Source organism: Salmo salar, chromosome 11, assembly GCF_965601325.2.
Source record: "Salmo salar chromosome 11, fSalSal1, whole genome shotgun sequence".
Classification (NCBI taxonomy): Eukaryota; Metazoa; Chordata; class Actinopteri; order Salmoniformes; family Salmonidae; genus Salmo; species Salmo salar.
Genome location: NC_138301.1, coordinates 6258691 through 7382024, shown reverse-complemented (window position 1 = coordinate 7382024; position 1123334 = coordinate 6258691). Strand labels below are relative to the sequence as shown.

The window sequence follows — 1123334 nt, the reverse complement described above, 5'->3', positions numbered from 1 at the left end:
CACTCAGCAGGGTTGGGGAGCAACGCCACGTGCACGCTGCTCGCATCATCACGTTGCTGTGCGGTACATTTTATGCAATTGCCACAATCCATGCTCTGCATCTTCACAGTTGAGATCACACAAAGAGAAAACACGCCTTCGGGGAGATGGTGGAAGGGGGCTTGTTGAGTTAGTAGGGAGAAGTGTGGAGATGGTCAACGTCAAAAGTAGAGGGGAGAGATGGAAATGGCGGCGAGAGGCGCTGATGAAATGGAGGAAATTGAGAAAAAGTTGGTGAAGCAACAGCTGTCCTCAAATGCGAACAATATGGGTGTCAGTTCTGATGGTATGTAGCGGGAGGATGAGGGTCAAGGACCGAAATGGTCGGTAGTGGAAAGACATAGGAAGAAGAGAGATCACGATACAGAAAGCAATAAAGTGTCTAGTTAAGAAAGCATAAAGAGGGCCAAGGTAGGAAGCAAGAGTAATAATGTTTTGGAGTGGAAAGTGGTGATGGTGTTTGATGAGACCACAGGGCCTCATTTACACCCTATCCAACTAACTAATGCCATAGAGAAAGAGGTAGGTGAAGTCAAATTAGTTCAGTCCATTGCAAATGGTAGGTTGTTCATATTTTGAGGTAGCCAGGCTCAGCATGAAAATATTTTGAAAATGGAAAAGCTTAATGGGAAGAAGATTAAAAGCCATTTCCCTGGTGCTTATGCTAGATTGAGGGGAGTCATCACTGGGGTCCCTATATCTATGTCCATAGATGATATTAAAGAAAATGTGAAGGAAGGAAGAGGGATTGATGCCAAAAGGTTGATCAGTAGGAAAGAGGGTCGAAGAAGTGAAAGCCTATCAGTGCTATTGAGATTTCAGAATGTTTTACCTGGAAAAGTACAGATAGGATTCCTTAGTTTCAATGTCAGAGAATTTGTCCCATCCCCATTGCAGTGTTTTAAATGCCAAAGAATGGGACATGTAGCTGTTCAATGGAAAGGAAGGAAAATATGTGCCAAGTGTAGAGGGGAAGATGATTACGGTGAATGTGGGAGCAATTTGAAGGTTAACTGTTGTAAATGTGTGTGTGTGTGTGTGTGTGGGGGGGGGGGGGGGGGGGGGGGGTGCTAATCCTTAACTAAGTGGACCTAATGCCAGGTATGGTGTTTCTGATGGTCCGGGCATGGTTTCGAGGCCCGTTCAGAAATCTTGTGCTCATGAATGTGCGCTGTCAAAGGACACATTGATAATGAATAAAAAGTTGACTTCATAGCTCTTATTGGTAAGGTTATCAATACGACTCGGGTTGTGGAAAGCAGAAATGCCAGGTTGAAGGTTATTGTGGAGACGGTAAAAGAGATGTTGGGGGTAACATTTAAGTCATTTAGCAGACGCTCTTATCCAGAGCGACTTACAAATTGGTGCATTCACCTTAAGATATCCAGTGGAACAACCACTTTACAATAGTGCATCTAAATCTTTTAAGGGGGGGGGGGTTAGAGGGATTACTTTATCCTATCCTAGGTATTCCTTAAAGAGGTGGGGTTTCAGGTGTCTCCGGAAGGTGGTGATTGACTCCGCTGTCCTGGCGTCGTGAGGGAGCTTGTTCCACCATTGGGGTGCCAGAGCAGTGAACAGTTTTGACTGGGCTGAGCGGGAACTGTGCTTCCTCAGAGGTAGGGAGGCGAGCAGGCCAGAGGTGGATGAACGCAGTGCCCTTGTTTGGGTGTAGGGCCTGATCAGAGCCTGAAGGTACGGAGGTGCCGTTCCCCTCACAGCTCCATAGGCGAGCACCATGGTCTTGTAGCGGATGCGAGCTTCGACTGGAAGCCAGTGGAGAGAGCGGAGGAGCGGGGTGACGTGAGAGAACTTGGGAAGGTTGAACACCAGATGGGCTGCGGCGTTCTGGATGAGTTGTAGGGGTTTAATGGCACAAGCAGGGAGCCCAGCCAACAACGACTTGCAGTAATCCAGACGGGAGATGACAAGTGCCTGGATTAGGACCTGCGCGCTTCCTGTGTGAGGCAGGGTCGTACTCTGCGAATGTTGTAGAGCATGAACCTACAGGATGTTACTGTTGAAATGGTTGTTGACATGCTTAACAATCCTAAGGGTGCAGTGTTTCAGAATGATATAGATCAAGTTTAATGGGGTAGGGGAGTTGTGGAGGGGTTTGGGGGGGAGGGGAGGGTGTGGTAGAAGTTAGTAGGGATTTATTTGTTTTTTATTTTATTTTCATGGTAGTACAGAATTGGGCAGATCATAATTGATTGTACATTCCAGCACAGTAAGTGGCGGCATGCACTTAAACGATTGTTTGCGGACCTCCATGATATCATAGAAGAAGAAGAAGAAGAAGATGCCGGCGGCGGAAGGGGGAGTGCTGGTTGATGGCCGTTGAGTGAAGTCGGTGAGAATGAATGAAAGACAGTTACAGCGGGAAATGGAGCAAAAATAGCAAAAGTTGTAAATCACTTTATTGTAGGAGTGCGATTCATCAACAACAATGTATTTCTGGGAGATCAATTTGAGGTCATGAAGATGGTTAAGGAGGCATTAGGAAAGGTAGAGCCAGTCAGAGTGACCAGGAATATTTTTTTAAATTTCCTGCTTCTCGAGAGAGGAGAAGGAGAAGGCATTGTGGCTCTCTAAATGATCAGGATCTGAAGTGTAGTTTTGATTTTTGTGTGAAGCTGGGATACATAAGCGTTTGTGAATAAACCTTTGCAGTGTCGAATTGCAAAAGGTATGGTCATGTATCAAGTCTATACCAATGGAAGAAATATGTTTGTAAAAAGGTGATGATCTACAGTGTTGCAATTGTGGTGGAAATCACATTGCTGAATTCCTGGAGTTCCCTGCTATGGTGGAGGAGTTTGAAGTAGCATGAATCCGAGCTGTACAGCAGGTATCTTACACAGGGGCGCAGGAAATTGTTGAAGGAGCGAGTGGAGCTGAGGAAACTATGGCAGTGGATGCCTGGCAGCCAGTTGAGATTCAGAATGTCATTCATCAGTTGAAGGATACAGATACATTGATAGTGGATTTTATGATGTTTATTGTTCAAGTGATTAATTGAACTGCCCGAACGAGCAAGAAGTCCAAGAAGCTGTACATAATTGTATCTGCAGCTGCAAGGTGTTTGGGTATTCAGGAATTAACAGCTGAAACATAGCAGGGAATATTGACTGAAGATGATCCCCTCCCAGGCCCCTGAGCCTGTGTAGGGGTGTGATTTGGATTGGACTATGACTGAAGGTGTGGGATGTTTTTTATTTATTTATCTATTTTTGTTTATTTGTATGATGATGTATTGGCCACAACTGTATATAGCAACAAAAGAGTTCCCCCAAAATTTTAATCCATTTTGGGGATAACCCTTTTTTATTGTTATTTATGTAACCTTTATGAAGAATGTTTCAATAAAGAGTATTTTCAAACTCAAAGGTTCTGACACTAAGCCGTACGCAAGTCTTTCACAGGACACTGTCACTAGCCAGTGACTAGTCATATATATCATGTAATAGCATAATACAAACCACACCCCAAAGTATTTGCATTCTAATGCTAATGAAGCGCCAGCCCTACATTTTTATTATCACTAGAAGAGGAAAGAACCCTTTTATGAACTGCAAAGAACCATTTGAACTATTGAAGGGCGAAGAGGGTGAGATGGCTGCATGTGACAAATGCAACGAATGGTTCCATCTACAGTGCCTAAAGTTGAAGCGTCTCCCAGCAAAGAAAACGTGGTATTGCAGAAAATGCAAGAAAATTAAATAGTCAAATCGATCTAGAAGTGCAATGCCTCAGGAAAGTGCAACCCTGAAAACATGACTGAAAGTATCCCCTCAGAAAGTATCCCCTTGACTTATTCCACATTTTTGCATTACAGCCTGAATTCAAAATGGGATAATAGATACTTTTTTTCTCAACCATCTACACACAAAGCAACATATTGACAAAGTGAAAACATGTTTTTTAGACATTTTTGCAAATGTATTGAAAATTAAATAGACAAATACTCATTTACATAAGTATTCACACCCTGAGTCGATAGTTTGTATAATCACCTTTGGCAGGGATTACAACTGTGAGTCTTTCTGGGTAAGTCTCAAAGAGCTTTCCACACTTGCATTGTGCAACATTGGCCCAATATTATTTTCAAAATTCTTCAAACTCTGTCAAAACCATTTTCTGTCACTCCCTGATCTGATCTTTGTGTCTCCACCCCCAACCAGGTGTCTCCCATCTCCCCTCATTATCTCGGCAGCAGGTAGCCTAGTGGTTAGAGCGTTGGGCCAGTAACTGAAAGGTTACTAGATTGAATCCCCAAGCTGACAAGGTAAAAATCTGTCGTTCTTCCCCTGAACAAGGCAGTTAACCCACTGTTCCTAGGCCGTCATTGTAAATACGAATTTGTTCTTAACTGACTTGCCTAGCAAAATAAAAAATCCCCTGTGTATTTCTACCTGCGTTTAGGTATGTATGCTGCCAATTCGTCTTCTCCCTTCCAGTGTGTTCACTGTACTCTAGTGTTTGTTTTTCCTAGTCTTCCCAGTTCTGACCTTTCTGCCTGTCCTGACCCTGATTGCCGTCCTGTACCTGGCTGATTCTGATTTGGATTACGACTCTTTGCCTGCTTTGACGTACCTTTTGCCTGCCACTTGTACTATAATACACTCTGACACTGGTACTATTTGCCTCCTGTGTCTGCATCTGGATCTTAGCCTGAGCCTTGATATACTATTTAGCGCTATCCATATACAGTTCCTTCGGAAAGTATTCAGACCCCTTGACTTTTTCCACATTTTGTTACGTCACAGCCTTATTCTAAAATTGACTAAATTATTATTTGTCCTCAGCCATCCACACACTACCCCATAATGACAAAGCGAAAAACAAATACCTTATTTACATAAGTATTCAGACAGTTTGCTATGACAGTCAAAATTGAGCTCAGGTGCATCCTGTTTCCATTGATCATACTTGAGTTTCTACAACTTGATTGGAGTCCACCTGTGGTAAATTCAATTGATTGGACATAATTTGGAAAGGCACACACCTGGTTATATAATATCTCAGTTGACAGTGCATGTCAGAGCAAGAACTAAGCCATTAGGTCAAATAAATTGTCTGTAGAGCTTCGAGACAGGATTGTGTCGAGGCACAGATCTGGCAAACGGTACCAAATCATGTCTGCAGTATTGAAGGTCCCCAAGAACACTGTGGCCTCCATTTTTTTCACCTTTATTTACCTTGGCAAATTAAGATGAAATTCTTATTTTACAAGGCCTACTCCGGCCAAACCTTCCCCTAACCCGGACAACGCTGGGCCAATTGTGAGTCGCCCTATGATAAAATATATTTTGATTTGTTTAACACTTTTTTGGTTACTATATGATTCCATATGTATTCCATAGTTATGATGTCTTCACTATTATTCTACAATGTAGAAAATAGTACAAATAAAGAAAAACTCTTGTGTCCAAACTTTTGACTTTTACTATAAATTGAATATTTTCTTGTATTTTACATTTTAAGAGGTCTGGGGGGGCTGATGTCAATGTTTTAGGATTTTTCTGGGCCAGACGAGTAAAACGGTACCTTGCAGTTCGATCTACTGTACACATGGAACTCCCTCTATAGCTCTTGACATCACAAGCTAAGCCAATGAAAATTTTAGCTAGGTCACCCATGGTACAAGTCAGTATTCCACGTCCATCCATGTCTGAGGACTTCGGGAGATGACTTGGAAACCGGCCACTAGGGCAACAGAGAGCGCCGTTACCTTCAAGTAGGTTTTTGTTGTGCTAGGGTGTTGTGGACAGGGATGGTGGATAGACAAAGGCATCTGCCTTTGGTGATAATGGTTGAATCCAGTGATAAAGTTGTTTTTGAGATTTTTGTTTTAAGCCTCTCCAAAACCTTAACCCTTACCTTAACCATTCATAATTAATGCCTAACCTTAAGATTTCGGAGTTAGAGACTAAACTTAACCAAACAACTTCAACTTTTGACATTTGATAAATATGGATGAATGTCTAATTTTGGTGTGAGCCTGAGAGCTTGTTGGAAAATTTAGCAGCGGCTCTTATAACTCTAGATCATGTAGTAGCGTTTACATCCACGGGATGGCAGTATAATACACATCACTGAAAGCACAGCAGCAAGCTGAAACCAGCCATATGTCAAACATACTGTATGTCAGACTTCTAGTTTTTGATTCAATCAATTAAAAATCAAAACTGTTTAAACAGCCTAGTGCACAATTTCAGGGACTAGGATTTTTGTCAGCTCAAGAGGTTAAGTCCCTGCATCCTTAAGAGGTTTGTGAGGTTTGTTAGAGTTACAAGTCCCAATGACTGCATGGATTCTTCATGTTTCAATGCCTGTCATCTTCTATCAAATAATCATTCCACAAAGCTACTTGAAAATATAATGCTTGGATGGGAGAAATGTGTATTCAGCCCAATTACATAGAATAAAGTACCTTACTCCATAGATCAGAGGTTCCCAAACTTTTCTGACTCAGGCCTCCCTTCCAGCATTGGGGAACATCCCACGTGCCATGTCTATTTCTATGGGCACAAGCACCGTTCATGACACAAACTGTTCACACCCTACTTGTTGGCGGAGATACATTTTTTTATAGCTTATTTCCTGCAATTCTACACATTCTGTCAGGGGTTGCAGAGAAAATGTTGCAGTTTAAAAGCTCATTTTCTTGCAATTCTATACATTTTGCCATGTCTAATGTTTATTCATGTGATATTTGAGTAAATCAAACATTACAACAAAATCTATGGGCAAAAAAACCAAGCTAAAAATGTTAGATGACATGGGCTAGATGAGTTGATCTGGACATTTCTGACAAGACATAAATAGCTCTCTAAGGTATACAATGACTGGCATGAAAAGATGAAAACTGATGATGATCTTGTGCAATCTGCAATGACAAACTTCAAGAGTAAGTTGAAAGCAGGACTGAGTTCCCCCAAAAATTATAATACTTACATCATGATTTTCTTTTATGAATCACACACACCGTAGGGTCACTGAGACTTGCCACGCCCCTGTAGCCTTAACCTCTCTTGGGTAAGGGGCAGTATTTTCACAGCCGGATGAAAAACGTACACAAATTAAATGGCCTACTACTCGGGCCCAGGAACAGGAATATGCATATTATTATTATATTTGGATAGAAAACACTCTGAAGTTTCTAAACCTGTTTGAATGATGTCTGTGAGTATAATAGAACTCATATGGCAGGCAAAAACCTGAGAAACATCCTACCAGGAAGTGGGAAATCTGATGCTGGTTCTGATGCTATTCAAGTCTTTGCCGATCTAACACACAGTGACTTAGGGTTCATTTTGCACTTCCTAAGGCTTCCACTAGATGTCAACAGTCTTTAGAACCTTGTTTCAGGCTTTTGCAGTGAACAGAGAGCGAACAAGAAGGCCGGGGAGTTGGTGACTCAGGGAAGGACATTCGTTTTTTGGCGCATTGACATGAGGAGGTAGCTGTGTTCCAAAACGTTTTTCAAGACATTGGGATTGTCCGGTTGGAATATTATTGAAGTGTTATGTTAACCTGTTATGGATAGGGGGCAGTATTTTCACGGCCGGATAAAAAACATACCCGATTTAATCTGATTATTACTCCTGCCCAGAAACTAGAATATGCATATAATTATTAGCTTTGGATGGAAAACACTCCAAAGTTTCTAAAACTGTTTGAGTGGTCTCTGTGAGTATAACAGAACTCATTTGGCAGGCCAAAACCTGAGAAGATTCTGTACAGGAAGTACCCTGTCTGACCATTTCTTGGCCTTCTTGATTATCTCTATCCAAAACAGGGGATCTCTGATGTTACGTGACACTTCCTACGGCTCCCATGGGCTCTCTAAAGCCGCCAGAAAGTGGAATTGGGTGTCTGCTGTCTCTGGGCAAAGAACAGCAGCAAAATTTGTTAGTGGCTTTGCAGGCCCTGGCTGAAAAACATTAGCGCGTTTGGATAGTGGCCGGTCAGAGTACTACGAGACTGAGGCTCGTGCACGAGTCGACTCCTTGTTTACTTTCTCTCTCTTTGAACGAAAACAACCACTCCCGGTCGGAATATTATCGCTTTTTTACGAGAAAAATGGCCTAAAAATTGATTTTAAACAGCGGTTGACATGCTTCGAAGTACGGTAATGGAATATTTAGAATTTTTTTGTCACGAAACGCGTCGGGCGCGTAACCCTTCGTCACCCTTGGATAGTGTCTTGAATGCACGAACAAAACGCCGCTATTTGGATATAACTATGGATTATTTTAAACCAAACCAACATTTGTTATTGAAGTAGCAGTCCTGGGAGTGCATTCTGACGAAGAACACCAAAGGTAATCAAACTTTTCTAATAGTAAATCGGAGTTTGGTGAGGGTCAAACTTGGTGGGTGTCAAAATAGCTAGCCGTGATGGCTGGGCTATCTACTCAGAATATTGCAAAATGTGCTTTCACCGAAAAGCTATTTTCAAATTGGACACCTCGATTGAGCAAAGGAGTTCTGTATCTATAATTCTTAAAATAATTGTTATGTTTTTTTGTGAACGTTTATCGTGAGTAATTTAGTAAATTCACCGGAAGTGTTCGGTGGGAATGCTAGTTCTGAACGTCACATGCTAATGTAAAAAGCTGGTTTTTGATATAAATATGAACTTGATTGAACAAAACATGCATGTATTGTATAACATAATGTCCTAGGTGTGTCATCTGATGAAGATCATCAAAGGTTAGTGCTGCATTTAGCTGTGGTTTTGTTTTTTGTGACATTATATGCTAGCTTGAAAAATGGGTGTCTGATTATTTCTGGCTGGGTACTCTGCTGACATAATCTAATGTTTTGCTTTCGCTGTAAAGCCTTTTTGAAATCAGACAGTGTGGTTAGATAAAGGAGAGTCTTGTCTTTAAAATGGTGTAAAATAGTCATATGTTTGAAAAATTGAAGTTTTGGGTTTTTTGAGGAATTTGTAATTCGCGCCACGCCTATCATTGGATATTGGAGCAGGTGTTCCGCTAGCGGAACGTCTAGATGTAAGAGGTTAAAAAGGCCCAAAAGATTGATGCTATACAACGTTTGACATGTTTCAACGAACGTAAATAGAACTTTTTAAAAACTTTTCATCGTGACATTTTGGCCGCGCTTCCTACATTTGGAGTAGTTTACTGAACGTGCAAACAACAAGGAGATATTTGGACATAAATTATGGACTTTATCGAACAAAACAACATTTATTGTGGACCTGGGATTTCTGGAAGTGCCTTCTGATGAAGATCATCAAAGGTAAGTGAATATTTCTAATGCTATTTATGATTTTAGATGACTCCATAATGGTGGGTATCTGTATTGCTTGATGTCTTTTTCTGAGCGCAGTACTCAGATTATTGCAAAGTGTGCTTTCCCCGTGAAGCTTTTTTTGAAATCTGTCACAGTGGTTGCATAATGGAGATGTTCATCTATAATTCTTTGAATAACAGTTTAATATTTTATCAACGTTTATGATGAGTATTTTTGTAAAATGCTGTGCTGATTCATCGGCAGTATTGGAGGCGAAATATTTTCTGAACATCACACGGCAATGTAAAATGATGTTTTTGGATATAAATATGGAATTGATCGAACAAAAAATGCATGTATTGTGTAACATGATGTCCTAGGAGTGTCATCTGATGAAGATCGTCAAAGGTTAGTGCATAATTTTAGTTGGTTTTCTGGTTTTTGTGACGCCTGTCCTTTCTAGGAAAATGGCTGTGTGGTTTTTCTTGTGTTGGAACTGTCCTAACATAATCTAACTTCATGCTTTCGCCGTAAAGCCTTTTGAAGTCGGACAATGTGGTTACATTAAGGAGACGTGTATCTTTAAAATGGTGTAAAATAGTCGTATGTTTGAGAACTTTGAATTATGACATTTTGTGGTTTTGAATTTGGCGCTCTGATTTTTCACTGGCTGTCCCCAAGAGAGGTTAATGAGGAATTTCACCCTGGCTCTGCCACAGCATACAGTCATAACTTTATTAACAACATAATGTTTTTATCATAAACATCACAATTATCCAAACCACAAGCTAGAACTAGCACATTTTAATTTCATTGATAGAATCTGTGAAGTTTCACTCCCTATGTCTTCATCTGCTCATAGTGTACCACAAGGTAGAGGGGGCATGCCCACAAACTTGAATAATGATTCTTCCAGTGGTGCGATACCATCTGTTTTTTTCCTTCACAACAAAACAGAAGATTCTTAATTAGGTTACCTCTAACATTAGATAGCTTGCTAGCCTAGCTGGATTAGCTTGTTAAGTTAGCTAGCTAATGTTACAGTCCTGAAAGCCATCAGCTAAATCATATATTTTGGTATATACATACATTGTCAAACAATTTCTCTTATGCCATGCTAGGCACTGCTAGACTGGTAGCTACCTTCAGCAGAGTAAACCTGTTTGTTTGTTTGTTTGTTCTATCTTTGACTGATGTTAGCTAACGTATGCTAGCTAATGTTACTCTTCTTTGGAATCAGAATTTGGTAGCCATCTATTCCACCCTTGTCTGGAAAACACTCCGTTACAAAAAATTTAAATGTCTATATTGCTACGTCACTCTCTGTTTGTGTGTTGGGAGCAATGATTAAAGTATGTAAATCGTATATGGTTGGTTTTCAGCAATCTTGCTGCCAATTTAGTGACGCTCATTAGCTAACAGTAAGCTGACAATATTGACATTTCCATGTTAGGTAAGCTTAGCTAGCCAGTCTAACATAGATCAATACAAAATTGTGTATTGTTCTGTATTTTTGTTCCATTGTAGGAGGTACTGAATCTGATAACATGTGCTTCCAACCCATAGCTCTGCACAAGGTGAAGGTACGTTGGCCAAAATATTTACAAGCTGATGGCTAACATAGCTCAATTTACAGTAAGCATGGTATAAATATGAATTGCGTAGTGTTTGTATGCTTTGTGTTATGGGGTTACAGGTGGTTAGAGGTAGCCTGAAGACCACAGAGTACCTTCTAGAAAACAGTAGACAGAGGTTTAATCCTAGACACATGAAAGGTGGGATGTATACGGAGGGTGCGGGGCAACAAAAGACAAACAGCAGAGGGGCTAAGAATCTTAGAGATGGAAAAAGGGCAGATAAAATGGGGGGAAAGTTTACGGGACTTCAGCCGGAGGGGCAGATCTCGAGTGGACAACCAAACCCTCTGCCCGAGACGATAGTGGGGAGCAGGGGTCCAGTGGCAGTCCGCCTATCGCCGAAACCTGGAGGTGGTCTTGAGAAGAGTGGACTGGGCTCTCTTCCAGGTACGGCAACAGCGGCTGATGAACACCTGGGCCGAGGGTATGCTGACCTCTTGCTCAAGGAAGAATGGGGGCTGATATCCCATGGAACACTTGAAAGGCAAGAGACCAGATGCCGAGCAGGGAAGGGTATTGCAGGCTTCTATTCCAACCACACGAGTTGCTGGCTCCAGGTGGTGGGGTTGGTGGGGTTGGTGGAGACGAGGCAATGAAGAGCCATCTCCAGGTCCTGATTGGCTTGCTCTGACTGGCCGTTAGCCTGGGGGTGAAAACTGGAGGACAGGCTGGCCGATGGCCCAATGAGGGTGCAGAAGGCCTTCCAGAACCAGGATGAGAACTGAGGACTGTGATCGGCGACCATGTCCACCGTAAGTCCATGGATTCAGATGTCGCGCTGCACCATGAGCTGGGCCGTCTCCTTGGCTGAGGGTAACTTGGGAAAGCGAATGAAATGGGCGGCTTTGGAAAACCTATTCACCACTGTAAGGATAGTGGTGTTGCCATCTGATGGAGGGAGGCCAGTGACGAAGTCCAGGGATATATGAGACCAGGGCGGTGAGAAACAGGGAGTGGTTGAAGGAGATCAACCAGAGCTTACCGCAAAGTCTTATCTGAGCATAAACTGTGCAGGCGGCGACGAACGCGGAGACGTCAGGCACCATGGTGCGCCACCAAAAATGTTGTGGTACAAAGGTCAGGGTCCAAAGGGATCCAGGATGGCAGGCAAGTCTGGAGGAATGAACCCATTCCAGGACCGGGGAACGGGCAGAGTCCGGGACAAACATCTGGTTAGCCGGGCCCCCCTCCTGGGGTCCGACTGGGTACGCTGCGACTCATGGACCTGGTTCTCTTTACCCCAGATGAGTGCAGCCACTAAACAAGAGGTAGGGAGGATGGTCTCGAGGTCCGAAGGTGTAGCAGCGGGGCCTCCATTCCTCCAACGCGATCATGAACATGATTAGTTCTTGATTGCCCACGTCGTAGTTCCTCTCAGCGTGGTTAAGACAATGGGAAAGGAAAGAGCAGGGATGCAGCTTTTGGTCCTGGGAAGAACGCTGGGACAGGATGGCCACCACTCCGACGTCCGAGGCGTCTACCTCCACCACGAACTGACAGGACGGGTCCAGATGGACTAAGATGGGAGCTGTAGTGAACCGATGCTTGAGGTTCGAGAATACCCAGTCAGCTACTGGAGACCACGTGAACGGAACCTTGGGAGAGGTGAGTGCTGAGAGGGGGGAAGCCAGGGTGCTATAACCCCGGATAAAGCGGCGATAGAAATTAGACCCCAGGAAACATTGCCGCTTCACTCTGCATGTGGGTTGAGGCAATCCACCTCCACTCTCACCTTGTCAGAGTCAGCAATGACATACCCTAGAAAGGAGATGGTGGAGCAATGGAATTCACATTTTTCTGCTTTAACAAAAAGCTGGTTCTCCAGGAGACGCTGAATGACCTGTCGGACGTAGAGGATGTGTTCTTGAGCTGACCCGGATAAAAACAAGGATGACGTGAAGGTAGACAAACACAAACCAGTTCAACATATCACAGAGCACATCGTTGACCAGAGCCTGGAACACTGCGGGAGCATTGGTCAGTCCGAATGTTCAAAGCTGTCTTCCATTCATCTCCTTCCCGTATCCGAACCAGAAAGTAGGCGTTCCAAAGGTCCAACTTTGAGAAGGTGTTCGCCCCCTGGAGAGCCTCAAAAGCAGAGGAGATGAGTGGTAGAGGGTAACAGTTTTTAAACGGGATGTCATTAAGGCCCCAGTAGTCGATACACAGGTGCAGGGTTTTTTCTTTCTCCGCAAAAAAAGAACCCTGTACCGGCGGGAGAGGCAGATGGATGAATACTCCCTGCAGTAAGAGAGTCCTCAATGTGCCTCTCCATGGTCTTGATCTCCGGACCCAACAGGGAATAAAGCCTGGAGAAGGTTGAAAGCGCAGTCGTAGGGTTGATGCGGAGGGAGAGATGAAGCGCGGGTCTTATTGAAAACCTCCCGGGGGTCCTGGTACTCCACAGGAATGGCAGAGAGATCCGAGGCTTCTCCCAAGCCCGCAGGAAGACGTTCTGACTTCAGACAATGCACGTGGCAGAACGGGCTCCAACCCATTATAGAATCAGTAGCCCAGTCGATCAGAGGATTGTGTCCCTGGAGCCATGAAATCCCCAAAACCGCGGGTGCATGAGGGGATTCAATGAGCAGGACTCATAGACTCACTGTGATTTCCTGACACACTCAGGTTAATGGGGAGGGTTGTGTGGGGATCCCAGCTCCGAACCCAGGATAGCGTCCATAAAGCTCTCGTCGGCCCCAGAGTCAATGAGCACCCGGAGAGATTTGGGCTGATCATCCCACAACAGGATAGCATGAACAGGGGTACAAGAAATGGAAGATGGGAAACGTACTAGTACCTACTTGATGAGCCTGGTCTTTTAATGGCAGGTAGATATGTAATGTCCTGTTCCACAATAGACAGTTCTTGGTACTCAGTCTGTGTAAGCGTTCAGCATGAGACAATCTGGCCCTGCCCCGTTGCATGTGCTCCGGAGGAAGCGAGTCGACAGCCCTGTGTGTTTCCCGAAAGAACTCAGGTGACATCGGCTCTTCCCGGGAACTTCTGAGATTCCTCAGAGGCAAGGTGGGCGCCGTGGATGAGCGAGTGTGACCGGAATTAGCAACAGACAAACAGAAAACGCAGGCATTAGTACACAGGAGATAAATGGGGAAAACGGGAAACACCTGGTGGGGGGTGGAGACAAGCACAAGACAGGTGATACTGGTAACAACACATCCGCCACGCTGATCCTCAACACAGGGGCCCCTCAGGGGTGCGTGCTCAGTCCTCTCTTGTACTCCCTGTTCACTCATGACTGCTTGGCCAGGCATGACTCCAACACCATCATTAAGTTTGCCGATGACACAACAGTGGTAGGCCTGATCACCAACAACGACAAGACAGCCTGTAGGGAGGAGGTCAGAGAACTGGTCGTGTGGTGCAAGGACAACAACCTCACCCTCAACGTGATCAAGACAAAGGAGATGATTGTGGACTACATGAAAAAGAGGACCGAGTAGGCCCCCATTCTCATCTATGGGGCTGTAGTGGAGCAGGTTGAGAGTTTCAAGAGCCTTGGTATCCACATCACCAATGAACTATCATGGTCCAAACACACCAACACAGTCGTGAAGAGGGCACGACAAAACCTATTCCCCCTCAGGAGACTGAAAAGATTTGGCATGGGTCCCCAGATCCTCAAAAAGTTCTACAGCTGCACCATCAAGAGCATCCTGACCGGTTGCATCACTGCCTGGTATGGTAACTGCTCAACATCTGACCATAAGGTGCGATAGAGGGTAATGTGTACGGCTCAGTACATCACTGGGGTCAAGCTTCCTATCATCCAGGACCTATATACTAGGCGGTGTTTGAGGAAAGCCCAAAAACTTATCATAGACTCCAGTCACCCAAGTCATAGACTGTTTTCTCTGCTACTGCACGGAAAACGGTACCAGAGCGCCAGTCTAAGACCAAAAGGCTCCTTAACAGCTTCTACCCCCAAGCCATAATACTGCTGAACAATTAATCAAATGGCTACCGGATTATTTACACTTCTGCTACTATTGGGGATTTTCCAGTACATGTGTTATGCATTTCAGAGTAGTAAGCAGAATCAATATATGGTTAACCATTAGACATGTGTAAGCAGAATGTAAGCAGAATCCATGTGAATGTGCAAAGCTGGATCAATATAGGCCTAACCATTCTGGGTCATGCCTGGTCTTGTGAAGGCCATTTGACATACACAATACTCAATCATTTATAGGCACCATAAGACATGTACGTGCATTAGGAGCATAGGTTTGTATTACTAAAGCACCATTAGACATGCACCTGCATTAGGAGTGTACATGTAAATGTCTCTTTATTTGTGTGTCATTGCTATGGTTACGCCACCAATAGAATCTATGCCCTAATGTCTGTGCCAATAAGAAAATGGAAACTAAGCTAAAATGAGTGCAAGGCAAAAAGATAATGGTGGCCAAAACCAAATGGGTTGAATCATTAACATAAGGAGGAGAAACTATGTATGTGATGTAAGGATGAAAACTGTATAAAAGGTGTGTGCCGATGCTGGAAAGGCAGTTGATCCATGGACCAGCTCAGCTTGTTACTTTGTAATAAAGTCTATTTGAATTCACAAGTTCCGGTATCTGAGAAATATTATTGAGCAAATATTTCTACGACACTACTCGCTGTTTATTATCTATGCATAGTCAGTTCACCCCTAACCACCTACACCCCTGCCGGTACCCACTGTATATAGCAGTGGGTACCGGCATTTATATAACCCACTGTATATCATTATTGTTATTTTGTGTTAAATTTTTATAATTTTTTACTTTAGTTTATTTGGTAAATATTTTCTTACCTCTTTCTTGAACTGCACTGTTGGTTAGGCTTGTAAGTAAGCATTTCACAGTAAGGTCTTCACATGTTGTATTCTGCGCATGTGACAAATAAAGTTTGATTTGATTTGACAGGAACTGGCTGGCATGTTTACGGACATATTCATTCCCTCCCTATCCCAGTCTGCAGTCCCCACTTGCTTCAAGATGTCCACCATTGTTCCTGTACCCAAGAAAGCAAAGGTAACTGAACTAAATGACTATCGCCTGTAGCACTCACTTCTGTCATCATGAAGTGCTTTGAGAGGCTAGTTAAGCATATCACCTTTACTTTACCTAGACCTAATTCAATTTTCATACCTCCCCAATAGATCCACAGACGATGCAATCAACATCGCATTGCCCTATCCCATCTGGATAAGAGGAATACCTATGTAAGAATGCTGTTCATTGACTACAGTTCAGCCTTCAACACCATAGTACCCTCAACATTAAGCTTGGGGCCCTGGGTCTGAACTCCGTCCCGTGTAACTGGGTCCTGGACCTCCTGACAGGCTGCCCCCAGGTGGTGAAGGTAGGAAACAACACCTCCACTTCGCTGATCCTCAACACAGGTGCCTCACAAGTGTGCGTGCTCAGCCCCCTCCTGTACTCCCTGTTCACCCATGACTGCGTGACCACGCATGCCTCCAACTCAATCATCAAGTTTGCAGACGACACAACAGTTGTAGGCCTGATTACCAACAATGACGAGACAGACTACAGGGAGGAGGTGATGGCCCTGGCAAAGTGGTGCCAGGGAAATAACCTCTCCCTCAATGTCTGCAAAACAAAGGAGCTGATCGTGGACTTCAGGAAACAGCAGAGAGAGCACACCCCTATCCACATCAACGGGACCGCAGTGGGAGGCTGGAGGATGAAGACATTTGGTTTGACCCCTAAGACCCTCACAAACTTTTACAGATGCACAATTGAGAGCATCCTATCGGGCTGTATCACCGCCTGGTACGGCACGCAACCTAAAGGCTCTCCAGAGGGTGGTGCGGTCCGCCCAACGCATCACCAGGGGCACATTAACTGCACTTCAGGACACCTACTGTACAGCACTCGATGTCACAAGAAGGCCAAAAAGATCATGAAGGACATCAACCACCCAAGCCATGGACTGTTCACCACCCCAGAAGGCGAGGTCAGTACAGGTGCATCAAAGCGGGGACCAAGAGCCTGAAAAACTGCTTCTATCTCAAGGCCATCAGACTGTTAAATAGCCATCACTGGCCGGCTACCACCCGGTTACTCAACCCTGCACCTTAGAGGCTGCTGCACAATATACATAGACATGGAATCACTGGTCACTTTAATAATGTTTGCATACTGCTTTACTAATTTCATATGTATATACTGTATTCCATTCTACTGTATTTTAGTCAATGCCACTGACATTGCGCCTTGTAATATTTATGAACTCCATTCTTTTACTTTAGATTTGTGTGTATCGTTGTGAATTGTTAGATATTACTGCACTGTTGGAGCTAGGAACATAAGCATTTCGCTACTCCCGCAATAATATCTGCTAAATATGTGTATGTGACCAATAACATTTGATTTTGATTTGACATGATTACTGCGTACAATAGCTGCAGGATCAACAGAGGCATTCAGGGCAGTTAGAGGGACATAAATTAGGTTACTTACATTGGGTCTTCCTTCCAACGCCCCTGGGATAATGTACATTTGCGGAATCATTATGACAACTCAGCGACACAATGGTAGCGATTAACTGAGCTGGGCTTGGGTCATTGATAATTCATTGTCTCAGTGCTGCCTGTAATGCTGTGAAAGAGTCCAGAAACCCATCCTCTGTTTCCAGAAGGTATCAAAATTGTCAATAGATGTTATACCCACAGAGCTGCAATAGTCTCATACCCAGTTATGGAGGGCTAAAGGTTGCTGAAACGTTCAATGCCACGATTTAAGGAGGGCACCTGGCCAGATATTATGGGGCATTTGTTGGTGTCAAGCAGAGACCCAATCAGTTCTTTCAAATCCATCTTCAGCTGTTCTGAGCTGCCCTTCATAATGTCATTGAATCCCACATGAACTATGATAGACTCAATTTCCTGATGCTGGTTTAAAATATTTGGGAGCAGCTTGTTGATGTCCTGTACTCGTGCTCCTGGATTGCAGAACATTTTTGCTGCACATTTCTCACCATTGAATTACCCAATAGAACAACTGGAGAAGGGGATGGAGAAATCCCCCCATTCCTACCTCTCACACAATTTGTTGAACCTTTCACAACCCCACGAGAAGCAGGATAGCGTACGCCTGCTGCTCCCAGCGATAGGTTCAAACCTCCCACAGCAGGCATTGCCCCGTCAGATCCAGAGAGAGGGAAAGAAGCCAAACTTCTTTCCCTGGAGTCAGCATAGTTGGAGTCAGCACAGCCATCGCAGACACAGGCAATCCCAGCGATGAAGGCACAGGTAGATCAGGTACGAGTGCAGCGAAGCTATTCCTTATGTCAATCTGCTTCGACCCCCCTCGCAGTCACTCTCGTTCACTTAGCAGCATGCCGCTGCCTTTGATTTCCACTTGTGATATGGGAACAGCACTGACTGGAACAATCTTATTGTTCTCTGTCTGCTCCGCTACTAGATGGAGGAGGAGAAGCAGATGGAGATGACTTCCTTGGCAGGCAAGTTCCAGGTAGAACAGGACATTCGGAGAGGGACAGATGACAAGGCAGGGAAATATCCATCAGGCTCGAGCAGCGTCCAGCCACAGGTGTTGAGAACAAGTTCCAATTTGCACTTTTCTGATGAGTTCTTGCAGAATTGAGATTTACTTGCTAAGCATTGCCACCTCATTCCTGTAAACCTCTGCTAGCAAACAATTGCCGCATTGGAGCTCCATTACAACCCAGATAGCCAGCTAACTATCTGGCTAGTTGGTAGCAGGTATTGACACAAACACTTATAAATAATAAATAAATAAAACAACTTCGGAAACAACAGCCTGAAGCAACAGGTCGAGGCGCAGGAGGTATCAGAGTTCGTGACAGGAAATTATATATGACATAGGGCTTAGGTCAAAAGTAGTGTAGTGTATAGGGTGAAATTGAAATGCATCCAAGGTCAAAATCATAACCAATGTCAACACTGGTCAATGATGTTACATAGCTTACTAGTAATATTAGTTACTGTTGCTGATGTTACACGTTTGCTAACAAGTTACATACAGTGCCAGTCAAAAGTTTGGACAGTCATTCCAGGGTTTTTCTTTATTTTTACTATTTTCTACATTGTAGAATAATAGTGAATATTAACACATATGGAATCATGCAGTAACCAAAAAAAGTGTTAAATCAAAATATATTTTATATTTGAGATTCTTCAAAGTAGGCACCCATTGTCTTGATGACAGCTTTGCACACTCTTGACATTCTCTCAACCAGATTCATGAGGTGGAATGCATTTCAATTAACAGGTATGCCTTGTTAAAGATTAATTTGTGTAATTTATTTCCTTAATGCGTCTGAGCCAATCAATTGTGTTGTGACAAGGTAGGGGTGGTACTGTATATACAGAAGATAGCCCTATTTGGTAAAATATCAAGTCCATATTATGGCAAGAACAGCTCAAATAAGCAAAGAGAAACGTCAGTCCATTACTTTAAGACTTTGGAAGTTTCTTCAAGTGCAGTAACAAAAACTATCAAGCGCTATGATGAAACTGGCTCTCATAAGGACCGCCACAGGAAAGGAAGACCCAATGTTACCTCTGCTGCAAAGGATAAGTTCATTAGAGTTAACTGCACCTCAGATTGCAGCCCGAATAAATGCTTCACAGAGTTCAAGTAACAGACACATCTCAACATCAACTGTTCAGAGGAGATTGCATGAATCAGGCCTTCATGGTTGAATTGCTGCAAAGAAACCACTAAAGGACACTAATAAGAAGATACTGGCTTGGACCAAGAAACACAACCAATGGACATTAGACCGGTGTTCTTTGGTCTGATGAGTCCAAATTTGAGATTTTTGGTTCCAACTGCCATGTCTTTGCGAGACGCAGAGTAGGTGAACGGATTATCTACACATGTGTGGTTCCCACTGTGAAGCATGGAGGAGTAGGTGTGATGGTGTAGGGGTGCTTTGCTGGTGACACTGTGATTTATTTAGAATTCAAGGCACACTTAACCAGCGTGGCTACCACAGCATTCTGCAGCGATTTGCCATCCCATCTGGTTTGCGCTTAGTGGGACTATCATTTGTTTTTGAACAGGACAATGACCCAAAACACACCTCCAGGCTATGTAAGTGTCACGGCTGTCGTAGAAATGAGAGGACCAAGGTGCAGCGTGTGTGTTGTTCCACATTTTTATTTACACTGTGAAACTATGCAATACATAAATAAACTGAAAGACAAAAACAACAAACCGTGACACAGAGGTGAAACATACACAACTCAAAATTAATCACCCACAAAACCCAGGTGGAAAAACCCCTACTTAAGTATGATCTCCAATTAGAGGACCAGCTGCCAGCTGGACCAGGACCAGCTGCCTCTAATTGGACATCATCCCAAACAAAACCCCAACATAGAAATACAAAACTAGAACCTAAACATAGAAATAGAAAACATAGAGAGAGAAAAACCCTGTCACGCCCTGACCTACTCTACCATAGAAAATAACATATTTCTATGGTCAGGATGTGACAGTAAGGGCTTTTTGACCAAGGAGATTGATGGAGTGATAACCTGGCCTTCACAATCACCCGACCTCAACCGAATTGAGAGTTGGACCGCAGATTGAAGGAAAAGCAGCCAGCAAGTGCTCAGCATATGTGGGAACTGCTTCAAGACTGTTGGAAAAGCATTCATCATGAGCTGGTATAATGCCAAGAGAAAGCTGTGTTATTTCAGAGTTTTGATGTCTTCACTATAATTCTACAATGTAGAAAATTGTCAAAATAAAGAAAAACCCTTGAATGAGTAGGTGTGTCCAAACTTTTGACTGGTACTGTATGTGAGGTGTGGTACATAACAAGTTAGCAGGCACCAGGCTAACTAGTTAGCCAACTCCAGTCATGTGCTAACGTTTGCTGGTAAACCTAGGTTCAGGTAGCTGGATGTAGCTTGCTGTATAGCTAGTAGTTTACCATATCTATGACTAAAAAGAGAAGTGTTTTAACAATCAGATATAGCTACCGGTCGTTGTTTAGCTAGCTATCTAAGTTAGCAAACAGAAAAAGTAATTTGATTTCCCCCCACTGTAACAAAGTGGTATGTTAGCCATTAATACACAATATTGGTTGATAAAGTAAAGTAGGTGGCTTTCAGGAAAAATAACTTACTTAGCTAGGCACCATATTTGTCATCTGCCCTCTTGGTGCTGACATCAACTGTAGCTGAACTTTTATTGTTAGCTAAAACCAACTCTTTGTTTTGAATCCGCTTTGCTATATTCCGGGTTGAAACGTGTGGTTGAATGTCATTATGTAGCGAATAAATGCTCCATCGTTGAATTTGTGTTGATGAGAGGAATCACTTGAAGCCATTGCGTTTAGTCAGTTCTTTCCATTTTGCCCAAAGGATTGTTGTTAGAGTCCGCCTCCTTTTCAAAAAAGCCTGCCCAGCACGAAGCACCGCCCAACAGAAGTTGTAGTCTTTCAGAAACTGGAAAAAATGTGTCTGCTTGTATATTTAGCAATGAATCCGCTGATAGGAACATTGCTGAAAGATGTCCAATGGCTCTATCGAACAAGGACAACCATCTTCTCCCACAAAAACATATAGCCTTTGCGAAATGCCTCAAAGCAGAACTACATGTCTTTTTAGACCCCCCCCCCCCCCCCCCCCCCCCCCCCCACCACCACCTCAACACAACATTCGGTAGGACACTGGTCTCTTTGCCCCCTGACCAGTAGGTTATACAATAATCATTAACATTATCACCTTGATGCATCCCCATAGATTAATTCATTCCAATCTCCATAACATTACATTTTTTTACGTGAAACTATATTTTGTTTCAACTCGGGTATGGAGTATCTATGGCAATCCATACCAGATGAGCTTAATATTAGAAATATATAGCTGCCATGTGAATGAACTCACCAGGTGAGATCTTACTCGCTCCGGTAAGCCTATCTATCCCATCCACAGGACTTGAATGTCCCCCATCATGAATGTCCTCCACGTGCCCCCTCAGATTTGTCCAGTATAAAAAAGAACAGATTGGGAACCTATCTCCCAACCTCATAACTAGCTACAAAGAAGCCATTTCAGGCTATCAATCAAGTTAGAGTAGCTAGCTTGTCTAACTACAGTATGTTTACATCCATCCATGACTGAATGGTTTCTTGAACTCCTTTAGAAGTTTCAAGGAAGTTGTAACAATTTACTTAACCTTTTATTTGACAAATGAGCTCTGTTATTACAAATACAATTACAAAATTCAAAAAAGGAATACAAAACACAATCAAGAAAAACAAACACATTCTTCAGTAAATACTTTAGGTCCTCAATCAGCAGTCTGAATTTCCCTAGAGACGGGGTAGGGAACTCTGGTCCTAGAGTGCCGCAGACATTTTTTATTTAACCAACCTGGAAGAATGAACTGATCAATTAGCTCAGATGGTCAAGTGTGGTGCCTAGTTGAAACAAAATCCTGCGGTACCTGCAACACTCCAGGAACAGGGTTACCTACCCTTGCCCTAGAGGCACCAAAATATCATATTTTTGAGAATTGTTGAGATTATTCCACAAGTAGGGTACAAAAAGCTGATTTACTCTGTACAGACCAAAGGAAGGTTCTTTGCACTAGAGGATGGGGACACCGTGGCATTGTCAACCGTGATGGAGAGGTCTTCGAGTGGACAGGCCTTCCCAGGAGGGAATAATGAATTACAACCACTTTATGGTTGACAGGTGTGCAGTGACGTGTATTCGTGGCGGCCAAGGGGAGCCAGGCTTCCCCAAAAAATAAACCAAGACATTTTATTTTCTCTGTTTTATAATTTTCCTTCAATTCGCAAGAGCTGAATATATCTCACCACAGAAGGCATCTGAGCAAGCGAAACAGTGCCCCTAAGTCTCAGTATGTGTAACCCATGTATCTGCTGCTGTCTGGCCTAAAAGTTACAACATACACAGCCAGTAGCTTTGAAATCAATAGCAAAGGAAGCCATTGAGCATTTGGACTCTTTTGATAAAAAAAGTATAAAATAATAGCCAATCACCATTGAGCTCACCTGATTGAGCTCAACTGTGAATGGTCCTGGTGCACCATAAAAAAAAGTCTCAATGGAAGCCAATTTGGATTTGGCTTCACACCAATCACATCATATCAAAAGCAAAATGTAATTGACAGAAAAAACTTGATTTGTTGCAACTTGTTATGTTGCCCTCTGGTGGCTAGCTACCTAAAATTGTTCCTTTCCTAAATTAGCTACGGATGGAGTTAGGAATTTGGACTTGTGGTTTTACTTAATTCTTTGTACTGGCCAATGATTATAACGGCTATTCTGATCCAACCATAAATTCACACATTGTGCCTCTGGCCTGAGAGAATGGAAGTTCAATATTTCGCTAGATGTAGTAGGCTAATGTTAACTAACTGGCACATCGTTGCCCATGAAAGGAAGTTAGACTAGCAAGCAAGCATTTTAGCCAGGTAGCCTAGGACAACAAAACAAAAAAATGTGTACTGTATACCAGAGTCCTAGACCGTTTCGGCAACATGAAAGAGAGGAGAATGGCATTGGTGTTCCTTTACAAGTACGGGGAGTTTTTTCTACTTGCGCGTGCACGCACACACACACATACACACACACACACACACAAATCAGTATTATGGACAGCCACATCATATTTAGCTTACGTTGATTGGACTAAATAGTTTTTGGTATCTTTAAGTTTTCACTGTATTAGACTAAGCATAGGTGATTTGATAATGTTGAAATGTTGAAGTTGAAATGGTTCTGGAATAGAAGAGGCGGCTCCTGTTTCTTTGCTACTTGCAGCAACTCCGTGGTTTTAAATCAATGCTTAGTAGTCCGAAAATGTTGGAAACATCAACTTGCTTGACCATGCTGTAGGTCATGTTACTGTTAGTTACATGCAATATGCTTTGTGGACTTCACCGGACAGAGGTTGCTCTCCGGTTTTGTGATTTAAAAAAATGTGTGGATGAATTTATTCTGCAACTGTGTAACTGTTGCCTTCTTATTGTCTCGGCCTTAGAACTATGTATCACGGTGGCATTTGAACTAACAGGTCATAGAGCAAACAACACAATTATCATAACACATAGGTTGTAATATGGATTTTTCTCCCTGGCTTGCTTGGCTTCCCCAGTGATTTTACCCACGCACCGCTGTTCAGTTAGTCCTAAATCTAGACAAAATACAGACACGTGATTTTATAATTCTCTATGTTGTAGAGCAGTGGAAACCAAACTTTTTATAGTCCCATACCCCTTCAAACATTCAGTCTCCGGCTGCGTACCCCCTCTAGCATGATTACTTCCGGGGCCGACAGAGATGGCTGCTTCGCTTCGCGTTCTTAGGAAACTATGCAGTATTTTTTTTTTATGTATTATTTCTTGCATTGTTACCCTAGGAAATCTTAAGTTTCATTACATACAGCCGGGAGGAACTATTGGATATAAGAGCAACGTCAACTCACCAACATTACGACCAGGAATACAACTTTCCCGAAGCGGATCCTCTGTTTGGTCCACCACCCAGGACAATGGATCGGATCCCCGCCGGCGACCCAAAACAACAGCACCGCAGAAGGGGCAGACGGAGCAGTCTTCTGGTCAGGCTTCATAGACAGGCACATCGCGCACCGCTCCCGAGTATAATACTCGCCAATGTCCAGTCTCTAGACAACAAGGTAGACGAAATCCGAGCAAGGGTTGCCTTCCAGAGAGACATGAGAGATTGTAATGTTCTTTGTTTCATGGAAACATGGCTCACTCGGGACACGTTATCAGAGTCGGTACAGCCACCTGGTTTCTTCACACATCGCGCCAACAGAAACAAACATCTCTTTGAAAAGAAGAAGGATGGGGGTGTATGCCTTATGATTAACGAGACGTGGTGTGATCATAACAACATACAGGAACTCAAGTCCTTTTGTTCACCGGACCTAGAATTCCTTACAATCATATGCCGACCACATTATCTACCAAGAGAATGCTCTTCGATTATAATCACAGTCTGGTATATCCCCCCCAAGCAGACACATCGACAGCCCTGAAAGAACTTCATTGGACTCTATGTAAACTGGAAACCACATATCCTGAGGCTGTATTTATTGTAGCTGGGGATTTTAACAAGGCTAATCTGAAAACAAGGCTCTCTAAATTTTATCATCATATCGAATGCGCGACCCGTGCTGGCAAAACCCTGGATCATTGTTATTCTAACTTCCGCCATGCATACAAAGCCCTCCCCCACCCTCCTTTAGGAAAATCTGACCACGACTCCATTTTGTTGCTCCCAGCCTATAGACAGAAAGTAAAACAGGAAACGCCCGTGCTCAGGTCTGTTCAATGCTGGTCTGACCAATTGGATTCCACGCTTCAAGATTGCTTCGATCACGTGGACTGGGATATGTTGAGGGCTCTTCGATACTGCATGGTACTGTCTTTCCAAGCTAGTCGGAAGACTTCCAGTTTGGTGTGGCGCCATTTCCGTTCCAATTTTCTGGAAGCTTGCTTCAGAGCTCGTGTATTTTCTGTATACCAGGGAGCTAGTTTCTTATGACAAATGTTTTTAGGGGTGCAACTGCATCTAGGGTATTGCGCAAGGTTAAATTCAGTTCCTCGGTTAGGTGGTTAAACTCTCTAGGGTAGGGGGCAGTATTTTCACATCCGGATAAAAAATGTATCCGATTTAATCTGGTTATTACTCCTGCCCAGAAACTAGAATATGCATATAATTGTTTGATTTGGATAGAAACCCCCCTAAAGTTTCTAAAACTGTTTGAATGGTGTCTGTGAGTATAACAGAACTCATATGGCAGGCCAAAACCTGAGAAGATTCTATACATGAAGTGCCCTCTCTGACCATTTCTTGGCCTTCTATAGCCTCTTTATCGAAAACAGAGGATCTCTGCTGTAACGTGACATTTTCTAAGGCTCCCATGGGCTCTCAGAAGGCGCCAGAACGGGGAATGATGACTCTGCAGTCCCTGGCTGAAAAACAATAGCGCATTTGGAAAGTGGTCGATCTGAGAACAATGTAACGGGGGTGCGCGTGTGCACGTGAAGAGTCCATTTTCTTCTTTGAGTCTTTGAACGAAAACAAGTCTCCCGGTCGGAATATTATCGCTATTTTATGAGAAAAATCGCATAAAAATGTATTTTAAACAGCGTTTGACATGCTTCGAAGTATGTTAATAGAATATTTAGAATTTTTTTGTCACGACATGCGTCCGCGCGTCACCGTTCGGATAGGGACCTGAACGCACGGACAAAACAGAGGATATTTGAACATAACTATGGATTATTTTGAACCAAAACAACATTTGTGGATGAAGTAGAAGTCCTGGGAGTGCATTCTGACGAAGAACAGCAAAGGTAATCCAATTTTTCTTATAGTAATTCTGAGTTTAGTGAACGCCAAACTTGGTCGGTGTCAAATTGGTGGGTGTCAAAATTTTTCAAGCTAGCATATAATGTCACATAAACCCAAACCACAGCTAAATGCAGCACTAACCTTTGATGATCTTCATCAGATGACAACCCTAGGACATTATGTTATACAATACATGCATGTTTTGTTCAATCAAGTTCATATTTATATCAAAAAACAGCTTTTTACATTAGCATGTGACGTTCAGAACTAGCATACCCCCCGCAAACCTCCGGTGAATTTACTAAATTACTCACGATAAACGTTCACCAAAAACATAACAATTATTTTAAGAATTATAGATACAGAACTCCTCTATACACTCGATATGTCCGATTTTAAAATAGCTTTTCGGTGAAAGCACATTTTGCAATATTCTCAGTAGATAGCCCAGCCATCACGGCTAGCCATTTAGACACCGACCAAGTTTAGCCCTGAGCAAAGTCAGATTTACTATTACAAAAGTTTGATTACCTTTGTTGTCTTCGTCAGAATGCACTCCCAGGACTTCTACTTCAATAACAAATGTTGGTTTGGTCCCAAATAATCCATCGTTATATCCGAATAGCGGCGTTTTGTTCGTGCGATCAAAACACTATCCGAAATGGTAAATCAGGGTCGCGAGCATGGCGCAATTCGTGACAAAAAAAATCTAAATATTCCATTACCGTACTTCGAAGCATGTCAACCGCTGTTTAAAATCCATTTTTATGCCATTTTTCTCGTAAAAAAAGCGATAATATTCCGACCGGGAATCTCCTTTTAGGTAAACAGAGGAAAGAAAACAAAGCTTTCGGTCGACGCGGGCACGAGCCTGAGTCTCACAGTACTGTAACCAGCCACTACCCAAACGCGCTACTTTGTTTCAGCCAGAGCCTGCAAAGCCACAATTCAGCTTTTTGCCGCCTTCTGAGAGCCTATGGCAGCCGTAGGAAGTGTCACGTTATAGCAGAGATCCTTTGTAATGGATAGAGATGGCAAAGAAGTTCAAGAAATGGTCAGACAGGGTACTTCCTGTACAGAATCTTCTCAGGTTTTGACCTGCCATTTGAGTTCTGTTATACTCACAGACACCATTCAAACAGTTTTAGAAACTTTGGAGTGTTTTCTATCCAAAGCCAATAATTATATGCATATTCTAGTTACTGGGCAGGAGTAGTAACCAGATTAAATCGGGTACGTTTTTTATCCAGCCGTGTCAATACTGCCCCCTAGCCCTAACAGGCTAAAGAGCAGGAACCTAGACTTCAAAGAAATTGGAAATACAGACATTGCAATCCTACAAGAAACATGGTATAAAGGAGACTGACCCACTGGTGGCCCTCTATGTTACAGAGAGCTGGTAGTCCCATCCACCAAACTACCAGGTGTGAAACAAGGAAGAGACTCAGGGGGTTAATTTGGTATAGAGCAGACCAAACCCATTATTAACATTTGTCAAAACGGGAACATTTTACATCTGGCAAAAAAATTATGAAACTCTCTCAACATTGAAAAATGTCCTAACGTGTGCTACCTATATCCCCCCAATAGAATCCCCATACTTTAACGATGACAGCTTCTCCATCCTAGAGGGGGATATCAACCATTTCCAGGCTCACTAGTCTGTGGCGATCTAAATGCCAGAATTGGACAAGAACCCGACACCCTCCGCACACAGGGGGACAAACACCTACCTGGAGGTGATATTTATATCAAATATTTATATCAAAAATCAGCTTTTTACATTAGCATGTGACTAGCATGTGACTAGCATTCCCACCGAACACTGCCGGTGAATTTACTAAATTACTCACGATAAACGTTCACAAAAAACATAACAATTATTTTAAGAATTATAGATACAGAACTCCTCTATGCATTCGATATGTCCGGTGAAAGCACATTTTGCAATATCCTCAGTAGATAGCCCGGCATCACAGGGCTAGCTATTTAGACACCCAGCAAGTTTAGCCTTCACCAAACTCCGATTTACTATTAGAAAAGTTTGATTACCTTTGGTGTTCTTTGTCAGAATGCACTCCCAGGACTTCTACTTCAATAACAAATGTTGGTTTGGTCCCAAATAATCCATTGTTATATCCAAACAGCGGCGTTTTGTTCGTGCGTTCAAGACACTATCCGAAAGGGTAAATAAGGGTGGTGAGCATGGCGCATTTCGTGACAAAAAAAAATCTAAATATTCCATTACCGTACTTCGAAGCATGTCAACCGCTGTTTAAAATCAATTTTTATGCCATTTTTCTCGTAAAAAAGCGATACTATTCCGACCGGGAAAGCCTGTATACGTACAAAGAGAGAGAAAATAAATACATCTCGTGCCCTCGTGCACGAGCGTGAGTCTCAGAGTACTCTGACCAGCCACTATCCAAACGCGATAATGTATTTCAGCCAGAGGCTCCCTCGATATCATTCAGCTTTTTCCCGGGTTCTGAGAGCCTATAGGAGCCGTAGGAAATGTCACGTTACGGCAAAGATCCTCAGTCTTCAATAAAAAGAGCCAAGATGAACAACAACTTGTCAGAGAGGGCGCTTCCTGTTTGGAATCTTCTCAGGTTTTTGCCTGCCATATGAGTTCTGTTATACTCACAGACACCATTCAAACAGTTTTAGAAACTTTAGGGTGTTTTCTATCCAAAGCCAATAATTATATGCATATTCTAGTTACTGGGCAGGAGTAGTAACCAGATTAAATCGGGTACGTTTTTTATCCGGCCGTGTCAATACTGCCCCCTAGCCCTAACAGGTTAACGAGAGTCTTGTCTTTAAAATGGTGTAAAATAGTCATATGTTTGAAAAATTGAAGTTATAGCATTTTTAAGGTTTTTGAATATCGCGCCACTCGATTCCACTGGCTGTTGACTAGGTGGGACGATTTCGTCCCACATAACCGAGATATGTTAACTGATTTTTGTCCTCTGACGTCCTTGGGTAGGCAGAGGGAGTCTGGAAGGGCATCATGGAATCTTTGGGTTGTCTGAGAATTTATAGCATGACTTTTAATGCTTCTTGGTTTGGGTCTGAGCAGATTATTTGTTGCGATTGCGAACGTAATAAAATGGTGGTCCGATAGTCCAGGATTATGAGGAAAAACATTAAGATCCACAACATTTATTCCATGGGACAAGACTAGGTCCAGAGTATGACTGTGGCAGTGAGTAGGTCCAGAGACATGTTGAACAAAACCCACTGAGTCGATGATGGCTCCGAAAGCCTTTTGGAGTGGGTCTGTGGACTTTTCCATGTGAATATTAAAGTCACCAAAAATTAGAATATTATCTGCGATGACTACAAAGTCCGATAGGAATTCAGAGAACTCCGTGAGGAACGCTGTATATGGCCCAGGAGGTCTGTAAACAGTAGCTGTCACGTCCTGACCAGTATAAGGGTTATTTGTTATTGTAGTTTGGTCAGGACGTGGCAGAGGGTATTTGTTTTATGTGGTTCGGGGTGGTGTTTTTTTTGTAGAAGGGTATTTGATTTAGATATTCCGGGGGTTTTGGGGCACTGTTCCTTGTTAATGTATTTCTATGTTTAGTCTAGTTAGTTGTCTTTCTATTTTTAGGTTAATGGGGGGTTGGACTCTCAATTGGAGGCAGGTGCTTTCTCGTTGCCTCTGATTGAGAGTCCTATATATGGGTATGTGTTTGGTTTAGTGTTTGTGGGAGATTGTCTCTTGTTTTGCGTGTGTGAGCCTTACAAGACTGTTTGGTTGTTTGTGCGTTTTCCGTGTTTATTATTTTGGTGTTCACTTTATTTTATAAATAAATATCAAGATGAGCATCCACATCCCTGCTGCGTTTTGGTCCTCCTTTCCCCGATGACAACCGTGACAGTAGCTATAAAAAGTCATTGAGTAGGCTGCATAGATTTCATGACTAGAAGCTCAAAAGACGAAAACGTCGTTGTTGTTTTTTTGGGGAAAATTTAAATTTGCTGTCATAAATGTTAGCAACACCTCCGCCTTTGCGGGATGCGCGGGGGATATGGTCACTAGTGTAACCAGGGGGTGAGGCCTCATTTAACACAGTAAATTCATCAGGCTGAATTACATCTAGACGTTCCGCTAGCGGAACACCTGCTCCAATATCCAATGATGGGCGTGGCGCGAAATACAAATTCCTCTAAAATCCGAAAACTTCAATTTTTCGAACATATGACTATTTCACAGCATTTTAAAAACAAGACTCTCGTTAATCTAACCACACTGTCCGATTTCAAAAAGGCTTTACAGCGAAAGCAAAACATATATCAAAAAACAGCTTTTTACATTAGCATGTGACGTTCAGAACTAGCATACCCCCCGCAAACCTCCGGTGAATTTACTAAATTACTCACAATAAACGTTCACAAAAAGCATAACAATTATTTTAAGAATTATAGATACAGAACTCCTCTATGCACTCGATATGTCCGATTTTAAAATAGCTTTTTGGTGAAAGCACATTTTGCAATATTCTAAGTACATAGCCCAGCCATCACGGGCTAGCTATTTAGACACCCGGCAAGTTTAGCCTTCACCAAAATCAGATTTACTATTACAAAAGTTTGATTACCTTTTGTTGTCTTCGTCAGAATGCACTCCCAGGACTGCTACTTCAATAACAAATGTTGGTTTGGTCCAAAATAATCCATCGTTATATCCGAATAGCGGCGTTTTGTTCGTGCGTTCCAGAAACTATCCGAAATGGTAAATCAGGGTCGCGTGCATTTCGTAACAAAAAAATTCTAAATATTCCATTACCGTACTTCGAAGCATGTCAACCGCTGTTTAAAATCAATTTTTATGCAATTTATCTCGTAAAAAAGCGATAATATTCCGACTGGGAATCTCCTTTTCGGTCAACAGAGGAAAAAACACAAAGACGGGGGCGGCCAGTGCACGCGCCTAAGCCCACAGTCCCTTGATCGGCCACTTGAGAAAGGCGATAATGTGTTTCAGCCTGGGGCTGGAATGACGACGTTCAGGTTTTTCCCGGGCTCTGAGAGCCTATGGAAGACGTGGTAAGTGTCACGTTGGAGCAGAGATCCTTTGTAATGGATAGAGATGGCAAAGAAGTTCAAGAAATGGTCAGACCGGGTACTTCCTGTACAGAATCTTCTCACGTTTTGGTCTGCCAAATGAGTTCTGTTATACTCACAGACAACATTCAAACAGTTTTAGAAACTTTGGAGTGTTTTCTATCCAAAGCTAATAATTATATGCATATTCTAGTTTCTGGGCAGGACTAATAATCAAATTAAATCGGGTACGTTTTTTATCCAGCCGTGAAAATACTGCCCCCTAGCCATAACAGGTTAAGCCATGTTTCAGTCAGGCCAATCACATCAAGATTATGATCAGTGATTAGTTCATTGACAATAACTGCCTTTGAAGTGAGGGATCTAACATTAAGTAGTCCTATTTTGAGATGTGAGGTATCACAATCTCTTTCAATAATGGCAGGGATGGAGGAGGTCTTTATACTAGTGAGATTGCTAAAGCGAACACCGCCATCTTTAATTTTGCCCAACCTAGGTCGAGGCACAGACACGGTCTCAATGGGGATAGCTGAGCTGACTATACTGACTGTGCTAGTGGCAGACTCCACTAAGGTCAACAAAACAAAGGAGATGATCGTGGACTTCAGCAAACAGCAGAGGGAGCACCCCCCTATCCACATCGACAGGACAGTAGTGGAGAAGGTGGAAAGTTTGAAGTTCCTCGGCGTACACATCACGGACAAACTGAAATGGTCCACCCACACAGACAGCGCCTCTTCAACCTCAGGAGGCTGAAGAAATTCAGCTTGTCACCAAAAACACTCACAAACTTTTACAGATGCACAATCGAGAGCATCCTTTCGGGCTGTATCACCGCCTGGTACGGCAACTGCTCCGCCCACAACCGTAAGGCTCTCCAGAGGGTAGTGAGGTCTGCACAACGCATCACCGGGGGCAAACTACCTGCCCTCCAGGACACCTACACCACCCGATGTCACAGGAAGGCCAAAAAGATCATCAAGGACAACAACCACCCAAGCCACTGCCTGTTCACCCCGCTATCATCCAGAAGGCGAGGTCAGTACAGGTGCATCAAAGCTGGGGACCGAGAGACTGAAAAACAGCTTCTATCTCAAGGCCATCAGACTTTTAAACAGCCATCACTAACATTGAGTAGCTGCTGCCAACATACTGACTCATCTCTAGCCACTTTAATAATAAAAAATTGGATGTAATAAATGTATCACTAGCCACCTTAAACAATGCCACCTTATATAATGTTTACATACCCTACGTTACTCATCTCATATGTATATACTGTACTCTATACCATCTACTGCATCTTACCTACGCCGTTTGGCCATCGCTCATCCATATATTTTTATGCATATATTCTCATTCATTCCTTTACACTTGTGTGTATAAGATAGTTCCTGTGAAATTGGTAAATTACTTTTTAGATATTAATGCATGGTCGGAACTAGAAACACAATTATTTCGCTACACTCGCATTAACATCTGCTAACCATGTGTATGTGACAAATAACATTTGATTTGATTTGATTTAGCACCAGGGTCAGCGCACTCTCAAATGTAGTTTTTCTTGCCATCATTGTAAGCCTGCCACACACACACTGTACGATACATTTATAAACATAAGAAAGAGTGTGAGTTTGTCACAACCCGGCTTGTGGAAAGTGATAAAGATCTCTTATAGGACCAGGGCATAAATAATAATAATGAATCATTTTGCTCTTTATTTAACCATCTTACATATATAACCTTATTTGTTCATCGAAAATTGTGAATAACTCACCACAAGTTAACGAGAAGGGTGTGCTTGAAAGGATGCACATAACTCTGCAATTGTGGGCTGTATTGGAGAGTCTTAGTCCTAATGGAGACAGAGAAGAGCTCCAACTTCTTAATCATAGCCTCAATTTTGTCCTACATACGGATCGATGGTGGAATTCCCGCAAGAGAGTAGCAGTTAATGTGATTGGATGTTCATTATTTGACTAGGCTACCTGTATTTGACATTGTGTTGTTATTTTGCTGAACACTAGATGGTTGAATTTGATTTTTGGCAGTGAAACGAGGCTACTCAGTTGAGAAAAAAAGAACTCCCCCAAATGTATAGCCCTGTTGGAAAATCGAAATGGAGGGTTTGAAAATGTGTACTGTTTGAACATTTTAAAAGAATAATTTAAAAATGATTCACTTTTTTTTTTTTTACTAAATTACAGGAATTATTTCTTATTTTGGTAATTACCAGTTACTCTGTAGAAAATATGACCATTTTTACTAAGTTTCTAGTGGATAGACCATATGGTTCAAGAGGAAATGGCTTAAATAATGCAAAATAATTGAATCAACAATGACATCACTGGTACTTAACTGCAACTCTTCCAGCTATTGACTTTTTTCCCAACTGCCAACAGTTTGGTCCCAAACCATTTACAACAAATACATATTGACATACTAAACCAAATTGTTGGCACTCATGACTACTCGTTTCTTTTAAACGTTCAGCCAATTTACAAGCAAATACTTCATTAATTTATTGTTACAAATCAGTTTGCAAGGTTGCTAGCCAACTTTCCAGCTAATGTTAGCCCTATTAGCCTGCTAACGTTAGACCTTTTAGCCTGCTAATGTTATGTTAGCACTGCATGAGTAAACCAGTTGCTACCAACACGTAGCTTACAGCTACATTAAAGTAAACAAAAGTTTTGGAAATGCATAACGCCATCTAACCAAATAATGTTACTGGGATATGCTGTTATCTTAGCCAGCAAACCAGCCAGCTAAAGTTAGTTATTTTAGCTTGCTAGCGAGCCTAGCCAACTAACTAGCCTATTTGCCAACCACCACGGTTGACACAGCAAAGTAGTAAGCCAGAGAACAACACCAACTTGTCTAGCACAGGCAGGAACCCACAGAGCACAACAACAACAAAAAGCCAGCAGATATAAAGTAGAGAGAGTGGAGACTTATCGATTGACGGCTGAGTTAGCTACCAAAGAAGAGCCAAGGAGAGGCCTTCAGAGGGAAAGGCCGTTTCACCAACTGAGGGAGAGTCAGCTAATCCAATAACGATATAGTGAGGTAAATCCACATTGAATCAACCGGTTTATCTACATCACTGCTGACACTCACGATGTACCGGTAGGTCGGTAGGAGACAGAAGTTGCAGGCTTCACATTCACGCTCGGCATATCACCTGGTTTCATTCGGAGTCTCATTCTGAATAATGCCCTCCACTGGTTCTACTAAGCCATCGAAGTCCTCTGGGGTGAAATGCGGACGGCATACAGTAGACGTCCGTGTGGTTCCCTTAATCCAATCTGCTTGCTTCAACCATACAAACCGGTCCCACTTCAAAATTAGCTTCTCGTTTCTGGGCCACAAATGAGTCAGAACCTCGTCCTTGTGGGTATTACTGAACTATGTGGGTATTACTGCACTAGCTATGGGATGACGGAAAACTACTACAACACTCACTTGCTCACTTGAGGACCACAACCAAACACACAGGAGAAGAGGAGATGCAGTTTTTCGCATGATCGGATTCAAGTCCGGGCTCTGGCTGGGCCACTCAAGGACATTCAGAGACTTGTCCCGAAGCCACTCCTGCGTTGTCTTGGCTGTGTGCTTAGGGTTGTTGTCCTGTTGGAAGGTCAATCTTCATGCCAGTCTGAGGTCCAGAGCACTCTGGAGCAGGTTTTCATCAAGGATCTCTGTGTACTTTGCTCCGTTTATCTTTCCCTCGATCCTGACTAGTCTTCCAGTCCCTGCCGCTGAAAAACATCCTAACAGCATGATGCTGCCATCACCATGCTTCACTGTAGGGGGTGGCACCAGGTTTCCTCCAGATGTGATGCTTAGCATTCAGGTCAAAGAGCTCAATCTTGGTTTCATCAGACCATAGAATCTTGTTTATCATGGTCTGAGAGTCCTTTAGGTGCCTTTTGGCAAACTCCAAGCGAGCTGTCATGTGCCTTTTACTGAGGAGTGGCTTCCATCTGGCCACTCTACCATAAAGGCCTGATTGGTGGAGTGCTGCAGAGATGGTTGTCCTTCTGGAAGGTTCTCCCATCTCCACAGAGGAACTCTGGAGCTCTGTCAGAGTGACCATCGGGTTCTTGGTCACCTGCTTGACCAAGATCTGTGCCTTGACACAATCCTGTCCTGGAGCTCTACAGACAATTCCTTCGACCTCATGGCTTGGTTTTTGCTCTGCCATGCACTGTCAACTGTGGGACCTTATATAGACAGGTCTTTCCAAATCATGTCCAATCAATTGAATTTACCACAGGTGGACACCAATCAAGTTGTAGAAACATCTCAAGGATGATCAATGGAAACAGGATGAACCTGAGCTCAATTTCCAGTCTCATAGCAAAGGGTCTGAATACTTATATTAATAATGTATTTCTGTTTTTTATTTTTAATACATTGGCAGAAATGTCAAAATAACTGTTGTCGCTTTGTCATTATTGGGTATTGTGTGTAGATTGATGAGGAAAAAAAGTAATTAGTAGCTAACATATTAGCTCACCAATGCCAACAGTTGGTCTAGAATGTAATTACATGCTAGCATGGCTAGTAACTAATGTTAGCCAGCTAGAGCTAGCTAGGTACTGTACCACCGGTTCTCCATATCATGCTGACAATAGTGCATTGTGGGTAGTTACGAAGATATCCAAAAATAAATATTTCAAAACCCAAAAACGTAACAAATTTTGGGAGTTGTAGGTAACCACACCGTGACTAAAACTAAGTCTTTCACCATACTACTTTGTTACTTTGGTGAGATAAGTTGTAACATGCTAATGTACTACCAAGTATTGCAAATAGATTTTGGGATAAACCCTAAAACATTGTATTAAGGTATTAAAAGTAATTGAGAATAGCAATAAACAATAGTTATTTTTGGAAATGAAGTGGCAAAGATAGTGAAAGTTCAGTGAAGTCAAAGATTTGCGAACCGGTGGGAAATTGAAAGAGGGGGATTTGCACACCAAAGTATTGGTGGTAAAGAAAGTTCATAATTGTAATTTTACATACAGTTTTGGGAATAACCTTTCTACAGTATCTGGATTGTAAACATGTACAGACTGAGAACCATTAAATCAATGATGCATAACTATTCAATGTACAACAGTAGTCTTCTGCAACAAGCAATACGCAGTAAATATGTTTACCTCCATTCATTACTGAATGGTTTCATTAACTCTTTTAGATGTTTCAAGGAAGTTGTAACAATTTATTTAACATTTTATTTTTTACAGGGAGTAATATTAAGTGAGACCAAGGTGTCACGCCTGGTCTGTTTCACCTGTCTTTGTGATTGTCTCCACCCACCTCCAGGTGTCTCCTGTTTTCCCCATTAGTCCCCAGTGTATTTATCCCTGTGTTTCCGGTCCCTCTGTGCCAGATCATCTTGTTTTGCCAAGTCAACCAGCGTTTCTCCTAGCTCCTATTTTTCCCAGTCTCTGTTTTTTCCTAGCTCTCCTGGTTTTGACCCTTGCCTGTCCTGATGCCATATCCGCCAGCCTGACCACTCCGCCTGTTCTGACCTCGAGCCTGTCTATCCCCTTGTACTGTTCGGACTCGGACCTGTTCACTGAACCCCTGGCTGTCCTGACCTCGAGCCTGCTTACTGTTTGACCTGGTTTATGAACTCTCGCCTGTCCTCGACCCGCCTTTTGCCTACCCCTTTCCTGTGTCTGCATTTGGGTCTCACCTTGTGCCCTTATACAAGGTATCATTTCCAAATGAGCCCTGTAATTTCAAAGACATACACATAAAATACAATGACAAAATGCAAAAAAGGAATACAAAACGCAAACGTATAAAACAAACACATTCTTCGGTAAAGACTGTCGGTCTTTACTGAGATTACTCCTCAAGTAAGGTGCAAAAATCTGATTTACCTAACTTTGTACAGACCAAAGGAATTTCTCTAGCTACCCATCACCAAGACCAGGTATGGTAAAACTCATTCATCTAAAGGTTATTAATGATGTTTGGTACAGCAGGAGTTTTTGTAAAATAGATTTATAAATGAAAAGAGAACAATAAAAAGAACAATAAAAATTGACCTATGGGACATCAAAGACGGTCAGCCTACTTTCTGATAGCGAATGCAGGGATGTGTACTGAATCTATACCTGAAATAAAACAAAGTGCTCTATGGTAAACTGCATCTAATGGCTTTAATGAAGTGTCAGCTGCATTCATATACTGTAGATGATGTTGCCATAGCCTAGGACTGGTAAGAACATAACTTTTAATGATCTGCTTTCTACTAGTAAGTGAGAGGCCTGACCCATTTATTTAGAAGAATACCCTTTTTATACTCAGCTTCTTGACAAATTCATCAATATGCTTTTTAATGAAAATTTTACTGCAGTGGGCTAAATCAGGGTCACACAGAGTGATTCTTGGTAGTCTTAAACAAATCTGCTTTGGAACAAAGGTATACACCTCACACACATGGTTATGGGCTTAAAAAGGCACCTGTACCATGTCAGATATGGAGATTAAATGTATTCAATTTTAAGTTTGCATCCCAATATTACACTTTATAAACAAAACAGAAGACTGAAATAACAAAACTGTTTGACAAAGAATCACAAGATTTTCCAGCTGCTTCCATCGTTTGAGTCGGTATTATGTAACGGAGACGCTGTGAGTCGAGAAGCAGGTGAAATGTTTAATAAACCAACAACCCTGAAACGAGACAACATAACAGTGGCGATAATGCATGAACACAGGAACAATACTGACTGAGGAAGGAACCCAAGGGAGTGACAGATAAAGGGGAGGGAATCAGGAAGGTAATGGAGTTCAGTTGAGTATCATAATGATCTGTAGGTGTGCGTAATGATGGATCCCAGAACCGGTGGTTAGTATCCCTCGACGTCGAACGCCGGAGGGGAGGAGCGGGAGTAGATGTGACACTCTCCATGGCCTTCATGGTTTCATACGTTTTCTTTTCGATGATAGATCAACCTTCTTCTGCTAAGCCCAAGTTTTGTTTTGAGGACAGAAGGGACCATCTTTGTATATGTTCACGATGATGGAAAAAAACTGTTGCACTTGTTTAATCAAATCAAGCACCTTAAGCAAATCTTGCCACTTGAAGCTAAAGACAGGCACAAAATAGTTGACCTCTGTGCAAGCTTTTTAAAATACATACGAACTAACAGATTTGGTGGCATTTGTGCAGTTGAATTCAGAACAATCTAAAATTGTCACTTTTGGAGTCTAGACTATACGCTACTGAAGGGATTCTTATGGCTTCAAATCATCTCACCCACAGACTTCCTCTTCCGATGTGTACCCAGACAGGGATGTTCCATTCAGGGCCTGTTCGATCTGACGTTTGCTTAAGATAAGACTTGCTCTTCCTCTCGTGAAACGCAGGAGAAAAACTCCCGGTTATCGGCTGAAAAGGGGTGTTGAGGCAGCTGTGTGTAAAGATTTTCACTGTTTAATCATCCAGTTCGAAAATGTAACCCATATGGCCTTCACTCATATCAATCCCACCTTTAAAACAATCAGGTGCATCACAAAAAATGGCATCAATGGTTTTGTCATTGTGGCCCAGACATGAAGGACACATTACACCTAGAATGTTTTCTATAGTTTGTGGTTTCTCTCTGAAGTTTCTTGTCGCTCGTAGTGTTCACAGGAGTCTAAGTCTAAGTCTAACACTTACTTATAATCAGCAGACCTACCCAGAAATTACTTTTTCATTCTACAAGGGGTCACAAGCTCACTACACAGCAGTTCCTTAAGTTCACTACAAAAATTACCCAACTGTTTCAAATGTTCAAACACATTTCCTTAAGTTTAGCAAGGTCACTACACGACACATCAATCACCAGCCCATTACCTTTTATTTCAAACGAGCTTTACTTCAAAGAAACAGCTGCAGTATCAAGTTACATAAGCACACACTAAACAACATGAGAACATCCGGACAGGATGTCCTTAAAAGGTCAAACACAGGACACAGGAAAATCAATCACTTTTTGACAGCAACCGTCTACTATACTCTCTCTGTAATCCTAGCTAAGCACACCATAGGAGTTCCCATAGTATATAGACACTTCGGTATACACAAAATGTGATGTGAACAGGGGAGTTAAGCAATGGCACTATGTTAAGGAATGTACATATTTTCATATGATTTTTTCATAGACCATCTATCATATTCTTAATGTTCTTAGTCAACTAACTTAACTGAAATATATTATTTTATCAATCTTCTATTACTAAATTCTATATATATATGTTTTTATGTATATGTTTTTTTTTTAGCAGTCTCGGGCTAGGCAATAGGCTCCTCTAGTATAGTCACAGAGAAAGTAACCTTTAAGGCAAAGAACACCAAATTCACCTCAGACTGTTACAGTAATAAGCTGTTGGGTCATCTCATCACCAAATGCCATTCTCTGTGCTCTTACATACAGTAGGGACCGTCTTGTTCCCTGTGCATATTCAAAAGTTAACTTCTGTATATGGAGGAGCTACACTTTTCTGTGCTGTAAAAAACAATTCACATTATGTACTTTTACTGTCCATGTCCTCTATTCAACATTCCTATTCTTGTGTTCCTATTGCCCAGTCGTAAATCAACCACTAGCCCCTAAACCCAAGACACTCATCTTGATGCCCACTTGAAGAGCTGATCGAACTGAATACCCCTGTAGGCAACATGGTAGAAATTTCACCCCCATCTATTCTGCCTCACTGATCTGTGGGAGCATCAAGTGTCCAGGGTTAGGTGCTAGCTGTTCGTTTTGGACTGGACCACAGTCTGTTCCAGCCTTGCTTCATAATGTGACAGTATGGTGTTAGAGCGCTGTGTCCTCGGACCCAAACAGCTTGGTAGCGATGGCCTTGCAGTCAGTGAGGGGGGCTTTCCCGTCGAAGTCTGCAGGCAGGATGTCAGCATCAAAATCATTCAGGTAGCCATCCAACTCATCACCGTGAACAAAGACCTGCCAAGAGGAGGAGCCACAGACCAAAATTAGAGGAGAGGAAAAGGTAGGTGCACAATACATTCATAATTAACAATTTCAGAGACATGGTTGAATACCAACATTTCAGACACTGAGTAAAAAATCCAGGGTTACATATTATCTAGAATTGATAGGTGCACTTGAGGTGGGGCAGCCTATATCCTCAGTTAATTACTTTCTATGAAGATTTCACCTGAGATTGTCCCTTTAGATATTGAAGGATTATTTATTAAAATAACTACATGAGAAAAAGTAATTGATGATTGTTAACATTTAGTAGACTCCATAAACAATATTATCACCACTGTTAATTCAATGTATTGGTCAAATAAATGTATAATCTTAGGTGACTTTAATAAGAATTGCCTCGATAAATCCTTTGCTAAGGGACAGATTGAAATTTAGGTTGGATGGGGAGCATCGCTGCACAGCTATTTTCAGGGCTCTCGAGAGATGTTCGATCGGGTTCAATTCTAGGCTCTGGCTGGGCCACTCAAGAACATTCAGAGACTTGTCCCAAAGCCAATCCTGCGTTGTCTTGGCTGTGTGCTTAGGGTCATTGTCCTGTTGGAAGGTGAACCTTGGCCCCAGTCTGAGGTCCTGAGCAATCTGGAGCAGGTTTTCATCAAGGGTCTCTTTGGCCATAATGACCATTGTTATGTTTGGAGGAAAAAGGGGGAGGCTTGCAAGCCGAAGAACACCACCCCAACCGTGAAGCACGGAGGTGGCAGTAACATGTTGTGGGGGTGCTTTGCTGCAGGAGGGACTGATGCACTTCACAAAATAGATGGCATCATGAGTAGGAAAATTATGTGGATATATTGAAGCAACATCTCAAGACATCAGTCAGGAAGTTAAAGCTTGGTCGCAAATGGGTCTTCCAAATGGACAATGACCCCAAGCATACTTCCAAAGTTGTGGCAAAATGGCTTAAGGACAACAAAGTCAAGGTATTGGAGTGGCCATCACAAAGCCCTGACCTCAGAAATTACAGCCCAAATAAATGTTACACAGAGTTCAAGTAACAGACATGTCAACATCAACTGTTCAGAGGACACTGTGTGAAACAGGGATTCATGGTTGAATTGCTGCAAAGAAACCACTAATAAAGGACACTAATGAGAAGAAGATACTTGCTTGGGCCAAGGAACACGAGCAATGGACATTAGACCGGTGGAAATTTGTCCTTTGGTCTGGAGTCCAAATTGGATCTTTTTGGTTCCAACCGCCGTGTCTTTGTGAGACGCGGTGTGGGTGAACGGGTAATCTCCGCATGTGTATTTCCCACCGTAAAGCATGGAGGAGGAGGTGTTATGGTGTCGGGGTGCTTTGCTGGTGACACTGTCTGTGATTTATTTAGAATTCAAGGCACACTTAACCAGCATGGCTACCACAGCACTCTGCAGCGATACGCCATCGCATCTGGTTTGGGCTTAGAGGGACTATAATTTGTTTTTCAACATGACAATGACCCAACACACCTCCAGGCTGTGTAAGGGCTATTTTACCAAGACGGAGAGTGATGGAATGCTGCATTAGATGACCTGGCCTTCACAATCCCCCAACCTCAACCAAATGTAGATGTTTTGGGATGAGTCGGACTGCAGAGTGAAGGAAAAGCAGCCAACAAGTGCTCAGCATATGTGGGAACTCCTTCAAGACTGTTGGAAAACACCAAGACTGTGCAAAGCTGTCATCAAGGCAAAGGGTGGCTTTTTGAAGAATCTCAAATATACAATATATTTAGATTGTTTAACACTTTCTTGGTGTTAAACAAATCTAAATATTTCATAGTAGTTTCATAGTTTTGATATCTTCACTATTATTCTACAATGTAGAAAATAGTAAAAATAAAGAAAAACCCTTGAATGAGTAGGTGTTCTAAAACTTTTGACCGGTAGTGTAAGTGTGTGTGTATACATACATACACACACACATACATACATATATATACTGCTCAAAAAAATAAAGGGAACACTTAAACAACACAATGTAACTCCAAATCAATCACACTTCTGTGAAATCAAACTGTAAACTTAGGAAGCAACACTGATTGACAATAAATTTCACATGCTGTTGTGCAAATGGAATAGACAACAGGTGGAAATTATAGGCAATAAGCAAGACACCCCCAATAAAGGAGTGGTTCTGCAGGTGGAGAACACAGACCACTTCTCAGTTCCTATGCTTCCTGGCTGATGTTTTGGTCACTTTTGAATGCTGGCGGTGCTTTCACTCTAGTGGTAGCATGAGACGGAGTCTACAACCCACACAAGTGGCTCAGGTAGTGCAGCTCATCCAGGATGGCACATCAATGCGAGCTGTGGCAAGAAGGTTTGCTGTGTTTGTCAGCGTAGTGTCCAGAGCATGGAGGCGCTACCAGGAGACAGGCCAGTACATCAGGAGACGTGGAGGAGGCCGTAGGAGGGCAACAACCCAGCAGCAGGACCGCTACCTCCGCCTTTGTGCAAGGAGGAGCAGGAGGAGCACTGCCAGAGCCCTGCAAAATGACCTCCAGCAGGCCACAAATGTGCATGTGTCTGCTCAAACGGTCAGAAACAGACTCCATGAGGGTGGTATGAGGGCCCGACGTCCACAGGTGGGGGTTGTGCTTACAGCCCAACACCGTGCTGGACATTTTGCATTTGCCAGAGAACACCAAGATTGGCAAATTCGCCACTGGCGCCCTGTGCTCTTCACAGATGAAAGCAGGTTCACACTGAGCACGTGACAGACGTGACAGAGTCTGGAGACGCCGTGGAGAATGTTCTGCTGCCTGCAACATCCTCCAGCATGACCAGTTTGGCGGTGGGTCAGTCATGGTGTGGGGTGGCATTTCTTTGGGGGACCACACAGCCCTCCATGTGCTTGCCAGAGGTAGCCTGACTGCCATTAGGTACCGAGATGAGATCCTCAGACCCCATGTGAGACCATATGCTGGTGCGGTGGGCCCTGGGTTCCTCCTAATGCAAGACAATGCAAGACCTCATGTGGCTGGAGTGTGTCAGCAGTTCCTGCAAGAGGAAGGCATTGATGCTATGGACTGGCCCGCCCGTTCCCCAGACCTGAATCCAATTGAGCACATCTGGGACATCATGTCTCGCTCCATCCACCAACGCCACGTTGCACCACAGACTGTCCAGGAGTTGGCGGACGCTTTAGTCCAGGTCTGGGAGGAGATCCCTCAGGAGACCATTCGCCACCTCATCAGGAGCCTGCCCAGGCATTGTAGGGAGGTCATACAGGCATGTGGAGGCCACACACACTACTGAGCCTCATTTTGACTTGTTTTAAGGACATTACATCAAAGTTGGATCAGCCTGTAGTGTGGTTTTCCACTTTAATTTTGAGTGTGACTCCAAATCCAGACCTCCATAGGTTGATAAATTGGATTTCCATTGATTATTTTTGTGTGATTTTGTTGTCAGCACATTCAACTATGCAAAGAAAAAAGTATTTAAGATTATTTATTTCATTCAGATCTAGGATGTGTTGTTTAAGTGTTCCCTTTATTTTTTTGAGCAGTGTATAAACATCTTCATGCATTATGTTTTCAATGCTCATAGAAGTGCGGTAAATGTGTACAGTTTCCTGTTTCAAAAATATTTTGTTATAAACAAGCAGTTCAGTAACTCTGCCCCTCAGTTGCTGCCAGCAGCAGCACGCATAGGCCGTGCCAACATTGCCTCAATGACAAGGCAAGATTTCATAGCATAAATTTTAACAGCACAAAGAAAATGGACCGTTCTGCGGCGTTCAAATATGCATCCATTCAGCCAGACCTTCTGGGTCTGCTCTAGTCTCCCAATGAGTTTCTTGTGCCAGACTACTTCCGCACGTGAGACTAGATCTGCTCTATTAGGTACAGACAGCGCTAAAGCAAAAAGTTAATTGTAAATAAATGATCATAACAGTCATGGGAGCATGTGCACCCAATAAACCACACAACTATATTCAAACAAGAGTCGAAGGACAGAGGAATACACTAGCTAGAACCTTCTCGTCGCGGATCTGGTAAGACAAAAAAGCATGGACAATTTTATTGTTTCCCCCCATGTTGTTCATCAGGTTCAATTGTAGGTGAAAGGGCGACGTGTGGACTAAAACAGCATAAAACCTTGTGTATCACAAATAATGATGAAATTAAATTAGCCAGCTACAGTAATTTTGAGAAACATTGTGAAGTAGTTTGGTCGATTCTTTGGTCTAAGTAGTTATCTACCTTTGATAAGCAGCTATAGCTAGGTGGTAGCTTGCTAGCTAGGTAGCTCCCATGCCAATTTCAAGTCTTCCTAAACTGATATCTGACTAACTTGGAAATATTAAGTTATTTCAGAATTAAAGTTAATAACTGGCTAGAGCATCATCCTTTGTGACATGTTAGCTAGCTATCCCAACTTAGATAATGTGTTTTCACTTTTGCATGCTTGTTGCGTTCTCCCTGGTGAACTCGTGGGTTAGTGACATCAGCTGGCTGCTCATTCTAAATAATATAATTTAATCTGTTCAAAACAGTGGAAGCATGTGCAGCAGTGATCATTCAGTTTTTGACATGCATAAGTGAAATAGGTGTATTTATGCTGTTGTTCAAACGCACAAATAACTTTATATATATTCTCAAAGAAACTACCGGTAGTTCGAAAACTTGGCATCATTTTTGCCATGCTGCTTTGTTGACAACTCCAACCACCTCGTGCATCTGGTATTCAGCCAATTAGCGGCCACCACTGATTGGTACCAATTTCTTTTTAAATGTATCAACTTAGGTTTTCCTTGCTATATACAGGGGAATTTAAGTATACAAGACTCACACTACTTCTTTTGACAACAGCAGCAAGTGCAAATTCCAAGGGTACATCATAAGATTGGAGTAAGATCTTTAGTATTTTTTTTATTTATTTGGACACCTGCATCCTGCAAAATAAATAAATATCTGGTATCTGTATGGAACTACAGAAAAACTATTACGCCAAATACATTGATTATGTTCCCTAATGCTGACATCTTGTTGTAGCTAAGCTACAGTGCACAAACCTTGCCAAACAAGAAAATGGATGAGGCTGAAAGAGAAACAGCTAGCCTAGCGGCAGGTAGCCTAGCGGCAGGTAGCCTAGCGGCAGGTAGCCTAGCGGCAGGTAGCCTAGCGGCAGGTAGCCTAGCGGTTAAGAGCGTTGAGCCAGTAACCAAAAGGCTTCTGGTTCGAATCCCCGATGCCAACTAGGTAAAAAATCGTTTGATGTGCCCTTTAGCAAAGCATAACCCTACTTGCTCCTGTAAGTCGCTCTGGATAAGAGTGTTTGCCAAAAATGTAAAAAACAGACTGGCACATGGGCTGCTGCCCTTCTCCCTCCTTTTAACCTACCCCATACCTCTGCCATTCTCCTTTTCCTCCATCTCACCCTCTGCCACCATCCCCTTGCACCTCTATTCATACCCTCCACCTCCCCCACCTCTTCCTCCTCCTTCTTACCCTCTCCAGCAGCTTGCTCTTCATGAATGGTTTGACCACGTTGTAAGTGGTGGTGAAGTACCAGGGCTGGTGGGTCACATGGATTGCCTTGAAACGTGCCGGGAACGAGTCCTGCAGTGCACACAACAGAGACCAACACAGGCTGGGTCAGACTCATGTAGGCAATAAGCACATTTAGCACATCTAGAGAGACATTCCAATAAGGATCCTCAACCACATAATACAAATAGTATCGGCGATCATACTGAGTGGTCTTCATTTTCTGTTAGTGGGAAGTGGGACAGCTAGACTGATCACATACTGCACATTGATCTTTCTGTTTTGTTTGGACTGTCTGGTCTTATCAGATCTGAGTAGTTCCTAGATGGTAATGTTAGAATGGACGAATACTAGTGATAGCCACTGGTCTGATTAGGGCCTTGCCTTGTTCAGTAGGCATTCATTATTATAATTGTTTTAATGTACTGAAACAGATAGGCACTACTTGAACGGTAACACTTTACTTGACACCCAGTGTTATAACATGTCATAATAGCTAACGTAACTTGTCATAACCTGTCATATGGTGATAACACTGTCATGACCCATATATTTACACGTGTTGTGACATATATTGCATTATTTTATGTATGGTTGTGACACCTACATAAGAATGTCAAAACTCACATTTATTCAAATAGGTTTTTCACTACCAAGAAGTTTCCTTTTGTTGAAACGTTTGTTTCTTAAAATCTTTGTTGTTGTAATGAATTCTTTACAGTCATGTTTTTTTCATCATATTTTTAATAACAAGTAGAAAATACACTTTATGACAGCAACAGAGCATTGGGGTAGGTTCATGTCTGACGTCAATGTGTGCGCAATTACAATGATAATTTAATATGGTCATCAACAAAAAAACATACTGTTGACACATAGGCTATGGTGTAATGGAAGGTTTTGCCTTGCGTTGTAGGTTTTGTGGGTTTTGACACTGTTATGCAAGTGTCATAACGAGCCATAAAATAACTACCGTGGTAGATTTTGTGGATTTTTACACTCTTATGTAGGTGTCATGTGTCACAAAAGGTCTAAATATATGTGTAATGACAGTGTTATTACCATATTATAAAAGGTCATGAGAAGTTATGTCTGCTGTTATGACATATTATGACATGGTTATCGCCTTGTCATAACGTGTTATGACGTTGGGTGTCAAGTAAAATGTTACCACTTGAACTGTCCCATTGAGAATGCCCATTTTCGTTTTTTGTTGAGAAATGTCTTTCTACATTGTGCCTTACTGAACTGCATCCAGAACTAACAATCTGTAGGTATATAACTATTTTCTGTGTGAGGCTGCCTCTAAGTCTGATATTGTCTATTGATTTGTGTGTGTTGCTGCTCTGACCTGCAGCATATCCACCATCTTCTTGAGCTCAGTGGGTTTGATGCCAGAGGCGTGCTGCATGGTGAAACCCTTAAAGTTCTCTATCAGTACAAAACCATTGATCTGGGTTTCCTCATTCTCCAACAACTTCTCCAGGATCACACAGTATGCTCGCAGGGTCTATTACAGAGGGCGAGAGAGAGTGGAGGAAAAGGGAGAAAGGAGAGAGAAATTCATAAGGATTGATTGTCTCATGAGTCTCTAATATGGTGCCGACAGACATGGAAGCTCTGCGTCTAGCTCCTAAGCAACTTTGCAGTATTTCCTTTTTTTGTGTTTTATTTCTTACATTATTAGCCCAGAAAGTTTTTTGTGTTATTACATACAGGCAGAAAGAACTTTTGGATATCAGAGCAGCAGTAACTCAATAGCATTACAATCAGGAATAAGACTTTCCTGAATTGGATTATTTGGTAGTACCCCCCAGGGCAATTCTACTTATCCCAAAGGCTACTCCAAGACACCGCCGGTGGAGAAGTGGCATTCAGAGTGGACTTCTAGTCCGACTCAGGAGGCGTGCACACCATCCACCGCTTCCGAGTATATTACTTGCTAATGTTCAGTCTCTGGACAATAAAGTAGACGAGCTCAGGGCGAGGATCTCCTTTCAGAGAGACAGGGACTGTAACAAACTGATTCACGGAATCATGGCTCTCTCAGTACATCGCGCAGACAGGAATAAAGAACTCTCCTGCAAGAAGAAGGGCGGTGGTGTATGTTTCATGATTAACCACTCATGGTGTGATTGTGATAACGTACAGAAACTCAAGTCCTTTTGTTCACTGACCTAGAATACCTCAATCAAATGCAGACCGTATTACCTCCCAAGAGAATTCTCTTCGAGTTATAGTGACAACCATGTATATTCCCCCTTAAGCCGATACCATGACGGCCCTCAAGGAAATACACTGGACTTTCTGCAAACTGGAAATCACATATCCTGAGGCCGCATTTATTGTAGCTGGGGATTTTAACCTCTTACATCTAGATGTTCCGATAGCGGAACACCTCACCAATATCCAATGATAGGGAGTGGCGCGAATTACAAACTCCTCAAAAATCCCAAAACTTCAATTTTTCAAACATATGACTATTTTACACCATTTTAAAGACAAGACTCTCCTTTATCTAACCACATTGTCCGATTTCAAAAAGGCTTTACAACGAAAGCAAAACATTAGATTATGTCAGCAGAGTACCCAGCCAGAAATAATCAGACACCCATTTTTCAAGCTAGCATATAATGTCACAAAAACCAAAACCACAGCTAAATGCAGCACTAACCTTTGATGATCTTCACCAGATGACACTCCTAGGACATTATGTTATACAATACATGCATGTTTTGTTCCATCAAGTTCATATTTATATCAAAAACCAAAAATGAAAGTTTCTGGCATTTTGCAGCCGTAATTTGTATACTCTACCTCATCAAAGGTGACCTCCTCCAGGTCCCAGTTCTCGATGTTGAAGAGGAGCACTACGCGGCCGTACTTGTCCCTGCTGGGCAGGACCACAGGGTAGCCCGCCTCAACGGTGCTGCGGACCGCCTCGGGGGTTAGGTTCTCAAACAGCTCAGGGTAGTCCCTCCTAAAGCGCACATAACCTGTGCAGAAACAGCCACAGATATGAAATCAATAAGGTTCCTCTTGAAGAGCACATATTAACATTGCCCTAACAACACCAATGTAGCCTGTTCCCAGATCTGTTTGGGCTCTTGCCTACTCCATTGGTGTCAGTTTGAAGCCAACATTGCCATGACAATGAGTGACAGAGGAATTTAGGCAACACAAAGTTGACTTACATTGTATACAAACAGACTGGCACTCAGGCTACGACCAATGAGGTCAGTCCTAAAGAGTTCATACATTAACCTTAGTGAATACATTAACCTGACTGAAAACCACAACAAAATGGGGTTAATGATTTAACTACTCCTAACACCCGCAAATTCAGCTGAATGAAGTCCCTTTTGAAGAACACATGAGGTCAGTACAGTTCATAAGGCTGACACCCCTACGCCCCAAGCAGCACCGAAGCACCGCCGCAAAGCTTTATATTTTCTCTTTCATTCGACCGCTTGCACACAAACATGGTTGGCTGTTTAAACCTGTCTGAAAAGAGCCTATACTACACTGTGTATGAAAACATTAAGAACACCTGGTTTTTCCATGTCTTTGACTGACCAGGTGAATGCTATCATCCCTTATTGATGTCACTTGTTAAATCCACTTCGATCAGTGTAGATGAACGGGAGGAGACAGGTTAAAGAAGGATTTTTAAGCCTTGAGACAATTAAGACATGGATTGTGTATGTGTGCCATTCAGAGGGTGGATGGGCAAGACAAAATATTTAAGTGCTTTTTAACAGTAGTAGGGGCCAGGTGCACTGGTTTGTGTCAACTGCAACTGCAATGCTGCTGGGTTTTTCATGCTCAACAGTTTCCCGCATGTCAAGAATGGTCCATCATCCAAAGGACATCCAGACAACTTGAGGCTGTTCTGAGGGCAAAAGGGGGTGCTACTCAACATTAGGTAGGTGTTCCTAATGTTGGGTTTACTCAGTGTATTTCTTTGTCAAAAATCATAATCTGAGCTGCATGCGCTCCTTCTGTTGCCTTCCTTGTAGACAGAATAAAACAGGGTTGGGCGGATTACTTGATAAATCTGTAAGCCTACTAATATATTTATTCATAAATAAAAACGTGCACATTTTCAATAGCCTAGAACAAACTAAGAAACCAAAACAAAAGTGTTTAACTTTGTAATAATTCATTTTTTTTTCAATTTGATCTAGAATCTAAATTGTCAATAATACAACTAGGCCTACAATATTTTTGGGAAAAGTAGACTCAAACAGCATATGTTGAATAGGAATTGCCTTTAGCAAGACACTGTGGTTTGTTCTGGCCGATACCCTCGAACTTGTCAGCAACACACCGAATCTCTCCAGACTCCATCGAGGAAAGATTCATTATAATCAATCTGAACACTTGACACCTGATTGGCCATCAGCGGGACAATTAGTCAATATCCCTAAATTGATGTTGGTCATCTGCTATTGTCTGCTTGATTTTTAAAGCAGCTTCTTGTAAGATTTAACAAAGAAAGCAAGGATGTTTCGAAATGGCATTAGTTTTTCTTTCATTTAATTGAGTCTTATGATGGAAGCCTGGAGTTTTTTATTCTAGGCATGAAGATATTTCAACATCATGTCTAGATGATAAAAGGCTACACTGATATCTTGTGCTTGGCTGTCAAATGTATAGGTGTCCACATAATATTTAAATTGAGGAAGTGTTAATCATTATTTTTGATTGACGGTAGACGTACCTCCTAATGAAAAGGCAGCCCATCCTGCTGACGTGAGTTGCTGAACAGCGCACTTGCACTTGAGATGCATTCATGATGAGAAAGTGAACTTGCCTTTTCCAAAAAGTTTGATATAGTCCATTCATGTAAAATATGTGCGGAGTAGTTGGTTTTAAGCATCAATTTATCAAATCAGTTCTTGTTTTCTTGCTCTTACTGCAAACAGCACCTGTCAAACTATAATGTCTCGGAAAACCCAGATGTCGTTGTGCACAAAACATATAGGCTGTTATCATAGGACCTTGGAGTTTGCCAACAAACTGAAGTTTATTCTGTCTGGAATTGTTACTCTCTGCCATGTAAAAATTGCGATCGAAATAGGCTAATAAGAAAGCTGATAATGTTTCATGTGACATGATGGTGAGAGCTAAATAATAGGTTCCCATGCAGTCCCTTTAATCATAGGCTATTGGTACTTTGTGCCTCTAAAATCACAATGTTTGCATTTGTATACAAATAGTATTTTTTACCAATGTCGGCCTTTTACCAGATCCAAATACTTTCGCGTGAACTGTATAATCACAGAGTTTCTAAACCCAGAGGCACAACATCGCTCGACTTATAGAAACGCTTGCAAAACAGACCAGGCCGGGGTTTGGGGTTTGAGAAGTCAGTGAAAAAAGTCAAACATTATTTCTTAGTTGTTAATTTTCTCGAAATCGAATGGCACAACCTAGATTCGAGCCAACGTCTTAAGTAGCTGAACATGTTATTACTCCAACCTTGTGAAAAGTGACAAACTGACACGTTTTCATTTTCATAAAAAACTACTTTATATCGAAGGAGTGCCCTTTGATTTGACGGTAAGCCTCGGCTGCCACCTCGACAATATATCATTAAAAAGGTTCAAAATGTAACCTCTCCCATCACAAAAAAAAATCCTGTTTGAACCTTTACACAGGGGTTCCTCGAAGACTGTTTTCAGAGGGCTTCCTCAATAACCTTTTTAACGCTGATGCATTTGACTCAACTAAAAGCAGAGTACGCCTCACCACTAGTATTTAGGACAGTTTGCAATTGTAAGCATTTGTCAATGTGCTTTCACATGGTGAGCAAAGACAATAACACCAGTGTTTCTTCACTTCTCTCCTGCCCTAGCCCCTTCATACTGCAGAACCAATTAACCTCACGGTGTGTTTGCCTCGCCAATCCCTTTATACTGAACCACCAATTAACCCCAGAAAACAAGTGCATTCCTCTTTCACATTGAACCCACAAGGAAAGAATGTGTGTGTTACATAATCATAGTATAATGCAACAAAAGTTACAACTATTTTCCTTCCTTAACCCATTCCACTGTAAGAGACATGTTTATTTGCATGTCTCTCCGTAGCATGTTTATAGCCAGGTGTGTGTGTGTGTGCACGTCTGTGTGTGCGTGGGTGTGTGAAAGAGAGGAAGAGGGATGAAAGCACAGCCTGTCTCTGTTCCCAGCAGAACACTGGATGCGTATAGGCTTAACAGACTTTCTGCCCTATTTGTGTATAAAAGAGCTCCTTTGTCCGGGGGACTTTGAAAGCAACTAAGTCTACAGTTAATTAACAGCCATCTCTCTGTCCTAGTGATGAGCAGGATTCAGAGACTCAAAACAGTGCAAAAAATATATATTTGGCACTAAATTACTCAATCTTTTGCACAACGTTTATGGCAAAGAAAACATGGGAGACCAGAGGTACAGTATGCGGTGTGGGACAAACAGGATGAAGATGATGACAACACTTCATATGATGTCTTCCCAATATTCTTCTCTACAATTCTTTGATTAATTGATTGATAATTTACCACACCTTGATTAAATGGATGGATGGGTTGGTAAGTGAGTGGATGGATGGTGGGAGGGAGAGATTCACAGATAGATGTGGGTGGGTGGATGGATGGCATTTTTTCCTTTGAAGCCCCCACACCAGACAACTTTTGTGCTTGAGGCCTCCATTATTTGCAAATAATAATCAAGTCAGACAGGCCCACTGGGCTGAAAATGGACCAGCCCAACTGGCCAATTCACTCCTGATGGATGGATTTAACTAGTCTGATCTTTCCGGCCATTGACAAAAGGAGCATCATGCCAAAAACATGCATCCCTTAGAAATATAGGAGCTATCCAGAACCTAAAAAGGTTCTCCCATAGGAGAACCCTTTGAAGAACCATTTTTGGTTCCAGGAAGGACTCTTTTCACAGAGGGTTCTACATGGAACGAAAAAGGGTTTTCCTATGGGGACTGCCGAATAACCCTTTTGGAACCCTTTTTTCTAAGAGTGTACACAGAGTATGCAACCTCTCTACCTCTTACGCAGTTTTTCCAGAAATCCTGATTGGAAGATTCCAGAATCAGGAAGAAATTAGCAGAATATCGTCCAGGATTAATGGAAAACTTGATAATTTTGTGAAAGTTACTGATATTTTTGCAACTCTACTCTTACTATAACCTCTCCCACTCACCCTTCAGGAGCTCGTGGGCTCTGGTCACGTCAAACTTGCGGGCTCTGATGAAGCGCAGCAGCAGGGAGTCGGGTTTGTCCCCGAAGCGCTCCTGCACCATCTTAGCCAGGTCATCCCCATCTCCCGCCTTTTCTTTCATCATGGCCCTAAGCTCCTTCAGAGATGACACTCGCCTTTCCTCCGTCTCATTGAGTTCATCCTTCGCCTGGAAGAGACACGAGTGAATCTCATTTGGAAGGAATAGGCGCGACTCTTGCTGTAACTCAGGGTGTTTCACATATAGCCCTCTTTAAAAGAACCGATCTCAGTCCTCTTTAAAGTGAACTCTGGGGTAAAAAAAGCTAAAGAACTCAGTTCTCCTTGTTTTCACACTGCCCTCTCCTTTGAATGAGGACTCTTTTGAAAGCTCACTTCACCCATTTTGTGGTCTGAGTCCTCTTTGCATTCTCGTTGCTATGTTTAGAAAGGAACCAATGTCACGTTCTGACCAGTAAAGGGGTTATTTGTTATTGTAGTTTGGTCAGGACGTGGCAGGGGGGTATTTGTTTTATGTGGTTCGGGGTGTGTGTTTATGTAGAGGGGTGTTTGGTTAGTGTTTTCCGGGGTTTTTGGGCTATGTTCTATGTTAGTATATTTCTTTGTTCTAGTCTAGTCTTTTTAGTTCTATGTTTAGTTTATGGATTTGGCCTTCAATTGGAGGCAGCTGTGTGTTTTGTGTGTTTTGTTTGGGTTTGGTGGGAAGTTGTGATTGCATAGCTGTGTTTAGCCTGTAATCCTGATCGCTCGTATGGTTTCTTGTTTTGTTTTCCTTAAGTGTTCAAAATAAATATATAATGAGCACTCAACCCGCTGTGCTTTGGTCCACATACTACGACGACCGTTACAACCAAGATCTTTTTCCAACATTCACTCAATGCTCTCTGGGTTTTTACGAAGTGCAGGACAAGCGATTCCGTGTTACCGGACAGCTATATATACACCTACTTTCATTTTGGAAGCTAATAGATTGCATTTAGTTAAAAGATTAAACATAATAATTATAATCAAAAGGTAATATTAACAAGTAAATATTATTGGTAACAGAATAAACAGCAGAAGAATAGCTGCAGATTTAATAATGATGTAATTGAAAATTGTACACCCAATGTAGGCTCCTACTCCTTTAAGAGCTAGCACTGATTTTGTACCCTATGTTGTGATTTTACCAAATGCGTTGTCTTGTCACACTATTGAAAGCCCACAATCGAATAAACAGCTTATGAAGCTCTTAGCTTATAGATCACATATTGCAAACAAATAATCTGAACATCGTGTCAGTAATTTCTGTGCATCCTTGACAATCGCTAATCAATACTCAAAAACAGCACTTTTTTTGTGAACCTGCTCATCATCATCTTCTCTCTTTTGTGGCACCAATGTGATGGGTTATGGCAGGAGAAACAGTGTTGCTGTAGCCTAGTGTGTGGTGCGGGAATAATGACAAGCGAACCTGGGGAGCTTTGTGTTCACATTGCCCGAAAAAAGGGAACCGGACCGCGAAATTCAAGCAAACCGAACTCAGACCACCTCTTCGATTGACTTCGGGGGCTCTTTTGAGGGATCTAAGTTACTTTGGAGAATTCACACTGCACAAAAAATTAAGAGAACCGCACTGAGTTCACAAAAATTGTCTGAAATGATCTGAAAGTGTGAAAACACCCTAAAAAAAGATGACAGTGTCCTTACTGACAGAGGGAGAAGACTTTTAGCTGTAATTGTTTCGGCATTCAACAATGCTATATTGCTGCCTTAGCGAGACATAACCTGTCACCAACCACAATCACGGGTAATGATAATGTTAACATTGATTACATACCATCAGTGGCCAGTTTATTAGGTACACCACACCGTTCATGAAAATGGTTCACTCCTACAGACTGAGTCATGTGGCCATGGCTTGCTATATAAAGCAGGCAGATTGAACGTTAGAATTGGCAAAACGAGTGATCTAAGCGACTTTGAGCGTGGTATATTTGTCGGTGCCAGGTACGCTGGTTCCAGTATCTCAGAAATGGCCAGCCTCCTGGGCTTTTCACACATGACAGTGTCTAGGGTTCACCAAGAATGGTGCGACAAACAAAAAATATCCAGTCAGCCGCAGTCCTGTGGGCGAAAACAGCTCATTGATGAGAGAGGTCGAAGGAGAATGGCAAGAATCGTGCTAGCTAAGAGGCAGGCCACAAACAGGCAAAGAAAGGTGTAGTATAACAGTGGTGTGTACAATGGCATCTCGGAACGCACAACTCATCGGTCCTTGTCACAGATGGGCTATTGCAACATGCGACCAGACCGGCTTCCACTCCTTTCAGCTAAAAACAAGAAGAAGCGGCTTTAGTGGGCATGAGATCACCAACACTGGACAATTGGTTCCTGTAGCGTCATGGCAGAGTCAGGATTTGGCATCTGCAGCATGAGTTCATGGCCCCATCCTGCCTGGTGTCAATGGTACAGGGTGGTGCCGGTGGTGTAATGGTGTGGGGAATGTTTTCCTGGAACATCTCCTTGCCCGAAGAATTCAGACTGTTCTGGGGGCAAAGGGGTGTCCGACCCAGTACTAGATGGGTGCACCTTATAAAAACTGGCAATACATAATTTTTTATAATACATATTTTATTGGGATTTAAAATGTCATAAACAATGATTTTTAAGGTGTTATAGTTAGTACCTTCTGTATTGTGTGTACAGGCAGTTTGGGACAGGGTCCAAACACAGGCCCGTGGTCCTTCACAGTCAGATGCTCCATTTTGGACCTCATGGCCTGCTCCTCCTCCGACACCATACGGAACGTTCCGGTCTAGACAGATGGACACAATCAGGGTTTCACTGATAGAAGAACCTGTTTAAATTCCTTCATTCCTTTCCTCTGTCCTTATTACCTCCCTTCCTTGTGTAATCATTGATCCAACATGATTTAAAAATCGGTGAAAGTAACATTATTGAATCTTTGCTGTTGTCTTTTTGGTGGCCATATTCGAATACTTAAAAAATGCATTAGTCGTTTACTTAATTCATGGAAAGGTAATTGGAATGGGAAACCTCACCCTGTAAGAGAGTGTTTGGGTTCAGTTTTTTTCAATTTATGTCAAACAGGGTGAATCTCAATGTCTACAGACAAACTGCAGGTGCAGACAAAAACATTTGAGAAATTCACACCAGCAGATACAAACAAACATTCAGGCAAAGACACAAACACACACACACAAATCCCCCTGCACTACATCCCAGGGACAGACCACAAATGATCCAGACCAGTGAGTGAATGGATTGTTTCATCTGCCTCATATGATTACAGGGAGGGTATGACAGTTTAGGGAAGACCCAGAAGCAGACAGTGTCGAAGTAACAGGGGGCGGGCAAAACGACAGGTCAAGGGCAGAGAGAGGTCAGGAGACAAAGGGCTGTGAGACATGGGTTTGACTTTCGACACATGAAAAGTGGGATGTATACGGAGGGTACGGGGCAACAGAAGATGAACAGCAGAGGGGCTAAGGACCTTGGAGATGGGCAAAGGGCCATCAAACACGGGGGGAAAGTTTGCAGGACTCCACCCGAAGTGGCAGATCCCGGGTGGACAGCCATACCTTCTGGCCGAGACGATACTGGGGAGCCGGGGTCCGGTGGCGGTCCGCTTGTCGTCGATACCTGGAGGAGGTCTTGAGAAGGGTCGACCGGGCTCTCTTCCAGGTATGACGACAGCAGTGGACAAACATCTGGACCGAAGTTATGCCGAGCTCTTCCTCCGGGAAGAGGGAACACTTAACCTGTTAGGGCTAGGGGGCAGTATTGACACGGCCGGATAAAAAACGTACCCAATTTAATCTGGTTACTACTCCTGCCCAGTAACTAGAATATGCATATAATTATTGGCTTTGGATAGAAAACACCCCAAAGTTTCTAAAACTGTTTGAATGGTGTCTGTGAGTATAACAGAACTCATATGGCAGGCCAAAACCTGAGAAGATTCCATGCAGGAAGTGGCCTGTCTGACAAGTTGTGTTTCATCTTGGCTCTTTTTATTGAAGACTGAGGATCTTTGCTATAACGTGACACTTCCTACGGCTCCCATAGGCTCTCAGAGCCCGGGAAAAAGCTGAACAATATCGAGGCAGCCTCTGGCTGAAACACTTTATCGCGTTTGGCAAGTGGCCGATCAGAGTACTATGGGCTTAGGCGCATGCCCGAGTCGACCCCATGCTTTATTTTCTTTTGTCTGTTTACCTAAACGCAGATTCCCGGTCGGAATATTATCGCTTTTTTATGAGAAAAATTGATTTTAAACAGCGGTTGACATGCTTCGAAGTACGGTAATGGAATATTTAGAATTTTTTTGTCACGAATTGCGCCATGCTCGTCACCCTTATTTACCCTTTCGGATAGTGTCTTGAACGCACGAACAAAACGCCGCTATTTGGATATAAGGATGGATTATTTTGGACCAAACCAACATTTGTTATTGAAGTAGAAGTCCTGGGAGTGCATTCTGACGAAGACAGCAAAGGTAATAACATTTTTGTTATAGTAAATCTGACTTTGGTGAGTGCTAAACTTGCTGGGTGTCTAAATAGCTAGCCCTGTGATGCCGGGCTATCTACTGAGAATATTGCCAAATGTGCTTTCACCGAAAAGCTATTTTAAAATCGGACATATCGAGTGCATAGAGGAGTTCTGTATCTATAATTCTTAAAATAATTGTTATGCTTTTTGTGAACGTTTATCGTGAGTAATTTAGTAAATTCACCGGCAGTGTTCGGTGGGAATGCTAGTCACATGCTAGTCACATGCTAATGTAAAAAGCTGGTTTTTGATATAAATATGAACTTGATTGAACAAAACATGCATGTATTGTATAACATAATGTCCTAGGGTTGTCATCTGATGAAGATCATCAAAGGTTAGTGCTACATTTAGCTGTGGTTTGGGTTTATGTGACATTATATGCTAGCTTGAAAAATGGGTGTCTGATTATTTCTGGCTGGGTACTCTGCTGACATAATCTAATGTTTTGCTTTCGTTGTAAAGCCTTTTTGAAATCGGACAGTGTGGTTAGATTAACGAGAGTCTTGTCTTTAAAATGGTGTAAAATAGCCATATGTTTGAAAAATTGAAGTTTTTGTATTTTTGAGTAATTTGAATAATGCGCCACGGGATTACACTGGCTGTTGAGTAGGTGGGACGCAAGCGGACAGGCAGTGGTTGAAGAAGACTAGCCGGAGCTAGCCGAGGAGTCTTGTTCTGCGCACAGACCGGACAGGCTGCGACGAACGTGGAGACGTCCGGGACCATGGTAGGCCACTAAAAGCGTTGTCACACAAAGGCCAGGGTCCGATGGGACCCCAGGTGGCAGGCAAGCCTGGAGGAGTGGGCCCACTCCAGGACCCGAGGAGCAGACAGCATCAGGCACAAACATCCGGTTATCTGGGGCCCCCCGGGGTTTGACTGGGAACGCTGCGCCTCATGGATCTGCTTCCCTATTCCCGAGTGCCGTCATCAGACATGAGGTGGGAAGGATGGTCTCGGGGTCCGAGGGTGTAGCCGCGGGGCTATAGCGGTGTGACAATGCATCCGGCTTGATGTTCTTGGATCCTGGTTGGTAGGAGAGGGAGAAGTTGAACCGGGTGAAGAGCAGGTCCCACCTAGCTTGCCTGTAATTGAGACGCTTGGCGGTGTGGAGATATTCCAGGTTCTTGTGGTCGGTCCACACACAGAACAGATGTTCCGCCCCCTCCAACCAGTGCCTCCACTCCTCCAACGCCATCCTCACAGTGAGAAGCTCACGATTCCCCACATCATAGTTCCTCTCCGTGGCAATGAGGCGATGGGAGAAGAAAGGCACAGGGATGTAACTTGAGATCCAGGGCAGAACGCTGGGACAGGACAGCCCCCACTTTGACATCTGAAGCATTGGCCTCCACCACGAACTGAAGGGACGGGTCAGGACGAACCAAGATGGGAGCTGTGTGAAACGGTGTTTGAGATCCCTGAACGACCGATCAGCAGCTGGGGAGCACATTAATAACAGAACTTTGGGATAGGTGAGTGCAGACAGGGCGCTGTAACCCCGGATAAAGCGGCGAAAAAAGTTGGCGAATCCCAGGAAATGTTGCAGCTGCACCCTGGACGTAGGCTGAGGCCAATCCACCACCGCTCTCACCTTCCCGGGATTCATCTGTTCACTCCCTGCAGTGATGACGTAACCCAGGAAAGGGATGGTGGAACAATGGAATTTGCACTTATCCGCTTTTACAAAAACCTGGTTTTCCAGGAGGTATTGGAGATCCTGTCGGATGTGTTCTTTGGCAAAGCGGGAGAAGACGAGGATGTCATCGAGGTAGACGAAGAGGAACCGGTTCAACATGATGCAGAGAGCATCGTTAACCAGAGCCTGGAACACAGCTGGGACGTTGGTAAGGCCAAATGGCATGGCCAGATACTCATAGTGACCGTTGGCTGTGTTGAAGGCAATCTTCCACTCGTCTCCTTCCCGTATCCGCACCAGGTGGTTTGGCTTTCCGTAGGTCCAGCTTGGAGAACACGGTGGCCCCATGGAGCGGCAAAAAGGCCGAGGAGATGAGTGGTAGCGGATAGCGGTTCTTCACGGTGATGTCGTTGAGGCCCTGTTAGTCGATGCACAGGAGGAGGTTTTTGTCCTTCTCCACAAAGAACCCTGAGCCGGCGGGGGAGGCAGAAGGACAGATACACCCTTCAGCTAGGGAATCGTCAATGTTGGTCTCCATAGCCTTGGTCTCTGGACCCGACAGAGAGTACAGTCGTCCCTGGGGTGGAGTGGTGCCTGGGAGAAGGTCAATCCCGCAGTCATAGGGTCGTTGCGGCGGAAGCAAACTGGCCCAGGCCTTACTGAACACCTCCCGGAGGTCCTGGTACTCCGGAATGGCGGAGATGTCCAGGGCAACTTCCGAGCCCACAGGAAGACATCCCGGGGCAGGCTGCGCTGACTTCAGACAATGGGCATGGCAGAACGGGCTCCAGCCCATGATGGCACCAGCAGTCCAGTCTATAATTGGATTGTGTCGCTGGAGCCAAGAGAATCCCAATACCACGGGAACCTAAGGAGACTTAATCAGCATTAATTGGATTGCCTCGCTGTGGTTCCCTGACACTCGTAAGTTGATGGGAGTGGTATTGTGAGTGACCCAGCCCATAGAACGCCTGTGCAGCGCTCTAACATCTATGGGAATGGAGAGGGACTAAGTGGGGATGCCCAGCTTGGACACAAGGGTAGCGTCCATAAAGCTCTCATTGGCCCCAGAGTCGATGAGTACCCAGAGAGATTTCGTCTGGTTTCCTCACAGCAGGATGGCATGGAAAGGGGTCCGAGTAAGGGCAGAGGAAAAGTTCTCCATAAGGCCCACCAGAGTACTCGTCGCTTCTTGATGAGCCTGATTTTTTAATGGGCAGGTAGCTACGAAATGTCCCACAGTTCCACAATATAGACAGCTCTGGGTGTGGAGTCGGCGTAATCTGTGGAGAGCACAGATTCCCTATCACTCCTACGTTCTCAAAGCCGCCCGTCGATCCGGATGGTCAAGGCTATGAGGGAGTCAAGGTCTATGGGCAGCTCCCGGGCTGCAAGCTCTTTGACCACCTCCGATAATCCGTGAAGGAACATGTTGAACAAGGCTTCTGGGTTCCAGGCACTCTCAGCCGCCAATGTACGAAAAACGCAGCGTAGGGAGTCTTGACGTAGCTGGGGCAGCTTACGAGCAGCCTCTCTGTCCCGGAGAATCAAACACCTTACGAACTTCTGCCACAAACCACTCTAGACTGAGGCAGACGACTGTTGCTCCCACACCGCCGTGGCCCAGGCGAGTGCCCTCCCGGACATCAGCGTTATGATGTACGCTATCCTCAAGCGATCTGAGGGGAACGAAGAAGGCTGCAACTCAAAAATGAGGGAGCACTGGGAGAGAAAAGCTTGGCAGGTTCCGGAATCTCCAGCGTAGCGCTCCGGAGGAGGTAAGCAGGGTTCCCGGGACACTGGGGTAGGCTGGGAGATTATGGGTGTGACCCGCTGCCCAGTGGGGAATGTGCGGAATTGCTCCAGCAAAGTCTCAAACGCCTGTTCATGGCATTCTGCCAGGGTATGGAGTTCCTCCATAAGACATTGCGGTAACTCCTCATGTTGTCTAATGGTGACAGCATTGTGGAGCTAGTCTGAGTCTGCTGGGTCGGTCATGGCCAGTTCGTACTATCACGTTTTAGGGAAGACCCAGATGTAGACAGTGTCGAAGTAACAAACGTTTATTACTAGAACAGGGGGCAGGTAAAACGACCAGTCAGTAATCCAGATCAGAGTCCAAAAGGTACAGAACGGCATGCAGTCTCAGGGTCAGGGCAGGCAGAGGTCAATCCAGTGTGGTGAGACAAGGTACAGGACGACAGGCAGGCTCAGGGTCAGGGCAGGCAGAATGGTCTAAAACCAGGAATACAGGAACTAGAAACAGACAAGAGCAAGGGGGAAACCTCTGGTAGACTTGACGAACAAAACTAACTGGCAACAGACAAACAGAGAACACATGTATAAATACATAGGGGATAATGAGGGGAGATGGGAGACACCTTGTGGGGGTGGAGACAAGCACAAAGACAGGTGAAACAGATCAGAGTGTGACAGAGGGCTGTTAAAGCCACCTCTTAGATTAGGAGGAGCCCATCCCAGATCCTGCATATTTTACAACAACAACAGAGTTAACGAATGACGTACAGTGACATTCATATGTCCCCCGAAAGGGGGAGGATGTACAAACACGTCTGGTGCCCAAATTGATGACGTATGTCGCGCAGCTGAGAGTCGAGTGTAGAGGAACGGATTCAGTTCAGTCAATCGTCCTGATGAGCCCTTCCCAGCTAGCTAGTTTATGCTTGTGGCTTGAAACTTCAGAGAGAATTTGAAACTTGTCTGCAGAAGTTGGGACTTGGGAAAGTGTTCAGAATCATTCAATTTTTATCAGATACATTTGTTGTTGTTTTTTTTACAAAAATGTAGACGTTAATGCCGTAGTTGTACATTTTCGGTAAAAATCAATACTATAAATGTGCTTTAGCTGTTATCCTGGCCTGATATTGACTCAAGGTGAATGACACTGCGTCCCGTGTTGTGTGGCCGGCTTGCAGCACAAACTATCCCCAATTAGCTTTTTCTTTTTTACCTTTATTTAACTAGGCAATTCAGTAAAGAACAAATTCTTATAGACAATGACCGCCTACCCCAGCCAAACTCTAACGACACTGGGCCAATTGTGCGCCACCCCATGGGACTCCCAATCACGGGCGATTGTGATACAGCCTAGAATCGAACTAGGGTCTGTAGCACTGAAATGCACTGCCTTAGAGCGCTACGCCACACGGGAGCCCAAGACTGTATCATGGTAACATCCAGATGGTTACTACCAATATTACAAGTTATTTCTCAAAATTGTCCACTTTCTCTACCACTGTTGACATGTGGCACATGTGCCCGGTGGGAAGCAACTGCTGTCCAGTGGGAAACAACCCTCGTTGGCAACCCAAGCACCTCGATACAACCACCGTTGCACTGGTAAAGCCAGAAGTAGACTGCCACTCTAGCTATAAAAGCCTTTAGAATAGTTCACTAGTTGGCTAAAGTTAAAACAGTCTGGCATCCAGGCTAGTAACCTTTTGAATAGTTACTAAATTAACTTACAGCAGCCATTGTCACAGGGTCTTGCAGCAGCTTCACTGACACTGAAGAGAAAAGAGTTGGAACAGAGAATACATTGGCTTACTCTCCAGAACAATTAAATTACTGTGCTCACAGAAAACCCATGTAATCATTTTTTTGTTCATTACAACACTTAAAACAGTACTTTAAGAGCAGCTGTACTTTAGGAGTCTAAGAGTAGGTGTGCTGATTTTGGATCAGTTGATAGCCTTTTAGATCACAATTAATTAGATTACATGTACTGGGGAGGGGGAGGGGGAGGGGAGGGGGGTAATCGTAGATCAGCACTCCTACTCTGAGACGCTTGATACATACGGCCCCTTCACATGAAAACAACAGTAAAGTTAAGTGATGAAAGAAAGATCATGGGGTAAGATAATCCTATTTCATGCATCTTCTCTTAACTACAGGGCTACAATGAGGGGGCACTGGGAACCCCACCCTTATACACTCTGAATCAAAGAAAATGTTTTCCAATCAGTTTTGTAATCTGCCATGTATTTTTACATACAAAATACATGTAATACAAATTGCATTTTTGACATTTTTTCACATTGCATTACAAACGTGGTGGTCAAAGCTCTCTGAAAAAAACAGAAAATGATGCATCACTGAAGCACCTGACCATAAGAAAGGATTTAGAAAAGTAAAGCAGACTTCCTCTATCATCCACATAACAAAGACATAACACAGCACTTTGTCATATAGCCAATCCCTGATAGTTATTCTGATCAACCAACGTGTTTCTGCTTCAGTACATCTTCGTTTAATCCAGATATAAAACTACATGTGGAATTTTAAGAAGAGAGCACATCACTGTGTGCATTACAGCTAGACTTGCATTTGTCTTTTCTTAAAACTCAAATATTGTGCACACTTTTTTATTTTAACATACAGTATGCAGTCAAGTTTGGACACAACTACTCATTCAAGGGTTTTTCTTAATTTTTACAATTTTCTACATTGTAGAATAATAGTGAAGACATCAAAACTAGGAAATAACACATATGGAATCATGTAGTAACCAAAAAAGTTAAATCCAAATATATTTTATATTTGAGATTCTTCAAAGTAGCCTTGATGACAGCTTTTAGCATCATTCCAGTATCCCTACAAACAGAATCAGACCTAAACGCCTGTCTTTTGAAACATTGAAACGAGCTCTTCACAACTGTTTAGATTGTATCATCATCATAACCACGAAGTCAACACATGTTTCATCAGAACACTCTTAGAAAAAAGGGTTCCAAAAGGGTTCTGTGGCTATCCCTATAGGATAACCCTTTTTGGTTCCAAGTAGAACCTTTTTTGGTTGCAGGTAGAACTCTTTCAGGTTCCATGTAGAACCCTCTGTGGAAAGGGCTCCACATGGAACCCAAACGGGTTCTACCTAGAACCAAAAGGGGTTATTCAAAGGGTTCTCCAATGGGGATAGCCGAATAACCCTGTTTGGTTTTTCTAAGAGTGAACAAATAAAAAGAGACCATCTAAAGTTCTGTACAGACACAGCCAGGAAGTAAACCAAAGCAACCTCTATGAATGTGTTTTAGCAAGCGATTTGTACACTCCTAGAAAAAAAGGTTATATCCTGAACTTTAAAGGGTTCTTCGGTTGACCCCATAGGATACATATTTTCTGTTCCAGGTAGAACCCTTCTATGTAGAACACTTTCCACAGAGGGTTCTACATGGAACCCAAAAGGATTCTCCTGTGGGGGCAACTGAAGAACCCTTCTTTTCTGACTGTACTGTATAACCTATGCATGTACAAGCAGCACACTTAATAAAGTGTATTGTCTCTTTTCTCCTGAACAGTGACAGTACAAGCCTTACCTTAGTGATGGGTGTCCGGTTGCTGCACAGGCAGGGATGGAGTGAGTAAGAAAATGAGTGACAGAGACCGGGTGGTAGAGGATAAGGCATGCCGGAGTGAGAGAGGAGTGATTGGATTAAGCTGTCACACTACATTACTGTGACATAATGAGAGCGAGAGAGCGAGAGAGAGCGAGAGACTCCTGAGTTCTTCTGCAAAAAAAGTAGAATTAGAGTTGGATAAATGTAGATCAACTATAATTTTTTCACAAGGACTTAAACAGTATACTAACCTCAACATTAAAACCTTCAATCCAAATCAAAATTCCATACCTAAAACCTTGGTTTTGGACAAAATTACCTGAATGGACTATTACTACCAACGACTATCAAGAAAAAACTTTTAACAAACCAAAACCTGCAGAAGAAACATGCAGAACCTAGAAATACCATCCAACACAAAATTGAGTGAGTAATATTCAGTCTGAAGCTACTTCTGAAGCCCCCAAAAGTAAAAGAATAATCCTTTTGTTGTAATTTTGTAATATAAAGCTAAGTAAATGTATATTACGCTAAGGTACCAAGCTGCTAGGACAGAACAGACCTGGAGGCACCTTCAATTAGCACTGAAGTGTGAAGTCAGATGTGTGAAAACTCTTGAGCCAAAACAAATGCAGAGGCCTTTGAAGCCCCAATGGCTTATCCCTGTCCAGAGGTCATTACAATACAGTACCCCATGGATATTAAAAATAACACTGCAAGGAATAAGTAAAGAAAATAAAACAAGTTCCTCAAGGACAATCCAGAGACAATATTTGCTGACTGCTGCAAGGAGAACGTAAGCAACTTAATTTTCCACACAGACCGTCCCCTGGCATGCCACAGTGCTATAAGAGCACACTACCCCTATGTCAAGAGAGAGGGTATTGGCCCAGGGTGGAAACTTAGAATACTCGGCATTGAGGAAATTGAAACAACCTCTGTCAACGTGTACAAGTCTGGGACAATAATAGTGCAGGGCATCCTCATGCAGTTCCAGCAGGACCTTTACAGGATCAAAGAGAGAGCACAGCAGGAAAAGGTCTCTGTGATGACTCCCCCATCATGAGTGAGTCTGATCACACCTCTTCAAACTGTCCTGCAGACGAGGATAGTCACCCCCCAGCACTGAACACACCCAGGTCCCACAACTGCACTGCTACTCCATCATTGAGAGGGATAAATTCACAGAACTGGAGAGAGACATGGTGGAGCTCAGAGAGCTAGTCCACAAAACCCAGACAGAAAAAGCCCACAAAACAAACCAACACAACCCCCCCAACAAAATCCGGAGGGCAGAAGGTAGAGATGAACAGCTATCTGAGAGAGCTGGCTGCTCTACGGACTGAAGTGAAGTGAAAGATCCCAAAGAGGCACACATGGCACTGAAGGACGAGGTCAGAAAGCTGAGGTTTGCCAGAGAGCAGGACACTATCCCAGACAAGCCAGCAGAACAGCCCACTCCAGACCCAGACCACAACACCACATAAAACACAGGACCCACCATCTCCACCCTGCCACCATACAGTGGGTGAATGCAAGCATTTTGTGAGACTGTGCCTCAAAACCTAATGTATACCTGGCCCACCAATCCACCCTGGACTTGAACAGCCTTTATGACCAGGTCCACCTCTACAAGGCAGCAATCCCAACTTTTGCCAGGACCCTGAAGGACGTCACCCTCAACTGTAGCCCCAGCACCTCACACAGGAGCAACAGAGCAATGGACCCCCCCCCCCCCCAGACCAGTGAGACACCCTTCCAGACCTGCAAGACCCCCCCCCCCCCCCCCCCCCCCCCCAAGGACCTGCACCAAGAGAACCCGCGCCAAGAGGACCTACACCCAGACCACAGCATCACCAGCCACACCCCAACCAGCTAAGACCACCACAAGCAAACCCTAGCCACACCCTATATAGGCCCCCCCATATCAAACCTATGCCCCTTCTGCCCAGCACCTGCGGCAAGGACGTCAACATGACAGCAGGACATATGCCTGTGCTGTGAGCAGAGCACGACCTCAGACCCTGAAATATACAAGGTCTGAGGTCATCTGCCTTTGGCCTAAAGAGCAGGAACCTAGACTTCAAAGAAATTGGAAATACAGACATTGCAATCCTACAAGAAACATGGTATAAAGGAGACTGACCCACTGGTGGCCCTCTATGTTACAGAGAGCTGGTAGTCCCATCCACCAAACTACCAGATGTGAAACAAGGAAGAGACTCAGGGGGTTAATTTGGTATAGAGCAGACCAAACCCATTATTAACATTTGTCAAAACGGGAACATTTTACATCTGGCAAAAAAATTATGAAACTCTCTCAACATTGAAAAATGTCCTAATGTGTGCTACCTATACCCCCCCAATATAATCCCCATACTTTAACGATGACAGCTTCTCCATCCTAGAGGGGGATATCAACCATTTCCAGGCTCACTAGTCTGTGGCGATCTAAATGCCAGAACTGGACAAGAACCCGACACCCTCCGCACACAGGGGGAGAAACACCTACCTGGAGGTGACAGCATTCCCTCCCCCATATGCCCTCCTAGACACAACATAACCAACAAAAACGGGTCATAACTACTGCAGCTCTGTTGGACGCTGGGTATGTACATAATCAATAGTAGGCGTCGAGGGGACTCCTACAGTAGGTACACCTATAGCTCATCTCTTGGCAGTCGTACTGTAGACTACTATATCACAGACCTCAACCCAGAGTCTCTTAGAGCATTCACAGTCAGTCCATTGACACCCTTATGAGATCTCAGCAAAATCACATTACTTGAACAGAGCTATGCTCAATCATGAGGCATCAAAGCCAAAGGAACTGAATAATATTAAGAAATGCAAATAGTGTGGAAATCTAATTAGGCAACAACAAATTCAATCCCTTCTAGACAATTTCCTAGACAAAATGTTTCACTGTAATAGTGAAGGTGTAAACTTGGCAGTAGAAAACCTAAACGGTATATTTGACCTTTCAGCTTCCCTATCAAATCTAAAAATTGCAAGCAGACAACCTAAGAAAATGAACAATGAGAAATTGTTTGATGAATAATGCAAAAACCTAAGAAAAATATTGAGAAACCTATCCAACCAAAAACATAGAGACCCAGAAAACCTGAGCCTTCCTTCACTATGGTGAATCACTAAAACAATACAGAAATCTCAAAGTAATTGAAGAATCCATAGAATCTAAAACCACTTCTGGGAAAATTGGAAAACTAAACACCACAAAGAGTTCTATCCAAAACAGATGTATGGATAACCCACTTCTCCAATCTTTTTGGCTCTATAACAAAGAACAAACAGCAAAAACATATACATGATCAAATACAAATCTTAGAATCAACTATTAAAGACTACCAGAACCCACTGGATTCTCCAATTACATTGAATGAACTACAGGACAAAATACAAACCCTCCAAGGCAAAACAAGCCCTGTGGGATTAATGCTATCCTAAATGAAATAAAATATACAGACCACAAATTCCAATTGGCTATACTTAAACTCTTTAACATCATCCTCAGCTCTGGAATCTTCCCCAATATTTGGAACCAAGGACTGATCACCCCAATCCACAAAAGTGGAGACAAATTTGACCCCAATAACTACCGGGGGATATGCGTCAACAGCAGCCTTGGGAAAATCCTCTGCATTACCATTAACAGCAGACTCGTACATTTCCTCAGTGAAAACAATGTACTGAGCAAATGTCAAATTGGCTTTTTACCAAATTACCGTACGACAGACCACGTATTCACCCTGCACACCCTAATTGACAAACAAACCAAAACAAAGGCAAAGTCTTCTCATGCTTTGTTGATTTAAAAAAAGCTTTAGACTCAAATTTGGCTTGGGGGCCTGCTATACAAATTGATGGAAAGTGGTGTTGGGGGAAAAAAACATACAACATTATAAAATCCATTTACACGACCAGCAAGTGTGAGGTTAAAATTTGCAAAAAAACACACATTTCTTTCCACAGGGCCAGGGGTGAGACAGGGATGCAGCTTAAGCCCCACCCTCTTCAACATATATATCAACGAATTTCCGAGGGCACTAGAACAGTCTGCAGCACCCGGCCTCACCCTACTAGAATCTGAAGTCAAATGTCTACTGATGATCTGGTGCTTCTGTCCCCAACCAAGGAGGGCCTACAGCAGAACCTAGATCTACTGCACAGATTGTCACCTAGATCTACTGCACTGGGCCCTGACAGTAAATATCAGTAAGACAAAAATAATGGTATTCCAAAAAAGGTCTAGTCGCCAAGACCACGAATACAAATTCCATCTAGACACCGTTGCCCTAGAGCACACACAAAAACTAGACACACCTTGGCCTAAACATCAGCTCCACAGGTAACTTTCACAAAGCTGTAAACGATCTGAGAGACAAGGCAAGAAGGGCCATCAAAAGGAACATAAAATTTGACATAATTAGGATCTGGCTAAAAATACTTGAATCAGTTATAGAACCCATTGCCCTTTATGGTTGTGAGGTCTGTGGTCCGCTCACCAACCAAGAATTCACAAAATGGGACAAGCAAAAATATCCTAAGTGTAAAACGTAAAACACCAAATAATTCATCAGAGCAGAATTAGGCCGATACACACTAATTGTCAAAATCCAGAAAAGAGCCGTTAAATTCAACCACCTAACAGGGAAGCGATTCCCAAACCTTCAATAACAAAGTCATCACATACAGAGAAATGAACCTGGAGAAGAACCCCCCAAGCAAGCTGGTCCTGGGTCTCAGTTCACAAACACAAACAGACCCCATAGAGCCCCAGGACAGCAACACAATTAGACCCAGTCAAATCATGAGAAAACTAAAATATAATTACTTAACACATTGGAAGGAATTTACAAAAAAACAGAGCAAACTAGAATGCTATTTGGCCCTAAACAGAGAGTACACAGTGGCAGAATACCTGACCACTGTGACTGACCCAAAATGAAGGAAATCTTTGACTCTGTAGGTCCATGCTCTACAACATTCGCAGAGTACGACCCTGCCTCACACAGGAAGCGGCGCAGGTCCTAATCCAGGCACTTGTCATCTCCCGTCTGGATTACTGCAACTCGCTGTTGGCTGGGCTCCCTGCCTGTGCCATTAAACCCCTACAACTCATCCAGAACGCCGCAGCCCGTCTGGTGTTCAACCTTCCCAAGTTCTCTCACGTCACCCCGCTCCTCCGCTCTCTCCACTGGCTTCCAGTTGAAGCTCGCATCCGCTACAAGACCATGGTGATTGCCTACGGAGCTGTGAAGGGAACGGCACCTCCATACCTTCAGGCTCTGATCAGGCCCTACACCCAAACAAGGGCACTGCGTTCATCCACCACTGGCCTGCTGGCCCCCCTACCTCTGAGGAAGCACTGTTCCCGCTCAGCCCAGTCAAAACTGTTCGCTGCTCTGGCACCCCAATGGTGGAACAAGCTCCCTCACGACGCCAGGACAGCGGAGTCAATCACCACCTTCCGGAGACACCTGAAACCCCACCTCTTTAAGGAATACCTAGGATAGGATAAAGTAATCCTTCTAACCCCCCCCCCTTAAAAGATTTAGATGCACTATTGTAAAGTGGTTGTTCCACTGGATATCATAAGGTGAATGCACCATTTTGTAAGTCGCTCTGGATAAGAGCGTCTGCTAAATGACTTAAATGTAAATGTAAATGTAAATGTACAGACTCAGTGAGCATAGCCTTGCTATTGAGAAAGGCTGCCGAAGGCAGACCTGGCTCTCAAGAGAAGACAGGCTATGTGCACACTGCCCACAAAATGTAGAAACTGAGCTGCACTTCCTAACAAATGTATAACCATAGAGACAGATATTTCCCTCAGATTATACAGACCCACAAAGAATTTGAAAACAAATCAAATTTTGATTAACTCCCATATCTATTGGGTGAAATACCACAGTGTGCAATCACAGCAGCAAGATTTGTGACTGGTTGCCACAAGAAAAAGGGCAACCAGTGAAGATCAAACACCATTGTAAATATAAGCTATTTGTTTATTTATTTTCCCTTTTGTACTTTAACTATTTGCACATCATTACAACACTGTATATAGACATTATGACATTTGAAACATCTTTATTTTGGGAACTTGAGTGTAATGTTTATTTCACTTCTGTTTATTATCTATTTCAGTTGCTTTGGCAATGTAAACATATGTTTCCCATGCCAATAAAGTCCCTGAGAAAGAGGGAAAGAGAGAGATGAGAGGAAGGGGAGAGAGAGAGAGAGAAAGGGGAGAGAGAAAGGAAAACCTGTACAACAGATGACATCCAGGGTAATGAACCATTGTATGCATAGGCTACGTAGCCTAGATAACCTTATTAAATATATATATATATATAAAAAAATTATATATATATATATATAAAAATTGTAAACTATTTTTATTAATGAATATTTAAATACTGTATATTTGTTTTATCCCCTAACCTGTTATAACACCCACAATGATAAAAATGGATTGATAGATCAATCCACTGTTAAACACATCCTAAAGAAACATTTGAAACACAGCACCCTTAAGGATAAAATCAGCTATAATATTCAGGGGTTGTGCTCTTCAACCTTGTGTGAGAATCACAAACCCACATTTTGTAGATTCTTTATATATTTCAAATGTTACATTTTAGTCATTTAGCAGACACTCTTATCCAGAGCGACTTACACTAGTGAATGCATACATTTCATTTCATGCATTTTTTTTTTTGTACTGGCGCCCCGTGGGAATCAAACCCACAACCCTGGCGTTGCACACACCATCCTGGCGTTGCAAACACCATGCTCTACCAACTGAGCCACAGGGAAGACGTTATACTTCTAGAGACATGGAGTAGAGGAGAATTACAAACATCCTATCCAAAAAAATACAGGGAGTTTAATGTACCTTTAGTGAAATATCCACATGTAAAATGGGCCAGAGATTCAGGAGGGATTATAATCTGGTATAAAAGCAGATACAATTTGAAATATCACAGCAGAGAGAAAAGGAAAAAACATATATTTGACTGAAGATTTTTTTTTTAACTTAAACTGAACATTTACATGTGTGCACTGTATTGTTAAAGTCATAGGTTTACAGACACCTTAGCCAAATACATTTAAACTCAGTTTTTCACAATTCCTGACATTTAATCAGAGTAAAAATTCCTTCTTTTAGGTCAGTTAGTATCACCACTTTATTTTAAGAATGTGAAATGTCAAAATAATAGTAGAGAGAATGATTTATTTCAGCTTTTATTTCTTTCATCACATTCCCAGTGGGTCAGAAGTTTACATACACTCAATTAGTATTTGGTAGCATTGCCTTTAAATTGTTTAACCTGGGTCAAACGTTTCGGGTAGCCTTCCACAAGCTACCCACAACAAGTTGGGTGAATTTTGGCCCATTCCTCCTGACAGAGCTGGTGTAACTGAATCAGGTTTGTAGGCCTCCTTGCTTTCACACGCTTTTTCAGTTCTGCCCACAAATTTTCTATAGGATTGAGGTCAGGGCTTTGTGATGGCCACTCCAATACATTGACTTTGTTGTCCTTAAGCCATTTTGACACAACTTTGGAAGTATGCTTGAGGTCATTGTCCATTTGGAAGACCCATTTGCGACAAAGCTTTAACTTCCTGACTGATGTCTTGAGGTGTTGCTTCAATATATCCACATAATTTTTGTTCCTCATGATGCCATCTATTTTGTGAAGTGCACCAGTTTGATTTGCACTTTTCGCACCAAAGTATGTTCATCTCTAGGATACAGAATGCGTCTCCTTCCTGAGAGGTATGACGGCTGTGGGACCCAAGGTGTTTATACAATTGTTTTTTCTGAGATCTTGGCTGATTTATTTTTCATTTTCCCATGATGTCAAGCAAAGAGGAACTGAGTTTGAAGGTAGGCTTTGAAATACATCCACAGGTACACCTCCAGTTGACTCAAATTATGTCAATTAGCCTATCAGAAGCTTCTAAAGCCATGACATAATTTTCTGGAATTTTCCAAGCTGTTTAAAGGCACAGTCGACATAGTCTATGTAAACTTCTAACCTACTGGAATTGTGATACAGTGAATTATAAGTGAAATAATCTGTCTGTAAACAATTGTTGGAAAGATTACTTGTGTCATGCACAAAGTAGATGTCCTAACCGACTTGCCAAAACTATAGTTTGTTAACAAGAAATTTGTGGACTGGTTGAAAAACGAGTTTTAATGACTACAACCTAAGTGTATGTAAACTTCCGACTTCAACTGTCTGACTCTCCATATTTGAATTATCAAATATTGTTTTAGACTATTCTGACATAATTCATTTTTCAGTCAGTAGGCAAAGTTATGTTAATGGAGGATCTAAATGCTTGAACTGGTAAAGAAGCAGACTACATAGATTTAGAGGGAAACACCCATATATATCATATTACATCTGTATATGAATCACAACTGATTACGGAGACAGAGCTACGACAGTATTGTCAACAAAAATGGGAAACAAGTTCTCCAGCTCTGTAAAAGCCTGGGTCCGTACATTGTTAATGGCAAGACTCTGGTTGACTCTGGGTAGGTTTACTTATTGCTTTGCACTAGTAAACAGTGTTGTTAACTATGCCATAACAGATATGGAGCAAGAAAGAAAAATCTATGCCTTTATGGTCAAGCCACAGCACCCCTTGTCAGACCACTGCCAAATTAGAATTTCAGAAAATCTGATAAAGAACCCCTAAATTTAAAACCTAAACTCTACCCCCTGCTGACCACATACAAGCGGACAAAAAATTGCCGTCTAGAAACCTCTTAAGAATCAGAGCCTTTTTTCCCCCTTCAGTTTCCACCTAAAATGACATACCCAAATGTAACTGCCTGTAGCTCAGGACCTGAAGTAAGGATATGCATATTCTTGATACTATCTGAAAGGAAACACTATCTGAAAGGAAATGTGAAATTAATGTAGGAGAATATAACACAATAGATCTGGTAAAAGATAATACAAACAAAAAAACGTGTTTTCAAATATTTGTTTTTGCATCATCTTTGAAACGCAAGACAGTGATGTAGGATTCTAGGTGTAATTTTGATGTTGCCCACAAGATGGCAGCAGTGTATGCAAAGTTTCAGACTGATCGATTGAAGAATTACATCACTACACAATATTTTGTATCAAGTCTGAAAGTGAACACCAGGATGGAACACGGGAGCCTCACTGCGGTGGCAATCTGCCTGCTCTTTCTGACGGTGGATGGCGCACTGGAGTCTCATGTGGGCATCGTTCCATGCCTCTTCTGCACGCCTGAACCACTCATCCACTGCAGGAGCTTCGGTCTGGCTCAGAGTACATGGAGCCAAGGCTGGCTGATAACATCTATGCCCCAGAGCACGGGGGCTACAACTCGGGATTATAGGTGCACTCAAGACAGGTACCTCTCCCGAATTGTAGAGACAGGACAGGGCATCGTCTTTGATGTTTTCTTAACCTAAGCAATATATCAGCGTGATATCGAATCTGGTGAAGAAAAGGGCCCATCTGGCTTGTCACGGGTTCAGTCGCCTCGCTGTCCACATGTACTCCAGTACCGATGGTTGGTGAGGATGAAAAATGGGTCCTGGGCGCCCTCCAGCCAGTGTCTCCACTCCTCTAATGCCAACTTCACCGTCAGAAGCTCCTGATCGCCAACATCATAGTTCCTCTCCATGGAGGATAGCGTAGGATCTGGATGTTTAAGCCACGGGGCTGATGTGAAACGACTCTTCAGTAGGCAGAAGGCTTCAACAGCTGCAGAATTCCATCAACTTCTGGGGACCACCCTTGAGGAGAGAATTGAGAGGAGGCGATCGAGCTAAAGGTCTTAATGAATCGGCGGAAACATGTTGGAAAATCCCCAAAATCATTGTAAACCCTTTATGGTGGTTTGGACCGACCATGACAGCATCCACCTTCCGCTCATCCATAATGACTCCTTGCGGGCCAATCTGGTAACCCAAAAAGGAGACCTCCTCCTGATGGAAGTGGCACTTCTCCGCCTTGATGTACAGGTGGTTGTTCAAGGACTAGGACTACTCGGACGTGAGCAATGTGCTCCTCCAAGGTAGCCGAGTAGACCAAGATGTCAATATACACAATCACCTGGACTCCAAACATGTCCCGGAACACCTCGATGATGAATGCCTGGAACACTGATGGAGCATTGGCTAATCCAAAAGGCATCATCAAGTACTCCTAGTGAGCAGACATCGTGCTGAAGGCCGTCTTCCATTCATCCCGCTCCCGGATGCAGATCAAATTGTAGGCACTCTGCAGGTCCAACTTGGTGAAACACCGAGCCCCGCAGAGTTGTTCAATCGCAGCCGGCACCAACGAGAGAGGGTAGCAGTACTTCATGGTCATGGAATTCAGATTTATGTAATCGATGCACAGGCGCAATCCTCCGTCCTTCTTGGCCACGAAGAAGAAGCCTGCCGATGCAGGGGAGGTGCACATGCGAATGAAACCCTGCTGGAGAGCTTCCTGGATGTACTCCTCCATAGCCTTGGTTTCGGCCACCAACAGAGGGTAGATGCGGCCTTGCGGAGGCGCAGAGCCTGCAAGCAGGTCGATAGCACGGGCCCAGGGGAAATGAGGGATACATGTGGCACGGGTCTAGGAAAAAACCTCCCTAAGATCGTGGTATATGTTGGGTTGAAGGGCAACCACAGGACTCTCAACTGACGCGGAACCACAGGGAAAGGGTAAGCAGGTCTTCCGGCATTGAGGTACCCAGTCGGTGATTTTCATCCTCGGCCATGAGATGGTAGGGTTATTACGTTGAAACCGTGGGAGGCATCGGATGATCTTGTGTACAGGTGCACTGATGAGGAAGGGTATTATGGATTCCATGGTGAGGGTAAGTGGTGCTGTGTGTGATTGTCCCAGATCCCAGTGGTTGACTATCCAGTGCTTGAACCGGACAAGGTGAGGAAAGAGGGTATGAGGTGATGTTAAGGGAGGAGGCAAGGGCCTGATCAATAAAATTCCCCACGGCACCGGAGTCCACAAGGGCTATAGAAACAAAACATTAAGGACAGCCAGCCAGTGAAATCGTTTCTAGGAAAGGTTTGGGGAAAGTGCCTAACCAAGGAGACGGGTGATCACGTGGCTGTCCCTCTACTCCCGTGGATCCCCGGTTAGAACGTACCGGACACAGTTGAAGCTGGTTCCCCTCCTGTCCACAAAAGGACAGAGACCCAGCTTTCTACGACGGCGTCACTCAGCCGCGGAGAGACGTGTGGCCCCCACCTCCATGGGTTCAGGCTCTGAATGATCAACGGAGGCAGGAGAGAGGCGATGGGTTTACCGACGCTCCCAAAGAAGGTTATCCAGACAGATGGCCATCGCGATGAGGGTGTCCAAGGTAGCCAACTCCGTCTGGACCTCCTCCTGCAATCCTCTTTTGAATACGGTGCGGAGCGCCGGATCATTCCATCCGCTGGATGCTGCCACTAACCGAAAGGTGAGCGCATACTCCGCCATGGTCTGGCCATCCTGTTGTAGTTGGAGTTCACCCCTCTCTCTGCCCTCTGGTGGATGGTGGAAGACCACCCTGAACAGAGCCATGAACCCCTCATAGGAACCCAGCTCTTCCTCTCGTCTCTCCCAGATGGCCCGTGGCCCACTCCAACGCCCATCCAGCAACCTTGGACCTCTCGGTGGTGGCGGCTCCCATCTGATGAGCGAAATAGAGGGAGCACTGGTGTAGGAAGCCACAGCATTTCAATGGAGTCACATCATATTTGTCCGGGAGGGACAATCGGGTATCACTGACCAGGACGGACTGCTGGATGGGCTGGGGTACTGGCTCGCTGGGTCCTCCGCTGTTTGGAGATGACTCCCCTTGAGTAATGTCTACTCATTGAAGAACGCAGAGGACCTCATCCATAGCCGTCCCCAAATGAGCCAGCTGGTTATGATGTTGACGAAGTAGGTGTCCCTGTTCGCTGGCCATCTGGGAGATTTCTTGGTTAACTGCTGCTACCATTTGTAGAGGTAGTATTCTGTAACATAGACACAGGGAGTCAGGAAACAGGTGCAGTTAGTGAGTTTAATAATAAGTAACATGGCATGATACAAAACAGGTGAAGCATCTGACATGAGACATAAACAATACTACCTGATGACTGATAACAAAAGAGTGCTATATAAAGGGTAATTAATCAAGGGAGTAATGAAGTCCAGGTGTGACTGATGATGAGACACAGGTGTGCGTAATGATGGTTGCCAGATGTGCATAAAGATGGGTTGCCAGGACCGGTGGTTAGTAGACCGGTGGCGTCGAGCGCTGGAGCAAGAGTGAGAGTGGATGTGACAGTGAGACTTATCTTTTCCCATTGAATGCGATGCATTGACATAAGCATCAACCTTGTGACACTCTTCTTTTATCATTAAATGCAATGTATTAACATAAGTGTCAATTGGTTGACACTCACCTTTTCCCATTGACTGCGATGTATTGACATACGCATCAAGTGGTTGACGCTGATCTCTTCCCATCAGCACTGCAAAGCCTGCATGGAGCATGGCCAATTGACATCTGTGACAGGAGGATGTTTTCCTAAGATATCATGTTGGATAGGGAGGAAGTGGGCGCTATAGGTGGTTCTGCATGTCTTTTTCCCTTAACAGGCAGCCAGTCTTGGAAGGGGGACTTGAAGAGGGAGACTGTAAAGTCCAGGCACAGCTGCTCTCTTCACTCTTGGAGTGTTTGCAGTGCTAGTGTTCTGTATCTAAGGAGGTGCAGTATGACAATAGAGATAATAGAGCTTCAGAGTCAGAAGCACGAGGCCTAAACTCTCCAAACACCATTGTGACCCTGTTGGTCACACTTTACACACCCATTGCAGACTATCCCAAGGAGAGTGACCCATGCACACGAGTAATGTTATGGCTGGACTACATACCTTTGTGCAAACCTCCCTCTGCCTTGGCAGTGCTGTCATATAGGAGGCTAACCAGGGTTGACTAACAATATGAGGGCAGACCACTATCAATTTTCTCCCGAGGTGTGCACTTGTTCACGTCCCTTCATGGATTTGAAAGAAAATGACTAATGAGTTCTGAATGAGTGCACACTTCAGGAGGATGGAGAGGTTATTGGGATGAAACCACAGTGACTGAATCACAAAACCCTTACTTCCCTGTGCACATTTCCAACAACACATTCCCTGCTTGAAAACTGTTTTTGTTTTTGAAACATATTATGGATTAGGTATCCATAATAGCTTAACTTCAAACTACTCCAACCATATCGACCAAGTCACAGCTGATGGCAGTGACTTGTGAGTAGGGCTGTGCGATTATGGACAAAATATCATATCACAGTATTCTAAGAAAATTGGATGGTATGATGCTATTTGGCAGTATTTTTCTGTTTTTGAAGAATACAAATATTTCTGAATTTGCTTTATGAGTAGTGTGTGACCCTAGGGTGGCAACACATACATTCTAAGTGATTTCTTCTTTATTTGTTTTGTTTTGCCAAAACCTTTTTCTCCCCAATTTCGTGATATCATCGATGCAACGCCACAACGGGCTTGGGAGAGGTGAAGGTCAAGTCATGCGTCCTCTGAAACATGACCCGCCAAACCGCGCCCGCTTAACCCGGAAGCCAGCCGCACCAATTTGTGGGAGGAAACACCGTTCAACTGACGACCGAATTCAGCCTGCAGGCTCCTGGCCCGCCACAAGGAGTCCCCCCAGGCCAAACCCTCCCCTAACCCGGACGATGCCGGGCTAATTGTGCGCAGCCTGATGGGACTCCTGGTCACGGCCGGTTATGACACAGCCTGGGTCTGTAGTGGCGCCTCAAGCACTGCGATGCGGTGGCCCCCATTCAAAGTGATTTCAATAGGTCTATCTCCATTCTGATTGTTTTATTCTGTTCAATTCAACCAAAAATAATTTTCAGTATTTTTATCAATTTCTGAATTTCCTGCACTCATTTAAAATAATTTACACACTTCTACGTAGGGCTTCACGATAGGGGAAAACAATCTAGGCCTTATTTTTTACCAAATGTTGCAATTGTGATTTGACTTGCAATTTAGAGAAAAACACTTGGGTGAACTGTTGGAATCATGGAAAGAGAATTATTATTCTAATTTTACAGTTAGAATATAATAGTGGGAACTTTGAATACAGTGTTGTTTGACATCACAACAAATGAAAATTCTAGGGAGGAGTTATTGTGACAGGGTAAGAACCAAAGTGTTTCCTAGGGGACCCTACAATCTTTGCCTACATTGAATGTTTTCTCTTAACTACTTCATGTAGCTAACATATTCTTTCTTCACATATTCCTCTCTGATTTAGAAGATACTGTTGCTCAAACAACATGCTGATTTAGGTCTACACCATCGCTGGTATTATGAGGCTGTATAGCTAATTAAGCTTGCTCTGACTAATTTATTAGCTAGCTAGCAATTAGCATTAGCGATTAGTGGCTAACAAGATTTAGGCCTAACTTGCTAAGAAAATACAAACAAGCTGTTTGCATATGTAAGAAACACAAACAAATAGTTTATTAATTATAGCACACTAGTGGATTTATATTAAGAAGCAAAGTGAAAACAGCATAGTTTTCATCAACATTGTTGGATATGCTGCATTGACCATGCAGACTGAACACAAGTGTCTCATGGTCAAGCAACAACAAATGCGCTCCTTGAATGAATGACAGGGGGTGGGGCTAGGTCTGTGTGTGGAAAGCGGCATTGAGAGAGAGAGAGCAGAGCGAGAGATTACTCAAGTAGCGAAATAAACAATAAAAATGGACGTTACACACGGCACATCGCAATTAACAAACCAAACATTCAAATACCGTTATAGAAGGTAAAGTAAAACCACAAACCTGTCCGTGCATCAATACCGGTATAGCAGTAAAATACAGTATACCGCTTTGCCCTGCCTGTGAGTAATGCAAATAGTCCTCTCTCCGAGATCCATTTAGTAACAAGGCAGGTTTGGGTTTTAATTATCTGCATCTTGCACTACAACCACCAAGGCTGCACATATAATCAGCATTGAGAACATACAGTACAAACTCAAATCAAAGTTAATGGTGCACGAAGGAACAGCATGTACGTGGGTTTGTGTGTGAGAGATTTCTCTTTGCCCTCCTCTCTTCCGTGGAGAGAGCCACAGCTGAACAAGAGGTGAAGGGTTAATGAGCTGTGGGTGAATGGCGTTAGTTAGCGCCCATCCCACACCAGATTCCATGCTGCTCTGCTGAGCTGAGACAACGCTGTGGTCCGGGCCCCTCGGAAACCTCTTCCAGGCCTGGCAGGTCCGGTGTACTCATCACCATTGTCTCTGTCAGCTCTCCTCATTAGTGGATCCTCATGAATCATCACCGTTTTTGGCCCTCAAACAAAATGTAGGGCCAACAATGTGCCTGTCTATGATATCGGGAACAGCTATGGCTGGGAATGTTTTCACCTCTGGTATAGTTTAGAGAAAAGCACTATGAAGGAGACAATATGTCAGACTACGCATTAAGAAACCATATAAAGAATCAGCCACCACTTTGTAACAGAGAAAAGAAAGGAGCAGGTTCAGGCCAGGGGTTAAATTGAAAGGATGTTCAAGGTACTCGTGTTTGAAAGAGACTGGAATGTTTTAGCCCTTATCATTATAGTATCTAAATTCAGAGAAATAATACAAATGCCAACATATTTCATCACAGGGCCTTGTATATACTTGTATATACTCTCAGGAGCTGTACAGCCTAAGACCTACAGTACCAGTCAAAAGTTTGGACACACCTACTCATTCAAGAGTTTTTCTTTATTTTTACTATTTTCTACATTGTAGAATAGTGAAGACATCTAAACTATGAAATAACACATATGGAAACATGTAGTAACCAAAAAAGTGTTAAACAAATCAAAAATATTTGAGATTTAAGATTTTTCAAAGTAGCCACCCTTTGCCTTGATAACATCTTTGCACTCTTGGCATTCTCTCAACCAGCTTCACCTGGAATGCTTTTCCAACAGTCTTGTAGGAGTTCCCACATATGCTGAGCCCTTATTGGCTGCTTTTCCTTCACTCTGCAGTCCAACTCATCCCAAACCATCTCAACTGGGTTGAGGTCGTGTGATTGTGGAGGCCATGTCATCTGATGCAGCACTCCATCACTCTCCTTCTGGGTCAAATAGCCCTTACACAGCCTGGAGGTGTGTTTTGGGTCATTGTCTAACAAATGATAGTCCCACTAAGCACAAACCAGATGGGATGGCAAATCGCTGCAGAATGCTATGGTAGCCATGCTGGTTAAGTGTGCCTTGAATTCTAAATAAATCACAGACAGTGTCACCAACAAAGCACCCCTACACCACCTCCATGTTTCACGGTGGGAACCACACATGCAGAGATCACCCGTTCATCTACTCCTCGTCTCACAGACATGGTGGTTGGAACCAAAAATCTCATATTTAGACTCATCAGACCAAAGGACAGATTTCCACCGGTCTAATGTCCATTGCTTGTGTTTCTTGGCCCAAGCAAGTCTCTTCTTCTTATTGGTGTCCTTTAGTATTGGCTTCTTTGCAGAAATTTGACCAAGAAGGCTGCAGCAGAGGTAACTCTGGGTCTTCCTTTCCTATGTCGGTTCTCATTAGAGCCAGTTTCATCATAGCACTTGATGGTTTTTGTGACTGCACTTGAAGAAACTTTCAAAGTTTAGAAAATAATGAATATAAAGAAAAACCCCAGAATGAGTAGGTGTCCAAACTTTTGACTGGTACTGTATATTGTTTGTTCACACAATGGGTCGGTTTCTCAGACACAGATTTGTATTTATTAGGGATCCCCATTAGCAGCTGCGGAGGCAGCAGCTACTCTTCCAATAGATGTATTGTTATGTTTTTTAAATCTGATTCTACTGCTTGCATCAGTTACCTGATGTGGAATAGAGATCCATGTAGTCATGGCTCTATATAGTATTGTGAAGAGACCTCTGGTGGCATGTCTTGTGGGGTATGCATGGGTGTCCGAGCTGTGTGCCACTAGTTTAAACAGACAGCTCGGTGCATTCAACTTGTCAACACTTCTTCCAAAAACAAGTAGTGATGAATTCAATCTCTCCTACATTTTGAGCCATGAGAGATTGACATGCTTTTCATTAATGTTAGCTCTCCGTGTACATTTAAGGGCCAGCCATGCTGCCCTGTTCTGAGCCAATTGTAATTTTCCTAAGTCCCTCTTTGTGATACCTTACCACACGTCCAGATGCGACAAAATTAGGGTCTGTAGGACCTGTCTCGTTGATTGTGCTGTTAAGGCAGAACAGCGCTTTATTATGGACAGACTTCTCCCCATCTTAGCTACTGTTGTATCAACATGTTTTGACCATAACAGTTTACAATATAGGGTTACTCCAAGCAGTTTAGTCACCCCAATTTCCACATCATTCATTACAAGATTTAGTTGAGGTTTAGGGTTTAGTGAATACAACGCTTTCAGTTAAAACAGCCCATAAACATATTCCAAAAACATTGATGATGGCCTGTCAATGACGTGTGAGATGTACAGGGGGGGAAAGGGTTGAGGTCAAGTTCAGACATGAAATAAGAATTACATTCATCAGAAGAAAAACAACTCAGAGCCATACAGAATTTGGAAACTTAACTTTGTTTTAAGGAGCAGGGAACTGTCACGGACGCCATGTTGGCACCAAAAGTTCAAAGACAGTTAAGAAGAAAGCAAATGACAATGTTATGGTCATGGCATGTCTGGAGATGAGTAGGCTTGGCAGGCACTCTGCTTCTGCAGTACAAGTCAAAAGCCAACAGCTGGAGATGCTGTGTGGACATTATATCTGTAACCAATACTCCCACCTAGTGGCACAAATGGCTCAATAATAAGGCATAGCCTTTTAATCAACTCATTAAAATTATGGCTAATGCTCCACTAGAAATTACACTATACAGAATAAATCCAATCAGTAAACATTGTAGTTACAGGCACAGACAGGCAGGTCTAATGTAAGTACAGTTACACTAGGCTACCTGCCATTTTGGGTGGCAGGTAGCCTAGTGGTTAGAGCGTTGGGCCAGTAACCAAAAGGTTGCTAGATCGATTCCCCGTGCTGACAAGGTAAAAATCTGTTGTTCTTCCCCTGAACAAGGCAGTTCTGTTCTGAGGCTGTCATTGTAAATAAAAATTTGTTCTTAACTGCCTAGTTAAATATATATATAGTACTTAACTTATACCTGGTTGTGATGTCAAATTACACATTTAAAATTGTATATGCAATCTGTAAACCTCATTACCCAAGATGACCATTTTATCACGCTGTTATTCACATTATTTTATTACTATTATCAAAACGTTTGTTTGAAATTGTTCATCCCACAAACTGCTTCAATTGTAATGTGACAATGTGTACTTACACTGCACAGGAGGCTGCTGAGGGGAGAACGGCTCATAATAATGGCTGGAATGGAGAAAATGGAATGGCATCAAACACATAAAAACCACATGTTTGATACAATTCCACTAATTTCGCTCCAGCCATTACCACAAGCCCGTTCTCCCCAATTAAGGTGCCACCAGCCTCCTGTGCTACACTATACAGGTTTGGGGACATTTAGGCTGCATTTACAGACGAATTCAGATCTTTTGCCTATAATTGGGCAAAATATTAGAATTGGGCTGCCTGTGTAAACGCAGCCTTAGACCATCCAGTTATTTCACGACACAAGTCACAGGCTGACGATCACTGAATCTCAATTCTGCCAGCCTGCCCACCTACTAAAAATAAAACCCCATGTTTCTCTTAGTAATCATTATGAGAGTGCATGTTCCAAAAGCATACAAAATAGACACACTAAACAAAATCATAGTCAACTTGTTTAATCATTATTTTACTGCAACAGTGTCAGAGAAGATTGGAGGAGTAAGAGGAAGCTGAGGGTCACTTGTGATAGTGTTGTTATAAACTTGAAGCCTTGTTAACACAACAGAAACATGACTCATGGCTGGGGTATGGAAACTATCAACACAATGAGGAACAGAGTCAGGAAAACACATGCTTTAGTTGAACTTAACCTCATAATCTCTCTTTAAATATTATGGTCTCTAAAAAGTAATCAGACTATTGCTCTGTATCAAACTCGTGATGTGGCAGTGACAATACACTCTCTCGATTGCATCATGTCGATTACGAAAGGAATGATGCCTCCACGCAAAAAGTGATGAGGTAAAAACTACATATACCAAGATGGTGTTTTAACACAAGTGTCTCTCCATCCAAATATCTCACATGTAAAATAATAGATTGTTGACATTTATCATTGATATACTTAGGTACATTTAACACATCTGTTGATTTCTCAGACAATATTGTGAGATTCCATGCAATGTCTTAAAAAAAGAAATACTGTAAAATGTTGGTCACAACCTGCCCAGGGACTGCGGTTGAAAATTAGCCTGTTGGCTAAAACCGGCACTTTTACTGAAACGTTGATTAATGTGCACTGTCCCTGTAAAAATAAAATAAACTCAAACAATGTTTTCTCTTTGCATATTATTCAACAAGGTGAAACATCTGTCGATGTGCCCTTGCGCAAGGCACTTAATCCTAATTTGCTCCAGGGGCACCATACTACTATGGCTGACCATGTAAAACACATTTCATTGCAGCTATCCGCTGTTTGATAATATAAACAGCTTTACTCATTTGTAAGGCATAATATAGTTCAAGGTGAAAACAATTTGTTCCTCAAGAGCGATAAAACATTTAATACTTCAACTTAACTGTGGAGGCTGCAAAATAGTGCTCACATCCAAAAGTGTAATCATGACACAATTGACATTTTAACCTGTATACATAAAGAGATATTGATGCAACAGATTAATTTGACTATTAAGAGATGTTAGTCTGAGTACGCATCTTTTTAGCTAACATTCCAATCCTTGCCACACCTGTCATTTGCCAAAGAGACCAGGCAATCATGTCAGTTTGAACAGCTCTTTTTTTCAGTGATCCTCAGTTATGTGAAAAAGACTACAAACAGCAATTGTTGAAGAATATAATAAGAACCACTGGTATGTATGCCACAGAATAAAAACAATCAATATTGCCACATTGTGTACTTATTATTTTCCCAGTGCTAAAACAATCAAATTAAGAAGTAGAACCTAACTAAATATAATCTATTTGAAATCATTAAAAGTCCTTAAATGTAAGACTGTCTTACCATCCTTGGCTGTGAACTTAAAATCTATGCTAAAAGCAGTATAAAAAAAAAACCAATGAGTATCACAACCTTAAAAACCAAAAAACTGAGTAAGAACAGCTGTGACCCTCAAATAAAAAAAAGTGGCACACGGGCGCAGCCAGTCACAGGCACAGTAATCTCCCCTGCACACACCCTGCAGTAAAACCGTACCGTTTTTTAATGTTGGCCGTATCCCTGAGACACCTCCCCTCATGGCGACCCTAGTACACAACATCAAGTAACATGACTCCTATCAGCCACACCTATATTTCTGCTAGGTCAGTTGCCCCAGTGGGTGACATGCTCTCAACCCAGGAAGGTGAGGCCCGCCATGACGCTGAAGCCTAGCAGAATGAAGAACACCTTGAGCAGCTGGTTCTCTGGGGAGTTCAGCTCGTGAGGCAGGATCTCCATGAAGGTGATGTAAATAAAGGTCCCGGCCGCCATCCCCTCCAGGATGGCCTGGATCAGAACGCCTGCCGCCAGCTGGGCCTCGATAACCCCGATGCCCACTGCAATGCCCAGTGGAGACATCATGGCGAAGACGCCCACGTAGGCCGCAACCCACATGGGCGGGACTTCGCTTTGCACCAGCTTCACCGATAGGCTGAACACGATGATGCTCTTGTGGACCACAATGGCAATGCAGATCTCTAATACCTGGATAGGATGGAGAGAAAACTAGATTAAATTAGGTAAAATTCCTCTCCTACTTCCTTTTCCTCATTGCAGTAAGATGAAGAAAGCTGTATAAATATCAACACAAGCTGTATAAATTACACGTCATTTATAATTCTTTGAAGTCGATAAAAACAGGTTAGCTTAAATAAATCACTTCAAGCCAGATAAGTCTTTGATCAACCAAAGAAAGTAGTTTAAAAAAGGACAAATTCCAAAGTTAATAAAATAGTCAGATGTTCAGACTTCAAAAGTAGTCTAATATCAAATTAAGTTCACACCCAGCAAATGGGCCAAAACAAGGAGGGACATACCTGAATTTGTCCAATAAGAAACACTTGTTTTTTTCCTTTGGCTATGTTTAGTTTCTGCAACATATTTTTGCTACGGTGTCTAATGAATACGACCTTGCTATATAGTCCACAATCCTAAATAAATGGAAAATAAAATAATTTCCAGATTTCCTATGCTCTTTTCCATTTGAGGTTGAGGCTATAGCTGGTCTACACAACCGATTACATAGTCAGTCATGACGAGTCAACATCCTGTTTAAGATCTGAAAATGTGACAACTTCTGATTTGAATGTAATTTCCCTTTATCAGTTACTTTCCTGTCTTTCCTTCTCTTCTTTCTACCACACGTGAATCAATGTGTCAGCAACTTGCATGCATTTATAGTGTATTGATTTATAAACTCAGAAAAAAAAAAAGAAACGTCCCTTTTTCAGGACCGTCTTCCAAAGATAATTCGTAAAAATCCAAATAACTTCACAGATCTTCATTGTAAAGGGTTAAACACCATTTCCCATGCTTGTTCAATGACCCATAAACAATTAATGAACATGCACCTGTGGAACGGTCGTTAAGACACCGACAGCTTACAGACAGTAGGCAATTAAGGCCAGTTATGAAAACTTAGGACACTAAAGAGGCCTTTCTACTGACTCTGAAAAACACCAAAAGAAAGATGCCCAGGGTCCCTGCTCATCTGTGTGAATGTTCTTTAGGCATGCTGCAAGGAGGCATGAGGACTGCAGATGTGGCCAGGGCAATAAATTGCAATGTCCGTACTGTGAGACGCCTAAGACAGCGCTACAGGGAGACAGGATGGACAGCTGATCATCCTCGCAGTGGCAGACCACGTGTAACAAAACCTGCACAGGATCGGTACAGCCGAACATCACACCTGCAGGACAGCTACAGGATGGCAACAACAACTGCCCGAGTTGCACCAGGAACGCACAATCCCTCCATCAGTGCTCAGACTGTCCGCAATAGGCTGAGAGAGGCTGGACTGAGGGCATGTAGGCCTGTTGTAAGGCAGGTCCTCACAGGCATCAACGTTATCTATGGGCACAAACCCACCATCGCTGGACCAGACAGGACTGGCAAAAAGTGCTCTTCACTGACGAGTTACGGTTTTGTCTCACCAGGGGTGATGATCAGATTTGCGTTTTTCGTCAAAGGAATGAGTGTTACACCGAGGCCTGTACTCTGGAGCGGGACCGATTTGGAGGTGGAGGGTCCGTCATGGTCTGGGGCAGTGTGTCACAGCCTTATCAGACTGAGCTTGTTGTCATTGCAGGCAATCTCAACGCTGTGCATTACAGGGAAGACATCATCCTCCCTCATGTGGTACCCTTCCTGCAGGCTCATCCTGACATGACCCTCCAGGATGACAATGCCACCAGCCATACTACTCGTTCTGTGCGTGATTTCCTGCAAGACAGGAATGTCAGTGTTCTGCCATGGTCAGCGAAGAGCCTGGATCTCAATCCATTGAGCACATCTGGGACCTGTTGGATCGGTGAGGGCCATTCCCCCCAGAAATGTCCAGGAACTTGCAGGTGCCTTGGTGGAAGAGTGGGGTAACACCTCACAGCAAGAACTGGCAAATCTGGTGCAGTCCATTAGGAAGAGATGCACAGCAGTACTTAATGCAGCTGGTGGCCACACCAGACACTGACTTACTTTTGACCCCCCCCCCCCCCTTTGTTCAGGGACACATTCAATTTGTTAGTCACATGTCTGTGGAACTTGTTCAGTTTGTCTCAGTTGTTGAATCCTGTTATGTTCATACAAATATTTACACGGTAAGTTTACTGAAAAAAAACCGCAGTTGACAGTGAGGACGTTTTTTTGCTGAGTTTAGTAAAATATCTCAGGATCTTGTCATTAGAATCAGCTGACTTGGTGCATGGTGTGTGAGTGACTTTATACTAAGGATGCGAGAGAAAGTGCATGGAAATCATGCATGGGTCTCACTTCCCTCTGCTTCTAAACCTCCTGACACTATGGGTGATTGGAAAGAATTTTCCTAGGGCTTCCTCCTAAGCACAGCAAACTTTCACTATGCTTTTGTGATGGAAAGAGACTTCCCTGAAAACCAACAAAGGACAATACAGTGAAAAGGAGAACTATGAAGATAAAGTCCAAGAGCACATCACATGAAAAGCACAAGTTAGAAACACGTACTTAAATTCCCCCCCCCCCCAGATAGAAATAACAATTCTCAATGTACAACTTGATAAGAGCTTTGATAAATTCTAGGTAAATAAGTAACTTTTTGGGGAATTGTAAAATATATAATTATTAGATTTAAAAAAATAATCACTGGAGACAAATGTGAAGCCAATCATATGGCAGCAACCTGCATAATGAGATCTTCAGTTTCTTGGCAATTTCTCACATGGAATGGCTTCATTTCTCAGAACAAGAAGAGACTGATGAGTTTCAGAAAGTTCTTTGTTTCTGGCCATTTTGAGCCTGTAATCGAACCCCCAAACACTGATGCTCCAGATACTCAACTAGTCTAAAGGCCAGGTTTATTGCTTCTTTAAATCAGAAGTTTTCAGCTGTGCTAACATAATTGCAAAAGGGTTTTCTAATGACCAATTAGCCTTTTAAAATTCTAAACTTGGATTAGCTAACACAAACATGCCATTGAACACAGGAGTGATGGTTGCTGATAATGGGCCTCTGCAGATATTCAATTTTAAAAAACAGCAGTTTCCAGCTACAATAGTCATTTACAACATTAATGTCTACACTATTTCTGATCAATTTGATATTTTAAAATTGACAAAAAAAAGAATTTCAAACTGACCCCAAACTTTTGAACGGTAGTGTATATGTTTAGTCCCTATTTCGTTGTCTTTAGCGGATTTAATTTAGAAAAAGACGATGTTTTTCACTCACGAACCTGCAGCCACTAGCTAGCTTGTCAGTTGACATTCGAAGTATGCGCCGTTCTGCCGCGGAGCAGTGCCACAGAGTTCTATTGATGAGTGATCACTTGATATTCCATTCACTCCAAAACATGCTAAATTCTCAGAGTAAATTGGGGTTTCAAAATTGTAGACATGGGGTTTGGACTATTGTTTTTGACACTATTCTTGATTTTTTTGGACATATTTGAATAAACCTAATGATTTAATCACTTTATGGGTTAACATCCTAAAGCCTATATCTGAATAACTTGTAAATATGAAGTTATTTCAGAATGAAAGTTACCTGGCTAGCGTATCATGTTTTGTGACATTAGTCATCTCTAGTTTTTATTATTATTTACCTTTATTTCAACAGGGAAGTCATATTGAGACTAGTCTCTTTTACAAATGAGCCCGGCACAATACAAAAACAGGCAAGTATAGATCAACATAAATATAGACAATATACACATTAAGATACAGAACAGTCAATTAAAATAAACATTAATTACAAAAAAATCCTGTGTCAGCTGTCTGAATTGCGCTACGGACTTCAAAGCATGATATAGGTGTATTTATGCAGTTAAACAAATGTATCTGTGCATTTGAACATCTTCAAAAGAAACTACCGGTAGTTAGATAATGTATTGTCCCTTATTACATGCTTGTGTTCTCTATGGTGCACTCGTTCGTTCGTGAGCAGGCTGCTCGTTCTAAATAGTCAAATCTAATCTGTTGGAAACAGTGGCAGCATGTGCAGCAGTGGTCATTCGTTTTTGACATGAAAAAGTGAAATGGGTGCATTTATTCAAATGCACAGATCGCTTTATATAAACTGTTTTTTTTACACAGTTACATTACAGCCTTATTCTAAAATAGATTTTAATTTTTTCCCCCTCAAGCTACACACAATACCTCATAATGGCAAAGCAAAAACAGAACTTGAAAATGTTGCTAATATATTTACATAAGTATTCAAACCTTTTACTCAGTACTTTGTTGAAGCACCTTAGGCAGCGATTACAGCAGCGAGTCTTCTTGGGTATGATGCTGCATGATTGGCACTCCTTTATTTGGAGAGTTTCTCCCATTCTTCTCTGCAGATCCTCTCAAGCGCTGTCAGGTTGGATGGGGAGTGATGCTGTAGATATTTTCAGGTCTCTCCAGAGATGTTTCATCAGGTTCAAGTCCAGGCTCTGGCTGGACATTCAGAGACTTGTCTTCCCGGAGCCACGCCTGCATTGTCTTGGCAGTGTGCTTAGGGTCGCTGTCCTGTTGGAAGGTGAACCTTCGCCCCAGTCTGAGGTCCTGAGCAGGTTTTCCTCAAGAAACTCTACTCCGTTCAGCTTTACCTCAATCCTGACTAGTCTCCCAGTCCCTGCCACTGAATAACATCCCCACAGCATGACGCTGCCACCACCATGCTTCACCGTAGGGATGGTGCCAGGTTTCCTCCAGACCTGATGCTTGGCATTCAGGCCAAAGAGTTCAATCTTGATTTCATGAGACCAGAGAATCTTGTTTCTCATGGTCTGAGAGTCTTTAGGCACCTTTTGGCAAACCAAGCGGGCTGTCATGTGCCTTTTATTGAAGAGTGGCTTCCATCTGGCCACTACCATAAAGGCCTGAATGGTGGAATGCTGCAGAAATGGTTGTCCTTCTGGAAGGCTCTCCCAACTCCACAGAGGAACTCTAGAGCTCTGTCATAGTGACCATCGGGCTGTTTGTCACCTCCCTGACCAAGGCCCTGCTACCCGACTGCTCAGTTTGGCCGGGTGGCCAGCTCTAGGAAGAGTCTTGGTGGTTCCAAACATCTTCCATTTAAGAATGATTGAGGCCACTGTGTTCTTGGGGACCTTCAATGCTACAGAATTTTTTTGCTACCCTTCCCCAGATCTGTGCCTTGACACAATCCTGTCTCAGACAATTCCTTCGACCTCATGGCTTGGTTTTTGCTCTGACATGAACTGTCAACTGTGGGACCTTATATAGACAGGCGTGTGCCTCTCCATATCAAAATGTGTTTGGACCCCAGAAAGAGCAGCTGCTTTTGCTGTTTTTATACCTCATCTTATGCTTTTGTTCACATTATGCCATGAGGCTGAGAGAATTTCCTGCAATTCTAGGGCAGAGCCCCACCTGTTTCGAGCACCACACTTAATTTTTTACCTATCAAAATACATATTTTTGGGGTGGGCTTGCCTGTTTTGCTTGTTATTTTGGCATTAATCTATCACATATCAGTTTGCAAACAATGTTAAAAAAAAGGGGGAAAAAAGGCATTGAGTTAATAAAGCCACATAAACACGGTCTATTTTTGGCTTTCTTGAGTAAAGCAGCTCCAAAACACAGGTGTTTCAGCCTAGCTAAAGTGCTTTCTGTGGTGGTGGAGTAAGCCAGCAGAAAATAGAGTGATGCACCTGATTGGCTCAGTTGTCATGACTGGCTCAGTTTTCTGTCAGTCATGGGACAGTACGTCATCCCCAATTCTAAGATTAGAGCTAAAAAAATGTTATCCCCTTGGGTTCTGCCATAGAGTTATATTAGAAGTGCCCATCCAAGAAGGCTCAAGGTCATTGGCCACAGATATGTCATTCTATCTACAGTAGCTTTGATTGACTGATCATGTCAACATCTTACTTTAGCTAGCAGTCATCAGTTGTCATGAAGTCGACAATCTACTGGAAAATCCTTGTCATATGAAGAGAAATTATAGATAAAACGTATCGGTGCCCATCGGCCATTGTACATAAAGATTACACAACAAGTTGGAAATCGCAAATTCAACAATGAGTCGTTTGGAAGCAATCAGTGGCTAACTGCAAGCGTTGTAAAGAAACCACTAACGTTAGCCTGCTATTCAATGGAGTGGCTGTCCCCCCCCCCGAGTTTCCACCATAAATCCAGAGAATACCTGACTTTGATGACAAAGTTTGATGACATTTGCCCACAAAGGACCGCTACACCTACTTCACAAGGTGAGTCCAAAAATGTATTGTATGCTGCTGCTTAAATGATGTAATATGCAAGGTTGAAACATATACAGTAGTTAAGAAAGTCATATTAAGTATGTTGTGTAGTAAGCTGCTAGTAGCCAAATAATTGTCTTTTTTCACCAACGCAGTATTGTAAACACATAACGTTAGTGGTGGCGCTTGGCTTGCATGTGCAAATTCAGCACACACAACATTCTATAATAGAATTATGTTATTTGACAAATTAAAAGCTTAACGTGTCAAATAGTGTTATATGACGTGCATCTTTTTTGACACGCAAAGACCTAAACAGCGTTCAATGTGCCTCACCCTAATAATTATCTATTGTCACCTCTTAAATTTCACCTACTGTTCTAACTTGGTGGTGCACAAATAGCCTATAACCTGTTGTAGAGAAATGTAATCGTCGAATATTGTAAAAGCTTTTGTCGTCTGTTTATATGCCCAATTTATTTATCCTATGGTTCTGACCGGTACAGGGAGTACACTGTAAGAACGGCCCATGTTCTGAATTCTGTCGCTGTACATTTCAAAAGTGCTGAACAAATAGTTATATTGACAACGTCCGTCGTCACTTACTCATTAGTGTCTTAATCGAAATGGATTGCCCCTCACCCGCTTGTCGCCCCCTTATGCCATAATTTGTACATCTCAATTGTCAGCAGAAACCACATTTGTTTAAGCAAGTCTGCCATATCAACTGTTTTTTTTTTAAAGGCAGTAAATGAGGCTGAATGAACTGTTTCACTGACAGACAAGGCTCCACTGAAAGCCAGGTTTAGCAGTGGTAAGGTGTTGGGACAGCTTTATGTAGGCCCTAACAGTTTGTGGGCACCGTTTGTCACCGTGATAGTGCAATTAATGTATTATTTAGTGTTGTGTAGTGGCTTTGCTGGCATGCATTTTACTTTTTTTGTTGCCCCACCAAGATTTACATGGTAAAATCACCACTGGAATGGTCCCACCTGATCTTGCCTCCTCCAACTGCCTTCAATCTTTGAAGACATGTATTCTCATTGTTAGAGCGCCCACTTGAGCATCTGGTCAATATAATAGATCATCTGTGGCTATAAGGACATGCCTGGTGCCCAAAATTGATGACACATGTCGCGCAGCGAGAGTTGAGTGGGGACAAACGAATTTGGTTCAGTCAGCCGTCATAATGAGCCCTACCCAGCTAGCTAGTTTATGCTTGTGGCTAGAAATGACAGCAAGAATTTGGAACATGTCTGCCGAAGTTGGGACTGTTCAGAATCAGTCTTTTTATTGGACTACAAAAGCAATAAATGTGCTTTAGCGGTCACCCTAGCCTGATATTAGCTACTAAACTTAAGTGATATCCAGATTTTCTTAACATCATACCATCCTTCTCACATCCTATGATTTACGGTATTACTGGCATAGCCCACAAGGGGCGCTAAATGCAAGAAAAGCCCATTTAGCCTCTACTACCAGAACGCTAACAAAATTTGCACAAACTAGTAGCAAAATCTCAAACTAATCTTACGAAAAGCAAAGACAGGCAAACCCAGCTCAAAGTTATACAAGCATAGCTAGTAGCTACCAAATGTCATTTTCAGTGAGTGTGGACATTTACAAGCGAACGAGAGAAACTGTGCAAATGAATAAAAAGTTTTGATGCAGGCTTTACTGAAGGAATAGCAGCATGTGTACACAGAGCAGAGGGGTGAAGAACGGAGAAGGGAAAAAAAGCGCTAGTAGGAAGCACAGGGAATAACTTATCCAGAGCTCTTTGACATGTCTTTGACAAAAATATAAAAACACAACATGTTTCATGAGGTGAAATAAAAGATCCCAGAAAAAACATATTTCTCTCAAATGTGTTTACATCCCTGTTAGTGAGCATTTCTCCTTTGTCAAGATAATCCATCAATTTGCCAGGTGTGGTATATCAAGAAGCTGATTAAACAGCATGATCATTACACAGGTGCACCTTGTGCTGGGGACAACAAAGGCCACTCTAAAATGTGCAGTTTTGTCACAACACAATGCCACTGATGTCTCAAGTTGAGGGAGCGTGCAATTGGCATGCTGACTGCGGGAATGTCCACCAGAGCAGAATTTGTCAATACATCCAACCGGCCTCACAACCGCAGACCACTTGTATGGCGTTGTGTGGGCGAGCGGTTTGCTGATGTCAACGTTGTGAACAGACTGCTCCAGGGTGGCGGTGGGGTTATGGTATGGACAGGCATAAGCTATGGACAATATACAGAATTGCATTTTATCCATGGCAATTTGAAAGCACAGAGATGCATACCGTGACGAGATTGTGCGGCCCATTGTCATGCCATTCATAAGCCCGCCATCACTTCATGTTTCAGCATGATAATCCACGGCCCCATGTTGCAAGATCTGTACACAATTCTTGGAAGCTGAAAATGTCCCAGTTCTTACATGGCCTGAATACTCACCAGACATGTCACCCATTGAGCATATTTTGGATGCTCTAGATCGACATGTACGACAGCATATTCCAGTTTCCACCACTACCCAGAAACTTTGCACAGCCATTGAAGAGGGACAACATTCCACAATCAACTGCTGGATCAACTCTATTCGAAGGAGATGTCGCGCTGCATGAGGCAAATGGTGATCACACCAGATACTGACTGGTTTTCTGATCCATGCTCCTACCTTGTGACTAACAGAGATATATACATACATACATACATATACCCAGTCATGTGAAATCCATAGATTAGGGCCTTATGAATGCATTTCAATTGACTGATTTCCTGTAAAACAGTACAATCTTTTAAATTGTTGCGTTTATATTTCTGTTCAGTATAAATAATACAAATTGTATTTTCATTTGAAGAAAAAAGTAGTTGAATATTATTGGAATGCATTTGAAAATACACTTGAAAAGAAGTGGCATGCAGTTGCAATGTATGGGTGCATTTGTTTTAGCTGACCCAGTGCCACAGGTGGGCAGAGATTTCACTTTTATGACCAACAAAATGGTCTAATATGTTCCCCGGGCAAGCTAAAACTAATGGACCTATTGCGCAATTTAAGTACAGATTGCTCTCCAGCACCTACCTTTGAGTCTGTGGTCTGCAGCCCGATGGCCAGGCCCTCAAACACAGAATGGAGGGAGAGTGATAAAAAGAGCATGAACGAGCGAAAGGAGGAGTGGGCCTGGAGGTCCATGTGGACGTGGTGGGCACTACCCTCCAGGTCGGTGGACGCGGCTTTACCCTGCCCATGGCTGTGCCCTTTGGCTCGCATCAGAGGTGCTCTCTCCTGGTCTGACCCTCGCATGGCATCTTGTCTGCAGTTCAGAACAATCCTCTCCACAATGAGCACAGTGAAGAAGCCTGCAGCCATGATGAACTCCGGGAGGGGGAAGCTGGTCTGTTTGAGAGAGGTGAAAACAACCAAAAGTAGGAGTTCTGTTTAAATAAACACCAAGGATAAGGGATATACACACACACACACACCCGTTCAAAAGTTTGGGGTCACTTAGAAACAACCTTGTTTTTTAAAGAAAAGCACATTCTGTCCATTAAAATAACACCAAATTGATCATAAATACAGCGTAGACATTGTTAATGTTGTAAATGACTATTGTTGCTGGAAACGGCAGATTTTTTTATGGAATATCTACATAGGCCCATTATTAGCAACCATCACTCCTGTGTTCCAATGGCACGTTTTGTTAGCTAATTAATTTTAAAAAGGCCAACTGATTATTAAAGACCCTTTTCCAATTATGTTAGCACAGCTGAAAACTGTTGTTCTGATTAAAGAAGCAATAAAACTGGCCTTCTTTAGACTAGTTGAGTATCTGGAGCATCAGCGGGTTCGATTACAGGCTCAAAATGGCCAGAAACAAAGAACTTTTTTCTGAAACTCATCAGGCTCTTCTTGTTCTGAGAATTGAAGTTATTCCATGCAAGAAATTACCAAGAAACACTGTGTCCTACTCCCTTCAGAGAACAGCGCAAACTGGTTCTAACCAGAATAAAAGAGTGGGAGGCCCCAGTGCATAACTGAGCAAGAGGACAAGTACATTAGAGTGTCTAGTTTGAAAAACTGACGCCTCAAGTCCTCAACTGGCAGCTTCATTAAATAGTACCTGCAAAACACCAGTCTCAACGTCAACAGTGAAGAGGCAACTCCAGGATGCTGGCATTCTAAGTGATCCCAAATTTCTAAGTGACCCCAAACTTTTGAACAGTAGTGTATATCATAAGTAAGTAGTCCTTAACACATCACCAGGTATTGAACCTGTGGATTAATGGTAATAATTTCTGTACTAAGTAGCACATTTCCCCATGTGGGAACACTGTTTTACAGATGCAATAAAACAAAAGTATGACAGTTATATTTATTATAACTCTTAATACATTGGTTTGTGCCATGGATAGTCATATAGCTTTTGTCATTTTACAAAGGGGATGGGAGTGTGTTCAGGTAATGATTCTTTGTGATGTTGCTGACAGACAGAATACACTTACGTCCACCCTCCGTGCGGCCAGCTCAGCATTCATGTCTGACAGATAGTCTGGGATGATGTCCAATAGACAGGCAGCCAGGAAGACGCCTCCGGCAAAACAGCTGATGAAACTCAAGACCACCCGATGGGTTTCTACATGATACAAAACGCTACTGTTTAATGCTCAACATAACCCCAGGGTCTGTCTTTCCCTGACCATGTGACCTGACCAGGAACAACTTTGGGCCCATATCAAATGAACTGTTAATGAACCCAGAGCTCTTCCTATTCAGGTCACATGGTGGGGTTAGAATAATAAATACAAAAAACCTGACCCTAGCAATATACAGTGCCTTCAGAAAGTATTCACACCCCTTGACTTCTTCCCCCAAAAAATGTTAGCCTGAATTTAAAATAGATTGACATTTTTACAACTTTATCAATTAAAAGTTGAAATGTCTTGAGTCAATAAGTATTCAAACTCAATTTTTCAGATGAACTACATGTTCACTCAAACAGTTCTCCAATCGAATGTGTTCCCGCATATAAATAGGCATTTGGATTGATATGGATTTGACGTTTAAAATAAAAAAAACACATGAGCTGGTTAAGCTAAGCTAAGATTTAAAAAGTTGGCATTTTCTACAGTAGGAAGCATTTTATTCAGTCAATCTTTTTATCTGTTCTTGATTATGGTGACATTCTATCAAAGAGCAGCTGCTACTACTCTTAAACCTTTGGATGCCATCTACCATAGTGCCCTCTGTTTTGTTACAGGTTACAGTTGATCACTGCATCCTTTATCAAACGGTTGGCTGGACTTAGCTAGAGACCTGTAAATCTCTACATTACTCCTTTTTGTTGACAATGCCCTACTTCAGCAGCAAAGGTAGATAAGACGGAAGTAGACACTGGAGTTGCCTAACCCGTTCAAAGGATTGGTTAATGGCTACCTGACTGAAGTTGTCTGTTTAACTTAAGTTGTGAATCAAGGAAACTATGGATTTCTTTCAGTTAATGTGACATAAGCTGTGATATGAATAATGTGTGATTATCTGATGACTGAATCATTTCATCTGACTTATGGGTCTAAATCAGCTGTTAACCAGTCAGAAAATAAACACCTTATGGAGATACCACTAACTGATCAAAAAAAAAAAAAAAAAAAAAAATTGAAGTGATCAAGAAGTGCAATCAAACACTCTGGGAGCACTGAAATGAAACAGCCATGATAGCTCCTAATGTCACCCTCTGCTTAGGAAAAAAAAAGAGAAGCAACAGAGATAATCATCTTGCAGAGACCTGAAGGAAGTATTGAGCACCATTGTACAAACACAGAAGTGAAAACAACTCATCAGCAAATCAGCCATTGCAAAACAAAAACTGTCTTAATATGTGGCTGAAGGGATAGTAATGGCCCATACAATTTAGGCACACATTAAACAAACAGTCTCTAATCACAGTAAATGTTATGGTCCTTCATTGTTTTAGTAATGCCCTGAGTCATAGTGTATAATATATATATATATATAGGCATTCGGACATACAGAGACTGCTGGGCCTAAAGAGAAAGTTAAAAGCAGGGGTATATTCACTAATAACCAAACTGAGGCAAATAGGCTGAAACTGGGAGGGACCAAACTGAACTTTTTTTTAAATGGTTGCTCAATGTTTATAAGAGGTTTGATTTCTGTCTACAAATGACATGTATTATTACTAGTTTCCGTTGCAAAAAGTTACGGTTTGCACTAATACATTGACCTCTGACCCTAAGCAGGGCTGAGTTCAGTCTTTTTTTAAACTTTCTGGAACGTTCAATTGAACGGAAATGTTGCTGTACTGAACGACCAGTTGAAAAATGGGGAGGGTTTGGTTTGTGAACGCTGTCAGCATGGCCCACATGGCCACTGCCCTTTAAATGCATCTCTCATTGCGTCAAGCCACACCTACCAAACAGACCTCAAAGTTTGTTCAAGAACGTTTTGGGGAAACGTGTCATTCAGTAAACTTTTCTGCAACGTATCAAACATTCAAGTGAACTGAATGCACCTCAGTTGAAAAACAGGGAGGGGATGTGTTATGGCTTGGGGAATCCTGTCAGCTTGGCCACTTCCCTTTAAATACGCCCTTCATTGCTTCAAGCCACACCCACCAAATGGGAGCAAACGTGCTTCAGTCTGTTCAAGAAGGTTTTGGGGAAACGTGTCATTCAGTACAAACCCTTCCGCAACGTAGCAAACTGAACGCACCTCAGCTTTTGTTTCGCTTCCACTGAAGGTCTGTGGGTTGAGTGTTCACTGGAATGTGCCATCTTAATTAAGGGGCTTTATCCCTGTCAGGCGACTCTAGTCCAGTGGTATTCAAAGCTAGCGGCCCTGGAGAACTGCAGTGGGGTCACCAGTAACTGTATTTTTAGGAGTACAGATTATTGTATGGGACAATGTACAAATGTTAAGAAAGACCAGAAAATAAAATTGTAAATGTATTTATTGGTTTCTTTTGATTTTTAAGGTTATTTGTTGATGTAAATCTAAATTTACCGATTTTTTGGGTGGGGTAAGGTTGGGAGAAATTCTAGTAAAAAATAATAATAAATGGGGTCCCCAGAAATTCTGGCAGAAAATAATGGGTTCCCCACTGAAAAAGTTTGAATACCACTGTTCTCGTCTGTCTCCTTGGAGGAGACTCAATGATTTCTCATCATAAGAAATCAATTAAGTAAATTTGCTAATCTAGGCCTAAATCAATTATGCAAATGGAATAATTAAGCAATAAATCCCAAGGGGGTGTGGTTTATGGCCAACATACCAGAGGACTGTTCTTAGGGACTACGCAACGCGTAGCCCTTAGCCGTGGTATATTGGCCATATATCACAAACCCCAGAGGTGCCTTATTGCTATTATAAACTGGTTACCAACGTAATTAGAGCAGGGAAAATAAATGGTTTTGTCATACCCATAACATACGGTCTGATATACCATGGCTGTCAGCCAATCAGCATTCAGAGCGCAAACCACCCAGTTTATAATACATCGCACACTTCTCAAGTAAAATAAGATCATTTTGAGATAACACCATTGTTACCTACAGGGGTTGGAACTTGTTCAGGAAAAAGAAGCAAAAACTGTAAAAGAACCAAAAAAATTGAGGAACAGAACCAGTACTGATAATTAAAGTGATCAATACTGTTCTGGAACAGAACTGTTATTTTAAAAGTCTGGGAACTGGTTACAATGTTATGTCAAATAAATGTTTGTCACATTCGACAAATAAAAAATGTGCTTACTTATGAGCCCTTAAAAAAAACAAATATTACATTGTTGTTTATTAAGAATAAGTAATGTTGTTTCCTAAATAGACTAACTCGGTACTGGTAACCCTTGTATATAGCCTCATTGTGTTACTATTTTTATTTTCATCCATTTTTTAAATAAAAATTATAACTCTGCAGTGGGTTAAGGGCTCGTAAAAAAAAGAACTCTTCAAGACAGTGTGGTGAAGGCACAACAGCGCCTCTTCAACGTCAGGGGGCTGAAGAAATGTGTCTAGGCCCCTAAGACCCTCAAACCTTTACAGATGCACAATTGACAGCATCCTGTCGGGCTGTATCACCGCCTGGTGATGTATCACCGCCTTTCGGTTACTGGCCCAACGCTCTAGGCTATCTGCCGATCAACCAAACCTAAACTATTCAGTTTCACCAAAATAACGTTCGCAGCAGAGGCATATCCAATATATCTAGGAACAATACTTTCCTTTGCTATAGAATAAGCGTTTAAAACACGTTTTTCAATTCCCGCCTGTAAAAGTGGGAGATTGCCTGGTATTTTACTCACGTGACCGAGAATGGACTACATGGCAGCCCACACAGGCGGAAAATGGGACACCCTGGGTAAAAACGTGTTTTATACGCTTATTTGATAGCGTAGTACACATCTAACACGAATCGTAAGTATTTATTCTTATAGATGGTAGATATGCATCTTGTTGACGGGAAGCGTTGAAACCGAATAGTCTAGGTTTGGTTGATGAAGGAAGGGACGCAACGAGCCATCTGGCTTGTTGTGGGAAACAGCAATTGCATACGGGGTTACAGCATGAGACTAGCTAGTTAGTAATTATATCATTTGTAGGTTACCTACTGAAACTTACCTGTCCCACTGGTTTCTCTGAACCACTTCATCCGAGCAGGAATAAATCCGAAAAATAGCGTCAGGAGCAACAAACCCACGAGGGCACCTATTTTCACCTGTAACAAGTAGTCCATCTCGATTTGTTACTACCGGACAGAATCAAAACTGGCTGTTTTGGGATAAGCCTAGCAAATAGCGATTTAAATAAACGAACCGTGAAGGCAATGAGATGAATACGCCATACGAACAGGTTTGCGTTACTGAAAAACCTACGCTATTCGAAAACTCATATCCCTGCTACACTGGCAATTTCAGAAGCTAATTATGCGCCTGCTAGATACATGTTTACACTGTCATGCAAGTTGTTGGAGGACTTTGCGCTAGTAGTCTTCTGAGCAGTGTTGCAAACACATTTTCAGGATAAGTGGTTAGAGGCAGGTTGATTTGTTGCTAAAAGTTGCTAAATGACGTTGTGATGGCATTGCGTGATAACGTAAAACTGCGTCATTACGTGGAATACACAATAACGCTACTCGAGTTGACTGGCCATCTCGGCAAAAAAATATGATTTTGTTCAGGTACAGACTCCCACTGTTTTCTGTACAATTTTGATTGAGACATGTTGATTGATGTTGTAAGCTCTGTTCAAGATCAAACATTCGTGACCAACTATATTCATTGGGTGTGTCTAGTCGAACCCGTACTACTGCTGCTGCAGTCAGCCAACAATGATTTGCAATTTACTGAAATTGCTGCTGGCCTGTTGCTGACATCACTCACAATGCACTTTTGCAGCCAGGCACGTGTGTTGTGACTGAGTGTGACAGAGAAAGTCGTTTGTCATTTAGATGGCAAATGCATGCATTTTAGCGTTTGAGTCACTTTTTCAAAAGTTACTAAAAGTTCCAAATACATTTATAAAAGTAGCTAAAATTGTTGCTAGGTGCTTTTTGAAAAAAAAAGTTGCCAGGGTAGTCTGAAAAGTTGCTAAATCTAGCAATAAAATCACTGCTTCTGACCGCAGCACAAATGACGATCACGTTATATGGTAATGAGGGAACTTTAAATAAAAACCCGCATTTCGAAACATTGTAATATAGATAACTCGTTAAAAAAACGGTTTTTTTTTTTTTATCTGCCATCGTGTGCCAGCATAATATCATGCTGCTAGGAGAACGGTAATGATATTCGTATCCTCTTCCTGGTAGCCACGCCCACTATGATAATTTTAAGAATACAGTACGATTTTCTTACACAGCGCAGCTGATTGCGGAGTCCATAGAAAGTTACGAATCCTTCCTAGGCAAAGGATGAAGCCTGACTTGATTCTTGTGACCAAATGGGGAAATGTAATCAATGATAATGTCTCACACCATACAAGGCCTACTAGGAATGTGGTGCCTTTCTTAGTGTGTTCCACAATGTTTTATATATTTTCCATGGTAGGCCTAGTTCTTGATGTTACACAACTTAATGGAAGCTCAGATTCATGACTATTCACATGTACAGACCCAGCAGTGCACCTACTAGCGTTCCCAGTTCAAAGGCACTCAAATCAAAGCTTGATGATTATTTGAATCAGCTGTGTAGTGCTAGGGCATAAACGCCCCTCTTATCGAATTGTTCTGTTAAAATAAAGACACCTGAAGTTGCCTAACCCGTTCACGTGATTGGTTACTCGAGGTTCCTATGGCAGGGATGGGAGACTCCTAGCCTCTGCAGGAGTTGTCACACTTTTTCTCAATCCCAATGAAACAATTACATTCTAAACTGAGGTCATTATTAGTTGATTATTAGAGTCAGGTGCGTTAGTTGGGGCAAAAGTGTGACACCTGTGAGGCCTTGAGTTTCCCAAGCTTACATGCTGACCAGACCGGACACGTTGCCAGTGTCGCAAAATACATTTAGAACCATGTTATTCAATTATTGCACCCACACTGCTCGCGTTCGCCAACGAGCGTCTGCGATGCCAAGGGCTAAAATAGAACTCCTTTCTATTTCTGACTCAGATCGTGCTGCAAGTCCTGCCTCACCCATCACCTCATTGATTTATAGAAGCAGGTACCCACGTGCCATCTCCTCATTGGTTTATAGAAGCAGGTACCCATCTCCTCATTGGTTATACCCACGTGGGTGATTGAAAGACGAACTGTTTTGCCAGTTGTCGTGGTAATACTATGAAAGTTTAGATGTGATCACAATATAAGTTCAAAGATGAAAAAGCCTGGAAGGAGGAGAGTTGACTAGAAACGATTCGGTTGGCCGTTTTATGTGTGGATTAATTGTCGGAATAGAGGACCTTGTGCATTTCAGGTAAAATAACAACTCAATGTTTATATCCCAGGACAAATTAGCTAGCAACAGCAAGCTAGCTAAATAGGACAAATTAGCTAGCAAGTGCAAGCTAACTAGCTAAATTGCCATACATGTTTAATGCTTTTCGACCTGTCCCCAAATTAATGTAATTGGTTCAGAGTTTGTTTTGATATTTTAACCTGTGTGTTGTGATCGTGTTTGGTGTATGGGGACAAAATAAATTTATGCACGCGCGCAGCCGATTTGGGTTCCGTGTTAGGGTCTCCATCGAACTAGGTAAATCTGCTTTTAATTTTTCCAGATTGCTGGAACACAATTCAAAATAAGTTTCTTCTAGATGTTCTGGTGCTTTTCAGGCAATTAAGTATTGATTGGGGACTTATTTTTTTTTGATTCCCATGACTATGTTTTTGTATTTTAATGTGTATTTGTTGTATTATTATAAGGGGCCTAGGTCTCAATGTCTTCCCTGTTAAAATAAAGATGAAATAAAAATGTCAAGGGTTAACCTGTCACCTCCCCTTCATCTACACTGATTTAATTGGATTTAATCAGTGACATCAATAAGAGATCATAGCTTTTGCCTGAATTCACATGTTTAGTCTGTCATGGAAAGAAGTGTTCATAATGTTTTGTACAGAGTGTGTAGCTGGCTCATTTGGATGTGTATTCTACCTGTGATCCAAAATCAAATGTTACATGCTAGGACAAGGAGACTTCATGATATTACTTTGTCTTTACACATCTATTCACTACTGGCCACTACCCATCAAGTACTGAGCAAATGTCCAAATTAACAAAATTCCCTGCATTTGCATTGCGAATGTTGCTTTGATGGATACCAGACACGTGACATGCAACGTTCAAGTGTCATACAAAGTGGGTAATGTTGAACCCCCAACTCCTGTCTGTCACTCACCCATTTAAATATCTTAAACATATACAGTTGAAGGTGTGGTCTGTACCTTGTGAATATTCCCTTTTGATAGCACAAATATTCCCATTTGTTCTCTCTGCTATAAAATATAGTTGTTTTTCAGAATTACTGCCACTGACATGTTAATGTCTGAGCCTACAGCCCACTAACATTTGATCAGTCAGGGTCCTGCACACACCGACAGTACACTCTTCTCCCCGCCCCCACTTACTTATACACATACAATTCAAAGAAGATCTAAGTCTGTATTCACAAAGTGTCTTAGGGTAGCATTGCTGATCTAGGATCACTGATCAGATCAGCAATCAGGTCCCTATGTAGTCAGCAGATGCAGCTGCTGTTTCAGCACTGAGGACTGGACACGTGATCAACTTCCCATTATAGGAAAAGTCACATGTTATCGTGGAGATGACACAATTTGTCTTTTAATATTGAATTGATGACATTTTATTATAGGGAATATCATTCTGATTCAAACTCCTCACACCTGTTTCTTGGGCCACAGTGCCGAAAATGATTCCAAAAATGTATTTTGTCCATGCCCTTGCCTATACACACACTTAGGTTATTGTTAATGACAACCAAAGAAATGTGTGCTTCGGCTATAAACAAAGATTCTTGGCATTCTTAAGAAAAAGGCCTATTCAAGTAAGTTAGTAGCTTTGAAAGTCCTCAGGGTGGCAGTAGCGAGCAGGAGTTATTCTTGGAGTCCATTTGAGACCCTTGACTTTTTCCACATTTTGTCGTGTTACAGCCTTTATTTTAAAATGTATTCAATCTACACACTACCCCATAATGACAAAGCAAAAACTGCGTTTTAGATTTTTTTTTGCAAATCTATAGCATTTATAACACTTTAGAGAAGCTTTTTATTACATGTGACTTGTCATATAAAAGACTACATAGAGGGATCCAATCAATGATCCTAGATTAGCAATGCTACCCTGTGAATACAGACTTAAGATCTTCCTTGAATTGTATTTGTGTAAGTAAGTGGGGGAGGAGAGTGTCCTACAGGTGTGTAGCCTGGCTGGTCATTTGGTAGTGGGCTGTAGCCTCAGGCCTTTGCATCTTATCTGACCCCTCCCCTCCCCTCTCTTCTTTATTTTATAGCAGAGACAACAAATGGGAATATTTGTGCAATCAAAAGGGAATATTCACAAGGTACAGACCACACCTTCAACTATATGTTTAAGATATATAACCTGTCTGGGCTAGGGGGCAGTATTTTCACGGCCGGATGAGAAAACGTACCCAATTTAAACAGGTTACTACTCTGGCCCAAGAATATGCATATTATTAGTAGATTTGGATAGAAAACACTCTGAAGTTTCTAAAACTGTTTGAATGGTGTCTGTGAGTATAACAGAACTCATATGGCAGGCAAAAATCTGAGAAAAAGTCAACCAGGAAGTGGAGGATCTGAGAATTGTAGTTCTTCTTTCTAGTCCCTTTCGAAACTACAGTATCCGTGGGGTTACGTGCACTTCCTAAGGCTTCCATTGGCTGTCTAAAGCCTTCAGAAAGTGGTTTGAGCATTCTCCTGTCACTGGGCAGATAATAGGAGCTCAGTTTCTGAGTGGACTGCCTGGCAACAAAGGGATTGGATATGCGTGGTCACGCTGTTCCTTCTTTTTCTCCTTGAATGAATACGCTATTGTCCGGTTGGAATATTATCGCAATTTTACGTAAAAAATACCATAAAGATTGATTTTAAACAGCGTTTGACATGCTTCTAAGTACGGTAATGGAACATTTGGACTTTTCGTCTCTGGTTCCGCGCTCGCGTGTTATGCCTTTGGATAAGTGATATGTACGCATGAACAAAACGGAGGTATTTGGACATAAATATGGATTATTTGGAACAAAAACAACATTTATTGTGGAAGTAGCAGTCCTGGGAGTGCTTTCTGACGAAGATCAGCAAATATTTCTAATACTAATTCTGAGTTTAGGTTGCCCCAAACTTGGCGGGTGTCTGTAAAACTCACCGTGATGGCTGAGCTATGTACTCAGAATATTGAAAAATGTGCTTTCTCTGTAAAGTTATTTTAAAATCTGACACAGCGGTTGCATCCAGGGGTAGTCTATCTATAATTCTTAAAATAATTGTTATATATTTTGTCAACGTTTATGATGAGTATTTTTGTAAATTGGTGTGCACATTCACCGGACATTTTGGTGGGAATACATTTTCTGAAAATCACGCACCAATGTAAAATGCTGTTTTTGGATATAAATATGAACTTTATCGAACAAAACATACATGTATTGTATAACATAATGTCCTAGGAGTGTCATCTGATGAAGATCGTCAAAGGCTAGTGCTTCATTTAGCTGTGTTTTGGGTTTTATTGACACATGTCCTTGCTTGGAAAATGTCTGTGTGATTATTTTTGTCTATGTACTCTCCTAACATAATCTAATGGTTTGCTTTTGCTGTAAAGCCTTTTTTTAAATCGGACAATGTGGTTACATCAAGGAGAAGTGTATCTTTAAAATGGTGTAAAATAGTTGTATGTTTGAGAAAGTTGAATTATGACATTTTGTTGTTTTTGAATTTGCCGCCCTGATATTTCACTGGCGTCCCACGTAGCCCATAGAAGGTAATGGATTTGAGTGACAGACAGGAGTTGGGGGCTCAACATTACCCACTTTGTATGTGTAACAGGTTTGGTTATGTTTCCACTTGCCTCTAAAGAAAGGTGTATTCAATGTTCAGGCATTCTTATTGATTGGTTCAACTCTGATGACAATAAGGCATGTTGTGATTGGCCCCGCATGTAGATAGGGGAAGATCGCGAACGTCAGGTCTCCCCAGTATGAAAATGTGATGCAAGGGGTAGGTCACTTTCTGAATACTGTTTTCTATTTTCTATTTTACAATGTGTACAAGTTTGCTGTACATTACTTATTTATACATGTGTGGGTATATGGTACCTGTTAGGGATTGAGGGGCTTTCTGGGATGTGCTTTGGCATATGATTGCTGTAAATAAGTGTGTTAGCTAGCATACACCGATGTAATGGTCACATAAGCCCACTGCTAACGCAGTTGTTTTCATGCTACAGATTTTACCATTGACAGCCATCAATATCGTTAAGCCCTGCACAGCTAACGTGCTGTTTCCTATTTAACAACTGGTATTTACACATGTTATATTTTGTATTGTATTTTGTTAACCCAGTATGAAAATGTGATGCTGGGGATTTTACCATCGACAGCCATCAACATCGTTAAGCCCTACACAACTAACGTGCTGTTTCCTATTTAACAACAGAAATAAATAATGCTCAACTGGGACCACTGGCAGAGGGTGATTTATTTGGACAAAACACAACGCAAGGAGAGTACGATTTACATCTGTTACATATGACACTTGAAATTTGCATGTCACGTGACTGGATCAAAACCAGTCATATCTAACATCCATAAAGCAACATTCAGGGAATTTCATTAATTTGGACATTTGCTCAGTACTTGAAGGGTGAATAGAAAAACTCTCACAAGAGACCTCTTGAAAGTGATAGCACATTACTGCCATCGAGTGGATGAAAAATGGTACAACAGGTTATTCTGTAAATACAGTCGTGGCCAAAAGTTTTGAGAATGACACAAATATTAATTTTCACAAAGTCTGCTGCCTCAGTTTGTATGATGGCAATTTGCATATACTCCAGAATGTTATGAAGAGTGATCGGATGAATTGCAATCAATTGCTAAGTCCCTCTTTGCCATGCAAATGAACTGAATCCCCCAACAACATTTCCACTGCATTTCAGCCCTGTCACAAAAGGACCAGCTGACATCATGTCAGTGATTCTCTCGTTATCACAGGTGTTAGTGCTGAAGAGGACAAGGCTGGATTTGAGTTCGAATAACAGTCCGGAAGCTTCAAAAGGAGGGTGGTGCTTGGAATAGTTGTTCTTCCTCTGTCAATCATGGTTACCTGCAAGGAAACACGTGCCGTCATCATTGCTTTGCACAAAAAGGGCTTCACAGGTAAGGATATTGCTGCCAGTAAGATTGCACCCAAATCAACCATTTATCGGATCATCAAGAACTTCAAGGAGAGCGGTTCAATTGTTGTGAAGAAGTCTTCAGGGTGCCCAAGACCCAGCAAGCGCCAGGACCGTCTCCTAAAGTTGATTCAGCTGTGGGATCGGGGCACCACCAGTACAGAGCTTGCTCAGAAATGGCAGCAGGCAGGTGTGAGTGCATCTGCACGCACAGTGAGGCAAAGACTTTTGGAGGATGGCCTGGTGTCAAGAAGGGCAGCAAAGAAGTCACTTCTCTCCAGGAAAAACGTCAGGGGCAGACTGATATTCTGCAAAAGGTACAGGGATTGGACTGCTGAGGACTGGGGTAAAGTCATTTTCTCTGATGAATCCCCTTTCCAATTGTTTGGAGCATCCGGGAAAAAAGCTTGTTCGGAGAAGACAAGGTGAGCGCTACCATTAGTCCTGTGTCATGCCAACAGTAAAGCATCCTGAGACCATTCATGTGTGGGGTTTCTTCTCAGCCAAGGGAGTGGACTCACTCACAATTTTGCCTAAGAACACAGCCATGAATAAAGAATGGTACAAACACATCCTCCGAGAGCAACTTCTCCCAACCATCCAGGAACAGTTTGGTGACGAACAATGCCTTTTCCAGCATGAGGGAGCACCTTGCCATAAGGCAAAAGTGATAACTAAGTGGCTCGGGGAACAAAACAGCGATATTTTGGGTCCATGGCCAGGAAACTCGCCAGACCTTAATCCCATTGAGAACTTGTGGTCAATCCTCAAGAGGCAGGTGGACAAACATAAACCCACAAATTCTGACAAACTCCAAGCATTGATTATGCAAGAATGGGCTTCCATCAGTCAGGATGTGGCCGAGAAGTAAATTGACAGCATGCCAGGGCGGATTGCAGAGGTCTTGAATAAGAAGGGTCAACACTGCAAATATTGACTCTTTGCATCAACTTCATGTAATTGTCAATAAAAGCCTTTGACACTTATGAAATGCTTGTAATTATACTTCAGTATTTCATAGTAACATCTGACAAAAATATCTAAAGACACTGAAGCAGCAAACTGTGAAAATTAATATTTGTGTCATTCTCAGAACTTTTGGCCACGACTGTACACTACAATTCAGCCATATGAGACTTGACGCAGGATTAATAATGGTAACTTAAACCCATGTCAGATTTAAGAATATTGGATACCTTATTGTACATAAAATACCAGCACATGCATCATAATACGGCCAGTGTCAAAGTTTTTACACTTCATCAAAAGTGATTTACCTTACATTTTTAAACAGGCCTACAAACAGGAAATGCTAGCTGAAGTGGTGGTGACTGCATTTGGCCAATAGTGAATAGATTTGTAAAGACAAAGTAATATCAATCTCATTTTGTCTTCGCTATGTAACTTATAAAATATTTTATCACAGGTAAAATGTAGCAATTACATTCACTTATTACTTACCAAGAGAAGGGAGCTACATAGTACTCATAGTAGTAGCCATGTAGTTATCGAACAGTACATTTAATATCCCCAAAAAAGGTTGCATTTGTAGCCTACAGTTAAACATCTGTTAACTTTGTTTATTCCACTTGCTTTGGCAATTAAAAATTAACAGTTAACACTCTCCCTTGACAATCCTTATAGTTCATTCACATATGGTATGGCCCATGTTGACTCCAATGCTTCCCACAGTTGTCAAGTTGGCTGGATGTCCTTTGGGTGGTGGACCATTCTTGATCCACACAGGAAACTGTTTAGTGTGAACCCAAACAGCATTGCAGTTCTTGACACAGCCCGGTGCACCTGGCACATACTACCATACCCTGTTCAAAGGCACTTAAATATTTTGTCTTGCCCATTCACTCTCTGAATGGCACACATACACCCAGGGCTGCATGCTACATGCTAATGCTTAAGACCACATAGAGAACACAGTCAGCGCCAGGCTAGCGGGCCTGGACAGGAGTAGGCTGGACAATAGAATGAGTCAAAATTCACCCAAAGCTAAAAAACTGCCAAAGAATGTTGGCTGTGCTGGAACACTAGAGTGAGGCCATAGCAAATTCATTGAAATTAAACTTCGCTGAGCCTCTTCTGACTGGAGTGATGCTTAGAATTCCATTTCCCTTAAATGGCACAGAAATGTCTACCTTTTTATTTTACCACTACAATCTGTTTTTAGGACAAAAAATGAAAAATAACAACTCGTGTAGAAAGTAAACATCCACACTTCGATGGTGTCAAGTGTGCTTATGTCTGCGTAAGGAGGAAGTAGAAAAAAAAGGCAACAACTATTTCTGGTCTAGCAATCGATGACAGCAGAGTACGCTGCCCAACCTTATGTTATTAGAAAGAGGAGATTATCCAGATTTTAAAATGGTGTCGACTTGAACAAATCTAAATATACACTTTGTGAGCAGTTTGACGAAATAGACCAGCATACCTCTCCATAGGAAAACATTGGGGGGAGCTCAGAGTTCCAAGCAATGTTCCCTCTATGTTGCGTGTGCAGTAGCCCGAGACTGCTGTGCAGCAGTCAGTGCAGAAATATCAGCCCATAGAGAGAAGCATGAGATTGAACTTCACTCAACTTTCTAGAGCAGCAGTCACAAACCGGTCAATCGCGATCGACTGGTCGATCTCCAAGGCATTCCTAGTCGACGGTAAAAGCCTTGTGTTCATATTTGTATTTGTCTCGTGCTGTTTTTACATTTTCTGGGTCAAGGTTTCAAGACAGGCTTTATTACTTCCACTTTTAGTGAGTTTGGTACACATCCGGTGGATAGGGAGCCATGTATTATGTTCACATAGGAGGCCCTAGCACAGGAAGTAGCTCTTTCAGTAGTTTAGCTGGAATAGGGTCCAGTATTCAGCTTGAGGGTTTAGAAGGCATGACTATTTTCATGAATGTGTCAAGAGATACAGGATTAAAAAACTTCAGTGCGTCCTATGATCCTAGGTCCTGGCAGTTCTGTGCAGACTCGGGACAACTGAGCTTTGGAGAAATACGCAGATTCAAAGTGGAGTCCGTAATTTGCTTTCTAATGATCATGATATTTTCATTGAAGAAGTTCATGAATTTATCACTGCAGAAGTGAAAGCTATCCTCTCTTGTTGAATGCTGTTTTTTAGTTAGCTTTGCGACAGTATCAAAAATACATTTTGGATTGTTCATATTCTCATCAATTAGGTTGGAAAACTAGGCTGATCGAGCAGCATTGATGGCTCTTCGACATTGCACGGTAGTGTCTTTCCAAGCTAGCTGGAAGACTTCCAGTTTGGTGGAGCACTATTTCTGTTCCAATTTCCTGGAAACTTGCTTCAGGGCTCGGGTATTTTCTGTGTACCAGGGAGAACATTTCTTGTGACAAATGTTTTTAGGGGTGTGACTGCATTTAGGGTATTACGCATGGTTCAATTAAGATCCTCAGTTAGGTGGTTAACCGATTTTTGTACTCCGACGTCCTTGGGTAGGTGCAGGGAGTCTGGAAGGGCATCTAGGAATCTTTGGGTTGTCCGAGAATTTATAGCACGGCTTTTGATGATCCTTGGTTGGCGTCTGAGCAGATTATTGCAAACGTAATAAAATGGTGGTCCGATATTCCAGGATTATGAGGAAAAACATTTAGATTCACATTATTTGTTCCACGGACAAAATTAGATCCAGGGTATGACTGTGGCAATGAGTAGGTCCGGAGGCATGTTGGACAAAACCCACTGAGTCGATGATGGCTCTGATAGCCTTTTGGAGTGTGTCTGTGGACTTTTCCATGTGAATATTAGTCACCAAAAATGTGAATATTATCTGCCATGACTACAAGGTCCGATTGGAATTCAGGGAACTCAGTGAGGAACGCTGTATATGGCCCAGGAGGCCTGTAAATAGTAGCTATAAAAAGTGATTGAGTAGGCTGCATAGATTATGACTAAAAGCTCAAAAGACGAAAGCGCGGTAATTTTTGTTGTTGTAAATTGCAATTTGCTGTCATAAATGTTAGCAACACCTCCGCCTTTGCTGGTTGCACGGGGATATGGTCAGTAGTGTAACCAGGAGGAGAGGCCTCATTTAAAACAGTAAATTCATCAGGCTTGAGCCATATTTCAGTCAGGCCAATCACATGAAGATTATGATCAGTGATTAGTTAATTGGCTATTAATGCCTTGGAAGTGAGGGATCTAACATTAAGTAGCCCTATTTTGAGATGTGAGATATCACAATCTCTTTCAATAATGACAGGAATGGAGTACGTCTTTATTCCAGTGAGATTGCTAAGGCGAACATCGCCATGTTTTGTTCAACCTAGATCAAGGCACAGACACGGTCACAATGGGGTTAGCTGAGGTGACTACACTGACTGCTAGTGGCAGACTCAACTAAGCTTTCAGGCTGGCTATCTCATTGTGGAGTTAGAGCCCTGTCTATGTTCATAGATAGGATGAGAGCACCCCTCCAGCTAGGATGGAGTCCGTCACTCCTCAGCAGGCCAGGCTCGGTCCTGTTTGTGGGTGAGTGCCAGAAAGAGGACCAATTATCTACAAATTCAATTTTTTGGGAGGGGCAGAAAACAGTTTTCAACCAGCGATTGAGTTGTGAGACTCTGCTGTAGAGCTCATCACTCCCCCTAACTGGGGGAGGGGACCAGAGTCAAATCTTATTGGTCACATACACATATTTAGCAGATTATTTTCTGGGTGTAGCAAAATGCTTGTGTTCCTAGCTCTAACAGTGCAGTAATATATAACAATACACACAATCTAAAGTAAAAGAATGGAGTTAAGAAACATATAAATATTAGGACGAGCAATGTCGGAGTGGCACTGACTAAAATACAGTAGAATAGAATATGGTATATAAATATGAAATGAGTGAAGCAGTATGTAAACATGTATTAAAGTAAACAGTGATCCCATGTCTATGTATATAGGGCAGCAGCCTCTAAAGTGCAGGGTTGAGTAACCGGGTGGTAGACTGTTAGTGATGGCTATTTAACCTGTTTAGGATAGGGGGCAGTATTTTCACGGCCGGATAAAAAACGTACCCGATTTAATCTGGTTATTACTCCTGCCCAGAAACTAGAATATGCATATAATTAGTAGATGTGGATAGAAAACTAAAGTTTCTAAAACTGTTTGAATGGTGTCTGTGAGTATAACAGAACTCATATGGCAGGCCAAAACCTGAGAAGATTCCATACAGGAAGTGCCCTCTCTGACCATTTCTTGGCCTTCTATAGCCTCTTTATGGAAAATAGAGGATCTCTGCTGTAACGTGACATTTTCTAAGGCTCCCATAGGCTCTCAGAAGGCGCCAGAACGGGGAATGATGACTCTGCAGTCCCTGGGCGAAAAACAGTAGGGGTTTTGGAAAGTGGTTGATCTGAGAACAATGACACGGAAGCGCGCGTGCATGTGAAGACTCCATTTTCTATTTTCAGTCTTTGAACAAAAACAAGGTCTCCCGGTCGGAATATTATCGCTATTTTACGAGAAAAATCGCATAAAAATTGATTTTAAACAGCGTTTGACATGTTTCGAAGTACGGTAATGGAATATTTAGAAATTTCTTGTCACAATACGCGCTGGCGCGTCACCCTTCGGATAGTGTCTTGAACGCAAGAACAAAACGCCGCTATTTGGATATAACTATGGATAATAATGAACCAAAACAACATTGGATGTTGAAGTAGAAGTCCTGGGAGTGCATTCTGACGAAGAACAGCAAAGGTAATCCAATTTTTCTTATAGTAAATCTGAGTTTGGTGAGTGCCAAACTTGGTGGGTGTCAAATTAGCTAGCCATGATGGCCGGGCTATCTACTCAGAATATTGCAAAATGTGCTTTCACCGAAAAGCTATTTTAAAATCGGACACCGCGATTGCATAAAGGAGTTCTGTATCTATAATTCTTAAAATAATTTGTTTTTTGTGAACGTTTATCGTGAGTAATTTAGTAAATTCACCGGAAGTTTGCGGTGGGTATGCTAGTTCTGAACGTCACATGCTAATGTAAAAAGCTGGTTTTTGATATAAATATGAACATGATTGAACAAAACATGCATGTATTGTATAACATAATGTCATCTGATGAAGATCATCAAAGGTTAGTGCTGCATTTAGCTGTGGTTTTGGTTTTTGTGACATTATATGCTAGCTTGAAAAATGGGTGTCTGATTATTTCTGGCTGGGTACTCTCCTGACATAATCTAATGTTTTGCTTTCGTTTTAAAACCTTTTTGAAATCGGACAATGTGGTTAGATAAAGGAGAGTCTTGTCTTTAAAATGGTGTAAAATAGTCATATGTTTGAAAAATTGAAGTTTTGGGATTTTTGAGGAGTTTGTAATTCGCGCCACGCTCTATCATTGGATATTGGCGAGGCGTTCCGCTAGCGGAACATCTAGATGTAAGAGGTTTTAACAGTCCGATGACCTTGAGATAGAAGCTGTTTTTCATTCTCTCGGTCAGAGCTTTGATGCACCTGTACTGACCTTGCCTTTTGGATGTTAGCGGGGTGAACAGGCAGTGGCTCAGGTGGTTGATGTTCTTGATGATCTTTTTGGCCTCCCTGTGACATTCGGTGCTGTATGTGTCCTGGGGGGCAGGCAGTGTGCCCCCACTGATGCGTTGGGCAGACCGCAACACCCTCTGGAGAGCCCTGCGATTGCGGGCAGTGCAGTTGCTGTACCAGGCGGTGATACAGCCCGACAGGATGCTCTCAATTTTGCATCTGTAAAAGTTTGTCAGGGTCTTAGGGGCCTAGTTAAATTTCTTCAGCCTTCTGAGGTTGAAGAGGCGATGTTGCGCCTTCTTCACCACACTGTCTGTGTGAGTGGCCCATTTCAGATTGTCGTGATGTGTACGCCGAGGAACTTGAAGCTTTTCACCTTCCCCACTGCGGTCCCGTTGATGTGGATAGGGGTGTGCTCTCTCTGCTGTTTCCTGAAGTCCACGATCAGCTCCTTTTGTTTTGTTGATGTTGAGGGAGAGGTTATTTTCCTGGTTTTCTAAATCGGGTGAACAATGGACTTGACTTTCTGTAAGTTATCACAATCACACCATGAGTAGTTAATCATGAAACATACACGCCCGCCTTTCTTCTTCCCGGAGAGTTCTTTATTCCTGTCTGCGCAATGTACTGAGAACCCAGCTGGCTGTATGGTAGGGGACAGTATATCCCAAGAGAGCCATGAGCTCATCTACCTTATTGGCCAAAGAGACTGAACATTTTTAAAGTAATATACTCGGAAGCGGTGGATGGTGTTCACGTCTCCTGAGTCGGACTAGAAGTCCACTCCGAATACCTCTTCTACGCTTGGTGGCGGAGTTGTTTAGGAGCTAGAAGCAGAGTTGCAATGTCTGTCAGTGCCATCTTGCACACACTCGATGCCGACACATCTTTCTAGCTGATTTACACGCTGAAGCTATATTGCACTTGGTGACCTCTGACTGTTTCATCCTAACATCGTTGGTACCGACGTGGATGACAATATCCCTATACTCTCTACACTTGCCAGGTTTAGACTGCACCATCTTCAGGTTAGCCTTTACGTCGGTAGTCCTGCCCGCTGGTAAACAGTGTATGATCATTTTGAAGTCTAATATTGCGGGTAATGGAGTCGCCAATGACTAATGTTTTCAGTTTGTCAGAGCTAATGGTGGGAGGCTTCGGTGGCTCAGACCCTGCAACGGGTTGGAGGAGAGACCTGAGAAGGCTCGGCCTCTGACTCCGACTCGTTGCTTAATGGGGAGAACCATGTCGAAAGTTTCTGTTGGCTGAATGAGCGACACCGGTTGAGCATGCCAACAGCATTTCTTTCCAGAAGCCTTGAGAACATTTTCCGGCTCTGGGGACTGTGCAGGGGGGAATTATGCTACGATCTGTACTTACTGGTGGCACAGACGCTGTTTCATCCTTACCTACACTTAAATTGCCCTTGCCTAGCGATTGCATCTGAAGCTGTGCTTGCAACACGGCTATCCTCACCATAAGGCGATAGTTCTCATGTATATTATGAGTACAGCGACTGCAATTAGATGGCATTGTGTTAATGTTACGACTTAGCTTTTTCAGCTGGTTGAGGTCCTGTAGAACCATGTCTAGATAAAGCGTCCGGGGTGAAACATTTTAATGAAAAAAGTTGAGCAAGGAAAAGACAAAGATGTTGGTAAATGGATTAAAAGTAACCCTAACCTTTTGATGTGCAACTAACAGCACAACAGCACGCATGAGTGGTCGTGAGTAGATGCTCTTGTTTTGAGATCAAAGCGAGAGCTGCATGTAGCCACGTGTGCACATTTTGTTCATATCCTTTGTTAGTTAGTGACTTATTAGCCCAGTTATAGATCATTTGTAGTCAGCAATAGGGGACGGATTGCTGTCTACAAGAGCACAAAACATACAGTTGAAGTCGGAAGTTTACATACACTTCCAGGTTGGAGTCATTAAAACTAGTTTTTCAACCACTTCACACATTTCTTGTTAACAAACTATAGTTTTGGCAAGTCGGTTAGGACATCTACTTTGTGCATGACACAGGTCATTTTTCCATCAATTGTTTACAGACAGATTATTTCACTTATAATTCACTGTATCACAATTCCAGTTGACTGTGCCTTTAAACAGCTTGGAAAATTCCCAAAAATTATGTCATGGCTTTAGAAGCTTCTGATAGGCTAATTTACATAATTTGAGTCAATTGGAGGTGTACCTGTGGATGTATTTCAAGGCCTACCTTCAAACTCAGTACCTCTTTGCTTGACATCATGAGAAAATCAAAAGAAATCAGGTCAAGACCTCAGAAAACAAATTGTAGACCTCCACAAGTCTGGTTCGTCCTTGGGAGCAATTTCCAAACGCCTAAAGGTACCACGTTCATCTGTACAAACAATAGTGCGCAAGTATAAACACCATGGGACCACGCAGCCATCATACCACTCAGGAAGGAGACTGTCTCCTAGAGATGAACTTACTTTGGTGTGAAAAGTGCAAATCAATCCCAGATCAACAGCAAAGGACCTTGTGAAGATGCTGGAGGAAACAGTTACAAAAGTATCTATCCACAGTAAAACGAGTCCTATATCGACATAACCTGAAAGGCTGCTCAGCAAGGAAGAAGCCACTGCTCCAAAACTGCCATAAAAAAGCCAGACTACGGTTTGCAACTGCACATAGGGACAAAGATCGTACCTTTTGGAAAAATGTCCTCTGGTCTGATGAAACAAAAATGGAACTGTTTGGCCATAATGACAATTGTTATGTTTGGAGGAAAAAGGGGTACGCTTGAAAGCTGAAGAACACCCTCCCAACCGTGAAGCACGGGGGTGGCAGCATCATGTTGTGGGGGTGCCTTGCTGCAGGAGGGACTGGTGCACTTCACAAAATAGATGGCATCGTGAGGGAGGAAAATTAGGTGGATATATTGAAGAAACATATCAAGACATAAGTCAAGTCAAAAAGTGAAAGCTTGGTCGCAATTGGGTCTTCCAAATGGACGCTAACCCCAAGCCTATCTCCAAAATTGTGGCAAAATGGCTTAAGGACAACAAAATCAAGGTATTGGAGTGGCCATCGCAAAGCCCTGACCTCAAGCCTATAGAAAGTTTGTGGGGGAAAACTGAAAAAGCGTGTGCAAGCAAGGAGGCCTACAAACCTGAGTCAGCTACACCAGCTCTGTCGGGAGGAATGGGCCAAAATTCACCCAACTTATTGTGGGAAGCTTGTGGAAGGTTACCAGAAATGTTTGACCCAAGTTAAACAATTTAAAGGCAATACTATTATTATCTATTATTTCATTGTATTCACAGGAATGTCCCTGTATTGATGTGTAATATTGTTATATTACACATCTGGGGTGGCAGGTAGCCTAGTGTTTAGCGCGTTGGGTCGGTAACCTAAAGGTTGTTAGATCGAAACCCCGAGCTGACAAGGTAAAAATCTGTTGTTCTGCCCCTGAACAAGGCAGTTAACTCATTGTTCCCTGGTAGGCTCTCATTTTAAATACGAATTTGTTCTTAACTGACTTGCCTAGTTAAATAAAGGTTAAATGCAAAAAAAAATATTATTGTTGCAATAAAAAAAAAATCTATGACCACCTTTTCAATTCCCTTAAAGATTGAGTTGGTAACCTCTAGTGGCCATTGTCTGTAAGTACACGTTGGAACTAGACTCGGAAGCAGCGTGTACACGGTTGAAACCAAGGAGACAGCATGACGGAATACACAGGTACACGTGAGATATGTAAATAGTGCGTGAAAAACTATGATAATATAAATACTGAATCGTGTACTACAGAGAACGGTCATCATATTGTAATTTGGATATTTTGCACTTGAAATAATTGTTAATTCGTGTGTACATTTGAAGTCTTGCAATGTTGCTTGTGGCTAGTTAGCTAACGCATTTCTTATACCGGTATGCTGACTAACTAACTTTAGCTAGCCAGTTTGCTAGCTGAGCTTCTATTGAGCATACGCCATGCAGCTTTTTGGATTACCACGTTATTCAGATAACTCAAAGTAAACGAAACCTGCACTGAAAAAAAGTGCTTGAACTTGTTAGGCACACATAACGGCAATGCCCGTTCGCTACATCTATCTAGTTAGCCAGTTCATGCAATGTTTTAACACTGACACCAAAGATTGGTGTACCTATCCCCCGTTGACACTGTGTCAGATCACGACGGTGGAGCAGGGGACGCTGTGCCCGATCTCTCAGACAGTGATAATGAGGAGCAGTGGATGGAGGAGGCCAATGACAACTTTCAAGTTACTTGCTTATTCTGTGACAAGTCTGTATCATTGCTGTTCTAAGCAACTCACTGATACATTTAATCTGGTTTGAAATAGTTAACTCTCTCTGAAAGTGTTGCTGGTTAAAATAAGTCTTGTCCCTCATGTTTTCTCAGGTTGTCATTCTGTACCAGAAACACTACAACACTGCCTAGTAGAGCATCAAGTTCAGCTTGCTGAAGTGGTTAAGAAACAGTAAGTTTGTAAACTTCTTAATCTTAACAGTACTCAGATCATCCGATACGGTTTCAAATTACACCAACACTGGCTTTGTATCTACAAACTAATCATTGTAGTGTCTTAATTAAATAAGTGATGCGCCCCCCCCCCCCAAATGATTTCAAATGTATGCCAAACATCCTACCCCCAAAGGACCTTTCCAGGGATATAATTTCAGGAAGATCCAAAACTTCAGAATTATCTTTGGGCCTATATCTTGTGTGGAAAGCCCCATTGCTGATATTATTGCAAGCATACAGTGTGCAGGAGCCTTCTCCAACACACATGTAAACAAAAACATAATTATAGATTTGCAATTGTGTTCTTTATAGCTATGATTTGATTAATCATGAATTTTAGGTTCTCGAACCTCCGAAATGAATCAGTTACTTCTTAGCATTAAAACATCGCCTTTCTATGTCGTGCCAAGTACATCCTTGGTTTTCCAAGTTCATGGACAATTTTGACTGTTTATGTTTGCAGAAGTACAGTTGGCAGAGCCTGTCTACGATATGAGTGTTCAATTCCCTGGGAGAGTGATGAGTACTTGAGGCCAGCTTTACAGGATGACCCCTTACTGCAGATAGGTACTGGAATTCACAGGTTCATTGTTCAACTCAAAGGCCTCAATTTAATCAATTGCAGATAAAGGGTAACTGCATTACAGGTATATTTAGAATGTTTTCACCAGATGTGGCGTTTTGCAACAATATCCAATGTTGTTTTAAAGAAGAACTTGAACCTGTTTAAAACCAACAAAGCCTGCAAGCTGTTCCTATAAACATAGTGAATCTGCAGTGCTGTTTTCTTTTATCTAGCGTTATTTGACTGGGCATTTGCATGGGATGACGTCACTGACATGGTTCAGACAAAGGAGGTTTAAAGCATTGCATGTTTGGCAGAGATGCAATTGTACACAGTACTGTTAGAGTAGGCAGTCATTATCTTCCTGTGTTTTGAAATTCAAGTGAGTCCCCCCTCTCTTTTTCTCTTTCCCTTTTGTTAGATCTGGAAGAACTGTGTGGGGATGGGGATGTTGCATGGCCCCTCTACTGGGGGCCAGTGTGAAGCCAGCTACTCCTCTGCTGCTCTCCTGCAGAGGGCCCAGGCTGCAGAGGAGAGGGCCCAGCGCACAGAGGAGGCCTTGGCCAGAGCTATGGATGACCTACACAAACTCAAGTCAGTGCTGCCCACACTACTATTAACATTACTGTTAATTACTGCGACTACTACTGTTATTAGCATCACCACTACTACCATTTCTGATATTATTAAAAAATACACATACTACATTAACCCTTTATACTCGAGGGAATTGGCCAATATGCATAGGGTCAAATTGAAATGTTTCTAACAGAAGAAATATGAGAAGCATATGCACCACCGTGGTAGCAATTGAAAGGGGAAGTAGTGAAAGGTGCTCAACCAATGTGAGTTGAGGTGCAACCCAAAAATGTGATCATCATTGAAAAGGGTAAGGCACAACACTCGCTCACCATTGAAAACGCATTATTTTATTTAAGATTTTAATAGTTGCTTAAATAAAATATTTACCTCTGACGTAAAGTATAGTATGTTACTCCAGTGTCCTCAATTGCGCAATCAGAACACATTTTCTCAGAACACTTTTTGAGCAAATCATTATTTTAGCTGCCACAAAAATACAAAGGTTTGAGTGAAGTAACCACCTAGAATTTGCAGCTGGCACTGATGTGACCAATACATTTTTTACTTGCACAGTCAAGTCAAAATGGTCGCATATTGCAACCAAATGGTCACACTCTTGATCCCGGCATTTGATGGCACTGGTGTTTCTCATTCTCACACTTGCACCTCCCACCTGCAGCCAGCAGGGGGACTCAGTGAACTCAGTATTGGAGAGGCCTTTCCTTTGACTAGGAGGAAAAGGAGAAGGGAGGGAAAATTCCAATACTGCATAGAGTGGGGGGTGGAGAGGAGGGGGGTTATAGATGCTCTCTTTCCATTTACTGCTATGTCCTGTCGGAAGGTTGTGCAGTTGGTGCTGTAAGTGTGTGACTGTGCTGCTGTAAATCTGTTCCAATACGTTCCGGATAGAAGTTGCCCGTACGCATTGATCTAGGATCAGCCAATCTGAACCTTAAACCATGCGGGGGAATGCAAAACTGACCTTAGATCAGGGTCTAGGGGCAACCTCGTCCTACTCTGTTGTAAAATACTATGGTATTTGTGTCAGGTTGCTGGCCCAGGGTCCTCGTCCTCCCGGAGCTCAGCCACAGCACCCAAGGCCCCGGTGCCCCGACCCACATCTGCAATCAAATGATTGCAGATGTGGGTCGGGGCAATTGATTGCAGATGTGGGTCGGGGCACCGGGGCCTTGGGTGCTGTGGCTGAGCTCCGCGAGGACGAGGCCTACTTCAGCTCATATGGCCACTACAGCATCCACAAAGAGATGCTTAAGGTTCGCTGCCACAATGGCATGCCTGCACATATGCATACACTCATGCCCTCTGTTAAACCGCTGTTTCGTCATAACTCAGTAGCCACTGCAGAGAGAGGAGGGATGCAGGTTTAGCAGTGCGGTTTATCTGAAAGGCTCGATGTAGCATTAAATTAAAATGATCGTCTCTGCAAACTACGATGTTGATAACATTACATTTTTCTCAAAGTGACAAATCAGCAATAAGGAGTGAGCTCTCATGCGAAACATCAGCATTACTATAACATGGTGGAGCTTTGAGATGTGGTGATTTATATTTCACACTTCTTAAGCATAATAAGTTGTGTGTGTGTGTGTGTGTGGGTAGGAATGCTAGGTGGTCAACCCTCTCTCTCTCACTTACCGCAGTGCTTCGACATGATTCTTTCCCTCTCTCTGATTGGTGCTTAGCACTATATATGTCAGACTAAACTCCATCAAAAACCCTTCCTCGGAGGAAAGAGGAACCACGTGACAGGTTTGCGGTAGAAGATCGTCAACTCTTTTACGGGCTGCCATAAAGTGGATCACACTGTGTGTGTGTGTGTGTGTGTGTGTGAGCGTGCATGCGTGCGTAAGACAGGGTGAGAGAAATGTAGTCTCACCATTTAACCCTCCCACTTCCTTCCCTGCCCCATCATCAACGTTGAATCTGCATCTCTGGTCAAGTTATTGAAGATAAATCTGGAAGAATCAGTTCTCTATTACTAGAAGCTCTGGTTTTCAATCATCCTTGCTCCAAGGATCCTTCGCACCTCATGTCAGCCTAGTTTAATGAATATGAGGTCAGCTGTCATGTCAGATCAGTCTTTGGAACAGATACAATTAATTTATTTCAACACCATGGGGAGAGGGTGGTTTCCTTGACGCTCTTAAACCTAGTCCTGGACTAAAAGCAAGCTCAATGAAGAATCTCTGTTTCCGGGAAACCGCTCCTATGGGATTTAACTGTAATTTGGCAAAAGATTTAATCACTTTGTTCGGCTTCTGTCACCTCATCAAAAGCATGCGAAGGCATCATCCGAAGTGAGTGAGAATAAGTTGTGAGTTTTAGATAAATGTGTGTTTCATGGGTATGGAAAGGGCCTCCTTCTGAAAAGTGTAAGGATTTGATTGGCAGGTTAATTAGCCAGTCTGACCAACTAGATTCCATGTGGAATGGTTGAATGAGTCTACTCTTCTTTAGATTTCTACGCTTAGCAAGCATTGTACTCGTTTTCCGTGGAGTCAAATCCCCAGTCACCTCTGATTCAACGAGATGACACCACATACAAACATGGCACTCCAGAATCCTGTGGTCATCTCCCCTCTAGTTTTCACGGAAACTCTCCATCACATAGACATACAACCGTACGCCCGGCTGTGACACACACCTTGGTCTCGGGTGATTGGATAATTTGTTTCAGTGTGTTATGTTGTTTCTGAAGACATGCTCTATGATTATGTTTTCTATGCCTGTGGTAATGGATGACCTGAATGTCCTTTGTTCCTTCCTTTCAAGATAAAGTACGCACAGGAAGCTACAGGGACTTCATGTACCTGGAAGTGTTGAAGGACAAGGTGAGCAAAGAACTCGGCAGTGCGGGTTTTAAAATATAAATTCACAATTGCTATAGCAGTGACGGCGCTTGATTTAAAACACTGCCACTTCATTACGCGCTGTAGCGCCTCTCAGCCGTGGACTGTGGAGTGCTGATAACGGGCCCACACCAACCCCCTTATTGCCCCTCTTCCTCCCCCAACCCTGCACTGTCATTGGAAGCAGGCAGCGTCCATCTCCAAGGCCATCCTTTATGTGCTGCCACCGGGTAGGCTCGGAGGGAGGGGGGAGAGGAGGGGAAACGGTTTAAGAGGATGGTGAAGGGTGGTGGAGCAATTTTCCAGTCAAAGGGGTTAGGGATGGGAGAGAATGGGTAGGAAACGGGACGGTTGCAGGAAGAAGAAAAGCAGGGTTTGGACTGGGTATTGTTATCCCTGTCATCGGGGTGGCGGTGGATGAGGGTTATGTCGACCTGCTGCAACCCCTGTCATCGTGATAAACACTCTGGCTCCTCTCCTGCACCTCGCCCTCAGTATGGTCATTCAGCGAACCAGAAAGAAGTATCTCTTAAAAATATATTTTCAGATTTCATTGAACAGATGGTGAAAGAGAACGACAGTGGGAAAAGATAGAGAGATTGTGTCAAAGGACTGTAGGCTGGATTTGAACCCATGTCACTAGACCAGCCAGACCAGAGGATAGGAGTATATCAGAGGGAGAAATATTTGTGAGGGAAGTTGAAAATGGATTGTATTACGAGGGCTATGGGTTTGCTGTTTTGTGTGTAGCTCAATCCTTTTCTCGTAGCCTCTTCTCAGATTTCACCAGGTAGGCCAAAACTCCATCCCACCAAAACAGGCAGAAATATCAGGCGGTCTTTTCAAAAGGCTTACACTAAAAGGGCATTATCATAATTTTCACAGTATTATTCCAACCTTCTTGTGTGGAAGTATATATAAAAATGGCATTTTTGATTGCACTGGCCACCCCAGGCCACTCTTGAACGTCTCTTAACTTTTATAGAAAGTATATCGAAATTATAATGGACCTACAGGATACGATTTTCAAATACCTGCCCTTTTTTTTCTTTTGATGAACAAATCGGACCCAAAAAAATCTGTGCGGCCCTATGTGGCCCTCGGGACTAAATTATTGGCCACCCCTGGTCTACACCCGTTAGATACATTTCTATCTACCCTTCTGAACACGCTAATCAGCCAATCCTTTTCTAGTTACAGTTGAAGTCGGAAGTTTACATACACCTTAGCCAAATACATTTAAACTTTCACAATTCCCAGAATTTAATCTGTGGAAGAATTCCCTGTCTTAAGTCAGTTAGGATCACCACTTTAGAATGTGTAATGTCAGAATAATAGTAGAGAGTGATTGATTATTTCAGCTTTTATTTCTTTCATCAAATTCCCAGTGGGTCAGGAGTTTACATACGCTCAATTAGTATTTGGTAGCATTGTTTAACTTGGGTCAAACGTTTCGGGTAGCCTTCCACAAGCTTCCCGCAATAAGTTGGGTTAATTTTGACCCATTCCTCCTGACAGAGCTGGTGTAACTGAGTCAGGTTTGTAGGCCTCCTTGGGTAGAAAACACTCTAAAGTTTCTAAAACTGTTAAAATTATGTCTGAGTATAACAGAACTTATTTATGTTAAAAAATACCTAAAGTTGTATTAGGAAAGTTGTTTAAAATGTTTGGATCAAGATTGTAGTCAGGTTGCGCGAGTTGGAACCAGTGTTTTTCTCATTCAAACGCGCCAAATAAATGGACATTTTGGAGATATAACGACGGAATTTATCGAACAAAAGGACCATTTATGATGTTTATGGGACATATTGGAGTGCCAACAGAAGAAGATCTTCAAATTATATCGTTATTTCTGAGTTTTGTGTCGCGCTTGGTGGGTTGAATTATGATTGTCATGTGTTTGTTTGATGGGGTTTTGTCCTCAGATAATAGCATGGTTTGCTTTCGCCGTAAAGCCTTTTTGAAATCTGACACGGTGGCTAGATTAACAAGAAGTTCCGCTTTAATTTGGTGTATTGCACTTGTGAATGTATGAAAGTTAAATATTTCTCAAAATTCTTTTGGAATTTCGCGCTCTGCCATTTCACCGGATGTTGTCAAAACGTTCCGCTAGCGGAACCCCTAGCCGTTTAAGCCATTTTGCCACAACTTTGGAAGTATGCTTGGGGTCATTGTCCATTTGGAAGACCCATTTGCGACCAAGCTTTCACTTCCTGACTGATGTCTTGAGATGTTGTTTCAATATATCCACCTCATGATGCTATATATTTTGTGAAGTGCACCAGTCCCTCCTGCAGCAAAGCAGTCTCAGAACATGATGCTGCCACCCCGTGCTTCAAGGTTGGGATGGTGTTCTTCAGCTCGCAAGCATCCGCCCTTTTTCCTCCAAACATAACGATGGTCATTATGGCCAAACAGTTCTATTTTTGTTTTATCATACCAGAGGACATTTCTCCAAAAAGTACTATCTTTGTCCCCATGTTTAGTTGCAAACTGTAGTCTGGCTTTTTTATGGCGATTTTGGAGCAGTGGCTTCTTCCTTGCTGAGCGGCCTTTCAGGTTATGTCGGCATAGGACTCGTTTTACTGTGGTTATAGATACTTTTGATCCTGTTTCCTCCAGCATCTTCACAAGGTCCTTTGCTGTTGTTCTGGGATTGATTTGCACTTTTTGCACCAAAGTACGTTCATCTCTAGCAGACAGAACACGTCTCCTTCCTGAGTGGTATGAGGGCTACGTGGTCCCATGGTGTTTATACTTGCGTACTATTGTTTGTACAGATGAACGTGGTACCTTCAGGCATTTTGTAAATTGCTCCCAAGGATGAACCAGACTTGTGGAGGTCTACAATTTTTTTTTTTCTGAGGTCTTGGCTGATTTCTTTTGATTTTCCCATGATGTCAAGCAAAGAGGCACTGAGTTTGAAGGTAGGCCTTGAGATACATCCACAGGTACACCTCCAATTGACTCAAATGATGTCAATTAGCCTATCAGAAGCTTCTAAAACCATGACATAATTTTGGGGAATTTTCCAAGCTGTTTAAAGGCACAGTCAACTTAGTGTATGTAAACTTCTGACCCACTGGAATTGTGATACAGTGAATTATAAGTGAAATGATCTGTCTGTAAACAATTGTTGGAAAAATGACTTGTGTAATGCACCAAGTAGATGTCCTAACCGACTTGCCAAAACTATAGTTTGTTAACAAGACGTTTTAATGACTCCAATCTAAGTGTATGTAAACTTCCGACTTCAACTGTATAAGGAAGGGAATGTTTCCTTTTGTGGATTAAAGGTGCACTTCTACCTCCTATTCTGCAGGTGGTGCTAGATGTGAGCTGTGGGACTGGCATCCTGTCTATGTTCGCCGCCAGAGCGGGAGCCAAGATGGTCATTGGGACGGACCAATCAGAAATCATCTACCACGCCATGGACATTGTCAGGTGAGCTGTCATTGTTATCCCAGGGAATCCTGGGAAATGTACTGTGTTTTTGGTTGTACTGTACCGCCCCATTTCAAATGCCCCTCTATTTCATGCTAACTGGACATGAATGTTATCCAGACCTGCCACCTTGCACGCATTTTGCATTCCAACTATGCAATTCTCTGTCCATGTACGCGATCCGAGTTAAAAGTACGCAGAAATGAATAGGGCCACTGATTAAATCTAACATCCCGATTCTCGAGCTGCAACACACAGACGTACGGAGTTTGTGTCAACGGACATGGAGATTAATACATAATGGTCGCATTTGTGAGAGTGTGATATACATTTAATTCTGCGTCCCATTAGTTGTATTTTCCACGTAACATTACGAGGATCACGCAACCTGATAGACTGCAACTGAAATTATGATCCACGTCACAAAAAGTATAATCAAAAATAAATATAAACATCTTGGCATTAAATGGAGTCGGGGGTTAGAAGACTGCGCGATGGACAATGAATGAGTGTCCGATATTAGCTATAGAGGCAATGCTTCTAAAATACCTTTGCATTAGATTTGAGATTTTTATCAATTTCAAACCTTGTATAGACTTGATTTGGTAAAATTCTATAATTGCAATCAAACTCACAAACTCGCGTGTATGCGTGCATGCAGGGGGAAGAAAACCCCAATTCGGCGCGTGCTACGCGTGCGAGTTGAATCTCCTATTTGCCGCGCGCGTCTGGTACTCTTAAAAGTTGGGCAGGGATGGCAGGTCTGATTATGTGATATACAAACACACACCCCATTGACGAACAAGTGTCTATGAGCTCAGGTAAGGCTTTATAGGGACGGTGAGTCAGTGTCCATACTTCTACTGCATATAACTTTAACCCCCGTATCACAGGGACCAGAAGCCAGTCAACGGCCGTGACTGAATACCTGTACGTATGTCCTAAATAATAGGCATTATGGGTATGCGAAAATACAGTTTTATAGTACACTATTAAAAATAAAGGTTCAGGTTGGAACCAAATAAGGTTCATAAGAGTGGGTAACCATTCTAGGTTCTTTGAATAACCTTAAATGGGATGGTTCTTTGAAGAACCACACACACTCAACACCTTATTTTATGCAAATAAGGTGTTGAGCCTTATTTGCATATTTCCCAAGATGCCTTTCGACTTAATTTTAGTTACCAGTACCATCCTTGACTGTTTGCTAGTGACAGAGACATGGTTGTTGCATTCATTCATTTTAAGCACTGTGGCCTTCACCAAGTAAAATCCTATGTGATATGTTATTGTTAAAATGTAATTATTGAACATAATACACAACATAGTTCATAACGCCTTGTTTTGAGGGTCTAGTTGTAACCTAAACTCATGGTTTACAGACCACATCAAGCCTGCAAGACACATAATGCTGGCTTGCAAAATCGTGGAATTCCTATTGAAATCCAGCCAATGTGCAGATATCCAACATTTAGAATTTTTATTCACCCACGACCTGCATTCAGAATGACTCCCAGGGTTGGGATGACTCAGATATGATACTACCTAAATCATCTAAATTGGAAGAACTATTTCAGTAACTGGTGCAGTAAGTCCAAGTAACATATTGGATTTGTTTAGAAAAATGTGTTATTTATATTTGAGTAGCAGAAGATTGATTAATTAATCAAAACATGGATATTGAAACAAACAATAAAATAAAATCTACCTGCAATAGAGCATGCTGGGAAATATGATAATGATGGCCATGGTTTTGGTTCAACTCTGGTTAGTAATACCATCACTGGGGTTCTTTTACACCACTTAGTGTTAATGTAACTCTTTACAGTGTTAATTTAACTCCTGAATCAACACTAGAAATGTTACACTGAAAAATGACCACTAAACGCTGGCCAATTTGCTGTGTGCTATGAAAGTGACACATTTGCAGGCTTCCAAACATTTCAAGAACCTTTTAGCATTCTGAAGAACCGTAGATGCCACGTCAAGAACCCCCCTTCTTAACTCAAAGGTTCTTTATCGGGAAAGAGTTCTCCAAGGGAGCTGAGGAACAACCATTTAAGAGTGTAGGCCTTCCTTAGCACTGCGGCCTCAGGCACTGCATTGCAGTGCTTGAGGCGTCACTACAGACCCGGATTCGATCCCAGGCTTTGTCACAACCGGCCGTGACCATGAGACCCATGAGGCGGCGCACAATTGGCCCAGCGTCGTCCGGGTTAGGGGAGGTTTTGGACGGCCGGGATTTCCTTGTACCATCACGCTCTAGCCAGCTGGACAGTGTGTCCTCCGACACATTGGTGAAATGTAGAACATTTTGTATGTTTTATTTGCCAGGATGTCATACTCATTTCAGATTTTCATCTAGTACGAATTAACTCCATGATATTGAGGAATAGAATCATAATTTTAGACCCACGTGTTTGACAATAGCTGAAAAAAATTATTACGCATTAGATAATGGCTTCTCGGTATGCGTGTGCCTAGTATGTTGTTATTCATTGCTTACTGCATGCATTGCTACTAAACAGTATGTTCGAATAAATAGTATGTATATGTCAAATATGCACGACGAGCTGCTAATAAAGGCATGCTTATCGATACACTTGCTGCTCATTCATTGCTGCAGTGCTAGTGCTGAATAAAAACTTTGACATGAATTCACTCATAAAAACAACAGCTCTATTCTTTGACAGTCTCTCTCTGGTCATGGTTTTAAAAGTTATGAAATCTCACGTAGGCTAGTATCAGCTTTTCCTGTGTGGGGTATTGAAAGCTGCTGGCACAGGGATTTAAGCTGTCCAATTGGCCATAGCAATCAATCAAATGTATTTATAAAGCCCTTTTTACATCAGCCGATGTCACAAAGTGCTATGCAGAAACCCAGCCTAAAACCCCAAACAGCAAGCAATGCAGATGTAGAAGCACGGTGGCTAGGAAAAACTCCCTAGAAAGGCAGGGACCTAGGAAGAAACCTAGAGAGGAACCAGGCTCTGAGGAGTGGCCAGTCCTTTTCTGGCTGTACCGGGTGGAGATTATAACAGTACATTGCCAAGATGTTCAAACGTTCATATATGACCAGCAGGGTCAAATAATAATCAGTGGTTGTAGAGGGTGCAACAGGTCAGCACCTCAGGAGTAAATGTCAATTGACTTTTCATAGCTGAGAATTTAGAGTTAGAGACAGCAGGTGCTGTAGAGAGAGAGCGAGTCGAAAAACAGCAGGTCTGGGACAAGGGAGCACGTCCGGTGAACAGGTCAGGGTTCCATAGCCGCAGGAAGAACAGGTGGACTGGGCACAGCAAAGAGTCATCAAGCCAGGTAGTCCTGAGGCAAGGGCTCAGGTCCTCTGGAAGGGGAGAGCGAGAGAGAGAATTAGAGGGAGCATACTTAACTTCTTTGGGATAGGGGGCAGTATTTTCACGGCCGGATAAAAAACGTACCCGATTTAACCTGGTTACTACTCCTGCCCAGAAACTAGAATATGCATACAATTAGATTTGGATAGAAAACACCCTAAAGGTTCTAAAACTGTTTGAATGGTGTCTGTGAGTATAACAGAACTCATATGGCAGGCCAAAACCTGAGAAGATTCCATACAGGAAGTGCCCTGTCTGACAATTTGTTGTCCTTCTGTTGCATCTCTATCGAAAATACAGCATCTGTGCTGTAACGTGACATTTTCTAAGGCTTCCATTGGCTCTCAGAAGCCGCCAGAAAGTGGAATTGGGTGTCTGCTGTCTCTGGGCGAAGAACAGCAGCAGAATTTGTGAGTGGTCAGCCTGGGGACAGTGACACTGGAGATGCGCGGTCACGAGAATTCTCAATTTTTTTCTTTCAGCCTTTGAATGAATACAACGTTGCCCGGTTGGAATATTATCGCTATTTTACGAGAAAAATAGTATACAAATTTATTTTAAACAGCGTTTGACATGCTTCTAAGTACGGTAATGGAATATTTTGAATTTTTTTGTCACGAAATGCGCTCGCGTGTCACCCTTCGGCTAGTGACCTGAACGCACAAACAAACGGAGCTATTTCAATGTAACTATGGATTATTTCGAACCAAAACAACATTTGTTGTTGAAGTAGAAGTCCTGGGAGTGCATTCTGACGAAGAACAGCAAAGGTAATCCAATTTTTCTTATAGTAATTCTGAGTTTAGGTTGTCCCAAACTTGGTGGGTGTCAAAATAGCTAGCCGTGATGGCCGAGCTATGTACTCAGAATATTGCAAAATGTGCTTTCGCCGAAAAGCTATTTTAAAATCTGACACCGCGATTGTATAAAGGAGTTCTGTATCTATAATTCTTAAAATAATTATGTATTTTGTGAACGTTTATCGTGGGTAAATTAGTAAATTCACCGGAGGTTTTTGGTGGGTATGCTAGTTCTGAACGTCACATGCTAATGTAAAAAGATGGTTTTTGATATAAATATGAACTTGATTGAACAAAACATGCATGTATTGTATAACATAATGTCCTAGGAGTGTCATCTAATGAAGATCATCAAAGGTTAGTGCTGCATTTAGCTGTGGTTTTGGTTTTTGTGACATATATGCTTGCTTTGAAAATGGCTGTGTGATTATTTTTTGGGCTGGGTACTCTCCTGACATAATGTAATGTTTTGCTTTCGCTGTAAAGCCTTTTTGAAATCGGACAATGTGGTTAGATTAACGAGAGTCTTATCTTTAAAATGGTGTAAAATAGTTGATTGTTTGAGAAAATTGAATTGTGGTATTTTAGTTGGTTTTGTATTTCGCGCTGTGCAATGCCATTGGCTGTTGGCTAGGGCTTCCGCTAGCGGAACGTCTGTCCTCAACAGGTTAAATTCACACAGGACACCGGATAAGACAGGTGAAATAATCCAGATATAACAGACTGACCCTAGCCCCCCGACACATAAACTATTGCAGCATAAATACTGGAGGCTGAGACAGGAGGGGTCAGGAGACACTGTGGCCCTGTCTGACGATACCCCTGGACAGGGCCAACCAGGCAGGATATAACCCCACCCACTTTGCCAAAGCACAGCACCTACACCACTAGAGGGATATCTTCAAACCACCGACTTACTACCCCGAGTATAGCCCACGAAGATCTCCCCCACGGCATGAACCCAAGGGGGGGCGCCAAACCGGACAGGAAAATCACGGAAGTGACTCAACCCACTCAAGTGACGCACCCCACCTAGGGACGGCATGGAAGAGCACCAGTAAGCCAGTGACTCTGCCCCTGTAATAGAGTTAGAGGCAGAGAATCCCAGTGGAGAGAGGGGAACCAGCCAGGCAGAGACAGCAACAACATCTAGGAGCAATCTTTGGGTTGTCCGAGAATTTATAGCACGATGATCCATGGTTGGGGTCTAAGCAGATTATTTGTTGCGATTGCAAACATAATAAACAGGTGGTCCGATAGTCCAGGATTATGAGGAATAACATTAAGATCAACAATATTTATTCCACGGGGGAAAAAACTAGGTCCAGAGTATGACTGTGGCAGTGAGTAGGTCCGGAGACATGTTGGACGAAACCCACTGAGTCGATGATGGCTCCGATAGCCTTTTGGAGTGGGTCTGTGGACTTTTCCATGTGAATATTAAAGTAACCAAAAATGTGAATATTGTCTCTGCCATGACTACAAGGTCTGATGGGAACTCAGTGAGGAACGCTGTATATGGTCCAGGAGGCCTGTAAACAGTAGCTATAAAAAGTGATTGAGTAGTCTGCATAGAGTTCATGACTAGAAGCTCAAAAGACGAAAACGCAGTCTTTTTTTTGTAAATTGAAATTTGCTATCGTAAATTTTAGTAACACCTCTGCCTTTGTGGGATATGGTCACTAGTGTAACCAGGAGGAGAGGGCTCATTTAACACAGTAAATTCATCAGGCTTAAGCTATGTTTCAGTCAGGCCAATCACATCATGATCAGTGATTAGTTCATTTACTATAACTGCCTTGGAAGTGAAGGATCTAACATTAAGTAACCCTATTTTATTTTGGGATATCACAATCTCTTTCAATAATGACAGGAATGGAGGAGTTCTTAGGTTTAGTTTTACCCAAAGTAGATCGAGGCACAGACAGTCTCAATGGGGATAGCCGAGCTGACTGCAATGACTGTGCTAGTGGCAGACTCCACTAAGCTGGCAGACTGGCTATCTCATTGTGGAGCTAGAGGAGTTAGAGCCCTGTCTGTGTTTATAGATAGGATGAGGGCACCCCTCCAGCTAGGATGGAGTCCATCACTCCTCAGCAGGCCAGGCTTGGTCCTGTTTGTGGGTGAGTCCCAGAAAAAGGGGCAATTATCTCCAAACTATATAAATGATTACCGTCCCCTAGCACTCACATCTGTAGCCATGAAGTGCTTTGAAAGGCTGGTCATGGCTCACATCTTAAGCATCCTCCTGGATACCCTAGACCCACTCCAATTCGCATACCTCCAAAACAGATCCACAGATGACACAATCTCAATTGCACTCCACACTGTCCTTTCCGACCTGGACAAAAGGAACACCTATGTGAGAATGCTGTTCATTTACTACAGCTCAGTGTTCAACACCATAGTGCCCACGAAGCTCATCACTAAGTTAAGGACCCTGGGACTAAGCACCTCCAACTGCAACAGTATCCTGAACTTCCTGTTTGGCCACGCAGTCCTTTGGCCACGACTGCGTGGCAAGCACGACTCCAACAACATCATGAAGTTTGCTGACGACACAACAGTGGTAGGCCTGATCACCGACAACGATGAGACAGCCTATAGGGAGGAGGTCAGAGAACTGTAGGTGTGGTGCCAGGACAAAAACCTCTCCCTCAATGTGAGCAAGACAAAGGAGCTGATCATGGACTACTGGAAAAGGCGGGCCAAACATGCCCCCATTAACATCGATGGGGCTGTAGTGGAGCATGTCGAGAGTTTCAAGTTCCTTGGTGTCCACATCATCAACGAACTATCATGGTCCAAACACACCAAGACAGTCGTGTAGAGGGCACGTCAAAACCTTTTTCCCCTCAGTAGACTGAAAAGATTTGGCATGGGTCCCCAGATCCTCAAAGTTCTACAGCTTCACCATCGAGAGCATCCTGATCGGTTGCATCACCGCCTGGTATGGCAACTCCTCGGCATCTGACCCATAAGGCGCTACAGAGGGTAGTGCGTATGTCCCAGTACATCATTGGGGCCAAGCTTCCTGCCTTCAAGGACCTATATAATAGGCGGTGTCAGAGGAAAGCCCATACAGTTGTCAGAGACTCCAGTCACCCAAGTCATAAACTGTTTTCTCCGCTACCGCACGGCAAGCGGTACTAGAGTGCCAAGTCTAGGACCAAAAGGCTCCTTAACAGCTTCTGCCCCCAAGCCATAAGACTGCTGAACAATTAATCAAATGGCCACTGGACTATTTACATTGACACCCCCCCCCCCCCCCCCCCCCCCCATTTGTTTTGTACACTGCTGCTACTCGCTGTTTATTATCTAAGCATAGTCACTTCACACCTACCTACATGTACAAATTACCTCATCTAACATGTACCCTCACACACTGACTCGGTTCCGGTACCACCTCTATATAGCCTCGTTATTGTGTTACTTTTTATTTTTAGATTATTTTTTACTTTAGTTTATTTGGTAAATATTTTCTTAACTCTTCTTGAACTGCACTGTTGTAAGTAAGCATTTCACGGTATGGTCTACACTTGTTGTATTTTGCGCATGTGACAAGGTTTGCTTTGATTAGTAAATACAGCTCCTGCAGCGCATTTAAATGCTCGCTATTTCCCCTGAACGTGGAAGTTTCCATGGGAAGAGACATAGGAACTAAATCCGTGTCGCAGAGATGGTGATTTCAGGCAAAGAAGTAAAAAAAAAATTAAAAAACGAAACATTAAGTGATTTCATTTTCCGGACCTATACAGGCTGTCGGTAAATACACCCGATACTAAATTCAACGAAATAGGTTGTAGCCTGTTAAACTTAACTTTCTGCAACAAAAAATTCACTGTCAAACAAATTGGTGCACGGGATACATTATCATCAACCCCAGACTGTCTTGTCTGATTACACACACCTGGTTCCCATTTCCCCTATTAGTATGTTGTGTGTGTGCCCTCTGTTCCCTCTGTCTTTGTCGGTTATTGTTCTCATGTCCGCTGGTCGTGTGAGTACCTATGCGTTGGTGCAGCTGTTATGCTGAGTGCTTTATATATTGTGTATTACGGGTATCGTCCTGTGTCATTCAACAAAGTTTACCCTCGCTCTTTTGTTTGGGTACAGCCCGGTGATATTGTATACATGTTTGTTTTGGGTTTATTAAAAACCCCTATCCTGCACCTGTGTCCAAAGCTTTTATACCATCGTGACAGAATAACCAACCCGCAAAGTGGAGACAGGAGAAAAGGCCGAGCTGGCGACCATTGTAGGGACAGTACAGCACCACAAGGACTGTCTCTTTAGACTCGGTATCGCCATGGACAGTGTGCTGTCAACCATCCTGCACTTGGAGGGGAGTGTGCAGTCCCTCTAGTCTCCAGTATTGATCCCGGTACCAGCTCCCACACCACGACCTACCTCCGTTCCATCGGAGCCGGTCCGTGGAATACCCCTGTCCCTCACGGAGCGCTTCAGCGGCGCACCAGCAAGATGCAAGGGGGTCGCTACGCTGGGGCTGTTTCCGGGAGAGACAGGGTTTCCACCCTCATGGTCGAGTCCTACGAGCGCTTCACCCTCTTCCGCTCGGTGTTTGATCATCCTGTGGAGGGCCGAGAGGAGGGTGAGCGTCTACTCCGACTACGCCAGGGATCTAGGACTGCCTCGGAGTTCTCCCTGGAGTTCCGGACCATCGCGGCCTCCACCGGATGGAACGAGTTGGCTCTGGTCACTGTTTTCCGCAGCAGGCTGCGGGAGGAGGTACAGCTGGATTTGGCCTGCCGTGATGACAACCTGTCATTTGACCAGCTCATCAGCATGGCGATCCGGTTGGACAACCTCCTGCGGTCCAGAAGAAGACCTGCGCAGAATTCGGAGCCCATGGCTACCCCTGCTCCGTGGCCAGAGCCGATGGAGGTGGGCTCAGCACGTTTGCCAGAGGCAGAGCATAGGAGGAGGAGGAATCTGGGCCTCTGCTTCTATTGTGGAGAAAGGGGTCATTTCTCCCCGACCTGCTCTCCAGCATTCCATGTCCTTTTTTGGGCTATCTCATCTCCACGGAGGGAGTGGAGATGGAGGAGCAAAGCGTCAGCGCAGTCAGGTTATGGCCCATCCCCAACTTCGTGAAAGCAGTCCAGCGATTCCTGGGGTTCGCCAACTATTTCCGGAGGTTCATCCGGGGCTTCAGCACGGTGGTCGCGCCTCTTACCTCCCTGCTGCGAGGAAGTCCCCAGCTACTTCGAGTGGATGGCAGAAGTGGAGAGGGCGTTCAAGACACTGAAGGCACGTTTCACCACTGCTCCCGTGTTGGCACATCCTGACCCCTCACTCCCCTTCATCGTCGAGGTGGATGCCTCCGAAGTAGGAGTCTGGGCAGTGCTGTCCCAGTATACCGGAACCCCTCCAAAACTGCGGCCCTGCGCTTTCTACTCAAAGCAGCTAAGCCCCGCCCAGAGGAACTACGACGTAGGGGACCAGGAACTCTTGGTGGTCAAGAAGGTGAGGAGGCACTGGCTGGAGGGGTCACGGTTAGTCTCACCTCTGGGTATCGGCCTCAAGAAAATGGGCAGGTGGAGAGGGTCAACCAGTAGGTGGGAAGATTCTTGCGTGTGTTACTGTCAGGATCGGCCGGGGGAGTGGGCGGATTTTCTACCTTGGGCAGAGTATGCGCAGAATTCCTTCCGCCACTCTTTCACTAACCTCACTCCTTTCCAATGTGTGTTGGGGTATCAGCCGGCCCTGGCACCTTGGCATCCGAGCCAGACCAAGGCTCCTGCGGTGGACGAGTGGTTTCGGCGCACTGAGGAGATCTGGATCACTGCGCAGACTCGGTTTCCAGCACGCTGTGCGTCGGCACAAGGAACAGGCAGACTGCCACCGCAGTGAGGCGCCTGTTTTCTCCCCAGGCGACTGGGTCTGGCTCTCCACCCAGAACCTGCCCCTCCACCTGCCCTGCCGGAAGCTGAGCCTGTGGTTTGTGGGGCCGATTAAAGTCCTGAGGAGGGTTAATGAGGTAACGTACCGTTTACAACTCCCTGTTGATTACCGCATTAGCCCAACCTTTCATAATACAAAAAAAATATGGGTCAAAGTTATTGGCACCTCTGTTATCCACTTGCAAGGATAATGACACCGCCTTTTTCTCAAATGTTTTAAGAGATTGGAGAACACGTTGGGAGGGATCTTAGAATATTCCTCCATACAGAATATTTCCAGATCTCTTGATATCCTTCATCTGCTCTTATGGACTGCCCTCTTCAATTCAAACCACAGGTTTTCAATTGGGTTTAAGTCTGGAGACTTAATTTTGTGGTCAATTAACCATTTCTTTGTGGATTTTGATTACTGCTTGGGGTCAGTGTTTCTGCTGCATTCATTAACTGGTGCTGCCATGCCCCAAAAATATGGAACATGACATTGTTTTGTTTTTTTGAGGCGCACTTTGAAGATGCTACAACAGCCCATATTTACTTTTTCCTCTGCAAACAACAAAACGAGTAATGAATAGAAAAATCAGACATCCCATAGTATAATACTTTATGTATTTACCTAGTCGGCTTGTTGTGTGTTCTATGCGAGATAAATATTAATGCATTAAATAAACATTGACAAGCAGTCAATGCACACCAATTCTTACAATCGTGGGCAAAACAGCAGTTTTAATGTCCGTTGTTATAAAGAGGGGGATCCCAGCTTTCCATTCCTGCTTGATTTATTTCTCAACTCTTAAATAAGTGTGAACTACATTATTTTAATCCCAGAGTTTTTAGCAGCGGCATGGTTAAGCATGTTACCGCTCCGCAATTTGCTATGAATGCATAGGGCTAAATGCAATACGGGGTAAAATGCCATTTTACCTCACTTTTTTGTAATTAGAATGAGACATTACATTTTTAGTTGAGTAAGGGTAGTGGCAACCAGGGAAAGTGTTGGGGGGGGGGGGGGAAATGGTGACATAAAGTGGTTTCTGTGAGAAGTACAGGGAGGGGGCGTGTTACCCTGGGTGGCTGGTTACCCTAACAGGTCGGGCTACATTCTATTCTCTGTGTTTATGCAAGATTTTTGGGACATACAATTCATCAGTAGGATACTAACTAGTTAAAAGATTGGCAAGAACATGCTTCAGACTATTTATAGCTACTATCTTTTATTTTTATTTTACCTTTATTTAACTATGCAAGTCGGTTAAGAACAAATTCTTATTTTCAATGACAGCCTAGGAACAGTGGGTTAACTGCCTTGTTCAGGGGCAGAACGACAGATTTTTACCTTGACAGCTCGGGGATTTGATCTTGCAACCTTTCGGTTACAAGTCCAACGCTCTAACCACTTGGCGACCTGCTGCCCCATAGCCAAACTCCTGCAAACATTAAAGCAACAACTTTCCATTGCTTTTCTCCATAAACAAAACTAAAAGAGGGGCACCTTCAGGCCATGAGGGGAGACACCATGGTCACATCCCTTCCTCTGGTTGGGAGTGGGAGGACGGGATGTGCTCTGCAGGAGAAGGACTACTGCAGCAGCCTCTCTGCCACCAGTTTGCTTGGCTCAGAGCAGATTCCTCTCAATCATTCTATGCTGCATCAGTTGTGCTACAGGTGATAATTATTCTTGCTAATATCATACCTGATAATATGGGCTATATTCATGGTCCAATATGTTAAAATAATGTTAACAAATTATTTTACCAATATGTTATTGGCCTCATTTCTGGATGTAGAAATTATCATTTTGGAGTAGAATGTCCTTTTTAATAAGTCACCAGAACTGAGCTTCCCTGTCCATCGTCATAAAAATTATCCGGGGTGCACCACGGACCCACAAAACAGGACTACCATAATGCTTTCTTTCACAGCAAATTTGGTTCTGATGTTGTACTCACACGGTTACTGTGATTTATTAGGAAACACATTTGAGTCTTTGCTTCAGCAAACACATTTGAAATATATTTTCAGTTGGAAAGTATATTGGAAGTATATTCCCTCCCTAGTAGTATGTCGACTAGCACATTTCTCTCTCCAGTAGCGTGTGGACTAGCACACTCCCTTCCCCAGTGTAGTATGGACTCTCTCAGTAGAGGTCTCTGTGACCTCTAGCCACCTTTTTATTTGTTTCAGGTGGTTGAGTTCAATAAAGCAGATGTCAGTCGGCCTGGCCCTAACTCACATAATTTAGTACACCACGACTGACTCCAGTCTCCCCTGCCTCTCGGCTCTTCCACAGCTGCTCCCTAAACTACTGCTAGTGCAACCTCTTTCTTAACAGCATTTCCCTTACTCAGACAAAGCATTAGTAAAAGTTGCTTAATTAGCAGGAGGGATGGGGGCAACTTCTTATTGTGTAAGGAGCTCAAGTTCAAATCGTCTGTTAGTCAAAACCCATAGAACGCTGTGAAGCACAGAGCCAGAGTCTGACTTCATTTATAGCATGTTACTCTATAGCCACTGCATTCCAATTTAGGCATTTATCAGTGCCCAAATCTGCCGTTTTCAACCTGTATACAGGTACGAGTGTAAGGGGCTACTACTCTCTCACCTGCTGTGTGTTTTATAACACCTACACCCGTTTTATACCAGCTCTCCACTAGCACCACCAATGAATGGACAGTGCTTCCAAGCCAAACTCATTTACCACCCTTAGACCAACAAGCACTCAACTCAATCTGCATAGCTTTGAGTTAGGGGCCATTATTGTCTGTTATTATTACCATTATGCACGGGAGTGTCGTATAAGCAAAACAATGGGATTGCAGGAGAGGGGACCTTTTCATTTTACAGCCCACTGATTCGCTGTCGGGGTGTGTGTGTTGGCATGCAGGCAGTGTCACACTAGGCCTCCCAGCGCGGCAGGACAAAGAAGTGAGAACATGACATACTCCAGATGCACACCTATACTGACACATGCGCGCGCTCATACACACACCTCAAAACCCCTTCCTCTTCTCCCCAGTCCCACTCTTTTCCTCAGAACCGCTCATCTGGTGTGTGTGTGTGTGTGTAATCACAGTGCCTGTGTGTAGTATCTGTCACTACTCCACCGTGAAAGTTAATGTACAGGGATGCAAACTTGGGGGGGGGGGGGGTCACTACTGGTTGTAGGTGAACGAGTGATGCGCGTTTGGAGCAATACTGGCTGTATCCAAGGCTGAGCCAATCGTTCACATAACAGAATGCAGCACGCGACTGAAGAGAGAAAAGACAACCAATTTGCTAGTTACATCATCAGCGCTCGCACGATAACAAATAAGTAGGTGAGAAGCCTCACCATGGAGACGGGGGTGAGAAGATGAAGTGTACTTCATGAGCTATAACCAAAAAACAACAGGAATTTGGAAAGTTTGAGGTGAGGGAAAAGTGTGGTGGAACAAGTATTATTAGCATTAAGTATCTTGCTAGCTGGATTCTCCGTTAGCTAGCCAGAGAAATGTTGAGCAACATTAGAAAACTTAATTGATCAAATAATTGAGTTTATAGTGTGAAAATTAGCTGGCCAATAGTCAGACAGCTAACATTAGCTAGCTAACGTTACAACATCAGATGTGCTAATGTTAGTAACCTAACCAATTCGCTATAGTATTAACTGCTTTACGACTCCTTGCCTTTCCTCAAGTTACAATGTGTTAGTTGCTTATTGGACCCTGGCAATCTGTGTGTTAACTAGCTAGCAAACTATCTGAACTGATATTTTCCCTCTAAAGTATGTGGTTAATTTTCAGAATGAGAGAATTAGGTGAAAATGAGGCGTTGCTTGTTAAACAAGTGGATTCAGGGATCAAGTGTAGCTGGAGCTGGGCCTGGCTTAAGCTGGATGCCACCATAGAGGTGAAAGGAACACCACACACTTTCCCTCTCTCACTTTTTCAGTCAGTGGATAAAAAGGGGTATGCCAGGTGTACTGTCTGCCTGAAAGAGATAAATTACGCCAACAAAGTGTATCATGCTCTGCTGGCACATTGTAGAACAGATGTCCACAGGCAGAAAGTGTACAATGTAATAATGTGTAGCCCAAAGAGATTGCTTTTGTTGTGTTGAACTTGACAGTAACACGTGTGAGTGAGGGGGGGTTATTACATTTTTTTTACTCGGTGAACGTTATTTTTGCACACATGTAGCCTTGTGCACTTGATCGATAACTACTGTAGTGGCCACTATAATAGAGCAAAAATAGAATGCCTGTTTCATTCTATTTCTACATTAAGATGTTTTTTTCCCCAAGTGCAATATTTAGATGTGTGTGGTCGTAAGCGTTCTATTATAAAGGCTGTCGTGGCTAACTGCAATATTAGTGTATTGTTTTGTTCTTAAGACTTGAGTGTCATTTGCAGTAAAGTCTAAACAACAAATAACATTGGGTTGCTTTCTTTACATTTTTAAGCTTTGAGTTAGGTTCACACTTTATTTTACACACTGAGACTGATCATGTAGATCACATTCTTTGTTGTTTAATTAGTTAAAACCTGCATTTCCCCCTAGCAGGGATTTTTTTGCATGTTTTAGTGCAAAGAAAAGTGTCACCTTTTTGGGTCCTCACCACCTTTTTGTCTGTGTCACCTTTTTGGGCCCTCCCTGAATATAAGGATATGTAATTGGCCAGGCCAATGTACACGGTCCCCAACCTAGCTGTTCAGGGGGGGTCAAAAAAGGGGAGGTCACAATTCTGTTTGTACACTTGTTTACATGGATATGCTGTTAATAAAAAACCTACATGAAACAAACCATTACACTTCGTTATTATCATAGCTTATTATTATTATTCAGGTTATTACTAATACATATTCATCAACAAATTAAGAAATGCCAGTCTGGAGAGGATCTGTTGCGTTTTTGTATTGACAACATTAATGGACACAATATTAGGCTCCCGAGTGGTGCAGCGGTCTAAGGCACTGCATCTCAGTGCCAGAGGCATCACTATAGACTCTGGTTCGATTCCAGGCTGTATCACAACCGGCCGTGATTGGGAGTCCCGTAGGGAGGCGCACAATTGGCCCAGCGTCGTTAGGGTTTGGCCGGGATAGGCCGTCATTGTAAGTAAGAATTTGTTCTTAACTGACTTGCCTAGTTAAATAAAGGTTAAATAAATACAGGGGGATACCTAGTCAGTTGAATGCCTTCAACTGAAATGTGTCCTCTGCATTTAACCCAACCCCTCTGAATCTGAGAGGTGCGGGGGGCTGCCTTAATCGACAATCATGTTTTCGGCACCCGGCGAACCTTTCTGTTACTGGCTCAATGCTTTAACCACTAGGCTACCTGCCTCCCCAAAAATGGAGTGAAAATAAAGATATATGCTTACCTTGTCTGTTGGCTTTTCTGCACATATTTTTTTAAATGCAGATCCCATTTTTATGCACAAAACCATTCAAATTAAGTCCAGTGGGTTTTCTCCCACTTTTCCCGAAATATTTGTATAACGTCACAAACCATGCTGCTGAGGTCATTCGATAGCATTGGCATTGACACATTTTCTTCAAAGAGAGGACGTCTTAATGAAATAATGTAGCCTAAGCTACTGAAAAGAGGCAGTTTACACAAGATTAAATCATGACGGGAGCATATGATTCTGAATAAAGAGATGGAGTCCAGATGGGCTACTTTAGGAACATTTTTGTATGGACATGTAGGCATATAGAGAGAATCAGCAAACTCACACACGCACACTGCTGTAAAAGCACCCTTTAATCAAAGCCACCAGCATACAGTATGTCAGACAGACAAGCAAATATTTATTCTTTAAAAGTTTTTAAAAACCAAGGCCTACCTTTCAGCTTTACTGAAAGTAATAAGATAATGAATTGACAATGAAAGTATGGAGTATTATATTTTGAATGGATATAAAAAAAAAAAAAAAACATTTAAATGACTGATTTACTGTGTGAGGTGAATAAAAAATGACTGAGAACTTTCCTACATTTGACATTTGCGAGAAGCAGGCCAGGTGCTTCCATGTGTGCTCAGGAAAAATTAACAGGACAGAGAAGGCAAATCAAATCAAATTGTATTGGTCACCTACACATATACAGTGCATTCGGAAAGAATTCAGACCCCTTCCCCTTTTCCACATTTTGTTATGTTACAGCCTTATTCTGAAATGGATTAAATATTTTTTTTCCCCTCATCAATCTACACACAATACCCCATAATGACAAAGTGAAAACAGGCTTTTAGAAATGTTTGCTAATTTATAAAATCTGAAATACCGAATTTACATACGTTTTCATACCCTTTGCTATGAGACTCGAAATTGAGCTCAGGTGCATCCTGTTTCCATTGATCATCCTCGGTGTTTGTACAACTTGTCCACCTGTGGTAAATTCCATTGATTTGACATGATATGGAAAGGCACACACCTGTCTTGTTAAGTTCCCACAGTTGACAGTGCATGTCAGAACAAAAACCAAGCCATGAGTTTGAAGGAATTGTCTGTAAAGCTCCGAGACAGGATTGTGTCGAGGCACAGATCTGGGGAAGGGTACCAAACAAATTTCTGCAGCATTGAAGGTCCCCAAGAACACAGTGCCCTCCATCATTCTTAAATGGAAGAAGTTTGGAACCACCAAGACTCTTCCTAGAGCTGGCCACCCAGCCAAACTGACTAATCAGGGGAGAAGTGCCTTGGTCAGGGAGGTGACCAAGAACCTGATGGTCAATCTGACAGAACTCTAGAGTTCCTCTGTGGAGATGGGAGAACCTTCCAGAAGGACAACTGTCTCTGCAGCACTCCACCAATCAGGCCTTTATGTTAGAGTGGCCAGACGCAAGCCTGCTTGGAGTTTGCCAAAGGGCACCTAAAAGACTTTCAGACCATGAGAAACAAGATTCTTTGGTCAGATGAAACCAAGATTGAACTCTTTGGCCTGAATGCCAAGCATCACATCTGAAAACCTGGCACCATATCTATGCATCATGCATCTATGCATCCCCACAGCATCATGCTGTGGGATGTTTTTCAGCAGCAGGGACTGGGAGACTAGTCAGGATCGAGGGAAAGATGAACAGAGCAGAACAGAGAGACCCTTGATGAAAACCTGTTCCAGAGCGCTCAGGACCTCAGACTGGGGCGAAGGTTCACCTTCCAACAGGACAGCAACCCTAAGCACACAGCCAAGACAACGGAGGAGTGGCTTCGGGACAGGTTTCAATGTCCTTGAGTGGCCCAGCTAGAGCCTGGACTAGAATCTGATCTAACATTTCTTGAGACCTGAAAATAGCTGTGCAGCAACGCTCCCCATCTATCCTGACAGAGCTTGAGAGGATCTGTAGAGAAGTATGGGAGGAACTCACCAAATACAGGTGCGCCAAGCTTGTAGCATCATACCCAAGAAGAATTGAGGCTGTAATCGCTGCCAAAGGTGCTTCAACAAAATACTGAGTAAAGGGTCTGAATACTTATGTAAATTTGATGTTTAAAAATGTCTAAAAAAAACTGCCTTTGCTTTGCCGCTATGGAGTATTGTTTGTCAGCGTTGATTAGTCTATAAAATAAGAAAATATTCTGTATCAAATTATACCATGCCAGGTTGGAGAGGATTGGCGCTTGTCCATTTGACACATTAGCGCATTATATGCTTCAGAGCCAGAAAAACCTTGTCGGCTGCTGTTGAATAATTCATGAATAGTCAGGCATATCCAGCCTTTTTATTTATTTACTAGCAAGCAATCAAAACGAGCCACACATCAAATCCACACATCAAACAATATTTTTACTGAACTGCCATAGCCTATAGCACTCTACACCCCCGCGCATCTAGCAATTAGCTGCTCGAGAAAGTTGTAAAGAGATGTAGAAAGTTTAATAGAGTTAGCAAAGCAATTGCTTATAATCATTAGTAAACATTCCTGCTATTAGGTCAAGTTTAACTACATGAAAATAAAGAAAAAAATATATATATACAAAAATGAATATAGGCCTATTTAAACTGTTTTGATGGTTATTTTATTTTCATGACGGTCTCCGTCCATAACCGTCAGTTACATGGTTATTCAATTACCGTCACAGCCCTATGACCGCTATGCTATTTTGGGTCCAATTCAGCTTTTTTTGGGGGGGGGGGACAAAACTTACAAATATATAAATAATGAAAAATTTAAAAGTTACATTTTTCTACACTGAATTCTCATAAATTGCCATCCAAAAGAGCAACTATGCAATAACTATGCTTCCAATGTTGATTTCATACATTGTGACAATAATGACACCATGATTATGGTTCAGATAAGCAATAGATTCCCCTTTTCCATCCTATTTATTGAATATCGGTTATTGGCCGATCCGATATAGCTTTAAATGTCCAATATATCGTTCGGGCTCTAATTAAAATGGTTGCTGTACACCAGACAGGAATCTCGCTCTCACTCGCTCATATGTTTAAATTAGAAAACAGGATGAGTTAAGGATGAGTCATTGCCTTTGAAAAATGGGAGATACCTGATGGATTAAAAGGCATTTTAATATACAGATAATCTGACTGAATTGTCTGATTAGTCGAGTGTTACATTGAGAGCTATACTGTTGTTTAATTCTTCAACCAGCTGCACTGAAAGCCATGCTCACAGATAGGAATACTTTAGGGACAGCACCCTGATGGAGATTTGAAGACCGAACCATATTGGTTTTTAAAGGAATGTTCCACTCAAAATACTATCGAACTGTGCCATTGGCTGGTGTAGTTGTAGTGCTGCCGCCCCCAGACCACATTTGTCCCTGGATTCCATCCCCCATTCCTCAACTCACATTCTCTGCTTTATCCCTCTCATCGATCTCCCCATCTACATTACTATCCTAAATTTGTCAATAAAACGTTAAAATACCTTAACTATACACTCAGTGGCCTGTCTGTAGGACCGAACCATTTTTGTGAACAGGGTGGTGTACCTAATAAACTAACCATTGAGTGTACATAACATAGATTTTTGTTGGGCTGTAGGACATTGGGGAATCCACTACGCTTTATTTATGAGAACGTGTTCACCTAGTATTTGAGGTAAAAAAATCCAGGTCGCACAGCAAAACATTTAGGTGCCTATGTGAGTTAAATAAACTCACTGTAGAGCCCTGTACCCCCGGGGGAGTTGTGGCATAATCCTGCAGATGGATTTAACCCACAAGGGGTGCAGGATTAACACCACAAGCAACCAGAAGAATGTGTCTCGCTCTCTCTCTCTCTCGCTTTTGGTCATTATATCTCTTTCTACCTCTCAAGGACCCTTTACACCCCACTCCCCTCCCCCAGTGTCCTGACATTGTCCTCTAAATTACCCCAATAATGAGATTACAGTGTTTCCCACTCCTGAAGGGAGGGAGAAAAGGAAGGGAGGTAGAGAGGGGGGATAGAGAGAACGTTAGAGTGATTCTGGGAGAATGTGATAGCGAGCGAGAGAGGGAGCGGGAGATAAGGATCAGCGCTGCAGAAATGCACTCGTGGGCCATGAGTAATTATTCTGTCCCCAGTAACATTAGCTGTCATGATAATGGAATATGCAGAGATTGATACCCTGGGTTGCCGGTCAGAAAAGGAAGGATCATTTAAACAGGGTGCACTCTCGTAGTCACCACATCAGTACGGACTCGCATGTATTGTGTATACACACACCTCATCTGTACACACACGTGCTCTGGACGCATGCACACACGCACACACACACACACACACACACACAGAGGTCAGGTTGGGTGTTTGTTAACACACAAACCTCTGTATGAAAAGGCCATAGGGGAGGAACAAATATGTCCTACTTACCCAAAATGTCTTGGCTTTTGACCAATGTTAGAGTAGTAGGTTGGGTATATGTCTGAACAAATTCACTGTTTGTTGTGCCTTAACTACAGGGACTTTTTTTAATACTTGTGAGAGATAATAGACCACTTAACAAGAATAGCTCATCCTTTAAAGTCTTAACCTTAGAATATTACACAAAAGCCGTGTGTTGTAAGGAGACCATAGTACAGCTATTGATTTGTTACCATGATTACAACTATTCTATTCTAGAGTTGAATGCAAGTGTAAAAGTACCACTGATGTTGAGTAGAACTCTGCCTGATCCATGGTTTTGGCCTATTTGCTGAAAGCATCACTCAACACTTTATTTAACATTTAATTTGTTATTTTTGGATTACATTTTCTTATCTTAATGTACTTTTTCATTTATCTCTCTGGCTGTAATTTTGGACTATCGCATAGTGTCTTGTTTCATTATTGCAATAAAAATGTTTTGAACAGGAAAGATAACATGTTTTCTTTTAATGTCTCATTTCCTCTCAGGTCGAACCAGCTGCAGGACAGGGTCACTCTGATAAAGGGCAGGATAGAGGAGGTCAAACTGCCCGTTGAGAAGGTGGACATCATCTCAGAATGGATGGTCAGCTCACTGTTCGCACTCATTATTTTAGTTGTTTATTTTAGGTTCAGTTATCACTTTTTTAAAACCACAGGTTGTGGTTTTAAAAAATGTGATGGACGTTCCAAAGATACTGTATCTTTTTCTAAATATTTCCTGAATCGGCTTGAATTTAAATGGACATTTCCCAAACCCTGAAAAATTGGAACAATATCTCAACATACATTATAGAAACCTCCCCATCAGCAGTAGCAGCTGTGACTATTTTAAACATGGCATGTATAGAATTAGCCCCGGCCATGTCCCCTCCTGAATACTTAACCAGGGAAGCAGAGTTACTTGGAGTCGCTCTGAGCACTGATGCCCATTCATCAGCCAGATCCTCGCCGGCGATACGGACGTAGGGGTTGAAAGTTGAACACCGCTGAAGTCATCCTTAATTCATGAGCAGGCCATATCTGTCCTCACTCACGTCCCACCCCAGCCTTCCCCGAACCCCCGGGGTCACAGGGGGGGTCACAGAACAGAGCACTGCGGTTCGCACGGGCACGGACGCTCACGCCGTTACCAGGGGAAATAGAAATTCACAGCGTGACGCGAATCTCTAATGACACTGGCTCGCAGAACGCTAATAAGTCTGAGAATCCTCCTGTCACTCCTCATCACCGCAGTGACTGTGGACATTTCTCAGAGTGCAGGGCCCCAAAACACTACCCTAGGATCTGCCTGTGTAAAGTGGAGAAATGACAGCCCTCGCCGATTCATAAATTAATTGAGTCTGCGACCTTGTTGGCGGTAAGTAGAAGTAAGTCTGAGTCCCGACAGCAAGAGACTGATGTAGCCCCATGTCTTACAGCGGTTTAGTAGCAACAAGGTCTCTCTTCAAGTTGTCATCAATGGATTTGAATCAGAATACCAGTCCTTTTATAGATGTGATCTGATGCAATATTTACCAACAGAGTGATATAAATCACTTATTTTAATACCTCAGGAAGTTGTTCTTGCCATCATGACTTTGATTTGTCTGTAGGCTATCAATATTACTAACTTATCAATTTGCCATATTAGCCAACCACCAGTGTGTAGCACTGTACATCTGAACAAATGCCTGGGTGTGGGGCTTGACTTTGTGTAGTGGCTTTACTCATACACTAGAGTGATTTTGGCAGAACCTAGGACTATGCTGATCCCCATGCCAAGGTGTCAGGCTGTGAACGTTGTAATATATCACTAAACTGGCCCCCTATGCCCCCCAGCACTGTCCAGCACACAGAGGATACACACACACACACACACACACACACACCCAAAGAGCACAGGGGTAGACAGAGGAGAGCAGTGCCAGCCAGGTACCCTGAGCCTCCTAATGCTTCCAACAAGGGACAGGGAATATGGGTCATACCTCTGCCAACCAGCCAAAGGGATGGTAGGGATACACAGGAGGGACATCACTCAAATTAGACACTTATGGAGAACATGACTGCTTCTTTTTACTCTTGAAGTAATAGGAGAATATTAAAGGCACATAACGGAGTTTTAATTCAGTTTGACTTGGAGTACTTTTTAGAAATATTTGACTCGCCATGGAGAAATGTTTTATCTCTGAGATAATCACAACATTTGGACAACAATGGCAAAGAAAGCCTCCTTTATGTTAACCTGTTGGGGCTAGGGGGCAGTATTTACACGGCCGGATAAAAAACGTACCCGATTTAATCTGGTTACTACTCCCGCCCAGAAATGAGGATATGCATAATATTAGTAGATTTGGATAGAAAACACTCTAAAGTTTCTAAAACTGTTTGAATGGTGTCTGTGAGTATAACAGAACTCATATGGCAGGCCAAAACCTGAGAAGATTCCATACAGGAAGTGCCCTGTCTGACAATTTATTGTCCTTCTGTAGCCTCTCTATCGAAAATACAGCATCTGTGCTGTAACGTGACTTTTTCTAAGGCTTCCATTGGCTCTCAGAAGGCGCCAGAAAGTGTAATGAGATGTCTGCAGTCTCTGGGCAAAGAACAGCAGCAGAGTTTGTTACTGGCCTGCCTGGGGACAGTGACACTGGAGATGCGCATTCATGTGAATTCTCCATTTTGTTCTTTCAGTCTTTGAATGAATACAATGTCGCCCGGTTGGAATATTATTGCTATTTTACGAGAAAAATTGCATAAAAATTGATTTTTAAACAACGTTGACATGCTTCGAAGTACTGTAATGGAATATTTAGAATTTTTTTGTCACGAAATGCGCTCGCGCGTCACCCTTCGGATTGTGACCTGAACGCACAAACAAAACGGAGCTATTTCAATATAACTATGGATTATTTCGAACCAAAACAACATTGGGTGTTGAAGTAGAAGTCCTGGGAGTGCATTCTGACGAAGAACAGCAAAGGTAATCCAATTTTTTTTATAGTAAATCTGAGTTTGGTGAGTGCCAAACTTGGTGGGTGTCAAAATAGCTAGCCGTGATGGCTGGGCTATCTACTCAGAATATTGCAAAATGTGCATTCGCCGAAAAGCTATTTTAAAATTTGACACCGCGATTGCATAAAGGAGTTCTGTATCTATAATTCTTAAAATAATGTATGTATTTTGGGAACGTTAATCGTGAGTAATTAAATAAATTCACCGGAAGTTTGCGGTGGGAATGCTAATTCTGAACATCACATGCTAATGTAAAAAGCTGTTTTTTGATATAAATATGAACTTGATTGAACAAAACATGCATGTATTGTACAACATAATGTCCTAGGAGTGTCATCTGATGAAGATCATCAAAGGTTAGTGCTGCATTTAGCTGTGTTTTTGGTTTTTGTGACATATATGCTTGCTTGAAAAATGGCTGTGTGGTTATTTCTGGCTATGTACTCTCCTAACATAATCTAATGTTTTGCTTTCGCTGTAAAGCCTTTTTGAAATCGGACAATGTAGTTAGATTAACGAGAGTCTTATCTTTCAAATGGTGTAAAATAGTCATATGTTTGAGAACTTTGAATTATGACATTTTGCGGTTTTAAATTTGGCGCTCTGATGTGTCACTGGCTGTTGAATAGTGCGGGACGATTTCGTCCCACCTACCCTAGAGAGGTTTTAAGAGAACAATTTATCATATGCTACTACTCGTAGTGTTTGATTGAAAATATTGGCCCTAGATGAAGCCTACTCAGTAATACACACACTACGAGTTAACTGGGTGATGTAAAGTGATCCATCCAGTTAGGTCTCTCTACCCCGAGGGAGAAGCGACAAGTTCCCTCAGAAAATGTCTGAACTTCTGTCAGTCTCCCACTTTCAGACTAGACAATAGGGGGGTCACTCGGGCTGGTGATTAATGGGGGTGGGGTGGAGGTGGAGGGGGGGGGGGTTGTCATTTTGTGAAACAAGTCACCTGTCTACCGAGCCAGGGTTTTGTTTGAGAGATGGCCTTTAGCTGTGCCACTCTTGTTTCATAACTCAAAGCATTGATCTGTTCCTCTCTCTGTTCTACTCTTTTTTTCTGTCTCACAAAGCTTGTGTCCCAAATGGCACACTATTTTATATATATATAGTGCACTAATTTTGACCAGTGGCCACATGGCTTTGATCAGAAGTAGTGCACTATGTAGGGAATAAGGTTCAATTTGGGATGAAGCCAGAGTTAAGAGACTTCTGACTGGGGGGAGGAGGGTCTGAATTACTGAGAAGCTAAATAAAGATTGTCACCTGGAGATCAATGAGGTATGATGGGTCTAGGTGACTGTTTTCATGAGTGAAGTTGGCTTTTAGAATCAGTTTTGTAGCCTTGAACCCTCAGGCTTTAGGTGTAGTGAAATGGTACTGGAGAGAAACTTTCGGGGCTGAAGTATTAATATGGAAATCCACATCGAGGTCTCTTCAATGTGAGAGCAAAGCCTAATTCCATTGGTTGGCCTAGGTCACTGGGAAGTGATTAGCAAATAGCGGTGAATAGAAAATGAAGCAGGGTGAGCTTGATTTGGAAAGAAGGCTTTCCGAAAATAACATTTTCTCCGGAAGGCGGTAGGTACAGTTGAAGTCGGAAGTTTACATACACTTAGGTTGGAGTCATTAAAACTCGTTTTTCAACAACTCCACAAATTTCTTGTTAACAAACTATAGCTTTGGCAACTCGGGATAGGACATCTACTTTGTGCATGACACAAACAATTGTTTACAGACAGATTATTTCACTTATAGTTCACTGTATCACAATTTCAGTGGGACAGAAGTTTACATACACTAAGATGACTGTGCCTTTGAACAGCTTGGAAAATTCCAGAAAATGATGTCATGGCTTTAGAAGCTTCTGATAGGCTAATTTACATAATTTGAGTCAATTGGAGGTGTACTTGTGGATGTATTTCAAGGTCTACCTTCAAACTCAGTGCCTCTTTGCTTGACATCATGGGAAAATGAAAAGAAATCAGCCAAGACCTCAGAAAATAAATTGTAGACCTCCACAAGTCTGGTTCATCCTTGGGAGCAATTTACAAACGCCTGAAGGTACCACATTCACCTGTACAAACGATAGTATGCAAGTATAAACACCATGGGACCATGCAGCCATACCGCTCAGGAAGGAGACGTGTTCTGTCTCCAAGAGATGAATGTACTTTGGTGTGAAAAGTGCAAATCAATCCCAGAACAACAGCAAAGGACCTTGTGAAGATGCTGGAGGAAACAGGTACAAAAGTATCTATATCCACAGTAAAATGAGTCCTAGATCGACATAACCTGAAAGGCCGCTCAGCAAGGAAGAAGCCACTGCTCCAAAACCACCAATGAAAGCGAGACTTCGGTTTGCAACTGCACTTGGACAAAGATCGTACTTTTTGGAGACGTCCTCTGGTCTGATGAAACAAAAATAGAACTGTTTGGCCATAATGACCATCGTTATGTTTGGAGGAGAAAGGGGGTGGGCTTGCAAGCCGAAGAACACCATCCCATCCGTGAATCACAGGTGTGGCAGCATCATGTTGTGGGGGTGCTTTGCTGCAGGAAGGACTGGTGCACTTCACAAAATAGATGGCATCATGACGCAGTTACTCCAGCTCTGTTAGGAGGAATGGGCCAAAATTCACCCAACTTATTGTGGGAAGCTTGTGGAAGGCTCCCCAAAACGTTTGACCCAAGTTAAACAATTTAAAGGCAATGCTACCAAATACTAATTGAGTGTATGTAAACTTCTGACCCACTGGGAATGTGATGAAAGAAATAAAAGCTGAAATAAATCACTCTCTCCTATTATTCTGACATTTCACATTCTTAAAATAAAGTGGTGATCCTAACTGTTTTTACTAGGATTAAATGTCAGGAATTGTGAAAAACTGAGTATAAATGTATTTGGCTAAGGTGTATGTAAACTTCTGACTTAAACTGTAATTGAATTGAGGAAAAGTCACTTTTTATAACTTATGAAGCAAAAAGAAGACGTGAAGGACTTTGGCTTAACGGTTGTAGTCTGTAGATTTGACAGTATTTAATTTTTTTTATCATATTTTACAAGGATTTGTCTTGACGTGTGCAAAGTTTGCCTAGACGTCCACTTTGGAATGCACCAGAGTTTATTTGGGGAGAGTTCAACAATTGTGTGCGAGCGAACACACAAACACACTGACTGTGTGCGTTTAGATCTGTGGAGACAAATTAATGGCAGCCTCTCCTCTCTAGCCTTGTTATCAGTAATAGGAGTCTCACCTGCCCAAGTAGAGGACAGCAGTAATCAGTCATCCTGTCGCCCAGTCGGACTGACCGTCAGTCACTCACACATGCATAGGCACATACACACATGGTGACACATTCACACACACACAGTTGAAAACACAAACATATGCACATTCACACACACAAACTGAACATTATTTTGTATTTCTTTAATCTATTTCACGTTCATTTAACCAGGTAGGCCAGTTGAGAACAAGTTCTCATTTACAACTGCGACCTAGCCAAGATAAAGCAAAGTAATGCGACAAAAACAACAACACAGAGTTGCACATAAACAAACGTACATTCAATAACACAATAGAAAATTCTATGTACAGTGTGTACAAATGTAGAAGATTAGGGAGGTAAGGCAATAAATAGGCCATAGAGGCATAATAATTACAATTTAGCATTAACACTGGAGTGGTAGATGTGCAGATGATGATGTCCAAGTAGAGATACTGGGGTGCAAAAGAGCAAGAAGATAAATAGCAATATGGGGATGAGGTAGTTGGGTGTGGTAGTTGAATTGACCTTAACCAACTTTAGGTTATCAAATCAAGCTTTATTTATACAGCACATTTCAGCCATGGAATGCAACGCAATGTGCTTCACAGGAAAGGCAAATAAAACACTATGAAAATAAAAGCTGAAATATTTACAACACAGCAAACAAGACAAAAAACAAAAGAGTGACAAAAACTGAACAACTAAAAAGCACCCTAAGGAAAAGCAAAGCTAAAAATAAGTTAAGATATTTTAAATATGTCCATAAAATACTTTCTCTACCTCCAAGGCAATGCGTTATAAAAAATAGCTCGACACTTACTGTTGGTGTGATACCATAGCAGGACTAGAAAAGTACTTTTCTCCTCTCTTACTCTCTTAACTCTGGTCCCAAAGGAGGGGAAAGGACCACCATCTCCAACAGGATTGCCACAGGCCCTGGATCTTTGCCTTTAATGGCCAAAACTGGTAACTGATAAATTAGTGAAAAAGTACCTTTTAGAGAATAGTCTCTGTGCCCATGCACTAAACAGGATCAGAATAATAATTAGTCTTTAGGAAATATATATACAACGAGCAAAGTGATCATGCTGTTTTTATGTGGCTGCTATGAAAGTGAACTGTTTGTGTGTGTTCAGGGGTGTGTTCATTCTGCCGATTCTGTTGAAAAATGTTTCTTAAATGGACGCAAACAGAACAAAACGGGGATAACATAACTGAATTTGTCTAATAGAAACTCTCATTTGCAACTGTTGGACTAAAGAATACACCCTAGATCAGCTAAATGCAGGCAAGAGTGTGCAAGGCAGTATTGAATGTGTCACTGTCTGTCACGTTGATTATTCAATTCTCTCGACCTGTGCAACTACGTTGTAAACTTTCATTCATAGGCTAGATTGTAGGAACCTCATGATGAGTAAAGGGAAAATTAGAGTATTATGTCGTAGCCTAAACCTATCGATGTTGCATTGAGCTGGGTGAATGGAATATGAATGATAGTCATCCTATATGCTGGAATAGAAATAAGGCCATGCTCATAAAACAAATAATCACCCCCTCCTCATCTTAAACGGCACCAACCGCCACTGGTCTGAATACACTCATGACTCAATTCTATGCACACAAATTATGATCTGCGTATCTGAATTGCTTTATGAAAGCCTAACACTGTAATATCGTATTTTATAATTTAGCTATACATGTTGGCAATAGTAACTACAGTTGAAGTCAGAAGTTTACATGCACCTTAGCCAAATACATTTAAACTCAGTTTCTCACAATTCCTGACATTTAATCAGAGTAAAAATTCCCTGTCTTAGCTCAGTTAGGATCACCACTTTATTTTAAGAATGTGAAATGTCTGAATAATAGTAGAGAGAGTGATTTATTTAAGCTTTTAGCTTGTATTGCTTTCATCACATTACCAGTGGGTCAAACATTTCTGGTAGCCTTCCACAAGCTTCCCACAATAAGTTGGGTGAATTTTGGCCCATTCCTCCTGACAGAGCTGGTGTAACTGAGTCAGGTTTGTAGGCCTCCTTGCTCGCACAGGCTTTTTCAGTTCTGCCCACAAATTTGCTACAGGATTGCGGTCAGAGCATTGTGATGGACACTCCAATACCTTGACTTTGTTGTCCTTAAGCCAATTTGCCACAACTTTGGAAGTATGCTTGGGGTCATTGTCCATTTGGAAGACTCGTTTGCGACCAAGCTTTAACTTCCTGACTGATGTCTTGAGTTGTTGCTTCAATATATCCACATAATTTTCCCTCCTCATGATGCCATCTATTTTGTGAAGTGCACCAGTCCCTCCTGCAGCAAAGTACCTCCACCACATGATGCTGCCACCCCCGTGCTTCACGGTTGGGATGGTGTTCTTCGACTTGCAAGCCTTCCCCTTTTTCCTCCAAACATAACAATGGTCATTATGGCCATAATGTTCTATTTTTGTTTCATCAGACCAGAGGACATTTCTCCAAAAAGTACGATCTTTGTCCCCATGTGCAGTTGCAAACTGTAGTCTGGCTTTTTTATGGCGATTTTGGAGCAGTAGCTTCTTCCTTGCTGAGCGGACTTTCAGGTTATGTCGATATAGGACTCATTTTACTGTGGATATAGATACTTTTGTACCTGTTTCCTCCAGCATCTTCACAAGGTCCTTTGCTGTTGTTCTGGGATTGATTTGCAGTTTTTGCACCAAAGTACGTTCATCTCTAGGAGACAGAATGCGTCTCCTTCCTGAGCGGTATGGCGGCTGCGTGGTCCCATGGTGTTTATACTTGTGTACTATTGTTTGTACAGATGAACGTGGTACCTTCAGGCGTTTGTAAATTGCTCCCAAGGATGAACCAGACTTGTGGAGGTCTCCAATTTTCTTTTCATTTTTTTTTTTCATCCACAGATACACCTCCAATTGACTCAAATTATGTCAATTAGCCTATCAGAAGCTTCTAAAGCCATGACATTTTCTGGAATTTTCCAAGCTGTTTAAAGGCACAGTCAACTTAGTGTATGTAAACTTCTGACCCACTGGAATTGTGATACAGGGAATTATAAGTGAAATAGTCTGTAAACAATTGTTGGAAAAATGACTTGTGTCATGCACAAAGTAGGTGTTCTAACCGACTTGCCAAAACTATAGTTGGTTAACAAGAAATTTGGGGAGTGGTTGAAAAACCTAAGTGTATGTAAACTTCCGACTTCAACTGTACAAGCTTTCAAATTATGCCCACCTGACTGTAATTCTGTAAAGGCGGTGATGCAAGGCTGAGTTCTAAACAACTACAGTTGTGCTTTCTGTAGTTCCTCAACTGCACAACTAGGAGAGCTAAAAAAACAGCACCTCATAGTTGAAGACTCATCTTTGAGTCATAAAAGTGAATTGAAATTACTTAGGAACTGTGCACACTTTGGAGAGGTGTTTGGCTACTTGGAAACACCAGTTAGACCTCTCACTCAAACCCTTGTCATTTTCTTTGTCTCAAATTGCACCTACCCAAAGTTTTTCACAAATATTCTTGTCGTGTTACTGAATGTATCTAGAGTATTTTCAGATTTTGTTTTCAACAAATGCTGAGAAAAGTACAGTAAATGTAAAGTGCACATAAAATAAAAAGTGTAATGTTTGGATTCAGTCTTGTCAGGTGAATTGTTGTCCTCGTCTTTAGTCTAATAATTTTTCCATAATCTCCAAACTGTTCCCTTTTAATTGCTACCATGGTTATGCATATGGTTTCCATATTTCTCCTGTAAGAAACATTCAAATTTAGCCCTATCCATATAGTCCAATTCCCACGAGTGTAAGGGGTTAAAAGCATTAGCTAATCGCAATTAATCACAATGAATTTGCTCAAATATGGCCCAAAAGAAAGATGTTTTCATTTATAATGCAGTGCATTGAGTTAGAGGCTTTGATTGTAAGGGATGGGAACACAACATTTTGTTTTGATAGCATTTTCGCCATAAACAACACAAGAGTAACTAACTGTAAAATACAGCTAACTAGTTATGCTCCCAGTGTTCAAGAAGACCTACTCCCTCTGTCAATGTTATTGAAGTTTAACACTTGCTCACAGCACACACGCAATCTCTCTTTCTCACACAAACACACACAGCTTTAAGTACTGTTAAAGCTTCAGGCATTCTAAATGAGTGTGACTAGGAAAAAATAATACTGGCTCTAAATAACACAAAAGATTTTGGCTCCCCTTAATTTTTGCTTTATCATATTTGGTTAACATTACACAACATGTTTTATGGCAGAATGTGATTGTCTCTTGTGGAATTACTTAACTTGGTGGAACTTGATGCGCACCAGATTCATTCATATAGAAATTAACTGACAAAATGTTGTTTGTTCAAAAGAATGTTATTTTTGGGGGGCAGCGCTCATTAGAATAATACCCAGCATGCTTTGCAACCACACATTTGTATGTTTACATTTTGGTAATTTAACTAAGGTAGATGAACAACCACATGTAAAACGTTTACGTAACAGTTACTGAGAATGTTGTGGTAGTTAAACTGGTCTGTTGGTTAGTTCACTGTACCTTTTAAGCCCTGCTGGTTTAGGAGCTGGCAGAGAAACTCAAGGATGAGTAAGAAGCAGATGGGAGCACAATGCTCCCTATTTAAATCTTCACTATACCATTATTAATTGTAAATAAAACTTTGAAATGTAAAGAAGTGCTTTTTTTTAATTTAGTAGTTAGGACTAATGCAACTTAAAGAGCACAATTGATTCATTTGGGAGGTACTTGTTCTAATTTAGTTTAAATATATATTTTTTTAATTTAACCTTCATTTTGACATGGAATACATATTGAGACCTAAGTCTCTTTTCCAAATGCACCCTGTATAATAAAATATAAAACACATTAAACACTAAATATATACTGAATCAAAAAATAAATACACAATTTTTTTTTTTACTGAGTTACAGTTCATATAAGGAAATCCGTCAATTAAAATAAATTCATTAGGCCCAAATTTATGGATTTCACATAACTGGGTAGGGGCACAGCCATGGGTGGGCACACCCACTTGGGAGCCAGGCCCACCCACTGGGGAGCCAGGCCCAACCAATCAGAATCTTTTTTTCCACAGAAAAGGGCGTTATATACAGTGCATTCGGAAAGTATTCAGACCCCTTGACTTTTTCCACATTTTGTTACTTTATAGCCTTATTCTAAAATTGCTTGAATTTTTTTCCCCTCAAATCTACACACAAAACCCCATAATGACAAAGCAAAAACAGGTTTTTATAAATGTACGCATTTATAACAAAAAATAAAAAAATAAACACCCTTTGCTATGAGACTTGAAATTGAGCTCAGGTGCATCCTGTTTCCATTGATAATCCTTGAGATGTTTCTACAACTTGATTGGAGTCCACCTGTGCTAAATGCAATTGATTGGACATGATTTGGAAAGGCACATCTGGCTATATAAGTTCCCACAGTTGACAGTGCATGTCAGAGCAAAAACCAGGCCATGAGATCGAAGGAATTGTCTGTAGAGCTCTGAGACAGGATTGTGTCAAGGCACAGATCTGGGGAAGGGTACAAAAAAATGTCTGCAGCATTGAAGGTCCCCAAGAACACAGTGGCCTCCATCATTCTTAACTGGAAAAAGTTTGGAACCACCCAGACTCTTCCTAGAGCTGGCCACCTGAAGGACAGACCATGAAAAACAAGATGCTCTGTTCTGATGAAACCAAGATTGAACTCTTTGGCCTGAATGCCAAGCGTTATGTCTGGAGTTAACCTGGCACCATCCTTACCGTGAAGCATGGTGGTGGCAGCGTCATGCCTTGGGGATGTTTTTCAGCGGCAGGGACTGGGAGACTAGTCAGGATCGAGGGAAAGATGATCCGAGTAAAGTACAGAGAGATCCTTGATGAAAACCTTCTCCAGAGCGCTCAGGACCTCAAACTGGGCGAAGGTTCACCTTCCATCAGGACAACAACCCTAAGCACATAGCCACGACAATGCAGGAGTGACTTCGGGACAAGTCTCAATGTCCTTGAGTGGCCCAGCCAGAGCCCGGACTTGAACCCGATCGAACATCTCTGGACAGACCTGAAAATAGCTGTGCAGCGATGCTCCCCATCCAACCTGACAGAGTTTTAAAGGATCTGTAGAGAAGAATGGGAGAAACTCCCCAAATACAGGTGTGCCAAGCTGATAGCATCATACCCAGGAAGATTCGAGGCTGTAATCGCTGCCAAAGGTGCTTCAACAAAGTACTGAGTAAAGGCTCTGTAAGGGCAGTTGTACAACTGAATGCATTCAACTGAAATGTGTCTATCCTATTTTAACCCAACCCCTCTGAATCCAAGTAATTATGTAAATGTGATATTTAAGCTCCCTGAGCTCTTGCTTCTGGGCCGGGTCGAGGTCCTCATTGCTCGGGACCACCACTGGTTCTGTTGGTGTCCTGGGTCCCGACCATAACACGGCCAAGGCTGTCCGCTCGTGCCACTTCTTCAACAGGTTCACGTGGTAAATCTGTTGAGGTTTCCGTCTCCCCGGTTGTCGTACGCGGTAATTGACAGGTCCCAGCTTCTCGACCACCTCGTATGGTCCGTGCCATATTGCCAGGAACTTACTTTCGGCCGTGGGGATCAATACCAACACCCTGTCTCCCACCTGGAATTCTCGGGGCTGGGCTCCCCGATTGTAGACCTGGGCTTGGGCGCGTTGGGCCTTCTACATGTTCCCTCACGACTGGCCATATGGCTGTCATCTGCTCCCGCATCGTCTCCACGCGCTCTACCACGCTGCGTAAGGGGGTCGGTTGGGCTTCCCACACCTTGGCGAGGTCCAGTAGGGCACGTGGCCTCCTCCCATAGAGGAGTTCGAAAAGGGAAAACCCAGTGGAGGATTGGGGTACTTCTCGGATTGAGAACATTAGGTGGGGTAGTAGCTGGTCCCAGTTCTTCCCGTCCTGCTTGATGAACTTCCGCAGCATCTGTTTGAGCGTTTTGTTAAAGCGTTCGACGAGCCCATCCGTCTGCGGGTGAAAAACGGAGGTCCGGATCTGCTTGATCTGCCGGAGGGCACACAACTCTTTCATGAGGTGGGACATAAACTCTGTACCTTGGTCTGTCAGGATCTCGTTCGGGATGCCTACCCGGTTAAAGAGGTGGACCAGCTCCCGGGCGATTCCCTTGGATACTGCCGCCCGTAGGGGAATGGCCTCGGGATACCGGGTGGCATAGTCTACTATTACCAAGATGTACCTGTGTCCTCGTGCAGTCTTTACCAGGGGTCCAACTATGTCCATGGCGATTCATTCAAGGGGCACCCCGATGATCGGCAGGGGGACCAAAGGGTTTCGGAAGTGTGCTTTCGGGGCAGTGAGTTGACACTCCGGGCAGCTGCGACAGTAGTCTTCCACGGCCCTCCTCATCCCTGGCCAGTGGAACCGGGCGGCGATCCGTTCCCGGGTCTTCTCCATTCCCAGGTGCGCCCCCAACAGGTGGTTGTGGGCCAGCTGAAAAACGGTTCCTACGTACTGTCGGGGCAGCAACAATACCTCTTGAAGTTCCCCCTGTTGGCGCGACACCTGATACAAAAGGTTATTCTTAATTTGAAAATGGGGGTATCGCCAGTCACTCATCCCCGGAAGTAGCTGTCCATCCACCGCTATCACTTGGGCGGCGGCAGCTTTCAAATTCGGATCCTCCCACTGGGCCGTCCCGAATTGTCCCCTCAGTTGGCCCCCAGTGGGCGTCTCGACTGGCCCCTCGAAATCGAGGGGGAGGCTGGACTCCTCCTCCAGGGGTTCCCCAGGAGGTTCGGGTTCCAGCGCCCCCTCTGACTCCGGAGTCGTAGACACCAGCTGGTTAACAGGTTGCTTCCGGGCTGCACAGGCTATAGATTGTCCCCACTCTCTTCTTCAGCCGGCTCGTACCTTCTTCCTCAACTCATGCCCCCATAGGGCCGCGAACAGCGGACAATCTCGTCCTACTAGGAGAGGTACCGGCAACTCTCTTCAAATTATATCGTTTTATAGATACACCTCTCCTGAATCGAACCACGTTGTCCGATTTCAAAAAGGCTTTACAGCAAAAGCAAAATATTAGATTATGTTAGAGGAGTATATCGTAAAAGTAGCCACATAGCCATTTTCCGACCAACCACATGCATCACAAATAACCAAAAAACAGCTAAATGCAGCACTAACCTTTTACAAACTTCATCAGATGACACTCCTAGGACATCATGTTACACAATACATGCATTCTTTTGTTCGATAAAGTTCATATTTATATATAAAAACAGCATTTTACATCGGCGCGTAACGTTGACTAACTATTTTCCCTCAAATGCATCCGGTGAAACAGTGCTACAATTTACTAAATTACTATTCGAAAACATTTTTAAAATGTAATATTGTCATTCTAAGATTTATAGATGAATATCTCTTGAAAGCACCTGTAATGCCAGATTTAAAAATAACTTTACTGGGTAATCACACTTTGCGATAAAAGGGGATGCGATACTCAGAAAATAGGCTAGCAATAGCAATAGGCTAGCCATCTTGGAACAATCGCATATCACATCTAGTCTTGTATACTATTGTCAATAATCCCTTACCTTTGATTATCTTCATCCTTAGGCACTTCCAGGAATCCCAGGTCCACAACAAATGTATTTTCGTTCGAAAAAGTTAATCCTTTACGTCCCAATAGCTTGTTCTTGTTAGCGCTTTCTGAAGGCTTCACCAAAAGTTCTGACGTGCGCGGGGCTCCTCTTTGAAAAAAATGCTTTTTTTTCTTATTTAGGTTCGTTCAAACGTTGGATAACATAAATCTGTAGGGCCTTTTTCAACGAGAGCTCCAATAAGATTTGAGGGGGACGATTGCATTGTGTTTCAAAACGTTTCGAAAGGGGAGGGTAACCGGGGGCGCCGGCGTCATAATGGTGATGGCCCTCTCCGTGTGACCACGTTCCACTGCGTCTCATTCATTCAGTTTTAACAGTAGAAGGCTCAAATCACTTTGTAAAGACTGGGGACATCTAGTGGAAGCAATAGGAAGTGCTCAATGAACCATAGCTCACGGTGTGATTAATAGGCAACGTGATGAAGTTGAGTTCGCAATTCAGAATTCCACTTCCTGTTTCGATCTGTCTCGGGGTTTTGACTGCCATATCAAATCAAATCAAATTTATTTTTATATAGCCCTTCGTACATCAGCTGATATTCTCAAAGTGCTGTACAGAAACCCAGCCTAAAACCCCAAACAGCAAGCAAAGCATGTGAAAGAAGCACGGTGGCTAGGAAAAACTCCCTAGGAAAAACTCCCTAGAAAGGCCAAAAACCTAGGAAGAAACCTAGAGAGGAACCAGGCTATGAGGGGTGGCCAGTCCTCTTCTGGCTGTGCAGGGTGGATATTAAAACAGAACATGGTCAAAATGTTAAAATGTTAAAATGTTCATAAATGACCAGCATGGTCAAATAATAATAATCATAGTAGTTGTCGAGGGTGCAACAAGCACGTCCGGTGAACAGGTCAGGGTTCCATAGCCGCAGGCAGAACAGTTGAAACTGGAGCAGCAGCACGGCCAGGTGGACTGGGGACAGCAAGGAGTCATCATACCAGGTAGTCCTGAGGCATGGTCCTAGGGCTCAGGTCCTCCGAGAGAAAGACAGAAAGAGAGAAAGAGAGAATTAGAGAGAGCATATTTAAATACACACAGGACACCGGATAAGACAAGAGAAATACTCCAGATGTAACAGACTGACCCTAGCCCCCCGACACATAAACTACTGCAGCATAAATACTGGAGGCTGAGACAGGAGGGATCAGAAGATATGAGTTCTGTTATACTCACAGACACCATTCAAACAGTTTTAGAAACTTTAGGGTGTTTTCTATCCACAAGTATTAATTATATGCATATCCTAGTTTCTGAGTTTGAGTAGTAGGCCGTTTAAAATGGGCACACATTTTTTTCAAAATGCGCTGTGGCGCCCCCTATCCTAGGCGACCGTCAAGAGGTTAAAGAGGTGGAAAGGCGAAAGCAATATGGCCTCAGAGGGCAAAGTGGAACAATCCCCATATTACTTTCATCAATCCAGTCCTTTCAGATCTGTGCATACCAAATGTGTAGGAGTTCAGGAAAGGGGCTAGGGCCAGAACCTCTTTGAGAGAAGGAAAGGAGGAAGATGAGGAGAGGTGTAGTAGAGAGGCGCAGAGAAAGGGAGAGAGCGAGCGAGATGTCTTTGGTCTGCTGCATAATAATTCAAAGAGATTATTATTCAAATGAAGACAACCTTTCAGCAGAAAGAGGGGAGAAGATAAGAAAGGGAGGGAGACAAACAAGAAGCCAGCTCTAATTTACAAGTCACTCCGACTGCAATTGCCACCATCTCATGGCCCATGCATGAACTTAAAAGATGATGGTGATTCTCTCGTAATTCAAAGTAGTGTTAGGGTCTACATTCGTCCCCCCTGCCCAACAGTAACCCAGTCTTTTCCACTCCAGAACCTAAGTCGCTATCTACTGACTGGCTGACTGTTTTAGTCCTGGTCTGTCCTTTTCTCAGGACCAGGTCGTTGTTAAAACGCTCTTGCAACGTACCCCGACCACGTAATTTAGAGCCCAATTTCAAGGGACACTGCCTCACCTGAAGGAGAGGGAGGGGGAGGGAGAGAGACGGCGAGGAAGAGAAACGTTTGGAAGGAAAGTTACGCCTCCCTTTTTCTCCCATGATGCGTTGGGACTATCCCTTCAAGTCTGACAGTCTCACAATCCGACCCCTCTACGCCCTTCTCATACACACACACACACACACACACACACTGCTTATTAGCAAAACACAGAAACACAGGAGCCATCTCCACGTCGCTGCACTGGGGGTGTGTGAGGGGAATACTACTGATACCAGCACATCTCTTGTCTGAACTACACTGAACAAAATAAATGAAACATGCAACAATTTAAAACATTTTACTGAGTTACAGTTCTAATAAGGAAATCAGTCAATTGAAAGAAAATAATTAGACCCTAATCTATGTTGGTGACAGATCCTTAAAAAAAAAGTAGGAGCGTGGATTAGAAAACCAGTCAGTATCTGGTGTGATCACCATTTACCCCATGCAGCGCAACACATCTCCGTCGCATAGAGTTGATCAGGCTGTTGATTGTGGCCTGTGGAATGTTGTCCCACTCCTCCTCAATGGCTGTGCAAAGTTGCTGAATATTGGCAGGAATTGGAACACGATGTCGTACACTTCAATCCAGACCATCCCAAACATGCTCACTGGGTGACATGTCTGCTGACTATGCAGGCCATGGAAGAACTGGGACATTTTCAGCTTCCAGCAATTGTGTACAGATCCTTGCGACATGGGGCCGTGAATTATCATGCTGAAACCTGAGGTTATGGCGGCAGATGAATGGCACGACAATTGGCCTCAAGATAACGCTGTCTGCCCGGTACAGTTGAAACTGGGATTAATCCGTGAAGAGCACACTTCTACAGTGTGCCAGTGGCCATCGAAGGTGAGCATTTGCCCACTAAAGTTGGTAACGACGCCGAACTGCAGTCAGGTCAAGATCCTGGTAAGGACGACGAGCACGCAGATGAGCTTCCCTGAAACGGTTTCTGACAGTTTGTGCAGAAATTCTTTGCTTGTGCAAACCCACAGTTTCATCAGTTTACTGGGTGTCTGAGCTTAGACGAATGTGGAGTCTGGCGTGGTTACACGTGGTCTGCGGTTGTGAGGCCGGTTGGACGTACTGCCAAATTCTCTAAAAACAACGTTTGGGGAGGCTTATGGTAGAGAAATGAACATTCAATTCTCTGGTAACAGCTCTGTTGGACATTCCTGCAATCAGCATGCCAATTGCACGCTCCCTCAAAACTTGAGACACCTGTGGCATAGTGGTGTGTGACAAAACTGCACATTCTAGTGGCATTTTATTGTCCCCAGCACAAGGTGCACATGTGTAATGATCAACTTCTTGATATGCCCCACCTGTCAGGTGGATGGATTATCTTGGCAAAGGAGAAATGCTCAATAACAGGGATGAAAACGCATTTGGGTGAAGTTTTGCCCATTCCTCCTGACAGAGCTGGAGTAACTGAGTCAGGTTTGTATGCCTCCTTGCTCGCACACGCTTTTTCAGTTCTGCCCACACATTTTCTATAGGATTGAGGTCAGGGCTCTGTGATGGCCACTCCAATACCTTGACTTTGTTGTCCTTAAGCCATTTTGCCACAACTTTGGAAGTATGCTTGGGGTCCTTGTCCATTTGGAAGACCCATTTGCGACCAAGCTTTAGCTTCCTGACTGATCTCTTGAGATGTTGCTTCAATATATCCACATCATTTTCCTCCCTCATGATGCCATCTATTTTGTGAAGTGCACCAGTCCCTCCTGCAGCAAAGCACCCCCACAACATGATGCTGCCACCCCATGCTTCAACGGTTGGGATGGTGTTCTTCGGCTTGCAAGCCTCTCCCTTTTTCCAGTTCTATTATTGTTTCATCAGACCAGAGGACATTTCTCCAAGAAGTACGATCTTTGTCCCCATGTGCAGTTGCAAACCGTAGTCTGGCTTTTTTATGGCGGTTTTGGAGCAGTGGCTTCTTCCTTCCTGAGCGGTCTTTCAGGTTATGTTGATATAAGACTCGTTTTTACTGTGGATATAGATACTTTTGTACCTGTTTTCTGCGGCATCTTCACAAGGTCCTTTGCACTTTTCGCACCAAAGTACGTTTCTCTCTAGGAGACAGAACGTGTCTCCTTCCTGAGCGGTATGACGGCTGCGTGGTCCCATGGTGTTTATCCTTGCATACTATTGTTTGTACAAATGAACGTGGTACCTTCAGGTGTTTGGAAATTGCTCCCAAGGATGAACCAGACTTTTGGCGGTCTACAATTTTTGTCTGAGGTCTTGGCTGATTTTTTATTTATTTTCCCATGATGTCAAGCAAAGGGGCACTGAGTTTGAAGGTAGGCCTTGAAATACATCCACAGGTACACCTCCAAATGACTCAAATTATGTCAATTAGCCTATTAGAAGCTTCTAAAGCCATGACATCATTTTCTGGAATTTTCCAAGCTGTTTAAAGGCACAGTCAACTTAGTGTATGTAAACTTCTGACCCACTAGAATTGTGATAAAGTGAATTATAAGTGAAATAATCTGTAAACAATTATTGGAAAAATTACTTGTCATGCACAAAGTAGATGTCCTAACCGACTTGCCAAAACTAGTTTGTTAACAAGACATTTTTGGAGTGGTTGAAAAACGAGTTTTAATGATTCCAACCTAAGTGTATGTAAACTTCCGATCTCAACTGTACGTAAGAATACTGCTCCCTGTTCACCCATGACTGCGTGGCCACGAACGCTTCCAACTCGATCATCAAGTTTGTAGACACAACAGTAGTAGGCCTGATTACCAACAATGACAAGACAGCCTACAGGGAGGAGGTGAGGGCCCTGGCGGAGAGTTGCCAGGATAATAACCTCTCCCTTAATGTCAACAAAAGGAAGGAGCTGATGGTGGACTTCAGGAAACAGCAGAGGGAACAAGCCCCTATCCACATCGATGGGACTGCAGTGGAGAAGGTGAAAAGCTTCAAGTTCCTCGGCAAACACATTACTGACAATCTGAAATGGTCTGTCCACACAGACAGGTGCTGTTGCGCCTTCTTCACCACACTATCGCCCCATTATGACAGAAGAGTGCTACGGGGCAATAGTAATTTAGTTCAGTTACCTTTGCCTTCTTGGGTACAGGAACAATGGTGGCCATCTTGAAGCATGTGGGGACAGCAGACTGGGATAGACCCCAATAACTTTATAGTCTCATTCTCATTATGAGGGTTTTGAAAAATGAGGTGTTTAAATCCCATTTGACAACCTGCCTTTTTAGCTTGGCCTTTTATCAATGATGTGTTTTATGTTCTTTGATTCTGTGTTTGTTTTTAAAAATGTATTGTTTTAAGTGTGTTGCTATTTTAAATGCACTTCAAATAAAGTTTGTGTTGAAGTTTGATTCGATATTGGATCTTTAATTGATGAAATGACGAGTCGTATGAATATAGACTCCATTAACTTTATAGTCTATCATTCTTATTAAGATGTTTTAAAAATGTATGAACTACTGGTTATAGGCTTACTAAATACATTTTTGAGCTCAGTTTTTATCATGACCGGTGAGCCAACTCTAGCAATACCATTACCTGTCCTTCCTAGTATCATCCAACTAGGCAGGCAGCAGAATAGAAGCCATCTGGCGCTGTCAAGACTTTAGTTTATCAAACGTTTTTTTTAACTACCTTTGTATATTTTTGTCTGCATACTGCAATTCATCTTTTAGCTTTTAGCTGCGAATGTGTACAAGACAGCCTAACTAATAATACAACCTTCATTGAATTAATTGTACTACTTTCTAAGAAATGAATGTGAAGACTTGAATGTGATACAGTACAATCAAATCTTTATCGATCCATTATACAGAGACAACGGAAATGTGTTACTACTTGCTGTCACAGTACCCATCCCCACCTCACAATTACTCACATTACAGTCTGGGAGCAGCACAGGGTCAACTTAGGGGCACACCGGTACAGCAACCCTCCGATGCATGTCTCCCTGACCATTTTATTGTACTGATCTGTCCTCTCTCTCTCTTCTAGGGTTACTTTCTGCTGTTTGAGTCAATGCTGGATTCGGTTCTCTACGCCAGAGATCTCTACCTGGCCAAGGGGTGCTCAGGTGAGACACACACACACATACATACACTTTACCTTACTGATTTTATTGACCCTATACCCTCATACAATTAATAATACACTCCTATGCAAATGGCTTATAGTCTAAATGCCTGAATAAATATCATACCCCCCACCACAAAAAAACTAAAACAACATAAAAAATACTTGATCAGGTTTTTTACCGTCTCTCTTTTGCCCTACCTATTGTGGTTGATGATATTGTGGGTGGGGCTTAAAATGGTATTAGATATTGCATGACTGTCATGTGACCACAACACCTGAGCAGAGCTATCAGGCAGCTTGTTTTTCTGGTATGGACACACATGGATGCAAACACACAGGAATGGACACGCACACACACTTCAGTACTGGTCCACCGAATGCCCCATGTAGGAAGTGTAGTAGAAGGCAGTAGCCATCCAATGCCAGTTCAGTGTGGTTTTATATGTACATTTACAACATTTTATTGTGCGTGCCTGTCTCCAGAGCCTTATCTCCGGCCGCGCATGCCGCTTTGCATTTTACTGTGTATCGATTTAAATTCGAAAAGGGGTGAAAGCAACTGGAGTTTTAAATTACAGGAGAAATCACTTGTGGGAGACTTGACTGCCTTATTTTTAACTGAAGCGGAAAGCCACTGCAGTTGATGCATTGCAAAGGTCTTTTCACTTATATATGGTTTTCCTTGATGTGCGTATGGGTAAGCACACTAGAGCAGGGACGATAAATGGAAAATTAAACACCAACATTGTCTTCATCTTACCGAAGCAACTTTCCTTACGTCACATCATTTTTTTCCCCCTCTCGATGTGCGTACTGATTGAGCAATGCTGGAAGTAATCTCTCGTGGACAGAAACACATAACAACTGGTATTGTAGCTTAGCGTCTGTCAACAGACTGGGATGCGACGACTACCGAAGAACTTTGTTCCGGTGCGCAGATTTTTCGTCACATGACCATTTGGACAAATCACGCTTAAAAAGGTTAAAAAGAAATCATATCATTCTAGATCCTATTTTAACAGGTTGCACATCAAAATGTAAATCATGCATTCTCCGGACGTTAGATGAAATAGCAAACTTTTTTTAACCATCCCATCTCCGTTGTCTTACTTCTTAAAGGCACTGGGAAAAGTTGGTCAAGAACCCTGCCACTAATGTAAATTAACTGTGCATTAAAAGTGAATCAAATCGTTGTATTTATCGTTATCGAGCAAAATGGGTCAATTTATTGAGATACAACTTTTTGTCCATATCGCCCAGCTCTAGTGTGTTGACAGATGGTACACTGTACAGTATTTTCACTGCTTTTCTGCCTTTCTGACCGGGTGTTTTTGTACCTTTTAGTGTGTGTGTGTGTGTGTGTGTGTGTGTGTGTGTGTAGCCCATGCCGGCATGTGCACACACTGGTGTGTGAGAGAGCATATGGATATTCAGGGTCAGCTCCTGTCTGTCACTGGCCAAGCTTAATGATTTGTGACAAACAGGGCCTGACACAGGAGTAGTTCCGAGATGCAGTCTTTTGCTGCAGAAAGATCACACACCTGGAGAGGGAAGGGGGGCGTAGAAAGAGAAAAAGGTGGGGAGAAGAGGGTGCAGACTAGAGGGAGAGAAGGAAAGAGCGATTAAGAGTGAGAAAGAGCGATTAAGGTGAGAAAATGAGAGGGCAGAGAGCGGGATGGATAGAGAAAACGAGATGAAGAGGAAAAATGGGGCAGAGCCAGATGAGGGGAGCAGAGGGCATTGAGAGAAAGAATGAAGGATAAAGAGTATAGGTAAGATACTGAATTCCCACCTCTGATTTCTCTTGGTTGGAATCCATTATTTGTCAAGCATTCTCTCATAACTCTTTTTGGGGTTTCTTATTTCACTGATGTGCGTGTGTGTGCATTCATGTGTGTTATTTCTCCATCTCCTGGGTTGCAGTAGTACGTGTGTTTTACATTAGTGTGTTTCAGAAGTTCCCTCATTCCACCAAGCACATTAACCTCCTCTTCATCCCTAAATGTGTCCCCATTCACCAGGGTAGTCCAGTGTCAAGGGATAAGGGATCTTTTTTTGTCCGTCCACCCCCTCCTCCTCCCTTCATGGCCGACCAGGAGGGGGGGATGACAAACGGGCTGTGAGCAGCGAGTCGAGAAGGACACAGATGTCAAAGCCATGAATCTGGGGATACCTGTGTACACCCCCCCCTCCCCGACTCGTTCTCTCTTTCTCTCTCTCTCTTCATCTACAGTACAGCACCCCTCCTCCTGCCTCTCAATTTTTTTTCCCTATTCATCTCTACTTCTCTCACGCCCTCCTTTCTCTCCCACCCTTCTTTCTCTTTTTCTCTCCCCCTTTCTTTGACAGGCCTGTTTCATTCCTGCCCAGTCAGCATCCCCCTCCTCTCACCTGGCCCTCATAATTACTCACTTGCTCCAGTAGTCAGGGAAAAATGAAGTGACAAATCTGTCATCATGGGTGGTGGTGTGTGTGGCTCTTCAGCCACGGTGACACCTGCCAATCAGAGGAGCCCGTGAGACGACCATCACATAGCTGTCACCATCCATTGAGTCTTCCTGTTACTGACACAACACGACTGACGTTATTATCACAACAGACCTAGCCTACTAGTAAGTCTAGCTAATGTATAGACATATGGGATGAGTAATGCAAGATATGTGAACATCATTATTATAGTGGCATTAATAAAGTGACTAGTGATCCGTTAGTGGCCAATGATTTCAAGTCTGTATGTAGGCAGCAGCCTCTGTGTTAGTGATGTCTGTTTAACAGTCTGATGGCCTTGAGATAGAAGCTGTTTTTCAGTCTCTCGGTCCCCAGCTTTGATGCACCTGTACTGATCTCGCCTTCTGGATGGTAGCGGGGTGAACAGGCCGTGGCTCGGGTGGTTGTTGTCCTTGATTATCTTTTTGGCCTTCCTGTGACATCGGGTGGTGTGGGTGTCCTGGAGGGCAGGTAGTTTGCCCCCGGTGATGCTTTGTGCAGACCGTACCGCCCTCTGGAGAGCCCTGCGGTTGTGGGCGGTGCAGTTGCCGTACCAGGCAGTGATAGAGCCCGACAGGATGCTCTCAATTGTGCAGCTGTAAAAGTTTGTGAGAGTTTTAGGTGACTAGCCAAATTATCTCAGCCTCCTGAGGTTGAAGAGGTGCTGCTGCTGTTGCGCCTTCTTCACCACGCTGTCTGTATGGGTGGACCATTTCAGTTTGTCCATGATGTGTACGTCGAGGAACTTAAAACTTTCCACCTTCTCCACTGCTGTCCCGTCGATGTGGATAGGGGGGGTGCTCCCTCTGCTGTTTCCTGATGTCCATGATCATCTCCTTTGTTTTGTAGACGTTGAGTGAAAGGTTGTTTTCCTGACACCACACTCCGAGTGCCCTCACCTCCTCCCTATAGGCTGTCTCGTCATTGTTGGTGATCAAGCCTACTACTGTTGTGTCATCTGCAAACTTGATGATTGAGTTGGTGACGTTCATGGCCACACAGTCATGGGTGGCCAGGGAGTACAGGAGGGGGCTGGGCATGCACCCTTGTTGGTCCCCAGTGTTGAGGATCAGCGAAGTTGAGATGTTGTTTCCTTGCATCACCACCTGGGGGCGGCCCGTCAGGAAGTCCAGGACCCAATTGCACAGGGCGGGATTGAGACCCAGGGCCTCAAGCTTAATGATGAGCTTGGAGGGTACTATGGTGTTAAATGCTGAGCTGTAGCCAATGAACAGCATTCTTACATAGTTATTCCTCTTATCCAGATGGGGTAGGGCAGTGTGCAGTGTGATGGCGATTGCATCGTCTGTGGACCTATTGGGGCGGTATGCAAATTGCAGTGGGTCTAGGGTGATAGTTAAGGTGGAGGTGATATGATCTTTGACTCGTCTCAAGCACTTCAAGATGACAGAAATGAGTTATGGGGCGATAGTAATTTAGTTCTGTGGGAAGGGGAGTATGTTCATTCGCTAAAATGCTCTATTCTGCAATGCAGGTTAGGTTGAATTGAGCTCTCAGGTTCTCGAACTTGCTATGGTGATTGCCACAGGGTCTCCTCAGAAAGCTTGGAAATCTCTCTGGCTTGCATCCAAAATGGCATCCTATTCCCTACATAGGGAATAGAGTGCCATTTGGGACGCAACCTCAAAAATACAAGCCTGTTGAGATGGTAGTCAGAGAAAGAGCAGTCTGTACAATGCTTCTCAGGCTTCTCCTGTCACTGTATGATTCTCTTCTGTGGCCTTGTCGCTTGATATATGAATAAATTAGAGCAATATCTTATGTAAGGTGCGTGCTGGCGGAGTGGCAGGGTTAGGGGGATACATGAGGTTCAGGATTATAGTTTATTATTAACCTCTTAAGTTCCGATGAGGATTGTCAAAAAATGTAGTTTCAAATGAGCACCACAACAACGAATTTGACCATTGCCAAGTGTTTCCCTTAGCAGGTAATTGTCAGCTTTCAGGCAGATAAAAAAAAAACACTAATAAACACATTGCTGGACACATCTCTCAATGTTTGACTATTGCCAGTGTTTCTTGGTCTTGCACTCTCGCTAGCGAACCGTATCAACTAGGTCCTGCCCGCGACTGTTCACGCACTAGCTAAGTCTGCAGTAGTGCTATGAAAGAAAAAGTTAAGAAAAATTCAAGTAGAACAAAACAAATGGAAATAAGAAGAACATGAGAAAGTAAGTAAGGTGTATACATACAGTGAGGGGAAAAAGTATTTGATCCCCTGCTGATTTTGTACGTTTGCACACTGACAAAGAAATTATCAGTCTATAATTTTAATGGTAGGTTTATTTGAACATTGAGAGACAGAATAACAAAAGAGCTCAGGATATATCATAAACAGAGTAGCAGCAGCATATATGATTGTACTATATGTGAGTGTGTACCTGTGTAGAGTCAGAATGAATGTGTGTGTGTGTTTATGTATGTGCGCAAATTAAGTGATTGTGTTGGAGTGTCAGTGTGAGTATGTAAAATGTTCATAGATTGAGTCTGCATAGAGTGAAATTTTATAAAATAGAAGAGTCAAAATGCAGATAGTCCATGTAGACATTTTGTTAGCTATTTAGCAGTCTTATGGCTTGGGGATAGAAGCTGTTCAGGAGCCTGTTGGTGTCAGACTTGATGCTCCGGTACCGCCTGATATAGAGGTCCTGGATGTCAGGTAGCTCGGCCCCAGTGATGTACTGGGCTTTCCCACCACACTCTGTAGCGCCATGCGATCAAGGGCGGTGTCTTTGCCATACCAAACAGTGATGCAGCCAGTCAAGATTCTCTCAGTGGAACTTTTTGAGTATTTGTTAGGCTCATGCCAAATCTTTTCAACCTCCTGAGGTGGAAGAGGCACTGTCCCGCCGCCCTCACGACTGTTTGCATGTGTGTGGACCATGGAGCAGCTCTTGACCTGCTCCACTGCAGATGTGGATGGGGTGTGCTCCTCCCCCCCCCACCCCTGTTGCCTGTAGTACACGATGAGCTCCTTGGTTTTACTGATGTTGAGGGAGAGCTTGTTGTCCTGGCACCACAATGCCAGGTCACTGATTTCCTCCCTGTAGGCTTTCTCATCGTCACCGGTGATCAGGCATTCCTCTTTTGTGTCATCAGCAAACTTGATTGTGTTGGATTCGTGCGTGGTCACGCAGTGGGTCAACAGGGAGTACAGGGGGGGACTAAGCACACACCCCTGTGGAGTCAGTGTTGAGGGTCAGCATGGCATAGGTAATGTTGCCTACCCTCACCACCTGGGGTCAGCCCATCAGGATGTCCAGGATCCAGCTGCAGAGGGAGGTGTTCAGTCCCAAGCTTGATAATGAGCTTGGAGTGGACTATTGTGTTGAACGCTGAGTTGTAGTCAATGAACAGCATTCTCACATAGGTATTCCTCTTATCTAAGTGGGTGAGGGCAGTGTGGAGTGCAATTGAGATTACATCTATGGATCTGTTGGGGCATTATGCAAATTGGAGTGGGTCTAGGGCAGTGGTCACCAAACTTTGTCAAAATCACTTTGAGTCAAAATGAAAGCAGTGATCTACCGCTGAGATTTTTTAATCATGACTTAAACGTAAGCCTATGCAACATTAACCATTATAAAACAGTTCTGTAGCAATGAGGTTTGTGCAGTAGTTATAGGCCAAATACATTATCACTGCATATTGGCTATGCTTGAGTTGCCCTGCCAATTTTGTCCTTCTCAGACCATTTTGAAATTATATTTAGAAAATAATTGGTATATGATCACACTGGTAATATATACTTTGTTATTACTTATGAGGCACAGCTGAATGAGCATAATATATATGTATTTTTTAGTTTTTACTGGATTGATGGCCTGCATCTGATGGTCAGAGGGGAGGGAGGGAGTAGCGGTTAGGCTATGTTCCTGTTCTTTGGAACAGGAATGATGGTGGTCAGCTTGAGATGTGGTGATAACAGATTGGGACAAAGAGAGTTTGAAAATGACCGTGAACATGCTTTCCAGCAGTTCTGCGCATGCTCTGAGAACGCGCCCTCGAATACCGTTCGGCCCAGCGGCCTAACAAGTGTTGACCTGATTTAAAAACCTTTGCCTCTGAGAACGAGATCACCCAGTCCCCTGGGTCAGCGAGGGCCTTTGTGCACGGCTCTGTGGTGTTTTTGTCGTAGCGTGCATAAAATGCATTGAGTTCGTCTGGTAGAGAGGCATCGTTGGGCAGATCACGGCTGGGACTAGTTAAGAACAAGTTCTCGTTTACAACTGCGACCTGGCCAAGATAAAGCAAAGTAGTGCAACACAAACAACAACACAGAGTTACACATGGAATAAACAAACATACAGTCAATAACAAAATAGAAAAACAAGTATGTACAGTGTGTGCAAATGAGGTAAGATAAGGGAGATAAGGCAATAAATAGGCCATAGAGGCGAATAATTACAATTTAGCAATTTAAACACTGGAGTGATAGATGTGCAGAAGATGAATGTGCAAGTAGAGATACTGGGGTGCAAAGGAGAAAAAAAAAGAAAAAAAACATTATGGGGATGAAATATACCTGCTGGAGCGCTTGCTACGGGTGGGTGCTGCTATGGTGACCAGTGAGCTGAGATAAGGCGGGGCTTTACCTAGCAAAGACTTATCGATGACTTGGAACCAGTGGGTTTGGCAAGGGCCAGCCAACAAGAGCATACAGGTCGCAGTGGTGGGTAGTATATGGGGCTTTGGTGACAAAACGGATGGCACTGTGATAGACTGCATCCAATTTGCTGAGTAGAGTGTTGGAGGCTATTTTGTAAATGACATCGCCGAAGTCAAGGATCGGCAGAATAGTCCGTTTTACGAGGGTATGTTTGGCAGTATGAGTGGAAGATGCTTTGTTGCAAAATAGGAAGCCGGTTCTAGATTACATTTTGGATTGGAGTTGCTTGATGTGATTCTGGAAGGAGAGTTTACAGTCTAACCAGACATCTAGGTATTTGTAGTTGTTCACATATTCTAAGTCAGAACTGCCCAGAGTAGTGATGCTGGACGGGCGGTCAGGTGCGGGCAGTGATCGGTTGAAGAGCATGCATTTAATTTTACTCGCATTTAAGAGCAGTTGGAGGCCACGGAAGGAGAGTTGTATGGCATTGAAGCTCGTCTGGAGGTTAGTTAACACAGTGTCCAAAGAAGGGCCGGAAGTATACAGAATGGTGTCGTCTGTGTAGAGGTGGATCAGAGAATCACCAGCCGCAAGAGCAACATCATTGATGTATACAGCGAAAAGAGTCGGCCTGAGAATTGAACCCTGTGGCACCCCCATAAGTTTGTTTACATCCCTGTTAGTGAGCATTTCTCCAATTACAAGATAATCCATCCACGTGACTGGTGTTGCATATGAAGAAGCTGTTGACCCTTAGCTTACAGTTTCCACTCCCCTGCGGAAATCTAATTAACATAATACAAAAATCCCCATGAAAATCCACCTGTTTAAGCGAGAGATATCCGTTTTTTTTGCATGGGCCGCTTCTCAATCCACCGCCCCTTCCGCATCTGCGGTGAAGGTGGAAAAGCTAAAGCTGCGTTTGTCAGACCATGAGACATCCCAAAAAATCTGTCTTCTCACAAAAACATCTGTATCGTCTGAAAGGTTTGTCCTTCAAAGTATTATGACCACTCTATTGAAAGATGAGACTCTAACAATGGCGTTATCTGTTTTGCTCTAGGACGCCAGTTAAAAATGGATGGTAATATAAATGGAGGTAGTTTAGTAGTTAGTAAAATAAGGTAATAAATACATGTAAAAAAAAAAAAAAAGACATGTTTTTATCATAGTTACCTGATCTTTCTTATGTCTCTTACTTCTGCTTATAAACAGAAAGCAGCCGTATAGAGTCATGATCTGATTTGCAGAAAGGGGGACGAGGGAGGGCTTTGTTACTTGCTTGTGGGTAGAGTAACAGTGATCTAGGACTTTATCGCCCCTAGTTGCGAAGGAAACGTGTTGATGAAAGTTGGGCATTGTCTTAATGTCACGGATTTAAAAACACCAGCAACAAGGTGGTGCTTGTTTATAGCCCGTACAGTTCGTTAAGTGCCAACTTCTTGTTTTTGTTGTCCTAGGGTGGAATATATACAGCAGTCACAATAACAGATTGTGTTGTTTTATGTTGTATTACAGGAACTTGATGGATTTTGTTCATGAGATGCAGCTTAAAACATAGTAAAGCAAATGTGGAAAAACATTTTGACATCTTTTCAGGTGTTTCCTAACACCTTTTGGTCTAATTATTATTATTTAGGAATGTGTCAATTAAAACAAATTCAGAATTACGGTAGTATGCCATTTTTTTTAGTTGCATAAATTAGTACAACCAAATTAATAAATAACAAAATGTATACTCTTAATGGTACTGTGAGTTCGGTTCAAAAAGTTTCACTTCAACTGTAGTTCGTCTGTTTTCATTTAAATTCTACATGTTCACAAGATCTCATCTCTTGAAGCATTCTTGCCACCCAACCCAACTACGCACGACTGTTTTCTTGTCATCTTTCCTTTCTTTTTAAAATAACGTGCATGTATCCATTTGCAGCACCAAAGCATTGAACAAAAACACTCTATAGTTGTCAGGAGTTCACTGTTTTCCTCGGCACTCACTGTGTACACGTGGTATATGGTTTCTCGTCCATGTATTTCACAATGAGTTCTACAGTGAACAGCAGTTGGGGATACACCATACGTGCTTACTAGACACACCAAACACATAAGACCAACACATACTATAAAAACACATTGAGTAAATGCACACACTCTGCTGGAGGTGTCTGCTAAAGCACAGGATCATAGCCACCCTCATCTCCCTCAGCAAATCTGTGAGAGAAAAAAAGGATATATGGATATAAACAATATATGGACCAGAGGTCTTGTCAAGGTCTTTTATACCTGTCCTGGATCTAAAATCCAAAACATAATTCAATTGTTCATAATAATGAAATAACACAGTCTATGTACTATTTTAATAAAAACGAGACACTCTGCTGTCCGTAGCTTCCCGCTAGTCAGTGTGTGTGTGCGTGTGTCATGTACAGTACAGTCTACTCTTTGAGATTGTATTTGTGACAGTAGGTTATTCTGTGACAACTTTGAAGTGGTTTTATGTCTTTCTTCATTTTTAGCACTTTAGCATATGGCTGTAATGTCCCTCCACGGGGGAGAACAGCCATGGCCCCAAGCGCTTCAGCCTCGGCCAAATCACCAAGCCGATTAACCACTGAGATAAACACATTTTAGATGTTTAACGTTTACAAAACACATTAAGACTCATGTTTAATGTTTATTTCAAATTCATGGATTAATGTTTATAGAATACATTCAGATGGGGTTTAATGTCTTCGTTTTTTTCTGAGCCTGGTTTGGCTCAGATTCTACAACAAGCGTGTTTTGTATTGTTGTCCCAGTCATAAACATGAGTCACAAACAAGGTCAGTATTGACAGAAAGTGTAAAAAGTAGGACAGAGCGGCCATAAGGGTCTGGTATTTGATGGATATCCTCGTTACTGGTGCTTTATGAAATGGATGCCGAGTGCAACACCCACAACAACTAGGACACCAGAGTCTCTTATAATGGGGTTTCAATCTGAGAGTGAAATTCATGTCAAATGTGTTTCATACTGTTAGGGTAATGTTTGCAATAACTTCCTTGCCTCCTTTCCTCATTTATAACTGGTATGAAAAATTGGTGAACATATGGTAAGCTAAATATGGTAACAAGTAATCAAATCACAATTCTTTTTTTTTGGATGGATAGCAGCGGCACACTCCAACACTCAGACATAATTTACAAACTAAGCTTTTGTGTTTAGTGAGTCCGGCAGATGAGGCAATAGGGATGACCAGGGATGTTCTCTTGATAAGTGTGTGAATTGGACTATTTTCCTGTCAAAATTTAACGAGTACTTTTGGATGTCAGGAAAAATGTATGAGGTAAAAAGTACATTCTTTTATTTAGGAATGTAGTGAAGTAAAAGATGGCAAAAATATATATGTATTAAAGTAAAGTACAGATAACCCCAAAAACTACTTAAGTAGTACTTTAAAGTATTTTTACTTAAGTACTTTACACCACTGATTTCATACAGCTGTGTCTGGGCGTGAGCCCCAGATCCTGACTCTTCAGGATTTCCCACACGACTCCAGACTAGCAATTCATATTAGTATGATTAAAGGTCCCGATAGTGCACGCAACCGCAGCGTAGATAGCAAGTCAGAAATTCAGATTCAGCAGTGGAATCAAGGGGAAAAGGCATACCCAAACAGCCTACTATTTAGGATGCAAGTACAGGTATCCGGACTTGGCCATATATCTCCACTCCCTGCCCTATAGGGATGGCCAGAGTTAGAATATCAGGATATCCGAACAGATGTTAGAATTTCAACACCTGTGAGTATCTCTCTTTTTTTGTATTTTCTTTAGGACTATTTTAACAATTAAAAAGCTTTGTCTAAGTTAAATTGGCAATGTTACATTGTTACACACAAGGATATACCATGACATTTGAAATGATTAATTTAATAAAACAACACACTTTTTAGAATGTATTGTGTTATGTACAGCGCACTGAGTTACTGCTGCTTCAGACGTCACGTGGCTTTTTCACTGTTGCGCACTGTTAAGTAGCCTACAGTTCTGAGGACGCACAAAGGGATTGTTTTATTTTCAAGCTAATTTTCTATCTCATGGGCTATGGTTTATGGGTTGTGTTTTACATGAAAAGGCATTTTAATATCATTGCGCATTTTCCCCACTTCAAATAGCGATTAGCCTAGTACAGGTACGAACCAACAGAGGGTCCACAACATAAGAAACGGATCAATGCAAAACACTCAGTTCTAGACTTTTCTTTCACTGTTACTGTTAGCCTAGGCTACTGTTAGTCAACAACTACCGATATAACACCCGGAAAACAAATGCACGCTGTTTGCTGTTGTGGCATTTTGCGTCATTTTGATTGGTGATGAGAGTAGAGGATGTATTTTTGAATTTTTTGAATTTTGACTATCCGGAAAAAATCAAGATATTCGAATAGTAAAATAATTTCAAATGCCCATCCCTACTCCCCTATCACTCTTCTCCTCTATGTTCAGTCTATCCATACATCTCACGCTCTTACTGTATTTTTAGTCTACCCAGATCATTGCACCATCAGCTTGGCTGCAGTGGGCGACACGGAGAAGCACCAGGGCCACATTGCATTCTGGGATGACGTATACGGGTTCAAGATGGCGTGCATGAAGAAGGCCGTGGTGCCAGAGGCTGCGGTGCAGGTTCTCAAACCAGACACACTCATCTCTAAGCCGGCAGTCATACAGGTACACACACACACACACAAGAGGTATATAGAATGGAAAAAGGTTACAGAAATTGAGTGGGTGTAGAGGGTGAATACAGAGAGAGGGAGAGAGGTCTCTGGAGGCACGTTGTTTGTGTGTGTGTGTGTGTGTGTGTGTGGCAGAGCTGTAGTGCTGGGTGATTGATAAGTCTAATCCTTGTTTAAGTTCCTCTTTAGGAAACTTCATTACTCTCTCCCCCTGCAAATGGAGAGGCACTCACTGGGCTAATGGAGAAAACACACACTGCAGAGACTACACATATACATACACACACACACACACTGCAGGGAGAGTACAACACACTCACTAATACACACACATTACAAGCACAATCATCCTCGCAGATCCTGAACCTACATACACACACATTGCGTTTCCTAACAGACATTCTATATCACACACAAATGACAGCATGGATACCTTTTTAAAACCTTTTTTTTGTCATATTCTCTGTCATTTCCGTGGACGCTCCTTCCTCTACCCATCCTCCTTTTTGTTAAGTAGCATGTTCTTTCCCACGTCTCTCCCATAATGAACGAGCGGAGCGGGTGAAATAATGGAATTTGAATCTTCTAATCGATAGTTTCTCCCCTCCAGTGAAAAATGGACAGCTCTCCCTCGGCCCAAATTGCATGGATTCTCATCCATTGCCTCCCTCTGATACGATCCAATAACATTCCATTAAGGATGGTCGGAACGGCGTAAAATTAAAAGCCTGTCTCAGGGAATTGTGAATCCCTGTTCAAACAGTTATGGCTTTTTTTCTCATAATGTTAAGGAATGTGCTTTAGAAAGTCAAATTGAAAAGGGGTGTAAAACTGTCCCTAGTTGTTGTACTTGTGTAATGTACCAACTTTTTTAAAGCAGGAAAGTCCTTTGTTTGGGTTCAAACCTCTTGTTTTGGCAAGTATTGTGTTTTTGGTGAATTAACCTCAAGAACAGGGGGAAAGCAATCACCTTGAGGTACAAGTGCTTAATTGTCTTGTATTGCTGATACTTCACTGTTCTTCTGTTTCTTGCTTGATAAGACCAAAAGCATGTTCTAATTTCCTGGTTTGTTTGATTACAGAATGTGAACGTGTGTGTGTATTGATCTTTTGTTTGTGGACTGCTCTTCCCAGGGGATTGATTGTAACACAGTGTCTCTCCGAGCTGGAGTTTGCATCAGACTTCAGCCTAAAGATTACAGACAGAGCAGACTGCACGGTGAGTCACGCACACACACACAGACAAACACACACGCACAGACAGACACAGACACGCACGCACGCACAGACACGCACGCACAGACAGACAGACAGACACGCACGCACGCACGCACAGACAGACACGCACCGTCGCACAGACAGACACGCACCGTCGCACAGACAGACACGCACCGTCGCACAGACAGACACGCACCGTCGCACAGACAGACACGCACGCACGCACAGACACGCACGCACAGACACGCACGCACACACAGACACGCACGCACGCACACACAGACACGCACGCACGCACAGACAGACACGCACAGACAGAGAGACGCACACACAGGCACGCACGCACACACAGGCACGCACGCACGCACACACAGGCACGCACAGACAGACACGCACAGACACGCACGCACAGACAGACAGACACGCACGCACAGACAGACAGACACGCACGCACAGACAGACACGCACAGACAGACAGGCACGCACGCACGCACAGACACGCACGCACAGACACGCACGCACAGACAGACACGCACGCACAGACAGACAGACACGCACAGACACGTACGCACAGACAGACAGACACGCACAGACAGACACGCACGCACACACAGGCACGCACGCACAGACAAGCACGCACAGACAGACAGACAGACACGCACGCACAGACAGACACGCACAGACAGACAGACAGACACGCACAGACAGACGCGCACGCACAGACAGACGCGCACGCACAGACAGGCGCGCACGCACAGACAGGCGCGCACGCACAGACAGGCGCGCACGCACAGACAGGCGCGCACGCACAGACAGGCACGCACGCACAGACAGACAGGCACGCACAGACACGCACAGACAGACAGACAGACAGACACGCACAGACAGACAGACAGGCACACACGCACAGACGGGCACGCACAGACAGGCACGCACGCACAGGCACGCACGCACAGAAAGGCACGCACAGACAGACAGGCACGCACAGACAGACAGACAGACAGGCACGCACGCACAGACGGGCACGCACAGGCACGCACGCACAGAAAGGCACGCACAGACAGACAGGCACGCACAGACAGACAGGCACGCACAGACAGACGGGCACGCACAGACAGACAGGCACGCACAGACAGACAGGCACGCACAGACAGACAGGCACGCACAGACAGACAGACAGGCACGCACAGACAGACAGGCACGCACAGACAGACAGACACGCACGCACAGACAGACAGACACGCACAGACAGGCACGCACGCACGCACAGACAGGCACGCACGCACGCACAGACAGGCACGCACAGACAGGCACGCACGCACGCACAGACAGGCACGCACGCACGCACAGACAGGCACGCACGCACAGACAGACAGGCACGCACGCACGCACAGACAGGCACGCACGCACGCACAGACAGGCACGCACGCACGCACAGACAGGCACGCACGCACGCACAGACAGGCACGCACGCACGCACAGACAGGCACGCACGCACAGGCACGCACGCACAGACAGGCACGCACGCACGCACGCACAGACAGGCACGCACGCACGCACAGGCACGCACGCACAGACAGGCACGCACGCACGCACGCACGCACAGACAGGCACGCACGCACGCACAGACAGGCACGCACGCACAGACAGGCACGCACGCACGCACAGGCACGCACGCACGCACAGACAGGCACGCACGCACGCACAGACAGGCACGCACGCACGCACAGACAGGCACGCACGCACGCACAGACAGGCACGCACGCACGCACAGACAGGCACGCACGCACGCACAGACAGACAGACACGCACGCACAGACAGACAGACACGCACAGACAGACACGCACGCACAGACAGACACGCACGCACGCACAGACAGACACGCACAGACAGACACGCACGCACAGACAGACAGACACGCACGCACAGACACGCACGCACGCACGCACAGACACGCACGCACGCACAGGCACGCACGCACGCACACACACGCACGCACACACAGACACGCACACACACAGACACGCACAGACAGACACGCACAGACAGAGAGACGCACACACAGGCACGCACGCACACAGAGGCACGCACGCACACACAGGCACGCACGCACACACAGGCACGCACGCACAGACAGACACGCACGCACCGACAGACACGCACAGACAGACACGCACGCACAGGCACGCACAGACAGACACGCACGCACAGGCACGCACAGACAGACAGACAGACACGCACGCACAGACACGCACGCACAGACAGACACGCACGCACAGACACGCACGCACAGACAGACAGACACGCACAGACACGTACGCACAGACAGACAGACACGCACAGACACGTACGCACGCACAGACACGTACGCACGCACAGACACGTACGCACGCACAGACAGACACGCACGCACAGACAGACACGCACGCACGCACAGACACGCACGCACGCACAGACAGACACGCACGCACAGACAGACACGCACGCACAGACAGACACGCACGCACAGACAGACACGCACGCACAGACAGACACGCACGCACAGACAGACACGCACGCACAGACAGACACGCACGCACAGACAGACACGCACGCACAGACAGACAGACACGCACGCACGCACAGACAGACAGACAGACAGACAGACACGCACGCACAGACAGACAGACACGCACGCACGCACAGACAGACAGACACGCACGCACGCACGCACAGACAGACACGCACGCACAGACACGCACGCACAGACAGACAGACAGACAGACAGACACGCACGCACAGACAGACAGACAGACAGACACGCACGCACAGACAGACAGACACGCACGCACGCACAGACAGACAGACAGACAGACACAGACAGACAGACACGCACAGACAGACAGACACGCACAGACAGACAGACACGCACAGACAGACAGACAGACAGACAGACAGACACGCACAGACAGACAGACAGACAGACAGACAGACAGACAGACAGACAGACAGACAGACAGACAGACAGACAGACAGACAGACAGACAGACAGACAGACAGACAGACAGACAGACAGACAGACAGACAGACAGACAGAGACACAGGCAGGCAGGCAGGCAGGCAGGCAGGTCAAACTCAATCTTCTGATTTAATCAAGGCTGTCAGGTGTGAGGATTGATCACAGGTGTGGTGATAAATGGGGCCAGCTAATTGGCTAGGAAGGGTCAGGTGGGTGGTACACTAGTGTGATTGATAGAAAATCCTCCTGATCCCCAGGTGTGGCTGATTACATGCATGGTTGTGTCGCGTGTGAAAGGAGTTTGTCACACCAGGGAGATCGTGTTACTTATGTGGTGTGTTCTTTCTGTACCTTAAATATAAACATTTCATCTTTGTTAAATATGAGAATTTTGGTGCCTTCTCCAATTTCTAATGAGGTCAAAACTACAGATTGGGTGGTGGACATTTGGGTCATGTTCAATATGGCACAACTTGGCATTTTGCAGCAGAAATTGAGCGCTCTTATGGGACAAGTTCAGGTAGTATGGGACAAGTTCATTTCAAAATATTCTGCGCCATTTCATTCCTACTGGGAACTGCTGTCTCTTATCCCAAGTACAAACCACTGTCGTTGTGCACTAAAACCCAAAATTGCTCTACATTGAGGTGTGCTGCAATGTGGCTGACCGTGAGCCTCTCAACAAGCTTTGTGTATGGGGTTGTGGGAGGGGGGCAGAAGAAAAATGTATGTTCTAAGCAAATGGAGAATCAAAATTAAGAAACTAACAGCTCTAACACACCTGATAAAACTGGTCTTTTGGTGATAACAATGATTTTTTTTTTTTCTTTTTTTTAAAAAAACATTTACCTTAGTTCAGCAAAAGCCCACACTTCCAGTCGCTTTCAGGACCGTAATCAGAGACCCCTTGTTTAAATCTTCTCCGTAACAAATTTTAGGCACTAGGCAGGGAGTGGATGATAGTTCACTCTGTACAGTGAACTGTCATCCACCTATCATCTAGTCTATTCTGTGCTGTGCTGTGCTGGCAGGCACTCACACTGCGGCTCGTCACCATGTCTCCCCCTTTGGGAAGCTCTCAGACTGATCGGCATAGAGCTCTGGTCAAAGGCGGTGCACTATGAAGGGAATAGGGTGCCATTTAGCGAATTACACACAGAACGTATAGAGCAGAAATAGCCCTGGTGGACTCCGGCCCATTGTATTCTGAGAGCATTGTGCAGTGTGGCACCAGTGTCTCTCTCCACTATTTTAAAAGTTAATCAATAGCTGGTTATTATCTGCCTCTGCTCTCAGTCGGCCCTGTGGATCTAATGGAATTTGTAAACATCCTCTGATTCTTTCTTGTCTTCTCTCTGCCCCATAATGTAAAATATCCATTTTTTTTTTATTATTTGTTCCATTTCTTGGTGTGTGGATTGCCTGGTGCAATGAAAAATGTGAAATGAAAAATGTGAAATCTCACTTTGTAGTGCTTTTATGTTAATGTTCTTGTAAAAAAAAATGTCAGACAGATTTTTCCTTTAAATCTTCAAAGAAATCTGTGCGACTGAAAATTGTACAAATAACAGAATCTCTGATGACAGGTTAAGGGGGGCTCTTGGGTCTCTGTGTTTGACCAGTATTTCACAGGGGTATTGTCGATATTGGCAGACTGGGATTTGGATGAAATTTCCCATAGATACTGGTCAGTTTTGTGTTTTCCCCCTTATGGGCTAAAGTTAGGATTTTCGAGGTGCTTAAATCCTAGATATTTTCCTATTGGTAACTTCTACCCTGCGTGTGGACCGCATGTGTGAGGGAGAGAATGGACCGTGTGTGTGCGCGTGTACTTGCGAGAGCATTCGTCTGCTGTGATGGAGCGCCTGCTTTTGTTCTCCTGTCGACAGTCCATTCATCAGCGATGCCTGCCTAACCTTGCATTAAATGAACAGCACAACCCCTGCGTCTGCGCCGCGCACACAGAAGACAAATCCCTCCCTCTGTCCCCCACTTTTTTTTTTTTTTACTCTTATCGCTCCTCCTTTCCCTGTATATGTAGGCCCAGAAAACCTTTGTCAAAAAGCATGGTCGTGCTTTAAAGGTTTTGCATTGTTTTGTAGTCAGAAGGATATTATCTCAAGGGGTTGTCTTGTTTTAATTTTTGTATTTTTAAACTTTCATTTAATTCAGACTTGTGATTCAATATCTATGCGGTAGCTTATAGTCCAAATAACCAATTTTCCCCTTGGTGAGATAAAATAGTCTTTATTGAACTTTTTAAGACTAGTTACTTTAGACTAGTTTTAAGACTTGTATTACTCCCAAAGCCATTCTTTGCTGGTAATATCCACATGAGTATTGCCCTGGTTGCTGTGAAAAAAAGAATGTGATGCATTATATTCCAAAGTCTTTTGAAGAACATATCAAGACTGTTTCAAGGACAGCTTTTTTCCATCTACGTAACATTGCAAAAATCAGAAACTTTCTGTCCAAAAATTACGCAGAAAAATGAATCCATGCTTTTGTTACTTCTAGGCTGGACTACTGCAATGCACTACTTTCCGGTTACCCGGATAAAGCACTAAACAAACTTCAGTTAGTGCTAAATACGGCTGCTAGAATCCTGACTAGAACCAAAAAAAAAATAAAAAATGTTTTGATCATATTACTCCAGTGCTAGCCTCCCTACACTGGCTTCCTTTTAAGGCAAGGGCTGATTTCAAGGTTTTACTGCTAACCTACAAAGCATTACATGGGCTTGCTCCTACCCATCTTTCCGTTTTGGTCCTGCCATACATACCTACACGAACGCTACGGTCACAAGACGCAGGCCTCCTAATTGTCCCTAGAATTTCTAAGCAAACGGCTGGAGGTAGGGCTTTCTCCTATAGAGCTCAATTTTTATGGAATGGTCTGCCTACCCATGTGAGAGACGCAGACTCAGTCTCAACCTTTAAGTCTTTACTGAAGACTTATCTCTTCAGTAGGTCCTATGATTAAGTATAGTCTGGCCCAGGAGTGTGAAGGTGAACGGAAAGGCTGGAGCAACGAACCGCCCTTGCTGTCTCTGCCTTGCCGGTTCCCCTCTTTCCACTGGGATTCTCTGCCTCTAACCCTATTACAGGGGCTGAGTCACTGGCTTACAGGTGTTCTTCCATGCCGTCCATGGGAGGGGTGCGTCACTTGAGTGGGTTGAGTCACTGACGTGGTCTTCCTGTCTGGGTTGGCGCCCCCCCCTTGGGTTGTGCCATGGCGGAGATCTTTGTGGGCTATACTCGGCCTTGTCTTAGGACGGTAAGTTGGTGGTTGTAGACATCCCTCTAGTGGTGTGGGGGCTGTGCTTTGGCAAAGTGGGTGGGGTTATATCCTGCCTGTTTGGCCCTGTCCGGGGGTATCATCGGATGGGGCCACAGTGTCTTCTGATCCCTCCTGTCTCAGCCTCCAGTATTTATGCTGCAGTAGTTTATGTGTCGGGGGGCTAGGGTCAGTCTGTTACATCTGGAGTATTTCTCTTGTCTTATCCGGTGTCCTGTGTGAATTTAAATATGCTCTCTCTAATTCTCTCTTTCTTTCTTTCTCTCGGAGGACCTGAGCCCTAGGACCATGCCTCAGGACTACCTGGCATGATGACTCCTTGCTGTCCCCAGTCCACCTGGCCATGCTGCTGCTCCAGTTTCAACTGTTCTGCCTGCGGCTATGGAACCCTGACCTGATCACCGGACGTGCTTGTTGCACCCTCGACAACTACTATGATTATTATTATTTGACCATGCTGGTCATTTATGAACATTTTAACATCTTGACCATGTTCTGTTATAATATCCACCCGGCACAGCCAGAAGAGGACTGGCCACCCCTCATAGCCTGGTTCCTCTCTAGGTTTCTTCCTAGGTTTTTGGCCTTTCTAGGGAGTTTTTCCTAGGGAGTTTTTCCTAGCCACCGTGCTTCTTTCACATGCATTGCTTGCTGTTTGGGGTTTTAGGCTGGGTTTCTGTACAGCACTTTGAGATTTCAGCTGATGTACGAAGGGCTATATAAATAAATTTGATTTGATTTGAGTTAACACAAGAAGCCCCAAAACTATCCCTAACTTCAAAAGCCTGAAAGATCTGGTTTAGAAAGAGAAGGGTTTCCTATATATATTTTATTCATTCTAACACCAGTGTCTCTCACTGCTGAAGAGGTTGATGGAAACTCACTTTTGTTTGATTTGTCTTTCACCTGCTCTCCATCAAATTTAAATTGAATGGAAAAAGTGGCCTTCCAGTTAGACAGAAGGCTCTCTCTGAAATTTCAGGGACATTTTGAAGTACATTAAGAGCAAAATTATTAAACTCCCATCCCTGGTTATTTGTCAGCATCATTCGTTGTCCCCCAGGTGCCTGTCACACCAAACACCTTACCCCCTAGGTGCAGCCCCCATAACATAACCCCCTGTGTGTTACTGAGTTTACAGTCGCCCCTGTTGTGTGCATTACCAGAGTTTTTTTAATTGGGCAGGAATGCAGGGCCTCAGAGTTCTACTTAAAATCACGTGTGATGTTTTCCCCACCTTACTAATTATGAATTCCTGCTTGTATGATTTCACATGGAGTATCTACTATTTAGTTTTACACACCACTCTCACACAATTAGACTACACGATATATACAATATAATCAACCAAAAAACACATGTACTGAATTACATTTTTTCTAAGTTTAGAGAGCTCTATATCTCTAAACTTGGACTCTACAAGGTGTTGAAAGCATTCCATAGGGATGCTGGCCCATGTTGACTCCACTGCTTCCCACAGTTGTCAAGTTGGCTGAATGTCCTTTGGGTGGGACCATTCTTGATACGCATGGGAAACTGTTGAGCGTGAAAAATTCAGCAGCGTTGCAGTTCTTGACACACTCAAATCGGTACGCCTGGCACCTACTACCATACCCCGTTCAAAGAGACTTAAATATTTTGTCTTGCCCAATCACCCTCTGAATGGCACATACACAATCCATGTCTCAGTTGTCTCGGCATACATACACAATCCATGTCTCAGCTTAAAAATCATTTTTTAAACTGATTCCTCCCCTCATGGCTCTCGACCTTCGCCTCTCCCGAGTCTGTGCAGGAGTTGTAGCGATGAGACAAGAAAGTAACTACTAACAATTGGATACGACGAAATTGGGGAGAAAAAAAATGGGGTAAAAAATTAAAATTGATTTAATTATCATTTTTTTGTCAACGATCTATGCAAAATACTCTGTCAAAGTGGAAGAAAAATTCTCAACACTACATGTCAGCTACTACAGCGAGTGAAATCAGTGCAACACTTAACAAAGCGCTGCAGTTTGTTTGGCAAGGAATAAGAGTCCTAAATATTTCAAAAAGTATTGTATTTGGGAGAAATTATTCACTAAACCCTAAACCTCAACTAAACTTGTAATAAATAATGTGGAAATTGACCAGTTGAGGTGACTAAACTGCTTAGAATAACCCTGGATTGTAAACTGACATGGTCCTTAATAAAGTGCTGCTCTGCCTTTTTTTAATAACACTATCAACAAGGCAGGTCCTAAAGGCCCTAGTTTTGTCGCACCTTGACTACTGTGCAGTCGTGTGGTCAGGTGGCAGAAAGACGGACCTTGGAAAATTACAATTGGCTCAGAACATGGCAGCACAGCTGGCCATTAAATGTACACGGAGAGCTAACAACAATATGCATGAAAATCTCACATGGCTCAAAGTGGAGGAGAGATTGACTTCATCACTCCTTGTTTTTGTAAGAAGTGTTGACATGCTAAATGCACTGAAGTGTTTGTTTTTAAACTACTAGCACACAGTTCGGACACCCATGCATACCCCACAAGAAATGCCACCAAAGGTCTCTTCACAATCCCAAAGTCAAGAACAGACTATGGGAGGCGCACAGTACTACATGGAACTCTATTCCACATCAGGCAACTGATGCAAGCAGTAGAATCAGATTGAAAAAAAAAACTGATATGAATATACCTTATGGAACAGCGGGGACTATGAAGTATTTGTATTTATTATGGATCCCCATTAGCTGCTGCCAAAGCAGCAGCTACTCTTCCTGGGGTCCAGCAAAATTAAGGCTGTTTATACAATTACATTTTTTTTTACAATACATTCACAGATTTCACAACACACTGTGTGCCCTCAGGTCCATACTCCACCACTACCATATATCTACATTACTAAGTATATTACTTAGTATGTTATCGTGTGTGTGTGTATGCATGTGTCTGTGCCAATGTTTGTGTTGCTTCACAGTCCCCGCTGTTCCATACAGTGTTTTTTTTTTTCTTGTCTGTGTTTTAAATCTAATTTTACTGCTTGCGTCAGTTACTTGATGTGTAATAGAGTTCCATGTAGTCATGGCTCTATGTAGTACTGTGTCCCTCACATAGTCTGTTCTGGGGGACTGTGGCATGTCTTGTGGGGTATGCATGGGTGTCCAAGCTGTGTGCCAGTAGTTTAGACAGACAGCTCAGTGCATTCAATATGTCAATACCTCTCATAAATAAAAGTAGTGATGAAGTCAATCTCTCCTCCACTTTCAGCCAGGAGAGATTGACATGCATGTTATTAATATTAGCTCTCTGTGTACATCCAAGGGCCAGCCGTGCTGCCCTGTTCTGAGCCAATTTCAATTTTCCTAAGTCCTCTTTTTGTGGCACCTGACCACACGACTGAACAGTAGTCAAGGTGCGACAAAACTAGGGCCTGTAGGACCTGCCTTGTTGATGATATGTTAAGGCAGAGCATCGCTTTATTATAGACAGACTTCTCATCTTAGCTACTACTGCATCAATATGTTTTGACCATGACAGTTTACAATCTAGGGTTACTCCAAGCAGTTTAGTCATCTCAGCTTGCTCAATTTCCACATGATTTATTACAATATTTAGTTGAGGTTTAGGGCTTAGTGAGTGTTTTGTTCCATATGCAATGCTTTTAGTTTTAGAAATATTTAGGACTAACTTACTCCTTGCCACCCACTCTGAAACTAACTGCAGCTCTTTGTTGAGTGTTGCAGTCATTTCAGTTACTGTAGTAGCTGACATGTATAGTGCTGAGTCATCCACCTACATAGACACTCTGGCTTTACTCAAAGTCAGTGGCCTGTCGTTAGTAAAACAAAAATTAAAAGCACGGGACCTAAACAGCTACCCTGGGGAATTCCTGATTCTAACTGGATTATATTTGAGAGGCTTCATTAAAGAACACCCTCTGTGTTCTGTTAGACAAGTAATTCTTTATCCACATTATAGCAGGGGGTGTAAAGCCATAACACATACGTTTTTCCAGCAGCAGACTATGATCGATAATATCAAAAGCTGCACGGAAGTCTAACAAGACAGCCCCCACAATCATTCTGTATTCAATTTTTCTCAGCCAGTCATCAGTCATTTGTGTAAGTGCTGTGCTTGTTGAGTGTCCTTCCCTATAAGCATGCTGAAATTCTGTTGTCAATATGTTTACTGTGAAATAGCATTGTATCTGGTCAAACACCATTTTTTCAAGAAGTTTTCTAAGGGTTAGTAACAGGCTGATTGGTCGGCTATTTGAACCAGTAGGGGGCTTTACTATTCTTGGGTAGTAGAATGACTAGCTTCCCTCCAGGCCTGAGGGCACACGTAGGCTTAAATTGAAAATGTGACAAATAGGAGTGGCAATATCGTCTGCTATTTGCATTATCGTCTGCTGTTACACCTCCTCGCTGGGAGCCCAAATCTCTCTCAGTGAATTCAAAAGGGTTCCATGAATAAAGGCAAATAACCTGGATAGGTCTATTTAAAATGTAGGAATCAATTAGGTCAGGCACATGATAAGACATGCACTCTACACACACGTACACATGGATTTTGTATTGTAGGTATGTGATAGTAGAGTAGTGGCCTGAGAGAACACACTTAATGTGCTGTGAAAAGTGTTATGAAATGTAATATTTTAAATTGTATGTAACTGCCTTAATGTTGCTGGACCCCAGAAAGAATAGCTGCTGCCTTGGCTGCAGCTAATGGGGATCCTTAATAAATACAAATATACATTGTCTATACAGTACATAGTAAAATATGGTCTGCGTATAATAAGTGATCAGTATATTTGAGTGAAATTAGTGTTTCGTTCAATTTACTAATTGCCTGGGCCAGGGGTACCATGCATAATAAAAATAGCAAAGGAGGACCGTGTGGACCAATTCTGAAAAGTCTCGAGACTGGGCGACAACATTTTGGACAAGTGTTTAATATCTGTTTAAATCAAAGATGGGGGTGATGGTGAGAACACTGGGTGGCATCCTTTTTATTTATTTTTTATAAAAGTTGAATTTTAGATGTATTCACTTCTCTCCCCAATGAACATTTGAAAGGCTGTGTAAATAATTTTGAGCATTAGTGGACCTAATTGATTCCTATATTTTAAATAGACCTATCCAGGTTATTTCCCTTTATTCATGCTATCCAATGCCCTTTTGAATTCACTGAGAGAGATTTGGGCTCCCAGCGAGGATGTCATCTTTTGAGAGAAGAGGAGTTCTTATTTATTTTAGAATGGACTTTGTTTGGCTTGGTGTGGATTTACAATCAGAGGTATACAGTTATTTTTAAGAAGCGGGAGAATCTTTGATTAATATGGGTTCTGACAGTAATTCCCCTGTTTCAGACTCAATATTTGCTGTATCAGCTAATTGATCATTACTGCGTAGCTTGTTGGCCAGTAAACGCCTGGGACCATGGAAGTAATGGTTGCGTCTAACACGATGGATGGTCTATTCTGCCCTCTGTCTTATCAATATATTATGTTCTGTCTTGACTTTGGGAAGAGTAATAGCTACCTGGTCTGAACATTGTGTTTGTTGAGAATGGTCTAACACGGTTAACAACATTAACAATTCTGATATCTTTTTAAAAATGATTTATTCAACCCAGATGCAAATACCAGTTGCATTTTTTTATAAAACCTTTGGTGGCATCCCATAGAATCCGGGGGTCGTCAATTGAATTTTTATTGGTTATTAATTTAGTTCAATTTCAATTTAATACAATGTAGGATTTTGTATTAATGAAACGTTGAAATGTTATCTTGTGGCTCTTTTAGGAGATTCTGAAATTTGAAGTTGGTAGTAGTAAGTGGCGTGGTCAGACAAGCTCATGTCGAATTTCTAATTTCTTGATTAATGTAAATAGAGGTGTAGATCATAGTATGAAATCGCCTGTTTGAGTAGAAATTGTACTCTTTTGGTTTATGATTATATGCTCGCCAGGCATCAATGAGGTTGTAATCAGAGAGTAAATGCTGGAGAGTCTTGGTTGTGTGTGGATTGTAGTTGGTCTTATTAGGTTTGTCCCACATGTCTGTGTCAATAACCAGATGGAAATCAGTTAATTCTAACAACATGTTGTTCAGAGAATCAAAAAACGTCAGGTCATATTAATTTGGAGCATCCACATTAATAAAAGCAATTTTCTTTCCATTTTGGATACATTTAACCTGTTGGGGCTAGGGGGCAGTATTTTCACGGCCGGATAAAACACGTACCTGATTTAAACGGGTTACTACTCTTAACCAGAAACGAGAATATGCATATAATTAGTAGATTTCGATAGAAAACACTCTAAAGTTTCTAAAACTGTTTGAATGGTGTCTGTGAGTATAACAGAACTCATATGGCAGGCCAAAACCTGAGAAGATTCCATGCAGGAAGTGCCCTGTCTGACAATTTGTTGTCCTTCTAGGGCATCTCTATCAAAAATACAGCATCTCTGCTGTAACGTGACATTTTCTAAGGCTTCCATTGGCTCTCAGAAGGCGCCAGAAAGTGTAATGAGAGCTCTGCAGTCTCTGGGCGAAAAACAGCAGGAGTGTTTGTGAGTGGTCAGGCAGGGAACACTGACACTGGAGCACGCATGCACGAGAGGACTCCATGTTTTTCTTTTTCTCTTTGAACGAATACAACGTCGCCCGGTTGGAATATTATCACTATTTTACGAGAAAAATCGCATAAAAATTGATTTTAAACAGCGTTTGACATGCTTCGAAGTACGGTAATGGAATATTTTGACATTTTTTGTCACGAAATGCGCCCGCGCGTCACCCTTCGGATACTGACCTCAACGCACGAACAAAACGGAGCTATTTCAATAAAGCTATGGATTATTTCGAACCAAGTAGAAGTCCTGGGAGTGCATTCTGACGAAGAACAGCAAAGGTAATCCAATTTTTTTTATAGTAAATCTGAGTTTGGTGACGGCCAAACTTGGTGGGTGTCAAATTAGCTAGCCGTGATGGCCGGGCTATCTACTCAGAATATTGCAAAATGTGCTTTCGCCGAAAAGCTATTTTAAAATCTGACACCGCGATTGCATAAAGGAGTTCTGCATCTATAATTCTTAAAATAATTGTTATGTATTTTGTGAACGTTAATCGTGAGTAATTAAATAAATTCACCGGAAGTTTGCGGTGGGTATGCTAGTTCTGAACATCACATGCTAATGTAAAAAGCTGGTTTTTGATATAAATATGAACTTGATTGAACAAAACATGCATGTATTGTATAACATAATGTCCTAGGAGTGTCATCTGATGAAGATCATCAAAGGTTAGTGCTGCATTTAGCTGTGGTTTTGGTTTTTGTGACATATATGCATGATTTGAAAATGGCTGTGTGATTATTTTTGGCAGGGTACTCTCCTGACATAATCTAATGTTTTGCTTTCGCTGTAATGCCTTTTTGAAATCGGACAGTGTCTTGAGAGTCTTGAGTCAAGACGAGAGTCTTGTCTTTAAAATGGTGTACTTTTCTTAACTGCATTGTTGCTTGTAAGTAAGCATTTCACTGTAAGGTCTACACCTGTTGTATTCAACGCATGTGACAAATAAAATTTGATTTGATATGTTCTCAACTGAGTCTCGTGGAGAAACGCAAAATTTGCAAACCCTTAAAATATGAGCCCTTTTGACGTTCCATAAAATTATTGTATAATTTGATGGACAGCAGGTAGGTTAGCGGTTAAAAGCGTTGAGCCAGTAACCGAAAGATTGATGGTTTGAATCCATGACCCGACTAAGTGAAAAATATGTTGATGTGCCCTTGAGCAAGCCACTTACCCTAATTGCTACTGTAAGTCGCTCTGGATAAGAGCGTCTGCTAATTTACTAAAATGTAAACATGTAAATGTATTTGTTTGGCCACCCTGAACACACACGTTATACACCCCTGTCATTTGAGCACAGAATTCAAGTTTTTCTCAGAATAATAAAGTACGGCGTTAGATAGTTGAAAAAAGTGTGGGGAAAAACTGAAAGGACGACAGAATAATAACATAGCCTAATGTGTATCTTGTTAAAATGGACCAGTAGAATTGACATTTTCATTTTGGTTATGCACACATCCCTTTGTATATAGACTCGCTTCTGTTATTTTATTTTTGCTCCTTAATTATTATTGTTTTTTTCTATTTCAATTATTGTTTTTTTTACTGAAGTTTTTTTTTGTAAATACTTAACACTTATTTTCCTTAACGGCATTATTGGTTAACTTACATCTAGACGTTCCGCTAGCGGAACACCTGCTCCAATATCCAATGATGGGCGTGGCGCGAAATACAAAGTCCTCGAAAATCCGAAAACTTCAATTTTTCAAACATATGACTATTTTACACCATTTTAAAGATAAGACTCTCCTTTATCTAACCACACTGTCCGATTTCAAAAAGGCTTTACAGCGAAAGCAAAACATTAGATTATGTCAGCAGAGTACCCATCCAGAAATAATCAGACACCCATTTTTTAAGCTAGCATATAATGTCACAAAAAACAAAACCACAGCTAAATGCAGCACTAACCTTTGATGATCTTCATCAGATGACACTCCTAGGACATTATGTTATACAATACATGCATGTTTTGTTCAATCAAGTTCATAATTATATCAAAAACCAGCTTTTTACATTAGCATGTGACGTTCAGAACTAGCATACCCACCGCAAACTTCCGGTGAATTTACTAAATTACTCACGATAAACGTTCACAAAAAACATAATTATTTTAAGAATTATAGATACAGAACTCCTTTATGCAATCGAGGTGTCCGATTTTAAAATAGCTTTTCGGTGAAAGCACATTTTGCAATATTCTGAGTAGATAGCTCGCCATCACGGGCTAGCTATTTTGACACCCACCAAGTTTGGCCCTCACCAAACTCAGATTTACTATTAGAAAAATTTTATTACCTTTGCTGTTCTTCATCAGAATGCACTCCCAGGACTTCTACTTCAATAACAAATGTTGGTTTGGTTCCAAATAATCCATAGTTATATCCAAATAGCGGCGTTTTGTTCGTGCGTTCAAGACACTATCCGAAGAGTTAAAAAGGGTGACGCGCCCGGCACATTTCGTGACAAAAAAATTCAAAATATTCCATTACCGTACTTCGAAGCATGTCAAACGCTGTTTAAAATCAATTTTTATGCAATTTTTCTCGTAAAAAAGCGATAATATTCCGACCGGGAAACCCTGTTTTCGTTCAAAGACGAAAAAATAAAAACATGGTGTCGGCTCGTGCACGCGCCCCCAGTCTCATTGTTCTCAGATCGACCACTATCCAAATGCGCTACTGTTTTTCAGCCATGGCCTGCAAAGTCACCATTCAACGTTTTGCCGCCTTCTGAGAGCCTATGGGAGCGTTAGAAAATGTCACGTTACAGCAGAGATCCCCTGTTTTGGATAGAGATGATCAAGAAATGGTCAGAGAGGGCGCTTCCTGTTTGGAATCTTCTCAGGTTTTGGCCTGCCAAATGAGTTCTGTTATACTCACAGACACCATCCCAAACAGTTTTAGAAACTTTTGAGTGTTTACTATCCAAAGCTAATAATTATATGCATATTCTAGTTTCTGGGCAGGAGTAATAATCAGATTAAATCGGGTACGTTTTTTATCCGGCCGTGAAAATACTGCCCCCTATCCATAAAAAGTTAAAGGCTTGTAAGTAAGCATTTCACTTTTTTATTCTACCTTTATTTAACTAGGCAAGTCAGTTAAGAATACATTCTTATTTACTGTGACGGCCTAGGTTAACTGCCTTGTTCAGGGGCAGAACAACAGATTTTTACCTTGTCAGCTCTGGGATTCGATCTACCTTTCGGTTACTGGCCCAACGCTCTAACAACTAGGCTACCTGCCGCCCCTGTAAGGTCTACACCTGTTGTATTTGTATATAACATTTGATTTGATTTTGACATTGTTGATCCAAGAATAAATCTAGTAGAGCAAACCCATGGAAACTACTCATTCTCCTCTATACTCACTTCAGAATGTGAGTGAGTGTGTGAGAGCAACTGGAATCACACATTTCTTGCTCTCTACCCCATGTAATTTCTATTGTGGACCCCACACCCTAAGCCTCACAACCTCTCGCTCGCTATGTGGTTAAACTAGTGTGTGTGTGTGTGTGTGTGTGTGTGTGTGTGTGTGTGTGTGTGTGTGTGTGTGTGTGTGTGTGTGTGTGTGTGTGTGTGTGTGTGTGTGTGTGTGTGTGTGTGTGTGTGTGTGTGTGTGTGTGTGTGTGTGTGTGTGTGTGTGTGTGTGTGTGTGTGGGCAGGCACTGCGGCGGAACAGTGGGAGAAGGGAGCAGGCCTGAGAGTAGAGTTGGGAGGTAGGTGCGCTGTGGCCTGCACAACACAGCAAGCAGTGCACTGACTGGGGCCTGGATAGAGGGGTGGAGGGGAGAGAGGAGGAGGAGGGGCACATTAACACTAACCTTCCCTTGAGTTAGCTGTGGAGGAAGACTCCACGCCTGGATAAACCCCATCAAAAGCATATTAGCCCTCCCTCCCTTCCCCCCTTCCACTCCCCCTGTCCCCCTTGCATTCACACTCCCCCCTCCACCCCTGCTGTATAATAGTATCTGGTCGAGCCACGTGGTGTGCTGACACGCAGTCGGGTGAAAGGGGAGTGATGATGAATTGCTCCCTGTTGGTGTTATCCGTGATGATAATTATACATTTTCTCCCTCTCTTCCCTGGGAACGGGGTCCGGAGTGCGGCGGCATTCCAGAGTGGGCCGCCGAAAAGCCTGCTGTCATCACTTATCCCCGACAGATCCGGGGCCGAAGGCTAAACGCTGATGAAAATAAAAGCGCTCATTTGATTTGTCCCGTTTTCGCAGTTTGTGTTTTTCCCCCCATAAGTCCTCCCTCTCACTCATTCAACGTCCCCCTTTCTCACTCCCTCCTGGCCTCTCTCCTACCTTCTTTTCTCTCCCTCCCTCTCTCCCTAACCTATGCAGAGGTGGGTAGGCTGTAGTGTTCTTGTGTAGCAGCCTTGTGGGTGTCTTATTTTTGGCTACCCACCATGGTTAACTAAGCCTGTACTCTGCTTCAGTCTTTGGTGTTTCACATTACAGTAGTGAAGCTTGGAGCTGATTTAAGCTGGAATTAAGCCTATTTTCCCAGTTTGGAAGCGTTTCCTTTTCTATTTTACTGTATGTACTGACATACTATAAAAAGTCAGAAATACAGTATCTGTAGGGGTTTTTAATAGAATTTAAACAGTACCATTTGTTTTTTGTAATCATATTCTGAGTAATTGTTTTTCAGTCTCTTCCAGAGCTGAAGATAGTTGATTCCTTCTAGTGTTTTTTTTTTTTTTTAAATGATCAGGTGTTTTTCTTTTTTATATGGATCATAAAGGCTATTTTAGTTGTCAAGATGAATGTTTCTCTTTTATGGAGCTACAGATCTTCACTGCAACCATCCTGCCTAGTCTAAATCACTGCTCAGTTTCAACAGTCCTCTTATCCAGTTGAATGAAGGGCAACCTATGGTCTGGAATAAGGCAGTCTTGTTAACAAAATTAGGTTTAGTTGAGGTTTAGTTGAGCAATTCATCATTAGTAGTTTTAGACAGTATATTTATCAGGTTTAAGGTTTAGTTGTCTGTATTAAGAGGTTGCTGATCTGTTTTATTCAGGCAGAGTGTATTTGTCAGGATTATTAAAGTTAAGTATTCTAGAGACTTTTTGGGTACTTGTAAGAGCAGTGCTGCCAATGCAACCTGTGATCTCACACTTTATAACGTTGAATCCTCAACTCACCAGACATTTCCAAACCGAACAAAACCTGAGGTATTTGTTTTAATGGATCGATTGTTTTAATGCACTTTCTCTCATGTCGAAAAAGTTGAAAACAATGCATAGGTGACAATCAATCCCGCTTATGAGGCTTTATCGGCGACGAGAGGCGAGGGTTATCTCTGCCTCGAAAACCAGTGAGAGGTGAATCCACTCTGCCTGACGAGCAATTAGGCCTAATTTCCCAATTACCTTGCGACTGAGCGTTCCTGTGGCGTTCATTAAAAGCCATAATTGCATTGCATTGGGTTGACATGCTCCTTTTTCCCACTTTGGGCTGTTTTCTCCCAGTCTGGCTCAGTGCTAGAGCTAGTGCTAGGTTCCCGCCCCGCCTGTCTGAATCGATAAAGGCTGTTTGTGGAACGCGGTGTTGAGGAGTGTGTGGAACATGGAGTCGATGATGGCCCGGTGATTATGAAGTATGGAACCCCATTTGTTTGTGTGTGTGTCTAACCTCCTTTTCTCTGGGCACACATTCACTCTTGCTATGAAATAGCTGAGCGGGTAGTGTTGAAACATACCTTTTAATACTGATGTGTGGTGTAAATAGTAAAGATAAGTTCTTGCTCATTTCAAGGATTGTTGTACCTGAGGGATATTTTAGCTTCATGGCCCACCAAGTTCAACCACCACCCTCTCAGAAGTAAGCTATCATGACTCCACCACTATTTCACATTCACCGTCTTTCTATTTCACTCTGCTTCCCTTCTCGGCCATGCTCTTTTCCTGTCTATTTCTCCCTCCCCTTTCTCGCTCTTTCTCTCCCCTTGCATTGATTCTGGTCCTCTTTGTCTGCGAGAGCTGGCATCCAAGTTGTCAGCTGCGTCAGGATTAAAAGCTATTAGTTCTGCATCATTGCCACTACAAGTGCGCTCTAGAGATTGATAGTGACTCTCTTCCTTCAGTTGGGGGAGAAACGAGGAAAACTGGCCCGGGGGGGGGGGGGGTCATTTTTACCTCGCACATCTGCAGAAAACAGTCACCTCCAGGCTGACGTGTGTGTGTATGTGTGAGAGAGATTTCAATTTGTTTAGTTATGTGAATTGTTTTTCACTCAAGTGTTTGTTTATAGCTTAAGGCTCAAAGGCTCAGTCATGTATTTACTTAGAACTGAAATGAACGCCCACCATTAATTCATAGAAATAGTATAATTATGAAATGATCTATTCACAAATGGCTGTGCAATATGTATCTATACTGTACACACATACCCTTTTAAGAATACCCACGGCATTACATGTACAGTGCATTCGGAAAGTATTCAGACCCCTTGACTTTTTCCACATTTTGTTACGTTATAGCCTTATTCTAAAAAGGATTAAACCGTTTTCTCCTCATCAATCTAAAAACAATACCCCATAATGATTAAGCAAAAACCAGTTTTTAGAAATGTTAATGTATAATTTCTTTATAATGAAATATCACATTTACATAAGTATTCAGACCCTTGACTTAGCACTTTGTTGAAGCACCTTTGGCAGTGATTACAGCCTCGAGTCTTCTTGGGTATGACGCTACACGCTTGGCACACCTGTATTTGGGGAGTTTCTTCCATTCTTCTCTGCAGATCATTCAGAGACTTGTCCCGAAGCCACTCCTGCATTGTCTTGACTGTGTGCTTAGGGTGGTTGTCCTGTTGGAAGGTGACCCTTCCCCCCAGTCTAAGGTCCTGAGCGCCCTGGAGCAGGCTTTAATCAAGGATCTTTCTCTAATTTGCTCCATTCATCTTTCCCTCGATCCCGACTAGTCTCCCAGTCCTTGCCGCTGAAAAACACCCCCACAGCATGATACTGCCACCACCATGCTTCACCGTAGGGATGGTGCCAGGTTTCCTCCAGACGTGACGCCTGGAATTCAGGCCAAAGAGTTCAATATTGGTGTCATCAGTCCAGAGAATATTGTTTCTTATGTAGACAGTGTGCTTTTCCAAATCATGTCCAATCAATTGAATTGACAACAGGTGAACTCCATTGAAGTTGTAGAAACATCTCAACGATGATCAATGGAAACAGGATGCACCTGAGCTCAATTTCGAGTCTCATAGCAAAGGGTCTGAATACTTTTGTAAATAAGGTATTTCTGTTTTATATTTTTTTTATCATTTGCAAAAATTGATAACCTGTTTTTGCTTTGTCAGTCTGGGGTATTGTGTGTAGATTGAGGAAATTGTTCTATTTAATCCATTTTAGAATAAGGCTGTAACTTAACAAATCTTAGAAAAAGTCCAGGGGTCTGAATACTTTCCGAATGCACTGTATAAAAACACACACAGACCTACCCTTTTAAGAGTAATGCGAACAATAAGACATGCACACACACACACACACACATGAAATGACTCTCACTTTACAATACATGGGCTAAGTCCTAGTCTATTCTGTTTGAAATTAGATCTAGTAGCCACCACATCAAAAAGCCGACATTGCTTATTTTGTGTAACACACCGGATTTAGCCGGTCAGCAAAATATGCCCAGTATTGTCAGGGACGGCCAAAAAGTAATTTATTTGTCTTGTGAGGCGAGGTGTACCACATGGGACCGTGTGTTGACTCAGCCAAAATAAAGGCTCCATGTTTTTAGGTGGGAGGTTGCGGAAAGGGGACACCTGGTTCTATTGAGTACTGCCACTCACCAGTGAGCTACGACTGCCCACACAGTAGGAGTGGGGTGATGCCAAAGTTTTAGCACCCACTCTAGAAATAATGTATTTTGGTTTAACCTTGGTGTCTATAGGCTAGGACATGTAGATATACGGTGTTTTTACAACTCACTACCCATGCTTGTCTAGTGTGTGTGACGTTACTGAGGAAGGAATGTTAACACTGGTCATGAAAACTAAATGCATGCTCTTCAACCGATCGCTACCCGCCCGCCCATCCAGCATCAATACTCTGGACGGTTCTGACTTAGAATATGTGGACAACTACAAATACCTAGGTGTCTGGCTAGACTGTAAACTCTCCTTCCAGACTCACATAAAACATCTCCAATCCAAAATTAAATCTAGAATTGGCTTCCTATTTCGCAACAAAGCATCCTTCACTCATGCTGCCAAACATACCCTCGTAAAACTGACCGTCTTACCGATTCTCGACTTTGGCGATGTCATTTACAAAATAGCCTCCAACACCCTACTCAACAAATTGGATGCAGTCTATCACAGTGCCATCCGTTTTGTCACCAAAGCCCCATATACTACCCACCACTGCGACCTGTACGCTCTCGTTGGCTGGCCCTTGCTTCATACTCGTCGCCAAACCCCCCACTGGCTCCAGGTCATCTACAAGACCCTGCTAAGTAAAGTCCCACCTTATCTCTGCTCGCTGGTCACCATAGCTGCACCCACCCGTAGCACGCGTTCCAGCAGGTATATCTCACTTGTCACCCCCAAAGCCAATTCCTCCTTTGGCTGCCTCTCCTTCCAGTTCTCTGCTGCCAATGACTGGAACGAACTACAAAAATCTCTGAAACTGGAAACACTTAGTGGGGCAAAAAAGTATTTAGTCAGCCACCAATTGTGCAAGTTCTCCCACTTAAAAAGATGAGAGAGGCCTGTAATTTTCATCATAGGTACACGTCAACTATGACAGACAAAATGAGAAAGAAAAATCCAGAAAATCACATTGTAGGATTTTTTATGAATTTATTTGCAAATTATGGTGGAAAATAAGTATTTATTCAATTGTTAGCATTGAATAAACAGAAGACTGCATTTCTTGTAAGTTTCAACATTGAATCAGTGCAATTTACTGCAAGTCATAACACAAAGGACAACTTATTAAGATCAGCACTGTGACAAAACAATTTTATAACGTCCTTAAAATAATTTCTAGTTGAGCCAGTTACATGTGACTGTAAGAACAAATGAAAACCAACTGATGAGAACAATTAGAACTTGTCTGTTATATCTTGTTTTATGAGTCTGTATGAGAGTCTTTTCAGCATTTCACCGTCAGGCTCTGACCCGAGGCCACATTTCCCTGTATTCACAGACCAAGCTTTTCGCGCACCGTCGTACACCGTGTCACTGTGTAACCTTTGTGGGGGGAGGAATTAAGCTCAGGACCTTGTCCACTGTATACTATCTCTTGTCCTCTATTTGAGGCCAAAAAATAGGTTTTGTCCTATGCTGTGCATTACTCTGACTTCCAGAGAAAAGTAAAGTGTTTTTTTCAATAAATGTAAAGAAATGCAGTGGATTAACAATCAAGAGTCAATAACCGAAACTCCATTTCGACTTTGACAATTTAGACTTATTTTGGACATTAATGTATCCCCATAGCTAGCATATGGCTAGCTAGCTCTTACTTTTGATAGTTGTACATCCACAAAAATGTATATTGTAGTCCCAAAACCATACATTGGGATGAACTAACTAGTTAACTAATTTTCTTCAAAATGTTGGCAGACAGACCAATCTCTATATGGCCATGATGTAGGTGTGTCTTAAGGCCCATTCATTCTACAGTCTTTTAATGTTTCAGTAATAACATCCAAAGTGGGTTACAAAACTTTTCAGAGAAACAAAACACTAAACAAAAACGACTAACTAGGTCAACATGATCAACTGAAATAGTGTTAAAAAAGTACGAAAACATAATTGTTTTATTTAAATAAAAAAGAATACATCAATAAGATGGGTATAGTGTATTATGAAAGTATTCAGACCCCTTGACTTTTTCCACTTTTTTGTTACTTTACATTCTTATTCTAAAATGTATTAAACCATTTCAATCTACACACAATACCCCATAATGACAAAGCGAAAACAGGTTTTTAGAAATGTTTACAAATGTATTAAAACAAATACCTTATTTTACATGAGGATTCAGACCCTTTGCTATAAGACTCAGGTGCATCCTGTTGAGCTTAGCTGCTCAATTGATTGGACATGATTTGGAAAGGCACACACCTGTCTATATAAGGTCCCACAGTTGACAGTGCATGTCAGAGAAAAAACTAAGCCATGACGTTGAAGATATTGTCTGTAGAGCTCTGGGACAGGATTGTGTCGAGGCATAGATCTGGGGGATGGTATCAAAACATTTCTGCAGCATTGAAGCTCCCCAAGAACACCGTGGCGTCTATCATTCTAAAATGGAAGAAGTTTGGAACCACCAAGACTCTTCCTAAAGCTGGCCGCCCTGCCAAACTGAGCAATCGGGGGAGTAGGGCCTTGGTCAGGGAGGTGACCAAGAACCCGACTGTCACTCAGACAGAGCTCCAGAGTTCCTCTGTGGAGATGGAAGAACCTTCCAGAAGGACAACCATCTCTGCAGAACTCCACCAATCAGGTCTTTATGGTAGAGTGGCCAGATGGAAGCCACTCCTCACTAAAAGGCACATGAGAGCCCACTTGTAGTTTGCCAAAAGGCACCTAAACGACTCTCGGACCACAAGAAACAATATTCTCTGGTCTAATGAAACCAAGATTGAACTATTTGGCCTGAATGCCAAGCGTCCCATCTGGAGGAAACCTGGCACCATATCTACGGTGAAGCATGGGGGTGGCCGCATCATGCTGTGGGGATGTTTTTCACCAGCAGGGACTGGGAGACTAGTCAGAGTTGAGGAAAAGATGAGCCAAGCAAAGTACCGAGCGTTCAGGACCTCAGACTGGGGTGAAGGTTCACATTCCAATAGGACAACGACCGTAAGCACACAGCTAAGACAATGCAGAAGTGGCTTCGGGACAAGTCTCTGAATGTCCTTGAGTGGCCCAGCCTGAGGCAGGACTTGAACCCGATCGAACATCTGAGAGACCTGAAAATAGCTGTGCAGCGATGCTCTCCATCCAACCTGACAGAGAAGAATGGGAGAAACGCCCCAAATAAAGGTGTGCCAAGCTTGTAGCATCATACCCAAGAAGACTCAAGGCTGTAATCGCTGCCAAAGGTGCTTCAACAAAGTACTGAGTAAAAGGTCTGAATACTTATGTAAATGTGATATTTCAGATGTATTTATTTTTTGTTAGCAAAAATGTATGAAAACCTGTTTTTGCTTTGTCATTATGGGCTATTGTGTGTAGATTGATGAGGAGAAAAAAAAACGGTTTAAATCCATTTTAGAATAAGGCTGTAACGTAACAAATTGTGGAAAAAGTCAAGGGGTCTAAATACTTTCCGAATGCACTGTATAAACAATGATTTTTTACTATGTTTGTTATTGCCTTGGAATGAATGTCATGATTTAAATAAATGTCCTAAGCTGGTGACTTATGTTTCCAAACAATTTCCGCCATTTCTGTAGAATGACCCATATAGTGCACTACTTTTGACCAGAGCCCATAGGTCAAAAGTAGTGCACTATGTAGGGAATAGGGTGCATTTGGAACTGGGGCCTCCCCAGGGGTTGTTGTAATGTCACATTCTAACAACCCTCTCATATTTCATTTCCAGGCCATCGTGGGCTACTTTGACATTTTCTTCGACAGATTCTGCGGCAACAAGGTAAGCAGCATGTGGCGGCCCTTCCGTTTAACGGCAACCCCATTTTATATTCACGCTTTGGCATTCCCCACGTCCTTGGGAGGCAATCGACGCCGGTGCGTTTCCTGATTGCTGATGTAAGCACCCACCGGAGCCAGCCACTCGGAACAGCCAATGCCAAGCTCCTCGAGCAACATGCCGAGGTCTTTTAATTACACGTCCTATTTGACTTGCCATTTGAGCATAACTGCTGAGATGTAATGCTACACCACTTGTAAAGGGAACTAAGGTTATGTGTGTGAATGAAATACCTCGTCTTTAGAAGACTATGAGTAGGATAGAAGTACAGAATTACAGTGGCAAGAAAAAGTATGTGAACCCTTTGGAAATACCTGGATTTCCGCATAAATTGGGCATAAAATTTGATCTGAACTTCATCTAAGTCACAACAATAGACAAACACAGTCTACTTAAACTAATATCACACAAACAATTATACATTTTCATGTCTTTATTGAACACACTGTGTAAACATTCACAGTGCAGGGTTGAAAAAGTATGTGAACCCTTGGATTTAATAACTGGTTGACCCTCTTTAGCAGCAATAACCTCAACCAAATGTTTTCTGTAGTTGCGCATCAGACCTGCACAACGGTCAGGAGGAATTTTGGACCATTGTTCTTTACAAAACTGTTTCAATTCAGCAATATTCTTAGGATGTTTGGTGTGAACTGCTCTCTTGAGGTCATGCCACAGCATCTCAATCGGGTTGAGGTCAGGACTATGACTGGGCCACTCCAGAAGGCATATTTTCTTATGTTGAAGCCATTCTGTTGTTGATTTACTTCTGCGTTTTGGGTCACTGTCCTGTTGCATCACCCAACTTCTGTTGAGCTTCAATTGGTGGACAGATAGCCTAACATTCTCCTGCAAAATGTCTTGATAAACTTGGGAATACACTTTTCCGTCGATGATAGCAAGCTGTCCAGGCCCTGAAGCAGCAAAGCAGCCCCAAACCATGATTCTCATGGTGTTCTTCGGCTTGCAAGCCTCCCTCTTTTTCTCCAAACATAATGATGGCCATTATGGCCAAACAGTTCTATTTTTGTTTCATCAGACCAGAGGACATTTCTCCAAAAAGTACGATCTTTGTCCCCATGTGCAGTTGCAAACCATAGTCTGGCTTTTTTATGGTGGTTTTGGATCAGTGGCTTCTTTCTCACTGAGCGGCCTTTCAGGTTATGTCGATATAGGACTCGTTTTACTGTGGATATAGATACTTTTGTAACTGTTTCCTCCAGCATCTTCACAAGGTCCTTTGCTGTTGTTCTGGGATTGATTTGCACTTTTCGCACCAAAGTATGTTCATTTCTAGGAGACAGAATGCATCTCCTTCCTGAGTGGTATGACGGCTGCGTGGTCCCATGGTGTTTATACTTGCGTACTATTGTTTGTACAGATGAACGTGGTACCTTCAGGCGTTTGGAAATTACTCCCACGGATGAACCAGACTTTTGGAGGTCTACAATTTATTTTCTAGGTCTTGGCTGATTTCTTTTGATTTTCCCATGATGTCAAGTAAAGAGGCACTGAGTTTGAAGGTAGGCCTTGAAATATGTCCACAGGTACACCTCCAATTGACTCAAATGATGTCAATTATCCTATCAGAAGCTTCTAAAGCCATGACATAATTTTCTGGAATTTTCCAAGCTGTTTAAAGGCACAGTCAACTTAGTAAACTTCTGACCCACTGGAATTGTGATACAGTGAAATAATGTCTGTAAATAGTTGTTGGAAAAATGACTTGTGTCATGCACAAAGTAGATGTCCTAACCGACTTGCCAAAACTATAGTTTGTTAACAAGAAATTTGTGGAGTGGTTGATTTTTGTGGAGTCACAATGGAATGAGTTGTTATTCCTCACTGTTGTAACTTCATGTACATCATGTTGATTGCTGTTGCCCAAGACCAAATAACGTTTTCTGCTTTTGAATCACAGGTGATGTTCTCCACGGGGCCACAGGTCACCAAGATGCATTGTATTCCTGCTAGAAAATCCCATTCATGTACAAGCATGTCAGTTTCCCGACAGCACTGGTTTCCTGAATGTGTGTGATTGTGCGTGCTGGTGGGGACGTGTGTGCGTGCGTGCACATGGACCTGCTTGTTTGTGCGTGTATGGACATGTCTGTCTGTGTCTATTGTGGTTGCACTGCATGCACACCCAGCTGTCACCTGTGATTATTTTTTTTTGACACCAGATCTTCCTCGAACATCCTACTGAGAGCCAGGTAATCTGCCTGTGGTGTTGATGTAGGCTGTGCAACACTAGTTATCTGTCACCTATAAAGAGAGGTGACAGATAACAGTCAGTCATCAAAAACACCATGTTGAACTTTATCTGATAGCTTACCTCAAGCACTCGCGTACTGATACAAATAACTTTTATAACTGAACAGAACATATGAAGTAAAAACATTTAACTAAGCCAAATAAAATATTATTTAATGAAGTGATGGTGTTACTGATGTGATATGTATGAAGCTGTGTGTAAGTAGTGAATGTAAGTGTATGATGTGAATTATGGTGTGTGTGCACACGTACAGTACATTACGTTGTGAACAATGGTGTGAGTGTGTACAGTGTTGTGAACGATGGTTGTGTGTACAGTACATCGAGAACATGTGCTTTTGTGTATATACAGTACTATACTTCGTGAAAGATGGTCTGTGTGTTGTATGTGATGGCCTGTGTGCGTTATCATAATGGGAATCAGGGATGTGTCCAGTGATGTTGGGATGGATAAGACCGTAGCTCTGTGCTGTCCAGTCTTCCCCCACTACCATCAAATAGGAGGCCAGTGTAATGAATGGCCTGTATGGGGACTGGACATCCACTGTCCCTGAGTAAAGCACCACTCAGCCCTGGCCAGAGCCATAGACACGATGACTGTCATCCCACTGACACCCCCGTTACATTAACGCAACGTTCACAATGTGTCCGTCAGTTAAGTGCCAGTCCTGCTTTAGAATGTGTTTTCCCGTAACTATTCTGGGTGATTAAAATGCCTTTTGAATAAGTTGAGACACTGCAGTGTTGAAATGTGTAATGATGGTGCGGAGCAGCAGTGTGTCCGTTAGCAAAGAGTAGACTGCTTTTGGCCGACAACCCTCTCCCCCATAAAAGCAGGCACTTTTTAAAACATTGCCACAAATGGTAAAACATCCGTACGTGGTAAGACATTGCAGGGTGTTGAAATGTGTTATGGCACTGTAGTGTGTTTAAATGTGTTGAGATATTAGCATTAAAATGTGTTGTGTCTCAACACATTTTAACATAGGCTAATTCCCACGATTGTAAATGGTTAAGACACCTCAGTTTTAGAATGGGTTAAGACACTGCAGTGTTGAAATGGGTTAAGACCCTGCAGAGTGTGTAGAAAGGTCGACAAGCATCTGCTGACAGTCTGTCCCAACTCATAACAGCAGCCGTTGCCATATGCACACTGTTGGTGAGTGGGTGGGTGAGTGAATGAGGAAGAGATTTGTAGTGACTGTTGTATTTTTTTCTTAATTTATTCTTATTGAAGAGTAAATCCGTTTGGTACAATCTACAGTGCTCTGGTAGTGCTTATGTATCCATCAATGCTCTGGATACACACATATGTCCTGCTGGCCTCATGCATGCACATTTCATTCAATAAAACAAGCAGACACACACAACTGCCTTCCAGCCCTAAGGTAAATGAGGTTTTAGCTCAATGCTCTCTGTATTTGGCGTTAGCGGACTTAGCAGAGTGATATAGACCCCCGAGTTAGGCTGTGATCACTCACTACTACTGGAATGGGCCCTACACACACACAGCTCACTATTATCGCGACACTCACTACTGCTGAAATGAGCTACACACACTCACACACCTACCTCTGTTATTACTCACCACTGGTGGATTGGGACCTGCCCTGCATGCTAAACACTCTCAACATAGAGCAACTCAGCTAGAAATATGTTATATGTGGGGAATTACAGTGTTATGGATGTGACATTACAAACAACAAAATCACAAGCTAAATGTCTCACAGAATGGACAGACAAAACATACATGAAATGTTTGAGGTGTGTCTATAGTATCCCATGAGGGAGCGTATATACCCCAAAAAGCGGAATTAGGGGGACATTTGGCACACAGACAGAGAGTGGAAGTGGCAGGAAATACGGGGGACCAGTACGGGGAAAAAATGTATGAAATGTATGCATTCACTACTGTAAGTCGCTCTGGATAAGAGCGTCTGCTAAATGACTAAAATGTAAATGTAAAATGTTAGTCCTGCCTTCTCTCAGCTCAGTGCATAGATAAAGGAATAAAAATGGTATGGTTAGACAAAGTGCCATTTGACTGCAAGCCAGCTCCACATCAATGGTGGTGGGATTATCTCTCCCACTCGCTCTCTCGCGCTCTCCATTCATCTCTCACTCGCTCGCGCTCTCCATACAGTATTCCATTGCAAGATATAGTTTTTCATAGTGCACGGTTCTGACTGTCTCTGGTGGCCGACCTGCCTATACTGTGCCCCTCCCAGCTCGCCCTCCTTTGCTAGCGCGCTATGAAAGATTCAAGTGTTTGTGTTCTTGGAAGTACGGCAACTAATCAGTCTCCTCCGTTAAAAGCATACTTAACCTTCCTAGTGGAATCTAATCTTGACGTGCAAGAAGTCAAGGGATCAATTATTTTGGAGTCTACTCTTCACCGCTACGGCATCATCGTTAACAGTGGGGAAGAAAGGCAGAGAAAGGCAAGCGACAATATGAACGAAGTACTTTCAGAAGTTAAATGAGGTGGAATTGAGGTACTGTAATGGTAGTACAGGTGCAGTGCTTAACCATTTGAAAGGGACGCACTATGACACCCAAACCATTGCTCGCAGTGGCGCAGCTACATTTTGAGTTCACATGGAATTGTATGATTTTTGCTTATTGTTTTAACAGAAAACTGATCAAAAAAATTGCAGTTTAAACGTTAGTATTTTTTCCCCCATTTGTCACATCCCTAACACACACCCGGTGGAATCAATGTCTATCCCAAAAAAATCAGGAATCAACACCCAATAGTCAATACAGAAGACAATTAGAGAGTCTCTAACGACTGGAAAGGGTAACGGTACTGACCTCGTAGAGAGAGAGATGGCCTTCATCCCAAGTGGCACCCTATTCCCCTATACAAAACATTCGGAAAGTATTCAGACCCCTTGACTTTTTCCAGATTTTGTTACTTTACAGCCTTATTCTAAAACGGATTAAATCGTTTTTCCCCTCAATCTACACACAATACCCCATAATGACAAAGAAAAAACAGGTTTTTAGAATTTTTGGCCAAAAACTGAAATATCACATTTACATAAGTATTCAGACCCTTTACTCAGTACTTTGTTGAAGCACCTTTGGCAGCGATTACTGCCTAGGTTTTCATCAAGGATCTCTCTGTACTTTGCTCCGTTCATCTTTCCCTCGATCCTGACTAAGTTCCCAGTTCCTGCCAGTGAAAAACATCCCCACAGCATGATGCTGCCACCACAATGCTTCACCGTCGGGATGGTGCCAGGTTTCCTCCATACGTGACGCTTGGCATTCAAGCAAAAATAGTTCAATCTTGGTTTCATCAGACCAAAGAATCTTGTTTCTCATGGTCAGAGTCCTTTATGTGCCTTTTGGCAAACTCCAAGCGGGCTGTCATGTGCCTTTTACTGAGGAGTGGCTTCCATCTGGCCACTCTACCATAAAGGCCTGATTGGTGTAGTGCTGCAGAGATGGTTGTCTTTCTGGACGGTTCTCCCATCTCCACAGAGGACCTCTGGTGCTCTGTCAGAGTGAGGCCACTGTGTTCTTGGGGACCTTCAATGCTGCAGAAATGTTTTGTTACCCTTCCCGGATCTATACCTCGACACAATCCTGTCCCGGAGCTCTCGGACAATTCCTTTGACCTCATGGCTAGGTTTTTGCATCTCAAGGATGATCAATGGAAACAGGATGCACCGGAGCTCAATTTCGAGTCTCATAGGAGTCTCACTTACAGTACAGTGGGGGGAAAAAGTATTTGATCCCCTGCTGATTTTGTACGTTTGCCCACTTACAAAGAAATGATCAGTCTATAATTGTAATGGTAGGTTTATATGAACAGTGAGAGACAGAATAACAACAAAAAAATCCAGAAAAACACATGTCAAAAATGTTATAAATTGATTTGCATTTTAATGAGGGAAATAAGTATTTCACCCCTCTGCAAAACATGACTTAGTACTTGGTGGCAAAACCCTTGTTGGCAATCACAGAGGTCAGACGTTTCTTGTAGTTGGCCACCAGGTTTGCACACATCTCAGGAGGGATTTTGTCCCACTCCTCTTTGCAGATCTTCTCCAAGTCATTAAGGTTTCGAGGCTGACGTTTGGCAACTCGAACCTTCAGCTCCCTCCACAGATTTTCTATGGGATTAAGGTCTGGAGACTTGCTAGGCCACTCCAGGACCTTAATGTGCTTCTTCTGAGCCACTCCTTTGTTGCCTTGGCCGTGTGTTTTGGGTCTTTGTCATGCTGGAATACCCATCCACGACCCATTTTCAATGCCCTGGCTGAGGGAAGGAGGTTCTCACCCAAGATTTGACAGTACATGGCCGCGTCAAATGATGCGGTGAAGTTGTCCTGTCCCCTTAGCAGAAAAACATCCCCAAAGCATAATGTTTCCACCTCCATGTTTGACGGTGGAGATGGTGTTCTTGGGGTCATAGTCAGCATTCCTCCTCCTCCAAACACGGCGAGTTGAGTTGATGCCAAAGAGCTGCATTTTGGTCTTACCTGACCACAACACTTTCACCAGTTGTCCTCTGAATCATTCAGATGTTCATTGATAAACTTCAGACGGGCATGTATATGTATTCTTGAGCAGGGGGATCTTGCGGGCGCTGCAGGATTTCAGTCCTTCACGGCGTAGTGTGTTACCAATTGTTTTCTTGGTGACTATGGTCCCAGCTGCCTTGAGATCATTGACAAGATCCTCCCGTGTAGTTCTGGGCTGATTCCTCACCGTTCTCATGATCATTGCAACTCTACGAGGTGAGATCTTGCATGGAGCCCCAGGCCGAGGGATATTGACAGTTCTTTTGTGTTTCTTCTATTTGCGAATAATCGCACCAAATGTTGTCACCTTCTCACCAAGCTGCTTGGTGATGGTCTTGTAGCCCATTCCAGCCTTGTGTAGGTCTACAATCTTGTCCCTGACATCCTTGGCGAGCTCTTTGGTCTTGGCCATGGTGGAGAGTTTGGAATCTGATTGATTGATTGCTTCTGTGGACAGGTGTCTTTTATACAGGTAACCAGCTGCGGTTAGGAGCACTTCCTTTAACAGTGTGCTCCTAATCTCAGCTCGTTACCTGTATAAAAGACACCTGGGAGCCAGAAATCTTTCTGATTGAGAGGGGGTCAAATACTTATTTCCCTCATTAAAATTCAAATCAATTTGTAACATTATTGACATCGATATTTTTGTTGTTATTCTGTCTCTCACTGTTCAAATAAACCTAACATTAAAATTATAGACTGAGCATTTCTTTGTCAGTGGGCAAACATACAAAATCAGCAGGGGATCAAATACTTTTTTCCCCCACTGAATGTAAATAAAGTATTTACAATTGTCTCATTCATCCCCCTCCTCTCCCCTGTAACTATTCCCCAGGTCGTTGCTGTAAATGAGAGCGTGTTCTCAGTCAACTTACCTGGTAAAATAACGGATAAATAAAACAAATTATATTTTTGTTTTTTATAAATTTGCAAAATATTCTAAAAACGTGTATTCGCGTAGTCATTATGGGGTATTGTGTGTAGATTGATGAGAAAAATAATAGTATTTAATCAATTTTAGAATAAGGCTGTAACGTAACAAAATGTTGAAGTCAAAGGGTCAGAATACTTTCAGAATGCACTGTGTAGGGGGCACTATTATAGGGAGTTAGGGTGCCATTTTGGATGGATCCAGGATGAAATAATACGTTTTGTTTTAAGAGGGGAAAAGAGAGTAAAGAGGTGAGAATTAAAGTGACAAGAGAGTTAAGAGGATAGAGGGAAAGAGGCCTCGTAGAAAGAGAAGCAGGTGGAGGAGTTTAAGTGTAAGAGAACCAGATTAAGACGAGTTAAGAAGTGAGGATGGAGTGCGTGTAAGAGAGACTTTGGGAGGTGAGAAGGAATTAAGAAATAAAAAAGATAGAGGGGGTGGTTATTGATGTAGTGGTGAAACTCGTTCGCTCCACCCCAGCACCTTGGCAGTCCCAGTGCTCCTCTCGGAATGTTAAAGCCGAAATTGAGTTTTAAACAACATTAACTAGCTGCCTGACACCTCGATAGCCTGCTTTATAACTAATACACACACACACTTATGCATCTCAGCATCTCAGCACACCAGCCATTCCCCTTTGGTCCTGTGCAGTGAGGGCAAACGTCTCAAAGTCACCCTGAAGACACACTCCCACATTTCCTTCCTTCACACAGACACTTCTGTCCCTATTTCTTTTACAGAATGCTGTCAAAGAGACACACCTGATTTAAAACAAGGGATGAGAAACACAACCTGACCTGCAGCAACGCCAATGTCTCTCCACTCCGTGCGTCCGGTGATTTATCTGGCGAGACAGAAGCGTATGAGATGTGTTTGTATGAGTGCAGTAATTAACCACGGGAGGTTGAGAGTCAACACACACACACAAAGAGATGTTGGTGTTTAGCGAGAGAAAAACAGCCCACAGTGGGCCGGAACAAAACGTCTCTGAGAACTACTCGGAGCTGGCAGGTTAATAAATTAAACGCAGCATCGTTTATCATGCTCATTTGATTTGTATGACTAGGAAATGAATGAGGTGGGATTTTCATAGGTTTATGGATTTTTTCCCCCATTTTTTTCTTCAGTTGCCTACTTTTTCTTTGTTCAAGAAACGAGGGCATACTTTGTGTGAGGATGTCCCATGATCCTATAGATGAAACGGTGGCCTGGTTATCTGTGTCTCGGACCAATCAGAAGACCTGAAACTTGGGTTGGAGTTTGCTGCGGATTTCCATAGGCCAGCGATTCACTTTCTTCCGTCCCTTTAACTCTAGTGTCCTCTCTGTGCCCTGTGTTCTGCCATGACTCTTCTGTCGTCTTCTTGTGCCTCTTACTGATGAAATTCTCTCTCTCTATTTCACTTTCTCTCCAACTCTCACTTTCTTTCTCCCCCTGTGTTTTAGTGCTGAAGGTCCTTGAGGAGCTGAGCTGCATCAGGCAGACAGCAGGGTGTAATTCCCCAGGCCTGCTTTATGTACTGCTCAGACAGGTGCTCAGGATATACGACCCCGTGACACTGCTTGACTACACCTCCTCTACCTATCCCCCTCTTCTTAGACAGAAAGAAAGGACGTTTGAAAAATAGAGTTCTGTAGAAAGGGGAGAGAGGGAGACTAGATTGAAATGCTGCTACCGTGCACATCACTGCAGTGCTGGGTGGAATAGATGGAAGTTGTTCTGCTTTGGGAGAACATGGAAAGGGAGGGTGTGTGTGTGTGTGTGTGTGTGTGTGTGTGTGTGTGTGTGTGTGTGTGTGTGTGTGTGTGTGTGTGTGTGGGGGGGCATGCGTGCTTGATTTTATTTATGGGAGAAAACAAACTATAAAAAAATATACAGCTTAAAAGTGCACATGATGACGCATGAAAACATTGAAAAAAAACTTTTTCAGTGTGGTCCTGTTTTGTGTGCGTGCAACATTTGCTACTTCTATGTCTGCAAAGCTTCCTGTAGATAACGTCAGTGCCACATCTGCATTTTGGTCCAAAAAGCATTGGTCTTGGTCGGGCCATAATTTTCACTCACACAAACATTTGGTGCTAAGGAATGCATTTTTATTCATATGATGCACACATGAATTCATTATAGAAAATGGTGAGAAAATAATAAGATTCAAAATTTAAGATTTGAAAATAAAAAGGGACATTTTATGATCATACTAGTTGGTATGATTCATGAGATTTATATGTCAATGTATTTATTAAACTTTTAACGGAGTCACTATTGAGACCACGGTCTCTTTTTGCAAGGGAGCCCTGATACACAATTTATGAAATACAATATAATACAAATATTCAAGTAAAACCATCACATTCCTCAGCAAGGAGGTCCCCAATCAATATTTTGAAATGCCTGAGAGGCACCAGAAAATCCAGTTGACTGTCAAAAATAGTGCATTTGTGTCAAAAATAGTGAAGACAGTTAAGTGCATTTCTTTGTATGTCTGAGTTATCCACTTTTACCTCTGCATTCTCCTGTTGGCATTGTCTATTTACCCAATAAGGCTTTCATCAAGCTAGCTGACATCCGCTACATGAGCCTGGTACTTTAGCCTGTGTACGAGTTTGTTTGTGCCATCATGATAGACAAACAGATCTGGGACCAAGCTACCGGTTCTTATCCCCAGTGGGACCAAGGATAGACAGACCTGGAGAGGGGGATTGGGGGGTCATTACTATGGCAGTGTAGTATAGGTCTGTGGCAGAGGTGTCAAGTTAAGTGTACCTTGTCTTGTTCCTACCTTTGCCATGTGAGGTCAGTTTGACCTGATGGGCTGGAGAGGCCGTGGCCACCCTCTGTTTGGAGAAATATGAGAGGGAGAAGGGCGAGAGATGGACAGACAATAAGAAGATTTGAAGTTTTGAAGATAATACTTTGAGCACACACTTTACACACTAGGTCTGATTGTAGGTATCCAAACAACTCCAAACAGTAATTAAAATAGAAACATTTTAACCAGTAGTATGGCAACCATCAAGGAGGGAAGGTGAATATCATAGCTTTAGAGCCTCCTTACCTTTACACTTTACTGGTTGGTCATCCTTCCATCTCTCTCTTGATGGAAGTCTTTTCCTCACCCACTATCTTTCTTCTGGCTTGTTTTGGCATTCATTATAATTAATCACTGTCAATCCACCATTCTTTAAAAGTTTGGAAGACCTCTTTTTTTTCATCCCGTCTTTTGCGTTTCTTCAATTCTTACTCTTAGAAAAAAAGGTGCTATCTAGAACCTAAAATGTTTATTCTTCTTTTGTCCCCATAGGAGAACCCTTTAAAGAACCCTTTGGTTCCAGGTATAACCCTTCTGGTTCCAGGTAGAACCTTTTTGTGTTCCATGTAGAACCCTTTCCGTAGTGAGTTCAACATGGAACCCAAAAGGGTGCTCCTATGGGGACAGCTGAAGAACCCTTTTGGAACCCTTTTTTCTAAGAGTGTAGCTTCAATTCACCAAAATGTCATGAACCTTTATTTTTTCTCTTACCTTGGAAGATGGGCCCTGTTCAAAGTAGTGCACATTATTGGGAATAGGGTGCCATTTGGGATGCTGTCCCGGTATGGAGAGCGCCAGTGAGTGTAATGGACTAAGATAGCGCATTTCTGTGGCTGTGTGTGGTTAACGTTAGTGGCATGTTGATGTTTGACGTCTCTGTGAAAGGACCAGCTCCATTCCTCCTCTGATTTCAACACATGATTAATTCTCCCTCAGTCCCTGGCTACTTCACTAGATTGCTAGAGGCACTAGACTAGGGCCTTCTCCAGCACTGAGGGAAGTCTGCGGAGAAAATACTATGGTGTATAATGTCTCACTAATCGAATGAACAGTGCCACAACGTTGATGTTTGTGACTTGTCAATACTTTCAAGAAAGTGGGTGTGTTTGTGAAGTGTTTTAGTGTTAATAATCTGTTTAGTCTCTTATATGTCATCATGTGTTTCTCAATCCAGTCCTCGGGGATGATAGGCCGTTTCACATAGCCTATTGATTTATTCTACTAGCTCACCTGGGTTGTGTTCATTAGGCACCATAAGGAAGAAAACGAACTGAAACACGGATGGACTACCTGAACTTGCCCAGTAAGAAGTGTTCATTCCCCTTTCTGTTACAAAATCGGAGTAGATAGCCAGAGCGAATTCATGTTCATTGAGAACGCACAAAGACTATACCACTTAGCTAAGAAGGACGTGAATAATCAAGTCAATAAATGTTAGGTAGTGAGTTAGATAGCAAATAGTTAATATACTGGCAAGTTCGATGTATTAGTAGCTAATTTATGAGGTAGCTAGCTAACATACCGGTACCTACTGCTGTAATGATATTGTAGCGACCCGCACAGACAGCTGTGTGTTATGTGTTAAGCTATTAGTTGGTTGTGTTGTACTTACCAGTATCCAGTGTTTGCGGGGTCTGACATGCCAATCAACCTGCTATCTGCCAATCATGGGAATGCCTGGAATGTTCTGATGCCGGGCATCCTGGTGGTTGGCGGCGTGGAGGGGGGTTGGGCAGGGGGATGGAGCATTGGAAGTTAAGACCAGGTTTAGCCATTGTTCTCTCTCTTACGTCTGGCCTTGACAAGAGAAGGTCACGGTTGGTTTGTGGGGTATCCTTCATTTATTTGGCGTGGGCTACGGCCAAACAGTAGCCTGTGTGAAGTTGGGTTAATAAACCGTCAATTCGTAAACTCAAACCTCTGTCTGGACAATTGTTCCTTTATGATCTAGTCAGGTCATTACAATATGCTATGCGGTTCGTAAGGATAGCGTAGCCAACATAACGTGTAGCGTAACTTATTTAAAAAGTTATTACATCGCTCTACATGTTCTTAATGTGTCATTAGTTAGAGCAATGAATTTGTATGCGTTCTTGTCGGACTTCAGCTGCATATTTTCCACCATTTTCTTCAAATCTGAAAAGTTATGAAGCCACCCCCATTCCTGAAGAAATGTATTATGGGCCCTAAAAGTACGGAAATAGTGTCCACTGCTTGTATACTTTGTTTTTTGGCGAATGTAGTACGACATCCGGGAATTTTTGGAATACTAACTCTATCCATACTAGGACCAAAAAGCATACTATATACTCAATTTACGTCACAAACAGTACGGTTAGTGTGGTTAGTATAAGTATTCAAACATAGCTTAGAATTTTTCTCCCAGTTTTCCTCCAAGTTTGTTTTCTTTTATTCAATTATTTGATCCCAAACTAGTTTTATTTACCCTGCAGGGGTTGCGTTTAATCAGGGGACTATCGCAGGTCAAGCAATTACTCTTTTGGCCTTTTTTAAACCCCAAATGGCAATTTGTTCTCTATATCCCTCAAACTCAACTCTGGACCTCGAAGCAAGTTCCACTGCATTTTGATCCTCTCTAATCAGGGACTGATTTAGACAGTGGGCGCAATTAATTATTAGTTCGAACAGAAAATCAGCAGGCTCCGGACCTCGTAGGGTAAGTGTTGAATACTCCTTGCCCTATATGGTGCACTATTTTTGACGAAAACCCTATGGGCCCTGGTCAAAAGTGGTGCACTAAAAAGGGAATAGGGTGCCATTTGGGACACAGACTTACTGTAGTCTACCCCTGCATAGCCCCCTTCCCATTCTGGCTCCCCTCAAGCTCTGAGCAATACCCGAGGGGTTGTGAGGCTGGGTTCCATTTCAGCCCCTTTTCCCAGCCCTTCGTCATTCATCTGGGGGAAAAAATGTGTCATGTCTGCACATTTTTTGCAGGTTGACGTTTGTCATGAATCTTGCCTTGGCGCCAGAACTAAACGATTTCCGCTAGATAGGCCAGCTGCAAAGTCAAAATGGTATATTTTGTACAAATTCATCCCAAACCATCTCAATTGGGTTGAGGTCGGTTGATTGTGGAGACCAGGTCATCTGATGCAGCACTCCATCATTGTCCTTCTTGGTCAAATAGCCCTTACACAGCCTGGAGGTGTGTTTTGGGTCATTGTCTGTTGAAAAACAAATGATAGTCCCACTAAGCTCAAAACAGATGGGATGGCGTATCGCTGCAGAATTCTGTGGTAGCCATGCTCGTTAAGTGTGCCTTGAATTCTAAATAAATCACTGGCAGTGTCACCAGCAAAGCACCATCACACCACCTCCGCCATGCTTCACAGTGGCAACCACACATGCAGAGATCATCCGTTCACCTACTCTGCGTCTCACAAAGACAAGACAGTTGGAACTAAAAATCTCAAATTTGGACTCATCAGACGAAAGGACAGATTTCCACCGGTCTAATGTCCATTGCTCGTGTTTCTTGGCCCAAGCAAGTCTCTTCTTCTTGATGATGCAAGATAGAGGGGAGCAGATGGCGGACTGAACGTAGCTATTTAGAGCACCTCAAGATAAAAACGTAATATTCAATATCGGTAAGTTAGACTAAATATTAGCACTACACAATCTGGTGGGTGATAACCTTCAATCTGGATAACAAAACAAATCTTAAGACTAGAGAAATGTATCGACAAATATTACGAAAACAAGCAACACCCAAACATGACGAAGAGTAAGACAGGGGAACCTATTTCAAAACGAAAACGTGACTCTTCTGCTGACAGACGATTTAATATTTTCACCACCGGGAATGGTAAAGGTCGAAACCGATCTGGTAAAATCAATGACAAACTGGGTATACTTGAACTAGTCAGTAAGGATATAAAAGAGTTGAAGGCAAGCCTCGAGATGAGTGATGAAAAAGCAGTGACATTGGAGAAAGACCCAAACTAAAAGGGAGAGTCAATAAGATTGAAACCGAAGTTATTGAACTTGAAAAGGAGAACACCGCTCTGAGAGAAGCCTGACAGCTATCCAAGAGAAAGAAGAAGTTCCTGAATCTGTAGTTAGAGTTCCGCTACAGATTCCATGCGAAGCGATCGACAAAATCCAACTAGAACGTGTACACCACTTCGGACAGAGAGGGCAGAGGTATGAACGCCCAATCGTTGCCAAATTTGCTTTCTTTAAAGATAAAATAATGGTTAAAAGCCTGGGTAAAAAAGACTTGCTGGCACGAAAATTGGCATGAATGACCAGTTCCTGAAGGAAATTGCAGAACGGCTATATCCAATTTTCAAGGAAAATAGTTTAAAAGGGAAACGAGTAGCTCTCGTCGTCGATAAACTATATATTGATAACCAGTTGATCAGAGACACAAAGACTATTCATTCCATGGCTATTTTAAAAATTACAAAGTTCTCATAGAGGCGGCAAATAACGAAACACACAATTCTAGCCTGATTATGGATTGTAATAATACAACAATAAATATAGCTTTCTATATGTCTTCAAATATGACTGTGTCAGCGTGTGTAAAAGAGGCGAAGTCAGGTGCAGGAGAGTAGCATGATGTAAACAGGCGCACTTTATTAAAGTTCCAAAACGAGAGCACAACATCAATCAAATGCGCTCAAAAACACGGAACATAACAAAAGTAAAGCGCGTAAAAAGACACCACAGCAACATGAAACAATTACACACAAACATGATGGGAAACAGAGGGTTAAATATAAGTAGCATAATTGGGGAAATGAAAACCAGGTGTGTATGGAAACAAGACAAGACAAATGGATATATGAAAAATGGAGCGACGATGGCTAGAAAGCCGGTGACGTCTATCGCCGAACGCCGCCCGAACAAGGAGAGGAGCCGACTTCGGCGGAAGTCGTGACAAATTGGAACACAAAAGCACTAATTCAACATGGTGAAGATAAGAACTCAGTAAACAGAAGGCACAGTATGTGTGGATGGTGTGGTGTGTGTTTTTGTTATGTTTGTGAAAGTGTGGCGTTGAGTGAGAAAGGAAATGGTTGCATATCCCAGAACCAATGTATTGCTGTGAGCAAGAGTTGTGAGAGCGCTTTCAATGTTGTTCAGATGAGGGATATACTTTTTATAATGAATTATCCATCCTATGTATTTATTGTCCTATCATGGTGGAACAGCGTTTTTAAAATAAATTACACATTTAATTGATTTATTGTCCTATCATGGGCAACTAAATGTTTTAAATTAATTATACGTCTAATCTATTTATTTATGATCCTATATTGATGTAACGGTCCACAACCCTATACCCTAGACACCCACCTGAATGACCCAGATACTAAGGAGAAGTCCCTAACTGTTTTATGGGCCTGCTGTAAGCGGTATGTATGCAGCCAAAATGCAGTCAGAGACCTAGAGCAGCACTGCCCCCTCAAGATTCTGAGCCTGCCTGGCAGGATTGGTTCTGCAAAGCCAAAGCCCCCTGAAGGGAGAGCATACTATACAAGGAAATTCTCAAAGCTGCTAATGAGAACCTTGACGACCTTCTACCTAGCCGGTGGGGATTCCGGTGGGATGCCCCCACCCAGGCAGTGGCAGTGTTGGCAACACTAGCTGCAGTAACCCATGGGGAGGGGGGTCACACTCTGACATTCAGAGAGGGGGTATATTATTGTGGCCCTGGTGGAACAAAATCAAAAGTCTGACTGCATGGAGATGCTTGGGAATATGGTCAATACGGGGGACCATGTTGTGGGTGTTTCAGGGGAAGGGGGTATATCTGACCTCCATCATCTAGGACGTGACAATGGCTATTTTTTTTGCACAGTTTTGCAGGCCTTCTCATACAGCTGCAACAGTATATGCATTTGTAAATCAAGACCTTGAGTTGGGCTCTGGGATGGTGCAACCATTGAGAATGTGAGCCTATGGTTGTGTGGAGAAAAGGGTTTGAGTGTGTATGTGTGTATCCCACAACTGTTGTGGGGAGTAAAAGATGTTAGGGACAATATAGGATGATTCACAATAATTGTTTGCAAATATAATAGTTGCGTGCAATACTGTAATTTTGGTAATAGTGGGGACCAATTGGAGGTTTACTTAGTAGCACTGCAAACATCATGGTACAGCTATATACATTTACATTTAAGTCATTTAGCAGACGCTCTTATCCAGAGCGACTTACAAAATGGTGCATTCACCTTATGATATCCAGTGGAACAACCACTTTACAATAGTGCATCTAAATCTTTTAAGGGGGGGGGGGGGGGGGGTTAGAAGGATTACTTTATCCTATCCTAGGTATTCCTTAAAGAGGTGGGGTTTCAGGTGTCTCCGGAAGGTGGTGATTGACTCCGCTGTCCTGGCGTCGTGAGGGAGCTTGTTCCACCATTGGGGTGCCAGAGCAGCGAACAGTTTTGACTGGGCTGAGCGGGAACTGTGCTTCCTCAGAGGTAGGGGGGCCAGCAGGCCAGTGGTGGATGAACGCAGTGCCCTTGTTTGGGTGTAGGGCCTGATCAGAGCCTGAAGGTATGGAGGTGCCGTTCCCTTCACAGCTCCGTAGGCAATCACCATGGTCTTGTAGCAGATGCGAGCTTCAACTGGAAGCCAGTGGAGAGAGCGGAGGAGCGGGGTGACGTGAGAGAACTTGGGAAGGTTGAACACCAGACGGGCTGCCGCGTTCTGGATGAGTTGTAGGGGTTTAATGGCACAGGCAGGGAGCCCAGCCAACAGCGAGTTGCAGTAATCCAGACGGGAGATGACAAGTGCCTGGATTAGGACCTGCGCCGCTTCCTGTGTGAGGCAGGGTCGTACTCTGCGAATGTTGTAGAGCATGAACCTACAGGATCGGGTCACCGCCTTGATGTTAGTGGAGAACGACAGGGTGTTGTCCAGGATCACGCCAAGGTTCTTAGCACTCTGGGAGGAGGACACAAGGGAGTTGTCAACCGTGATGGCGAGATCATGGAACGGGCAGTCCTTCCCCGGGAGGAAGAGCAGCTCCGTCTTGCCGAGATTCAGCTTGAGCTGGTGATCCGTCATCCACACTGATATGTCTGACAGACATGCAGAGATGCGATTCGCCGCCTGGTTATCAGAAGGGGGAAAGGAGAAGATTAATTGTGTGTCGTCTGCATAGCAATGATAGGAGAGACCATGTGAGGATATGACAGAGCCAAGTGACTTGGTGTATAGCGAGAATAGGAGAGGGCCTAGAACAGAGCCCTGGGGGACACCAGTGGTGAGAGCGCATGGTGCGGAGACAGATTCTCGCCACGCCACCTGGTAGGAGCGACCTGTCAGGTAGGACGCAATCCAAGCGTGGGCCGCGCCGGAGATGCCCAACTCGGAGAGGGTGGAGAGGAGGATCTGATGGTTCACAGTATCAAAGGCAGCAGATAGGTCTAGAAGGATGAGAGCAGAGGAGAGAGAGTTAGCTTTAGCAGTGCGGAGAGCCTCCGTGACACAGAGAAGAGCAGTCTCAGTTGAATGCCCAGTCTTGAAACCTGACTGATTAGGATCAAGAAGGTCATTCTGAGAGAGATAGCAGGAGAGCTGGCCAAGGACGGCACGTTCAAGAGTTTTGGAGAGAAAAGAAAGAAGGGATACTGGTCTGTAGTTGTTGACATCGGAGGGATCGAGTGTAGGTTTTTTCAGAAGGGGTGCAACTCTCGCTCTCTTGAAGACGGAAGGGACGTAGCCAGCGGTCAAGGATGAGTTGATGAGCGAGGTGAGGAAGGGGAGAAGGTCTCCGGAAATGGTCTGGAGAAGAGAGGAGGGGATAGGGTCAAGTGGGCAGGTTGTTGGGCGGCCGGCCGTCACAAGACGCGAGATTTCATCTGGAGAGAGAGGGGAGAAAGAGGTCAAAGCACAGGGTAGGGCAGTGTGAGCAGGACCAGCGGTGTCGTTTGACTTAGCAAACGAGGATCGGATATCGTCAACCTTCTTTTCAAAATGGTTGACGAAGTCATCCGCAGAGAGGGAGGAGGGGGGGGAGGGGGAGGAGGATTCAGGAGGGAGGAGAAGGTAGCAAAGAGCTTCCTAGGGTTAGAGGCAGATGCTTGGAATTTAGAGTGGTAGAAAGTGGCTTTAGCAGCAGAGACAGAAGAGGAGAATGTAGAGAGGAGTGAGTGAAAGGATGCCAGGTCCGCAGGGAGGCGAGTTTTCCTCCATTTCCGCTCGGCTGCCCGGAGCCTTGTTCTGTGAGCTCGTAGTGAGTCGTCGAGCCACGGAGCAGGAGGGGAGGACCGAGCCGGCCTGGAGGATAGGGGACAGAGAAAATCAAAGGATGCAGAAAGGGAGGAGAGGAGGGTTGAGGAGGCAGAATCAGGAGATAGGTTGGAGAAGGTTTGAGCAGAGGGAAGAGATGATAGGATGGAAGAGGAGAGAGTAGCGGGAGAGAGAGAGCGAAGGTTGGGACGGCGCAATACCATCCGAGTAGGGGCAGAGTGAGAAGTGTTGGATGAGAGCAAGAGGGAAAAGGATACAAGGTAGTGGTCGGAGATTTGGAGGGGAGTTGCAATGAGATTAGTGGAAGAACAGCATCTAGTAAAGATGAGATCAAGCGTATTGCCTGCCTTGTGAGTAGGGGGGGAAGGTGAGAGGGTGAGGTCAAAAGAGGAGAGGAGTGGAAAGAAGGAGGCAGAGAGGAATGAGTCAAAGGTAGACGTGGGGAGGTTAAAGTCACCCAGAACTGTGAGAGGTGAGCCATCCTCAGGAAAGGAACTTATCAGGGCGTCAAGCTCATTGATGAACTCTCCAAGGGAACCTGGAGGGCGATAAATGATAAGGATGTTAAGCTTGAAAGGGCTGGTAACTGTGACAGCATGGAATTCAAATGAGGAGATAGACAGATGGGTCAGGGGAGAAAGAGAGAATGTCCACTTGGGAGAGATGAGGATTCCAGTGCCACCACCCCGCTGGCTCGATGCTCTAGGGGTATGCGAGAACACGTGGGCAGACGAAGAGAGAGCAGTAGGAGTAGCAGTGTTATCTGTGGTAATCCATGTTTCCGTCAGCGCCAGGAAGTCTAGGGACTGGAGGGTAGCATAGATATATATATATATATATATATATATATATATATATATATATATAGATATATATATAGACACTCAATCATCATGTTACTTTTTAATGGTACGTTTACAAACATATATTTTGATCAATAGAATTTAAAGTTGTCTCATTAAAGTAAGTGGTGAAATAAGTATAGCCAGTTATAATTATAATGGCCTAGCAGATAATAAGAAAAGACGATCAGTATTTACCTGGCTAAAAGAGAAGGAATATAATATCTATTGTTTACAGGAAACTCATTCAACAATTTTAGATGAAGATTTGTGGAAAAAGGACTGGGGGTGCGAAATATATTTCTCCCATGGGAAAATAAATTCAAAAGGGGTGATGGGATTAATTAACAGTAATTTTGATCCAAATGTGCAAATTGTCCAAACACATCATCAAGGTAGATGGATTATTTTAAATATGTTATTGGACAGTGAACAGATATGGCTTATAAACTTATACGGTCCAAATAATGATCATCCAAGCTGCTTTGAAAATATATATAAGAATGTACAAGCAACACTAGGCTCTATTATTATGGTGGGAGATTTTAATACGGTCTTAAATACGTCTATGGACCGGAAAGGAAATCACACTACAAACTATCACCCTCAGGCACTTAAGGAAATTATGAATGTCATCGATATATTGGAATTAGTGGATATATGGAGGCTTAAATACCCTGACCTAGTGAGATATACAGCGGAGACTTGATCAAGCTATTCGTCTAGATTACTTTCTTATGTCATTCTCTCTTGGCACCAAAAGTTTACAAAGTGTTGATAGGGGACAGAATGCGGTTGGATCATCACATAATTGGCATATATATTACTCTTACAGAATTTCCATGTGGGTGAGGATATTGGAAATGTAATCAAAGCCTACTAGGGGATAAATTGTTTATAACTAGGACAGAATAATGTATAACTGACTTTTTCAGACAGCAGATAGGTACAGCAGATCACCTTATTGTATGGGATACTTTAAAATGTGCCTTTAGAGGCCATCCAATTCAGTACTCATCTATAAAACAGTACAGTTAGACAGCAATAAAAACTGTATCATAGAGGCACAGAATAAGTTATAGGAAAAAGAAATGGAGGAACTTAATCAAGAAAGATCCAGTGTAATATATTATCAAAATAAATCGAACTGGATGGAATATGGGGAAAAATGCACCAAATTCTTTTTAAATCTTCAATATATAAATGCTACCAATTTTTTTTTATTGAAACTTGTAACAAATGATGGAGTCACGCATGATTCACCGAATGATATTTTGTAAGGGGAAGTAAAGTAATTTAAGAATATGTTTTCATTTCAGTCTCCTCCATTTCCACTAACCGAAGCTAATTGTATGGATTTTTTCCCTAAAAATAATGTAAAATTAACATCTGTACAGGAAGACTCACGTGAAGGCCAAATTACAGAGGAGGAACTTCTTGGTGCAATTAAAGCCTTTAAGGCTGGGAAAACTCCAGGGCTGGATGGCATACCAGTGGAAGTATACCAAACATTTTTGATATACTCAGAGGACCATTATTAGCATGTTTTAGCCACTCCTATATAAATGGTAGATTATCAGACATGCAACAAGAAGGTCTGATATCATTATTACTGAAACAGGACCCAAGTGGTGTATATAAAGATCCAGTCTATTTAAAAAATTGGAGGCCTTTTATACTTCAGTGTTGTGATGCAAAAATCCTAGCTATTGTCAGATATTATTCATTCTAATCAGACAGGTTTTCTACATGGACGATACATTGGAGATAATATAAGACAAGTACTGTAAACAATAGAATACCATGAAATATCGGGGACACCAGGCCTGGTTTTCATAGCTGATTTTGAAAAGGCTTTTGATAAAGTACGACTGGAATTTATATATAAATGCCTAGAATATTTCAATTTTGGGAATCTCTTATAAAATGGGTTAAAGTTATGTATAGTAATCCTAGGTGTAAAATAGTAAATAATAGCTACATCTGGCTTCCCTGTGGCTCAGTTGGTAGAGCATGGTGTTTGCAACGCCAGCATGGTGTGTGCAACGCCAGGGTTGTGGGTTCGATTCCCACGGGGGGCCAGTACAAAAAAAAATGCATGAAATTAAAATGTATGAAATGTATGTATTCACTACTGTAAGTCGCTCTGGATAAGAGCGTCTGCTAAATGACTAAAATGTAAATGTAAATCTCAGAAAGTTTTAAACTGTCTATACGAGTAAAACAAGGTTGTCCACTATCGGCATATCTATTTATAATTGCCATCGAAATGTTAGCTCTTAAAATCAGATCCAACAAGAATATTAAGGGATTTGAAATCTGTAGCTTAAAAACAAAGGTGTCATTGTACGCTGATGATTCATGTTTTCTTTTAAAACCACAATTAGAATCCCTCCACGGCCTCATAGAGGATCTAGATACTTTTGCTAAACTCTCTGGATTAAAACCAAATTATGATATTGGATCACTAAAGAATGCAAATTTTACATTACCGCGTAGTTTACCAATAAAATGGTCTGACGGGGATGTGGACATACTCGGTATAAAAATCCCAAAAGAAAGAAATTCTCACTCCAATAAATCTTTTGAGAAAGTTAGCAAAAATAGATAAAATCTTGCTACCATGGAAAGGAAAATACCTGTCTATTTGTGGAAAAATCACCCTGATTTAACTCTAGTCATATCACAGTTTACCCATTTGCTTATGGTTTTGCCTACACCTAGTGACCTGCTTTTTAAATTATATGAACAAAAAATATTCAATTTTATTTGGAATGGCAAGACAGACAAAATTAAAAGGGCCTATTTCTAAAACGAATATGAATTCGGAGGGCAGAAATTATGAAATATTAAAGCATTAGATCTCACACTAAAGGCATCAGTCATACAAAAGGTATACTTAAATCCAAACGTGTTCTCTAGTAAATTGGTAGGAATGTCTCACCCCATGTTCAAGAATGGCCTTTTTCCCTTTATTCAGATTACAACTGCTCACTTTCGGTTGTTTGAAAAGGAAATAATCTCCAAAATATCGTAATTTTTTTAAACAAGCCTTGTTTTTTTAAACAAGTTTAATCCACCTGAAAAGACAGAACAAATAATACAACAAATATTGTGGTTCAACTCAAATATACTAATTGATAAAAATAAAAAATAAAAATAATGAAATGTTTATAAAAACATAGAATTTTTGTGAATGATATCATAAATAGGACTGGTGGAGTTGTCACACATGCAGCTAACACAGACATATGGATATGTCTGCTCTACCCAAAATTACAACCAACTAATTGCAGCATTACCACAAAAATGGAAGAGGCAAGTAGAGGAGAAAGAAGTAAGGAACTTGTCTGCATTAAAGAACATAAATGGTTAAAGAAAATTGTGATAAATAAAAACATATAGCAATTTCATTTAAGGACCAAAAAATTGACAGCTTGTGAAGAGATTTCTGATGTACCCATTCTATGGCACATGGTTTATGAATTGACACGCAAAACAATGCCGGATTCAAAACACATTTTTCAAATTGAATTACTATACAAAATTCTTGCAACCAATAGAATGTTATATATATGGGGGATACAATCTTCCCAGCTCTGCAGATTTTGCTGTGAGGAGGCAGATTCATTAGATCATTTATTTTGGTACTGTCCATATATATCTCGTTTTTGGTCACAGGCCAAGTAATGGCTGAAGAATTGCAACATTTGCCTAGAACTAACGCTGCAGATAGCAATACTGGGTGATTTGAAAAGCCATAGTCAATCAATCAATAATATAATTATTATTTTAGCATAACTGTTTATCTTTAATTTACACTCTGTAGAAGCTATGAGAATAGAAATGTTCAGTACTTTTGTGAAGCATCACAGCACAGTTGAAAAATATATGGCAAATAGAAATGCAAAATGGATGGTGTTAAGAGATAGATGGGAGGGGTTGAATGGAACTGAAGGGTGGGACTAATAACAAGATAACCAATGTAAAACATATGGGGTCTGTAACATGTATATAGGTTCAGACATTTTGTGAAATAGCACAGTTACAAATAGAAATAAAACTGGATGGACATCAGAAATAGAGGAAGGACTAAAAACAAACAAAATATAACTATTGTAAAATAGATTGTGTATGTAAAATGTGTATAATATGTATAAACTAAAGGTAGAAGGCTAAGTGTTATTGTTTATTAGTTTACTCCAATTGGGGGAAGGGTGGTAGGGTTTGTGGGGAATAATAAAGGTCTATTCTGAAAAAAGTATATATATGTATATACAGTTGAAGTCAGAAGTTTACATACACTTAGGTTGGAGTCAAGAAAACTCGTTTTTCAACCCCTCCACAAATTTCTTGTTAACAAACTATAGTTTTGGCAAGTCGGTTAGGACATTACTTTGTTCATGACACAAGTAATTTTCCAACAATTGTTTACAGACAGATTATTTAACTTATAATTCCCTGTATCCGAATTCCAGTGGGTCAGAAGTTTACATACACTAAGTTGACTGTGCCTTTAAACAGCTTGGAATATTCCAGAAAATTATGTAATGGCTTTAGAAGCTTCTGATAGGCTAATTTATATCACTTGAGTCAATTGGAGGTGTACCTGTGGATTTATTTTAAGGCCTACCTTCAAACTCAGTGCCTCTTTGCTTGACATCATGGGAAAATCAAAATATTGTGAAGACGCTGGAGGAAACAGGTACAAAAGTATCGATGTTCACAGTAAAACAAGTCCTATATCGACATAAGCTGAAAGTCCGCTCAGCAAGGAAGAAGCCACTGCTCCAAAACTGCCATAAACAAACCAGACTACGGTTTGCAACTGCACATGGGGACAAAGATTTGTACTTTTTGGAGAAATGTCCCCTGGTCTGATGAAACAAAAATAGAACTGTTTGGCCATAATGACCATCGTTATGTTTGGAGGAAAAAGGGCGGAGGCTTGCAAGCCGAAGAACACCATCCCAACCGTGAAGCACGGGGGTGGCAGCATCATGTAGTGGGGGTGCTTTGCTGCAGGAGGGACTGGTGCACTTCACAAAATAGATGGCATCATGAGGTAGGAAAATTATGTGGATATATTGAAGCAACATCTCAAGACATCAGTCAGGAAGTTAAAGCTTGGTCGCAAATGGGTTTTCCAAATGGACAATGACCCAAATCATTCTTCCAAAGTTGTGGAAAAATGGCTTAAGGACAACAAAGTCAAGGTATTGGAGTGGCCATCACAAAGACCTGACCTCAATCCTATAGAAAATCTGTGGGCAGAACTTAAAAAGCTTGTGCGAGCAAGGAGGCCTACAACCCTGACTCAGTTAAACCAGCTCTGTCAGGAGGAATGGGCCAAAATTCATCCAACTTATTGTGGGAAGCTTTTGGATAGCTACCCAAAACATTTGACCCAAGTTAAACAATTTAAGGCAGTGCTACCAAATACTTCAGTGTATGTAAACTTCTGACCCACTGGGAATGTGATGAAAGAAATAAAAGCTGAAATAAATCATTCTCTCTACTATTAGTCTGACATTTCACATTCTTAAATTAAAGTCGTGATCCTAACTGACCTAAGACAGGTAATTTTTACTCTGAATAATTGTCAAGAATTGTGAAAAACTGAGTTTAAATGTATTTGGCTAAGGTCTATGTAAACTTCTCACTTCAACTGTATATATGCATGCATGCACACACTACCGTTCAAAAGTTTGAGGTCACTTAGACATGTCTTTGTTTTTTAAAGAAATTTTATTTTTTGGTCATTTAAGATAACATCAAATTTATCAGAAATTCAGTGTACTGTAGACATTAATATTGTAAATGACTATTGTAGCTGGAAATGGCAGATTTTTTATGGAATATCTACATAGGAGTACAGAGGCCCATTATCAGCAACCGTCACTCCTGTGATCCAATGGCACGTTGTGTTAGCTAATCCAACTCAACAGTGAAGAGGTGACTCCGGGGTGCTGGCCTTCTAGGCAGAGTTGCAAATAATAAGCCATATCACTGTCCAGTGTCTGTGTTCTTTTGCCCATCTTAATCTTTTCTTTTTATTGGCCAGTCTGAGATATGGATTTTTCTTTGCAACTCTTCCTGGAAGGCCAGCATCCCGGGGTTTCCTCTTCACTGTTGATGTTGAGACTGATGTTTTGTGGGTACTCTTTAATGAAGCTGCCAGTTGAGGACTTGTGAGGTGTCTGTTTCTCAAACTAGACACTCTAATGTACTTGTCCTCTTGTTCAGTTGTGCACCGGGACCTCCTACTCCTCTTTCTATTCTGGTTAGAGCCAGTTTGCTCTGTTCTGTGAAGGGAGTAGTACACAGCGTTGTATGAGATCTTCAGTTTCTTGGCAGTTTCTTGCATGGAATATCCTTCATTTCTCAGAACAAGAATAGACTGACGAGTTTCTGAAGAAAGTTCTTTATTTCTGGCTATTTTGAGCCTGTAATCTAAACCACAAATGCTGATGCTCCAGATACTCAACCAGTCTAATGAAGGCCAGTTTTATTGCTTCTTTAATCAGAACAGTTTTCAGCTGTGCTACCATAATTGCAAAGGGAGTTCTAATGATCAATTAGCCTTTTAAAATTATAAACTTGTAGATGGTCCATAAAACAGTCAGCTGTTTCCAGCTACAATAGTAATTTACAACATTAACAATGTCTACACTGTATTTCTGATCAATTTGATGTTATTTTAATGGACAAGAAATTTGCTTTTCTTTCAAAACAAGGACATTTCTAAGTGACCCCAAACCTTTGAACGGTAGTGTACATGCATACACACACACACACACACACACACACACACACACACACACACACACACACACACACACACACACACACACACACACACACACACACACACACACACAGAAAGTATTCAGACCCCTTCCCTTTTTACACCTTTTGTTACGTTACAGCCTTATTCTAAAATGGATTAAAAAGAACAATTCTCAATCTACACACAATACCCCATAATGACAAAGCGAAAACAGGTTTTTAGAAATGTTTAGAAATGTATTAAGAAAAATCAGTAATACCTTATTAACATAAGTATTCAAACCCTTTGCTATGTGACTTCGAAATTGAGCTCAGGGTAATCCTGTTTCCATTGATCATCCTTGATGTTTCTACAACTTGATTGGAGTCCGTCTGTGGTAAATTCAATTGATTGGACATGATTATGAAAGGCACACACCTGTCTATATAAGGTCCCACAGTTGACAGTGCATGTCAGAGCAAAAACCAAGCCATGAGGTTGAAGGAATTGTTCGTAGAGGATTGTGTTGCCACAGGTCTGTGGGAGGGTACCAAAACATTTCTGCAGCATTGAAGGTCCCCAAGAACACAGTGGCCTCCATCATTCTTAAGTGGAGGAGTTTGGAACCACCAAGACACTTCCTAGAGCTGTCCGCCCGGCCAAACTACCATCCCTACGGTGATGCATGGTGGTGGCAGTATTATGCTGTGAGGATGTTTTTCAGCGGCAGGGACTGGGAGACTAGTCAGGATCGGGGGAAAGATGAACGGAGCAAAGTACAGAGAGATCCTTGATGAAAACCTGCTCCAGAGAGCTCAGGACCTCAGACTGGGGCGAAGGTTCACCTTCCAACAGGACAACAACCCTAAGCACACAGCCAAGACAATGCAGGAGTGGTTTCAGGACAAGTCACAATGTCCTTGACTGGCCCAGCCAGAGCCCGGATTTGAAACTGATCGAACATCTCTGGAGAGACCTGAAAATAGCTGTGCAGCGACACTCCCCATCCAACCTGACAGAGCTTGAAAGGATTTGCAGAGAAGAATGGGAGAAACTCCCCAAATACAGGTGTGCCAAGCTTGTAGCGTCATACCCAGGAAGACTTGAGGCTGTAATCGCTGCCAAAGGTGCTTCAACAAAGTACTGAGTAAAGGGTCTGAATAATTATGTAAATGTTATATTTCAGGGGGGGTTTTGCACAATAATCTAAACCTGTTTTTGGTTTGTCATTTTGGGGTATTGTGCGTAGGTTGATGAGGAAATGAAACTATTTAATCAATTTTAGAATAAGGCTGTAACGTAACAAAATGTGGAAAAGGTCAAGGGGTCCTTATGCACTGTACAGTAAGCTCCAAAAGTGTAGGGACAGTGACACATTTATTGTGTTGACTCTGTACTCCCGCTCTTTGGATTTGAAATGATACAATGATTATGTGAAAACTTTAATTTGAAGGTATTTTCATCCATATTGGGTGAACTGTTTATTACAGCACTTTTTGTACATACATTTTACTCGGATCAATTCATGTATTTATTTATTATGTATTTATTGAATTATTGGCCTGATGTTGATGTGGCACTCTGGGACTGTAACTGAATAGCCCTACTCTCTATTGCCTAGGAGAGGTTATTCTCTAGATTAGAGATGTGCGTCTCCAAGACATTGATTTTGGGTCAGTGTGGCATTAATGGTCGAGGTTACGATTGGGGGAGGGGAAGCTGATCCTAGATCTGTTCCTATGGGAGACTTCACCCTGGAGTGCTCCAAAGCAGGTGAACAGAAGTCAAAGGTTGGTGCTCAGCCTCTCACTTTTATTTGTTTTCCTCTTTAGGGGAGGAGCTTCAGGGACGGATCAACGTAGGCAAAAACAAAAAGAACCCCCGCTCGCTGTTCATTACATTTGACCTCCATGACAGGAAGCAGACCTACAGCCTGCTGTGAGTTCACTGATCACATGACGACGATGACATATCAATAGTGTGGCTGAACTGAAATATTTCCCAGACTTTGCCAAAACAAATAGTAGTATTATGGTTGTTATTATGAAATGTTTAACGCTTATGGAATCAGAAACAACTTATCTTCATATGGAGCATTAAATGTAGATAATATAAGTGTGTGGGATTAATCTAAAAAAAAAATCAAAAAACAGGTAGACTGACTGAGTGCTGAGACAGGGAGAGTATGAAGTAGGCTTGAACAACAAGCTGTGTAGTTCACTGCATTTAATGCCATACCTATTAATAAACACATTCCCTCCTACAAAAATCTGAATTGATTTCTTGGAAAGTGCCATTTCTTAAAAATGTTTATACTTCGCTGTGGAAACTTAAATGTGGAAACTTTTTAAATCAGTTATGCACAGGGTCAACATTTTCCTGTGACATTCCCACTTTGTCCTTGTTCCCCCCCCCCCCCCCCCCCTGTTTGTACATTATTCTTGCAATTTTGCCGTACTTTTCATAACGTTGCCATCTGTTTTCCTATTGTAGACCAGCCAACCTGGAAATGTTTTATGTATTTTTTGCTTGTTAAAGGCTGTCATCTATGCTAGATCAAACAATGATGGGGTGATACAAAGTTAGGCTGGATAACATGTTAATTTTCGATTTATAAGGCAATTTTCAATGGGTTACACGTAAAATCTGGTGAAAATGGGCATAATTCTGTTCTTGTCTGTATGCCTAAAACTGTACATGTCAACATGTTTACACAAGGCACAGCCGTAAAAGAGATCCAGGTCTCAGTCTGTTTTCCCTGTTAAAATAAAGATTTAAAAAAAATAATAATAATGGAAATAGTAATAGATTTAGGTTAAATATCCTGAAATTCTCAACAAAAACTGAGTGGCTTATCAAACAAACACATGGACTATGGAATGGATGCATTAATAGTTACTTTTCATAAATGTCTATGCTTTAAGAAAATTCTGATGTTTTCAGCTACAGTTGTGGTCTGTAGCATCACCAAGTACCCTTTTCAGATGATGTAGCCCGGGGTGCTCCAACCCTGTTCTTGGGGAACTACCCTCCTGTAGGGTTTCATTCCAACCGCAGTTGTAACGAACCTGATTAATCTTATAAACCAGCTAATTAGAATTTGGTGCGCTAGATTAGGGTTGGAATGAAAACCTACATGATGGTAGCTCTCCAGGAATAGGGTTGCAGAGCCCTGATGTAGACCCCTTCGGAAAACTGCAGGAGACCCCAATCAACCAGAAGAACGTTACCTCGTAAGAATCTGACTTTCTGGGCCAGAGATATTGAAACTGTAATGTCAATTTTAAAGGATAAAATATTCAAGCAGTCAAATAGGATAGTTACAAATACTGACAATTCACTGAACATACTATATTAATATAAACAGACTATTTACATGCATACATACAGTGCATTTGGAAAATATTCAGACACGTTGACTTTTTCCTCATTTTGTTACATTACAGCCTTATTCTAAAATGAATGAAATTGTTTTTTCTCTCATCAATCTACACACAATACCCCATCATGACAAAGCAAAAACAGGTTTTCATTTTTTTTTTTGCAAATGTATTAAAAATGAAAAACTATCACACAAGTATTCAGACCCTTTACTCAGCACTTTGTTGAAGCACCTTTGGCAGCGATTACAGCCTCGAGTCTTCTTGGGTATGACGCTAAACGCTTGGCACACCTGTATTTGGGGAATTTCTCCTATTCTTCTCTGCAGATCCTCTCAGGTTGTCAGGTTGGATGGGGAGCATCGCTGCACAGCTATTTTCAGGTCTCTCCAGAGTTCAGGTTCAAGTCCCGGCTCTTGTTGGGCCAGTCAAGGACATTGAGACTTGTCCCAAAGATACTCCTGCGTTGTCTTAGCTGTGTGCTTAGAGTTGTTGTCCTGTTGGAAGGTGAACCTTCGCCCCACCCCCCGTCTGAGGTCCTGAGCGTTCTGGAGCAGGTTTACATCAAGAATCTCTCTTTACTTTGCTCCGTTCATCTTTCCGTTGATCCTGACTAGTCTCACTGTCCCTGCCGCTGAAAAGCATCCTCACAGCATAATGCTGCATCCACCATGCTTCGCCTTAGGGATGGTGCCAGGTTTTCTCCTGACGTGACGCTTGGCATTCAGGCCAAAGAGTTCAATCTTGGTTTCATCAGAACAGAGAATCTTTTTTCTCATGGCCTGAGAGTTCTTTAGGTGCCTGTTGGCAAACTCCAAGTGGGCTGTCATGTACCTTTTACTCAGGAGTGGTATTTTTACCCATCCCTATCACATACAGGTGATTAAACTAATTGCATTCTAAACTGAAGATCATGAGTTAGTTGACTATTGGAGTCAGGTGTTGGGGCAAAAGTGTGACACCAACTAGGTCCCCGAGGACTGGAGTTGCCCATCCCTGGTTAATATTGATATGTTCAGTAAATTTGGTCACAATCTGTGACTATCCTGTTTGGCTGCATGCATGTACATTTCAACCCTTAAAAATGACATTACAGTTTCAGTATCTCTGGCCCAGAAAGTCGGATTCTTACGGGATAAAGTTCTCCTGGTTCAGTGGGGTCTCCTGCAGTTTTCTCACAGGGTTTATGTCAGGGGTCTCCAACCCTGTTCCTACAGAGTTACTCTCTTGTAGGTTTTCACTCTAACCCCAACTGTAACTAAGCTGGTTCAGTTTATAAACCAGCTAATTATTAGAATCAGGTGTGCTAGATTAGGACCTACAGGACGGTGTCTCTCCAGGAACAGAGTTGGAGAGCCCTGGTCTAGGTCATCTGAAAAGGGTACTTGGTGGTGCTATATACGAAAACTGTAGCTGAAAAAATCTGAATGTTCATCCTTTCTGTGTACTTGCATGTCTTAAAGCATAATAACTGTATGAAAAGTAACTTAACGTATCCATTCCATAGTTTACGTTTGTTTGATAATCGACTCAAATCTATTACAATTTCCATTATGCCCATTTTCACCAGATTTGAAAACGGCATTAAACTAAATTTAACATATCCGGCCGAACTTTGTCACCGATCACTATTTGATCTAGCATAGATGACAGCCTTTAACAAGCAAAAGAAAAAACAAGCACTTTTTCCCAGATTGACTGGTCTACTACTAGCATCATAAAGTGTGCATCCCAAATGGCACCCTTTCCCCTATATAGTGTACTACTTTAGACCAGGGCCCATAGAGCTCTGTAGGGAATAGGGTGCCATTTGGGACACATCCATAGTAAGTTTTATTTTGTCGTAAAAAAAATCTAACAAACCTCCCGCTCTGCATACTCCATTGAGCAGCTCTGCTGACAACAGAATGCTTATCCACTTCTTCCCCTCAGAACATGAATCATAAGTTCTGAAAAAGAAAGGATTGCTGGTTTGTGATCAGGTGGCGACTGTCGCCTCGGATTTGGTTTTGCTTAATAAAGCTATTTTTCCACTTCTGTGTGTCCCGCGTCTTTCAATACGTGTGATATGAATAAATTGTCTTATTGGGGTTCACAGAAAAGCTGTGAAGACCTATTGTTATTGTCAGAATTTATTTGTTTCTTTTTTTTGACATAGTCAAATAACTCAAGCATAGATTGGTAACTTTTTTCTAATTTGAAAGCTTAGGGATTGGTCAAAAGATGTCAGAGTTATTGACAAATCAATACTCAGATTTTACATGTACATTTTAAACCACTGTAAATCCACTCCAGTGGCCTATCAACTATCATGGACATCCTTAAGATGAACCACAATGAATTTGGTATTGATATCTCAAAAAACAAAAACTTTTAACTCATTCTTTGCATATGTAACGCTAAGGCTAAAAAACAGCTGCAATCATCTTCTCATGAACCATACGTCAGATTCACTCCAGATGTATTTAAACTCATTACTAAAGTCTTTAATGGTTCTAATAAAAAATAGTTGCTGCATTTAAATATGGCAGCACTGTACCTGTAGATGCACGTTAGCACATATGCTAATCTTCTCAAAACGTCCACAGATTGTGCAGTGCCTTCAGAAAGTATTCATACCCCTCGACTTAGTCCACATTTTGTTGTTACAACCTGAATTCAAAATTGACAAAATAGATTTTCTCTACACACAATACCCCATAATGACAAAGTGAAAACATGTTTTTAGAAATGTTTGAAAATGTATTGAAAATGAAATACAGAAATATCTAATTTACATAAGTATTCACACCCCTGACTCAATATTTTGTAGAAGCACCTTTGGCGGCAATTACAGCAGTGACTCTTTGTGGGTAATTCTAAGAGCTTTGCACACCTGTATTGTACAATATGTGCCCATTATTATTATTTAAAATTCTTCAAGTTGCCAGACTTCAAGTCTTGCCATAGATTGTTAAGATGATTAAAGTCAAAACTGTAACTAGGAACATTCAATGTCATCTTGGTAAGCAACATTCAAGGAACATTCAATGTCATCTTGGTAAGCAACTCCAATGTAGATTTGGCCTTGTGTTTTGGGTTATTGTCCTGCTGAAAGGTGCATTTGTCTCCCAGTGTCACGCCCTGACCTTAGAGAGCCTTTTTATTCTCTATTTTGGTTAGGTCAGGGTGTGACTAGGGTGGGTACTCTAGTTTTTTGTATTTCTATGTTGGCCTGGTATGGTTCCCAATCAGAGGCAGCTGTCTATCGTTGTCTCTGATTGGGGATCATATTTAGGCAGCCTTTTCCCAACTGTTGTTTGTGGGATCTTGTTTTTTGTATTGTTGCCGGTGAGCCCTACAAGGCTGTACGTTCCGTTGGTTTCTCTTTCTTGTTTTGTTGCTGTTTATCATTAATAAATATGATTAACCTACCCCATGCTGCATCTTGGTCTGACCATCATTACAACGACGTTCGTTACACCCAGTGTCTGTTGGAAAGCAGACAACCAGTTTTTCCTTTAGTATTTTGCCTGTGCTTATAGATGTATGCTGTTTCTTTTTATCCTAAAATATCCCTAGTCCTAGATGATGACAAGCATACTGATAACATGATGCAGCCACCACCATGCTTGAAAATATGATGTGATGTGTTGGATTTGCCCCAAACATGACGCTTTGTATTCAGGACAAAAAGTTAATTTCTTTCATACATTTTTTTTGCAGTGTTACTTAAGTGCCTTGTTGCAAACAAGATGCTTGTTTATTTTGATTCTGTCATTTAAGTTAGTATTGTGGAGTAACTACAGTGTTGTTGAGCCGTCCTCAGTTTTCTCATATCACAACAATTAAACTCTATAACTGTTTTAAAATCATCATTGGCGTCATGGTGAAATCCCTGAGCTGTTTCCTTCCTTTCTGGCAACTGAGTAAGGAAGGACACCTGTATCTGTGTAGTGACTGGGTGTATTGATACACCATCCAAAGTCTAATAACTTCATGTTCAAAGGGATATTTTTCAGCGTTAGCTTTTTAATTATTTTTACACATCTAACAATTGGTGCCCCTCTTTGCGAGGCATTGAAAAACCTCCCTGGTCTTTGTGGTTGAATCTGTGCTTGAAATTCACTACTTGATTGAGGGACCTTACAGATAATTGTACGTGTAGGCTACAGAGATGGGATAGTCATAAACAATTATGTAACCACTATTATTGAAAATGGAACGAGACCATGCAACTTATTAGGCAATTTATTAAGCACAAACGGGTTGAATACTTATTGACTCAAGACATTTCAGGTTTACATTTTTAATAATTTCAAAAATGTTCTAGAAACAAAATTCCACTTTGACATTATGGGGTATTGTGTGGAGATCAGTGACACAACAGCTCAACTTCATCAATTGTAAATGCAAGCTGTAACACAACAAATTGTGGAAAAAGTAAAGGTGTGAATACTTTCTGAAGGCGCTGTATGTTGCATTATAGAATTATATCTCTGCTCAGGGATTTCTGCATACCAGGTCACCAACAAAACTTTAACAATGGTGCAAATACATGCCAACGGCACTTGATTTCTATGACATGTCTTGCTTACAGATTATCTGAAATATCACTACATCAAACAATGTTTTCTGCCTGAGGAAAATATAAGGCAAGAAAGAGTGCCTGGCCTGGCCTTCAGAGGACAGAAATGAGCCCGTTCTCCTATAGCTCCTCCCACCAGCCACCGCTGATCTCATCATCTCCAAATCCAACCTCCACTGTTTTGGCAATAGGGCGTTCTCCAGGGCATCACCCAGACTATGCAACTCCATGCCTTCATCTGTCTGTGGTGGTTTGTAACCAATGGTTATGTAATTGGTTTAAATCAGAATTTGGATTATAGCATACTTTGCTGTCACACCTCCTGTGCAAATGTATGTGTCTTCTTGTGTGCTGTAGGGTGAATTTTGGATTAGCACTAATCTTTCCATGTGTGAGGAGTTGCATTAAAGTGATGCCATACCCACTTCAAGATCTTAAACTTTCCAAATATAATATCTATGGAATATATGGATAATATCAACTCATTAAAAAAAAGTGTTTGCTCCAAAGTATGGGCTTGTTGTTTTGTTTTGGATTTATTGTTTTCATTTTTATTATTGTTGTTTCATGTTTAATAGATCTAATTAAAATGTCAACATTGGTATATACTTTTGACAAATCTTAAATTACACAAGGATGTTTTGTGTCATTAGATTATATTTATTATTAGGCTATTATTTATTATTATTGCTAAATGTCGTTAATAATAAAAGGTTTAAAAACGTAAGGTTTTTAAACCATTTTTATTTTCAATAAGGTTCCTCGAGGAACCCTACATTTCAAAAAGGTTCCCTCACAGTGGGAACTCAAAGTACGTCTCCTGCCGTCTCCATTCCGTGTCTTGGGGAAGGTGTGAGAAGTACAAGGAAAGAGGGGCAAAAATCAATTACAATTATTCCCTGTTGACAAAGTAATTAAACCTTGGAGCAGCCAGCTAATTTTGCAGTGCGAGGCCCTTATCTGTTATGGCCCAGATTTACGAGGTGCGCTCGCCACACGGGCGCAGCTTTGCGTGCAGGTGATTATCGCACATTTAATAAGGCACGCGGACTACAGTGGCGCGCTCGTTTAAAGACACTGCGAGGTCGGTGGACCGTTTCTGCCGGGTTGGGTGTTATTCGGATTATTTCTTTATCTTTCTCAAGGGTTTGGGTTGGTTGCATAACAGTTGTCTGAATAACAACACAATAGGATGCTCATCGGATATTTTGCGCACGAGAATGAACCAATTTTGAATGAGGGCTACATTTCGTTAACAAAGAAGAAAAAGATGAACAATGCCGTGCGCAATGCAGTATTTTAGGGCAGGCTATTTGTGGTGCTGGGAAAGTTCCAAAGCCTCCAGTGTAGCGCGATACCTCAATGACCACGTGTTTAAAAAAAAAAGCGTCCTTCTTGCGTAAGAGATTAACAAATGAGTAGCTTCAGTCGTTTCATGAAGACCTCGCCCACTTTTTTTTTCGACACTTGATCAGTGCTTGTCTCGGTGACGCACACAGAAACGTATAACCCTATACCGCATGTGTGCTTAAATTCCTTGAAGCATAGTAAAGCCTATATATAGCCTGGAGGCTTTAAAAAAAAAAATACTTTGCAGCAGTCTGCAGTTTTTGTCATCACACACTTCAGAAATATTTGTACAAGGATAATGGTGTAAATAATTGTTATGGTGGATGTTTAGAATCTTTGATAAATATACAGTATAGCCCAAACTGTATAGCCTGTAAAAAAAAACATTTACTAACACAGGCTTTATGGAAACAAAAAAATCATATTTTAATATTGATAATCATATGTCGTAGCCTATATAATTATGTGTTCCTAATATTAAAATATAGGCTAAAGAAGTAAAATTTGATACTAGATGTTAAGCTACATGTTCAGTGTTTTCAACATATTACTTTCATATGAAATGTCCAATAGCATAAACGCAAAGTAGGCATATTTACAACACAATAAACCCCATAATTTAGCAAAAATAGAAACCATTTAACGAAATAGTTTCCCCGTCAGTGTCGTCGTATCTCCCACGAATGGTACATTTTCGCTCACGAATTGCAGTGCTGCATGCATTCTCCTTCCCCAAAATGTATGTAGTCCTACATGCAAATCCTCCCTAGCGCGTGTGTACGTACACATGCCCTCGAGAAAAGTGTATTATTAATCAGCTGGTGAATGAGTCAGTCCAAACACGCACACACTGAGCGGCATGTGCGTGGACAACATGGGCACGATCCTGCGCGTCTTCGCCCGGTGTCGCTTTAAAAATCAGAATCCAAGGCCAATGATTTATCAAACTCTTATTATCAAGAAAATGTCAAGCGAAGGGCACCTTGCTCCACACTGACGCAAACCCAATCTTTCCCACTGAGGTATAGAAAGCTTTACACTAAGCACGGCCAAATCCACTCCTACTTCTTCCAGTTCTCTTTACAGCTGTTTTTCAACGTCAGCACGTCTTAAGCGTCTTCACAAATGGTGAGTAGGCTAAATACTTTGTTTATTTTTTTAAATTCTAGATTACATTTGTCATTCAAGTTATCTTATTTATCTACATGGTTGAAGCAGCCTAAGTTCGTTTTGTGGAAATATTTTCATTTATTCAAACTGCATGCTGGATAATGGGTTATATTTTGTAGCCGCGTTGTGCGTTGTCCATGGTGCAAAAACTTTTCACAACTTGCATTCACTTTGCAATCTCTGAGCAGAAGATCCATTAAATTCAATCGAAAACACTTGTATTTCGTTCGATATTTTCCATTCAAGGACTTCAAGTAGGGCTATTTGTCTTGAATGTATTTGTTTTCAATTTAAGAGAAACGAAATCAGAGCGTGTCCCTTTTATAGCCTATATGCAAGGTGCTAGATAAAACACGCAGAAACGTTATCTCTTTTTCCCTTTTTTAACTTCAATTTAAATGTAGCATGTTTGTGAAAAGAAATCCCGCGCTCTCTTACATTGCTTTGTTTCCTCTTGGTTAGGCTATATATGCGGAGATAGTAATTTGTATTTCTGCACGCCCGGGTCCTCTCAGAGCTGTAGCCCGGTGCCAGTGATCACACATGCCTGCCAGGGAGAGGGGAGCTGTCAAGAGCCCGGCAGCTTGTCTATTGCCCATAAAAATCAGTAGCTGTGTGGAGCTGAATGACATGGGGGGAAATGGGGCGTAAAATTAAAGATTCTTGCGAACAGGAGAAGCAAACCCCCGCAGACCGTGATCTGAAGCCCAGAGCAGCGGAGCCAAAACATGCGACAAAGGGCTTTTAAAATACTGCAGAAACAACCACCACTGCTGCATTCGTTTTTATTGTAGGTGATTAGCCTATAGGTTTGATCTGAACATTATAGTGCTAAAATAATCTCATTCTCAATTCATAGCCTACTAACACCGACCTGGTAAATGCATCTTAAAGTGTTTCTGTTTGTAAAGCCTTTGTATATATTTGTTTTATCCCTTGTCTTGTGTGCTGAGCCTCATCTGTAAATTACATGTTGCAGGATTTCTCCGACCAGAGAGAGATGACCAAACAGCCGGCCAATGCTCCTACCGGTTTTAAACCGTTGCACCAGCCGGAGGGAGCGGTGGGAGTTTCAGCAAACAAACCGTATAATGCCCTTAACCAAACGTCCGCCGCTTACCCGGCCCCTCAGCCAGCACCATCCAACGAGAGCAAAACTTTCTGTCCCACGGAAAATAAACCGGGAGAAGTCAGTAAAGTCTATGGAACATTTAAAAATGCCGCTCTGCCGGTGCCTGGATCCGTGGCTGCGAACTCGGCCTTCCGTGAGGATTCCACCAGCTCAGTTGGTGGTTCTGCTGCCCGGGTTGTCCCTGTCCAGTGCGGGGACCCGCTTAGGGCTACCGGGGATCAAAACAATGCATCGGGCAACTGGACCACCATGAGTCAGACCACCATCATTCTGGGCGCAGATGGCAACACGTCTGTTCAGCCCGGCGCCGTGACGGGGGTAAGTGGGCTCAAACGAATTGTTTCGATACGGGAGGATAGCCCAACCAGGGTCAGGAGAGCTTAGAGGGGGGTTTCTACTACAAGACGAACCGCGGTTTGGAGTGAATGGTGATCTAGCTGACATGCAACCTGTATTGCCTATTAAGATAGAGAATTGGCTGTGGTGTTATCGGGTCTTTCATGGATAAGGAAGCCGAGGTGGGGGTGACATGCTGCGGCTGAGAAGTTGTAATTACGGTCCCATGGGACTCCTTCTGAGATAGTCCAGCTCTGGAGACTGACGCTGAGGGGTGATTTGAGAGAATATGATCTATATAGCCTATTCAAGTGAGTTTCCATTTGCGATGGCCAGATGCAGTAACCATAGGTTGCAATTGTCTATAAATCGGGTAGAATTCACCAATATAATAGTTTAGAATAATTCCCAGTTATTGTAGGAAATTATCAAAATACAGAACGAAAACGGTAGGCTATCGATTTCGATGTTCTGACCCTCTGCCTTTGGCTAGAATAGACTATCTATTTGATAAAATTCTGTCAACAAAAGTTGGTCTAAAACGTCATCCTGAATGTGCTGAATGAAAGAATCTTCCCACTGCAGTAAGATAAAGGAATATGCCTACTGTAAAATGGTTGTTTGTGTATCAGCATACGGTAATGGTATATCCCCGCACTGCGCTGCTCCGTGTGTCAGGTATAGATAGAAAGAGGGATAGAAACCCCGCATCATGCTCTCTCGGGATTGGTCTCAGTAACACATGACAGCGCTTGGCAATGGGTTACATAAGGCTGCGCATTCTGCCCATTGTTCCAATCCCCGAGAGGGCATTCCTCGCCTCTCCCCTCCTCTCACTCTAGTCTCCCGCCCGCGCGCCTTTCTGACAGTACTCCATTGATAAGCTTGGTCCCGGTCTCCCTCTACCCCTCTTGGCACGGAATCAGAAATGAGGAAATTTGAATTATCTGTATTTATGAATATTCATATGAATTTGTCCTGTCATGTTTCGAAATGCTCGCATCAATCAAATAGTGGTATTCCCGCGATTGTTGTGTGCGTTGAGGCGGAGTGCATTTGTATTTTCTGACTGTTGCAAATAGCCTATACTTGTGTCCAATTTAATAGATCGAATAACGAAACGGATCGTTCGCCCAGAAAAGGAAGGGGTTTGGGATCTGAGACGTTTTAATGATAGGCTCTACTAAATTGAAGTCCAATATGGTTACTTAATGTACATGAAATCACTAAAATCCACTGTTTTTCCCAGGAGGACGAGAGTGGAGATGAGAATAAGGCCAGGGGAAACTGGACTAATAAATTGGATTTCATCCTGTCCATGGTTGGTTATGCCGTGGGACTGGGAAACGTGTGGAGGTTTCCATACCTTGCCTTCCAAAATGGTGGAGGTAAGGAGAGTGCTGAGTTGAGAATGTACCTGCACTGCAAATGTCACTAAAGTTGTAAATGCACAAGCACCTAAATGCGGAAAATAAATAAAACGTATCCCAAAACTGATCAGTGTTATTTGACTTAGATATTCCATTGCTCCACAATGATAGATTTAGATGTTTGACATCACGCATAATTGATATGAACGAAATTGACGATTTAATTCAATTCGAGGAACACAATGGGAGTAAGTCGACTTAATTGTGTTCATATCCTGGATGATTTGTATTGTTGTTTTGCCATTGTTTAAACAACATTATGCTTAATGTATTTTAACATTGTCAAACGAAAATACATTACTTTAATTAATTCACTTGCTAGGCTATATCATTGGAGTTGAAATTAGTGTCGAAAAACATATTATTGACTTTCCTTTTTGTTTGCTTTTTGTTCTCAAAATGAATAGGCGACTTTTTATTATGACAAGTTTTCTAAACAGTTCTAGAAAGCGTCTAGCTAACATTATTTTTCAGCTTCTAGGAGACTCTTTTTCGTGGATTTTAGTTCATTTATTTAGGCTTTATGATTGATAATCAGATCTGTAAATAAAATATTATTTATATTATTATAATAATAATAATTATTATTATTACTAGGCCTATCTTCATTTCAATTTAGTTTGGTCTACACTCATGATGGTGTGAATTAATTACCTTATAGAACTAATTAGGCTACATGCAAATAAGTATAACACATCATTTTTTTTAATGAGCTTGGCCTTTTTTTCTATTACAGCATGTTGGATGACTGTCATTCATATTGGACATTGGACATACATGATACTCACATTTTCCCTATACCCATCATGAGGTTGCTACAACCTAGCCTATGAATGAAAGTTTACAATGTAGGTGTTATACTTATTTGCTTCCCTTGCATGTAGCCTAATTAGATATGGCACATTTATTTCATTATTATCCTCTATACATAATCTCTTTATTTCATGAGAAAGGCAGTCGTATTAAGTCTGTTATAGCCTTCTTTTTAAATCATGTGAGCCAAGTTTGAGTAATCTCTTTTCAGTTCTACCTGTGCGCTACTTTGAAATGCTTCCCCGTTTCCCTGTGTATATAGGTGCTTTTTTGATCCCCTACCTGATAATGTTGTGCCTCGCCGGGATCCCTATCTTTTTATTGGAGGTTTCCCTGGGTCAGTTTGCCAGCCAGGGCCCCGTGTCCGTGTGGAAAGCCATCCCGGCTCTGCAAGGTAAACTGCGCATATACAGGCTGCGATCCAAACTCATAAAGTCACGTATTTAAAACATGTAACATACGCTAATTTCAGAAAAAATGATAACTACTTATTATGATATAATAACTTTTGATCAAGCTCCTCTGCCTGCTTAAGAGTAATTTATATATTTCGTCTCATTTATTTATTTTAGGTTGCGGGATTGCCATGTTGATAATATCTGTCTTGATAGCCATATACTATAACATTATTATGTGCTGGACACTGTACTACCTGTTCGCTTCGTTGAAGGGCTCACTGCCATGGGCTAACTGTAAGAACGAGTGGAACACGTTGGACTGTAAGGACAAAGACATGCTTCTCTTAGGTAAGACTACAATGCGTCAGAACGCACACACACTATCATGCATGCGCACACACACATACACATAGGCACCCCATCGCCATTGCGCAATGCGCAACGCACCCCTCAGCTGTCTCTTTCTGTAACCTGACATATAGTGTAGAGTGGCCAGTTATTTTAAGCATTGTTTTCTAGTTTCATATACATCCAAAAGTGCTACATTTGCTTACTAGGTTTATTATATTGATTTGTATATTTCTTCTGTGGGTCTCAAGTTCTTTTTTCAACTGTGTGTAGGTTACAAGTGTGTGATATTTTTTTATCCTGATTATATCTGTATTCTACTCTAAACATGTCATGAGCACAAAGCAGTTATACAAAATGTGTATTTTCAATATTAAGGTGAAGGCTAAGTAGACCAAATTAGTTTTGCACTGGTGCAATTATGAGTAACTGTTTTTATGTTACATTGGGCTACAATTAATTTAAAAAAAAGAAGATAAATTGATAAAAGAAAGGCTCCCAGTATGACCGGATAATTTTTTCCCAGTTGCATTGGGGGAAAAAAATCGAAATTTGATTAAGAAAATGCCTGTTTTGTCTATTGCATTTTAGTGAATTCAGCACAAAAGTTGCTTGCTTGACACATTTACTGTAGTGGAGTTGCTGCAGTGCCGCAGTGTGCGCCAGACTGCCCTCTCTTGGTCAATTACAGTAACTGTACTCTCCCTGGTCTCTCTGTATCCGTGAATAGCATTGATCAGTGGCGGTCAGTGCCGTTTCAGATTTCTTTTTTTATGAGCTTGGCCTTATTTCTATTACAGCATATTGGATGACTGTCATTCATATTCCATTCATCCAGTTAAATGTAACAGCGATAGGTTAAGGCTACTACATGATACTCAAATTGTCCCTATACTCATCATGAGGTTGCTACAACCTAGCCTATGAATGAAAGTTTACAATGTAGGTGCACACAGTTCGAGAGAATAATTTGATGTGACACATGGACAGACAGTGACATTCAATACCGCCTTGCACACTCTTGCCTGCATCTAGCTGAAAGTGGGTGTGATCATTAATCCAACAGTTGCAAACAAGAGTTTCTTTTGGACAAATTCAGTTATGTTTATCCCCGTTTTGTTCCGCTTGCTTCTGTTTAAGAAATGCTTTTCAACAGAATCGGCTGAATTAATACACCCCTTGTAGTGGCGATTCCCTATGAACTGCCTCTGGCACAGGAGAGAGCGGTCCATAACGTGTCCTTAAAAATCAGCTTTCCAAACGTTACTCTTTTGTGGTGACGTTCCCATTTATTGCGTATATAAATAGCTCCAAAACCCATATTCCTATACAAAAGGTGCAGAGAGATGCATTCTATAAGCCATATATGTTATACGGTAAGAACTGTATGTGCTCTCCTCTTACCTGTGCTAAACCTTCCTGGTCACCTGTGCTACCTATATGCACACACGACCAATGACCCATGACCCCAACATATAGTGCTCTCTAGTATACAAAACAAGTAAAAATAACCCTTGTCAGACAACATATACAGTGAAGGAAAAAAAGTATTTGATCCCCTGCTGATTTTGTACGTTTGCCCACTGACAAAGAAATGATCAGTCTATAATTTTAATGGTAGGTTTATTTGAACAGTGAGAGACAGAATAACAACAAAAAAATCCTGAAAAACGCATGTCAAAAATGTTATAAATTGATTTGCATTTTAATGAGGGAAATAAGTATTTGACCCCCTCTCAATCAGAAAGATTTCTGGCTCCCAGGTGTCTTTTATACGAGCTGAGATTAGGAGCAAACTCTTAAAGGGAGTGCTCCTAATCTCAGCTTGTTACCTGTATAAAAGACACATGTCCACAGAAGCAATCAATCAATCAGATTCCAAACTCTCCACCATGGCCACCATGGCCAAGACCAAAGAGCTCTCCAAGGATGTCAGGGACAAGATTGTAGACCTACACAAGGCTGGAATGGGATACAAGACCATCGCCAAGCAGCTTGGTGAGAAGGTGACAACAGTTGGTGCGATTATTCGCAAATGGAAGAAACACAAAAGAACTTGTCAATCTCCCTCGGCCTGGGGCTCCATGCAAGATCTCACCTCGTGGAGTTGCTATGATCATGAGATCGGTGAGGAATCAGCCCAGAACTACACGGGAGGATCTTGTCAATGATCTCAAGGCAGCTGGGACCATAGTCACCAAGAAAACAATTGGTAACACACTACGCCGTGAAGGACGGAAATCCTGCAGCGCCCGCAAGGTACCCTGCTCAAGAAAGCACATATACATGCCCGTCTGAAGTTTGCCAATGAACATCTGAATGATTCAGAGGACAACTGGGTGAAAGTGTTGTGGTCAGATGAGACCAAATTGGAGCTCTTTGGCATCAACTCAACTCGCCGTGTTTGGAGGAGGAGGAATGCTGCCTGTGACCCCAAGAACACCATCCCCACCGTCAAACATGGAGGTGGAAACATTATGCTATGGGGGTGTTTTTCTGCTAAGGGGCCAGGACAACTTCACGTCATCAAAGGGACAATGGACGGGGCCATGTACCATCAAATCTTGAGTGAAAACCTCCATCCCTCAGCCAGGGCATTGAAAATGGGTCGTGGATGGGTATTCCAGCATGACAATGACCCAAAACACATGGCCAAGGCAACAAAGGAGTGGCTCAAGAAGAAGCACATTAAAGTCCTGGAGTGGCCTAGCCAGTCTCCAGACCTTAATCCCAGAGAAAATCTGTGGAGGGAGCTGAAGGTTCGAGCTGCCAAACGTCAGCCTCGAAACCTTAATGACTTGGAGAAGATCTGCAAAGAGGAGTGGGACAAAATCCCTCCTGAGATGTGTGCAAACCTGGTGGCCAACTTCAAGAAACGTCTGACCTCTGTGATTGCCAACAAGGGTTTTGCCACCAAGTACTGTCATGTTTTGCAGAGGGGTGAAATACTTATTTCCCTCATTAAAATGCAAATCAGTTTATACCATTTTTGACATGCGTTTTTCTGGATTTTTTTGTTGTTATTTTGTCTCTCACTGTTCAAATAAACCTACCATTAAAATTATAGACTGATCATTTCTTTGTCAGTGGGCAAACGTACAAAATCAGCAGGGGATCAAATACTTTTTTCCCTCACTGTACACAACTCATAAACAGGCCAAAATCACTCCTACACCCCTGATCATGGGTAAATACAGTTCTCAGTTTCATAGCAGCCACATTGTATTCCTTCTCGCATCTACGTTATGCTCTCTCCTCCTTTCACCTCTTCCCTTCGCTTGTGGACTTCAATGCACAAGACATCAGCTGTATAACCAGGCAAAAAAACCTTTCCAAGCCAAACCGCTACACACAGCCTACATCGTTGTCACCATATTAGCTAAATTAACATCATAGTCAGCATAGGTAATAGAACTAAATCTAAATCTAAATCTCTATTTCTCTCTTGCTTCTCCTTCATGTAGGAAGAAATTAATTTGTTGAAAACTGTTCAACTATTTTCTTTCTCTCTCTGAGTCAACTACTCATCACATTTTATGCACTGCAGTGCTAGCTAGCTGTAGCTTATGCTTTCAGTACTAGATTCATTCTCCCATCCTTTGATTGGGTTGACAACATGTCAGTTCATGCTACAAGAGCTCTGATAGGTTGGAGGATGTCCTCCGGAAGTTGTCATAATTACTGTGTAAGTCTATGGAAGGGGGTGAGAACCATGAGTCTCCTAGGTTTTGTATTGTAGTCAATGTACTCATAGGAGGATGGAAGCTAGCTGTCCTCCAGCTACACCATGCTACCCCACAGAGTGCTATTGAGGCTACTGTAGACCTTCTTTGCAAAATATTGTGTTTTAATCAATTATTTGGTGACATGTGATTTATATTTAGTATAGTTTTATCTAAAAAGGATACATTTTTAAATGTTTACTTTTTTAAATGAAATTCACTGAGGAGGATGGTCCTCCCTTTCCTCCTCTGAGGAGCATGCACTGGCATTGATGCTGTGTCAACCCGTAGGTTTCATTGGTAATACAACAAACTTATGATGATTATACATAGGGAAATTAGATCTACTCTGTCAAACATGATTAACGTTTCTACATTTATTCTAAGTGTAGGCTACATTTGGGAAAACGCTTATTTCCTAATAAGCACAACTTGTATTTACAGTTCTGTTACAAGAAAAATAACCATTACATATATAAAACATGCTGGGCAAGTATCTATTATACATTCTACACTACCACCTGAGAAAGTTGTGAGAGTTTATACAGTTTTTAAACCAGATTATAAAGATGTCTGTCAGTTTGTCACTGTTGAGATATTTATTTTCTCTGATTCGATACAGTGTATGTAAACCTGTCTGTCTGTTCTGGTTGTGACAGACACGTGTATCCTCCACGATAAAAACATCACCTCTGTAAAGAACAGCTCGTTCTGTCTGTCAGCTCAAGCCATTGGAAACCTGACCAAACTGGTTAACATGACCTATCCAGATAACAAAACTTACGTCAGCCCCAGCGAGGAGTACTTCAAGTAAGTCAAATCAAAGTTTATTTGTCATATGCACAGGATACAGTGTAGTGTACACAGTATAATGAAATGCATACTTGCAAGTTCTCCTTGCAAACAATACAACATCTAAAAAAGTATTCAATAAAAATATAGTAATTAAAAAAAAATTTCAATAAAAACTTTTATCATATTTACATAGAGGTTCTATGTTTGAAGTAGGCCTGCCTACTGATGATACTTGTGATTTCTCATACTATATCCTTTCTTACATAATTAGGCCACAGTTATTGGGCTGTATAGACACTATTATTTCCCGCTATTGATTGATATGTAGAAATAATAAATGTCAGATTTGAAAAAGCTGTTTTAGTGATTGGGAAACAACCTCCTCTCTCTCTCTCTCTCTCTCTCTCTCTCTCTCTCTCTCTCTCTCTCTCTCTCGCTCTCTCTCTAGGTACAATGTCTTGCACATCTCCAAAGGGATAGAGTACCCTGGAGACATCCGCTGGCCCCTCGCAGGCTGCTTGTTGCTGGCCTGGTTGATAGTCTACCTCTCCCTGGCCAAAGGAATCAAGTCATCAGGGAAAGTAAGATAAATATCTCACTCTCTGCTCATGTGGTACCTCCTTTAACCTCCTTTGGATTTGAATAATTTCCCCCTGTGAAATCCCAGAATTATAAAAGAAAGTGTTTAGTTCTGTGAATTAATATGTAATGTTGCCCTCTAGTGGGTTTGTTTTTAAACTAAAAGTGTTGAATCAGTGCATTATCACACAACCTGCGAACTCTCCCTTCGTTTTGTTCTTCCTCTCCCATCTCCTAGGTGGTGTATTTCACAGCTACGTTCCCCTATGTGGTTCTGGTCATTCTGTTGTTCAGAGGAGTGACCCTCCCAGGGGCTGGTGACGGCATCCTCTACTTCATCACACCCAAGTGGGAGAAACTCAATGATGCTAAGGTATACATACACACACGTAAGTGCGCACAGGCACACAAATAGACTCACACACACATGCGTTCACACACATTTCTCTGCCCATCCCTCTGTGTCTAACAGTGAGTGTGAATTTGTGTGTGTCACTCTAGGTGTGGAAGGATGCTGCCACCCAGATCTTCTTCTCTCTGTCAGCAGCCTGGGGAGGCCTCATCACACTGTCTTCTTACAACAAGTTCCACAACAACTGCTACAGGTAAGCACTTCTCACTGTGCTGCTTAACAGCTTCGCTTCCTTCCATATACAACCGCCACTGGGAGTGATCTCGAATCCTCTGTCTCGCAATCACACGTGACCGCCCTCTTGAGAACATCTTAGCCAGCTGCGCCACCGTCAAGCTAGCAACTCAATGGTGCGGGTAGAGACATTTCAAACTGAGGAGTGAGGTTACCAATCAACACGACGCAGACACAAACTGCTGTCGTCACAGCAACCTGCTTTATGTAACATACTGTGTTATGTAGCTTTGAAGGTAAACACGTGACTCTATGACGACATACGGTTGTTTTAGCAAGGGTCGTCAAAATGTATAAAAAGGTCAAAAATACAATTCTTATAAATGTAACAGCTGTATAATGGAGCAAGATATTCAACACTTTTTGGATTTTGAAAATCTATCAAATGTTGACTGCACATAAACCATTATATAATTACATCAGAATGATAATATACATATATAATGTATAAATATATACAATTTTGCAGATGCTGTTATCCAAAGTGACTTACAGTCATGCGTGCATACATTTCACGTATGGGTGGTTCCAGGAATCAAACCCACTATCCTGGCATTCCAAGCGCCTTGCTCTACCAACTAAACTACAGGGCACTTTGAATGAGAGACATGAAATCAATAATATCCAGGAATTTTGGTGGGAATTCAGGAATTCAGGTAATTTCAAATATTTAAAAAAGGTATTTTTTGAAACAACACATGCCACATTTCTTTTACCATACAGGCCAATTGCAATCAACAGGCAGAATTTAACACGACGCTGTGTGTTGGAATTAGATTTCTTAAAACATTACTAACGGGAGATTACATGCACCAGTGTGTTAAAACACACACACACACACACACACACACACACACACACACACACACACACACACACACACACACACACACACACACACACACACTTTAAACCCCCTATGCTCCTTTGGGATCCCTCTTTCAAAGCCACTGAGATCTCTTCTAGCCATGGTAGCCAAAAGTAATGGGCAACTGGACATTTTTATGCATAACCCTAAGCATCATGGGATGTTAAATGCTTAATTAACTCAGGAACCACACCTGTGTGGAACCACCTGGTTTCAATATACTTTGTATTCAGTGCTTTACATTTTTTTTTATAATCACTGATAACACTGGTGCTCCCAACTTAAAAAAGTTAGGAGAACAACATCAAATCCCACAGCACCTGACGATATAAACTCGGGAAAAAAAGAAACGTCCCTTTTTCAGGACCATGTCTTTCAAAAAATAATTCGTAAAAATTCAAATAACTTCACAGATCTTCATTGTGAAGGGTTTAAACACTGTTTTCCATGCTTGTTCAATGAACCATAAACAATGAATGAACATGCACCTGTGGAACGGTCGTTAAGACACTAACAGCTTACAGACGGTAGGAAATTAAGGTCACAGTTATGAAAACTTAGGACACTAAAGAGGCCTTTCTACTGACTCTGAAAAACACCAAAAGAAAGATGCCCAGGGTCCCTGCTCATCTGCGTGAATGTGCCTTAGGCATGCTGCAAGGAGGCATGGGGACTGCAGATGTGGCCAGGGCAATAAATTGCAATGTCCGTACTGTGAGACGCCTAAGACAGCGCTACAGGGAGACAGAATGGACAGCTGATCGTCCTCGCAGTGGCAGACCACGTGTAACAACACCTGCACAGGATCGGTACATCCGAACATCACACCTGTGGGACAGGTACAGGATGGCAACAACAACTGCCCGAGTTACACCATGAACGCACAATCTCTCCATCAGTGCTCAGACTGTCCGCAATAGCCTGAGAGAGGCTGAACTGAGGGCTTGTAGGCCTGTTGTAAGGTAGGTCCTCACCAGACATCACCGGCAACAATGTTGCCTATGGGCACAAACCCACCGTCGCTGGACCAGACAGGACTGGCAAAAAAGTGCTCTTCACTGACGAGTCACGGTTTTGTCTCACCAGGGGTGATGGTCGGATTCGCGTTTATCGTAGAAGGAATGAGCGTTACACCGAGGCCTGTACTCTGGAGCGGGATCGCTTTGGAGGTGGAGGGTCCGTCATGGTTTGGGGTGGTGTGTCACAGCATCATCAGACTGAGCTTGTTGTCATTGCAGGCAATCTCAATGCTGTGCGTTACAGGGAAGACATCCTCCTCCCTCATGTGGTACCCTTCCTGCAGGCTCATCCTGACATGATCCTCCAGCATGACAATGCCACCAGCCATACTGCTTGTTCTGTGTGTGATTTCCTGCAAAACAGGAATATCAGTGTTCTACCATGGCCAACGAAGAGCCTGGAACTCAATCCCATTCAACACGTCTGGGACCTGTTGGATCGGAGGGTGAGGGCCAGGGCCATTCCCCCTAGAAATGTCAGTTTCCAGCTACAATAGTCATTTACAACATTAACAATGTCTACACTGTATTTCTGGTCAATTTGATGTTATTTTAATGGACAAAAAAATGCTTTTCTCTCAAAAACAAGGACATTTCTAAGTGACCCCAAACTTTTGAATGGTAGTACCATTCAAAAGTTTAACCCAAGTTTAACCCAAGTTAAACAATTTAAAGGCAATGCTACCAAATACTAATTGAGTGTATGTAAACTTCTGACCCACTGGGAATGTGATGAAAGAAATAAAAGCTGAAATAAATAATTCTCTCCACTATTATTCTGACATTTCACATTCTTAAAATAAAGACGTGATCCTAACTGACTTTAGACAGGGAGTTTTTACTAGGATTAAATGTCAGGAATTGTGAAAAACTGAGTTTAAATGTATTTGGCTAAGGTGAATGTAAACTTCTGACTTCAACTGTGTAAATATATGTATAGTCGGAAGTTTACATTCACCTTAATGTAAACTTACATTAAGTGAACACGAACCCTCCAAGATTCCCCCCCACAGTTCCCCAATAGCTGTCCCTCAACCATCTGAGACCCCTCCCACAGCCCCCTCCCCAACAAGAAACATATATTTTAAAAATGAATTCCATTCCTCACCCCCAAGAACCCCCCAATGCACCAACATCCAAGAGAACGAACTAAAGAGAAAAAAGGAAGACAGAAGAAAACAGCAAACAACAATGCAAAAAAACTAAAAACAAACAAAGGACATCTAAAATCATAACAGCAATGCCAGCTGTATATGTTTGTGTGCATCTCTGGCACTATTACATGTATGTGTGTGTTCTTGTATGCATTTATTTGCATGAGAGTGTGTGTGTATATGCATGTGTACAAACACCTGCACGGCATCAGCCTCAGGCAAACCGGCGTTGGTTGTAAAAACACTGCCCCTCAAGTGTCATTCAAACGTACTTTTTATTATGTTTTATTTGTACCTTTTTAAAAACTTTTATCTTTAACCATCATTCTATCTCCCGCACAGAAACTCCACTCCCACTTGTCTCCAATTCCACATCCCAAACCTCCGCTTCCCTCAGCCCATCCCATCTATCTCTGTTGGCCTCCCTCGTTGGGTTTCTACACAACACATATCTTTCAACTATGCTCTGATGTTTAACGTACAATTTCTATCTAATCGAATAGAATCCACAGATTGCGAGTTGAAGATAAATACTTTTACTAAGAGTATTAGTATATTAGTAATTGACTGACCCGGTCTCTCCAGATCTCCTAACAGTACTATTTCTAGGGTCAATTTTAGATCAATGCTATGCATTTTCAGCCATTCCTGAACCTGTGACCAGAAACAGGCTGCCTTAGGGCAATACCAAAATAAATGGTTTATTGATTCTGTATCCTGACAACAAAATCTGCAGAGCTTTGATGATTTTATGCCCCAAATATTCAACATTTTGTTGGTGGCAAGAATTCTATATAATAATTTTAGCTGAAAAGCACGAAGTCTTGAATCTTGTACATACATCGGTACATCAAATATCTCTTCCAACTATTTTGCAATCTGTATGGCACAGTTGTCAACATCCTGGTCCTCAAATGAAATTGGTATACTTTCCTATTTATGCTATTTTTATTCCTCTGCCAGTTTTGATCCTTTATATTGGGCAGACAGACCGGTTCCCTACCTCCTCCCGCTGCCACCTGCCTCCTCCATTTTTGGGGTAATGCTATAATCAATTGGTTGTACTCTTGGATTGAGCAGACCTTCCCGTACAATTCTGATAACTCCATGAAGGACATAACTCTACCATTCCAATTTACAATATCATTTAAGAACAAAATATTGTATTTCCCATAAATACAGGTATTTTATCAACCAGCACATTTGACTTCAGCCATAATATTTGTTGTAATATTTGTTCTATCTTTTCAGGGGGATGAAATTGAAATTGTAGCCAGCTCTGCAATGCTTGTATGAAAATGAGAGATACTTTGAAAAAAAGTATCATTTTCAATTAATTGAAAATGAGACATGGCAATCTTCACAAAGGCAAAAAGGTAATTTTTAAACAATAGATGAGATTTTCTTAGTAATCTACTTGAGAACCATTTAGTTTAATTTGGCCTTTGGTAATTTCAAAAAATATATATTATTTGGAAAGAATTCCTTACCGTAATCTTCATTCAGTAGGAGAGGAAGAGACGGAAAAACATTTGCCTAAAATAATTAGCTTCCTCTTTTAAAATATAATTTGGAGAATCATAGATGACTCCGTCTTCAGTAACGAGTTTCTGCAAATTATTTTTGTTAGCATTCCTGTATTGGAGATTCAGGAAGAATTTTGTGCATTTTTCAGTTTGCTTTATTTTTGTAATAAAGTACATTAGATCGTTCTTGAATAAGTTCCTCAAGTTCTTTTTGTTTTTCCTCTAACTTATTTTGTATCTCTGTAGTATCATTTTTATTGCTATCTACCAGTACTATTAGTTCATGGATTTCCCTTGTTAGTCTTGTTTCTTTAGCCAGAGACTGCTTTTTAAAATTATTGATGAATATTGAATTGAATGACCTCTGAAAGTACATTTAAAGGTATCCCAAACAATAAGGGGATTTGCTGAACCTATATTATACTGGAAAAATTAAGTTATAAATTATTTTGTCTTAGTTAAAAATAAGTTGGCCTCCAGTAAACTTTGATTAAATTTCCAATATCCCTGTCCACGTGAAAAATCTATAAGAGTTATGTGAATGCCAATTAGATGATGATCCGATCGCATTCTGTCTCCTATTAAAACTGTTTTAAGCTTTGATGCAAGAGAGGAGAGAAGAAGATACAAGAAAGTAGTTAAGACAAATAGCTTGATTAAGTCTCCTCCATGTATATGTCACTAAGTCGGGGTTTTTTAGTCTCCAAATATCCACTATTTGTAATGTGTCCATAATATTTGTGATTTCCTTAAGGGCACGGTGATGATAGTTTGTAGAGTGATTACCTTTACTGTCCATTGAGGTACTTAAGGTGTCCATTGAGGTGTTATAGTCTCCTACCATAATGATTTGATCATTTGTTGCCTGTAAGTTCAATAAATTGGTATAAATGTTTTCAAAGAAGTATGGATCATCCTGATTTGGACCATATAGATTAATGAGCCAAATCTCTTTTTCGTCCACTTTCATATTCAACAAGATCCACCTTCCTTGCGAATCATTCCTGACTATTTGCACATTCAGATCTACATTTTTGTTAATTAATGTCATCACACCTTTTGAGTTCCTTTGTCCATGACAGAACATTATTTCACCACCCCATTCCTTTTCCACACATCTTCATCTAAGGATGTAGAGTGAGTTTCCTGTAAACAGTATATGTTATATTCCTTTTCTTTTAGCTATGACTGATCTTCTTTTTTTATAATCTGCTGAACCGTTACAATTATAACTGGCTATACTTATTTCACCCCTTACCATAACTAGATACTATTCTCAGGCTAAATTGACCATAATTAGTGCTTGTAAAGTTACTGCCATCAAAGGTATTATGACGGTCAAAATGAGAGATTTCAAATGTCTGATATTTTGAATTCAAGACATAGGTTCTAGCAATATTTGTTTTATTCCTTTGCCTGTGAGCCAATGCCACAGATGTTAGAAAATTGAGACAAGATATTATGTGTGTAGTAAATCTGAGTAGGTTGATATGTATGACATTGGATGTGATTTAGTGAGAGTGTGTACAATGTCTGTATAAGAGTAAGACTATAATGCGTGATGTCCAAATAAATAATAACTCCGCCAATTTGCATGGTTGAGTGTCTGTGTGTAACATGTAGTGCGTATAGCCTTAATATTCATGATGATAATTGTAATCCATATCGTATCACCGTCATCGTTGCATCATAATTATCTTTAACATCATTGAAAAACACATCCCGGCATTTCCATAGCAATTGACGTTTCACATGATCATGAAAGAGACCTTGCATTACTCTAGAGACGGCTTCACTACAGTACAAATGTATTCCATACAATATGTTATTATTCCCCAATGCCCCTATTCTGATATCTTCCCCTTGCTTGTTGTAAACATATATAAACTTGTAGACAAATACATAAAAAAGATAGACAAACAATAAACATATTAAATTATATGTACTTGGACTTTTACCAAATATGGCTATCTTCTGTATACCAACCCTACCTTGTCATAACACAACTGATTGGCTCAAACACATTAAGAAGGAAATAAATTCCACAAATTCACTTTTAACAAGGCACACCTGTTAATTGAAATGCATTCCAGGTGACTACCTCACAAAACTGTTTGAGAGAATGCAAAGAGTGTGCAAAGCTGTCATCAAGGCAAAGGATGGCTACTTTGAAGAATATCAAATATAACATGTATTTGTTTAACGCTTTTTTGGTTACTACATGTTTCCATATGTGCTATTTCATAGTGTTGATGTCTTCACTAATATCCTACAATGTAGAAAATAGTAAAAATAAAGAAAAACCCTTGAATGAGTAGGTGTGTCAAAACTTTTGACTGGTACTATACAGTGGGAAGAACAAGTATTTGATACACTGCTGATTTAGCAGGTTTTCCTACTTACAAAGCATGTAGAGGTCTGTCATTTTTATCATAGGTACACTTCAACTGTGAGAGATGGAATCTAAAACAAAAATCCAGAAAATCACATTGTATGATTTTTAAGTAATAAATTGGCATTTTATTGCATGACATAAGTATTTGATCACCTACCAACCAGTAAGAATTCAGGCTCTCACAGACCTGTTAGTTTTTCTTTAAAACCTCTATGGGCTAGGCGGGACGAATTCGTCCCACCTACGTAACAGCCACTTGAAGCCTGTGGCGCGATTTTCAAAACCTTAAAAATCCTATTACTTCAATTTCTCAAACATATGACTATTTTACAGCTATTTAAAGACAAGACTCTCGTTAATCTAACCACACTGTCCGATTTCAAAAAGGCTTTACAACGAAAGCAAAACATTAGATTATGTCAGCAGAGTACCAAGCCAGAAATAATCAGACACCCATTTTTCAAGCTAGCATATAATGTCACATAAACCCAGAAGACAGCTAAATGCAGTACTAACCTTTGATGATCTTCATCAGATGACAACCCTAGGACATTATGTTATACAATACATGCATGTTTTGTTCAATCAAGTTCATATTTATATCAAAAACCAGCTTTTTACATTAGCATGTGACGTTCAGAACTAGCATAGGGGGGCGGGGGGCAAACTTCCGGAGGAATTCGCTAACATTTTACTAAATTACTCACGATAAACGTTCACAAAAAGCATAACAATTATTTTAAGAATTATAGATACAGACCTCCTCTATGCACGCGATATGTCCGATTTTAAAATAGCTTTTTGGTGAAAGCACATTTTGCAATATTCTAAGTACATAGCCCAGGCATCACGGGCTAGCTATTTAGACACCCGGCAAGTTTAGCACTCACCATAATCATATTTACTATTATAAAAGTTTGATTACCTTTTGTTGTCTTCGTCAGAATGCACTCCCAGGACTGCTACTTCAATAACAAATGTTGGTTTGGTCCAAAATAATCCATCGTTATATCCGAATAGCGGCGTTTTGTTCGTGCGTCCCAGACACTATCTGAAATGGTAAATCAGGGTCGTGCGCATGGCGCAATTCGTGACAAAAAAAATATTCCATTACCGTACTTCGAGGCATGTCAACCGCTGTTTAAAATCCATTTTTATGCCATTTTTCTCGTAAAAAAACGATAATATTCCGACCGGGAATGTCCATTTAGCTAAACTGAGGAAAGTAAACAAAGCTTTCGGTCGACGCGGGCACGAGCCTGAGTCTCACAGTACTGTAACCAGCCACTACCCAAACGCGCTACTTTGTTTCAGCCAGAGCCTGCAAAGCCACGATTAAGCTTTTTGCCGCCTTCTGAGACCCTATGGCAGCCGTAGGAAGTGTCACGGGACAGCTAAGATCCTCACTCTTCAATAAACAGAGACAAGAAGAACGACACCTTGTCAGACAGGCCACTTCCTGCCTGAAACCTTGTCAGGTTTTTGCCTGCCAAATGAGTTCTGTTATACTCACAGACACCATTCAAACAGTTTTAGAAACTTTAGGGTCTTTTCTATCCATATGTAATAAGTATATGCATATTCTAGTTACTGGGTAGGAGTAGTAACCAGATTAAATCGGGTACGTTTTTTATCCAGCCGTGTCAATACTGCCCCCTATCCTAAACAGGTTAAGAAGCCCTCCTGTTCTCCACTCATTACCTGTATTAACTGCACCTGTTTAAACTCGTCACCTGTCCACACACTCAATCAAACAGACTCCAACCTCTCCACAATGGCCAAGACCAGAGAGCTGTGTAAGGACATCAGGGATGAAATTGTAGACCTGCACAAGGCTGGGATGGGCTACAGGACAATAGGCAAGAAGCTTGGTGAGAAGGCAACAACTGTTGGCACAATTATTAGAAAATGGAAGAAGTTCAAGATGACGGTCAATCACCCTCGGTCTGGGGCTCCATGCAAGATCTCACCTCGTGGGGCATAAGTGATCATGGGGAAGGTGAGGGATCAGCCCAGAACTACACGGCAGGACCTTGTCAATGACCTGAAGAGAGCTGGGACCACAGTCTCAAAGAAAACCATTAGTAACACACTACGCCGTCATGGATTAAAATCCTGCAGCGCACGCAAGGTCCCCCTGCCCAAGCCAGCGCATGTCCAGGCCCGTCTGAAGTTTGCCAATGACCATCTGGATGATCCAGAGGAGGAATGGGAGAAGGTCATGTGGTCTGATGAGACAAAAATAAAGCTTTTTGGTCTAAACTCCACTCGCCGTGTTTGGAGGAAGAAGAAGGATGAGTACAACCCCAAGAACACCATCCCAACCGTGAAGCATGGAGGTGGAAACATCATTCTTTGGGGATGCTTTTCTGCAAAGGGGACAGGACGACTGCACCGTATTGAGGGGAGGATGGATGGGGCCATGTATCGCGAGATCTTGGCCAACAACCTCCTTCCCTCAGTAAGAGCATTGAAGATGGGTCGTGGCTGGGTCTTCCAGCATGACAACGACCTGAAACACACAGCCATGGCAACTAAGGAGTGGCTCCGTAAGAAGCATCTCAAGGTCCTGGAGTTAGCCTAGCCAGTCTCCAGACCTGAACCCAATAGAAAATCTTTGGAGGGAGCTGAAAGTCCGTATTGCCCAGCGACAGCCCTGAAACCTGATGGATCTGGAGAAGGTCTGTATGGAGGAGTGGGCTAAAATCCCTGCTGCAGTGTGTGCAAACCTGGACAAGAACTACAGGAAACGTATGATATCTGTAATTGCAAACAAAAGTTTCTGTACCAAATATTAAGTTCTGCTTTTCTGATGTATCAAATACTTATGTCATGCAATAAAAATGCAAATTATTTACTTAAAAATCATACAATGTGATTTTCTGGATTTTTGATTCCGTCTCTCACAGTTGAAGTGTACCTATGATAAAAATTACAGACCTCTACATGCTTTGTAAGTAGGAAAACCTGCAAAATCGGCAGTGTATCAAATACTTGTTCTCCCCACTGTATATACAGTACCAGTCAAAAGTTTCGACACACCTATACATTCAAGGGTTTTTCTTTATTTTTTTACTATTTACTAGACATACATTTTCTTAATAGGGAGTTGGATCACCATGAGCCAGAACAACTTCAGTGCACCTTGGCATAGATTCTACAAGTGTCTGGAACTCCATCGGAGGGATTTTTCATGAGACATTTCCATAATTTGGGATTTTGTTGATGGTGCTGGAAAACGCTGTCTTAGGCACCGCTCCAGAATCTCCCACAAGTGTTCAATTTGTTTCAGATAATGGTGACTGAGACCGCCATGGCATGTTTTCATGTTCATCAAGCCATTCAGTGACCACTCGTGCCCTATGGATGGAGCAATTTGTCATTCTATGGGGGCATAGCTGTGGTAGTCAAAATAATGGCCTGCCAAGCATTTTTATACATGACCCTAAGCATGATGGGATGTTATTTGCGTAATTAACTCAGGAACCATGTGTGGAAGCACCTGCTTTCAATATACTTTGTATCCTTAATTTACTCAAGTGTTTTCATTATTTTGGCAGTTACCTGTGTCTTATCCTGCTGGAAAGGTTGGTAGACTTTAGAAAAGCAAGGAATAACTAAACGTACTGAATAAGACTCATTCCTTTCAATCTTTTCCCCAGATTTTAGCAGAGAAGCATATGACATTTATAAAAAAAAATAACCACCTGTCAGGAGGATACAGACAGCTCAAGAGGTATGCTTAGATATGCAGAAAAATATACATATTTTTGACATAGAATTAAGCATACTGATTATGGCTCTAGATTGCAGGAAAAAGCTGTTTCATGTGTTTGAAAATACAAAATTCTCTATGCCCCCTTAGATTTTTGGGGTGCAAGATATCCCTGATTGTACACCTCAAGAGTCTGGAGGTGTTTCTGTACTGCTTGCGCAATAGCAGAGTTTGCTAAATAAAAGACCCCCTGAGTGATACAAATCATCATGATTTTATTACTCCTACTTTGTGCAGTTATTTAATATTTCATTTGGAAGGTTTTATGGGAACGACTGTTTCAGCATCGCTAACTGGCTACACAAAGTGGTAGACACAGGCATTTCCATGCCGTTATGTCTTCAGAACTTTTCAAGAAATGCAAATCTCTGATGCATTCTTTAATATTCTTTACATGTAGGCTTTGGATTGAACGAATCTGCACACGCTTTTTTCTCTAGGGCACTCGGAAACAACTGCACAGTGAAGCCTATCATTACAATAATTATTATCAGATAAATTATTATCTAATAAATTGTCAGGTCGCACAGCAAAATATGTAGGAGCATATGCACTTTAGAGCCCTGTTTGCATCTTTTATTTACGTAAGTGTTTCCTTTATTTTGGCAGTTACCTGTAAATGATCACAATAGTAAACGTGAAAATACTTTAAAAAATGATTGTGAAGTAGATAACTTGTCCATAATCTGTTCAAAGAATAGATTTTATTATTACTGATGATAGTACTTCAAGGGAAAAAATAACTTGAGAAATGTTGGCAGCAACCAGGACTCAAATTGAACATCACCAAAAAGACATTGAAAGTACATATTTTAAGGATGTTGAAAATACATATTTTACGGACGTTGAACGACGTCTTTCAGGTCTAAGTGAAAGTTGAAAATACATTTTACAGACATTGAAAATACCTCTTTCTTTGGTCATTGTTCCTATGGACAAATTTTAACTGTACATAATTTCACTTACACTTCCTTCAAAAGTTTGTGGTCACTTAGAAATGTCCTTGTTTTTGAAAGAAAAGCACATTTTTTGTCCATTAAAATAACATCAAATTTATCAGAGATACAGTGTAGACATTGTTAATGTTGTAAATGACTATTGTAGCTGGAAATGGCAGATCTTTTATGGAATATCTACATAGGTGTACAGAGGCCCATTATCAGCAACCATCACTCCTGTGTTCCAATGGCACATTGTGTTAGCTAATCCAAGTTTATCGTTTTAAAAGGCTAATTGATCATTAGAAAACCCTTTTGCAATTATATTAGCACAGCTGAAAACTGTTGTGCTGATTAAAGAAGCAATAAACCTGGCCTTTAGACTAGTTGAGTATCTGGAGCATCAGCATTTGTGGTTTCGAATACAGGCTCAAAATGGCCAGAAACAAATAACTTTCTTCTAGAGATGCACGATATATCAGTGAACATATCGGAATCAGACGATATTAGTTAAAAATGCCAACATTGGTATCGGCCCGATGTCTAGTTTAACGCCGATGTGAAAAACCGATGTCAAAGCTGACGTGCATACCTATATAACGCACAGTAGGTACATGACGTAATGACCCCATGTAAAATGTTGCGCTACACCTGCAACACAGCATTCCTAACCTAGCCCACAATGTCTGCTGTGTGGATCGAGCAGTCATTTGAAAGAGTAAGACAATTTCAGCGTGACAACTTAAAGGCGAAATCCATTAACGCCAAGATAATGGAATTCATTGCCCTTGACAATCAACCGTTCTCTGTCTTGGGTGATGTTGGCATTCGCGACTGGTCGAGCACTAGTACACACTAACGTTAAAAAGTGCGCTATTGATCAGATGTTGCCCTACTGGAATTACACAGTAATAGCGTCACTGTTATTAGCTTCACGACATACTATGGAACGCCGTTTGGGTCTTTGTGTGTCCAAAAAGATACACGTCAAATAACACTATTTGACAATAACACAATTTGAAGCGTTAATTAAGCTTTTAATTTGACACGTCAAATAACACAGTTCTATTATAGAATGTTGTGTCTTCTGAATTTGCCAAGCGCCACCGCTACTGTCAGTAGCACTGTCAAAGCTGTACAAAAAAGTCTGCAAACAAGCAAACACTGGCCACAAACGATGTGTTTACAATACCGTGTTGGTAATAAAGCATTATTTGTTCGACCGCAACTTCTGGGGTAGCTAGCTAGCTAGCTTTAGCTTGGTACCTAACTAGCACCAATACAACCAGCCTGAAAACAATGACGAGTAGAAATTGCAGTCATTTTCACTATTCTTAGCAATGATTTAGGAACCCTTGTGAGTAAGTATTAGCTAGGTAGCCACTTGTTGTTCGCCTATTGAAATTGAACTTCAGTTCATGAAAACAAATAGCTAGCCAGCTACTTAACCATGTTGCCTGAAGCTAACGTTATAAGCAGCCAGCGAGCTTCATCTGGCTAGTGAGGCTCGACCTGACCAGGTTATGTGTTGTGAAGCTAGCCACAATAATGATTAGGCACAATAGTGGAACTTGAGGTTTGCCTTCAAAATAAAAAAGTACCTCTGAAAGTGATGCAGAAGGTTACAATTGGTGGAATCATGCCACATTTAGACTAGATAATGTTAAACAAGGTTGGAATGTGAAGCAATGAAATGGGGTATCAGTCTACTCGGTGACACCCACAGAACACAACTGTGAAGAGTTTACGCAAATATTAGCATTGTAGCTCTTATCGTGGGACTGTAACTGTGTGGAATCACCTCCCTAATCAGCCTATTGTGTGTATTGACATTCACATTGCACTGTACAGCTTTACCTAAGGATTGGGGATCAATGAAATGGGGTAACAGTCTATTCAATACCCAATATATATTTTTTCCCAACGTCCTCCTCAGACTCAAGAACATCCACGCAGTATTGTTTATCCTCGGGAATAGTGTTCAATACACATAGGTTGACAATAAATGTGGCTCAATTCACAGTTGTTTTGGAGTCCCGCAATAAGAGCTACAATGCTAAAATTCTCTGAGTGTCACTGAGTAGACTGATACCCTATGTCATTGATCTACAATCCATAGGTAAGACTGTACAGTGAAATAAGTATGCCCCCAATGCAATTCTAAAGTATAATACATCCAGTGTGATTTCAACAGATTTTTGTCAAATTAACAAATTATTGTCTTTTGTTGATTTTATATAACAACCTTCCAACCTCGTTTATCATGATCTATTCAATTATGGCATAATTCTATTATTTGTGTGCATTAGCATTACTGTCAATTACATACTTTTATTTTGAAGGCTAACCACAAAGTCCACTATTGTGGCTAATCCTTATTGTGGCTAGCTTCACATAGATGGGTCCGACCACCATTAAGGGGGCAGTATTGAGAATTTTGAAAACAATATGTGCCCATTTTTAACTGCCTCTTACACCAACTCAGAAGCTAGGATATGCATATTATTAACAGATTTGGATAGAAAACACTCTGAATTTTCTAAAACTGTTTGAATGGTGTCTGTAAGTATAACAAAACTCATATGGCAGGCAAAAACCTGAGAAAAATACAACCAGGAAATGAGAATTTTGTGGCTGTACTATTTTCGAGTCATTGCTAATAGATCACACAGTGACAAAGGATTCATTTCGCACTTCCTACGGCTTCCACTAGATGTCAACGATCTTTATAAAGTTGTTTGAAGCGTCTATGATGAACAGAGACCGGATGACAAGGAAGAGAAGTTGACGTCCCTGGGATGTCGTCACTTCATTATTGCACGCACCTGCGCATTCATGTGAGTTCATGTGAGGCGAGACATTTTTCAAAAACCTTTTTCAAGACACAGGAGAGGTCGGGTTGAAACATTACTGATGTTTCACGTTAAAAATGGCCCTAAAGATTGATGCTAAACAACGTTTGAATGAACGTAAATAGATTTTTTTTCAAACTTTTCGTCGGGACTTCCCCCCCCCCGCCCTACTTTTGAGTAGCCTACCGAAGCGCTAACAACATGGAACAACTTGGAGTTATTTGGACATAAATTATGAACTTTGTCGAAAGAAACCACATTTGTTGTGGACCTGGGATTCCTGGAAGTGCCAATGGATGAAGACAATCAAAGGTAAGGGATTATTGACAATAGTATTATTGATATTGGATGGTTACAAGATGGTGCTAACCTGTATATCCTAGCCTATTGTTCTTAGCACAGCACCCTGTTTATTGCAAAGTGTGATTTCCCAGTAAAGTTATTTTGAAATCTGACAATGCAGTAGCATTTACGAAATCTTAAACTATAATTCTTTGAATGACAATATTATAATTTACCAATGTTTTCGAATAGTAATTTTGTAAATTGTAACGATGATTCACCGGAAGCATTTGAGGGGAAAAAAATTCTGAATTTCACCGCTACTGTAAAATGCTGTTTTTGGATATAAATATGAACTTGATGGAACAAAAAATGCATGTATTGTATAACATAATGTCCTAGGAGTGTCATCTGAGGAAGATTGTCAAAGGTTAGTGCATAATTTTAGCTGGTTATCTGCTTTTGGTGACGCCTGTCTTTGAATTGACAAAACATTACACACAGCTATTTTCAATGTACTCTCCTAACATAACCTAACTTTATGTTTTCGCCGTAAAGCCTCTTTGAAATCGGACAATGTGGTTGGATTTAGGAGATGTTTATCTTTCAAATGGTGAAAAATAGTTGATTGTTTGAGAAATTGAAATTATTAGATTCTTGCAGTTTTGAATTTCCCGCCATGGTCTCTTGACAATAAATCCCAATACCGGGATCAGGTCCCCAAATGTGTTAAATTATTATTCAGGTCCTGATTGGTCAACAAGCTTATTTGATACTTCAAATAGTGTTATTTGACACTATTTGACGTGCATTTCTAACACTATTTGACGTGTATCTTTTTTGAGATGCAAAGACCCAAACAGCGTTCCATAGAAATCCTAGTTGAGAATAAAATGACTGAAAAATGAACAACGAAACTGCACAGCAAGTAAGTGAAAGAAATAGGTTTTGATTATGTTTTACTGGTAATGGGGACATAGGTAAATGCCAACAAAATAATTTTTTGGTCAGTGTGTTGTCAAATCAAATCAAATTTTATTAGTCACATGCACCGAATACAACAGGTGTAGACTTACAGTGAAATGCTTACTTACGAGCCCCTAACCGACAGTGCAGTTTAAAAAAATACGGATAAGAATAAGAGATAAAAGTAACAAGTAATTAAAGAGCAGCAGTAAAAATCAACAATATATACATGGGGGTGCTGGTACAGAGTCAATGTGTGGAGGCACTGGTTATTGAGGTAGTATGTACATGAAGGTAGAGTTAATTAAAGTGACTATGCATAGATGACTACAGAGAGTGGCAGTGGTGTGGAGGGAGGGGGCGGGGCAATGCGAATAGTCTGGGTATCCATTTGACTAGATGATCAGGAGTCTTATGACTTGGGGGTAGAAGCTGTTAAGAAGCCTCCTGGAGCTAGATTTGGCACTCAGGTACCACTTGCCGTGTGGTACCAGGGAGAACAGTCTATGACTAGGGTGGCTAGAGTCTTTGACAATTTTTAGGGCCTTCCTCTGACACCGCCTGGTATAGAGGTCCTGGATGGCAGGAAGCTTGGCCCCAGTGATGTACTGGGCCGTTCGCACTACACTCTGTAGTGCCTTACGTTTAGAGGCAGAGCAGTTGCCATACCAGGCGGGGATGCAACCAGTCAGGATGCTCTCGATGGTGCAGCTGTAGAACTTTTTGAGGAGCCATGCCAGATCTTTTCAGTCTCCTGAGGGGGAGTAGGTTTTGTCATGCCCTCTTCACGACTATCTTGGTGTGCTTGTACCATGTTAGTTTGTTGGTGATGTGGACACCAAGGAACTTGAAACTCTCAACCTGCTCCACTGCAGCCCCGTCGATGAGAATGGGGGCGTGCTCAGTCCTCTTTCTCCTGTAGTCCACAATCATCTCCTTTGTCTTGATCACGTTGAGGGAGAGGTTGTTATCTTTGTACCACACGGCCAGGTCTCTGACCTCCCTATAGGCTGTCACATTGTTGTCGGTCATCAGGCCTACCACTGTTGTGTCATCTGCAAATTTAATGATGGTGTTGGAGTCATGCCTGGCCGTGCAGTCATGAGTGAACAGGGAGTACAGGAGGGGGCTGAGCACGCACCCTTGAGGGGCCCCAGTGTTGAGAATCAGCGTGGTGGATGTGTTGTTACCTACCCTTACCACCTAGGGGCGGCCCATCAGGAAGTCCAGGATCCAGTTGCAGAGGGAGGTGTTTAGTCCTAGGGTCCTTAGCTTATTGATGAGCTTTGAGGGCACTATGGTGTTGAACGCTGAGCTGATGTCAATTAATAGAATGCTACGGGTCGGTAGTCATTTAGGCAGGTTACGTGTTCTTGGGCACAGGCACTATGGTGGTCTGCTTAAAACATGTTGGTATTACATACACAGGGAGAGGTTGAAAATGTCAATGAAGACACTTGCTAGTTGGTCAGCGCATGCTCGCAGTACACGTCCTGGTAATCCGTCTGGCCCTGCGGCCTTGTGAATGTTGACCTGTCTAAAGGTCTTACTCACATCGGCTGCGGAGAGCAGGATCACACAGTCTTCCTGTACAGCTGGTGCTCGCATGCCTGTTTTAGTGTTATTTGCCTCGAAGCGAGCATAGAAGTAGTTTAGCTGATCCGGTAGGCTCGTGTCACTGGGCAGCTCTCGGCTGTGCTTCCCTTTGGTGTGTGTGTGTGTGTGTGTGTGTGTGTGTGTGTGTGTGTGTGTGTGTGTGTGTGTGTGTGTGTGTAACCTTCATTTAACTAGGTAAGTCAGTTAAGAACAAATTCTTATTTACAATGACGGCCAAACCCGGATGACGCTGGGCCAATTGCACTGAGATGCAGTGCCTTAGACCGCTGCGTCCATGTGTGTGTGTTAACTATTTAACTGTACTAGAATGCTTAAAAGGCCGCAAAAAAGTTAAATATTGGTTATTGGTATCGGGTTTTTCTTTTTGGCAAGGAAAATATCGGATATCGGTATCGGCCAAAAATGTCATATTGGTGCATCACATTTTCTTCTGAAACTCGTCAGTCTATTCTTGTTCTGAGAAATAAAGGCTATTCCATGCGAGAAATTGCCAAGAAACTGAAGATCTCGTACAACGCTCTGTGTACTACTCCCTCACATAACAGCTCTAACAGTCTCTAACCAGAATAGAAAGGAGGTCCCGGTGCACAACTGAGCAAGAGGACAAGTACATTAGAGTATCTAGTTTGAGTTAAATGTTCATGAAATAATTTCCTGATTAATTGATCTAATTTATTACATTAATTTGGTCATCCTATACAAATTAATCTTACAGGGGCACCAATAAGGGGTTTGATATAGAGATACCCCTTGAATTAACTCTATCAGTAGGTATCATTAAGCGTTACACAATTAATCCAAAATTAACAATAGTCTTAATTAACAGTCAGTTTACTATGTTCTCATTCTGAATGGTTGTCGAGCCTGGGAACTTCAAGAACCCAAATCGTTTGCAAATGAACTCAATGCCACAAATAATTAATTAAATGTTTTATTTACTAGACTAAGAAAGTTGGAAATTGAAGTAGTTAACAGATACAATATAGAGGCAGGGTATAATGGGATACAGCACAGTTATTGAGGTGAGAATCTTCTCAGGTCAGTGTAAATTAACTTCCGTTCTCAACTCAGCAAATACAACAGTACATACATTTACAAGACTTTTGAGAACGAGATGGTCTTATCAATTCAGAGGGAAAGGCTGAGAGGCTCCACCAACACATGCTTTCACAACCGTGAAATTATAGAGTTTCATCAACCAGGAATCACCAGGGGGCTAGGCTACCAGTTTGCATCCGAATGTGGACAATGCATAACACAAAAAGTAAGTATGCATACTATATACAGGGTCAGTTCCAATACCATATTTACAATGTGCAGGGATACTGTAGTGATGGAGGTAGATATCTATAGGGGTAAGGTGACTAGGCAACAGGATATAAGATAAACAGAGTAGCAGCGGGCACATTTCTTGAAAATAAATGACTAAATAATCACAAAATAGCAAAGTTGGGTCGGAGCTTGCAAAATGGCGGCCATCCGGTACGGCACCATCTACAATGCCACTTTCTTAGAATCCTTAGAATCAACAGGGCGGTCCCCATGACACTGTCCGGCCATCAGAGCCTGCCTTCTGTGAGTATTTCTATAAAAGTACAGGACTTACAAATACCAGGATATCAAGTTCCGCAAAGTGAGGCCACGCCCGTCGGACGAATGATTCCATCTCCGTGGGAACCAAAACACAGATTGAGGAAGCCTTATCCTACTCAGATAGAAGAATCACCTGAGAGGCCTCTGTGGCACACACTGTTGCTCATTCAGGACCGACGGACTGAGTTTGCAATATATCCCGTAGGATCAGAGAAAGAACTAAATCAACTAAAATAGACTTTACTTTCCTGGACTGAGAACAAAGCGAGTAAGACGTGGATATCACTCCTTCAGCTGTGCGCTATTTCCGGCCTGCTGGCCTCAGCTCCACTGGCGATAGAGAGAGAGAGACTGAGACCACCATCCTCCAACCACTGAGGGAATCCCACTGAGAGGCAACATGGACACACAAGTCATTCTCCTGCTGTCTAACAACTACTCAATAACTTCCATCTGTGTTACACACACAAAGCCACTTTCATAGAATAGGAACAATGTAACAGGAAAATGACTTGTGTGTCGATATTGCCTGTCAGGGATTCCTAGGAGTGGTGGTTGGAGTCAGGCGCAGAGAGCAGAGGGTAAGTATAACGTCTTTACTTCTCCAGCACAAAACGGTCACGCCAAAAACAGAGGGCGCGTCACAAAGTAGACCAGCCCAAAAACACAGGGCAAAACAGTCTGGAGAGAAATAAGGCGCCAGCCAGCACATCCAACAACAAACAGAGAAATAATCCCGCACAAACCTGGGCGGGCCTAACAGGCTTAAATAAACACAAATCAAGAAACAAAACAGGGAACAGGTGCAACCAATAAGACCGAACAAACAGAAAGGGAAAAAGGGATCAGCGGCGGCTAGTAGACCGGCGACGACGACCACCGAGCGCCGCCCGAACAGGCAGGGGAGCCACCTTCGGTGGGATTCGTGACATTGCCTCTCAGTGGGATTCCATCAGGATGGGATGACTTGTTGTAGGCCTGATAACCAACAATGACAAGTCAGCCTATAGGGAGGAGGTAAGTGAACCGGCATTGTGGTGCCAGGACAACAACCTCTCCCTCAACATCAGCGAAACAAAGGAGTTGATTGTTAACTTCAGGAAGCAGAGGGACATGCCCCAATCCACATCAACGGGACTGCAGTAGAGAGAGTCAGCAGTTTTAAGTTCCTCAGCGTCCACATCACCAAGGACTTGACATGGGCCAACACCCCACTCTTGTCAAGAGGGCGCAACAGAGACTCTACTTCCTAAGGCGGCTGAAGAAATTTGACATGCCACCCAGAGTCCTCTCCAAATACTACCGCTGCACCATCAAGTGTGTCCTGACCTGTTGCATCGCAGCCTGGTACGGGAATTGCTCCGTCCACGACCATTTCCTAAGTCAATTAAGGTTTACTGATATCCATTGAGGCAACTGGAGGCTGTATGTGGGAAGAACAGTCAACTGACTGGCCAAGACCAGTATGACCATAATTTCTTTAACCTCTATGGGCTAGGTACTCAACAGCCAGTGTAATCCCGTGGCGCGTTATTCAAATTCCTCAAAAATGCAAAAACTTCAATTTTTCAAACATATGACTATTTTACACCATTTTAAAGATAAGACTCTCGTTAATCTAACCACACTGTCCGATTTCAAAAAGGCTTTACAACGAAAGCAAAACATTAGATTATGTCAGCACAGTACCCAGCCAGAAATAATCAGACACCCATTTTTCAAGCTAGCATATAATGTCACATAAACCCAAACCACAGCTAAATGTAGCACTAACCTTTGATGATCTTCATCAGATGACAACCCTAGGACATTATGTTATACAATACATGCATGTTTTGTTCAATCAAGATCATATTTATATCAAAAACCAGCTTTTTACATTAGCATGTGACTAGCATGTGACTAGCATTCCCACCGAACACTGCCGGTGAATTTACTAAATTACTCACGATAAACGTTCACAAAAAGCATAACAATTATTTTAAGAATTATAGATACAGAACTCCTCTATGCACTCGATATGTCCGATTTTAAAATAGCTTTTCGGTGAAAGCACATTTTGCAATATTCTCAGTAGATAGCCCGGCATCACAGGGCTAGCTATTTAGACACCCAGCAAGTTTAGCACTCATCAAAGTCAGATTTACTATAAGAAAAATGTTATTACCTTTGCTGTCTTTGTCAGAATGCACTCCCAGGACTTCTACTTCAATAACAAATGTTGGTTTGGTTCAAAATAATCCATAGTTATATCCAAACAGCGGCGTTTTGTTTGTGCGTTCAAGACACTATCCGAAAGGGTAAATAAGGGTGACGAGCATGGCGCAATTCGTGACCAAAAAATTCTAAATATTCCATTACCGTACTTCGAAGCATGTCAACCGCTGTTTAAAATCTATTTTTATGCCATTTTTCTCATAAAAAAGCGATAAAATTCCGACCGGGAATCTGCGTTTAGGTAAACAGACGAAAGAAAATAAAGCATTCGGTCGACTCGGGCACGCGCCTAAGCCCATAGTACTCTGATCGGCCACTTGCCAAAAGCGATAATGTGTTTCAGCCAGAGCCTGCCTCGATATCGTTCAGCTTTTTCCCGGGCTCTGAGAGCCTATGGGAGCCGTAGGAAGTGTCACGTTATTGCAAAGATCCTCAGTCTTCAATAAAAAGAGCCAAGATGAAACACAATTTGTCAGACAGGCCACTTCCTGCATGGAATCTTCTCAGGTTTTGGCCTGCCATATGAGTTCTGTTATACTCACAGACACCATTCAAACAGTTTTAGAAACTTTAGGGTGTTTTCTATCCAAAGCCAATAATTATATGCATATTCTAGTTACTGGGCAGGAGTAGTAACCAGATTAAATCGGGTACGTTTTTTATCCGGCCGTGTCAATACTGCCCCTTAGCCCTAACAGGTTAAAATCGGAGACCAGCTGAGATAAAATGCTGATTAGAAGCATCACAAAACTTTCTCAGTAATGATGAGTCTAAAACTACTTGCTTAGGCAGGGAAGTAGAGGAATTACCCTGCATTAGTAAATTAACAGTTTTCCAGAATTTAGAGGGATCATAGTGCTAAGGAAGTAGTTTGATCTGGCCTGTTTAACAGAGGCAGTGCACCTATTTCTCAATTGCCTAAGTAGCTGCCAATCAGCTAACGAGCCAGTTTGTCTAGCCTTGGCCCAGGCTTGATTTCTTATCAAGAGGCCTGAGAGTACAGGAGAGTACCATGGGTTAGTTTGCTTTTTGACTGAGTCGCTTGAAAGGGGCATGTTTATCAGCCAGAGAGCTAAAAATGGATGACAAAAATGTAAGTGCCACAACAGGATCTGGTATGCAACTAGTAGAAAAAATCTCTGAATAATATACTGTAGATCATGAACAAACAACTAGGGTGAGATTTGTTTTAAATTTCTCTCCACAATTATATGATGGTCAGACTTTTTCAATTTGGTATATCTAATGCAGTGGTTCCCAAACTTTTTATAGTCCCGTACCCCTTCAAACATTCAAACTCCAGCTGCATACCCCCTCTAGCACCAGGGTCAGTGCACACTCAAATATTGTTTTTTGCAATCATTGTAAGCCTGTCACACACACACTATATGATACATTTATTGAACATAAGAATGAGTGTGAGTTGTCGTCACAACTCTGCTCGTGGGGAGTGACAAAGAACTCTTATAGGACCAGGCCACAAATAATAATATAATAATAATCAATAATTTTGCTCTTTATTTAACCATCTTACATATAAAACCTTATTTGTTCAATAGCTCTCCACAGGTTAATGAGAAGGGTGTGCTTGAAAGGATGCACATAACTCTGCAATGTTGGGTTGTATTGGAGAGAGTCTCAGTCTTAAATAATTTTCAGAGAATCCACTCTTTTCCGAGAATCTACTCTTACGTAGGTAAGTGGTTGCAAAGGGCAACAGTGTCTTAACAGCTCGATTTGCCAAGGCAGGATACCCTGAGCGCAACCCAATCCAGAAATCTGGCAGTGGCTTCTGATTAAATACATTTTTCACAAAACCACTTGTTGCAATTTCGGCGAGGCTCTCTTGTTCCAATATCGGTCAGTGGACTGGAGGCAGGGCATGAAAGGGATAATGAATTCACTTCTTTGTTTCACCCATTTCGGGAAAGTACCTGCGTAATTGCGTACCCAACTCACTCAGGTGCTTTGCTATATCACATTTGACATTGTCCGTAAGCTTGAGTTCATTTGCACACAAAAACAGTGTACAATGATAGAAAGACCTGTGTGTTGTCCTTGTTAATGCAGACAGAGAAGAGCTCCAACTTCTTAATCATAGCCTCAATTTTGTCCCGCATATTGAATATAGTTGCAGAGAGTCTCTGTAATCCTAGATTCAGATCATTCAGGCAAGAAAAAAACATAGCCCAGATAGGCCAGTCATGTGAGAAACTCGTCATCATGCAAGCGGTCAGACAAGTGAAAATTATGGTCAGTAAAGAACTTTAAGCTCGTCTCTCAATTAAAAAAAAACGTGTCAATACTTTGCCCCTTGATAATCAGTGCACTTCTGTATGTTGTAAAAGCGTTACATGGTCACTCCCCATATCATTGCATAGTGCAGATAATACACGAGAGTTCAGGGGCCTTGCTTTAACAAAGTTAACCATTTTTACTGTAGTGTCCAAAATGTCTTTCAAGCTGTCAGGCATTCCCTTGGCAGCAAGAGCCTCTCGGTAGATGCTGCAGTGTACCCAAGTGGCATCGGAGCAACTGCTTGCACGCGCGTTACCACTCCACTATGTCTCCCTGTCTTGGCTTTTGCGCCATCTGTACAGATACCAACATGAGCAGCAGCTACTTTGGCTACATACGGACCGTTAGTGGAATTCCCGCGAGAGAGTAACGGTTTATGGGATTGGATGTTAATTATTTGACTAGTCTACCTGTATTTGACATTGTGTTGTTATTTAGCTGAACACTAGATGGTTTCATTTTATTTTTGGCAGTGAAACAAGCATACTCAGGTGAGAAAAAACCCTCACCCAAATGTATAGCCCCGTTGGAAAATATAAATGGACTGTTTGAAAACGTGAAGAAGAAGAAGAAAAAAAAAGGTGAATCATATATTTTTATTTGGCGTAACCCCGACGGCATTGGGAATACCTGCTCTAATGCAAGCAATAGGGCAGTGGTCGCTGATACCATTTGCAAAAACGCCACTAGCCAAATACTTATGGGGACGGTTAGTCAGGATAAGGTTTGCTCGGTTTTTTATATTAATCCAAGTGGGTTTCATTATCAGCTGAGTCAAGTTGAACTCATGACAGATATTCTTAAACTGATCTGAGGCATGTGTAAGCCAATCAAGATTTAGATCTCCTAACACAACCAGTTCAGATACCAGAAAGGATAATCAAAAATAGATCATCAAAAATAATACCAACAGCCTCTGCCGGGGCAATAGACCGCAGCAATAAAAATATGCATATTTTGGCTTATGGCCACTTTATAACCAACAGCTCTCACATTTTGAGGACAGAGATGCTTAAAGCATGATGCCATAAAAGATCTTACATAAATAGCCACCTCTGCCCCCTTTTTCAGTCTATCACATCTGAACATGTTGTGGTCCGCAATGGCAACATCCTTATCCATTATCGAATCATTCAGCCAGGTCTCTGAGATAACCAGAACATGCACCCGGACATCCAGAAAGTCCAGTTTAGACATCAGGCTTCGAACAGTCCAAGCTCTTTACGAGATTTTGAAAACAGCTGGAGTATCCATGGTGACACAATAGTCAATAGAACTGGATGATCTAGCCACAAAAGGCTACCAAGGTAACCTGCCTAAATGACTGTAGCACTCACATCTACAGTCATGTAATGCTTTGAAAACCTGGTCTTGGCTCACATCAGCACCATCATCCCAGACACCTTGGACCCACTCCAATTTGCATACCACATCAACAGATCCACAGATGACGGAATCTGTATTGCACTCCAATATTTTTCTAAATTCTTCAAGCTCTGTCAAAAAAGACAACCATTTTCAGGTCTTGCCATAGCTTTTCATGTAGATTTCAGTGAAAACTGTAACTGGGCCACTCAGGAACATTCACTGTCTTCTTGGTAAGCAAGTGTAGATTATTGCAAACAAGGTGTAGATTATTCCAGTGTAGATTATTGCAAACAAGGATGCATGAAAGGTGAATTCATCTCCTAGTGTCTGGTGGAAAGCAGACTGAATCTGGTTTCCCCTAGGATTTTGCCTGTGCTAAGCTCCATTCCATTTCTTTTTTAACCTGAAAAACTCCCCAGTCCTTAACAATTACAAGCATACCCATAACATGATGCAGCCACCACTATGTTTGAAAATATGGAGAGTGGTACTCAGTAATGTGTTGTATTGGATTGGATTTGCCCCAAACATAACACTTTGTATTCAGGACAAAAAAGTCAATTGTTTTACAATTTTTTTTTGCAGTATTACTTTAGTGCCTTGTTGCAAATAAGATGCATGTTTTGGAATGGTTTAATTCTGTACAGGCTTCTTCCTTTTCACTTTGTCAATAGTAACTACAATTTTTAAAATATTTGTATTTATTTAACTAGGCAAGTCAGTTATGAACAAATTCTTATTTACAATGATGGCCTACACCGGCCAAACCCGGACGACGCTGAGCCAATTGTGCGCTACCCTATGGGACTCCATATCATGGCCGGTTGTGATATTACCTGGATTCGAACCAGGGTGTCTGTAGTGACACCTCTAGCACTGAGATGCAGTGCCTTAGACCGCTGCGTCACTCGGGAGTCCGAGCCCAATGTTGCTGATCCATCCTCAGTTTTCTCCTATCACAGCCATTAAACTCTGTAACTGTTTTAAAGTCACCAAAACCTGATCGGGTTTCTTCCTCTCCAGCAACTGAGTTAGGAAGGACATCTGAATCTTTGTAGTGACTGGGTGTATTGATAGTGTAATTAAGAACTTCACCATGCTCAAAGGGATGTTCATATCTGCACTTTTTTTTTTTAACAATCTACCAATAGGTGCCTTTCTTTGCGATGCATTGGAAAACCTCCCTGGTCTTTGTGGTTGAATCTGTGTTTGAAATTCACTGCTTGACTGAGGGACCTAACAGATAATTGTATGTGTGGTGGGGTAAAGAGATGTGTTAACCACTTTTATTGCATAAAGAGTGGAACATAATTCCACTTTGACATTATGGGGTATTTTGTGTAGGCCAGTGCCAACAAAATCTCTATTTAATCTATTTTAAATTCAGACTGCAACACAACAAAATGTGGAATAAGTCAAGGGGTGTGAATACTTACTGAAGGCGTTGTACATGTTGTTTTTACTCGTTATTGTTATTCCTTATTCACTCTGTATTTATGTCTTTATCTTTAATTCTGCATGGTTGGAAAAGGACCCTGTTAGTCTACACCTGTTTTTTACGAAGCATGTGACAAATGCAATTTTATTTGAGCATCATCAAGGATCCCACACACCCCAGCCATGAACTGTTGACTCCCTTACTGTCGGGGAGATGGTATCGGAGCATGAGGTCTGATACCAACAAGCTCAGAGACCCTTTCTATTTACAAGCCTGTTGAACAAGACTCTTGAACACTTGAACTGGACCGACCACCTGCACCTTAGCACACATCCACACAGATAAACACAAACACACACACACACACACACACGCACACGCACACGCACACATTCTAACCTTAATCCTAGTATACCATGTCTATCCCTTACATATGACACTTTACTTGAAACTAGTTTCAGCGGTCAGAACAGACGTTTGCACGATTGTAAAATCAGCGATTGTACAAGCAAGTGTTGAAATGTACATTGATTTTCTTTTGAAATAAATCTACCCAGCAACAATTCTGTGACAAGTGAATTTACACCTCACAAAAACAGTTGAAATAATGGCAGGAAAAGGGGGAATCCTGAGGTGGGCGGGGCATGCACTTTGCTACGTGTTTGTTTATTTCCAACATACGATTGTCATCATGAAAATCTGTCTGCTTCATGTTTTGTTTTTGCCATGATAATTTAAGTGTTGTGATACTGAGTACCGTGATAATACCACCACATAGAAACAAGAAGTAAAACTGCTACAAGCAGAGACTGGCACAGTATACTCTCTCCCTTGGTATGAGGCCATAGTATTCTCACTAGAGGGAACTGTTGAACCTCTCCACAAATGGTGTGCATTTGGATAAGACTGCACAGAAGATAGTTCATTTATTTGTTCATTAATTTATTCAATATCACACATGACGATGGTCGATAGATATGTAAAAGAAGACATTATTTTAACAAAACCAGGTATCAACTCCTGTAAAACACTTGGAACATCCTTAGGTTCTGTTTTTCAAATGTTTTGACATTTTTACACATAATAACAATTACCAACACCTAGTCACTCACTTGTGTGTGATAACACTCCAAAAACATTCCAAGTTCTCCAATACTGTATGTGTTACAGCCCTGTAACATTTACATCCCTTTCTCGTCCCTCTCCTCTTGTTTAGGGACACCATCATAGTGTGCATAGTTAACAGTGCCACCAGTATATTCGCTGGGTTCGTCATCTTCTCCGTCATTGGATTCATGGCCCATGAACTGAAGGTGCCCATTGAGAAGGTGGCAGATGAAGGTAAATTACACATTTAAATAGGTAAAATCCTTGAAAAATCCCAATACAGATAAAGTATTTGAAATCATTTGGCACCAGAGGAGATGGCTGCCGTTTTATGGTCTCATAACCAATTATGTTATTGTGTGTGTTTTTTTTCGTGTTATTTGTAACTTATTTTGTACATAATGTTTCTGCCACCGTCTCTTATGACCAAAAAGAGCTTCTAGATATCTGGACAGCGATTACTCACCTCGTACTGGATGAAGATTTTTTTCTTTAACGGGTTGGACGCAAAGGATTTACTTCAGATACCTGACAAGGCCCAAATCCCATGATTTGCATGAGAAAGAGACAGAGATATCGGGGCCGTAGGTCGGGGTGCCTTGTAAGGATCCGACAGCGAGTGGGTAATCTGCCTCTACCATCAGTCCTATTAGCCAATGTACAATTATTGGATGAGAAAAATAGACGAGCTATGATCATGAATATCCAACCAACGGGACATTAAAACTGTAATATCTTATGTTTCACCGAGTCGTGGATGAACGACGACATAGACAACATACAGCTGGTCGGCAAGATAGAACAGCCGCCTCCGCTAAGACAAGGGGTAGCAGTCTGTGTATGTTTGTAAACAACAGCTGGTGCACAAAATCTAATATTAAGGAAGTCTCAAGGTTTTTCTCGCCTGAGGTAGAGTATCTCATGATAAGCTGTAGAACACACTATTTACCAAGAGAGTTTTCATCTATATTTTTCGTAGCTGTCTATTTACCACCACAAACCGATGCTGGTACTAAGACCGCACTCAATGAGCTGCCACATCCACCACTCTCTCCTAGCTCCAGCCCCAGATGACGCAGATGGTAAGCTACAGGACTGTTTTGCTAGCACAGACTGGAATATGTTCCGGGATTCTTCCGATGGCATTGAGGAGTACACCACATCAGTCACTGGCTTTGTCAATAAGCGCATCGATGACGTCTTCCCCACAGTGACCGTACGTACATACCCCAACCAGAAGCCATGTATTACAGGCAACATCCGCACTGAGCTAAAGAGTAGAGCTGCCACTTTCAAAGAGCGGGACTCTAACCCGGACGCTTATAAGAAATCCCACTCTGCCCTCTGACAAACCATCAAACAGGCAAAGCATCAATACAGCATTAGGATTGAATCGTACTACACCGGCGGGGCTTGATAACTATTACAGACTACAAAGGGAAGACCAGGCGTGAGCTGCCCGGTGACACGAGCCAGACAAGCTAAATTACTTCTATGCTTGCTTTGAGGCAAGCAACGCTGAAGCATGCATGAGAGCATCAGCTGTTCAGGACGACTGTGTGAACACGCTCTACGTAGCCAATGTGAGTAAGACCTTTAAAAATGTCAACATTCACAAGGCCGCAGGGCCAGACGGATTACCAGGACGTGTACTCCGAGCATGCGCTGACCAACTGGTAAGTGTCTTCACTGACATTTTCAACCTGTCCCTAACTGAGTCTGTAATAACGACATGTTTCAAGCAGACCACTATAGTCCTGTGCCCAATAACACTAAGGTAACCTGCCTAAATGACTACTGACCCATAGCACTGACGTCTGTAGCCATGGAGTGCTTTGAAAGGCTGGTCTTGGCTCACATCAACACCATTATTCCAGAAACCCTAGACCCACTCCAATTTGCTTACCGCCTCAACAGATTCACAGATGATGCAATCTCTATTGCACTCCACACAGCCCTTTCCCACCTGGACAAAAGGAACACCTACCTGAGAATGCTATTCATTAACTACAGCTCATCATTCAACACCATAGTGCCCTCAAAGCTCATCCCTAACCTAAGAACCCTGGGGCCAAACACCTCCCTCTGCAACTGGATGCTGGACTTCCTGACGGGCCGCCCTCAGGTGGTAAGGGTAGGTAACAACACATCTGCCATGCTGATCCTCAACACAAGGGCCCCTCAGGGGTGCATGCTCAGTCCCCTCCTGTACTCCCTGATCACTCATGACTGCATGTCCAGGCACAACTCCAACACCATTATTAAGTTTGCCGACGACACAACAGTGATAGCCCTGATCACCGACAACGATGAGACAGCCTATAGGGAGGAGGTCAGATACATGGCCATGTGGTGACAGGATAGCAACCTCTCCCTCAATGTGATCAAGACAAAGGAGATGATTGTGGACTACAGGAAACGGGGCTGTAGTGGAGCAGGTTGAGAGCTTCAAGTTCTTTGGTGTCCACATCACCAACAAATTATCATGGTCCAAACACACCAAGATAGTCGTGAAGAGGGCAAAGCGTATTACCCCTTGGGAGACTGAAAAAATTTGGCATGGGTCCTCAGATCCTCAAAAGTTCTACAGCTGCACCATCGAGAGCATCCTGACTGGTTGCATCACTGCCTGGTATTGCAACTGCTCGGCCTCCTGCCGCAAGACGCTACAGAGGGTAGTGCGTATGGCCCAGTACATCACTGGGGCCAAGCATCCTGCCATCCAGGACCTCTATACCAGGCGGAGTCAGAGGAAGGGCCTAAAAATGGTCAAAGACTCCAACCACCCTAGTGGCAAGCGATACCGGAGCACCTTGTCTAGGTCCAAAAGGCTTCTTAACAGCTTCTACCCCAAGCCATAAGACTCCTGAACAGGTAATCAAATGGCTACCCAGACTATTTGCATTGTCCCCCTCTTTTATGCTGCTGCTACTCTCTGTTAATTATCTATGTGTAGTCACTTTAACTCTACCTTCATGTACGTATTACCTTAATTACCTCGACAAACCTGTGCTCCCGCACATTGACTCTCTACCGGTACCCCCTGTATATATCCTTGCTACTGTTATTTTACTGCTGCTCTTTAATTAATTGTTAATTATTTTTTATCTATCTATTTTTTACCTAACACTTATTTTTCTTAAAACTGCATTGTTGGTTAAGGGCCTGTAAGTAAGCATTTCACTGTAAGGTCTAAACCTGTTGTATTTGGCGAATGTTACAAATACAATTAGAACCCTTGTCTGGTAGGATCAGATAGTGTATGACCATAGACAGATAGACAGATAGAAAGATATCTACAGAGATAGAGATTGGCTTGGCCAATTAATAGTACTCTTCGATACGCACACAACCCAAGTCAGAGCAGATAGTTGCTTTTGTTCAGTATTCATTGTCATTTTTGCCTCTGATTATCAATCTGATTTAACACTCTCAGGTCCAGGCATAGCATTTGTGGTGTACCCTGAGGCTCTGACCAGACTTCCACTCTCTCCGTTCTGGGCCATCATATTCTTCCTCATGCTGCTGACCCTCGGCTTGGATACCATGGTAACCAACCCTCACTGTGTGTGTGTTTTTGTGTGTGTAGGGCCCTTTCAAATCTGTTGTATTTTGTTGCCTAATTCTGTTAATTTTTTTCCCCCAAAATTTAGTTTTCTCTGTTTTGTTTTTGAAGGTTTCAGTTTTTTCCTCATTTTTTCCTATATTTTTTCATAGAAAAACAACAACATTTGCATTTTTTGATCCAAAAGAATGCTTAAACCACATCAGGCGACCACTTTTGAGGTCTGGAATAAATCTAAGAAATTTTCATTTTTGGGTGTAGATACAAGTGTGCAAAGCAAGAGGCTTGTTTGGTTAGCAGTGTTTCTGTAGCACACGTGATTGCAGAGTTTGCTAAACAAATCGCCACTGGATTGATACAAATAATCATGATATCATTCTGCCAGGTAGGCATAGGCTCCTTTGTAGTTAACATTTAATTGAGAAGGTTTTTGGGAAAGCCTTTCCATCTACCCAGAAGACGATTATCATTATTAACATCATCGCTAACGGCTACACAAAGTGTTAGATAAACGCGCACACACAGACAGGGGCATTCCAGCGTTGCCTCTTCAGAAAGTTGAAGGAAAATACGAATCACTGATGCATTTTGTTCATGGCTTATGATAATCTTGGGCAAATTAATTTATTTTCAAATAAGTTCAATACATTTAGTTGATTTCCTCCTAAGTTGAAGATTTTTCTATTTATTGTTGAATTCCGTTTTAATGTCTGGATTCCATGATTCCGTCTGCGTTCTCCGCATCGCGGACTTTATAGCACCTTGTGTGTGTAGTTGTGTTTGTCAGTCTTCTCCCAAGTTTGATTTCCACATGGGCCACAAAGGTCCACAAAGCAACATCCAGGCCGCTGTGGCACCAACATGGTCAATTGAAACCAATAGAAGACAAACTTTTTTGGGTGGAGGGGCAACAGAGCTAGGTGGGGGACTGCCCCACCTCTACAATGGTAGGGGAAACATGGTACTGTAGGTGTGCGTGTGTGTGGCAAAAAAAATGGATTCCATGTTTCGCTGAGACCTTTTCTTTATAGCATTAAAGTCTCTCAAGACCTTTTAAGACAATGGAAAACACTGGAGGTAAAAATCTAAGTCAAACAAATCCAGTCAATCTGTGATGTTTACACCATAAACAACCTTCGGTCGGGGTGTATTAAAAGTTATCTATTAAGACGACAGTAAACAGTAAATGAGGATGTTGGTTTGCCTTCGCAGCTGTGGGTCTGTTGAAGCAGGGAGGAGGCTTTGTTGTATTGTTTGTGTGTGTGTGCGTGTTAGCGCTTGGCGGTAAGAGGCTGGGGATACTGTATTGATGAAATTTTTTGGGGGGGAGCACGGGTGGATGTAGAGAAGCAGTAAAGTGGCAGATAGCTCAGTCCCATTGGGCTCCATTCTCTCTCTTTCTTTGCTCGATCTGTGTGTTCATCCTTCTTTCCTCTGCACTTGTCCTCTGGCCCCTCGGCCGCTCTTGTCATTTTCTTCTGCTCCCCTCCTCTCTCGTCTGTGTCTCTTTTATGCAGGTGTTCATTCTCTATCTCTGCTATCTTTTTCCTCTCTCTGCTCCCTTTGTCCATAGTTATCTGTTGTGTGATTGGAATGAATCTCTCTCCCTCACTGTCATTGACTTTTACTGTTGTCTCGCCTCTCTTCCTTGACTTTCCTCTCTTATCGGCCCTCTCATTTCTCTTTCCCCTATCGCTCCTCTGCCCTCATCCTTTTTTCTTCCCTCCATCTCGCGTCCCTCCCCTGCTGTCTCCATACTGTCTCCCCCGTTTGCCTGGTCTCTTCTCTCTTCCATATCTCCCCTCCTTTCTCTTATGTCCCAGTTTGCCACCATTGAGACCATAGTGACGTCGGTGTCAGATGAGTTCCCCCAGTATCTGAGAAAGAACAAGCCTCTGTTCACGCTCATCTGCTGTGCCTGTTTCTTCTTCCTGGGATTCCCTATGGTCACAGAGGTACAGAGCACCACGCACACAAACACACACACATACATTCTACCACACACACAGGGGGGCACACGCATCCATACATGCACCTATAGTGCCTTGTGAAAGTCTACACACCCCTTGCACAGTTTTCACATTTGCTGCCTTAAAATTGCATTTAAAAAAGGGATAATATTGGATTTTTTCCCCCTACTTAACTACACAACCTGGTCGACATGTTTAAAGTGAAAGAAACATACAGTATGATTTGTTTCTTAATTATTCTTTTATTTTAACAAAGATTTCTTGATGGCTTATGTCTTCACACCACAGAGTTAATACTTGGTGGAGGCACCTTTGGCAACAAAGTTTGTTATATTGCTGTCCATCAATGATTCCTAACCGAATGTATTGACTTTGAGCAATTCTTAGAAAAATAATGGATACACAGTGCGTTCGGAAAGTATTCAAAAACGTTACAGCCTTATTCTAATATTGATTAAATCGTTTTTTTCCCCTCATCAATCTACACACAATATGACAAGACAAACATTTTTTTTTACAGAAGTATTCAAACCTTTTACTCAGTATTTTGTTGAAGCACCTTTGGCAGCAATTACAGCCTCGAGTCTTCTTGGGTATGACGCTACAAGCTTGGCACACTTGATCCTCTCAAGCTCTGTCAGGTTGGATGGGGAGCGTTGCTGCACAGCTATTTTCAGGTCTCTCCAGATATGTTCGATCGGGTTCAAGTCCGGGCTCTGGCTGAGCCACTCAAAGACATTCAGAGACTTGTCCCGAAGCCAGTCCTGCTTTGCTTTGGCTGTGTGCTAAGGGTCATTGTCCTGTTAGAAGGTGAAACTTCGGCCCAGTCTAAGATCCTGAGCGCTCTGGAGCAGGTTTTATCAATGATCTCTCTGTACTTTGCTCCGTTCATTTTTGCCTCAATCCTGACTAGTCTCCCAGTCCCTGCCGCTGAAAAACATCCCCACAGCATGATGCTGCCACCACCATGCTTCACCGTAGGGATGGTGCCAGGTTTCCTCCAGACATGACGCTTGGCATTCAGGCCAAATGGTTTCATCAGACTAGAGAATCTTGTTTCTCATGGTCTGAGAGTCCTTTAAGTGCCTTTTGGCAAACAACAAGCAGGCTGTCATCAGTGGCAAGGAAGGGCGATTTCTTTTTCATGAGCATGGCCTTATTTCTATTGCAGGATGTTGGATGACTGTCATTCATATTCCATTCACCCAGTTAAATGTAACAGTGATAGGTTTAGGCTACTACATGATACTCAAATTGTCCCTATGTAATGTTCTTAGCTAGCTCAGAGGAGGATGGAAGCTAGCTGTCCTCCAGCTGTCCCTATGAATGCAAATTTACAACGTAGTTGCATACAGGTCGAGAGAAGAATTTGATGTGACACATGGACAGACAGTGACATTCAATACCGCCTTGCACACTCTTGCCTGCATCTAGCTGAAAGTGGGTGTGATCATTAATCCAACAGTTGCAAACAAGAGTTTCTTTTGGACAGATTCAGGTATGTTTATCCCCGTTTTGTTCCGTTTGCTTCTGTTTAAGAAACATTTTTCAACAGAATCGGCTGAATTAATACACCCTTGATCATGGGTAAATACAGTTCACAGTTTCATAGCAGCCACATTGTATTCCTTCTCGCTTCTACGTTATGCTCTCTCCTCCTTTCACCTCTTCCCTTCGCTTGTGGACTTCAATGCACAACACATCAGCTGTATGTGACCAGGCGAAAAAAGCTTTCCAAGCCAAACTGCTACACACAGCCTACATTGTTGTCACCATATTAGCTAATGTAACATCATAGTCAGCATACCTAATATAACTAATGCGTTAGTAAACCCGCTACAATCAAGCAGTAACATTTCAGTAAGCAGTTACACCGGCGGGCCCCCGGTGGCAATAAATTAGTAAAGCTAAAAGCTTACCTTGACTTGGAAGAGTTCCAGTGTTGTGTTGGATAGTCATAGCCAGCTAGCTAACATAGCATCCCTCTGTTTGAGCAGGGTGTTTCAGTAGGCTAAAATAGCTAACGTTAGCTGCATTTGTTAGCTAAAAAATATCTAAATCTCTCTCTCTCTCTATTTCTCCCCTGCTTCTCCTTCATTTAGGAAGAAATTAATTTGCTGAGAATTGTTCAACTATTTTCTTTCTCTCTCTGAGTCAACTACTCATCACATTTTATGCACTGCAGTGCTTGCTAGCTGTAGCTTATGCTTTCAGTACTAGATTCATTCTCCCATCCTTTGATTGGATGGACAACATGTCAATTCAGTTCATGCTACAAGAGCTCTGATAGGTTGGAGGACATCCTCCGGAAGTTGGCATAATTACTGTGTAAGTCTATGGAAGTGGGTGAGAACCATGAGCCTCCTAGGTTTTGTATTGAAGTCAATGTACTCAGAGGAGGATGGAAGCTAGCTGTCCTGCAGCTACACCATGGTGCTACCTTACAGAGTGCTGTTGAGGCTACTGTAGGCCTTCTTTGCAAAATAGTGTGTTTTAATCAATTATTTGGTGACGTGATTATATTTAGTATAGTTTTATCTAATAAGGATAACTTTTTAAACATTACTTTTTTAAAATGAAATTCACTGAGGAGGATGGTCCTCCCCTTCCTTCTCTGAGGAGCCTCCACTGGCTGTCATGTGCATTTTACTGAGGAGTGGCTTCCGTCTGGCAACTCTACCATAAAGGCCTAATTGGTGGAGTGCTAAAGAGATGGTTGTCTTTCTGGAAGGTTCTCCCATCTCCACAGAGAAACTCTGGATCTCTGTCAGAGTGACCATTGGGTTCTTGGTCACCTCCCTGACTAAGGCCTTTCTTCCCCGATTGCTCAGTTTAGCCTGGCGGCCAGCTCTAGGAAGAGTCTTGGTAGTTCCAAACTTCTTTCATTTAAGAATGATGGAGGCCACTGTGTCCTCGGGGACCTTCAATGCTGCAGACATTTTTTGCTACCCTTCCCCAGATCTGTGCCTCAACACAATCCTGTCTCGGAGCTCTACAGACAATTACTTCGACCTCATGCTTGGTTTTTGCTCTGACATGCACTGTCAACTGTGGTACCTTACATAGACAGGTGTGTGCCATTCCAAATCATGTCCAATCAATTGCATTTACCACAGGTGGACTCCAATCAAGTTGTAGAAACATCTCGATGATGATCAATGGAAGCAGGATGCACCTGAGCTCAACGTGTTTTTGCCTTTTCATTGTGGGATATTGTGTGTAGATTGATGATAATTTAAAAAAAATCCATTTTAGAATAAGGCTGTAACGTAACAAAATATGGAAAAAGTCAAGGGGTCTGAATACTTTCCGAATGCACTGTATGTTGCCCTAAGAGTTGGTTCAATCTTATTCAAAATTATTCACTGTTGTTATTGCTGCCAAAGCCGCTTCCACTAAGGGGGTGTGAAGATATACACAATCAAGATATGTTAAAAAAAAACATTATTAATTGAGTATATGTTTTATCATTTGAGGAATTCTAGAAAATATGGAGCAGATTGCGTAGCTAGATAAGTTGGATAAAAATTCAAATGTAATTTTAGGGCAGCAGAAGGTGAAAACTGCAAGGGGTGTGTAAACTTTGACTAGGCACTGTATGTGCGGCCACACACACATTGTATTTTACCTTTATTTAACTAGGCAAGTCAGTTAAGAACAAATTCTTATTTTCAATGACGGCCTACAAACAGTGGGTTAACTGCCTTGTTCAGGGGCAGAACAACAGATTTTTACCTTGTCAGCTCGGGGACTCGACCTTGCAACCTTTTGGTTACAAATCCAACGCTCTAACCGCTAGGCTACCTGTCGCCCCATAACTGATCATGCGTCCCAAATAGCACCCTATTCCCTATATAATGCAGTACTTTTGACCTGGTTAAAAGTAGTGCACTATTTAAGGAATAGGGTGCTATTACAGATGCACCTGAGAGACCCATCCCCCCCCCCCCCCCCCCCCATACACTAGCTCTGCATCACTGGCTTACGTTTTGTGTGTGTGTGTGTGTACGATTTGTGTGTGTGTACGATTTGTGCGTGTGTGTTTAACAGAATGGGATGTACATGCTCCAGTTGGTGGACACGTATGCTGCCTCTTACTCTCTGGTCATCATTGCGATCTGTGAGCTAATCGGAATATCCTACTTCTATGGTGAGTAGTGGAATAATTATAAGAAAATTACTTTTGACCTTTCGTTTACCTGACCATAATAAACTTGCTCTCTGGTAGCTCCGGTAGAAGTTGCTCTTCGGTGCAGATCTACGATCAGCTTACCCTCCCTAAATCCTAACTGTGGTCCTGTGTGGCTCAGTCGGTATAGCATGGCACTTGCAACGCCAAGTGATGTGGGTTTGATTCCTGCAGGGGCCACCCATACGAAAAATGGATGCACTCATGACTAAGTCGCTTTAGATAAAAGTGTCTGCTAAATGGCATATATTATTATTATTATTTTTATAAACATTGGGAAAAATATTGCAAAACTTCAGATCGTTTTCTGCAAATTCATTCGACTCTTACCTCACTTTGTCAACATCAGAATCAGAAAAGCCTCAAAGCCATTCATCAATATTGATTGCCATTTTGTCTTGGCTAAACAACATAAACACAGAAAGCACATGTACAAGAATGAAACAGGACTTCTAGTGTGTGGTGCTTAGGTTGTTAAACCATGGTGGCTGTTTACAATTCAAATGAGGGAGGTGTTAATAAACAATGGAAGTTGTAATGTATTTATCTGCAAATAAACATGTCTCCATTCTCACAGATCTGATTCCCTGTTTTTTAGTTATATGGTCTATGAAAAAACAGGATTCATGAGTAGGTCTCGAGCTGTTTTTTTAATGGTGAAAATGTACAGTGTTTTTACCCACTATCCATCTCACATATAAAAAGAGAGAGAAAAAATAAAGGTTTTGTCTCAGTGTAAATGAGAGGCTCCAGACCCGGTGCCTAGGTTGCCCTTAAGCACAGATCTAGGTTCAGCTTAAGCCTTAAATCCTTGTCCTATCTGTTATGAGTAAAAACACCAAGCAGACCTTAGATCAGTGTCTAGGGGCAACTTTATCCCTCTTTGACAGGGGGCTCGAGCACTTCTCATTCTGACCACTAGATGTCTTTGTTATACCATTCTAGTAGACCAATGATCAGGTCTGAAGCAGACCTGTACATACTGTTCTCCAATTCGTCACAGCATCAGCAGAGGTGGTTCCAGTGAAATGATTGTGTGGCTTGTGACTCATCTCTCGCCAAGTTTGTCGGTCAATACACTGACAACAATTGTGACAATTGTCAAGCCACATTGTTTTGGAGGATAATAAATGTCCCAGGTTCTCCCTGGGAAGGGATTTGCCTTGTAGGGGGCCTGTGTGGAGCTCCATTGTCTGGAGCTCTGGATGAAACTGGTTCACTCTCTGGGCACGTCCCAAATGGCACCCTATTCCCTATATAGTGCACTACTTTTGACCAGAGGCTTATACAGATAGGGAATAGGGTGCCATTTTGGATGGAGGTTCTGTGTGTCAGATTGACTCTACTTCCCTCAACCCCCCAATTGAGCAGTCGATTTGACTGACTCTCCCTCTTTTCCCTCCTCCTCCTTCTCCTCCTCTTTCTGTCTTTATTCCCCTTTTCCTAGGCCTGCAGAGGTTCTGCGAGGACATTGAAATGATGATTGGCTTCCAACCAAACCGCTTCTGGAGAATCTGCTGGGCCTTTGTGACTCCAACCATTCTGACTGTATGTGTTTGTGTCCGATCTATACGGAATAGGGTTTAGATATTCACAGGTGCGCTAGCACGCTCACTCACTCACTCACTCACTCACTCACTCACTCACTCACTCACTCACTCACTCACTCACTCACTCACTCACTCACTCACTCACTCACTCACTCACTCACTCACTCACTCACTCACTCACTCACTCACTCACTCACTCACTCACTCGTACAGACACACAGATGCGTGCATACACAACACACCTACTAAAGTGTTTCCCTTTTCACTGCAGCCTTTTCAAATTTAGGGGGCAACATCAATTTGCAGCAGCGAGAGTTTTCCAAGAAAGAGAATGAAGCGAAAATAATTTTCCCCAACTGAAACGGAAATTGTTTTCCTCACTATTCACCGTTATAACAAAGGTTGTTTGTGCTACTCGAAATGCTCCACTCCTATAGCCTACATAATGTTGTCCTAACTGTGACATAACAGATGCAGTGAAGGTTGGTGACTTGAAAAGTTGAGGAGGATGGGAAACCCATGGTGTAGGCACGTACTTCACAGAGACGACAAAGCGTGTTTCAAAAATCGTCAAAGACTAATTATTTTAACCTCAAATGTTTAATAAAGACATTTATAGTAAAATATTATGGGGAATGGGAATGAGAGGGCTACTTGAACAGTGTTTGGAAGGGATCACAGCAGTGATTGAATCAGGGTATGAGGCATGAGTTGAGGTGTTCAGAGGCTTCAGTGTAGGACAGGCTCATCATGGATGCATGTTGGAGAAGAGCTCAACTCATCCACTGAGGGCAGGATAGGGTTTGACTGGGAAGACAAAAAAACAATAACACAACACATTTAGACAAAAGAGCTAAGAATGAGTTAGTCCAAGCAGGGAGTAAAATCATTCTACTATGGTATTTATCCAAACATGAGGGCTACTTACACAGTGTTGGGAAGGGATCACAGCAGTTATAAAATAAGGATATGAGGCCAAAAGAAATCCCTGGTGCCCGGAGTTTTTACTTATTTGGTAACCTAACCAGGTAAAACTCCTGACCCTATAGGGTATGAGAGTGATGAATCACTGCCATACCCTATATATGGGCTATGATGGGTACAGTTTTTCTAATCAGGTCACATGGTTTTAAAAAAACTCCTGAAAAAACTCCTGGCCCTGGATTAAAACCCTGTCAAACAGCAGGAACCTTGTCCTTGTTCATATGAATTATATTTAGACTAGACTAACAGGGCCACACAGAGACAACAACTGATGGACAATAGAACTCACAGGGCTGAGCTTGCATTATGCTTGTTTGCATCGTGTAGGGCCTATGCAACTGTAGGCCAAATTAAAAATGTACTCACAGCCTGTCATCACTATTGTGTTAATTGATTAATTCCAGTTAATACTGTTGTATTGAAAAGGTCTAGGCAACCTAGCCAGCCCAACTTGGAATATAAACCAAAATTGATCACATTCAGATTTTCTCTTGACACCAAAATATTGACTATAACATAGTATACATAACTTTACCAATTTGTTTGCCCTGAACAGATAGACAAGGTGCACAGGCTGTATGCACTTTCTTTTTAAAAATTAGCCTACTGAAAAATCATCTTGTTTTTTCCTAGGCTGCTGCAACATTTATATAAAGACATTTTGCTTGTGTCTGTCGGGAGTTATGTATTATCACGGTTGCTAATTAAATACCGGAGGAAAGTGGAAAGCACAATTGCGAGTGAGTTGTAATCTCACTTTTCATGGATGATGCGATGGAAGTTTATTCAGACAGAAGAAACTTCCATATGCTCAGCAAATAAAGCAACGTAACGTGCAATTATCTCTGCAAGCTCCTTGTAGTTGCCCTTTTTAGTGGAACTTTCACTCTCATCGTGCCCCTAAGTTAAAGCCAAGTCTTGCATGCCCAAAAATGCAGTAGTGTTGATAAGCTACTTGAGAACATCCCTGTTTCTTATTACCTTCTCGTTGTGTTGTGCAGTTTGTATATGCAGACCTTTGTCCATTACATTACGTTGCAGCTTTTTCCAAGAAGCTTGAATCTGATGTGTCAATAAAAAATCCACTATATTGTTGTTAGCGTTAGTCATCCTGGTGGAGAAAACTGCACTCTGGTAGCTAGCTATTTTCTATTGAAATTAGCAATGCAAATTTAAATACACTAGAGTTGTGGCCATAAGTTTTGAGAATGACACAAATATTAATTTTCACAAAGTCTGCTGCCTCAGTTTGTATGATGGCAATTTGATTATACTCCAGAATGTTATGAAGAGTGATCAGATTAATTGCAATTAATTGCAAAGTCCCTCTTTGCCATGCAAATGAACTGAATCCCCAAAAACATTTCCACTGCATTTCAGCCCTGCCACAAAAGGACCAGCTGAAATCATGTCAGTGATTCTCTCGTTAACACAGGTGTGAGTGTTGACGAGGACAAGGCTGGAGATCACTCTGTCATGCTGATTGAGTTCGAATAACAGACTGGAAGCTTCAAAAGGAGGGTGATGCTTGGAATAGTTGTTCTTTCTCTGTCAATCATGGTTACCTGCAAGGAAACATGTGCCGTCATCATTGCTTTGCACAAAAAGGGCTTCACAGGCAAGGATATTGCTGCCAGTAAGATTGCACCTAAATCAACCATTTATCGGATCATCAAGAACTTCAAGGAGAGCGGTTGAATTGTTGTGAAGAAGGCTTCAGGGCACCCAAGAAAGTCCAGCAAGCGCCAGGACCGTCTCCTAAAGTTGATTCAGCTGCGGGATCGGGGCACCACCAGTACAGAGCTTGCTCAGGAATGGCAGGAGGCAGGTGTGAGTGCATCTGCACGCACAGTGAGGCGAAGACTTTTGGAGGATGGCCTAGTGTCAAGAAGGGCAGCAAAGAAGCCACTTTTCTCCAAGAAAAACATCAGGGACAGACTGATATTCTGCAAAAGGTACAGGGATTGGACTGCTGAGGACTGGGGTAAAGTCATTTTCTCTGATGAATCCCCTTTCCAATTGTTTGGGGCATCCGGAAAAAGCTTGTCCGGAGAAGGCAAGGTGAGCGCTACCGTCAGTCCTGTGTCATGCCAACAGTAAAGCATCTCAAGACCATTCATGTGTGGGGTTGCTTCTCAGCCAAGGGAGTGGGCTCACTCATAATTTTGCCGAAGAACACAGCCATGAATAAAGAATGGTACCAACACATCCTCAGAGAGCAACTTCTCCCAACCATCCAGGAACAGTTTGGTGACGAACAATGCCTTTTCCAGCATGATGGAGCACCTTGCCATAAGGCAAAAGTGATAACTAAGTGGCTCGGGGAACAAAACATCGATATTTTGGGTCCATGGCCAGGAAACTCCCCAGACCTTAATCCCATTGAGAACTTGTGGTCAATCCTCAAGAGGCAGGTGGACAAACATAAACCCACAAATTCTGACAAACTCTAAGCATTGATTATGCAAGAATGGGCTGCCATCAGTCAGAATGTGGCCCAGAAGTTAATTGACAGCATGCCAGGGCGGATTGCAGAGGTCTTGAAAAAGAAGGGTCAACACTGCAAATATTGACTCTTTGCATCAACTTTATGTAATTGTCAATAATAGCCTTTGACACTTATGAAATGCTTGTAATTATACTTCAGTATTCCATAGTAACATCTGAAAAAAATATCTAAAGACACTGAAGCAGCAAACTCAGCAAAACGCACATGACAGCATGCTTGGGGTTTCCCGAAAGGCACCTAAAGGACTCTTGGACCATGAGAAACAAGATTCTCTGGTTTGATGAAACCAAGTTTGAAATATTTGGCCTGAATGCCAAGCATCACGTCTGGAGAAAACGTGGCACCAAAACCTGGCACCACGGTGAAGCATGGTGGTGGCAGCATCATGCTGTGGAGATTTTTTTCAGCAGCAGGGACTAAGACACTCATCAGGATCGAGTGAAAGATGAACAGAGCAAAGTACAAATCAAATCAAATCAAATTTATTTATATAGCCCTTCGTACATCAGCTGATATCTCAAAGTGCTGTACAGAAACCCAGCCTAAAACCCCAAACAGCAAGCAAAGCATGTGAAAGAAGCACGGTGGCTAGGAAAAACTCCCTAGGAAAAACTCCCTAGAAAGGCCAAAAACCTAGGAAGAAACCTAGAGAGGAACCAGGCTATGAGGGGTGGCCAGTCCTCTTCTGGCTGTGCAGGGTGGATATTATAACAGAACATGGTCAAGATGTTAAAATGTTCATAAATGACCAGCATGGTCAAATAATAATAATCATGGTAGTTGTCGAGGGTGCAACAAGCACGTCCGGTGAACAGGTCAGGGTTCCATAGCCGCAGGCAGAACAGTTGAAACTGGAGCAGCAGCACGGCCAGGTGGACTGGGGACAGCAAGGAGTCATCATACCAGGTAGTCCTGAAGCATGGTCCTAGGGCTCAGGTCCTCCGAGAGAAAGACAGAAAGAGAGAAAGAGAGAATTAGAGAGAGCATATTTAAATTCACACAGGACACCGGATAAGACAAGAGAAATACTCCAGATGTAACACACTGACCCTAGCCCCCCGACACATAAACTACTGCAGCATAAATACTGGAGGCTGAGACAGGAGGGTTCAGAAGACACTGTGGCCCCATCCGATGATACCCCCGGACAGGGCCAAACAGGCAGGATATAACCCCACCCACTTTGCCAAAGCACAGCCCCCACACCACTAGAGGGATGTCTCCAACCACCAACTTACCGTCCTAAGACAAGGCCGAGTATAGCCCACAACGATCTCCGCCATGGCACAACCCAAGGGGGGGCGCCAACCCAGACAGGAAGACCACGTCAGTGACTCAACCCACTCAAGTGACGCACCCCTCCCATGGACGGCATGGAAGAACACCAGTAAGCCAGTGACTCAGCCCCTGTAAAAGGGTTAGAGGCAGAGAATCCCAGTGGAAAGAGGGGAACCGGCAAGGCAGAGACAGCAAGGGCGGTTCGTTGCTCCAGCCTTTCCGTTCACCTTCACACTCCTGGGCCAGACTATACTTAATCATAGGACCTACTGAAGAGATAAGTCTTCAGTAAAGACTTAAAGGGTGAGACTGAGTCTGCGTCTCTCACATTGGTAGGCAGACCATTCCATAAAAATGGAGCTCTATAGGAGAAAGCCCTACCTCCAGCCGTTTGCTTAGAAATTCTAGGGACAATTAGGAGGCCTGCATCTTGTGACCGTAGCGTACGTGTAGGTATGTACGGCAGGACCAAATCGGAAAGATAGGTAGGAGCAAGCCCATGTAATGCTTTGTAGGTTAGCAGTAAAACCTTGAAATCAGCCCTTGCCTTAACAGGAAGCCAGTGTAGGGAGGCTAGCACTGGAGTAATATGATAAAATTTTGGGGTTCTAGTCAGGATTCTAGCAGCCGTATTTAGCACTAACTGAAGTTTGTTTAGTGCTTTATCCGGGTAGCCGGAAAGTAGAGCATTGCAGTAGTCCAGCCTAGAAGTAACAAAAGCATGGATTAATTTTTCTGCGTCATTTTTGGACAGAAAGTTTCTGATTTTTGCAATGTTACGTAGATGGAAAAAAGCTGTCCTTGAAACAGTCTTGATATGTTCTTCAAAAGAGAGATCAGGGTCCAGAGTAACTGTCACGTCCTGACCAGTATAAGGTTAATTGGTATTGTAGTTTGGTCAGGACGTGGCAGAGGGTATTCGTTTTGTGGTTCGGGGTGGTGTGTTTTGTTGAAGGGGCATTTGGTTTAAGTATTCCGGGGTTTTTGGGCACTGTTTGGTTTTCAGGTATTCTATGATTTTGTCTAGTATGTCTGTTTCTATGTTTGGTTAATTGGGGTTGGGACTCTCAGTTGAAGGCAGGTGTTGTCTATCTGCCTTTGATTGAGAGTCCCATATATGAGGGTGTGTTTGTGTTTGTTATTTGTGGGTGATTGTTCTGTGTTGAGCCTATGCTTTGCCAGACTGTTGGTTGTTCGTGCATTCTCGTGGTTTGTTATTTTGGCATTCATTTTGAAAATAAATAAACATCAAGATGAGGCTGCACATACCTGCTGCGTTTTGGTCCTCCATTTCCAACGACAAGCGTGACAGTAACGCCGAGGTCCTTCACAGTTTTATTTGAGACGACTGTACAACCATCCAGATTAATTGTCAGATTCAACAGAAGATCTCTTTGTTTCTTGGGACCTAGAACAAGCATCTCTGTTTTGTCCGAGTTTAAAAGTAGAAAGTTTGCAGCCATCCACTTCTTTATGTCTGAAACACAGGCTTCTAGCGAGGGCAATTTTGGGGCTTCACCATGTTTCATTGAAATGTACAGCTGTGTGTCGTCCGCATAGTATTGAAATTTAACATTATGTTTCGAATGACATCCCCAAGAGGTAAAATATATAGTGAAACAAATAGTGGTCCTAAAACGGAACCTTGAGGAACACCGAAATTTACAATTGATTTGTCAGAGGACAAACCATTCATAGAGACAAACTGATATCTTTCCGACAGATAAGATCTAAACCAGGCCAGAACTTGTCCATGTAGACCAATTTGGGTTTCCAATCTCTCCAAAAGAATGTGGTGATCGATGGTATCCAAAGCGGCACTAAGATCTAAGATCCGGGGAAGGACTGCCCGTTCCATGATCTCGCCATCACGGTTGACAACTCCCTTGTGTCCTCCTCCCAGAGTGCTAAGAACCTTGGCGTGATCCTGGACAACACCCTGTCGTTCTCCACTAACATCAAGGCGGTGACCCGATCCTGTAGGTTCATGCTCTACAACATTCGCAGAGTACGACCCTGCCTCACACAGGAAGCGGCGCAGGTCCTAATCCAGGCACTTGTCATCTCCCGTCTGGATTACTGCAACTCGCTGTTGGCTGGGCTCCCTGCCTGTGCCATTAAACCCCTACAACTCATCCAGAACGCCGCAGCCCGTCTGGTGTTCAACCTTCCCAAGTTCTCTCACGTCACCCCGCTCCTCCGCTCTCTCCACTGGCTTCCAGTTGAAGCTCGCATCCGCTACAAGACCATGGTGATTTCCTACGGAGCTGTGAAGGGAACGGCACCTCCATACCTTCAGGCTCTGATCAGGCCCTACACCCAAACAAGGGCACTGCGTTCATCCACCTCTGGCCTGCTGGCCCCCCTACCTCTGAGGAAGCACAGTTCCCGCTCAGCCCAGTCAAAACTGTTCGCTGCTCTGACACCCCAATGGTGGAACAAGCTCCCTCACGACGCCAGGACAGCGGAGTCAATCACCACCTTCCGGAGACACCTGAAACCCCACCTCTTTAACCTAGGATAGGATAAAGTAATCCTTCTAACCCCCCCCCCCCCCTTAAAAGATTTAGATGCACTATTGTAAAGTGGTTGTTCCACTGGATATCATAAGGTGAATGCACCAATTTGTAAGTCGCTCTGGATAAGAGCGTCTGCTAAATGACTTAAATGTAAATGTAAAATCTAGGAGCACGAGGACAGATGCAGAGCCTCGGTCTGACATCATTAAAAGGTAATTTACCACCTTCACAAGTGCAGTCTCAGTGCTATGATGGGGTCTAAAACCAGACTGAAGCGTTTCGTATACATTGTTTGTCTTCAGGAAGGCAGTGAGTTGCTGTGCAACAGCTTTTTCTAAAATTTTTGAGAGGAATGGAAGATTAGATATAGGCCGATAATTTTTTATAATTTCTGGATCAAGATTCGGCTTTTTCAAGAAAGGCTTTATTACTGCCACTTTTAGTGAGCTTAGTACACATCCGGTGGATAGAGAGCCGTTTATTATGTTCAACATAGGAGGGCCAAGCACAGGAAGCAGCTCTTTCAGTAGTTTAGTTGGAATAGGGTCCAGTATGCAGCTTGAGGGTTTGGAGGCCATGATTATTTTCATCATTGTGTCAAGAGATATAGTACTAAAACACTTTAGTATCTCCCTTGATCCTAGGTCCTGGCAGAGTTGTGTAGACTCAGGACAATGGAGCTTTGGAGGAATACCCAGATTTAAAGAGGAGTCTGTAATTTGCTTTCTAATGATCATGATCTTTTCCTCAAAGAAGTTCATAAATGTATTACTGCTGAAGTGAAAGCCATCCTCCATTTGCGAAGGCTGCTTTTTAGTTAGCTTTGCAACAGTATCAAAAAGAAATTTCGGATTGTTCTTATTTTCCTCAATTAAATTGGAAAAATAGGATGATCGAGCAGCAGTGAGGGCTCTTCGATACTGCACGGTACTGTCTTTCCAAGCTAGTCGGAAGACTTCCAGTTTGGTGTGGCGCCATTTCCGTTCCAATTTTCTGGAAGCTTGCTTCAGAGCTCGTGTATTTTCTGTATACCAGGGAGCTAGTTTCTTATGACAGATGTTTTTAGTTTTTAGGGGTGCAACTGCATCTAGGGTATTGCGCAAGGTTAAATTGAGTTCCTCGGTTAGGTGGTTAACTGATTTTTGTCCTCTGACGTCCTTGGGTAGGCAGAGGCAGTCTGGAAGGGCATCAAGGAATCTTTGGGTTGTCTGAGAATTTATAGCACGACTTTGAATGCTCCTTGGTTGGGGTCTGAGCAGATTATTTGTTGCGATTGCAAACGTAATAAAATGGTGGTCCGATAGTCCAGGATTATGAGGAAAAACATTAAGATCCACAACATTTATTCCATGGGACAAAACTAGGTCCAGAGTATGACTGTGGCAGTGAGTAGGTCCAGAGACATGTTGGACAAAACCCACTTAGTCGATGATGATCACTCCGAAAGCCTTTTGGAGTGGGTCTGTGGACTTTTCCATGTGAATGTTAAAGTCACCAAAAATTAGAATATTATCTGCTATGACTACAAGATCCGATAGGAATTCAGGGAACTCAGTGAGGAACACTGCATATGGCCCAGGAGGCCTGTAAACAGTAGCTATAAAAAGTGAGTGAGTAGGCTGCATAGATTTCATGACTAGAAGCTCAAAAGACGAAAACGTCATTGTTTTGTTTTTTGTAAATTGAAATTTGCTATCGTAAATGTTAGCAACACCTCCGCCTTTGCCGGATGCACGGGGGGTATGGTCACTAGTGTAACCAGGGGGTGAGGCCTCATTTAACACAGTAAATTCATCAGGCTTAAGCCATGTTTCAGTCAGGCCAATCACATCAAGATTATGATCAGTAATTAGTTCATTGACTATAACTGCCTTGGAAGTGAGGGATCTAACATTAAGTAACCCAATTTTGAGATGTGAGGTATCACAATCTCTTTCAATAATGGCAGGAATGGAGGAGGTCTTTATGCTAGTGAGATTGCTAAAGCGAACACCGCCATTTTTAATTTTGCCCAACCTAGATCGAGGCACAGACACGGTCTCAATGGGGAAAGCTGAGCTGACTACTCTGACTGTGCTAGTGGCAGACTCCACGAAGCTGGCAGGCTGGCTAACAGCCTGCTGCCTGGCCTGCACCCTATTTCATTGTGGAGCTAGAGGAGTTAGAGCCATGTCTATGTTCGTAGATAAGATGAGAGCACCCCTCCAGCTAGGATGGAGTCCGTCACTCCTCAACAGGCCAGGCTTGGTCCTGTTTGTGGGTGAGTCCCAGAAAGAGGGCCAATTATCTACAAATTCTATCTTTTGGGAGGGGCAGAAAAGTTTTCAACCAGCGATTGAGTTGTGAGACTCTGCTGTAGAGCTCATCACTCCCCCTAACTGGGAGGGGGCCAGAGACAATTATTTGATGCCGACATCTTTCTAGCTGATTTACACGCTGAAGCTATGTTGCGCTTGGTGACCTCTGACTGTTTCATCCTAACATCGTTGGTGCCGACGTGGATAACAATATCTCTATACTCTCTACACTCGCCAGTTTTAGCCTTAGCCAGCACCGTCTTTAGATTAGCCTTAACGTCGGTAGCCCTGCCCCCTGGTAAACAGTGTATGATCGCTGGATGATTGGTTTTAAGTCTAATACTGCGGGTAATGGAGTCACCAATGACTAGGGTTTTCAATTTGTCAGAGCTAATGGTGGGAGCCGTCGGCGTCTCAGACCCCACAACGGGAGGAGTAGAGACCAGAGAAGTCTCGGCCTCCGACTCCGACTCGCTTAACCTCTTACATCTAGACGTTCCGCTAGCGGAACACCTGCTCCAATATCCAATGATAGGCGTGGCGCGAATTACAAATTCCTCAAAAATACAAAAACTTCAATTTTTCAAACATATGACTATTTCACAGCATTTTAAAGACAAGACTCTCCTTTATCTAACCACACTGTCCGATTTCAAAAAGGCTTTACAGCGAAAGCAAAACATTAGATTATGTCAGCAGAGTACCAAGCCAGAAATAATCAGACACCCATTTTTCGAGCTAGCATATAATGTCACAAAAACCCAGAAGACAGCTAAATGCAGCACTAACCTTTGATGATCTTCATCAGATGACACACCTAGGACATTATGTTATACAATACATGCATGTTTTGTTCAATCAAGTTCATATTTATATCAAAAAACAGCTTTTTACATTAACATGTGACGTTCAGAACTAGCATACCCACCGCAAACTTCCGGGGAATTTGCTAACAATTTACTAAATTACTCACGATAAACGTTCACAAAAAGCATAACAATTATTTTAAGAATTATAGATACAGAACTCCTCTATGCACTCAATATGTCCGATTTTAAAATAGCTTTTTGGTGAAATCACATTTTGCAATATTCTAAGTACATAGCCCAGCCATCACGGGCTAGCTATTTAGACACCCGGCAAGTTTAGCACTCACCAATATCAGATTTACTATTATAAAAGTTTGATTACCTTTTGTTGTCTTCGTCAGAATGCACTCCCAGGACTGCTACTTCAATAACAAATGTTGGTTTGGTCCAAAATAATCCATCGTTATATCCGAATAGCGGCATTTTGTTCGTGCGTCCCAGACACTATCCGAAATGGTAAATCAGGGTCGCGCGCATGGCGCAATTCGTGACAAAAAAAATCTAAATATTCCATTACCGTACTTCGAAGCATGTCAACCGCTGTTTAAAATCCATTTTTATGCCATTTTTCTCGTAAAAAAGCGATAATATTCCGACCGGGAATGTCCATTTAGCTAAACAGAGGAAAGAAAACAAAGCTTTCGGTCGACGCGGGCACGAGCCTGAGTCTCACAGTACTGTAACCAGCCACTACCCAAACGCGCTACTTTGTTTCAGCCAGAGCCTGCAAAGCCACGATTCAGCGTTTTGCCGCCTTCTGAGAGCCTATGGCAGCCGTAGGAAGTGTCACGGGACAGCTAAGATCCTCACTCTTCAATAAACAGAGACAAGAAGAACGACACCTTGTCAGACAGGCCACTTCCTGCATGAAATCTTGTCAGGTTTTTGCCTGCCATATGAGTTCTGTTATACTCACAGACACCATTCAAACAGTTTTAGAAACTTGAGGGTGTTTTCTATCCAAAGCCAATAATTCTATGCATATTCTAGTTACTGGGCAGGAGTAGTAACCAGATTAAATCGGGTACGTTTTTTATCCAGCCGTGAAAATACTGCCCCCTAGCCATAACAGGTTAATGGGGAGAACCGGTTGAAAGTTTCTGTCGGCTGAATAAGCGACACCGGTTGAGCATTCCTACAGCGTTTCCCGCCAGAAGCCATGAGAAAGTTGTCCGGCTGCGGGGACCGTGCGAGGGGGTTTATACTAACGTTACTATCTGTACTTACTGGTGGCACAGTCGCTGTTTCATCCTTTCCTACACTGAAATTGCCCTTGCCTAACGATTGCGTCTGAAGCTGGGCTTGCAGCACAGCTATCCTTGCCGTAAGGCGATCGTTCTCCTGTATATTATAAGTACAACGACTGCAATTAGAAGGCATCATGTTAATGTTACTTAGCTTCGGCTGTTTGAAGTCCTGACGAACCATGTCCAGATAAAACCTCCGGGGTGAAAAAGTTGAAAGAAAAAAGTTGAGTGAGGGAAAAAGTAAAAATATACGGTAATGAAAAAGTAAAAACCGTCAGGTAGCAAAGTAAGATCGGCAACAAAACGCACAGCAGCGTAAACAAGTCTGCAAGTTGTGACCGGAAACAGGAAACCTAGTCAAACCCAGTACAGAGAGATCCTTGATGAAAACCTGCTCCAGAGTGCTCAGGACCTCAGACTGGGGCGAAGGTTTACCTTCCAACAGGACAACGACCCTTAGCACACAGCCAAGACAATGCAGGAGTGGCTGAATGTCTGAATGTCCTTGAGTTGCCCAGCCAGAGTCCAGACTTGAACCCAATCGATCATCTCTGGAGAGACCTGAAAAAAGCTGTACACTGATGCTCCCCATTCAACCTGACAGAGCTTGAGAGAATCTGTCAAGAATAATGGAAGAAACTCCCCAAATTCAGGTGTGCCAAGCTTGTAGCATCATACCCAAGAAGACTCAAGGCTGTAATCGCTGCCAAAGGTGCTTCAACAAAGTACTGCGTAAAGTGTCTGAATACTGGCTTAAATGTATTAATTCAGTTTTTTTCTCATAAATATGCAAACATTTCTAAAAACGTGTTTTTGCTTTGTCATTACGGGGTATTTTGTGTAGATTGATGAGGGAAAAACAAACAATTTAATCAATTTTAGAATAAGGCTGTAACGTAACAAAATGTGGAAAAAGTCAAGGGTTCTGAACACTTTCCGAATGCACTGTATGTCCATGGTACAGTATATGTAGTCACCTGAGCTGAGCCTTAAGGGAGACTAGTGGGCATCTACCACCCCACTATCAGACCAATTTTGATATGAAATCACCATCTCCCGCTTGTCATTTTACCAGATTAAAAGAGTTTGAGCTAGTAATGTATCAATATTTATCTTAAAAAAGTAGCTATGACATAGCCAATGAATAAATAGCACAATTTTAGATTTCAAAATTGAATGATTTAGACCATTTTGACATTTTTACAGAGTCCTTCTCCTCCCACTTCGACCATGTAGTGATTCCTGTCCTCGTTATGAAATGATCAACTTGACCCTGTATATCTAAACACTGGTTGTTTAAAGCACAACTACTACAACTATTTCTGATAGTGAAACTGAAAAATCGAAATAAAATAAAATGTAAGCCCTGATCTGCAGGTAGGCTATAGCCAGATGAGTTAGGCTACTTTTATTCTGGTAAAACACAATTTTCAACAGCGCATATGTTAACAATCACTTATCAATTTACATTGGTTGTCACTCGACTAATAAAGCCTTATATTGCACAAGCCATTTTCACAAGCATTTGAATGCTGAAGGTGCCGCGCAGATGTGCAAGATCAGGAATAGGCCGCATAGAGATTGTTCGGCATGCAAAATGACTTGTAGATTAATTGCTGTCTACATGCTTAGTTCAACACTGAAGGAGAGGACAGTTGTCACAAAAGATGAGAGGTATTTTCGGAAAGGTATAAAGAAAATTATATGAGCAACAAAAAAAATGGTGAACTGACGATTCATATGTTTGAATCGATTTTCTGACCGATGCATGCTACATTTGGATCGGTTTGGGTTCCTGCGGACCAATGCACTCATATCTTAAACATTTGAACTGGGGCCGATGCATATTGGTGAATCGCTCAACCAGGTCACCCCTGATACAAGTAAGTATTCGACGTCCATCCATGGCTGAGGACGTCGGGAGATAACGTGAAAACCGGCCACTAGGGGCAACAGTGAGAGCTGCTACCTTTTGCTAGGGCGTTGTGGATGGATGGCGGATGAGCAGAAGCCTCTGCCTCTGTTTCCGAAGGTTGCAAGTTCGAATTCAGTGATAGGAAGTTGTTTTTGCGATTTTTGTTTTAAGCCTATCCCACAGAGTTAATGCCTAACCTTAAGATTTTGGAGTTAATGCCTCAACTTAACCTTAAACACTTTGAACTTTGACGTTTGTAACAACTTCAAAATTGTAAGTTTGATAAACATGGATGAACGTTTAATTCTGACGTGAGACTGTGAGAGGTAGTTGGAATTGCTACATCCCTAATAATATCAGAAAAATGCTCAACTATTACAATCTCAATCTCAATCTATCCACCGATGTCATCAACTCACCAATCTTCTAAATCACACATGCGTAGTACTAAGTTCATTCTCTGATCCTTTGATTGGATGGACAACAAGTTAGTTCATACTGCAAAAGCTTTGATTGGTTAGAGGACGTCCTCTGGAAGTCGTCATAATTACCATGTAGGTCTATGGATGGGGCTGAGGAGCCTCCTAGGTTTTGTATTGAAGTCAATGTAACCAGAGGAGGGATGATGGCCCATGTTGACTCCAAGGCTTCGCACAGTTGTGTCAAGTTTGCTGGATGTCCTTTGGGTGCTGGACCATTCTTGATACACACAGGAAACTGTTGAGTGTGAAAAACCCAGCAGCGTTGCCGTTGTTGACACAAACCGTCTGGCACCTACTAGCTATACCCTGTTCAAAGGCAGTTAAATATTTTGTCTTGCCCATTCTCCATCTGAATCGCACAGATACACAATCGATGTCTCAATTGTCTCAAGGCTTAAAATTCCTTCTTTAACCTGTCCCCTCCCCTTCATCTACACTGATTTGAAGTGGATTTAACAAGTGACATCAATAAGGGATCATAGCTAACCCTCCTCTCTTCTCCTTTTTCTCCTCTCTCTCCCTGCAGGGTATCCTGGGGCTGAGTCTGTACCAGTGGAAGGTGATGACCTATGAGGACTACACCTACCCCCCCTGGTCCATGGTGATGGGATGGCTGATGGTGGTGTGTTCTGTCATCTGGATCCCAATCATGTTTGTCATCAAAATGTACTTGGCCCCAGGCAGCTTCATGGAGGTATGTATGGGACACAATACCACACACATGCACACATGTACTGTAAGCTTGCTTGTATGTCCCATAAATACACTTCAGATCTATGCGGATCGGCTCCTTTTTCTTTATTTTCCTGGATAGTCACCCATTTAAATGTCCTGGGGTAAGAAATGTTTTTTGGACTGTAAAAACGTATGTGTTTTTTGCAGATGTAAGCAACTTTTACATTTTGTCTGTAGCATACAGAAGTTAGTTTTTTGGTATTTAATACACGTCCCAGTTTGATATTGCCTGTTCTGTTGACAACTCTGAGGTTCGTATCTGGGTTCTACTGTAGTATAATAATATTTCTTTGCACATCTCATACAGGTTACATAAACAAACAGTCCACACAATCCCTCTACAATCGTGACTATGAACTCACTATGACCTTCCTGTCTCCCTATGGGCCCTTGTCAAAAGTAGTGCACTAAATAGGGAATAGGGTGGCATTTGGCATGCACACAGAAGTGTTTGATGTCAGAGATCCATTTTCTAACATGCAGTAAAGTGAAATATCAGCCCTGGTCCTCTGATAACTGGTGGCGGATCGGCACAGGAAACACAGACACTTAGCAGTCCCATGCTGTGCTTGTTGAAGTTCCCTACATCACACAATCAAAGTGTTTCAGCTGTGTGTGCGTGCATGTGTACGCAACTGTACTCACATACAGTAAGTTTGAGCAAAATCTCCTTAATCAGTGCCTTAACAGATTTACAGTATCTGGCAAAAGATTATAAAGCACATATACTGTATGTTCAATCAATATTTTCTATAAAGGTTTGATGCGTTTTTTAAGTGAATTTCAAAGTTAGACATTTCAGTGTTCCGAACATCTGCCATTCCCAATATTTTCATATCTCTCAGGAGGATCCTACTGTAATTTATTCTACCCAACTCTACCCTTGACCTCCCCACTCCCCTCCACAGCGTCTGAAGCTGGTGTGCTCCCCTCAGCCCGACTGGGGTCCCTTCCTGGCAAAGCACAGAGGGGAGCGCTACAAGAACATGATGGATCCCCATGGATCCAACTCCCTGGGCCTCAAACTGCCCCCCAAAGATTTCCAGCTGGGCACCTACCAGTAGCAGCCTCCACTACTACCACCACCACCACTTCAGCAGGGGCACCGGGGGGGAGAGAGAGAGCAGCAGCCTACTACTGCCCTCTCCTCCACCTATTCCTTGTCGTTTTCCTGTTCTCCACTTCACTTCATCTCTCCTTTCCTTCCTCTTTCCATTCAATGTGGGTGCGAGAAAAGCAAGCCAACACATCCTCCACTTTTTCCCCCCAGTTCTACTGTCCACCTCTCCTGCTCCCTGCTTCTTTTTCCTCCACTCTATAGCAAAGTGGGGTTGCGCTCCTCTCCAACATTGCTTTCTCTGGCAGGCACCCATACTATACCCTTCCCTTTCTCTCCCTAACCCCTGACCTGAGAATGGTCTGTCCTCTGCCTCCTGCCCATGCACAGCCATTACTCCAGAACCCTTTCTTTCTGAGGGGATCTTTATTCCAATAGAAAAATGTGTACTGTGTCACAATGTTGCAATGGCAATATTCGACTGCACATGACAAAAAAATATAATCAAATTGTATGTGTCACATGCTTCATAGACAACAGGTGTAGACAAACAGTGAAATGCTTACTTACGGGTCCTTTTCCAACAATGCAGAATTAAAGATAAAGATAAAAAAAATGTAATAGAAATAGTGACAAGGAATAAATACACAGGGATTAACGTGTAAAAGTATTATGGCTATGTATAGGGAGTTCCAGTACCGAGTCGATGGGTACGAGGTAATTGAGGTAGCTTTGTATATATAGGTAGGGGTAAAGTGACTGTGGCGTTAGTATGCATGTGTGTGTGCATATGTAGTGTGTGTGTGTCTGTGTGTGTTGGGGTGCCAGTGTAAGTATGTGTGTGTGTGTGGGTAGAGTCCAGTGTGTGTGCATAGTCAGTGCAAGAGTCAGTGCAAGAGAGTTAGTGCAAAAAAGGGTCAATGCAAGCCATTTAATTGAGATATTTAGCAGTCTTGTTCATCAGTCTTATGGCTTGGGGGTAGAAGCTGTCCAGGGCTTGTTGATTCCAGACTTGATTGATTCCAGACGGTAACAGTGCACTGTTACTGCTTTCCGTGTGGAAGCAGAGAGAACAGTCTATGGCTTGTGTAGAGTCTTTGACAATTTTTTTATCCTTCCACTGACTCCGCCTGGTGTAATGGTCCTGGATGGCAGAGAGCTCGGCCCCAGTGATGTACTGGGCAATACTCACCACCCTCTGTAGCGCCTTGCGGTCGGGCGCCTTGCAGTGGCCGTACGAAGCAGTGATGCAGCCAGTCGAGGTGCAGCTGTTGAACTTTTTGAGGATCTGAGGGCCCATACCAAATCTTTTCATCCCCCTGATGGGGAAGAGGCGTTGTCATACCCTCTTCACAACTGTGTGGGTGTGTGTGGACCGTGTTAATTCCTTAGTGATGTGTACACAGAGGAACTTGAAGCTCTCGACATCTCCACTACATCTGGACTACTCCCTATGGAGGTGTTTGTGCGTGTGTGTGCATGCATGTGTGTGTGATTGTTTTATTCTTCTATCTTTGTGTATAGTGATAATGGAAACTCCTCCACAAACAAAAAGGCACAAAAAATAACATTGACAGACTGAGAAACATTGGTATTCATCAGACTCTGACCTATGGCACATTATGATATATATTATTTTTTAGCTTTTCTAAAATAGGCATTACAAGTAAATTTAACTGCCTAGAAATTATGTAGTATGTACTGACATTATGGTTCATTTTCATAGATGATATTTGTTACTGTTTCTTTATTTTTAAATTGGGTCAAAATCTGTAGAATTGCAGCAAACTTACTTTAAAACTGCAACATTTTCTCTACGCCCAATTGCAAAATGTGTAGAATTGCAGGAAATTAACTATAAAACAAATGAAAGTTATCCCCATCATCAACATGGGGGCCACTAAAATGTTTTGCCTGTCAGGTGGGGGTCCCCCAACAAAAATTCAGCTTAGGGACCCCCTAAAGACTAGGGACGGTTCTGTTGCAGGTGAGAAAAAAAAAACAGTACCAACAATGTGTTTGTTTGACAGTCACTCACTTGAAGGCAAGGATGACTTAACAAGCAAGTCAGGTTTTTTTTAAATTATTTATGTCTCAGAGTGCATCCTTGTGTGCATCACGACTATGTACACTCCTGTATACACATTATCCATTATCTTCCAATGACAGAGAGAGAGAAAGAGAACATTTTTGCACGCTGTGATAGATTGTAACGTTTGCGCTGGGCCAACAACTAACAATTCATGTAGGGGCGACAGATAGCCTAGCGGTTAAGAGTGTTGGGCCAGTAACCGAAAGGTCGCTGCTTCGAATCCCCGGGCTAGGTAAAAAAATCTGTTGATGTGCCCTTAAGCAAGGCACTTAACCCCGAATTGCTCCTATAAGTCGCTCTGGATAAAAGCGTCTGCTAAGTGGCTAAAATGTCAAATGTAAATGTAAGCGCTGCTTGGAATAGCTCTGTCCTTGTGTAGCCAATTTGATGCTTTCGTTGAGGGAATATTTAGCTTTCTGTTTTCAACAGGATTGAACAGGAAATGAAACGTTAGAAAGCTAGCTTGTGCTGTTTGTGTTCCTGTGCTTCCGTGTCCATGTATGCTCTCTCCCTTCTGCTTCTTCCTCTCCTCCCTTCTCCCCCTCTCGCCCTTGCATGTCTCCTTTAGCGTGCTTTTATGTTCCTCAAAGCACTGACAAACCAGGGTTATAGTTTACCCCGGGATTTTCCTTCACAAAGAACAATACAAAATAATAAACTTTACATTGCTATACCTGTGGGTCAACTTTGGGCAGTAGGTAACCAAAGAAGGAGAACAACTTTTTTTTATCAGAACATAGGGTTCTGAAAAAATACAACAACAAAAAATACAAAAAACTTGCTATTTGCGTTTAGGAGATTGAGATACTGCCATTCATATCCCACCTAGTGATCCTTAATGTTTGCGAATATGTTACAAAACATCTTCAGGTAACCATTGACCTTATAGGTGTCCTCTAATAGTAAAATATTGTATGTAACTCAAGACGTATTGTCTGTCTCATATGGTACCGGTATATCCCTATTGTTATGTATGTTGTGTCTTTTTGGCACTTTATTGTGGACCTATGAATGCATAGGTTAAATGTCTAATTACTTGGGTAATGTCATTTATTTCTGTGTGCTATGTGAGGTACTGCTGCCTATGGATATAGATATGTGCCTCCAACAACCCATGCCATCCAATAGATATATAATATAAATATATGTTTTGAATTCTGTGACAGATAGAAAAAGATATTTAGCATATACAAATATATGTGAAATTAATTCTTTATTTTGAAAATCATCAATCATTGAGGCCCTACCTCACATTTTGTATTTATGTATAGAAATGCAGTTGGAGTACAGTATCTTTGCCAATAATAATAATATATCGCTATTATATCATGAAATGTATAACCTATAAATCTATAAATGTCATTGTTTTGAACTTGAAGTCTTGTGTGGATTTTTTTGGGAGACATGACATTCACCAGTATCCAAAAATCGTTATGTTTAATTGCTCAAATTCACTTTTATAACTGCCAACATCTGTTGTTTAAAATCCACAGACAAGAACAGCCATGAATTTTAATTTGTATTTCAAGTGAAACTATCAATGAAGCTGGCATGCAGATTTCAGTAATGGAACTCGAGCTACCTGCGTTCACCTGCTGTATGTACTGCTGGCCACATGGTGGCGCTATAAACAGTGGACAAGTTTGTATCTCTTTCTCTGTCCTTCTTCCTCTCCACAGCTATCTCTCCAACTTTTACACTTAAAAATTCTAAATATCTAATTTGAGCGTGACTGTGCCAAGGCATGGCATGTATATCTAAAGAAATATAAATACATGATCAAAGGTGAGAATATTAGGGGCTCTCTTCAATCCGCATCACTGAAGTTAAGCTTTACAACGTGCTTTATAATTGAAGGGCAATGTTTCCGCTTTAGTGGAGACTGCATTCACGGTAAACCCTGCATATCAGCTCAATCGGAAATTACCTTCACATTTCTATTGCAGAATCTGTAACGCTTCAGCTTCAGTCAGCAGCAAAGAAGTGACTTGTTTTGAAAAGCAGGGAAGCAGAAATGCTGCAGATGTCTATTGAGCTATTTTTATCCTCAATGCCACTGTCAAGGAATCAGCAAAGCTTAAGGAGTTGTTTGTATTCAAAAGCAAGGAAAACATCTGTGGTGATGTTACTGATTTTAATACTACATTCTCCAAATTGCAGAGAATATGGATCACTGAAATCATCATGTCTTCTTAATGGGGCAATCTGGGATTCAACAACAGCAAAGCAGCACCCCGCCACTTTTTTTGGCTGAGAGATCGGGCTGGAGAAATATAACCTCTCAAATTTATAGATTGAGTAATGGATGTAAAGCTGCACAGTTTCAAACAATGGCGTAAAACAAGCTTGTATTTTGGGTTCTGTTGGGGTAAAACAGTTGGGCCTAGATTAGGGGCTCTATTCAATCTGTAAAGCTGAAGTGTTACAGATTTCGTAATAGAAAATGTGAACGTAATTTCAGGTTGAAATATGCAGCATTTACTGTGAATGCAGTCTCCACTAAAGCGGATTGAATAGACCTCTCAATCAGGTCAAATGTTAACCGGCGATGGCTGACATCTGCATAGCTGATGTTTTGGTTGTGTCTGAGGTGTAACTGTGTTGAAGCTGTCAAATCGGTGAGCAGCTGCTCTTGATCATTGTCATGAAGGCACACCCGTCCCACTTACGTTAGAAGTTCAGAACGAGAAAGTGTAGGCTATATAGAAATAATTACCCTCAAATTGAAATCATTAAACAAAATAATAAGAACTTCTATCAGCCTAATCGAGGTGTAGATTACATCTCACATTCTAGTGTTCGATTTTGTAAACAATCCCAGATTGCAATCCCAGATTGCCCCTTTAATATGTGGATTAGTCATTTATGAACACGTGCACAGGTAATAACCTTTTTTCTACCTATACCACAGGTCTCTTAGGTAGTGTTATCTAAATACTCCATTAAGTTTAGTACTGTCTCATGGCAAACCAAGTGTATGGGCTGCAAGAGTAATTCAGGATATCTTACAAGTGGAATCATAATTATCCCACCTTCTAGAGTCAATGACAGGCAGTCATTGAGATGGCAGCTTTGAAATGTACAGGGTGTGACAATGGGGTACGTTGTGGCTGTACTAAACTCATGCAACATTTATCAATTATATTCTTCAAGAATCAATGGTAAGAGGCCTATTATTATTTGAAAAGGATCACCTGTTAATATTGCATATTGTACTATAACTACTTCAGCATGTATCCTTACTTCCTTGTAGCAATCACCAGTCTCACAAGCCTGGATGGATGAAAGCCCAATATCCACCCATTTGCTTTCACCAAACTCATAATGTCGGATCTCATCAAGGGGACGGTCAAGAAGGATTGACTCTTTGATGTTTCTGAACAGGACTTGTATCCTCTATGCTTTCAGTGTCATTCTAGCTTCAACATTCTGACCACAGCAGCCTACCCTGCTCTCTTGCCCTGACTGTCTGCCTGTTTGTTTTACCATCAGTTAAGTTCTCTGGGACGTCAGTGAGTGAAGACACGTGGGCCATACTGGGCACGTTGCTGCCAGTAGGCCTACACTTTTGACAAGGAAATCCTTCATTCTTAATCTTATGAGTTTAGAAGGTAAACAGACCTTGAAGAACATCCAACTTCGCACACAAAACTTATATAGCCGGCCCAATAGCGATATTGATGAATTTAGCATATTGTGAATTCTCTCCCTACATTTTACTTCCTGATAGGAATACATTTAAATGCATTTTATATTGAATATCATATTTCTTATCAGGCCCAATTGGAATATGAGGTGGTTTATATTGAAGTTCATCATTCTGTTCATTTGCATTAAAGGGCCAATCATCAGTTGGACTAAATTAATGATATGTACCCATTGATTCATGAGCTTAGTTCACCTGTCTTACCCCATCAGATCCCGACATATAAGCCTGTTTTACTCCCATGTTTGTAAACAATAAACAAACACTGTATACCCTTAGGGCCCAATTCAATCCTATCCGCATTAGCCGACATCCGCATAGCTGATGTTTTGATGGTGTCGGAGGTGGAACTGCGTTAGAGCTGTCAAATCCACAAGCGGCTCCTGGCATTGTACCTAAAGCAGAGAGAGTGAAGGAAAAGCAGCCAAAAGCATTCCAGGTGAAGCTGGTTGAGAGAATGCCAAGAGTGTGCAAAAATGTCATCAAGGCAAAGGGTGGCTATTTTGAAAAAGCTCAAATATAAACTATATTTGGATTTGTTTAACACTTTTTTGTTTACTACATGAGTCCATATGTGTTATTTCATAGTTCTGATGTCTTCACTATTATTCTACAATGTAGAAAATAGTGAAAATAAAGAAAAACCCTTGAATGAGTAGGTGTGTCCAAACTTTTGACTGGTACTGTACTGTAATGATTTTTCAATTTGAGAGTAATCATTTCTACATAATTAGAAAGTGCTTGATGGATAACTCACATAAGAGGACAAAACAGAAAAACATTCTGATAAAACTGCAGTTATTCACAATAAACTGATAGCTCTTAATAAAGATTGTAAAATACTTGTTCATTCTGAACTTCTCATTCTGAACACAATATATTTTGATATTGTGAATGCATATTGTGAATGTGCCTCGCACATAGGCAACGATGCATCTGTTTTGGTAAACAGCTGAGGGATGGCTGGAGAAATGTAACCATTATCAACTTCAACGTTGGAGCTATAGATAAAAGGACTGACCCAATGCGAGAACATTGCCTTTAAAGGTGCATAGCTGAAAAGGGGCGATCCGATTGAATCCCGGTCTTAATCCGAGAAATTACTTTTAAATGGAGGCGCATTGTTGACCAAGAGTTTGGTATATACACTCCCCACCCCTCCATATGTGTTTGGACAGTGAGGCATTTTTGTTTTACAATTTGGCTATATACTCCAGCATTTTAGATTTGAGATTAAGGGCTCTGTTTTGCCAAACAAACATTAATTAGAAATTGCTTCATGTAAACATTTCCATACTGACATTTTCTACCCCGTGCAAGTTTCGGCAATTTACCATTCCAGCTCGTTGCGTTGAGGTGGGAGGAATGGCAATATTTAAGGTGTGTCCTTAAAAACAAGCACAAAAGGGAACATTTCATGCAGAGCTAATGGGAAATTTGAAGACCCACCAAAAGGAGGTCTTAGCAGTAACAGATTTGGTAATTGCATGGATTTTGAGAGCGAAAGCTCAGCCTATCTAGCTGTGACGCAAAGTGCCCATGGAACGAGAGATGTTCCTTTTGTGCCAGTGGATCTCGTATTTTAAAACATAAAAGAACGATTGCTTTCCCCCTACTTTGTTTAATTTGATTAAAAAAACAAGCATAGCCTACCCTCCCCTCAATCAAGGCTGGTTTAGCAGCTTTGCATAGGTGCATCTTTTTATCCTGGCCATGCATTAGCCAATCAATAAAGGGGTTGTAAATGGTCTAAATGGTGCCTTGAAATATTTTGGATAGATACTTTTTCATGATTCACCTGCATAAATCATTTAGCTTATTCAGTTAGGATATCCATCCCCATTTTCAAGAGCGCCCCTCGTCCTAAGACATTCAGTCCTCCTATAATGCCCTATCAACGATGGCTCATTGTGTCTTCTTCGGGTTTAATGGCGAATTACACGCAAAATATGTATTGTCGCCACCAAATGAACAGGGGTGCATAGCATCCCAAACGTTGATCCAGAGCATCCCAAACATGCGCAATGGGTGACATGTCTAGTGAGTATGCAGGCCATGGAAGAACTGGGACATTTTCAGCTTTCGGGAATTGTGTACTGATCCTTGCGACATGGGGCCATGCATTATCATGCTGAAACACGAGGTGATGGCGGCGGATGAATGGCACGACAACGGAACTCAGGATCTCATCACGATACCCCAGTGCATTCAAATTGCCATCGATAAAATGCAATTGAGTTTGTTGTCTGTAGGTTATGCCTGCCCATACCATAACCCCACCGCCACCATGGGGCACTCCGTTGACAATGTTGACATCAGAAAGTTGCCCGTTACAGTTGAAACCGAGATTCATCTGTGAAGAGCACACTTCTCCAGCATGCGGCCATCAAAGGTGAGCATTTTCTCACTGAAGTAGGTTACGACGCCAAACAATGGTGCCGGAGGGGATGGCTGACGTTTTACGTGCTCCTAACCAACTGTGCTATTTTGTTTGTTTTTTCACGTTGTTTGTAACTTCTTTTTTTACTTATTTTGTAAATAATGTTGCTGCTACCGTATTGTTGCTCCTTAATTATTTGATATTTTGATATTTTTATTTAGTTGTTGTTACAAGCCCTTAAACAACAATGTAAGTAACATTTCACAGTAAGGTCTACACCTGTTGTATTCGGTGCATGGAGTTTGCCAAAAGGCACCTGAAGATTCTCAGACCATGAGAAACAAGATTCTCTGGTCTGATGAAACCAAGATTGAACTCTTTGGCCTGAGTACGACCCTGCCTCACACAGGAAGCGGCGCAGGTCCTAATCCAGGCACTTGTCATCGCCCGTCTGGATTACTGCTACTCGCTGTTGGCTGGGCTCCCTGCCTGTGCCATTAAACCCCTACAACTCATCCAGAACGCCGCAGCCCGTCTGGTGTTCAACCTTCCCAAGTTCTCTCACGTCACCCCGCTCCTCCGCTCTCTCCACTGGCTTTCTGTTGAAGCTCGCATCCGCTACAAGAACATGGTTCTTGCCTACGGATCTGTGAGGGGAACGGCACCTCCGTACCTTCAGGCTCTGATCAGGCCCTACACCCAAACAAGGGCACTGCGCTCATCCACCTCTGGCCTGCTCGCCTCCCTACCTCTGAGGAAGCACAGTTCCCGCTCAGCCCAGTCAAAACTGTTCGCTGCTCTGGCACCCCAATGGTGGAACAAGCTCCCTCACGACGCCAGGACAGCGGAGTCAATCACCACCTTCCGGAGACACCTGAAACCCCACCTCTTTAAGGAATACCTAGGATAGGATAAAGTAATCCTTCTAATCCCCCCCCCCCCCTTAAAAGATTTAGATGCACTATTGTAAAGTGGTTGTTCCACTGGATATCATAAGGTGAATCCACCAATTTGTAAGTCGCTCTGGATAAGAGCGTCTGCTAAATGACTTAAATGTAAATGTAAATTTGAGGTCAAGACCCTGGTGAGGACGACGAGCACACAGATTACCGGGTCTCCTGATGGCAGCCGGCACGGGTATCAAACCTAGCAACGCATTTTGAACTGCTATTGTTTCAAATTCTATTGCTTCTAACTTCAATATGCTCTTTAAATAAATAAGACCTACACCACTTTTGGAATCCTCTACATGTAATTATTGGCGGAGAGTCACGTCATATTTTTCAATATACTGTAGGCCTACCCTATGCGACAATGGGCTATTATAATACTGTATATGGTGTCCAGGTCAGGATAACCAAAGCATTTCTTTTTTAAAGACTATCAGAAAGAATATTGGTACTTATTTATTTTGATCCAAAGCCATGAATGAGTGAGTCACTCAGCTTTATGTAGGTGCCGGGCTATATGACTGTGCCATCAACTTGATAATATATAACAATATTTCAGAGGTTATTTTGTTTTCAAAAAAACTAAAGTGAGCGATTGTAATCTGAATAAAGGCCAAAATAATATTTGTAAAGGCCAAAACATTTATTTCTGTTTTTAGAGGGAGAGAAACGCTGGGCCAACTGTGCGCCGCCCTATGCAACCAAACACAGCCAACTTAACTAAGAAATACATTTGATGAAAGAAGTCTCCCCCTACCCTCCTTTTAGGAAAGTCTATTGTCCATCTACCTACTAATAGCCATAATGGCGCTGTACAACGTGACTATGTGTGTTTGAAAGAGTATTTTCCAGTAAGCAACAATTTGTTTACCTTCATTAGATAACTTTGTTCCAGTATTTCTGTAACTCAGTGAAATTTATTCCCAAAATAATTTGTTAAGGATCCATAACTAAATAAACATCGGCATTTTGAAAGAGTATTTTTATCATTATTTTATTAACGAAAGCATAAAGATGCTGATGAAGAAATACAGTACTATACTGTATATGCTTTAACATTTGGATAATAAAGCATTTAAGCATTTTGAAGATATAAGCCACCTGCATTTGTTTATTAGGCTATAGCAGAATAGCAGAACAGCAGAACGGTCTGGGCGGCCCTTGCTGTGCCTGGTGAGCAGTTGGTCAAGTTCTGTTGTCAGAAGAGGAATGGAAATGTCAGGGTGAACCTGATGAACCCGCCAGGTATGTTGACTCTGCCTGTCAGAGGTGAAGTTCCAGAGCTCACAGGTGTGCCTGGCATGGATTGTGACTCAATCTCATTCCTTGCCCTCTTCAATGCGTCATTCTTCGCCTGACTCTCCACCAATGCCGCCTGGCTCTGGACCAATGCATCAGCTGTCGCCCGTATCTCTGCCCTCTCCCTGAACGTGATCTAGACAAAGGAGATTATTGTGGACTACAAGAAAAGGAGGACCGAGCATGCCCCCATTCTCATCGGTGGGGTTGTAGTAGCTGTGGTGGTGCAGGTTGAGAGCTTCAGGGTTCCTCGGCATCCACATCACCAACAAACTAACGTAGTCCAAGCACACCAAGAGAGTAATGAAGAGGGCACGACAAAACCCATTCCACCTCAGGAGACTGAAAAGATTTGTCATGGGTCCTCAGGTCCTCAATAGGTTCTACAGCTGCACCATCGAGAGTATTCTGACAGGTTGCCTGGTATGGCAACTGCTCGGCTTCCGACCGCAAGACACTACAGAGGGTAGTGCGTACGGCCCAGTCCATCACCGGGGCCAAGCTTCCTGCCATCCAGGACCTCTATATCAGGCGGTGTCAGAGAAAGGCCCCCACCCTAGTCATAGATTGTTCTCTCTGCTACCGCACGGCAAGTGGTACCGGAGCTCCAAGTCTAGGTCCAAGAGGCTTCTAAAATGCTTCTACCCCCAAGCCATAAGACTCCTGAGCATCTAATCAAATGGCTACCCAGGCTATTTGCATTGCCCCCCTCCCTCTTCTACGCTGCTGCTACTCTGTTATCTATGCATAGTCACTATAATAACTCTACCTAAATGTACATCAATTACCTCGACTAACCGGTGCCCCTGCACATTGACTCATTGACTCCCTGTATATAGCCCCGCTATTGTTATTTTACTGCTGCTCTTGAATTATTTGTTACTTTTATTTCTTACTTTTTTAGGTATTTTCTTAAAACTGCATTGTTGGTTAACCTGTTGGGTCTAGGGGGCAGCATTTGCACGTCTGGATAAATTTTTTTTACCCGATTTAATCTGGTTACTAATCCTACCCAGTAACTAGAATATGCATATACTTATTATATATGGATAGAAAACACTCTAAAGTTTCCAAAACTGTTTGAATGGTGTCTGTGAGTATAACAGAACTCATTTGGCAGGCAAAACCCTGAGACATTTTCTGACAGGAAGTGGATACCTGATGTGTTGTATTGACTTTAAACCTATCCCATTGAAAAACACAGGGGTTTAGGAATATTTTGGCACTTCCTATTGCTTCCACTAGATGTCACCAGCCTTTACAAAGTGTTTTGAGTCTTCTGGAGGGAGATCTGACCGAACAAGAGCCATGGAACGATGATGGCCCATTAGACACCTTGCGCGCGAGTTGATGTTGGGTACCCTCGTTCCAATACGTTATAAAAGAGTATGCATTCGTCCACCTTGAATATTATTCATGTTCTGGTTAAAAAAGGCCCTAATGATTTATGCTATACAACGTTTGACATGTTTGAACGAACTGAAATATTTTTTTCCCCTCGTTCATGACGAGAAGTCCGGCTGGCTTACATCATGTGCTAACGAGACGGAGATTTTTGGACATAAATTATGAGCTTTTTTGAACAAAACTACATTCGTTATGGACCTGTGATACCTGGAAGTGACATCTGATGAAGAGAATCAAAGGTAATGGATTATTTACATAGTATTTTCGATTTTAGATCTCCCCAACATGACGTCTAGTCTGTATCGCAACGCGTATTTTTCTGGGCGCAGTGCTCAGATTATTGCAAAGTGTGATTTCCCAGTAAGGTTATTTTTAAATCTGGCAAGTTGATTGAGTTCAAGAGATGTAAATCTATAATTCTTTAAATGACAATATAATATTTTACCAATGTTTTCTAATTTTAATTATTTAATTTGTGACGCTGACTTGACTGCCGGTTATTGGAGGGAAACGATTTCCTCAACATCAATGCCATAGTAAAACGCTGTTTTTGGATATAAATATGAACTTGATAGAACTAAAAATGCATGCATTGTCTAACATAATGTCCTAGGAGTGTCATCTGATGGAGATTGTAAAAGGTTAGTGCATCATTCTAGCTGGTTTTATGGTTTTGGTGACCCTGTCTTTGACTTGACAAAACATTACACACAACTCTTGTAAATGTACTGTCCTAACATACTCTAAATTTATGCTTTCGCCGTAAAACCTTTTTGAAATCGTAAAACGTGGTTAGATTAAGGAGATGTTTATCTTTCAAATGGTGTAACATAGTTGTATTTTTGAAAAATTTGAATTTTGACATTTATTTGGATTCAAATTTGCCGCTCTTGAAATGCACCTGCTGTTGATGGAGTGCACCACGGGTGGCACGCTAGCGTCCCACCTAGCCCCAAGAGGTTAAAGGCTTCTAAGTAAGCATTTCACTGTAAGGCCTACACCTGTTGTATTCGGTGCATGTGACAAATAACATTTGATTTGAAATTTGATAAGATTTGCATTGAAAAATGTTGTGGTTGAGAGGGATGAGGCAAAAGGAAGGCAAGTAATTCTGGCTGCACAACCGATTGGCAAACGTACAGTACTGCAAATTGAGAGATCATGTGACTAAACTGAATAAAAAGAAGATACTACACTGTGAAACAAATATAAATGACATAAAGAATTACATTAAAAAGCTTTGGAGCACCTTCAATTACATTTTTGGAAAAAAGGCATCATTCATTGAATCAGATTGCTCATTCATTATGTCATGACGTTGCCCTCTGGGTTTTCTATGCACCATCTCCCGACCTCTATACTTCTGACACAAGGCTGTGTGAAGGCGGTCATAAATTCCAAAGGGAATGTCCTGCCAAACAGGCCACTGTCTATTTACTGAGTGTTTTCATGGAGAGAACAAAGGATTCTTCCACCTCACAGAATTGGAGAACCGAATGACATTTATGTTCTGGAGAAGGTATAAAAGATCGGTGAAGAATCCAGCTACGAACTGGTCCGCTTGGTACAATTTTGTGAGGCTCATTAGAGACAATATGACCATATTACCATAATAAGGTTTATATACTAGCCTCAGCGATGAGACTTACATCTAATGGTTGTATGAAATGATTTAATAAGATTAAAGCTATTTGAAATATTATGAGATGCAAATGTTGAGATGCAAATGATGTTAATGTGAGAGAATTGTATTTCTGTTCAAAACCTTAACTAAATCATCGGCACGCCCCCAGGGACACAGACAGGACAAGGCGTCATGTGACAGCCTGTTATATGTTCAGTATAAAACCCCCACCTAGAATTTCTTTCTTCAGACCAGCTTACCTCAGAAGAGAGAGCCAAGGTTTAAACATGCATTCCTCTACTGAACTTTGACCATACCACGTGGTTAACCTCTCTGGGCTAGGCGGGACGAATTCGTCCCACCTACGCAACAGCCAGTTGAATCCCGTGGCGCGATTTTCAAATACATTAGAAATGCTATTACTTCAATTTCTCAAACATATGACTATTTTACAGCCATTTAAAGACAAGACTCTCGTTAATCTAACCACACTGTCCGATTTCAAAAAGGCTTTACAACGAAAGCAGAACATTAGATTATGTCAGCAGAGTACCAAGCCAGAAATAATCAGACACCCATTTTTCAAGCCAGCATATAATGTCACCAAAACCCAGAAGACAGCTAAATGCAGCACTCACCTTTGATGATCTTCATCAGATGACAACCCTAGGACATTATGTTATACAATACATGCATGTTTTGTTCAATCAAGTTCAAACTTCCGGGGAATTCGCTAACATTTTACTAAATTACTCACGATAAACGTTCACAAAAAGCATAACAATTATTTTAAGAATTATAGATACAGACCTCCTCTATGCACTCGATATGTCCGATTTTAAAATAGCTTTTTGGTGAAAGCACATTTTGCAATATTCTAAGTACATAGCCCAGGCATCACGGGCTCGCTATTTAGACACCCGGCAAGTTTAGCACTCACCATAATCATATTTACTATTATAAAAGTTTGATTACCTTTTGTTGTCTTCGTCAGAATGCACACCCAGGACTGCTACTTCAATAACAAATGTTGGTTTGGTCCAAAATAATCCATCGTTATATCCGAATAGCGGCGTTTTGTTCGTGCGTTCCAGACACTATCCGAAATAGTAAAGAAGTGTCGCGCGCATGGCGCAATTCGTGACAATAAAATTCTAAATATTCCATTACCGTACTTCGAAGCATGTCAACCGCTGTTTAAAATCAATTTTTACGACATTTTTCTCGTAGAAAAGCGATAATATTCCGACAGGGAATCTCCTTTTCGGCAAACAGAGGAAAAAATTCCAAAGGCGGGGGCGGTCGGGGTCACGCGCATAAGCCCAGTGTCCCTTGATCGGCCACTTGAGAAAGGCGATAATGTGTTTCAGCCTGGGGCTGGAATGACGACATTCTGTTTTTTCCCGGGCTCTGAGCGCCTATGGACGACGTGGGAAGTGTCACGTTAGAGCAGAGATCCTTAGTAAATGATAGAGATGGAAAAGAAGTTCAAGAAATGGTCAGACAGGCCACTTCCTGTAAAGGAATCTCTCAGGTTTTGACCTGCCATTTGAGTTCTGTTATACTCACAGACACCATTCAAACAGTTTTAGAAAATGTAGGGTGTTTTCTATCCATATGTAATAAGTATATGCATATTCTAGTTACTGGGTAGGAGTGGTAACCAGATTAAATCGGGTATGTTTTTTATCCAGCCGTGTCAATACTGCCCCCTAGCCCTAACAGGTTAACAAGCCGCCATGCCGGTTTAGTCCACTAGGGCACATTACTCTACCATTTCTTTGTGACGATAACTACTGTTTGTATGCTTTCTGTGAATTACTTAGTTTAGTAAATAAATGATTTTAAGACAATTGATGTATGGATGACTTAGTGAAGACTGGGTTTGTGCAGATAACAACAATTTACGACATTTGGAATGAGACTGGACGAGGTAAAGAATACACCATTTAAACCAGAAGATAATCGGTCAGATACTATAATATAATAATATAGGAAAGTTATATTAGGAAAATTATAACTTTGTAATCTGAATATTTTCCTTGGTGCCCCGATCTCCTAGTTAATTACAGTTAACCGATTAATCAGTTTAATCGCGTAATAATAATTACAGGGAGTTATTTGATAAACATGTCTTCAGTTTAATGGTGCCCAAAGACACGACAATTACAAAACCGGCTGATATTGCCAACTACTTTAATGATTTAGATTAGCAACAAGCCCTGACACTACACATCCAAGTATATCTGACCAAATTATGAAAGACAACAATTGCAATTTTAAATTCCGTAAAGTGAGTGTGGAAGAGGTGAAAAAATAGTTGTCTATCAACAATGACAAGCCACCTGGGTCTGACAACTTGGATGGAAAATTACTGAGGATAATAACAGACAATATTACTATCATTTTCCATATCTTCAATTTAAGCCAATATGTTTTGAACCGAGAAAGTTTCCAATCCAGGGTTACTCCATGCAGTTTAGTCACCTCAAAAATGCTTTTAGGTTTTGAAATATTTAAGACTAACTTATTCCTTGCTACCTATTCTGAAACTACCTGCAGCTCTTTGTTAAGTGTTGCAGTCATTTCAGTTGCTGTAGTTGCTAACGTGTGTGGTGTTGAGTCATCCGCATACAGAGACACACTGGCTTACTGTTCAGTCAAGTGGTCAGGTGCCACAAATTGCATTTTTCTCAGAACAGGACAGCACAGCTGGCCCTTGGATGTACACAGAAAGCAAGCAGTAATAATATGCATGTCAATCTCCCCTGGCTCAAAGAGATTGAATTCATCACTAGTTGCATTTGTGAGAGGTAATGACATGTTGAAAGCACCAAGCTGTCTGTTTTAACGACTAGCACACAGCTCTGACACCCATACATACCCCACAAGACATCCCACTAGAGGTCTCTTCACAGTCCCCAAGTCCAGAACAGACTATGGGAGGCGCACAGTACTACATAGAGCCATGACAACATGGAACTCTATTCCACATCAGGTAACTGATGCAAGCACTAGAATCAGATTAAAAAATCAGATAAAAATACACCTCATGGAACAGCAGGGACTGTGAAGCAACACAAACATAGTGTGTTTTGAATTCTGTAATGAATGTATTGTAATGTTTTTAAAATTGCATAACTGCCTTCATTTTGCCGGACCCCAGGAAGAGTAGCGGCGTATGAGCCTGTAATGAATGTATTGTACTTTTAAAAAAAAATTTATCACTGCCTTCTCATCATTGGGGAAGCATAATAAATACAAATATGTGCTTGGGTCTTTAAAACACAAAATAAGTAATTCTCAAGTGAGGGACATCAAGGAGATTAACCTCCAACGTTCATAAGCTTGTTCAGTACATGAGGGCATATTTTGTCATGACCACCACAATTGTTTTATACACAGGACAGGAGTTTACAAGTTTTTGTTCGAGCCCTATACTAACACCTCATTTCAATTAATTGTGGTCTAAATTGAAGACTTGTCCACAGTGCAATCCCCTGGGACAGAAAATATTGTCTGTATTTTAGAATGAGCTTCATAAGTTACAATGTCCAGACACATCTGCATGATAAAAAATAGAATGGGTGAATCTATTTACAGTTGTCACGTCCTGACCAGTAGAGGGTGTAGTTGGGTCAGGACGTGGCAGAAGAGAAGTGTGTAGGTTGGTTTGTTTCGTTTATTTTGGCCGTGTGGCTTCCAATCAGGCACAGCTGTAGAGGGTTATTGCTGATTGGGAGTCACACATAAGTAGCCTACTTTTCCTTTGGGGTTTGTGGGTAATTGTTCTTGTTACTGTGTTAAACGTGACAGGACTGTTTTGGTTGTCTGTTTATTGTTTTGTATTGTATAGTGTCCGTTTGATTATTAAATATACGATGAACACTAACTCCGCTGCATTTTGGTCCACTCTCTCTAAAGACAGCCGTTACAGTATTACCCACCAACAACGGACCAAGCAGCGGAGGAAGGAGAAGCAACAGGAGAACAGCTTGATGGACTCTTGGACATGGGAACAGATACTGGACGGAGAGGGACCATGGACTCAGGCTGGGGAGTATCGCCTCCCACAGTGGGAGATTGAAGCGGCGAGAGCGGAGAGGCGATATTATGATGAGAGAGAGTGCAACAAGCACGAGAGGCAGCCCCAATAATTTTTTGGGGGGGGCACACGGGACAGTCGGCGGAGCCGAGGTCGGAACCAGAGCCAGTCGGGTTGACATTGGAGGTGAGCGGGGGTACGAGGCAGAGACTGTGAAGGAGTTAACCTGTTAGGGCTAGGGGGCAGTATTGACATAGCCGGATAAAAAACGTACCCGATTTAATCTGGTTACTACTCCTGCCCAGTAACTAGAATATGCATATAATTATTGGCTTTGGATAGAAAACACCCTAAAGTTTCTAAAACTGTTTGAATGGTGTCTGTGAGTATAACAGAACTCAAATGGCAGGCCAAAACCTGAGAAGATTCCATGCAGGAAGTGGCCTGTCTGAGAAGTTGTGTTTCATCTTGGCTCTTTTTATTGAAGACTGAGGATCTTTGCTCTAACTTGACACTTCCTACGGCTCCCATAGGCTCTCAGAGCCCGGGAAAAAGCTGAACGATATCGAGGCAGCCTCTGGCTGAAACACATTATCGCTTTTGGCAAGTGGCCGATCAGAGTACTATGGGCTTAGGCGCGTGCCCGAGTCGACCAAATGCTTTATTTTCTTTCGTCTGTTTACCTAAACGCAGATTCCCGGTCGGAATATTATCGCTTTTTTATGAGAAAAATGGCATAAAAATTGATTTTAAACAGCGGTTGACATGCTTCGAAGTACGGTAATGGAATATTTAGAATTTTTTTGTCACGAATTGCTTCATGCTCGTCACCCTTATTTACCCTTTCGGATAGTGTCTTGAACGCACGAACAAAACGCCGCTGTTTGGATATAACTATGGATTATTTTGAACCAAACCAACATTTGTTATTGAAGTAGAAGTCCTGGGAGTGCATTCTGACGAAGACAGCAAAGGTAATAACATTTTTCTTATAGTAAATCTGACTTTGGTGAGTGCTAAATTTGCTGGGTGTCTAAATAGCTAGCCCTGTGATGCCGGGCTATCTACTGAGAATATTGCAAAATGTGCTTTCACCAAAAAGCTATTTTAAAATCGGACATATCGAGTGCATAGAGGAGTTCTGTATCTATAATTCTTAAAATAATTGTTCTGCTTTTTGTGAACGTTTATCGTGAGTAATTTAGTAAATTCACCGGCAGTGTTCGGTGGGAATGCTAGTCACATGCTAGTCACATGCTAATGTAAAAAGCTGGTTTTTGATATAAATATGAACTTGATTGAACAAAACATGCATGTATTGTATAACATAATGTCCTAGGGTTGTCATCTGATGAAGATCATCAAAGGTTAGTGCTGCATTTAGCTGTGGTTTGGGTTTATGTGACATTATATGCTAGCTTGAAAAATGGCTGTCTGATTATTTCTGGCTGGGTACTCTGCTGACATAATCTAATGTTTTGCTTTCGTTGTAAAGCCTTTTTGAAATCGGACAGTGTGGTTAGATTAACGAGAGTCTTGTCTTTAAAATGGTGTAAAATAGTCATATGTTTGAAAAATTGAAGTTTTTGCATTTTTGAGGTATTTGAATAACGTGCCACGGGATTACACTGGCTGTTACGTAGGTGGGACGATTTGGTGCCACCTACCCTAGAGAGGTTAATGGGGAAATTAAAGGAGAGCGAGATGAGAGAGCTGCTAGTTTGGTGCATAAGGCACGGCATTCGCCCTACGGAGCGTGTCGTGGAAATTATGTCACCTGAGGCAGCTCTCCATACTCGTCCAGAGGTGCTTGCTGGTTGTTTGGTGAAGACTCTGCCTGCGCCCAGAAACAGGCCTCCTGCATGTCTTCCCAGCCCTGCACGTCCTGTGCCTACGCCCAGAACCAGGCCTCCTGCATGTCTTCCCATCCTGGTCACGCCCGTGCCTCCTCCACGGACCAGTCCTCCAGTGGGTCTCCCTATCCTGGTCAAGCCCGTGCCTCCTCCACGGACCAGTCCTCCAGTGGGTCTCCCCATCCTGGTCAAGCCCGTGCCTCCTCCTCGGACCAGTCCTCCAGTGGGTCTCCCGATCCTGGTTCGTCCTGTGCCTCCTCCAAGGACCAGTCCTCCGGTGGATCCCTCCACCCTGGTCTCTCCTGTGCCGCCTCCTCAGACCAGGCCTCCAGCGGGTCTCCCCAGCCTGGTGAGTCCAGGGCCTGCACCCAGAGCCAGGCCTCCTTCATGTCTCCCCAGCCTGGTGAATCCTGAGCCGGATCTGCCAGAGTGGCCCGCCGTGCCGGATCTGCCGGAGTGGCCCGCCGTGCCGGATCTGCCGGAGTGGCCCGCCGTGCCGGAGCTGCCGGAGTGGCCCGCCTGTGTCCTCCGGCGTCCTCCGGCGCAGCCAGAGTGGCCCGCCTGTCCTCCGGCGCAGCCAGAGTGGCCCGCCAGCCGAGGGCGCAACCAGAGTCGCCCACCAGCCGGGCGCAACCAGGGTCGCCCACCAGTCCTCCGGCGCGGCCAGGGGTGCAACCTAAGTGGGCGACGCCAAGGGTGCAGCGGAGGCCACGTCCCGCACCTGATCCACCTCCAGGTTAGGTGGATTGGGGAGGGGGGGTGTAGCACAGTGCCGTCGTTGACGGCAGCCACCCTCCCTTCCCTCACTTATTGTTTAGGGGGGGATCATTTTTTGGGGGGGGATTTTTTGTTGTTTCGGTGTAGGTGCATTCGGTGTATGCACCTTTGAGGGGGGGTACTGTCACGTCCTGACCAGTAGAGGATGTAGTTGGGTCAGGACGTGGCAGAAGAGAAGTGTGTAGGTTGGTTTGTTTCGTTTATTTTGGCCGTGTGGCTTCCAATCAGGCACAGCTGTAGAGGATTATTGCTGATTGGGAGTCACACATAAGTAGCCTACTTTCCCTTTGGGGTTTGTTTGTAAATGTTCTTGTTACTGTGTTAAACGTGACAGGGCTGTTTTGGTTGTCTGTTTATTGTTTTGTATTGTATAGTGTCCGTTTGATTATTAAATATACGATGAACACTAACTCCGCTGCATTTTGGTCCACTCTCTCTAAAGACAGCCGTTACAACAGTGCATTCAGAAAGTATTCAGACCACTTGACGTTTGCCACAGTGTTACGTTACAGACTTATTCTAAAATGTATTAAAAAAACTGAAATATCACATTTACATAAGTTTTCAGACGCTTTACTTATTACTTTGTTGAAGCACCTTTGGCAGTAAGTTTCTCCCATTATTCTCGACAGATTCTCTCAAGCTCTATCAGGTTGAATGGGGAGCATCACTGCACGGCTATTTTCAGGTCTCTCCAGAGATGATCGATTGGGTTCAAGTCTGGGCTCTGGCTGGGCCACTCAAGGACCTACAGAGCCTTGTCCTGAAGCCACTCCTGTGTTGTCTTGTGCTTAGGGCTATTGTCCTGTTGGAAGGTGAACCTTGGCCCCAATCTGAGGTCCTGAGCAATCTGGAGCTGGTTTTCATCAAGGATCTCTCCGTACTTTGCTCCATTCATCTTTCCCTTGATTCTGACACGTCTCCCAGTCCCTGCCGCTGAAAAACATGCTGCCACCACCATGCTTCACCATACTGATGGTGCCAGGAATCCTCCAGACATGACGCTTGGCATTCAGGCATGACACTTGGCATTGTTTCTCATGGTCTGAGAGTCTTAAGGTGCCTTTTGACATTTCCAAGTGGGTTGTCATGTGCCTGATACTGAGGAGTGGATTCCATCTGGCCACCCTACCATAAAGGCCTGAATGGTGGAGTACTGCAGAGATGGTTGTCCTTCTGGAAGCTTCTCCCATCTCCACAGACAAGTTCTAGAGCCCTGTCAGAGTGACCATCGGGTTCTTGGTCACGTCCCTGACAAAGGCCCTTCTCCCCTGATTGCTCAGTTTGGCCAGGTGGCCAGCTCTAGGAAGAGTCTTGGTGGTTCCAAACTTCTTTCATTTAAGAATGATGGACGTCACTGTGTTCTTTTGTGACCTTCAATGCTGCAGACATTTTTTGGTACACTTCCCCAGATCTGTGCCTCAACACAATCCTGTCTTGGGGGCACTACGGACAATTCCTTCGACCTCATGGCTTGGTTTATGCTCTGACATGCACTGTCAACTTTGGGAACTTATATAGACAGGTGTGTGCCTTTCCAAATCATGTCCAATCAATTGAATTTACCACCGGTGGACTCCAAATCAAGTTGTCGAAACATTTCAAGGATGATCAATGGAAACATGATGCACCTGAGCTCAATTTTGAGTCTCATAGCAAAGGCTCTGAATAATTATGTAAATAAGGAATCTGTTTTTTATTTATAATCAATTTTAACAAAATTCTAAAAACCTGTTTTCGATTTGTCATTATGGGGTTTTTGTGGGTAGATTGCTGAGGAAAACATTTTTTAAATACATTTTAGAATAAGGGTTTAATGTTACAAAATGCAGAAAAAGTCAAGCGGTCTGAATACTTTCCAAAGGCACTGTACATGATATATGCTTCACTTTGCTGCCAAATGCCTGGTTTTAAATTTGTCTCCAATGATTATAAGGTAAAATAGATCTAAAGCAAGTGTATTTATACTTACAATTCCCTTATCCAAACGGATTACTAGCTCTTATCAAGCTGTAAATTATAGTGCATGGAGAATGGTGTTATTTCTATTGAAGTATATGTTTTTTCCACTTGGAACCGATAGGTTTGCTAGGCCTTATTCATGGTTTCCTTATGCGTGAAGGCAATGGAATTAAGTCAAGGTCAGAATATGGCGTATCTGTAGACACACCTCCACCACACCTTAATTTATTTGATCTCCACCCTGAACGAATAGCAGATGAATAGGATACTTCATGGTCATTCTTCATGGTCATTCTATTTCAGGTCAGAATTCACAGAGAGGAAAGTGCATAAAAGGGGAATTGCGGTCCAATTATGCTTGCTCTGGTCGGAATCGGCCCCTAAGGGAATGACTGCTGTAAAACCAATTCTGAGACTGTACACCGTGATTGTGAAACAAACATGCTTTTCTTCACACACCTGTTTGCATTATGAAATCACACCGGGCACTATCTTCTCTGGCCCATCCTCACTGGCAAAATCGATTGTCAGAAGGGGTCAAACCCCTGTGCCAGAAAAGCCTCTCCTCATCAGCTTGAAGAAGAGGAGAGGGGCTTTAAATAAATGCTTAGCCATTCTGTTTCCCCAGCAGCGGCTCGATAGAGAGGGCATCACTGGCCCTGTCACTGGCTCAGACTCACCGTTTAATTACACTCACATCGATTGGCCAGGATGTCAATAAGGCATTTAAGCAGCATAATCTGCCTTGTATTAACATGAGGGACAACCATGAACAATATGCACAAGGTTTATGCATTTATTTATTCGCATTCTGTTTTTGGATAAGATGCTGCATGCATCACCCCTGGCATTTCTACTCTGCTGCCTGGCTACTCAAGAGATATCAATAGAGAGAGAAAGGGGATTGATCAATAAGGGCAGGGCGTTGGGAAAAAACAACAGCAAATGTAATACTCTAATCAAATCAAATGTTATTGGTCACATACACATGGTTAGCAGATGTTGCGAGTGGAGCGAAATGCTTGTGTTTCTAGTTCCGACAGTGCAGCAATATCAACAAGTAATCTAACAATTCCACAACATCTACCTAATACACACAAATCTAAGTAAAGGCAAGACGGGGCTGCAGTGGAGCAGGTTGAGAGCTTCAAGTTCCTTGGTGTCCACATCACCAACAAACTAACCTGGTCCAAGCACACCAAGACAGTCGTGAAGAGGGCATGACAAAACCTATTCCCCCTCAGCAGACTGAAAAGATTTGGCATGGGTCCTCAGATCCTCAAAAGATTCTACAGCTGCACCATCAAGAGCATCCTGACAGGTTGCATCACTGCCTGGTATGGCAACTGCTCAGCCTCTAACCGTAAGGCACTACAGAGGGTAGTGCGAACGGCCCAGTACATCACTGGGGCCAAGCTTCCTGCCATCCAGGACCTCTATACCAGGCGGTGTCAGAGGCAGGCCCTAAAAATTGTCAAAGACTCCAGCCACCTAGTCATAGACTGTTCTCTCTGCTACCGCACGGCAAGCGGTACCGGAGCTCCAAGTCTAGGTCCAAGAGGCTTCTAAACAGCTTCTACCCCCAAGTCATAAGACTCCTGAACACCTAATCAAATGGCTACCCAGACAATTTGCATTGCCCCCCCTCCCTCTGTTTTACACCGCTGCTACTCTCTGTTGCTATCATCTATGCATAGTCACTTTAATAACTCTACCTACATGTACATTTTACCTCAACTAACCGGTGCCCCCGCACATTGACTCTGTACCAGTACCCCCTGTATATACAGTTGAAGTTGGAAGTTTACATACACCTAGTTTGGAGTCATTAAAACACATTTTCAACCACTCCACAAATTCCTTGTTAACAAACTATAGTTTTGGCAAGTCGGTTAGGACATCTATTTTGTGCATGCGCAAGTAATTTTTCCAACAATTGTTTACAGACAGATTATTTTACTTATAATTCACTGTATCACAATTCCAGTGAGTCAAACGTTTACATACACTAAGTAGACTGTGCCTTTAACCTGTTATGGCTAGGGGGCAGTATTTTCACAGCCGGATAAAAAACGTACCCGATTTAATCTGATTATTACTCCTGCCCAGAAACTAGAATATGCATATAATTATTAGCTTTGGATAGAAAACACTCCAAAGAGGATCTCTGCTGTTATGTGACACTTCCTACGGCTCCCATGGGCTCTCAGAAGGCGGCAAAAAGCTGAATTGTGGCTTTGCAGGCTCTGGCTGAAAAAAAGTAGCGCGTTTGGATAGTGGCTGGTCACAGTACTGTGAGACTCAGGCGCGTGCCCGAGTCGACCCCATGCTTTGTTTTCTTTCGTCTTTTTACCTAAACGCAGATTCCCGGTCGGAATATTATCGCTTTTGTATGAGAAAAATGGCATAAAAATTGATTTTAAACAGCGGTTGACATGCTTCGAAGTACGATAATGGAATATTTAGAAATCTTTTGTCACGAAATGCGCCATGCTCGTGACCCTTATTTACACTTCGGATAGTGTCTTGAACGCACGAACAAAACGCCGCTGTTTGGATATAACTATGGATTATTTTGAACCAAACCAACATTTGTTATTGAAGTAGCAGACCTGGGAGTGCATTCTGACGAAGAACAGCAAAGGTAATCAAACTTAGTAGTATACTCCTAAATTTCATCAGCTGTCCAGGTGGCTGGTCTCAGATGATCCCGGAGAAGAAGAAGCCAGATGTGGAGCTACTGGGCTGGTGTGGTTACACGTGGACTGCGGTTGTGAGGCCGGTTGGATGAACTGCCAAATTCTCTAAAATGACGTTTGGTCAGGGCTAAACTTGGTGGGTGTCTAAATAGCAAGCCGTGATATCTACTCAGAATATTGCAAAATGTGCTTTCACCGAAAAGCTATTTTAAAATCGGACACCTCGATTGCACAAAGGAGTTCTGTATCTATAATTCTTAAAATAATTGTTATGTTTTTTGTGAACGTTTATCGTGAGTAATTTAATAAATTCACCCGAGGTTTGCGGGGGGTATGCTAGTTCTGAACGTCACATGCTAATGTAAAAAGCTGGTTTTTGATATAAATATGAACTTGATTGAACAAAACATGCATGTATTGTATAACATAATGTCCTAGGTGTGTCATCTGATGAAGATCATCAAAGGTTAGTGCTGCATTTAGCTGTCTTCTGGGTTTTTGTGACATTATATGCTAGCTTGAAAAATGGGTGTCTGATTATTTCTGGCTGGGTAATCTGCTGACATAATCTAATGTTTTGCTTTCGCTGTAAAGCCTTTTTGAAATCAGACAGTGCGGTTAGATAAAGGAGAGTCTTGTCTTTAAAATGCTGTGAAATAGTCATATGTTTGAAAAATTGAAGTTTTTGTATTTTTGAGGAATTTGTAATTCGCGCCACGCCTATCATTGGATATTGGAGCAGGTGTTCCGCAAGCGGAACGTCTAGATGTAAGAGGTTTTAAACAGCTTGGAAATTCCAGAAAATTATGTCATGACTTTAGAAGCTTCTGACAGGCTAATTGTGTCACGTCCTGACCAGCAGAGGGAGTAATTGTATTAGTTTTGGTCAGGACGTGGCAGAGGGTTTGTGTTTTGTATGTATTTCTAGTTCTGTCTAGTTTAGTTTTTCTATGTTTAGGATTGGGTATTGGACTCTCAATTGGAGGCAGGTGTTTCTAGTTGCCTCTGATTGAGAGTCCTATATATAGGTGTGTGTTTGGTTTGGTATTTTGTGGGTAGTTGTCTTTAGCACTGCTGTTATGTGTATAGCCTGTTAAACTGTCGGTATGTCGTTCTTCGTTTTGTTGTTTTGGTGTTCACTTTATTTAAAATAAATATTCAAGATGTGCATCCACATTCCTGCTGCGTTTTGGTCCTCTCTACCCGAAGACAGCCGTTACAAATTGACAGTAAAACGAGTCCTATAGCGACATAACCTGAAAGGCCACTCAGCAAGGAAGAAGACACTGCTCCAAAACAGCCATAAAAAAGCGAGACTACAGTTTGCAACTGCACATGGGGCCAAAGATCGTTCTTTTTGGAGAAATGTCCTCTGGTCTGATGAAACAAAAATCTTTTGTCCATAATGACCATCGTTATGTTTGGAAGAATAAGGGGGAGGCTTGTGTAGCATGGTTCGTTCTGCATTGTATAATGTAATAAGGACACTGCCACAACTGAAGGTCTGCTTTTTTGATTTTTATTTGCCCTGCACACGAAGAGACAATGCACAATATGTTAGCCCTTGGCGCAGTCACAGCTCGCAGGCACCTCGCTAGCTGAAGGTCAGGCAAGAGAGAACCAAAAAGAAATAACAGGTGCTGTGTGCACACATTCACTGCACAACAGCACACAATACAAGTAAAATGATATACAACATAATTCGGACAAAATAAAAGACATACCTGCGCACGAATATACAACGCACAATACGTTAGCACTTGGCGCAGTCACAGCTCTCAGGCACCTGTGCGAGCACATGGAAACTCCCTCAAACACTGTCCCAAGTACCCACAAGTTACAATAGGTACCCTAGTTAGCGAGCTCGGTAAAACTTGTTAACATAAATATTTATATTGTCCACATTGTAACAAAACTTATGGTTTTATATTGAAAAACTGCAGAGCCAAGGACAACATACCTCACTAGCTGACGGTCAGGCAAGAGAGAACAATAGGGGGGTACAGAAATAAAGATAACCCACAATTGACCAAACCAAAATCTACAAAAGTTTTACAATCAAGTGTATTTACAATATAGATGTGAAAAAGTGTTTCTACACAAAAAAGTAACATTAGCTATGCAGCTGTAATTACATTAAAAAAAAAATCACTATTATTATTATTATCAAATTATTAACATCCCCTCTTGACCTGGCCTATTTGAACTGGTCATTGTGTGCAACTTGGTGAATAATTAACAACATCACACTGCTACACTTGCAAGCCGAAGAACACCATCCTAACCGTGAAGCACGGGGGTGGCAGCATCATGTTGTGGGGGTGCTTTGCTGCAGGAGGGGCTGGTGCACTTCACAAAATAGATAGCATCATGAGGTAGGAAAATTATGTGGATATATTGAAGCAACATCTCAAGACATCAGTCAGGAAGATAAAGCTTGGTCGCAAATGGGTCTTCCAAATGGACAATGACCCCAAGCATACTTCCAAAGTTGTGGCAAAATGGCTTAAGGACAACAAAGTCAAGGTATTGGAGTGGCCATCACAAAACCCCTGACCTCAATCCTATAGAACATTTGTGGGAAAAAGCATGTGCGAGCAAGGAGGCCTACATACCTGACTCAATTACACCAGCTCTGTCAGGAGGAATGGGCCACAATTCACCCAACTTATTGTGGGAAGCTTGTGGAATGGTACCTGAAACGTTTGACACAAGTTAAACAATTTAAAGGCAGTGCTACCAAATACTAATTGAGTGTATGTAAACTTCTGACCCACTGGGAATGTGATGAAAGAAATAAAAGCTGAAATTAATCTTTCTCTCTACTATTATTCTTTTCACATTTTTAAAATAAAGTGCCGATCCTAACTGACCTAAGACAAGGAATTTTTACTAGGATTGAATGTCAGGAATTGTGAAAAACTGAGTTTAAATGTATTTGGCTAAGGTGTATGTAAACTTCCGACTTCAACTGTAGTCTCGCTATTGTTATTTTACTGCTGCTCTTTAATTACTTGTTACTTTTATTTCTTATTCTTTTCCGTATTTTTTAAACTGCATTGTTGGTTAGGGGCTCGTTAGTAAGCATTTTACTGTAAGGTCTACACCTGTCGTATTCGACGCATGTGACTAATAAAATTTGATTTTGATTTGATTCTAAGGGGATGGAATAAGAATATGTACATATAAATCTATGGATAAGTGATGACCGAGCGGCAATCATCTCACTCTTGCCTTTCATTTTTTCACTCTCTGTTTCCCTTGTCTTTGGTGTATTTTTGCCACCACTTCATCCATACCAGTCCTCAGTTTTCATTCCAAACATTCCAATCCCCAGGCCCTTCCCAGACCCAGAAATAGGCCCAAAATCAGAACTGCAAAGAGGTCCACCCCTACTGTCACACTGGGTCCAGCCCATGAACGGCAAGCATATCTGGGTGCCTCTAGGAGCGCGTTGAGAGGGACCTGCCTTGGGCCTGAGAGCTGAAAGGTCCTTCCCCACCAGGGAGCCCCAGACTACGTCAATGACAGCAGGTTAATTGACTGAACCTCTCTGTTGTGGGAGCCTACTTTGGGCTCTATTGTCTGTTCAATCCGTATCGTGGAAGTTCAGCTTTACAGCGTGATAGAAATATAAAGGCATTGTTCCCATGTTGACCTCTGCTGTATTCACTGTAAACGCTGCATATGTCAGCTCAATCAGAAATTACTTTACAATTCCTATAGCGCTTCAGCAAAACAGATCGAATAGAGCCCTTACAGTAAACTTCAGTCAAAATAATAAAACAAGTTTTATAAAGATAAAAGGCACATACCTGTAGGTCCCATGTTTCATGAACTGAAATAAAAGTCCCAGAAATTTTCAAAACTCACAAAAAAGCAGATTTCTCTCACATTAGTGCACAAATTCTTTCCATCCCTGATAGTGTGCATTTCTACTTTGCCAAGATAATTCATTCACCTGACAGGTGTGGCATATCAAAAAGTTGACAGCATGATCCTGTGCACCTTGTGCTGGGGACAATAAAAGGCCACTCTAAAATGTGCAGTTTTGTCACACAACACAATGCCACAGATGTCTCAAGTTTTGAGGAAGCGTGCAATGGGCATGCTGACTGCAGGAACGTCCACCAGAGCTGTTGGCAGAGGATTGAATGTAATTTCTCTACCAGAAGCCGTCTCAAACGTCATTTTAGAGAATTTGGCAGTTCGTCCAACCGGCCTCACAACCGCACTCCACGTGTAACCACACCAGCCCAGTAGCTCCACATCTGGCTTCTTCTTCTCCGGGATCATCTGAGACCAGCCACCTGGACAGCTGTTGAAATTTAGGAGTATATCTGTCGGTAATAAAGCCCTTTTGTAGGGAAAAACCCATTCTGAATGTCCCTCCCAGGACCATAGGCCCACCCACTTGGGAGCCAGGCCCACCAATGGTTGTGCCCCTGCCCAGTCATGTGAAATCCATAGATTAGGGCCAAATATATTTCTTTCAATTGACTGATTTCCTTATATGAACTGTAACTCAGTAAAATTGCTGAAATTGTTGCATGTGTGTGTGCTTGCTTGTGTTGATTCGCAAACTTAGGTGCTGGATTTTAGGCCAGTAGCAACCAGCACAGGGTGTCCGTTCAGAACACGAGGAAGCAGTAGTTACAGTTCAAGGATTTGATGAAGATCCACAAACACTCATACAACACCACTCTTGTTGATACTAATTGTGGTTCTGTAAAGAAAAGAGGCTATGGCACAGTATGGGAAAATATATGCCTATTTGCATGTCAACAACTAAACAGGCTATGTGGACCCAAACACATGCTAGATGCACAAAGAACAATAGAGCAATTCAGAAATATCTACACATTATAAAACATGATAAGCATGAGCGATCTACAACCGAAAATACCCTAGCACCACAGACAAACACTAACAAATGCTAATCGCTAATAAGCATGCTAAATAGTAATGCATTCTGGATGACAATGCTAATTCTAATACTAACGCTAGCGGGAGTACGCAAGCTAGCTAGCTAGCAAGTTTAACACAAAGGGTACATATTTACAGACACTATTTAGCTCCAAACAACAAGACATCAAGATTTTGGCACTTACATTTAGCTGCACGTACAATAACATCAGAAAGAAAAGCAATTTCCTCTAAGGAGGTAAAATTAGCAGGAGAGAAAAACAGGTTGATCATCAGAATGGAAACTACAGACTGCCTGAGGCCCTGCCTGGTCGGGTATTACCCTAAGTCCTGGGAAAGAAGGCTTCTGATTGGCTAATACAATTGATGATTGGCGTTACCTTATTCCTATAGGAAAACTGAAAGAAAGTTGGTGTCTTGGAAAGGAGATGAGCTGGCCGTTTTTACAGCCGCCCCCAAATGTGTTGTACATATTTGCTTCAACAGACAAGCCAGCTAAGGGTCAGTTGCTTCTTGAGGAAGGGCAGGCACCTGGATAAGTCGAGCAACAAACCTGACGTAGGTTCTGTCCTTGACTTGGATTTCTGCTGTCCTCACTTTCCTGTCTGCTCCAGGGATAATTGACTTGACAGTTCCAACTTGCCAGAGTGCCCTAGGAGACTGATCATCCATGATAATCACAACGGTCCCCACTACAAGGTCTTCCTTATCCTTGTGCCACTTATGGCGGCCTAGAAGTGCAGGTAAGTAGTTCCATGTGAAGCAGTGCAAGAAATGTTCGGCTAGATCCTGGCTGTCTCTCCATCTTTTGCGACTGAGAAGTTCAGACTCTGGGTAGACCACCTGTGGAAGTGACGAGTCTGGCCACCTCATGAGAAGAGAGTTAGGAGTGATTGGATCCAGATGTGCAATGTCTGACGGCACATATCCCATGGGCTTGGAGTTCAAGAACCCTTCTTTTTCGATTAGGACAGTCCTCAGCACCTCTTCGGAGATGGTCTGCGCACCAAGGGTGGTTTGCAGGGCAGTCTTGACGGATCTGATCTCCCTCTCCCAGCATCCTCCAAAGTGTGGTGCACCTGGTGGGTTGAAGACAAAGCGAATCTTCTGACTGGCTAACTGTTCCTGGAGCTGTTCCTCGATCGGACAGGATTTCAAAGGGCTTTCCTCTTCAAGCGACAAAGCGTCTCAACGCTATTAGGAATGAATTGGAATCCATATTCATCAGCAGATCCATATGTACAGGCCGGGTGGTCATGCACTTAAAGATGATGTCCCATCTCTTTTCATTTCTTTGGCCAATCTTGATGATATACGGTCCAAAGCAATCCATGCCTGTAGAATAAAATGTGGGCTTGTGGAGCCGCAGTCGGGCTGGAGGCAGGTCAGCCATCCTAGGCACATCTGGCTGGCCTCTCCACTTCCTGCATTCGGTGCAGCCAAGCTGAAAACGGCAAATGGCTGCCCTATTCTAAGAATCCAGAACCTTTGACGTAGCTCAGCAAACACCCTCTCTGGGCCCGGGTGCCTCAGCTGCTCATCATATTCCCTGATCAGCAACCTGGTGAGCGGATGACCTTGGTCCAGAACCACAGGGTAAAGAACGTCAGGGCCCAGCTGATCACACCTCCGAAGGTGACCTCCAACACGAATCAGTCTGGTGTCATTGTCATACTCCGGGGCCAGCGTCACCAGACGGCTGCTCGGAGGGATTGGCTTGCCTGCCTCTAGTAGCAAGAGGTCTTCTGGGAATCTCTCAGACTGAGCATGTCTGAGTACTTTGAGTTCTGCTTGCTTGAAATCATTGGCTGAAGGGTTGTTGGCACTACTGGTCGCGCTGTGTAGCAACTGCACTGTGGCTTCCACCAGCTCATGGAAAGTGTTGAGCTGGGCAACATCAGGGAGAGACGACTTGGTGTCCGCTGACAGGAGTCCACAGAAGGTAGGCTTCCGCAGCTCCTCTGCTGCGTCAAGAGGTACTTGGTCTGGTATTCTCGGCCAGGATGACTGGGCCTGCCACAGGAATGGAGGACCTTGACTCCAACGGTTATGTTCTGAAAGCTGAGACGGCGTCTTGCCGCGTGTGATATTGTCAGCTGGATTTCTCTCTGTGTCCATGTAACACCAGGCCCGGGGGTCCGTGAGTTCCTGTATTTCTGTTACTCAAGTGCCTACAAATACTTTGTACCTGCAGGAGTCTGACTGGAGCCAGGTTAAGACTGTTGTAGAATCCGACCAGTACGTGACCTCATGGATTTCCAGGGTTCTTTTCTGATGACCACGGCCAGCTGGGCACAGGTGAGTGCAGTGCAGAGATCGAGTCTTGGCATCGACTGTTGTCGTTTTGGGGCGATTCTTGATCTTGCTGCAAAGGATTTCACTTGGATCCGTCCATTGGTGTCTTCAGTATAGAGGTACGCGACGGCACCATACATACGTCCTGAGGCATCACTGAAGACGTGAACACTTCTTGTGCAGGTTGGGAGATCTACAGTGGGGGAAAAAAGTATTTGATCCCCTGCTGATTTTGTACATTTGCCCACTTACAAAGAAATGATCAGTCTATAATTTTAATGTAAGGTTTATTTGAACAGTGAGAGACAGAATAACAACAAAAAATCCAGAAAAACGCATGTCAAAAATGTTATAAAATGATTTGCATTTTAATGAGGGAAATAACTATTTGACCCCTCTGCAAAACATGACTAAGTACTTGGTGGCAAAAACCCTTGTTGGCAATCACAGAGGTCAGACGTTTCTTGTAGATGGCCACCAGGTTTGCACACATCTCAGGAGGGATTTTGTCCCACTCCTCTTTGCAGATCTTCTCCAAGTCATTAAGGTTTCGAGGCTGACGTTTGGCAACTCGAACCTTCAGCTCCCTCCACAGATTTTCTATGGGATGAAGGTCTGGAGACTGGCTAGGCCACTCCAGGACCTTAATGTGGTTCTTCTTGAGCCACTCCTTTGTTGCCTTGGCCGTGTGTTTTGGGTCATTGTCATGCTGGAATACCCTTCCACGACCCATTTTCAATGCCCTGGCTGAGGGAGGGATGGTCTCACCCAAGATTTGACGGTACATGGCCCCACCCATCGTCCCTTTGATGTGGTGAAGTTGTCCTGTCCCCTTAGCAGAAAAACACCCCCAAAGCATAATGTTTCCACCTCCATGTTTGACGGTGGAGATGGTGTTCTTGGGTTCATAGGCAGCATCCCTCCTCCTCCAAACACGGCGAGTTGAGTTGATGCCAAAGAGCTCCATTTTGGTCTCATCTGACCACAACACTTTCACCCAGTTGTCCTCTGAATCATTCAGATGTTCATTGGCAAACTTCAGACGGGCATGTATATGTATTCTTGAGCAGGGGGACCTTGCGGGCGCTGCAGGATTTCAGTCCTTCACGGCGTAGTGTGTTACCAATTGTTTTGTTGGTGACTATGCTCCCAGCTGCCTTGAGATCATTGACAAGATCCTCCCGTGTAGTTCTGGGCTGATTCCTCACCGTTCTCATGATCATTGCAACCCCACGAGGTGAGATCTTGCATGGAGCCCCAGTCCGAGGGATATTGACAGTTCTTTTGTGTTTCTTCCATTTGCGAATAATCGCACCAAATGTTGTCACCTTCTCACCAAGCTGCTTGGCGATGGTCTTGTAGCCCATTCCAGCCTTGTGTAGGTCTACAATCTTGTCCCTGACATCCTTGGAGAGCTCTTTGGTCTTGGCCATGGTGGAGAGTTTGGAATCTGATTGATTGATTGCTTCTGTGGACAGGTGTCTTTTTTTACAGGTAACAAGCTGCGGTTAGGAGCACTCCCTTTAAGAGTGTGCTCCTATTCTCAGCTCATTACCTGTATAAAAGACACTTGGGAGCCAGAAATCTTTCTGATTGAGAGGGGGTCAAATACTTATTTCCCTCATTAAAATGCAAATCAATTTATAACATTCTTGACGTGCATTTTTCTGGATATTTTTGTTGTTATTCTGTCTCTCACTGTTCAAATAAACCTACCATTAAAGTTATAGACTGATCCTTTCTTCATCAGTGGGCAAACGTACAAAATCAGCAGGGGATCAAATACTTTTTTCCCCCACTGTATGTCGGGGCTGACGTAACACCTTGGGAGTGTGACCTGAGACAGCTGTGGAAGTTACTCCAAGCAGTTTAGTCATCTCAACTTGCTCAATTTCCACATGATTTATTACAAGATTTAATTGCGGTTTAGGGTTTAGTGAGTGTTTGTTTTCAAATACAATGCTTTAAGTTTTAGAAATATTTAGGACTAACTTATTCCTCACCATCCATTCTGAAACTAGCTGCAGCTCTATGTTGAGTGTTGCAGTTATTTCAGTTGCTGTAGTAGCTGACGCGTATAGTGTTAAGTTATCCACATACATAGACACTCTGGCTTTACTCAAAGTCAGTGGCATGTCGTCAGTAAACATTTTTAAAAGCACGGGGCCTATACAGCTACCCTTGGAAATTCCTGATTCTAACTGGATTATATTTGAGAGGCTTACATTAAAGAACACCCTCTGTGTTCTGTTAGACAAGTAACTCTTTATCCACATTATAGCAGGTGGTGTAAAGCCATAACACATACGTTTTTCCAGCAGCAGACTATGATCGATAATGTCAAAAGCAGCAACGACGTCTAACAAGACAACCCCCACAATCATTTTATCATCAATTTCTCTCAGCCAATCATCAGTCATTTGTGTAAGTGCTGTGCTTGTTGAGTGTCCTTCCCTATAAGCATGCTGAAATTCTGTTGTCAATTTGTTTACTGTGAAATATGACTGTCTTGTCAAACACCATTTTTTCCACAAGTTTACTAAGGGTTGGTAACAGGCTGATTGGTCGGCTATTTGAGCCAGTAAAGGGAGCTTTACTATTTTTGTGTAGCGGAATGACTTTGGCTTCTCTCCAGGCCTGAGGGCACACGCTCTCTAGTAGGCTTAAATTGAAGATGTGACAAATAGGAGTGGCAATATCATCTGCTATTACCCTCAGTAATTTTCCATCCAGATTGTCAGACCCCGGTGGCTTGTCATTGTTGATAGACAACAATAATTTTTTCACCTCTTCCACATTGACTTTACGGAATTCAAAAGTACAATTCTTGTCTTTCATAATTTGGTCTGATATGCTTGGATGTGTAGTGTCAGCATTTGTTGGGATGCTTAAGTTTGCTTATCTTGCCAATGAAAAAGTAATTCAAGTAGTTTGCAATCTTAGTGGGCTTTGTGATGAATGAGCCATCTGATTCAATGAATGAAGGAGCCGAGCTTGAACTTGTAACCCAGCTGCAATGAACTTCTAACACGGCTGCATGGGATGTCAGATATTCGGGTGTGGTTTATTGCATCCACTGACAGTGAAACACAAGTGACTACTTGTGGATTTAACAGCTCTAATGCAGTTCCATCTCCGACACCGACAAAACAAGAGCTATGCGGATGTCAGCTAGCGTGTATCTAATAGAATTTAGCCCTTCACTCTGAAACAATATTATATTTTCTACACGACCTACTCCACACTTGCAAAGCGAAAATACTATCTTCGCATCTATATTAGGTTTTGATTGGCCAATGTATGTTAAAGTTTGTTTTTCCCCTCCTCTTTTCTCTGGCAATACTCCATATTCCTGAACAACATTTGGGACCCCAGCTGAGAACTCCATTCTGTAAATGTTCACTAGAAGGCGCCGCAATCTGTTAGCTAGTTTTCTTGTAAAAAGGGTGTTTAATTTATTAGCATCATCCAACTGCCACTTTTTGAAATTTCCTCCAAGAAATTCCACAAAGTTGTCAACAGTGACACTCAAATCACAGAGAACAATTAATTATGACCAGTTCCTTCCGTTTGAATATTCGAGAAAGGAACAGATCATAGTCTTTTTAAAATATATTTAAAAAAAAGATGTATTTATTATTTGAATATTTATTTATTGCAGAAAAAAACTGTATACATACAATAAGTATACAAACAGACAATGATAACATATGCTAGGGGGTACAACAAATTACAGATTATACAAAGAACTTAAAAGATGCACACATATTGATTGTTTTAACAGCTTTCTTTATTAGAATGTAGAATGGTCTTAATGTACTTCTCGAATTCCTTATAGAAAACACGGAAGTGTGTTTTTTTCTTAGTGAATTTACAATTAGGAATATGACATTTTGCCATAAGCACAATTAGATATGAGGTAAAATTGTTTTCTTTATCCTTATTACAGTTAAGGAAACCGAGCAGCACATTCTCCCATAAAAAACAAAAGTCCTCAAGAATATTAACAATTATTAAACTATGAATATCTTTCCGTAATTTCTTTACAGGTAGACAATGCCAAAATAATTTACATGCAAAACTGTTTCTGGATGCTCAACACAAAAAGTACAGTTAATGTTAATGTATTTTTGAGTTTCTTCAGGTAATGATTCGCAGGGTAATACTTATTGATCATTCTGAAAGAGACCTCTTGACCTTGTTAACAAGCAGGTATTTTTGTGTGGTAATAACCAGACTTCTTTCCAACAGATATTATTGACAAATGTATTCCAGTAAATTGTGACATAAGGAATGGATACAATATCCCTTTGAAATAAAGCACGTATAGGTCTGTTGTTCTGAGGGAGCAAGGAGAAACACTTTTTTCCAATTGGAGAGTCAACTGGATTAAGTGAGGATAGGTCAAGAAGGTGAGGTCTGGTTACATCTATAAACAACATGAGAGTTCCAGATGGAATAGCGTCAAAGACTATTGCGAACTCTCTAGGTATAACAGGAATATTATAACAAGATAAGAATTGGCAATCTATCTGTCCTAGGTACCGAGTTCTGATGCCAAACTGAAACTTAGCCACTTTCTCATATCTTAGCAACAGTAGCTCACTCGCTACACAAGTTTTTATCTAGCTAGCTAACGTTATATCCCGACAACATTGATGCTCAATATGTTTTTGATCTCAGCCATATCTAAGCCAGGTAGCCTTTATTGCAATTGTATCCGATTCGTTAGTTGATGTTGTAACGTTAGCTAGAATTCGGGTTTGCAGCATCTCATTAGTGGGAACCAAGACTGTTCCTCAGGGCAGGCCTGTCTTTTTAATTTAATTTATTTAAGTAGGCAAGTCAGTTAAGAACAAATTTGTATTTACAATGACAGCCTACCCCGGCCAAACCAGAGCATTTGGGACTCCCAATCATGGCTGGTTGTGATACAGCCTGGAATCAAACCAGGGTCTGTAGTGACACATCTAGCACTGAGATGCAGTGCCTTACACCGCTGTGCCACCCAGGAGCTAGATATGTTTGAGATGTGTCGGAAGCAATTGTACCATTTTAGCTAACCCTAAAACTTTTCATAACCTTAACCTAATTCTCTTAACCAGCCACCTTAATCATCCTAAACTGCTAAATTAAATTCTCCTAACCTGTGGTACGAAAAGTCACTTCTGCTAGTCAAAACCGGCAAACCTGCACTGAAAACAGTCTCACAGTCACTAATGCGATTCAGCCCTGGGTTCACGTCTCATATGAGCAGACCAGCTATAGCACAACTTGGCTAGCTGGCTAGCTAACTACTTTTACCTTGACAACAGATTAACTATCTAACACGCAGGAGCTCAGATTGGCTACAAACGTTAATTTTGTTGCATCAAATCTACCTCTCCACCGTAGCTATCTACGTTTGCTAGTTAGCTATGTTAGCTAATCAAAACCAATACTCAAATTACCTACAATAGCGTAATGCCATGACAGTTCCATCAAACAGAAGTAACGTTAGAACGTTATAGCTATGTCTATCCTTATGTTGATCATCAGTATTAGCATCTCTTTGCCCATATCTCCAATATTATTTTGACTCTCACCCCTAATAATATGTGTCCAGGCAATGTTGTTCTGCACTAAGACGGCTGTTGACTGATGTTGCAACATGTTAGCCTGACAATTGTGTAATTCATACACAACTTAACTATTGAAAGGCAAGCAGCAGATGATGAGACGAGTTACAGAAAGTATTACAATAACAAAACATAAAAAACATAACATTTCACTCAAGTCAACCTTACCAACATGATTGTAATACAGTCATCAGTACTATTCATATTAACCTACTGGACCTCCTTAGCACAAACAAGAACATAAAACAAAAACTATTCACGTTTAAATGATGTAATGGTGAATAAATCATACATTGTTAAATGTGGTAGCTGCAAACTGTCTGTGTTTACATCCCTCTCAGTCCAATCAAAAATCAACAAATACGGCTATAGTAGAGGGAGAGCGGTTACAAGAGAAAAGGGTGGGGGTTCAGATCTCTTGGAGAGGTACCCTCCTGTAGCTTATCAACCAGCTAGTTATTAGAATCCAGTGCACTAGCTTAGGCTTGGAGAAAACCTACAAGACGGTTACTCTCCAGGAAAGCCCTTTATCAGATCATGCTGGATCTTGTGGTGAGTCTGTTGATTCCTTCTCGATCTAGTCATCCTCATTGTGGTACTCCAGCCTTCTGGGGCCTGATTGCTGTCACACTTATCCCCCAGCACCAGCTACCACAGCTGATTAACCTGTTGGGGCTACAGGTTAGCAATGAACCCTGAGACGGGATTGCTAGCAAGGCTGGAAATTCAAAACATCAAAAATCTAATAATTTCAATTTCTCAAACAATCAACTATTTTACACAATTTAAAAGATAAACATCTCCTTAAACTAATTGCATTCCGATGACCGGAATGCAATTATGATAAGACTGTTATGATAAGACCATGATCACCTGAAAAACATAAATAGTGGCACAATTACTTTGTTTGCAAACTGTCGCAACACTGACACTTCTTAAAAACGAAGCAATGCTCTCATATCTAAACTACATGCTTGTGGTCAGCAAAGCAATCAAACGGGTACACGTAACAAAAATGGATTGAAGAATAGTTAATGCATTCAAAAAGTTGGATCATGTCTCAGTGAGAGATGAGATGGGGAATGTGGCTAGTCTAGATAGAACAGGATTTCTTAATCCTGGTCCTGGGGACCCAAAGGGGTGAACATTTTTGTTTTTGCCCTACACAGCCGATCCAAATTACCAACTTGACAAGTGATGATGATTTGAATCAGGTGTGTAGTGCTAATGCAAAAACAATATATCTTCCTCCACTGGCCCTGGCTCCCGAGTGGCGCATTGGTCTAAGGCACTGCATCTCAGTGCTAGGGGCATCACTACAGACCATGGTTAGATTCCAGGCTGTATCACAACCGGCCATGATTGGGTGTCCCATAAGGTGGCGCACAATTGGCCCAGCGTCGTCCGGGTTAAGGTTTGGCTGGGTTAGGCAGTCATTGTAAATTAGAATTTGTTCTTATTAACTGACTTGCCTAGTTAAATAAAGGTTAAATGAAAAATAAAAAAAGTCGTCCTTGACAATGTACCAACGGTTTGAGCCACCCAAAAGGTACCAATTGGATGGCTCCATTTGGAGACATTTCAAGCTAGCTGTGGAGTAAGTTTATGGCATGTTCTTAAAGAAGTTATGTTTAACAAAATCAAAACACTTTTTTGGTGATTTCACATGTTTTTGAAAAACGCACCCCGAACAGCAAATCACTTCCTCATCCTCGTTGTGTAGTATGGCCCCCCTGAAAAAACAGGAACAAATGTTCCAAAAACACCCAAATAATTCCTTTTAGAAACAGCAAAGCGCTCAGGTCTTTATGAAATTGTGTGATTCCAAACTTTATTCGCAACGTTATATGGTCGCATGTTGTGTTTGTTCATTAGCCCAGAGCTATGGGAAAATACAAGTGTGAATCCTTATCCCAGGGCAAAGCTTAGCCCATGGTTAACAAATGCTTGTGTGAACACAGACTAAGCCTGGGGCTAAGAACAATGCAGTGTGAAAAGGTCTATAGAGTGCAAACTAAGGGAAAAATTGCAACTTGTTGTTGTTAGGGATATGTTGAGAATGACATGATGTATTTATGAGAAGGTAATAATTAATACCATTTTAATGTCACTTCTACTCCCGCTCCTCCCCTCTTGCGTTCAACTTCGCAGGGAACTAACCACCGGTCCTGGGATCAATTAGTATGCGCACCTGCACGTCATCATGAGGCACACCTGGACTCCATTACCTCACTTATTACCTCCCCTATATCTGGCACTCTCCTGCGGAGTGCATACAATTTCATCCGCATCCGGGAGGGGGATGAATGGAAGACAGCATTTAGCACGATTTCTGGCCACTACGAATACAGCCCGCAGAGAGTGAGGATGGATGACAAGAAGGTAGATGCAGTCAGATCATGGCCAGCCCCAAGCACCATAAAAGGGGTTACAATGGTTTTTGGAGTTTGCCAACTTCTACTGCCGTTTCATCAGGAACTTCAGCTCTTTTGCCACCCCTCACACCTCTCGGGTGGTTGGTGTGGAGCCCAGCAGCCAACGAGGCCTTCCATCTACTCAAGGGACTTTTCACCTGTGCCCCATTGCTCAAACACCCAGATGCCACAATATCCTTTGTGGTGGTGGTGAATGCTTCAGAGGTGGGCATGGGGACAGATCTGTCTCAACGACAGGGTAATCCACAAAAATTGTACCATTTGCATATTACTCTAAGAAACTGTCCCCTGCAGAGACAAATTACGATGTCGGTGATCGAGAGCTCCTGGTGGTGAAGTTGGCATTAGAGCAGTGGAGACACTGGCTGAGGGCGCCAAGGAACCATTCGTCATCCTCAGCCGACCATTGGAACCCAGAGTACATACAGATAGCGAGGTTGAATCTGCGCCAAGCAAGGTGGACCCTTTTCTTGACAAGGTTCGACTTCACGCTGACCTATCGTCCAGGTTAAAAAAACACCAAGGCCGATGCCCTGTCCCGCCTCTACGATTCCTGAGAGGGTCCTGTCCAGAATGCAACTATAATCCCATCCTCCCGCGTCATAACTCCTGTGGTCTGAGACATAGATGTAGGCATTTGCCAGGCTCTGGAGAGGGAGCCCGCACACACTAACTGTCCTCACGAGCGCATCTACGTTTCGACAGAGATAAGGGTTCGGCTGCTGACCTGGACACACATAGCTCTTGTCGCTGGACATTCAGGTATTTCTCGCACTACCCAATCCATCTCTGAGAGGTACTGGTGGCCCACCTTGGCGCAGGACATCACTCGCTATGTCAACTCCTATTCCGTTTGTGCTCAAACCAAATCCCCTCCCTGAACACCCCAGCAGGGAAACTCCTTCCCCTTCCCTTGCCTCAGCGTCCTTGGTCCCATCTATCCATTGACTTTGTTAATGATCTTCCATCTGCCGGTTTCACCACCATTTTGGTGGACGTGGATACGTTTTCAAAATCCTGTCGTTTAACCTGTTGGGTCTAGGGGGCAGCATTTGCACGTCTGGATAAAAAAAATGTACCCGATTTAATCTGGTTACTAATCCTACCCAGTAACTAGAATATGCATATACTTATTATATATGGATAGAAAACACTCTAAAGTTTCCAAAACTGTTTGAATGGTGTCTGTGAGTATAACAGAACTCATTTGGCAGGCAAAACCCTGAGACATTTTCTGACAGGAAGTGGATACCTGATGTGTTGTATTGACTTTAAACCTATCCCATTGAAAAACACAGGGGTTTAGGAATATTTTGGCACTTCCTATTGCTTCCACTAGATGTCACCAGCCTTTACAAAGTGTTTTGAGTCTTCTGGAGGGAGATCTGACCGAACAAGAGCCATGGAACGATGATGGCCCATTAGACACCTTGCGCGCGAGTTCATCTTGGGTACCCTCGTTCCAATACGTTATAAAAGAGTATGCATTCGTCCACCTTGAATATTATTCATGTTCTGGTTAAAAAAGGCCCTAATGATTTATGCTATACAACGTTTGACATGTTTGAACGAACGGAAATATATTTTTTCCCCTCGTTCATGACGAGAAGTCCGGCTGGCTTACATCATGTGCTAACGAGACGGAGATTTTTGGACATAAATGATGAGCTTTTTTGAACAAAACTACATTCGTTATGGACCTGTGATACCTGGAAGTGACATCTGATGAAGAGAATCAAAGGTAATGGATTATTTACATAGTATTTTCGATTTTAGATCTCCCCAACATGACGTCTAGTCTGTATCGCAACGCGTATTTTTCTGGGCGCAGTGCTCAGATTATTGCAAAGTGTGATTTCCCAGTAAGGTTATTTTTAAATCTGGCAAGTTGATTGCGTTCAAGAGATGTAAATCTATAATTCTTTAAATGACAATATAATATTTTACCAATGTTTTCTAATTTTAATTATTTAATTTCTGACGCTGACTTGACTGCCGGTTATTGGAGGGAAACGATTTCCTCAACATCAATGCCATAGTAAAACGCTGTTTTTGGATATAAATATGAACTTGATAGAACTAAAAATGCATGCATTGTCTAACATAATGTCCTAGGAGTGTCATCTGATGGAGATTGTAAAAGGTTAGTGCATCATTTTAGCTGGTTTTATGGTTTTGGTGACCCTGTCTTTGACTTGACAAAACATTACACACAACTCTTGTAAATGTACTGTCCTAACATACTCTAAATTTATGCTTTCGCCGTAAAACCTTTTTGAAATCGTAAAACGTGGTTAGATTAAGGAGATGTTTATCTTTCAAATGGTGTAACATAGTTGTATGTTTGAAAAATTTGAATTTTGACATTTATTTGGATTCAAATTTGCCGCTCTTGAAATGCACCTGCTGTTGATGGAGTGCACCACGGGTGGCACGCTAGCGTCCCACCTAGCCCCAAGAGGTTAACTTGTTATGGATAGGGGGCAGTATTTTCACGGCCGGATAAAAAACGTACCATATTTAATCTGATTACTCCTGCCCAGAAACTAGAATATGCATATAATTATTAGCTTTGGATAGAAAACACTCAAGTTTCTAAAACTGTTTGAATGGTGTCTGTTAGTACAACAGAACTCATTTGGCAGGCCAAAACCTGAGAAGATTCCAAACAGGAAGCGCCCTCTCTGACTATTTCTTGGCCTTCTTGATCATCTCTATCCAAAACAGGGGATCTCTGCTGTAACGTGACATTTTCTAACGCTCCCATAGGCTCTCAGAAGGTGCCAGAACGTTGAATGATGACTTTGCAGGCCATGGCTGAAAAACAGTAGCGTATTTGGTAAGTGGTCGATCTGAGAACAATGAGACTGGCGCGTGCGTGCACGAGACGACTCCATGTTTTTATATTCAGTCTTTGAACGAAAACAACAACTCCCGGTCGGAATATTATCGCTTTTTCACGAGAAAAATCGCATAAAATTGATTTTAAACAGCGTTTGACATGCTTCGAAGTACAGTAATGGAATATTTTGTATTTTTTTGTCACGAAACGCGCCGGGCGCGTCACCCTTCTTTACCCTTCGGATAGTGTCTTGAACGCACAACAAAACGCCGCTATTTGGATATAACTATGGATTATTTTGAACCAAACCAACATTTGTTATTGAAGTAGAAGTCCTGGGAGTGCATTCTGACGAAGAACAGCAAAGGTAATCCAATTTTTCTTACAGTAAATCTGAGTTTGGTGAGGGCCAAACTTGGTGGGTGTCAAATTAGCTAGCCATGATGGCCGGGCTATGTACTCAGAATATTGCAAAATGTGCTTTTACCGGAATGCTATTTTAAAATCTGACACCACGATTGCATAAAGGAGTTCTGTATCTATAATTCTTAAAATAATTGTTATGTTTTTTGTGAACTTTTGAGTAATTTAGTAAATTCACCGGAGGTTTGCGGTGGGTATGCTAGTTCTGAACATCACATGCTAATGTAAAAAGCTGTTTTTTTTATATAAATATGAACTTGATTGAACAAAATATGCATGTATTGTATAACATAATGTCCTAGGAGTGTCATCTGATGAAGATCATCAAAGGTTAGCGCTGCATTTAGCTGTGGTTTTGGTTTTTGTGACATATGCTTGCTTTGAAAATTGGTCTACATGGACAAGTTCTGGCCTGGTTTAGATCTTATCTGTCGGAATTTCTGTGTGAATGGTTTGTCCTCTGACAAATCAATTGTAAATTTCGGTGTTCCTCAAGGTTCCGTTTTAGGACCACTATTGTTTTCACTATATATTTTACCTCTTGGGGATGTTATTCGAAAACATAATGTTAAATTTCACTGCTATGCGGACGACACACAGCTGTACATTTCAATATAACATGGTGAAGCCCCAAAATTGCCCTCGCTAGAAGCCTGTGTTTCAGACATAAAGAAGTGGATGGCTGCAAACTTTCTACTTTTAAACTCGGACAAAACAGATGCTTGTTCTAGGTCCCAAGAAACAAAGATCTTCTGTTGAATCTGACAATTAATCTGGATGGTTGTACAGTTGTCTCAAATAAAACTGTGAAGGACCTCGGCGTTACTCTGGACCCTGATCTCTCTTTTGAAGAACATATCAAGACTGTTTCAAGGACAGCTTTTTTCCATCTACGTAACATTGCAAAAATCAGAAATTTTCTGTCCAAAAATGACGCAGAAAAATTAATCCATGCTTTTGTTACTTCTAGGCTGGACTACTGCAATGCTCTACTTTCCGGCTACCCGGATAAAGCACTAAATAAACTTCAGTTAGTGCTAAATACGGCTGCTAGAATCCTGACTAGAACCAAAAAATGTTATCATATTACTCCAGTGCTAGCCTCTCTACACTGGCTTCCTTTTAAGGCAAGGGCTGATTTCAAGGTTTTACTGCTAACCTACAAAGCATTACATGGGCTTGCTCCTACCTATCTTTCCGATTTGGTCCTGCCGTACATACCTACACGTACGCTACGGTCACAAGACGCAGGCCTCCTAATTGTCCCTAGAATTTCTAAGCAAACGGCTGGAGGTAGGGCTTTCTCCTATAGAGCTCAATTTTTATGGAATGGTCTGCCTACCAATGTGAGAGACGCAGACTCAGTCTCAACCTTTAAGTCTTTACTGAAGACTTATCTCTTCAGTAGGTCCTATGATTAAGTATAGTCTGGCCCAGGAGTGTGAAGGTGAACGGAAAGGCTGGAGCAACGAACCGCCCTTGCTGTCTCTGCCTTGCCGGTTCCCCTCTTTCCACTGGGATTCTCTGCCTCTAACCCTTTTACAGGGGCTGAGTCACTGGCCTACTGGTGTTCTTCCATGCCGTCCATAGGAGGGGTGCGTCACTTGAGTGGGTTGAGTCACTGACGTGGTCTTCCTGTCTGGGTTGGCGCCCCCCCTTGGGTTGTGCCATGGCGGAGATCGTTGTGGGCTATACTCGGCCTTGTCTTAGGACGGTAAGTTGGTGGTTGGAGACATCCCTCTAGTGGTGTGGGGGCTGTGCTTTGGCAAAGTGGGTGGGGTTATATCCTGCCTGTTTGGCCCTGTCCGGGGGTATCATCTGATGGGGCCACAGTGTCTTCTGATCCCTCCTGTCTCAGCCTCCAGTATTTATGCTGCAGTAGTTTATGTGTCGGGGGGCTAGGGTCAGTCTGTTACATCTGGAGTATTTATCTTGTCTTATCCGGTGTCCTGTGTGTATTTAAACATGCTCTCTCTAATTCTCTCTTTCCCTCTTTCTGTCTTTCTCTCGGAGGACCTGAGCCCTAGGACCATGCCTCAGGACTACCTGGTATGATGACTCCTTGCTGTCCCCAGTCCACCTGGCCGTGCTGCTGCTCCAGTTTCAACTGTTCTGCCTGCGGCTATGGAACCCTGACCTGTTCACCGGACGTGCTTGTTGCACCCTCGACAACTACTATGATTATTATTATTTCACCATGCTGGTCATTTATGAACATTTTAACATTTTAACATCTTGACCATGTTCTGTTATAATATCCACCCTGCACAGCCAGAAGAGGACTGGCCACCCCTCATAGCCTGGTTCCTCTCTAGGTTTCTTCCTAGGTTTTTGGCCTTTCTAGGGAGTTTTTCCTAGGGAGTTTTTCCTAGCCACCGTGCTTCTTTCACATGCTTTGCTTGCTGTTTGGGGTTTTAGGCTGGGTTTCTGTACAGCACTTTGAGAATATCAGCTGATGTACGAAGGGCTATATAAAAATTGATTTGATTTGAAAATGGCTGTGTGATTATTTTTGGGAGGGTACTCTCCTGACATAATCTAATGTTTTGCTTTCGTTGTAAAGCCTTTTTGAAATCAGACAATGTGGTTAGATAAAGGAGAGTCTTGTCTTTAAAATGGTGTAAAATAGTCATATGTTTGAGAAATTGAAGTTTTTGCATTTTTTAGATATTTGTATTTCGCGCTGTGCGATACCATTGGATATTGGTGAGGCGTTCCGCTAGCGGAACGTCTGTCCCTAACATGTGAGTCTGGAAGGAGAGTTTACAGTCTAACCAGACACCTAGGTATTTGTACTTGTCCACATATTCTAAGTCAGAACCGTCCAGAGTAGTGATGCTAGTCGGGCGGCAAGCGGTTGAAGAGTATGCATTTAATTTTATTAGCATTTAAAAGCAGTTGGAGGCCACAAAAGGAGTGTTGTATGGCAGTGAATGCAAAGATGACTGGAAAGTACTTACCAGAAGTTGAGAGATTTACCAGACGGCTGAAGATCTGACACCTTAAACATAACGTTTCAAATAATTAGTTAATCTGATGCTTCGCTCTTCAATACAGTTTTAAGTTGTCTCTCACTCTCATTCAAACAGACTTGGCTTCTCTTATACAATTCTAAATAGCCAACATACTAAAACTATTTGTAAATGTAACAGAGGCGCTGAGAGTCGAGAAGCAGGTGAAACATTTAATAAAACATGGAACGAGACAACATGACAGTAGCGTCTACGCATAAACACAGGAACAATACTGACTGGGGAAAGAACCTAAGGGAGTGGCAGATATAGGGGAGGTAATGGAGTCAGGTTTTGGCCTGCCATATGAGTTCTGTTATACTCACAGACACCATTCAAACAGTTTTAGAAACTTTAGAGTTTTCTATCCAAATCTACTAATTATATGCATATTCTAGTTTCTGGGCAGGAGTAGTAACCAGATTAAATCGGGTACGTTTTTTATCCGGCCGTGAAAATACTGGTTCGATTAAGGAGATGTTTATCTTTTAAATGGTGTAAAATAGTTGATCGTTTGAGAAATTGAAATTATTAGATTTTTGCTGTTTTGAATTTCCCGCCGTGCTAGCAATCCCATCAGTGGGATTCTATCCCCAAGAGGTCCCCAAGAGGTTTTAACAACAGGTATTTACACATGTTATATTTTGTATTGTATTTTGTTAACCCAGTATGAAAATGTGATGCTGGGGATTTTACCATCGACAGCCATCAACATCGTTAAGCCCTACACAACTAACGTGCTGTTTCCTATTTAACAACATAAATAAATAATGCTCAACTGGGACCACCGGCTGGGGTGATTTATTTGGACAAAACACAACGCAAGGAGAGTACGATTTACATCTGTTACATATGACACTTGAAATGTGCATGTCACGTGACTGGATCGAAACCAGTCATATCTAACATCCATAAAGCAACATTCAGGGAATTTCATTAATTTGGACATTTGCTCAGTACTTGAAGGGTGAATAGAAAAACTCCCACAAGAGACCTCTTGAAAGTGATAGCACATTACTGCCATCGAGTGGCTAGCGTCCCACATAGCCCATAAGTTAACAAGTGTCAATAAGCAATCATAGCTTTCACCTGGTCAGTCTATTTTATGTAAAGAGCAAGTGTTCCTAATGTTTTTTTGCACTCATAGAAGGGTTTTTGAACCTTTAACCCTGCCACATTGACTGTTAAACTCATGGGTACACTAGCAATAGCTGCCAGCCTTGACGTGAATGGGAACTGCCGTCTATGAATTATGTCTATGGTTGGTTGCGGCTGTCAGTTTGCCTTTGGCAAATTTCTAAATACAATTGCACAAAAAATGTACAGTTTGGAAAGGAAATGCTGTAATGTGTAAATATAGAGCCATGGCTACATAGAACTCTATTCAACATCAGGTAACTGATGCAAGCAGTAAAATCAGAAGAGACACACACAAAGGGACAGACACGCAGACATGTACACATGATAAGACACGCACTCCGTTCAAAAGTTTGGGGTCGCTTAGAAATGTCCTTGTTTTTGAAAGAAAAACACTTTTTTGGTCCATTAAAATAACATCCAATGATCAGAAATACAGTGTAGACATTGTTAACCTCTATGGGACCGGGGGGACGAATTCGTCCCACCTACGTAACAGCCAGTGTAATCCTGTGGTGCGATTTTCAAAATGTTTGAAATGCTATTACTTCAATTTCTCAAACATATGACTATTTTACAGCTATTTAAAGACAAGACTCTCGTTAATCTAACCACACTGTCCGATTTCAAAAAGGCTTTACAACGAAAGCAAAACATTAGATTATGTCAGCAGAGTACCCAGCCAGAAATAATCAGACACCCATTTTTCAAGCTAGCATATAATGTCACAAAAACCCAGAAGACAGCTAAATGCAGCACTAACCTTTGATCTTCATCAGATGACACGCCTAGGACATTATGTTATACAATACATGCATGTCTGTTCAATCAAGTTCATATTTATATCAAAAACCAGCTTTTTACATTAGCATGTGACGTTCAGAAAAAGCATACCCCCCGCAAACTTCCGGGGAATTTACTAACAATTTACTAAATTACTCACGATAAACTTTCACAAAAAGCATAACAATTATTTTAAGAATTATAGATACATCACTCCTCTATGCACTCGATATGTCCGATTTTAAAATAGCTTTTCGGATGAAGCACATTTTGCAATATTCTGAGTAGATAGCCCGGCATCACGGGCTAGCTATTTAGACACCCACCCAGTTTAGCCTTCACCAAAATCACATTTCCTATAAGAAAAATGGTCTTACCTTTCCTGTTCTTCATCAGAATGCACTCCCAGGACTTCTACTTCAATAACAAATGTAGGTTTGGTCCCAAATAATCCATAGTTATGTTCCATCAGCGACGTTTTGTTCGTGCGTTCTAGACACTATCAGAATGGTAAATCACGGTCGTGCGCATGGCGCATATCGTGACAAAAAAATTCTAAATATTCCATTACCGTACTTCGAAGCATGTCAACCGCTGTTTAAAATCAATTTTTATGCCATTATTCTCGTAAAAAAGCGATAATATTCCGACCGGGAATCTGCAATTAGCTAAACAGCCGAAGGAAAATACTCCACGGGGTCGAATCGGGCACGCGCCTAATTCCATTGTCCTCTGATGGGCCACTTGGAAAAGGCGATAATGTGTTTCAGCCTGAGGCTGCCTCGTCATCGTTCAGGTTTTTCCCGGGCTCTGAGAGCCTATTGGAGCCGTAGGAATTGTCACGTTACAGCTAAGATCCTGACTCTTCAATAAACAGAAGCAAGAACAACAACACCTTGTCAGACAGGCCACTTCCTGCATGAAACCTTCTCAGGTTTTTGCCTGCCATAGGAGTTCTGTTATACTCACAGACACCATTCAAACAGTTTTAGAAACTTTAGGGTGTTTTCTATCCAAAGCCAATAATTATATGCATATTCTAGTTACTGGGTAGGATTAGTAACCAGATTAAATCGGGTACGTTTTTTATCAGGCCGTGTAAATACTGCCCCCTAGCCCCAACAAGTTAATGTTGTAAATTACTATTGTAGCTGGAAACAGATTTTTTATGGAATATCTACATAGACGTACAGTGGCCCATTATCAGCAACCATCACTCCTGTGTTCCAATGGCACGCTGTGTTAGCTAATCCAAGTTTATCATTTTAAAAGGCTAAATGATCATTAGAAACGCATTTTGCAATAATTTTAGCATAGCTGTTCTGATTAAAGAAGCAATAAAACTGGCGTTCTTTAGACTAGTTGAGTATCTGGGGAATCAGCATTTGTGGGTTCAATTACAGGCTCAAAATGGCCAGAAACAAAGACCTTTCTTTCTGAAACTCGTCAGTCTATTCTTGTTCTGAGAAATGAAGGCTATTCCATGTGAGAAATTGGCAAGAAACTGAAGATCTCGTACAACGCTGTGTACTACTCCCTTCACAAACCAGCGCAAATTGTCTCTAACCAGAATAGAAAGAGTGGGAGGCCCCGGTGCACAACTGAGCAAGAAGACAAGTACATTAGTGTCTAGTTTGAGAAACCGGCAGCATCATTAAACAGTACCCGCAAAACACCAGTCTCAATGTCAACAGTGAAGAGGCGACTCTAGGATGCTGTCCTTCTAGGCAGAGTTCCTCTGTCCAGTGTCTGTTCTTTTGACCATCTTAATCTTTTATTTTTATTGGCCAGTCTGAGATATTGCTTTTTCTTTGCAACTGTCTGGAAGGCCAGCATCCCAGAATTGCCTCTTCACTGTTGATGTTGAGACTCGTGTTAGCCAGGGGCACACTACAACACTCTGACATTAATTTACAAACAAAGCGTTTGTGTTTAGTAAGTCCGCCAGATCAGAGGCATTAGGGATGACCAGGGATGTTCTCTTGATAAGTGCTTGAATTGGACCATTTCCCTGTCAATGTAACAAGTGCTTTTTGTTGTCAGAGAAATTGTATGGAATAAAAAGTACATTTATTTTCTTTAGGAATGTAGTAAAGTAGAACTTGTCAAAAATATAAATAGTAACGTACAGATAACCCCAAGTAGTACTTTAAATGATTTTTACTTCAGTACTACACCACTGGGTTTTTGAAATTTCTGATGACTTACATGTTCACCCATGAATGGTTTTCCAATTGAACATGTTCCCACATAAATACTTGTTTTTGGATTGATATGGATTTTACATTTAAAAAAACCTGTAGATGAGCTGGATGATAAGCTAAGAAATAAAGTTGGCTTTTTCGAGAGAAACATGTCATGCCTTTCTCTAATCAGTAGGAGGCAGATTATTCAGTCAACCATTATCTGTTCTTGATTATGGTGATACAGTATTTATCAAAGTGCAGCTGCTACTACTCTTAAACCTTTGGATGCCCTTTGCTTTGATCAAATCAAATTTGTCACATGCGCCGAATACAAGTGTAGACGTTATTATGAAATGCTTACTTACAAGCCCTTAACCAACAATGCAGTTCAAGAAAAAGAGTTAAGAAAATGTTTGCTAAATAAACAAAATTATAGTGTAACGTTACACGATAACGAGGCTATATACAGTGGGTACCGGGTTAGTCAAGTTAATTTGTACATACGTAGGTAGGGGTAAAGTGACAATGCATAGATAATAAACATTGAGTAAAAACAAAGGGGGGTGGGGGGGGTGTCAATGTAAATAGCCCGGCTGACCATTTGATTAATTATTCAGCAGTTTTATGGCTTGGGGGTAGAAGCTGTTAAAGAGCCGTGCGGTAGCGGAGAGGACAGACTATGACTTTTTTCGGCCTTCCTCTGACACTGCCTACTATATAGGTCCTGGATGGCGGGAAGCTTGGCCCCAGTGATGTACTGGGCCGTACGCACTACCCTCTGTAGCGCCTTACGGTCGGATGCCGAACAGTTGCCATACCAGGCGGTGATGCAACCAGTCAGGATGCTCTCGATGGTGCAGCTGTAGAACTTTTGAAGGATCTGGGCACCCATGCCAAATCTGAGGGGGAAAAGGTGTTGTCGTGCCCTCTTCACAACTGTCTTGGTGTGTGTTGGTGATGTGGACACCAAGGAACTTAACTCTCAACCCGCTCCGCTTCAGTCCCGTTGATGTGAATGGCGGCATGTTCGGCCCTCCTTTCCTCTAGTCCACGATCAGCTCCTTTGTCTTACAGGTGATGGTTTTGATACTCATCCCTGTATCATGTATAAAAAGGTTGGCTGGACTTCGCTAAAGACCCATAGATCTCTACATTACTCCCTTTTTGTTAACAAGGCTCTACTTCATAAACTTCCGTCTCATCTAACTTTGCTGTTGAAGTATACACACCTGAGTTGCCTGTTGCCTGTTCACAGGATTGGTTAACGCTTGAGGTTCCTAGGGTCTCCACTGAGCTAGGTAAATATCCTTTTTAGTTTTAATGCACCATATTGCTGGAACAACATTTTAAATACATTTCATCTTGATGTTCTGGTGCCATTCAGGCAACTTAAAATATTGATTGAGGATTTATTTGAGGATCAATGTAACTGCTTTTCTGGGTGATTTGTGATGTTCTTGTGCTTACCATGACTGTTTTTGTATTCTAATGTATGTATATACAGTACCTGTCAAAACTTTTAGAACACCTACTCATTTTCTATTTTTACAATTTTCTACAATGTAGAATAATAGTGAAGACATCAAAACTATGAAATAACACATATGGAATCAGCTAATAACCAAAAAAGTGTTAAACAAATCAAATTATATTTGTGATTCTTCAAAGTAGCCACCCTTTGCCTTGATGACAGCTTTGCACGCACACTCTTGGCATTCTCTCAACCAGCATCATGAGGTAATCACCTGGTATGCATTTCAATTAACAGGTGTGCCTTGTTAAAAGTACATTTGTGGAATTGCTTTCCTTCTTAATGCATTTGAGCCAATCAGTTGTGTTTCGACAAGGTAGGGGGTGGTACACAGAAGATAGCGCTGCTTGGTAAAAGACCAAGTCCATATTATGGTAAGAACAGCTCAAATAAGCAAAGAGAAACAACAGTCCATCATTACTTTAAGACATGAAGGTCAGTCAATCCAGAAAATGTCAAGATCTTTAAACGTTTCTTCAAGTGCAGTCGAAAAACCATCAAGCACTATGATGAAACGAGCTTTCATGAGGATCGCCACAGGACAGGAAGACCCAGAGTTACCTCTGCTGCAGAGGATAAGTTCATTAGAGTTAATTGCAGCCCAAATAAATTCTTCACAGAGTTCAAGTAACAGACACATCTCAACATCAACTGTTCAGAAGAGACTGTGTGAATCAGGCCTTCATGGTTGAATTACTGCAAAGAAACCACTACAAAAGGACACCAATAAGAAGAGACTTGCTTGGGCCAAGAAACATGAGCAATGGACATTAGACCGGTGGAAATCTGTCCTTTGGTATGATGAGTCCAAATGTGAGATTTTTGGTTACAACCGCCATGTCTTTGTGAGACGCAGAGTAGGTGAACCGATGATCTCCGCATGTGTGATTCCCACTGTGAAGCACGGAGGAGGAGGTGTGATGGTGTGGAGTTGCTTGTTGGTGACACTGTCGGTGATTTATTTCGAATTCATGGCACACTTAAACTGCATGGCTACCACAGCATTCTGCAGCAATACGCAATCCCATCTGATTTGTATAAATACACACACACACACACACACACACACACACACACACACACACACACACACACACACACACACACACACACACACACACACACACACACACACACACACACACACACACATACACAGTGCATTCAGAAAGTATGGTGCACTTCACAAAATAAATGGCATCATGAGGGAGGAAATTTATGCGGAGATATTGAAGCAACATATGACTGGTTTCACATTTGTCTCCAGCATCATAAAGAATAATAGATCTAAAACAATTGTATTTACAATCAAAATGGATTACTAATTTACCTAGCTCTTTTTCAATAGCTCTTTTCAATTTGTAAATTACAGTGCATGGAGAAAAGTGTTATTTCTATCCAAAAAATAAAGTAGATGTTGTTCCACTTGAAACCAACAGGTTGCTCAAACTTATTCATTGTGCGTAAAGGTGGTGGAATTATGAGGGGAATTAAGTCAAGGTTAGAATACAGAATATCTTTATACACATCTGCCACACTTACATTTCTCTGATCTCCACCCCAAACTAATAGCTGGCTGAAACATCTGTTACCTCATGCCAGCCTAGTGGTTAGAGCGTTGGGCTAGTAACCGAAAGGTTGCAAGTATGAATCCCTGAGCTGACAAGGTACAAATCTGTCGTTCTGCTCCTGAACAAGGCAGTTAACCCACTGTTCCTAGGCCGTAATTGAAAATAAGAATTTGTTCTTAACTGATTTAACTGCCTAGTTAAATAAAGGTAAAAAAAAATATTTAAAAAATGCCTAAGTTCAAGGTCAGAACACGTGTAGAAATAAAAGGGAATTAACTTCCATTTATGTGCCCATAACTTGGGTCTGAATCGGGCCCATATGGAGTAGGTAATTTATGCTTAGGCCGACATGCACAGCATTTACCATGAATTGTCAGCTGTCTTGTGGCTACTCATAGAGATAGAAAGAGGACTAATCTTTGTATCTGTGCTGTTATAGCATATTTGAAAGCATGGAGAGTGCCAGTGAGGCTATCTCCATCCTTAAGTAGTCCATTTTATTATTTTGATTTAGAAGAAGTGTTTACTGCCACCTGAGGTGCTGGAGTCCTGAACCAAATATGTGTGTCAATTCATTTTTTGTGGCCACTAGACGGCTGTGAAGGAAAATCCACTCAATGTTTTTCAAGTCAGCACTCAAGTTTTCAAGATATTGGACTTTCCAGATGCAAAATGTCACCGGACACATCATGCGTTTTGCATCATGATGCGTTTTCAACTTTTCTGGTTTCAGCCTATGAAAACAACCTTACTTTGTTACCTGCCAACTTTACGTTTTTTACTATTTAATTATCGTTTTATATTTTTATTTTTTCCCTCGCTCTACTTTTTTCATTCAACTTTTTCACCCCGGGCGCTTTATCTTGGAGGTGGTTCATCAGGACCTCCACCATCCAAAGCTAAGTAGTAACATTAACTAGTGATGGGCATTAAGACTCTTTTCAGTGAGCCGGCTCGTTCGGCTCAGCTCACCAAAAAGAGCTGGCTCCTTTGGCTCCCAAACGGCTCTTTAAAAAATATATGTTTTGTATTTTTCCAAGTCAAACAGTTTGCAATAATTTGACTATTGGTGTTAAAACAATACTAATTAAATTATTAAATGAAATCATACTCTACCTTAACCACAATGTATTTAAACATGCATTGGTTTGTTATGAAGAAAAATGCTATTAAGCATTTGCATTTAAAGTATAACTTTTTAATAGATATAAACAAAATGCACATAAATCTAACCATTCAAAACGAATACAATCTGAACAGCATAATAGAATATTGCATCATATCAAAGAAAAATATATAACAATTTGCAAAACTGCAGCATCCCACAAATTGAAATAAATGTAAAAAAGAAGGATGCTATTACACATGTGCATTTGAAGTATAACTTTTTTATGTATATAAACAAAGTGTATATAAATCTAACAATTCAAAATAAATACAATCTGAACAACATAATAATAGAATATTGCACCATATCAAAGAAAAATAAATAACAATGTGCAAACTGCAGCATCCACTTAAAACAAACTGGTCCCTCTTTTCTCTCTCTTCTTTATTGCCATGTTATAACCAGCAGCACACAGCAATGCTGGCCATATTTTGCTTTTATGAGAGATTTGCATTCAGAAATGCAAGCTGCCTCACTTTCGAGGGGCTGATGCGGTTTCTTCTCTCAGTAATTATTTGTCCAATTTTCGAGAAGTCCCTCACAGAGGGAAAAGATGTGGTCACTTGCCACGCCCTGACCTGAGAGAGACGTTTTTCTCTGTTTGGTTAGGTCAGGGTGTGACATGGGGTGGGCATTCTATGTGTTATATTTCTATGTTTTTTTTTTCCTTTGATTGGCCTAGTATGGTTGTCTCTGATTGGAAATCATACTTAGGCAGCCCTTTTTCCCACTTTCAGTTGTGGGATCTTGTCTTTGTGTTGCATGTGTTTGCACGCCTAACCTTTCGTTCATTGTATTGTTTATTGTTTTTGCTGGTTCTCATTTAAAATAAAGTATGATGAACCCAACTCACGCTGCGCCTTGGTCTACCTTTAACGACGAACGTGACAGAAGATCCCACCACCAAAGGACCAAGCAGCGTGGTATGGACCAGTGGACTATTGAGGATATAAGGAGGAGTATATCCAGGGCTTTGGAGGATTTAGGAGCAGGAGAAAAGTGCCTCCCATGGGAACAGGTGGAGGCAGCGAGAGCATGGCAACGAGGGAAACACGAGAGGCAGCCCCCAAAAAATGTTGGGGGGGGGGGGGGGGGGCACACGGGGAGATTGGCAGAGTCAGGTTGGAGACCTGAGCCAACTCCTCGTGCTTACCGTGGGGAGCGAGTGACTGAGCAAGCACCATGTTATGCGGTGATGCACACTGTGTCGCCAGTGAGCATTCACAGTTTTGTCTACTGATACTACATTCTCATCTACTGCATCTACTGCTTAATATACAATACTGGATTAAATAATGATGTAGTAATAACTGCTTACTGTACCTCTCTCCACTGATCTCCACAGTGACCTGCTCAAAGGGTTCCAGGACTCTGCACACCTCCTCTGCACACCTCCCATTCCTCTTGGGTCAGAGCATCAACAGGTGCATTGACAATGGCCAGGGTAGAGATGATGGCATCCTTTAACTCAAGAAACTGCTTCAACATATAAAATGTTGAATTCCACCTTGTAGTGCAGTCTTGTTTAGTCCTCAGCTCAGGCATCCCCATCTGGCGTTGTGTAGACTTTAGTTTTTCAGCACTTACTGTGCTCCTGTGGAAGTATTCCACAGCTACTTTCACTTTGTCCACAGTGGGCTTCATGACCTTCAGAGCGTCTCTTACAATCAGGTTGATTGTGTGGGTAAGACATAGATGATGGGTCCATTTTAAGATTTTCATTGCTTTGGTTATGTTAGCTGCATTGTCGCTAACACAACAGACCTCTTTTCCATCTACTTGTCATTCTCTGGCCACTCTCAACAGTTTCTCTGCCAAGTTCTCTGAGGTGTGTCTGTCGCTGAACTCAAAACAGTCCAGAAGACAGCTAGACATCGAAAAATCTTTAATGAAGTGACATGTAACCGACATGTTACCCTTGATGTCAAGCAGTCAGTGGTAAGGCAAACTGCAGTAGCTTTTTGGACTCTTTCCCACACTGAAGCCTGTGTGCTCTTGTACAGTTGTGGAATAAGTGAATTTGAAAAGGTTTTCCTGCTTAGAATTGTATACATTGGATTTAGATTATTGCTATAATTTCTAAAACCTCTGTCCTCCACGATCGAATATGGCTGGAAATTGGTGGCAATCATTTTAGCCAATGCAATATAAATGTGGCCTTGTTTTGCTACAGACATAGACTTTGGCATAAACTGGTCCATAGAAGACTGCGTTGCTATGGGTTGCAGAGTAGGTCTACTTGACTGAGTGGATACATCTCCACGTGTGGAGGTGCTGCTCCACCACTATCACTAGCAGGCCCGCTAGTTTCTCAAAGCTCCGCTACAGCTAGCTTCACAGTTGGGTGCCCAGTTCGCATATGCCAGTGTAGGTTGTGCGTAGAACCCTCTTTACATGAGATGTTGTTTTGGCAAATGATTCACTGTACTCTAACATTGTCTGTATTATTAAAATGCATCCAAATGCTACTGTGCTTCCGACTCATTTTCCAGCTGCTGTTTTCCCAGCTGTCCTTCCGCTCTCTCCTCGGCTGCTAAGTGTGTGACTGTGAGTGAGTTGGCTCGGCCCTCCCTCATGCATCTTTGGTTCATTGGTTGACACTGCATGTCTGATTGACAGGAACAACAGGTGAGGCTGTTAGTCTGAGCAGACAGTTAGATCGAATGTATGTGCGTGTAAGGGGTGCGTAACTGGTGGCAAGGAAGTCAAACGCAGGAGAGCAGAACTTGGTGAATAGCCAGAGCAGTTTAATATATAAAACTAACGGCATACAAAACAACAAACACATGGGTACAAAAACCCGTAGCGCACAAGTAACACATAGCACAAGTACTTACAAAATAAACAATTCCCGACAAGGACATGGGGGAAACAGAGGGAAAATATACAACATGTAATTAGGGAATTGAAACCAGGTGTGTGTGAAAACAAGACAAAACAAATGGAACATGATAAATGGATCGGCGATGGCTAGAAGACCGGTGACATCGACCGCCGAACACCGCCCGAACAAGGAGAGGAACCGACTTCGGCAGAAGTCGTGACAGTGCGCTTGAGCATTTAGGCCTATATTATTATTATTATTATTATTATTATTATTATTATATATTATTTTTTAGTTATTTGAATTCATTAATTCTATTCATTTAAATATTTTGATTATTCATATCTTATTTTATTTTTTTTGCTCCCAACGTTCACCTACAAGAGCCGGCTCTTAAAGCCGACTCGTTCGCGAACGACCGATCACTAACATTAACATTATGCCTTCTATTTGCAGTCGCTGAACTCATAATATACAGGAGAATGATCGCCTTATACTGAGGATAGCTGTGCTGCAAGCCCAGCTTCAGACGCAATCGTTAGGCAAGGGTAATTTAAGTGTTGGAAAGGATGAAACTGCGCCTGTGCCACCAATAAATACAGATAGTAGTTTAAATCCCCTCACACAGTCCCCGCAGCCAGACAATTTTCTCATGGTTTCTGGAGGGAAATGCTGTAGGAATGCTCAACCGGTGTCTCTCACTCAGCCGACAGAAACTTTCAAACGGTTCTCCCCATTAAGCAACGGGTCGGAGTCAGAGGCCGAGCCTTCTCTGGTCTCTCCTCCTCCCTTTACAGGGTCTGAGACGCCGAATCCTCCCACCATTAGCTCTGACAAAGTGAAAACTCTAGTCATTGGCGACTCCATTACCTGCAGTATTAGACTTAAAATGAATCATCCAGCGATCATACACTGATTACCAGGGTGCAGGGCTAACAAAGTTAAGGCTAATCTGAAGATGGTGCTGTGCTGGCTAAGGCTAAAACTGGCAATTATAGGGATATTGTTATCCTCGTCGGCACCAAAGATGTTAGGATGAAACAGTCAGGTCACCTAGCGCAACATAGCTTCAGCGTGTAAATCAGCTAGAAAGATGTGTCGGCATCGAGTAATTGTCTCTGGCCCCCTCCCAGTTAGGGGGAGTGATGAGTGATGAGTGATGAGTCTCACAACTCAATCGCTGGTTGAAAACTGTTTTCTGCCCCTCCCAAAAGATAGAATTTGTAGATAATTGGCCCTCTTTCTGGGACACCCACAAACAGGACCAAGCCTGGCCTGCTGAGGAGTGACGGACTCCATCCTAGCTGGAAGGGTGCTCTCATCTTAACTGCGAATATAGACAGGGCTCTAACTCCCCTAGCTCCTCAATGAGATAGGGTGCAGGCCAGGCAGCAGGCTGTTAGCCAGCCTGCCAGTTTAGTGGAGTCTGCCACTAGCACAGTCAGTGTAGTCAGCTCAGCTATCCCCATTGAGACCTAGTCTGTGCCTCAATCTAGGTTGGGCAAAACTAAACATGGCGGTGTTCGCCTTAGCAATCTCACTGGAATAAAGACCTCCTCCATTCCTGTCATTATTGAAAGAGATTGTGATATCTCACATCTTAAAATAGGGCTACTTAATAGTAGATCCCTCACTTCCAAGGCAGTTGTAGTCAATGAACTAATCACTGATCATAATCTTGATGTGATTGGACTGACTGAAACATGGCTTAAGCCTGATGAATTTACTGTGTTAAATGAGGCCTCCCCTCCTGGTTACACTAGTGACCATATCCCCCTCGCATCCCGCAAAGGCGGAGGTGTTGCTAATATTCACGATAGCAAATTTCAATTTACAAAACAAAAACGACTGTGTTTTCATCTTTTGAGCTTCTAGTCATGAAATCTATGCAGCCTCCTGGACCATATACAGCGTTCCTCACTGAGTTCCCTGAATTCCTATTGGACCTTGTAGTCATGGCAGATAATATTCACATTTTTGGTGACTTTAATATTCACATGGAAAAGTCCACAGACCCACTCCAAAAGGCTTTCGGAGTCATCATCGACTCAATGGTTTTGTCCAACATGTCTCAGGACCTATTCACTGCCAGTCATACTCTGGACCTAGTTTTGTCCCGTGGAATAAATGTTGTGGATCTTAATGTTTTTCCTCATAATCCTGGACTATCGCAACAAATAATCTGCTCAGACCCCAACCAAGGATCATCAAAAGAAGTGCTATAAATTCTCGGACAACGCAAAGAGTCCTAGATGCCCTTCCAGACTCCCTCCACCTACCCAAGGACATCAGAGAACAAAAATCAGTTAACCACCTAACTGAGGAACACAATTTAACCTTTCGTAATACCCTAGATGCAGTCGCACACCTAAAAACAAAAAACATTTGTCACAAGAAACTAGCTCCCTGATATACAGAAAATACCCAAGGTCTGACGCAACCTTCCAGAAAATTGGAACTGAAATGGTGCTACACCAAACTGGAAGTCTTCCGACTAGCTTGGAAAGACAGTACCGTGCAGTATCGAATAGCCCTCACTGGATGGCTTTCACTTCAGCAGTGATAAATTCATTAACAACTTTGACGAAAAGATCATGATCATTAGAAAGCAAATTACGGACTCCTCTTTAAATCTGCGTATTCCTCCAAAGCTCAGTTGTCCTGAGTCTGCACAACACTGCCAGGACCTAGGATCAAGGGAGACAGTCAAGTTTTTTAGTACAATATCTCTTGACACATTGATGAAAATAGTCATGGCCTCTAAACCTTCAAGCTGCATACTGGACCCTATTCCAATTAAACTACTGAAAGAGCTGCTTCCTGTGCTTTGCCCTCCTATGTTGAACATAATAAAAGGCTCTCTATCCATCGGATGTGTACTAAACTCACTAAAAGTGGCAGTAATAAAGCCTCTCTTGAAAAAGCCAAACCTTGACTCAGAAAATATAAAAAACTATCGGCCTATATTGAATCTCCCATTCCCCTCAAACAAATTGAAAAAATTGTTGCGCAGCAACTCACTGCTTTCCTGAAGACAAACAATGCATACCAAATGCTTCAGTCTGGTTTTAGACCCCATCATAGCACTGAGACTGCACTTGTGAAGGTGGTATATTACCTTTTTAATGGTGTCAGACCGAGGCTCTGCATCTGTCCTCGTGCTCCTCGACCTTTATGCTGCTTTCGATACCATCGATCATCACATTCTTTTGGAGAGATTGGAAACCCAAATTGGTCTACACGGACAAGCTCTGGCCTGGTTTAGATCTTATCTGTCGGAAAGATATCAGTTTGTCTCTGTAGATGGTTTGTCCTCTGACAAATCAACTGTAAATGTCAGTGTTCCTCAAGGCTCCGTTTTGGGACCACTATTGTTTTCACTATATATTCTACCTCTTGGTGATGTCATTTGGAAACATAATGTTAACTTTCACTGCTATGTGGATGACACACAGCTGTACATTTCTATGAAACGTGGTGAAGCCCAAAATTGCTCTCCCTGGAAGCCTGTGTGTCAGACATAAGGAAGTGGATGGCGGCAAATGTTGTACTTTTAAACTTGGACAAAACAGAGGTTCTAGGTTGCAAGAAACAAAGAGAATCTCTTGAATCTGACAATTAATCTTGATGATGGTACAGTTGTCTCAAATAAAACTGTGAAGGACCTCGGCGTTACTCTGGACCCTGATCTCTCTTTTGACAAACATATCAAGACTGTTTCAAGGACAGCTTTTTTCCATCTATGTAACATTGCAAAAATCTGAAACCTTCTGTCCAAAAATGATGCAAAGAAATTCATCCATGCTTTTGTCCCTTCTAGGTTAGAATACTGCAATGCTCTACTTTCCGACTACCCGGATAAAGCACTAAATAAACTTCAGTTAGTGCTAAACACGGCTGCTAGAATCTTGACTAGAACCAAAAAATTTGATCATATTACTCCAGTGCTAGCCTCTCTACACTGGCTCTACACTGGCTAGGGCTGATTTCAAGGTTTTACTGCTAACCTACAAAGAATTACATAGGCTTGCTCCTACCTATCTTTCCGATTTGGTCCTGCCATACATACCTACTACACGTACGCTACGGTCACAAGACACAGGCCTCCTTACTGTCACTATAATTTCTAAGCAAACAGCTGGAGGCAGGGCTTTCTCCTATGGAGCTACATTTTTATGGAATGGTCTGTCGATCCATGTGAGAGACGCAGACTTGGTCTTGGTTCCTCTCTAGGTTTCTTCCTAGGTTCTGGCCTTTCTGGGGAGTTTTTCCTAGACACCGTGCTTCTACACCTGCATTGCTTGCTGTTTGGGGTTTTAGGCTGGGTTTCTGTACAGCACTTTGTGACATCTGCTGATGTAAGAAGGGCTTTATAAATACATTTGATTGATTGATTGATGTGGCATTGGTTTCAAATACTTAAAACCTCAAATCACTATAAATTGTAAAAATTCATATACAACATTGATTTATTGGGAAAACTAAAATATTGACCTATGTACATTGTGTAATTTATTGACGGTCCCTTATTAGCCCCATAGAGAGATCGAACATCGAACCATCATTGCCACGGTCACACTCTGGCTGTTGCTTATTCAACAAAGTTGGCTAGCTTGCTAGCTACTTCCAGACACATGAGAGAATTCAAAATTGTATATTTTTAAAAAGTGAGACATTAAAAGAATAACACGAGGTTGGCTTTTAATATAATTTCTCTAGTAGGAATTTAATCAAGAACAACATTGTTTACAAGTTTACACTTAATTTTTCTTTATTCGATCTCTTGGGTTTAAATAAGTTCACTTGGAGTAATTCAGTCCATGGAAACATCGTGCGGACATGAATGTTCCGTTTGCATGGTGGTTTAGCGTTGTGACTTTTTTATCACTGCAGAGCCTCCTGCAGTTGGATGAAGTTGCACCTTGAAGCTGATCTATGTTCAGTTTTGTGTTTTCCACTTTTAATGATTAAGAGCAGCTTCTCCCAGGAGCAAGTTTCTCTCCTGTTGAGGTGATGGGACATGTGACAACTGTTAAAACGGTTAATGCAATAATACATAAAGAAACAATAGAAATGTATAGCTTTCTCACACCGTTGACTAAAAATGCTCAGGTCTTAAGAAGGTGTGGAAGGGAGAATTATTATTTACATAGTCTTACTCTTTTTACAGAATCCTCACCTTACACAATATTTACAGCAAAATGGAACACACCCAAACGAAACAGTAGTAGTCATGAAAACATGGCTAATGAAGATTATAATGATGATAAAAAATACGAATCTCATCATAATTTCAGTATGTAACAACATTTACACACCGAAATAGTTTTACAGTAGTCATTCAATAACTAACCAATCAAAAGGACAATCTTACAATCTTGGGGGCCTTACTTGAACATAAGCAACCATTTAAATTTAAACAGTTTCTCCGGCTTAAAATGCATATCAACAAATTAAAATCGTAGATTTACTTGCACGTGACATAACGCTAAAATGTAGCTTGTCCCATTAGATGACATGGCACATGTTAGCCCTATGTTAACCTCACCAGTTGGCAGTGATTATACCCTGGAACTAATTTTTCATCTGCCTATCAAAGATCTTAAACGTTATATCCACCAACTCAACGGCATTTCTTAAAATAGGTCAACCCTGCCACTAGAGGGATATTTTAAACCTACAAACTTTTACTCCGTAACAAAATGTAATGTGCCAATATTGCATTGATGCATCCTTGACTAGGCTACTAGCTACTACTAACATTTAGATGACTTTGTCAAATAAAATCTAGCTATTTAAAAATGACTGAAGACAGAAGCAGATCATTTGGTTCCATTTCAACATATTTATAATTGAAACCAAAGTACTGTAACATATATAAATTAAAGCAAATAGCTTAGTACACACAAACTTTTCATATGTTCAAATCAAAAGGCTAATGCACAGAACAAGTCAGGTGCTTCACAAATTCAGAACCGCTGGACAGCAACATAATAAACTAAAGCACTGATCATTGGGAATGCGATAAGAATGACTGCTAAGGCTTGATCCATTAATTTAAATAGGTAGCCTAGCCTACAAAACAAAAACCAATCAAAAGGCCTGATTAACATGAAATCAATAACCCAGCTACATCTTGAGTCCCCGATGCCGACACATACAGAAATCAAAAGATGATTTAGTATTTCGTTTAGAAGCTCTGACAAAGGCCAAGAGGTCGAGAAACACTTTTCAGTGAGAAAACAGAACCACTTTTTTTTCAAAGCTGTATCCTACGATGCAATACTCGTGATAATTTAAAGGAGAACAAAAACTACTTAGCCTACATTTGAACACCACCTCAGAAGCTTTGGGCATCTTCCCAATTAAGTCGCCTAGTATTGGTACTTGAAGGGAACTAGGGACTATCACTCGAAGCCCACCTCTTCCAATGCATTATGGAAAAGTGTGCATCGAATTTTACTACAGTAGATAAAGAGCCACAATGAGTATAACCTCCTGGAATTTAGAACAATTTTTGAAATCTCTCATATTAAACATTCTATTTTCACATACTGAGAATGTGTTGTTTCCTGCTATTTGTTCATTTCGGTAGCGCATCCCCATATCTAATTGATCAGCTCTTGTCAAAGCTGGAATAAGACATCTGTGCATTTAAAGTAATCTAGATAGTTTTAAATGACGCTTACTATTAAATGTAATTTTTCCGTAAACACTCAAACGGCCTACTAAACTCAGCAAAAAAATAAACGTCCTCCTAGCCACCTTGCTTCTACACCTGCATTGCTTGCTGTTTGGGGGTTTAGGCTGGGTTTCTGTACAGCACTTTGAGATATCAGCTGATGTAAGAAGGGCTATATAAATAAATTTGATTTGATTTGATCTCACTGTCAACTGCATTTATTTTCAGCAAACTTAACATGTGTAAATATTTGTATGAACGTAAGATTCAACAACTGAGACATAAACTGAACAAGTTCCACAGACATGTGACTAACAGAAATTGAATAATGTGTCTCTGAACAAAGGGGGGGTCAAAAGTAACAGTCAGTATCTGGTGTGGCCACCAGCCTCATTAAGTACTGCAGTGCGTCTCCTCCTCATGGACTGCACCAGATTTGCCAGTTCTTTCTGTGAGATGTTACCCCACTCTTCCACCAAGGCACCCTGCAAGTTCCCAGACATTTCTGGGGGGAATGGCCCTAACCCTCACCCTCCGATCCAACAGGTCCCAGACGTGCACAATGGAATTGAGATCTTCAATGGCCATGGCAGAACACTGACATTCCTGTCTTGCAGGAAATCATGCACAGAACGAGCAGTATGGCTGGTGGCATTGTCATGCTGGAGGGTCATGTCAGGATGAGCCTGCAGGAAGGGTACCACATGAGGGAAGAAGGATGTCTTCCCTGTAACGCACAGCGTTGAGATTGCCTGCAATCACAACAAGCTCAGTGCGATGATACTGTGACACACCGCTTCAGACCATGACGGACCCTCCACCTCCAAATCGACAGACCCTCCACCTCCCGCTCCAGAGTACAGGCCTCGGTATAATGCTCATTACTTCGACGATACACGAATCCGACCATCAACCCTGGTGAGACAAAACCGCGACTCGTCAGTGAAGAGCACTTTTTGTCAGTCCTGTCTGGTCCAGCGATGGTGGGTTTGTGCCCATAGGCGACATTGTTACCAGTGATGTCTGGTGAGGACCTGCCTAACAACAACAGGCCTACAAGCTCTCAGTCCAGCCTCTCTCAGCCTATTGCGGACAGTCTGAACACTGATGGAGGGATTGTACGTTCCTGGTGTAACTCGGGCAGTTGTTGTTGCCATCCTGTACCAGTCCTGCAGGTGTGATGTTCGGATGTACCGATCCTGTGCAGGTGTTGTTACACGTGGTCTGCCACTGCGAGGATGATCACCTGTCCACCCTGTCTCCCTGTAGTGCTGTCTTAGGCGTGTCACAGTACGGACATTGCAATTTATTGCCCTGGCCACATCTGCAGTCCTCATGCCTCCTTGCAGCATGACTAAGGCACGTTCACACAGATGAGCAGGGACCCTGGGCATCTTTCTTTTGGTGTTTTTCAGAGTCAGTAGAAAGGCCTCTTTAGTGTCCTACGTTTTCATAACTGTGACTTTAATTGCCTACCGTCTGTAAGCTGTTAGTGTCTTAATGACCGTTCCACAGGTGCATGTTCATTAGTTGTTTATGGTTCATTAAACATGCATGGGAAACAGTGAAGATCTGTGATGTTATTTGGATTTTTACTAATTATCTTTGGAAGACAGGGTCCTGAAAAAGGGACATTTCTTTTTTTGCTGAGTTTATTTAGGATGCAAGTATGGGTATTCGGACACGGCCAGTGTGTTTGTGTGCAAGGCTGAAAGAGGTAGCTCTTTATTAAAGTAGTTCTTAATCTTATTTTTCAAGCTGTTGGCTACGGCCCTTTTCAACATTCATGTGTTGGGGGGGAAAACTCATGTGAGACTCGAACCCTTGTCACAATCTGCAACAATTACGTAGACTAGGCACTTTACACAGAGACTAATTTGACCAGTCACTCAAATACACATTGCTTTAATGATGCTGTTGAACTGAGGTATGTTAAGGACTCTTCTATGAAGTGTTGGAACAGGTCCAACTATGTCAATGATTTTAATTGGCTGATGCAGAACTTGTTTCAAGATATAATCACTGCCACCTGGTGAGGTTAGCATAAGGCTAACGTGTGCCATTTTATGATGGGACCAGCTACAATTTAGCGATCAGTCACGTGCTAGTAAAACAATTGACATTTTTAGCCTGAGAAACTTTTAAAATTGAAATGGTTGCTTATGTTCGTAAGTATTGCCCCTTGGTTTTGAGTGGCAATTTGTTATTATTATTTACTTATTTTACAAATGTTCACTTTCCAAGTTTCCACATTTCTTTGTGTATTCCTTTCGCAGATGACATTTTAATTTGTACCAGAGGCCAGGACTGGTCTGATTGGGATTATGAGGTGGTTTATAATATTCACAAAGCTTTATATCACAAACAAGACACCCAGTGCAAATTAAGACCAACAACAAAATAAAAAAAACATAGAAATCGTGGTTGATACAAAGGGTACCATTTTGCAAACGTCAAACAACGATCAAGTTAGCGTCAAAGTGTGACTGTGACATTGTCATCAAATGTATTTTAAAACCCTTGTTCTGCAACGATTGTGGTGATAGTTCGTTCATCATGTAGATGCAATGGCGCACACAGTATCTGTGAGGCGGGCACCATTTTGACAATAGCACTGTTTTTTTACTCTGCTAAAATGTCACCCATAAATGTGCATCTCGTTATAGCGCAAATACAAGCGTAAGTCCACATCCATGACAAATATAGCTTCATGTGTACTCCTTGTAGAACCTAAAAGACATCAGGGAGATCAGTGCCCATATGTAATGCTATAGATTGGATCTCAAGGATAAGACAACACATCCATTGCACCGCTATACAGCAGGGCTGACCTCAGATCAGATGGGACAAACACATTGTGTGCTCAATCAGGATCAGTATTTCACAATAACACATGATGATGACAATAATGATATTGGATAGCAACTTTTATGGCTCTTTTCAACGAGCTCAAAAAGGTTTCTATTATGGAGATGGTAAATGGGAGAGAAAGGGACCGAGAATGGGCAGATGTATGAAAAATGTGGTTGTGAAGAAGAGAGGAAGAGTGACAGTGTTGGAGGGTAGGTAAGAAAGAGAAAGACGGGGGGGGGGGGGGGGGGGGGGGGGGTGAGAGGAAAGAGTGAGACACTGTTACAGAAGGTGAATAGTAGGGATGGGGGAAAAATCTATACGGTAGAGCAAGGCTATCCAACCTCATTCCTGGAGAGCAACCCTCCTGTAGGTTTTCGCTCCAACGCTAGTTGTAACTAACCTTATTCAGTTTATCAACCAGCAAATTATTAGAATTAGGTGTGCTAGATTAGGTTTGGAGTGAAAACCTACAGGATGGCAGCTCTCCAGGAACAGGGTTGGAGAGCCCTGCAGTACAGTATTGCAGTATTAATTTTGACGATATTATATAGTTTCTATGTATTGATTCTCTTGCTAAGTAGTTAACGTTAGCTAGCAATAGTCGGCTGTACCTGCCACAAAGCTCTGGTATATCTAATTTCTTTTTAAATGGTTATCCAAAATGTTTTCAGCACTTTAGTTTCCATGACTGATCAAAACTTGTTTTCTCATGGCTCTTTCTTGCCCCTCTGCAAAAGACAACGTCAGCAATAAGCCTATGTTTGCAATAAAATCACAGTACCAAATTGCAATACATACAGAATCATGATACATCGTGATACATATAGAATCACAATTCTGATACATATGGAATCACAATACATATCGAATTGGCACTTAAGCATCGTGATAATATCGTATCGTGAGGTCCGAGGCAATTCACAGCCCTAGTGAATATATAGAAAGAGAGAGGGAGGGGGGATGAGAAGAGGGAGAGAGCTGCTGACTAGCACCTCTCTCTCGCCTGATCGGCATAACTCACCATCAAATACCGACTGCATTACCTCTCAAGAGAATTTTCTTCGATCATTGTCATGACCATCTATACTCCCCCCAAGCCAACACCGCGACAGCTCTCAATGAACTTCACTGGAATTTTTGCCAAATGGAAACATATCCTGAGGCCGCATTTATTGTAGCTGGGGACTTTAATAAAGAAAATCTGAAGAAAGCGCTACCGAAGTTCTTGCAACACATCTTCTGTGCTACTTGCTCATCGAGCACGCTTGGAAATTGTTACTCCCTAATCTGAGATGGCTACAAGGCCCTCCCCCACCCTCCCTTTGGCAAATGAGATCACGCCTCAATTTTGCTCCTCCCCTCCTATAGGCAGAAACTTAAACTGTAACGACTGTTCAACATTGGTCTGACCAATCAGAATATATGCTTCAGTATTGTTTTGATCATGCAGACTGGGAAATGTTCCTGGTTGCCTCCGAGAATAGTAAAATTGTGACTGAGTTCATCAGGAAGTACATAGAGGATGTTGTTCCCACTATTAGAACTTATCCAAACCAAAAACGTGGATAGATGGCAGCATTCATGCAAAACCATCGCATTTAAGGTGACTGGGAACATGGACATGTACAAACAGACCAGCTATGCCCTCCGTAAGATTATCAAAGAGGCAAAACGTCAGTACAGGGACAAAGTGGAGTCGCTATTCAACGGCTCAGACATGAGACAAATGTGAGAGGGATTCCAGACAATTATGGATTACAAAGGGAATGCCAATACACGTCACAGACACAGACGCCTCGCCCCCGGACAAGCTAAACACCTTCTTTGCACGCTTCGTGGAAAACACGAGGACCGTGAGTTCTCGTTCTTTGTGGCCGACATGAGTAAGACATTTAAGCATGTTAACCCTCGCAAGGCTACTGGCCCAGATGGCATCCCTAGCCACGTCCTCAGCCGCGTGTGCAGACCAGCTGGCTAGACTGTTTGCGGACATATTCAATCCCAGTCTGTTGTCCCCACTTGCTTCACCAACAATAATAAGACAGTCTACAGGGAGAAGGTGAGGGCCCTGGCGTTGTGGTGCCAGGAAAATAACCTCTCCCTCAACGTCAACAAAATGAAATTAAAGAGCTGATCGTGGACTTCAGGAGACAGCAGAGAGTATGCCCCCATCCACATCGATGGTTCTGTAGTAGAGAGGGTGAAAAGCTTCAAGTTCCTCATTGAGCACATCACTGACAACCTGAAATGGTCCATTCACAGACAATGTGGTGAAGAACCTCAGGAGACTGAAGAAATTAGGCTTGGCCCCTAAGATCCTCACAAACATCTACAGATGCACCATTGAGAACATGTCGGGCTGTATTACCACCTGGTATGGAAGTTGCACCGTCCGCAATCGCAGGTCTCTCCAGAGGGTGGTTCGTTCAGCCCAACGCATCACTGGGGGTACACTGCCTGCCCTCCAGGACATCTACAGCACCCGGTGTCACAGGAAGGCCAATTTAATCATCAAGGACTTCAGGCACCCAAGCCACGCCCTGTTCACCCCGCTACCATCTAGAAGGTAGGGACAGTATAGGTGCAACAAAGCTGCGACTGAGAGACTTAAAAACAGCTTCTATCTCCAGGCCATCAGACTGTTAAATAGTCACCACAAGCCGCCCAGTACCCTGCCCTGAACCTTAGTCACTGTTACGAGCCAGCTACCACCTGGTACTCTACCCTGCAACTTAGATATTGCTGTCCTATGTACATAGTCATTGAACACTGGTCAATTGAACAATGTTTACATACCATTTTGTCCACCAGTACCAGTCAAATGTTTGGACACACCTACTAAAAGGGTTTATCTGTATTTTTGTTTTTCCACATTGTAGAATAATAGTGAAGACATCAAAACTATGAAATAACACATGGAACCAATAAAGTGTGAAACATATCAAAGAGATTTGAGATTCTTCAAAGTAGACACCCTTTGCCCTGATGACAGCTTTGCACACTCTTAGCATTCTCTCAACCAGCTTCATGAGGAATGCTTTTTCAACAGCCTTGAAGGAGTTCTCACATATGCTGAGCACTTGTTGGCTGCTTTTCCATCACTCTGCAGTCCAACTCATCCCAAACCATCTCAATTGGGTTGAGGTCGGGTGATTGTGGAAGCCAGGTCATCTGATGCAGCACTCCATCACTCTCCTTTTTGGTCAAATAGCCCTTACACAGTCTGGAGGTGTGTTGGGTCATTGTCCTGTTGAAAAACAAATGATAGTCCCACTAAGCGCAAAAAAGATGGGATGGCGTATCGCTGTAGAATGCTCTGGTAGCTGTGCTGGTTAAGTGTGCCTTGAATTCTAAATTAATCACAGACTGCGTCACTAGCAAAGCACCCCCACACCATCACACCTCCTCCTCCGTGCTTCACGGGGGGAACCAAACGTGCGGAGATCATCTGTTCACCTACTCTGCGTCTCACAAAGACACGGCGGTTGGAACCACAAATCTCAAATTTGGACTCATCATACCAAAGGACAGATTTCCACAGGTCTAATGTCCATTGCTCGTGTTTCTTGGCCCAAGCAAGTCTCTTCTTCTTATTGGTGTCCTTTTGTAGTGGTTTCTTTGTGTCAATTCGACCATGAAGGCCTGATTTACGCAGTCTCCTCTGAACAGTTGATGTTGAGATGTGTCTGTTACTTATTTGGGCTGCAATTTCTGAGGCTGGTAACTCTAATGCATTTTTCCTCTGCAGCAGAGGTAACTCTGGATCTTCCTTTCTTGTGGCGGTCCTCATAAGAGCCAGATTCGTCATATCGCATATAGCTTCAAAGTTCTTGAAATTTTGCAGATTGACTGACCTCCATTTCTTAAAGTAATGATGGACTGTCATTTCTCTTTGCTTATTTGAGCTGTTTTTGCCATAATATGTACTTGGTCTTTTACCAAATAGGGCTATCTTCTGTATACCCCCCTACCTTGTCACAACACAACTGATTGGCTCAAACAAGGCACATCTGTTAATTGAAATGCATTCCAGATAATTACCTCATGAAGCTGGTTGAGAGAATGGGAAGAGTGTGCAAAGCTGTCATCAAGGCAAATGTTGGCTACTTTGAAGAATCTGAAGTATAAAATATATTTTTTGGTTTAACACTTTTTTGGTTACTATATGATTCCATGTGTTATTTCATAGTTTTGATATTCTCACTATTATTCTACAATGTAGAAAATAGTAAAAATAAAGAAAAAACTTTGAATGAGTAGGTGTGTCCAAACTTTTGACTGGTACTGTACATTTATATACTGCATTAGAGACAAGGCTCATCCTATATAACTACTTCTGTACACATCTTTTCTATTAATATACTGTCCACACTGTCTATACACAAGGTCCTCAATGATTTCACCATTGCCCTTGATTCTAAGCAATGTTGTCCTGCTATTTTTATTGACTTTACCAAAGCTTTTGATATGGTAGACCAGGTATTCCCAAACAGTGTTACGCACAATGCCGTCGGGGGTACAGCAAATAAAAATGTGATTCACATTTTATATTTTTTTAAATATTTTTGGGGGGTTTTGACTTTTTGTCTTCACATTTTCAAACAGTCCATTTATATTTTCCAACGGGGCTATACATTTGAGCTAGTTTTTTTTTCTCGCCTGAGTAGCCTCATTTCACTGCCAAAACCATTAAACCATCTAGTGTTCAGCGAAATAACAACACAATGTCAAATACAGGTAGCCTAGTCAAATAATTAACATGCAATCACATTAACCATTACTCACTCGCGGGAATTCCACTAATGGTCCATATGTAGCCAAACGTAGCTGCTGCTCATGTTGGTATCTGTACTGATGGCGCAAAAGCCATGACAGGGAGACATAGTGGAGTGGTAAGGCGCATGCAAGCAGTTGCTCCCGACGCCACTTGGGTACACTGCAGCATCCACCAAGAGGCTCTTGCTGCCAAGGGAATGCCTGACAGCTTGAAAGACGTTTTGGACAATACAGTGAAAATGGTTAACTTTGTTAAAGCAAGGCCCCTGAAATCTCGTGTATTTTCTGCACTATGCAATGATATGGGCAGCGTCCATGTAACGCTTTTACAACATACATAACTGCACTGGTTATCAAGGGGCAAAGTATTGAAACGTTTTTTTTTTTTAATTGAGACGAGCTTAAAGTTTTATTTACTGACCATCATTTTCATTTGTCTGACCGCTTGCATGATGACGAGTTTCTCACACAACTGGCCTATCTGGGTGATGTTTTTTCTCACCTGAATGATCTAAATCTAGGATTACAGGAACTCTCCTCAACAATATTCGATGTGAGGGACAAAATTGAGGCTGTGATTAAGAAGTTGGAGCTCTTTTCTGTCTGCATTAACAAGGACAACACACAGGTCTTTCCATCATTGTATGATATTTTTGTGTGCAAATGAACTCGAGCTTACGGCCAATGTCAAATGTGATATAGCGAAGCACCTGAGTGAGTTGGGTGCGCAATTACTTTCCCCAAATCGATTTTTTATTTAACCTTTATTTAACTAGGCAAGTCAGTTAAGAACAAATTCTTATTTACAATGATGGCCTACTAAAAGGCAAAAGCATGCGTGGACGGGAACTGGGACTAAAAATGACAATTAAATAAAAATATAGGACAAAACACACATCACGACAAGAGAGACACCACAACACTACATAAAGAGAGACCTAAGACAACAACATAGCATGGCAACAACACATGACAATACAGCATGGGAGCAACACAACATGACAACAACATGGTAGCAGCACAAAACCTGGTACAAACATTATTGGGCACAGACAACAGCACAAAGGGCAAGAAGGTAGAGACAACAATACAACACACAAAGCAACCACAACTGTCAGTAAGAGTGTCCATGATTGAGTCTTTGAATGAAGACATGGAGATAAAACTGTCCAGTTTGAGTGTTTGTTGCAGCTCGTTCAACTTGCTAGCTGCAGCGAACTGAAAAGAGGAGCGACCCAGGGATGTGTGTGCTTTGGGGACCTTTAACAGAATTTGACTGGCAGAAATGGTGTTGTATGTGGAGGATGAGGGCTTCAGTAGGTATCTTAGATAGGAGCGGAGTGAGGTTTAAGAGGGTTTTATAAATATGCATCAACCAGTGGGTCTTGCGACAGGTATACAGAGATGACCAGTTTACAGAGGAGTATAGAGTGCAGTGATGTGTCCTATAAGGAGCATTGGTGGAAAATATGATGGCCGAATGGTAAAGAACATCTAGCCACTCGAGAGCACCCTTACCGGCCAATCTATAAATGACATTTTCCGTAATCTAGCATGGGTTGGATAGTCATCTGAATCAGGGTTAGTTTGGCAGTTATGGTGAAAGAGGAGCATTTACAATAGAGCAAACTAAGTCTAGATTTAACCTTAGCCTGCAGCTTTGATATGTGTTGAGAGAAGGACAGTGCACTGTCTAGCCAGACTCTCAAGTACTTGTATGAGGTGACTACTAAGAAAGTTTTGTTGTAGAGCGTTTAATACAACATCCGTGGAAGGGCCAGCTGAGTACAAGACTGTATTATCTGCATATAAATGGATGAGGGAGCTTCCTACTGCCTGAGCTATGTTGTTGATGTAAATTGAGAAGAGCGTGGGGCCTAGGATCGAGCGTTGGGGTACTACTTTGGTGACAGGCAGTGGCTGAGAAAGCAGATGTTCGGACTTTATACACTGCACTCTTTGAGAGAGATAGTTAGCAAAACCAGGTCAAAGTCCCTCAGAGACACCAATACTCCTTAGCCGGCCCACAAGAATGGAATGGTCTACCACAGTTGGCAGTGGCTTCTGATTAAATTACATTTTCACAGAACCGTTTGTTGCAATTTCGATGAGGCTCTCTTGTTCAGATATCGGTAAGTGGACTGGAGGCAGGGCATGAAAGGGATAACGAATCCAGTTGTTTGTGTCATCTGGGGGGCAGGTAGCCAAGTGGTTACAGCGTTGGGCCAGTAACCGAAAGCTGACAAGGTAAAAAATCTGTCGTTCTGCCCCTGAAAAAGGCAGTTAACCCACTGTTCCCCAGTAGGCTGTCATTGTAAATTAGAATTTGTTCTTAACTGACTTGCCTAGTTAAATAAAGGTTAAATAACATTAAAAAAAAGATTTATTTTCCAGACTCTGACATTGCATGTTCTGATATTTCTTAATTTCTTTATTTTAATATTGGGGAATTTGTCTGTGTTATCATGTATTGTGAGGTATTACTGCACTGTTGGAGCTAGAAACATAAGCAATTCACTGCACCTGCGATAACATCTGCAAAATATGTGTATGCGACCAATAACATTTTATTTGAGAGAATCTCTGGGGGAAAAATTGCACTGGTAGCCTCTAGATGCAGTTGTAATAAACAGAGAAGTTTATGCTTTCTTCCTACAAATGCTATGACCCCATGAAACATACGATTCTCATGTGTCTTCTGTTTCCCTCCGCAATGCCCATGTCACACAGGACTCATCAGAACAGATTGGACAGGACCAGGCAGTAAATCAGACTGGGGGAAAAAGAACATTAACAATGTTTTCTACACAGAAGATCATACAAAATTATGAACTTCTCAACACATATCTGATGCATTTCAGTCACTTCAAACCATACTTCCTTCACATTGAAATACCTTCAAAAGTACTGTCAGACTGATTTCTAATAGACTGTCATAGCGACAATTAAAAAACACTGTCCCTTGATTACATAACTTTCTTACATTGCGGGGTTGCAATTAATTTTTAATCAAAATGGGGTTGTGGGCCAAAAAAGTTTGGGAACCCCTGGTATACCCACACGCACGCACACAAACATACAGTACACACTGAGAAGGGTGCAAGTAGGGGGTGAGTGAGGAAACGGTTATATGTGGGTTGGTCTCCTGTAGTTGTGTAGCAGACAGACACTCCATCTCTCAATTTGTCAGCGATACAGTGTTGCTTGAAGAACCAGTATGGACACACAGCTCTAGCCACTGCCCTAACCCAGGCAGAGTGTGTGCGTGCGTATGTGCGTGTATGTGAGCATGTGTGGTAAAAGGTCCAAAGGTAGGGTCTTCAAACAGTGTGGCCAGTCTAGGATCTGAAGAAAGGAGCTATTGGAGAGGAGAAGAGTACGGCTACCGAAAGAGGAGTGTTTAGTTGTTCTGAAGACAATCCAGCTCCACCGAGCAGCACACACTTCCATTCTGACCACGGCAGCGATAAAAAAGGGGGAATATGAAGAAAAAAAAGAGAAACAGGTAGTTAGTTCCATTCTTTTTCTGCATGTTTGCGTATGCTACCATGTGTGAGTGATGCAAGGTGAGGTCAGGGCCGGGATTCAACAAACGTTAAAAGGGCACTTACACTATAGAACTGACATGTGCAGCAGTTACCATGTGCATTATCGGCTGTATAGTATGCTGCCCTATAATGCGCCTTGCATTGAATCCCGGCCTAGGTTAGGGTTGCGTGCTTTGTTCTTGCAGGTGACACAGCTGTGTGTGTTAGTGTTCCTGTAAATACTGCACTTGCAGGAGGTGCAGGAAAAGCTTGCCATTCACTGTGTGTGTGTGTATGTACGTATGTATGTGTTTTTGCGTGCTCCTGTGTATGTATGTGTGTCTGTGTCAGGTAAGAGATGAGTTGTTGTTGTTGTCACCTTGCATTTGCAGGTGGTGCAGGGTGACCCTGGCATGGGCCACTTGGCACTGCTGAGGCGGGTGATCCCAGCGGGGTCCTGGCAGGTCTGCATGATGTCGTAGGCAATATTGTCTGCCAGACAGGGGTCAGTGACGCAGCTCGGGCAACATTCGCCCTCCGCCAAGGCAGAGTACTTGCACGCCAACACTGGACACGCCAGGGGCCAGCAGTCCACCTCTCCCTCCTAGACAGACAGACAGACAGACAGACAGACAGACAGACAGACAGACAGACAGACAGACAGACAGACAGACAGACAGACAGACAGACAGACAGACAGACAGACAGACAGACAGACAGACAGACAGACAGACAGACAGACAGACAGACAGACAGACAGACAGACAGACAGACAGACAGAGATTGGAGGAGAATGGAAGAAAAACAAGGGACAATTGTTTGGAACAGTCCTTATAACCGCTGGACCCTGAGATGACTACTATGGGGTATTGTAAGACCATATTGGAAGGATAAAGCTAGGAGTACAGAGACAAGTGTCTAAGCAGCTCTCTGATGTGAATCACCTGATGGCTGACATAGTGGGATCAGTACTATGGCTTTGTGTGTGTCTGTATACAGTGTCTGTATACAGCCCTTAGCCATGGTATATTGGCCATATAGCACAAACTTCTGAGCTGCCTTATTGCTATTATAAACTGCTTACCAATGTAATTAGAGCAGAAAAAAGTTAATGTTGTCATACCCGTGGTATATGATCTGATATACCACGGGTGTCAGCCAATCAGCATTCAGGGCTCGAATCACCCAGTTTATAATATCAGTTTAATATCACAGGTTCACACTGTAGGTTTGGCCATAGGCTACAGTAGTGATACCTGTGTCTAAGTACTTAGAATGTCTTTCTTCCTTTCTGATGACACTTGAAGGCTGGCTGGGCAAATTAGAGTGGTTGTTGGTGCCATGCTGATTCTGGGATCTGTTTTTCCACGGCAGCATTGCTTAGCTAATTGCACAGCTGCCAGAGCCCGCTAATTATCAGGTCCACCAGAGTAAGGTAATGCACATGCACACACACAAAGACGTCACACACACACACACACACACACACACACACACACACACACACACACACACACACACACACACACACACACACACACACACACACACACACACACCACACACACACACACACACACACACACACAAAGCCTAGGCCACCAAAAATATAATTGTATTTCATATCAAGATGGTAACATCTGCTTTTTCTTCGGTTATCAGGCTTCTTCACAGCCTATCTCATTAGCATCTGCTTTAGCATGCAATCAAGATCAGAGGAGACAGGGTGTATTAGCTGATACATAAAACGACGCAAGATTTAAGACTTTGTGCTTTTCAGCTAAAATGATTGTACAGAATTCTTGCCACCACCTAAATGTTGAATATTTGGGGCATACCGTAATTTCCAGACTATTAAGCGCACCTGAATATAAGCCGCACCCACTGAATTTAAAAAATATATATTATTTTGAACATAAATAAGCCGCACATGTCTATAAGCCGCAGGTGCCTACCAGTACATTGAAACAAATGAACTTTACACAGGCTTTAACGAAACACGGCTTGTAACAAAAATAAATAGGCTTTAACGAAACACGGCTTGTAACAAAAATAAATAGGCTTTAACGAAACACGGCTTGTAACAAAAAATAAAAAATTAGCAGTAAGCTTTAGTTGTCTTTTGGAACTGAGTCAATTCCTCACACTGCTGTTTCCAACGTCTTATCATCGGCTCATTAAGACCAAGCTCCCGTGCAGCAGCTCTATTTCCTTTTCCAACAGCCAGATCAATCGACTTCAACTTGAAAGCTGCATCATATGCATTTCTCCGTGTCTTTGCCATGATGAGGGTGACAAAATGACTACCGTAATCAGAATGATGGGAAGTTTGAGAGCGCTCGATTTAATCTAAACAGTAAACAAAAAAGTTTTTTGACCTTAACCCGTTTGGCAATTTCATTGGTCTAATGAAAGCTTCATGCCGCCAAAAAACTGAGCACGTCACAGAATGTGTTTTTTTGGAAGAAAAAAAATTGAAAGCGGGAAAAATACATATATTAGCCACGTCACTGTTTAAGCCGCGAGGTTCAAAGCGTGGGAAAAAAGTTGCGGCTTATAGTCCGGAATTTACGATACAATCATCGCAGCTCTGCAGATTTTGGTGTGAGGATACAGAATCAATTGACCATTTGTTTTGGTATTGCCCTCCGGTAGCTTGGTTCTGGTCTCAGGTTCAGGAATGGCTGAAAAAGCATAACATTAATCTAAAATTTGCCCCTAGAAATAGCATTGTTGGGAGATCTGGAGAGACCTGGTCAGTCAATTACTAACATACTAATACTCTTAGTAAAAGTACTTATCTTCAACTCACAATCTGTGGATTCTATTCAAATCGAATCAAATCTTATGCGCCGAATACAACAGACCTTACAGTGAAATGCTTACTTACGAGCTTACTTATTTGATTAGATAGATAAATTGTATGTTAAATATCACAGCATAGTTGAAAGACATATGGTGTGTAGAAATCCGAAGGGGGTGGCTAGCAGAGATAGGTGGGATGGGCTGAGGGAAGCTGAGGGTTTGGATGTGGAATTGGAGACAAGTGGGAGTGGAGTTGATGGGCTGGAATAGAATGACGGTCAAAGATAAAATTGAAAAAAAAATGAAGTCAAAATAAAACAAAACCAAAAGTAAGTTTGAATGACTGAGGGACAGCGTTGTTACAGCTAATGCCTGTTTGCCTGAGGCTGATGCAGCGCAGGTGTTTGTACACATGCATATACACACAGTCTCATTCAAACGCACACATGTGCACATAAACGGGGACACACACACACACACACATGTAAATAGTGTCACTCAAATATATTCAGTTGGCCTTGCTGTTATGATTTTTGTTGTCCCCGATGTCTTTTGTTTTTTGCATTGTTGTTTTCTGTTTTCCTTTGTTTTTCTCTTTTGTTTATTTTGTTGGTTGCATTGTGGGACGGGGCATTGGGGGACGGGGCTTTGGGGACGGGGTTGGGGGTCTTGGGGGTGGAAAATTGAATTATTTTTGTTTGGGGGGATGGGGGCCTATGGGGGGGGTCTCGGATGGTTGAGGGGCAGCTCTCAGGGAACTTGGGGGTGGGGGGGGGGGGGGGGGGGGGGGGGGGGGGTGGAGGGCTGGTGGCCTGGCGTTTGGGAGCTTGGGAGATTGGGCCGGTGGATGATAGTTCGCTGGTTTTTGACCTTGTGGAAGATCTGTCTCCGTATCCTTGAGCAGGGCATTGACCCTGGTTGCTTCTGTTGGCCGCTCTGGATGGGAGTCTGTTAGATGACTTAATGTAATGTAAATGTGGAGCTTCTTCACTGCAAGTAGATTGTATGTTTTAATATGAAAAAAAAGATTAGAGGAGACATACACATCCTCTTCATCCAAGTTGCACAAGTGTAAAACGTGCGTGTGTGAACAAGAGTGTTTGTGTACAACAAAGTATACAAGAAGCATACCAATGTGTGCGTGTGTGTGCATGTCTGTGTGTCTGTATGTGAATTCAAGCATGTGTATATGGATGCAAATGCCTGTGTGTGTGTGTGTGTGTTGATACCAGGCAGCGGCACTGCTGGCAGCCGTAGATCCAGGAGTCTCTGCTGTTGTACAGTGTGTGTCCACTCTGGTGCAGACATTGGCTGGACTTTCTGGAGTCACACTCAGGACAGCAGAACAGGTCTGCCTCAGGGTCCACACAGTCACACTCTCTCCTCCTGCAGAAGGTGCGCCCGTCCTGGAGACAAAGTAAAGGCATAGGAATACAAAGGAATGTCAAGGCCATGGCCTGGGTCGGCAGTCTATGCCGATGACTTTGGATCACGTACTATGTACGCTGTGAGAATGGGTTTAAATCTGACCCCAAATTTTAAAAAAATCAAAATAGTTCTATAAGCAAATAATCCTAATTCCCAGCAGGTCTGGAACTTTGAGGCCTTTCTTCCAAATGTCTAATGAACTACTATAATCAGGCCAGTTACATCCATCCACCCACAAAGTTTGTAAGACTGCAGTTATGTTGTACAAATCGTAATCTTGGCTGGTTTTGCTTGTAAATACTTTTACAGTTGTATTACTGACATTTTAATATTTTTTCTAGTGATTGCTTAAATGCACATACAGACACACAGACATGCACACACATTGGTATGCCTCCTACCCTACCTAACTGCCTACAGTCTAATTTAAATAGTTACACTCACTCCTCCTACAGAAGGTATAACCATTATAGAGGAAAATACACTTCATTGAGCAAGGCCATTTCCAACAATACTGACTACAATTTGTCATTGACGTTTTAAGAGGAGTGTTTTTCGGAGGTTAGTGTTTTGTATTGGATATCTGATCAAGGCCATGGATGCAAATCTTTCTACAGAGATTCCAGGCTCTTTATCAGTGAATGTTTTATGATCCATTTTACTGGCCATACTGAGCCCTTGCCAGCTTGGTAATGAGCTCAACAACCCCATACAATTTAAAAAGGCAAGTCAGTTAATAAGAACAAATTCTTATTTACAATGACAGCCTACCACAGCCAAACCCCAACAACACTGGGCCAATTGTGCACCACCCTATGTGACTCCCAATCACTGCCAGATGTGCTACAGCCAGGATTTGAACCAGGGACTGTACTGACGCCTCTTGCACTGAGTTGCAGTGCATTAGACCGCTGCGCCACTCAGGAGCCCTCCTGAAAAGGCTGTTGCAAAATGTATAAATGTACTTGCATAATGAGTAGCCAATATTTTATCGGCACGTATTGTCTCGCTACAGTAGCTAATAACTCTCATGGTGCTAATATCCAAGAGCTTTATTAGCATTAGCCTTTTAATGTTACTGCTACGGATATGAGTAGCTCTGGCAAATTTTACTTGGGTGGCTGACTAATGCCATGCAATATCATTCCCATTGTGTGCATTGTAACAATGTTTTGGAATAGCCTTGAAATTAGGCATTTTACAGCAAATGCTGCATTGTTTTATTTACCAAATAAATGCCAAGTTTGTAATATTAAAACTGCATAGCTTTCAATAATGCAAACAACCTCCAATTCAATACAGAATAATACATTTTGGGGCAACCACCCTAAAAATCAGCCTTTCTAGGAGTTGAAATTGTCCTAGTCTTTATCTGAGAAACCGCTTAAACCTGTTAGGGCTAGGGGCCAGCATTGACACGGCTGGATAAAAAACATACCCGATTTAATCTGGTTACCACTCCTACTCAGTAACTAGAATATGCATATACTTATTACATATGGATAGAAAACACCCTAAATTTTCTAAAACTGTTTGAATGGTGTCTGTGAGTATAACAGAACTCAAATGGCAGGTCAAAACCTGAGAGATTCCTTTACAGGAAGTGGCCTGTCTGACCATTTCTGGAACTTCTTTGCCATCTCTATCATTTACTAAGGATCTCTGCTCTAACGTGACACTTCCCACGTCGTCCATAGGCTCTCAGAGCCCGGGAAAAAAGAGAATGTCGTCATTCCAGCCCCAGGCTGAAACACATTATCGCCTTTCTCAAGTGGCCCATCAAGAGACACTAGCTTATGCGCGTGACCCCGACCGCCCCCGCCTTTGGGATTTTTTCCTCTGTTTGCCGAAAAGGAGATTCCCTGTCGGAATATTATCGCTTTTCTACGAGAAAAATGACGTAAAAATTGATTTTAAACAGCGGTTGACATGCTTCGACGTACGGCAATGGAACACTTTGAATTTTATTGTCAGGAATTGCGCCAAGCGCGCGACACTTCTTTACTATTTCGGATAGTGTCTGGAACGCACGAACAAAACGCCGCTATTCGGATATAACGATGGATTATTTTGGACCAAACCAACATTTGTTATTGAAGTAGACGTCCTGGGTGTGCATTCTGACGAAGACAACAAAAGGTAATGACATTTTTATAATAGTAAATATGATTATGGTGAGTGCTAAACTTGCCGGGTGTCTAAATAGCGAGCCCGTGATGCCTGGGCTATGTACTTAGAATATTGCAAAATGTGCTTTCACCAAAAAGCTATTTTAAAATCGGACATATCGAGTGCATAGAGGAGGTCTGTATCTATAATTCTTAAAATAATTGTTATGCTTTTTGTGAACGTTTATCGTGAGTAATTTAGTAAAATGTTAGCGAATTCCCCGTAAGTTTGCGGGGGGTATGCTAGTTCTGAACGTCACATGCTAATGTAAAAAGCTGGTTTTTGATATAAATATGAACTTGATTGAACAAAACATGCATGTATTGTATAACATAATGTCCTAGGGTTGTCATCTGATGAAGATCATCAAAGGTGAGTGCTGCATTTAGCTGTCTTCTGGGTTTTGGTGACATTATATGCTGGCTTGAAAAATGGGTGTCTGATTATTTCTGGCTTGGTACTCTGCTGACATAATCTAATGTTTTGCTTTCGTTGTAAAGCCTTTTTGAAATCGGACAGTGTGGTTAGATTAACGAGAGTCGTATCTTTAAATGGCTGTAAAATAGTCATATGTTTGAGAAATTGAAGTAATAGGATTTTGAAGATTTTGAAAATCGCGCCACAGGCTGGCAGTGGCTGTTACGTAGGTGGGACGAATTCGTCCCGCCGGTCCCATAGAGGTTAAGGTTGACTGGAATACCTCTGTGTGTAGCCCTAAGGTTATATTGCATAATCTTTAAATTTAATGTAGTTTTATTCAGCTTGACATTATTCTCACTGCCTTAGACAATTCCAATCAATATCTGAGATTTTTACCGGCCGGGTTTCCAATGCAAGGTTTACATGCTCATGCCGATAGCGATTGACAGCTAAGCTGCAAAAATGTTCACCTTTTTCCCAATGAGATTGATAACAATGTACAATTGTAAACAATGGAAGGTACAAATATATACTTTGATTAGCCAGTGGTAGGCCTATACTTAATACTAAAGCCTGGCAAGCGTCATGAAAAGTGTATAATTAGCATTAGCTTGCACTATTCTGATAAAATCTCAATAGTTCATGTTTACTTGATTAGTTACCCAGTGAGCAAAATTATCTTGGAAAGACTATCTAAAATACATATTTTCCAGATGTTGAAAACAGGTTAATTTTTGTTTCTTAATGTTTCTTAATGTTTTTTTTCTCCCAAATTGTTATTCTGATTTAAATAAAATAGGGCTAACTGAAGATTGCTTTGTACAATATTTATTATTACTCCCAACTGTCATATGCACTTAAGTTAGCTTTTTCAAAAGCTTTAGAACTGGTAGTAATCATGTTCAAAGGTTTTGGACCAACAGAAAAAATGACAGTAACAGTTACAGAAGTGTGTGATATGTGGTTGTTTATCTACCTTAGTTGAATGCTAATATGACTGTAAGTTGCTCTGGATAAGAGCGTCTGCATAAAGGCCAAACTGTAAATGTAGAAGTCAACACTTGCAAAGCACACTGGTTATTATTCTAATGAGTTGGTAAAGCTCTTAGTTCTGGTACCGATCCTCATTCTTTCTTCTCTTAACACGTATAATTTACCCAGAATTGGTCAGAATTCACCCAGAATTGAGCATCTGACCAATTAAACAAGACTTAAGTTCTGGTTTAACCAAGATTACGTATCAGCTATATAGAAATCTGGTGCCTGATAGCACACGAAACCATTGGTTGATTTAAAAAAAAAACATTTTTATTTATTTTTTGTCATTTAGCAGACGCACTTATCCAGAGCGACTTACAGTAGTTGATGAATGCAACCTCTGAGCAGGGGGACACGACCCACATGTGGTTGGTCCAGACCAAGTCTGAACTAATCATAGACGTCTATGTTTCACAAGTTTGTACAGCACAGTAGAGTACAGAACAATAGAGTTTAGTTCAGTACAGTAAAGTAGAGTATAGTACAACAGAGTACATTATACTGTACTGTACTCTACTTTTCTTTACTGTACTGTACTGCATTGTGCTGTACTCTCCTGTGCTCAACTGTATTGTACTGCACTGTACTGTGTTGTACTGTGCTGCCCAAACTTGTGAAACATTAACGTCTATGATTGGTTCAGATTTGGTCCGGATCAGATCTGAACCAATTATAGACGTCTGTGTTTGGGCCAAATCAATCAGTCTGTGGGCGTTGAAATCAAAGCCGGTCCGGACCAAATCTAAACCAAACATAGACGCCTATGATTGGTTCAGATTTGGTCCGGTCCGGACGTCTGTGGACATTTTAAATCAAGGCCAGGGCGCACAGACCAAATTTCACACAAAAAATAACATTCATGGATGTCCGTGTCGGACTGTGGTCACTGGGTAGTTAGCATATCAGTAGCATATCAGTTGCATGTCACAGGCTGTAGTGAGATCTTTGTGTTGGAGACCATTTTCAGATCAGGTGTTGGAGCCTTATAGAGAAAGCCAGGCTGTGAGACCCACTACACAAATCAGGTATTGAAGTCGTGCAGAGAGCTGGGCTTTGGCTACTAGACCTACTGCAGATTCACAGAACCTGATGAAAGCTGAGGCTAAACAAAGACAGCAGCCGAGGTACATAGACCTCAATCACAGTCCTCCCTTCCTCCCTCTCTTTTCCTCTCTTTGTTGCCTGTACTTTTGTCTCGAGTTATATAATATAAATTATTATTATTATGTCAAACTGTGCACTCCTCCTCTCTCTCCGTTCTACTGTGTCTCTCTTCGCATCTTTCAGTGTTACGCCATCTTTTACTCCCTCTGTATTTCTCGGTGTCATATAACTTCTCCCCCCTCCTTCTATCTCATGCTCAGTTGTAGCTCTATCTCACTGTCACTCCTACTCCTTGCTCTCTCCATAGCAGTAGCAGAAGGATGAATCCTTCAGTCACAATACTGCAGGTGTTTTTGATCTGAGCTGTGACATCCTCATCCACAATCAGATAGTACATCTCAGGCCGGATTCAATCCAAGGCTTGTTATGGAACTGCGCACTGGACAGCAGTTGGTCCCGTGTGGCTCAGTTGGTAGAGCATGGTGTTTGCAACGCCAGAGTTGTGGGTTTGATTCCCATGGGGGACAAGTATGAAATGTATGCAATCACTACTGTAAGTCGCTCTGGATAAGAGCTTCTGCAAAATGTACATTTACATTTAAGTCATTTAGCAGACGCTCTTATCCAGAGCGACTTACAAATTGGTGCATTCACCTTATGATATCCAGTGGAACAACCACTTTACAATAGTGCATCTAAATCTTTTAAGGGGGGGGGGGTTAGAAGGATTACTTTATCCTATCCTAGGTATTCCTTAAAGAGGTGGGGTTTCAGGTGTCTCCGGAAGGTGGTGATTGACTCCGCTGTCCTGGCGTCGTGAGGGAGCTTGTTCCAACATTGGGGTGCCAGAGCAGCGAACAGTTTTGACTGGGCTGAGCGGGAACTGTGCTTCCTCAGAGGTAGGGGGGCCAGCAGGCCAGAGGTGGATGAACGCAGTGCCCTTGTTTGGGTGTAGGGCCTGATCAGAGCCTGAAGGTATGGAGGTGCCGTTCCCTTCACAGCTCCGTAGGCAATCACCATGGTATTGTAGCGGATGCGAGCTTCAACTGGAAGCCAGTGGAGAGAGCGGAGGAGCGGGGTGACGTGAGAGAACTTGGGAAGGTTGAACACCAGACGGGCTGCGGCGTTCTGGATGAGTTGTAGGGGTTTAATGGCACAGGCAGGGAGCCCAGCCAACAGCGAGTTGCAGTAATCCAGACGGGAGATGACAAGTGCCTGGATTAGGACCTGCGCCGCTTCCTGTGTGAGGCAGGGTCGTACTCTGCGAATGTTGTAGAGCATGAACCTACAGGATCGGGTCACCGCCTTGATGTTAGTGGAGAACGACAGGGTGTTGTCCAGGATCACGCCAAGGTTCTTAGCACTCTGTAAAAAGGAATTTACACTTGAGCCGATGCAGTGTTTACCATGTGATCTCTGCAAACTCTGGAAATTGTCGGCTGTCCAGTGTGCTGCTATACAATGCACCTTGGAATGAATCCTGGCCTCAGGGCAGGTGACATAGACTTACATGATGACTACCACTAGCCCACACACAGCTACCTAGCTAGTGATCCCACATCGGCTACTCAAAGTTGAACATTTATGCCAATCATTTGGCTTTGGGTTGGTCTCTTTCCATTGAAAACAACTTATTCAAAGTAGTATCAAAGGGTGAACAGTCAAACAGAGAGCAGCACATTAGAGGTCTTCATGGGTCCAAAAAGTTGTACCCGTTCCAAAATGGACCTGGGGCTTTCCCACCTGAACCCGATATGCATCAATACATTCTTAAAATATAGGCAACTAGACCCGTTCCGTATAGACTTGGTCGAAACCGATCCGAGTGAAGGAAACAGCAGAAAAGTACTTTTTTAAGCCACTTTATTAAACAGAGATGATAAACATGAGAGCACGGAGAGAGAGGTGCCTCTAGCAGGTGGGGGAGGGGCCATACTGTGAGCGACACAGGGAGAGAGAGATGAGAGACAACCAACCAACCAACAAGCCAACTTGCGCTATAGTAGACTAATAGCTGCCATATCTAGGTTATTTATCATCCAATCTTATTACGTAGTACCTATCTTCACTGCATTACACTGGGAGAAGATAGTTAACCTGTTTAGGATAGGGGGCAGTATTTTCACTGCCGGATAAAAAACGTACCCGATTTAATCCGGTTATTACTCCTGCCCAGAAACTAGAATATGCATATAATTGCTTGATTTGGATAGAGAACACCCTAAAGTTTCTAAAACTGTTTGAATGGTGTCTGTGAGTATAACAGAACTCATATGGCAGGCCAAAACCTGAGAAGATTCTAAACAGGAAGTGCCCTCTCTGACCATTTCTTGGCCTTCTATAGCCTCTTTATCAAAAACAGTAGTGCATTTGGATAGTGGTCGATCTGAGAACAATGAAACGGGCGCACGCGTGCACGTGAAGAGTCCATTTTACATTTTCAGTCTTTGAACGAAAACGTCATCTCCCGGTCGGAATATTAATGCTATTTTACGCATAAACATTTATTTTAAACAGCGTTTGACATGCTTCGAAGTACAGTAATGGAATATTTTGAAATTTTTTGTCACGATATGCGCCGGCGCGTCACCCTTCGGATAGAGTCTTGAACGCAAGAACAAAACGCCGCTATTTGGATATAACTATGGATTATTTGGAACAAAAACAACATTGGTGTGGAAGTAAAAGTCCTGGGAGTGCATTCTGACAAAGAACAGCAATGTTAATCCAATTTTTCTTATAGTAAATCTGAGTTTGGTGAGGGCCAAACTTGGTGGGTGTCAAAATAGCTAGCCTGTGATGGCCGGGCTATCTACTCAGAATATTGCAAAATGTGCTTTCACCGAAAAGCTATTTTAAAATCGGACACCGCGATTGCATAAAGGAGTTCTGTATCTATAATTCTTAAAATAATTGTTATGTTTTTTGTGAACATTTATCGTGAGTAATTTAGTAAATTCACCGGAAGTGTTCGGTGGGTATGCTAATTCTGAACGTCACATGCTAATGTAAAAAGCTGTTTTTTGATATAAATATGAACTTGATTGAACAAAACATGCATGTATTGTATAACCTAATGTCCTAGGAGTGTCATCTGATGAAGATCATCAAAGGTTAGTGCTGCATTTAGCTGTGGTTTTGGTTTTTGTGACATTATATGCTAGCTTGAAAAATGGGTGTGTGATTATTTCTGGCTGGGTACTCTCCTGACATAATCTAATGTTTTTCTTTCGTTGTAAAGCCTTTTTGAAATCGGACAATGTGGTTAGATAAAGGAGAGTCTTGTCTTTAAAATGGTGTAAAATAGTCATATGTTTGAAAAATGGAAGTTTTGGGATTTTTGAGGAATTTGTCATTCGTGCCATGCCCTATCATTGGTTATTGGAGCGGTGGGCAGGAGTAATAACCAGATTAAATCGGGTACGTTTTTTATCCGGCCGTGAAAATACTGCCCCCTATCCATAACAAGTTAACTTATGGTAAACATAAATAATTGACTTCCATGTGCACAAACATACATAGCCTTGTCCTGCATCACATCCTATTCTCTTCCTAACAGCAGAAATATGACAAACATATATAAGAATGATATTATACAAGACTTATCTGGCCATTGTTTTCCAAAAGTAGAATGGGAGCTGATGACTTTGAATGGGAGCTAATGATTGTTCTGCCCATTGATGTGGTCGAATCACTAAACCTCGAATCCGAATCGAGTCCCAAGCCCCCTGTCCTCGAGTCCAAGTCAAGTCACACATCCCTATGGCTGAAGTCCAAGTCCCAGTGCTCGAGTCCTGGTCCAAGTGCTCATGTCTGAGTCACTGGCTCCACATTAACTCAGAATAAAGTTATTTACCCAGTCAGTGGCAAGAGAAATTGAGTCAATTAATTGTTTGCTATGCCTTTTCCTTTTTTATGTGCATATTAGCATATGTTAGCATATTACTAGGGTCACATTCAGTTGAAAAACGTTCTTGAACATTGCAGATAGAAATTCCATGAATAGAGACAACGTTATTCCTTATTCAACATGTCAGAGGCATGTTTGTTCTACATAGCATATTTCTATCTGAACGTTCCAAGCTGTGCCTCCCGCTGAACGTGCTCCACGTTGTTAGCTATAGCCAGCTAATGAGGTAACATGACTGAACAGTGTAGCCTAAACAAATGATTAATGGTCCGGTCTGCAAGTAGCCAAGTTTTAGAACAGCCCACGATGTGTTTTATGAAAGCACAATACAATAAAATAAACTTAGAGCATATAATACAGGTCATAACTTTTGAACGGTAGCCAAAGGGCTAGAATCCAGCCATTTTCTGTGAGGAAAAAAAGAGGGCTACGGTGGCTACATAGTCTGTATATGAAATGCAGTGTGAAAAGTGGGAGGGTTGAGCGTGACTACAAATTCAAAGGCAGACTACTTTTCTATAGCCTACTCTAAGGAGAGAAAAACATAGCTAGACTGTTGTTTTATTATTAAACTCAATTCTGATATTGTTTTTTATTTCGTAATGCAGCTTGTGTTTCTTAACCAGGCAAAGGTAGGCAAACTAGAAAGCTGGTGGTGACTGGTTAGCTAAGGTGAAGCAAGGACCGCCTGAGCGATGTGTATAATCAGAGGCGGAGCCAAGCCTGTCAGCCCACACTCCTTGTATCAATCCAATTTATTCATAAAGCCCTTTTTACATCAGCAGATGTCACAAAGTGTTATTTAAACAGAAACACTCCCGGTTGATGTACAGTGGTTGCTCCACTATTACTTACTAAAAGTGTTGTTACAGTAAGGTTTTCATTATTTTATTTTATTAGGATTATTTTGCTATTGCTGTAGTACTGTAGCCCACTCCTGACGAGTTATGTTGTACAGTGCCTGAGTGGTGCAACGGTCTAAGACACTGCATAGAAGTGCCAGCTGTGTTGCTACAGATGCTAGTTCAATACCCGTGCCGGCCTCGACTGGGAGACCCATGAGATGACAGTAAGTTTTTTATTTCCCTCCATCTAAAACCAGAAATAAATCATTCTTAATAACAAACCAGCTTTATTTACAAATTAGTAACAATGTCTCACCCCATGTTCAAGAATGGCCTTTATCTCGCTCATTTTACATTATCTGAAAACAAAATCATCTACAAAATAGTTATTTTTTAAACAAAGCGGTTATTATTAATTTAGAATTATATAAAAACCCCTTGGATATTCTCACAGATATATTATTAACCCTGTTATTAGCAGGACAATATATATTGGTCTTATTGGTCATGCTCCCGAGTGGTGCACAATGGGATTGCCTTGCAGTTCTCCAGCTGTATCCACTGAAAGCACGCGAGGTTCAAGGCACGAGGGCAGGAGACACAGGATGGGCCACATACTATAAATATACATGTACATAGGCCTAAACATAGGGTCCACCATATCTCTTGATGACTTCTTCCTCAAAGAAATCTCAAGCCATGATACCTGAAAAAGGAGGCAACAGTGAATTATTGTGGAACACATACTGTAGCAGTCCGTGCGGTGTAAGGCTACAATATTTTAAGTACCTTTTGATTTGTAAATAGCCAAACTTACCATCAAAAATCAAATATGGGCCTGGTCCCTGGTGACAAATTGACCCCCACACATGAAGTTTGAGCGAATGCTTGGGACTTGGCTTGCTTGACCTTCCATTTTTTTCTGTGGCAATTTTGACAAATTGCTCAAGGGCCACGGTTGATTGGTCTGTGAAGTTGACATCAATGAATGTCTCGCGAGCTTTGATCCATGCTTGGGCCTGCAGGACGCAAAGTTCTTTGTTTGTCAGACGAATTATCGGCTCGAAAACTACAGAACAGCACAAAACAAGCGAACACATGGCTAATGTTCTATTCTGTTAGAGACAGTTTGCGTTGTTCTGTGAAGGTAGTAGTACAGAGCGTTGTACGAGATCTTCAGTTTCTGGGCAATTTCTTGCATGGAATATCCTTCATTTCTCAGAACAAAAATTGACTGACGAGTTTCAGAAGAAAGATCTTTGTTTCTGGCCATTTTGAGCCTGTAATCGAACCCACATATGCTGATGCTCCAGATACTCAACTAGTCTAAAGAAGGCCAGTTTTATTGCTTCTTTATACAAACAACAGTTTTCAGCTGAGCTAACATAATTGCAAAAGAGTTTGCTAATGATCACTTAGCCTTTTAAAATGATAAACTTGGATTAGCTAACACAGTGTGCCATTGGAACAGAGGAGTGATGGTTGCTGATAATGGGCCTCTGTACGCCTATGTACAGTTGAAGTCAGAAGTTTACATACACTTAGGTTGGAGTCATTAAAACTCGTTTTTCAACCACTCCACAAATTTCTTGTTTAGCAAACTATAGTTTTGGCATCACTTTTGTGCATGACAAAAGTAATTTTTCCAACAATTATTTACAGACAGATTATTTCACTTATATTTCACTGTATCACAATTCCAGTGGGTCAGAAGTTCACGTACACTAAGTTGACTGTGCCTTTAAACAGCTTGGAAAATTCCATAAAATGATATCATGCCTTTAGAAGCTTCTGATAGGCTAATTGACATAATTTGAGTCAATTGGAGGTGTACTTGTGGATGTATTTCAAGGCCTACCTTCAAACTCTGTGCCTCTTTGCTTGACATCATGGGAAAGTCAAAAGAAATCAGCCAAGACCCCAGAAAATTTATTATAGACCTCCACAAGTCTGGTTCATCGTTGGGAACAATTTCCCAATGCCTGAAGGTATCACGTTCATCTGTACAAACAATAGTACGCAAGTATAAACACCATGGGACCACGCAGCATCATACCGTTCAGGAAAGAGACGCGTTCTGTCTCCTAGAGATGAACGTACTTTGGTGCGAAAAGTGCAAATCAATCCCAGAACAACAGCAAAGGACCTTGTGAAGATGCTGGAGGAAACAGGTACAAAAGTATCTATATCCACAGTAAAACGAGTCCTATATCGACATGACCTGAAAGGCCGCTCAGCAAGGAAGAAGCCACTGCTCCAAAACCGCCATAAAAAAGCCAGACTACGGTTTGCAACTGCACATGGGGACAAAGATCTGGTCTGATGAAACAAAAATAGAACTGTTTGGCCATAATGACCATTGTCATGTTTGGAGGAAAAAGGGGGAGGCTTGCAAGCCAAAGAACACCATCCCAACCATGAAGCATGGGGGTGGCAGCATCATGTTGTGGGGTTGCTTTGCTGCAGGAGGGACTGGTGCACTTCACAAAATAGATGGCATCATGAGGGAGGGAAATTATGTGGATATATTGAAGCAACATCTCAAGACATCAGTCAGGAAGTTAAACCTTGGTCGCAAATGGGTCTTCCAAATGGACAATGACCCCAAGCATACTTCCAAAGTTGTGGCAAAATAGCTTAAGGACAACAAAGTCAAGGTATTGGAGTGGCCATCACAAAGCCCTGATCTCAATCCCATAGAAAATGTGTGGGCAGAACTGAAAAAGCGTGTGCGAGCAAGGAGGCCTACAAACCTGACTCAGTTACACCAGCTCTGTCAGGATGAATGGGCCAAAATTCACCCAACTAATTGTGGGAAGCTTGTGGAAGGCTACCCGAAAAGTTTGACCCAAGTTAAACAATTTAAAGGCAATGCTACCAAATACTAATTGACTGTATGTAAAGTTCTGACCCACTGGGAATGTGATGAAAGAAATTAAAGCTGAAATAAATAACTCTCTCTACTATTATTCTGACATTTCACATTCTTAAAATAAACTGGTGATCCTAACTGACCTAAGACAGGGAATTTTTACTAGGATTAAATGTCAGGAATTGTGAAAAACGAAGTTTAAATGTATTTGGCTAAGGTGTATGTAAACTTCTGACTTCAACTGTAGACATTCCATAAAAAAATCAGCCGTTTCCTCATACAACAGTCATTTACAACATTAACTGTATTTCTGATCAATTTTATGTTATTTTAATTGACAAAAAATTAGCTTTTATTTAAAAAAACAAGGACGTTTCTTAGTGACCCCAAACTTTTGAACGGTAGTTTATAAATATATATATAAAACATGTCTTTCCATAAGTCCACGCAAGTTTCTTCAACTGTCTTCTGACAGATTAGAGCGATGTTGTGCTGTGATGCCAGCAGATTACAGATGGCCTTTGCCGATCGTTCACCATCTTCATTCATCAGTGAGTGGATGGCTTGAATAGTCTCGCTGGAAATGGAATACAATGTAAAAATGTGCAGCATACAGTAAAGACCAGCAGTCATTTGATTTAATCATTATTTTTAGCATTATTAGGCATACTTTACAGTATTGTCTCCTACTGTACCTGTTCGTAGGCCACTGTAATCGATGGGGGCTCAGGGCGATACCATTCTGCTCATCTAATGAAGGTGCACATTGCTCAGATTCAAACTTTGAAGACCGAGATCGAGTCATTGAAGGCAGACCAGCAGAAAGAGAAACATTATCTGAGGGCAGAGATATTGGCGACAGCTGATGCATTGGTCCAGAGCCAGGCAGCATTGGCGGGGAGTCAGGCAGAGAATGACGTGTTGAAGAGGGCGAGGAACGAGATGAAGTCACAATCCAAGCCAGGCACACCTGTGAGCTCTGGAACTCCACCTCTGACAGGCAGAGTCAACATACCTGGCGGGTTCATCAGGTCGTCGGTTCACCCTGACATTTACATTCCTCTTCTGACAACAAAACTTGACCAACTACTCACCAGGCACAACAAGGGCTGTCTGGACCGTTATGCTATTCTGCTTTAGCCTAATAAACAAATGCAGGTGGCTTATATCTTCAAAATGCTTTAAATACTATATTATCCAAACTTAAAAGCATATACTGTACAGTACTGTATTTCATCGTCAGCATCTTTATGCTTTCATTAATAAAATATTGATAAAAATACTCTTTCAAAATGCCGATGTTTATTTAGTTATGGATCCATAACGAATTACTATGGGAATAAATATCACTGATTTACATAAATATTGGAACAAAGTTGTCTAATGAAGGTAAACAAATTGTTGCTTACTGGAAAATACTCTTGCAACCACAGATGGTCATGTTGTACAGCGCCATTATGGCTATTAGCAGGTAGCTGGACAATAGACTTGCCTAGAAGGAGGGTAGGGGGAGAATTCTAGCGTCAAATGTATTTCTTAGTTAGGTTGGCCGTGGTTGGTTGCAATTTCAGTTTAATCCACCAGAAAATACAAAACAAATAATACATCAAACAGTATTATTATTATGTATCACATCCGACCGTAGGGTTGGAGTCCCATAGGGCGGCGCACAATTGCCCCAGGGTCTCTCCCTCTAAAAACAGAAATAAAATGCTTTGGCCTTTACAAATATTAATTAGGCCTTTATTCAGATTACAATCACTCACTTCAGTTTTTTGGAAAACGAAATAACCCTCAAAATATCGTTATATATTATCAAGTTGATGGCACAGTCATATAGCCCAGCACCTACATAAAGCTGTGACACACTCATTCATGGCTTTGGATCAAAATAAATAAGTACCAACATTCTTTCTGATAATCTAAATAAATGTTTTGGTTATCCTGACCTGGACACCATGTACAGTATTATAATAGCCCATTATGGGCTATTAGCAGGACAATATACAGTGGGCTCCAAAATTACTGGCACCCCTGACTGGCAATGCACAAACAATACTTAAAAAAAATAAACAATATCATAATAGAGAAACTTAAAATACCAACATTTGAGAAATACTGAACTTTATTAATGTTTCAATGGAACCAACCAAAATCATACAATTATTTAATACAAAATACATTTGACCAAAATCAAGGTTTCATAATTATTGGCACTCCTCATTTAGTTCTTAGTGCAACCAACTCTGGCAAGTATAACAGCATGGAGTCTTTTCCTGTGATGTTTAACAAGGTTAACCTGTCTGGGCTAGGGGGCAGTATTTTCACTTTTGGATGAAAAGCGTGCCCAGAGTAAACGGCCTAATACTCGGGCTCAGAGTCAAATATTTGCAAATTATTAGTATATTTGGATAGAAAACACTCTAACGTTTCCAAAAACCTGAGAAAAATACAAACAGGAAATGAAAATCTGGTACCTGTAGTTTTTTTCAAGTCCTTGCCTTTCTGACACACAGTTCATTTTGCAATTCCTAAGGCTTCCACTAGATGTCAACAGTCTTTAGAAAGTTGTTTGAGGCTTTTGCGGTAAACACAGACCGAACGAGAAGAAAATCACATCAGTTCATTGCGCGCGTTAAGTGAGAAGGGACCTGTGTTCCAAAACGTTTTTCAAGACATAGCAATGGTCCAGTTGGAATATTACTGTTATAAAGGCCCTAAAGATTGATGCTATACAACGTTTGACATGTTTGAACGAACGTAAATATAACTTTTTTTTTTACTTTTCGTCGTGAGATTTTCCTCGCGCGTCCTACATTTTGAGTAGCTTACTGAACGCGCAAACAACATGGAGTTATTTGGACATAAATTATGAACTTTATCGAACAAAACAACATTTATTGTGGAACAGGGATTCCTGGAAGTGTCTTCTGATGAAGATTATTAAAGGTAAGTGAATATTTCTAATGCTATTTATGCATTTAGATGACTCTAAAATGGCGGGTATCTGTAATTGCCTGATGTTTTTTTCTGAGAGCAGTACTCAGATTATTGCAAAGTGTGCTTTCCCAGTAAAGTTATTTTGAAATCTGTCAATGCGGTTGCATTAAGGAGATGTTAATCTATAATTCTTTGAATAACAGTTTAATATTTTATCAACGTTTATAATGAGTATTTTTGTAAATGTAAAATGGATTTTTTAGATATAAATATGAACTTGATAGAACAAAAAATGCATGTATTGTCTAACATAATGTCCTAGGAGTGTCTCTGATGAAGATTGTCAAAGGTTAGTGTATAATTTTAGCTGGTTTTCTGCTTTTGGTGACGCTTGTCCTTGCATTGAAAATGGCTGTGTGTACTTTTTTGTCTATGTACTGTCCTAACATAATCTAACTTTATGCTTTCGCCGTAAAGCCTTTTTGAAATCGGACAACGTGGTTGGATTAACCTCTATGGGCAAGGTGGGACGCTATTTTACACCATTTTAAAGATAAACTTCTCGTTAAGGAGATGTTTATCTATAAAATGGTGTAAAATAGTTGTATGTTTGAGAAATTTGAATTATGACATTTTGTTGTTTTCGAATTTGGCGCTCTGATTTTTCACTGGCTGTTGAATAGTGTGCACGGTGGGTGGGACGCTAGCCTCAAAAGGTTAAATAAATAAGACCTACACCACTGAGTCTCAATAGCACATTACTCAACACTATTGAGACTCATGTCGCCTACGGTAGCCCTACAGTATATCGAAAAATATGACGTGACTCTACCGCCAATAATTACATATAGAGGATTGAAGGATTCTAAATTAAAACCAAAAGCCGCCTCATCGGTCTCCCGGTGGCGGCCGGCAAGGGTATCAAACTGCACGGGGAGCCTACTCCCGACTGTCACGTTGTACAGCGTCATATTTTCCATTCCATCCTATTGGAAACCCAGAGGGTTTTTCATTTTTCTTGGAATAGAAACACCATAATATTAATCTAATTAATTAAGCTAAATTTCTTAAAATCAGTTCCATATAGTATGTTCTTACAAAAAGGTTTTAAATTCTCTAGTACAGCCACTATTGAAGGCTATCAAATGCTTCTCAAAGATGCCCTCTGGTGTTCAAACTAGCAATAACTAGCATTAATTGTACCAGTGGTTGGCACTTAAATAATGTGCCATAGAATTCTGCGGCACCACGCAAGCTGTGCTGCAGTACACTGCAACTTTTAAAGGACAAACCACTTTGGGCTGTGTTTGCTGGGTGTGAGGTGCCCTTTCCACTGATCAACATAACTGCGCTGTGCATCTGTGCTGCTAATATTAATTGTGCTTATCACTGAAAGCTCCAAATGTCTCCAAAAATGATTGTCCAGTCCATTTAGTAGTCAGATTTTAGTTGCATGGTACATTTTGTCTCATTTTAGTCAACTGAAATTAATGTATTATTTGTTGTTGTTTAGTTATAGTTTTTTCTGGGTCTATTTAGTCAGTTATAGTCTCGTCAATTGCCACTGAAAAATAGGTGTTTGCCGAATATTTTTGTCACTATTTTTGTTGACGAAATTAACACTGTAAATGAGGCTGCAGTGCATGCACTTTCTAATCCTACAGTTACAAATAACAACAACTCCATTCAGAATATTTAGGAGCAGCCTATCTGTTGGCTGTTGGTCGTTGTAGCCTATCCTTCTCCTTTACCTTTTCATTCCGTCATTTTAATTCCATCTTCAATTGATTAGATATTTCCTAACTATTGCCACACACAGAGGCTCTATGACTATAGCCTATTGCCTGATTTACGACTGGCCAACAATGACAACAAGCCACATGTGCCACTCTTGTGAAAAGCAAGAGCATCAGCATAAATAGTAAAATACCTCACTCTCTACTGCAGTAGTCCCGTTCAGATCTGTATGGGTCCTTCCAGACAAGTCAGTTACAATTACGCATACCCGAGACTCATGACAACCATATCAGATCCAACCCAGACCCGTGACATTATTTAGAATTATGGATCCGGACTCGCTCGTGAACTCCTCTACAGTACACACCTCCCAACTGTACTGGGACCTGATAAACCCAGAGGGTGTCAAACTAATTTAGCTAACAATAGACCTCGATCCATCACTTTTGGAATTGTTTATGCTTCCTGACTGTCTAGCTGTCGTTTTTAGCTGACTGTTAGCAAGTTGGACAGAGTGAAGACACTATAAATGTAGGTCTATCTTCATTTCTTCTCAGTTCCGATTTTGTTTTAGTCATTTTAATGTTGATTAAGATTGTCGTCGTCCCCCACCCAAAAAAACAACAGCAAAGAGTTTGATTGTATGTGTGTGTGTGACAGAGTAGAAGTGTGTGTCGTTCTCTGTGTTCTTTCCCTGTCTTGACTTTATGAGGTAAGTGTGTGTGATGTTACAGTGGGAACCCAGATGTGAGTTTGTATGGAGATGGTTGTTTCATCTATGTGACTGTGGATGTCTTTCTGTATTTTCTTGCTTTGATTCTGTTTACTAGGTAGTAACCACTAACAAAGTAGGTGTGAGGTGGAGATGGGTGTATGTAAGAAAAGCTATATATTGTATGTGTGTGTACACATGCATGCATGTGTTTGTGTAAACACAGCGATGTGTTAATGTGAGTGCATTCTTGGATGAGCGTTGGCTCACATGTAGATGTGTGTGTTAGTCTTACACTGCAGGAGCAGAGGGAACAGTGTGTGTGTGTGGGTGTGTGAGATCGAGTGTGTGTGTGTTAGCCCTATAGCTTGCAGAAGCAGAGGGAGCAGAATGTGTTTTGGGAAAGGGGAAAGGGGGATACCTAGATCAGTTGTACAACTGAATGCCCTCAACTGAAATGTGTCTTCCGCATTCAACCCAATCCCTCTGAATCAGAGAGGTGTGGGGAGCTGCCTTAATGTGTGTGTGTGTGTGTGTGTGTGTGTGTGTGTGTGTGTGTGTGTGTGTGTGTGTGTGTGTGTGTGTGTGTGTGTGTGTGTGTGTGTGTGTGTGTGTGTGTTAGCCCTACCTTGCAGGAGCAGAGGGAGCAGCGGTCCAGGCTGAGGTTCCACTCCTGTCCGTTGTGTTTGAGGCCCTCCTCGTGAAGACAGTCTCCACTGCAGGCCGGTCCAGATGTGCACATACAGTCAAAACCACCCGGAAGGTTCACACACACACTGTTGTTCCAGCAGGTGTGTGTCTGTGTTGCGCACTCATCAACGTCTGAAACAGAGAATAGCTGTTTAACCTATCAAAAACAAGAATGTGTGACTTTTTTCGCTACACCATTTTCCCCTATACTTTATCTCCTACCTGTTCTTCCAGTGTTTAGTTTAGCTGTTGCAAATGCAACACAGGAGTGTGCCCAGAGATGGAGCATATCAACATGAATAAAACCCTGCAACAATGTTACAATATACGGAATGCACCTGAAATCTTTTTTTACCACCTTAACTATTAATTGCATTTTACCCAGTGACACCAGCGGCAGAGGGAAGAGAGAAAAAGGGTACGCTCTTACCGGAATTTATTGTAAGTGGGACACATTATTTGCATAAACTAAATTAGAGAGACACATACTGTAAAACATTTCATGGTGTTTCAACTAATTATTATTAAATAACTGGTTCCACGGCCTTTTTTTTGTTTACTACATTTTTCTGTCAAAGTGTCAAACGTGAATTTAAATGTTTTTATTGGTCCAAACTTAGCTCTAATTTAAAATGGCATGTTTGCTCAATTTATCTCATATGTTTATTCAACTAGAAATTATTATTATTTCTTAACGAAAAAAGCCTGTTGAACTAGTTACTAAATAAATGCTTAATTAGACAAAAAATCAAAAGATAGCAGACAAATGACAACACAAATTAAATACTTTTTTCCTCAACCTGTATTTTGCAACATGTCATTACCAAAGTAATTCTCAGCCAACACTATAAGAAAAATACTCTCAGGATGAAAAAAGTCAAGTGCTTAAAACCTCTTAGGGCTAGGGGGCAGTATTTTCACGGCCGGATGAAAAACTTACCCAATTTAAACAGGTTACTACTCTGTCCCAGAAACGAGAATATGCATATTATTAGTAGATTTGGATAGAAAACACTCTGAAGTTTCTAAAACTGTTTGAATGGTGTCTGTGAGTATAACAGAACTCATATGGCAGGCAAAAACTGGAGGAAAAGTCAAGCAGGAAGTGGGAAGTCTGGTGCTTGTAGTCCTTTCAAGTGATTGCCTTGACTGTATACAGTGACTTAGGGTTCATTTTGCACTTCCTAAAGCTTCCACTAGATGTCAGCAGTCTTTAGAACGGTGTTTGAAGATTCTATGGTGAATTTGAAGGGAATACCAGCTGTGGTAAACTGGTGTCCCATTATAAGGCAGGGGCTCAAGTCACGTGCAATGACTTGGGAGCGAGCTGAGTTCATATTCACTCCTAAATAGAACGGATAGGTCCGGTTGGAATTTTATTCAAGGTATATGATAAAAACAACCTAAAGATTGATTCTATACATCGTTTGACATGTTTCTACAAACTGTAGTATAACTTTTTTGACTTTTCGTCTGGACTAAGTAAGCACGCTCGTAGTGGATTTGGATAGTGAACCTAACGCGCGAACAAAATTGATTATTTGGAAATAAATATGAACTTTATCGAACATTTATTGTGGAGCTGGGATTCCTGGGAGTGCCTTCTGATGAAGATAATCAAAGGTAAGTGAATATTTATAATGTAATTTCTTAGTTTTATTGACTCCAAGAAGGCTAATTTCTGTTTGCTAGTTGTTAGTGTCATCTGGGCTGTACTCAGATTATTGCAAATTGTGCTTTCGCCATGAACCTTTTTTGAAATCTGACAAAGCGATTACATTTAGGAGAAGTGTATCTATCATTCTGTGCATAATACTTCTATATTGATCAATGTTTACGATGAGAATTTACGTACTATGTGTGCTCATTGTGCTCATTCACCGGAGGGTTTGGAGGGAAAACATATCTCAACATTACGCGCCAATGTAAAATGCTGTTTTTGGATCTAAATATGAACTTTATCGAGCAAAACATACATGTATTATGTAACATAATGTCCTAGGAGTGTCATCTGATGAAGATCGTTAAAGGTTAGTGCTTCATTTAGCTGTGTTTTGTTTTTTTGTGATGCATCTAGTTGCTTAATCTAACCACACTGTCCGATTTCAAAAAGGCTTTACAACGAAAGCAAAACATTAGATTATGTCAGCAGAGTACCCAGCCAGAAATAATCAGACACCCATTTTTCAAGCTAGCATATAATGTCACAAAAACACAGAAGACAGCTAAATGCAGCACTAACCTTTTATGATCTTCATCAGATGACACACCTAGGACATTGTTATACAAAACATGCATTTTTTGTTCAATCAAGTTCATATTTATATCAAAAACCAGCTTTTTACATTAGCATGTGACGTTCAGAAAAAGCATACCCCCGCAAACTTCCGGGGAATTTACTAACAATTTACTAAATTACTCACGATAAACGTTCACAAAAAGCATAACAATTATTTTAAGAATTATAGATACATTACTCCTCTATGCACTCGATATGTACGATTTTAAAATAGCTTTTCGGATGAAGCACATTTTTGCAATATTCTGAGTAGATAGCCCGGCATCACAGGGCTAGCTATTTAGACACCCGGCAAGTTTAGCCTTCACCAAAATCACATTTACTATAAGAAAAATGGTCTTACCTTTCCTGTTCTTCGTCAGAATGCACTCCCAGGACTTCTACTTCAATAACAAATGTTGGTTTGGTCCCAAATAATCCATCGTTATATCCGAATAGCGTCGTTTTGTTTGTGCGTTCTAGACACTATCCGAAATGGTAAATAACGGTCGCACGCATGGCGCATTTCGTGACAAAAAAATTCTAAATATTCCATTACCGTACTTCGAAGCATGTCAACCGCTGTTTAAAATCAATTTTTATGCCATTATTCTCGTAAAAAAGCGATAATATTCCGACCGGGAATCTGCAATTAGCTAAACAGCCGAAGGAAAATACTGCACGGGGTCGAATCGGGCACGCGCCTAATTCCATTGTCCTCTGATGGGCCACTTAGAAAAGGCAATAATATGTTTCAGCCTGAGGCTGCCTCGTCATCGTTCAGGTTTTTCCAGGGCTCTGAGAGCCTATTGGAGCCCTAGGAAATGTCACGTTACAGCTAAGATCCTGACTCTTCAATACACAGAAGCAAGAACAACAACACCTTGTCAGACAGGCCACTTCCTGAATGAAACCTTCTCAGGTTTTTGCCTGCCATAGGAGTTCTGTTATACTCACAGACACCATTCAAACAGTTTTAGAAACTTTAGGGTGTTTTCTATCCAAAGCCAATAATTATATGCATATTCTAGTTACTGGGCAGGAGTCGTAACCAGATTAAATCGGGTACGTTTTTTATCCGGATGTGAAAATACTGCCCCCTAGCCCAAAGAAATTAAAATGGTGTAAAATAGTCATATGTTTGAGAAATTGAAGTAATAGCATTTCTAAGGTATTTGAAAATCCCGCCACGGGATTACACTGGCTGTTGCGTAGGTGGGACGATTTAGCCCAGAGAGGTTAACCAGAAGTTTATCTTTAAAATGGTGTAAAATAGTTGATTGTTTGAGAAAATGTTATGAGATTTTAGCTGTTTAAAATTTGGCACTCTGATTTTCCACTGGCTGTTGTCAAAATCAATCCCGTTAACGGGATGAGAACGGGAAGGGGTCCCATAGAGGTTAAATCTAGACGTTCCGCTAGCGGAACACCTGCTCCAATATCCAATGATAGGCGTGGTGCGAAATACAAACTCCTCGAATGTTAAAAGCTGGTTTTTGATATAAATATGAACTTGATTGAACAAAACATGCATGTATTGTATAACATAATGTCCTAGGGTTGTCATCTGATGAAGATCATCAAAGGTTAGTGCTACATTTAGCTGTGGTTTGGGTTTATGTGACATTATATGCTAGCTTGAAAAATGGGTGTCTGATTATTTCTGGCTGGGTACTCTGCTGACATAATCTAATGTTTTGCTTTCGTTGTAAAGCCTTTCTGAAATCGGACAGTGTGGTTAGATTAACGAGAGTCTTGTCTTTAAAATGGTGTAAAATAGTCATATGTTTGAAAAATTGAAGTTTTTGCATTTTTGAGGAATTTGAATAACGCGCCAAGCGTCCCACCAAGTGTCCCACCTAGCCCATAGAGGTTAAGAGGTGGGGTTTCAGGTGTCTACGGAAGGTGGTGATTGACTCCGCTGTCCTGGCGTCGTAAGGGAGCTTATTCCACCATTGGGGTGCCAGAGCAGCGAACAGTTTTGACTGGGCCTAGCGGGAACTGTGCTTCCGCAAAGGTAGGGGAGCCAGCAGGCCAGAGGTGGATGAACGCAGTGCCCTTGTTTGGGTGTAGGGCCTGATCAGAGCATGAAGGTACGGAGGTGCCGTTCCCCTCACAGCTCCGTAGGCAAGCACCATGGTCTTGTAGCAGATGCGAGCTTCAACTGGAAGCCAGTGGAGTTTGCGGAGGAGCGGGGTGACGTGAGAGAACTTGGGAAGGTTGAACACCAGACGGGCTGCGGCGTTCTGGATGAGTTGTAGGGGTTTAATGGCACAGGCAGGGAGCCCCGCCAACAGGGAGTTGCAGTAATCCAGACGGGAGATGACAAGTGCCTGGATTAGGACCTGCGCCGCTTCCTGTGTAAGGCAGGGTCGTACTCTGCGAATGTTGTATAGCATGAACCTACAGGATCGAGTCACCGCCTTGATGTTAGCGGCAAATGACAGGGTGTTGTCCAGGGTCACGCCGAGGCTCTTAGCACTCTGGGAGGAGGACACAATGGAGTTGTCCATCGTGATTGCGAGATCATGGAAAGCGCAGTCCTTCCCCGGGAGGAAGAGCAGCTCCGTCTTGCCGAGGTTCAGCTTGAGGTGGTGATCCGTCATCCACACTGATATGTCTGCCAGACATGCAGAGATGCGATTTGCCACCTGGTTATCAGAAGGGGGAAAGGAGAAGATTAATTGTGTGTCGTCTTCGTAGCAATGATAGGAGAGACCATGTGAGGATATGACAGAGCCAAGTGACTTGGTGTATAGCGAGAATAGGAGAGGGCCTTGAACTGAGGCCTGGGGGAAACCAGTGGTGAGAGCACGTGGTGTGGAGGATTCTCGCCATGCCGCCTGGTAGGAGCGACCTGTCAGGTAGGACGCAATCCAAGAGTGAGCCGCGCCGGAGATACCCAACTCGGAGATGGTGGAGAGGAGGATCTGATGGTTCACAGTATCAAAGGCAGCAGATAGGTCTAGAAGGATGAGAGCAGAGGAGAGAGAGTTAGCTTTAGCAGTGCGGAGAGCCTCCGTGACACAGAGAAGAGCAGTCTCAGTTGAATGACCAGCAATGAAACCTGACTGATTTGGATCAAGAAGGTCATTCTGAGAGAGATAGCAGGAGAGCTGGCCAAGGACGGCATGTTCAAGAGTTTTGGAGAGAAAAGAAAGAAGGGATACTGGTCTGTAGTTGTTGACATCGGAGGGATCGAGTGTAGGTTTTTTGAGAAGGGGTGCAACTCTCGCTCTTTTGAAGACGGAAGGGACATAGCCAGCGGTCAAGGATGAGTTGATGAGCGAGGTGAGTTAAGGGAGAAAGTCTCCGGAAATGGTCTGGAGAAGAGAGGAGGGGATAGGGTCATCTTCAAATAATATTTTTGCAGGAATCTCCTTGCGAATGATTTTGCCGAAGATTGTATTTCCGCCGGCCTGGGCAACCTGAGCTTTTGCTATCTCATCCGACATGTTGCTAGACTTTGGTCTTTGTTGTTAGGCGGCCGGCCGTCACAAGACGCAAGATTTAATCTGGAGAGAGAGGGGAGAAAGAGGTCAAAGCATAGGGTAGGGCAATGTGAGCAGGACCAGCGGTGTCGTTTGACTTAACAAACGAGGATCGGATGTCGTCGACCTTCTTTTCAAAATGGTTGACGAAGTCAGCCGCAGAGAGGGAGGAGGGGGGGGAGGGGGAGGGGGAGGAGGATTCAGGAGGGAGGAGAAGGTGGCAAAGAGCTTCCTAGGGTTAGAGGCAGATGCTTGGAAGTTAGAGTGGTAGAAAGTGGCTTTAGCAGCAGAAACAGAGGAGGAAAATGTAGAGAGGAGGGAGTGAAAAGATGGCAGGTCCGCAGGGAGGCAAATTTTCATCCATTTCCGCTCGGCTGCCCGGAGCCCTGTTCTGTGAGCTCGCAATGAGTCGTAAAGCCACGGAGCAGGAGGGGAGGACCGAGCCGGCCGGGAGGATAGGGGACATAGAGAGTCAAAGGATGCAGAAAGGGAGGAGAGGAGGGTTGAGGAGGCAGAATCAGGAGATTGGTTGGAGAAAGATTGAGCAGAGGGAAGAGATGATAGAATGGAAGAGGAGAGAGTAGCAGGAGAGAGAGGGTTGCGATGGAGCAATATCATCTGAGTAGGGGCAGAGTGAGTAGTGTTGGAGGAGAGCGAGAGGGAAAAGGATACAAGGTAGTGATCGGAGACTTGGAGGGGAGTTGCAGTGAGATTAGTAGAAGAACATTGTCTAGTGAAGATGAGGTCAAGCGTATTGCCTGCCTTGTGAGTAGCTGGGGACAGTGAGAGGGTGATGAGTTGGGATTATGGTTAATTGTTTGGCTTGCTAGCTAAAGTTACGTGTATGATCTTATTATTCGTATCTCAGAGCCATTTACTTGGCTAGCTATAGACTAATGTTAGCTAGCTAACATTGAACCTGGTTGGTTAGCTACCTGCAGATTCATGCAGGGTAGTAACGTCATGAGTTGGGATTATGGATCATTGTTTACCTAGCTAGCTAGCTAGCTACATGTCTTAATAAAATACTCCACTATGCAAGTAACCATTTCGGGTGCGTTCATAAATTAGCTTTACGAATGCTCAACACCTGTTGAATATGGCCATTGTCGGCAAAAAAAGCATAATTAAATTGTTGCCAGCAACACAGTTACAGTCACCAATGCTCTAGATAACACGAAAACAGCCTAACCAACTCTGCTAGGGCGAGTAAAATGGTCAGAGTTGGTTGTTCTCTCATTATGTGTCTGGACGTAGCTAGCAAGCTAGCCAATGTTAGCTTGGGTGCTTGACTCCGTTGTGAGGTCAAAACGTTTGAATCAAACCTACTCATCGGCCAGAGCGAATTTACAATGTGCACTCTGAATGCGGTGTGCGCTCTGAATGCGAAACGCTCTGAATTTACAACTTACAATCTGACAGCACAGTTACAGTCACCAACACTGGATAACTTAACAGCCTAACCTGCTCTGCTAGGGCGAGTAATGTTCAGTGAGCTGTACTCTCTCACTTAGATGTCTAGAAGTAGCTAGCAAGTTAGCTTGGGTGCTTGATTACTGTTGTTAGTACAGAACGCTCTGATCAACCCTTAAAGTGATGGGTGTGGTACATTGTGTATTTGATCTTTTTGTACCTCAGGTAAAAATACTGTAGCCTAACCGACACATACACACACAAGACAATATTGTTCATAATTAGGGGGCATCAGCCAGTACTGCATTTGTTTATTGGTCAATTTCAACTGTACTTCATTTGTGTAGTCCATACAGAAAGGTCATGGACGTCAGTGCAATAGATAGAGAGAGCGAATAGAGAAAGAAGGGGGAGGAGAGAGAGAGAGAAAAAGAGACACACAGACACGCATACACACACTCACATACACAGTGGAGAAAATTTTCTCCGTATTATCATAATCTTCATGCACAATCTGTTTATTAAAACCACCCCTCCCTGAAGCATATGGTTAGTAAATGTCTATTCAGATCCAGCTTGGCCAGGCTCCCAGTGTATAATTAAACCACACGCACGCCCACATACAAATGTACTGTAGGCCTGCGTCCTAAATAGCACCCTATTCCCTATATAATACACTACTTTTGAGAATAGAGTGCCATTTAGGACGCATCCTGACCTAGGAGGAAATGTTATACACTCACTCTGGGAGAAGAGAGGTGATAAGAGAAGTGGTGTACAGTAAGCAGATCCATACATACAGAATTTGGCAGACCCAGATGAGGACTTTATTATGTGGTATGTTGTGGTTTAGCTGGTAGAGCATGGCACTTGCAACATCAGGATTGTAAATTCAAGTCCCGTTGTGGTTGCCACCTATATATGCACACACTGTAAGTCACATTGGATAAAAGGCATATAACATTATTTATTTATTCACATATATTTGTTTGAACTTTTAATTATTCAGGGAAACCAAATTGAGACCAGTGTCTCATTTACAATGGTGCCCTGAGGACAAAAATGTAATCAATACAGCAACAACAAAAAGGTAAACAAAAACTACAAGACAGTTCTAAATACATTACAACAAGTTATAATAATCAAAAAACTCATTTAACAACAGAGTTGTAAACTGCCCTATCGGTACGTGGGAACCCAGATGTAATTTGTTTTGTAAGGTATTCCATAACTGTGGTGCATTAAAACCAAAGGGGATTTACCAAACTTTGTGGAGACAAGCGGTCCTCAAGAGTTAACCAACCCTGCGAACGGGTTTGGTATCTCATATTTTGATATTTCAACAGGGAAGTGAGGTATGTTGGAAGCTTGTGGAGCAGAGCTTTGTAAACAAGAAGGGAGTAATGAAGTGATCTACGGGACTTTAGCGAGGTCCAGCCGACCTTCCGATACAGGATGCAGTGATGAGTATTAAAACTGTCACCTGTAATAAAGTGAAGACGCTATGGTAGATGACATCCAAAGGTTAAAGAGTAGAGGCTGCTGCATTCTGGTAAATTGCGTCACCTTAGTCAAGAACTGGCAGGAAAGTTGACTATACAATCTGCATCCTGCTGTTCATGGAGAGGCAAGATCTATTTCTAAAAAAGAAACCCACTTTAAATCTTAGCTTTTAAGTAGCTCATCAGTATGTTTTTTATATGTTAGATCTTTATCAATTTGAACACCCAGATATTATCAGCTTGAACCTGCTCAATGAGAGAACCATCCATTGAGTGAATATGTAGCCCATCAGACATTTTTCTATGAATTAAAGAACATCTCGTTTTTAGTTTTACCAGCATTATGTACAAGTTTTAAATCAACAAGGGCTTTTTTTGTAATGTAACAAAATCAGATTGCAGTTCTATCATAGCTTGATCGACAGTCGGTGCAATGATATACATAACTGTATCGTATGCATACACATGAATATTACAGGATTTAACCCATCAGAGTCTAAACCCTGTCTAAGCCGAGGGTGGGGGAGTTCTAATAAGCTATAGTTGTCACGTGTGCTCCCTCTTCTGCCTCTAGGCCACCAGGCTGCTCGTTAGGGCACACACCTGTCACCAGTGTCAGGCACATAATGACATTTAAAAAAAATGTTTTACCTTTATTTAATTAGGCAAGTCAGTTAAGAACAAATTCTTATTTTCAATGATGGCCTAGGAACAGTGGGTTACTGCCTTGTTCAGGGGCAGAATGACAGATTTTTACCTTGTCAGCTCGGGGATTCGATCTTGCAACCTTTCACCTGCTGCCATTCACCTGGACTCCATCACCTCCTTGATAACCTGCCCTATTTATGTCACTCCCTTTGGTTTCTTCCCCAGTCATCATTGTTTCTGTTCATGTTCCATGTCGGTGCGCTGTTTGTGTTACGTGTTTGTTTCATTTATTTATTAAATGTATTCACTCCCTGAACTTGCTTCCCGACTCTCAGCGTACATTGATACAGAATGACGACTCACCAAAGGGAAGCACCAGGGGGTGTTTTTATTGTTAGTTTTTGTGTTGGGGGTGATGTCGGGTCCGGGTGTTGGAGCCGGAGCTACCTGGGAGGCCTCAGCTGGTTCGTCAGGTTTCTGCGCCTCAGCAGAGGCGACCAGTCCACTCCCGATCCCCGTGATCATTCCTGTGTTTGGTGTCCTGCGTCTGGAGCCGAACGCGTTGGGGAGGTGGTACAGTCACGTATTCTCTCTCTCTGGTGCTCTAAGTCGTCATGCACTCGCACCTAAGCCGGATCAACAGGTCTACGCGCCTTAGCAGAGGTGACTGGTCCGCTCCTGATCCCCGGGATCGTCATCTTGGTCGGCGTCCTGCGGCTGGAGCCACGCGTCGGGGAGGGGGTACTGTCACGTATGCTCCCTCTCTGGCCTCTAGGTCAACAGGCTGCTCGTTAGGGTGCACACCTGTCACCAGCGTTAGGTGCATAATGACATTCACCAGGACTCCATCACCTCCTTGATTACCTGCCCTATATATGACACTCCCTATGGTTTCTTCCCCATTCATTAATGTTTCTGTTCATGTTCCATGTTGGTGTGCTGTTTGTGTTACGTGTTTGATTCATTTATTTATTAAATGTATTCACTCCCTGAACTTGCTTCCCGACTCTCAGCGTACATCGTTACAATTGTTTTAAAAAGGTCATACCAAGGATAATTTTGCTATTTGATTTAGAATTTTAAGACTCATTGAAGTATCCAAAAAATATATAAAAAATGTATTTGCAGAATTTCTTGGGGGGGCCTTACTGCTATTAGCTCATACAAACGCACTGAATAACAGATTCACTTCATGGAACAACAGATAGTCCCCAAAAATATATCTGAGAGATTCAAGAAAGATCAGTTAACATGTTATATTATGTATTTAACCCCTTATTTTTGGCACTAGATAGTCTAAGCCCCCCCACAGGTTTAGACTATCTAGTGGAATTGTTCTAAGGTCATACCAAGGATCATTTAGCGATTTGATTTTGATCAGGAAACATGTTTATATATCTTTTTTATGTTCGAGCATGCTACCTCCACATGGGCAATGGGTACAGTACATTCTCAGAGAGTATAATATGACTCAACAGTCACTGTCCTCTGCTATTCATTTCAGAAATAGAGAATGGACATTGGGATATTTACGCTGCCTATCATAGAGTATACCCTACTCCCTACTGTATCTATATGGGTGACGCATACATCTCAAACAGTAAGAAACAAAGTTCCCCTCTCAGGAAAAATAAAGTTATTCTAATATAAACTAAAGAGATATTCTGCACTAATTAACAGCATTCCGTAGTACATTTTAGAGATAGTGATGTTCTCCTGTGTATTCCTGACCATTGTATAGGGAGAGGTATAGGCAGAAATCATGCTCTTCTCATTGTAACAGAGATTGTGATTCACTATGTCAGCTGCTGTTATGCACTAAACACTATTTTACATTGATTTCTATAGACATGAATATTGTACAGTATGTTGTACTGTCATTGATTGTTACTCTGTGTCTACTATTTGTTTATGACTGCTGTGCTCATGATGTGCAAATCAATTTCCATTTGTTCACTAATTAATTCAGACTACACTTCAAAAAGCTGCAACATGCAGCAGATAAAATGCTGCATAGCCATGTTATCAGACCCCTCCCCTGTAATATGTGACAATTAGCTTTTATCCAAAGCGACTTACAGCTTTACCAACTGAGCTACAGAAGACCAAGATGGACAGGAGCAGTAGCGATGGAGACGATCAACAGAAGTGGAATATAATGACTGCACACTAACCGATGCAGGAGCTCCCGTGAATCAGGTAGGAGCCATTGTCATGGAAACCGTTCCTGCACTCACAGTGGTACCAGCCCGGCAGGTTGACACAGCGGGAGTGATTGTGGCACTGGATCAGGCCCTCCGCACACTCGTCAATGTCTGGGGGAAACACACAGTATATCTGATGCCATCAACATTATTTTTCACAAAGAGCCTATGAATTCCTTAATCTATATGCAATTCTATAACATGTGCACTCAAGGCAATCCTAACTGTCTCCTGATTGTTACAATCAGTGTTGACCCGTCATTCAGGGCAGGTGGGGCAGAGCCTGTTTTGAGCCCCACCTTTTTAGCTACAGAAAATATATTGTTGGGTTGCCTGTTTTGCATGTTATTTTGGCAATAATACGTGTCACAAATCAGTTTCGCAAACAATGTAAAAAAATAAATAAAATGTATTTCTTGAATAAGGCAGCTCCAAAATGCAGGTATTTCATTCTAGCTCAGTGCTTTCTGTGGTGGTGGGGCAGCCAGTGGAAAATATGGAGCGTTGGGGTTGGTAATGTTCTCTAGTTACGCCGTAATTGGCTCAGTGTTCTGTCACTCGCGGGGACACTACATCACCGCATAATCAAATTTTATTTGTCACATGCGCTGAATACAAGAGGTGAACCTTACAACCTTACACTGACATGCTTACTTACAAGCCTTTAACCAACAATGCAGTTAAGAAAAGGCCTAAAAAAAGTAAGAGATAAGAATAACAAATAATTAAAGAGCAGCAGTAAATAACAATTGAGGTAATATCTACAGGGAGAGTTCGAAAATTCAAGCCCCTTGGGCGCTGCCATGGATTTACATTAGAAATGCCCATCCAAGAAGGCTCAAGGTCATTGGCCAAAGATAAAATTATGTTAAATCCCGTTATATCTACCGTAGCTTTGATCTACCGTAGCTTTGATTGGACTGTCAACATCATACTTTCAAAATCTTAGCTAGCAAGCAAGACAAATAGTTATCATTATGAATCAAGTCGACAATCTACTGGCAAATCCTTTTCAATCCTCGTCATATCAAGAGAAATGATAGCTAAAACGTATTGATGCTGCTCGGTCATTGGACTTAACCTGTTATGGCTAGGGGGCAGTATTTTCACGGCTGGATAAAAAACGTACCCGATTTAATCTGGTTACTACTCCTGCCCAGTAACTAGAATATGCATATAATTATTGGCTTTGGATAGAAAACACTCCAAAGTTTCTAAAACTGTTTGAATGGTGTCTGTGAGTATAACAGAACTCAAATGGCAGGTCAAAACCTGAGAGATTCCTTTACAGGAAGTGGCCTGTCTGACAATTTCTTGAACTTCTTTGCCATCTCATTCAATTACAAAGGATCTCTGCTCTAACGTGACACTTCCTACGTCTTCCATAGGCTCTCAGAGCCCGGGAAAAAACAGAATGTCGTCATCCCAGCCCCAGGCTGAAACACATTATCGCCTTTCTCAAGTGGCCGATCAAGGGACTGTGGGCTTAGGCGCTTGCCCTGGCCGCCCCCGTCTTTGTGATTTTTCCTCTGTTTGCCGAAAAGGAGATTCCCGGTCGGAATATTATCGCTTTTTTACGAGATAAATTGCATAAAAATTGATTTTAAACAGCGGTTGACATGCTTCGAAGTACGGTAATGGAATATTTAGCAATTTTTTGTCACGAATTGCGCCATGCGCACGACCCTGATATACCATTTCGGATAGTTTCTGGAACGCACGAACAAAACGCCGCTATTCGGATATAACGATGGATTATTTGGGACCAAACCAACATTTGTTATTGAAGTAGCAGTCCTGGGAGTGCATTCTGACGAAGACAACAAAGGTAATAACATTTTTGTAATAGTAAATCTGATTTTGGTGAAGGCTAAACTTGCCAGGTGTCTAAATAGCTAGCCCGTGATGGCTGGGCTATGTACTTAGAATATTGCAAAATGTGCTTTCACCAAAAAGCTATTTTAAAATCGGACATATCGAGTGCATAGAGGAGTTCTGTATCTATAATTCTTAAAATAATTGTTATGCTTTTTGTGAACGTTTATCGTGAGTAATTTAGTAAATTGTTAGTAAATTCCCCAGAAGTTTGCGGGAGGTATGCTAGTTCTGAACGTCACATGCTAATGTAAAAAGCTGTTTTTTGATATAAATATGAACTTGATTGAACAAAACATGCATGTATTGTATAACATAATGTCCTAGGTGTGTCATCTGATGAAGATCATCAAAGGTTAGTGCTGCATTTAGCTGTCTTCTGGGTTTTTGTGACATTATATGCTAGCTTGAAAAATGGGTGTCTGATTATTTCTGGCTGGGTACTCTGCTGACATAATCTAATGTTTTGCTTTCGCTGTAAAGCCTTTTTGAAATCGGACAGTGTGGTTAGATAAAGGAGAGTCTTGTCTTTAAAATGCTGTGAAATAGTCATATGTTTGAAAAATTGAAGTTTTTGTATTTTTGAGGAATTTGTAATTCGCGCCACGCCTATCATTGGAAATTGGAGCAGGTGTTCCGCTAGCGGAACGTCTAGATGTAAGAGGTTAACGGTCTCTTTTCCAAGCTTAAAATAATAAACATTCACATGCAACACCATGGGCCAGAAAAGGTTGAATACATTGGCCATGCGGTCAATCCAGCATGACTTCAAAACAACTGTAAACTTGAAACTGAGAAATCTCAGACTTTGGAAGATGTTTTGCTCTGACTGGGAAAATACGTGTGGAACGGTCATCTAACTCGGAATTCCAAGTCAGGAATTCAGTCCTCTTTCTAGTGCTCTGACCTGAAGATCACTGATGTCATGATCTCCTTCCTAGCATACGTCATCGCTGCAGGGAATATTCAGATGGATCCTGACAAGGTGAGAGAGGTGGTGGATTGGCCTCAACCCACATCCAGAGTGCAGTTGGGGTTTTCTTGGGGTTTGCTAACTTCTACCGTCGTTTCGTCCGGGGTTACAGCACCCTTTCCTCCCCTCTTTCTGCACTCACCTCTTCAAAGGTTCCGTTCATATGGTCTCCAGCAGCTGATCTGGTGTTCTCAGAACTCAAGCAGCGATTCACTACAGCTCCCAACTTAATCCATCCATACCTGTCCCGTCAGTTTGTGGTGGAGGTCGACGCCTTGGACGTCGGAGTGGGGGCTGTCCTGTCCCAGCGTCCTGCCCAGGACCAAAAGCTGCATCCCTGCTGAGAGAAACTATTACGTGGGAAATCGAGAATTACTCGCAGTTAAGATGGAGCTGGAGGAGTGGAGGCACTGGTTAGAAGGGGCGGAACATCCGTTCTTGGTGTGGACGGACCATAGGAAACTCAAGCGCCTCAACTCCAGGCAGGCGAGATGGGCCCTGTTATTCACTCATTTCCATTTCACTATCTCCTACCGCCCGGGGTCCAAGAATGTGAAGCCTGATGCACTCTCACGTCTGTACAGTCTCACTACTACACCATCGGACCCCGAGATCATCCTCCCTACTTTCTGTCTAGCGGCTGATATCATCTGGGGAATAGAGTCTGGTCTGCAAGGCGCAGTGTTTCCAGCCGGACCCTGGGGGGGCTAACCAGATGTTTGTCTCGGACTCTGACCATGCTCCGGTCCTGAAATGGGCACATTCCTCGAGGCTCACCTGTCATCCTGGCTCCCGTCGGAACTTGGATTTTGTCCAACAACGCTTGGTGGCCCACCATGGTTCCTGATGTTTCCGCGTTCGTTGCCCCCTGCACTGTGTGCGCAGAACAAGACTCCGCGGCAAGCTTTGGCTGGCCTCCTTTAACCACTCCCTGTTTCTCACTGCCACTCGTCCCATATATCCTTGGACTTCATCACGGGTCTCCCTCTGTCAGATGGCAACACCACCATCCTTACGGTGGTGGATAGGTTTTCCAAAGCTGTCCATTTTATCCCCCTTCCTAAGTTGCCCTCAGCTAAGAAGACGGCCCAACTTATGATGCAGCATGTCTTCCGGATCCATGGACTTCCGGTCAACATGGTCTCCGATCATGGCCTCAGTTCTCATCCCGGTTTTGGAAGGCGTTCTGCATCCTCACTGGGTTGTCGGCTAGCCTGTCCTCTGGTTTTCAACCCCAGTCTAACGGCCAGTCGGAGCGAGCAAATCAGGACCTGGAGACGACTCTACATTGCCTCGTCTCCACCAATCCCACCATCTGGATCCTGCAACTTGTGTGGGTGGAATATGCCCACAACACCCTTCCCTGTTCTGCTACTGGTCTCTCGCCTTTTGAGTGTTCCCTGCGATATCAGACCCCACTCTTCCCGGAGGAAGAGGTCAGCGTTCCTTCTGCCCAGATGTTCATCCGTCACTGTCGCCATACCTGGAAGAGAGCCCGGGCCACTCTTCTCAAGACCACCTCCAGGTATCAACGACAGGCGGACCGCCACCGGACCCTTTTTTCCCACTACCGTGTTGGGCAGAGGGTATGGCTTTCCACTCGGGATCTGCCCCTCCAGGTGGAGTCCTGCAAACTTTCCCCCCATTTAATCAGCCCTTTCCCCATCTCTAAGGTCCTTAGCCCCTTTGCTGTTCGCCTTCTGTTGCCATGCATCCTCCGTATACGTACATCCCACTTTCCATGTATCTAGAATTAAACTCCTGTCTCACAGCCCTTTTTCTCCTGTTTCCAGGCCCATCCCTCTCTCCCGTCTCATTGACGGCCATTTGCGTACACAGTGAGGTGCCTCCTGTGTGTTCAACCTCAAGTCAGGGGATTCCAGTACCTCGTTGACTAGAGGAGAGGTGTTGGGTCCCCGCCAGGAATATCCTGGATCCAGCCCTCATCGTAGAAAATTGTAAAAATAAAAAAACTCTTGAATGAGTAGGTGTCCAAACTTTTGACTGGTACTGTATATTTAAAAAAAAGGCAGTAAATAAGGTTGAATGAACTGTTTCTCTGGCAGACAAGGCTCCACTGATAGCCAGGTGTAGCGGTGGTAAGGATTCACTACATGATGCTGAAAAGAAAGCTCTGCTTTTGGGACAGCTTTATCTTAGTTTTTTTCCCCACCTAGATTTACATTCTAAAATCACGATTGGTTACAATAGATGTGTACTACTGGATTGTCAATGTCTGTATAGGCCTGTTATCACCAAATAATTCTCTAAAATAAAAAATAGCATTTAAAAAAATAATCTGCTAAAGTTTCTGTAGGAACTACACAGTGTTTATGCTAGCTACACCCAGCTCTGCTGTGAGGGTGTATGGGGCTTTTGTAGGAATCACACAGTGCTTATGCTAGCTAGACCCATCTCTGCTGTGAGTGTGTACGGGGCTGAGAATGACTGGCTGGCAACAAGCATATCTCCTGTCCCATTTGAGCTACAGTCATGACATTTTGTATATATATGCATCTCTTCACGTGTAATCTAATGTAGCAGGTGTAAAAGAAACTGAAACTAGATCCCCTACATGCTGGTCTTGATGAGAAGAAAAATAACTGTCAGGGGAGGTTCTCATCTGCACTGTTTAACCAATCCAGTAAATGTGGAGGAGGAGTTAAGATGGAGTGTCGCCTTGTTAACATCCAAAAGCAGAAGTCACATCACAGGCTCTCTTTCCATTTCCCCTGAAAACCGGAACAGAGGCTACCTCATGAGCAACAAGTTTCCCATAAGAACCTATAAGCTCGGCCCATTACATGTTCCGCAAATTATACATTTTGTCCCCCACCAAACTGTGGACAATAATATCTCCTGTCCCTTTGGAGCTAGTCATTAAATATTTTCTCTGTCATTAATCCAGGCAACATAAATTTGAAAAGTTGTAACTAATTTGCCCAAGGGTGGGCACTGGATCATTTGTGGAAGACAATTATTTCCACAACACTGCGATCATGTCATCTCAAGAGCTTCATTAAGGGTATGAATAGACCGGTAACATACACGTTGGCACTTTATCACACAATCTCTCTCTCTCCATTTTAATAGCCTCACAGGGAAAAATTATCTCTACATTACCGTGTTATGATGAGTGTTATGAGAAAAAAATGCTACATACTACACAGACAGCACCGTCATGGTACAATATGTGTGCTGGGTGTGTGCACATAGGAGTACGCATAGGGAAATCACTTTGCTACACAGCTTTCATTGATTCTGATCCAAACTTTGACTGAATATAAACAAATCAAACAGGAGGTAGATGTAGCCGTACAACACTGGGCATGATTATTTAAATGTTATGGTCGCAAAGGCTATTGCAAGACAGAACAAGTTATTAGAACAGAAAGGATATCATATTTCATGATTTTAAAGCAGTTGTCAAAGGGCAACTATGAGTATCTGGGATTCAAAATATACAATATTGTTACACGTGTAATGAATGTGTCCATTTTAATTTTTTCAACAGAATGTTACAATAGGTTTTATATGCATTTACTGTAAAAGTCTAATGCTTTCGATTTAAGTGATATGCTATCTTTTTTTAAGAAGCATGGATAAGTTCTACAGCATAACATAAGTTATTATTTTCTTTTTTTCATTAAACTTTTATTTAATCAGGAGAGCCCATTGAGATAAGGGTCTCATTTTCAATGGTGCCCTATGGACAACAAATTCAACACAAACATTCAAAAAAAAAATTAAAACATAACAATAATAATACAGGATAAAACATTTTTTTACTTCAATTGTTGACCACAATCCATTTTTAAATTGAATCAAAACAATGCAATTCTCATTTAAGAAATTCAACAGACTCCTAAACTGCACTAGCGACACCAGGGAATCAAGACGCAGGTTATTAAAAAAATGAGGGTCATTAAAACTGAAGGCAGATTTACCTAATTCGTCAAGACCCGAGGAACCTTGAGAGTTAATCAACCCTGTGAACGGGTTTGGTAACTCATGTTTTTATATTTCAACAAACAACAAAGTTAGGTAAGTCGGAAGCTTGTTTAGTAGAGCTTTGTAAACAAAAAGGGAATATGGAATTGATCTACGGGGCTTTAATGAGGACCAGCCAACCTTTTGATACAGGATGCAGTTATTCATATTAAAACTAATCACCTGTGATAAAGCAAAGGGCACTATGGTAGACGGCATCCAAAGGTTTAAGAGTAGTGGCTGGTGCATTCTAGTAAATAGTGTTACCATTGTACAGTCAACTTTCCTGCGAGTTTTTGACCATCTGCTTCCTGCTGTTTAGAGTGAGGCAATATCTATAAAAAGAAGTCGACGTTAACCATTTACACTGGTGGGAATAGATCTATATGGATAGGGATACATTTAAATGTTTCTTACAGAAAATTATGAAAAACATAAGCATAACCATGGTAGCAAATGAAAGGGAAAAGTTTGAAGATAATGGAGATCATTCACCAAAAGGTGAATACACAACAGTTCACCTGAAAAGACTGAATCTAACCATAAAACACTTGATTTTATGTGCGTTTTATATTTACTGTACTTCTCGCCACATTTGTTGATAAGGAAATCTGACAATACTCTGGATACATTCAGTAACATATGAGTATTCCGGGAAAATGTAGGGTAGGTGTAGCATAAGACAAGAAAATTACAAAGGTTTGAGTGAGAGGACTAACTGGTGTCTCCAAGTTGCCACACACCTCTCCAAAATGTGCACAGTTCCTGAACAATTTTAATGCACTTTTATGACTCAAAGAAGAGTCTTCAACTATAAGGGATGGATCGACATTTCCAGAATGGGTATTTGAGATTAAACGGAGCTGGTAAAAATATGTTGAAAATGAATTCAGAAAAATTCAAAATAAATGATATTTAATTACCATAAAAATTCCATGAAAACTGAATAAATATGTAGGCTATAGCAGCCTATAGGTAAATAGTGGTTTCTTCCTTGTCTTCTCTCTCTCTGGCGGTGGTGTGAATGATGAATAACTGTAGTTGTGTGTACAGAGGCCTGTCGGTCAGAGGCTTGACCACTTTGAGCAAGTCAAATCCAACGTAACAAGAACAGCCACAGAGAGAACTCTACCAGGGGTTGCTAAAATTATTGTCCTCAAAACAGTTTTATCGACTTGGGGCTCATGTAGGCCTATGACACACTTGAACTCGTCCTATTCTCTGATTGCTTAACTTACAGAAATGTACTACCTCTATTGCGTATGCAAACAAACTGATCCAACACATGAACCTTATCATCACACCAACAAGATCTAGGATCTAAATTCACTGCATGTCTGCCTTGATGTTTATAAAACTCCACGGGATCCCTCTTGCGCAGTGGAACCCAGAACGATGTGACCACATGGTTACTGTGCTCTCCTTTCACCAACACGAATCGAAGGGCGTTCAAATCACTTAAAATAATCCTCATCATGAACTGTTGCCTAGTCCTACTCATTACTTATTATTACAAATAGAAGATTATCACTTCTCACAATGGTGCTCGTTAGTGAAGTTAGATCAAAGCAGAATCAATATCTAGCAACATCACAATTATGAATTACTATTTTACATAACTGAAATGGATATAAAAGCATAAAGGCTAGCCTACTGTAACAACACCTCAGTCATTTAACGGTGTGTGCAACTAAGCAGGATATATGCTTTGATTAAAACAAAATAGGCTGACAAGAAAGGCTAATAGTTTAACAACATCTCCTTTAATTTGCCCATGAAACAGTAATGCAGGAAGATCTAAATGCATATTCACATGAAACTGATTGAGGTCAAATGATTGGTATGCAGTTTGGACATTTCACCGGTAACACATGAAGAATTCACAATTGACAGTGATGATGGCCTATTTTGAAATTAGGTATGTCAGACTTGGTGTTTGAGGGTGTTAAAAATATACATTTTTCTTCTGACAATATGTGTGGGCTTAGGAAGACGTTTCAATTGGAGGATGCATTTTATGCATATGCCTATTCTACAATGATATTCAATAGGCTACACCTGTCGGTATAAACTTAAATAAGGACATAATTTAAATGTGTTGCACTCCCTCACCTAAAAAAATAGCACTACCCCACTGCACATTGCAATTGATATTCCAACCCTGAGCCCCAGCCTGCTCTGCTCACGATGATTAAAATGTGTTTTATTCTGCCTAACCAATGCTGTGCTGTGTAGGCCTACAATGGCAGTTCAGGAAGAGAATCAAATATTTGTTGTTGATTAAGGACTAGTCTAAAAAAAATGCAATATCTTGCATGCGGACTAGCCTATAGCCTATGTTCTGTTCAGTTTGAGAGGGTGAGCAGGTAGATGAGAAGGAGAGAAGGACCGAAGGTCAACTTTGATAGCTTGCTACTACTATACTAAACAAAAATATAAACGCAACATGTAAAGTCTTGGTCCCATGTTTCAAGAACTGAAATAAAAGATCCCAGAAATGTCCAATACACACAAAAAGCTTTATTTATCTAAAATTTTGTGCACACATTTGTTTACATCCCTGTTCGTGAGCATTTTTCCTTTGCCAAGATAAACCATCCACCTGACAGTTGTGGCATATCAAGAAGCTGATTAAACAGCATGCTCATTACACAGGTGCACATTGTGCTGGGGACAATAAAAGGCCACTCTAAAATGTGCAGTTTTGTCATAGTGCAACTTTCAGCACCATCAGCTGTCCATTTCTGATTGATTGTGCCGCGACTGGTGCTTCAAGTTTCAGCACCACAATGTAAGTTACTCAAATCTGTCTCATTGTTAGGTCTGTCTCATTGTTAGGTCCACCAGAGCTGAAGCCAGAGAATTTCATGTTAATTTCTCTACCATAAGCTGCCTCCAACGTAATTTTAGAGAATTTACATCCAACCAGTCTCACAACCACAAACCACATGTAACCATGCCAGCCCAGGACCTCCACATCCGGTTACTTCAACTGCGGGATTGTCTGAGACCAGCCACCCGGACAACTGATGAAGCTGAGGAGTATTTCTCTCTGTAATAAAGCCCTTTCGTGGGGAAAAACGAATTCTGATTGGCTGGGCCTGGCTCCCAAGTGGGTGGGCCTATGCCTTCCCAGGCCCATCCATTGTTGCGTCGCTGCCCAGTATTGTGAAATCCATTGATTAGAGCCTAATTTATTTATTTGATTTGACTGATTTCCTTATATGAGTAAAATCTTTGAAATTGTTGCATGTTGCATTTATATTTTTGATCAGTATATAATTTATTTTAATAAAAACAATATTTTTCTTGTCCATGATGCATTTATCAGTTATTGACCTAACAGTGAGACAGATTTGAGTAACTTGTGGTGCTGAAACTTGAAGCAGCAGTCGCGGCACAATCAATTGGAAATGGACAGCTGATGGTGCTGAAAGTAGGCAAATTTTAAGTAGGCATAATTCATTTCAACATCTTCATTTTAATTAGACTCTACTAACAACAAGAGGGATTGGTTGTGAAGAAAAATAAATTGTGTCATTTCTTTGACATTCAGTGGCTGAGCTACAACTTTCTATAGCCGAGTAGGGAAAAAAATGACTTTCACTACCAATTGATTAAGCTATTCACTTTCTGTAAAATAAATGTTTAAACCCAGACAGATTTTAGGGAAACACTTAAAACCTTCTCTCATTGGGTTAAGGAAGAAGAGTAGACAGCAGTTAAAGCTTACATTTTTCTGTGTCGGTAGGTATACTGTCTAACTTTTGGAAGTACCATGCACAGATTCCTAATGACGTCTCAGATTTAATTATTTGCAAACAGGGACAGTTTCGTTGCAAACAAGACACTGATTTTGCATTGGATAAATATAAGATGAACACGTAGGCCTCTCTCTCTGTCCATTACTCTGTAATTTTGGTGATTTGTGTTGTATTAAAACAGATTCTGCCTATATGTAAAATGATGTAGAATCACATGAAATGTTTATATAAGGCTTTTTTCTCTGACCTGCAAATACGACGATAGATTAATTCAAAGCTTTTATTATAAAATAGATCTTTCCACCCCTACTTTTGTCCACAGTGGTCTGTGATCCCACAACCTTCTTGCACGCAGCCCTGTGTGCAATCAAAATTCCTGTAAGCATACCATGTAATGCTCACAGGCAGTGGCGGATTTAGGTATAGGCGACATGGGCAGATGCCCAAGGTAGCATCTTGCCGGGGGCGGCACAGGGCGCCCGCACAAAAACGAGCGCCCTGCACTTCACGTCAATGATATTAACCTTGTTGGTGTGGGCGCCCTGATTCTAGTTTGTGAGCTAGGCAGGCTACTGCCTGGGAAGATCTCCCTCTCAGAAGTACGAGATGGGGAGGGGGGCAGGGGTAGGTTGACCTCAGGTCTCCCACTAGAAGCCCCAGGTAGGGGGGGAGGGGGAATCTATCAAATAGCGTACCTCTAACTTTGTACAATACTAATGCAATTAGTTGTGCAATTTAGTTTGTGTGTTCTTGTTTGAAGCGCAATCATGTAATAATCAGGTTCTCTTCTTTATAAGTGTGTTTGTGTATTTGTGTGAAATAGGATTTGTGCAGTTTAGTTTTATTTGTGTGTTTTTTATTGGCAATAGGGTGATAGTGTAATAATTGTTATTTTTTTATTTTATTTATATACTATAATTTGTTTCTATTTGTCTTTCTAACATATTTTTTACATTTATGAGTCTTATTTAAAAAAATATTTATATAGTTTTAAATGTTATGATTATTTATTTGTGTTGTTCCAAATGTCTGAATAAAAATTCCAGTTAGTGCAGGATTGTGCTTTTTTTTGTTGGCGGGGGGGCGCTGAAGGGGGGGTTCGCCCAGGGAGCCACAAAGGCTAGAACCGCCGCTGCATACAGAATGAAATACAGTTCCTAAAATGGCATATCTAAGAATCTGGTTTGTCCAAGAAGTGACGCTAAAACGCTAAGGATGTTCTCTGCTATCCATTTTATATTTTAATTATTCTCTTGGGTATAGTCTCTTGGGTATAGTCATTGTTTTTTTTCTCAAGCATTCAGGGAGGGTTTAGGTAAAATACATTTTGTTGAAGAGTGGGCCATCCATTTTCATTTCAGAGGTCCAATTTTCTCCATGTAACCCTAATTATAAATAACTTTCACTAAGGTACTTTTTTTAGCTCTCCTAGCTGTGCCATTGAGTAACTAGAGGAAGCCCACTTACAGTTGTTTCATTTGGAACACAACCCTGCATCCCGCTATTACCCAATTACTACTGTTTACTCAATCCAAAAATGGTCCATTAAAAATCGCAATCTGGCCATGTTGGTGTAACGCGGGTCGTATAAAGGGGACCAAGGCGCAGCGTGTAGAGTGCTCATACTTTACTTTAATGAAAACACTTAAACAAAAAACAACAAAACGACAGCCAAGAGTTCCGTCAGGTATACTAACAAAACGGAAAACAACTACCCACACCAACACAGGAAAAACAGGCTGCCTAAGTATGGCTTCCAATCAGAGACAACGATAGACAGCTGTCCCTGATTGGAAACCATACCTGGCCAAAACATAGAAAACAAAAACATAGAATGCCCACCCACCTATCACACCCTGACCTAACTAAACAGAGAAAAAACAGCTCTCCTAGGTCAGAGCGTGACAGTTGGCATGATTTGAAAGCCTGTTCTATTTCTTACATGACTAGCTAATCTTACAGTGTTTGGCTTTGACAAGGCAATTCAGAGAAACAGACCGTAATTTTGGTGCGCATAGAAAGGAGTGATGAGCGCAAGTTTTTTAACAATAAACATAGGTTCATTCTGTTCAAAACAACCCAGGGTATGACGACATGTAATCCTGTAACTGTACATCAAACATAGTGATCTTAAACGTTGACAATGTATATGCGTTTTATGATTCGGGGATGTGAAGTGCACGTGGATTGCTTGTATGACATCAAAGTGGTATTTTTTATAATCCTGAACATCTTTCAAAAATACATTTGGTCATCTTAATTTACAGTGACAATGATCAGACAACAAAAAATATGCAAAAGTTACCCAATTAGCGGAAGGGATGGGGCCAACTTCTTGTCGCGATTGGTGCTCAAGCTCAGAACGACTGTCAGTCAAAAACCATACAGTGCAAAGCCAGAACTCTAATGCATGTCTGGTATGTTACTGTACAGCCACTACGTTCCAATTTAGGTGCTTAATAGTGCCCAAATTGGCCATTTTTAACCTGTATACTGGTATGAGTGGAAAGGGTTGAATCTTAGCTTTTTAACAAGCTCACCAGTAAGTTTTTGTAAACGTTAAATCCTTGTCAATTCAAATGCTCAGATATTTATAGGCGGGAACCCAATCAATGAGAGCACCCTTCAAATAATAAATATGTAGTCCATCTAAAACATTTTTGCAAGAATTATAGAACATATATTTAGTTTTCACCACATTAAATACATGTTTTAAACCAACCAGGGCTTTTTGTAAGGCAACCAAGTCAGATTGCAGCTCTAACAATGGCTGGTCTACAGTTGGGGCAATGGTATAGATTACAGTATTGTCAGCATACAGACTAATTACTAGTTAACAGATATATAAATAATATTGGTCTAACATAGTAAAGAGAAAAGGTCCCAATAACAACCCCTGTGTTACACCTTTCATAATATCCAGGAAACTAAACTAAACACCATCTGAAATCAGTGTCCTGACTGACAGATAATTCTCAAACCACTTACAAGAAACCTGATCCTGGCCTATATCAGTCAACCTTTGAATGGTAATGTGATGGTCAACAGTGTTGAAGGCCTTGGAAAGGTCTATAAATAAGACAGCACAATTATTTTTATTATCTAAGCAATTTAACACATCTGAAACAAGCCTACCAGCTGAAATGGTGATATGTCCAGGCCTATAACCTAATTAAGAATAGAGTTTGAGGTAAAAAAAAGTTATTGGCAAGATCATTTGGAAATTGTATGGTAGTTATCTACAGCGCCTTCAGAAACTATTCAGACCTCTTGACTTTTTCCACATTTTGTTGTGTTACAAGTTGGGATTAAAATGTATTTAATTGTATTTTTTTCCTCACGATCTACACCAAATACTCTGTTAAAGTGGAAGAAAAAAATAAAAGTTCAGATTAATGACAAATAAAACACTAATTCACAGTATCTTGATTAGATAAGTATTCAAACCCCTGAGTCAATACGTGTTAGAATCACCTTTGGCAGCAATTACAGCTGTGAGTCTTTTTAGGTAAGTCTCTAAGAGCTTTGCACACCTGGATTGTACAATATTTTCCCATTATTCTTTTTAAAACTTATCAAGCTATGTTAAGTTGGTTGTTGATCATTGCTAGACAGCCGTTTTCAAGTCTTGCCATAGATTTTCAAGACAGTTTAAGTTAAAACTGTATCTAGGCCACTCAGGAACATTCAATGTTGTCTTGGTAAGCAACTCCAGTGTATATTTGGCCTTGTGTTTTAGGTTATTGTCCTGCTGAAAGGTGAATTTGTCACCCAGTGTCTGTTGGAAAGCAGAATGAACCAGGTTTTCCTCTAGGATCTTGCCTGTGCTTAGCTTCCAAAATTAATCCCTAGTCCTTGCCGATCATTAGCATATCCACAACATGATTGGGGCGACAGGTGGTTAGAGTGTTGGACTAGTAAGATCGAATCCCTGAGCTGAAAAGGTAAAAATCTGTCATTCTGCCCCTGAACAAGGCAGTTAACCCACTGTCATTGAAAATAATAATTTGTTCTTAACTGACTTGCCTAGTTAAATAAAGATAAAATAAATGATGCAGCCACAACCATGCTTTAAAATATGAAGAGTGGTGCTCAGTGATGTGTTAGATTTTGCTTCACAGATCTTCATTGTAAAGGGTTAAACACTGTTTCCCATGCTTGTTCAATGAACCATAAACAATTCACGAACATGTGGAAAACCTGTGGAACGGTCATTAAGACACTAACAGCTTACAGACGGTATGCAATTAACCTGTTAGGGCTAGGGGGCAGTATTTGCACGGCTGGATAAAAAAATGTACCCGATTTAATCTGGTTACTAATCCTACCCAGTAACTAGAATATGCATATACTTATTATATATGGATAGAAAACACCCTAAAGTTTCTAAAACTGTTTGAATGGTGTCTGTGAGTATAACAGAACTCATTTGGCAGGCAAAACCCTGAGACATTTTCTGACAGGAAGTGGATACCTGATGTGTTGTATTACCTTTAAACCTATGCCATTGAAAAACACAGGGGCTGAGGAATATTTTGGCACTTCCTATTGCTTCCACTAGATGTCACCAGCCTTTACAAAGTGTTTTGAGTCTTCTGGAGGGAGATCTGACCGAACAAGAGCCATGGAACGATGATGGCCCATTAGACACCTGGCGCGCGAGTTCATGTTGGGTACCCTCGTTCCAATACGTTATAAAAGAGAATGCATTCGTCCACCTTGAATATTATTCATGTTCTGGTTAAAAAAGGCCCTAATGATTTATGCTATACAACGTTTGACATGTTTGAACGAACGTAAATATATTTTTTCCCCTCGTTCATGAAGTGAAGTCCGGCGGGCTTAGATCATGTGCTAACAAGACGGAGATTTTTGGACATAAATGATGAGCTTTTTTGAACAAAACTACATTCGTTATGGACCTGTGATACCTGGAAGTGACATCTGATGAAGAGAATCAAAGGTAATGGATTATTTACATAGTATTTTCGATTTTAGATCTCCCCAACATGACGGCTAGTCTGTATCGCAACGCGTATTTTTCTGGGCGCAGTGCTCAGATTATTGCAAAGTGTGATTTCCCAGTAAGGTTATTTTTAAATCTGGCAAGTTGATTGCGTTCAAGAGATGTAAATCTAAAATTCTTTAAATGACAATATAATATTTTACCAATGTTTTCTAATTTTAATTATTTAATTTGTGGTGCTGACTTGACTTCCGGTTATTGGAGGGAAACGATTTCCTCAACATCAATGCCATAGTAAAACGCTGTTTTTGGATATAAATATGAACTTGATAGAACTAAAAATGCATGCATTGTCTAACATAATGTCCTAGGAGTGTCATCTGATGGAGATTGTAAAAGGTTAGTGCATCATTTTAGCTGGTTTTATGGTTTTGGTGACCCTGTCTTTGAATTGACAAAACATTACACACAACTCTTGTAAATGTACTGTCCTAACATACTCTAAATTTATGCTTTCGCCGTAAAACCTTTTTGAAATCGTAAAACGTGGTTAGATTAAGGAGATGTTTATCTTTCAAAGGGTGTAAAATAGTTGTATGTTTGAAAAATTTGAATTTTGACATTTATTTGGATTCAAATTTGCCGCTCTTGAAATGCACCTGCTGTTGATGGAGTGCACCACGGGTGGGACGCTTGCGTCCCACCTAGCCCATAGAGGTTAAGGTCACAGTTATGAAAACTTAGGACACTACTGAGGCCTTTCTACTGACTCTGAAAAACACCAAAAGAAAGATGCCCAGGGTCCTTGTTCATCTGTGTGAACGTGCCTTAGGCATGCTGCAAGGAGGCATGAGGACTGCAGATGTGGCCAGGGCAATAAATTGCAATGTCCATACTGTGAGATGCCTAAGACAGCGCTACAGGGAGACAGGACGGACAGCTGATCATCCTCACAGTGGCAGACCACGTGTGTAACAACACCTGCACAGGATTGGTACATCCGAACATCACACCTGCGGGACAGGTACAGGATGGCAACAACAACTGCCCGAGTTACACCAGGAATGCACAATCCCTCCATCAGTGCTCAGACTGTCCTCAATAGGCTGAAAGAGGCTGGACTGAGGGCTTGTAGGCCTGTTGTAAGGCAGGTCCTCACCAGACATCACCGGCAACAATGTCGCCTATGGGCACAACCCCACCGTCGCTGGACCAGACAGGACTGGCAAAAAGTGCTCTTCACTGATGAGTCACGGTTTTGTCTCATCAGGGGTGATGGTCGGATTTGCATTTATCGTCGAAGGAATGAGCGTTACACCGAGGCCTGTACTCTGGAGCGGGATCGATTTGGAGGTGGAGGGTCCGTCATGGTCTGGGGCGGTGTGTCACAGCATCATCGGACAGAGCTTGTTGTCATTGCAGGCAATCTCATCGCTGAGCGTTACAGGGACGACATCCTCCTCCCTCATGTGGTATCCTTCCTGCAGGTTCATCCTGACATGACCCTCCAGCATGAAAATGCCACCAGTCATACTGCTCGTTCTGTTCGTGATTTCCTGTAAGACAGGAATGTCAGTGTTCTGCCATGGCCAGCGAAGAGCCCGGATCTCAATCCCGTTGAGCACATCTGGGACCTGTTGGATGGGAGGGTGAGGGCTAGGGCCATTCCCTCCCAGAAATGTCTGGGAACTTGCAGGGTGCCTTGGTGGAAGAGTGGGGTAACATCTCACAGCAATAACTGGCAAATCTGGTGCAGTCCATGAGGAGGTGCACTGCAGCACTTAATGCAGCTGGTGGCCACACCAGATACTGACTGTTACTTTTGATTTTGACCCCCTGTTGTTCAGGGACACATTATTCAATTTCTGTTAGTCACATGTCTGTGGAACTTGTTCAGTTTATGTGTCAGTTGTTGAATCTTATGTTCATACACATATGTACACATGTTACATTTGCTGAAAATAAATGCAGTTGACGTGAGAGGACATTTCTTTTTTGCTGAATTTAGTTGGTTTTCAGTTCAACATCTGTTTAGAATCTGGGAATGTCAGTCCTGGACTCATAGCTACGTGTTCCACGTTTTCATTGAGTCTGAAATAGGGTACTTGTTATTTGGTCATTGGCCCAATTTTACTGCAAGGAATTCTAATTGGTCAACCACAGGCAAGGGCTGGGGGTTATAAATTACACCCTTTCACTTTGTTCTGTGGAGAGAATCACTGAGGACAGGGAAGAAATTACCATCTATTTCCAAGCATGATTTGTCCTCTTTGAATAAACCTATTTTCCTCCCCCTGATTTGCCTTGGGGTCTGTGTTATTGAAGAGTATCATCAACTGCTGACACAATCATCGATCAAGCAAGAAGATTCACCTCTTATGTTCAAACACACATGGATGAAGAAGATGTAGATGCCAATGACACTGCCATGGTGGAAGGTCTTGGACCTGGAGAAAGAGCCATCCCGTTGGATTTTGAATAACCACAAGAGTGGCCAGGTCAACCCTTCTTGCCTGGGTTAAGAGCAACAGACTGGTATAAGCTTCAGCAGGAAGACCCACATCTCTCAGTGGTAATAGCTGTTTTGAAGACGATGAGAAGACTAGTGAGAAACAAAGGATGGAAGAGCCAACGGAAGTCAGGTTAATGCTCAGAGAATGGGATAAGTTTGTTCTCAGAGAAGGCTTGATAATTTCAAGACCAGCATGGAGAACATTTCTTCCAAATGGTAATACCCATAAATCACAGGCAATGCGCTCTAGAAGGTATCCATGAGGAAAGGGGACACTTCTGTACTGAGAACTCAGGATCTTACAAGGGTCTGCTTCTTCTGGCCTAGAATGGATTTTGAAGAGGACAAGAAGTGTATGTCTGAGGTCCATGATGCGCAAGGGTAGAGTGCAAAAAGCTGCAAGCCTAGTGAATATCAAAACATCTATGCCCCTAGAACTAGTCTGTATAGATTTTCTCTCACTTGAACCTGACAATTCAGACACCAGAAACATCTTAGTAAAGTTAGATAATTTTACAAAAAACTATCCCTACTATAGACCAAACCCACCAGACAGTAGCCAGAGATTTTGGGACAATTTGATTTTAAATTATGGATTTTCTCAGACGATTCACTGTGACGAGGGTGCCAATTTTGAGTCTGAGTTGATAGCAGAATTATGCTCCATTGCTGGCGTCAAATCACAAAACAACCCTTTATCACCCTTGTGGTAATACTGTTGAGCGCTTTGTGGTAAACCGTGGGGTGTTGGGTTGAGCATGCAAAGATTGACACAGAGAGAGGGAGGCTTTAGTCCGCAAAAACAACTTTACTAAGACAGAAAATAAACATAAAGAAAATCACTGAGGTTTGGCTCGGTCCGTCTTTTCTCCTTTCGCTTGGTGTCGGTCTCTCCCCCTTCTCTCTCGCGGTGTGCCACCGTGCTCCTTTTATTTGGCCTCCACGGCCGGTTGGCAATTTCCTTTAAATACCTCCACTTAGAGCTGTCGGTGTCGGGGTGCCCAGCTCCGGTATTCCCAGCAGAGGGAGTCAACATCGCCTCACGTACCTCCCCTCTATTACTAGACCTTCTGGGATACCACAGCTTCAAAATGACTTTATTGGACATGTTAGGCACACTGAGTGACAAGAGAAAAGGAGAGTGGAGGCATTATGTGAAACCCCTATTGCATGCATACAATTGCACTCGCAATGACACAACAGGTGAGACTCCATTCTTTCTCATGTTTGGGCGACAAGCTTGGTTATCCATTGACCTTTGTTTTGGACTGAATCCAGCTGGCAACAATGCAACCACACACCAGAACTACACTAAACAGCTAAGAAGACAATTGAAGTACGCTTACGAGTTGGCTGTGAAATCTACAAAGAGTCAGAGGGCCAGCAAATGCAGTTGGGACTCAAAAGTGATAGCATCGACAATCACTGAAGGTGACAGAATGCTCATCAGGAAGAAGTGCATTTGAGGGAAACAAGTTATCTGAAGTTCTAAGCTGACATATGGAATTTTTTCAAGATGGTCATACATCTTAACATACATATTTTTAAAACTAATCTAATCTGTTGGTAGTTGGATTTATTGCACCTATTACTTAGTTGTTGAGTTTATATGATACAGTGCATTCAGAATGTATTCAGACCTCCTGACTTTTTCCACATTTTGTTACGTTATAGCCTTAATCTAAAATGGATTAAATATATTTTTTCTCTAATTAATCTACGCACAATACCCCATAATGACAAAGCAAAAACAGGTTTAGCATTATTAGCAAATTTGTTACAAATAAAAAACAGAAATACCTTATTTACATAAGTATTCAGACGCTTTGCAATGGGATTCAAAATTGAGCTCAGGTGAATCCTGTTTCCATTGATCATCCTTGAGATGTTTCTACAACTTCATTCGAGTCCACCTGTGGTAAATTCAGTTGATTGGAAATGATTTGGAAAGGCACACAGCTGTCTATATACGGTCCTACAGTTGACAGTGCACCTTTATTTAACCATGTAGGCCAGTTGAGAACAAGTTCTCATTTACAACTGCGACCTGGCCATGATAAAGCAAAGCAGTGCGACACAAACAACAACACAGAGTTACACACGGAATAAACAAACGTACAGTCAATAACACAATAGGAAAAAATCTATATACAGGGTGTGTAAATTAGGTAAGATTATGGAGGTAAGGCAATAAATAGGCCGTAGTGGCGAAGTAATTACAATTTAGCAATTAAACACTGGAGTGATAGATGTGCAGAAGATGAATGTGCAAGTAGAGATACTGGGGTGCAAAGGAGCAAAAAAAATGAAATAAATAATATGGGGATGAGGTAGTTGGATGGGCTATTTAGAGATGTGTTATGTACAGGTGCAGTGATCTGTGAGCTGCTCTGACAGCTGATGCTTAATTAAGCTAGGGGGCAGTATTTGCACGGCCGGATAAAAAACGTACCCGATTTAATCTGGTTACTACTCGTGCCCAGTAACTAAAGTATGCATATAATTAGTAGATTTGGATAGAAAACACTCTAAAGTTTCTAAACTGTTTGAATGGTGTCTGTGAGTATAACAGAACTCATATGGCAGGCCAAAACCTGAGAAGATTCCATGCAGGAAGTGGAAATCTGATTTGTGGAATCACCTTCAACACTTTGCCTATGAAACACACCGTGAGTTAGGATTCATTTAGCACTTCCTAAGGCTTCCACTAGATGTCAACAGTCTTTACAAAGTGGTTTGAGTCTTCTATGGTAGAAACTGACCGAAAGAGAGGCTTGGAAAGTTGGTCATAGAGGGAGGGCCATTACTACTATGACGCGGGCGCACATGGGTACCCTTTTGTTCCGAAACGTTTAGTAAGACAATGCAATCGTCCGCCTTGAATATTACTGAAGCTCTGATTGAAAAAGGCCCTAAAGATTTATGTTATACAACGTTTGACATGTTTGAACGAACGTAAATATATATTTTTTGCACATTCGTGACGACAAGTCCGGCGCGCCTCGTACGTTATGAGTAGCCTTCGGAACGTGCTAACAAGAAGGAGCTATTGGGACATAAATTATTAACTTTTTCAAACCAAACTACATTTGTTGTGGACCTGGGATGCCTGGAAGTGCCTTCTGATGAAGATAATCAAAGGTAAGGGAATATTTACAATAGTATATTTGATTTTAGATGGTTCCAAGATGGCGCTAACCTGTTTCGCCTAGCCTATTTTTCTGAGCATAGCATGTTGTTTATTGCATAGTGTGATTTCCCAGTAAAGTTATTTTTAAATCTGGCAATGCGGTTGCATTCACGAGATGTTAAGCTATAATTCTTTGAATGACAATATTAAATAAAAAATTTAAAATTGAATTGTAATTTTGTAAATTGTAGCGCTGATTCACCGGAAGCATTTGAGGGAAGATATTTTCTGAATGTCACGCGCCGATGTAAATTGCTGTTTTTATATATAAATATGAACTTTATCGAACAAAAAATGCATGTATTGTGTAACATGGTGTCCTAGGAGTGTCATCTGATGAAGATTGTCAAAGGTTAGTGCTGCATTTAGCTGTGTTTTGGGTATTTGTGATGCATTCTAGTTGCTTTGAAAATGGCAGTGTGATTACTTTTGGCTGGGTACTCTCCTAACATAATCTAATGTTTTGCTTTTGCAGTAAAGCCTTTTTGAAATCGGACAACGTGGTTCGATTCAGGAGAGGTGTATCTATAAAATGGTGTAAAATAGTCATATGTTTGAGAAATTGAAGTTATAGCATTTATGAGGTATTTGTTTTTCGCGCGACGTGATTCCACTGGCTGTTGACTAGGGTGGGACGCAAGCGTCCCAGTTTCACAGACAGGTTAAAGTTAGTGAGGGAGATATGATTCTCCACCTTCAGTGATTTTTGCAGTGCGTTCCAGTCATTGGCAGCAGAAAACTGGAAGGAAAGGCAGCCAAAGGAAGTGTTGGCTTTGGGGATGACCAGTGAAATTTTCCTGCTGGAGCGCGTGCTACGGGTGGATACTGCTATGGTGACCAGTGAGCTGAGATAAGGCGGGGTTTTACCTAGCAAAGACTTATAGTTGACCTGGAGCCAGTGGGTTTGGTGACAAATATGAAGCAAGGGCCAGCAACGAGAGCATACAGGTCGCAGTGGTGGGTAGTATATGGGGCTTTGGTGACAAAACGGATGGCACTGTGATAGACTACATCCAGTTTGCTGAGTAGAGTGTTGAAGGCTACTTTATAAATGACATCGCCAAAGTCAAGGATCGGTAGGATAGTCAGTCTTGCGAGGGTATGTTTGGCAGCATGAGTGAATGATGCTTTATTGTGAAATAGGAAGCCAATTCTGGATTTAATTTTTGGATTGGAGATGCTTAATGTGAGTCTAGAAGGAGAGTTTACAGTCTAACCAGACGGAAGTAGTCTGTTGTAGCCCCCTCGGATGGTTACGTTGGCAACATATTTCCATGACAGACTGACCAAGTAAATCCAGGTAAAAGCTATGCTCCCTTATTGATATCACCTGTTAAATCCTCTCCAATCAGTGTAGATGAATGGGAGGAGACAGGTTAAAGACGCATTTTTAAGGCTTTAGACAATTGATACATTGTTATGTGTGTCATTCAGAGGGTAAACGGGCAAGACAAAAGATTTAAGTGCCTTTGAAAGGGATATGGTAGTAGGTGCCAGGTGCACAAGTTTGAGAGTATGTCAAGAACAGCACCACTACTGTTTTTTTTATGCTCAACCGTCTCCCATGTGTATCAAGAATGTTCCATTCAAAGGACAACCAGTCAACTGCCGAAAGCATTGGAGTCAACATGGGCCAGCATCCCTGTGGAACGCTTTCGACACCTTGTAGAGTCCAAATTGAAGCTGTTCTGATGGCAAAATGGGGTACAACTCAGTATTAGGAAGGTGTTTTGTACACTCAGTGTATGAAATGCATTGTTATACAGAGTTTAAAGATAACATATAAACCATACAAAAACCATGTCTCTGTTGCTAACAAACAGTCATGGGTGGTAACTACAATTCACCAGAAAAGGCAAGGAGCTCTGGGAAATATGAAAATGAGGTAGACTCAATTCTCAAGTTGAATTGCATGTTCACTCAACCTAAAATTCAAAGTTGAATGAACATACAATTCAACTTGAGAATGTACAGTTGAAGTCGGAAGTTTACATACACTTAGGTTGGAGTCATTAAAACTTGTTTTTCAACCACTCCACAAATTTCTTGTTAACAAACTATAGTTTTGGCAAGTCGGTTAGGACATCTACTTTGTGCATGACACAAGTAATTTTTCCAACAATTGTTTACAGACAGGTTATTTCACTTATAATTCACTGTATCACAATTCCAGTGGGTCAGAAGTTTACATACACTAAGTTGACTGTGCCTTTAAACAGCTTGGAAAATTCCAGAAAATGATGTCATGCTTTAGAAGCTTCTGATAGGCTAATTGACATAATTTGAGTCAATTGGAGGTGTACCTGTAGATGTATTTCAAGGCCTACCTTCAAACTCAGTGCCTCTTTGCTTGACATCATGGGAAAATCAAAAGAAATCAGCCAAGACCTCAGAAAAAAATTGTAGGACTCCACAAGTCTGGTTATAATCATTGGGAGCAATTTCCAAACGCCTGAAGGTATTACGTTCATCTGTACAAACAATAGTATGCAAGTATAAACATCTTGGGACCACACAGCCATCATACCGCTCAAGAAAGAAACGCATTCTGTCTCCTAGAGATGAACGTACTTTGGTGCAAAAAGTGCAAATCAATCTCAGAACAACAGCAAAGGACCTTGTGAAGATGCTGGTGGAAACAGGTACAAAAGTATCTACATCCACAGTAAAACGAGTCCTATATCGACATAACTTGAAAGGCTGCTCAGCAAGGAAGAAGCCACTGCTCCAAAACCGCCATAAAAGAAGCCAGACTACAGTTTGCAACTGCACATGGGGACAAAGATCTGGCCTGATGAAACAAAAATAGAACTGTTTGGCCATAATGACCATTGTTATGTTTGGAGGAAAAAGGGGCAGGGTTGCAAGCCGAAGAACACCATCCCAATCGTGAAGCACGGGGGTGGCAGCATCATGTTGTGGGGGGGCTTTGCTGCAGGAGGGACTGGTGCACTTCACAAAATAGATGGCATCATGAGGAATTGAAAATTATGTGGATAATTGAAGCAACATCTCAAGACATCAGTGAGGAAGTTAAAACTTGGTCGCAAATGGGTCTTCCAAATGGACAATGACCCAAAGCATACTTCCAAAGTTGTTGGAAAATGGCTTAAGGACAACAAAGTTAAGGTATTGGAGTGGCCATCACAAAGCCCTGACCTCAAGCTTATATAAAATTTGTGGGCAGAACTGAAAAAGCGTGTGCGAGCAAGGATGCCTACAAACCTGACTTAGTTACACCAGCTCTGTCAGGATGAATGGGCCAGAATTCACCCAACTTATTGTGGGAAGCTTGTGGAAGTCTACCCGAAACGTTTGACCCAAGTTAAACAATTTAAAGGCAATGCTACCCAATTCTAATTGAGTGTATGTAAACTGCTGACCCACTGGGAATGTGATGAAAGAAATAAAAGATGAAAAAAATCATTATCTCTTCTAGTATTCTGACATTTCTCATTCTTAAAACAAAAAGTGGTGATCCTAACTGACCTAAGACAGGGAATTTTTACTCTGATTAAATGTCAGGAATTGTGAAAAACTGAGTTTAAATGTATTTGGCTGAGGTGTATGTAAACTTCCAACTTTAACTGTATGTAAGTTCAGCTATAAGCCCTAATGTTGAGCAAACTCACAAACCTATTGCAGCTGGTTGCCATACAATTGTACATTATATCAACATATATTTTTTAACAGTGTGGTACTACAGTCATACCTGTCTCACAGTGACGTCCCGTAAAGCCTGAGGGGCAGATGCAGGTGTTGGGTGACACACAGGTACCTCCGCTCCTACACCCCTCCTCACAGAATGCTGGAAAGAGAGAGATACAGACAAAGTAGAGAGAGAGAGACAGAAAGAGAAACAGAGAGAAGCAGTGTGAGAAATTGAGAGAGAAAAGGGAGAAAAACAGAAAGAAACAGCCAGTGCAAGAGTTTAATTCTCACACATATATATCACAAACACAATCCTACTGTGAACACCATTTTGTTCTGTTCTATTTAGCAGCATTGGTTTTTGTGGCTCAAATGACCAGTCCCTCACTGTGCATTACCTCCACCACACACAACCCTATTCTCAAACTTTAAATGGGTAAGAAGCCCGGCTTGCCGGCTTGGCCCTGGGCATGGAATGTGAGCCGCCTAGCGGGCCATTTTTGCTAAGCAGAACGCACGCACAGGTGTAAACCCATTCTAAAAATAATGCCCTCCAGCATTTTCCAAGGTCACCATTACTCTCCATGGGGAGGAATAGTTTTAGTTTCTATGCATTCTCAGTAGGGGGTGAGATGGGGCTTTGTGGGTCCCACTTTCTGTGTGTGTGTGTTTTGTCATGTATGTGTGTGAGAGAAAACGTGTCTGTGTGGATGTGATCTTCACAACCCCCCAGTTGATGGATTGCAAAGCACAATGTGAAACTCACTGTGACTTGTGCTGTGAATGTACAAGACGTGATCGCTCGCTCTCATTTTTCGTATGGTTGGCCTTAGTGGGAATCTGCAAGCCCCATGCTCTACCAACTGAGCCACAGCGAGCTAGCTAGCTAGCTAGCTAGCTAGCTAGCTAGATAGAAAAAAGGGCATGGTAGTGTTGTGTGTGTTTTACTGTGTGTGTGTGTGTGTGTGTGTGTGTGTGTGTGTGTGTGTGTGTGTGTGTGTGTGTGTGTGTGTGTGTGTGTGAGAGAGAGAGAGAGAGAGGGAGAGAGTCGGAGGCCAACACACACTGCACAAACACATAGGTCCCCTCGCTTTGGTTTATGAGTCCAATAAACATCCATTTGCTCACATAATGATCACACCTGTCTCGTTATAAAAGCGTGCTAAATATACAAACTGATACATAAGTGCAATAAATAACCACGCAGCACTGTGCCAAAACCCATTAGTGATGTTCATTTGACTGGATCCCCTGATAAAGAAGTTATTTCAGGCACCTCATTAAGAGCCTGATTGTACTAATACACCTCACAATTAAGAATGAATTAGACTGAGTCAATATAAGTGTATCTACTTCTCTAATTATCATTTTACTGCAATCAGCATAAAGGGGGTGTAAGGTAGAGATTCTCTCCTCCACAGCAGCTCCAGTGACCTTCAGCTCAACCATCCCACTGCCTAACTGAGCCTGTTGCTGATTCACTACTTTTGGAGACATGCTTATAATCACAAATTTGCTATTTGACTTTCGATTAGAGTCCTAGTTTGCCTTCCAGCACCGGGTAGTATAGGAATCATCCCGGCTCCTTGAGATCCTTGAGCTTCCAAGGATCCATTTGGGATGCGGAAACATCAAAGATGGTGTGCTAAAGGAAATTCCTGTAATTCCAGGTTCCTCCAAATCCACCAAATGAATAACAGCATTACGATTCCACGCTAGGAAATTGAATTGACTTAATTAGTGCTGGGATGACTGTTGTACATCCCTTTAATGTGCTGTATTAAGAGATCATCAGCCCTCTTCATAACGATCCTTCTCTAATTGGGAGCACAAATCTCATTAGGGGGACGAACGGAGAGAGCAAAGCCAAGCCCGACCGACTCGCTCTGTTCAAAAAAAATATCTCAGAATAGTGCAGGGAGAGCATGGTCACATGTTATAGAGTGGTCCTGGATACATTATCAGAAATACAGTCATCAGTACTAATGGAGGCGCATCAGCAGTCATTTAGATAATGGAAGTCAAGCTCCTTACTCTTAGCCTACATGCTTTGGCGGGTGACACCTCAGTAGTGGTCCGGTCAGGAGGAGACCTACATGGTCTGAATACCTACAGTACCAGTCAAAAGTATGGAAACACCTACTCATTTAAGGGTTTTTGTTTATTTTTACTATTTTCTGCATTGTATAATAACTACAAAACTATGAAATAACACAAAGGTAATCATGAGGTAAGCCAAAAAGTGTTAAACAAATCAAAATATATTTTCTATTTGAGATTCTTCAAAGTAGCCACCATCTGCCTTGATGACAGCTTTGCAAACTGTGTGCATTCTCTCAACCAGTCACCTGGAATGCATTTCAATTAACAGATGTGCCTTGTTAAAAGTTAATTTGTGGAATTTCTTAATGCATTTGAGCCAATCAGTTGTGTTGTTACAAGGTAGGGGTGGTATACAGAAGATAGCCCTATTTGGTAAAAGACCAAGTCCATATTATGACAAGAACAGCTCATATAACATACAGCTCATATAACACCTCCGATAAATCCACTATAATTGAGAATTTCAACAAGCATTTTTCTACGGCTGGCCATGCTTTCCACCTGGCTACCCCTACAGTGGTCAACAGCACTGCACCCCCCACAGCTACTCGCCCAAGCCTTCCCCATTTCTCCTTCTCCCAAATCCAGTCAGCTGATGTTCTGAAAGAGCGGCAACATCTGGACCCCTACAAATCAGCCGGGCTAGACAATCTGGACCCTTTCTTTCTAAAATGATCTGCCGAAATTGTTGCAACCCCTATTGCTAGCCTGATCAACCTCTCATGTCATCTGAGATTCCAAAAGATTGGAAAGCAGCTGCTGTCATCCCTCTCTTCAAAGGAGGGGACACTCTTGACCCAAACTGCTACAGACCTATATCTATCCTACCCTGTCTTTCTAAGATCTTCGAAAGCCAAGTCAACAAACAGATTACCGACCATTTTGAATCCCACCGCACCTTCTCCGCAATGCAATCTGATTTCAGAGCTTGTCATAGGTGCACCTCAAACACGCTCAAGGTCCAAAACGATATCGTAACTGCCATCGATAAGAAACAATACTGTGCTGCAATATTCATTGACCTGGCCAAGGCTTTCGACTCTGTCAATCACCACATCCTCATCGGCAGACTCAATAGCATTGGTTTCTCAAATGATTGATTCGCCTGGTTCACCAACTACTTCTCTGATAGAGTTCAATGTGTCAAATCAGATGGCCTATTGTCCGGGCCTCTGGTAGTCTCTATGGGGGTGCCACAGGGTTCAATTCTTGGGCCAACTCTTTTCTCTGTATACATCAATGATGTCGCTCTTGCTGCTGGTGAGTCTCTGATCCACCTCTACGCAGACGACACCTTTCTGTATACTTCTGGCCCTTCCTTGGACACTGTGTTAACAACCCTCCAGACGAGCTTCAATGCCTTCAATAAGAGGAAGGGACTTACTTGGGCCAAGAAACACGAGCAATGGACATTAGACTGGTGGAAATCTGTCCTTTGGTTAAATGAGTCCAAATTTTAGATTTTTGGTTCCAACCGCCGTGTCTTTAAGAGATGCAGAGTAGGTGAATGGATGATCTCCACATGTGTGGTTCCCACTGTGAAGCATGGAGGAGGAGGTATGATGGTGTTTTGCTGGTGACACTGTCTATGATTTATTTAGAATTCAAGGCACACTTAACCAGCATGGCTACCACAGCATTTCTGCAGTAATGCGCCATGCCATCTGGTTTGCGCTTAATGGGGCTATCATATGTTTTTCAACAGTACAATGACCCAAAACACACCTCCAGGCTGTGTAAGGGCTATTTGACCAAGCAGGAGAATGATGGAGTGCTGCATCAGATGACCTGGCCTCTACAATCACCCGATAGTCACAGTGAAGCATACAAAGACATTCTAGACGATTCTGTGCTTCAAACTTTGTGGCAACACTTTGGGGAAGGCCTTTTAATGTTTCAGCATGATAATGCCCCCGTGCACAAAGCGAGGTCCATACAGAAATGGTTTGTCGAGATCAGTGTGGAAGACCTTCACTGGCCTGCACAGAGCCCTGACCTCAACCCCACCGAATACCTTTGGAATGAATTGGAACGCCAACTGTGGGCCTATTTCCCCAGCATAAGTGCCCGACCTCACCGATGCTCTTGTGGCTAAATGGAAGTAAGTCCCCGCAGCAATGTTCCAACATCTAGTGTAAAGCCCTCCCAGAAGAGTGGAGGCTGTTATGGCAGCAACGGGGCAACTAACTCCATGTTAATGCACATGATTTTGGAATGAGATTTTCGACGAGCAGGTGTCCCACATACTTTTGGTCATGTAGTGTATTTGATTTAGAATTTTAAGACCCCTTGAAGTATCAAAAGAAAATACTGTATGTAAAAACTATATTTGGCCTTACTGCTATTAGCCCATACAAACGTATAGAACAACAGACTCACTACATGGAACAACAGAGTCCCCCACCCCAAAAAAACTAAAGGAAGTTTATTCTGAAGTGTCTGTCCTATATCTGAGAGACAAAAGAAAGATCAGGAAACATTTATGTATTTAACCTATTTTTTATTTTTTACTTCCATACATTTCTTCAACTGCTAACGGGGTACCTTCAGATGAGTCTTGTGAGGCCTGTCGGCGTCCTAGAGCAAAACAACTGACATGTATGTGTTCGTGAGAGTCTCATCTTTCCATAGAGAGAACATAATATGTCAAACCGTTTGGACGCTAAAGACAATTCTGTGAGAAGACCGATTTTCGGGTTGTCTCATGGTGTGACAAACACAGCTCTACCTCTGTCACCTGTCACTGCAGACGCAGAAGTGCGACTTAAGCAGATATCTCTAGCTTAAACTGACGGCATTATATGAGACGACCGGGTCAAATCGGTCTATTGTAGCAAAATATGAAAGTGTTTTTTGCATTGGATAAAAGTAGAGACTCAGAGCTACAAAATGGTATATCATACACTACAGTTGAGGAACAATGAGAAAGTAACTTTGCTTTGAAAGTTGATAAACTTGTAAACTCACTTTTGAGAAAATGGCCTTTGAATGTTTTGGTACTACTACTGGAGAGCTCTTCTTTGTCTACACCCATTCAGCATCGTTCATACCCTCTTAAGCTTTAGCCCCGCCCATCTCTTTAAGGGTTGATCTGAGCGTTCTGTACTAACAACAGCAGTCAAGCACCCAAGCTAACTTGCTAGCTACTTCCAGACATAAATGAGGTGACAGCTCACTGAACATTAGTCGCCCTATGAGAGCTGGTTAGGCTGTTATGTTATCCAGAGCATTGGTGACTGCAACTGTGAGGTCAGATTGTCCGTTAGTATATTCATAGCGTTTCGCTCTCGGCGCGTTCAGAGCGCACAATGGACGCTCTGGCCGATGAGTAGGGTTAATCCGAACGCTCTGACCTCACAATGGAAGTCAAGCACCTAAGTTAACTGGCTAACATTGGCTAGCTTGCTATCTATTTCCAGTCACATAATGAGAGAACACCCCACTCTGACCATTTTACTCGCCCTAGCAGAGCTGTTTAGGCTGTTTTAATTGTTATCCAGAGTGTTGGGGACTGTAACTGTGCTGCTGGCAACAATTAAATTACGCTTTTTGCCGACGTTTGCTGACACCAGCCATATTCAACGGGTGTTGAGCGTTTGATGAATTTACAGTTATTCTGCGCTATGGCACACTTTTTGTTAACCTGTTAGGGCTAGGGGGCAGTATTGAAACGGGTGGATAAAAAACGTACCCGATTTAATCTGGTTACTACTCCTGCCCAGTAACTAGAATATGCATATAATTATTGGCTTTGGATATAAAACACTCCAAAGTTTCTAAAACTGTTTGAATGGTGTCTGTGAGTATAACAGAACTCAAATGGCAGGTCAAAACCTGAGAGATTCCTTTACAGGAAGTGGCCTGTCTGACCATTTATTGTCTTTCTTTGACATCTCATTCCATTACAAAGGATCTCTGTGGTAACGTGACACTTCCCACGGCTCCAATAGGCTCTCAGAGCCCGGGGAAAAACCTGAATGTCGTCATTCCAGCCCCAGGCTGAAACACATTATCGCCTTTCTCAAGTGGCCGATCAAGGGACTGTGGGCTTAGGCACGTGCACTGGCCGCCCCCGTCTTTGTGATTTTTCCTTTGTTTACCGAAAAGGAGATTCCCGGTCAGAATATTATCGCTTTTTTACGAGATAAATTGCATAAAAATTGATTTTAAACAGCGGTTGACATGCTTCGAAGTACGGTAATGGAATATTTAGAATTTTTTTGTCACGAAATGCGCCATGCGCGCGACCCTGATTTACCATTTCGGATAGTTTCTGGAACGCACGAACAAAACGCCGCTATTCGGATATAACGATGGATTATTTTGGACCAAACCAACATTTGTTATTGAAGTAGCAGTCCTGGGAGTGCATTCTGACGAAGACAACAAAAGGTAATCAAACTTTTGTAATAGTAAATCTGATTTTGGTGAAGGCTAAACTTGCCGGGTGTCTAAATAGCTAGCCCGTGATGGCTGGGCTATGTACTTAGAATATTGCGAAATGTGCTTTCACCAAAAAGCTATTTTAAGACATGTAGCTAGCTAGCTAGGTAAACAATGAACCATAATCCCAACTCATGATGTTACTACCCTGCATTAATCTGCAGGTAGCTAAGCAACCAGGTCCAATATTAGCTAGCTGACATTAGGCTATAACTAGTCAAGCAAATGCCTCTGAGATAAATGTAACGTTAGCTAGTGAGCCAGCCAGCTAACATTAGCTAGCTAACAGTACACTAAGTTGAAATGAAACCACTTTGTCAAAATTAGAAATGTAAACTTTGAATCCAAATCAAGAAGCCTATTGTGGCTAGCTCATCAAGTTATATAGATTGTGTTACCATGGATACTCAAATCAAAAAATCTAATTTTGTCTGTCACATACCCCGAATACAACAGGTGTAGACCTTACAGTGAAATGCTTACTTATAAGCCCTTAACCAACAACACAGTTTTAATAAAAATAAGTGTTAAGAAAGTGTTTACTAAAATAACCTGAAGTAAAAAATAAAATGGAAAATAACAATTAAAGAGCAGCAATATAATAACAGTAACAAGGCTATATAAAAATGGGGTACCGGTACAGAGTCAATGTGCAGGGGCACAGGTTAATCGAGGTACTATGTACATGTAGGTAAAGTGACAATGCATAGATAATAAACAGAGAGTACCAGCAATGTAAAAATGTGTGAGTGTGTGCGTGTGTGTGTGGGGGGGGGGGGGGGGGGGGGTCAATGCAAATAGTACAGGTAGCCATTTGATTAGTCTTATGGCTTGGGGGTAGAAGCTGTTAAGAAGCCTTTTGGACCTAGACTTGGTCGCTCCGGTACCGCTTATCGTGCACTCCTGCTGTTTTCAAATGTCGCAAAGGGACTTTCTGGATGTATGACACTAGCCCAGATGTTCTGGTTATCTCAGAGACCTGGTTGAATAATTTGATTATGGATAAGGATGTTGCTATTGCGGAATACAAAATGTTCAAATGTGATAGTAAAAAAAAAAAGATTGAGGGTGACGTTCTATGTAAGATCATCTCTTATGGCATCATGCTCTCTTAGCACTTCTGTCCCCAAAACGTGTGAGTTGTTGGTTATAAAAGTGTCCATAAGTCAAAATATGTGTCCATTTATTGCTGCGGTCTACCGCACCCCAGCCGTTTCAGTGAAGACTGTTGGTATTATTTCTGACTATTTAAAACCCTTTCTGGTATCTTAACTGGTTGTGTCAGGAGATCTAAATCTTGATTGACTTACACAGATCAGTTTAAGAATATCTTTCTTGAGCTCTACTTGACTGGGCTGATAAGGAAACCCACTTGGATTCATGTAAAAGCCCAGCCAGAGCCCAGACTTGAACCTGATAGAACATCTCTGGAGAGGCTTGAAAATAGCTGTGCAGTAACGCTCCCCATCCAACCTGAGCTTGAGAGAATCTGCAGAGAAAAATTGGAGAAACTCCCCAAATGCAAGTGTGCCAAGCTTGTAGCGTCATTCCCAAGAAGACTCAAGGCTGTAGTCACTGCCAAATGTGCTTCAACAAAATACTGAGTAAAGGGTCTGAATACTTATGTAAATGTAATTTATCAGTTTTTTTAAATTATAAATTAGCAAAAAAACTCTAAAAAGCTGTTTCTGTTTTGTCATTATGGGGTATTGTGTGTAGATAATCATGCCTCTTTCAAGGGACTGAGTCCCTACTTTTTGTATATAAAGTGGCTCTTCAGAGATTCCCCCACTACCTCAGCTCACGTATTAACTGGAGACCCTCCCTCTGGACTGGTTGGGTCTCTACTTAGCTGCGGAAAAATGCTTATAGATTTTATGCCCTTAGATCACGCGATAGCCTTTAGGCCACCTTGAAACTAAACTCGATGGTCTCCATTGGACAGTTTAGATCGAGTTTAAGGGAGTTGATATGTGAGAGTTGTATTTGTTTAGATTAATATTTACTGTATGTTCATAGGGCTCCCTTGCAAATGAGTTGGGTGTTGTATGTCTGGTGGGTTAAGTGTGTGTGTCAGAGCTGTGTGTAAGTTGACTATGCAAACAATTAGGAATTTTCAACACGTTTCTTGTAAAAAGAAGAAGTGATGCAGTCAGTCTCTCCTCAACTGTTATCCAAGAGAGACTGTTATGTATAGTATTTATATCAGCCCTCTGATTACAATGAAGAGCAAGATGTGCTGCAATGTTCTGGGCTAGCTGCAGCTTAACTAGAGCTTTCCTTGCAGCACTGGACCACACGACTGGACAATAATCAAGATTAGACAAAACTAGAGTCTGTAGAACTTGCTTTTTGGAGTGTGGTGTCAAAAAAGCAGAGCATCTCTTTATTATGGACAGACCTCCCCATCTTTACAACCATTGAGTCTATATGTTTTGACCATGACAGTTTCTAATCTAAGGTAACGCCAAGTAATTTAGTCTCCTCAACTTGTTCAACAGCCATACCGTTCATTACCAGATTCAGATGATGTCTAGAACTTAGGGAATGATTTATACCAAATACAATGCACTTAGTTTTAGAGATGTTCAGGACCAGCTTATTACTGGCCACCCATTCCAAAACAGACTACCACTCTTTGTTAAGGGTTTCAGTGACTGCTGATGAGTATATTGTTGAATCATCAGCATACATGGATACAATGCCAGTGGCAAGTCGTTGGTAAAAATAGAAAAGAGTAGAGAGCCTAGAGAGCTGCCCTGCTGTACACCAGACTACATGTTTGACAGAGAAGCTTCCATCAAAATAAAAAATAAATTGAGTTCTATTAGATAGCTCTGAATACACGATACGGCTTGGTTGAAAAGACATTCGTTTTTTCAACTTGTGTTGAAATCTAACAGTACAGCTCCCACAACCTTCCTATTATCAATTTCTTTCAACCAATCATCAGCCATTTGTGTCAGTGCAGTACATGTTGAGTGCCCTTTTCTATAAGCATGCTGAAAGTCAGTTGTTAATTTGTTTACAGAGAAATAGCATGGTATTTGGTCAAACACCTTTTTTTTTCAACAGTTTGCTAAGAACTGGCAGCAAGATTATAGGTCTGCTGTTAAAAGCAATAAAGGCTGATCTACCACTCTTGGGTAGCGGAATAATTTTGGCTTCCATCCAGGCTCAGATTAAATATATGACAGATAGGAGTGGCTATGGAGTCAGCTACCATCCTCAGTAGCTTTCCATCTAAGCTGTCAAAGCCAGGAGGTTTGTCATTATTGATCGTTAACAATCGTTTTTCCACCTCTCCCACACTAACTTTACAGAATTCAAACACCTGTAGAATATGGCCAATCAGTGAAAAAATTTAATTAAATTGTTGCCAGAAGCACAGTTACAGTCACCAACACTTTGGATAACATGACAACAGCCTAACCAGCTCTGCTAGGGCAAGTAAAATTGACAGAGTGTGGGTGGGGGCTAAAGCTTAAGATGTTTCTTATGGCGTTGCACACGGTCAGTGTGAACCAGAGTGACTTGACACAACAACAATGTGCCAAGCAAGCTGTACATTCAAAACAGAAAGGACACAGGACATTATTTAATGAAAAGGGTTGCAGTCTGCCTGAAGCTTTCATTAATGTACAGTGAGGGAAAAAAGTATTTGATCCCCTGTTAATTTTGTACGTTTGCCCACTGACAAAGAAATTATCAGTCTATAATTTTAATGGTAGGTTTATTTGAACAGTGAGAGACAGAACAACAAAAAAATCCAGCAAAACGCATGTCAAAAATGTTATGAATTGATTTGCATTTTAATGAAGGAAATAAGTATTTGACCACCTCTCAATCAGAAAGATTTCTGGCTCCCAGGTGTCTTTTATACAGGTAACGAGCTGAGATTAGGAGCACACTCTTAATAACCTGTTGGGGCTAGGGGGCAGTATTGAGAATTTTGAAAAAATATGTGCCCATTTTTAACCTGTTAGGGCTAGGGGGCAGCATTTGCACGTCTGGATAAAAAAATGTACCCGATTTAATCTGGTTACTAATCCTACCCAGTAACTAGAATATGCATATACTTATTATATATGGATAGAAAACACTCTAAAGTTTCTAAAACTGTTTGAATGGTGTCTGTGAGTATAACAGAACTCATTTGGCAGGCAAAACCCTGAGACATTTTCTGACAGGAAGTGGATACCTGATGTGTTGTATTGCCTTTAAACCTATCCCATTGAAAAACACAGGGGCTGAGGAATATTTTGGCACTTCCTATTGCTTCCACTAGATGTCACCAGCCTTTACAAAGTGTTTTGAGTCTTCTGGAGGGAGATCTGACCGAACAAGAGCCATGGAACGATGATGTCCCATTAGACACCTGGCGCGCGAGTTCATGTTGGGTACCCTCGTTCCAATACGTTATAAAAGAGTATGCATTCGTCCACCTTGAATATTATTCATGTTCTGGTTAAAAAAGGCCCTAATGATTTATGCTATACAACGTTTGAACGAACGGAAATATATTTTTTCCCCTCGTTCATGACGAGAAGTCCGGCTGGCTTAGATCATGTGCTAACAAGATGGAGATTTTTGGACATAAATGAGCTTTTTTGAACAAAACTACATTCGTTATGGACCTGTGATACCTGGAAGTGACATCTGATGAAGAGAATCAAAGGTAATGGATTATTTACATAGTATTTTCGATTTTAGATCTCCCCAACATGACGTCTAGTCTGTATCGCAACGCCTATTTTTCTGGGCGCAGTGCTCAGATTATTGCAAAGTGTGATTTCCCAGTAAGGTTATTTTTAAATCTGGCAAGTTGATTGCGTTCAAGAGATGTAAATCTATAATTCTTTAAATGACAATATAATATTTTACCAATGTTTTCTAATTTTAATTATTTAATTTGTGACGCTGACTTGACTGCCGGTTATTGGAGGGAAACGATTTCCTCAACATCAATGCCATAGTAAAACGCTGTTTTTGGATATAAATATGAACTTGATAGAACTAAAAATGCATGCATTGTCTAACATAATGTCCTAGGAGTGTCATCTGATGGAGATTGTAAAAGGTTAGTGCATCATTTTAGCTGGTTTTATGGTTTTGGTGACCCTGTCTTTGACTTGACAAAACATTACACACAACTCTTGTAAATGTACTGTCCTAACATACTCTAAATTTATGCTTTCGCCGTAAAACCTTTTTGAAATCGTAAAACGTGGTTAGATTAAGGAGATGTTTATCTTTCAAATGGTGTAAAATAGTTGTATTTTTGAAAAATTTGAATTTTGACATTTATTTGGATTCAAATTTGCCGCTCTTGAAATGCACCTGCTGTTGATGGAGTGCACCACGGGTGGCACGCTAGCGTCCCACCTAGCCCATAGAGGTTAAACAGCATTTGACATGCTTCGAAGTACGGTAACTAAGGTAACTCAGTTAGCTCAGTGCATAAGTTGCCTATAATCCACGGCTTCTGGTTGGGGCATGTACTGTACATACAGTCACTGTGGAGACGACAACATTGATGCATTTATTGATGAAGCCAGTGACTGATGTGGTGTACTCCTCAATGCCACCGGAAGAATCCCAGAACATATTCTAGTCTCTGCTAGCAAAACAGTCCTGTAGATTAGGATCTGAGTCGTCTGACCACTTCCTTATTGAGCGAGTCACTGGTACTTCCTGCTTTAGTTTTTGTTTGTAAGCAGGAATCAGGAGGATAAAGTTATGGTCAGATTTTCCAAATGGAGGGAGAGCTTTGTATGCGTCTCTGTGTGTGGAGTAAAGGTGGTATAGAGTTTTTTCCCCTTTTGGTTGCACATTTAACATGCTGGTAGAAGGTTAAATGGATTTAAGTTTCCCTACATTAAAGTCCCAGGCCACTAGGAGCGCCACCTCTCGATGAGTATTTTCCTGTTTCCTTATGGCTCTATATAGCTCGTTGAGTGCCATCTTAGTGCCAGCATTGGTATGTGGTGGTAAATAGACAGCTACTAAAAATATAGATGAAAACTCTCTTCGTAAATAGTGTGATCTACAGCTTATCATGAGATACAACCTCAGGCGAGCACAACCTTGAGACTTAATATTAGATTTTGTTCACCAGCTGTTACTTACAAATAGACAGACTGCCACCCCTTGTCTTACCGGAGGCAGCTGTTCTATCTTGCCGATGTACCGAAAACCCCGCCAGCTGTATGTTCCAGAGAAAGCAGTATATCCTTTGCATCGTACTTGTTAAAGAAAAAAACCTTTGTCTAGTTCGAGGTGAGAAGTTATTTCCCGTCATAAGAGATGGTAGCAGCAACATTATGTACAAAATAAGTTAAAAGCAATGCAAAAAAAAAGAACAAAATAGCACAGTTGGTTAGGAGCACATAAAACGGCAGCCATCCCCTCCGGCCCCATTCTTTGACCAGCCACCCGGACAGCTGATGAAACTGAGGAGTATTGCGGTCTGTAATAAAGCCATTTTGTGGGGGGAAAAAACTATTTCTGATTGGCTGGGCGTGGCTCCCCAGTGGGTGTGCCCCTGCCCAGTCATGTGAAACCCATAGATTAGGGCCTAATTTCAACTGATTGATTTCCTAATATTAACTATAACTCAGTAAAATCTTTAAAATTGTTGCATGTTGCATTTATATTTTTGTTCAGTATAAAACAATTCCATAGCACCCCCCAACATCTTACTCTCAAGATTCAGGCAATGACACACATGCACACGCACACACACACACACACACACGCGTGCACAAAAGCACACACACACACAAACACACGAAGCTCCTCTGATGCCGACTGAGTCCCAAATATCACCGTATTCCCTATATAGTGCACTATTTTTGACCAAAGCCCGATGGGCCCTGGTCCAAAGTAGTGCACTATATATGGAATATGATCCCATTTGGGACGCAACTGCCATTCTGTAAGGAATTGGATCTGAGACGATGACTGCAGACACTTCCTTCTTTGCTCCACCGCAGCTAAATCCAACAGCAGGATGAGGCTAAAAATAATTGCTTTGATAATTAGTACCACCTACAAAAACATGTTTTGTTTTTGTATTTTACATTTTCCAATTAATCATGCATGCTTTTTCCTCCTATGACCTTAAATGTTGAGAAAATACCAATATGGCCTCCAGCACGGATCTGAACAGCACAACTTAGTGTTTTCCTATCGTCCTGCCAAATTTTGAAAAAAGAAAATTTTAGCAGAATCTAGCACTTGCAGGGACACGAGAACAGCATCATCTCCTATTCCGACACTCCACCTTCCTCCCTCCTCCTCCTCCCTCACTCCATTTCCCCCAATGCAGCAAACATCATTACACTCAGTATCACACCACTACGGTACGCAGTTAGACTATTCTAACAGAGTCGCATGTTGTTAGCACAAATAGATGAGAAAAGAGCAGGCATCTCCCATTGTTCTCAAAGCCAGTGTTTAGGCCCCGCTGAAATCCTCTATTTTTAAAAACCTTGTGTGTATAACAAACCGGTCCTAAAGAAAGAGAAAAAGACCATTAACAAGATTAGGGAGCTCATTTTGCAGCTGACAAGAGGATTTACAATGCACATCTGTTCATTAAGTGGGAAGCGGGTAACAATACTGAACTATAATCTTTAGCTGGGCTCTGACTGAACTTCAGTGGCCCGTCTATTGTTGTGTGCTGGGGTTTTAAACAATGGTACACTTGCTGCTCCTCTGAGGATAACATGATGATGGAGAGAAGGAAGAAGAGAGAGTAAGGGAGAGATAGACAGACGGAGGGATAGAGAGACAGACGGAGGGATAGAGAGACAGTAAGAGGAAGGACATAAAGAAAGGGTGATAGAGAGGAGTTTAACATTTATATTTGAGGAAATTATATTTTCCAGAGACATACAGTAATGAATGCATGCATTTATTTTACTTTTTCACCGTGGGAATCAAACCCACAACCCTCACATTGCAAGCACCATGCTCTACCAACTGAGCCACACAGTACCAGTTGAAATTCTAATTTCCATACATGTGGTGTCCTCTTGACCCTTTCAGGATCAATAACAGTAAACTGTCTCCTGTGGTGGAGACCAAGCTTTATGTGAACCAGCAATCATCTCAGTGACAGTGGGTATGAGGGGGAGGAGCAATTTGTGTTCATGCGCAGACCAGCTGGCTGGTGTGTTTACGGGCATATTCAATCTCTCCCTATCCCAGTCTGCTGTCCCCACATGCTTCAAGAGGGCCACCATTGTTCTTGTATCCAAGAAGGCAAAGGTAACTGAACTTAATGACTATCGCCCCGTAGCACTCACCTCTGTCATCATGAAGTGCTTTGAGAGACTAGTCAAGGATCATATCACCGCTACACTTACCTGCAACCCTGGAACCACTTCAATTTGCTTTCAGCCCCAATAGATCCACAGACCATGCAATCGCCATCACTCTGCACACTGCCCTATCCCATCTGGACAAGAGGAATACCTATGTAAGAATGCTGTTTATTGACTATAGCTCAGCATTCAACACCATAGTAACCTACAAACTCATCATTAAGCTTGAGGCCCTGGGTCTGAACCCCACCCTGTGCAACTGGGTCCTGGACTTCCTGACAGGCCTCCCCCAGGTGGTGAAGGTAGGAAACATCACCTCCACTCTGCTGATCCTCAACACTGGGGCTCCACAAGGGTGCGTGCTCAGACTTCTCCTGTACTCACTTTCTGTGTGAGAGTAGCAGGTGTAAGTATGAGGGGGTCATCTGGATCTGTAGAGACTGGAACTAGAGGTCTGGCATTGATGATGGCAGCCACTTCTGCCATCAGGGTAATGAGTGTTTCGTGACTTTCGTGACTTGAATGACCCTGTTGGAGGAACATGGAATCCAGGATTCTCCTTGCTATGCCAATCATTCTCTCCCAGGCACCACCCATGTGAGAGGCATGCGGTGGGTTGAATATCCAGGTGCAGCCCTGTTCTGTCAGGTAGGTATCCACGGAGTCGTCATTGATGTTCGAGGGGATCTTAACCTGTTGGGGGTAGGGGGCAGTATTGACACGGCCGGATAAAAAAAAACGTACCCGATTTAACCTGTTAGGGCTAGGGGGCAGTATTGACACGGCTGGATAAAAAACGTACCCGATTTAATCTGGTTACTACTCCTGCCCAGTAACTAGAATATGCATATAATTATTGGCTTTGGATAGAAAACACCCCAAAGTTTCTAAAACTGTTTGAATGGTGTCTGTGAGTATAACAGAACTCCTATGGCAGGCCAAAACCTGAGAAGATTTCAAGCAGGAAGTGGCCTGTCTGAGAAGTAGTGTTTCATCTTGGCTCTTTTTATTGAAGACTCAGGATCTGTGCAATAACGTGACACTTCCTACGTCTTCCATAGGGTCTCAGAGCCCGGGAAAAAGTTGAACGATATCGAGGCAGGCTCTGGCTGAAACACATTATCGCTTTTGGCAAGTGGCCACTCAGAGTACTATGGCGCGCTTAGGCACGTGCCCGCTTCGACCGAATGCTTTCTTTTCCTTTGTCTGTTTATCTAAACGCAGATTCCCGGTCAGAATATTATCGCTTTTTTATGAGAAAAATGGCATAAAAATTGATTTTAAACAGCGGTTGACATGCTTCGAAGTACGGTAATGGAATATTTAGAATTCTTTTGTCACGAATTGCGCCATGCTCGTCACCCTTATTTAGCCTTTAGGATAGTGTCTGGAACGCACGAACAAAACGCCGCTGTTTGGATATAACAATGGATTATTTTGGACCAAACCAACATTTGCTTTGGAAGTAGAAGTCCTGTGAGTGCATTCTGACGAAGACAACAAAGGTAATAACAGTTTTCTTATAGTAAATCTGACTTTGATGAGTGCTAAACCTGCTGGGTGTCTTAATAGCTAGCCCTGTGATGCCGGGCTATCTACTGAGAATATTGCAAAATGTGCTTTCACCGAAAAGCTATTTTAAAATCGAACATATCGAGTGCATAGAGGAGTTCTGTATCTATAATTCTTAAAATAATTGTTATCCTTTTTGTGAACGTTTATCGTGAGTAATTTAGTAAATTCACTGGCAGTGTTCGGTGGGAATGCTAGTCACATGCTAGTCACATGCTAATGTAAAAAGCTGGTTTTTGATATAAATATGAACTTGATTGAACAAAACATGCATGTATTGTATAACATAATGTCCTAGGGTTGTCATCTGATGAAGATCAAAGGTTAGTGCTACATTTAGCTGTGGTTTGGGTTTATGTGACATTATATGCTAGCTTGAAAAATGGGTGTCTGATTATTTCTGGCTGGGTATTCTGCTGACATAATCTAATGTTTTGCTTTCGTTGTAAAGCCTTTTTGAAATCGGACAGTGTGGTTAGATTAGCGAGAGTCTTATCTTTAAAATGGTGTAAAATAGTCATATTTTTAAAAAATTGAAGTAATAGCATATCTAAGGATTTGAATAACGCGCCACAGGATTCAACTGGCTGTTGAGTAGGTGGGACGCAAGCGTCCCACCTAGCCCATAGAGGTTAATCTGGTTACTACTCCTGCCCAGTAACTAGAATATGCATATAATTATTGGCTTTGGATAGAAAACACCCTAAAGTTTCTAAAACTGTTTGAATGGTGTCTGTGAGTATAACAGAGCTCATATGGCAGGCAAAAACCTGAGAAGATTCCTTACAGGAAGTGCCCTCTCTGACAAGATCTTGTTCTTCTTGGCTCTGTTTATTGAAGACTGAGGATCTTTGCTGTAAATTGACACTTCCTACGGCTCCCATAGGCTCTCAGAGCCCGGGAAAAAGCTGAATGATATCGAGGCAGCCCCAGGCTGAAACACATTATCGCTTTTGGCAAGTGGCCGATCAGAGGACAATGGGCTTAGGCGCGTGCACGAGTCGACCCCGTGCTTTATTTTCTTTCGTCTTTTTACCTAAACGCAGATTCCGGTCTGAATATTATCGTTTTTTTACGAGAAAAATGGCATAAAAATCGATTTTAAACAGTAGTTGACATGCTTCGAAGTACGGTAATGGAATATTTAGATTTTTTTTGTCACGAAATGCACCGTGCTCGTCACCCTTCTTTACCCTTTCGGATAGTGTCTTGAACGCACGAACAAAACGCCGCTGTTTGGATATAACAATGGATTATTTGGGACCAAACCAACATTTGTTATTGATGTAGAAGTCCTGGGAGTGCATTCTAACGAAGAACACCAAAGGTAATCAAACTTTTCTAATAGTAAATCGGAGTTTGGTGAAGGCTAAACTTGCTGGGTGTCTAAATAGCTAGCCCTGTGATGCCGGGCTATCTACTTAGAATATTGCAAAATGTGCTTTCACCGAAAAGCTATTTTAAAATCGGACATATCGAGTGCATAGAGGAGTTCTGGGATGGTTTTTCCCTGGCTCTGAGCGCCCATGGAAGACGTAGGAAGTGTCACGTTAGAGCAGAGATCCTTTTTAAAAGATAGAGATGGCAAAGAAGTTCAAGAAATGGTCAGACAGGCCACTTCCTGTAAAGGAATCTCTCTGGTTTTGACCTGCCATTTGAGTTCTGTTATACTCACAGACACCATTCAAACAGTTTTAGAAACTTGAGTGTTTTCTATCCAAAGCCAATAATTATATGCATATTCTAGTTACTGGGCAGGAGTAGTAACCAGATTAAATCGGGTACGTTTTTTATCCAGCCGTGAAAATACTGACCCCTAGCCATAACAGGTTAAGGACATTACATCAAAGTTGGATCAGCCTGTAGTGTGGTTTTCCACTTTAATTTTGAGTGTGACTCCAAATCCAGACCTCCATGGGTTGATAAATTGGATTTTCATTGATTATTTTGTGTGATTTTGTTGTCAGCACATTCAACTATGTAAAGAAAAATGTATTTAATAAGATTATTTATTTCATTCAGATCTAGGATGTGTTGTTTAAGTGTTCCCTTTATTTTTTTGAGCAGTATATTTTCTGAACGTCATATATAAATATGTATGAACTTTATCGAACAACAAATGCATGTATTGTGTAACATGATGTCCTAGAAGTGTCATCTGATGAAGATTGTCAAAGGTTAGTGCTGCATTTAGCTGTGTTTTGGGTATTTGTGATGCATGCTAGTTGCTTTGGAAATGGCAGTGTGATTTTTTTTGCATGGTACTCTCCGAACATAATCTAATGTTTTGCTTTTGCTGTAAAGCCTTTTTGAAATCGGACAACGTGGTTCGATTCAGGAGAGGTGTATCTATAAAATGGTGTAAAATAGTAATATGTTTGAGAAATTGAAGTTATAGCATTTATGAGGCATTTGTATTTCGCGCGACGCGATTCCACTGGCTGTTGACTCGGGTGGGGTTCCCAGAGAGGTTAAGACCCAAGCTGCGCTGCATAGGCAGGTTCAGACACTCTGTCGAGATCTTTGAGGTCGTTTGTGTGATCTTGAGATAGAAATGCTTCCATTACCTCCTTGTTCAATGCAATCTTGTGTAACCTCAGATTAGAGATGGCAAGAATCTCTTGTGTTCTCTAGAGCAGGGTGACTGCATCTTGGACTGTAGGAAATTACTTTATGCCATCTTCGACATAGAAGTCACGTTCCACAAACTGTCTGACATCAGGATCGTAGTCTGGTTCTCCTTTTTGAACTGACTGTTTGAGGCTGTAGATATCCACTGCTGGAGAAGGACTGTTACCGAAGACATGGACCTTCACGCGGTAGTCGATGATGTCTTTGGACAAGTCGTTGTCCTGGAACCACAGGAATCTCATGAAGTTACAGTCTTCTTTCACCAGAAAACAGTGGAACATTTGTTGGATATCCACTGTCACAGCAACAGAGTCCCTACGGAAGAGGAGTAAGCACCCCAAGGAGTTTGTTGTTGAGGTCAGACCCAGTCATGAGAACATCATTGAGGGATACTCCATCGTATTTGGCACTAGAGTCAAAAACCACACGGATTTCTTTGGGTGATAGACACCAATATAGGTAGGTACCACTGTTATTCTTCTTCTTTCAGGGGCGGAGCCAGTTCAGCATGACCATACTCAAAAATCTTCTCCATAAAAGAGACAAAATGTTCTTTCATCTCAGGCTTCCTAAGGAAGTTGCATCTGAGGGAGGAGAAGCGTTTCAGCGCTAGATGTCGATTGTGGGTGAGACGACATCTTGGTGTCTGGAATGGTAATGGTGCCACCCAGCTGTTGCTGTCATCCTTCCTGATCCCTTCCTTCATGATTTTCAGAAAAGAGCTGTCTTCGATGGAGAAGGCCACTTTGTCGTATCTAGTTTGCTGGAACACATTGCAGCCCAAGTGACCTTCCTCTTTGTCGCAAGGAAGACTTTTGTAGCAGCATAATGCAGGCTGATCGCGAGCTTGGGCATTCCAGAATCTTTCTTTCACCAAGAAGAGGTTGGGACATGGCTCGAAGAGAGTAGGTCGTCCTTTCTCCAAAGTGTTTGTGTAAAAGGTACTCACTGAGAGAGGCTTGTGAACGCTCCCAGGCAGACATTGCCTATTATGACCTATCCGATGTCAAGCTTCTGGGCGTATGGTGAGTCATGGGGCCCATTAACTTGCTTGTGGAGCTTATGGACGTATAATATATCTCTTCCAAAAAGGAGCATGATGGGAGCCTTGGGTTCGAGTTCTGGGATGAGGTGAGCAAGGGGTTTCAGGTGAGCATGGTGGAGCGCTGCGTCTGGAGTTGGGATCTCGGATCGGTTGTTTGGGATCTCATTAGACTCGATGAGAGTTTTCAGCGGAAGACTGACTTGCCCATCCATAGAATCTACCTTGTAGCCGTTGGCTCTTCTTCCTACTGTCTCCATCACTCCGGTGCAGGTCTTAAGGGAGTAGGGAGAGCTGGGGCCTTGTACCCTGAAGATATCGAAGAACTCAGAATGAACCAATCTGTTGCTTTACTCGTCGAGGATGGCATAGAATTTCACTGCTCTATCTCAGTAGCCTGTTGGGTAGATTTTGACGAGGCAGATCTTAGAGCAAGACCTGTCGGTGAGGTTCCCACTGCAGACTTGGGTACACTGAGACTTTTCATCAGAAGGAGGTGTGAGCTCTTCGTCCCCACTGTGCTCTGTAGGAGGTCTGCTTTTTTGACCCAGGGGGGCGGTCCTGGATGAATGGTGGTATTATGACTCTCGCTCTCACATTCTGCGCAGCTAACGCTTGACTTGCAGTTCTTGGCAATGTGAAAAGAGGATGAACAACATCTAAAGCATAGGCCATTCTCTATCAGGAAAACCTTGTGTTGGCCCAGTGGTTTCTCACAGAAGGCGCGGCACTTCCGTTAGGGGTGAGGTTTCTTGTGGATAAGGCACTGACATTTGGAATTCTCAGCTTACTTGATAGGCTTGTCTGAGCCAGAGGTGGTAGTGGGGGATACCTCTGTTTTATGAACTGAGAATTCTATCTGACTGCTTTGCTTCCAGGGAACTTTGTCTGCTTTAGCAACATTGGCAACAAGGCTGAAACTGGGGTCGTTCCTGATTCTGGCTTGCTGGATTACGGAGTCAACAAAGAAGGCAAAAGGAGGGAACGAAACATGATACTGTTGCTTGTAGTTGGAACCAATGGAGATCAATTTCTCTTGTAACCTGAAGGGCAGTTTCTATAGGGTTAACACCTCGACTATAGGGTTTACACCTTGAGCTGTATCGAGAAAAGCTAGGCCAGGGAGGTCTCCTTCGGCCTTGGCGGATCGAAGCTCCATACGCAGGTCGCCCAACTCCCTCAGCTTTGGGTAATTCTTGTTGGAGATCTTGGGGAGACTATCACCTCTGGGGAACCGTAGCATTCCACAAGTTTATCCCAAACCATCCTCAGACCTTGTTCTGGATGGTTTACATGAATGGGTCGGATTCGTTTTATATCTTCAGCAGACTCTTCCAAGCCACTTAACTAGAAGATCACTTTTGTCACTGTAGTTTAAGTCTAAGCCCTGTAGCTATCCAGTTGGTCATAACATTGGAGTAGACCCATGGTGATGAGCTCGCGACGAGCGAAGTAACCCACAAAGTTGGAAATGTATGGGTTCCCACTTTGGGGGTCTTCCCATGTGCGCTTGTAATGTGGAGCAGGTGGATGACTTCCGTCATTGTGCATACTTCTTTGGGTCCAGCTGCTGTTCTGGCCTTCTTGAAGGGAACCGTGAGGTGAAACTGCTGGGCTGGGGGTGAGGTGAAACTGCTGGGCTGGCCTTGACTCCAGATTAGGGAAATGGCGGTCTACAGCGGTAGTGGTGTCAACAGGTGAAGAACTGATCTCAGGCTTGAGACGTTGCAATAGGGTGTTACGTGCGGGCTCTGGCCTGGTATATCCCTGTCTTGTCTCGCCATCAGAGGACGCTCTACTCCTGTCATTGGCTTGGGAGTGTCGTAGGATTTAGCTTGCTCTATGAGATACTCCTTAGTTCACTGTGTGGGGTCGAGTTGGGTGGAGTTGAGCTTGAGTCTGCAACTACTTTTCTGACTGCCGAAATCAGCAGCAGCTTCTAGAGCCTCAGCTTCAGCCACTTCCTTTTCCTCTTTCAGCACATTCATAGATGCTTCTAATTGTGCTTTTTCTATTTTCATTGTCCTTTCTTTCTCCACAAAGGAGAGGTGAACTTTTTCAGCTTCTGCTTTTGCCCTTGCTATGGCGGCTGCAGCTCCTGTAGGTGAGCTGCTTGAATGGTAGGATGAGGCTGAAGCACGAGACCTGGTCTTGAAGGTGGATGCCTTCTCCTCGGCCACAGTGTGTTGGAGGATGTCTGTGCTCTGCCGCAATTGTTATAGGCTTCTCTTGGTGTTGTGATGGGTTAGCAGTGTCTGTTGCTTGATCCAACTTGTGGTCCTGCCCGCTAGAGAGCTGTCATTTCCCTATACTGTCCTCCATATGCGTTACAGTGCATATTTTGACAGCAAGATAAATGCCTTCACATCAATAATCCTCAAAGCATGATCCATGTTCACAAGATATATTGATTTGAAACAGCGTGAAACTGAAACAAAGGCAATAGTGTCTTCGTAAGACAATGTCATCTGTCCTAAAATACAAACTAGATATGAACGTAACCTGATATTTTGTTCACACTAACAACAAGCAAAAGCTAGGGTAACATACTGCAGCAATTAAGCTAGTGCTGTCCATCTATTCCACAAAGTAAACATACACTTCCAAATTCCACAAATAATGCTCTGAAAGGAAATATATATACTCACTGACTAAGCTTCCTAAGGCATACAATGTAAAGGATGGATGAAGATTGTAAGCAGACAACTGAAACAGAGCACTCTGAGCTCTACATGAGGCAACGATGAACAACTTCCTCCTAACAGGTCACATGACGGGTCAATTTTCTAGGTAAAGGAAAATACTCCAGATCATCACTAGGGGAAGCCAAATACAAGGTAAGTAAAGGCTGCAGCTGTAAGAGCTGCAGAAAAGTATAAGAATGAGATGGAACTGAGTGTGCTTTTTACCAATGAAATGGAGGGACATCATTATGTCATATAGTGCAAATATGTTATTTGAATGAGATACAGTACGCATACACATTATAGGTGAATGTAAAATGTAGTATTGCACAGTAGAAAATTGAATGGAATCATGGATACAGAATGACACCTCTGGCTCCCATAATATGTCCACGTCTCCTCTATGACATTCATTGCTGTTCAAGATCGTACTCATAGAAATTGAATCTAGCTTCTCAACAGCGTGTGCCACTACGCAAAATATGTGCTTTGTTTGTAACAAAACACAGGCAGGCCACAGTTTGTTAAGATCATCTGCTCAAACATTTGCCCACGAAACACTGTACATAATTCAAGAAGATCTAAATGCATATTCCCATGAACTGCTTGGTATGCAGTGGGTTAAGTTGGTATATGCGCAGAATGTTATACGGTTTGGGAAAAGCATCATGGAGAGGTTTGATCCGGTCGCGCAGCCTCTGCCTTCTAAAATAGACTTCCATTGTCCTCCAAAAGAGGATGAGTATTCTCTCTTTAGTTAACCACTTTACTTCCTCTATTCATACACCTCTATCGTTAGACACAGGGAAGGTGGCATCACAGCACAATGCTTAGCAAGCTACAGTACTACCAGCTTACCTCTTTGTTAGCGTTAGCAAGGATGTTATGTTAACTGCATTACTACCAGTTTACCTCTATTGCATTAACATTAACAGGGGCTGCAGGTAGCCTAGCAGTTAAGAGCATCAGGCCAGTAACCAAAAGGTTGCTGGTTCAAATCCCTGAGCTCGCAAGGTCGGAATAAATCTGCCGTTCTGCCCTTGAGCAAGGCAGTTAACCCCCAACAACTGCTCCCTGGGCGCCAATGACGTAAAATACGGAATACACATTTTGGTTGAATGTATTTAGTTGTGCAACTGACTAGGTGCTCCCTTTCCCTAGTTACATGCTTACCTCCTCTATATTAGCAGGGACATTATGCTAGCTACATTCCTACCAGCTTAAATCTTCTGTCCCTCACTGGTCTCGAACCAGGGAAACTCTGAATACACATTGACATGTCACCATCAAGAAGCGTTACCAGTAATGCCACAAATGCTGCGGCTCTTGCAGTGCAAGGGAAAAAACTACTTCTAGGTCTTAAGATATGTCTACTAACACTCCGATAACCATTTCACATTGGCTACACAGTGACAGACAGTATTAGCAGGGACAGACTCGGGACCTAGCCCAGATCTGTGACTAATTTCTTAATTTCTAAGAGCACAGTGATGATGTATGTTCAGCCTGAGGAGAGACACTCCAGGTCGATAGGCCAACGATAGGGGCATCACACATTAATGAATTCCCGGAGGGACAGAGAAAATGGGGAATAATTCCTACAAGTCTGTCTCCATAGAATATGAATAGTCTGGGGAATTAATTGAGATGCAGCAATAGTTACATAATAATACAATACGGGGCCATTTGAAGAATATTTGACTTGATTTATCGTGAATACGAACATAGATATGATCAGTTAGTGTGTGGTTGGAACGCTCTTTCTCTGAGCTGGTTGGAGTGCATTTCATATTCAAGTCATTGTTTAATGCGTTTTTCTCTGAGCAACAAACCATTTTTCCCCAGTTGGATCATTCGCATATTACTCATGACTTCCAGAGTGAAAAATGTGGAGGTGGCTGTAAAGTTTAGGAGAGGAGTTTAGGAGAGGAGTACAGAAAAAGGGAAAAGGATGAGAAGGGGAGAGGAGAGGTGTTTTCCTTGCCTGAGACTCATGGTCGCCAGTTTATAAAAACACGTGCATTCAGAAAGTATACAGAACCCTTCCCCGTTTCCGCATTTTGTTACATTAAAATTGATTTAATAAAAAATTCTCATACACACAATACCCAATAATGACAAAGCAAAAACAGGTTTATAGACAATTTAAAAACATAAATACCTTATTCAGAACCTTTGCCATGAGACTCAATTTATTTTTATTTAACTAGGCAAGTCAGTTAAGAACAAATTCTTATTTACAATGACAGCCTACCAGGGAAAAGTGGGTTAACTGCCTTGTTCAGAGGCAGAAAGACAAATATTTACCTTGTCAGCTCTGGGATTCGATCCAGCAACCTTCCAGTTACTGGCCCAACGCTCTCACCACTAGGTTATCTGCCAACCCAAAATGTTTGAGATGTTTCTACAACTTGATTGGATGAGACGAGGTCAGTACGTGTGAATCAAAGCTGGGACCGAGAGACTGAAAAACAGCTTCTATCTCAAGGTCATTAGACTGTTAAATCACTATCACTAGCCGGCCTCCTCCCAGTACACTGCTCTGAACTTAGTCACTGTCACTAGCCCGCTACCTTAGAGGCTGCTGCTCTATGTACATACACATGGAACACTGGTCACTTTAATAATGTTTACATACTGTTTTACTCATTTCACATGTATATTCTGTATTCTAGATTAGGCCATCCTATTCAAATATTATTGTACAATACATAGGATAGAATAGCATATGCACAATAATCGTTGAATAGGATGGCCTTCTCTAGAATACAGTATATACATATGAAATGGGTAAAACAGTATGTAAACATTATTAAAGTGACCAGTGTTCCATGTGTATGTACATATACTACATATTCTATCCACATACTGTCCATAATGTCTATACATCCGATCACATATATAGTCATGGCCAAAGGTTTTGAGAATGACACAAATATTAATTTTCACAAAGTCTGCTGCCTTAGTTTGTATGATGGCAATTTGCATATACTCCAGAATGTTATGAAGAGTGATCAGATGAATTGCAATTAATTGCAAAGTCCCTCTTTGCCATGCAAATGAACTGAATCCCCCAAAACATTTCCACTGCATTTCAGCCCTGCCACAAAAGACCAGCTGTCGTCATGTTAGTGATTCTCTCGTTAACACAGGTGTGAGTGTTGACGAGGACAAGGCTGGAGATCACTCTGTCATGCCGATTGAGTTCGAATAACAGACTGGAAGCTTCAAAAGGAGGGTGGTGCTTGGAATCATTGTTCTTCCTCTGTCAACCATGGTTACCTGCAAAGAAACAGGTGCCATCATCATTGCTTTGCACAAAAAGTGCTTCACAGGCAAGGATATTGCTGCCAGTAAGATTGCACCTAAATCAACCATTTATCGGATCATCAAGAAGTTCAAGGATTGCGGTTCAATTGTTGTGAAGAAGGCTTCAGGGCGCCCAAGAAAGTCCAGCAAGTGCCAGGATGGTCTCCTAAAGTTGATTCAGCTGCGGGATCGGGGCATCACCAGTACAGAGCTTGCTCAGGAATGGCAGCAGGCAGGAGTGAGTGCATCTGCACGCACAGTGAGGCAAAGACTTTTGAAGGATGGCCTGGTGTCAAGAAGGGCAGCAAAGAAGCCACTTCTCTCCAGGAAAATATCAGGGACAGACTGATATTCTGCAAAAGGTACAGGGATTGGACTGCTGAGGACTGGGGTAAAGTAATTTTCTCTGATGAATCACCTTTCCGATTGTTTGGGGCATCCGGAAAAAAAGCTTGTCCGGAGAAGACAAGGTGAGCGCTACCATCAGTCCTGTGTCATGCCAACAGTAAAGCATCCTGAGAGCAACTTCTCCCAACCATCCAGGAACAGTTTGGTGACAAACAATGCCTTTTCCAGCATGATGGAGCACCATGTAGAATAGTAGTGAAGACATCAAAATTATGAAATAACACATATGGAATAATGTAGAAAGCAACAAAAACAAATCAAAATATATTTTAGATTTGAGATTCTTCAAAGTAGCATCACTTTGCCTTGATGACAACTTCGCACACTCTTGGCATTCTCTCAACCAGCTTCAAGAGGTAGTCACCTGGAATGTATTTCAATTAACAGGTGTGCCATGTTAAAAGTTCATTTGTGTAATTTCTTTCCTTCTTAATGCGTTTGAGCCAATCAGTTATTTTGTGACAATGACTAAATGACAAAAAAAATGTAGGAGTGCTATACAGAAGATAGCCCTATTTGGTAAAAGACCAAGTCCATATTATGACAAGAACCGTTCAAATAAGCAAAGAGAAACGACAGTCCATCATTAATTTAAGACGTGAAGGTCAATCAATCCGGAATGTTGTTTTAAATTCAAGTGCAGACGCAAAAACCATAAAGCGCTATGATGAAACTGTCTCTCATGAGGACCGCCACAGGAAAAGAAGATCCAGAGTTACCTCTGCTGCAGAGGATAAGTTCATTAGCCTACAGGCCATAAATAGCAAGTAGAAGATCAAAACTTGTAATGGTCTCAAGAACTGAAGTTGATAAAAAGATCTAACTCAACATTAGGTGATAATATACAGTTGAAGTCCGAAGTTTACATACACTTATGTTGGAGTCATTAAAACATATGAACATATTTCTTGTTAACAAACTATAGTTTTAGCAAGTCGGTTAGGACATCTACTTTGTGCATGACACAAGTAATTTTTCCAACAATTGTTTACAGACAGATTATTTCACTTTATCACAACTCCAGTGGGTCAGAAGTTTACATACACTAAGTTGACTGTGCCTTTAAAACAGCTTGGAAAATTCCAGAAAATGATGTCATGGCTTTAGAAGCTTCTGATAGGCTAATTGACATCATTTGAGTCAATTGGAGGTGTACCTGTCAATGTATTTCAAGGCCTACCTTCAAACTCAGTGCCTCTTTGCTTGACATCATGGGAAAGTCAAAATACATCAGTCAAGACCTCCACAATTGTAGACCCCCACAAGTCTGATTCATCATTGAGAGCAATTTCCAAATGCCTGAAGGTACCACGTTCATCTGTACAAACAATAGTACGCAAGTATAAACACCATGGGACCACACAGCCGTCATACCGCTCAGGAAGGAGATGCGTTCTGTCTCCTAGAGATGAACGTACTTTGGTGCGAAAAGTGCAAATCAATCCCAGAACAACAGCAAAGGACCTTGTGAAGATGCTGGAGAAAACAGGTACAAAAGTATCTATAGCCACAGTAAAATGAGTCCTATATCGACATAACCTGAAAGGCCGCGTCGCAAGGAAGGAGCCACTGCTCCAAAACCACCATAAAAAAGCCAGACTACGGTTTGCAACTGCACATGGGAACAAAGATCGTACTTTTTGGAGAAATGTCCTCTGGTCTGATGAAACTAAAATAGAACAGTTTGGCCATAATGACCATCATTATGTTTGGAGGAAAAAGGGGGAGGCTTGCAAGCCAAAGAACACCATCCCAACCATGTAGCACGGGGGTGGCAGCATCATGTTGTGGGGGTGCTTTGCTGCAGGAGGGACTGTTGCACTTCACAAAATAGATGGCATCATGAGGTAGGGAAATTAGGTGGATATATTGAAGCAACCTCTCAAGACATCAGTCAGGAAGTTAAAGCTTGGTTGCAAATGTGTCTTCCAAATGGACAATGACCCCAAGCATACTTCCAAAGTTGTGGCACAATGGCTTAAGGACAACAATGTCAAGGTATAGGAGTGGCCATCACAAAGCCCTGACCTCAATCCTATAGAAAATGTGTGGGCAGAACTGAAAAAGCATGTGCGAGCAAGGAGGCCTACAAACCTGACTTAGTTACACCAGCTCTGTCAGAAGGAATGGGACAGAATTCAACCAACTTATTGTGGGAAGCTTGTGGAAGGCTACCAGAAACGTTTGACCAAAGTTAAACAATTTAAAGGCAATGCTATCAAATACTAATTGAATGTATGTAAACTTCTGACCCACTGGGAATGTGATGAAAGAAATTAAAGCTGAAATAAATCATTCTCTCTACTAATATTCTGACATTTCACATTCTTAAAATAATGTGGTGATCCTAACTGGCCTAAAACAGGTCATTTTTACTTGGACTAAATGTCAGGAATTGTGAAAAACTGAGTTTAAATGTATTTGGCTAAGGTGTATGTAAACTTCCGACTTCTACTCTATGTATTATAATGGATTCATAATCAGCTATAATGGGGCGGTCATTTGGGACCGGGAACACAGAATTAATTAACATGAAACGAACTCAACAGGAGGGTTTAAGGACGGTCTACCTCAGAACTGTAACATGCAATAAATTAACTTTTGGACATTATATTTCATCAACCAAAATGATTGTAACAATGATAGATGGAATATGAAAATGAATTTCAAATTTGTGATGTCATAAAAAGTTAAATGTGGATGTTATGATGATAACATTGTAACTTGAAGAGTTTTCATAACGTGAGCATGATGTTTACATACTTTGCATTGTGTAGAAAATATCCAGATCAAAGAGAATTTTTTGTGACTATGAGGCTGTGGTTTTTGTTGTCTAACGAGATCATAGTAAATTGTGATACTTTGCCTCGTAACTAGCTACGCCCCAGGGAACCCAGAGAGCGTGTCATGAAGACAGAAACGCCCCTTTCTACTCTAGGGTATAAAACATGTGAGTTAAGAATTTACAAATCAGACTAAGTTGACCACGTGCTGCAGCTGAAGTCTACGACTTGTCGTGAAATGCAACACGAGGTTGTTGAAGACAAAGGAAACCTCTTAACAATCAATGCTACAGTTGAGTACTGTATCTAAGCAGGTGAATTCAAGCAGGACCACCCGGTTATTCTTCTCAAGTCACTGGATGTCTGCACGGCCTTCTGACCCACGCTAGGAGCGTCGTCATGGCTGATTAGCCTCCTCAGAAGCACACTCACAGAACGAGTGCAAGGAAACAGACAACTAAGAGAAAGGACATTGTGACCTCTTGTGGACAATCAGAGACTTACACCTGATAACGAAGGAGACGGCCATCGAAAGAACAAGGCGTCGGCCGAACCTATCCCACTAAGCTGAACTCGGCCCATGAAGAGATACCCAATGGAGACCTTCAAAACGTAATAACAGGCATTACAATTCTTACCCATAATAGCGGCAGTTCGGGGCAAGGTGTTAGGGCTAAAACTAAGCATAGTTTACAAATGTATCTAAGTGTTGCTTTTCCCTCTTGCTCTTTCCCTCTCTCTCTTTAAATCTCCATCTTGTGTAACACGTGTCATATTGTGTTTGTCCGCTAGGGACTTTCTGTCATTGTATTAAGTTCTAACCAATAACCTGGACTGTTTGTGTATCTGTATCTTATGTTATCATTTAGCTTGTTAGTAAACAAATAATCAACTCAATTTGTGTGGTACGGAATGACTAGTGAAACCCGGGATTGTGCAGATTTACAACATGCGACGTTCAGAATGAGACTGATGAGGAAATTAATTCATTAGTGACTGCTTTGAAATTGATATATTCTCATACTCTTTGAGTTAGTTTGGGAAATGGTAACTCATTAAACAAACTTTTCCCGTGGTGCCCCAGGTTACTGAGTTAATTGTTACATGATTCATTTAATTATGTAAAAGTAAACATAGTTAGTTATTTGATAAATAGCATGTCATCACATTAACGATAGCAACGTCATGACACTTCTTTGAAGAATCTGAAATATAAAATGTATTTTGAGTTGTGTAACACTTTTTTGGTTACTACATGATACCATATGTGCTATTTCATAGTTTTGATGTCTGCACCATTACTCTACAATGTAGAAAATAGTACAAATAAAGAAAAACCCTTGAATGAGTAGGTATGTCCAAACTTTTGACTGGTACTGTATATATAAAACAAAAGCTAGACAATCAGGGAGCATCGAAATTCCAAAAGCGATGGATAGAGGAAATTTTCTTGCACGTTTTGACGGTGAGGAAATATAATACATTTTAAGTGTGGCCCTCCAAACCTCGGTCGAAGACTGAATCTGTCCTGCTGGGCAAAATGAGTTTGACACCCCTGGTGTAGAGGGTTAAAAGGGGGCAAGGAGGTGAAGATGTTTCCTCTGCAGATGAGAAGAGGAAAAAGGGAGGGAGCTGTGGATGTCCAGAGTAGGGGGTAGGGGTACCTATGGAGCTCAAGAGGGTTAGAGAGAGGTATAAGAGGTAGAGAGGCATGGAGGGTGAGGTCTTACCTGTGCAGATGGAGCCGTTCCCTACATAGCCAGGCTTACAGGTGCACAGGTGGCCTCTGATGGTGTTGGTACAGATGGCATTGTCGTCACAGGAGCTCTGCCCACTTGCACACTCATCATGTTCTGAGGGAGAGATGCAGCAGGGTCAGACTGTGTGGTAGTGTCTGTCTGTCTGTCTGTCTGTCTGTCTGTCTTTGAGCGTATAGACTACTTGGCAGTGTGAGAGTATATTTGTATCATGAATGCATGTTTGTGTCTTTGAATATGTGTTTGTTTGTGTCTGTGTTTGCATGCCGAGTGTGCACGTGCATCCCTCCTGTAGGTCAACGTCACATGTTTTCATTCAACAGTGTACTTTATATCTGAGCTGCTGTACCGAGGGGCTGGTCTGAGCATTCAGCTTCACAGAATAGGGAGTGGATTTGCACCACAGGCAGTGTATGATCAAACACCATCTGTAGCCGCTCATCGCTGCAAAAAAACAGCATCTCATTTACTCGCCTACTTCTGGTTATCCATAACAGGTTGTGTAACACAAACACAGCCAAAATATATATTGAATGCAGTTAATGATTCCAACTTCGCCACACACTTGATCTTATGCTGTGTACAAACCAACCGTGGTAAACTGTATGCGTTCCGGTGGAAGTTCATTAAATTCAATGGGAGGCAATCCATAACGCTGCTTCTCATCTGCCGGACTAGGCTCTGGTAAGTGCAGTGTGTTGCATGCATTAGATTTTTTCAATTTGTATGTTGCTTTGCCTTGTGGTCTCAAACGGAAGTGGATAACCAACGGAGACGGTGCAAATGTGTAGTTTAACCTGTTGAGGGTAGGGGGCAGTATTTGCACGGCCGGATAAAAAACGTACCCGATTTAATCTGGTTATTACTACTGCCCAGAAACTAGAATATGCATATAATTATTGGCTTTGGATAGAAAACACCCTAAAGTTTCTAAAACTGTTTGAATGGTGTCTGTGAGTATAACAGAACTCATATGGCAGGCAAAAACCTGAGAAGATTCTGTACAGGAAGTGCCCTCTCTGACCATTCATTGGGCATCTTGACTCTTTCTATTGAAAACTTAGGATCTTTGCTGTAACGTGACACTTCCTAGGGCTCCCATAGGCTCTCAGAACCCGGGAAAAAGCTGAATGATGTCGAGGCAGCCCCTGGCTGAAAAACATTAGCGCCTTTGGTAAGTGGTCTATCAGAGGACAATGAGACTGAGGCGCGTGCACGAGGTGACCCCATGTTTTTATTTTCTCTCTCTTTGTACTAAAACACGGTTTCCCGGTCGGAATATTATCGCTTTTTTACGAGAAAAATGGCATAAAAATTGATTTTAAACAGCGGTTGACATGCTTCGAAGTACGGTAATGGAATATTTAGAATTTTTTTGTCACGAAACGCGTCGGGCACGTCACCCTTCTTTACCCTTTCGGATAGTGTCTTGAACACACAAACAAAACGCCGCTATTTGGATATAACTATGGATTATTTTGAACCAAACCAACATTTGTTATTGAAGAAGAAATCCTGGGAGTGCATTCTGACGAAGAACAGCAAAGGTAATAACATTTTTCTTATAGTAAATCTGACTTTGATGAGTGCTAAACTTGGTGGGTGTCTAAATAGCTAGCCCTGTGATGCTGGGCTATCTACTCAGAATATTGCAAAATGTGCTTTCACCGAAAAGCTATTTTAAAATCGGACATAGCGAGTGCATAAAGGAGTTCTGTATCTATAATACTTTAAATAATTGTTATGTTTTTTGTGAACGTTTATCGTGAGTAATTTAGTAAATTCACTGGAAGTTTGCTAGTTCTGAATGTCACATGCTAATGTAAAAAGCTGGTTTTTGATATAAATATGAACTTGATTGAACAAAACATACATGTATTGTATAATATAATATCCTAGGATTGTCATCTGATGAAGATCATCAAAGGTTAGTGCTGCATTTAGCTGTGGTTTGGGTTTATGTGACATTATATGCTAGCTTGAAAAATAGGTGTCTGATTATTTCTGGCTGGGTACTCTGCTGACATAATCTAATGTTTTGCTTTCGTTGTAAAGCCTTTTTGAAATCAGACAGTGTGGTTAGATTAACGAGAGTCTTGTCTTTAAAATGGTGTAAAATAGTCATATGTTTGAGAAATTGAAGTAATAGCATTTCTAAGGTATTTGAATATCGCGCCACGGGATTACACTGGCTGTTGCGTAGGTGGGACGATTTCGTCCCACCTAGCAAAGAGAGGTTAACTACATTATGTGTTGTCTTGACTCTCCTGTGAAGATCTGAAGGATCAGGTTACAGTGGGTCCGCTCTACAGCGCTCTTTCTCTCCCGCAGAGGGGGAGAGGGGTGAAGTTGGCCATTTTATGATGGTTGTAAATACATGCAGGAACTCTCTCTCTCTCCCACTCTGCAGAAATGGAAGTAAAAAATATATTTTTACAACAGAGAGAGATTTTGTAGTACTGTGACATCCAAGATTGAATAATGAAACAATATTTCAGTTATCCAAACCGTTGGAATGGTCCGTGGGTACTTAATTAAAGAACAATTATATCAGATCAGTTGTTGTTTTGAGATCTCACCAACCTCACCTCGACAACATCCGGTGAAATTGCAGAGTGCGAAATTCAAACTACAGTATTATAAATATTTAACTTTCATAAAATCACAAGTGTAATACATCAAAATAAAGCTTAATTTCTTGTTAATCCAGCCGCTGTGTCAGATTTCAAAAAGGCTTTACGGCGAAAGCAAACCATGCGATTATCTGAGGACAGCGCCCCGCATACAAAACCATTGAAAACATATTAAAACCAGGCAGGTGCGACACGAATGTCAGAAATAGTGATATAATAAAAGCCTTACCTTTGATGATCTTCTTCTGTTGGCACTCCAAAAGGTCCCAGTTACATCACAAATGGTCCTTTTGTTCGATAATGTCCTTCTTTATATCCATAAAAACTCAGTTTAGCTGGTGCGCTTCAGTCAATAATCCACCCAGTTTCCCTCCATCAAAATGCATACAAAATGAATCCCAAACGTTACTAATAAACTTTTACAAACAAGTCAAACAACGTTTATAATCAAACCTTAGGTACCCTAATACGTAAATAAACGATACAATTTAAGACAGAGAATCGTTATTGTCTTTACCGGAGAAAAATACCAAAGAAAGCGCTCTCTTCCACAGCGCTCTCTTGGAAACACTACAGCCAAAATGGGAGCCACCTAGAAAAACGACAATTTCTGGGTCATTTTTCAAAAGAAACAGCCTGAAACTCTTTTTAAAGACTGTTGACATCTAGTGGAAGCCCTAGGAACTGCAATCTGGGAGGACTTTGCCTTATAATGAAAGTGATAGCCATTGAAAATAGTGGTAAGCTGAGTTTTTTGGCGGGGGATGGTTTGTCCTCGGGTTTTCACCTGCCATATCAGTTCTGTTATACTCACAGACATAATTTTAAGTGTTAGAAACTTTAGACAATTATATGCATATCCTAGCTTCTGGGCCTGAGTAACAGGCAGTTTACTTTGGGCACACTTTTCATCCGGACGTCAAAATACTGCCCCCTATCCCAAACAATTTTTAAGAGCTTGTAAGTAAGCATTTCACGGTAAGGTCTACACCTGTAGTATTTGGTGCATGTGACAAATAAAATCAGATTTGATTTGTATGTACATTGAACAAATGAGACAGACAAATTGCACAAAGTTATCTGTGTGAATGGGGAGACTTGGGGCAGACGGACTCTCTAGTGTGCTCTCCCTCTTTCTCTTTCTCCTCCTCTCTATGTTCCTCTCCCTCCACTCTCCTCTCCTTCCTCTTCATTCTCCTCTTCCTCTCTCCACACCTCCTTGCTCTTCCTCCTTGCTCCACATCTCTATCCCTCAAAGCATCTATAACTCTCACTCACACACACGCTCACTCTCCCTTCCTTTTTCTCAGCCATACACCTACTCTGTAATAATCACCTCTTAGGGGTTTCCATAATAGATTGTGTTACAGTTACAACACGTCTTCCTTTACACACACACACACACACACACACACATATATATACAGTATCATCATAAAGCTACACAGCACTTGCATTCAATCAACTGATCATCAATCAAAATGATTTTATAAAGTCCTTAGTGGACAGATTGTTTCTCATTGTGTGTTTGTTAGACTGATTGCAGCATTGCGAGCAAAGCATTATGTTGCTCAACTCACCATTTCTTGCCTGATAGACATCTACAGAGTTAGTCAATGTTAGCTGATTAGTTAAAGATGGGACAGTTTCCAAATGAATAGCACTGGTAGAAACAGGAACAAACAATGAACTTCTTAGCTGGCTATGTAAAAAGATATTACTGCAACTCAATATAATTTGAGCTCCACTGCACTGGCTTCTAGCATAACACGACAGCTAAGCAAGCTGTCAAATAATAGGACACATGACAAACCATAACCTAAGTCCAACAAATAAACTGCGCCACTTGGGAGCCATGACGAATATGATCAACATATAATAGCCCATCCTAGAAACGTTGTTTGCAGAAATCACAGCCTGCCACGCTTGTGTGAAAAACAGGGTTAATAATAATAATAACTATTTTCCCGCTTCCACATGGTAAAGGTTCCAATTCATAAAGTTGTTTTTATCAATTGGTATATTTGAGTTTAACCACAATATTTGTTGTATTATTTATTCTGTCTTTTCTGTTGGATTAAACTAAAATTGCAACCAATCACGGCCGGTTGTGATACAGCCAACCTAACTAAGAAATACATGTGATGAGAGAATTCACATAGGAACACCTATGTGAGAATGCTATTCATTGACTACAGCTCAGCATTCAACACCATAGTGCCCTCAAAGGACAAAACACCTCCCTCTGCAACTACATTCTGGACTTCCTGTCGGGCCGCCCCCAGGTCGGAAGAGTAGGTATCAGCCCCTCAGGGGTGCGTGCTCAGTCCTCTCCTGTACTCCCTGTTCACAAGACAGCCTATAGGGAGGAGGTTAGAGACCTGGCCATGTGGTGCCAGGACAACAACCTCTCCCTCAATGTGATCAAGACAAAGGAGATGATTGTGGACTACAGGAAAAAGAGGACCGAGCACGCCCCCATTCTCATCGGCTGGGCTGCAGTGGAGCAGGTTGAGAGATTCAAGTTCCTTGGTGTCCACATCACCAACAAGCTAACATGGTCACAGTACACCAAGACAGTCATGAATAGTGCACGACAAAACCTATTCCCCCTCAGGAGACTGAAAAGATTTGGCATGGGTCCTCAGATCCTCAAAAGGTTCTACAGCTGCACCATCGAGAGCATCCTGACTGGTTGCATCACTGCCTGGTATGGCAACTGCTCGGCCTCCGATCGCAAGGCACAACAGAGGGCAGTGCAAATGGCCCAGTACATCATTGGGGCCAAGCTTCCTGCCATCCAGGACCTCTATACCAGGCGGTGTCAGAGGAAGGCCCTAAAAATTGTCAAAGACTCCAGCCACCCTAGTCATAGACTGTTTTCTCTGCTACCGCACGGCAAGTGGTACCAGAGCGTCAAGTCCAGGTCCAAGAGGCTTCTAAACAGCTTTTACCCCCAAGCCATAAGACTCCTAAACAAATGGCTACCACTTTACACCACTTATCATCTATGCATAGTCACTTTAATAACTCTACCTACATGTACATATTACCTCAACTAACCGGTGCCCCCGCACATTGACTCTGTACCGGTACCCCCCTGCATATAGTCTCGCTATTGTTATTTTACTGCTGCTCTTTAATTACTTGTTACAGTACATACTGTAGTAAACATGCCAATACCGCCTGGCTCTTGACCAATGCATCAGCTGTCGCCTGTATTTCCAGTGAGACTATTCAAGCCAACGACTCACTGATGAGTGAAGATGATGAGCTATCGGCAAAGGCCATCTGTAATCTGCTGGCTTCACGGCACATGAACATCGCTCTAATCACAGTCAGTAGACAGAAACATGCATGGACTTATGGAAAGGCTCGGTAAGACATATATATATACATACACTACCGTTCAAAAGTTTGGGGTCACGTCGAAATGTCCTTGTTGTCATGGTTGTCGTCGTCGTCAGACGATATAGCGAAATCATCATCGGAAAAAGAGGACCAAAATGCAGCAGGACTGTGTTTGTTCATCTTGAACATTCATTAAACTCAAGATGAACACCAAAATAACAAAACAAACTCACGATCACCGAACAGTCTTCTCAGGCTCATACACGTTAGACAAGAAACAATCTCCCACAAAACCTACACCAAACAATTACCCATATATAGGACTCTCAATCAGAGGCAACGAGGAAGCACCTGCCTCCAATTGAGAGTCCCAAACCCCAATCAACCTAACATAGAAATACATTAACCAGACTACACATAGAACTACATAAACATAGACCATAAACCAAAAACCCGGAAATAATCAATCAAACGCCCTTCTACCAAAACACCACCCCGAACCACATAAAATAAATACCCTCTGCCACGTCCTGACCAAACTACAATAACAATTAACCCTTATACTGGCCAGGACGTGACAGAGGGTATTTATTTTATGTGGTTCGGGGTGGTGTTTTGGTAGAAGGGCGTTTGATTGATTATTTCCGGGTTTTTGGTTTATGGTCTATGTTTATGTAGTTCTATGTGTAGTCTGGTTAATGTATTTCTATGTTAGGTTGACCAAACTACCAAACTACAATAACAATTAACCCTTATACTGGCCAGGACGTGACACTTGTTTTTTAAAGAAAAACACATTTTTATCCATTAAAATAACATCCAATTGATCAGAAATACAGTGCAGACATTGTTAATGTTGTAAATAATTATTGTACCTGGAAACGGTTGATTTTTTATGGAATATCTACATAGGCGTACAGAAGCCCATTATCAGCAACCATCACCCTGTGTTCCAATGGCACGTTGTGTTTGCTAATACAAGTTTATCATTTTAAAAGGCTAATTGATCATTAGAAAACTATTTTGCAATTATGTTAACACAGCTGAAAACTGTTGTTATGATTTTAAAGAAGCAATAAAACTGGCCTTCTTTAGACAAGTTGAGTATCTGGAGCATCAGCAGTTGTGGGTTCGAGTACAGCCTCAAAATGGCCAGAAACAAAGTATTTTCTTCAGAAACGCGTCAGTCTATTCTTGTTCTGAGAAATGAAGGCTATTCCATGTGAGAAATTGCCAAGAAACTGAAGATCTCGTACAACGCTGTGTACTATTCCCTTCACAGAACAGCGCAAACTGTCTCTAACCAGAATAGAAAGAGGAGTGGGAGGCCCCGGTGCACAACTGAGCAAGAGGACAAATACATTAGAGTGTCTAGTTTGAGAAACCGACGCCTCACAAGTCCTCAACTGGCATCTTCATTAAATAGTACCCGCAAAACACCAACAGTGAAGAGGCGACTCTGGGATGCTGGACTTTTAAGCAGAGTTGCAAAGAAAAAGCCATATCTCAGACTGGCCAATAAAAATAAAATATTAAGATGGACAAATAAACACAGACACTGGACAGAGGAACTCTGCCTAGAAGGCCAGCATACTATACTATTTAATGAAGCTGCCAGTTGATAATAAAGATATTTTGGAGATTAATTCATTTTAAAATTACGTAAAATGAGTGCGAAATAGGCCATTCTTCAACATGGGGTGAGACATTGTTACTAATTTGTAAATAAAGCCAGTTTGTTATTTAGAATTATTTATTTCTGTTTTTAGGGGGAGAGAAACCAAAAGCCTTCAGACATCTCATGTGTCTCTCAGTCGAGGCCAGCACGGGTATTGAACCAGCATCTGTAGCAACACAGTTTGCACTGCAATGCAGCACCTTAGACTGCTGCACCACATGACCGGTCGGGAGTAGGCTACAGTACTACAGTAAGAGCAAAATAATGCTAACATTTCCACACCCTAATTGTAGACTAATTTTCTCCTAGAATAAAAACCTTAGTGTAATAACAGTTTTAGTTGTGCATAATTATCAGTTTCTATTTGGTTTATGTCGTACATTCATTGTCAGTTAGAGACACAGTAGCGCCATGGGACCCAAAAGCATAATCAGTGCTTTAACTCCCCCTTGCACTGGTCTGGAGCAATGAAGTAGTGATGCAGGGTACCATACTAAACAACAAATTACCTCTAAGTCCCGCAGCATAATCGCAAAACTTTCAGACGAGAAACCACTGTATTTAGCAACTGTAGTTAGCAATGTCATGTTTGGGATAGATTAACACACAGTTTGCTGATATCAGTTTAAATGTGTCAGTGCCACTGCCTTACTGTCTAGTGCTTAGCTAGCTAACGTTAACTATCATATACTGAACAAAACGTGCAACAAATTTAAAGATTTGACTGAGTTACATTTGATATAATTCAATTGAAAATAAATAATTAGGCCATCATCTATGGATTTCACATGACTGGCAGGGGCGCAGCCAGGGGCGCAGCCAGTGGCGCAGCCAGGGGCGCAGCCAGGGGCGCAGCCAGGGGCGCAGCCAGGGGCGCAGGGGTGCAGCCAGTGAGTTAATTCTCCCGCCACCAGAACGTGAGCAAGTGTCGAGACGTGCAAGTCTTCTAGTTCTAGTGGGACTGAGTGAGTGGAAAATGGCTAGTGTTTTTTCAACAGACTAAGGGTATTTTGGATGACTGAAAACCATGAAAACGGTAAGTAACAAATGTTACGATTTATGAATTTAGGTAATAATTAGGTAGCTAGCTAATGTTATATTGAGTGTTAGCTAACAACCGTTAGCTAGCTAACCTTTTTCTGTACTAATATCTCTGGCTCTGGTAACGTTAGTTAGCTAACATTAGCATTGCAACCATGCTCGCGACTCTAGCTGACTGAAGTTTTGTTACGGAATAGCTAACTATTTCAGTGTCTGTAATGGTAAAGCTAAAGTTAGCTAGCTAAGTCTGACACTTGTTCTGGACTGTCTCGGATACTGTTTTACTCACTAGCTAACATTAACTAACTTCACATCGCTAGATTAAATTTATTCTCCTTCTGGGATAATACAACCAAGCTATTTGGCACAGTCTTATTGCATGCTTGCATGGTGATTTATTTAGTTTGCTGTCGTTACTGTGCTGGTTTTCAATGGTTCCTGACAATGGCAGCTTTAGTTGGACTTGTGAAGTTGAGGAGGATGGATGCAAATTCTGTTAGCACCTTTTTTCTAAGAGTGTAGCTATCTAGAACCTTTAAATCACAGAGGTAAGTAAGACATAGGTGTCACGTCCTGACCAGTATAATGGTTATTTGTTATTGTAGTTTGGTCAGGACGTGGCAGAGGGTATTTTTTTTATGTGGTTCGGGGTGGTTGTTTATATAGTAGGGCGTTTGATTTATTATTTCCGGGTTTTTGGTTAATGTTCTATGTTTGTATTTCTATGTGGTCTCTGGTCTTTTGTATTTCTATGTCTGGTTTATTGGGAGTCCTATATATGGGTATGTGTTTGGTTTAGTGTTTGTGGGAGATTGTTTCTTGTTTTGCGTGTGTGAGCCTGACAAGACTGTTTGGTTGTTCGTGAGTTCTTCGCTGTTTTGTTATTTTGGTGTTCACTTTATTTTCAAATAAATATCAAGATGAGCATCCACATTCCTGCTGCGTTTTGGTCCTCCATTCCCGACGACAACCGTTACAGAATCTCCCAACACAAATGGACCAAGCAGCGGAGTAAGGAGCAAAGGGATTTCGACATGGACTGGCGGGAGAAATGGACGTGGGAGCAGATTCTGGCCGGAGAGGGCCCATGGAGGAAGTAGGGTAAGGACCGGGAACGCTACCGAGGAACACGACTGGCGTTTAAGCCCGAGAGGCAGCCCCAAGATTTTTTTTGGCTGGGGGGTGTCGCTGGAGAATCCGGGCTGGGGAGGGTCGCTGGAGAATCCGGGCTAGGGAGCGTCGCTGGAGGCTCCGGGCTGGGGAGCGTCGCTGGAGGCTCCTGACTGGGGAGCGTCGCTGGAGGCTCCGGGCTGAGGAGCGTCGCTGGAGGCTCCGGGCTGAGGAGCGTCGCTGGAGGCTCCTGACTGGGGAGCGTCGCTGGAGGCTCCGGACTGAGGAGCGTCTCTGTAGGTTCCGGACCGGGGACCTTCGCTGCAGGCTCTGTGCCATGGACCATCAGCACTGGTTCCGCATCATGGATAATCACTGGACGCTTTGTGCCATGGATCATCACTGGAGGCTCCGGGCCATGGGTTATCACTCGAGGCTTTGTGCCATGGATCATCCCTACAAGCTCCGGGCCATGGATCATCACTGGAGGCTTCATGCCAAGGATTATCGCTGGAGACGTCAGACCATTGACCATCACTAGAGGCTTCCTACGGGGCGCTGGAACTGATCTCACCAGACTGGGGAGACGCGCTGCGGACCGCGTGCTCAAAGCAGGCACTGGCCTTACTGGGCTATGGAGGCGTACTGGAGAAAGAGAGCGCGGAGCAGGCACAGGGAACACTGGGCCTTGTAGGCGCACTGGAGGTCTGCTACGTGGGACTGGCATAGGAGGCGCCAGGCTCGTAACACGCACCTTCGGGCTAGTGCGGGGAGCAGGAACACGACGTACTGGGCTATGGTGGCGCACTGGAGGGAGAGTGCGCGGAGCAAGCACAGGGTACATTGGGTCTTGGCGGTGCACTGGAGGTCTGGAGCGCATGGCCTGCACAACCCGCCCTGGCTGGATGCTCAACTCCGCTCGATAACTGCGGGGTGCGGGCACAGTTTGCTGTGCCCTGATGACACAATGCGCATCACCGCAAAATACGGTGTCTGCTCCATCACTTGCTCCCCACAGTAAGCACGGGAAGTTGTCTCAGGACTCCCTACTGACTCTGCCCAACTCCCCTTGTGCCCCCCCCCTAAACATTTTTTGGGGCTGCCTCTCAGCCTTGCCTTTCGGTGGATATCGAGCCTCCTCTCGTCGCCGCTCTGCTCTTGCTGCCTCCACTTGTTCCCATGGACGGCGATTCCATCCCGCCTTGATCTCCTCCCATGTCCAGGACCCTTGCCATCCAATATCTGCTCCCATGTCCATTTCTCCTGCTGCTCCTTACCACGCTGCTTGGTCCTTCTCGGGTGGGTGGTTCTGTTATATGCATCGTAAGGGACAGACCAAGGCGCAGCGGGTATAGTGCTCATCTTCTTTCTTTTTATTAAGAGAGAACACTCAAACAAAATAAACAAATGACCAAAACAGTTCCGTAAGGCACACGGCTATACAGAAAACAACCACCCACAAACCCAAAGGAAAAAAGGGTTGCCTAAGTATGGCTTCCAATCAGAGACAACGAAAGACACCTACCTCTGATTGGAAACCATACTCGGCCACACATAGAAAACGAACATGGAAAATGAAAACTAGAACAAATCCCCTCTAAAAAAAACAACCCCAAAACACACAAAAACAACACCCCCTGCCACGCCCTGACCATACTACAATGACAAATTAAACACAAGCTTGGCTTGTTTGAATCAGATGAGTCCCAGCCAATGTCAACAGACAGTAGGTGTACACATTTCCATACTTCAAAGGCCCAATCTGTGATATGGAAACAAAGTATAGCCTTAAAATATGGTTTCACCTCACAGACTGTCAATCCTTGCATCTATAGCTCGGTCTATCTCATTTATAGAGATTACATTTCTCCAGCCCCATTCCTCAGATGTACAGCAAACCAAGTGGTGTGGTGGCTTCCATTTTGTTGTTTTTCGAAATTCAGGATTGTGCCTTAAACTTAATTTGCTAGTTTATCTGATACAAGCACTGTATCTCCAACACTCAGCAGCATTGTGATAAAAGCCCCCCCCCTTCCTCTCGTGTATTTCCCACCTTTGTAAAACGGTTTCTTGAAATCTCTTGACCTGACAGCCCATGTTTAACTGCAGTGTATAGCCACGTCCTGACCCCAGCTTGACTACAGTGTGGAGCCGTGTCCTGACCCCTCTCCAGCTGAAGGAGAGTGTGTGTTGCTCCAGAGTACACAGATCTACCTGGGGTCAAATTCTCAGAATGTTGATATAGGTTCAGCTCCCCGGGTCCATGTAATCTTAATCCTTGTGATCTAAAAGTCTAAACTGATCCTAAATCAACACTCTTTCTCTGAGAAACATTGTACTACCCCTGTTCTGTAGTTTTGTACAAAACTCAGATTAAAACAAACTGACAACCCGTGAGAAGTGAGTGCACTCTGTTTACCAGACACAATACTTGCCAACCTTGAGATGTCAAAATGACCAATAATTCTCAGGAAGTTAGGTACGAGGTGGTATGGAAAAACAGGAAGTGTTTGTGTGGCTATGTGTGTGTGTGCTTGTGTTGGCCTACCCACATGTTCAAGTATGCGTGTGTGCATATTTGACCTACCTGTGCAGGAGTAGTCATCCACTCTGATGAAGGCAGGTAGACAGTCACAGCGATGGCTGCCGGGGACATTCACACACACCGTGTTAGCCTGGCAGTAGTGACTCTGAACAGCACACTCATCGATATCTGAGAGAGGAGAACCCACACAGAGGAATTGTCAATATATTGTTGAATTGTGTATATATATATTGTTTAGTGACCGTTGGAGGGTAGAGAGGGGACAGAGAGTAGGGGCCAAGGAGGAATATAGAAGTCTGTCACCAGTGGGTATGTGTGGTTTGGAGCCTGCAGCACTACAGTACCACTATACCAGACTCCGGCACAGGAGTTGTCAATATCTGAGGGAACACACACAGAGCTTTATGGCAGAAATTAAGCGCTGTGCCATGGGTGGTCTAGTGCAGGGTTTCCCAAACTCGGACTTAGGGTCTCCCCTGAGTGCACGTTTTGGTTTTTGCCCTAGCACTACATGGCTAATTCAAATAATCAACTCACCATCAAGCCTGGATTATTTGAATCAGCTGTGTAATGCTATGGCAAAAAACAAAATGTGCACCCAGGGGGAATGCCACGACAGTGTTTAGGAAACCCTGGTCTAGTGGTTAGTGCCGCAGACCCCATGCCACATGTACCTGTATTGACGTGGGTTCAAATCTGTCACACTACCTTTTGACACTCTCACCTCTTATTTTTCACACTATCCCTCTATGACTGTTCAATAAAAATACCAAAAAAACGTAAAAAAGAAGTGGAATTCCATCCCTGGGAGAGAAAGCGGCAGAGTCCCAAATGACACCATCTTCCCTTTATAGTGCACTTCTTTAGAGCAGGGAGGTAGGCAATAACTAAGCCAGAGGCGAAATAATTACAATTTAGCATTGATACTGGAGTGATAGATGTGCAGATGATGATGTGCAAGTAGAGATACTGGGGTGCAAAAGAGCAAGAGGGTAAGTAATAATATGGGGATGAGGTAGTTGGGTGTGCTATTTACAGATTGGCTGTGTACAGATACAGTGATTGGTAAGCTGCTCTGACAGCTGATGCTTAAAGTTAGAGAGGAAGATATAAGACTCCAGCTTCAGAGATTTTTGCAATTCGTTCCAGTCATTGGCAGCAGAAAACTGGAAGGAAAGGCAGCCAAAGGAAGTGTTGGCTTTGGGGATGACCAGTGCAATATACCTGCTGGAGCGCGTGCTACGGGTGGGTGTTGCTATGGTGACCAGTGAGCTGAGATAAGGCGGGGCTTTGATGCAGGGGGTGCTGAAATGTTGGCCGGGGTAGGGGTGGCCAGGTGGAAAGCAAGGCCAGTCGTGGAAAAATGCATATTGAAATTATCGATTATCGTAGATTTATCGGTGGTGACAGTGTTTCGTATCCTCAGTGCAGTGGGCAGCTGGGAGGCGGTGCTCTTATTCTCCATGGACTTTACAGTCTCCCAAAGCTTTTTGGAATCAGTGCTACAGGAAGCAAATTTCTGTTTGAAAATGCTTGCCTTAGTTTTCATAACTGACTGAGTATATTGGTTGGAGTTGCTCTCCCCCCTTCCCTTTTGCCCTCAGAACAGACTCAATTCGTCGGGCAATGGACTCTACAATGTGTCAAAAGCGTTTCAGAGGAATGTTGGCCCATGTTCACTCCATTGCTTCCCACAGTTGTGTCAAGTTGGCTGGATATCCTTTGGGTGGTGGACCATTCTTGATACACACAGGAAACTGTTGAGCATGAAAAACCCATCAGCGTTGCAGTTCTTGACGCAAACCTGTGCGCCTGGCACCTACTACCATACCCCGTTCAAAGGCACTTAAGTATTTTGTCTTGCCTATTCATCTCCTGAATGACACAAATCCATGTCTCAATTGTCTCAAGGCTTTAAAATAATTATTTAACCTTTCTCCTCCCCTTCATCTACAATGATTGAAGTGTATCTAACAAGTGACATCAATAAGAGATCATAGCTTTCACCTGAATTCACCTGGTCAGTCTGTCGCCCCTTTTTTCTTTAAATGTTGCCTAAAATGACATACCCAAATCCAACTGCCTGTAGCTCAGGCCCTGAAGCAAGGATATGCATATTCTTGGTACCATTTGTAAGGAAACACTTTGAACTTTGTGGAAATGTGAAAGGAATGTAGGAGAATATAACAGAATAGATCTGGTAAAAGATTATACGAAGAAAAAACCAACCGTTCTTTTCTATTTTTTGTACCATCATCTTTAAAATGTATTATGTATTATTCCAGCCCAGGTGCAATTTAGATTTTGTCCACTAGATGGCAGCAGTGTATGTGCAAAGTGTTATACTGAGCCAATGAACCATGGTAGTTCTGTAAAAAATGTTGTATCAAGACAGCTCAAATGTGCCTAATATATTTATTAATAACTTTTCATATTCAAAATTATGCACTCTCCTCAAACAATAGCATGGTATTCTTTCATTGTAATAGCTACTGTAAATTGGACAGTGCAGTTAGATTAACAATAATTTAATCTTTCTGCCAGTATCAGATATGTCTATGTCCTGGGAAATGTTCTTGTTACTTACAACTTCATGCTAATCGCATTAGCCTACGTTAGCTCAACCGTCCCGTGGAAGGGACACCAATCCCGAAAAAGTTTTAAGGTTTTGTACACAGTGTATATCCTGATTGCCTAGTCACTTTTACCCCTACCAATATCTACTGTAAATTACGTAAATTATCTCAACTACCTCGTACCCCTGCAAACTGACTCAGTACTGGTACTCCTTATTTTTTTATTGTGTAATTATTTCCATTTTTATTCAGCAAATATTTGTCTTCCTTTTTAACTCTGTATTGTTGGGAATGGGCTTGTATATAAGCCTTTCACTGTAAAGTCTACACCTCTTGTATTTGGTGCATGTGACCAATACTATTTGATTTGTTTAGTTGGTGCTAATTTCAATATTCTTCTTGACACTTGTTACTTTCCCATTCTAGGATGACTGTAACTCCTCCTTCAGATGTCGACCACTCCAATAATAAGAATTTTATATAGAATAGTGCCTTTCTACGTGCTCTGCGTGTTTATAAATAATAACTCTCTAACCTCGAGGCTACCTGCCGCCCTTTACATTGTATAGAGGTAAAATAAACCCAACTGGGTAATGCCACAGCACCCTTTATAGTGCACTACTTTTGATAATGGCCCATAGAGCTCTGGTCTTCTACATTTGCACACACTGTATATAGATTTTTCTATTTTTCTTTTATTTTGTGTTATTGACTGTACGTTTGTTTATGTGTAACTCTGTGTTGTTGATTTTGTCGCACTGCTTTGCTTTATCTTGGCCAGGTCGCAGTTGTAAATGAGAGCTTGTTCTCAACTGGCCTACCTGGTTAAATAAGGTGAAATATTATAATTTTTTTAACTCAATATTAGGAAGGTGTACTTAATGTTTTGTACACTCAGTGTAGTATAAACATAGTAGCAGCAGCGTATATGAAGCTTGAAAGCGTGTCTGTGTGTGTGTGTGTGTGTGTGTGTGTGTGTGTGTGTGTGTGTGTGTGTGTGTGTGTGTGTGTGTGTGTGTGTGTGTGTGTGTGTGTGTGTGTGTCGTCAATATTCATCTGTTTCGATATGTTCACGTGTGTGAGCATATGTAGTGTGTGTGTGTGTGTGTGTGTTTTGGAGTGTCCTTTTAGTATGTGTGAGTGTGCATAGAGCCAATGCAAGGGAATCGCTGCAAAACTATTAAGATATATAAATAATATAGGGGATCAATGTAAATTGTCCTGGTAGCCATTTGATTAACTGTTCAGCAGTCTTATGGGTTGGGCGTAGAAGCTTTTCAGCAGTTTTTTGGTCCCAGACATGGCTCTCCGGTACTGCTTCCCATGCGGTAGCAAAGAGAACAGTCTATGACTTGGGTGGCTGGAGTCTTTGACCATTTTTAGGGCCTTCCTCTGACACCGCCTGATAAAGAGGTCCTGGATGGCAGAGAGTTTGTCCCCAGTGATGTACTGGCCCGTACGCATTACCCTCTGTAGAGCCTTGCTGTCGGATCCTGAGCAGTTGCCATACCAAGCGATGGAACCAGTCAAGATGCTCTCAATGATGCAGCCAACTAGCAGCGAGGTGAATCATTGCAACCAACAGGGGCTAACAACTCCATCCAATTGAATTTGAAAACTCAGCACGATGCAAACATCTCCGATGAGTCGAGCAAATGCCTGTTTGCGACCATCGTTCAGGAACACACGAAGAAGCCTAGACACAAAATGACATAGAGGCGAAACACGTTGAGAGCAGGCAATTAAGTGCTCACCAATTACTCTGCACTTGACTGTCACCAGCAACTTGGTGCTGGGAAGTGTCCTTGACATGTTGCGAGGTAGTAAGTCATCATTAATTTAAAAAATAAAAAGCAGTCTGCTTACAAGGGCCAATAAATTATTCCATCAAGTGATTATATTGGCTGTAGGAGTTGGGTAGAATGTGCGTGTATCTGTCTTTGTGTGTTTGTGTGTGTCTGTATGTGTATGTGTGTATGTGTGTGCAAAAAATAAAGTTAAGTGTGTGTGTGTGTGTATCTGTGTGTGCATATCTGTGTGTGCATGTATGTACAGTGCATTCAGAAAGTATTCACACCCCTTGACTTTTAACACATTTTGTTGTGTTACAGCCTGAATTTAAAATGGATTCAATTGAGATTTGTCACTGGCCGACACACAATACCCCATAATGTGAAAGTAGAAATATGTTTTTTATTTTTTTGAAATTAATTAACAAAGAAAAGCTGAAATGTCTTCAGTCAATAAGTATTCAACCCCTTGGTTATGGCAAGCCTAAATAAGTTCCGGAGTGAAAATGTGCTAACCTTTGATGATCTTCATCAGATGACAACCCTAGGACATTATGTTATACAATACATGCATGTTTTGTTCAATCAAGTTCATATTTATATCAAAAAACAGCTTTTTACATTAGCATGTGACGTTCAGAACTAGCATACCCCCCGCAAACTTCCAGGGAATTTGCTAACAATTTACTAAATTACTCACGATAAACGTTCACAAAAAGCATAACAATTATTTTAAGAATTATAGATACAGAACTCCTCTATGCACGCGATATGTCCGATTTTAAAATAGCTTTTTGGTGAAAGCACATTTTGCAATATTCTAAGTACATAGCCCAGCCATCACGGGCTAGCTATTTAGACACCCGGCAAGTTAAGCACTCACCAATATCAGATTTACTATTATAAAAGTTTGATTACCTTTTCTTGTCTTCGTCAGAATGCACTCCCAGGACTGCTACTTCAATAACAAATGTTGGTTTGGTCCAAAATAATCCATCGTTATATCCGAATAGCGGCGTTTTGTTCGTGCGTCCCAGACACTATCCGAAATGGTAAATCAGGGTCGCGCGCAGCAGTTAATTTCAAACACATATCCAACCACAAAAACCAGGAAGGTTTAACAATGTCTCGCAAAAAAGGGCACCTATTGGTAGATGGGTAAAAAAAAGCAGACATTGAATATCCCTTTGAGCATGGTAAAGTTATTAATTACCCTTTGGATGGTGTATCAATACACCAACTCACTACAAAGACACAGGTGTCCTTCCTAACTCAGTTGACGTAGAGGAGGGAAACGACTCAGGGATTTCACCATGGGGTGACTTTAAAACAGCTACAGACTTGAATGGTTGGAGAAAACGGAGGATGGAACAACAACATTGTAGTTACTCCACAATACTAACCTAATTGACAAAGTAAAAATAAGGAAGCATGTACAGAATAAAAATATTCCACAACATTCATCAAACTTGCAACAAGGCACTAAAGTAATATTGCAAAAAATGTGGCAAAGAACTTTCCTGAATACAAAGTGTTATGTTTGGGGAATATACAGTACAACACATTACAGAGTAGCATTTTCCATATTTTCAAGCATAGAGGTGGCTGTATCATGTTATGGGTATGCTTGTAATTGTTCAGGACCGCAGAGTTTTTCATGAAAAAACCCCAGAATTGAGCTAAGCACAGGCAAAATCCTAGAGAAAATCTGGTTCAGTCTGCTTTCCACCAGACACTGGGTGAGGAATTCACCTCTCAGCAAGACAATTTTGAAAAGAATAATGGTCAAATGTTGCACAATCCAGGTGTGGAAAGCTCTTAGAGAATTACCCAGAAAGACTCACAGCTGTAATTGCTGGCAAAGGTGCTTCTGCAAAGTATTGACTCAGTGGTGTGAATACTTATGTAAAATAAATATTTCTGTATTTTATTATCAATAAATTAGCAAACATTTCTAAAAACATATTTTCACTTTGTCACTATGGGGTTTTGTGTGTAGAACGGTGAGAGAAAAAATCTATTTAATCAATTTTGAATGCAGTCTAACATAACAAAATGTGGAATGAGTCAAATAGTATCAATACTTTCTTAAGGCACTGTATGTACCAATGTTTAAGCTAAAGGTGGGCTGTACTGTACAATCTGTACTGTATGGGGGCCCTATACAGTAGTCAGTAATGGTACAATACTGTATTAAGTAAGTAGCCTTCCACAAACCTTGTCTTGTGCGAGCCGAAATGGTTAATGAGAGCAGGATCTCGTTTCTGTAGCCTGAGGCAGCTTGATGTACAAGTGCACCCCCTAGATAGGATGCTAGTCTCCCTCTCTCACTTTGTCAATCTTCTCTCTTACTTTGACTCTCTTTCTCTCTTACTTTGACTCTCTTTCTCCCTTACTTTGACTCTCTTTCTCCCTTACTTTGACTCTCTTTCTCCCTTACTTTGACTCTCTTTCTCCCTTACTTTGACTCTCTCACTTTGTCAATCTCCCTCTCTCACCTTGTCTCTGTCTCTCATTTTGTCTTTGTCTTTGTCCCTCTCACTTTGTGCCTCTCACTTTGTCAATCTCTGTCTCTCTCTCTCACCTTGTCTCTGTCTCTCTCTTACATTGTCTTTGTCTCTGTTCCTTTCACTTTGTCCCTCTCTCTCTCTTTCTGTCTCTCTCACTTTGTCTCTCTCACTCTGTCTCTCACTTTGTCTCTCTCACTCTGTCTCTCACTTTGTCTCTCTCACTCTGTCTCTCACTCTGTCTCTCACTTTGTCTCTCTCACTCTGTCTCTCACTTTGTCTCTCTCACTTCGTCAATCTCTCTCTCACTGCGTCAATCTCTCTCTCACTGTCTCTCTCACTGTGTCTCTCTCTCTCTCTCTCTCTCTCTCACTTTGTCTCTCTCACTGTGTGTCTCTCTCTCTCTCTCTCTCTCTCTCTCTCTCTCTCTCTCTCTCTCTCTCTCTCTCACTTTGTCTCTCTCACTGTGTCTCTCTCTCTCTCTCACTCACTTTGTCTCTCTCTCTCTCCCTTTGTCTCTCTCACTTTGTCTCTCTCTCTCTCACTTTGTCTCTCTCACTTTCTCTCTCTCTCTCTCTCTCTCTCTCTCTCTCTCTCTCTCACCTTGTCTTTGTCTCTGTCCCTCTCACTTTGTCAATTAAATTCAATTTAATTTGCTTTATTGGCATGACAACAGTAACAACAATAACCATACATTGAACAATAGCAATAAGCATATAGTAGAGGACATGTGCAGGTTGATTGGTCTGTCAGACACTGTCCCTCATTTTATGGCAGGCAGCAATGTAGAGCGTTGCCAACCCACAGCTCTCTGCGTCCTCCCCCAACAGGATGGGTAGCCTAATCTCATCAGAGAGGTCTTTGAAACCTTGAATATGGGTTTCAAATTTGGGGAAATGACACTCTAATTGTTTAATATTTTTGACATTTTGTCAGGAAATGCAGCTGTCTCAGGTTCTGCTGTTGTGCAGTGGTTGCACAGCCTTTCCTCTACAGGGAGCCAGGTTTTCCTGTGTCTACCCTTCCCAATGGCAAGGCTGTGCTCACTGAGCCTGTACTTTGCCAAGGTTTTTCAAAGGTTTTGATCAGTATCCGTGGTGAAATATTTAGCCACGGCGTACTGTCGATATAGGGCCAGATAGAACTGCATTTTGCATTGTGCATTGTGCTTGTGATTGTGTTTCCCAAAAAGCAATGTAGTTTTGTTTTGACTGTGTTGTAATTTGGTTATTTCTGATTGATTGGATGTTCTGGTCCTGAGGCACACCTCGCTGCCATAAAGTGCAATTGGTTCAATGACACATTCAATTAGTTTCAGCCAAATTTTAATTGTTATTTCAATTTGAAATCATTTTTTTTTACTATCGTAGAATGCCCTGCGTGCTTTCTCTCTCAGTTCATTCACTGCCTCATTAAGGTGTCCAGTTGAGCTTATTTTTAAACCTAAGTAATTGTAGTATGTGCAGTACTCTATATATTTTGTACCAATTGAGAACGTTGGTATATTTCCCTGAGATCTGGATCTTCTCTGGAAAATCTTTATTCTTGTCTTTTTGGGGTATACTGCCAGGGCCCAGGTCTGGCAGTACTGCTCTAACAGGTCCAGGCTCTGCTGTAGGACATGTGCTGTGGGTGACAGCAGGCATAGGTCATCTGCAAAGAGTAGGCATTTAACCTCTGAATTGTGGAGACTAACACCAGGGGCTGAGGATTTTTCTAGAATAGTGGCCAATTCGTTGATGTAAATATTGAAGAGTGCAGGGCTCTCTCTCTCTGTCTCTCTCTCTCTCTCTCTCTTGCCTCTGCTTGTGATGTAGGTCAGAAATAGGGGAGTATGTAGGCGTCTCTCTCTCTGTCTCTCTGTCCCTCTCACTTTGTCCTTCTCTCTCTGTCCGTCCGTCCCTCTCTCTCTATCCATCCTTCTCCGTCTGTCCGTCCCTCTCCGTCCATCCCTTTCCGACCGTCCCATCTGTCCCCCTCCATCTGTCCCTCTCTGTCCTTCTCCGTCCATCCCTCTCCATCCGTCCCCTCGCTCTCTCTCTCTCTCTCTCTCTCTCTCTCTCTCTGTTTCTCTCTGTCTGTCTGTCTATTTCTGTCTGTTTGTCTCTCGCTGTCTGTCTCACTTTGTCCCTCTGTCTCTGTCTCTGTCTCACTTTGTCTTTGTCTCTGTCTCTGTCTCTCTCACTTTGTCTTTGTCTCTGTCTCTCTTACTTTGTCCCTCTCACTTTGTCCCCCGTCTCCGTTTGTCTGCCTGTCTCTCTCTCTCTGTCTGTTTCTCTCTGTCCGTTTCTCTCTCTCAATCTGTCTGTCTGTCTCACTTTGTCTCTCTCCATCTTTCTCGCTACCTCTCTCTCTCTGTATCTCTCTCTCTGTCTGTCTGTCTCCGTCGCTCTCTCTCATGCCTCTGCTTGTGATGTAGGTCAGAAATAGGGGGTAGGTAGGACTCTCTCTCTCTCTCTCTCTCTCTCTCTCTCTCTCTCTCTGCATGCTGGGAATGTTTGGTGCATGCTGGGAATTGTTTGAGCAAGGGAGTGCGTGTGTTGTGTAGAGTTTCTTTAGGTTTTCTCTTTCTTGGTGGCATTCTTTGTTTTCTTCTGTGCATGATTAAGGTTATTATTTTTATTTGTTTGTTGTGGTAGAATTAAGTATTTTGTTTTCGTATCGAAATTACCCTGTTTTTGGCGGGGATGGCAGCCTGAATAGGGATGCCGCCCCTGTCACTTCGGCACGGCTTTAGGAGTGTTACTGAAGCTACTGTCACGGTGGAGGAGTTTCTGGTCGCCGTGGGAGAGGAGGTAGGATATGAGAATGCTGCTTATGCGTCACAGATGAATAAAGCGGTGGTGGTTTTTCTTAAAGAAGAGTGTCTTGTTAATCGTATGGTTGAGCAAGGTGTACTTCTTAAAGGAATGTTTATTCAAGTTACTCCGCTTTTTTCTCCGTCAACAAGGGTAACGATTTCAAATGTACCGCCGTTTATTCCAAATGAGCTATTGGAGCGCGAGTTATTGCACTTTGGGAAGTTTGCAAGTTCAATTAAGGTTGTCCCGTTGGGTTGCAAACACCCGGCGTTGAAACAGGTTATGTCTTTTCTGCGACAGGTGTTTATGTTTTTGGACTCACCGGAGCAGACTTTGGAGTTAGCGTTTAAAGTCAAGTATGACAATAGATTGTATATGGCTTATGCTAGTACGGGTAGTCAACGGTGTTTTGAGTGTGGGGATGTTGGTCATAAGCGACATGCTTGCCCGAAAAGGGAGAAGGCAGAGGGAGGGGCACAGGTGGTCCTCATAACGCCTGGGCCCACTGATGTAGGGAGAGGTGGGCCGACAGTGGTTGAGCAGCCTGCTGCTGAGGAACAAGTTATCCATGTTGAGGACACGGAGTTGCAACTTGTGTTAGAGGGAAATGTTATGCAGCAGAAAAAAATTGTTGTAGAAAGCAAGGATAGATCTGAAGAGCCAGTTCCTCAGACTGGTGAGGAGGTGCCCAGTACGAGTGCTGGGGTACAGGAGGGGGTTCATGTGGAGCTAGTCTCCCAGGTAGTGGAGGAGATGCCCACTATGAGTAACGGGGTACAGGAGGGGGTTCATGTGGAGCTAGACTCCCAGGTAGTGGAGGAGATGCCCACTACGAGTAATAGGGTTCAGGTGGGGCTAGTCTCCCAGGTAGTGGAGGAGATGCCCACTACGAGTAATAGGGTTCAGGTGGGGTTAGTTTCCCAGGTAGTGGAGGAGATGCCCACTACGAGTAATAGGTTTCAGGTGGAGCTAGTCTCCCAGGTAGAGGAGGAGATGCCCACTATGAGTAATAGGGTTCAGGTGGGGTTAGTTTCCCAGGTAGTGGAGGAGATGCCCACTACGAGTAATAGGGTTCAGGTGGGGCTAGTTTCCCAGGTAGTGGAGGAGATGTCCACTACGACTAATAGGGTTCAGGTGGGGCTAGTTTCCCAGGTAGTGGAGGAGATGCCTGGTACGAGTGATGGGCTGCAAGTGGGGAGTGATGAAAGGGATGTGTTAGAAGCAAGTCAGGGGTCTGTGGCCTCAGTTGAGGAGGAGCAGGATATGGATATCTCTATTGGTATGATAGCAGCTGGTGACGACTCAATTTATGATCTAGAGGAGGTAAATAGGTTTTTGGATCAGACTTTTGGGAAATCTGTCAAATTGGCAGAATATTTTGATGTTGATAAGTTTGTGAGGTCAGCTGTGATGTTACAGAAGACGGTGGGGTTAGACCAGTTAAGTGAGAAGAAGCGGTTTCGCTTGAGGAAATTTGTTACTGCTGTCACGGCAGCAAAAGGTGGTGGGAAACGTGGTCAGGGTAAGAGAAGATTTAAACAATGATGTTGATCATGCTTCATAGGGTGTCTTCTTTTTTCTCTTTGGTTTCTCTGTGGTTTCTTCTGCTTTTCCTTTCTCTTTTCTATATGGAGGTACTAAGGGTAGGTTCTCTCAATATTAATGGTGGAAGGGACAGGAATAAGAGGGCTTGGGTATTAGAAGTAATAAAACAGAAAAGGCTTAATGTAGTTTTTCTACAGGAGACACATAGTGATGAGGAAAATAAGGTTGACTGGGGTATGTGGTGGGAGGGGCAGCATATACTCAGTCATGGTACAAATTTCAATGCTGGGGTGGCAATCTTGTTTTCTTCAGGCTTAGGGGTGACTGTGGTATCTACAACAGAGATTGTCAAGGGTCGGGTTTTATTGGTCAAGGCGGAGGTTAAGGGGTTTTTGTTAGTTTTTTTGAATGTTTATGCTCCTAATGAGGGTACAGAGCGTATTGCTGTATTTGACAAAATAAAGGAAACTTTAAGACATTGTGACCAAGAGGGTTGTATGGTTTTAGGGGGGGACTGGAACTGTACAGTGGATTTTACTGTTGATCGCACCGCTGAAGAACCTCACCTGCGGTCAGCCACTTGCCTGTCTGGTCTACTAACTGAGTTTGAGCTTTCTGATGTGTGGAGAGTCAGGAATGCAAAAGTTAGGCAGTATACACGGCTAAAAGTTAATGAAGGTCGTGTCAGTGCAGCAAGGTTAGACAGGTTGTATGTATCTCATCAATACTGTAGTAGGGTTGGAAGGTGTGATATTACTCCTGTGGGTTTCTCTGATCACCATTTTGTTACTGTTGATATTCATTTGTCCTGTCCACGAAGGTCATCATCGTACTGGTATTTTAATGTTAAATTGTTACATGATGTCATGTTTTGTGAAAGGTTTTTGTTGTTTTGGGAAAAATGGAGGGTTACAAAAGGACATTTTGAGTCCTTGAGACAATGGTGGGAGGTTGGGAAGGCCCAAATACGATTATTTTGTCAACAGTATACTGCTCTGTCTCGAATTGAAGTCAAAGAGACTATCAAGGCCCTTGAACAGGACATCAAATCTATTGAATTGAAGCTGCTCACTCAGAACGACCCTGGATTAGTCATGAATTTACAGGACAAGAGACATGAACTGAGATTGTTTCTGCATGAAAGAGTGAAGGGTGCCTTGATTAGGTCTCGTTTCGCTTCCCTCAAGGATATGGATGCTCCTAGCGCTTTCTTTTTTAACCTAGGACAATCGACACTGCAACGTAAACAGATGGTCTGCCTTTGTCTCCCTGATGGGAAGGTGACCACAGATGACAGTGAAATGCGTCAACATGCCGTAGATTTCTACTCTGCCCTCTATAAGGCGGAGGATTGTGACTCTCTGTGTACTGAACAGTTGCTACACGGTCTTCCTCAATTGGGACCTGAACAGAGAGTCGCATTGGACTCTGACATTACACTGCAAGAGCTGTCCACAGCAGTTATGCAGCTCTCAACAGGCCGAGCCCCTGGCATTGATGGTTTACCATCTGAGTTTTATAAACACTTTTGGGGGTCTATTGGAGAGGATTTTTATGAGGTGATGTGTGAATCTTTTCATGAGGGTTCCCTTCCTGTATCCTGTCAACGTGCGGTGCTTTCATTATTGCCAAAAAAGGGGGATTTGGCTCTCATAAAAAATTGGAGACCTGTTGCGTTGCTGTGCGCAGAATATAAAATTGTTTCTAAATGTCTCTCAAACAGGTTGAAAGAGTATCTGGGATTGTTGGTCCACAAGGACCAGTCTTACTGTGTACCTGATCGCTCTATTGTTGACAATTTGTTTCTGATAAGAGATGTTTTAGACATTTGTAAACTGTCTGATGTAAATGTGGGTTTACTTTCGTTGGATCAGGAGAAGGCTTTTGACCGTGTGGACCACCAGTACTTGTTTAAAACAATGAAATCCTTTGGGTTTGGGGATGTTTTTTTGTCGTGGATGAATTTACTGTATGCTGGGGCCTTGTGTATGGTGAAGGTGGGGGGTGGTTTGAGCTGCCCCATCCCTGTCCAAAGGGGCATCAGGCAGGGATGCCCAATTTCAGGGCAGTTATACAGTCTGGTGATTGAACCAATGCTTTGTTTTTTAAGAGCGAGGCTTACTGGTTTCTCTGTGCCAGGTATAATGAAGGGTCCCACGATAGCACTGTCTGCATATGCAGATGACGTGACAGTTTTTATTACAGGGGCTGAGGATGTTAAGGTTCTCTCAAACGCTCTAAAGGTGTATGAGGGGGCCTCCTCAGCTAGTCAATTGGGGAAAGAGTGAAGCGCTGTGGGCAGGTCAGCTTCAGATGGGGTCTGCTCCACGGTTACCAGGGGGGCTTCAGTGGGGCAGAGATGGGATGAAGACTTTGGGGGTTTTTCTAGGCTCCGATGTCTATCAGAAAAATAACTGGGAGGGTGTAGTGGAGAAAGTGTGTGCCAGACTGTCAAGATGGAAATGGGTGCTGCGCCAGCTGTCTTATAGGGGAATGGTATTGGTAGCTAATAATCTTGCTGCCTCTACCCTGTGGCACAGACTAATGATTTTACAGCCACCAAAGGGTCTGATTCAAGAGCTTCAGAGGACCCTTGTCAATTTCTTCTGGTCTGGACAACACTGGATAAAAGCTGCAGCCCTGTACCTGCCACTACACGAGGGTGGGCAAGGCTTGGTGGATATTTCCTCTAGGATCGTGGCTTTCCGGCTTCATGCAGCCCAGAGGCTGTTGTACAGAAACGGTTCTAGCTGGGTCGACACAGCCTATATATTGATGAGGAGAGCGGGCTTTTTGGGCTTAGATAAGCAACTTTTCCTCTTAAAGCTGGAGGGGGGTGATTTGCCTGGCCTGACTCTATGAGTCTGTTATGCAGGCTTGGAGAGTTTTTGTGAAGTCTCGTAAGGCCGGCACGCCACCAGGGATGTGGCTTTTTGAAGAGCCTCTTTTTCACAACACTGCCATCCAGTCCTGTGTTCTGGGTTCAGCTAGCCTACGTTCATGCCTGTTAGGCGTGGGGTGTACTAAACTGGGTCATCTGATGCGGAACAGGAATAGATCGTTGGAGGAGCTGGGAGAAAGAGCGGGGATCCGATCATCTCGCCTACTGAGGAAGGTCGTCGATGAGGTCTGTGACTCCCTGCCAGTGCTTCATCTGCAGTATGTGACTGACATTTCCAATTGTGATCGGTGGAAGGAGGGTCTGGATTATGTGTTCCCTGCACTGATTGTTAGTGCTGCAGCGGGGGCATTCGTGGAGGACGTGGGGATGCTGCTTTCTTTCGATACCCCGGAGCTGGGGGAGTTCAAGGAGGTGGGAAAGAAGGCCATGTACAGAGTTTGTGTAAAGGTGTCCCATGCATCTTCCCTGGAAGGGGTAAAATCGACGAGGTGGGCGGGTGTGCTTGGTCCAGGTGCCTCCCCAAAAGGCTGTTGGCGATCACTGTACAAACTGCCTATTGATAAGAGGACAGCTGACCTCCAATGGAGCATAGTACACGGAGCTATAGCCACTAACATGCATCTGGTACACCTGGACCCTACTGTTGGGGAGGGGTGTCCATTTTGTGATGAGTCTGAAACTCTGGCACATCTGTTTTTACAGTGTCCCAGGTTGGTCGGGATGATTGACCTGATCACAAATTGGTTCTCAACGTTGGGAGAGGTTTTTTCTTCCCAACTGTATATATTTGGGGCAAAGTACAGGTTCAGTCGAAAGGGTGTAGTTGTGTTGCTTAATTTTGTGTTAGGGGCAGCAAAATTTGCGATATGGAAGACCCGAAAGAACAGTATTCGGGGACAGGGGTCTGTTGATGTGGTGGGAATGCTGGAGGGAATGTTGGCAGCGAGACTGAGGGTTGAGTTTGCCTAGTATAAACTGGTCAACAATATTGATCTGTTTATGAGGTATATGGGGTATTGTGTATAGTTAGTGTGGAGGAGGGTTGTGTTTGTTAATTGATGTGTAACTGTGTTTTTGTATGAGTATTTATTGTATGGTGGGCTCCCAGACACTCTCTCTCTCTCTCTCTCTCTCTCTCTCTCTCTCTCTCTCTCTCTCTCTCTCTCTCTCTCTCTCTCTCTCTCTCTCTCTCTCTCTCTCTCTCTCTCTCTCTCTCTCTCTCTCTCTCTCTCTCTCTCTCTCTCTCTCTCTCTCTCTCTCTCTCTCTCTCTCTCTCTCTCTCTCTCTCTCTCTCTCTCTCTCTCTCTCTCTCTCTCTCTCTCTCTCTCTCTCTCTCTCTCTCTCTCTCTCTCTCTCTCTCTCTCTCTCTCTCTCTCTCTCTCTCTCCTGTGATGTAGGTCAGAAATAGGGGAGTAGGTGGCTAAAAATAATTTTGTGCTCCACTGCCGAGATCTGCCTGGGCTCTGGGAAGGCGAATATGTGCCTGTGTGTGTAGATGTCTAGGTGTGTGCTAACTTTTACGGCGCTGAGGTTATTGGAAATCTACCTTTATCTAACAGAATCATTGTTCCCTTTGGTTAACTGAGGCAGAGAAGACTGACAGTTATTTGCTTTAATGAATTATGGTTGTCTGGTTGTTTGTGCTGTGGATGGTAATATTTGCCTCACAGGGTCTGGGAAAAAGTGATGAACATAAATGAGCTATATTGTACGCAAAAATGTTTTTACATTGTATGCAAAAAATGTTTTTACATTGTGTTATTATATACACAATGTCTTCTCAACTCAAAAAACATTTGAGAAAAAGGCTCAGTGCCATGATCCTTACAAGGTGAGGTATTAAAAGTTATTGAAAACAGGACTGTCAACCTAGTTTGTTAGCTTTAGCTATCTGAAGATTCAAACTACAGCCTTTCATGCTGGGTGGATAGCTATGACAATCCGTTGTACTGTAGCTATGGGTTGAGATTATGGTACATTGTTTAGCTAGCTAGCTAGCTACATGTCTAAACAAAATACTGCACTTTGCCAGATGATTACATGATAAAGCAAGTTAGCCAGGTGTGTCTGGGGGTGATTACGGCCATCTATTGTATTTCATGAACATGTGTACATGTCAGTAGTGATGCATTCACTTAGCTAGATGTGGCTGGGGAGTGGTTATATAATGTATTTCACATGACCCAATTTAGACAAGTGTGTCTGGGTAAGCATATTCTAATAATTATAAAATATTTGTACAATATTTTTATCTGGACACTTTGTCACGTCCTGACCATAGTAAGATGTTTGTTTTCGTGTGGTAGAGTAGGTCAGGCCGTGACAGGGGGTGTTTTTCTATGTTTTTGTATTTCTATGTTCATGTTCTAATTTTTATTTCTATGTTGGTTTTGTTTGGGATGATCTCCAATTAGAGGCAGCTGGTCCTCGTTGTCTCTAATTGGAGATCATACTTAACCTGTTATGGCTAGGGGGCAGTATTTTCACGGCTGGATAAAAAACGTACCCGATTTAATCTGGTTACTACTCCTGCCCAGTAACGAGAATATGCATATAATTATTGGCTTTGGATAGAAAACACTCCAAAGTTTCTAAAACTGTTTGAATGGTGTCTGTGAGTATAACAGAACTCATACGGCAGGCAAAAACGTGAGAAGATTTCATGCAGGAAGTGGCCTGTCTGACAAGGTGTCGTTCTTCTTGTCTCTGTTTATTGAAGAGTGAGGATCTTAGCTGTCCCGTGACACTTCCTACGGCTGCCATAGGCTCTCAGAAGGCGGCAAAATGCTGAATCGTGGCTTTGCAGGCTCTGGCTGAAAAAAAGTAGCGCGTTTGGGTAGTGGCTGGTTACAGTACTGTGAGACTCAGGCTCGTGCCCGCGTCGACCGAAAGCTTTGTTTTCTTTCCTCTGTTTAGCTAAATGGACATTCCCGGTCGGAATATTATCGCTTTTTTACGAGAAAAATGGCATAAAAATGGATTTTAAACAGCGGTTGACATGCTTCGAAGTACGGTAATGGAATATTTAGATTTTTTTTTGTCACGAATTCCGCCATGCGCGCGACCCTGATTTACCATTTCGGATAGTGTCTGGGACGCACGAACAAAACGCCGCTATTCGGATATAACGATGGATTATTTTGGACCAAATCAACATTTGTTATTGAAGTAGCAGTCCTGGGAGTGCATTCTGACGAAGACAACAAAAGGTAATCAAACTTTTATAATAGTAAATCTGATATTGGTGAGTGCTAAACTTGCCGGGTGTCTAAATAGCTAGCCCGTGATGGCTGGGCTATGTACTTAGAATATTGCAAAATGTGCTTTCACCAAAAAGCTATTTTAAAATCGGACATATCGCGTGCATAGAGGAGTTCTGTATCTATAATTCTTAAAATAATTGTTATGCTTTTTGTGAACGTTTATCGTGAGTAATTTAGTAAATTGTTAGCAAATTCCCCGGAAGTTTGCGGGGGGTATGCTATAGTTCTGAACGTCACATGCTAATGTAAAAAGCTGTTTTTTGATATAAATATGAACTTGATTGAACAAAAAATGCATGTATTGTATAACATAATGTCCTAGGGTTGTCATCTGATGAAGATCATCAAAGGTGAGTGCTGCATTTAGCTGTCTTCTGGGTTTTGGTGACATTATATGCTTGCTTGAAAAATGGGTGTCTGATTATTTCTGGCTTGGTACTCTGCTGACATAATCTAATGTTTTGCTTTCGTTGTAAAGCCTTTTTGAAATCGGACAGTGTGGTTAGATTAACGAGAGTCTTATCTTTAAATGGCTGTAAAATAGTCATATGTTTGAGAAATTGAAGTAATAGGATTTTTAAGGTTTTGAAAATTGCGCCACAGGATAGCCGTGGCTGTTACGTAGGTGGGACGAATTCGTCCCGCCTAGCCTAGAGAGGTTAATTGTGAGGCACTATACAAATTTGACAGTCACAAGATGGGGACTGCAGCGTACTGTTCAGATGGAAACTGAAATGTGGACACTGACTGTAGGTCTATAACCTCTCACATAGCCTAATATTATTGTGACAATGGCGCCAGAGGAGATGGCTACCGTTTTAGGGTCTCCTAACCAATTGTGCTGTTGTGTGTGTTTTTTCAAGTTATTTCTAACTTATTTTGTACATAATGTTTCGGACGCAAAGGATTTACTTCAGACACCTGACAAGGCACTCAACCCTGTCATTCGCAGGAGAAAGAGATATCGGGGACGCAGGTCGGGGTGCCTTGTAAGGATCCGACGGCGAGTGGGTAATCTGCCTATTAGTCCTATTAGCCAACGTACAATCATTGGATAACAAAATAGACAAACTACAATCACGTATATCCTACCAACAGGTTAAAAACTATAATATCTTACGTTACACCGAGTCGTGGCTGAACGACGACATGAATAACATACAGCTGGCGGGTTTTATGCTGCATCGGCAAGATAGAACAGTCTGTGTATATTTGTGTATATTGTGTATATTTTGCACGCCTGAGGCAAAGTATACGATGATAAGCTTTAGACCACACTAGATACCAAGAGTTTTCATCTATATTCTTTGGAGCTGTCTATTTACCACCACAAACCGATGCTGGCACTAAGACCGCACTCAATGAGCTGAATACGGCCATTAGCAAACAGGAATACCCTCATCAGGAGGCAGTGGCTGGGGACTTTAATGCAGGGAAACATATCTATTTTACCTAATTTCTACCAGCATGTTAAATGTGCAACCAGAGGGAAAAAACTCTAGACCACCTTTACTCCACACACAAAGACATGTACAACCCTCTCCCTCGACCTCTATTTGGCAAATCTGACCATAATTCTATCTTCCTGACTCCTGCTTTCAAGCAAAAACTAAAGCAGGAAGCACCAGTGACTCGGTCAACAAAGAAGTGGTTAGTTGACGCAGATGCTAAGCTACAGGAATGTTTTGCTAACACAGACTGGAATAAGTTCCGGGATTCTTCCAATGACACCACCTCAGTCACTGGCTTCATCAATAAGTGTATTGATGATGTCATCCCCACAGTGACTGTATGTACATACCCCAGATTACAGGCAACATCCGCACTGTGCTTAAGGGTAGAGCTGCGGCTTTCAAGGAACAGGACTCTAACCCGGAAACATATAAGAAATCCCACTCTGCCCTCCGTGAACCATCAAATAGGCAAAGCATCAATACAGGACTAAGATTGAATCATACTACACTGGCTCTGATGCTCGTTGGATGAGGCAGGGCTTGCAAACTATTACAGACTACAAAGGGAAGAACAGCGGCGAGCTACCCAGTAACACGAGACTACCAGACGGACTAAATTACTTCTACGCTTGCTTCGAGGCATGCAACACTGAAGCATGCATGAGAGCAACAGCTGTTCCGGACGACTCCCTCCGTAGCCGATATGAGTAAGACCTTTAAACAGGTCAACATTCAAAAGGCCACAGGGCTATATGGATTACCAGGACGTGTACTCTGAGCATGCGCTGACCAATTGGCAAGTGTCTTCACTGACATTTTCAACCTGTCCCTGACTGAGTCTGTAATACCTACATGTTTCAAGCAGACCACCTGTGCCCAAGAACATTAAGATAACCTACTCACGTCTGTAGCCATGAAGTGCTTTGAAAGGCTGGTCATGGCTCACATCAACACCATTATTCCAGAAACCCTAGACCCACTCCAATGTGCATACCGTCCCAACAGATCCACAGATGATGCAATCTCCATTGGACTCCACACTGCCCTTTCCCACCCACCTGGACAAAAATAACACTTATGTGAGAATGCTATTCATTGACTACAGCTCAGCGTACCACACCATAGCGCCCTCAAAACTCATCACTAAGCTAAGGACCCTGGGACTAAACACTTCCCTCTGCAACTGGATCCTGGACTTCCTGATGGGTCGCCCCCAGGTGGTAAGGGTAGGTAACAACACATCTGCCACGCTGATCCTCAACACAGGGGCCCCTCAGGGGTGCCTGCTCGATCCTCTCCTGTTCTCCCTGTTCATTCATGACTGCATGGTTAGGCACAACTCCAACACCATCATTAAGTTTGCCGATGACACAACAGTTCTAGGCCTGATCACCGACAATGATGAAACAGCCTATAGGGGGGAGGTCAGAGACCTGGCCATGTGGTGCCAGGATAACAACCTCTCCCTCAACGTGATCAAGACAAAGGAGATGATTGTGGACTACAGGAAAAGGAGGACCGAGCATGCCCCCATTCTCATCGATGGGGCTGTAGTGGAGCAGGTTGAGAGCTTCAAGTTCCTTGGTGTCCACATCCCCAACACACTATCATGGTCCAAACACACCAAGACAGTCGTGAAGAGGGCACAACAAAGCCTATCCCCCCTCAGGAGACTGAAAAGATTTGGTATGGGTCCTCAGATCCCCAAAAAGTTATACAGCTGCACCATTGAGAGCATCCTGACTGGTTGCTTCACCGCCTGGTATAGCAACTGCTCGGCCTCCAACTGCAAGGCACTAAAGAGAGTAGTGAGTATGGCCCAGTACATCACTGTGGCCAAGCTTCCTGCCATCCAGGACCTCTATACCAGGCAGTGTCAAAGGAAGGCCCTAAACATTGTCAAAGACTCCAGCCACCCTAGTCATAGACAGTTCTGTTCTCTCTACTACCGCACGGCAAGCGGTACCGGAGCGCCATGTCTATGTCCAAAAGGCTTCTTAACAGTTTCTACCTCCAAGCCAAAAGACTCCTGAACAGCTAATCAAAGGGCTATCCAGACACCTATTTTATGCTAATTCTACCCTCTGTTCATTATCTATGCATAGTCACTTTAACTCTACCTACAAGTACATAGTACCTCAATTAACCTTGACTAACCAATGCCCCCGCACATTGACTCTGTATATAGCCTCTCTACTGGTATTTTACTGCTGCTCTTTAATTATCAGTAAAAACATTTTTTACTTATCTATTATCAATTTTATCTACTTCAATTTTATCTACGCTTGTGAAGTAACACAAACATAGGAACATGCATACATACTGTACACACACGATAGCATACGCACTATACACACACGCAGGGACGTCACTAGAGATTCATGGATAGAGGGGTTAAGCCTCTTTTAGGGGGTCAAGGCATAGCCCCCCAGGATTTTTCAAGCCCCCAAAATGTATTTTCATCATGTATTTTTAGATTAACCTGTTAGGGCTAGGGGGCAGTATTGACACGGCTGGATAAAAAACATACCCGATTTAATCTGGTTACCACTCCTACCCAGTAACTAGAATATGCATATACTTATTACATATGGATAGAAAACACCCTAAATTTTCTAAAACTGTTTGAATGGTGTCTGTGAGTATAACAGAACTCAAATGGCAGGTCAAAACCTGAGAGATTCCTTTACAGGAAGTGGCCTGTCTGACCATTTCTTGAACTTCTTTTCCATCTCTATCATTTACTAAGGATCTCTGCTCTAACGTGACACTTCCCACGTCGTCCATAGGCGCTCAGAGCCCGGGAAAAAACAGAATGTCGTCATTCCAGCCCCAGGCTGAAACACATTATCGCCTTTCTCAAGTGGCCGATCAAGGGACACTGGGCTTATGCTCGTGACCCGACCGCCCCCGCCTTTGGGATTTTTTCCTCTGATAGCCGAAAAGGAGATTCCCTGTCGGAATATTATCGCTTTTCTACGAGAAAAATGGCGTAAAAATTGATTTTAAACAGCGGTTGACGTGCTTCGAAGTACGGTAATGGAATATTTAGAATTTTATTGTCACGAATTGCGCCATGCGCGCTACACTTCTTTAATATTTCGGATAGTGTCTGGAACGCACGAACAAAACGCCGCTATTCGGATATAACGATGGATTATTTTGGACCAAACCAACATTTGTTATTGAAGTAGCAGTCCTGGGTGTGCATTCTGATGAAGACAACAAAAGGTAATCAAACTTTTATAATAGTAAATATGATTATGGTGAGTGCTAAACTTGCCGGGTGTCTAAATAGCGAGCCCGTGATGCCTGGGCTATGTACTTAGAATATTGCAAAATGTGCTTTCACCAAAAAGCTATTTTAAAATCGGACATATCGAGTGCATAGAGGAGGTCTGTATCTATAATTCTTAAAATAATTGTTATGCTTTTTGTGAACGTTTATCGTGAGTAATTTAGTAAAATGTTAGCGAATTCCCCGGAAGTTTGCGGGGGGGTATGCTAGTTCTGAACGTCACATGCTAATGTAAAAAGCTGGTTTTTGATATAAATATGAACTTGATGGAACAAAAAATGCATGTATTGTATAACATAATGTCCTAGGAGTGTCATCTGATGGAGATTGACAAAGGTTAGTACATAATTCTAGCTGGTTTCTGCTTTTGGTGACGCCTGACCTTGAATTAAAAATGGATGTTTGTACTTTTGTGGCTATGTACTGTCCTAACATAATCTAACTTTATGCTTTTGCCGTAAAGCCTCTTTGAAAATCGAACAATGTGTTTAGATTAAGGAGATGTTTATCTTTTAAATTGTGTAAAATAGTTGATTGTTTGAGAAATTGAAATTATTAGATTTTTGATGTTTTGAATTTCCAGCCTTGTTAGCAATCCCGACTCGGGGTTCATTGCTAACCTGTAGCCCCAACAGGTTCAAAGCCATTACCCACAGTGAAATAAACTTGGAGAAGAGCCCCCTAAGCAAGCTGGTCCTGGGGCTCTGTTCACAAATACAAACAGACCCCACAGAGCCCCAGGACAGCAACACAATTAGACCCAACCAAATCATAAGAAAACAAAAACATAATTACTTGACACATTGGAAAGAATTAACAAAAAAACTGCGCAAACTAGAATGCTATTTGGCCCTAAACAGAGAGTATAGTGGCAGAATACTTGACCACTGTGCCTGACCCAAACTTAAGGAAAGCTTTGACTATGTACAGACTCAGTGAGCATAGCCTTGCTATTGAGAAAGGCTTCCATAGGCAGACCTGGCTCTCAAGAGAAGACAGGCTATGTGCACACTGCCCACAAAATGAGGTGGAAACTGAGCTGCACTTCCTAACCTCCTGCCCAATGTATGACCATATTAGAGACACATATTTCCCTCAGATTACACAGATCCACAAAGAATTCAAAAACAAACCCAACTTTGATAAACTCCCATATCTACTGGGTGAAATACCACAGTGTGCCATCACAGCAGCAAGAGTTGTGACCTGTTCCCAGAAGAAAAGGTCAACCAGTGAAGAACAAACACGATTGTAAATACAACCCATATTTGTGCTTATTTATTTTCCCTTTTGTACTTTTATATCGTTACAACACTGTATATATATATATATATATAATATGACATTTGTAGTGTCTTTATTATTTTGGAACTTCTGTGAGTGTAATGTTTACTGTTAATTTTTATTGTTTATTTCACATTTGTATATTATCTACTTCACTTGCTTTGGCAATGTTAACATAAATCAGACACATGGAACATCTTAAACAGTTTATTTGGGGCAAAACTAAATTCAACTAATGAGCTAAATAAAAAATAAAAAAAACTGTAAAATAATTAGGAATAAAATCTGATAAAAAAGTAAGATCCCAAACAAATATTACAACCTATACTACAGAACTACTCCTCCTGCTTCTCTCTTATGAGAAAATGCTTATTTTGTGGGTGGATGCATCAAAGTGTACCTCCTATTTGTAAAGGAGGCAAAGCGGTCAATGACACTATTGTGGCTTAGTGGCCCAAGCACTTCACCCTCAATGGACATGGCTGCAAGACTTGCAAGCTTTTTCTGACCCATTGTCTTATGCAACCAGGAGTGCAGACGATGCAGTGCACTAAAGGACCTTTCACAAGAGCTGCTGCTCCCAGGAATTGTGAGGGCAACCCGAAGGAAACATATCATCATCCAGGAGGTTATGCAAAGCAAACATATCTTTGGGAGGACATCCAGGCTCTCTTTTCCGGACAAGAAAGTTTCTGGCCACCAACATCTCTTCTGTTTTAACATCAATACCGTAGTGCTTGGCAAACTCAGTTTAGCATGATGTATCTAGTAAGTTTTTTGAGTTGGGGCTGCATGCCTGTATGCCTTTGAGCAGACCTGTATCTACAGTCGAGAATCGCGGGTCAAGCTCACAAACCATCCTGTCCAAGCAGGAGAGCAACAACTCTCTTTTCATTGTTTGGGAACATGACAATTCTGTGCCTAAACCCAAGGAGGTCTCCACCACAAAGTCTCCCATTTTCCTTTGTTTGCGCTTTTTTGTTGCATCTGCCTCTGAAATTCTGTGAATTTCACAGAGTGCTTTGGTTCTGTCATAAAGTTCTGTGGCAAATGGATCTGTGGGTTTGCCTATCAGTGTGTCACATACAGCTTGTTTGCTGAAACAAGCTTCTGCCAGGTCTACAGTCTCTTTCTGGAGGAACTTGTGTAGTCCCTCAGTTATAGAAAGAAGGGACTGAAACATCAGTAGCAAATACACAGTGGAGAACTTATGAAGCTTTGCTCTCAGACCAACAGCCATGGGGGATCCAATGGCAGACAGACAATAAAAATAGCAGTTAAAGTGTCCAGGACTCCATTTATGGACCGCAGCTGGCATGCCCTGTGAGTGTTTGAGAGCTGTACAAGTTCAGCTGATGCTAAGTTTGGACTGAGCTTTTTTGAACTTGTGGTGGTTAACTAGGGATGTACTGAAAAATGAATACACATTCTCCAATAAACTGAAAAACTCAGCAGCCTCCGGAATAGCCCTGCAAGTATGACACAACACCAAATTAAGCTCATGAGCATAGCAATGTACATAAATTGCCTCCGGATGCAGCACACTGAAATCTGCTTACACACCTCCTTTGGACCCACTCATGACAGCTGCACTATCATAGGTCTGTGCAACGCACTTTAGGCCTGCCTCCCCTCCTATTTGGAGCTGCTGTTGCAACTCATTTGCTATCGATTGGGCATCTAATGACTTGATTTCTGCTAGTGCTGGTAAACGCTCATTAACTGTCCCCTCTGTCACAAACCTAACACACAGAGGCAACTGTTCAGACTGCCCATCCCTGGCCTCATCCACACTGCCCACAAAATGAGGTGGAAACTGAGCTGCACTTCCTAACCTCCTGCCAAATCTATGACCATAGCAGAGGCACATATTTCCCTCAGATGACACAGAGCCCAAAATAATTCAAAACAAATCCAATTTTGATAACTTCCCATCTATTGGGTGAACTACCACAGTTTGCAATCACAGCAGCAAGATTTGTGACCTGTTGCCACAAGAAAAGGGCAACCAGTGAAGAACAAACACCATTGTAAATGCAACCTATATTTATGTTTGTTTTCCCTTTTGTACTTTAACTATTTGCACATCATTACAACACTGAAAAATATAAATAATATGACACTTGAAATGTCTTAATTCTTCTGGAACTTTTGTAAGTGTAATGTTTACAGTAAATGTTGTATTGTTTATTATCTACTTTACTTGCTTTGGCAATGTAAACATGTGTTTCCCGTGCCAATAAAGCCCTTAAATTGGAATTGAATTGATATAACTAGAGAGAGAGAAGGAAAGAGGGGCAGGGAGAGAGTGAGAATGGAGAGAGAGAGAGAGAGAGAGAGAGCAAACAATCAGTGGGGCAAAAACACCAAGTAAATGTAACCTATATTTATCTGTTTATACATTTTTCCGTGCCATTCTTACTTCTACTGTTTTCACACTGTTACAACATTAATAATATATAATTTGAATATAGACATTTCAAATCGAACCCAAGCACTATGCATGGGACAATATGTAATAATTATTTAGTCAACATGAGTCATAGGAAAAGTTAATCTTGTGAAGTTTTTGTAAAAAAGTAAAGCTTCAACCAATTGATGCTTATGTCAAGTGCTGTCCGATTTCAAAAAGGCTTTACAACGAAAGCAAAACATTAGATTATGTCAGCAGAGTACACAGCCAGAAATAATCAGACACCCATTTTTCAAGCTAGCATATAATGTCACAAAAACCCAAACCACAGCTAAATGCAGCACTAACCTTTGATGATCTTCATCAGATGACAACCCTAGGACATTATGTTATACAATACATGCATGTTTTGTTCAATCAAGTTCATATTTATATCAAAAACCAGCTTTTAACATTAGCATGTGACTAGCATGTGACTAGCATTCCGACCGAACACTGCCGGTGAATTTACTAAATTACTCACGATAAACGTTCACAAAAAACATAACAATTATTTTAAGAATTATAGATACAGAACTCCTCTATGCACTCGATATGTCCGATTTTAAAATAGCTTTTCGGTGAAAGCACATTTTGCAATATTCTAAGTAGATAGCCCGGCATCACAGGGCTAGCTATTTAGACACCCAGCAAGTTTAGCACTCACCAAAGTCAGATTTACTATAAGAAAAATGTTATTACCTTTGCTGTTCTTCGTCAGAATGCACTCCCAGGACTTCTACTTCAATAACAAATGTTGGTTTGGTCCCAAATAATCCATTGTTATATCCAAATAGCGGCGTTTTGTTCGTGCGTTCAAGACACTATCCGAAAGGGTAAATAAGGGTGACGAGCATGGCGCATTTTGTGACAAAACATTTCTAAATATTCCATTACCGTACTTCGAAGCATGCCAACCGCTGTTTAAAATCAATTTTTATGCCATTTTTCTCGTAAAAAAGCGATAATATTCCGACCGGGAAATCGTTTTTTATTACAAAGAGAGTGAAAGTAAAAGCATGCTATCCCCTCATGCACGAGCCTCAGTCTAATGGCCCTCTGATAAAGCACTTGCCAAACGCGCTAATGTGTTTCAGCCTGGGGATGGAATTACATCGTTCAGCTTTTTCCCGCCTTCTGAGAGCCCATGGGAGCCGTAGGAAGTGTCATGTCATGCCAGAGATCCCCTGTATTTGTTAGAGATGATCAAGGAGGGCAAGAAATGGTCAGACAGGCCACTTCCTGTAAGGAATCTTCTCAGGTTTTGGCCTGCCAAATGAGTTCTGTTATACTCACAGACACCATTCAAACAGTTTTAGAAACTTTAGGGTGTTTTCTATCCAAAGCCAATAATTATATGCATATTCTAGTTACTGGGCAGGAGTAGTAACCAGATTAAATCGGGTACGTTTTTTATCCGGCCGTGGAAATACTGCCCCCTAGCCCCAACAGGTTAAAATAGATTTTTGGGGGGTTTGTATCATTTGATTTACACAACATGCCTAACAGTTTGAAGATGCAAAATATTTTTGTTGTGAAACAAACAAGAAATTAGACAAAGAAATTGAAAAGTTGAGCATGCATATCTATTCACCCCCCCAAAGTCAATACTTTGTAGAGCCACCTTTTGCAGCAATTACAGCTGCAAGTCTCTATAAGCTTGGCACATCTAGCCACTGGGATTTCTGCCCATTCTTCAAGCCAAAACTGCTCCAGCTCCTTCAAGTTGGATGGGTTCCGCTAGTGTACAGCAATTTTTAAGTCATACAACAGATTCTCAACTAGATTGAGGTCTGGGCTTTGATTAGGCCATTCCAAGACATTTAAATGTTTCCCCTTAAACCACTGAAGAGTTGCTTTAGCAGCATGCTTAGGGTTATTGTCCTGCTGGAAGGTGAACCTCCGTCCCAGTCTCAAATCTCTGGAAAACTGAAACAGGTTTCCCTCAAGAATTTCCCTCCATTTAGCAACATCCATCATCCCTTCAATTCTGACCAGTTTCCCATTCCCTGCCAATGAAAAACATCCCTACAGCATGATGCTGCCACCACCATGCTTCACTGTGCATGGCAGTCAATGGCAGTCAATGGGAAATGATTAGTGCCAACCGAATGTGTTTATATCAATACATTGTATTCAATGGGAAAAGATGAGTGTCACAGGGTTGATGCTTATGTCAATACAGTGCAATCAATGGAGAAAAATGAGTGCCAGCCATTTGATGATTATGTCAACACATTGCATTCAATGGGAAAAGAAGTGTTACAAAAGTTGATGCTTATGTCAATACATTTGCTGTTAGTGTGAAAAGATGAAAGTCAACCAATTGAAGAATATTTCAACACATTTCAAGTCAATGAAAAAATGTGACTTTTACCAGGTATTGTTCATCCTGATCAGACAGGTTTTTTACATGGACGATACGTTGGAGATAATATACAACAACGAATAGAAATAATAGAACATCATGAAACATCTAAGAAGCCAGGCCAGGTATTTATAGTGGATTTTGAAAAGGCATTTGATAAAGTAAGACTGGATTTTTTAAATAAATGCCTGTATTTTTTTTATTTTCAATTTCGGTAATTCTCTTATAAAATGGGTAAAATAATGTATAGCAACCCCAGGTGTAAAATAGTAAATAACGGCTACTTCTCAGAGAGTTTTGAATTGTCAAGAGGAGTTAAACAAGGGTGTCCGCTGTCACCTTATCTATTCGTTATTGCCATCGAAATCCTAGCTATTAAAATCAGATCCAATAACAACATTAGAGGATTAGAAATCCAAGGCTTAAAAACAAAGGTGTCCATGTTTGCCGATGACTCAAGTTTTATATTAAGTCCACAAGCTAGATCCCTGCAATGTCTCATTGAAGAGCTAGATAACTTTTCTGTAATCTCTGGACTAAAATCTAATTATGAAAAGTGTACAATATTATTTATTTAACCAGGTAGGCCAGTTGAGAACAAGTTCTCATTTACAACTGCGACCTGGCCAAGATAAAGCAAAGCAGTGCGACACAAACAACACAGAGTTAAACATGGAGGTAATGCAATAAATAGGCCATTGTGCCGAAATAATTACAATTTAGCAATTAAACACTGGAGTGATAGATGTGCAGAAGATGAATGTGCAAGTAGAGATACTGGGGTGCAAAGGAGAGAAAAAAATGAGGATGAGGTAGTTGGGTAGGCTATTTACAGATGGGCTATGTACAGGTGCAGTGATTGGTAAGCTGCTCTGACAGCTCTGAGACCTGGAGACATATGAGTCTCCAGCTTCAGTGATTTTTTAAAATTTGTTTCAGTCATTGGCAGCAGAGAACTGGAAGGAAAGGCAGCCAAAGTAGGAGTTGGCTAGAGGGGTGACCAGTGAAATATATCAGCTAGGGTGCGTGCTATGGGTGGGTGTTGCTATGGTGACCAGTGAGCTGAGATAAGGTGGGGCTTTACCTAGCAAAGACTTATAGATGACCTGGAGCCAGTGGGTTTGGCGACGAATATGAAGCGAGGGCCAGCCAATGAGAGCATGCAAGTCACAGTGGTGGGTTGTATATGTGACTTTGGTGACAAAAATGATGGCACTGTGTTAGACTGCATCCAATTTGCTGAGTAGAGTGTTGGAGGCTATTTTGTAAATGACATCGCCGAAGTCAAGGATCGATAGGATAGTCAGTTTTACGAAGGTATGTTAAATACCGTGGGGGAAAAAAGTATTTGATCCCCTGCTGATTTTGTACGTTTGCCCACTGATAAAGAAAGGTTCAGTCTATAATTGTAATGGTAGGTTTATTTGAACAGTGAGAGACAGAACAACAATAAAAATATCCAGAAAACGCATGTCAAAAATGTTATAAATTGATTAGCATTTTAATGAGGGAAATAAGTATTTGACCCCTCTGCAAAACATGACTTAGTACTTGATGGCAAAACCCTTGTTGCAATCACAGAGGTCAGACGTTTCTTGTAGTTGGCCACCAGGTTTGCACCCATCTCAGAAGGGATTTTGTCCCACTCCTCTTTGCAGATCTTCTCCAAGTCATTAAGGTTTCGAGGCTGACGTTTGGCAACACGAACCTTCAGCTCCCTCCACAGAACTTTTTTCCCACACTGTAGAAAACGTGTAGATCCTGAACCATGGAGAGGTAAATACCTGTCTATTTATGGAAAGATTGCCCTGATTAACTCCTTAGTCATATCTCTGTTTACTCAGTTACTTATGGCGCTGCTTACTCCAGATGATTCGTTTTTCAAATCATATGAGCAAAAAATATTTATCATCACCCGGGATGCTAAACCAGACAAAATAATGCATGCCTATTTATATAATGAATATTAATTGGGTGGGTTGAGATTATTAAATATAAAAGCACTAATCCTCTCTCTAAAAGCTTCACTTTTTGAAAAGTTTTACTTGAATCCTAAATGGTTCTCAAGTAGATTACTAAGAAAAGCTCATCCATTGTTTAAGCCTTTTTGCCTTTGTGCAGATTGCCATCTCATTTTCGCTTAATTGCACTAAAACTCTCTTTTTCAAACAAGCATTGCAGAGCTGGCTACAATTTTAAATTTCATTTAATCAAAAGGGTATTTTGTTCTTAAATTATATTGTAAACTGGAATTGTAGAGTTATGTCCTTCAGAATTGTATGGGAAGGTCTGCTCAATCCAAGAGTACAACCAATTGATTATATCATTACCCCAAAAATAGAGGAGGCAGGTGGCAGTGGGAGGAGGTCGGGAACTGGTCTGTCTGCCCAATGAAAAAAATCCTCAAAGCTCTGCAGATTTTGTTGAGTATACAGAATCAATAGACCATATATTTTGGTATTGCCCTCAGGTATCCTGTTTCTGGTCTCAGGTTCAGGAATGGCTAAAAATGCATAACATTGATCTAAAATTGACCATATAAATAGTACTGTTAGGAGATCTGGAGAGACCGGGTCAGTCAATTACTAACATACTAATACTCTTAGTAAAAGTATTCATCTTCAACTCGCAATCTGTGGACTCTATTCGATTAGATAGATTGAAATTGTACGTTAAACATCACAGTATAGTTGAAAGATATGTGTTGTGTAGAAACCCAACGAGGGAGGCCAGCAGAGATAGATGGTATGGGCTGAGGGAAGCGGAGGTTTGGGATGTGGAATTGGAGACAAGTGGGAGTGGAGTTACTATGCGGGAGATAGATTGATATTAAAGATAAAAGTTTAAAAAAAAGTATAAATAAAATATAATAAAACGTATGTTTGAATGACACTGAGGGGCAGTGTTTTTACAACTATTGCCGGTTTGCCTCTTACACACTCTTATTCAAATAAACGCATAAAAGAACACACATTTAAAAAATAAACCTTTCTTTGAACCAATTTCATTAGCTGGCTGTCCCTTTGTGTTGTTTCCACAGCTCTAGTGGACTCCGGAGTTGCAGGGAATTCAATTGACCAGGCCCTCCTTGAACATAACATCATACCCCCTCTCCGTGTCCGGTTCAAGCACTGTATACCCGACCACTGGGTTCTGGCACAGTCACACACATCACAGCAACACTCACCATCACCTTGGGACGCCCGCACCAAGAAAGCTTCCCCTTCCTCATCATCCAGGCACCCGTACACAGTCCTCCTCGGCCTTCCGTGGCTCCAAAGTCACGACCCCACCATTTCCTGGCCAAGGATGGAGAGTACGGCCAGAAGACCTGCTTTCCATTACATTGCGGTTTGACGTCGGTTGAGAGTCCTGTTTCCCTCCTGGCAGACATCCCGGAGGTTTACCAGGATCTACCCACCATCAGTGGCAGAAACCAAGGCAATAGAGCAGTACATCCAGGAGGCTCTCCAACAGGGTTTCATCTGCCCATCCACCTCCCCTGCGTTGGCTGTTTTTTTCTTTGTGGCCAAGAAGGAGGGGGGTGTCTTCGTTCGTGTATTGACTACAGAGGTCTCAATGCCATCACCACCAAGTACCGCTACCCCCTCCCGTTGGTGCCGGCCGCCAATTAACAGCTCCTCGGGGCCCAGTTTTTACCAAGCTGGACCTGCAGAGTGCCTACAATTTGATCTGCCATAGGGAAAGGGATGAATGGAAGACGGTCTTCAGCACAGTGTCTGGGCACTACGAGTACTTGGTGATGCCTTATAGTTTTGCCAATGCTCCGTCGGTGTTCCAGGCATTCATGAACTAAGTGTTTCGGGACATGCTTGGGCGCCAGGTGGACATGTATATCCGCAACATCCTGATCTACTCAGCCACCTTGGAGGAGCACATTGCCCACGTCCGGGTAGTGCCCAAAATATCCATCACCTCTCCTCTCACCTCGCTTCTCTAAGGTGGTCCCCGTAAGTTGGTTTGGAATCATGCAGCTGATTAGGCCTTCCGCCTGCTGAAGGGGCGTTTTATCTCCGCCCCATTGCTGAAACACCTGAAACACACTGAAACACGAAGGGCAGCATAGAGTCTCTACGCTGCCCTTCGTGGTGGAGGTGGATGCCTCATCCTGTCACAACGTCAAGGTAATTCACAAAAACTGTATCCATGTGCATACTATCCTATAAAACTGTCCCCTGCAGAGAGGAACTATGACATCGGTGATCGGGAGCTCCTGGTGGTGAAGTGGGCATTAGAGGAGTGGAGACACTGGCTGGAGGGTGCCACGGACCTGTTTCTCATCCTCACCGACCATTGGAACTTGGAGTACATACGGACAGCGAAGCAGCAGAACCCGTGCCAAGCAAGGTGGGCCCTTTTCTTTACTATATTCAACTTCAACTTGTCATACCGTCCAGGTTCAAAGAACATCAACGCCGATGCCCTGTCCCAACTCCACGATTCGGTAGAGGTTCTTGTCCTGAGTGGTCCCATCATACCGCCCTCCAGACTCGTTGCTCAGGACATCTCCCGCTACGTCAAGTCCTGCTCCGCATCTGCCCAAACCAAGTTTTCCCAGAACGTACCAGCTGGAAAAATCCCTCACCTCCCCATGCCTCAGTGGCCTTGGACCGATCTGTCGATAGATTTTGTCACTGATCTTCCCCTGTCTGATGGTTTCACCATGTTATGGTTGTTGTTGACAGATTCTCCAAATCCTGCTGTTTTATCCCTCTCTCTGGTCTCCCTACTGATCTCCAGGTGCTATGGCCATCCGCGGGATATTGTCTCCGACCGTGGTCCCCAATTCACGTCACGTGACTGGAGAGACTTCATGGAGAAGCTGGGGCTCACGGTCAGTCTCACATCCGGGTACTGGCCTCAGTCCAACAGGCAGGTGGAGAGGACCAATCAGGAGCTGGAGAAGTTCCTGAGGAGTCACTGTCAGGACTGGCAAAGGGAGTGGTCCCGGTTTCTGCCCAGAGAGGAGTTCCCCCAGAACTCTCGTCCACCCGGTTGTCTCCCTCCCAGTGCACCCTGGAGTACCCTGGCTCTGTGGACCCCGAGCCAGTCCGAAGCCCCTGTGGTGGATGAGTAGTTCCGGCGCGCAGAGGAAATTTGGGACTCCAACGTCTGGCGGCAGAAGGAGCAGGCGGACCGCCACCGCAGTGAGTCACCCATTTTCCATCCTGGTGATCACGTCCGGCTATCCACCAGGAACTTCCCACTCTGCCTGCCCTCCCGGCAGCTGAGCAATCGGCTTGTGGGGCCATTCAAAGTCCTCCGGAGGACTCAATGAGGTAACTTACCGATTACAGCTTCCCAATGACTACGAGATCTCACCCTCTTTTCACCTTTCCTTCCTCAGGCCGGTGGTTCCTGGTCCCCTGGCTGATGCCGTCCCCCATGACAACCCTCCGCCTCCCCTGGACATTGAGGGTAGTCCCGCCTATGCCGTCAGATCCCTCTTGAGCTCCTGACGTCACGGGGGTCGACTCCAGTACCTGGTGGACAGAGAGGGGTGCGGTCCAGAGGACCGGTGTTGGGTTCCAACGGACAACATTTAGATCCCAACATCATCTGAGATTTCAACCTTCGCCATCCGGACTGGCCCACTCTTCGTCGATCCTGGCCGGTGTCGTTCTGTGGCTGGAGAAGCACGTCATGGGGGGGTTATTGTCTCTCCATTGTTCTTCGTCGTCTACTAACCGTCCTGGCAACCCATCCTTACGCACACCTGTGCCTCATTAAGCACATCTGGACTTCATCACTTCCCTGACTACTTCCCCCTTTATATATTGCTCCGTTGTTATCACCAATATTGTTTGGCAATATTGTTTGTTTCCATGTTTAGGCACTTTCTTGTTTTGTATTGTTCATCATTAAACTCACTAACTGCACTTGCTTCCTGACTCCCTGTCATCTACATTACAGTCACAGGGTTGATGCTTTTTAGGTCAATGGGAAAAGATGAGCTTCAACCAATTGAAGCTTGTTTCAATACATTATATATTCAATGGGAAAAGAAGTGTTCGATCCTTGATGCTTATGTCAATACATTTGCCGTCAATGGGAAAAGACGGGTGTCAACCAAAGCATGCTTATGTCAATCTATTGCATTCAATGGGAAAAGATGAGCATCACAGGGTTGCATTCAATGGAGTAAAATTTTACTCACACTATTGATGCCTAGAGAAAGGCTTCACAGACATGAAGCCTAAGTGAATGCATTGCATTCAATGGGGAGAGATTAGCATCTCCATATGGATGCCTATGGTACTTGACACCGTCCTTCTCCCTCCCTTTCTCCCTTCCCTCTTCTCTTTCCCACTCCCTTTACCTTGTCACTCTTTCTCCCTCCTCTCTCACTCCTCACTTCTTTCTCTCTCTCCCTTCCCCCTCCATTCTTTCCCCCTTATTTACCGTCTCCCCTTCCCCCTCATCTCTAGCTCTCCTACCTCCACAGACAAGATAATGACTCGTGAGTATGGCTGTTGTGGTGAACGTATTACCGCCACAACGGAGGTCATGAACTCAGTCACCGTTTAGTAATGGTTTCTCGAAGCGCTGATGCTGCTGATGGTCATTAGCCTGGTACTCAGCACTCTATTGTCTCTCTAATCACTCTGACATCAAAGCAAATGTAATGAAAAATCTAATCAAACACTTCATGAGAGCCCGTGTTGCGCAAAATTTATATAGGCTTTGCAATTGCACAAGAAAAGTGATGACCTCTATAAAAAAGGGATGATCCAATCAGCTTTCTATAGGCTAGGCCTATATTTATTTATCATCTTTCCTAATATTAAGCACATTGCTAATCTTTACAACAGGAGTGTAGCCTACCTGGCTGGCATGAAAAGGAACCACGGGAACGGATACTCCATTTGCTATTTAAGTGCATAGATGACTTGTATTTTTTCCCCTGCCCCTGTTTCAAGACAGGTGCATGATAATGGTCCATTTTACATCAAAACAAATGTGAAACATACAGTATCAGTCAAAAGTTTGGACAAACCTACTCATTCAATGGTTTTTCTTTATTTTTACTATTTTCTACATTGTAGATTAATAGTGAAGACATCAAAACTATGAAATAACACATTTGGAATCATGTATTAACCAAAAAAGTGTTAAACAAATCTTAATATATTTTATATTTGAGATTCTTCAAAGTAGTCAAACTGCATTGATCACAGCTTTGCACACTCTTGGCATTATCTCAACCAGTTTCACCTGGAATGCTTTTCCAACAGTCTTAAAGGAGTTCCCAGATATGCTGAGCACTTGTTGGCTGCTTTTCCTCACTCTGCGGTCCAACTCATCCCAAACCATCTCAATTGGTTTGAGGTCGGGTGATTGTGGATGCCAGGTCGTCTGATGCAGCACTTCATCACTCTCCTTCTTGGTCAAATAGCCCTTTCACAGCCTGGAGGTCTGTTGGGTCATTGTCCTGTTGAAAAACAAATGATAGTTCCACTAACCGCAATCCAGATGGGATGGCGTATCGCTGCAGAATGCTGTGAGCCTTGAATTCTAAGTTAATCACCGACAGGGTCACCAGCAAAGCACCCCCAGACCATCACTTCTCTTCCTCCATGCTTCACGGTGGGAACCACACATTCAGAGATCATACATTCACCTACTCTCACAAAGAAACGGCGGTTGGAACCAAAAATCTACAAATTGGACTCATCAGACCAAAGGACAGCTCTTTAATGTCCATTGCTTGTGTAGCTTGGCCCAAGCAAGTCTCTTCTTATTATTGGTGTCCTTTAGTAGTGGTATCTTTGCAGCAATTTGACCATGAAGGTGTGATTCACGCAGTCTCCTCTGAAAAGTTGATGTTGAAATGTGTCTGTTACTTGAACTCCATGAAGCATTCATTTGGGTTGCAATTTCTGAGGCTGGTAACTCTAATAAACTTTGCCTCTGCAGCTGGGTCTTCCTTTCCAGTGGCGATCCTCATAAGAGCCAGTTTCATCAAAGCGCGTCATGGTTTTTGCAACTGCACTTGAAGAAACTTTCAAAGTTCTTTTTATTCTTTTTTTTTAAATTAAACCTTTATTTAACCTCTATGGGCTAGGTGGGACGCAAGCGTCCCACCCGTGGTGCACTCCATCAACAGCAGGTGCATTTCAAGAGCGGCAAATTTGAATCCAAATAAATGTCAAAATTCAAATTTTTCAAACATACAACTATTTTACACCCTTTGAAAGATAAACATCTCCTTAATCTAACCACGTTTTACGATTTCAAAAAGGTTTTACGGCGAAAGCATAAATTTAGAGTATGTTAGGACAGTACATTTACAAGAGTTGTGTGTAATGTTGTGCCAATTCAAAGACAGGCGTCACCAAAACCATAAAATCAGCTAAAATTATGCACTAACCTTTTACAATCTCCAACAGATGACACTCCTAGGACATTGTGTTAGACAATGCATGCATTTTTAGTTCTATCAAGTTCATATTTATATCCAAAAACAGCGTTTTACTGTGGCGTTGATGTTCAGGAAATCGTTTCCCTCCAATAACCGGCATTCAAGTCAGCACCACAAATTAAATAATTAAAATTAGAAAACATTGGTAAAATATTATATTGTCATTTAAAGAATTATAGATTTACATCTCTTGAACGCAATCAACTTGCCAGATTTAAAAATAACCTTACTGGGAAATCACACTTTGCAATAATCTGAGCACTGCGCCCAGAAAAATACGCGTTGCGATACAGACTAGCCGCCATGTTGGGGAGATCTAAAATCGAAAATACTATGTAAATAATCCATTACCTTTGATTCTCTTCATCAGATGTCACTTCCAGGTATCACAGGTCCATAACGAATGTAGTTTTGTTCAAAAAAGCTCATCATTTATGTCCAAAAATCTCCGTCTTGTTAGCACATGATCTAAGCCCGCCGGACTTCACTTCATGAACGAGGGGAAAAAATATATTTACGTTCGTTCAAACATGTCAAACGTTGTATAGCATAAATCATTAGGGCCTTTTTTAACCAGAACATGAATAATATTCAAGGTGGACGAATGCATTCTCTTTTATAACGTATTGGAACGAGGGTACCCAACATGAACTCGCGCGCCAGGTGTCTAATGGGCCATCATCGTTCCATGGCTCTTGTTCGGTCAGATCTCCCTCCAGAAGACTCAAAACACTTTGTAAAGGCTGGTGACATCTAGTGGAAGCAATAGGAAGTGCCAAAATATTCCTCAGCCCCTGTGTTTTTCAATGGCATAGGTTTAAAGGTAATACAACACATCAGGTATCCACTTCCTGTCAGAATCTGTCTCAGGGTTTTGCCTGTCAAATGAGTTCTGTTATACTCACAGACACCATTCAAACAGTTTTAGAAACTTTAGGGTGTTTTCTATCCATATATAATAAGTATATGCATATTCTAGTTACTGGGTAGGATTAGTAACCAGATTAAATCGGGTACATTTTTTTATCCAGCCGTGCAAATACTGCCCCCTAGCCCTAACAGGTTAAGAACAAATTCTTATTTACTATGACTGCCTACCAGGGAACAGTGGGTTAACTGCCTTGTTCAGGGGCAGAACAACATATGTTTACCTTGTCAGCTTAGGGATTCGACCCAGCAAACTTTCAGTTACTGGCCCAATGCTCTAACCACTAGGCTACCTAGTGGCAATAAATAATAAAGTGGCAATATTTCGAGAATAAAGTTGAAATTACATTTCATTAATAAAGTGGTAATATTTCATTTTGTGAATAAATTGGCAATACTTCAAGAATAAAGTGGCAATATTTTGAGAATAAAGTTTTTTGTTGGGTGTGCTCACATAGCCTACTAGCCTATAGTCGTTAGAAGAATAGTTGCCATAAGGAAGAAATACCACTGTTAGTAGAACACCATCGATAAGATAGGTAATAGTTGCCATTAAGCACATTTTTTTTGCAAGGTGTTCGTCTAGGCTACGCAGCAGAAAGTTGTAGCAAATTAGGAGAACAGACTGACAGGGACTCTTTTACATGAATGTATGACTGTAGTCTGAAATTGCCAGGGGGGAAATTTGGTTTGTGTGAGTGTGCAAGTTATTTGAACATTAGATTAACCTCTATGGGACCGGCGGGACGAATTCGTCCCACCTACGTAACAGCCACTGCCAGCCTGTGGCGCGATTTTCAAAATCTTCAAAATCCTATTACTTCAATTTCTCAAACATATGACTATTTTACAGCCATTTAAAGATAAGACTCTCGTTAATCTAACCACACTGTCCGATTTCAAAAAGGCTTTACAACGAAAGCAAAACATTAGATTATGTCAGCAGAGTACCAAGCCAGAAATAATCAGACACCCATTTTTCAAGCCAGCATATAATGTCACCAAAACCCAGAAGACAGCTAAATGCAGCACTCACCTTTGATGATCTTCATCAGATGACAACCCTAGGACATTATGTTATACAATACATGCATGTTTTGTTCAATCAAGTTCATATTTATATCAAAAACCAGCTTTTTACATTAGCATGTGACGTTCAGAACTAGCATACCCCCCGCAAACTTACGGGGAATTCGCTAACATTTTACTAAATTACTCACGATAAACGTTCACAAAAAGCATAACAATTATTTTAAGAATTATAGATACAGACCTCCTCTATGCACTCGATATGTCCGATTTTAAAATAGCTTTTTGGTGAAAGCACATTTTGCAATATTCTAAGTACATAGCCCAGGCATCACGGGCTCGCTATTTAGACACCCGGCAAGTTTAGCACTCACCATAATCATATTTACTATTATAAAAATGTCATTACCTTTTGTTGTCTTCGTCAGAATGCACACCCAGGACGTCTACTTCAATAACAAATGTTGGTTTGGTCCAAAATAATCCATCGTTATATATCCGAATAGCGGCGTTTTGTTCGTGCGTTCCAGACACTATCCGAAATAGTAAAGAAGTGTCGCGCGCTTGGCGCAATTCCTGACAATAAAATTCAAAGTATTCCATTGCCGTACGTCGAAGCATGTCAACCGCTGTTTAAAATCAATTTTTACGTCATTTTTCTCGTAGAAAAGCGATAATATTCCGACAGGGAATCTCCTTTTCGGCAAACAGAGGAAAAAATCCCAAAGGCGGGGGCGGTCGGGGTCACGCGCATCAGCTAGTGTCTCTTGATGGGCCACTTGAGAAAGGCGATAATGTGTTTCAGCCTGGGGCTGGAATGACGACATTCTCTTTTTTCCCGGGCTATGAGAGCCTATGGAAGACGTGGGAAGTGTCACGTTAGAGCAGAGATCCTTAGTAAATGATAGAGATGGCAAAGAAGTTCCAGAAATGGTCAGACAGGCCACTTCCTGTAAAGGAATCTCTCAGGTTTTGACCTGCCATTTGAGTTCTGTTATACTCACAGACACCATTCAAACAGTTTTAGAAAATTTAGGGTGTTTTCTATCCATATGTAATAAGTATATGCATATTCTAGTTACTGAGTAGGAGTGGTAACCAGATTAAATCGGGTATGTTTTTTATCCAGCCGTGTCAATGCTGCCCCCTAGCCCTAACAGGTTAATAACCGTAAGTGTGCAGTGACGCCTGTTTGAATGAGTATATTCGATCATTAGATTGATGTCCATTTGTTTGTTTTTCCCCTACTTTTTACCGCCCACATACATACACACACACTTGCATACACACACAACCCACCCGTCTCTACCTATGTATGTAACCACTGTTCCTCCTTCTGAAAATAATCTGTGGCACTGTCTTTTTCCAGGTCCTAATACTTATAATAATATGGTTATTATCTGCTAAAAGAGAAAGGATTTCCTTGTTACTAAAGCCAATTCTAAAGTATAGTTTCACCATGTCATCTACCTGCAGGCATTTCAACAGTGGCACACACAGCAAAAGGGAGCCAGGTAGACATGCACTTAAAACCTCTTGAGGATACCCTAGGATAGGGGGCGCCACAGCGCATTTTGAAAAAAATTTGTTCCCATTTTCAACGGCCTACTAATCAAACTCAGAAGCTAGGACATGCATATACTTATTATATATGGATAGAAAACACCCTAACGTTTCTAAAACTGTTTGAATGGTGTCTGTGAGTATAACAGAACTCATATGGCAGTCAAAACCCCGAGACCGATTGAAACAGGAAGTGGAATTCTGAATTGTGGACTCGACTACATCACTTTGCCTATTAATCACACCGTGAGCAATGGTTCATTGAGCACTTCCTATTGCTTCCACTAGATGTCCCCAGTCTTTTCACAGTGGTTTGAGCCTTCTACAGTCGAAACTCAGTGAATGAGACGCATTGGAAATTGGTCACAGGGGATGGGCCATCACCATTATGACGTCGGCGGCCCAGTCTACCCCCACCTTTTGAAACGTTTTAAAACACTCTGCAACTGTCCCCATCGAATCTTATTGGCTCTCTTGGTGTTACAGGCCCTGAAGATTAATGTTTTACAACGTTTGACATGTTTGAACGAACCTAAAGGAGGGGAAAATCTCATTTTCCGAAACTGCTGTCCCGCGCACGTCGGAGCATTTGGAGACAGCCCTAGGACACGCTACCAACAGCAGGCTAATGGAACATGAAGGATGGACTTTTTCGACCGACAATACATCTGTTGTGGACCTGGGATCCCTGGAAGTGCTTTCTGATGAAGACAACTAAAGGTAGGCGATTATTGACAATATTATACAAGATCAGATGTGACTTGCGATTGTTCCAAGATGGCGCGGCGTTAGTTTTCCTGGCTCATTTTCTGAGTATCGCATCTCCTTTTATCGCAAAGTGTGATTACCCAGTAAAGTTAATTTAAAATCTGGTATGACAGGTGTTCTCAAGAGATATTCATCTATAAATGTTAGATTGACAATATAAATTTAAAAAATTGTTTTCGAATAGTAATTTAGGGAATTATGCACTGTTTCCCGGGACGCATTTGAGGGGAAAATAGTTAGTCAACGTCAGACGCCGATGTAAAATGCTGTTTTTATATCTAAATATGACCTTTATTGAACAAAAGAATGCATGCTGTGTGTAACATGATGTCCTAGGTGTGTCATCTGATGAAGTTTGTAAAAGGTTAGTGCTGCATTTAGCTGTCTTCTGGGTTTTTGTGACATTATATGCTAGCTTGAAAAATGGGTGTCTGATTATTTCTGGCTTGGTACTCTGCTGACATAATCTAATGTTTTGCTTTCGCTGTAAAGCCTTTTTGAAATCGGACAGTGTGGTTAGATAAAGGAGAGTCTTGTCTTTAAAATGCTGTGAAATAGTCATATGTTTGAAAAATGGAAGTTTTCGGATTTTAGAGGAATTTGTATTTCGCGCCACGCCCATCATTGGATATTGGAGCAGGTGTTCCGCTAGCGGAACGTCTAGATTTAACCAAATCCCCTATGTTAATCTCGAAATATAACTGAGACTTTATTCTCAAAATTAAATGTAGAATTTATTCTTGAAATTTTGGCACTTTATTCTTGAAATATAACCACTTTATTCTCAGAAAATTGCACATTATTCTCAAAACATTGCCACATTCTCTAAATATTGCCACATTATTCACAAAATTAAATTTCTACTTTATTCTCAAAATATTTCAATTATATTCTTGAAATATTGCCACTTCGTTAAGTACCATTGTGCCAAAAAATTATAGTCCAAGTACCACCACCCGTCACCATTTATTTAAAAAAAAATGACTTGTCCCTTCTGTACTACTCTTCCATAAGCAGCAGCATGTGTGAGTAGTCAAACAAAATGAGTGCAAAAAAGGGTCAATGCAGATAGTTTGTGAAGCTATTCAATTAACTATTTAGCAGTCTTATAGCTTGAGTGTAGAAGCTGTTCAGGGTCCTGTTGGTTCCAGACTTGGTGCATCGGTAACACTTGCCGTGCGGTAGCAGAGAGAACAGTCTATGGCTTGGGTGGCTGGAGTCTTTAACAATTTTTAGGGCCTTCCTCTAACATCGCCTGGTATAGAGGTCCCTGATGGCAGCAAGCTTGGCCCCAGTGATGTATTGGACCCTACGCACTAACCTCTGTAGAGCCTTATGGTCAGATGCCAAGCAGTTGCCATACCAAGCGGTGATGCAGTCAGTCAATATGCTCTCAATGGTGCAGCTGTCTAACTTTTTGAGAATACAAATCTTTTCAGCCTCCTGAGGGGGAAGAGGTGATGTCTTGCCATCTTCACGACTGTGTTGGTGTGTTTGGACCATTTGAAGCTCTCGATCCCCTCCACTACAGCCCCATTGATGTGAATGGAGGCATGCTCGGCCCTCCATTTCCTGTAATCCACGATCAGCTCCTTTGTCTTGCTGACGTTGAGGGAGAGGTTATTGACCTGGCACCACAAAGCCAGGTCTCTGACCTCCTCCCTATAGGCTGTCTCATCGTCATTGCTGATCAGGCCTACCACCGTTGTGTCATCAGCATACTTAATGATGGTGTTGCAGTCGTGGGTGAACAAGGAGTACAGGAGGGGACTAAGCAAGCAATGTATTGACATAAGCATCAACTGGCTGACACTCATCTTTTCCCATTGACTGCACATTTACTGACATAAGCACCAATTGGTTGACACATTTATTTTCCCATTGAATGCAATGTATTGACATAAGCATCAATTGGTTGATGGTCATCTTTTCCCATTTGCACTGCAAAGCCTGCTGGGAGCATGGCCAATTGACATAATTGATTTCAATTGGTTGAACCTTTTTGCAAAAACATCACAAGATGATGCTTTGATTCTGAAAATGGGCTGATTGAGCCGAGAACAGTGTAAGAATGCTTCATTATTTCCCATTGTTATTTCTCTCAAGCGAGGAGCTTGCCTGCCCAAGCACATGTTCACTGAGTGTGTGTGTGTGTGTGTGTGTGTGTGTGTGTGTGTGTGTGTGTGTGTGTGTGTGTGTGTGTGTGTGTGTGTGTGTGTGTGTGTGTGTGTAAATGCTCATTTTAAATATACTGTAGGTGCCTAATGAGGGTGGGGGCTTACAGAAAGCACTTAGGTCTAAATCCTCTAACAGGTAGATATTATAACTGTTAGAGGATTTAGACCTGAGTGCTCTCTCTAAACCCCCGCCCTCATTAGGCACCTACAGTATATTTAAAATTAGCATTTACACACACACACAGACACACACACTCAGTAGTCCAGCAGGATGGATCAATAGAGAGATGAGAGAGAATGAGAGGGGGAGGGAAAGAGGAAAGAAATTGAGGAGGAGAGGTGAGGAGGACAAAGCCAATGGGAAGAGAAGAGAGTTGAATGAATCATGTTCTTTTCTCTTCTATGTCGTGTGGACACGCGTATGCATGTGTGTGTGTCTGTGTATGTGTGTGTGTCCTGGGCCTTTGATAGGGAAGCAGCAGCAGATGGTTGGCCTAACTAAGGGTACTCTGGTTTCTTGAAAGGGGGATCCCTTTCCAAACCTACACTAGAGAGGGACCTTCTCGGGGTGGTGAGTGTACATCCTGATTCACACTGAACCTCTTCCCCTAATTTTCTTTCTTTCTTTCTTTTATTTCACCTTTATTTAACCAGGTAGGCTAGTTGAGAACAAGTTCTCATTTGCAACTGCGACCTGGCCAAGATAAAGCATAGCAATTCGACACATACAACAACACAGAGTTACACATGGAATAAACAAAACATACAGTCAACAATACAGTAGAACAAATGAAAACTAAAAGTCTACATACAGTGAGTGCAAATGAGGTCAGTTAAGGCAATAAATAGGCCATGGTGGTGAAGTAACTACAATATAGCAATTAAACACTGGAATGGTAGATGTGCAGAAGATGAATGTGCAAGTAGAGATACTGGGGTGCAAAGGAGCAAGATAAATAAATAAATACAGTATGGGGATGAGGTAGGTAGATAGACTGGCTGTTTACAGATGGGCTATGTACAGGTGCAGTGATCTGTGAGCTGCTCCGACAGCTGGTGCTTAAAGCTAGTGAGGGAGATATTAGTCTCCAGCTTCAGAGATTTTTGCAGTTCGTTCCAGTCATTGGCAGCAGAGAACTGGAAGGAAAGACGACCAAAGGAGGAATTGGCTTTGGGGGTGACCAGTGAGATATAACTGCTGGAGCGTGTGTTACGAGTGGGTGGTGCTATGGTGACCAGTGAGCTGAGATAAGGCGGGGCTTTACCTAGCAGAGACTTGTAGATAACCTGTAGTCAGTGGGTTTGGCGACGAGTATGAAGCGAGGGCCAACCAACGAGAGCGTACAGGTCGCAATGGTGGGTAGTGTATGGGGCTTTAGTGACAAAACGGATGGCACTGTGATAGACTGCATCCAGTTTGTTGAGTAGAGTGTTGGAGGCTATTTTATAGATGAGAGTTTACAGTCTAACCAGAGACCCAGGTATTTGTAGTTATCCACGTATTCTAAGTCAGAGCCGTCAAGAGTAGTGATGCTGGACGGGCGAGCAGGTGCGGGCAGTGATAAATTGAATAGCATGCATCTAGTTTTACTTGCGTTTAAGAGCAGTTGGAGGCCACGGGAGGAAAGTTGTATGGCATTGAAGCTCGTCTGGAGGTTAGTTAACCTGTTGGGGCTAGGGGGCAGTATTTTCACGGCTGGATAAAAAAACTTACCCGATTTAATCTGGTTACTAATCCTACCCAGTAACTAGAATATGCATATACTTATTATATATGGATAGAAAACACCCTAAAGTTTCTAAAACTGTTTGAATGGTGTCTGTGAGTATAACAGAACTCATTTGGCAGGCAAAACCCTGAGACAGATTCTGACAGGAAGTGGATACCTGATGTGTTGAATTACCTTTAAGCCTATGCCATTGAAACACACAGGGGCTTATTAATGTTTTGGCACTTCCTATTGCTTCCACTAGATGTCACCAGCCTTTACAAAGTGTTTTGAGTCTTCTACTGTGAGATCTGACCGAACAAGAGCCTTGGAACGGTGATGGCCGATTAGACTCTGGCGCGCGAGTTCATGTTGGGTACCCTCGTTCCAATACGTTTTAAAAGAGAATGCATTCGTCCACCTTGAATATTATTCATGTTCTGGTTAAAAAAGGAACTAATGATTTATGCTATACAACGTTTGACATGTTTGAACGAACGTAAATATATTTTTTCCCCTCGTTCATGAAGTGAAGTCCGGCGGGCTTAGATCATGTGCTAACAACACGGAGCTTTTTGGACATAAATGATGAGCTTTTTTGAAAAAAACTACATTCGTTATGGACCTGTGATACCTGGAAGTGACATCTGATGAAGAGAATCAAAGGTAATGGATTATTTACATAGTATTTTCGATTTTAGATCTCTCCAACATGGCGGTCAGTCTGTATCGCAAAGCGTATTTTTCTGGGGGCAGTGCTCAGATTATTGCAAAGTGTGATTTCCCAGTAAGGTTATTTTTAAATCTGGCAAGTCGATTGCGTTCAAGAGATGTAAATCTATAATTCTTTAAATGACAATATAATATTTTACCAATGTTTTCTAATATTAATTATTTAATTTGTTGTGCTGACTTGACTGCCGGTTATTGGAGGGAAACGATTTCCTGAACATCAACGCCATAGTATAATGCTGTTTTTGGATATAAATATGAACTTGATAGAACTAAAAATGCATGTAATGTCTAACATAATGTCCTAGGAGTGTCATCTGATGGAGATTGTCAAAGGTTAGTGCATCATTTTAGCTGGTTTTATGGTTTTGGTGACGCCTGTCTTTGAATTGACAAAACATTACACACAGCTATTGTCAATGTACTCTCCTAACATAATCTAACTTTATGCTTTCGCCGTAAAACCTTTTTAAAATCGGACAACGTGGTTAGATTAAGGAGATGTTTATCTTTCAAAGGGTGTAAGATAGTTATATGTTTGAAAAATTTGAATTTTGACATTTATTTGGTTTCAAATTTGCCGCTCTTGAAATGCACCTGCTGTTGATAGGGTGCACCACGGGTGGCACGCTAGCGTCCCACATAGCCCCAAGAGGTTAACACAGTGTCCAAAGAGGGGCCAGAAGTATACAGAAGGGTGTCGTCTGCGTAGAGGTGGATCAGAGAATCACCAGCAGCAAGAGCAACATCATTGATGTATACAGAGAAGAGAGTCGGCCCGAGAATTGAACCCTGTAGCACACCCATAGAGACTGCCAGAGGTCCGGACAACAGGCCCTCCGATTTGACACATTGAACTTTATCAGAGAAGTAGTTGGTAAACCAGGCGAGGCAATCATTTGAAAAACCAAGGCTGTCGAGTCTGCCAATAAGAATGTGGTGATTGACAGAGTCGAAAGCCTTGGCCAGGTCGATGAATTCGGCTGCATAGTAATGTCTCTTATCGATGGCGGTTACGATGTCGTTTAGGACCTTGAGCGTGGCTGAGGTGCACCCATGACCAGCTCTGAAACCAGATTGCATAGAGGAGAAGGTACGGTGGGATTCGAAATGGTCGGTAATCTGTTTGTTAAATTGGCTTTCGAAGACCTTAGAAAGACAGGGTAGGATAGATATAGGTCTGTAGCAGTTTGGGTCTAGAGTGTCACCCCCTTTGAAGAGGGGGATGACCGCGGCAGCTTTCCAATCTTTGGAAATCTCAGACGATACGAAAGAGAGGTTGAACAGGCTAGTAATAAGGGTTGCAACAATTTCGGCAGATAATTTTAGAAAGAGAGGGTCCAGATTGTCTAGCCCGGCTGATTTGTATGGGTCCAGATTTTGCAGCTCTTTCAGAACATCAGCTATCTGGATTTGGGTGAAGGAGAAATGTTGGGGGCTTTGGCGGGTTGCTATGGAGGGTGCCGGGCAGTTGACCGGGGTAGGGGTAGCCAGGTGGAAAGCATGGCCAGCCGTAGAGAAATGCTTGTTGAAATTCTCAATTATAGTGGATTTATCGGTGGTAACAGTGTTTCCTAGCCTCAGAGCAGTGGGCAGCTGGGAGGAGGTGCTCTTATTCTCCATGGACTTTACAGTGTCCCAGAACTTTTTTGAGTTAGTACTACAGGATGCAAATTTCTGTTTGAAAAAGCTAGCCCTAGCTTTTCTAACTGCCTGTGTGTATTTGTTCCTAACTTCTCTGAAAAGTTGCATATCACGGGGGCTGTTCGATGCTAATGCAGAATGCCACAGGATGTTTTTGTGCTGGTCAAGGGCAGACAGGTCTGGAGTGAACCAAGGACTATATCTATTCCTAGTTCAAAATTTTTTGAGTGGGGCATGCTTATTTAAGATGGTGAGGAAGACACTTTTAAAGAATAGCCAGGCATCATCTACTGACAGGATGAGGTCAATGTCATTCCAGGATACCCCGGCCAGGTTGATTAGAAAGGCCTGCTTGCAGAAGTGTTTTAGGGAGCGTTTGACAGTGATGAGGGGTGGTTGTTTGGTCGCAGACCCATTACGGATGCAGGCAATGATCGCTGAGATCTTGATTGAAAACAGCAGAGGTGTATTTGGAGTGCGAGTTAGTTAGGATGACATCTATGAGGGTGCCCGTGTTTACGGATTTGGGGTTGTACCTGGTAGGTTCATTGATAATTTGTGTGAGATTGAGGGCATCAAGCTTAGATTGTAAGATTGACGGGGTGTTAAGCATGTCCCAGGTTAGGTCACCTAGTAGCACGAGTTCAGAAGATAGATGGGGGGCAATCAATTCACATATGGCATCGAGGGCACAGCTGGGGGCAGAGGGAGGTCTATAGCAAGCGGCAACAGTGAGAGACTTGTTTCTGGAAAGGTACATTTTTAGAAGTAGAAGCTTGAATTGTTTGGGTACAGACTTGGATAGTAATACAGAACTCTGCAGGCTATCTTTGCAGTAGATTGCAACACCGCCCCCTTTGGCAGTTCTATCTTGGTGGAAAATGTTATAGTTAGCGATGGAGATTTTAGGGTTTTTGGTGGTTTTCCTAAGCCAGGATTCAGACACAACTAAGACATCCGGGTTGGCAGAGTGTGCTAAAGCAGTGAGTAAAACAAACTTAGGGAGTAGGCTTCTAATGTTAACATGCATGAAACCAAGGCTTTACCGATTTACAGAAGTCAACAAATGAGAGAACCTGGGGAGTGGGAGTGGAGCTAGGCACTGCAGGACCTGGATTAAACTCCACATCACCAGAGGAGAAGTAGGATAAGGGTACGGATAAAGACTATACGAACTGGCCATCTAGCACGTTTGGAACAGAGAGTAAAAGGAGCATGTTTCTGGGCACGATAGCATAGATTCAAGGCATAGTGTACAGGCAAAGGTAAGGTAGGATGTGAGTACATTGGAGGTAAACCTAGACATTGAGTAATGATGAGAGAGATATTGTCTCTAGAGACGTTTAAACCAGGTGATGTCATCGCATATGTAGGAGGTGGAACAACATGGTTGGTTAAGGCAAATTGAGCAGGGCTAGAGGCTCTATAGTAAAATAAGACAGTAATCACTAACCAGGACATTAATGGACGAGGCATATTGATATTAGAGAGGCATGCGTAGCCAAGTGAACATATGGGTCCAGTGACAAGCTAGCAGTTAGCAGACCGGGGCTGGCAAGCTAGCAGTTAGCAGACCGGGTTAGCAAGCAAGCAGTTGGCAGACCGGGGCAGGCAAGCTAGCAGTTAGCAGACCGGGGCAAGCAAGCTAGCAGTTAACAGACCTGGGCTAGCAAGTTAGCCTTTGGGGGATGTCGCGATGGGGGTTAGTCTGTTTTTGCCTCTTAGTGCGGTGACGTCGATAGACCAGACGTGGAATTAGTAGGGTTCCAAGTAGCTCTAGGTAGCAAGTAGGCCGCGGTTAGCAGAATGGGCCTTCAGCAAGCTTCGCGCCTGAGGGGCCTGTTGGAATCCTTGGGCAGATTATGTCGGTATTCCAGTCGTAGAGGATCGGCGGGGTTCCGTGCCGCGTACCGGCAGTAGAAGGGGTCCAGATATTGTAGCCCAGGAGTGGGCTTCGGTGGTAGCACAGGAGCCCTGGCCGGGCTAGCTTCAGGCTAATTGGTGCTTGCTCCGGGATGGAAACGCTAGCCAGGAGTAGTCACCCGGGATTGCGGTTAGCTAGTTGCGAAGATCCAGATGAAAATGTTCAGAGTTTGCGGTAGGAATCCGGGGATATGGGGGAAAAAAAAGTATAATAATAATAGGTCCGTTATGCTCTAGTTTGAGTCACGTTGTTTGAACTGGCGAGAGCTTTCCGAGCTAAAGGTTAGCTGATGACCGCTAGCAATGGTTTTCTGACTGATAGCTGGTTAGTTGTTAGCTGGCTAGCTTCAGTTGAGGGATTCCAGATCCGAAGTAAATAGAAATACTTTAGAAAAAAAACAGATCCACACCACATTGGGTGAGGCGGGTTGCAGGAGAGTACTTAGAAGTTGAGGTTTAGGAAAATATTTTTAAAAGATATGGGAAGAAAAATGTGTAAAAAGATATATACAAGGGACACGACAGGACAAAGACAAAGACGTCTGACTGCTACGCCATCTTGGAGTGAGGCTGGCCCTCTATGGTTCCACCTGAGCTGAGAGCAGCAATAAGATGAGAGAATGAGGCGAGAGGAGAGAAGCAAGTTGCCTAAATGTAAAATTTTCAGGGTTCTTGCGTCATTGAAGTATTCATTTTGACGAATTATATGTCATAATTATAACGAGCCTGAAGTCATAATTAGGCATTTCTGCCAGAATCAGTCAAATTCGACGTCTGAGGTAAGTAGGACAGACACTAAATAAGGCAGTGACATAATGATGTCATTCACACATTTCACATTTTCCTTATGACACACACTTCTGTAGGAAATTAAATACACCCACACACCGCATCTCAACTGCACACTCATTCCCAAGACAGCCATCATTGTTAAGTAATCATTTACAGCCACAAATAATGAATTTAGCACAACATGACAAAAGATAAATTGACACCACTTAGCGCTGTTACCAGGTATCCAAAAAGATCACACGATACTAGCAGGAACATCTCCTGCTGTCAAAATTTGCCAATAAGATGGCAACAGAAATGGTGACAGATATTCAGTCGTCTCACATCAGTCAGTCAGACGAAAGCCCTAACTTGGGTGCTAAGTGCTAATGGTACGATTGACGGCGAACCTGCACTCTGTCAGCTGCTATTTACACACCCCAAAAGCACTTCCTGGAAAATTCCAGGCCTCGTAATTCATATCATCATCAGTTCCGAGCTGGTACATCTACTTTTCCAGGGGACCTGGGGGTGTGGAGTGAGCGTGGTTTAAGTCTAGATAGAGAGCAGGGTTAGATTTATCTGCATTTGAAAACAGGTGCTAGGGTGAAAATATTGTGGTATAACCACATAAATGTACAGTATAGGGCCCTATAAAATCTGTTGAATTTTATGCCAAATTCTGAATAGTTTTTTAGCCAAATCCCATTTTATCGGTTTTATTTTCCCAGGTTTGGTATTTTTCCCAGATTTTATAGTTTTTATATTTAAAAAAAATATAAAAACAACACAGTTGGATGTTCAAAGTCCACAACACTGCTTAATTCACATCTCTAGTTTTCATTCCAGTCTCCACATGTATCTCCTCACATTCCCTCTCCAAACTCTAATTCACTCCATATGCATTTTCTGCTCCAGGTATCTCCATAGTTTATTCCTCAGTTTAATATTCAAGGTATTTTAACCATTGTATTTTATAATATATCCACTGTACAAACTATGTAACTTTTACACACATTTTTGTTCCCTTTAGTTTCTCTCCACCGTCTCTCCTCTCTCCACATCTACTCCAACATTGCTGTAGTCTCTCTGTCTCTTTCAAAAAACTTTCCTCAAACATTTACATAGTTTTCCGCTCTAATATCAGTTCCTCCAAGGTTCCTCCAGTCTCTCTTCCCAGTTTCCACATCTATTATACCTCCATAGTATCTCTTACATACTATTTTCCATACTGTCTGATTCCAACAGTGTCCTTTATCTCTGCGTGTTCTAGTCTCAGCCTCTCTGCCCTCATCTCTCTCTCATCACATCCACATATCAGCATATCAGCGAGCGCCTGACATTCAGAGCAGTTTGAAGGACAGCTGAGGAAATGAGAAGGATATAATGGAACATGCCAGAAGCCTAAACAGCAGTCAGAGGCACTCTTTTAATGTGATCTGCTTGAGCGCTTCAATATTAAGAGCAATTAAAGAAAAATGGCAGTGACTGCATGAGGTGTCACATGCCTGATAGCATCAAAATAGCTGAACATCCACAGCCTACACAAACAGCAAAAGGGAACTGACAATCGCAGATAAGCTCTTTTTCCAGAAATCCTGGTAGGAAAATTCCCAGTTCCTGCTCATATCAGCCCCAGCATCTTTCCACAGCCCTGCTCCTGCCTTGTGCCATGCTCTGCTCTCCCAGGCCCTTCTCCCCAGCCCTGTTCCAGTGTAAGAAACCTAACAACCATCGAAGAGATGCCAAATACTGGACTGAGCAGAGTACTGTGTAAGCTTCCTCCGGTATGGTCTGGCGGCTGAGATCAAGATACACCCAAAACACAACCACGGCATAAGCAAAAATAGATACAGACTTGTGCCCTAGCCCCTCTCCAAACCTCAGAGGTGAGCCCAAGTTTTCCCCTGTGAGACAGCTTTATATGGAAAAGGATGGGAGGAGACGTGGGAGTGTATCCAGTGGAGCACTGGGTCAGCCATTCATCTCATATTTTTTCCATGTACCACTTGGCACAATCTCAGCTGCAGGAGAGAGTGTGGGAGTGTGCACAGGATCCATTGTGAGCAGGTGTGTGTGAATGTAAAGCAGGTGTTAGTGTGAGAGAGAAAGACGGAGGCCGAGAGAGAGAGTGCATGTCTGTGTGTGTGTCATATGTCATCACTGCCAAGTACCCTTCTATACCTTGGTGTAAGGATACAGAGCTCAAGGGAGGGACAACAACTCACATTTACAATGGGGGAAAGGAGAGAGAGAGAAAGAAATAGAGAGGGAGAGAGAGTGTTTGAGAATGGAGAGACAGAGCGGGAGAGAGAGAATGGAAAGCGAGAAAGAGGGAGATAAAGAGAGAGAGTGTGAGAATGGAGACACAGAGAGAGCAGAGCCATGCACATACCTTTCAGGGGGCAGATGCTCAAAATCCCCCCCTCCCCTCCCAAATAAAACAAGAAAAAGAAAATAGACTTTCGTAATTTATAACTAGAGCTCTAGAGATTCATAACATACCAACTGACTGTGTACCCAAAATCTCAACATTTATAGTTAGATTTATTTATTTTCTGCAAAAACAACACATTCACTCATTACACATGGTAGTGCCAGTGATTCCTAGGCCTACTAAAAGACGACGAGCAATGATTGTTGATGATTGATTAACTAACTGCAAGCCGCTCTGGATAATCTGCTAAATGACAACAACAATTTTCTGAGATTCAAGAAAAGTTTGATGTGCAATTTGTCACATTTACATTTTCTAAATAAAATGACAAAGGAATTCATAAAAATAACGAAATCCACCGATCTGCAGTGGGCACTTTTTCATAAGAGCGCAAAAGTGCCTGAAAGTGAGAATGGAGAGACAGAGGGAGTGAGAGAGAGAGCACGAGACAGAAACAGAGACACAGAAACAGTGAGAAATTAGTGATAGAGTTGATATCTAAGCAAGAACCTCCAGGAGAATACTCCTTCCCTGTGTGGATCAAACTCCTAGTGAGAGAGACACTGCCTAGTGAGAGAGACACTGTGATTAAGTGAAAGTATGATGCCACTTTAATTCTCAAGCCATTATCTATTAGAATAACTTTCTGATGCTGAAAATGTTTAATCATGTTAAAAGACTGATTCTAAATTGTGCATGGGGCAGGATTAATTTGATGCTATTTTCTATTCACTGATCTAATTTGGTTCCCCTCCCTCCTTTCTCCACTCGCCGATGTTTCCAAGGGAAAGAAGTGGCACTTAAAAAACATCTTTATCACTCTGTCCCAACAACGGCGGAGCGAGAAAAAAACAAAAACTCTCTTTCTGTTAAAAAACATAACAACTATCCAAACAATAAAATGGTTACTTTTAGCCTCTATCACTAACCCGCATTTGAACAGAGAGAGAGTGAGAGAGAGATAGAGAAATCATAACTCAGGACAGGGCTACTGTCTGACTTTTGACAGGAGATATGCCTTTTTGACTTCGAAACTAGAATAGTCCCAGTGACAGTTTCACCGCTCTGAATAGCAGTTTTAAAGGGCGACAACACATCCTGATTTGGCCTCATTTTAGATTTGGTTCATTAAGAAATGCTAGCAGCCATGACTGAATTCAAACGTGAGTAGGTTTCGGGGTGTGGTTTGATGTGGATGTCTCAGGTGGGAAGAGTTATCCAAGTAATTTTGCCAATTAGCTTAGTAACTGTGGCAAAGTGGGTTTGGCTTTGAATAGCCTATGTCTGGGGATAGTTAGTGACCGTCAATAAAAAACACAATGTAAATGGGACAATATTTTCATGTTGCACATATTTTAGTTGTCCCATTAAATAATTGCAATATTTGTATATGAATTTCTACAATGTATAGTTGGTTTGAGGTTTTTAAGTCATAGGAATTTGGAGCTATTGATCTTTTAAAGGAGAATGGAAACACTTTAGGAAGTAAATCTAAGCAAAGAGATGTATCCAATCCATTAATGCTAAACATGTGCATTTAACATAAAAACATCTTTATATTTAGTATTTTGATCGTCAACTAGGTTTATTTGAGCTATAGTCAGTGCCATTTTAAATTGCCATAGGAACGACTGATGCCAGTACGTCACTGGCAGAACTCAGCAAATTATCTGTGGTATTGAGTTTTCGCGCGGAGAGTGAATCGAAGACAGTGAGGCTAGGTGTGGACAACGAAGATGGGAATTCAAACATGAACTGTATAGCGCCAGGCTGTATGAATTGGCAACAAAAAAATCCGTCTGCCCGAGGATCCACAACTTTTGAAGAAGTGGCTCTTTGTCCCGAAGAGGAAGGACGTTCCAGCTCGAGCTAGCAGGATCTGCAGACAGCATTTCGCGGTGGCAGACGTCGCAATAAAAGGCACTTTCGATGCGGCAACCGGGAGTTTCCGAATGGAAACGAGTCATATGCCTACGTTGAAGCCCTCTGCTTGCACCTCTATTTTGAATTTTGAGGGTTATGGAGTAGGGGTTACCGACCGACCATCATCAACATCGCTGACTTCGGAGTCAAGCAAAAGCCAGACTGAACGGAGGAGGCAACACGAGTGAATGGAGCGTGGGGTAACGTTTACCGGTCATGAGTCATGACTGTTGTTGACTAGGCTAGCGTTAGACACTGGACAACGTTGTTGCAACTCTAGTTGAAGGTAACTAGCTAATTTTGTCTGATATGTTTTGTGTAACAACCCCCAGCAAATAACGTTAACAAGCAAATCAACTGCAACTAAAATTGCAACACAGTTTCTCTGTGTAGCCCTGTTATTAGGTAGTTACCGTAGCTAGCTTCCACCTCAGATAGTCAAGCACTGTAATACATTTTGTTGACAGATTTGTTTTTGGAATGTTTTGATAGCTCCACCTCATTCAGCAAGACTGACGTTGACATAGCTAATATTTGCTGAAAAATAAATGTCCCTGTATTTGCTGTGTGTGTGTGTGTGTGTGTGTGTGTGTGTGTGTGTGTGTGTGTGTGTGTGTGTGTGTGTGTGTGTGTGTGTGTGTGTGTGTGTGTGTGTGTGTTGCCAAAGCGTACAAGACAGGTTGCTTGTTAATGCCAAGTAATATATTTGGGTTCAGTTGTCTTAACAAAACGTTTGTTTGTTTTAAGGATGAAATCTTCATCCCTGAAAAGGTTGTCATCCTGGAGGAGGCAGAGGAGGTACATGCAAATTCATGTTATTTCTAAGGATATTGTTTATTACAAGACACAATCTGTCATTCCTGAGGCCATTTTGGATATTTTTTATTTTTTTAACCTTTTATTTAACTAGGCAAGTCAGTTAAGAACAAATTCTTAATTGTCCTCTTAGGGCTAGGGGGCAGTATTTTCATGGCCGGATGAAAAATGTACCCAATTTAAACAGGTTACTACTCTGTCCCAGAAACTAGAATATGCATATTATTAGTGGATTTGGATAGAAAACACTCTGAAGTTTCTAAAACTGTTTGAATGGTGTCTGTGAGTATAAGAGAACTCATATGGCAGGCAAAAACCTGAGAAAAATCCAAGCAGGAAGTGGGAAGTCTGGTGCTTGTAGTCCTTTCAAGTGATTGCCTTGACTGTATACAGTGACTTAGGGTTCATTTTGCACTTCCTAAAGCTTCCACTAGATGTCAGCAGTCTTTACAACAGTGTTTGAAGATTCTATGGTGAATTTGAAGGGAATACCAGCTGTGGTAAACTGGTGTCCCATTATAAGGCATGGGCTCAAGTCACGCCCAATGACTTGGGAGCGAGCTGAGTTCATATTCACTCCTAAATAGAATGGATAGGTCTAGTTGGAATTTTATTCAAGGTATATGATAAAAACAACCTAAAGATTGATTCTATACATCTTTTGACATGTTTCTACAAACTGTAGTATAACTTTTTTGAATTTTCGTCTGGACTAAGTAAGCACGTGCATAGTGGATTTGGATAGTGAACCTAACGCGCGAACAAAATTGATTATTTGGAAATAAATATAAACTTTATCGAACATTTATTGTGGAGCTGGGATTCCTGGGAGTTTCTTCTGATGAAGATAATCAAAGGTAAGTGAATATTTATAATGTAATTTCTTAGTTTTATTGACTCCAAGATGGCGGGTTTCTGTTTGCTAGTTGTTAGTTTCATCTGGGCTGTACTCAGATTATTGCAAATTGTGCTTTCGCCGTGAACCCTTTTTGAAATCTGACAAAGCGATTACATTTAGGAGAAGTGTATCTATAATTCTGTGCATAACACTTCTATATTGATCAATGTTTACGATGAGAATTTACATACTATGTGTGCTCATTGTGCTGATTCACCGGAAGGTTTGGAGGGAAAACATTTCTCAACATTAGGCGCCAATGTAAAATGCTGTTTTTGGATATAAATATGACCTTTATCGAGCAAAACATACATGTATTGTGTAAAATAATGTCCTAGGAGTGTTATCTGATGAAGATCGTCAAAGGTTAGGGCTTCATTTAGCTGTGTTTTGGGTTTTTGTGATGCATCTAGTTGCTTGGAAAATGGCTGTGTGGTGTTTCTTGTGAAGTTTATGTCCTAACATAATCTAATTTTATGCTTTCGCCGTAAAGCCTTCTTGAAATTGGACAATGTGGTTAGATTAACGAGAAGTTTATCTTTAAAATGGTGTAAAATAGTTGATTGTTTGAGAAAATGGAATGAAATGGAATGAAAATGGAAAGGAATGGAATCAAAATCAATCCCGTTAACAGGATGAGAACGGGAAGGGGTCACCAACAGGTTAACTGGCTTCCCTAGTTAAATAAAGGTTAAATAAAAAAATATGCAGTGATTCTTGAATCTGACTATAGCCTAATAGATGCCTTAATTGTTTTCTACCAACAGCAGATAACAGTTAGTCAGTGGTGTAAAGTACTTAAGTAAAAATACTTTAACCTGTTAGGGCTAGGGGGCAGTATTTGCACGGCTGGATATTTTTTTTTACCCGATTTAATCTGGTTACTAATCCTACCCAGTAACTAGAATATGCATATACTTATTATATATGGATAGAAAACACTCTAAAGTTTCTAAAACTGTTTGAATGGTGTCTGTGAGTATAACAGAACTCATTTGGCAGGCAAAACCCTGAGACATTTTCTGACAGGAAGTGGATACCTGATGTGTTGTATTACCTTTAAACCTATGCCATTGAAAAACACAGGGGCTGAGGAATATTTTGGCACTTCCTATTGCTTCCACTAGATGTCACCAGCCTTTACAAAGTGTTTTGAGACTTCTGGAGGGAGATCTGACCGAACAAGAGCCATGGAACGATGATGGCCCATTAGACACCTGGCGCGCGAGTTCATGTTGGGTACCCTCGTTCCAATACGTTATAAAAGAGAATGCATTCGTCCACCTTGAATATTATTCATGTTCTGGTTAAAAAAGGCCCTAATGATTTATGCTATACAACGTTTGACATGTTTGAACGAACGGAAATATATTTTTTCCCCTCGTTCATGAAGTGAAGTCCGGCGGGCTTAGATCATGTGCTAACAAGACGGAGATTTTTGGACATAAATGATGAGCTTTTTTGAACAAAACTACATTCGTTATGGACCTGTGATACCTGGAAGTGACATCTGATGAAGAGAATCAAAGGTAATGGATTATTTACATAGTATTTTCGATTTTAGATCTCCCCAACATGGCGGCTAGTCTGTATCGCAACGCGTATTTTTCTGGGCGCAGTGCTCAGATTATTGCAAAGTGTGATTTCCCAGTAAGGTTATTTTTAAATCTGGCAAGTTGATTGCGTTCAAGAGATGTAAATCTATAATTCTTTAAATGACAATATAATAATATTTTACCAATGTTTTCCAATTTTAATTATTTAATTTGTGGTGCTGACTTGACTGCCGGTTATTGGAGGGAAACGATTTCCTCAACATCAATGCCATAGTAAAACGCTGTTTTTGGATATAAATATGAACTTGATAGAACTAAAAATGCATGCATTGTCTAACATAATGTCCTAGGAGTGTCATCTGATGGAGATTGTAAAAGGTTAGTGCATCATTTTAGCTGGTTTTATGGTTTTGGTGACCCTGTCTTTGAATTGACAAAACATTACACACAGCTATTGTCAATGTACTCTCCTAACATAATCTAACTTTATGCTTTCGCCGTAAAACCTTTTTGAAATCGGACAACGTGGTTAGATTAAGGAGATGTTTATCTTTCAAAGGGTGTAAGATAGTTGTATGTTTGAAAAATTTGAATTTTGACATTTATTTGGTTTCAAATTTGCCGCTCTTGAAATGCACCTGCTGTTGATGGAGTGCACCACGGGGGAGACGCTAGCGTCCCACCTAGCCCATAGAGGTTAAATAAACTTTTTATGTGGTGCCCCAAGATTGCTAATGTGTTTACTGTTACAGGATTAATTGAATCATCGTAATAATTCAGAAAATGGTAACTCGTTAAATAAACTTGTTATGTGGCGCCCCAAGATTGCTAATGTGTTTACTGTTACAAGATTAATTGAATCATCATAATAATTAAACATAGTTAATTGATTTTATAAAACAATCGTCATAACATTAATGACACGACAGGGGTACAGGTTAGTCGAAGTAATTTGTAAAGTGACTATGCATAGATAATAAACAGTAATTAGCAGCAGTGTAAAAACAAAGGGTGGGGGGTCAATGTAAATAGTCAAGGTGGCCATTTGATTAATTGTACAGCAGTCTTATGACTTGGGGGTAGAAAATGTTAAGGAGCCTTTGGTCCTAGACTTGTGCGGTAGCAGAGAGAACAGTCTACGATTTGGGTGATTGTAGTGATTGTAGTCCTTGGCAATTTTTTAGGCCTTCCACTGACACCGACTAGCATATACGTTCTGGATGGCAGGAAGCTTGGCCCCAGTGATGTACTGGGCCGTACGCACTACCCTCTATAGCGCCTTATGGTCAGATGCAGAGCCGTTGCCATACCAGGTGGTAATGCAAATGGTCAGGATGCTCTCGATGGTGCAGCTGTAGAACTTTTTCAGGATTTGGGGACCCATGCCAAATCTTTTCAGTCTTCTGAGGGGGAAAAGGTATTGTCGTGCCCTCTTCACAACTATCTTGGTGTATTTGGACCATCATACTTCATTGGTGAAGTGGACACCAAGGAACTTGACACTCTCAACCCGCTCCACTTCAGCCCCGTCGATGTTAATGGGGGCCTGGCCTGTTCGGCCCTCATTTTCCTATTGTCCACGATCAGTCTTGCTCACATTGAGGGAGAGGTTGTTGTCCTGGTACCACACTGCCAGGTCTCTGACCTCCTCCCTATAGGCTGTCTCATTGTTGTTATCAGAACTCAGGTTAAGACCCAGATGCAGACAGCTAGAGTCACAGATGTTTATTGACCAAAACAGGGGGCAGGCAAAAGACAGGTCAAAGGTAGGCAGAGGTCCGTAATCCAGGCCAGAGTCAATAAGGTACACAACAGCAGGCAGGCTCGGGGGTCAGGACAGGCAGAGGTTCGTAAACGGGTCAGAGTCAAGGCAGGTACAGAACGGCTGGCAGGCCGAATGATCAGAACTGGGGAAAATAGGAAACAGAACTTAAGAAAGCAGGGAGACAGGAAATCACGATGATAAGACCTGACAAGACAAGACGAACTGGAAACAGAGAAACAGAGAACACGGGTATAAATAATGAGGAAGAAGGGCAACACCTGGAGGGCAGTGGAGACAAGCACAAAGACAGGTGAAGCAGATTAGGGTGTGACAGTTGTTGGTGATCAGGCCTACCACTGTTGTGTTGTCAGTGTTGAAGCTTGAGGATGGTGGTGACTCATTCGTTTTTAGCTCAAATGGTTTGGGTTTTATAGATGATTTTGTGACGATTTTCTTTTCCGGAACCATTCATGTGTAGAGAAAGACTGCTTTCACGAGCACCATGTTATGGAATAGGCTCAAACTTTATATTGGCGGAAAGATCTACAAAATAAACGGTAAGTCTCTAGCATAAACACATGGGGAGCTATTCGATATACAAAATGACATCAACATATGATGCACGGGTGTGTCAATAGACTTATTTAAAAATATTGTCCCATGTACATTATGTAATTTACTGATGGTCCCTAACTAGCCTCATAGGGATATTGAATTTCAAACCAAATTGACCATCATGGGCATTACGATCAGGCAGCTGAGTTCCAAATGAATGATTACTTGGGTGCTGTCAGCTGTGGGAATGTGGTCAGGAGACTGACTTTATGACCAGAATTATCCTATTTACACTTTGCAGTACATTTTTACAAGGGAAGAAATGTTTCTGACCCATATTGATGCCACATACGCCATTTTCAAAATGAGAAGTTGCTTTTTAGGTGCTGTCGCTCTATAAATCTTCTTCAGGATTGGTATCCCTTCCATGAGACGGTTGAGCTAACGTAGGCTAATGCGATTAGTAAGTAACAAGACAATTTCCCAGGACATAGACATATCTGATATTGGCAGAAAGCTTAAATGCTTGTTAATCTAACTGCACTGTCCAATTTACAGTAGCTAATACAGTGAAAGAATACCATGCTATTATTTGAGGAGAGTGCACAATTTTGAACATGAAAAGTTATTAATAAACAAATTAGGCACATTTAAGCAGTATTGATACAACATTTTGAACATAAATGCAATGGTTCATTGGATCAGTCTAAAACGTTGAACATACACTGATGCCATCTAGTGGCCAAAATCTAAATTGCAGCTGGGCTGGAATAATACATTATGGCCTTTCTCTTGCATTTCAAAGATGGTACAAAAAAATACAAAAAAACGTTGTTTTTTTTCTTTTACCAGATTTATTGTGTTATATTCTACTACATTCCTTTCACATTTCCATAAACTTCAAAGTGTTTACTTTCAAATGGTACCAAGAATATGCATATCCTTGCTTCAGGGCCTGCGCAGTTAGACTTGGGTATGTCATTTTAGGCGAAAATTGAAAAAAAGAGGCTAATCCTTTAAGAGGTTTTAAGCTTATTCAGCCTTTGTGTTAGTTCTCGAAACGGAGCCATTTAAGTTATTAGATGTGAGTTACTGTCTAGTATATTTCTGGCCATGGGGTTTTATTTATTCTCTCTCTCTCTCACACACACACACACACACACACACACACACACACACACACACACACACACACACACACACACACACACACACACACACACACACACACACACACACACACACACACCCCCGTGTACTCATCACACCCGTGATGAATAGGAGACAGAGAGACGAAGAGAAAGATCTCTCCTCTGCCTTTTTGTCGCTCTATTTTATCATGGGAATCACCTCATTTAGACTGAGCACTGCTCCATTCATCTGTTATTGTTGTTGGCAAAATCCATTTCCTCCCGGCACCATGTGTGCATATGCGTCATACAGCTACTCACTATTGTGCATGTGCAGGCACACATGCATGCAAGAATACATGCACACACAAACCTTCAAACAAACACACACACAAACCCTATTCAGAATTGTTTGTTGTTGTGAACACTTCAGTATTCTCCCTTTTAAAAAAATATCTACATTGGCCATGCAAATTATAATGTAAAGTGTAATTTGTCAAAGTAACATCCTCACCACAAAGCATAGAAATACTGGGAACAACTCCTCTACTCCCGTATGCATTCATGTGTTGTGTTGTGTTCCCTTCCATGTCAGGAGAGCGAAAGTCCTTGACAGGGGAGGTTGTACTGGAAGCTTAAGGATATAACACATGATAACACACACACACACACACACACACACCACACACACACACACACACACACACACACACACACACACACACACACACACACACACACACACACACACACACACACACACACACACACACACACACACACACACACACACACACACACACACACGTGCAGGGAAACACACACACACCTAATGACATGATGACATTTCATAATTGAGCCGGATCACTAACAATATACACAGAGATGATTCCCTACGTAGAGCACTACTTTTGACCAGAGCCTTATGGTCCCTGGTCATAAGTAGTAAATAAGTAGGTCATAAGTAGTAAATAGGGAATAGGAAACCATTTGAGACGCAGCGACCTGCCAGTGTATGGGAATCTTTGGAGGATGGTATGAAAGCCATGGCAGGCATCTCACGGTAATACGACATGACAGCCTTCACCTTGGATGATAGAGACGGGAAGAAAACTATAAAAATGCTTATAAATATCTTATAAAGCCACTATGGGGATGGGGAATAGGAGAAGGCAGGATGCGGGGAGGGTGTGTGTGTATATTTGTACCACTGTGTGAGGTTTACCTGTATTTTTACTGGTTGTATATTGCCTGTGTGTTCTGCGTGTGTGTGTTTGTGTGTGTGTGTGTTGTCAACGGTTGAATGCTGTTGGGTGTGTTAGAGTTCTGTTGCAGGGGCTAATATCACACTACTCAAATGGAATAGAGGATTGTGTGTGTGTATGTGTGCGTGTGTGTTTGTGAGAGTGTGGCACTGTGTGACGTTTATCTGTGTTTTTACTGGTTGTTTTTGAATGTGTGTGCGTGTGTTTGTGTGTGTGTATGTTGTCAACGGTTGAATGCGGTTGGGAGTGTTATCACTCTACTGGAGTATAGGCATGTGTGTGTGTGTGTGCGTGTGTGCCACTATGTGAGGTTTACATTGCCTTGCAAATGTATTCACCCCCCTTGGTGTTTTTCCTATTTGTTGCATTACAACCTGTAATTTAAATGTCTTTTTCTTTGAATTTCATAAAATGGACATACATAAAATAGTCCAAATTGGTGAAGTAAAATGAAAAAAATATATATCTAAAAAAAAAAAACGGAAAAGTGGTGCGTGCATATGTATTCACCCCTTTGTTATGAAGCCCCTAAATAAGATCTGGTGTAACCAATTACCTTCAGAAGTCACATAATTAGTTAAATAAAGCCCACCTGTGTGCAATCTAAGTGTCACATGACCTGTAACATGATCTCAGTATATATACACCTGTCCTGAAAGGTCCATAGTCTGCAACACCACCTAGCAAGGGGCACCACCACCAAGCAAGACCAAGGAGCTCTCCAAACAGGTCAGGGACAAAGATGTGGAGAAATACAGATCAGGGTTGGGTTATAAAAAAACATCTGAAACTTTGAACATCCCACAGAGCACCATTAAATCCATTATTAAAAAATGTAAAGAATATCGCATCACAACAAACCTGCCAAGACAGGGCCGCCAACCAAAACTCATGAAACAGGCAAGGAGGGCATTAATCAGAGAGGAAACAAAGAGACCAAAGATAGCCCTGAAGGAGCTGCAAAGCTCCATAGCAGAGATCGGAGTATCTGTCCATAGGACCACTTTAAGGCGTACACTCCACGGGCGCAGCCAGAGCCGCTCGCCAGCCGGGCGCAGCCAGGGTCGCCCACCAGCCGGGCGCAGCCAGGGTTACCCGCCAGTCCTCCGGCGCAGCCAGGGATGCCACCTAAGTGGGCTAAGCCGAGGGTGGAGCGGGGTCCACGTCCTGCACCAGAGCCGCCGCCGTAGGAAGGCCCACCCGGACCCTCCCCTTTAGAGTCAGGTTTTGCAGCCGGAGTACGCACCTTTGGGGGGGGTACTGTAACGCCCTGGCCATAGAGAAGGTTTTTTGTTCTCTATTTTTGGTTAGGCCAGGGTGTGACATGGGTGGGCGTTCTAGGTTTCTTTTTCTATGTTGGTGGTTTTCTTTGTTTCGGCCGTGTATGGCTCTCAATCAGGAACAGGTGTAGATCGTTGTTGCTGATTGAGAGTCATACATAGGCAGCCTGTTTTTCCTTTGGGGTTTGTGGGTGAATATTTTTCTGTTTAGTGTTTGGTTATACCTGACAGAACTGTTGCTGGTCGTTTTTTGGTTTATTTTTGTATAGTGTTCATTTGATCCATTAAAATCATTCACAATTAACACATCCTCCGCTGCACCTTGGTCTCATTTTGACGACGGCCGTTACATTATTTTATGGTTCATACGGCCTCCAGGCAAAAAGCTGTCATATCGTAATAGCAATGTCCATTTTTGGTTGAGTTGTCAACAAATGTGAATTCTACTTAAAATAAAACAAACCCTTGAAATCCTGGCATTGATTTGTGGCTGAAATCTGTTTAAAGTGTATGTATTGTTGACAATTTTTGCGGCATTGGCCGCTGATTGGCTGAATACCCGGGACATGAGGTGGTTGGCATTGTCAACAAAGCAGCATGACAGAAATACAATTCCAAGTTTCCGGTAGTTTTGTTAAGAAGATATATAAAGTGATCTGTGCATTTGAACAACAGCATAAATACACCTATTTCATGTTTGCATGTCAAAAACCAAATGACAACTGCTGCACACGCTGCCACTGTTTTGAACAGATTAGATTATACTATTTAGAACGAGAAGCCAGCTCACGAATGAACGAGTACCAAGACAAGAGCAGAACCAGAAGTTCTGACTGAACGGACGCACATTTGAGCGCCCCAGGACGGTCCATTTACTTTGTGCTGTTATAATTTATGCTATTGGGTAGTTCAATCAAAGCAATGTTCACATTCCTATGCACCCACGGACACGGAGCTGGCAATCACTGAGGGGTAGAGCAGGAAGTAATTGAACAGCTTGTTTTGAAAAATATATTTTTCAAACAGGAAAATGAACACATTTACTGCACTTACAGTTTTTAAACATAATCCATGAATTCTATAATATACATTACCAGTCAAAAGTTTGGACACACCTACTCATTAAAGGGTTTTTCTTTATTTTTACTATTTTCTACATTGTAGAATAATAGTGAAGACATCAAAACTATGAAATAACACATATGGAATCATGTAGTAAACCAAAAAGTGTTAAACAAATCAAAATATACTTTACAAGTGGTGAAGTGGCACTGCATCTCAGTGCAAGCGGCATCACTACAGTCCCTGGTTTTAATCCAGCCTGTATCATATCCGGCCGTGATTGGGAGCCCCATAGGGTGGCACACAATTGTACCAGCATCGCCCGAGAATGCCAAGAGTGTGCAAAGCTGTCATCAAAGAAAAGGGTAGCTACTTTGAAGAATCTAATATATATTTTGATTTGTTTAACACTTTTTTGCTTGCTACATGAATCCATATGTGACCTGTTCCAGGAAACTAGACGTATGTCGCGGGTCACTACTTCACAGGAGAGCGGTTTGAACACTTTTTTTTTATCAAAATGCATTTTTGGCAGAAATGCCTTCTCGAACATGTGAACTTTCATGTGCCTTAATAACAAACTTGTATGCCATCTGTAAATACAAATAAAATAGTTAAATTACGAGCCTAGTTGGTTTAGCCACAGAAAAAGCAGGCAACCTTCCCGCTAGCTACAATGGTTATTCCTTTAAAAGTTGCATCATACTGCAGCAAAGCTTGCAGGGTGCCGCAGAATTCTTTGGCACGTTATTTAAGTGTCAGCCATTGTTGCCATTAATGCTAGTTTGACCCCCAGAGGGAATCTTTGAGAAGTTATTGAAATGACATGGAGCTGTAGACATAAGAGTTCTGTTTACTGTAGCTGTTTTAGAGTAACTTACTTGTTGGCATACAGGCCTACTTCAATATACAGTATATCAATCAATCAATCATTCATTCAATTGTACATGTCATCACAAAGCATCCATGTCTTTAAATACATTCAAGCATTGTAGTTATAAAATGAAATAACAAAGGGAGCTTTGAATATTTAAACAATGAATAAACCTCAACATGTCGGCTAAAGCGATTTAATTCAGGAATGCAATTGAATGTTTTTAATATTAGGAAAATATGGTGCTGTACAACATGACCGGTCGGAGGTAGGCCTAGGCTACTAAGTGTGTAAGGGCTGTCTTCAGGAATGGACCAAAATGCGGCGGAGTTAGTGTTCAACATGATTTAACCTCTATGGGACCGGCGGGACGAATTCGTCCCACCTACGTAACAGCCACTGCCATCCTGTGGCGCGATTTTCAAAATCTTCAAAATCATATTACTTCAATTTCTCAAACATATGACTATTTTACAGCCATTTAAAGATAAGACTCTCGTTAATCTAACCACACTGTCCGATTTCAAAAAGGCTTTACAACGAAAGCAAAACATTAGATTATGTCAGCAGAGTACCAAGCCAGAAATAATCAGACACCCATTTTTCAAGCCAGCATATAATGTCACCAAAACCCAGAAGACAGCTAAATGCAGCACTCACCTTTGATGATCTTCATCAGATGACAACCCTAGGACATTATGTTATACAATACATGCATGTTTTGTTCAATCAAGTTCATATTTATATCAAAAACCAGCTTTTTACATTAGCATGTGACGTTCAGAACTAGCATACCCCCCGCAAACTTACGGGGAATTCGCTAACATTTTACTAAATTACTCACGATAAACGTTCACAAAAAGCATAACAATTATTTTAAGAATTATAGATACAGACCTCCTCTATGCACTCGATATGTCCGATTTTAAAATAGCTTTTTGGTGAAAGCACATTTTGCAATATTCTAAGTACATAGCCCAGGCATCACGGGCTCGCTATTTAGACACCCGGCAAGTTTAGCACTCACCATAATCATATTTACTATTATAAAAATGTCATTACCTTTTGTTGTCTTCGTCAGAATGCACACCCAGGACGTCTACTTCAATAACAAATGTTGGTTTGGTCCAAAATAATCCATCGTTATATCCGAATAGCGGCGTTTTGTTCGTGCGTTCCAGACACTATCCGAAATAGTAAAGAAGTGTCGCGCGCTTGGCGCAATTCCTGACAATAAAATTCAAAGTATTCAATTGCCGTACGTCGAAGCATGTCAACCGCTGTTTAAAATCAATTTTTACGTCATTTTTCTCGTAGAAAAGCGATAAAATTCCGACAGGGAATCTCCTTTTCGGCAAACAGAGGAAAAAATCCCAAAGGCGGGGGCGGTCGGGGTCACGCGCATAAGCTAGTGTCTCTTGATGGGCCACTTGAGAAAGGCGATAATGTGTTTCAGCCTGGGGCTGGAATGACGACATTCTCTTTTTTCCCGGGCTCTGAGAGCCTATGGACGACGTGGGAAGTGTCACGTTAGAGCAGAGATCCTTAGTAAATGATAGAGATGGCAAAGAAGTTCCAGAAATGGTCAGACAGGCCACTTCCTGTAAAGGAATCTCTCAGGTTTTGACCTGCCATTTGAGTTCTGTTATACTCACAGACACCATTCAAACAGTTTTAGAAAATTTAGGGTGTTTTCTATCCATATGTAATAAGTATATGCATATTCTAGTTACTGAGTAGGAGTGGTAACCAGATTAAATCGGGTATGTTTTTTATCCAGCCGTGTCAATGCTGCCCCCTAGCCCTAACAGGTTAAGTAAACGGAACACTATGCAATTTACAAAAAGAAGAAAACTGACAGCCAACACAGTCCTGTCAGGTGCAACCACTGTGACAAGAACAATTACCCACAAAACACAAAGGAAACGTAGGCAACTTATGTGTGACTCCCAATCAGCCACAACCCTCTACAGCTGTGCCTGATTGGAAGTCACACGGCCAAAATCAACGAACAATCAAAAACACACACTCTCTTCTGCCACGTCCTGACCCAACTACACCCTCTACTGGTCAGGACGTGACAAAGTGATTGCGAGTGAAGAGCAAAATAATCCTAACATTTGCACACCTTAATGCTAGGCTAACCAATACCCAAACGGAGATTCAGTGAAAATAAAAATGTATTGATTTTTCAAGACCAGTCCCCATGCTTGTCTCAGAGGTGCACAAAACAGTGCTGAAATAGTTGACCACAAGCGGGTATGCTATTGCTTCAAATCCTATTATAACAATTGGATGACTTTGAAAGTTTCAGTAAGCAACAATTTGTTGCCTTCATTAGCCTACTTTATTAAAATGTTTATGTTATTCAGTGATATTTATTCCCATAGTAATTCATTATGGATCCATCCAGATGTGATTAGAAAACAGTGCATTTGGTGGGCTATTAAGACATGGGAGAAGTGACATGCCTCGCAACCACCCATGAATACATTTAAAGTCCCTAAACTCGGCAAGAGTCTATTATCCTGCTGATAGCCATTCAAGGGTGGAAGGTTTCTTTTGTATTCTTAAAATAACTCCAGCACAGAGAAGAGAAAGGAGCCTTAAATAATTAAACAATGAATAAACCGCATCATGTCAGCTAAAGCGATTGAATTCACGAATGCATTTGACTGTTTTTAATATTGTCCATCAACCAAAAACACAGAAGCTGGCTTGATGAATACTATGGCCATTTCATCTGTTGTCTTTGGGTCGCAATGTCATTTTTTCTCAGATCAACAGCTCGTTTTTGAATGGTAACTGTGTTAAGGTTGGAGTTTGGGGTGGGATGAGGAAACCTCCTCTCTAGGTTTCTTCCTAGGTTTTGGCCTTTCTAGGGAGTTTTTCCTAGCCACCGTGCTTCTACACCTGCATTGCTTGCTGTTTGGGGTTTTAGGCTGGGTTTCTGTACAGCACTTTGAGATATCAGCTGATGTAAGAAGGGCTATATAAATAAATTTGATTTGATTTGATGAGGAGTACTGGAAAGGTGTGACTCCAGGTTACAATAGGCCGTAAGTATACAGCAGATGTAGCACCATGACCAGGATCTCTATTCATCATTTAAGTGAGCAGATTAGGGCTTTCAGGGGGAATGGAACATCTACTGGAGACATTTCAAAAATACTGTTAGACTTGGGGGTTATGTTGCTGAGTAGTTGAAATAAAAATTATTTTTATCATTGTTTTATTAACAAAAGCATAAAGAAGTTTGTACATTATATTCTTTATCCAACATTTTGCAGTTGCATGAGGTTTGGAGTTAGAAATGTTAAACTTTAGAGTACTTCATTAATACACTACTGTAAATAAAACACGTGGACAAATATATTATTGAATTTGCTAAAAAAATACAAACATACATTTTCATTGTTATACTAAGAAGTGGTTGCTATGGTGAATAATCCAATAATAATTGGTATGACACGGCTCTCAGAATTCATTAAGAGGCTTCATTCTTCAATATGTTTTAAATGCTCCAGGACCACTGACAGTTTCTTTTTTGACTGACGTAGGACTCTAGTGCCAGAGAAGAGAGACTCTCAGACTGAAAACACCTCCATTAACACCTCCACCGATAGATCAGCATTCTTACTCCACCTTGTGATAGTGTGGTGCAATTACATAATGCCACCATCTACCACTAACAGTCACGGCATAAGCTCAAAACTTTTAAAGGAAGAAAAACTGTATGATTGGCTGAGATAACGAGTGGCCTGGACATGCCAAGAGATGAGTTTGGATTGGTCTGCCATATAGCATGATTCTGTCTATTTGAGCTGGTCAGTATGTCTAGGTAATCCTGTCTGAACGTGGCTTTTTTTTAAATGTATCGCATAATAAAACTGCCTAAGCCTAATGTCAAGTTAAAGTGTACTGTTACCTTGCTAAAGTTAGCTGGCTGGCTCGCAAGCTAACATTACGTATATGGTCTCCACTTTCTGGAGGACCGAGTTGTGAAATCAGTGGAATTCGAGTATGATAGCTAAGGAGACGGAGAAAACACCTGTCTCCGGATTACAACTTCAAACTAAGGGCAACCACGACATCTGACAGGAGACGCATCCATCCATAATGTATACGAGTAAGAGAGTCTAAATAGCTAATTTTCAGATATTACATGTTTCTTATTTTGACAGAAAGTGGTTTTATTTCAAGTTAAAGTGTACTGCTAGCTAGCTAGCTAACGTTAGCTGGCTGGCTCGCAAGCAAACGTTATGTGTATGATCTTATTATTCATATCTCAGAGCTATTTGCTTGACTAGTTATTGCCTAATGTTAGCTAGCTAATATTGAACCTGGTTGGTTAGCTACCTGCAGATTCATGCAGGGTAGTAATGTCATGAGTTGGGATTATGGTTAATTGTTTAGCTAGCTAGCTACATGTCTTTATAAAAGACACTCAGTGTGCCAGAGTGCAGAATAACTGATGAATTTACGAACGCTCAACATCCGTTGAATATGGCCGGGGTCAGCAAACGTCAGCAAAAAAGCATACATTAGTTATTGCCAGCAGCACAGTTACAGTCAACAACACTCTGGATAACATGAAAACAGCCTAACCAGCTCTGCTAGGGTGAGTAAAATGGTCAGAGTGGGGTGTTCTCTCATTATGTGTCTGGAAGTAGCTAGCAAGCTAGCCAATGTTAGCCAGTTAGCTTGGGTGCTTGACTGCTGTTGTGAGATCAGAACGTTCAGATTAACCCTACTCATCGGCCAGAACATCCAGTGTGCACTCTGAACGCTCCGAGAACGAAATGCTCAGAATTTACGAACGGTAAATTTGACAGCACCGTTGCAGTCACCAACACTCTGGATAACATAAAAGCCTAACCAGCTCTGCTAGGGTGAGTAATGTTCAGTGAGCTGTTCTCTCATTTGTGTCTGGAAGTAGCTAGCAAGTAAGCTTGGGTGCTTGACTGCTGTTAGTATAGAATGCTCGGAACCCTTAAAGAGATGGGTGGGGCTAAAGCTTAAGATGGTGTGAACGGTGCTGAACGGGTGTAGACAAAGAAGGGCTCTCCAGAAGTAGCACCAAAAAATTCAAAGGTCATTTTCTCAAAAGTGAGTTTACAAGTTTATTAACTTTCAAAGCAAAATTACTTTCCCATTGTTCCTCAACTGTAGTGTATGATATACCATTTTGTAGCTTTGAGTCTCTACTTGTATCCAATGTAAAAACACAATTTCAAATTTTGCTACGTAAGACCGTAAATAAAGAAAAACCATTGAATGAGTAGGTGTGTCCAAACTTTTGACTGGTACTGTATATATTTTTTAAATATATATATTTTGGACCAATCACAAGTGGGGTGCCGCCCCTAATTCCTTTGTGGGCGAGCCCCCGCTGATTTCAACCCAAGATTCCAATGACTTTCAAAGCTACAGTAGTATGTTGACAGATGACATTGATAGAATATTAGTTCAACATATTTTTGCCCGGGGGGAATTTTACTGAGATATTTCTGTGTCTGTGTAGTTGTGTGTTAGTTTAGTGACATATTTTAGGTGAGGCTTTTTATGCCCCCTAAAAACAAAGCAAACAAATGAAAGACAAGGCCCTCTCCATCAAGTTGCCATGTTCAGTCAGTATTAATCCTATTGCTTTCCTAACCTTTATGCTGCGTATCCTAGACAAATATAATGGCCTTTCTTCCTTTGATGGAACGTTTCACCCGATTAAACATCTCTCAGAGGATTTGGGAGGGCTCCTCTGCATTTAATTCACTAGCAGGCCACATTATTGATCACAGGAGGTTCCCACCTTAGCTTGGTGCCTCATTTAGGCCCCTTTCATTGTTTTCAAATAAAAAGCATGACACCTACCTGGATTGAACAACGTGGGTTGAATCTGGGGCATGTTCAGTTTTTACAAACTCTCTCACACAAATAGTCATGCAGGCAGGCAAGTACACACACACACACACACACACACACACACACACACACACACACACACACACACACACACACACACACACACACACACACACACACACACACACACACACACACACACATAGACACTCTCACACATACAGGCACAGGCACAGGCACAGGCACAGGCACACACACACACACACACACTGGATACTCTCTCTCAATCCCCCCATATCGTCATTGACTCGCCCCCCTCACCCCCTTTCCTTCAATCTCAGCACAATAGCTACAGAGACAGTAGTCCAAATGTGTGTGACAGGCCCGAGGAGAGCCCATTGTTTGAGCATTAATACAGACACTGTAAGCAGAGGCAGAGGCAGAGGCCATCAGCCCCTCATTAACGTCATCAATAAACCTGACAATCACGCAGACACGGCTAAAGAAGCTGAGAAGTCACTGTTCAAAATGGAGGCCAGCCATTGACTATGACACCGCAGATTGTCAGACTACTCCTTCCTAATATGCTTTGTTTGTTCGTTTATTCGTCCTTCCTTCCTTCCTTCCTTCCTTCCTTCCTTCCTTCCTTCCTTCCTTGCTTCCTTGCTTCCTTGCTTCCTTAAATTAATCACTGATCTGACATGGCTTAACTGGTGGACACAAAGCGGTGGACACCTTGCTATGACCTAACCAATCATGTTAGATCACTAATTACTTCAAGGCAAGCTGTAAAGAAGGATGTATTTCTAAAGTCTTACATTTTACATTTCATGAAATGAAATGTAAAGTCTTTGAACAGGTCCCTTGTCTCTGTCTCCATCCTACTTATCTTAAATGCAGGTGGACGTTTTAATCCTAAACATGACCCTAATTAGTGTCTTGAGACAAAAGTCCAAGTTCAAAACTTGTTTTGGGGATAAATATTCCAACTTGGGATTTACATATGCTCTTGAGGACCTCATACATCTCTGTTAGCCTCATTGAAGCAACAAAACTATCAGTGTTCAACTTTAACTTTGGCGCAGGCGTGCCGCTAGTGACCTACCTCGACAACATCCGGTGAAATTGCAGAGCGCCAAATTCAAATTACAGAAATAGTAATAATAAACATTCATGAAAATACAAGTGTTAAACATCGGTTAAAAGATGAACTTCTTTTTAAGCCAGCCGCTTTGTCAGATTTCAAAAGCATAACATGCGATTATCTAAGGACAGCACCCCGCACACAAAAGCATACAAACATTTTCCAACCAAGCAGACGAGTCACGAAAGTCAGAAATAGCAATAAAATAAATCACTTACCTTTGAAGATCTTCATCTGGTTGCAATCACAAGGGTCCCAGGAACACAATAAATGGTCGTTTTGTTTGTAAAGTCCTTCTTTATATCCCAAAAACTCAGTTTTGTTGGCACGTTTTGTTCAGTAATCCACTGGCTCAAAGGCGGTCAAAACATGCAGACGAATACATCCTAATAGTACCGCTAAAGTTTGTCAAAACATGTCAAACGATGTTTATAACTAATCCTCAGGGTGTCAATTATCTAAATAATCAATAATATTTCACACACACAGTCACGCGTGCAAACCAGTACTGCATGCTTCCCCAGTCCCCTAACCAAAAGGTATTTTTCTTTGTCGTTTTTCAGAAAACAAGACTGAAACCATGTCTAAAGACTGTTGACATCTAGTGGAAGCCATAGGAAAAGCAATCTGGGCCCTAACCAATTACATAGTCAATAGGTATTCAATGGAAAACCACTCACATCAAAAAAAATCCCACTTCCTTGATGGATTTTCCTCGGGTTATCGCCTGCCATATCAGTTCTGTTATACTCACAGACATTATTTTATTTGAAGTTTTAGAAACTTCAGAGTGTTTTCTATCCAATGCTACCAAGTATATGCATATCCTAGCTTCTGGGGCTGAGTAACAGGCAGTTTACTTTGGGCACGTCATTCATCTGAATTTCCGAATTCTGCCCCCTGTCACTAAAAAGTTAACATGTGATGATATTACAACAGAACAGATGAACAGGAATGGCATTTACCTAACTGGTGTCCAAAAAAAGATTGATATTAAAGCTACGCCCCTACTAAGCCATGCCTCCACACCAGGGTTCCTCCAGGTACCCTTTGTTACATTGAACCAGTAGAGGTTCCTCCAAGAACCCTCAACTAACCAAAGGTGCAAATATGAACCATTGACTAGCAATGGTTCCTTGAGGATCTCCGGGGTTTCTCGCGTCACCACTAATTCTAAGAGTGTACAAGCATCCTACTCCACTCTGCAATTCTCCAGAAAACACACAATGCATCACACATAGTCATTATGAGGCAATGAGTATAACAAGGTACCGGCAACACCCTGTATGAACTGTTTAAACGAACAACACAACAGCACTTAAAATAGAAAGTGAGCAGTCCAACGAACGCAGCCCGACAGCGCATGATGCATCGTAATGAGTGGGGCCTTGGATACAGATTTGTTCTCTTGCCGGTTAGAAACCGGCACGCAAAAGGAAAATGACAGTGATTAGTGCATGCGTTTTGAAAACAAAGCAGCCAAATGTGCGGTAAACAAAAAAACGACAACTAAATATAACCACCCTTTGATAGTTGATAGCCATTTAGCTGCGTCTCGGATGCCTCTGACTCTCTGAACTACACGTGTCCCTATGACTCTCTGAACTATGTTTCCATTAACTTCAACTTTACTTTGCCCCGAGGGGGAATTGTTGCTGGGCTGACAATATGTAGCAACATATGGACAACATTATGAATACGTAACCTTAGGCTACTTAGGCTACGTGGATTCACAGGGGATTCACAGGGAGGAGGTGGGAGAGAAAGGGATTGGAGTGAGAGAGGAAGGGATGGGAGAGAGGGAAAGATGGATTATATAGAGGGAGGCAAGAGAGGGGATGGGAGTGAGGGATAAGCAAGGACAAGGTATGGGAGAGAGGGACGGCGGAGAGAGAGGGACATGGGACAGGTAGGATCGAAGAGAGGGATGGCATCCTCCTCACTTACACAGAGATACAGTACATAACAGAAAAAGGGGTTTGGCGGGACAGTTCTGGGCATGAAAAGATTAACCTGTACTGCAAACATGTAGACCTACAGTAGCTCCAGTATACTGTAGATGTGGGTGTAGCTCAGGGGTCTGGAAGCTGTTCAGTCAGCTCAAAGGCCCTGTGCTTGTTTTCAGTCCTATTGTTAGCCCTCCTTACCTCCACGAAAGTACCAGAGGGGGAAAGAAAGAGAGAAAGAGAGAGAGGAGGGGTGAGACAGGGTGAGAAGAAAAGTGGAATGACAGAGAGAGTAAAAAAGAAAGAGAGACAGAAAAAAATACGTTTTTGATGAGGAGAGATGCTGAGGAAGTGGAGCAGTAGAGATATTTTGCTGCTACCACTGTGAGTGAATCATACATTTTCCTTTAGATTTAATTGAATCTCAGTAACAAGTAGCTGTTTGCCCTGTGTGCAAATATGAGCTCTCTGTCAGAGGCCTTACTGTTCCAAGTACACTGTGTAATAGGGATCCCCCTAATAAATAAATAGCACTAAGGCACACGAGCCCACACATGCACACATTCACACACACACAGACATAAACAGACACATACTGTACACACACACATACATGCACGTATGCACACACACATGCTCACACAAACACGCATGCACGCAAGCACACACACCCCTCCGTACTTGAACGTCTGAGGGCATCACATTTTCAGGAGCTCAGTAGGAAGTGCTCACACTCCCCTGAATATGTGTGAAGTTTGAAGTTCCCTATCAGACAAAGCAGTTGAAAACCACACAGACAAGGCATCCCAAATTATGAAATATGCATCAAACAGGATATACATTTTTCATCCAAGGAAAAAAGTCAAAATTGCTTTTGAGGACTATTCTACTTATTTTGGCAAGGTTCAAATCTACTCTGTGGAGCTCAAATCATTCTCGAATTTTGCACTGCATTTCTATCTCTCTCTCTTTATGTATCCATACGTACAGTCCCTCTCTTTCGCTCTCTTTCTCTATGTATCCCTAAGTAGCTCTCTCTCTCTCTGTGTCTTATACATTAACTACATGACCAAAAGTATGTGGACACCTGCTCGTCAAACATCTCATTCCAAAATCATAGGCATTAATATGGAGTTGGTCCCCCCTTTGCTGTACTAACAGCTTCCACTCTTCTGGGAAGGCTTCCCAAAAGATGTTGGAACATTGCTGCGGGGACTTGCTTCCATTCAGCCACAAGAGCATTAGTGAAGTCAGGCACTGATATTGGCCGACTAGACCTTGGTCGCAGTCGCCATTCAAATTCATCCCAAAGGTGTTCGATGGGGTTGAGGTCAGTGCTCTGTGCAGGCCAGTCAAGTTCTTGTACACCGATCTCAACAAACCCTTTCTGTATGGACCTGGCTTTGTGCACGGGGGCATTGTCATGCTGAAACAGGAAATGGCATTCCCCAAACTGTTCCACAAAGTTGGAAGCACGGAATCGCCTAAAATGTAATTGTATGCTGTAGCATTAAGATTTCCCTTCACTAGAACTAAGGGGCCTTGCCCGAACCTTGAAAAACAGCCCCAGACCATTATTCCTCCTCCACCAAATGTTACAGTTGGCGCTATGCATTGGAGCAGGTAGCATTCTCCTGGCATCCGCCGAAACACAGATTTGTCCGTCGGACTGGGTGATTCATCACTCCAGAGAACGCGTTTCCACTGCTCCAGAGTCCAATGGCTGCAAGCTTTACACCACTCCAGCTGACGCTTCGCATTGCACATGGTGTTTTTAGGCTTGTGTGCGGCGGTTTGGCCATGGAAACCCATTTCATGAAGCTCCCAACGAACAGTACTTGTGCTGACTTTGCTTCCAGAGGCAGTTTGGAACTTGGTAGTTAGTGTTGCAACCGAGGACATATGCTTTTTATGCACAACGAGCTTCAGCACTTGGCGGTCCTGTTCTATGAGCTTGTGTGGCCTACCACTTTGTGGCTGAGAAGTTATAGCTCCTAGATATTTCAAATTCACTTACAGTTGACCAGGGCAGCTCTAGCAGGGCAGAAATTTGACGAACTGACTTGTTAGAAAGGTGGCATCCAATGACGGTGCCACATTGAAAGTCACTGAGCTCTTCAGTAAGGCCATTCTGGTGCCAATGTTTGTCTATGGAGATTGCATGGCTGTGTGCTCAATTTTATACACCTGTCAGCAACGGGGGTGGTTGAAATAGCTAAATCCATTCATTTGAAGGGGTGTCCACATACTTTTGTATATATAGTGTTTCTCTCTTCTATGTCTATCTCGCTTTCTCTCTATTTTTCAATTCAATTCAATCCAATTTGCATTATTGGCGTGACGTAACAATGTACATATTTCCAAAGCGTACTTTGGACATTAAGTGACTTACTTACAATATTAACATAATTTAAAAAATAACAATAATAATTTAAATAATAATAATCAAGATTGTCAACGGGACAATCAGTAACAACAATATTCAAGGGTAAAAATAACCATACAATGAAAAACAATAGCATATAGGACATGTGCAGATAGGTCTGTCATACACTGTCCCTCATCTTATTGCAGGCAGCAATTTAAAGCACTGCCAACCTACAGCTCTCTGCGGCTTCCCCCAACAGGATGGGTAGTCTATTCTCATCAGAGAGGTCTTTGAAACATTGAATAAAGGTTTCAAATAGCTTGCCATGGTGTACTGTCGATTTAGGGTCAGATAGCAGTGCATTTTGCTTTGTTCTTGTGCTTGTCCAATAGGTAATGTAGTTTTGGTTTGACTGTGTTGTAATTTAGTTTACATTGATTGATTGGATGTTCTCGTCCTGAGGCTTCAGTGTGTTAGTAAAACAGGTTTGTGAACTCAGCCCCAGGACCAGCTGGATGAGGGGACTCTTTTCTTTGCTCAGCTCTCGACATGCAGGGCTTGGTAATGATATGAGAGGGGATACATGTATTTTAGATGTTTCCAAAACTTAATTGCTATTTTTGGAGTTTGTATTATTAGTGGATATTGGCCTAATTCTTCCCTGCATGTATTGTTTGTAGTTTTCCTCTGGACATGTAGGAGAATCTTACAGGACTCAATTGGGTGTTTGTCCCATTGGGTGAAATCTTGTTTTGCAAGTGGATCCCGACCCCTCACTGCGATTGGTTCAATGAGACATTCAATTAGTTTTAGCCAGGTATTTGAATCTTAATTCGTTTTTTAATGGCTTAGAATGAATGCCCTGTGTGCTTTCTCAGTTCATTCCCTGCCTCACTGAGGTGTCCAGTTGAGCACATTTTTTACATAAGTCATTTGATTTATTAGGATCCCCATTAGCCGACGGCAATGGCGACAGCTAGTCTTACTGGGGTCCGACACATAATGAAAAAGACATTACAGACAGAAGACAATTTACATACATTTAAAAACATTAACACGTAGTGTGTGTGTGTGTGTGTATCTATCAGTTACACATAAATGTCAGTACATACACACAACAAGTAGGTCACATGGGGAGAGGCGTTGTGCCATGAGCAGGGTTGGGGAGTAAACGACTACATGTAATCGATTACAAAAACATTTTAACTGTAATCTGTTACATAACCAGCAAAAATATTGTAATCAGATTACAGATACTTTTGAAAAACTAGATGACTACCTCGAGGACTACTTTTAAATTCAGAAAGGATGTTTGCGTGACACTTCTCTGTTTTCTCAATGAAGTTCAAATCAGCATTGAAAAAAGGCTCAAGTTTAAGTTTGTTCCACCTGAGCGAGTCTGACCACAAGTCAGAGAACACTATGATAACACACCAAATGTGTTTGATGGATCACGGGAAAAGAGCAAGAATAGGCTTTCGTAGACTACAGTCCAAGCTATGTCTTCCAATGGTGTGACTGCTGTTGGCATTCAAAGATTATCCAACTTGAATAAACGCTTAGAGGTAAGGATGACAGCAGTGGTGTAGTCTACGGCTATACGGATATCACTTATTATTGATATCTACATAGTGCATTGATGTGAATTGCACTACGGCTCTCTCATTTAGCTATTTGCACCTTACGGATTGTAGTTGCTGGGGAGGCTCCCAAAGGATTCCTAACTGTTATAGGCCAATTTCTATTTGGCCCTGTTTATCAAAAGTGTTGTAAAAACTTGCCAACAATCAACTGACTGGCTTTCTTGATGTTTATAGTATTCTCTCTGGTATGCAATCTGGTTTCCACTCAGGTTATGGATGTGTCACTGCAACTTTAAAGGTCCTAAATTATGTCACCATTGCCCTTGATTCTAAGCAATGTTGTGCTGCTATTTTTATTGACTTGGCCAAAGCTTTTGATACAGTAGACCATTCCATTCTTGTGGGCCGGCTAAGGAGCCAAGGGGTCTTTGGCCTGATTTGGTAACTACCTCTCTCAAAGAGTGCAGTATACAAAGTCAGAACATCTGCTGTCTCAGCCACTGCCTGTCACCAAGGATGTACCCCAAGGCTCCATCTTAAGCCCTAGACTCTTCTCAATTTACATCAATGACATAGCTCAAGCAGTAGGGAGCTCTCTCATCCATTTATATGCAGATGATACAGTCTCATACTCAGCTGGCCCCTCCCCAGATGTTGTGTTAAATGTTCTACAACAAAGCTTTCTTAGTGTCCAACAAGCTTTCTCTGTCCTTAACCTTGTTCTGAACACCTCCAAAACAAAGGCCATGTGATTTGGTAAGAAGAATGCCCCTTTCCCCACCGGTGTGATTACTACCTCTGAGGGTTTAGAGCTTGAGGTAGTCACCTCATACAAGTACTTGAGAGTATGGCAAGATGGTACACTGTCCTTCTCTCAGCACATATCAAAGCTGCAGGCTAAGGTTAAATCTAGACTTTGTTTCCTCTATCATAATCGCTCCTCTTTCACCACAGCTGCCAAAGTAACCCTGATTCCAATGACCATCCTACCCATGCTAGATTACGGAGACGTAATTTATAGAACGGCAGGTAAGGGTGCTCTCAAGCGGCTAGATGTTCTTTACCAATCGGCCATCAGATTTGCCACCAATGCTCCTTATAGGACACATCACTGCACTCTATACTCCTCTTTAAACTGGTCATCTCTGTATACCCGTCGCAAGACCCACTGGTTGATGCTTATTTATAAAACCCTCTTAAGCCTCACTCCCCCCTATCTGAGATACCTACTGCAGCCCTCATCCTCCACATACAATACCCATTCTGCCAGTCACATTCTGTTAAAGGTTCCCAAATCACACACATCCCTGAGTCGCTCCTTTTTTCAGTTCGCTGCAGCTATCGACTGGAACGAGCTGCAAAAAACATTCAAACTGGACCATTCTAACTCTTCATTCAAAGACTCAATCATGGACACTCTTACTGACAATTGTGGCTGCTTTGCGTGATGTATTGTTGTCTCTACCTTCTTGCCCTTTATACTGTTGTCTGTGCACTATAACGTTTGTTCTATATTTCTATTAAATTTTTACATTTTAATCCCAGCCTCCGTTCCCGCAGAAGGCCTTTTGCCTTCTGGTAGGCCATCATTGTAAATCAGAATGTTATCTTAACTGACTTGCCAAGTTAAATAAAAATAAATAAAAACAATGATATATATAGCATTAGTCAAAATGTTGGACACACCTATTCAAGGGTTTTTCTATACTTTTTACTATTTTCTACATTGTATTATCAAAAAAAAAGTTTAACCCTTATTTTACCATGTAAGTTCACTGAGAACACATTCTCATTTACAGCAATGACCTGAGGAACAGTTACAGGAGGGGGTGAGGAATGAGCCAACTATGCATTGGGGATGATTAGGTGACCATGATGGTATGAGAGCCAGATTGGGAATTTAGCCAGGACACCGGGGTTAACACCACTACTCTTACGATAATTACCATGGGATCTTTAGTGACCACAGGGAGTCAGGACACCCATTTAACATCCCATCCGAATGATAGCACCCTACCCAGGGCAATGTCTCTGCCTTTTGGCATTGGGATATTTTTTAGACCAGAGGAAAGGGTGTCTCCTACTGGCCCTCCAACACCACTTTGAGCAGCATATCGTCTCCCATCAAGGGACCGACCAGAAGCAACCCTGCTTAGCTTCAGAAGCAAGCCAGCAGTGGGATGCATTAAGTAATAGTGAACACACCACAACTATGAAATAACACATATGAAATCAGTAACCAAAAAAGTGTTCAACAAATATATTTGGTATTTTAGATTCTTCAAAGAAGCAAACATTTGCCTTGATGACAGCTTTGCACACTCTTGGCATTCTCTCAATCAGCTTCACCTGGAATGCTTTTCCAACAGAAGGAGTCCCCACATATGCTGAGCATTTGTTGACTGCTTTTCCTTCACTCTGAGGTCCAACTCATCCCAAACCATCTCAATTGGGTTGAGATTGGGTGATTGTGGAGGCCAGGTCATCTGATGCAGCGCTCCATCACTCTCCTTCTTGGTCAAATAGCCCTTACACAGCTTGAAGGTGTGTTGGGTCATTGTCCTGTTGAAAAACAAATGATAGTCATACTAAGCGCACACCAGATGTGATGGTGTATCACTGCAGAATGCTGTGGTATCCATGCTGGTTAAGTGTGCCTTGAATTCTAAATAAATCACCAAAACTGTCACCAGCAAAGCATCCCCACACCATCACAACTCCTCTTCCATAATTCACAGTGGGAACCACACATGCGGAGGTCATCTGTTCACCTACTCCGCGTCTTTGTGAATTCTAAATAAATCACCAAAACTGTCACCAGCAAAGCATCCCCACACCATCACAACTCCTCTTCCATAATTCACAGTGGAAACCACACATGCGGAGGTCATCTGTTCACCTACTCCGCATCTCACAAAGACGCGGCGGTTGGAACCAAAAATCTCAGATTTTGACTCATCAAACCAAAGGAAGGATTTCCACCGGTCTAATGTCCATTGCTCGTGTTTCTTGGCCCAAGTAAGTCTCTTCTTATTGATGTCCTTTTGTAGTGGTTTCTTCGAAGTGATTCGCCCATGAAGGCCTTTTTCACGCAGTCTCCTCTGATGAGTTGATGTTGAGATGTGTCTGTTACTTGAACTCTGTGAAGCATTTATTTGGGCTGCAATCTGAGGTGCAGTTAACTCTAATGAAGTTATCCTCTGCAGCAGAGTTAACTCTGGGTCTTCCTTTCCTGTGGCGGTCCTCATGAGAGACAGTTTCATTATAGTGCTTGATGGTTTTCGCGACTGCATTTGAAGGAACGTTTAAAGTTCTTGAAGTTTTCCGGACTGACTAACCTTCATTTCTTAAAGTAATGATGGACTGTCGTTTCTCTTTGCTTATTTGAGCTGTTCTTGACATAATAGGGCTATCTTCTGTATACCCCCTACCTTGTCACAACACAACTGATTGGCTCAAACGCAATAAGGAAATAAATTCCACAAATTAACTTTCAACAAGGCACACCTGTTAATTATTATTTATTGTTTTATTTAACTATGCAAGTAAGTTAAGAACAAATTCTTATTTACAATGACGGCCTACCCCAGCAGAAACCCGGCCAATTGTGTGCCACCCTATGGGGCTCCCAATCACGGTCGGATGTGATACAGCCTGGATTCAAACAAGGGACTGTAGTGACGCCGCTTGCACTGAGATGCAGTGCCTTAGACCACTTCGCCACTTGAAATGTATATTTTGATTTGTTTAACACTTTTTTGCTTAATACATGATTCCATATGTGTTATTTCATAGTTTTGATGTCTTCACTACTATTCTGAAATGTAGAAAATAGTAAAAATAAAGAAAAACCCTTTAATGAGTAGGTGTGTCCAAACTTTTGACTGGTACTGTATGTCTATTGATTCTTGAAAACATTTAAATGCCTCATGAGCTTAGTTCAACAGTCACACTCCTTGAGAACCCAAAATATAAGCTTTTTTTCCTCCAATGTTTGTAAACATTGTACATGTAAACAAACACTGTATAGCCTCAAAACATGGTTAAAACAATAATTTGATATCATGGATTGTCAGTCCTTGCATCCATAGCTCTCTCGTTTCATCTGAGAGTGGTTACATTTCTCCTGGCCCATCACTCAGCATTTTACAAAAACAGAGGTGGGGTGGCTGTTTTATCTGTGGATTTGCCCAGCTGCATATTATCAAGATATCAAAGTGTCACCAACAAAAAGGTAAACAATAGGCCTATAGCAAATGCAGCATTTGGGATTCATTTTTCACATGTAAATAGCACTTTTCAGTAGTGCGAAAGCAGGCCATTCCATGAGCGCAGCATTTCTTTTTCAAATCGAATCAATGAGACCAATCAGTCCTCCATAACAACAAAATCATAACCAATAGAGTAGGGCTGGCTAATAAGTTCTTGGTTTTTGGGTTATGCAATTTTGCTAATCTATACTTCCATATTTCCAAGGCCTATTCCTGAAGAGGGGTATAACATTTATTGGAATTACTGGAGTTCTGATACACCTTGGTTTTTAAAGATATAACTTAATCGTATTATTATATGCAGTAGAAGGCGATGGATTAGAAGAAGCCTACATAACCAACCCATAAAGTAAAATGTGACATCCATATATGGCCAGCTATGTAAACATTAACATTGATTTATCCTCCAATAGATGTTGTTCAATTGGTAACATACATTTTTGTGTTCATCTAATGCCTCTTAAGGGGAAAGTAATCTACAAGTAAGTGAATGTAATCAGATTGCGTCACTGAGTTTGGGTTATCCAAAAGTTACATTACTGATTACAGTTTTGGACAGGTAACTAGTGATAACATTTAGAAAGTAACTTACCCAACCCTGGCCGTGAGGTGTTACTTTATTTGTTTTTTGAAACCAGGTTTGCTGTTTGACTTGCGCTATATAAGACGCACTCATGACTCTGTATAATACTATACGTTTCCTTGAATTTGTTCTGACCTGGCGACTATGAAAAGATCCCCTTTGGCAGTGTGTGGAATTTCCAACACATTAATGTATGCAGTTTAACTAGGTATTTCTTTGCAGCACTTGACAATAATCAAGGTACAATTAAACTAGAGGCTGCAGGACCTGTTTGTGGAGTGTGGTGTCAAAACAGCAGAGCATCTCTTTATTACGAACAGATCTCACCCAGGGGCGGAAATCCTGGGGGGGGCGGGGGGGACACGACCCCCCATCCTGGGAAAAATATGATTTGTCCCCCCCAATATATCACTGAAACATAACTATGTAATTTAAATAATATTAATAATACGCAATGAAAGCAATTGTGCTGATTATAGACACTTAATAGTGCATTTTTAAGTTTCAAAAGATTGCGACCCCCCCACCCTTTGCCTCACAATGGTTTGATCCACTGCCAGTTCCTTAGTTGGCAAGGTAACAGAGGGGTGGAATCCACTGTCTGAAAGGCACTCAATGAACGTAACTGACGTGAGGTTAATCCAGTCAATCGCGCACACACACTAGCTGAATATGCAGAGCTAGAGGGCAAATATTAACTATTAAGCTAGCTAGTAATTATTCCATTTATGTGGCCTTGTCAAAGATGGAATTTTTGCTATCGTCAATTTATTCCAAGATCAGCATGCAGATGATGTAAGTTAGTGCTTCAAAGTCCCTGTGATAAGGTTAGCGATAAACTGAAGTCCAAACTGAACAGAACTACACTCTCTTCTACCATTGTCTTAAATATATTTAATGGTCTCGTTGCAAAAGGTAAATTGTCGCAAGGGAACTTTTATTTATTTATTTTATTTCACCTTTATTTAACCCGGGTAGCAAAAATTATGGCAAACACCACTGAAACGGAATTGGTGCTCGCTAGCTTTGCAAATTCAGCTATTGTTGGAAGCCAGCCAATATGAAACAAACTATTAAAATTACGCAAGGTTGCAGCATATGTTGTGTAAATGGTGAACTCATACAGCTGTCAACTCTTGTAATTTTAATCCGTTTCACATTTGCTAGCTACCTTTTAGATCGAAGCCCAAATAGAATGATAAAAGATAAGATGATAGAAGCCCATCTCCTACTGTAAATAACCTACACACTGTGTGTGTGTAGCCAGCTAGCCAGCCAGGTAGAAAAATGGCAGAAAAATAAAAGACGGACATCAGAGTATTTTTCAGTACACCAAAACGCAAAGTAAGAACCCTAGTAGCCTAATATCTCAAAGACTAGTTGATAAAATGTTCATAAGAAAGAAATGAAATTCTAATGGAAATGTTTCACAATGATGTCATTAGGCAGAGCAGGCAACAGATGGCACACAGACAGCAGAGTTGGGGACAGATATGCAGGGACAGACTGGCAGAGACAGGGAGTCTCAGGTAAGTTTGTTGAGTCTTTGTTTGGCAACATTATGAAAGGTTCTCAATTTTTTGGACTTGTAAAATAGGAACACAATTGGAAAATGCCATGGATACCCCCACTCTCAACTTAAACTGGTGACTGAACTAAGATTTGTTAAAGGCAATGGTATTGCTGTTGTGATTAGTTGTGTAGTTTTGGGTACCGGTAGTTAGGAGTACGGCAAACACCTTATTTCTTTGGTTCCTCAATATACATTTACCATATTACAATGTAGGCTATGTGTTACAGCACTACTTTTGGTGTCCCCCTCAGGAATTGCTCTTGAGAAAATGTCATGTAATTGTCCCCTCCAAAGTTGATATCAGATTTTCTCCCCTGATCTCACCCCATCTTTACAACCATTTAATCTATATGTTTGACCATGACAGTTTACAATCTGAAGTAACATCAAGTAATCTAGTCTCCTCAACTTGTTCAACAGCCACACCATTCATTACCAGATTGAGGTGAGGTCTAGAATTTAGGGAATGATTTGTACCAAATAATATGTTTATTACTGGTCACCCATTCCAAAACAGTAATTGTAGCAGTACTCTACATATTTTGTACCAATTGAGAACTTTGGTCTAATTCCCTGATATCTGGATCTTCTTTGGAAAAGCATTATTATTGTATTTTGGGGGTTTACTGCCAGGGCCCAGGTCTGGCAGTACTGCTCTAGCAGGTCCAGGCTCTGCTATAGGCCATGTGCTGTGAGTGACAGCAAGCACAGGTCATCTGCGAAAAGCAGTCATTTAACCTCTGAATTGTGGAGACTAACGTCAGGGGCTAAGGATTTTTCTAGAATAGTGGCCGATTCCTTGATGTAAATATTGAAGAGCACAGGACTCAGATTGCAACCCTAGCGAAGGCTTTGCCCTGGGTAAAGAATTCTTGCCAATTTCGATGCTGCACGTATTGCCAGTATACTGTAAATGTATTTAGTTATGTCACATCTTTTACCCCCACACCACTTTCAATTACTTTGTAGAACAGTCCTGTATGCCAAATAGAATCAAATGCTTTTTGGAAGTTAATAACGCAAGCGTAAATGTTGATATTATTTTGGTGGACATGTTTATCAATCAGAGTGTGTATGGTGTAAATATGATTGATTGTGCAATATTTTGGTGTAAATCCAATTGGGCTTTAACTCATGACATTGTGCTTATTATGAAAATGTAGAACTCTTACATTTCTAATATTACAGGAAACCTTCACACAACTGCCTCTGTAATTGTTAGAGTCAAATGTTTCTCTGTTCTTAAAGATTGGGGTTATGAGTCCTTGATTCCAGATGTCAAGTAAATAACCTACACTCAGGATAAAATTAAACAGTTTTAATATTCCTAATCCATTGAACTTCTCATGACTCTGGCAATGTTCTACATTTGCATCAATTTGAATGGTGTTATTGACCGTTTAAAAATGGTTTGTCCATATCACCATTATGGACTCTTAAATTAGTGTCAGTTGATTGCTGTTGTAAAGGTGATTTCTTTGGTTCTGAGTGTACATTTATAGAGTTTTAAAGTCTCACTGTAATGAAGGTTAAATTCACCTCTCTCTCTCTCTCTCTCTCTCTCTCTCTCTCTCTCTCTCTCTCTCTCTCTCTCTCTCTCTCTCTCTCTCTCTCTCCTCTCTCTCTCTCTCTCTCTCTCTCTCTCTCTCTCTCTCTCTCTCTCTCTCTCTCTCTCTCTCTCTCTCTCTCTCTCTCTCTCTACTCTACTCTACTCTACTCTACTCTACTCTTAAAAAAAGGGTTCTTTGCAGAGGGATAGGTTTCTACCAATAACCATTTTAATCTGAAGAACAATTTTTGGAATACAAGGGTTCTTTGTAAGGGAAAGCGTTCTACCTAGAACCTAGAGGGATTCTTTGTAAGGCAAGAAGGGTTCTGCATAGATGTCACGCCCTGACCATAGAGAGCCCTCGGGGTTCTCTATGGTGTTTTAGGTCAGGGCGTGACTAGGGGGGTTCCTAGGTATTATATTTATATGTTGGTGTGTGTATGGTTCCCAATTAGAGGCAGCTGAAAATCGTGACCTCTAATTGGGGATCATACTTAGTGTGTCCTTTTTCCCACCTGCTAGGTGGGATATTGTTTTGAATGAGTTCCTATGTGCGCTACGTATTTCACAATCGTTATATCTTTGTTGTTTTGGAAGTTTCACTATCATTAAAATGTGGAACTCTACTCACGCTGCGCCTTGGTCCAATTATTCATACGACGGTCGTGACAATAGAACCCTTCTTAATCTGAATAATCTTTTTTAATTGTATTATTTGTTTGTTTATAAAAAATGTAAATAGTGCCTGAGCATTAGTGTTTAACTCAGTGTTGAAACTTTAACATTGGGAGTTTGAGTAAACTGATACATTTAAAGGTGTTAGAATGTTTTTTTGCATTACAACCTGTAATTGAAATGGATTTTTATTTGGATTTCATGTAATGGACATCCAGAAAATAGTCAAAATTACTTGAAGTGAAATGTAAAAAATAACTGGTTTCAAAAAATTCAAAAAAATGTAAAATGGAAAAGTGGTGAGTACATATGTATTTACCCCATTTGCTGTGAAGCCCCTAAATAAGATCTGGTGCAACCAATTACCTTCTGAAGTCACATAATTAGTTAAATAAAGTCCACCTGTGTGCAATCTAAGTGTCACATGATCTGTCACATGATCTCAGTATATATACACCTGTTCTGAAAGGCCCCAGAGTCTGCAACACCACTAATCAAGGGGCACCACCAAGCAAGCGGCACCATGAAGACCAAGGAGCTCTCCAAACAGGTCAGGGACAAAGTTGTGGAGAAGTACAGATCAGGGTTGGGTTAAAAAAAAAATCTGAAACTTTGAACATTCCATGGAGCACCATTAAATCCCTTATTAAAAATTGAAAGAATATGGCACCACAACAAACCTGCCAAGAGAGGGCCGCCCACCAAAACTCACGGGCCAGGCAAGGAAGGCATTAATCAGAGAGGTAACAAAGAGACCAAAGATAACCCTGAAGGAGCCGCAAAACTCCACAGCTGAGATTAGAGTATCTGTTCATAGGACCACTTTAAGCCTTATACTCCACAGAGCTGGGCTTTACAGAAGAGTGGGCAGAAAAAAGCCATTGCTTAAAGAAAAAAAATAAGCAAACACGTTTGGTGTTTGCCAAAAGGCATGAGGGAGACTCCTCAAACATATGGAAGAAGGTACTCTGGTCAGATGAGACTAAAATTGAGCTTTTTGGTCATCAAGGAAAACGCTATGTCTGGCACAAACCCAACACCTCTCATCACCCTGAGAAAACTGTCCTCACAGTGAAGCATGTTGGTGGCAGCATCATGCTGTGGGGATGTTTTTCATCGGCAGGGACTTGGAAACTGGTCAGAATTTAAGGAATGATGGATGGTCTTGTATATAGGGAAATTCTTGACGGAAACCTGTTTCAATCTTCCAGAGATTTGAGACTGGGATGGAGGTTCACTTTCCAGCAGGACAATGATGCTAAGCATACTGCTAAAGCAAGATTTGAGTGGATGCTGCAATAGTTGGATCTACAAAGTATTGACTTCGGGGTGGGGAATAGTTATGCACGCTCAGGTTTTCTATTTTTTTGTCTTGTTTCTTGTTTGCTTCACAAGAAAAAATATTTTGCATCTTCAAAGTGGTAGGCATGTTGTGTAAATGAAATTCTACAACCCCCCCCAAAATCTATTTCAATTCCAGGTTGTAAGGCAACAAAATAGGAACAATGACAAGGAGGTGAATACCTTCGCAAGGCACTGTATCTGGTATTCCCTTAATCATTTTACATACATTATACAGTGCTGACATAGTTGATCAATACCATGATTTTTCAGTTTAACATGTCTTATGTTCAATCAGGAGTTAAATTAATCTAACACTCAATGAAGTAAAAGAACAACAGTTAATAATCAGAGTTAAGTGTGTGTCATTGTTGTCTTGTCTTTGGCATCATTAAAACGGAAGACATATTTATCAAATAACTCTCTGTAATTATTATTATGCGATTAAACTGATTAATCGTATAACTGTAATTAACTAGGAAGTCGGGGCACCAAGGAAAATATTCAGATTACAAAGTTATAATTTTCCTAATATAACATTCAGATATCATAATATCTGATCTATTAGTCTTCTGATTAATGATGTATTCTTTACCTCGTCAGTCTCATTCCAAACGTCGTAAATTGTTGGTTATCTGCACGAACCCAGTCTTCACTATGAGTCATCCATATATCAATTGTCTTAAAATCATTTATTTACTAACAAAGTAATTCACAGAATTTCATAACAAACAGTAGATATCGTTACAAGAAATGATAGGGGAATGTGCCCTAGTGGGCTAAACCGGCATGGCGGCTTGTTAGACAAAAGGGTTGATAAGAGTTGATAATTATAACAATTGAAATGCTAAGCCTTTGCACATGAACGCTCACTCATTCGGGAACAATTGCAATCAATATATATATTTACGCTCAGTGTGTCGTCGGGATCTTTGTTGAAAAGTTTGTTCTGTTGGATAGTTTGTCCTCGCATTCTCTCTCTCTCTCTCGCTCTCTCTCTCTCTCGGTTAGAATGGATATTTCAAAGTGACATTCATTAACGTTATTATAGGACAGATGTTTCGTCGGTCTTCGCGTTGAATGCTACCGAATTCCTAGCTGCAGACTAGTAATTAATATCAAAGACTTGTTCTTATTCTGTCGGTATCAATATTCTAAGAGTTTAACCACGTGGTATGGTTAACCTGTTAGGGCTAGGGGGCAGCATTGACACGGCTGGATAAAAAACATACCCGATTTAATCTGGTTACCACTCCTACTCAGTAACTAGAATATGCATATACTTATTACATATGGATAGAAAACACCCTAAATTTTCTAAAACTGTTTGAATGGTGTCTGTGAGTATAACAGAACTCAAATGGCAGGTCAAAACCTGAGAGATTCCTTTACAGGAAGTGGCCTGTCTGACCATTTGTTGAACTTCTTTTCCATCTCTATCATTTACTAAGGATCTCTGCTCTAACGTGACACTTCCCACGTCGTCCATAGGCGCTCAGAGCCCGGGAAAAAACAGAATGTCGCCACTCCAGCCCCAGGCTGAAACACATTATCGCCTTTCTCAAGTGGCCCATCAAGAGACACTAGCTTATGCGCGTGACCCCGACCGCCCCCGCCTTTGGGATTTTTTCCTCTGTTTGCCGAAAAGGAGATTCCCTGTCGGAATATTATCGCTTTTCTACGAGAAAAATGTTGTAAAAATTGATTTTAAACAGCGGTTGACATGCTTCGAAGTACGGTAATGGAATACTTAGAATTTTATTGTCACGAATTGCGCCAAGCGCGTGACACTTCTTTACTATTTCGGATAGTGTCTGGAACGCACGAACAAAACGCCGCTATTCGGATATAACGATGGATTATTTTGGACCAAACCAACATTTGTTATTGAAGTAGCTGTCCTGGGTGTGTATTCTGACAAAGACAACAAAAGGTAATGACATTTTTATAATAGTAAATATGATTATGGTGAGTGCTAAACTTGCCGGGTGTCTAAATAGCGAGCCCGTGATGCCTGGGCTATGTACTTAGAATATTGCAAAATGTGCTTTCACCAAAAAGCTATTTTAAAATCGGACATATCGAGTGCATAGAGGAGGTCTGTATCTATAATTCTTAAAATAATTGTTATGCTTTTTGTGAACGTTTATCGTGAGTAATTTAGTAAAATGTTAGCGAATTCCCCGGAAGTTTGCGGGGGGTATGCTAGTTCTGAACGTCACATGCTAATGTAAAAAGCTGGTTTTTGATATAAATATGAACTTGATTGAACAAAACATGCATGTATTGTATAACATAATGTCCTAGGGTTGTCATCTGATGAAGATCATCAAAGGTGAGTGCTGCATTTAGCTGTCTTCTGGGTTTTGGTGACATTATATGCTGGCTTGAAAAATGGGTGTCTGATTATTTCTGGCTTGGTACTCTGCTGACATAATCTAATGTTTTGCTTTCGTTGTAAAGCCTTTTTGAAATCGGACAGTGTGGTTAGATTAACGAGAGTCTTATCTTTAAATGGCTGTAAAATAGTCATATGTTTGAGAAATTGAAGTAATAGGATTTTTAAGGTTTTGAAAATCGCGCCACAGGATAGCCGTGGCTGTTACGTAGGTGGGACGAATTCGTCCCGCCTAGCCTAGAGAGGTTAATGTTCAGAAATAGGAATGCATGGTCAAACCTTGGCCCTCTCGTTATCGAGGTAAGCTTTCTGGTGATAGAAACCCTGGGTGGGGGTTATATTCAGAATAACAGAAAAAGGCTGTCTCATGACGCCAGGTCCCGTCTGTTCATGGGGGCGTGCCGATGACTTGGTGAAACTTTAAACAGAAATACAATTCTCTCACATTAACATCTTACAAGCATCCCAACATATTCCAAATAGCTTTATCCTTATTCATTAATTTTATACAACCATTATATGTAAGTCTCACAACTGAGGCTATTATATAAACAGCGCCATGGTAATGTGGCCGTATTGTCTCTTATGAGCTTCACAAAATTGTACCAAACGGACCAGTTCGTAGCTGGATTCTTCACTGATCTTTTATACCTTCTCCAGAAGATAAATGTTGTTCGGTTCTCCAATTCTGTGAGGTGGAAGAATCCCTTGGTTCTTTCTATGAAACCCACTCTGTCTCAAAACTGTGGCCATGAGGCAGGACATTGTTTTAGGAATTTACAACCGCTCTCACAGAGCCTGGGTGTGGGAGACAGAGGTAGGGGGATGGTGCATAGAAAACCCAAAGAGGGCAACGTCATGACACTGTGTTGAGTAAAACACTCAAAACTATGCCCATCGTTATCATATTTCCCAGCATGCTCTATTGTAGGTTGATTTTCAGAATTTGTTGTTTCAATATCTGTGTTTTGATTGGTTGATTAATCTTATGTTACATAAAAATAAATAACAAATGTTTCTAATCTAATCCAATCTGTTATTAGTTGGACTTATTGCACCCATTACTGAGATATTTGTTCCAGTTCACATGATTTAGATGCATGCTATTCAATTGATCACTGCCCGCGCCTGCTCGCCCATTAGAAAATCTGGCAGTCATTTTGAATGCAGGTTCCAGGTTTTAATTGTTGGATATCCTCACTCTGGCTGGATTCCAATAGAAATTATGCATCACTTTGCAGCCAGCGTAATGTGACTTGCAGGCCTGATGTGCCCTGTAAACACAGGCTTTCCTAACATCACTGTGTTTGGGTATAACTAGGCCATCAAAAAAGGCCTTACGATATAAAGAGTTTAATTTTAAAGGCTAGTAAGGCTGATGGAACCATTCATAGAGGGTTCTAGGAAGAACCCTTCAAAGATAGAAGGGTTGTTGGTATAACACTTCATAGAAGTTTCTAGGAAGAACCTTTAGTATGAAAAGGTTATTAGTAGAACTCTTCATAGAGGGTTTTATAAAGAACCTTTGGAGGATAAAGGGTTATAGGCATAACCCTTCATGGGTTCTACGTAGAACCATTAACAGGGGGTTCTATGGAGAACCCTGCATAGAAGGGTTCTAGGTAAAAACCTTCTGCAAAGGGTTCTACCTAGCACCAAAAAGGGTTCCCCTATCGGGACAAACCGAAGAACCCTGTATGGTTGTATATAGCAACTTGTTTTTAAGTAAGTAAGTATCTCTCTCTCTGTGTCCCTACATATACTGTATCTCACCTTCTCTCTCTCTCTCTCCCCCACTCTCTCTCTCCCGCTCTCTCTGTGACTCTCAAGGTGACTCTCAAGAGGAAATGAAACATTAAGAGAGATTTTCAATTCACAGCAGCTAAAAACAGCCGAGATTCCTTGGCTTCTCACAGAGTGCATGTGACAAGTGATATTCCCCATCTCACCTTGTCCCATTTGAACAAGTTTACTGCCTGTCATTTCTCTCTCTTCTGTCTTTCTTTCTCTATTTCTCTCTCTCTCTTTCCCTCTCTGTCTCTCTCTCTCTCTCTGAGAGATTGGGTATAAATATAGAGGGGAATAGAGAGATGAGGAGGGGGTAGAAAGAGAGAGACGAGGTAGGGATAGAGCAGGGAAAAGAGAGGAAGAAAGAGAGGGGAATATAGAGGGAGAGAGATAGTGAAAGATGCAGTACAAAATCGGATAATTATTTTCCACGAATGGTGGGATCGTGAGAGAGAGGGTAGAGTGAAAGAAAACCACTACATCCATCTTTCACAAGCCTGGTTACACGCTACATACATTTTAGAGAAAAATAATAGTAATACATTTTAGAGGAACCTTCACAGTATACCCTACAGTAAATAAGACAGTTAAGTCAAGAAGAACAACTAATATGTCCAATTTAAAGTAGCTTACCGTCTCAGATAAGGACAATACTACATACATTGTCTATTATGGACGGTAGGTGGCCTAGTGGGCCAGTAGCTGAAAGGTTGCTGGTTTGAATCCCAGAGCCGACTTCATGAAAAATCTGCCGATGTCTTGACCAAGGCACTTAAACTTTTTTTTATTTGAATTTATTTCACCTTTATTTAACCAGGTAGGCTAGTTGAGAACAAGTTCTCATTTGCAACTGTGACTTGGCCAAGATAAAGCATAGCAATTCGACACATACAGAGTTATACATGGAATAAACAAAACATACAGTCAAAAATACAGTAGAACAAAAGAAAACAAAAAGTCTATATACAGTGAGTGCAAATGAGGTAAGTTAAGGCAATAAATAGGCCATGGTGGCGAAGTAATTACAATATAGCAATTAAACACTGGAATGGTAGATGTGCAGAAGATGAATGTGCAAGTTGAGATACTGGGGTGCAAAGGAGCAAGATAAATAAATAAATACAGTATGGGGATGAGGTAGGTAGATAGGCTGTTTACAGATGGGCTATGTACAGGTGCAGTGATCTGTGAGCTGCTCTGACAGCTGGTGCCTAAAGCTAGAGAGGGAGATATTAGTCTCCAGCTTCAGAGATTTTTGCAGTTCGTTCCATTCATTGGCAGCAGAGAACTGGAAGGAAAGATGACCAAAGGAGGAATTGGCTTTGGGGGTGACCAGTGAGATATACCTGCTGGAGCGCGTGCTACGAGTGGGTACTGCTATGGTGACCAGTGAGCTGAGATAAGGCGGGGCTTTACCTAGCAGAGACTTGTAGATAACCTGTAGCCAGTCGGTTTGGCGATGAGTATGAAACGAGGGACAACCAACGAGAGCATACAGGTCGCAATGGTGGGTAGTGTATGGGGCTTTGGTGACAAAACAGATGGCACTGTGATAGACTGCATCCAGTTTGTTGAGTAGAGTGATGGAGGCTATTTTATAGATGAGAGTTTACAGTCTAACCAGACACCCAGGTATTTGTAGTTATCCACGTATTCTAAGTCAGAGCCATTCAGAGTAGTGATGCTGGACGGGCGAGCAGGCGCGGGCTGTGATCAATTGAATAGCATGCATCTAGTTTTACTTGCGTTTAAGAGCAGTTGGAGGCCACGGGAGGAAAGTTGTATGGCATTGAAGCTCGTCTGGAGGTTAGTTAACACAGTGTCCAAAGAGGGGCCAGAAGTATACAGAATGGTGTCGGATCAGAGAATCACCAGCAGCAAGAGCAACATCATTGATGTATACAGAGAGAGAGTCAGCCCGAGAATTGAACCCTGTGGCACACCCATAGAGACTGCCAGAGGTCCGGACAACAGGCCCTCCGATTTGACACACTGAACTTTATAAGAGAAGTAGTTGGTAAACCAGGCGAGGCAATCATTTGCAAACCAAGGCTGTCGAGTCTGCCAATAAGAATGTGGTGATTGACAGAGTCGAAAGCCTTGGCCAGGTCGATGAATACGGCTACACAGTAATGTCTCTTATTGATGGCGGTTACGATGTCGTTTAGGACCTTGAGCGTGGCTGAGGTGCACCCATGACCAGCTCTGAAACCAGATTGCATAGAGGAGAAGGTACGGTGGGATTCAAAATGGTCGGTAATCTGTTTGTTAACTTGGCTTTCGAAGACCTTAGAAAGACAGGGTAGGATAGATATAGGTCTGTAGCAGTTTGGGTCTAGAGTGTCACCCCCTTTGAAGAGGGGGATGACCGCGGCAGCTTTCCAATCTTTGGTGAATCTCAGATGATACAAAAGAGAGGTTGAACAGGCTAGTAATAAGGGTTGCAACAATTTCGGCAGATAATTTTAGAAAGAGAGGCTCCAGATTGTCTAGCCCGGCTGACTTGTATGGGTCCAGATTTTGCAGCTCTTTCAGAACATCAGCTATCTGGATTTGGGTGAAGGAGAAATGGTGGGGGCTTTGGCGGGTTGCTATGGAGGGTGCCGGGCAGTTGACCGGGGTAGGGGTAGCCAGGTGGAGAGCATGGCCAGCCGTAGAGAAATGCTTATTGAAATTCTCAATTATAGTGGATTTATTGGTGGTAACAGTGTTTCCTAGCCTCAGAGCAGTGGGCAGCTGGGAAGAGGTGCTCTTATTCTCCATGGACTTTACAGTGTCCCAGAACTTTTTTGAGTTAGTACTACAGGATGCAAATTTCTGTTTGAAAAAGCTAGCCCTAGCTTTTATAACTGCCTTTGTATATTTGTTCCTAACTTCCCTGAAAAGTTGCATATCACGGGGGCTATTCAATGCTAATGCAGAACGCCACAGGATGTTTTTGTGCTGGTCAAGGGCAGACAGGTCTGGAGTGAACCAAGGACTATATCTATTCCTAGTTCTACATTTTTTGAGTGGGGCATGCTTATTTAAGATGGTGAGGAAGACACTTTTAAAGAATAGCCAGGCATCATCTACTGACAGGATGAGGTCAATGTCATTCCAGGATACCCCGGCCAGGTCGATTAGAAAGGCCTGCTCGCAGAAGTGTTTTAGGGAGCGTTTGACAGTGATGAGGGGTGGTTGTTTGGTCGCAGACCCATTACGGATGCAGGCAATGAGGCAGTCATCGCTGAGATCTTGATTGAAAACAGCAGAGGTGTATTTGGAGTGCGAGTTAGTTAGGATGACATCTATGAGGGTGCCCGTGTTTACAGATTTGGGGTTGAACCTGGTAGGTTCATTGATAATTTGTGTGAGATTGAGGGCATCAAGCTTAGATTTTAGGATGGCCGGGGTGTTAAGCATGTCCTAGGTTAGGTCACCTAGTAGCACGAGCTCAGAAGATAGATGGGGGAAATCAATTCACATATGGTATCGAGGGCACAGCTAGGGGCAGAGGGAGGTCTATAGCAAGCGGCAACAGTGAGAGACTTGTTTCTGGAAAGGTGAAGTTTTAGAAGGAGAAGCTCGAATTGTTTGGGTACAGACTTGGAAAGTAATACAGAACTCTGTAGGCTATCTTAGCGGTAGATTGCAACACCGCCCCCTATGGCAGTTCTATCTTGGCAGAAAATGTTATAGTTAGTGATGGAGATTTCAGGGTTTTTGGTGGTTTTCCTAAGCCAGGATTCAGACACGACTAAGACATCTGGGTTGGCAGAGTTTGCTAAAGCAGTGAGTAAAACAAACTTAGGGAGTAGGCTTCTAATGTTAACCTGTTGGGGGTAGGGGGCAGTATTTGCACAGCCGGATTAAAAACGTACCCGATTTAATCTGGTTATTACTACTGCCCAGAAACTAGAATATGCATATAATTATTGGCTTTGGATAGAAAACACCCTAAAGTTTCTAAAACTGTTTGAATGGTGTCTGTGAGTATAACAGAACTCATTTGGCAGGCAAAAACCTGAGAAGATTCTTTACAGGAAGTGACCTGTCTGACAAGTTCTTGTTCTTCTTGGCTCTCTTTAATGAAAACTGAGGATCTTTGCTGTAACGTGACACTTCCTACGGCTCCCATAGGCTCTCAGAAGGCGGTAAAAAGCTGAATGATGTAACTCCAGCCACTGGCTGAAAAACATTAGCGCTTTATCAGAGGACAATGGGACGGAGGCGCGTGCACGAGTCGACCCCATGTTTTTATTTTCTCTCTCTTTGAACCTAAACACGCTTTCCCGGTCGGAATATTATCGCTTTTTTACGAGAAAAATGGCATAAAAATTTATTTTAAACAGCGATTGACATGCTTCGAAGTACGGTAATGGAATATTTAGAATTTTTTTGTCACGAAATGCGTCGTGCGCGTCACCCTTCTTTACCATTCGGATAGTGTCTTTGAACGCACGAACAAAACAGAGGATATTTGAACATAACTATGGATTATTTTGAACCAACCAACATTTGTTATTGAAGAAGAAGTCCTGGGAGTGCATTCTGATGAAGGACAGCAAAGGTAATAACATTTTTCTTATAGTAAATCTGACTTTGGTCAGGGCTAAACTTGGTGGGTGCCTAAATAGCTAGCCCTGTGATGCCGGGCTATCTACTTAGAATATTGCAAAATGTGCTTTCACCGAAAAGCTATTTTAAAATCGGACATAGCAAGTGTATAGAGGAGTTCTGTATCTATAATTCTTTAAATAATTGTTATGTTTTTTGTGAACGTTTATCGTGAGTAATTTAGTAAATTCACCGGAAGTTTGCGGAGGGTATGCTAGTTCTGAACGTCACATGCTAATGTAAAAAGCTGTTTTTTGATATAAATATGAACTTGATTGAACAAAACATGCATGTATTGTTTAACATAATGTCAAAGGGTTGTCATCTGATGAAGATCATCAAAGGTTAGTGCTGCATTTAGCTGTGGTTTGGGTTTATGTGACATTATATGCTAGCTTGAAAAATTGGTGTCTGATTATTTCTGGCTGGGTACTCTGCTGACATAATCTAATGTTTGGCTTTCGTTGTAAAGCCTTTTTGAAATCGGACAGTGTGGTTAGATTAATGAGAGTCTTGTCTTTAAAATGGTGTAAAATAGTCATATGTTTGAGAAATTGAAGTAATAGCATTTCTAAGGTATTTGAATAACGCGCCACGGGATTCAACTGGCTGTTGAGTAGGTGGGACGATTTCGTCCCGCCGACCCTAGAGAGGTTAACATGCATGAAACCAAGGCTTTTACGGTTACAGAAGTCAACAAATGAGAGCACCTGAAGAGTGGGAGTGGAGCTAGGCACTGCAGGACCTGGATTAACCTCCACATCATCAGAGGAACAGAGGAGAAGTAGGATAAGGGTACGGCTAAAGGCTATACGAACTTGCCGTCTAGCATGTTTGTAACATAGAGTAAAAGGAGCAGGTTTCTGGGCACGATAGCATAGATTCAAGGCATAGTGTACAGACAAAGGTAAGGTAGGATATGAGTACATTGGAGGTAAACCTAGGCATTGAGTAATGATGAGAGAGATATTGTCTCTAGAGACGTTTAAACCAGGTGATGTCATCACATATGTAAGAGGTGGAACAACATGGTTGGTTAAGGCATATTGAGCAGGGCTAGAAGCTCTACAGTGAAATAAGACAGTAATCGCTAACCAGGACAGTAATGGACGAGGCATATTGATATTAGAGAGAGGCATGCGTAGCCAAGTGAACATATGGGTCCAGTGAGTGGTTGGGCTGACTGGGGACAAGGCGATTCAGACAGTTTGCAGGCCGATGCTAACAAGCTAACAGTTAGTAGGCCGGGGCTAAACAAGCTATCAATTAGCAGACCGGGCTGGCAAGCTAGCAGTTAGCAGACACTTCGTGCGGTGACGTCGATAGACCAGTCGTGGAATTAGAAGGGTTCCAAGTAGCTCTAGTTAGCTAGCAGGCCGGTAAGCAGAATGGGCCTTCAGCGGACGTCACGCCTGAGGGGCCTGTTGGAATCCTCGGGCAGATGATGTCGGTATTCCAGTCGTAGAGCATCGGCGGGGGTTCCATGCCCCGTACCGGCAGTAGGAGGGGTCCGGATATTGTAGCCCAGGAGTGGGCTTCGGTGGTAGCACAGGAGCCCTGGCCGGGCTAGCTTCAGGCTAATTGGTGCTCTCTCCGGGATGGAAACGCTAGCCAGGAGTAGTCACCCGTGATTGCGGTTAGCTAGTTGCGAAGATCCAGATGAAAATGTTCAGAGTTTGCAGTAGGAATCCGGGGATATGGGGGGGGGGGGGGAATAATTATAGGTCCGTTATGCTCTGGTTTGAGTCACATTGTTCGAGCTGGCGAGAGCTTTCCGAGCTAAAGGTTAGCTGATGACCGCTAGCAATGGTTTGCTGACTGATAGCTGGTAGGTAGTTAGCTGGCTAGCTTCAGTTGAGGGATTCCAGATCCGAAGTAAATAGAAATACTTTAGAAGAAAAAAAACGGATCCATGCCACATTGGATGAGGCAGGTTGCAGGAGAGTATTTAGAAGTTGAGGTTTAGGGAAATATTTTTAAAAGATATGCGAAGTAAAAGATGTAAAAAGATATATACAAGGGACACGACAGGACAAAGATGTCTGACTGCTACGCCATCTTGGAAATCGAAACCTTAATTGCTCTTGTAATTCCCTCTGGATAAGTGTCTGCTAAATGTAAATATCCTTGCTACTTGTTACAGCAGGCTAACAGAAAAATACATATCAAATTGTAATACTACATTCTAGAGCTATGTCACTACACCTCTCTATCTCATACTAAATGTGTGTATTACAAACTGCAGCACCCTAACCTATATAAGCACTAAATAAGCACTAAATACACTTCAGTCAGTGATAAAAACGGCTGCAAGAATCTCGACTAGAACCAAAAAATGTGATCATATCACTCCAGTGCTCTGGCTTCCTGTTATGGCTACGGCTGATTTCAAGGTCTTAGTTCTAACCTACTGTACCAGTCAAAAGTTTGGACACACCTACTCATTCATCGGTTTTTCTTTATTTGTACTATTTTCTACATTGTAGTATAGACATAAAAACTATGAAATAAAACATATGGAATCAAAAAAAGTGTTAAACAAATCAAAATATATTTTAGATTCTTCAAAGTAGCCACACTTTGTGGGAGAGATCTTCGTGGGCTATACTCAGCCTTGTCTCAGGGTAGTAAGATGGTGGTCTGTTGATATCCCTCTAGTGGTGTGGGGGCTGTGCATTGGCAAAGTGGGTGGGGTTATATCCTGCCTGGTTGGCCCTGTCCGAGGGTATCGTCGGATGGCGCCACAGTGTCCCCCGACCCCCCCCCCCCCCCCTCAGCCTCCAGTATCTATGCTACTCCAGTTTCAACTGTTCTGCCTGCGACAATGGAACGTTCTACCTTGTCCCGGACCTGCTGTTTTTGACTCTCCCTCTCTCACTCTCTCCCTCTCTCTCTTTCTCTTTTTACCGCACCTGCTGTCCCGACATCTGAAAGCTTGGCTATGAAAAGCCAACTGACATTTACTCCTGAGGTTCTGACCTGCACCGTCTACAACCACTGTCGTTATTATTTGACCCTCCCTGCTGGTCATCTATGAGCGTTTGAACATCTTGAAGAACAATCTGGCCTTAATGGCCATATACTCTTATAATCTCTACCGAACACAGCCAGAAGAGGTCTGGCTACCCCTCAGAGCCTGGTTCCTCTCTTCCTACAGTAGGTTGCCGCCTTTCTTTTGAGTTTTTCCTAACCACTGTGCTTCTACATCTGCATTGCTTGCTGTTTGGGGTTTTGTTTTAGGGTGGGTTTCTGTATAAGCACTTTGTGACATCTGCTGATATAAAAAGGGCCTTATAAATACATTTTTTTTGATTGAGTATAGTGTATACTGTTACAAATGAATGATAGCTGAACTTATCTTAACAAAACAATTCTAGTAGCCAGAAATGGCTCAGAACTCCCAAGGCTTTTGAGGAGGCTTTGCAAAGAGAAGTCTGGAACTACAGATTGTGGAGAGCGAGAGATGTTCAGATACCAAACAACATCTCATGATGAGTAGAATATCTTGTTTATGTCTTTTAGATGAGGTGTTTATGTATGTAGGCTTCTCAGAGTTAAGAGAGCATCTGGCAGGTAGAGGTGTGTGTCTGTGTGTGTGAGTGTGTGAGAGCCTCCCCGATTCCCTCTCTAATTAGAACAGAAGCAATAGAGCAGACACAGAGCAGGTGAAGGACTGGAAAAGAGATGGCAGCGCTCCTTTTCACTCATCCTCTCATCTCTAGAATCCTCTACTCCACAGCATCCCCCAATCAAAGAGTCAAACAGCATCGGTGAACACATTGTCTGCTTCCCAAATGTCACCCTATGGGCCCAAGTCAAAAGTAGTGCACTAAATAGGGAATAGGGTGTCATTTGGGCTCAGCCGTCTACTCCCCTCTCTCAACACTCTGATAGGCTTGAAAGTGGATTAAAACCGACATCAAATATGTTTATGTAAATCATGCATTCACTGAAGAATGGTGTGGCATGTTCTCAACAGAAAACGTTCCAATACTGTCTGAGACAAACAAACCAACATCCACTTAAGCTGGATCAATGAGTAAGCCAGCTAACTGTCCTAAATATTCTGAAATAACTGCATCTTTTCAATAAATATTAGCATTACAATTGACATGCTAAAAACCAATATACAAATGTAGATTTCCTAATCAACCAGATAATCAAGAGTTATTAGTGGCTGTTTTATCAAAGTTAGCTGGCTAAATTATTATGCCTTCTGGAACATCCCACAGGGGTGTAACTAGAAAACAAATCAATCAGGCATTCGGCTTAAAGAATGCTCAAATATCATAGAGCATACTGTATCAAGACAGTATGATCATATTAGGGCATATTGTATCAAGACAAAACTGAAAGATATGATCTGAGGCTTTTAAAAAATGGGTGTGTTTTATTATGAAAGCTAAAATATAACCACAACCCACATGCTCAGCTGACAGAACAAATTATAAGGAAAGGTGTATCCTAACAGTGATACATCACTTTTACTCCAATCACAGTTAATAAAATCACTTTTGCGAGCAACTGTGGACAATATAGGTAACATTTTCCTCTCGCAAAGAGGCCTGCGCTCTGAGCTAATGCACAGTAAGTGTTTTCTTTTCTGCAATACAACTTATGTTGTAACTTTTCTTTAACAAGTTCTGTGAAGAGAGAGATAGTGCTTCGGTGAACTGTGAAGATCGAGGGGTGATAGAAAACCCTGAGCTGGCCTCTCTAGGTCTTCGCTCCCACTGAAGATAAGCCAGGTCTGCGTCCCTTATAGCACCCTATTCCCCTTATAGTGCACTACTTGATTACAAGCCAGGTGACAGGTAAAGCACTGTTTTGCTAGTGATTAACAGTGTGATAGCTCTCTTTGCTGTGGTTTAGTGGACTCGTCAGACTCCCTGGAGGCAAGGTGTGAAAACCCCATAGAATTTCTGTTCCGTGTCTCTGCAGATAATAAACTGTTAAACCTGTCTGGGCTAGGGGGCAGTATTTTCACGGCCGGATGAAAAACGTACCTTTTTGAAACCGGACAGTGTGGTTAGATTAACGAGAGTCTTGTCTTTAAATAGCTGTAAAATAGTCATATGTTTGAGAAATTGAAGTAATAGGATTTTTAAGGTTTTGAAAATCGCGCCACAGGCTTCAAGTGGCTGTTACGTAGGTGGGACGAATTCGTCCCGCCTAGCCCATAGAGGTTAAAAATCCTATTACTTCAATTTCTCAAACATATGACTATTTTACAGCTATTTAAAGACAAGACTCTCGTTAATCTAACCACACTGTCCGATTTCAAAAAGGCTTTACAACGAAAGCAAAACATTAGACTATGTCAGCAGAGTACCCAGGCAGAAATAATCAGACACCCATTTTTCAAGCTAGCATATAATGTCACAAAAACCCAGAAGACAGCTAAATGCAGCACTAACCTTTGATGATCTTCATCAGATGACAACCCTAGGACATTATGTTATACAATACATGCATGTTTTGTTCAATCAAGTTCATATTTATATCAAAAAACAGCTTTTTACATTAGCATGTGACGTTCAGAACTAGCATACTTCCGGGGAATTTACTAACAATTTACTAAATTACTCACGATAAACGTTCACAAAAAGCATAACAATTATTTTAAGAATTATAGATACAGAACTCCTCTATGCACTCGATATGTCCGATTTTAAAATAGCTTTTTGGTGAAAGCACATTTTGCAATATTCTAAGTACATAGCCCAGCCATCACGGGCTAGCTATTTAGACACCCGGCAAGTTTAGCCTTCACCAAAATCAGATTTACTATAACAAAAATGTTATTACCTTTGTTGTCTTCGTCAGAATGCACTCCCAGGACTTCTACTTCAATAACAAATGTTGGTTTGGTCCCAAATAATCCATCGTTATATCCAAATAGCGGCGTTTTGTTCGTGCGTTCCAGACACTATCCTAAAGGGTAAATCAGGGTTACGAGCATGGCGCAATTCGTGACAAAAAAATTCTAAATATTCCATTACCGTACTTCGAAGCATGTCAACCGCTGTTTAAAATCTATTTTTATGCAATTTATCTCGTAAAAAAGCGATAATATGCCGACCGGGAATCTCCTTTTCGGTAGACAGAGGAAAAAAGACAAAGACGGGGGCGGCCAGTGCACGCGCCTAAGCCCACTGTCCCTTGATCGGCCACTTGAGAAAGGCGGTAATGTGTTTCAGCCTGGGGCTGGAATGACGACATTCAGGTTTTTCCCGGGCTCTGAGAGCCTATTGGAGCCGTGGGAAGTGTCACGTTACCGTAGAGATCCTAAGTTTTGGAAAGAGATGTCAAAGAAAGACAATAAATGGTCAGACAGGCCACTTCCTGTAAAGGAATCTCTCAGGTTTTGACCTGCCATTTGAGTTCTGTTATACCCACAGACACCATTCAAACAGTTTTAGAAACTTTGGAGTGTTTTCTATCCAAAGCCAATAATTATATGCATATTCTAGTTACTGGGCAGGAGTAGTAACCAGATTAAATCGGGTACGTTTTTTATCCAGCCGTGTCAATACTGCCCCCTACCCTCAACAGGTTAAGTTACTATCTCCCGACTAAACTCTAAAGATATAAAGATCTCATATCAGTCACAGTCAATGCATTAATTCTCATTTACCTTCAGTCTCATTCTGAATGTCGCAAAATCCTTGTATATCTGCACAAACCCTAGCACAAATGATAAATCAGCGATATACAAATTGGCTTAATTATTTATTTACTAACTAAATAATCACACAGAATTACATAAACACACAAACAGAATAGCTTACACATTGATTACTACGTAATGCAATGAAAAGTCCCTAGCGGACTAAACATGATATGACGGCTTGGTAGACAATGGAAAGGGGTGGGGACAGATAAAGAGCGGGAAAGACAGCATGGACTCACTACATAGAGTTGAGAACTGTGCTTATGGAAATGCTAATATTTTGCACATGAACGGTCGCTCATTTGAAAGAGTTGCAATGTACATATTTACCTGTGCATGTCTTTGCTGTCTATCCATTGAAAACTGTCAATCCGTCGAGGAGTAATTCAACAGAAAGTCTCTGGTTTGTCCACCAGAGATCAAAGTCTTTTGTTGTTGTGGCTCTGCTATAATGGACACATTAGACACTAATTAACCCTGTAACACTGGATCTTAATATCAGATGCAAGTATAGACATTACTATATTCTGCACTTCAGCAGGAAAAAGATGACAGATAAAATAGAGAATCAAATACCTTGTGGTCCATGATATGCACTATCATAAAACAAATATTTGTGCTATATCATGCGAAAAATTATTTGTCTTAAGGGTTAAGATGCAGTGTTACAGGGTTAATTAGTGTTGCAGGGTAAATTTCTGTTCCAAGGTTAAGATGTAGACGACTTCTACATCATTACTTGGACACACTATTATTAATGTCATTATTCAAATGCATTCAATAGCACTTGATCAAGCTTGCACTCACACACACACTGTTTTTCTCCACTAAAATACTGTCACGATTCTCTAAGACAGAACCCAGAAGCAGACCAGGACAAGGTGAGTAAAATGAAAGTGAGTATTTATTGGTAGTCTTGATGTGTATATTGAGTAATCCAGCTAATAATTATATGCATATTCTAGTTACTGGGCAGGAGTAGTAACCAGATTAAATCGGGTACGTTTTTTATCCAGCCGTGTCAATACTGCCCCCTACCCTCAACAGGTTAACCTGTTGGGTCTAGGGGGCAGCATTTGCACGTCTGGATAAAAAAAATGTACCCGATTTAATCTGGTTACTAATCCTACCCAGTAACTAGAATATGCATATACTTATTATATATGGATAGAAAACACTCTAAAGTTTCCAAAACTGTTTGAATGGTGTCTGTGAGTATAACAGAACTCATTTGGCAGGCAAAACCCTGAGACATTTTCTGACAGGAAGTGGATACCTGATGTGTTGTATTGAGTTTAAACCTATCCCATTGAAAAACACAGGGGTTTAGGAATATTTTGGCACTTCCTATTGCTTCCACTAGATGTCACCAGCCTTTACAAAGTGTTTTGAGTCTTCTGGAGGGAGATCTGACCGAACAAGAGCCATGGAACGGTGATGTCCCATTAGACACCTGGCGCGCTACTTCATGTTGGGTACCCTCGTTCCAATACGTTATAAAAGGCTATGCATTCGTCCACCTTGAATATTATTCATGTTCTGGTTAAAAAAGGCCCTAATGATTTATGCTATACAACGTTTGACATGTTTGAACGAACGGAAATATATTTTTTCCCCTCGTTCATGACGAGAAGTCCGGCTGGCTTACATCATGTGCTAACGAGACGGAGATTTTTGGACATAAATGATGAGCTTTTTTGAACAAAACTACATTCGTTATGGACCTGTGATACCTGGAAGTGACATCTGATGAAGAGAATCAAAGGTAATGGATTATTTACATAGTATTTTCGATTTTAGATCTCCCCAACATGACGTCTAGTCTGTATCGCAACGCGTATTTTTCTGGGCACAGTGCTCAGATTATTGCAAAGTGTGATTTCCCAGTAAGGTTATTTTTAAATCTGGCAAGTTGATTGCGTTCAAAAGATGTAAATCTATAATTCTTTAAATGACAATATAATATTTTACCAATGTTTTCTAATTTTAATTATTTAATTTGTGACGCTGACTTGACTGCCGGTTATTGGAGGGAAACGATTTCCTCAACATCAATGCCATAGTAAAACGCTGTTTTTGTATATAAATATGAACTTGATAGAACTAAAAATGCATGCATTGTCTAACATAATGTCCTAGGAGTGTCATCTGATGGAGATTGTAAAAGGTTAGTGTATCATTTTAGCTGGTTTTATGGTTTTGGTGACCCTGTCTTTGACTTGACAAAACATTACACACAACTCTTGTAAATGTACTGTCCTAACATACTCTAAATTTATGCTTTCGCCGTAAAACCTTTTTGAAATCGTAAAACGTGGTTAGATTAAGGAGATGTTTATCTTTCAAATGGTGTAACATAGTTGTATTTTTGAAAAATTTGAATTTTGACATTTATTTGGATTCAAATTTGCCGCTCTTGAAATGCACCTGCTGTTGATGGAGTGCACCACGGGTGGCACGCTAGCGTCCCACCTAGCCCCAAGAGGTTAAGTTACTATCTCCCGACTAAACTCTAAAGATATAAAGATCTCATATCAGTCACAGTCAATGCATTAATTCTCATTTACCTTCAGTCTCATTCTGAATGTCGCAAAATCCTAGTAATAGTAGTAATAGTAAGTAGTAATAACCAGATTAAATCGGGTACGTTTTTTATCCGGCCGTGTAAATACTGCCCCCTAGCCCTAACAGGTTAACTGCTCTGACTTCTAGCACCAAGACCTTCAGTTGGAATCCGGAGGCAGATCGAGCATTTATGGAATTGAAGAGTCGATTCACCAAGGCCCCGATTCTCTCTCAACCTGACGCTGCCCGACAGTTTTCTGTGGAAGTGGATGCGTCTGATGTGGGGGTTGGCGCCATCCTGTCCCAGCGAGGCTCCACTAACGGCAAACTCCATCCCTGCGCTTTCTACTCTCGTCGTCTGTCGGCGGAGAGGAATTACGATGTGGGTAACCGGGAGCTTCTTGCGGTGAAACTGGCCTTGGAGGAGTGGCGCCACTGATTGGAGGGAGCGGAGCAACCGTTTATTGTCTGGACTGACCACAAGAATCTAGCGTATGTGCAATCGGCTAGACGTCTCAACTCACGTCAGGCCAGGTGGGCTTTGTTTTTTGGACGTTTAAATTTTTCCCTGACATTCCGACCTGGATCTAAGAACGGCAAGGCGGATGCCTTGTCCCGGATGTTCTGCAAGACGGAGGAGAGTGGGGCCAAGACCGAGACGATTCTTCCCCAGAACTTCGTCGTGGGAGCTGTCACATTGAGGAGGAGGTTCTGGCAGCACTTCGGACGCAGCCCGATCCCGGTAACGGTCCACCCGGTCGGTTGTTTGTGCCTGAGTTTGTCCGGTCTGCTGTCCTCCAATGGTCCCATGCCAGTAAGATGGCTTCTCACCCTGGCGTGGCTCGGACGATGGCATTACTACGCAGATGATTTTGGTGGCCTGCCATGGGAGAAGATATCCGGGGGTTTGTTGCTGCATGCCCAGTAAGTGCACAGAATAAGAGTGCCAATCGGGCCAGTTCTGGACTTCTTCACCCCCTACCTATTCCCTGGCGACCATGGTCGCATCTGGCTCTGGACTTTGTTACGGGATTGCCCTCTTCTGAAGGGAACACGGTCATTCTGACTATTGTGGACCGATTCAGCAAGTTCGCCCACTTTGTACCCATCTCCAAGCTTCCCTCTGCCTCTGAGACGTCCGAGATCCTGGTTAGGGAGGTTTTCAGGGTCCACGCGTTGCCCAGTGACATTGTTTCCGACCGTGGTCCTCAGTTTACCTCTGTCTGGAAATCCTTCTGTTTGGCCATTGGAGCTACAGTCAGTCTGACATCTGGATTTCACCCCCAATCTAATGGTCAGGCGGAGAGAGCCAACCAGAAGATGGAATCCACGCTGCGCTGCCCTGTCTCCTCCAACCCGGCCTCTTGGGCCTCTCAGTTGCCATGGGTCGAGTATGCCCATAATACTCTCCCTACATCTTGTACTGGGATGTCTCCTTTCCAGTGCCTGTACGGTTACCAACCTCCCTTGTTTCCTTCTCAGGAGAAGGATCTCGCGGTACCCTCGGTCCAGGCCCACATTCATCGTTGCCACTGGACCTGGCATCGGGCCAGAAAGGCTCTCCTTAGAGTTTCTGACCGTTATCAGCTCCAGGCAAATCGTCGCCGGATTCCAGCTCCAGTTTATGCCATTGGAGATAAGGTATGGTTGGCTACACGGGATCTTCCTCTGCGGACGGAATCAAGGAAACTGTCCCCTAAGTTCATTGGTCCGTTTGTGGTGAAGGTGATTAATCCCGTTGTGGTTCGTCTTAAGTTGCCTAGAACTCTGAGTCCACCCCACCTTTCATATCTCCTGCCTCAAGCCTGTGCACCTCAGTCCTCTGATACCCCCTCCGCCTCCTCCTCCTCTGCCTCGGATGATCGGAGGTGGTCCAGTCTACACGGTGCGCCGCATTATGGATTCCAGACGGCGGGGTCAGGGTTCAGTATCTCGTGGACTGGGAGGGGTATGGTCCTGAGGAGAGGAGTTGGATTCCTCGGTGTCAAATCCTTGACAATACCCTCCTTACTGACTTCTACCGCCTCCATCCTGGCGCTCCGGGTTGTCCGCCCGGTGGCGTTCGTCGGAGGGGGGGTACTGTCACGAATCCCGCTTCCTGAGTCTGTTTCTGCCTGAGCTGACTGTTTTTTGTTTGGAGTGTTGTCTAAAGTTCCTGAACGCACCCTGTCTGGTTGCTAGGCAATGAAGTTAGGCGGGAGATCTAGTAATTACCCGCACCTGCATCTCATCAACCTTCTGCACACCTGGTCCTGATCATCACCTCTTCTTAACCTGTTTGGGCTAGGGGGCAGTATTGAGAATTTTGGAAAAAATATGTGCCCATTTTTAACTGCCTCCTACACCAACTCAGAAGCTAGAATATGCATATTATTGTTCAGGTTTGGATAGAAAACACCCTGAAGTTTCTAAAACTGTTTGAATGGTGTCTGTGAGTATAACAGAACTCCTATGGCAGGCAAAAACCTGACAAGGTTTCATGCAGGAAGTGGCCTGTCTGACAAGGAGTCGTGCGTCTTGCATCTGTTTATTGAAAAGTAAGGATCTTAGCTGTAACGTGACAATTCCCAGGGCTCCAATAGGCTCTCAGGACGCGGGAAAATCATGAAGGTTGACGAGGCAGCCTCAGGCTGAAACAGATTATCATCTTATTCAAGTGTCCCATTAGGTGACAATGGAGTGAGGCGCGTGCGCGATTAGCCCCCGTGGAGTATTTTAATTCGGCTGTTTAGTTTATTGCAGATTCCCGGTCGGAATATTATCGCTTTTCTACGAGATAAATGGCATAAAAATTGGTTTTAAACAGCGGTTGACATGCTTCGAAGTACGGTAATGGAATATTTAGAATTTTATTGTCACGAATTGCGCCATGCGCGCGACACTTCTTTACTATTTCGGATAGTGTCTGGAACGCACGAACAAAACGCCGCTATTCGGATATAACGATGGATTATTTTGGACCAAACCAACATTTGTTATTGAAGTAGCAGTCCTGGGTGTGCATTCTGACGAAGACAACAAAGGTAATCAAACTTTTGTAATAGTAAATCGGAGTTTGGTCAGGGCTAAACTTGGTCGGTGTCTAAATGGCTAGCCGTGATGGCTGGGCTATGTACTTAGAATATTGCAAAATGTGCTTTCACCAAAAAGCTATTTTAAAATCGGACACGTCGATTGCACAAAGGAGTGCTGTATCTATAATTCTTTAAAAAATGGTTGTGTTTTTTGTGAAGTTTATCGTGAGTAATTTAGTAAATTCACCGGAGGTTTGCGGGGGGTATGCTAGTTCTGAACGTCACATGCTAATGTAAAAAGCTGGTTTTTGATATAAATATGAACTTGATTGAACAAAACATGCATGTATTGTATAACATTATGTCCTAGGTGTGTCATCTGATGAAGATCATCAAAGGTTAGTGCTGCATTTAGCTGTCTTCTGGGTTTTTGTGACATTATATGCTAGCTTGAAAAATGGGTGTCTGATTATTTCTGGCTGGGTACTCTGCTGACATAATCTAATGTTTTGCTTTCGTTGTAAAGCCTTTTTGAAATCGGACAGTGTGGTTAGATTAACGAGAGTCTTGTCTTTAAAATGGTGTAAAATAGTCATATGTTTGAGAAATTGAAGTAATAGCATTTCTTAGGTATTTGAAAATCGCGCCACTGGATTACACTGGCTGTTGAGTAGGTGGGACGAATTCGTCCCGCCTAGCCCAGAGAGGTTAACTTGTTGGGGATAGGGGGCAGTATTTGCACGGCCGTATAAAAAAACGTACCCGATTTAATCTGGTTACTACTCCTGCCCAGTAACTAGAATATGCATATAATTGTTTGATTTGGATAGAAAACACCCTAAAGTTTCTAAAACTGTTTGAATGGTGTCTGTGAATATAACAGAACTCATATGGCAGTCAAAACCCTGAGACAAATCCTGACAGGAAACTGAAATCTGATGTGTTGATATCACTTCAAACATTTGCCATTGAAACACACAGGGGCTTTTTGGTTACTATGTGATTCCATATGTGTTATTTCATTGTTTTGATGTCTTCACTATTATTCTACAATGTAGAAAATAGTAAAAATAAAGAAAAACCCTTGAATGAGTAGGTGTGTCCAAACTTTTGACTGGTACTGTAGGTCTTGATTGATGTCCTTGCATGCCTCAACCATGGCCTGAAGGAGGGTTTGTACGATCATGGGGATGGCAATCATACATCATGGCAATCATAAATCACCCACACATGCCATTTCGCACACACGATCTTAAAGATCACTTATGATTGAAAAGAGTCGTAAGTATTGGCAATGCGGTGCACCATGATTTAATGACACCATACTTTGTTGTAATGCCACAATTTTTCTTGGTTCATGTGGAGCATTAAATTACACCTACACCAGTCAGCATGAAAGGTCATTGGAAGGTCAACAGTAAAATATGGCATGAATGTATGGAAGTGCTTGGGGAGCGTCCCATCATAAAGCATTCTGTCCTTTTGGGCCTTTAGCAGAAGAACTGTTGGGATGAGACTGGGCATGGGCACAGGCATCTCAAATCAATCCCCGGTCAGAAGAACTGACAATAGGAATCGGTGGTGAGATAAAACCGTTCAGAGGGGAAAAAAAGAAAGTCAACGTTTTTGCCTTATACATTGTCAGTTAGATGGAATGGTGGGTAATAATTTTTCATCCATATTCATCCATATTCTCACACTGTATGCTAATTCCTTCTTTTCCTCCAAAATGCCCCCTTTTTCTTCACTTCTGTAACTTTCTGTGATGGAAAAATTCGGTTCAGCTGAGTGGTTATTGCTTCACCATTCTGCTGAGTGTGTGTGTACTTAAGTGTGCCTGTGCATGTGTGTGTGTCTGCATGTGTACGTACGTACTTACGTGGGCCTGCCTGTGTGTGTGTGTGTGTGTGTGTGTGTGTGTGTGTGTGTGTGTGTGTGTGTGTTTGCCTGCGTATGTGTATACGTATGTGAGCCTATGTGAGCCTGCGCGCTCGCATTTGTGTGTGTGTGTTCGTTCGGGCCAAGCCAAGGGTAGTGGATGACTAAGTGAAGATGACTGATGTCCCTAATTGCTCTCTCAGCCTGTGGAACAAGATAATTATTCCCTCAAATTGTCTGAGTAGTTAACAGTTTGGAGAAGAGGCCAGAGAGAAAGCCAATGGCTGCCTCCCAAATGGCACCATATTCCCTATATAGTGCTCTACTTTTGACGAAAAGTAGGGCACTACATAGAGAATAGGTTGCCATTTGGGATAAGATGTTCTTGGAACCCTTGTGGTGTGGTCTATGTTCAGCTACAGTGCCTTGCGAAAGTATTCGCCCCCCTTGAACTTTTCGACCTTTTGCCACATTTCAGGCTTCAAACATAAAGATATAAAACTGTAATTTTTTGTGAAGAATCAACAACAAGTGGGACACAATTATGAAGTGGAACGAAATTTATTGGATATTTCAAACTTTTTTAACAAATAAAAAACTGAAAAATTGGCAGTGCAAAATTATTCAGCCCCCTTAAGTTAATACTTTGTAGCGCCACCTTTTGCTGCGATTACAGCTGTAAGTCGCTTGGGGTATGTCTCTATCAGTTTTGCACATCGAGAGACTGAAATCTTTTCCCATTCCTCCTTGCAAAACAGCTCGAGCTCAATGAGGTTGGATCGAGAGCGTTTGTGAACAGCAGTTTTCAGTTCTTTCCACAGATTCTCGATTGGATTCAGGTCTTGACTTTGACTTGGCCATTCTAACACCTGGATATCTTTATTTGTGAACCATTCCATTGTAGATTTTGCTTTATGTTTTGGATCATTGTCTTGTTGGAAGACAAATCTCCGTCCCAGTCTCAGGTCTTTTGCAGACTCCATCAGGTTTTCTTCCAGAATGGTCCTGTATTTGGCTCCATCCATCTTCCCATCAATTTTAACTATCTTCCCTGCCCCTGCTGAAGAAAAGCAGGCCCAAACCATGATGCTGCCACCACCATGTTTGACAGTGGGGATGGTGTGTTCAGGGTGATGAGCTGTGTTGCTTTTACGCCAAACATAACGTTTTGCATTGTTGCCAAAAAGTTCGATTTTGGTTTCATCTGACCAGAGCACCTTCTTCCACATGTTTGGTGTGTCTCCCAGGTGGCTAGTGGCAAACTTTAAACAACACTTTTTATGGATATCTTTAAGAAATGGCTTTCTTCTTGCCACTCTTCCATAAAGGCCAGATTTGTGCAGTATACGACTGATTGTTGTCCTATGGACAGAGTCTCCCACCTCAGCTGTAGATCTCTGCAGTTCATCCAGAGTGATCATGGGCCTCTTGGCTGCATCTCTGATCAGTCTTCTCCTTGTATGAGCTGAAAGTTTAGAGGGACGGCCGGGTCTTCGTAGATTTGCAGTGGTCTGATACTCCTTCCATTTCAATATTATCGCTTATCGCACAGTGCTCCTTGGGATGTTTAAAGCTTGGGAAATCTTTTTGTATCCAAATCCGGCTTTAAACTTCTCCACAACAGTATCTCGGACCTGCCTGGTGTGTTCCTTGTTCTTCATGATGCTCTCTGCGCTTTAAACGGACCTCTGAGACTATCACAGAGCAGGTGCATTTATACGAGACTTGATTACACACAGGTGGAATCTATTTATCATCATTAGTCATTTAGGTCAACATTGGATCATTCAGAGATCCTCACTGAACTTCTGGAGAGAGTTTGCTGCACTGAAAGTAAAGGGGCTGAATCATTTTGCACGGCCAATTTTTCCGTTTTTTATTTGTTAAAAAAGTTTGAAATATCCAATAAATTTCGTTCCACTTCATAATTGTGTCCCACTTGTTGTTGATTCTTCACAAAAAAATACAGTTTTATATCTTTATGTTTGAAGCCTGAAATGTGGCAAAAGGTCGAAAAGTTCAAGGGGGCCGAATACTTTCGCAAGGCGCTGTATGTCCCATTCTAGCTCTAAAGTGTTACAATATCTGAGGAGAGGACAGAGGAACAGGAATCAGGGGGACAGATGGACAGGACACAGGGGAACAAGACATCAGATAGTGCAGGACTATTTAGGACAGAGTGACAGGACACGGAGATAGGGTACCAGGTGTCTAGTACTGGGGGAGTGCCTTTTTCAACTTGAGAATATACAGAGCTGGTCAAATTATTTCTGAAAAAATGTATTTAATTACCACAAAAATTCCATGAAAAAACAATAGAAAGACAAACTAAATAAATATGTTTAGCAGCCTAGAGGTAGGTAAATGGTGGTTTCTTCCCAGTCTTCTCTCTGGTGGCGGCGAGAATGATGAAGAACTGTAAACTAAGTGTGCAATGCGGAAACCCATCAGAGGCTTGGCCACTTAGGCTAATCAGAAAATTGAAAATAAGTCCTTAGATCTGTGTCATCATTAGCCTGCATGTTTAGCAGAGGCAAAACATTTTTACAGCTGGTTAGCTGTCATAGAAATCATGGCAACAAAAAACAAATAAGTATCAGTGCATTCATTTTTTATGCAAAAGCTACAGCAACTACCACCACCAAAACGCCTAACAAAAACAAACAACAGCCAGCAAGTTGACATAGATGCAGATCCTTATCGTAATCCTGATCCAGCTCCTACCTCATCTGATCTGGCTACTAGCATGGCCTACCAGCTCTCACAGTCTCTAGTCAGAATTAGATGTTCATTCATGTTTCTCAAATGTCAAATTTAGAAGTTGTTCCCAATGTCAAATTTAAAAAGTGTTTAACCCCTGGTCGGGCTCCGTCCCGTATGTGGGACGGACATCCAGCGAAAAATCCTATCGCCATTAGCATAACGAAATTGAATATATTTTTTCTTCAAATATAGGACTATGTTATATCGTTTTATAGATACACCTCTCCTGAATCGAACCACGTTGTCCGATTTCAAAAAGGCTTTACAGCAAAAGCAAAACATTAGATTATGTTAGAGGAGTATATCGTAAAAGTAGCCACATAGCCATTTTCTGACCAACCACATGTATCACAAATAACCAAAAAACAGCTAAATGCAGCACTAACCTTTGACAATCTTCATCAGATGACACCCCTAGGACATCATGTTACACAATACATGCATTCTTTTGTTCGATAAAGTTCATATTTATATATAAAACAGCATTTTACATCGGCGCGTAACATTGACTAACTATTTTCCCTCAAATGCATCCGGTGAAACAGCGCTACAATTTACTAAATTACTATTCGAAAACATTTTTTAAATGTAATATTGTCATTCTAAGATTTATAGATGAATATCTCTTGAAAGCACCTGTAATGCCAGATTTAAAAATAACTTTACTGGGTAATCACACTTTGCGATAAAAGGGGATGCGATACTCAGAAAATAGACTACCGTTACAGGTCAGCGCCATCTTGGAACAATCGCATATCAAATCTAGTCTTGTATACTATTGTCAATAATCCCTTACTTTTGATTATCTTCATCAGAAAGCACTTCTAGGAATCCCAGGTCCACAAGAAATGTATTTTTGTTTGAAAAAGTTAATCCTATATGTTCCAATAGCTTGTTCTTGTTAGCGCGTGCTGAAGGCTGCACCAAAAAATCTAATGTTTTGCTTTCGTAGTAAAGCCTTTTTGAAATCGGACAGTGTGGTTAGATTAACGAGATTCTTGTCTTTAAAATGGTGTAAAATAGTCATATGTTTGAAAAATTGAAGTTTTTGCATTTTTGAGGAATTTGAATAACGCGCCACGGGATTACACTGGCTGTTGAGTAGGTGGGACGCAAGCCTAGCCCATAGAGGTTGAAGTGGCATTGTTTAAAGTGACTAGTGATACATTTATTATTAAACTGTTAGGGCTAGGGGGCAGTATTGACACAGCCGGATAAAAAACGTACCCGATTTAACCTCTCTGGGCTAGGCGGGACGAATTCGTCCCACCTACGTAACAGACAGTGTAATCCAGTGGCGCGATTTTCATATGACTATTTTACAGCAATTTAAAGACAAGACTCTCGTTAATCTAAACACACTGTCCGATTTCAAAAAGGCTTTACAACGAAAGCGAGTCGACCGAATGCTTTCTTTTCTTTTGTCTGTTTACCTAAACGCAGATTCCCGGTCGGAATATTATCGCTTTTTTATGAGAAAAATGGCATAAAAATTGATTTTAAACAGCGGTTGACATGCTTCGAAGTACGGTAATGGAATATTTAGAATTTTATTGTCACGAATTGCGCCATGCTCGCCACCCTTATTTACCCTTTCGGATAGTGTCTTGAACGCACGAACAAAACGCCGCTGTTTGGATATAACGATGGATTATTTTGGACCAAACCAACATTTGTTATTGAAGTAGAAGTCCTGGGAGTGCATTCTGACGAAGACAGCAAAGGTAATAACATTTTTCTTATAGTAAATCTGACTTTGATGAGTGCTAAACTTGCTGGGTGTCTAAATAGCTAGCCCTGTGATGCCGGGCTATCTACTGAGAATATTGCAAAATGTGCTTTCACCGAAAAGCTATTTTAAAATCGGACATATCGAGTGCATAGAGGAGTTCTGTATCTATAATTCTTAAAATAATTGTTATGCTTTTTGTGAACGTTTATCGTGAGTAATTTAGTAAATTCACCGGCAGTGTTCGGTGGGAATGCTAGTCACATGCTAATGTAAAAAGCTGGTTTTTGATATAAATATGAACTTGATTGAACAAAACATGCATGTATTGTATAACATAATGTCCTAGGGTTGTCATCTGATGAAGATCATCAAAGGTTAGTGCTACATTTAGCTGTGGTTTGGGTTTATGTGACATTATATGCTAGCTTGAAAAATGGGTGTCTGATTATTTCTGGCTGGGTACTCTGCTGACATAATCTAATGTTTTGCTTTCGTTGTAAAGCCTTTTTGAAATCGGACAGTGTGGTTAGATTAACCTCTTACATCTAGACGTTCCGCTAGCGGAACACCTGCTCCAATATCCAATGATAGGCGTGGCGCGAATTACAAATTCCTCAAAAATACAAAAACTTCAATTTTTCAAACATATGACTATTTCACAGCATTTTAAAGACAAGACTCTCCTTTATCTAAAGAGGTTAAAGTGGCCAGTGATTGGGTCTCAATGTAGGCAGCAGCCTCTCTGAGTTAGTGATTGCTGTTTAGCAGTCTGGTGGTCTTGAGATAGAAGCTGCTTTTCAATCTCTCTGTCCCAGCTTTGATGCACCTGTTCTGACCTCGCCTTCTGGATGGTAATGGTGTGAACAGGCAGTGGCTCAGGTGGTTGTTGTCCTTGATGATCTTTTTGGCCTTCCTGTGACATCGGGTGCTGTAGGTGTCAAGGAGGGCATGTAGTTTGCCCCCGGTTATGCGTTGTGTAGACCACACCACCCTCTGGAGAGCCTTGTGGTTGAGGGTGGTGCAGATGCCGTACCAGGCAGTGATACAGCCCGACACGATGCTCTCGACTGTGCATCTGTAAAAGTTTGTCAGGGATTTGGGTGACAAGCTAAATTTCTTTAGCCTCAAGAGGTTGAAGAGGCGCTGTTGCGCTTTCTTCACCACACTGTCTGTGTGGGAGGACCATTACTGTTTGTCTGTGATGTGTACGCAGATGAACTTAAAACTTTCCACCTTCTCCACTGCTGTCCCTTCCATGTGGATAGGGGGGTGCTCCCTCTGCTGTTTCCTGAAGTCCACGATCATCTCCTTTGCTTTGTTGACATTGAGTAAGAGGTTATTTTCCTGACACTATGCTCCGAGTGCCCTCACCTCCCCCCTGTAAGCTGTCTTGTTGTTGTTGGTAATCAAGCCCACTACTGTTGTGTCGTCTGCAAACTTGATGATTGAGTTGCATGGCCACACAGTGGTGGGTGAAAAGGGAGTACAGGTGATGGGAGAATGCACCCTTGTGGGGCCCCAGTGTTGAGGGTTAGCGAAATGGAGATGTTGTTTCCTGCCTTCACCACCTTGGGGTGGCCCGTCAGAAAGTCCAAGACCCAATTGCACAGGGCGGGGTTGAGACCCAGGGCCTCCAGCTTGATGATGAGCTTAGAGGGTACTATGGTGTTGAATGCTGAGCTGTAGTCAATGAACAGCATTCTTATATAGGTATTATTTTTGTCCAGATGGGATAGGGCAGTGTGCAGTGTGATGGCGATTGTGTCATCTGTGGACCTGTTGGGGCGGTATGCAAACTAAAGTGGGTCTAGAGTGGCTGGTAATGTGGAGGAGATATGATCCTTGACTAGCCTCTCAAAGCACTTCATGATGACAGTTCAGTTATCTTTACCTTCTTGGGTACAGGAACAATGGTAGCCATCTTGAAGCATGTGGGGAAAACAGACAGGGATAGGGAGTGATTGAATATGTCCGTAAACACACCAGCCAGCTGGTCTGCCCATGCTCTGAGGGATGCTGTCTGGGCCAGCAGCCTTGCGAGGGTTAACACGTTTAAATGTTTTACTCACGTCAGCCACTGAGGAGAGGAGGGGGCGCAGCCGCGAGGGTGGCACTGTATCATCCTCAAAGCGGGCAAAGAAGGTGTTTAGTTTGTCTGGAAGCGTGACGTCGGTATCCGTGATGTGGCTGATTTTCTTTTTGTAGTCCGTGATTTGCTGTAGAGCCTGTCACATACGTCTCATGACTGAGCTGTTCAATTGCGACTCCACCTTGTCCCTGTAACCGGCAATTTGCTTGTTTGATTGCCTTGCGGAGGGAATAACTAGACTGTTTATATTCAGCCATATTTCCAGACCTCTTTCTATGGTTAAATGCGGTGGTTTGCGCTTTCAGTTTTCACAGTGGGTACAACATCTCCACTTCTTTATAAATTCACTCACCAAGTCAGCGTATAGGTCGATGTTGTTCTCTGAGGCTGACCGGAACATATTCCAGTCTGCATGATCAAAACAATCTTGAAGCATGGCTTCCAGTCAGACCAGCGTGGAATGGTTCTCGTCACTGGTACATCCTGTTTGAGTTTCTGCCTATAAGATGGAGGGAGCAAGATGACATTGTGGTCGGATTTGCCGAAGGGAGGGCGGTCGAGAGCTTTGTATGCATCACGGAAGTTAGAGTAGCAGTGGTCGAGAGTATTACCCCAGTGCAATCAATATGCTGATAGAATATATACATATATATATACACACACTACCGTTCAAAAGTTTGGGGTCACTTAGAAATGTCCTTGTTTTTGAAAGAAAAAAAAAAGAATTGTCCATTAAAATAACATAAAATTGATCAGAAATACAGTATAGACATTGTTAACCTGTTGGGGACTCTTTCGCGATAGGATCCCGGTAACGGGATTGCTTGACAAGATAGCATGGCGCGAATTTCAAAAATGAAAAAATCTAATAATTTCAATTACTCAAACAATCAACTATTTTACACCATTTGAAAGATAAACATCTCCTTAATCCAACCACATTGTCCGATTTCAAAGAGACTTTACGGCGAAAGCATAAAGTTAGATTATGTTAGGACAGTACTAAGACAAAATATTACACACAGCCATTTTCAATGCAAGGACAGGCGTCACCAAAAGCAGAAAACCAGCTAAAATTATGCACTAACCTTTGACAATCTTCATCAGATGACACTACTAGGACATTATGTTAGACAATACATGCATTTTTTGTTCTATCAAATTCATATTTATATCCAAAAACAGCATTTTAAATTGGCGCGTGATGTTCAGAAAATGTATTTCCCCCAAAACATCCGGTGAATCAGCACAACAATTTCCAAAAATACTCATTATAAATGTTGATAAAATATTCAACTGTTATTCAAAGAATTATAGATTAACCTGTTAGGGCTAGGGGGCAGCATTTGCACGTCTGGATAAAAAAAATGTACCCGATTTAATCTGGTTACTAATCCTACCCAGTAACTAGAATATGCATATACTTATTATATATGGATAGAAAACACTCTAAAGTTTCTAAAACTGTTTGAATGGTGTCTGTGAGTATAACAGAACTCATTTGGCAGGCAAAACCCTAAGACATTTTCTGACAGGAAGTGGATACCTGATGTGTTGTATTACCTTTAAACCTATCCCATTGAAAAACACAGGGGCTGAGGAATATTTTGGCACTTCCTATTGCTTCCACTAGATGTCACCAGCCTTTACAAAGTGTTTTGAGTCTTCTGGAGGGAGATCTGACCGAACAAGAGCCATGGAACGATGATGTCCCATTAGACACCTGGCGCGCGAGTTCATGTTGGGTACCCTCGTTCCAATACGTTATAAAAGAGTATGTATTCGTCCACCTTGAATATTATTCATGTTCTGGTTAAAAAAGGCCCTAATGATTTATGCTATACAACGTTTGACATGTTTGAACGAACGTAAATATATTTTTTCCCCTCGTTCATGACGAGAAGTCCGGCTGGCTTAGATCATGTGCTAACAAGACGGAGATTTTTGGACATAAATGATGAGCTTTTTTGAACAAAACTACATTCGTTATGGACCTGTGATACCTGGAAGTGACATCTGATGAAGAGAATCAAAGGTAATGGATTATTTACATAGTATTTTCGATTTTAGATCTCCCCAACATGACGTCTAGTCTGTATCGCAACGCGTATTTTTCTGGGCGCAGTGCTCAGATTATTGCAAAGTGTGATTTCCCAGTAAGGTTATTTTTAAATCTGGCAAGTTGATTGCGTTCAAGAGATGTAAATCTATAATTCTTTAAATGACAATATAATATTTTACCAATGTTTTCTAATTTTAATTATTTAATTTTTGACGCTGACTTGACTGCCGGTTATTGGAGGGAAACGATTTCCTCAACATCAATGCCATAGTAAAACGCTGTTTTTGGATATAAATATGAACTTGATAGAACTAAAAATGCATGCATTGTCTAACATAATGTCCTAGGAGTGTCATCTGATGGAGATTGTAAAAGGTTAGTGCATCATTTTAGCTGGTTTTATGGTTTTGGTGACCCTGTCTTTGAATTGACAAAACATTACACACAACTCTTGTAAATGTACTGTCCTAACATACTCTAAATTTATGCTTTCGCCGTAAAACCTTTTTGAAATCGTAAAACGTGGTTAGATTAAGGAGATGTTTATCTTTCAAAGGGTGTAAAATAGTTGTATGTTTGAAAAATTTGAATTTTGACATTTATTTGGATTCAAATTTGCCGCTCTTAAAATGCACCTGCTGTTGATGGAGTGCACCACGGGTGGCACGCTAGCGTCCCACCTAGCCCATAGAGGTTAAGAAGGAGGGAGTGGGGTAAATGGAAATGGCATCACAGGGACCCAATACAGAAGGAAGGAGGGTGGCAAAGGGAAATGTAACCACAGTACACAGAAACATGAATTAGGGAGGGGGGGGGGGGTTAATGGGAAATGCCATCACAGAACACAGTACAGAAGGAGGGAGGGAATTGGGGTGAAGGGAAATAGTACCACAGGAGACAATGCGTTAGGAAGGCTGGTGGCAAAGGGAAATGGCACAACAGGAAACAATACAGAATGATGGAGGGAAGTGGGGAAAGGGAATGGCACCATGGGTTCATAACATAGAAGGAGGGTGGGATTGGGGTAAAGGGAAATGGTACCACAGGACACAATACAGAAGGAGGGAGAGGGTAAAAGGGAATGGCAACACAGGAAACAGTTTAAATGCAGGGAGGGAGAGGGTAAAGGGACATGGCACCACTGGACACAATACAGAATGAGGGAGGGAGGTGTGTGAAGGGAAATGGCACTACAGGACACAATACATAAGTATTAAGGGAGGGGGGGAAAGGGAAATGGCAACACAGGGACACAATACAGAAGGAGAAAGGGATGGGGTAAAGGAAGATGGCTCCACATTAAACAATACAAAAGTAGGGAGGGAGGGGTAAAGGGTAATGGCAACACATGACACAATACAGAAGGAGGGAGGGAGGTGAGAAAAAGGAAATGGCACCACAGGGTCACAATAAAGAAGGACGCAGTGGGGTAAAGGGAAATAGCAACACAGGGGCACAATACAGAAGAAAGGAATGAGGGTGGCAAATGGAAATGGCATCACAGGACACAATACAGAAGAAGGGAAGGAAGAGGGTAAAGGGAAATTGTACCACAGGACACAATACAGAAGGAGGAAGGGTGGTAAAGGGAAATGGCATCCCAGGACACAATACAGAAGGGGGGAGAGAGGGGGGTAAAGAGAAATGGCATCACAGGACACAATACAGAAGGAGAAAGGGAAGGGGGAAGAGGGAAATGGTACAACGGCTCTTACGACTATCTATATGGCTTAAAGACTACTGCCACTTCATTCGCATAACTTTTATTGACAATTTTGACACTTTTTGGAAACAAAAAAACTAAATATGCTCTATGGGAAATGCCAACGGGGGCGGTGTTGCGGTCTGTATTCAGAACTACATTGGGGGGAAAAAGTATTTGATCCCCTGCTGATTTTGTACGTTTGCCCACTGACAAAGAAAGGATCAGTCTATAATTTTAATGGTAGGTTTATTTGAACAGTGAGAGACAGAATAACAACAAAAATATCCTGAAAAACGCATGTCAGAAATGTTATAAATTGATTTGCATTTTAATGAGGGAAATAAGTATTTGACCCCCTCTCAATCAGAACGATTTCTGGCTCCCAGGTGTCTTTTATACAAGTAACGAGCTGAGATTAGGAGCACACTCTTAAAGGGAGTGCTCCTAACCACAGCTTGTTACCTGTAAAAAAGACACCTGTCCACAGAAGCAATCAATCAATCGATTTCAAGCTCTTCACCATGGCCAAGACCAAAGAGCTCTCCAAGGATGTCAGGGACAAGATTGTAGACCTACACAAGGCTGGAATGGGCTACAAGACCATCGCCAAGCAGCTTGGTGAGAAGGTGACAACAGTTGGTGCAATTATTCGCAAATGGAAGAAACACAAAAGAACTGTCAATATCCCTCGGCCTGCGGCTCCATGCAAGATCTCACCTCGTGGAGTTGCAATGATCATGAGAACGGTGAGGAATCAGCCCAGAACTACACAGGAGGATCTTGTCAATGATCTGAAGGCAGCTGGGACCATAGTCACCAAGAAAACAATTGGTAACACACTACGCCGTGAAGGACTGAAATCCTGCAGCGCCCGCAAGGTCCCCCTGCTCAAGAATACATATATATGCCCGTCTGAAGTTTGCCAATGAACGTCTGAATGACTCAGAGGACAACTGGTGAAAGTGTTGTGGTCAGATGAGACCAAAATGGAGCTCTTTGACATCAACTCAACTCGCCGTGTTTGGAGGAGGAGGAATGCTGCCTATGAACCCAAGAACACCATCTCCACCGGCAAACATGGAGGTGGAAACAGTATGCTTTGGGGGTGTTTTTCTGCTAAGGGGACAGGACAACTTCACAGCATCAAAGGACGGGGCCATGTGCCGTCAAATCTTGGGTGAGAACCTCCTTCCCTCAGCCAGGGCATTGAAAATGGGTCGTGGATGGGTATTCCAGCATGACAATGACCCAAAACACACGGCCAAGGCAACAAAGTAGTGGCTCAAGAAGAAGCACATTAAGGTCCTGGAGTGGCCTAGCCAGTCTCCAGACCTTAATCCCATAGAAAATCTGTGGAGGGAGCTGAAGGTTTGAGTTGCCAAACGTTAGCCTCGAAACCTTAATTACTTGGAGAAGATCTGCAAAGAGGAGTGGGACAAAATCCCTCCTGAGATGTGTGCAAACCTGGTGACCAACTACAAGAAACGTCTGACCTCTGTGATTGCCAACAAGGGTTTTGCCACCAAGTACTAAGTCATGTTTTGCAGAGGGGTCAAATAATTATTTCCCTCATTAAAATGCAAATCATTTTATAACATTTTTGACATACGGTTTTCTGGATTGTTTTGTTGTTATTCTGTCTCTCACTGTTCAAATAAACCTACTATTAAAATTATAGACTGATCATTTCTTTGTCAGTGGGCAAACGTACAAAATCAGCAGGGAATGAAATACTTTTTTCCCCCACTGTACATTCCTGTAAAGCTTAGAGACGATCTCATGTTAAATACTGTTGACATAATATTGCTGTAGGTTCATCTTCCTTACCTTAAGCCCATTCTTGTGGGAAGCTTCTATAGACCACCAAGTGCTAACAGTCACTATCTGGACAACATGCGTGCAATGCTTGATAATGTGTGTGATATCAACAGAGAGGTACAGTATATTTTCTGGGTGATTTAAATATTGACTGGCTCTCATCAAGCTGCCCACTCAAGAAAAAAACTGTAACCAGTGCCTGCAACCTGATTGTCAGTCAACCTACCAGAGTATGTACAAACAGCACAGGATCGAAATCATCAACATGTATTGATCACATCTTTACTTGTTATTTAACTAGGCAAGTCAGTTAAGAACAAATTCTTATTTACAATGACGGCCTACCCCAGCCAAACCCTAACCAGGACGACTCTGGGCCAATTGTGCACCGCCCAATAGGACTCCCAATCACGGTCAGATGTGATACAGCCTGGATTCAAACCAGGGACTGCAGTGATGCCTTTTGCACTGAGATGCAGTACCTTAGACCACTGCGCCACTTGGGAGCCATGACCAATATGACCAATATATATTGTCCTGCTAACAGCCCATCCTAGATTTGAAGAATTCACAGCCTGCTACGCTTTCCCCCTTCCACTTGTTAAAGGTAAAAATGTATATATATATTTTTTATCAATTAGTATATTTGAATTTAACTACAATATTTGTTGTACTATTTGTTCTGTCTTTTCTGATGGATTAAACTGAAATTGCAACCAACTTTCTATGGCTTGTTTAAAAAATGACAATATTTTGGAGATGACTTAATTTTCAAATAGCTAAAAGTCAGCGAGAAAAAGGCCATTCTTGAACATGAGGTGAGACATTCTTAATAATTCATCGAATACATTACAAATTGGGGGATTTTCACACCTACAGTATCCAAGCTGTAAAGAGTCTATTGTCCTGCCAAAACAAAACATTGTACAACAGTACTACAGTGAAAAACAAGTGTTTGAAAACCTGTTTTCAAAATGCCTCCAGCTGTCCATCACTAAAAACACAGCATCTTGTTTACATCTTGTTTACATTCTTTATTGTAAACACAATGTCACAAATGAATTGTATCTACCTTTCTAATTACTTTTAGAGTTTACAAATGTGCGCTTATCATGTCATTTTTAGTAAGTAATATGCTACAGTCCAGTTACAGCTTGTTCTGATCAAGTAGAAACAAAAAAATAAATACATTTTTTGGGAGTATGTGTGCAACACAGAGGAATAGCAATGATCACGGAAAATGTCAATTCATAAACCATGTGCCATCAAAAATCTCTTCCCAACTATTTTGCAATCTATATGGCTCTCCGCCAATAATTACATTTAGAGGATTGGAGGATTCTAAATTGTTTGGGGACATACCCTATGTTGACTGTCTTGAGGACCCCTTCGAGATAAAATCCCGTTAACGGATTGGTTGGACAACAACCAGTGAGATAGCACGGCGCGAAATTAAAAAAAAAAAAATCTCAAAATTTAAATGAAGTATTATACGGTATTTTAAAGATACTCTACTCGTTAATCCAACCACATTGTCCGATTTCAAAAAGGCTTTATGGTGAAAGCAAAACATTCGATTATTTTAGGATAGCACCTTAGCAAAAAAAAAAAAAGCAATTTTCCAAGCACGGATAGCCGTCAGAAAAAACAGATATACAGCTAAAATTAACAAAGAACTGAAGTTTTTCAGAATGGATGGCAAGGAATAAAATAAAAAGCATTGTATTTGGGACAAATCATTCACTAAACCCTAAACCTCAACTAAATATTGTAATGTATAACATGGAAATTGAGCATGTTGAGTTGACTAAACTTCTTAGAGTAACCCTGGACTGTAAACTGTCATAGTCAAAACATATTGATACAACAGTAGCTAAGATGGGGAGAAGTCTGTGTATAATAAAGCGCTGATCTGCCTTCTTAACAACACTATCAACAAGGCAGGTCCTACAGGCCTTGTTTTGTCACATCTGGACTATTGTTCAGTAGTGTGCTCAGGTTCCACAAAGAGGGACTTATGAAAATTACAATTGGCTCAGAACAGGGCAGCACAGCTGGCCCTTAAAAGTACACGGGGAGCTAACATTAATGACATGCATGTCAATCTCTCATGTCTCAAAGTGGAAGGGAGATTGACTTAATCACCTCTTGTTTTTGTAAGAAGTGTTGTATGTTTTTGTAACAAGCTGAATGTACCGAGCTGTCTGTTAAAAGTACTAGTACACAGCCATGCATACCCCACAAGACATAATACCAGAGGTCTCTTCAAAATCCCCAAGTCCAGAACAGACTAATGGAGGTCCACACTACTACATAGAGCCATGACTACACGGAACTCTATTACACATCAGGTACGTAAGTGATGAAATCAGTAGAATCAGATTTGAAAAAACAGGTAAAAATAAACCTCATGGAATAGTGGGGACTGTGAAGAAACAGAAACAAAGGTACAGACACAGACATACACACACAAGCGCTAGCACACACACTCTACACACACATATATTTTAATATTTTTGTATGGTGGTATTATACATTTTGTATTGTAGATATGTAGTGGCGTAATAATGTTATATGATGTACTGTTTTATATTTTGTTTTATATGTATTGTAAGTGTTTTAATGTGTTTGGACCCCAGGAAGAGCTAATGGGGATCCCTAATAAATTGAAATAAATACAAATACTGAACAAATACATTTGGCTTCTGAAATGTCCTGCTAAACACAGAGGTAGTTGAAACTCTCATGATCCAAGCTCTGTTTCAGGCATCTACTGTATGGAATGGGCCAGGCATCTCACATATCCACATGTCCACTCAACCATAGAGATCATATAATTCCCTATAATTCAGGAATCTAGGTGCAGATCTAGGATGAGCTTCCCCTCCTCCAATCCTAACCTTAACTATATTGGGATAAAATGCTAAACTTACCCAAGATCAGCATGTAGGGGCAACTTCACTCTACTCCTAGTCCTCTTTGCAATAAAGAAATACATCTTCTACATACACAAAACAAGCTCTAAGTCCACCCATTATATACCCATCCAGAGTCTTCTACCCAAAGACCCAGTCAAATAGTTCACAGCCGCCTACCTTCACAGTATGTTGAGTCCCCGTGGATGGAGGAAAAGCCGCTCTTGCACTCACACTCTGCTCTGGTATTCCGGTTTTTACACTCCGAATTTTCCCCACAAATGAGTCCCTCTGCACAGAAATCGTAGCCTGGGAGAGAGGGGGACAAAGTTCTGACTCAACAGTCTGGCTTTGACTGAGATCACACAGGGTGCTGACAGTGGGGTAGAAAATGAGCCGTACAGTAGATGACTCAGTTGTTTCCTCTCTCTCGATCTGAACCCATCTATCCCTTCATTCCCAGTAATGAATAGTGCCAGTCCCACTCTCTGACATTTATTTGGTTTCAAATTTGCCGCTCTTGAAATGCACCTGCTGTTGATAGGGTGCACCACGGGTGGCACGCTAGCGTCCCACATAGCCCCAAGAGGTTAATAAGCATGTTGCTTCATTCCGGAGGCAAGTGTTCATGTTTCTGAATAACAATGAACAACAGTTTAATGTGCATTATAAATTGAGGCATTGGGAGGTGCTCTACGCAAAGGTTTGCCAGCACAGAGTCTACGGTGCTTTGAGTGTGGGGATTTGGGGCATAAGAGCTTTGTGTGCCACATAAACCTGTGGGGGAAATTGAGGTCAATGTGCAGGGGTCATGAGGCGCAGGCAGCTGAGGCTGGGCCTAGTCATGCTAGAGATGGTGGTGTGGATGAAGCTGGGTCTAGTCAGGCTATGGGCGGTGGTGTAGCTGAGGCTGGGTCTAGTCATGTTATGGATTATGGTGTAGCTGAGACTGGTCTAGTCATGTCATGGATGGTGGTGTAGATAAGGCTGGGCCTAGTCAGGTTATGCTAGTGGATGATGAGAGTACAATGGGGAGAAGGGGAGAAGCTGGTGTGGTCAAAGGCACTAAGGAAACTTTGCCTGGTGCTGGGGGGAGGCCCTGACAAGAGAGAAAGGACAGGTGGTCAGGATGGGAGATGGAGATGAGGAGGAGGAAGGTGAGTCTGAGGATGATGAGGAGGCTTTCTTTTCATACTCCTCCTCAATGGGTCTAGAGCTTACAGCATGTCACACAGAAGGGTCAAATTACACAGTGAGGAAACTGTCAAGGTTCCTGAATGAGACTAAAGGGAAAAAGGTTCATCTTGAAGTTTCTTTTGCGATCTGGGAATGTTCGTAAGATCAGTACAACACGCTATGAAAAAGGAGGGGCAGGGTATCCTCTCACCCAGGAAACGTTTTAGGTTGAGGCACTCTGGTTTTTGAGCTTTGCAATTGGTCTCTTTCTTTGCTGGCTTTTCTCTCACTTCTAATGGAGACTTTTCAGATAGGCTCCCTTAATATAAATGGCATTAGAGATGCGGGAAAGAGAGTCTGTTGGGTAAATATACAAAACAAAAAAAGCACAGGTGTTGTTTCTGCAGGAGACACAGTGATGTGGTGAAGGAAGTTGATTCGGGGCTCTGATGAAAAGGGGCAAGTGTGCTGAGCCATGGAACAAATGTTAGTGCAGTGGTGGCAGTCCTTTTTGCACCGGGTCTGGCAGTAAAGGTTTGCTCCTCAAAGAAGGTGTGTAGGGGTAGACTGCTTGTGGTAAAAGCGGAATTTAACAACAGGGTGTTTGTCCTTTGAATGTTTGTACGCACCTAACACAGGGAAAGAGAGGGGGCGTCTGTTTGGGTGTCTTAGACAGGAACTCTCACAGGTAGTGCCTGAGGAGACGCTGGTGCTAGGCAGGGACTGGAACTGTACGATGTATTTTACTAAATATATAAAGCGTTATTCAGGCTCAGTGGGGGTGTTAAGGGACATCATTGAGCAGATTGGCCTAGTGGATGTTTGGAGAACTAGACATCCCAAGACAAGACAGTATACACGGATGAAGGTCTTTGGGGCTAGGGTCAGTGCAGCCCGACAAGATCGGTTTTACATGTCCAGGAATCAGATCAATAGGTTGTTGGGCGCTACCATTCTCCCGGTGGGTTTTTCGGATCACCACATAACCATGGCTCTGCAGTCTATTTCACCAGGGCCTTGGCAGCCATCCTATTGGAAGTTTAATGTAAAGTTCTTACAAGATGCAACTTTTTGCTCAGGTTTCCAGACTTTTTTGGAAAGGTGTGGGCAGTGAAGAGAGGAGTATGAGTATTTGAATCAATGGTGGGATATGGGAAAAGTCCAAATGTGGCTTTTCTGTCAACAGTATAGAGCTCTCTCATCCTCAGAGGCTAGGAGAGTATTAGGGGAACTTCTGCGTAGTATCAATGAAGTGGAGGTAGAGCTGGTGTGGGTGGCAAGGCAATGTAGGCTTCCAGGCTAATTTAGCTGAATTACATAGGGACCTGGGCAGTTTTTTCCAGGTTAAAGCAAAGGGAGAACTTGCAAGTTCTCCCTTTAACCTGGCACCCCAATGGTGGAACAAGCTCCCTCACGACGTCAGGACAGCGGAGTCAATCACCACCTTCCGGAGACACCTGAAACCCCACCTCTTTAAGGAATACCTAGGATAGGATAAAGTAATCCTTCTAACCCCCCCCCCCCCCTTAAAAGATTTAGAAGCACTATTGTAAAGTGGTTGTTCCACTGCATATCATAAGGTGAATGCACCAATTTGTAAGTCGCTCTGGATAAGAGCGTCTGCTAAATGACTTAAATGTAATGGAAATGTAAATGTTTTGTATTGTGGGGTAGAGGGCAAGGTGAGTGTGCAGCACAGGGGATATTTGTTTTTTAAAGGGGGGTGGGTGGTGAGGTTTTAATAAAAAGATGATGTATCATTAAAGAAAGACAAAAAGTCTCTCTCTGACATGTTTTTCTTTCTTTATCCCTCTCTCTTTCTTTCTCTGTCATATTCTCTCTTTCTCTCCCTCGTTCTCAGAAGAGGTGTTACATGTATAAAGAATCAGAACTTGAGAGGTGGAAGTTTGGCTGACACCATGAGGGAGACAGAAAAGGAAATGCACCAGAGCCGTATGGGCCCTGATAAAAAGTTATGTACTATACAGTATAAGTGTGCTACATAGGGAATATGGAGCCATTTGGGACAGAGAAATTGGCTCCCCTCAAACAAGCAGCAGGCAGGGATTGGCTCTGTTAGCTTCTCCATGCTCCCTTACAAGTTGTAAAGGTTGGAACCAATGATAGACGGCTATTAGGAATGATTCAGACTCATTAAATGTTGGGCAGCGGAATATGATAGCTCGGCCAATGAGATACTGCAAGGGGAGAGGGACTGAGGACTGAAACAATAGCAAGCGACTTTATAGGTGAAGGACCAACCTTTGCAGACATTGCAGCACCTGTTGTCAGGTAGGATCTGTTCCTTGAGGGTGCAGTTGATCTCCGGACAGTTCTCTGTCACTCTCACCATCAGCCCATTCTGCAAACACAACCCAAATACACACATTCAAGCAATTCAAATCAATACAACTTTATTTAACCCCTCAGGGGCAAATAACATTTGATTAGAATTAGCATGTTAGCGATAGGTTGTTTCCAATAATTACATGATGTCAATAAATTATTGACTTTCGTAGCATATAGAAAAGCACAAATGCAAAAGATAAACACAGAACCTTTTTGAATATGACCTGGAAGAGTTAGGGTGCAATGCAAATTGTTTAATATTAAATGTACAGTATGTTAGTAGGTTGTTTGAGTAAATTAGTGTGCTTGCATCCTTGTAGCAGAAGGATAATTATATTTTAGACTGATCCTCGACACTTGCAAAAAGAGAAACACACTACTACAGAATAAAGGCACATTACCCACAACATGAATGTAAATGCATAGAGACAGGGATATACACAGATTCACAAAGAAAGGGAGAGAACTCAGGCTCTCCTCTCTAAAAAACAGTCCTTAGACACCTCTCTATTTCAAATTTACTTCAAAGTCACCCCCTTCCAGGCATTACACCAACTGGGTTTGTTTCCTACATAGTGCACTACTTTTGACCATGGTGAAAAGTAGTGCACTATGCTTTATATTTTATTTATTCCGGATACCGGCAGCAGCAGCTACTCTTTCTGTGGTCCAATCGCAATTACATACAATAATACATAACACAACATACTATGATGTACTACTCTACCATAACATATCTACAATTCAAAATCAATAATACAGCAGAAAAACAACATTAAAATGTATGTCTATGTGTGTGTGTTAGCATGTGTTTGAGAATGCAATGTGTGTGCCTGTGTGTGTGTGTGTCTCTTCACACTACTGTAAGGACCGACGCAGGAGATGAGAAACAAGTACGGGGAGTCAACATTTAATCAGGAAACAGACAAAAAGACCAGGAGAAGAACAGCGTCAGCACATGGGTACAAAATGACAACTAATGCTGCAGCAGGGAATAGATCGGGGAACAGACAGATATAGGGAAGGTAATGACAGAGGTGATTGAGTCCAGGTGAGTCCAGTAATCGCTGATGCACTTGATGGGGAAAGGCATGTGTGCGTACTGATGGTGGCAGGAGTGTGCAATGCTGGGGAGCCTGGCGCGCGAAGGGAGAGCGGGAGCAGGCGTGACAACTCCGTGCTGTTCTGATTTTACTACTTGACTGAGTTACGTGATGTGGGCACTGATGTTGGGCGATTAGGCCTGGCTCGGAGTCGGCGTTCCAATTCATCCCAAAGGTGTTCAACGGGGTTGAGGTCAGAGCTCTGTGCAGGCCAGTCAAGTTATTCCACACCGATCTGGACAAAACATTTCTGTATGGACCTCACATTGTGCACGGGGGCATTGTCATGCTGAAACAAGAAAGGGCCCTTCCCCAAACTGTTGCCACAAAGTTGAAAGCGGCCGAAAATCCAGTGTTTCTATGTCAAACGGTTTTGTTATATTTCAGTCTTCTGTGATATATATAAAGTGTAATAATGGGATGCAAACACAAACTGTAATACATTTCAACTCTATATTTGACATGGAACTGGTGTCGCCTTTTTTTAAGCCCATAACCATGTGTGTGAGGTGTATACTTTTGTTTCAAAGTAGATTTGTTTAAGACTACCAAGAAACACTCTGTGGAACCCTGTTTTAGCCCAATGCAGTATAAGGTTAAACAGCCATTACAAGCTCCAGCTAACTCACACGACTAATAGTTAAAAATAAAGAGGAGTGATAAGGGCAACTTCCTAAATGTTATGTCCAAATTTCCCCTTTAAGCTCTCTGTTTGCTGTATTTTGATGAAGGGAAGTGTATACACCTACAGTACCAGTCAAAAGTTTGGACACACCTACTCATTCCAGGGTTTTTCTTTATTTTTACTATTTTCAACATTGTAGAATAATAGTGAAGACATCAAAACTATGAAATAACACATATGGAATCATGTAGCAACCAAAAAAGAGTTAAACAAATCAAAATATAATTTATATTTTATATTATTCAAAGTAAACACCCTTTACCTTGATAACTGCTTTGCACAATCAAAGCATTCTCTCAACCAGCTTCATGAGGTAGTCAACTAGAATGCAATAGTTAAAAGTTAATATGTGAAATGTGTTTGAGCCAATCAATTGTGTAGTGACAAGGTTCGGATGGTACACAGAAGATAGCCCTATTTGGTAAAAGACCAATTCCAAATTATGTCAAGAACAGCTCGAATAAGCAAAGAGAAAGGACAGTCCATCATTACTTTTAGACATGAAGATCAGTCAATTCAGAAAATTTTACGAACTTTGAAAGTTTCTTCAAGTGCAGACGCAAAAACCATCAACTACTATCATGAAACTGGCTCTCATGGGGACCGCCACAGGAAAGGAAGACCCAGAGTTAACTCTGCTGCAGAGGATATGTTCATTAGTGTTAACTGCACCTTAGATTGCAGCCCAAATAAGTGCTTCACAGAGTTCAAGCAACAGACACATCTCAACATCAACTCCTCAGTGGAGACTGCGTGAATAAGGCCTTCATGGTCGAATAGCTTCAAAGAAATCACTACGAAAGGACACCAATTAGAAGAAGAGACTTGTTTGGGCCAAGAAACTTGAGCAATGGGAATTAGACCATTGGAAATCTGTCCTTTAGTCTGAAGAGTCCAAATTTAAGATTTTTGGTTCCAACCACTGTGTCTTTGTGAGACGCGGAGTAGGTGAATGGATGATCTCCGCATGTGTGGTTTCCAACGTGAAGCATGGAGGAGGAGGTATGATGGTGTGGGGGTGCTTTGCTGTTAACACTGTCAGTGATTTATTTAGAATTCAAGGCACAATTAACCAGCATGGCTATCACGGCATTCTGCAGCTATACGCCATCCCATCTGGTTTGCGCTTAGTGGGACTATCATTTATTTTTCAACAGGAAAATGACCCAAAACACACCTCCAGGCTTTGTAAGGGCTATTTTCTCCAAGAAGAAGAGTGATGGAGTGCAACATCAGATGACCTGGCCTCCACAATCACCCGACCTCAAACCAATTGAGATGGTTCGGGATGCTCAGCGTAGTTGGGAACTCCGTCAAGGCTTTTGGAAACGCATTGATCATGAAGCTGGCTGAGAAAATGCCAAGAGTGTGCAAAGCTGTCATCAAGGCAAAGGGTGGCTACTTTGAAGAACGAAAACGTTAAACATATTTTGATTTGTTTAACCTGTTAGGGCTAGGGGGCAGTATTGACACGGCCGGATAAAAAACGTACCCGATTTAATCTGGTTACTACTCCTGCCCAGTAACTAGAATATGCATATAATTATTGGCTTTGGATAGAAAACACCCTAAAGTTTCTAAAACTGTTTGGATGGTGTCTGTGAGTATGACAGAACTCATATGCCAGGCCAAAACCTGAGAAGATTCCATGCAGGAAGTGGCCTGTCTGACAAGTTGTGTTTCATCTTGGCTCTTTTTATTGAAGACTCAGGATCTTTGCTATAACGTGATACTTCCTACGGCTCCCATAGGCTCTCAGAGCCCGGGAAAAAGCTGAACGATATCGAGGCAGCCTCTGGCTGAAACACTTTATCGCGTTTGGCAAGTGGCCGATCAGAGTACTATGGGCTTAGGCGCGTGCCCGAGTCGACCCCATGCTTTATTTTCTTTCGTCTGTTTACCTAAACGCAGATTCCCGGTCGGAATATTATCGCTTTTTTATGAGAAAAATGGCATAAAAATAGATTTTAAACAGCGGTTGACATGCTTCGAAGTACGGTAATGGAATATTTAGACATTTTTTGTCACGAATTGCACCATGCTCGTCACCCTTATTTACCCTTTCGGATAGTGTCTTGAACGCACGAACAAAACGCCACTATTTGGATATTACAATGGATTATTTTGAACCAAACCAACATTTGTTATTGAAGTAGAAGTCCTGGGAGTGCATCTGACGAAGACAGCAAAGGTAATAACATTTTTCTTATAGTAAATCTGATTTTGATGAGTGCTAAACTTGCTGGGTGTCTAAATAGCTAGCCCTGTGATGTCGGGCTATCTACTGAGAATATTGCAAAATGTGCTTTCACCGAAAAGCTATTTTAAAATCGGACATATCGAGTGCATAGAGGAGTTCTGTATCTATAATTCTTAAAATAATTGTTATGCTTTTTGTGAACATTTATCGTGAGTAATTTAGTAAATTCACCGGCAGTGTTCGGTGGGAATGCTAGTCACATGCTAGTCACATGCTAATGTCAAAAGCTGTTTTTTGATATAAATATGAACTTGATTGAATAAAACATGCATGTATTGTATAACATAATGTCCTAGGGTTGTCATCTGATGAAGATCATCAGAGTTTAGTGCTACATTTAGCTGTGGTTTGGGTTTATGTGACATTATATGCTAGCTTGAAAAATGGGTGTCTGATTATTTCTGGCTGGGTACTCTGCTGACATAATCTAATGTTTTGCTTTTGTTGTAAAGCCTTTTTGAAATCGGACAGTGTGGTTAGATTAACGAGAGTCTTGTCTTTAAAATGGTGTAAAATAGTCATATGTTTGAAAAATTAAAGTTTTTGCATTTTTGAGGAATTTGAATAACGCGCCACGGGATTACACTGGCTGTTGAGTAGGTGGGACGCAAGCGTCCCACCTAGCCCATAGAGGTTAACCTCTATGGGCTAGGCGGGACGAATTCGTCCCACCTACGTAACAGCCAGTCTAATCCAGTGGCGCGATTTTTGAATCGTTTGAAATACTATTACTTCAATTTCTCAAACATATGACTATTTTACAGCTATTTAAAGACAAGACTCTCGTTTATCTAACCACACTGTCCGATTTCAAAAAGGCTTTACACCGAAAGCAAAACATTAGATTATGTCAGGAGAGTGCCCAGCCAGAAATAATCAGACACCCATTTTTCAAGCTAGCATATAATGTCACCAAAAACCCAAACCACAGCTAAATGCAGCACTAACCTTTTATGATCTTCATCAGATGACACACCTAGGACATTATGTTATACAATACATGCATGTCTGTTCAATCAAGTTCATATTTATATCAAAAAACAGCTTTTTACATTAGCATGTGACGTTCAGAAAAAGCATACCCCCCGCAAACTTCCGGGGAATTTACTAACAGTTTGCTAAATTACTCACGATAAACGTTCACAAAAAGCATAACAATTATTTTAAGAATTATAGATACATTACTCCTGACAAAAAATGTCTAAATATTCCATTACCGTACTTAGAAGCATGTCAACCGCTGTTTAAAACCAATTTTTATGCCATTTATCTCGTAGAAAAGCGATAATATTCCGACCGGGAATCTGCAATAAACTAAACAGCCGAATTAAAATACTCCACGGGGGCTAATCGCGCACGCGCCTCATTCCATTGTCACCTAATGGGACACTTGGATAAGGTGATAATCTGTTTCATCCTGATGCTGCCTCGTCAACCTTCATGATTTTCCCGGGTCCTGAGAGCCTATTGGAGCCCTGGGAATTGTCACGTTACAGCTAAGATCCTTACTCTTCAATAAACAGATGCAAGACGCACGACTCCTTGTCAAACAGGCCACTTCCTGCATGAAACCTTGTCAGGTTTTTGCCTGCCATAGGAGTTCTGTTATACTCACAGACACCATTCAAACAGTTTTAGAAACTTTAGGGTGTTTTCTATCCAAACCTGAACAATAATATGCATATTCTAGCTTCTGAGTTGGTGTAGGAGGCAGTTAAAAATGGGCACATATTTTTTCCAAAATTCTCAATACTGCCCCCTAGCCCAAACAGGTTAACGCTTTTTTGGTTACTACATGATTCCATATGTGTTATTTCATAGTTTTGATGTCTTCACAATTATTCTACAATGTAGAAAATAGTAAATTGACTGGTACTGTATACTATTGAACTGGCTAGTTCTCCACTTTAACAACCATGGTGGCAGATGATGAAGACTGTAATCACTGTCTGAAGGAAGGCTAGCTACACAGCACAGATTACCACTTTACAGTCTAAAGGGGGCCTTAAAACCTTTTTCCTCTCTGGCTGGCTAGTCTCATTGTAACCAATGACAAAAGTAAAACACACATTTTATCTCTGAAAAATGCCTTTTAAGATAAATGGCAGCTCATAGAGAAGAGAGTACTCTTTTCCCTTAGTGGAATAATGACTTTAATTATAGTCTACTGCACTGCAATACAGTCCCTGTGCTGCCTGCTCCTTAAATTTAATCTGCGACCCAAATTGCAATCTATTCCCAATAATATATTACTTTTGACCACGCCTCATAGGGTCCTGTAGAGGGATCGTTTTGGGACGCAGCCCTGCTCCTTAGATTTACCCCTCAAACGCTTCAAACAGCCCTTTGTTTGTATGTTCATACATTACGCTCAAATACCCTCATATCTCACCCATGGAAGAGAAAGAAAAAAAGAAAATTTAACAGTGTCGTGACTTTACATTCATTAATCTGACTTATTTATTTAATCCACTAACTGTGTTTAATTGTTACCCGATTAAATGAATCATGTAACATTAGGAATTTGTGGAACAATGGAAGAGGCTGTTTAAAGATTTACCATCTCCCAAATTAAACTCTATAAGGTATATATCTATTTCATCGATAAACAGTCATCTTGTTAATCATATCATCATTCTGAACAGTCGTAACCTCATGCATCTGCAAAAACCCCAGCCTTCCTCATGATTCAGTACTACACAAATTGCTTTAATTATTTATTTACTAGTTAACCTGTTAGGGCTAGGGGGCAGCATTTGCACGTCTGGATAAAAAAAATGTACCCGATTTAATCTGGTTACTAATCCTACCCAGTAACTAGAATATGCATATACTTATTATATATGGATAGAAAACACTCTAAAGTTTCTAAAACTGTTTGAATGGTGTCTGTGAGTATAACAGAACTCATTTGGCAGGCAAAACCCTGAGACATTTTCTGACAGGAAGTGGATACCTGATGTGTTGTATTACCTTTAAACCTATCCCATTGAAAAACACAGGGGCTGAGGAATATTTTGGCACTTCCTATTGCTTCCACTAGATGTCACCAGCCTTTACAAAGTGTTTTGAGTCTTCTGGAGGGAGATCTGACCGAACAAGAGCCATGGAACGATGATGTCCCATTAGACACCTGGCGCGCGAGTTCATGTTGGGTACCCTCGTTCCAATACGTTATAAAAGAGTATGCATTCGTCCACCTTGAATATTATTCATGTTCTGGTTAAAAAAGGCCCTAATGATTTATGCTATACAACGTTTGACATGTTTGAACGAACGGAAATATATTTTTTCCCCTCGTTCATGACGAGAAGTCCGGCTGGCTTAGATCATGTGCTATCAAGACGGAGATTTTTGGACATAAATGATGAGCTTTTTTGAACAAAACTACATTCGTTATGGACCTGTGATACCTGGAAGTGACATCTGATGAAGAGAATCAAAGGTAATGGATTATTTACATAGTATTTTCGATTTTAGATCTCCCCAACATGACGTCTAGTCTGTATCGCAACGCGTATTTTTCTGGGCGCAGTGCTCAGATTATTGCAAAGTGTGTTTTCCCAGTAAGGTTATTTTTAAATCTGGCAAGTTGATTGCGTTCAAGAGATGTAAATATATAATTCTTTAAATGACAATATAATATTTTACCAATGTTTTCTAATTTTAATTATTTAATTTGTGACGCTGACTTGACTGCCGGTTATTGGAGGGAAACGATTTCCTCAACATCAATGCCATAGTAAAACGCTGTTTTTGGATATAAATATGAACTTGATAGAACTAAAAATGCATGCATTGTCTAACATAATGTCCTAGGAGTGTCATCTGATGGAGATTGTAAAAGGTTAGTGCATCATTTTAGCTGGTTTTATGGTTTTGGTGACCCTGTCTTTGACTTGACAAAACATTACACACAACTCTTGTAAATGTACTGTCCTAACATACTCTAAATTTATGCTTTCGCCGTAAAACCTTTTTGAAATCGTAAAACGTGGTTAGATTAAGGAGATGTTTATCTTTCAAAGGGTGTAAAATAGTTGTATGTTTGAAAAATTTGAATTTTGACATTTATTTGGATTCAAATTTGCCGCTCTTGAAATGCACCTGCTGTTGATGGAGTGCACCACGGGTGGCACGCTAGCGTCCCACCTAGCCCATAGAGGTTAACTTATTAATAACACCGAATCAACTTACACCCTTTGCATTAGACAAAGGTCCCTAGTGGACTGACAAAATATGACGGCTTGTTACAACTTAGATGGAGGGGGGTTGAAAAAGTTACATTTATCGTCGAGACATTTCAGAACTATTCTCACAGTAGCATTAATCATATAGTTTGCTCACGAACTTCCACCCGTTTGGAATAAGAAATCATGAATGTATTTACATGTGATTTCCTTTGTTCGGATGGATCCAGCACTCTTTAGGAAGATTGTGGCCTTTCAGCGGCAAGCTGTATGGCTCTGATTGTCTGAAAGGGGTCTCACCTTTCCAGTCTTCTACTGTTGTTCACTCTGGAAGATAGCCAGCCATGTCGCCACTTCCCATTGGTGATGAGAGTAAAATAGTACGGTGATTTGACAAGGGTAGAAGGATGTTTTGAAGAGTTCAAGATATTTTACTCAGGACAGCTAATCAGCTGTACCAGTTGACTGAGAAGGGAGTTTGTCGCCTCTTCCTCCTCGTGTTGATTACTCAGTGTTCAGGATTCAGACCACTATGGACATGAGCTGCAGCTCGCCGTCTCTCTGGTCTAACAGAAAATTAGCTTATTTCTTCACCTTGTGTTGAGGTGTCTAGCTATCACCTGTAGCTACCACCTCATGTTTCCTGGTCAAATTGTAATTTCATTACCAAGGCTTTTTATGCACTCAGGCCGAAGGGGACGGCGCCGTCCATCTGACAGTCACTCCGACCTCACTCGGGGCATGGCTACTTACTTATGCACAGTTTTCAAGAGATAGATTCTCTTATACCTCCTAAAATCACATTCATACCTTAACTGAAATACATTCATAATTTTTCATATTATATGCACAATGTATTCGATGGGAACTTGACAGATAAAGGGTATATACTTTCCGAGGAACAGTATTTTGTCCATATAGTTAATGACATCACAAAATGAAAAGCAATATTACATTAGTTTTCCATAGCTACCCACTGACCATTCCCCACATTGTTATGTTAGAAATATTGTTCCATTATCCACATAACTGTGTAGAGTTTCAGCGGGGAAAGTCTGTGAAACAAAGACATTCCTTTTGTTGATATTAAAGGGGGAGAAAGATCACCCCCATCTCCTGTGATTTACAACAGGGTGTGAACTGTCAAACCAGCTCCCTCCTCCCCTTGTTTGTGGGTGAGAGGAGGTCTGGTTATTGTCAATCATTGCCAAGCTAATCTGACCCATTGTGATCCTCACAGTACAGGCATGACAACATATTGTGTCTTGTCTCTGAGCACTAATAAAGCCAGTTGGATAATTAAATAACACAGAGATCAATCTACAGAACCGAGTTGTACAACTTGCTTGTCACAATACCAGTATCACAATAATATGATACTCGATTTTCCATGGCAAGAAGGAAAACACGAAGCACACTCAGCTCTTTGAAAACCTGCTTTATGTAAAATATAGTGTGCTATAGTTTCGAATATACACAAATGTGACTCTGGGTGACACGTAATGCTGTTTGTTTCTTTGTTTCCAACATTAGGACCGTTTTCCTCAAGAAATGAAGTCTGCTTCATGTTTTGTTTCCTTGCCATGACTATCATGATACTTCACCATACTTCACAGTACTTCTGAGTATCACAATACTTCACAATAGTTCTGAGTATCACGATAATGGTATCGTTACAACCCAAATGCTGTTAGTAAGGGAGGGATGGATCCGTTGTTACCTTGCATTCTGTGCACATTTTCGTTAGCAGACGCTGGCCCTCTGACAGAGTTTGGGCCATGTAGGTGCATTTTGCTGTGGGGACAAAGGAAAATGACATTATCGTTGGTGATATGTGAGTATATATACAGTAAAGTAATTCTGATATTAGGGTTGCCACTTTTCTAAAATTCCCAGATTTTCTATAAATTTATTCAGAGTGTGCAATGTAGCCACACCTGAAGAGTGCATTATGCAAATGAATAAAGTCTGTACACAAAATACTGAGAAGTGCATAGGAAAGGTGTGTGTAGGAAAGTCATACTTTCTGAAGTCGGGATCTGGCCCTAAGAGCTTTGCACACCTGGATTGTACAATATTTGTCCATTTTAAAATTCTTCAAGCTCTGTCATCTTAATTGTTGATCATTGCTAGACAGCCATTTTCAAGTCATGCCATAGATTTTCAAAACAATTTAATTCAAAACTGTAGCCCACTCGGGAACATTCAATGTCATCTTGGTAAGCAACTCCAGTGAAGATTTGGCCTTTTCCTGCTGAAAGGTGAATTCGTCTCCCAGTGTCTGTTGGAAAACAGACTGAACCAGGTTTGCCTCTAGGATTTTGCTTGTGCTTATAGCTGTATTACGTTAATTTTGATAAAAAACATCCCTAGTTCTTGCCGATGACAAGCATATCCATAACATGATGAAGCCACAACCATGATTGAAAAGGTGAAGAGCGGTACTCAGTGATGTGTTGGATTTGCCCCAAACATAAAGCTTTGTATTCAGGACAAAGAGTACATTTCTTTGCCACATTTTTTGCAGTATTACTTACAGTGCCTTGCAAAAGTATTCATCCCTTTGGCGTCTTTCCTATTTTGTTGCATTACAACCTGTAATTTAAATGGATTTTTATTAGGATTTCATGTAATGAACATAAACGAAATTGTCCAAATTGGTGAAGTGAAATGAAAAAAATGAAAAGGAAAAGTGGTGCGTGCATATGTATTCACCCCCTTTGCTATGAAGCCCCTAAATAAGATATGGTGTAACCAATTACCTTCAGAAGTCACATCATTAGTTAAATAAAGTCCACCTGTGTGCAATCTGTGTCACATGATCTGTCACATGATCTCAGTATAGATACACCTGTTCTGAAAGGCCCCAGAGTCTGCAACACCACTAAGCAAGGGGCACCACCAAGCAAGCGGCACCATGAAGACCAAGGAGCTGTCCAAACAGGTCAGGGACAAAGTTGTGGAGAGGTACTGATCAGGGTTGGGTTATAAGAAAATATCAGAAACTTTGAACATCCCATGGAGCACCATTAAAGCCATTATTCAAAAATGGAAAGAATATGGTGCCACAACAAACCTGCCAAGAGAGGGCCGCCCACCAAAACTCACGGACCAGGCAAGGAGGGCATTAATCAGAGAGGCAACAAAGAGACCAAAGATAACCCTGAAGGAGCTGCAAAACTCAACAGCGGAGATTGGAGTATCTGTCCATAGGACCACTATAAGCCGTACACTCCACAGAGCTGGGCTCTACGGAAGAGTGGCCAGAAAAAAAGCCATTGCTTAAAGAAAAAAATAAGCAAACACGTTTGGTGTACGCCAAAAGGCATGTGGGAGACTCCCCAAACATATGGAAGAAGGTACTCTGGTCAGATGAGACTAAAATTGAGCTTTTTTGCAATCAAGGAAAACACTATGTTGGCGCAAACCCAACACCTCACCCCGAGACTACCATCCCCACAGTGAAGCATGGTGGTGGCAGCATCATGCGGTGGGGATGTTTTTCATTGGCAGGAACTGAGAAACTGGTCAGAATTGAAGGATTGATGGATGGCGCTAAATACAGGGAGATTCTTGAGGGAAACCTGTTTCAGTCTTCCAGAGATGTGAGACTGGGATGGAGGTTCACCTTCCAGCAGGACAATGGCCCTAAGCATACTGCTAAAGCAACACTCGGGTGGTTTAAGGGGAAACATTAAAATGTCTTGGAATGGCCTAGTCAAAGGCCAGACCTCAATCCAATTGAGAATATGTGGTATGACTTAAAGATTGCTGTACACCAGCGGGTCCCATCCAACTTGAAGGAGCTGGAGCAGTTTTGCCTTGAAGAATGGGCAACAATCCCAGTGGCTAGATGTGCCAAGCTTATGGAAACATACTCCAAGAGACTTGCAGCTGTAATTGCTGCAAAAGGTGGCTCTACAAATGATTGACTTTGGGAGTGAATAGTTATGCAAGCTCAAGTTCTGTTTTTTTGTCTTATTTCTTGTTTGTTTCACAATAAAAAATATTTTGCATCTTCAAAGTGGTTGGCATGTTGTGTAAATCAAATGATACAAATCCCCCAGAAATCCATTTTAATTCCAGGTTGTAAGGCAACAAAATAGTAAAAATGCCAAGGGGGGTGAATACTTCCCACAAGCCACTGTAAAGCTGCAATATGTATCTTTTTGGGCGATCCAACAATTCTCATTGAAAGCAAGTGTAAGAAGAGTCTGTTTTATTTGCGCTATTTCTATGTTTCCATTTTAAAGTTGAGTTTTTGTCTTTTACTTTCGATTTTGTACACCAGCTTCAAACAGCTGAAAATACAATGTTTGTGGTTATTGAAAATATATTTCACAACGGTTTGGATGGTACAATGATTCTCTACACTATACTTCCTTGTTTAGTCAAAAAAATTAAATTAGGCAAACTATTAGAATTTTAGAAACCAGGAAATGGCAGAGGGATTTCTGCATAGTGCATCTTTAAGTGCCTGGTTGAAAATAGGATGTATGTTATAGAATATTTTTATTCTGTACAAGCTTCCTTCTTTTCACTCTGTCATTTAGGTTAGTGTTGTGGAGTAACTTTAATGTTGTTGATCCATCCTCAGTGTCACGCCCTGACCATAGAGAGCCCTTGTTTCTCTATGGTGTAGTAGGTCAGGGCGTGACTAGGGGGTAGTCTAGTTTATATTTCTATGTTGTGTTCTAGTTTATATTTTCTATGTTGGTGTTTTGTATGACTCCCAATTAGAGGCAGCTGGTAATCGTTGTCTCTAACTGGGGATCATATTTAAGTAGCTATTTTTCCCACCTGTGGTTGTGGGATATTGTTTTGTGATTGTGCCTGTGCACCACGTAGTCACGTTTAGTTGTTCATTTATTTGATTTATTTGTTTTTGCTTGAAGTTTCACTTTGGAATAAAGATGTGGATCTCTACACACGCTGCGCCTTGGTCCCGTTCTTATGACAACCGTGACACTCAGTTCTCTCATATCACAGCCATTAAACTCTGTAACTGTTTTAAAATCACCATTGGCCTCATGGAATCTCTGAGCAGTTTCCTTTCTCTCGAGCAACTGAGTTAGGAAGGACACCTGAATCTGTGTAGTGACTGGGTGTATTGATACAATATCCAAAGTGTAATTAATAATTTTACCATGCTCAAAGGGATATTCAGTGTTCTGCCTATTTTTACACATCTACCAATCTGTGCCCTTCTTTTTGAGGCATTGAAAAATCTCCCTGGTCTTTGTGGTTGAATGTGCTTGAAACGCAATACTCGATTGAGGGTCCTTACAGGGGGTCCTGCATGTGTGGGGTACAGAGATGGGGTAGCCATTAAAAAAAATCGTGTTAACCACTATTATTGAACACGAAATGAGTCCATGCAACTTATTATGAGACCGGACAACTGGTCCCTATGGCCAGGCTGTGCTCACTGTGTCTGTACATAGTTAGCGTTTTCCTCAGTTTTCTATCCATTACAGTGGTTAGATAGTCTGCCACCGTGTACTGTCTGTTTAGAGCCAAATAGCATTGAAGTTTACTTTAATGGTTTACTGGTTTCTCCAATAGGTGATGCATTTTAATTTTGCTTTGTGATCATTTGGTTGGGTCAGATTTTCTGAGTGCTGTCCTGAGGCTTTGTTTGGTTGGACCAGCTTCTGAGGGGACTCTTCTCTATGGTCACCTCTTGCAGTCAAGGGCTTTGTATGTAGGGGGTCACTTGTTTTTAAATGATTATAGCATTTTTTGGCTCTTTTTTGGATATTGAGCAGAAGAGGGAATTGGCCTAATTCTGCTCTGCATGCATTGTTTGGAGTTTTTCTCTGTACTCTGAGGATGCTCTTACACAATTCCATATGCAGAGTTTCAATTGGGTGTTTGTCCCATTTGTTCAATTCTTGTTTTGTAAGCAGACCCCACACTTCGCTGCCATATAGTGCAATTGGTTGTATTATTGATTTGAATATTTTTAGCCAGATCCTAATTGGTATGTCTAATTTAATATAGATTTTAATGGCATAGAAAGCCCTCCTTGCTTTATCTTTCAGTTCATTCATGGCCAGGTGGAAGTTCAAAGTGGAGCTGATTTTTAGTCCCAACTATGTGTAGGTGTGTGTGTGTTCTATGAGTAGAGTCTAGTAAAAATGGGTATTGATTGAGGGACCTTACAGATAATTGTATGTATGAGGTACAGAGATGGGGTAGCCATTAATCAAATCATGTTAACTACTATTATTGAACACCAAATGAGTCCATCCAACTTATTATGTGATTTGTTAAGCACATTTTTACTCCTGAACTTACTTGCCATAACAAAGATGTTGAATACTTATTGACTCAAGACATTAAAGCTTTAAAAAGTTTTATTTAAAACAATTCCACTTTGACATTAATGGGGTACTGTGTGTAGATCAGTGACACAAAATCTAAATCTAATCAATTTAAAATTCAGGCTGTAACACAACAAAATGTGAAATAAGTCAAGGGGTATAAATGCTTTCTGAAGGCCTTGTACATATAACTAAAGGTACAAAGGAAGTACCGTACAGGGTACCACCCCAGTTACAGTTTTGACTTAAATCGGCTTGAAATTCTATGGCAAAACTTGAAAATGGCTGGTTGAATGATCAACAACCTACTTGACAGATCTTGAAGATTTTTTAAAGATTAATGTACAAATATTATACAATCCAGGTGTGCAAAGCTCTTAGACTTACCCAGAAAGACTCACATCTGTAATCGCTGCCAAAGGGGATTCTAACATGTATTGACTCAGGGGTGTGAATATTTATGTAAATTAGATATTTCTGTATTTAATTTTCATTTTTTTCTCAAAAAGTTATAAAAACATGTTTCACTTTGTCATTATGGGATATTGTGTGTAGATGGTTGAGAAAAACTAGTTTAATCAATTTTGACTTCAGGCTGTAACACAACAAAATGTGAAATAAGTCAAGGGGTATGGATGCTTTCTGAAGGCACTGTACCTCGCCTAAAGGTACAAAGGAAGTACCGTACAGGGTACTACCCCTGTGACAGGCGTTTATACCCCTTTAGGAACAAATCTAAAAGTTTTTTTCTAAGAGTATGCCACACTCTAAAACAATAACAACTCCACTGGATACACTGTCCCTATTCTCAAACCATACACAGCCTAGCCCTTGACCCATGTGAGTGCCGTGCTCCAGCACATTGTCTCCTCACTCAGTGGTCGAGGCATGATGACAGTACTCACGTCGGCATTTCTTGCAGCAGGTGCCCACCACATGCACGGGGAGAGAGTCCTCTGAGCAGTTGGCAGGGGGACAGAATATCCTGCGACACTCCACCACTCCATTCTGAAGAGACAAAAGATTACCCTAAAACAAACAGATAGCATTACAGAGCTCTAACATCCCAGTGTGTGTCTGTGGCACTACCAACAAGATGAGTGTAAAACAGACAGAAAAAACATACTGCATTCAAAAATCATGTCCTTATTTATCAGTCCTCATCTGTTACTTGTGCAAATCACATAATCAAACTCTATCATAAAAACCGGACTCTGTAATAGGCTCATAGCAGGAAGTCATGGTGGTTCTCTCTCTCTCTCTCTCTCTCTCTCTCTCTCTCTCTCTCTCTCTCTCTCTCAATGATGGTCAAAGACAGGAATATACTAGACTGTTTGTAATTAAGCAATAATAATTATAATAATACTCATATTAACAGCAATTATAACAAATAATAAGGAAAAGGCAAACATGAATAATCACACCATATTTCTCACTGGCTGTCCCTCTGTTTGTGGTGGGAGGCCACAAATTTGGCTGCTAAAACACAGCATTCAGTTTTTTCACCAAGTATGTATTTAAGTTTGTGTTCATCATTTTAAGTTATCTAATTCTTCGTATTGTTGTATAATTTGGGGAAATAATTAATTTATGTCAATATCTGTCACAGATTCAAAGAAAATTCAGCTCTGTCTCTATCTCATCTTGGGGGCTGTCACGTTTGCTCCCTCTCCGGCCTCTAGGTCACCAGGCTGCTCGTTAAGGTGCACACCTGTCACCATCGTTACGCTCAATAACGCAATATGACACTCACCTGGACTCTATCACCTCCTTGATTACCTGCCCTATATATGTCACTCCTCTTGGTTCCTTCCCCGGGCGTCATTGTTTCTGTTTCTTGTTTGTGTTACTTGTTTTGGATTATGTTGCGTTTTTTTCATTAAAACACTCACTCCCTGAACTTGCTTCCCGACTCTCAGCGCATGTCGTTAAAGGGGCAGAATGAGCACAGCCTATCCTCTCTGGGCAGCCAGGTTTGCCTGGGACAACTGGTCTCTATGGCCAGGCTGTGCTCACTGAGTCTGTACATAGTTAGTGTTTTCCTCAGTTTTCAATCCGTTACAGTGGTCAGATAGTACACGGTGACTGACTGTCTGTTTAGAGCCAAATAGAATTGAAGTTTACTTAGATTTCTTGTGGTTTCTCCAATAGGTGATACATTTTGCTTTGTGATCATTTGGTTGGGTCAGATTTTCTGAGTGCTGTCCTGAGGCTTTGGTTGGACCAGCTGCTGAGCGGACTCTTCTCTATGGTCACCCCTTAGCAGTTGAGGGCTTAGTATGTAGGGGGTCACTTGTTTTTAAATGATTATAGCATTTGTTAGCTCTTTTTGGGATATTGAGCAGAAGAGGGAATTGGCCTAATTCTGCTCTGCATGTGGTGTTTTTCTCTGTACTCTGAGGATGCTCTTACAAAATTCCATATGCAGAGTTTCAATTGGGTGTTTGTCCAATTTGTCAAATTCTTGTTTTGTAAGTGGACAAAGGTTCACTGCCATATAGTGCAATTGGTTCCATTGATTTAAATATTTTGAGCCAAATCCTAATTTGTATATCTAATTTAATATATATTTTAATGGCATAGGATGCCCTCCTTGCTTTGTCTTTCAGTTCATTTCACAGCCAGATTGAAGTTTCATGTGGAGCTGATGTCAAATATGTCCCAAATATGTGTAGGTGTGTGTTCTATATTAATAGAGCCCAGTAAAAATGCATATCGGTTTCCCTGACATCTGGATCTGTTACGATTGTGTGGAGAGACGGAGCAAGGCGCAGCGTGCTCTGAGTTCCACATCTTTATTTAATGAAACTCACAAAACAAAAAGGAAATAAACAACTAATCGTAATGAAAGAGGTGCTACATGCACTAACTCAAAATAAGATCCCACAAAACACAGTGGGGAAATGGATGCCTAAATATGATCCCCAATCAGAGACAACGATAAACAGCTGCCTCTGATTGGGAACCATACCAGGCCAACATAGAAAAAACAACCTAGATAACCCACCCTAGTCACACCCTGACCTAACCAACATAAAGATTAAAAGGCTCTCTATGGTCAGGGTGTGACAGGATCATTTATGGAATATCATCATTTTTGTATTTTTAAGATTGACTGTCATGGTCCTGATCTGACAGAACGGTTGCAGATGATCTAATTGTTGTTGTAACCCTTTTTTTTGTGGGGGACCGCAGCACCAGGTCATCTGCATACAGGATGCATTTTATTTCTGTGTTGTTAAGAGTGAGACAGGGGGCTGTTGATTGTTGTAGTGTTTTTATTCATCAATGTTTTGTTTTGGTTCACTTGTTAAGGTGTGTAGGGTATAAATTATCGGTAATTCGAAAATTTAGTAGGAATCCAATTTGACTTTTGTTTAGGACATTGTTTTCACTGAGAAAGTGCAGTAATGTGATTTTCATGATGGCACAGAATATTTTCCCTAGGATGCTCCTCTCTCGCTCTTTCTCCTCTCTCTCGCTCTCTCGCTCTCTCCCCATATCTCTCTCTCACTCTCATCCTGTCTCTGCATCCATCTGTCTATCTCAATCTCGCTCCACACCCTCTCTCTCTCCATCTCTCCTTCTCTCAAATGGCACTCACAAAACTCCATCCTGGGCTGACATGGGGTCTGAGATTGGCCTGATTCTACACATTTTCTGAGTTTAACATGCTCCTGAGGAGGCAGGAACTCTTATTACTGGAAGTCTTATTTGGTTGGGAATGCTTGATTGATAGAGAGAGAGAGTGAGAGAGAGAGAGAGCATGAACTACAAGAACAAATACAAACGATTCAACCCAAAAAGGCCTGTGGTGTTCATACATTTTACATTTTAGTCATTTAGCAGACACTCTTATCCAGAGCGACTTACAGTAGTGAATGCATACATTTCATTTCATACATTTTTTTTTTTCTGTGCTGGCCCCCCGTGGGAATCAAACCCACAACCCTGGCGTTGCAAACACCATGCTCTACCAACTGAGCTACAGGGAATATCCTAAATTAAATATCCTAAATTAAATAAATGATACAATATACAGACCACAAATTCCAATTGGCTATACTTAAACTCTAACATTATCCTCAACTCTTCCCCAATATTTGGAACCAAGGTCTGATCTCCCCCCAATCCACAAAAGTGGAGACAAATTTATATCAATGAACTGGCGAGGACACAAGAACAGTCTGCAGCACCCGGCCTCACCTTACTAGAGTCTAAAGTTAAATGTTTACTGTTTGCACATGGTCTGGTGCTTCTGTCCCCAACCAATGAGGGCCTGCAGCATTAATTAAATCTTCTGCCAGACTTGGGCCCAGACAGTTAATCTCAGTAAGACAAAAATAATGGTGTCCCAAAAAAGATCCAGATGCCAGGACCATGAAAGAAAATTCCACCTAAACACTGTTGCCCTAGAGCACACAACAATTATACATACCTCAGCCTAAACATCAGCACCACAGATAACTTCCAAAAAGCTGTGAACGATCTGAGAGACAAGGCAAGAAGGGCCTTCTACGCCATCAAAAGGAAGATCAAATTTGAGCCTTCTACGCCAATGAAAAAGAACATAACAGTTGACATCCCAATTAGGATCTTGCTAAAAATATTAAAATACCAAGAATTCACTAAATGGGACAAACACTGAAAAGAAGTGATTCTCAAACCTAAAAAGCTAAAGCCCTCTGCCAGCTACTACGGGGACTCTGCTCACAAACTGGCCCCAAAGAGCCCCAGGACAGCAACACAATTAGACCCAACCAAATCATGAGAAAACAAAAATAGAATTACTTGGTACATTGGACAGCATCAACAAAAAAACTGAGCAAACTGGAATATTATTTAGCCCTAAACAGTGTACACAGTCCTTTTGTTTCATCTCTATTTCACTTGCTTTGGCAATGTAAACATATGTTTGCCATTCAAATTAAGCAGAGAGAGAGAGTGAGAGAGAGTTTAGTTAGAGTTTTAAATAATCTTTATTTGGTCTGGGAACCCACAACACAATAAAAATTCATACAAAACCAGTTACACATCAATTAAAAACAACACCAAATCCTCCTCCACAGTAACTAAACAACACAACAGACTCTGAATACCCCATATACTCATAAACAGATCAATATTGTTAACCAGTTTGTAATAACCCTCAGTCTCGCTCCCAACATTCCCTCCAGCATTCCCACCACATCCACAGACCCCTGTCCCCGAATAACGTTCTTTCGGGTCTTCCATATTGCTAATTTAGCTGCCCCTAACACAAAATTAAGCAAAATAACTACACCTCTTCAACTAAACCTGTACTTTAACCCAAATATAAAAAGTTGGGAAGAGAAAACCTCTCCCAAAGCTGAGAACCAAGAAAGTGATCAGGTCAATCATCCCGACCAACCTGGGACACTGTAAAAACAGATGTGCCAGAGTTTCAGACTCTGCACAGAATGGACACCCTTCCCCAACTGTCGGATCCAGGTGTACCAGATGCATATTGGTGAATATGGCTCCATGTATTATCCTCCATTGGAGGTCAGCTGTCCTCTTTTCAATAGACAGTTTGTATAAAGACCGCCAACAGCCTTTTGGGGATGCACCTGGATCCAACACACCCACCCACCTTGTCGATTTTACCCCTTCCAGGGAAGAGGCATGGGACACTTTTACACACATTTTGTACATGGCCTTCTTTCCCACCTCCTTGAACTCCCCCAGCTCTGGGGTATCGAATGAAAGCAGCATCCCCACGTCCTCCTGGAATGACCCCGCCGCAGCACTAACAATCAGTGCAGGGAACACATAATCCAGACACTCCTTCCAACAATCAGAATTGGAAGTGCCAGTCACATTCTGCAGATCAAGTACTGGCAAGGAATCACAGACCTCAGTGACGACCTTTCTCAGTAGGCGAGATGATCGGATCCCCGCTCTTTCTCCCAGCTCCTCCAACGATCTGCTCCTGCTACGCATCAGATGACCCAGCTTAGTACACCCCACACCTAACAGGCATAAACGTAGGTTGGCTGAACCCAGAGCATGGGACTGGATGGCAGTGTTGTAAAAAAGAGGCTCTTCAAAAAGCCACATCCCTGGCGGTGTGCCGGCCTTACGGGACTTGACAAGAACTCTCCAAGCCTGCATAACAAACTTATAACAGATAAAATGGAGTCAGGCCAGACAAATCACCCCCTCCAGCTTTAAGAGAAAAAGGTGCTTGTCTAAGCCCAAACAGCCCGCTTTCCTCATCAATGTGTAGGCTGTGTCGACCGAGCTAGAACCGTCACTGTGCAACAGTCTCTGGGCTGCTTGAAGCCGGAAAGCCATGATCCTGGAAGAAATGTCCACCAGGCCTTGCCCACCCTCATGCAGTGGCAGGTACAGGGCTGCAGCTTTAACCTCTATGGGACCGGCGGGACGAATTCGTCCCACCTACGTAACAGCCACTGCCAGCCTGTGGCGCGATTTTCAAAATCTTCAAAATCCTATTACTTCAATTTCTCAAACATATGACTATTTTACAGCCATTTAAAGATAAGACTCTCGTTAATCTAACCACACTGTCCGATTTCAAAAAGGCTTTACAACGAAAGCAAAACATTAGATTATGTCAGCAGAGTACCAAGCCAGAAATAATCAGACACCCATTTTTCAAGCCAGCATATAATGTCACCAAAACCCAGAAGACAGCTAAATGCAGCACTCACCTTTGATGATCTTCATCAGATGACAACCCTAGGACATTATGTTATACAATACATGCATGTTTTGTTCAATCAAGTTCATATTTATATCAAAAACCAGCTTTTTACATTAGCATGTGACGTTCAGAACTAGCATACCCCCCGCAAACTTACGGGGAATTCGCTAACATTTTACTAAATTACTCACGATAAACGTTCACAAAAAGCATAACAATTATTTTAAGAATTATAGATACAGACCTCCTCTATGCACTCGATATGTCCGATTTTAAAATAGCTTTTTGGTGAAAGCACATTTTGCAATATTCTAAGTACATAGCCCAGGCATCACGGGCTCGCTATTTAGACACCCGGCAAGTTTAGCACTCACCATAATCATATTTACTATTATAAAAATGTCATTACCTTTTGTTGTCTTCGTCAGAATGCACACCCAGGACGTCTACTTCAATAACAAATGTTGGTTTGGTCCAAAATAATCCATCGTTATATCCGAATAGCGGCGTTTTGTTCGTGCGTTCCAGACACTATCCGAAATAGTAAAGAAGTGTCGCGCGCTTGGCGCAATTCCTGACAATAAAATTCAAAGTATTCCATTGCCGTACGTCGAAGCATGTCAACCGCTGTTTAAAATCAATTTTTACGTCATTTTTCTCGTAGAAAAGCGATAATATTCCGACAGGGAATCTCCTTTTCGGCAAACAGAGGAAAAAATCCCAAAGGCGGGGGCGGTCGGGGTCACGCGCATAAGCTAGTGTCTCTTGATGGGCCACTTGAGAAAGGCGATAATGTGTTTCAGCCTGGGGCTGGAATGACGACATTCTCTTTTTTCCCGGGCTCTGAGAGCCTATGGACGACGTGGGAAGTGTCACGTTAGAGCAGAGATCCTTAGTAAATGATAGAGATGGCAAAGAAGTTCCAGAAATGGTCAGACAGGCCACTTCCTGTAAAGGAATCTCTCAGGTTTTGACCTGCCATTTGAGTTCTGTTATACTCACAGACACCATTCAAACAGTTTTAGAAAATTTAGGGTGTTTTCTATCCATATGTAATAAGTATATGCATATTCTAGTTACTGAGTAGGAGTGGTAACCAGATTAAATCGGGTATGTTTTTTATCCAGCCGTGTCAATGCTGCCCCCTAGCCCTAACAGGTTAATCCAGTGTTGTCCAGACCAGAAGAAATTGAAAAGGGTCCTCTGAAGCTCTTGTATCAGACCCCCCGGTGGCTGTAAAATCATTAGTCTATGCCACAGGGTAGAGGCAGCAAGATTATTAGCTACCAGTACCCTTCACCTATAAGACACCTGGGGTAGCACCCATTTCCACCTTGACAGTCTGGCACACACTTTCTCCACTACACCCTCCCAGTTCTTTTTCTGAAATACATCAGAGCCATGAAAAAACCCTAAAGTCTTCATCCCATCTCTGCCCCACTGAAGCCCCCCTGGTAACCGTGGAGCGGATCCCATCTGAAGCTGACCTGCCCACAGCGATTCACTCTTTTCCCAATTGACTCTAGCTGAGGAGGCCCCCTCATACACCTTTAAAGTGTTTTAGAGAACCTTAACATCCTCAGCCCCTGTAATAAAAACTGTCACGTCATCTGCATACGCAGACAGTGCTATCATGGGACCCTTCATTACTCCTGGCACAGAGAAACCAGTAAGCCTTGTTCTTAAAAAACAAAGCATTGGTTCAATTGCCAGACAATATAACTGCCCTGAAATTGGGCATCCCTGCCTGATGCCCCTTTGGACAGGGATGGGGCAACTCAAACCACCCCCCACCTTCACCATACACGAGGCCCCAGCATACAGTAATCTCATCCAAGACAAAAAAACATTCCCAAACCCAAAGGCTTACATTGTCTTGAACAAGTACTGGTGGTCCACACAGTCAAAGGCCAAAGAAAGTAAACCCACATTCACATCAAACAGTTTACAAATGTCTAAAACATCTCTTATTAGAAATAAGTCATCAACAATAGACTGGTCAGGTATACAGTAAGACTGGTTCTTGTGGACCACTCCCATGCCCTCATTTTTGCTTGTAAGCAGGAATCAGGAGGATAGAATTATGGTCAGATTTGCCAAATGGAGGGCATGGGAGAGCTTTGTATGCGTCTCTGTGTATGGAGTAAAGGTGGTATAGAGTTTTTTCCCCCTTGGTTGCACATGTGCATGCTGGTAGAAATGAGGTAAAACTGATTTAAGTTTGCCTGCATTAACTTCTCTAGGGTAGGGGGCAGTATTTTGACGTCCGGATGAAAGGCGTGCCCAAATTAACCTGTTAGGGCTAGGGGGCAGTATTGACATGGCCGGATAAAAAAACGTACCCGATTTAATCTGGTTACTACTCCTGCCCAGTAACTAGAATACGCATGTCATTATTGGCTTTGGATAGAAAACACCCTAAAGTTTCTAAAACTGTTTGAATGGTGTCTGTGAGTATAACAGAACTCATATGGCAGGCAAAAACCTGAGAAGATTCTGAACAGGAAGTGGCCTGTCTGACAAGTTGTTGTTCATCTTGGCTCTTTTTATTGAAGACTGAGGATCTTTGCTGTAACGTGACACTTCCTACGGCTCCCATAGGCTCTCAGAGCCCGGGAAAAAGCTGAATGATATCGAGGCAGCCTCTGGCTGAAACACATTATCGCGTTTGGCAAGTGGCCGATCAGAGGCTTAGGCGCGTGCACGAGTCGACCCCGTGCTTTATTTTCTTTCCTCTTTTTACCTAAACGCAGATTCCCGGTCGGAATATTATCGCTTTTTTACGAGAAGTACGGTAATGGAATATTTAGAATTTTTTTGTCACGAAATGCGCCATGCTCGTCACCCTTATTTACCCTTTCGGATAGTGTCTTGAACGCACGAACAAAACGCCGCTATTTGGATATAACAATGGATTATTTGGGACCAAACCAACATTTGTTATTGAAGTAGAAGTCCTGGGAGTGCATTCTGACGAAGAACAGCAAAGGTAATAACATTTTTCTTATAGTAAATCTGACTTTGGTGAGTGCTAAACTTGCTGGGTGTCTAAATAGCTAGCCCTGTGATGCCGGGCTATCTACTGAGAATATTGCAAAATGTGCTTTCACCAAAAAGCTATTTTAAAATCGGACATATCGAGTGCATAGACGAGTTCTGTATCTATAATTCTTAAAATAATTGTTATGTTTTTTGTGAACGTTTATCGTGAGTAATTTAGTAAATTCACCGGCAGTGTTCGGTGGGAATGCTAGTCACATGCTAGTCACATGCTAATGTTAAAAGCTGGTTTTTGATATAAATATGAACTTGATTGAACAAAACATGCATGTATTGTATAACATAATGTCCTAGGGTTGTCATCTGATGAAGATCATCAAAGGTTAGTGCTGCATTTAGCTGTCTTCTGGGTTTTTGTGACATTATATGCTAGCTTGAAAAATGGGTGTCTGATTATTTCTGGCTGGGTACTCTGCTGACATAATCTAATGTTTTGCTTTCGTTGTAAAGCCTTTTTGAAATCGGACAAACTTCAAACTACAGTGACTTAGGGATCATTTTGCACTTCCTAAGGCTTCCACTAGATGTCAACAGTGTTTAGAACGTTGTTTCATGCTTCTACTGTGAATTTGAAGCGAACAAGAGGGCCTGGAGTCAGATGAGTGAGGAAATGACATGAGGTTAGAGGCGCCGCTCACGTGAGTGTGAGCTGTGTTCCTTTTCTTTTCTGAAGACATTGGAATTGTCCTGTTGGAATATTACTGAAGATTTATGTTAAAAACATCCTAAAGATTGATGCTATACATCGTTTGACATATTTCTACGAACGTAAATATAACTTTTTTTGACTTTGTCGTGACATTTTCGCGCGCTTCCTGCATTTGGAGTAGTGGACTGAATGCGCAAACAAAAAGGAGGTATTGATCGAACAAAACAAACATTATTGTGGACCTGGGATTCCTGGGAGTGCATTCTGATGAAGATCATCAAAGGTAAGGGAATATTTATAGTATTATTAGTTTTATTGACTCCACAAAATGGCGGGTTTGGTTTCGTGTCTGAACGCTGTACTCAGATTATTGTAAAGTGTGCTTTCACTGTAAAGTTTTTTGGAAATTTGACACAGCGGTTGCATTAAGGAGAAGTGTATCTATAATTCTTTGAATTACAGTTTATTACTTTATCAATGTTTATGATGAGTATTTCTGTAAATTGATGTGCTCATTCACTGGAAGTTTTGGGAGGCAAAATATTTCTGAACATTACACGCCAATGTAAAATGGGGTTTTTGGATATAAATATGAACTTTATCGAGCAAAACATACATGTATTGTGTAACATGAAGTCCTATGAGTGCCATCTGATGACGATCATCAAAGGTTAGTGATTCATTTTAGCTGTATTTCTGATTTTTGTGACGTCTCTCCTTGCTTGGAAAATGGCTGTGTGTTTTTTTTTTGTCAAGGTGATGTCCTAACATAATCTAATGCTATGCTTTCGCCATAAAGCCTTTTTGAAATCGGACATTGTGGTTAGATTAACTTCTCTAGGGTAGGGGGCAGTATTTTCACGGCCGGATAAAAAACGTACCCAAATTAAACGGCCTACTACTCGGGCCCAGGAACTAGAATATGCATATAATTAGTCGATTTGGATAGAAAAAACTCTGAAGTTTCTAAAACTGTTTGAATGACGACTGTGAGTATAACAGAACTCATACCGCAGGCAAAAAGCTGAGAAAAATCTAACCAGGAAGTGAGAATTCTGGTGTTTGTAGTCCTTTCAAGTCATTGCCAATCGAACACACAGTGAGTTAGGGTTCATTTTACGCCTACGGCTTCCACTAGATGTCAACAGTCTTTAGAAAGTTGTTTGAGGCGTCTATGATGAACAGAGACCGAACAAGAAGGCTGGGAAGTTGGTGACCCATGGAAGGATATCAGTTCATTGGCGCGCATTCATGCGAGAGGTAGCTCTGTTCCTAAACGTTTTTCAAGACACTGGAATCGTCCAGTTGGAATATTACTGAATTTTCACGTTCTAAAGGCCCTAAAGATTGATGCTTTACAACGTTTGACATGTTTGAATGAACGTAAATAGTAACTTTTTAAAACTTTTCTTCGTGACATTTTCGGCGCACTTCCTACATTTGGAGTAGCTGAACTGAACGTGCGAACAACAAGGAGCTATTTGGACATAAATTATGGAGTTTATCGAACAAAACAACATTTATTGTGTACCTGGGATTCCTGGAAGTGCCTTCTGATGAAGATCATCAAAGGTAAGTGACTATTTCTAATGCTATTTAATATTTTAGATGACTCCAAAATGGCGGGTATCTGTATTGCCTAGTGTATTTTTTCTGAGCGCAGTACTCAGATTATTGCAAAGTGTGCCTTCCCAGTAAAGTTATTTTGAAATCTTTCACAGCATTAGTATAAAGGAGATGTTCATCTATAATTCTTTGAATGACAGTTTAATATTTTATCAACGTTTATGACGAGTATTTTTGTAAATTGTAGTGCTGATCCACCGGCAGTATTGGAGGCAAAATATTTTCTGAACATCACGCGCCAATGTAAAATGCTGTTTTTAGATATAAATATGAACTTGATCGAACAAAAAATGCATGTATTCTGTAACATGCTGTCCTAGGAGTGTCATCTGATGAAGATCGTCAAAGGTTAGTGCTTCATTTAGCTGTGTTTTGGGTATTTATGATGCATCTAGTTGTTAGGAAAATGGCTGTGTGGTTATTTGTGTCTGTGTACTCTCCTAACATAATCTAATGTTTTGCTTTCGCTGTAAAGCCTTTTTGAAATCGGACAACGTGGTTTGATTCAGGAGAAGTATATCTATAAAATGGTGTAAAATAGTCCTATGTTTGAGAACTTTGAATTATGACATTTTGTAGTTTTGAATTTGGCACTCAGATTTTTCACTGGCTGTTGAATAGTGTGAACCGTGGGTGGGACGATTGCATCCCACCTGCCCGAGAGAGGGTAAGGAGAATCTTATCTTTAAAATGGTGTAAAATACTTGTATGTGTGAGAAATTTGGATTATGAGATTTTTGTTGTTTTGAATAAGGCGCCCTGCTATTTCACAGGCTGTTGAATAGTGTGTCCCGCAGGTGGAACGGTCACGTCCCACATACCCCAGAGAGATTAACCTCTTATGGACAGGCCAATATCCAGTGGTGGCGCCTGCCGCGAAATACAAAAAACCTTAAAATGCTATAATTTCAAACATATGACTATTTTACACCATTTGAAAGAGAAGACTCTCCTTTATCTAACCACCTTGTCCGATTTCAAAAAGGCTTTACAGTGAAAGCAAAACATTAGATTATGTCAGGAGAGTACCCAGCCAGAAATAATCACACACCCATTTTTCAAGCTAGTATATATGTCACAAAAACCAAAACCACAGCTAAATGCAGCACTAACCTTTGATGATCTTCATCAGATGACACTCCTAGGACATAATGTTATACAATACATGCATGTTTTGTTCAATCAAGTTCATATTTATATCAAAAACCAGCTTTTTACATTAGCATGTTTTGTTCAGAACTAGCATACCCACCGAAAACTTCCGGTGAATTTCCTAAATTACTCACGATAAACGTTGACAAAAAACAAAACAATTATTTTAAGAATTATAGATACAGAACTCCTTTATGCAATCGCGGTGTCCGATTTTAAAATAGCTTTTCGGTGAAAGCACATTTTGCAATATTCTAAGTAGATAACCCGGCCATCACGGCTAGCTATTTTGACACCCACCAAGTTTGGCACTCACCAAACTCAGATTTACTATAAGAAAAATTGGATTACCTTTGCTGTTCTTCGTCAGAATGCACTCCCAGGACTTCTACTTCAACAACCAATGTTGTTTTGGTTCCAAATAATCCATAGTTACCCTGTTGAAGCTAGGGGGTAGCCTTAATCCCCCAGTTGGGATTGCTAGCAAGGCGGGAAATTCAAAACATCAAAGATCTAATCATTTCAATTTCTCAAACAATCAACTATTTTACACCATTTAAAAGATAAACATTTCCTTAATCTAACCACATTGTTCGATTTTCAAAGAGGCTTTACGGCGAAAGCATAAAGTTAGACTATGTTAGGACAGTACATAGCCAAAAAAGTACAAACATCCATTTTCAATTCAAGGACAGGCGTCACCAAAAGCAGAAAACCAGCAAAAATTATGCACTAACCTTTGACAATCTTCATCAGATGACACTCCTAGTACATTATGTTATACAATACATGCATTTTTGTTCCATCAAGTTCACATTTATATCCAAAAACAGCATTTTACAGTGGCAGAATTTTTTTCTCCCTCAAATGCTTCCGGCGTTTCAATTTACAAAATTACTATTCGAAAACATTGGTAAATTATAATATTGTCATTCAAAGAATTATAGATTAACATCTCGTAAATGCTACCGCATTGCCAGATTTCAAAATAACTTTACTGGGAAATCACACTTTGCAGTAAACGGGGTCCTATGCTAAGAACATGCTAAGAACAATAGGCTAGGATATACAGGTTAGCACCATCTAATATCAATAATACTATTGTTAATAATCCCTTACCTTTGATTATCTTAATCAGAAGGCACTTCCAGGTATCCCAGGTCCACAACAAATGTGGTTTCTTTTGACAAAGTTCCTAATTTATGTCCAAATAACTCCAAATTGTTCCATGTTGTTAGGCGTTTGGTAGGCTCCTCAAAATGTAGGGGGGGGAAGGTCACGACGAAAAGTAAAAAAAAAATCTATTTACGTTCGTTCAAACATGTCAAACGTTGTTTAGCATCAATCTTTAGGGCCACTTTTAACGTGAAATATCAGTAATATTTCAACCCGACCTCTCCTGTGTCTTGAAAACCATTTTTGAAAAATGTCTCGCCTCACATGCACGCGCAGGTGCACACAATAATGAAGTGACGACAAATATTCCATTACCATACTTCGAAGCATGTCAAACGCTGTTTGAAATCAATTTTTATGCAATTTTTCTCGTAAAATAGCGATAATATTCCAACCGGGAGACGTTGTATCCATTCAAACACTGAAAGAAAAACATGGAGTCATCACATGCACGCGCGCACCAGTGCCATTGTTCTCAGAAGGACCACTCTCCAAAACCCCTGCTGTTTTTCGCCCAGAGAATGCAGAGCTATCAATCCACGTTCTGGCGCCTTCCTAGAGCCAATTAAAGTCTTAGAAAATGTCACGTTACAGCAGAGATGCTGTATTTTCGATAAAGAGGCTATAGAAGGACAAGAAATGGTCAGACAGGGCACTTCCCATATAGAATCTTCTCAGGTTCTGGCCTGCCATATGAGTTCTGTTATACTCACAGACACCATTCAAACAGTTTTAGAAACTGTAGGGTGTTTTCTATCCAAATCTACTAATTATATGCATATTCTAGTTTCTGGGCAGCAGTAATAACCAGATGAAATCAGGTACGTTTTTTTATCCGGCCGTGAAAATACTGCCCCCTATCCCATACAGGTTAAAGTCCCCGACCACTAGGAGCGCCGCTTCTGGATGAGCATTTACTTGTTTGCTTATGGCCTTATTCAGCTCGTTGAGAGCGGCCTTAGTTCCAGCTTCGGTTTGTGGTGGTAAATAGACGGCTACGAATAATATAGATGATAACTCTCTAGGTAGATAGTGTGGTCTACAGCTTATCATGCGTTATTCTACCTCAGGCGAGCAATACCGCGCGACTTCTTCAATATTAGACATCGCACACCAGCAGTTATTGACAAATAGACACACACCCCCGCCCCTCGTCTTGCCAGGCGTAGCTGCTCTGTTCTGTCGATGCACTGAGAAGCCAGCCAGCTCTATATCCTTTGCGTCGGACTCATTAAATAAATTATTATTGTCCAGTTTGAGGTGAATAATCACTGTTCTGATATCCAGAAGCTCTTTTTGGTCATAAGAGATAGTAGCAGCAACATCATGTAGAAAATGAGTTACAAACATTACGAAATAACAAACCAAATAGCACAGTTGGTTATTAGCCTGTAAAACGGAGCCCGTCAAATGGCATCCATCCTCGCCGGCGCCATTCTATGTTTTATATTGTTATTTATTGTTTATTGCCCCTCATTATCATTATTTTATGTTTTTTATCTTGTGAATTGAACTGACTTGAATATCCCAAAAAGACACAAATTGACTAGTGTGAGGTGAAAGTATTGACTTTTTTGAGGAGAAAGATAAAAAGTAATTGTATCTGTGTGATGGGGTGGGATACCCACCATACAGATGCAGTTCCTGCAGTTCTCTGGCTCCACCCACAGGTCTTTGTCTCTGTAGTCCACACCGTTGGCACTGCACGTCCTGTCACAGCGGCAGCCCTCCAGCTGGGTCAGCCTGGACTCTGCGTAGTTCAGCTGGAGACACACACAAGCACACACAAAGAGATACATACACATCATCATCCATTTCAATATTGCATCACTATAGCAAAGAGGACAAAAAATGCAAAAGCAAATGGCTACACATAGAAATGGACATTGGTGTGTGTTTAGCCCCCAGTGTTTCAGAATTAAATCCATTATTCATTTCTAGTTGTCCTACCTTCATTCTACACTCTACAAAATTCTGGGATGTTTGGATGACCCAATTTCTGGGTTGCAGCCATTATGTCACTTAGTTGGGTTGTTTTCTTTAAAAATAGTAAGGTTGGGTTGTTGATGCTGGGTTATTCATTCTGGTTTGTTGAGATATAACACTTTTGTAACTTTAATGAGGCTTACATGTGTATGAGGTCTTTAAGAGCTTTTGCATATCCCAATGTTGGGATAGCTACCATTTTGTTACATTATGTAAATATGAATGTTATTAATTTTATATTAAAAGATGTAATGTGCAAAAATATTGAAGGGAAATATTCATTTGCAGTGTACAAACGTAACACACATTTTCTCTCACGGGTGGCCAAAAATAACTATCTGAAAGCCACGCCCATAATAGGTCATGCCTCCTGAAAATAACCTATGGAATACCTTAAAAAAGACACAGCTGCTAGGGGAACCTAGCATGAAAGTGAATACAAATCCAGCTGATAGTTAAATTAACCAATTTTTGGGTAATACAAACAACCAAATATGTTGGGTTATTCACGCAAACCAACTGGTTTGGTTAAAATAACCCACTGTGTGCTCTGTCCAATATTTCCCCAGGGCCAGCATTTTTTGGAGTGTACCCTCAGCATATAACTAACTAACGTACTAACTAACTAACAAACTAATAAACTAACACACACACAGTGCTTATGAAAGAATGTGCTCCAATGATTTAGGCTGAGTCCCAAAAATGGGCCCTGGTCAAAGTAGTGAACTAAAAATGGAATATGGTATCATTTGGGACAGAAGCACATCTTTTGTATTTATTTATTAGGGATGCCCATTAGATGCGGCCAATGCAGCAGCTACTCCTCCTGGTTCCCAAACACATCAAGGCACTTACATTACACATTAAACAAAATCTAAAACAGCACATCATATAACATTATTACACCATATACCACAATACAACAATATTACATTGCACGTGTCTGTAGAGTGTGTGTGCTACCGTGTCTGTGCGTATGCGTGTCTGTACCTGTGTGTGTGTTTTTTCACAGTCCCCGTTGTTCCATAAGGTGTATTTTTATCTGTTTTTAAAAAATCTGATTATACTACTTGTATCAGTTACCTGATGTGGAATAGAGTCCCATGTAGTCATGGCTGTATGTAGTACAGTCCGCATGTATTTTGGGGTATGCATGGGTGTCTGAGCTGTGTGCTAGTAGTTTAAACAGACAGCTTGGTACATTCAGCTTGTCAACATTTCTTACAAAACCAAGTATTGATGATGTCAATCTCTCTTCCACTTTGAGCCATGAGAGATTGACATAGATATTATTAACGTTAGCTCTCCATGTACACATATAGGCTAGCCGTGCTGCCCTGTTCTGAGCCAATTGTAATTTTCCTAAGTCCCTGTTAGTGTCACCTGACCACACAACTAGACAGTAGTCCAGGTGCAGCAAAACTAGGGCCTATAGGACCTGCCATGTTGATAGTGTTCTTAAGAAGGCATAGCAGTGCTTTATTATGGACAGACTTCTTCCCATCTTAGCTACTTCATGTTTTGACCTTGACAGTTTACAATCCAGGGTCACTCCAAGCAGTTAAGTCACTTGCTACATTTCCACATTATTCATTACAAGACTTAGTTGAGGTTTATGGTTTTAGGGTTTCCCAAGTACAATGATTTTAGTTTTGGAAATATTTAGGACTAACTAATTCCTTGCCCCCATTCTGAAACTAACTGCAGCTCTTTATAAAGTGTTGCAGTCATTAATGTATAGTGTTGAGTCATCCGCATACATAGACACACATAGACACATAGATTTTGGTCAAATCCAGTGGCATGTCATTAGTAAAGATTGAACAAAGCAAGGGGCCTTGACAGCTACCCTTGGGGAAATATTGATTCTACCTTGAATATGTTGTTGGCTTCCATTAAAGAACACTCTCTGCTTTCTGTTAAACATGTAACTCTTTATTCACAGTATAGCACAGGTGTAAATTCATGACACATAAATTTTTTCAGCAGCAGACCAACAACAAAAAAACGCGCTGAAGTCTAACAGAACGGCCCCCACAATCTTTTTATTATCAGTTTCTCTCAGCCAATAATCATTTGTGTAAGTGCTGTGCTTGTTGAAAGTCTTTCCCTATTAGGGTGCTGGAAGTGTGTTGTCTATTTTGTTTACAGTAAAATAGGATTGTATCTAGTCAAATGTATCTAGTCATTTTTAAATGTACTAAGGGTTGGTAACAGGCTGTTTGGTCAGCTATTTGAGCCAGTAAAGGGGGCTTTACTGTTCTTGGGTAGTGGAATTACTTTTGCTTCCCTCCAGGCCTGACGGCACACACTTTCTGGTAAGCTTAGATTGAAGATATGGCAAATAGGAGTGGCAATATCATCTGCTATTATCCTCAGTCATTTTCCATCCAAGATGTCAGACCCCGGTGGCTTTTCATTGTTGATAGACAACAATAATTGTTTCACCTCTTCCACACTCACTTTACTGAAATCAAAATTACATTGCTTGTCTTTTATAATTTGGTAAGTTATACTTGGGTTGTGTAGTGTCAGCGTTTGTTGCTGGCATGTCATGCTTAAGTTTTCTAATCTTGCCAATGAAAAAATCATTAAAGTAGTTGGCAATATCAGTGGGTTGTATGATGAATGAGTCATCTGATTCAATGAGTGATTGGAGATGAGTTTGCCTTTTTGCCTAAAATTTCCTTTAAGGAGCTCCAAAGCTTTTTACTATCATTCTTTATATCATGTATCTTTGTTTCATAGAATAGTTTCTTCTTCTTTTTATTAAGTTTAGTCACATGATCTCTCAATTTGCAGTACGGTTGTGCAGCCAGAATGATTTGACATTCCTTTTGCCTCATCTCTCTCAACCATATAATTTTTTAATTCCTCATCACTCCAAGGGGTCTGAACAGTTTTTAGTCATTTTCTTCATGGGTGCATGCTTATTAGTAACTGGAATAAGCAATTCATAAATGTGTCAAGTGCAGCATCAGTTTAGAACAAATTCTTATTTACAATGATGGCCTACCCCAGCCAAACCTGGACGATGCTGGGCCAATTGTGTGCCACTCTATGGAACTCCCAATCTCGGCCGGATGTGATACAGCCTGGATTATTACGTTATTGATTTTGTGAACCTTGTTTCTTAGGCTACATATGTTAATGTGGGATATTTATACCACTTTTTGGGATGCTTTACTGGGTAGCTTATCAGAAATAGACATTATAAATTATTTTAAGTTTGAATTTATAGTGCAGGGTGAGCTGCACACGGTGGACTTCCTACCAGGGCACACTTCCTCAGTGCTAACAGTATAACTCTGGTTCATAAGCACATGATTATTGCATACAATAGCTGTAGGATCAACAGAGGCATTCAGAGCAGTTAAGGGTACATAAATTAAAGGATCCGCCCCATTTTTTTCAATTTTCACCTAAAATGACATACCCAAATCTAACTGCCTGTAGCTCAGGCCCTGAAGCAAGGACATGTATTTCTTGGTACCATTTGAAAGGAAACACTTTGAAGTTTGTGAACATGTGAAAGGAATGTAGGAGAATATAACACATGAGATCTGGTAAAATATAATACATTATCTTTGAAATGCAAGAGCAAAGCCATAATGTATTATTCCAACCCAGGTGCAATTTAGATTTTGTCCACTAGATGGCAGCAGCGCATGTGCAATGTTTTAAACTGTTCCAATGAACCAATGCATTTCTGTTCAAAATGTTGTATCAAGACCGCCCAAATGTGCCTAATTTGTTTATTATTAACTTTTCAGGTTCAAAACTGTGCACTCTCCTCAAACAATAGCATGATATTCTTTCACTGTAATAGCTACTGTAAATTGGGCAGTGCAGTTAGATTAACAAGCATTTAACCCCTGTGCGGCCTCCGTCCCGTATGCGGGACGGACATCCAGCGAAAAATCCTATCGCCATTAGCATAACAAAATTTAATAAAAAAAATGTTTCCATTTTTTTTTTTTTATTATATCGTTTTATAGATACACCTCTCCTGAATCGAACCACGTTGTCCGATTTCAAAAAGGCTTTACAGCAAAAGCAAAACATTAGATTATGTTAGAGGAGTATATCGTAAAAGTAGCCACATAGCCATTTCCGACCAACCACATGCATCACAAATAACCAAAAAACAGCTAAATGCAGCACTAACCTTTGACAATCTTCATCAGATGACACACCTAGGACATCATGTTACACAATACATGCATTCTTTTGTTCGATAAAGTTCATATTTATATATAAAAACAGCATTTTACATCGGTGCGTAACGTTGACTAACTATTTTCCCTCAAATGCATCCGATGAAACAGCGCTACAATTTACTAAATTACTATTCGAAAACATTTTTTAAATGTAATATTGTCATTCTAAGATTTATAGATGAATATCTCTTGAAAGCACCTGTAATGCCAGATTTAAAAATAACTTTACTGGGTAATCACACTTTGCGATAAAAGGGGATGCGATACTCAGAACAATAGGCTAGCAATAGCAATAGGCTAGCCATCTTGGAACAATCGCATATCAAATCTAGTCTTGTATACTATTGTCAATAATCCCTTACCTTTGATTATCTTCATCCTTAGGCACTTCCAGGAATCCCAGGTCCACAACAAATGTATTTTCGTTCGAAAAAGTTCATCCTTTATGTTCCATTAGCTTGTTGTTGTTAGCACGTTCTGAAGGCTGCACCAAAAGTTCCGACGTGCGCGGGGCTACTCTTTCAACAAAATGCATTTTTTTCTTATTTAGGTTCGTTCAAACATGTCAAACGTTGTATGACATAAATCTATAGCGCCTTTTTCAACTAGAGCTCCAATAAGATTCGAGGGGGACGATTGCATTGTGTTTCAAAACGTTTCGAAAGGGGAGGGTAACCAGGGGCGCCGGCGTCATAATGGTGATGGCCCTCTCCGTGTGACCACGTTCCACAGCGTGTCATTCTGTCAGTTTTCACAGTAGGAGACTCAAATCACTTTGTAAAGACTGGGGACATCTAGTGGAAGCAATAGGAAGTGCTCAATGAACCATAGCTCACGGTGTGATTAATAGGCAACGTGATGAAGTTGAGTTCGCAATTCAGAATTCCACTTCCTGTTTCGTTCTGTCTCGGGGTTTTGACTGCCATATGAATTCTGTTATACTCACAGACACCATTCAAACAGTTTTAGAAACTTTAGGGTGTTTTCTATCCACAAGTATTAATTATATGCATATCCTAGCTTCTGAGTTTGAGTAGTAGGCCGTTTAAAATGGGCACGAATGTTTTTCAAAATGCGCTGTGGCGCCCCCTATCCTAGGCGACCGTCAAGAGGTTAAGCTTTCTGCCAATATCCGATATGTCTTTGTCCTGGGAAATTTTGTTGTTACTTACAACCTCATGCAAATCACATTAGCCTGAGTTAGCTCAACCAACGCAGGGATAATGTACATTTGCTGCGGCATTATGACAACTAAGCAACACAATGGTAGGGATTAACTGAGCTGGTCTTGGTCATTGATGTCATTGTCTCAACGCAGTCTTGAAATGCGTGGATAGAGTCCAGGGGCCAAAATTATTTGGATGGACTCCGTCATTCTTGTAGAGCATCTTCTGTTCCAGAAGGTGTCAAAGTTATCTTTAAAAGTGAATCCAACTGAGCTACAGTAATCTCTTAGCCAGGTGTAAAATGCCAGTATCCTGCTGAGTCTTTCACACCCGCAGCCTAACAATGGTAAATAATATTTGACAGATTTTTGGCAATCTTTCAGTGCTAAAATCAGTTCTTTAAAATACATTTTCAGAAGTTCCGAGCTAGCCCTCCTAATGTTTTTGACCCTACACTGACGACGACAGCATCAGTTCCCGGCATCTGTTATAGAACGGTCGGAAACAGCCTTGAAATGTCCTGTACTCGTGCTCCAGGATAGTACATGGTTTTTGCCGAGGGAACAATGATGTTTCTAACCATAGAACAGCCGATGACGACAGCTGGTGCAATGGCTGAGGAGGTCCGGCCATTCTTTTGCCTCGAGTGTTTTCGCAAACCCCTTCAGGACCAAAGGGCGGTGGGGCCCGATGGACCCAAGCCATTTGTAGTATCCATCGTGGATGATGAATGGGCAGGAGCCTCAGACATCCTCATGGTCAGATGAGGGTGGGAGCTCTGAGGATCGCAGGTACCTCCGGATCCGATCTCGAATCTGAAGCCTCCAGGGAAGAAAGCGAAGCTGTTTCTGGTCTGTGTCTGGTCTGGGAGGCCCCCAATGCCAGAGGACGCTGTTCGACTTCCATATCTCCATGGCTGGTTGGTTGGATTGAGAACCGGAACATCCACCAAGTCATTCAAGAGCATCCTTCTAGCTCCATTCTCCAGGGAAGGGGGAGACCCCTTCAAGGAGGGATCCCTGCAGAGTACCGGCCAGTCGGCTGTGGAGAGCCGACATGGCAGTGACACTTCCACCAGGTCAGAGCGGGCATCCGTCTACTGGGGTAGAAGAGAAAGTAGGAGGATGTGGATTCCCCAGTAGCTTATGTAGGTTCACTACTTGTTTGCTAAGAGTAGCCAATTCATCCCTGTAGTCCTTTGCAAGCAAAGAGTTGCTACATTGAAAGTTTGGGCAGTCCACATTGTCCCGGAATAAAGCAAAATAATCACAGCTCCTGCAGTGTTGTAAATGTTTGTTAGCATCCTCCATTTGAGGCTCCAGGCTAGCTAAGCCAGCTTTGTCTCCATGTCTCTCCTCCGTCTCCGAGATAGAATCACACGGCTATCAATAATGTCATGCCAAGGTAAGCCTACATCAATCACACAATTAATTGTCATTTTTGTCAAATTTGAGCCATGAGCTTTGGATACATTTCAAAATAATATGGTGATGCTTAGAGTCCAAGTTCAGTATTTTGCATCTTGATGTTAGATAGTTCCTCCATAGACTGAGGGGACTCCAGGGTGAGGAAGTATCTAACATTACGTTTTTCAAATTCTGATCTTCCTGTTTTACGGGACAGGAAGTGTGTGGTGTGTGTGTGTGTGTGTGTGTGTGTGTGTGTGTGTGTGTGTGCGTGTGCGTGCGTGCATGAGTAGCATACGTGCATGACTTCGTACTCAGGGAAAATATATTGAAGACGTAATAAAATAGACTACACTTGCAGTATACTCAAGCCAAGATATGACATGCTACAAGATTGTCGAAAAGTGTGTGTGTCATCCATTTCATGTCATCAACAGCACAAAACATGCATATAGGCTCTGACTAAGCTCATTTGCAACCCCTTCTATCTCTCTCACACACACACACACACACACACACACACACACACACACACACACACACACACACACACACACAGCCACTGCTAATTCATGCATGGAACTTCTATTCTCAGCTCACTCTCCCTGACACTGCATATTATACAGCTAGTCGGGCACCAAGAGGTTAGCAATTATTCATCCACCACCTCCAACACCCTCTTCCCTTTCATCCCTCTATCCCACCCTCCCTCGTTCACAGCCACGAGGGTAGGAAAGTGCCATTTCTACACGCTGCGTTGCTGTGTAAGCAGGGAAGTCAGACAGGTTGTGCCCCAAAAGCCACCGTATTCCCTATATAGTGCAGTACTTTTGACCAGAACCCTATGGGCCCTAGTCAAAATAGGGAGTTGGGTGCCAATTGGGATATTGACAAAGTGAGAGCTTTGGGTCTATTATAATGAAGGAGGAGGTAGTTATTTACAGTGGGATGACTCCAAGCCTAGGTCTGGCTGGTGGGCTGTCCTTGCTTCACACACACACACACACACACACACACACACACACACACACACACACACACACACACACACACACACACACACACACACACACACACACACACACACACACACACACACACACACACACCGCACATGCTTGAGTGTCGTGCTGAGAGGAACATCATGTTCAGCCCCTGTTAGTTTCCCACAGGGCCGAGACGGCTGCCATTTAATGACACCAATGTGACCTCCGATCATACCTACCCTCTGTGTGTGTGTGTGTGTGTGTGTGTGTGTGTGTGTGTGTGTGTGTGTGTGTGTGTGTGTGTGTGTGTGTGTGTGTGTGTGTGTGTGTGTGTGTGTGTGTGTGTGTGTGTGTGTGTGTGTGTGTGTCTGTTGAATGACCTCTGATCATACCTACCTGCCCTTTGGAGAAGGAAGAGAGGGCTTTGATTCAAGGCTTTGTGTGTGTATGTGTGTGTGTCTGTGTGTGTGTGTATGCACGTGGGTGTGTGTGTGTTTCCGCGTGTGGGCGCATGGGTGAGCGTGTTCATGTTCCCAGACTAAGGTCTCTCATGTAGAACTTTGGGACATAAAGCATCACACCACATCACTTGTTTGAGGTTAAAGTTCAAAATGCAATTTTTTTGAATGGGTGGTCACTCTCACCTTCAAGGTCATCTTGGCCAGCAACTCCTGAAGGTCCATGATGCCTTGCACCAGGCTCAAGAAATCACTGCATGTCGGACAGGCTCAACAGGAGAAAAGGATGGACAAAGAAAGACAGGAGTGGGAGAGGGGATAAAAGAGTGAAGGACAAGAGAATAGGAAGGAGGTAGAGAGGAGGCAAAAGAAGAGAAAAAGAAAAGAGGTACATTTATACAAATTTTACTAAAACATTGTTGCTCAAAATATAAGACGATAACCAAAGCTATAGAAAATTGAGTGATCGAACTCATCTCCTTGCACGTCCTATCTTGCCACGTGGCTCTTTTTTTAGAGGATTGTGGGTAATTTTCTTTTTTTTGTCTTTTACACAATGTTTTATGCATGTTTGAAGAAAGAAAAGTTGACTTCTATAATAATATTAAGCAGCTTGTTGTCCTGTATCTAATAGAGCTGTATTGGCTTCTCGGGTGCGGCGCGAGTACTGGTTCACACAAGTATCGATGAGCAGAGTGACAGACTATGATTGCATGCCTTATTGATCAGCGACAGAGACAGTAGCATCGCCACAAGTGCACAACACAAGCTCTGCATCTTCATTTGTTTGACAATAAAAAGGAGGGAGGGAGAGAAAGAGAGAGAGGGAGGGAGGTTTGAAAATGTAATTTAAATGACAGAGATCAGGTCTTCCCTGTCCATACAATTGTATTCATTACTATCTAAAAAGCTCAACTGATCCTAGAGTAGGACTCTTACTTTTATAAATACCTGCTCAGAGCTAAGGGTAATAACAGTTACTATACTTACTGCGATTAAGGTTGGGACATTGTGTGATGTAGCCGTTTGGAGCAAAAATTAATTTGACATCCTGAATGGTACCCTGTGGGGAAGGTGAGAAAGAAAAAGGGGGAGAAAGAGGGGGACAGAGAGAGAACGAGAGAGAGAGAGAGAGAGAAGAGATAGAAATATAAAAAATTGAAGGGCTGATATTGACTAATAAGAAACTGCATGGGTCTAACTGGTGGTGACAGTGGTGGTCACCACCAGTTAGACCCTGGTGGTGACACTTTATTATTTAATTCCAAGTCATCATCTCATCTCTTAAGAGCTGCTGTCTGAGTAAATAAGGCATACTTTTATGACTTCTGAATAGCAACTATAAATCATTTAGATCATGTATTTTCAGGCTCTCGAAACAACTGCTTTCAATCCATCTCGATCGCGCGTTCTCTCTTCTCTGCTCCCTAGTGTTCACAGGTGGTCGGTCTCCATGTCTGCTCCGCACAGCACGGACAAATTTAAGCGGTTGTGCAATGGATTATGGTCATTGTAGTTAATTACCACATTTTCTGCACTAAACTATGTAGAATAATGTCCTACTACTCCCTACTACATGGCACAGTTCAAGCTTGATCTGATTTATCTCTACAGAAACTGCACATTGAGGTCACAGAAAAAAACATAATTAAATTAAATTCAAATAATTGAACCAACTTCGGTCAATTATTTGTTTAAAAAACTAAAAATAGCAGAAATGTTGGTTAATCACTCAGCACTAGTTTATGTATTTGTGTGTGTTTGCAGGGGCGGGCGGCAGTTTGTCTGTGTGTCAGTCATTGTGATGGTCCAACGTGGTCTCAGAGCAGTTCGTATTATTCTGTATATAAATCCGAGACACTCCAATTATAATGAACAAAAATATAAACACAACATGCAACAATTTCAATTATTTTACTGAGTTACAGTTCATAAAAGGAAATCAGTCAATTGAAATAAATGCATTAGGTCCTGACCTATGGATTTCACATGACTGGGCAGGGGTGCAGCCATGGATTAGCCTGGGAGGGCATAGGCCCACCCAATTGGGAGCCAGATCCAGCCAAACAAAATTAGTTTTTCCCCACAAAAGGGCTTTATTACAGACAGAAATACTCCTGTCCGGGTGATTTATCGCAGACAATCCCACAGGTGAAGAAGCCAGATGTGGAGGTCCTGGGCTGGCGTGGTTACACCTGGTCTGCGGTTGTGAAGCCAGTTGGACGTACTGCCAAATTCTCTAACACAACGTTGGAGGCGGCTTATGGTAGAGAAATTAACATTCAATTCTCTGGCAACAGCTCTGGCGGACACTCCTGCAGTCAGCATGCCAATTGCACGCTCCCTCAAAACTTCTGTGGCATTGTGTTGTGTGACAAAACTTCTAATTTTAGAGTGGCCTTTATTTGTCCCCACCACAAGGTGCACCTTTGTAATGATCAAGTTGTTTAATCAACTTCTTAAAATGCCACACCTGTCAGGTAGATTGATTATCTTGGCAAAAGATAAATGCTCACTAACAGGGATGTAAGCAAATTTGTGCACACAATTTGAGAGAAATAAGCTATTTCTGCATCTGGAAAATGTCTGGCCTCTTTTATTTCAGCTCATGAATACTTTACATGTTGTGTTCAAATTTTTGTTCAGCATAGTATGATACATGTATGTTACGTTTCGTATGGAATGTATTAATTTGTGGATGTCCATCATCCATTTAGTATGATATTTTACTAATTACAATTCGTATGATATGTTACAAATTGCAATTCTTTCAATATGTTACAAATTCCAATTCGTACAATATGTTACGAATTTTCAAAATGTATGATATGCTACGAATTTCAATTTGTTGTGGCTAAGGTTGGCTAAGGTTAGCTAGGTGGGTAGGTGGCTAACGCTAACGTTATATAGCTCTATGGGTTAGGGGTTAAGGTTAGGGTTAAAGTTAGGAGTTAGTTTAAATTGTCATGGTTAGGATTAGGGGAAGGGTTAGCAAAAGTGCTAAGTAGTTAAAAGTATCTTAAAAGTAGTAACTAAGTAGTTGCAAAGTTGTTAATTAGCTGAAATGCTGAAGTTGTCCATGATGAGATTCAAACTTGCAGCCTTTGGGTTGCTAGACATTCAAATTATGCGCTCACCCATCCACCCCGACCAACCACCCTCCCTTTGTTTTTGCCTTAACCTGTCTGGGCTAGGAGGCAGTATTTTCACTTTTGGATGAAAAGCGTGCCCAGAGTAAACGTCCTAATACTCGGGCCCAGAGTCAAATATTTGCAAATTATTAGTAGATTTGGATAGAAAACACTCTAACATTTCCAAAACTGTTTGATTGATGTCTATGAGTATAACAGAACTCATATGGCAGGCAAAAACCTGAGAAAAATACAACCAGGAAATGAAAATCTAGTGCCTGTAGTTTTTGCAAGTCCTTGCCTTTCTGACACACAGTGAGTTAGGGTTCATCTTCCTAAGGCTTCCACTAGATGTCAACAGTCTTTAGAAAGTTGTTTGAGGCTTTTGCGGTAAACACAGACCGAACGAGAAGGCTGGGAAGTTGCGCGCATTCACGTGACAAGGGACCTGTGTTCCAAAATGTTTTTCAAGACATAGCAATGGTCCGGTTGGAATATTACTGAAGTTTCACGTTATAAAGGCCCTAAAGATTGATGCTATACAACGTTTGACATGTTTGAACGAACGTAAATATAACTTTTTTTAAACTTTTCGTCGTGACATTTTCCTCGCATTTTGAGCTACATTTTGAGTAGCTTACTGAACGCGCAAACAACATGGAGTTATTTGGACATAAATTATGAACTTTATCGAACAAAACATTTATTGTGGACCTGGGATCCCTGGAAGTGTCTTCTGATGAAGATTATTAAAGGGAAGTGAATATTTCTAATGCTATTTATGTATTTAGATGACTCCAAAATGGCGGGTATCTGTAATTGCCTGATGTTTTTTTTTCTGAGCGCAGTACTCAGATTATTGCAAAGTGTGCTTTCCCAGTAAAGTTATTTTGAAATCTGTCAATGCGGTTGCATTCAGGAGATGTTAATAAATAATTCTTTGAATAACAGTTTAATATTTTATCAACGTTTATAATGAGTATTTTTGTAAATTGTTGTGCTGATCACCGTCATTTTTGGGGGAAATACATTTTCTGAACATCACGTGCCAATGTAAAATGCTGTTTTTGGATATAAATATGAACTTGATAGAACAAAAAATGCATGTATTGTCTAACATAATGTCCTAGGAGTGTCATCTGATGAAGATCATCAAAGGTTAGTGCTGCATTTAGCTGTGTTTTGGGTATTTGTGATGCATGCTAGTTGCTTGGAAATGGCTGTGTGGTTTTTTGTGTCAATTTACTCTCCTAACATAATCTAATGTTTTGCTTTCGCTGTAAAGCCTTTTGGAAATCGGACAACGTGGTTCGGTTCAGGAGTAGTGTATCTATAAAATGTTGTAAAATAGTCCTATGTTTGAGAACTTTGAATTATGACATTTTGTGGTTTTAAATTTGGCGCTCTGATTTGTCACTGGCTGTTGAATAGTGTGGGACGATTTCGTCCCACCTCCCCTAGAGAGGTTAATAATATTGACATATTTTGCATTTCTCATCTCATATGTATATACTGTGTTCTGTCCTATTCTACTGTATTTTAGTCTATGCCGTTCTGACATTGCTCGTCCAAAAATGTATATATTCTTAATTCCATTCTTTTACTTTAGATTGTGTGTATTGTTAGATATTACTTGTTAGATATTATTTCACTTGTCACACCCTGATCTGTTTCACCTTTCTTTGTGCTTGTCTCCACCCACTCCAGGTGTCGCCCATCTTCCCCATTATCCCCGGTGTATTTATACCTGTGTTCTCTGTTTGTCTGTTGCCAGTTCATTTTGTTCGTCAAGCCTAGCAGCTTTTTTCCCCTTGCACCTGTCTTTTTTTAGTTCCTGTTTTCTAGTTTTCCCGATTATTGACCTCTGCCTGCCCTGACCCCGAGACTGCCTGCAGTTCTGTACCTTATGGACTCTAATCTGGATTACTGACCTCTGCCTGCCTATGACCTGTCATTTTGCCTGCCACCTGTTCCAGTAGTAAACTTTTGTTACTTCGACACTGTCTGCATCTGAGTCTTCTGCTGAAACGTGGTGGTACGAACTGCAAGAAGCCACCATCGGAAGACATGAGGAGTTACTTCAATGTCTTATGGTGGGACTCCATACCCTGACAGAATGCGTTTGATACATTGCTGGAGCAATTCCGCAGATTCCTCACTGGGCAGAGGGTCAGACCCGTTATCTCCCAGCCTACCCACTGTCACAAGAACCCCGCTTACCTCATCTGGAGCGCTACGCTGGAGATTACGGAATCTTCTGAGCTTTTCTCTACAAGTGCTCCCTCATTATCGAGTTGCAGCCTTCTTCGTTCCCCTTGGACCGCATGAGGATAGCTTACATCCTAACGCTGATGTCTGGGAGGGGGCCCGCCAGGGCTACGGCGGCGTGGGAACAACAGTCCGCCATCTGCCTCAGTCTGGAGGAGTTTGTGGAGGAAGTTCGGAAGGTGTTTGATTCTCCTTTGTCCGGGAAAGAGGGTGCTCATAAGCTGCTCCAGCTACGTAAAGACTCCCGTAGTGTGGCGGCCTGCGCGGTGGATTTTCACACATTGTCGGCTGAGAGTGCCTGGAACCCAGGAAGCATTGTTCGACATGTTCCTGCACGAAGGTAGGAGAGGAGATTGATTCGATTTCACTCGCCCGCCCAAGGCTTCCACCTCGCCTCCGAGACAACCCGAGACTAACCGAGTTTCACCGAGAGTCTCTGAAGTCTACCAATTCATCTCTTCCTGAGCCGATGCAACTAGGCAGAGCTAGGCTGTCCCCTGCCAAACGGCTATACAGGCATCACACAAAGACTTGCCTGTATTGTGGGACTGCTGGTCATTTCATGGCCACCTGTCCACTAAAAGACCAGGCACACCGGTAGGAGCGAGTACTCTGGTTGGCCAGACTGAGAACTTTTCCTCTCCCCTTACTCACACCTATTTTCCTGCCATCTTTCTGAGGGGAACCAGTCGAAATATCTCCGGGTACTCATCGACTCTGGGGCCAATGAGAGCTTTATGGACGCTACCCTGGCGTCCAAGCTGGGCATTCCCACTCACCTCCTCTCCATTCCCATGGACGTTAGAGTGCTGGATGGGCGCTCTATAGGCCGGGTCACCCACAATACCACTCCCATCAACCTACATGTGTCAAGGAACCACAGCCAGACAATCCAATTCCTGCTTATTAAGTCTCCTCAGGTTCCCATAGTATTGGGATTCTCTTGGCTTCAGCGACACAATCCCCTTATTGACTGGTCTGCTGGTGCCACCACGGGCTGGTGCCCGTTCTGCTATGCTCATTGTCTGAAGTCAGTGCAGCCTGCCCCGGGACGACTTCTTGGGGCTCGGAAGTTGCCCGGACCTCGCCTCCATTCCCGCGGAGTACCAGGACCTCCGGGAGGTGTTCAGTAAGGCCCGGGACACATCTCCTCCGCTGCACTGACCCTATGACTGCGAGATTGACCTTCTCCCAGGCACCACTCCACCCTGGGGATGACTGTACTCTCTGTCGGGTCCGGAGACCAAGGCCATGGAGATCTACATTGAGGACTCCCTAGCTGCAGGGTTCATCCGTCCTTTTGCTTCCCACGCCAGCACAGGGTTCTTATTTGTGGAGAAGAAGGACAAAACCCTGCGCCCGTGCATCGACTCCCGGGGCCTCAATGACATCACGGTGAAGCACCGCTACCCATTACCACTCATCTCCTTGGCCTTCGAGCCGCTCCAGGGGGCAACTGTTATCCAAGCTGGACCTAAGGAACGCCTGGTGTGGATATGGGAATGGGACGAGTGGAAGACTGCCTTCAGCATGGCCAGCAGTCACTACGTATATTTGGTCATCGCATTTGGCCTTACCAATGCCTGTGTTCCAGGCTCTGGTGAATGATGTTCTCTGCGACATGTTGAACCAGTTCATCTTTGTCTACCCCGACGACATCCTTGTTTTCTCCCACTCCACCAAGAACACGTGCTCCACATCCGACAGGTTCTCCAACGCCTCCTGGAGAACCAGCTTTTTGTGAAAGCAGAGACGTTCGAATTCCATCGCTCCACCATCCCCTTCCTGGGTTACATCATCGCTGCAGGAAGTTTACAGATGGATCCCGGTAAGGTGAGAGCGGTGGTGGATTGAAACCAGCCTACATCTAGAGTGCAACTGCAAAAGTCCTGGGATTCGCCAACTTTTATTGTCTCTTTATCCGGGGTTACAGCACCTTGGCTTCCCCCCTTTCTACACTCACCTCTCTCAAGGTTCCATTCACGTCTCCAGCTGCTGACCGAGTGTACCGGGATCTCAAACACCATTTCACTGCAGCTTCCATCTTTGTACCATCCTGACCTGTCCTGCCAATTCGTGGTAGAGGCCGATGCTTCGGATGTCGGAGTGGGGGCTGTCCTTTCCCAGTGTTCTGCCCTGAACCTCAAGTTACATTCCAGCACCTTCTTCTCCCATCGCCTCAATGCCACGGAGAGGAACTACAATGTGGGGAATCTTGAGCTTCTCGCAGTGAAGATGGCATTAGAGGAGTGGAGGCACTGGCTGGAAGGGGCGGAACATCCGTTCATTGTGTTGACAGACCACAAGAACCTGGAATATCTACACGCCGCCAAGCGTCTCAATTCCAGGCAAGCTAGGTGGTCCCTGCTTTTCACCCGGTTCAACTTCTCCCTCTCATACTGACCAGGATCCAAGAATGTCAAGCCTGTATGCACTGTCACGCCGCTATAGCCCTGCGGCTACACCCCCGGAAGCCGAGACCATCCTTCCCATCTTGTGCCTGGCGACGGCACTCAGCTGGGGAAAAGGGAAGCAGGTTCATGAGACACAGCGTTCCAGATAACCGGATGTTTCTTCGTGACGCTGTCGGCTCCTCAGTCCTGGCTGCTCGGTCGTTGCTTGCCACGCGGGCTCCCATTGGACCCTGGTCTTTGTGCGACAACGCTTCTGGTGGCCTACCATGGTTCTTGACATCTCCACGTTCGTCGCTGCATGCACAATCTGTTCGCAGAACAAGACCCCTTGGCAAGCTCCGGCTGGTCTCCTTCAACCTCTGCCTGTTCCTCACCGTCCCTGGTCTCACATATCCCTGGACTTTGTCATGGGTCTCCCCCTGTCTGATGGCAACACAGCCATCCTGACAGTAGTGGACCAGTTTTCCAAAGCCGCCCACTTCATTCCACTCCCCAAGCTACCCTCTGCCAAAAAGACGGCCCAGCTCATGCTGCAGCACTTCTTCCGGATCCATGGACTCCCAGTGGACATGGTCTCCAACCAGGGTCCTCACTTCTCGTCCCGGTTCTGGAAGGACCCATTGGTTCATCGGCCAGCCTGTCCTCCGGGTTCCACCCCCAGTCCAACGGCCAGTCAGAGCGAGCCAAGCAAGACTTTGAGACGACTCTTCGCTGCCTGGTCTTCGCCAACCCCACCACCTGGAGGCAGCAACTAGTGTGGGTCGAATATGCCTGCAACATCCTTCCTTTCCTCTGCCACGGGTCTCTCGCCCTTTGAGTGTTCCCTGGGTTATCAGCCCCCGCTCTTCTCGGAGCAAGAGGAAGAGGTTGGCGAACCCTCTGCCCAGATGTTTGTCTGCCACTGACAAACGGACCGCCACTGGACCCCGGCTCTCCGGTATCGTCTCGGGCAGAAGGTATGGCTGTCCACCCGAGATCTGCCCCTCCGGGTTGAGTCCCGCAAACTTCCCCCCCCCCATTTATCGGCCCTTTCCCCATCTCCTTTGCCACTCTGCTGTTCGTCTTCTTTTGCCCCGTAACCTCCGTATACATCCCACTTTTCATGTGTCTAGGATCAAACCCATGTTTCACAGCCCTTTGTCTCCTGTTTCCAGGCCCACCCCTCTCTCCCGTTACATCGACGACCAAACCAGCATACACGGTGAGGCCTTTCCTGAAGGTTCAACCTCGTGGCAGGGGATTCCAGTACCTGGTTGACTGGGAGGGTTATGGCCCGGAGGAGAGCTGCTGGGTCCCCCTAGGGACATCCTGGATCCAGGCCTCATTGCTGATTTCCAACACCGTCACCCTAGTCAAGCAGGTATGTGCCCAGGTAGGATGCCAGGTGGTGCCCCTAGAGGAGGGGGGTGTAATGTCACCTTGATCTGTTTCACCTGTCTTTGTGCTTGTCTCCACCCCCTCCAGGTGTTGCACATTGTCCCCATTTTACCCAGTGTATTTATACCTGTGTTCTCTGTTTATCTGTTGCCAGTTCGTTTTGTCTACCAGTATTTTCCTGAGATGGAAGTATTCTGTTTCGGATATGCTTCTTATGTGGTTGTCAAAAGTTAGACCTGGGTCAAAGGTAACACCAAGGTTTAAAAAAAAAAAAAAGCAGAGCCTCACATTCTAGCAGCTCAGATGCAATAATTTAACTTCTTAAAGTATAGGGGGCAGTATTTTCACAGCCGGATGAAAAACGTACCCAAATTAAACTGGTTACTACTCTGGCCCAGAAACTAGAATATGCATATTATTAGTAGATTTGGATAGAAAACACTCTGAAGTTTCTAAAACTGTTTGAATGATGTCTGTGAGTATAACATAACTCATATGGCAGGCAAAAACCTGAGAAAAACCTAACCAGGAAGTGGAAAGTCTGAGAATTGTAGTTCTTCTTTTGAATCTCTAACGAAACTACAGTGTCTGTGGGGTCACGTTGCACTTCCTAAGGCTTCCATTGGCTGTCAACAGCCTTCAGAAAGTTCTTTCAGCATTCTCCTGTCACTGGGCAGAGAATAGTAGCTCAGTCAATCAGTGGACTGCCTGGGGACAAAGAGATTGGATATGCGCAATCCCACGAGCGCACCGTTCCTTCTTTTTCTTCTTGAATGAATATGCTATTGTCCGGTTGGAATATTATCGCATTTTTATGTTAAAGATACCATAAAGATTGATTTTAAACAACTTTCGACATGTTTCTAAGAATGGTAATGGAACATTTTGACTTTGTCTCTGGTACCGCGCTCGCACGTTATGCCTTTGGATAGTGCTCTGTAGGCACGAACAAAACGGAGGTATTTGGACATAAATATGGATTATTTCGAACAAAAACAACGTTTCTTGTGGAAGTAGCAGTCCTGGGAGTGCATTCTGACGAAGACCAGCAAAGGTAAGAGAATATTTATAATACTAATTCTGAGTTTAGGTGACCCCGAACTTGGCGGGTGTCTGTATAGCTTGCTGTGATGGCGAGCTATGTCCTCAGAATATTAAAAAATGTGCTTTCTCCGTAAAGCTATTTTAAAATCTGACACAGCGGTTGCATCCAGGAGTAGTCTAGCTATAATTATTTAAATAATTGTTATATATTTTGTCAACGTTTATGATGAGTATTTTTGTAAATTGATGTGCACATCACGCGCCAATGTAAAATACTGTTTTTGGAAATAAATATGAACTTTATCGAACAAAACATACATGTATTGTGTAACATGATGTCCTAGGAGTGTCATCTGATGAAGATCGTCAAAGGTTAGTGCTTCATTTAGCTGTGTTTTGGGTTTTTGTGACATATATCCTTGCTTGGAAAATGGCTGTGTGGCTATTTTTGTCTATGTACTCTAATAACATAAACTAATGTTTTCCTTTCGCTGTAAAGCCTTTTTGAAATCGGACAATGTGGTTACATTAAGTAGAGGTGTATCTTTAAAATGGTGTAAAATAGTCGAATGTTTGAGAAATTGAAATTATGATATTTTTGCTGTTTTTTATTTCGTGCCATGCTATTTCACTGGCTGTTGAATAGTGTTGGACGGTCACGTCCCACCTAGGCCAGAGAAGTTAATAACCAACGTTTTGTATTGAAAATACAACACAGGGACACTCAAAGTAGATACTAAATTAATGATCCTTTATCGTCAGCACACTGGAGAGGTTCCAACAAACTTGATGCACCATAGTCTGTCAGTAGCTTTGATGGGCAGTCCCTTAGTTCCCTTATATACTGGTTAAAGATGCTTTACATAGGCATAGTTCATTGGGTTGGTTCCGTGATATGTCTGGCACCGTCTCCTAAACACGTGTACAGTTGAAGTCGGAAGTTTACATACACTTAGGTTGGAGTCATTAAAACTCGTTTTTCAACCACTCCACAAATTTCTTGTTAACAAACTATAGTTTTGGCAAGTCCGTTGGGACATCTACTTTGTGCATGACACAAGTAATTTTTCCAACAATTGTTTACAGACAGATTATTTCACTTATAATTCACTGTATCACAATTCCAGTGGGTCAGAAGTTTACATACACTAAGATGACTGTTCCTTTTAGCAGCTTGGAAAATTCCATAAAATTATGTCATGGCTTTAGAAGCTTCTGATAGGCTAATTGACATCATTTGAGTCAATTGGAGGTGTACCTGTAGATGTATTTCAAGGCCTACCTTCCAACTCAGTGCCTCTTTGCTTGACATCATTGGAAAATCAAAAGAAATCAGCCAAGACCTCAGAAAATAAATTGTAGACCTCCACAAGTTTGGTTCATCATTGGGAGTAATTTCCAAATGCCTGAAGGTACCACATTCATCTGTACAAACAATAGTATGCAAGTATAAACACCATGGAACCACGCAGCCGCCATACCGCTCAGCATGGAGACACGTTCTGTCTCTTAGAGATGAACGTACTTTGGTGCGAAAAGTGCAAATCAATCCCAGAACAACAGCAAAGGACCATGTGAAGATGCTGGAGGAAACAGGTACAAAATAATCTATATCCACAGCAAAACGAATCCTATATCGACATAACCTGAAAGGCCACTCAGTAAGGAAGAAGCAACTGCTCCTAAACCGCCATAAAAAAGCCAGACTACGGTTTGCAACTGCACATGGGGACAAAGATCGTACTTTTTGGAGAAGTGTTCTCTGGTCTCATGAAACAAAAATATATATTTTTGGCCATTATGAACATCGTTATGTTTGGAGGAAAAAGGGGGAGGCTTGCCGAAAAACACCATCCCAACCGTGAAGCACGGGGTGGCAGCATCGTGGTGTGGGGGTGCTTTGCTGCAGAAGGGACTGGTGTACTTCACAAACTAGATGGCATCATGATGGAGGAAATGTATGTGGATATATTGAAGCAATATCTCAAGACATCAGTCAGAAAGTTAAAGATTGGTCACAAATGGGTCTTCCAAATGGACAATGACCCCAAGCATACTTCCAAAGTAGTGTCAAAATGGTTTTAGGACAACAAAGTCAAGGTATTAGAGTGGCCATCACAAAGCCCTGACCTCAATCCTATAGAAAATGTGTGGGCAGAACTGAAAAAGCATGTGCGAGCAAGGAGGCCTTACAAACCTGATATTATTCTGACATTTCACCTTCTTAAAATAAAGTGGTGATCCTAACTGACCTAAGACAGGGTTAAATGTCAGGAATTGTGAAAAACTGAGTTTAAATGTATTTGGCTAAGGTGTATGTAAACTTCCGACTTCAACTGTATGTGACAAATACAATTTGATTCGAATTGTATTTGTTATATACATTTACAATGCATTCATTAAGCTTGAATGAGAGCAACACCTGTGTCACTTTAGAGAAAGACCTCGGCAAGAGGAGAGATAAACAACAGAGTAGATCACAAACGTGCCCACGCACACAAACACACTATGCTCATACTCAACTCTGGCTTTGTTGCTGGCACACACACAGAAACACACACACATGCCACAGCGAATAATCAGCCGACATCAGTGATGAGTGTGGAATGGAAGTGAAAGTGTTTGGTCAGTGATGTGGCTGCCTCTTGGGAGTTTATGGGAGTCCTGATGATATGGGAGTCCTGACCATACATTGCCTCTATTGATCAGCAGGTAATACAGCCTGAAGCGAGAGAGGGAGGGGTGGAGGGGAAAGGGGAGGATGAATGTAAGAGAGAGCAAGAAATAGAGAGGGGGGGTGGGGGGTGGGGGTTTGTACGGAAGAGAGAGAGAGGTAGAGAAAAGGAGAGCTAAAGGCCACACAGTGACTCGACAACCAAGACACCTCAGGCAAAGGGGACATTCCCTCGCCAATGTGATGCATCTATTTCAATTAGCTCTATATATGTGGAGATTATTAGATCACAATGCCTCTTCGGAGTAATAGTGTAGCCCTACCGTAGACAATATGTGCTTCATACAAGATGATTGTGTCACGTCCGTCTGAAGGAGGAGACCAAGGCGCAGCGTGCGTATCGTTCCACATCTTTATTATATTGTGAAACTAGCCAAACAAACTATAAACAAACAACAAACCGTGACGACAGAGGTGCAACATGCACTAACTCAAAATAATCTCCCACAAACACAGGTGGGAAAATTAAATATGATCCCCAATTAGAGACAACGATGACCAGCTGCCTCTAATTGGGAATCATACAAAAACCCCAACATAGAAAAACTAGAAACTAGAACACAACATAGAAAGTTTAAACTAGATTAAAAAAACAGTCACGCCCTGACCTACTCTACCATAGAAAATAAGAGCACTCTATGGTCAGGACGTGACAGATTGATTTATGTAGAATGGAGAAGTGAATGCAGTCCTTCTGGCAAATGATGAATGTAAAGTCTCTGCGTGAGTGTGTGCCTGTATGCTTGAGTGCATGTGTGTTCGTGCAAATATGTGTGTCCAACTCGCGGAAATTCCACTCTTGACCACTGGGGGTATAAGGCCCTCTCCCTTCCTTGATTCAAGCAAATCTGACCACAACTCCATTTTGCTCCTCCCCGCCTACAAAAAAATATTCAAGAGAGAAATTCCTGTGGTCAGGTCTGTAATGCTCGTCTGACCAATCATACTCCATGCTCTGTTTTGATCATGTGGACTGCAATATGTTCCGGGGCATCTCTGGGAATAACATCAATGAATACACCAACTCAGTCACTGGTTTCATAAAAAAATGCATAGATGATCTGATACCGATGGTGTCTTCCAAAACTCACCCGAATCAACAATCTGAACAACCCGAATCAACAATCCTGACTTGTCGGGAAACTGAAGGAGAGATATGCTGCTTATTGTAAGGTTCTGCTTTTCTTTTCTTAGTCAAACTTGTGTTTTTTTTCTTTGTGTCCTTGAACGTAGACCTGTTTCATTGTGTTCTGGAACGTAGCCCTGTCTTTCATTTCTGTTCATTGATTTCACCTGTGTTCCTTTCTCATCAGCTCCCCATTTAGTTCAGTTCTTTCTGTTTGAATGGTTGTGAGGTATTGTTTGTTTTTGACTGCCTACCTGTGGTTGACCATTGCCTGCCTGAGACCACGATTCCTGCCTTCTGTGAAGGCGTAATAAACATCTGCCGCGCACTGCGTGTGAATCTACACTTTTTTCTCCCTGAGTATTCATTACACTTATAAACAAGGCAAGATGACCGGGTATTATATGATTAAACAGTTCAAATACAACCTACGCAGATCGATCAAGATTGCGATAAGAAAGTATAGGGACAAAGTGGAGGAGCAATTCAGAGGAGCGAATGTGGCAGGTGCTTCTATAAATCATGGATTACAATAAGAAAACCTGTCACGTCGCGGACACCAACGCCGCATTCATTACCTTACGAGCTAAACACCTTTTTCTCACGCTTCGAGCATAACATTTCTGAGCTACCGAGGAGAGCACCTGAGGACAACGAGGTCTACAAGGTTACGGTCTCCACGGAGGATGTATGCAAGTCATTCAAGCGTGTTAACCCTTACAAGGCTTCCGGCCCAGACGTCATCCCTTGCCGCACCCTCAGAGCATGTGCTGACCAGCTAGCTGTTGTACTGCACACTGCCCTCACCCACCTGGACAAAAGGAAAGTATACGTGTGGATGCTGTTCATTGACTATGGTTCGGTCTTCAATAACATAGTGTCCTCAAAGGTCAACACAAAGCTCATGGCCATGAGACTCAACTCCTCCCTATGCAACTGGGTCCTTGACTTGCTGACGGTAGGAAACATTACCTCCTCCACACTGATCCTCAACAAGAAGGCCCGACAAGGATGCGTCCTCAGTCCCCTCCTGCACTCCCTGTATACCCACGACTGCGTGGCCTCACACAGTTCCAACTCCATCATCAAGTTTGCTGACAACATGAAGGTAGTAGGCCTAGTTGCCTATAGAAAGGTAGGCACTCTGACAGTGTGGTGCCAGGTAAACAACCTCTTCCTCAACATCAGCAAAACAAAGGAGCTAACTGTGGACTTCAGGAAGAACTAGGCTGGGCACTCCCCTATCCTCATTAACGGGGCCACCGTTGATGAACTTAATGTTCATCGGCGTACACATTGCTGAGGAGCCAAAATGGTCAAACCATATGGTCTACGTGGTAAAGAAGGCACGACATTGACTCTTGAACCTCAGGAGACTGAAGAAATGTAGCCTGTCCCTGGGGGCCCTCACAGTGTTCTACACAAGCACCATTGAGAGCATACTGTTGGGCAGCATCACAGCCTAGTACGGGAACTCCACCACCGCTGACTGCAAGGCTCTACAGAGGGTGGTACGCTCAGCCGAACGCACCATTGGGTGCACACTGCCTGCTGTCCAGGACACCTACAACACCAGGTGTTGCAGGTGTTGCAGGAAGGTGTTGCAGGAAGGCCAAGAACATCATCAAGGCCTCCCAAGCCTCCTGAGCCATGGCCTGTTCTCCCCGCTTCCATCACTCAGACACAGGCAGTATAGGAGCATCATGGCAAAAACTGTCAGACTGGCCAATAACTTCTACCCCCATACCATCAGGTTGCTGAATAGCCAACACTACACACCTGCTCCCCCTGTCCCCCTCCTGCCCCAGGACTCCCAACCCGCCTGTTGCCCTCCTAATGACATTCCCTCTGGGACACACTACTCCACCCCCATGGACATTTACCCTGCCCCCACCCCACAATGGACATGTATCATTGTCACAGTTGTAAATATGTATATATTATTGTTTCATTCAGTTCTCTTATTGACCTGCATTGTTGGAGCTTAATTACCCTGCAATTAAATCTGTGACCCTGTGCATGTGACTAATAAACTCATCTAATCTAATCTCTCTCTCCTCAACAGTCTTTACTCTGCCTCCACCCCAATGGACATTTATTTATTCATCACTGCCACAGTTATGTACATATTGTGGCATACAGCAGGTCAGCCACCAGGAGGAGACTCATCGAGGCCTGGTGACAGACGGAGTATACATCACGAGGCGATGGCTCCATCTGTTGGACGTGCCAGGTCTCGATGGGCTCTCCGGCCAGGACTAATTGGGGCTGATTGTGAGTTGGTGAGTAATCAAGGGGAGAGAGTGGGGGAAGAAAGGACTCCTGTATAGTTGGGGACGGTTGCAGAGGTAATAGGAGTGAGTTCAGTTTTTGATCCCCACAGGATACAGCAAGACCCAGAGCCAAGAAGACGATATCCCAGAGAGGGTCTCATGGGGGAGATCTAATCTTTTCTTTTGATTCTTCTGATGAACTATTATTTTAATAAACACAGTTGAAACTGAGCTAATCCTACTCTGTCCTTGTCTGATCTGTGTAAACGTTTTGACCCAATCCCCTGGTCTGCCACAATATATAGTGGTAAACTCAGCAAAAATAAGAAATATCCCTTTTTCAGGACCCTGTCTTTCAAAGATAATTCATAAAAATCCAAATAACTTCACATATCTTCATTGTAAAGCGTTTAAGGACTGTTTCCAATGCTTGTTCAATGAACCATAAACAATTAATGAACATGCACCTGTGGAATGGTCGTTAAGCTCTTACATCTAGACGTTCCGCTAGCGGAACACCTGCTCCAATATCCAATGATAGGCGTGGCGCGAATGACAAATTCCTCTAAAATACAAAAACTTCAATTTTTCAAACATATGACTATTTCACAGCATTTTAAAGACAAGACTCTCCTTTATCTAACCACACTGTCCGATTTCAAAAAGGCTTTACAGCGAAAGCAAAACATTAGATTATGTCAGCAGAGTACCCAGCCAGAAATAATCAGACACCCATTTTTCAAGCTAGCATATAATGTCACAAAAAACAAAACCACAGCTAAATGCAGCACTAACCTTTGATGATCTTCATCAGATGACACACCTAGGACATTATGTTATACAATACATGCATGTTTTGTTCAATCAAGTTCATATTTATATCAAAAACCAGCTTTTTACATTAGCATGTGACGTTCAGAACTAGCATACCCCCCGCAAACCTCCGGTGAATTTACTAAATTACTCACGATAAACGTTCACAAAAAGCATAACAATTATTTTAAGAATTATAGATACAGAACTCCTTTGTGCAATCGAGGTGTCCGATTTTAAAATAGCTTTTCGGTGAAAGCACATTTTGCAATATTCTGAGTAGATAGCCCAGCCATAACGGCTAGCTATTTAGACACCCACCAAGTTTAGCCCTGACCAAAGTCAGATTTACTATTAGAAAAGTTTGATTACCTTTGGTGTTCTTCGTCAGAATGCACTCCCAGGACTGCTACTTCAATAACAAATGTTGGTTTGGTTCAAAATAATCCATAGTTATATCCAAACAGCGACATTTTGTTCGTGCGTTCAAGACACTATCCGAAGTGTAAATAAGGGTCACGAGCATGGCGCATTTCGTGACAAAAGATTTCTAAATATTCCATTACCGTACTTCGAAGCATGTCAACCGCTGTTTAAAATCAATTTTTATGCCATTTTTCTCATAAAAAAGCGATAATATTCTGACCGGGAATCTGCGTTTAGGTAAACAGACGAAAGAAAATAAAGCATGGGGGTCGACGCGGGCACGCGCCTGAGTCTCACAGTACTGTAACCAGCCACTACCCAAAACGCGCTACTTTTTTTCAGCCAGAGCCTGCAAAGCCACGATTCAGCTTTTTGACGCCTTCTGAGAGCCCATGGGAGCCGTAGGAAGTGTCACGTAACAGCAGAGATCCTCTGTAATGGATAGAGATAGTCAAGAAGGGCAAGAAATTGTCAGACAGGGCACTTGGAATCTTCTCAGGTTTTGGCCTGCCAAATGAGTTCTGTTATACTCACAGACACCATTCAAACAGTTTTAGAAACTTTGGAGTGTTTTCTATCCAAAGCTAATACTTATATGCATATTCTAGTTTCTGGGCAGGAGTAATAATCAGATTAAATCGGGTATGTTTTTTATCCGGCTGTGAAACTACTGCCCCCTAGCCATAACAGGTTATGACACTAACAGCGTACAGACGGTAGGCAATTAAGGTCACAGTTATGGAAACTTAGGGCACTAAAGAGGCCTATCTACTGACTCTGAAAACACCAAAAGAAAGATGCCCAGGGTCCCTGCTCATCTGCGTGAATGTGCCTTTGGCATGCTCCAAGGAGGCATGAGGACTGCAGATGTGGCCAGGGCAAAAAATTGCAATGTCCGTATTGTGAGACGCCTAAGACAGCGCGACAGGGTGGACAACTGATCGTCCTCGCAGTGGCAGACCACGTGTAACAACACCTGCACAGGATTGGTACATCCGAACACCACACCTGCGGGACATGTACAGGATGGCAACAACAAATGCCCGAGTTACACCAGGAACGCACAATCCCTCCATCAGTGCTCAGACTGTCCGCAATAGGCTGAGAGAGGCTGGACTGAGGGCTTGTAGGCCTGATGTAAGGCAGGTCCTCACCAGACATCACCGGCAACAACGTCACCTATGGGCACAAACCCACCGTCGCTGGACCAGACAGGACTGGCAAAAAGTGCTCTTCACTGACTAGTTGCGGTTTTGTCTCACCTGGGGTGATGGTCGGATTCACGTTTATCGCCGGTGGAATGAGCATTACACCGAGGCCTGTACTCTGGAGCGGGATCGATTTGAAGGTGGAGGGTCCGTCATGGTCTGGGGCGGTGTGTCACAGCATCATCAGACTGAGCTTGTTGTCATTGCAGGCAATCTCAATGCTATGCGTTACAGGGAAGACATCATTCTCCCTCATGTGGTACCCTTCCTGCAGGCTCATCCTGACCTAACCCTCCAGCATGACAATGCCACCAGTCATACTGCTCGTTCTGTGAGTGATTTCCTGCAAGACAGGAATGTCAGTGTTCTGCCATGGCCAGCGAAGAGCCCGGATCTCAATCCCATTGAGCACATCTGGGAGCTGTTGGATGGGAGGGTGAGGGCTAGGGCCATTCCCGTCCGGGAACTTGCAGGTGCCTTGGTGGAAGAGTGGGGTAACATCTCACAGCAATAACTGGCAAATCTGGTGCAGTCCATGAGGAGGAGATGCACTGCAGTACTTAATGCACACCCCCCCCCCCCCCCCCCTTTGTTCAGGGACCCATTATTCAATTTATGTTAGTCACATGTCTGTGGAACTTCTTCAGTTTATGTCTCAGTTGTTGAATCTTGTTATGTTAATACAAATATTTACATGTTAAGTTTGCTGAAAATAAACATAGTTGACAGTGAGAGGGACGTTTCTTTTTTTGCTGAGTTTATTTCTGTTGTTTTTTGTTACCATTTTCATTATATTATTTCACTTAGTCCAGTATGTTGGAGCTTGAAGCGTAAGATTTTCACTTTTTTTACGTGAATATTAAACACTAAACACTAAATATTACATCTAAATCTGAATCTCTCTCTCTCAGCTAGTGAGAATGATGTGGAAAAGCACAGCCTCTGGATGCATATGCCTAATGGAATCCTATTCCCTACATAGTGCACTATGCAGGGAATAGGATGCCATTTGGGATGCATCCTCTGAGAGGGCTCAACATGTTTTATTTAAAGTCATTATCTCACCCTCACCGAGCCACTCTACTCCACTTGATGGAAGAAACTACCACTAGTCTATTCACCTGCTATCGTCTTTCTCTGTCACACCCGTTCTGTATTTATTCACCTTGATCTCTCTCAATTTCTCTTGCTCTCCCAATTTTTATCTGTCTCTCTCACCCTCTAGCGCTCTCTAAAATATTTTCTCTCTTTGTAAATCTTTCTCCCTCTCTCAATTTGTATCTTGCTCTCTCTACATGTCTTACCATCTCTCCTGCTGGAGGAGACTATAGGGTCTATTTTCCCCATTTTCTATCTGAGGAAGCAGAGGAGAGAATGGCAGCAGAGAAGAACATGTAGGGAATGGCAGCACAGGAGAGGAGAGAATGGAGAGAACGGCAGGGGAACAACTGGAGAAGTGTCACAGCTCCCCAGGCTACCTGAGGATTCAGCCAACCTTAACAACTACAACAATAACAGCCTCGTTTCATCTCCCAGATAAACATTTGGAATGTTTTAATAAGCACTTAATGCAGGGACGGACAGGGACTAGACATCGTTCTGGGCACTAATTAACACAACGGCAAATGTTCTATTTCTTGAGGCAGGCCCCCATTATTAGTCAAATAATGATAATTCTGTGGTCAAACCGCAATTTAGACAGTCCCAATGGGCTAAAAATCAGCCAACCTGGCATTTGCCGGAACTGCCTTATGGCTATGGTTTAGATACAGTATCTGATCATATAGAGAACTACTGTACGCTACTCCAAGAGAACCTTATTGTAACCCTCTCTACACTGCAAATGCTGACAAGTGTTCTAACCTAAATATGTTTTGTACACTGTGCAAAATGTAGACATTGTAGAAATCGTTGTTGTTACTTTTTTAAAGTAAAGCCAACTTATTTGATTATAGAGATTTGGCCTTTATGCTTTAAAAAAAGCTATAGCATAAGCTGTGAATAAGTGGTTGTAATAAATATATACAGTACCAATCAAAAGATTGGACACACCTACTCATTCAAGGGTTTTTCTTTATGTTTTAATATTTTCTACATTGTATAATAATAGTGAAGACATCAAAACGATGAAATAACACATATGGAATCATGTAGTAACCAAAAAAGTGTTAAACAAATACAAATATATTTTAGAATTTGATTCTTCAAAGTAGCCACCCTTTGCCTTGATGACAGCTTTGCACACTCTTGGCATTCTCTCAACCAGCTTCATGAGGAATGCTTTTCCAACAGTCTTGAAGGAGTTCCCACATATGCTGAGCACTTGTTGGCTGCTTTTCCTTCACTCTGCGGTCCAAATCCCAAACCATCTCAATTGGGTTGAGGTTGGGTGATTGTGGAGGCCAGGTCATCTGATGCAGCAATCCATCACTCTCCTTCTTGGTCAAATAGCCCTTACACAGCCTGGAGGTGTGTTGGGTCCTATTGAAAAACAAATTATAGTCCCATTAAGCGCAAACGAGATGGGATGGCATATCATTGCAGAATGCTGTGGTAGCCATGCTGTTTAAGTTTGCCTTGAATTCTAAATAAATCACTGAAGTGTCACCAGCAAAGCACTCCCACACCATCACACCTCCTACTCCATGCTTCACGGTGGGAATCACACAGAGATCATCCGTTCACCTACTCTGCATCTCACAAAGCGGTTGGAACCAAACATTTCAAATTTGTAATCATCAGACCAAAGGATAGAATTCCACGGGTCTAATGTCCATTGCTCGTCTTTCTTGTCCCAAGCAAGTCTTTTCTTCTTATTGGTGTCCTTTAGTAGTGGTTTCTTTGCAGCAATTCGACCATGAAGGCCTCTAAACAGTCGATGTTGATATGTGTCTGTCACTTGAACTCTGAAGCATTTATTTGGGCTGCAATTTCTTCCTTTCCTGTGGTGGTCCTCATGAGAGGTAGTTTAATCATAGCGCTTGATGGTTTTTGCAACTGCACTTGAAGAAACTTTCAAAGTTCTTGAAATTTTCCTGATTGACTGATCTTCATGTCTTAAAGTAATGATCGACTGTCGTTTCTCTTTGAGCTATTCTTGCCATAATATGGACTTGGTCTTTTAATAAATAGAGCTTTTCTTCTGTATACCCCCCTACCATGTCATAACACAACACAACTGGCTCAAATGCATTAAAAAGGAAAGCAATTCCACAAATTAACAAGGCACACTTGTTAATTGAAATACATTCCAGGTGACAACCTCAGGAAGCTGGTTGAGAGAAAGCCAAGAGTGTGCAAAGCTGTCATCAAGGCAAAGGGTGACTACTTTGAAGAATCTCAAATATAAAATAATTTGTTTAACACTTTTTTAGTTACTACATGATTCCATATGTGTTTTTTCATCGTTTTGATATCTTCACTATTAATCTACAATGTAGAAAATAGTAAAAATAAAGAAAAACCACTATAATGGGTAGGTGTGTCCAAACTTTTAACTGGTACAGTAGGTATGATTGAATTTCCAGCACATTTCCTGAACCAAATCAATCTCTGAACACAGCAAATCAAATCCCCTCCTCCCTCATCCACAGTCACACCTTGAATGCTTCTAGTTTTCTAGGCCATCTGTCTCTGCTCTTTCTTCCCATCAACTCTAACTTAAACACTGCTGCACCTTAGACTGGAGCTAGACAGCTACTGCTTCAACTGCCTGAATATATTTTCAGGCAGACTGCCTGAAACCAAGATGATATAGAGCAGTCTTTAACCCCTGTGCGGCCGGACATCCAGCGAAAAATCATATCGCCATTAGCATAACAAAATGTAATAATTTAAAAAAGTAAAACAAATATTCAAATTATATCGTTTTATAGATACACCTCTCCTGAATCGAACCACGTTGTCCGATTTCAAAAATGCTTTACAGCAAAAGCAAAACATTAGATTATGTTAGAGGAGTATATCGTAAAAGTAGCCACATAGCCATTTTCCGACCAACCACATGCATCACAAATAACCAAAAAACAGCTAAATGCAGAACTAACCTTTGACAATCTTCATCAGATGACACACCTAGGACATCATGTTACACAATACATGCATTCTTTAGTTCGATAAAGGTCATATTTATATATAAAAACAGCATTTTACATCGGTGCGTAACGTTGACTAACTATTTTCCCTCAAATTTACTAAATTACTATTCGAAAACATTTTTAAAATGTAATATTGTCATTCTAAGATTTATAGATGAATATCTCTTGAAAGCACCTGTAATGCCAGATTTAAAAATAACTTTACTGGGTAATCACACTTTGCGATAAAAGGGGATGCGATACTCAGAACAACAGGCTAGCAATAGCAATAGGCTAGCCATCTTGGAACAATCGCATATTACATCTAGTCTTGTATACTATTGTCAATAATCCCTTACCTTTGGTTGTCTTCATCAGAAAGCACTTCCAGGAATCCCAAGTCCACAACAAATGTATTTTCGTTCGAAAAAATGACTCCTTTATGTTCCAAGAGCTTGTTCTTGTTAGCGCGTCTGAAGGCTGATCCAAATGCTTCGTCGGCCACGGGACAGCCATTTCGAGAAAATGCATTTTTTCCCCATTTAGGTTCGTTCAAACATGTCAAACGTTGTATAACATAAATCTTCAGGGCGTTTTTCAACAAGAGAGCCAATAAGATTCGAGGGGGACGATTGCATTGTGTTTCAAAACGTTTCGAAAGGGGAGGGTAACCAGGGGCGCCGGCGTCATAATGGTGATGGCCCTCTCCGTGTGACCACGTTCCACAGCGTCTCATTCATTCAATTTTAACAGTAGAAGGCTCAAACCAATTTGTGAAGACTGGGGACATCTAGTGGAAGCAATAGGAAGTGCTCAATGAACCATAGCTCACGGTGTGATTAATAGGCAACGTGATGAAGTTGAGTTCACAATTCAGAATTCCACTTCCTGTTTCCATCTGTCTCGGGGTTTTGACTGCCATATGAGTTCTGTTATACTCACATACACCATTCAAACAGTTTTAGAAACTTTAGGGTGTTTTCTATCCAAAGCCTATAATGATATGCATATTCTAGTTACTGGGCAGGAGTAGTAACCAGATTAAATCGGGTACGTTTTTTATCCGGCCGTGTCAATACTGCCCCCTACCCCCAACAGGTTAACATTAGATAGTTCATCCAGAGATTCTTACCTTTGCCTCGATTTGGCAGTCTCGTCCAGATCAGCATGGCATTTGTAGTTTTTTATGGTAGCCACATTAGAAGCTAATTAGCAGTTCATTTGGGGGGGTACAAACATGTGAATATATTGATAAAACTGTACTTTGTGCTTGAGAGACTTAAACAGTTATCAAAGTGTCATGCCAGGGTAAGCCTACACGCAACACAGCCCCAAAATCATTGTTTCTAAAATCTCTTATGAGATAAATGAATTGGAACAATTTCCCTGTTTGACCTCTAGGTTTTATGGGTATTATGACTCATACTGTGGTACTCTATAGTGTACAAACACTTTGACCTTGACAGAGATGTTTTACGAGTATAGATGTGTAGTAACGGTAGGGAAGTTTTACCTGATAATCACTAGATGACCATAATACAAAGGACACATTTGGCTAGTGAGCAAGTACTATTTGTTCTTAATTCAGGGTAAGTCTAGTAAAATCATATTTTCGGAGAGAAAGCATGGTACTGCCATCCATAGAATGACAAGATAGTGAAGACTGTGTTATCTTGAAGAAGCCATGCATGGTTATTATATGGTTATATGGTTACAGTGATCGTGTATATGGTGATGAAAGTTTTTTTTTACCTTGAAGAAGCCGTGCTTGTGGCTATGCTGACCCAGCCACACTCCACTGCCCAGGGTCAGATCCATCTGAGGTGGATCTATCACTCGCTCGTAAATCCTGCCAGCAACAAACAATCAACAGAGAGACTGTCAGATTCTGAAATCTCACACACACACAGACTTCAACGCTGAGGAGTGAATGTGTCTTGCAGGTTCCTGCTCGACTGCTTTTTTATGGATATTTTTGTGTTAATAATGACTGTTTGCTCAGAATGTTTGTGCAATAATTACGCCAACGATGAAGAAGAGGAATGAAAGGGGGACTTTAAGCTAGGCTGAAAAGACGAGCTACACGGCCTCCTCTTCCTTGTGTCCTGGTGGCTAATGTCCAATCACTGGAAAATAAACTTTGAACTGAGAACAAGGCTTCAATCTCAGAGGTCTATCAAGGTGATTGAAGCCTTGCTCTGAGATCACAAAGTGTATTTTACTGTGTGTTTTTCATACAGAGACATGGCTTACGGACTAAACACTCAACTCTGCTATTCAACCAGACAGCTTTTACATTTTCTGTATGGAAGAAAGGTGGTTTCTGGTCAGAATAGGGGGAAGGGGTATGTTTCCTCATCAACAAATCCTGGTGTATCGTAGTTGAAAACATCTCGAGCTCCTGTTCATCCGACCTGTACGCAACAGTGCCTCAGCAACCTGGAGAGTGGTGGGAAGACCAGAGAGAGGGATAAAACGACAAGATTTAGAGAATCTGTCCACGACAACCATAATAGTGGTGAAACCATCAAATGGAGGGAGATCAGTGACGCTTCCCTGCTGGAGCATGTCGGGGAGATTTGGTTTGGGCACATATTGAACAGGAGTTGGCATAGCAGGTGACATCCTGCGCCAAGGTGGGACCCTATTACTTATCGGAGATTGATTGAATTGTGCGGGTGATACCTGGGAGTCCAGCGGTGAGGGATGTGTGTGCCCAGGTCAACAGCCAATCTCTTACCCCCTTGGGGACGTAGATGCGTTCAGGAGGGCAGGTAGCAGAAGCGGGTTCCCTCTCCAGAGCCTGCCGGATGTATACATCTATGTCCCAAAAAACGGGGCCAACGATACAGGAGGACAACATGATGGGTTGGAGGGCTCTTACCGGACACTCGATAGATGTGGAACCACAGGGTACGGGAAAGCAGGTCTTTCGGCATCCTGGTGCCCAGGCGGTGATTTCCATCCTTGACCAGGAGTTGATGTGGTTATGACGTTGGAGCCAAGGGAGGCCGAGGATTACTTTTTGTACGGGTGTGGTGTTGATGAGGAAGGGAAGGCTTTCCTGGTGCATGGGTCCCACGGTTGAAGGTGAGTGGTGCTGTGATGTGCATGATTGTGCCAGATCCCAATGGTCGATTATTCAGGGCTTGGACCGTAAAAGGAGAGGAGAGGAGAGTGGGTACAAGGTTATGTTCAGGGTGGAGGCCAGGGCCTGGTTGATGAAATTCCCTGTGGCACCTGAGTCCACTACAGCTGAAGAGACAACACCTGAGTGCCAGCTAGCCAGTGAAATGGAAACCAGAAAGGGTTTGGTGGAAAACAATGATGATGGAATATTCACGCCTACCCTGGGAGACGGAAGATCACGGGCCCACTCCTCTGCCCTAGTGGAACTCAGGTTGGGACTCACCGGACACCGCTGAAGCCGGTGCCCCTCCTGGCCACCATAGGGACAGAGCCCCAGCTGTCTCTGGCTACTCCGCTCTACCGTGAAGATGTGTGTGACTCCTACCTACTTGGCTTTAGGCTCTGGCTCAGGACAGCCAAAGGAGGAGGGTGAAAAGAGAGGTAGGTGCCGGCGCTCCTGAAGAAGGTTGTCCAGACATATGGCCATCGCGATGAGCGCATCCATGGAAAGGTTGTTGTCCCGGCACGCCAACTCCGTGTGGACTTCCTCGCACAGTCCTCTACAGAATAGAGTGCAGAGTGTTGGTTTATTCCATCCGCTGGTGGCTGCCACGGTCCGGAAGGTGAGGGCCTACTTAGCAGCAGTCTGGGCACCCTTGGAATAGTCACTCACCTCCCTCTCTGCCCTTTGGTAGATGGTCAAAAACTGCCCTGAACAGAGTCATGAACCTCTCGTAGGAACCCAGCTCCAACACCTTTCCGGTCAGCAGGGAAATGGCTGTGGCAACCTTAGACTTCTCGGTGGTGGGGACTCTCGTCTGATGGGCAAAATAGAGGGAGCACTGGAGTAGGAAGCGACGGCATTTTGACGGGGTCCAATCATACTTGTCCGGGGGGGGGACAATCGGGCATCGCCTCCCTGGGCAGACTGCTGGGTAGACTTTTGGGACTGCTGAAACGGCTGAAACACGCGTCGAGACGGTGGAGGATGCGGAGGACTTCTGTAGCCGCACACAGTTGAACCAGCTGATTGTGATGTTGGCGGAGTAGGTATCCCTTGTGGCAAATAAGGGGGTCGAGTGATAAATGGCAGATATGTGAGGACAGAACTAATAAACGGGCTCTGCCGATCACTAAAATGGCCACCCCGATCAGAACTACAGATCACAAAATGGCCGACTGCCAAAACTACAATTCCCAAAAGCAAGGGGAACCCTCAGAAGGTGGAGCCAACCCACAGATAAAGGGTCAAGAAAAACCAGGAAGAGAGAGAGAGGGTCGGAAGGATCTATGAACCATAGAGAAAGAGACAATCTACATTGGCTGGATTTACCGTGTACGAGCTGGACTGTTTTGGACGTTTAGACCTGGACCTACCGAGAACCAGATTTGTGTACCGAACCCTGCTATCCTTGACCTTACCTGTGGCCTGGGTGGACCAGGACAGAGAAACAAACATACAGGTACTGTCATGTTCGAAATAACTTTCATTCTGGGCTGACTTTGGTGACAGTTTCCCACTTAATTTGTGACAAACGCTCCTAGCTTTGAAGAGGTTTGCCACACCCTGTTCACCAACAGTCAGAGACTTTTTCTTCTGCAAATTCCATAATTATTGAGGCAGTATTCTATGAAGTATACGCAGTGAGTCAGAAGGCAGATGCAGAAAGAGAGTTTAATTATGAAACAAATCAGATGAACAAAACAGGCATAGCGTACTGAATGTGAAAACAAACCAATACTGCCTGATGACTGAGGCTACTGAGGGCTAAATAAAGGGAAGCTAATCAAGGCGTTGATGAAGTCCAGGTGTGCATAATTATGGGTAACAGGTGTGCATAATGATAGGAGCAGGTGTCCGTAATGATGGTTGCCAGGACCGGTGGTTAGTAGACCAGCGACGTTTAGCGCTAAAGAGGGGGAGCAGGAGTAGGCGTGACACAAATACAATGCTTTTAGCTTTTTTATATTTAAGACTAACTTATTCCTTGCCACCCATTCTGAAACTAACTTCAGCAGTGATTTCACACGCTGTAGTAGCTGACATGTTGAGTCATCTGCAAACATAGTCATTAGTAAAGATTGAAAAAAGTAAGAGGCTGATACAGCTGCCTTGTGGAATTCCTGATTTTTCCTGGATTATGTTCAAATAAAATTAAATGAAATGTTATTGGTCACATATACATGGTTAGCAGATGTTATTGCGAGTGTAGCAAAATGCTTGTGCTTCCAGATCCGACAGTGCAGCAATATCTAACATGAAATCTAACAATTCCACAACTACCTAATACACACAAATCTAAGTAAAGGAATGGAATAAGAATATGTGCATATACATATATGGATGAGCAATGACAGAGAGGCATAGGCAAGATGCAATAGATGGTATAAAATACAGTATATACGTACATATGAATTCAGTAAGGCAAGATATGTAAACATTATTAAAGTGGCATTATTAATGTGACTGGTGATCCATTTTTTTGAAGTGGCCAATGATTTCAAGTCTGTATGTAGGCAGCAGACTCAATGTGTTAGTGATGGCTGTTTAACAGTCTGATGGCCTTCAGATAGAAGCTGTTTTTCAATCTCTCTGTCCCAGGTTTGATGCACCTGTACCGACCTCACCTTCTGGATGGTAGCGGGGTGAACAGGCAGTAGCTCCGGTGGTTGTTGTCCTTGATGATCTTTTTGGCCTTCCTGTGACATTGGGTGCTGTAGTTGTCATGGAGGGCAGGTAGTTTGCCCCCGGTGATGCATTGTGCAGACCGCACCACCCTCTGGAGAGCCTTGCAGTTGTGGGCTGTGCAGTTGCCGTAATAGGCGGTGACACAGCCCGACAGGATGCTCTCAATTGTGCATCTGTAAAAGTTTGTGATGGGTTTAGGTGACAAGCCACGTTTCTTCAGCCTCCTGAGGGTGGACCATTTCAGTTTGTCCATGGTTTGTACGCCAAAGAACTTAGAACTTTCCACCTTCTCCACTGCTGTCCCGTCGATGTGGATAGGGGGGTGCTCCCTCTACTGTTTCTTGAAGTCCACAATCATCTCCTTTGTTTTATTAATGTTGAGTGTTTACCCGACACCACACTCCGAGTGCCCTCACGTCTTCCCTGTAAGCTGTCTCGTTGTTGTTGGTAATCAAGTCTACTACTGTTGTGTTGTCTGCAAACTTGATGATTGAGTTGGAGGCGTTCATGGCCATGCAGTCATGGGTGAACAGGGAGTACAGGAGGGAGCTGAGCATGCTCCCTTGTGGGGCCCCAGTGTTGAGGATCAGCGAAGTGGAGTTGTTGTTTCCTACCCTCACCACCTGGGGGGCCCGTCAGGAAGTCCAGGACCCAAATGCACAGGGCGCGTTTGAGACTCAGGGCCTCAAGCTTTTGATGAGCTCGGAGGGTACTATAGTGTTGATTGCTGAGCTTTAGTCAATGAACAGCATTCGTACACAGGTATTCCTCTTGTCCAGATGGGATAGGGCAGTGTGCAGTGTGATGGCCTAGTGAAGTGGGTCAAGGGTGACATGTAAGGTGAAGGTGATATGATCCTTGATTAATCTCTCAAAGCACTTCATGATGACAGAAGTGAGTGCTACGGGGTGATAGTAATTTAGTTCAGTTATCTTTGCCTTCTTGGATACCTGAACAATGGTGGCCATCTTGAAGCATGTGGGGACAGCAATAGGGAGAGATTGAATATGTCCGTCAACACACCAGCTAGCTGGTCTGCTCATGCTCTGAGGATGCAGCTAGGAATGCCGTCTGGGCCAGCAGCCTTGCGAGGGTTAACACGTTTAAATGTCTTACTCATTTCGGCCACGGAGAAGGAGAGCTCACAGTCCTTGGTAGCGGGCCGCTTCGGTGGCACTGTATTATCCTCAAAGCGGGCAAAGAAGATGTTCAGTTTGTCTGGAAGCAAGACGTCGGTGTCCGTGACGTGGCTGGTTTTCCTGTTGTAGTCTGTGATTGTCTCTTAGACCCTGCCACATACGTCTTGTGTCTGTTGAATTGTGACTCCACTTTGTCTCTATACGGATGTTTAGATTGTTTTATTGCCTTGCGGAGGGAATAACTACACAGTTTGTATTTGGCCATATTCCCAGTCACCTTTCCATGGTTAAATGCGGTGGTTTGCGCTTTCAATTTTGAGTAAATGCCGCTATCTATCCACAGTTTCTGGTTAGGGTAGGTTTTAATAGTCACAGTAGGTACAACGTCTCCAATACACTTCCTTATAAACTCACTCACCGAATCAGCGTTTTCGTCGATATTATTCTCTGTCCCAGTCCGCGTGATCAAAACAATCTTGAAGCATGGATTCCAATTGGTCAGACCAGCATCGAATAGTCCTTAGCACGGGTACATCCTGTTTGAGTTTCTGCCTATAGGAATGGAGGAGCAAAATGGCGTCGTGGTCAGATTTGCCGAAAAGAGGGCAGGGGATGGCCTTGTATGTATCGTGGAAGTTAGAGTAGCAGTGATCCAGTTTTTTCCAGCACGAGTGCTACAGTCAATACGCTGATAGAATTTAGGAAGCCTTGGTCTCAAATTTGCTTTGTTAAAATCCCCAGCTACAGTAAGTGCAGCCTCAGGATATATGTTTTCCAGTTTGCAGAAAGTCCAGTGAAGTTCCTTGAGGACCGTCATGATATCAGCTTGAGGGTGTATATAAATGGCTGTGACAATAACCGAGGAGAATTCCCTTGGGAGATAATACGGTCAACATTTGATTGTGAGGAATTCTAGGTCATGTGAACCAAAGGACTTGAGTTCCTGTATGTTACAATTACACCTTGAGTCGTTAATCATGAAACATACCCCTTCTTCCCGGAGAGATGTTTATTCCTGTTGGCGCGACACACAAAGAGAGGCTTCCATTAAAAAACACCCTCTGTGTTCTGTTAGACAGGCAACTCTGTAGCCACATTATAGCAGGGAGAGTAAAGACATAACACATACCGTTTCCATCAGCAGACTATGATCAATAATGTCATAAGCCCCACCAAAGTCTAACAAAACAGCTAGCACAATCGTTTTATCATCAATTTCTCTAAGTCAAACATCAGTCATTTGTGTGAGCATGGCGCTTGTTGAATATCCTTCCCTATAAGCGTGCTGAAAGTCTGTCAGTTTGTTTACTGTAAAATAGCATTGTATCTGGTCAAACACATTTTTTTCCAAATGTTTACTGAGGGTTGGTAACGGGCTGATTACTCAGCTATTTGAACCACAAAAGGGGGCTTCCCACAAAAATGGGCTTTAGGTGAGGGAAATGAACCTGTAGCCATATTACTTCAACAGTATTTGACATGAGATCCTCTCTAATATTTACAAGAATGTGGTTCTTAATATAAACAGCAACACCTTCAAATTTTGCTACATAAGACTGAATCAAGGCGGTCGGTCACATATTACTACAACAGTATTTAGCAGTATTTAACATGAGATCCTCTCTAAGCTTTACAGGAATGTGCTTCTATATATAAACAGCAATGTTATAACCATGTATTGCTACCACTGTATTATCTAAGTGAGTTTCAGAATAAGAATGTTATCTGTTACTTTGATGAACCTTGTTTCTTAAGCTACATATGTTAAAGTGGGCTATTTTTAGCACTTTCCGGGATGCTTGATTGTTTTCATTGCTTTACTGGGAAGCTTAGCAGAAGTAGACATGCTTGTGTTATTAATGTTAGTGCAGGGTGAGCTGCACACAGTGAACTTTCCTATTAAGGCACACCGCTTCAGTGCTAACAGTATAACTTTGGTTTATAGTCACATGATTACTGCACACAAATTAGGTTACTTACATTGTCTTCAACACCCCTGGGATAATGTACATTTACTCAAGCATTATGACAACTCAGCGACATAATGGTAGGGATTAACTGAGCTGGGCTTGGGTCATTGATAAGTCATTGTTTCAACGCAGCCTTATAATGCTGTGAAATGATCCAGCAACCCAAATTATAAAACAAGCTTTGTTTCCAGAAGGTATCAAAATTGTCAATAAATATTTCACCAACAGAGCTGCAATAGTCTCGTGTTCAGTTATGGTAGGCTAAAAATTAAATTTAGGGATCGCCCAGGGCCATATATTATGGAGCGTTTGGTGGTGACAAGCAGAGACCCAATCAGTTCTTTAAAATCCATCCATGCACAACTCCAGCACCGTCATTAAGTTTGCAGACGACACGACGATGAAGCAGCCTATAGGGAGGAGGTCAGAGATCTGGCAGTGTGGTGCCAGGTGAACAACCTCTCCCTCAACATCAGCAAGACAAATAAACTGATTGTGGATTACAGGAAACGGAGGGCCAAGGACGCACCCATCCACATCGATGGGACTGTAGTGGAATGGGTCGAGATCTTCAAGTTCTTCTGTGTCCACATCACTAAGGAGTTAATATGGTCCACACACACAGTTGTGAAAGGGGCACGTCAGCATCTCTTCCCTCTCAGGAGGCTGACATTATTTTGGTATGTGCCCTCAGATCTTCAAAAATGTCTACAGCTGCACCACTGAGAGCATCTTGACTGGTTGCATCACCGCTTGGTACTGTAACTGCAAAGCACCCGACCACAAGGCTCTACATAGGGTGGTGAGTACAGCACCATACATCACTGGGGCCGAGCTCCCTGCTTGCCAGGACCTCTACACCAGGCAGTGTCAGAGGAAGGCACAAAAATGTTTCTAAGCCACCCAAGCCATATACTGTTCTCTCTGCTACCGCATGGCAAACAGTACCAGTGCACCAAATCTGGAACCAACAGTACCCTGATCAACTTCTACCCCCAAGCCATAAGACTGCTAAAAAAGACTGCTAAATAGCTAAGCAAATGGCTACCCGGACTACCTGCATTGACCCTTTTTTTGCACTAACTCTCTTGTACTGACTCTATGCACACACACACACATAACGTAGTGGCATCCCCCCACACACATACACACACACTACATACACCCACACACACATAGCATGCTCACATATTCATAATGATGCCACACACCCGCACACTTACACTCCCACACACATTCACACTCACCACATATGCTGCTGTTACTGTCTATTATCTATCCTGTTGCCTAGTCACTTTACCCCTCCCTATATGTACCTAGCTACCTCAATTACCACGTACCCCTGCACATCGACTCGGTACTGGTACTCCCTGTATATAGTCATGTTACCTTTACTCGTTATTGTCATTTGTTATTTGATGTGTATTTATTCCTCATGCCACTATTTCAATGTTTTTATCTTAAACTCTTCATTGTTGTAAAAGGGCCTGTAAGTAGGCTTGGGCGGTATCCAGATTGTCATACCTTTATACCGACCTTGTGCCATACGGGTATATTCGGTAATACTGGCACTGAACACAAGGGCCGCTATTGTAATCCGAAGGATAGCAATGCTAACAAGTACATGTAAAATACCATACAGATTATTAACTAAATGCTAACCAGCGCATTGCAAACCTTTTATAGTCTACTACCTAAAGTATTTGTAGCTCATAAAGTTATATAAGTAACAAAAAAATTCAACTCATCTGATGCAGCACTCCATCACTATCCTTCTTGGTCAAATACAGTGGCTTGCGAAAGTATTCACCCCCTTGGCATTTTAGTATTTTGTTGCCTTACAACCTGGAATTAAAATGTATTTTTGGGAGGTTTGTATCATTTGATTTACACAACATGCCTAACACTTTGAAGATATGTTTTATTGTGAAACAAACAAGAAATAAGACAAAAAAACAGAACTTGAGTGGGCATAACTATTCACCCCCCAAAGGCAATACTTTGTAGAGCCACCTTTTGCAGCAAATACAGCTGCAAGTCTCTTGGGGTATGTCTCTATAAGCTTGGCACATCTAGTCACTGGGATTTTTGCCCATTCTTCAAGGCAAAACTGCTTCAGCTCCTTCAAGTTGGATGGGTTCTGCTGGTGTACAGCAATCTTTAAGTCATACCACAGATTCTCAATTGGATTGAGGTCTACGCAGTGACTAGGCCATTCCAACACATTTAAATGTTTCCCCTTAACCTCTCTTGGGTAGGGGGCAGTATTTTGAATTTTGGATGAAATGAGGTGCCCAATGTAAACTGCCCGTTACTCAGGCCCAGAAGCTAGGATATGCATGGTAGTAGTGGATAGAAAACACTCTAAAGTTTCCAAAACTGTTTAAAAGAATGTCTGTGAATATAACAGAACTGATATGGTAGGCGAAAACCTGAGGAAAATCGATCCAGGAAGTGGGATATTTTTGATATGTGTAGTTTTCAATTGAATGCCTATACAGTTTCTGTTGGGTTAGGACCTAGATTGCAGTTCCTATGGCTTCTACTAGATGTCAACAGTCTTTAGACATTGTTTCAGGCTTGTATTCTGAAAAACGAGGAAGAATGAGACCTTTTTTTCAGTGGACTATAGAATGAAGCAGAGCTCCTTTGCGCGCATGACCGATAGCACACCCTTCGTTCTTTTTCCTTTCTATTGAAGATGCTATTGTCCAGTTGAAATATGATCAATTATTTAGACAATAGACAACCTGAGGATTAATTATAAACATCGTTTGACATGTTTCGACAAACTTTACCGGTACTATTAGGATGTATTCATCTGCCTGTTGTGACCGCCATTGAGCCAGTGGATTACTGAACAAAACGTGCCAACAAAACTGAGTTTTTGGGACATAAAGAGGAACTTTATCGAACAAAACTAACATTTATTGTGTAACATGGACTCTTGTGACTGCAAACATATGAAGATCATCAAAGGTAAGTGATACATTTTAGCGCTATTTCTGACTTTTGTAATTCCTTTTCTTGGTTGTAAAATGTTTGTATGCTTTTGTAAGCGGGGCGCTGTCCTCAGATAATCGCATGGTATGCTTTCGCCGTAAAGCCTTTTTGAAATCTGACACAGTGGCTGGATTAACAAGAAGTTAATCTTTAAGCTGATGTATAACACTTGTATCTTTTATGAATGTTTATTATGAGTATTTCAGAATTTTGAATTTGGCGCTCTGAAATTTCACCGAATGTTGGCCAGGTGGGACGCATTCCATCATTCCTTCAATTGACCAGTTTCCCAGTCCCTGCCGATGAAAAATATCCCCACAGCATGATGCTGCCACCACCATGCTTCACTGTGGGGATGGTGTTCTCGGGGTGGTGAGAGGTGTTGGGTTTGCACCAGACATAGCGTTTTCCTTGATGGCAAAAAAGCTCAATTTTAGTCTCATCTGACCAGAGTTCTTTCTTCCATATGTTTGGGGAGTCTCCCACATGCCTTTTGGCGAACACCAAACATCTTTGCTTATATTCTTCTTGCCACTCTTCCGTAAAGCCCAGCTCTGTGGAGTGCACTCCTTAAGTGGTCCTATGGAGAGATACTCCAATCTCCGCTGTGGAGCTTTGCAGCTCCTTCAAGGTTATATTTGGTCACTTTGTTGCCTCTCTGATTAATGCCCTCCTTGCCTGTTTTGTGAGTTTTGGTGGGCGACCCTCTCTTGGCAGGTTTGTTGTGGTGCCATATTCTTTCCATTTTTTAATAATGGATTTATTGGTGCTCCGTGCGATGTTCAAAGTTTTGGATATTTTTTTATAACTCAACCCTGATCTGTACTTCTCCACAACTTTGTCCCTGACCTGTTTAGACAGCTCCTTGGTCTTCATAGTGTCGCTTGCTTGGTGGTGCCACTTGCTTAGTGGTGTTGCAGACTCTGAGGCCTTTCAGAACATGTGTATATATACTGAGATCATGTGACAGATCAGGTGACAATTAGATTGCACACAGGTGGACTTTATTTAACTAATGATGTGACTTCAGAAGGGAATTGTTTACACCAGATCTTATTTAGGGGCTTCATAGCAAAGGGGGTGAATACATATGCATGCACCACTTTTCCGGTTAAAATTTTGTACTTTTTTGGAAATAAGTAATTTTTTTCATTTCACTTCACCAATTTGGACTGTTTTATGTATATCTATTATATGAAATCGAAATAAAAATCTATTGAAATTACAGGTTGTAATGCAACAAAATAGGAAAAACGCCAAGGAGGTGAATACCTTTGCAAGGCACACAGTCTAGAGGTGTTTTGGGTCATTGTCCTGTTGAAAAACAAATGATAGTCCCACTAAGCCCAAACCAGATGGAATGGCGTATTGCTGCAGAATGCTGTGGTGCTGGTTAAGTGGTTTAGTGTGCCTTGAATTCTACATAAATCACAGACAGTTTCACCAGTAAAGCACCCCCACACCATAACACTTCCTCTCCATGCTTTACGGTGAGAAATACACATGCGGAGATCATCCGTTCACCCACACCACATCTCACAAAGACATAACGGTTGGAACCAAAAATCTCAAATTTGTACTCTAGACCAAAGGAGACATTTTCACTGGTGTAATGTCCATTGCTCGTGTTTCTTGGCTCTCTCGTGTTTCAAGTCTCTTATTGTTTGTGTCCTTTAGTGGTTTCTTTGCAGCAATTTGTCCATGAAGGCCTGATTCGCACAGTCTCCTCTGAACAGTTGATGTTGAGATGTGTCTGTTACTTGAACTCTGTGAAGCATTTATTTGGGCTGCAATTTCTGAGGCTGGTAACTCTAATGAACTTACCCTCTGCAGCAGAGGTAAGTATGGGTCTTCCATTCCTGTGGCAGCCCTCATGAGAGCCAGTTTCATCATAGCTCTTTATGATTTTTGCGACTGCACTTGAAGAAACCTTCAAAGTTCTTAAAATTTTCCTGATTGACTGACCTTCATGTCTTAAAGTAATGATGGACTGTCATTTCGCTTTGCTTATTTGAGCTGTTCTTGCCATAATATGGACTTGGTCTTTTAACCAAATAGGGCTATCTTCTGTATCCCCCCCTCACCTTGTCACAACACAACTGATTGGCTGAAATGCATTAGGAAGGAAAGAAATTCCATACATTAACTTTTAAGAAGGCACACCAGTTAATTGAAATGCATTCCAGGTGACTACCTTATGAAGCTGGTTGAGAGAATGCCAAGAGTTTGCAAAGCTGTCATCAAGGCAATGGGTGGCTATTTGTAGAATCTCAAATATAAAATATTTTTGATTTGTTTAAACCCTTTCTTGGTTACTACAGGATTCCATAAATGTATTTTCAAAATTTATGTTTTCACCATTATTCTTCAATATAGAACATTTTCTAAATAAATAAAAACCTCTGAATGAGGAGGTGTTCTAAAACATTTGATTGGTATTGTATTGGTATTGTAGCTAGCTAGCTAGATGTCTTAACAAAAGACTCCACAATGCAATTAACCATTTTGGGTGCGTTCATAAATTCAGTCTGGCCATCTACTCTGATTTCAGAGCACTCTCGTCTGGGTGTTCCAGAGTGCAGAATAACTGATTAATTTACGAATGCTCAACACCGTTGAATATGGCCGGTGTCAGTAAACGTTGGCAAAAAAAGCGTAATTACAGTAAATCTGCTAAGGCGAGTAAAATGGTCAGAGTGGGGTGTTCTCTCATTTGTGTCTGGAAGTAACTTGCAAGCTGGCCAATGTTAACAATTTACCTTGGATGCTTGACTGCCATTGTGAGGTCAGAATGTTGGGATCAACTCTACTCATCCGCCAAAGTGGCCAGTGTGTGCTTTGAATGCTTCGAGAGCGAAACGCTCTGAATTTACGAACCGACAATCTGACAGCACAGTTACAGTCACCAACGCTCTGGAAAACATACCAGCCTAACCAGCTCTGCTAGGGCATGTAATGTTCAGTGAGCTCTTCTCTCAATTGTGTCTGGAAGTAGCTAGCAAGTAAGCTTGGGTGCTTGACTGCTGTTGCTATTACAGAATGCTCAGATCAACCCTTAAAGAGATGGGTGGGGCTAAAGCTTAAGAGGGTGTGAACAATCCTGTATGGGTGTAGACAAAAGTGCTCTCGAGTAGTAGTACCAAAACATTCAAAGGCCATTTCCTCAAAGTGAGTTTTAAAAGTTTATCAATTTTCAAAGCAGAATTACTTTCCCATTGTTCCTCAACTGTAGTGTATGATATACCATTTTTTACTTTCTATGATATACCAGTCTCTACGTTTATCCAATGAAAAAAAAAAAATTCAAATGTTGCTACATAAGACCGATTTGAGCCGGTCGGTCACATGGTAGACCGCCCAAGCCTACCTGTAAGTAAACATTTCACTGTTGATTTGGCCCACATGAAGGCCAGCATGCCAAGCACACTGGACCCACTCCAATTTGCCTATCGCTCCAACACATCCACAGAAGATGCCATTTCCATTGCTATTCACAGAGACGTAACATCTGCAGACAAGGAACACCTACATTGCCTTCAGAAAGTATTCATACCCCTCGAAGCACCACCGCAAAGCATAATATTTTACTGCAAACACTGCAGCAGAAGCAAATACCTTTCTCTGCTACTCTTTCATCTGCATGTGGCTACAATACATAGAGTTTCCCAGTGAAGCGTGGGGGAAGCTGTGATACCAGCTGTAGCCTATTGTGTGATTGTGTTTATGAGTCTGTTATTAAAGAATGTGAAACTATGTTGTGTATGTAAACTATTGCTAACTATGTGATTGTGTTCATAAGTCTGTCATTAAATGTGTATGTTTACTGCTTTTGATTAATAATGTATAGCCATAAAAATATATACATTTGTTCATATGGGCAGAATATCATATATTCAGTTATGGCCTAAAATCAATGTTGTTCATATAGGCAGAATATTGTAGCCTAGGACTATTTAAATGTGTTTATCAGGGCTGAAGGCTAAAAACAGCCTATATTATGTATTGTTGTTTAAAAATATTTTTTCGTTTGATCTAGTTTTACACCATCCATTAACACCAAACATTGACTATAGGTAGAGTATCTCATGGTAGAGTATCTAATGATAAGCTGTAGACCACACTACCTACCGAGAGAGTTTAATCTGTATTCTTTGTATGTCAGGAGTGCTATCTTCAAATTTCCTGTCATAGATTAGCCAAGGTGCAGCGTGCCGGTAGTTCCACATCTTTTATTTGTGAACTCAAACAAAACAAGAAAACAGGTGAAAACTGAAACAAACGTGATGTTCTGGGGCTGCTCACACACAGCTGCACAATAACAAGATCCCACGAAAACACAGGGGAAAAACAGGCTGCCTAAGTATGGCTTCCAATCAGAGACAACGATAGACAGCTGCCTCTGATTGGAAACCATACCCGGTCAAAACATAGAAACAAAAACATAGAATGCCCACCTATCACACCCTGGCCTAGCTAAACAGAGAAAACACAGCTCTCCTAGGTCAGAGCGTGACATTGTAACTGTTTACATACCACCACAGTCACAGGCTGGCACTAAGACAGCATTGAATGAGCTGTATTCCGCCATAAGCAAACAAGAAAATGCTCACCCAGAGGCGGTGCTCCTAGTAGCCGTGGACTTTAATGCAGGGAAACGTAAATCCATTTGACCAAATTACTATCAGCATGTTAAATGTGCAACCAGAGGAAAAAGAACTCTGGACCACCTATACTCCACACACAAAGATGCATACAAAGCTCTCCCTCGCCCCCCATTTGGCAAATCTGACCATAATTCTATCCTCCTGATTCCTGCTTACAAGCAAAAATTAAAACAGGAAGCACCAGTGAGTAGATCAATAAAAAAGTGGTCAGATGAAGCAGATGCTAAGCTACAGGACTGTTTTGCTAGCACAGACTGGAATATGTTCCGGGGTTCCTCCAATGGCATTGAGGAGTAAACCACATCCGTCATTGGCTTCATCAATAAGTGCATCGATGACGTCATCCCAACAGTGACCGTACGTACATACCCCAACCAGAAGCCATGGATTACAGGCAGCATCCGCACTGAGCTAAAGGCTAGAGCTCCCACTTTCAAGAAGCGGGACTCTAACCCAGGAAGCTGGCCGTGTGGTGCCAGGACAACAACCTCTCCCTCAACGTGATCAAGACAAAGGAGATGGCTGTGGACTACAGGAAAAAGAGGACCGAGCACGCCCCCATTCTCATCGACGGGGCTGCAGTGAAGCAGGTTGAGAGCTTCAAGATCCTTGGTGTCCACATCACCAACAAACTAACATGGTCCAAGCACAGTCGTGAAGAGGGCACGACAAAACCTATTCCCCCTCAGGAGACCAAAAAGCATAAATACCAGTTCAAGAACAAATGTCCAAGTGTTCTGGTGTCATTGAAAGGGTTGAAAAGTGTCACAAAGAAGTGTCCAAGTAGGCTAGGTGCTCATTTTTCTCAGATGGATTTTGGAGTGTTCATAACAGCAACTTGAAAGTGTAAGACTCCAGCCGTTCAGTCGTGATGTACTTCTGAATTCTGTCTGGCCTGGTTCCACAGTCATGCTGGAGGAACAGCTCTTCTTCGTAGCCCTTATACAGTACCTGTCAGGGATGTTCAGAGAGGGATGTAATTGTAGGTACAGAGGGTGTTGTGGTGTTCTTTTGTTGGTGCCTCTGCATCAACTTATTCATATTCATATTTATACATGTCTCCCCAAATAGATGCAGGCAAGCCATGGGTACCACGGTCCACAACTTGGTCAGTTTCTTCCTGGGTCTCCAGGCTTCTCTTCTTCATGCCATTCATCAGCTTTCGGATCCGAATACGAGCATTGTCTGGGTTATGGCTGTGTTCTCCAGATAACTTGGAGATAACCCAGTCAGTGAGGGTTGTGCGACCTCGGCATTCAAAGGTATCATATTCGGTGCACTTAGGGAAGGACTTATTTGCGGTCTGTAGTTCCTGTCTGTAGGTGTAACTTTCATACGCCAGGATATTTTTTCCACACACAGAGAAAATAAATTCGGCTTCCATTGCTTGTTCTGCTCCTCTGAGAATAATGAATGCTGAGGGGAACATATATTTTTAAGCAGAATATTTGGAATATTAGCATATGAATGACTTGCAATTCGATTGCTGGGCTATCGAAGCTACCCATCCAACCCATTTATTCAGATACGGCAGTTCAAAGAGGATAGTTTCAAAGGTAATACATTTGGCCTAGTTATTGTTCATCAGCGGCATAAATTTGCATTCATTAAACCTCTTAAAATAGCCTATACTCTTCTTTTGTAATGTACAGCCTACTGTACTGTTTGTCTGACTGCCTGTCTTGGTGAGAATCTTAAGTTAATAAATACTAAAATTGTCTTCTTCAGTTTGTGTGCATAACCTAAAACTGGCTTTTGAGATTCATGGGAATGTAACATTTTACTACTTCAAAATTGTGTGATATCAAACACTTTTCATGGCAGTATATAATAATACAAAAAAAAATTGACATTGAATTTGAACCCCGTTTTAAATCTCATCAGCTGATTCAGAAAATAATTTTTAGAATGACCGTAAAGTGAACAGCTGTTGTGATAGCAGTTTTTCTGGAATGTTTTGATGTTTCATTTGTTACGAAAAGGATAGTCCAAACTATACAGGGTAAAAATGTTAGCCTATAGAATGTTTTAAATAGGTTCAAAAGCAAATAAGCTTAATTTCCTTGTAATTAATATTATTCAATGGCTTCACCTACGTGTCCTCGCCAGCCAGGGTTGGGCAGCACTTTACAACGTTCCAATGTTATAGTCTTGTGAATGTCTCATGCATATTTTTTTATTGAAATTGGGAACAATGGGATCGATGAGAGGTGAAAATTACTTGAATGTGAGTGTCCAAACATGGCAAGGAAGCATTTTACTACATTCCAATGTTATAGTCTTGTGAATCTCTCATGCATATATTTTTTTATTGACACATACTGATTTCAAAACAAAATGGACTACATTCTCCTTCATATTATAAAGACATGAGGTGAGCATCAAAATAGTTTTAAAAGATGCCCTTGCCTTAAAGTTGAACCTTGGATAGATAATAATAGCCTATACAGTCAACTTAAAATATGGTATTCTGTTGTCCTATATTAAATATACTTTTTAGTCTGTTAAATTGTAGGGGAAAAGGCAGACATTTGTTTATATAAAAGGATTTATGTGGTCCATATTTCATAATCATTTAAGTTTTCAGTTGGTAGGCCTATCCATGTGTCTCTCATTCACTCGGAAAGCATCCTCACTAATGTCAATACCAAAACTGATAATTTTTACTTTATTGAATGGAATGTTGTGAATAATAATGACAGTGAGAGCCCAGTGTAGCCTAACCCTTTAATCATGAACTATTGTTATTTTGTGTCTTTTAAAATCACAATGTTTCCATTTCTATAGTCATGTGAGAATCTTTTTTAATTGAAATGTCAGCCTTTTACCAGATCAATTTTTTTCTGCATTAAATATTTTCTTTTCATAACTGATCAAAATTCAGTATGCTATAACCTATAGATAATATTCTGCCCATATGAACACATTTATTTTAGGCCAAATAAAGAAAAGCTATGCATGACATAATGAAAAGGATCAAACAGAAACAACATTGTTTAAAATTCTTTAATAAAAGACTCATAAACAGAAATAGGCTATGCAGCTGGCTTCAGTTTCTCCGCCAGATAGACCTACAAGGAAACTCATCATATCTCGATGAATTTTGCTAATTTATTGAAAATGAAATACAGAAATATCTAATTTACATAAGCACTCATACCCAGGCCAATACTTTGTAGAAGCACCTTTGGCGACGATTACAGCTGTGACTCATCTTGGGTATGTCTGTATCAGTTTTTCACATCTGGTTTCCTTCCTTGTAGATTTTCTCAAGCTCTGTTAAGTTAGATGGGGAGCGGCGGTGAACAGTAATCTTCAAGTCTTTTCTCAGATTTTCAATGGGATTCAAGTCTGGACTTTGGCTGGGCCACTCAAGGACTTTCACATTCTTGTTCTGAAGCCATTCCAGTGTTGCATCTGCTGTCTACTTGAGGTCATTGTCCTGTGGGAACGTAAATCTTCACCCCAATTCTAAGGTAGTTTGTAATCTGAAGTTGGTTCTCAAGGACTTGCATGTATTTGACACTATTCAATGTTCCCTCTATCCTTACCAGTCTCCTAGTTCCTGCCGCTGAAAAGAATCCCCATAGCATGATTCTGCCACCACCTTGCTTCACGGTAGGGATGGTGTTAGATGGATGAAGAGCTGTGTCTGGTTTTCTCCAGACATTTCTCATCAGATCATAGAGTCGTTCACGTGTCTATTTGCAAAATACCATAAAGCTCAGATTGTCAATGTAAATAGTCTGTGTGGCCACTTGATTAATTGTTCATCAGTCTTACATGCTGACCACACCACACATGTTGTGTGTTATTCAATCATTGCAACCACAAATTTGGCATGCCACCCCAGGTCCTCTGCAAATACTACCACTGCACCATCGAGAGCATCCTGACCTGCAGCATCACGGACTGGTACGGGAATTGCTCTGTCCACGACTGCAAGGCCCTCCAGCGGGTGTTGAAGATGGCCTAATACATCAGTGGAACCACGCTCCCACCCATCCAGTACATCTACTCGAAACGGTGCTTAAAGAAGGCCCACAGCATCATTAAGGAACCTACACACCCCAGCCACGAGCTGTTCATGTTCACTCCCTTACCTTCGGGCAGACGGTATAAGAGCATGAGGTCTGATACCAACAGGCTCAGAGACTGTTTCTATCGACAAGCCATCAGACTGCTGAACACTTGAACTGGACTGACCACCTGCCCTGATTCTCCTAACCTTGGCACACATTCACTCACTCATGTACAGACCCACACAGACATATCACATTTTATGTTTGTATTCTTTTATTATTTCTTATTGTTGTTGCATTGTTGAGAAAGAACCTGAACGTAAGCATTTCGTTGGACGGTGAATACCACGTGTATCCCGTATATACAACTAATAAAACTTGAAACTTGAAAAAAACACACACAAGCGTGAGGCTGGTCTGGGCATGAACACTGATCCAATAAGGGTGAATAACACTGATCTAATCTAATAGTTGAGAGGAGAGGGTGTATACATGTCTGGTCCCTTCTCTCTCTCCAGGGGAAATCGGAGAGTAGAAATGTGGAGCAGAGCAGCTCTCCTCAAGCATGACAGCCAGTCTCACCCCACAGCTTCCTAACACACTCTATTGATATCTGTACCCTGGCTCTGTGCTGGATTACTGCTTTGTCTGCTGACTGGAGACACAAACTGAGTTTGGCATTATCAAGCCAAACGTCCAGAGCCATTCAGCTCCACATCTCCTTACCAGTCACCTGGAGGTTGTTAACTAGAGCTGTGAGCTCCCTGACAGAAGCCGGTCTCTTCTGGGCTTAAAGGAGCAGTCCATCAGTTTTCACCTTTAAAACAGACCACCGGGGACACATGGCCAAATAATGATTTGTAGGGAAGACTTGGAAGTCCATTCCATTTTGACAGTGAACTGTCAGCAAAATGATACATTTTGAATGTGGATACCATAAAAGATCTTGAACAAATATGGCTTGTCAGTCTGAGCTAGTTCCTTTCCTTTCATATGCACATAATCCAGGAGTAAGAATGACCAGCTCTATAAACGGTTGAAAATTAGGTTTAGGAACTCTTTCACCTTTAATGCACAGTGAAAACCTTTTAATTTGTGTGTGTGTGTGTGCATGCTCACGTGCGTGTGTGTCGCAGCAGTAGCTCGATGCTGCTAATTGCTGCTTCATGTTTAGGACTCCTATGAGCCCAATCGCTGTGGTAGAGAATGTACAGTATGTAGGGAATAGTTGTATCGAAAGTAGTGGACTAAATAGGGAATAGAGTATCATTTGGGATGCGCACCTACTGGATATCGCCTGCTACCTGCCCCTCATCCAGTGAAAAATAATTGTTTACTCTATTTGTCACCTATTTGTATGCTATAAATGTGGAAGTAAAAGCCCTGTGCTCTCTGTCTTTATCTCTTTCTCTCATTAAATGCAGATGGCAGGTAAAAAATATTTTGTCATGAATCTTCCGGAGGGAGCTCTGCAGAGTGGTCACTAGCTGGGACAGCCACGATTATAGGCTGATTAGAACCTAGTACTGTTTCCTTAGGCAAACCAATTCAATAATAATCCTAATGGTAAAACTTTACTTGACACCCTGTGTCATAACACATTATGACATGGGTGGGTCTAATCCTGAATGCTGATTGGTTAAAACCGCATTCCAGCCGGTGTCTATTCCACAAGTTACCACGGGCTAAATCTATGATGATAATTAAAATGCCTATTTACTCTGTTCCATCTGACTATGCAGTCCACTGTCTCATCAGCCAAGCCAGGCAATTTATAAACATGATCTCCACTATAAAAAGCCTTTAGACGTTATCTCACATTTCTTTTAGACTAACATTAAGTTTTCAACAGGGGAGATTTGTATAAACCTTGCTGTATGTCTCTGATATTTGTATGTCTCAACCTTATTTCAATATTCAATTTCGATCTCCGCTGTCCCATAGTAATGAACGTGTCGGGAGTCTTGATGACAGACAGGCATGCGGCTTTTCTCAGCCAGTCAAAATCATGAATCAGCATAATTTTTATGAATATATATACAAGGAAATATCAATAGAAAACAGGTTAAACTAAACGAAATGCAGATAGTTTGCAGTCTTTCCAGCTTCAGTTTGAAGTGATTGTGTTAGCTGTGTTGTTGGCTAGCTCCTCTGGACAACAGTGTTCTGACGAGAGAGCACATTTTCTATGCCAGGTGAAATTGGGCATCATTAACTCATTTTTATGGATGTATCGAAATAATAAATGTCACTAGAAAACAGCTTAAACAAATGCAACTACTTTGTTGTTATTCTGGCTGCACTGTTTGATGTGACTGTAAATTAGCCATAGTTGGCTAGCTAGCAAGCAAGGGATAAAAACGTTGCCAGCCAGTATGGCAATAGAACATTTAGAATGAACGACTGGTTATCCATAGATGCAGAACAAAAATACTTAACAACTGGGGCACATCTCTGGCAACCTAACCGATATAACAAAAGACTGACTAGCTGGCTTGGGCATCAACACTAGATTTGTGAAAGGATGAAACAGTATGAATAAATTCATATTTTTTTAATGAACATACGTAAATCATTATTTGAATATGTTGTTAACCCATTGTATAAAAGTGATAATGCCCTCAAAGCTGGTGTTTGGAGGATACAGTGAGGGAAAAAAGTATTTGACAGGTTATACGGTCATGAGTTGGGATTATGGTTCATTGTTTAGCTACATGTTTTAACAAAAGACTCCACTATGCAAGTAACCATTTCAATAAAATGTCACTGCGACAACTGTTGATAGACGTAGCTGTTAAATTCACCCTTTTTTAAATATTTTTTATTAAAACCTCTTAGGGCGATCAGTTAGCTGCTCAGATAGCTGATGTTTAAAGTTAGTGAGGGAAATGTAAGTCTCTAGCTTCAGCAATTTTTGCAATTCGTTCCAGTCACTGGCAGCAGAGAACTGGAAGGAAAGGCGGCCAAAGGAGGTGTTGGCTTTGGGGATGACCAGTGAGATATACCTGCTGGAGCGCTTGCTATGGGTGGGTGTTGTATGCCGCATATATACGTAAAGCATTCTGTTGGTTGCAATAATTTTATATAATAATTTAAATTGAAAAATTCTAAGTGGTGAATCAAGTGTTGTTTTTTTATACTAGTTCATAAACCATGTGCCATGGATTCGGTACATCGAAAATGTCTTCCCATTTATTTTGCAACCTGTATTGCGCAGCTGTCAACATTTTTGTCCTCAAATGAAACTGGTATATTTTTCTATTTATGCCAGTTCCTTTCAGCCAATTTGCATCTTTAATATATGGCAGGCAAACAAGTTCCGTATCTTCTCACTCTCACTTTTCTACTTGCCTCCTCCATTTTTGTGGTAATGCTGCAATCAGCTGGTTCTAAATTTGTATTGAGTAGATATTCCCATATATTTCCAATAGCAGTATATATTACAAATCTCTGTTTCTTTTCATAATATCATTAATATAATACACATTTTACCCAGTTTCCATAAAGAATGTTTTTTATTTATCAGTACATTTGTTGTAATATTTGTTCTATCTTTTCTGGAGGATAAAACTGAAATTGTAACCAGCTTTGTATGGTTTGTATAAGAAAGAGTGATACTTTAAACAACATTTAATTTTCATTTTAGTCGGAAATTAGAATTTGTAATCTGTATAAATGCAAAAAAGGCAATTTATGAACAAAGCATGAGCCTTTCTTAATAATCTACTGGAGAACCATTTTGGATTTAGGTATAACTTATGTATGAGTGAAGCTTTTAGTGAGAGGTTTACATATTTTATATTAGTCATTTTATCCCCCCAAACTCATATTCATTATATAAATAGGCACTTTTAATTTTGTATGGCTTTGCATTCCAAATAAAATAAAATGTTTTTTACTCATATGATTTAAAAAAAATGAGTTGTCTGGAGCAGACAGTGCTATTAGTAAGTAAGTAAGTAAACTGTGATAGGACCAAATAGTTAATAAATGTGATGTTAACATAAATAGACAAGTATTTACCTCTCCATGTTTGCAGAATCTTATCTATTTTTGCTAACTTTCTATTGAAATTGATTGTGGAAAGTTCATTTATATTTATAAATTGGCATAGGTCAGAGGGAAAGATGGGGAGTCCCATGAAAACATAAATATCTATGAGGGTGCTTTTTAAGAGAACTAACCAAATAACTGTCAGATAGTATAGATAGATAATAGATAATATTAATAGAAATAATAACAGCACAATCTTAAAAATGCATGCTCTTATTTAGAAAGTCCTAGCAAGGCTATAAGCATGTCAGCCCAAAATTGAAAATATGAAAAGAAAACCTATATATGCAAAGCCCAGTTCTTTATGTCCATTACATATCTTTTTATTTTGTTTAACCCAGTGTCACGTCCTGACCAGTAAAAGGGGTTGTTTGTTATTGTAGTTTGGTCAGGGCGTGGCAGGGGGTGTTTGTTTTATGTGTTTCGGGGTTTTTGGGGTAATGTTCTATGTTAGTCTATTTCTAGTATTCTATTTCTACGCTTAGTTTATTGGGTTGACCTTCAATTGGAGGCAGCTGTTCCTCGTTGCCTCTAATTGAAGGTCCTATTTAGTAGGGGTGTTTTTTTTCATGGGTTTTTGTGGGTAGTTGTTCCATGTGTAGCTGTGTGCATCACAGGACTGTTTTTTCATTGTTGTTTTGATAAAGTGTTTGTTTTGGTTTTCTTCTCATTAAATAAGAGGATGAGTTTACACCTTCCCGCTGCGCCTTGGTCCCATCAGTACGACGAATGTGACACCCAGTAAGTTGACTGAGAACACATTCTCATTTACTGAAACGACCTGGGGAATAATTATAAGGGAGATGAATGAGCCAATTGTAAACTGGGGATGATAAGGCAGCCATAATGGTATGAATGCCAGATTGGGAATTTAGCCAGGATAGCGTGGTTAACACACCAGTGCTATGGGATCTTTAGTGACCACAGAGAGTCAGGAAACCTGTTTAACATCCCATCTGAAAGACGGCACCCTACACAGAGCAATGTCCCCAATTACTGCCCTGGAGCATTGGGATATATTTTTAGACCAGAAGAAAGGGTACCTCCTACTGACCCTCCAACACCACCTGGTCTCCCATCCAGGGACTGACCAGGACAAACACTGCTTAGCTTCAGAAGCAAGCCAGCAGTGGTATACAGGGTGGTATGCTGCTGGCAAAACTTAATGTAGTCCTCATTATATCCTGTTTTATTCCGACAAAGAAAGGAAGGAAAAAGGAACAGTCTAACGGCCGCTAATGACTGCAAGTAAAAATGTGTCTTCGGTATCACACTACCCATAAAGGAATACCGAAGTTTAACTTATAATCGAATGACACAGCCATGGCACGATAGCCAAGAATACATGCAGTACTGATAATACAGAGCTAGTAAACCTGTAAAACCAACCCTCTCTCCACCCATACATATTTTTATTTCAGGGTCGTTGCTCTATCACCTCGGCTGTTTTACACCTAGGCCTATGTCATTAGGATCAAGAACATAAAAGGTAGCGTAAATAGTTATATAGAAATATATAATACAACTCTTGCTTAGAGAAGCGCTTCCATATTAAGTCTATATAGTCCAAAGGTGCAAATTGCCTAAATAAAAAAACATACTTAATGAGTATATACTACATACTATTAGTTAATATTAGTATACTGTAAACGAATGGTATCATTTCAGTTGAGCATACTAGAGCTTCGCCTGTCTACCGGAAGTTGATGCTGTTGCTATGCAACCTCTTGCTAGCTTGTTACCATAACAAATGACTAGCTAAACATCTAAGATTTTGATTGTGTTCATTAATTCAGTCTGGAGTGCCAGAGTGCACTCTGGGTGTTAGTAAATTCAGAGTCTTGTCAGATTGTCTGTTCATAAATCCGGGGCATTCAGCACGCACACTGCACGCTCTGCCCGAGGAGTAGGGTTGATCCAAGCGTTCAATGGCAGTCAAGCACCCAAGCTAACCTGGCTAACACTGGCAAGCTACTTCCAGACACAAATGAGACTCAGAGAACACCTCACTCTGACAATTTTACTCATCCTAGCAGAGCTGGTTAGGTTGTTTTCATGTTATCTAGAGCGTTGGTGACTGTAACTGTGCTGCTGTCAACATGTTAATTACGCTTTTTTTGCTGACATTTACTGACACCGGCCATATTCAACAGGTGTTGAGCATTCATCAGTTATTCTGCACATCAGTTATTAAGCACCAGAGTGATTTGAATTCGGAGTACATAGCCAGAATGAACAATATCCATTGAAACGCACAATGACTATACCACTTACAGTTGAAGTCTGAAGTTTACATACACCTTACCCAAATACATTTAAACTCAGTTTTTCACAATTCCTGACATATAATCAGAGTAAAAATTCCCTATCTTAGGTCAGTCAGGATCACCACTTTATTTTAAGGATGTGAAATGTCAGAATAATAGAATAATGATGTCAATTAGCCTATCAGAAGCTTCTAAAGCCATGACATAATTTTCAGGAATTTTCCAAGCTGTTTAAAGGCACAGACAACTTAGTGTATGTAAACTTCTGACCCACTGGAATTGTGATACAGTGAATTATAAGTGGAAATAATCTGTCTGAAAATAATTGTTGGAAAAATTACTTGTGTCATGCACAAAGTAGATGTCCTAACCGACTTACCAAACCTATAGTTTGTTAACAAGAAATTTGTGGAGGGGTTGAAAAATGAGTATTAATGACTCCAACCTTAGTGTATGTAAACTTCCGACTTCAACTGTAGCTAAGAATGATGTGAATAATCAAGTCAATAAACGTTGGGTAGTTAGTTAATAATACTGCCTGGCAAGTTTGATGTATTAGTAGCCAACTAACGTTAGGTAGCGAGCTAACACACCAGTACCTACTGCTGTAATGCTATGCGGTTTATAAGGATAGCGTAGCTAACAAATTGTCAGCTAAAATGACATTTAACTTATTTGAAAAGTCATTACTTTATTACATTGCTCAACATTTTCTTAAAATTGTTCATAATTAGTTAAAGCAATGAATTTGTATCTGCTTTCGTCGGACTTCGGCTGCATATTTTCTGCCATTTTCTTCAAATCTGAAAATGTTGTGAAGCCACGACCATTTTCGGAAGAATTACATTATGGTCCATAAAAGCACATAGTGTCCACTGCATGTATACTTCGTATTTTTGTGAATTTAGTTTGCCAAATGTTCCCAGATGTCGTACTAAATATATCCATACTATGAACAATAAGCATACTATATACTCAATTCAAGTCACAAATAGTATGGTTAGTGCGGTTACTATGACTATTCAAACACAGTTCTTGACGTTTTCCTCCGTTGACTGATAGTTTTCGTTTTCATCCTCCTTTATAACAGTATTATTCTTCATACTTCTGCACTTTCGATCAAGTAATTCGGCTTTCATTGTTTTATTATCAAACCGCTGCCTATCTGTAGTGTCTTATAGGGAGTCCACAGTAGTTTTCTGTATCCTATTTTCCGCTCATAATTCGTCCATTTTATTACTATAATCCATTCCTGTTTTTAAGGCCTTAACCTCCCCCAGTAGCCCAGGCAATAGATACATTTTTTTTAACTGCTCGCTCATGCTTCTTCTGGAGACATAGTTATAAAAACATCTCCCTCCAATGTTCCATTTCTAAATTTAGACAGAGGCTTCCCTTCAGTTTTGCTCGCAGAGCTTGAGGAAAGGTCTTCTCTTGTTCGCTTTGGTGTATCTGATTCTTTTTCGAACACATAAAAATGCAGATCAATAAATAGTTCAAGATTCTCTATATTATCCAGAATGTTTGTTTCACAGTGATCAGCTAATCCTCCATTTTTTGTGATTAATTCATGGGACAAGCTGTGCCTGCCACCTGCCACGTCATCAATGAACACACCCGTATTGTTACTTGAGTAAAGCGTAAGTTCTCTCTTGCTATCTACTCTGATTTCAGAGCACGGGTAAGATAGTCTAGCTAGCTACATTTCCAGATATGACACATTTCAAATTTTGACAGAAAGTATTTTTCATTTTAACCTGTCTGGGCCAGTGGGACGCTTGCGTCCCACCCTAATCAACAGCCAGTGGAATCGCGTTGCGCGAAATGCAAAACCTCATAAATGCTATAACTTAAATTTCTCAAACATATGACTATTTTACACCGTTTTATAGATACACCTCTCCTGAATCGAACCGCGTTGTCCGATTTCAAAAAGGCTTTACAGCAAAAGCAAAACATTAGATTATGTTAGGAGAGAACCCAGCCAGAAATAATCACACAGCCATTTTCATAGCAACTAGATGCATCACAAATACCCAAAACACAGCTAAATGCAGCACTAACCTTTGACAATCTTCATCAGATGACAATCCTAGGACATCATGTTACACAATACATGCATTTTTTGTTCGATAAAGTTCATATTTATATATAAAAACAGCATTTTACATCGGCGCGTGACATTCAGAAAATCTTTTCCCTCAAATGCTTCCGATGAATCAGCGCTACAATTTACAAAATTACTATTCAAAAACATTGTTAAAATTTAATATTGTCCTTCAAAGACTTATAGATTAACATGTCTTGAATGCCACTGCTTTGCCAGATTTAAAAATAACTTTACTGGGAAATCACACTTTGCAATAAACGACGTGGTATACCCAGCAAAATAGGCTAGGCTATACATGTTGGAGCCATCTTGGAACGATCAACCATCAAAAATACTATTGTAAATAAAACCTTACCTTTGATTATCTTTATCAGAAAGCACTTCCAGGAATCCCAGGTCCATAACAAATGTAGTTTTGTTCGAAAAAGTTAATCATTTATGTCCCAATTGTTAGCGCGCTCCGAAGGCTACTGAAAATGTACCGTGCTGAGTAGGACTTGTCGTCACGAATGTACAAAAAAAAAATATTTAAGTTCGTTCGAACATGTCAAACATAAATCTTTAGGGCCTTTTTCAACCAGAGCTTCAATAATATTCAATGGGGACGTTTGCATTGTCTTTCAAAACGTTTCGAAAGGGGAGGGTAGCCATGGGTAAATGGCCCTCATAATGGTAAATGGCCCTCCACCTGTGACCACTTTCCACAGCCTCTCTTTCAGTCAGTTTTGATAGTAGGAGACTCAAACCACTTTGTAAAGACTGGGGACATCTAGTGGAAGCCTTAGGAAGTGCTAAATGATTCATAAGCCCCTGTGTGTTTCAATGGCAAATGTTTGAAGTGATATCCACACATCAGATTTCAGTTTCCTGTCAGGATTTGTCTCAGGGTTTTGACTGCCATATGAGTTCTGTTATACTCACAGACACCATTCAAACAGTTTTAGAAACTTTAGGGTGTTTTCTATCCAAATCAAACAATTATATGCATATTCTAGTTACTGGGCAGGAATAGTAACCAGATTAAATCGGGTACGTTTTTTATCCGGCCGTGCAAATACTGCCCCCTATCCCCAACAGGTTATTAAGTTAGTTTACTGTTATCTAGCTAGCTAATGTTAGCTGTATGATCTTATTATTCGTATCTCAGAGCAATTTGCTTTGATAGTTATAGCCTAATGTTAGCTAATTAACATTGAACCTAGTTGGTTAGCTATCTACATATTCATGAAGGGTAGTAACGTCATGAGTTGGGATTATGGTTCATTGTTTACCTAGCTAGCTAGCTACATGTATTAACCTGTTAGGGCTAGGGGGCAGTATTGACACGGCTGGATAAAAAACATACCCGATTTAATCTGGTTACCACTCCTACCCAGTAACTAGAATATGCATATACTTATTACATATGGATAGAAAACACCCTAAATTTTCTAAAACTGTTTGAATGGTGTCTGTGAGTATAACAGAACTCAAATGGCAGGTCAAAACCTGAGAGATTCCTTTACAGGAAGTGGCCTGTCTGACCATTTCTTGAACTTCTTTTCCATCTCTATCATTTACTAAGGATCTCTGCTCTAACGTGACACTTCCCACGTCGTCCATAGGCGCTCAGAGCCCGGGAAAAAACAGAATGTCGTCATTCCAGCCCCAGGCTGAAACACATTATCGCCTTTCTCAAGTGGCCGATCAAGGGACACGGGCTTATGCGCGTGACCCCGACCGCCCCCGCCTTTGGGATTTTTTCCTCTGTTTGCCGAAAAGGAGATTCCCTGTCGGAATATTATCGCTTTTCTACGAGAAAAGTGTCGTAAAAATTGATTTTAAACAGCGGTTGACATGCTTCGAAGTACGGTAATGGAATATTTAGAATTTTATTGTCACGAATTGCGCCATGCGCGTGACACTTCTTTACTATTTCGGATAGTGTCTGGAACGCACGAACAAAACGCCGCTATTCGGATATAACGATGGATTATTTTGGACCAAACCAACATTTGTTATTGAAATAGCAGTCCTGGGTGTGCATTCTGACGAAGACAACAAAAGGTAATCAAACTTTTATAATAGTAAATATGATTATGGTGAGTGCTAAACTTGCCGGGTGTCTAAATAGCGAGCCCGTGAAGCCTGGGCTATGTACTTAGAATATTGCAAAATGTGCTTTCACCAAAAAGCTATTTTAAAATCGGACATATCGAGTGCATAGAGGAGGTCTGTATCTATAATTCTTAAAATAATTGTTATGCTTTTTGTGAACGTTTATCGTGAGTAATTTAGTAAAATGTTAGCGAATTCCCCGGAAGTTTGCGGGGGGTATGCTAGTTCTGAACGTCACATGCTAATGTAAAAAGCTGGTTTTTGATATAAATATGAACTTGATTGAACAAAACATGCATGTATTGTATAACATAATGTCCTAGGGTTGTCATCTGATGAAGATCATCAAAGGTGAGTGCTGCATTTAGCTGTCTTCTGGGTTTTGGTGACATTATATGCTGGCTTGAAAAATGGGTGTCTGATTATTTCTGGCTTGGTACTCTGCTGACATAATCTAATGTTTTGCTTTCGTTGTAAAGCCTTTTTGAAATCGGACAGTGTGGTTAGATTAACGAGAGTCTTGTCTTTAAATGGCTGTAAAATAGTCATATGTTTGAGAAATTGAAGTAATAGGATTTTTAAGGTTTTGAAAATCGCGCCACAGGCTGGCAGTGGCTGTTACGTAGGTGGGACGCAAGCGTCCCACCTAGCCCATAGAGGTTAACAAAAGACTCCACAATGCAAGTAACCATTTCGGGTGCATTCAGTCAGGCCATCTACTCTGATTTCAGAGCACTCTCGTCTGAGTGTGCCAGAGCGCAGAATAGCTGATGAATGCTCAATACCCGTTGAATATGGCCGGTGTCAGTAAACATTGGCAAAAAAGAGTAATTAAATTGTTGCCAGCAGCATCAACGCTCTGGATAACATGAAAATATCCTAACCAGCTCTGCTAGGGCAAGTAAAATGGTCAGTGGGGTGTTCTCTCATTTGCTTCTGGAAATAGCTAGCCAATGTTAACCAGTTAGCTTGGGTGCTTCACTGCCGTTGTGAGGTCAGAATGCTCGGATCAACCCAACTCATCGGCCAGAGCGTCCAGTGTGCGCTCTGAACACTCCGAGAGCAAAACGCTCTGAATTTACTAACAGACAATCTGACAACGCTCTGAATTTATGAATGCACAGAGGGCACTCTGGCACTTCAGATTGAATTCACGAACACACCCTTCAATAGAATGTCACTGCGACAACTGTTGATAGACGTAACGTTAGCTGGTAAATTCGCTCTGGCTTCGTACTCCAATTTCAGAGCACTGAGTGTGCCAGAGTGCAGAATAATTGAGGAATATACGAATGCTCAACACCCATTGAATATGCAAAAAAATTGATGCCAGCAGCACAGTTGCAGTCAACAAAGCTCTGGATAACATAAAAACAGCCTAACCAGCTCTTCTAGCTTCTTAGGGCTAGGCCCCTTTTTTCTCAATTTCCACCTGAATGACGTGCCCAAAGTAAACTGCCTGTTGCTCAGGCCCTGAAGCCAGGATATGCATATAATTGGTACCATTGGAAAGAAAACACTTTGAAGTTTGTAGAAATGTTAAAATAATGTAGGAGAATATAACAATAGATCTGGTAGGAGAAAATCCAAAGAAAATAGAGAGACCATCCTCTTACAATGGAAAGTATAGGGGCATACTGAATTCTAGCTCCAAGGATGCAATTCCTATGGCTTCCACAGGGTGTCAGCAGTCTATGTTCAAGGTTTCAGACTTGTAACATCCAAAACGAATAAGAAATATGAGTTTTAGTACAGGGACACAGTCTTGGAAATTCGTGTTTGGGCGCGTCATGAAGACAAGCCCCACCTGCTAAAATCAGTTTCCTACTGAACATACTTCTTTCCGTAAGAAATATTATGGTTTGATTACATTTCAGGGTCTCTGAGGAGTAAATAGAAATGTATTTTGACTTGTTAGATTTTCGGATTCCTTTCTCTATATGTTGAACGAGTGGATTACTCAAATCGATGGCGCCAACTAAACATACTTTTTGGGATATAAAGAAGGATTTTATCTAACAAAACAACACTACATGTTATAGCTGGGACCCTTTGGATGACAAATCAGAGGAAGATTTTCAAAAAGTAAGTGAATATTTAATCGCTATTTGTGAATTTATGAAACCTGTGCCGGTGGAAATATATTTTGATGTGGGGCGCTGTCCTCAAACAATCGCATGGCATGCTTTTGCTGTAATAGCTACTGTAAATGGGACGGTGCCGTTAGATTAACAAGAATTGAAGCTTTCAACCAATATAAGACACTTGTATGTACCTAAATGTTTAATATCCATAATTTTACGATTATTTATTTGAATTGCGCACCCTCCAGTTTCACCGGAAGTTGTCCCGCTAGGCTCTAGGGTGAGTAATGGTCAGTGAGCTGTTCTCTGATTTGTGTCTGGAAGTAGCTAGCAAGTGGTCACATGTATTGTATCGCATATCTGATGATCTGCAGACTATGCCACCTTTTTCTTTCATGCTTGGCTAGTACTCTAGTTCCATCAAAGTATGCATTTAGGTTAGTGGCACAATCAATAGAACAACACAACTGTGATTAAATATCAGACAACCCACCTTCATGAACACAAGGAAGAATTTCCTGATATTACACAACACTGACAACTAAGTTATGGGGGTTGAGTGCTTTCTCTGCAGAGGTGCCGGTGTGCGAAGATTGAGGAATGGTGTACCTGTACTTTGCCTCTCAGTGCCTGGTCAGCATCCCAAATTGCACCCTTTTCCCAATTTAGTGCACTACTTTTGACCAGGACCCATAGGGTTTGGGATGCAGCCCTAGTCTCTCTGTCAAAGTGCTCTGTGTATTGAGGAGGGTGCAGCGCTCCCAGACATTTTAGCTGGTGCAGCAATCTCACAAGCAGCCACTTCTCTCAAAAACGGAATCTGTCAGCCTAATGCCTAGAGGACTGGCAAAGTGGTGCACTATGAGAACGCTTTGCCTCTGCTCTGCCAGTCATTCAAATCAAAAGGGGATGACAACACTGAAAGATAGTTATGGATAGTGGTTGGGAAGGAGGCAGTCATGAATTCACTAAATGGAATGTTGCTTTACCCCAGGTAGTATTTTACTTGAACTTTTATGTGTGGTAAACAATGATAACAATAATGTTTATCGCAGAAACCTGGGAAACAGGACTGATGGGATTCAATAGAGGTGTTTACTTTGGCAAAACAATCACTTTCCCTTTAACTCGTCATGACTGAAATGTTCACAACTTTTACCTCTCCCTGTGCGACTGTATTGTACAGAACAAACATGTTCCGTAGATCTCTGAGCACATAATTAATATCATATTGTTGGACGGTGCAATTGAACTCCAGTCCTGGAGGGCCGAATGAAGTACTGCTGGATGTCTTTTCTACCCAGTAGTAAATTGATAGATTAATGTCAATGATTGGCCAGAGAGTTCACTCAGTTGGTGTGCCAGATCTGAATCAGTCCCTGATTAGGAGAGAAATAAAAACAAAAAACTGGATGAACTCCAAAACTGTTTTGGCCCTGGAATTGAATATCCCTGCTTCGGCCATGGAACTATTTTCTATTTCTGACACACTGGTGGGATCAGGGTTCTGTACTAGATCCCAATGAGAAAATAGTAACAAAAAAATGGCCATCTGAGGACCAACACATCTTCATTGAAGATGTGAAGGAGAAAACTAGAGCACATCCTCTAAGATGTCAGATGTATCACATTTAATTCCCCCCCACACTCCTTCTTCTCCGTATCTATCTCTGTACAACCACATCTTTAATAATTTCACCTGAAAAATTTCTGTTCTGTGCTAGCCACTGTAGCCGCAGGTAAATGCTGTGAATTTGGGGACAATGGAGGGGCTGTTGTGTGTGCGTGCGTAGGCATAAACAGAAATTACAAAATACAATTACAAATACAATTACAAAATAACCTAAAGACCAACGTATCAAAATAAATTTCAACATACATTTGCAAAGTATTGTATTTAATTAAAATACATTAGCAAGCAGCCCTTAACAACCACAACATTCTCAGTAATGGTTATAGAAACATTTTACTTGCTATGACTGTGATGTGTTTTTTTATCTACCTTAGTTGAATTCACTGCCTGTAAGTTGCTCTGCACAAGAACATTTGCTGAATGACCAAAAGGTAAATGTGAAAATGAACAACTGCAAAGCACACTGTTTTTTTGGGGCCTTGTTTCAGGCATGTAGTTCATTAGACTAATACTCAGCATGGTTTGCAAGTGTCCATTTTTACATTTACATTTTGGTCATTTAATTGTGCCATCAGACTTCTGATACCAGTACAGGCTGAAAGGGGGCCACAAAATTGTGAACCGCTATGAACCAATTGGGTCCTGCTTTATAGACATGCTGCCTATAAATGCTTCATAAAGTCTTAATAAATCCTTCATAAACACTACAAAAATGCATTACAAATAATCTATAACTGTATGTCATGCTTTATAAAGGGTTCATAAATTTGCCATAACTGTGTGATATAAGGGTGGCATAAGTACCGCTTAATAAAGGGCTTATAAATAATATTAAATCGAGGCTTCACAAAGCATGTATAACCTTGTCATGCATCTTAGAAGAAAATTGAAATTCCAGGATATTGGGTTTGATTCCCAGACCACCTATACGTAGAAAAGCATTTACGCATGACTAAGTGTACGCAGCATTTGTGTATTGGAGTCAATTATAATTCTTAATTGATCTACCATTTCTATCATAGGCCACTGTAATCGATGGGGGCTCTGGGCGGTACCATTCGTGCTCATCTAATGAAGGTGCACATGGATCAGATTTAAACTTTGAAGACCGAGATCAAGTCATTGAAGGCAGACCAGCAGAAAGAGAAACATTATCTAAGGGCAGAGATACGGGCGAAAGCTGATGTATTGGTCCAGAGCCAGGCGGCATTGGTGGAGAGTCAGGCGGAGAATGGCGCGTTAAAGAGGGTGAGGAACGAGATGGAGTCCCAATCCAGGCACACACACCTGTGAGCTCTGGAACTCCACCTCCGACAGGCAGAGTCAACATATCTGGCAGGTTCATCAGGTCGTCGGTTCACCCTGACATTTCCATTCCTCTTCTGACAACAGAACTTCACCAACTGCTCACCAGGCACAGCAAGCGCCGTCCGGACCGTTATGCTGTTCTGCTATTCCAAGGATGTGTAACCGAAGAGAGATACCATGAGTGGACACAAAATACCAACTGGTATGGATCCTGAGGCAAATGTGGCTTACCAGTGAACCTCTGGGTGTTCATCATTAATACTGTTTCAGAAGTTTCTGTCCATGACTGATGCAACCCGAAAAAGCATTAAAGACAGAGTTAATGAGTACTTGAGGTCACGAGAAAGTCTGGACATGGCCTGCTCTCCCTTATGTAAGGTATAAGGCACTTTACCATGTTTATTACAGTATGTACTGTATGCTATGTTTACTTGTCAGATTGCACAGTATCCTAATAAACAAAATGCTTTAAATGCTTTATTATCCAAATGTTTAAAGTGCGTGTGGGCGACCTCATGCAACCATAAAATGTTGGATAAAGCATATACTGTACAGTACTGTATTTCTTCATCGGCATCTTTAACCTGTTATGGCTAGTGGGCAGTGTTTTCACAGCCGGATAAAAAACGTACCCGATTTAATCTGATTATTACTCCTGCCCAGAAACTAGAATATGCATATAATTATTAGCTTTGGATAGAAAACACTCCAAAGTTTCTAAAACTGAGAAGATTCCATGCAGGAAGTGCCCTGTCTGACAATTTCTTGCCCTTCTTGATTATCTCTATCGAATACAGGGGATCTCTGCTGTTACGTGACACTTCCTACGGCTCCCATGGGCTCTCAGAAGGCGGCAAAAAGCTGAATCGTGGCTTTGCAGGCTCTGGCTGAAAAAAAGTAGCGCGTTTGGATAGTGGCTGGTCACAGTACTGTGAGACTCAGGCTCATGCCCGAGTCAACCCCATGGTTTATTTTCTTTCATCTTTTTACCTAAACGCAGATTCCCGGTTGGAATATTATCACTTTTTTTACGAGAAAAATTGCATAAAAATTGATTTTAAACAGCGGTTGACATGCTTAGAAGTACGGTAATGGAATATTTAGAAATCTTTTGTGACGAAATGCGCCATGCTCGTGACCCTTATTTACACTTCGGATAGTGTCTTGAACGCACGAACAAAACGCCGCTATTTGGATATAACAATGGATTATTTTGAACCAAACCAACATTTGTTATTGAAGTAGCAGTCCTGGGAGTGCATTCTGATGAAGAACACCAAAGGTAATCAAACTTTTCTAATAGTAAATCGGAGTTTGGTCAGGGCTAAACTTGGTGGGTGTCTAAATAGGTAGCCGTGATGGCTGGGCTATCTACTCAGAATATTGCAAAATGTGCTTTCACCGAAAAGCTATTTTAAAATCGGACACCTCGATTGCACAAAGGAGTTCTGTATCTATAATTCTTAAAATAATTTATGTTTTTTGTGAACGTTTATCGTGAGTAATTTAGTAAATTCACCGGAGGTATGCTAGTTCTGAACGTCACATGCTAATATAAAAAGCTGGTTTTTGATATAAATATGAACTTGATTGAACAAAACATGCATGTATTGTATAACATAGGTGTGTCATCTGATGAAGATCATCAAAGGTTAGTGCTGCATTTAGCTGTGGTTTTGTTTTTTGTGACATTATATGCTAGCTTGAAAAATGGGTGTCTGATTATTTCTGGCTGGGTACTCTGCTGACATAATCTAATGTTATGCTATCGCTGTAAAGCCTTTTTGAAATCGGACAGTGTGGTTAGATAAAGGAGAGTCTTGTCTTTAAAATGCTGTAAAATAGGCATATGTTTGAAAAATTCAAGTTTTTGTATTTTTGAGGAATTTGTAATTCGCGCCACGCCTATCATTGGATATTGGAGCAGGTGTTCCGCTGCGGAACGTCTAGATGTAAGAGGTTAATGCTTTCGTTAATAAAATAATGATAAAAATAGTCTTTCAAAATGCAGATGTATATTTCGTTATGAATCCATAATGAATTTCTATGGGAATAAATATCACTGAATGAGAAATATTGGAATAAAGTAGGTTAATGAAGGTAAACAAATTGTTGCTTAATGGAAAATACTCTTTCAAAATTAATGGAAGATACAGAATTCAGAGGTAAAGACAGCACTGCTCTGAGACAAGCATGGGGACTGGTCTTGATAAATCAACAAGATTTTTATTTTCACTGAATCTCCGTTTGGGCATTGGTTACACTACAATTAGGGTGTGGAAATGTCAGGATTATTTTGCTCTTACTGTAGTACTGTAGCCTACTCCCGACCGGTTATATTGTACAGTGCCATTATGGGCTATTAGTAGGACAATAGACTATTGCCAAGAAGGAGGGTTGTAGGAGAATTGTATCATAAAACGTATTTCTTTTTTAGGTTGGCTGTATCACAAGCGGCCGGGATTGGGAGTCCCATAGGGCGGCGTACAATTGGCCCAGCGTCATCCGGGTTAGGGGACAGTGTCAAGGATGTCGTAAGGTTTGGACCAAAAAGCAGCGGGAACATGTATATTCATCTTCTTTATTGAGAAAAGAAGGAAAAAACTAACAAAACACACATACAAAACACAACGAACGACACTAACAGTCCTGTCAGGTGCTCAGACACTAAACAGGAAACAACTACCTACAAATCCCAATACAAAAACACCCCTATATATAGGACCTTCAATCAGAGGCAATGAGGAACAGCTGCCTCCAATTGAAGGTCCATCAAAACCCTAAACATAGAACTAGAAGGACTAGATTAGAACATAGAAATAACTAACATAGAACATAAACCAAAGAACCCCGGAACACATAAAACAAACACCCCTCTACCTAAATACATACCCCAACAAACCCCGAACCACACAATACAAACACCCCCTGCCACGTCCTGACCAAACTACAATAACAAATAACCCCTTTACTGGTCAGGACGTGACAGACAGTTTGGCCGGCCAGGATGTCCTTGTCCAAAAAATAGGCACAGTGGTTTCTCTCCCTCTAAAAACAGAAGTAAATATTTTGACCTTTATAAATATTATTTTGCCTTTTATTTGGATTACAATCGCTCACTTTAGGTTATTTGAAAAGAAAATCATCTCCAAAATATAAATATTTTTTAAACAAAGCGATTATTTGTATTATTAGTAATTTCGAATTACATAAAAGTCCCTTAGATATTCTCCCAGATCAGATTTTCCGTAACGAAAAATGCCCCTTAGACATTAACCTCTCTAGGGTCGGTGGGACGAAATCGTCCCACCTACGCAACAGCCAGTGTAATCATGTTGCGCGTTATTCAAATACCTTAGAAATGCTATTACTTCAATTTCTCAAACATATTACTATTTTACACCATTTTAAAGACAAGACTCGTTAATCTAACCACACTGTCTGATTTCAAAAAGGCTTTACAACGAAAGCAAAACATTAGATTATGTCAGCAGAGTACCCAGCCAGAAATAATCAGACACCCATTTTTCAAGCTAGCATATAATGTCACATAAACCCAAACCACAGCTAAATGCAGCACTAACCTTTGATCTTCATCAGATGACAATCCTAGGACATTATGTTATACAATACATGCATGTTTTGTTCAATCAAGTTCATATTTATATCAAAAACCAGCTTTTTACATTAGCATGTGACGTTCAGAACTAGCATACCCCCCGCAAACTTCCGGTGAATTTACTAAATTACTCACGATAAACGTTCACAAAAAAACATACCAATTATTTTAAGAATTATAGATACAGAACTCCTTTATGCACTCGCTATGTCCAATTTTAAAATAGCTTTTCGGTGAAAGCACATTTTGCAATATTCTGAGTAGATAGCCCGGCATCACAGGGCTAGCTATTTAGACACCCACCAAGTTTAGCCCTCACCAAAGTCAGATTTACTATAAGAAAAATGTTATTACCTTTGCTGTTCTTCGTTCTTCGTCAGAATGCACTCCCAGGACTTCTACTTCAATAACAAATGTTGGTTTGGTTCAAAATAATCCATAGTTATATCCAAATAGCGGCGTTTTGTTCGTGCGTTCAAGACACTATCCGAAAGGGTAAAGAAGGGTGACGCGTTTTGTGAAAAAAACATCTAAATATTCCATTACCGTACTTCGAAGCATGTCAACCGCTGTTTAAAATCAATTTTTATGCCATTTTTCTCGTAAAAAAGCGATAATATTCCGACCGGGAGTCTGTGTTTTAGTACAAAGAGAGAGAAAATAAAAACATGGGATCGCCTTGTGCACACGCCTCAGTCTCATTGTCCTCTGATAGACCACTTACCAAAGGCGCTAATGTTTTTCAGCTAGGGGCTGCCTCGACATCATTCAGCTTTTTCCCGGGTTCTGAGAGCCTATGGGAGCCGCAGGAAGTGTCACGTTACAGCAAAGATCCTAAGTTTTCAATAAAAAGAGTCAAGAAGCCCAAGGAATGGTCAGAGAGGGCACTTCCTGTACAGAATCTTCTCAGGTTTTTGCCTGCCATATGAGTTCTGTTATACTCACAGACACCATTCAAACAGTTTTAGAAACTTTAGGGTGTTTTCTATCCAACGCCAATAATTATATGCATATTCTAGTTTCTGGGCAGTAGTAATAACCAGATTAAATCGGGTACATTTTTTATCCGGCCGTGCAAATACTGCCCCCTACCCTCAACAGGTTAATTTAGAATCCCCAATCCTCTAAATCTAATTATTGGCGGAGAGTCACGTCATTGATTTTTTTGTGTCGATATACTGTAGGCATACCGTAGAGCGACTTGAGTCTCACTATTGTTGAGTAATGTGCTGTAGGTCTTATTTATTTATAAAACATATTGAAGTTAGAAGCAATAGGATTTGTTGCAATAGCCTAACCGCATCTGGTCAGCTATTTCACCACTGTTTCGCACTGCTCTGAGACAAGCATGGGGACTGGTCTTGATAAATCAATGAGATTTTTGTTTTCTGAATCTCCTTTTTGGTATTGGTTAGACTACAATTAGGGTGTGGAAATGTTATGCTCGTATTACTGTAGCCTACTCCCAAACGTCACGTTCTACAGCGGCACATTTTCCTAATGGAAACCCTGAGGGTTTCATTTTTTCATTTTTCTTGGAATAGAAACGCTATAATATTAATCAAATTAATTAAGCTAAATTTCTTAAAATCCATCCCATATACTATGTTCTTACAAAAAAAGATTTTACATTCTCTAGTCCAGCCGATATTGAAGGTTATCAAATGCTTCTCAAAGATGCCCTCTGATGGTCAAACTAGCACTAACTAGCATTAATGGTAACAACGGCTGACAATTAAATAACGTGGCATAGAATTATGTGGCATCCCGCAAGGTGTGCTGCAGTATGACACAACTTTTACAGGAAGAACCACTGTACATGCTTCAAGCAGACCACCATAGTCCCTGTGCCCAAGGAAGCGAAGGTAACGTGCCTAAATGATTACCGACCCCGTAGCACTCATGTCGGTAGCCATGAAGTGCTTTGAAAGCCTGGCCATGGCTCACATCAACAGCATCCTACCGGACCTCTTAGACCCACTCTAATTTGCATGATGCAATCTCAATCGCACTCCACACTGCCCTTTCCCACCAGGACAAAAGGAACACCTACAGTGGGGAGAACAAGTATTTGATACACTGCCGATTTTGCAGGTTTTCCTACTTACAAAGCATGTAGAGGTCTGTAATTTTTATCATAGGTACACTTCAACTGTGAGAGACGGAATTTAAAACAAAAATCCAGAAAATCACATTGTATGATTTAAGTAATTATTTTGCTCATCACTAAGCTAAGGACCCAGGGACTAAACACCTCCCTCTGCAACTGGATCCTGGACTTCCTGACGGGCCATCTTCAGGTGGTAAGAGTAGGCAACAACACGCCTGTCACACTGATCCTCAACACTGGGGCCCCTCAGGGGTGTGTACTTATTCCCCTAATGTCTGGGCTGATAATGTAAGAAATAACACATAAAATAACGAAATACTGCAAAGTTGCCTAGGAGCTAGAAGCACGGCTACCCTATCTGTCGGCTCCATTTTGAAGTGACCAAAGGTGACTGACTTTATAGTAAGTACAGAGTCATATATGTAGGTGTTATAAATGACCAAATGGGTCTGACTTCATAGTAAGTACAGCGTCATATGATATAAGGCATTTATGCATGTGTTATGAATGACCAAAAGGGTCTGACTTTATAATAAGATATAGAGTACAGCGTCATATGATATAAGGAATTTATGGATGTGTTATGAATGACTGAAGGTGTCTCACTTCAAACTAAGTATTACAGGACACTACATAAAGTGTCAATTAATAGGTTATTAACGTTCTGCCGATTTATGAAGGTTCTCTCATGATCCACAGGTTACTGTAGGGTGTGAGAGGTATTTAAATGGGTTGATGGACCTGCAAAGCTTGCGTTTCTGTGTGTTTGCATCAGAAACAAGATCATTTAGAGTAGTCCAACCTGAGACTACCACACCAGGTATTCCTCTTCGGTTCCCATGCTGGAGACCAGGGCTTGATTACAACCTGCTACAATGGTGCCAACATTTTGTGGCTGATCTTTCAGCGGGGGAGTGGGTGATGGTGTCAAAGACCTGACTGGGCCCAGCATCGCTCATTTTTGGCTCATTTTTGTTGTGTGTGTGTGTTTGTGTACTGAGGAACAGTTTGGCTTCAGAGCGAAACACTCCACAAATACAGCCAACTACTTTCTTCTGGAAAATGTGAAGTCCAAGAAGGACAAAGGGGGCGTTGTTGGGGCTGTGTTTCTGGACCTAAGGGAGGCTTTTGATACTGTTAACCATGAAATTCTCATCACAAAATTGTCCAAGTTCAACTTTTCCCCCGATGCCTTGAGATGGATGAAATCATACCTTGAAGGCAGAACTCAGTGTGTCAGAGTGAGCAATGAGCTGTCGCCCACTCTTAGCTATGATGTGGCGTGCCCCAAGGGTCAATACTGGGACCCCTGCTGTTCAGCCTGTACATTAATGATCTGCCTTATGTCTGTACTGGGTCTGAAGTTCAAATGTATGCAGCTGATACGGTGATATATGTGCATGGAAAGAGTAAACAACAAACTGCACAAGAACTCACTACTGTAATGGTCCAGGTTACAAAGTGTCTCAGTGACTCGTGTTTGCGTCTCAAGGTGAAAAAAACTGTCTGCATGTTCTTCACAAAGAGGGCAACAGATGCTACTGAGCCAGGTGTCTATGTGTCAGGGGAGAAGCTCCAGTTGGTATCTGATTTTAAGTACCTTGGCATCATATATGATTCCAACCTCTTTTAAAAAGCAGCTGAAAAAGGTAATTAAAATAACCAAATTCAACCTAGCTAATTTCCGATTGATATGAAATTGTTTGACTACAGAGGTAGCAAAACTGTACTTCAAATCTATGACTTATTAACATACTGCTTGACTAGTTGGGTCCAAGCTTGCTGTACAACATTAAAACCCATTCAGTCTGTCTACAAACAGGCTCTCAAAGTGCTTGATAGGAAGCCCAATAGCCATCATCACTGTTACATCCTCAGAAGGCATGAGCTCGGAAAATCTTGTGCAATACATATTCAAGATCCTAAATGGCCTGGCTCCCCCTCCACTCAGTATTTTTGTTAAAAAGAAAACCCAAACCTATGGCAGCAGATCCACAAGGTCCGCCATGAGAGGTGACTGTATAGCTCCCTTAAGGAAAAGCACCTTTAGTAAATCCGCTTTCTCTGTGTGTGTGTGTGTGTGTGTGTGTGTGTGTGTGTGTGTGTGTGTGTGTGTGTGTGTGTGTGTGTGTGTGTGTGTGTGTGCATGCATGTGAAACCGACGTCACTCCCAGAACTCATCCCTCTCTGCTCTCCTCCTCCAGGACCTCATCCCTCTCTACTCTCCTCCTCCAAAACATTATCCCTCTCTTCCTCACCAGGGAGCCAGGCTGGCTGGGGCTGCAGGATGTGGGGTGGTTTTGTGTTAACTTCTTGCGGATCATTGGGACGCTAGCATCCCATCAGGCCAAAATCCGGTGAAATCGCAGAGCGCAAATTTCAAATTAAATTACTATAAATATTTGTTAACCCCGCCGCCGTGTCAGATTTCAAAAAGGCTTTACGGTGAAAGTAAACCATACGATTATCTGAGGACAGCGCCCAGCACACAAATGCATAACAAATCATTTTCAACCAGGGAGTTAAGACACGAAAGTCAGAAATAGCGATATAATATATGCCTTACCTTTGAAGATCTTCTTCTGTTGGCACTTCAAAAGGTCCCAGTTACATTACAAATCGTCCTTTTGTTTGATAAAGTCCTTTATATCCATAAAAACTCAGTTTAGCTGGCGCGCTTCAGTCAATAATCCACTCGGTTTCCTTCCTTCAAAATGCATACAAAATGAATCCCAAACGTTACCAATAAACTTATCCAAACAAGTCAATCAACATTTATAATCAAACCTTAGGTACCCTAATATGCAAATAAAATATACAATTTAAGACGGAGAATCGTTATTGTCTTTACCAGAGATAAACAAAAAGAACGCGCTCTCTCGGCCATGCGATTGGAAACACTACAGCCAAAATGGGAGCCACTTAGAAAAGCTACAACTTCTCCCTCATTTTTACAAAAACCAGCCTGAAACTCTTTCTAAAGACTGTTGATATCTAGTGGAAGCCCTAGGAACTGCAATCGGGGCCGATTTCGCCCTATTATAAAAGTGCCAGCCATTGAAATCAGTGGTATGCTGAATTTTTCGGTTGTTGATGGTTTGTCCTCAGGGTTTCGCCTGCCATTTCAGTTATGTTATACTCACAGACATTATTTTAACAATTGTAGAAACTTTAGAGTGTTTTCTATCCAAATCTACCAATTATATGCATATCCTAGCTTCTGGGCCTGAGGAGCAGGCAGTTTACTTTGGGCACGCTTTTCATCCTGATGTCAAAATACCGCCCCCATCCCAAAGAAGTTAACTCAGTTCGTCAAGGCAAGCAAGAGGCCAGCAGTGTCCTTCTGACCTGGCATGTGGCGCACAAACGCAAAATCAATGGAAGAAAAAGGGTTTTAAACTCAAAAGTCATTGACATTTAAAGTTTTCCTGCATTAGGCTCTGCATAAGGCCCCCTGTCATTTTCAGGAGAGATTGCTAGTGTAGGAGGAGCTTGATCTTGTTGAAGTTGTTCTACTGAAGTTGCCCATTGGTTGCGGACCTGAGGCAACCACATGTAATTTGTTATTTCAGTGCTCAGTATTGTGCTCTCTGTCAAACGAGAGCTTCACATTGGAGCCTGTGTACAATGGAGCATGAGTACCAGTTTGGAAAATACTGGGCATTTCTTAATATAGTAAGCAAAGAATTGTTCCCTGAAGAACTCCTGTCCTTGGGTTCCCGAGGACAACTGGTGCCAATGTTATGGATGAAATCACATGTTGTAATTAATCATGTTTGATCTCATTATTATTCTTCATAGTTGCACCTATATTTTGTGACCCAGCTAGTGCATCAGTGCTGTAGAAATGAAGTAATTGTAGTGAACATGATGCAAGCGCAGGGCGCAGCAGGTGTTTATTGTAAAGGACCACAGGAGGAGGCAGGTAGCTGGGTCCAGGGCAAGGCAGAAGGTCATACACAGGGGGTCCAAAAAGGCAACAGTACAGGGAGGGAAAAGGCTAGTAACGTCGTCTGGGAGATCAGGCAATAGGTTGATAACAGGAAATCCGATAGGCTAAAGTACAGGCAGGGAATAGGCAAAAGGCTTCATTAGTGAGGCAGGCCAAAACTATCATACACGGGAGGATTAAATTACGAGAAAAACAGCGCTTCGACTAGAAGTGTGTCACAAAACAAACAATACCTCACAATGAAGGGGTGCAAAGAACTGAACTAAATAGTGTGTGATAATGACATACAGGTGTGTGAACAGGTGATCAGAATTCAGGTGATTGGGATCTGGAGAGTGAGCTGCATTCAGGGGATCTATGTGTTTGAGAGTGTGAGCTGGAAAGTGTGCTGCGTTCAAGGGATCTACGTGTTTGAAAGTGTGAATTGGAAGCAGACGTTACTGTAATGAAGTGTGCTTGCTGCTGTAAAGAACATAACTGTGACTATAAATCCCTACACCTGGTCCACCAACAGTCACACAGAAATCACAGATCACATTACAGGAACATTTGTGCCCAGTATGAGCACACACACACACACACACACACACACACCCTTAAGTGTCACAGATTGAGGTTTTCATTTATCCAACGCCCCATTATCCTGGCATTATGCCTCCTCTCTCATCCTAATAGTAGTTTTGTCCAGGCAGAGCTGTGTCCTGTTCCTCTCAGACGAGCTGGTTAGCAGGTGAAGATAAAGCACCACATAGACACATACACCCCACTGATTTCTTTAATGAACAAAGCCCAATGTTATTCTGTGCTTGCTCGAGACAAAAGCAGACAATCGTATTACCACCATTAGGGGAGCTTTCAGGTGGTGAATGTTCCAATGTCTCCTCCAATGTCTGCTATACCTCGTTACCTTAATGCTTGTAAAAAGCAGATAATATTTTACCACCTAAGTAGAATAGTATACAAATATGCAGATGGGGATAAGACTCACTTAGTGCCTTGCTGGTATTACCTCAGCACAGCATAACCTGGTAGCTACCTCAGTCAACCAACTGAGTAAGCTATACCTCAGATCAGTCAAGCTGCTTCAGTTTGGCAAAGTATACTCCAACCCAGTCTAGTTTAGTCAAGCCTACCCCAATCGAAAACCATCCCAGAGCATCTCAGCAAGCCAGGCTGAGTTTAGCCCAACCATGCATGGCATGGTTCAGTGCAGATCACAGCAGCCTAGCATACTGATACTGATCTGATGCCGTCTGCATCACTGAACAGTGGTGGTGGTGGTGGTGTGTGTAATGAATGGTAATTCACTGTAATAAAAGACTGACCTGGTCATGCAACAGGGCCTGCAGGCATACAACTCTACCACCCACTACAGAGAGAGAGGCTGATATCACAAATCACAGAGAGATTCAAGTTTGGAAGACAGTGATTAAAAGACAGATTAAGAGAGAGAGAGAGAGAGAGAGAGAGAGAGAGAGAGGAAAGGAGAGACATAGCAGCTACACTATAATTCCATCCATTCATTCATTAAAATGTATTCCAATTCCGGTACGTCTTCATGTACTGTACCTACAAATGATTATAATAAACTTGACCGCCTGACTTACTCAATATTTTCCACAATGCCTATCTATAGCCTTTGAGTGTCAATATGTGTCACACCCTGATCTGGTTCACCTGTCCGTGTGATTGTCTCCACCCCCTCCAGGTGTCACTTATTATCCCCGGTGTTTATATCCCTGTGTTTCCTGTCTTTCTGTGCCAGTTCGTCAACCAGTGTTTTTCCTTGTTCCTATTTTTCCCAGTCTCTGTTTGTTTCTAGTCCTCCTGATTTCGACCCTTGCCTGTCCTGACTCCGAACCCGCCTGCCTGACCACTCTGCCTGTTCTGAGTACCAGCCTGCCTATCCCCTTGTACTGTTTTTGGACTCAGATCTGGTTTCTGACCCATGCCTGGCCTGACCTCGAGACTGCCTATCGTCTGGTACTGTTTGGACTGACCTGGTTTATGAACTCTTGCCTATCCCCGACCTGCCTTTGCCTACTCCTTTTGTTTTAATAAATATCGGAGCGCTACCATATGTCTCCTGTGTCTGCATTTGGGTCTCACCTTGTGCCCTTATAATATGAAGATTAATGGCACCTGTCGTGGAAATTCAGTACTGAGAGAGACTTGGTCAATTCTTCAAACGATCATCTTTATTTAATTTCGATTAATTATTGCAATAATTAAACCGTCAGCCCCACAGTCGTTCTGACTGTTAAGCTGAGAGTCTAAATCATACAGACAATGCACAGTTTATGTAGCCAATACCCAGAATGATTGGTTCCACCCCTCCAATATAGATTGAGGGGCAACATAAGCCACTTTGGGCTCATCCTGTCTTTATCTGCCACTGGCATTATTTTAACCCCCGACCCTGGACTAATTTCCCAGGCCAGGATGTCTAAGAACCATTGAGGCCTTTGTTCTACTCCTCTCTATCCCAGTTACAACAACCCCACATCCTGTCACTGGAATGCCAGCTGTAGGTTTTATCACCAGGAATAAAGAGTGGACACCATAAAACTCAGCATTAGCAGGACAGAAATCTCACTGTTTTAAGTAAATAATTGTTACATATCCCTACAACAAATAAGGTGAATACATAATTTTTCTGTCACACACCCTAGCAACATTAATGTAAAGTGCCCATATTCGGGCACCCTATTTGATTTTTTTCATTCAATTCAGTCTGGTATGAGAACGGTAACCCTATCTGCAAAAGGTAACCCCTGTCTGCGGAAAGCTGAGTATCTTGGCTATTGATCGTTGCCTTGAAATCTTTGGTATGACTTACTACCATATATGGGCATACAAATTCATAAGGGCAGGCCGAGCCGATGACCTCATTTCAAGATGGCTGCTACCAACATTCCGGTTAGCGTTGTGAAGCATAAACGAAGAAAAAAACGCAGAATACGTTGATACACATAGAAAGCCGGAACTCCACAGATCATGAGGATATCTTATTTGTTTGCCTGTGCCCTACCGTTATTGATAACCATCACCGGGAGTCAAAATGTTTATTTTACACAATGTTTTCACCAAACATCTTACAAGGTGAGCTTCGATTTGGTCTGTGTTTGAGCTATCCCTACATGGGGGTATCAAATTAATCCTTAGAGTGGTAGGAACACATCTAGCCTATTGCCAATGTTATCTGATGATGGATGACTTAATGGCAACATTGAATGTCCACCGAGTGACTATATCTTTGCGCATCAAAAATATAATGTTGCCTGCATACGCGCTGTAGGCATCCATATCCCCTGTATGTCCCCCAACACCACTACAATGTTTGAGAGAGGTTGGTGTTGTAGAACTTTTGTTTTTATAGTGAACAATAACATTTAGGCACATCCACTGTGCAAAAACAGTCCAATTACCACATTAGGACTTTGGAGAGGTTGAAAGGAAACTTGAATGTACCCTGGATACTCCATAACACCACCACAATGTTTGAGGGAGGTTGATATGGTAGAAATTGTGTTTTTATACAGAACAAATTGCATTTAGGGATTGAAAATATGTACTAGCACTGGAATTTTCAAATTTACAGACATGGAGAGGTTATGGGACACTTGGAAACGTCCCGTGAACACACATGACACCACCTACTAAAACATATTTTTTAAATATTTTTTTTTCACCTTTATTTAACCAGGTAGGCTAGTTGAGAACAAGTTCTCATTTGCAACTTCGACCTGGCCAAGATAAAGCATAGCAATTTGACACATACAACAACACAGAGTTACACATGGAATAAACAAAACATACAATCAATAATACAGTAGAACATAAGAAAACAAAAAGTATATATACAGTGAGTGCAAATGAGGTAAGTTAAGGCAATAAATAGGCCATGGTGGCGAAGTAATTACAATATAGCAATTAAACACTGGAATGGTAGATGTGCAGAAGATGAATGTGCAAGTAGAGATACTGGGGTGCAAAGGAGCAAGATAAATAAATAAATACAGTATGGGGATGAGGTAGGTAGGTAGATAGATGGGCTGTTTACAGATGGGCTATGTACAGGTGCAGTGATCTGTGAGCTGCTCTGACAGCTGGTGCTTAAAGCTAGTGAGGGAGATATGAGTCTTGAGCTTCAGAGATTTTTGCAGTTCGTTCCAGTCATTGGCAGCAGAGAACTGGAAGGAAAGATGACCAAAGGAGGAATTGGCTTTGGGGGTGACCAGTGAGATATACGTGCTGGAGCGTGTGCTACGAGTGTGTGCTGCTATGGTGACCAGTGAGCTGAGATAAGGCGGGGCTTTACCTAGCAGAGACTTGTAGATAACCTGTAGCCAGTGGGTTTGGCGACGAGTATGAAGCGAGGGCCAACCAACGAGAGCGTACAGGTCACTATGGTGGGTAGTGTATGGGGCTCTGCCCATTTCTTGTTGTTAATGTAGGTTTATCAATCCCATTTTTTTCTGATGTTGTTCAGATGTTTTGGAAGCCATCTGATGTGTTTACAGCACTAGCCATATATCCACTTATAGCTTTCAAAATAAAAAAATAAAAACATATTTTTTTTCATTCTAGGTATTGGCTATATTTGTGTGTGCTTGATCTTGTGTTTTCTGAACTATGTAACTCATATCTATCTGCTGATAATTTCCTTCTAATATCCCAGATGTCTTCTTTACAAATATACCACGTTTTTGCGTGTCAGAATCATGTAATTACACATGACTAGCAATTACTTTTGGTTATGTCTATTTAGGGGTGAATCTACATTTTGCCATTACATTTAAGAGATTCATTTCACATACTCAAACCTCAATCGTCTGGATATAGCTGCTGGTGTACTTCAATCTTAAAGCTAGAGATGTTGTCCTACCAACCCATTAGTTAAGACTCTTTATGTCATGCGTATAAAGGCTTTGTTAATGCTTTCTGAATGCTACATAATCACCACTGTAAGTAAAGTGATACCAAACTCAAAAAAAGCATGAAGTATCTATTCAGCATCACAATTGAGAAAACTATGATTCATAGATCAGATATACATGGATTAATAATGTAGAGACATCTGTGTTGCTAGCCAAGCAAATCAAATCAAACTTTTTTTGTCATATGCGCCGAATACAACGAGTGTAGACCTTACCATGAAATGCTTACTTACAAGCCCTTAACCAACAGTGCAGTTCAAGAAGAGTTAAGAAAATATTTACCAAATAAACTAAAGTAAAAGATAATAAAAAGTAACACAAGAAAATAACAATAACAACGCTATATACAGGGGGTACCGGTACCGAGTCAATGCACGGGGGTACAGGTTAGTCGAGGTAATTTGTACATGTAGGTAGGGGTGAAGTGACTATGCATAGATAATAAACAGCGAGTAGCAGCAGTGTACAAAACAAATGGAGGTGGGGGGGGTCAATGTAAATAGTCCAGTGGCCATTGTTCAGCAGTCTTATGGCTTGGGGGTAGAAGCTGTTAAGGGCCTTTTGGTCCTAGACTTGGCGCTCCGTTACCGTTTGCCGTTTTGTAGCAGAGAAAACAGTTTGACTTGGGTGACTGGAGTCTCTGACCATTTTTTGGGCCTTCCTCTGACACCGCCCATTATATTGGTTCTGGATGGCAGGAAGCTTGGCCCCAGTGATGTACTGGGCCGTACGCACTACCCTCTGTAGCGCCTTACGGTCAGATGCCGAGCAGTCGCCATTCCAGGCGGTTATGCCACCGGTCAGGATGCTCTCGATGGTGTAGCTGTAGAACTTTTTGAGGATCTGGGGACCCAATCAGCTACACTGATTGAAGTTGATTTAACAAGTGACATCAATAAGGGATCATAGCTTTCACCTCGATTCACCTGGTCAGTCTATGTCATGGAAAGAGCAGGTTTTCTTCATGTTTTGTATACTTAGTGTACACACACGTACAGATGGATGTTGTGTTGTAGATATATGGTAGTAGAGCAGTGGCTAGAAGGCACAGACTTAATGAGTTGTGAAATATGTTGTGTAATGTAATGTAATATAACTGCCTTAATTTTGCTGGACCCCAGGAAGAGTACCTGCTGCCTTGGCAGCAGCTAATAGGGATCCATAATAAATACAAATTACAAAAAAATGTCCCAACCCAAGTTTTGACAACTGAATGAGAACTTGCCTTCCCTCCCATTTGATCAATGCCAAATGCATGTGATTGACAACTAAGAGATATGGTAACTGTGGATAACAGTCGTACAAATTCAGTACAGCTGGCTAGCAAAGTGATTCACATTTCTTGGTAGCTAATCAAATGACACCTGCATCTCTAGCTGTAGCCACTGAAAAACATCCTCCCGGCAGTTAGCTAGCTAACGTTAGGCTCTGTGTTTTTAGTTAGCTAAATAAATATCTACAAAAATAGATAAGCTACCCTATTAGCCACGTTATGACTGGCATTGGTGCGTTTTTGTCCAACATATTGAGTAATTGAAACTGAAACGAAGGGCTGGAGGCAGCACACAGTATACCAGGCCAGCTGTGCTTTACAACCTGATATGTGTTGGACTACCAAGAAATGTATTGGTGAATTAGCTATATTAATCATGTGTTGAATTGCATCCCTTTATTCTGTCAACAATACCTTATTCTACATCATGGAATTGTGAGTCAAATAGAACCTATTTTTAAAAGCCTTTATAAAGTTGGATTTGTAGCATAAACTGGGAATTCAATATTTTGTCGATATTATGATTTACTGTTTGTTTCTGTCACGGATTCCCCCGGTACTGCTGCTCATTCTGTTCACCAGCTCCGGAGGTCTACTCACCGGCCTTCTAGGCGTCACCGAACTGGATCATTACCACCAACCCCGGACTATCTTGTCTATTTACGCACACCTGGTTCCCATTCCCCCTGATTAGTATGTGTATATATGTGCCCTATGTTTCCCATTGTCCTTGTTGATTATTATTATTGATCAGAAATACAGTGTAGACATTTTTAATGTTGTAAATGACTATTGTAGCTGGATTTTTTATGAAATATCTATATAGGTGTGCAGAGGCCCATTATCAGCAACTATCACTCCTGTGTTCCAATGGCACGTTGTTAGCTAATCCAAGTTTATAATTTTAAAAGGCTAATTGATCATTAGAAAACCCTTTTGCAAGTATGTTAGCACAGCTGAAAACTGTGGTTGTGATTAAAGAAGCAATACAACTGGCCTTCTTTAGTCTAGTTGAGTATCTGGAGAATCAGCATCAACTGGCAGCTTCATTAAATACTACCCGCAAAACATCAGTCTCAACTTCAACAGTGAACAAACGACTCCGGGATGCTGGCCTTTGAGACTGTAATCGAAGCATATTGAAGTTAGAAGCAATAGCCTACAACTATTTTAGCACCGTTTCGCTTTGCTCTGAGACAAGCATGGGGACTGGTCTTGATAAATTCTTATTTACAAGGAAAGCCCACTCCTTCCTCCTCATTGGGGAATTGAAGCCCAGTCTCCCGCGTGCCCGCACGACATGGGGATTCTTTAGCTACATAGCCCAGCACTGTAGCCTACTCCCGACCGTCACGATGTACAAGAAACCCAGAGGGTTATTCGTTTTTTCTTGGAATAGAAACACCATAATATTAATCAAATTAATTAAGCAAAATTTCTTATAATCAGACCCATATACTATGTTCTTACAAAAAAAGGTTTTAAATTTGCTAGTACAGGCACTATTGAAGGCTATCAAAAGCTTCTCAAAGATGCCCTCTGGTGGTCATACTAGCACATATCTAGCATTAATGGTACCAGTGGTTGGCACGTTACAAAATTCTGTGGCACCACGCAAGCTGTGCTGCAGTACGCTGCAACTTTTAAAGGATGAACCACTGTGGTCATACAGCAATCCGTAAAGCCAGCAACTTGCACTGTAAAAAATACATGTAATTTTACAGATTTTTTTTCTTCATAATAATAAACAAATTATTGTACAATTACAGTAATAATATCTAATTGTTTGTTTACCCTGTAAAATAATGGTTTATTTCAACACATTATGGCATTTTCTAAAGGGAAATTATTCTAATTTTACATATGCAAAAGTACTTTTATGTGGATATGAGAGACTTTTACTGTAAAACTGTAATATACAATAATTTAGTTATTTTATTTACAGTTAACTTATTGTATAGAAATACACAAAAATACAGTAATTTCTGATTAAAATAGGTGTTTTAAGATGTAAATCAACTTGACAATTTCGTAAAAATACACCCTAAATCAGGGATCATCAATTAGATTCAGCCACGTGCCGATTTTTTTTCTTGAGCGGATGGTCGGGGGCCAGAACATAATTAAGCAATAAGGCCCAAGGGGGCGTGGTACATGGCAAATACACCACAGCTAAGGGATGTTCTTATGCATGATACAACACGGAATGCCTGGATACAGCCATTAGCCGGGGTATATTGACCATGTACCAGAAAACCCAGAGGTTACTTATTGCTGTTAAAACTGGTTACCAACATAATTAGAACAGTAAAAATAAATGTTTTGGCATACCTGTGGTATACGGTCTGATATGCCACGGCTGTTAGCCAAGCAACATTCAGGCTCAAAGCACCCAGTTTTTAATTACAAATTATTTGTAGACTGCAAATTGACAGCAAAAAGCCCAAACTGATATAATGTTTGACTAAAACACAATCATTTCAAACCTCTCTATTATGTGTGGGAATACTTGGGAAAATAAGTTGTACATTAAAATCCCTTGGAGCTTATTTCCTGGTGTTTTTACAGTATGTTATGTCCAATAAAGAAAGAAAGAAAGAAACACTTGGGAGGGTAAATTGGCCGAATTCATAGTCATTCTGTTTCATCTGTTCTGTTGCATTGTTATCACATGCTAAAGTTGAACACTGACAGTTTTGTAGCTTTAATGAGACTTATGAGACTCTGTGTGTGTGTGTGTGTGTGTGTGTGTGTGTGTGTGTGTGTGTGTGTGTGTGTGTGTGTGTGTGTGTGTGTGTGTGTGTTTCTGTGTGAATGTGCATTTGTGTGTATAAGTATGTGCATGTGTAGATATGTGACACAAATACAGATGCCTAGAGTCTACAGCTTGCCTGTCTTATCCCATACTGTCTGCAGCCTGTCACCAGAGTAACAATTGGTGTTATCAAATATTTACCTTGATGAGCACACAGAGCTTATCAGTTGTGTCACTTCTCGGGGACACTGGTGACACTCGCTGAATGCTCAAAGGGAACGTGGCAATGGGAGAAGGCTGGGAATATCACAGCCTCTCAACGTGTGTGTTGTGTGTGAGAGAGTGTGTTTGTGTGTGTGGTGGAAGCTGTGGTGCTGTGTATACGTGCGTGACTTACTACATGTGCACGAGTGTATTAGTGTACGTGTCTATGCATCCACCTGTGAGTTACTACAGTGTTAGTTCACAGCAGTATCAAGGGTTTCACCTCGGATAATATCTTGATAGCTATGACGCCATTTTAGGCTAAAGGTGACATGAGTGTTGCCAGTTATAGAAACACCAACTTCACCTCTTTTGAGGTTCAAACTAATGCTTCCATTGCCTGACTTTCAGTCTGTATTACTGCTTGTACTTGTAGGTAGTATGGAATGTACTTGTAGCACTCATGGAGATGGCTAGATTGTATGCTACCCAATAGGTGTGTAAGCGTGCGTGCACGTACATGTGTTTATGCCTGTGTGTGTCTTACCTGTTGCAGTCGACATGCAGCAATAGGTGTGTAGCGCTGATGGAGAGGGCTATCTTGTGCCACTGGCCGTCGGCTAGTCGGTAGGGGAAGGACTCTGAGCGAGGCTTGCCTTTGTAGCTGTAGTGGTATCGGATCTCCTCCCTCAGGCCACTGCTTTCCAGCTCAAAGTAACTGCAGTGGAGGAGAGGGCAAAGGTTATAGGTAGAGTTCAGAGATCACTGAAGCGCTTAAAGCCCCTGAGCAATATGGAGAAGGATTTAGCTTGGGGCTATGAGGTGATGCAATGGGGGAATGTGGTGTGTTAATATTCAACATACATACATTCAACTGTATGCAATATATTTGTAAAGGCAACAATAATATATTTAACCTCTTGGCGTTCCCCTAGGATAGGGGGCGCTAAAGTGATTTTTGAAAAGAATTCGTGCCCATTTTAAACGGCCTCCTACTCAAACTCAGAAGCTAGGATATGCATATAATTAATACTTGTGGATAGAAAACACCCTAAACTTTCTAAAACTGTTTGAATGGTGTCTGTGAGTATAACAGAACTCATATGGCAGTCAAAACCCCGAGACAGAACGAAACAGGAAGTGGAATTCTGAATTGCGAACTCAACTTCATCACGTTGCCTATTAATCACACCGTGAGCTATGGTTCATTGAGCTTCATTGACTTCCTATTGCTTCCACTAGATGTCCCCAGTCTTCACAAATTGGTTTGAGCCTTCTACTGTTAAAACTGAATGAATGAGACGCTGTGGAACGTAGTCACACGGAGAGGGCCATCACCATTATGACGCCGGCGCCCCTGGTTACCCTCCCCTTTCGAAACGTTTTGAAACACAATGCAATCGTCCCCCTCGAATCTTATTGGCTCTCTTGTTGAAAAACGCCCTAAAGATTTATGTTATACAACGTATGACATGTTTGAACGAACCTAAATGGGGAAAAAATGCATTTTCTCAAAATGGCTGTCCCGTGGCCGACGGAAGTTTTGGAGCAGCCTTCAGACGCGCTAACAAGAACAAGCTCTTGGAACATAAAGGAGTCATTTTTTCGAACGAAAATACATTTGTTGTGGACCTGGGATTCCTGGAAGTGCTTTCTGATGAAGACAACCAAAGGTAAGGGATTATTGACAATAGTATACAAGACTAGATGTCATATGCGATTGTTCCAAGATGGCTAGCCTATTGCTATTGCTAGCCTATTGTTCTGAGTATCGCATCCCCTTTTATCGCAAAGTGTGATTACCCAGTAAAGTTATTTTTAAATCTGGCATTACAGGTGCTTTCAAGAGATATTCATCTATAAATCTTAGAATGACAATATTACATTTAAAAAAAAATTTGAATAGTAATTTAACCTGTTGGGTCTAGGGGGCAGCATTTGCACGTCTGGATAAAAAAAATGTACCCGATTTAATCTGGTTACTAATCCTACCCAGTAACTAGAATATGCATATACTTATTATATATGGATAGAAAACACTCTAAAGTTTCCAAAACTGTTTGAATGGTGTCTGTGAGTATAACAGAACTCATTTGGCAGGCAAAACCCTGAGACATTTTCTGACAGGAAGTGGATACCTGATGTGTTGTATTGAGTTTAAACCTATCCCATTGAAAAACACAGGGGTTTAGGAATATTTTGGCACTTCCTATTGCTTCCACTAGATGTCACCAGCCTTTACAAAGTGTTTTGAGTCTTCTGGAGGGAGATCTGACCGAACAAGAGCCATGGAACGGTGATGTCCCATTAGACACCTGGCGCGCTACTTCATGTTGGGTACCCTCGTTCCAATACGTTATAAAAGGCTATGCATTCGTCCACCTTGAATATTATTCATGTTCTGGTTAAAAAAGGCCCTAATGATTTATGCTATACAACGTTTGACATGTTTGAACGAACGGAAATATATTTTTTCCCCTCGTTCATGACGAGAAGTCCGGCTGGCTTACATCATGTGCTAACGAGACGGAGATTTTTGGACATAAATGATGAGCTTTTTTGAACAAAACTACATTCGTTATGGACCTGTGATACCTGGAAGTGACATCTGATGAAGAGAATCAAAGGTAATGGATTATTTACATAGTATTTTCGATTTTAGATCTCCCCAACATGACGTCTAGTCTGTATCGCAACGCGTATTTTTCTGGGCACAGTGCTCAGATTATTGCAAAGTGTGATTTCCCAGTAAGGTTATTTTTAAATCTGGCAAGTTGATTGCGTTCAAAAGATGTAAATCTATAATTCTTTAAATGACAATATAATATTTTACCAATGTTTTCTAATTTTAATTATTTAATTTGTGACGCTGACTTGACTGCCGGTTATTGGAGGGAAACGATTTCCTCAACATCAATGCCATAGTAAAACGCTGTTTTTGTATATAAATATGAACTTGATAGAACTAAAAATGCATGCATTGTCTAACATAATGTCCTAGGAGTGTCATCTGATGGAGATTGTAAAAGGTTAGTGTATCATTTTAGCTGGTTTTATGGTTTTGGTGACCCTGTCTTTGACTTGACAAAACATTACACACAACTCTTGTAAATGTACTGTCCTAACATACTCTAAATTTATGCTTTCGCCGTAAAACCTTTTTGAAATCGTAAAACGTGGTTAGATTAAGGAGATGTTTATCTTTCAAATGGTGTAACATAGTTGTATTTTTGAAAAATTTGAATTTTGACATTTATTTGGATTCAAATTTGCCGCTCTTGAAATGCACCTGCTGTTGATGGAGTGCACCACGGGTGGCACGCTAGCGTCCCACCTAGCCCCAAGAGGTTAGTAAATTGTAGCTCTGTTTCATCGGATGCATTTGAGGGAAAATAGTTAGTCAACGTTACGCACCGATGTAAAATGCTGTTTTTATATATAAATATGAACTTTATCGAACAAAAGAATGCATGTATTGTGTAACATGATGTCCTAGGTGTGTCATCTGATGAAGATTGTCAAAGGTTAGTGCTGCATTTAGCTGTTTTTTGGTTATTTGTGATGCATGTGGTTGGTCGGAAAATGGCTATGTGGCTACTTTTACGATATACTCCTCTAACATAATCTAATGTTTTGCTTTTGCTGTAAAGCCTTTTTGAAATCTGACAACGTGGTTCGATTCAGGAGAGGTGTATCTATAAAACGATATAATTTGAGAAAAAAAAAAGAAAAAAAAAAAGTATTACATTTTGTTATGTTAATGGCGATATGATTTTTCGCTGGATGTCCGTCCCAGGCCGCACAGGGTTAACCAAACCACACCATTACAGTCAGGGGTAATTGGCATCTTGGAGCTGTTTGTTATCATAATGCCATTATTAAAACATGTGAATAGTCTTTATCACAAAAAGCAAGAGAAAACCAAGCCAGATAATAACGCACACAGCAAAATAATAATAATAATAATCTAAAAGACATTCAAGGTTCGACTGACAAGAGAAGATGAAAAAAGAGAAAAGAACAGGAGAGAAGAGAAGAGAACCAAAGAAAACAGAAAAGTCTGAAGAGAACTGACGAGAATAGTCTGCTGCCTGTCTGAAGAATAAAATTAAGAGAAATTTAAAAAAGGACAGCAGGAGAGGTGCATAGGTAAAGCAGAAGAGAGAGTGAGCTCCCAGAGGAGAATGATGTGGGAGTGTGTCTCTAAAGCTGTCTGTCTCTAAACCTGTCCAGCATTGCACACACAGGGAGGAGCGGCACCATAAACCTTCAATTGGGCGTAATGACCCAGGCCCAGAAATCTCTTTACCCCCATACAGCCCCTGCCCTCCCCAAACTGTCACTCAGGCACTGATCAGCCACGCTAAATTAAGAGCCAGGCGGCCACAGCCAGCACCCAGGGAACCGTAGCCAGCCAGCCGTGACATTTCTGTTTCCTCAAAAACTGCTGCACACTGGCCCCTTGAAACAACCCCCAGCTTCGTGTTTCCAACCCCCAGACTCCACCACACATGCAAATGCACATATGTACGCACAAACACTACATACGCACATATACACACACACAGTGTCCCAACTCGCACACACACACATCAGCCCAGCCATGTCCCATCCATATTCATGCCCAGTAAGGGTACAACCAACCAGCTCTGTAAAATACCAAGTGAGGCTTCGTTCTGGGAAGCTGGATTTATCCCTTTCCCAATTATCAGTTCGTCAAAAAACTAAGAACAGCTTGTGATAACTCTACCAAACAGCACTGGCATGTGACACGCGGAAATATCATGTATATGGCCATGGTTTCAATGGGCTGTGGATCAAATGAAGGGAGATTAACGGAGTTGAAAACCCTTAGAGCATGTGTCTGCATCACAAATGGAACCTTATTCCCTATATAACACACAACTTTTTACCAAAGCCATGTGGGCTCTGGTCAAAAGGAAGTACACTTAATAGGAAAGACGGTGCCCTTTGGGTATACTGTTCCCACTGCAATGTTCAGGAGCTGTTCGAGAGAAACAGACAGACAAACAGCTACAGACAGACAGTTGACAGCTTCAAAAGCCTTCATTGCCTCTTATTAAATCACACCAGGTGCAACCATGTAAACTGTGACGTAACCCATGTCAGTGGACAACCAACCAACACCCACTCTTCAATGTTTAAGAGCCACCATTAAATCAACACATGTACTCTGTACACAGGCAACTGCCACCTCTAAGTGATCACCAACATTGTTGCTGGGCATTACAACGAACATTCGCTTGCATCCAAGTCTACCTGCATTTTCATTAGCGGCTGGAATCTTTTCATAAAGGGATTAATCAGAACCAGAACCTCCCTAATCCAGGTTTCTGTTGTCCCTTTACAATATGAACTGTTTGTAAATAGAGTATATTCATACACAAGGCCAGTGGGCTAAATTTGAGATGTGATGTCTTAATTACAGGATGTGATGTCTTAATAACCAGATTACAACCAACTGGTCCATTACAACCAGGTATAAACACATTTTTCGCTATCAAGACGTCTTGGGAAAGATATCGTCTTTTGGTTATCTGTTTGCTACACAGACGTTAGCAAAACTTACTACTTCTTAGGGATAGGCGTCCCGTCAACGGGACAATTGTAAATCATGTAGCGCCGTGTGTCATGATCAGAGATTTTAGAGAAACAACAAATGTCGGTGCATATAAGTGTCTTATATCGGTTGAAAGCTTAAATTATTGTTAATATAACTGCACTGTCCAATTTACAGTAGGTATTACTGCAAAAAATGCCATGCTATAGTTTGAGGAGAGCTCAAAACAATAAAACACTTTTTTTTCACCGCGACAGGTTTGATAACCAGTATACAACCTGACTATGATGTCATAAAATATGTTATCTCTGAAACCCAGAATGAAAATCTCGCGGCAGCTACTTGAGTAAATTCTGGGGGAGATGTACGAGAAAAAATACTAGAACGAGGAGCGGAAGCAGGGTGGTAATTGACCCTAGAGATCTTCTCAGGTCCTTTTTTAATATACTTCCATGTCGTCTTAATCAACAAACTATATCTTACCTAAAAACACTTTGTAAACGTAAAATTTTTAGCAAGAACAGATTGTCGCATGAAATGTACGTCATGATTATCTGATTAGCTGATTCCAACTAACTTTCTTCAACTCACCCTACTTTTAAGATGTCGAAAAGCTGTTGCGTAATATTTTGTTTGAACAATAGCAGGAGAAAAGAACACAAAATTAAGTTGTATCAACTGCCCAACGACCAGGTTGACCGTAATCGTTGGTAGTGGAAAGACATAGGAAGAGAGATCATGATACAGAAATCAGTGAAGCATCTAGTAAAGAAAGCAGAAAGAGGACCAAGCTAGGAGGCAAGAGTAATGATGTGTTGGAGTGGAAAGTGGTGATAGTGTTTGATGAGACCACGGTCCTTCACTTACACCCTATCCGGCTAAATAATGCCGTAGAGAAAGAGGTAGGTGAAGTGAAATTAGCTTGGTTCATTGGACATGGTAGACTGTTAATATTGTGTGGTAGCCAGGCTCAGCAAGAAAAGATTCTGAAAATGTAAAGCTTATTGGGAAAATGATTAAAAGCCATGTCCCTGGTGCTTATGCTAGATTGAGGGGAGTCATCACTGGGGTCCCAATATCTATGTCCACAGATGATATTAAAGAAAATCTGAAGGGAGGCAGAGTGATTGAGACCAAAAGGTTGATCAGTAGGAAAGAGGGTCAAAGAAGTGAAAGAGTATCAGTGATGATGTGGATTGAGAAATTCTTGCCTGGAAAAGTACAGATAAGATTCCTTAGTTTCAATGTTAGAGAACTTGTCCCATATGCACTGCGGTGATTTAAATGCTAAATAATGGGAAATGTAGCTGCTCAGTGTATAGGAAAGAAAAGATGTGCCAAGGGTGGAGGGGCACATGATTATGGTGAATGTGAAGGTTAAGAGCTGTAATTGTGGGGTAGAACACAGTGCAGCATTTGGTGGATGCCAGGTACAGAGAGAGGCTAGAGAGGCTCAGAGATATAGGATCACTCATGATGTTTCATATGCAGAGGACAGAAAACAGATTGGTAGAACTACAGTGAGGACTGATGGCGCTTACATGGATGTACCTGTCGTAAGTGGGTGTCGGGTATGGTGTTTCTGATGGTCCTGGCATGGTTTCGAGGCCCGTTCAGAAATCTTGTGCTCATGAATGTGTGGCTTCAAAGGACGCTTTTATTTGTAAGGTTATCAATACGACTTGGGTTGTGGAAAGCAGAAATGACAGGTTGAAGGTTGTTGTGGAGACGTCAAAAGAGATATTGGGGGTAACAGATGTTAATGTTGAAATGGTTGTTAACATGCTGAACAATCCTAAGGGTGGAGTGTTTCAGCATGATATACTGTATATAAAGTTGAATGGGGTTGGGGAGGGTTTTTTTGGGTGGGAGGGTGTGGTAGAATTTAGGGATTTATTTGGTTTTTCATGGTAGTACAAAATTGGCAGGATCATGATTGATCTACATTCTAGCACAGTAGGTGGTGGCATGCACTTTAACCTGTTGGGGATAGGGGGCAGTATTTGCACGGCCGGATAAAAAACGTACCCGAATTAATCTGGTTACTACTCCTGCCCAGTAACTAGAATATGCATATAATTGTTTGATTTGGATGGAAAACACCCTAAAGTTTCTAAAACTGTTTGAATGGTGTCTGTGAGTATAACAGAACTCATTTGGCAGGCCAAAACCTGAGAAGATTCCAAACAGGAAGTGCCCTCTCTGACCATTCCTTGGGCTTCTTGGCTCTGTTTATTGAAAACGTAGGATTTTTGCTGTAACGTGACACTTCCTACGGCTCCCATAGGCTCTCAGAACCCGGGAAAAAGCTGAATGATGTAATTCCAGGCCCTGGCTGAAAAACATTAGCGCCTTTGGTAAGTGGTCTATCAGAGGACCATCAGACTGAGGCGCATAAACAGGGCGACCTCATGTTTTATTTTCTCTCTCTTTGAGCTAAAACACAGATTCCCGGTCGGAATATTATCGCTTTTTTACCCTTCTTTACCCTTTCGGATAGTGTCTTGAACGCACGAACAAAACGCCGCTATTTGGATATACCTATGGATTATTTTGAACCAAACCAACATTTGTTATTGAAGTTGAAGTCCTGGGAGTGCATTCTGACGAAGAACAGCAAAGGTAATAACATTTTTCTTATAGTAAATCTGACTTTGGTGAGGGCTAAACTTGGTGGGTGTCTAAATAGCTAGCCCTGTGATGCCGGGCTATCTACTTAGAATATTGCAAAATGTGCTTTCACCGAAAAGCTATTTTAAAATCGGACATAGCGAGTGCATAGAGGAGTTCTGTATCTATAATTCTTAAAATAATTGTTATGTTTTTTGTGAACGTTTATCGTGAGTAATTTAGTAAATTCACCGGAAGTTTGCGGGGGGTATGCTAGTTCTGAACGTCACATGCTAATGTAAAAAGCTGGTTTTTGATATAAATATGAACTTGATTGAACAAAACATGCATGTATTGTATAACATAATGTCCTAAGATTGTCATCTGATGAAGATCATCAAAGGTTAGTGCTGCATTTAGCTGTGGTTTGGGTTTATGTGACATTATATGCTAGCTTGAAAAATGGGTGTCTGATTATTTCTGGCTGGGTACTCTGCTGACATAATCTAATGTTTTGCTTTCGTTGTAAAGCCTTTTTGAAATCGGACAGTGTGGTTAGATTAACGAGAGTCTTGTCTTTAAAATGGTGTAAAATAGTCATATGTTTGAGAAATTGAAGTAATAGCATTTCTAAGGTATTTGAATAACGCGCCACGGGATTCCACTGGCTGTTACGTAGGTGGGACGAAATCGTCCCACTGGCCCTAGAGAAGTTAACCATTTATTTGCGGACTGCCATGATATTATAGAAGAAAAGAAGAAGAAGAAGTGCCAGGTGAGACGAACCACATGGTTTCAAGCTATATTACGCCGCGATGATGATGGAAAGCTGTGAGCTCCGATTACTCGATACATGTTCTAAGTGGTTCATCACTGGTAAGTCACCAACACTTGTTTGTATCTAACTAGCTATGTGTATTGAATAAAGACTGCTATAGTTAGCTTGTAGTAAGGACCAGTGAGCAGTATCCATCCAAATAACAGCTATAACATTATTCTGAATTTGTATATTTATGCAAACCTGGAGATTCCATCAAATAGGTGTAGATATCGCCATAGCGCTACTTTGGGCCAATTGGTAGGGTTGTCTCCCAAGCTGGTCTCCGGCAAGTTGAAAGGATATAGAAAAGACAAAAATAATCAACTTTGCTAAATACCTAGACAATTCAAGGGCTGGCAAATACTGGAAGTAGTTGTGTGCAGGGGCGAAAATCTGATATCAACTTTGGAGGGGACAATTACATGACATTTTCTCAAGAGCAATTCCTGAGGGGGACACCAAAAGTAGTGCTGTAACACATAGCCTACATTGTAATATGGTAAATGTATATTGAGGAACCAAAGAAATAAGGTGTTTGCCGTACTCCTAACTACCGGTACCCAAAACTACACAACTAATCACAACAGCAATACCATTGCCTTTAACAAATCTTAGTTCAGTCACCAGTTTAAGTTGAGAGTGGGGGTATCCATGGCATTTTCCAATTATGTTCCTATTTTACAAGTAAAAAAAATTGAGAACCTTTCATAATGTTGCCAAACAAAGACTCAACAAACTTACCTGTGACTCCCTGTCTCTGCCAGTCTGTCCCTGCATATCTGTCCCCAACTCTGCTGTCTGTGTGCCATCTGTTGCCTGCTCTGCCTAATGACATCATTGTGAAACATTTCCATTAGAATTTCATTTCTTTCTTATGAACATTTTCTCAACTAGTCTTTGAGATATTAGGCTACTAGGGTTCTTACTTTGCGTTTTGGTGTACTGAAAAATACTCTGATGTCTGTCTTTTATTTTTCTGCCATTTTTCTACCTGGCTGGCTGGCTACACATACACACAGTGTGTAGGTTAATTACAGTAGGAGATGGGCTTCTATCATCTTATCTTTTATCATTCTATTCGGGCTTCGATCTAAAAGGTAGCTAGCAAATGTGAAACGGATTAAAATGACAAGAGTTGACAGCTGTATGAGTTCACCATTTACACAACATATGCTGCAACCTTTTGTAATTTTAATAGTTTGTTTCATATTGGCTGGCTTCCAACAATAGCTGAATTTGCAAAGCTAGCGAGCACCGATTCCGTTTCAGTGGTGTTTGCTATAATCTTTGCTACCCGGGTTAAATAAAGGTGAAATAAAATAAATAAATAAAAGTTCCCTTGTGACAATTTAGCTTTTGCAACGAGACCATTAAATATATTTAAGACAATGGTAGAAGAGAGTGTAGTTCTGTTCAGTTTGGACTTCAGTTTATCGCTAACCTTATCACATGGACTTTGAAGCACTAATTTACATCATCTGCATGCTTTTCTTGGAATAAATTGACGATAGCAAAGATTCCATCTTTGACGAGGCCACATAAATGGAATAGGTACTAGCTAGCTTAATAGTTAATATTTGCGCGCTAGCTCTGCATATTCAGCCTAGTGTGTGTGCGCGATTGACTGGATTAACCTCACGTCAGTTACGTTCATTGAGTGCCTTTCAGACAGTGGATAGACCCCTCTGTTACCTTGCCAACTAATTAACTGGCAGTGGATCAAACCATTGTGAGGCAAAGGGTGGGGGGGGTCGCAATCTTTTGTGGACACGCAATCTTAATCAGCACAATTGCTATCATTGCGTATTATTAATATTATTTAAATTACATAGTTATGTTTCAGTGATATATTGGGGGGGACAAATCATATTTTTCCCAGGATGGGGGGGTCATGTCCCCCCCGTCCCCCCCGGGATTTCCGCCCCTGGTTGTGTGACATATCTAAGACTAGCAAATTACTGTATATCGAGATTAACTTCTCTCGCTATCTAGCCAGCTAACGTCAGCTAACCGGTGGAAAAAGCTAGGGGTAAACAAACAGTGCAATTGTAAAATGCAACAGCTTTACAAGGTTTACTGTTAGTGTTAACAGGTTGGGTAACAAATTAGAGTGGCAGAATAAGTATCATGCAAACAATTTGTTGTTGTGACATCAAGTATGTTAATGGGTGGCAGGGTAGCCTAGTGGTTAGAGCGTTGGACTAGTAATCGAAAGGTTCCAAGTTCGAATCCCCGAGCTGTCGTTCTGCCCCTGAACAAGGCCGTCATTGAAAATAAGAATTTCTTCTTAATTGACCTGCCTAGTTAAATAAAGGTAAAAAGGTTAAAACATTTTTTTTTTAAATAACTACACGTGAGGCAACTGAAAATGTTTGTTGAAACAAAACGAAAGTGTCAGTAGTTTGCTTAGAATGATACCAACGTTCTGTTAATTACATTGGAGTACCCTACGGCTGTACCCTACTCGGGGGCGTGGTCACGTTAAGCCACGCCTCACCTTGTGTATCTATAGGAATACTGATGGAATTTCTCTATGCCGAAAACAGCTGTCAAATATTTTTTATTTATTTTGGCATAGCCCCTCTGTATGTGACAGTGCTCGACTCCCAAATGCTATAGCAAGGAGGCCTACAAACCTGACTCAGTTACACCAGCTCTGTTAGGAGGAATGGGCCAAAATTCAACCAACGTATTGTGGGAAGCTTGTGGATGGCTACCCAAAATGTTTGACCCAAGATAAACCCAAGTTTGACCCAAGATAAACAATTTAAAGGCAATGCTACCAAATACTAATTGAGTGTATGTAAACTTCTGACCCACTGGGAATGTAATGAAAGAAATAAAAGCTGAAATAAATCATTCTCTCTACTATTATTCTGACATTTCACATTCATAAAATAAAGTGGTGATCCTAACTGATCTAAAACAGAGAATTGTTACTCGGATTAAATGTCAGGAATTGTGAAAAACTGAGTTTAAATGTATTTGGCTAAGGTGTATGTAAACTTCCAACTTCAACTGTATTCTCAGTTTACCATTTGGTTTCTATACAATCACAAGGCTGCTTATCCAGTCTGTGCTTTTCTCCACAGGTATAATAATCCTTCTGCTGAGAGGGCTGCTTTGCTCTTCTTTCAATGGTTTCATCATTATTTCAACAATTATTCATCATTCATAAACTCTAGACAGTCCATTTTCTTGTTTCGTGGATTTCTCAGTTTAATCTCTCATTTGCCCAGTGGCTGTAGTGTGCTCTTGTTGAACATCACTAGGACTTGGTTTATTTTCTCAACTGGTTCAGTAGATGTATTGGGATTACATTTCAGATGTCTCCACAATCTAACTGACATCTCACTATTTCTGAATAGGTCTCTTGTCTGTACTCTCCTTTGCTGTGATTACAATCTCTGCAGTAACACTCTCATCTGTCTCAGTCAGGTTATGCACTGATTTTACTTTCCCTTGCTTTGACATGCACTTTGCAGCAAAATGATTGTCCATCCCACACTTTTTACACTGCTTTCCAAAAAGCTTATTTGTATTCCTCTCGTGTTTTCCCACATAATTTGCCTGAGATTGCATATTTTTCATTTTTTTTCTTAGCTCTATATTTCATTGAATGTACTTCCTCAACTGTATTACTGTCACGGACCCCCCGGTACACCAGCTCTAAAGGTCTACATCACCGGCCTTCTAGGCATCACTGAACTGGATTCATTACCACCAACCCTGAACTGTCTTGTCTCATTACACACACCTGGTTCCCATTCCCCCTGATTAGTATGTTATACAGTGGCAAGAAAAAGTATGCGAACCCTTTGGAATTACCTGGATTTATACGTACATTTTACATAAAATTTGATCTGATCTTCATCTGTCACAACAATAGACAAAACACTGTGCTTAAAGTAATAACACACAAATGATTGTATTTTTCTTGTCTATATTGAATACATCATTTAAACATTCACAGTTTAGGTTGGAAAAGGAGGTGAACCCCTAGGCTAATGACTTCTCCAAAAGTGAATTGGAGTCAGGAGTCAACTAACCTGGAGTCGAATCAATGAGACGAGATTGGAGATTTTGGTTATAGTTGCCCTGCCCCATAAAAAACAGTCACAAAATTTGAGTTTGTTATTCACAAGATCCATTGCCTGATGTGAACCATGCCTGGAACAAAAGAGATCTCAGAAGACCTAAGATTAAGAATTGTTGCCTTGCATAAAGCTGGAAAGGGTTACAAAAGTATCTCTAAAAGTCAGTCCACGGTAAGCCAAATTGTCTATCAATGGAGAAATTTCAGCACTGTTGCTACTCTCCCTAGTAGTGGCCATCCTGCAAAGATGACTGCAAGAGCACAGCGCAGAATGCTCAATGAGGTTAAGAAGAATCATAGAGTGTCAGCTGAAGAAATACAGAAATCTCTGGAAGATGCTATCATCTCTGTTGACGAGTCTACAATATGTAAAACACTAAACAAGAATGGCGTTCATGGGAGGACACCATGGAAGAAGCCACTGCTGTCCAAAAAAAACATTGCTGCACGTCTGAAGTTTGCAAAAGAACACCTGGATGTTCTGCAGCGCTATTGGCAAAATATTTTGTGGACAGATGAAAATAAAGTTGTGTTGTTTGGAAGGAACACAACACTATGTGTGGAGGAAAAAAGGCACAGCACAACAACATTAAAAACCTCATCCCAACTGTAAACTATGGTGGAGAGAGCATCATGGTTTGAGGCTGCTTTGCTGCCTCAGGGCCTGGACAGCTTGCTATCATTGACGGAAAACTAAATTCCCAGGTTTATCAAGACATTTTGCAGGAGAATGTAAGGCTATCTGTCCGCCAATTGAAGCTCAACAGAAGTTAGGTGATGCAACAGGACAACAACACAAAAGACAGAAGTAAATCAACAACATAATGGCTTGAACAGATGAAAATACGCCTTCTGGAGTGGCCCAGTCAGTCCTGACCTCAACCCGATTGAGATGCTGTGGCATGACCTCGAGAGCGGTTCACACCAGACATCCCAAGAATATTGTGGAACTGAAACAGTTTGTTAGAGAGGAGTGGTCCATAATTCCTCCTGACCGTTGTGCAGGTCTGATCCGCAACGACAGAAAACATTTGGTTGAGGTTATTGCTGCCAAAGGAGGGTCAACCTATTATTAAATCCAAGGGTTCACATACTTTTTCCAACCTGCAATGTGAATGTTTAAATGTTTACACAGCGAGTGTGTTCAATAAAGACATGAACAATTATAATTGTTTTTGTGTTATTAGTTTAAGCAGACTGTTGTGACTTAGGTGAAGATCAGATAACATTTTATGACACATTTATGCAGAAATCCAGGTAATTACGAAGGGTGCACATACTTTTTCTTGCCACTGTATATGTGCCCTCTGTTCCCCATTGTCCTTGTCGGTTATTGTTACTATGTTCGTTGGTCCTGTGAGTACCTGTGCTGTTGCATCGGCTTCGATGCCACGTGTATTTGTGCACTTGTTTTACGTGTCTAGTCCTGTGTATTATTTAGAGGTTTACACCTCACTCTTTTGTTTGGGTAGAGAAAATAAAAATCCCTATTACGTATTCCTGCGCCTGTCTCCAATCATTAGACAACGTGACAATTACCTTGACTTGTTTTACTGTTCTCACTTGACATCTCTGCAGCTCTACATATCTCCATATATGCATATGTGTCTAATGTCAGGTTATCCAATCTGAGCAGTCTCTCTCTAAGATGGAAGTTGTATGTGAACACACAATTCTATCACAGATCAATGAGTCTTTAATATCACCAAAATTGCATATACTGGCTAGGACTTACATATTTATAATACCTCTCAACAGTCTTGTTAAATTTTTGGTTGCAATGCATGTGTAATGCATCAATACGCTACTTCACTGTCCTCCTCGCTGACGTTAAACACATCATCTCACAGAGCTCCCTACCCCCAGTGGTGGAAAAAGTACCCAATCGCCATACTTGAGTAAATGTAAAGATACCTTCATAGAAAATGACTCAAGTAAAAGTGAAAGTCACCCAGTAAAATACTACTTGAGTAAAAGTCTAAAAGTAATTGGTTTTAAATGTACTTAACAAGTATCAAAAGTAAATGTAATTTCTAAAATATTCTTAAGTATCAAAAGTAAAAGTATAAATAATTTCAAATTTCTCATATTAAGCAAACCAGACGGCACCATTTTCTTGTTTGTTTTTTAATTTACGGATAGCCAGAGTCACACTCCAACACTCATACATAATTTACAAACGAAGTATGTGTGTTTAGTTCATCCACCAGATGGCAGTAGGGATGATTAGGGATGTTCTCTTGATAAGTGCGTGAATTGCACTATTTTCCAGTCCTGCTAACCAATCAAAATGTACCTTTGGGTGTCAGGGAAAACGTATGAGTAAAAAGTATATTATTTTCATTATGAATGTAGTGAAGTAAAAGTAAAAGTTGTCAAAAATATAAATAGTAAAGTACAGATGCCCCCCAAAACTACTTAATTATTACTTTACTCTGGATAGTAGAGAAACTTAACTTTCACGGTCTCCTTTTCGTCTGCTAGTGTAAGATTCAGGTAAAGTGTAAACTCCTCTTTCCACGATTTCCAGCTCTTTACCAGGTTGTTTGTGTCCAAGCAAAATGTTGACGGTGGTTGTCCAAGTGCACTCTCCATGCACTCTCCATCTTGCAACAAGGTTTTTCTCTGCCTTCAGCTGCTTTGGAGGCCTTCTTGCTAGCTAGCTACTTAGCTTACTTAGCTAGTCACTTCCAAGTTTGATACTCGGTCTCTCAATGGCAAAAGTAACTTGTCTCCGCTGTCACCAAGTTTCATATCTGTTTTGTCTCTTATCTTAGACTGTACAGAATGGATGGTTAAAGCAATTCCTCTGCTTAACAATTTTTTATTAATGGTCAACATCTCAGCACCAATACATGCGTGCTGGTCACTGAAGTAGGAACAAGTATTGCACACAGTGTCCCCACTGCAACACATAACAATAATATTGTTACAACCCCGACAGGACTCGGTAATCAATACCCGAGCCGATTTGGATCTAAGGTTGACCAGATCCAACCTGAAACATGTCAGAGATGAGAGAGACCCGGGTACAAGTTGGGTCAGATCTGTATCAGACCCAAATGGATCTGAAACATAAAAAATATTTAAAAAAATCACGCGAAAGCCAGAAAAAATGTCTTGACTTGTCTGGTAGTGACGTTTCACATGTTCATTTTCTGTTCTATCTAAAATAATGGATTTATGGTTTACAGCTTAGTATTTTCATAATGACATCTCTATAGTTAGATTGAGAATATTATTTAGGTATTCAGAAATGTTTTCCTTATTTCTGTTTACCACATATTTGAGAGGGAGGACTTTTTATGTGATGATTGCGTGCCAGACTGACAGCAGCACATAATTCGGTTTTGTCCGTAACTAGGGCTTTAAAGTGCGACCAAACATGCAATCAAATATTTAGTTATGCAACCTAGAGTTTTATTTTGGGAGCACTGTGCAAAAAAATTATTCAATCTATAACAATATTTCGCTTCAACACTCTTCTCTACAATGCTCAAACAAGACAGGCTGAAAAAAATCAACCAGATAATAATTGTTGTGATTAGGCTTTGCTTTACCTCAGCCTCCAATGCAGTCCTCTCTCTTACTCCTGTGGCTGCCTAGGCCATAAACAAAGCCCCGCCGGCCATCGCCTGTCACTGAACAGGCACACCGACAGTTTCTAAACACTGTGCCTGTGTCTCTCAGTATGCAATCAACAGATTCTTCCAAAACAACAACGATGATGGATATGAATCCACATATGTTTTCTCTAATATAATATTAGTTTGTGTGTCTTTATCTCTGCAAAACGTGAGTTAGTTCATCTAAGGAAGCTGGCATGTGCCTAAATAATGCTAATCGCTAATGCTAATCTCTCACTAGCTAGCTAAATGCCTTTTATCTAAATGCACTAGTTATGGCAACGCCAACGTTAGCTCTAATACAGGTTTCTACCAGTGGTTCTGTATATCACCATGTTGTATGTGCAACGGCATGTTCTGAATCAGACAGCCTATTATAAAGCTTTGTCTAAACCTTTTCAAAGTTTAAAACATAGCGATCGGATCGTAAATGGAAGCAGCTGAAGTTTGAATCCTGTGAGGGTGAAATACAGTCAATAGACAGACTTGTCTGGGATTGTTTGGCGAGTAATCTGGCTAGCCTAGCTATAAAGTTACATTTAGCTGGCTATCTAACGTTACCTAGAACAGCAATAACAGAAACACTTAACCGCTAAAACATATTTTCTTTTTAACCTTTATTTAACTAGGCAAGTCAATTAAGAACAAATTCTTATTTATAATGACGGCCTACCCCAGCCAAACCCGGACGATGCTGGGCCAATTTTGCGCCGCCCTATGGGACTCCCAATCACGGCCGGATGTGATACAGCCTGGATTCGAATCAGGGACTGTAGTGACGCCTCTTGCACTGAGATGCAGTGCTTAGATCACTGCACCAGTCGGGAGCTCAACATATGGACTCCAGTAGAAATCTACACAGTGGCGAGAAAAGCATGGAGCCGAATTTATCAAAGAAAGAAGGTGCCAGTAGCATGGCTAAGGGGTCTAGCTAAAATAAAATAAAAATAAAAAAGATGGACAAAATGAAGCTGAGTATTGAAAAAGGAATGAATAGTAACGTTGAGAGCTTACATATATCTTTGGAGAAAGCCATTCAGGATAGTCATACAGCTTTGCTTACTCAACTGGAGAATAATAACAAGCAGCTACAAGACCACATAGCTCTTGAAGCCATAGAAGGAATTATTGGTTTGCACTTTGAACATAGGAAGTCAGATTATTGTTTTGTTGTGATTTCATTCTATTTGCCATCTGAACAGTCCAAATGGGGTAGAACATCCTCCTATAGTCATTTGTTAAGTCAAGTATACCTATATACAGAAGCAGATGCTATTTACATATGTGGGGATCTTAACAGTCGAATTGGGAGGTTAGGTGACTATATAAATGATATTGATGATATTCCATTGAGTGTTGCTTTGGATGACTTTGTCAATCATCATAGGGAAACCCTATTAGAATTCCTTCGTGACTCTAAAATGTGTATCATTAATGGAAGGATATGCCCCTTAAGCGATAACTTTACATCCATATCTGTCAAAGCAAAACCTATAGTTACCCTCCACGACTGTCTAGAAACTTGTTTGGAATTTAAGGCGTTAACTCCTACACAGATGGTTGAAGACTTCCTGATCAATTCTCTTTTATTTATAATATTTTCTGTTGGCCATGAACTTTCTCAACCAGGTATTGTTGTGCATCACACAGGGCAAAATATAAATAAATGTAAGAAAAGAAATGTGCCAAATGACTTTCTATGTTCTGAAAAGGCATGTAGATGGACATCATCGAAACTCTGGAAAGATGTCAAGAAACAACATTTGATGTAGATGTGTGGTATGAAAATGTTTGTAATATTATATATTCTGAAATGGGAAAAAAACGGTGAAAAAAAATACACCCCAACTCCAGGAAAGTTTACAAGCCGAACAAGCCTTATTGGAATGATGAGTTAAGGGATCTATGGTCAATAATGCGCAAAGCTGAGCATTTATTTTACAGTCTAAAGATAGGAATACAAGAGAACAGTGTTGGAAGGAATTTAAGAAAAAACAGCATGTGTTCTCAGGTAATGAAAATGTGGCATACTTTGAGGAAGAATTTTATAAAGACATATGTTCCCTGAGAACTAAACTGGAAAAATACAATGTTAGAACCCTCTTACTTAACTTAACTTAAATGAGGAGTCTGTGGCAGAAGTTAAGAAAGTGATTGATGCTGCAAAAAATGGGAAAGTGTTTGGCATTGGATTAACTGCCTTATGAGGTTTTAAAATCCCCTAAATTAATGGATGTCCTATATGATTTGCTTCAAATCTGTTTTGAGTACAGTATACTGCTATCCATTTGGTATAAGTCTTTAGTGAACCCCATTCCCTAATCTTCAAAAATTGACCTGAGAGTGCCACTGAACTATAGAGGCATAAGTTTATTAAGTACGGTTTATAAATTATATTCATCCATCCTTAACAATAAGCTAATTACATTTTTGGAGTACCAAAACATTCTGGTGGAAGAAGAAAATGGTTTTCGTAAATCCAGAGCCTGTATACATATCTTCTCGGTCTGTACAATAATTAGAAATAGATAACATGAAGAGAAGCCTACTTTTGCATGTTTCATTGATATCCAGAAAGCTTTTGACTTTGTAAATAGGGATCTTTAAGCCTACAGTTTGTTAAAGACAGGGGTTGATGGGAAATTTTCTCACGCAATCTAGTCTCTTTATAAAGCACCAATTACTTGTTAATGTTAATGAATATCGTACAGATTGGTTTCCCACACCCTCGGGTGTAAAACAAGGAGATGCCTTATCCCCGACTTTGTTTGCTTTGTTTGTAAATTATTTGGCAAAAGAAATTAAACAGTTTAAGATATGATGATGAAATGCTGAGTATCCTTTTATATGCTGATGATATTATTTTGATGGCAGAAACTGAACAAGACCTGCAGAACATGTTATTATGTGCAGTCAATTGGTGTAAAAGATGGAGACTCATGATCAACCAGACAAAAACACAGATAATGCATTTTAGAAAACCAGCTACTTAGAGAAGTGTTTTTCAGTTTTGTTTTGGTGAAGAGATTCTTGAGTTTATTAGCATTTATAAATATTTGGGAATTTTTATTGATGAACATATTACCTTTCTATTCAGCAGGAGTGTGGGGTCTCAAAAATGAACATGTCCATAACAGAGCAGTATGTTACTTTTTAGGAGTCCACAAGTTTGCACCTATACTTGCAATAACTGGGGACATGGGCTGGGAACCCTGTGAGGTGAGATGGAAGGCATGTATGGTGAGACTTTGGAATAGATTGTTGGATATGCCAACTGCCAGAATAGCTAGTAAGGTTTTTCAATGGGATCTATCCATAGGGGGAGCATGGACAACTGAAAAGTCTGACATTTTTCAACAGTCTGACTGTCAACATTTGTATGAAAACCAAATCAAGGGAGACATAGATATGATTAAAAAACAAATGTTGATGCAATATGAAAACAAATGGGTGGAGGAGATTAATCATAAACCCAAATTTAGAACCTTTTGTTTGACTAAAGATGAATTTGTGAGTGAGAGATATATTATGTATAACCTACCTAAAAACAAGAGATCGCTATGTGCACAGGTAAGATCAAGGATATTGCCTCTGCGTATTGAAACAGGTCGGTATTGTGGTGAAATGTAAGAGGAAAGACTATGTAATTATTGTGACCTTGAAGAAATAGACAATGAAACTCATTTTATCCTCTATTGCCCTTTCTACCACGATATACGCTTGCTCTTATTCCAGAAAGCATACCAGATATACCCTGGCATTATGTGGCTGAGTGATGAGGAGTAATTTAAATGTTTTTTTGTCCATTGTGTATTTCCATTTGCGGAACATTTAGATGAAGCTTGGAATAAAAGAAAAAGAGCTACCTATAATTAAATAGTAGAAGTATTTAGCTTCTATGTGGTTAATGGTGTGTGTATATAGATTGCGTATAGGCTTGTCTACCATTAGAATCTTCTCTTTGTGTCAGACTGGGTTCAAGTGGCTTCTGTTTCCTTTTCTTTTTTTCTGTATTTATGTGTCTGTATATATATATATATATATATATATATATAATATATATATATATATATATATGCAGTATGTATGTATGTATGTATATATGTATGTATATTATTTTACTGCTCTAGGGATGTAATTATTGTTTGGATAACCTTATTTACTATTATGTAATGATTTGATTTTTATTTAAATGTTTTCACTTTTTATGTGATGCACAATGCAGAGAACGCAGGAAGAAAATTATCATTTGATTACCATAGTGAATTATTGTAATGTTTGTTTATGTGTCATTTAATCCCATAAGGGATGGGTTGCCAATTGGCAATTTGACACAAAAATAAAATTTAATTCATTCACAATATCCCATAATGTCAAAGCAAAAACAGTTTTTGTTGAAATTCTTGCAAATGTATTCAAAATAAAAACTGAATACATAAGTATTCAGACCATTTATTCCGTACTTAGTTGAAGCACATTTGGCAGCGATTAATGCCTCGAGTCTTCTTAGATATAATGGCACACCTGTATTTGGGGAGTTTCTCCCATTCTTCTCTGCAGATCCTCTCAAGCTCTGTCAGTTTGGATAGGGAGCATCACTGCACAGCTATTTTCTGCTCTCTCCAGAGATGTTTGATCTCGTTCAAGTCCGGGCTCCGGCTGGGCCACTCAAGGACATTCAGAGACTTATCTCGAAGCCACACCTGCGTTGCCTTGGCTGTGTGCTTAGGGTCATTGTCTTGTTGGCAGGTGAACCTTCGCCCTAGTCTGAGGTCCTGAGTGCTCTGGAGCAGGTTTTCATCAAGGATCTCTCTGTACTTTGTTCCGTTCATCTTTCCCTCGATCCTGACTAGTCTCCCAGTCCTTGCCACTGAAAAACATCCCCACAGCATGATGCAGCCACCACCATGGTTCACTGTAGAGATGGTGCCATGTTTCCTCCAGATGTCACTCTTGGCATTCAGGCCAAAGTGTTCAATCTTGGTTTCATCAGACCAGTGATTTCTGTTTCTCATGGTCTGAGTCTTTAGGTGCCTTTTGGCAAACTCCAAGCAGGTTGTCATGTGTGTTTTACTGAGGAGTGTCTTCAGTCTGGCCCCTCTAACATAAAGGCCTGATTGATGGAGTGCTGCAGAGATGGTTGTCCTTCTGGAAGTTTCTCCCATCTCTCCAGAGGCACCCTAGAGCGCTGTCAGAGTGAACATTGGGGTCTTGGTGACCTCCATGACCAAGGCCCTTCCCCCCGATTGCTCGGTTTCGCCCGGCGGCAAGGTCTAGGAAGAGTCTTGGTGGTTCCAAACTTGATCCATTTAAGAATGATGGAGGTCACTCTATTCCTGGGGACCTTCAATGCTGCCAAAAAATGTTGGTACCCTTCCCCTGATCCGTGCCTTGACACAATCCTGTTTTGGAGCTCTATGTACAATTCCTTTGACCTCATGGCTTGGTTTTTGCTCTGACATGCAATATCAACTGTGGGACCTTACATAGACAGACGTGTGCCTTTCCAAATCATGTCCAATCAATTGAATTTTCCACAGATGGACTCCAATCAAGCTATAGAAACATCTTAAGGATGATCAGTGAAAACAGGTTGCACCTGAGCTCAATTTCGAGTCTCATAGCAAAGGGTCTGAACACTACAGTACCAGTCAAAAGTTTGGACACCTACTCATTCAAGGGTTTTTCTTCATTTTTACTCTTTTCTACATTGTAGAATAATAGTGAATACATCAAAACTATGAAACAACACTTATGGAATCATGTAGTGACCAAAAAAGTGTTAAACAAATCTAAATGTATTTTATATTCTTCAAAGTAGCCATCCTTTGCCTTGATGACAGCTTTGCACATTCTTGGCATTCTCTCAACCAGCTTCACCTGGAATGCTTTTTCAACAGTCTTGAAGGAGTTCCCACATATGCTGAGCACTTGTGGGCTGCTTTTCCTTTGCTCTGCGGTCCAACTCTTCCCAAACCATCTCAATTGAGTTGAGGTCGGGTGATTGTGGAGGCCAGGTCATCTGATGCAGCACTCCATCATTCCCCTTCTTGGTCAAATAGCCCTATACAGCCTGGAGGTGTGTTAGGTCACTGTCCTGTTGAAAAACAATTGGTAGTCCCACTAAGCGCAAACCAGAAAGGATGGCATATTGCTGCAGAATGCTGTGTTAGCCATGCTGGTTAAGTGTGCCTTGAATTCTAAATAAATCACTGACAGTGTCAACAGCAAAGCACCCCCACACCATCACACCTCCTCCTCCATGCTTCACGGTGGGAACCACACATGCAGAGATCATCCAGTCACCTACTCCGTGTCTCACAAAAATATAAAATGTGGACTCATCAGACCAAAGGAAAAATGTACACTGGTCTAATGTCCATTGCTCGTGTTTCTTGGCCCAAGCAAGTCTTTTCTTCTTATTGGTGTCCTTTAGTAGTAGTTTCTTTGCAGCAATTCAACCATGAAGGCCTGATTCATGCAGTTGATGTTGAGTGTCTGTTACTTGAACTCTTTGAAGCATTTACTTGGGCTGCAATTTCTGAGGCTGGTAACTCTAATGAACAAATTCTGCAGAAGAGGTAAATCTAGGTCTTCTTCCTTTCCTGTGGTGGTCATCATGAGAGCCAGTTTCATCATAGGGCTTGATGATTTTTGCGACTGCACTTGAAGAAACTTTCAACGTTATTGAAATGTTCCGTATTGACTGACCTTCATGTATTAAATGAATGGTGGACTGTCGTTTCTCTTTGCTTAATTGAGCTGTTCTTGACATAATATGGACTTGGTCTTTTTACCAAATAGGGTTGTCTTCTGTATACCAACCATACCTTATCATAACACAACTGATTGACTCAAATGCATTAAGAAGGAAAGAAATTCCACAAATTAACTTTTAACAAGGCACTCCTGTTAATTGAAATGCATTCCAGGTGACTACCTGATGAAGCTGGTTCGAGAATGCCAAGAGCGTGCAAAGCTGTTATCAAGGCAAAGGGTGGCTACTTTGATGAATCTCAATGATAAAATATATTTTGATTTGTGTTCAACACCGTTTTGGTTTCTACATGATTCCATATGTGTTATTCCATAGTTTTGATGTCTTCACTCTTATTCTACAGTGTAGAAAATAGTAAAACTAAAGAAAAACCATGGAATGAGTAGGTTTGTCCAAACTTTTGACTGGTACTGTATGAAATGAAAGTATTTCATTTTTTTTTATTTCTTTATAAATTTGCTAAATGTTCTGAAAACCTGTTTTCACTTAATCATTATGGGGTATTGTGTGTAGATTGATGATGAAAAACATTTATTTAATCCATTTCAGAATAAGGCTGTAAAGTAACAAAATGTGAAAAAAGTTAAGTGGTCTGAATACTTTCCGAATGCACTGTATAGTTGATAATCAGCATCCTCACAAATGTATTCCTTTTGTCCAGGTGGGTGAGGGCAGTGTGCATTGCAATGGTGATTGCATTGTGGATGAATCTGTCAGGGCGGTAGGTGAATTGGAAAGGGTCGAGTGTATCGGGGAGGGAGGAGGTGATGTAGCCTCTCGAAACACTTTATGATGACTGGAGTGCTACGTTTTGGTAGTCATTCAGTTTAGTTACTTTCCCTTTCTTTGGAAAGAGGCATGCTACTGGAAATCTTGAAGCAGGTGGGGATAACGGCCTGAGCAAGAGAGATTGAAAATGTCAGAAAACACATCTGCTAGCTGGTTTACACATACTCTCTGAGGACGTGGCTAGGGAAGCCGTCTGGGCCGGCAGGCTTGCGAGGGTTAACATGTTGAAATGATTTATATGCGTCCTATGTGGAGACCGTAAGCATGTAGTCCTTGTTGTCCTCAGGGGCTCTCCTCAGCGGATCAGTGTCGTTATGCTCGAAGATGGAGACAAAGGTGTTTAGCTCGTCCAGTAGAGTGGCGTTGCTGTCCGCAGCTGGCTTTCTTTTTATAATCCATGATCGTTAGAAGCCCCTGCCACATACACCTCGTGTCCGACCCCCTTAATTGTCCACACTTTGTGTCTCGCCACCTTGATTGATCTGGTAAGTTGTATTTGTTCTGTTTAACCATACGCTTGTCCCCGGTATTCATCTCTTCAGTTTCCTGACAAGGCTGCCGTCAATCCACGTGTTTTATGAGTCCAGTGGCTTAGTCGACGTATTCATTGACCTTATCTCCAGAGGCTACCAGAACATATTCCAGTCCATATGAACAAAACAGTATTGGAGCGTGGATTCTGATTGGTTAGACCAGTGTTGTACAGACCTAACCACCGGAACTTCCTTCTTGAATCTTTGTTTGTAGGTGGGGAGGAGCAAAATGGAGTCATGGCCCGATTTGCCTAAAGGAGGACGGGAGAGGGCTTTATACCCGTGTCGGAAAGGTGTGTAGCAATGGTCAGCAGTGTATTTTCTGTGAGTTGGACAGTCAATGTGTTGATAGTAATTCTGGAGCATGGTCCTCAAATGACTTTTGTTAAGTCCCCTGCAACAATGAACACTGCCTCATGATACACTGTCTCCAGTTTGTTCAGGGTCCAAAGAAGATCCTTGAGAGCATTTTTGGTGTTAGCTTGGGGTGGGATGTACACAGCCATGGCGATAATCACTGAGAACTGTCTCGGAAGGTAAAAAACATTTGGTGACCAAGTATTCCAAGTCAGGAGAGCAGAAGCTCCCAAGTTCCACACATTGCACCTCTTGTTATTGGTCATAAAGCACCGCCTTTGTTCTCGCCGGGGAGAGCCCGCTTCCTATCCGCTCGATGAACTGCAAAACCCGCTGGTTATATATAATCTGTTTGGATGTCAGAAGAAAGCCAAATCTCAGAAAAACAGAGTATGTGGTAGATTCTGATGTCCCTCTGGAAGGAGATCCTCGCTCTGAGATCATCAAGTTAATTGACTAATTACTGAACATAGTGTGCTCCGCAATGGAGGACAGGTCTCAATTGGGCTAAGACCCCGCACGTCTGCCTCTCAATCAGCATCTTCTGTCTTCTCCGGCAGGACTCCCAGGCACCTCACCAAAGAAGGTCGGATGGACGGTGAGTACACAGAGATTCATATTCCAATAGTTCTACCCGGGTGTATGAAATAATACACAAAACAAACTGGATAAGACAATTTAAGAAAAACACTTAAAAAGTAGAAACCTGCAAAGTTGTGTAGGCTAGGCTACCATATTCATCATCGCTATCTTGGGTAGGCTATCATCTGAACATTGATGTAAAAATGTTAGTTAGCTAGCCTGTTAGGGCTAGGGGGCAGTATTGACACGGCTGGATAAAAAACATACCCGATTTAATCTGGTTACCACTCCTACCCAGTAACTACAATATGCATATACTTATTACATATGGATAGAAAACACCCTAAATTTTCTAAAACTGTTTGAATGGTGTCTGTGAGTATAACAGAACTCAAATGGCAGGTCAAAACCTGAGAGATTCCTTTACAGGAAGTGGCCTGTCTGACCATTTCTTGAACTTCTTTTCCATCTCTATCATTTACTAAGGATCTCTGCTCTAACGTGACACTTCCCACGTCGTCCATAGGCGCTCAGAGCCCGGGAAAAAACAGAATGTCGTCATTCCAGCCCCAGGCTGAAACACATTATCGCCTTTCTCAAGTGGCCGATCAAGGGACACTGGGCTTATGCGCGTGACCCGACCGCCCCCGCCTTTGGGATTTTTTCCTCTGTTTGCCGAAAAGGAGATTCCCTGTCGGAATATTATCGCTTTTCTACGAGAAAAATGTCGTAAAAATTGATTTTAAACAGCGGTTGACATGCTTCGAAGTACGGTAATGGAATATTTAGAATTTTATTGTCACGAATTGCGCCATGCGCGCGACACTTCTTTACTATTTCGGATAGTGTCTGGAACGCACGAACAAAACGCCGCTATTCGGATATAACGATGGATTATTTTGGACCAAACCAACATTTGTTATTGAAGTAGCAGTCCTGGGTGTGCATTCTGACGAAGACAACAAAAGGTAATCAAACTTTTATAATAGTAAATATGATTATGGTGAGTGCTAAACTTGCCGGGTGTCTAAATAGCGAGCCCGTGATGCCTGGGCTATGTACTTAGAATATTGCAAAATGTGCTTTCACCAAAAAGCTATTTTAAAATCGGACATATCGAGTGCATAGAGGAGGTCTGTATCTATAATTCTTAAAATAATTGTTATGCTTTTTGTGAACGTTTATCGTGAGTAATTTAGTAAAATGTTAGCGAATTCCCCGGAAGTTTACGGGGGGTATGCTAGTTCTGAACGTCACATGCTAATGTAAAAAGCTGGTTTTTGATATAAATATGAACTTGATTGAACAAAACATGCATGTATTGTATAACATAATGTCCTAGGGTTGTCATCTGATGAAGATCATCAAAGGTGAGTGCTGCATTTAGCTGTCTTCTGGGTTTTGGTGACATTATATGCTGGCTTGAAAAATGGGTGTGTGATTATTTCTGGCTTGGTACTCTGCTGACATAATCTAATGTTTTGCTTTCGTTGTAAAGCCTTTTTGAAATCGGACAGTGTGGTTAGATTAACGAGAGTCTTGTCTTTAAATAGCTGTAAAATAGTCATATGTTTGAGAAATTGAAGTAATAGGATTTTTAAGGTTTTGAAAATCGCGCCACAGGCTGCCAGTGGCTGTTACGTAGCCCATAGAGGCTAGCTCGATAATTTTGTTACTGATGTAGGCTACCGGAATGCATGAGATAATTGTTTAAAACTTTATAATAAAGTATTTTTACATGACTGGATACTTTGGCAGAATCTTTTTTAATACCGCACAAATGATCTAACTGACACGCTACTTTGACACTGACAAACTGAGAATCTCAGATCAATAAAAATAACTTTTTATCTTGAATCCATCCATGGCCTAGGCCTAGGTGTGTGGATACACACATATTATACAATATGAGGAGGATATTATAATCCTAAAAAAGCTTTCCAGTTTCACTAACTCACCTAATGATGCGCAGCTCTCTCGCCATGCGGTCGTGCCAAAAGACTATCTCTCTCTTGTTTTACTTTGTAAAACAATGTTTGCTCAATAAGCCCATTTGAAAGTTGATCATATATTTTGGTAGCCTACAGCAGACAGATTAGAGTCTTGCATGCTGGGTACTGACAGATTTTCTGCGTGTTCCCGACTGTAGCCTATGCCTTAATATTGGGCTACACACAATCCATATAGGGCTACTCATGGTGTAGTAGGTTATTATCTATTTCTGAACAGACAGCAATCATTCTATAACTTTGGCAAATGTATTTCAATTCATCATGGGTGCTGCAGCACCTCTAGCACCCTTCCCGTGGCGATGATTCTATAAGTAAAAATATATGAGGAAGTACTGCTGCGGGTAGGCTATCAGCCAAACAGACCGAATATTTATGATGATGTAAATCAAGTGCTATCAAGTGTTAATCAAATGTTATGCTGCTGTGGCAGTACTGTTAAATGTGGTGGCTTGCTTCACACACCAGACTGGTGACCACATTTCAAGCCATGCATGTTTGGATACCGGTCCCTGTAACCAACGGACAGGTAGGGGTGACTTGATAACTTGGGGGTAGTGGGTTCAGAACAACAATGACAAAAACTGTATTAAAAAAACACCCAAAAGGGCACTTGGAAAGTGTGAGGGCAAAGGGGCAGGTGTTCTGTGCACGTGCCTGCTACAAGGGCAGGCAAGCATAACATGTCTGTTTTACTTTAAGCTTAGGGGCCTTGCTACATTTTCATTATGGGGAAAGTAGTCTTTAAATAATGTGTCAAGCTGGGAAGATAAGGTGCAGTAAGTAAACCATTTTTCCCAACCGACTTTCCATCCATTTATCGCCTAGCCAGGCCCTAAGCCAACCCTATTCATCACGACAGTGAGAGAGCCAAGAGGGCCTTTTTCAAAGAGCCAGTTCGTCTTTTATACCAAACACTCCCTCATCCACCGTTGTACCTTTTCACCAGGAAACACACAGCTACATCAACTCAGCATGTTCCCTTCAAAAGATAAACGTTGCCCAGGCCCAGGAGGGAGGGATGTAGGGAAGGACGGAGGGAGGGGAAGAAAGAAAGTCAGAGACCAAGTTGTAGTCCAAATGGCAGTATTTTTCCTATATAGTGCCCTAATTTGGACCAGAGCCCTAGGGTCCCTAGTGCAATATAAAGGGAATAGTGAAATTTAGGCCCCAGAATTCCACAGATAGACAAAAGGGCCAAGAAGTTGAGAGAGGGAGTGAAAAACCGTGTGTGTGTGCAAATGGCCAGAGAGGCACTGGAGATAGAGATGGCTTTGAGTTAGCTCATCACACACAGACAGACCATCAAATGCCTCCACTGCTTTACAATGAATACTGCTCTGCATGGGGACCTCTGAAAACTGCTTGCCGAGCAGAAATGGCCCCTTTGTTCTATTCTATAGCTTGGTAGAACAGTAATAAAAAATTCATCTCCAAGTCCCGATGTAGAATATAAAGAGAAGCTAGGCACTTACAGTGGTGCACTCAGATAGTGCCAAGGATGCTTTGATTGTGTTATGGCTGACTTAAGAGGGAGATGAGGGAACAGAGGGGGAGAATTTTGGACAGAAAGATGCCCATTTGGCAGTTGAATGCATGGTTATTTTAAATGAAGGGCCGTGGTTACTACTCTGGCCCAGAAACTAGAATATGCATATTATTAGTAGATTTGAATAGAAAACAGTCTGAAGTTTCTAAAACTGTTTGAATGGTGTCTGTGAGTTTATAACAGAACTCATATGGCAGACAAAAACCAGAGAAAAATCCAAGCAGGAAGTGAAAAGTCTGAGAATTGTAGTTCTTCTTTTGATTCTCTATCGAAACTACAGTGTCTGTGGGGTGACGTTGCACTTCCTAAGGCTTTCATTGGCTGTCAACAGCCTTCAGAAAGTGGTTTGAGCATTTTCCTGTCACTGGGCAGATAATATGAGCTCAGTTTCTGAGTGGACTGCCTGGCAACAAAGGGATTGGATATGCGTGGTCACGCGAGCACGCCGTTCCTTCTTTTTCTTCTTGAATGAATATGCTATTGTCCGGTTGGAATATTATGGCAATTTTACGTAAAAAATACCATAAAGATTGATTTTAAACAGTGTTTGACATGCTTCTAAGTACGGTAATGGAACATTTTGACTTTTCGTCTCTCGTTCCACGCTTGCGCGTTATGCCTTTGGATAAGTGATCTGTACGCACGAACAAAACGGAGGTATTTGTACATAAATATGGATTATTTTGAATAAAAACAACATTTCTTGTCGAAGTAGCAGTCCTGGGAGTGCATTCTGATGAAGATCAGCAAAGGTAAGAGAATATTTCTAATACTAATTCTGAGTTTAGGTTCCCCGAACTTGGCGGGTGTCTGAATAGCTCACTGTGATGGCTGAGCTATGTACTAAGAATATTGCAAAATGTGCTTTCTCCGTAAAGCTATTTTAAAATCTGACACAGCGGTTGCATCCAGGGGTAGTCTATATATAATTCTTTAAATAACTGTTATATATTTTGTCAACGTTTATGATGAGTATTTTTGTAAATTGATGTGCACATTCACCGGAAGTTTTGGTGGGAATACATTTTCTGAACATTGCGCGCCAATGTAAAATGCTGTTTTTGGATATAAATATGAACTTTATCGAACAAAAAAACATATATGTATTGTGTAACATAATGTCCTAGGAGTGTCATCTGATGAAGATCGTCAAAGGTTAGTGCTTCATTTAGCTGTGTTTTGGGTTTTATTGATACATGTCCTTGCTTGGAAAATGGCTGTGTGATTATTTTTGTCTATGTACTCTCCTAACATAATCTAATGTTTTGCTTTCGCTGTAAAGCATTTTTGAAATCGGACAATGTGGTTACATCAAAGAGAAGTGTATCTTTAAAATGGTGTAAAATAGTTGGATGTTTGAGAAAGTTGAATTATGACATTTTGTTGTTTTTGAATTTGCCGCCCTGATATTTCACTGGCTGTGTCCCGCAGGTGGGACGCTAGCGTCTCACGTAGCCCATAGACGTTATAATGTTGTGTTTTAAATGTAATTTCCACTCCTAACAAGAAAAAACAGTAAAGTTTTGAACTTGATCTTTGAACTTCTAAGTAAATGTTATGTAAATAGTGGATAGTTTCCATTTGCAATGCATTCGGAAAGTATTCAGACCTCTTGACTTTTTCCAGATTTTGTTACGTTACAGCCTTATTATAAAATTGATTAAATAGTTTTTGTCCCTCATCAATCTACACACAATACCCCAAAATGATAAAATAAAAACAGGTTTTTAGATTTTTTTGCAAATATATTAAACAGAATACTTTACTCAGTACTTTGAAGCACCTTTGGCAGTGATTACAGCCTTGGGTCTTCTTAGGTATGACGCTACAAGCTTGGCACACCTGTATTTGGGGAGTATCTCCCATTCTTCTCTGCAAATCCTCTCAAGCTCTGTCAGGTTGGATGGGGAGTGTCGCAGCACAGCTATTTTCAGGTCTCTCTAGAGATGTTAGATAGGGATAAAGTCCGGGCTCTGGCTTGGCCATTCAAGGATATTCAGAGACTTATCTAGAAGCCACTCCTTCGTTATCTTGGCTGTGTGCTTAGGGTCATTGTCCTGTTAGATGGTGAACCTTCCTCCCAGTCTGAGGTCCTGAGCACTGTGGAGAAAGTTTTCATAGAGGATCTCTCTGTACTTTGCTCCATTCATCATTCCCTAGATCCTGACTAGTCTCCCAGGCCATGCCACTGAAAAACATCCCCACAGCATGATGCTGCCACCACCATGCTTCACCATAAGGATGGGGCCAGGTGTCCTCCAAACGTGAGGCTTGGCATTCAGGCCAAAGTGTCCAATATTGGTTTCATCAGACCAGCTAATCTTGTTTCTCGTGGTCTGAGAGACTTTTGCTGAGGAGTGGCTTCCATCTGGCCACTCTACAATAAAGGCCTGATTGGTGGAATTCTGCAGGAATGGTTGTCCTTCTAGAAGGTTCTCCCATCTCCACAGAGGAACTCTGGAGCTCTGTCAGAGTGACCATCGGGTTCTTGGTCATATCCCTGACCAAGGCCCTTCTCCCCCAATTGCTCAGTTTGGCCAGGCAGCCAGCTCTAGGAAGCATCTTGGTGGTTCCAAACTTCTTCCATTTAAGAATGATGGAGGTCATGGTGTTCTTGGGGACCTTCAGTGCTGCAGACGTTTTTTTGGTACCATTACCCACACACAGGTGCACACACACAGTTGCAAACACTTGCACACACACATCTCAATACTATACTGAACAAAAATATAAACAACATGTAAGGTGTTGGTCCCATGTTTCATAAGCAAAAAATGTCTCTCCAATTTTGTGCACCAATTTCTTTAGATCCATGTTAGTGATCATTTCTCCTTTGACAAGATAATCTGACAGGTGTAACATATCAAGAAGCTGATTTAACAGCATGATCATGCCAGCTCAGGACCTCCACATCTGGCTTCTTCACCTGCGGGATCGTCTGAGACCAGCCACCTGGACAGCTGATGAAACTGAGGAATATTTCTGTCCTTAAAGCCCTTTTTCCCACTTATGTGAAATACATAGATTAGGGCCTAATTAATTAATTTAAATTGACTGATTTTGTTACATGGACTGTAAATCTTTGATATTGTTGCATGTTGTGTATGTACACTGCTCAAAAAAAGAAAGGGAACACTTAAACAGCACAATGTAACTCCAAGTCAATCACACTTCTGTGAAATCAAACTGTCCACTTAGGAAGCAACACTGATTGACAATAAATTTCACATGCTGTTGTGCAAATGGAATAGACAACAGGTGGAAATTATAGGCAATTAGAAAGACACCCCCAATAAAGGAGTGGTTCTGCAGGTGGTGACCACAGACCACTTCTCAGTTCCTATGCTTCCTGGCTGGTGTTTTGGTCACTTTTGAATGCTGGCGGTGCTTTCACTCTAGTGGTAGCATGAGACGGAGTCTACAACCCACACAAGTGGCTCAGGTAGTGCAGCTCATCCAGGATGGCACATCAATGCGAGCTGTGGCAAGGTTTGCTGTGTCTGTCAGCGTAGTGTCCAGAGCATGGAGGCGCTACCAGGAGACAGGCCAGTACATCAGGAGACGTGGAGGAGGCCGTAGGAGGGCAACAACCCAGCAGCAGGACCGCTACCTCCGCCTTTGTGCAAGGAGGAGCAGGAGGAGCACAGCCAGAGCCTTGCAAAATGTCCTCCAGCAGGCCACAAATGTGCATGTGTCTGCTCAAACGGTCAGAAACAGACTCCATGAGGGTGGTATGAGGGCCTGACGTCCACAGGTGGGGGTTGTGCTTACAGCCCAACACCGTGCAGGACGTTTCGCATTTGCCAGAGAACACCAAGATTGGCAAATTCGCCACTGGCGCCCTGTGCTCTTCACAGATGAAGCAGGTTCACACTGAGCACATGTGACAGACGTGACAGAGTCTGGAGACGCCTTGGAGAACGTTCTGCTGCCTGCAACATCCTCCAGCATGACAGGTTTGGCGGTGGGTCAGTCATGGTGTGAGGTGGCATTTCTTTGGGGGGGCCGCACTGCCCTCCATGTGCTTGCCAGAGGTAGCCTGACTGCCATTAGGTACCGAGATGAGATCCTCAGACCCCTTGTGAGACCATATGCTGGTGCGGTTGGCCCTGGGTTCCTCCTAATGCAAGACAATACTAGACCTCATGTGGCTGGAGTGTATCAGCAGTTCCTGCAAGAGGAAGGCATTGATGCTATGGACTGGCCCGCCCGTTCCCCAGATATGAATCCAATTGAGCACATTTGGGACATCATGTCTCGCTCCATCCACCAACGCCACGTTGCACCACAGACTGTCCAGGAGTTGGTGGATGCTTTAGTCCAGGTCTGGGAGGAGATCCCTCAGGAGACCATCCGCCACCTCATCAGGAGCATGCCCAGGCGTTGTAGGGAGGTCATACAGGCACGTGGAGGCCACACACACTCCAGAGCCTCATTTTGACTTGCTTTGATATGTATGTAATGTCCTTAAAGTTGGATCAGCCTGTAGTGTAGTTTTCCACTTTAATTTTGAGTGTGACTGATCATTTTTCTGTGATTTTGTTGTCAGCACATTCAACTATGTAAATAAAAAAGTATTTAATAAGATTAAGCCAATATCAAGACAAAGAAATATCAAAATGTTCCATTACCATACTTAGAAGCATGTCAAACGCTGTTTAAAATCAATTTTTATGGTATTTTTCTTGTAAAATAGCGATAATATTCCAACCGGACAATAGTGTATTCATTCAAAGACGAAAAGAAAAAAACAGCATGGTCTCGTGAACGCGCATCTCCAGTCTCTTAGTCACCAGGCAGACCACTGACAAACTGTGCTACCATACTCTGCCCAGAGACAGGAGACACCTCAATCCGCTTTCTGAACGCTTTAGAGAGCCAATGGAAGCCTTAGAATGTGCAATGTAACCCCACGGATACTGTAGTTTCGATAGAGAACCAAAAGAAGAACTACCAATTTGCAGACAGGCCACTTCTTGCTTGGAATTTTCTCAGGTTTTTGCCTGCCATATGAGTTCTGTTATACTCACAGACACCATTCAAACAGTTTTAGAAACTTCAGAGTGTTTTCTATCCAAATCTACTAATTATAAGTTTAAATCGGGTGCGTTTTTTTATCCGGCCGTGAAAATACTGCCCCCTAGCCCAGACAGGTTAACTTGGGATTCCGAGTTCCCTGTTGTATTTAAACCATCATCGGTTAAGGCTTCATATGAACCAGAAAGGATCATCTGTAGCCGGACCTAGTGACGTTTTGGGTTGTTGTTTTGGGCTAACGTTAGCTAAGTCACTAGCATTTGGAAAATGTACTTGTAGTAAAATTGAGTGTACCGTAGGCCTACACATGTGTCAATTGAAGAATCACCTGAAGCTTGAGAGGACTGGGAGATGCAGTAGAGGAATGCAGTGCTGAGGCACTGTATGTGGTGAACTTTCTGGAGCCCAGAGCTGCTGAGGCATTGTGAAGGAGATCTCTAGTGGCTACATGACTACATGATTCAGTACTACACAAATTGGTTTAATTATTTATTTACTAACCAACTAAATAATAACAGAATATGAAGAGGGGGAAGAGAGAGAGTGAGAAAAAGGGACACATCATTGAAACATTTTATAACTATTCTCACAGTAATCATATACTTTGTACACAAACCACCAAACGTTTGAAGTAAGAAATCATGAATGTATTTAACGCTACGTGTGAATGCCTTCATTCACCGTTTATCTCTGTCGGAAGCAGCCCTCCTTAGGAAGGTTGTTGGCCTTTCAGCGGAAGGCTTGTATGGCTCTGATTGTCCGAAAGGGGTCTCCCCTTTCTCGTCTTCTACTGTTGTTCACGCTGGAAGATAGCTAGCCAGCCATGTCGACAGTTCCCATTGGTGATGAGCATAGTAGGATACGTTGATTTGAAAAGAGTAGTACAGAAGGATGATTTGAAGAGTAGTAGGATGGTCCCACTTAGATTCACTTTTCTAGATATTTGACTCAAGACAGCTAATTAGCCGTACAAGTGATTGTCCGAGAGGGTAGTTTTCTTCTCCCTCCACCTCGTGTAGATAGTCAGAGTTTTAATCACTTTACATGCGCAGCTACAGCCTGGCGATGTTCTGATCTAGTCTGGGAGGTGAGTTTATTTTCTTCACCTCATATTGAGGTTCAAAGTTCCAACCATTTCAAACGTGTAGCTACGCTCCACGCTTTTCTGGTATAATGTTAATCTCAATACCAATCCTTTTATGCACTCTGGCCAAAGTGGACGGTTCTGTCAGTCTGACATGCTCTCTGACCTCACTCGAGGTGTGGCTACTAACTATGCACAGTTTATACCACATTCATATCGTAACAAAAATACTTTCATCATTTGTCATATTTCATATAGATTAAGGATGGAGACTTCATACCTGTGGTGTAAATAGTTTAAGTTACAGTATTTCCTTTATAACCGTTTTAATTACATTACAAAATAAAAACCAATATGACATTAGTTTTATATAGATAATCCCCACATTCTTATTTTAGAAATATTGTTCCAGTATTCACTTTGAATGTGTTAGAGTGTCGGCGGGAAAATACTGGAAGAGAAAGAAAAAGTCGTCTTCTGTAATTTCCGACAGGGTGTGAGCTGTCAAACCGGCAGCAGCTCCCTCCTCCCCTCTTCTGTGGGTGAGAGGTCTGGTTATTCTTATCCATTGCCAAGCTGATCTGACCCATTCAGATCCTCACAGGACAGTCATGCACTCAAAGACTTGGCCTCTATTGGTTGACCTACCCAACTATAGCTACAGTAGGCTACTCATGCGCTTAGAGATTATGAAAGCCGGTGAAGCACAGGAAATTGATGAGGAAGTGTTGTTAAGTGTTGCTAAAGGGGAACTTTATTAGTACAGAAGAACAATTTATTTATATTTTTATTAAACCTTTATTTTGACAAGGAAGTCATACTGAGAGTAGGGTCTGGATAAATACATCAAACATATATACAATACACAAAATTACCAAAAATATTAAGAAAAACACATTTATCAACATAGAGGTCTCTGATTATTTCTCTGAACTGACCAAGGGGTACCAGAACATCTCATTTCTGAGATCTCTGTGAGTTGTTCCACATAAAGCGAGCAAAACAACTAAAAGCAGCTTTACCCATCTCTGTAGAGACTGAAGGGGCCTCCAGTGTTATCCAAGCCTGTGACCGGGTTTGGTAATGTGTAAGTCAAAATTGAATTAATGATGATAGATACATAGGAAGTTTCTGCATGAGTGCTTTGTAAATAAACACAAAAGAGTGCTGCTCTCTCCTTAAACACAAAGAGGTCCAACCCACTTGCTGATACACAACACGTGTGAGTTCTATAACCATCACCAGTAATAAGGGCACAATGGAAAACAGCATCTAGTGGTTTAAGTTTAACCTTTTCATATGTGAGTTCCAAATATCTCTAACAGTTGCCCCAGCGTGAGTTGTTTTAACCACGAGATGTCAGAATATTCCAAAATGCGATTATTATGCAACAGGACAGTTAACACGCGCTGCCTGCTAGTTATCTATAGGCTGTTTCAACTTGTCAATTTCAAATTATTTTCCAACAAGTTGTATTTTCTAACAGTTTGAATTGAGGTGTGTTCCGTCTCCTTATTAATTCACATAATAGTAGCCCATTTCAGCGTTGAAAACAATTTATGTTTGAGGCTTTATTGAGCCGACAAACTTCTCTCTTCGAAGAGAGCCCACACACTTTACTAATGTTAGCACAGATCAAGTATGCAGATATTGCGCAGTCTTGTACGAATTAGAACATTTTCTGGCTGGTGCTCGCATTGCCTTCCTTGTTGTTCTCCTTACAAATTATAACTTTGGACATGTGTGCATTCCTATCAAAGTAAGTTCCTTATTTTCTGTATATCATGTCATTTCTACTGTAGGTGCGTATGTTGTATGGAGCATAATAAATGTACAGTTTTATTCACATGTTTTCAAGTACTGATGACAAATAATGCATTCTGATTATTGCATTATTGTTATGGACACCTATGATGTGTGTAAAATACCTTTATGAAGGTGGAAATTATTATAATGTGCTAATGCAAAGCTGTTTGCCAGCTTTGTGTGGCACTATGTTTGTTGACATTATACAATGCATTCTGGGTGTCAAGTAAACATCTGTCAGACCAAAGATGTTATAATGTGGTGAAGGAATGGTTCACTCATCTTTCAGATAAACTTACAGAAGTGAATGAATGGAAGTGAATGATTGTAGATGACACACCCCCTTCAACATGCATACTATAAACAGACCAAACTCATCTTCTCTCCTCTTATTATCTTTGATGTGAAAAAACAAACATGCTGGCGTGCGCAAAATACCCACCGTCGGATTACTTTTAGATTTTTAGAAAGTGTTTTACTGAATTATTTCAATCAATGGTGATGTGATTAATTATAAATAGTAATTGCTATTAGCTAATTCATATTGTAGTTCCTGTCAGAGAGTTATAAAAATATGACCGCTTGCGCTAGGACAAATGTAGACTACATTTTCCAGTTTGGATGATTGTGTTATGCTGTAGCTACTTCTGTGAATGTCTGAACATTGCATCCAAAAATAAACTGGTAACATTCTGGACATAACTTTGTAAGGACTGTGTTTGTGCAAAATGTTTCTGTGAAAAAAACAGTGTGGCCAGCTCAAATGCTGATTGTTGCGTCAAACGAAACTGGACGTTCTAAATAAGCATTCTAATCACACCAGTTTGAGTGTACGCTGCAGAGACCACTGTAGAATGATCACACCCGCTTGTTGGTACGTGTGAAAAGGTTAAATGCATGCATATAGATAATATCCCTATAATCAAATTAGACATAAGTGTCCTGGACAATTGTATTCCTATAAACAAAAGTCAGACATGGTTTGTTTCTGTAAAAGAAACCCACCCTAAACTTAAACTTATTCACCAGCTCAGTGACATGTTATTTTTTTTGCTTAGGGTTCTCCCACTTCTTTTTCACCCATGCATCTGACAGCTGTCCCTCCAGCTCACACTCTTTCATGTAGATTCTGAAAAGATATAGGATGAAGTACATTACCCAGAACATGAGCAAAGAGTAAAGAGTTGTGTGAACTTTCTGTAGATAGCTAGACTGTGCAGCGAATATACTTGGTGAAATTGGAGGGCCAAGGTGAAAACAGTGACGAGTGCAATTTCCCATTACTTTTACCATAACAGGTTATGTGCAATGAAACTATCTAGACCCATTCAGGCTTTAACCATTCAGGTAGAAACTAATATTGTATAGCATGAACATTATAGTCAGGTCAACACAAATAAACCGAAATGGAAAATCAGTAGAACTAGAAGAAAAGAGAGGTGTTGGGACCAACACCACTGTGGAAATTACTAATTTAGGCTATCACATTATTAACGTTAGCTAGTAGTAGTGCATAGCGCTCTTGCCACAGCACTAACTGTGGCCACGTGACATAATCAAAACCTTTTTTGCAGCATTTCTCCTGTCATGTTTGCCACTGAATTAAATGCCTGGTATTGTCATCAGACCCTGTAACAGTTTAAACACAAGCCCTGGTATTTACAACAAGTAGCTAGCTAGCTAGTTAGATAATTAGGCCAATCTTAAATATGAAGTTGTCGCTCAATAGCAAGCAAGTAACGCTGTAGCTAACGTTAATGTTCGAACAGTTATAACTTCTAGTCCTACTAAAGCACGTAGCTAGCTAAAGGCACGGCAGGCAGTAGGCTGCAGTTCTGTTTGCAAAGAAGTAATCTTATAATGAAATAGTCGTGATCATTTTAAGGAGAACAAAAACTACTTACATTTGAACACTGCAGAAGCTTCGCTATTCGCGATCTTTGAAGATGTTTTGTTGTTTACTTGACGAGATCTAGCTATCAAAATTCACAGCCCTACTCTTCCAATGCACTGTGGCTGTGCAATTCACAAAAAGTATGCAGCGAATTCTACAAGATGAAAAGTCAAAATTAATATAACATCCTGGCATGTAAAGCATAGTATATTTTCAAAAAACCACATTGTTGTATCCCGCTATTCGTTGATTTCAGTAGCACATCCCCATATCTAATTAACACTAGCATCGCAAAAATAATCATTATTGTTTTTGTGAAGGCCTGTAACGGCTGTCTTCATAAATGGACCAAGGCGCAGCAGGTATGTGAATACTCATATTTAATTACAAATAAGGAGTAAAGCATCCACTTAACAATACAATAAAGGTGACAACAGCTACAGTTCTGCAGGCTAGAAACGCAGTGCAAAAAACAACCACCCACAACCCCAAAGAAAAACACACACACCTATATAGGACTTCCAATCAAAGGCAACTATACACACCTGCCTTCAATTGGAAGTCCCAATCAACAATACAAACATTCCCCATACACAAAACTGCCACGTCCTGACCCCAAAACTAAAACAATAGCTCCATCTGCTGGTCAGGACGTGACAAGGCCTTAGGTAGAATTTATTAGAATATAATTTTTTTCAAATAACACAATAGCATTTTCATTAGTTTATGTTACTGTAAGCTATATGTAAAAACAAAAAACACGAAATTCAAGTGTTCAATAAATTTTATTCATGGAGTGTCTTTGTTGGAACACAGTAACAGCTTATTTTTATAAAGATAAATTACAATTTAAATAACGCAACCACCAAGACCCATGGTCAAGACACGTGGTCAAATCATGAAAAAATTTGTAGCCAAGTGGACTTAATAAATAGTGAACCTTAGCACAAAAGCAATAATGGCATTATTGAACATAAGTGTTGATATGACAGCAGTCAAATATAGTCAATTATTGTCAGCTCGTGCTTTTGTGCATCTTCACGCAATGGCATCAGTTGGATTTCATTTAGCTGTTATCCCTTGTCCTAACAGTTGACACAATTTTCGTAACATTCACTTGCTTGACACACTTTGACATATCTTTGTTTGGTTGTAGTGCGTAATAGTCTCCAGTTTTCTCTTTGTGTCTTGTCGTCTTGTCGTTCTTCAGCACCATTGTATTGTTGTGGAGTACAATGGCTGTGCCGGTGTCTTATTTTGCACAGATGGAGAGAGCTCCCTTCTTCCTTTGTTCATGGTGTAGGCCAGACTTGTTTTCTTTGCAAGCAAGTTCTTCGCCAATTACAGTGAAATGAAGAAATTGTCCATGGTGACAGTTCTCCCCTTGCCAACATAAGGTTCCACAAGCCTCATCACCACATTCTTCGACACTAGCTCACCTGCTGTGTTGCCTGATGTGGATATTTTCCCAGATATTGAAAGCCATTCAACATGTACAAATATGCATGCTCTCACTGTGTAGCCTACTCCAAGTAGGCCAGAGTAGACTGATAAGACACCATTTTAAGATAAAAATGTCAATGGATCAATACAATGAATGGCCCGCCCTGTTCTTCATTCACAATTGGTGATCACATAATTATGCATTATTCGCTTCCCCTATCTCAACTCGCCCATTCTCCCCCATTCTCCCCATCACACTTTACTTTATTTCTATTGTCTGTTGTTAATAAGTGTGAAATTAGTTTTGGTATAGTACAGGTTCAAGGCAATTATCGGGGTGATTATCAGCTGGGCCCTGCTCTCCAAATATTCCAAAACATGCATGTTTGCAACAAGGCACTAAAGTAATACTGCAAAGAAATGTGGCTTTTTGTCTTGAATACACATTGCTATGTTTGGGGCAAATCCAACACAACACAGTACCACTCTCCATATTTTAAAGCGTGGTGTATATTATGGGTATGCTTGTCATTGGCAAGGACTGGGAAGATTTACACCACTCTAAATAATGCTGTGTTTGGTTGACCCAACTGCTGGGTTGCAGGCATTGGGGCACTTAGTTGGGTTATTTTCTTTAAAAACTGCTGGGTTATTGATGCTGGGTTATTGGTGCTGGGTTATTAAGATATGACTAAGCGGGTCAGATCAGAGGACTGGAGGCATGGTTTACTAGGGGTGTGGCTTTCAGATATTTTCAGTTATTTTTAGCCACCCATGAGAGTAAATGTAATTTATGTGAATCTGTTCTGTTGTCGGGTTAAGGTCGAACATAAAAATGTTTGTAGCTTCAATGAGGCTTAGAGAAATGTATGAGTTCCCTAAAAGCCTATGTAGCTCCTGTACCGTTTTATCATATCTACTAAATAATCCTGATATTACTGTGTAAAATGCACCAAAAAATGTGAGGAAAATTCAAAGAATGTAAACTTAAAGGGATAGTTAAGGATTTTGGCAATGAACGCAAAGACATAAAAATGGTATCCACAATCTGTCTCTGAGGAAGTATATAAAGGCTACATTGCCCAAATCTCGTACGATCCTTTTATCATGAAGAACAGGAATGACATTTACTCTCATGGTGGCCAATAAGATCTAGTTGAAAGCCACGCCTCCTGAAAATAACCTAAGGATTACATAAAAAGACCCAGCTGCTATGTCAACCCAGCATGAGAGTAAAAAATGCCCAACTGTTTGTGTAATCCCAACTACCAAACTTATTGGGTTATTCACGTAACACAACTGGCTGGGTTAAAACAACCCACTGTGTGTTCTGTCCAGTATTTAACCAGCGCTGGGTTACTAAATAACCGAAATTGGGTTGTTTTTAACACAGCATTTTTTAGAGTGAGGATAAAACTAAATGGAATGGAGCTAAGCACAGGCAAAATCCAAGAGGAAAATCTATCCACCAGACACTGGAAGACAAATTCACCTTTCAGCAGGACAATAACCTAAAACACAAGCCCAATTGTACCCTGGAGTTGTTTACTATGACAGTGAATGTTCCTGATTGTCCGAGTTACAGTTTTGACTTAAATCTGATTGACAGTCTATGGCAACATGTCTGTATAGCAATGAACAACAATTTGGCAGAGCTTGAATAATTTTGGAAAGAATAAAGGGTACATATTGCGCAATCCAGGTGTGCAAAGCTCTTAGAGACTTACCCCCAAAAAACAGACAGCTGTTATTGCTGCCAAAAGGTGTTTCACACGTGCACACTTTCGACACTATTCTTTCTATTTTATTGTGTTATATTCCATTATATACTTCTCACAATAAAATACAGTGCGCTCCAAAAGTGTTGGGACTGTGACATTTTTTAATTGTTGTTTTGGCTCTGTACTCCAGCACTTTGTATTTTAAATGAAAAGTGCAGACTGCCAGCTTTAATTTGAAGGTATTTTCATCTACATTGGGTGAATAATTTAGAAATTACAGCAATTTTTGTACATAGTCTCACCATTTTAGGGGACCAAAAGTATTGGGACAAATTCACTTAAATGTGTATTAAAGTAGTAAAAAGTTAAATATTTGGTGCCATATTCATAGTACACAATGACTACATCAAGCGTGTGACTAATGTGTTTGTTCTGGTTGTGTTTCAGATTATTTTGTGCCCAATATAAATTTATGGTAAGTAATGTAATGTGTCATTTTGGAGTCACTTTTATTTTGGAGTCACTTTTATACACTTCTACACTAAGGTGGATTCTACCATGATAATGAATAATCATGAAATAATCATGAATAATGGTGAGTGTCACGTCCTGACCTTAGAAAGCTGTTATTTTCTATGGTAGAGTAGGTCAGGGCGTGACGGGGGTTTTCTAGTTTAGTTTTTCTATGTTGTCAGGTTCTAGTTTTGTATTTCTATGTTGGGTTTTGTTTGGGATGATCTCCAATTAGAGGCAGCTGGTCCTTGTTGTCTCTAATTGGAGATCATACTTAAGTAGGGTGTTTTTCCACCTGGGTTTGTGGGAGATTGTTTTTGAGTACGTGTATGTTAACTCTGCGTCAGTTTTTTGTTATTCAGTTTATTTATATGTATTGCATAGGTTCACAGTGTAAATAAAATGTGGAACGACACATTTTGCATTTGCATTTCTATGTTGGGTTTGTTTGGGATGATCTCCAATTAGAGGCAGCTGGTCCTCGTTGTCTCTAATTGGAGATCATACTTAAATAGGGATTTTTTCCACCTGGGTTTGTGGGAGATTGTTTTTGAGTATGTGTATATTAACTCTGCGTCATGGTTTGTTGTTGTTGTTATTCAGTTTATTTATATGTATTGCATAGTTTCACAGTGTAAATAAAATGTGGAATGACACACACGCTGCACTTTGGTCCGTTCCTCCTTTCGACAACCGTGACAGTGAGTGAGTAATTTACACACGCATAAATATCACACCCCCAAGACATGCTAACCTCTCACCATTGCAATATGAGGGGAGGTTAACATTTTTGATGGGTATGATATTTATGCTTCTGAAACTTTCTCCATCATTGTATAATTTCAAATCCACAGTTCTGGAGTACAGAATCAAAATAACACCAAATTTGTCACTGTCCCAATACTTTTGGAGCTTACTGTATATGTGTGTTGACTGTGATAAGGGCACAACTCACAGACACACACACACACACACACACACACACACACACACGCGCACAGACACACCCAAAATACAGAGGTAATGTACATTTGTGACTGAAGGTATTTGAAATGGCTGGAGGGGGAGTTAAGGTTAACAAAACATGTCAGTGTGCACTATGTGCAGATGCTGGATGATCAATGACTCTCTGTTCCTCCTTCAAGTATGATTTCCTTGTGTCATTTGCCAGTGTGAGAGATAAAAACAAATAGGGCAACATATTTTTTCTGTCCAAATCATGCAAGTACAAAACCATGCGGTCAGCAAGTTAGACATCTCCCACTCCTTTCCCTACATCATTCACATAAGCAGAATAATCTGATATTGATATTTGATATTTTCAACAGGCTGATCAAATTCGTCTTGCAAATGCTCAAGGAATGAATGCGACAAGAAGTAATCTGTGTGTTCAATTCCAACAGGGCCCATTCAGAGTCACAGCTGGGAAAGTTAGTTGACGATAGTGTTGGCAGATAGAGAAAGTAGCTGCTGAAAAGGCAGTAATAAGAGGATTAAAGATGCATTACCTGTGTTCAGATTCATGGATGGAGAAGATGACTCCTGATGTGGAGGACTTCTGCTTGATGGAGGCCAGGAAGGTAAATTCACTTTTACTCCTGAAGAGCTGCACCACCTTCTCTGTGATGTGGGCCGGCGCGTGGACTGCTCTCCCCACATCTGGGGGATGAGAGAGAAAGAACAGCAATCAGGGAACCGCATGTTTGCTGCTTTCACAGTCGACGAGTCAACATCCTGTCTGCCTGCTAAGGTTCAGGATTCACCAAGTAGGGAAAAAGAAGACAGAAAGGTGATTGCGTCCCAAATGGCAACAAGTTCGCAATGTTGTGCAATACTTTTGACCAGGGCACATAGGGCCATTTGGGACACACACAGAGAAACACAATGTCTGAGGCACGGCCTGAAACACTGCTAACTTTTTGCAAGAGATATGACTGCAGTCTCTGGTTCGAAATCCAGACTGCATCACATCCGGCTGTGATTATGAGTCCCATAGGGCGGCACACAATTGGCCCAGTGTCGTCCGGGTTTGGCTGGGGGAGCCGTCATTGTAAATAAGAATTTGTTAAATAAAACTCATGACACAGAAAAGGCATAGCATCTGTATGCATATTCAACATAAAGAATTTAACAATTAACACTAACACACACACTCAGTAATAAGCAAGAAAAAAAATGACCCATTTACCTGGATGCGGTCCCAACCCAGAAGCGCGTTAAACACAGCAAATATTTGGAACATTAGGATGAAATGTCCACTAACAAGTACAACAGCAAAACCTCCATCTAAACTCAGCAAAAAAAGAAATGTCCCTTCTTCAGGACCCTGTCTTTCAAAGACAATTCGTAAAAATCCAAATATCTTCACAGTTCTTCATTGTAAAGGGGTTAAACACCGTTTCCCATGCTTGTTCAATGAACCATAAATAATTAATGAACATGCACCTCTAGAACGGTCATTAAGACACAAACAGCTTGCAGATGGTAGGCAATTGAGGTCAGAATTATGAAAACTTAGGACCCTAAAGAGGGCTTTATACTGAAAAACACCAAAAGAAAGATGCCCAGGGTCCCTGCTCATCTGCGTGAATGTGCCTTTGGCAGGCTCCAAGGAGGCATGAGGTCTGCAGATGTGGCCAGGGCAATAAATTGCAATGTCCGTACTGTGAGACGCCTAAGACAGCTACAGGACGGACAGCTGATCGTCCTCACAGTGGCAGACCACGTGTAACAACATCTGCACAGGATCGGTACATCCGAACATCACACCTTCGGGACAGGTACAGGATGGCAACAACAAATGCCCGAGTTACACCAGGAACGCGCAATCCCTCTATCAGTGCTCAGACTGGACCAGACAGGACTGGCAAAAAGTGCTCTTCACTGACAAGTTGCGGTTTCGTCTCACCAGGGGTGATGGTCGGATTCGTGTTTATCGTTCGAAGAAATGAGCGTTACACCGAGGCCTGTACTCTGGAGCGGGATCGATTTGAAGGTGGAGGGTCTGTCATGGTCTGGGGCGGTGTGTCACAGCATCATCGGACTGAGCTTGTTGTCATTGCAAGCAATCTCAACGCTGTGCGTTACAGGGAAGACCTCCCTCATGTGGTACCCTTCCTGCAGGCTCATCCTGACATGACCCTCCAGCATGACAATCCACCACCCATACTGCTTGTTATGTGAGTGATTTCCTGCAAGACAGGAATGTCAGTGTTCTGCCATGGCCAGCGAAGAGCCTGGGACCTGGGACATGTTGGATCGGAGGATGAGGGCTAAGGCCATTCCCCCCAGAAATGTCCGGGAACTTGCATGTGCCTTGGTGGAAGAGTGGGGTAACATCTCACAGCAAGAACTGACAAATCTGGTGCAGTCCATGAAGAGGAGATGCACTGCAGCACTGTTGGCCACACCAGATACTGACTGTTACTTTTGATTTTGACTCCCCCTTTGTTCAGGGACACATTATTCAATTTCTGTTAGTCACATGTCTGTGGAACTTGTTCAGTATATTTCTGTTGTTGAATCTTGTTATGTTCATAGAAATATTTACACATGTTAAGTTTCCTGAAAATAAACGCAGTTGACAGTGAGAGGACGTTTCTTTTTTGCGTTAATGAGGCACATGAGACACACAAAACAGGTGAGGGATGTGTTCATTAGGGCACAAAACGTTTCAAAGCGTAGTGCAATGGAACACCAAATTGAGTGTTTCTACACTGAACAAAAACATAAACGCAACATGTAAAGTCCCATGTTTCATGAGCTGAAATAAAAGATCCCAGAAATGTTCCATATGTACACAAAGCTTATTTCTCTCAAATTGTTTTCACACATTTGTTTAAATCCCTGTTAGTGAGCATTTCTCCATTGCCAAGATAATCCATACACTTGACAGGTGTGGCATATGAAGAATCTGATTAAACGGCATGATCATTACACAGGTGCATCTTGTGTTGGGGACATTAAAATGCCACTGTAAAATGTTCAGGGACCAGTCAAACAATACAATGCCACAGATGTCTCAAGTTTTGAGGGAGTGTGCAAATGACATGCTGACTGCAGGAATGTCCACCAGAGCTGTTGCCAGATAATTTAATGTTAACTTCTCTACCACAACATCGCATTAGAGAATTTGGCAGTACGGCCTCACAACTGCAGAACACGTGTATGGTGTCGTGAGGGCTGGCGGTTTGCTGACTTCTACTTTGTGAACAGAGTGCCCCATGGTAGCCGTGGGATTATGGTATAGGCAGGCATAATTGCATTTTATCTATGGCAATTTGAATGCACAGAGTTACCATGACGAGATCTTGAGGCCCATTGTCTTGCGATGCATCTGTCACCTCATCTGTCACCTCAGCCATCACCTCATCTTTCAGAATCATAATGCACAGCCTAATGTTGCAAGGATCTGTACACAATTCCTGAAAGCTGAAAATGTCCCAGTTCTTCCATGGCCTGCATACTCACCACACGTCACTCATTGAGCATGTTTGGGATGACGACAGTGTGTTCCAGTTCCCGTCAATATTCGCACAGCAACTTCGCACAGCCATTGAAGATGTCACAAACTTCGTTGTCTGAAGAGGAGAAATCATTGGACCAATATGCAGCGGTTATATTGCTCGTCTTCTTTTTATTAGAAGGAAAAAAACAACTCATACAAAAACAAATTACGAAAACAGTCCTGTAAGGTGCTATGACTATACAAGGAAACAACCAACCACAAACACAAGAGAAAACTAACCCACTTAAATATGGCCTCCAATTAGAGGCAATGACAACCAGCTGCCTCTAATTGGAGGTCGTTCCAAAACCCCAACATAGAAATAGAAAAACTAGATAAACACATAGAAATAGAAGATATAGAACATAAACCAAAAACCCCGAAACACACAAAACAAACACCCCCTGCCACGCCCTGACCAAACTATAATAACAAACAACCCCTTTTACTGGTCAGGATGTGACAGAAGATGGGTACCGTGTGGCTCAGTTGGTAGAGCATGGTGTTTGCAATGCCAGGGGGGGTTCAATTCCCACGGGGGACCAGTACGGAAGAAAAACATTTATGAAACGTATGCATTCACTACTGTAAGTTGCTCTGGATAAGAGCGTCTGCTAAATGACTAAAATGTAAATGTAATGAGTAGGGCAATATTCCACAGGCAATAATCATCAGCCTGATCTACTCGATGTGAAGGAGATGTGTCGAGCTGCATGGGGTAAATATTGGTCACACCAGATACTGACTGGTTTTCTGATTCACGCCCCCTACCTTTTTTTAAGGTATCTGTGACCAACAGATGCATAACTGTATCTCCCAATCATGTGAAATCCATAGATTAGGGCCTAATGAATGTACGTCAATTGACTGATGTCCTTATATGAACTGTAACTCATGAAAATATTAGAAATTGTAGCGTTTTGCGTTTATATTTTTGTTCAGTATAAAAGTTCAGATAGTGGCTGCCCCCCATGCCAGGCTTTTAAAACTCCCCCGGGTGGTGCCAGACACCTGCCGGTGTGTTTCGCATCCGCCGTGCCCTCTCCACTCAGCCTCACTGGCACAGGACCAGGCACTGACTGACCCACATGAAAAAAATACTACAGTTACATTTACTGTAGTGTTTTTGCAGACTGTAGTATACTGCAGTATTTACTATAGCATTATACAGTATCCTACAGTTTACTACAGAATTCTATTGTAAGTACTGTAGTATTCTATAGTATATTTTTATGTGGGGACTGACTGACTGACTTCCTGGCTGTAGGGCTGGCACGGTAATCGTAATAATCATGTAAGCAGCGATTATGAATGAAGACTGTGAATAAAATAAACATCATAACAAATGTAATACATACATTTTAGAAAAGTAGGTATACTTTACCCAATAGCAGTAGTGTAAATTAATCAATATGAACAATTGTTTTTTGCTATTCAAATGATTCTTTGATGACCGTTCCCCAAAATTCCATGATAGTCACAACCCTAGCTGGCTGACACTGAATGACTGACTGACTGACTGTCTAACCGGCTAAATGGCTGACTAACTGGTTGGGGGGCACGGGGGTGGGAACCACTTCTTTGGGAAATCCTCAAAAGAAAATATTTTCCTTATTCTAAGCTATTCCTTATTCTAAGGCTTAGCAGTGAGCTTTGTTCAAATATCAAATGACATCTTATTCTCTATAGTGCACTTTTTTTAAGGCATTTTTTTAACCAATTAAGCTAAATAGCCTCCTGGTTGGTCAAAGTAGTGCACTATATATAGGGAATAGGCTCATTTGAGACAGTGGCCATGTGTGAATACTAATACTAGTGTTCTAAATAGTAGACATTTAATAATGTATTCAAAAATAGTTTTATAGTATGTGAAATTTTGAAAATTGAGTATGCTTTAAATGCCAGGATGTTATACTCATTTTGGCTTTTAATCTAGTAGAAATCGCTGCACCCTTTCGAGGAAGAGAATCGTCTTTTCAGAGTCACGTGTGTTTGAAACCAGCTTATATTCAGCTGATAATCAGATAAGGAGACTCGCTGTGCCTACATGAACAAATGGTGTGAATCAACACAATTTTGCATTAGATTATGCATTCGAATGATTGGTGAGCCTAGCTAGTATGTTGATATTTGTTGTCTACTGAATTCGTTTTGACTAATGAGTAGGCTATGTTCTAATAGTATGTAGTACAATTACAACATAGTAGGGCTACAGTGCATTCGGAAAGTATTCAGAAAGTATTCATTTAATCAATTTTAGAATAAGGCTGTAACGTAACAAAATGTGGAAAAAGTCAAGGGGTCTGAAAACTTCCGAATGCACTGTGTGTAGTTTTAGTAAGTAGTAGTTAAGATAGATTTTGGATATGGCCAGTGTGTCCCTCTACATAGTGTCTACTGCTATGGTGCCCTGATGGGAGGATGAGTCAAGGAGAAGAGAAGGAATCCTGCCAATATAGTGAAAAACTGGCTGAGACTGATGGATTCCCTCCTTTTTAGGCCACTGTCTGAGTCACCAGCGTCACACACGAATCCAGCTGGCCAGACACTAATGTATCACTAATCTGAGGTGTCGTGCTGATTTAGGATCAGTTAGCCTTGAAGATCACAATAAATAAGAATAAATGGACGATTAAATCCTACCGATTAACGATTAAATCCTACCTCACGAACTGGTCCCACTACGTCTCCCTTAACCCCTTACACTTGTGGGAATCGGCCTATATGGATAGGGCTAAATTGAAATTGTCCCGTCTGCTCCCGCTCCCCTCTCTGTCGCTTGTGGTCGCCAGACTGCTCATCATTACGCACACCTGTCACCATCATTACGCACACCAGCGCTTCATCTGGAATCCATCACATCATTGATTGCCTCCCCTATATCTGTCACTTCCTCAGTTTCATCCCCGGGTCTGCATTGATGTTATTTTGTTTCTCTTGTCCAGAAGTTGGTCTTGTTTAGTTTCATGTCTATTTGTTATTAATTCCTCACGCTGTACTTGCTTCCCACCTCCCAGCGTCTGTGGTTACGGAACCGTTGCAGAAATGTTTGTTACAGAATAAATATTGAAAGCATATGCATATCCATGATAGCAATTAAAAGGGAGCAGTTTAGAGATTTGTGTCATCTTTAATTTTCACAAAGTTCACCTGACACAAGACTGAATCCTGATTTGATGTGCATTTGTTGATAACGAAATAAAAAAATACGCTGAATACATTTAGTAACATGCAAATAATATTTTGGGAAAATGTGGGATATTTTTGTATTTGTATTTATTATGGATCCCCATTAGCCACTCTTCCTGGGGTCCAGCAAAATTAAGTCAGTTTATACAATTTTAAAACATTACAATACATTCACAGATTTCACAACACACTGTGTGCCCTCAGGCCCCTACTCCATCACTACCACATATTTACATTACTAAATCCATGTATATGTATAGTGTGTGTGTGTGTGTGTGTGTGTGTGTGTGTGTGTGTGTGTGTGTGTGTGTGTGTGTGTGTGTGTATGCACCAATGTTTGTGTCACTTCACAGTCCCCGCTTTTCCATAAGTTGTTTTTTCATCTGTTTTTTAAATCTAATTTTACTGCTTGCGTCAGTTACTTGATGTGGAATAGAGTTCCATGTAGTCATGGCTCTATGTAGTACTGTGTGCCTCCCATAGTGTGTTCTGGACTTGGGGACTGTGAAGAGACCCCTTGTGGCATGTCTTGTGGGGTATGCATGGGTGTCTGAGCTGTGTGCCAGTAGTTTAGACAGACAGCTCGTTGCATTCAACATGTCAATCCCTCTCATAAATAAATGTAGTGATGAAGTCAATCTCTCCTCCACTTTCAGCCAGGAGAGACTGACATGCATATTATTAATATTAGCTCTCTGTGTACATCCAAGGGCCAGCCGTGCTACCCTGTTCTGAGCCAATTGCAATTTTCCTAAGTCCTTTTTTGTGGCACCTGACCACACAACTGAACAGTAGTCAATGTGCAACAAAACTAGGGCCTGTAGGACCTGACTTGTTGATAGTGTTGTTAAGAAGGCAGAGCATCGCCTCTCCCCATCTTAGCTACTACTGCATCAATATGTTTTGATCATGACAGTTTACAATCTAGTGTTACTCCAAGCAGTTTAGTCATCTCAACTTGCTTAATTTACACATTATTTATTACAAGATTTAGTTGAGGTTTAGGGTTTAGTGAGTGTTTTGTCCCAAATACAATGCTTTTAGTTTTAGAAATATTTAGGGCTAACTTATTCCTTGCCACCCACTCTGAAACCAACTGCAGCTCTTTGTTGAGTGTTGCAGTCATTTCAGTCAATGTGGTAGCTGACGTGTATAGTGCTGAGTCATCCGCATGCATAGAAACTTTGGATTTACGCAAAGTCAGTGGCATTTCGTTAGTAAAAATTGAAAAAAGCAACGGGCCTAAACAGCTACCCTGGGGAATTCCTGATTCTAACTGGATTATATTTGATAGGCTTCCATTAAAGAACACCCTCTGTGTTCTGTTAGACAAGTAACTCTTTATTCACATTATAGCAGGGGGTGTAAAGCCATACATTTTTCCAGCAGCAGACTATGATCGATAATGTAAAATGCTGCACTGAAGTCTAACAAGACAGCCCCCACAATAATTTTATCATAAATTTCTCTCAGCCAATCATCAGTCATTTGTGTAAGTGCTGTGCTTGTTGAGTGTCCTTCCCTATAAGCATTCTGAAATTCTTTGGTCAATTTGTTTACTGTAAAATGGCATTGTATCTGGTCAAAACAAAACAACTATGTGCAACATAAGACAAAAAAGTGAGAGGCCTAGTTAGTGTTTCCAAGTAGCCACACACCTTCCAATGCACTTTTATGTACTCAAAGAAGAGTCTTCTTCTATAAGTTGGTTTTTTGAGCTCTTCGAGCTGTGCTGTTGAGGAACTAGAGCAAGCACACTTGTAGTTGTTTTGAACACAGCCCTGCTTCCCCGCCTTTACATAATTACTGTTGTTGTTTACACAATCCAAAAACGGTCCATTATAAATCACAATCTGGGTCAGGTGGGCATACTTTAAAAGCTTGTTCTATATCCAACATGTCTAGCTAAAATTTAAATTATGATCTAACAATGTTAGGCTTTTACAAGGCAATTCACAGAAGGAGATCATCATTTTGGTGTGCATAGAATGGAGTCATGAGTGCATTCAGATGCGTGGTCCACTGCAAATTGTATTCACAATACAACAAACATAGGCTCATTCTGTTCAGGACAACCCAGGGTATAACGTCATGTCATCTTGTAACTATACATCAAACATAGTGATCATCAACATTAACACTGTATAGTACATGAGTTTTATGATATGGAAATATGAAGTGCACATTTTAACTCAAGGGTGTTTGGCTAACTTGTATGTTATCAAAGCGATATTTATTATCATCCTCAACGTCTCATCTTTAAAAATACATTGTCCTCTTAATTTACAAGCATTTACCTCAGACAACAAAACATTTGCAAAAGTTGCCCAGTAAGCAGGAGGGACTGGGGGCAACTTCCTGTTGCGCACGGTGTTCAAGTGCATAACATCTGTCAGTCAAGAGCTTTGGACTGCAGAGCTCTGGAGCGGAGACCCTGAGCTATGACGTCAGGTATAGCATGTTACTGTATAGCCACTGCAGTCCAATTTTGGCATTTATCAGTGTCCAAATCTTTTCAACCTGTATACGGGTACGAGTGTAAAGGGCTGTACTTGGCCCCATTATCTACATCCTGCCCCAGATCCTCTGCCACTCCAATCTCCACTTCCACTGTTACGTGTTGCGCATGGAGGGGTCAGTTGGCGGGAAGAAGGCCATATAAAGGGCACATTGTTTATACCAGAACTGTGATTTGTTGCAAAATGTCATTATTCTTAATTAAATTGTTACAAAAGCCACAAAAAATCTAATTAAATCAATGTTCACAACAAAACTGTGTTAGGCCTAATAAAAAAAAAATGTCTAGGATGCAGAATGGTTTTCCAGTAGGTAGGATGCAGAATGGTTTTCTAGTTGGTAGGGCTATGTTTCTCATGTCCATAGAAATACTCAGATACAGAGCATGCTGCTAACGTCTCATGTTCACTAGCAAGCGGTAAATTGCCGCATGCCACTTAGGCCGCCAAGAGTGGCTTGCTTGTGGGCATGCTGGCAGCATATAGCAGCATGTTCGATTGTGCGTCAAGAATTCAGCATAGTATGAAGGTCTGGTTTAAATAGTTAAATAGTAATATGCTCTTAAATGCTCTGGTGACAAACTTTGCTGCCCTGTTTCCAATCGTCCGTATGGCTGGGAGAACCTATTCAAATAAGTAAATACATTTCGAAAATATCCAGAACAAACTCTGGGAAATGCACTGTACCACACAGAGCCATGACTACATGGAACTCTATTCCACATAAAGCAACTCATATAAGAAGTAAAATCAGATTACTTTTATTTTTTAACAACGCGGACTGTGAGGAAACACACACAAAGGCAAACACACACTTATATGCACACACATATACTGTATATTGTAATATTGTTGTACGGTGGTATTATACATTTTGCATTGTAGGTATGTTGTGGTGTATTTGTATTTATTCCGGATCCCCATTAGCTGCTGCCAAGGCAGCGGTTACTCTTCCTGGGGTCCAATCACAATTACATACAATACAACACTACATAACTGAACACATTATTACTGCGTGTCTGTGTGTATGTGTCTTTTCACAGTCCGTGCTGTTCCATAAGGTGTCATTTTATTGGTTTTTGAAATCAGATTTTACTGCTCGACTTAGTTACATGATGTGGAATAGAGTTACATGTAGTCATGGCTTTATGGAGTTCTGTGCGTTTCGCGTAGTCTGTTCTGGACTTGGGGACTGTGAAGAGACCTCTGGTGGCATGTCTTGTGGTGTATGTATGGGAGTCTGAGCTATGAGCTAGCCGCTTAAACAGATAGCTCTGTGATTTCAACATGTCAACACCTCTCAAAAAGACAAGCAATTGCACTCCCAGTGGTGTAATAGTCTTATATAATGGACTGTTTATTTTTTTGTGTGTGTGATGTAAGTGCCTTAAATGTGTTTGGACCCCATGAAGAGTACCTGCTGCCTTGGCAGCAGCTAATGGGGATCCTAATAAAAACAAATACAACATACCTAAAATGCAGCTCTGCTTGAAACAGGTAGTACCACAGTAACTGTTTCTGTAATTCTGGCAAATTGCACTTTATACCTGCAATACGCACATCGCTTCATAATTCTCTGAACTGGAATAAACTGTGCCTTGTCCCAAACCTCAACAGGGGGCTTGAAATATTATTGATTCAGATGTTTCAGGAACCAATTTACACGAGCCATGACATAAGAAATGTGTGTGTTTTCATGTGCTGGATCAACAAGCACATCACAGGAGAACTGTGTTACTAGGCCTGGTGTTAGCTCTACATCTGGTTGAATGCATGGTAGGCCCATCTGTCTGTCAGTGGCCAACCATTTTCTAGTACACAGGAAGAGTGAAAACTTTTACTTTGATCAGTGCTTATAACCTCTCCCTACCTTATAATGCTGTTCTGTCAGCTGTACGATGGTGAGATAATTGTTTGGATACATTAATGTGAAGAAACTACACAGATCATTTCAAACTTCACTTGCCATGAAAAACAGTTGTATGTGGGGGCAGCTAAACAATATCTGAGCTCACTGCGGATTCAACACTTGTCAGATCCTTATTCTAACTCTGATCAATGGCATGTAAGTACTTGCTACCACCAAGACCTACAGTGCCAGTCAAAAGTTTAGACACACCTACTAATTCAAGGGTTTTTCTTTTTTTTATACTATTTCCTATATTGTAGAATAATAGTGAAGACATCAAAACTATGAAATAACACATGGAATCATGTAGTAACCAAAAAAGTATTAAAAGAAATCAAAATATATTGTAGATACTTCAAGGTAGCCACCCTTTGCCTTAACCTGTTTGGGCTAGGGGGCAGTATTGAGAATTTTGGAAAAAATATGTGCCCATTTTTAACTGCCTCCTACACCAACTCAGAAGCTAGAATATGCATATTATTGTTCAGGTTTGGATAGAAAACACCCTAAAGTTTCTAAAACTGTTTGAATGGTGTCTGTGAGTATAACAGAACTCCTATGGCAGGCAAAAACCTGACAAGGTTTCATGCAGGAAGTGGCCTGTTTGACAAGGAGTCGTGCGTCTTGCATCTGTTTATTGAAGAGTAAGGATCTTAGCTGTAACGTGACAATTCCCAGGGCTCCAATAGGCTCTCAGGACCCGGGAAAATCATGAAGGTTGACGAGGCAGCCTCAGGCTGAAACAGATTATCACCTTATCCAAGTGTCCCATTAGGTGACAATGGAATGAGGCGCGTGCGCGATTAGCCCCCGTGGGGGATTTTAATTCGGCTGTTTAGTTTATTGCAGATTCCCGGTCGGAATATTATCGCTTTTCTACGAGATAAATGGCATAAAAATTGGTTTTAAACAGCGGTTGACATGCTTCGAAGTACGGTAATGGAATATTTAGACATTTTTTGTCACGCCATGCGCCATGCGCACGACCGTGGATTACCATTCGTATAGTGTCTAGAACGCACGAACAAAACGACGCTATTTGGATATAACTATGGATTATTTGGGACCAAACCTACATTTGTTATTGAAGTAGAAGTCCTGGGCGTGCATTCTGACGAAGAACAGGAAAGGTAAGAACATTTTTCTTATAGGAAATGTTATTATGGTGAAGGCTAATCTTGCCGGGTGTCTAAATAGCTAGCCGTGATGGCTGGGCTATGTACTTAGAATATTGCAAAATGTGCTTCATCCGAAAAGCTATTTTAAAATCGGACATATCGAGTGCATAGAGGAGTAATGTATCTATAATTCTTAAAATAATTGTTATGCTTTTTGTGAACGTTTATCGTGAGTAATTTAGCAAACTGTTAGTAAATTCCCCGGAAGTTTGCGGGGGGTATGCTTTTTCTGAACGTCACATGCTAATGTAAAAAGCTGTTTTTTGATATAAATATGAACTTGATTGAACAGACATGCATGTATTGTATAACATAATGTCCTAGGTGTGTCATCTGATGAACATCATAAAAGGTTAGTGCTGCATTTAGCTGTGGTTTGGGTTTTGGTGACATTATATGCTAGCTTGAAAAATGGGTGTCTGATTATTTCTGGCTGGGCACACTCCTGACATCATCTAATGTTTTGCTTTCGTTGTAAAGCCTTTTTGAAATCGGACAGTGTGGTTAGATAAACGAGAGTCTTGTCTTTAAATAGCTGTAAAATAGTCATATGTTTGAGAAATTGAAGTAATAGTATTTCAAACGATTCAAAAATCGCGCCACTGGATTAGACTGGCTGTTACGTAGGTGGGACGAATTCGTCCCGCCTAGCCCATAGAGGTTAAAGACAGCTTTGCACACTTTTTAATTCTCTCAACCAGCTTCACCTGGGATGCTTTTCCAACAGTCTGGAAGGAGTTCACAGATGTGACCCGATTCAGGAAACTAGTCGTATGTCGCAAGTCATGACTTCACAGGAGAGACGTTTGAATTAAAAAAATATATAATGTTATCAAAATGTGGTTTTTTTTTGGCAGTAATGCCTTCTCGAACATGTGAACTTTCATGTGCCTTAATATCAAAATTGTATGCCATCTGTAAATATGAATAAAATCCTTAAATTACAAGCCTAGTTGGCTTAGCCACAGAAAAAGTCAGCAACCTTCCCACTGGCCATGATTGGCTGATATAATGAGTGGGCTGGACATGCCAAGAGATGAGTTTGTTGTGATGGACTACTTTCTGGAGGACGATCGTGCCATTCTGAATCTCTCTGACTCTTCTGAATCTCTCTGACTCTCTGAAAATGAATCAGTCTGCCGTGAAGCTTTCATCCATGTATATGGGTAAGAATCTAACATTGAACCTGTTTGGTTAACTTTAGCTAGCTATGGCAATTGGTTTACATGTCTAAACAAAAGACGCCAAGTTAAAGCTTGCTGTTAGCTAGCTAACGTTAGTGGAAGTTAGATGGCTGGCTTGCTAGCTAACATTGAACCTGTTTGGTTAACTTTAGCAAGCTATGACAATCGGTTCGTATTGCTAGTTAACCTCTTATGGCTAGGGGGCAGTATTTTCACGGCTGGATAAAAAACGTACCCGATTTTAATCTGGTTACTAATCCTACCCAGTAACTAGAATATGCATATACTTATTATATATGGATAGAAAACACCCTAAAGTTTCTAAAACTGTTTGAATGGTGTCTGTGAGTATAACAGAACTCAAATGGCAGGTCAAAACCTGAGAGATTCCTTTACAGGAAGTGGCCTGTCTGACCATTTCTGGAACTTCTTTGCCATCTCTATCTTTTACAAAGGATCTCTGCTCTAACGTGACACTTCCTACGTCGTCCATGGGCGCTCAGAGCCCGGGAAAAAACAGAATGTCGTCATTCCAGCCCCAGGCTGAAACACATTATCGCCTTTCTCAAGTGGCCGATCAAGGGACTGTGGGCTTAGGCGCGTGACCTGGCCGCCCCCGTCTTTGTGATTTTTTCCTCTGTTTGCCGAAAAGGAGATTCCCGGTCGGAATATTATCGCTTTTCTACGAGAAAAATGGCATAAAAATTGATTTTAAACAGCGGTTGACATGCTTCGAAGTACGGTAATGGAATATGTAGATTTTTTTTGTCACGAATTGCGCCATGCGCACGACCCTTATTTACCATTTCGGATAGTGTCTGGGACGCACGAACAAAACGCCGCTATTCGGATATAACGATGGATTATTTTGGACCAAACCAACATTTGTTATTGAAGTGGCAGTCCTGGGAGTGCATTCTGACGAAGACAACAAAAGGTAATCAAACTTTTATAATAGTAAATGTGATATTGGTGAGTGCTAAACTTGCCGGGTGTCTAAATAGCTAGCCCGTGATGGCTGGGCTATGTACTTAGAATATTGCAAAATGTGCTTTCACCAAAAAGCTATTTTAAAATCGGACATATCGAGTGCATAGAGGAGTTCTGTATCTATAATTCTTAAAATAATTGTTATGCTTTTTGTGAACGTTTATCGTGAGTAATTTAATAAATTGTTAGCAAATTCCTCCGGAGGTTTGCGGGGGGTATGCTAGTTCTGAACGTCACATGCTAATGTAAAAAGCTGTTTTTTGATATAAATATGAACTTGATTGAATAAAACATGCATGTATTGTATAACATAATGTCCTAGGTGTGTCATCTGATGAAGATCATCAAAGGTTAGTGCTGCATTTAGCTGTCTTCTGGGTTTTTGTGACATTATATGCTAGCTTGAAAAATGGGTGTCTGATTATTTCTGGCTTGGTACTCTGCTGACATAATCTAATGTTTTGCTTTCGCTGTAAAGCCTTTTTGAAATCGGACAGTGTGGTTAGATAAAGGAGAGTCTTGTCTTTAAAATGCTGTGAAATAGTCATATGTTTGAAAAATTGAAGTTTTTGTATTTTTGAGGAATTTGTAATTCGCGCCACGCCTATCATTGGATATTGGAGCAGGTGTTCCGCTAGCGGAACGTCTAGATGTAAGAGGTTAAAGCTTGCTGTTTGCTAGCTAGCTGAAGTTCGATGGCTGGCTTGCTAATGCTACTCTATGGATTGAGATTTTTGTATTTTTCTTTTATCTAGCTAACATTAAATGTCTAAACAAAAGACCCCAAGTTAAAGCTTGCTGTTAACTAGCCAACGTTAGCGGAGGTTAGATGGCTGGCTTGCTCGCTAACATTGAACATATTTTGTTAACTTTAGCTAGCTATGACAATCGGTTTGTATTGCTAGTTAAAGCTTGCTGTTAGCTAGCCAGCTGAAGTTTGATGGCTGGCTTGCTAACGTTACTCGGTGGATTGGGATTTTTGTTCATTTTTTAGCTAGCTGGCTAACGTTACATGTCCAAACAAAAGACCCGAGTTAAACTTGCTGTTAGCAAGCTAACGTTAGCGGAGGTTAGATGGCTGGCTTGCTAGCTAACATTAACTTACGTGTATGAAGTGTGTGTAATGTTAGTATCTGGAATTTGTCTTTCAGTAGAACATGCCTGACTCTCCTCCACCAGTCATGCAAGGAGAATGGTCTAATGCATATGACATATGCTGGCAGACATATGCTGGCAGTGCCAGAGGAACAACTACCAGGTCTTCAGATCTGCCAATCTGCCAGAAGCTGTTAAGTCAGCCAAGCTGAAAAAGCAAGAGCAGCATCCCCTACTTGTTCAGAGTGAGTGGTCTGTCTACCAGAAGATGGTTGCTGACTGCAAGACCACCTGTCAAGACCTGCAGTTGTCTCTGGGGGCCCCTACTGAACCAGCAAGCAAAGACATCATGATGCATTACAGCTTTCATTTTGCTCAACAAGTAAGCAACATTTCCTCTTTTATACTGATGAAGGACAAAGATGGATAGATAGATGTACACTCAAAAAACAATAGGAAAAAATAAATATATATATATATATATATATATATATATATATATATATATATATATATATAGGAGGCAGGTAAATACCTTTCACTGAGCAGTGTAAACACAGATCTACAGGGGTGAGACAATTAATTGTAATGTTATTTTGTTGTTTGCAGGTGCACTATCCTTCTGACCTTATGCAGCCAGGTCCCATCTACTTTTTAACTCCTCACAAGTGTGGCTTGTTTGGCTTCTAATGTGAAGGAATACCACAACAAGTAAACAACTTGATTGATGGCAGACCATGCACAAGCTCCACCACAGTCCAGACCTTCATTTCCTGATCACAGGCCAAACCAAGTTTTCCCCTGTCTGGTGCTTCGGCTTCATCGAGCAGCGCTTCAGAAAGACCAGAGTGAACACTTTGTCTGAGATTGCTGGTGTTGTGAAGGATAGTACTGTGACGGGTCAAAATCCCACAGCTGGTTGGACTGGAGGATGGTATGGTGCTAGTGGAAAGCTATGGCTGGCTACAACACCCGACTCCGTACTTCAGGCCGCTGCCACAGATCAAGAAGTACCAGCACATCAGGTTAATATCATTTTAATTGCATTGTATGAGGTTATTGTTCTTATTTAAACTTGGGAGGTGAATTGATGTTGTGCAAGATTGTAATGTCTTAAGTGTTTTGTTATTTGCTGTTTTACAGCTTCGATGCTCTGGAGCCTGGTATTGTTGTCGGAGTGTTCGGACTCAGTAGGGGCCAGGTTTTAGCTGCTGCGCAATGCTGATATTCCTCCCATAGATGGTCTGCCTGTACAAGCACCACCTGGACTGAACATAGTTAGACAAACGTATCTTTTTGAAAAGATCAGGGAATTTTGCGACAAATAGGCAATGGACATCGCATGCCTTGCACCAAAGTCAAGCGCAGGACAGAAACAGGCTCTCCGAATATAGATTCCGTTGTTCATGTGTGGTTTGGACAGACCAGTCATCAGCCCTATCTGCAGTGCCTCTATTCAAATGACCCTCTCCTAAAACACACACGCCATACGTTGCTGCTACAAAAAATTGTATCTTGCTGCTCAGACACTTTACCCCTGATTGAATACATACAACTACCTCATCTTTCACTATCGTTATTAAAATAGTTTGTGTACATATTGTATATTATTTTATTTATATTGACACTATTTCTGATATTGCTACTATGCAGGCAACCATTTGGCTGTACCGTTTACACATTCTGTAAAGACCCATCCGCTTAGTAAGTCTTGATATGTGTGGTCGTAACATAATTTTGTGAAATACCAAATAGACTCATTAAAAACAAATGCTTTGTTTGTAAATGATGTCTGAGTGTTGGAGTGTGCCCCTGGCTATTCGTCAATAAAACATTTTTATTAAAATTGGGCCGTCTGGTTTAAGGAATTTGAAATGATTTATACTTTTACTTTTGACACTTTTTCAGTTTTTTTTAAACCAAATACTTTTAGACTTTTACTGAGGTAGTATTTTACTGGGTGACTTTTACTTCAGTAATTTTCTATTAAGGTGTCTTTACATCTTTACATTTAGGCTGTCAATGTAAATAAGAATTTCTTGTTAACTGACTTGCCTAGTTAAATAAATAAATAAATAAATAAATACAAAAATCTGGACACTTTCTGTTTACCTGGAATTTTTCCTTATTGTAGACTACAACCACTTTTAATCTTAATCTTTACTACACTACTCACTGTTTAGCCCATGCCCTCACATGTGAATCCTTAAAGAGATGGGTGGGGCTGGCTTAAGAGGACGTGAACAATGAGGAATGGGTGTAGACCAGGTATTCCCAAACTGGGGTATGGGTACGCGCAATGCCGTACGGGGGTACGCAGAATAAAAGTGTGATACACGTTAGTAGCCGCGTTTCACTGTCAAAAATAAAATTCAACCACCTAGTGTTCTGTGAAATCACAACACAATATCCAATACAGGGAGCCTAGTCAAATAATTAACATCCAATCACATTAGCCGTTACTCTCTTGCAGGAAACCTTCACTCTTGCGCAGACATTTAGAAATGAAAAAATGATCATTTGAAAAATATGCCACGGGAGATTTTTGAGCGAGAATAAAGCTGACCTTCGAGTATTAAGACATGTATAAAAGCAACAGATATATTTAATAAGAAGGGGCTAGAAGCATCTTATATGGTGAGCTACCAAGTGGCTAGGACAGGCAAGCCCCATACTATTGTGGAGGACTTATTTCTTCCTGCTGCCAAAGATATGGCTGGGACAATGCTGTGAGAAAAGGCCAAAAACTATACAGACAATTTCTCCATCAAACAACACTGTTTCACAACACGTCAGTGACTTGGCAGGAAATGTTTTGAAACAATTACTGCTTCGCATACAAGTCAGTGAATTATATACAGGTAGATGAGTCAACAGACGTGGTGGGCCTGGCACAGCTCCTGGTATATGTCCGTTATGTTTATGGGGGATCAATTAAGGAAGATATCCTCTTCTGGAAACTAGGACAACATAAGAGGATATTACTGGACAGCTTTGTGACATCAAGTGGACGTTGGTGGTCAAGATGTGTTGGTATCGGTACTGATGGCACAAAAGCCATGACAGGGAGACATTGTGGATTGGTAACGCACATGCAAACAGTTGGTTCCGACGCCACTTGGGTACACTGCAGCATCCACTGAGAGGCTCTCGCAGTCAAGGGAATGCCTGACAGCTTGAAAGACGTTTTGGACACTGCAGTGAAAATGGTTAACTTTGTTAAAGCAAGGCCCCTGAACTATCGTGTATTTTCTGCATTATGCAATGATCTGGGCAGTGACCATGTAACGCTTTTACAACATACAGAAGTGCGCTGGTGTAACGGTTGTCTTCATGAATGGACCAAGGCGCAGCAGGTATGTGAATACTCATGGTTATTTTATTACCAAAAAAAGAGTAAAGCATCCACTTGAAAAAACAATGACGGTGACAACAGTAGCAGTTTTACAGGCTATACACGCAGTGTAAAAACAACTACCCACAAACCCAAGTGACAAACATACTCCTACATATATGACTCCCAATCAGGAACAACGATCCCCAGCTGTTCCTGATCAGGAGTCACAAGACCAACACAGAACACAAGACTGCCACGTCCTGACCCCAAAACTACAACAGCTCCATCTGCTGGTCAGGACGTGACAGTACCCCCCCCTCAAGGTGCAGACCCCGGAATGCACCTAACAACGAAAAAACACCAACAAACAAAATCCCCAACAAAACCCATAAACAATAACCCCTAAACAATAAGGGAGGGAAGGGAGGGTGGCTGCCGTCAACGACGGCACTGTGCTACACCCTCCCTCCCCAACCCACCTATCCTGGAGGTGGCTCCGGTGCAGGACGTGGACCCTGCTCCACCCTCGGCGTCGCCCACTTCGGTGGAGCCGATAGCTGCGCCAGGCAGACGGACCCCTCGAGCCGGGCCGGGGGACAGGAGGGCCCCTCGGGCTGGGCCGGGGAGCAGGAGGGCCCCTCGGGCTGGGCCGGAAGGCAGGAGGGCCCCTCGGGCTGGGCCGGAAGGCATGCGGGCCCCTCGGGCTGGGCCGGAAGGCATGCGGGCCCCTCGGGCTGGGCCGGAAGGCATGCGGGCCCCTCGGGCTGGGCCGGAAGGCATGCGGGCCCCTCGGGCTGGGCCGGAAGGCATGCGGGCCCCTCGGGCTGGGCCGGAAGGCATGCGGGCCCCTCGGGCTGGGCCGGAAGGCATGCGGGCCCCTCGGGCTGGGCCGGAAGGCATGCGGGCCACTCGGGCTGGGCCGGAAGGCATGCGGGCCACTCGGGCTGGGCCGGAAGGCATGCGGGCCACTCGGGCTGGACCGGAAGGCATGCGGACCACTCGGGCTGGACCGGAGGGCAGGAGGACCACTCGGGCTGGACCGGAGGGCAGGAGGACCACTCGGGCTGGACCGAAGGGCAGGAGGACCCCTCGGGCTGATCCTGACAGGCCGGGCACCCTGGCAGATCAGGGCAGGCGGGCACCTCTGGCAGAACCGGGCAGTCCGGCCACTCTGGCAGAACAGGGCAGTCCGGCCACTCCGGCAGAACAGGGCAGTCCGGCCACTCCGGCAGAACAGGGCAGTCCGGCCACTCCGGCAGTTCAGGGCAGTCCGGCCACTCCGGCAGTTCAGGGCAGTCCGGCCACTCCGGCAGTTCAGGGCAGTCCGGCCACTCCGGCAGTTCAGGGCAGTCCGGCCACTCCGGCAGTTCAGGGCAGTCCGGCCACTCCGGCAGTTCAGGGCAGTCCGGCCACTCCGGCAGTTCAGGGCAGTCCGGCCACTCCGGCAGTTCAGGGCAGTCCGGCCACTCCGGCAGTTCAGCGCAGTCCGGCCACTCCGGCAGTTCAGCGCAGTCCGGCCACTCCGGCAGTTCAGCGCAGTCCGACCACTCCGGCAGTTCAGCGCAGTCCGGCCACTCCGGCGACTGTTGACTGGCGGGCAGCTCCGACGACTGTTGACTGGCGGGCAGCTCCGACGACTGTTGACTGGCGGGCAGCTCCGACGACTGTTGACTGGCGGGCAGCTCCGACGATTGTTGACTGGCGGGCAGCTCCGACGACTGTTGACTGGCGGGCAGCTCCGACGACTGTTGACTGGCGGGCAGCTCCGACGACTGTTGACTCCTGATGCGTGGGGCAGGTATTGGACGTACCAGCCTGGAGACACGCACCTCCATGCTAGTGTGTCTAGCGGGAAACACCGGACCGAAAGGGCGCACTGGCGGTCTTGAGTGCAGGGTTGGCATCACCCCTTCCGGCTCGATGCTCCCCTTGCCCTGGCACCTGCGGGGCGCTGGTACTGGGCGCACTGGGCTGTGCGTCCGTATAGGCGAGATGGTGCGCACCTCCCTGTAGTCACGGGTAGCTGGCTTACGGCTCTTCCCTGGCCTGGCCAAACTACCCGTGTGCCCCCCCCAAAAAAAATCTTGGGGCTGCCTCTCGGGTTCCCTTAGCTCCCTTAACTTGTCCGCCCAGAATTTTCTCTCGTCCTGCCAGGTCCATTCTTCCATTTCCTTCTCCTGTGGCTTCCTCCTCTTCTGCTGCTTGGTCCTTTGGTGGTGGGTAGTTCTGTAACGGCTGTCTTCTGTAAAAATGGACCAAGGCGCAGCAGGTATGTGAATACTCATCTTTAATAAAAATAAAGGAGTAGAGCATCCACTTAACAATTCAAACAATATATAAGACAGGAACAGTTTTGCAGGCACACAACACGCAGTGCAAAAACAACTACCCACAAACCCAAGTGACAAACATACTCCTACATATATGACTCCCAATCAGGAACAACGATCCCCAGCTGTTCCTGATCAGGAGTCACAAGACCAACACAGAACACAAGACTGCCACGTCCTGACCCCAAAACTACAACAGCTCCATCTGCTGGTCAGGACGTGACAGCTGGTTATCAAGGGGCAAATTATTGACACGTTTTTTTTAATTGAGAGACAAGCTTAAAGTTTTATTTACTGACCATAATTTTAACTTGTCTGACAGCTTGCATGATGACGAGTTTCTCACACAACTGGCCTATCTGGGTGATGTTTTTTCTCACCTGAATGATCTGAATCTAGGATTACAGGAACTCTCCGCAACAATATTCAATGTGCGGGACAAAATTGAGACTGTGATTAAGAAGTTGGAGCTCTTTTCTGTCTGCATTAACAAGGACAACACACAGGTCTTTCCATCACTGTATGATTTTTTTGTGTGCAAATGAACTCAAGCTTATGGACAATGTCAAATGTGAAGCACCTGAGTGAGCTGGGTGCTCAATTACTTTCCCAAAACGGATGACAAACAACTGCATTCATTATCCTTTTTATGCCCTGTCTCCAGTCCACTTACCAATATCTGAGCAAGAGAGCCTCATCGAAATTGCAACCAGCGGTTCTATGAAAATTTAATTTAATCAGAAGCCACTGCCAGACTTCTGGATTGGGCTGTGCTCAGAGTTTCTTGCCTTGGCAAATTTCTCTGTTAAGGCACTGATGTCCTTTGCAACCACGTACCTATGCGAGAGTGGATTCTCGGCCCTCACTAGCATGAAACCTAAATACAGGCACAGACTGTGTGTGGAAAATTATTTAAGACTGAGACTCTCTCCAATACAACCCAACATTGCAGAGTTATGTGCATCCTATCAGGCACACCCTTCTCATTAACCTGTGGTGAGTTATTCACAATTTTTGATCAACAAATAAGGTTTTATATGTAAGATGGCTAAATAAAAAGCAGAATTATTGATTATTATTATTATTATTATATTATTATTTGTGCCCTGGTCCTACATGAGCTCTTTGTCACTTGTCACGAGCTGGGTTGTGACAAAAACTCACACTCATTCTCAATCTTACGGGGAGGCAGGTAGCCTAGTGGTTAGAGCGTTGGACTAGTACCCGAAAGGTTGCAAGATCGATTCCCCAAGCTGACAAGGTAAAAATATGTTGTTCTTCCCCTGAACAGCGGCCGTCATTGAAAATAAGAGTTTGTTCTTAACTGACTTGCCTTGTTAAATAAAGGTTACAAAATGTATTGTGTCTATGGCAAGGGGTATGCAGCTGGAGGTTGAATGGGTACAGGACTATAAGAAGTTTGGGAACCACTGGTGTAGACAAAGGAGAGCTCTCCAGTAGGTATTCAAAGGCCCTTCCCTCAAAAGTGAGTTTCCAAGTGTAAGAATTCTCAAAGTAGAATTACTTTCCAATTGTGCCTAAAAAATGCAGCATCCATTTTGTAGCTCTGAGTCTCTACTTCTCACCAATATAAAAAAACAATTTCAAATTCAGCTACATAAAACCGAATCCAGGTGATGTCACATATGCTGAGCACTTGTTGGCTGCTTTTCCTTCACTCTGCGGTCCAACTCATCCCAAACCATCTCAATTGGGTTGAGGTCAGATGATTGTGGAGGCTGATGCAGCACTCTATCACCCACCTTCTTGGTAAAATAGCCCCTATACAGCCTGGAGGTGTGTTGGGTCATTGGCCTCTCAAAAAACACACGTTACTCCCACTAAGCACAAACCAGATGGGATGGCATATTGCTGCAGAATGCTATGGAACCATGCTGGTTAAGTGTGCCTTGTATTCTAAATAAATCACGAACAGTGTCACTAGCAAAGCACCCAGACACCATCACACCTCCTCCTCCATGCTTCACAGTGGGAACCACACATGCAGAGCTCATCCGTTCACCTACTCTGCGTCTCACAAAGACACGGCTGATGGAACCAAAAATCTCAAATTTGGATTCATCAGACCAAAGGACAGATTTCTACCAGCCTTATGTCCACTGCTCGTGTTTCTTGGCCCAACAAGTCTCTTCTGCTTATTGTCCTTTAGTAGTGATTTCTTTGCAGCAATTCAACCATGAAGGCCTGATTCACACAGTCTCCTCTGAACAGTTTATATTGAGATGTGTCATCCTCTGCAGAAGAGGTAACTCTGGGTCTTCCTTTCCTGTGCTGGTCCTCATGAGAGCCAGTTTCATCATAGCGCTTGATGGTCTTTTCGACTACACATGAATAAACTTTCAAAGTTCTTGAAATGTTCAGAATGGACTGACCATGTCTTAAAGTAATGATGGTCTGTCGAATTCTCTTTGCTTATTGGAGCTGTTCTTGCCATAATATGGACTTGGTCTTTTATCAAATAGGGCTATCTTCTGTATTCCAACCCTACTTGTCACAACACAACCGATTGGCTCAAACGCATTAAGAAGGAAAGAAATTCCATAAGTTAAATTTTAACAAGGCAAACCTGTTAATTGAAATTCATTCCAGGTGACTACCTCATGAAGCTGGTTCGAGAATGCCAAGAGTGTGCAAAGCTGTCATTAAGGCAAAGGGTGGCTACTTTGAAGAATGTCAAATCTAAAATATATTTCGATTTGTTTAACACTTTTTTGGTTACAACATGATTCCATGTGTTATTTCATAGTTTTGATGTCTTCACTATTATTCTACAATGTAGAAAATAGTAAAAATAAAGAAAAACCCTGGAATGAGTAGGTGTGTCCAAACTTTTGACTGGTACTGTACATGTATGTCATCTTTCATGACTGCCTGCTAACACGGTTCTCATATCATCAAAGTCAGTTGGTCAGACCTTGTGCATAATCTGTTGGTAGAGCATGGTGTTTGCAATGCCAGGGTTGTGGGTTTGATTCCCACGGGGGACCAGTACGGAGAAAAAAATGTATGAAATGTATGCATTCACTACTGTAAGTCGCTCTGGATAAGAGTGTCTGCTAAATGACGTAAATGTAAATGTAAACACCTTTCTCATTAACTGAACTAAAATGCTGTGATTGTTGGTCTTCTATTTACCTATGAATTCTCTGAAATGGAAAGTACCAGAAACCATATACTGGACCATAGTCCAAAAGGCATTTCTTCAAGTGGCTATGGAGGTGCATATTTGGTGTGCAATACTGTTTTCCTTACAACCTTACAAAGCTCTCACATAACTGTTGCAAGTGGTGATGAGCCTCTCCCACTTGCTCCATTGTGATACATGTTGTACATAAGATGGTACAGGCTTTGACAAAATGGGTCCAGCAATCATTATGGGCATCCTCCACAAGTCCCTTAAGAGCGAATAAGGAGTAAAAACATGTCAAATTTTGAAATTAGAAATACCTGATGAGATTTTTTTCGGGTAGTTGGCCCATGTCTGCAGGTGCTTTCAATGCATCAACTTTAACCTGAATATTTCTAAGTATTCAATCATCCAGAACACCAATATTTTTCCAGATTATAAAAAAAATTGTTTTGTGCTCCCCAGTAAAATATTATGCATAGGGTCCACTACAGCCATGTCTATGGGCATGAAATATCGCAATTTAAATAGATTTGAGAATCTGGCCCCAGTTTCAGTCTCTATTATTGTTTTCCTCTTTACCTTGATCTTGTCCACATACTCCCTTGCATTTTGTGAACTTCTGACGTTGCAGTACATGGTTGTCAGTGTAGGCTCCTCAAAGGATGAAGGGGAGGACCATCCTCAATGAATTTCATAAAAAATAAAATGGTAAAACATTTAAAAGGTTATGCTTTTTAGATAAAACTATACAAAATATAATCACGTCACCAAATAATTGATTAAAACACTATATTTTGCATAGAACACTTCTGAACAAATGAACTTATTCCAAAATGAAGGAGAAGCAAGATTTTTTTTAAATCACATTGACTTTCATTTACTTAGCTTGCAAATGCTGCTGGCTAGTTTAGCCTACTGAAACACCCTGCTCAAACAAAGAGATGCTATGTCATCTAGCTGGCTATGACTTTCCAACACAACACTGGAACTCTTCCAAGTCAAGGTAATCTTTTGGTTTTACTAATTTATTGCCACCAGGGCCCACCAGTGTAACTGCTTACTGACTGTACACTAACGTTACTGCATGATTGTAGCGGGTTTACTAACAAGTTAGTTCTAGTAGCTTTGCTGACTATGACGTTACTTTAGCTAATATGGTGAAAACGATGTAGGCTGTGTGTAGTGGTTTGGCTTGGAAAGGTTTTTTCCTCTGGTCACACACAGCTGATGGTTGTGCATTGAAGTCCACAAGCAAAGGGAAGAGATGAGACGAGGAGAGCGCATAGATGCGAGAATGAATACAACCTAGCTGCTATGAAAGTCAACTGTGTTTACGCATGATCAGGGGGTGTAATCATTCCGCCGAGGATAAACATACCTGAATCTGTCCAATAGTTTGCAGCTGTTGGACTAATGATTGCACACTATATCAGGTGGTATTGAATGTCACTGTCTGTCCATGTGTCACCTCCAATTTGTCTCTTGACTTGTGTGCGCCTATGTTGTAAACCTTCATTTAAAGGCTAAGTTTTAGCAACCTCATGATGGGTGTAGGGAAAATTTGAGTATCATGTATTAGCCTAAAAATATTTATGTTACAATGAACTGGAATATGAAAGGAATATGAATGAGAGTCATCCAATATGCTGTAACAAAAATAAGGCCATGCTCATGACAAAAAAATCATCCTCCCTCATCTTAAATGGCACTGGCCGCCACTGATGGTTGTCCATCCAGTGCATGATGGAGTAATCTGCTTTATCACCCCATTTCCATGGAAATGTCTCTTGGTATTTGTTGCAACCTGTGTGAGCTTGACCTGAATTTGTGTTGTTGCACAGCTGAAAAGATGGTGGTGAAATCCCAAATAGGAATTCATTTTAGTCATTAGTTTGACCTGCTGGCCGCAATGAATTCTTCAGCAGGATTAATACGCCCTCCGACCACCAACTGTCTATCATGTGGGCTCAGAAAAATAAATCATCATTCTCCAGGCAGCATAGAGTAGGAAAAAGGTGTTTAGAGCTGTTAACCTGTCAAGGTATAGGGGGCAGTATTTTCGATTTCGGATGAAAAGCATGCCCAGAGTAAACGGCCTAATACCCGGGCCCAGAGTCAAATATTTGCATATTATTAATAGATTTGGATAGAAAGCACACTGACAGTTTGTCAGTGGTCTGCCTGGTGACTAAGAGATTGGAGATGCGCGGTCACGAGACCATGCGGTTTTTTCTTTTCATCTTTGAATGAATACACTATTGTCCGGTTGGAATATTATCGCTATTTTACGAGAAAAATACCATTAAAGATTTATTTTAAACAGTGTTTGACATGCTTCTAAGTATGGTAATGGGACATTTAGATTTTTTTCGTCTTGATATCCGCTCGCGCGTCACCCTTTGGATAGTGACCTGAACGCACGAACAAAATGGAGGTATTTGTACATAACTATGGATTATTTGGAACAAAAACAACATTTCTTGTGGAAGTAGCAGTCCTGGGAGTGCATTCTGACGAAGATCACCAAAGGTAATAACATTTTTCTAATAGTAATTCTGAGTTTAGTGAGCCCCAAACTTGGTGGGTGTCAAAATAGCTAGCCTTGATGGCTGAGCTATGTACTCAGAATATTGCAAAATGTGCTTTCGCCGAAAAGCTATTTTAAAATCTGACATAGCGATTGCATAAAGGAGTTCTGTATCTATAATTCTTAAAATAATTGTTATGTATTTTGTCAACGTTTATGTTGAGTAATTAAGTAAATTCACCGGAAGTTTTCGGTGGGGATACATTTTCTGAACATCACACGCCAATGTAAAAAGCTGGTTTTGGATATAAATATGAACTTGATTGAACAAAACATGCATGTATTGTATAACATAATGTCCTAGGAGTGTCATTTGATGAAGATCATCAAAGGTTAGTGCTTCATTTAGCTGTGTTCTGGGTTTCTGTGGCATATATGCTTGCTTGGAAAATGACTGTGTAATTATTTGTGGCTATGTACTCTCCTAACATAATCTAATGTTTTGCTTTCGCTGTAAAGCCTTTTTGAAATCGGACAATGTGGTTAGATTAACGAGAGTCTTATCTTTCAAATGGTGTAAAATAGTCATATGTTTGAAAAATTTAAATTATTGCATTTTTGAGGTTTTGTATTTCTCGCCACTCGTCAACTGGCTGTTGAATAGAGTGGGACGGTGACGTCCCACTAGCCCAGAGAGGTTAAATGATCGAATGGGTCAATAATGAATGCAAACAAGTGATTGCACTCTGCTCAACACTCAAACTCAAGAACGAATCATTCCGGTGGCTGCTGCAGTTTGCGAACGATAGCTATTGAGCAAATCTCCCTTGCTGCAGCTAAACAATTGCATTCTGGGGCAAGAATTGTTCACAATCTAGTCCGGTTGCGAACGTAACTTGACCTCTTTTTAACACTAGAACTGCCATAGGCCAATGTTACCTAAGACTTTTATGAACACAATTTCATTATTATTCTTCCGATAGCATACATGAAACGTATTTATTAGACTGACACATGCTGACCACACTGCTCACGTTGCATGCGCGAGCGTTGCAAAATAAATGTACACATATACTGTACATGTTATTCAATCATTCCACCCACACTGCTTGCGAGAGGCTGCGTAGCCATGCACTAAAATATAACCTGGTTCTATTTGTGATGCTTAACGCGCTGCAAGTCCCGCCTTTCCCATCTCCTCATTGGTTTTTAGGAGCATATACCCACGTTGGTGACTGAAAGATGAACTGTGGTCCACACTCCAGTCCAGTTGGTAGTGGTAATGAACCTTAAATTTGGTTGCCAACCAAAGTCAAAAGATGAAGAAGAACCCTGAAGGAGGAGAGACTACTAGAAACAAACTCGGTTTACCCTTTTATCTGTGGATTAATTGTGGAGGACCTTGCGCATTTCAGGTAAAATCAATTAATTTCAACCTTTATGTGTCACATACAACAGGTGTAGCCCTTACTGTGAAATGCTGACTTACAAGCCCTTAACCAGCAATACAGTTCAAGAAAGAGTTAAGAAAATATTTACCAAATAAACCCAGGGCCCCAGTGTTGAGGATCAGCGTGGCAGACGTGTTGTTGCCTACCCTTACCACCTGGGGCCGTGACGTCAGGAAGTCCAGGAGCCAGTTGCAGAGGGAGTCGTTTAGTCCCTGGGTCCTTAGCTTAGTGATGAGATTTGTGGGCACTAGGGTGTTGAACATATGTCCAGTGTTTATATCCGACGACTAATTAGCTAGCAACAGCAAGCTAGTTAGCTAAATTGCCAAAAATGTTTAATGCTTTTCGACCTGTCCCCAAATTAATATAGTTGTTTCAGAGTGCATTTTGATATTTCAACCTGTGTGTCCTGATCACGTCTTGTGTAGGTAGACAAAAATCAACATGCGTGCAAACGGTCTGGTCAACATGATTAAAAGTTGAGTTATTGGCTGGAAATTTGCTTTTGGCCTCCATTTTTCTCTAGGACTTTTTGTGGAATTATACAAAACATATCTTTGACTCTAAAAACTACTGTTGTTATATTTTTACATGGATAAATTTCCACAAATATTTATTCATGCTTCACAATTGTTTATGCACTATTTATCAAGCCTTGTTGCTTATGTTTGCGCACTTTGTGGATTGATGCTAAGTGGGATGCCCGGCAACATTCTTAACGTTCTCTAGCAGGTACTTATGGGCTGAAAGGCCAGGCAGTTCTAGTGTTAAAGGTATCATTAAATCATCTTATTTGTATCCCTAGCAATCCCAAATGTACATTGTTTAAAGCACAGTTTTACATGTTTCAGTCACAGATGAAAGTTCCAATAAGCCCCCTATGGTGAATGAGAGGCTTGTAGAGGTTTCATGATTCTTTGAGTTTTTAGTTCATCGTTCGCCAGTAGGGGTCCTGCGTGCTCTGGTCATTACTGACTCAAACAAATGAAATGAGTTGAAAGATTTGGAGAAAAGATCATAGTCATTAAAAAGAGCTAAACTCCCCATCACTAGCACATAGAATCAAAAATGGTGGATAAATGAAGATGTCTTAAACAAGCCGTTTACCATTGAAAAATTGTCACAGTTCCAGTCTACTTAATGGGTGACTCTTCCATAGACACCAATGCGATAGCAGCTCGGTCTGGTCTACTTGGAGATGATCCTGGAGCGATCATATACTTGTATCACAGAGTTTCTGTTCTGATGGGACAGGAAGTGTAGTTAAAAAAAAAACATATATATATATATATATATTCTTATAGCTAACAATGAACAACTCCCGGAATTTCTACTTGTCGCACCAAGCCATGGAAATGGTTACAGATAACGTTTATAACAGTACTCAGAGTCTGCAATACTCTACACCCCACTGCCACAACCTTCCAAATGCGACTCCGAAACAAGGTAAGAAGCTGTCCTATTATTTGTCAGCAAAGCAATCTAGCTAGCTATAATAGCTATCTCTGCTAGCTAGCACTGTAGCAGCTGTAATGTTAGCAAAGGTAGCTGGCTAACTAAGTAAAATTACTACAGCCAATATAGTCAATAACTAACGTTAGTAACTAGTTAACAAATGTAGTTAACATGATCATATTGCATGGATTTTAGTTGTAGGAGAAAGAAATTGCACATTGCTGTTTTGACTAAAACAAGCTAATGTTAGCTGGCAAGCAAAGTTAGCTAGCTAGCTAGACACTAAAGCATAGTTGGCTAACATTAGCTACTCAACATAGGTGGAAGAACGAATAGTATAGTAGCTAGCTAGCTAATGTTAGCTAGTTAACCATGTCTAGTAAAATACAGCAAAGGAGACAAGCGGCTTTTGACTGTTCATTTTTTTTATTGATACAATTAATTTGTGAGAACCGCGGGCCAGCCAGGAGTCTCTTCATGCGAGGGAACGATGCATCACCAAACGAGGGCATAGATTTCCAACAACTCATGTCATGGTCAGGCTGAATCAGATGCTGGACTACAACACGATGGCTGATAAGAACAAAAGACTGATGCCAGAAACCCCAGCTTTTTTTAGCTTTGAGATACCAGCGTTCAAGACTGTTTGTTTATTCAGCAGAATCATTTGTCTCCTGTAATTTCACAGGCTCTGGCCAGTCGGTCTAAAAAAAAATTCTGCTTGAGAGAAGCAGCAATTTGCAGAGAAAACTGAAGACTTGATGTCTGATGTGGAGACAGACCCAGAGGACCCAGACGCATTTTTAATAACCTCCCCACCCTCGCGCTCCCATGAGTTTGAGTACCTGATTACATCAGCAGACCGGAGAAGATGGGCCAAGCACGCTTATAGGGAGAAAAGTGCCATCAGAACAAAAAACAGAACAACCGTCCACTTCCACTGCAGCCCTACCCAGAGCATCTGACAGGGTAATAGACCGTAGACAATCACCTGCACCAGACTATTTTCATTAACTCTTCACACCATCTTCTCAAGAGACTTTACACTGACTCCAACTCACCCTTACATATTCACACAAACAGAACATTACCCTTTTCTTTTTACTAATCTTTATTATTTATAGTAAAAAAGGTGTATTATTGTTATATACAATGGAAAGTATTCAGCCTTATTCTAACATTAATTGTTTTTCCCCCCTCATCAATCTACACACAATACCCCATAATAACAAAGTAAAAACAGGTTTTTATAAATGTTTGCTAATTAAAAAAAAGAAAACTGAAATATCACATTTACATTAGTATTCAGACCCTTTACTCAGTACTTTGTTGAAGAACCTTTGGCAGCGATTACAGCCTTGAGTCTTCTTGCGTATGACATTACACGATTGGGAGAAACTCCTCAAATACAGGTGTGCCAATCTTCTCTGCAGATCCTCTCAAACTCTGTCAGGTTGGATGAGGAGCGTTGCTCTACAGCTATTTCCAGGTCTCTTCAGAGACGTTTGATCGGGTTCAAGTCCAGGCTCTGGCTGGGCCACTCAAGGACATTCAGAGGCTTGTCCTGAAGCCACTCCTGCGCTGTCTTGGCTGTGTGCTTATGGTCGTCGTCCTGTTGGAAGGTAAACCTTCGCCCAGTCTCAGGTCCTGAGCACTCTGGAGCAGGTTTTCATGAAGGACACTTCTGCACTTTGCGCCGTTCATCTTTTCCTCGATCCTGACTAGTCTCCCTGTCCCTGCCACTGAAAAACATCCCCACAGCATGATTCTGCCACCACCATGCTTCACCGTAGGGATGGTGCCTGGTTTCCTCCGGCGTGACGATTGGCATTCAGGCCAAAGAGTTCATCCTTGGTTTCATCCGACCAGAGAATCTTGTTTCTCATGGTCTGGGAGTCTTAAGTTGCCTTTTGGCAAACTCCAAGTGGGCTGTCATGTGCCTTTTACTGAGGAGTTTCTTCTGTCTGGCAACTCTACCATAAAGGCCTTATTGGTGGAGTGCTGCAGAGATGATTGTCCGTCTGTAAGGTTCTCCCATCGCCACAGAGGAACTCTAGAGCTCTGGCAGTGACCATCGAGTTCTTGGTCACCTCCCTGACCAAGGCCCTTCTCCCCCGATTGCTCAGTTTGTCCGGGCGGCCAGCTCCAGGAAGAGACTTGGTGGTTCCAAACTTCTTCCATTTAGGAATGATGGAGGCCACTGTGTTCTTGGGGAACTTCAATGCTGCAGAAATTCCTTCGACCTCGTGGCTTGGTTTTTGCTCTGACATTCAATGTCAACTGTTGGACCTTATATAGACAGGTGTGTGCCTTCCAAATCATGTCCAATCAATTGAATTTCCCACAGGTGTACTCCAATGACGTTGCAGAAACATCTCAAGGATGATCAATGGAAAAGGGTGAGGGAGAGGGAGGGAAAGAGAAAAGGAGAGATTTTCTTGTAGGGCTTATCTTGTACCCACTATCATTTCTTATGATCAACAAAAAGTTGTAAACATCATGTTGGCAATTACTAACCTACATTTGGGATTCAACTTTGACTCATCCACCCTGGGATCTTTATGTACAGTACCTCCGATTCAAAGGGGGGACAAGGGAGGTCCTTGTATGCTTTCTTGTGGGTTGAGTAACAGTATGGGGAAGGAGACATGTTGATAAAGATTGGGCATCATGTGTCTTAGTGAAACAAGTGCATGGTTTCCTGCTTTTATAGCCTCGTACAATTCGTTAAGTGACAGCTTGTTGTTGTTCTGAGGTGGAATATATACAGCAGTCACGATAACAGATGAAAATCCTCTTGGGAGGTAGAAGGGTCGGCATTTGACCATCAGGTATTCCAAGAAGGGTAAACAATGCGTTGAGAATGACACTGTTTTCCCTTCACCTTAGTCTCAACAGGACGCCCATTGTCCTGCCTCTTTTTTGCCTTTGTTTCCGACTTGGGTAGCCCGAAGATTGGATCGGAGAACTACCAACAGTACATTCAAAACTGTAATATCTTAAGCTTCACGGAGTCGTGGCTGAACGACGACATTATTAACATACAGCTGGCTGGTTATACGCTGTATTGGCAGGATAGAACAGCGGAGTCTGGTAAGACATGGGGTGGCGGACTATGTATTTTTGTAAATAACAGCTGGTGCACGATATCTAAGGAAGTCTCAAGGTTTTGCTCGCCTGAGGTAGAGAATCTCATGATAAACTGTAGACCACACTATCTACCTAGAGTTTTCATCTGTATTTTTCATAGCTGTCTACATACCACCACAGACTGAGGCTGGCACTAAGACCGCACTCAATGAGCTATATTCAGCCATAAGCAAACAGGAAAATGCTTACCCAGAGCGGCGCTCCTAGTAGCCATGGATTTAATGCAGGGAAACTTAAATCGATCTTAACACATTTCTATCAAAATGTTAAATGTGGAAGCAGAGGCAAAACAACTCTAGACCACCTTTACTCCACACACAGAGACGCATACAAAGCTCTCCATCTGGCAAATCTGACCATAATCCTATCCTCCTGATTCCTGGTTACAAGCAAAAATGAAAGCAGGAAGCATCAGTGACTCGATCAATAAAAAAGTGGTCAGATTAAGCAGATGCTAAGCTACAGGACTGTTTTTCACAGTGACTATATGTACAAACCCCAACCAAAAGCCATGGATTACAGGCAACATCCGCACTGAGCTAAAGGCTAGAGCTGCCACTTTCAAGGAGTGGGACTCTAACCCTGAAGCTTATAAGAAATCCCACAATGCCCTCCGAGGAACCATCACATTTTTTATCTGAGGTCTTGGCTGATTTCTTTTGATTTTCCCATGATGTCAAGAAAAGAGGCACTGTTTGAAGGTAGGCCTTGAAATACATCAACAGGTACACCTCCAATGGACTCAAATGATGTCAATTAGCCTATCAGAAGCTTCTAAAGCCATGACATAATTTTCTGGAATTTTCCAAGCTGTTTAAAGGCACAGTCAACTTAGGTTATGTAAACTTCTGACCCACTGGAATTCTGATACAGGGAATTATAAGTGAAATAATCTGTCTGTAAACAATTGTTGGAAAAATGAATTGTCATGCACAAAGTAGATGTCCTAACCGACTTGCCAAAACTATAGTTTGTTAACAAGAAATGTGTGGAGTGGTTGAAAACGAGATTTAATGACTCCAACCTAAGTGTATGTAAACTTCCAACTTCAACTGTATGTATGTACCTCGCTTTGTGTACAGGGGAATTGTCATGCTGTAACAGGAAAGGACCTTCACCAAACTGTTGCCACAAAGTTGGAAGCACAAATTCGTCTATTATGTCATTGTATGCTGCATCGTTAAGATTTCCCTTCACTGGAACTAAGGGGCCTAGCCCGAACCATGAAAAATAGCCCCAGACCACTTTACCTTATACACCAAACTTTACATTTGTCACTATGCATTCGGGCAGGTAGCGTTCTCCTGGCATCCACCAAACCCAGATTTGTCCGTCGGACTGCCAGATGGTGAAGCATGATTCATCACTTCAAAAGAAAGCATTACCACTTCTCCAGATTCCAATGGCGGTGAGCATTACACCAGTCCTGCCGGCGCTTGGCATTACACATGGTGATCTTAGGCTTGTGTGCAGCTGCTCAGCCATGGAAACCCATTTCATGAAGCACCTGATGAACAGTTCCTGTGCTGACGTTGCTTCCAGAAGCAGTTTGGAACTCGGTAGTAAGTGTTGCAACCAAGGATAGACTATTTTTTACGCTAAGCCGTTTTTGCTCCTAGATGTTTCCATTTCACAATAGCAGTGTGGTGTGGATGAAATAGCCGAATCCACTAATTTCAAGGGATATCCACACACTTTTGGCTATTTTGTGTATATGAGAGCCCGGGAAGGCACTGGAAGCCACATTTTCCATTCTATCCAAGCACATATCAGCCTCTCCCCTAGGAGCTAACCTATTTTCTACAGCTCCAGGCAAGCCTACTGTGGAGGGAGTGAGAGGGGGACAGCCAAAGACTCCAGCTGGGTCTGGAGCTGCATTGGGGCTGGAGTTAGGGAAGGAAAAGTGGAATTCTGAATTGCGAACTCAACTTCATCACGTTGCCTATTAATCACACCGTGAGCTATGGTTCATTGAGCACTTCCTATTGCTTCCACTAGATGTCCCCAGTCTTCACAAATTGGTTTGAGCCTTCTACTGTTAAAACTGAATGAATGAGACGCTGTGGAACGTGGTCACACGGAGAGGGCCATCACCATTATGACGCCGGCGCCCCTGGTTACCCTCCCCTTTCGAAACGTTTTGAAACACAATGCAATCGTCCCCCTCGAATCTTATTGGCTCTCTTGTTGAAAAACGCCCTGAAGATTTATGTTATCCTCTCTGGGCTAGGCGGGACGAATTCGTCCCACCTACGTAACAGCCAGTTGAAGCCTGTGGCGCGATTTTCAAAACCTTAAAAATCCTATTACTTCAATTTCTCAAACATATGACTATTTTACAGCTATTTAAAGACAAGACTCTCGTTAATCTAACCACACTGTCCGATTTCAAAAAGGCTTTACAACGAAAGCAAAACATTAGATTATGTCAGCAGAGTACCAAGCCAGAAATAATCAGACACCCATTTTTCAAGCTAGCATATAATGTCACAAAAACCCAGAAGACAGCTAAATGCAGCACTAACCTTTGATGATCTTCATCAGATGACAACCCTAGGACATTATGTTATACAAACATGCATGTTTTGTTCAATCAAGTTCATATTTATATCAAAAACCAGCTTTTTACATTAGCATGTGACGTTCAGAACTAGCATACCCCCCGCAAACTTCCGGGGAATTCGCTAACATTTTACTAAATTACTCACGATAAACGTTCACAAAAAGCATAACAATTATTTTAAGAATTATAGATACAGACCTCCTCTATGCACTCGATTTGTGCCGATTTTAAAATAGCTTTTTGGTGAAAGCACATTTTGCAATATTTTAAGTACATAGCCCAGGCATCACGGGCTAGCTATTTAGACACCCGGCAAGTTTAGCACTCACCATAATCATATTTACTATTATAAAAGTTTGATTACCTTTTGTTGTCTTCGTCAGAATGCACTCCCAGGACTGCTACTTCAATAACAAATGTTGGTTTGGTCCAAAATAATCCATCGTTATATCCGAATAGCGGCGTTTTGTTCGTGCGTCCCAGACACTATCCGAAATGTTAAAGAAGGGTCGTGACAAAAAAAATCTAAATATTCCAATTACCGTACATCGAAGCATGTCAACCGCTGTTTAAAACACATTTTTATGCCATTTTTCTAGTAGAAAAGCGATAATATTCCGACCGGGAATCTCCTTTTCGGCAAACAGAGGAAAAAAATCACAAAGACGGGGGCGGCCAGGTCACGCGCCTAAGCCCAGAGTCCCTTGATCGGCCACTTGAGAAAGGCGATAATGTGTTTCAGCCTGGGGCTGGGATGACGACATTCAGGTTTTTCCCGGGCTCTGAGCGCCTATGGACGACGTAGGAAGTGTCACGTTAGAGCAGAGATCCTTAGTAAAAGATAGAGATGGCAAAGAAGTTCCAGAAAAGTTCCAGAAAAGTTCCAGAAATGTCGTTCGCCTAGGATAGGGGGCGCTACAGCGATTTGTGAAAAAAATTTGGGCCCATTTTAAACGGCCTCCTACTCAAACTCAGAAGCTAGGATATGCATATAATTAATACTTGTGGATATAAAACACCCTAAAGTTTCTAAAACTGTTTGAATGGTGTCTGTGAGTATAACAGAACTCATATATATGGCAGTCAAAACCCCGAGACCGATCGTAACAGGAAGTGGAATTCTGAATTGCGGACTCAACTTCACCACTTTGCCTGTAATTCACACAGTGAGCAATGGTTCATTGAGCACTTCCTATTGCTTCCACTAGATGTCCCCAGTCTTTATAAAGTGATTTGAGTCTCCTACTGTGAAAACTGATTGAATGAGACGCTGTTGAAATTGGTCACATGAGGAGGGCCATCACCATTATGACGCAGGCGCCCCAGGCTACCCTCCCCTTTCGAAACGTTTTGAAAGACAATGCAATCATCCGCCTTGAATCTTATTGGAGCTCTGGTTGAAAAAGGCCCTAGAGATTTATGTTATACAACGTTTGACATGTTTGAACGAACCTAAATGAAAAAAAAAAAGAATTTTTCCGAAAGAGCTGTCCCGCGCACGATGGAAGTTTTGGAGCAGCCTTCAGACGCGCTAACAAGAACAAGCTATTGGAACATAAAGGAGTAATTTTTTCGAACGAAAATACATTTGTTGTGGACCTGGAATCCTGGAAGTGCTTTCTGATGAAGACAACCAAAGGTAAGGGATTATTGACAATAGTATACAAGACTAGATTTGATATGTGATTGTTCCAAGATGGCGCTGAGCTGTATTACTAGCCTATTTTCTGAGCGTCGCATCCCCTTTTATCGCAAAGTGTGATTACCCAGTAAAGTTATTTTTAAATCTGGCATTGCAGGTGCTTTCAAGAGATATTCATCTATAAATCTTAGAATGACAATATGACATTTTAAAAATGTTTTCGAATAGTAATTTAGTAAATTGTAGCACTGTTTCACCGGATGCATTTGAGGGAAAATAGTTAGTCAACGTTACGCGCCGATGTAAAATGCTGTTTTTATATATAAATATGAACTTTATCGAACAAAAGAATGCATGTATTGTGTAACATGATGTCCTAGGAGTGTCATCTGATGAAGTTTGTAAAAGGTTAGTGCTGCATTTAGCTGTTTTTTGGTTATTTGTGATGCATGTGGTTGGTCGGAAAATGGCTATGTGGCTACTTTTACGATATACTCCTCTAACATAATCTAATGTTTTGCTTTTGCTGTAAAGCCTTTTTGAAATCGGACAACGTGGTTCGATTCAGGAGAGGTGTATTTATAAAACGATATGACATAGTCCTATATTTGAAAAAATATACATATTACATTTCGTTATGCTAATGGCGATAGGATTTTTTCGCTGGATGTCCGTCCCGCATATGGGACGAGCCCGTCAAGATTAGATAATTCCTTTGATGAAACAGTGGTAGCAATATATGGTTATAAAATCGACAGAAGAGACAGGAATGCCAATATTGCTGTTGATATTCAGAGTCATATTCCTGTAAAGCTTTGAGAGGAGCTCATGTCAGATGCTGTTGATGTAATATGGCTACAGGTTCATTTGCCTCACCTAAAGCCTAATCCTGAGGGAAGTTTCTATAGACCACCAAGTGCTAACAATCAGTATCTGGATAATATTTGAGAAATGCTTGATAATATAATGTATCTTATATCAGAGAGGTATATTTTCTGGGTGACCTTGATATTGTCTGGCTTTCATCAAGCTTTCCACTCAAGAAAAAGCTTCAAACTTTAACCAGTGCCTGCGACTTGGTTCAGGTTATCAGTCAAACTAACAGGTTTTTAAAAACAGAATAAGAACTAAATCATCCACTTGTATTGACCACAGCTTTACTAAATGCTGCAGAAATCTGCTCTAAAGCAGTATTCACACCCATCGGAGGCAGTGATAATAATATAATAGCCATATCTAAGAAAACCAAAAAATTACCTAGAATAATGTATAAGTGATCATAGAAGAGGTTTTGCAATGATTCCTATGTTGAAGATGGGAAAATTATTTGTTGGTCTGACGTGCAATGAGGCACATCCTGAAGCTGCACTTGACGCAATTATGAAATTACTTCTTCCAATTACTGACAGGCATGCGCCCTTAAACTGTGGTTGACCTGACCTAGCTTGAACCCTCCAGGTTTCCCTAATCTCAGAGTACTAAAAACTGTCAGCTGTGTAAGAATTTATGGTGTTGAGAGTTTTGAGGAAGAACAATTAACTCTCCCTAGTGTGTAATGTGTGTGTGTGTAAATGAGGAGCCTGGTATATAATAGATGTTTTGTGTATGTGGGGCAGAACGTTCTCTGAATAAAGCCGAATGAACCTTTTGCAGATGCTGAGTCTTTGCCTAATTATTAACCCATTGTCTTACAAACCTTGGGGATTAGTCAAAGTTTAATGATTGTTAATTATTATCATTAGGATATAAAATTATTTTATCAGATGTACACTGAGGGCAAATGTCAATGACATAAATGTCAATCTCTCCTGGCTCAAAGTTGAGGAGAGATTGACTGCATCGCTATTGGTCTTAGTGTGAGGTGTTGAAGGAAACGAACTGTCTGTTCAAGCAGTTGGCACACAGTTCGGACACTCATCGGTATTGCACAAGACATCAAATCAGAGGTCTCTCCACAGTCCACAGGTCCAGAACAGAGGCTTGGAAACACACATTATTAAATAAAGCTATGACTAAATGGAACTCTCTGCCACCCCAGGTAACTCAAGCTAAAAATAAAAACAGATTTAAAAAACAGATAAAAGAACACCTTATGGCATGACGGGGACTGTGAAGACACACACACACATTTTTATGCATTTTTTTATTGTGTTCTGCATTGTATTATGTATGTGATACATGTTTTGGATACGTCTGTAATATTGTTGTCTTGCCTGGCATTTTCAAGATGAATGCAACATCTTTGGGTCGCTCTGGATGGCAGTGTCTGCTGAATGGCTAAATTGTAATGTAAATGTAGTGCTATGTATGTATATTTATGTATATTATGTATTTTATTTGTTGTGTTGTTTACTGTTTGGACCCCAGGAAGAGTAACCATTGCTTCGGCAGCAGCTAATTGAGGATCCTAATAAATACTAATACTGAAACCGAAAGGTACAGAGCTAACATTGTTAGTGCAGAGGAAAAGTAATACTTGAATAGAAGTGTGTGGGAGTATGGAAGGTCTACGGAAAACACACACACACACAGATAGACTTTTACTGAAAGCCTCTCCTAGGCTAGCTGCATGGTTTTCTGTTTGAAGAAACCCAACTACTTAAAAATTAATAGACAGGAAGAATTGATAAAACATTAATGAAGGACTTTGTTTGAGACTTCCTGCATGGGCTAGATGGAAAATGATGTTCAGATGACAAAACACTTGTAAGTTGCATTTGTTGGGTGGCATCCGTTGACATATATTTAAACCGAGCCTTAAGACATAAAAAATAAAACAGCTGACATCTTTCACTATGTGTGTGGGTGTGTACTGAAAATTGGATTTATATGACACTGTTCCCATCGGGGTTGCGATTTGATTGTACTCTCTATTATATGGGGATCCTGAGTGGGGCAGCGGTCTAAGGCACTGCATCGCAGGGCTAGAGGCGTCACTACAGACCCGGGTTTGATCCAGGGCTGTACCACAACCGGCCATGATCGGGAGTCCCCTAGTGCGGCGCACAATTGGGTTAGGGGAGGGTTGGCCGGGGTAGGCTGTCATTGTAAATAAGTATTTGTTCTTAACTGACATGCCTAGTTAACCTCTATGGGCTAGGCGGGACGAATTCATCCCACCTACGTAACAGCCACTTGAAGCCTGTGGCGCGATTTTCAAAACCTTAAAAATCCTATTACTTCAATTTCTCAAACATATGACTATTTTACAGCTATTTAAAGACAAGACTCTCGTTAATCTAACCACACTGTCCGATTTCAAAAAGGCTTTACAACGAAAGCAAAACATTAGATTATGTCAGCAGAGTACCAAGCCAGAAATAATCAGACACCCATTTTTCAAGCTAGCATATAATGTCACCAAAACCCAGAAGACAGCTAAATGCAGCACTCACCTTTGATGATCTTCATCAGATGACAACCCTAGGACATTATGTTATACAATACATGCATGTTTTGTTCAATCAAGTTCATATTTATATCAAAAACCAGCTTTTTACATTAGCATGTGACGTTCAGAACTAGCATACCCCCCGCAAACTTCCGGGGAATTCGCTAACATTTTACTAAATTACTCACGATAAACGTTCATAAAAAGCATAACAATTATTTTAAGAATTATAGATACAGACCTCCTCTATGCACTCGATATGTCCGATTTTAAAATAGCTTTTTGGTGAAAGCACATTTTGCAATATTCTAAGTACATAGCCCAGGCATCACGGGCTAGCTATTTAGACACCCGGCAAGTTTAGCACTCACCATAATCATATTTACTATTATAAAAGTTTGATTACCTTTTGTTGTCTTGGTCAGAATGCACTCCCAGGACTGCTACTTCAATAACAAATGTTGGTTTGGTCCAAAATAATCCATCGTTATATCCGAATAGCGGCGTTTTGTTCGTGCGTTCCAGACACTATCCGAAATGGTAAATAAGGGTCGCGCGCATGGCGCAATTCGTGACCAAAAAATTCTTAATATTCCATTACCGTACTTCGAAGCATGTCAACCGCTGTTTAAAATCAATTTTTACGCCATTTTTCTCGTAGAAAAGCGATAATATTCCGACAGGGAATCTCCTTTTCGGCAAACAGAGGAAAAAATCACAAAGGCGGGGGCGGTCGGGTCACGCGCCTAAGCCCAGAGTCCCTTGATCGGCCACTTGAGAAAGGCGATAATGTGTTTCAGCCTGGGGCTGGGATGACGACATTCTGTTTTTTCCGGGCTCTGAGCGCCTATGGACGACGTAGGAAGTGTCACGTTAGAGCAGAGATCCTTAGTAAAAGATAGAGATGGAAAAGAAGTTCAAGAAATGGTCAGACAGGCCACTTCCTGTAAAGGAATCTCTCAGGTTTTGACCTGCCATTTGAGTTCTGTTATACTCACAGACACCATTCAAACAGTTTTAGAAACTTTAGGGTGTTTTCTATCCATATGTAATAAGTATATGCATATTCTAGTTACTGGGTAGGAGTGGTAACCAGATTAAATCGGGTATGTTTTTTATCCAGCCGTGTCAATACTGCCCCCTAGCCCTAACAGGTTAAATAAATATGAAATAGATTTTACAGTATCTCGCCTACTCTGCAAATTCACTTTTTCATTGTCGTGCTGATGTGCTGTTTGTTGCGACTTGGCTACCTGCCAAATTTTTTGTTTTTTACTTTTAATAACTGTTTAATCAAAACTCTGCATTTAACACATTTACCAACGTCTTAGTATTTTCAGGCTATAAGCAGCTCAACTAATACAACACTCTCTATAAAACTACTAAAGGAAAGTACTAATTTCCAGCGTAGGAGTCTGACTCCAATTGTTGGCCAGTACATGCTGTAATTGTTTGTTTTGTATTCCCCACGACTACAGACAGGACTACAGACACTGGGGACACGCCCGACACAGCTCTGAGAGGCTACACCGAACACTAACACGCAACCAGGCCGGTGCGTAGCAAGGAACAGAAAGCGATCTGCAACTAGTAGCCGACCAAGACGTCACCCGGCCTCCTGCCCTTTTCTCTCGCGCTCACATTCAATGAGAGACAGACAACAACATAGTTGTGCGGGGGGATGGTGGGGGCATCCAAGGCCATGGGAGCAACTAAGTCCCCGGGGGAGCTGGGAAATGTTTGTTCTCTTGGATTGTCGGCGTGCAGCAGTGAAAACTCAATTGAATCTGCTGGGGACTCGTGCTATTAAATGTGGAATATGTGACATGTTCGTCGTTGTCACTGGGAAATGCCTGATGGATAACTTAATTTGTGAAAAATGTATTGAACTTGTTGCAGCTAAAGAAAGGATTATTACTCTTCATGAAGAAATAAAATGTTTACCAAGTGCCTTGAACTGAATAAGGATTCTGAGACTATAGACATCTTTAAATGCTTCATTTCAAAACACCCAAGATGATCATAATGGAACCTTCATGGACTATGATTAATTTCCGCCACTGCACCCCTCTACTAGCTTGAACGCCTGCCATCTTCCCCCGCATCCAGACTTAAGACTTTCGCTTTGGGCGCCTGTACCAGCTGTGTTCTGTGGGGGCTTGGGTGTTCCCTCCATGGCTGTGGATACCCCTCCAGCTACCTCTCCCAGTCTTAGTCAATCAACTGCCTTGGCACAGCCTGGACCAACGCGGTCCCCCTCCGCTGGGCCGTACTCTTTTGATCAGAGCTCTGTCCCTTTAGTGGTTGTGGCCTGCACACAGCCTGCATCTCAGCAGGCCTCTTCTCAGGTGAGTTCTGTGGCTCTGGCATCTGCTTCGAGACACGGCAGAGGCCGGATCATTCCGGTGATTGTGATAGGGAGTTTGATGGTGAGGCACAAATCTGTACCACAAAGACTTTGTGTTTTCCTGGGACAACATTTCAGGATATCACCAGGTTGCTTCTCGAGGCTGTAAGTCAGTCAACAGGGACTGATACTGTCATGGTTCATGTGGGGTCAAATAAAATTATTAAGGGCAGCTCAGAACAGCTGAAGATGGATTTTAAAGAACTGTTTGGGTCTCTACTTGACACCAACAACACCCCATAATATCTGGCCCTCTGCCGTTGTTACGCTAGTCGTAAAGATGATTGGACCAAGGTGCAGTGTGGTTTGGGTTCATCATCTTTTATTAATGTGAACCAGCAACAAAAACAATAAAGAGTAACAAAACGAACTTACAGCCTTGTAGGGCTCAACAGCAACAATACAAAAACAAGATCCCACAATCACAGGTGGGAAAAAAGGGCTGCCTAAGTATGATCCCCAATCAGAGACAACGATAAACAGCTGCCACTGATTGGAAACCATACTAGGCCATCAAAGAAAATAGAAACATAGAGGAGGGTTCGGGTGGGTATTTCCTCTCGGTGGAGGCTCCGGTGCGGGACGCAGACCCCGCTCCGCTTGAGGATCCCCCCACTTTCGTGGAACCGGACCGTGGACCGTCGCCGGAGGCTCTGGACTGGGAACCCCCGCTGGAGGCTCTGAACTGCCGACCGTCGCTGGAGGTTCTGGACTGCCGACCGTCACTGGAGGCTCTGGACTGCAGACCGTCACTGGAGGCTCTGGACTGCAGACCGTTGCTGGAGGCTCCGGGCCATGGATCACCACTGGAGGCTTCGTGCCATGGATCATCACTGCAGGCTTCGTGCCATGGATCATCACTGGAGGCTTTGGGCCATGGATCATCACTGGAGGCTTTGGGCCATGGATCATCACTGGAGGCTTCGTGCGTGGAGCCGGCACAGGGCATACCAGGCTGGGGAGACGCACTGGAGGCTGGGTGCGTGGAGCAGGCACAGGTCGTACCAGGCTGGGGAGACGCACTGGAGGCTGGGTGCGTGGAGCAGGCACAACACGTCCTGGCTGGATACCCACTTTAGATCGGTAAGTGTGGAGAGCTGGCAGAGGACGCACTGGGCTGTGAAAGCGCACTGGAGGCATAGTGCGTAGAGCCGGCGCAGGATACACTGGGCCGTGGAGGCGGACTGGAGGTCTGGAGAGTAGAGCTGGCACAACGCGTCCTGGCTGAATACCCCCTGTAGCACGGCAAGTGCGGGGAGCTGGCACAGGCCGCACTGGGTTGTGCTGGCAAACTGGGGATACCGTGCGTAGAGCTGGCGCAGGATATCCTGGGCCGAGGAGACGCACTGGAGACCAGGACCACTGAGCCGGAACAATCTACCCTGGACAGATGCTCACCTTGGCATGGCAACTCCTGAGGGTAATATGGCTACATGTTCACCTGCCTCACTAAAAGCCCATTCTGGTGGGAAGCTGCTACAGACCACTAAGTGCTAAGAGTCAGTATCTGGCTAACATGTGTGAAATTATTGATACTGTATGTGATATCAACAGATAGGTATACTTTCTGGGTGATTTAAATATTGACTGGCTTTCATCAGGCTGCCCACTCAAGAGAAAGCTTCAAACTGTAACTAGTGCCTGCAACCTGGTTCAGGTTATCAATCAACCTACCAGGGTAGTTACAAACAGTACAGGAATGAAATCATCAACATGTATTGATCATACCTTTACTAATGCTGCAGTATCCAAATCCATTAGATGTAGTGATCACAATATAGTAACCATATCTAGGAAAACCAAAGTTCCAAAGGCTGGGCCTAATATTGTGTATAAGAGGTCAAAGGACAAGTTTTGTAGTGATTTCCAAGTTGTTGATATGAAGAATAAGACCCCCATGAAATGGACAAAAATGAATGGCATCTTATTGTCATTGGGCGAACCATATACACAATCGCAAATACCACTCAAATGGACGGCAGTTCATCAGAAACATATTGCAAGCGGAATATGTCAAATAAAAAAATCCCAAAGGGGGAAAGCGTGCTCCACCGTAGGATTTCATATGGAAAATGGTCACAAAGTCAGGTCTCAAGGGTGAAATTTTAAAACCTCATAAAAAGTGCGTTTTGGAGCGTTTTTTTAACCTGTTAGGGCTAGGGGGCAGTATTGACACGGCTGGATAAAAAAACATACCCGATTTAATCTGGTTACCACTCCTACCCAGTAACTAGAATATGCATATACTTATTACATATGGATAGAAAACACCCTAAATTTTCTAAAACTGTTTGAATGGTGTCTGTGAGTATAACAGAACTCATTTGGCAGGCAAAACCCTGAGACATTTTCTGACAGGAAGTGGATACCTGATGTGTTGTATTGCCTTTAAACCTATCCCATTGAAAAACACAGGGGCTGAGGAATATTTTGGCACTTCCTATTGCTTCCACTAGATGTCACCAGCCTTTACAAAGTGTTTTGAGTCTTCTGGAGGGAGATCTGACCGAACAAGAGCCATGGAACGATGATGGCCCATTAGACACCTGGCGCGCGAGTTCATGTTGGGTACCCTCGTTCCAATACGTTATAAAAGAGAATGCATTCGTCCACCTTGAATATTATTCATGTTCTGGTTAAAAAAGGCCCTAATGATTTATGCTATACAACGTTTGACATGTTTGAACGAACGTAAATATATTTTTTCCCCTCGTTCATGACGAGAAGTCCGGCTGGCTTAGATCATGTGCTAACAAGACGGAGATTTTTGGACATAAATGATGAGCCTTTCTGAACAAAACTACATTCGTTATGGACCTGTGATACCTGGAAGTGACATCTGATGAAGAGAATCAAAGGTAATGGATTATTTACATAGTATTTTCGATTTTAGATCTCCCCAACATGACGTCTAGTCTGTATCGCAACGCGTATTTTTCTGGGCGCAGTGCTCAGATTATTGCAAAGTGTGATTTCCCAGTAAGGTTATTTTTAAATCTGGCAAGTTGATTGCGTTCAAGAGATGTAAATCTATAATTCTTTAAATGACAATATAATATTTTACCAATGTTTTCTAATTTTAATTATTTAATTTGTGACGCTGACTTGACTGCCGGTTATTGGAGGGAAACGATTTCCTCAACATCAATGCCATAGTAAAACGCTGTTTTTGGATATAAATATGAACTTGATAGAACTAAAAATGCATGCATTGTCTAACATAATGTCCTAGGAGTGTCATCTGATGGAGATTGTAAAAGGTTAGTGCATCATTTTAGCTGGTTTTATGGTTTTGGTGACCCTGTCTTTGAATTGACAAAACATTACACACAACTCTTGTAAATGTACTGTCCTAACATACTCTAAATTTATGCTTTCGCCGTAAAACCTTTTTGAAATCGTAAAACGTGGTTAGATTAAGGAGATGTTTATCTTTCAAAGGGTGTAAAATAGTTGTATGTTTGAAAAATTTGAATTTTGACATTTATTTGGATTCAAATTTGCCGCTCTTGAAATGCACCTGCTGTTGATGGAGTGCACCACGGGTGGCACGCTAGCGTCCCACCTAGCCCATAGAGGTTAAAAATTATTTTTGTCAATTATACATATGTAGTAACCGTATGGACATACATTTGTCTTATGTTATTGAGTTTGTCCATAAGGCCTATGTTTTGTCCATTTGCCATAATTGATAATAGGAAGTCGGCCAGAGCCCAAAAGTCAGTGAACCATGTACAAATGGCATATGAAATATCCAAATGGCATACATAACTATTGAAGTACTAAATCAGGATGTTATGTCCATTTGCCATATATGATCATAAGCTTTCGGCTTCCAAACCCAAAAGTCAGTGAACCATGTCCAAATGGAAAAAATAAGTAATGAAACTACTAAATCAGGATGTTATATCCATTTGCCATATATGATCATAGGAAGTCGGCTTACGAACCCAAAAGTCAGTGAACCATGTGCAAATGGCCTATATACATCACTATGTTAAGCCCTGAATCAACTTAGAAGGTCTGTTTGCAACTTAGAAGGTCTATTTGCATGCTAGTTGCTTTGAAAATGGCTGTGTGATTATTTTTGGCAGGGTACTCTCCTAACATAATCGAATGTTTTGCTTTCTCTGTAAAGCCTTTTTGAAATCAGACAACGTGGTTCGATTCAGGAAAAGTGTATCTATAAAATGGTGTAAAATAGTCATATGTTTGAGAAATTGAAGTTATAGCATTAATGAGGTATCTGTATTTCGCGCGAAGCGATTCCACTGGCTGTTGACTAGGTGGGACGTTAAATATATTGTAAATGTACACTGTCCATTTGCAATATAAAATGTACAATGCCAATATATTATACTGCCATCAAGTCAGCCATCCATCAGTCAATAAGATATCATACTGACACCAAATTCACTTTGTCCAACGCTTTTAGAAGTCAACTATCACATATTTCAGAGCCAGCCCACAATTCATAGCGCCTTCTGTTAAAACCAATTAAAAAAAACTCAACAACATATTGACATTCGATCTAGCATTCTGGCATTATGTGTAGGCCTAGCTGAGGCGACCCCAAATCAATCAACCCGGACATTCAACAAACACAGCACTTACACAAATGACTGATGATTTGCTGAGAGAAATTGATGATAAAAAGATTGTGGGGGCTGTTTTGATAGACATCAGTGTGTTCTTTTGGCCTTATCGATCATATTCTGTTGCTGGAAAAACGTATGTGTTATGGCTTTATACCCCCGTGGATAAAGACTTACATGTCTAACAGAACACAGAGGCTGTTCTTTTTTTATTACATTTTTTTACCCCTCCACCAACCCCCCTCTTCAGAAAACAAATATCTTTTCGTTTTTTTACAGCTTTTCTGCTACATATAGATTTTACATACATGGTACTTGTCACATAAGCTCTTTAATCCCAACCCTCAGCCACTCTCAGCCCATCCCACCTATCACCATAAACCCCCCTCATTTGTTTTCCATGTTCCATATATTTTTCAATTTTGCTGTGATGTTTTACATAATTTTTTTACCTTTCTAATCGTATAGTATCCACAGATTGTGAGCTGAAGAAAACCTTTCCTACAAGTATTATTATATTATTTATTGACTGACTTTGGCTTTCCAAATTGCCCAACACTGCTATTTGTAAGGTTAATTTTAAGTGCATGTTGTGATTTCTTAACCATTCCTGAACCTGTGACCAGAAACAAGCTACATGGGGCAATACCAGAATAATGATCTATTGATTCTATCTCTTCGCAGCAAAATCTACATAGCTGAGATTGTTATATGCCCCATATATATAGCTCTCTGTTGGTGGCAAGAATTTTCTATAATAATTTCAATTGAAAAATTCTAAGTGTTGAATCAAGTGTTGTTTTTTGTACTAGTTCATAAACCATGTGCCATGGAATCGGTACATCAAAAATCTCTTCCCATTTATTTTGCAACCTGAATGGCGCAGCTGTCAACATTTTTGTTATCAAATGAAACTGGTATATTTTTCTATTTATGCAAGTTCCTTTCAGCCAATTTGTATCTTTAATATATGGCAGGCAAGTTCTCTACCTTCTCTCTTTTCCACTTGCCTTCTCCATTTTTTGTGGTAGTGCTGAAATCAGCTGGTTGTAAATTTGGATTGATGTCACGTCCTGACCATAGAGAGCTCGTATTTTTCTATGGTAGAGTAGGTCAGGGCGTGACTGGGGGTTTTGTCTAGTTTATTTATTTCTATGTTTGGTTCTAGTTAAAATGTTCTATGTTGTGTTCTAGGTTCTTTTTTTCTAGGTTGGGGTTTTTGTACGATTCCCAATTAGAGGCAGCCGGTCATCATTGTCTCTAATTGGGGATCATATTTAAGTTGTTGTTTTTCCCACTAGTGTTTGTGGGAGATTATTTTGAGTTTATGCATGTAACACCTCTTCGTCATGGTTTGTTGTTTTTGTTTGTAGTTTATTGTCTGTCTTGCATAGTTTCACATAGAGATGAAGATGTGGGACGATATGCACGCTGTGCCTTGGTCTCTTTCATACGACATCCGTGACAATTGAGCAGATATTCCCATATATTTTCGATAGCTGCATATGTTACACAACTCCTACGTTTCTATTCCTAATATCATTAATAAATATAATACAATTTAAAAAATATATATCATAAAGAATGTTCTTTTATTAATCAGTATATTTGAGTTTAACCATAAAATTTGTTGTAATATTTGTTCTATCTTTTCTGGAGGATAAAACTGAAATTGTAACCAGCTTTGTATGGCTTGTTTACGAAAGGGTGATACTTTAAACAAAATTACATTTTCAATTAGTCCGAAATGAGAAGTTGTAAGCTGTATGAAGGCAAAAAGGCAATTATTGAACAAAGGATGAGCCTTTCTTAATAAACTATTGGAGAACCATTTTGGGTTTAAGTATAACTTATGTATGAGTAAAGCTTTTAGTGAGAGGTTTAAAGCTGTAATATGTAATATTTTCCCCCCCAAACTGATATTCATTATATAAATAGGCATGTTTAATTTTGTCTGGCTTAACATTCCAAATAAAATGAAATATTTTTTGCTCATATGATTTAAAAAATGATTCGTATGGAGTAGGCAGTGCCATTAGTAAGTAAGTAAATTGTGATAGGACCAACGAGTTCATCAATGTGATTTTTCCAAAAATAGACAAGTATTTAATGCTCCATGGTTGCAGAATCTTATCTTTCTATTAATTGTAGTAAGTTCATTTTTATATTTTTAAAATTTGAATACCAAGTATGTCTACTTCACCATCCGCCCATTTTATTGGTAAACTACAAGGTAGTGTATAAACACTGTATTTTTTAACGATCTAATACGTAAAATGGTACACTTGTCATAATTAGGTTTTAATCCAGAGAGGTTAGAAAAGTGATCAAGATCTTCAATGAGACTGTGCAGGGATCCTGATTGAGGACTTAAGAAAAAACTAGAGTCATCGGCATGTATTGACACTTTTGTTTTTATCCCCTGGATTTCTAAACTTGGGTATTGCTTCATGGGCAGTGTGATGCCTAAGATGATTTTTTACTTGCATTAGCAGCCGTTAGAATCTATGTTCCTTTTTCCTTCTTTTTTTTTGTCGGAATACAATAGGATATAATGAGGACTACATGAAATATGTATTGCATGTAATGGACATAAAAAAGGACTGGTCTTGCGATATATTTAGGTGCTTTTCTCTTCATTAAAAAATAAATTGAACAATTTAATCCAATGAACTGAGCAGGCTGGGATGACATGCTTATAGCCTTGCTAAGACTTTCTAAATATGAGTATTCATTTATAAGCTTGCGCTGTTATTTTTTCTATATTATCTATTATTGTTACTTTATTTTTTTCTGACTGTTTTCCATGTTATTTGGTTAGATCTCTTAAGCACCCTCATAGATATTTATGTTATCATGGGACTGCTCATATTTTCCTCTGGCCAACGGCCAAGGGTTTGCCTTAGGACGCAAAGGTGCGTCTTGAGTCAGGGAGATGGTCTGATGGTCTTAGTGACAACAGACCTAAATATGGGAGGAGATTTTAGTGGGTGGAATATTAGGACAATTGGAGGTTTACAAAGTTGCAGCTACAGAATGCTTAACAATGCAAATTATTATGGTACAGCAATATGGACACTTAATAATCATGGTGCTTTTTAATGGTAAGTTTACAAACATTGGTTGTGGTAAGTATAATTGAAACGTGGGTATCATTATGGTGTGGAAATAAGTATAGCCAGTTAAAATTGTAATGGCTTAGCAGATCATAAAAAATATCAATTTTTACATGGCTAAAAGAGAAAGAATATAATATCTATTGTTTACAGGAAACTTATTCTACACATATAGATGAGGTTGGGGGGGAAAAAGGACTGGGAAGGAGAAAGGTATTTCTGTCATGGGCAAAGAAACTCAAAAGGGGGTGATTTAACTAAATAATAAACATTTTGATTTGATTCTGCAAACAGATCCGCAAGGAAGATGGCTTTTTAAAAATATGTGATTGGACTAAAAACAGATCTGGCTAATTCATATATATGGGCCAAATGATGATGATCCACACTTCTTCAAAAATATATATAATAATCTATTGAGCTCACAAGCAACGAATTAATCTATTATTATGGTGGGAGATTATAATACGGTTTTAAGTACCTCAATGGATCATAAAGGAAATCACTCTACAAACTATCACCCTCAAGCACTTAAGGAGATCATGAAGATCATGGATACATTAGAACTAGTGGATATATGGAGGTTGAAAAACCCTGACCTAGTGAGATATACATGGATGAGGCTTAATCAAGCTTGCCATCTTGATTATTTCCTAGTCTCATTCTTGCTGGCATAAAAAGTTTTAAAAAAAAGTATTAATAGGGGACCGAATGCGATCGGATCACCATCTAATTGGCCTCCACCATCTAATACTCTTACAGAATTTCCATGTGGATGGGGAAATTGGAAATTTAATCAAAGCCTATTGGATGACAATTTGTTCTTAACTAAGACAAAATATTTAATTATTTACTTTTTTTTGCACAACATAGGTATAGCAGATCCCCTTATCGTATGGAACACTTTTAAATCTACTTTTAGAGCCCATTCAATACAATACTTATCATTAAAAGAAAAGCAGTTTAGGTCAAAAGAGATTAGACTAATAAAGGAAATAGAGGAAGTAACAGCGCAGGTAGACGGTAATGGAAACTATACAATTGAGGCACAAAATAGGTTAGAGGAGAAAAAACTAAAATAAATGGATGCACTTATTCAAGAAGGATCAAGTGTAATGTATTACAAAAATAAAGCGAATTGTATGGAAAATTGTGAAAAATAAACAAAAATGTTCTTGAATTTGTTAACATAGAAATTCACCCAAAATAATTTACTGAAACTCGTTACAAATGATTGAGTCATCCATGATTCACCAAATTATATTTTCAAAGAGGAAACAAAATATTTTAAACATGTTTTCTTTTCAGTCTCCTCCATTTCCATTGAATGATGTTAACAGTTAGGATTTCTTCCCTAATAATAATGTAAAATTAACAAATTTACACAAAGACCTGTGTGAAGGCCAACTTACGGAAGAGGAACTTTCTGAGGCAATAAAATATTTTCAGTCTGGAAAAACACCAGGGCTTGATGGTATACCAGTAGAGGTATATCAGACCTTTTTTGGTGTACTCAAAGTTCCATTATTAGCATGTTTTAATTACTCCTATACAAATGGTAGAGTTTCAGGTACTCAACAAGAAGGTCTGATTTCATTGCTACTAAAACAGGACCCAGGTGGTAAGTATAAAGTTCCAGTCCATATAAAAAACTGGAGGCATCTAACATGCAAAAATCCTGGCTAAATGCACATAGAATAAAGGTTTTACCAGATATTGTTCATCCTGATCTGACATGGACGATATATTGGAGATAATATACGACAATTACTTGAAACAATTGAACATTATGAAACGTTGAAGATACCAGGCCTGGTCTTCATAGCCGATTTTGAAAAGGCATTTGATAAAATACGACTTGAATTTATATGGAAATGCCTGGGTTACTTTAATTTTGGTGAATCTCTTATACAAGGGGTTAAAGTTATGTACAGCAACCCCAGATGTAAAATAATAAATCATGGTTACTTCTCAAAGTATTGAACTTTTAAGAGGAGTAAAACAAGAGTGCCCATTGTCTCCATATCTATTTATTATGGCCATTGAAATACTAAGTATTAAAATCAGATCCAACAAGAACATCAAGGGGTTAATCTTTACTACACTACTCAATGTTTAGCTGGCACATGACCTGTGAATCCTTAAAGAGATGGGTGGGGCTGGCTTAAGAGGGTGTGAACAATGTTGAATTGTTCCTCAAATGCAGTGTATGATATATAATTTTGTTGCTCTGAGTCTCTACTTTTAGACAATTTAAAATGTTGCTACATAAGACCGATTTGAGCCGGTCGGTTATTTGTGATTTCCTATGCCAACACAGGCAGGCAAAGCCAAACTCCTTGCTCTGGGCAATCTGAGTACCTCCCCAATGACTTCTATAATGGAAATCCATTAAAAAACCATCTGATTGATCCCAGAAACCGATGGGTTGGGTCAGAGCCAGAATACAAGTGGGTAAAGCAGCATTTAGAAAATTCATCATTGGCTTTGACATTCTGATTGGTTAGAGATTATCCAATCGCAGATGACTTTGTTTTGTAGAACACCTCTCGCTCACTCACAAATGCACACTCTCTCATCACTACAGACCCTGGTTCGATTCCAGGCTGAATTACAACCGGCCGTGATTGGGAGATCAAATCATATCTAACTAAAGTTAAACAAATAGGTTCAATGATAGCTAGTTAGGGAGTCCCATAGGGCGGCACACAATTGGCCCAGCTTCGTTAGGGTTTGGCTGGGGTAAGTCGTCATTGTACATGAGAATTTGTTCTTAACCTGTCAAGGTATTCGGGGCAGTATTTTCATTTTCGGATGAAAAGCATGCCCAGAGTAAACGGCCTAATACTCGGGCCTAGAGTCAAATATTTGCATAGAAAACACTCTGAAGTTTCTAAAACTGTTTGAAGGATGTCTGTGAGTATAACAAAACTCATATGGCAGGCAAAAACCTGAGAAAAATCCAACCATGAAGTGTGGAAATCTGAGAATTGTAGTTCTTCTTTTGAATCCCAATCAAAACTACAGTGTCTGCGGGGTCACGTTGCACTTCCTAAGGCTTCCATTGGCAGTCAACAGCCTTCAGAAAGTTTTTCCATCATTCTCCTGTTACTGGGCAGAGAATAGTAGCTCAGTCAATGAGTGGACTGCCTATGGACAAAGGCCTTGGTGATGCGTGAGCCCAACAGCACGCCCATCCTCTTTTTTCTTCTTGAATGAATACGCTATTGTCCGGTTGGAATATTATCAACGTTTTATCTTAAAAGTACCCTAAGGATTGATTGTAAACAACGTTTGACATGTTTCTACGAACGGTAATGGAACTATTTGACTTTTCGTCTCTGGTACTGCGCATGCGCGTTATGCCTTTGGATAGTGATCTGAACGCACAAACAAAACGGAGGGATTTGGACATAAATATGGAATATTTCAAACAAAACAAACATTTCTTGTGGAAGTAGGAGTCCTCGGAGTGCATTTTGACAAATATCAGCAAAGGTAAGAGAATATTTGTAATACTAATTCTGAGTTTTGTTGATGCCAGAACTTGGCGGGTAGCTGAATAGCTTGCTTCGATGGCTGAGCTATGTACTCAGAATATTGAACAATGAGCTTTCTCCATAAAGTTATTTTGAAATCTGACAAAGCGGTTGCGTCAAGGAGTAGTGTATCTATAATTCTTTCAATAACTGTTGTAAATTTTATCAACGTTTATAATGAGTATTTTTGTAAATTGATGTGCACATTCACTGGAAGTTTTGGTGGGAATAAATTTTCTGAACATCACGCGCCAATGTAAAATGCTGTTTTTGGATATAAATATGAACTTTATCGAGCAAAACATACATGTATTGTATAACATGAAGTCCTATGAGTTCCATCTGATGAAAATCATCAAAGGTTAGTGAATATTTTAGCTGCACTTTTGGTTTTTGTGATGGATGTCCTTGCTTGGAAAATGGCTGTGTAGATTTTCTTGTGAAGTTTATGTCCTAACATAATCTAATTTTATGCTTTCGCCATGAAGCCTTTTTGAAATCGGACAATGTGGTTAGATTAACGAGAAGTTTATCTTTAAAATGGTGTAAAATAGTTGATTGTTTGAGAAAATGAAATTGAGATTTTTGCTGTTTTGTATTTTGCGCCATGCTATTTCACTGGCTGTTGAATAGTGTGTGACAGTCACGTCCCACCTAGCCCAAAGAAGTTAACTGACTCACCTAGTTAAATAAAGGTTAAATAAAAAAAAAATATGTGCACACACACAGGGGGAAATAGCTCAATGAAGATGAGACATTAAGTAAATTTGCTGGAGCCCTGAGTGCTTTACACTAGTAGCAGTATCAGTCCGGCCTCTCATAGGTCCACCGGTGGGAGCCTTACCCACTCACTAGGATCCCGCACTTCAACAGAGCTCACACACACACACACACACACACACACACACACACACACACACACACACACACACACACACACACACACACACACACACACACACACACACACACACACACACACACACACACACACACACAGAGAGATCCAACTGAGCCCCAGCCTCCTTGGCAGAGCTCCACCCCGCCTAATTACTTGCTCTCACTCTGCAAGCTCACTCCCAATTCAGTAATACCCCAGAGGCTGTTTCTTAATCAGAGAGTAAGGATGTCTCAATGGTATTAAGTATACCCCTTGTACCCTACTTTTGACCTGGACCCATTACTATGGGCCTCTGGTCAAAAGGAGTGTACTGTGAAGGGAATACAAATAGTCTAAAATGACACATACACACTTATAAGCACAATTTCACCTAATTTCATATTACATGTCTGTTATGGAGGTTCCATGTGTGAGATATTTCCAGCAGCTATTGTTTATCCTGCAAGAGGGATTTACCTATAGCTGTAAATTGTCTGTTAACAAATTTGACTGTGTGTCTGTGTGAAAAGACGGTTTAATTAACATTTCCAGTATTAATAGCACTGAGAAGCTTGGCCACCGAGTCTGGCTTTGGAATAAGCCCTTTAGGTACAGAAAAGGGATATCAGTGCATTTCATGGATTACAATAGCAATCTCCACTGACATGTATACTGCTGCGGGAGCATGAAGAATATCAACTATCCTGCCATTCCCTATGAATACCTAATCCTGAAGAGTCAAAGAAAGGAAAATAATCACAAGGTTTTATCTTCTCTGTGTTGCTTTTTAATGACTGGCTGTGTCCAAAATGGCACCTTATTCCATGCATGACCAGGGCCCATTCTCTATCGGCTAGAGGTCGACCGATTAATCGGAATGGTCGATTAATTAGGGCCGATTTCAAGTTTTCATTTCAATCAGAAATCGGTATTTTTAGATTCTTTTTTTTTTTTTTTTAGACCTTTATTTAACTTGGCAAGTCAGTTAAGAACACATTCTTATTTTCAATGACGGCCTAGGAACGGTGGGTTAACTGCCTTGTTCAGGTGCAGAACAACAGATTTTTACCTTGTTGCCTCGGGGATTCAATCTTGCAACCTTACGGTTAATTAGTCCAACGCTCTACCCACCTGCTTTACATTGCACTCCACGAGGAGCCTGCCTGTTACGCGAATGCAGTAAGAAGCCAAGGTGAGTTGCTAGCTAGCATTAACCTTATCTTATAAAAAACAATCAATCATAATCACTAGTTAACTACACATGGCTGATGATATTACTAGGATATCTAGCCTGTCCTGCGTTGCATATAATCGCTTAGGTACACGTTGCTCCAACCATAAACATCAATGCCTTTCTTAAAATCAATACACAAGTATATATTTTTAAACCTGCATATTTAGTTAATATTGCCTGCTAACATGAATTTCTTTTAACTAGGGAAATGTGTCACTTCTCTTGCAAACAGAGTCAGGGTATATGCAGCAATTTGGGCCGCCTGGCTCGTTGCGAACTGTGAATACTATTTCTTCCTAACAAAGACAGCCGACTTCGCCAAACGGGGGATGATTTAACAAAAGCGCATTTGCGAAAAAAGCACAATCGTTGCACGACTGTACCTAACCATAAACATCAATGCCTTTCTTAAAATCAATACACAGAAGTATATATTTTTTAAACCTGCATATTTAGCTTAAAGAAATCCAGGTTAGCAGGCAATATTAACCAGGTGAAATTGTGTCATTTTGCGTTCATTGCACGCAGAGTCGGGGTATATTCAACAGTTTGGGCCGCCTGGCTCGTTGCAAACTAATTTGCCAGAATTTTACGTAATTATGACATAACATTGAAGGTTGTGCAATATAACAGGAATATTTAGACTTAGAGATGCCACCCGTTAGATAAAATACGGAACGGTTCCGTATTTCACTGACAGGAAAAACGTTTTGATTTCGAGATGATAGGTCATTAATATGGTCAAATCCGGAAACTAAGGCTCTTATTTCTGTGTGTTATTATGTTATAATTAAGTCTATGATTTGATAGAGCAGTCTGTCTGAGCGATGGTAGGCAGCAGCAGGCTCGTAAGCATTCATTCAAAACAGCACTTTCGTGCATTTTGCCAGCAGCCCTTCGCAATGCATTGCGCTGTTTATGACTTCAAGCCTGTCAACTCCCAAGATGAGGCTGGTGTAACCCATGTGAAATGGCTAGCTAGGTAGCCGGGTGCATGCTAATAGCGTTTCAAACGTCACTCACTCTGAGACTTGGAGTAGTTTTTCCCCTTGCTCTACATGGGTAACGCAGTTTCGAGGGTGGCTGTTGTCAATGTGTTCCTGGTTCGAGCCCAGGTAGGAGCGAGGAGAGGGACAGAAGCTATACTGTTACACTGGCAATACTAAAGTGCCTATAAGAACATCCAATAGTCAAAGGTATATGAAATACAAATCGTATAGAGAGAAATTTACATTTTAGTTATTTAGCAGACGCTCTTATCCAGAGCGATTTACAGTAGTGAATGCATACATTTCATTTCATTTTCATTTCATACATTTTTTTTTTCTTTTCGTACTGGCCCCCCGTGGGAAACAAACCCACAACCCTGGCGTTGCAAACACCATGCTCTTCCAACTGAGCTACAGGGAAGGCTAAATAGTCCTACAATTCCTATAATAACTACAACCTAAAACTTCTTACCTTGGAATATTGAAGACTCACGTTAAAAGGAACCACCAGCTTTCATATGTTCTCATATTCTGAGCAAGGAACTTAAATATGAGCTTTTTTACATGGCACATATTGCACTTTTACTTTCTTCTCCAACACTTTGTTTTTGCATTATTTAAACCAAATTGAACATGTTTCATTATTTATTTGAGGCTAAATTGATTTTATTTATGTATTATATTAAGTTAAAATAAGTGTTCATTCAAATATTGTTGTAATTGTCATTATTACAAATAAATAAATGTAAAAAAAAAAAAAAAGAAAACGGCCGATTAATCGGTATCGGCTTTTTGGTCCGACAATAATCGGTATCGGTATCGAAAAATCATAATCGGTCGACCTCTACTATGGGCCCTGGTCAATAAAGGGAATAGGGTGTAAATTGGTACGCAGTTTCCGTCAGCCTAAGATATGGAAAGCCTCTGTAAAGACTCAGAGACACAACAGCCAATCAATAAACACAGTAGGGAGGGAGTTACAGGGCACCAATTAGATGCGCCTTGGTAGCATCGTCACAATAAGAGTAATCAATGATTGAAAATGACTGCCACAGTTACAGTTCCTCTGCAAGTCTATTAGTAGACATGATGGTCATGCATGTCGACCCTTTTCAAAACATTGAGTGAAAAGTGCCAACTGGTCTGAGAGACATCACTGGCGCACATGCTACTCCAACATGGGAACAGGCTTTGGCAGAGTCTTTGAGAGGGGTTGTGCTTGTCTGCTATGTTCATTGAGTCAGTCAGTTCTGATTTGAAGACCTCAGCCCCCAAGAACAACATTTTATTAAACTTCTATTTATTCACAGGAAACCATTGAGACCAGGGTCTTATTTACAATGATGCCCTGAGGACAGCAATAGAACAATTAAAAATAATCAATAAAAAAAAACTACATATGAAAGAATCTACAGCTTCAAACACCACAAATATAATCAATCCAAACAGTTGCAATTCTCATTAAACACATTCAACATTATAGTCCTAAACTGCCCTAGAGGCACCAGAGAGTGAAAATGTAGGGAGTTTTGTAGGTTATTCCAAAAATGGGGGGCACTAAAACTGAAGGCAGATTTATCTATTTTGGTAGAGACTAGTGGAACCTTGGCAGTTACCAAACCCGTTCACAGGGATGGTTGTCTCTATTTTATGTTAACAGTGAAGGTTGGAAACTTTTTCAGCGGAGCTTTGTAAACAAAAAGGGAGTAATGAAATTATGTACGGGACTTTAGTGAGGACGAGCCAGCCTTCTGAGACAGGATGCAGTGGTGAGTATTAAACCTGTCACCTATGATAAAGAAAAGTATGCTATGGTAGACTGCATCCAAAGGTTTTAGAGTGGTGTTTGCTGCATTTTGATAAATGGTGTCAACATAGTCCAAAACTGGCAGGAAATTTGATTGTACAATCTGCTTCCTGCTGCTTAGAGAGAGGCAAGATCTATTTCTAAAAACTTTAAAATATTTTTAACTAGGTCTTCTGTATGTTTTTTAAACATTAGATCTTTATCAATCCAAACGTCCAAATATGTATAGGCAGTAACCTGCTCGATGAGAGAACCATCCAATGATGGTCTTAGATGTAGTCCAACTAAGACATTTTTGAGTGAGTTAGAGAACAACATATATTCTGTTTTGCCCTCATTAAGTAAAAGTTTTATATCAAGGGCTTTCTGTAAAATCAGATTGCAGCTCTAAGACAGTTTGGTCAAGAGTTGGTGCAACGGCAAACGTAACCGCATCGTCTGCATACAGATGAATATTACAGGATTTAATAGATAGACCAACATTATTTATATAAATAGTAAAGAGAACAGGTGCCAAAATTGACCCGTATCTGAAAACCCATTCTTGCGTCCGAAATAGAAGGCTGTTTTAGTATGCGAAAAAATGTATTTATAGCATGTGACATTTCGAAAATGAAGTATACTTTAAATGCCGGATGTCATACTGTACTAATTTCGGCTTTGACAACTGCTGATAATCAGATATAGGGATGTGCTACCGAAATTAACCAATAACGCAAAACAACTCAATCACGCATGACAAACTAATTATGAAAAATAGAACGTCTTATGGTATGTGAAAATCGAGAATGCTTTGAATAAGGCTACTTAATTTGGAAAATGCCGAATAGTAAAGATTTTCTGCGGTGGTGTACAAATGGAGGCTAAGTAGTTTTTGTTCTCCTTAAAATGATCACGAGTATTGCATCGTATGCTGCATCTTTGAAAACCAAAGTTTTTTTTCCCCCGATGTGGATTTCTGTTTTCTCATTGAAAAGTATTTATTGTTCTCTTGGCCTTTGTTGGAGGTTTTAAACTAAACCATCTTTTGATTTCTGAATGTATCGACACCAGAGACTGTGGCTGCGTTATTGATGTCATGTCAACCAGGCCTTTTGATTTGAACATATTCATTGTTTTAGTTTTGTAGGCTAGGCTACCTATTTTATTATTTAATATATGGATCAAGCCTAAGCAGTCATTCTGATCTCATTCCCAATGATGAGTGCTTTAGTTTATTATGTTGGTGTCCAGCGGTTCTGAATTTGCGAAGCACCCATGCAATAGCCTTTTGATTTGAACATTTGAAAAGTTTTGGTGAGTGTACTAGGCTATTTGATTTAATTTATACAGTACCAGTCAAAAGTTTGCACAAACCTACTCATTGCAGGGGTTTTCTTTATTTTTACTATTTTCTACATTGTATAATAATATTGAAGACAACAAAACTATGAAATAACACATATGGAATCATGTAGTAACCAAAAAAGTGTAACACAAATCAAAATATATTTTAGATATTAGATTCTTTAAAGTAGCCACCCTTTGCCTTGATGACAGCTTTGCACACTCGTGGTATTCTCTCAACCAGCTTCATGAGGTAGTCACCTGGAATGCATTTTAATTAACAGGTGTGCCTTGTTAAAACTGAATTTGTAGAATTTCTTTCCTTCTTAATGCATTTGAGCCAATCAGTTGTGTTGTGACAAGGTAGGGGTGGTATACAGAAGATAGCCCTATTTGGTAAAAGACCAAGTCCAAATTATGGCAAGAACAGCTCAAATAAGCAAAGACGAAATGACAGTCCATCATTACTTTAAGACATGAAGGTAAGTCAATGCGGACATTGAAAGTTTCTTAAAGTGCAGCCGCAAAACCCATCAAGCGCTATGATGAAACTGACTCTCAAGAAGACCACCACAGGAAATGAAGACCCAGAGTTACCTCTGTTGCAGAGGCTAAGTTCATTAGAGTTAACTGCACCTCAGATTGCAGCCCAAATAAATGCTTCACAGAGTTCAAGTAACAGACACACCTCAACATCAACTGTTCAGAGGGGACTGCGTGAATCAGGCCTTCATGGTCGAATTGCTGCAAAGAAACCACTACCAAAGTGGTTTTCACTTCAATCAATAAGAAGAAGAGACTTACTTTGGCCAAGATACATGAGCAATGGACATTAGACTGGTGGAAATCTGTCCTTTGGTCTGATGAGTCCAAATGTGTGATTTCTTTTTCTCTTCATGTGTGGTTCCAACCGCGAAGCATGGAGGTGGTGTGATGGTGCTTAGCTGGTGACACTGTCAGTGATGCATTTAGAATTCAAGACACAATAAACCAGCATGGCTACCACAGCATTCTGCAGCGATTCACCATCCCATCTGGTTTGTGCTTAGTGGGACTATCATTTGTTTTTCAACAGGACAATGACCCAACACACCTCCAGGCTGTGTAAGGGCTATTTTACCAAGAAGGAGAGTGATGAAGTGCTGCATCAGATGACCTGGCCTCCACAATCACCCGAACTCAACCCAATTGAGATGGTTTGGGATGAGTTGGACCGCAGAGTGAAGGAAAATAATATATGGGAACACCTTCAAGACTGCTGAAAAAGCATTCCAGGTGAAGCTGTTTGAGAGAATGCTAAGAGTGTGCAAAGCTGTCATCAAGGCAAAGGTTGGCTACTTTGAAGAATCTCAAATATAAAATATATTTTGATTTGTTTAACACTTTTTTGGTTATTACATGATTCCATACGTGTCTTCACTATAATTCTAAAATGTAGAAAATAGTGAAAATAATGAAAATACCTTGAATGAGTCGGTGTGTCCAAACTTTTGACTGGTACTGTATATGTTACAGCACTTTGGTTTCACTAATAAATATGTTGAAATGGAACGAAATTATCTGTCCTCAGTCCTTTTTAAATAGGAAAGATGGACTATATAAATTCTTAGGGATTTTAATACCTTGGCTAGGCAAGATAACTACTGCCCAATCTACAAAGTATCTAAGTCAGAAGGATCTCCGCCCTTATATATAGGGAGGACATGTGCCGCTTTCCAGATCTTAGGGATAACACCAGTAGCAATTGTCAAGTAAAAAATACAGGTCAAAGATTCAACAATGAGTGTGGAAGAGAGCTGTTGCTAGAAGGGGTAATGTGAATCAGCCCCTGTAGATTTGTTTAAGTCAATCTTTAGCATGGCACTAAATATACTGAACAAAAATATAAACGCAACATGTAAAGTGTTGGTCCCATGGTTCATGAGCTGAAATGAAAGATCCCAAAAATGTTCCATAAGCACAAAATATTATTTCACTCAGTTTGTGTACAAACTGTCCCTGTTAGGGATAATTTCTCCTTTGCCAAGATAATCCATCCACCTGACAGGTATGGCATATCAAGAAGCTGATTAAACAGCATGGTCATTACACAGGTACGCCTTGTGCTGGGAACAATAAATGGCCACTCTAAAATGCGCAGTTTTGTCACAAAACACCACAGATGTCTCAAGTTTTGAGGGAGCGTGCAATTGGCATGCTGACTGCGGGAATGTCCATTAGAGCTATTGCCAGAGAATTGAATGTTCATTTGTTTACCATAAGCCGCCTCCAATCGGCCTCACAACCGCAGACCACGTGTAACCACGCCAGCCCAAGACCTCCACATCTAGCATCTTCACCTGCTGGATCGTCTGAGACCAGCCACCCGGACAGCTGATGAAACTGAAGATTATTTCTGTCTGTGATAAAGCCCTTTTGAGGGGAAAAAAAATAAAAATCTGGAAGGGCCTAAGGCCCACCCACTGGGGAGCCAGGCCCACCCATGGCTGTGCCCTGCCCAGTCATGTGAAATCCATAGACTAAGGCCTAATGAATTTATTTCAATTGACTGATTTCCTTGTATGAAATGTAACTCAGCAAAATAGTTGAAATTGTTGCATTTATATTTTAGTTCAGTATACATCATAGACATAAAATGGTTGAAATGAAAATAAAGAACATTTCAAATGCCTTGGCCAGCTACTTGATCAAAGAAATCAAGAAACTGACCAACGCATGTGATATGTGGTTATGGGTTTGGAGATTAACCCACCACCAGAGACAGGAGCACTAGAAAATAAAGCCTGGTTCACTAATGTGGAAAGTCCTCCTGCAACAGGGCTCCTGAGTGGCGCAGCGGTCTAAGGCACTGCATCTCAGTGCTAGAGATGTCACTAAGACACCCTGGTTCAATTCCAGGCTGTTTCACAACCGGCCGTGATTGGGAGTCCCATAGGGCGGTGCACAATTGGCTCAGTGTCGTCCGGGTTTGGCCGGTGTAGGCCGTCATTTTAAATAATGATTTATTCTTAACTGACTTGCCTAGTTAAAGAAAGGTAAAAAAACAACAAAAAAAACAGGGTGGTCAAATTAAGATCCTACATCTATAAGGTTTGAGTCCAAAGAAGAACGGGTTGAAACTCAAGTCCAAGTCGTGCATGGTAAGATATATATATATTTTTTTTACATGCAATGTACTTTGCCTATTTATTGAGGCTAGCAGACAGCCCTTTTCATTATTTTGTAAACAACATATTTGGATGATGTAACAATTAATTTCAACAACAAATTCCAGATGAATGCTTCATGAGAAATTATCATATTCAAGCAATTTTTACATACCAATAGAGTAGTAGGCCTATGCTCGTAATTGTTGCTTGATGACCCATTGATGGTTTACTTGTAAACAGTTTATATTCTTGATCGGCAAACAGTCTTTGGGGCTGCATACGTATTTATAGCAATCCTCTCTCCCTACAATTTGACACTGGTGCTGCACCCGATCCTTCAGCTGTACAGCGGTCTGTTCGCTAGCTTACCCAATCTGTATTGAGTGACAGTTCCATTCACAGGGTCAAGTGCACTTTTTTTCTGCAAGTGCTATGCTGTGGCTACTGTCTCTGGCTGCAGGTAGGGAAATCCACAGAGCATGCATGCCACAAAACAAGTGACAAAAAGTTATAAAAACTCATAATATTGAAACAGGGCTTTAAAGTAATCAGTAGGACTGTTGAGGTGATTTTAATACCGCCACACCGGCAGTCATGAGTCATGACCTCAGTAACATTCCAAGTGACCGTTGAGTCGTGGTTATCTCCTCTTATACACCGTCTTCCGTTGGTAGTACCTGTCGCTAATGGCCTGGTACTCAGGGCTCTATTGTCCCTCTAACCACTCTGACATTTGGTATTTTATTAGCATCTCCATTAGCTGTTGCAAAAGCAGAAGCTACTCTTCCTGGGGTCCACACAAAACATGAAACATGACATAATACAGAATATTAATAGACAAGAACAGCTCAAGGACCGAACTACATCAATGTAAAAAAAAATTGCACACATAGTTTGTGTGTATGTATTGATATGTAGGCTAAGTCAAATAGGGTAGAGGCGTTGTGCTGTTAGGTGTTGCTTATCTGTTTCTTGAAACCAGGTTTGCTGTTCATTTGAGCAATATGAGAAGGAACGGAGTTCCAAGCAATAATGGCTCTATATAATACTATATGCTTTCTTGAATTTGTTCTGGATTTGGGGATTGTTAAAAGACCCCTGGTGACATGTCTGGTGGGGTAAGTGTGTGTGTCAGAGTTGTGTAAGTTGAATAAACAATTTGGGATTTTCAACACATTAATGTTTCTTACAAAACTAAGTGATGCAGTGAGTATCTCCTCAACTCTTAGCCAAGAGAGACTGGCATGCATAGTATTTAAATCAGCCCTCTGATTACAATGAAGAGCAAGATGTACCGCTCTGTTCTGGTCCAGCTGCAGCTTAACTAGGTTTTTCCTTGCAGTACTGGACCACAAGACTGGACAATAATCAAGATAAGAAAAAACTAGAGCCTGCAGTCCTTGCTTTTTGGAGTGTGGTGTCAAAAAAGCAAAGCATCTCTTTATTATGGACATACCTCTCCCCATCTTTATAACTATTGAACCATTGAGTGCATTTGGAAAGTATTGAGACCCCTTGACTTTTTGCACAATTTGTTACAATACAGCCTTGTCCTAAAATGTATTAAATAGTGTTTTCCTCAATCTACAAACAATACCCCATAATGGCGAAGCAAAAACAGGTTAGACATTTTTGCCAATCATTAAAAATAAAAAAATGAAATATCACTTTTACATAAGTATTCAGACCCTTTACTCAGTACCTTGTTTGAAGAACCTTTTGCAGCGATTACAGCCTTGAGTCTTCTTGGAAAACCTGTATTTGGTGAGTTCCTTCCAGTCTTCTCTGCAGATCCTCACAGGCTCTGTCAGGTTGGATAGGAAGCGTTAATGCACAGCTATTTCCAGGTCTCTCCAGAGATGTTCGATCGGGTTCAGGTCCGGGCTCTGGCTGGGCCACTCAAGAACATTCAGAGACTTGCCTGAAAGCCACTCCTGCATTGTCTTGGCTGTGAGTGTAGCATTGTTGTCCTGTTGGAAGGTGAACTGTTCGCGCCAGCCTGAGGTCCTGAGCGCTCTGGAGCAGGGTTTCATCAAGGATCTCTCTGTACTTTGCTCCGTTCATCTTTCCCTCGATCCTGACTAGTCTCTCAGTTCCTGCCGCTGAAAAATATCCCCACAGCATGATGCTGCCACCATCATGCTTCATCGTAGGGATGGTGCCAGGTCTCCTCCAGACGTGATGCTTGGCTTTCAGGCTAAAGAGTTCAATCTTGGTTTCATCAGACCAGACAATCTTGTTTCTCATTGTCTGAGAGTCCTTAAGGTGCCTTTTGGCAAACTCAAAGCGGGCTGTTATGTGCCTTTTACTGAGGAGTGGCTTCCGTCTGGCCACTCTACCATAAAGGCCTGATTGGTGGAGACCTGCAGAGATGGTTGTCCTTTTGGAAGTTTCTCCCATCTCCACAGAGGAACTCTAGAGCTCTGTCAGAGTGAACATCGGGATGTTGGTCACCTCCCTGACCAAGGCCCTTCTCCCTCGATTGCTCAGTTTGGCCGGGCAGCAAGCTCAAGGAAGAGTCTTGGTGGTTCCAAACTTCTTCCATTTAAGAATAATGAAGGGGACCTTCAATGTGGCAGAACTGTTTTGGTAACCTTCACCATATCTGTGCCTCGACACTATCCTGTCTCGGATCTTTACGAACAATTCCTTCGACCTCACGGCTTGGTTTTTACTCTGACATGCACTGTCAACTGTGGGACCTTATGTAAACAGTTGTGTGCCTTTCCAAATAATGTCCAATCAATTTAATATACCACAGGTGGACTCCAATCAAGTTTTAGAGACATCTCAAGGATGATCAATGCAAACAGGATGCACCTGAGCTCAATTTCGAGTCTCACAGCAAAGGGTCTGAATACCTATATAAATAAGGTATCTGTTTTTAATTTTTAATACATTTGCAAACATTTCTAAAAACCTGTTTTTGCTTTGTCATTATGGGGTCTTGTGTCTAGACTGATGAGGATTTTTTATTTTATTTAATCCAGTTTAGAATAAGGCTTTAAGTAACAAAATGTGTAAAAAGTCAAGGGTTCTGAATACGTTCCGAATGCACTGTATATGTTTTGACCATGGCAGTTTACAATCTAAGGTAACACCAATTAATTTAGTGTCCTCAACTTGTTCAACAGCCACACCATTCATTACCAGATTCAGCTGAGGTCTAGAATTTAGTGAATGATTTGTACCAAATAAAATGCTCTTAGTTTTAGAGATGTTCAGGACCAGTTTATTACTGGCCATCCATTCAAAAACAGACTTTAAGGGTTTAACTTACTTCATTAGCTGTTGTTGCTGATGCGTGTATGGTTGAATCATCAGCAAACATGGACATAAATGCTTTGTTTAATGCCAGTTGCAGGCCATTGGTAAAAATCAAAAAGAGTAGAAGGCCTAGAGAGCTGCCTTGCTGTACACCACACTTTACATGTTTGACCTTAGAGAACTTCCATTAACCTCTATGGGCTAGGTGGGACGCTAGCGTGCCACCCGTGGTGCACTCCATCAACAGCAGGTGCATTTCAAGAGCGGCAAATTTGAATCCAAATAAATGTCAAAATTCAAATTTTTCAAACATACAACTATTTTACACCCTTTGAAAGATAAACATCTCCTTAATCTAACCACGTTTTACGATTTCAAAAAGGTTTTACGGCGAAAGCATAAATTTAGAGTATGTTAGGACACTACATTTACAAGAGTTGTGTGTAATGTTTTGTCAATTCAAAGACAGGATCACCAAAACCATAAAACCAGCTAAAATGATGCACTAACCTTTTACAATCTCCATCAGATGACACTCCTAGGACATTATGTTAGACAATGCATGCATTTTTAGTTCTATCAAGTTCATATTTATATCCAAAAACAGCGTTTTACTATGGCATTGATGTTGAGGAAATCGTTTCCCTCCAATAACCGGCAGTCAAGTCAGCGTCACAAATTAAATAATTAAAATTAGAAAACATTGGTAAAATATTATATTGTCATTTAAAGAATTATAGATTTACATCTCTTGAACGCAATCAACTTGCCAGATTTAAAAATAACCTTACTGGGAAATCACACTTTGCAATAATCTGAGCACTGCGCCCAGAAAAATACGCGTTGCGATACAGACTAGACGTCATGTTGGGGAGATCTAAAATCGAAAATACTATGTAAATAATCCATTACCTTTGATTCTCTTCATCAGATGTCACTTCCAGGTATCACAGGTCCATAACGAATGTAGTTTTGTTCAAAAAAGCTCATCATTTATGTCCAAAAATCTCCGTCTTGTTAGCACATGATCTAAGCCAGCCGGACTTCTCGTCATGAACGAGGGGAAAAAATATATTTACGTTCGTTCAAACATGTCAAACGTTGTATAGCATAAATCATTAGGGCCTTTTTTAACCAGAACATGAATAATATTCAAGGTGGACGAATGCATACTCTTTTATAACGTATTGGAACGAGGGTACCCAACATGAACTCGCGCGCCAGGTGTCTAATGGGACATCATCGTTCCATGGCTCTTGTTCGGTCAGATCTCCCTCCAGAAGACTCAAAACACTTTGTAAAGGCTGGTGACATCTAGTGGAAGCAATAGGAAGTGCCAAAATATTCCTCAGCCCCTGTGTTTTTCAATGGGATAGGTTTAAAGGCAATACAACACATCAGGTATCCACTTCCTGTCAGAAAATGTCTCAGGGTTTTGCCTGCCAAATGAGTTCTGTTATACTCACAGACACCATTCAAACAGTTTTAGAAAATTTAGGGTGTTTTCTATCCATATGTAATAAGTATATGCATATTCTAGTTACTGGGTAGGAGTGGTAACCAGATTAAATCGGGTATGTTTTTTTATCCAGCCGTGTCAATACTGCCCCCTAGCCCTAACAGGTTAAAGAAAACCCTCAGTTCTATTAGATAGATAGCTCTGAATCCATGATATGGCAGAGCCATAAGCCATAACACATATATTTTCTCAACAACAGGTTATGGTCAATAATATCAAAGGCTGTACAGCTCCCACAATTTTCTTATTATCAATATTTTTCAACCAATCTACATTTTGAGTGCCCTTCTCTATAAGTATGCTGAACGTCTGACGTTAAAAAAATAATCAGCTAAATAGCATTGTATTTGGTCATAATTTCTCAATTTGCAGTAAGTCAGATGTGCAGCCAGACTTTACTCCTTTTGCCCCATCTCTTTCAACCATACAGTTTTTCAATTCCTCATCAATCCATGGAGCCTTAATAACAGTTCTACCAGAAAGTTTCTTAGCAGGTGCATGTTTATCAATAATGAAAGAAGCAATTGGCACTTCAATACAAATGCAATTGAAAATCACATCAAACACATCATCAAAACAGTATGTGCTTTAAAAAGATGGCTGGATGTCCTTTGGGTGGTGGACCATTCTTTATACACACAGGAAACTGTTGAGCGTGAAAAACCCAGCAGCATTGCATTTCTTGACATAAACTGGTGCGCCTGGCACCTACTACCTTACCCTGTTTAATGGCACTTAAATATTTTTTCTTGCCCATTCACCCTCTGAATGGCACACATACACAATCCATGTCTCAATTGTGTCAAGACTTAAAAGTCACTCTTTAACCTGTCTCCTCCCCTTCATCTACACTGATTGAAGTGGATTTAACAAGTAAGATCAATAAGGGAGCTTAGCTTTCACCTGGATTCACCTGGTCAGTCTATTTCATGGAAAGAGCAGGTGTTCTTGATGTTTTGTATACTCAGTGTATATGAGCCCAAGCCCCCCCCCAAAAAAATCTGAATTCAAATTATGATTGTGCCGTTATACAATACTTAGCTTACCCCATATTAAGCATGGCATAAAAAAACGGATTTAAGATGTCTTTGGTACATAATTGGTCTAGCCTATACTCCAAAATGAAAAAGAATTCTAGTAATCGACTGACTGAACTGTATTATTATGCATACTGGATGGACTGGTTACCTTGTACTATGCTCCAAACGTTTTATCCATGTGTCTGTGAGAGAATGTATAGGCCTGGGTGATGCTGTTGTTTTGTTGATTGTGCAGGGCGGCTTAAATAGTTAGCCTACCATTATAGTGAATTTGTATTTGATTTTGAATATCCTAGTAATAGGGTATTTTTTATATTTTCATAATTTACAGGCTGACACATGACCTTTAGCTACAGAATATCTCACTACCATGTGTTTTCATCTCCTCCCCACTTGCCTTCATTCCTTTCTCAAGCCCACATAGAGAGGGGCTGTCAACAGTTCAATTAAATATGTTTAGTTGTGAAAACATGCCACTATCGATGTTCCCAGACTGATGTCACTTGGTTTCCCGAATTAAGCATTGGGTAGATGCAAGAATAGGGTTGGGGAGCCCATGGCATACAGAGTTTGGACCGAATATCACCTGTTGCGCAGAGAGAGGCTGCATGCTCCTCTAACAATGGTTTATGTGTGGAGTGAGATAACTGGAGTAGCCTACCAGGCATGTAGGGTGACCACATGTCCCGTAATGTACAGGAGAGTCCCACGTCCCGCAACCAAACAATCATATCCCACATTTTATCAACAAATTCAAACCCCACAAATTTAGAAAAAATAAGTTAATTTGTCCTGTATTTCAGTCAGACATTCCAACCTGTCTCTTGCAGTCACGTTGTGTCTATGAAAATATATACATTACCAGTCCAAATGTTGGACACACCTACTCATTACATGGTTTTTCTGTATAATTTTTTTTTCCTACATTGTAGAATAATAGTGACGACATCAAAACTATGAAATAACACATATGTGACCGACCGGCTCAGAATCGGTCTTATGTAGCAACATCTGACATTTTTTACATTAGATAAAAAAACTGACTCAGAGCTACAATATATCATAAACTACAGTTGAGGAACAATGGGAAAGTCATTTTGCTTTGAAAGTTGATAAACTTGTAAACTCACTTTTGAGAAAATGGCCTTTGAATGTTTTGGATAGCCCTTTGTCTACACCCATTCAGCATCGTTCACACCCTCTTAAGCTTTTGCCCCACCCATCTCTTTAAGGGTTGATCCAAATGTACAAACAGCAGTCAAGCACCCAAGCTAACTTGCTAGCTACTTCCAGACATCTAAGTGAGAGAGAACAGCTAACTGAACATTACTCGCCCTAGCAGAGCTGGTTAGGCTGTTATGTATCCAGAGCATTGGTGGCTGCAACAGTGTTGTCGAATTGTCCGTTTGTAAATTCAGAGCGCTTCGCGTTCAGAGCTCACACCGGACGCTCTGGCCGATTAGAAGAATTTATCCAAACGTTCTACTCCAACAACAGCAGCCACGTACCCGAGCTAACTGGCTAACATTGGCTAGCTTGCTCGCTACTTCCAGACATATAATCAGAGAAGACCCCACTCTAACCATTTTACTCCCCCTAGCAGAGCTGGTTAGGCTGTTTTCATGTTATCTAGAGCATTGGTGACTGTAACTGTGCTGCTGGCAACAATTTAATGACACTTTTTTGGCCGACATTTACTGACACCAGCCATATTCAACGAGTGTTGAACGTTTGTAAATTCATCAGTTATTCTGCGCTCTGTGGCACACTCAGATGAGAGTGCTCTGATATCGGAGAAGATGGCCAGACTTAATTTACGAACGCACCCGAAATAGTTACTTGCATAGTGGAGCATTTTGTTAAGACATGTAGCTAGCTAGCTTGGTAAACAATTAACCTAATCATAGCTCATGACATTACTACCATGCATGAATCTGCAGGTAACTTAGCTAACCAACCAGGTTCAATGTTAGCTAGATAACATTAGGCTATAGCTAGCCAAGCAAATGGCTCTTACTGTCAGAATAGAAACGTGTAATAACTGAAAATGTAGCAAGCTAGACTATCTTACCCGTATACATCATTCATGATGTATACACCGTCTCCTGACGGATGCAATGGTTGCCCTTAGTTTGAAGATGTAATCCGGAGACAGGTGTTCTCAAATCTCATTAGCTATCATACTCAAATTCCACTGATTTCAAAACAGTCCTCCAGAAAGTGGATAGCAATACTAATGCAGTTTTAACTTGCTATGGATAGGGGGCAGTATTTTCACGGCCGGATAAAAAACGTACCCGATTTAATCTGATTATTACTCCTGCCCAGAAACTAGAATATGCATATAATTATTAGCTTTGGATAGAAAACACTCCAAAGTTTCAAAAACTGTTTGAATGGTGTCTGTGAGTATAACAGAACTCATTTGGCAGGCCAAAACCTGAGAAGATTCCATACAGGAAGCGCCCTCTCTGACCATTTCTTGGCCTTCTTGATCATCTCTATCCAAAACAGGAGATCTCTGCTGTAACGTGACATTTTCTAACGCTCCCATAGGCTCTCAGAAGGCGCCAGAACATTGAATGATGACTTTCCAGGCCATGGCTGAAAAACAGTAGCGCATTTGGTAAGTGGTCGATCTGAGAACAATGGAATATTATCGCTTTTTTACGCGAAAAATCGCATACAAATTGATTTTAAACAGCGTTTGACATGCTTCGAAGTACGGAAATGGAATATTTAGAATTTTTACACAGCTTTTCACATTAGCATGTGACGTTCAGAACTAGCATTCCCACCGAACACTTCCGGTGAATTTAGTAAATCACTCACGATAAACGTTCACAAAAAACATAACAATTATTTTAAGAATTATAGATACAGAACTCCTTTAAGCAATTGCGGTGTCCGATTTTAAAATAGCTTTTCGGTGAAAGCACATTTTGCAATATTCTGAGTAGATAGCCCGGCCATCATGGCTAGCTATTTTGACACCCACCAAGTTTGGTACTCACCAAAGTCAGATTTACTATAAGAAAAATTGGATTACCTTTGATGTTCTTCGTCAGAATGCACTCCCAGGACTTCTACTTCAATAACAAATGTTGGTTTGGTTCCAAATAATCCATAGTTATATCCAAATAGCGGCGTTTTGTTCGTGCGTTCAAGACACTATCCGAAGGGTAAAGAAGGGTGACGCGCCCGGCGCGTTTCGTGACAAAAAAATTCGAAATATTCCATTACCGTACTTCGAAGCATGTCAAACGCTGTTTAAAATCAATTTTTATGCGATTTTTCTTGTAAAAAAGCGATAATATTCTGACCGGGAAACCCTGTTTTCGCTCAAAGACGAAAAAATAAAAACATGGAGTCATCTCGTGCACGTGCCCCCAGTCTCATTGTTCTCAGATCGACCACTATCCAAATGCGCTACTGTTTTTCAGCCATGGCCTGCAAAGTCATCATTCAACGTTCTGGCGCCTTCTGAGAGCCTATGGGAGCGTTAGAAAATGTCACGTTACAGCAGTGATCCCCTGTTTTGGATAGAGATGATCAAGAAGGCCAAGAAATAGTCAGAGAGGGCGCTTCCTGTTTGGAATCTTCTCAGGTTTTGGCCTGCCAAAAGAGTTATGTTATACTCACAGACACCATTCAAAAAGTTTTAGAAACTTTGGAGTGTTTTCTATCCAAAGCTAATAATTATATGCATATTCTAGTTTCTGGGCAGGAGTAATAATCAGATTAAATCGGGTACATTTTTTATCCGGCTGTGAAAATACTGCCCCCTATCCATAACAAGTTAACCAACATGGCTACCACAGCATTCTGCAGTGATTCGCCATCCCATCTGGTATGCGCTTAGTGGGACTATCATTTGTTTTTCAACTTGACAATGACCCAAAACACACCTCCAGGCTGTGTAAGGGCTGTTGGACCAAGAAGGAGAGCTTTATCAGATGACATGGCCTCCACAATCACCCGACCTCCACCAACATGAGATGGTTTGGGATGAATTGGAACGCAGAGTGAAGGAAAAGCAGCCAACAAGTGCTCAGCATATGTGGGAACTCCAACACTTTTTTGGTTACTACATGATTCCATAAGTGTTATTTCATAGTTTCATTGTCTTCACTATTATCCTACAACTTTTGACTGGTACTGTAGTCTACACTGTTCTGTGAATGGCTTCAATCAGCTATTCTCGTGAATACGGATGACCTGTCTTATTTCCATGCCCTGTTCCTTTCCACTTGGTAATGGGCCATTCTAAATCTAAAATGATTTGACATATTAGAAAAGACAAGATTAAATTGAGAACAGTCTGATGGGTAAAAATATGATCACTTGAGAGAACAGTATATGCAGCCTGAGGCAAGGAACAAAGCTCAAGTTTTTTTTGCTTATTTCTCAATTCATCAATAGCCTATAGTCGCATCATGAAGCCCATATAGGTTTTGATTTCTAAGACATGCTAAGATTTGTGCCATTCATTACTAAAGTAGCCACATAACTCTAAATCAAGCATATAGTACCTGTTTCAAATGATCACTTTTATGCTCAACATAGCCACTTCATTAGCACACACACTCACTCTGGAATGGGAAAAATGTCCTTTACATTTTATTCAGCTAACTTCAATTATATTCTTTTCCTATAAAATCATATAATATGAATAATGGCACAGGACTTACACATCTCTTCTGCTAAATGAACAAGCCCACAGCCTATGGCATGGTGCATAGCCAGATAACATTGTTGGGTTCTGAGAGTATGAAATATACTTATTCATGTCACTGAGGGAGAGAGGGTAATGTATAACATTTACATTATGTCAGAATATGTTATTCTTAGCCATCAGGGATCCTATGGGAGGGATCCGCTGGGAGGAGAAGAGACAAAGTCTGGTACCAGTCACCAAAAAAGCCATGAGTTGGGGAGGAGTGAGCACTTTGGGGTAGAGGTCAGGTGAGATGAGTTGAGGAAGAACAGATATCACTAAGGTTCTGTCTAGCAAAAGAGATGCATTGGCTGTTCAGATGTGTAGGTGGAGACTCAGCATAGGAGAATGGATTAAATATCAGTGCTTGTGTGAATATGTTGTTGTCTAATGCAGCTGTATTGACCCTCTGGGAAGAATACACTTGGTTTAAGCTTTCATAGTGTCCATCAAGTTTTTACTCTGAGAATTAGAACCTAACAACATACAGTAGGCCAACTCATATTCTGTTCTTCTGAAATACATTTTCTTCATACCATAATATTTTTTTAGACCTGCCTAAAATAAATGGATTTATTGTGCTGCTGTATATTAAATTGCTTTATTACACTTTTTTAAATGTATATGTTCCAAAGGCACGCATCAGCGGCTTGTAAGCATGTTGTATGCGTGGAAGCCTGGAAATGCTAAACGTGTTTATGTTAATTAAATGGTCAATTACAGTGAAACCGGCAGGCTTTTGCATAACAATAACCGGCTGACAAAATTTCATGACTGCCACAAAATTGAGTCTTGAGGCTCCAAATCCAAGTCTAAGAAGTATAGTCTCAAATCATCAAATTTGTGACGTGAGTCAGACCAGAGTCAAAGTTGTTACTCAAGTCCACACTTCTGCTAAATGGACCCGTCTTGTCTCAAATCTTTTTGCTAAAATTAGATATGTTGGAGCTTGGAAATTCCAGCTAAACCGTTCAGATCAAGCAAGCTTTGTTTTAAGATTGATAGGAACATCTCATCTCGTCTGTTAGATGTAAACTGGGCTTAACATCCCACCCACCTGTCACGTCCTGACCAGTAATAGGGGTTATTTGTTATTGTAGTTTGGTCAGGACATGGCAGGGGGTATTTGTTTTATGTGGTTCGGGGTGGTTGTGTGTTTAGTGGTGTGTTTGGTTTATTATTCCGGGGTTTTGGGCACTGTTCTATGTTAATGTATTTCTATGTTTAGTCTAGTTCTTTGTATTTCTATGTTTAGTTAATTGGGGATTGGACTCTCAATTGGAGGCAGGTGTTTTCTAGTTGCCTCTGATTGAGGGTCCTATATATAGGTATGTGTTTGTTTTAGTGTTTGGTGGGAGATTGTGCTGTGTATAGCTTTGTGCCTTACCGACCAGTAGTTATAGTCGTTGTCTTTTTTTTGTGTACGTGTTATTTTGGTTCACCTGCTTTTCCATTTAATAAAAGAAGACGAGTGCACATTTCCCCGCTGCATATGGTTCCACTTTACCCTACGACAACCGTGACAGAATCTCCCACCAACCAAGGACCAAGCAGCGGGGTAAGGAGCAAAGGGAGAATCATATGGACTATCGGGGGTTTTGGACGTGGGAGGAGATTTTGGCCGGAGAGGGCCCATGGAGGAAGTCTGGTGTGGACCGGGAATGTTACAGGGGAACACGGTTGGCGGTGAAACCGGAGAGGCACCACCAATAATTTTTTTTGGGGGGGCACACGGACAGATCGGCGGAGCCAAGGATTGAACCAGAGCCAGTCGGGGGAAAATCGGAGGTGAGCGAAGCAGAGACTGTAAAGGAGTTGATGGGAAAAGTGTAGGAGAAAACTATGAGAGAGCTGCTGTGTTGGTGTTTTAGGCACGGCATTCGCCCTACAGAGCGTGTCCGTAAATTGATGACACCTGAGTCAGCTCTACATACGTGTCCTGAGGTGCGTGCTAGCTGGCTGGTGAAGACAGTACCAGCACCACGCACCAGGCCTCCAGTACATCAGCCCAGTCCAGTATGTCCTGTTCCCGCTCCTCGCACTAGCCTTGAAGTGCGTGTCTCCAGTCTGATACCTCCAGTACCAGCACCACGCACTAGGCTTCCAGTGCATCAGCCCAGTCCAGGATGTCCTGTTCCGCTCCTCGCACTAGCCTTAGTGTGTGTGTGCCTAGTCTGATACCTCCAGTACCAGCCCCACGCACTAAGCTTCCAGTGCATCAGCCCAGTCCAGTACGTCCTGTTCCCGCTCCTCGCACTAGCCTTGAAGTGCGTGCCTCCAGTCTGATACGTCCAGTACCAGCCCCACACACTAAGCTTCCAGTGCGTCAGCCCAGTCCAGTACATCCTGTTCCGCTCCTCGCACTAGCCTTAGTGTGTGTGTGCCTAGTCTGATACCTCCAGTACCAGCCCCACGCACTAAGCTTCCAGTGTGTCAGCCCAGTCCAGTATGTCCTGTTCCTGCTCCTCGCACTAGCCTTGGGGTGCGTGTCCCTAGTCTGATACCTCCAGTACCAGCCCCACGCACTAGGCTTCCAGTGCATCAGCCCAGTCCAGTACGTCCTGTTCCTGCTCCCCGCACTAGCCCTGAGGTGCGTGTCCCCAGTCTGGTACCTCCACTACCAGCCCCACGCATCAGGCTTCCAGTGCGTCAGGCCAGTCCCGAGCTTCCGATGACAGTGCCTCGTCCAGAACTTCCGGCGACAGTGCCTCGTCCAGAACTTCCGGCAACAGTGCCTCGTCCAGAACTTCCAGCAACAGTGCCTCGTCCAGAACTTCCGGCAACAGTGCCTCGTCCAGAACCTCCGGCAACAGTGCCTCATCCAGAACTTCCGGCAACAGTGCCTTGTCCAGAACGTCCGGCAACTGTGCCTCGTCCAGAATGTCCGGCAACAGTGCCTCATCCAGAGTATCCGGCAACAGTGCCTCGTCCAGACTGTCCGGAACCAAGAGAGACGGCCCACTGTCCCGAACCAAGAGAGACAGCCCACTGTCCGGAACCAAGAGAGACGGTCCACTGTCCGAAACCAAGAACGGTCTAGGGAAGCTATTTTCATATAGAGGGAGGGGACTCTATATGTTATGCAAAGACAGAATCCTATAAAGATAGGACTCTGTAATATGAGAATTTAGTCTTTTTCATGGAAGTGCTCGGCTCTGTTGCGTGTGTAATAGGGTCCTTCCATGGAAGGGCTTTGCTACTCTGTATTAAAGTCTATATTGAATTCACAAGTTCTCGTAAGAGTGTTATATTTTTGAAGCAATATTCCACGACACTAGCAAGCAAACACTCTAACCCAGAGAGAAACAACAGAGAAAGTGTGTCTCCAAATGTACGTTGCCGCAGTATGTTGCTGCTGTTCTCCCCCGACAGACACAGATACAGAAATAGAAAAAACAACAACACGGCAACACAAACACTTGAGCTTCCCTCCTCCCTTGTCTGAGCAAATGGAGCATCGATTCACCGAAATGAAACCGAAAGAAAGAGCAACGACATCGCACACGGAGGATTGGATATGCAAAACTGTCGCTGTACGTGGGAATTATCTGTGTATGTTCCCTCAACAGAACTCGCCTCCAGAGAACTCACATGTGACTGAATTCCGAGAGGAAGAGCTACAGAGTTTAGTGATTCATATACTCTCCACATCGTTAATTATGAAGTCAGTGGATTAATTATTAAAATCAATGGCACTCCAGATGTTTTTCCCCTTGCTTTAATGACAAATAAAATCAGTTTTTGCTTTGTCATTATGGGGTGTGTAGATTGAGTGAGGTGAAAAAGCAATTTAAATCAAATGTAACGTAACAAAATGTGGAAAAAGTCAAGGGGTCTGAATACTTTCCGAATGAACAGTAGGGTGACATTTGGGATGCAGACTCCGTCTCCTGTAACCTCAACTAAACCCAAATGACAGATTGCCTTGAGGTGCCCTCAAATCTCTGAGAGGCTTTTAATCCAGCTGAGGCGTTTGTTCAATGTTTGCAGACGGTCAACAATACATTCTGTGCACCTTACTGTAGGTATTTACAGATAAAGTACTGTGATGCAGACTTAATGTCCCAAATGGCACCATATTCTCTGTATAATGCACTGCTAGTAGTGTACTATATAGGGAATAAGGTGCCATTTGGGATGTAGAGAGTCACAGTACTGTAAATCCTACAGTAAGGATACTGTTCGAGGCAGTGACTCATCAACTGCCTTAGAGAAGAATGGGAAAGGTAGAGCAATCTTTGTACGCAGTATGAGGCACATGTTTGGGACAGGTTTTTGATACTGGGAAAAGAAAGGAAAGACAATTCAGACTCTGATCCCCATCTCAGAATTAATTTCCCAATGGCATGCTGCTACAGTAACACAACTATTAATTTCCTACCAGGCATGTTGACTGAGAAGTGAAAAGAGGAACACATTCAAATCAAATATAATGTTATTTTTCACATGCTTTGTAAACAACAGGTGTAGACTAACAGTGAAATGCTTACTTACGAGCCCTTCCCAACAATGTAGAGAAAACATAGAAATAATAGAAAAATAATTAAAAATAATAAATAAACAATGAGTAATGATAACTTGGCAATATACGAGGTACCAGTATCGAGTCGATGTGCAGGGGTACGAGGTCACTGAGGTATACAGTTGAAGTCGGAAGTTTACATACACCTTAGCCAAATACATTTCAACTCAGTTTTTCACAATTATTGACATTTAATCCTAGTAAAAATTCCCTGTCTTAGGTCAGTTAGGATCACCACTTTATTTGAAGAATGTGAAATGTCAGAATAATAGTAGAGAGAATGATTTATTTCAGCTTTAATTTCTTTCATCACATTCCACATCACATTCCAAACATTCCAGAAGTTTACATACACTTAATTAGTATTTGTTAGCATTGCCTTTAAATTGTTTAACTTGGGTCAAAGGTTTCGGGTAGCCTTCCACAAGCTTCCCACAATAAATTGGGGGAATTTTGGCCCAATCCTCCTGACAGTGCTAGTGTAACTGAGTCAGGTTTGTAGGCCTCCTTGCTCGCACACGCTATTACAGTTCAGCCCACACATTTTCTATAGGATTGTTGGAATAATTACTTGTGTCATGCACAAAGTAGATGTCCTAACCAACTTGCCAACTATAGTTTGTTAACAAAAAATTTGTGAAGTGGTTGAAAAACGAGTTTTAATGACTCCAGCCTAAGTGTATGAAAAATTCTGACTTCAACTGTACATTGATTTTAGTTTTAGAAATATTTAGGACTAACTTATTCCTTGCCACCCATTCCTTGCCACTCATTCTAAAACTAACTGCTGCTCTTTGTTAAGTGTTGCAATGATTTCACACGCTGTAGAAGATGACGTGTATAGTGTTGAGTCATCCTCATACATACACACTGGCTTTATTCAAAGATGATATATGTCATTAGTACATTTTTACATTTTAGTCATTTAGCAGACGCTCTTATCCAGAGCGACTTACAGTAGTGAATGCATACATTTCATAAAAAAATGTCCCCATACTGGTTAGTAAACGTTAACAAAATTAAGGGGCCTAGACAGCTGCCCTGGTAAACTCCTGATTCTACCTTGATTATGTTGGAGTTGCTTCCATTAAAGAATACCCTCTGTATTCTATAAGAAAGGTAACTCTTTATCAACAATATAGCAGAGGGTGTAAAGCTACCGTTCAAAAGTTTGGGGTCACTTAGAAACGTCCTTGTTTTTGAAATATATATCTTTTTAAATCCAGTTAAAATAACATCAAATTGATCAGAAATACAGTGTAGACATTGTTAATGTTGTAAATGACTATTGTAGCTGGAAACGGCAGATTTCTCATGGAATATCTACATTGGCGTACAGAGGCCTATTATCAGCTACCATCACTTCTGTGTTCCAATGGCACGTTGTGTTAGCTAATCCAAGTTTATCATTTTAAAAGGCTAATTTATCATTATCACCAGTATCAGCATCAAAAGTGAAGAGGTGACTCCGGATGCTGGCCTTCTAGGCAGAGTTGCAAAGAGACCACCGTGTTCTTGGGGACCTTTAATGCAGGATAACTGTTTTGGTACCCTTCCCCAGATCTGTGCCTCGACACAATCCTGTCTCGGAGCTCTACGGACAATTCCTTCGACCTTATGGCTTGGTTTTTGCTCTGACATGCAGTGTCAACTGTGGGACCTTATAAAGACAGGTGTGTGCCTTTCAAAATAATTTTCAATCAAATGAATTTACCACAGGTGGATTACAATCAAGTTCTGGAAACATCTCAAGGACGGTCAATGGAAACAGGATTCACCTGAGCTCAATTTCAAATCTCATAACAAAGGGTCTGAATACTTATGTAAATAAGGTATTTCAGTTTTTAATTTCAGTTAATAATTTCTAAAAACCTGTTTTCGCTTTGTCATTATGGGGTATTGTGTAGAACGCTGAGGACATGTTTTTATTTAATCAAGTTTAGAATAAATCTGTAACGTAACAAAATGTGGAAAAGTCAAGGGGTCTGAATACTTTCCGAAGGCACTGTATATACAAGCAGGTGATGATTTCTTTATTTAGTGGGGCTGGCTGAGACTATGTGCATCCCAAATTTCACTACTTTTGACCAGAGCCCATGGAACGCTTCCTAGTAAGCACAAATTAAATTTCTGAAAGAAAGGATCACAGAAAACCACTCTTGTAACCACTAGGGGTGTGCCAATCTGGCCATACTCATGTTCTTAATTGTATATGCAATCGAATAATATTCAAAACTTTTCAACTGAAGAGTTTCAAAATGCCTAAATAGAGACTGGCAATACATCATTTCCTTGCAGGGTTTAAAAAAAATTATGTTTTTCATTTTGTAGACTCTTATCCAGAGCGACTTACAATTAGTGCATTTTATCTTAAGATAGCTTGGTGAGACAACCAAATCTCAGTCATAGTAAGCACGTTATCCCTCAATAAAGTATTTACCAGCAAAGTCAGTGCTGGTAGCAGAGTATATAAACCAAGGAAGCTGAAGATAAGGAGCAGCGGACGAGTGTCTGTCCGTGTGTGGGTTCTCAAAACTTGCAGTGGACAGAACGCTGTTTTGTCGCTGTTTCCAAAAAACTTCTAAGTTTCCAAAAAACTTCTAACCTCACGTCGCTTGTTGGATATTATGCACATTGATAGAATGCTAGCAAACATCCTCGTCAACTGATTTATCATAGTTGCAGCAGGCAGTAGCAATCAAAAATATCAGAGCAAAACACACAAGGTTATCAAGCAATGAAGAACAAGCGAACAGAGATACTATCCAGTGCAATTTATATAAAACTTAATTTATTTTATTGAGCATGCAGTGTGTCATATCATTGAAAAAACAATTCATAAGCTAAAATACCTTGTTATACCAGACCTGGATTCAAACAGTATTTGTGTTATTGACTTCTGCAATGGAATAGTCCCAAAAATGCAAAAGCTGCTCATCCAGCATTTAGGGCAAGCTCAGTCAAATGCTCAACATATTTGAAAGAAAACAAATCCTACTTGAACCCAGGTCTGCTCGCTACGCTGGCAGCATATTCCTGTCAACAAACCGATGGCACAATCCATCTTCGTCATCCATGTAAATACAGTGAACAGTCATCTGTTGGTTTAATAATCAAACTGTTGTATTGGAAGGGTGTCCATGTGGGTGTTTGAGTGAAAAAGACACAGAGGAGAACCTCTTAGTAAAAAAGCACAGCCCCCTTCATTATCAACACTTCATACCAAAACAACAAGGAGCCTTTCCAGACTCTAAAGTCAGGAAGACTTTGAGTTTGGTGTCAGCCAGAATAGAACCCAGAACTATAGGGTCTGAAATTAAATTATTCATACCATAAGCTGGAAAGGGAACTTGTACCACTTCCATTGTTCAGTGTGGCTACAATTAATTTCCAAACTTTTGAAAGATATTGTCGGTATGAAGAATTCATTATTCAGGTGGTATACTTTACAGATTCTGACGAAGTGCATGGGACCGCTGTCTAGCCCACACCTCCAGGACATGGCACCGGAGGGGATGGCTGCCGTTTTATGGGCTCTTAACCTGTTTAGGATAGGGGGCAGTATTTTCACGGCCGGATAACAAACGTACACGTTTTAATCTGGTTATTACTCCTGCCCAGAAACTAGAATATGCATATAATTGTTTGATTTGGATAGAAAACACCCTAAAGTTCCTAAAACTGTTTGAATGGTGTCTGTGAGTATAACAGAACTCATATGGCAGGCCAAAACCTGAGAAGATTGCATACAGGAAGTGCCCTCTCTGACCATTTCTTGGCCTTCTATAGCTTCTTCATGGAAAATAGAGGATCTCTGCTGTAACGTGACATTTTCTAAGGCTCCCATAGGCTCTCAGAAGGCACCAGAACGGGGAATGATGACTCTGCAGTCCCTGGCTGAAAAACAGTAGCGCATTTGGATAGTGGTCGATCTGAGAACAATGAAACGGGTGCGCACATGCACGTGAAGAGTCCATTTTACATTTTCAGACATTGAACGAAAACGACGTCTCCCGGTCGGAATATTATCGCTATTTTACGAGAAAAATCGCATTAAAAATTGATTTTACACAGGGTTTGACATGCTCCGAAGTACGGTAATGGAATATTTTGATTTTTTTTGTCACGATACGCGTCGGCGCGTCACCCTTCGGATAGTGTCTTGAACGCAAGAACAAATGCAGCTATTTGGATGTAACTATGGATTATTTGGAACCAACCCAACATTTGTTGTTGAAGTAGAAGTCCTGGGAGTGCATTCTGATGAAGAACAGCAAAGGTAATCCAATTTTTCTTATAGTAAATCTGAGTTTGGTGAGTGCCAAACTTGGTGGGTGTCAAAATAGCTAGCCATGATGGCCGGGCTATCTACTCAGAATATTGCAAAATGTGCTTTCACCGAAAAGCTATTTTAAAATCGGACATAGCGATTGCATAAAGGAGTTCTGTATCTATAATTCTTAAAATTATTGTTATGTTTTTTGTGAACGTTTATCGTGAGTAATTTAGTAAATTCAGTTTCGGTGGGTATGCTAGTTCTGAACGTCACATGCTAATGTAAGAAGCTGGGTTTTGATATAAATATGAACTTGATTGAACAAAACATGCAATTATTGTATAACATAATGTCCTAGGAATGTCATCTGATGAAGATCATCAAAGGTTAGTGCTGCATTTAGCTGTGGTTTTGGTTTTTGTGACATTATATGCTAGCTTGAAAAATGGGTGTCTGATTATTTCTGGCTGGGTACTCTCCTGACATAATCTAATGTTTTGCTTTCGTTGTAAAGCCTTTTTGAAATCGGACAATGTGGTTAGATAAAGGAGAGTCTTGTCTTTAAAATGGTGTAATTTGACACCCACCAAGTTTGGCCCTCACCAAACTCAGATTTACTATAAGAAAAATTGGATTACCTTTGCTGTTCTTCGTCAGAATGCACTCCCAGGACTTCTACTTCAACAACAAATGTTGTTTTGGTTCCAAATAATCCATAGTTATATTCAAATAGCTCCGTTTTGTTCATGCGTTCAGGTTACAATCCGAAGGGTGACGCGCGAGCGCATTTCGTGACAAAAAATGTCAAAATATTCCATTACCGTACTTCGAAGCATGTCAAACGCTGTTTAAAATCAATTTTTATGCGATTTTTCTCGTAAAATAGCGATAATATTCCACCCGGGCGACGTTGTATTCATTCAAAGCCTGAAAGAAAAACATGGAGTCGTCTCGTGGACGCGCATCTCCAGTGTCATTGTTCCCTGCCTGACCACTCACAAAAACTCCTGTGGTTTTCGCCCAGAGACTGCAGAGACGTCTTTCCACTTTCTGGCGACTTCTGAGAGCCAATGGAAGCCTTAGAAAATGTCACGTTACAGCAGAGATGCTGTATTTTTGATAGAGATGCCACAGAAGGAGAACAAATTGTCATACAGGGCACTTCCTGTATGGAATCTTCTCAGGTTTTGGCCTGCCATATGAGTTATGTTATACTCACAGACACCATTCAAACAGTTTTAGAAACTTTAGAGTGTTTTCTATCGAAATCTACTAATTATATGCATATTCTCGTTTCTGGTTAAGAGTAGTAACCCGTTTAAATCGGGTACGTTTTTTTATCCGGCCGTGCAAATACTGCCCCCTAGCCCCAACAGGTTAAACAGGAAAACATTCACAAGGCTGCTGGGCCAGACAGATTACCAGGACGTGTACTCTGAGCATGCGCTGACATTTTCAACCTCTCCCTGTCCGAGTCTGTAAAACCAACCTGTTTTAAGCAGACCACCATAGTCCCTGTGCCCAAGAACACTAAGGTAACCTGCTTAAAAGACTACCGACCCGTAGCACTCACGTCTGTAGCCATGAAGTGCTTTGAAAGGCTGGTCATGGCTCACATCAACACCATTATCCCAGAAACCCTAGACCCACTCCAATTTGCATACCGCACTAACAGATCCACAGATGATGCAATCTCTATTGCACTCCGCACTGCCTTTATCCACCTGGACAAAAGGAACACCTATGTGAGAATACTATTCATTGACAACAGCTCAGCGTTCAACACCATAGTGCCTTCAAAGCTCATCACTAAGGTAAGGATCCTGGGACTAAACATCTCACTTTGCAACTGGATCCAGGTGGTAAGGGTAGGTAACAACACATCCGCCACACTGATCCTCAACACGGGCTCCTCAGGGGTGCATGCACAGTCTTCTCCTGTACTCCCTGTTCACTCATGACTGCATGGCCAGGCACGACTCCAACACCATCATTAAGTTTGCCGATGACACAACAGTGGTAGGCCTGATCACCGACAATGACGAGACAGCCTATAGGGAGGAGGTTAACGTCCTGGCCGTGTGGTGCCAGGACAATAACCTCTCCCTCAACATGATCACGACAGAGGAGAGTATTGTGGACAACAGGAAAAGATGACTGAGCAAGCCCCCATTATCTTCGACGGTGCTGTAGTAGAGCAGGTTGAGAGCTTCATGTTCCTTGGTGTCCACATCACCAACAAACTAACATGGTCCAAGCACACCAAGACAGTCGTGAAGAGGGCACAACAAAACCTATTCCCCCTCAGGAGACTGAAAAGATTTGGCAGGAGTCCTCAAATCCTCAAAAGGTTCTAAAGCTGCACCATCGAGAGCATCCTGACTGGTTGCATCACTGCCGGGTATAGCAACTGCTCAGCCTCCGACCGCAAGGCACTACAGAGGGTAGTGCGTACGGCCCAGTACATCACTGGGGCCAAGCTTCCTGCCATCCAGGACCTCTATAACAGGCGGTGTCAGAGGAAGGCCCTAAAGTTGTCAAAGACTCCAGCCACTCTAGTCATAGACTGTTCTCTTTGCTACACCACGGCAAGCGGTAACGGAGCACGAAGTCTAGGTCCAAGAGGCTTCTAAACAGCTTCTACCCTCAAGCCATAAGACTCCTGAACATCTAATCAAATGGCTACCCAGACTATTTGCATTGCCACCCCCTCTTTTACGCTGCTGCTACTGTTTATTATCTATGCATAGCCACTTTAATAACTCTACCTACATGTACACATTACCTCAATTACCTCAACTAACCGGTGCCCCCGCACATTGACTCTGTACCGGTAGCCCCTGTATATAGCCTCGCTATTGTTATTTTACTGCTGCTCTTTAGTTTACTTTTAGTTATTTTGGTATTTTTCTTAAAACTGCATTGTTGGTAAAGGGCTTATAAGTAAGTGTTTCACTGTCAGGTCTACATCTGTTGTATTTAGCGCATGTGACAAATAAAAACGCATTTGACAGCCATGGAGATCTCATACATGAAATAAAGGTTTGATGGCATCCATCAGTTTCAGTGACATGGAGCACACAGCCATAGACTTTAATGTCTTATTGCCTTGTCTTGTCTAGCTTAGCCATGAGATGTCTGCTGACGACCTAGTCTCCATAGTTAGAACGGGCTTCCTCTGTCAAATCTGTGCCAAATGCAGCCCTGGCTTGCTCTACTCTGCAGTCTGAAGGGGTGCGATATAAATAGCACAAACTTGGATGCTAGAGAATGAGACCCCACCGGCACCTCTTGCCTGCTATTCACTACCGGCCAAGAGGATAGTACAGATGGCTTTCGCCGCAGAATCCATATTTAAGATGGATTTTGTAGGTGGTGGAACTGTCATCAAAATTCCCTGTTTCTCCATGACAGTTTGACAGATAGATTTATACATCTGTTCAGTTTCAGGGCTTTAGAGTGCAAACGTTAAGTCACATTTTGTGACTTTGTCTTGGCTGTGCGAGTTCAATGTCAGTACGAGCTGTACGTTCTACCTGGTCACCACACTCAAAAAACATGAATTGGTCAAACAAAGTGCATTATTGATTCCAATAATGAGTATATGCAATGCCCCTCTGCCTGTTTTACTGAGGCATGCTGATGTGATGAGCGAGCCACTGTCACTCCCACTTCCCCCCATGCGCACCCCAAGTAGAGGGAGAGAAAAATGTATAACATTTAATAATGCAATTGTGGGAAAAGCACAGTTTTGGCAGCAACTACTGTTGTCACCGTTGAGAGGAGGGCCTCAGCTTTACGTAGTTAATTTTTAATTTCTCAAATCTCAATATTGAGCAAAAAGCACATTATTTATTCAACCAATGTATCTGTGTCTTTGAGGTACGGAGTGTGCAAAATGCCCACCGGCCATCGCAAGTACATAGGCATCATTGGGTTGTACAGCTACTTTTAGGACATTACATTTACTGTTATATTAATACATGGCTACTAGTAGTATGCCGACAGTGGACGTGCTGCTTTTCTCTGGTAGTTTAGCAAACAACAACAGCTAAAGACAAGTCTGATTTTCGACCATGATAGAACTGATTTTGTTACAAAAAGGTTCTCTGGTGAGCGCCTGCTATTTGAAGTGGGGATAATAGCAGACCGATGTCAGGGCAGCATGGAGGGCTAAATGTGCAGTAGCAGTGCAGCAGTAGCTCAACGCACCGTTACAAAAACTACATTCAAAAGTGTGTTTTATTAAATTAAGAATTTCAGGTGTCATGGTATATCCTTGTAGGTAAAGATGTCACGAAGATAATTGAATTGAGACAAAGCTTTTTCATTGTTAAAATAGGCCCTAAAAAATGTCAAAATACACAAGAAATGTACACTCACTCAAGTAACGTCCATTCGGATATTTGATTAACAGTGCCCATCCCTAGTCTGGGGCCCTGAGTTTGCCCAGGTAGTCTCATTCAAAGCCACATCACAATGATACTAACTGAAGTTGTGAGAAGTGAAGGCAGAATAATTTGCATGGAGCCAAAACCTGTGCCAGTCCCGATTTCCTGACACAAACAAGATAACTTTTCACTGGATTGCGTCAAAAGAACTGCATATATACGAACTAACAAAAATGCACAAGACACAGCTCTTATACGCTTCCAGAAAAATGCCTCAAAGATTAAAAATGTGTCTGGCTTACTTGATACAGCTATCTCATCATGCCCATCGCTGTGACCTGCCCTGTCTGGAAATGCGAGGATCTACCATGAACCTAGTTGAAGTCGGAAGTTTACATACAACTTAGCCAAATACATTTAAACTCAGTTTTTCACAATTCCTGTCATTTAATCCAAGTAAAAACTCCCTGTTTTAGGTCAGTTAGCATCACCACTTTATTTTAAGAATGTGAAATGTCAGAATAATAGTAGAGAGAATGATTTATTTCAGCTTTTATTTCTTTCATCACATTCCTAGTGGGACAGAAGTTTACATACACTCAATTAGTATTTGGTAGCATTGCCTTTAAATTGTTTAACTTGAGTCAAACATTTTGGGTAGCCTTCCACAAGCTTCCCACAATAAGTTGGGTGAATTTTGGCGCATTCCTCCTGACAAAGCTAGTGTAACTGAGTCAGGTTTGTAGGCCTCCTTGCTCGCACATGCTTTTTCAGTTCTGCCCACACATTTTCTATAGGATTGAGGTCAGGGCTTTGTGATAGCCACTCCAATACCTTGACTTTGTTGTCCGTAAGCTATTTTGCCACAACTTTGGAAGTATGCTTGGGGTCATTGTCCATTTGGAAGACCCATTTGCGACCAAGCTTTAACCTCTTGCATCTAGACGTTCCGCTAGCGGAACCCCTCACCAATATCCAATGGTAGACCGTGGCGCGAAATACAAAAACCTTAAAAATGCTATAACTTCAATTTCTCAAACATATGACTATTTTACACCATTTGAAAGATAAGACGCTCGTTAATCCAACCACATTGTCCGACTTCAAAAAGGCTTTACAGCGAAAACAAAACATTAGATTATGTCAGGAGAGTACCCAGCCAAAAATAATCACACAGCTATTTTCAAAGCAAGCATATATGTCACAAAAACCCAAACCACAGCTAAATGCAGCACTAACCTTTGATGATCTTCATCAGATGACACTCCTAGGACATTTTGTTATAAAATACATGCATGTTTTGTTCAATCAAGTTCATATTTATATCAAAAAACAGCTTTTTACATTAGCATGTGATGTTCAGATCTAGCATACCCACCGCAAACTTCCGGTGAATTTACTTAATTACTGACGATTAACGTTCACAAAAAACATAACAATTATTTAAAGAATTATAGATACAGAACTCCTTTATGCAATCGCGGTGTCAGATTTTAAAATAGCTTTTCGGCGAAAGCACATTTTGCAATATTCTGAGTAGATAGCCCTGCTATCACGGCTAGCTAATTTGACACCCACCAAGTTTGGCCCTCACCAAACTCAGATTTACTATAAGAAAAATTGGATTACCTTTGCTGTTCTTCGTCAGAATACACTCCCAGGACTTCAACAACAAATGTTGTTTTGGTTCCAAATAATCCATAGCTATATCCAAATACCTCCGTTTTGTTCATGCGTTCAGGTCACTATCCAAAGGGTAACGCGCGGGCGCATTTCGTGACAAAAAAAATCTAAATGTTCCTTTACCGTACTTAGAAGCATGTCAAACGGTGTTTAAATAATTGACATCCTAACCAGAAAGGTCCAGGATATGAAGAACAGCTTGCAGTTTTCCCAGGGTCAACTTAATGAGTTGAAACAGGAGAACGGCAAGATGACAGCAATCTGTAAGTCATTGAGAGAGGACATCAGTTCTGTATGTGAATCAATGATAACAATGAAGGACAAATCATTGAGGGACAATCAAGGTGGAATAACATGGTTGTGGATGAAATTGCAGAATCTCCACATGAGACCTGGATGGAGTCCGAGGACAAAGTGAGGAAAATCATCTCTGAAGATATTGAACCAAAGGAAGATTGAGGTGGAGAGCGCCCACAGGACTGGAAAACCCACCACCGGCCCAGGTGACAGCCCCAGGCCGATAGTGGTCAAGTTATTGAGGTTCAAGGACAAGGTAGCTGTTCTGGAAAGAGCCAAGAACTTGAGAGGAAGTTACATCTTCCTCAACGAGGACTATCCTGAAGCTGTGCGCCAGAAGAGGAAATAACTGATCCCAGCCAGGAAAGCTGCCAGAGAGATTGTGGACATTGCTTAAATCTGCTATGACAGGCTTACTGTCCACCCTCCCTCCCAGAAGCCTGGAAGGGATGAGAGAGCCAAACCTATGGGTTTGTAGCTTCAACCCCGCAGCACACACACACACACCAATTGATTCATGGACTGCTGAATGTATATTGTTTTCTCTTGCTTTGTTTGCTATTTTCCATATTATGTCAATCTCTGATAAACTACCCAGGAAAGGGCTGAAAATAGCCCATATTAATATATGTAGCCTTAGAAATAAGGTTAATGAAATCAATAACTTGGTAACATCAGCTGACATTAACATATTAGCCATTTCTGAGACTCTGATACAGCAGTAGCAATATAAGGACAACACATCTATTGAAGAGACAGAAATGCTTATGGGGGAGGTGTTGATGTAAATATTCAGAGCCATATCCCTGTAAGGCTTAGAGAAGATCTTATGTCATGTGATATTGAAGTGTTGTGGTTGCAGGTTCACTTGGCACACCTAAAGCCTTTTTCTTTTGGGGTGTTGCTATAGGCCACCAAATGCTAATAGTCAATATTTAAATAATATGTGTGAAATGCTTGAAAATGAATGTGGGGGGGGGGGGGGGGACGTTCAGGGGGACCTGAATATTGACTGGTTTTCATCAAGCTGTCCGCTCAAGAAGAAGCTTCTCTATTTTATTTTTTCCCCCCCTTTTTTCTCCCCAATTTCGTGGTATCCAATTGGTAGTAGTTACAGTTTGGTCTCATCGCTGCAACTCCCGTACAGACTCGGGAGAGGCGAAGGTCGAGAGCCATGTGTCCTCCGAAACACAACCCAACCTAGGCGCACAGCTTCTTGACACAACGCACATCCAACCCGGAAGCCAGCCGCACCAATGTGTCGGAGGAAACACAGTACACCTGGCGACCTGGTCAGCGTGCACTGTGCCCGGCCTGACACAGGAGTCGCTAGTGCACGATGAGACAAGGATATCCCTGCCGGCCAAACCCTCCCTAACTGCCATCCCATCTGGTTTGTGCTTCGTGAGACTATCATTTGTTTGTCAACAGGACAATGACCCAACACACCTCCAGGCTGTGTAAGGGCTATTTGACAAAGGAGAATGATGGAGTGCAGCATCAGATGACCTTCACATCAACCGACCTCAACCCAATTGGGATGGTTTGGGATGAGTTGGACTGCAGAGTGAAGGAAAAACAGCCAACAAGTGCTCAGCATATGTGGGACCTCCAAGACTGTTGGAAAAGCATTCCAGTTGAAGATGGTTGAGAGAATGACAAGCGTGTGTAAAACTGTCATCAAGGCAAAGGGTGGCGACTTTGAAGAATCTCAAATATAAATATCTTTTGATTTAACACTTTTTTGGTTACTACATCATTCCGTGTGTTATTTCATAGTTTTGATGTCTTCACTATTATTCTACAATGTAGAAAATAGTAAAAATAAAGAAAAACCCTTGAATGAGTAGGTGTGTTCAAACTTTTGACTTTTACTGTAGATTCAATGGTTGTAAAGATGGGGAGAGGTCTGTCCATAATAAAGAGTTGCTCTGCCTTGACACCACACTCCAAAAAGTCCTTCTGGCTCTAGTTTTGTCTAATCTTGATTCTTGTCCAGTCGTGTGGTCAAGTGCTGCAAGGAAAGACCTAGTTAAGTTGCAGCTGGCCCAGAACAGAGCGGCACGTCCTGCTTTTCATTGTAATCAGAGGGCTGATATAAAAACTATACATGCCAGTCTCTCTTAGCTAAGAGTTGAGGAGAATGACTGCATCACTTCTTTTCATAAGAAACAATGTGATGAAAATCCCAAATTGTTTGCATAGTCAATTTACACACAGCTCTGACACACACACTTAACCCACCAGACATGCCACCAGGGGTCATTTCACAGTCCACAGATCCAGAACAAATTCAAGAAAGCAGACAGTATTATATAGAGCAATTTTTGCATGGAACTCTGTTCCATCTCATATTGCTCAAATGAACAGCAAACCTGGATTAAAAAAAACATAAAGGAACATGTCACGGCACAACGCCTTCCCCTATTTCACCTAGATAGTTTGTGGGTATGTATTGATATGTAGGCTGTGTGTGCCTTTTTGCATTAGTTCTTTTTACTTCATGCAGTTCTGTCCTTGAGCTGTTCTTGTCTATTAATGTTCTGTATTATGTCATGTTTCATGATTTGTGTGCACCCCAGGAAGAGCAGCTGCTGCTTTGCAACAGCTAATGGGGAGCCTAATAAAATATCAAATAGTGTGGCTGTTGAAGGGAGAACAATAACAAAACCAGCTGATATTGCCAATCAATTTGCAGATTTTTTTTTTTACAAAGAAATCTAATTTATTAAGAGAACGTACAGTAAACACCATTTTTTTCAAACAAGCTATTCTCCAATGGATTAATGATCATATCATGAGCAGCAAAAAAAAAAATTACTATTTTTGTCGACCATTGTTGTCAGTAGAGGTGTTAACCTGTTGGGGAGAGGGGGCAGTATTTGCACGGCCGGATAAAAAACGTACCCGATTTAATCTGGTTACTACTCCTGCCCAGTAACTAGAATATGCATATAATTAGTAGATTTGGATAGAAAACACCCTAAAGTTTCTAAAACTGTTTGAATGGTGTCTGTGAGTATAACAGAACTCATTTGGCAGGCCAAAACCTGAGAAGATTCCAAACAGGAAGCGCTCTCTCTGACTTTTTTTTGGCCTTCTTGATCATCTCTAACCAAAACAGGGGATCTCTGGCATGACGTGACATTTTCTAACGCTCCCATAGGCTCTCAGGAGGCGCCAGAACGATGAATGGTGGCTTTGCAGGCCCTGGCTGAAAAACATTAGCGCATTTGGATAATGGTCGATCTGAGGACAATGAGACTGGGGGCGCGTGCACGAGCCGACACCATGTTTACTTTCTCTCTCTTTGAACGAAAACAACGACTCCCGGTCGGAATATTATCGCTTTTTTACGAGAAAAATAGCATAAAAATTGATTTTAAACAGCGGTTGACATGCTTCGAAGTACGGTAATGGAATATTTTGAATTTTTTTGTCACGAAACGCGTCGGGCGCGTCACCCTTCTTTACCCTTCGGATAGTGTCTTGAACGCACGAACAAAACGCCGCTATTTGGATATAACTATGGATTATTTGGAACCAAACCAACATTTGTTATTGAAGTAGAAGTCCTGGGAGTGCATTCTGACGAAGAACAGCAAAGGTAATCAAACTTTTCTAATAGTAAATCGGAGTTTGGTGAGTACCAAACTTGGTGGGTGTCAAAATAGCTAGCCTGTGATGGCAGGGCTATCTACTCAGAATATTGCAAAATGTGCTTTCACCGAAAAGCTATTTTAATATCGGACATAGCGAGTGCATAAAGGAGTTCTGTATCTATAATTCTTTAAAAAATGGTTATGTTTTTTGTGAACGTTTATCGTGAGTAATTTAGTAAATTCACCGGATGTTTGCGGGGGGTATGCTAGTTCTGAACGTCACATGCTAATGTAAAAAGCTGGTTTTTTGATATAAATATGAACTTCATTGAACAAAACATGCATGCATTGTATAACATAATGTCCTAGGGTTGTCATCTGATGAAGATCATCAAAGGTTAGTGCTGCATTTAGCTGTGGTTTTGTTTTTTGTGACATTATATGCTAGCTTGAAAAATGGGTGTCTGATTATTTCTGGCTTGGTACTCTGCTGACATAATCTAATGTTTTGCTTTCGCTGTAAAGCCTTTTTGAAATCGGACAGTGTGGTTAGATAAAGGAGAGTCTTGTCTTTAAAATGCTGTGAAATAGTCATATGTTTGAAAAATTGAAGTTTTTGTATTTTTGAGAAATTTGTAATTCGCGCCACGCATTTCATTGGATATTGGAGCAGGTGTTCCGCTAGCGGAACGTCTAGATGTAAGAGGTTAACCTCTTGGGGCTAGGTGGGACGCTAGCGTGCCACCCGTGGTGCACTCCATCAACAGCAGGTGCATTTCAAGAGCGGCAAATTTGAATCCAAATAAATGTCAAAATTCAAATTTTTCAAAAATACAACTATTTTACACCATTTGAAAGATAAACATCTCCTTAATCTAACCACGTTTTACGATTTCAAAAAGGTTTTACGGCGAAAGCATAAATTTAGAGTATGTTAGGACAGTACATTTACAAGAGTTGTGTGTAATGTTTTGTCAAGTCAAAGACAGGGTCACCAAAACCATAAAACCAGCTAAAATGATGCACTAACCTTTTACAATCTCCATCAGATGACACTCCTAGGACATTATGTTAGACAATGCATGCATTTTTAGTTCTATCAAGTTCATATTTATATCCAAAAACAGCGTTTTACTATGGCATTGATGTTGAGGAAATCGTTTCCCTCCAATAACCGGCAGTCAAGTCAGCGTCACAAATTAAATAATTAAAATTAGAAAACATTGGTAAAATATTATATTGTCATTTAAAGAATTATAGATTTACATCTCTTGAACTCAATCAACTTGCCAGATTTAAAAATAACCTTACTGGGAAATCACACTTTGCAATAATTTGAGCACTGCGCCCAGAAAAATACGCGTTGCGATACAGACTAGACGTCATGTTGGGGAGATCTAAAATCGAAAATACTATGTAAATAATCCATTACCTTTGATTCTCTTCATCAGATGTCACTTCCAGGTATCACAGGTCCATAACGAATGTAGTTTTGTTCAAAAAAACTCATAATTTATGTCCAAAAATCTCGTTAGCACATGATGTAAGCCAGCCGGACTTCTCGTCATGAACGAGGGGAAAAAATATATTTCCGTTCGTTCAAACATGTCAAACGTTGTATAGCATAAATCATTAGGGCCTTTTTTAACCAGAACATGAATAATATTCAAGGTGGACGAATGCATACTCTTTTATAACGTATTGGAACGAGGGTACCCAACATGAACTCGCGCGCCAGGTGTCTAATGGGACATCATCGTTCCATGGCTCTTGTTCGGTCAGATCTCCCTCCAGAAGACTCAAAACACTTTGTAAAGGCTGGTGACATCTAGTGGAAGCAATAGGAAGTGCCAAAATATTCCTAAGCCCCTGTGTTTTTCAATGGGATAGGTTTAAAGTCAATACAACACATCAGGTATCCACTTCCTGTCAGAAAATGTCTCAGGGTTTTGCCTGCCAAATGAGTTCTGTTATACTCACAGACACCATTCAAACAGTTTTAGAAACTTTAGAGTGTTTTCTATCCATATATAATAAGTATATGCATATTCTAGTTACTGGGTAGGATTAGTAACCAGATTAAATCGGGTACATTTTTTTTATCCAGACGTGCAAATGCTGCCCCCTAGACCCAACAGGTTAAAGATAAGACTCTCGTTAATCTAACCACACTGTCCAATTTCAAAAAGGCTTTACAACGAAAGCAAAACATTAGATTATGTCAGCAGACTACCCAGCCAGAAATAATCAGACACCCATTTTTCAAGCTAGCATATAATGTCACATCAACCCAAACCACAGCTAAATGTAGCACTAACCTTTGATGATCTTCATCAGATGACAACCCTAGGACATTATGTTATACAATACATGCATGTTTTGTTCAATCAAGTTCATATTTATATCAAAAACCAGCTTTTTACATTAGCATGTGACTAGCATGTGACTAGCATTCCCACCGAACACTGCCGGTGAATTTACTAAATTACTCACGATAAACGTTCACAAAAAGCATAACAATTATTTTAAGAATTATAGATACAGAACTCCTCTATGCACTCGATATGTCCGATTTTAAAATAGCTTTTCGGTGAAAGCACATTTTGCAATATTCTCAGTAGATAGCCCGGCATCACAGGGCTAGCTATTTAGACACCCAGCAGGTTTAGCACTCATCAAAGTCAGATTTACTATAAGAAAAATGTTCTTACCTTTGTTGTCTTCGTCAGAATGCACTCCCAGGACTTCTACTTCAATAACAAATGTTGGTTTGGTCCAAAATAATCCATCGTTATATCCAAACAGCGGCGTTTTGTTCGTGCGTTCTAGACACTATCCTAAAGGCTAAATAAGGGTGACGAGCATGGCGCAATTCGTGACAAAATAATTCTAAATATTCCATTACCGTACTTCGAAGCATGTCAACCGCTGTTTAAAATCAATTTTTATGCCATTTTTCTCATAAAAAAGCGATAATATTCCGACCGGGAATCTGCGTTTAGATAAACAGACAAAGGAAAAGAAACCATTCGGTCGAAGCGGGCACGCGCCTAAGCCCATAGTACTCTGAGTGGCCACTTGCCAAAAGCGATAAAGTGTTTCAGCCAGAGCCTGCCTCGATATCGTTCAACGTTTTCCCGGGCTCTGAGACCCTATGGAAGACATAGGAAGTGTCACGTTATTGCACAGATCCTGAGTCTTCAATAAAAAGAGCCAAGATGAAACACTACTTCTCAGACAGGCCACTTCCTGCTTGAAATCTTCTCAGGTTTTGGCCTGCCATAGGAGTTCTGTTATACTCACAGACACCATTCAAACAGTTTTAGAAACTTTAGGGTGTTTTCTATCCAAAGCCAATAATTATATGCATATTCTAGTTACTGGGCAGGTGTAGTAACCAGATTAAATCGGGTACGTTTTTTATCCCGCCGTTTTTTATCCAGCCGTGCAAATACTGCCCCCTATCCCCAACAGGTTAAGTAAATCAGAGGACCGCCCCCAGGGACACAGACAGAACCTGGCGTCATGAGACAGCCTTTTTCTATGTCCCGAAAAAAAAAAAACTTGGTTTTCTATCACCAGACCGAGCTTACCTCAATTACGAGATGGCTAAAGGTTGGAGACCAGCTTACCTCTTGCTGAACTTTTAACCATACCATGTGGTTAAACTCTTAGACAATCGATACCGACAGAATAATAACTAGTCTGCAGCTAGGAATTCGGTATCATTGAACGCAAAGACCGACAACCGCCGAAAACATCTATTCTATAACGACATTAATGAATGTCACTCTGAACTACCCATTCAAACCACGACAGAGAGAGAGAAGGCGGACAGACTCTCCAACAGAAACAAACTTTTCAACAGAGATCCCGACGACACACTGAGTGCAAATATATATATTGATTGCAATTGTTCCCAAATGAGTGAGCGTTCATGCGCAAAGGGTTAGCATTTCAATTGATATAATTATCAACTCTGTAGTGTCTTCTCAGCTGACCCCAACCTCCTTTTGTCTAACAAGCCGCCATGCCGGTTTAGCCCACTAGGGCACATTCTCCTATCATTTCCTTGTAAACATATCTACTGTTTGTTATGCATTTCTGTGAATTACTTAGTTAGTAAATAAATGATTTTAAGACAATTGATGTATGGATGACTCATAGTGAAGACTGGGATCGTGCAGATAACCAACAATTTACGACGTTTGGAATGAGACTGGCGTGAGGTAAATAATAATTCATTCATTCGAAGACTAATTGATCAGATATTAAAAAATCTGAAAGTTATATTAGGAAAATTATAACTTTGTAATCTGAATATTTTCCTTGGTGCCCCGACTTCCTAGTTAATTACAGTTACATGATTAATCGCGTAATAATAATTACAGAGAGTCATTTGATAAATACACTGCTCAAAAAACTAAAGGGAACACTAAAATAAAACATCCTAGATCTGAATGAATGAAATAATCTTATTAAAATACTTTTTTCTTTACATAGTTGAATGTGCTGACAACAAAATCACACAAAAATAATCAATGGAAATCCAATTTAACAACCCATGGAGGTCTGGATTTGGAGTCACACTCAAAATTAAAGTGGAAAACCACACTACAGGCTGATCCAACTTTGATGTAATGTCCTTAAAACAAGTCAAAATGAGGCTCAGTAGTGTGTGTGGCCTCCACGTGCCTGTATGACCTCCCTACAACGCCTGGGCATGCTCCTGATGAGGTGGCGGATGGTCTCCTGAGGGATCTCCTCCCAGACCTGGACTAAAGCATCCGCCAACTCCTGGACAGTCTGTGGTGCAACGTGGCGTTGGTGGATGGAGCGAGACATGATGTCCCAGATGTGCTCAATTGGATTCAGGTCTGGGGAACGGGCGGGCCAGTCCATAGCATCAATGCCTTCCTCTTGCAGGAACTGCTGACACACTCCAGCCACATGAGGTCTAGCATTGTCTTGCATTAGGAGGAACCCAGGGCCAACCGCACCAGCATATGGTCTCACAAGGGGTCTGAGGATCTCATCTCGGTACCTAATGGCAGTCAGGCTACCCCTGGCGAGCACATGGAGGGCTGTGCGGCCCCCCAAAGAAATGCCACCCCACATCATGACTGGCCCACCGCCAAACCGGTCATGCTGGAGGATGTTGCAGGCAGAAGAACATTCTCCACGGCGTCTCCAGACTCTGTCACGTCTGTCACATGTGCTCAGTGTGAACCTGCTTTCATCTGTGAAGAGCACAGGGCGCCAGTGGCGAATTTGCCAATCTTGGTGTTCTCTGGCAAATGCCAAACGTCCTGCACGGTGTTGGGCTGTAAGCACAACCCCCACCTGTGGACGTCGGGCCCTCATACCACCCTCATGGAGTCTGTTTCTGACCGTTTGAGCAGACACATGCACATTTGTAGCCTGCTGGAGGTCATTTTGCAGGGCTCTGGCAGTGCTCCTCCTGCTCCTCCATGCACAAAGGCGGAGGTAGCGGTCTTGCTGCTGGGTTGTTGCCCTCCTACGGCCTCCTCCACGTCTCCTGATGTACTGGCCTGTCTCCTGGTAGCGCCTCCATGCTCTGGACACTACGCTGACAGACCCAGCAAACCTTCTTGCCACAGCTCGCATTGATGTGCCATCCTGGATGAGCTGCACTACCTGAGCCACTTGTGTGGGTTGTAGACTCCGTCTCATGCTACCACTAGAGTGAAAGCACCGCCAGCATTCAAAAGTTACCAAAACATCAGCCAGGAAGCATAGGAACTGAGAAGTGGTCTGTGGTCACCACCTGCAGAACCACTCCTTTATTGGGGGTGTCTTGCTAATTGCCTATAATTTCCACCTGTCTATTCCATTTGCACAACAGCATGTGAAATTTATTGTCAATCAGTGTTGCTTCCTAAGTGGACAGTTTGATTTCACAGAAGTGTGATTGACTTGGAGTTACATTGTGTTGTTTAAGTTTTCCCTTTATTTTTTTGAGCAGTGTATGTCTTCAGTTTTAATGATGCCAAAGACACGACACTGTCATCTGCCAAACTTACCCTCGTAAAACTGACCATCCTACCGATCCTCGACTTTGGCGATGTCATTTATAAAATAGCCTCCAACACTCTACTCAACAAATTGGATGCAGTCTATCACAGTGCCATCCGTTTCGTCACCAAAGCCCCATATACTACCCACCACTGCGACCTGTACGCCCCCTCCTTGGCTGGCCCTCGCTTCATACTCGTCACCAAAACCAACTGGCTCCAGGTCATCTACAAGTCTCTGCTAGGTAAAGCCCCACCTTATCTCAGCTCACTGGTCACCATAACAGCACCCACTCGTAGCACGCGCTCCAGCAGGTATATCTCACTGGTTACCACCAAAGCCAATTCCTACTTTGGCTGCCTTTCCTTCCAGTTCTCTGCTGCCAATGACTGGAACGAACTGCAAAAATCACTGAAGCTGGAGACTCATATCTCCCTCACTAGCTTTAACCTGTTTGGGATAGGGGGCAGTATTTTCACGGCCGGATGAAAAAAATTTACCCGATTTAAACTGGTTTCTACTCTTGCCAAAAATGAGAATATGCATATTATTAGTAGATTTGGATAGAAAACACTCTAACGTTTCTAAAACTGTTTGAATGGTGTCTGTGAGTATAACAGAAATCATATGGCAGGCAAAAACCTGAGAAGATTACAAGCAGGAAGTGGCCTGTCTGCGAATTTGTAGTCCTTCTTTTGCTTCTCTATTGAAACTACAGTATCTGAGCTGTTACGTGGCACTTTCTAAGGCTTCCGTTGGCTCTCTAAAGCGTTCAGAAAGCAGATTGAGGCGTCTCCTGTCTCTGCGCAGAGTACAGGAGCACAGTTTGTCAGTGGACTGCCTGGTGACTAAGAGATTGGAGATGCGCGTTCACGAGACCATGCTGTTTTTTCTTTTCGTCTTTGAATGAATACACGATTGTCCGTTTGGAAAATTATCCCTATTTTACGAGAAAAATACCATAAAAATTGATTTTAAACAGCGTTTGACGTGCTTCTAAGTACCGTAAAGGAACATTTTGACTTTTTTTGTCTCAATATGCGCTGACCTGAACGCACGAACAAAACGGAGGTATTTGGACATAAATATGGATTATTTGGAACAAAAACAACATTTCTTGTGGAAGTAGCAGTCCTGGGAGTGTATTCTGACGAAGGTCAGCAAAGGTAATACAATTTTTCTTATAGTAATTCTGAGTTTAGTGAGCCCCGAAGTTGGTGGGTGTCTGAAAAGCTAGCCGTGATGGCTAAGCTATGTACTCAGAATATTGCAAAATGTGCTTTCGCCGAAAAGCTATTTTAAAATCTGACATAGCGATTGCATAAAGGAGTTCTGTATCTATAATTCTTAAAATAATTGTTATGTATTTTGAAAAGGTTTATGATGAGTAATTTAGTAAATTCACCAGAAGTTTTGGGTGGGAATGCATGTTCTGAACATCACATGCCAAATGTAAAAAGCTGTTTTTGGATATAAATATGAACTTGATTGAACAAAACATGCATGTATTGTATAACATAATGTCCTAGGAGTGTCATCTGATGAAGATCATCAAAGGTTACTGCTTCATTTAGCTGTGTTTTGGGTTTTTGTGACAAATATGCTTGCTTGGAAAATGGCTGTGTGATTATTTGTGTCTATGTACTCTCCTAACATAATCTAATGTTTTACTTTCGCTGTAAAGCCTTTTTGAAATCGGACAATGTGGTTAGATTAACGAGAGTCTTATCTTTAAAATGGTGTAAAATAGTCCTGTTTGAAAAATAGAAATTATTGAATTTTTAGGTTTTTGTATTTCGCGCTATGCGACCCCATTGGCTGTTGGCTAGGGGTTCCGCTATCGGAAGGCCTTGATGTAAGAAGTTAAGCACCAGTTGTCAGAGCAGCTCACAGATCACTGCACCTGTACATAGCCCATCTGTAAACAGCCCATCCAACTACCTCATCCCCATACTGTATTTATTTATTTATCTTGCTCCTTTGCATCCCAGTATCTCTCCTTGCACATTCATCTTCTGCACATCTACCATTCCAGTGTTTAATTGCTATATTGTAATTACTTCGCCACCATGGCCTAGTTATAGTCTTAACACCCTTATCTTACCTCATTTGCACTCACTGTATATATACTTTTTATTTTCTTTTTTTCTACTGTATTATTGACTGTATGTTTTGTTTATTCCATGTGTAACTGTGTTGTTGTATGTGTCGAACTGTTGTGCTTTATATTGGCCAGGTCGCAGTTGCAAATGAGAACTTGTTCTCAACTAGCCCACCTGGTTAAATAAAGGTGAAATAAAAAATATCAGACTGTCAAGAGTATTCATCTGGTCAAGATGTCAGTGTATCATGTCTATTGTGTGTAACAGTGTTATATGTGAAAATGAAAAGGCACCGACTTAACATGAGGATATCTTTAGATTTACTCTGCAACATCCCAATCTTCATAACCTTTTCACACGTACTAACAAATGGGTGTGATGATTCTGCAGTGGTCGCTGCAGCGTACGCTCAAACCGGTTTGATTAGAACTCTTATTTATAACGTCCAGTATCGACTGGCGCAACAGTCAGCATTTGAGCGAGCCACACTGTTTTTTCACAGAAACATTTTGCACAAACACAATCCTTACAAAGTTATGTCCTGAATGTGGCCAGTTTATTTTTGGATTCAATTTTCAGACCAGAGGTCGGCCGATTATGATTTTTCAACGCCAATACCGATTAATGTAGGACCCAAAAAAGCCAATACCTATTAATCAGCCAATGAATTGTTTTATTTATTTGTAATAATGACAATTACAACAATACTGAATGAACACTTTTATTTAACTTAATATAATACGTCCATAAAATCAATTTAGCCTCAAATAAATAATGAAACATGTTCAATTTGGTTTAAATAATGCAAAAACAAAGTGTTTGAGAAGAAAGTAAAAGTGCAGTATGTGCCATGTAAAAAAGCTATTGTTTAAGTTCCTTGCTCAGAACATGAGAACATATGAAAGCTGGTGGTTCCTTTTAACATGAGTCTTCAATATTCCCAGGTAAGACGTTTTAGGTTGAAGTTATTATAGGACTATTTCTCTCTATACCATTTGTATTTCATATACCGTTGAGTATTGGATGTTCTTATAGGCACTATAGTATTGCCAGTGTAACAGTATAGCTTCCGTCCCTCTCCTCACCCCTACCTGGGCTCGAACCAGGGACACATCGACAACAGCCACCCTCGAAACATCGTTACCCATCGCTCCACAAAAGCTGCGGCCCTTGCATTTCAAGGGGAACAACTACTTCAAGGTCTCAAAGCGAGTGACGTCACCGATTGAAACGCTATTAGCACTTACCCTGCTAACTAGCTAGCCATTTCACATCGGTTACACCAGCGTGAGAGCGAGCTGAGTTCCTTTTCATTTCTGAAGACAAAGGAATTGTCCGGTTGGAATATTATTGAAGATGTATGATAAAAACATGCTAAAGATTGATTCTATACATCGTTTGACATGTTTCTACAAACTGTAATGCAACTTTTTTGACTTTTCATCTGGACTTAGTGCATGCGCCTTCTGCATTTGGAATAGTGAACTGAACGCGCAAACAAAAAGGAGGTATTTGGATATAAATATGGACTTTATCTAAACAAAACAAATATTTATTGTAGAACTGGGATTCCTGGGAGTGCATTTCGATGAAGATCATTAAAGGTAAGTGAATATTTATTATGCTATTTCTGACTTTTGTTGACTCCATAACATGGCGGGTATCTGTATGGCTTGTTTTGGTGTTTGAGCACTGTACTAAGACTTTCGCATGGTGTGCTTTTGCCATAAAGCTTTTTTGAAATCTGACACAGCGGTTGCATTAAGGAGAAGTGTATGTAAGACACTTGTGTCTTATATCAACATTTATGATGAGTATTTCTGTAAATTGATGTGGCTCCCTGCAAAATCACTGGATGTTTTGGAAGCAAAACATTACTGAACATAACGTGCCAATGTAAACTGAGATTGTTTGATATAAATATGAACTTTATCGAACAAAACATACATGTATTGTGTAACATGAAGTCCTATGAGTGCCATCGCATGAAGATCATCAAAGGTTAGTGATTCATTTTCTCTATTTCTGCTTTTTGTGACTAGGCGCTGACCCAACATAATCATATGGTATGCTTTCGCCGTAAAGCCTTTTTGAAATCAGACACTGTGGCTGGATTAACAAGAAGTTAAGCTTTAAAATGGTGTATAATACTTGTATGTTTGAGGAATTTGAATTATGAGATTTCTGTTTTTTTTTATTTGCCGCCCAGCAATTTCACTGGCTGTTGTTGAGGTGGGACGCTAGCATATCTCAGAGAGGTTAACGGTTGATTTGAGCATTCTGTACTAACAGCAGTCAAGCACCCAAGCTAACTGGCTAGCTACTTCCACATGAGAATGAGAGAACATCTCACTGAACATTACTCGCCCAAGCAGAGCTGGTTAGGCTGTTATGTTATCCAGGGCGTTGGTGACTGCAACTATCCTGTCAGACTGTCCGTTCGTAAATTCTAAGCGTTTCACTCTCAGAGTGTTCAGAGCGCAAACTGGACGCTCTGGCTCATCAGTAGGGTTGATCCGAGCGTTCTGACCTCACAGTGGCAGTCAAGCAGCCAAGCTAACTGGCTAACATTGTAAACATTGTAAATAAGAATGTGTTCTTAACTGACTTGCCTGTTAACCTCTCTAGGGTATGTGGGACGGAATCGTCCCACCTACTCAACAGCAAGTGGAATCCTGTGGCGCGTTATTCAAATACCTTAGAAATGCTATTACTTCAATTTCTCAAACATATGACTATTTTACACCATTTTAAAGACAAGACTCTCGTTAATCTAACCACACTGTCCGATTTCAAAAAGGCTTATGGAGAGTACCCAGCCAGAAATAATCAGACACCCATTTTTCAAGCTAGCATATAATGTCACATAAACCCAAACCACAGCTAAATGCAGCACTAACCTTTGATGATCTTCATCAGATGACAATCCTAGAACATTATGTTATACAATACATGCATGTTTTGTTCAATCAAGTTCATATTTATATCAAAAACCAGCTTTTTACATTAGCATGTGACGTTCAGAACTAGCATACCCACCGCAAACTTCCGGTGAATTTACTAAATTACTCACGATAAACGTTCACAAAAAACATAACAATTATTTTAAGATTTATAGATACAGAACTCCTTTATGTAATCGCTATGTCCGATTTTAAAATAGCTTTTCGGCAAAAGCACAATTTGCAATATTCTGAGTAGATAGCCCAGCCATCACGGCTAGCTAATTTGACACCCACCAAGTTTGGCCCTCACCAAACTCCGATTTACTATTAGAAAAATGTGATTACCTTTGCTGTTCTTCGTCAGAATGCACTCCCAGGACTTCTACTTCAATAACAAATGTTGGTTTGGTTCAAAATAATCCATAGTTATGTTCAAATATCCTCTGTTTTGTTCGTGCGTTCAAGACACTATCCGAAGGGTGACGAAGGGTGACGCGCCCGACGCGTTTCGTGACAAAAAATGTCTAAATATTCCATTACCGTACTTCGAAGCATGTCAACCGCTGTTTAAAATCAATTTTTATGCGATTTTTCTCGTAAAAAAGCGATAATATTCCGACCGGGAAACCCTGTTTAAGTTCAAAGATGAAAAAATAAAAACATAGCGTCGCCTCGTGCACGCGCCTCAGTCTCATTGTTCTCTGATCGACCATTATCCAAATGCGGTGCTGTTTTTCAGCCAGGGCCTGCAAAGACATCATTCAGCCTTTTGCCGCCTTCTGAGAGCCTATGGGAGCCGTAGGAAGTGTCACGTTACAGCAGAGATCCTCAGTTTTCAATAAAGAGAGTGTAGAAGCCCAAGAAATGGTCAGACAGGCCACTTCCAGTAAGGAATCTTCTCAGGTTTTTGCCTGCCATATGAGTTCTGTTACACTCACAGACACCATTCAAACAGTTTTAGAAACTTTAGGGTGTTTTCTATCCAAAGCCAATAATTATATGCATATTCTAGTTTCTGGGCAGTAGTAATAACCAGATTAAATCAGGTACGTTTTTTATCCGGCTGTGCAAATACTGCCCCCTACCCTAGAGAGGTTAAACAAAGGTTAAATAAAAAAACATTAAAAAACATTGGCTAGCTTGCTAGCTACTTCCAGACAGACATGAGAGAACACCCCACTGACCATTTTACTCACCCTAGCAGAGCTGGATAGGCTATTTTCATGTCCAAAGTGTTGGTGACTGACTGTGCTAATGGCAACAATTTATTTACGCTTTTTTGCTGACGTTTACTGACACTGGCCATATTCAACGGATGCTGAGTGTTCGTAAATTGTTCAGTTATCCTCTAGGGGCTAGGGGGCAGTATTTTCACGGCCGGATGAAAAACGTACCCAATTTAAACAGGTTACTACTCTGGCCCAGAAATATGCATATTATTAGTAGATTTGAATAGAAAACACTCTGACGTTTCTAAAACTGTTTGAATGGTGTCTGTGAGTATAACAGAACTCATATGGCAGGCAGGCTGAAACACATTAGCGCCTTTGGTAAGTGCTCTATCAGAGGACCATCAGACTGAGGCTCGTGCACGAGGGGATCCCATGTTTTTATTTTCTCTCTCTTTGAACATAAACATGCTTTCCCGGTTTGAATATTATCGCTTTTTTACGAGAAAAATTGCATAAAAATTGATTTTAAACAGCGGTTGACATGCTTCGAAGTACGGTAATGGAATATTTAGAATTTTTTTGTCACAAAATGCGTCGTGCGCGTCACCCTTCTTTAACCTTCGGATAGTGTTTAGAACGCACGAACAAAACAGAGGATATTTGAACATAACTATGGATTATTTTGAACCAAACCAACATTTGTTATTGAAGTAGAAGTCCTGGGAGTGCATTCTGACGAAGAACAGCAAAGGTAATAACATTTTTCTTATAGTAAATCTGACTTTGGTCAGGGCTAAACTTGGTGGGTGTCTAAATAGCTAGCCCTGTGATGCCGGGCTATCTACTTAGAATATTGCAAAATGTGCTTTCACCGAAAAGCTATTTTAAAATCGGACATAGCGAGTGCATAGAGGAGTTCTGTATCTATAATTCTTAAAATAATTGTTATCTTTTTTGTGAACGTTTATCGTGAGTAATTTAGTAAATTCACCGGAAGTTTGCGGTGGGTATGCTAGTTCTGAACGTCACATGCTAATGTAAAAAGCTGTTTTTTGATATAAATATCAACTTGATTGAACAAAACATGCATGTATTGTATAACATAATGTCCTAGGTTTGTCATCTGATGAAGATCATCAAAGGTTAGTGCTGCATTTAGCTGTGGTTTGGGTTTATGTGACATTATATGCTAGCTTGAAAAATGGGTGTCTGATTATTTCTGGCTGGGTACTCTGCTGACATAATCTAATGTTTTGCTTTCGTTGTAAAGCCTTTTTGAAATCGGAGAGTGTGGTTAGATTAACGAGACTCTTGTCTTTAAAATGGTGTAAAATAGTCATATGTTTGAGAAATTGAAGTAATAGCATTTCTAAGGTATTTGAATAACGCGCCACAGGATTCCACTGGCTGTTACGTAGGTGGGACGATTTCGTCCCACTTGTCCTAGAGAAGTTAACATTTCTTGTGGAAGTGGGTGCCCATCTGAGTGCATTCCGCCGAAAATCAGCAAAGGTAAGTAAATATTTAGAACATATTGTTAGAGATTTGGCGACGCCGTGGTTGTATGCAAACTGTATAGCTTAGCATTGAAGGCTAAGTTCTGTACTCAGAATATTGAACGATGTGCTTTTTCCGTAACGTTATTTTGAAATCTGACAAAGTGGTTGCATAAAGGAGTAGATTATCTCTAATTCTTTAAATAATTGTTATAAAATTTTTCAACGTTTATGAGTTCTTCCGTAAATTAAATGTGCCTATTCACCGGGGGTTATGGGGAGAAAACATTTTCTGAATGCCACGCGCCAATGTAAAAATTGGGTTTTTGGATATAAATATAAACTTGATCGAACAAAAAATGCATGTATTGTCTAACATGATGTCCTAGGAGTGTCATCTGATGAAGATTGTCAAAGGTTAGTGCTTAATTTTAGCTGTATATCTGGTTTTGTGATGGCTATCGTGCTTGGACATTTTTTTTTTCTTTGCTGAGGTGCTATGCTAAAATAATCAAATGTTTTTCTTTCACCGTAAAGCCTTTTTGAAATAAGACAATGTGATTGGATTAACGAGTTGAGTATCTTTAAAATGCCGTATAATACTTGAATTTTAATTTTGAGATTATTTTGTTCTGAATATCGCGCCATGCTATCTCACTGGTTGTTGTCCAACCAATCCCATTTGCGGGATTGTAGCCTCAAGAGGATTTATTCTGCACTCTCGCACAATTAGACGAGAGTACTCTGAAATCGGAGTAAATGGTTAGACTGAATTTACAAAGGCACCCGAAATGGTGACTTGCATAAAGGAGTATTTTGTTAAAACATGTAGCTAGTTAGCTAGTTAAACAATGAACCATAATCCCAACTCATGACGTTACTACCCTGCATGAATCTGCAGGTAGCTAACCAACCAGGTTCAATGTTAACTCGCTAACATCAGGCTATAACTAGCCAAGCAAATGGCTCTGAGATACAAATAATAAGATCATTCACACAATTTTTACTTGCTAACAGTACACTTTAACTTGAAATGAAAACGATTGTAAAAATTAAAAGCGTGTAATATCTGAAAATGTAGCTGGCGAGACTATCTTACCCGTACACATCAGGGTTGGATGCTTCTCCCTGTCACAGATGCCATGGTTGCCCTTAGTTTGAAAACGTAATCCAGAGACAGGTGTTTTCTCCATCTCCTTAGCTTTGATACTTGAATTCCACTGATTTCAAAACTCGGTCCTCCAGAAAGTAGAGCAAAACACTTGTGCAGTTTAAAAAAAGGAGCATTAGACAGGATTACCTAGAGATTCTGACCAGCTCAAATGGACAGGAAGCATGCTATATGGCAGACCAATCCCAACTCATCTCTCAGCATGTCCAGCCCACTCATTATCTCAGCCAATCATGGCTAGCGGGAAGGTTGCCGGCTTTCTGAGGCTTTCTGAGGCTAAACCAAGTTTGTTCCAGAAGGCATTTCTGCCAAAAAAAACGCATTGATAAAAAAAAAAATTATGTTCAAATGGCTCTCGTGTAAAGTACTGATGTCATGTGTGCTCCCTCTCCGGCCTCAAGGTCACCAGGCTACTCGTTAGGGCGCACACCTGTCACCAGAGTTATGCGCATAATGACACACACTTGGACTCCATCAACTCCTTGATTACCTGCCCTTTATACACTGCTCAAAAAAATAAAGGGAACACTTAAACAACACAATGTAACTCCAAGTCAATCACACTTCTGTGAAATCAAACTGTCCACTTAGGAAGCAACACTGATTGACAATACATTTCACATGCTGTTGTGCAAATGCAATAGACAACAGGTGGAAATTATAGGCAATTAGCAAGGCACCCCCAATAAAGGAGTGGTTCTGCAGGTGGTGACCACAGACCACTTCTCAGTTCCTACGCTTCCTGGCTGATGTTTTGGTCACTTTTGAATGTTGGCGGTGCTTTCACTCTAGTGGTACCATGAGATGGAGTCTACAACCCACACAAGTGGCTAAGGTAGTGCAGCTCATCCAGGATGGCACATCAATACGAGCTGTGGCAAGAAGGTTTGCTGTGTCTGTCAGCGTAGTGTCCAGAGCATGGAGGCGCTACCAGGAGACAGGCCAGTACATCAGGAGACGTGGAGGAGGCCGTAGGAGGCCCAGCAGCAGGACCGCTACCTCCGCCATTGTGCAAGGAGGAGCAGGAGGAGCACTGCCAGAGCCCTGCAAAATGACCTCCAGCAGGCTACAAATGTGTATGTGTCTGCTCAAGCGGTCAGAAACAGACTCCATGAGGGTGGTATGAGGGCCCAACGTCCACAGGTGGGGGTTGTGCTTACAGCCCAACACCGTGCAGGACGTTTGGCATTTGCCAGAGAACACCAAGATTGGCAAATTCGCCACTGGCACCCTGTGCTCTTCACAGATGAAAGCAGGTTCACACTGAGCACATGTGACAGACGTGACAGAGTCTGGAGACGCCGTGGAGAACGTTCTGCTGCCTGCAACATCCTCCAGCGTGACCGGTTTGGCGGTGGGTCAGTAATGGTGTGGGGTGGCATTTCTTTGGGGGGCTGCACAGCCCTCCATGTGCTCGCCAGAGGTAGCCTGACTGCCATTAGGTACCGAGATGAGATCCTCAGACCCCTTGTGAGACCATATGCTGGTGCGGTTGGCCCTGGGTTCCTCCTTATGCAAGACAATGCTAGACCTCATGTGGCTGGAGTGTGTCAGCAGTTCCTGCAAGAGGAAGGCATTAATGCTATGGACTGGCCCGCCCGTTCCCCAGACCTGAATCCAATTGAGCACATCTGGGACATCATGTCTCGCTCCATCCACCAACGCCACGTTGCACCGCAGACTGTCCAGGAGTTGGCGGATGCTTTAGTCCAGGTCTGGGAGGAGATCCCTCAGGAGACCATCCGCCACCTCATCAGGAGCATGCCCAGGCGTTGTAGGGAGGTCATACAGGCACGTGGAGGCCACACACACTACTGAGCCTCATTTTGACTTGTTTTAAGGACATTACATCAAAGTTGGATCAGCCCGTAGTGTGGTTTTCCACTTTAATTTTGAGTGTGACTCCAAATCCAGACCTCCATGGGTTGATAAATTGGATTTCCATTGATTATTTTTGTGTGATTTTGTTTTCAGCACATTCAACTATGTAAAGAAAAAAGTATTTAATAAGATTATTTCATTCATTCAGATCTAGGATGTGTTATTTTAGTGTTCCCTTTATTTGAGCAGCGTATGTCACTCCCTTCGGTTTCTTCCCCAGTCGTCATTGTTCCTGTTTCATGTCGGTTCGCTGTTTGTGTTTATTGTTTTGTTTATTTATTTATTAAATGTATTCACTCCCTGAACTTGCTTCCCGACTCTCAGTGTACATCGTTACAAGTGACCTGCGACATACAGTGCCTTGCAAAAGTATTCACAACCCTTTTTCCAATTTTTTTTTTTGTATTACAACCTGTAATTTAAATGGATTTTAATTTGGATTTCATGTAATGGACATACACAAAATAGTCCAAATTGGTGAAGTGAAATTAAAAAAATAACTTGCTAAAACATTATTTTTTTTTTATTACGGAAAAAGTGGTGCGTGCATACTGTATGTATTCACCCCCTTTGCTATGAAGCCCCTAAATAAGATCTGGTGCAACCAATTACCTTCGGAGCTTCGGTGGTGTGCCCGAGTGCTGAGAGAGCACGGCTCCTGTCCCAGCCTCGGACGCGTCCACCTCCACTATGAACGCCAAAGAGGGATCCGGATGGGCGAGCAAGGGAGCCGAGGTAAACATAGCTCTTAGGTGCCCAAAAGCCCTGTCCGCCTCAACCGACCACTGCAGACGTACAGGACCCCCCTTCAGCAGTGAGGTAATGGGAGCAGCCACCTGGCCAAAACCCCGGATAAATCTCCGGTAGTAAGTGGCAAACCCTAAAAATCGCTGCACCTCCTTTACCGTGGTGGGAGTCGGCCAATTACGCACGGCTGCAATGCGGTCACTCTCCATCTCCACCCCTGATGTAGAAATGCGATACCCTAGGAAGAAGACGTCCTGCTAAAAGAACAGGCATTTCTCTGCCTTGATGTACAGGTCATGCTCCAACAGTCGTCCAAGTACCTTGCACACCAAGGACACATGCTCGGCGCGTGTAGCGGAGTATATCAGAATGTCATCGATATACACCCCTACACCCTGCCCATGCAGGTCCCTGAAAATATCATCTACAAAGGATTGGAAGACTGATGGAGCATTCATCAACCTGTACGGCATGACGAGGTACTCATAATGCTCTGAGGTGGTACTAAACGCAGTCTTCCACTCGTCTCCCTCCCGGATACGCACCAGGTTGTACACACTCCTGAGATCCAGTTTAGTGAAGAAGCGCGCCCCGTGCATTGACCACAGGAATAATGGGGATCCCTAAACTAAGGGCTCACGCTCTGTCGATAAAGTTCCCAGCTGCGCCTGAATCGACAAGTGCCTTATGCTGAGAATGCGAGGAAAACTCAGGAAAACAAACACTCTCTCCCTTCCCGAGGGAGCTGGGTGAACGGTGGCCAGGTATAAGTCCAGTTGTAGGAGGAACCCCTGGAACTGTGCTGCCGTCCCGTCAGAATCCCTGGGAAGGCAGAGACGCATCCCACTGGAACTGGATCCAGACGGGACGGGTGGAGGTAACCCGGTTGCGCTGGTCGAGGCGCTGGAGAGACTTCCTGTCTCTCCCAGCGGTCCATTTTCTGGACAACGCGATCCGTCATGGCACCGAGATGATGCAGTATTGGTGAGTGTTCCTGGACGCGCTCCTCGACTCCTCTGACCAGGGTACCTGCTCCTGCTGACTCCATGGTAGGTGTGTGATTCTGTCAATGGTGTGCGTACTGGGAGCGGAGTCAGGTGCAGGAGAGCAGAGAGTTGTGAACAGGCGCACACTTTATTTAGGCAGGAGAAACCAACAGACGGACGCCACTGTGTCGAAACCTCCATCCAATATGTCAAAGTGCAAAAACGCACAAACAGTCACAATAATAAAGTACAAACAAATAAACATACCTCGTGATATAAAACACAGAATAAACGCACGCCAGAAATAGCCCATCAAAAATGACACGTAACACGAAACAATTACACACAAAGACATGAGGGGAAACAGAGGGATAAATACATGTAGTGTGATTGGGGAATGAAAACCAGGTGTGCAGGGAACAAGACAAAACAAATGGATAAATGAAAAATGGAGCGGCGATGGCTAGAAAGCCGGTGACGTCGACCGCCGAACGCTGCCCGAACAAGTAGAGGAGCCGACTTCGGCGGAAGTCGTGACACAGTCGGCACCATGAAGACCAAGGAGCTCTCCAAACAGGTCAGGGACAAAGTTGTGGAGAAGTACAGATCAGTGTTGGGTTCTAAAAAAGTATCCAAAACTTTGAACATCCCACGGAGCACCATTAAATCCATTAATAAAAAATGGAAAGAAAATGGCACCACAACAAATCTGCCAAGAGAGGGCCGCCCACCAAAACTCACAGACCAGGCAAGGAGGGCATTAATCAGAGAGGCAACAAAGAGACCAAAGATAACCCTGAAGGAGCTGCAAAGCTCCACAGTGGAGATTAGAGTATCTGTCCATAGGACCATTTTAAGCCGTACACTCCACAGAGCTGGGCTTTACGGAAGAGTGGCCAGAAAAAGACATTGCTTAAAAAAAAAATAAGCAAACACATTTGGTGTTTGCCAAAAGGCATGTGGGAGACTCCCCAAACATATGGAAGAAGGTACTGAGTCAGATGAGACTAAAATGTTGCTTTTTGGCCATCAAGGAAAATGCTATGTCTGGCGCAAACCCAACACTTCTCATCACCCCGAGAACACCATCATGTTTTTCATCGGCAGGGACTGGGAAACTGGTCAGAATTGAAGGAATGATGGATGGTGCTAAATACAGGGAAATCCTTGAGGGAAACCTGTTTCTGGCTTCCAGAGATTTGAGACTGGGACGGAGGTTCACCTTCCAGCAGGACAATGACCCTAAGCATACTGCTAAAGCAACACTCGAGTGGTTTAAGGGGAAACATTTAAATGTCTTGGAATGGCCTAGTCAAAACCCAGACCTCAATACAATTGAGAATATGTGGTATGACTTAAAGATTGCTGTACACCAGCATCCAACTTGAAGGAGCTGGAGCAGTTTTTCCTTGAGGAATGGGCAAAAATCCCAGTGGCTAGATGTGCCAAGCTTATAGAGACATACCCCAAGAGACTTGCAGCTGTAATTGCTGCAAAAGGTGACTCTACATAGTAGTTCTGTTTTTTGTCTTATTTTTTGTTTGTTTCACAAAAAAAAAATATTTTTGCATCTTCAAAGTGGTAGGCATGTTGCGTAAATCAAATTACACAAACCCCCCCTAAATCTATTTTAATTCCAGGTTGTAAGGCAGCAAAATAGGAAAAATGCCAAGGGGGGTGAATACATTCGCAAGCCCCTGTACGCCTAAGTTTCCTGAAACGGGTCACATGTATGTATCTAGTGGGCTAAGCTGTAGCATTAGCAATGTCTTTCAAAAAGGAGACAACTCACAAATGCGGAAAAAATGAAATTTTTATAAATTCTGACAATGAGTCTGAATATGAAAGTCAGGAATCAGATTCTGAGGAGCTGCCACTCCGACCTTGTATCCATTGAGAACCCTGAATCTGAGGACACCTTGCCCAATGACGAAGCCCCAGGTCCCTTTGAAGATGCTGGTGGTGATGGAGACAGACCGATAGTGAATGAAGTACAGGAGGTCTGTTGTAGCTGGAAGGCCGCCAGCCATTTCACCCCTCCTGGCCCTGCAGTTTGTTTTGATGAGTCTCAGTCTGGAGTGCAAAGCTCATTGCCATTTCCCTCTGAGGCAGAGTGCCGTTTCTGACAGAGGAACTGGTGGGAGACATAGTAGAGGAGACCAATCTTTACACCTTGGAGCTACAGGAGAAGAGCGAGCCAGGAGTGAGGGGCAAACTCTAAATGGGTGACAACCACAATTAGTGAAATGTATACCATCCTGGTGACAGTCCTAATGGGAATAGTAAAGAAGAACTCCCTAAGAGAATACTGAAGAACAGATCCAATGTCTGCAACGCCGTTCTTTGCCACCTTATTTTCCCAATACCGCTTCCTAGTTCTGCTGCGATGCCTGCATTTCGTCAACAATGCTGCTGCCAACCTAAATGACCCGTTACACAAAATAATTTATGTTCTTACCAACCTGACATCAGCATTTGGTCAGGTCTTTGTGCCATACAATGACTTACGCATTGATGAGTCCCTGATGTTATGGAAGGGTAGGCTGGCTTTCCATCAATATATTCCCTCCAAAAGGCACAGGTTTGGGGTCAAGTTCTTTGTTATGTGCGACGTGAAGACATGATTTGTCCAGGACATTATAGTCTACACAGGGTCCACCCCTGATATCCATTTTTATGAGGGTCTTGGGGTGTCCGGGTCCACGGTGATGACCATGCTGGCAATTGGTACAGCAGTCCCCACACTCTTCCAGCATCTGCTCTCCAACAGCACAGGGGCCTATGGCACACAGTCAGGTTGAACAGAAATGGGATGCCGGCATTCGGATGAAGGAAGATGCAGAGAGGGGAAGTGGAGTTCAAGGAGAATGGTTAACAGCTGGCAGTAAAGTGGCATGACAAACGAGATGTCCATGTGCTCTCCACTGTCCATACAGCAACCATGTTGGCCACAGGGAAGGTGGACCACCTGACGGGAGAGAGAAAGCTCAAACCAGACTGTGTGCTTGACTATAACCTCAAAATGGGAGCAGTGGACAAGGGGGACATGAACAGCTTTGTGGAATGCGCTCCGAAAACTACCAAGTGGTATAAGAAGATATTTTTCCATCTGATTGACACTGCTGCCCTCAATGGCCTCATAGTTCACAGCCAACTAACAGGTGAGATAATTACTGAACAAGGGATTTTTTGTAATTGGATGTACAGTTCACATACAGTTCCATTATATGCCTTTAGAGATGGGGGGTGTAAATGCAGTTGTTCATATTAAATATGGGTTATGCATATTCATAAGTTCTTGCAGTTTTTTTTTCATCTAGTAAAAAATGTTGTTGTTTAACCACCACTTCCATAAAATAGATGACAATTACATATAGGCCAATGTGATTTCTTGCTGTGTTTTCATCCAGTAAAACAGTTAAGGAGTGTACGTTCAAACAATATGTTGCTAGCAAAAGCTGGCCTCAATCATCAGCTTGAAAATGTCCAGCTCCAGTTATGATATTGGCAAATAATGTTCAATACTTTGTGTGTGTGGTTTCTGAAGTACAGAATAAAAAATTATTATTAGTAATTAGAATACAATATCAGGATATGGCAATAAAACAATTAAAGTAACATAACCCTGCTATAAAAAATTATACATTTCACAAAATCACAGATATGAGTTATATAACGTAAGAAACAGTAACTGTTGCGCTCCACAAGGGGGAAGGGCAGAACAGAGCTATGCTAAACAGGCCAAATGAAAACAAACCATGGTCATAAGATCAAGGTATCTTCAGAAGACAACAAGCTAATACTTCTGAAGCAATTAGCATTGTTTTACAGAGCTAGCTACATAAGCACAATTGAGTATCACACCATAAAGGTCAAGCAATAAGTACCTTGCGTGTCCGTGGTTATAAAGAATACACACAAATGTATTATGGTCCAAAGATAGTGAGCTACAGTAGAAACGACATACAGAAACTATAATAACGTAATAAGGTACTTACTTTCATAGAAACGCACACGTCCAAAGTTATCATCATGTAGTAAGGAAAACAACAATGAAGGCAATGTGGGGACCAGACAGAAAATGTGAAACAGTTTGTGCAGATCCTGTTCTGACTGGAGATGTGCAAATGTCTGAATACTTGATCTGCGGAAACAATGGGGAAGTGCTTGGGGAAGTTTGTCTGGCTCAGTAAAGCCAAAAATTATAATTGTCCACAAAAGTGAAATGGCCTACTTTTATGAGGAGGCGGAACACACAATTCAAACTGTTGTTCGAAATCATTTGAAATTGACAAGTTGAAAACGGCTAGAAATTAAAGCAGGCAGCATGTCTTGGTCTGATGGCAGCGAGGATTAACTGTCATGTTGCGTAACAATCACATTTTGGAACAGTGAGCACATTCTGACATCATGTGCATAAAAAAAACTTACACTGGGGCAACCGTTAGAGGTATTTAGAACACACATGTGAAAAGGTTAAAGACCGGAGAGACAGGCGGAAAACATCTTCGCAAACATGTCTCACTTGGCTTAAGTTTATACAGTGCCTTCAGCAAGTATTCATACCCCTTGACTTATTCCACATTTTGTTGTGTTACAGCCTGAATTCAAAATGGATTTAATGTTTTTCTCTCACCCACCAAATACAATACCCTATAATAACAAAGTGAAAACATAATGTTCAGGTCTTGCCAAAGATTTTCAAGTAGATTTAAGTCAAAACTAACTCAGCCACTCAGGAACATTCACTGTTTTCTTGATAAGCAACTCCAGTGTAGATTTGGCCTTGCGTTGTGGGTTAATGTCCTGCTGAAAGGTGAATTCTTCTCCCAGTGTCTGGTGGAAAGCAGATTGAACCAAGTTTTTCTCTAAGATTTTGCTATGCTTATCTCCATTCTGTTTATTTTTTATCCTGAAAAACTCCATCTCTTAACAATTACAAGCATACCCATAACATGATGCAGCCACCACTATGCTTGAAAGTATAGAGAGTGGTACGCAGTAATGTTTTGTATTTGCCCCAAACATAACACTTTCTATTCAGGACATGTTTTGCAGTATTACATTAGTGCCTTGGATGCATGTTTTGGAATATCTTTATTTTGTACAGGCTTTCTTGTTTTCACTCTGTAAAATTAGGTTAGTATTGTGGAGTAACTACAATGTTGTTGATCCATTCTCAGTTAACTAACTAACTGTTTTAAAGTCACCATTGGCCTCATGGTGAAACCCCTAAGCAGTTTCCTTCCTCTGAGTAAGAAAGAAAGGACACCTGTATCTCTGTAGTGACTGGGCGTGTTGATACAGCATCCAAAGTGTAATTAATAACTTCACCATGCTCAAAGGGATATTCAATGTCTGCTTTTTTTACCCATTTTCCAATAGGTTCCCTTCTTTGTGACACATTGGAAATCATGTTAAACACTATTATTACACACAGAATCCATGCTACTTATTATTTGACTTGCCCATTTTTATTTAGGCTTGCCATAACAAGGGGTTGAATACTTATTGACTCAAGACATTTCAGCTTATCATTTTAATGAATTTGTATACATTTAGAAAAACATAATTCCACTTTGACATTATAGGGTATTGTCACGCCCTGACCTTAGACTTCCTTTTATGTCTCGTCTCTATTGTGGTTTGGTCAGTGCGTGAGTTGGGGTGGGCATTCTATGTTCCCTATCTATGTTTTGTATTTCTGTGTTTTGGCCTGGTATGGCTCTCAATCAGGGACATCGTTGTCGCTGATTGGGAGCCATACTAGGTAGCCCTTTTTCCACCTGTCTGTGTGGGAAGTTATTTTTGCATTGCTGGGAGAAGCCTGCGAAACTGTTTGTTCGTTGTGTTACTTCTTGTTTTGGTTTTTTGCTGGTTCACCGTTTATATTAAAATATGATGAACCCAACCCACGCTGAGCCTTTGTCTCATTCCAACAACGGACGTTACAGGTATTGTGAGTTGCCAGTCTCAATTGAATCAATTTTAAATTCAGGCTGCAACACAAAATGTGGAAAAAGTCAAGGGGTGTGAATACTTTCTGAAGGCACTGCACCTGGAAAACTTTACTTGCTTACATGTCCCAGAAGAAAACTACTCAGAACTGCAATAAATACAGTATGCATGACTGACGGTGAACGCTGTATTTCTCCTGATTGTCTAATTTAGTTGTTAAAAAAATAAGCTAATCAAAGCTGTGTTATCTGAGTGATGAGATGTTGACACGCCGGGTCTTTGTCTCCATTTGAGGAAGTAAAAACAAAATCAATTAAACTGTGATGACTCCCACACTCGACTGCAATCTTCTCAATGTTTCTACAAATCTTCAGAATAAATGTGAGGAAATTAGAAGGCAATTCCACATTAAGTGGTCCTGGATATGAAACAATAATAAAGCACCTTATTTCAAATCCGAAATCACCTTTTATTGTTTTGGTTTATTTCATGTTGTAGGCCTAGATATAAACAGATAAAAGCTGACTTGCAGGACCAAAATGTGTTTTTTGTTTTACGATTAAATTGTAAAATGCAATTTGCCATGTTTATGCTGTATGCTTTACTGTAGGTATCGACAAGATTGGAGTGTTAATTATACACAATATATACACACAAAAGCATCCTCGGTATCCTCGGTTGCAACACTCACTACCGAGTTCCAAACTGCCTCTGGAAGCAACGTCAGCACAATAACTGTTTGTCTGGAGCTTCATGAAATGGGTTTCCATGGCAGAGCAACTGCACACAAGCTTAAGATCGCCATGCGCAATGCCAAGCGTCGGCTGGAGTGGTGTAAAGCTCGCCATCATAGGACTCTGTAGCAGTGGAAATGCGTTCTCTGGAGTGATGAATCACGCTTCACCATCTGGCAGTCCGACAGACGAATCTGGGTTTGGGGGATGCCAGGAGAACGCTACCTGCCCGAATGCATAATGCCAACTGTACATTTGGTGGAGGAGGAATAATGGTCTGGAGCTGTTTTTCATGGTTCGGTCTAGGCCCCTTAATTCCAGTGAAATCTTAACACTACAGAATACAATGACAATCTGGACGATTCTGTGCTTCCAACTTAGTGGAAACAGTTTGGTGAAGGCCCTTTCCTGTTTCAGCATGACAATTCCCCTGTGCACAAAGCGAGGTCCATATAGAAATGGTTTGTCAAGATCGGTGTGGAAGAACTTGACTGGCCTGCACAGAGCCCTTACCTCAACCCCATCAAAGACCTTTGGGATGAATTGGACCGCCGACTGCGAGACAGGCCTAACATCAGTATCCGACCTCACTAATGCTTGTGGCTGAATGGAAGCAAGTCCCCGCAGCAATGTTGCAACATCTGGTGGAAAGCCTTTCCAGAAGAGTGGAGGCTGTTATAGCATCAAAGGGGGGACCAACTCTATATTAAAATGGCCATGATTTTGGAATGAGATGTTCGACAAGCCAGTGTCCACATGAGTATAATCAATTTACAAGCGTTAGCTATTGAAAGTATTATTATATTGTTTTAACCTAAATCAAAAACAGTTTTTTTAACAGAAACGGAACTGACATCAAAAAGCACTAATCGCTCAGCACTATTATGGAAGCTTAAGTAATAGCTAACGCCTGTAGATTGATTATACCCATGGGCGGAACATAAAATCAACACTCCAATCCTCCCGATACCTACTATGAACCAAATACTGGTATTTTAAAACTGTTTTCAGCAATACTGTCCCTCTACACTTGAATTAGTATTATATTATTAATTAATACATATTAAACCTTTTCTGTATAATACATCATGCTTTTTGAGGTCGGTTCCGTTTGTTCGGTAAAAAACTAAAAAACCCGGTTTCCGATTTCAGTGATGATACTTAAAATTATTTTAGAGCGTTTTTATTGAAATTCTAAAGCCAAATATTGAGAACATTAAATTGCCAAAACATTGAAAACATTCTATTGTCTTCTAACTTTTTAAATGTGATTTTCTATTATTTTATTCCTTAGTAATCATAACCAAAAATAAATCAACAATTTGGTTAATCGCTCAGTACTATTCCACAATGATGGAATTACCCTACACACAGCCATTTCATTGAGCGCAAGTATTCAGTTAATTGGTGTGGCAAATGTTTACATATCTCGGCAATTAGCTCAGTGTTGACGCTAGTATCAATACAAGCAGTCTCATAGTCCAATGTTCTCATTATTATGCAACCAGCAGCAACGTAAATTGCGCCAAAGAATGAAAAAAAAATATATTTCCACAGAACAGAAGGAAAGAAAAACAGCGAGCGTAAGCATCTCTCGCTCGCTCTTTTCACTTCTCTCCCAAAGGCACCAGGTAAGATTAGACAAAACTAGATGAAGACCTTCATGTGGAGATTCTGTTGATCTGACTAGTTTAAATTGTCTTCTATTATCAGGAGCGCCAGCGGTGACACATTTTTCCTTCACCCGTAGTGTAGGGTCATAAAAGCCTAGCTTCCCATGCCAACACATGACATCTGTTGTTTATGTATCACTGGCTAACGCTAGCGACCAGGGGACAGGGGGTGAGACTAGTCCCGCAGCCATGGAATAGGTCTGCCAACCCAGCAGCAGCCAGATCTGTGCCTCTCTCCCTCTCTATCGTCTCGCTCTCTCAGCCTATCTGTCCCTCTCCCTCCCTCCACCCTGACAGCCTGTTCCTGTCATCCTCATCCAAAACTCCACAGCACTAATATGTAAATAGTGGCCAAAGGACCATATCAGGCTTTGTGCGTTGTAGGCTGACTTGTTGAGATTGCAGAGTAGCTGCTTGATATTGCCTTGTCAGCTGCCTGCTTCAAGCTCTTAATGTTTTTGGAAATGGCCTTCTTCTTGAGTGTCATGCTCTACACTCTTAGAATTAGTGGTAACTCGAGAAACCCTGGAGATCTTCAAGGAACCCCTGGGGTTCCTCAAGGAACCATTGCTAGTCAATGATTCATATTTGCACCTTCTGTTAGTTGAGGGGTTCTTTAAATGGTTCAAGGAAGCAACGGGTTCCTGGAGGATCCCTGGAGTGGAGACGTGGCTTAGTAGGGGCATGGCTTTAAGATATACTGTATTTTTTGATGTTGAGTTTCTGTTCTGTTGTATTGTCATCACATGTTAAGGTTGCACACAGACAGTTTTGTAGCTTCAATGATGCTATCAGAGGCATAGGAGTTCCTCAAGAGCCTACGCAAATCCTAAAGTTGGAATAGTTACCACTTTCTTACTGTATTATATTAGAATATATAATATGCATAAATAGTCAAAGAAAATGTTCATTTGCAGTGTACAAACTGCCTAATGAAGACCTAAGGGTCGAAACGTTGTTAAAAATAAATATCACCTGGAAGCATGAGCAGCAGTGTGCGGCGTTTTCCTTTCTGTTTTCCATGAGTTTGCTTACAACTCCAGCACCTGGTTGAGAGCATTATAGAAAAACCATGAAATAACAAATATGGAATAATTTTTCAAAGTAGCCACGCTTTGCACACTCTCAACCAGCTTAATTAGGTAGTCACTTGAGATGCATTTCAATTAACAGGTGTGCCTTGTTAAAAGTTAATTATATATTTTCTTTCTTAATTAGTTTGAGCCGATCAGTTGTTTTGACAAGGAAAAGGTGGTAAACAGAACTTAGCCCTCTTTGGTAAAAGTCCAAGTTAAAATAAGCAAAGAGAAACGACAGTCCATCATTACTTTAAGCCATGAAGGTCAGTCAATGCGGAACATTTCAAGAACTTTGAAAGTTTCTTCAAGTGCAGTGGCAAAAAACATCAAGCACTATGATGAAACTGGCCCTCATGAGTACCGCCACAGGAAAGGAAAACCCAGAGTTACCTCTGCTGTAGAGGATAAGTTCATTGGAGTTAACTGCACCTCAGATTGCAGCCCAAATAAATGCTTCAGAGTTCAAGTAACAGACACACCTCAACATCAACTGTTCAGAGGAGAATGCATGAATCAGGCCTTCATGGTTGAATTGCTGCAAAGAAACCACTACTAAAAGGACCCTGATAATAATAAAGAAGAGACTTGCTTGGGCCAAGAAACACGAGCATTGGACATCTGAGTCCAAATTTGAGATTTTGGGTTCCAACCGCTGTGTCTTTGTGAGACACAGAGTAGGTGAATGGATGATCTCTGGGTGTGTGGTTCCCACCGTGAAGCATGGAGGAGGTGTGATGGTGTGGGGGTGCTTTGATGATGACACTGTCTGTGATTTATTTAGAATTCAAAGCACACTTAACCAACATGGCTACCACAGCATTCTGGACAATGAACCAAAACACACCTCCAGGCTGTGTAAGAGCAATTTTACTAAGAAGGAGAGTGATGGAGCACTGCATCAGATGACCTGGCCTCCACAATGAGCCGAGCTCAACCCAATTGAGATGGTTTGGGATGAGTTGGACCGCAGAGTGAAGGAAAAGCCGCTAGCAAGTGCTCAGCATGTGTGGGGACTCCTTCAAGATAATTGGAAAAGTATTCTTCATGAAGCTGTTTGAGAGAAAAGGCAAAGGGTGGCGACTTTGAAGAATCTCAAATATATATTTTGATTTGTTGAACACTTTTTTGGTTACTACATCATTCCATATGTGTTATTTCATAGTTTTGATGTCTTCACTATTATTCTACAATGTAGAAAATTGTAAAAAATAAAGAAAAACCCTTGAATGAATAGGTGTTTTCAAACTTTTGACTGGTACCACACACACACACACACACACACACACACACACACACACACACACACACACACACACCACACACACACACACACACACACACACACACACACACACACACACACACACACACGGCCAAAAATATTGATATATAACTTTTTTCAAATAATGCACCATTTCTTCCCTAAAACTGTTGAAATTATAACAGATTTTGGTATCCACATATGTATGTCTTCAGTGTGCAGTTGAACAAAACAAAAATCTGAGTAATTGACTAAATCTTAGCTAATTCCACAAAGAAATCCTGAAATGTCCCAGACAATATTTTTGGCACCTTCTAGAAGTAGTTAGATTTCAAGCAGGTGATTCTCATTTACTTGGAATTGAATTCACCTGTGCTGAGTGGAAGGTGCCTGCAGTATAAAAGTCACGTATTCAACCAGTTTGAATAGAGAAAAGGACACATTATCCTGTTTTGTGTCACTGTGTGTACCACAATGAGCATGGACAAAATAAAGAAAACCAGAGAATTATCTGAGGTCAGACAAGATTGTAGCCAAGCATTGACAATCTCAAGGCTACAAGTCCATCACCAGAGACATTGATGTTCCTGTTGTTTCCACCATACGTAATGTTATCAAGAAGGTTAAGGCCCATGCCACTATAGCCAACCTCACTGGACGTGGCCGCAAGAGAAAGCTTGATGGAAAATTGCAGCGAAGGATTGTTCGAATGGTGGAAAAAGCACCTCGGTCAACTGCCACACAGATTCAAGCTGACCTTCAGACACAAGGTACGACAGTTTCAACTCGCACCACCCGATGACAACTCAATGAAAGGGGGTTATATGGTAGGAGACCCAGGAGGACCCCACTGCTGAGAGAAAGACATAAGAAAGTCCAACTGCAATTTGCCAAAACACACCTGAACATGCCAAAAATCCTTCTGGGAGAATGTCCTGTGGACAGATGAGACCAAATTAGAGATTTTTGGAAAAGCACACCATCTCTGTTTACAGAAAACAAAATTAAGCTTTCAAAGAAAATAACACCTTTCCTACAGTTAAACATGGAGGAGGTTCAGTGATGCATTGGGGTTGCTTTGCTGCCTCTGCCATTGGGTGCCTTGAACGTGTGCATAGCATCATGAAATCAGGTGAATACCAAGGTATTTTGGAGCGCAATGTTGGACCCAATGTCAGAAAGCTGGGTCTACGTCGAAGGAGGACAATGACCCCAAACACACTTCAAAAAGCACCCAGGAATGGTTCAAGACAAAACGCTGGACTGTTCTGAAGTGGCCAGCAATGAGTCCAGATCTAAATCCCATTGAAAACTTGTGGAGAGATCTGAAAACAGCAGTTAGGAGAAGGCACCCGTCTAATCTGGGAGAACTGGAGCAGTTTGCACAAGAGTAGATTTCCAAAACACTATTTGCACCAATATTTCAAATTTGTGTTTTTTCATCAGGAATGATTGCTTATGGGTGCATTCATAGATTTTAGATATTCAAATTAGTTTTGCTATATATCCATTGTTTAGCTGAAATGGAATGTTTGTATCCTGTATATTTGACTCTGAAATTTAGTTGCCCCCCCCCCGGTATCTTAAAATGAATGCACTAACTAAGTTGCTTTGGATAAGAGCGTCTGCTAAATGAGATTTTCACAAATATATACTTTTTACAGTTCTTATATGTAGTTATGTTACATTTGACTGTGTACAACCTAGCAGTTCTACTTATTTGTGAAAGTCAGAGTCAGAGTTGTGCTACAATATTAACAAGATTGCATCTGAAATGGTAACATTGATCATTGAACAACCCAATGCCATGATTAGATAGTGAAAAAGTCAAGTTAATACTGAACCAATCCAACTCTTTGAGCTAGTAATGTTGGTAACACTAAGCAGGAATTCAGTTTACAAAACAGGTTGAAATTACATCATAATGACATCACTTCAACCAGTTTCTGGTTGTAATGACCTTATTTCGCTTGGATGGACCAGTGCCGCACCAATCCTACACTGTTGAGCCACAGACCTGAGATCAAATACTATTTAAAATCATTTCAAATACTTTAGCTGGGCTTGATTAAACTTGCATTGCACAATGGAACCAATAGAATAGTTGTTTATGTGCGAACCCGCCCATCTGGCATTCTCAAGCATTTACGTCATTTACGTCAAGCAAACAGTAGAAGTATATCAACAATTGAAGATAGTATTTGAACCCAGGTCTGCTGAGCCACAGCAAACCAGGTAGGGATACGCATCTGCTGCCGTGGACAAATTAAATGGGGATTAATTATCAGAACGATGCTCCCCGGAGCTTCCTTGTTCAACACCAAGAATAGCACCATGACATACCAGGTGTAACCCTGCTGTCACAGACACACACAGTAATATAAATAACACTATGAAACCAGAAGGTGTGATCTTGCTGCTAGCTCTAGGTGAAGGAGACCGTTTCTGTTTCCATTCTTAACAAACTGAAGTCTGAATAGGAGGCCTGGTTAAATACTATTCCTTCAGGCATCTTATGTCAGCATTGTAAAATTATACTGTATACATGTAATGGACAGGCTTTCTGTGTTTGTTGTGATTGCGGAACAGACCATAGTAAACAAGATGCTGCTGCTACTGCTGCTACTACTAAACGGCGGGCAGGGAAGCGCACCCGGGTCGCTGGCGTGATCACGCCCAGTTCGCCACTGACTGTGTTGTTGTTGACAAATCGTGTTTTACTAGCCTGAGGTATAATACAAAAATGTTAAAAAATTCGAGTTAATTATGTGATTGGTGTAGGCTTATCTTTGCCTGACGTTTTTGATAGTCATGTGGTTCTCTCTCGGACATGGAGCTGTGTTTATTAGCTGCAGGAACTGTTTATTTTGCTTTATTCTGGGACAATGTGGACCACCCAGACTTTCAATGTAGCAACTGGTTGCTTGCAGAGGACTACAGCGGTGAAGTGGCTACTCTTGGCAAACAAGTAGCGAACCTACACAAGCTACTAGGGAATTCACGCCCACCTACTTTTTCCTCTCTTCCTTCCCAGTTGCCAGAAGCCGCTACAGAAAAGACTACAGAAAAGACAAATGCCAATGGGGGTGGTGTTGTGGTCTATTAAGAACATTCCTGTAAAGCTTAAAGAGGATCTCATGTTCTGTTAGGGCTAGGGGGCAGTATTTGCACGGCTGGATAAAAAAAATGTACCCGATTTAATCTGGTTACTAATCCTACCCAGTAACTAGAATATGCATATTCGTATTATATATGGATAGAAAACACTCTAAAGTTTCTAAAACTGTTTGAATGGTGTCTGTGAGTATAACAGAACTCATTTGGCAGGCAAAACCCTGAGACATTTTCTGACAGGAAGTGGATACCTGATGTGTTGTATTACCTTTAAACCTATGCCATTGAAAAACACAGGGGCTGAGGAATATTTTGGCACTTCCTATTGCTTCCACTAGATGTCCCCAGCCTTTACAAAGTGTTTTGAGTCTTCTGGAGGGAGATCTGACCGAACAAGAGCCATGGAACGATGATGGCCCATTAGACACCTGGCGGGCGAGTTCATGTTGGGTACCCTCGTTCCAATACGTTATAAAAGAGTATGCATTCGTCCACCTTGAATATTATTCATGTTCTGGTTAAAAAAGGCCCTAATGATTTATGCTATACAACGTTTGACATGTTTGAACGAACGTAAATATATTTTTTCCCCTCGTTCATGAAGTGAAGTCCGGCGGGCTTAGATCATGTGCTAACAAGACAGAGATTTTTGGACATAAATGATGAGCTTTTTTGAACAAAACTACATTCGTTATGGACCTGTGATACCTGGAAGTGACATCTGATGAAGAGAATCAAAGGTAATGGATTATTTACATAGTATTTTCGATTTTAGATCTCCCCAACATGACGTCTAGTCTGTATCGCAACGCGTATTTTTCTGGGCGCAGTGCTCAGATTATTGCAAAGTGTGATTTCCCAGTAAGGTTATTTTTAAATCTGGCAAGTTGATTACGTTCAAGAGATGTAAATCTATAATTCTTTAAATGACAATATAATATTTGACCAATGTTTTCTAATTTTAATTATTTAATTTTTGGTGCTGACTTGACTGCCGGTTATTGGAGGGAAACGATTTCCTCAACATCAATGCCATAGTAAAACGCTGTTTTTGGATATAAATATGAACTTGATAGAACTAAAAATGCATGCATTGTCTAACATAATGTCCTAGGAGTGTCATCTGATGGAGATTGTAAAAGGTTAGTGCATCATTTTAGCTGGTTTTATGGTTTTGGTGACCCTGTCTTTGAATTGACAAAACATTACACACAACTCTTGTAAATGTACTGTCCTAACATACTCTAAATTTATGCTTTCGCCGTAAAACCTTTTTTAAATCGTAAAACGTGGTTAGATTAAGGAGATGTTTATCTTTCAAAGGGTGTAAAATTCAAATTTGCCGCTCTTGAAATGCACCTGCTGTTGATGGAGTGCACCACGGGTGGGACGCCTGCGTCCCACCTAGCCCATAGAGGTTAAACGTTGTTGAAGTAATATGGCTACTGGTTCATCTGCCTCACCTAAAGCCCATTCTTGTGGGAAGCTGCTATAGACCACCAAGTGCCAACAGTCAGTATCTGGATAATACTCCAAATCCATCGGATGAAGTGATCAGCCATATCTAGGAAAACCAAAGTTCCAAAGGCTGGGCCTAATATAGTGTATGAGAGTCTTGTAGTGATTCCTATGTTGGTGATGTAAAAAATATGTGTTGGTCTGTGGTGTGTAATGAGGAACAACCAGACGCTGCACTTGACACATTTATGAAATTGCGTATTCCACTTACTAATAAGCATGCGCCTATTAAGAAAATGACTTTTAAAAAAATAAAAAAATGAAATAATCCCTGTGGATTTATGAGGAATTGAAAAATGGTATGGTTGAGAGGGATGAGGCAAAAGGAATGGCTAATAAGTCTGGCTGCACAACAGATTGACAAACATACTGCAAATTGAGAAATCATGTGACTAAAGTGAATAAAATAAGAAACTATACTACGACAAAGATAAATGATATAAAGAATGATAGTAATTGTTGGAGCAACTTAAATTATATTATGGCGAAAAATGCAAACTTACAAAACCCACTAATATTGACAACTATTTACATTATTTGTTCATTGGCAAGATTAGCAAATTTAGGCATGACATGCCAGCAACAAACTCTGACGCTACACATCCAAGTATAACTGACCAAATTATCAAAGACACAAGCACTGTGAGTTTGAATTCTGTAAAGTGAGTGTGGAAGAGGGGAGTTTTTTTTGTCTATCAACAAATTCAAACCACCGGGGTCTGACAACTTGGATGACTGAGGATAATTGCGGACGACTTTGCCACTCCTATTTGCCATATCTTCAATCTAAGCCTACTAGAAAGTGTCTGCCCTCAGGCCTGTAGGGAAGCAGAAGTAATTCCACCACCCAAGAATAGTAAAGCCCCTTTACTGGCTCAAATAGCCAACCAATCAGCCTGTTACCAACCATCTCTTCACAATCCCCAAGTCAATAACAGACTATGGGAGGTGTAAAGTATTACATAGAGCCATGGCTACATGGAACTCTATTCCTCATCAGGTAACTGATGCAAGCAGTCGAATCAGATTTTTTTTTTTAAACGGATAAAAATTCACCTTATGGAACAGCAGGGACTGTGAAGACACACACACACACACACACACACACACACACACACCCCCCGACATGCATACGCACACACACGCTAGAACACACACTCACACTGTAATATTGCTGTATTATACATTTTGTATTGTAGATATAACATTATTACACCACAATATGATGTACTGTTTAATATTTTCTTTCATGTGTGATTTAAGTGCCTTAATGTGTTTGGACTGCATGGAGAGCAGCTTCTGCCTTGCCAGCAGCTAATGGGGATCCCTAATAAATACAAATGCAAAATAAAGGCCCTACACATTGCGCCAATAGGGTTAACCCACTTGGTGGGTATTGTAACATGGCTCGTATAGTGAGTATCGCCCGTGGTTTGACTACTCAGCCCCCTCATACGTCCGGCCTGTGCGTTATGATGGCCCCACAGCTGCCATCCCACTTCTGACACCAACGTAGCAACCAGGAGGGGCAGGGAAGTGAACCCGGGTCACTGCATTGCACCAAGAGAGTTTACCCACATGGTTGGAATTGTAACATGGTTCATATAGCCAGGATCGTTACAATACATTGGTTATGTAATGATGATGATTAGTTCAGCATCTGTTACCAACAGTTTACCTAAAATATTCTGGATAATCTTACAACCACAGTCAGAGCTTGGGTAACCTACATCTTACAAATTCAATTAGTTTACCAAACGTTCTCATGATTCCACGCCCAAATAAAATATTTCTGCAATTCACTGATAAATAAAACAATGATCTATCAATCAATTAACAAACAAATAGAGAAAATAAGTATACATTACCTCGAAATAAGAAGGCTTTGCTATTTTTGTGAAGCCCTGCCACTTGGGTAATTCCATATGTTGCATTTCCGAAGTCAAGTTCATTGATGATATCTATCTGGTCATCGGGATCTATTCCAAAACCGAAAACTGTAGGGGGGAAATATTATTTAGCCATTGTCACACATTGGGTGCACAGTTACTGTCACACATCCTCCCACCTATACGATGTGTATAACGTACATAAGCAAGGCACTTCTTTAATGGTTGAGTTTGAGCATCAAACTTCAGCCTCTGCGTGATACAACGAACTGCAACACAGTCAAATACATGGGGATTGAATTCATGCAATTTCAAAGCACCTTCACCTAGGTACAGTGGCAATCACATCAGAGACAAAACGCGTAAATTGCATGGCACTAGACATCAGATAAGTATAATGGCAGATGACTTTAAATGAAAGTCTATATACTCCAAATATTGGACTTATTGTTGCGCGGGAACAAATTGACTGCTGCATCGACCTGTGTGAGACCTGTCATTTGTATAGGGACTTTTGCGCGTTCTACAGATGTGGTTTGACAGAACAACATACCCTACGTTTTAGGAGATGATAACTATGCTATTTATCTGTACTATAAAACGAATTACAAAAATATGATTTATAAATGAGGGGCAAATTGATACAAAAAAAATGGATTAATAAAAACATCTACAAGGGACAAACGAACAAAAATCCGATCGAGGTGCTTATCGGGCTATGGAGAAGGAGAGGGTGCGCAATAAACAACTATGCTGACAGAGCTGATAATGACACCTAAAACAATAGGTAAACTAACTGCATATGTCCCCGTGTGACACTTACCTGGTTTCGCAATGAGCACTACGGATAACAAAGCCACGTAAATATCCATGTGTGTGAAGTTGCACTGTACAGTTTCCTCAGAAATGTCAGACGTCGACCGCTTCGCTGGCAATACACTTGCTCGAGTCTGTCTCGTAAACTGCGCTCGTCTCACCGGTGCTGGGTGCAGAGGCTCGGAGCGTTCCACATCATGGAAATAGGGGTTCTGTCGGTGCGCACGTAAATTCTCTTGAATTTACTCTAATTTACTCTACGGTTGCCATCTATTCAATAAGTGATGTTATTCACAAAGCTGGAATAAATCCACATTAGTGAACCTCCTGAATTGAAATTAATCTGTAGACGATATTTTTGCACGGCGAAAATGAATCTTAATCCTCCCCTTCAGTGACCATAGACACGTCCAATTCTGGAGGTGACAGGTTTTTGAAGAAAGTCAACTGGGGGACCTGTAATAAGAGTTGGGATTATAACAAGTAGGCTACACATGAATCATGTGAATCATCATCTCTTACATAGCCTTTGCTCTTTTTTTGAAGATAATCAGATGCAGCCTTTTGCACAACAGAATAGGCCTATGATAATGAACCTAAAATGAATCGAATCAACCAGATGTATTTAACCAGCTCATAGTCAGGTCCTCATGAATGTGTCTTTTATTCGGGACTTCACGCTGTTAGACTACATTCAATCCATAAATCCCCGACATGTGTCCATCTCCTTTCTCGACCTCCCTCTAACTCGATCAATCTCTCTCACCCCTAGGTTACTGAGGGCTTTTTATAAGCACGGGTACTCCAACCTATCTTCCTCCTGGTAGCTGTCTTTGTTGGATACCATTAATCACGCTCCTTGCTTCTCCATTATGTCTTGTTTTGCACGCTTTGTACAAAATAATAAAATGCAGTACTACAGGATATTTCTTAACGTAGCTCTTTATTAGTTAGCTACAACTTGCATGTTCACGTATCTCCAACCATGATCAACTGACTATGACCTAACCATCTGGGTGGTCTTAACCAATCATAGCACAGTATGATACGGCAGTAAAATGCATCCAATATGTTCACACATATGAATATTACATCCCCCTTCTTTTAAAACAATTTTTTTTTTTTTTACATATTCTAAGCGTTTCATTTGAATACATGCTCTGTAGTTTGAACTCAAGGTAAGTAACCATTTATATTGCATACTACACCAACTGAATCAACATAGACTCTGAAACAATGATCCAACATACTGTTACTTTTCGAACAAGGGATTCTCAGCAACTCAGCTTTCACTGTAGAAATGACATCTTAACATTTCAAACAAATACAATACCAAACATTTCAAGTGAACTGTCAATAACAAGTTTACAGTTTGGAACTCTTTTAGGGCAGCGATCTGCCTACACCCTTTGACATTTCACAGATCTAGCACAGCTCTGGGCTTGACCTCTCTTCCTGACCTTGTGTGATATGATGCTGAGCATGCTTCTGTGTCAGTCAACAGTTCTTGTGGTGTTGCAGGTAAGTATGGTGTATGTTGTGCTGTGTGTGTGTTTAGTCCATCACGTTCTCTTTCAGGGGAACAGTTCATCTCATCAGTGTGTTGTTCTTTTGTGTTCAGTAGGTGACGACGATTGCGGCGGTACACGGCTCCTTCTGGGGTGCGGACGTGACATGAATGTTCAGTTTCAGCTGGCTGGATGACGACTGCTGGCTTCCAGAGGCCATGCTCCTGGATTCTAGCTGACCTGTCGTAGTATCGCTTTTGTTGTCTCTGTGCACATTTTTCATGCATTTCCTTGTAGCTGACGACCTCAGGTTGCAGCTGCTGGTTGGTGCTGGGATGGTTTGAGCAAAGTCTGCGGCTCATCAACAGCTGGGCTGGTGATTTGAAGTTGTCAACTGGAGTGTTGCGGTATTCAAGGAGACTGAGGTAGGGGTCTCTCTTGTCTGCTTTTGCTTTGTCCATGAGTGATTTAGCAATCTGCACAGATTTTTCAGCAAGGCCATTACTTTGAGGGTAATGTGGGCTTGTGGTGACGTGTAAACTCCCATGCTTTTGTGAAGGATTCAAACTCATTTGATTTGTAACAGGGCCCATTGTCAGATATTAAAGTCTCTACAATGCCATGCCTGGCAAAGGCTGCTTTCAGCTTGTGTATCACAGCTGCAGATGTGGTGCTGTGAAGCTTGTCGAGTTCGAAGTATCTGCTGTAGTAGTCCACTGTTACGATGTAGTCCTCGTTGTTCCAGGTGAACAGATCGGTTGCCACGACCTGCCAGGGTCGGTCTGGGATACAGTGAAGTAACATTGGCTCTTTGGTGTTTGAGGGGCATCGTTCAAGACAGATGGCGCATTTACCAACAATGTCCTCTATTTGTTTGCACATTCCGGGCCAAAACAAAATGTCCCGTGCTCTCTGTTTGCACTTTTCCATGCCCATGTGTCCAGCATGGATCTTTGTCAAAATCTCTTCTCTGAGACTGGTAGGAATAATGATTTTCTCTCCTTTGAAAATTATTCCATTGATCTGTGTTAGCTCATCACGATAGTTCCAAAATTCTGAGATGCTCTGATGGCATTTTCTCCTCTCCTCAGGCCATCCATCCTGTATGACTTTCCTCAGGTGTGTGAGTTGTGAGTTCTTTTCTGTTTCTGCTTGCATCTCCTTCAGTTTTGTGTCACTAACTGGCAAGTTGCTGTACACAGTGTGCACTTGCATGTCCATGCCTTCACTGAGGCTGCTGTCCTTGTCGGTAAGCAACTTCCTGGAGAGTGTGTCTGCGACAGGGATTTCTTTGCCTGGACGGTGAGTGATTGTGAAGTCATATTTTTGTAGTTGAAGGATCATTCTCTGTACCCTTGGCGGGGCTGTGGCTAGTGGTTTCCTCATGATTGACTCAAGGGACTTGTGGTCGGATTCCACAATGACTTGTCGTCCATATACGTACTGATGGAAACGTTTGTTGGATACCATTAATCACGCTCCTTGCTTCTCCATTATGTCTTGTTTTGCACGCTTTGTACAAAATAATAAAATGCAGGACTGCAGGATATTTCTTAACGTAGCTCTTTATTAGCTAGCTACAACTTGCATGTTCACGTATCTCCAACCATGATCAACTGACCATGACCTAACCATCTGGGTGGTTTTAACCAATCATAGCACAGTATGATACGGCGGTAAAATGCATCCAATTAAAATTCAGTATGTTTACACATATGAATACTACACATTACAGCTAATATTCGCATCCCAAATGGCACCCTCTTCCCTATATTGTGCGGTACTTTTGCCCAGAGGGCTCTGATCAAAGTAGTGCACTGTATATAGAATAGAGTGCCATTTGGGAGGCACACAATATGTGTAGTGTGTATATTGTGAGGTTACCTGCATCGACAAGCCATGCGCTGACATTGAAACAATTACGTTTAGTCAGCGATTATGGCATTTATCCACGGCGTGGACAGGACCTTCTTTGTGTGCACAGTAATGCTCTCTGAGCGCTAGGGAGAGTAAAGTTCTCGATATGATGTGTGTGACGAGTCTACGTCTACTAATTAGTCACTATAAAGAAAAAATATAGCATCAAACTATCCTGGCAGATTCATCTCTTAAAATCCAATTTTATTGTATTGTGCAGTGCACAAATTTTCAAATACCCAGATAATATTAATTTTGGTGTTTTTGTTACACAGTTTGTGAAAATGAAAGATAACTACCTAGCAAACCAAAATTGGTTCCGTGAAGATTCCCAGAACATTCCCTAGGTTGTGGCAAATGTTCTCATAACACAACAAAATATCCAGTTGTGCTGGTGATTATACAATGTTTGTACAAAACATTCACCTTATGTTGCAAGAATGTTCTCAGAATACATTTCGGCTGTTCTCTACCTGTAAACTTAATGAGAACATTTGGGGAATGTTCTGTGGTGGTTGTTAAAGACATTGTTATCCAAAACATTATTTTAATATTTTTGGGATATTATTATCCTAATGTTAGGGTTTTATATAAGTATACTGAACAAACATTTAACTCAGCATGTAAGAGTTCCATGTTTCATGAGTCAAATAAATGACCCCAGAAATGTTTCTTACAAAAAGCTTATTCCCCTCAAATGTCATGCACAAATTTGTTTACAAACCTGTTAGTGTGCATATCTCCTTTGCCAATATAATTAATCCACCTGACAGGTGTGACATATCAAGAAGCAGATTAAACAGCATTACACAGGTGCACCTTGTGCTGGGGACAATAAAAGGCCACAACACAATGCCACAGATGTCTCTTTTTTTTAGGGAGTGTGCAAATGGCATGCTGACTGCAGGAATGTCCACCAGAGCTGTTGCTAGAGAATTACATGTTTATCTCTCTACCATAAGCCACCTTAAACGTAATTTTAGAGAATTTGGCAGTACTTCCAACCGACCTCAGAACCACTGAGGAGTTTTTCTGTCTGTAATAAAGCCCTTTTGTGGGGAAAAACTAATTCTAATTGGCTGGGTCTGGCTCCCCAGTGGCTGCGCCCCTGCCATCCAAGGCCCCACCCATGGCTGCTCAGTCATGTAAAATCCATATATTAGGGCAGAATGAATTTATTTCAATTGACTGATTTCCTTCTATGAACTGTAACTTAGTAAAATCTTTGAAATTATTGTATTTATATTTGTGTTCAGTATAGAACTTAAATGGGAATCTTAGTTTATTTTCTGGGAATGCCCCTGCTTTGCTGGGTAGATCTTTGATCATTCACAATCTAAGATGGTTTCATGTTATAAAAAACGAAGATTACAACAGTATGTCTAAACTGTAGTAAATAGAGAGTTAGCAAGGAATTCTCTTGACTTTTAACCATTCAACTCTGAGAATGAAAAGCCCACGGCCACATCAATAGCACAACAGTAGTTGTGAAACCGGTTTGGCAATCTCGTTCAGAATATGACTGGGAATTTTACAGGAGTGTAAAAAAGTATATTATTTTAATTGGAGTCACTAACCATGTTACCATCCACAGTTTTTTGGGGAGTAAAGTCATAGCTATAAAAATAAAAAATAATAATGACAGCTGTGATGGAAACAGTAAGTATCGGTAAAATGTTATGGATTCTGATAGATAATTTGTTTGTTGGATATGGTGTGATCTTTTTTATTGTCTGTAAAAATCTATTATTCATCAAATGCCAGTAAAAATGTCTTTATGTGCAAATACCGATATAATAACCACATAAACTCAGAAAAAAAAGAAACGTCCCTTTTTCAGGACCCTGTCTTTCAAAGTTAATTCGTAGAAATCAAAATAACTTCACAGATCTTAATTTTAAAGGGTTTAAACACTGTTTCCCATGCTTGTTCAATGAACTATAAACAATTAATGAACATGCACCTGTGGAACTGTTGTTAAGACACTAACAGCTTACAGACGGTAGGCAATTAAGGTCACAGTTATGAAAACTTAGGACAGTAAAGAGGCCTTCCTACTGACTCTGAAAAACACAAAAAAAAAGATGCCCAGGGTCCCTGCCCATCTGTGTGAACGTGCCTTAAGCATGCTGCAAGGAGGCATGAGGACTGCAGATGAGGCCAGGACAATAAATTGCAATGTCCGTACTGTGAGATGTCTAAGACAGCGCTACAGGGAGACAGGGCGGACAGCTGATCGTTGTCGCAGTGGCAGACCACGTGTAACAGCACCTGCACAGGATCGGTACATCGGAACATCACACCTGTGGGACAGGTACAGGATGGCAACAACAACTGCCTGAGTTACACCAGGAACGCACAATCCCTCCATCAGTGCTCAGACTGTCCACAGTAGGATGAGAGAGGCTGGACTGAGGGATTGTAGGCCTGTTGTAAGGCAGATCTTCACCAGACGTCACCGGCAACAACGTCGCCTATGGGCACAAACCCACCGTCGCTGGACCAGACAGGACTGGCAAAAAGTGCCACTGACGAGTCACGGTTGTCTCACCAGGGGTGATGGTCGGATTCGCGTTTATCGTCAAAGGAATGAGCGTTACACTGAGGCTTGTACTCTGGAGTGGGATCGATTTGGAGGTGGAGAGTCTGTCATGGTCTGGGGCAGTGTGTCACAGCATCATTGGACTGAGCTTGTTGTCATTGCAGGCAATCTCAATGCTGTGCGCTACAGGGATGACATCCTCCTCCCTCATGTGATACACTTCCTGCAGGCTCTTCCTGACATGACCCTCCAGCATGACAATGCCACCTGCAATACTGCTTGTTCTGTGTGTGATTTCCTGCAAGACAGGAATGTCAGTGTTCTGCCATGGCCAGCGAAGAACCCGGATCCCAATGAGCACATCTGGGACCTGTTGGATCAGAGGGTGAGGGCTAGGGCCATTCCCCCCAGAAATGTCCGGGAACTTGCAGGTGCCTTGGTGGAAGAGTGGGGTAACATCTCACAGAAAGAACTGACAAATCTGGTGCAGTCCACGAGGAGGAGATGCACTGCAGTGCTTAATGCAGCTGGTGGCCACACCAGCTACTGACTGTTACTTTTGATTTTGAGCCCCCCTTTGCTCAGGGAGACATCCCATTTCTGTTTGTCACATGTCTGTGGAACTTGTTCAGTTTATGTCTCAGTTGCTACAGTTGTGAAGACAGCATTGTGTTTACATTCTTTGTTGTAACCACAATGTCACACATCATTTGTATCTACCTTTCCAATTACTTTTAGAGTTTGGGATTTACAAATGTGCGCTTTTCATTATTAGTTCATTGTTTTAGTTCGAACGTGCAGACTTTTTTTAATTTCAATTATTTTTTTATGTAGGATGCTACATTTTTGACCAGTTGCAATTGTAAGTAGGCCTAATGAAATAAATCCTACTTCTATTAGGCTGGTAAGCCTCATAGCCAGTTAAGTTATTTTATATAGGTCTAGGCTCCGAAGAAATAGACTCCAATTAAGCCCTCTTGTTGTTTGTAAAGTCAAATTAAAATGAAGATTTCTCCATTTGTTGGTGTGCAACACTTGCATAACAAGTTAGCTATACTTTCAGCACCAGCCACTGTTCACCTCCTATTGATTGCGCTGCTGTTGTTTTTTAAATTGAACCTTTATTTAACTAGGCAAGTCAGGTAAGAACAATTGGGGCTGGGGGCACAATCGGCCCCAGCCCCAATTAATACATTTGGTAACAGTCGATAGCGTGCTGGACTTCGGGGCTAGAATGTTGAGGGTTTGAAACCTGCTCCTTGCTTGTTTCATTACATTACTATGCCGGTCTCAGAGCAAATAGCCTTGATTGTTACTCCCATCTCGTTCCTCACCCTCTTCCATGAGTCATTCTCCGCCTGAGTGGCTGGCTTGTGGGCGTGTTGGCAGGATGTACTGTTTTTTTTTCTGCATATATGAATTACAAATCAGCCTTTACTTAAATCAATGTTTCTCGTCTAATGCATAGTTACAATGTGTAGTCATTGATGTCCCAGGAGCAGGAGTGGTAAACACTGTTGAAGTGTATAATTGTAATACATACATGCAGACACAGCATCATTCAAAGAATGGAGTTTGATACACCTGGTATTGGATATGACTGAGAAAAAAAAAACTTGCTAAATATTGATTTTCCTAAATTAACTTAATGACAAAAAATATGCACAATTGTTTGTCTCTACATTAACATATTCCTCTCAATTGTACATTTTTTGCTTGACTCGTTATGACGTTAAAATTACTTAATTAAATTTGCTTCCACCATAATGTTTTGTCAGCCATCTTTGCTGAAGAAAGTCACTAGGGATGGGTGGCTCGCGTCAAATTTGTCATTGGAACCACCCGATATCATTGGCCATATAAAAACTTTGGGACCCAAATGCATAATGAGTGCTCTAACTGCCTCTTGTGGTGGTCTGGAGCAATGAAGCCATGACGCTGGGTACTTCTAAGTCCCGCAGTGTAAGCTCACAACTTTTAAAGATGGAACCACTGTAGGCAGCAGCCTCTCTGTGTTAGTGATTGCTGTTAAGCAGTTTGATGGCCATGAGATAGAAGCTGTATTTCAATCTCTGTCCCAGCGTTGATGCACCTGTACTGACCTCGCCTTCTGGATGATAGCGATGTGAACAGGCAGTGGCTCAGGTGGTTATTGTCCTTGATGATCTTTTTGGCGTTCCTGTGACATCGGGTGCTGTAGGTGTCAGGGGGGGCAGGTAGTTTGCCCCTGTTGATGCGTTGTGCAGACCACACCACCCTCTGGAGAGCCTTGCGGTTGAGGGAAGTGCAGTTGCCGTACCAGCCGGTGATAAAGCCCGGCAGGATGCTCTTGATTGTGCATCTGCTGTTGCGCCTTCTTCACCACACTGTTTGTGTGGGTGGACCATTTCAGTTTGTCTGTGATGTGTAATGCCCAGGAATTTAACAGTTTCCACTTTCTCCACTGCTGTCCCTTTGATGTGAAAAAATAAAATAAAAAATAAAAAATGCATGAAATTAAATGTATGAAATGTATGCATTCACAACGGTAAGTCAATCTGGATAAGAGCGTCTGCTAAATGACTAAAATGTAAATGTAAAAAAATGGGTGCTCGCTCTGCTGTTTTGTGAATTAGATTTCAAGGCACACATTATCAGCATGGCTACCACAGTATACTGCAGCAATACGCCATCCCATCTTGTTTTGCGCTTAGTGGGACTATCACTATCACTAGGACAATGACTTAAAACACACATCCAGACTGTGTAAGGGCAATTTGACCAAGGAGAGTGATGGAGTGCTGCATCAGATGACCTGGCTTCCACAATCACCCAACCTCAACCCAATTGAGATGGTTTGGGATGAGTTGGATCAAAGAGTGAAGGAAAAGCAGCCAACAAGTGCTTACATGTGTGAACACCTTCAAGACATTTGGAAAAGCATTCCTCATGAAGCTGATTGAGAGAATGCCAACAGTGTGCAAAGCTGTCATCAAAGCAAAGGTTGGCTACTTTGAAGAATCTAAAATATATTTTTATTTAATTAACCGTTATTTGGTTATTTTATTACAATGTAGAAAATAGTACAAATTAAAAAAAAAGTGTAGACGTTAATGTTGTAAATGACTATTGTAGCTGGAATGCCTCACAAGTCCTCAACTGGCAGCTTCATTAAATAGTACCCGCAAAACACCAGTCTCAAGGTCAATAGTGAAGAGGCAACTCCGGGATACTGGCCTTCTAGGCAGAGTTGCAAAGAAAAAGCCATATCTCAGACTGGCCAATAAAAAGAAAAGATTAAGATGGGCAAAAGAACACAGACACTGGACAGAGTAACTCTGTCTAGAAGGCCAGCATCCCAGAGTTGCCTCTTCACTGTTGATGTTGACGTTGAGACTGGTGAGACTGGTGTTTTGTGGGTACTATTTCATGAAGCTGCCAGTTGAAGCCTTGTGAGGCATCTGTTTCTCAAACTAGATGCTCTAATGTACTTGTCCTCTTGCTCAGTTGTGCACTGGGGCCTCCCACTCCTCTTTCTATTCTGGTTAGAGCCAGTTTGCGCTGTTCTCTGAAGGGAATAGTACACAGCATTGTACGAGATCTTCAGTCACTTAGCAATTTCTCGCATGGAATTTCCTTAATTTCTCAGAACAAGAGTAGACTGACGAGTTTCAGAAGAAAGTCTGTTTCTTGCCATTTTGAGCCTGTAATCGAACCCACAAATGCTGATGCTCCAGATACTCAACTAGTCTAAAGAAGGAGCATCCCAGACATGCTGAATGTGTGACATGTCTGGTGAGTATGCATGATCTTTTTAGTTTCTGTGAATTGTGTGCAGATCCTTGCAAAATGGAACTGTGCATTATCATTCTGAAACATGAAGTGATGGCGGCAAATTAATGGCATGTAAATGGGCTTCAGGATCTTGTCACGGTATCTCTGTGCATTCAAAATGCAATCGATAAAATGGAAAGCGTGGTTTATTCTGAATAACTGCATCAAGTCTATGCCTGATTAGGAAAACATTTGGATCAGTTATGGGTCTACTTTCGATAGTTTACAAGGTCCAGCAAGGCACATTAGCAGGGCAGTCATAGAGTTTATTTTGTTAGGATGTATCAGCGTTAACAGGTACCATTGCAATTATGGGCTTCTCCTGATTCTGAGATGCGCTGCCTGTCGTGTTCTCGTGGATCATCAATCTCCCGAGTGCATTTCATCATGGCCACAAATTTCTCTTGCCCAGACAATATTGGAATCCAGGTGCCACTAGTGGCTGCAGCTGCTGCTAACAGTGTGCAGTAGTAAAAGGTGCCCAGACATGCAGTCTTTTTTTTCTTAACACAGCATGGCAAGCCCGAAACCCACCTGACCTGAATCAATTCTCAGAATTTGAGGCTGGACCGGTATAAGACCGTCGGGCCCCGTCGGGTTCGGGCTGAGAATGAGAACTCAACCCTTTAGTAAATATCTAAATGTTTTACAGGGCTTCTCAGTCTTTTGTTCACATTAGCTCAAGCTGTACACTAACGGAAAACATACTGTAAAGTTATGGTGAATTGTGGGAACATTTGGTGGGTGGGGAAATAATTGCTATATTCTGAATGGTACTGTAATTCCATCTCACAGAATACAGTACCGTACTGCATTTTTGAAGCGCCAAAAACCTTTTGACAACTAGTGCATGAATGGTATTGTTGTTGCGGGCTCATTAACATTTAACCTTTATTAATGCAGAGAAGTCCCATTGAGACCAATAGTTTTTTTTTACAAAGGGAGCCCTGCCTCACTGAAAAGCAGCATGAAATATGAAGTACATAATAAGGATTTACTGACAATTACAATAAACAAAGAAATACAATTATAACTAAACATGTACATGAGTCTATAAACAGGTAATTTACCAATACCCTAAAATGCACAAAAATCACTAGTGTGTCCAATTGTAGGGTATTCTAAAATGTGTTCCGTGTATGTGGCACATAGAAACTAAAGTCCGTTTTACTTAAATTGGTAGCGACACAATACATTTCAAGAGTTAGCCATTCCTGTGGGCGAGTAAGCTATTTTGTGCTTCTGTGAGGTAATATGGTAGTTTTTGCATGAGCGCTTTGTAAATGAACAGAAGGCAATGTTGTGTTCTGCATTACCAGAGATGGCCAGCCTTCTTTCTGATACAGATCACAGTGATGTGTGCAAAATTGGTCACCTGTAATAAAGAGCGCTATGATAAACAGCATCCAATGGTTTTAAAGAAGTGGCAGCTGTGTTCATATAGATTGTCACCATAGTTTAAGGCTGACAGGAAAGTCGATTGAACAATGTTTTTCTTACTCTCAAGCGTAAGGCACAATCTATTTCTGTAGAAGAAAGCCAGTTTAATGATCAGTTTCTTCATTAGCTCATGTACATGTGTTTTAAATGGCAACTTGTCATCGATCTAAATGCCAAGGTAATGCTACAGGGTACCAAGACTATCCTCAGGAATAAAAAAAAAGCTTTTCCCCATTGCTATACTCAGGACTATAGAGCAATGTTTCTTGCTGTATGAGGTAGAAATGTCCACATCTTTCCCGAAATTATAAACGATACCAGTTCTTTGATCCTAACTTTGATAATGTAAAGCCGATAAATCAGTGTGTTAGCAAGAGTTAGTACAAAGGTGCTTCTCTTTCAACTACACTCATCTTATCATTAAACTATAAAAGTGTATATATATGGGAGTATAGTTTTCTATATTATTTTTGTGTGTAATGGCCTTCAAAATGAAGATTCCACCTTATTTTAAATGTTCTATCACAAAAAGGTCACAAACATGCAGGCAGTTTAAAATGTAAACTTGTAGACTAACAAATTTTAATGCACCTTGAATTCATTCCACTTAAACTGGGCCAAAATCAGCAGGACAAATTGCTTGTCCGGGATGGGTGTTCACATATTACCTGCTCCCCAAATATTAAGAGAGGGTAATTTTCCCCAAATGTCTATTTCCTGCCATTCAACAGCATTCTGGAACTAAGGGGCAATTTCCTCCCAATACGGTTGGTAAGGCAATAGCTTTCGCATTCCTATCTCTTAACTGAATAGCTGACATATTACTATGCCATAAGCAAACGACCCAGCTCTGCTCAAGTGAAAAAAGAAATACACCAGCATTCTGGCCTCATTTTCATTATAACCGAACAGCAGAGTCTGTGAATTGAACATTTGTAGTTCCACCACTGGCTGTGCCGGCCTACCCCGCGGATGACTAAAGGCAGCTGTGTCTTCCTGATTAGGATAACACATTCAGTGACCTTCACAGGATTCCATTTTACAACTCTGCCATGCAGGCTGGGCTTTAAGCAATGACATTTTCCATCAGCAGAAATGAAAGGGACTTGAAGCATCGGAGGAAAGAGGGCCAACAGTTTGTTCCCTCACAACGTCCCCAGTGTCTAATTCCTCCAAATGGACAAATAAATAATGACTTCCACACACTTGCAGCACACTGGAGAGGGACACCACATTGATGACCGCTAAAATCTAATTTCTGCCCATAACCGTGGCAATCACGGATAAAGGCATCTGATCAGGGCATGTGTGATCTTGAAGCGAAGATTCAGTTAAATCTCAGTGGTAAACACCCATGCTCAACGCTACAGTAATGTATTAGCAGTTGTATTGTGCAGACCCTGTTGTTTATCTGTGGAAGCAGGCTTGTCTACCTTCCCCTCTCTCTGGGGCCCTGCCATTGGCTCCTATTCAGGGGTGTAGTGCTGGGAGCACACACTGGCCTGATTTGAAGCTCCAATCCCAGCCGCTGTGGGAGAAGAGCATCGCCTCCAGCCACAAAATCCCAGAACACACACTGTGACACTGGATTAAACAGCGGCAGAAACATGAGAACAAACACACAGTGCAACACACCAACTGGTGTAAAAAAACTGACGCACACACATACACATATTGAAACATGCATTGAAACACATACACTCACCGACACACGCATGCACACGTACACTGTCAAACACTGCAAAGCAGAGCCTGCTACAGCAAGTACACATTGGCTGTGTAAAAATGGCACCCTATTCCCTATTTGGTGCACTATTTTTTTACCCAAGCCTTATGGGTCCTGGTCAAAACTAGTACACTACATGGAGAATAGGGTGCCATTTTGGATGCAAACTCTGAACGACTGGGATTGAACATCTATATTGCTTATATTGTTTTGTTGAATTACTTTGGGCAGCGATTACAGCCAGGAGTCTTCTTGGGCAAGACCCTACAAGCTTGGCACATCTGTATTTGGGGGTTTGTCCCATTCCTCTCTGCAGATCCTCTCGAGCTCTGTCAGGTTGGATGGGAAGCATTGCTGCACAGCTATTTTCAGCTCTCCCCAGAGATGTTCGATCGGGTTCAAGTCCGGGTTCTGGCTGGGCCACTCAAGGACATTCAGAGACTTGTCCCGAAGCCACTCCTGCGTTGTCTTGGCTGTGTGCTTAGGGTCGTTGTCCTGTTGGAAGGTGAACCTTCCAGTCTGAGGTCCTGAGAGCTCTGGAGCAGGTTTTCATCAAGGATCTTCCTGTACTTTGCGGCATTCATCTTCGCCTCGATGCTGACTAGTCATCCAGTCCATGCCACTGAAAAACATCCCCACAGCATGATGCTGCCACCACCATGCTTCACCGCAGGGATGGTGCCAGGTTTCCTCTAGACGTGACGCTTAGCATTCAAGACAAAGATTTAAATCTTGGTTTCATCAAACCAGAGAATATTGTTTCTGATGGTCTGAGAGTCTTTTGGTGACTTTTGGCAAACTCCAAGTGGAATGTCATGTGCCTTTTAAAGAGGAGTGACTTCCATCTGGCCACTCTACCATAAAGGCCTCATTGGTGGAGTACTGCAGAGATGGTTATCCTTCTGGAAGCTTCTCCATTCTCCACAGAGGAACTCTAGAGCTCTGTCAGAGTGACCATCGGGTTCTTGGTTACCTCCCTGACCAAAGCCGTTCTCCCCCGATTGCTCAGTTTGGCTCTACGGACAATTTCTTCAACCTCATGGTTGGTTTTTGATCTGACATGCACTGACAACTGTATTGACAGGTGTGTGCCTTTCCAAATCATGTCCAATCAATTGAATTTACCACAGGTGGACTCCAATGAAGTTGTAGAATCATCTCAAGGATGATCAATGGAAACCGGATGCACCTGATGTCAATTTCGAGTCTCATAGCAAAGGGTCTGAATACTTATGTAAATAAGGTATTTCTGTTAAGCCTGCTTTGGCTTTGTCATTATTGGGTATTGTGTTTAGATTTCCGAGGAAAAACATTTATTTAACCTGTTGGGGCTAGGGGGCAGTATTTGCACGGCCGGATAAAAAACGTACTCGATTTCATCTGGTTACTACTCCTGCCCAGTAACTAGAATATGCATATAATTAGTAGATTTGGATAGAAAACACTCTAAAGTTTCTAAAACTGTTTGAATGGTGTCTGTGAGTATAACAGAACTCATTTGGCAGGCCAAAACCTGAGAAGATTCCAAACAGGAAGCACCCTCTCTGACCATTTCTTGGCCTTCTTTGTCATCTCTATCCAAAACAAAGGATCTCTGCTGTTACTTGACACTTCCTACGGCTCCCATGGGCTCTCAGAAGGCGGCAAAAAGCTGAATCGTGGCTTTGCAGGCTCTGGCTGAAAAAAAGTAGCGTGTTTGGGTAGTGGCTGGTTACAGTACTGTGAGACTCAGGCGCGTGCCCGCGTCGACCGAATGCTTTGTTTTCTTTCCTCTGTTTACCTAAACGCAGATTCCCGGTCGGAATATTATCGCTTTTTTCCGAGAAAAATGGCATAAAAATGGATGTTAAACAGCGGTTGACATGCTTCGAAGTACGGTAATGGAATATTTAGAAATCTTTTGTCACGAATTGCGCCATGCTCGTGACCCTTATTTACACTTCGGATAGTGTCTTGGAACGCACGAACAAAACGCCGCTATTTGGATATAACGATGGATTATTTTGGACCAAACCAACATTTGTTATTGAAGTAGCAGTCCTGGGAGTGCATTCTGACGAAGAACACCAAAGGTAATCAAACTTTTCTAATAGTAAATCGGAGATTGGTCAGGGCTAAACTTGGTGGGTGTCTAAATAGCTAGCCGTGATGGCTGGGCTATGTACTCAGAATATTGCAAAATGTGCTTTCACCGAAAAGCTATTTTAAAATCGGACACCTCGATTGCACAAAGGAGTTCTGTATCTATAATTTTTAAAATAATTGTTATGTTTTTTGTGAACGTTTATCGTGAGTAATTTAGTAAATTCACCGGAGGTTTGCGGGGGGTATGCTAGTTCTGAACGTCACATGCTAATGTAAAAAGCTGGTTTTTGATATAAATATGAACTTGATTGAACAAAACATGCATGTATTGTATAACATAATGTCCTAGGTGTGTCATCTGATGAAGATCATCAAAGGTTAGTGCTACATTTAGCTGTGGTTTGGGTTTATGTGACATTATATGCTAGCTTGAAAAATGGGTGTCTGATTATTTCTGGCTGGGTACTCTGCTGACATAATCTAATGTTTTGCTTTCGTTGTAAAGCCTTTTTGAAATCGGACAGTGTGGTTAGATTAACGAGAGTCTTGTCTTTAAAATGGTGTAAAATAGTCATATGTTTGAAAAATTGAAGTTTTTGCATTTTTGAGGAATTTGAATAACGCGCCACGGGATTACACTGGATGTTGAGTAATTGGGACGCTTGCGTCCCACCTAGCCCATAGAGGTTAAACCAGGTAGGCTAGTTGAGAACAAGTTCTCATTTACAACTGCAACCTTGCCAAGAATAAAGCAAAGCAGTTCGACACATACAACAACAGAGTTACACATGGAATAAACAAACATACAGTCAATAATACAGTAGAAAAAGTCTATATACAGTGTGTGCAAATGAGGTAAGATAAGGGAGGTAAGGCAATAAATAGGCCATTGTGGCGAAGTAATTACAATATACCAATTAAACACTGGAGTGATTGATGTGCATAACAAGAAATTCGTGGAGGGGTTGAAAAATGAGTTTTAATGACTTCAACTGTATGGGGGAGGCAGGAATATGCATTTCACTGAGTGGTGTGAAGACAGATTGACAGGAGTGAGACAATTAATTGTAATTTATCTTAATGTTCTTTTGTTGTTTGCAGGTGGACTATCCTTTTGACCCTTTGCAGCCAGGTCCAATCTACTTTTTAACTCCTCGCAAGTGTGGCTTGTTTGGTGTCTGCTGTGAAGGAATACCACAACATGTCAACTACTTGATTGATGAAGGCATGTCATCCAGCAAAGGCAGCAGTGCAGTCATCAATTACTTGCACCATTTCTTCACCAACTACGGAGTTGGGAAACACGTGTTGACCTGAATTGTGATAACTGCAATGGCCAAAACAAGAACAAGTTTCTGCTCTGTGAAGCGCTATGATGAAACTGGCTCTTATTTCGACCGCCACAGAAAAAGGAAGACCCAGAGTTACCTCTGCTGCAGAGGATACAATCATTAGCATTACCAGCCTTAGAAATTGCAGCCCCAATGAATGCTTCACAGAGTTCAAGTAACAGACACATCTCAACATCAACTGTTCAGAGGAGACTGCATCAATCAGGCCTTCATGGTCGAATTGCTGCAAAGAAACCACTAGTAAAGGACACCAATAAGAAGAAGAGACTTGCTTGGGCCAAGAAACACGAGCAATAGACATAAGACCGGTGGAAATCTGTCCTTTGATCTGATTAGTCCAAATTGGAGATTTTTGGTTCCAACTGCCATGTCTTTGTGAGACGCAGAGTAGGTGAACGGATGAACTCCACATGTGTGGTTACCACCGTGAGGTGTGATGGTGTGGAGGTGCTTTGCTGGTGACACTGTTGGTGATTTATTTAGAATTCAAGGCACACTTAACCAGCATGGCTACCACAGCATTCTGCAGCGATACGCTATCCCATCTGGTTTGGCGCTTAGTGGGACTATCATTTGTTTTTCGACAGGACAATGACCCAACACACCTCCAGGCCCTGTAAAGGATATTTGACCAAGAAGGTGAGTGATGGAGTGCTGCATCAGATAAACAGGGGCCTCATTTATAAACGTTGCGTAGACACAAAGAAATGCCACTTTCTAAAAAACAAACTTCACAGTAGAATTTACGTTGAAACTGTTTTCGATGCCTCAGTCGGGCAGATACAAATGTACAGTGTCATATATTGTTATCACATGTTTGTTGCGCAGAACTGTCAATGTGATTGTCATTGTCAGTTACAATCAGGGTAATTACCACATCTTTAGGTGTTACTGAATTGGGTAGCTTTGACAATCAAATGTGTGTATAAAAAGGCATGCAAATACAATGCTTAATGATGCAAAAGGGCTGCTTTGGCACCGTTGGAAGATTTGGCGAATGGAAGAATTCGGAGAGAGTGAATTTTCAGAGACCAGCAAGATTTACTGGCCAATGATGATGAGTGGCTTATGAGCCGGTTCCGATTACCAAGAGCTGTTCTCTTGGATTTCTGTGCTGTAGTGGGCCCAGCTTTACAGAGAAGCACACGCAGAAACCAAGACGTGCCTGTCCCACTTCATGTCCTGACAACCCTCGGATTTCTGGAAACCGGCACTTTTCGAAGGGAATTGGCTGACAGGTCAGGGATCTCTCAGCCAACCTTTAGCTGCGTTATGCCAGATGTGTTAAGTGTTATAATTGGATTGACGCATCTCCACATAAAGTTTCCTTACACGGTAGGTGAACAGGCAAATAAAAAAGTGCAATTTGCAGCAATGTCCGGTTTCCCAAATGTAATTGGTGCTATTGACTGCACTCATGTTGCTATAAGGGCACAGAGTGAGAATGAATTTGCTTTCATTAATTGAAAGCATTATCATTCCATTAATGTCCAAATCATATTTCATGTAGACATGATACTGACTAATGTAGTGGCTCGGTGGCCTTGGTCAACCCATGACTCAATCATATGAAGAAACAACAGTGTTGGGAGCAGACTTGAGGCCGTAGCTGTGCGTGATGGCTTGCTTCTAGGTAAGGATGAGCAATGTAGAAATTCTAAATCAATTGAAATTTCTCTCTACTGCAGTGCCTAACCCATTCACTAACCTTACGGTGGCTGCTCACCCCTTTCGCCAACCCACAGAGCGCAGAGAAGAGGAACTACAATGTGCGCCATTGCAAGGTACGCGCTGTTGTGGAGTGCACCATCGGGCTTCTGAAGGGCAGATTCCTCAGGCAGAAATATTTTATACAAGCGTGAAAAGGTCTGCAACATTGTGAGGGTGTGTGCTATGCTACATAATGTGGCACAGCTAAGGAATGTGGCTTTACCCCCTGACGCTGTTGGTTGTGTTGGCCCCGACGCTGACCCCTATCCCCAGGCGTTTGACCAAACGCAGCTGCCGTGCACCAGCGAGTGGATGTGATGCGTAGCTTGTAAGAACACAAGGTATGGAAATAAATAACACTATTTATTGAATAATTCTTTCAATGTACAGCTTATGTCACAAAACATTTCTTATTTCCTTCAACTCCTTGGCAACCTCGTTAATAGTGTCGATGGTGTCTCTTTGCATTTGCAGGACTGCATCTGTGAGGACACGGCCGCTGGAGGGTTGTGACGCACGAGGTGCAGTGGAGACGCCGGGGCTGGGCGCACTCAACTCCTGATCAGCTGCAGCACCATCGACCCCGCTGGAACACGCAGCGACTAAAAACAATTGTTTGTGTAAATAAATGTTTAAAAACAACTTGAATGCATTTGGTTTACTCTTTTCAAACGAGGGAATACTAATTACATACCTGGATCAACCGGTGCATCTTGCATGTCCGTGTCCCCCTCTACCTCCGTCACTACTCCACTCAGGAGGGATTCCTCTATAATACCGGCTAGTCGCTCATCAAGGGGGTTGTCCCCTTTCCCCTGCCCATGGCACAAACATGCCTTTTGGCCTCCACTTTGTCGGACCACTTCTTTTTTATTTCTGAGAGGGTTCAACCTTCTGAGCCAGCAGTGTTCACAGCGTCCGCCACATGCTGCCACTCAAGCCTTTTTGGCATTTGTAATGCCCACACTGTGTCCACCAAACAATATTATATTTTTTGATTAAACCTCCCCTACAAGAACTTCCATTTCACACTGGGGGAAATTAATTTTTTTAGCCTTTCTGCCGGGATTTGCAGTCATTGTCGTCATGCAGTCAGTATGGATGAATATGTTTTAGGGGCGTTTCACTGACGATTTATAGGCAACTATGAGCATTAAAAGGGTGGGACAAGACGCTCGCTCACGTGAATCAAATTTCGAGTTGATTGTGATTTATAAAGGGAAACCGGCGTGGGACGTGCGTGCGCAGTATGTTCTAAAATGAGAATAGTTTGTGCATAAGCACTTTCTGTTTTGTCTGTACACCACCTTTTAACGTGAATCCTCCACACAGTTTTGTAAATGAGGCCCCTGGCCTCCACAATCACCCAACCTCAACCAAATTTAGATGGTTTGGGATGAGTTGGACCGCAGGGTGAAGGAAAAGCAGCCAACAAGTGCACAGCATATGTGGGAACTCCTTCAAGACTGTTGGAAAAGCATTCCAGGTGAAGCTGGTTGAGAGAATGCAAAGCTGTCATCAAGGCAATAATCATTTTATTTTATTAGTATCTTTACTTAACTGGGCAAGTCAGTTAAGAACAAATTCTTATTGGCAATGACAGCCTACCAGGGACATTTTTTTTCAGTTGCCTTGTTCTGGGGCAGAATGACAGATTTTTACCTTATCAGCTCGGAGATTCGATTCAGCAATCGCAAAAGATTCTGTGGTCTGGTGAGACATACATGCTTTCAGAACAATGATGTGAATGTCTGTCAGGTCCACTCCCGCTCCCTGACGCTCGACGTCACTGGTCTACTGACCTGGCAACCCATCTTAACACACACCTGGCAACCATCATCATGCACACCTGCGTCTCCTCGTCAGTCACAACTAGACTTCATTACTCCCTTAATTGCTTACCCTTTATATAGCACTCTTTTGTTATCAGTCATCATGCTTCCTGACTCCCTGCGTCTATGTTACAATGTCATTGAGTGGCTCGGCTAATGTCTAGATTTGAGTCCCATTGAAAATCTGTGGAAAGACTTGAAAATTGCTATTCACCGCTGCTCCCCATATAACTTAACAGAGCTTAAGAAAATCTGCAAGGAACAACGGGAGAAAATCTCCAAATTACAATTGGCATAGAACAGGGCAGCACGACTGGCACTTAAATGTACAAGGAGAGCTAACATTAATGATATGCATGCAAATTTCTCATGGCATGCATATCATTAACCTCTCTGGGCCAGTGGGACGCTTGCGTCCCACCTACTCAACAGCCAGTGTAATCCCGTGGCGCGATTTTCAAATACCTTAGAAATGCTATTACTTCAATTTCTCAAACATATGACTATTTTACACCATTTTAAAGACAAGACTCTCGTTAATCTAACCGCACTGTCCGATTTCAAAAAGGCTTTACAACGAAAGCAAAACATTAGATTATGTCAGCAGAGTACCCAGCCAGAAATAATCAGACACCCATTTTTCAAGCTAGCATATAATGTCACATAAACCCAAACCACAGCTAAATGCAGCACTAACCTTTGATGATCTTCATCAGATGACAATCCTAGGACATTATGTTATAAAATACATGCATGTTTTGTTCAATCAAGTTCATATTTATATCAAAAAACAGCTTTTTACATTAGCATGTGACTAGCATGTGACTAGCATTCCCACCGAACACTTCTGGTGAATTTACTAAATTACTCACGATAAACGTTCACAAAAAACATAACAATTATTTTAAGAATTATAGATACAGAACTCCTTTATGCACTCGCTATGTCCGATTTTAAAATAGATTTTCGGTGAAAGCACATTTTGCAATATTCTAAGTAGATAGCCCGGCCATCACGGCTAGCTATGTTGACACCCACCAAGTGTGGTACTCACCAAACTCCGATTTACTATTAGAAAAGTTTGATTACCTTTACTGTCTTCGTCAGAATGCACTCCCAGGACTTCTACTTCAATAACAAATGTTGGTTTGGTTCCAAATAATCCATAGTTATATCCAAATAGCGGCGTTTTGTTTGCGCGTTCAAGACACTATGCGATGGGTAAAGAAGGGTGACGCGCCCGACGCATTTCGTGACAAAGAATTTCAAAATATTCCATTACCGTACTTCGAAGCATGTCAACCGCTGTTTAAAATCAATTTTTATGCTATTTTTCTCGTAAAAAAGCGATAATATTCCGACCGGGAGTCGTTGTTTTCGTTCAAAGAGAGAGAAAGTAAACATGGTGTCGGCTCGGGCATGCGCCTCCAGTCTCATTGTCCTCAGATCGACCACTTACAAAATGCGCTAATGTTTTTCAGGCAGGGCCTGCAAAGCCACCATTCATCGTTCTGGCGCCTTCTGAGAGCCTATGGGAGCATTAGAAATTGTCACGTCATGCCAGAGATCCCCTGTTTTGGTTAGAGATGATCAAGAAGGCCATGAAATGGTCAGAGAGAGCGCTTCCTGTTTGGAATCTTCTCAGGTTTTGGCCTGCCAAATGAGTTCTGTTATACTCACAGACACCATTCAAATAGTTTTAGAAACTTTAGGGTGTTTTCTATCCAAATCAAACAATTATATGCATATTCTAGTTACTGGGCAGGAGTAGTAACCAGATTAAATCGGGTACGTTTTTTATCCGGCCGTGCAAATACTGCCCCCTATCCCCAACAGGTTAATGGGGAGGAGAGATTGACTTCATCACTACTTGTTTTTGTAAGAAGTGTTGACAAGGTGAATGCGCCGAGCTGTCTGTTTAAATTACTAGCACACAGATCGGACACCGGTGCAACCCCACAAGACATGCCACCAGAGGTCTCTTCACAGTCCCCAAGTCCAGAAAAGACTATGGGAGCTACTTAGTACTACATAGAGCCAAGACTACATGGAACTCTATTCCTCATCATGTAACAGTAGAATCAGATTTTTTTTTTAACTGATAAAAATACACATTATGGACAGCGGTTAATGGGGATCCCTAATGAATACAAATAGGAGCTATGTGCAATTGTCAGGTCACTCTGAGGAAGATGTCAGTTTGACGTAGAAACATCAGTCATCTGTCCTCATCCTGTACAATGGATTAAAGTGAGCTAAAATAAATCACTCTGCTTTTTTGTTGAGTGCTTCAACCCCTTTCTGTCTCGAATTAGTCATTTTATAAAACATTTCTTGGTAAGCCCTACACGTGAGGACATTACTCAATCTGGGGGCACTTCAAATGTCAAGGGAGTACATAACATCCCTTGAAACAACAGCACAAGTCAGGTTTAACATACCCTTGATTGATAGTTACATACAACCAACCACCCATTCAGCAGGCAGTGTATGGGTGTTGACTAATGCTCAAAAGTAGACAATAGCTGTTGAGAGCTCTAAACAAGAGATCAGTCTAGAGAGTGTCCGAGGGCCTTATGGGACCAACCCAATAAATTGAGCCAATAGGTATAATGTAATGATTTACTATTTGCTATGTGTGAAAGGGAATAATACCACATGAATACCTTCTATTGCATTATAAGAACATAATGTGCTTAATGAAAATTGTACAACATTGTTTAGATAAAAAAAATCATCATAAATCCAGTTTATAATTAATATAGTTATACCAATTACACAAAAAATATGAAGGGTTATAAATGTGTATTCAAAATTAGTGTTACTGAAAGGCAAATCCTTCTCCAAGTAGAACGACAAGGAAGTAACATTAAATAGTGGATACAGGTTTCCTAGCATCAATAATTCTTTAGACGAAGTGTGACTAGAAACAGTGGTGCATGAAGTTACACGTTATCTCATATGCATCTAAATACTGAATTTCACAGTTATACTGCATGTAAAAGCTGATAGAAAAATTTACTGAGTGGAAAAGTCAACAATATTTAAGTATCTATCAGATACAATGAATTGTACATCATTTCTTGTGAAAGGAAAGGAAACAGTGTCTTTCACGACCCGATGTTGCTGGTGCATTTTGAAATTCAGCTTGCGTTCTCCACGCAAACAAAATGATGGATGATTACAAACCGGTGTGATCAACATCTCAATTTAAGAGGCTGAGTTTCCTTCTGAAATGAAAACTTACCAGACAAACAAATGGTAAAAAAAACTGTGCTAGACAGTAACTGTGAAGCCTATGTCACTAGGGTGAAAGAACACAGCAAAAACTCCTGGCAGGCCCAAATTGCCATAAAATGTGTGGAGAAACAGCACACACACACACAACCTGCATGATCCCTGGCAGATATTGCCACCCTCCATTGTTTGTGTGACAAGACAATGCTGCTCAGTGGAGGACCCTTCTTCCTGTAAATGGTGTTTATGTGCTTAGGCTCCACAAAGCACAGCAATGCTCCGATGCAAACAAGGGAGACAACGGATGGCAAGCGGGAGCCAAAGTGCCTCAAACTGAATTTCACCAAGTCCCAGGCTTATGAAACTGTAAATGAAAGAAACGTTGTGGCCACTTTTTACTCAAAATCTTTTTTCTGACCATGTTACGAACATATAGCACTGAAAACAACTTCTAATGTGTTATTTTCCAATTTTACCATCAGTTACATATTTGGGGGTAATCATGTGTTTTCTTTTTAACTACAACAAGCTTAGGGAGGAGTGTTAACTGACCTCCAATTGTCCCACCCCCGAACGAGGGGAATTTGAAAAATTCAAAAAAAAAAACTTCACAGGAGAATGTGCGGTCCTCCACGGACACTTTGACCCATACATACTCACATAAACTGGAGAAATGAGAAACTGCGACTCCGATGGCAGAAGGATGAAACTCGAGAAACACTTTGAAATTGATACCATTTTGTAAAATAAATTGAAATATTACCTTTGGTCAATTCTGTGTCCAACTCGGGATAACCATTGACATGAAAGTGGCACACCTTTTAACCAGATACATTTCTATGGCAATGAATGCTTCAGCTCTAACCTTCTCCGGTGCAGGCTAACAACACTTTATCCTAATGCGTTTGAGCCGCGAGTTGAGGTCCAATCAAATTATATTCCCTCACTCTTGCAAAGAGTCCGTCAACACCCATTCTCCGGACCATATTTGAGGAATACCTTTTGTTAATTTAGATTTCTACAACAAAACAAAAAATGGTAACTGACTGCTTCTGCATGGATTGCTGTTTCAGCATTGTCTCAATGAAAAGTTTGACCCAAACCCGCAGTGTAAAGGTTTGGACTTGACTCTTGAGGTTAGTTTTAGTTAGGGGGTGCCAGGAGGTTGTGCCAACCAGAGAAATATGTTGTGACCTTGGCTATGGATATTCAAGATCATGTACTGACTAGTTACTGGAATAATTAATTGATCTAATTTACTGAATGAATTTGGTGCTCCTAACCGCAGCTTGTTACCTGTAAAAATGACACCTGTCCACAGAAGCAATCAATCAATTGCTTCTGTGAACAGGTGTCTTTTTTACAGGTAACAAGCTGCGGTTAGGAGCACTCCCTTTAAGAGTGTGCACCTAATCTCAGCTCATTACCTGTATAAAAGACACCTGGGAGCCAGAAATCTTTTTGATTTAGAGGGGGTCAAATACTTAGTTACCTCATTGAAATGCAAATCAATTTATAACATTTCTGACATGCGTTTTTCTGTCTCTCACTGTTCAAATAAACCTACCATTAAAATTATAGACTGATCCTTTCTTTGTCAGTGGGAAAACGTACAAAATCAGCAAGGGATCAAATACTTTTTTCCCCCACTGCATACAATGCCTTGCGAAAGTATTCAGCCCCCTTGGCATTTTTCCTATTTTGGTGCCTTACAACCTGGAATTCAAATAGATTTTTGGGGGGTTTGTATCATTTCATTTACACTGCCACTTTGAAGATGCAAAATATTTATTATTGTGAAACAAATAAGAAATAAGACAAAAAACATAACTTGAGCGTGCATAACTATTCACCCCCCCAAAGTCAATACTTTGTAGAGCCACCTTTTGCAGCAATTACAGCTGCAAGTCTCTTGGGATATGCCTCTAGAAGCTTGACACATCTAGCCACTGGGATTTTTGCCCATTCTTCAAGGCAAAACTGCTCCAGCTCCTTCAAGTTGGATGGGTTCCTGCTGGTGTACAGCAATCTTTAATTGCCTGGTCCGTGAGTTTTGGTGGGCGGCCCTCTCTTGGCAGGTTTGTTGTGGTGTCATATTCTTTTCATTGTTTAATAATGGATTGAATGGTGTTCTGTGGGATGTGGGATGTTCAAAGTTTCTGCTATTTTTTTTATAACCCAACGCTGATCAGTACTTCTCCACAACTTTGTCCCTGACCTGTTTGGAGAGCTCCTTGGTCTTCATGGTGCCGCTTGCTTGGTGGTGCCGCTTGCTTGGTGGTGCCGCTTGCTTGGTGGTGTTGCTTACTCTGGGGCCTTTCAGAACAGTTGAATATATACTGAGATCATGTGACAGATCATGTGATACTTAGATTGCACACGTGGACTTTATGTAACTAATTATGTGACTTCTGAAGGTAATAGGTTGGACAAGATCTTATTTAGGGGCTTCATAGCAAAGGGGGTGAATATATACGCACGCACCACTTTTCTGTCTAAATTGTTTTTTGAATTTTTTAAACAAGTGATTGTTTTCATTTCACTTCACCAATTTGGAGTATTTTGTGTATGTCCATTACATGAATTCCAAATAAAAATATATTTAAATTACAGGTTGTAATGCAACAAAATAGGAAAAATGCCAAGGGGGATGCATACTTTTGTAAGGCACTGTACGTATATAACACAGGGATGTAACCCAAACAAAAGAGCGAGGTGTAAACCTCTAGATAATATACACGGGATGAGACCTGTAATAACAAGTGCACAATAACACGTAGCACGAAAGTCGAGACCACTAGAGCACAGAACCAATGGACACGGGGACAATAATCGACAAGGACAATGGGGACCAGAGGGTACATATATACACATACTAATCAGAGGGAATGGGAACCAGATGTGCGTAATGAGACAAGACAGTCCGTGGTTGGTGGTAATGAATCCAATTCAGTGACGCCTAGAAGGCAGGTGACGTAGAACGCCGGAGCTGGTGAACGAAATGAGCGCAGCAGTACCGGGGGGATCCGTGACAATATTGTTGTTATCAGTCCCACTCTTCAGCTCCATTCAACTCCTCCCATGTACCTCTTTACAACATCCATATTGGATTTATTTTTGCCATATATTTTTTAACTGTGCTGTGATGCTTCACAAAAGTTCTGAACCTTTCTTTATCATAGTTTTTCCCAATTGTATATTAAACATAAACATTTCTGCTAAAAGTATTATTATATTCTGGTTCGAGTCCAGGCTCTGTCGCAGGCGGCTGCGACTGGGAGATCCTATAAGGCGGCACACAATTAGCTCAGCGTAGTAAGATTAAGGGGAGGGTTTGGCCGGCCGGGATGTCCTTGTCCCATTGCACTCTAGCGACTCCTGTGGCGGGCCGGGCGCATGCACGCTGACACGGTCGCCAGGTGTACGTTGTTTCCTCTGACACATTGGTGCAGCTGGCTTCCGCGTTAAGTGGGCATTGTGTCAAGAAGGAGTGCGGCTTGGCTGGGTCGTGTTTCGGAGGAAGCACTGCTCTAAACCTTCGCCTCTCCTGAGTCCGTAAGAGAGTTGCAGCAATGGGTCAAGACTGTATCTACCAACTGGATACCACGAAATTGGGGAGAAAAAGGGGTAAAACAAAATTACAAAAATGACCCCCAAAAAATATATATATATTATTGATCAATGACTATGACTTTTCAAATCACCCAGTATTGCTATCTGCAGCATTAGCTTCAGGTAAATGTTGCAAATCTTCAGCCATCCCTGGACATGTGACCAAAAACAAGCTACACATGGACAGTACCAAAATAAATGATCTCAGGACTCTGTCTCTTCGCAGCAAAATCTGCAGAGCTGGGACTTTTGAACTACCGTTCAAAAGTTTGTGGTCACTTAGAAATGCCCTTGTTTTTGAAAGAAAATAAAAAAACATTGTCCATTAACTTCTTAAAGAATAGGGGGCAGTATTTTCACGGCCGGATGAAAAACGTACCCAAATGAATAATATGCATATCCTAGCTTCTGAGTTGGTGTAGGAGGCAGTGAAAAATGGGCACATATTTTTTTCAAAATTCTCAATACTGCCCCCTAGCCCCAATAACAATACCATAAAGATTGATTTTAAACAACGTTTGACATGCTTCTAAGATGGTAATGGAACATTTTGACTTTTTGTCTCTGGTACCGCGCTCGCGCGTTATGCCTTTGGATAGTGCTCTGTACGCATGAACAAAACCGAGGAATTTGGACATAAATATGGATTATTTCGATCAAAAACAATGTTTCTTGTGGAAGTAGCAGTCCTGGGAGTGCATTCTGACGAAGATCAGCAAAGGTAAGAGAATATTTATAATACTAATTCTGAGTTTAGGTGACCACGACCTTGGCGGGTGTCTTTATAGCTTGCTGTGATGGCAAGCTATGAACTCAGAATATTGAAAAATGTGCTTTCTCCATAAAGCTATTTTAAAATCTGACACAGCGGTTTCATCCAGGAGTAGTCTATCTATAATTCTTTAAATAATTGTTATATATTTGTCAAAGTTTATGATGAGTATTTTTGTACATTTATGTGCACAATCACCGGGCGTTTTGGTGGGAATACATTTTCTGAACATCACGCGCCAATGTAAAATGCTGTTTTTGGATATAAATATGAACTTTATCGAACAAAACATACAGGTATTGTGGAACGTGATTTCCTAGGAGTGTCATCTGATGAAGATCGTCAAAGGATAGTGCTTCATTTAGCTGTGTTTTGGGTTTTTGTGACATATATCCTTGCTTGGAAAATGGCTGTGTGGTTATTTTTGTCTATGTACTCTCCTAACATTGTCTAATGTTGTGCTTTTGCTGTAAAGCCTTTTTGAAATCGGACACAGTGGTTACATTAACCTGTTTGGGATACTGGGCAGTATTTTCACGGCCGGATAAAAAACGTACACGATTTAATCTGGTTATTACTCCTGCCCAGAAACTACAATATGAATATAATTGTCACAGTTGTTGTCGGTGAATGAGGACCAAAACGCAGCAGGTACGTGAATGCTCATCTTGATTTTTAATTATCTTTCAAAACGAACATACAAAATAACAAAAACACGAACGATCAACAAAAAACAGTCTGGTAAGGCACAAGGCGAAACACAGAACAATCACCCACAAATCACACATACAAACACACCCTAATATATGGAACTCTCAATCAAAGGCAGATAGACAACACCTGCCTTCAACTGAGAGTCCCAACCCCAATCAACCAAACATAGAAACACACAACCTAGACTAACCATAGAATACTAAACATAAACCAAAACCCGGAATTACTAAATCAAACACCCTTTACACAAAACACACCACCCCGAACCACATAAAACAAATACCCCCTGCCACGCCCTGACCAAACTACAAAACAATTAACCTTATATACTGGCCAGGACGTGACAGTACCCCCCCCCTTAAAGGTGCTACCCCAGAAGCACCTTAACAAAAAATAATCCCAAGCAACACCAACAAAAAGTCCCCTTTTCTAAAGGGAGGGAAGGGAGGGTGGCTGCCGTCAACGACGGCACTGTGCTACACCCCCCCTCCCCAACCCACCTATTTCTGGAGGTGGCTCTGGCTCCGGCCGTTCCAGGCTGTCGGGCCACTCTGGCATCGCCGGGGGGCAGTCGGGGCAGTCTGGCAATTCGGGAGAGTCTGGGCAGTCTGGCAATTCGGGACAGTCTGGGCAGTCTGGCAATTCGGGACAGTCTGGGCAGTCTGGCAATTCGGGACAGTCTGGGCAGTCTGGCAATTCGGGACAGTCTGGGCAGTCTGGCAATTCGGGACAGTCTGGGCAGTCTGGCAATTCGGGACAGTCTGGGCAGTCTGGCAATTCGGGACAGTCTGGGCAGTCTGGCAATTCGGGACAGTCAGGGCAGTCTGGCAATTCGGGACAGTCAGGGCAGTCTGGCCACTCCGGCAGTTCAGGGCAGTCTGGCCACTCCGGCAGTTCAGCGCAGTCTGGCCACTCCGGCAGTTCAGCGCAGTCTGGCCACTCCGGCAGTTCAGCGCAGTCTGGCCACTCCGGCAGTTCAGCGCAGTCTGGCCACTCCGGCAGTTCAGCGCAGTCTGGCCACTCCGGCAGTTCAGCGCAGTCTGGCCACTCCGGCAGTTCAGCGCAGTCTGGCCACTCCGGCAGTTCAGCGCAGTCTGGCCACTCCGGCAGTTCAGCGCAGTCTGGCCACTCCGGCAGTTCAGCGCAGTCTGACCACTCCGGCAGTTCAGCGCAGTCTGGCCTCTCCGGCAGTTCAGCTCAGTCTGGCCACTCCGGCAGTTCAGCGCAGCTCTGACGACTCCGTTGCACTGGCGGCGCAGCTCTGACCGATCTGGCGACTGTTGACTGGCGGGCAGCTCTGACGATGACTGTTGACTGGCGGGCAGCTCTGACGATGACTGTTGACTGGCGGGCAGCTCTGACGATGACTGTTGACTGGCGGGCAGCTCTGACGATGACTGTTGACTGGCGGGCAGCTCTGACGATGACTGTTGACTGGCGGGCAGCTCTGACGATGACTGTTGACTGGCGGGCAGCTCTGACGATGACTGTTGACTGGCGGGCAGCTCTGACGATGACTGTTGACTGGCGGGCAGCTCTGACGATGACTGTTGACTGGCGGGCAGCTCTGACGATGACTGTTGACTGGCGGGCAGCTCTGACGATGACTGTTGACTGGCGGGCAGCTCTGATGAAGACTGTTGACTGGCGGGCAGCTCTGATGAAGACTGTTGACTGGCGGGCAGCTCTGATGAAGACTGTTGACTGGCGGGCAGCTCTGATGAAGACTGTTGACTGGCGAGGCTGGGTTGACGCACTTGTAGCCTGGTGCGTGGTGCTGGTACTGGGATTACCAGATTATGTACACGCACCTCCAGGCTAGTGCGGGGAGCGGGAACAGGACGAGTCGGACTGGGTTGACGCACTTCCGGGTCCGCACGAGAGACAGGAGCTGGAAACCCAGGGCTATGGAGGCGCACAGCCGGTCTAGATCTTACCTCCTGCACAACCCGCCTTGGCTGGATGGAACTAGTAGCCCTGTACGAGCGGGGTGCTCGTACAGGGCAGACTGGGCTGTGCAGGGGCCTGATGGTAGCCGTGCGTAGAGCGGGAGTTGGGTAGCCTGGTCCTCGGAGGCGTACCGGCGACCAGATGCGCTGCGCAGGCATCCTCCTACCAGGCTGGATGCCCGCTCTAGCACGGCACCTGCGAGGGGCTGGAATAACGCGCACCGGACTGTGCGTGCGTATGGGTGAGATAGTGCGCTCCTCAGCGAAACATAGCGCTCTCCACCCCATACGCTCCTCCATATAACCACGAGTAGCTGGCTTCCGGCTCTTCTTACGCCTAGCCAAACTACCCGTGTGCCCCCCCAAAAATTTTTCTTGGGGGTGCCTCTCGTGCTTCTCCTTCAGCGCGTACTTGGCCTCGTACCACCGCCTCTCTGCCTTGGCTGCCTCAATTTCCCCCTGCGGGCGTCGATAATCCCCAGCCTGATGCCAGGGTCCGGCCCCGTCCAGAACTTCCTCCCAAGTCCACTTCTCCCGCCAGTCCAACTCGAACTCCGTCTGCTCCTTCCTCTGCTGCTTGGTCCTTTGGTGGTGGGTGATTCTGTCACGGTTGTTGTCGGTGAATGAGGACCAAAACGCAGCAGGTACGTGAATGCTCATCTTGATTTTTAATTATCTTTCAAAACGAACATACAAAATAACAAAAACACGAACGATCAACAAAAAACAGTCTGGTAAGGCACAAGGCGAAACACAGAACAATCACCCACAAATCACACATACAAACACACCCTAATATATGGAACTCTCAATCAAAGGCAGATAGACAACACCTGCCTTCAACTGAGAGTCCCAACCCCAATCAACCAAACATAGAAACACACAACCTAGACTAACCATAGAATACTAAACATAAACCAAAACCCGGAATTACTAAATCAAACACCCTTTACACAAAACACACCACCCCGAACCACATAAAACAAATACCCCCTGCCACGCCCTGACCAAACTACAAAACAATTAACCTTATATACTGGCCAGGACGTGACAATAATTGTTTGATTTGGATAGAAAACACCCTAAAGTTTCTAAAACTGTTTGAATGGTGTCTGTGAGTATAACAGAACTCATATGGCAGGCCAAAACCTGAGAAGATTCTATATGGGAAGTGCCCTGTCTGACCATTTCTTGGCCTTCTGTAGCCTCTTTATCGAAAATACAGGATCTCTGCTGTAACGTGACATTTTCTAAGGCTTTAATTGGCTCTCAGAAGGCGCCAGAACGTGGAATGATAACTCTGCAGTCTCTGGGTGAAAAACAGTAGGGGTTTTGGAGAGTGCTACTAATGAGAACAATGACACTGGCTCGCGCGTGCATGTGACGACTCCATTTTTCTTCTTTCAGTGTTTGAACGGATACAACGTCTCCCGGTTGGAATATTATCGCTATTTTACGAGAAAAATAGCATAAAAATTGATTTTAACCTCTATGACCACTGGTACACCCTATCAACAACAGGTGAAATATCAAGAGCGCCAAATTTGAAAACAATTAAATGTCATAATTCCAATTTCTCAAACATACAACTATCTTACACTCTTTGAAAGATAAACATCTCCTTAATCTAACCACGTTGTCCGATTTCAAAAAGGCTTTACGGTGAAAGCATAAAGTTAGATTATGTTAGGAGAGTACATTGACAATAGCTGTGTGTAATGTTTTGTCAATTCAAAGACAGGCGTCACCAAAAGCAGAAAACCAGCTAAAATTATGCACTAACCTTTGACAATCTCCATCAGATGACACTCCAAGGACATTATGTTAGACAATACATGCATTTTTGTTCTATCAAGTTCATATTTATATCCAAAAACAGCGTTTTACTATGGCGTTGATGTTGAGGAAATCGTTTCCCTCCAATAACCGCCAGTCAATCAGCACAACAAATTAAATAATTACTATTCGAAAACATTGGTAAAATATTATATTGTCATTCAAAGAATTATAGATTTACATCTCTTGAACGCAACCGGATTGCCAGATTTAAAAATAACCTTACTGGGAAATCACACTTTGCAATAATCTGAGCACTGCGCCCAGAAAAATACGCTTTGCGATACAGACTAACCACCATGTTGGAGAGATCTAAAATCGAAAATACTATGTAAATAATCCATTACCTTTGATTCTCTTCATCAGATGTCACTTCCAGGAATCCCAGGTCCATAACAAATGTAGTTTTGTTCGAAAAAGCTCATAATTTATGTCCAAAAAGCTCCGTGTTGTTAGCACATGATCTATGCCCGCCGGACTTCTCTTCATGAAAAAGGGGGAAAAAAATATTTACGTTAGTTCAAACATGTCAAACGTTGTATAGCATAAATCATTAGTGCCTTTTTTAACCAGAACATGAATAATATTCAAGGCGGACGATTGCATTCTCTTTTAAAACGTATTGGAACGAGGGTACCCAACATGAACTCGCGCGCCAGAGTCTAATCGGCCACCACCGTTCCAAGGCTCTTGTTCGGTCAGATCTCACAGTAGAAGACTCAAAACACTTTGTAAAGATTGGTGACATCTAGTGGAAGCCATAGGAAGTGCTCAACGATTAATAAGCCCCTGTGTGTTTCAATGGCATAGGCTTAAAGGTAATTCAACACATCAGGTATCCACTTCCTGTCAGAATTATTCTCAGGGTTTTGACTGCCATATGAGTTCTGTTATACTTACAGACACCATTCAAACAGTTTTAGAAAATTCAGAGTGTTTTCTATCCAAACCTGAACAATAATATGCATATTCTAGCTTCTGAGTTGGTGAAGGAGGCAGTTAAAAATGGGCACATATTTTTTTTCAAAAGTTCTCAATACTGCCCCCTAGCCCCAACAGGTTAAACAGCGTTTGACATGCTTCGAAGTACGGTAATGGAATATTTTGACATTTTTTGTCACGAAACGCGCCGGCAAGTCACCCTTCAGATAGTGATCTGAACGCACGAACAAAATGGAGCCATTTGGATATAACTATGGATTGTTTGGAACCAAAACAACATTGGGTGTTGAAGTAGAAGTCCTGGGAGTGCATTCTGATGAAGAACAGCAAAGGTAATCCAATTTTTCTTATAGTAAATCTGAGTTTGGTGAGTGCCAAACTTGGTGGGTGTCAAAATAGCTAGCCATGATGGCCGGGCTATCTACTCAGAATATTGCACAATGTGCTTTCACCGAAAAGCTATTTTAAGATCGGACACCGCGATTGCATAAAGGAGTTCTGTATCTATAATTCTTAAAATAATTATGTTTTTTGTGAACGTTTATCGTGAGTAATTTAGTAAATTCACTGGAAGTTTTCGGTGGGTATGCTAGTTCTGAACAAAACATGCTAATGTAAAAAGCTGGTTTTTGATATAAATATGAACTTGATTGAACAAAACATGCATGTATTGTATAACATAATGTCCTAGGAATGTCATCTGATGAAGATCATCAAAGGTTAGTGCTGCATTTAGCTGTGGTTTTGGTTCTTGTGACATATAGGCTAGCTTGAAAAATGGGTGTGTGATTATTTCTGGCTGGGTACTCTCCTGACATAATCTAATGTTTTGCTTTCGTTGTAAAGCCTTTTGGAAATTGGACAATGTGGTTAGATAAAGGAGAGTCTTGTCTTTAAAATGGTGTAAAATAGTCATATGTTTGAAAAATTGAAGTTTTTGCATATGTATATAGTTTATGTATATATTTGGGTTGAGTGAGGTGCCACTTACTTGTTAGAAGGAAACCACACCAGTGAATGCAAATTAATTACAGACTTAGATTAAACAGGTGTCTGCTTACCTTGTTCAATTTGGAGCTCTGGCACCATGGTGTAGAATCTCCTCCAACCGGGGTGGACACTCACTCCTGGCAAGCTCGCCAAATGTTGGGGTAGGTTCCTTGTTCCTTGTCAATCATTGGCTTATTGGTGAAATCAGCAATCAGACAAGATCTTCTTTAAGTAAATCAATCAAACCTTTATTAATGCAATTGCAGACAGAAGTTGACAACGGAAACACAGCACGTATGTTTCAGAGTAAGTTCTGCAAAATAAAAAAGGTCAAAGTTGCTTTAACTTCTTACGTCTAGACGTTCCGCTAGCGGAACACCACTCAAATATCCAATGATAGGGCATGGCGCGAAATACAAACTCCTCAAAAATCCGAAAACTTCCATTTTTCAAACATATTACTATTTTACACAATTTTAACCTGTTATGGCTAGGGGGCAGTATTTTCACGGCTGGATAAAAAACGTACCCGATTTAATCTGGTTACCACTCCTACCCAGTAACTAGAATATGCATATACTTATTACATATGGATAGAAAACACCCTAAAGTTTCTAAAACTGTTTGAATGGTGTCTGTGAGTATAACAGAACTCATTTGGCAGGCAAAAAACTGAGAAGGTTTCATGCAGGAAGTGGCCTGTCTGACAAGGTGTCGTTCTTCTTGTCTCTGTTTATTGAAGAGTGAGGATCTTAGCTGTCCCGTGACACTTCCTACGGCTGCCATAGGGTCTCAGAAGGCGGTAAAAAGCTGAATCGTGGCTTTGCAGGCTCTGGCTGAAAAAAAGTAGCGCGTTTGGGTAGTGGCTGGTTACAGTACTGTGAGACTCAGACTCGTGCCCGCGTTGACCGAAAGCTTTGTTTACTTTCCTCTGTTTAGCTAAATGGACATTCCTGGTTGTAATATTATCGCTTTTTTACGAGAAAAATTGCATAAAAATGGATTTTAAACAGCGGTTGACATGCTTCGACGTACGGTAATGGAATATTTAGATTTTTTTTGTCACGAATTGCGCCATGCGCACGACCCTTCTTTACCATTTCGGATAGTGTCTGGAACGCACGAACAAAACGCCGCAATTTGGATATAACGATGGATTATTTTGGACCAAACCAACATTTGTTATTGAAGTAGCAGTCCTGGGAGTGCATTCTGACGAAGACAACAAAAGGTAATCAAACTTTTATAATAGCAAATCTGATTTTGGTGAAGGCTAAACCTGCCGGGTGTCTAAATAGCTAGCCCGTGATGCCTGGGCTATGTACTTAGAATATTGCAAAATGTGCTTTCACCAAAAAGCTATTTTAAAATCGGACATATCGAGTGCATAGAGGAGTTCTGTATCTATAATTCGTAAAAAAATAATTGTTATGCTTTTTGTGAATGTTTATCGTGAGTAATTTAGTAAATTATTAGCAAATTCCTCCGGAAGTTTGCGGGGGGTATGCTAGTTCTGAACGTCACATGCTAATGTAAAAAGCTGTTTTTTGATATAAATATGAACTTGATTGAACAAAACATGCATGTATTGTATAACATAATGTCCTAGGTGTGTCAACTGATGAAGATCATCAAAGGTTAGTGCTGCATTTAGCTGTCTTCTGGGTTTTTGTGACATTATATGCTAGCTTGAAAAATGGGTGTCTGATTATTTCTGGCTTGGTACTCTGCTGACATAATCTAATGTTTTGCTTTCGCTGTAAAGCCTTTTTTAAATCGGACAGTGTGGTTAGATAAAGGAGAGTCTTGTCTTTAAAATGCTGTGAAATAGTAATATGTTTGAAAAATTGAAGTTTTTGTATTTTTGAGGAATTTGTAATTCGCGCCACGCCTATCATTGGATATTGGAGCAGGTGTTCCGCTAGTGGAACGTCTAGATGTAAGAGGTTAAAGACAAGACTCTCCTTTATCTAACCACACTGTCCGATTTCAAAAAGGCTTTTCAACAAAAGCAAAACATTAGATTATGTCAGGAGAGTACCCAGCCAGAAATAATCAGACACCCATTTTTCAAGCAAGCATATAATGTCACAAAAACCAAAACCACAGCACTAACCTTTGATGATCTTCATCAGATGACACTCCTAGGACATTATGTTATACAATACATGCATGTTTTGTTCAATCAAGTTCATATTTATATCAAAAACCAGCTTTTTACATTAGCATGTGACGTTCAGAACTAGCATACCCACCGAACACTTCCGGTGAATTTACTACATTACTCACGATAAACGTTCACAAAAAAACATAACAATTATTTTAAGAATTATAGATACAGAACTCCTTTATGCAATCGCGGTGTCCGATTTTAAAATAGCTTTTCGGTGAAAGCACATTTTGCAATATTCTGAGTAGATAGCCCGGCCATCACAAGCTAGCTATTTTGACACCCACGAAGTTTGGCACTCACCAAACTCAGATTTACTATAAGAAAAATTGGATTACCTTTGCTGTTCTTCGTCAGAATGCACTCCCAGGACTTCTACTTCAACAACAAATGTTTGTTTGGTTCCAAATAATCCCTAGTTATATCCAAATTGCGGCGTTTTGTTCGTGCGTTCAAGACACTATCCGAAGGGTAACGAAGGGTGACGTGCCCGCGCGTATTGTGACAATTTAAAAAAAAATATTCCATTACCGTACTTCGAAGCATGTCAAACGCTGTTTAAAATCTATTTTTATGCAATTTTTCTCGTATGATAGCGATAATAATCCGACCGAGAGTCGTTGTTTTCGTTCAAAGACTGAAAATTTAAAATGGACTCTTCACGTGCATGCGCGCCCCCGTCTCATTGTTCTCAGATCGACCACTATGCAAATGCGCTACTGTTTTTCAGCCATGGACTGCAAAGTCATCATTCAACATTCTGGCGCCTTCTGAGAGCCTATGGGAGCCTTAGAAAGTGTCACTTAACAGCAGAGATCCTCTGTTTTCAATAAAGAGGTTGAAGAAGGCCAAGAAATGGTCAGAGAGGGCACTTCCTGTTTGGAATCTTCTCAGGTTTTGGCCTGCCATATGAGTTCTGTTATACTCACAGACACCATTCAAACAGTTTTAGAAACTTTAGGGTGTTTTCTATCCAAATCAAACAATTATATGCATATTCTAGTTTCTGGGCAGGAGTAATAAACAGATTAAATCGGGTACGTTTTATATCCGGCCGTGAAAATACTGCCCCCTATTCATAACAGGTTAATATGTTTGCAGTCAACCCCAGTGATGTAACTGCCTACGTCAACACCTTCTACTCATGAAACCAAGCCCATGCACATACAGTTATACAAACTTGCAGGAGAAAACAATAGCCCAGTGTTTTCTAAGGGCTCAGCAGTAATTTTCCATTCCCGTGTGGCTTACAGTGGTATGTTTGACTTGTCTCTTATCTATTTACTCCCCTGCAGGTGTCTGCGTCTATGTATTGCTTTTAGCCTTGAAGCGCTTTCTCACAGACACCCTGTTTTGGCTGCAATGGCTCACACATCTGCTCAGACCATTTCTTATAAGAGGCAGAGACTAGAAAAGATTTCTGGAACATTATTAAACCTTATAATGCATATATTGCTTATCTGTGGTCCAGGACCCTATAAATGTAGTGGGGGAGGGTCTTATAGCCCTTCACCTTCTATTAATACAACACAAGCAAAATCAATTATTATAATACATCAATCATTTGGTGCAGCCCCTATCATGACCCCAAGGTGACCCCCATTACTCAACCATACTATTGTCTTTGTGTTAGACCAAAAGAGCTGAATTGCCTAAATATAAAAACAGTTGACGGATACAAGCTAATTTCATACATTTGATATATAACAGGAAGAGTAGTGGCACTCCACAGCTGATTAACTTTGCATCTGATGAGATGCCATTGACATCAACCCTCTGATACATTCCTGGTGGTCTACTGTAATAAAGGCTTTCTTAAGGGCCAGTAACACCATCCCAAAAAATAGTCCATCAATCTCTTTCCTAATATGGTTAGTTAAATACAGTAAACATGAATCAGTTGAATGTGACTTTCTAAAACTGGACTGCAAATCATACATTAGAGTATCATTGGATATGTACATGTCAATTTGCTCATAGACAATCTTCTTCAGGGGCTTAATTTATCAATTATGCGTCGGCACAAATCTATGCGTAAACAATCATTCCCACTCAGTGTGAGATTTATCAATATGAACTTTTGCTTGAGAGTGTGCATAATTCTACGCACAGCCATGACCATGCATATGCAAAGCGCCTAGTGATGGAATAAGTTAACTGCTTGTCAAGCGTACAATGGGGAATATCTATGTTGAAAATGTAGGAAATTGTGAGAGTAATAATTCCATTTTTTTTCTATTTAATTGTATTTACATTGTGAATTCACGCAACATATCTTGACAAGCGATATCATATAATTTTACCACACCAGAGCATTTGTTACAATAATAATCCATATAAAGTACAGCAATTTGTTAAATTAGAGGTACGTGTAAAAATGAAACCATTGATGAAATGCTATAAAAGACTGAGATAATGGGACATCGAATGAGATATGGCTGATCTTGCTTTGTTGGAAGATTTGGCACACGCTGCATTTTGCAGATGTGTCATAGATTTTTCATAGACGCTTGCTAAAAAACTGAGCAAGCCTTCCTTCATGACTTGGCCTCTGTAAATTGCTATAGAATCAGCTTGATCCCATCTGTCAAAGACGCTTGGACCTTCTTTTTTGATATTTTCAGTGATATTGTTGACAACCAGGCCCCCATACAGAAAATGAGAATTAAAAACAGGTTCAGCCCCTGGTTCGACCGTAATCTTGCTTACTCCACCTCAAGAATTGCGTTTGGCGAAATGCTCGGTACACGCATACTCAGGCTGACTGGCTCTCGTTCAGGCAAATGAGAAATGTGTGCACTCAGGCTATCCAGAAGGCCAAAGCTAGTTACTTTAAGGAGCAGTTCTCTCTCTGTGGGGCTAATCCCGAGAAGTTCTGGAAAACGATTAAAGACCTGGAGAAAACCCTCCTCCTCACAGCTGCCCATGTCCCTTAAAGTTGATGATGTGGTTGTTACTGACAAGAAGCACATGGCTGAGCTTTTTAATCAGCACTTCATTAAGTCAGGATTCCTTTTTGACTCAGACATTCCTCCTTGCCCGTCCAACATTTACTCATCTCCCACCCCTTCTAAAGCAACTAGCCCTGATGCTCCTCCCTCTTTTTCCCCTGCCCCGCTACAAAGTGTCTCCCTGCAGGCGGGAACTGAGTCCGAGGTGCTAAAGGAGCTCTTTAAACCTGACCCCCAAAAATCATCTGGGTCAGATGGTTTAGACTCTTTCTTCTTTAAGGATGCTGCCCCTGTAATCGAAGGGTTGCTGCCCCAAGCCTATCACTGACCTTTTTAACCTGTCTCTCCTCTCTGGGGAGGTTCCCATTGCTTGGAAGGCAGCCATGGTTCATCCTTTATTTAAAGGGGGCGATAAAGCTGATCCTAACTGTTATAGGCCTATTTCTATTTTGTCCTGTTCATCAAAAGTGTTGGAAAAACTTGTCAATAATCAACTGACTGGCTTTCGATGTCTAGAGTATTCTCTCTGGTATGCAATCTGGTTTCTGCTCAGGTTATGGATGTGTCACTGCAACCTTAAACGGTCCTCAATGATGTCACCATTGCCCTTGATTCTAAGCAATGTTGTGCTGCTATTTTTATTGACTTGGCCAAAGCTTTTGATATGGTAGACCATTCTATTCCTGTGGGCCGGATAACGAGTATTGGTTTCTCTGAGGGGTCTTTGGCCTGGTTTGCTAACTACCTCTCTCAAAGAGTGCAGTGTATAAAGTCAGAATATTTGCTATCTCAGCCACTGACTGTCACCAAGGGTATACCCCAAGGCTTGATCCTAGGCTCCACGATTTTCTTAATTTACATCAACAACATAGCTCAGGCAGTAGGAAGCTCTCTCATCCATATATACACTGCTCAAAAAACTAAAGGGAACACTTAAACAATACAATGTAACTCCAAGTCAATCACACTTCTGTGAAATCAAACTGTCCACTTAGGAAGCAACACTGATTGACAATACATTTCACATGCTGTTGTGCAAATGGAATAGACAACAGGTGGAAATTATAGGCAATTAGCAAGACACCCCCAATAAAGGAGTGGTTCTGCAGGTGGGGACCACAGACCACTTCTCAGTTCCTATGCTTCCTGGCTGATGTTTTGGTCACTTTTGAATGCTGGCGGTGCTTTCACTCTAGTGGTAGCATGAGACGGAGTCTACAACCCACACAAGTGGCTCAGGTAGTGCAGCTCATCCAGGATGGCACATCAATGCGAGCTGTGGCAAGAAGGTTTGCTGTGTCTGTCAGCGTAGTGTCCAGAGCATGGAGGCGCTACCAGGAGACAGGCCAGTACACCAGGAGACGTGGAGGAGGCCGTAGAAGGGCAACAACCCAGCAGCAGGACCGCTACCTCTGCGTTTGTGCTAGGAGGAGCAGGAGGAGCACTGCCAGAGCCCTGCAAAATGACCTCCAGCAGGCCACAAATATGCATGTATCTGCTCAAATGATCAGAAACAGACTCCATGAGGGTGGTATGAGGGCCTGACGTCCACAGGTGGGGGTTGTGCTTACAGCCCAACACCGTGCAGGACATTTGGAATTTGCCAGAGAACACCAAGATTGGCAAATTCACCACTGGCGCCCTGTGCTCTTCACAGATGAAAGCAGGTTCACACTGAGCACATTTGACAGAAGTGACAGAGTCTGGAGATGCCGTGGAGAACGTTCTGCTGCCTGCAACATCCTCCAGCATGACCGGTTTGGCGGTGGGTCAGTCATGGTGTAGGGTGGCATTTCTTTGGGGGGCCGCACAGTGCTCGCCAGAGTTAGCCTGACTGCCATTAGGTTCCGAGATGAGAACCTCAGGCCCCTTGTGAGACCATATGCTGGTGCGGTTGGCCCTGGGTTCCTCCTAATGCAAGACAATGCTAGACCTCATGTGGCTGGAGTGTGTCATCAGTTCCTGCAAGAGGAAGACATTGATGCTATGGACTGGCCCGCCCGTTCCCCAGACCTGAATCCAATTGAGCACATCTGGGACATCATGTCTCGCTCCATCCACCAACGCCACGTTGCACCACAGACTGTCCAGGAGTTGGCGGATGCTTTAGTCCAGGTCTGGGAGGAGATCCCTCAGGAAACCATCCGCCACCTCATCAGGAGCATGCCCAGGCATTGTAGGGAGGTCATACAGGCACGTGGAGGCCACACACACTCCTGAGCCTCATTTTGACTTGTTTTAAGGACATTACATCAAAGTTGGATCAGCCTGTAGTGTGGTTTTCCACTTTAATTTTGAGTGTGACTCCAAATCCAGACCTCCATGGGTTGATAAATTGGATTTCCATTGATTATTTTTGTGTGATTTTGTTGTCAGCACATTCAACTATGTAAAGAAAAAAGTATTTAATAAGATTATTTCATTCATTCAGATCTAGGATGTGTTATTTTAGTTTTTCCTTTATTTTTTTGAGCAGTGTATATGCAGGTGATACAGTCCTGTTACGGATACAGGTAGTGTGTATCCTGTATTTGTATTTCTTTTCTCTCCTTCTCCTCCTCACAGGTGACAATCATCACTCCCCAATCAGTCATCAATCAGTCCCCAAACAGAAGTCACCTGCTCCTCTTCCCTCACCCAATCACAGTCCCTTTCCCTTGGTTTAAAACCCCAGTCAGTTGCTCTCTCTCTAGCTCATAATCACTCTGTGCTCATTCTCACTCTGAGATCAATCTCTCTGTCCAATCTCTCTGTCCCTAGCTCTACATCTCTGTGTTGATCTCTTTTGTTTTGAAACCTCATGTCACATTTGTCCGGTAATCCTGTGAGTATTGTTTTGTTGTTTGACTGTTTGTTTGGTGGGAAAAGGGGGTACCAAGACAAGTCGCCCATGGGCATACATTACCCCGTAGGAATACTGTGTCTAAGTACCCTAGTTAGAACTGGGCGGACCACCCTCTGTATTTTTGGTTAGTTAGCTAGCTGTTGTGGAAATAGGGTAGTCTACCTTAGGGGTGTTTTTGGATTATAGTTTCTTTGCTTGGGTCCAGCTCAGCCCCTTTTCTCACATCCCTTTACCGTGTGTTTAAAATAAACCTTTTGAGTTTGACGGTAGATTTCAGTTGTTTGTTGGTTCTCACTGTTACTTGTCACGATTTATAATTTGCATGATTTATGTTACGGGTCTCGTATCCATCCCCCCCCCTAGACCGCTGGGCCAAAGGGATTCGTAACAGTCCTATAATCAATTAGCCCCTCCCCGGATGTTGTGTTAAACGCTCTGCAACAAAGTTTTCTTAGTGTCCAACAAGCTTTCTCTGCCCTTAACCCTGTTCTGAACACCTCCAAAACAAAGGTAATGTGGTTTGGTAAGATGAATGCCCTTCTCCCCACAGGTGTGATTGCGACATGAGGGTTTAAAGCTTGAGGTAGTCACCTTATACAAGCACTTGGGGGTATGGCTAGACGGTACTGTCCTTCTCTCAGCACACATCAAAGCTGCAGGCTAAAGTTAAATCTAGACTTGCTTTCCTCTATCTTATTCACTCCTCTTTCACCCCAGCTGCCAAACTAACCCTGATTCAGATGGCCATCCTACTCATGCTAGACTACGGAGAGGTAATTTATAGATCGGCAGGTTAGGGTGCTCTCAAGCGGCTAGATGTTCTTTACCATTCGGCCATCAGATTTGCCAACAATGCTCCTTATAGGACACGTCACTGCACTCTATAATTTTCTGTAAACTGGTCATCTCTGTAAACCCGTCGAAAGACCCACTGGATGATGGTTATTTATAAAACCCTCGTAGGCGTCACTCCCCCCTATCTGTGATATCTACTGCAGCCCTCATACTCCACATACAACACCTGTCCCCAAAGCACACACATCCCTGGGTTGCTAATCTTTTCAGTTTGCTGCAGCTAGTAACTGGAAGAAGCTGCAACAAACACTCAAACTGGACAGTTTTATCTCAATCTCTTCATTCAGACTCAATCGGGAGACAGGTAGCCTAGTGGTGAGAGCGTTGGGCCAGTAACTGAAAGGTTGCATGGTCGAATCCCCAAGCTGACCAGGTAAAAATCTGTCATTCTGCTCCTGAACAAGGCAGCTAACCCACTGTTCCTAGGCTGTCATTGAAAATCAGAATTTGTTCTTAACTGACTTGCCTAGTTAAAGAAAGGTTAACCTAATTGGGATAGGGGGCAGTATTTTCACGGCCGGATAAAAAAACGTACCCGATTTAAATCTGGTTACTACTCCTGCCCAGAAATTATAATATGCATATAATTTGGATAGAAAACACCCTAAAGTTTCTAAAACTGTTTGAATGGTGTCTGTGAGTATAACAGAACTCATATGGCAGGCCAAAACCTGAGAAGATTCCATACAGGAAGTGCCCTGTCTGACAATTTGTTGTCCTTCTGTAGCATCTCTATCGAAAATACAGCATCTGTGCTGTGACATTTTCTAAGGCTTCCATTGGCTCTCAAATGCCGCCAGAAAGTGTAATGGGGTGTCTGCTGTCTCTGGGCGAAGAACAGCAGGATCATTTGTTAGTGGTCAGCCTGGGAACAGTGACACTGGAGATGCGCGTCCACGAGACTACTCCATTTTTTTCTTTCAGCCTTTGAATGAATACAACGTCACCCGGTTGGAATATTATCGCAATTTTACGAGAAAAATAGCATTTGACATGCTTCGAAGTACGGTAATGGAATATTTTGAATTGTTTTGTCACGAAATGCGCCCGCTAGCGGAACGCCTCACAAATATCCAATGGTATAGCGTGGCGCGAAATACAAATACCTCAAATGCAAAAACTTCAATTTCTCAAACATATGACTATTTTACACCATTTTAAAGACAAGACTGTCCTTTATCTAACCACTTTGTCCGATTTCAAAAAGGCTTTACAGCGAAACCAAAACATTAGATTATGTCAGGAGAGTACCCAGCAAAAAATATTTCCACAGCCATTTTCAAAGCAAATATATATGTTACAAAAACCTCAGCTAAATGCAGCACTAACCTTTGATCTTCATCAGATGACACTCCTAGGACATTGTTATACAATACATGCATGTTTTGTTCAATCAAGTTCATATTTATATCAAAAACCAGCTTTTTACATTAGCATGTGATGTTCAGAACTAGCATACCCACCGCAAACTTCCGGTGAATTTACTAAATTACTCACGATAAACGTTGACAAAAAAACATACATTATTTTAAGAATTATAGATACAGAACTCCTTTATGCAATCACGGTGTCAGATTTTAAAATAGCTTTTCGGCGAAAGCACATTTTGCAATATTCTGAGTACATAGCCCGGCCATCATGGCTAGCTAATTTGACACCCACCAAGTTTGGCCCTCACCAAACTCCGATTTACAATAAGAAAAATGGGATTACCTTTGCTGTTCTTCATCAGAATGCACTCCCAGGACTTCTACTTCAATAACAAATGTTTTGGTTCGAAATAATCCATAGTTATATCCAAATAGCTCCATTTTGTTTGTGCGTTCAAGTCACTATCCGAATGGTGACGCGCATTTCGTGACCAAAAAATTCCAAATATTCCATTACCGTACTTCGAAGCATGTCAAACGCTGTTTAAATAAATATTTATGCTATTTTTGATGACCAGGCATTGCGTACAGAGGCCGCTCCCCTCCAGTGTCCCGTTGGGCGTCTGTACGTTCCGTCTGCTCTCCGTGACCAGTTGATCTATTGGGCCAACACGTCACCCTCCTCTGGTCATCCAGGCATCGGACGGACGGTGCGCTGTCTGAGCGGGAAGTACTGGTGGCCCACCTTGGCTAAGGACGTGAGGGTTTGTTTCCCCTTGCTCGGTGTGCGCCCAGTGTAAGGCTCCTAGACACCTGCCAAGGGGTAAGTTACAACCCTTACCCGTTCCACAACGGCCATGGTCTCACCTGTCGGTGGATTTCCTAACTGATCTTCCTCCTTCACAGGGTAACACCACGATCCTGGTCATTGTCAAGTCCTGCCGTCTCCTCCCTCTGCCCGGTCTCCCTACAGCCCTACAGACTGCGGAGGCCTTGTTTACACACGTCTTCCGGCACTACGGGGTGCCTGAGGCCGAGATGGCCCAGAACTCGCTCCGCCACTCATCCACTAACCTCACCCCCTTCCAGTGTGTATTGGGGTATCAGCCGGTTCTGGCTCCTTGGCATCAGAGTCAGACCGAAGCTCCTGCGGTGGACGATTGGTTCAGCGTGCCATGCTGCGCCAGAAAGTGGGTGCAGACCGTCACCGCAGTGAGGCCCCGGTGGCTCTCGGGTCTGGCTCTCGACCCGAAACCTGCCCTGCCGGAAGCTGGGTCCGCGGTTTGTGGGGCCATTTAAAGTCCTGAGGAGAGTGAACGAGGTATATTACAGGTTACAGCTTCCCCCCGGTTACCGCATTAACCCCTCCTTCCATGTGTCTCTCCTCAGGCCGGTGGTTGCTGGTCTGCTCCAGGAGGCTGAGGTGCGGGAGGTTTCTCCGCCCACTCTGGACATCGAGGGGGCCCCGGCGTACTCCGTTCGTTCCATACTGGATTTGAGACGTTGGGCAAGGGGCCTTCAGTACCTCGTGGACTGGGAGGGGTATGGTCCGGAGGAGAGATGCTGGGTTCCGGTAGAGGACGTGTTAGATCCTTCTCTGCTGCAAGAGTTCCACCGTCTCAATCCGGATCGCCCTGCGCCTCGTCCTCCGGGTCGTCCCAAAATATTTCTAAATATTCCATTACCGTACTTCGAAGTATGTCAACCGCTGTTTAAAATCATTTTTTATGCCATTTTTCTCATAAAAAAGCGATAATATTCCGACCGGGAATCTGCGTTTAGGTAAACAGACGAAAGAAAATGAAGCATTCGGTCGACTCGGGCACGCGCCTAAGCCAATAGTACTCTGATCGGCCACTTGCCAAAAGCGATAGTGTTTCAGCCAGAGGCTGCCTCGATATCGTTCAGCTTTTTCCCGGGCTCTGAGAGCCTATGGGAGCCATAGGAAGTGTCACGTTAGAGCAAAGATCCTCAGTCTTCAATAAAAAGAGCCAAGATGAAACAACACTTGTCTGACAGGCCACTTCCTGCATGGAATCTTCTCAGGTTTTGGCCTGCCATTTGAGTTCTGTTATACTCACAGACACCATTCAAACAGTTTTAGAAACTTTAGGGTGTTTTCTATCCAAAGCCAATAATTATATGCATATTCTAGTTACTGGGCAGGAGTAGTAACCAGATTAAATCGGGTATGTTTTTTAATCCGGCCGTATCCGGCCTAGCCCTAACAGGTTAAAATAACACATTTTGCCAAGATTTACTACCACCGTCCATATTCAGCATTTGGAGATTTGTCAGTTATTGGGTTTCTGGGTCTCCAATCTCTCCAAAAGAATGTGGTGATCGATGGCATCAAAAGCAGCACTAAGGTCTAGGAGCACAAAGACAGATGCAGAGCCTCGGTCCGACACCATTAAAAGGTAATTTGCCTCAAAAAGCATTTTGAATTAAAAAATCTTTTACATTCAAACGGCGCTCCTGTGAAGGAGTGACACGCAACATATGCCTAGTTTCCTGAAACGAGTCACATATGGTTAAGTAGAGGCATTTTGAAATGCAAATAGCCAAGTTCGTGCATGAGCACTGAGGCTGAGAACAATTTATATGTATTAATGGTTGTGTATGATGCTCAAAAGGATTGTTTGTCAGACTTTTTCTGTGCGTACGAACATTCTCAATTCCCTATGTAGTATTTTAGAATAGTTTCTCTGCAATATTGATAAATGAGGCCTCGGGACTTTGGACGGTTCACCCAGGATAGATGGAGGCCTGTAGTTACCTTGGTCTGCATACCTACTTTTAGTTTTTGGTCTACCATATTACCATTTATCTGGCTTTCCCAGACACCTTTCCCTCTTTCACTATACTTTAAAACAAACTGATCACTACTGCTCATGTGGAGTAGGATATGGCTGAGGCAGAGCTGGATAGCTCTCCTTGACTGCAGTTTGTGTGTTTCTCTGTGTGCAGAACATCAGCAGTGATGATACTGAATATGAAGGTCAGTGGAGGATTGATGGCGTCTCTCTCCGCAGCAATCGGCCTACAATCTGAGCTCTGAACTACTAACTGTAATCCAGGGGAAGCGAGTTGCCAGTTAGGCAAGTAGTCTAGCTGTGCTGACAATTATGCTTCTCAGCACTGGGCCCCAGTAGCATCAATAGCTCCATTTGGGAGAAACAATTAAAACAGCAATTCAGGAAGTGGACCTGTCATTTTGCACTGATACATTTCTACCTCGTCTTGTACAAGGTATCAAAAATGTGACAAAAATAAAAAAGGTCTAGTGATGAGGATAATAATAATAATAATAATAATACAAGTGCAATGTCCTCCTGTGGCAGCACAATGGAAACCGATTTCTTATTTTTCTTCTTGTTCAATCACTGCACCGGGAGTTTGGTTTTCAGAATTAATTTAGTCTATTACAGTGGGATGAGGGAGAAACAAACAAGGAGGAGCAACATTCCTAAGTGAGAAATAGATTACTTGTTGAGAGGGGGAATCGCAGGGGAAGGCTGGAACAGAGGATTGTGGAGGAAGACAATTGGCGGCAATTCATCATCATTTCGAGTTAATTCATGATTAGACATATGGGGCCATTGTAGGCTACTTCAATGGAGTTTCAATGAACCTTTCTCAAAAGTATAGTAGAGACCCATATTAAGTGGGCGGGGGGAGAGGATTGGGACTAGTTTTGTGGAAATATCACTTAGAATGAAGAGGGAGCACCAGAAAATGCAATGTACTGTACAGTGTGTGATAATGCTGCATTATGAACAAATGGATTCCCAGGGGAAGCAAACTTTTATAGGGAATCATAAATCGCCACAGCACCAGGAAAAACAACTCTCAAAGCAACAAATTAAGGTGTGAAGAATTGTTCCACAAATTCTTGTGGGCATCACTGCAAAGCCGAGTTTAGTATCAGCCACTATATTTGCTGCAGACACGATTAGAAATGGCCGCCCCGTTGCAGCAGTTCAAGTTAAAAAGTCAAATAAGAGGAATTTATGGGTTGCGTTTATAAAGTTTACAACCGTAATTACACATAATAGCCCCGTTTAGTGGGCTATAAATAACACTGTAAAACCTTTCCATGGTGCTAACTAATGCATAGACCTCTGAGTACTGATGAATTACCAAAGTAGTTAATACCTGTGAACTTGTTTTTAAACATGACAGGTGGTTATGTACAATCATGTGTTCAGGAAGTGCTCTAAAGCAAGTGGAAAACAAAAGGGACAGTCATTGGTAAACATAGGAAGACAATTTCAACCAACCGGCAGAATGTAGCACTGTGCTACGCATTACCACTGGATTTCTTAAAAGGGTACAAACGGAAGATTACATGCACCTGTGTGCTAAACCAAGATTGATTGCAATGGAAAAACCAGTAAGGATATGCCAGCAGGTCAATTGATCTGTCGTTGTTACCGTGTCAAGTGATTATGAAATCGGACAACTTATGATACCAGGCAGCTTGGTCTAGATACTCTACTCCTGACCCCAATGAAATATCGCCCTATCAGGAGCATCGGAAACAGAAAGGCTGAGGAATATAAAAATACTTATTCCAGTATAAGAATATAGAAGTAGTAGGCCTATTATTTAATTCAAATGTTTCACCTAAAATGGTAAAATAATGTAATATATGCCATTTGAAATAACTTTATAGACTGCACCTTAATTTGATAAAAATATATAGATTAAGTAACTAACAATTTACTAGATTTAGTTACACATTTCAAATATGGACTGTCGAAAGATATGTTATCTTGACCAGAAATGTTAAATTACACTGTACAAAAATGTAAACGTAACATGGAAAGTGTTGGGCCCATGTTTCATGAGCTGAAATAAAAGATCCCAGACATTCTCCATACACAAAAAAAAGCCTATTTCTTTACATCCCTGTTAGTGAGTTTTTCTCCTTTGCCAAGATAATCCAGCCACCTGATTTTTGTTGCATATCAAGAAGCTGATGAAACAGCATGATCATTACACAGGTGCACCTTGAGCTGGGGACAATAAAAGGCCACACTAAAATGTGCAGTTTTGTCACACAAGACTATGCCACAGATGTCTCAAGGAATGTCCACCGGAACTGTTGCCAGAGAATTACATGTTAATATCTTGTCGTTTTAGAGAATTTGGCAGTACGTCCAACTGGCCTCACAACCGCAGACCACGTGCCCAGGACCTCCACATCCGGCTGTTTCACCTGCGGGATCACTTGAGTGGGAGGGGTCCTGAGGAGTATTTCTGTCTGTAATAAAGCCTTATTGTGGGGAAAAACTCATTCTGATTGTGTCACACCCTGACCTGATTCACATGTCCTTATGCTCGTCTCCACCCCCTCCAGGTGTCACCCATCTTCCCCATTATTCCCTGGGTATGTAAACCTGTGTATTCTGTCTGTCTGTGCCAGTTCATCTTGTATGTACCAAGTCAACCACCGTGTTTTTCCCGTGCTCCTGCCTTTTCTATTCTCTTTTGCTAGTCCTCCTGGTTTTGACCCTTGCCTGTTTTCTGGACTCTATACCTGCCTGCCTAGACCTCAAGCCTGCCTGCCACACTGTTCCTCCTGGACTCTGAACTGGTGTTGACGTTTTGCCTGTCCACGACCATTCTCTTGACTACCCCTTTTGGATTATTAATAAATATCAAACCATCTGCCTCCCGTGTCTGCAACTGGGTCTCGCCTTGTTCCCTTATAGATGGGCTGGGCATGGCTCCCCAGTGGGTGGGGTCTGGCCCTCCCAGACCCACCAATGTCTGCGCCCCTGCCCAGTCATGTGAAATCAATAGATAAGGGCCTATTTAATTTATTTTAATTGACTGATTTCCTTATATGAATTGTAACTCAGGAAAGTCATTGAAATTGTTGCATGTTGTGTTTATGTTTTGTTCAGTATACACTGTATAAACGCTATTGGTCAATCTGTTAAGTTTTACATTTGATCTACAGTGAGGGAAAAAAGTATTTGATCCCGTGCTGATTTTGTATGTTTGCCCACTGACAAAGAAATGATCAGTCTATAATTTCAATGGTAGGTTTATTTGAACAGTGAGTAACAGAGTAACAAAAAAATCCAGAAAAACTCATGTCAAAATTTTTATAAAATGATTAGCATTTTAATGAGGGAAATAAGTATTTGACCCCTCTGCAAAACATGACTCAGTACTTGGTTTGCACACATCTCAGGAGGGATTTTGTCCTACTCCTCTTTGCAGATCTTCTCCAAATCATTAAGGTTTCGAGGCTGACGTTTGGCAACTCAAACCTTCAGCTCCCTCCACAGATTTTCTATGGGATTAAGGTCTGGAGACTGGCTAGACCACTCCAGGACCTTAAATGGAAGAAGTTTGGAACCACGAACACTCTTCCTAGAGCTGGCTGCCTGGCAAAACTGAGCAGTCGGGGGAGAAGGTTCTTTGTCAGGGAGATGACCAAGAACCCGATGGTCACTCTGACAGAGCTAGAGTGCTTCTGTGGAGATGGGAGAACCTTCCAGAAGGACAACCATCTCTGCATCACTCCATCAATCAGGCCTTTATGGTAGAGTGGCCAGATGGACGCCACTCCTCAGTAAAAGGCACATGACAGCCCACTTGGAGTTTGCCAAAAGGCACCTAAAGACTCTCAGACCATGAGAAACAAGATTATCTGGTCTGATGAAACCAAGATTGGTTTTTGGACTCCTTGGCCTGAATGCCAAGCATCACATCTGGAAGAAACCTGGCACCACCCCTATGGTGAAGCATGGTGGAGGCAGCATCATGCTGTGGGGATGTTTTTCAGTGGCAGGGACTGGGAGTCTAGTCAGGATCGAGGCAAAGATTTTAATTAAAAAAATGTTTAACTTTAACTAGGCAAGTCAGTTAAGAACAAATTATTTATTTATAATGATGGCCTACCAGGGAAAAGTGTGTTAACTGCCTTGTTCAGGGGCAGAACAACATATTTTTACCTTGTCAGCTCTAGGATTCGATCCAGCAACCTTTCGGTTACTGGCCCAACGCTCTAACCACTACCTGCCGCCCCAAAGATGAGTGGAACAAAGTACAGAGAGATCCTTGATGAAAACCTGCTCCAAAAGTGCTCAGGGCCTCAGACTGGGGCGAAGGTTCACCTTCCAATAGGATAAGTCTCTGAATATCCATGAGTGGGCCAGCCAGAGCCCAGACTTGAACCAGATTGAACATCTCTGGAGAGATCTGAAAATAGCTGCGCAGCATTGCGCCCCATCCAACCTGACAGAGCTTGGGAGGAACTCTCCAAATACAGGTGTTCCAAGCTTGTAGCATCATACGTAAAAAGACTCAAGGCCGTAATCGCTGCCAAAGGTGTTTCAACAAAGTACTGAGTAAAGGGTCTGAATACTTAAGTAAATTTATTATTTCAGTTTTTTGTATATACATTTTAAAAAATTCATAAAAACCTGTTTTTGCTTTGTCATTATGGTGTATTGTGTGTGGATTGATGAGTAAAAAAAAACATTGAATCCATTTAGAATAACGTTGTAACCTAACAAAATGTGGTAAAAGTCAAGGGGTCTGAATACTTTCCGAAGGCACCCATTGATTCTTGATTCTTGTTTGTGCTTAGTTGAACTGTTATTCCCAATCAGAATATAACATAGGCCAGTTTAACTGAAAATTAACACTGTATAGCCTCAAAACATGGCTAAAACTTAATTTGTATATAACTGATGGCCAGTCCTTGCATACATAGCTTCTATGTTTATGGTCTGGGATCTTTGGGACGTCCTTACTCTAAACCATATCCCTAACATTTAACCCTAGCCTTACACATAAACAAAACTTAAATGGGGTAGGAACGTCCAAAGGATTCTGAATAGCACGCACCATATATTTATCATCTTCTCACAAGGGACAAATTTGCCTCAAGGACACACAAGGTCTGCCATGATGGAGTTTTGAAAAACAATCTCCTCCAGAACCACAGTGCCGATCTAGATGAAACTTGATGCATGTTATCTGTGGACCAAGGTCTTTCAAAGCAATATTTTCCAGACTGTTATGTCAAACAACTGACCAATAAACATTCATGTGGACGTGGTCTGGCACATAAATGCATATAAATCAGACACAGATATTTGTATGGTAATGTTCCAAACCCTGTCAAGACATATGCAAGCACATTCTGATTGGCCACAAGGTGGCGGTACAACATGCACATATTTATATCTCTTGATCTGTTTGACTCAGTGTTGAAATTGAAAATCTCTGTGGTAATTGGATTGTGTTTATGTGCTTCCCATTTGAGGTCTGTATTGTGATTCCTAGGATTTTTGTGTGGTGTCAAAATCTGAATAATTGTTGTAAATACTTTTTTTGCTCTTTTTGTTCTGTTATTCAAAGGCGCTGACAGAGGAAACACTCACATCCAAGGCCACAGATGGAGAGAAGGAGAAGATGAGAAGTCAAAAGGTGGCTGCAGCTTGAACCAGACATAGGCAGAAAGGAAAGGAAAGGGCATATAAACCCAGAGAGACATAATGTACATGTATTTACATACACACATACATACACCTTGGCCAAATACATTTAAACTCAATTTTTCACAATTCTTGACATTTAATCAGAGTAAAAATTCCCTGTCTTAGGTCAGTTAGGATAACCACTTTATTTTAAGAATGTGAAATGTCAGAATAATAGTAGAGAGAATGATTTATTTCAGCTTTTATTTCTTTCATCACATTCCCATTGGGTCAGAGGTTTACATACACAATTAGTATTTGGTAGCATTGCATTTACGTCATTTAGCAGACACTCTTATCCAGAGCGACTTACAAATTGGTGCATTCACCTTAAGATATCCAGTGGAACATCCACTTTACAATAGTACATCTATATCTTTTTTTTTGGGGGGGGGGGTGGGGGGGTTAGAAGGATTACTATATCCTATCCCAGGTATTCCTTAAAGAGGTGGGGTTTCAGGTGTCTACGGAAGGTGGTGATTGACTCTGCTGTCCTGGCGTCGTGAGGGAGCTTGTTCCACCATTGGGGTGCCAGAGCAGCGAACAGTTTTGACTGGGCTGAGCGGGAACTGTGCTTCCGCAGAGGTAGAGGGGCCAGCAGGCCAGAGGTGGATGAACGCAGTGCCCTTGTTTGGGTGTAGGGCATGATCAGAGCCTGAAGGTACGGAGGTGCCGCTCCCCTCACAGCTCCGTAGGCAAGCACCATGGTCTTGTAGCAGATGCGAGCTTCAACTGGAAGCCAGTGGAGTGTGCGGAGGAGCGGGGTGACATGAGAGAACTTGGGAAGGTTGAACACCAGACGAGCTGCAGCGTTCTGGATGAGTTGTAGGGGTTTAATGGCACAAGCAGGGAGCCCGGCCATCAGGGAGTTGCAGTAATCCAGACGGGAGATGACAAGTGCCTGGATTAGGACCTGCGCCGCTTCCTGTGTAAGGCAGGGTCGTACTCTGAGGATGTTGTATAGCATGAACCTACAGGATCGGGTCACCGCCTTGATGTTAGCGGAGAACGACAGGGTGTTGTCCAGGGTCACGCCGAGGCTCTTAGCACTCTGGGAGGAGGACACAATGGAGTTGTGAAGCGTTTGTATGTCCTGTGCAGAGAGGAGAGAACAGGTGATAGGCTACAGAAGAGGCTACGCTAATGCAAAGGAGATTGGCATGAAAAATTAACTAAACAACTGGGGAAGCGAGAGAGCAGGGCCTCCCTCACTAACAATTCACTGAAACACTAAAACGCTAAAATATAACTTTTCTAACTACCACTAGAAATTAAAATTGATGTAAACTACAGTGGTTCAATGTTTCCAGGAATAGGCTCAAACTTAGTTTTTTTCCGCTAGATAAATTGGTACAGTATTCTTCCGTGAAAACCCACCAAGTGCACCGTGTCCTATGACGCCGTAGCTAACTAGCTAACTAGCATCCTATAACACACGGTTAGCACCAATACTTGGAAACAACAAGCTACCAATGGATCATTCGTGTCCTTGTCTAGTTCATAACGCAGAAGTAATTAAACGTTGGCTAGTTAACACAAAGTCAGTCCTGCTAGCTACACATGTGGACTCCACATCTCGAGTGTTCAGAAAATTAAGCTTACGTTGCAAAAATCTTATTGACTGAAAATGATACAGCTAGCTGGTAGGGTTAGCTAGCTAGCAGTGGGCGCGTTGTAGACTGTTAGAAAATGTAGCTGGCCACCTAACCTCGATAGTTACTCTGTACTACGCCTTTATCTTGATACAAAGACAACTATGTAGCTAGCTAACATTACACTAGTCAAATCGTTCCGTTGTAATGTATTTAGTTTCTAAAGTTCTGCTAATTGGTAAAGTTGGCTAGCTAGCAGTGGCTGTGGTATTATGGTGTTGACGCCGTTTCGAAAATGGCACGAATGAACGAATACAGCTGGCTAGCTAACCTTGTTAGTTCCTCAGAGCTACACCTTTATACTTGATACAAAGACAGCAGATACAACTATGTAGCTAGCTAACAATACACTAATCAAATCGTTCCAATGTAATGTAATATTACCCGCAAAGCGAGGTGCAGCACGACCACTCACTCCAGCATCCGGTACTGTACCGGATTGTTTAACTTGGGTCAAACATTTTGGGTAGCCTTCCACAAGCTTCCCACAAAAAGTTGGGTGAATTTTGGCCCATTCCTCCTGACAGAGCTGGTGTTACTGAGTCAGGTTTGTAGGCCTCCTTGCTCGCACACACTTTTTCAGTTCTAGCCACACATTTTCTATAGGATTGAGGTCAGGGCTTTGTGATGGCGACTCCAATATCTTGATTTTGCTGTCCTTAAGCCATTTTGCCACCTTTGGAAGTATGGTTGGGGTCATTGTCCATTTGGAAGACCCATTTGCGACCAAGCTTTAATTTCCTGACTGATGTCTTGAGATGTTGCTTCAATATACAGTGGGGGAAAAAAGTATTTGATCCCCTGCTGATTTTGTACGTTTGCCCACTTACAAAGAAATGATCAGTCTATAATTTTAATGGTAGGTTTATTTGAACAGTGAGAGACAGAATAACAACAAAAAAATCCTTAAAAACGCAAACATTTTATACAATTATTTGCATTTTAATGAGGGAAATAAGTATTTGACCCCTCTGCAAAACATGACTTAGTACTTGGTGGCAAAACCCTTGTTGGCAATCACAAAATGACAAAAACAAACAGAGGTCAGATGTTTCTTGTAGTTAGCGAGTAGGTTTGCACACATCTTAGGAGGGATTTTGTCCCACTCCTCTTTGCAGATCTTCTCCAAGTCATTAAGGTTTCGAGGCTGACGTTTGGCAACTCGAACCTTCAGCTCCCTCCACGGATTTTCTATGGGATTAAGGTCAGGAGACTGGCTAGGCCACTCCAGGACCTTAACCTGTTGGGGCTAGGGGGCAGTATTTTCACGGCCGGATAAAAAACGTACCCGATTTTAATCTGGTTACTACTCCTACCCTATTATTATTTGACCATGCTGGTCATTTATGAACATTTTAACATCTTGACCATGTTCTGTTATAATATCCACCCTGCACAGCCAGAAGAGGACTGGCCACCCCTCATAGCCTGGTTCCTCTCTAGGTTTCTTCCTAGGTTTTTGGCCTTTCTAGGGAGTTTTTCCTAGGGAGTTTTTCCTAGCCACCGTGCTTCTTTCACATGCATTGCTTGCTGTTTGGGGTTTTAGGCTGGGTTTCTGTACAGCACTTTGAGATATCAGCTGATGTACGAAGGGCTATATAAATACATTTGATTTGATTTTGATTTGAATTTCAGTGTAGGAAAGGATGAAACAGCGTCTATGCCACCAGTAAGTACAGATAGTAACGTTAGTATAAACCCCCTCGCACGGTCCCGGCAGCCGGACAACTTTCTCATGGCTTCTGGAGGGAAACGCTGTAGGAATGCTCAACCGGTGTTGCTTATTCAGCTGACAGAAACTTTCAATCGGTTCTCCCCGTTAACCTCTCTGAGCTAGGTGGGACGCTTGCGTCCCACCTACTCAACAGCCAGTTGAATCCTGTGGCGCGTTATTCAAATCCTTAGATATGCTATTACTTCAATTTTTCAAAAATATGACTATTTTACACCATTTTAAAGATAAGACTCTCGTTAATCTAACCACACTGTCCGATTTCAAAAAGGCTTTACAACGAAAGCAAAACATTAGATTATGTCAGCAGAGTACCGAGCTAGAAATAATCAGACACCCATTTTTCAAGCTAGCATATAATGTCACATAAACCCAAACCACAGCTAAATGTAGCACTAACCTTTGATGATCTTCATCAGATGACAACCCTAGGACATTATGTTATACAATACATGCATGTTTTGTTCAATCAAGTTCATATTTATATCAAAAAACTGCTTTTTACATTAGCATGTGACTAGCATGTGACTAGCATTCCCACCGAACACTGCCGGTGAATTTACTAAATTACTCACGATAAACGTTCACAAAAAGCATAACAATTATTTTAAGAATTATAGATACAGCACAGTCAGTGTAGTCAGCTCAGCTATCCCCATTGAGACCGTGTCTGTGCCTCGACCTAGGTTGGGCAAAATTAAAGATGGCGGTGTTCGCCTTAGCAATCTCACTAGTATAAAGACCTCCTCCATCCCTGCCATTATTGAAAGAGATTGTAATACCTCACATCTCAAAATGGGGCTACTTAATGTTAGATCCCTCACTTCAAAGGCAGTTATAGTCAATGAACTAATCACTGATCATAATCTTGATGTGTTTGGCCTGACTGAAACATGGCTTAAGCCTGATGAATTTACTGTGTTAAATGAGGCCTCACCCCCTGGTTACACTAGTGACCATATCCCCCTCGGAGGTGTTGCTAACATTTACGATAGCAAATTTCAATAAAATAAAAAACTAAAAAAAGTTTTTGTCTTTTGAGCTTCTAGTCATGAAATCTATGCAGCCTACTCAATAACTTTTTATAGCTACTGTTTACAGGCCTGCTGGGCCATATGCAGCGTTCCTCACTGAGTTCCCTGAATTCCTAATCGGACCTTGTAGCCATTGGAGATAATATTCTAATTTTTGGTGACTTTAATATTCACATGGAAAAGTCCACAGACCCACTCCAAAAGGCTTTCGGAGCCATCATCGACTCAGTGGGTTTTGTCCAACATGTCTCTGGACCTACTCACTGCCACAGTCATACTCTGGACCAATTGAATAAATGTTGTGTATCTTAATGTTTTTCCTCATAATCCTGGACTATCGGACCACCATTTTAATACGTTTGCAATCGCAACAAATAATCTGCTCAGACACCAACCAAGAAGCATTAAAAGTCGTGCTATAAATTCTCAGACAACCCAAAGATTCCTTGATGACCTTCCAGACTCCCTCTGCCTGCCCAAGGACGTCAGAGGACAAAAATCAGTTAACCACCTAACTGAGGAACTCAATTTAACCTTGCGCAATACCCTAGATGCAGTTGCACCCCTAAAAACTAAAAACATTTGTCATAAGAAACTAGCTCCCTGGTATACAGAAAATACACGAGCTCTGAAGCAAGCTTCCAGAAAATTGGAACGGAAATGGTGCCACACCAAACTGGAAGTCTTCCGACTAGCTTGGAAAGACAGTACCGTGCAGTATCGAAGAGCCCTCAATGCTGCTCGATCATCCTATTTTTCCAACCAAAATAAGAACAATCCAAAATGTATTTTTGATACTGTCGCAAAGCTAACTAAAAAGCACCATTCCCCAAGAGAGGATGGCTTTCACTTCAGCAGTAATGAATTCATGAACTTCTTTGAGGAAAAGATCATGATCATTAGAAAGCAAATTACGGATTCCTCCAAAGCTCCGTAGGACCTGAGCCCTAGGACCATGCCTCAGGACTACCTGGCTTGATGACTCCTTGCTGTCCCCAGTCCACCTGGCCATGCTGCTGCTCCAGTTCCAACTGTTCTGCCTGCGGCTATGGAACCCTGACCTGTTCACCGGACGTGCTACCTGTCCCAGACCTGCTGTCCCAGACCTGCTGGAACCATGACCTGTTCACCAGACGTGCTACCTGTCCCAGACCTGCTGTTTTCAACTCTCTAGAGACAGCAGGAGTGGTAGAGATACTCTCAAAGATCGGCTATGAAAAAGCCAACTGACACTTGTGTTACTGACTTGTTGCACCCTCGACAACTACTATGATTATTATTATTTGACCATGCTGGTCATTTATGAACATTTGAACATCTTGGTGTTGTTATAATCTCCACCCGGTGCAGCCAGAAGAGGACTGGCCACCCCTCATAGCCTGGTTCCTCTCTAGGTTTCTTCCTAGGTTTTGGCCTTTCTAGGGAGTGTTTCCTAGCCACTGTGCTTCTACACCTGCATTGCTTGCTGTTTGGGGTTTTAGGCTGGGTTTCTGTACAGCACTTTGAGATATCAGCTGATGTAAGAAGGGCTATATAAATACATTTGATTTGATTTGGTCATTATGGCCAAACAGTTCTATTTTTGTTTCATCAGACCAGAGGACATTTCTCCAAAAAGTACGATCTTTGTCCCCATGTCCAGTTGCAAACCGCTTTTTTTTATGGCGGTTTTAGTGCAGTGGCTTCTTCCTTGCTGAGTGGCCTTTCAGGTTATGTTCATTTTGGACTTGTTTTACTGTGGATACAGATACTTTTGTACCTGTTTCCTCTAGCATCTTCACAAGGTCCATTGCTGTTCTGGGATTGATTTGCACTTTTCACACCGAAGTACATTCATCTCTATGAGACAGAATGCGTCTCCTTCCTGAGCAGTATGATGGCTACGTGGTCCCATGATGTTTATACTTGTGTACTATTGTTTGTACAAATGAACATGGTACCTTCAGGCATTTGGAAATTGCTCTCAAGGATGAATCAGACTTGTGGTTGTCTACAATTTTTTCTGAGGTCTTGGCTGATTTCTTTTGATTTTCCCATGATGTCAAGCAAAGAGGCACTGAGTTTGAAGGTAGGCCTTTGAAATACATCGACAGGTACACCTTCAACTGTACAGGTAAGGGATAAACACTGACGTTTTGTACATTTTCTGGAAATAATGGACTGCTTGGTACTCCAAGTTTATTAGTTCCAGATAATGTACAGAGCGGAGGTTATAGCACGGTTACCAAAGAAAACAAGCACACATTAACCGGTCAAAATTACATATTTTTATTGAGATTTCCATTTTTGATAAGTAAACTCATAATATTTCATCCTTCCACTAAACCTGGTTGTTAGTTATATCGGTTAGGTTGCTAGAGAAGCGGACTTGTTGTTCATTCTATTTGTTTGATTGCTATGCAGACTGTCAATATTCGTATCCCTTGCTTGCTAGCTAGCCAACTCTGGCTACACAGTCGTGCCAACTCTGCAGATAGAATAACATCAAAGAAGCTGCATTTGCATTTGTTTAAGCTGTTTTATAGTGACATTTATTTGGACACATCCATGATACTGTACATACATAGTGCCTGTTGAGGGATGACACCCACACAGTCAATTTCATCTAAATAAAATAAAAATAAAAGTTATAAAAAATGTAATGTATTTTTTTTATGTTTGTTGTTCATAGTTCGGTTGATAGCTGCAATATTACTACCTACATTTAATGTAAATATTTTTTTTAGTGTGGGAGAGGGGGGTGCAGAATTGAGTGGATTTGGGCCATTGCTGGGCTGATTCTGGCCCTAAAATGGCAGCTTTGGCTCTGTTCAGGCTGCCAGATCTGGCCCGAATGACTCGTGCCTAGTCTGTACTGTCGGGCCTGAATCGGCTGCCAGACCCGGGCCAGCAGTTTTAGATCTGGCATGCCAAAATCAGGCAAGAGGTTTGAGCTACCTGGGTATTTAACTTATGGGGTCAGATAATTAATTTAATGGGCTAATTGCTTAGTCTTATTACGAGTCACATGCGAAGTGTATATAGTATGCATACAGTATATGACAACTATTACCCCACTACACTTCCGCCTTTAACACTTGTACTTGTCTTTTCTCATTAGCACTGATTTAGGTAATAGCTGCTTTATTGGAGAAAGTTTCTGCTTACTATGATGGGACAGTAGTGGAGAAGGTGGAAAGTTAAGTTCCTCGGCGTACACATCACAGACAAACTGAAATGGTCCACCCACACAGACAGCGTGGTGAAGAAGGCACAACAGCGCCTCTTCAACCTCAGAAGGCTGAAGAAATTTGGCTTGTCACCTAGAGCCACTGCCAATTCACCCCGCTATCATCCAGAAGATGATGTCAGTACAGGTGCATCAAAGCTGGGACCGAGAGACTGAAAAAGAGCTTCTATCTCAAAGCCATCAGACTGTTAAACAGCCATCACTAACATGAGAGTGGCTGCTGCCAACATACAGACTCAAATCTCTGGCCACTTTCATAAATGTATTTTATAAAGGTATCACTAGTCACTTTAAGTAACACCACTTTAATAATGTCTACATATCCTACATTACTCATCTCATAAGTATATACTGTATTCTATACCATCTACTGCATCTTGCCATAAACGCACGGCCATAGCTCATCCAAATAGTTATATGTACATATTGTTATTCATCCTTTTACATTTGTGTATAAGGTAGTCTTTGTGAATTTGTTAGATTACTTGTTAGATATTACTGCACTGTCAGAACATGAACCACAAGAATTTCACTACATTCGCATTAACATCTGCCAACCATGTGTATATGACCAATACAATTTGATATGAGGTTGTCGTACTTTAGTGTAATGCACTAACTGTACGTCGCTCTGGATAAGAGCATATGCTAAATGTCTAAAGTATAAAATGTTTGAAATTATCTTTATATGTCTGTGCTAGTTATTTAAATGAATCAGAATGCTCCACATAAATTGCTAGTTGTCACAGCTACAACCTTTGATTCATTGCTCTGAAATAGCGCTCTTTGTCGCTATGCAATTAACCCTCACTGAATAATGAATTTGTCTCGTTTGACATTACATGAAGTCACTTAATTGCGTCCTTGAGTGTTGACTCCTTTTGTTTCAACATTAAAAACGAATTTAACTCCTTTCGAGTTTGCAGCAAATTCACAATTCCAAGCAGCAGACTACATTTTGATTGGTTGGCCTACATGGAGAAGACAACTGTTCTAAAGTATAGACAAAAAAAATGGAATGCTGGGAATACTTACTGAAAATACTGCATTGTCTTGTAAACTCATGCAGTGCTGTGAAACAGTTCATGAACCCCAATGATAATTATGGAAATTCCATAATTTTATGATGATAGCCTTGGGGTCAGGTTGGGGTCAGGCCCAATATAGGCGACACACCCAAGATGGAAAGCGGTTGGGCCATCCTAAAAACTTTTTCACAGCACAGTATAGGTAATCAATTAACCAATCAGTCAGTCATTACAAAAGGCATGTAATTGTCCCAAAATAAATATAAAAAAATGTATTATCGATGTAAAGGGGGAATTTGTGTGGGAGTGTGTAAAGCTGCCTCTTGGGCACTCTAACACAAGAGCATCTTGGGTTTCAAAACAAAACTTTCAAAATGAATACTCAAGCGCCATCTACTGGACTAGCCATACTACCAGACCGAGTAGGATAAAATTGCCCGTAAATGCTGTTCTAAGAGGCACTGAGTTTGAAGGTAGGCCTTGATATACATCCACAGTTACACTTCCAATTGACTCAAATTATGTCAATTAGCCTATCAGAAGCTTCTAAAGCCATGACATCATTTTGTGGAATTTTCCAAGCTGTTTAAAGGCACAGTCAACTTGGTGTATGGAAACTTCTGACCCACTGGAATTGTGGTACAGTGAATTGTAAGTGAAATAATCTGTCTGTAAACAATTGTTGGAAAAATGACTTGTGTCATGCAAAGTAGATGTCCTAACCAACTTGCCAAAACTATAGTTTGTTAACAATAAATTTGTGGAGTGGTTGAAAAACTAGTTTTAATGACTCCAATCTAATTGTATGTAAACTTCCGACTTCAACTGTACATAGAGTAGCCGCCTCTAAGGGGTGCAGGGTTGAGTAAATGGGTGTTAGTTGGTTAGTAAGTTCAGGGCACGGAACTGGGTGGAGGCTGGATAGTAATGGCTATTTAACAGTTTGATGGCCTTGAGATAAAGACTGAAAGACAGCTTCTCGGTCCCCGCTTTGATGCACCTGTACTGTTCTCGCCTTCTGGTTGATAGCGGGATGAACAGGCCATGGCTCGGGTCGTTGATGTCCTTGATGATCTTTTTGGCCTTCCTGTGACATCGGTGTGTAGGTGTGTGTGCTTTAGGTGTCCAGACAGAATTACACTACCCAAAAGCCATTCTATTCATGGAATGACGTGTTATGTTCCCCTACCAGGGAGGATTTCGAATAGTTGACTAATTGATAAGTAAATCGACGGCATTCTTATCGATTTCAAAATATGGAATCGAAGTGTTGGGAAAAAAACATTCATGAAAAGACTGGTTAAGTGGGCTATGCGAAATGGATGCAAGATCCACGTGGAAAATAAAAGCCACCAAATCCAATCTGTAAATAGAATTAACCTGTTATGGCTAGGGGGCAGTATTTTCACGGCCGGATAAAAAACATACGCGATTTAATCTGATTATTACTCCTGCCCAGAAACTAGAATATGCATATAATTATTAGCTTTGGATATAAAACACTCCAAAGTTTCTAAAACTGTTTGAATGGTGTCTGTGAGTATAACAGAACTCATTTGGCAGGCCAAAACCTGAGAAGATTCTGTACAGGAAGTACCCTGTCTGACCATTTCTTGGCCTTCTTGATTATCTCTATCCAAAACAGGGGAACTCTGCTGTTACGTGACACTTCCTACGGCTTCCATGGGCTCTCAGAAGGCGGCAAAAAGCTGAATCGTGGCTTTGCAGGCCCTGGTTGAAAAACATTAGCGCGTTTGGATAGTGGCCGTTCACAGTACTATGAGACTGAGGCTCGTGCACGAGGGGATCCCATGCTTTTATTTTCTCTCTCTTTGTACGTAAACACGCTTTCCCGGTCGGAATATTATGGCTTTTTTACGAGAAAAATGGCATAAAAATTTATTTTAAACAGCGGTTGACATGCTTCGAAGTACGGTAATGGAATTTTTAGAATTTTTTGGTCACGAAATGCGTTGTGCGTGTGACCCTTATTTACACTTCGGATAGTGTCTTGAACGCACGAACAAAATGCCGCTATTTGGATATAACTATGGATTATTTTGAACCAAACCAACATTTGTTATTGAAGTAGCAGTCCTGGGAGTGCATTCTGACGAAGAACACCAAAGGTAATCAAACTTTTCTAATAGTAAATCGGAGTTTGGTCAGGGCTAAACTTGGTGGGTGTCAAAATAGCTAGCCGTGATGGCTGGGCTATCTACTCAGAATATTGCAAAATGTGCTTTCACCGAAAAGCTATTTTAAAATCGGACACCTCGATTGCACAAAGGAGTTTTGTATCTATAATTCTTAAAATAATTGTTATGTTTTTTGTGAACGTTTATCATGAGTAATTTAGTAAATTCACCGGAAGTTTGCGGGGCGTATGCTAGTTCTGAACGTCACATGCTAATGTAAAAAGCTGGTTTTTGATATAAATATGAACTTGATTGAACAAAACATGCATGTATTGTATAACATAATGTCCTAGGCGTGTCATCTGATGAAGATCATCAAAGGTTAGTGTTGCATTTAGCTGTGGTTTTGTTTTTTGTGACATTATATGCTAGCTTGAAAAATGGGTGTCTGATTATTTCTGGCTGGGTACTCTGCTGACATAATCTAATGTTTTGCTTTCGCTGTAAAGCCTTTTTGAAATCGGACAGTGTGGTTAGATAAAGGAGAGTCTTGTCTTTAAAATGGTGTAAAATAGTCATATGTTTGAAAGATTGAAGTTTTTGTATTTTTGAGGAATTTGTAATTCGTGCCACGCCTATCATTGGATATTGGAGCAGGTGTTCCGCTAGCGGAACGTCTAGATGTAAATTAAAAGCAAAACACTCACCAGTCAAAGCTGAACCAGGTCATGCTTCTTTCATTCCAAACCTCAAATGTACAGTATGATCTCTGTTCATTGTTGGTGTTGTGTGCCGATACAGGAGATGCAGTCCCCATAAATGATTGACATAAAGAGATGCTCTGGGGATTTGAACTTGCAAACTCTTTTGATCAGGAATGCGTAGAGTTTTTTGGAGTGCCACAAGGTCTGTAGCAGTGATGGAAAACCACATACTGAGACCAAGGTATATTTTACAGATGAGCACTCCATTACAGAAATACACACGTCAAATACAAAATGCAAAGCAGAATAACACAAAGAAAATATGATTACAAAAAAACACATTCATTAGCAATAAGGTCCTCAATCAGCTTTCTGATTTGCTATGTTCATTAGCTAGCTGGCCAGCCAGTTTTAGAGGAATACTTTTTAAAATTATTAACTGCCAATATGCTCAGTTATTACATTCCAGTCACTGCCACTCCTGTCATTTGCCAAAGAGACTGGACTTTTGGATTATACTTGGATTGTAAGGCACGTATGAATGTCGTACTTAATATGATGTTCTCTTTCAGTCAGTCACTAGGTATAACATACTATGGGGAGTCAACGACCAATTATTTCAAACTGAAATCACGCCCAGAAAATGATGTCATGGCTTTAGAAACTTCTGATAGGCTAATTGACATCATTTGAGCCAATTGGTGGTGTACCTGTGGATGTATTTCAAGGCCTACCTTCAAACTCAGTGCCTCTTTGCTTGACATCATGGGAAAATCAAAAGAAATCAGCCAAGACCTCAGAAAATAAATTGTAGACCTCCACAAGTCTGGTTCAACCTTGGGAGCAATTACCAAATGCCTGAAGGTACCACGTTCATATATACAAACAATAGTATGCAAGTATAAACACCATGGGACCATACAGCCGTCATACCGCTCAGGAAGGAGACGCATTCTGTCTCCTAGAGATGAAGGTACTTTGGTGCGAAAAGTGCAAATCAATCCCAGAACAACAGCAAAGGACCTTGTGAAGATGCTGGAGGAAACAGGTACAAAAGTATCTGTATCCACAGTAACATGAGTCCTATATCAACATAACCTGAAAGGCCGCTCAGCAAGGAAGAAGCCACTGCTCCAAAACCGCCATAAAAAAGCCAGACTACTGTTTGCAACTGCACATGGGGACAAAGATCATACTTTTTGGAGAAATGTCGTCTGATGAAACAAAATAGAACTGTTTGGCCATAATGACCATCGTTATGTTTGGAGGAAAAAGGGGGAGGATTGCAAGCCAAAGAACACCATTCAAAGCATCATGTTGTGGGGGTGCTTTGCTGCAGGAGGTACTGGTGCACTTCACAAAATAGATGGCTGAGATGGATGAAAATTATGTGGATATATTGAAGCAACATCTCAAGACATCAGTCAGGAAGTTAAAGCTTGGTCGCAAATGGGTCTTCCAAATGGACAATGACCCCAAGCATACTTCCAAAGTTGTGGCAAAATGGCTTAAGGACATCAAAGTCAAGGTATTGGAGTGGCCATCACAAAGCTCTGACCTCAATCCTATAGAAAATGTGTGGGCAGAACTATAATAGCGTGTGCGAGCAAGGAGGCCTACAAACCTGACTCAGTTACACTAGGTATGTTAGGAGGATTGGGCCAAGCTTGTGGAAGGCTACCCGAAACATTTGACACAAGTTAAACAATTTAAAGGCAAATACTAATTGAGTGTATGTAAACTTCTGGAATGTGATGAAAGAAATAAAAGCTGAAATAAATCATTCTCTCTACTATTATTCTGACATTTCACATTCTTAAAATAAAGTGGTGATCCTAACTGACCTAAAACAGGGAATTGTTACTAGAATTAAATGTTAGGGATTGTGAAAAACTGATTTGAAATGTATTTGGCTAAGGTGTATGTAAACTTACGACTTCAACTGTACGTCCACCCATCCACCCTGACCAAGCACCCTCCTGCCATCTTTTCCTTAAGTAACCTTTTGAGTTATGTAACCATAGCAAACGTAACATACTGTATCATACTATTTTGAGTGTCCTGGATTTGCATTCACAATGTTATGTCTAGTCTATGAGACCAGGCTGGATGGTGAAGCGGCATTATCGTGCCCTGTTCACAACTGTGTTGGTGTGTTTGGACCATGATGGGTCTTTAGTGATGTGGACTCTGAGGATCTAGAAGCTCTCAGATGTAATTGCTCCCAGTATGGCTCATAGTGTTGTTATTGCTGGGTCGAGAGTGGGTTTTTGGCAGCGCGGAGGTTGAGCATTTACATTTATCCGGGTTACCACAGTTCCCTGCGGGTTTGAGCCTTTGGCTGCCTTGGGGTGCAGCAGAGCATAAAGTGTGCATTATCAGGGTTACCACAGTTTCCTGTGGGTTTGAGCCTTGGGCTGCCTTGGCAGCTCACGAGTACACACTTTCCAGGTTACTGCAGGATTTCTGTGAGTTTGACCCTCGGCTGCCGTGGTTCATTGACTCTGGTCGATGCTATGCAGGCAGGGCTTTCAAGGGCAGGCTCGGTCTCCATTTGCCCATTGGGTGTGATTTGAGTTTTCTTCAGGTGAGTATGACTCCCCATAGTATGTTATACTGAGTGACTGATGAAGGGAACATTCATAACTGTATATTTGTGTCATCGTCGCAAATCCAATGCATTATACTAAATGCATTATCAGCCAGTAAAAATACTCTTTGGCTAGCTTTTGCTACAGCCAATGTCAATGAGTGTTAGCATTCTAGCCAACAACTGCTCCATCCAAAATGTGTACTTTGGAACTATCATAATAACATATAATCTTAGTGAATGTTCAAACAACAATCGTAACAACATTGAAGAGGAGAACAAGAAGCCAAAAATTATTTTTTTCGTTTAGAAGCAAATACAATGTAAATCTAGGCTAACAGTCTTTCCATTTTTTCGCCCATTCAACATAGCGTTGAATGGAAAGACTGTTTTCCACAATTTGTTTGCGTGGTCGAGGGAAATTCCTTATTATGAGGTGAATATTGACTTATAGTATGGCGCCCTTATGGCAGCCTAGGTTGATTGCTCTGCAATAGTTTTAAGTGTTTATTAATGTGAATCTTTCTTGAATAACCTTCTGTTTTTGCGTAGCTAATCAATTACTGATAATTTTATTCTAGTCACTTTGAACCTCAATGTAGAAACCAGATAAGACATTTTTGCCATCAACAAGGAATGTTTTCTTTTGAATTCCTGCATTGAACACCTGCATTCACCTATTATCTCCTGGAGGACTACAAAGGACCACAAAGTCCAGGAATGGGGGACGCTCACATATTTTACTCAGGAGGATTCCTTCGTAGTTTCAAGAGGATTAAACAAATCCTTAATAAGGATCTCAAAAAGGTACTTCTTCAACTTGAAATCCATCTGAAAAAACTCAAACATAATGGACAGCAAGGTGGTACGTATCACCGCCTGGTATGGCAACAGCTCGGTATCTGACCATAAGGCGCTACAGAGGGTAGTGCGTACGGCCCATCACTGGGGCCAAGCTTCCTGCAATCCAGGACTAATATAATAGGCGGTGTCAGAGGAAAGCCCATAAAATTGTCAGAGACTCCAGTCACACAAGTTATAGACGGTTCTCTCTGCTACCACATGGCAAGCGGTACCGGAGCGCCAAGTCTAGGTCCAAAAGGCTCCTTAACAGCTTCTACTCCCAAGCTATGATTGCTGAACAATTAATCGAATGGCCACCCAGACTATTTACATTGAACCCCCCCCTCTTTGTTTTTACACTGCAGCTACTCACTGTTTATCATCTATGCATAGTCACTTTACCCCTACCTTCATGTACAAATGACCTAGACTAACCTGTACTTCCACACATTTACTACATTTTTACATTTTAGTAGACGCTCTTATCCAGAGCGACTTAGAGTAGTGAATGCATACATTTCATGCATTTAAAAAAAATATATATATATAAATTGTACATTTATTATTTTTTTGTACTGGCCCCCCGTGGGAATCGAACCCACAACCCTGGCGTTGCACACACCATGCTGGCATTGCAAACACCATGCTCTACCAACTGAGCCACAGGGAGCAATCTACTAGCTACCGGGCCCCCTGTGTGTAGCCTCTTATTGTTATGTACTGTAATTCTACTGTGTTACTTTTTATTTTATTTATTTAGTAAATATTTTCTTAACTCTTCTTGGTTAAGGGCTTGTAAGTAAGCATTTCATGGTTAGGTCTACACCTGTTGTATCCGGCGCACGTGACAAATACAATTTGATTTGGTAGGAAATCCACTTATAAGCCAAAAGAGTCCAAACAGAACTGTGTCTCCCCCCTCTCGCAGCTGAATATCATGGTGTTAGCCACAGCAATTTAAGAACATTGCCCAAATTCCCAGCCATTCCAGGCCACTTCACTCTCTATTCACCTGGCAATGTTGTTATTTTTAATACTCGTTCCCTGAACAAAGCCCTACTCATCAGTGACATTATTGTGGACAAATGTATCGATGTTCTTTGCCTGACCCGACATCTGCGGTGTTTACCGTAAATGTAGTCACCGCTAACGCGGGAACATTGCCTTTAAATTTCAATCATGATGTAAAGTTCAATTTCCGCGATACGGATTGAATAGAGCCCTTAATTTGTATAGCGCTTTTTATTACAGAGATCTACTGAGGAATAAAAAATATATATTTACACCAAAAACTACATACATTTGTAATTTTTATTTAACCAGGTAGGCAAGTTGAAAACAAGTTCTCATTTACAATTGCGACCTGGCCAAGATAAAGCAAAGCAGTTCGACAACATACAACAACACAGAGTTACACATGGAGTAAAAACAAACATACAGTCAATAATACAGTAGGAAAATAAGTCTATATACAATGTGAGCAAATGAGGTGAGATAAGGGAGGTAAAGGCAAAAAGGCCATGGTGGCAAAGTAAATACAATATAGCAAGTAAAACACTGGAATGGTAGATTTGTAGTGTAAGAAAGTACAAAGTAGAAATAGAAATAATGGGGTGCAAAGGAGCAAAATAAATACAGTAGGGGAAGCGGTAGTTGTTTGGGCTAAATTATCGATGGGCTATGTACAGGTGCAGTGATCTGTGAGCTGCTCTGGTGCTTAAAGCTAGTGAGGGAGATAAGTGATTCCAGTTTCAGAGATTTTTGTAGTTCATTCCAGTCATTGGCAGCAGAGAACTGGAAGGAGAGACGGCCAAAGAGGGAATTGGCTTTGGGGGTGACCAGAGAGATATACCTGCTGGAGCGCGTGCTACAGGTGGGTGCTGCTATGGTGACCAATGAGCGGAGTTAAGCGGGGACTTTACCTAGCAGGGTCTTGTAGATGACCTGGAGCCAGTGGGTTTGGCGATGAGTATGAAGCGAGGGCCAGCCAACGAGAGCGTACAGGTCGCAGTGGCGGGTAGTATATGGGGCTTTGGTGACAAAACGGATGGCACTGTGATAGACTGCATCCAGTTTGTTGAGTTGGGTATTGGAGGCTATTTTGTAAATGACATCACCGAAGTCGAGGATCGGTAGGATGATCAGTTTTACGAGGGTATGTTTGGCAGCATGAGTGAAGGATGCTTTGTTGCGAAATAGGAAGCCAATTCTAGATTTAACTTTGGATTGGAGATGTTTGATATGAGTCTGGAAGGAGAGTTTACAGTCTAACCAGACACCTAGGTATTTGTAGTTGTCCACATATTCTAAGTCAGAACCGTCCAGAGTAGTGATGCTGGACAGGCGGGCAGGTGCAGGCAGCAATCGGTTGAAGAGCATGCATTTGGTTTTACTTTTATTTAAGAGCAGTTGGAGGCCACGGAAGGAGAGTTGTATGGCATTGAAGCTCGTCTGGAGGGTTGTTAACACAGTGTCCAAAGAAGGGCCAGAAGTATACAGAATGGTGTCGTCTGTGTAGAGGTGGATCAGAGACTCACCAGCAGCAAGAGCGACATCATTGATGTATACAGAGAAAAGAGTTGGCCCAAGAATTGAACCCTGTGGCACCCCCATAGAGACTGCCAGAGGTCCGGACAACAGGCCCTCCGATTTGACACACTGAACTCTATCAGAGAAGTAGTTGGTGAACCAGGCGAGGCAATCATTTGAGAAACCAAGGCTATTGAGTCTGCTGATGAGGATGTGGTGATTGACAGAGTCGAAAGCTTTGTCCAGGTCAATGAATATGGCAGCACAGTATTGTTTCTTATCGATGGCGGTTACGATATCGTTTAGGACCTTGAGCATGGCTGAGGTGCACCCATGACCAGCTCTGAAACCAGATTGCATAGTAATCAAGGCAGGTAAAATAGGAATAGTGTGATAGGTGCTAAATACATTTTAGATTGGGACTAGGCCTATGAAAAAGACAGTGGGGGTGTCTGAATATCCATACTTGCGTCCTAAATAGTAGGCTGTTTGAGTATGAGAAAAAATGTTGTTTGTTGTTTAACCTCTATGGGACCGGCGGGACGAATTCGTCCCACCTACGTAACAGCCACTGCCAGCCTGTGGCGCGATTTTCAAAATCTTCAAAATCCTATTACTTCAATTTCTCAAACATATGACTATTTTACAGCCATTTAAAGATAAGACTCTCGTTAATCTAACCACACTGTCCGATTTCAAAAAGGCTTTACAACGAAAGCAAAACATTAGATTATGTCAGCAGAGTACCAAGCCAGAAATAATCAGACACCCATTTTTCAAGCCAGCATATAATGTCACCAAAACCCAGAAGACAGCTAAATGCAGCACTCACCTTTGATGATCTTCATCAGATGACAACCCTAGGACATTATGTTATACAATACATGCATGTTTTGTTCAATCAAGTTCATATTTATATCAAAAACCAGCTTTTTACATTAGCATGTGACGTTCAGAACTAGCATACCCCCCGCAAACTTACGGGGAATTCGCTAACATTTTACTAAATTACTCACGATAAACGTTCACAAAAAGCATAACAATTATTTTAAGAATTATAGATACAGAACTCCTCTATGCACTCGATATGTCCGATTTTAAAATAGCTTTTTGGTGAAAGCACATTTTGCAATATTCTAAGTACATAGCCCAGGCATCACGGGCTCGCTATTTAGACACCCGGCAAGTTTAGCACTCACCATAATCATATTTACTATTATAAAAATGTCATTACCTTTTGTTGTCTTCGTCAGAATGCACACCCAGGACGTCTACTTCAATAACAAATGTTGGTTTGGTCCAAAATAATCCATCGTTATATCCGAATAGCGGCGTTTTGTTCGTGCGTTCCAGACACTATCCGAAATAGTAAAGAAGTGTCGCGCGCTTGGCGCAATTCCTGACAATAAAATTCAAAGTATTCCATTGCCGTACGTCGAAGCATGTCAACCGCTGTTTAAAATCAATTTTTACGTCATTTTTCTCGTAGAAAAGCGATAATATTCCGACAGGGAATCTCCTTTTCGGCAAACAGAGGAAAAAATCCCAAAGGCGGGGGCGGTCGGGGTCACGCGCATAAGCTAGTGTCTCTTGATGGGCCACTTGAGAAAGGCGATAATGTGTTTCAGCCTGGGGCTGGAATGACGACATTCTCTTTTTTCCCGGGCTATGAGAGCCTATGGAAGACGTGGGAAGTGTCACGTTAGAGCAGAGATCCTTAGTAAATGATAGAGATGGCAAAGAAGTTCCAGAAATGGTCAGACAGGCCACTTCCTGTAAAGGAATCTCTCAGGTTTTGACCTGCCATTTGAGTTCTGTTATACTCACAGACACCATTCAAACAGTTTTAGAAAATTTAGGGTGTTTTCTATCCATATGTAATAAGTATATGCATATTCTAGTTACTGAGTAGGAGTGGTAACCAGATTAAATCGGGTATGTTTTTTATCCAGCCGTGTCAATGCTGCCCCCTAGCCCTAACAGGTTAAAACCTGTTTAGGATAGGGGGCAGTATTTTCACTGCCAGATGAAAAACGTACCCGATTTAAACTGGTTACTACTCTTGCCCAGAAACGAGAATATGCATATTGTTAGTAGATTTGGATAGAAAACACTCTGAAATTTCTAAAACTGTTTGAATGGTGTCTGTGAGTATAACAGAACTCATATGGCAGGCAAAAACCTGAGAAAATTCCAAGCAGGAAGTGGAATGTCTGAGAATTGTAGTCTTTTGATTCTCTATCGAAACTACAGTATCTGTGGGGTTACGTTGCACTTTCTAAGGCTTCCATTGGCTGTCTAAAGCCTTCAGAAAGTGGATTGAGCCTTCTCCTGTCTCTGGGCAGAGTATAGTAGCTCAGTTTCTCAGTGGTCAGCCTGGGGACAAAGAGATTGGATATGCGCGTTCCTGCGAGCACGCTGTTTTTTCTTTTCCTCCTTGAATGAATACACTATTGTCCGGTTGGAATATTATCGCTATTTTACGAGGAAAATACCATAAAATTGATTATAAACAGCGTTTGACATACTTCTAAGTACGGTAATGGAACCTTTTGAATTTTTGTGTCTCGAAATGCGCTCGCGCGTTAGCCTTTGGATAGTGACCTGAACACACGAACAAAACGGAGGTATTTGGACATAACTATGGATTATTTGGAACAAAAATAACATTTCTTGTGGAAGTAGCAGTCCTGGGAGTGCATTCTGACGAAGATCAGCAAAGGTAATACAATGTTTCCAATACTAATTCTGAGTTTAGTGAGCCCCGAACTTGGCTGGTGTCAAAATAGCTCGCCGTGATGGCGAGCTATGTACTCAGAATATTGAAAAATGCTCTTTCGCCGAAAAGCTATTTTAAAATCTGACACAGCGGTTGCATCCAGGGGTAGTCTATCTATAATTCTTTACATAATTGTTATATATTTTGTGAACGTTTATGATGAGTATTTTTGTAAATTCACCGGAGGTTTTTGGTGGGAATACATGTTCTGAACATCACACGCCAATGTAAAAAGATGTTTTTGGATATAAATATGAACTTGATTGAACAAAACATACATGTATTGTATAACATAATGTCCTAGGAGTGTCATCTGATGAAGATCATCAAAGGTTAGTGCTTCATTTAGCTGTGTTTTGGGTTTTATTGACATATATGCTTGCTTGGAAAATGGCTGTGTGATTATGTTGGATTATGTACTTTAACATAATCTAATGTTTTGCTTTCGCTGTAAAGCCTTTTTGAAATCGGACAATGTGGTTAGATAAAGGAGAGTCTTGTCTTTAAAATGCTGTGAAATAGTCATATATTTGAAAAATTGAAGTTTTTGTATTTTTGAGGAATTTGTAATTCGCGCCACGCCTATCATTGGATATTGGAGCAGGTGTTCCGCTAGCGGAACGTCTAGATGTAAGAGGTTAAGCCAGATATGAAGTGCTAAGAGCCTGCTGAAACTTTCACAGCTGCTACCCAGCATGGGACCAAAATTAATTGGATGCTTTTCAGAGCCTTTTAGGGTGTTGATCAGCTCAATAAAATCCTGTTTCATTAGCTCTTTTTGATTTCATTTGATCCCACATGCACTACGACATCAGCAGCCCTTGGCAGGATGGATGGAAGAAATCCTGTGATATCCTTCACCGTAGCCCCCCCGTGTAGCACAGGGTCTTTGCTCCAAGATGTGTCTCACCATGTACCAATGATGATGGCTGGAGATAAGTGAGTGGCCGTGGATGTCCGGCCTTTTCTGAGCCTCTTTAAAGACTACTGTAACTCTGTTCTGACAATTTTGTTATTTTTTGGAAACAAAAGATGCTCTACAGGGAAGATGGACTCCACCCAAACCTTTTAGGAGCCTGGACCTTCTCTTCATATTTCAAGGCTGTGTTAGAATATTGACTCAGAGAGCCTCGCTCAGGCAATACCTCCCATCCTCTCTAAGCGTTATCGTCATACTGTTGTCTATACTGCCAGGGGTGTTGACAGTTGTAATCTTGTACGTATTCATTTGAACACTCTTCGATCTGCTATTGTTAGTTCAAAAAGAGAATCCCATGGTGGTCTGCTCACCAAGTGGTTTAAGTTAAAATGTGAATTCCATAAACTTTAATACCCCCTTGGTTTTCAAATCACGTAGAGGGCTTGGGCTGTTGCATGATAGAAACCAAAGCCCATGTAAATCAGTTTATAACATTCCATCATTGGTTACTCTGAGAGTTCCTCATATTGACATTGGCTGCGGCCTCAGGCCATATGGTGCTAACCCTGGAAAATAAATTCCAATTTATTCTCTTCCCTCTATTACTAATAGGGAGAGTTCAAATGGTACAGTTCTATGCAATCATGTAGCCATACCAACTATATCAATATCAACCATCAGACAGGGCCTGCAACCGCTTATTGAACGTAGCTTGTTTGAGTTTCAATGTGACTTTACAAATTGTAAAGGTCTTGGGTTGATGCATCTGAACATGAGGAACTTACTTCCAAAACTGGATTACATCAAGATCTGGGCTATGCAGACAAATCCGGATATTCTGGTATTGACTGAAACTTGGATCTATGGGGACATTCTGGATTCTGAGTCTTATTATCATGTTGTTGTGGAAAATCGATTCAAAAGATTAAGGTAGAGACTATCAAACGATACAATAAAATCTTTAATACAAGCAGCTGCAAGGGAGCTCTACCTCTGATTTCACAGGGAAGAACTCAAGGAAGAAATGGTTACATGTCCCTTACAGAGTGGGAGGTGATCATACAATCATATTGTTTACACAACAGTTCTTTCAATAAAATCAACAGTTCCAGAACACAATAGCCTTGAGTTAGGGTGGAGACAGACCAGGAGTCTTTGAAAGGCATATTATCACAGAACATATCCCTTGAGAAGTTACAACAGCTCACCCCAAATTTTGACACAATTCCCCCTTTGATGCCATGAAAACCATAGGCATCACCATACATGACATATCTGAGCTGTTGTCAGACAGAATCGAAAACCTTCCAGTTTCTGGGAAATTGGCATTTTACACAGAACGGGGTGGTCTGAATGAAACTCTGAAAGGGTCATTTAACAATCCAGGGAAAAGGGAGGTTCGTAGGGATTGGGGTAATTTCCAGGGCAGTAGGCCCTATCATCTCCATTGGGGCAATTTGGATCCCCAATAAATGGTGAAACAGTGGCGCGTTCTGTCAGGTAATTCAAGTTAACCTCGGTGGTCATGATAATCTGGTGGGGAGGAGATACTTCTGTTTCACACAATCTCATCAGCAAGGTCGTCAGGCATGAGAACAGGCAGAATGATAGCACAAGGACTCCAACCAGGCCTAGGAGACCTTGCAACACGAGAGTTCCAATGTTTCCCAGGCTAGTTTTCACCCATGCAAACAAATCCCAAATCCACTCATTATCTCACTTGTTTACAGTAGCTACCACCTGTCTGATAGTGGCCACAGATGCAGCAACCCCAATGCAGGAATCCGGAAAGTGAGTACAACACTGCCAATAGCACCACACAACCCCCCCCCCCCCCCCCCCCCCTTATCTGCTAGGAGAATATCCAAATCCAATCTGTTTTATAAGGCCATGGTATGTGTAGCCACAAGTTCAGCAGTCAGTGCTTCCAAAGCAGTGGCACTCCTCATTCTTTCTACTTCATTGGCTAGTTCTCGAATGGAATCAAGCAGAGTTGTCGTGCCATAATTGATCATGCAGAAAATGCAGAGAAAGTAATGCAGAGAAAAAAAACAGCTACAATGGTTCTCCTACAGAAATGGGGGAAAGGGTGATTTGGGGGTACTGGGGTAGCACGCATAGCAGGAACAACATCAAATCACATTTTATTTGTCACATACACATGTTTTGCAGGTGTAGCAAATGCATAGCAGGATGCTGACCAATTCATAGGCAAATAATAGTATGCTTTCTGCCTGCACACATACATAGTTCCATTTACTGAGGAAGTAGGTTTAGCATACACACTGATATTCTTAAATTTATAACGTATTCCCAACAACATGTCAGGGTGGAATGTTCCATTTTTAATTTTGATGTTATTGTAGACAGAAAGGTTATACTTACAAAGACATTCCCCCAACTGGAGACTAATTCCGTTTGCTATGTAACACAAATAACCAGGGGAAAAGTAGGCCAGGGTGACGGGTTGCTTGGACAGAGAGGTGGGATTATTCAAATCAAATCTTCACACCCTAGCCACCACCCAATCAAGCTTCTTGTCTGTAAGGTTACCTGCTTTGGTCCACATCAATATTTCATAAGCCCTTAGGGGTGTAGCTAAGAATGGCATAGTTTCAGCACTGTGTGGTAACAATCCACAAACCCAACAATCTGATACATTCTGTAGTACAGAGACATTACTAGCTAAATTGTAAGAAAGTGTTTGACCTGGGGAAAACCCCATAATGTTCATCTTCTCTTTTTCTTCTCTTCAGATTGGCGGGGTCAGAGTCCAGATTCAGGTCGGTGGGGTCATCTACCTCTGGGCTTCCCCCTATGAAAGCCAGGCCTCGTTGGAGCAGAGAGGTCGGGGAGAGGTTACTAGCACGTTCACCCATCTCTCTCTCTCGGAGTCTGCTACCATCCAGAGGATGCCCACAGCCACAATGGCTGCAAGTCCCAGGGTAAGCAGAGTGCGCCTACTTGGTTGTAGGAGTAAAAGGAGTAACATCTTCTTCTGGCTCTGCAACCTCCTTACAGTGTGAGGCATGGATCCAGGTGTCTTTACCGCTGTTCAGGTGGTGAGGGTGATGTGATGTGGTCCCTTCCACCTGTGTTTAAAGGTTCCTCCTTACCATTACTCAATCTTTACCATACCATTCCTTACCATTACCCAATCTCCAGGCTAGAGATAGATGTGGGTATGGTCATCTGGGGGAGTTTGGGCAGCAGAGACCTGTGAGTGAACAGCTTGAATACAGTTAGTCAGCGCTATACAGGCATGTGAACAAAATTATTTTTCATATTTGCAAAAGGGACCCAGGGGACTGGTAGGCTAGACAAAGAGGTGGGTATTTGCTTTCCTGCGTTGTGTTCTTGACAAATTAGACATTGGGCACAGCTTTGTGCGGTGATCGTGAGAAATCTGGGAGCGTAACCATTCTTTTCTACAAGCACGTACCATTACAAGCACTTACCAACAAAAAGAACAGCACTGCCGGCTAAATAAACATTTTAGGGATCAGAATAACAAATACAATTTGAATTACAACCCTTGATAACTCCATAAGGAAATAATTTCATCCCATAACGGATTTCAAGGAATAGTAAAATGGACTAGAGACAGGTTTCCCTCATTCAGGGGCAGTGCTCTCTCTCTCTCAACCTTTTCACATTCCGAATCACAATTATGAAATATAGATAAATTATAAACGTCATAATTATCAGTGGTCACATATTACACTTAAATTTAAACCAATGTCCCTAATCTTTCTAGTGAGGGTGATCAGATCTCACCAGAAAATCAGAACAGAGGTCATTCAAAACCATTAAGTGTCACGGCTGTCCTAGGAATGAGCGGACCAAAGTGCAGCGTGTGTGTCATTCCACATTTTATTTATACTGTGAATCTATGCAATACATAAATAAATTGAATGACAAAAAACAACAAACCATGACGCAGAGGTGAAACACACACTACTCAAAATTAATCTCCCACAAACCCAGGTGGGACAAACACCAACTTAAATATGACCTCCAATTAGAGACAACGATTACCAGCTGCCTCTAATTGAAGATCATCTCAAACAAAGCCCAACATAGAAATACAAAAACGAGAACAACCCAACATAGAAATACAAAACTAGAACATAACAACATAGAAAAAAACTAAACTAGACAAGCCCCCTGTCACGCCCTGACCTACTCTACAATAGAAAATAACAGCTTACCATGGTCAGGACGTGACATTAATTGAGTCTGTTATTTCCCTTTACTTCAGACTCATTGTTTTAAAACATTCTCTATACCAGGTTTACATTGGGTTTTTCAGTACATTTCCCATCAGGAGAACTTACATATGTTGAACCAAAATTCAGACAATAGATACTTCCGTAAATGTCATTTGTGTGCCCTTTTAAGGTGTATCCTTCTAAACCCATGAAGAACCTATTAGTATTAGTACTAGTGCTATGCCTATGTGTACCAACCTCCCTTTTTCAATTGAGCTTACTGCATTTTGGGCAGAACGCCTTGATACAACCCTGCGTATACATAATCATAATGGAGACACATCAGATTATACAGGGTCCCTTATGGTCTGTACTTTCTGCCCCTGGGACATCAACTTTCAAAATATGAAACCTGTTGTTTAACAAATCTGCTTAGGCCTTCAAAAGGTTGGTGCTGGCATATCAGCTCAATATTTGGTACTAAAACATTTCCTTGGATGTACATACATTTTAGTATTGAAACGTGATATCACATCATTAGAGTGATATCTGAAATACACTAATAATGTAAACTCAGCAAAAAAAGAAACATCCTCTCACTGTCAACTAAGTTTATTTTCAGCAAACTTAACATGTGTAAATATTTGTATGAACATAACAAGATTCAACAACTGAGACATAAACTGAACAAGTTCTACAGACATGTGACTAACAGAAATTGAATAATGTGTCCCTGAACAAAGGGGGGGGGGGGGTCAAAATCAAAAGTAACAGTCAGTATCTGGTATGGCCACCAGCTGCATTTCTTCAGGCTAGGGTCTGTTTTTCTCCACTTAATGTCTGACTGATGTGCCCAAAGTAAACTGCCTCTTATTCAGGCCCAGAAGCCAGGATATGCATATAATTGGTACCATTGGATAGAAAACACATTGATGTTGTAGAAATGTTACAATAATGCATGAGACTATAACACAATTGATATGGTTGGAAAAATCCAAAGAAAAACCAACCAGATTTTTTTGGGTTGAGCGCCCTTGCTCTTATAACGGAAAGCTATGGGGCATATGCAATTCCAGCTCCCAGATTGCAATTCCTATGGCTTCCACTAGATGCCAACAGTCTTACTTCAAGGTTTCAGGTTTGTTTCTTCCCAAACGAGGAAGAATTTTGAGTTTTAGTACTGGGAGTCAGAGTTGGAAATTAGTCTGTTCACATGCGATGAAGAGGACGCGAACCTGCTAATTTTACTTTCCTATTGAACATACTTCTTTCCGTATGAAATATTATAGTTTAACCTCTTGATGGTCGCCTAGGATAGGGGGCGCCACAGCGCATTTTGAAAAAAAATTGTGCCCATTTTAAACGGCCTACTACTCAAACTCAGAAGCTAGGATATGCATATATTAATACTTGTGGATAGAAAACACCCTACAGTTTCTAAAACTGTTTGAATGGTGTCTGAGTATAACAGAACTCATATGGCAGTCAAAACCCCGAGACAGATCGAAACAGGAAGTGGAATTCTGAATTGCGGACTCAACTTCATCACGTTGCCTATTAATCACACCGTGAGCTATGGTTCATTGAGCACATCCTATTGCTTCCACTAGATGTCCCCAGTCTTTACAAAGTGATTTGAGTCTCCTACTGTGAAAACTGACAGAATGACACGCTGTGGAACGTAGAGGGCCATCACCATTATGACGCCGGCGCCCCTGGCTACCCTCCCCTTTCGAAACGTTTATAAAGACAATGCAATCGTCCCCCTTGAATCTTAATGGAGCTCTGGTTGAAAAAGGCCCTAAAGATTTATGTTATACAACGTTTGACATGTTTGAACGAACCTAAATAAGAACAAAATGCATTTTGTTGAAAGAGTAGCCCCGCGCACGTCGGAACTTTTGGTGCAGCCTTCAGAACGCGCTAACAACAACAAGCTAATTGAACATAAAGGATGAACTTTATCGAACGAAAATACATTTGTTGTGGACCTGGGATACCTGGAAGTGCCTAAGGATGAAGATAATCAAAGGTAAGGGATTATTGACAATAGTATACAAGACTAGATTTGATATGCGATTGTTCCAAGATGGCGCTGACCTGTATTGCTAGCCTATTGTTCTGAGTATCGCATCCCCTTTTATCACAAAGTGTGATTACCCAGTAAAGTTATTTTTAAATCTGGCATTACAGGTGCTTTCAAGAGATATTCATCTATAAATCTTAGAATGACAATATTACATTTTAAAAATGTTTTCGAATAGTAATTTAGTAAATTGTAGCACTGTTTCATCGGATGCATTTGAGGGAAAATAGTTAGTCAACGTTACGCACCGATGTAAAATGCTGTTTTTATATATAAATATGAACTTTATCGAACAAAAGAATGCATGTATTGTGTAACATGATGTCCTAGGTGTGTCATCTGATGAAGATTGTCAAAGGTTAGTGCTGCATTTAGCTGTTTTTTGGTTATTTGTGATGCATGTGGTTGGTCGGAAAATGGCTATGTGACTACTTTTACGATATACTCCTCTAACATAATCTAATGTTTTGCTTTTGCTGTAAAGCCTTTTTGAAATCGGACAACGTGGTTCGATTCAGGAGAGGTGTATCTATAAAACAATATAATTTGAAAAAAAAAGGAAAAAAAAAATATTAAATTTTGTTATGCTAATGGAAATAGGGGTTAATTACATTTTAGGTGACCTGAGGATTAAATAGAAACGTATTTTGACTTGTTTAGCGGAAGCTTTTTGGATTCCTTTCTCGGCATGTTGAACAAGTGGATAACTCTAATCGATGGCGCCAACTAAACATACTTTTTAGGATATAAAGAAGGATTTTCTCTAGCAAAACGACCATACATGTTGTAGCTGGGACACTTTGGATTGCAAATCAGAGGAAGATTTTCAAAAGTAAGTTAATATTTAAATCGCCATTTGTGATTTTACGAAGCCTGTGCTGGTTGAAAAATATTTTGATATGGGTCGCAGTCCTCAAACAATCGCATGGCATGCTTTCGCTGTAAAGCTTATTGTAAATCGGACAATGCAGTTAGATTAACAAGAATTTACGCTTTTAACCAATATAAGACACTTGTATGTACCTAGATGTTTAATATCCATAATTATTATGAATATTTATTTGAATTGCGCGCCCTCCAATTTCATCGGAAGCTGTCGACAGGTGTCCCGCTAGCGCCTAGCTCTAAGAAGCAACTCCTCCTCATGGACTGCACCAGATTTGCCGGTGTTTGCTGTGAGATGTTACCCCACTCTTCCACCAAGGCACTTGCAGGTTCCCGGACATTGCAGGGGGGAAAGGCCCTATCCCTCACCCTCCGATCCAACAGGTCCCAGACGTGCTCAATGGGATTGAGATCCGGGATCTTCACTGGCCATGGCAGAACACTGACATTCTTGTCTTGCAGGAAGTCACTCACAGAACGAGCAGTATGGCTGGTGGCATTGTCATGCTGGAGTGTCATGTCAGGATGAGCCTGCAGGAAGGGTACCACATGAGGGAGGAGGATGTCTTCCCTGTAGCCCACAGCATTGAGCTTGCCTGCAATGACAACAAGTTCAGTCCGATGATGCTGTGACACACTACCCCAGAACATGATGAACCCTCCACCTCCAAAAAGATCCCACTCCAGATTACAGGCCTCGGTGTAACGCTCATTCCTTCGACGATAAATGCAAAACCAACCATCACCCCTGGTGAGACAAAACCGCGACTTGTCAGTGAAGAGCACTTTTTGCCAGTCCTGTCTGGTCCAGCGATGGTGGGTTTGTGCCCATAGGCGACGTTGTTGCCGGTGATATCTGGTGAGGACCTGCCTTACAACAGGCCTATAAGCCCTCAGTCCAGCCTCTCTCAGCCTACTGAGGACAGTATGAGCGCTGAATGAGGGATTATGCGTTCCTGGTCTAACTCGGGCATCTGTTGCCATCCTTTAGCTGTCCCACAGGTGTGATGTTCGGATGTACCGATCCTGTGCAGGTTTTGTTACACGTTGTCTGCCACTGCGAGGACGGTCAGCTGTCAATCCTGTGTCCCTGTAGTGCGGTCTTGGGCGTCTCACAGTACGGACATTGCAATTTATTGCCCTGGCCACATCTGCAGACCTCATGCCTCCTTGTAGCATGCCTAAGGCACATTCACGCAGATGAGCAGGGACCCTGGGCATCTTTCTTTTGGTGTTTTTCAGGGGTCATTTGAAAGGCCCTGTCATGACTTCCACCGAAGGTGGCTCCTCTCCCTGTTCGGGCGGCGCTCGGCAGTCGTCGTCGCTGGTCTACTAGCTGCCACCGATCCCTTTTCCTTTTCGTTTGGTTTTGTCTGGCTTGTGTTTCACCTGTGTCTAGTTTAGTGCGGTATTTAATCTCGCCCTATCAGTTTGGTTTCGTGCGGGATTGTTTGTGTACCTGTTGTTGGTTTGGGTTGCGTTTTATTTTGTTCTGTTAGACAGGTGTATTTTCTGGACTGTGTTCTGGATTATTTGAGTGGGCTGCTGTTGTGGTCCTGTGCCTGTTCTATGGATGGACTCTTTAATAAACGCCTTCTCTATATTATTACTCTCCTGCACCTGACTTCACACCCACCTCTCCTAGGGAGCTGCTGACAGAATCCCGCACCTATATCGTGGAGTCAGCAGGAGCGGACATGCCCTCCCTGTCCATGGAGGAGCGTGTCCTCCAGCATACAGCCGTTCTACATCGTCTGGGGACGGCTATGGATCAAGTGTTGGCGAGAATGGAGAGATGGGAGTGGAGCGGTCTCCCTGCCCCGTCTTCAGCCACTCTCCAGCCTGCACCACCACCCTCTCCGATGGCGTCCAGCCCCAGCGGGATTCTACTCGCTTTCCCGAGGGAGTACGACGGGACGGCTGCAAGGGGTTCCTGGTCCAGTTGGAGCTTTACCTGGAAAACGTTCACCCGACTCCCTCGGGAGAGGAGAGTGTTAACGTCCTTGTCTCCTGCCTTTCAGGTAAAGCCCTGGAGTGGGCTAACACGGTCTGGGTGGGTTCAGACTCGGCGAAGGACCATTACCCAGAGTTCATCTGAGGCAGGAGATGAGGAGCGCACATGCCTTTGCGCTGGAATTCCGGAATTCCGGGGTGGAATGACAGGGCCCTGATGGACCATTATAGGTGCAGCCTACGAGAGGACATCCGCAGGGAGCTAGCTTGTCGAGACAACACCCTCACTCTAGACCAACTATTCCGCTACAAGCTCCGCGCATGTGTCTCTGGTGCGCAGGGTACTTGGGCGACTGTTGGAGCATGACCTGTACATCAAGGCCGAGAAATGTGTGTTCTCCAAACAAGCCGTCTCTTTCCTGGGGTATCGCATTTCCACATCTGGGCTGGTGATGGATTGTGACCGCATTGCGGCCGTGCGTAATTGGCCGACTCCGACCACGGTGAAGGAGGTGCAGCGGTTTTTAGGGTTTGCCAATTACTACCGGAGGTTTATCCGGTGTTTTGGGCAGGTGGCTGCTCCCATTACCTCACTTCTGAAAGGGGGGCCTGTGCGTTTGGGTGGTCGGCGGAGGCGGACAGAGCTTTTGGTCGCCTGAAGGCTCTATTTACCGAAGCTCCCGGGTTGGCGCATGCGGACCCCTCTTTGCCATTCATAGTGGAGGTGGACGCGTCCGAGGCTGGTGTTGGGGCTGGTGTTGCAGCGCTCGGGCACGCCCCTGAAGCTTCGCCCCTGCACTTTCTTTTCAAGGAAGCTCGGTACGGCAGAGCAAAACTGATGTGTGTAACAGGGAGTTGCTGGCTGTGGTAAAAGCTCTGGAGGTGTGGAGACATTGGCTTGAGGGGGCGCAACACCCTTTTCTCATCTGGACTGACCACCGTAATCTGGAGTACATCCGGGCGGCGAGGAGACTGAATCCTCGTCAGGCAAGGTGGGCGATGTTTTTCACCAGATTCCATTTCACCATCTCATATAGACCAGGTTCCCATAACGCTAAGGCCGACGCACTGTCCCGTCTCTATGATACCGAGGAGCGGTCCATCGATCCCAACCCCATACTTCCGGCCTCTTGTCTGGTGGCACCGGTGGTATGGGAGGTGGACGCGGACATCGAGCGGGCGTCACAGTTAGAACCTACTCCACCACAGTGTCCAGCTGGTCGGAGGTATGTCCCACTTGGTGTTCGCGATAGATTGATCAGGTGGGCTCACACACTACTCTCCTCTGGTCATCTGGGTATTGGTACGGGGCTTATTTTGTAAGGTAAAAAAATGTTTTTATAACTTTCTCCTTGTTTGAAGGCATTGTTTGCATTTTAGTCTACCCTAACAATGTTACTCTATATATTTATTATCAATTTCCGTTGGATATTCACTTTCTGTCTCTCACACATGAACTGTATTATTTTGACATTAATAGGCCTATGTAATCCAGCGAAATTATGAATTAAAAAAAATCGGCCAATTCAGAAGCGGATAGATACACTTTGGAGGGAACTCCCTTTTTAAGGTATTGTAGCCCCTGGGTGGAGGAAATCCCATAATCATTTATAGTTTTATCAGTTAGGGGTAGGTCAAGTCCTGTACATTTACCAAAAGTGGATGTAGTAGCACCGGTATCTACCAACATAGGAATTTCCTTCCATTGTATTTTTACCAATGTTGGGCCAGATTGGTTTACATTTACCTGTGGACATTGCTATATCAAAAGGTGTTGTTCCTCCTAAGGGGCCTACCTATTCTGAACTATCCCCTCTCCTCTGTGGTTCCCATCTCCTTGGACACCCATCTCTCCAGTTGCTGGGGTTGTGACAAAGGAACAGCCGTCATCTTTATTATACCTATTCCTATTACCCCTCTCTGCTCTGGTGTCACCACCCCTTCCACACCCGTGCGCACGGCCCCCAGGTTGGGAAACCCCTGTCGTGTAAAACTGCAGCTGAGCTGCCTATAAGCGACAGTCAGTTTTGGTGGATTTATTTTACACCATTTTAACCTCTTACATCTAGACGTTCCGCTAGCGGAACACCTGCTCCAATATCCAATGATGGGCGTGGCGCGAAATACAAAAAATACACATTTTTCAAACATATGACTATTTTACAGCATTTTAAAGACAAGACTCTCGTTAATCTAACCACACTGTCCGATTTCAAAAAGGCTTTACAGCAAAAGCAAAACATTAGATTATGTCAGCAGAGTACCCAGCCAGAAATAATCAGACAACCATTTTTCAAGCTAGCATATAATGTCACAAAAAACAAAACCACAGCTAAATGCAGCACTAACCTTTGATGATCTCTCATCTTATCTACGAACATAGACAGGGCTCTAACTCCTCTAGCTCCACAATGAAATAGGGTGCAGGCCAGGCAGCAGGCAGTTAGCCAGCCTGCCAGCTTAGTGGAGTCTGCCACTAGCACAGTCAGCGTAGTCAGCTCAGGTTTCCCCATTGAGACCGTGTCTGTGCCTCGATCTAGGTTGGGCAAAATTAAAAATGGCGGTGTTCGCTTTAGCAATCTCACTAGTATAAAGACCTCCTCCATTCCTGCCATTATTGAAAGAGATTGTGATACCTCACATCTCAACATTGGGTTACTTAATGTTAGATCCCTCACTTCCAAGGCAGTTATAGTCAATGAACTAATCACTGATAATAATCTTGATGTGATTGGCCTGACTGAAACATGGCTTAAGCCTGATGAATTTACTGTGTTAAATGAGGCCTCACCCCCTGGTTACACTAGTGACCATACCCCCCGTGCATCCGGCAAAGGCGGAGGTGTTGCTAACATTTACGATAGCAAATTTCAATTTACAAAAAAAAAAAACAATGACGTTTTCGTCTTTTGAGCTTCTAGTCATGAAATCTATGCAGCCTACTCACTCACTTTTTATAGCTACTGTTTACAGGTCTCCTGGGCCATATGCAGTGTTCCTCACTGAGTTCCCTGAATTCCTATCGGATCTTGTAGTCATAGCAGATAATATTCAAATTTTTGGTGACTTTAACATTCACATGGAAAAGTCCACAGACCCACTCCAAAAGGCTTTCGGAGCCATCAACGACTCAGTGGGTTTTGTCCAACATGTCTCTGGACCTACTCACTGCCACAGTCATACTCTGGACCTAGTTTTGTCCCATGGAATAAATGTTGTGGATCTTGTGTTTTTCCTCATAATCCTGGACTATCGGACCACCATTTTATTACGTTTGCAATTGCAACAAATAATCTGCTCAGACCACAACCAAGGAGCATTAAAAGTCGTGCTATAAATTCTCAGACAACCCAAAGATTCCTTGATGCCCTTCCAGACTGCCTCTGCCTACCCAAGGACGTCAGAGGACAAAAATCAGTTAACCACCTAACTGAGGAACTCAATTTAACCTTGCGCAATACCCTAGATGCAGTTGCACCCCTAAAAACTAAAAACATCTGTCATAAGAAACTAGCTCCCTGGTATACAGAAAATACACGAGCTCTGAAGCAAGCTTCCAGAAAATTGGAGCGGAAATGGCGCCACACCAAACTGGAAGTCTTCCGACTAGCTTGGAAAGACAGTACCGTGCAGTATCGAAGAGCCCTCACTGCTGCTCGATCATCCTATTTTTCCAACTTAATTGAGGAAAATAAGAACAATCCGAAATTTCTTTTTGATACTGTCGCAAAGCTAACTAAAAAGCAGCCTTCGCAAATGGAGGATGGCTTTCACTTCAGCAGTAATAAATTTATGAACTTCTTTGAGGAAAAGATCATGATCATTAGAAAGCAAATTACAGACTCCTCTTTAAATCTGGGTATTCCTCCAAAGCTCCATTGTCCTGAGTCTACACAACTCTGCCAGGACCTAGGATCAAGGGAGATACTAAAGTGTTTTAGTACTATATCTCTTGACACAATGATGAAAATAATCATGGCCTCCAAACCCTCAAGCTGCATACTGGACCCTATTCCAACTAAACTACTGAAAGAGCTGCTTCCTGTGCTTGGCCCTCCTATGTTGAACATAATAAATGGCTCTCTATCCCCTGGATGTGTACCAAGCTCACTAAAAGTGGCAGTAATAAAGCCTCTCTTGAAAAAGCCGAATCTTGATCCAGAAATTATAAAAAACTATCGGCCTATATCGAATCTTCCATTCCTCTCAAAAATGTTAGAAAAAGCTGTTGCACAGCAACTCACTGCCTTCCTGAAGACAAACAATGTATACGAAACGCTTCAGTCTGGTTTTAGACCCCATCATAGCACTGAGACTGCACTTGTGAAGGTGGTAAATGACCTTTTAATGACGTCAGACTGAGGCTCTGCATCTGTCATCGTGCTCCTAGATCTTAGTGCCGCTTTTGATAACATCGATCACCACATTCTTTTGGAGAGATTGGAAACCCAAATTGGTCTACATGGACAAGATCTGGCCTGGTTTAGATCTTATCTGTCGGAAAGATATCAGTTTGTCTCTGTGAATGGTTTGTCTGACAAATCAATTGTAAATTTCGGTGTTCCTCAAGGTTCCGTTTTAGGACCACTATTGTTTTCACTATATATATTTTACCTCTTGGGGAAGTCATTCGAAAACATAATGTTAAATTTCACTGCTATGCGGACGACACACAGCTGTACATTTCAATGAAACATGGTGAAGCCCCAAAATTGCCCTCGCTAAAAGCCTGTGTTTCAGACATAAAGAAGTGGATGGCTGCAAAATTTCTACTTTTAAACTCGGACAAAACAGAGATGCTTGTTCTAGGTCCCAAGAAACAAAGAGATCTTCTGTTGAATCTGACAATTAATCTGGATGGTTGTACAGTCGTCTCAAATAAAACTGTGAAGGACCTCGGCGTTACTCTGGACCCTGATCTCTCTTTTGAAGAACATATCAAGACTGTTTCAAGGACAGCTTTTTTCCATCTACGTAACATTGCAAAAATCAGAAATTTTCTGTCCAAAAATGACGCAGAAAAATTAATCCATGCTTTTGTTACTTCTAGGCTGGACTACTGCAATGCTCTACTTTCCGGCTACCTGGATAAAGCACTAAATAAACTTCAGTTAGTGCTAAATACGGCTGCTAGAATCCTGACAAGAACCAAAAAATGTGATCATATTACTCCAGTGCTAGCCTCCCTACACTGGCTTCCTGTTAAGGCAAGGGCTGATTTCAAGGTTTTACTGCTAACCTACAAAGCATTACATGGGCTTGCTCCTACCTATCTTTCCGATTTGGTCCTGCGGTACATACCTACACGTACGCTACGGTCACAAGACGCAGGCCTCCTAATTGTCCCTAGAATTTCTAAGCAAACGGCTGGAGGTAGGGCTTTCTCCTATAGAGCTCCATTTTTATGGAATGGTCTGCCTACCAATGTGAGAGACGGAGACTCAGTCTCAACCTTTAAGTCTTTACTGAAGACTTATCTCTTCAGTAGGTCCTATGATTAAGTATAGTCTGGCCCAGGAGTGTGAAGGTGAACGGAAAGGCTGGAGCAACGAACCGCCCTTGCTGTCTCTGCCTTGTCGGTTCCCCTCTTTCCACTGGGATTCTCTGCCTCTAACCCTTTTACAGGGGCTGAGTCACTGGCTTACTGGTGTTCTTCCATGCCGTCCATGGGAGGGGTGCGTCACTTGAGTGGGTTGAGTCACTGACGTGGTCTTCCTGTCTGGGTTGGCGCCCCCCTTGGGTTGTGCCATGGCGGAGATCGTTGTGGGCTATACTCGGCCTTGTCTTAGGACGGTAAGTTGGTGGTTGGAGACATCCCTCTAGTGGTGTGGGGGCTGTGCTTTGGCAAAGTGGGTGGGGTTATATCCTGCCTGTTTTGGCCCTGTCCGGGGGTATCATCGGATGGGGCAACAGTGTCTTCTGATCCCTCCTGTCTCAGCCTCCAGTATTTATGCTGCAGTAGTTTATGTGTCGGGGGGCTAGGGTCAGTCTGTTACATCTGGAGTATTTATCTTGTCTTATCCGGTGTCCTGTGTGAATTTAAATATGCTCTCTCTAATTCTCTCTTTCTGTCTTTCTCTCAGAGGACCTGAGCCCTAGGACCATGCCTCAGGACTACCTGGTATGATGACTCCTTGCTGTCCCCAGTCCACCTGGCCGTGCTGCTGCTCCAGTTTCAGCTGTTCTGCCTGCGGCTATGGAACCCTGACCTGTTCACCGGACGTGCTTGTTGCACCCTCGACAACTACTATGATTATTATTATTTGACCATGCTGGTCATTTATGAACATTTTAACATCTTGACCATGTTCTGTTATAATATCCACCCTGCACAGCCAGAAGAGGACTGGCCACCCCTCATAGCCTGGTTCCTCTCTAGGTTTCTTCCTAGGTTTTTGGCCTTTCTAGGGAGTTTTTCCTAGGGAGTTTTTCCTAGCCACCGTGCTTCTTTCACATGCTTTGCTTGCTGTTTGGGGTTTTAGGCTGGGTTTCTGTACAGCACATTGAGATATCAGCTGATTGATTGATTGATCTTCATCAGATGACAACCTTAGGACATTATGTTATGCAATGCATGCATGTTTTGTTCAATCAAGTTCATATTTATATCAAAAAACAGCTTTTTTACATTAGCATGTGACGTTCAGAACTAGCATGCCCCCCACAAACTTCCGGTGAATTTACTAAATTACTCACGATAAACGTTCACAAAAAACATAACAATTATTTTAAGAATTATAGATACAGAACTCCTCTATGCACTCGATATGTCCGATTTTAAAATAGCTTTTCGGTGAAAGCACATTTTGCAATATTCTCAGTAGATAGCCCAGCCATCACGGCTAGCCATTTAGACACCGACCAAGTTTAGCCCTGACCAAACTCCGATTTACTATTACAAAAGTTGAATTACCTATGTTGTCTTCGTCAGAATGCACTCCCAGGACTGCTACTTCAATAACAAATGTTGGTTTGTTCCAAAATAATCCATCGTTATATCCAAATAGCGGCGTTTTTTTCGTGCGTTCAAGGCACTATCCGAAGTGTAAATAAGGGTCACGAGCATGGCGCAATTTGTGACAAAAGATTTCTAAATATTCCATTACCATTCTTTGAAGCATGTCAACCGCTGTTTAATTAACCTCTTGGGGCTAGGTGGGACGCTAGCGTGCCACCCGTGGTGCACTCTATCAACAGCAGGTGCATTTCAAGAGCGGCAAATTTGAATCCAAATAAATGTCAAAATTCAAATTTTTCAAAAATACAACTATTTTACACCATTTGAAAGATAAACATCTCCTTAATCTAACCACGTTTTACGATTTCAAAAAGGTTTTACGGCGAAAGCATAAATTTAGAGTATGTTAGGACAGTACATTTACAAGAGTTGTGTGTAATGTTTTGTCAAGTCAAAGACAGGGTCACCAAAACCATAAAACCAGCTAAAATGATGCACTAACCTTTTACAATCTCCATCAGATGACACTCCTAGGACATTATGTTAGACAATGCATGCATTTTTAGTTCTATCAAGTTCATATTTATATCCAAAAACAGCGTTTTACTATGGCATTGATGTTGAGGAAATCGTTTCCCTCCAATAACCGGCAGTCAAGTCAGCGTCACAAATTAAATAATTAAAATTAGAAAACATTGGTAAAATATTATATTGTCATTTAAAGAATTATAGATTTACATCTCTTGAACTCAATCAACTTGCCAGATTTAAAAATAACCTTACTGGGAAATCACACTTTGCAATAATCTGAGCACTGCGCCCAGAAAAATACGCGTTGCGATACAGACTAGACGTCATGTTGGGGAGATCTAAAATCGAAAATACTATGTAAATAATCTATTACCTTTGATTCTCTTCATCAGATGTCACTTCCAGGTATCACAGGTCCATAACGAATGTAGTTTTGTTCAAAAAAGCTCATCATTTATGTCCAAAAATCTCCGTCTCGTTAGCACATGATGTAAGCCAGCCGGACTTCTCGTCATGAACGAGGGGAAAAAATATATTTCCGTTCGTTCAAACATGTCAAACGTTGTATAGCATAAATCATTAGGGCCTTTTTTAACCAGAACATGAATAATATTCAAGGTGGACGAATGCATACTCTTTTATAACGTATTGGAACGAGGGTACCCAACATGAACTCGCGCGCCAGGTGTCTAATGGGACATCATCGTTCCATGGCTCTTGTTCGGTCAGATCTCCCTCCAGAAGACTCAAAACACTTTGTAAAGGCTGGTGACATCTAGTGGAAGCAATAGGAAGTGCCAAAATATTCCTAAGCCCCTGTGTTTTTCAATGGGATAGGTTTAAAGTCAATACAACACATCAGGTATCCACTTCCTGTCAGAAAATGTCTCAGGGTTTTGCCTGCCAAATGAGTTCTGTTATACTCACAGACACCATTCAAACAGTTTTAGAAACTTTAGAGTGTTTTCTATCCATATATAATAAGTATATGCATATTCTAGTTACTGGGTAGGATTAGTAACCAGATTAAATCGGGTACATTTTTTTTATCCAGACGTGCAAATGCTGCCCCCTAGACCCAACAGGTTAAAATCAATTTTTATGCCATTTTTCTCGTAAAAAAGCGATAATATTCCGTCCGGGAATCTGCGTTTAGGTAAACAGACGAAAGAAAAGATAGCATGGGGTCGACGCTGGCACGCGCCTGAGTCTCACAGTACTGTAACCAGCCACTACCCAAACGCGCTACTTTTTTTCAACCAGAGCCTGCAAAGCCACGATTCAGCTTTTTGCCGCCTTCTGAGAGCCCATGGGAGCCGTAGGAAGTGTCACGTAACAGCAGAGATCCTCTGTAATGGATAGAGATAATCAAGAAGGGCAAGAAATTGTCAGACAGGCCACTTCCTGCATGGACACTTCTCAGGTTTTGGCCTGCCAAATGAGTTCTGTTATACTCACAGACACCATTCAAACAGTTTTAGAAACTTTGGAGTGTTTTTATCCAAAGCTAATAATTAGATGCATATTCTAGTTTCTGGGCAGGAGTAATAATCAGATTAAATCGGGTATGTTTTTTATCCGGCTGTGAAAATACTGCCCCCTAGCCATAACAGGTTAAAGACAAGACTCTCGTTAATCTAACCACACTGTCCGATTTCAAAAAGGCTTTACAACAAAAGCAAAACATTAGATTATGTCAGCAGAGAACCCAGCCAGAAATAAATCAGACACCCATTTTTCAAGCTAGCATATAATGTCAAATAAATCCAAACCACAGCTAAATGCAGCACTAACCTTTGATGATCTTCATCAGATGACACACCTAGGACATTATGTTATACAATACATGCATGTTTTGTTCAATCAAGTTCATATTTATATCAAAAACCAGCTTTTTACATTAGCATGTGACGTTCAGAACTAGTAAATCCCCCGCAAAAAAATTTACTAAAATTACTCACGATAAACGTTCACAAAAAGCATAACAATTATTTTAAGAATTATACATACAGAACTCCTCTATGCACTCGATATGTCCGATTTTAAAATAGCTTTTCTGTGAAAGCACATTTTGCAATATTCACAGTAGATAGCCCGGCATCACAGGGCTAGCTATTTAGACACCCAGCAAGGTTAGCACTCACCAAAGTCAGATTTACTATAAGAAAAATGTTATTTCCTTTGGTGTTCTTCGTCAGAATGCACTCCCAGGACTTCTACTTCAATAACAAATGTTGGTTTGGTTCAAAATAATCCATACTTATATCCAAATAGCGGCGTTTTGTTTGTGCGTTCAAGACACTATCCGAATGGTAAAGAAGGGTGACGAGCACGACGCATTTCGTGACAAAAAAATTCTAAATATTCCATTACCGTACTTCGAAGCATGTCAACCGCTGTTTAAAATCATTTTTTATGCCATTTTTCTCGTAAAAAAGCGATAATATTCTGACCGGGAATCTGCGTTTAGGTAAAAAGACGAAAGAAAATAAAGCATGGGGTCGACTCGTGCACGCGCCTAAGCCCATTGTCCTCTGATCGGCCACTATCCAAACGCGCTATTGTGTTTCAGCCTGGGGCTGCCTCGATATCATTCAGCTTTTTCCCGGGTTCTGAGAGCCTATGGGAGCCGTAGGAAGTGTCACGTTACAGCAAAGATCCTCAGTCTTCAATAAAAAGAGCCAAGATGAACAAGAACTTGTCAGACAGGTCACTTCCTGTATGGAATCTTCTCAGGTTTTTGCCTGCCATATGAGTTCTGTTATACTCACAGACACCATTCAAACAGTTTTAGAAACTTTAGGGTGTTTTCTATCCAAATTATATGCATATTATAATTTTCTATCCAAAGCCAATAATTATAGGCATATTCTCGTTACTGGGCAGGAGTAGTAACCAGATTAAATCGGGTACGTTTTTTATCCGGCCGTGTAAATACTGCCCCCTATCCCCAACAGGTTAAGTAGCTCAGAAACCTTCTCAGATAAACCACACACATATGGTGATACCAGGGGTCAATTAACCCCCTCCGCATCAGACGCTTGAAAAAGATGCTTGAAAAAGATGTCTCTCATTCTGCTCGAGAAACTGCGGGCATCTTCCCCCCCAATCATAACACAGGATGTTATTTTGGTACAATCTACTCATAGGGTAACGGTGTAACACCAGTACTTTTAGTGCTGCTATTTTCTGTGACAGGTGCTGTGGAGTCTCCCAATCAGCGTCCCTAGCCAATTGAGTCCAGCAACTACATCCTGAACAGTTCTGGAGGAGATTACAACATCTCCAGTGGTGCAGGAATAAACATCTACAATGGGTTCAAGCCATTATAACCACTTATTCCCACCATCTGTCATTCGTGGCATTTTATCTTTAAATTGCAACAGCTCTCCAGGCGAGAAAGGTCTGTGCCCCAGTCTATCAACAATTTCATCTAACCCATTAGCATCGGATTTCACATTGGGGATAATTCTCTGATGGAGGTTGAGCACACGTTTATGCTCAGTTGTAAACTGTTTAGTTGGTTTGGTGTGGGACCAAGTGTTGTGTGCTGGGCTGAAAACTCACTTTGGGGAGGAGAGGTTTGAAAACCCTGAGGCATCTTTCTCCTCCCCCTGTGTTTGTACTTGTTTGTACTTATCCGTTTCCCTTTTCAACCTATCAGTTTCTTTTGCTACGGCTTCTAACGCCCATTTTTCCTCTTCCTCCCTCAGTTCCTGCAATTCATGTTGTTGTTGGAGAATATGCAATTGCTGCTTTCGAATACGTTCCTTCAAAGCATTATAATGACAATGAGCAGCGGCACCCAAACAGGCCAAATCATCATCCTCCTCCTCTCCATTAGCTGAAGGAGGTGGAGGAAAATCGTAGGGACATTGCAATGTTAGGTGTTCCAGTGGAGGATACATTTTTGAAGCTGTGTAGGAGGAGCTGAGGGAGGGGTTGGTTTATCTATGCCTTTTAGACATTTTCTAGCCTGGGTTAACTCTTCACGAAGACTCTGATTAATGTGGTAATGATATTTGTCATGGGAGGCAGTTTTGAACGCATAGAAGATGCGCCAATATTTGTCTGAGACATTATTTCCCAGACCCTTTAGACGGTCATACAATGCTTTGACCTTATCTTCATCAATTGATCCAAAAAGGGACCAATCTGAACATTTCTCAGTTTTTACACCACTTATGTACATCTACGTGTGGGTGCACAAGCTGTATTTTCCCTGCTGGATCAAGCATCTCCAGAGGTACACTTAGTGAGTTCAGCACCCATGCTTTCTAATTGTCTTCTTTAAACCCTTTTTACACAAAGCTCTAATAACCGATTATACACACATACAAATTGGTAACACCCCGGTATGTGCAAAGAGGTATATATATATAGTGGCAGACCAGAGGGTTTGTTAAAAACGTTTTCACAGATCAGACACAGAGCTGGATTAGCTCGGTTTCAAAAGTCTTTATTTAAATTACAAAAGAAAAGAATAGGTCTCCTACAGGAAACCTCCTCCAGGATACCGTCTTCTGGGTCTTGCTGTATCCTGGGGGGAGCAAAACTGAGCTCCCTCCATTATCTCTGGGACTAAGCACGACTATATGGGAGTAACCTCTCTTCCCCCAGTCCCCTCTCCCGTGTGCTGCCCTTCTGGCAGCTTTATGGGACTCATCCAGCTGGTGAGCAATCAGCCCCTTGATTACTCACAAACCACAATCAGCCTCAATTTCTCCTGGCCGGAGAGCCCGTCAAGACCTGGCATGTCCACCAGAGGGAGACATCGCTGCGTGATGTAGACTTTGTCTGTCACCAGGCCTCGACGAGTCTCTTCCTGGTGGTTGACCTGCTATACACCTCTCTCTCTCTCTCTATATATATATATATATATATATATAGTACCAGTCAAATGTTTTTTAATAGGAGCACATTCCAGAGTTTTCTTTATTTTGACTATTTTCTACATTGTAGAGTAATAGTGAAGACATCAAAACTATGAAAAAACACATATGGAATCATGTAGTAACCAAAAAAGTGTAAAGAAAAATCTAAATATATTTTATATTTGAGGTTCTTCGAAGTAGCCACACTTTGCCTTGATGACAGTTTTGCGCACTCTTGGCGTCCTCTCAACCAGCTTCATGAGGGAGTCACCTGGAATGCATTTCAATTCACAGGTGTGCCTTGTTAAAAGTACATTTGTGGAATTTCTTTCTTTCCTTAATGCGTTTGAGCCAGTCAGTTGTGTTGTGACAAAGTAGGGGTGCTATACAGAAGATAGCCGTATTTGGTAAAAGACCAAGTCCATATTATGGCAAGAACAGCTCAAATAAGCAAAGAGAAACGACAGTTCATCATTACTTTAAGGTCCGTCAATGCGGAAAAAGTCAAGAATTTGACAGTTTCTTCAACTGCAGTCGCAAAAACCATCAAACGCTATGATGAAACTAGCTCTCATGAGGACCGCCACAGGAAATAAGACCCAGAGTTACCTCTGCTGCAGAGGATAAGTTAATTAGAGTTAACAGCCTCAAAAATTGCAGTCCAAATAAATGCTTCACAGAGTTCAAGTTACAGACACATCTCCACATCAACTGTTCAGAGGAGACTGCGTGAGTCAGGCGTTGTTCAAATTGCTGCAAAGAAACCACTACTAAAGGACACCAGTAAGAGGAAGAGACTTGCTTGGGCCAAAAAACACGAGCAATGGACATTAGACCGGTGGAAATCTGTCCTTTGGTCTGAGTCAAAATGTGAGATTCTTGGTTCCAACCGCTGTGTCTTTGTGAGATGCAGGGTAGGTGAACGGATCATCTCCGCATGTGTGGTACCCACAATGAAGCATGGAGGAGGTGTGACGGTGTGTTGGTGCTTTGCTGGTGACACTGCCTGTGATTCAAGGCACACTTAACCAGCATTCTGCAGTGATACGCCAAACCATCTGGTTTGCTTCTAGTAGGACTTTTATTTATCTACTTTTATTTATGAGAAGTATTGACATGTTGAACACACCAAGCTGTCTGTCTAAATTGCTGGCACGCAGCTCGGACACCCGTGCATACACCACAAGACATGCCACAAGAGGTCTCTTCACAGACCCGAAGTCCAGAACAGACTATGGGAGGCACACAGTACTACATAGAGCCATGACTACATGGAACTCTATTCCACATCAAGTAACTGACGCAAGCAGAAAAATCTGATTTAAAAAACAGATAAAAAAACATCTTATAGGAAAGCGGGGACTGTGAAGCAACACAAACAATGGCACACACACACACACACACACACACACACACACACACACACACACACACACACACACACACACACACACACACACACACACACACACACACACACACACACACACACACACACACACACACACACACCCGAACATTCGCACTATATATACACATGGATTTAGTATTGTAGATATGTGGTAGTGGTGGAGTACGGGCCTGAGGGCACACAGTGTGTTGTGAAATCTGTGAATCCTTCGGCAGCCGCTGATGGGATCCGTAATAAATACAAATATGACCATGCCATCAACTTTACAATATATAACGATATTCTGGAGGTTATTTCGTTAAAAAAAAATGAAAGTGAGCGATTATAATCTGAATAAAGGTCAAAATAATATTTGTAAAGGCCAAAACATTTATTTCTGTTTTTAGAGGGAGAGATACGCTGGGCCAATTGTGCGCCGCTCTACAGAACTCCCAATCACGCTCGGATGTGATACATAATAATACTTTCTGTGGTATTATTTGTCTTGTCTTTTCTGGTGGATTAAATTTATATTGCAACCAATCACGCACGGGTGGTTGTGATACAGCCAACCTAACTTAGAAATACATTTGATGATAGAATTCTCCCTCTACCCTCCTTCTAGGCAAGTCTATTGTCCAGCTCCCTGCTAATAGCAACAATGGTGCTGTGCAATGTGACCGTGTGTGTTTGTTCCAATATTTCTGTAATTCAGTGATATTTTTTCCCATAGTAATTCATTATGGATCCAAAACTAAATAAACATCCGCATTTTGAAAGACTATTTTTATCATCATTTTATTAATGAAAGCATAAAGATGTTAATGAAGAAATACTGTCATGCTGTTTTGAGTTAGAAATGTAACACTTCAGCGTACTTAAGCATTGAATACATTGCAGGTCTTGAGATGTTCACACCTACAGTCGCCGGGCTGTAAAGAGTCTATTGTCCTGCTAATCGGGCTACAAGTGTTTGAAAACCTGTTTTTAAAATGCCACCAGTTGTCCATCACAACTGTCAATAAAAACACAGCATCTTGTTTACATTCCTTATTGTAACCACGTCACTAAGAATTTGTATCTACCTTTCCAATTTCTTTTAGAGTTTGGGATTAATTTGATTAATAGTATGGTGTTTCTATTCCAAGAAAAGTGAAAAACCCTCGGTTTCCGTTAGGATGGAACTGAAAATATGTCAATATACAACGTGACGTACAGGAGTAGGCTACAATACTGGGCAATTTACAGTGAGGGAAAAAAGTATTTGATCCCCTGCTGATTTTAATACGTTTGCCCACTGACCAAGAAATGATCAGTCTATAATTTTAATGGTAGGTTTATTTGAACAGTGAGAGACAGAATAACAACAAAAAAATCCTGAAAAACGTATGTCAAAAATTTTATACATTTCAATGAGGGAAATAAGTATTTGACCCCTCCGCAAAACATGACTTAGTACTTGGTGGCAAAACCCTTGTTGGCAATCACAGAGGTCAGTCGTTTCTTGTAGTTAGCCACCAGGTTTGCACACATCTCAGGAGGGATTTTGTCCCACTCCTCTTTGCAGATCTTCTCCAAGTCATTAAGGTTTCGAGGCTGACGTTTGGCAACTCGGACCTTCAGCTCCCTCCACAGATTTTCTATGGGATTAAGGTCTGGAGACTGGCTAGGCCACTCCAGGACCTTAATGTGCTTCTTCTTGAACCACTCCTTTGTTGCCTTGGCCGTGTGTTTTGGGTCATTGTCATGCTGGAATACCCATCCACGACCCATTTTCAATGCCCTGGCTGAGGGAAGGAGGTTCTCACCCAAGATTTGATGGTACATGGCCTCGTCCATCGTCCCTTTGATGCGGTGAAATTGTCCTGTCCCCTTAGCAGAAAAACACCTCCAAAGCATAATGTTTCCACCTCCATGTTTGACGGTGGGGATGGTGTTCTTGGGGTCATAGGCAGCATTCCTCCTCCTCCTCCAAACACGGCGAGTTGAGTTGATGCCAAAGATCTCCATTTTGGTCTGATCTGACCACTACAATTTCACCCAGTTGTCCTCTGAATCATTCAGATGTTCATTGGCAAACTTCAGACGGGCATGGATATGTGCTTTCTTGAGCAGGGGGACCTTGCGGGCGCTGCAGGATTTCAGTCCTTCACAGCATAGTGTGTTACCAATTGTTTTCTTGGTGACTATGGTCCCAGCTGCCTTGAGATCATTGACAAGATCCTCCCGTGTAGTTCTGGGCTGATTCCTCACCATTCTCATGATCATTGCAACCCCACGAGGTGAGATCTTGCATGGAGCCCCAGGCCATGGGAGATTGACAGTTCTTTTGTGTTTCTACCATTTGCAAATAATCACACCAACTGTTGTCACCTTCTCACCAAGCTGCTTGGTGATGGTCTTGTAGCCCATTCCAGCCTTGTGTAGGTCAACAATCCTGTCCCTGACATCCTTGGAGAGCTCTTTGGTGTTGGCCATGGTGGAGAGTTTGGAATCTGATTGATTGATTGCTTCTGTGGACAGGTGTCTTTTATACAGGTAACAAGCTGAGATTGGGAGCACTCCCTTTAAGAGTGTGCTCCTAATCTCAGCTCGTTACCTGTATAAAAGACACATGGGAGCCAGAAATCTTTCTGATTGAGAGGGGGTCAAATACTTATTTCCCTCATTAAAATGCAAATCAATTTATAACATTTTTGACATGCGTTTTTCAGGATTTTTTTGTCGTTATTCTGTCTCTCACTGTTCAAATAAACCTACCATTAAAATTATAGACTGATCATTTCTTTGACAGTGGGCAAACATACAAAATCAGCAGGGGATCAAATACTTTTTCCCCTCACTGTAGCTAAAGAATCCGTGTGGGCATGTGGGAGGCCGGTGTTCAATTCCCAGACGGGGAGGAGGCAGTAGGCTATCCTTGAATATAAGAGTTTGTTCTTAATTTAAGATTGATGTTTAAAAATCCACTGGGGTTCATATACTGGAGCTCTCCACCCCCCTGATAGCAGAATCATTGGCTCATATCTATAAGCTGACCATTATATTTGGTACTATCCCCAAGGTTTGAATGTTGGCTCATGTTCCCCTTCACAAATGAGGTGACCCTTGCGACCTAAACAACAACAGCCCTATATTCAAACGTTCTTGCTTAGCAAAAATATAAGAATCTTATATTTTATATACATAATCCTTATATAATCCTTAAAACCAATTCTCAGCTACAATCTTTCTATCTACGAACTGTATTCTGAATGTTCATCAGTGGTTTTAGACCAGGACATAGCACCATCTCTGCTGCATCCTATAATACATTTTGTAGTACAATTTATGGATAGGAAACAGGGGTTGGAACTGAAATTATTTTCCAATCGTTTCGTTCAGAACTGAACATTTTTTTTTTCTTCGTTTAGTTCCACTTTTCCGACCTGCAAAATAAAGTTCTGAACCGGTTCTAGCCCACAAAAAGTACAGGTTTATATAATTCCTTTCTGTTCCTTTTAAACCTCTGAAATTGTTTTTTACATTAGCTCAACATTAAATTACCTCACTAATCAATGAGGATAGAGTCGGTTGCTATGAAGCGGGCAAGCTCTAGTCATTTTAGCCTAGGCAGCAGATAGTGCATAGGTGCTATCGGCTACCTAGGCTATAGTTGTTTACATGCATGGTGGACAAACAAGTGTAAGGCACGAGATGCATCTGAAATGTTGCTGGTGGGAGAGAGTGAGACATGGTGGAGGAGGAGGCTTGGCTTGAAGCACGGATATGCATTATCTGAATTAGGCCCACAGAATTATACCAACGTAGGAATGGTTTCTATGGGGGAACTTCTGAGAGTTGGACTAGAGCTAGCTGGCTTGCTAACAAGCTTCTGTGTGCAGAGGCACCAGAATTTAAAACGTCTTACCTTTTTGCAGTTAATAAATCCAATGTGAAATGTGATAACTATAGTATCCGTATGTAGCATTGAAAAGGTTTATCCATTCTCCTCTAATAAAATAATTTCTGAATTACGTTTGATATCTCCCTGACTACCATGTCCACCTCTCCGACTACCATACTCACCTCCACCACCCGGACTACAATGTCCACCTCCCTGACTACCCTTACCACCTCCCCAATAAACCTTGTATTTCAATAGGTGGAGAGTATCCTCACAATGTCTTTCAGACAGAGAAAGAAAAGGTTCACAATTTTTTAAAGGCAAAAACTTTGATAGCTTATAGTCAAAAGATACATGTATATCAATACTTATCTGTTTGCAATCTTGAACTTTGTTTTACATATAAATAGCGAATAATATAACCTCTTATTATTTCATTGTATTGTTAGAGATACATTAAAGTGTATCTTCTTAACAGAGCTGTTTCTGCCACCCCTTATTCTAACAAGATACGAAGTTACAGGTAGCGAGATAAGGCGATGGGTAGGCGACCCTGAAAGGATGTCAACCAACATCCTCGTCTCTTACTTGTGCAATGATAAGAATAAGAAAGAGGCAGATGCTGGAGGATGCTGGTGTAATGATGGCCCAGGACCAGACACTAAAATTGTGTTGATGTGCTCAAAGCTCACAGAGGGTATATAGTTGAAAGCAGCACAGTTGCACATGCAACTGATTAATTAGATCATGTGTACATTTCAATGTTAGAGAAACAACACTAAGGGTGTTATCACACTTGGTCCCTTTCAGACAATTTTTGTGAACTCAATGCGATTCGCTTATTATTTTGTGCAGTGTGAACACTTCAAAGGAACTCAGACCCCTCAAAAGAGCCACCGAAGTGAACCAAACTGAGACCATCTCTAGAGGTGGTCTGTGTTTAGTTCGTTTGAATTCCACTGTCCGGTTTCCTTTCTTAGGGCAATCTGAACACAAAGCTCCCCAGGTTCAATTGTCATTATTACTGGGGAGCTGTGTGTTCACTAGACTACTGCAACACCATTTCCCCTGCCATAACCCGTCACATTGGTGCCACAAAAGAGAGATAATGATGTGCGAGTTCGCAGAAAAAATGGGTGATGTTTTTGCATATTGATTAGAGATTGTCAAGGATGTACAGAAATTCGTTTTTAGTTCAATGTGAGTTTTTAGTTCAAAATGAGTTTTTAGTTCAATATTATTTGTTTGCATTATGTGATGTATAGGCTAAGAGAGCTTCATAAGCTGTTTATTCGATTGTGGGATTTAAACACTGTGAGAAGACAACAACATATTTGGTGAGAATCACAACATAGGACAGAAAATCAATTATAGCTCTTAAAGGGGCACTAGCCTACATTGGGTGTACAATTTCATTTACAGCATTATTTAACCTCTTGATGCACGGTAAGGATAGGGGGCGCTACAGCGAACTTTGAAAAAAATATGTGCCCATTTTAAACGGCCTCCTACTCAAACTCAGAAGCTAGGATATGCATATAATTAGATTTAGATAGAAAACACTTTAAAGTTTCTAAAACTGTTTGAATGGTGTCTGTGAGTATAACAGAACTCATATGGCAGTCAAAACCCCCATATTTCAACTAAATTCAATCTATTAGCTTCCAAAATGTAAGTAGGTATATCCAGCTGCCCAATAACACATTCTGATGGTATGGCTTGTCCTGCAATTTGTAAAAACCCAGAGTGCATTGAGTGAATGTTGGAAAAAGATCTTGGTTCCTTTCTAAACATAGCAATGTGAATGTGAATATGAAGAGGACTCAGAAAACCAAATAGGTGAAGTGAGATGGCAAAAGAGTTGAGTCCTCATTCAAAGGCAAGGGCAGTGTGAATACAAAGAGAACTGAGTTATTAAACTTTTTTTATTCAGACTTTTTTTACCCCAGAGTTCCTTTAAAGAGGACTGAGATCGATTATTTTAAAGAAGACTACAGTGCCCTCCGTAATGATTGGGACACTGCCATTTTGGCTATGTACTCCAGCACTTTGGATTTGAAAGGATTCAATGACTATGAGGTGTCATTGTCAAGCACAGACTGTCACTTTCATTTGAGGGTATTTTCATCTATATTGTGCGTACCATTTAGAAATTACAGCACTTTTTGTACATAGTACCAAATGGATTTCTATGAGTATTAAACTAGTCAAAAGTTTAGTATTTGGTCCCATATTCCTAGCACGCAATGATTACACCAAGCTTGTGACTCAACTTCAGTGAACACTAAACTTCACAAATCCTGAGGCCGCATTTATTGTGGCTGGGGATTTTAACAAAGGAATTTTGAGAAAAAGGCTGCCAAAGTTCTATCAACACATTGACTGTAGTGCTCGCGCTGCTAAAACACTCAACCACTGCTACTCCAACATCCGGGATGCCTACAAGGCCCTCCCCCTCCTTTCGGCAAATCTTACCATTCCATTTTGCTCCTCCCTTCCTATAAGTACGAAACTCAAACAGGAAGTACCAGTACTAAGGACTATTCAATGCTGGTCTGACCAATCGGAATCCACACTTCAAGATTGTTTTGATCATGCGGACTGGGATACGTTCCGGGTAGCCTCCAATAATAACATTGATGAATATACTGATACAGTGACTGAGTTTATGAGGAAGTGTATAGGAGATGTTGTATCCACTGTGACTATTAAAACCTACCCAAACCTGAAAACGTGGATAGATTGCAGCATTCGCACAAACTGAAAGTGCGAACCATTGCATTTAACCATGGCAAGGTGACTGGGAATATGAAAGAATACAAACAGTGTTTTTGCCCTCCGCAAGGCAATCAAACAGGCAAAACGTCAGTATAGAGACAAGTGTAGCAGGGTCTACAGACAATCATGGCGTACAAAAGGAAAACCAGCCACGTCGCGGGCACCGACGTCTTGCTTCCGGACAAGCTAAACACATTTTTTGCCGGCTTTGAGGATAACACAGTGCCACCGATGCGGCTGCTAGCAAGGACTATGGGCTCCTAGTTCCGCGATTCTTCTTTGGCACACGTCCATCTTTCCCTCCTCCTTTTCGACATGCTTTTCAATGTGGGCGACCTTCTTCTTAACCTCTCTTGGGTAGGGGGCAGTATTATGACGTCTGGATGAAAAGCGTGCCCAAAGTAAACTGCATGTTGCTCAGGCCCAGAAGCTAGAATATGCATATAATTGGTTGATTTCGACATAAAACACTCTAAAGTTTCTAAAACTGTTAAAATTATGTCTGTGAGTATAAGAGAACTGATATGGCAGGCGAAACCCCGAGGACAAACCATCCCAAAAATATAATAATTCAGCCTACCACTGTTTTCAATGGCTATCACTTTTATTATAAGACCAAGTCCTCCCAGATTGCAGTTCCTAGGGCTTCCACTAGATGTCAACAGTTTTTAGAAAGAGTTTCAGGCTGGTTTTTGGAAAAATTTGCCAGAAATGGTAGTTTTTCTAGGTGGCTCCCATTTTGGCTGTAGTGTTTCCAAGCGCGTGGAAGAGAGCGCATTCTTTGGTATTTTTCTCTGGTAAAGACAATAACGATTCTCCGTCTTAACCTGTTGGGGCTAGGGGGCAGTATTTTCACGACTGGATAAAAAAACGTACCCGATTTAATCTGGTTACTAATCCTACCCAGTAACTAGAATATGCATATACTTATTATATATGGATCGAAAACACCCTAAAGTTTCTAAAACTGTTTGAATGGTGTCTGTGAGTATAACAGAACTCATTTGGCAGGCAAAACCCTGAGACAGATTCTGACAGGAAGTGGATATCTGATGTGTTGTATTACCTTTAAACCTATGCCATTGAAAAACACAGGGGCTGAGGAATATTTTGGCACTTCCTATTGCTTCCACTAGATGTCACCAGCCTTTACAAAGTGTTTTGAGTCTTTTACTGTGAGATCTGACCGAACAAGAGCCATGGAACGGTGATGGCCGATTAGACTCTGGCGCGCGAGTTCATGTTGGGTACCCTCGTTCCAATACGTTATAAAAGAGAATGCATTCGTCCACCTTGAATATTATTCATGTTCTGGTTAAAAAAGGCCCTAATGATTTATGCTATACAACGTTTGACATGTTTGAACGAACGTAAATATATTTTTTCCCCTCGTTCATGAAGTGAAGTCCGGCGGGCTTAGATCATGTGCTAACAAGACGGAGATTTTTGGACATAAATGATGAGCTTTTTTGAACAAAACTACATTCGTTATGGACCTGTGATACCTGGAAGTGACATCTGATGAAGAGAATCAAAGGTAATGGATTATTTACATAGTATTTTCGATTTTAGATCTCCCCAACATGGCGGCTAGTCTGTATCGCAACGCGTATTTTTCTGGGCGCAGTGCTCAGATTATTGCAAAGTGTGATTTCCCAGTAAGGTTATTTTTAAATCTGGCAAGTTGATTGCGTTCAAGAGATGTAAATCTATAATTCTTTAAATGACAATATAATATTTTACCAATGTTTTCTAATTTTAATTATTTAATTTGTGGTGCTGACTTGACTGCCGGTTATTGGAGGGAAACGATTTCCTCAACATCAATGCCATAGTAAAACGCTGTTTTTGGATATAAATATGAACTTGATAGAACTAAAAATGCATGCATTGTCTAACATAATGTCCTAGGAGTGTCATCTGATGGAGATTGTAAAAGGTTAGTGCATCATTTTAGCTGGTTTTATGGTTTTGGTGACCCTGTCTTTGAATTGACAAAACATTACACACAGCTATTGTCAATGTACTCTCCTAACATAATCTAACTTTATGCTTTCGCCGTAAAACCTTTTTGAAATCGGACAACGTGGTTAGATTAAGGAGATGTTTATCTTTCAAAGGGTGTAAGATAGTTGTATGTTTGAAAAATTTGAATTTTGACATTTATTTGGTTTCAAATTTGCCGCTCTTGAAATGCACCTGCTGTTGATGGAGTGCACCACGGGGGGGACGCTAGCGTCCCACCTAGCCCATAGAGGTTAACCTGTTGGGGGTAGGGGGCAGTATTTACACGGCCGGATAAAAAACTTACCCGATTTAATCTGGTTATTACTACTGCCCAGAAACTAGAATATGCATATAATTATTGGCTTTGGATAGAAAACACCCTAAAGTTTCTAAAACTGTTTGAATGGTGTCTGTGAGTATAACAGAACTGATATGGCAGGCAAAAACCTGAGAAGATTCTGTACAGGAGGTGCCCTCTCTGACCATTCCTTGAGCTTCTTGACTCTGTTTATTGAAGACTGAGGATCTTTGCTGTAACGTGACACTTCCTACGGCTCCGATAGGCTCTCAGAAGGCGGGAAAAAGCTGAATGATGTAATTCCAGCCACTGGCTGAAAAACATTAGCGCTTTTGGCAAGTGCTCTATCAGAGGACAATGGGCTGAGGCGCGTGCACGAGTCGACCCCATGTTTTATTTTCTTTCGTCTTTGAACCTAAACACGCTTTCCCGGTCGGAATATTTATGCGCATTTTAAGAGAAAATGGCATAAAAATTGATTTTAAACAGCGGTTGACATGCTTCGAAGTACGGTAATGGAAAATTTAGAAATGTTTTGTCACGAAATGCGTCGTGCGCGTCACCCTTCTTTACCATTCGGATAGTGTCTTGAACGTACGAACAAAACAGAGCATATTTGGATATAACTATGGATTATTTTGAACCAAACCAACATTTGTTATTGAAGTAGAAGTCCTGGGAGTGCATTCTGACGAAGAACACCAAAGGTAATAGACAGCAAAGGTAGTAACATTTTTGTTATAGTAAATCTGATTTTGGTGAGTGCTAAACTTGGTGGGTGTCTAAATAGCTAGCCCTGTGATGCCGGGCTATCTACTGAGAATATTGCAAAATGTGCTTTCACCGAAAAGCTATTTTAAAATCGGACATAGCGAGTGCATAGAGGAGTTCTGTATCTATAATTCTTAAAATAATTGTTATGTTTTTTGTGAACGTTTATCGTGAGTAATTTAGTAAATTCACCGGAAGTTTGCGGGGGGTATGCTAGTTCTGAACGTCACATGCTAATGTAAAAAGCTGGTTTTGGATATAAATATGAACTTGATTGAACAAAACATGCATGTATTGTATAACATAATGTCCTAGGGTTGTCATCTGATGAAGATCATCAAAGGTTAGTGCTGCATTTAGCTGTGGTTTGGGTTTATGTGACATTATATGCTATCTTGAAAAATGGGTGTCTGATTATTTCTGGCTGGGTACTCTGCTGACATAATCTAATGTTTTGCTTTCGTTGTAAAGCCTTTTTGAAATCGGACAGTGTGGTTAGATAAGGAGAGTCTTGTCTTTAAATGGTGTAAAATAGTCATATGTTGGAGAAATTGAAGTCATAGCATTTCTAAGGTATTTGAATAACGCGCCACGGGATTCAACTGGCTGTTGAGTAGGTGTGACGATTTCGTCCCGCTGACCCTAGAGAGGTTAAATGTAATTTTTATTTACGTATTAGGGTACCTAAGGTTTGATTATAAATGTTGTTTGACTTGTTTGGAAAAGTCTATTAGTAACGTTTGGGATTAATTTTGTATGTATTTTGATGGAGGGAAACTGGGTGGATTATTGACTGAAGCGAGCCAGCTAAACTGATTTTTTATGGATATAAAGAAGGACATTATCGAACAAAAGGACCATTTGTGATGTAACTGGGATCTTTTGAGTGCCAACAGAAGAAGATCATCAAAGGTAAGGCATTTTTTATATCGCTATTTCTGACTTTCGTGTTGCACCTGCCTGGTTGAAATATGTTTTTCATGTGTTTATATGTGGGCTGCTGTCCGCAGATAATCGCATGGTTTGCTTTCGCTGTAAAGCCTTTTTGAAATCTGACACGGCGGCCAGATTAACAAGAGGTTAAGCTTTATTTTGATGTATTACACTTGTGATTTTATGAAAGTTAAATATTTATAATACTGTAGATTGAATTTCTCGCTCTGCAATTTCACCGGATGTTGGCCAGGTAGGTCGTCACCTGTCCATAAGAATTAAGAGAAGAGATAGAATGAGGATCAGGACCAGACCGAAGAGCTCTCTCTTTGTAAGTTACGGGCAAGTCAATGGGCCAATTGTCCCCTCCCGTTTCGAAATTCAAAAGATGCTAATACCTGCGAAAACGTTAATTGTCAAAAGCACCGGAAATAATGCTGCTTGTTTTCTTACGCATCCTGACAGATCTACAGTACCATTTATGTTCATGTAGTCTGTCCACAATAGTTGAAGGGTCACCTCCAGAGTCAGAGATCACCTTCAGGTCTCCCTGTCAGGCCCTCAGTGTGTGGTACTGAGTAACAACACAACAGCGGGTAAAGAGATGGGGGAGACAGCTTGGACAGAGCGCCAATAATGACAGCTTACCCCCGAGAACCACAACACACAACTCAGCATTTAACACTCAGCAGCAGCCAGCTGTGCCTTTCAGCTGACCTCGGATCAGCCAGGTCCTGTCTGAATGTAGACAGCCTTGCATAATTCATACACCTCCACCATCTGGTTCTATCAGAGCAGGCTGCCATCTCACCATCCCTGCTTTACCTATGTATAAGGCAGACGCTGATGTTTCTTGTCTGAGCGGTGCTGAGAGCAGGCACTTAAATATAGTAGTTCACCCCAAAATCAAGTTTGTCTGATGCATGCATTTAACACAACAGATGGCGTGTAATATAGATCCAAATCAACATATGAAATTATTGAACCTTTATTTAACTAGGCAAGTCAGAACAAATTCTTATTTACAATGATGGCCTTCACCGGCCAAACCCGGACGATGCTTGGCCAATTTTGCACCACCCTATCGGATAACAATCACGGCCTGTCGTGATACAGCCTAGATTTGAACTAGGGTGTCTGTAGTGACACCTCTACCACTGAGATGCAGTGTCTTAGACTGCTGTGCCACTCAGGAGAAACAATGGCCAAAACTTTATTTTTGTACAAATGTGAAAAGAATGTTGGATGAATCTTTTGGGGAGGGGGGGTTATGTATGTGCTCTTCACAAGAAAGAATGTACATATTTTTAAATAGTATATTTTAATAAGTGTGTGCCAAGTTTAAAATCCACACAAGAGGATCACATCCCACTTTCACCACTTGAGGGGACTAGTCCCCTTAGTCCAGTACACAAGCCAGCGTCCCACTGTCGCGCTCTGTCCCCTCAGTCAAAGGTACCCTTAAACAACATATTTATTATATTAATTGAACCTTTATTTGAACAGGCAGTCATATTGAGACCCAGGTCTCTTTTACAAATTGGCCCTGCATGCAAAAATACACATACTAAATATGAAATGCAATCACTCAATAATAATTATATCAAAAGTTTCCCCAATAGTTTCCCCTACAGTTTCCCCATCCCATCAAGACATCAGAAGTTAATTACAAAAACATGTACACTCCATCAATGCCCTGAAGTGCCCGAGAGGCACTATCTCGGAGTATCCTGAAATTCATTCCATGTACTGAACAAAAATAAGTTACAGTTTATAAAAGGAAATCAGTCAATTGAAATAAATTCATTATGCCCTAATCATTGGATTTCACATGACTGGGCAGGGGCACAGCCAGTGCAGCCAGACAATCAGAATTAGTTTTTCCCCACAAAAGGGCTTTAATACAGACAGAAATACTCCTCAGTTTCATCAGCTGTCCAGATGGCTGGTCTCAGGTGATCCCGCAGGTGAAGAAGCCGGATGTGGAAGTCCTGGGCTGGCTTGGTCACACGTGGTCTGCGGTTGTGAGGCCGGTTGGACGTAATGCCAAATTCTCTAAAACAACAATGGAGGCAGCATATGGTAGAGAAATTAACATTCAATTATCTGGCAACAGCTCTGGTGGACATTCCTGCAGTCAGCATGCCAATTGCACGCTCCCTCAAAACTTGAGACATCTGTGGCATTGTGTTGTCTGAGAAAACTGCACATTTTAGAGTATCAGCTTTAGAGTATCAGCTTATTTATATGATAAACCTGTCAGGTGGATGGATTATCTTGGCAAAGGAGAAATGCTCACTAACAGGGATGTGAACAAATTTGTGCACAAAATCTGATTGAAATAAGCTTTTTGTGTGTATGGAACATTTCTGGGATCTTTTATTTCAGCTCATGAAACATGGGACCAACACCTTATATGTAGCGTTTATATTTTTGTTCAGTACATGTGGTGCATAACAACTAAAGGCTGTTTTGCCTAGATCGGTAGCGTCAAAAGGAATTTTAAGAATTAGCACTTCCTGGGAGCCATTGAGGTATTTCGTACTTCTGAATGTCAGTAGTTATGTAAGGTTGCATGGTTGCTTATGCAGGAGTGCTTTGTAAATGAACAGAAGGCAATGGTGTGTTCTCCGCGTTGCCAGTGACGACAAGCCACTTTCTGTTTCGATCCATGTGTGCAAAAACTGTCACCTGTAATAAAGTGGAGCGCGCTACGATAAACTGCATCCAGTGGTTTTACAGTAGTGGCAGCTGCATTCATATAGATTATTTCACATAGTGCCCTCCAGTTTATAACTCCAGCCACCTCAATGTTTTCTCAGTACATTCTAATTTTATTTAAGTCCCTCTTTATCCTGCCATTGCCCCTTCTTTAATTATTTATTTATTTTATCAGGGAGTCGTACTGAGACCAATGTATCTTTTACAGATGAGCCCTGAATTACATACTGTGAATTACAGAAAAAACACATATCAAAATATAAATACAGAATGCAAGTAGAATGAAAAACACATAATAAAAAGCAAACACATTCATCAGTAATAAGGTTCTCAAATGAACAGTCATTTTACGTATACATTTTAGTGACTCAGCAGATGCTCTTATCCAGAGTGACTTACAGTAGCAATTAGGGTTAAGTGCTTTGCTCAAGGGCACATCAATAGATTTTTCACCTTGTCTGCTTTGAATCAGCGACCTTTCGGTTACTGGCACAACGCTCTTAACCAAAAGGCTCCCCATGCAAACATGGACTCTATACTGTTCAGAGCCATCTCCCATATTTATTTTTGCTTAGGACCCCTAGTTACCCCTCCCACGCACTCTCCTGCCTCTAGCCAGTCTCGCCTCTGCTCTGACCTAGGGTATGCTGACAGGTGTGCTTGCATTGGCAGCCCACCTGAGTGTGAAGCAGGTGATGTCACATGCCTGGCCCTCTGCCCTCTGGGTGACACTTAATGATTTCTTCTCTCTCCCAAAACCATACCCATTGGAATTACAATTCATTCTAGTCCTCACGGTTTGTTTTTCTTCAGTGTGGACAGTTTGCAGCAGCATGGTTAATATAAGCAGTGAGTGCATAGTTTTTTTTACAAAATGTATTGGTGCTTGGTCCCGTGTGGCTCAGTTGGTAGAGCATGGTGTTTGCAACGCCAGGGTTGTGGGTTCGATTCCCACGGGGGACCAGTACGGGGAAAAAATGTATGAAATGTATGCATTCACTACTGTAAGTCGCTCTGGATAAGAGCGTCTGCTAAATGACTAAAATGTAAATGTAAATCCTTGGTTTGGTGAACCACACTTGTGTGATGAATAATCTGAGACCTGAGGACTCATTTCAGGTCCTGAGAATATGCACAGCATTCAATGTATGTATGTTTGTTGTTGAATGCTGTTGAACTCCAAAAGCTGAATGAGAGACCTTGGTTTACTGTTTAAGTAAAGCTGACAGGGTTTTTATATACTTTCATTTTATTTTGGATCCTGCGGCTCTGTTGGGCTTAGTTGCTGTGAGCGCCGCTGTCTGTCCCGGGATCCCTCCAGATTCCACAGAGGGGGAGAGACACAGAAGCCCAGCTAGCCTAGCTGGCTCGGTGGTCTCAAATGGAGGTCGCTATTGAACGTTTTCAGCGCTGCAAGAGCTGTGTTTACTTTGCTTTGTCCTGGGACAATGTGGACCGCGCTGACTTTCAATGTAGCAACTGCTTGCTTGCAGAGGACTGCAGGGATGAAGTGCAAGAGATGGTTGCCTTTCTTCGAGTCCTGAGGAAACTATGCAGTATTTTAGTTTTTTTATGTATTTCTTACATTGTTAGCCCAGAAAATCTTAAGTGTCATTACATACAGCCGGGAAGAACTATTGGATATAAGAGTGACATCAATTTACCAACATTACGCCCAGGAATATGACTTTCCCGAAGCGGATCCTTTGTTCAGACTACCACCCAGGACATTGGATCTAATCCCAGAGGCCGACCCAAAACAATGTCGCCGCAGAAGAGGTAGACGGCGCGGCCTCCTGGTCAGGCTTCGAAGGCGTGCACACCGCCCATCGCTTCTGAGTATACTACTCACCAATGTCCAGTCTCTAGACAACAAGGTCGACAAAAATAGGGCAAGGGTTGCCTTCCAGAGAGACTTCATTGAAGTTTGTGAAACTGTTAACCTCTCTAGGGCAGGCGGGACGAATTCGTCCCACCTACGTAACAGCCAGTTGAATCCTGTGGCGCGATTTTCAAATACCTTAAAAATCCTATTACTTCAATTTCTCAAACATATGACTATTTTACAGCTATTTAAAGACAAGACTCTCGTTAATCTAACCACACTGTCCGATTTCAAAAAGGCTTTACAACGAAAGCAAAACATTAGATTATGTCAGCAGAGTAACCAGCCAGAAATAATCAGACACCCATTTTTCAAGATAGCATATAATGTCACAAAAACCCAGAAGACAGCTAAATGCAGCACTAACCTTTGATGATCTTCATCAGATGACAACCCTAGGACATTATGTTATACAATACATGCATGTTTTGTTCAATCAAGTTCATATTTATATCAAAAAACAGCTTTTTACATTAGCATGTGACGTTCAGAACTAGCATACCCCCGCAAACTTCCGGGGAATTCGCTAACAATTTACTAAATTACTCACGATAAACGTTCACAAAAATCATAACAATTATTTTAAGAATTATAGATACAGAACTCCTCTATGCACTCGATATGTCCGATTTTAAAATAGCTTTTTGGTGAAAGCACATTTTGCAATATTCTAAGTACATAGCCCAGGCATCACGGGCTAGCTATTTAGACACCCGGCAAGTTTAGCACTCACCAAAATCAGATTTACTATTATAAAAGTTTGATTACCTTTTGTTGTCTTCGTCAGAATGCACTCCCAGGACTGCTACTTCAATAACAAATGTTGGTTTGGTCCAAAATAATCCATCGTTATATCCGAATAGCGGCGTTTTGTTCGTGCGTTCCAGACACTATCCGAAATGGTAAATCAGTGTCGCGCGCATGGCGCAATTCGTGACAAAAAAATTCTAAATATTCCATTACCGTACTTCGAAGCATGTCAACCGCTGTTTAAAATCAATTTTTATGCACATTTATCTCGTAGAAAAGCGATAATATTCCGACCGGGAATCTCCTTTTCGGCAAACAGAGGAAAAAATCACAAAGGCGGGGGCGGCCGGTGTCACGCGCCTAAGCCCACAGTCCCTTGATCGGCCACTTGAGAAAGGCGATAATGTGTTTCAGCCTGGGGCTGGAATGATGACATTCAGGTTTTTCCCGGGCTCTGAGAGCCTATTGGAGCCGTGGGAAGTGTCACGTTACCGCAGAGATCCTAAGTTTTTGAAAGAGATGTCAAAGAAAGACAATAAATGGTCAGACAGGCCACTTCCTGTAAAGGAATCTCTCAGGTTTTGACCTGCCATTTGAGTTCTGTTATACTCACAGACACCATTCAAACAGTTTTAGAAACTTTGGAGTGTTTTCTATCCAAAGCCAATAATTATATGCATATTCTAGTTACTGGGCAGGAGTAGTAACCAGATTAAATCGGGTACGTTTTTTATCCAGCCGTGTCAATACTGCCCCCTACCCTCAACAGGTTAAGAAAATGGCTAAAGTGTTCCACTCTGAAACTGTATCACTGTGTGAAATGTATTAGAATTATAAAGACTATAATCCAATAATGTGTGTGGAAGAGAAGTTAAGACGAAAAACATTGTGTTACTAAGTAGCAAGGTGAGAAATTTATAATTGAGACAACGAAGGACAACTGAACTACAGATGACCTAGTTATGACTCTGAAAACTGAGAACAGAAAAGAGGCCCCTTCCAAGGCTCCTCTAATCTAGGGAGGAGAGGAACGGCTAGAAACTGCCAGGCTGGTAGAAAAGTGATAAACTAGGAATGTGAACTGTGGAAAAAGATACAGCCCACCTAAAAGAAAGGTGGAGCTTCTACTGATAAGAATTGAGTTGTGGGTGTGTGTGTGTGTGTGTGTGGTATGGGAGTTATACAATGACTGTGTTCTCATTTTTTGACTTCAGAGCTCACTGAATAAAGAACTTACCTTTTGCAGTATCTGAGACTTTGCCTAATTCTTATTTTGAACCCAGGATTTACAACCTCGGGTGAATTGGTCAAAGCTTAAGTGAATGTTGAGTTATCATCATTGGGATTGAAAATTCTCATGACAGGAACCAAGAACTACTCGTGGTGAAGATGGCTTGGAGGAGTGGAGACATTGGTTACAGATGGCGGAACTTCCATTCATAGTGTGGACGAATCACAAGAACCTGGAACATCTCCACACCACCAAGCATCTCAACTCCAGGCAAGCTCGTTGGGCCCTGTTGTTCACCCAGTTCAACTTCACCATCTCCTTCCGCCCAGGGTCTAAGAATGTTAAGCCGGATGCACTTTCACGCCGCTATTGCCCCTCTTCCAAACCCTCGGACCCCGAGACCATTCTCCCTACCTCATGCCTGGTGGATACCCTTGTCTGGGGGGTCCCAGATGCTGCCCGCTCCCCGGTTTTGGAATGGGCTTATTCCTCCAGGCTTGTCTACCACCCTGGCTCCCGTCGGACCCTGGCCTTTGTGCTACAATGCTTTTGGTGGCCCACCATGGTTCCGGACGTCTCCGCGTTCGTTGCCGCCTGCACCATCTGTGCTCAGAACAAGACTCCTTGGCAAGCTCCGGCTGGCCTTCTTCAACCTTTTCCTGTCCCTCACCGTCCCTGGTCACATATATGCTTAGACTTTGTCACTGGTCTCCCTTCGTCTGATGGCAACACCACTATCCTCACGGTGGTGGACAGGTTTTCCAAATCCACCCATTTCATTCCTCTCAACCAAGCTACCTTCTGCCAAGGAGAGGGCCCAGCTCATTGTGCAGCACGTCTTCTTGATCCGTAGACTTCTGGTGGACATGGTTTCCGACTGTGGTCCTCAGTTCTTGTCCCGGTTCTGGAAAGCATTCTGCACACTCATTTGGTTGTCGGCCAGCCTGTCCTCCAGGTTTCATCCCCAATCCAACGGCCAGTCGGAGCGTGCCAATCAGGACCTGGAGACGACTCTTCGGTGCCTCATCTCAGCTAACCCCACCACCTGAAGCCAGTAACTTGTGTGGGTGGAGTACACCTTGAACACCCTTCCCTGCTCGGCCACTGGGCTCTCGCCCTTCCTTGCTCGGCCACTGGGCTCTCGCCCTTCGAGTGCTTTGTGGGTTATCAGCCCCTGCTCTTCCCAGAGGAAGAGGTCAACCCTGCCCTCGTGCCTTGAATCTCGTGCGCTTTCAGTGGAAACAGCAGGAGAACTGTAAGGCAATCCCATTGTGCGCCACTCGGGAGCCATGACCAATATACACTGCTCAAAAAAATAAAGGGAACACTAAAATAACACATCCTAGATCTGAATGAATGAAATAATCTTATTAAATACTTTTTTCTTTACATAGTTGAATGTGCTGACAACAAAATCACACAAAAATAATAAAAGGAAATTCAATTTATCAACCCATGGAGGTCTGGATTTGGAGTCACACTCAAAATTAAAGTGGAAAACCACACTACAGGCTGATCCAACTTTGATGTAATGTCCTTAAAACAAGTCAAAATGAGGCTCAGTAGTGAGTGTGGCCTCCAACTGGACTAAAGCATCCGCCAACTCATGGACAGTCTGTGGTGCAACGTGGCGTTGGTGGATGGAGCGAGACCTGATGTCCCAGATGTGCTCAATTGGATTCAGGTCTGGGGAACGGGCGGGCCAGTCCATAGCATCAATGCCTTCCTCTTGCAGGAACTGCTGACACACTCCAGCCACATGAGGTCTAGCATTGTCTTGCATTAGGAGGAACCCAGGGCCAACCGCACCAGCATATGGTCTCACAAGGGGTCTGAGGATCTCATCTCGGTACCTAATGGCAGTCAGGCTACCTCTGGCAAGCACATGGAGGGCTGTGCGGCCCCCCAAAGAAATGCCACCCCACACCATGACTGACCCACCACCAAACCGGTCATGCTGGAGGATGTTGCAGGCAGCAGAAAGTTCTCCACGGCATCTCCAGACTCTGTCACATCTGTCACATGTGCTCAGTGTGAACCTGCTTTCATCTGTGAAGAGCACAGGGCACCAGTGGCGAATTTGCCAATCTTGGTGTTCTCTGGCAAATGCCAAACGTCCTGCACGGTGTTGGGCTGTAAGCACAACCCCCACCTGTGGACGTCGGGCCCTCATACCACCCTCATGGAGTCTGTTTCTGACCGTTTGAGCAGACACATGCACATTTGTGGCCTGCTAGAGGTCATTTTGCAGGGCTCTGGCAGTGCTCCTCCTGCTCCTCCTTGCACAAAGGCGGAGGTAGTGGTCCTGCTGCTGGGTTGTTGGCATCCTATGACCTCCTCCACGTCTCCTGATGTACTGGCCTGTCTCCTGGTAGCGCCTCCATGCTCTGGACACTACGCTGACAGACACAGCAAACCTTCTTGCCACAGCTCGCATTGATGTGCCATCCTGGATGAGCTGCACTACCTGAGCCACTTGTCTGGGTTGTAGACTCCGTCTCATGCTACCACTAGAGTGAAAGCACCGCCAGCATTCAAAAGTGACCAAAACATCAGCCAGGAAGCATAGGAACTGAGAAGTGGTCTGTGGTCACCACCAGCAGTACCACTCCTTTATTGGTGGTGTCTTGCTAATTGCCTATAATTTCCACCTGTTGTCTATTCCATTTGCACAACAGCATGTGAAATGTATTGTCAATCAGTGTTGCTTCCTTAGTGGACAGTTTGATTTCACAGAAGTGTGATTGACTTGGAGTTACATTGTGTTGTTTAATAAGTGTTCCCTTTATTTTTTTGAGCAGTGTATATTGTCCTGCTAATAACATGGTTAATAATGTATCTGTGAGAATATCCAAAAGGCTTTTATATCATTCTAAATCAATAAAGAATTGCTTTGCTTAAAAAAGATTTCCTTTTTCAAAGAACCTAAAATGAGAGAGAAAAATGATTGAACATGGGATGAGACATTGTTACTAATTTGTAAATAAAGACAGTTTGTTAATGAGAATTATTTATTTCTGTTTTTAGAGGGAGAGAACCAAAAACTTTGTCATTTCAGTACGGTATTGAACCAGCATCTATAGCAACACAGCTTGCACTGCTATGCAGTGTCTTAGACAATTGCACGACTCTGGCACTGTACAACATAACCGGTCCAGAGTGGGCTACAGTACTACAGTAAGAGCAAAATAATCCTAACAAAATAAAATAATAAAAACCTTAGTGTAACAACAGTTTTAGTAAGTAATACTGAAGTCGTACACAATTATCAGTTTCAATTTAGGTTTATGTCGCCCATTCAATGTCAGTTAGAGACACAGTAGGACACAAAAGCATAATCAGTGTTCTAACTCCCCCTTGAGCTGGTCTGGAGTAATGAAGTGGGGATCCAGGGTACCGTACTAAACCACAAATTACCTCTAAATCCGGCAGCATAATCGCAAAACTTTTAGTGGAGCAACCACCGTATGCTGATGATTCAACCATATACGTGTCAGCAACCACAGCTAATAAAGTCACTAAAACCCTTAACAAGGAGTTGCAGTCAGTGTTGGAATGTGTGGCCAGTAATAAACTGGTCCTGAACATCTCTAAAACTAAGAGCATTGTATTTGGTGGAAATCATTCCCTAAGTTCTAGACCTCAGCTGAATCTGGTAATGAATGGTGTGGCTGTTGAACCAGTTGAGGAGACTAAATTACTTGGTGTTACCTTAGATTGTAAACTCTCATGGTCAAAACATATAGATTCAATGGTTGTAAAGATGGGGAGAAATCTGTCCGTAATAAAGAGATTTTCAGCTTGACACTACATAACGCAAAGCAAGTCCTGCAGGCCCTAGTTTTGTCTTATCTTGATTATTGTCCAGTCATGTGGTCAAGTGCTGCTAAGAAAGACCTAGTTAAGCTGCAGCTGGCACAGAATAGAGCGGCACGTCTTGCTCTTCATTGTAATCAGATAGCTAATATAAATACTATGCATGCCAGTCTCTCTTGGCTAAGAGTTGAGGAGAGACTGACTGCATCACTTCTTCTTTTTATAAGAAACAGGAATGTGTTAAATTCCAAATTGTTTGCATTGTTTGCACAGCTCTGACACACACACTTACCCCACCAGACATGCCACCAGGTGTATTTTCATAGTCCCCAAATCCAGAACAAATTCAAGAAAGCTTACAGTATTATATAGAGCCATTATTCCATGGAACTCCCTCCCATCTCATATTGCTCAAATGAACAACAAACCTGCGTTCATAAAACAGATAAAGCAACACCTCAACGCCTCTCCCTATTTGACCTAGATATTTTGTGTGTATGTTATTATAAGTAGGCTATGTGTGTGGTTTTTAAATGTATGAAGTTCTGTCCTTGAGCTGTTCTTGTCTATTAATGTTCTTTATTATGTCATGTTTCATGTTCTGTGTGGATCCCAGGAAGAGTAGTTGTGGCTTTCGCACAGCTAATGGGGACCCCCAACCCCCTAAAACCACCCACCTGGGTTCAGCCACAACGGGGGGTGCCACTGGTCATTTTAGGCCGTTTTTAACCACACCATGAGTCAGTGAGATTGATGAAAAACAATGCAGGCTGTATCGTCGTATCAAGGCCCTCCCCCGTTAGCCAAATCTCAGTAAAAACAGATTGTTACAATCTCTCTGGTAGGAAATCCGTGCTCTAAATTCACATAGTTTATTGTCAAGAGGCTGTACATTAGCAAGTAATATACAAGGGAATGGAATGTGGTTTGCCCTTCTCCTTAGTCTGACTAGAACACCAGCTCCCCTACCCCTTATTACGATGGCATCTTTTTGGGAGGGTTCCCGTGATGAATGGAACCGCTTCTGATAATCCAGACAAAGGATCCAGGACTGGAAAGTCAAATTTGTGGTGAGTAATTGCGGATCTGATGTCCAGAAGTGCTTGTCGGTCATAGGAAATAATACTATAAACTTCTGAACATATAAAGTAAAAAATAACACTAAAATTAACAAAAGACTGTCAAGTTGTCAGCGCCATCTTGTTGTCAGTTAGCTGTCAGTCAAACTGTGAAAAAACTTCCCATTATTAATTCCAAGATTTAAGTTAAAGCATTATGGTTAAATGTTGACATTATTCTGACTGGTTAAGGTTTGTTTTAGGATTACAACTGCAAACAACAAAATGAATGCCTTGCACTGGAACCTGCAATGTTTGGAGCCATAGCTAACGGTTTTAGCTCATGCTCAGCTCCATCCACAACACCCTACCTCATTGCGAGCCTTCTAGATGGTAACAGACCCTCGGTTGTCCCTGGTTGGAAATTGCTGTGGAATTAAAATGCAAAGTCATCCCGTAACTTCACCATTCTAATAACGTGTGGACAGCAGGTAATGCACTGGAGTTAGGGCTCATAAAAGTGTGCAAGTACACATAATCGTGCGCAAGTACACACACACCATGACACAAATAATTTCTCAGAGTTTGCTATTCATAATGTTCCTAGGCTTGGCTGGCCAGAAAGTATCTCCCTGTGCAGTAACATTTACCTACCTATCATCCTGAATCGCTCTAACACCATTAGTGAGCCCAGCAATAAAAACACTCAAACACAGAAACCAGAGACAAACTCAAATTGGAACAACCATCACAACTTTACCAGAGTGTGTTTAATGAGAGAGTGAGAGAGAAGTGAGAGAGCACGAGAGAGAGATGTTGCCATGCTCCATACGGACTGCCTGTGAAAATAAACTCCTGAGCTGACAAACGTGGACCACCATAAACATTGCAAAATATCCATCACATGGGCTAAACACACACACACACACACACACACACACACACACACACACACAAACACACACACACACACACACACACACACACACACACACACACACACACACACACACACACACACACACACACACACACACACACACACACACACACACACACACACCACCCAGATTCAAGGAGATTGTTATTTGCCCTGAGTACCAGAAAGAAATATCCCTGAGGGGGGACACTTCTCTGCTTTGATTGCTGCTGTAAATAGCCAATCTAATTTAATAGACACCCTCAGTCTCTCTGGTCCCGAAGAACACAATCCCTACAATAGGGAATAACAGAGTGCCAAATGAAGACCGCCCAGCCATACAACACACAGTATTGATTTTAGGTCACCAACAGTATCAGAGAATGTGTAACGGGGTGGAGAGAGGGAGAGGGACAGAACAGAGGTGAAGTTGGCTTTAGCTAGCCCAGATAGGTTCCCAACCTCATAACCAGCTATCAAGAAGCCATTTCAGGCTATCAATAAAGTTACAGTAGCTAGCTTGTCCAAATTTCTTAGCTGGCAAACCTTCTGACAAGGTTGGTAGACTTTAGAAAAGCAAGTAACACCTATGCAGATTGACATATACAGTTGAAGTCGGAAGTTTACATAGACTTAGGTTGGAGTCATTAAACTCATTTTTTCAAGCACTCCACAAATGTCTTGTCAACAAACTATAGTTTTGGCAAGTCGGTTAGGACATCTACTTTGAGCATGACAAATGTAATTTTTCCAACAATTGTTTACAGACAGATTGTTTCACTTATATACTGTATCACAATTCCAGTAGGTCAGAAGTTTACATACCGTAATTTCCGTACTATTGAGCGCACCTGAATATAAGCCGCACCCACTGAATTTTAAAAAAAGTATTATTTTGAACATAAATAAGCCGCACATGTCTATAAGCCGCAGGTGCCTACCGGTACATTGAAACAAATGAACTTTACACAGGCTTTAACGAAACACGGCTCGTAACAAAAATAAATAGGCTTTAACCTGTTGGGGATAGGGGGCAGTATTTGCACGGCTGGATAAAAAACGTACCCGATTTAATCTGGTTACTACACCTGCCCAGTAACTAGAATATGCATATAATTATAAGCTTTGGATAGAAAACACCCTAAAGTTTCTAAAACTGTTTGAATGGTGTCTGTGAGTATAACAGAACTCCTATGGCAGGCCAAAACCTGAGAAGATTTCAAGCAGGAAGTGGCCTGTCTGAGAAGTAGTGTTTCATCTTGGCTCTTTTTATTGAAGACTCAGGATCTGTGCAATAACGTGACACTTCCTACGTCTTCCATAGGGTCTCAGAGCCCGGGAAAACGTTGAACGATATCGAGGCAGGACTCTGGCTGAAACACTTTATCGCTTTTGGCAAGTGGCCACTCAGAGTACTATGGGCTTAGGCGCGTGCCCGCTTCGACCGAATGGTTTCTTTTCCTTTGTCTGTTTATCTAAACGCAGATTCCCGGTCGGAATATTATCGCTTTTTTATGAGAAAAATGGCATAAAAATTGATTTTAAACAGATGACAACCCTAGGACATTATGTTATACAATACATGCATGTTTTGTTCAATCAAGTTCATATTTATATCAAAAAACAGATTTTTACATTTGCATGTGACGTTCAGAAATAGCATACCCCCCGCAAACTTCCGGGGAATTTACTAACAATTTACTAAATTACTCACGATAAACGTTCACAAAAAGCATAACAATTATTTTAAGAATTATAGATACAGAACTCCTCTATGCACTCGATATGTCCGATTTTAAAATAGCTTTTTGGTGAAAGCACATTTTGCAATATTCTAAGTACATAGCCCAGCCATCACGGGCTAGCTATTTAGACACCCGGCAAGTTTAGCCTTCACCAAAATCAGATTTACTATAACAAAAATGTTATTACCTTTGTTGTCTTCGTCAGAATGCACTCCCAGGACTTCTACTTCAATAACAAATGTTGGTTTGGTCCCAAATAATCCATCGTTATATCCAAATAGCGGCGTTTTGTTCGTGCGTCCCAGACACTATCCGAAATGGTAAATCAGGGACGCGAGCATGGCGCAATTCGTGACAAAGAATTTCTAAATATTCCATTACCGTACTTCGAAGCATGTCAACCGCTGTTTAAAATCAATTTTTATGCAATTTATCTCGTAAAAAAGCGATAATATTCCGACCGGGAATCTCCTTTTCGGTCAACAGAGGAAAAAACACAAAGACGGGGGCGGCCAGTGCACGCGCCTAAGCCCACAGTCCCTTGATCAGCCACTTGAGAAAGGCGATAATGTGTTTCAGCCTGGGGCTGGAATGACGACATTCAGGTTTTTCCCGGGCTCTGAGAGCCTATTGGAGCCGTGCGAAGTGTCACGTTACCGCAGAGATCCTACGTTTTTGAAAGAGATGTCAAAGAAAGACAATAAATGGTCAGACAGGCCACTTCCTGTAAAGGAATCTCTCAGGTTTTGACCTGCCATTTGAGTTCTGTTATACTCACAGACACCATTCAAACAGTTGTAGAAACTTTGGAGTGTTTTCTATCCAGAGCCAATAATTATATGCATATTCTAGTTACTGGGCAGGAGTAGTAACCAGATTAAATCGGGTACGTTTTTTATCCAGCTGTGTCAATACTGCCCCCTAGCCCTAACAGGTTAAATGTATTTGGCTAAGGTTTACACTGAGGGAAAAAAGTATTTGATCCTCTGCTGATTTTGTATGTTTGCCCACTGACAAAGAAATGATCAGTCTATAATTTTAATGGTCGGCTTATTTGAACAGTGAGAGACAGAAAAACAACAAAAAAATACAGAAAAACGCATGTAAAAATTTTTATAAAATGATTTTCATTTTAATGAGGGAAATAAATATTTGAACCCCTCTCAATCAGAAAGATTTCTGGCTCCCAGGTGTCTTTAATACAGGTAACGAGCTGAGATTAGGAGCACACTCTTAAAGGGAGTTTGTTATCTGTATAAAAGACACCTGTCCACAGAAGCAATCAATCAATCAGATTCCAAACTCTCCACCATGGCCAAGACGGAGAAGTTTCTAAAACTGTTTGAATGGTGTCTGTGAGTATAACAGAACTCATTTGGCAGTCCAAAACCTGAGAAGATTCTGTACAGGAAGTACCCTGTCTGACCATTTCTTGGCCTTCTTGATTATCTCTATCCAAAACAGAGGATCTCTGCTGTTACGTGACACTTCCTACGGCTCCCAGGGGCTCTCAGAAGGCGGCAAAAAGCTGAATCGTGGCTTTGCAGGCCCTGGTTGAATAACATTAGCGCGTTTGGATAGTGGCCGGTCACAGTACTATGAGACTCAGGCTCGTGCACGAGGGGATCCCATGCTTTTATTTTCTCTCTCTTTGTACGTAAACACGCTTTCCCTGGCGGAATATTATCGTTTTTTTACGAGAAAAATGGCATAAAAATTGATTTTAAACAGCGGTTGACATGCTTCGAAGTACGGTAATGGAATATTTAGAATTTTTTTGTCACGAAATGCATCGTGCGCGTGACCCTTATTTACACTTCGGATAGTGTCTTGAACGCACAAACAAAACGCCGCTATTTGGATATAACTATGGATTATTTTGAACCAAACCAAGATTTGTTATTGAAGTAGCAGTCCTGGGAGTGCATTCTGACGAAGAACACCAAAGGTAATCAAACTTTTCTAATAGTAAATCGGAGTTTGGTCAGGGCTAATAGCTAGCCGTGATGGCTGGGCTATCTACTCAGAATATTGCAAAATGTGCTTTCACCAAAAAGCTATTTTAAAATCGGACACCTCGATTGCACAAAGGAGTTCTGTATCTATAATTCTTAAAATAATTGTTATGTTTTTTGTGAACGTTTATCGTGAGTAATTTAGTAAATTCACCGGAAGTGTTCGGTGGGAATGCTAGTTCTGAACGTCACATGCTAATGTAAAAAGCTGGTTTTTGATATAAATATGAACTTGATTGAACAAAACATGCATGTATTGTATAACATAATGTCCTAGGCGTGTCATCTGATGAAGATCATCAAATTTTAGTGCTGCATTTAGCTGTGGTTTTTGTTTTTTGTGACATTATATGCTAGCTTGAAAAATGGGTGTCTGATTATTTCTGGCTGGGTACTCTGCTGACATAATCTAATGTTTTGCTTTCGCTGTAAAGCCTTTTTGAAATCGGACAGTGTGGTTAGATAAAGGAGAGTCTTGTCTTTAAAATGCTGTAAAATAGTCATATGTTTGAAAAATTGAAGTTTTTGTATTTTTGAGGAATTTGTAATTAGCGCCACGCCTATCATTGGATATTGGAGCAGGTGTTCCGCTAGCGGAACGTCTAGATGTAAGAGGTTGTGGCCCAGCCAGAGCCCAGACTTGAATCCGATCGAATATCTCTGGAGAGACCTGAAAATAGCGGTGCAACGACGCTCCCAATCCACCCTGACAGAGCTTGAGAAGATCTGGGAGAGACTCCCCAAATACAGGTGTGCCAAGGTTGTAGCGTCATACCCAAGAACACTCGAGGCTGTAATCGCTGCCAAAAGGTGCTTCAACAAAGTACTGAGTACTCAAATCTAAAAAACTGTTTTTGCTTTGTCATTATTGGGTATTGTGTGTAGATTGATGAGAAAAAACTAACAATTTAATTCATTTCAGAATAAGTCAGTAACGTATGTATGTGTGTATATATAATGTATGTATGTGTATAAACATAATTATTTTAAGAATTATAGATACAGAACTCCTTTGTGCAATCGAGGTGTCCGATTTTAAAATAGCTTTTTGGTGAAAGCACATTTTGCAATATTCTGAGTATATATATACACACATACATACATACATACACACACATACACACTATAATACAAAAACACAGTCATGGGAAGAACAAATAACTATCTACTAACCCTAGCCTTAACTGTGACCTTAACCTAACCCTTATTCTCATCCTTACCCTAATCTTAGCAAACTATCAGGAATCAAGGTAAGACAGGGTCAGGGACAGGCAGGGTTCAGTAATCCAGAGGTGGAGCAAAGGTACAGGACGGCAGGCAGGCTCAGGGTGAGACAGAGAGGTTAGGTGGGCGGGTACAGGGTCAGGACAGGTAAAGGTCAAAACCGTGAGGACTAGCAAAGAGAGGCTGGGCAACGTTAGGAGCTGACAGGAATAATTCTGATAAGCTTGAACGAACAAGACAAACAGACAGAGAACACAGGCATAAATACACAGAGAATAATGGGGAAGATGGGCAACACCTGGAGGGGGGTGGAGACAAGCACAAGGACAAGTAAAACAGATCAGGGCGTGACACAAACAATTGCTTATCAACAGATAGTTTGTTGATGTCTATAGTATTCTCTCTGGTATGCAATCTGGTTTCCACTCAGGTGATGATTGTGTCACTACAACCTTAAAGGTCCTAAATGATGTCACCACTGCCCTTGACTCTAAGCAATGTTGTGCTGCTATTTTTATTGATTTAGCCTAAGCTTAGTTTCAGAGGCAAGCCAGCAGTGGAAAGCAGGGTGGAATGCCGCTGGCCATGTTGTGCTGCTGCCATGTTGTGTTGTTGTCTTAGGTCTCTCATAATGCAGTGTTGTATCTCTTGTAGTGATGTGTGTTTTGCCCTACATTTTTTTAAATCATGGCCCCCGTCCCCACAGGAGGCATTTTGCCTCTTTGTAGGCCGTCATTATAAATAAGAATGCTAGCATCAGTAATTCTACATTTGTTGCTATTTATTTAAAATGTATTTAACTAGGCAAGTTAAGAACAAATTCTTATTTACAATGACAACCTACTGGCAAACAGTGGGTTAACTGCCTTGTTCAGGGGCAGAACAACATATTATAACCTTGTCAGCTCAGGGATTCGATCCAGTAACCTTTCAGTTAGTGGCCCAATGCTCTAACCACTAGGCAACCTGCCGACCCAGCTAGCAAGGACTCTGACAGTCGTGAATCTGATGCAGCCGAAGAGCTACTGCCCACTTACCCGGGAAAACACCGAACAACAGACAGGGACATTGGACCGTCGAAGAGGTGCAAATATGATGACAACTGCATTGATTTGGGGTTCACTTATACGTACACTTATATATCCTTTCAAGCCCACCCTTCTCATTAACCTGTGGTGAGTTATTCACAATTTGGCTAAATAAAGAGCAAATTTATTGATTATTATCATATTATTATTTGTGCCCTTGTCCTATAAGAGATCTTTGTCACTTCCCACGAGCCAGGTTGTGACAAAAACTCACACTCATTCTTATGTTTAATAAAAAGTGTGGCAGGCTTAGAATGGTGCGTACCCCTGGTGCTAGAAGGGGTACGCAGCTGGAGATTGAATGTTTGAAGGGGTACGGGACTAGAAAAGGTTTGGGAACCACTGCTCTAGATAATAGGGATTGTTAATAAAAATAAAAAAATCTCAATTGGTACAAGCGGTTTTTGGAACTGTGGTCAAACGTACTGATCAACAGTGATCAAATGCCTAAATACATTTGCCAAACTTCTGATCACTTTTTATTCTCACAGAATATTGACACAATGTTTTTCATCGGAAGAGAAATGGGTAATTTCACCAATAGCCTTTGGGGTAATGTAATTTGCAAAAAAATTCTAATAATACTATTTCACCTCATGTTTACATTCTGTCATAAAGAGCACATGTTCAATTGAATGAAAAACATGTTTTACCATCTCAAGAGGTTACATTTAAGAATAATTACTGTAGTTAGTGCCAATTAAAGTATCAGGGTGGACATAACAGGGTTGAAGTTTTCATCTTAAATCAGCCATAACTCCCTTGTGACAGGGGTATGGAAGCTTGTTGTGTGCAACAGGGAGGGGCAATTGAATGCAAGCTTCACAAAAACAAAACATTTCTAGTCCATCTATGGGTGACAATTGTGATATTTGTGTAACTGAGGTCCTCACTTTACATGAGGGTTGGGATTACAATCATGCAGCTGACTCAAGGGAGAATTGTCATGCATGGAGAAACAACTCTGCTGGTTGCGCTCTATCCAATTGTATTAGTCAACTTATACTTGATCTGGCTATGTGGTCCGTAGGCTCCATAAGGAGGGTGTGACGCAATTGCTGGTGTAGGCCAAATCGCGATACTGTGCACCTACCAATTGTTTTTACAATGCAGAGAGCTCCATATAGCTCCGTATAGCATCGACATGATTGGTTGACGGTAGGTGGGGGCGGTGCATCCTGTATAAACACAAGCTCACTTCCTTGCAACTTCCTTAACAGCAAACATGAAGAACTTTGACAAAAGGCTATCAGAACTAGTTAAAAAACATGTTGATGATAGCTTGTGTAGGGGTTCCAACTCCTGGAAAGAGATTGGGTAGGTAATGTGGATAGATGTGGTAAAGAGGTCAATGGAATGCAGACCATGGGGGGTGAAAGGACCCTGGATTGGCGCACATTCAACCAATCTGATCTAAAAAATATATATATTTGTCAAATCCGTCATGATTGATGTATTGGAACCGGCCCAAATATGGTTGCTAAAGTCTGATTTGGATATACACCATGGCCAAAAGTATTTTGACACCGCTTCGAATTAGTGGATTCGGCTATTTCAGCCACACGTGTTGCTGACAGGTGTAGAAAATTGAGCACACAGCCAATCTCCATAGAGAAACATTGTCAGTAGAATGGCTCATACTGAAGAGCTCAGTCACTTTTGGTACGGTCAAAGAATGCCTCCTTTCCAACAAGTCAGTTCGTCAAACTTACATTTACATTTACGTCATTTAGCAGACGCTCTTATCCAGAGCGACTTACAAATTGGTGCATTCACCTTAACCTGTTATGGCTAGGGGGCAGTATTTTCACGGCTGGATAAAAAACGTACCCGATTTAATCTGGTTACTACTCCTGCCCAGTAACTAGAATATGCATATCATTATTGGCTTTGTATAGAAAACACTCCAAAGTTTCTAAAACTGTTTGAATGGTGTCTGTGAGTATAACAGAACTCAAATGGCAGGTCAAAACCTGAGAGATTCCTTTACAGGAAGTGGCCTGTCTGACCATTTCTTGAACTTCTTTGCCATCTCTATCTTTTACAAAGGATCTCTGCTCTAACGTGACACTTCCTACGTCTTCCATGGGCGCTCAGAGCCCGGGAAAAACCTGAATGTCGTCATCCCAGCCCCAGGCTGAAACTCATTATCGCCTTTCTCAAGTGGCCGATCAAGGGACTGTGGGCTTAGGCGCGTGCCCTGGCCGCCCCCGTCTTTGTGATTTTTCCTCTGTTTGCCGAAAAGGAGATTCCCGGTCGGAATATTATCGCTTTTTTACGAGATAAATTGCATAAAAATTGATTTTAAACAGCGGTTGACATGCTTCGAAGTACGGTAATGGAATATTTAGAATTTTTTTGTCACGAATTGCGCCATGCGCACGACCCTGATTTACCATTTCGGATAGTGTCTGGGACGCACGAACAAAACGCCGCTTTTCGGATATAACGATGGATTATTTTGGACCAAACCAACATTTGTTATTGAAGTAGCAGTCCTGGGAGTGCATTCTGACGAAGACCACAAAAGGTAATCAAACTTTTATAATAGTAAATCTGATATTGGTGAGTGCTAAACTTGCCGGGTGTCTAAATAGCTAGCCCGTGATGGCTGGGCTATGTACTTAGAATATTGCAAAATGTGCTTTCACCAAAAAGCTATTTTAAAATCGGACATATCGAGTGCATAGAAAAGTTCTGTATCTATAATTCTTAAAATAATTGTTATGCTTTTTGTGAACATTTATTGTGAGTAATTTAGTAAATTGTTAGTAAATTCCCCGGAAGTTTGCGGGGGGTATGCTAGTTCTGAACGTCACATGCTAATGTAAAAAGCTGTTTTTTGATATAAATATGAACTTGATTGAACAAAACATGCATGTATTGTATAACATAATGTCCTAGGGTTGTCATCTGATGAAGATCATCAAAGGTTAGTGCTGCATTTAGCTGTCTTCTGGGTTTTTGTGACATTATATGCTAGCTTGAAAAATGGGTGTCTGATTATTTCTGGCTGGGTACTCTGCTGACATAATCTAATGTTTTGCTTTCGCTGTAAAGCCTTTTTGAAATCGGACAGTGTGGTTAGATAAAGGAGAGTCTTGTCTTTAAAATGCTGTGAAATAGTCATATGTTTGAAAAATTGAAGTTTTTGTATTTTTGAGGAATTTGTAATTCGCGCCACGCCTATCATTGGATATTGGAGCGGTGCCGCAGCGGACCCTGTGAAGAGGATAAAACCTCTATGGGCTAGGTGGGACGCTTGCCCACCTACTCAACAGCCAGTGTAATCCCGTGGCGCGATATTCAAATACCTTAGAAATGCTATTACTTCAATTTCTCAAACATATGACTATTTTACACCTTTTTAAAGACAAGACTCTCGTTAATCTAACCACACTGTCCGATTTCAAAAAGGCTTTACAACGGAAGCAAAACATTAGATTATGTCAGCAGAGTACCCAGCCAGAAATAATCAGACACCCATTTTTCAAGCTAGCATATAATGTCACAAAAACCCAAACCACAGCTAAATTCAGCACTAACCTTTGATGATCTTCATCAGATGACAACCCTCGGACATTATGTTATACAATACATGCATGTTTTGTTCAATCAAGTTCATATTTATATCAAAAACCAGCTTTTTACATTAGCATGTGACTAGCATGTGACTAGCATTCCCACCGAACACTTCCGGTGAATTTACTAAATTACTCACGATAAACGTTCACAAAAAACATAACAATTATTTTAAGAATTATAGATACAGAACTCCTCTATGCACTCGCTATGTCAGATTTTAAAATAGCTTTTCGGTGAAAGCACATTTTGCAATATTCTAAGTAGATAGCCCAGACAACACAGGCTAGCTATTTTGACACCAACCAAGCTTGGCACTCACCAAACTCCGATTTACTATTAGAAAAGTTTGATTACCTTTGGTGTTCTTCGTCAGAATGCACTCCCAGGACTTCTACTTCAATAACAAATGTTGGTTTGGTCCCAAATAATCCATAGTTATATCCAAATAGCGGCGTTTTGTTTGTGCGTTCAAGACACTATCTGAAGGGTAAATAAGGGTCACGCGCCCGACGCGTTTCGTGACAAAAAAATTCTAAATATTCCATTACCGTACTTCGAAGCATGTCAACCGCTGTTTAAAATAAATTTTTATGCCATTTTTCTAGCAAAAAAGCGATAATATTCCGACCGGGAAAGCGTGTTTACGTTCAAAGAGAGAGAAACGCGCTAATGTTTTTCAGCCAGGGGCTGCCTCGATATCATTCAGCTTTTTCCCGGGTTCTGAGAGCCTATGGGAGCCATAGGAAGTGTCACGTTACAGCAAAGATCCTCAGTCTTCAATAAACAGAGCCAAGAAGTACAAGAACTTGTCAGACAGGCCACTTCCTGTAAGGAATCTTCTCAGGTTTTTGCCTGCCATATGAGTTCTGTTATACTCACAGACACCATTCAAACAGTTTTAGAAACTTTAGGGTGTTTTCTATCCAAAGCCAATAATTATATGCATATTCTAGTTACTGGGCAGGAGTAATAACCAGATTAAATCGGGTACGTTTTTTATCCGGCCGTGCAAATACTGCCCCCTATCCCCAACAGGTTAAGATATCCAGTGGAACAACCACTTTACAATAGTACATCTATATATTTTTATTGTGGGGGGGGGGGGGTTTCAGGGGGTTAGAAGGATTACTATATCCTATCCCAGGTATTCCTTAAAGAGGTGGGGTTTCAGGTGTCTACGGAAGGTGGTGATTGACTCCGCTGTCCTGGCGTCGTGAGGGAGCTTGTTCCACCATTGGGGTGCCAGAGCAGCAAATAGTTTTGACTGGGCTGAGCGGGAACTGTGCTTCCGCAGAGGTAGGGGGGCCAGCAGGCCAGAGGTGGATGAACGCAGTGCCCTTGTTTGGGTATAGGGCATGATCAGAGCCTGAAGGTACGGAGGTGCCGTTCCCCTCACAACTCCATATGCAAGCTAGAGTTTCCCCGGTTAACTTTAAGTGCTGTTATTGTGAAGTGGAAACATCTAGGAGCAACAATGGCTCACAGAACGGGACCGCCGAGTGCTGAAGTGTGCAGCGCGTAAAAATCGTCTGTCCACGGTTGCAACACTCACTACCGAGTTCCAAACTGCCTCTGGAAGCAATGTCAGCAGAAGAACTGTTTGTCGGGAGTTTCATGAAATGGGTTTCGATGGCCGAGCAGCCTCACATAAGCCTAAGATCACCATACGCAATGCCAAGCGTCAGCTGGAGTGAGGTAAAGCTGGCCGCCATTGTACTCTGGAGCAATGGAAACTCGTTCTCTCGAGTGCTGAATCACTTCACCATCTTGCAGTCTGGGTTTGGCGGATGCCAGGAGAATCCTACCTGCCCGAATGCATAGTGCCAACTGTAAATTTTGGTGGAGAAGGGATAATGTTCTGGGGTTTTTCATGGTTAGGGCTAGGCCCCTTAGTTCCAGTGAAGGAAAATATTAAGACTACAGCGAACAATTCTGTTTCCAACCTTGTGGCAACTGTTTGGGGCAGGCCCTTTTGTGTTTCAGCAGGACAATTCCCCCGTTCACAAAGTGAGGTCCATTCAGAAATGGTTTGTTGAGATCGGTGTGGAAGAACTTGACTGGCCTACACAGAGCCCTGACCTCAACCCTATCAAACACCTTTGCGATGAATTTGAAACGCCGACTGCGAGCCAGGCCAATTCACCCAACATCAGGGCTCGACCTCACTAATGCGCTTGTGGCTGAATGGAAGAAAGTCCCCGCAGCAATGTTCCAACATCTAGTGGAAAGCCTTCCCAGAAGAGTGGGGGCTGTTATAGCAGCAAAGGGGGGCCACATCCCTATTAAAACCTCTTGGTGCCACCCCTTCCCGTTCTTATCCCGTTAACGGGATTGCTTGACAAGATACATGGCGCGAAATTCAAAACAGCAAAAATCCAATAATTTCAATTTCTCAAACAATCAACTATTTTACACCATTTGAAAGATAAACATCTCCTTAATCCAACCACATTGTCCGATTTCAAAGAGGCTTTACGGCGAAATCATAAAGTTAGATTATGTTAGGACAGTACATAGACAAAAAAATTACACACAGCTATTTTCAATGCAAGGACAGGCGTCACCAAAAGCAGAAAACCAGCTAAAATGATGCACTAACCTTTGACAATCTTCAGCAGATGACACTCCTAGGACATTATGTTAAACAATACATGCATGTTTTGTTCTATCAAGTTCATATTTATATCCAAAAACAGCATTTTACAGTGGCGCGTGACGTTCAGAAAATGTATTTCCCCCAAAACTTCCGGTGAATCAGCACAACAATCTACAAACATACTCGTCATAAACATTGATAAAATATTAAACTGTTAATCAAAGAATAATAGAGGAACATCTCCTTTATGCAACCGCATTGACAGATTTCAAAGTAAATTTACTGTGCTCAGAAAAATACACTACACAATACAGATAGCCGCCATTTTGGAGTCATCTAAATGCATAAATGGCATTGTAAATATAGTTTTGTTCGATAAAGTTCATAATTTATGTCCAAATAGCTCCTTGTTGTTCGCGCGTTCAGTTCAGCTACTCCAAATGTAGGAAGTGCGCCGAAAATGTCACGACAAAAAGTTACAAAAAATATCTATTTACGTTCGTTCAAACATGTCAAACGTTGTATAGCATCAATCTTTAGGGCCTTTAGAACGTGAAGATTCAGTAATATTCTAACCGGACCCATGCATTGTCTTGAAAAACGTTTTGGAACACAGGTATCTTCTCACGTGAATGCGCACAATGAACTGAAGTGGTTTTCTCAGTCACCTGCTTCCCAGCCTTCTTGTTCGGTCTGTGTTTGCCGCAAAAGGCTCAAACAACGTTCTAAAGACTGTTGACATCTAGTGGAAGCCTTAGGAAGTGCAAAATTAATCCTTATTCACTGTGTGTTTGATTGGCAATGACTTGAAAAACCTACAGGCACCAGATTTTCATTTCCTGCTTGGAATCTTCTCAGGTTTTTGCCTGCCATATGAGTTCTGTTATACTCACAGACACCATTCAAACAGTTTTAGAAACTTCAGAGTATTTTCTATCCAAAACTACTAATGATATGCATATTCTAGTTTCTGGGCCAGAGTAGTAACCTGTTGAATTTGGTTACGTTTTTCATCCGGCCATGAAAATACTGCCCCCTAGCTCCAACAGGTTTTAATGCCCATGATTTTGGAATGAGATGTACGATAAGCAGGTGTCCAGATACTTTTGGTCATGTAGTGTATTTGGCTGTTTTTGCTGCATAACATTTAGAAATTGTCCCTTTTCAGATTTAGAAAAGTGACTGCTAAATGCTAAATCCCATTTGTATAAGCTGGTAGCATAGCTAGCATACATAAATCAGTGGTGTAATGCAGTTGATTGATGATGACATGAACATGTATTGGGGTTGACAACTTGACATTCACACAAGCATTTATTAACTTGATTTTTACCTCAACATAGTGTGACATACACATATAAACAATAGCCTGAATGTAGGCAAATTTTGCTGGGCGGCAATGGGGAGATTCGGGATGGAGATGCAGGTGGGAAAACAGTGCAGTCTTTTTACTTCATGCTATCTTGGCTGAGCTCCTATGTCAAGCACAGGGAAACGGTCTCCAACATCTCAGAAGAGAGGTAAGGTCTTCTCTTTTTGCTTAGCCAGTTGCTTGCAATTAGCTGGATGGCTATAGAGATTAGTCCTGAATCAATACGAGTGGTGAGGTGCAGACCAATTTATTGGATGTGTATAACAGCTCCCTGAAGCACAAGCATGAATGCTCTTACTAATGCTGAGGCCACATCACAGTAAACTCTGTACAGCTACTGCACATACCGGATTGACCATGCAGAGCCTTTAACGCAGCTCTGACTCATTTACATAAGACAACACGTCGCCAATGTTATGTTAAAATAACCCTTGGCCCTTAAGTCCTTTATGGAGTGGTCACTTGCTGATGTGTTTGATAGGGATCACTTGAGTCTGCCACTCTTCTAGTCAAAATTTGAATTGAGACAATGTGCACTTTCAGCCCAACTGCCAATCAATATTCCAAAATTCAAAACCCTTGTGTCTCCCGCGACCTGTTTTGTAACATGATTCCCTATGAAACATTGCCAGACAGTCACACTCTGGTAATAGATAGTGAGAAAGTGTACACACAAAACGGCACCGAATCACACACGTTGCCACTCGCCAGACACACGATAAGCTGATTTAGCTAACGTGCTAGCTTCATTGACAAACAGAGTTAGTGATTTATTTACAATAGTTTCATAGCTTGGAGATGATGAAGTTGTAGACATGATCTCAGAATGATCTCAGTCCTCATCTCAGTCCTGAGCGCAGCCAGCAGTAGCTGACAATACTGTTTAACTAGTTATTCATGCACACATTTTAACCTGAGAAATACTGCACCAAACACTTTAGCTATACTGAACAAAAATATAAATTTAACCTCTATGGGCTAGGTGGGACGCTTGCGTCCCACCTACTCAACAGCCAGTTGAATCCTGTGGCGCGTTATTCAAATCCTTAGATATGCTATTACTTCAATTTTTCAAAAATATGACTATTTTACACCATTTTAAAGATAAGACTCGTTAATCTAACCCTGTTTTCAAGCTAGCATATAATGTCACATCAACCCAAACCACAGCTAAATGTAGCACTAACCTTTGATGATCTTCATCAGCTGACAACCCTAGGACATTATGTTATACAATACATGCATGTTTTGTTCAATCAAGTTCATATTTATATCAAAAACCAGCTTTTTACATTAGCATGTGACTAGCATGTGACTAGCATTCCCACCGAACACTGCCGGTGAATTTACTAAATTACTCACGATAAACGTTCACAAAAAGCATAAAAATTATTTTAAGAATTATAGATACAGAACTCCTCTATGCACTCGATATGTCCGATTTTAAAATAGCTTTTCGGTGAAAGCACATTTTGCAATATTCTCAGTAGATAGCCCGGCATCACAGGGCTAGCTATTTAGACACCCAGCAGGTTTAGCACTCATCAAAGTCAGATTTACTATAAGAAAAATGTTCTTACCTTTGTTGTCTTCGTCAGAATGCACTCCCAGGACTTCTACTTCAATAACAAATGTTGGTTTGGTCCAAAATAATCCATCGTTATATCCAAACAGCGGCGTTTTGTTCGTGCGTTCTAGACACTATCCTAAAGACTAAATAAGGGTGACGAGCATGGCGCAATTCGTGACAAAAGAATTCTAAATATTCCATTACCGTACTTCGAAGCATGTCAACCGCTGTTTAAAATCAATTTTTATGCCATTTTTCTAATAAAAAAGCGATAATATTCCGACCGCGAATCTGCGTTTAGATAAACAGACAAAGGAAAAGAAACCATTCGGTCGAAGCGGGCACACGCCTAAGCCCATAGTACTCTGAGTGGCCACTTGCCAAAAGCGATAAAGTGTTTCAGCCAGAGCCTGCCTCGATATCGTTAAACGTTTTCCCGGGCTCTGAGACCCTATGGAAGACGTAGGAAGTGTCACGTTATTGCACAGATCCTGAGTCTTCAATAAAAAGAGCCAAGATGAAACACTACTTCTCAGACAGGCCACTTCCTGCTTGAAATCTTAGGTTTTGGCCTGCCATAGGAGTTCTGTTATACGCACAGACACCATTCAAACAGTTTTAGAAACTTTAGGGTGTTTTCTATCCAAAGCCAATTATTATATGCATATTCTAGTTACTGGGCAGGAGTAGTAACCAGATTAAATCGGGTACGTTTTTTATCCAGCCGTGCAAATACTGCCCCCTATCCCCAACAGGTTAACATGCAACAATTTCAAAGATTTTACTGAGTTACAGTTCATATACGGAAACCAGTCTATTGAAATAAATTCATTAGGCCCTAATCTATGGATTTCACATGACAGGGAATACAGATATGCATTTGCTGGTCACAGATACCTTCATAATAAAGGTAGGGGTGTGGATCAGAAAACCAGTCAATATCTGGTGTGACCACCATTTGCCTCATGCAACGCTACACATCTCCTTCACATAGAGTTGATCAGGCTGTTGATTGTGGCCTGTGAAATGTTGTCCCACTCCTCTTCAATGGCTGTGCAAAGTTTCTGGATACTGGCTGGAACTGAAACACGCTGTCGTACACATCGATCCAGAGAATCCCAAACATGCTCAATGGTTGACGTGTCTGGTGAGTATACAAGCCGTGGAAGAACTGGGACATTTTCAGCTTCCAGGAATTGTGTACAGATCCTTGCGACATGGGGCTGTGCGTTATCATGCTGAAACATGCAGTGATAGCGGTGGATGAATGGCATGACAATGGGCCTCAGGATCTCGTCACAGTATCTTTGTGCATTCAAATTGCCATCGAAAAAACGCAATTGTGTTTGTTGTCCGTCGCTTATGCCTGCCCATACTATAACCCCGCCACCACCATGGGGCACTCTGTTCACAACCTTGACATTAGAAAACCGCTTGCCAACACGGAAACATACACTTTGTCAGGGGTTGTGAGGCTAGTTGGATGTACAGCCAAATTCTCTAAAACAATGTTTAAGGCGGCTTATGGTAGAGAAATTAACATTACTGGCCTGTGTGGCTCAGTTGGTAGAGCATAGTGTTTGCAATGCCAGGGTTGTGGGTTTGATTCCCATGGGGGACCAGTAAGGGGACATTTTTTTTAATTAAATTTATGCATTCACTACTGTAAGTCGCTCTGGATAAGAGCATCTGCTAAATGACTAAAATGTAAATGTAAATTACATTCTCTGGCAACAGCACTGGTGGACATTCCTGCAGTCAGCATTTAAATTGCACGCTCCCTCAAAACGTACAGTAGAAGTCAGAACTTTACATCCACCTTAGCCAGATAGATTTCAACTCAGTTTTTCACAATTCCTGACATTTAATCCTAGTAAAAAATCCCTTTCTTAGGTCAGTTAGGATCACCACTTTATTTTAAGATTGTGAAATGTCATAATAATAGTAGAGAGAATTATTTATTTTTGCTTTTATTTCTTTCATCACATTCCCAGTGGGTCAGAAGTTTACATACACTCAATTGGTATTTGGTAGCATTTCCTTTAAATTGTTTAACTTGGGTCAAACTTTTCGGGTAGCCCTGTTCTTCACGGTTGGAATGGTGTTCTTCGGCTTGCAAGCCTCCCCCTTTTTCCTCCAAAAATGACGATGGTCATTATGGCCAAACAGTTCTATTTTTGTTTCATCAGACCAGAGGACATTTCTCCAAAAGTACGATCTTTGTCCCCATGCGCAGTTGCAAACCGTAGTCTGTCTTTTTTTATGGTGGTTTTGGAGCAGTGGCTTCTTCCTTGCTGAGCGGTGTTTCAGGTTATGTCGATATAGGACTCGTTTTACTGTGGATATACAGTGGGGAAAAAAGTATTTGATCCCCTGCTGATTTTGTACGTTTGCCCACTTACAAAGAAATGATCAGTCTATAATTTTAATGGTAGGTTTATTTAAACAGTGCGAGACAGAATAACAACAAAAAAGTACAGAAAAATGCATGTCAAAAATGTTATAAATTGATTTGCATTTTAATGAGGGAAATAAGCATTTGACCCCTCTGCAAAACATGACTTTGTACTTGGTGGCAAAACCCTTTTTGGCAATCACAGAGGTCAGACGTTTCTTGTAGTTGGCCACCAGGTTTGCACACATCTCAGGAGGGATTTTGTCCCACTCCTCTTTGCAGATCTTCTCGAAGTCATTAAGGTTTCGACGCTGACGTTTGGCAACTCGAACCTTCAGCTCCCTCTACAGATTTTCTATGGGATTAAGGTCTGGAGACTGGCTAGGCCACTCCAGGACCTTAATGTGTTTCTTCTTGAGCCACTCCTTTGTTGCCTTGGCCGTGTGTTTTGGGTCATTGTCATGCTGGAATCATTTTCAATGCCCTGGCTGAGGGAAGGAGGTTCTCACCCAAGATTTGACGATACATGGCCCGTCTATCGTCCCTTTGATGCGGTGAAGTTGTCCTGTCCCCTTAGCAGAAAAACACCCCCAAAACATAATGTTTCCACCTCCATGTTTGACGGTGGAGATGGTGTTCTTGGGGTCATAGGCAGCATTCCTCTCCTCCAAACACGGCGAGTTGAGTTGATGCCAAAGAGCTCCATTTTGGTCTGATCTCACCACAACACTTTCACCAGTTGTCCTCTGAATCATTCAGATATTCACTGGCAAACTGTCAGACGGGCATGTATATGTATTTTTGAGCAGGGGGACCTTGCGGGCGCTGCAGGATTTCAGTCCTTCACGGCGGAGTGTGTTACCAATTGTTTTCTTGGTGACTATGGTCCCAGCTGCCTTGAGATCATTGACAAAATACTCCCGTGTAGTTCTGGGCTGATTCCTCACCATTCTCATGATCATTGCAACCCCACGAGGTGAGATCTTGCATGGAGCCCCAGGCCGAGGGATATTGACAGTTCTTTTGTGTTTCTTCCATTTGCGAATAATCGCACCAAATGTTGTCACCTTCTCACCAAGCTGCTTGGTGATGGTTTTGTAGCCCATTCCAGCCTTGTGTTGGTCTACAATCTTGTCCCTGACATCCTTGGAGAGCTCTTTGGTCTTGGCCATGGTGGAGAGTTTGGAATCTGATTGATTGATTGCTTCTGTGGACAGGTGTCTTTTATACAGGTAACAATCTGAGATTAGCAGCACTCCCTTTAAGAGTGTGCTCCTAATCTCAGCTCGTTACCTATATAAAAGACAACTGGGAGCCAGAAATCTTTCTGATTGAGAGGGGGTCAAATACTTATTTCCCTCATTAAAATGCAAATCAATTTATAACATTTCTGACATGTGTTTTTCTGAATATTTTTGTTGTTATTCTGTCTCTCACTGTTCAAATAAACCTACCATTAAATTTATAGACTGATCATTTCTTTGTCAGTGGGCAAACGTACAAATTCAGCAGGGGATGAAATACTTTTTCCCCTCACTGTAGATACTTTTACATCTGTTTCCTCCAGCATCTTCACAAGGTTCTTTGCTGTTGTTCTGGCATTAACTTGCACTTTTCGCACCAAAGTATGTTCATCTCTAGGAGACAGAACGCGTCTCCTTCCTGAGCGGTATGATGGCTGCGTGGCCCCATGGTGTTTATACTTGCATACTATTGTTTGTACAGATGAACGTGGTACCTTCAGGCGTTTGAAAATTGCTCCAAAGGATGAACCAGACTTTTGGAGGTCTACAAGTTTTTTTTCTGAGGTCTTGGCTGATTTCTTTAGATTTTCCCATGATGTCAAGAAAACAGGCACTGAGTTTGAAGGTAGGCCTTGAAATACATCCACACCTCAAATTGACTCAAATTATGTCAGTTAGCCTATCAGAAGCTTCTAAAGCCATGACATCATTTTCTGGAATTGTCCAAGCTGTTTAAAAACACAGTCAACTTAGTGTATGTAAACTTCTGACCCACTGGAATTGTAATACAGTGAATTATAAGTGAAATAATCTGTCTGTAAACAATTGCTGGAAAAATGACTTGTGTCATGCACTAACTGACTTACCGAAACTATAGTTTTTTTTAACAAGAAATTTGTGGAGTGGTTGAAAAACGAATTTTAATGACTCTAACCCAAGTGTATGTAAACTTCCGACTTCAACTGAAAGACATCTATGGCAAAACTGCACATTTTAGAGTGGCCTTTTATTGCCTCCAGCACAAGGTACACCTGTGTAATGATCATGCCGTTTATTCATCTTGTTGATATGCTACATCTGCTACAACATTTTAAAGAAATACTTTTTTTGTGCATATGGAACATTTCTGGAATATTTTGTTTCAGCTCCTGAAACATGCGACCACCACTACATGTTGCATTCATATTTTTGTTCAGTGTAGATGTAAAATTTTGCAACTAACAGTGTTGGGAAGTTACTCTGAAAATATAGTTTTGTATGGGTTGATACATTTTTAGTAAGGGACAATCAAGTCATTTGAATGTGGAAATTACAAACAAAGTACACTACAAGTTTAAAATGTCATGCATTGCAGGAAAGTTCCTCTACAACAGGATGATTGAATTAAGATCATACATTTGTAATTTAGCCTATTAAACACAAACTATATTTCAAGTGAGACTTTTTGCAGGTCTGAGGTCGTAAAGAAGGGAACTTATTGTCTACTTCAACCATAGTTATTTTCTTTTTGCAAACAACTGTAAGTCGTGTGTAGTTCCAGTAGTTAGCTACACCGCTACATGGTGAAAAAGTATTTAACTACTGAAAACATGACCTAGATTTGAATTGAGTTCAACTACCACCAAGCTACAGCAAAATGTACATACATTATTAGTTGATCTACATGTAGTTCACTATTTCCCAACACTGGCAACTAAGACCTCTTAGAAGAATTCTGATTATTTTGAGGAAGTGGTAGTGGCTATACTGTTGCTACGGCGACTCAAGAGGGACACACAACAGTAACTGGCAGGGTATGATATAGAGAATGTAACACACCCACATCGAACCAACCTCGAACCAGATTCAAATCTTTGTTTTAAATAGGCAGCAGAACAACACATGCAGAATTGGTGAGTTCGACTGCTCTTTATAAAGGAATAGTTTCACCATATTAAGTTAAATTCAAGTAACAAGGTTGACCTTAATTTAAGTTATTCACTAATCACATTAAATAAGTAAACCTTTTCAGAAATTGCTTTCCTAAACCAACAAAATAACTAGGGTTTTATAACGATGACGACAATCTGGGGGTTCAGTAGGTTAAAATCTTCCTAAAAGTTCAAAAACATGATGTGGCACCTACCAAAATTGGGATTTTCACTTATTGTAATGAAAACACACTTTTGGAATTGCTTTTGGAATTGTTAACATGTTTTAGTTTAGTTAAAGCATGTGTCCAACTATTAAATTGAGTGATTTATCAAAATTTACAAACATAATGTTTGAGAGACATTAATATCAACTTCATATTCATCATCTCCAGCACCACCACAACATCAACATAAAGTATGTGAAAATGGCGAGTTTTTATGTTTTGTAGTAAAATAAATAGAGGAAGATAAGTGTTTCCAATGACATCATAAACCAATTAGTAGACAATTAGTAGGCAATTAGTAGGTAATGCACACCAATGATATCATTGAAAACACTCAACTTCTCCTTTTTTCACTACAAAACATAGAAATGCACCATTTTCACATAATTTGATGTTGTGGTGGTGCTGGAGATGATGAATATGAAGTTTAACAATTTAGAAGTTTCCCTTTAAAGGCTCTTTATTCATGTAATGACCCATTGACTGTTTTACAAAGGTTTTACGAAAAGAGTTGTGTCTTGTGTACACTGTTCTGAAAATTGTCAGCATTGTTCCCCAAAAAAGTGGAACAATCATGATAAGTTGTATTTTTAGTAGAACACCCCTCCACTGTGGGTCACATTTGGTTTACAAGACAGCTGTAAGAACTCAGTTATTATATTATATGTAAGGTTTAGTTTATTGTCTACCATGGTGTACAACATTGGCAGCAAATAACTGAATTTCAATGTACAGTCTATATGTAAATATAGCTATACAAACACATGAAGAAATCATCTGATAGGTAATTGTCATTGTGAGGGATGGAGGGAGGGAGTATCATGGTCACAGCCAGGGGCAGGGGGAAGCCTCAGAAGCATTTGTCAGAAAGGTTCTCTCAGAGAAATGATGTAGTTGGAGTGTTGCACAGGGCCCCTTGCAGAAACTAGTAGCTGGCCAGCTACTCCTCGACCACCACAAAGTCGGAGTTTAAACCCACTCCCCCAAAATCGAACATGTCAGCCAAGTCCATGTTTCTGAAATTGTGACGTCTACACGGCTGTCTATCGATAGGCTGATTATGTGGTGTAGGTGCTTGTAGTAGCCTATAGTTTTGCTTTAATGGATACAAGTTTAGTTTTATTTGGTAGTCATTTTCTCATGTTAAAGCTGGAATCGCAGGTCATCGGTGACTGGATGATGAACCACTTCTTGTGTAATGTTTTCACTTTGAACAAAAATAAGGGGCTTGAGCCCTGAGGCACCTTGCGCTGGCCTTCTGGCTAGGTGAGTCTTTGCACTAATCCCGCATTTATTTATTTAACCTTTATTTAAATAGGCAAGTCAGTTAAGAACAAATTCTTATTTACAATGGCGGCCTACCCCGGCCCGATCCCTCCCCTAACCTGGATGATGCTGGGCCAATTGTGCACCGCCCTATGGGACTCCCAATCACGGCCGGTTATGATACAGCCCGGGATCAAACCCAGGTCTGTAGTGATGCCTCTAGCACTGCGATACAGCGCCTTAAACCACTGTGCCACTTGGTCCCCCATTCACCTACTCAAATGACCCTGCTGCCCTGGAGCTGGAGAGGAAGTGAAAGTCACTTGCAACCTAATGTTACAGCGGCCAGAAACAAAAAGAGCATGCGGATGAAGCCAACAAGCATCATTCTCTGTTCATGGATCTGAATCAACTTGACCCCACATCATTACGCTGAGCAGACCTGTCTACAAAAAACTCAAAATTCGGATTTTCTAATGCGGTGTCTCTCAAGTCCATTTTAGGCCTACAGTCAATTTCAATAGCTTATTCACAATAATGGTCTTCACCGGCCTCTGCTGGGATGAAGACCATTATTTGCAGGGTTAATAATTGTACATCGTTTCAGAGTAACATGGGACATGGTCAACAGAATGTTCTGATAGTCTAGCAGTCTTGCAGGAGTCAAATGAGCCGTTCTTGCCTGTGTAATAATTTCGTGCATAGCATGAGGCACATGGACGGTTAGGGGAGTGTTAGGTTCTAATTTCGAAGAATAAAAACTCAACGGACACTATGAAAGCTTAACCAAGTTTATTCTTCCCAGAGGATCAATACAGCTGCATTAGACAACGACATATTCACACAAGCACTGATATTTAACTATGCCAAGTCTCCTCCTACACATCTGAACAGCCAATGCATCTCTGTTACTAAACAGAACCTTAGTGAGATCTGTTCTTCCTCACTGCATCTGACCTGACCTCTGCCCCAAAGTGCTCACTCCTCCCCAACTCACGGCTGTTATGGTGACTGGTACCAGACTGTCTTTTCTCCTCCCAGAGGATCCCTCCCATAGGATCCCTGATGGCTAACAGTAACATATCCTGACATAATGTAAACGTTATACATTACCCTCTCTTCCTCAGTGACATGAGTATGTACATTTCATATTCTCAGAACCCAACAAGAGACATAGCCACAATATCAGAACATGCTAAAACAGCCTCAGTAGCAGCCGCTACAGATCTCAAACAGGAAACCATTCCCCTGATCACACAATACAGTCGTTTAGAATAATAACCCACAGGTCTATATCCCACACCATGATACTGTGCCAAAGCTGCTGACATAAACCCACCCGTCTCAGAAACAAACAGATGAAAAGGTTTCGTATGATCTGGCAGGCCCAGGCAAGGGGCGGATATCAGAGTTTGTTTCAATTTTACCAATGCAGTCTCAGCCTCATCCGTCCAGACCACAGTTTCACTCGCCTCCATCTTTCTCCCATAAATACAATCCTGCAATGGTTGAACTATCTCTGTGTAGTCTTTCAACCACAGATGACAGTAATCAGCCACACCCAGCAAAGACATCATAACAGGTTTAGCGCGCTAACAAATAAAGGATGATTCATTTAAGATTGACTTTGAGTGTCCCTGTGTAAGAATTTCCATGACTGAGGTATTTGAGGTAAATATGTACTGTACATGAAGGCAGGGTAAAGTGACTAGGCATCAGGATAGATAATAATAACAGTAAAATAAATAACAGAGCAGCAGCAGAAAAGGATGAGTGTAAAAGTGTCAGTCTACGTATATGTAGTATACATGAATTTGGTGTGAGAGTGTCAATGTAATGTGTTTGAATATAGTTTGTATACACAGTATAGTCCAGTGAGTGTGCAAAGGGTCAGTACAACTATTTGAGTACCCTTAATTCAGTATGTAGCAGTCTTACGGCTTGGGGGTAGAAGCTGTTTTTATTTTTTTTACATTTATTTAACTAGGCAAGTCAGTTAAGAACAAATTCTTATTTTCAATGACAGCCTAGGAACAGTGGGTTAACTGCCTTGTTCAGGGGAACCATGACAGATTTGTACCTTGTCAGCTTAGGGATTCGAACTTGCAACCTTTCGGTTACTAGCCCAATGCTCTAACCACTAGGCTACCCTGCCGGCCCTGTCTCAAAGCCTGTTGCTCTTAGAGCCAATGTTCTGGTATCGTTTGCCAGATGGTAGCAGAGTGAACAGTTTATGGCTTGGGTGGCTGGAGTCTGTCAAGATGCTCTCAATGGTGCAGCTGTATAACTTTTTGAGGATCCGAGGGCCCATGCCAAATCTTTTCAGCCTCCTGAGTGGGAAGATGTGCTGCTGTGCCGTCTTTATGACTGTGCGGGTGTGTGGACCATGTTAAGCCCTTAGTGATGTGCAAGCCAGGGAACTTGAAGCTATCGACCCGCTCCACAACAGCCCTGTTGATGTGGATGGGGGCATGCTCTCCCTCATTTCTCCTATAGTCCACGATCATATCCTTGCTCTTGCTGACGTTAAGGGAGAGGTTGTTGTCCTGGCACCACCCTGATATGTCTCTGACCTCCTTCCTGTAGGCTGACTCCTCACCATTGGTGATCAGGCCTACCACCATTGTGTCGTCAGAAAACGTGACGATGGTGTTGGAGTCATGCGTGCCAATCAGCAGTTGTGGGTGACAGGGAGTACAGGAGGGGACTAAGCATACACCCCTGAGGAGCCCCAGTGTTAAGGGTCATCATGGCGGAGATGTCGTGGTCTACCTTCACCACCTGGGGCTGGCCCGTCAGGAAGTCCAGGATCCAGTTGTAGAGGGAGGGGTTCAGTCCCAGGGTCCCTAGCTTGGTGATGTGCTTGGAGGGGACTGTGGTGTTGAATGCTGAGCTGTAGTCAATAAACAGCATTCTCACATAGTTATTTCCCCTCTTGTCGAGGTGGGAGAGGGCAGTGTGAAGTGCAATTGAGATTGCCACATCTGTGGATCTGTTGGGGCAGTATGCAAATTGGAGAGGGTCTAGTGTGTCTGGGGTGGTGGTGTTGATGTGTGTCATTACAGATGTGACTGCTAAAAGGGCAATAGTCATAGTATAGCTTACCTTAGCCTCTCTCGCAGCTTGGATATAAAGTTTGTGATGCGTAAAACCAGTATATTAATGTCAAATAACACAGTCAGTCCACCATCAAAATAATAGCTTAATAGGGATTGTTTTATAATCCAGACAATGCAGTCTAGCCTATCTATAGATATATACAGTATTTAGCTGGTAGCCTCTTTACAATATATATTAGAACTTGAACTCCGCACTGTCTGGGCTATCCGTCTCATCACTAGTAGGCTTACCAGTGTTCACAGAAGGGGGGGGGGGGGGGTCGCTCTTTCATCAGCTTGGTTTTCTGGGAGAGGAGGAGGGCTTGCACTTTCACTAGAGGAACTGTTACTATTCTCGAAAAGAGGAAGAAGAGTAGGAGCAAAGCCACTGTCATTGCCAGGGCTGGGCAGTGAGGTCTCTGTCGGGATTGGGAGGCTGCTAGTGATAGCTGCTGCATAAGTAGGCCTCCTAGCTTCCACCTGCGATGGTGTTTGGTCAGTTAAGGACAAGGTGGTAGCTTTGCTGATGTGGCACGAGCTTGATCAGATAAAGCTTTTTTTTGCTACGTTTTTGTGCACCACTTGGTCTTGCCTTTTGTTTATTCATCTTGAAGAATGCAATCACTCTCCATCCGAGTCCAACCAGATTCACCTTGCTTTTTTAAACTTGATAGCCAATTAGGTCAGGAGGCCGGGGCAGGCTGCCACCGGCGCCGCCATGAAATAGGCTAAATAGAAAGATGAAAACTCTCTCTGACTCACCTAGTACCCATGTAGAGATTGGACAACAAACACTTTGCTTGCTACATTTGGAAATGAAAAAGGAAGGTTACAATAAAAATGATTTATAAAATAAATTCACACATTTTAGACATAGGTGTGAAATGACGGGCACATGGCCCACAGAGCTCGTGCCCCCCCCCCCCCCCCCATCTTGCAGGGGCTGTGGGGGGTTTTGCTACGCCAGTGACCAACATGCAGCACCCACCTGGGGTTGATGCCCCTGCAGCCTCTAGAGTTTAGGGTGCCACAAAGACCACTACACATATGCAACAGATCAGAGTGGCCCTGTAGTCCTCCCAACAAGCCTCTGCCATCTCCATACACACCTCTGCTGTCCTGCTTTGGGGCTTGCATGCTTCCTCAACTCAACCTCCAGCGTTCAAAACAAAATGGTTAGCCAGATGGATAACTAGCTACCCAGTCTTGAAACACCACGGTAGTTTTAGACTATTATACATTATTTAAAATCTTTGTTAATTCTCCTAATCGAAAACAACTAAATATGATTCCTATTTACAAAATGTACAGGAGCGATTATACTATGCGGCCTTCACGGCGCCATCGCAACCCAATTTTTGAAATATACACTGTATATACAAAAGTATGTGGACACCCCTTCAAATAAGTGGGTTTGGCCATTTCAGCCACACCGTTTCTGACAGGTGTATAAAATCTACCACACAGCCATACAATCTTCATAGACAAACATTGGCAGTAGAATGGCCTTACTGAAGAGTTTAGTGACTTTCAACTTGGCACCGTCATAGGATGCCATCTTTCCAACAAGTCAGTTCATCAAATTTCTACCCTGCTAGAGCTGCCCCGGTCAACCGTTAGTGCTGAATGGAAACAAGTCCCCGCAGCAATGATTCAACATCTCATGGAAAGCCTTCACAGAAGAGTGGAGGCCGTTATAGCAGCAAAGGGGGGACCGTCAGTACAGCCCAGTGCATCACTGGGGCCGGGCTCCATATTAATGCCCATGATTTTAGAATGAGATGTTCGGCGAGCAGGTGTCCACATGCTTTTGGTAATGTACTGTACACTATTAAAGCAAAGATGAGCTATGAATAACGATGACCATATGTGAGACAGGAGGTTTGGAGGCTTGCATCTGGCTGGATCTGTCTCTGTTACACGTCCCTGTTATCCCTCCTTGCTCCACGTTCCCAAGTCCCACTGGGAGGAAGCGTCCTGATTCTGTCACTGCCGAAGGTACCTGGCTGACAGGAGGATTCAAACAGCCTCAGGAGAGAGTTCAGAAGAAAGAAACATGAGGGAGAGAGGGAGGGAGAGAGGCAGGGAAGGGAAGGAGAGAGAGAGAGGAAGTGGCATAGATAAAGGGAGATGGCGGGGGAGAGAAAGAAAAGGGGAGAATGGAGAGTGAGGGGGGGTGCAGAAAGAAAGAAAGCAACAGAGTTAGACAAAGACAATAGGTAAAGACAATATTATATACAGTGTCAAATGTAAAGTCATCTTCCAGTTATTATTTTAGATGTCCAAAATGACCAATGAAATGGGGTGTATTTAACAACACTGACAGATTTTCTCTGGAATAGTTACTGCATGCCTGATTCTAAAGATGCTACTCCCAGTAAACACGTGTCAGAGAGGGATTCCAATCTCAAACAAATCGCTGTTAGTCTCTTTTGGGTCCAAACACTTATATGTTTAAAGGATAACACTAACTTATAAAGCCATGGCTGTTTGTGTAGTGGGAGCATAGTATCTCCACTGCTTTTTGTAATTTATAGACTTACTAAGTAGCCAGTATTTTTATGGATTACATGACAGAGTGAGAGAACTCAGTAAACAATTCATATAAAAGGGTATTAAAAGAGAGAGAATGAGAGAGAGAGAGTAGGAAATGTGTGTTGGTGGGTGCGTGTGCTTGCGTGTGTGGTGTGTGTGTGTGTGTGTGTGTGTGTGTGTGTGTGTGTGTGTGTGTGTTTGCAGTCTGTCTATCTTTCTGCAAGTCTATCTGGGTGTGAATGTGTCTGTCCACCCTGTCTCCTGCCCTGAAGTAGCAGTCTCCTCCTGACCTTAATAAGCCAGAGTAGATGTAGATATACTATACTGTATATGGTTCTGAAACCAAATCCAGGACTAGGTTGGTCCATACTACAGGAAAGGGTTAAAACAATGGGCTCCAGGTCATTAGTGTGCCACCAGAAAAAAAGTATGTATATCAACATCTCTTACTTACATAAGCATGAACAAGAATTTCCTACTAATAGTTGGGGCTGAGGGTTTACTTTCCTCAATTTGTTTATGAGTGAATCCTTCACCCCCCTATATCTTCTGGCTGGGGTGAACTGATTTCAGACTAAACTAACTGGGCTTCAAAAGGATCGCTTACTTTGCTGAACAGATAGACTAAACATGTAAATATTATACTGAAGATGTATCTGACTGAAGAGTGAAAAAGACACACTACCACAAAAATAATTACTGAAATTCGTAATATTATAACTCCTAATGACAAATGTAATGACCGTATTATAGGCTTCATGACACGTAGAACTTTATTTCACGCTTAGAAATGACCACCCACTGGACACAGAAGTCAGTTCAACATCTCCCAGTGGGCATACGATGTGATAAAGACATCTTTTACTGGTGAAAATCTGGTCGAGACATCTTATAACCAGATCACAAGAAGATTAAGTTGTATTTTTTATAACGTCTATTTGACGTCATTAAAAAATACATCTAATTTTGGTAGATATCTGTTTTTTGCCAGTTTTTTGCCTGAAATGTGATTGAACTACTGACCAGTAATCTAAATGCTACTCAATTAATATACACCAATCTACACTGAGTGTACAAAACATTGAGGACACCTGCTCTTTCCATAACAGATGGACTAGGTAAATCCAGGTGAAAGCTATGATCCCTTATTGGATGTCACTTGTTAAATCCACATCAATCAGTGTAGATGAAGGGGAGGAGACAGGTTTAAGGAGGATTTTAAGCGTTGAGACAATTAAGACATGGATTGTGTATGTGTGCCATTCAGATGGTGAATGGGCAAGACAAACGATTAAGTGCCTTTGAACTGGGTATGGTTGTAGGTGCACCAGTGTGTGTCAAGAACTGCAACGCTGCTGGGTTTTTCACGCTCAACAGTTTCCCGTGTGTATCAAGAATGGTCCACCACCCAAAGGACAACCAGCCAACTTGACACAACTGTGGGAAGCATTGGAGTCAACATGGGCCAGCATCCCTGTGGAACGCTTGACACCTTGTAGAGTCCATGCCTGATGAATTGAGGGGGTGCAACTCAGTATTATGAGGGTGTCCTTAATGTTTTGTGCAGTCAGTGTATATAAACATGTGCATAGGGTTTAATCCATATTATACATGCACCATTGCATATACAGTGCATTCGGAAAGAATTCAGACCCCTTGACTTTTCCACATTCTGTTACGTTACAGCCTTATTCTAAAAATGATTAAATTGTTATTTGTCCTCATCAATACCCCATAAGGACAAAGTAAACAGACGGTTTTTGACATTTTTGCTAATAAAAATAGAAACTACTGAAATATCACATTTACATAAGTTCAGACCCTTTACTCAGTACTTTGTTGAGGCACCTTTGATGAAGCGATTACAGCCTCGAGTATTCTTAGCTCTGTTCATCTTTCCCTCGATCCTGACTTGTCTCCCAGTCCCTGCCGGTGAAAAACATACCAACACCATGATGCTGCCACCACCACAATGCTTCACCGTGGGGATGGTGCCAGGTTTCCTCCAGACGTGACGCTTGGCATTCAGGCCAAACAGTTCAATCTTGGTTTCAACAGACCAGAAAATCTAGTTTCTCATGGTCTGAAAGTCCTTTAGGTACCTTGTGGCAAACTCCAAGAGGGCTGTCATGTACATTTTACTGAGGAGTGGCTTTCATCTGGCCACTCTACCATAACGGCCTGATTGGTGGAGTGCTACAGAGATGGTTGTCCTTTCGGAAGGTTCTCCCATCTCCACAGAGGAACTCTGGATCTCTGTCAGAGTGACCATCGTGTTCTTGGTCACCTCCCTGACCAAGGCGCTTATCCCCTGATTGCTCAGTTTGGCCAGGTGACCAGCTCTAGGAATAGTCTTTGTGGTTCCAAACTTCATCCATTTAAACATGATGGAGGCCACTGTGTTCTTGGGGACCGTCATTGCTGCAGATATTTGTTGGTACCCTTCCCCAGATCTGTGCCATGACACAATCCTGTCTCGGAGCTCTACGGACAATTTATTCAACCTCATGGCTTGATTTTTGCTCTGTATGCACTGTCAACTGGGGGACCTTATATAGTGTCATGACGTTGCCCTGTTGGGTGAGGTTCATGACCCCCATAAATACCTTTCCCCCTTTTCTCTCCAATCTACAGAATGGACTCTTGGAAAGCCTTTGTTAACATAGAGAGAGTATGGTAACATCAAAAGGTTGGGGAATGGAACAATATTCCTTTAATCCAACCAGTTGAAAGTGTCAGTTGGTACTTAAAGAATAGGATGTCAGATCAGTTGGTGTCTGGGACATTATATCTGATGATTGGATGACAAACTGTGTCTTGGAACATCTACACATTCTAGTTATCAGATTCACATGGAATTGTTGTGCAATTTAAATGTTTAAATATGAAACTATTTCTGAAAACATGAAATGTAATTTTAACTTCTGAATGAGATAATTATTTTGATAAATAAACTACGCTCACTCAGTGGCCACGCCCATGTGAACAGACATTGGTTGAGAACTGTGACACATGCCCTTCTCTCCCCCAATACAAAAGCTCGTTGACGAAGTCAGACTCAGTTCCTGACGACATCAGGACTTGTGTTCATACGTTTAAAAGGGCTAATTTCAACGTGGAGGTGACAATCACCACGCTGGAAGGATGAATTTCTACTAGACCAGCCAGAATTTTCTCAGTGTGAGCTGATTAGGGCAAAATGGTATGAACTTTGAACTCTTATTCACTAAAGAAGAAGTGATACATCCTAGAAGTCGAGTTATCAGCTGCAGCTGTAAACGTACATGGCCTAGGAAAGGACAGACAATCTCCTAATAAGAACAACAGGATACAACGTATCCACCCTACAACAATACGACCAGACAGATTCTACAAAGGACAAGGGCGATCTCTGCTGGGCAAACCAGTCTTCCATCCTTGACCCATCTGTCGAAGCGTAGCTCAGTGTAAATATATATCTTGCATTTTCCTTTTCCGAATGGGCGGTTATTGGAATCCATAAGATTCTGTATTTACGGTAGCATAGCTTTTCAAGGTCCAATAAAGACCAAATCTCCTTTGTCCTTCAGTCTTCCCGCTCTTTGATTCAAACCCAACCCCCTTTCTTTCTGTAATCAGCCGTCGTATTGGTTTCATCTGCAAGGGACTTTTTCTTTTATGACATGATTAGTAATCGATGTATGAGCCATCCTGTGTATATACAATTCTGTGTGATTATTTAGTAAATAAATAATTAAGGCAATTTTTGTATTGCTGATTCAACTTGTTAGCCAGGGTTCGTGAAGATTACCAATAATTTTACAATGTTCAGATGAGACTGAATAAGGTGACGATTAATAATTGACTGCTATTGATATGAAAGATCTTAAAGAGTTTATTCAGAAGACAGCAGCTCTATAAACACTATTCCATGGTGGTTATTAACGAGGTTATTAACAAGTTAATTTTTGCATGGTTTAATTCAATCACGTAATCAATCAAACGTTAGGTAATCGATTTGATAAAATAGCCTGTCACATAATTTAATCAATCAGAGACACGATAATAGACAGGCGTGTGCCTTTCCAAATAATTTCCAATCAATTGAATTTACCACAGGTGGACTGCAATTAAGTTGTAGAAACAGCTCAAAGATGATCATTGGAAACAGGATACCCCTGAGCTCAATTTCGAGTCTCATAGCAAAGGGTCTGGATACTTCATACAAATCAAACTAATTCATAAAGCCCTTTTTACATCAGCAGATGTCACAAAGTGCTATACAGAAACCCAGCCTAAAACCCAAAACAGCAAGCAATGCAGATGTAGAAGCACGGTGGCTAGGAAAAACTCCCTAGAAAGGAAGGAACCTAGGAAGAAACTTAGAAAGGAACCAGGCTCTGAGGGGTTGTCCTCTTCTGACTGTACCAGGTGGAGATTATAAGAGTACAATGTCATTAAGGCCAGATTGTTCTTCAAGATGTTCAAACATTCATAGATAACCAGCAGGGCTGTAGAGGGTGCAACAGGTCAGTACCTCAGGAATAAATGTCAGTTGGCTTTTCATAGCCGAGCATTCAGAGGTTGAGACAGCAGGTGTGGTAGAAAGACAGAGAGTGAAAACAGCAGGTCTGGGACAAGCTAGCACGTTCGGTGATCAGGTCCGGGTTCCATAGCCGAAGGCAGAACCGTTGAAACTGGAGCAGCAGCACGAGGAGAAAGCCCTGCCTCTAACTGTTTGCTAAGAAATTCTAGGGACAATAAGGAGGCTTGCATCTTGTGACCGTAGCGTACATGTAGGTATGGATGGCAGGACCAAACCGGAGAGATAGGTAAGAGCAGGTCCATGTAATGCTATGTAGGTTAGCAGTAAAACCTTAAAATTAGGACTAGCCTTAACAGGAAGCCAGTGTAGAGAGGCTAGTACTGGAGTAATATGATCAAAAAATGTTATGTTCTAGTCAAGATTCTAAACTCAGCAAAAAAATAATCGTTCTCTCACTGTCAACTGCGTTTATTTTCAGTAAACATGTGTAAATATTTGTATGAACATAACAAGATTCAACAACTGAGACATAAACTGAACAAGTTCCACAGACATGTGACTAACAGAAATGGATTAATGACTCCCTGAACAAAGGGGGGATCAAAATCAAAAGTAACAGTCAGCATCTGGTGTGGCCACCAGCTGCATTAAGTACTGCAGTGCATCTCCTCCTCATGCACTGCACCAGGTTTGCCAGTTCTTGCTGTGAGATGTTACCCCACTCTTCCACCAAGGCACCTGCAAGTTCCCAGACATTTCTAGGGGGAATGGCCCTAGCACTCACCCTCCGATCCAACAGGTCCCAGACGTGCTCAATGGGATTGAGATCCGGGCTCTTTGCTGGCCATGGCAGAACACTGACATTCCTGACTTGCAGGAAATGATGCACAGAACGAGCAGTATGGCTGGTGGCATTGTCATTCTGGAGGGTCATGTCAGGATGAGCCTGCAGGAAGGGTACCACATGAGGGAGGAGGATGTCTTCCCTGTAACGCACAGCGTTGAGATTGCCTGCAATGACAACAAGCTCAGTCCGATGATGCTGTGACACATTACTCCAGACCACGGCGGACCCTCCACCTCCAAATCGATCCTGCTCCAGAGTACATGCCTCAGTGTGACCCTCATTCCTTCGACAATAAATGCAAATGCAACCATACCCCCTGGTGAGACAAAACTGCGACTCGTCAGTGAAGTGCACTTTTTTTGCCAGTCCTGTCTGGTCCAGCGACGGTGGGTTTGTGCCCATAGGCAATGTTGTTGCCGCTGATGTCTGGTGAGGACCTGCCTTACAACAGGCCTACATACCCTCAATCCAGCCTCTCTCAGCCTATTGAGGACAGTATGAGCACTGATGGAGGGAATGTGCAGTACTGGTGTAACTCGGGCAGTTGTTGTTGCCATCCTGTACCTGTCCAGCAGATGTGATGTTCAGATGTACTGATCCTGTGCAGGTGTTGTTACATGTGGTCTGCCACTGCGAGGTCAATCAGCTGTCCATCCTGTCTCCCTGTAGCGCTGTCTTAGGCATCTCACAGTACAGACATTGCAATGACTAAGGCACGTTCACGCAGATGAGCAGGGACCCTGGGCATCTTTCTTTCGGTGTTTTTCCAGAGTCAGTAGAAAGGCCTCTTTAGTGTCCTAAGTTTTCAGAACTGTGACCTTAATTTCATTCCGTCTGTAAGCTGTTAGTGTCTTAACGACCGTTCCACAGGTGGATGTTCATTCATTGTTTATGGTTCATTGAACAAGCATGGGAAAGTGTTTAACCTGTTGGGGATAGGCGGCAGTATTTGCACGGCCGGATAAAAAACGTACCTGATTTAATCTGGTTACTACTCCTGCCCAGTAACTAGAATATGCATATAATTATTGGCTTTGGATAGAAAACACCCTAAAGTAAACACCCAATCAATCAATCAGATTCCAAACTCTCCACCATGGCCAAGACGGAGAAGTTTCTAAAACTGTTTGAATGGTGTCTGTGAGTATAACAGAACTCATATGGCAGGCAAAAACCTGAGAAGATTCCTTACAGGAAGTGGCCTGTCTGACAAGTTCTTGTTCTTCTTGGCTCTGTTTATTGAAGACTGAGGATCTTTGCTGTAACGTGACACTTCCTACGGCTCCCATAGGCTCTCAGAGCCCGGGAAAAAGCTGAATGATATCGAGGCAGCCCCTGGCTGAAACACATTATCGCCTTTGGCAAGTGGCCGATCAGAGGACCATCAGACTGGGGCTCGTACAAGAGGGCACGAGATGTTTTTATTTTCTCTCTTTGAACGTAAACACGCTTTCCCAGTTTGAATATTATCGCTTTTTTGCTAGAAAAATGGCATAAAAATTGATTTTAAACAGTGGTTGACATGCTTCGAAGTACGATAATGGAATATTTAGAATTTTTTTGTCACGAAACGCGTCGGGCGCGTGACCCTTATTTACCCTTCAGATAGTGTCTTGAACGCACAAACAAAATGCCGTTATTTGGATATAACTATGGATTATTTGGGACCAAACCAACATTTGTTATTGAAGTAGAAGTCCTGGGAGTGCATTCTGACGAAGAACACCAAAGGTAATCAAACTTTTCTAATAGTAAATCGGAGTTTGGTGAGTGCCAAACTTGGTTGGTGTCAAAATAGCTAGCCTATGATGGCTGGGCTATCTACTTAGAATATTGCAAAATGTGCTTTCACCGAAAAGCTATTTTAAAATCTGACATAGCGAGTGCATAGAGGAGTTCTGTATCTATAATTCTTAAAATTATTGTTATGTTTTTTGTGAACGTTTATCGTGAGTAATTTAGTAAATTCACCGGAGGTGTTCGGTGGGAATGCTAGTCACATGCTAGTCACATGCTAATGTAAAAAGCTGTTTTTTGATATAAATATGAACTTGATTGAACAAAACAGGCATGTATTGTATAACATAATGTCCTAGGGGTGTCATCTGATGAAGATCATCAAAGGTTAGTGCTGCATTTAGCTGTGGTTTGGGTTTACGTGACATTATATGCTAGCTTGAAAAATGGGTGTCTGATTGTTTCTGGCTGGGTACTCTGCTGACATAATCTAATGTTTTGCTTTCGTTGTAAAGCCTTTTTGAAATCGGACAGTGTGGTTAGATTAACCTGTTAGGGCTAGGGGGCAGCATTGACACGGCTGGATAAAAAACATACCCGATTTAATCTGGTTACCACTCCTACTCAGTAACTAGAATATGCATATACTTATTACATATGGATAGAAAACACCCTAAATTTTCTAAAACTGTTTGAATGGTGTCTGTGAGTATAACAGAACTCAAATGGCAGGTCAAAACCTGAGAGATTCCTTTACAGGAAGTGGCCTGTCTGACCATTTCTGGAACTTCTTTGCCATCTCTATCATTTACTAAGGATCTCTGCTCTAACGTGACACTTCCCACGTCGTCCATAGGCGCTCAGAGCCCGGGAAAAAACAGAATGTCGTCATTCCAGCCCCAGGCTGAAACACATTATCGCCTTTCTCAAGTGGCCCATCAAGAGACACTAGCTTATGCGCGTGACCCCGACCGCCCCCGCCTTTGGGATTTTTTCCTCTGTTTGCCGAAAAGGAGATTCCCTGTCGGAATATTATCGCGTTTCTACGAGAAAAATGACGTAAAAATTGATTTTAAACAGCGGTTGACATGCTTCGACGTACGGCAATGGAATACTTTGAATTTTATTGTCAGGAATTGCGCCAAGCGCGTGACACTTCTTTACTATTTCGGATAGTGTCTGGAACGCACGAACAAAACGCCGCTATTCGGATATAACGATGGATTATTTTGGACCAAACCAACATTTGTTATTGAAGTAGCTGTCCTGGGTGTGCATTCTGACGAAGACAACAAAAGGTAATGACATTTTTATAATAGTAAATATGATTATGGTGAGTGCTAAACTTGCCGGGTGTCTAAATAGCGAGCCCGTGATGCCTGGGCTATGTACTTAGAATATTGCAAAATGTGCTTTCACCAAAAAGCTATTTTAAAATCGGACATATCGAGTGCATAGAGGAGGTCTGTATCTATAATTCTTAAAATAATTGTTATGCTTTTTGTGAACGTTTATCGTGAGTAATTTAGTAAAATGTTAGCGAATTCCCCGGAAGTTTGCGGGGGGTATGCTAGTTCTGAACGTCACATGCTAATGTAAAAAGCTGGTTTTTGATATAAATATGAACTTGATTGAACAAAACATGCATGTATTGTATAACATAATGTCCTAGGGTTGTCATCTGATGAAGATCATCAAAGGTGAGTGCTGCATTTAGCTGTCTTCTGGGTTTTGGTGACATTATATGCTGGCTTGAAAAATGGGTGTCTGATTATTTCTGGCTTGGTACTCTGCTGACATAATCTAATGTTTTGCTTTCGTTGTAAAGCCTTTTTGAAATCGGACAGTGTGGTTAGATTAACGAGAGTCTTATCTTTAAATGGCTGTAAAATAGTCATATGTTTGAGAAATTGAAGTAATAGGATTTTTAAGATTTTGAAAATCGCGCCACAGGCTGCAAGTGGCTGTTACGTAGGTGGGACGAATTCGTCCCGCCTAGCCTAGAGAGGTTAACGAGAGTCTTGTCTTTAAAATGTTGTAAAATAGTCATATGTTTGAAAAATTGAAGTAATAGCATTTCTAAGGTATTTGAATATCGCGCCACGGGATTACACTGGCTGTTGAGGAGGTGGGCAAGCGTCCCACCTAGCCCATAGAGGTTTTAACCTCTCTGGGCTAGGCGGGACGAATTCGTCCCACCTACGCAACAGCCAGTTGAATCTCGTTAATCTAACCACATTGTCCGATTTCAAAAAGGCTTTACGGCGAAAGCATAAAGTTAGATTATGTTAGGACAGTACATTGAAAATAGCTGTGTGTAATGTTTTGTCAATGCAAAGACAGGTGTCACCAAAAGCAGAAAACCAGCTAAAATTATGCACTAACCTTTGACAATCTTCATCAGATGACACTCCTAGGACATTATGTTAGACAATACATGCATTTTTTGTTCCATCAAGTTCATATTTATATCCAAAAACAGCATTTTACAGTGGCAGTGAAATTCAGAAAATATTTTCCCTGAAATGCTTCTGGTGAATCAGCGCTACAATCTACTATTCGCAAACATTGGTAAATTATAATATTGTCATTCAAAGAATTATAGATTAACATCTTGTGAATGCAACCGCATTGCCAGATTTCAAAATAACTTTACTGGGAAATCACACTTTGCAATAAACGGGGTGCTATGCTAAGAAAAATAGGCTAGGCGATACATGTTAGCACCATCTTGGAACCATCTAAAATCAAATATACCATTGTAAATATTCACTTACCTTTGATTATCTTCATCAGAAGGCACTTCCAGGAATCCCAGGTCCACAACAAATGTAGTTTTGTTCGAAAAAGTTAATAATTTATGTCCCAATAGCTCCTTCTTGTTAGCGCGTTCTGTAGGCTACTCAAAAGAGCTCGAAAGAGCAAAGAAATTATATTTACGTTGTATAGCATAAGTCTTTAGGGCCTTTTTCAATCAGAACTTCAATAATATTCAAGGCGGACGATTGCATTGTCTTATAAAACGTTTCGGAAAGAAAGGGTCCCCACACGCATGCGCGTCATAGTAGACATGGCCATCCGCCTATGACCAACTTTCCAGGCTTCTTGTTCGGTCAGTTTTTACAGGAGAACACTCAAAGACTGTTGACATCTAGTGGAAGCCTTAGGAAGTGCTAAATGAATCCTAACTCACGGTGTGTTATATAGGCAAAGTTCGAAGGTGATTCCACAAATCAGATTTCCACTTTCCTGCTTGGAATCTTCTCAGGTTTTGGCTTGCCATATGAGTTCTGTTATACTCACAGACACCATTCAAACAGTTTTAGAAACTTTAGACTGTTTTCTATCTATATCTACTAATTATATGCATATTCTCGTTACTGGGCAGGAGTAGTAACCAGATTAAATCGGGTACATTTTTTATCCAGCCGTGCAAATACTGCCCCCTATCCCCAACAGGTTTTAAGGACGGTATAACAACATAACTGTATCTCTGAATGTGTACATTTCCCAGTTGTCAGGTTAACATCCAAATTTTGTGGAATTTATAGGATTAAATATGAAACTCTTGTGAGAAGATGAAATGTGATATTAGCCTTCTAAAATGAGAATTGTTTTTTAAATAAAAATTCTACCCAGTCAATGACCACACCCACGTGAGCACGGACATTATTTCGGCATCATGGAACGCCACTTTTGTCAGAGTGCATAAAACCCCTCCTAACAAAATTTACATTAGACCAAGCAGACGGACGGTGTTGAACCGGACATCACGAATGGTTTAAAACTACAAGACAAGACCAAGCAGGCAGACGGTGTTGAACCGGACGTTACAAATGGTTGGACTCTATGAGACCAGAAAGACGTGGAGCGTGGCTGCACGTGGAAATGGTTAGAAACTCTGAAACTCTTTCTCTCAAAGAAGAAGAAGACTACACAGGAACATTCAGTCTGCAGCTGTTTAAGTACTTTAGTCTAGTAAACTCGACCAAGAACCACCTGGTGGTATGTTGAAAGATCCATTCTAACTAACACTTCCTCTGGAAGATTCGTTCTCACAGATATTCCGAAACCAAGAAGCTACGACTACAAAAGACATCTCTGTTGGACAACCAGACACTTACACAACCTAAGACTTAATGTGGAATTAGTGTTTTCAACAGAGACAGCAAAGACATACATACGTAAATATGTACATTGCAATTCTTTCGAATGAGTCGTCGTTCATGTGCAAAGTATTCGCATTTCCATGAGCATCGTTATCAGCAGTCTGTACGATAGCGGAATTCCATTATCTCTCCCTTTCCCTCTCTTTTGAATCCGCCATTTTGTGTAACAAGCCGTCATATCGGTTTAGTCCACTAGGGACTTTTCCTTTGCATTGTGTAGTAATCAAGGTGTATGCTATCCTGTTTGTATGTTTATGTAATTCTGCATGATTATTTAGTTAGTTAGTAAATAAATAATTAATCAAATTTGTATATCGCTGATTCATCATTTATGCTAGGATTTGTGCAGATTTGAAGTCAACAACGTTCAGAATGAGACTGATATGAGGTAATAAGAATTGATGAATTGACTGTGACTGATGTAAGATATATTTCAATCTTTAGAGTTTAGTAGGGAGATAGTAACTTGTTAATAACCTCTTACATCTAGACGTTCCGCTAGCGTAACACCTGCTCCAATATCCAATGATAGGCGTGGCGCGAATTACAAATTCCTCAAAAATACAAAAACTTCAATTTTTCAAACATATGACTATTTCGCAGCATTTTAAAGATAAGACTCTCCTTTATCTAACCACACTGTCCGATTTCAAAAAGGCTTTACAACGAAAGCAAAACATTAGATTATGTCAGCAGAGTACCAAGCCAGAAATAATCAGACACCCATTTTTCAAGCTAGCATATAATGTCACAAAAACCCAGAAGACAGCTAAATGCAGCACTAACCTTTGATGATCTTCATCAGATGACAACCCTAGGACATTGTTATACAATACATGCATGTTTTGTTCAATCAAGTTCATATTTATATCAAAAACCAGCTTTTTACATTAGCATGTGACATTCAGAACTAGCATACCCCCCGCAAACTTCCGGCGAATTCACTAAGAATTTACTAAATTACTCACGATAAACGTTCACAAAAAGCATAACAATTATTTTAAGAATTATAGATACAGAACTCCTCTATGCACTCGATATGTCCGATTTTAAAATAGCTTTTTGGTGAAAGCACATTTTGCAATGTTCTAAGTACATAGCCCAGGCATCACGGGCTAGCTATTTAGACACCCGGCAAGTTTAGCACTCACCAATATCAGCTTTACTGTTATAAAAGTTTGATTACCTTTTGTTGTCTTCGTCAGAATGCACTCCCAGGACTGCTACTTCAATAACAAATGTTGGTTTGGTCCAAAATAATCCATCGTTATATCCGAATAGCGGCGTTTTGTTCGTGCGTCCCAGACACTATCTGAAATGGTAAATCAGGGTTACGAGCATGGCGCAATTCGTGACAATTTTTTTTTAAATATTCCATTACCGTACTTCGAAGCATGTCAACCGCTGTTTAAAATCCATTTTTATGCAATTTTTCTCGTAAAAAAGCGATAATATTTTGACCGGGAATCTCCGTTTAGGTAAACAGAGGAAAGAAAACAAAGCATTCGGTCGACGCGGGCACGCGCCTGAGTCTCACAGTACTGTAACCAGCCACTACCCAAACGCGCTACTTTTTATCAGCCAGAGCCTGCAAAGCCACGATTCAGCTTTTTGCCGCCTTCTGAGAGCCTTTGGCAGCCGTAGGAAGTGTCACGTAACAGCAGAGATCCTTTGTAATGGATAGAGATGGCAAAGAAGGCCAAGAAATGGTCAGACAGGGTACTTCCTGTATAGAATCTTCTCAGGTTTTGACCTGCCATTTGAGTTCTGTTATACTCACAGACACCATTCAAACAGTTTTAGAAACTTTGGAGTGTTTTCTATCCAAAGCCAATAATTATATGCATATTCTAGTTACTGGGCAGGAGTAGTAACCAGATTAAATCGGGTATGTTTTTTATCCGGCCGTGTCAATACTGCCCCCTAGCCCTAACAGGTTAATCTAACCACACTGTCCGATTTCAAAAAGTCTTTACAACGAAAGCAAAACATTAGATTATGTCAGCAGAGTACCCAGCCAGAAATAATCAGACACCCATTTTTCAAGCTAGCATATAATGTCACATAAACCCAAATCACAGCTAAATGCAGCACTAACCTTTGATGATCTTCATCAGATGACACACCTAGGACATTATGTTATACAATACATGCATGTTTTGTTCAATCAAGTTCATATTTATATCAAAAACCAGCTTTTTACATTAGCATGTGACGTTCAGAACTAGCATACCCCCCGCAAACTTCCGGTGAATTTACTAAATTACTGACGATAAACGTTCACAAAAAACATAACAATTATTTTAAGAATTATAGATACAGAACTCCTCTATGCACTCGCTATGTCCGATTTTAAAATAGCTTTTCGGTGAAAGCACATTTTGCAATATTCTAAGTACATAGCCCAGGCATCACGGGCTAGCTATTTAGACACCCGGCAAGTTTAGCACTCACCAATATCAGCTTTACTGTTATAAAAGTTTGATTACCTTTTGTTGTCTTCGTCAGAATGCACTCCCAGGACTGCTACTTCAATAACAAATGTTGGTTTGGTCCAAAATAATCCATCGTTATATCCGAATAGCGGCGTTTTGTTCGTGCGTCCCAGACACTATCTGAAATGGTAAATCAGGGTTACGAGCATGGCGCAATTCGTGACAATTTTTTTTTAAATATTCCATTACCGTACTTCGAAGCATGTCAACCGCTGTTTAAAATCCATTTTTATGCAATTTTTCTCGTAAAAAAGCGATAATATTTTGACCGGGAATCTCCGTTTAGGTAAACAGAGGAAAGAAAACAAAGCATTCGGTCGACGCGGGCACGCGCCTGAGTCTCACAGTACTGTAACCAGCCACTACCCAAACGCGCTACTTTTTATCAGCCAGAGCCTGCAAAGCCACGATTCAGCTTTTTGCCGCCTTCTGAGAGCCTTTGGCAGCCGTAGGAAGTGTCACGTAACAGCAGAGATCCTTTGTAATGGATAGAGATGGCAAAGAAGGCCAAGAAATGGTCAGACAGGGTACTTCCTGTATAGAATCTTCTCAGGTTTTGACCTGCCATTTGAGTTCTGTTATACTCACAGACACCATTCAAACAGTTTTAGAAACTTTGGAGTGTTTTCTATCCAAAGCCAATAATTATATGCATATTCTAGTTACTGGGCAGGAGTAGTAACCAGATTAAATCGGGTATGTTTTTTATCCGGCCGTGTCAATACTGCCCCCTAGCCCTAACAGGTTAATCTAACCACACTGTCCGATTTCAAAAAGTCTTTACAACGAAAGCAAAACATTAGATTATGTCAGCAGAGTACCCAGCCAGAAATAATCAGACACCCATTTTTCAAGCTAGCATATAATGTCACATAAACCCAAATCACAGCTAAATGCAGCACTAACCTTTGATGATCTTCATCAGATGACACACCTAGGACATTATGTTATACAATACATGCATGTTTTGTTCAATCAAGTTCATATTTATATCAAAAACCAGCTTTTTACATTAGCATGTGACGTTCAGAACTAGCATACCCCCCGCAAACTTCCGGTGAATTTACTAAATTACTGACGATAAACGTTCACAAAAAACATAACAATTATTTTAAGAATTATAGATACAGAACTCCTCTATGCACTCGCTATGTCCGATTTTAAAATAGCTTTTCGGTGAAAGCACATTTTGCAATATTCTAAGTAGATAGCCCGGCATCACAGGGCTAGCAATTTAGACACCCAACAAGTTTAGCCTTCACCAAAGTCAGATTTACTATAAGAAAAATGTTATTACCTTTGCTGTTCTTCGTCAGAATGCACTCCCAGGACTTCAATTCAATAACAAATGTTGGTTTGGTTCAAAATAATCCATAGTTATATCCAAATAGCGGCGTTTTGTTCGCGCTTTCAAGACACTATCCGAAAGGGTAAAGAAGGGTGACGCGCACGACACGTTTCGTGACAAAATATTTCTAAATATTCCATTACCGTACTTCGAAGCATGTCAACCGCTGTTTAAAATCAATTTGAATGCCATTTTTTCTCGTAAAAAAGCGATAATATTCCGACCGGGAAATCATATTTTAGTACAAAGAGAGAGAAAATAAAAACATGGTGTCGCCCCGTGCACGCGCCTCAGTCTGATGGTCCTCTGATAGAGCACTTACCAAAGGCGCTAATGTTTTTCAGCCTGGGGCTGGAATTACATCATTCAGCTTTTTCCCGGGTTCTGAGAGCCTATGGGAGCCGTAGGAAGTGTCACGCTACAGCAAAGATCCTACGTTTTCAATAAACAGAGCCAAGAAGCCCAAGGAAAGGTCAGAGAGGGTACTTCCTGTAAAGAATCTTCTCAGGTTTTTGCCTGCCATATGAGTTATGTTATACTCAGACACCATTCAAACAGTTTTAGAAACTTTAGGGTGTTTTCTATCCAAAGCCAATAATTATATGCATATTCTAGTTTCTGGGCAGTAGTAATAACCAGATTAAATCGGGTAGGTTTTTTATCCGGCCGTGTAAATACTGCCCCCTAGCCCTAACAGGTTAAAGACAAGACTCTCCTTTATCTAACCACACTGTCCGAGTTCAAAAAGGCTTTACAGCGAAAGCAAAACATTAGATTATGTCAGCAGAGTACCCAGCCAGAAATAATCAGACACCCATTTTTCAAGCTAGCATATAATGTCACAAAAAACAAAACCACAGCTAAATGCAGCACTAACCTTTGACGATCTTCATCAGATGACAACCCTAGGACATTATGTTATACAATACATGCATGTTTTGTTCAATCAAGTTCATATTTATATCAAAAACCAGCTTTTAACATTAGCATGTGACATTCAGAACTAGCATACCCACCGCAAACTTCCGGTGAATTTACTAAATTACTCACGATAAACGTTCACAAAAAACATAACAATTATTTGAAGAATTATAGATACAGATCTCCTTTATGCACTCGCTATGTCCAATTTTAAAATAGCTTTTCGGTGAAAGCACATTTTGCAATATTCTGAGTAGATAGCACGCCATCACAGGCTAGCTATTTTGACACCCACCAAGTTTGACCCTCACCAAACTCCTATTTACTATTAGAAAAGTTTGATTACCTTTCCTGTTCTTCGTCAGAATGCACTCCCAGGACTTCTACTTCAATAACAACTGTTGGTGTGGTTCAAAATAATACATAGTTATATCCAAATAGCGGCGTTGTGTTCGTGCATTCAAGACACTATCCAAGGGTGACGAAGGGTTACGTGCCCGACGCGTTTCGTGACAAAAAATTTCTAAATATTCCATTACCGTACTTCGAAGCATGTCAACCGCTGTTTAAAATCAATTTTTATGCTATTTTTCTCGTAAAAAAGCGATAATATTCCGACCGGGAGTCGTTGTTTATGTTCAAAGACGAAAGAAGAAAAACCAGGGGTCGCCTCGTGCACGCGCCTCAGTCTCATTGTACTCTGATCGACCACTATCAAAATGCGCTAATGTTTTTCAGCCAGGGCCTGCAAAGCCACCATTCAGCTTTTTGCCGCCTTCTGAGAGCCTATGGGAGCCGTAGGAAGTGTCACGTAACAGCAGAGATCCCTTGTTTTGGATAGAGATGATCAAGAAGGCCAAGAAATGGTCAGACAGGGTACTTCCTGTACAGAATCTTCTCAGGTTTTGGCCTGCCAAATGAGTTCTGTTATACTCACAGACACCATTCAAACAGTTTTAAAAACTTTGGAGTGTTAGCTATCCAAAGTTCATAATTATATGCATATTCTAGTTTCTGGGCAGGAGTAATAATCAGATTAAATCGGGTACGTTTTTGTCGTGACAGCTCCTCCCTTGGTATAGGCAAAAACTCAAACAGGAAGTACCTGTGATAAGGACTACTCAACGCTGGTCTGACCAATCGGAATCCACGCTTCAAGATTGTTTTGATCATGCGGACTGGGATATGTTCTGGGTAGCCTCCGAGAACAACATAGACGAATATACTTATACAGTGACTGAGTTTATCAGGAAGTGTATAGGAGACGTTGTACCCACAGCACTGTGACTATTAAAACCTACCCTAACCAGAAACCCTGGATATATGGCAGCAAGGTTGCAAGATCAAATCCCCAACCTGACAAGGTAAAAATCTGTCGTTCTGCCCCTGAACAAAGCAGTTAACCCACTGCTCCTAGGCCGTCATTGAAAATAAGAATTTGTTCTTAACTGACTTGCCTAGTTAATTAAAAGGTAAAAAAAAATTTATTATAATAATAATTCACTCAAAACTGAAAGCGCGAACCATTGCTTTTAACCATGGCAAGGTTACTGGGAATATGGCAGAATACAAACAGCATAGTTATTCCCTCCGTAAAGCAATCAAATAGTCAGTATAGAAACAAAGTGGAGTCGCAACTCAATGGCTCAGACATGAGATATATGTTTCAATGTCTTCAAACAATCATGGACTACAAAGGGAAAACCAGCCACATCGCGGAAACCAACGTCTTACTTCCAGACAAGCGAAACACCGTCATCGCCATTTTGAGGATAACACAGTGCCACCTATGCGGCCCACTACGAAGGACTGTGGGCTCTCCTGCTCCGTGGCCGACGTGAGTTAGACATTTAAGCCTGTTAACCATCGTAAGGCTGCCGGCCCAGACGGCATCCCTTGCCGTGTCCTCAGAGCATGCGCAAACTACCTGGCTGGAGTGTTTACGGACATATTCTATATCTCCATATCCCAGTCTGTTGTCACCACATACTTCAAGATGGCCACCATTGTTCCTGTACCCAAGAAAGCAAAGGTAACTGACCTAATGACTACCGCCACGTAGTGCACATTTCTGCCATCATAAAGTGCTTGGAGAGACTAGTCAAGGATCATATCACCTCTACCTTACATTACCTGACACCCTAGACCCACTTCAATTTGCTTACCGTCCCTAACAGATCCACAGACGATGCAATCTCCATCGCACTGCACACTCATAATTAAACTTGAGGCCCTGGGTCTGAACCCCGCCCTATGTAATCGTTCTTGTGAAATCGTTAGATTACTTGTTAGATATTACTGCATGGTCGGAACTAGAAGCAAAAGCATTTCGCTACACTCGCATTAACATCTGCTAACCATGTGTATGTGACCAATAACATTTGATTTGATTTGTAACTGGGTCCTGGACTTCCTGACGGGCTGTCCCCCAGGTGGTGAAGGTAGGAAACAACACCTCCACTTCACTGATCCTCAAACCTGGGGCCCCACAAGGATGCGTGCTCAGCCCCCTACTGTACTCCCTGTTCACCCGTGGTCACGCACGCCTCCAACTCAATCATCAAGTTTGCAGACGACACAACAGTAGTAGGCCTGATTACCAACAATGACGAGACAGCCTACAATGAGGAGATGAGGGCCCTGGGACTATGGTGCCAGGAAAATAACCTCTCACTCAACGTCAACAAAACAAAACAAAGGAGATGATCGTGGACTTCAGGAAGCAGCAAAAGGAGCACCCACCATCCACAGACGGGACCGCAGTGGAGAAGGTGGAAAGGTTCAAGTTTCTCAGCGTACACATCACTGACAAACTGAAAAAGTCCCAGGGCCCTGGGACTATGGTGCCAGGAAAATAACCTCTCACTCAACGTCAACAAAACAAAACAAAGGAGATGATCGTGGACTTCAGGAAGCAGCAAAAGGAGCACCCACCATCCACAGACGCTGAGAAACACCATCCAAGTTTCTCAGCGTACACATCACTGACAAACTGAAATGGTCCACCCACACAGACAGTGTGGTGAAGAAGGCACAACAGCGCCTTTTCAACCTCAGGAGGCTGACAAAATTTGGCTTTGCACCTAAAACCCTCACAAACTTTTACAGACGCACAAATGAGAGCATTCTGTCGGGCTGTATCACCGCCTGGTACGGCAACTGCAGGGCTCTCCAGAGGGGGGTGCGATCTGCCCAACACATCATCGGTGGCAAACTACTGTCACGTCCTGACCATAGTAAGTTGTTATTTTCTATAGTAGAGTGGTCAGGGCGTGACAGGGGGTGTTTTGGGTGGTTGTTCTGTTTCCTATTTCTATGTTGGGATTGTTTGGGTTGATCTCTAATTGGAGGCAGCTGATCCTCGTTGCCTCTGATTAGAGATCATATTTAAGTAGGGGTTTTTCTCTTCTGGTTTTGTGGGTTATTCTTTTTTGAGTAGTGTGTTTTCCTCTCTGCGTCACGGTTTGTTGTTTTTGTGTATTCAAGTATTTTTTGTGTATTGCATTTAGTTTCACAATAAAGAAAATATGTGTAACTACGAACACGCTGCATTTTGGTCCGATCCTTCAAACAGCCGTGACAACCACTTGCCCTCCAGGACACCTACAGCACCCGATGTCACAGGAAGGCCTAAAAGATCATCAAGTACATCAACCACCCGAGCCACTACCTGTTCACCCCACTATCATCCAGAAGGCGAGGTCAGTACAGGTGCATCAAAGCTGGGACCGAGAGATTGAAAGACAGCTTCTATCTCAAGGCCATCAGGCTGTTAAATAGCCGTCACTTGCACATAAAGGCTGTTGCCATATAGATAGACTTGAAATCACTGGCCACTTCAATAATTGGGAACACTAGTCATAATAATGTTTACATATTTTGCATTACTCATCTCATATGTATATGCTGTATTCTGTCCAATTTTAGTGTATCTTAATGTATGCTGCTCTGACATTGCTCATCCAAATATTTATATCTTCTTAATTCCATTCCTTTACTTTAGATTGTTTGTATTGTTAGAAATTACTTGTTAGAAATTACTGCACTGTTGGAGCTAGAAAAACATGCATTTCGCTATACCCAAAATAACATCTGCTAAACACGTGAATGTGACAAATAAAATGTGATTTGATTTGTAATGCCAGCCTTCATCTAAAATGACAATTTATTAAATTGTGGTTGCTCATAAGTCATGGGTGGGCGAAGGAAATACTTTTTCTCTGAATAGGCAGATTTTCAGACTTCATGAGATTCTAAACAGAGGGTAATAACTGCCAGTGTGTGTTTGTGTCCATGTGTGTGTCCGTGTCTGTGTGTGTGTCTGTCTGTGTGTTGGCACACACCCTCCCTCCTGTGACAAGGCTGTTCACGCTGGTTTCAACACCATAATTATCACTCAGGCCTTTTCAGTCTCGGCTCTTTAGCTCAAGAGATGAAGCATGCAATGAATTCTGTAGACAGTGGCAGACCAGCTTGTACAGAACGCAGCACAATGACTGGGGCCAACAGCAGAGCACATTTTTGTTCTAGGTAAGCACTATTAAGTTGTTTCCTCTTAAGGATCCGCCCCTTTTCTTCAATTTTCGCCTGAAATGACATACTCAAATCTAACTGCCTGTAGCCCAGGCCCTGAAGCAAGGATATGCATATTCTTGGTACCATTTGAAAGGAAACATTTTGAAGTTTGTGGAAATGTGAAAGTAATGTAGGAGAATATAACACAATATATCTGGTAAAAGATAATACAAAGAAAAAACCAACCGTTCTTTTGTATTTTTTTGTACCATCATCTTTGGAATGCAAGAGAAAGGCCAAAATGTATTATTCCAGCCCAGGTGCAATATACATTTTCGCCACTAGACGGCAGCAGTGTATGTGCAAAGTTTATACTGATCCAATGAACCATTGCATTTCTGTTAAAAATGTTGTATCAAGAGTGCCCAAATATGCTTAATTTGTTTATTAACAACGTTTGTTCAAAATAATGCATTCTCCTCAAACAATAGCATGGTATTCTTTCACTGTAATAGCTACTGTAAATTGGACAGCGCAGTTAGATTAACAAAAATGTAAGCTTTCTGCCAATATCAGCTATGTCTATGTCCTGGGAAATTTTCTTGTTACTTACAACCTCATGCTAATCGCATTAGCCTACGTTAGCTCGACCGTCCCGTGGAAGGGACACCGATCCCAAAGAAGTTGAATGAAGATTGTCGGAGTAAATCAGACCTCTGAGCCAGAAATGCTGTGTGCATTTAAGATGTCACAGACAGAAATGAAATTGAATGAAATTGTTTGTGACATGGGCCGAATTCAATGAATTCAATTACAAGCCCTTAACCAACAATGCAATTTTAAGAAAAAAAATGTGTTCATAAAGTATTGACAAAAACAAACTAAAGTAAAAAATAAATGAGAAAAATACTTATTTTCTTTACGAGCAACAATAAAATCACAGTATACAGGGGGTACCGGTACAGCATCAATGTGCAGGGGCACCATTTAGTCTAGGTAATATGAACATGTATTTAGAGGTAAAGTGACTATGCATGGATAATAAACAGAGAGTAGCTGCAGCGTAACATTGGGGGTGGGGGGACAATGTAAATAGTCTGTGTAGCTATTCCGTTAGCTGTTCAGGAGTCTTAGGGCTTGGGGGTAGAAACTGTTAAGAAGCCTTTTGGACTTGGCGCTCTGGTTCCACTTGGCGCTCTGGTTCCACTTGCTGTTCGGGAGCAGAGAGAACAGTCTATGACTCGGGTGGCTGGAGTCTTTGGCAATTTTTTGGGCCTTCCTCTGAAACCGCCTGCTATAGAGGTCATGGATGGCAGGAAGCTTGGCCCCAGTGATGTACTGGGCCGTACGCACTACCCCCTGTGGTGCCTTGCGGTCGGAGGCCGAGCAGTTGCCATGCCATGCAGTGATGCAACCATTCAGGATGCTCTCGATGGTGCAGCTGTAGAACTTTTTGAGGATCTGAGGATCCGTGCCAAATATTTTCAGTCTCCTGAGGGGGAATAGGCGTTGTCGTGCCCTCTTCACGACTGTCTTGGTGTGTATGGACCATGATAGTTTGTTGGTGATGTGGACAGCAAGGAACTTGAAGCTCTCAACCTGCTCCACTACAGCCTGTCGATGAGAATGGAGGCGTGCTCGGTTCTCCTTTTCCTGTAGTCCACAATCATCTCCTTTGTCTTGATCACGTTGAGAGAGAGGTTGTATTCCTGGCACCACACTGCCAGGTCTCTAAGCTCCTCCCTATAGGCTGTCTCATCGTTGTCGGTGATCAGGCCTACCACTGTTGTGCCGTTTGCAAACTTAATGATGGCGTTGGAGTCGTGCTTGGCCATGGAGTCATGGGTAAACAGTGAGAACAGGAGGTGACTGAGCCTGCACCTCTGAGGGGCCCCCGTGTTAAGGATCAGCATGGTAGATGTGTTGTTAGCTACCCCTACCACCTGGGGGTGAGCCGTCACAAAGTCCAGGATCCAGTTGTAGAGGGAGGTGTTTAGTCCCAGGGTCCTTAGCTAAGTGATGAACTTTGAGGGCACTAAGGTATTGAATGCTGAGCTGTAGTCAATGAATAGCATTCTCATGTAGGTGTTCCTTTTGTCCAGGTGGGAAAGGGCAGTGTGGAGTGCAATAGAGATTGCATCATCTGTGGATCTGTTGGGATAGTATGCAAACTGGAGTGGGTTTAGGGTTTCTGGAATAATGGCGTTGAAGTGAGCACTTCATGGTTACAGACGTGAGTGCTACGGGTCAGTAGTCATTTAGGCAGGTTACCTTGGTATTATAGAGCACAGGGACTATGGTGGTCTGCTTGAAATATGTTGGTATTATAGACTCTCAGGGACAGGTTGAAAATGTCTATTGAAGACACTTTCCAGTTGGTCAGCGCATGCTCGGAGTACACATCCTGGTTATCTGTCTGGTCCTAGAGCCTTGTGAATGTTGACCTGTTTAAAAGTCTTACTCACATCGGCTACGGAGAGCATGATCACACTGTCTTCCGGAACAGCTGATGCTCCCATGCATGCTTCAGAGTTGCTTGCCTCGAAGCGAGCATAGAAGTTATTTAGCTTGTCTGGTAGGCTCGTATCACTGGGCAACTCGCGGCTGTGCTTCTCTTTGTGGTCCATAATAGTTTGCAAGCCCTGACATATCTAATGAGTGTCAGAGCTGGTGTAGTATGATTCAATCTTAGTCCTGTATTTGCCTGTTTGATGTTTCGTCGGTGTGGACAGCGGGATATCTTATAAGCGTCCGGGTTAGAGCCTCGTTCCTTGAAAGCGGCAGCTCTACCGTTTAGGTCAGTGCGGATGTTGCCTGTAATCCATGGCTTCTGGTTGGGGTATGTACGTACGGTCACTGTGGGGACGATGTCATCGATGCACTTATTGATGAAGCCAGTGACTGATGTGGTGTACTCCTCAATGCCATCAGAAGAATCCCGGAACATATTCCAGTCTGTGCTAGCAAAACAGTCCTGTAGCTAAGCATCTGCGTCATCTGACCACTTCCTTATTGAGCAAGTCACTGGTACTTCCTGCTTTAGTTTTTGCTTGAAAGCAGGAATCAGGAGGATAGAATTATGGTCAGATTTGCCAAATGGAGAGAGATTGGTATGCATCTCTGTGTGTGGAGTAAAGGTGGTATGCATCTCTGTGTGTGGAGTAAAGGTCGTCTAGAGTTTTTTATTCACTGGTTGTACATTCAACATGCTGGTAGAAATTATGTAAAATGGATTTAAGTTTCCCTGCATTAAAGTCCCTGGCTACTAGGTGCGCCGCCTCTGGATGAGCATTTTCTTGTTTGCTTTTGGCCTTATATAGCTCGTTGAGTGCAGTCTTAGTGCCAGCACCTTGAAACTTAGAATTCCTTAATATTAGATTTTGTGCACCAGCTGTTATTTAGAAATAGATACACCGCCACCCCTTGTCTTACTGGAGGCAGCTGTTCTATCTTGCTGGTGGACCGAAAACCCAGCCAGCTGTATGTTATTCATGTTGTCATTCAGCCACGACTCGATGAAACATAAGATACAGTTTTTAAGTAGGTGTCATAAGCTTCGTCTTCTGATGAGGAGAAATCATCGGACCAATACGCAGCATGGTAAGTGTCCATACTTATACTTTTATTTTTTAAACATGAACACTAAACAAAACAAGAAAACGAACAACAGTCCTGTAAGGCTGCACAGCTATACAAAGAAACAACCACCCACAAACACAAGAGAAAATAAACCCACTTAAATATGGCCTCCAATTAGAAGCAACGACAACCAGTTGCTTCTAATTGGAGGTCATTCCCAAAACTAACATAGAAATAGACAATCTAGAAAACCCACAATGAAATAGAAAACATAAACCAAAAACCCCGAAACACACAAAACAAACACACCCCTGCCACGTCCTGACCAAGTACAATAACAAAATGACCCCTTTACTGGTCAGGACGTGACATTACCCCCCCCCCCAAAGGTGCAGACCCCGAATGCACCTGAAACAAAAAATACCAAAACAATAAACCCAAACTAAAGGGAGGGAAGGGAGGGTGGCCACCATCACCGATGGTTCCTGTGCTACACACTCCCTTCTCAAACCTCCCCCCACGGAGGTAGCTCTGGGCTTAATCCCCACTCTAACCTGTCCACCCCCACTGAAGGCTTAGGGCTGTAGCGCGTCGCTGGAGACCTCGGGCTGTGGTACGACTCTGGAGACCTCGGGCTGAGGGGCGACTCTGGAGACCTCGGGCTGAGGGGCGACTCTGGAGACCTCGGGCTGAGGGGCGACTCAGGCTGCGCCAGGCTGAGGGGCGACTCTGGCTGCGCCGGACTGGCGGGCCGTCTCTGTCGGTTCCGGACTGTGGGCCGTCTCTGTCGGTTCCGGACTGTGGGACGTTGCCGGAAGCACTGGACGGGGCACTGTCGCTGGATGCTCTAGACGGGGATTGAGCACTAAAGGCCTAGTGCGTGGGGCTGGCTTTGGAGGCGCCAGACTAGGGACCCGCACCACAGGGCTAGTGCGAGGAGCAGGAACAGGACGTACTGGACTGGGCAGGCGCACTAAAGGCCTGGTGCGTGGGGCTGGCTTTGGAGGCGCCAGACTAGGGACTCGCACCACAGGGCTACTGCGAGGAGCAGGAACAGGACGTACTGGACTGAGCAAGCGCACTAAAGGCCTGGTGCGTGGGGCTGGCTTTGGAGGCGCCAGACTGGTGATGCGCACCTCAAGGCTAGTGCGAGGAGCAGGAACAGGACGTACTGGACTGGGCAGGCGCACTAAAGGTCTGGTGCGTGGGGCTGGCTTTGGAGGTGCCAGACTGGTGACACGCACCTCAAGGCTAGTGCGAGGAACAGGAACTGGATACACGGGGCCTTGACTACACACTGGAGGTCTCGAGCGCACAACCTGCACAACCCGTTCTGGCTGGATTGTTACCGTAGCCCGGCACGGGCGGAGTGCTGGCACAGGGCGAACTGGGCTGTGTTAAGGCATGATGGCTGCCGTGCGTATTTCCGCATAGCTCGGTGCCTTCATGATCCGTTGCTCCCCATAAAAAGCACGGGGAGTTGGCTCAGGTCTACGACCTGACTTAGCCATACTACCCGTGTGCACCCCCCAAAACATTTTTGGGGGCTGCCTCTCGTACTTGTTCATCCTTGCGTATAATGCCTCGTAATGGCGCCGCTCCGCCTTAGCTGCCTCCAGCTCCTCCTTAGGGCGCCAGTACTCCTCCGCCTGGTGCCATGGTACTGCCCCATCCAGGATCTCCTCCCATTTTTATGGGGAAATAGAAAGCTAGAATATCCATTTAGACTATTCAGCTAATTGGGTCATTGTAGAATGAACAGTTCAGAGTCCATTTACACAACAGGCGGCAAATTACTCAACAGGTATACACACAGACATTTTCACACACGCACGCGCACACAAACACAGCAGCAGATACTCACATACTTAGGCACACACGCACAAGCATACCCACACATATAAGACTTTTAAAGGAGAGTCATCATGCAAATCCAAAGAGCAAATACTCTGCTCATTTTAGCCAGAAGCAGAACATAAATGGTTGTGGCCAGGGTTTGGAGGCTGCTTTATGATTGCACGGTAGCGTATTGACACAGTTGCAGGTCCCACCCTCTATAGATGCCCATATCGCTAACAGAAAGGAGGGTTGCGTGGGACACAACAATCTGCTTTTCATAGATTATAAGGAAACCTGCACAGCAACCAAACAAGGGGTCATTATGGGCGCCCCTATAGAAAAACAAGCAGCCCTCACATGATAGGGTACACTGGGCTATTGTGTGGATTGTTGTAAGTTTACATGCTAAAATAAAAATAAATGCCTTATTCTGTGTGTGTCACAGCAAAGAGTGTCATTCCCTGGAAAGGTGCATAGCAATTCCAAGTTATATTTTGGAGAATACAAAGAGAGAGAGTGGTGGAGAAAAAGAGAGTGGAGGACAGAGCAGAGAAATAAACATCTGCCTATTTATGGAGACCTGCTGTGAGAGACTAACTGGCTTTCTGTTTGAGATGGAACGTGAGATTAGAGAAATTGTCACATATTATGCCTTGTGAGGACTCTGGCTTGTCATTTTATCGTATTCGGACAGCAGACATGTTTTAAAGGAGAACGCCTTGGGCTGAAGTCAAGCACACATCAATCAGTGTGTGATTCAGAGAGTAAACACTTGTGTGCACACACACACACCCATACACGCAACTCTTAAAAGGTATTGATTTTCAAATCAAGAAGCAAAGTGTGTGGAGGGTTCACAGAGTGAACTTGACCGCTCTTTTCTTATTTTCTTTCAAATAAACAATTGAACGAGGGAGATAAAGGAGAGAGACAGTATGTGAGGTAGAGAAAGAGAGGTATCCAATAGAGAAAATTACAGATTATGTTTTGGAGAGACAAAATCGACAGTTCAAAAATTTGGCTAAATAGACGTGGAACTGTTGCCAGACGTCCTTAAATTCAATGGTGGACAATCTGCAGCGGAGTGGCATCACAACGAACACCCCCTAGCAGATGAGGTGGCATTGCGAAACTTGAGACACGTGTGTAGAATATGTCCAAATGGACAATAGAACAGGAAGTTACCAAAACACAGAAGATGGTTTTCGGCTATGGCTTTTTGGGATATCAACTTGTAAACAATTTCAGTACCCATTCCTATAAAAGAGTACTTTTTTAATAGTAATGTTGAATAATACAACATAGGATGTGAAATCCATTGTGTAATGTTAATGACGATCATTATTAGGGTTAAGGTCACTACAGTATCTTCAACCTAGGTTTTAGCTAGCTAGCTGCTCTGTGTGTAAGCTAGTATGACTTACTAGAAAGTAAGAGAAACAAGTTGAGGAAAAATAACCAAAAGAAACATGTTTTATTATTGCCTTAAACAATATGTTTCTCTTGTCTTGAAAGAAAAGATAATATTTTGCAATCTCCAAAAATAAATGCGATCTCTTAGACGAGAGGCAGGATCTCCTCCATCTTGCGTTACGACACACTAGGCTCATCCGACCAGTGGGGAGCGAAATTGTGTTGAAAACGACGTAAGGCAAAAATAATGGAATTTAATTGTGAACAGGGTGTTAGTGCCAACATGGTGCCCATTCGAATGGTCAAGCCAAGTTTGCCAATCTCTGTGTATCTAGGACTTCAGTTCCTCTTTCACTACTTCAGTTCAACAATGCTGAGGTGTCATGTCTCTCCTGTGTTCTCCTCTCCAGTTTATTCATAGAGTTCAACACCAGACAATCATCTGGCATTTAAATCTACAAAATATCTTTGTCTCCTCACACCAGCGCTGTTCTCACACCCATTAATAGGCTGGTTTGGGTTTAATGAGTCTGTACGTGTCAGGGGGCAACTGAAATACGGAGGACAGATTTACGGGGCTTAGCAGTGATCCAGAATGGTATTTAAATACAACTATCAGACTAGATCAGTAGACCAGTGAGGGATAGATGGGTCTCTAGCCTGTAAGAACGTGAATGGAGGAACAGTAAATCACAGTAATGGTTTGGTAATCATGGCAGTGTTTCTAACTGGTCAGGCTGAAAGGAGTGGATGTCAATATTTGTGGTCTGTGCTGTGACACATTCTAGCCAATTAGAGTATGTTATCCACCCTCTATCCAAGAAACGGTTCTGTCCAATATGTGACCCGATTCAGGAAACTAGCCGTATGTCGCAAGTCACGACTTCACAGGAGAGCCATTTGAATGGAAAAAAAAGCATAAAAATGTGTTTTTTGGCAGAAATGCTTTCTCGAACATATGAACTTTCATGTGCCTTAATATCAAACTTGTATGCTATCTGTAAATACTAATAAAATTGTTAAATTATGAGCTTAGTTGGTTTAGCCACTGAAAATTACAGCAACCTTTCCGCTAGCCATGATTGGCTGAGACAATGAGTGGGCTGGACATGCCGAGAGATCAGTATCTTGTGATGGACTACTTTCTGGAGGACGATCATGTCATGCTGAATCTCTCTGACTCTGAAAATAAATCCGTCTGCCGTGAAGCTTTCATCCATGTATACGAGTAAGAATCTAACATTGAACTTGTTTGGTTAACTTTAGCTAGCTTCGACAATCGTTTTGTATTGCTAGTTAACCTCTCTAGGGTATGTGGGACGAAATCATCCCACCTACTCAACAGCCAGTGGAATCCCGTGGTGCGATATTCAAATACCTTAGAAATGCTATTACTTCAATTTCTCAAACATATGACTATTTTACACCATTTTAAAGACAAGACTCTCGTTAATCTAACCACACTGTCCGATTTCAAAAAGGCTTTACAACGAAAGCAAAACATTAGATTATGTCAGCAGAGTACCCAGCCAGAAATAATCAGACACCCATTTTTCAAGCTAGCATATAATGTCACAAAAACCAAAACCACAGCTAAATGCAGCACTAACCTTTGATCTTCATCAGATGATACTCCTAGGACATTATGTTATACAATACATGCATGTTTTGTTCAATCAAGTTCATATTTATATCAAAAACCAGCTATTTACATTAGCATGTGACGTCCAGAACTAGCATACCCACCGCAAACTTCCGGTGAATTTACTAAATTACTCACGATAAACGTTCACAAAAAACATAAATTATTTTAAGAATTATAGATACAGAACTCCTTTATGCAATCGCGGTGTCCGATTTTAAAATAGCTTTTCCGTGAAAGCACATTTTGCAATATTCTGAGTAGATAGCCCGGCCATCATGGCTAGCTATTTTGACACCCACCAAGTTTGGCACTCACCAAACTCAGATTTACAATAAGAAAAATTGGATTACCTTTGCTGTTCTTCGTCAGAATGCACTCCCAGGACTTCTACTTCAACACCCAATTTTGTTTTGGTTCCAAATAATCCATAGTTATATCCAAATAGCGGCATTTTGTTCTTGCGTTCAAGACACTATCCGAAGGGTGACGCGCCGGCGCATATCGTGACAAAAAATTTCAAAATATTCCATTACCGTACTTAGAAGCATGTCAAACGCTGTTTTAAAATCTATTTTTTTGCTATTTTTCTTGTAAAATAGCGATAATATTCCAACCGGGCAATGTTGTATTCGTTCAAAGGCTGAAAGAAAAAACTGAAGTAGTCTCGTGAATGCGCATCTCAGTCTCACTGTCCCCAGGTTGACCACTTACAAATTCTGCTGCTGTTCTTTGCCCAGAGACAGCAGACACCCCATTCCACTTTCTGGCGGCTTCTGAGAGCCAATGGAAGCCTTAGAAAATGTCACGTTACAGCACAGATGCTGTATTTTCGATAGAGATGCAACAGAAGGACAACAAATTGTCAGACAGGGCACTTCCTGTATGGAATCTTCTCAGGTTTTGGCCTGCCATATGAGTTCTGTTATACTCACAGACACCATTCAAACAGTTTTAGAACTTTTAGGGTGTTTTCTATCCAAAGCCAATAATTATATGCATATTCTAGTTTCTGGGCAGGAGTAGTAACCAGATTAAATCGGGTACGTTTTTTATCCGGCCGTGAAAATACTGCCCCCTATCCCAAAGAAGGCACAGTCAACTTAGGGTATGTAAACTTCTGACCCACTGGAATTGTGATACAGTGAATTATAAATGAAATAATCTGTCTGTGAACAATTGTTGGAAAAATTACTTGTGTCATGCACAAAGTAGATGTCCTAACTGACTTTCCAAAACTATAGTTTGTTAACAAGAAATGTGTGGAGTGGTTGAAAAACGGGTTTTAATGACTCCAACCTAAGGGTATTTAAACTTCCGACTTCAACTGTATGAGACTGTGTTCTTGTTGACATTTAATGCTGCAGACATTTTTTGATACCCTTCCCCAGATCTGGGCCTTAACACAATCCTGTCTTGGAGCTCTAATGACAATTCCTTTGTTTTTTCTCTGACATGCACTGTCAACTCTGGTTTTAATGACTCCAACCTAAGTGTATTTAAACTTCCGACTTCCGACTGTATGTGACTGTGTTCTTGTCGACATTCAATGCTGCAGACATTTTTTGATACCCTTCCCCAGATCTGGGCCTTAACACAACCCTGTCTTGGATTGTGGTGTCATCTCTGGCACCTTATATAGACAGGTGTGTGCCTTTCCAAATCATGTCCAATCAATTGAATTTACCACAGGTGGCCTCCCAATCAAGTTGTCGAAACATCTCAAAGATGAAATGGAAACAGGATGCACCTGAGCTCAATTTCTAGTCTCACAGCGAAGGGTCTGAATACTTATTCACATAAGGTATCAGTTTTTGTTTTTAATACATTTGCAGAAAATTCGAAAACCTGTTTTCGCTTTGTCATTTTGGGATTTTGTGTGTAGATTGATGAGGGGAAAAAATGTATTTAATCCATTTTAGAATAAGGCTGTAACATAACAAAATGTGGAATAAATCAAGGGGTCTGAATACTTTCCGAATGCACTGTATGGTCACTGTGTGGACGACGTCGTCGATATGCTTATTTTTGAAGCCGGTGACTGAGGTGGTATACTCCTCAGTGCCATTGGATGAATCCCGGAACATATTCCAGTCTGCTAGCAAAACAGTCCTGTAGCATAGCATCCGCATCATTTGACCGCTTCCGTACTGAGCAAGTCACTGGTACTTCCTGCTTTAGTTTTTGCTTGTAAGCAGGAATCAGAAGGATAGAATTCTGGTCAAATGGAGGGTGAGGGAGAGCTCTGTAAAGGTGGACTTGAGTTGTTTTCCCTCTGGTTGCACGTGACATGCTGGTAGAAATGAGGTAAAACGGATTTATGTTTGCCTGCATTAAAGTCCCCGGCCAATAGGCGCGCCGGTTCTGCATGATCATTTCCTTCTTTGCTTTTGGTCTTATACAGCTTGTTGATTGTGTGGTTTGTGGTGGTAAATAGACGGTGATGAAAACTCTCTTGGTAGATAGAGTGGTCTACAGCATATTATGAGGTAATCTACCTCAGGCGAGCTATACCCCGAGACAACCAAAATATTAGAGATTGCGCACCAACTGTTATTGACACATAGACACACACCACCACAGTTCTTCTTACTGGACGTAGCTGTTCTGCCCTGCTGATGCACAGACAACGGTATATTATCCGTGTCTTCATTCAGCCACGACTCAGTGAAACATAAGATATTACAGATTTTTTATGTCCCATCGGTAGGATAGTCTCGAATGGAGCTCATCCAGGTTATTCTCCAGTGATTGCACGTTGGCCAATAGAACGGATGCTAGAGTCAGGTTACCAACTCGCCGACAAATTCTCACAAGGCACCCTGGTCTGTGCCCCTGGTATTTCCTTATTTTCTTCATGTGAATGACGAGGATTTGGGCCTTGTCTGGGAGCAACATTTTATAATTTTTATCCTTCGCGTCAAACACATTTTGATATGTCAGCCACAAATTAAAATTATTGGGAAGGGAGCTCTTTGTAGCACAAGCACAAAAAGCTTGTGATTTTACATTAACTACTTTTATTGTATGCTGGCAGTGGCAATGTCCCTAAACAATATGTTTATAATGAAGTTGATAGGGACAACCTATCCCACATTCCATGTGACAACCAGCCCTAGCAACTAATCTCACATTTAAATCTTAATCTCGCCCTGAGAGGTAAATCTACAGTACAAAGTCATATCAAAGGGTTTCTTTTGTATATACATTTCACTGGGAGTGCACAACTCTCACCCCAACCAGAACCCTCAGAGCCACCCCTCTTCCACCCAGGCCTCGTGCTCTCTCCCTGGGTATGCTCTGGAGTTGTGGCTCTCTGAGCCTGGAGCCTTTGGCGATGTGAGTCGTGGAAGATCTAATGGCTTTCTGTCATCGACTTCTCTTTCACGCCGTAAAGTTCAAAGACAAGATGCCAATGGGCCAGGTGCTGGAGTGTGTTTTTTTTAAGGAGTGAGTGGATATAGGTGTGTGTAAAGGAGCGTAAGCATATGTGCAAGGTGTGTGTGTCTACACTGTCCTTTAAAGGTGAATGCTTTTGTCTGTTTGCAGTGTTGAACAAGTCCTGTGAAAGAATAGGCATAAATCTTTGCGTGTGTGCTTGCGTGTCTCTTGAAAATACAATTGGAAACACTGGCTATTTTAGAACACTAAAGCTATGTTTAGGACTGAAAAATACAATGTATTGTACATTTGCTTTGCTTTTCAGCGAAAGCCCTTCTCATTTTCGCTTGAACAACCCTGCTGTCAAAACCAGTCTTCAAACTTCAAACAGCCTGCGACACAAGCAGAGAGACCCAGGGGCGGCAAAGCTGTGTGTGTGTGTGTGTGTGTGTGTGTGTGTGTGTGTGTGTGTGTGTGTGTGTGTGTGTGTGTGTGTGTGTGTGTGTGTGTGTGTGTGTGTGTGTGTGTGTGTGTGTGTGTGTGTGTGTGTGCATATGCTCATGAGGCCATTGTTTGAGGAAAACATATAGAGCTATGCGTCCACTAAATTGAACACTAAACAGAAAAGCACTGTATTTAGCCAGCCCACATGCCAGCCTCCTGGCCCAGACACACACCACAGTGTGTGTGTGTTTGTGTGTGTGCGCTTGTGCGTGGAACAGCCCTACACCAAGCTGCTCGGCCGAGATCTAGAACTAGAGAGACCGTAGAAATAGAATAGTAAAGAATATGCTGTTATAGCCCAGACAATATGAGTTCTTATGTTATTGCAACGCAATTAAAAAATAGCATAGTTGTGGTAAGCATCAATGTGATTGTCACAGCACACATCCAAGGATGGTTGACTTAAAGAGCAACTGAATCTAAATGCAACTTATTTTCAAAAACAGCCTATGTAGCATTGATAATGACCAAAACATTTATTCTAGTGTCAAAATTGACTACAAATTGTAAATCAGATAATTTTGGTTATGAAGTCAGAATTTTCCAATACTAAAGTTTAGCTAGATTGCTAACCTAGTTGGACTAGGCAATTTAGCTCGCTAGCTAACATTACAGTCCTGTATTGAACTCTGAAAGACATCCGACAAATCATATAGCCAACTAACTATCTTTTGGATCCAATGTCAATCAATTTTGCCTATGCCATGGTAGTTACTGGTAGATTGGTAGCTACCTCCAGCAGAGTAAACATTTTTTTTTTTCAATCATTGACTAACATTAGCTAACGTAAGCTAGCTAACGTTAGCAAATAAGAGTAACTCAATCTGGTATCCATCTATTCCACCCTTGTCTGAAAATCACTCCGTTACTAGATATAGAATTGTCGATATAGCTAACTCACTCTCTGTTTGTGTATAAATTGTCTATGGTTGGTTAGTTGGTTCTCAGCTGGCTAGCTGTATTGGCTGTATTGTTGTGAGTTTTGTTGTAGGTGGTATATAATCCGATTCCACCAGCATGTGCTTCCAACCCCTAGCTCTGCACAAAGTGAAGGTAAGTTGGCAAAAAATGTTACAAGCTGACGGCTAAGAAGGCTCAATTTACAGTAACCATGGCATAAACATGAATTGGGTAGTGTTTGTATGGGTTTGTGTTTGTGTTATGGGGTTACAGGTGGTTAGATGTAGCCTGAGGACCACAGAGTACCTAAAACGCAGGTTATCTGGAGTCCTTCCACAGTGCCCTGCTGAAAATTACCCCAAAGCGGCAGCATTTTGGGTACACGAGCATGAGGGAGGGGACACACCTTGTGGTTATGGAGCACAACAAGATTAAGGGACACAAATGTATAAAATTAAGATTTACAACAGTAATGATAACCACCTTATTCTTCTTTCTGTAGATTCTCCAAACACAATACAAAAATCCCCTGTCATGGGCTACTATTGAAAAGAATGATCTGTCAAAGTCAATGGGCTGGGGAGGTTTGCAGATAGGTGACCAACCGGCTCGATTTGGTCTTATGTATCAACATTTGAAATTGTGTTTTTTTACATTGGACAAAAGTATCGACTCAGAGCTAGAAAATGGTATATCATACATTACAGTTGAGGAACAATGGGACAGTAATTTGCTTTGAAAGTTGATAAACTTGTAACCTCACTTTTGAGAAAATTTCCTTTGAATGTTTTGGTACACCCACTGCAGAGCTCTTCTTTGTCTACACCCATACAGCATCGTTCACAACCTCTTAAGCTATAGCCCCGCCCGTAAACTCAGAGTGTTGTCAGATTGTCTGTTCGTAAATTCAGAGCGTTTCGCTCTCGGAGCATTCAGAGTGCACACTGGACGTTCTGGCCGAGGAGTAATGTTGATCCAAGCGTTCTGTCCTAACAACAGCAGTCAAACACCCAAGCTAACTGGCTAGCTACTTCCAGAAACAAATGAGAGAACAGCTCACTCTGACCATTTTACTCACCCTAGCAGAGCTGGGTATGCTATCAAGAGCGTTGGCGACTGCAACTGTGCTGCTGGCATCAATTGAATTACTATTTTTTGCCAATGTTTACTGACACGGCCAAATTCAACGGGTGTTGAGCGTCCATAAATGTGTCAGTTACTCGGAGTAGATAGCAAGGAGCGAATTTACCAGCTACGTCTATCAACAGTTGTCGCATTGACATCATGAACATTCTATTGAAATGGTTCCTTGCATAATGGAGTCTTTTGTTAAGACATGAAGATATCTATCTAGCTAAACAATTAACCATAATCCCAACTCATGACGTTACTACCCTTCATGAATCTGCAGGTAGCTAACCAACCAGGTTCAATGTTAGCTAGCTAACATTAGGCTATAAATAGCAAAGCAAATGACTCCAAAATGGCGTAGCAGTGCAGACGTGGTTTGTCATCCTCTCCTTTACTTTTTGTATTTTTCGTCTTTTTTGTATATATTCCAATTTATTTTTCCATTTTTAAATTAAATATACCTTCCGGTAACCCGCCTCACTCAATGGGACACGGATCCGCTATTTTCTTAGACCTTATAGCCAAAACTTGCATCAGAGGCTAGCCAGCTACTAGCTATTTAGTCATTGTTAGCCACTGCTAGCGACCTTTACCCTCTGCTCAGGCACCATCCGTTTTTTAGCCTGGATAATACCTGCCAGCCTCGGACTGTTTTACTCCCCTACAACGCCAGATTCCTGCCATAAATCCTGGACCATTGATCATCCCAGCCAGCAAGCTGCCACTGAGTGACCCAGCCCTGAAGCTAGCCCTGAGCCAGGTGCATCTCCTGCTCTAACTGTTCATTTCTTAATAACAGGTGCATGTTTGTCAACAGTTGGCAAGAATAATTTTACAAATACTCAGTGCTGCATCTGTATTCTCCTCCTCCTTATCTTCAACAAAAGTGTCCTGAGAGAACATTTTGCATGATCTCTTCTCTTATAAAAAACAAAATGGAGGCGTTGTCTTTTTTTTGTTATTGCCACAATGTTATGGTCACTACAGCCAATGGGAACTGATATTGCTTTGGAGCAAAGCTCTGCAGCATTATTTAACCTTTCTTTTATCAGAGTCATACTGAGGCTGTCTCTTTTACAGATACACATCAAAATGCAAGCAGAAAGTCATAAACACATCAGTAATAAGGTCCTCACGCAGCTTTCTGAATTGCTCTATAGGCATCAGAACATCAAATGTAAGAACATTTTGAAGATGCCACCTTATTTGTCCCCATTTCCCTTGATTCTAAGCAATGTTGTGCTGCTATTTTTATTGACTTGGCCAAAGCTTTTGATACGGTATTCCATTCTTGTGGGCCGGCTAAGGATTGGTGTCTCTGAGGGGATTTTAGCCTGGTTTGCTAACTACCTCTCTGAGTGCAGTGTATAAAGTCAGAACACCGTCTCAGTCACTGCCTGTCACCAAGGGTGTACCCCAAGGCTCAATCCTAGGCCCCACACTCTTCTCAATTTACATCAACAACATAGCTCAGGCGGTATGTATCCATTTATATGCAGATGACACAGGCTACGCCCCGTATTTTGTGTTAAACGCTCGACAACAAAGCTTTCTTAATGTCCAACAAGCTTTCTCTGCCATTAACCTTGTTCTGAACACCACCAAAACAAAGGTAATGTGGTTTGGTAAGAATGCCCCTCTCCCCACTTGTGTGATTACTACCTCTGATGGTTTAGAGCTTGTAGTACCTGGGAGTATGGCTAGACGGTACACTGTCCTTCTGTCAACACATATCAAAAGCTGCAGACAAAGTTAAATCTAGACTTGATTTCCTCTATCGTAATCGTTCCTCTTTCACCCCAGCTGCCAAACTAACCTACCTATGCTAGATTACGGAGGCGTAACTCATAGATCAGCAGGTAAGGGTGCTCTCGAGCGGCTAGATTTGCCACCAATGCTCCTTTATACAGTGCCTTGCAAAAGTATTCATCCCCCTTGGCGTTTTAACTATTTTGTTGCATTACAACATGTAATTTAAATTTATTTTTATTTGGATTTCATGTAATGGACACAAAGTAGTCCAAATTGGTGAAATGAAAAACAATTACTTATTTAAAAAAAATAAAAAATAGGAAAAGTGGTGTGCGTATATATTCACCCCCTTTGCTATGAAGCCCCTAAATAAGATCTGGTGCAACGAATTACCTTCAGAAGTCACATATTTAGTTAGATTTCACAGAGGTGGACTTTATTTAAGTGTCACTTGATCTGTCACATGATCTCAATGTGTATATATATACATATATACACACACCTGTTCTGAAAAGCCCCAGAGTCTGCAGCACCCTAAGCAACAGGCACCACCAAGCAAGAGGCACCATGAATACCAAGGAGCTTTCCAAACAGTTCGGGGACAACGTTGTGCAGAAGTTCAGATCAGGGTTGGGTTATAAAAATATCTCTGAAACTTTGAACATCCCACGGAGCACAATTAAATCCATTATACATTTTTTGAAAGAATATGGCACCACAACCAACCTGCCAAGAAAGGGCCGCCCACCAAAACTCATGGACCAGGCAAGGAGGTTATTAATCAGAGAGGCAACAAAGAGACCAAGGATAACCCTGAAGGAGCTGCAAAGCTCCACAGCGGAGATTGGAGTATCTGTCCATAGGACCACTTTAAGCTATACACTCCACAGAGCTGGGCTTGAAGGAGCTGGAGCAGTTTTGCCTTGAAGAATGGGCAGAAATCACAGTGTCTAGATGTGCCAAGCTTATGGAGACATACCCCAAGAGACTTGTATCTGTAATTGCTGCTAAAGGTGGCTCTACAAAGTATTGACTTTGGGGGGATGAATAGTTATGCACGCTCAAGTTTTCTGTTTTTTTGTCTTATTTCTTGCTTGTTTCACAAAAAAATATATTTTGCATCTTCAAAGTGGTAGGCATGTTGTGTAAATGAAATGATACAAACCACCCAAAACATCAATTTCAAATCAAAGTTTATTTGTCACGTGCGCCGAATACAACAGGTGTGGACCTTTCAGTGAAATGCTTACTTACAGGCTCATTTTTGTACTGGCCCGCCGTGGGAATCGAATCCACAACCCTGGCGTGGCACACACCATGCTGGCGTGGCACACACCATGCTGGCATGGCACACACCATGCTGGCATGGCAAACACCATGCTCTACCAACTGAGCCACAGGGAAGACTGGGGTAGCTGGGGTCTTTGACAATATTCAGGGGCTTCCTCTGACACCGCCTGGTGTAGAGGTCCTGGATGGCAGGCAGCTTTGCCCCAGTGATGTACTGGGCCGTACGCACTACCCTCTGAAGTGCCTTGCGGTTGGAGGCCGAGCAATTGCCGTACCAGGCAGTGATGCAACCGGTCAGGATGCTCTCAATGTTGCAGCTGTAGAACCTTTTGAGGATCTCAGGACCCATGCCAAATCTTTTTAGTTTCCTGAGGGGGAATAGGCTTTGTCGTGCCCTCTTCACGACTGTCTTGGTGTGTTTGGAACATTCTAATTTGTTGTTGATGTGGACACCAAGGAATTTGAAGCTCTCAACCTGCTCCACTACAGCCCCGTCGATGAGAATGGGGACGTGCTCGGTGCTCCTGTTCCTGTCGTCCACAATCATCTCCTTAGTCTTGGTTACGTTGAGGGATAGGTTGTTATTCTGGCACCACCCGGACAGGTCTCTGACCTCCTCCCTATAGGCTGTCTCGTCATTGTCGGTGATCAGGCCTACCACTGTTGTGTCGTCAGCAAACTTAATGATGGTGTTGGAGTCGTGCCTGGCCATGCCGTCGTGGGTGAACAGGGAGTACAGGAGGGGACTGAGCACGCACCCCTGGGGAGCTCCAGTATTGAGGATCAGCGTGGCAGATGTGTTGCTAGCTACCCTCACCACCTGGGGGCAGCCTGTCAGGAAGTCCAGGATCCAGTTGCAGAGGGAGGTGTTTAGTCCCAGTTCCTTAGCTTATTGATGACCTTTGAGGGTACTATGGTGTTGGACGCTGAGCTGTGGTCAATGAATAGCATTCTCACATAGGTGATATTTTTGTCCAGGTGGGAAAGGGCAGTGTGGAATGCAATAGAGATTGCATCATCTGTGGATCTGTTTGGGTGGTATGCAAATTGGAGTGGGTCTAGGGTTTCTGGGATAATGGTGTTGATGTGAGCCATTACCAGCCTTTCAAAGCACTTTATGGCTATGGATGTGAGTGCTACGTGTCTGTAGTCATTCAGGAAGGTTGCCTTTGTGTTCTTGGGCACAGGGACTATGGTGGTCTGCTTGAAGCATGTTGGTATTAGACTCAATCAGGGACATGTTGAAAATGTCAGTGAAGACACCTGCCAGTTGGTCAGCACATGCCCGGAGCACACGTCCTGGTAATCCATCTGGCCCCGCAGCCTTGAGAATGTTGACCTGTTTAACCTGTTGGGTCTAGGGGGCAGCATTTGCACGTCTGGATAAAAAAAATTTACCCGATTTAATCTGGTTACTAATCCTACCCAGTAACTAGAATATGCATATACTTATTATATATGGATAGAAAACACTCTAAAGTTTCTAAAACTGTTTGAATGGTGTCTGTGAGTATAACAGAACTCATTTGGCAGGCAAAACCCTGAGACATTTTCTGACAGGAAGTGGATACCTGATGTGTTGTATTGACTTTAAACCTATCCCATTGAAAAACACAGGGGCTTAGGAATATTTTGGCACTTCCTATTGCTTCCACTAGATGTCACCAGCCTTTACAAAGTGTTTTGAGTCTTCTGGAGGGAGATCTGACCGAACAAGAGCCATGGAACGATGATGTCCCATTAGACACCTGGCGCGCGAGTTCATGTTGGGTACCCTCGTTCCAATACGTTATAAAAGAGTATGCATTCGTCCACCTTGAATATTATTCATGTTCTGGTTAAAAAAGGCCCTAATGATTTATGCTATACAACGTTTGACATGTTTGAACGAACGGAAATATATTTTTTCCCCTCGTTCATGACGAGAAGTCCGGCTGGCTTACTTCATGTGCTAACGAGACGGAGATTTTTGGACATAAATGATGAGCTTTTTTGAACAAAACTACATTCGTTATGGACCTGTGATACCTGGAAGTGACATCTGATGAAGAGAATCAAAGGTAATGGATTATTTACATAGTATTTTCGATTTTAGATCTCCCCAACATGACGTCTAGTCTGTATCGCAACGCGTATTTTTCTGGGCGCAGTGCTCAGATTATTGCAAAGTGTGATTTCCCAGTAAGGTTATTTTTAAATCTGGCAAGTTGATTGAGTTCAAGAGATGTAAATCTATAATTCTTTAAATGACAATATAATATTTTACCAATGTTTTCTAATTTTAATTATTTAATTTGTGACGCTGACTTGACTGCCGGTTATTGGAGGGAAACGATTTCCTCAACATCAATGCCATAGTAAAACGCTGTTTTTGGATATAAATATGAACTTGATAGAACTAAAAATGCATGCATTGTCTAACATAATGTCCTAGGAGTGTCATCTGATGGAGATTGTTAAAGGTTAGTGCATCATTTTAGCTGGTTTTATGGTTTTGGTGACCCTGTCTTTGACTTGACAAAACATTACACACAACTCTTGTAAATGTACTGTCCTAACATACTCTAAATTTATGCTTTCGCCGTAAAACCTTTTTGAAATCGTAAAACGTGGTTAGATTAAGGAGATGTTTATCTTTCAAATGGTGTAAAATAGTTGTATTTTTGAAAAATTTGAATTTTGACATTTATTTGGATTCAAATTTGCCGCTCTTGAAATGCACCTGCTGTTGATGGAGTGCACCACGGGTGGCACGCTAGCGTCCCACCTAGCCCCAAGAGGTTAAAGGTCTTACTCACATCAGCTACAGAGAACGTGATCACACAGTCGTCCGGAACAGCTGATGCTCTCATGCATGCCTCAGTGTTGCTTGCCTCGAAGCGAGCAGAGAAGGGATTTAGCTCGTCTGGTAGGCTTGTGTCACTGGGCAGCTCGCAGCTGTGCTTCCCTTTGTAGTCTGTAATAGTTTGCAAGCCCTGCCACATCCGACGAGCGTCGGAGCCGGTGTAGTATGATTCAGTCTTAGCCCTGTATTGACGCTTTGCCTGTTTGATGGTTCGTCGCAGGGCATAGCGGGATTTCTTGCAAGCTTTTGGGTTAGAGTCCCACACCTTGAAAGCGGCAGCTCTACCCTTTAGCTCAGTGCGAATGTTGCCTGTAATCCATGGCTTCTGGTTGGGGTTTGTACGTACAGTCAGTGTGGGGACGTCGTCCTCAATGCACTTATTGATAAAGCCAGTGACTGATGTGGTGTATTCCTCAATGTCATCAGAAGAATCCCGGAACATGTTCCAGTCTGTGATAGCAAGACAGTCCTGTAGTTTAGCATCTGCTAAACTACAGGACTCTTTTGCTTTCACAGACTGGAACATGTTAATTCCAGGTTCTCTGGCAGCAAAATAGGAAAAATGCCAAGGGGGGTAAATACTTTCGCAAGCCTCTGTAGGACACATCTCTGCACTCTATACACCTCTGTAAACTGGTCATCTCTGTATACCCATCGCAAGACCCACTGGTTGATGCTTATTTATAAAACCCTTTTTGGCCTCACTCCCCCTATCTGAGATATCTACTGCAGCCCTCATCCTCCACATACAACACCCGTTCTGCCAGTCACATTCTGTTAAAGGTCCCCAAAGCACACACACCCCTGGGTCGCTCATCTTTTCAGTTCGCTGCAGCTAGCGACTGGAACAATCTGCAACAAACACTCAAACTGGACAGTTTTATCTCAATCTCTTCATTCAAAGACTCCATCATGGACACTCTTACTGACAGTTGTGGCTGCTTTGCCTGATATATTGTTGTCTCTACTTTCTTGCCCTTTGTGCTGTTGTCTGTGCCCAGTGATGTGTGTACCCTCTTTTGTGCTGTTACCATGTTGTGTTGCTACCATGCTGTGTTGTCTTAGGTCTCTCTTTATGTTATGTTGTCTCTTGTCGTGATGTGTGTTTTGTCCCATATTTTTATTTATTTATTGAGATTTTTAATCCCATCCCCCGTCCCCCATCCCCGCAGGAGGCCTTTAGCTTTTTGGTAGGCCATCATTGTAAATAAGCATTTGTTCTTAACTGACTTGCCCAGTTAAATAAAAAATGTGTGGAACAAGAGAACTAGTTGATTGACCTACCTCAGTAGAGACCAAAGGAATTTCCAGTTAGACATCCCTGAGACCGGGTGTGGTAACTCGTATGTCTAAAGTTTATTCATGATGTTAGGTACAATGGGACTGAACACCTAATACTGCATTAACACCTGCCGACTAGGGTTAGCTAAAATGGCACAACTAACCACACTACACCAGTTACAGTTAAATGAGGGGAACACCTCAACCAGAACATAAGAACAGTTTGTGACAAGCCACCTATTGAGTTGGATCAACAGTTCTGACCAGACAACACCTTAGCACATTTGTATTTTATTTTATTACAATTATTGTAAATTCGAAATGTTAAACAGGTTCTAGGCCCAATAAAGGGAAACAGTACAGAGGAATATGCGGTGTATAAAGAACAAACAAAGTGTATTAATGCTAGAGGAATTACGATTGCTTGTTTGACACAGAAAAATAACACACATTAAAACAAAAGTACACCAAAATGACTTTTCACAGTTTTCACTCAGGATGTTTCAGAGATCTCAAGTTAAGATCGCGGTCTAAGGCACTGCGTCCCAGTGCAAGAGGTGTCACTGCAGTCCCTGTTTCGAATCCAGGCTGTTTCACATCCGCCCGTGATTGGGAGTCCCATAGGGTGGTGCACAATTGGCCCAGCGTCGTCCAGGTTTGACCGGGGTAGGCCGTCATTGTACATAAGAATTTGTTCTTAACTGACTAGTTAAATGTAAAAAAAAATATGCTTTGTGCATTTCATCAAATGTTCGCAGTCAAACAACCAATAATAATGCGCAACTCTGTTTTTTTTACAGTGTTTGGTCTGGACTGCATTCTCACCTGCAACAACCTGCACCATGGAATTAATTGAATGAGACAGGGACAGATGCAAGAAGTAGGGATGTTGTGGGTCGTAATCAATCCCTCGCAGACACAGAAGGGCTATATGTGCACGCTGAAGGCAGCGGCCCTAACCATTAGACCATACCAGGCTACGATTGAACTCAATTGTGACATTTTAGTCGTAACATTAGGATACACTTGTAAGTCGTAGCCTAGTGGAGACCAATATCTATCTTGTTATATAATATTGTATGGCTGCATTTCATATCTTTTTTATTTTATTTGAATGTTGCAGTAATAGGGAGTGATAGGTCATTTGAGAATGAACTGATCTTTTTGGTGAACGTCAGGAACCTAATCACATTAAGTTTAGTTGTTAATTTATAAACAGACGATAATCAGGACAAGATCGCCTGTTAGTTAGCTAACGCGTCCGATTGCAGAAACAATAAATAGAGGGGAGAGTGCATCAAATCTGGCGAACGCTGAAAAAAAGTGTGCAAAAAAACAAAACTAAAAACAGATTTTGCAGGTCATCGAATAATTTGGCCAGGTAAAAATGCATTTGAATGTACATTCACGATCTGACATAATGGTAGCCTACCTTTTGGGCTTAAATTTTTTTCACGACTCTAGGTCGATTTTTAAGCATTTTGAACAAAGCCAAAATGATCCAGGTCACCGAAAAGACTCGAAATGCCCATTACTTGTAATAGGACATAGGCCTAGCATTTGAGCGAGCGAGAGACAATATCATTTTGATAGCAAGCCCTGAACCCAAAGACTTGACTGCCCCCGCATGGAGAGAAAGAGAACTGCTCATTTTCAGGGAATCACAAGGCTCATTTGAATTTCTCGATGCAGCAGAAAAATTCTTTGCGACAGTTAAGATCTGACATCTGTACTCTACACACAACTTATTTAAATTTTTCTAGGTAAAGTGTAGGCAAATCAAATGTTATTTGTCACACATGCCGAATACAACAGGTGTAGGCCTTACCATGAAATGCTTACTTACAAGCCCAACAATGCAGTTCATGAAATAGAGTTAAGAAAACATTTACTAAATAAACTAAAGTAAAAACTAAAATAAAAAGTAACACAATAAAATTACATAACAATAACGAGGCTATATACAGGGGGTACTGCTACAGAGTCAATGTGTGGAGGTACAGGTTAGTCGAGGTAATTTGTACATGTAGGTAGGGGTAAAGTGACTATGCATAGAGAATAAACAGCAGAAACTGTCTTTATAAGCACATCAATATATTTACAGCAGAAAATGTTTTCTTTAACACAAACACACCCATTTTGGGGGTTGATAAATGTAAACTCAAGCTGGACGGTTTTTGTGCAATGTCCACATTGCCTACACCTGTAGGGATATTAGTAGTTCTGGGATTTGTCCCCCGGGAAAGATATAACAGGGGACGAGACAAAACTAGCCAGTTATAGAATTAGAATATTGTGTTCTAGGACAGCTGAGCTGACAATCAGCCCCAAGACCCCAGCGAAAATAGACTTTTCATTTACCTGACTTTCATTTATCTGCATGTCCAGCCCTTATAATTAGCCTCACAATTAAGTGTTTTACCATTTTCTTTTCAGGACAGCCAGGGCTACAAGTAGAACACAAAACAATTAAACAGAAATAGTTGTATTCATAAATTCTGCCAAAGCAAAACCTGTTAAATTAATTTATATGAACGCTGTAAGTACAGAAAATATTTGCTCACTGGGAAATTAACATCCAACTAGTCAGTGACAACTGTTTGGAGTTTGTGACAGCAACTATGTGAGTTTATTACAATATTATAGACACTATGTCATGGGATTTTCTATGATCTTTTACGAAGAAGAACCCCTTACCTTCTAATGGCTCTTGTGTAGCTTGTGAGCATCATAGAGCAAAACATATTACGTGTGTGTTCGTGATAGTTTGTAGCTCAAACCATTCGGACTCTATAGACATTTTTGTAAAAAGTCCCGATCCAGGGCCCCTTCGGGATCCGCCCTTGTCTCACAAACACCGCTCTAGCTCAGCCCCCGTTAATCACACAAGTCTGTAGCTCAAATATACAATGTTTTAAAATGGGTTAGAAGTCCAAAATGTGGGACTCACTGGGTTAATAAACATTTTGCCTCCGCTGGCCACCTATTTGAAAGAACTGTTTCTGAAAATTCCTCTAATTCCACTAGGAGTCCTTTGTTCACCTCGAAACAGATTGTAGAGAATGATGCACTCCCAGACACACATTCTTTATTTTCATTCCAACCATTTATGTCTATTATGTACTAAGTGCCTTGCTAAAGATCGATGTAAAAAAAATCCATAAGGGCTGATTCACTTGACCCCTTCTTACTACAGTTCTCTGCCATGAATCTTTAACCTGTATTTTTTACTTGACAATTGTTTCTGGTGTTATCCCTAAGATCTGGAAAGTGGCACATGTCCAGCCCCTACACAGATCCATCTGACTTAGTGGTTCCTCAATTAAAATGTTTGATCTTATGCCACAACCACTTGTGACATGGCGGTTGGAATAGAAAATCTCCAATTTGGACTCCAGACCAAAAGACACATTTCCACTGGTCTAATGTCAATTGCTCGTATTTCTTGGCCAAAGCAAGTCTCTTCTTATTGGTGTCCTTTAGTAGTGGTTTCTTTGCAGCAATTCGACCATGAAGGCCTGATTCATGCAGTCTCCTCTGAACAGTTGATGTTGAGATGTGTCTGTTACTTGAACTCTGTGAAGCCTTTATTTGGGCTGCAATTTCTGAGGCTCGTAACTCTAATGAACTTATCCTCTGCAGCAGAGGTAACTCTGGGTCTTCCATTCCTGTGGTGGTCCTTATGAGAGCCAGTTTCATCATAGTGCTTGATGGTTTTTGCTACTGCGCTTGAAGAAACGTTCAAAGATATTGACATTTTCCGCATTGACTGAACTTCATGTCTTAAAATAATGATGGACTGTCATTTCTCTTTGCTTATTTGAGCTGTTCTTGCCATAAATGGACTTGGTCTTTTACCAAATAGGGCAATCTTCTGTATACTGGTCAAATGTTTGCTCATTCTCTCAACCAGCTGATTGTCTCAAACGCATAAATTAACTTTTAAGAAGGCACACCTGTTAATTAAAATGCATTCCAGGTGACTACCACATGAAGCTGGTTGAAAGAATGCCAAGAGTGTGCAAAGCTGTCATCAAGGCAAAGGGTGGCTATTTGAAGAATCTCAAATATATTTAGATTTGTTTAACATCTTCTTGGTTACTACATGATTCCATATGTGTTATTTCATAGTTTTGTTGTCTTCACTATTATTCAGCAATGTAGAAAATAGTAAAAATAAAGAAAAACCCTTGAATGAGTAGGTGTTCTAAAACTTTTGACTGGTAGTGTGTGTTGACTGAATATACGCAAGTGATGTCTTCTAAATTAACAAGTTGATGGCGAAGCCATAAAGCCTCCACTTCTACATTTACATTACATTTAAGTCATTTAGCAGACGCTCTTATCCAGAGCGACTTACAAATTGGTGCATTCACCTTATAATATCCAGTGGAACAACCACTTTACAATAGTGCATCTAAATCTTTTAAGGGGGGGTTAGAAGGATTACTTTATCCTATCCCAGGTATTCCTTAAAGAGGTGGGGTTTCAGGTGTCTCCGGAAGGTGGTGATTGACTCCGCTGTCCTGGCGTCGTGAGGGAGCTTGTTCCACCATTGGGGTGCCAGAGCAGCGAACAGTTTTGACTGGGCTGAGCGGGAACTGTGCTTCCTCAGAGGTAGGGAGGCGAGCAGGCCAGAGGTGGATGAACGCAGTGCCCTTGTTTGGGTGTAGGGCCTGATCAGAGCCTGAAGGTACGGAGGTGCCGTTCCCCTCACAGCTCCATAGGCAAGCACCATGGTCTTGTAGCGGATGCGAGCTTCGACTGGAAGCCAGTGGAGAGAGCGGAGGAGCGGGGTGACGTGAGAGAACTTGGGAAGGTTGAACACCAGACGGGCTGCGGCGTTCTGGATGAGTTGTAGGGGTTTAATGGCACAAGCAGGGAGCCCAGCCAACAACGAGTTGCAGTAATCCAGACGGGAGATGACAAGTGCCTGGATTAGGACCTGCGCCACTTCCTGTGTGAGGCAGGGTCGTACTCTGCGAATGTTGTAGAGCATGAACCTACAGGATCGGGTCACCGCCTTGATGTTGGTGGAGAACGACAGGGTGTTGTCCAGGGTCACGCCGAGGCATTTAGCACTCTGGGAGGAGGACACAAGGGAGTTGTCAACCGTGATGGCAAGATCATGGAACGGGCAGTCCTTACCCGGGAGGAAGAGCAGCTCCGTCTTGCCGAGGTTCAGCTTGAGGAGGTGATCCGTCATCCACACTGATATGTCTGCCAGACATGCAGAGATGCGATTCGCCACCTGGTTGTCAGAAGGGGGAAAGGAGAAGATTAATTGTGTGTCATCTGCATAGCAATGATATGAGAGACCATGTGAGGATATGACAGAGCCAAGTGACTTGGTGTATAGCGAGAATAGGAGAGGGCCTAGAACAGAGCCCTGGGGGACACCAGTGGTGAGAGCACGTGGTGCGGAGACAGATTCTCGCCACGCCACCTGGTAGGAGCGACCTGTCAGGTAGGACGCAATCCAAGCGTGGGCCGCGCCGGAGATGCCCAGGTCGGAGAGGGTGGAGAGGAGGATCTGATGGTTCACAGTATCAAAGGCAGCAGATAGGTCTAGAAGGATGAGAGCAGAGGAGAGAGAGTTAGCTTTAGCAGTGCGGAGAGCCTCCGTGACACAGAGAAGAGCAGTCTCAGTTGAATGCCCAGTCTTGAAACCTGACTGATTATGATCAAGAAGGTCATTCTGAGAGAGATAGCAAGAGAGCTGGCCAAGGACGGCACGTTCAAGAGTTTTGGAGAGAAAGGAAAGAAGGGATACTGGTCTGTAGTTGTTGACATCGGAGGGATCGAGTGTAGGTTTTTTCAGAAGGGGTGCAACTCTCGCTCTCTTGAAGACGGAAGGGACGTAGCCAGCGGTCAAGGATGAGTTGATGAGCGAGGTGAGGTAGGGGAGAAGGTCTCCGGAAATGGTCTGGAGAAGAGAGGAGGGGATAGGGTCAAGTGGGCAGGTTGTTGGGCGGCCGGCCGTCACAAGACGCGAGATTTCATCTGGAGAGAGAGGGGAGAAAGAGGTCAAAGCACAGGGTAGGGCAGTGTGAGCAGGACCAGCGGTGTCGTTTGACTTAGCAAACGAGGATCGGATGTCGTCAACCTTCTTTTCAAAATGGTTGACGAAGTCATCCGCAGAGAGGGAGGAGGGGGGGGGGAGGGGGAGGAGGATTCAGGAGGGAGGAGAAGGTAGCGAAGAGCTTCCTAGGGTTAGAGGCAGATGCTTGGAGTTTAGAGTGGTAGAAAGTGGCTTTAGCAGCAGAGACAGAAGAGGAAAATGTAGAGAGGAGGGACTGAAAGGATGCCAGGTCCGCAGGGAGGCGAGTTTTCCTCCATTTCCGCTCGGCTGCCCGGAGCCCTGTTCTGTGAGCTCGCAGTGAGTCGTCGAGCCACGGAGCAGGAGGGGGGGACCGAGCCGGCCTGGAGGATAGGGGACAGAGGAAATCAAAGGATGCAGAGAGGGAGGAGAGGAGGGTTGAGGAGGCAGAATCAGGAGATAGGTTGGAGAAGGTTTGAGCAGAGGGAAGAGATGATAGGATGGAAGAGGAGAGAGTAGCGGGAGAGAGAGAGCGAAGGTTGGGACGGCGCAATACCATCCGAGTAGGGGCAGAGTGAGAAGTGTTGGATGAGAGCGAGAGGGAAAAGGATACAAGGTAGTGGTCGGAGACTTGGAGGGGAGTTGCAGGGAGATTAGTGGAAGAACAGCATCTAGTAAAGATGAGGTCAAGCGTATTGCCTGCCTTGTGAGTAGGGGGGGAAGGTGAGAGGGTGAGGTCAAAAGAGGAGAGGAGTGGAAAGAAGGAGGCAGAGAGGAATGAGTCGAAGGTAGACGTGGGGAGGTTAAAGTCACCCAGAACTGTGAGAGGTGAGCCATCCTCAGGAAAGGAACTTATCAAGGCGTCAAGCTCATTGATGAACTCTCCAAGGGAACCTGGAGGGCGATAAATGATAAGGATGTTAAGCTTGAAAGGGCTGGTAACTGTGACAGCATGGAATTCAAATGAGGAGATAGACAGATGGGTCAGGGGAGAAAGAGAGAATGTCCACTTGGGAGAGATGAGGATTCCAGTGCCACCACCCCGCTGGCTCGATGCTCTAGGGGTATGCGAGAACACGTATGCAGACGAGGAGAGAGCAGTAGGAGTAGCAGTGTTCTCTGTGGTAATCCATGTTTCCGTCAGCGCCAGGAAGTCTAGGGACTGGAGGGTAGCATAGGCTGAGATGAACTCAGCCTTGTTGGCCGCAGACCGGCAGTTCCAGAGGCTGCCGGAGACCTGGAACTCCACGTGTGTCGTGCGCGCTGGGACCACCAGGTTAGAGTGGCAGCGGCCACGCGGTGTGGAGCGTTTGTATGGCCTGTGCAGAGGGGAGAGAACAGGGATAGACAGACACATAGTAGACAAGCTACAGAAGAGGCTACGCTAATGCAAAGGAGATTGGAATGACAAGTGGACTACACGTCTCGAATTTTCAGAAAGTTAAGCTTACGTTGCAAAAATCTTATTGACTAAAATGACGAAAATGATACAGTACTGCTGGCTGGTGGAGTAGGCTAGCTAGCAGTGGCTGCGTTGTTGACTTTGAACGTGTAGCTGGCTAGGTAACCTCGATAGTTTCAGTACTACCCCTTGTCATGATACAAAGCAACTTTGTAGCTAGCTAGCTAACATAACACTAATCAAGACGTTCCTTGTAATGTATTTAGTTTCTACAATGCTGCTCGTCGGTAATAGTTGGCTGGGTTAGGAAAAATGGCGTCGCGGGGGACAGAAATAGCTGGCTAGCTGACCTCGATGGCTGGCTAGCTAACCTCGGTAATTACTAAACTACACAATTATCAAGCTATGACAAAGACAACTAAGTAGCTAGCTAGCTAACACTGCATTAGTCAAATCGTTCCGTTGTAAAGTATTAGTATCTACAGCGCTGCTAGTCGGTAACGGTTGGCTAGCTAGCAGTGGGTTAATGATGACTAGGTGTGTTGACTAAGTCTGGCGCCGCGTCGCGGCTGGCTAGCTCACCTTGATAATTACTCAAACTGCACAATTATCTTAGATACAGAGACAGCAAAGACAACTAAGTAGCTGGCTAACTAACACTAACACCACACTAATCAAGTCGTTACGTTGTAATGTAATAGTTTCTGCAGTGCTGCTAGTCGGTAGAAGTTGGCTAGCCAGCAGTGATGACTAGCTAGCTAGCAGCTAGCAGTGTTGACTACGTTAGGAGGACGAAGATAGCTAGCCTCGATATTTACTCTAATTACTCTAATTACTCTAAACAACACAATTATCTTTGATACAAAGACGGCTATCTAGCTACCTAAGAAGAATTGCTCAGATCAAACAAATCAAGCCGTTGTAATGTAGTGAAGTGTAATATTACCTGTGGAGCGAAGCGTAGTGCGACTGCTCGCTCCAAACCGGAAGTGCAAATTAAGCACAGATATAAAATAAAAAGGTTTCACATATATTCAATACCTGCGCTATTTTATGTATTACATTTACTTGTGGAATGCTACAGAACAGATAACAACAATAGAAAGAATAATCTGGTGGCTTTGGTAGAGTCAGGCGGAGAATGGAGTGCAACTGCACTGTAAGTACGCAACAACCCTGTGAGCCAGGTGTAAATGGTTTAGCAGCCTTTCCAATAAGTTGGAATATAGAAGAAGCCATCTGCCCTTGATGGGCTATCAGCCGGACAATACTCTTGCCAAGTTTAGGGACTTTAAATGTATTAATGATTGTTTGCGAGGCATATCACTTCACCCATCTCTTTGCATAGCCCACCACATGCACTGTTCTCTAACCACACCTGGATGGATCTTTAACGAATTACTCTGGCAATAAATATCACTGATTGACAGAAATATTGGAATAAAGTAAGCTAATGCAATTGAAAGCAACACATTGTTGCTTACTGAAACACCCAAAGTCATCCAGTTGTTATAATAGGATTTAAATCAATAGCATACCCGCGTGTGGACAACTATTTCAGCACCGTTTCGTGCTGCTTTGAGACAAGCATGGGGACTGGTCTTGATAAATAAATCAGATTTTTATTTTCACTGAATCTCCATTTAGGTATTGGTTAGCCTACAATTAGGGTGTGGAAATGTTAGTGTTATTTTGCTCTTCACTCGCAGTTGCTTAGTAGCCTAGACCAACTCCCAACCGGTCACGTTGTACAGAGCCATATTTTCAAAATGGAAACCCTGAGGCCTACATAGGCTACTGTAAAATGCATTTTAGTTTTTCTTGGATTAAGCTACATTTCTAACAATATAAACCGCACAATAAATAGAATAATAATTGTAATCAATCCCATATAGTCTGTATTAACAAAAAATGTTTTAAAGTCTCTAGTACAGCCAATATTAAAAACAGTCAAATGCATTCATCAATTCAATCGCTTTAGCTGACATGTTGCCGTTTATTAATTGTTTAATTATTCAAGGCTCCCTTATTTTGTTTTATAACTAAAATGCTTTACTGTATTTAAAGACATTGATGACTTGTATGCTGTGTTATGACATGCACAAATTAATGAATGATTGATTAATATACTGTACATTGAAGTAGGCCTTTATGCCAATCAGTAAGTTATGCTAAAACAGCTACTCTAAACAGGACTCTTAGGCCTACAGCTCCATGTCATTGCAATAACTTAGCTTCTCAAAAATACCATCTGGTGGTCAAACTAGCATTAATGGCAACAATGGCTGACAGTAAAATACTGTGACGTCATGTAATCCAACATGCCATACCATTCCACAGCACCCCACAAGCTGTACTGTGGTATGACTCAACTTTTAAAGGAAGAACCACTGTCTACCGTCCAATTTCCAAGCGATCTTGCCTTGACAAAATATTCGAATCCCTAAAACCTTAAACTTCTCATTCTATTCTTAATGTGCATCAGTCTGGTTTTAGACCTGGACATACTGTAGCAACGTTTAATTTGCGACGTTTGTCTTAGATGATGTGTTAAATTGCTTAGATCATAAAAGTCATTGTGCTGCCTTATTTGTAGACCTTTCCAAGGCCTTCGAAGATTCCCTACTTATTCAAAGGTTGTCTGAAATGGGCCGGGGTCAGGCATCTTGCAAGAGGTTTAGGTACTATCTGATAGACAGGACACTGCGTTCTGATGGTGTCAAGTCTGGTTTCCTCGATATTATGAAAGTGTTACCGCAGGGGTCGATATTGGGACCTGTTCTCTTTACTATTTATATAAATAATATTGGTCTATCTGTTAACCTGTAACATTCGTCTGTATGCAGACAAGACTGTTATGTATGCCATTGCCGCTACTGCTGACCAGGCTATGCAGCAATCTGATATTGTTGCCTTGCAGAAAGCCCTTGTTGATTTAAAAAGCTTACTTAATGCAGTCAAAACAAAGTATGTTGTTCTCTAATTGTTGCTAAAATGTTTCAGATGGATTACACATTTATTCATTGGATGGTTCTCTTATCGATCGGGTTCCAGCCTATAAATATCTGGACATTTTGGATTGACAAAGATTCGACGTTTAAAAAACATACCAATGAGCTAGTTAAAAAGCTAAGATTTAAAGTGGGCTTCTTTTTTAGAAATAGGGAAATGGCAGGAAACAGATTGTACAGTCAACTTTTCTGCCAGTTCTGGACTATGGTGAAACCATTTATCAAAATGCAGCTGATGCCACTCTAAAACCAATCTACCATAGCACACTTCGCTTTACCACAGTTTATAGGTTCAATACTCATCACTGAATCTTGTATCAGAAAGTCGGCTGAACCTCACTGAAGTCCCGCAGATCGCTTCATTTCTCTTTCTTTGTTTACAAAGCTCTGCTCCACAAGCTTCCAACATACTTCACTTCCCTGTTAAAGTATAAAATGACGAGGTACCAAACCCATTCGCAAGTAGATCTTTTCTTGAGGTCCCACGTCTTCTCTAAATTTGGTAAATCCGCTTTTAGTTTTAACGCCCCCCATTTTTTTAAAATCAGTTTAAAACGCTGACTGAGGTTTGCTGTTCACTGAGGTTTGCAAATGTTTTGATTGATTTTATTAACTTGTTTGTGATGTTCTAATGTATCCGTAACTGTATCTTGTAGTTATTATCTTATTGTTTTATTGTATTGATAATTTTGATTGATGGAATTGTTGTCCTCAGGGCACCATTAAAAATGATACTAGTCTCAATTGGCCTTCCCTGAATAAATAAAAGTTAAATCATAAAAAATGACCTTGATTTCATCATAACCACTACTTGTTTGTTGTGAACTTGTAATTTAATGGCAGCCACACCCAAGCAACGCCCATATCAAACCACATCCCCAATACAACTCTCGTTTGGCTTCAAATAATAAATAAAGGTGAAATAAAATTACATTTAAAAAATGTTTTAAAAATCATGGTCGCTGCATTTTTCATGAGCAGTCTTGAAAACGAGGCAAAATCCCCTTTTAAAAAAACTGTCCTATTCATTCTTTATCTACAGCAGTTGAGGGCCCTGGCTGAATGGTTGACTTTGGCTTGTGTGTGTTGGAGAGTGGTATAGACTGTGGTTGGGTGCTTGGCTAAATTTAGGAGTGTGTCTAGTTACATCATGGTCAAGAGAGAGATGGAAATATAGGGAGAGTGATAGGAAGACAGAAATGAGGCAAAGAGAGAGACCGACTGAAAGGAGAGAGAGAGAGAGCGAAATGAGGCAGGCTAGCTAATATTTTAGCTAACGTTAGCGGACACTCTTTTTGGTTTCAGGTAGAACCCTTTTGGCTGTAAAAAGAGTTCTTCAAAGGATTCTCCTATTGGGACAGCCAAAAAACCCTTTAAGGTTCCAGATATCACCTTTCACCTAGCTAGCTACCTCATTACAACTTAGTTAGCTCATACAAGTTTTTTGTGTATTGTCTAGATACTACTGGTTATGTAACGTTATCATTTGACAATGCTAGCGAGGCAGGCTAGTTAGCTACAGGCTAGCTAATGCACACAAGTCAGATTTGCAAGTTAGTTCGTAGTTCATACAAGTTTATTCTGTATTGTCTAGGGCAAAACTATATAATGGATGCAGCTATGGTGGTAGGTACAGTGAACTAGGAGCAACAAACTTTAACGGCGTCACTGGCCTGAATCTAATCCAATCTGGAGCTATCTACAGTTGTAAAGCATGTAATTATGCTTTACGTTATGTTTCCACTAGTTACCTCAGCCACAAAGTCAACATTGGCTTATCATAAAAATGTATGAACACAGAAATTAGCGTTTTGTTTTTAATTTATGGTTACAGTTAGGCATAAAATCCAGTTTTAAGAATAGAAATTGTAGAAATAGGCGGGGTTTATGACTGTGGTAACTAGTGACGACCTAGAATTAGCTTGACACGAGTTACTGCCCTGATGACACAGACGACTTCATCAACAACGGTGATGTGTGTTATGTGAAAAGTTGAATTAGAAAATACCAGGTTTGATAAATGAGTAGGTTAATTTCCCAGCCAAGCATACAAGTAGTAGAGTCACTTTGGTTGTGAAGTGCATTATCGAACATGCAACATAGAAAAGGCCAGCAAGGGAACCCTCAGCATCACGCAGACATGCCCTCGCTGTGAGCATTCCTATACATGGAAGAGGGAAGACATTTGAATCTGGTCAAAGGTCAAAAACTGTTTTACCTTCATAACCTTGCCTAGTGAAACCAGCGGGATCGCTGCATTTACAATTCTATTTCACTTTACATATCATGATTTCTGAAGGGAAATAGAAAGTTCCACCATGCTGAAGAAAAACCCTTGAATGAGTAGGTGTTCTAAAACTTTTGTCCGGCAGTGTAGCTGATATGGCTGACTTGCTTATACAAATGTGGTTTCTAATGCCAATTGAGATGTACAAACTATGGCATAAGGGGAGGACAAACGGATAAGAGGCAATCTGTATTTTCGATAAAGACATTAATGATCGAGCTAGGATGGACGTAGCACTTTTGAAATGTACAGCGACAGAATTCAGAACATGGGCCATTCTTAGTGTTCTCCCTGTACACCAAGTCAGAACCGTAGGATAAATGAAGGGGGCGTATAAGCAGACAATGACAGCTCTTATAATATTCAATGATGACATTTCTCAAAAACGGGTTATAGGCTACATGTGCACCACCGAGTCAGAACAGTAACATTAGGCGAAACTAAGAGGTGGAAATAGACCAAATTATTAGGGTGAGGCACATGGGCTAGTAACAGCTTACTACACAACATACACTTTCTGTTACTTTCTTAGCTACAGTATACATATCTCCCTGGCATATTACGTAATTTATGCAGCAGCATATAAAACATTTTTGGACTCACCTTGTTGTGATGTGCTCACATGAACAGGAAGGTGGCACGGCAGTCCTTCGTGGGCAAATTTTGGCATCAAAGAAAGACAAAGAGGCCGGATTTACAATTCCGAGTTGGAGGACCGTTCAAGACATATTTTCCCAGTCTGAGCTTGTTTATTCCTGACCTCCCAGTTGCAATGCTTGCAGTTAGCCACTGTCACCGATTCCTTCCAAACCACTCACTGTTAAATTTGCGATTTCCAACTTGTTGTGTAATGTTTATGTCCAATGGCTGATGAGCACCGATACATTTTATCTATCATTTCTTTTCATTATTTGTCTTCATATGATAAGGATTAAAAAGGATTTGCCAGTAGATTGTCAACTTGATTCATGATGATGACTACTAGCTAAGATTTTGAAAGTAAGATGTTGGCATGATCAGTCCAATCAAAGCTACTGTACATATAACGGGATTTGACTTTATTTTATCTGTGGGCAATGACCTTGAGCCTTCTTGGAAGGTCACTACTAATGTAACTCTATGGCAGGACCCAAAGGGCTTGAATTTTCGATGTCTACCCTTACTAAGGACTGGTGACGTAGTTTCCCCATGAGTGACAGGAAACTGAGCCATTCACGGCGTAATGCTTATATTTTCTGCTGGCTTGCCCCACCACCACAGAAAGCACTGAACTAGGCTGAAACACCTGCATTTTGGAGCTGCCTTACTCTAGAAAACAAAAAAGAGACCATGTTTGTATGCGGCTTTATTAACTCAATGACATATATATTTTTTTACATTGTTTGCAAGCTGATATGTGACTCGTATTAAAGCCAAAATAAGATGCAAAACAGGCAAGCCCCCCCAAAAAATGATACAATATATTATTATTTTATTATAATTTTTTGCAAAAAATGTGGGGCTCAAAACAGGTGAGGCTCTACCCCACCTGCCCTGAATGACGGGTCGCCACTGTAAACAGTAACAGCAGCATATGTGATGAGTCAAAAACACACATGGAAGCATATGTGCATGCAAAAACACACATGTAAATAAACAAAAATCAACCTGCAATATAGCATGCTGGGAAATAAGATAATGATGGGCGGGGTTTTTGAAAGTGAGTGATGATTGTGCCTATAAAAAATATTGGGTACTTAATAAAGGTGCCATTTTACTAGATTATCCGCACATGTACAGTACCCTAATAGGTATTGAACAGTACCATGTGAGATCTGAAGGTAAATTGTGTATTTTGATATGATGTACTACTGCATGACATGTAAGAGCCCTATTCAAGCCAACCATGTCATGTTCGCAATGTTTGTGTAATTGGCCAATATTTTCGCTATTGTACTGTATTAGTGTTGTTACAGTGTCATTGTGTTACAACTGTGTGATAGTAAACTATTGATATGGCCCTCTTTTGTGCTTTGCATATTGTTAGCGGGTTCAATTAGTTTACCCATTACATTAATGTTTTGGTCATTTCATAACATAGGATGCTAAATGAGCTATGCTGGCCTCCAGAACCACTAAAAGGCTACAAATAATAGCAGCGGTTCATCACTTCCATGTCAGACTTACTCAATTGGCATAGCACAGGCTCAAATACATCATACAAATATTATTTTAGCTTTCAAAAATATTTTGAATCAAATAATTTTGTTTATGAAAATGTGAATGAATTTCTTTTCACCCTTTGAATCCTTTCCAACTATTGTTTCAAACAGACAGCACAAGAAGGATTACTTGTCTTATACTGTTAAAATGTATCTTGAAGTTATGAGCAATGATAAAGCAAAATCTGCAAATTGCAGTACTACTCCTACATTTGTTTTTTGAAATGTTTTATATTTTAACAGAACATTCTTATCCAGTGCATACATTTGAATACTTTTTCATACTGGTAACCCATGGTAATCGAACCCACAACCCCACCATGTTCTACCAACTGAACCACATGGGACCCTTACATGTACTACTTTTTACATTTTACTGTGGTGTGGCCCCTTCTGTTGGACACAAACAATACACCAAAGATGTCACGACTTACGCCGAAGTCGGTCCCTCTCCTTGTTTGTTCGGCGGTCGACGTCACCGGCCTTCTAGCCATCGCCGATCCACTTTTCATTTTCCATTCGTTTTTTCTTTGTTTTACACACCTGGTTTCACTTCCCCAATTACTTGTTCATTATTTAACCCTCTGTTCTCCCATGTTTTTTTGTGAGTGATTGTTTGTATGTTATACGGTCCGTTATGTGGGCTTGCTTTATTGTATTGTATTTGCCTATTTTGAGTAAATTACATTTATTTGCTCATATCTGCAGTCCTGCGCCTGACACAAGCTACACACAGACCTCATTACAAAAGACATGTATTGAGCAGCCTGTTTGTCTGATTTGGACACAGATTATATCAAACAAACACACACATATTTATTAAAAATGTTCTTGTATATTTAGCTTTCAGGTCTGGTAAACTGATGTCAGGACCTACAGCGCTGAACTTAGTTTTTTGTAATCCCTGCTCAAGATGAAAACATTGGTACCAAATCTAAGGGTGTAAGACAGTCGTGCGGAAATCCGTGTAGAGACGTTTAAATCTCATGAGCCAATTAAACTTTAACATTGACGGTGATGTCATTTTGGTATGTAGTAAAGTTGATTGTAGCAAAGTTCACTAATTTGAAGCACAGGACCGAGGCCTATTGAATTATATCTTATTTGATGCAGTCAGATGTATAGTATTCGCTTTAATTTATAAAAACATATATTTTTTTAAGTACATTCAAAAACATAGTTTGGCTCCCGATATTGGACACCAGTCAGCTCATCTTAACTAGAAGCTATCATTGTTAGCACGCCAACTCACCATTGTAAATAGTGTGTATTGTACAGTCATGGCCAAAAGTTTTGAGAATGACACAAATATTAATTTCCACAAAGTTTGCTGCTTCAGTGTCTTTAGATATTTTTGTCAGATGTTACTATGGAATACTGAAGTATAATTACAAGCATTTCATAAGTGTCAAAGGCTTTTATTGACAATTAAATGAAGTTGATGCAAAGAGTCAATATTTGCAGTGTTGACCCTTCTTTTTCAAGACCTCTGCAATCCGCCCTGGCATGCTGTCAATTAAGTTCTGGGCCACATCCTGACTGATGGCAGCCCCTTCTTGCATAATCAATGCTTGGAGTTTGTCAGAATTTGTGGGGTTTTGTTTGTCCACCCGCCTCTTGAGGATTGACCACAAGTTCTCAATGGGATTTAGGTCTGGGGAGTTTCCTGGCCATGGACCCAAAATATCGATGTTTTGTTCCCCGAGCCACTTAATTATCACTTTTGCCTTATGGCAAGGTGCTCCAACATGCTGGAAAAGGCATTGTTCGTCACCAAACTGTTCCTGGATGGTTGGGAGAAGTTGCTTTCGGAGGATGTGTTGGTAGCATTCTTTATTCATGGCTGTGTTCTTAGGCAAAATTGTGAGTGAGCCCACTCCCTTGGCTGGGAAGCAACCCCACACATGAATGGTCTCAGGATGCTTTACTGTTGGCATGACACAGGACTGATGGTAGCGCTCACCTTGTCTTCTCCGGACAAGCTTTTTTCCGGATGCCCCAAACAATCGGAAAGGGTATTCATCAGAGAAAATGACTTTACCCCAGTCCTCAGCAGTCCAATCCCTGTACTTTTCGCAGAATATCAGTCTGTCCCTGATATTTTTCCTGGAGAGAAGTGGCTTCTTTGCTGCCCTTCTTGACACCAGGCCATCCTCCAAAAGTATTCGCCTCACTGTGCGTGCAGATGCACTCACACCTACCTGCTGCCATTCCTGAGCAAGCTTTGTACTGGTGGTGCCCCGATCCCGCAGCTGAATCAACTTTAGGAGACGGTCCTGGCGCTTGCTGGACATTCTTGGGCGCCCTGAAGCCTTCTTCACAACAATTGAACCGCTCTCCTTGAAGTTCTTGATGATCCAATAAATGGTTGATTTAGGTGCAATCTTACTGGCATCAAAAAGGGCCTGTTAAGCCCTTTTTGTGCAAAGCGATGATCTCACGTGTTTCCTTGCAGATAACCGTGGTTGATAGAGGAAGAACAATGATTCCAAGCACCACCCTCCTTTTGAAGCTTCCAGTCTGTTACTCAATCAGCATGACAGAGTGATCTCCAGCCTTGTCCTCGTCAACACTCATACCTGTGTTAACGGGAGAATCACTGACATGTCAGCTGGTCCTTTTGTGGCAGGGCTGAAATGCAGTGGAAATGTTTTTGGGGGATTCAGTTAATTTGCATGGAAAAGAGGGACTTTGCAATTCATCTGATCACGCTTCATAACATTCTGGAGTATATGCAAATTGCCATCATACAAACTGGGGCAGCAGACTGTGAAAATGTATATTTGTGTCATTCTCAAACTTTTGGCCACGACCGTATAGTGCTTATTTACTGTGTTCCTTTATAGAGCATGACGCTTGTAACACCAGGGTAGTGGGTTTGATTCCCGGGACCACCCATTTATGCACACATCTGTGGCTTTGGATAAAAGTGTCTGCTAAATATTATTACTGTAGCATTGTGTGCTTTTGCTATTAGCTGTTTACTGCACTTTATACTCTATTTATTGGTATTTATCTCATGTTTACTGTTAACATTTTGTAATTGTATTTTTTTATTTTGTGTGTGTTTAAGGCAATAAATTAGTGACTTGAGTATGTCTCCTGTTATGTGATTATCCCTCAACCGGGGACACTGGGGTTGATTGTCTCTATTCTAACAGGCACCTCTCTGAGTCGATCACCAGTTGGTGGTGCTCTTTTTCATCAGGTATATGGCAAATTAGAACATGTTCTCGACTATCATTCAATAAAGGCGTTTTTAAACTTAGCAAGACTTGTGAGAATTGAAAACAATTTAGTGCTAAGCAACTTTCAGATATTCCAATGTGTGTGTGTGTGCAGTCTTATTTACTTTAGCTAACTCTCTGCTCAGGACTAGTTAATTAATAAGCTCCTGTGTTAATAGTCGACCCCAGAAAGGAATGTACTTTTGCAAGTCAATGTAGAAAAGGTCATATCTATTACACACCAGCCCTATAAACACGACAAAGAAGTCATACAGCTATAACAAACTCTCTTTGCACCTGTCTCTTTTCATAGATCTCATTCCATGTTGACTGTACTATACTGACACTGTTTTACAAATCTTTCAGTGAGAGTATTTTAACCTTTTGCATTGGTCTGGTAATGACACTGTCAGGTAAAAGAACATGCTGAGAAAGATTAGTACCACAGCAAGCAAGGTACTTGGAGCCAAACGGACAGGCTTGGGTGAAATCTTCAAGGTTAGGGCCCTCAGCAAGGCTCACAAAACCATTTCAGACCAAAGCTACCCCCTTCACCTTGACTTTGAAGTACTCCTCTCTGGGGGCAGGTATAGTGCACCTGCATGCAGAAGAAACTGGACTAGACAATAATTTGTGCCATGTGCTATATCCCTCCTTAATCAGGTTAATGTCCCTATCCACCCACTAACACCAGCAGGCTGCTCTTCTCATAGTGTATATAGTGTTTTCCTGCAACAGGGTGATCAAATTAAGATTCTGTACGCTGACAGACTGTGAAAGTTAAGGACAAAACAGAATGTGCCAATAAACAGTTAAAAGCAGCGGATGGCCGTCTTATCGCCTCTGACCAATTTCTATTGCTCTAAAATGGCTCTAAAACATGAACTCAGCAACAACAACAAAAACGTCCTCTCACTGTCAACTGCGTTTAGTTTCAGCAAACTTAACATGTGTAAATATTTGTATGAACATAAGATTCAACTGAGACATAAACTGAACAAGTTCCACAGAAATGTGACTAACAGAAATGGAATGTGTCCCTGAACAAAGGGGGGGTCATAATCAAAAGTAACAGTCAGTATCTGGTGTGGCCACCAGCTGCATTAAGTACTGCAGTGCATCTCCTCCTCATGGACTGCTCCAGATTTGCTGGTTCTTTCTGTGAGATGTCATCCCACTCGTCCACCAAGGTAAGTTGCCAGACATTTCTGAGGGGAATGACACTAGACCTCACCCTCCGATCCAACAGGTCCCAGATGTGCTCAATGGGATTAAGATCTGGGCTCTTCGCTGACAATAGCAGAACACTGACATTACTGTCTTGCAGGAAATCACGCACAGAACGAGCAGTATGGCTGGTGGCATTGTCATGCTGGAGGGTCATGTCAGGATGAGCCTGCAGGAAGGGTTCCAAATGAGGGAGGAGGATGTCTTCCCTGTAACGCACAGCATTGAGATTGCCTGCAATGACAACCATCTCAGTCCGATGATGCTGTGACACACCGCCCCAGACCATGACAGACCCTCCACCTCCAAATTGATCCCGCTCTAGAGTACAGGCCTCTTTTTGCCAGTCCTGTCTTTTCCAGCGACGGTGGGTTTGTGCCCATAGGCGACGTTGTTGCATGTGATGTCTGGTGAGGACCTGCCTTACAACAGGCCTACAAGCCCTCAGTCCAGCCTCTCTCCACCTATTGCGGACATTCTGAGCACTGATGGAGGGATTGCTCTTTCCTGGTGTAACTCGGGCAGTTGTTGTTGCCATCCTGTACCTGTCCAGCAGGTGTGATGTTCGGATGCCCGATCCTGTGCAGGTGTTGTTACACGTGGACTGCCACTGCGAGGACGATCAGCTGTCCGTCCTGTCTCCCTGTAGCGCTGTCTTAGGCATCTCACAGTACGGACATCGCAATTTATTGCCCTGGTCACATCTGCAGTCCTCATGCCTCAGGCAATTTCACGCAGATGAGCAGGGACCCTGGGCATCTTTCTTTTGGTGTTTTTCAGAGTCAGTAGAAAGGCCTCTTTAGTGTCCTAAGTTTTCATAACTGTGACCTTAATTGCCTACCGTCTGTAAGCTGTTAGTGTCTTAACGACCATTCCACAGGTTCATGTTCATTAATTGTTTATGGTTCATTGAACAAGCATGGGAAACAGTGATTAAACACTTTACAATGAAGATCTGTGAAGTTATTTAGATTTTTACGAATTATCTTTGAAAGACAGGGTCCTTAAAAAGGGACGTTTCTATTTTTGCTGAGTTTCCAAGCAAATCAAATCAAACTGTATTTGTCACATGCGTCCAATACAACAAGTGTAGACCTTACTTACAAGCCCTTAACAGTGCAGTTCAAGAAGAGTTAAGAAAATATGTACCAAGTAAACTGAAGTAAAAAATAAGTAACACAATAACATAACAATAACGAGGCTATATCCAGGGGATACCAGTACCGAGTCAGTGTGCGGGGGTACAGGTAATTTGTACATGTAGGTAGGGGTGAAGTGACTATGCATAGATAATAAATAGCGAGTAGCAGCAGTGTACAAAACAAATGGGGAGGTCAATGTAATAGTCCAGTGGCCATTTGATTAATTGTTCAGCAGTCTTATGGCTTAGGGGGTAGAAGCTGTTTTGGTCCCAGACTTGGCGCGCCGGTACCGCTTGCCATGCGGTAGCAGAGAAAACAGTCTATGACTTGGGTGACTGGAGTCTCTGACAATTTTATGGGCTTTCCTCTGACACCGCCTATTATATAGGTCCTGGATGGCAGGAAGCTTGGCCCTGGTGATGTACTGGGCCATATGCACTACCCTCTGTAGCGCTTTATGGTCAGATGCCAAGCAGTTGCAATACCAGGCGTTGATGCAACCGGTCAGGATGCTCTCGATGGTGCAGCTGTAGAACTTTTTGAGGATCTGGGGACCCATGCCAAATCTTTCCAGTCTCCTGAGGGGGAAAAGGTTTTGTCGTGACCTCTTCATGACTGTCTTGGTGTGTTTGGACCATGCTAGTTCATTGGTGATGTGGACACAAAGGGACTTGAAACTCTCGACCCGCTCCACTACAGTTTCGTTGATGTTTAATGGGGGCCTGTTCGGCAAGCCTTTTCCTGTAGTCCACGATCAGCTCCTTTGTCTTGCTCACATTGAGGGAGAGGTTGTTGTCCTGGCACCACACTGCCAGTTCTCTGACCTCCTCCCTATATGCTGTCTCATCGTTGTTGGTGATCGGGCCTACCACTGTTGTGTCGAAAGCAAACCTAATGATGGTGTTAGAGTCATGTTTGGCCACACATTCGTGGGTGAACAGGGAGTACAGGAGGGGACTAAGTACACAGTAATTAATATTACCTGATTAAACTAATCATGTAAATGTAATTAACTAGAAAGTCGGGGCACCACGGAAGAATGTTTATAGAGCTGTTGTCTTCCGAATAAACTCTTAAAGACCTGGTAATCTTTTATATCATTAGCAGTCAATTATTAATCGTCACCTTATTCAGTCTCGTCTGAACGTCGTAAAATAATCTTCACGAACCCTGGCTAACAAGTTGAATCAGCAATCACAACATTTTGTTTAATTATTTATTTACTAAATAATCTCACAGAATTACATATACACAGGATGGATCATACATTGATTACTAACGTCCCTAGAGGACGGAACCGATATGACGGCTGGTTACACAAAGAAAGGGGGTTGGGTTTGGATGAAAGAGCGGGAAGACTAAGGAACAAAAGCAGTGGGTCTCTATTGGACCTCATGAAGCTATGCTATTGTAAATACAGAATCTTATGCATTCTAAATAACCGCCCATTTGGAAAAGGAAAATGCAATAAATATTTACTCTGAGCTGCGCTTCGATAGATTGGTTGTAGATGGAAGGCTTTGTTGCCCAGCAGAGATCTATTGTCCTTTGAAGAACATGTCTGGTGGTAGAATGGGTACGTTGTCGTACCGTCGTCGTGTGGTAGAACGGATACATTGTAGTACCCTGTCTTTCTGAAGAGGTTGTCCGTCCTTTCCTAGCCACGCACATTTACAGCTGCTGCTGCTAACTCGACGTCTCGGATGTATCACTTCTTTAGTGAATAAGAGTTCAAAGTTCATACCAAGTTGCCATACTATAAGCTCATGTTATATTCTGGCTGGTATAGTCAAAATTCATCCTTCCAGCGTGTCGATCGTCACCTCCACGTTGAAATTCACCCTTTTTAACGTAAGGAGAGCAGTCCTCACGTCACCAGGAACACAATGTTAATTTCGTTAGGTTGTTGTCGTTCAACCTTTCGCAACCAGAGCTCACGCTGAGGTTGGCTTAGTTCTGTAGTTGATATTAGCCCTTTTAACATATGGACAGCAGTCCTCACGTTGTCGGGAACATAAGTTGACTTTCGTCAAGCGGCTTTTGTAGTGGTGGAGAGAAGGGCGTGTTTCATAGTTCACAAGCAATCTCTGTTCACTTGGGCGGGGCCAATTGTTTATGAAAACAATTCTCTAATTTAGAAGCTAAAATTCCATTTTATCTTTTCACAGATAGTTTCATATTTAAACATTTAAATTGCACAACAATTCCATGTGAATCTGATAACTGGAATATGTAGACTTTCCAAGATACAGTTTATGTCATCCTATCATTAGTAATGTCTCAGACGACAAATGATCTGACATCATATTCTTTAAGTATCAATGGATATTTTCAACTGGTTGGATTACCGAAATATGGTTCCGTTCCCCACCCTTTTGATGTTACCAGACTCTCTATGTTAACAAAGGGCTTTCCAAGAGTCAAATCTGTAGAGTAGAGAGAGGAAAGGGGGAAAGGTATTTATGGGGGTCATAAACCTCACCAACAGGGCAATGTCATGACAGAGTGCTACACAAACAAGCATAACACAGTATAAAAAAACAAAAGTCAGGGAAACCGAAAAGAGGTTTACTGCCCTTTTTCAAATTAAAAGCCTTCATTCTCTGTTACTTCACATTTAGGTTGCTAATGTAATGGATTTGTTTGCCAGCGCAAGTCTAGATAGCACTAGCTGTATTATGCCTACGACAGTGAAGTTTCAGTCCGTTAGGTGCATCTCTACAGCCTGGGCATATCTCTTGGTGACGTGGACATCCCCATGCATGCACCTTATCAAAATATGACTAATTCAATATTGCACCATCCCATTCTCTGTGCTCTGTCTGCAATCATAACCAGTTGTGTATATACCAGCAATAATGAAACATAGAATTATGTATTACCACTGGAGTCTTTGCCACTCAAAATATTTTTTTATGCAATATTTTGAAATTCATTTTATCAGTCAAAATCTAGCCAAAGCATATTCTGTAGGAGGGGTTAATCTGAATTTAAAATAATTAGATTTATATGAATTGGGCCATGAACATATGGACTTTGAAATGAACAAGGGTTAAATGTAGGCTAAATCTGGCATAAGCTTATTCCCACACTTTACAATAACTCTGTTGCAGTGGTCTTAGGTAGTCTCTGTATAGGCTATTCCCTCCATCACTACACTGTTGAAGTTGAAGAGCTAGTGAACTTCATGCAGCACCCCGCACCTTCTGTAAAGCATCCCTCAGAAGATGCCCTTCTAGAGGCATGCAGCCATGAAGACCAAGGAGCTTTCCAAACAGGTCAGGGACAAAGTTATAGAGAAGTACAGATCAGGGTTTGCTTATAAAAAAATATCCAAAACTTTGAACATCCCACGGAGTACCATTAAATCCATTATTAAAAAAATGAAAGAATATGGCACCACAACAAACCTGCCAAGAGAGGGACGCCCACCAAAACTCACAGACCATGCAAGGAGGGCATCAATCAGAGAGGCAACAAAGAGACCAAAAATAACCCTGAAGGAGCTGCAAAGCTCCACAGCGGAGATTGGAGTATCTGTCCATAGGACCACTTTAAGCCGTTCACTCCACAGAGCTGGGCTTTACAGAAGAGTGGCCCGAAAAAAGCCATTGCTTAAAGTGTTCGCCAAGAGGCATGTGGGAGACTCCTCAAACATATGGAAGAAGGTACTCTGGTCAGATGAGACTAAATTTGAGCTTTTTGGCCATCAAGATAAACGCTATGTCAGGCGCAAACCCAACACCTCACTTCACCCCAAGATAACCATCCCCACAGTGAAGCATGGTGGTGACAGCATCATGCTGTGGGGATGTTTTTAATCGGCAGGGACTGGGAAACTGGTCAGAATTGAAGGAATGATGGATGGTGCTATATACAGGGAAATTCTTGAGGGAAACCTGTTTCAGTCTTCCAGAGATTTGAGACGGTGACGGAGGTTCACCTTCCAGTAGGACAATGATCATAGTCATAGCCCAGACCTCAATCCAATTGATCATCTGTGGTATGAGCTTAAAGATTGCTGTACACCAGCGGAATCCATCCAACTTGAAGGAGCAGGAGCAGTTATGCCTTGAATAATGGGCATAAATCCCAGTGGCTAGATGTGCCAAGCTTATAGAGACATACCCCAAGACACTTGCAGCTGTAATTGCTGAAAAAGGTGACTCTTCAAAGTATTGACTTTGGGGGGGTGAATAGTTATGCACGCTCAAGATTTCAGTTTTTTTGTCTTATTTCTTGCTTGTATCACAAAAGAAATAGCGTCTTCAAAGTGGTAGGCATGTTGTGTAAATGAAATGATACAAACCTCCCAAAAATCTATTTTAATTCTAGGTTGTAAGGTAACAAAATAGGAAAAATGCCAAGGGGGTGAAAACTTTCACAGCCTCTGTAGTTCGGGGACCGAGATGCGCCGCTGTCTAAGGTACTGCATTGCATCACTACAGACCTGGGTTCGATCCCGGGCTGTATTACAACTGGCTGAGATCGGGAGTCCAATAGGGCAGCGCACAATTGTACGCGTTAGGGGAGGGTTTGGCCAGGGTAGGCCGTCATTTTAACCTCTCTACGGTCGGCGGGACGAAATCGTCCCACCTACTCAACAGCCAGTTGAATCCCGTGGCGCGTTATTCAAATTCCTTAGAAATGCTATTACTTCAATTTCTCAAACATATGACTATTTTACACCATTTTAACCTCTCTGGGCTAGGCGGGACGAATTCGTCCCACCTACGTAACAGCCACTTGAAGCCTGTGGCGCGATTTCACAAAACCTTAAAAATCCTATTACTTCAATTTCTCAAACATATGACTATTTTACAGCTATTTAAAGACAAGACTCTCGTTAATCTAACCACACTGTCCGATTTCTAAAAGGCTTTACAACGAAAGCAAAACATTAGATTATGTCAGCAGAGTACCAAGCCAGAAATAATCAGACACCCATTTTTCAAGCTAGCATATAATGTCACAAAAACCCAGAAGACAGCTAAATGCAGCACTAACCTTTGATGATCTTCATCAGATGACAACCCTAGGACATTATGTTATACAATACATGCATGTTTTGTTCAATCAAGTTCATATTTATATCAAAAACCAGCTTTTTACATTAGCATGTGACGTTCAGAACTAGCATACCCCCCGCAAACTTCCGGGGAATTCGCTAACATTTTACTAAATTACTCACGATAAACGTTCACAAAAAGCATAACAATTATTTTAAGAATTATAGATACAGACCTCCTCTATGCACTCGATATGTCCGATTTTAAAATAGCTTTTTGGTGAAAGCACATTTTGCAATATTCTAAGTACATAGCCCAGGCATCACGGGCTAGCTATTTAGACACCCGGCAAGTTTAGCACTCACCATAATCATATTTACTATTATAAAAGTTTGATTACCTTTTGTTGTCTTCGTCAGAATGCACTCCCAGGACTGCTACTTCAATAACAAATGTTGGTTTGGTCCAAAATAATCCATCGTTATATCCGAATAGCGGCGTTTTGTTCGTGCGTTCCAGACACTATCCGAAATGGTAAAGAAGTGTCGCGCGCATGGCGCAATTCGTGACAAAAAAATTCTAAATATTCCATTACCGTACTTCGAAGCATGTCAACCGCTGTTTAAAATCAATTTTTATGCCATTTTTCTCGTAGAAAAGCGATAATATTCCGACCGGGAATCTCCTTTTCGGCAAACAGAGGAAAAAAATCACAAAGACGGGGGCGGTCAGGTCACGCGCCTAAGCCCAGAGTCCCTTGATCGGCCACTTGAGAAAGGCGATAATGTGTTTCAGCCTGGGGCTGGGATGACGACATTCAGGTTTTTCCCGGGCTCTGAGCGCCTATGGACGACGTAGGAAGTGTCACGTTAGAGCAGAGATCCTTAGTAAAAGATAGAGATGGCAAAGAAGTTCCAGAAATGGTCAGACAGGCCACTTCCTGTAAAGGAATCTCTCAGGTTTTGACCTGCCATTTGAGTTCTGTTATACTCACAGACACCATTCAAACAGTTTTAGAAACTTTAGGGTGTTTTCTATCCATATGTAATAAGTATATGCATATTCTAGTTACTGGGTAGGAGTGGTAACCAGATTAAATCGGGTATGTTTTTTATCCAGCCGTGTCAATACTGCCCCTAGCCCTAACAGGCTAAAGACAAGACTCTCGTTAATCTATCCACACTGTCTGATTTCAAAAAGGCTTTACAACGAAAGCAAAACATTAGATTATGTCAGCAGAGTACCCAGCCAGAAATAATCAGACACCCATTTTTCAAGCTAGCATATAATGTCACATAAACCCAAACCACAGCTAAATGCAGCACTAACCTTTGATAATCTTCATCAGATGACAACCCTAGGACATTATGTTATACAATACATGCATGTTTTGTTCAATCAAGTTCATATTTATATAAAAAAAAAACAGCTTTTTACATTAGCATGTGACGTTCAGAATTAGCATACCCCCCGCAAACTTCCGGTGAATTTACTAAATTACTCACGATAAACGATCACAAAAAACATAACAATTATTTAAAGAATTATAGATACAGAACTCCTCTATGCACTCGCTATGTGCGATTTTAAAATAGCTTTTCGGTGAAAGCACATTTTGCAATATTCTAAGTAGATAGCCCGGCATCACAGGGCTAGCTATTTAGACACCCACCAAGTTTTGCCCTGACCAAAGTCAGATTTACTATAAGAAAAATGTTATTACCTTTGCTGTTCTTCGTCAGAATGCACTCCCAGGACTTCTACTTCAATAACAAATGTTGGTTTGGTTCAAAATAATCCATAGTTATGTTCAAATATCCTCTGTTTTGTTCGTGCGTTCAAGACACTATCCGAATGGTAAAGAAGGGTGACGCGCACGACGCATTTCGTGACAAAAAATGTCTAAATATTCCATTACCGTATTTCGAAGCATGTCAACCGCTGTTTAAAATACATTTTTATGCCATTTTTCTCATAAAAAAGCGATAATATTCCGACCAGGAAAGCGTGTTTAGGTTCAAAGAGAGAGAAAATAAAAACATGGGGTCGACTCGTGCATGCGCCTCCGTCCCATTGTCCTCTGATAGAGCACTTACCAAAAGCGCTAATGTTTTTCAGCCAGTGGCTGGAATTACATCATTCAGCTTTTTCCCGCCTTCTGAGAGCCTATGGGAGCTGTAGGAAGTGTCACGTTACAGCAAAGATCCTCAGTTTTCAATAAACAGAGCCAAGAAGAACAAGAACTTGTCAGACAGGTCACTTCCTGTAAGGAATCTTCTCAGGTTTTTGCCTGCCATATGAGTTCTGTTATACTCACAGACACCATTCAAACAGTTTTAGAAACTTTAGGGTGTTTTCTATCCAAAGCCAATAATTATATGCATATTCTAGTTTCTGGGCAGTAGTAATAACCAGATTAAATCGGGTACGTTTTTTATCCGGCCGTGCAAATACTGCCCCCTACCCCCAACAGGTTAAATAAGAATTTGTTCTTAACCTGTTGGGGGTAGGGGGTAGGAAGTTTGCGGGGGGTATGCTAGTTCTGAACGTCATATGCTAATGTAAAAAGCTGGTTTTTGTTATAAATATGAACTTGATTGAACAAAACATGCATGTATTGTATAACATAATGTCCTAGGGGTGTCATCTGATGAAGATCATCAAAGGTTAGTGCTGCATTTAGCTGCATTTTGGGTTTATGTGACATTATATGCTAGCTTGAAAAATGGGTGTCTGATTATTTCTGGCTGGGTACTCTGCTGACATAATCTAATGTTTTGCTTTTGTTGTAAAGCCTTTTTGAAATCGGACAGTGTGGTTAGATTAACGAGAGTCTTGTCTTTAAAATGGTGTAAAATAGTCATATGTTTGAGAAATTGAAGTAATAGCATTTCTAAGGTATTTGAATAACGCGCCACGGCCGGCGCGGGGGGCGTCGCCCACGGCCCAGAGAGTTAACTGACTTGCTTTGTTAAATAAAGGATAAATAAATATAAAAAAGATCTGTAACTGGGTAAAGGGAGATGTAAGAATTGAATAATCGTAATAGTTTAAAGATCTAATTTAACGGTTACGTTTCATGTTTCACGCATGGCTTTTCTTATAATCATAACAATTTACTTCTTACGATCCTAATGATACCTGATACGTATGCTCAATCTTTTGGCAGCTATCTGGCTCCATATGAATTCCACAAACCCTCGTCACTGCTCAACTCAATAGAGTTAATCATAAACATTCTTCACCATGGAGTTCAGTTTATACCCTACGCATGCAGCTTTTGCCTTCCGGGCTGAACTGCTAAATGTCCATCCACGCTAAACA

At 41.9% G+C, this 1123334-nt stretch overlaps 5 protein-coding genes, 1 non-coding gene and 1 pseudogene across 6 annotated transcripts; 3 read left to right on the top strand and 4 right to left on the bottom strand.

Annotated features, from left to right (window-relative positions):
• Positions 1-39885: 39885 nt before the first annotated feature.
• Positions 39886-64781, bottom strand: rlbp1a (retinaldehyde binding protein 1a). Its single transcript, XM_014126243.3, has 8 exons — positions 64694-64781; positions 62844-62884; positions 55827-55955; positions 53123-53327; positions 48738-48916; positions 47272-47430; positions 45882-45992; positions 39886-40390 (listed from the first exon to the last, which is right to left on the bottom strand). Exons 2-8 carry the CDS (start codon positions 62850-62852, stop codon positions 40244-40246), a joined length of 939 nt encoding a protein of 312 aa, XP_013981718.1. The 5' UTR covers positions 62853-62884; positions 64694-64781; the 3' UTR covers positions 39886-40243.
• Positions 64782-83597: 18816 nt separating this feature from the next.
• On the bottom strand, positions 83598-100885 carry LOC106561904 (zinc transporter ZIP1). Its single transcript, XM_014126236.3, has 4 exons — positions 100482-100885; positions 96351-96481; positions 94930-95244; positions 83598-85640 (listed from the first exon to the last, which is right to left on the bottom strand). Exons 1-4 carry the CDS (start codon positions 100594-100596, stop codon positions 85287-85289), a joined length of 915 nt encoding a protein of 304 aa, XP_013981711.1. The 5' UTR covers positions 100597-100885; the 3' UTR covers positions 83598-85286.
• A 17000-nt stretch (positions 100886-117885) lies between these two features.
• On the top strand, positions 117886-169836 carry LOC145858979 (protein arginine N-methyltransferase 3). Its single transcript, XM_082957687.1, has 8 exons — positions 117886-117954; positions 118637-118715; positions 119223-119326; positions 119746-119918; positions 122700-122758; positions 126099-126220; positions 146626-146722; positions 167079-169836. Exons 4-8 carry the CDS (start codon positions 119780-119782, stop codon positions 167226-167228), a joined length of 567 nt encoding a protein of 188 aa, XP_082813813.1. The 5' UTR covers positions 117886-117954; positions 118637-118715; positions 119223-119326; positions 119746-119779; the 3' UTR covers positions 167229-169836.
• A 71515-nt stretch (positions 169837-241351) lies between these two features.
• On the top strand, positions 241352-309938 carry LOC106561903 (sodium- and chloride-dependent glycine transporter 2). The gene is made up of 16 exons (XM_014126234.3): positions 241352-241654; positions 242676-243146; positions 244414-244552; positions 245670-245801; positions 245980-246153; positions 250535-250685; positions 251119-251251; positions 251488-251622; positions 251751-251854; positions 279418-279542; positions 282745-282857; positions 284697-284828; positions 288894-288993; positions 290480-290580; positions 305209-305376; positions 306326-309938. The coding sequence occupies exons 1-16, from the start codon at positions 241652-241654 to the stop codon at positions 306479-306481; spliced, it is 2337 nt and encodes a 778-aa protein (XP_013981709.1). The 5' UTR covers positions 241352-241651; the 3' UTR covers positions 306482-309938.
• A 54440-nt stretch (positions 309939-364378) lies between these two features.
• LOC145858978 (uncharacterized) lies at positions 364379-377736 on the bottom strand (annotated as a pseudogene).
• Positions 377737-377783: 47 nt separating this feature from the next.
• LOC106561902 (protein kinase C-binding protein NELL1) lies at positions 377784-904816 on the bottom strand. The gene is made up of 20 exons (XM_014126233.2): positions 904695-904816; positions 903851-903979; positions 775697-775847; positions 731908-732078; positions 678092-678188; positions 654440-654512; positions 653636-653718; positions 644856-644990; positions 629779-629881; positions 624268-624341; positions 614223-614322; positions 610965-611093; positions 484446-484571; positions 472019-472141; positions 441045-441140; positions 416033-416173; positions 404465-404658; positions 385891-386067; positions 382236-382460; positions 377784-381780 (listed from the first exon to the last, which is right to left on the bottom strand). Exons 1-20 carry the CDS (start codon positions 904741-904743, stop codon positions 381730-381732), a joined length of 2427 nt encoding a protein of 808 aa, XP_013981708.1. The 5' UTR covers positions 904744-904816; the 3' UTR covers positions 377784-381729.
• A 110893-nt stretch (positions 904817-1015709) lies between these two features.
• Positions 1015710-1015785, top strand: trnaa-ugc (transfer RNA alanine (anticodon UGC)). The gene has a single exon. It is a non-coding gene; the product is annotated as a tRNA-Ala (tRNA).
• Positions 1015786-1123334: the final 107549 nt, after the last annotated feature.

Bases quoted from the DNA above. Each gene is read 5' to 3' on its own strand.
- rlbp1a (XM_014126243.3), bottom strand. The intron at 48,917-53,122 runs GTGAGTGGGAGA...GTTTCTGCACAG, and splicing joins AGCCCACGAGCTCCTGAAGG to GTTATGTGCGCTTTAGGAGG. The intron at 45,993-47,271 runs GTCAGAGCAGCA...TGTGCACTGCAG, and splicing joins AGATGGTGGATATGCTGCAG to GACTCGTTCCCGGCACGTTT.
- LOC106561904 (XM_014126236.3), bottom strand. From the start codon at position 100,596: ATGGACTACTTGTTACAGGTGAAAATAGGTGCCCTCGTGGGTTTGTTG. The intron at 96,482-100,481 runs GTAAGTTTCAGT...TGTATCATGTAG, and splicing joins CAGAGAAACCAGTGGGACAG to AAACCCATCGGGTGGTCTTG. The intron at 85,641-94,929 runs GTAGGTGCTGGA...CATCCTATCCAG, and splicing joins TGCAGACCACAGACTCAAAG to GTATTAGAGATCTGCATTGC.
- LOC145858979 (XM_082957687.1), top strand. From the start codon at position 119,780: ATGGCCCCTCTACTGGGGGCCAGTGTGAAGCCAGCTACTCCTCTGCTG. The intron at 119,919-122,699 runs GTCAGTGCTGCC...CTTCCTTTCAAG, and splicing joins GATGACCTACACAAACTCAA to ATAAAGTACGCACAGGAAGC. The intron at 146,723-167,078 runs GTCAGCTCACTG...TCTCTCTTCTAG, and splicing joins ACATCATCTCAGAATGGATG to GGTTACTTTCTGCTGTTTGA.
- LOC106561903 (XM_014126234.3), top strand. The intron at 251,623-251,750 runs GTATACATACAC...GTGTCACTCTAG, and splicing joins AGAAACTCAATGATGCTAAG to GTGTGGAAGGATGCTGCCAC. The intron at 284,829-288,893 runs GTACAGAGCACC...TGTGTTTAACAG, and splicing joins GATTCCCTATGGTCACAGAG to AATGGGATGTACATGCTCCA.
- LOC106561902 (XM_014126233.2), bottom strand. From the start codon at position 904,743: ATGGATATTTACGTGGCTTTGTTATCCGTAGTGCTCATTGCGAAACCA. The intron at 629,882-644,855 runs GTGGGTATCCCA...TTGTCTCTTCAG, and splicing joins GCAGGAACTGCATCTGTATG to AATGGAGTGGTGGAGTGTCG. The intron at 611,094-614,222 runs GTTGGTCCTTCA...CCTCTCTCCCAG, and splicing joins GTGCTGCAATGTCTGCAAAG to GCTACGATTTCTGTGCAGAG.